General features: G+C 34.3%; 7 protein-coding genes, 1 long non-coding RNA gene and 1 pseudogene across 10 annotated transcripts; 4 read left to right on the top strand and 5 right to left on the bottom strand.

Moving 5' to 3' along the window:
* Positions 1-19,100: 19,100 nt before the first annotated feature.
* On the bottom strand, positions 19,101-22,875 carry LOC142221943 (uncharacterized). Of its 3 annotated transcripts, XM_075291832.1 has the most exons (7): positions 22,590-22,875; positions 20,710-20,855; positions 20,524-20,646; positions 20,417-20,470; positions 20,166-20,350; positions 19,663-19,816; positions 19,101-19,597 (listed from the first exon to the last, which is right to left on the bottom strand). In XM_075291832.1, exons 3-7 carry the CDS (start codon positions 20,630-20,632, stop codon positions 19,449-19,451), a joined length of 651 nt encoding a protein of 216 aa, XP_075147947.1. In that variant the 5' UTR covers positions 20,633-20,646; positions 20,710-20,855; positions 22,590-22,875; the 3' UTR covers positions 19,101-19,448. The 3 variants fall into 3 exon arrangements, with proteins under 3 accessions (XP_075147947.1, XP_075147946.1, XP_075147945.1); XM_075291831.1 differs by lacking the exons at positions 19,101-19,597; positions 20,166-20,350; positions 22,590-22,875 and having other exon boundaries at positions 19,772-19,816; positions 20,710-22,583; XM_075291830.1 differs by lacking the exons at positions 19,101-19,597; positions 19,663-19,816; positions 22,590-22,875 and having other exon boundaries at positions 20,266-20,350; positions 20,710-22,583.
* Positions 22,876-209,872: 186,997 nt separating this feature from the next.
* Positions 209,873-828,015, top strand: LOC142221942 (uncharacterized). Its single transcript, XM_075291829.1, has 10 exons — positions 209,873-211,663; positions 592,641-592,757; positions 663,843-664,043; positions 694,152-694,292; positions 694,742-694,873; positions 695,132-695,229; positions 747,962-748,191; positions 783,899-784,342; positions 796,440-796,498; positions 827,838-828,015. Exons 1-10 carry the CDS (start codon positions 210,364-210,366, stop codon positions 827,960-827,962), a joined length of 2,847 nt encoding a protein of 948 aa, XP_075147944.1. The 5' UTR covers positions 209,873-210,363; the 3' UTR covers positions 827,963-828,015.
* Positions 665,250-672,724, bottom strand: LOC142219866 (small ribosomal subunit protein eS19A-like; annotated as a pseudogene).
* Positions 828,016-866,377: 38,362 nt separating the features above from the next.
* LOC142232306 (uncharacterized) lies at positions 866,378-871,489 on the bottom strand. Its single transcript, XM_075303060.1, has 2 exons — positions 869,552-871,489; positions 866,378-869,503 (listed from the first exon to the last, which is right to left on the bottom strand). The coding sequence occupies exons 1-2, from the start codon at positions 871,487-871,489 to the stop codon at positions 866,378-866,380; spliced, it is 5,064 nt and encodes a 1,687-aa protein (XP_075159175.1).
* Positions 871,490-871,762: 273 nt separating this feature from the next.
* On the bottom strand, positions 871,763-872,785 carry LOC142232296 (uncharacterized). The gene has a single exon (XM_075303051.1). It carries the CDS (start codon positions 872,783-872,785, stop codon positions 871,763-871,765), a length of 1,023 nt encoding a protein of 340 aa, XP_075159166.1.
* A 5,992-nt stretch (positions 872,786-878,777) lies between these two features.
* LOC142232291 (uncharacterized) lies at positions 878,778-883,355 on the top strand. Its single transcript, XM_075303042.1, has 2 exons — positions 878,778-881,628; positions 881,806-883,355. Exons 1-2 carry the CDS (start codon positions 878,778-878,780, stop codon positions 883,353-883,355), a joined length of 4,401 nt encoding a protein of 1,466 aa, XP_075159157.1.
* Positions 883,356-913,717: 30,362 nt separating this feature from the next.
* Positions 913,718-949,963, bottom strand: LOC142242645 (uncharacterized). The gene is made up of 3 exons (XR_012724160.1): positions 949,869-949,963; positions 949,711-949,805; positions 913,718-913,801 (listed from the first exon to the last, which is right to left on the bottom strand). It is a non-coding gene; the product is annotated as an uncharacterized LOC142242645 (long non-coding RNA).
* Positions 949,964-993,798: 43,835 nt separating this feature from the next.
* On the top strand, positions 993,799-996,825 carry LOC142232260 (uncharacterized). Its single transcript, XM_075303001.1, has 4 exons — positions 993,799-993,974; positions 994,084-994,613; positions 994,833-995,441; positions 995,495-996,825. The coding sequence occupies exons 1-4, from the start codon at positions 993,799-993,801 to the stop codon at positions 996,799-996,801; spliced, it is 2,622 nt and encodes an 873-aa protein (XP_075159116.1). The 3' UTR covers positions 996,802-996,825.
* Positions 996,826-1,007,968: 11,143 nt separating this feature from the next.
* LOC142242637 (uncharacterized) lies at positions 1,007,969-1,009,788 on the top strand. The gene has a single exon (XM_075314205.1). The coding sequence runs from the start codon at positions 1,008,034-1,008,036 to the stop codon at positions 1,009,591-1,009,593; it is 1,560 nt and encodes a 519-aa protein (XP_075170320.1). The 5' UTR covers positions 1,007,969-1,008,033; the 3' UTR covers positions 1,009,594-1,009,788.
* The last annotated feature ends 143,645 nt before the right edge of the window (positions 1,009,789-1,153,433 follow it).

Raw genomic sequence — 1,153,433 nt, 5'->3', positions numbered from 1 at the left:
TCTATATAGTTATAGATAGCCGATCACCAAAAATAATCTACCAAAATTTTATTTCTATAGAAAATTTTGTCAAAATTTTATTACTATACCTTACAAAACTTATGATTACTGATGGTACCTTCAACTTTTGTGGAAGTGGAAAAACTTACTCAGACTTCACATCATTGTTGTTGTTGTTGCCATCAATTCTTGTAGTTGCTTGCTTCGCCGTTTTGTGGGTTTTTGAAACTTCGTTTGGCTTAATTTAAAATTGCTGCATTGTTGTTGTTGGGTGTAATTGGAATTCGGTTGTCGCTTTTTTGGGTACAAAAACTAATAATTTAGCTCATATTTAAGTGGGAAGAATTCCCCAGTCCTTCAATGGATTATATTTCTATAGAAAATTTTGTCAAAATTTTATTTCTATAGGAAATTTTGTCAACATTTTATTGTTATAGAAAATTTTGTCAAAATTTTATTTCTATAGAAAATGTTGTCAAAATTTTATTTCTATCGAAAATGTTGTCAACGTTTTATTTCTATAGAAAATTTTGTCAAAATTTTATTGCTATAGAAAATTTTGTCAAAATTTTATTGCTATAGAAAATTTTGTCAAAATTTTATTTCTATAGAAAATTTTGTCAATATTTTATTTCTATAGCAAATTTTGTCAAAATTTTATTTCTGTACAGAATTTTGTCCACATTTTATTTCTATAGAAAATTTTCTCAAAATTTTATTTCTATAGAAAATTTTCTCAAAATTTTATTTCTATAGAAAATTTTCTCAAAATTTTATTTCTATAGAAAATTTTCTCAAAATTTTATTTCTATAGGAAATTTTGTCAAAATTTGATTTCTATAGAAAATTTTGTCAAAATTTGATTTCTATAGAAAATGTTGTTAAAATTTTATTTTTATAGAAAATGTTGTCAACATTTTATTTCTATAGAAAATTTTGTCAAAATTTTATTTCTATAGGAAATTTTGTCAAAATTTTATTGCTATAGAAAATTTTGTCAAAATTTTATTTCTATAGAAAATTTTGTCAAAATCTTATTTCTATCGAAAATATTGTCAACATTTTATTGCTATAGAAAATTTTGTCAAAATTTTATTTCTATAGAAAATGTTGTCAAAATTTTATTTCTATCGAAAATGTTGACAACATTTTATTTCTATAGGAAATTTTCTCAAAATTTTATTGCTATAGAAAATTTTGTCAAAATTTTATTGCTATAGAAAATTTTGTCAAAATTTTATTTCTATAGAAAATTTTGTCAATATTTTATTTCTATAGCAAATTTTGTCAAAATTTTATTTCTATACAGAATTTTGTTGACATTTTATTTCTATAGAAAACTTTCTCAAAATTTTATTTCTATAGACAATTTTGTCCACATTTTATTTCTGTAGAAAATTTTATTTCTATAGGACATTTTGTCAAAATTTGATTTCTATAGAAAATTTTGTCAAAATTTGATTTCTATAGAAAATGTTGTCAAAATTTTATTTTTATAGAAAATGTTGTCAACATTTTATTTCTATAGAAAATTTTGTCAAAATTTTATTTCTATAGGAAATTTTGTCAAAATTTTATTGCTATAGAAAATTTTGTCAACATTTTATTTCTATAGAAAATTTTGTCAATATTTTATTTCTATAGCAAATTTTGTCAAAATTTTATTTCTATACAGAAATTTGTCCACATTTTAGTTCTATAGAAAATTTTCTCTAAATTTTATTTCTATAGAAAATTTTCTCAAAATTTTATTTCTATAGAAAATTTTCTCAAAATTTTTTTTCTATAGACAATTTTGTCCACATTTTATTTCTGTAGAAAATTTTATTTCTATAGGAAATGTTGTCAAAATTTTATTTTTATAGAAAATTTTGTCAAAATTTGATTTCTATAGAAAATGTTGTCAAAATATTATTTTTATAGAAAATGTTGTCAACATTTTATTTCTATAGAAAATTTTTGTCAAAATTTTATTTCTATAGGAAATTTTGTCAAAATTTTATTGCTATAGAAAATTTTGTCAAAATTTTATTTCTAAAGAAAATTTTGTCAAAATCTTATTTCTATCGAAAATGTTGTCAACATTTTATTTCTATAGAAAATTTTGTCAAAATTTTATTTCTATAGAAAATTTTGTCAACATTTTATTTCTATAGAAAATTTTGTCAATATTTTATTTCTATAGCAAATTTTGTCAAAATTTTATTTCTATACAGAATTTTGTCCACATTTTATTTCTATAGAAAATTTTCTCAAAATTTTATTTCTATAGAAAATTTTCTCAAAATTTTATTTCTATAGAAAATTTTCTCAAAATTTTATTTCTATAGAAAATTTTCTCAAAATTTTATTTCTATAGACAATTTTGTCCACATTTTATTTCTGTAGAAAATTTTATTTCTATAGGAAATTTTGTCAAAATTTGATTTCCATAGAGAATTTTGTCAAAATTTTATTTCTATCGAAAATGTTGTCAAAATGTTATTTTTATAGAAAATGTTGTCAACATTTTATTTCTATAGAAAATTTTGTCAAAATTTTATTGCTATAGAAAATTTTGTCAAAATTTTATTTCTATAGAAAATTTTGTCAACATTTTATTTCTATAGAAAATTTTGTCAATATTTTATTTCTATAGAAAATTTTTCCAAAATTTTATTTCTATAGACAATTTTGTCCACATTTTATTTCTATAGAAAATTTTGTCCTCATTTTATTACTATAGAAAATTTTGTCAAAATTTTATTTCTATAGAAAATTTTGTCAACATTTTATTTCTATAGAAAATTTTGTCAATATTTTATTTCTATAGAAAATTTTGTCAAACTGAATTTTTTTACGTATTTAATCGGCCTTTTTTAATTAATATATACCCCGCCTGGACTAGCTTACAATTGAGAACACGGTGTTATGAAGTTTTAAGATAACATACCTTGCCATCGGCAAGTGTTACCGCAACCCAAGTAATTTGATTGTGGATGACAGTCTTTAGTACAAGTTTCTATATGACCCATGGTGGATGGTACATATGATTCGGCCTGGTCGAACTTACGGCCGTATATACTTGTTTTTTCATTAATATTGTATAAAATGTTTGCTCTAAAATTTAAGATATACAATCTTCCATTTTAGGTCAATACTTTTCAGAGTAGAGATTGATGCTCTATCCTCTATATGATATTCTTACATATAGTATCGAAGTCCATTGTTATGTTACATTTAATAGACATGCTTCGACTATGGAATGATATCATCGAACACATATAAAAGTCCTAGCCAAACTTTTCAAAAAATTACGTTACTACAATTGACAAGATATTCATTGCAGTTCATCGTTTATTAAAATCTGTCTTCTCTCTTAAGCAATTAAAGTAGCGCCTTAAAGGAATATCAATGGATGTATCAATGGTATATCCCACAAATCGCCTGAGGTGTGGCGGCAAGTGATTATTTTACTTGAGATAACTTGATTTCGTTTAATGTAGCAAAAATATTTTTTATTCTATTTCTCATTCTACTTTATCTCCGTAAATTCAAACACATTGAATGCTGAGGTATAAGGTCCCAAGCGAACTTTGTATCCCATTAAAGAGAACACAATTTACTTAATTAAAATGAATTACCCGTAGGCTATTGAAAAATATTCTCACTAAGATGGAAAGCGTTTGCCTATCATCATTTAAGTAAGACGTGAAAGAAATCTCATCGGTACAATTAGGAAAGTTTTTTTTGTTTGCTGCTGCGAAGGTTTTTATACGGAAGCAACAGCATTGACAAAAAGTGATTTTTGCTTTAAGTAATTTGGGATCAATTTGTGTTGACCCACCTGAAAATAAATAAAAGTAAATATATGAAGATTGATTATAATGAACTATCAACTTTTATTTTGAGTATGAACCCCAAAAACAAAATTGCGTTCAATCATCGCAACATTGTGGCCTACGGTTCAGGAAGCCAGCCGTTGATTGTGAAATTGTTAGTTAGGTTATCATGACTGTTTATATTATATAGCAATTAACAAATTAGAAGGATTTAATATTGCCGATTCCGACCAACTTTAGACCATCTTTATTTTTTTTTATATATAACACGAATATAGCTCGATACCATGATTTTACTTCTTAAACTTCTTGAAGCCGAATTATTTATTAAAAATTTTGTGTTTTTAAATATATAAACAGGAGATTATTGGTATCTGTTCATATTATGACGGGTCCTCTATGTAGATTTATGTCATAATTTAATTTATTAACAATAGGAGCCAATTGATCTTAATTTCTTTTAGACCTGTAAAATTCTAAGGTTCGTCGGTATACAATTGCCGTGAAATGTAAAATTTAGAGCTCTTTTGCACACGAAAATAAAAAAGATAATTAATATCGGCAAGTTAGTTATAGTACCCGGAATCGACTCCGGAGTCGGAGTCGAGGCTGATGAAAAATGCTGGAGTCGGAGTCGAGCAAAATTGGGTCGACTCCACAGCCCTGGTGGTCAGGGTACAAAAACTTTGATCTGACAAAAAATGGGTCTAGAAAAAATATTGATTTAAGACCCCACAAAATATATACCGATCGACTCAGGAGTGCCGTCCGTCTGCCCGTGTATCCATATATTTCTTGGTATATGGCGCTTTTATGCCACACGGGAGAGCTCTATTGAATTTGAAAAACAATTTTATCCAATTTAGATATAGCCTCCATATATATGTATCGCCCGATTTCGATATATGGGGTCACATTGTGCTTCTGTACTAAACGATCGGTATTAAATTTGTTACAACGTAATCGAATTCAAGACCCTTCAAGTGCGCAAAATTTCAACGAAATCGGCTCAGATTTATACATAGATCCTATATATATACGAGGGCGGTTCGGAAACTTCTTAGCCTATCAATGAAAGAAATAAGTCAGTTTTTCAAAAATATTTTTATACCCTCCACCATACACAGAAAAAAATATCACCAAAATATTTCCAATTAAAAAGTTAATTGAAGTTGAAAATGTTTTCAATTAATAAAATTATTGATACAATTAACTTTTTAATCGTGATAGAAACATTAAGTTAATTAAGTCAATGATTGAAATTTTTAAAATTCTTAATTAAAAAATTAATTGATACAATTAACTTTTTAATCAAATTCGGAAGACTAATTCAGTTAAAAAATGTACTGATTTCTTTTTAAATTTTTAATAAAAAATGTATTTCAAACAACCATTTGTTAATCCAAATAAAAACTCTAAGTCAATTCAGAAAGTAATTAAAAATAGTTACCTTTTTTAATTAATAAATTAATTGAGTTTTGCAATCCACATCAATTAAATTTTTAATTGAATCAATTAAAAAATTAATTGAAATTTGCTGGAAAAAATCAATTAATTTTTATACCCTCCACCATAGGATGGGGGTATATTAACTTTGTCATTCCGTTTGTAACACATCGAAATATTGCTCTAAGACCCCATAAAGTATATATATTCTGGGTCGTGGTGAAATTCTGAGTCGATCTGAGCATGTCCGTCCGTCCGTCCGTCCGTCTGTTGAAATCACGCTAACTTCCCAACGAAACAAGCTATCGACTTGAAACTTGGCACAAGTAGTTGTTATTGATGTAGGTCGGATGGTATTGCAAATGGGCCATATCGGTCCACTTTTACGTATAGCCCCCATATAAACGGACCCCCAAATTGGGCTTGCGATTGCTCTAAGATAAGCAAATTTCATCCGATCCGGTTGAAATTTGGTACATGATGTTAGTATATGGTCTCTAACAACCACGCAAAAATTGATCTTTATCGGTCCACTTTTACGTATAGCCCCCATATAAACGGACCCCCAAATTTGGTTTGCGATTGCTTTAAAAGAAGCAAATTTCATCCGATCAAGCTGAAATTTGGTACATGGTGTAAGTATATGGTCTCTAATAACCGTGCAAAAATTGGTCCATATCGGTCCACTTTTACGTATAGCCCCAAAATAAACGGACCCCCAAATTTGGCTTGCGATTGCTCTAAGAGAAGCAAATTTCATCCGATCCGGCTGAAATTTGGTACATGGTGTTGGTATATGGTCTCTAACAAACACGCAAGAATTGGTCCATATCGGCCCATAATTATATATAGCCCCCATATAAACCGTTCCACAGTTTTGATCTCCGGAGCCTCTTGGAGGAGCAAAATTCATTCGATCCGGTTGAAGTTTGCAACGAGGTGTTAGTATAAGGCCGCTAATAACCATGCCAAAATTGGTCCATATCGGTCTATAGTTATATATAGCCGATCCCCAATCACACAAAACTTGGTCCATATCAGTTCATAATCATGGTTGCCAATCGAGCCAAAAATAATCTACATTGTCAAAATGTTATTTCTATAAAAATTTTTGTCAAAATTTTATTTCTATAGAATTTTTTTCCAAATTTTATGTCTATAGAAAATTTTGTCAAAATTTTACTTCTATAGCAAATGTTGTCCAAATGTTATTTTGTCAACATTTTATTTCTATAGAAACTTTAAACTTAATTATGTACGTATTAAGTCGGCCTTTTTTAGTTTAATATATACCACGTATGGACTATGTGGTATATATTACGGTGTTAGGAAGTTTTAAGATACCTTGCCATCGGCTTCAGTAGAAGTTTCTACGCAATCCATGGTGGAGGGTACATAAGCTTCGGCCTGGCCGAACTTACGGCCGTATATACTTGTTTAATCAAGAATTTTTTCTATGCCCAATTAAAACTGTGATTGATACTTTCATTTTTGTGATTGAAGGCATTTCAATTAAAAATTAATTGGAACAATTAATATGGTGATTGAATCAGAAAAAATTTTTTTTGTGTGTAGGATGGGGGTATATTAACTTTGTCATTCCGTTTGTAACACATCGAAATATTGCTCTAAGACCCCATAAAGTATATATATTCTGGGTCGTGGTGAAATTCTGAGTCGATCTGAGCATGTCCGTCCGTCCGTCCGTCTGTTGAAATCACGCTAACTTCCGAACGAAACAAGCTATCGACTTGAAACTTGGCACAAGTAGTTGTTATTGATGTAGGTCGGATGGTATTGCAAATGGGCCATATCGGTCCACTTTTACGTATAGCCCCCATATAAGTTGACCCCCAAATTTGGCTTGCGATTGCTCTAAGAGAAGCAAATTTCATCCGATCTAGCTGAAATTTGGTACATGGTGTTAGTATGTGGTCTCTAATAACCGTGCAAAAATTGGTCCATATCGGTCCACTTTTACGTATAGCCCCCATATAAACGGACCCCCAAATTTGGCTTGCGATTGCTCTAAAAGAAGCAAATTTTATCCTATCCGACTGAAATTTGGTAGATGGTGTAAGTATATGCTCTCTAACAGCCATGTAAAAATTGGTCCATATCGGTCCACTTTTACGTATAGCCCCCATATAAACGGAACCCAAATTTGGCTTGCGATTGCTCTAAAAGAAGCAAATTACATCCGATCCGGCTGAAATTTGGTACATGGTGTTAGTATATGGTCTCCAACAACCATGCAAAAATTGGTCCATATCGGTTCACTTTTACGTATAGCCCCCATATAAACGGACTCCCAAATTTGGGAAATTTGAAAATTTTTTGAAAATTTTCTATAGAAATGAAATCTTGAAAAAAATGTCATAATAAATCAATTTTTAATAAATTTTCCTATAGAAATAAAATTTTGACAAAATTTCGTATAGAAATTAAATTTTGACAAAATTTCGTATAGAAATGACATTTTGACAAAATTTCGTATAGTAATGAAATTTTGACAAAATTTCCTATAGAAATTAAATTTTGACAAAATTTCCTATAGAAATGAAATTTTTACAAAATTTCCTGTAGAAATGACATTTTTACAAAATTTCCTATAGGAATGAAATTTTGATAAAATTTCCTATAGAAATGAAATTTTGAGAAAATTTCCTATAGAACTGGAATTTTGAGTCCATATACTAATACCGTGTACCAAATTTGATCCGATACGGCTGAAATTTGGTACATGGTATTAGTATATGGACTCTAACAACCATGCAAAAATTGGTCCATATCGGTCCATAATTATATATAGCCCCCATATAAACTGATCTCCAGATTTGAACTCCGGAGCCTCATAGAGGAGCAAAATTCATCCGATCCGGTTGAAATTTGGTACGTGGTGTTAGTATATGGTCTCTAAAAACCATGCAAAAATTGGTCCATATCGGTCCATAATTATATATAGCCCCCAAATAAACCGAGTCCCAGATTTGGTTTGCGGATCCTCTAAGAGAAGCAAATTTCATCCGATCCGGTTGAAATTTGGTACATGGTATTAGTATATAGTCTCCAGGAACCATTCAAAAATTGGTCCATATCAGTCCATAATTATATATAGCCCCTATATAAACCGATGGGAGCCACCGTGGTGCAATGGCTAGCATGCCCGCCTTGCATACACAAGGTTGTGGGTTCGATTCCTGCTTCGACCGAACACCAAAAAGTGTTTCAGCGGTGGATTATCCCACCTCAGAAATGCTGGTGACATTCCTGAGGGTTTCAAAACTTCTCTAAGTGGTTTCACTGCAATGTGGAACGCCGTTCGGACTCGGCTATAAAAAGGAGGTCCCTTGTCATTGAGCTTAACATGGAATCGGGCAGCACTCAGTGATAAGAGAGAAGTTCACCAATGTGGTATCACAATGGACTGAATAGTCTAAGTGAGCCTGATACGTCGGGCTGCCACCTAACCTAACCTATATAAACCGATCCCCAGATTTGAACTCCGGAGCCACTTGGACTAGTAAAATTCATCTGATCCGGTTGAAATTTGCAACGTGGTGTTAATATATGGCCGCTAATAACCATGCCAAAATTGGTCCATATCGGTCTATAGTATATATAGCCGATCCCCAATCACACAAAAATTGGTCCATATCGGTTCATAATCATGCTTGCCACTCGAGCAAAAATAATCTAGCAAAATTTTATTTCTATAGAAAATTTTGCCGAAATTTTATTCCTATAGAAAATTTTTCTGAAATTTTATTCCTATAGAAAATTTTGTCAAATTTTATTTCTATAGAAAATTTTGGTAAAATTTTATTTCTATAGAAAAAAATTGGTCCATATCGGTCCATAATTATATATAGCCCCCATATAAACCGATCCCCAGATTTGACCTCCGGAGCCTCTTGGAGGGGCAAAATTCATCCGATCCGGTTGAAATTTGGTACCTGATGTTAGTTTACGGCCTCTAATAACCATGCAAAAATTGGTCCATATCGGTCCATAATTATATATAGCCCCCATATAAACCGATCCCCAGATTTGACCTCCGGAGCCTCTTGGAAGAGCAAAATTCATCCGATCCAGTTGAAATTCGGTACATGGTGTTAGTATATGGTCTCTAATATATAGTTCCCATATAAACCGTCCCCAGATTTGACGTCCGGAACCTCTTGGAGGAGCAAAAGTCATCCGATACGGTTGAAATTTGGTACATTTTGTCAATATATGGCCTCTAACAGTCATGTAAAAATTGGTCCATATCGGTCTTTAGTTATATATAGCCGATGACTTATTACACAAAAATTGGTCCATATCGCCAAAAACAATCTACCAAAACTTTATTTCCATAGAAAATTTTGTCAAATTTTATTACTATAGAAAGTTTTGTCAAAATTTCATTTCTATAGAAAGTTTTATCAAAAGTTTATTTCTATAGAAATGTTTGTCAAAATTTTATTTCTATAGAAAATTTTATAAAAAATTTATTTCTGTAGAAAATTTTGTCAACATTTTATTTCTATACAAAATTTTGTCAAAATTTCATTTCTATACAAAATTTTGTCAACATTTTATTTCTATAGAAACTTTTGTCAAAATTGTATTGCTATAGAAAATTTTGTCAACATTTTACTTCCATAGAAAATTTTGTCAACATTTTATTTCTATAGAAAATTTTGTCAAGTTTTTATTTCTATAGAAAATTTTGTCAAATTTTTATTTCTATAGAAAATTTTGTCAAAATTTTATTTCTATAGAAAATTTTGTCAAGGTTTCATTTCTATAGAAAATTTTGTCAAAATTTTATTTCTATAGAAAATTTTGTCAAACTAGATTATATACGTATTTAATCGGCCTTTTTTTGTTTAATATATACCCCGTATGGGCTAACTTACAATTTAGAAGACAGTGTTAAAAAGTTTTACGATACCTTGCCATCGGCAAGTGTTATCGCAACCCAAGTAATTCGATTGTGGATGACAGCCTTTAGTAGAAGTTCCTACGCAATCCATGGTGGAGGGTACATAAGATTCGGCCTGGCCGAACTTACGGCCGTATATACTTGTTTCTTGTTATACCGCGCTTTTTGTGCTAAGAAGTTTCCGAGCTGTCCTCGTATGTGGTTTAGGGTATAAATAGAATTTGGCCCGGTACCATGTTATCTTGGGTAGGTCTTTAGGGTCCCTACATATGAACCCTATGATGTCCCTTTTAACCAATAAAAGTAATGGAGGCATGAATCTACTGTATTAATCGCGTGTTTGCAAACCAAATAAATATCCACTCGACAATCACTCTTAAAGAGTTTTTCCATAAAAGCTCTTTCCACCATTTCCAAGTAATGTCGTAAATTTTTCAGACATCTCTCCTCTGTGATATTGTATGAATCGTAAATTTATGAAAAAAAAAACAAAACCAAACAGAAGAGGAACAAGTAGAGTTTCTCACTCCGTTTCCCAAGCGTTTGGTGAGCACTCAAAGTCCCGAAGCAATTTATTAAGATGCTTCATGACGTTTTTCTCGCACATTTTTTTCGGTTCATTTTACACGCCGTTGACTTCACGCCATTAAGTGCACGGGGTTTGTGTTTTTTCCGGAGTCTTTATGCACTCTTCGGCACTCCGACTGAATGTTTGTTCCCATCCATCGACAACAATAATATTAACAAACAAAGCTCAGCAAAAAAAAAGCGAAAAAAAGACAAAAAAAAATGTAAGGACTTTTAGTAAGGACAGGACAACACCCCCAAGACTTTGATGACGATATTGTTAACAACACCAACAAACAGCTACAGTTGAAGCAACATCACAACAACCTGCATAAATATCAAAGAGTTAGCTGACAGCATATCCAGAAGCGACAAAAAGGAACTCTGAACCACGACATCCGTTCTCCCACATGCAGTTTAACCTCATGGAATATCGTAAACAACGTGAACTTATGGGCCTTGGTGTCTGGGGCAGTGTTGCCACTTTAAGATTTATTATTCATTGGTGGCATATTTGTTGCTGACTGTATCACTGCTATGATGGCCACAGTATGCAAGAAAGTCACTCACGTTGCATTTTAAACGGACAGAAAAGGATACATTTTAATTTCGATGTCCGCTGTCAAGGGTTTCGTCTGTATGTACATGTGTGTTTATGTGACTAAGAGACTCTTGAAATAGTGCCAAATTAACAATCCTTCAATCAATCTTTAAATTTGGAGAAAAGGAAATTGGCGACAATGTAGTAAACATAAATTTAAGATGAAATATAGCCATTGCAGTTGAGCCATTGAACCAACAAAAAAGGCAATTAGGAAAAAAGAAGATTATAGAGTTGAAAATTTGGCAGGGTCGAATTTTTTTACACCCCCAATATTAGGTTAGGTTATTTCATTTGGGCATTCAGTCCACATTAACTTAAACTACCATATAAACATATTACGAAGCATTGTATTTTAATGTACATCCAAAAATGCTCAATTTACAAGAAGTTCTTTTGATGTGAATTTCCACAAAATATTCGTAAAGTGGGACTATTAATTTCTATGTCTAGATTTCTTCGTGATTTTGGCACGTAATTTGGCCTTCAAACGACCGACAAAGCCATCACACGCTACATGAAAGTGGCACTACGGTATTTTGGCTACTCAACGAATGAACAATACTAGAAGGAGGCATTGTCGGAAACTTTGAAAGACCTTGCTGCTGGTCAAAACTAAGACAAATGCGAAGTTTGGTTCTGATCGGACCTTTCCTTCACGTACCTCCCATACAAAGGGATCAAAAATATCTCCGAAAAATGTCAGTCATTTGGGAACGGTTGTAGACCACTCTTTGAAATTTTGTATGGTTAGAGCCGACTATTATCAAGTAGTGAGCCACACTTTGAGATACAAGATGGACGGAACCCCACTGACAGTCCCCTAAATTTGGTCCCCTCGGCTATGAGAAGAATTTATCAACTTTTTATTTTTTTAGAAATTTGACTTGTTTTATTGAATAAATTTGTTTAAAACCTGTTGGTAGCTTTTAATTAAAAAAAAATGTTTGCTAATTTTTAAAAAAGTAACGTTATTTTTTCAGAAGTTTGTAAAACATGTGAAATTTTCACATTTTTATACCCTCCACCATAGGATGGGGGGTATATTAACTTTGTCATTCCGTTTGTAACACATCGAAATATTGCTCTAAGACCCCGTATATATATTCTGGGTCGTGGTGAAATTCTGAGTCGATCTGAGCATGTCCGACCTATCGACTTGAAACTTGGCACAAGTAGTTGTTATTGATGTAGGTCGGATGGTATTGTAAATGAGCCATATCGGTCCACTTTTACGTATAGCTCCCATATAAACGGACCCCCAAATTTGGCTTGCGAGGCCTCTGAGAGAAGCAAATTTCATCCGATCCGGCTGAAATTTGGTACATGGTGTAAGTATATGGTCTCTAACAACCATGCAAAATTTGGTCCATATTGGTCCATAATTATATATAGCCCCCATATAAACTGATCCCCCGATTTGGCTTGCGAGGCCCCTAAGAGAAGCAAGTTTCATCCAATCCGGCTGAAATTTGGTAAATGGTGTTAGTATATGGTCTCTAACAACCATGCAAAAATTGGTCCACTTCCGTCCATAACTATATACAGCCCCCATATAAACCGATCCCCCGATTTGGCTTGCGGAGCCTCTAAGAGAAGCAAATTTCATCCGATCCGGCTGAAATTTGGTACATGGTGTTAGTATATGGTCTCTAACAAGCATGCAAAAATTGGTCCATATGGGTCCATAATTATATATAGCCCCCATATAAACCGATCCCCCGATTTGGCGTGCGAGGCCTCTAGGAGAAGCAAATTTCATCCGATCCGGCTGAAATTTGGTACATGGTGTTAGTATATGGTCTCTAACAACCATGCAAAAATTGGTCCACATCGGTCCATACTTATATATAGTCCCCATATAAACCGATCACCAGATTTGACCACCGGAGCCTCTTGGAAGACCAAAATTCATCTGATTCAGTTGAAATTTGGTACGTGGTGTTAATATATGGCCTCAAACTTCCATATAAACCATATAAACCCAGATTTGACCTCCGGAGCCCCTTGGAAGAGCAAAATTCATCCGATTCGGTTGAAATTTTGTACGTGATGTTAGTATATGGTATCCAACAACCATGTAGGAATTGGTTCATATCAGTCCATAATTATATATAGCACCCATATAAACGGATCCCCAGATTTGACTTCCGGTGCCTCTTGGAGAATCAAAATTCATCCGATCTGGTTGAAATTTTGTACGAGGTGGTAGTATATGATATTTAACAACCATGACAAAAGTGGTCCATATCATTCCATAATCATATATAGCCCCATATAAACCGATCCCGAGATTTGGTTTTGGAGCCTCTTGGAGGAGCAAATTTTATCCGAGTCAGTTGAAATTTGGTACATTGTGCTAGTATATGGCCGTTAACAACCATGCCCAACTAGGTCCATATCGGTCTATAGTTATATATAGCCCTCAGATAAATCGATCCCCAATCACACAAAAATTGGTCCATATCAATAATTGTATATAGCCCCCATATAAACGACCCCCATATTTAAATTCTGGCTCCCTACGTACCGTGCAAAAGTCCATATCGATTCGTAATTATTTGTAGACGTACACGCAAAGAAAAATAATGTTTGGAAAACGTGTACCGAAAACGTGTTTCTTTTGTTAGAGTTTTTTGAATTGCTTCGAAAATTTTAAACTGTTATTGCCAATAAAATTCGTTTGTCACAAAATTTATATGTTTTCAATAACAAAAGTTTTTTTGAAACAACAACACAGTCCATTTCGTTTATATCAAACACTGTTCTTTTCTGACTTTAGGTCTTTAATAAGACACAGTTTACAGTTCAAAATTTAATATACTACAATGTAATGTTGAACATTTTTTCGGAATCTTCCGAACATATCTGGAATATATGTTAAAGAAAAAAACTTTGGTCGAAGCAGGGATCGAACCCACGATGCCAAACTAAATGTTTTTTTCCGTTAAATAAACTTTGTTTATTCGGTTCGTGGGCGCCACAAGCTATGCTATACAAATATAACTTATATGGATATTTATCTATTGATGACCATAACAGGTACATAGCTCAGTGGTTAGTGTGTTGGCTTACAAAGTGCATGGTCCGCGGTTTGATTCTCCGTCCAGGTGAAAGGTAAAAAATTTAAACATTTATAAAATCGTATAATTTCTTCTACATTGTTTGTATTGCAGAAAAAGGACTTATAAGAAAAAATTATATATTTGAATTTCATTTGTGTTTTTGATTTTGTTTTATATTTGTTGGAATCTTTCAATTCCAAAAATAAAATTTTGATAATTTCAAAAACAGTAACGTAATTTTTGCAAAAGTTTGTAAAACAGGTGAAAATTTAATTTTTTCCCCTTTTTGTTCATCTTGATGGTATTTTGACGACTTTCTCTTTTTGATTTTGGTTTATATTTGTTGTTATATTTCCATTCCAAAACTAAAATTTTGCTCATTTTGAAAAAGTAACATTATTTTTCAGAAGTTTGTAAAACATCAAATTTGAAAATATTTCCCTTTTTGACAAAAATCCCTTGGTGACAAAATTAGCAAACTTTTATTTTCGAATTGAATACTAACAACAAATAGACACCAAAATCAAAAAACAAACAAATGAAATTTAGACTTATAATATTTTCCACCAAGATCGACAAAAAGGAAACAAAAATTGAAATTTTCACCAGTTTTACAAACGTTTGAAAAAATACCGTTATTTTCTTTTTTAATTAGGGAAATTATATTTTTTGAATGGAAAACTAACAAAAATTAAAAAAACAAAATCAAAACCAGAAATGAAATTCAGAGATATAATTTTTTATTACAAGTCCTCAAAGTGCCACTAAGACACAACGTACCAAATTTCAGCCGAATCTGATGAAATTTGCGCTTCCAAAAAATGTGCACCCGAGGTCAAATTAGGGGATCGTTCATACATGGGCTAGGGAGCCACAGTGGTGCAATGGTTAGCATGCCCGCCTTGCATACACAAGGTCGTGGGTTCGATTCCTGCTTCGACCGAACACCACAAAGTTTTTCAGCGGTGGATTATCCCACCTCAGTAATGCTGGTGACATTTCTGAGGGTTTCAAAGCTTCTCTAAGTGGTTTCAATGCAATGTGGAACGCCGTTCGGACTCGGCTATAAAAAGGAGGTCCCTTGTCATTGAGCTTAACATGGCATCGGCCAGCACTCAGTGATAAGAGAGAAGTTTACCAATGTGGTATCACAATGGACTGAATAGCCTAAGTGAGCCTGATACATCGGGCTGCCACCTAACCTAACCTAACCTTCTATATGGGCTATGTATAATTATGGGCCGATATGGACCAATCTTTGTATAGTTGTTAGAGACCATATAATAACACCACGTACCAAATTTCAAACGGATCGGATGACATTTGCTCCTCCAAGAGGCTCCGGAGTTCAAATCTGGTATCGGCTTATATGAGGGCTATATATGATTATGGACTGATATGGACCAATTTTGGCATGGCTGTTAAATATCATATACTACCATCACGTACCAAATTTCAACCATATCGGATGACTTTTGCTCCTCCAAGAGGCTCCGGAGTTCAAATCTGGGATCGGCTTATATGGGGGCTACATATAATTATGGACCGATATGGATAAATTTTTGCATGTTTGTTAGAGACCATATAATAATATAACCTATAAAATTTTAACCGAATCGGACAAAATATAATATTTCGATGTGTTACAAAAGGGATGACAAAGTCCTATGGTGGAGGGTATAAACAATTGAACAAATAAGGCTAATGTACAAAGATTACAGAATTTTATTTTTGTGGATGATACTTATTACCAAACATAAACTAAAATCGAAAACTCAAACCTCATAAAATTAACATAAAACGTAACAAAAACTCGTCCATCCAAATACCTTCCCCATTTATAACAACAAATGAGAGATTTTTACCAAAAATATCCTCCAAAAGTGAAAGCATTTTAAATTTTATTTTTTGATTCAATAATACACTCTATCGGTTCAGATTGAGATATAGCTCCCATATATATGTATAGCCCGATTTTCCCAAATGTGGCCATAGAACCCTTATGTATTATCCGGTCTTAAGTTACTCAAAGTTGGCTAGATCCAGTCCTCTACAGTACTAACGGTATGTGCAAAATTTCATCGAAATCAGTTCAGATGTAGATATAGCTCCCATATATGTATCGCCCGATTTTGAAAAATTTGCCCCTAATAACCTTGTGTTTGACCATAGAGGCCTCATTTCTTAACTGATCTTACTCATATTTTGCACATGGTAACCTTTTGTGGTATTAATCAAACCCGAAAAATATTATGCAAATTGGGTCAGATTTACATATAGCTTCCATATATATACATCGCTCGATTTTCCCAAATTTGGCCATAATACTCTTATACTCTTAATACCAATGTTACTCAAATTTTGATATACTAGCCGATCGTATTTATACGTACTTGTAGCTCTTACATACGAATATTGCTCGATTATTTTGGATTTAATACCCACACTAATTGAGCGATTTTCTCTTTTTATACCCTCCATCATAGGATGGGGGTATATTAACTTTGTCATTCCGTTTGTAACACATCGAAATATTGCTCTAAGACCCCATAAAGTATATATATTCTGGGTCGTGGTGAAATTCTGAGTCGATCTAAGCATGTCCGTCCGTCCGTCCGTCTGTTGAAATCACGCTAACTTCCGAACGAAACAAGCTATCGACTTGAAACTTGGCACAAGTAGTTGTTATCGATGTAGGTCGGATGGTATTGAAAATGGGCCATATCGGTCCACTTTTACGTATAGCCCCCTTATTTGGCTTGTGGAGCCTCTAACAGAAGCATATTTCATTCGATCCGGCTGAAATTTGGTATATGGTGTTGGTATATGGTCTTTAACAACCATGCAAAAATTGGTCCACATCGGTTCATAATTATATATAGCCCCCATATAAACCGATCCCCAGATTTGGCTTGTGGAGCCTAAAAGAGAAGCAAATTTCATCCGATCCGGCTGAAATTTGGTACATGGTGTTGGTAGATGGTCTCTAACAATCATGCAAAAATTGGTCCACATCGGTCCATAATTATATATAGCCCCCATATAAACCGATCCCCAGATTTGGCTTGTGGAGCCTCTAAGAGAAGCATATTTCATCCGATCCGCCTGAAATTTGGAACATGGTGTTGGTAGATGGTCTCCAACAATCATGCAAAAATTGGTCCATATCGGTCCATAATTATATATAGCCCCCATATAAACCGATCCCCAGATTTGGCTTGTGGAGCCTCTAAGAGAAGCATATTTCATCCGATCCGGCTGAAATTTGGTACATGGTGTTGGTAGATGGTCTCTAACAATCACGCAAAAATTGGTCAACATCGGTCCATTATTATATATAGCCCCCATATAAACCGATCCCCAGATTTGGGTTGCGGAGCCTCAAAGAGAAGCAAATTTCATCCGATCCGCCTGAAATTAGGTACATGATATTGTTATATGGTCTCTAATAACCATGCAAAAATTGGTCCACATCGGTTCATAATTATATATAGCCCCCATATAAGCCGATCCCCAGATTTGGCTTGCGAAGTCTCCAAGAGAAGCAAATTTCATCCAATCCGGTTGTAATTTTGAACATGGTGTTAGTATATGATCTTTAACAATCGTGCCAGAATTGGTCCATATCGGTCCATAATTATATATAGCCCCCATATAAAACGTTCTCCCGAATTGACCTCCGGAGCCTCTTGGAGGAGCAAAATTCATCCGATCCGGTTCAAATTAGGAACGTGGTGTTAGTATATGGTCGCTAACAACCATACAACAATTCGTCCAATCACACAAAAATTGGTCCATATCGGTTCATAATCATGGTTGCCACTAGAGCCAAAAATAATCTACCAAAATTTTATTTATATAGAAAATTTTGTCAAAATATTATTTCTATAGAAAATTTTGTCAAAATTTTATTTCTATAGAAAATTTTGTCAAAATTTTATTTCTAGAGAAAATTTTGTTAAAATTTTATGCGGTTCATAATAGAATTTTCATCATTGTCCAAATTTTAGTTCTATAGAAAATTTTGTTCAAATTTTATTCGGTTCATAATCATGGTTGCCACTCGAGCCAAAAACAATCTACCAAGATTTTATTTCTATAGAATATTTTGTCAATAGTCTATTTCTATAGAAAATTTTGTTAAAATTTTATTTCTGTAGAAATTTTTGTCAAATTTTTTTTCTATAGAAAATTTTGTCAAAATTTTTATTTCTATAGAAAATTTTATTTCTATAGAAAATTTTGTTAAAATTTTATTTCTGTAGAAAATTTTGTCAAAATTTTATGTCTACCCAGCAAAAACTCTCATTACCCGGTAATCTTGTAGGTAAGCCTAATAAAAAAGAAATAACCACTTATAAATTGGCATCGCTCCGGATTACATTTACATACGCATGTCCTAGGAGGAAAGTACTTCACCCCAGGCATACCTTCGGCCATAAAATAAGTAGTGAATTTAAAACATATAATCACCTAATATGTAACCACTTATTCATAGATATACCAAAGTTTGAAAAATAACCACTTATTATCTCAGGTATCCAATCCTTGAAAATAATTACTTCTCCCACTGGTTCTAATGGACCAAAAAAACGACGTTTAAATACTGCATTGCGATGCTACGCTACATGAATAGGAAAGAATATTGTACAAATAAAATACCAACGATGTTTTGGTACTAATTCATTAAACGTTCAGTCATTTTTATTAAGAATTATTTAACGTGAACTTATATGTTAATATTTTTGGAATGAAAATTATGTAATTGCATACATGGATGGTTTTTTATCGAATAGTTTTTGAAACAAAACATATTTTTCTACAGTAAAATATAAACTAATATATAAAGGTTGTGTATAGTGGTTAAATTTTAAGAAATTTAACAAAAGAAAATATAAAAGGCTTAATCAAGAGATATCTTAAAAACAAAAGGAACATTGGTTACGCAATCATGCGATATAATTCTGTGGTTTTCACATTAGATCAATTACACTATATCTATAAATTCAAAACAATTATTAGACTATAGGATCTTCATTGGATGATGACTTAGATTTTTCACTTATGCACTTATTTTTGAAATGACGATTTTTCGCATTTTTTATGGCCTTTCTTATGCTGTCTTCGAATGTGTCTTTGTTATCTTGTACAGTATTGAATGATGCCACTATTAAAAGGAAAAATATTAATGAAGAAGAAATTCGAGTTTTATTTTCTAACATGTTCACTTACTTTCAAGAACTTTCATAAGATTTTTGAAATTTCGTAAAGGCTTTTTGTTATGTATACCTTGAAAATTGTACTCAAGTAGTAAGTTTTGCTTTATTATCGATGTAAGTCCTTTTACAATTCCTTTTCCAATTAGGAGTGATCGAATTGATGTTACCTTGAAAAGAAAAACAAATAATTAAGTATTGGAGGGGACCATGTTCATGTAAAAAAAAAATAGTGGTATCCGCATCTAATAGTATGTATCATTATAGCACAATGACAAAAAATGCATTCAACATTATTTATGACGATTAATCACAACGCTTGCTGATGAGCCATTTACATTTGACATTAAAACTTTCTTTTCAGATGCGGACAATGAATATAGCGCTTCATCCAAACCATAAGAATTTTACATATAAATTGACTAGATTACATCCGTTCAATTTATATTCACTAGTAGTTGAGGTATCGGTTAATGGATATACCATAAGTGCAATAGTTTTAGTAGTTTCAATACATACGATATGATCTCTGTTGTCTTCATTGATTGTGCGTTCAAACTTATTAAGTTCTGCCTCCGTCTCGATTGGAAACATGGATAAAAATTGTAGTGATACTCCATTTACACTTTTGGAAAGGGACTGTAATGCAACTTTTTGTTCGGCCAATAAATTGCTAATCGTTAAATTTTGATTCGCTAGAGTCTCTACGAAAAATGAATTCCTGGTTTACTGAACGACCCGTATAGTACTACGAAGTAGAAGAGACTTACGTAAAACCATGTTGTATCTTGTTTCGTCAATCTGTTCCTTTTGTTTGATTAAATCTGAAATGAATAACAATTACAATTTGCATGCCGATCCTTGCTATTCATTTTACCTTTAATATGGTTAATTTCTGCACGTATTGCCAAAAAAAGTTCATCATTGGTATTATTGCAAGCCGAACTTTTACTTTTTGAAAGTTTTTGCCTCTTTGCGTTGTCCATTTCAAATGAGAATTCTAACAAAAAGAGTGTATTTGGGGAATAAGAACGAAACCACTCTTGTATGGAATTTTTACAACTTTGGCCAATATGTCTGTAAACGAGTACTGTTGCTTCTCCTCGTAGTCAGTTTCAGCGAAGACAATGTCCAATTCTTCAGAATTTATTGGATTGGTATAAAAGCTTTCTGAAGTTTTGAATGTATTTGCTTGAAATGTTGATTCGTCTATAATTTTCGAAATATTTAAAAAAGTTTTATTATTCATTAGACATACGTTATCAGGTGATTTGCAACTAAAATATCCTTTAGTGGTCAGTATTGATTGTATAATTTTTCTATGAAATCTTGGACCCAAAGACGGTCTTTCGGGTACGATATATGTATTAGCGAATGAGTTGTAAATTTGCTGTATTACGTGTCTCGACATTCTTACAGATCTTTTTATAATTTGCATAAAGTTTTCGAAACAATATGCTGAGAAATCATTTAGGTTTCCAAATTGCTTCACACATTCTGGTAAATGCAAAAGAGAGTGTACATTGTATGACACACTGGATCGTCCATAAACCACTGGAAATATTTCTACAAAATTATTCAATATTTGTTGTGCTTGTTCGATTTTCGCATTGCACGGTGAAAGGAGTAAAATTCTGTATGCTACGTGAAGTAAAAGGAAATGTTCATACAGCTCATCGGGTAAATTGTCTTTCAAAACTACTATTCCTGTATACAAAACAAATTGTCGGAACTCGGTAGCCTTCCATCTTGAAATTTCCACAAGAGTTCTCGGCTTACGAGCAAATTCTCGTGGGATATATGGCTTTAGAGCTAGTAAACTATCTGAAATAGATAGTATAGCTTTTGAGGAAACTGGTAAAATTGCAGTTTTGTTTGTAATACGAGCAAGAATTTTTTTTATAACGCCTAGATCTATTGCGTGCATGCAGTCAATAGGAAACTGCGATATCATTCCAATTCCGATCTTTTCTAAGCTCAGTTCCATATTTTGGTGCATCTTGGTATGGAAGTTATTATACTTTCTTAAACGAAAGTCGTCGTCATTTCGGCTTAAACCAGGTAAAACAGAGTAAGTGTTTACATTATCGATTCTTTGACCGCATTGTTGGCATTTGGCGCATCCATTAAATGAGACGTGTCCTTTTATACCGCAAACAAATGATTTCGCTGGAGCATCGCATACAAAAGCTCGTATACTTAATTTTAACCGCCTTTCATTGACCAGCAACCCACTTGTTTGAAAACTGGAGTATTCATTTACAAAGTCATGTAGAAAACTGTTTATGTCATGTGGTTTTTTTTTTCCAACATAATATCCAATCATGAATACATGGGAATCTTTAATATTTTTTACGTGACCAAGAATTGGCCACACTTCGAGTGGACAACTTTTAAAAAGGGATAAACCATCAATTCCGATGTCCAACACAAGTTCACAAATGCTAGAAGGAATGCTGTGTGCAAATTTTATTATCTGCCTTTTAAGTCCAATATGCACATATTTTCCCGGAGAAACGGTGCGGTCATTGCATTTTTCCTTTTGGCCCAGTAAACCTTTTACTGATACTGGAACGTCCAAATTTTCTGTTTTCAGAATCTTCAAAATACTACGAGTACACTGCACAGTAGGTTTGTGCTTCAGAAACCAAAATTTCAATTTTTCAGATAGAGACAATTCATCACTTTCTTGTGGATTGTTATTCTCGGACAGGGAAATATCGTCAACGGAGTTGTCGCTTGTCACAGATGAAGCCGCAAGGGAAACTTCTGTACACCTGTCTGGCAAATTCGTTGGCTGCTCCTTTCTAACATTGAAATCACTATTATCAACAAAAGCTTGAGATCCATCCATTAATTTCAAAAATTTTTCCCTCTCCGATTTTACCAGTCTCCTGTGATGCCGCTTGGTAATCATTTGTAGTTTTTGAATAATTGACTGACCTGCTGTATTTAATGAAGTTTTTTTTTTTCAACGAAATGCACAATCACAAACTTTTAATTTCTGTATTTTCTTTTACAAACTCACATACACTTATCGAGAAAAAGCGCGCTGTTTTTTTATTTGTAATCGATTAAACACACGTATGTAATTTCGCCGGCGATGCATACAATTGTGGCAGCTACGACATTTCAAAACACAATTAAATACGCTAGCGATAACGAGCGTTACTTTGATGTCACTTAACTTTAAAAGCTTTCACTACTTTGATACAGGGAATATAACGTTGTACAAAACATGTAACATCAATCACAAAACTATATAAAGCAGATAAAATTAATTTCATGACTAATACAGAAACATTTTTGAATTGTTTCAGGGAGTTAAATTCTAAAACTACATTATAATATACCTAATACAGCATTTATTCAATATTTGTGTGATAAGATTACACATATAAAACACCATTATTATGAAGAATGTTTCTAAACGGAAAATCTCAAGAATTACTCTTACATATTATATTATTTTTGACTCATTTAAACATAAAGCACAATTATGTTAATATTTATGCTAAATTATGTCATTATTTATTCTATTTTATTATGAAATTATCGGTCAACTGCATTACATTTTGAGAATAATCATCACAAATTACCGATAACTACTTATTATTGTCATTACAAGAAAGTCATTATAACTCACCGCAATGTAATGCAAAGTGTAATGACAGTTTGACTACTGGTAATGCAAAATGTAATGAGTTGTGGTTACCTAGTTTTTGCTGGGTACTTTGTCAAACTGAATTATATACGTATTGGATTGATCTTTTTTGATTTAATATATACCACGTATGGACTTACATACAATGTAGAAGATGGTGTTAGGAGGTTTTAAGATACCTTGCCAGTGTTGCAGTGTTTAGAAGAAGTTTCTACGCAATCCATGATGGAGGGTACATAAGCTTCGGCCTGGCCGAACTTACGGCCGTATATACTTGTTTAATAATGGGCTCAATATTAGTGGCATACTAACTCTGTAGGTGCAATATCAACTACAGCCAGTGTTGCTAGAAGTAGGAGAAATTCTCTATATTTAGGTTTTTTCTAATATTTAGCACTCAACATAATTTGTAATAATTTTTATATTTTGGAGGAAATTAGAAGGCGACAAATCTTGATCTTTAACAATGTGTGGTAACAACAGTTACCACTCGTGCCAAAAAAATCTAACAAAATTTGAAGATTACCAAAAATTTACCAATCAAATATTTCTATAGAAATTTTTGTCAAAACTTTATTCCTGTAGAAAATTTTGTCAACATTTTTTTTCTATACAAAATTTTGTCAAAATTGTATTTCTATAGACTTTTTTTTCAAAATATTATTTGTATAAAACATTTTGTCAAAATTTTATTTCTATGTAATCTTTTCTCAAAATTTTATTTCTATAGAATTTATTATCAAAATTTTATTTCTATAGAAAAATTTCTCAAAAAAATTTGTTTATAGAAACTTTTTCCAATATTTTATTTTTATAGAGATTTAAAAAAAAAATACTATTTTTGGTAGAATTCTACCAACTGTGGCAACCGTGGTGGTAATGCAAATTAATTATATACGTTGCATTTTCATGTTTTAAGATAATAAAGTACTTAGAACCAGTTTTATTTTGAAAATTTAAACAAATTTTACAAAACAAAAATTGTTCTAAGATTAACGAAAAATATTGTAGGGAAAATTGTTTGGGAATGTATGGAAACGCAGGGAACTTTTTTTGTCCTTGTAGGGTAAACCAAACATTTTCCCTGGCAATGCTTAAGATTACTAATTCAGTAAGGGTGGTTTAGGGTATGATATAGTCGTCCCCGCCCGACTTTCTACTTTACTTACTTGTTTTTAGTTTTGGTTTTTGTTCAAAAACCATTAATTATTTCAAATACCTACACTAAATATTTAGCTTGGTTAAAATCGGTGCATTCGTTCTTTTACACCATCCAAGTAATTTAACCCGATTTTCGACCAACATATTATTAATAACAAGTAACGAAAGTCCAAAGTCGGGCGAGGACGACTATATTATACCCTGCACCCTTTTGCAGATCCACATTTTCTTTAGCATATCAAATATAGGGTGATACGGTCAAAATTTGGTCAAGGGAAAACGCGTGTAAATCGGTGAAATTTTTGTACAGCCACCTTGTCCACTGCTCGTCCTTAGCAGTTTTTTGGTCTTCTTTAGGTTCCGCTTGACAATAGCCCAGTATTTCTCAATTGGGCGGAGCTCTGGCGTGTTGGGAGGGTTCTTGTCCTTGGGAACCACCTGCACGTTGTTGGCGGCGTACCACTCCATGGCCTTTTTACCGTAATGGCAAGATGTCAAATCCGGCCAAAACAGTACGGAACAACCGTGTTTCTTCAGGAAAGACAGCAGACGTTTATTCAAACACTCTTTCACGTAAATTTCTTGGTTGACAGTCCCGGAAGCTATGAAAATACTGCTTTTCAAGCCACAGGTACAGATGGCTTGCCAAACCAGATATTTCTTTGCGAACTTTGACAGTTTTATGTGCTTGAAAATATCTGCTACCTTTCCCCTTCCTTTTGCCGTATGAAACTTCTGTCCCGGAAGCTGCTTGTAGTCGGCTTTGACGTAGGTTTCGTCGTCCATTACCACGCAGTCAAACTTCGTCAGCATCGTCGTGTACAGCCTCCGGGATCGCGCTTTGGCCGTCGTATTTTGTTTATCATCGCGGCTCGTCCGGCTCGTTTTTTGGCTCGATGCACGGTTGTAGACGATACACCCAGCTTATTTGCGGCATCTCGGAGAGAGAGGTTGGGGTTTCGCTTGAAACTACCGGCAACTCTCTTTGTCGTCTCAGCGGCATCCGGTTTTCGATTTCTCCCCGATCCAGACTTCCTGGCTGTCGATAAACGTTCCCCAAACACTTTAATTACATTTGTAACGGTTGATTTGGCAACTTTTAGCGATTTTGCCAGCTTTGCGTGCGAGTAGCTCGGATTTTCGCGATGCGCGAGCAAAATTTTGATACGCTGCTCTTCTTGCTTCGACGGCATTTTGACAACTGAAGAGTGAATTTCAAAATCAAAATAGGAGCAACATTCTACACACACACACCTTCAAAATGAGGGGTGTTCAGGTTTTTTAAATGCAAAATTGAAAGAAATACGTCAAGTTTATATTGACCAAATTTTGACCGTATCACCCTTTACTTCCAATGTGTTGGGTGCTATATGTAAAGGTTTATATTCCCTTATACATATATTTAAATCTGACCCGATCTGGACAAAATTTTTTAGACTTCTAAAAAAACTGTAGACTTTAAATTTAATTCGATTAATCCACTGGGGTGGAACACAATGTTCGTTAAAAATATGGGAAACATTTAAATCTGAAGCAATTTTTAGGCATCTTCGCAAAAGTGTATCAGTCTACCGACTGATAAATCATAAAGTATAGGAAAATTGCAGTCATTTTGACAAATTTTCGATTTAGCAGTGATGATTTTATGAGGAAAATGTGGACATTTTGGTCATTTTTGTCCAAATCTGGAAAACATATATATGGAAGCTGTATCACAATCTGAAACGATTTCAACCAAATTTGACATGCATAGTTACTCTGTTAATTCTACTCTCTGTGCAAAATTTCACGTAAATCAGACTACAATCTTGTCCTCTGTAGTCATATGACGGATAATCGGGCGAAAGATATATATGGGAGCTATATCTAAATCTGAACCGATTTCAACCACCAGGAACTTAATTCTACTCCCTGTGCAAAGTTTCAAGTAAATCTGGGTAAAACTTTGGTCTCTGTGGTTATATGAGTCAAAATCGGGCGAAAGATATATGGGAGCTATATCTAAATATGAACCGATTTGACCCAATCATAGTTATAATTTTAATTCCACTCCCTGTGCCAAATTTCACGTAAATCAGAGTACAACTTTGGCCTCTGTGGTCATATTTTCAATAAAATTGAGCACACTTGACGACACTACTAATTGTACTCCTAGTGAAAAATTTCAACCAAATTGGGGTAAAACTCTGGCTTCTCGGACCATATAAGTTCATATCGGGCAAAATATATATATGGGAGATATATGTAAATCTGAACCGATCTTAATCAAATTTGGCACACTTGACTATAATACTCATTGTTTTCCTTGTGCAAAATTTCAAGCACATTAGGGTAACACTTTGGTTTCCGAGGTCATATAAGTCTATATCGGGCGAAAGATATATATGGGAGCTATATCTAAATCTGAACCGATTTCTTCCAAAATCAATGGGGTTCTATTCTGACTCAAAACACATACTTGTGCCAAATTTGAAGTCGATTGGGCTAAAACTGCGACCTAGACTTTGATCACATGAATGTGTTCACAGACAGACGAACATGGCTAGATCGACTTAGGCACCCACTCTAAGCGTTATTGCCAAAGACACCATAAGTCTATCTCGTCTCCTTTTGGGTGTTGCAAACAGATGCACCACAATGCGGCGCAGGATATAAAATTCGGAGCACATAATTGTGTGGCGCTTTTGAAGGACTGTGCGTCGCCCCATATTTGTGGCTCCATTTCATATGGGTTTTAAGTTTGATTTTCCTGGGGTCCATTTTTATAGCGTCATTTGCGTATGTTGTATATATATTTGTTCGTTGTCCAATTGAAGAATTCAAATATTTGTTTTAGTTAAAAATATTTAGTGTCTTCCAAGTTTTAATTAGGTTGGAGTCGAAATCGAGGAAAGTGTTTACATATCCGACTTCCACATAATCACCAGATTCTGCTTCCCTCCGACCCTGACTACACAGTCCAAGTCGAAAGTCACATGTATGCCATCAATCAAGCCGACTAGTTTATTCAATTCGGCCTCAGAAAACCTGCTCTATAAAACACTCTTACGTATAGTGCATATGTTTCGAAAATGCAATAAATTGCTATTCGACATCTCCTATTAAAGTCTGTCATAGAGCGAAAAATATTTTTTGCCATTTACATAGTCAATCACCGCATATGTTTATATTGTAAACAAATCTGGCAACTCTTACTTCCGTGTTTGTTTAAGTAATGTTTAAACCAATAAGGCCAACACCACTGCCCGACACCAGAACAGCAGAAACAATAACAAATTTGTTCAACACTTGACGAGTCGTTTTCGCTAAAAGTGAAGGACAAGGATAAACCAGGTATGGGTGAGAGAACATAAGAAAAACCCTGATTGTAGCATCAAAAAGAACAACTAAACCTGAGTCAATGAATGCTGCAGAGCAAGCAAATGAATGGTTAACATAAGAGAAGCGACATCAACTCATTCCCAAGGGTAACAAGAAATCCACCGACAAAAAACAACAAACTTCACCAGTCATTGCACTTGGCGTTTTTTTTTTGCTTGCACCAATCTGCATTTTTGCTTTCCTTGACTTTCGCCGTTGTGTCGTTGACGTTTAATGCTAAGGCGCTGGTTCTCTAAGTAAAACTTATAAAGGATAATGAATTGCATAAAATGTTCGCACTTAAAGAATGAAGAAATTGAATTTATTTGAAATTTCATTTTATGCCATCTTAAAGCCAAATTGGATTTATAATGTGCTGGGTAATATTATTATTATTATCGTATGTTTAAATAATAAATTAATGGCCTTATTTGGGAGTTAATAGTAGGAATCCTTCACCCTTGGGTGTAGCAATAGTTGAACCCTTCATATACACTATAAGAGGTTTGATTTTAAACCTTTCAAATCTGTACTGCAATCAACTTCAAGATGTTATAAAACCACTACCTGCAAGAGCTCACTAATGGAAAAATTTTAGCAAACAAAACTACAAAACTAAAAATCTTAGTTTGCAAACTTTAAGTTTTGTCAAAATTTTATTTCTATAGAAAATCTTGTTAAAATTTTATTTCTATAGAAAATTTTTTCAAATTTTTTTCTTAGCCATTTTGGTCAAAATTTTATTTCTATAGAAAATTTTGGCAAAATTTTATTTCTAAAGAAAATTTTGTCAACATTTTATTTCTATAGAAAATTTTGTCAAAATTTTATTTCTAATGAAAATTTTGTCAAAATTATATTTCTATAGAAAATGTTGTCAAAATTTTCTTTCTATAGAAAACTTTGTCAAAATTTTATTTCTATACAAAATTTGGTAAAAATTTTATTTCTATAGAAGCCACCATGGTGCAATGGTTAGCATGCCCGCCTTGCATACACAAGGTCGTGGGTTCGAATCCTTCTACGACCGAACACCAAAAAGTATTTCAGCGGTGCATTATCCCACCTCAGAAATACTGGTGACATTTCTAAGGGTTTCAAAACTTCTCTAAGTGGTTTCACTGCAATGTGGAACGCCGTTCGGACTCGGCTATAAAAAGGAGGTCCCTTGTCATTGAGCTTAACATGGAATCGGGCAGCACTCAGTGATAAGAGAGAAGTTCACCAATGTGGTATCACAATGGACTGAATAGTCTAAGTGAGCCTGATACATAGGGCTGCCACCTAACCTAACCTAATCTTTTATTTCTATAGAAAATTTTGTCAAAATCTTATTTCTAAAGAAAGTTTTGTCAAAATTTTATTTCTTAAGAAAATTTTGTCAAAATTTTATTTTTATAAAAAAATTTGTCAAAAATTTTTTTTATATATAGAAAATTTTGTCAATTTTGCCAAAAAAAGTTTTGTCAAAATCTTATTTCTAAAGAAAATTTTGTCAAAATTTTATTTTTATAGAAAATTTTGTCAAAATTTTATTTATAAAGATAGTTTTATCAAAATTTTCAATTTTGGTTTTTTGTGAATTGCCCGAATTTATTCTGATAATTGGTTGATAGTTTTGCTGCAAGTAGAGGATGCTGATAGGAATGTGGTAATTCCGAAACGTACGTCCATCCAACCATCTTGCTGTCTATAGGGCTTTGCTCAAATAATTTGACAAACATTCTATTCCTCTGTTGGTTAAGCTACACTTGTAGTTTAGTCAGTGCATGGTTTTAAGCTGAAATCAAAAACAACAATAATGATTGAAGAATGAACCAACAATAACAAAAAAATTAATTTTATTTCTATAAAATTTTGTCTAAATTTTGTTTCTATAAAATTTTGTCTAAATTTTATTTGTATAAAATGTTCTATAGAATTTCTATAGAAAAATCTATAGAAAATTCTATAATAAAATTCTATAGAAAATTTTGTCAAAATTTTATTTCTTTAGAAAATTTTGTCAAAATCTTATTGCTATAGAAAATGTTGTCAAATTTTGTTTTTTATAAGAAAATTTTGTCAACATTTTATTTCTATAAAAATTTTTGTCAAAATTTTATTTTTATAAGAAATGTTGACAAATTTTTATTTCTAAAGAAAACTTTGTCAAAATTTTATTTCTATAGAAAAATTTTTAAAAATTTTATTTTTTATTTATTTTTATTTATTTTATTTCTATAAAAAAAAACTTTGTCAAAGGTTTCTTTCTATAAGAAAATTTTGTCAAAATTTTATTTCTATAGAAAATGTTGTCAAAATTTTATTTCTATAGAAAATTTTGTCAAAATTTTATTTCTGTAAAAATTTTTGTCAAAATGTTATTTCTATAGAAAATTTTGTCAACATTTTATTTCTATAGAAAATTTTGTCAAATTTTATTTCTATAGAAAAATTTTTCAAAATTTTATTTTTATAAGAAATGTCAAAATTTTATTTCTATAGAAAAATGTTTCAAAATTTTATTTCTGTAAAAATTTTTGTCAAGATTTTATTTCTTTAACAAATTTTGTCAAAATTTTATTTCTATAGAAAAAATATTCAAAATTTTATTTCTATAGAAATTTTTGTCAAGATTTTATTTCTGTAACAAATTTTGTCAAAATTTTATTTCTGTGGACAATTTTGTCAAAATTATATTTCTATATAAACTTTTGTCAAGATTTTATTTCTGTAACAAATTTTGTCAATATTTTATTTCTGTGGTCAATTTCGTCAAAATTTTATTTTTGTATAAAATTTTGTCAATTTATGGACCGATATCACGGACCAAATTCCACCGCCACAGTGGTGCAATGGTTTGCATGCCCGCCTTGCATACACAGGGTCGCAATGTGGGACGCCGTTTGGACACGGCTATAAAAAGGATGTCCCTTGTCATTGAGCTAAATATAGAATCGGGCAGCACTCAGTGATAAGAGAGGAGTTCACCACTGTGGTATCACAATGGACTAAATAGTCTAAGTGAGCCTGAAACATCGGGCTGCCACTATATCTAACCTACCTATATTTCTATAGAAAATGTCAACATTTTCTATAAAAATAAAATTAAAATTGCCCTACAGACTGCATGACGGTGGGTGGACACCTGTTTCGGAATTACCACATTCCCAATCAGCTTCCTCTACTTCTAAAGCACTCGTAGAATATCACAATTTTTTTTAAATTCACATTCAAAACACTGAATTCGGATCACACACAAAGAAACGATGCAAATTCAGTGCAACGGCTTTTGAAATGGAGAACATCGGTCCTATGATAAATTCATCGCTTCTACGCCAATTTTGCACCACTTCCGGATCCAAAAAGACATATTCACTACAAATTTTTGGCGACGATTTTTTTGCTGGGAAGTGGATTATATGATAATGAATCTGATGTGATTACTTTCATTCGTCTCTCTACAAAACACTTAGTATTACCAAAGACAGGCGCACAGCTAAACCGAGTCAATTAGTCTGAGGGGTCAAGATAATTTAACTCAAAACCTCCACCATGTTTCTGAAGTATTCAATTGAAATAATATTGAAATGATACCAAAAGAGTCGCTAGGGCGTCAGAGTATTTTTTTACTCAAAAAATGCTACACAAAAGTTTCAACTTCATCAACCACCATTATGCTATGGTCTGGATACCCGCCTTGGATGCAAAGGGCCGTAGGTTCGAACCCAGTTTCGACCAAACTCCAAAACATATCACAGCTGTGGATAATCCTCCCTCAGTAATGCTGCTGGCATTTCTGGGTGTTTCAATGCTACGCTAAGCGTTTTCAACGCAATGTAGAATATCGTTCGGACTCGACCTATAAGAAGGAGATCCCTTGTAATTGAACTAAATATATAATCGGGTAGCACTCTGTGATTAGAGAGAAGTTAATCACCGTGGTACCAAAGTGTAGTCTTCGTAAGCCTAAAATATCGGGTTGTCACTATACCTAACCAAACTTAACCTTGTCATGGTTAAAATGTACAGCATTTTTGGGTAGAAGCAATAGTCGCACAACATAAAACAAATTTTTAAGCTAACAAATATATAGCCATTTTAATTTAAAAAAACCAAACACTTTAAACTGCACCCAGCTGTTGTATCAAAATAGAATTTTAAATTGACTTCTAATACGAGTTCTGACCACCTAATTTTTCCAGTTAGCTAAATCTCTCATACACACTGATATACGTACAGATGTATATGATTTCCCAGCATTGCCGTTGAATATTATCCCTAACTTCAAAGAGGCCTGAAATAAACAATTCACATACAAGGGCGTTTTTTATACCCTCCACCATAGGATGGGGGTATATTAACTTTGTCATTCCGTTTGTAACACATCGAAATATTGCTCTAAGACCCCATAAAGTATATATATTCTGGGTCGTGGTGAAATTCTGAGTCGATCTGAGCATGTCCGTCCGTCCGTCCGCCCGTCCGTCTGTTGAAATCACGCTAACTTCCGAACGAAACAAGCTATCGACTTGAAACTTGGCACAAGTAGTTGTTATTGATGTAGGTCGGATGGTATTGCAAATGGACCATATCGGTCCACTTTTACGTATAGCCCCCATATAAACGGACCCCCAAATTTGGCTTGCAATTGCTCTAAGAGAAGCAAATTTCATCCAATCCGGCTGAAATCTGGTACATGGTGTAAGTATATGGTCCCTAACAACCACGCAAAAATTGGTCCATATCGGTCCACTTTTACGTATAGCCCCCATATAAGCCGACCCCCAAATTTGGCTTGCGATTGCTCTAAGAGAAGCAAATTTCATCCGATCCGGCTGAAATTTGGTACATGGTGTCAACATATGGTCTCTAACAACCATGCAAAACTTGGTCCATATCGGTCCGTAATTATATATAGCCCCCTTATAAACCGATCCCCAGATTTGAACTCCGGAGCCACTTGGACGAGCAAAATTCATCCGATCCGGTTGAAATTTGCAACGTGGTGTTAATATATGGCCGTTAATAACCATGCCAAAATTGGTCCATATAGGTCTATAGTTATATATAGCCGATCCCCAATCACACAAAAATTGGTCCATATCGGTTCATAATCATGCTTGCCACTCGAGCAAAAATAATCTAGCAAAATTTTACTTCTATAGAAAATTTTTGGAATTTTATTCCTATAGAAAATTTTGTCAAATTTTATTTCTATAGAAAATTTTGCAAAATTTTATTTCTGTAGAAAATGTTGTCAAAATTTTAAATGTTTTGAAAATTTTGTAAAAATTTTATTTCTATAGAAAATTTTGTCAAAATATTATTCCTATAGAAAATTTTGTTAAAATCCTTTATCTATAGAAAATTTTGTCCAAATTTAACTTCTATATAAAATGTTGTCAAAATTTTATTTCTATAGAAAATTTTGTCAAACTTAATTATATACGTATTTAATCGGTTTTTTTTTAAGTTTAATATATACCACGTATGGACTACGTGGTATATATTACGGTATTAGGAAGTTTTAAGATACCTTGTCATCGGCAAAAGTTCCGCAACCCAAGTAATTCGATTGTGGATGACAGTCTTCAGTAGAAATTTCTACGCAATCCATGGTGGAGGGTACATAAGGTTCGGCCTGGCCGAAATTACGGCCGTATATACTTGTTCTTTTTATGAATCTACAGGATTATTAAAGAGAAAAAAAAAAGCTTTTTCGTATTCTATCACGAAATTTTAACTGAAGAATTCAAACCTAGAGATGCATCCATATCAACCAAACCTCTGGAACTGCAGTATCTAGATGTTCAAGAAGTTAAATCGGATGGACGGTAATACGGGGACAATATCGAAACCTTGTCCATCTTGTCCTGCGTGCAAAAAAAAAACATTCTTTACGAAATTTGAAAACAATAGCTTCATTTTTATGACGGCTACACTGAAAAAACAGTGAACCCAACAAGAAGAAAAGTCTTGGTTAATTTTAGAAAATTTTGAATATTTTTAGAAAATTTTGAATATTTTTAGAAAATTTTAACTAAACAGTATTACAAGCGCTGACACCACGCCAATATCACAAAGTAAGTAAATATTTTACGACAAATTCAAGAAAATTTATTCGACATAATTAATTTTTTTCACCTGCTAAAGAAAATTTTGTAGTTTTACTTTTTCCCCGTTTTTTAGTTAATTTAACTAACGTACGCAAAAATTATAAATACCACTCGATTGACTATATTACTAATTGTACTCCTAGTGCAAAATTTCAACCAAATTGGGCCAAAACTCTGCACACAAAAAAACATTTTTTGATTTCAATCACGAAAATCGCGGATTCAATCGTTTTTTTAATTGAAATGTCTTCAATCACGAAAATGATAGTATCAATCACCCATTTTGATTGAAAACCAACACGATTTTTAATTAAAAATTTAATTGACTTTTGTCACGGAATCAAGTAATTGTGTGATTGAATCAATTAAAAACGTGATTGATTTTTAACATAAAATTCAATCACAGTTTTAATTGAATCAATTAAAATTTTAATTAATTTCGCGACAAAAATCAATCAACTATTTGATTCATTCAATTAAATAATTAATTGAAATTGGCTATAAATTTCGATCAACAAATGTATATATTGCGACCCCAAAATCGTATTTAGTTTTATTTGAAATAAAAGAAAATGTGTGTTTCTCATAAAATATATTTAATATTTTATTATTTTTTGAATTATGCAATAGACAAATAAATTTGGTTCTTGTCATTTGTGTTTTGTTCTAACATAACTTACAAATACAATTACTATCAATAACAACTATAGGGTGGAAAAATAAATTATATAAATCACTATCTTCCTTATAATAATAACCATGTTAGCATGTTCCTTCTAATATGTAGATGCGCCTAGATTTCCAATAAATCTGCAGCCTTAGTTTTTCTGAAAGTAAACAAAACAATTCGAATTTAATTTTGTTCAATTAAAAGTTAATTTTGTTAAACATTACCTGCATAGAATATCAAGTTCAATTCTTAGTTCCAGGTTGCAGATTTATAATCTTCTTTTGCAGTGGTAGTCTTTTAGCATAAAAAGGTGTATTAAGGAGCTCGGTAATTTAATTTTAGTAACAATTCCTTTCCAAAATTTCCACACATTGAAATCGTCTATTTAAATTTGAACCACTCAAAGACAAAAATAATGGGAAAGCAATGTAATATTTGGTATTATATTGATGATACTTTGCAAATTCTGGAAATAGAAAAAAATATATATGGAAAATACATATTTTTATTATTTTCGGATATTTTTCATATTTTTAAATCCAAAAGAAAGAACTTTTTTACCATTACATAATTCAGCTCATTAGTTTATATACCAGATATACTGCTCTCTACTTGGGTTCAAACTGAAAAAGCCAGGTAAAACAAAAATGCAATTTAATGCCAACGCCACTTCGCAACTTCAAGGTTAATCTTTCAACAAACCCATACCGTTCTTGGTTTTAAGAACTAGGAGTGAAAAAATTTTATAATTTTAAGAGATTAATACGGTACCCACTTTTTTATTGCAAACATATTCTTATATATTATAATTGATAAAATGAGGGATTTGATTGGATTGATTGGTCAATTTCACGAAATAAAATTGGTCACTAAAAGAAATGAATAAAAAATATATTATTTTAGTCCGTTTAATGTAAACAGGCTTCAATTGAAAACGGTATTCACATTTCACAATTTCTTACCAATAAACGTAGATTGTTTTCCATTTTTACAATACCACAAAACACAAACAAGGGTAATTTCAAATGCATTTTCTCATATATTTTTTTCAAACCTTTACCACGTGGCCGTTTGTTGTTGCACACTTTATTTATTTCAACCCTTTGCTATGATTTGTTGTTGCGTTCAAAATATTTATGCACACATATTGAATGCAGCAGACAGAATGTCGCCAATCATGTTTTTCAATTTACACGAAAAACAAAAACCCAACCGTTCGTTACGAGTTACTTCCACAGACTGATCTCTCCATCATACATTGTTGAATAAATACCCATTCTCTTGTTCTCTTTTCGCTCTTTCCATTGCTCAAAATTATTCAATTTCAATCACAAAGGTGATTGGATCAATCACATGTGTAATTGGAAACGGGAAAATTTTCAATCACGTTTGTAATTCAAAATTATTTCCGAATTGATTAACAAATTGATTGAATCAATTAATATTTTAATTGGAAACGTAACAAATATCAATCATTTTTTTAATTGGTTTTTATTCGGATTTGATTAAATAATTAATTGAATCAATTAACATATTAATTGAATCCATTTCCAAATTCAGTTGTGTTTAATTGAAAAAATTTTGGTGATAATTTTTTGTGTGTGGCTTCTGGGGCCATATAAGTCCATATCGGACGAAACATATTTATGGAAGCTATATATAAATCTGAACGGATTTCAATCAAATTTGGCACACATGACTATACTACCTATTGTACTCCTTGTGCAAAATTTCAAGCTAATCGGGATAAAACTCTGGCTTCTGGGTCCATATAAGTACATGTCGGGCGAAAGATATATATGGGAGCTATATCTAAATCTGAATCGACTTCAACCAAATTTGGCACGCATAGCTGTAATGCTAAATGTACTCCCTGTGCAAAATTTCAACTAAATTGGGCCAAAACTCTGGCTTTTAGGACCATATTAGTCCATATCGGCTGAAAGAAATATATGGGAGCTATATCTAAATCTGAACCGATTTCAATCAAATTTTGCACACTTGACTATACTACCAATTGTACTCCTATTGCAAAATTTCAACCAAATTCGGCCAAAAATCTGGCTTAGTCCATATCGGGCGAAAGATATATATGGGAGCTATATCTAAATCTGAACCGATTTCAATCAAATTTTGCACACTTGACTATACGACTAAGTGTTATGTTTGTACAAAATTTCAAGCAAATCGGTATAAAACTCTGGCTGCTTGGTCCATATTAGTGCATATCGGGCGAAAGATATATATGGGAGCTATATCTATATCTGAACCGATTTCTTCCAAAATCAATAGGGTTCTATTCTGACCCAAAACAGGAACTTTTGACAAATTTGAAGGCGATTGGACTTAAATTGCGACCTAGACTTTGATCACAAACCTAACCTAACCTAAGCACAAAGCCATCACAACACTACCTATTATTTTATGGCCTTATATGTTTTATTGCTTGCGACCAATTGCATATTTGCGATAGTGGCATTGTGTCCGCTGTGTGGAAAAAAAAAACTATTAAAACTATTATGAACGAATATTTGGGTCACAAGTGAATGGGTGATTATGCTTTGGCATTGCGACCATCATAAATGCTGGCTTTTATTTATATCTTGATGGCACGCCAATGATAATTAAAAATAAATCAATTTTCAAAATAATTTGGGAAGTATTAAACTATACCCATATCCCAATTACACTAAACATATTATGTTTCCATTAGAAAATGGACGAAAAAGACTGTTTTCATATGTTTCGGTGAAAAAATTATATATTTGGAACTCAAATATTTAGCGCATTATTGTTAAGTGCAAGCATATAATTTTCATAAAATAGCATAACATGTGTGCGACATATATGTTAAGATGTTAGAACATATTATGTTTAGGACATGTAATTTATGTAAAAGTAATATGTTTGGATGGAAACATATATTAAATTAGAAATTTTCTATAAACATATATGTATTCAGAAAGAGAGACCGAGAGAGCATGCTGCAAATAAAACAATGGAAGTAACCAATTGGCGCCTTAAAAGTATATACACAAAAAAAATCATTAAAAGTTTTTTCTATCTTTGTATGCCTAAGGTAAAACATAATACGTTTGTACAATACAAATAATATTTTGTTTGGACCAATCCTAAAAATATATATGCTTGAAGCAGAATGTTTTTGGGAGTATATGTTACAGTTTTATCACAATGGACTGAATAGTCTAAGTGAGCCTGAATCTTAATCGGGCTGCCACTTTAACCTACAGAACCGATTGCTTTTTTTATACCCTCCACCATAGGATGGGGGTATATTAACTTTGTCATTCCGTTTGAAACACATCGAAATATTGCTCTTAGACCCCATAAAGTATATATTCTGAATCGTGGTGAAATTCTGAGGCGATTTGAACATGTCCGTCCGTCCGTCTGTTGAAATCACACTAAGTTCCGAACGAAACAAGATATCGACTTGAAACTTAGCACAAGTAGTTGTTATTGATGTAGGTCGGATGGTATTGCAAATGGGGCATATCGATCCACTTTTACGTATAGTCCCCATATAAACGGACTCCCAAATTTGGCTTGCGATTGCTCTAAGAGAAGCAAATTTCATCCGATCCGGCTCAAATTTTGTACATGGTGTTAGTATATGGTCTCTAATAACCATGCAAAAATTGGTCCACATCGCTCCATAATTACATATAGCCCCCATATAAACCGATCCCCCGATTTGGCTTGCGGAGCCTCTAATGGAAGCAAATTTCATCCGATCCGGCTGAAATTTGGTACATGGTGTTAGTACATAGTCTCTAATGACCATGCAAAAATTGGTCCACATCGGTCCATAATTATATATAGCCCCCATATAAACCGATCCCCAGATTTGACCTCCGGTGCCTTTTGGAGAAGCAAAATTCATCCGATCTGGTTGAAATTTGGTACGTGGCGGTAATATATGATATTTAACAACCATGACAAAAGTGGTCCATATCAGTCCATAATCATATATAGCCCCCATATGAACTGATCCCGAGCCTCTTGAAGGAGCAAATTTCATCCGACTCAGTTGAAATTTGGTACATTGTGCTAGTATATGGCCGTTAACAACCATGCCTAACTAGGTCCATATCGGTCTGTAGTTATATATAGCCCTAAACTAAACTTGTTTCTGCTTCCTTCATTGAGCAATGCAGACACTGTCGTAGCTAGTCTAGAGATATCCACATGCAAATATTGGGTATCTTCGGTCTACATGGGACATGATAGGGAGATGCCACTCTGTGCCGTTAAGACCTTAGTTGAGGAGTCACTAAAAACAAAGACAAAACTCATTATGGGATGCGATGCAAATGCACATCATAGTATTTGGGGAAGTAGTGATACTAATGCAAGGGGAGAGTCGCTAATAGAGTTTATTTTGCGTACTAACCTGGTAGTTTGCAATAAGGGAGATGCACCAACCTTCGTCACCAGGAACAGACAAGAGGTTTTGGACGTCACGTTGACCTCTCCGGAACTGTATGATAAGATATCTGAGTGGCAAGTTTTGAGGGAACCTAGCTTCTCAGATCATCGCTACATCAGTTTCAGATTGGCTGTTCGTACTTTAAAGACCATATTTCCGCCAAATGTTAGGAAATCTGATTGGAATAGGTATAGGGAATCGTTCAATTTGATGATACCGGAAATGCCGGAGACAAATATGAGCACTGTGCAAGATATCGAACACGCAGTGGAGCGGATTACTAAGGCCTTCAACATTTCACTGAAAGCTGCTTGCCCTAGAGGAAAGCCAAGGGGGAAAAAATCGGCCGCCATGGTGGACTACGGAGTTAAGTCATATGAGGAAATCCTGCAGGAAGCTCTTTAACAAAGCAAAGTCCACAAGAGCTCCGGAGGATTGGGACACTTACAAGATGAATCTGAGAGAATATAAACGAGAATTGAGAAGGTCTCAACAAAACTCTTGGGATGATTACTGTAGCAGTATTGAGAATACGTCAGAGGCTTCCAGACTACGGAAGGTACTAGCATCCACTAACACCGCTCCAGGTTTCATTAAAACATCGGAGGGAAATTGGACAACGTCCAATGAGGAGACGTTGGAGGTACTTTTGGACACACACTTCCCAGGAAATCAGATGGTTGAACCATGTTCCGGCGGTGTAATGGAGGCTCAGCGATCATTTCCTATCGAGGAAATTGTGTCGGAATCTAGAATAAAATGGGCTTTAAATAGCTTTGGACCATTCAAATCCCCCGGACCTGATGGAATTACTCCGGCGGAGTTACAGGCAGTGGCTGAAAGAATTATCCCCTGGTTGACGGTGATATATAAACGATGTGTAAACTTAGCATATATTCCAGAAAAGTGGAGGGAAACAAAAGTCGTCTTCATACCTAAAGCAGGAAAAGCCTTGCACTCGAGTGCGAAGGATTTCCGACCAATCAGCTTATCCTCATTCCTACTTAAGACCCTGGAGAGGATGATAGACATGTATCTTAGAACTAGCGTGGATTCAAGTTTGCTCTCGAAACGACAGCATGCATACTCGAAGAGCACGTCTACTGAGACCGCATTGCATGAACTAGTCAGCTTTATTGAAAGCTCGCTATCTGTCAAAGAATACTCAATCGTGGCGTTTCTAGACATCGAAGGGGCGTTCAATAATGTCCATCCGAGCTCGATATTAAATGGACTGACAACTCTGAATGTTGATCCATGTATACTTAGGCTGTTAGACGAACTTCTAATAAAGAGACGTATTTCAGCCACACTAGGGCAAGCAAACATACAAAGGTATGTGAACAGAGGCACTCCCCAAGGAGGAGTTCTATCACCTCTTCTTTGGAATGTTGCTATAAACAACCTTCTGGTTTCCCTAGAAAAAGAAAGGATAAAAGTGGTGGCATACGCAGATGATGTGGCGCTAGCAGTCACGGGAAAATTCCCATCCACAATCAGAGATATTATACAGAGAGCTCTCCGGATGACTGAGAAATGGGCGAAAGATAATGGTCTTGGTGTAAATCCAGCAAAGACAGAACTAGTCATGTACTGCAAAGATCGCAAAACTCCCACGGTTAGGACCATTTCCTTAGGGGGCACTGAAATTCCCTTTGGTGAGTGTGCAAAATACCTTGGCGTTATTTTGGACAGGTAGCTGAATTTTAGGCTTAATATTGAAGAGAGGGCGAGAAAAGCAACGGTAGCTTTGTACTCGTGCAAAGAGGCAATAGGGAAAAAGTGGGGACTAAGACCAAAAATTGTGCATTGGCTATACACGGCAGTAGTTAGACCTATAATGCTATATGGTGTTGTAGTCTGGTGGCCGGCACTTCAGAAACCGACTTGTTTAGATAAAGTTCTGCGTATGGCGAGCTTATGTATCTCAGGCGCATTTTTAAAACAGGAACAGACTCCCTTAATGTCATGCTACATCTATTGCCTTTAGACATTTTGGCGAAACAGTCAGCTGCAACAACGGCTGTGCGGTTGCGCGAGCTATCGTTGTGGTCGGAAAAAAGTTACGGTCACAGTTCGGTCCTCAAAATATTGCCAGATGTGCCTAACGTAGTGGATTACACTTTGGCGAGTCCACTTTTCGACAAAATGTTTGAAACTCTAATTCCCAACAGTGAGGCTTGGTGTACACAGACCCCGGGGAATAAAAGATATATAGATTTCTATACTGATGGCTCCAAATTGAATGGACAAGTGGGGTTCGGAGTATATTCTAAAGATCTGGAAATTCGAATAGCGAAAAGATTACCTAATCACTGTAGTGTTTTTCAGGCTGAAATATTGGCAATAAGGAGGTGGTGAATTGGCTGAGAAGTAATGTTCCAACAAATATTGGCATTAATATATACTCAGACAGTCAACCTGCAATAAAATCCTTGGACTCTGTGTTCCTTAACTCGAAAACGGCCATAGACTGCCGCAAATCTCTCAACGAGATGGCTGAGCAGTACAATATTCACCTAATATGGGTGCCTGGCCATAGGAACTGGCCATAGGAACATACCGGGGAACTGCGAAGCGGATGAGTTGGCAAGGCTAGGAACTACCTTACATATTCAAGGGGAACTAGAATCTGTTGGTATGCCTCTGGCCACCTGCAAGCTCTTACTGCGTGAGATGGCTGTTATGATGGCCAATATTTGATGGGAAAATTGCAAAGAGTTGTAACGACACCAAGCAAATATGGCCCCATTTAAACTTAAACCGCACACTAGATATGCTAGTGTTCTCAAGGCGTCAGATAGCACTCCTGATATCTGGTATAACGGGTCGCTGCCTGATAGGCGAATTTGCAAAAACTATAGGTGCGAAGTATAATATCTATTGTATGAGCTGTCATGATGTGGATGAAAAGGAATCAATTAAACACCTCTTGTGTGAGTGTCCTGCTTTTTGTGTAAGGCGTCAGCGAATTCTAGGAGCATATAGCTTTAGATTAATGGCTGGCCTGGAAAATGTTAACTTAAACAGTTTGTTAATGTTTTTGGAGCAATCTGGTTGGTTCCACAAAAGTAAATAATAGAGAAGGTTCAGTGGTTAAGACTAGAAGAGCCCATATGTAATAGGTACTTTTAGTTAAATGTGGTATCACAATGGACTGAATAGTCTAAGGAGCCTGAAATTTAATCGGGCTGCCACTTTAACCTAACCTAACCTATATATAGCCCTCAGATAAATCGATTCCCAATCACACAAAAATTAGTCCATATCAAGTTCATAATGCTATATAGCCCCCATATAAGCGACCCCCATATTTCAATTCTGGCTCTCTACCACGTATGGACTAACTCACAATTTAGAAAACGATGTTAAAAAGTTTTAAGATACCACAACCCAAGTAAATCGATTGTGGATGACAGTCTTTCGTAGAAGTTTCTACGCAATCCATGGTGGAGGGTACGTAAGATTCGGCCTGGCCGAACTTACGGCCGTATATACTTGTTATTGTTAAAAATACCAATTTATATGTAAAGTCGTTCTTGACAAACTGTATATACCTTGGGGGGTCTAAGATCAATATTTCGATGTTCTACAAACGGAATGACATAAAGGGTGCTACGGTCAAAATTTGGTCAAGGGAAAACGCGTGTAAATCGGTGAAATCGTTTATTTAAAAAATCAAATTAAATTTCTTTTTCAAGTTCAATTAGTATAAAATTCAGGAAAAATATTCAGTTAGGCTTTCGCTTTTCCAAATCCGAATTGCCGGGCCTCACGCTTGACTCCTGCCATCAGATTTTGTACAGCCACCTTGTCCACCTTCTTCGCCGCAGAAAGCCAGTTTGCCTTGAACTGCTGCTCGTCCTTAGCAGTTTTTGTGGTCTTCTCTAGGTTCCGCTTGACAATAGCCCAGTATTTCTCAATTGGGCGGAGCTCTGGCGTGTTGGGAGGATTCTTGTCCTTGGGAGTCACCTGCACGTTGTTGGCGGTGTACCACTCCATGGCCTTTTTACCGTAATGGCAAGATGCCAAATCCGGCCAAAACAGTACGGAAAGGCTGCAGACGTTTATTCAAACACTCTTTCACGTAAATTTCTTGGTTGACAGTCCCGGAAGCTATGAAAATGCTGCTTTTCAAGCCACAGGTACAGATGGCTTGCCAAACCAGATATTTCTTTGCGAACTTTGACAGTTTTATGTGCTTGAAAATATCTGCTACCTTTTCCCTTCCTTTTGCCGTATAAAACTCCTGTCCCGGAAGCTGCTTGTAGTCGGCTTTGACGTAGGTTTCGTCGTCCATTACCACGCAGTCAAACTTCGTCAGCATCGTCGTGTACAGCCTCCGGGATCGCGCTTTGGCCGTCGTATTTTGTTTATCATCGCGATTTGGAGTCACTACCTTCTTGTAAGTCGATAGTCCGGCTCGTTTTTTGGCTCGATGCACGGTTGTAGACGATACACCCAGCTTACTTGCGGCATCTCCGAGAGAGAGGTTAGGGTTTCGCTTGAAACTACCGGCAACTCTCTTTGTCGTCTCAGCGGCTTCCGGTTTTCGATTTCCCCCCGATCCAGACTTCCTGGCAGTCGACAAACGTTCCCCAAACACTTGAATTACATTTGTAACGGTTGATTTGGCAACTTTTAGCGATTTTGCCAGCTTTGCGTGCGAGTAGCTCGGATTTTCGCGATGCGCGAGCAAAATTTTGATACGCTGCTCTTCTTGCTTGGACGGCATTTTGACAACTGAAGAGTGAATTCCAAAATCAAAATAGGAGCAACATTCTACACACACACCTTCAAAATGAGGGGTATTCAGGTTTTTTAAATGCAAAATTGAAAGAAATACGTCAAGTTTATATTGACCAAAATTTGACCATATCACCCTTTAGTTAATAGACGCCAATTCTAGGGTGGTGGGTATAAAAAAATTTAAAGCAAATATTATAAACTTTATTTTTAAGATTTTTTCATTAATATTAAGTATATCGCAGGTCCCATAATTCATGCTGCATTATATTTCATACTGGGCCCAAAATTTTTTTCAGTGTAGTTGATAACTTTATTTCCTATAGGAAATAACCATGTTACCCCTAAATGTGTTTTATTAAATTTTAATTTGAGAAAATTATTGTTTGCAAAACTTTAAGAGGTATTTCCGTTCACAACCTTGTTGCGTTCAATATTGGCCAAATAGACCATGCAATGCTAGTTGACACTTCTCCTATGGAGGTTTTCGAAAAAAAAAAATGGCAGCTTACCATCATTTGTTTGGGTCAACTAACTGCAGAATTTATGCGTGCCCATAAACGATACCGCGTATTTCTTTATCGTTCGTTCAAAGCTCTTAATGCGCGTTTTTTGCGTGCATGTTTGAAAGCCATAAATATGTCTACTTTCATTTCCAACATTCTAACATTTCAGTCAGCCGCTATTACTCTTAGAATTTCAGCGATATGAAAAGCTAGGGCTTTTTGGAAAACATAAAAGAAAAACGGTACACAATTTACCACTCGTTGCATTTAATCCCTGTGTCAGCAATCGGAATTGCTATTGTGGCATCTAAATTTCAGGCTTATTTCTTCTAGGAGCGATGGCATAGGCCACAGGAATAACTTTGAATAAAAAAGGAAAAATTGTTCCAAATGTTTTCTGTTATCATTTTAATTGCATGAGTTTACCGCAAAACGCACATCATGTTTCATTCATTTGGTTGGGGAAAATTGAATACAATTATTTGACTTTCATGTCTGAGGAAATTAAAATTTAAAAAATGTTACATTAAAATAGAATAAAATTAACGCAATTATGCCAACCATGATTCAACTAAATTTTTACCAAATACTTTCACACTCTGCAATTTACAAATTTAAAAGTAGAACAAACAAACAAATAAGAAAAGTCTATAGTAGGGCGGACCGACTTTATTATATTCTTCGCAACTTTGTAGACCAAGTTTTTGATATGATTTCCAATCCTTCAAATTTGTTGGGAGCTATATATATAACGGTTTATTTCCCAAATATCTATATTTAAATCTAAAGCGATTTAGACAAAATCTTTGACAAGTATTTTTAAATCGTCTAACACACTGGACGGAACACAATATTAGCAAAATATGGGAAACATTTAAAGCTAAAACCATTTGCATGCACTGAAAAAAGCATGCCCGGTTTCCATGAATTTTTATAGCCACCACCATAGAACGGTGAAGGGGGTATAATAAGTTTGTCATTCCGTTTGTAACACATCGATATATCGATTTCCGACCATATAAAGTCGGAAATATATATATTCTTGATCAGGGAGAAATTTTAAGACGATATAAGCATGTCCGTCTTTCTGTCTATTGTAATCAAGCTACAGTCTTCAATAATGGAGCTATCGTCCTGAAATTTGGCACAGAATCGTCTTTTGTCTGCACGCAGTTTATGTTCGAAGATGGGCTATATCGGTCCAGGTTTTGATATAGCTCCCATATAAACCTATCACCCTATTTGGGGTCTTTGGCTTCTAGAAACCTTTTTATACCCTCCACCATAGGATGGGAGTATATTAACTTTGTCATTCCGTTTGTAACACATCGAAATATTGCTCTAAGACCCCATAAAGTATATATATTCTGGGTCGTGGTGAAATTCTGAGTCGATCTAAGCATGTCCGTCCGTCCGTCCGTCCGTCTGTTGAAATCACGCTAACTTCCGAACGAAACAAGCTATCGACTTGAAACTTGGCACAAGTAGTTGCTATCGATGTAGGTCGGATGGTATTGAAAATAGGCCATATCGGTCCACTTTTACGTATAGCCCCCATATAAACGGACCCTCAGATTTGGCTTGTGGAGCCTCTAACGGAAGCATATTTCATCCGATCCGGCTGAAATTTGGTATATGGTGTTTGTATATAGTCTCTAACAACCATGCAAAAATTGGTCCACATCGATCCATAATTATATATAGCCCCCATATAAACCGATCTCCAGATTTGGCTTGCGGAGCCTAAAAGAGAAGCAAATTTCATCCGATCCGCCTGAAATTTGGTACATGGTGTTGGTATATGGTCTCTAACAACCATGCAAAAATTGGTCCACATGGGTTCATAATTATATATAGCCCCCATATAAACCGATCTCCAGATTTGGCTTGCGGAGCCTAAAGGAGAAGAAAATTTCATCCGATCTGCCTGAAATTTGGTACATGATGTTGGTATATGGTCTCTAACAACCATGCAAAAATTGGTCCATATCGGTCCCTAATTATATATAGCCCCATATAAACCGATCCCCAGATTTGGCTTGTGGAGCCTCTAAGAGAAGCAAATTTCATCCGATCCGGCGGACATTTGCTACGTGATGTTAGTATCTGGTCTCTAACAACCATGCAAAAATTGGTCGATATCGGTCCATAATTATATATAGGCTCCATATAAACCGATCCCCAGATTTGACCTCCAGAGCCCCTTGGAAGAGCAAAATTCTTCCCATTCGGTTGGAATTTGGTACGTGATGTTAGTATATGGTATCCACCAACCATGCAGGAATTGGTTCCTATCAGTCCATAATTATATATAGCTCCCATATAAACCGATCCCCAGATTTGACTTTGAAAATAAAGTGATTTGCTAGTGTTCTAAGAAAAAAATGTTGGAGCAAAATTATAAAATTTCTTTTAATTAAAATTTCATTATTTTGAAGAAAGTTTTCCTTAATATTGTTAAGCCTAAATTTTAATACATAAATAAATAATATTTTAGTCAGTGTAGGGAACTCGCTCATAATCTTCATCCACCATGAAAACCGAAGTGAAAAGCGAAGATTCCACTACAGAACCATTTAGGAGAACCCCAAATTTCTCTTCCTCTTGCAACTCATCTATATGACAAATTGGTTGGTATTACAATAGCATTAGATATTAAAACAAATTTAATTAACAATAGTGCTAATAGCTTCCCAAGGAGAGATACAAAAAGTTATATAATTGAAGCTTACTGGGATATTTTCCTCATTACTCAGAACGGAATTAATTTTTTGTGATTCATTTTTATTTTATTTTTTTAATAACGCGTATAACCATAGGGCATCTATAGAATTTCCCTAGCAAATACCGAATGTGATGAACATTTTCTTACATTTTGGACAATGTATGGTGGATCGTTCGACGATGTTTCCCCTTCTGCTACAATCTATTAGGGTTCATTTACTTAAAAAGATGTACATATCTTCAAGCATTGGCCATGGCGGAGAAAATAGATAATCGGAATATAATGCAAGTAGCATGCTTCACCCTCCAGCACAATTATTTTAATTAAAGCGAAACCTTGAATTTATATCCAATATTTTTTGCTCATTTCTTTTGTTATTCATCCGCGTAAGCTGGAAGTCTACACAAAACCACCTTGAAAATTGAATTGAGGGAAGATGTCGAGGCCAGGAAAGGCAAAGAGGTAAAAAGAACAACAAGCACAAAAAAAAAACGTTTTAATTACTTTAAGTGATTGCGTTCGTTAATTACGAAAAATTGTGGTCATTCAAGCGGAAAATCTTTCAACAATCATTCCTACCATGACAAATATTGTAACGAGCCACAAAACAGCTAAAAGATGTATACTAAAGAAAAATATTAGCGTGTATCTATGGCGGGGACTATAAAGAGTAAATGAAATATAATAAAATATTTTATGTAACAATATCGGAAGGATATTAAATTTAATGAAATCATATAATTATAAATATATTAATTAGTATTTACAAATACTGGACAGGAAACTGAATTAGAAGAAGAGCCACAGCGAAGAGAGGACTGAACAAGTATATTCAGCAGTAAGTTCGGTTAGAATATAGACCATATTCCAACACCACATACCAAATTGCAAGCGGATCGGATGAATTTTGCTCCTCCAAGAGGCTCTGCAAGCCAAATCTGGGGGTCGGTTTATATGGGGGCTATACGTAAAAGTGGTCCGATATGGCCCATTTACAATACCATCCGACCTACATCAATATCAACTACTTATGCCAAGTTTCAAGTCGATAGCTTGTTTCGTTCGGAAGTTAGCGTGATTTCAACAGACGGACGGACATGCTCAAATCGACTCAGAATTTCACCACGACCCAGAATATATATACTTTATGGGGTCTTAGAGCAATATTTCGATGTGTTACAAACGGAATGACAAAGTTAATATACCCCCCATCCTATGGTGGAGGGTATAAAAATAGCATGCACTGAAAAAAAAACATACTCGATTCCAAAGATTTTGTCTTTACTTTTAAAAAATTGGTATTGATTCCGAGACAAAGAAGCGGAGAATACAACTAAGGATACTTTTCAAACACAATTCTCTTTAAAATTTAGGTTACTTCTAGGAAGCAAATTTTAATTTTTCGCTTTCTCAGCTTTTTTTCTTCATATGTTATCAAAGTCCTTTAAAAACGACAACTTTATTTTCCACATTAAGACTCGACTTCCAGTAGAAATTTTGCTACGTTTCAAGTAAAAAACTTCTTTAAAATAAAGTTTTGAAAAACATGTCCTATATTTGAACGATTTTTTGCTTTGTAGTCAAGATGCAAAAAGACAACAAATTTAAAGACAATTTCAATAAATTGAAAGAATTTTTCTGAATTATTAAAGTCAAGTTGACTTTAGCCCAAACATTTTTTCGTTCATGTTATGATACCCATTTTTAAGTGAAATCACTTAATTATAATGGCAATACGACTTCACTGAAAAGTTTATCGACTTTTGGATAAGGAAAAAAAACTTTATATTAGAGAAATGCGTCTTCTATGCTAAGCAAAATTTGCATTCGCATTTTATAGACATGAAATCTTTGACCTCACGACAATATTTTTTTTCAGTGCAGAGAAATGAGTCGTAAAATTCGCATTCGTCTTCTATGCAAAATTCGCATTCGTATTTTAAGGACATGAAATCTTGGCCTTATGACAATATTTAATTCAGTGTGACATATGACGCGTAGTCTGGTGGACATCAATGGCGAGGAAGTGTAACATGTCCAACGGATATACGTCTTGGCATAACTGGGGCAATGTATTTAGACCGCATCAATCAGAGTCTTGGAGACGATACTGGACTCAAGACCTATGGAGGTCGAGATTGAAGATATGTGGAGAATAGACGGAAACATGAAGCATGACGAAGAATTAAGGATAATAGGGGAGATTGTGTATGAAAGGGCGAATGTCGTAACAATCGTACATGAGGTGGGCGTGGCTGCCGAGTGTGACATTCCGATGCCAGTAAGATGGTCCTGGGAGAAAGGGACCCCAGATATCAGATATCACATTCAGAAAAAAAAAACTTAAAGCTACATCAGACGGTGGTCGCTCGATGATCGTGGGATCAAATCAAATGCCTAATATTATCGTGAAAATGTCCTAAAGATAGTTAGTATTGAAGGCTGAAAAAGCGGTTACTAATTTTGACTTGAAATCTCCACTTAAAACAACTAAGTAAAGTAGAAAGTCGGGCGGGGCCGACTATATCATACCCTAAACCACCATTATAGAATTAGTAATCATAATAATTTGTGGGGTAACATATAGGTCTGACAGATAAACCGCAGTTGCATATTTAAGAAAATTAAGGGGTACATGTCTATGGGTGCTTTGTGTCAATCTGAATATAGCTCATAGTCGATGTTGCCAGGGAAAATGTTCGGTTTACCCTACAAGGACAAAAAAAGTTCCCTACTTTCCCATACATTCCCAAATAATTTTCCCTACTATATTTTTCGTTAAATTTAAAAAATTTTACAAAACAAAAAGGGTTCTAAGTACTTTATTATCTTAATACATGAATATGCAACGTATATAACTTAGAATATAAATTTGTATTACCACCACGGTTGCCACAGTTGGTAGAATTCTACCAAAATTAGTAATCTTTTTGTTAAATCTCTATAAAAATAAAATTTTGGAAAAAGTTTCTATAAACAAAATTTTGTGAGAAATTTTTCTATAGAAATAAAATTTTGACAATGAATTCTATAGAAATAAAATTTTGAGAAAATATTCCACAGAAATAAAATTTTGAGAATAATTTTTATAGAAAAAAAATATTTTGAAAAAAATTTCTATAGAAATACAATTTTGAGAAAATGTTCTATAGAAATAAAATGTTGACAAAATTCTCTACAGGAATAAAGTTTACCACACATTGTTAAAGATCAAGCCTTGCCGGCTTCTAATATCCTCCTCTAGAGCCACCAAAATGTAAAAATTATTACCAAATGTGTTGAGTGAAAATGTCCTACATTGTGGCCCTACGTCCCTACAAGACGCTACATATTAGAAACACCCTACTTATAGGGAATTTGTGGGATAACATATAGGTCTGGGAGATAAACCGCAGTTGCATATTTAAGAAAATTAAGGGGTACATGTCTATGGGTGCTTTGTGTCAATCTGACTATAGCTCATAGTCAATGTTGCCACGGAAAATGTTCGGTTTACCCTACAAGGACAAAAAAAAGTTCCCTACTTTCCCATACATTCCCAAACAATTTTCCCTACTATATTTTTCGTTAAATTTAAAAAATGTTACAAAACAAAAATGGTTCTAAGTACTTTGTTATCTTAATACATGAATATGAAACGTATATAACTTAGAATATAAATGTGTATTACCACCACGGTTGCCACAGTTGGTAGAATTCTACCCAAATTAGTAACCTTTTTGTTAAATCTCTATAAAAATAAAATTTTGGAAAAAGTTTCTATAAACAAATTTTGTGAGAAATTTTTCTATAGAAATAAAATTTTGACAATGAATTCTATAGAAATAAAATTTGGAGAAAATATTCCACAGAAATAGAATAATTTTTATAGAAATAATATTTTGAAAAAAAAAAATTCTATAGAAATACAATTTTGACAAAATGTTCTATAGAAATAAAATGTTGACAAAATTCTCTACAGGAATAAAGTTTACCACACATTGTTAAAGATCAAGCTTTGCCGGCTTCTAATATCCTCCTCTAGAGCCACCAAAATGTAACAATTATTACAAAATGTGTTGAGTGACAATGTCCTACATTGTGGCCCTACGCTAAATATTAGAAAAACCCTACATATAGGGAATTTCCCCTACTTCTAGCAACACTGGCTGTGTTGATATTACACCTACGGAGTTCGTATGCCACTAATACTGAGCCCATTATTAAAAAAGAGAAAATCGTTAAATTAGTGTGGGTAATAAATACAAATTTGTAAAAATCGAGCAAAATTCTTATGTAAGAGCTACAAGTACGTATAAGTACAATCGGCTAGTACATCAAAATTTGAAATTTGAGCAACATTGGTTAATAAATAAGAGTACTATGGCCAAATTTGGGAAAATCGAGCGATGCATATATATGGGAGCTATATCTAAATCTGAACCAAATTGCATAATATTTTGCGGGTTTGATTAATACCACAAAAGGTTACCTTGTGCAAGATTTGAGTAAGATCAGTTAAGAAATGAGGCCTGTATGGTCAAACATATGGTTATTAGGGGCGAATTTTTCAAAATCGGGTGATACATATATGGGAGCTATATCTACATCTGAACCGATTTCGATGAAATTTTGTACATATAGTTAGTACTATAGAGGACTGGATCTAGCCAACTTTTAGTAAGATCGGTTAATAAATAAGAGTTCTATGGCCAAATTTGGGAAAATTGGGCTTTAAATATATATGGGAGCTATATCTAAATCTGAACCGATTTCGATGATTTTTTGCACATATAGTAAGTGCTATAGAGGACTACATTTACCCAAATTTGAGTAAGATCGGTTGATAAATAAGGGTTTTATGGCCAAATTTAGAAAAATCGGGCGGTACATATATATGGGAGCTATAGCTAAATCTGAACCGATTTCGATGATTTTTTGCACATATAGTTAGTGCTATAGAAGATTATATTTAGCCAACTTTGAGTAAAATCGGTTGATCAATAAAGGTTTTGTGGCCAAATTTGGGAAAATCGGGCGATACATATATATGAGAGCTATATCTAAATCTGAACCGATTTGGATGAAATTTTGCAGACTTGAAAGGCGACAGCGCAACGTGACCCCATTTGTCGAAATCGGGCGATACATATATATGGGAGCTATATCTAAATTTGATCCGATTTCTTCCAAATTCTATAGCGTTCGTCCTTGTGCCCAAAAACTCGCTGTACCAAATTTCATCAAAATCGGTTAATAATTGCGACCGGAATCCTGTGAACAACAAATACATGGACAGACGGACGGACGGACGGACGGACACCAAGCGCTAGAACGACTCAGGAGGTGATTCTGAGTCGATCGATATATATTTTATGGGGTCTAAAATCAATATTTCTGGTAGGCACATTTTTGGCCGATCAAACTTATTATACCCTGACCACTATGTGGTTTAGGGTATAATTAGTCCACTGTCTAGTCTACTTTTTTAAACACGTTAATAATTTTATGAACATTCCTGAGAATTGAAATTTCTTCGAACATATTTTCTTAGATATCCCAGCTGACGCGACTGAAGGTTTTTGAGTTTGCGATGTTTGTTACTTTTTCTACATTTACGACGTGTATGTGACGTTTAAACCAAACCCAAAAAAGTTTCATGCAAACCATCTTTGATGGGGATAACTCCAATTTTATGAAATTTATTCCTCTTATATCCATATATATAAAATTCTTATTTTCTTATCACCAATAATTGCCTAGGGCTTTTTTAGACATTGGGTTTATTGATTTTTTTGACTTTCTTATATCCTTTATCTAGTGTAACAGAAACAAGAAAAAGCGAAACATTAAAATTAAATGTTAAATATTAAAAATCATTTAAATTTTCCTTCAACGTTGGTAATTAAAATTTGTATCACGTACAAAATAAATCATCAGACACATAATTTTCCATTCATTTCACAATTACACATAGTGCCAAATTTATGCTTTTACATTTTTTTTCTACGGACACATATTTCAGGATATGTGTTCGTTATGTTGAACAGTGGATGAAAAATTTATTTTGTCGAATTTCGAGTAAGTAAAAAAAAAAAAAAAAACAGGAAGCAATTAAATGAGGCTTTTTACACTAGCAGAAAAAAAACAATCGTGATATTAACGATTGATATTAGGTGCCCAATTGGACCATCGTGGTGCGATGGTTAGCATGTCCGCCTTACACTTACATACATAGGGTCGTGAGTTCAACCCCAGAGAAGCTGGCAGGGTTCAGCTAGTATAAAATAAGATACTTGCAACGAAACTCTCGGCCAGTCGAATTTATTAAACTCACATTGGAACCCTAGAAGAAAGAGAACAAAGAGAGAGAGAGAGCGAAGATAATATGCTCACCCTTAATATGTTCCAAGAGCATACTCTTACTTTCGAATGGGGAAAATTTTCATCGCCAAAATATTTTTTCTCGCCAAAAATAAACATTGTTCATAGTTTCCGAAAAAAGTAATATGGTTCCGACAAACACGTTTGAGGTGATCCTATTTCTTCTCTGGTTGAATAATAAAAGGTCTCTTTTATGAATAACCGGACTGCTAAAACATCCTATTTAATCTATTGTAAATTGTATTATAGTAACAAAAATATTTTAATTACTTGTAATTCATTTATGAAACTCTTTTTCATTTTAGGTAAGTCAAAAACTTGGTCTACTGCTCACCTAAATTAAAAAAAAAAAATCACAAAATCCCTTATTTAACCCAAGTAAGTCTATGCATTTCAATTATTATCTTTCAATTAAACAAAACACTTTCCATTGTTAAATACTATGAAATATTCAAACAATTCTAACTGCTCTCTATCCCAGCAAAAAAATTTGGAAGTTCTTCCAAAGGCACAACTTTAAAAGCACTTTCAAGATGCACTCCCAATGATGTTCTTTATTTTAACTACCCAGGAAGTTCTTTTAATTCAATTTTTTATAACTTGTTTTTTTTCGTACTTTTAATGGGCAATTTTAACTTTTTTGTTTCAAATAAGTTAAAAACAGAGTAAGAATTCATGGTACAATGGTACAAATCATTTAAATTTTGTCGAAAAAAAAATGCTAAATCCAATCTGAAAAAATTGTGAATTTCTGAAACCATTTAAGGTCAAACGTTTCCGACAAGCGTTAGAATGCATTAAAAATTATAAAAAATTATAAAAATTATTTATTTGACAAAATATTACAGAATTTTTTCATATACATCCAAAACATTGAATTCGGATCACACCTAAAGAAGTGATGCAAATTCAGTGCAACGGCTGTTGAAATGGAGGACTTTCGTGCAATGACAAGCCCATGTTAAATTCATCGCTTCTGCGTCAATTTTGCACCACTTCTGGATCCAAAAAGAACATTTTCATTACTTTTTTGGCGACGCTTTGTTTGCTGGGATCTTCAATCATCTACACAACTTGTGCAAACTTGTTCCGATTTTCGTTTGGTTAAATCTATAATATGAATACCTCAAATACCGAACACCGATCCGGTTGAAATTTGGTACGTATATAGTATCTAATAACCATGCAAAAATTGGTTCATAATTATATATAGCCCCCATATAAACCGATCCCCAGATTTAAACTCCCGACCATCTTGGAAGAGCAGAATTCATCCGATCCGGTTGAAATTTGCTACGTCGTGTTAGTATATTATCTCTAATAACCATGCGAAAATTGGTCCATAATTATATACAGCCCCCATATAAACCGGTCCACAGATTTGGCCTCCGGAGCTTCTTGGAGGAGCAAAATTTATTCGATCCAGTTGAAATTTGGTACGTAGTGTAAGTATATGGTCTCTAACAACCATGCAAAAATTGGTTCATATCTGTCCATAATTATATATAGCCCCCATATAAACCGATCGCCAGATTTGACCTCCGGAGCCTCTTGGAAGAGTAAAATTCATCCGATTCGGTTGAAATTTGGTACATCGCGCTAGTAACAGCCATACCAAAATTGGTCCATATCGGTCTATAGTTATATATAGCCGATCCCCAATCTTACAAAACTTCGTCCATATCGGTTCATAATCATGGTTGCCACTCGAGCCAAAAATAATCTACCAAAATTGTATTTCTATAGAAAATTTTGTCAAGGTTTTATTTCTATAGAAAATTTTGTCAAAATTTTATTTCTATAGAAAATTTTTTCAAAAATTTATTTCTATAGAAAATTTTGTTAAACTGAATAGAATGGTGACGGGGGTATAATAAGTTTGTCATTCCGTTTGTAACACATCGAAATATCGATTTCCAACTATAGAAAGTATATATATTCTTGATCAGGGAGAAATTCTAAGACGATATAATCATGTCCGTCTGTCTGTCTGTTATAATCACGCTACAGCCTTCAATAATGGCGCTATCTTCCTGAAATTTGGCACAGATTCGTCTTTTGTTTGCAGGAACTAAAGTTCGAAGATGGGCTATATCGGTTAAGTTTTGATATAGTCCCCATATAAACCGACCTCCCGATTTGGGGTCTTGGGCTTACAAAAACTGTAGTTTTTATCCAATTTGCCTGAAATGGGAAATCTAGAGGTATTTTAGGACCATCAAAAAGTGTACCGAAAATGGTGCCTATTGGTCTATGTTTTGGTATAGCGCCCATATGGACTGATCATGAAAATTCCTTGAAAATAAATGCAAAATTTCCGGATTTTACTTCTCGTAGTCATTTAAACAGTTGAGATGAAAATTCGCAGAATTTAGATTTCAAATCAAGGCGTTATTTCATCATTTTCTTGCACTTACAAGAGATCTTTATGATTCCTCTAAAACTCTAACAAAAAATGGTTCTTATAAATTCAGAATCTGATCTAGTATGTTATTCACAGGTAAAATCTTTACATTTATTGTGGGAAGCATACTGGTTGAACTGATCTGCTTGCGAAAATATCTGTCATCAAACCCCCTGAAATTTTCAAAGGAAACTATTATACTTGATTCATGGTGGTGGGTATTTAAGATTCGGCCCGGCCGAACTTACTACTGTATATACTTGTTCTTGTTTAATATATTCCCCGTATGGACTAACGTACAATTTAGAAGACAATGTTAAGAAGTTTTAAGATACCGGATTCGGTTAGTTTGCAATCAGCGTTGCCGTTTCTGGCCTTAAAAACCAATCCATGGTAGAGGGTACATAAGATTAAAGTGGCAATCAAAAAGCTTGAAAAGAATATGTAACAAGTTTGTAAGGATGGATCGACATTTGGTTAGCAAAAATGTTAAAGGTTAAAATCTAAAATCTCTTCCATATTGGGAGAGATTTTCATTCTAACAGATTGGCTGATAAGTCCACGGTCTAACAAAGAAAAACACATTTTTTTGTCAAAATTCGTTTTTATTATTTAACATAGTCCCCTTCAAGAGCGATACAACGATTATAACGACCTTCCAATTTTTTGATACCATTTTGGTAGTACTCCTTCGGTTTTGCCTCAAAATAGGCCTCAATTTCGGCGATCACCTCTTCATTGCAGCCGAATTTTTTCCCTGCGAGCATCCTTTTGAGGTCGCTGGGTGCCAGATCTGGAGAATACGGTGGTTGGGGAAGCAATTCGAAGCCCAATTCATGAATTTTTGACATCGTTCTCAATGACTTGTGGCACGTTGCGTTGTCTTGGTGGAACAACACTTTTTGCCGCGATTTCGACCTTCAAGCGCTCCAATAACGCCATATAATAGTCACTGTTGATGGGTTTTCCCTTCTCAAGATAATCGATAAAAATTATTCCATGCGCATCCCAAAAAACAGAGGTCATTACTTTGGCAGCGGACTTTTGAGTCTTTCCACGCTTCGGAGACGGTTCACCGGTCGCTGTCCACTCAGCCCAGTGTTGCCAGGTCATTTTTGATTCTTCCCCCAAATCTTAAGAAAAAACCCCTAAATTGGTCTAAGCTTTTTTCAAAAACCCCCAAAAAATTTCAGAATATAAAAGTACAAAAAGTGGTCCCAAAATTACGTGAAAAAAATTCTGTAGTGATACACTTTAAAAATTAAATTTAACACAAATATATATCCTGAAAGAAGAGTTCTTTCCTGAGAAACGAAATTTTAGAAAAACTAAGTTTTCGTTTGATGCTAAAATTTTTGTTTCGTTTGAAGTAAATAAAATTTGCTATTTAAGAAAATACTCTAAAACAAAAGAAATTTTCGTTTGTTTAAAATTTCATCCCTGAGGAAATTATTTTTTCTATGGATGTAATAATACAATATGTATATCAATAAAAAGAAAACTTAGTTAAAACTGTTCAAGAGGCTTTGCAGCATATACTGAATTTTACCGTATAAATTGTTCTTGTTTAGTTTTCTTGCTTTCGTATCGTTAACATTGAAAATTTAATCAGATGGCAAAAAAATTGGGGCTAAGTTAAAATACGATTGTTTTTAATTTTGTCAAATATTAAAAATGCCCTTTCAACAGAAGAGTTTAAAAAAGATAACGAAAATAATGCTATTGGATTTAGGATCTTCTTGTTGACTTTCCGCATCTTTTTTCTCATAACTCATGCTAGAATTATTCCGAATTTGCTTGAGAATTGCTCCAATTTATAAGGTCTGAAATAATTTTTTACCCCCAAAAATCCCCCTAAATAAATTTTACCCCTAAAAATCCCCCTAAACGTGAAAAAACCCCTAAATTTGGGGGGAAAACCCCTAACCTGGCAACACTGACTCAGCCGACTCTCGATTCGACTCGGGAGTGTACTGGTGGAGCCATGTTTCATCCATTGTCACATATCGACGGAAAAACTCTGGTGTATTACGGGTTAACAGCTGCAAACACCGCTCAGAATCATCAACACGTTTTTGTTTTTGGTCAAATATGAGCTCGCGCGGCACCCATTTTGCACAGAGCTTCCGCATATCCAAATATTGATGAACACGCTCCTTTGATATCTTTAAGGCCTCTGCTATCTCGATCAACTTCATTTTACGGTCATTCAAAATCATTTTGTGGATTTTTTTGATGTTTTAGTCGGTAATCACCTCTTTCGGGCGTCCACTGCATTCACCGTCCTCCGTGCTCATTTCACCACGCTTGAATTTTGCATACCAATCAATTATTGTTGATTTCCCTGGGGCAGAGTCCGGAAACTCATTATCAAGCCGCCAAGTTTTTGCTTCCGCCGTATTTTTATACCCACCACCATAGAATGGTGACGGGGTATAATAAGTTTGTCATTCCGTTTGTAACGCATCGAAATATCGATTTCCGACTATATAAAGTATATATATTCTTGATCAGGGAGAAATTCTAAGACGATATAAGCATGTCCGTCTGTCCGTCTGTCTGTCTGTCTGGCTGTCTGTTGTAATCACGCTACAGCATTCAATAATGGAGCTATCGTCCTGAAATTTGGCACAGAATCGTATTTTGTCTGCGCGCGGGTCAAGTTCGAAGATGGGCTATATCGGGCCATGTTTTGGTATAGCCCCCATATAAACCGACCTCCCGATTTGGGGTCTTTCGCTTATAGAAACCGCAGTTTTCATCCAATTTGCGCGAAATTGAAAATCTAGAGATATTTTGGGACCTTGAAGAGGTGTGCCAAAAATGGTGAGTGTCGGTCCATGTTTTGGTATAGCCCCCATATAAACCGACCTCCCGATTTGGGGTCTTTCGCTTATAGAAACCGTAGTTTTCATCCAATTTGCGCGAAATTAAAAATCTAGAGGTATTTTGGGACCTTGAAGAGGTGTGCCAAAAATGGTGAGTGTCGGTCCATGGTTTGGTATAGCCCCCATATAAACCGACCTCCCGATTTGGGGTCTTTCGCTTATAGAAACCGTAGTTTTCATCCAATTTGCGCGAAATTGAAAATCTAGAGATATTTTGGGACCTTGAAGAGGTGTGCCAAAAATGGTGAGTGTCGGTCCATGTTTTGGTATAGCCCCCATATAAACCGACCTCCCGATTTGGGGTCTTTCGCTTATAGAAACCGTAGTTTTCATCCAATTTGCGCGAAATTGAAAATCCAGAGGTCCATATTTTCGTATAGCCTCCATATAGACCGATTCCCGATTTTACTTCTTGGGCTTCTAGAATCGGAAGTTTTTATCCTATTTGCCTGAAATTGGAAATCTAGAGGTATTTTCGGGTCATAAAGAGGTGTGCCGAAAACGGTGAGTATCGGTCCATATTTTAGTATAGCCCCCATAAGAACGATCTCCCGATTTAACTCCTTGGGTTTCTAGAAACCGTAGTTTTTATCTGATTTGCCTTAAATTGTAAATATTCTGGTATTTTAGGCTCACAAAAACGTGTATCGGATTAAGTTTTTATCGGTCCATTTGGTAATGACATATATAGTAATGCTACATATAGACCGACTTCACTTCTTGAGGGTGTAGAAAGCGCACTTATCATGAAAATTGCTTGAAACTCAATGTAAAATTTCCAGATTTTACTTCTACAGATTTAAGATTTCAAATCAAGACGTTATTTTATAATTTTCTTGCACACTTACAAGAGATGTTAATGATTCCTCTAAAGCTCAAACAAAAATGGTTCTTATAAATCCAGAATCTGATATAGTCCTCATAGGTGAAATCTTTAAATTTATCTTCGGGAAGTGTCCTCAAGTCCTCAAGCCCTCCTGAAATTTCAAAGGAACCCCTAATATTTGGTTCATGGTGGTGGGTATTTAAGATTCGGCCCCGCCGAACTTACTGCTGTATATACTTGTTTCCCTTCAGAAAACAGTATTTTATCAAAACACGGAATTCCTTTTTTCCCGTTTTTTTTTCACAATAACAAAAGTTGCTTCACAAAAGACGCTCAATCTCACAAACTAAGTGACTTACAGACGTCGAATTTTGACACGAATCATTTGAAGGTTGGTACTATATAAAAATAATATGCATTTAATACTAGCGACGCCATCTAGGTTAAAGTGGCAGCCCGATTAAGATTCAGACTATGTGTCAGACTGGGGACTTATCAGCCAACCTATTATGATTCTATTATTACCAGATGACTTCGAAAAACTACAACGAAATATTTTTAAATATTTTAAAAGTTCTTAACGTCATTCACGGTTTAAGAAACACAAACCCATTTTCAACAATGAGGAAAATAATTAAAAGATTTTGGACATGTTGCATTTTGTAAAGCTCTTTTTTGCACTATAAGAAAGCTTTACCAATATAGTATAATAACTAACAAGTACATACGGCCGTAAGTTCCGCCAGGCCGAATCTTATCTACCATCCACCATGGATTGCGTAGAAACTTCTATTAAAGATTGTTATCCACAGTAGAATTATTTGGGTTTCGGTAACACTTGCCGAGGTATCCTAAACCTTCTTAACATCGTCTTCTAAATTGTATATTAGTCCATACGTGGTATATATTAGACAAAAAAGGCCGATATATAATATATAATTCAGTTCTTGACCGGTATATATAGAAAAAGTCTTAAAATAATTTCGAACCGATATGAACTTTTGCGCGGTAATTGGAGAGCCAGAATTGAAATATGAGGACTATATACTTATGAACCGATATAGACAAATTTTTGTGTGATTGGGGATCGATTTATCTGTAACTATAGACCGATATCGGATCGGATAAGTTTTGCTCCTTTAGAAATAAAATTTCTATAGAAATAAAACCTTAACAAAAGTTTCTATAGAAATAAAATTTTGGGAAAACTTTCTATAAAAATAAAAGTTTGGCAAAATTTTCTATAGAAGTACAATTTTGACAAAATTTTCAATAGAAATAAATTTTGGTAAAATTTTCTATAGGAGTAAAAACTTGACAAAACTTTCTTTATAAATAAAATTTTTGCAACAATTTCCATAGAAAAACATTTTGAAAAATAAATTTATAGAAATAAAAATTTGACAAAATTTTCTTTATAAATAAAATTTTGACACAATTTTCTACAGAAATACAATTTTAACAAAATTTTCTATAGAAATTAAATTTTGACAAAATTTTCTATAGAAATAAAATTTAAAAAAAATTTTCTATAGAAATAAAATTTTGACAAAATTGTCTATAAAATTAAAATGTTGACAACATTTTCTAAAGTAATAAATCTTTGGCAAAATTTTCTGTAGAAATAAAATTTTGCAAAACTTTCTATAGGAATAAAACTTTTGGCAAAATTTTCAATAGAAAAAACATTTTGTTAATATTTTCTATAGAAATAATAACTTGGCGAAAACTTTCTTTAAAAATAAACTTTTGGCAAAATTTTCCATAGAAAAAAAATTTTGCAAAATTTTCATAGAAATAAAATTTTGACAAAATTTTCTATAGAAATAAAATTTTGGAAACATTTTCTACAGAAATAAAATGTTGACAACATTTTCTATAGAAATAACATTTTAACAAAATTTTTTTAGAAGATTTTTTGTTCGGTAGTTTTTTGGTAGAATTTATTCCAAATTTTTGTAGATTATTTTTTGTTCGAGTGGCAAAGGTGTTCGGAAGTCAAACATCGGGATCGATTTATATGGTATAGTCCCCATATAAACCGATCCCCAGATTTTTAATTATAGACCGATATGGACCAATTTTTGCATGGTTGTTAGAGACCATATACTAACACCACGTACCACGTTTCAACCGGATCGGATGAATTTTGCTCTTCTAAGAGGCTACGGAGGTCAAATCTGGGGAGCAAAATTCATCCGATCCGGTTGAAATTTGGAACATGGCGTTAGAATGTGGTCTCTAACAAAAACGCAAGAATTGGTCCATATCAGTCCATAATTATATATAGCCCCCATATAAACCGTTCCCCAGATTTGATCTCCGGAGCCTCTTGGAGGAGCAAAATTCATCCGATCCGGTTGAAATTTGCAACGTGGTGTTAGTATAAGGCCGCTAATAACCATGTCAAAATTGGTCCCTGTCGGTCTATAGTTATATATAGCCGATCCCCAATCACACAAAAATTGGTCCATATCGGTTCATAATCATGGTTGCCATTCGAGCCAAAAATAATCTACCAAAATTTTATTTTTATAGAAAACAGTGTCAAAATTTTATTTCTATAGAAAATTTTGTCAAAATTTTATTTCTATAGAAAATTTTTCCAAATTTTATTTCTATAGACAATTTTTTCCAAATTTTATTTCTATAGAAATTTTTTTCCAAATTATGCTTCTATAGAAAATGTTGTCAAAATTTTATTTTGTCAAAATTTTATTTCTATAGAAACTTTAAACTTATTTATATACGTATGTAATCGGCCTTTTGTAGTTTAATATATACCACGTATGGACTGTGTGGTATATATTACGGTGTTAGGAAGTTTTAAGACATCTTGCCATCGGCAAGTGTTACCGCAACCCAAGTAATTCGATTGTGGAAGACAGTCATCAGTAGAAGTTTCTACGCAATCCATGGTGGAGGGTACATAAGCTTCGGCCAGGTCGAACTTACGGCCGTATATACTTGTTTTTTAATTGAAATGTCTTCAATCACAGAAATGATAGTATCAATTAAAAAATTAATTGATCCAATTAAAAAATTAATTGATGATATTAATTTCAGTGATTGATTTTTGTTTCAATTAGAAAATTTGTTGAATCAATTAAATTTTTAATTGAATATTTTTTAATTAAAATTTTAATTGGAAAAATTTTCGTAATTTTTTTTCTGTGTGGGGACTATATGCAATTATGAACCGATATGGGCCAATTTTTGCTTGGTTGTTAGAGACGATATACCAACACCACGTACCAAATGTCAACCGGATCAGATTAAGTTTGCTCCTCCAAGAAGCTCCGAAGGTCAAATCTGAAGATCGGTTTATATGGGGGTTATATATAATTATGGACCGATGTGGACCAATTTTTGCATGGTTGTTAGATACCATATACGTACACCACGTACCAAATTCCAACCGTATCGGATGAATTTTGCTTCTCCAAGAGGATTGGCAAGCCAAATCTAGGGGTCAGTTTATATGGGGGCTATACGTAAAAGTGGTCCGATATGGCCCTTTTGCAATACCATCCGACCTACATCAATAACAACAACTTATGCCAAGTTTAAAGTCGATAGCTTGTTTCTTTCGGAAGTTAGCGTGATTTCATTAGACGGGCGGACGGGCATACTCAAATCGACTCGGAATTTCACCTCGACCCAGAACATATATACTCTATGGGGTCTTAGAACAATACTTCGATGTGTTACAAACCGAATGACAAAGTTAATATACCCCCATCCTATGGTGGAGAGCATAAAAAAGTGGATGGTCCAATAAAGCGGACTGACGAGACTGTGGGATTCCGAAACAGCTGTATTCCCAACCATTTTGGACAACATTGTTGCCTTTCCATAAAATCATGATAAATAATGAGTAATGCTAGGCTCATATATGAGTCATAATATTATTACACACAAAAAATTTCACGAACATTTTTCCAATTAAAATCTTAATTGAGTTTTAAAAAATAGTCAATTAAAAATTTAATTGATTCAACAAATATTTTAATTGAAACAAAACTCGATCACACAAATTAATAGTATCAATTAATTTTTTAGTTGGACCAATTAATTTTTTAATTGACTGTCAATTAATTTTTTAATTGATATTATCATTTCTGTGATTGAAGAAGTTTCAATTAAAAAATTAATTGGATCAATTAATTTGGTGATTGAATCAGAAAAAATTTTTTTTGTGTGTACATAAACTAGAGTACGATAACGTACTTCGTATCAATGCGTAATAAAACTCTTATGAAACCTTCAAAAAACTTCATGCCACACAAATGGGACCATTTTTTTCTGAAATATCGAAATCTGAACTGATTTTGTCCCGACTTGGCAGCTTCATACTCTTACCGTCTTTCTCCTTTACTCACTTTCTTTTTAATTGAATTTATATTATGCTTATACTTAAAATTTAAAACGAAATTTAAAATATTTTGTAACCAATGTGCTTAAATGATGATATGTGACAATGTACGAGTATACCAGGGTATTGCATATAACTGCTCTAAACACATATGACTAGCACGTCCTGCTGGGTCTTCCTGTTTTCCCTCATTTAATATGGGAACATTTTCTGCACGTCTTAACACAAAACGCACAATTCATATTTTATGCCATCCTCAGCTCTGGACTATACGAGTAGACCAGCAAAGAAAACTCCATTTACCGACAAGAAAATTGAGAAAGGGCCTGGAATTATTAAACGAAACGTTATGCCTAAATTGTTATCAGATAGAAATTATCTTTTACCACGCCTCATATCTGTGCAAGTTTGACTTACTTCATTAAAAATTATAATTTTACTTTTGTATCATATTAAAAAAAATACTAAAATTATTTACTTACTACCTTCAATACCACACTGTAGACAATTTCGAACAATTGTTTTTTCCTTCATTCCTTTTTAAATTTAAACTTCAGAAAATTGTCGGTAAGTTGCTGTAGATGTCGTTGTTTTTTTTTTTTTTTGTTTACCACAACACCGGCAGTGGGTAAATTGTTGAGAGCAAAATATAAAAGAACATTTAAAAAATAATCGTAATTGTAATAAATTGTGGTGAAATTAAATTTATTGTCCTTTTGAAATGAACTCGTAAATTTGTTTATGCGTACAATTACTGTGACAAGTCCAAAGATCATGCGGCATTTATTATTTAAAAAAGCTTGTAGGCCAAAACGAAACCATTCAACGAGTCTCACAAAGGCAAAAACAAATTGCAAAGGAAAGTTTTTGCCCATGATATGTCCATAAGTAAAACCAAACGGATTTTTAAATAAAACAATGGAATATTAAACCATGTACTATAAGGCTAAAAGTTCGTCTGGGTCAGATCTTAAATACACACAACCATGGAACGCATACAAACTTTTCTTTGAAAACAATCCGGTTAATATTGGGTATTTAGTAAAGTATAGATAATTAGGGTTTTCTACTGTCAAAAATTGAAAACGTCATGTACCTGTATAAAAAGCAAAAAAACGTAAAAAAATTTAAAAAATACCTTATATTTGATTTCAAACTTCCACCGTAGGATGGGGGTATATTAACTTTGTCATTATGTTTGTAACACATCGAAATACTGGTCTAAGACCTCATATAGTATATATATTCTGGGACGTGGTGAATTTCTGAGTCAATCTAGCGAAGTCCGTTAACCGATCCTGTTGAAATTTGATAAGTGGTTCTCATACATGGTCATGGTCATATATATCCCCATATAAACCGACACACAATGGTCCAAATGGAGCCAGCGTGGTGCAATGGTTATCATGCCCACCTTGCATACACAAGGTCGTGGGTTCGATTCCCGCTTCGACCGAACACCAAAAAAGTTTTTCAGCGGTGGATTATCCCACCTCAGTAATGCTGGTGACATTTCTGAGGGTTTCAAAGCTTCTCTAAGTGGTTTCACTGCAATGTGGAACGCCGTTCGGACTCGGCTATAAAAAGGAGGTCCCTTGTCATTGAGCTTAAAATGGAATCGGGCAGTACTCAGTGATAAGAGAGAAGTTCACCACTGTGGTATCACAATGGACTGAATAGTCTAAGTGAGCCTGATACATCGGGCTGCCACCGAACCTAACCTAACCATGGTTCCAAATCGGTTTTTATACCCTAAACCACATAGTGGTATAATAACCTTCATCTGCCAAAAAATGTGCCTACCAGATATATTGATTTTAGACCCCATAAAATATATACTGATCGACTCAGAATCACCTCATGAGTCGATCTAGCGCTTGGTGTCCGTCCGTCTATCCATGTATTTGTTGTGTACAGGTTTCCGATCGCAATTATTAACCGATTTTGATGAATATTTTTTAGGCACAAGGACGACGCTATTGAATTTGGAAGAAATCGGACCAAATTTAGATATAGCTCCCATATATATGTATCGCCCGATTTCGAAAAACTGGGTCACATTGCACTTTTGTACAAAACGATCCTCATCAAATTTAGCACAAAGTAATCTTTTTTATCACCCTTCAAGACCGCAAAATTTCATCGAAATCGGGTCATATTTAGATAACGCTTCCATATACATGTATTGCCCGATTTTCCCAAATTTGTCCATAAAAAAATCTTATTTATTAAGCGATCTTACTCAAACTTGGCTTACTCTAATCTGTTATAGTACTAATAATATGTGCTAAAAAATCATCAAAATCGGTTCAGATTTCGATATAGCTCCCATATATATGTATCGCCCGATTTTGCCAAATTTGGCCGTAAAACCCTTATTTATCAACCGATCATACTCAAAGTTGTCTAAATGTAATCTTCTATAAACGATCTCACTCAAAGTTGGCTAGGTCCAGTCCCCTGTGGTATTAACTGTGTGGGCAAAATTTCATCAAAATCGGTTTAGATTTAGATATAGCTCCCATATATATGTATAGTCTGATTTTAAAAAAATTGCCCCAAATTTATTAACTGATCGTACTCAAATTTTGCACAAGGTAACCTTCTGTGGTATGAATAATATGTGCAACATATTATGCAATTTGGTTCAGATTTAGATATAGCTCCCATATATATGCATCGCTCAATTTTCCCTAATTTGGCCGTAATACTCTTATTTATTAACCAATGATACTCAAATTCCAAACTTTGATGTACTAGCCGATCGTATTTAGAGTTACACGTAGCTCTTTCATAATAATATTGCCCGATTTTTACAAATTTGGATTTATTACCCACAACTAATTGAGCGATTTTCTCTTTTTATACCCTCCACCATAGGATCTAAACATGCCCGTCAGTCTGTTGAAATAACTCTAACTTCCGAACGAAACATGATATCGAATTGAAACTTGGCACAAGTAGTTGTTATTGGTGTAGCCAGGGCTGTGGAGCCGGAGTCGGAGTCTGAAGATTTTGCTGGAGTCGGAGTCGTAAAAATTTTGCTCGACTCTGACTCCGGCTAAACCAAATTTTTTAAAACACTTCACATTTTTGTAACTAAGCAAGTTTTTACGCAAATTAGTTTCCATTGCGTTATTCATTCGATCAATGAACAGCATGATTGTAAATGAAAATCAACTTCCAATTACGGCTATCTTTTTATGTTTCCTAGAATGTTAGACTAGCAGATGGGCTGGATCGATCCATTTTAATGCCCATATTAATTTATTTGAAATATTTCAAACAATCGAAATTATTATTTTTATACCCACTACCATAGAATGGTGACGGGGGTATAATAAGTTTGTCATTCCGTTTGTAACACATCGAAATATCGATTTCCGACTATATGAAGTATATATATTCTTGATCAGGGAGAAATTCTAAGACGATATAACGATGTCCGTCTGTCTGTCTGTTGTAATCACGCTACAGTCTTCAATAATGAAGCAATCGTGCTGAAATTTTGCACAAACTCGTCTTTTGTCTGCAGGCAGGTCAAGTTCGAAGATGGGCTATATCGGTCCAGGTTTTGATATAGTCCCCATATAAACCGACCTCCCGATTTGGGGTCTTGGGCTTATAGAAATTGTAGTTTTTATCCAATTTGCCTGAAATTGGAAATCTAGAGGTATTTTATGACCATAAAGAAGTGTGCCATAAATGGTGAGTATCGGTCCATGTTTTGGTATAGCCCCCATATAGACCGATCTCCCGATTTTACTTCTTGGGCTTATAGAAACCGCAGTTTTTATTCAATTTACCTGAAATTGGAAATCTAGAGGTATTTTAGGACCACAAATACGTGTGCCAAAAATTGTGAGTATCGGTCCATGTTTTGGTATGGTCCCCATATAAAACGACCTCCCGATTTGGAGTCTTGGGCTTATAGAAACCGTAGTTTTTTTTCCAATTTGTCTGAAATTGGAAATCTAGAGGTATTTTAGGACCATAAAATGGTGTGCCGGCAATGGTCCGTATCGTTCCATGTTTTGGTATAGCCCCCATATAGACCGATCTCCCGATTTTACATGTTGGGTTTATAGAATCCGTAGTTTATATACAATTTGCCTGAAATTGGAAATCTAGAGGTATTTTAGGACCATAAAGAGGTTTTCCACAAATGGTGGGTATCGGTCCATGTTTTGATATAGCCCCCATATAGACCGATTTCCCGATTTTACTTCTTGGGCTTCTAGAATCCGAAGTTTTTATACTATTTGCCTGAAATTGGAAATCTAGAGGTATTTTCGGGTCATAAAGAGGTGTGCCGAAAACGGTGAGTATCGGTCCATATTTTAGTGTATCCTCAATAAGAACGATCTCCCGATTTTACCCCTTGGGTTTCTAGAAACCGTAGTTTTTATCTGATTTGCCTGAAATTGTAAATATTCTGGTATTTTAGGCTCACAAAAACGTGTATCGGATTAAGTTTTTATCGGTCCATTTGGTAATGCCTCCATATAGACCGACTTCACTTCTTGAGGGTGTAGAAGGCGCACTGATCATGAAAATTGCTTGAAACTCAATGTAAAATTTCCAGATTTTACTTCTACAGATTTAAGATTTCAAATCAAGACGTTATTGCATAATTTTCTTGCACACTTACAAGAGATGTTAATGATTCCTCTAAAACTCAAACAAAAATGGTTCTTATAAATCTAGAATCTGATATAGTCCTCATAGGTGAAATCTTTAAATTTATCTTCGGGAAGTGTCCTCAAGTCCTCAAGCCCTCCTTTCAAAGGAAACCCTAATTTTGGTTCATGGTGAAGGGTATTCAAGATTCGGCCCGGCCGAACTTAGTGCTGTATATACTTGTTTAATTTTATTTTAAGGCCATATACATATGTGGAATATTGACAGAAAATTTTTTCAAAGCTGTTTTTTATAGAAAATTTTGTCAAAATGTTATTTCTATAAAAAGTTTTGTCAAAATTTTGTTTCTATAGAAAATTTTGTTTGTCACATAATTTTTTTTTTAATTTTATTTCTATTGATAATTTTATTTCTATAAAAATTTAAGTCAAAATTTTATTTCTAAATGTTGTCAAAATTTTATAGTAATAGATTTTTTTATTAGAAAATTTGGTCAAAATTTTTTTTCTATAGAAAATTTTGCCAAAATTTTATAGTAATAGATTTTTTTATTAGAAAATTTGGTCAGAATTTTATAGTAATAGATTTTTTTATTAGAAAATTTTGCCAACATTTTATTTCTATAGAAAATTTTGCAAAATTTTATTACTATATAAAATTTTGCAAAATTTTATTTACTAGACAAACATTTTTCCAAAATTGCATGCTCACTGATACTCAATGCTAAGTCGAAAACTTGTAGAAATGACTCAAATTTTCAAATTTTTCAATGAATGAATCATAAATGCATTTTTGCGAAATTGTCTAAACAATTATAAATATTTCCCAAATATTGCCCGATATTTTGTAGAAGTCTGATTTGAGATTGTATCAAAATGTAGATCTAAATACAAAGTTGTGCAGAGTATATTATAATCGGCCCGCCCGACTTTAGATTTTCCTTGCATTTTCATTTTTTGTTAAAATTGTGTTACGTCCCATAAGGTTAGATTTAAATCTAATTATACAATTTATTCGAGCTTTATGGACAGATATAGATTAAGGAACATGGTTAATAGAGCCATTGAAAAGAAAACGCCAGATACAAATCTATACACGCCTGGACTGTACATGTATCGGTTCGGGCGAATGAACCTTTCCACAGCCTTTAGTATAGATCTGGCTGGGAGAGATGACTCAATTTTGGGCCCTTTATGCTAACTCCTTATGGAGAAAACATTTGAGAAATTTCCTCTTACAAATTGATTCATCTTTTTTCCCACTGTACATCATCTTTTCATATAACTTACAAGTCCCTTAATCTTATTTTTATTTCGTTTTGTTACATAGTAATGCAACAACACGAAATTTATTTTTAGAAAGCTAATTTGTTAGAATTCACCTAAGTGGTGAACAGTCGAACAATGCTTATTGTTTCTACAGTCAACTACAACATATGACAATTAACAGAAACTGGTTTCCAGGATACAACAACAATTCTAACGCGTACATTAGTCGTGTTTTTCCTAGTTTTACGACGGGCTCATCGTTGCTTATTATATTACATGTTAGCCTGATACCGAAACAGGCAATTGACGTCCAAATGCATTATATCTAATTATACAATTTATTCGAGCTTTATGGACAGATATAGATTAAGGAACATGGTTAATAGAGCCATTGAAAAGAAACGTCAATTGCCTGTTTCGGTATCAGGCTAACATGTAATATAATAAGCAACGATGAGCCCGTCGTAAAACTAGGAAAAACACGACTAATGTACGCGTTAGAATTGTTGTTGTATCCTGGAAACCAGTTTCTGTTAATTGTCATATGTTGTAGTTGACTGTAGAAACAATAAGCATTGTTCGACTGTTCACCACTTAGGTGAATTCTAACAAATTAGCTTTCTAAAAATAAATTTCGTGTTGTTGCATTACTATGTAACAAAACGAAATAAAAATAAGATTAAGGGACTTGTAAGTTATATGAAAAGATGATGTACAGTGGGAGAAAAGATGAATCAATTTGTAAGAGGAAATTTCCCAAATGTTTTCTCCATAAGGAGTTAGCATAAAGGGCCCAAAATTGAGTCATCTCTCCCAGCCAGATCTATACTAAAGGCTGTGGAAAGGTTCATTCGCCCGAACCGAAACATGTACAGTCCAGGCGTGTATAGATTTGTATCTGGCGTTTTCTTTTCAATGGCTCTATTAACCATGTTCCTTAATCTATATCTGTCCATAAAGCTCGAATAAATTGTATAATTAGATATAATGCATTTGGACGTCAATTGCCTGTTTCGGTATCAGGCTAACATGTAATATAGTTAGATTTAAATTTTAAGTACATAGATTTTGTAGAAGTATATACAATTTTGTATAAATCGATTCAGATTCAAATTCATGCATATGGGAATATAAACCTTTATATAGCTCGCAACAAATTTAAAGGATTTGGGATAGTATCAATAATTTTGGTCCACAAATACATATACTGTTGGTATCTTCTCATATTACGATGGGCATTTATATCATTACTTTATTTATTAAACATTGCCTTAAATTTGAAATATAGAGTTCAATTGGCATCAAATGTGAAATTAAGACCTTTTTTGCACACATAAATAAATACGATACTTTATATCGATCCACTTACGGTACCCCACCATAGAAGTACAAATTAGTGGTATTAAAATGAGGTTTTGTTATATTACCCGGAGTCGGAGTCGAGCTGATGAAAAATGCTGGAGTCGGTGTCGAGCAAAATTGGCTCGACTCCACAGCCCTGGGTGTAGGTCGGGTGGTATTGCAAATGTGCCATATCGGACCAATTTTACGTATTGCGGAGTCTTTTGGAGGAGCAGAATTCATTCGATCCGGTTGAAATTTGGTACGTAGTGTTAGTATATGGTCTCTTACAACCACGCAATAATTGGTCGATATTGGTCGATAATTATATATAGCCCCCATATAAACCGATCCCCAGGTTTGACCTCCGGAGCCTCTTGGAGGAGCCAAATTCATCCGATCCGGTTGAAACTTAGTACGTGGTGTTAGTATATGGTCTCTATGAACCATACAAAAATCATCGGTCTATAGTTATATATAGCCGACCCCCAATCACATACAAATTCGTCCATATCGTTTCCTAATCATGGTTGCCACTCGAGCCAAAAATAATCTGCCAAAATTGTATTTCTGTAGAAAATTTTGTCAAGGTTTTATTTCTATAGAAAATTTTGTCAAAATTTTATTTCTATAGAAAATTTTTTCAAAAATTTATTTCTATAGAAAATATTGTTAAACTATATATATTCTTGATCAGTGAGAAATTCTAAGACGATATAACTATGTCCGTTTGTCTGTCTGTCTGTCTGTCTGGTTGTCTGTCTGTCTGTTGTAATCACGCTACAGTCGTCAATAATCAAGCAATTGTGCTGAAATTTTGCACAAACTCGTCTTTTGTTTGCAGGCAGGCCAAGTTCGAAGATGGGCTATATCGGTCCAGGTTTTGATATAGTCCCCATATAAATCGACCTCCCGATTATAGAAATCGTAGTTTTTATCCAATTTGCCTGAAATTTGAAATCTAGAGGTATTTTATGACCATAAAGAGGTGTGCCAAAAATGGTGAGTATCGGTCCATGTTTTGGTATAGCCCCCATATAGACCGATCTCCCGATTTTACTTCTTGGGCTTATAGAAACCGCAGTTTTTATTCAATTTATCTGAAATTGGAAATCTAGAGGTATTGTAGGACCACAAATACGTGTGCCAAAAATTGTGAGTATCGATCCATATTTTGGTATAGCCCCCATATAGACCGATCTCCCTATTTTACTTCTTGGGCTTATAGAAACCGCAGTTTTTATCCAATTTATCTGAATTTGGAAATCAAAAGGTACTTTAGAACCGTAAAGAGGTGTGCCAAAAATGGTGAGCATCGGTCCATGTTTTGGTATGGTGCCCATATAAACCGACCTCCCGATTTGGGGTTTTGGGCTTATAGAAACCGTAGTTTTTATCCAATTTGCCTGAAATTGGAAATCTAGATGTATTTTAGGACCATAAATAGGTGTGCCGAAAATGATGAGTATCGGTCCATATTTTGGTATAGCCCCCATATAGACCGATTTCCTGATTTTACTTCTTGGGCTTCTAGAATCCAAAGTTTTTATCCAATTTGCCTGAAATTGGAAATCTAGAGGTATTGCCGAAAACAGTGAGTATCGGTCCATATTTTAGTATAGCCCCCATAAGAACGATTTCCAGATTTAACTCCTTGGGTTTCTAGAAACCGTAGTTTTTATCTGATTTGCCTGAAATTCTCTGGTATTTGAGGCTCACAAAAAAGTGTATCGGATTAAGTTTTTGTCGGTCCATTTGGTAATGCCTCCATATAGACCGACTTCAATTCTTGAGGGTGTAGAAGGCCAACTGATCATGAAAATTACTTGAAACTCAATGTAAAATTTCCAAATTTTACTTCTCTGGTGAAAATCTACAGATTTAAGATCTCAAATCAAAACGTTATTTTATAATTTTCTTGCACACTTACAAGAGATGTTAAGAATTCCTCTAAAACACAAACAAAAATGGTTCTTATAAATCCAGAATCTGATGTAGTTCTCATAGGTGGAATCTTTAAATTTATCTTCCGGAAGTGTCCTCAAGCCCTTCTGAAATTTCAAAGGAAACCCTAATAGTTGGTTCATGGTGGTGGGTATTTAAGATTCGGCCCGGCCGAACTTACTGCTATATACTTGTTTAGTTTAATATATACCACGTATGGACTAACTTACAATTTAGAAGACGGTGTTAGGAAGTTTTAAGATACCTTGCCATCGGCAAGTGTTACCACAACCCAAGTCATTCGATTGTGGATGACAGTGTTTAGTAGAAGTTTCTACGCAATGCATGGTGGAGGGTACATAAGCTTCGGCCTGGTCGAACTTACGGCCGTATATACTTGTTTTTATTCAATTTGCAAAAATAATCTAATAAGATAATAAAAGTGTAACAAAAAATACCGATAAAAATAAAAAGTGAAATTGGAAAAAAATCTTCTTTAAATTTTTTTAAATTTGATCCAAGTGGGCACAAATAAGTCACAACTTCTAAAGCAATGCTAGGGCTCCCAAAATAGAGTACTTCCGTGCTATGACAAGCCCATGTCAAATACATTGAAGATGATCCAAGTTTGCACTACTTCCCGATCACAAATTGGGAATCCAAACGGCTTGTTTGGAAGCTCTTTTTTGCTGGGATACAATGGTTCCGGGCGAACACAAAATTTTTTCTTTTCTTTTTCAAAAAGTCCCCAGAGACCTTATCATCCATCGAAGGGCTAATTTTACGGCCTCAAATGAACATAACTTATATGGCCTACACAGAGAATACAGATTGATTGTGACAATCGATTTTATTGCCAACCTCCTTTTGGCAGCTGTAGCAACTACCACTTGGCAGTTGTGTCACCCGACTGATTCGGTCGACACAACTAATACCACATATGGTGTTGGTTGGGTCTGCTGACGATATTGCTTGTGACTACCTTCATCATTCGGTTGTGTTGCTCAACCTAAATAATACTCATGACCGAATTAAAAATATATTTAAAATCAATTATTTCACAGTTAAATATTATATTTTATTTTATTTACATATAGGTATAGTTGTACAAATAAATCTAAATACGCTAAATGTATGTAATTAGTAGATAAAAATGTTTGACTAGAATCTCTACTTATTGTATCAAAATGTATCCACACCCAGATTCTTAGAGCAAAATTTTTTTTTTTTGGCGGTGAACATGCTAATATTGTGATTCCACAGCTAATATTGTAATTCCTATCCTACATACAATATATATATATATATATATATATATATATATATATATATATATATATATATATATATATATATATATATATATATATATATATATATATATATATATATATATATATATATATATATATATATATATATATATATATATATATATATATATATATATATATATATATATATATATATATATATATATATATATATATATATATATATATATATATATATATATATATATATATATATATATATATATATATATATATATATATAAATATAAATATATATATATATATATATATATATATATATATATATATATATATATATATATATATATATATATATATATATATATATATATATATATATATATATATATATATATATATATATACGTTTCTTTTTTAAACCAACTTGAAGCATACAGAAATATACCTTCCCTTCATAGTAATTAATTTGATAAAATAAAAACAAGTAAGAAAAGTCTAAAGTCGGGCGGGGCCGACTATATTATACACTGCACCACGTTGTAGATCTAAATTTTTGATAACATATCACATCCGTCACATGTGTGGGGGCTATATATAAAGGTTTGTCCCAAATACATACATTTAAATATCACTCGATATGGACAGAATTTGATAGACTTCTATAAAATCTATAGACTAAAAATTTAAGTCGGCTAATGCACTGGGGTGGAACACAATGTTAGTAAAAAACATGTAAGTAAAGTCTAAAGTCGGGCGGGGCCGACTACATTATACCCTTCACCACTATGCAGACCAAAAATTTGTGTTACCATTTCAAATCGTTCAAATTTGTTGGGAGTTATTATGAAGGCTTTTATTAGAAATATTTATATAATTTATATACAATATGGAGAAAATTTTTTGCACTTCTATAAAATCTCTAGAATTAAAATTTAAATCGGCTGACAACCTGGGATGAAACACAATGTTAGTTACAAAATATGGGAAATATAAAGCTAGAGCAATTTTAATGCAATTGTACGAAATAATATTTACGATTTATCGAGCGAGAAATACGTATTCGAGATAAAGGAAATTTTTTAGTAATATTTAAAATGTTTGCTACAGTGGCGTTTTTACAAGGATATTGGTTAAATCTCGGCATTATATGTGGTCAATTGTGGGTTGTGATATATTATTCGGCCTAGTTTATTTAAAACTCGACCGTTTTGTGGAAAGTGTGGCATTACAGTGTGAAATATGACTACGAAATCTGAACAAATTAGAGCAAAAAGCATATTAAATATATTCTCTGTGGAAACTATCGAGTCAACTGAAGGAAACTCCCATTGAAAATGGGTCTAAAATATGAAACATTCTACTCAACTGTGGCGTATATATACAAAATTTGAAGCAAATCAGGCTTCAACTCTGGCTTTTGTGCAAATCGGATGAAATATATATATGGGAGCTATCTCTAAATATGAACGGAGTTCAAACAAATTTGGCAGTTAACCATATTATCAAACGTACACTTTGTGCAAATTTTGAATCAAAACAGAGCAAATTTCTGGCTTTTGAAGCCATATAAGTGCAAATCGGACGAAAGATATATATGGGAGCTATATCTAAATCTGAACCGATTTTAACCAAATTTGGCACAGTTAACAATATTATTAAACGTACTCCTTGTGCAAATTTAAATCAAATCAGGGCAACATTCTGGCTTTTGAAGCCATATAAGTGCAAATCGGACGAAAGATATATATGGGAGATATATCTAAATCTGAACCGATTTTAACAAAATTCGGCACAGTTAACAATATTATTAAACGTACTCCTTGTGCTAAATTTGAAGCAAATCAGGGTAAAATTCTGGCTTTTGAGGCCATATAATTCCAAATCGGACGAAAGGTATATAAGGGAGCTATATCTAAATCTGAACCGATTTCAACCAAATTTGGAACAGTTAACCATATTATCAAACGTACACTTTGTGCAAATTTTGAATCAAAACAGAGCAAATTTCTGGCTTTTGGGAGCTATATCTAAATCTGAACCGATTTCAACCAAATTTGGCACAGTTAACAATATTACTAAACGCACTCCTTGTGCAAATTTTAAATCAAATCAGGGCAACATTCTGGCTTTTGAAGCCATATAAGTGCAAATCGGACGAAAGATATATATGAGAGATATATCTAAATCTGAACCGATTTAGCTGATGTTTTTCAGGTTTTACGTGACCGACAAAACATTCAGATGTACAAAATTTGAAGAAGATCGGTTCATAAATACGTGAATTATGATCAAATCGGTGATAAATATATATGGCAGCTATATCTAAATCTGAACCGATTTTTTCCAAAATCAATAGCGATTGTCTTTGACCCGAAGAAAGACCCCATACCAAAATTGAGGACGGTCGGACTTAAATTGCGAGCTGTAATTTGTGCACAAAATTACATATACAGACAGACGGACAGACAGACAGACAGAGGGACATCGCTAAATCGGCTCAGAATTTAATTCTATGCCGATCGGTATACTAAAAGATGGGTCTATGACTATTATTTCTTGGCGTTACATACAAATGCACAAACTTATTATACCCTGTACCACAGTAGTGGTGAAGGGTATAAATATGGGAAATATATAAATCTGAAGAAATGAAAGGAAACTTCGCAAAAGTTTATTTATGATTTATCGCTCGATATATATGTATTATAAGTTTAGGAAAATCAGAGTCATTTTTACAACTTTTCGACTAAGCAGTGGCGATTTTACAAGGAAAATGTTGGTATTTTGACCATTTTTGTCGAAATCAGAAAAACATATATATGGGAGCTATATCTAAATCTTAACCGATTTCAACCAAATTCGGCACGCATTGCTACAATGCTAATTATACTCCCTGTGCAAAATTTCAACTAAACCGGAGTTAAAAATTGGCCTCTGTGGTCATATAAGTGTAAATCGGGCGAAAGCTATATATGGGAGCTATATCTAAATCTGAACCTATTTGGCTGATATTTTGCAAGTTTTTCGAGACTCATAAAATATTCGGATTTACGGAATTTGAGGAAGATCGGTTGATATACACGTTAATTATGGCCAGATCGGTGAAAAATATATATGGCAGCTATATCTAAATCTGAACCGATTTTTTCCAAAATCAATAGGGATCGTCTTTGAACCGAAACAGGACCCTGTACTAAATTTTAGGACAATCGGACAAAACTGCGAGCTGTACTTTGAACACAAAAATACACCAACAGACAGACGGACAGACAGACAGACGGACATCGGACTAAAAGGTTGGTCTATGATTACTCTTTCTTGGCGTTACAGACAAATGCACAAACTTATTATACCCTGTACCACAGTAGTGGTGAAGGGTATAATGACATTTGAGAATTCATCAACCGACATTCGGCTGAAAATACCAAATATCAGGTAGAACTATTAAATGACAGTTACGAAATTTATTTAAGGTAGGTCATATCTATCGAATTCAATTTTTTTTTTCGAAAGAGAGGCAATTAGTTGCTGCAATTACGAACGAAAATCTGTTGAAATTATAATCAAATGATATTAAAGACAGACAAACGCTTGTGATCGAAGGAAATAGACCAACACAACTGATATTTAATTCTGAGTGTACATTAAATGAAATGAAATTTTATTTTCGTCGTTTTTTAATTGAAAATTTAAGATTTCTCTAGAACTCAAACAAACAAACATGGTTGCTAAAGATTCGGTCCGGCCGAACTTACAGCTTTATACGCTTATTTGTTTTTTACGTGACTACCCACCACAAGATACAATCTCATACATAGAGAAAATATTAAATCTCTAGTTTGGAAACCTTAAATTGATTTCATATACCCTTTACCTATCTCATTTGCCTCTTATTTGCTTCGATATTTATTCCAGGATAATTCAGCATGGTTCCTTTTAAATCCGTTTTTCATTCATTGATTATGTTCTTCCGATTTACTTTTGAGGCCTTCCAAAAGTTTTCGTTAGTCTTCACTAACTAACGAAACCACTCTCTGTGGTACAACAAACCATTGGCTAATTACCGAGAAAAGTTGCTGGCAAATTGCTGTCTGACCGACCGTTACTGAAAAAATAGGGATTTAATTGATTTTTTTTCCAAAAATCTCTTAGCTATGTTCTAGAAATAACCCTTTTATTGGGGGAACTCCTTTCTGAGTGCTTGATGGCCTGGACACACGTTTAATCGATGTGTGGAAAATAGCCAAAGGTCACTCCACCCCTTTGTGATATCATGGTTTCTGAAACGGTAGTTGCAAACCAGGCTATACGTTTTGTCATTGTGGTTGAAAAACATCAATGATATGGCCTCAATGATGATTGTGTTCTTACGAATGTTCTCATGAACGAAGAGAACTGAAAACATTGCCTCTGCGTGTATTGGAATTAAGGACAGCACCTACACTCCAAAGAAGATGTTTGCAATGTCATTGTGTTCTGCCATCTTCCGGTTTCCGGTAGAGTTAGATTTGGGACGCAGTATTGTCATCATTTCATTTTGCCATTGGCAAGTATGTCTCTTAAGTGCTGTAGATTTCCTTCGGCTGCAGTAGGAATCCCATTTTCTATTTTACTGTGCAACAAACTCAAAAAATCTATACTAACATGATTTAAGAGGGATATAAGATTATAGGCAGGCATATGCGACATAAGTGCCATCGTTATGTGTATTTCAAATATACACCGTCACTCTGAAGATTTATATCTGTGGAATTATGACAAATTCCATATTTTGTGTATAGTTTTTGAAGGCGCATATTTTTATACCCACCACCATAGGATGGGGGGTATATTAACTTTGTCATTCCGTTTGTAACACATCGAAATATTGCTCTAAGACCCCATAAAGTATATATATTCTGGGTCGTGGTGAAATTCGAGTCGATCTGAGCATGTCCGTCCGTCCGTCTGTTGAAATCACGCTAACTTCCAAACGAAACAAGCTATCGACTTGAAACTTGGCACAAGTAGTTGTTATTGATGTAGGTCGGATGGTATTGCAAATGGGCCATATCGGTCCACTTTTACGTATAGCCCCCATATAAACGGACCCCAAAATTTGGCTTGCGAGGCCTCTAAGAGAAGCAAATTTCATCCGATCCGGCTGAAATTTGGTACATGATGTTAGTATATGGTCTCTAACAACCATGCAAAAATTGGTCCACATCGGTCCATAATTATATATAGCCCCCATATAAACCGATCCCCCTATTTGGCTTGCGAGGCCCCTAAGAGAAGCAAATTTCATCGGATCCGGCTGAAATTTGGTACATGATGTTAGTATATGGTCTCTAACAACCATGCAAAAATTGGTCCACATCGGTCCATAATTATATATAGCTCCCATATAAACCGATCCCCAGATTTGACCTCCGGTGCCTTTTGGAGAAGCAAAATTCATCCGATCTGCTTTAAATTTGGTACGTGGTGGTAGTATATGATATTTAACAACCATGCCAAAAGTGGTCCACATCGGTCCATAATTATATATAGCCCCCATATAAACCGATCCCCCGATTTGGCTTGCGAGGCCTCTAAGAGAAGCAAATTTCATCCGATCCGGCTGAAATTTGGTACATGGTGTAAGTATATGGTCTCTAAAAACCATGCAAAAATTGGTCGACATCGGTCCATAATTATATATAGCCCCCATATAAACCGATCCCCCGATTTGGCTTGCGAGGCCGCTAAGAGAAGCAAATTTCATCCGATCCGGCTGAAATTTTGTACGTGATGTTAGTATATGGTCTATAACAACCATGCAAAAATTGGTCCACATCGGTTCATAATTATATATAGCCCCATATAAACCGATCACCAGATTTGATCTCCGGAACCTCTTGGAAGACCAAAATTCATCTGATTCAGTTGAAATTTGGTATGTGGTGTTAATATATAGCCTCAAACTCCTATGCAAAAATTGGTCGATATCGGTCCATAATTATATATAGGCCCTATATAAACCGATCCCCAGATTTGACCTCCAGAGCCCCTTGGAAGAGCAAAATTCTTGCCATTCGGTTGAAATTTGGTACGTGATGTTAGTATATGTTATCCAACAACCATGCAGGAATTGGTTCCTATCAGTCCATAATTATATATAGCTCCCATATAAACCGATCCCCAGATTTGACGTCTGGTGCTTTTGGAGAAGCAAAATTCATCCGATCTGCTTTAAATTTGGTACGTGGTGGTAGTATATGATATTTAACAACCATGCCAAAAGTGGTCCATATCAGTCCATAATCGTACATAGCCCCATATAAACCGATACCGAGATTTGGTTTTGGAACCTCTTGGAGGAGCAAATTTCATCCGAGTGAGTTGAAATTTGGTACATTGTGCTAGTATATGGTCGTTAACAACCATGCCTAACTAGGTCCATATCGGTCTATAGTTATATATGGCCCTCAGATAATTCGATCTCCAATCACACAAAAATTGGTCCATATCAAGTTCATAATTGTATATAGCCCCCATATAAGCAACCCCCATATTTCAATTCTGGCTCTCTACGTACAAAAAGTCGATTCGTAATTATTTGTAGACTTAACTATACATAACTTTTTTGTCTAATATATACCATGTATGGACTAAATCACAGTCTTTCGTAGAAGTTTCTACGCAATCCATGGTGGTGGGTACATAAGATTCGGCCTGGCCGAACTTGCGGCCGTATGTACTTGTTGTGTTTAAAAATTTTTATACCCACCACCATAGAATGGTGATGGGGGTATAATAAGTTTGTCATTCCGTGTGTAACATAACGAAATTTTGATTTCCGATTATATAAAGTATATATATATATATATATATATATATATATATATATATATATATATATATATATATATATATATATATATATATATATATATATATATATATATATATATATATATATATATATATATATATATATATATATATATATATATATATATATATATATATATATATATATATATATATATATATATATATATATATATATATTTTTACCCATATTTTTACCCAATTCGTCTGAAAGTGGAATTCTAGAGATACTTCAATTTATTTCAAGGACTTCTGGAATCCGGCTGACCACAAATAGGTCATCCGAATATGGTGTGTGTCGACCCATGTTTTAGTATAGCCTCCACATAGGCCGATCTCTAGATTTTAGATCCTCGAAAATCTGTATTTTTACCGGTCCGTTTGGTAAGGCATCGATATAGATCGATTTAACTTCTCCTCTTCCTCCGGAATGAAATTTTAGACAAACGAAATTCCCCTTTCGTATAAAGTATTTTCGTTTAGAGCAAACTAATCCGAATTTTTGATAAGCGATTCAACGATTGTCTTTAAAGTTTGTGTCAAAAGAAAACTATGCTTGTCTAAAATTTCGTTCCTCAGAAAAGAAAATACTTCTTTCAGGGTATAACAGGAGCACTGATCATGAAAATTGCTTGAAATTGAAAGTATAGTATATTCTAAAGATCTGGAAATTCGAATAGCGAAAAGATTACCTAATCACTGTAGTGTTTTTCAGGCTGAAATATTGGCAATAAGAGAGGTGGTGAATTGGCTGAGAAGTAATGTTCCAACAAATATTGGCATTAATATATACTCAGACAGTCAACCTGCAATAAAATCCTTGGACTCTGTGTTCCTTAACTCAAAAACGGCCATAGACAGCCGCAAATCTCTCAACGAGACGGCTGAGCAGTACAATATTCACCTAATATGGGTGCTTGGCCATAGGAACATACCGGGGAACTGTGAAGCAGATGTGTTAGCAAGGCTAGGAACTACCTTACATATTCCAGGGGAACTAGAATCTGTTGGTATGCCTCTGGCCACCTGCAAGCTCTTACTGCGTGAGAAGGCTGTTATGATGGCCAATATTCGATGGGAAAATTGCAAGGGTTGTAACGACACCAAGCAAATATGGCCCCATTTCAAGAATCTGATCTAGTCTTCACAGGTAGAATCTGGTTGAACTGATTTGCTTGGGAGAAAATGTGTCATCAAACCCCCTTTCTTTCAATTTTTTATACCCTCCACTATAGGATGGGGGTATATTAACTTTGTCATTCCGTTTGTAACACATCGAAATATTGCTCTTAGACCCCATAAAGTATATATATTCTGGGTGTGGTGAAATTCTGAGTCGATCTGAGCATGTCCATCCGTCCGTCTGTTGAATTTCCGAGCGAAACAAGATATCGACTTGAAACTTGGCACAAGTAGTTGTTATTGATGTAGGTCGGATGGTATTGCAAAGGGCCATATCGGTCCACTTTTACGTATAGCCCCCATATAAACGGACCCCCAAATTTGTCTTGAGGATCCTCTAAGAGAAGTAAATTTTATCCGATCCAGCTGAGATTTGGTATATGGTGTTAGTATATAGTCTCTAACATCCAAGCAAAAAATGGTCCACATCGGTCCATAATTATATATAGCCCCCGTATAAACCGATCCCCAGATTTGGCTTGCGGAGCCTCTAAGAGGAGCAAATTTCATCCGATCCGGCTGAAATTTGGTACATGGTGTTAGCATATGGTCTCCATATACTAAAAAATGGTCTCCATATATACCAAAATTCATCTGATTCATTGGAATTTGGTACGTGGTGTTAATATGTGGCCTCAAATACCCATGCAAAAATTGGGTATTTGAGGCCACATAATTATATATAGTCCCCATATAAACCGATCCCCAAATTTGACCTCCGGAGTACTTTGGAAGAGCAAAATTCATCCGATTTGGTTGAAATTTGGTACAAGGTGTTAGTGTATGGTCTGTAACATCCATGCGAAAATTGGTCCACATCGGTCCATAATTATATATAGCCCCCATATAAACCGATCCCCAGATTTGGCTTGCGGAGCCTCTAAGAGGAGCAAATTTCATCCGATCCGGCTGAAATTTGGTACATGGTGTTAGCATATGGTCTCCATATACTAAAAAATGGTCTCCATATATACCAAAATTCATCTGATTCATTGGAATTTGGTACGTGGTGTTAATATGTGGCCTCAAATACCCATGCAAAAATTGGGTATTTGAGGCCACATAATTATATATAGTCCCCATATAAACCGATCCCCAAATTTGACCTCCGGAGTACTTTGGAAGAGCAAAATTCATCCGATTTGGTTGAAATTTGGTACAAGGTGTTAGTGTATGGTCTGTAACATCCATGCGAAAATTGGTCCACATCGGTCCATAATTATATATAGCCCCCATATATACCGATCCCCAGATTCGGCTTGCGGAGCCTCTAAGAGAAGCAAATTTCATCTAATCCGCTGGTAATTTGGAACATGGTGTTAGTATATGATATTTAACGACCGTGCCAGAATTGGTCCATATGGGTCCATAATGATATATAGCCTCCATATAAACCGTTCTCCAGCTTTGACCTCCGGAGCCTCTTGGAGTAGCAAAATTTATCCGATCCGGTTCAAATGTGGAACGCGGTTCTGCATCCATGCAGAAATTGGTCCATATCGGCCTATAGTTATATATAGTCGATCTCTAATCATATGGGATATATATGTTAATATATATGTTAATATATATAAAATGTTTGTAAATGAATGAATGCAAACATATATTAATTTAGAAATAGCCTATAAACATATATGTGTTTAGTAGCTTGGAGCGCTATTTAACAGGGAGCGATATTGAATTAAGTTGGTGGTTGTTGCTTGTTATTACAAAATTAACATTTTATTTTTCCTTCGGCAATTGATCAGCTACTTCTTTGACCCTTACAAACTGTGTGGTCCGCTGTTCGAATCCCCGTCCGGCAAAAGGTAAAATTAAAATAAAATAAAAAATCATAAAATTGAATAATTTCTTCTACAATGTTTGTATTACAGAAAAAGGTGCTAAGAACTAAAAAATCTCGTGGAAGTGAGAAAGATGTCGGGGAATATACATTTGGTCAGAAACAAAATGTTGAGCATTCAGGTCGAAAACCTATGTTGTTAGCACCTATATTACCTGTTTATTTTCATAATTCATTATGATTGTAAATATATAAATAAATAAATAAAATTTTGAGCACAATATTGTTTGGGAGAATTTTTTTTAAGCATATAATATTTTTGGGTGCAAAATGCTTCCAAACATATTATATGGTCACATAATAACATATTGTTTTTTGGAAGACAACATTATTGAATTTGGATGCAAAAATACAAAATGTTTGGAACTTAGACTACCCAAACATATATTGTTTAGACCAATATGCTTTCAAACATATTATATATTGGTAGAGATCAAACATATAAATGTGTGGGCAATACCCAAAAATGTATATGCTTGAAGCAAAATATGTTTGGGAGTATATGTTACAGAAGCGATTTTTTGTGAGGGTGTGGCTTCAGTAGTTTGTGGTGGGAGGATGTATGTTAGAATTTAAAAACAAGTATAAACGGCCGTAAGTTCGGCCAGGCCGAATCTTATGTACCCTCCACCATGGATTGCGTCAATCGAATTACTTGGGTTGTGGTATCTTAATTCGTTTTCTAAATTGTGTGTTAGTCCATACGTGGTATCCATTAGACAAAAAAAGTATGTGTAGGTAAGTCTACAAATAATTACGAATCGATATGGACTTTTGCACGGTACGTAGGGAGCCAGAATTGCAATATGGGGGTCGCTTATATGGGGGCTATATACAATTATTGATATGGACCAATTTTTGTGTGATTGGGGATCGATTAATCTGAGGGCTATATATAACTATAGACCGATATGCACCTAGTTAGGCATGGTTGTTAACGGCCATATACTAGCACAATGTACCAAATTTCAACTAACTCGGATGAAATTTGCTCCTCCAAGAAGCTTCAAAACCAAATCTCGGGATCGGTTTATATGAGGGCTATGTATGATTATGGACTGATATGGACCACTTTTGGCATGGTTGTTAAATATCATATACTACCACCACGTACAAAATTTCAACCAGATCGGATGAATTTTGCTTCTCCAAAAGGCACCGGAGGTCAAATCTGGGGATCGGTTTATATGGGAGTTATATATAATTATGAACTGATAGGAACCAATTCCCGCATGGTTTTTAGAAGCCATATATAGTAACAACACGTACCAAATTTCAACCGAATCGGATGAAGTTTGCTCTTCCAAGGGGCTCCAGAGGTCAAATCTGGGGATCGGTTTATACGGGGGCTATATATAATTATGGACCGATTTCGACCAATTTTTGCATGGGAGTTTGATGCCATATATTAACACCACGTACCAAATTTTAACTGAATCAGATGCATTTTGGTCTTCCAAGAGGCTCCGGAGGTCAAATCTGGTGATCGTTTTATATGGGGGCCATATATAATTATGGACCGATGTGGACCAATTTGTGCATGGTTGTTAGAGACCATATACTAACACCATGTATCAAATTTCAGCCGGATCCGATGAAATTTGCTTCTCTTAGAGGCCTCACAAGCCAAATCGGTGGATCGGTTTATATGGGGGCTATATATAGTTATGGACCGATGTGGACCAGTTTTTGCATGGTTGTTAGAGACCATATACTAACACCATGTACCAAATTTCAGCCGGATTAGAGGCCTCGCAATCCAAATCGGGGGATCGGTTTATATGGGGGCTATATATAATTATGGACCGATGTGTACCAGTTTTTGCATGGTTGTTAGAGACCGTATACTAACACCATGTACCAAATTTCATCCGGATCGGATGAAATTTGCTTCTCTTAGAGGCCTCACAAGCCAAATCGGGGGAGCGGTTTATATGGGGGCTATATATAGTTATGGACCGATGTGGACCAGTTTTTGCATGGTTGTTAGAGACAATATACTAACACCATGTACCTAATTTCAGCCGGATCGGATGAAATTTGCTTCTCTTAGAGGCCTCGCAAGCCAAATTTGGGGGTCCGTTTATATGGGGGCTATACGTAAAAGTGGACCGATATGGCCCATTTGCAATACCATCCGACCTACATCAATAACAACTACTTGTGTCAAGTTTCAAGTCGATAGCTTGTTTCGTTCGGAAGTTAGCGTGATTTCAACAGACGGACGGACGGACGGACGGACGGACATGCTCAGATCGACTCAGAATTTCACCACGATCCAGAATATATATACTTTATGGGGTCTTAGAACAATATTTCGATGTGTTACAAACGGAATGACAAAGTTAATATACCCCCCATCCTATGGTGGAGGGTATAAAAATAATTTTGTTGCTCTTCGGGAGTTGGCATCACTGGCCACCATGTCCAAAAATGTTTTTCCTGTGCGTGTATGTATTCCCAAAAATCTGTTCATTAACTTCCATATAAATATAGAGGAAATTGCAGTATAAATACAAATGGAATGACAATTAAAGTGCCTCTTTGTCGGAGGAGAATATTGGAGAAATCTACATAAGCGCCAAGAATGTTCGATTGAATTCTAACGACTTATTGAATCGAAATTATATGTGACATGAACACAAAAATTCTATATGGATAAATTATTTACGATATTTTTAGCAAATAGTGGATTTTTTATCAATATTAAAGTTACAAATCTAATACGACATCATTGTAGAATAGAGGATTTCTTTATCGGTTTTGTAAGTGATAAATGCCAACGATATTTTTGTTGAATAGTAGATTTTTTTTATCAGTTAAAATATCAAAATATTTTCCATAAAACTCCAATTTTCCATAAACACTAAAGGTTGGAAGTTTATCACAGAAAAATTGAACAATATTTCATTTGGAAATTATTTTTTCCTTCTGGGCACATATGCTACGGCCTGGCAATATGTACTTATATTTATGTATCGCTGTAACAGGTAGTGATACTCTTACTTCTAAAAAAACTAACGAAATTTAAATCGCTATTAAGCCTTTATTTTGCAACATTCCTATATGGTTCTGTAATTAAGTATTTTTTGTAAAAAAAAAAAAGAATTTACCATAACTTTTATGTGAAACATACCAGAGAAATGAATATATCGAACAATATTAAAGGAATAATGACTTCAATATCAATAAAAAAAATTTATCATCAGCATTTTTATACGTTCATATACGAAATTCCCTATTTACAACAAATGTTCTTCTCAATATTATGGCTGGCAAACAATTTAAATGAAATTTATAAAATTTGATTTCGATTTTCTTTTTTTTGTTTTGGCCCAAATTTTTATGGAACAAAAATTCTGGTTTAACTCGTCGTCATATCTATCGATTTATCGATAAACATTATTTTGTGTATTATTTATGTGCTTAAGAGTATTAACATAACGAAAGGGATTTCCACAAATAAACTAAAGGATTATCTGGAAACATGGTATGGAGTTGGTTGCGATGGAATGGTATGACTAAGATGGGATAGGTTCGGATGTGATGTGTTTGTCCAAAAAACCAACCAACCATGCAAAACAAAAGAAACCACCCCTTTTACTCCTACCACGATTGCCTCTGGGAATGGCAATAGAAAAAGGCTTAAATAGAATATTGTACAGCGAAAGAGTAAAACAAAGGAGAATTGAAAGGAAAAATGATATATCCGTTTTTAGGATCCTCCAAAGGGTTGCTCTTCGATATGGAATAAAATATAAATAAAGTTTATGTGTATGAAACAAACCAAAGATGTACGATTACATTATATATCCATATATCAAAAAATATGTATACAATCGAAGCGGGGAAATTAGCCATTTATTGTGGATTGTGAGGCCTTAACCACCAGTTTAGCGAGGAATTCCAAAAGTTTTTTTTTTATTTGTATAAATACGTAAAATAGCTAAAACTATTTCTTTTGTGATAAGTGCACACTGAAAAAATTGACCTAAAAAGAAAAAGTATGAAACCTCAACTTTAGGATACGAATCGTTAAAGTCATATGTCTTTCTATCTAACATAAATTTTACTTAAAGTAAATAAAAACATTTTTGATTTAAAAAAATAATCTTTGAATTTACTAAGATATTTAGTCTTTGGATTCAGGATAAAAAGTTTCAAACATGGGGGGTCTTGCATCTTTGGTATAATTGTTTTTATACCCTCCACCATAGGATGGGGTGTATAATAACTTTGTCATTCCGTTTGTAACACATCGAAATATTGCTCTAAGACCCCATAAAGTATATATATTCTGGGCCGTGGTGAAATTCTGAGTCGATCTGAGCATGTTCGTCCGTCCGTCCGTCTGTTGAAATTACACTAACTTCCGAACGAAACAAGCTATCGACTTGAAACTTGGCACAAGTAGTTGCTATTGATGTAGGTCGGACGGTATTGCAAATGGGCCATATCGGTCCACTTTTACGTATAGCTCCCATATAAACGGACCCCCAAATTTGGCTTCCGAGGCCTCTAAGAGAAGCAAATTTCTTCCGATCCGGCTGAAATTCGGTACATGGTGTTAGTATATGGTCTCGAACAACCATGCAAAAATTGGTCCATATCGGTCTACTTTTACGTATAGCCCCCGTATAAACGGACCCCCAAATTTGGCTTGCGATTGCTCTAAGAGAAGCAAATTTCATCCGATCCGGCTGAAATTTGGTACATGGTGTTAGTATATGGTCTCTAATTATCATGCAAAATTTGGTCCACATCGGTCCATAATTATATATAGCCCTCATATAAACCGTTCCCCAGATTTGATCTCTTGGAGGAGCAAAATTCATCCGATCCGGTTGAAATTTGCAACGTGGTGTAAGTATAAGGCCGCTAATAACCATGCCAAAATTGGTTCATATCGGTCTATAGCTATATATAGCCGATCCCCAATCACACAAAAATTGGCCCATATCGGTTCATAATCATGGTTGCTACTCGAGCCAAAAATAATCTACCGAAATTTTATTTTTATAGAAAACAAATGTTATTTCTATAGAAAATTTTGTCAAAATTTTATTCCTATAGAAAATTTTGTCAAAATTTTATTTCTATAGAAAATTTTGACAAAATTTTATTTCTATAGAAAATTTTGTCAAAATTTTATTGCTATAGAAAATTTTTTCCAAATTTTAGTTCTATAGAAACTTTAAACTTAATTATATACGTATTTAATCGGCCTTTTTTAGTTTTCCTAACACCGTAATATATACCACATAGTCTATACGTGGTGTATATTATACCACGTATGGTCTATGTGGTATATATTACGGTGTTAGGAAGTTTTAAGATACCTTGCCATCGGCTTCAGTAGAAGTTTCTACGCAATCCATGGCGGAGGGTACATAAGCTTCGGCCTGGCTGAACTTACGGCCGTATATACTTGTTTTCGGCTAAATTTAAATAATTTGTTCGATTTTATTGATTCTTGATCTGTTCTTAAACTATTTGAAACAACAAAAAAAATTTTCCCATTAAAAGTATGAAATAAGCGAGTTAAAAACAGAATTGAATCAAATGAACTTCCTGTGCAGTTAAATCAATGAGTGCTTCCCGATTCCAAGTTTAAATCAGTCCCGAACAAAATATTGTTTGTATTGTTCAAACACATTATGTTTCACCTTAGGCATACACTGGTAGAAACAAAAATTAATTAAATTTTCTTTGTGTATATATATTTTAAAGGCGCCAATTTGTTACTTTCATTCTTTTACTTGCAGCTTACTCTCTAGGTCTCTCCTTATAAACACATATATGTTCATAGGATATTTCTAAATTAATATATGTTTACATCCAAACATATTATATTTACAAAAATGTTATGACCCAAACATAATATGTTCTAACATATGTGTCGCAAACATGTTATGCTAGTTTATGAACATTATATGCTTTCTTTTAAAAATATTGTGTTAAAAAGTTTAAGTTCTAAACATATAATTTTTACACCCAAACATACGTCTTTTTCGTCCATGTAAATCGTGCAATTTAACGACTATTTTTTTGGAAACAAATGGAAATTATTATATATGATTTTGGGGTGGTGCATTCGGCCTGGCTGAACTTAAGGCCGTATGTACACGTTTTGTGTGCAGTATCTGGAAAGATGTTGAGTATAACTTTGTGCTCCCTATTTATACCGCTGGATACATATATGTATGAATGTTATCCTGCATTTCTTTACTATTCTCTTGGCCTTCGTGTCTGGCAGTCAGAGTTACCCTTTTGGTAAATACTCTAACATCAACCTTTATCAAATATGTTCTTTTAAAGATAAGAATGAAAACAAATTTAATACCAACATTTTGATAATTTAAGTAAGAAAACAATCAACTTAATGTTAATACTTTAAGAACGACATTGTTTCGATTAAGTTTTATTTATAATAAATTCGATATTTCTCTGAATACTTTCATCTTCGTTTAAATTCTTTTCAGATTTAGTCCAGCCTGTTTGTCTGATTTACTCCTTGGAAAATGAAACAACCGCACTCTTCCCAAACATGTCCATTTATGTCGTCATCTAAATCGGTAAGTAATGAAAATTTCAACTTTATAGATCCAATAAGAGACTTAGAAATATTAATTAATAGCAAAATCTGTATGGCTATCGAGATCTGAAGAGCTAATTTGCATTAATTCTATGCTATTGAGAACCCACAAGAATAACTGAAAAAGAGGTAAAATTAGCTTTATCCACTCTAAAGTGTATCACAAAAAATTTTCTATGGAAATAAAATTTTCTCTAAACATAAAAATTTGACAACATTTTCTGTAGAAAGAGCAAGTAAGTAAAGTCCAAAGTCGGGCGGGCCGACTATATTATGCCCTTCGGCCACTATGTAGACACAACTTTTTGATACAACCTCAACTCCTTTAAATTTGTTGGGAGCTATATAAAGGTTTACATTTCCGTATACAAATATTTAAATCAGAACCGATTTGGAGAATTTTTTTTGTATACTTCTACAAAATCTCTAGACTTTAAATTTAAATTGGCTAACGCCCTGAAACGAAACACAATTAGTAGAAAACAAGTAAGCAAAGTATAAAGTCGGGCGGGGCCGACTATATTGATACCATCTCAATATTTTTGATACCATCTCAATGCCTTCAAATTTGTTGGGAGTATGTAAAACAAATATATACGGCCGTAAGTTCGGCCAGGCCGAATCATATGTACCCTCCACTATGAATTGCGTAGAAACTTCTGCGAAAGACAGTCATCCACAATCGAATTACTTGGGTTGTGGTATCTTAAAACTTCTTAACATCGTTTTCTGAATTGTGAGTTACTGCATACGTGGTATATATTAGACAAAAAAGGTATAATTTCGAATCGATATGGACTTTTACACGGTACGTAGAGGGCCAGAATTGAAATATGGGGGTCGCTTATATGGGGGCTATATGCAATTATGAACTTGATATGGACCAATTCTTGTGTGATTGGGGATCGATTTATCTGAGGGCTATATATAACTATAGGACCGATATGGACCTAGTTAGGCATGGTTGCTAACGGCCATATTCTAGCTTAATGTACCAAATTTCAACTGACTCGGATGAAATTTGCTCCTCCAAGTGGCTCCAAAACCAAATGTCGGGATCGGTTTATATGGGGGCTGTATATGATTATGGACTGATATGGACCACTTTTGGCATGGTTGTTAAACATCATATACTACCACCACGTACAAAATTTCAACCAGATCGAATGAATTTTGCTTCTCCAAAAGGCACCGGAGGTCAAATCTGAAGATCGGTTTATATGGGGACTGATATGAACCAATTCCTGCATGGTTGTTGGATACCATATACTAACATCACGAACCAACTTTCAACCGAATCGGTTGAGTTTTGCACTTCCAAAGGGCTCCGGAGGTCAAATCTGGTGATCGGTTTATATGGGGGCAATATATAATTATGGACCGATGTACCAAATCTCAGCCGGATCGGATGCTTCTCTTAGAGGCTTCGCAAACCAAATCGGGAGATCGGCTTATATGGGGGCTATATATAATTACGAACCGATATGGACCAATTTTTGCATAGTGGTTAGAAACCATATACCAACACCATGTACCAAATTTCCGCCGAATCGGATGAAATTTGCTGCTCTTAGAGGTTACGCAAGCCAAATCTGGAGATCGGTTTATATGGGGGCTATATATAATTATGGGCCGATGTGGACCTAACACTAACACCATGTACCATCAGCCGGATTGGATAAAATTTGCTTCTCTTAGAGGCTCCGCAAGCCAAATCGGGGGATCGGTTTATATGGGGGCTATATATAATTATGGACCGATGTGGACCAATTTTTTCATAGTTGTTAGAGACCATATACCAACACCATGTACCAAATTTCAGCCGGATCGGATGCTTCTCTTAGAGGCTTCGCAAACCAAATCGGGAGATCGGTATATATGGGGGCTATATATAATTATGGACCAATGTGGACCAATTTTTGCATAGTTGTTAGAGACCATAGACCAACACCATGTACCAAATTTCCGCCGGATCGGTTGAAATTTGCTTCTTTTAGAGGCTCCGCAAGCCAAATCGGGAGATCGGTTTATATGGGGACTATATACAATTATGGACCGATGTGGACCAATTTTTGCATAGTTGTTAGAGATCATATAGCAACATCATGTACCAAATTTCAGCCGGATCGGATGAAATTTGCTTCTCATAGAGGCTTCGCAAGCCAAATCGGGAGATCGGTTTATATGGGGGCTATATATAATTATGGACCGATGTGTACCAATTTTTGCATGGTTCTTAGAGACCATATACCAACATCATGTACCAAATTTTCAGCCGGATCGGATGAAATTTGCTTCTCTTAGAGGCTCCGCAAGCCAAATCGGGGGATCGGTTTATATGGGGGCTATACGTAAAAGTGGACCGATATGGCCCATTTGCAATACCATCCGGCCTTCATAAATAACAATTACTTGTGTCAAGTTTCAAGTCGTAAGCTTGTTTTGAGATCTAGGACAATTTGTGGAATTTTAACAATTTTTGCTACTTAGCAGTGGTGATCTAATTTACACAGCCGGCACCGAATCTAAATCTTATCCGAATCTGTGAAAAGTCTTCCTAGGCCTATAATTGCAGTAAATTTCTGTTGAAATGGGTGTAAAATATGAAATGTTCTATCATATTTTCCCAAATCAAGCGTATTAGAACTAAATTTGGTACACATTGCTAAAATCTTAATTGTACTCTTAGTGCAAAATTTCAAGTAAATCGAAATGAAAATCTAGTCTCCGATTGTTATATGAATCTAAATCGGACGAAATATATATATTATAGATATATCTAAATCTAAACCCATTTCAACCAAATTGCGATTGTCTTTAAGGGGAAATACGACCCTATGCCAAATTTGAGGACAATCGGCGAGCTATACGTTGCACACAAAAATACATGAACAGACATACTGACATCGCTAAATCGACTCAAAATTTAATTCTAAGACGATCGTTATACTAAACGATGGGTTTAGGACTGGTCCTTCTTGGCGTTACATACAAATGCACAAACTTATTACACCCTGTACCACAGTAGTGACGAAGAGTATAAAAAGTATGGGATTCGATGGAAAATATTAATTTTTATACTCAAATTGCGACAAATAATTTATAATTTCAGTAAAAACACAATCTGCTTTGGGATAAAATGCTTCCAAACGTACGAGGGCGGTTCGGAAACTTCTTAGCCTATCAAGGAAAGAGAATAGTTAGTTTTTCAAAAATATTTTTATTTTTCAATATAATCTCCTGAAACTTCAATACACTTAGTCCAACGCTTTTCCAGCAATTCTATCCCTTGATTAAAATAGTTTTCCTCAAGGTCTTCAAAATAATGGTTTACAACTGCATCTGCATTTGAGGTAAAACGCTTGCCAGCAAGGATATTTTTGATTTGGGAACAAGTAAGTCACTGCGAGCTAAATCAGGAGAATAAGGTGGGTGGTCAAGCAACTCGTACTTTAATTCGTTGATTTTACCCATTGTTAAAACACTCTTGTGCGCTGGTGCGTTGTCTTGATGAAAAATTATTTTTTTTTGTGTTGTAAGCGAGGACGTTTTTCTCGAATTTGTACATTTAATTGATCCAAAAGGTTGCAATAGTACTCTGAATTTATTGTTTTACCCTTTTGCAGGAAATCAATTAATAAAATACTTTTGAAGTCCCAAAAACCGTTGCCATAACCTTACCAGCCGATTGAATTGTTTTTGCCTTCTTTGGGGCACTTCCTCAAGCTTCAGTCCATTGTTTGGATTGTTCTTTTGTCTCTGGAGTATAGTGGTGCCTACATGTCTACGTGGTTCACTTGCAATGCTTGTACGACCACTTTCACCTCACACATTCACCATATCATTATGAATTTCATGTCCCGATAAACCTTTTTTATGTAAATATTTAATGACAGCACGCATTTCTAATTTTTCCATTATAAAAAAATTGCGGATGCGTCTTTTTTGAACACCTGTTTCTATATGAAGGAGTTGCCAGATCGAAACAAAATTTAACATGTGTTCATAACAGAGATTTCAGAGTTTCCAAAACACTTAACTTTTTTCTGTTTATACCGCGCTTTTTGTGCTAGGCTAAGAAGTTTCCGAACTGCCCTCGTATAGTATTGTTTGGGGCAATGTGCTTCCAAACATATTCCAAACATATAAATACAACAAATATCATAATGTTTAGGCAATATCCAAAAGTATATATGCTTCCTGCAAAATAACGGGGGCTATAACCACCCAGAGGTCATATGGTTAGCTCCCAATTTCTTGTAGCTGTTGTCCATATGCCAACCGAAATGCTTAAAATAATGATATCCAAATTAAATGTTCATTTTGTTTCGTCTTATGTTCTGTAATAGAATCTCAAAGTACTTTTGAGTTTAAAATATTTGCCAACACTTTTCTTGACCTTTGTCTTAAATTCTCTCTGGTAAAGATTAGATTTATAAAATTTTACCAAGAAAATCTCTGTTTCGAAGGCAGTATTATTTTTATACCCTCCATCATAGGATGGGGGTATATTAACTTTGTCATTCCGTTTGTAACACATCGAAATATTGCTCTAAGACCCCATAAAGTATATATATTCTGGGTCGTGGTGAAATTCTGAGTCGATCTAAGCATGTCCGTCCGTCCGTCCGTCCGTCTGTTGAAATCACGCTAACTTCCGAACGAAACAAGCTATCGACTTGAAATTTGGCACAAGTAGTTAATATCGATGTAGGTCGGATGGTATTGAAAATCGGCCATATCGGTCCACTTTTACGTATAGCTCCCATATAAACGGACCCTCAGATTTGGCTTGTGGAGCCTCTAACAGAAGCATATTTCATCCGATCCGGCTGAAATTTGGTATATGGTGTTGGTATATGGTCTCTAACAACCATGCAAAAATTGGTCCACATCGGTCCATAATTATATATAGTCCCCATATAAACCGATCCCCAGATTTGGCTTGCGGAGCCTCAAAGAGATGCAAATTTTATCCGATCCGGCTGAAATTTGGTACATGGTGTTGGTATATGGTCTCTAATAACCATGCAAAAATTGGTCCATATCGGTCCATAATTATATATAGCCCCCATATAAACCGATCCCCAGATTTGGCTTGTGGAGCCTCTAAGAGAAGCATATTTCATCCGATCCGGCTGAAATTTGGTACATGGTGTTGGTACATGGTCTCTAACAATCATGCAAAAATTGATCCACATCGGTCCATAATTATATATAGCCCCCATATAAACCGATCCCCAGATTTGGCTTGCGCAGCCTCAAAGAGAAGCAAATTTCTTCCGATCCGGCTGAAATTTGGTACATGATGTTGGTATATGGTCTCTAACAACCGTGCAAAAATTGGTCCAAATCGGTCCATAATTATATATAGCGCCCATATAAACCGATCCCCAGATTTGGGTTGCGGAGCCTCAAAGAGAAGCAAGTTTCATGCGATCCACCTGAAATTTGGTACATGATATTGGTATATGGTCTCTAACAACCATGCAAAAATTGGTCCACATCGGTTCATAATTATATATAGCCCCCGATCCCCAGATTTGGCTTGCGAAGTCTCCAAGAGAAGCAAATTTCATCCAATCCGGTTGTAATTTGGAACATGGTGTTAGTATATGATCTTCAACAAACGTGCCAGAATTGGTCCATATCGGTCCATAATTATATATAGCCCCCATATAAAACATTCTCCAGATTTGACCTACGGAGCCTCTTGGAGGAGCAAAATTCATCCGATCCGGTTCAAATTAGGAACGTGGTGTTAGTATATGGTCGCTAACAACAATACCAAAATTGGTCCAATCACACAAAAATTGGTCTATATCGGTTCATAATAAAATTTTCATCATTGTCAATATTTTATTTCTATAGAAAATTTTGTTCAAATTTTATTCGGTTCATAATCATGGTTGCCACTCGAGCCAAAAATAATCTACCAAGATTTTATTTCTATAGAAAATTTTGTTAAAATTTTATTTCTGTAGAAATTTTTGTCAAAATTTTCTTTCTATAGAAAATTTTGTCAAAATTTTTATTTTTATAGAAAATTTTGTGAAAATTTTATTTCTATAGAAAATTTTGTTAAAATTTTATTTCTGTACAAAATTTTGTCAAAATTTTATGTCTACTTTGTCAAACTGAATTATATACGTATTGGATCGATCTTTTTTGATTTAATATATACCACGTATGGACTTACATACAATTTAGAAGATGGTGTTAGAAGCGTTACCGCAACTTAAGTAATTCGATTCTGGATGGCAGTGTTTAGAAGAAGTTTCTACGCAATCCATGATGGAGGGTACATAAGCTTCGGCCTGGCCGAACTTACGGCCGTATATAGTTGTTCATTGTTTGAACTTAAAACTCGTCTGACGCAGAATAACAATCTGCAAAATTATGATTGATTTGGATTACCCAAGGAAATTAATCATTAAATTACAACTTTAATCCCAATATCTCGCCTTGAAATAAAAAACCTCTTATATATCCAGCAACCGAATTGTAGAGGCAAAGTCAAGCCTTTTGAAAACCCAAAAACGTATGAACGAGAAAACGGCAAAAAAAAACAGTTTTTCCTATTCACATATGAGCAACAGTATGTATATACCAGAGGTACTTCATCATTGGACATGAAGCAAAAAGAAGGAGGTGACGTTCCACATCATAATTTTTCTTTATGCCAACAACATAGCCTTATAGCAAAATAGGAACATTAAGGTCGGACGCTTTGAATAGAGAAGCCAACTGGTTACAATGAAAACAAGTATATACTGCCGTAAGTTCGGCCAGATCGAAACTTATGTACTCTCCACCTTCTAAACACTGCCATTCACAATCGAATTACTTGGGTTGCGGCAACGCTTGCCGATATCAAGGTATCTTAAAACCTCCTAACACCGTCTTCTAAGTTATAATTAAGTCAATACGTGGTATACATTAAATTAAACAAGACCGATTGAAAACGTATATAATTCAGTTTGACAAAATTTTCTATAGAAATAAAATTTTGACAAAATTTTCTATAGAAATAAAATTTTGACAAAATTTTCTATAGAAATAAAATTTTCTATAGAAACAAAATGTTGACAAAATTTTCTATAGAAATAAAATTTTAACAAAATTTTCTATAGAAATAAAATTTTAACAAAATTTTCTATAGAAATAAAATTTTGACAAAATTTTCTATAGAAATAAAATTTTACCAAAATTTTCTATAGAAATGAAATTTTGACAAAATTTTCTATAGAAATAAAATTTAGACAAAATTTTCTATCGAAATAAAATTTTGACAAAACTTTCTATTGCAATAAAATTTTGACAAAAATTTTCTATAGAAATAAAATCTTGACAAATTTTGTGTATTAATAAAATGTTGACAAAATTTTCTATAGAAATAAAATTTTGACAAAAATTTTCTATAGAAATAAAATGTTGACAAAATTTTCTATAGAAATAAAATTTTAACAGAATTTTCTATAGAAATAAAATTTTAACAAAATTTTCTATAGAAATAAAATTTTAACAAAATTTTCTATAGAAATAAAATTTTGACAAAATTTTCTATAGAAATAAAATTTTACCAAAATTTTCTATAGAAATGAAATTTTGACAAAATTTTCTATAGAAATAAAATTTAGACAAAATTTTCTATCGAAATAAAATTTTGATAAAACTTTCTATTGCAATAAAATTTTAACAAAATTTTCTATAGAAATAAAATCTTGACAAATTTTGTGTATTAATAAAATGTTGACAAAATTTTCTATAGAAATAAAATTTTGACAAAATTTTCTATAGAAATAAAATGTTGACAAAATTTTCTATAGAAATAAAATTTTAACAGAATTTTCTATAGAAATAAAATTTTAACAAAATTTTCTATAGAAATAAAATTTTGACAAAATTTTCTATAGAAATAAAATTTTATCAAAATTTTCTATAGAAATGAAATTTTGACAAAATTTTCTACAGAAATAAAATTTAGACAAAATTTTCTACAGAAATAAAATTTAGACAAAATTTTCTATAGAAATAAAATTTTGGTAGATTATTTTTGGTTCGAGTGGCAACCATGATTATGAACCGATATGGATCAATTTTTGTGTGATTGGGGATCGGCTTTATATCACTAAAGACCGATATGGACCACACATATACTATTTAACACAATGTTCCAAATTTCAACCGGATCGGATGAATTTTGCTCCTCCAAGAGGCTCCGGAGGTCAAATCTGGGGAACGGTTTATATGGGGGCTATATATAATTATGAACCGATATATACCAATTTTTGCATGGCTGTTAGAGACCATATACTAACACCACGTACTAAATTTCAACCGGATCGGGTGAACTTTGCTCCTCCTAGATGCTCCAGAGGTCAAATCAAAGGATCGGTTTATATGGGGGTTATATATAATTATGGACCGATGTGGACCAGTTTTTGCATGAGCCACCGTGGTGCAAGGGTTAGCATGCCCGCCTTGCATACACAAGGTCGTGGGTTCGATTCCTGCTTCGACCGAACACCAAAAAGCTTTTCAGCGGTGGATTATCCCACCTCAGTAATGCTGGTGACATTTCTGAGGGTTTCAAAGCTTCTCTAAGTGGTTTCACTTTTTGCTCCTCCTAGATGCTCCGGAGGTCAAATCAAAGGATCGGTATATATGGGGGCTATATATAATTATGGAATGATATGGACCAATTTTTGCACGGTTATTAGAGACCATATATTTACACGACGTACCAAATTGGTACCAGATTGGATGAATTTTGCTCTTTCAAGAGGCTCTGGAGGTCAAATCTGGGGAACGGTTTATATGGGGCTATATATAATTTTGGACCGATATGGACCAATTTTTGCGTTGTTGTTAGACACTATATACTTACATCTGGTACCAAATTTCAACCGGATCGGATGAATTTTGCTCTTCCAAGAGGCTCCGGAGTTCAAATCTGGGGATCGGTTTATATGGGGGCTATATATTTATTTATTTATTTATTTATTTATTTAAGTCTATAGATCAATGTTCCTTACAGACTTCAAAAAATAAAACCATTCCATATAATTATAGACCGATATTTCTGCATGGTAGTTAGAGACATTATAATAATACCACGTACCAATTTTCAACCGGATCGGATGAAATTTGCTTCTCTAAGAGGATTCGCAAACCAAATCTGGGGGTCCATTTATATGGGAGCTATACGTAAAAGTGAACCGATATGGCCCATTTGCAAAACCATCCGACCTACATCAATAACAACTACTTGTGCCAAGTTTCATGCTGATAGCTTGTTTCGTTCGGAAGTTAGCGTGATTTGAACAGACGGACGGACATGCTTAGATCGACTCAGAATTTCACCACGACCCAGAATATATATATATATATATATATATATATATATATATATATATATATATATATATATATATATATATATATATATATATATATATATATATATATATATATATATATATATATATATATATATATATATATATATATATATATATATATATATATATATATATATATATATATATATATATATATATATATATATATATATATATATATATATATATATATATATATATATATATATATATATATATATATATATATATATATATATATATATATATATATATATATATATATATATATATATATATATATATATATATATATATATATATATATATATATATATATATATATATATATATATATATATATATATATGACAAAGTTAATATACCCCCATCCTATTGTGGAGGGTATACAAATATTCACAATATCATTAATTCAAAATTAGATTTTTTACATTAGGCTTACAACTTTTGCGACATACATACGTATTATACCATCGCAAACGTTTGTCGCAAAAGTCACAGTTTGCTACTGTGGTACAGGGTATAATAAGTTTGTGCATTTGTATGTAACGCCAAGAAGGGAAAGTCTCAGACCCATCGTTTGGTATACCGATCGTCTTAGAATTAAATTCTGAGTCGAGTTAGCGATGCCCGCCTGTCTGTATGTATATGTTATTTTGTGTGCAAAGTACAACTGTCAGTTTAAGTCCGCTCGTCATCAAATTTGGTACTTCGGCTCAAAGACAATCGCTAATGATTTTGTAAAAAAAATCGGTTCAGATTTAGATATAGCTGTCATATAAATTTATCACCGATCTGATCATAATTGGCGTGTTTATCAACGAATTTTCTTAAACTTTTGGACAGCCCAATGTTTTGGGGCTGTCGTAAAATTTGCAAAATATCAGCCAAATCGGTTCAGATTTAGATATAGCTCCCATATATCTTTCGTCCGATTTGCACTTATATGGCCTCAAAAGCCAGACTTTTGCCCAGATTTGCTTCAAAATTTTCACAAGGAGTGCGTTTAATAGTATCGTTAAGTGTGACAAATTTGGTTAAAATCGGTTCCCATTTAGATAAAGCTCCCATATATCTTTCGTCCGATGTGCACTTATATGGCCTCAAAAGCCAGATTGTTGCCCTAATGTGCTTAAAATTTTACACAAGGAGTACGTTTAATAGAATAATGAAGTGCGTCATATTTGGTTGAATATAGCTCCCATATATATCTCATATGACTACGGAGACCAAAGGTATTCTCCCATTTACGTAAAATTTTGGAGAGATAGCAGAATTATTATTCTAACTATGCATGTCAAATTTGGTAAAAATCGGTTCAGATTTAGATATAGCTCTCATAATATGTACGCCAGAGTTGGGGAAATATGGTAGAAAGTTTCATCTTTTAGACTCATTTTCAATGGGACTTTCCTCCAATTTCCTCCTCGATAGTTTCCACAGATAATATATTTAATATGCTATTTTAGTGTGTCATTTTGATTTAATTGGTTCAGATGTAGATAAATCCTCCATATGTTTGTTCTTCTGCTTTATACATATGGGACCAAAATACCCACATTTTACATAAAATTCTGTGATGGTGTCCCCATATCGTAGTCATATCCCTGCAGGAAATGGATCAACCACAGAACAGGTACATGACTAGTCCCTGGTGTTTATGGACTAGTCCCAGTTCAGGTCAAAACGTATGGAAGGGACCGGTCACTTTAACATGGGTGTTTCATTGACGGGGTAAATTTACATTTTAGGACGCGTCTTGGACTCATCCCAAAGGACACGTCCTGGTACACCAAGGAGCACCCCATAATCGGACAAACTCTTAGAAATCTATTTCAATTTGGACATCCCAATCGAACCCGAAATTAAAAAAAAAAAACAAGTAAGTAAAGTAGAAAGTCGGGCGGGGCCGACTATATCATACCCTAAACCACCATTACAGAATTAGTAATCATAAGCATTTGTGGGGTAACATATAGGTCTGGGAGATAAACCGCAGTTGCATATTTAAGAAAATTAAGGGGTACATGTCTATGGGTGCTTTGTGTCAATCTGACTATAGCTCATAGTCAATGTTGCCACGGAAAATGTTCGCTTTACCCTACAAGGTCAAAAAAAGTTCCCTACTTTCCCATACATTCCCAAACAATTTTCCCTACTATATTTTTCGTTAAATGTAAAAAAATTTTACAAAACAAAAATGGTTCTAAGTACTTTATTATCTTAAAACATGAATATGCAACGTATATAACTTAGAATATAAATTTGTATTACCACCACGGTTGCCACAGTTTGTAGAATTCTACCCAAATTAGTAATCTTTTTTGTTAAATCTCTATAAAAATAAAATTTTGGAAAAAAGTTTCTATAAACAAATTTTTGTGAGAAAATTTTCTATAGAAATAAAATTTTGACAATAAATTCTATAGAAATAAAATTTTGAGAAAATTTTTTATAGAAATAATATTTTGAAAAAAATTTCTATAGAAGTACAATTTTGACAAAATGTTCTATAGAAATAAAATGTTGACAAAATTCTCTACAAGAATAAAGTTTACCACACATTGTTAAAGATCAAGCCTTGTCGGCTTCTAATTTCCTCCTCTGGAGCCACCAAAATGTAAAAATTATTACAAAATGTGTTGAATGAAAATGTCCCACATTGTGGCCCTAGGTCCCTACAAGACGCTAAATATTAGACAACCCCTACATATAGGGATTTTCCCCTACTTCTAGCAACACTGGCTGTGTTGGTATTGCGCCTACGGAGTTTGTATGCCACTAATATTGAGCCCATTATTAAAAAAGAGAAAATCGTTAAATTAGTGTGGGTAATAAATACAAATTTGTAAAAATCGAGCAATATTGTTATGTAAGAGGTACAAGTACGTATAAGTACGATCAAAATTTGAAATTTGCGTAACATTGGTTAATAAATAAGAGTACTATGGCCAAATTTGGGAAAATCGAGCGATTCATATATATGGAAGCTATATCTAAATCTGAACCAATTTGCATAATATTTTGCGGGTTTGATTAATACCACAAACGGTTACCTTGTGCAAGATTTGAGTAAGATCAGTTAAGAAATGAGGCCTGTATGGTCAAACATAAGGTTATTAGGGGCGAATTTTTCAAAATCGGGTGATACATATATGGGAGCTATATCTAATCTTAACCGATTTCGATGAAATTTTGCACATATAGTTAGTACTATAGAGGACTGGATCTAGCCAAGTTTTAGTAAGATCGGTTAATAAATAAGGGTTCTATGGCCAAATTTGGGAAAATCGGGCTATACATATATATGGGAGCTATATCTAAATCTGAACCGATTTCGATGATTTTTTGCACATATAGTAAGTGCTATAGAAGACTACATTTACCCAAATTTGAGTAAGATCGGTTGATAAATAAGGGTTTTATGGCCAAATTTAGAAAAATCGGGCGGTACATATATATGGGAGCTATAGCTAAATCTGAACCGACTTCGATGATTTTTTGCACATATAGTTAGTGCTTTAGAAGATTATATTTAGCCAACTTTGCGTAAAATCGGTCGATAAATAAAGGTTTTATGGCCAAATTTAGAAAAATCGGGCGGTACATATATATGGGAGCTATAGCTAAATCTGAACCGATTTCGATGATTTTTTGCACATATAGTAAGTGCTATAGAAGACTACATTTACCCAAATTTGAGTAAGATCGGTTGATAAATAAGGGTTTTATGGCCAAATTTAGAAAAATCGGGCGGTACATATATATGGGAGCTATAGCTAAATCTGAACCGATTTCGATGATTTTGTGCACATATAGTTAGTGCTATAGAAGATTATATTTAGCCAACTTTGCGTAAAATCGGTCGATAAATAAAGGTTTTATGGCCAAATTTAGAAAAATCGGGCGGTACATATATATGGGAGCTATAGCTAAATCTGAACCGATTTCGATGATTTTTTGCACATATAGTTAGTGCTATAGAAGACTACATTTAGCCAAATTTGGGTAAGATCGGTCGATAAATAAAGGTTTTGTGGCCAAATTTGGGAAAATCGGGCGATACATATATATGGGAGCTATAGCTAAATCTGAACCGATTTCGATGATTTTTTGCACATATAGTTAGTGCTATAGAAGATTACATTCAGCCAACTTTGAGTAAGATTGGTTGATAAATAAAGGTTTTGTGGCCAAATTTGGGAAAATCGGGCGATACATATATATGAGAGCTATATCTAAATCTGAACCGATTTGGATGACTTGAAGGGCGATGTAAAAGATTACCTTTTGCCAAATTTGGTGACGATCCGTTTGAAAAAACGCGCAACGTGGCCCCATTTGTCGAAATCGGGCGATACATATATATGGGAGCTATATCTAAATTTGATCCGATTTCTTCCAAATTCAATAGCGTTCGTCCTTGTGCCCAAAAAACTCCCTGTACCAAATTTCATCAAAATCGGTTAGTAATTGCGACCGGAATCCTGTGAACAACAAATACATGGACAGACGGACGGACACCAAGCGCTAGATCGACTCAGGAGGTGATTCTGAGTCGATCGGTATATATTTTATGGGGTCTAAAATCAATATTTCTGGTAGGCACATTTTTTGGCCGATCAAACTTATTATACCCTGACCATTATGTGGTTTAGGGTATAAAAAAAAAACTTGAAATATGTCGAATAATAGGTTATTCTGATAATTTTATTTCATTAAATGTGAAAATGCTTGATATTAAAATCTTAATGGATCTAAGATTTTAATATCAAGCGAGTACGGAAATAAATAAATTACGACTATTTAAAAATTACAACTAACTGGAACACAGGCACCAGTTCTGTGTTAGGTCCGTCAGTGGCAATTTGCAGCAATTTCCCGTAGGGATCCTACAGACTGTAATGCCAGACTCCATAGAACGGTCGAGTTTTAAATAATGCTCGGACTTGTGGAAATATCGCCCGACTTGGCCAAATAATATTTCACAATCCATAATTGACCACATATCTTGGCGAGATGTAATCAATATCCTTGTAAAATTGCCACTGCTAAAAAGCAAAAATTGTAAATATTACTCAAATTGTCGTATATCTCGAATACATATGTATCGCCCGATAAATCATAAATGATATTTTGTACAATTTAAATAATACGGCTCTAGCTTTATATTTCCCATATCTTTGACTAACATTGTGTTTCATCCAAGGGCGCTCACCGATTTAAATTTTAATTCTAGAGATTTTGTAGAAGTAAAAAAATTGTCTCCAATGGGGAGAGCTATAAATATTTCTATATGGGAATATGGGAACTTTCATAATAACTCCCAATAAATTTGAAGGAGATGGTAACACAAATTTTGATCTACATAGTGGTGAAGGGTATAATATAGTCGGTCTCGTCCGAGTTTAGACTTTACTTACTTATTTTTAAATTTTATTGTTCGAAAGTAAAAGGTGTCGAAAATAACATCAAATTTTAGAATCAGGTTGGACTTGTTTGAGTTGGCTATCTTTGGTACGAATTATGGCCTTCAGACGACCAATAAAGCCTGCACAATGTTGCTGGCCTGTATTCTGGTCCTTTCCCGGTAAAGCGATCTCTTGAAATAATTGAAGCTTTGTGCAAAAATTCAAAGGATTGAGATCCAAACATTTCAGAGACCATTTTGCGGTGGTAATTAAGAAGAGGTATCTTCTTTTTTAAGCCGTTCTAGTGAACAATAAAATGAATTGTCACTGTAATAAATATGTCTTCCAAACTAACTTTTTTACCAAGAAAATAACATTCCAAACGAAATTCGTTGATCTAAAATTTCACTATGGAGGAAAGATTTTTTTGCATGTATAATGTTTATAATAAGATTGTGCATTTGTATGTAACACCAAGAAGGAGCAATCTGAAACCCATAGTTTAGTATACCGATCGTCTTAGAATTTAATTTGTGAGTCGTTTTAGCGATGTCCGTCTGTTTGAATATGAAATTTTTGTGTGCAATTTGACATAGGGTCTTTCTTCGGGTCAAAAATAATCGCTAATGATTTTGGAAAAAATCGGTTCAGATTTAGATATAGCTGCCATATATATATTTATCACCAATTTGATCATAATTGACGTGTTTATGAACCGATCATCCTGTCAAACTTGGAAGATATCACCCAAATTGGTTTTAGGCTAGATATAGCTCCCATATATATCTTTCGTCCGATATGCACCTAAATGGTCCCAGAAATCACGTTAACAACCAAAAACCAGAGTTTCAGGTTAAAACTCTGACTTTGCTTCAAATTTTACACAAGGCATTCAACTGATAGTGTCGCCACCTGAAACACAGATTTCGATATAGCTCTCATATGAGTGTTAATCGCCCGATTTACACTCGTATGCTAAAACACCAAATCAATAGCTATTGTTGTGATTTTCAGTAGAGGTGTGCGCTTGACACGAAATTGTCATGACACACGTGAATCACTTGAGTCGTGAACAAAATCCTAAGCAACTGTCGTGAATGTGCTTGAATGGGACTAAAATAAATATGTCGTGCGTGAGAAATAATATCGGTTCGTGAATGTGCTTGAATAAAATTTATGCAAAATCACGTTCACGAAAAAATCTAGATTTAATTCTTGCAGTGCACTGGCGGTAACGTGAACTAATTAAAACCAAGAGAGTTCACGTTAGCGAAAATGTTCACGCTAGCGAACTTCAGCGAATTTCAGAACAAAACATAGCCATATTCGGGAGATTTACACGTCCTAGCGTTATAGACTTTTATGTTTATACCCTCCACCATAGGATGGGGGTATATTAACTTTGTCATTCCGTTTGTAACACATCGAAATATTGCTCTAAGACCCCATAAAGTATATATATTCTGGGTCGTGGTGAAACTCAGAGTCGATCTGAGCATGTCCGTCCGTCCGTCTGTTGAAATCACGCTAACTTCCGAACGAAATAAGCTATCGACTTGAAACTTAGCACAAGTAGTTGTTATTGATGTAGGTCCGACGGTATTGCATATGGGCCATATCGGCCCACTTTTACGTATAGCCACCATATAAACGGACCCCCAAATTTGGCTTGCGGATCCTCTAAGAGAAGCAAATTTCATCCGATCCGGCTGAAATTTGGTACATGGTGTAAGTATATGATCTCAAAAACAATACAAAAATTAGTCCACATCGGTCCATAATTATATATAGCACCTTTATCAACCGATCCCCCGATTTGGCTTGCAGAGCCTCTAAGAGAAGCAAATTTCATCCGATCCGGCTGAAATTTGGTACATGGTGTAAGTATATGGTATCTAACAACCATGCAAAAATTGGTCCACATCGGTTCATAATTATATATAGCCCCCATATAAATCGAATCTCAGATTTGGCTTGCGGAGCCTCTAAGAGAAGCAAATTTCATCCAATCCGGCTGAAATTTGGTACATGGTGTAGTGTATGGTCTCTAGCAACAGTGCTAAAATTGGTCCACATCGGTCAATAATTATATATATCCCCCATACATGGTGTTAGTTTATGGTATCTAATGACCGTGCAAAAATTGGTCCACATCGGTCCATAATTCTATATATAATCAAATAAACCGATCACCAGATTTGACCTCCGGAGCCTCTTGGACGACCAAAATTCATCTGATTCAGTTGAAATTTGGTACATTGTGTTAATATATGGCCTCAAACACCCATGAAAAAATTGGTCGATATCGGTCCATAATTATATATAGCCCCCATATAAACCGATTCCAAAATTTGACCTCCGGAGCCCCTTGGAAGAACAAAATTCATCCGATTCGGTTGAAATTTGGTACTTGGTGTTAGTATATGGTATCCAACAACTATGCAGACATTGGTTCATATCAGTCCATAATTATATATAGCCCCCATATAAACGGATCCCCAGATTTGACCTAAGTTGCCTTTTGGAGAAGCAAAATTCATCCGATCTGGTTGAAATTTGTTACATGGTGGTAGTATATGATATTTAACAACCCTGCCAAAAGTGGTCCATATCAGTCCATAATCATATATAGCCCCCATATAAACCGATCCCGAGATTTGGTTTTGGAGCCTCTTGGAGGAGCAAATTTCATCCGAGTCAGTTAAAGTTTGGTACATTGTGCTAGTATGTGGCCGTTAACGACCATGCCTAACTAGTTCCATATCGGTCTATAGTTATATATAGCCCTCAGATAAAGCGATACCCAATCACACAAAAATTGGTCCATATCAACTTCATAATTGTGTATAGCCCCCATATAAGCGACCCCCGTATTTCAATTCTGGCTCTCTACGTACCGTACAAAAGTCCATATCGATTCGCAATTATTTGTAGACCTGCCTATACATACGTTTTTTGTCTAATATATACCACGTATGGACCAAAATACACTCTAGAAGACGATGTTAAGAAGTTTTAAGATAAGAAAGACTGTCATTGATTGTGGATGACAGTCTTTCGTAGAAGTTTCTACGCAATCCATGGTGGAGGGTACATAAAGGGTGATACGGTCAAAATTTGGTCAATATAAACTTGACGTATTTCTTTCAATTTTGCATTTAAAAAAACCTGAGCACACCTCATTTTGAAGGTGTGTGTGTGTAGAATGTTGCTCCTAGTGTGATTTTGGAATTCACTCTTCAGTTGTCAAAATGCCGTCCAAGCAAGAAGAGCAGCGTATCAAAATTTTGCTCGCGCATCGCGAAAATCCGAGCTACTCGCACGCAAAGCTGGCAAAATCGCTAAAAGTTGCCAAATCAACCGTTACAAATGTAATTAAAGTATTTGGGGAACGTTTGTCGACAGCCAAGAAGTGTGGATCGGTGGAAATCGAAAACCGGAAGCCGCTGAGACGACAAAGGGAGTTGCCGGTAGTTTCAAGCGAAACCCTAACCTCTCTCTCCGAGATGCCGCAAATAAGCTGGGTGTATTGTCTACAACCTTGCATCGAGCCAAACAACGAGCCGGACTATCGACTTACATGAAGGTAGTGACTCCAAATCGCGATGATAAACAAAATACGACGGCCAAAGCGCGATCCCGGAGGCTGTACACGACGATGCTGACGAAGTTTGACTGCGTGGTAATGGACGACGAAACCTACGTCAAAGCCGACTACAAGCAGCTTCCGGGACAGTTTTATACGGCAAAAGGAAGGGGAACGGTAGCAGATATTTTCAAGCACATAAAACTGTCAAAGTTCGCAAAGAAATATCTGGTTTGGTAAGCCATCTGTACCTGTGGCTTGAAAAGCAGCATTTTCATAGCTTCCGGGGCTGTTAACCAATTTACGTGAAAGAGTGTTTGAATAAACGTCTGCTGCCTTTCCTGAAGAAACACGGTTGTTCCGTACTGTTTTGGCCGGATTTGGCATCTTGCCATTACGGTAAAAAGGCCTTGTAGTGGTATGCCGCCAACAACGTGCAGGTGGTTCCCACGAGCAGCAGTTCAATGCAAACTGGCTTTCTGCGGGGAGAAGGTGGACAAGGTGGTTGTACAAAATCTGATGGCAGGTGTCAAGCGTGAGGCCCGGCAATTCGGATTTGGAAAAGCGATAGCCTAACTGAATATTTTGCCTGAATATTATACTAATTGAACTTGAAAAAGAAATTTAATTTGATTTTTTAAATAAACGATTCCACGATTTACACGCGTTTTCCCTTGACAAAATTTTGACCGTATCACCCTTTAAGATTCGGCCTGGCCGAACTTACGGCCATATATACTTGCTGTTGTAAGTAATATTAAAATATTAATTTAATTTCATGAAAAAATTAAAAATTAATTAAAAAAAGAGATCGGAAAATTTTCAGTGGGTATGGAATTAAACAGCAATTTAAATTAATTATTAATATTCACAAAAAAACAAGTAAGGAAAGTCTAAAGTCGGGCGGGGCCGACTATATTATACCCTGCACCACTTTGTAGATCTAAATTTTCGAAATTATATCACATCCGTCAAATGTGTTGGGTTCTATATATAAAGGTTTGTCCCAAATACATACATTTAAATATCACTCGATTTGGACAGAATTTGATGGACTTACAAAATCTATAGACTCAAAATTTAAGTTGGCTAATGCACTAGGGTGGAACACAATTTTAGTAAAAAACAAGTAAGGAAAGTCTAAAGTCGGGCGGGGCCGACTATATTATACCCTGCACCACTTTGTAGATCTAAATTTTCGATACCATATCAAATCCGTCAAATGTGTTGAGGGCTGTATATAAAGGTTTGTCCCAAATACATACATTTAAATATCACTCGATCTGGACGGACTTCTACAAAATCTATAGACTCAAAATTTAAGTCGGCTAGTACACTAGGATGGAATTTTACAATGTTAGTAAAAAAATATGGGAAACATTTAAATATAAAGCAATTTTAAGGAAACTTCGCAAAAGTTTATTTATGATTTATCGCTCGATATATATGTATTAGAAGTTTAGGAAAATAAGAGTGATTTCTACAATTTTTCGTCTAAGCAGTGGCGATTTTACAAGGAAAATGTTGGTATTTTGACCATTTTTGTCGAAATCAGAAAAACAAATATATGGGAGCTATATCTAAATCTGAACCGATTTCAACCAAATTTAGCACGCATAGCTACAATGCTAATTCTACTCCCTGTGCAAAATTTCAACTAAATCGGAGCAAAACATTGGCCTCTGTGGTCATATGAGTGTAAATCGGGCGAAAGCTATATATGGGAGATATATCTAAATCTGAACCGATTTCAACCAAATTTGGCACGCATAGCTACAATGCTAATTCTACTCTCTGTGCAAAATTTCAATTAAATCGTAGCAAAAAATTGGCCTCTGTGGTCATATGAGTATAAATCGGGCGAAAGCTATATGTGAGAACTATATCTAAATCTGAACCGATTTCAACCAAATTTGGCACACATAGCTACAATGCTAATTCTACTTCCTGTGCAAAATTTCAACTAATTCGGAGCAAAAAGTTGGGCTCTGTGGTCATTTGAGTGTAAATCGGGCCAAAGCTATATATGGGAGCTATATCTAAATCTGAACCGATTTCAACCAAATTTAGCACGTATAGCTACAATGCTAATTCTACTTCCTATGAAAAAATTTCAACTAAATCGGAGCAAAAAATTGGCCTCTGTGGTCATATGAGTTTAGATCGGGCGAAAGCTATATATGGGAGCTATATCTAAACCTGAACGGATTTGAAACAAATTTGGCATGCATAGCTACAATACTAATTCTACTCTCTGTGCAAAATTTCAATTAAATCGGAGTAACAGATTGGCCACTGTGGTCATATGAGTGTAAATCGGGCGAACGATATATATGGGAGCTATATCTTAATCTGAACCGATTTCAATAAAATTTGGCACACATGACTATACTATCAACTGTACTCCTAGTGCAAAATTTCAACCAAATTCGGCCAAAAATCTGGCTTCTGGGGCCATATAAGTCCATATCGGGCGAAAGATATATATGGGAGCTATATCTAAATCCGAACCGATTTCAATCAAATTTTGCACACTTGACTATACGACTAAGTGTTATGTTTGTACAAATTTTCAAGCAAATCGGTATAAACCTCTGGCTTCTGGGGCCATATAAGTCCATATCGGCCGAAATATATATATATGGGAGCTATATCTAAATCTGAACCGATTTCTTCAAAAATCAATAGGGTTCTATTCTGACTCAAATTAGGAACATGTGCCAAATTTGAAGGCGATTGGACTTAAATTGCGACCTAGACTTTGATCACAAAAATATGTTCACAGACAGACGGACGGACGGAGGGACGGTCGGAGGGACGGACGGACGGACAGACGGACATGGTTATATCGACTCAGGGACCCACCCTGAGCATTATTGCCAAAGACACCATGTGCCTATCTCGTCTCCTTCTGGGTGTTACAAACATATGCACTAACTTATAATACCCTGTTCCACAGTGTGGCGCAGGGTATAAAAAGATCACTAAAAAATTTCGTATGTGTATTTGAAATTGTACTTGGCATTGTCAATCTGCCTTGAACGTCAAATTTCATTTTTCATTTTTCAGCGTTACAGAGTAGTTAGTGTATGAAAAAGCGTGTTCACGTTATCGCGAGTGCGCCGTACTTGTATGATAACTGAAATTAATATAGTTGTCGAACTATATTCTATTCATGAATTTTGTTACCTTTGCCCATTCCTGGTTGGAAAATGTCGTGAGTCTCGTGAATTTATCGTGAGTCACGTGAATTGTCGTGAATCGTGCGTGAGCCTAAGTCCTTAAAACTAGTTCGTGCGTGATCGTGCTTGATTACTGGTGTTCATTTCGTGAATGTGCGTGAGTGGCTACTACACGTATCGTTCGTAAGCGTGCGTGAATAAACATTTTGCTTCGTGAATGTGCGTGAGTGTGATTGAAATTTCACTCACGCGCACACCTCTATTCTTCAGAGTGAAACTTTGGCCTCCGTGGTCATATGAATCAAAATCGGGCAAAAGATATATGGGAGCTATATCTAAATCTGAACTGATTTCAACCACATTTAAAACACTTGACGACACTATCAATTGAACTTCTTGTGTAGAATTTAAAGTAAATTAAAGTAAAACTCTACTGGGGCCATATAAGAGCGAAAAAAACCCTAAAGGATCTATATATAAATCTGAAACGATTTCTTCCACATTGTGGTTCAGGGTATAATTATGAAGGGCGTTATTCATCAACAAAATACTGTTTCTTTCTTGACAATAACATAATTATTTTAATCCATTGTAATACCGTAGCATCAAATAATTTTACATAGTCTCACAAAGGGAAATCATATTTAGGCTACCATAAAGGAGATCACATTTTTTTACTTTTTCTTTGCTCTTATTGTGGTGTGTAACCCTTTAGTCCTCAATGAAGAATACAAGAAAATACCTTAAAATATTAGTTTCACTTCATTGAATATGAAACATTTTTTTTTGTTTTCTACCACAGAAATCCACATCATTCAATTTTATCCTTTGACGAATAGTACCAAATCATAAATTGAATTTCTTAGAAGCATGCCAAAGGAAGTTATTACCGAGAATAGGAAGTAAAACAAAGGATGTTAAGGACATCTCAGTGCCAGACAAAATGAATGAAGAAAGTAAAAATGGGCTATTGGAAACATGTATATACTGATGTCTGTCCATCTGTTCGTATGTTTGATTGTCTGTTTGTCAATGCAATACAATATATTGACAGTGTATTGTGTGGTTTTCTTCTTCAAACCAATTTATCAATAATAAAAAAATATCCCCCGAAGAAAAAGGAACGAATGTTGCAAATAAAATATCAAGTAAACGGAAGGGTTCTAAAAACCAAAAAATTTCCAAGGGTGAAACTAGTACGAATTTTCGATGTCCTACATTTATTTTGGAGATAGTAAAGAAAAGTTCTGATATTGAAATGGTATGCGATAGAATTATAATTTTTGCCACCATTGTAAATTTAGAGGTAAATAGGGGTTGTAAAAAATTTCCTCGGGTATATGAATGGAGTTCGGGATGGGTTTATATGCACGGACGAAAACAAATGTTTCGGTATAAAAATTATATGTTTGGAACTCAATTTTTTTTGCATATTATTTTTAATGTGCTAAAAATCTGTCTCTTATAATCACGCTACAGCCTTTAATATAGGCGTAATTGTCCTGACATTTGGCACATACTCGTCTTTTGTCTGCACACCGGCAAAGTTCGATGATGTCCGATTTGATACATATAAACCAATACCCCGATTTGGGGTCTTGAACACCTATACAACGCAATTTTCATGCGATTTGCCTTAAATTGGAAGTGTAGCGATATTTTAGATCCACAAAGAGGTATGCCAAATATGGCGTGTATCAGGTTCAGGTTTTGGTATAGCCCCCATATAGATCGAACTCATTAGGGCATTATGGTCAAAAATAAGACTAGGACCAACGTTTTGAAAATCGGCCAATACATATATTTGTATATGGGAGCTATATCCACATCTAAGTCGATTTGGATATTTTGCAGGTTTAGTTGTTACCCCAGAAGTTACCTTGTGCTAAATTTGAGTAAGATCGGTTAATAAATAAAGCTATTATGGTCTAATTTGAGAATATCGGGGGATACATATATACGGGAGCTATACATATACATCTGAACCGATTAAATACCCTCCAAAAAAATTTGGAAGTTCTTCCAAAGGCACAACCTTAAAAGCACTTCCAGAAGATGCAATGATGTTCTTTATTTTAACTTCCCAGGAAGGTCTTTTAAATCAATTTTTTATAATATGTTTTTGCATACTTTTAATGGGTATTTTTAACTTTTTGTGTTTCAAATAGGTTAAAAACAGAGTAAGAATTCATAAAATGGTACAAATCATTTAAATTTTGTCGAAAAAAAAATGCTAAATCCAATCTGAAAAAATTGTGAATTTGAGGTCAAACGTTTCCGACAATTCCATTAAAAATTATAGAAAATTATAAAAATTATTTATTTGACAAAATATCACAGAATTTTTTTTAATTTACATCCAAAACATTGAATTCGGATCACACCTAAAGACGTGATGCAAATTCAGTGCAACGGCTGTTGAAATGGAGGACTTCCGTCCTATGACAAGTCCGTGTTAAATTCATCGCTTCTGAGTCAATTCTGCACCACTTCCGGATCGAAAAAGAACATTTTCATTACTTTGTTGGCGACGCTTTTTTTGCTGGGTACTTCCAGATGTTTGAATTCAACTCCTTTCTGCCAAACTTGACGATCATCGGTTAGTAAAGAAGTGCAATGTGATTTCATTTATCAAAATTGGATCATACATATATATAGGGGTTATATTTAAAATTTTTTCGACTTTTTCTAAATTCAATGGGGTTTGTCCTTATGCTACAAAAAACGATATTTCTTGATCAGCAAAAAATGCTGATCAAAATTATTATACCCTGACCACTATTTGGATAAGGGTATAACAAGTATATATGGCCGTAAGTTCGGCCTGGATTACGAAGAAACTTGTACTAAAGACTGTCATCTCCAATTAAATTACTTGGGTTCTGTTAACTCTTGCCGATAGCAAGGTACTTTAAAACTTCTTAACACCGTCTTCTCAATTGTAAGTTAGCCCATACGGGGTATATATTAAACAAAAATATAAAAAGGCCGATTAAATACGTATATAATTCAGTTTGACAAAATTTTCTATAGAAAAAAAATTTTGACAAAATTCTCTGTCAAAATACAATTTTCTATAGTAATAAAATTTTGACAAAATTTTCTATAGTAATAAAATTTTGACAAAATTTTATATAGAAATAAAATTTTGACAAAATTTTCTATAGAAATAAAATCTTGACAAATTTTCTATAGTAATAAAATTTTGCCAAAATTTTCTATAGAAATAAAATGTTGACAAAATTTTCTATAGAAATAAAATCTTGACAAATTTTGTATCGTAATAAAATTTTGACAAAATTATCTACAGAAATAAAATTTTGAAAAAATTTTCTATAGAAATAAAATTTTGACAAAATTTTTTATAGAAATAAAATTTTGACAAAATTTTCTATAGAAATAAAATTTTGACAAAATTTTCTATAGAAATAAAATTTTGACAAAATTTTCAATAAAAATAAAATTTTGACAAAACTTTCTATTGCAATAAAATTTTGACAAACATTTTCTATAGAAATAAAATCTTGACAAATTTTATATAGTAATAAAATTTTGACAAAATTGTCTATAGAAATAAAATTTTGACAACATTTTATATATAAATAAAATCTTGACAAATTTTGTGTAGTAATAAAATTTCGACAAAATTTTCTATAGAAATAAAATTTTAACAAAATTTTCTATAACAATAAAATTTCGACAAAATTTTCTATAGAAATAAAATGTTGACAAAATTTTCTATAAAAATAAAATTTTGACAAAACTCTATTGCAATAAAATTTTGACAAACATTTTCTATAGAAATAAAATCTTGACAAATTTTGTATAGTAATAAAATTTTGACAAAATTTTCTATAGAAATAAAATTTTGACAACATTTTATATATAAATAAAATCTTGACAAATTTTGTGTAGTAATAAAATTTCGACAAAATTTTCTATAGAAATAAAATTTTGACAAAATTTTCTATAGAAATAAAATTTTGGTAGATTATTTTTGGAGATCGGCTATATATAACTATAGACCGATATGTACCAATTTTGGATGAATTTTAATCATCCATGACTCTCGGGAGATCAAATCTGGGGATCGGTTTATATGGGGGATATATATAATTATGGACCGATGTGGACCAATTTTTGCATGGTTATTAGTGTAAGTGTGCAAGAAAATTATAAAATAACGTCTTGATTTGAAATCTTAAATCTGTAGAAATAAAATCTGGAAATGTTACGTTAAGTTTCAAGTAATTTTCATGATCAGTGCGCCTTCTACACCCTCAAGAAGTGAAGTCGGTCTATATGGAGGCATTATCAAATGGACCGATAAAAACTTAATCCGATACACGTTGTTGTGAGCCTAAAATACCAGAATATTTACAATTTCAGGCAAATCAGATAAAAACTATGGTTTCTAGAAACCCAAGGAGTTAAATCGGGAGATCGTTCTTATGGGGGCTATACTAAAATATGGACCTATACTCACCGTTTTCGGCACACATCTTTATGGTCCTAAAATACCTCTAGATTTCCAATATCAGACAAATTGGATAAAAACTACGGTTTCTATAAGCCCAAGACCCCAAATATGGGGACCATACCAAAACATGAACCGATACTCAAAATTTTTGGCACACGTATTTGTGGTCCTACAATACCTCTAGATTTCCAATTTCAGGTAAATTGAATAGAAACTACGGTTTCTATAAGCCCAAGAAGTAAAATCGGGAGATCGGTCTATATGGGGGCTATACCAAAACATGAACCGATACTCAAAATTTTTGGCACACGTATTTGTGGTCCTACAATACCTCTAGATTTCCAATTTCAGGTAAATTGAATAAAAACTGCGGTTTCTCAAGAAGTAAAATCGGGAGATCGGTCTATATGGGGGCTATACCAAAACATGGACCGATACTCACCATTTGTGGCACACCGCTTTATGGTCATAAAATACCTCTAGACTTCAAATTTCAGGCAAATTGGATAAAAACTTCGATTTCTATAAGCCCAAGACGCCAACTCGGGAGGTCGGTTTATATGGGGATTATATCAAAACCCTGACCGATATAGCCCATGTTCGAACTTGACCTGCCTGCAGACAAAAGACGAGTTTGTGCAAAATTTCAGCACGATTGCTTCATTATTGAAGACTGTAGCGTGATTACAACAGACAGACAGACAGACGGACATCGTTAAATCGTCTTAGAATTTCTCCCTGATCAAGAATATATATACTTTATATAGTCGGAAATCGATATTTCGATGTGTTACAAACGGAATGACAAACTTATTATACCCCCGTCACCATTCTATGGTGGTGGGTATAAAAATCATTGGCACCAAATCATTACCATATTAACCTCAACGTAATTCATTCCTTCTGTGTACAAGTATAATATAATACATAAGGTGACCAACCACTATTGTAGGGTATTGAAAGGGAAAATATCCAAAATTTCCAAAAGAAATCCCAAAAAATCACCCCAGACCCATACTTCATACAATAAACTCGTCCTCATTCATAATTCCATTCTTCATAAATTTCCTGCAAATGTCTTAAGAACAAAACAAAAATGAGAGAGTAAAAGAAACAAAAAATGTGGAAATATCAACTCCATAAAAAATCCCCTGAGGCATTGGTCACAATGTCTCGGGTACAACTACTGGGCAGAACAGGCATTCAGTCAAGCATTCAGAAATAATTGAAAGGGCGACATTTATTCGAAAACTCGCCCACAGACATTACTCGAGTGGCACTTGCTTTTGCTCGACTGATGATGTTAAAGCGGATACGGATGCCGATGACGGAGATGATGACGACGATGATAACCGTTATTGTGAGCATCGTTAAATTTGTGATGAAATCTTCAAAAGCCAAAAAAAAAAACATGGCAAGGCCAGACTAAAATCTAAAAAAATATATATTGCTTTTTTGTTGAAGCCACAAATCGAAAAAAAAACCAACACCCACTGAGAGAAAAAAACGAAACACAAATGCCATTGTTATTCCCAAGTAATGTTTCCTCTATTTCGAATTCAACTAATTGCACAAAATACAACGTTAATATCCATAACTACTGAGGATGTGGAAATGGCATAACGAATTTAATTTCAGGCCATAAACTAATTTGACACAGACAAAGGACTACTTGGCCATGGTTTAGCATAGGCTTTGACAATTCATGTTTTTTTTTTTGTTTTTGTTGTGGCAAATCCCTTTGTCGCATTTGAACTTGTCATTGGCCCTATGATGACTATATATTTTTTCATATCTTTCCTAATGAATGAAATCAACATGAATGAGGGGGCGCCAATGCGGACGAAAACTGTTCCATAAGCCAAGTAAAATTAGATTAAATTTATGTGAAATTATAGGAAATTTGCATTCTTTTTTTATTTGGAATAATTTAAAGCGAAATTGATTATATAACCAAAAGAAAACCATAGAAAATATAAACTCATCTTTCAAGTATATATCTTAAATGACGGCACATAGAATCAAGTGTATACGTAAGCCATAAGATGGGCCAGGCCGAACCAAATATAACAGCCCAGCAAAAACTAGGTAGCGACATCTCATTACAATTGGCATTACCAGGAGTAAAGCTGCCATTACACGTTGCATTACATTGCGGTGAGTTATAATGACTAACTTGTAATGACAACAATAAATACTTCTCGGTAATTTTCGAATTGTTATTTTTAAATTTTAGGCAGTTGGCTGTTAATGACTTAATAAAATAGAATAAATGATGATTAGGTATAATTATTCACATAATAGAGCATTTACTTAAAAAATCAAAAAGAATATGTAATGTAACGTTAATGCTGATGATTTTTCCGTTAAGAAATTTTTTATCACAAATAATTCATATTAATTGTGTTTTAAATAAATGACATTATCATATTATGTTTTAAATAAACGCTTTCTTATACCTCATTCATATTAAACTTCCAAATGCACTTAAACTAGATTTCAAATGGCATTTGCCTTATAAAAAAGGGGCTCAAAATCCACTTTTAGTAGATTTCGAAACTAATGTGAATTGGCTATAACGTAATTTACGAATCCAACTCTCTTAAACAACCTACATTTATTTCTATTTTAAGTATGAAATTAATTTGCGTGTAATCTTATTTAGATGATTTGTTACATTTTTGTTTATTTCTACAATATTCGTTTCTATTCAAGTAATGTTCATATCACAGAATTACTCGCCATATTTTGACACATTGTAAACGGCTAGATTTGGTTGCCTGATACAATAAGTGGCCAACTTTGGTATATCTACGAATAATTGATTACATATTAGGTGATTATATGCTTTAAAAGCACTACTTATTTCATGGCCAAAGGTATGCCTGGGGAGAAGTACTTTCCTCCTAGGACATGCGTATGCAAATGTAATCCGGAGCGATGCCAATTAATAAGTGGTTATTAATTTTTAAACAGGTTTACCTACAATATTACCGGGTAATGAGAGGTTTTGCTGAGAGTTTTATTTAACTTCTCGTCGTGTCGCGCTATTCAATAACCCAGATGCCAATTAATAAGTGGTTATTAATTTTTAAACAGGTTTACCTACAATATTACCGGGTAATGAGAGGTTTTGCTGAGAGTTTTTTTTTTAACTTCTCGTCGTGTCGCGCTATTCGATAACCCAGCAAAAAAAATTGAAGTTTTTCCTAAAGGTAAGTACTATGTTCGATTTTTTTACCAATATACTAAATTAAAAGAGCAAAAATATATGTGAAAACGATTTTATTTTTAGTCTTGTAAAACTATAGATGGAAAAGATCCATGGCAATGAAATAGAAACATTTTATATTTCTTAATTAATTGATAAAACAAAGCAACCGAGAAAACAATCTAGTTTTCAGCTTGAAAACTGAACATAGTACTTATCTTAAGTCATTACTTTTAAAATTCTTTTAACCTCAAAAGAATTTTAACTACTTCCGGTCTATGACAAGCTGATGTAAAATGCATAATTTCTGAGTTGGATATTTTGTCAAAAATTCTATGGAATGGGAAATTTCATCAAAATTTCTTTACTATAGGAAATTTTGTCAAAATTTCATTTCTATAGGAAATTTTGTCAAAAATTTCTTTCTATAGGAAATTTTGTCAAAATTTTCTTTCAATAGGAAATTTTGTCATAATTTTCTTTCTGTAGGAAATTTTTTAAAAATTTCGTTTCTATAAGAAATTTTGTCAAAATTTCATTTCAATAGGAAATTTTGTTAAAATTTCATTTCTATAGGAAATTTTGTAAAATTTTCATTTCTATAGGAAGTTTTGTCAAAATCTAATTTCTATAGGAAATTTTGTCAAAATTTCATTTCTATAGAAATTTTTCTCATTCTTGTAGGACATTTTCTTAAAATTTAATTTCAACAGAAAATTTTGTCAAAATTAAATTTCCTTTCTATAGGAAATTTTGTAAAAAATTCTTTTCTATAAGAAAGTTCGTCCAAATTTCATTTCTGTAGGAAATTTTGTCAACATTTTCTTTCTATAGGAAATTTTGTCAAAATTCCATTTCTATTTATAAGAACTTTTCTCAAAATTCCACTGCTATAGGAAATTTTCTCAAAATGTCATTTTTTTATCAAATCTTGTCACAATTTCATCCCTAAAGAACAATTTGTTAAATTTCTAAAGGAAATTTTATCAAAATGTTATTTCTAAAGGAAATTTTGTCAACATTTCACTTCAATAAGAAATTTTGTCAAAATTTCATTTCACTACGATATTTTGTCAAAATTTCATTTCTATAGGAAATTTTTCAAAAATTTATTTCCGTAGGATATTTTGTTAAAATTTTCTTTCTATAGGAAATTTTGTCAAAATTTCATTTCTATAGGAAATTTTGTCAAAATTTCATTTCTATAGGAAATTTTGTCAAAATTTCATTTCTATAGGAAATTTTGTCAACATTTTCTTTCTATAGGAAATTTTGTCAAAATTTCATTTCTATAAGAAATTTTGTCAAAATTTCATTTCTATAGGAATTTTGTCAAAATTTCATTTCTATTGGAAATTTTCCCAAAATGTCATTTCTTTAGGAAATCTTGTCACAATTTCATTCATAAAGAACAATTTGTTAAATTTCATTTCTATAGGAAATTTTGTCTAAATGTCATTCAACAGGAAATTTTTTCAAAATTTAATTTCTGTAGAAAATTTTGTCAAAATTTCAATTCCTAGGAAATTTTGTCAAAATTTCAATTCCTAGGAAATTTTGTCAAAATTTCAATTACTAGGAAATTTTGTCAATATTTCATTTCTATTGGAAATTTTGTCAAAATTTCATTTCTATAGGAAATTTTTTCAAAATTTCATTTCTATAAGAAATTTTGTCAAAATTTCATTTCTATAGGAAATTTGTCCAAATTTCATTTCCAAAGGAAATTTTGTCAAAATTTAATTTCTATAGGAAATTTTGTCAAAATTTCATTTCTATAGGAAATTTTGTCAAAATTTCATTTCTATAGGAAATTTTGTCAAAATTTCATTTCTATAGGAATTTTGTCAAAATTTCATTTCTATTGGAAATTTTCCCAAAATGTCATTTCTTTAGGAAATCTTGTCACAATTTCATTCATAAAGAACAATTTGTTAAATTTCATTTCTATAGGAAATTTTGTCTAAATGTCATTCAAAAGGAAATTTTTTCAAAATTTAATTTCTGTAGAAAATTTTGTCAAAATTTCAATTCCTAGGAAATTTTTTCAAAATTTAATTTCTATAGGAAATTTTGTCAATATTTCATTTCTATAGGAAATTTTGTCAAAATTTCATTTCTATAAGAAATTTTGTCAAAATTTCATTTCTATAGGAAATTTGTCCAAATTTCATTTCTATAGGAAATTTTGTCAAAATTTCATTTCTATAGGAAATTTTGTCAAAATTTCATTTCTATAGGAAATTTTGTCAAAATTTCATTTCTTTAGGAAATTTTGTCACAATTTCATTTCTATAGCAAATTTTGTAAAAATTCCATTTTTGCAATAAATTTTGTCAAAATTTAATTTCATTAGGAAATTTTGTCAAAATTTCATTTCTAAAGGAAATTTTGTCAAAATTTCATTTCACTACGATATTTTGTCAAAATTTCATTTCTATAAGAAATTTTGTCAAAATTTCATTTCTATAGGAAATTTTGTCAAAATTTCATTTCTATAAGAAATTTTGTCAAAATTTCATTTCTATAGGAAATTTTGTCAAAATTTAATTTCTATAAGAAATTATGTCAAAATTTCATTTCTATAGGAAATTTTGTCAAAATTTCGTTTCTATAGGAAATTTTGTCAAAATTTCATTTCTATAGGAAATTTTGTCAAATGGTAATTTCTAAAGAAAATTTTGTCAAAATTTCATTTCTATAGGAAATTTTGTCAAAATTTCATTTCTATAGGAATTTTGTCAAAATTTTTTTTCTATTGGAAATTTTCCCAAAATGTCATTTCTTTAGGAAATCTTGTCACAATTTCATTCAATTTGTTAAATTTCATTTCTATAGGAAATTTTGTCTAAATGTCATTCAAAAGGAATTTTTTTCAAAATTTAATTTCTGTAGAAAATTTTGTCAAAATTTCAATTCCTAGGAAATTTTTTCAAAATTTAATTTCTATAGGAAATTTTGTCAATATTTCATTTCTATAGGAAATTTTGTCAAAATTTCATTTCTATAAGAAATTTTGTCAAAATTTCATTTCTATAGGAAATTTGTCCAAATTTCATTTCTATAGGAAATTTTGTCAAAATTTCATTTCTATAGGAAATTTTGTCAAAATTTCATTTCTATAGGAAATTTTGTCAAAATTTCATTTCTTTAGGAAATTTTGTCAAAATTTCATTTCTATAGGAAATTTTGTAAAAATTCTATTTTTGTAAGAAATTTTGTCAAAATTTAATTTCATTAGGAAATTTTGTCAAAATTTCATTTCTAAAGGAAATTTGTCAAAATTTCATTTCTGAAGGAAATGTTGTCAAAATTTCATTTCACTACGATATTTTGTCAAAATTTCATTTCTATAGGAAATTTTTCAAAAATTTATTTCTATAGGAAATTTTTTCAAAATTTCATTTCTATAGGAAATTTTGTCAAAATTTTATTTCTATAGGAAAAGTTTGTCAAAATTTCATTTCTATAGGAAATTTTGTCAAAATTTCATTTCTCTTGGTAATTTTGTCAAAATTTCATTTCTATAGGAAATTTTGTCAAAATTTCATTTCTATAGGAAATTTTGTCAAATGGTAATTTCTAAGGAAATTTTGTCAAAATTTCATTTCTATAGGAAATTTTGTCAAAATTTCATTTCTATAGGAAATTTTGTCAAAATTTCATTTCTATAGAAAATTTTATCAAAATTTAATTTCTATAGGAAAATTTGTCAAAAATGTATTTCTATAGAAAATTTTGTCTTAAGCTTATTTCTATATATAATAAGAAATGATATTTAGATGTATTACAAACGAAATGGCAAACTTTTTATACGCCCATCACCATTCTACTTTGATGAGTACAAAAATTGGGAAAATCGAACATATTTCACACACGAAATTTAAAAATATATTTGTCAGACCTCAGAAAGCTCGTTAGCTCAACGTATGGAGTTTACACTGTAAATTTTGCAATGGTTAAAAAATAGCCCAATTATCATATGATAGAAAAGTACTAAGCTGTCACTATAACCCAACCAAATTCAACCCACACGCTTCTTTTGTATTCATTAAAAAGTGGATCACTTTTAACATAAATTGATGATAGACGATATTTATTATATTTAGATCTTTATAGCATCATCTAAATCTTCTACTTCTTTTCAATCTAACTCAATGAATAGATGAAATGTTATTTCCGTAACTGGCTTACTATATTTAGTTTGGTTTTATGCAAATAACAACACTTAAGCATGATAAATTGATAAGTGATTTATTTCTGACAAAAGTCTTCAATTCTCGTGGATAACATTTTAATCCAATATGTTGAACATATGACCACTACATAGCATATGAGCAGGAATCAACTATTCCATCATAAAAAAAATCACTTTGCATAGAACTCGGACGATTTTCTGTAAATCCATTTATGCTCGAACACAGATTAGTTTGGCTTGTCTGGCCACTGAATCATTCAATACTTGTACGAGTATATGTACGGATACATTTTGATGGATAACTAAACCGGAAATATTCCCAAGTCACATAAATAACAAAAAAAAATGAGAAAAACATTGTGTAAAACACAAAGCAACAACAAAACAAAAAGTATTGAAATTCCAATTTTTTTTCGTTGGGAAACATTTTTTAACACATGTTAATGTGCACAGAAGAATAAACAAATATAGAAAATGTGGCAAAAAGGCAGGAAGGAAAAGAAGAAAAATGATTATAATCATCATCATGGCGAACATGATGAATAGGCTTACGTTGCATTGCCTGACCATTGGGGAGTTAGCAAATAATAAGAGAATCCATCTACAACAATATCGTATGTCATCCTATTTAATACCGTATACAAACGCAATTATTCAGAGAATATGGAAACACACTCAAGAAAAATTGATATTCAATTGGTGGAACTGATAAATGTTAAATAGAATTTGCAACATAAACCTTAACTGTATACTCAAAAAAAAAAAAAAATGCAATTCATTTATTTTGTGTTAAAACTTAAAAACAATAATTCGAGGATATGCATTTTACACAAAATTAAGGACAAATTTCTTTAGGATAAAGAAATTTTAATTAAAAGATATTTCACAATCTTTGTGTTAGAAATTTTATACTAATTTGAATTATGTTACAGACATGATTAGGGAGAAATTATAACGATGACCGCCTGTCTGTTCTAATCACGCACAGAAGAAAATTTCCCTAGTTAAACTAGCGCCAAATTTGACTTATTTTTATTGCAAAAAAATTATTTGTTTATAGTTCAATTTTATTATTTTTTGCGACATTTTCCACAGCCCAATGAAATTTTCGTTTTTTCTTAAGTATGTCTCAAACATTTTATGAACTAACAGGTTGGCTGTTAAGTCCCCGGTCTAACAAAGAAAAACACATTTTTTTGTCAAAATTCGTTTTAATTATTCAACATAGTTCCCTTCAAGAGCGATACAACGATTATAACGACTTTTCAATTTTTTGATACCATTTTGGTAATACTCCTTCGGTTTTGCCTCAAAATAGGCCTCAGTTTCGGCGATCACCTCTTCATTGCAGCCAAATTTTTTCCCTGCGAGCATCCTTTTAAGGTCTGAGAACAAGATAAAGTCGCTGGGGGCCAGATCTGGAGAATACGGTGTGTGAGGAAGAAATTCGAAGCCCAATTCATAAATTTTTGCCATCGTTCACAATGACTTGTGGCACGGTGCGTTGTCTTGGTGGAACAACACTTTTTTCTTCTTCATATGGGGCCGTTTTGCCGGGATTTCGACTTTCAAACGCTCCAATAACGCCATATAATAGTCACTGTTGATGGTTTTTCCCTTCTCAAGATAATCGATAAAAATTATTCCATGCGCATCCCAAACAAGTATATACAGCAGTAAGTTCGGCCGGGCCGAATCTTAAATACCCACCACCATGAACCAAATATTAAGGTTTCCTTTGAAATTTCAAGAGGGCTTGAGGACTTGAGGACACTTCCCGAAGATAAATTTAAAGATTTCATCCATGAGGACTATATCAGATTCTGGATTTATGAGAACCATTTTTGTTTGAGTTTTAGAGGAATCATTAACATCTCTTGTAAGTGTGCAAGAAAATTATAAAATAACGTCTTGATTTGAAATCTTAAATCTGTAGAAGTAAAATCTGGAAATTTTACATTGAGTTTCAAGCAATTTTCAGGATCAGTGCGCCTTCTACACCCTCAAGAAGTGAAGTCGGTCTATATGGAGGCATTACCAAATGGACCTATAAAAACCTAATCCGATACACGTTTTTGTGAGCCTAAAATACCAGAATATTTACAATTTCAGGCAAATCAGATAAAAACTACGGTTTCTAGAAACCCAAGGAGTTAAATCGGGAGATCGTTCTTATGGGGGCTATACTGAAATATGGAGCGATACTCACCGTTTTCGGCACACCTCTTTATGACCCGAAAATACCTCTAGATTTCCAATTTCAGGCAAATAGGATAAAAACTTCGGATTCTAGAAGCACAAGAAGTAAAATCGGGAAATCGGTCTATATGAGGGCTATACCAAAATATGTACCGATCCTCACCATTTTCGGCACACTTCTTTATGGTCCTAAAATACCTCTAGATTTCCAATTTCAGACAAATTGGATAAAAAATAAGGTTTCTATAAGCCCAAGACCCCAAATCGGGAGGTCGTTTTATATGGGGAACATACCAAAACATGGACCGATACTCACAATTTTTGGCACACGTATTTGTGGTCCTACAATACCTCTAGATTTCCAATTTCCGGTAAATTGAATAAAAACTGCGATTTCTATAATCCAAAGAAGTAAAATCGGAAGATGGGTCTTTATGGGGGCTATACCAAAATATGGACCGATACTCACAATTTTTGGCACACGTATTTGTGGTCCTACAATACCTCTAGATTTCCATTTTCAGGTAAATTGAATAAAAACTGCGGTTTCTATAAGCCCAAGAAGTAAAATCGGGAGATCGGTCTATATGGGGGCTATACCAAAATATGGACCGATACTCACAATTTTTGGCACACGTATTTGTGGTCCTACAATACCTCTAGATTTCTAATTTCCGGTAAATTGAATAAAAACTGCGATTTCTATAAGCCAAAGAAGTAAAATCGGGAGATGGGTCTATATGGGGGCTATACCAAAATATGGACCAATACTTACAATTTTCGGCACACGTATTTGTGGTCCGACAATACCTCTAGATTTCCAATTTCAGGTAAATTGAATAAAAACTGCGGTTTCTATAAGCCCAAGAAGTAAAATCGGGAGATCGGTCTATATGGGGGCTATGCCAAAACGTGGACCGATACTCACCATTTTTGGCACACCTCTTTACGGTCACAAAATACCTCCAGATTTCAAATTTCAGGCAAATTGGATAAAAACTACGGTTTCTATAAGCCCAAGACCCCAAATCGGGAGGTCGGTTTATATGGGGACTATATCAAAACCTGGACCGATACAGCCCATCTTCGAACTTGACCTGCCTGCAGACAAAAGACGAGTTTGTGCAAAATTTCAGCACGATTGCTTCATTATTGAAGACTGTAGCGTGATTACAACAGACAGACAGACAGACAGACAGACGGACAGACGGACATCGTTATATCGTCTTAGAATTTCACCCTGATCAAGAATATATATACTTTATATAGTCGAAAATCGATATTTCGATGCGTTACAAACGGAATGACAAACTTATTATACCCCCGTCACCATTCTATGGTGGTGGGTATAAAAACAGAGGTCATTACTTTGCCAGCGGACTTTTGAGTCTTTCCACGCTTCGGAGACGGTTCACCGGTCGCTGTCCACTCAGCAGACTGTTGATTGGACTCAGAAGTGTAGTGGTGGAGCCATGTTTCATCCATGGTCACATATCGGCGGAAAAACTCGGGTGTATTACGAGTTAAAAGCTGCAAACACCGCTCAGAATCATCAACACGTTGTTGTTTTTGGTCAAATGTGAGCTAGCGCGGCACCCATTTTGCACAGAGCTTCCGCATATCCAAATATTGATGAATGATATGACCAACACGTTCCTTGGATATCTTTAAGGTCTCTGTTATCTCGATCAGCTTAATGTTACGGTTATTCAAAATCATTTTGTGGATTTTTGATGTTTTCGTCGGTAACCACCTCTTTCAGGCGTCCACTGCGTTCACCGTCCTCCGTGCTCATTTCACCACGCTTGAATTTTACATACCAATCAATTATTTTTGATTTCCCTGGGGCAGAGTTCGGAAACTCATTATCAGACCAAGTTTTTGCTTCCACCGTATTTTTCCCCTTCAGAAAGCAGTATTTTATCAAAATACGAAATTCCTTTTTTCCATTTTTTCACAATAACAAAAGTTGTTTCACAAAAGACGCCCTATCTCACAAACTAATTGACTGACAGACGTCAAAATTTGACACGAATCATTTGACGGTTGGTACTGTATAAAAATAATATGCATTTAATACTAGCGACGCCATCTATGTGTCAGATCGGGGACTTATCAGCCAACCTTAAACGCAAGTATAAAGTTCAATGACTGTACACATAAGTTCATTTAGAGGTAGTTTTCAACCACAATAGGTGTACAGATAGTTGTACCGAATATGATGTTTATCGGTCTATGTTTTGGTGTATCCCCCAAATAGACTCTATTTGAATTAATGGTGTTTTAAAAACTGAAATTTTATCCGATTTTCCTGAAAATTGATATACAGAGCTTTTAAGGACAACAAGCAGGTATTCTGATTATAGTGTTTCTCGGTCTGTGGAATTATAGGACCATAGCTATTCGAATATCGGTCTATGTTTTGGTATAGCCTCCGGAGTATGAACTCCGAGCCTCTTGGAAAAATTCATCCGATCCGCTTTAAACTTGGTACGTGGTGTACGTATGTAGTCTTTATTAACCATGCAAAAATTGGTTCATATCGTTCCATATTTATATATAGGCCTCATATAAATCGATCCTCAGATTTGACCTCCGGAGTCCCATGGAGGAGCAAAATTCATCCGATCCGTTTGAAATTTGATACGTGGTGTTAGTATATGGTATCTAACAACCACGCAAAAACTTGTCCATATCGGTCCATAATTATATATAGCCCCCATATAACCCGATCCGCAGATTTAAACTCCGGAGCCTCTTGGAGGAGCAAAATTCATCCGACCCGGTCGAAATTTGGTACGTGGAGTTAGTATATGGTCTATAACAACCATGCAAAAACTGATCCATATCGGTCCATAAATATATAGCCCCTTATCGACCGATCCCGACCCGTTTGAAATTTGGTACGTGGTGTACATAAATAGTATCTAATAATCGTGCAAAAATTGGTCAATATCAGTCCATAATTATATATAGCCCCCATATAAATCGATCCCCAGATTTGGTTTTGGAGCCTCGTGGAGGAGCAAATTTCATCCGATTCAGTTGAAATTTTGTACATTGTGCTAGTACATGGCTGTTAACAACTATGCCTAACTAGGTCCATATCGGTCTACAGTTATATATATCCCTCAGATAAGCCGATTTCCAATCACACAAAATTGGTCCATATCGATTCATGATTGTATATAGCCCCCATATAAAACGACCCCCATATTTCAATTCTTTTGTCGATATGGCAAAAGTCCATGTAGGTTTGTAATTATTTGTAGACTTACCTATATATACCTTTTTGTCTAATATATACCACTTATGGACTAACTTACAAAATAGAAGGCGATGTTAAGAAGTTTTAAGATACCTTGCCATCGGTAAGTATTACTAAAACCCAAGTAATTCGATTGGGGATGACAGTCTTTCGTAGGTATGTATAGCCAAGTCTACAAATAATTACGAATCGAATATGGACTTTTGTACGGTACGTAGAGAGCCAGAATTAAAATATGGGGTTCCCTTATAAGGGGGGCTATATACAGTTGATATGGACCAATTTTTGTGTGATTGGGGATCGATTTATCTGAGGGCTATATATAACTATAGACCGATATGAACCTAGTTAGGCATGGTTGTTAAAGGCCACATACTAGCACAATGTACCAAATTTCAACTGACTCGTATGAAATTTGCTCCTCCAAGCCAAAACCAAATCTCGGGATGGGTTTATATGGGGCTGTATATGATTATGGACTGATATGGACCACTTTTGGCATGGTTGTTAAATATAATATACTACCACCACGTACCAAATTTCAACCAGATCGGATGAATTTTACATTTCCAAAAGGCACCGGAGGTCAAATCTGGGGATCGGTTGATATGGGGGCTATATATAATTATGGACCGATATGGATTAATTTTTTGCATGGTTGTTAGAGACCATATACTTACACCGTGTACCAAATTTCAACTGAATCAGATGAATTTTGGTCTTCCAAGAGGCTCCGGAGGTCAAATCTGGTGATCGGTTTATATGGGGGCTATATATAAATATGGACCGATGTGGACCAATTTTTGCATGGTTTTTAGAGACCATATACTAACACCATGTAATAAATTTCAGCCGTATCGGATGAAATTTGCTTCTCTTAGAGGCCTCGCAAGCCAAATCGGATCAGGTGAAATGTGTTTCTGTTAGAGGCTCCACAAGCCAAATCTAAGGTTCCCTTTATATGGGGGCTATACGTAAAAGTGGGCCGATATGGCCCATTTGCAATACCATCCAACCTACATCAATAACAACTACTTGTGCCAAGTTTCAAGTCGATATCTTGTTTCGTTCGGAAGTTAGCGTGATTTCAACAGACGGACGGACGGACGGACATGCTCAGATCGACTCAGAATTTCACCACGACCCAGAATATATATACTTTATGGGGTCTTAGAGCAATATTTCGATGTGTTACAAACGGAATGACAAAGTTAATATACCCCCCATACTATGGTGGAGGGTATAAAAAATAATCGTGCCAACATTTTTTAAATGGCAGGTACGGGGAAGATGCCTTTCCAAACATATACCGCAAAATGAAGCAATAAATGTAAAATTTAAGGTTTTTACTTAGACAGACATCGAAGAATCACGTACCCTAATTCATTTACTCACCTTCTCCCACGTTCCCTATAAATTTCAATTTTCATCCAAATATTAAAAAATTAGCTACTCCATATTAACTTCATAGTCTCTCTCAACGTCTTCTGTAACTTTCAAGTACATCGGAGAAGTTTCAATTTTTCACTGTACTGTAAAAAAGTTCTGCAAAAGGGGAGGTCCACCTTCACGACCAAATATCGAAAAATAAAGTAGCGAATCTTTGTCCAGATGCCAACCCTAACTTCGGTTCAATTTTCAAACAGTCGTACAAAGGGGATGTCCCCCTCTTTACCCTATTTTCACCACATGGTCGCCCTCTACGATCTCTGCAAGTTTCAAGTAAATCGGATCAGCTGTTTCCGAGCTTATCCGGAACATACCAACAAATAAACAAAAATACTTTGAATTTTATATACCGTCGTAAATGTATGTCGCAAAATTGCTCGAAACTAAAAGTAAAATGTTGCGCAATCTGTCTTTGCATACATTTTTGTAATCAAAATCTAGGTCGTAATTTTAGTCTAATTGAATTTAAATATAACAAAGGCATGTATGGTCAGAATAGATGCCTATTAATTTTGGAAGATATCGGTTCAGATTTGAATATAGATCCTGTTGAGCCACACGCAAAAAATAATTCTTTCCTCCCAAACGAAATTTTAGACAAACAAAGTTCGTTTCTCATTTGCTTTTCGCTGTAAGGAAGAGTATTTGGAAGAAAAGTATATACTTTTTGAGATAAACGTTTATTCTTTTGCAGGATGTAAAAACAATTTCATAAAGACAAACTCAAAAAAAAAAAAAAAATGTTTTCTTGCTAATTGCATTTTTCCTCACATCTTTCTCACATTCACGAGGTTTTTTATACCCTCCATCATAGGATGGGGGTATATTAACTTTGTCATTCCGTTTCTAACACATCGAAATATTGCTCTAAGACCCCATAAAGTATATATATTCTGGGTCGTGATGAAATTCTGAGTCGATCTAAGCATGTCCGTCCGTCCGTCCCTCTGTTGAAATCACGCTAACTTCAGAACGAAACAAGCTATCGACTTGAAACTTGGCACAAGTAGTTGTTATCGATGTAGGTCGGATGGTATTGAAAATGGGCCATATCGGTCCACTTTTACGTATAGCCCCCATATAAAGGGACCCTCAGATTTGGCTTGTGGAGCCTCTAACAGAAGCATATTTCATCTGATCCGGCTGAAATGTGGTATCTGGTGTTGGTATATGGTCTCTAACAACCATGCAAAAATTGGTCCACATCGGTTCATAATTATATGTAGCCCCATATAAACCGATCCCCAGATTTGGTTTGCGAAGTCTCCAAGAGAAGCAAATTTCATCCAATCCGGTTGTAATTTTGAACATGGTGTTAGTATATGATCTTTAACAACCGTGCTAGAATTGGTCCATATCGGTCCATAATTATATATAGCCCCCATATAAAACATTCTCCAGAGTTGACCTCCGGAGCCTCTTGGAGGAGTCCATATCGGTTCATAATCATGGTTGCCACTAGAGCCAAAAATAATCTACCAAAATTTTATTTCTATAGAAAATTTTGTCAAAATTTTATTTCTAGAGAAAATTTTGTTAAAATTTTATTCGGTTCATAATAAAATTTTCATCATTGTCAAAATTTTATTTCTATAGAAAATTCTGTTCAAATTTATTCGGTTCATAATCATGGTTGCCACTCGAACCAAAAATAATCTACCAAGATTTTATTTCTATAGAAAATTTTGTCAAAAGTTTATTTTGTGAAAATTTTATTTCTATAGAAAATTTTGTTAAAATTTTATTTCTGTAGAAAATTTTGTCAAAATTGTATGTCTACTTTGTCAAACTGAATTATATACGTATTGGATCGATCTTTTTTGATTTAATATATACCACGTATGGACTTACATACAATTTAGAAGATGGTGTTAGGAGGTTTTAAAATACCTTGCCATCGGCAAGCGTTACCGCAACTTAAGTAATTCGATTGTGGATGGCAGTGTTTAGATGAAGTTTCTACGCAATCCATGATGGAGGGTACATAAGCTTCGGCCTGGCCGAACTTACGGCCGTATATACTTGTTAGTTCTTGACACCTTTTCCTGTAATACCAACAATGTAGAACAAATTATACGATTTTATAAATTTTTAAATTTGTTTACCTTTCGCCTGTACGGAGAATCGAACCGCGGACCATGCACTTTGTAAGCCAACACACTAACCACTGAGCTATGTACCTGTTATGGTCATCAATAGATAAATATCCATATAAGTTATATTTATATAGCATAGCTTGCGGCGCCCACGAACCGAATAAACAAAGTTTATTTAACAGAAACAAACATTTAGTTTGGCACCGTGGAGCAGTGGTTGCTACGTCCGACTTGCATGCCAAGGGTCGTGGGTTCGATCCCTGCTTTTTTTTTTGTTTTTTTTTACATATATACCAGATATGTTCGGAAGATTCCGAAAAAATGTTCAACATTACATTGCAGTATATTAAATTTTTAACTGTAAAATGTGTCTTATTAAAGACCTAAAGTCTGAAAAGAACCGTGTTTGATATAAACGAAATGGACTGTGTTGTTGTTTCAAAAATAACTTTTTGTATTGAAAAAATAAAAATTTTGTAACAAACGAATTTTTTTGGTGATAAAATTTTAAAATTTTCGAAGCAATTCAAAAAACTCTAACAAAAGAAAAACGTTTTCGGTACACGTTTTCCAAACGTTTTTTTTTCTTTGCATGTATGAACTTAACTCAATTAAGTTTTTATATTTTATCAAAGCATGCAATGACTTTATAGCATTTGAACTAACATTTTCATATTACTCTTTAAATACACTTTGTTATTTTCACTTTACAATTAAGTATCAGTAGGCTATGCTTTAAGATTTTATTATACATTTTTATGAAAATAAAGAATGAGACAGTTGGTGGATAAAAGTCAACAACGCTACAGATCCCATATATATCTTTCGCCCGAAATGCATTTGTATGGTCCCAGAAGCCAGAAGTTTACCCTGATTTGTTTCAAAAGGAGTGCAATAGGTGGCAAATTTGATCAAAATCGGATCAGTTTTAAATATACACATATTTTCATTTATTTATGTACATTATGCAATATAAGTACGAAACTAAAGATTTTTGTTATACTCATCTCAACCATTCTTTTGCGACATTTTTCCAGCTTCCAACTGGCATACAAATCTCATTCTAAGTTTGTGTGATTTTTGCATTTTTGTCTTAGTTCTGTTTTTCTTTTCAAAAGTCGTTAGATGGAACCCCAGAAACCCCACAAAAAATGGAAAGTTTTTCCATTATTTATGACTATATTTTCATAACGAAATAGCCATACAAGCATACATTTATGTAAGTGCGACTATAGACAGACTAAGGAATATGCTTAGATTAAAATATAAAGACATTTCGTATTCACATAGTTGTGTTTCCTGTATTGGTTTAGTTATGTTAGCTATTTTGGTAAACGGAAGGAAACACAGTGGGGAATTCTGCAATATGTGGGGAAAATATATCACAACACGTAACCGACTGGAATAATTGTTTAAAAATTGTGTTGACTTTGTTAGAAGATAAAGTGGGTATAAATACGGATCTATTATTATTGGAGCCACCGTGGTGTAATTGTTAGCATACCGGCCTTCCATACACAAGGTCGTTGGTTCAAATCCTGCTTCGACCGAACACCCTCAAAAAAAAAATTGCTTCTCTAACATATGTTCCAAAAAATTTTGCAGGAAGCACATATATTATTGGATATTGCCGAAACATTATTATGTTTGTTTTATGTGAACATATTAGATGTTTAGAAGCATTTTGAGGCCAAAAATATTATATGCTTTGAATAAGTTTCTCCCAGAGAAGATTTTGCTCAAAAAATTTATTTATAGTCACCAATAGACAATTATCGTTATAAGTTACATTTATATAGCATAGTTTGCAGCGCCCACGAGCCGATGCAAACAAAACATTATTCAACAGAAACATACATTTGTTGACCACGTGCATCAATGGTTAACATGTCCACCTTGCATACAAAGGGTCCTGGGTTCAATCCCTGCTCCGACCGAACACCATTTTTTTTAAATTTATATATTTATATCTATATATTAATAATTAAATTTTTAACACTGAAACTTCGAAATGTGTGTTATTAAAGATTTACAGTCAAAAAAGAACAGTGCTTGGCATAACCGATATGGACTGAGCTTTTGTATAAAAAACAAGTAAGGAAAGTCTAAAGTCGGACGGGGCCGACTATATTATATCCTGCACCACTTTGTAGATTTAAATTTTCGATACCATATCACATCCTTGTTTGTCCCAAATACATACATTTACATATCACTCGATCTGGAAGAATTTGATAGACTTCTACAAAATCTATAGACTCAAAATTTAAGTCGGCTAATGCACTAGGATGGAACACATTGTTAGTAAAAAACAAGTAAGGAAAGTCTAAAGTCGGGCGGGGCCGACTATATTATACCCTGCACCACTTTGTAGATCCAAATTTTCGATACCATATCACATCCGTCAAATGTGTTGGGTGCTATATATAAAGGTTTGTCCCAAATACATACATTTAAATATCACTCGATTTGGACAGAATTTGATAGACTTTTACAAAATCTATAGACTCAAAATTTTATGTTGGCTAATGCATCAGGGTGGAACACAATTTTAGTAAAAAACAAGTAAGGAAAGTCTAAAGACGGGCGGGGCCGACTATATTATACCCTGCACCACTTTGTAGATCCAAATTTTCGATACCATATCTTATCCGTCAAATGTGTTGGGTGCTATATATAAAGGTTTGTCCCAAATACATACATTTAAATATCACTCGATTTGGACAGAATTTGATAGACTTTTACAAAATCTATAGACTCAAAATTTTATGTTGGCTAATGCATCAGGGTGGAACACAATTTTAGTAAAAAAATATGGGAAACATTTAAATCTGAAGCAATTTTAAGGAAACTTCACAAAAGTTCATTTATGATTTATCGCTCGATATATATGTGTTAGAAGTTTAGGAAAATTAGAGTCAGTTTTACAACTTTTCGACTAAGCAGTGGCGATTTTACAATACAAATGTTGGTATTTTGACCATTTTTGTCGAAATCAGAAAAACATATATATGGGAGCTATATCTAAATCTTAACCGATTTCAACCAAATTTGGCAGGCATAGCTACAATGCTAATTCTACTCCATGTGCAAAATTTCAACTAAATCGGAGCAAAAAATTGGCCTCTGTGGTCATATGAGTGTAAATCGGGCGAAAGCTATATATGGGAGATATATCTAAATCTTATCGATTTCAACCAAATTTGGCACGCATAGCAACAATGCTAATTCTACTCTCTGTGCAAAATTTCAACTAAATCGGAGTTAAAAATTGGCCTCTGTGGTCATATGAGTGTAAATCGGGCGAAAGCTATATATGGGAGCTATATATAAATCAGAACCGATTTCAATCAAATTTGGCACGCATAGCTAGAATGCTAAATCTACTCCCTGTGCAAAATTTCAACCAAATTGGGCCAAAACTTGGGCTTCTGGGGCCATATAAGTCCATATCGGGCGAAAAATATATATGGAAGCTATATCTAAATCTGAACCGATTTCAATCAAATTTGGCACACATGACTATACTACCAATTGTGCTCCTTGTGCAAAATTTCAAGCTAATCGGGATAAAACTCTGGCTTCTGGGTCCATATAAGTGCATATCGGGCGAAAGATATATATGGGAGCTATATCTAAATCTGAACCGATTTCAACCAAATTTGGCACGCATAGCTACAATGCAAATTCTACTCCCTGTGCAAAATTTCAACTAAATCGGAGTTAAAAACTGGCCTCTGTGGTCATATGAGTGTAAATCGGGCGAAAGCTATATATGGGAGATATATCCAAATCTGAACCGATTTCAACCAAATTTGGCACGCATAGTTTCAATGCTAATTCTACTCCCTGTGCAAAATTTCAACTAAATCGGAGTTAAAAATTGGCCTCGGTGGTCATATGAGTGTAAATCGGGCGAAAGCTATATATGGGAGATATATCCAAATCTGAACCGATTTCAACCAAATTTGGCACGCATAGTTTCAATGCTAATTCTACTCCCTGTGCAAAATTTCAACTAAATCGGAGTTAAAAATTGGCCTCGGTGGTCATATGAGTGTAAATCGGGCGAAAGCTATATATGGGAGATATATCCAAATCTGAACCGATTTCAACCAAATTTGGCACGCATAGTTTCAATGCTAATTCTACTCCCTGTGCAAAATTTCAACTAAATCGGAGTTAAAAATTGGCCTCGGTGGTCATATGAGTGTAAATCGGGCGAAAGCTATATATGGGAGATATATCCAAATCTGAACCGATTTCAACCAAATTTGGCACGCATAGTTACAATGCTAATTCTACTCCCTGTGCAAAATTTCAACCAAATCGGAGTTAAAAATTGGCCTCTGTGGTCATATGAGTGTAAATCGGGCGAAAGCTATATATGGGAGATATATCCAAATCTGAACCGATTTCAACCAAATTTGGCACGCATAGTTACAATGCTAATTCTACTCCCTGTGCAAAATTTCAACCAAATCGGAGTTAAAAATTGGCCTCTTTGGGCAAATGAGTGTAAATCGGGCGAAAGCTATATATGAGAGCTATATCTAAATCTGAACCGATTTGGCTGGTATTTTGCAAGTTTTTCGAGACCCATAAAATATTCGGATGTACGGAATTTGAGGAAGATCGGTTGATATACACGCCAATTATGACCAGATCGGCGAAAAATATATATGGGAGCTATATCTAAATCTGAACCGATTTTTTCCAAAATCAATAGGGATCGTCTTTGAGCCGAAACAGGACCCTATACCAAATTTTAGGACAATCGGACTAAAACTGCGAGCTGTACTTTGCACACAAAAATACATCAACAGACAGACAGACAGACAGACGGACAGACAGACGGACAGACAGACGGACAGACAGACGGACATCGCTAAATCGACTCAGAATTTAATTCTAAGCCGATCCGTATACTAAAAGGTTGGTCTATGATTACTCCTTCTTGGCGTTACATACAAATGCACAAACTTATTATACCCTGTACCACAGTAGTGGTGAAGGGTATAAAATGCACGCAGAGAAGGAATATGATCACCTCAAACATGTTTCAAGAGCAAAATGTTATTTTTGTATGGTAACCATGTAACATGTTTGTCACTAAAATGTTATTTTCTCGTCAAATATAATCTGCTTGCCGAAATCAGTTACATGCTTTCCGAGAAAATAACACGGTTGCGAAAACCACCCAAAAATAACATTTTGCTCTTAAAACATGTTTGAGGTGAGCATATTCCTTCTCTGGGTGTTGTTTTGGGATAAAAAGTTTGAAATTTTAGAAGAAATTCAAAAACTCTAACAAAATAAGAACGTAAAGTCGAGTATAAACATAAATAATTTTACATATAAATATACATTTAACACAATTTCAAATGAATTTAACATTTATCGTATTTAGATATACAAATAAATATGAATATCTATTAACGAATAATTTTGTACTTAATATCATTTTTACCTTCAGGACCGGCATTAAGTTGGCATTATCGCTCCAAAATGGCCACGTTTTATTTTCTTTAAAGCAAATGAAATTTTACAATTGTTGCTTTGGGTCATTCCCCACCAAGTTATAATAAAATTTGCCAAAAAGATATAAGTTCTTTTCTGAAGATCCCTTTGTAATTTTTATATATTTTCCACTGTTTTTATACCCACTACCATAGAATGGTGATGGGGGTATAATAAGTTTGTCATTCCGTTTGTAACACATCGAAATATCGATTTCCGACTATATAAAGTATATATATTCTTGATCAGGGAGAAATTCTAAGACGATTTAACGATGTCCGTCTGTCTGTTGTAATCACGCTACAGTCTTCAATAATGAAGCAATCGTGCTGAAATTTTGCACAAACTCGTCTTTTGTCTGCAGGCAGGTCAAGTTCGAACATGGGCTATATCGGTCCAGGTTTTGATATAATCCCCATATAAACCGACCTCCCGAGTTGGCGTCTTGGGCTTATAGAAATCGAAGTTTTTATCCAATTTGCCTGAAATATGAAGTCTAGAGGTATTTTATGACCATAAAGCGGTGTGCCACAAATGGTGAGTATCGGTCCATGTTTTGGTATAGCCCCCATATAGACCGATCTCCCGATTTTACTTCTTGAGAAACCGCAGTTTTTATTCAATTTACCTGAAATTGGAAATCTAGAGGTATTGTGGGACCACAAATACGTGTGCCAAAAATTGTGAGTATCGGTCCATGTTTTGGTATAGCCCTCATATAAAACGACCTCCCGATTTTGGGTCTTGGGCTTATAGAAACCGTAGTTTCTATCCAATTTGTCTGAAATTGGATATCTAGAGGTATTTTAGGACCATAAGAGGTGTGCCGAAAATGGTGAGTATCGGTCCATATTTTGGTATAGCCCCCATATAGACCGATTTCCCGATTTTACTTCTTGGGCTTCTAGAATCCAAAGTTTTTATCCTATTTGCCTGAAATTGGAAATCTAGAGGTATTTTCGGGTCATAAAGAGGTGTGCCGAAAACGGTGAGTATCGGTCCATATTGTAGTATAGCCCCCATAAGAACGATATCCCGATTTGACTCCTTGGGTTTCTAGAAACCGTAGTTTTTATCTGATTTGCCTGAATTTGTAAATATTCTGATATTTTAGGCTCACAAAAACGTGTATCGGATTAAGTTTTTATCGGTCCATTTGACATGGCCTCCATATAGACCGACTTCACTTCTTGACGGTGTAGAAGGCGCACTGATCATGAAAATTGCTTGAAACTCAATGTAAAATTTCCAGATTTTACTTCCACAGATTTAAGATTTCAAATCAAGACGTTATTTTATAATTTTCTTGCACACTTACAAGAGATGTTAATGATTCCTCTAAAACTCAAACAAAAATGGTTCTCATAAATCCAGAATCTGATATAGTCCTCATAGGTGAAATCTTTAAATTTATCTTCGGGAAGTGTCCTCAAGTCCTCAAGCCCTCCTGACATTTCAAAGGAAACCCTAATATTTTGTTCCTGGTGGTGGGTATTTAAGATTCGGCCCGGCCGAACTTAGTGCTGTATATACTTGTTTTTTTTTTTTTTTTTTTTTTTTTTTTTTTTTTTACCCTCCGCCATAGGATGGGGGGTATATTAATTTCGTCATTCCGTTTGTAACACATCGAAATATTGCTCTAAGACCCCATAAAGTATATATATTCGTGGTGAAATTCTGAGTCGATCTAAGCATGTCCGTCCGTCAGTCCGTCTGTTGAAATCACGCTAACTTCCGAACGAAACAAGCTTTCGACTTGAAACTTGGCACAAGTATTTGTTATTGATGTATGTCGGACGGTATTGCAAATGGGCCATATCGGTCCACTTTTACGTATAGTCCCTATATAAACGGTCATTCAGATTTGGCTTGCGGAGCCTCTAAGAGAAGCAAATTTCATCAGATCCGCCTGAAATTTGGTGCATGGTGTTTGTATATGGTATCTGACAACCATGCAAATATTGGTCCACATCGGTTCATAATTATATATAGCCCCCATATAAACCGATCCCAAGATTTGGGTTGCGGAGCCTCAAAGAGATTTGGCTTGCGGAGGCTCAAAGAGAAACAGGTTTCATGCGATACGTCTGAAATTTGGTGCATGATGTTGGTATATGATCTCTAACAACCATGCAAAAAATGGTCCACATCGGTTCATAATTATATATTGCCCCCATATAAACCCATCCCCAGATTTGGCTTGCGCAGCCTTTAAGAGAAGCTAATTTCATCCGTATTGCAAATGGGCCATATCGGTCCACTTTTACGTATAGCCCCCATATAAACGGTCATTTAGATTTGGCTTGCGGAGCCTCTAAGTGAAGCATATTTCATCCGATCCGGCTGAAATTTTGTACATGGTGTTGGTATATGGTTTCTAACAACCCTGCAAAAAGTGGTCCACATCGGTCAATAATTATATATAGCCCCCATATAAACAGATCCCCAGATTTGGCTTGCGGAGCCTCAAAGAGAAGCAAATTTCATCCGATCCTGCTGAAATTTGGTACATTGTTTTGGTATATGGTCTTTAACAACTATGCAAAAATTGGTCCATATTGGTTCATAATTATATATAGACCCCATATAAACCGATCCCAAGGTTTGGCTTGCGGAGCCTCAAAGAGAAGCAAATTTCATCAGATCCGGCTGAAATTTGGTGCATGGTGTTTGTATATGGTCTCTGACAACCATGCAAATATTGGTCCACATCGGTTCATAATTATATATAGCCCCCATATAAACCGATCCCAAGATTTGGGTTGCGGAGCCTCAAAGAGATTTGGCTTGCGGAGGCTCAAAGAGAAACAGGTTTCATGCGATACGGCTGAAATTTGGTGCATGATGTTGGTATATGATCTCTAACAACCATGCAAAAAATGGTCCACATCGGACCATTTGGCTTGCGCAGCCTCTAAGAGAAGCTAATTTCATCCGATACGGTTCAAATTTGGAACGTGGTGTTAGTATATGGCCGTTAACAACCATACCAAAATTTGTCCATATCGGTCTATAGTTATATAGCCGATCCCCAACACAAAAAGTGGTCCATATCGGTTCATAATCATGGTTCCCACTCGAGCCAAAAATAATCTACCAAAATGTTATTTCTATAGAAAATTTTGTCGAAATGTTATTTCTATAGAAAATTTTGTTAAAATTTAATTTCTATAGAAAATTTGGTAAAAATTTAATTTCTATAGAAAATTTTGTCAAACTGAATTATATATATATTTTATCGGTCTCTTTTAATTTAATATATGGACTTACTTACAATTTAGAAGACGGTGTTAGGAGGTTTTAAGATACCTTGCCATCGGCCAACAGGATCAGATGAAATTTATTCTTCTATGAGGCTTCCGAAATTAAATCTTACTCGGTTTATATGGGTCTATATATAATTATGGATCAATTTTCACATGGTTGTTAGAAGGCATATACTAATATAACGTACTAGATAGGATGAAATTTTCTCTTCCAAGGGACTCCGCAAGACAATTCTAGGGGTCGGTTTACATTGGATCCGATATAGCCTATTTGCAATACCATCTGAATTACATCAATAACAACTACTTGTACACGGTTTCCACTCTAACGCTTGGAATGACAGAGCTAGTATACCTATGTATATGCTTTATTTAGGAAAGTGTTTTATATAATCCTCATATAGACCTCATCTAGATGGTACAAAATGAACGAGACTAGAGGGAAAAATTCCTGATTTTACTTCTGGTGTTCACTGCAGTAATGCGGGTAAAAACTTAAAGAATTTATATATTAAATTATATGAAAGGCCTTATTTCATTGGATTTTCTTGCACCCTTAAACATGATGTTTAAGATTCCTCTAAAATTCAAACTAAAATGGATCTTATAAATCCAGAATGTGATGTAGTTGCAGGTTAGGATAGATTTGGGAGAGTATCTGTCATAAAATCTTCCCGGAATTCATTACATTTGCATGTAACCCGCATGGATGAAGAGTTTTCAAAGGACACTGTAATATTTGTTACTTTTTTATAAACTTATTTTTCAATCAGTAGTTAATAATTTTTAACAGAATCCAAGGGTTAAAATTTAATTACCTCTAAATACACATAAGAAAAAAAACCCATATATTACTACACCCGAAACCTACATCTTGATTTTGCTGAAAATCCCATATGCTGAAAATATTAAAGCATTACTTGATTACGATTCAACTTTTTCTTTTATACTGTTGAAATTCATCGTTGCTGCTTCCATACCTTGCCTTCTTGACAACCAGCTACATGACCATTTATATTGTTCATATTTTCGTTTCAATTTTTTTCTATTTTGCACCGGAAATCCCATAGATTTGCTATCTCCTTTGAGCCATATACAAAATGAAAGTCGAAATCAGTTATCCTGTTAAGAAAAATCAAAGTCATTTGCTATGTTTTCTGCTTTCTGATTCCCCAACCAAATGCTCACAATGACTATCAAAAATGTCGGTGATCTAATGGCAGCAGCTATTCTTCAACATTTTCATTTGCTTTCTCTACTTCTAATTTTTCACATAAAATAGATTTATCGAATGATAGTGGACCACAAGCAAAAAAAGAAAAAAAAAAGAATAAAAGAAATAATCAAAAGGGAATAGTGAATAGAATGAGCACTGATTATTGGCATGAAGTGTAGTATATTGTCCAGATACTTGTGGTTTTCCTATGAGAGGTATTTTTTGTGGGGTTTCCTGTAGAGAAATACAATAAAATTCATTGGGTTTATGTAAATCCTTTAATATTATATGTAAAGGGTGGTTTATTTATATGGAAACCAAAGTCTGGTCAGGTTAGGATAAGAATAGTGACAGACTGTTATTTCAGGCTCACTTAGATTATTCAGTCCATTGTGGTGAACTTCTCTCTTGTCAATGAGTGCTGCCCGATTCTATATTTTGCTCAAGTTCAAGGGACCTCTTATTTACAGTTGAGTCCGTATTGCGTTACACATAACGGTAAAACCACGTTGGAACGGCCAGAAATGTCAGCAGAATTATTGAGAGGGAATAAATCATCGCTGATAACGTTTATTAGTGCTTGGTCGAAACAGGAATTGCACCATGGTGGCTCAAATGAATTTCACCATGGTACTTCAAATGTTATCATTTCTAAACCGATTTTCTGACAGCTGACAGATTTTTTCCAGTGACAGTTCATTTTATTGCTTACGAGTTTACAAAATCATTTTCATTTATTGCATTCACACCTAGAGTTATTCGTGATGAAATTTAAGCGTGATAGTATTGTTTTATATGTGACTGGAAAATCATAATGGTTAGAACTCTCTAATACATAAATGAGATTAAATCCAATATAACTATATATGTGAATAAATTTTCGGTTCTACTTAGGTTTCTATCGAACAATATTCTATAGAAATAAAATTTTGACAATATTTTCTATAAAAAAAAATCACAAAATTCTCTATAGAAATAAAATTTTGACAAAATTTTTTGTAGAAATAAAATGTTGACAAAATTTTATATAGAAATAGAATTAAGCCAAAATTTTCTATAGAAATAGAATTTAGACAAAATTTTCTATAGAAATAAAATTTTGGCAAAATTTTCTATAGAAATAAAATTTTTGACAAAATAATCTATAGAAATAAAATTTTGACAAAATATTCTATAGAAATAAAATTTTGACAAAATTTTCTATAGAAATATAATTTAGCCAAAATTTTCTATAGAAAAAAAATTTTGGCAAAATTTTCTATAGAAATAACATTTTGGCAAAATATTCGATATATTTAAAATTTTGACAAAATTTTCTATAGAAATAAAATTTTGACGAAATTTTCTATAGAATTAAAATCTTGACAAAATTTTCTATAAAAATAAGATATTGACAAAATTTTCTTTAAAAAAAATAAATGACAAAATTTTCCATAAATATAAAATTTTGACAAAATTTTCTATAAAAATAAAATTTTGACAAAATTTTCTATAGAAATAAAATTTTGACAACATTTTCTATAGGAATAAAATTTTGACAACATTTACTATAGAAATAAAATTTTGACATAATTTTATATAGAAATAGAACTAGGCCAAAATTTTCTATAGAAATAGAATTTAGCCAAAATGTTCTATAGAAATAAAACTTTGGCACAATTTTCTATAGAAATAAAATTTGTACAAAATTTACTATAGAAATAAAATGTTGACAAAATTTTCTATAGTAATAATATTTTGACAAAATTTTCTATAGAAATAACATTTTGACACAATTTTATATAGAAATAGAATTAAGCCAAAATTTTCTATAGAAATAGAATTTAGCCAAAATTTTCTATAGAAATAAAATTTTGGCAAAATTTTCTGTAGAAAAAAAAAATTTTCTATAGAAATAAAATTTTGGCAAAATTTTCTGTAGAAAAAAAAAATTCTATAGAAATAAAATTTGTGCAAAATTTACTATAGAAATAAAATTTTGACAACATTTTCTATAGGAATAAAATTTTGACAACATTTACTATAGAAATAAAATTTTGACAAACTTTTTTAATGGAAATACAACTTTGAGAAAATTTTCTATGGAAATAAAATTTTGACAAAATTTTCTATAGAAAACAAGTAAGGAAAGTCTAAAGTCGGGCGGCCCGACTATATTATACCCTGCACCACTTTGTAGATCTAAATTTTCGATACCATATCACATCCGTCAAATGTGTTGGGGGCTATATATAAAGGTTTATCCCAAATACATACATTTAAATATCACTCGATCTGGACAGACTTTGATAGACTTCTACAAAATCTATAGACTCAAAATTTAAGTCAGCTAATGCACGATTTTACAAGGAAAATGTTGGTATTTTGACCATTTTTTGTCGAAATCAGAAAAACATATGTATGGGAGCTATATCTAAATCTAAACCGATTTCTTCCAAAAGCAATAGGGTTCTATTCTGAGCCAAAACATATACTTATGTCAAGTTTGAAGTCGATTGGACTAAAACTGCGACCTAGACTTTGATTACAAAAATGTGTTCACGGACAGACGGACATGGCTATATCGACTCAGGAGCCCACCCTGAGCATTTTTGCCAAAGACACCATGGGTCTATCTCGTCTCCTTCTGGGTGTTGCAAACATATGCACTAACTTATAATACCCTGTTCCACAGTGTGGTGCAGGGTATAAATATGGGAAACATTTAAATCTGAAGCAATCTTAAGGAAACTTAGCAAAAGTTTATTTATGATTTATCGCTCGTTATATATGTATTAGAAGTGTATGAAAATTATAGTCATTTTTACAACTTTTCGACTATGCAGTGGCGATTTTACAAGGAAAATGTTGGTATTTTGACCATTTTTGTCAAAATCAGAAAAACATATATATGGGAGCTACATCTATATCTGAACCGATTTCAACCAAATTTGGCACGCATAGCTACCATGCTAATTTTACTCCCTGTGCAAAATTTAAACTAAATCGGAGTTCAAAATTGGCCTCTGTGGTTATATGAGTGTAAATCGGGCGCAAGTTATATATTGGAGATATATCTAAATCTGAACCGATTTCAACGAAAGTTGGCACACATAGTTAGAATGCTAATTCTACTCCCTGTGCAAAATTTCAACTAAATCGGAATTAAAAATTGGCCTCTGTGGTCATATGAGTGTAAATCGGGCCAACGATATATGGGAGCTATATCTAAATCTGAACCGATTTCAATAAAATTTGGCACACTTGACTACACTACTAATTGTACTCCTAGTGCAAAATTTCAACCAAATTGGGGTAAAACTCTGGCTTCTGGGACCGTATTAGTCCATATCGGGCGAAAGATATATATGGGAGCTATATCTAAATCTGAACCGATTTCAATAAAATTTGGCACACTTGACTATAGTACTAATTGTTCTTCTTGTGCAAATTTTTAAGCAAATTAGGGTAAAACTCTGGCTTCTGGGGCCATATAAGTTCATATCGGTCGAAATATATATGGAAGCTATATCTAAATCTGAACCGATTTTTGCCGAAAGCAATAGAGTTCTATTCTGAGCCAAAATACATACTTGTGCCAAATTTGAAGTCGATTGGACTAAAACTGCGACCTAGACTTTGATTACAAAAATGTGTTCACGGACATTACTATATCGACTCAGGAGCCCACCCTGAGCATTTTTGCCAAAGACACCATGTATCTATCTCGTCTCCTTCTGGGTGTTGCAAACATATGCACTAACTTATAATACCCTGTTCCACAGTGTGGCACAGGGTATAAAAATGTAGACAAAATTTTCTATAGAAATAAAATGTTGACAAAATTATGGTTAGCAAAAGTGCCAACCGTGGTTATAACGTTTTTTATACCCTCCACCATAGGATGGGGGTATATTAACTTTGTCATTCCGTTTGTAACACATCGAAATATTGCTCTAAGACCCCATAAAGTAACTCAGACTTATTTAAAAATAAATTTGGTTTTTGTTGTCTTAGTTAATGCAACGTGCTCTTTAAAAAATAACATATTTGTTTAACTATTGTCTCAGTGTTTGAAGAATCCAGGAGGCGCAATGAAGCGGGCCGTATTTGACACAGGTTTGGCTTAGAGTTAGAATTACGCTGAGTGGTGTTACATGGAAACTTTGTGTCTATTTCTGTATTGATTTACTTCACTGGTACTGTGATCTCTACTTTTTCAATTGAAATGCGGTTGCATGAATACCAAAGTTTAGCCCTTCCATATAAACCAACCAAAAAGATTGGCATATCTCAAACTACTATCAGTTCTAACGTTTTGTCATGACTCAAGAAGATATTTTCAAATCACTTTCAAACCCCAAGGTTTTGAATTTTGTATGTTACGTCAGAGCAATCAGTATGAAAAGTCCCCATGTTTGTGGACTCTTTCAATTTTTTGACTCTGTCATTGTTATCACAATACGAACCACAGTTGCATTTCTAGGGTCTAGTCTAAAGTTCGTGTAAAACATTTTTAAAGTTTCAATACAAAATATTATTCTATCGCTTGTGTTGTGATGATGAGTTGGATACGAACAACTGCGAGAAACAAGAAATAAACAAATGACACTCATTCGTTACAAGCAGATACCATCGAAAAGGGCATACTGTCTTGGTAGATTATTTTCTTTAGAGACATTTAGATTAGACCTTGGGGCAAAATATCTCAAAAAGTGTATATTAGCACTTAAGAATACTTCACACCATAGCTACTCAAGACAGATATAAATACAGAGCTACAGCAGCAACAACAACGGCGACCAAAAAATGATAAATGCTGCATTAACATATTTTCATATATATTCGCATACTGAAAGCTTACCGCATCTTATACATGTTCATGCTTTAATAAATTAATAATAATAATCATACGCCTACAAGTCTGGCTCTGTGCGAATACACGATTTTATGGTATCAATCATACGCCTTAGTGAACCACACACAAAAACTCACACAAATACTAAACAATCAACAGGGTCGGTCGTTTTTCACATTGTTTCAAGGTTTTATAGATGGCAGAGTTAAAAAGGGAAAGAGAGCGAATAATAAAAGCATTACTCTCAGCCAGTGTTACCGTTGAGAATTCCTGAAAAGTGGCACTGACAATAAAAGGTGGCAAACTCATTTTAACAAAGTGGCACATATCATCATAAAGAGAAAGTAACAATTAAAACGCAATTATATCAGATCCTCATTAAACATAAAATACTATTCGAATGGTAAACTCAATCAAGACACCGACTATGTTTTGTAATCCAAACGGTATTTGGCGTAACAATGTATAAAAAATCTGACAATATAAATAAATGTTATTAACAAGTGGCACTGTATGACTGAGGCACAAAAATGTAAAAAGTATCACACTTGGCGGCACAAAATTATCACCGCTTAAAGAAGTGGAAAATTTGCCAGTAAATTGGATCATCGGTAACACTGCTCTTAGTTTATGTAGTTTCTAGATTTTTCTGTTACATTTTCTGTTGTATTGTATCCTCAACCCAGAAGTGCGTGTATAATAACATACAAAACAAGTATATACGGCCGTAAGTTCGGCCAGGCCGAAGCTTATGTACCCTCCATCATGGATTGCGTAGAAACTTCTTCTAAACACTGCCATCAACAATCGGATTACTTAAGTTGCGGTAACGCTTGCCGATAGCAAGGTATCTTAAAACCTCCTAACACCATCTTCTAAATTGTATGTAAGTCCATACGTGGTATATATTAAATCAAAAAAGATCGATCCAATACGTATATATTTCAGTTTGACAAAGTAGACATAAAATTTTGACAAAATTTTCTACAGAAAAAAAATTTTACCAAAATTTTCTATAGAAATAAAATTTTCACAAAATTTTCTATAGAAATAAAAATTGTGACAAAATATTCTATAGAAAGAACATTTTGACAAAAATTTCTACAGAAATAAAATTTGAACAACATTTTCTATAGAAATAAACTTTTGACAAAATTTTCTATAGAAATAAAATCTTGGTAGATTATTTTTGGCCCGAGTGGCAACCATGATTATGAACCGAATAAAATTTGAACAAAATTTTCTATAGAAATAAAATTTTGACAAAATTTTCAATAGAAATAAAATTTTGAAAATGATGAACATTTTATTATGAACCGAATAAAATTTTAACAAGATATTCTCTAGAAATAAAATGTTGACAACATTTTCTATAGAAATAAAATTTTGACAAAGTTTTCTATAGACATAAAATTTTGGTAGATTATTTTTGGCTCTAGTGGCAACCATGATTATGAACCGATATGGCACAATTTTTGTATGATTGGACCAATTTTGGTATGGTTGTTAGCGACCATATACTAACACCACGTTCTTAATTTGAACCGGATCAGATGAATTTTGCTCCTCCAAGTGGCTCCGGAGGTCAAATCTGGAGAACGTTTTATATGGGGGCTATATATAATTATGGACCGATATGGACCAATTCTGGCACGGTTGTTAAAGATCATATACTAACACCATGTTCCAAATTACAGCCGGCTTGGATGAAATTTGCTTCTCTTGGAGACTTCGTCAACCAAATCTGGGGATCGGTTTATATGGGGGCTATATATAATTATGAATCGATGTGGACCAATTTTTGCATGGTTTTTAGAGACCATATACCAACATCATGTAATAAATTTCAGCCGGATCGGATGAAATTTGCTTCTCTTTGAGGCTCCGCAAGCCAAATCTGGGGATCGGTTTATATGGGGGTTATATATAATTATGGACCGATGTGGACCAATCTTTGCATGATTGTTAGAGACCATATACCAACACCATGTACCAAATTTCAGCCGGATCGGATGAAATATACTTCTCTTAGAGGCTCCACAAGCCAAATCTGGGGATCGGTTTATATGGGGGCTATATATAATTAAGGACCGATATGGACCAATTTTTGCATGGTTGTTAGAGACCATATACCAACATCATGTACGAAATTTCAGCCGGATCGGATGAAATTTTCTTCTCTTTGAGGCTCCGCAAGCCAAATCTGGGGATCGGTTTATATGGGGGCTATATATAATTATGGATCGATGTGGACCAATTTTTGCATGGTTGTTAGAGACCATATACCAACACCATGTACCAAATTTCAGCCGGATCGGATGAAATTTGCTTCTGTTTTAGGCTCCGCAAGCCAAATCTGGGGATCGGTTTATATGGGGGCTATATATAATTATGGACCGATGTGGACCAATTTTTGCATGGTTGTTAGAGACCATATACCAACACCATGTACCAAATTTCAGCCGGATCGGATGAAATATGCTTCTGTTAGGGGCTCTACAAGCCAAATCTGAGGGTCCCTTTATATGGGGGCTATACGTAAAAGTGGACCGATATGGCCCATTTGCAACACCATCCGACCTACATCGATAACAACTACTTGTGCCAAGTTTCAAGTCGATAGCTTGTTTCGTTTGGAAGTTAGCGTGATTTCAACAGACGGACGGACGGACATGCTTAGATCGACTCAGAATTTCACCACGACCCAGAATATATATACTTTATGGGGTCTTAGAGCAATATTTCGATGTGTTACAAACGGAATGACAATGTTAATATACCCCCATCCTATGATGGAGGGTATAAAAAGGCCGAAGTTATTACTCTTAATGGACATCCAGAAATGCTCTTCAACGGAGATGGAATTTCTCTCCTTTAGAGGTGACTTAAAATAACACTTTTGTTTCCGTTTTCACAATCATTTCAAATCATTTCCAGGAAATTTTCAAAATATGATCCGATCTACTTGTCAGCTGGCGTGAAAATTTCCGTTAAATATCTGCTCGAAACGTGACACGAAGTTGTGACTAGTGAAAACGGTTGCCCCATTTTTTGGGTTTGGTAGATTGGTACACACAAAAAAAAAAAATTGTCAGATTCAATCACGGAATTATTTGATCCAATTAATTTTTAATTGAAATGTCTTCAACCACAGAAATGATAGTATCAATTAAAAAATTAATTTAAGGTCAATTAAAAAGTTAATTGATCCAATTAAAAAATTAATTCATACTATTATTTTTGTGATTGATTTTTGTTTCAATTAAAAAATTTGTTGGATCAATTAAATTTTTAATTGAATATTTTTTAAAACTCAATTAAAATTTTAATTGGAAAAATTTTCGTGAAATTTTTTTGTGTGTAGAATCCTTGATGCTTTGGTAGATTTTGCAGAATATTCATCTTGACCAATTTCTATAGAAAAAAAATTTACTAAATTTTCTACAGATATAAAATTTTGACTAAATTGTCTACAGATATAAAATTTCGACCAAATTTTTTACAGAAATAAAATTTCGACCAAATTTTCTTTAAAAATAAAATATTGACAAAAATTTTCATTAGAAATAAAAATTTGACAAAACTTTCCATAAAAGTAAAATTTTGACAAAATTTTCTATAGAAATTAATTTCTATATCCTGCGCCACACTCACACAAACAAAACACATTTTTCACGAAATTAATTGATCCAACTAATTTTCTAATTGAAATGTCTTAAATCACGAAAATGATAGTACCAATCACAGTTTTAATTAGGCATAAAAAAATACGTCATTAAAAAATTAAATGTTTTCATTAGCAACTTTCAATTTAATTGATAGTGATAGCAAAACTCAATTAACTTTTTAATTAAAAACATAACGATTTTCATTTATTTTCTTAACCGACTTACCCCCATTTTCATAAAGCTCCGTTAGTGTTCCGTTAACTAACCAGCTTTTAAACCGTATTATGGACGAAGCTGTCATCTTGCATATATATTCCATATGCCAGTTATGAACTTAACTGACGAAAATTTTTCAGTTAAAGTTAACTGGCTTTAACTGCCAGTTACTTTCTGTTAACTGGCAGTTAAAGCCTAACGGAGCTACATGAAAATGGCCGTTAATGTTTTTAGTTTGATTAAAAATTGATTGTTTGAAATAAAGTAATTAAAAATTTGAAAAATTTCCATTTAAATGTGGATTCTAAGAGAAGGATTAGTTGTTGTTGTAACAGTTTTTAAAGTAGTTTCATCCATTTTGTTCTATGCTTGTGTAGTTCAGCTTGTATCCAGATCAAGGAACTCTGCGACAAGGATGGGGTGTGTCCAGAGTGATCTGGTAGTGAGACGGGTAGGCTTAGCTGGGCAAGCAAAAAGGTGACGAGTGTCATGTGGCTACGCTGCTATCAATCACTGATAAGTATGAGTTGAGGCGGCTGCACTTGCCTGATCTTAGTTGGGCCAAAACTACCCTTTTCTGCCGTGGGAGGTCTCTCTCCTCCGGTGCAATGGGCGGCGGTCGGACTCCGAGAACAGGATTAACCTTGTAGCTTCTCACCGCTTCAGCTACAGTATGCTCATGAATCCTGTTCAGACCTGTCTGGTATGCTGCCAGATCTAGAGGCTCTCTTTTGTAACGCTGGATCTCTGGCTCTAGAAGGTGAAGATCAACCCTTACATTCCTGGGTGGAGGTTGTCTATGCACAAGATGGTGATTCGGATGACAACTTCGATGGCAACCCAAGAGGTACTGCTTTGACAACATGTAGTTGTGTCGACGCACTGGGATGATCTTGGTCTCTCCATAAAGGTGATCCAGGGGTGTACTGCGGAAACATCCTGTTGCGGTTCTAAGGGCAGCGTTCTGACAGGTCTGTATGTTATTGCACTGCGTATCGCTCGTTTGAGGTGTCCACACTGGCGCTGCATAGTTTACCACTGACCGGCCAATTGCCTTATAGGTAGTTAACAAGGTTTCTTTGTCCGCACCCCAAGTGCTGCCGGCAAGCGACTTGAGGACCTTGTTTCTACCGCGGAGCTTATCACAAATTGCAGTGGCATGGGCGGATAACTTATAAAGGCTGTCGAATGTGACCCCGAGAATCTTGGGGTAATATGTTGTCGGAACTGTTTCGCCATCGACTCGGACATTCAACTGCCTGCGTACTTCCGCCGTCCATTTAGTAAAAAGTGTGGCTGAGGATTTGGTGGGAGATTTCTTGCAGTGAAATAACTGGTAAGATCAGCGAGGTAGACATTTAATCGATCGCAAATGTCATCAACAATGGGCCCGGATGCCATGATTGTGCAATCGTCCGCATAAGACACAATCTCGACGCCGTCAGGAGGGGGTGGAATCGAGGACAGGTAGAGGTTAAACAGTGCCGGAGATATCACCCCGCGTCCCTGTTTAACTCTATGGGGTTTTGACTTCTTGTCCCTGAATTCCACGTACGACTGGCGTCCACACATATAATTAAGAACCCAACGCCCCTGCCGGTAGGGACGTGTTTTCGATGTCCTCGAATAATGCGGCATGGTTGACCGTATCGAACGCTTTCGATAGGTCAAGCGCCACGAGAACCGTCCTATGACACGGCTTGGGCTGATTAAGTCCCCTATTGATATGTGTCGAAATGGCATGTAAGACCGAGAGAGAAGGATTAGTAGTTCAAAATGTTGTAAACACATTAAAAAATATTTTTTTTTTTTATACCCTCTACCATAGGATGGGGGTATATTAACTTTGTCATTCCATTTGTAACACATCGAAATATTGCTCTAAGACCCCATAAAGTATATATATTCTGGGTCGTGGTGAAATTCTGAGTCGATCTAAGCATGTCCGTCCGTCCGTCTGTTGAAATCACGCTAACTTCCGAACGAAACAAGCTAATGACTTGAAACTTGGCACAAATAGTATTTATTGATGTAGGTCGAATGGTATTGCAAATGGGCCATATCGTTCCATTGAAATTTGGTACATGGTGTTAGTATATGGTCTCTAACAACCATGCACTATTGGTCCACATCGGTCCATAATTATATATAGCCCCCATATAAACCGATCCCCAGATTTCGCTTGCGGAGCTTTTAAGAGAAGCAAATTTCATCCGATTCTGCTGAAATTTGGTACATGGTGTTAGTATATGGTTTCAAATAACTATGCAAAAATTGGTCCACATCGGTTCATAATTATATATAGCCCCCATATAAACCGATCCCGAGATTTGGTTTTGGAGCTTCAGTTGAAATTTGGTACATTTATAACGGTTTCTTAAGAAAATAAAATATTAGTTCGGAATGGTAGTAGCTAATGTTTTTAAAGAAAACGTTTGTACATATTTTCTATGTCAATCAAATTTGAAAAATTTCATTTTGAAAGCTGATACAAAATAGAATATTTGAAAAAAAAAAAAATACTAAAAAAAAAATAAACAGGATTAATTTTGGTTGCGACAAGAGGACCATTGTATATTCATCGGACGGTACGTGTAATACTGATATAATATGGAAAGGAAATAACGCATTTTAATTCGTAGATTTCCGGAATCCAAACACAGATTCTTCAGTCTGTGGGAGTATATCCCACAGGCAGCAATATTTTCTTAACGACGCCAGATTTAATCGTAAATAATAACAAAGACGCGTCGAGGGATACTGGAAGAAAAAAAAATGTTTTATCTCCTTTTTAAAATACAAAAAAAAAAAAACGGAGATCTGTATATGACGAACTGGACATTTTTGTGAAAATAGCACATCCAGTATCAAAATGTAACTTTAAAAAAATATATAGTCCAGAAGCTGAATATAGATGCTAAATCTTCGAAATTTCGGAAATTGTTTAAAAAAAAAAAACTTTAAGACGACGCTGATTGTGGATACTGAAAAAAAAATTGAATAATGAATAGAAGTTTTAAATATATGATGGCCGGAATCATGGCAATTCGAATTCTGGAAACTATAGAGGTTAAGAAATAGAGTAAGAACTACATCACTTTAATACTATTACATAAATTTTTTTTAATCTGTCAATTTATCGTAATTTAATCCTAGTTCAAGAATAATAATAATACCCAGAGAAGGAGAGTCAACAAGCGCTTGTCGATACCGGAAGTTCTGTGAGTATTACATGACATGGTATAGATAATATATATTACATTATTAAATTTGAAACTACTGAACACATTAATATTTTACTATACAATTAAAACTTTGCTATTTTCAATTTAATTTTCCATTTAATTCTAATTAAATATATTAAACTACATATAGACACATTCATATTGCAATTGTCCTGGTTTCGAATTATTGTTGAAGTATTTGTTGAAAATATATTCTAATATAATGAAATTCTAATCGGTTGTCGTCACTTTCGAAATTGAAGATCGGAGCGTAGGGATTGCTAGCAGGGCTGACAAAAATTAAAACGGTCGGCATGGAGGGGCGGGCTTTCCGATCGAGATATCTCAGCATCGATATTCTTACATATTTCTTTAATGCGCAACCGTCGGTCATTTCTGTAATTTGCTACCTTTAAATTTTATTGAGATTGTAACCGACTGAGATCTATCTACCAGGACAAGAGCAACCCCCATCCACTGAGCATGGCCGGAATAAATGGTAGCAAGGGTCAATGGTAGATAGGATCTGGTGTGAGGGTCGTTACACATTGTGCTAGTATATGACCGTTAACAACCATGCCTAACTAAGTCTATATCGGTCTATAATTATATATAGCCCTCAGATAAATCGATCCCCAATCACACATAAATTGGTCCATATCAAGTTCATAATTGTATATAGCCCTCATGTAAGCGACCCGCATATTTCAATTCTGGCTCTCTACGTACCGTGCAAAAGTCCATATCGATTCGTAATTATTTGTAGACTTACCTATACATACCTTTTTGGTCTAACATACGAGTATACCACGTATGGACTATCTCACAATTTATAAAACGATGTTAATAAATTTTAAGACACATTGCCATCGGTAAGTATTATCACAACCCAAGTAATTCGATTGTGATTGACAGTCTTTCGCAGAAGTTTCTACGCAATCCATGGTGGAGGGTACATAAGATTGGGCCTCTCCGAACTTACGGCCGTATGTACTTGTTATACCCTGCGCCACACTGTCGAACAGGGTATTATGAGTTAGTGCCTATGTTTGCAACACCCAGAAGGAGACGAGATAGACACATGGTGTCTTTGGCAAAAATGCTCAGGGTGGGCTCCTGAGTCGATATAGTCATGTCCGTGAACACATTTTTGTAATCAAAATCTAGGTCGCAGTTTTAGTCCAATCGACTTCAAATTTGGCACAAGTATGTGTTTTGGCTCAGAATAGAACCCTATTGATTTTGGAAGAAATCGGTTCAGATTTAGATATAGCTCTCATATATATATTTCGCCCGATATGGACTTATATGGCCCCAGAAGCCAGAGTTTTACCCTAATTTGCTTACAATTTTCACAAGAACAACAATTAGTACTATGTCAAATTTTACTGAAATCGGTTCATATTTAGATATAGCTCCCATATATATCTTTCGCCCGATATGGACTAATACTGTCCCAGAAGCCAGAGTTTTACCCCAATTTGGTTGAAATTTTACACAGTGAGTAGAATGAGCATTGTAGTCAAGTGTGCCAAATTTTATCGAAATCGGTTCAGATTTAGATATAGCTCCCATATATATGTTTTTCTGATTTCGACAAAAATAAAATTTTCCTTGTAAAATCGCCACTGCTTAGTCGAAAAGTTGTAAAAATGACTCTAATGTTCCTAAACTTCTAATACATATATATCGATCAATAACTCATAAATAAACTTTTGCGAAGTTTCCTTAAAATTGCTTCAGATTTAAATGTTTCCCATATTTATAAACTAAACCACATAGTGGTCAGGGTATAATAAGATTGATCGGCCAAAAAATGTGCCTACCAGAAATATTGATTTTAGATCCCATAAAATATATACCGATCGACTCAGAATCAGCCCCTGAGTCGATCTAGCGCTTGGTGTCCGTCTGTCCGTCCGTCCGTCTGTCCATGTATTTGTTGTTCACAGGATTCCGGTCGCAAATAATTAACCGATTTTGATGAAATTTGGTACAGGGAGTTTTTTGGGCACAAGGACGAACGCTATTGAATTTGGAAATCGGATCAAATTTAGATATAGCTCCCATATATATGTATCGCCCGATTTCGACAAATGGGGTCACGTTGCGCGTTTTTTCAAACGGATCGTCACCAAATTTGGCAAAAGGTAATCTTTTCCATCGCCCTTCGAGTCTGCAAAATTTCATCCAAATCGGTTCAGATTTAGATATAGCTCTCATATATATGTATCGCCCGATTTTCCCAAATTTGGCCACAAAACCTTTATTTATCAACCGATCTTACTCAAAGTTGGCTAAATATAATGTTCTATAGCACTAACTATATGTGCAAAAAATCATCGAAATCGGTTCAGATTTAGCTATAGCTCCCATATATATGTACCGCCCGATTTTTCTAAATTTGGCCATAAAACCCTTATTTATCAACCGATCTTACCCAAATTTGGCTACATGTAGTCTTCTATAGCATTAACTATATGTGCAAAACATCATTGAAATCGGTTCCGATTTAGATATAGCTCCCATATATATGTATAGCCCGATTTTCCCAAATTTGGCCATAGAACCCTTATTTATTAATCGATCTTACTAAATTACAAATCTTGCACAAGGTAACCTTTTGTGGTATTAATCAAACCCGCAAAATATTATGCAAATTGGTTCAGATTTAGATATAGCTTCCATATATAGGCATCGCTCGATTTTCCCAAATTTGGCCATAGTACTCTTATTTATTAAACAATGTTACCCAAATTTCAAATTTTGATGTACTAGCCGATCGCACTTATACGTACTTGTAGCTCTTACATAAGAATATTGCTCGATTTTTACAAATTTGTATTTATTACCCACACTAATTTAACGATTTTCTCTTTTTTAATAATGGGCTCAATATTAGTGGTATACTAACTCCGTAGGTGCAATATCAACTACAGCCAGTGTTGCTAGAAGTAGGGGAAATTCCCTATATATAGGGGTTTTCTAATATTTAGCGTCTTGTAGGCACGTTGGACCACAATGTAGGGGCATTTTCACTCAACACAATTTGTAATAATTTTTACATTTTGGTGGCTCTAGGAAATTAGAAGCTGGCAAGGCTTGATCTTTAACAATGTGTGGTAAACTTTATTCCTGTAGAGAATTTTGTCAACATTTTATTTCTATAGAACATTTTGTCAAAATTGTATTTCTATAGAAATTTTTTTCAAAATATTATTTCTATAAAAATTATTCTCAAAATTTTATTTCTGTGGAATATTTTCTCAAAATTTTATTTCTATAGAATTCATTGTCAAAATTTTATTTCTATAAAAAAATTTCTCACAAAATTTTGTTTATAGAAACTTTTTCTAAAATTTTATTTTTATAGAGATTTAACAAAAAGATTACTAATTTGGGTAGAATTCTACCAACTGTGGCAACCGTGGTGGTAATACAAATTTATATGCTAAGTTATATACGTTGCATATCCATGTATTAAAATAATAAAGTACTGAGAACCATTTTTGTTTTGTAAAATTTTTTAAATTTAACGAAAAATATAGTAGGGAAAATTGTTTGGGAATGTATGGGAAAGTAGGGAACTTTTTTTGTCCTTGTAGGGTAAACCGAACATTTTCCGTGGCAACATTGACTATGAGCTATATTCAGATTGACACAAAGCACCCATAGACATGTACCCCTTAATTTTCTTAAATATGCAACTGCGGTTTATCTCCCAGACCTATATGTTACCCCACAAATGCTTATGATTACTAATTCTGTAATGGTGGTTTAGGGTATGATATAGTCGGCCCGCCCGACTTTCTACTTTACTTACTTGTTTTTTTACTAACATTGTGTTCGACCCTAGTGCATTAGCCGACTTAAATTTTGAGTCTATAGATTTTGTAGAAGTCTATCAAATGCTGTCCAGATCGAGTGATATTTAAATGTATGTATTTGGGACAAACCTTTATATAGTGCCCCCAACACATTTGACGGATGTGAAATGGTATCGAAAATTTAGATCTACAAAGTGGTGGAGGGTATAATATAATCGGCCCCGCCCGACTTTAGAATCTCCTTAGGTTTGTTTGAATTGGGTTTCTTTGTCACGAACTATGGTCTTCAATTGGGAGACAAAGTCATCACATTCCCCAGGCGCAAAAGTGCGACTGATTGCGATCGGGCATTGCGCGTTAGAAATGAAGCGATAGTCCTTCTTTTTAAGCCATTTTTGGTTGACGCGTGCTGAAAAACATTATAACATTGTACAACTTTGATGCAAATTTTATTAAAACTTTATGGGGAATATCTTAAAGCAACCTTTCACAAAGTTTATATTCTTTTTAATGGATTATTAAAGTAATCGTGAAAAAGGTCTATTTTAGCGCCTAAACGGAACGTAATACTCACCTTTTTGTGAAAGCAATTCCTTGGCTCTTTCGAGTCAAATTTTTTTGTGCATCAGTGAGCTCTGGCTTTAGTCCAAGTACATTTTTCAATAAGTGTTGCATTGTTGTAGAAATTGGTTGCAATACATATCAGCCACTCAGTAACGGCAAATATTATACATTTTCCAATACACGCCCAGCCCATCTGGCAACACTTTTTCCACATTCTCATAAGGCATAACATACATGATTTTCGTTTTGCCTTGGCGGCAAATCTTTATTAAACACCTGCTACAGAATGTTGTTTTACAGAAGAAAACAGAACAAATCTTTGTTTTGAAACTAAGTGTTGATATCACAAGATTAATTTTAAAGAAAGTCCCCGCTGCATGTAGGTTTCTTCCTTATTTATGTAAAAAGTTTCTACCCCAATCTTGAACATACTGCCCTTCTATACACCGAAGGTTATGATGGAGTCGGAGGTGGATGAAGCAACAAAAGTGGATTGGAAACTTTTCTTCAGTAAACAAACATCTTTATTTACTCCATGTTCAAGGCAAAACACAAAAAAAATCCATAGAAGAAAAAACACAGAATTGAAAGGTAAATGAGAAAACTTTTGTTTTCTTTGGCACAGGCACAAATACACCATCAAACGACCATAACTTTCTCGTATCGACATTCGATGTTTGGTTTGCCTAATGCCAAAAATCATAGATTTTAACATACATGCCAAAATCACTTGCCTAATAGGGATGACATGGGATAAAGTTCCAAAATGATTTTAGTATATGGGCATTCTAGACTGATTGCGATATTCGTGATTAAGTTTCGCAGAGATATATAATGATTGGATAACTTGTGCCGATGACATTGTTCTTTTGTTAGGATAGGGGTATACTATCTTTGTCATTCTGCTTGTAACACATCGAATAATTGGTCACAGGTCCCAAAAAATGTATATATTCTGGATCGTGGTGAAATTCTGAGACGACCTAGCGATTTCCCTCCGTACATCAATCACACTAACTTCCGAACGAAACAAACTATCAACTGGAAATTTCGTACAAGTAGTTGTTACTGAAGTAGGTCGAATGGTATTGCAATGGGTTATATCGGACCACTTTTAGGCAGAGCCTCTTGGAGGTGCATATTTCATCCTATACGGTTGAAATTTGGTACATGGTGTTAGTATATGACCTCTAACAACTCGGAAAAAAGCAGGCCCGGTTCCAAAGATTTTGTCTTTACACTAATGATTTTGGTATTGATTCCGAGCTAAAGAAGCGCAGAATTCAAGACAAATTTCTCTTCTAAATTTGAGCTTCGCGCAGGTGATACTACGAAAAAATCTATATATAATCGTTCCTTCTTTATGTCCTCTTAGATTCTTTTAGAAACGTGTTAACGAAGACTTAAATTTCCATATTCAGACTCTACACTGAAAAAAAAAAGCATGCCCGGTTCCAAAGATTTTGTCTTTACTTTAAAAATGTTGGTATTGATTCCGAGCCAAAGAAGCGGAGAATACAAGTAAGGATACTTTTAAGACACAATTCTCTTTTAAATTTGGGTTTTGTGTACTTGCTTATAGGAAGCCAATTTTAATTTTTCGCTTTTTCACCTTTTTTTTCTTCATAAGCCATCAAAGTCGCTTAAAAACGAGTTGACGACAACTTTATTTTCCACATTCAGACTCGACATCCAGTAGAATTTTTGCCATGTTTCAAGTAAAAAATCTTTAAAATAAAGTGTTGAAAAACATGTCCTATATTTGAACGATTTTTTGCTTTGTAGTGAAGATGCAAAAATACAACATATTTAAAGACAATTTCATTAATTTTAAAGAATTTTTCTGAATAATTAAAGTCAAGTTGACCTTAGCCCAAACATATTTTCTTTCATGTTATGATACCCATTTTTAATTGAAATCACTTAATTATAAGGACAATACGACTTCATTGAAAAGTTTATCGACTTTTGGAGAAGGAAAAAATCTTTATATTAGAGAAATGCGTCTTCTATGCTAAGCAAAATTCGCATTCGTATTTTAAAGACATTAAATCTTTGACTTCACGACAATATTTTTTTCACTGTACTTCAAGTAAAAACAAGTAAGTCTAAACTCGGGCGGGGCCGACTATAATATACCCTTCACCACTATGTATACCAAAATTTGTGTCACCATCTGAACTCCTTAAAATCTGTTGGGAGTTATTATGAAGGTTCGCATATTCCCATATACAAATATTTATATCTTAACCGATTTGGAGACAATTTTTTGTACTTCTACAAAATCTCTAGAAATAAAATCGGCTAAAGACCTGGGACGAAATATTAGTAAAAGATATGGGAAATATAAAGCTAAAGCCATATTAATTAAATTGTACAAAAGAGCATTTATGATTTATTAGGCGATACATAACAGGTTGGCTGACAAGTTCCCGGTCTGACACATAAAGGGTGATACGGTCAAAATTTGGTCAATATAAACTTAACGTATTTCTTTGAATTTTGCATTTAAAAAACCTGAACACCCCTCATTTTGAAGGTGTGTGTTTGTAGAATGTTGCCCCTATATTGATTTTGGAATTCACTTTTCAGTTGTCAAAATGCCCTCCAAGCAAGAACAGCAGCGTATCAAAATTTTGCTCGCGCATCGCGAAAATCCGAGCTACTCGCACGCAAAGCTGGCAAAATCGCTAAAAGTTGCCAAATCAACCGTTACAAATGTAATTAAAGTGTTTGGGGAACGTTTGTCGACAGCCAGGAAGTCTGGATCGGGGGGAAATCGAAAACCGGAAGCCGCTGAGACGACAAAGAGAGTTGTCGGTAGTTTCAAGCGAAACCCTAACCTCTCTCTCCGAGATGCCGCAAATAAGCTGGGTGTATCGTTTACAACCGTGCATCAAGCCAAAAAACGAGCCGGACTATCGACTTACAAGAAGGTAGTGAAACCGGAAGCCGCTGAGACGACAAAGAGAGTTGCCGGTAGTTTCAAGCGAAACCCTAACCTCTCTCTCCGAGATGCCGCAAATAAGCTGGTTGTATCGTCTACAACCGTGCATTGAGCCAAAAAACGAGCCGGACTATCGACTTACAAGAAGGTAGTGACTCCAAATCGCGATGATAAAGAAAATACGACGGCCAAAGCGCGATCCCGGAGGCTGTACACGACGATGCTGACGAAGTTTGACTGCGTGGTAATGGACGACTAAACCTACCTCAAAGCCGACTACAAGCAGCTTCCGGGACAGGAGTTTTATACGGAAAAAGGAAGGGGAAAGGTAGCAGATATTTTCAAGCACATAAAACTGTCAAAGTTCGCAAAGAAATATCTGGTTTGGCAAGCCATCTGTACCTGCGGCTTGAAAAGCAACATTTTCATAGCTTCCGGGACTGTCAACCAAGAAATTTACGTGAAAGAGTGTTTGAATAAACGCCTGCTGCCTTTTCTGAAGAAACACGGTTGTTCCGTACTGTTTTGGCCGGATTTGGCATCTTACCATTACGGTAAAAAGGCCATGGAGTGGTACGCCGCCAACAACGTGCAGGTGGTTCCCAAGGACAAGAACCCTCCCAACATGCCAGAGCTCCGCCCAATTGAGAAATACTGGGCTATTGTCAAGCGGAACCTAAAGAAGACCAAAAAAAAAACTGCTAAGGACGAGCAGCAGTTCAAGGCAAACTGGCTTTCTGCGGCGAAGAAGGTGGACAGGGTGGACAGGGTGGACAAGGTGGCTGTACAAAATCTGATGGCAGGTGTCAAGCGTGAGGCCCGGCAATTCGGATTTGGAAAAGCGAAAGCCTAACTGAATATTTTTCCTGAATTTTATACTAATTGAACTTGAAAAAGAAATTTAATTTGATTTTTTAAATAAACGATTTCACCGATTTACACGCGTTTTCCCTTGACCAAATTTTGACCGTATCACCCTTTCGATGGCGTCGCTGGTATTAAATGCATATTATTTTTATATTGTATCAACCTTCATATGACTTGTGTCAAAACTTGACGCCTGTAAGTCAATTAGTTTGTGAGATAGAGCGTCTTTTGTGAAGCACTTTTGTTATTGTGAAAAAAAATGGAAAAAAAGAAATTTCGTGTTTTGATAAAATACTGTTTTCTGAAGGGAAAAATACGGTGGAAGCAAAAACTTGGCTTGATAATGAGTTTCCGGACTCTGCCCCAGGGAAATCAACAATAATTGATTGGTATGCAAAATTCAAGCGTGGTGAAATGAGGACGGGGAACGCAGTGGACGCCCGAAAGAGGTGGTTACCGACGAAAACATCAAAAAAATCCACAAAATGATTTTGAATGACCGTAAAATGAAGTTGATCGAGATAGCAGAGGCCTTAACGATATCAGAGGAACGTGTTTGTTATATCATTCATCAATAGTTGGGTATGCGGAAGCTCTGTGCAAAATGGGTGCCGCGCGAGCTCACATTTGACCAAAAACAACAACGTGTTGATGATTCTGAGCGGTGTTTGCAGCTGTTAACTTGTAATACACCCGAGTTTTCCCGTCGATATGTGACAATGGATGAAACATGGCTCCATCACTACACTCCTGAGTCCAATCGACAGTCGGCTGAGTGGACAGCGGCCGGTGAACCGTCTCCGAAGCGTGGAAAGACTCAAAAGTCCGCTGGCAAAGTAATGGCCTCTGTTTTTTGGGATGCGCATGGAATAATTTTTATCGATTATCTTGAGAAGGGAAAAACCATCAACAGTGACTATTATATGGCGTTATTGGAGCGTTTGAAGGTCGAAATCGCCTCAAAACGGCCCCATATGAAGAATAAACAAGTGTTGTTCCACCAAGAGAACGCACAGTGCCACAAGTCATTGAGAACGATGGCAAAAATTGCTTCCCCACTCACCGTATTCTCCAGAACCGATATATCATTCCCTGTTCTCGATATATCAAACATTCCCTCGGTAGTACTAAAATACCAATAGATATCCGATTTTAGCAAATAGGAAAAAATATGGTTGCCAGAAACCCAATAATTCAAATCGGGAGATCGATATATATATGGGGGCTATATTAAAACATGGAGCGATACACACCGTATATGGCACACCTTTTTGTTGTCCTTAACCATTTCAAGATTTCCAATATCAAGCAAATCGGATAAAAGTACGGTTTCTAAAACTAAAGATCCCGAATAGGGAGGATTGATTTGTATGGCGGTTATATCAAAATGTGGACTGATATACCTGTTGACAAAAAACGAGTCTGTGCGAATTTTCAGGATGATTACATCAATACTGAAGGATGTGGTGGGATTACGAAAGACGGACATAGTTAGCTCGTCTGAAAATTTCTCCTGACCAAAAATAAATATATTTTATATAGACTAAAATCGATATTTCGATGTGTTACACACGGAATGACAAGATTGTTATACCCCATCATTATTCTATGGTGGTGGGTATAATAATGAATAAATAAATAAATAAAAGGGACAATCGAAACATGTTTTTTTTCGACTTTATCAAAATAATCTCATTTATGCAAAAAAATCAATTTTTTTTAAGCAATCCATCAAACAATACAAAAAACTATAGGATTATTGTATAGCTCCAAAATATAGATTTTGCAGATTAAATATGTTTTAAGCTTTTCAATTATTTGCAATCGGTGGTAAAATCAAGAGATGGCATCTCTGTTTGTAAAAATGTCATCACATCACGAATATGTAGCATAGCAACAAACATAAAGAAAGAAAAACACAATCTAAGTTGATGGCCAACAACAAAGTGTTAAGGTCTACACTGGCATCGTCTGCATTTATAATTCCCCTGACATTTGCCTTCGCTTATTCTTGGATAAGTGAGTTAAAATGGGAATGTTTGATATATCGAGAGGAGAGAAAGAAAACTGATTTAAAAATTATGAAAGGCCTCAAAGAATCTATAGAAACTCAACGATGAGTGTGTAATTAAGCAACAGGCTCAAGCCAAAAAAAAAAATATTTGTAATTTTTGAAACATTGCACTATGGGCGGAAATCGCAAAACTGTGGCAAAAAGTCAAATTTTCAAAATGAAAAATTATTGGATGTTTCCATTGAAATTACTTTAGAACATATTGGAAAGTACAAATCGAAAGTTAGCTTAAAACGTAGCAACCCTGTTCAGGAGAAAATCAAGGAGAGCAACAATTGACAAATTTCGTGCCTAATTTTTTTCGTAATAAAAGTGAATAAAGAAAACGTTTAAATGCGGTTTCTAAGAGAAGGATTAGTAGTTCAAAATGTTGTAAACACTTTAAAAAATATTTTTGTTTCGGAACTTGAATTTTTTAATTCAACAATGCTGTTTATATGCGAGTACATACGTATATTTTTCGAGGGATAGAACTAGAGTTGTTAACGATTGTTAATGAAATTTTTTGCTTATTATTGTTCGTGAGAAAGTATACTTTTAGGTACTGTAAAGTTTGTCTGCCCAAACTTGCCCATACTAAAATAAATGTATTTTTTCTAGAAATAGTGAAGATAAAAATAGTGAATTATTCTCATTTTGGCTGAGTGCCCTATGGCCAAAATTGGGAAAATTTGTCAATACATATGTATATATGGTAGTTATATCTAAATCTAAACTGATTTCGATGACTTTTTGCAGGTATATGTAGTACTATAGATGATTACATGCTGCCAAATTTGAGTAAGATCGGTTATTAAATAAGGATTTTATAGTAAAATTAGGGAAAATCTATGTCTAAATATGAACCGATTTCGACCAAATTCAATAGCGTTCGTCCTTGTGCCCAAAAAACACCCTGTACCAAATTTCATGAAAATCGGTTAATAATTACGACCGGAATCCTGCGAACAACAAATACGTGGACAGACGGACGGATGGATACCAATCACTATGTCGACTTAGGAGGTGATTCTGAATCGATCGGTATATATTTTATGCGGTCTAAAATCACATTTTTTGGCAGATGTGGTTTATGTGGTTTGTATGTGGTTTATTATGTAGAATATCACAGGATTTTTTTTTAATCACATTCAAAATACTCAATTCGGGTCACACTCGAGGAAACGATGCAAATTCAGTGCAACGGCTGTTGAAGTGGAGAACATCGGTTCTATGAAAAATGCATCGCTTCTACGCCAATATGATGAAATTTTGCACACTTCAAGAGTACTACAAAAAATCACTTTGCTTTACTGATAAGTTTGAAGACAATCGGGTAGAAAATCAGCTCAGTATGATATATATATATATATATATATATATATATATATATATATATATATATATATATATATATATATATATATATATATATATATATATATATATATATATATATATATATATATATATATATATATATATATATATATATATATATATATATATATATATATATATATATATATATATATATATATATATATATATATATATATATATATATATATATATATATAAAGGCACAACTTTAAAAGTACTTCCAAAAATGTCCTCAGGAAGTTTTTTTTACTTTTTTTTCATATTTTAATGTGTAATTTTTTCTTTTCTTTTTTTTCAAATAGTTTAAAAAAAGAGTAAGAATAAATAAATTGGTACAAATTATTCAAATTTTGCCACAAAACTGCTAAATCCATTATAGACAAATTGATAATTTTGGAAATTATTCGAGGAAACACGTTTCAAACAAGCGTCGGAATGCATTAAAAATCATAAAAACAATATAAAAATTATTTATTTGGGAAAATATCACAAAATTTTTTAATTAACATTCAAAACACTGAATTCGGATCTCACCTTAAGAAGTGATGCAAATTCATTGCAACGGCTGTTGAAACGGTGGACATTTGTCCTATGACAAGCTCATATTACATTCATTGCTCCTCCGCCAATTTTGCACCACTTCTAGACCCAAAAAGAACATTTTCACTACTTTTTTTGGCAATGCTTTTTCGCAGCATTATTAAGATATTACTTTATGAAAGAATAGTTTTAATATCAATTACTATTTTTTAATTAAATTGATTAAACAAAATCAATCATAAGTTCAACCACAGCTTTATTTAATAAATATCTGACTTCAAACATTGCCATCGGCAACTGCTACCACAACCCAAGTCATTCGATTGTTCATGAAAGTCTTTAGCGGAACTTTGTGCGATTGTATTTACTTGTTTAATTTTTATAAAAATTAAAAAAACTATTGACATTTATTGAAAAATGGAAAATCATAAATAGAGTTTCAAATTCTGGGGGGGGCTAAACTTTTTCTGGGGGGTCTAAGCCCCATCCCCAGAGGCCTTCCTACGCTTATGGCCCCCATATAAACCGATCCCCAGATTTGGCTTGCGGAGCCTCAAAGAGAAGCAAATTTCATCCGATCTGGCTGAAATTTGGTACATGATGGTATGTGGTCTCTAACAACCATGCAAAAATTGATCCACATCGGTCCATAATTATATATAGCCCCCATATAAACCGATCCCCCGATTTGGCTTGCAGAGCCTAAGAGCAACAATTTTCATCCGATCTGGCTAAAATTTGGTACATAGTGTTAGTATATGGTCTCTAACAACCATGCAAAAATTGGTCCATATCGGTGCATAATTATATATAGCCCCCATATAAACCGATCACCAGATTTGACCTCCGGAGCCTCTTGGAAGACCAAAATTCATCTGATTCAGTTGAAATTTGGTACATAGTGTTAGTATATGGTCTCTAACAACCATGCAAAAATTGGTCCATATCGGTCCATAATTATATATAGCCCCCATATAAACCGATCCCCAGATTTGACCTCCGGAGCACCTTGGAAGAGCAAAATTCTTCCCATTCGGTTGAAATTTGGTACGTGATGTTAGGATAGGGTATCCAACAACCATGTAGGAATGGTTCCTATCAGTCCATAATAATATATAGCTCCCATATAAACTGATCCCCAGATTTGACCTCCGGTGCCTTTTGGAGTAGCAAAATTCATCCTATCTGGTTGAAATTTGGTACGTGGTGGTAGTATATGATATTTAACAACCATGTGAGTTGAAATTTGTGGATGACAGTCTTTCGTAGAAGTTTCTACGCAATCCATGGTGGAGGGTACATAAGATTCGGCCTGGCCGAACTTACGGCCGTATATACCTGTTTTTTTTTTTTTTTTTTTTTGGTGCAAGACACAAATTTTATCTGTTGACTTTTATCGAAGAATATGAAATCTGTCGTAGAGAGAGAGTGAAGTAGTAAGAGATTAGTTTGTGCTACTTAATAAAAACGCCTTGTAAGTAGTCAGTTTTTTTTTTCATCTTCAGTACCTCTTTACAAAGAGTTCAACTTTCGGAAGAAACATATGACAAATTATATAGAAATTTCTTTTATATTTATACAGAAAACTGGTTAACCGATGGCCATAAACCGGTTTTCGCGATCAACCAAAAGTGCCAATATTTTCACTATCCGGTTTCGGTTTGTGTAATAGAATCCGATTAACCGGTGAACTCGTGTCGGTTTTGGACACCCAAAAAATGAGGTACCCCATATTAATTCCATAACCTCCCCCAACATACTCTGTAAATTTAAAGTAAATCGAAGATGTTTAGGTTTTCACCGTTAAAAAACGTCGGGCAATCGGCATGTTCCCCTCCCCAATAAAATATTGTGTATGGAATGAACGTCATAACTTTAGATTTTGTTTTCAAATTCATTTCATTTTATTTTGGCTTCTTATTGTTGACGAAAACAATAAGTATGTCCATTGTTTTCCTCAACACTGAAGTAAGCCCCCAAGTTCATAGTTCAAAGCTATTGAACTGAGGATAACATTTACCCTTATCAAAATAGGAGACAACATTTTGGAATCCATAGATTAGGAATAAAGTTGATACCAAAAGTTTAATTTTAACGGTGGCGTAAGGATGAAGGCCGCATCGCAATGTGGAAACTTCTTTTGTCGTCCAATGCTTCTAGCAATTTACTTGGGACAACTTGCAATACCGACGATAAAAATCTCAACTAATCCTACATCTTCTGTCTGCCAACGATTGCGATACCGGCTTAACCACAAGCAATAACACAACACTTTTTTGCTTCTCACATTTTAATATATGCCGCAAAATAAGGTAAGACGAGCATAGAGTAAAATAAAATGAATCATACATATCATAAATTTTGTCCAAACAAGTCCTCTATATTCCTAAATTAACATTCTGTCCTTACAACATTTATACATATTAGGGATGCAATTCAAGACTCATGCCACTAAGGACGACAAGCCTTACAAGGCTCTTTTATTCGGCTTGGATTCTCAAGATCCCATGATTATCAAAAGAAAATTAATTGCCAGAAATCTGGAATGTATGGATGTAAAAATCGTACATAAAAAGACAAGATATGACTCTCTCGTTATTTATGTAGTATATTTCAAACGAAAAACAATAACTATGAGAGATTTGCGACAACATCACTCAGTTATTGACTACGTGAAAGTCAAATGGGATTTTCAAACCTCAAACAAAAATCGTATAACACAGTGTCACAATTGCCAAATGTATGGCCATGGCTCAAGTCACTGCAAAGTAAAAACTTTCTGCGCTAACTGTGCTGGTAATCACAAAACATCGGAGTGTACTGAGAGTTTAATAAAATGTGCCAATTGCAATGGTCCGCATAAATCCACCGACGATAACTGCCCTAGTAAATCACATTACTTATCGATTAAACAGAGAAACAAGCATAGCCATAAGCAGAAGAGCGTGCACTCTCCCAACGTTGTAAATAACAACACCAACTTCCCCAATGCTCTCCACCAGAACACACCAGGAACGATTGGAATCTGGCCACGTCAAGGGAACAACAATCAATACAACAACAACTGCAATACTGGTTTCACTTCTAATGAAATGCACAACTCAGGAGAGTTATTTCAATGCAACAATTGCAAGCACTTACAATGGAGTTAATTACAAATTTAAGAAATTGTAGGAACAAATTTGAACAGTTCGAAGTTATTACAACTCTTGCATGTAAATTTTTGTCATAATGATGAGCACGCTAAATATTGTTACTTGGAACGCAAGAGGCGTCAAAACCAAAAGTATTGAATTATTCCAGTTTTTAATTAGAAATAATGTTCATATTTGCTTATTGTCAGAGACTTGGTTAAAGTCTAATATACCATTCGGACATTCCGATTTTATTACATATAGAAACGATAGAGAGCTAAAGAGAGGCGGTGGAGTAGCCTTAATAGTTAGAAAACATATCTCTCATTCAATATTACCAATAGTAGACACATCGTTAATAGAAAACATTGGTATTAGAATCATGAATGATTCTGGCGCTGTAGATATATATTCATGTTATTTCCCAGGCGGTCGAGTTGGTAATAATGGTATTCGTAAACAAAGTTTTATGTCAGATATTCATAAACTAAGTCGAAGTACAAGATATATTCTTGGAGGTGACTTCAATAGTAGACACCAATCATGGGGCTGTTCGCGGGCTAACTGCTGGGGTAACATTTTATACAATAAACAAAACTCCTATAATTTGAATTTCGTATATCCGGACGATAGTACTTATATACCGTCAAGACTTAATCACCAAGGATCCACCCTTGACTTTTTTATTACTAACTTCACTGGTCGATTGACTACAGCTGAAGTAATCAATGACCTTAGTTCCGATCACCTGCCTGTTAAATTGTCTTTGGACGGAAGTAATGGGGACACGGTACGTAAGTTTTTTGATTTTAAGAATGCCAACTGGCATAGATTTGGTCGACATATAGACGTATTTCTTAATGTACCCTCCGAGAATGATCTTATTACAACGGAACAGATTGATTCAGCTTTAGATAATTTTACTGACACTATCAACGAAGCAATCTCATTTGCTGTTCCATTAAGACAACTTAAGTCATTCAATCGAAAATTGCCACGAAGCATCCAATCTCTGATTACAAGGCGAAATTCATACCGCCGTGACTGGCTTCGTTATAGAAATATTGATGACTACTATGAATTTAAAACATTGAATTCCGTCATAAAGTCACAGATAGAACAATTTAGAAACAGGTCTTGGAACCGAGTGTTATCTACTTTAGACAAAGCGTCACGGCCTTTTTGGAACCTGACAAAAATTATTAGAAACAAAATAAGAACAATCCCAATTTTAAGAGAGAACGATAAACGTTATTCTACAACTGAGGGGAAATGTGAGGTTTTGGGTGAAACATTTCAGAAAAATCATAATTATTCAGCTAATTTTAGCGACACTGTTACGGAAAGCCTTGTTAATGACACAATTAATGAATTCAGGTCAATTCCAGATCCCTCTATATCTGGTACTAATTTTGAAAGAATCCATGCCATTATAAAAGGACTTAAGGTCAGGAAAGCGCCAGGTATAGATGGTATAAATAATTACTGTCTTAAATTTCTCCCCAAAACTGGCGTAAAATTTCTAACAGTTTTTGTCAACAGCTGCCTCAAATTAGGATATTTTCCCTACAGATTTAAAGAAGCCAAGATGATAGCCATTAGGAAGCCCAATAAACCCGCCAATGTGCCATCTTCATACCGCCCAATAAGCTTATTGTCTTCCGTAAGCAAGATATTAGAAAAGATCATTAAGGACAGAATCGTAGAGTTTTTAGACGATAATGATATTCTCCCCCCACAACAATTCGGATTCCGTAGGGAGCATAATACCGTACACCCTCTAGTCAGAATACGGAATATAGTTAAGTCGAATTTTGAGAAACAAAACTCCACAGGAATGGTTCTATTAGACATTAAGGCAGCATTTGATTCCGTCTGGCATGATGGCTTAGTCTATAAATTAATACGACTTCAGTTTCCCACTAATTTAATACTGATTATAAAGAGTTTTTTATCGTCACGAACATATAGGGTTCACATAGGCTCTACACGTTCAAAATTGTTCAATATAACTGCTGGATGTCCTCAAGGATCATGTTTATCACCTATACTCTATAATATCTACACATCCGATATTCCAAATTTAGAGAATTGTACTACTTCTATATTTGCGGATGACACTGCAATACTATCTTCTGCTAAACTAGCCTCGGACATAATATCCAATCTAGAATCGGCACTGAGTGTGCTAAATGACTATTTCAATAAGTGGAAGATAGCAGTTAATTGTGAGAAAAGTCAATCGATTTTCTTTACTAGGAAGAGAAAATTGTGCTTCTTACCACAAACTTGTATTGTTTTACGTGGTGAAGAAATTGAATGGGAAAAATCGGTAAAGTATTTAGGTGTTACTTTAGATCCGAAATTAACCTACAAAGATCATATCTCATATATCGTCAACAAATGTAATGTACTGATTCGTACCCTATATCCTTTTATAAATAGGAAATCAACATTAAGTATCGATAACAAGATGTTAATTTTCAAATCTATATTTTGTTCTGTTGTATTTTATGCTGCCCCCGTGTGGGCTAAAAGTGCAAATTGCTATCTACAAAGACTTCAAGTTCTACAAAACAAATTGCTAAAGATGATATATAATCTACCCCGAAGCTACTCCACTTCTCGATTACATGAAATTGCAGATATTGATCTCATAGCAGTTAAGATAAACAGATTATCTGAAAATTTCAATTCCAAATGTATAGTATCTGTACATAATCACATTGTAGATCTAATATCTTCTTAGTATATAAAATAGTTTTTAAGTAGTATTTAGGAAATTTTAGCATATAAAAAGGTTCATAAAGGTTTTTTGGAAAATTTTTACCTTCTATTGTAAATATTAATAATTAAGTAATCTTTCATCGCATTTCGTAATATTTTAGCAGAAAAAGGAAATACCCTTAAACTCTTTAAACTAAGAATCTTAGATGTAAGCAATTTTTATATTACTATGAATACAATAAACAAATTGAAAAAATTCAAGATTTTAATTAAAAGATTTTCTAAGGCAATCGGTATTCGACTTTATAGCGTGAACATGAGTATGATGTCGTTGTTGTGAATAATTCCCAAGTTAGAAGAAACTAAAATCAGAATCATCTCATTGGAGAGAAATTGTATAAAAGAAGCCTTTGGCTAAATCATAAAGTACACTGAAAAACAACTGGCCTAATATGAAAGATTATGCAACTTAAATTTTAGGACACACAATTCACACAACATTAGGAACGTATTTCTATAAATTAAAAAAAAAGTTTTAATTAAACAAAAGTTCATAATATATTTGCTTAAAATTTTTCTTTTTTACATTTAGAACAAAAATCCCTCCGTTAAAGTCATGTATCTTTGATGTAAAACAAAATTTCCTTACTGTGAAGGAACACGTTTTAGTTTTAATGAAATAAACAAAACAAAATTAAAAAAATTATTGAATCAATTAAATTTTTAATTAAATATTTTTTAAAACTCAAGATTTTTATTGGAGTAATTTTCGTAATTTTTTTCTGTATAAAGAGGTTTGTCAAAAATGGTGAGTATAAGTCCATGTTTTGATATAGCCCCCATATAGACCGATCTCTTGATTTTACTTCTTGGGCTTCTAGAAAACGTAGTTTTTATCCAATTTGCTGAAATTGAAAAAAATTTAGGACTATAAATATATATAAATATATATGACTATAAATATATATGAGTATCGGTATAGGTTTTGATATAGCCCACTTATAAACCAGCCCTCCGATTTGGGGTCTAGATTTTAGAACCTCCATATAGACCGATTTCACTTCCTGAGGGTATAGATGGAGCACTGATCATGAAAATTGCTTGAAACTGAATGTAAAATTTCCAGATTTTTACGCTGGAAAAAATATTTACGTGATATTAAAGATTTCGCAACCTAAATATTAGGATGCGAAATTTACAAAATATTAAGGACAAATTTCTTTAAAATGATGAAATTTTATTTAAAATAAAGTTTATAATCTTTGCTTCAAAGGCTAATTTTCCTTAAAGTAAACAAACACATTTTTGATTTAAAGAAATTGTCCATAAATTTAAATAAATTTAAAGCCAGATAGGTCCCTAAAAATGTCTTTATTTTAAAGATGCCGCATCTTTGGCTCGGAATCAATACCAAAATCCTTAAAGGAAGGTCAAAATCTGTGGATCCAAGTAAACTTTTTTTTTGAGTGGGGTAAAAATCTACAGATTTTACATCAAGGCGTTATTTGCTTGCACACTTACACGAGATGATTATGATTCCTCTAAAATTCAAACAAAAATGGTTCTTGTAAACCCAGAATCTGATCTGCTTGGCAAAATATCTGTCAGTAAACCCTCTGAAATTCAATATATTATCAAGTAACCCGCTGCGATGAAGAATTTTCAAAGGAAACTATTATATTTGATTCATGGTGATGGGTATTTACGATTCAGCCCGACCGAACCTATTGCTATATATACTTGTTAAGTGATAACCTTGTTCTCCAAAATGCCGAACGTGCGAAAGTCCAACGGATTAAGATCTAGAGCAGTCTTGCCAGTAATGGAGATTTTTCCCCAAACTGGGGATATTTCTTCGTGGATGGAAACAAAATGATTGAGTTGGGGACCTGCGGATTTGATGGGGGTTTTCATGAATTTGGGGATTTTTGTGGGAATGTTTTCACAATCGGTTCAATATAATAAATCAGGTTTACAACAATGGTGTACCAGCTATTCCTTTTTCTACATTATTAAAAAGAAACACTGCGACTCGAAAAACAGAAACTGAGCTCCTCTTTATTGCACGGCATACTCGTATATAGGATACAAGTGGAATAGTTGGACTAGAAACGAACTCGGCTTGGCTAAGGCATTTTTCTATAATTGTGAAATCATTTCGTGGGGGTCAGAGCCTAGGTTAGGTGGCAGCCCGATGTATCAGGCTCACTTAGACTATTCAGTCCATTGTGATACCACATTGGTGAACTTCTCTCTTATCACTTAGTGCTGCCCGATTCCATGTTAAGCTCAATGACAAGGGACCTCCTTTTTATAGCCGAGTCCGAACGACGTTCCACATTGCAGTGAAACCACTTAGAGAAGCTTTGAAACCCTCAGAAATGTCACCAGCATTACTGAGGTGGGATAATCCACCGCTGAAAAACTTTGTGGTGTTCGGTCGAAGCAGGAATCGAACCCACGACCTTGTGTATGCAAGGCGGGCATACTAACCATTGCAACACGGTGGAATGGTTAGAGCCTAAATATTGTCAACTCATAGGCGTTTTTCTCAGATTTGGACAATATATCCCATACCCAGCAAAAACTGGGTAATCACTAGTGATTCTTCCAGTAATACCGGTAATCAAAAACTTACTACTTGTAGTATTAACTGGGATTTAAAACTAATAACTTACCTGTGTAGACCAAAGTTGATTCCTTTTATTAATACCAGTAATTAACCGATTTCTTCCAAAATTAATAGGGTTCTATTCTGACCCAAATTAGGAACATGTGCCAAATGCGAAGGCGATTGGATCTGAAATTAGATTTCCAATTTCAGACAAATCGGGTAGAAAATAAGGTTTCTAGAATCCCAACACCCCATATCGGTGGTCGGTTTATATGGGGGCTATATCAGAAACTGGTCAGATATAGCCCATCTTCAAATTTGACCTGCCTGCAAACAAAAAACGAATCTGTGCCAAATGTCAGGACGATGGTGCCATTATTGAAAGCTATAGCATGATTTCAACAGACAGACAGATAGACGGACATGGTTGTATCGTCTCAGAATTTACCCTGATCAAGAATATATATACTTTATATGGTCGGAATTCGATGTGTTACAAACGGAATGACAAACTTATTATACCCCCCTCACCATAAATGATGGATATATTTTTTTTAATTTTTAACTAATAATTTATTTGAAACAATCAATTTTTTAAGTAATTGAAAATAGTTATCATTATTTATGTTATCCTGATAAGAATACAGGCTGATTCTTCGTCAGAAGTCGATATTTCGAATGACAAACAGATTATACCCACAACTTATCTAATATAAAAATAAGTCGGGTTTTCAATCCTGACGCAATAACTCCAGAACGCTCGAACCTATTTCCACGGTTTTGCTTTCGTTGGAAAGGTCTCGGGCTCCGAGGTTTATAGCTAAGCAAATTTATAATTTGAATTCATCGCAGTTACTTTTGTTATAAAATAATTTTATTTTTTCACTTGTTCGGAGAACATAGAGGGTAATCATTTTTTGATATCTGGTGGGGGAGGGGGACATCCCCCTTGCCCGGATTTTTCAAAATTGTGCCAAAGTTCTCCAATTTGGGTGAAATTTCCAAGGAAGGTTAGGGGTGATGTCCAGACAAAGACTCGCTACTTTATTTTTCGATATTTGGTCGCGGAGGTGGATCGCCACTTTATACCATTTTTGTTTAAAGTACAAAAAAAAAAAAATAAAAATTCTCTGGTTTACTTGAGATTTACAGAGAACACGCCATGAGGTTATGCATTTATTATGGGGTACCTGAATTTTTAATATTTGGACGGGAAGGAGGACCTCTCCCTTGCCCGACTTTTCGAAAATTGGAACAAAATTATCCGAGTTGCTTGAAATTTTCAGGGAAGTTTGAAGGGAGCGTCTAGGCTAAGAACAGTTACTTTATTTTTCGATATTTGGTCGAAGAGAGGGCCTCCTCTCTCCACAAGTACATACCGTGAAACAATTACACTTTTCCAATTTACTTGAAATATACAGAGGATATGGGGTAGGTTATATTATTATAATGGATACTTGATTTTGTGATATTCGGAAGGGAAGAGGGGCCTCCACTTGTCCTGCTGTTTAAAAGTTGGGCTTATATTTTGCTTGAGATTTTCTGGGACGTCTACACAATATACGATATATCATTTTTCGATATTGGAACAACAACGGCCGTAGGGGAAGGTTATGGAATCAATATGGTGTACTTGATTTTTGGGTATTTGGACGGGAACCTTCTCCTTGTCCCACACTATGAAACTTGAAGGAAAGTTTACAGATTTTCTTGGAATTTGCAGAGAAAGTGACATCCCTTTACAAAAAATAGAGCAAAATCTAACCTTCTCCGATTTACTTGAAATTGGGAAAATATGAGTAAATTTATACAGGGTAGACGATTTTTCGATGTCTGGTTGTGGAAGGGGAATAGTGTTGTTGCACTCAAAAAAAAATGAACTCTCTATTTCACTAAAGCCAATTTAACTTTATTTTAGTTCATGGAATTATTATGTTTGGAGAATGTTTCGTTTACTCTAATAATTTTTGGAGTACGTTAGTTAAATTAACTTAAACTGAGGAAAAAAATATACACAAATGAAGCATAAAGATTAACTAAATTCGTGTCTTCCAGAAAATAGTTCAGTATTTCTTTAAATTTGCAAATTTTACTACAAATGCGTTCATCATGAACTTCGTATGTCACTAAAGACATTCTTGCAATTTTGAACTCCATTTTTTCCTTGAAACTACAAATTTTTCTTTAACAAGTGAAAAAATTTAATTATGTCTAATAAATTTTCTTGAATTTGTCGAAAAATATTTACTTATTTTAATGACATCGGCGGGATACCAGCGTTTGTAATACTGTTTAGTTAAAATTTTCTAAAAATGTTCAAAAAATTCTAAAAGTAACCGAAAGTTTTCTTCCTGGTGGGTTCACTGTTTTTTCAGTGTGGGTAGTTTGCAGAGTGGCCAGGTAATTTTTGATTCTTCCCCCCAAATTTTAAGAAAAAAAACCCTAAATTGGTCTAGACTTTTTTCAAAATCCCCAAAAATTTTAAGAATGTAAATAGTACAAAAAGAGGCCCAAAATTTCGTTAAAAAATCATGTAGCGATACACTTTAAAAATTAAATTTAACACAAATATATAAATTGAAAGAAGATTTTTTTTCTGACGAATACAATTTTAGACAAAATAAGTTTTTTTTATGCTAAAAATGTTCTTTTGAAGTAAATAAAAATCAATAGATAAAATCATTACACCACTTGTCACAATTTCGTGTTCGATTTATGCTTCGTCCGAACACCAAAAAGTTTTTCAGCGGTGGATTATCCCACCTCAGTAATGCTGGTGACATTTCTGAGGGTTTCAAAGATTCTCTATGTGGAACGCCGTTCGGACTCGGCTATAAAAAGGAGGTCCCTTTACAGTGAGCTTAGCGTGGAATCGGACAGTGATAAGAGAGAAGTTCACCAATGTGGTATCACAATGGACTGAATAGTCCAAGTGAGCCTGATACATCGGGCTGCCACCGAACCTAACCTGACCTTGTTTTTAATTGTATCTAATATTAACAAGTAAGTAAAGTAGAAAGTCGGGCGGGGCCGACTATATCATACCCTAAACCGCCATTACAGAATTAGTAATCATAAGCATTTGTGGGGTAACATATAGGTCTGGGAGATAAACCGCAGTTGCATATTTAGGAAAATTAAGGGGTACATGTCTATGGGTGCTTTGTGTCAATCTGACTATAGCTCATAGTCAATGTTGCCAGGGAAAATGTTCGGTTTACCCTACTTTGTGTCAATCTGACTATAGCTCATAGTCAATGTTGCCACGGAAAATGTTCGGTTTACCCTACAAGGACAAAAAAAGTTCCCTACTTTCCCATACATTCCCAAACAATTTTCCCTACTATATTTTTCGTTAAATTTAAAAAATTGTACAAAACAAAAATGGTTCTCAGTACTTTATTATCTTAATACATGAATATGCAACGTATATAACTTAGCATATTAATTTGTATTACCACCACGGTTGCCACACTTGGTAGAATTCTACCAAAATTAGTAATCTTTTTGTTAAAACTCTCTAAAAAAATAAAATTTTGGAAAAAGTTTCTATAAACAAAATTTTGTGAGAATTTTTTCTATAGAAATAAAATTTTGACAATGAATTCTATAGAAATAAAATTTTGAGAAAATATTCCACAGAAATAAAATTTTGAGAATAATTTTTATAGAAATAATATTTTGAAAAAAATTTCTATAGAAATACAATTTTGACAAAATGTTCTATAGAAATAAAATGTTGACAAAATAATATAAATAAGGAATAAAGTTTACCACACATTGTTAAAGATCAAGCCTTGCCGGCTTCTAATATCCTCCTCTAGAGCCACCAAAATGTAAAAATTATTACAAAATGTGTTGAGTGATAATGTCCTACATTGTGGCCCTACGTCCCTACAAAACGCTATATATTAGAAAAACCCTACTTATAGGGAATTTCCCCTACTTCTAGCAACACTGGCTGTGTTGATATTGCGCCTACGGAGTTAGTATGCTACTAATATTGAGCCCATTATTAAAAAAGAGAAAATCGTTAAATTAGTGTGGGTAATAAATACAAATTTGTAAAAATCGAGCAATATTCTTATGTAAGAGTTACAAGTACGTATAAGTGCGATCGGCTAGTACATCAAAATTTGAAATTTGGGTAACATTGGTTAATAAATAAGTGTACTATGGCCAAATTTGGGAAAATCGAGCGATGCCTATATATGGAAGCTATATCTAAATCTGAACCATTAGCTGATGGCCTCAGTTGTCAATGCTTTTTATATCTTTATACTAATATTATATTTACTATAAATTTAGTATCAATTATAAATAAATAAATCTGAACCAATTTGCATAATATTTTGCGGGTTTGATTAATACCACAAAAGGTTACCTTGTGCAAGATTTGAGTAAGATCAGTTAAGAAATGAGGCCTGTATGGTCAAACATAACGTTATTAGGGGCGAATTTTTCAAAATCGGGTGATACATATATGGGAGCTATATCTACATCTGAATCGATTTCGATGAAATTTTGCACATATAGTTAGTACTATAGAGGACTGGATCTAGCCAACTTTTAGTAAGATCGGTTAATAAATAAGGGTTCTATGGCCAAATTTGGGAAAATCGGGCTATACATATATATGGGAGCTATATCTAAATCTGAACCGATTTCGATGATTTTTTGCACATATAGTAAGTGCTATAGAAGACTACATTTAGCTAAATTTGGGTAAGATCGGTTGATAAATAAGGGTTTTATGGCCAAATTTAGAAAAATCGGGCGGTATATATATATGGGAGCTATAGCTAAATCTGAACCGATTTCGATGAGTTTTTGCACATATAGTTAGTGCTATAGAACATTATATTTAGCCAACTTTGAGTAAGATCGGTTGATAAATAAAGGTTTTGTGGCCAAATTTGGGAAAATCGGGCGATACATATATATGAGAGCTATATCTAAATCTGAACCGATTTGGATGAAATTTTGCAGACTTAAAGGGCGATGGAAAAGATTACCTTTTGCCAAATTTGGTGACGATTTGAAAAAACGCGCAACGTGACCCCATTTGTCGAAATCGGGCGATACATATATATGGGAGCTATATCTAAATAGCGTTCATCCTTGTGCCCAAAAAACTCCCTGTACCAAATTTCATCAAAATCGGTTAATAATTGCGACCGGAATCCTGTGAACAACAAATACATGGACAGACGGACGGACGGACGGACGGACGGACACCAAGCGCTAGATCGACTCAGGAGGTGATTCTGAGTCGATCGGTATATATTTTATGGGGTCTAAAATCAATATTTCTGGTAGGCACATTTTTTGGCCGTTCAAACTTATTATACCCTGACCACTATGTGGTTTAGGGTATAAAAATGCCCCTTCAACAGATGCGTTTAAAAAAGAATGTCATTGCATACTTGCTTGTATTTAGGAACATGGGTTGACTTCCCTTTTTTTCTCAAAATTCATGCCAGAATTGTTAAAAATTTTCTTGAGAATTGTTCCACTTTATAATGTCTAAGATATTTTTTATACCCCCAAAAACAACCAAATAAATGTTACCCCTAAAAATCCCCCTAAACGTGTAAAACACCGCTTAATTTGGGGGGGACCCCCCAACCTGACAACACTGGTAGTTTGTGAAATGAATATAGGATACGTGAATTTACGATATCTGGTCGGGGAGGAGCGAAGGAGAGGGGGTTCCCTTTTGCCACAGGGACACAGGTGTGGAAACCATGGATGATTAATCAGTACTTCGGTTTTTGTGCCAGACTTCCCCTGACCCTTCTCTTTAAAAGAGTTCAAATCTTTTCGAATTGGTTTTCAGATCGAAGGATATGGTTAACGAGAATATGCTTCGGGAGGCGCAGCGAAGCGGGCTGGGTTACGTTAGTTATGTATATATACACTATTCTATGATGGTGGTATGTTTAAAAAAGAAAATATTAGGAAACTTAGAAAACAATTTGGTAATTTTATGAAAATGGACCAAAATCACCTAAATTTCATTTGGTCCCAACAAACGGATCATGTGTAAAAATTAAAAATGTTTTGCACCAAGTTTGTTCCGATTGGATAGCCATGATTGCTATCCCTATTTTTTTGTAGCAGAACTTTGCATAAAAATTTTCTATAGGAGGGGATTACACGACGACTATATAGAGTGACTGTGTGAGAGAGCGAGATTTACAATAAAATGTAAGTGTAGCCACAAATTGTTTCATTTATATGCAACAAAATGAGAAAAAAAAGTAAAACAAAAACCAAACGAATACTACAGAACTCGGCTCACAAGCAAACCGCTATGCAACCGCATACACATACACACACACATATGGACATATTCCACCACATATAGTACATAGATAAATGGGCTGCTTTCATTCGTACTCTCATGGATGTGAAGCATTCACATAATACTCACACTTGCTCACATATATACACGGACATGAAGCATTATCCTGTGAACTGAAACGCCATTAAATAACTGCACTTCTATGTGGCATTGGTTTCAGAATGTAACATCTAAGCGTTTGTTTTATTTCAAAATCGCTTTTTTGTTTTTTTTTTTTCAATTCTATGAATTGTGGATGGGATTGTGGTGGGGGTCATTTACGTTCTATGGAGGAAAAGGACATAATCGTTGTCAATGAAGAGTTCTCAAATAGTATTTCCTCTATTTTTAACTTTTTTTGCAATTTAAATGTTGGCTATTTCCTCGGCTTGAATTTGCATACAAGCTGGATAAAAGAGTGGTCCAAACTGTGTTTACTTCCATTGCAGGGTAAATAAACAACAACGAGTTCAACAAGATGCAAGTACTGCGCGATGCCAATGGTTTTTTATGAATGGTTACAATGCTACATTTTAACAAGGATTGGATATTTGCTTTTTTATCATCCAACATGAATTTGTTTTGTCTGAAAAAACAGCTTTCATTTTAATCGCTCTGGTTCCATAAGACCCAAACATATTTAGGTTGATGTATTTTGAGAAATTGACCATTATAACATTCATTGTAGTATATCCTCCTTACAAAGAGGCCCTATTGTAACTCATTGAAATGTGGATCTGAAAATGTGATCGTTTTGCAATTTCTAGCAATCACATAAAAAATAGTCCACGCACAGAGACTGCAGATTGTTTGAGATGACTGATTAACTCCGTCGACTGAATCGAACCATGACAAATTCAAAAGATATGATGAACAAATGATGAACTGATTTACATGATTTTTATACCCTCCACCATAGGATGGTGGTATATTAACTTTGTCATTCCGTTTGTAACACATCGAAATATTGCTCTAAGACCCCATAAAGTATATATATTCTGGGTCGTGGTGAAATTCTGAGTCGATCTGAGCATGTCCGTCTGTTGAAATCACACTAACTTCCGAACGAAACAAGCTATCGACTTGAAACTTGGCACAAAAAGTTGTTATTGATGTAGGTCGGATGGTATGCAAATGGGCCATATCAGTCCACTTTTACGTATAGCCCCCATATAAACGGACCCCCAAATTTGGCTTGCGACTGCTCTAGTTAGTATATAGTCTCTAACAACCATGCAAAAATTGGTCCATATCGGTCCACTTTTACGTATAACCCCCATATAAACGGACCACCAAATTTGGCTTGCGATTGCTCTAAGAGAAGCAAATTTCATCCGATCCGGCTTAAACTTGGTACATGGTGTTAGTATATGGTCTCTAACAGCCATGCAAATTATATATAGCCCCCATATAAACCCATCCCCAGATTTGGCTTGCGGAGCCTCAAAGAGAAGCAAGTTTCATCCGATACGGCTGAAATTTGGTACATGGTATTAGTATATGGTCTCTAACAACCATAAAAAAATTGGTCCACATCGGTTCATAATTATATATAGCCCCCATATAAACCGATCCCCCGATTTGGCTTGCGGAGCCTCTAAGAGAAGCAAATTTCATCCGATACGATTGAAATTTGGTACATGGGGTTAGTAGATGGTCTCTAACAACCATGCAAAAATTGGTCCTTATCGGTCCATAATTATATATAGCCCCCATATAAACCGATCACCAGATTTGACCTCCGGAGCCTCTCGGAAGACCAAAATTTATCTGTTTCAGTTGATATTTGTTACGTGATGTTAATATATGGCCTCAAACACCCATGCAAAAATTGATCGATATCGGTCCATAATTATATATAGGCCCCATATAAACCGATCCCCAGAGTTGACCTCCGGAGCACCTTGGAGGAGCAAAATTCTTCCCATTCGGTTGAAATTTGGTACGTGATGTTAGTATAGGGTATCCAACAACCATGCAGGAATTGGTTCCTATCAGTGCATAATAATATATAGCTCCCATATAAACCGATCCCCAGATTTTACCTCCGGTGCCTTTTGGAGAAGCAAAATTCATCCGATCTGGTTGAAATTTGGTACGTGGTGGTAGTATATGATATCTAACAACCATGTGAGTTGAAATTTGTGGATGACAGTCTTTCGTAGAAGTTTCTACGCAATCCATGGTGAAGAGTACATAAGATTCGGCCTGGCCGAACTTACGGCCGTATATACTTGTTTTTTATTAATTTTCTTTTTTTTTTGTAAAATTTAAGTGTCCAAAACTTGCAATTAAAATATCCTTTGCGAACTTTCTATTACTTGTCCATAACGACGGCATAGGAAGTAGAAAAAAATTAAGATGCGCTTTAGAAGAAATGTTTGTGGACTTGTCCAAAAGGACTACATCGGAAGTTGAAAAAAGTCGATGGGGGATTCTGGGATGGGCTGTAAAAGATATGTTTGTGGAACAACTTCCAATTTTTTTGCTGGGTACCTTTAATATTAGTGTTTATTTTGCTATGGACCATGGGGATTATAGAGACTGATTGAAATGATCCATTTTGATTAAAAACCCTCCACTGTATAAATCTATAGAAGTTAAAACTCGAAACATATGAAAGGCGATATTTTAATATGATTTTCTTCAACACTTAGAGGGAAATTTAAGATTCCTTCTCGAAATTAAAAACAAAATCATCCAAAGCTGAAATCTAAAGAAATCAAATGTAACTTCGGAAATCATACCATATGAACCGAGAGTCTTTAAAGATTTTTTCTATTTGTTAATCATTTTTATTTGGTGGAGCCAGATATACAACTTCTATATTTTCATATTTGATTTGAGAATTTCTCTAAATCCAAAAAACAAAATTGCATTATATCCCATACACAAATCTAAAAACAAAATTGGAACAATTCCACTTCTTTTGCAACATCCGTGGCCCCAAGTAAATAAACTGCGTCAAACTTTTATCATAAACTAGAGTCCCTGGTGGAATATCTTAAATTAGCTCAAACTGTCTGACGTGGAGGCGTTAAACTATGCCTCCACATTGTTACACTCCCTCAATATGCCAACGCTTTTGTCGCATGCCTCCCAACAATTCTTAATGAAGTTTCCCATGGACTTCAATGCCATTTCACTGGGACATTTTATGGGCCTATAATACACAACTGGTCACTTTTCATTTCATTCGAGCGCTGTTAACAATTGCAGCTTAGAACGAAAGAATAGCCGGTTTTATGTTTAATTTGTGTATATCTTTTATGTTTAAATATATAAATGTTAATCTTTGTTTATAGCCGTTTCATCTCCCCGTGCAATAAGCTTTAAATTGCAAACAAAATGACCAAAAAAATGCTTGTCTTTATGTGCTTCTCTATATGAAGGGAACCGAGGGCGAGGACTTTAGGTGGAGTAATGTATGTACACTGTAAAAATAAATTTTATGTGTTTAATAAAAAATTGTATGTAACCAATAATACCCTACGGGAAATGGATAAACCTCAGGACCGGTATAGGAATAGATCGTGGTGTGTGTGGACCTGCCCTAGTTGTGGTCGAAAAGTATGGAAGAGACCAGTTAGTTTAACACGACTTGGACTCATTCCAAAGGAAACATCCTAAGATAACTTTGTAACTAGGACTAATTCATAGAACTTTTGGAAAATGTTGAACAATAGATTAGTATAATAATATTTGTATTTCAGTAAATGTGTAGATCAAATATGATTTTCATATCAAAAGAGTATAAAAACCAATAAATTATATGAAGATTTAAAAATTGCGGTAAACTGTAGAAATGGTTCCAGTCCTGTAATAGGCCAATTTCTCGTAGGATATATTTAAACCTGAACCGATATGGACTACAGTCTTTAGACTTCTAAACAATCTACCCTGTAACACCTTCTAGATCTACATTTTCGGTACTACCTCAAACCCTTTAAATTTTGTTGCGTACTATATACACTGAAAAAAATATTGTCGTGACTTCAAAGATTTCATGTCTTTAAAATACGAATGCAAATTTTGCTTAGCATAGAAAACACATTTCTCTAATATAAAGTTTTTTTCCTTGTCCAAAGGTCAATAAACTTTTCAATGAAGTCGTATTGTCCTTATAATTAAGTGATTTCACTTAAAAATGGGCATCATAACATGAGGGAAAAAATGTTTGGGCTAAGGTCAACTCGACTTCAATAATTCAGAAAAATTCTTTTAATTTAATGAAATTGTCTTTAAATTTGTTGTCTTTTTGCAATTTGACTACAAATAAAAAAAAATATTATACCCTCCATCATAGGATGGGGGTATAGTAACTTTGTCATTCCGTTTGTAACACATCGAAATATTGCTCTAAGACCCCATAAAGTATATATATTCTGGGTCGTGGTGAAATTCTGAGTCGATCTAAGCATGTCCGTCCGTCCGTCCGTCCGTCCGTCCGTCCGTCTGTTGAAATCACGCTAACTTCCGAACGAAACAAGCTATCGACTCGAAACTTGGCACAAGTATTTGCTATCGATGAAGGTCGGATGGTATTGAAAATGGGCCATATCGGTCCACCCTCCCCGCAAGCCAAATCCCTCAGATTTGGCTTGCGGAGCCTCAAAGAGATGAAAATTTCATCCGCTCCGGCTGAAATTTTGTACATGATGTTGGTATGTGGTCTCTAACAACCATGCAAAAATTGGTCTATATCGGTCCTTAATTATATATAGCCCCCATATAATCCGATCCCCAGATTTGGCTTTTGGAGCCTCTAAGAAAAACATATTTCATCCGATCCAGCTGAAATTTGGTACATGATGTTGGTATATGGTCTCTAACAACCATGCAAAAATTGGTCCACATCGGTCCATAATTATATATAGACCCCATATAAACCGATCACCAGATTTGACCTCGGGTGCCTTTTGGATAAGCAAAATTCATCCGATCTGGTTTAAATTTGGTACGTGGTGGTAGTATATAATATTTAACAAACCATGCCAAAAGTGGTCCATAATCATATATAGCCCCCATATGAATCGATCCCGAGATTTGATTTTGAAGCCACTTGGATGAGCAAATTTCATCCGAGTCAGTTGAAATTTGGTACATTGTGCTAGTATGTGACCGTTAACAACCATGCCTAATAAGGTCCATATCGGTCTATAGTTATATATAGCCCTCAGATAAATCGATCCGCAATCACAAAAAAATTAGTCCATATCAAGTTCATAATTTTATATAGGCCCCATATAAGCGACCCCCATATTTCAATTCTGGCTCTCTACGTACCGTGCAAAAGTCCAATCGATTCGTAATTATTTGTAGACTTATCTATACATACCTTTTTTGTCTAATATATACCACGTATAGACTAACTCACAATTTAGAAAACGATGTTAAAAAGTTTTTAGATAACTCAACCCAAGTAATTCCATTATGGATGACAGTCTTTCATAGAATTTTCTACGCAATCCATGGTGGAGGGTACATAAGATTCGACCTGACCGAACCTTATAAACTTGTTGAATTTGGAAAAATTGGTTCAGATTTAGATATAGCTGCTATATATATTTATCACCGATTTGGTCATAATTGACGTATTTATGAATCGATCTTCTTCAAATCACGTACAACTAAATGTTTTATGAGTCCATCAAAATTTCATTTAAATCGGTTGCGATTTTCATATATCTTTCGCCGGATATACACTCTTATGACCACATGGGCCAAAGTTGTACTCCGAAATTCTGCAGAGATAGTACAATTGATATTCTTACTATACATGCCAAATTTGGTCGAAATCGGTTCAGAGTTAGATATAGTTCCCATATATATCTTTTGCCCGATTTTCACTTTAATGACCACAGAGCCCAAAGTTTAACTCTGCTTTACCTACAATTTTGTAGAGATAGGAAATATATGCACTTATATACTGATTTGCTTTAAATTTGTACAATGAGTATAATTGATAGTATCGTCAAGTATGCCGAATTTGGTTGAAATCGTTTCAGATGTAGCTATAACTTCCATATATATCTTAAGCCCGATTTAGATTCATATGACCACCGGAAGTCAAAGTTTCATTTTAATTTACTTGAAACTTTTCACTGAGAGTATAATTAATATTTTAGCAATACGAGAATGTTCCGAATTCTACGTATTCGTAATTTGGTCTGCTCCGAACAAATTTTATAAACGTCAGACTGCAATGGCCGACAGAATGGTGCAGGACTTTCCCCACCTGTTGTATTTAAAGACGAGCTCACAGTATTAATACAAAAATATTCGCACAAACGGAGTCATTGACTATAATTGCTGCATAAATTTCTATTCACCTATATAGGGATTTAATATAAAGGGTGATACGGTCAAAATTTGGTCAAGGGAAAACGCGTGTAAATCGGTGAAATCGTTTATTTAAAAAATCAAATTAAATTTCTTTTTCAAGTTCAATGAGTATTAAATTCAGGAAAAATATTCAGTTAGGCTTTCGCTTTTCCAAATCCGAATTGCCGGGCCTCACGCTTGACACCTGCCGTCAGATTTTGTACAGCCACCTTGTCCACCTTCTTCGCCGCAGAAAGCCAGTTTGCCTTGAACTGCTGCTCGTCCTTAGCAGTTTTTTTGGTCTTCTTTAGGTTCCGCTTGACAATAGCCCAGTATTTATCAATTGGGCGGAGCTCTGACGTGTTGGGAGGGTTCTTGTCCGTGGGAACCACCTGCACGTTGTTGGCGGCGTACCACTCCATGGCCTTTTTACCGTAATGGCAAGATGCCAAATCCGGCCAAAACAGTACGGAATAACTGTGTTTCTTCAGGAAAGACAGCAGACGTTTATTCAAACACTCCTTCACGTAAATTTCTTGGTTGACAGTCCCGGAAGCTATGAAAATGCTGCTTTTCAAGCCACAGGTACAGATGGCTTGCCAAACCAGATATTTCTTTGCGAACTTTGACAGTTTTATGTGCTTGAAAATTACCACGCAGTCAAACTTCGTCAGCATCGTCGTGTACAGCCTCCGGGATCGCGCTTTGGCCGTCGTATTTTGTTTATCATCGCGATTTGGAGTCACTACCTTCTTGTAAGTCGATAGTCCGGCTCGTTTTTTGGCTCGATGCACGGTTGTAGACGATACACCAAGCTTATTTGCGGCATCTCGGAGAGAGAGGTTAGGGTTTCGCTTGAAACTACCGGCAACTCTCTTTGTCGTCTCAGCGGCTTCCGGTTTTCGATTTCCCACCGATCCAGACTTCCTGGCTGTCGACAAACGTTCCCCAAACACTTTAATTACATTTGTAACGGTTGATTTGGCAACTTTTAGCGATTTTGCCAGCTTTGCGTGCGAGTAGCTCGGATTTTCGCGATGCGCGAGCAAAATTTTGATACGCTGCTCTTCTTGCTTGGACGGCATTTTGACAACTGAAGAGTGAATTCCAAAATCAAAATAGGAGCAACATTCTATACACACACACCTTCAAAATGAGGGGTGTTCAGGTTTCTTAAATGCAAAATTGAAAGAAATACGTCAAGTTTATACTGACCAAATTTTGACCGTATCACCCTTTATTGGACCCGCCCGACTTTAGCTTTTCATTACTTCCTACATTCTTTTCTTCAATCCAAAATATGTCAAATTTACCCATTGTATATATTAATATATACGCTTGGAGTAAATCTGTAAAAATGTTTATGATGGTGGTCCAATGCAAAAAGACATTATTAGTTAATTTATTTATTTATTGTTTATTTTAATCATACAGTAAATGTATGATAAAAAAGAAAAGGGAAAAGTAGCATTGGCTGCTAAGGCCATCAGCTATTGTCAGTTAATTTTTTTCGCACATTTTATTCGGACAAAGAAATCTACCGCACAAATACGTGTAAAAAAAAGACGACATGTTAAGTGGAACAGAGCACAGACATAACAAAATGGGATTTTTAAAAAGACATTTACTTTGTGTCTGTTGGCCTCTGTCAAATATGCCAAAATATCCTCAGTCAATGATTCAAAGCACACACATACACAGAGAGTGTGTAAATAGAGGAATTTTCCATTTTCACTCTCCCACAGGAATTTTATACTTGGTGCTGATTGGGCCATGTCACATGGTTATGCAGATTGAGAATTTCCCAGCTTTTTCTTCAAAGAAGGGGAGCATAATCAGAAATAGAGCGAGGGAGAGAGAGAACCTGTTAGAGAGCAATTGTCTGTTAAGTAAAAAATTTCCCTTTGTTTGTGTGCCTTGTCTGCAAAGAAATAAATTGTTGCTGCTTTGGTGTGGCAATGAGAATAATAATAATAACATGACTGTAACTGTAAAACACATTTACTCCCTGTACTCAAGGAAATGTTAGCGGATTTCTGTTATATGTTGCATGATGAGAGTCCATGAGCTTTACTCAACTGTGTGTGATGCTCTATTTTGTGCGGTGTGTTGTTACATTTTTGTATTTTGCCAACTCAGTTCTTTCATCAAGACCGAGCCGTGACAACACGCACAGGATTTTTACGGAACGCATACTAACTTTTAGTCGGTTTGAAAGTACAACACACACATATTCACACCCTAAGCAAAAGAGCTTGTGCTGTGTAGTGTAGTTATAATGGGCATTGAAAAGCCGAATCGGTATTCGTTCGTATGTTCGTAATCTTTTCGTCAGAGCGTCAAGTTTATAACGATAATTGCTTATTTTCTCCTTCAAAGAGGATATCATCAAACACACAAAGGCAACAACAAAAACAAAAGAAACCAAAAAACGACAACAGCAACACAAGTGTTTTAAAGAAACAACAAGTGTATTGGGAATCAAGCAAATCAATGAGATTGTGATGATGATGATTAATGTTCAAAATTAGTCCAAGGCAAATAAGTGAATACTATTAAGAGAATGGAAAAATACCAAAAAAATCTATAGAAATACCAGAGAATATTATCAAAAAAAAAAATTTGAAATAATATGAAAACATAAATTGAAAAATAACAAACCAAACAAAAAAGTCTAAGAAAAAATTATTATCAAAACAAAAGCTTGCAGAATTTCCTTTTTGTGGCTAAAGAAACACACAAAAAATATTTGGAAATTTAAATACAACTGCAATTCTTTGAATATAAGCGAAAATCGATGTAACAGAGTTAAAAGTGTGCGTTTTGTGTATTATTTTTGTGTCCCTCTGTGTCTGTGTGAAAGTGCGTGCGACCTAGAACTAAATATTGTGTGACTACACCCAGTCCTTAAATGGTCAACTATTTAATTGTCAATAAAAAATAATGAAATCCTAAACTAAAGGTATTAAATATTTATTACAAAAATATAATTGTTTTGTTGTTATATAAAGAAAAAAAAATGAAATATCGGATACAATGACAATGTCCTTCCTCGTAATCATAGGTTTCACACCAACAATGACAAGTAATATTGGTGTTCTTAAGTTTTTTAACTGACATTTTTTTCAATGAATGAATGAATTGAATGTGTCCTCCTTAAACAAAGTTCTTTTCCATTGACTATAGATTTATTTGTAAGGAAGTTGATTTGGGAAAATCAATAAAACTAAAAAGCCCTGATTTGCTCTTAAAACGATTAAAAACATTTAGTTCGTGATACATAACGACAAAAATATTAAAACTATTTAAATGTAAAAAAAAAAATAATATAATAATAATTAATGACACCCAAATCCAAAATAATTAAAAATTATTGATAGAAAGTAATTGTCTTATTTTTTTAATATAAAGAAAAACCGATATATTTCACAATGATAATATCCTTAGGTTAGGTTAGGTGGCGGCCCGATGTATCAGGCTCAATTTTACTATTCAGTCCAGTGTGATACCACATTGGTGAACTTCTCTCTTATCACTGGGTGCTGCCCGATTCCATGTTAAGCTCAATGACTAAGGACCTCCTTTTTTATAGCCGAGTCCGAACAGCGTTCCAAATTGCACTGAAACCACTTAGAGAAGCTTTGAAACCCTCAGAAATGTCAGCAGCATTACTGAGGTGGGATAATCCACCGCTGAAAAACTTTTTGGTGTTTGGGCGAAGCAAGAATCGAACCCAAGACCTTGTGTATGCAAGGCGGGCATGCTAACCATTGCACCACGATTGCTCCCCAATCCTCCCTATGACAAGAAATATTGGTGTTCCTAATTCCTATTTGTTAACAGGAGAATTTTTGTATGATGGGACCTCCTCGTACAAGGTTCATTTCCTTTATTTCGAAGAAAATATTTTTGGAAAGACCAATATAACTACAAAGCCCTGATTTTGTCGTAATATTAAAAATAATAAAAACATTTAGTTGGGTGATAATTAACGAAAAATATATTAACACTATTTAAATATCAATAAAAAGTTAATGACATTCAAAACTAAAGGAATCAAACAATTACGAGTATTAAAAAAATAAATAAATCCTTTTTTTTTTGTTTAATGTAACGAAAAACTTAAATATTTAAAAATTACCATATCCTTCTTAATAATCCTCAAGTTTCACATCAATAATGATAACTGCAAATAAAAAGGCTTTATTTCATATTTTTATCCGACGTTTATTTAGTATTTACCAACTTTTCTTTTTTGTTTTCAATATGATATATCCCAACTCTTTAACAGAAACAAGTATATACGGCCGTAAGTTCGGCCAGGCCGAATCTTATGTACCCTCCTCCACCATGGTTTGCATAGAAACTTGTACTAAAGACTGTCATATACAATCGAATTACTTGTGTTGCGGTAACACTTGCCGATGGCAAGGTATCTTAAAACTTTTTAATACCGTCTTCCAAATTGTAAGTTAGTCAAAAAAGGCCGATTAAATATATATATATATATATATATATATATATATATATATATATATATATATATATATATATACGTATTTAAATTTGACAAAATTTTCTATAGAAATATATTTTTGTCAAAATTTGCTATAGAAATAAAATTTTGACAAAATTTTGTATAGAAATAAAATTTTGACAAAATTTTCTATAGAAATAAAATTTTTGTCAAAATTTGCTATAGAAATAAAATTTTGCCAAATTTTCTATAGAAATAAAATTTTGACAAAATTTTCTATAGCAATAAAATTTTGACAAAATTTTTTGTAGAAATAAAATTTTGAAAAAATTTTCTGTAGAAATAAAATTTTGAAAAAATTTTCTTTAGAAATAAAATTTTGACAAAATTTTCTATAGAAATAAAATTTTTGTCAAAATTTGCTATAGAAATAAAATTTTGACAAAATTTTCTATAGAAATAAAATTTTGACAACATTTTCTATAGAAATAAAATTTTGACAAAATTTTCTATAGAAATAAAATTTTTGTCAAAATTTGCTATAGAAATAAAATTTTGACAAAATTTTCTATAAAAATAAAATTTTGACAAAATTTTGTATAGAAATAAAATTTTGACAAAATTTTCTATAGAAATAAAATGTTGGTGGATTATTTTTGGCGATATGGACCAATTTTTGTGTAATTGGGGATCGGCTATATATAACTATAGACCGATATGGACCAATTTTGGCATGGTTGTTAGCGGCCATATACTAGAGTAATGTACTAAATTTCAACGGAATCGGATGAATTTTGTTCCTCCAAGGGGCTCTGGAGTTCAAATCTGGGGATCGATTTATATTGGGGCTATATTTATAATTATGAACCGATATGGATTAATTTTTGCATGGTTGTCAGAGACCATATACTAACACAACGTACCAAATTTCAACCGGATTTGATGAATTTTGCTCTTCTAAGAGGCTGTGGAGGTCAAATCTGGGGATCGGTTTAAATGGGGGTTATATATAATTATGGACCGATATGGACCAATTTGTCCATGATTGTTAGAGACCATGTATTAACACCACGAATCAAATTTCAACCGGATTGGATGAATTTTGCTCCTCCAAGAGGCTCCTGAGGTCAAATCTGGGAATCGGTTTATATGGGGGATATATAATTATGGACCGACCACGTACCGAATTCAACCAAAGCGGATGAAGTTTGCTTCTCTAAGAAGCTCCGCAAGCCAAATTTGGGGTCGGTTTATATGGGTGCTATACGTAAAAATGGTACAATATGTATGGCCCATTTGCAGTACCATACGACCTACATCAATAACAACTACTTATGCCAAGTTGCAAGTCGAGAGCTTGTGTAGTTCGGCAGTTAGCGTGATTTCAACAGACGGACGGACATGCTTAGATCGACTCAAAATTTCACCACGACCCAGAATATATATACTTTATGGGGTTTGAGAACAATGTTTCGATGTGTTACAAACGGAATGACAAAGCTAATATACCCCCATCCTATGGTGGAGGGTATAAAAAAGAATTGTCGTATTTTCTTAATATAGAGAAAAACTGGTATATTTAACAATGACAATATCATTGCTAATAATCATAGGCTGTACATCACAATGACATATAAGAATAGTGTTCTTAAGTTTAAAGAAAAATTTATTGTCTCAATTTTTTTAATAGGAGACTCTATGAATGGCAGTACGTCCCCTTGAAAATAGCATTGAATGTGTCAACCTTAAACAAAAATATTTTGCTTTGACTTTCGATTTATTTCAAAGAAAAAAACAATATTTTTATTTTATATGTGCCTGTCCCCTACAAAATACAAAGGGTTGATTTCCTCATAAAAATATGAAGTTGGTTATACAAAACGACAAAAATATATTAATACTATTTAAATGGCAAAAATATATTAATACTATTTAAAAATTAATGACATCTTAAACTAAAATAATTAAATATGTATTAACAAAAATAATTGTCTTATTTTCTTTAATATAAAGAAAAACTGATATATTTAACAATGAAAATTTCATTCCTAATAATCATAGGTTACACATCAACAATGACAAGTAATAATAGTTAAGGAATAATAGTTTTCTAACTAAAAGATTTTTTTATAGGAAACTTTTTGTTTGACAGTACCTCCCCTTGAACACAGCACTGAATGTGTCCACCATAAGTTAGGTTCTTTTCCTTTCAATATAGATTTATTTCAAAGGATATTTTTTTTTTTTTTTTGAAAGGTTCATAAAACTACAGAGGACTGATATGTTCTTAATTAAATTGAAAACATTTAGTTGCCCATATTAAACCAAAAATATTTAAATGGCAATAAAAAATTAATGACATCCAAAACTAAAAGTATTAAAAATTTATTTAAAAAAAAAAACATTAAAAAAACATTTCTTGAATAAAACGAAAAACTGAAATATATTCCAATGACCTTCCTTCCCAATAATCAAAGACTTCATTATCAACAATGACATGTCATTTTAGTGTCCTTAAGTTTTCTAAGAAAATTTATTCAATATGCCCCATTTCTATACCCTGCGCCACACTGTGGAACAGGGTATTATAAGTTAGTGCATATGTTTGCAACACCCAGAAGGAGACGAGATAGACACATGGTGTCTTTGGCAAAAATGCTCAGGGTGGGCTCTTGAGCCGATATAGCGATGTCCGTCTGTCCGTGAACACATTTTTGTAATAAAAGTTTAGGTCGCAGTTTTAGTCCAATCACCTTCAAATTTGGCACAAGTATGTGTTTTGGCTCAGAATATATCCCTATTGATTTTGTAAGAAATCGGTTCAGATTTAGATATAGCTCCCATATATATATTTCGCCCGATATGGACTTATATGGCCCCAGAAGCCAGAGTTTTACCCTAATTTGGTTGAAATTTTGCACTATGAGTACAATTAGTAGTGTAGTCAAGTGTGCCAAATTTTATTGAAATCGGTTCAGATTTAGATATAGCTCCCATATATATCGTTCGCCCGATTTACACTCATATGACCACAGTGGCCAATCTGTTACTCCGATTTAATTGAAATTTTGCACAGAGAGTAGAATTGGTATTGTAGCTATGCATGCCAAATTTGCTTTAAATCGGTTCAGATTTAGATATAGCTACCATATATAGCTTTCGCCCGATTTACACTCATATGACCACAGAGGCCAATTTTTTGCTCCGATTTAGTTGAAATTTTTTCATAGGAAGTAGAATTAGCATTGTAGCTATGCGTGCTAAATTTGGTTGAAATCGGTTCAGATTTAGATATATCTCCCATATATAGCTTTCGCCCGATTTACACTCATATGACCACAGAGGCCAATTTTTAACTCCGATTTAGTTGAAATTTTGCACAGGGAGTAGAATTAGCATTGTAGCTATGCGTGCCAAATTTGGTTGAAATCGGTTCAGATTTAGATATAGCTCCCATATATAGCTTCCGCCCGATTTACACTCATATGACCACAGAGGCCAATTTTTTGCTCCGATTTAGTTGAAATTTTTTCATAGGAAGTAGAATTAGCATTGTAGCTATGCGTGCTAAATTTGGTTGAAATCGGTTCAGATTTAGATATATCTCCCATATATAGCTTTCGCCCGATTTACACTCATATGACCACAGAGGCCAATTTTTAACTCCGATTTAGTTGAAATTTTGCACAGGGAGTAGAATTAGCATTGTAGCTATGTGTGCCAAATTTAGTTGAAATCGGTTCAGATTTAGATATAGCTTCCATATATATGTTTTTCTGATTTCGACAAAAATGGTCAAAATACCAATATTTTCCTTGTAAAATCGCCACTGCTTAGTCGAAAAGATGTAAAAATGACTCTAATTTTTCTAAACTTCTAATATATATATATCGAGCGATAAATCATAAATAAACTTTTGCGAAGTTTCCTTAAAATTGCTTCAGATTTAAATGTTTCACATATTTTTTTACTAATGTTGTGTTCCACCCTAGTGCATTAGCCGACTTAAATTTTGAGTCTATAGATTTTGTAGAAGTCTACAAAATTCTGTCTAGATCGAGTGATATTTAAATGTATGTATTTGGGACAAACCTTTATATATAGCACCCAACACATTTGACGGATTTGATATGGTATCGAAAAGTGGTGCAGGGTATAATATAGCCGATCCCGCCCGACTTTAGACTTTCCTTACTTGTTACATATGCGGCAGTACCTCCCTTTGAATGTGTCCACCTTAAATTAGTTTACTTATCTTTTGACAATTGGTTCATTTCTATGGAACATTTTTGGAAAGGTCCCTCAAACTACGGAGCACTGATTTTTCGATTTAAGTTGATCATACTTAACAGAAAAATATTAAAACTATTTAAATGACAATACAAAATTAATAACGTCCAAAACTAAAGAAAGTAAATATGTATCGGAGAAAATCATAATTGTATTTTTTCTTTAGTATAAAGAAAAATTGAAATATTTAACACAGAAAAAAAATATGAATTAAATGTAAAGAAAAAAATCATTTAAATCACACGTAGTTCGTTCTTACTATTTTTTGGAATCGTATGAAAATGTTCTTTCATAAAATGTTTGAGACATAATTTACAAAAGAAGAATTGCATTGGGCTGTGGAAAATTTCGACAAAAATAATAAAATTTAACTACAAACAAATATTTTTGTTTTAATAAAAATAAGTTGAATTTAGCGTCAGTTTAACTACGGAATTTTTTTCTGTATAGTAAACATAGCTTTCACATTGACAATGACAAGTAAAATTAGATTTCTTAGGTTTTCTAACTCCAAAAAACAAACAAAAAAACAAATGACAATACCTGCCCTTGAAAATAGCATTCAATGTGTCCGTTGTAAATGAGTTTCTTTTTCTTTGACAATAGCTTTATGTCTAAGGAAACGGAAAGGTCCATAAAACAACAAATCTATCAGTGTCGTAGTATCATTTTGGCGAATCAAGTTGGTCATACTTAACGGAAAAAATATTAAAACAAAAGGTTTTATTGGGTTGACTAAAATTATTATAATTTTTTAAATTTATCAATACAATGAATGCAGTGTTTTTCTATTTTCTTGTGAAGTCTTAAGTCCGGTTTAAATGCCTGGGTGTACACTTAAAGAAAAAATACTATCCTCAGGAACGAACTTTTAGAGAAACAAAAAATTGTAAAATATTTTCGTTTAGACCAAACAAACTCAAATTTATGTTATGCGATTCAACGATTGTCTCTAATTATTTTTATTTACCTCTATAGATAATTATTTAGCGTCAAAAGAAAACTTTGCTTATCTAAAACTTCGTTCTTCAGAAAAGAAAATTCTTCTTTCAGTGTAAACACAAGTTTCGAAATAGTCTATTGAAATGGTCGAGTGATTCTTATATATATAAATATATGTAATCTTATATATATAAATATTTGTATCAAATATTTGTAATCTAACTATTGAAATTAATAAACAATTGGTTTTATATTTAGTTATTAAAAATTTACAAATAGGTGTTTTAGATATAGGTATAAACCGTTTTACTGACTTAACAATGGGCCCATTAAGTAGTCGCATGTTTTTTATCACATTCAAAAAAGACGTATTTCCACTGTGTTGCAACATTTGCAAAACTCAACATTTTGACTTCATCTAAATTTGTAAAAGTCCACTTATCTACATCTTAAATATATAACAAGTATATACGGCCGTAAGTTCGGCCAGGCCGAATCTTATGTACCCTCCACCATGGATTGCGTAGAAACTTCTACGAAAGACTGTCATCCACAATCGAAATACTTGGGTTCTGGTATCTTAAAACTTCTTAACATCGTTTTCTAAATTGTGAGTTAGTCCATACGTGGTATATATTAGACAAAAAAGTATAGTTAAGTCTACAAATAATTACGAATCGATATGGACTTTTTGCACGGTACGTAGAAAGCCAGAATTGAAATGTGGGGGTCACTTATATGGGGGCTATATACAATTATGAACTTGATATGGACCACTTTTTGTGTGATTGGAAATCGATTTATCTGAGGGATGTTAGGCATGGTTGTTAACGACCATATACCAGCACAATGTACCAAATTTCAACTCACTCGGATGAAATTTGCTCCTCCAAGAGGCTCCAAAACCAAATCTCGCGATCGGTTTATATGGGGCTATATATGATTATGGACTGATATGGACCACTTTTGGCATGGTTGTTAAATATCATATACGATTACCATGTACCAAATTTCAAGCAGATTGGATGAAATTTGCATCTCCAAAAGGCACCGGAGGTCAAATCTGGGGATCCGTTTATATGGGAGCTATATATAATTATGGGCTGATAGGTACCAATTCCTGCATGGTTGTTGGATACCATATACTAACATCACGTACCAAATTTCAAACGAATGGGATGAATTTTGTTCTTCCAAGGGGCTCCGGAGGTGAAATCTGGGGATCGGTCTATATTGGGGCTATATATAGTTATGCACCGATTTCGACCAATTTTTGAATGGGAGTTTGAGGCCATATATTAAAACCACGTACCAAATTTCAACTGAATCAGATGAATTTTGGCCTTCCAAGAGGCTCCGGAGGTCAAATCTGGTGATCGGTTTATATGGGCGCTATATATAATTATGGAGCGATGTGGACCAATTTTTGCATTTTTTTTAGAGACCATATACTAACACCATGTACCAAATTTCAGCCGGATCGGATGAAATTTGCTTCTCTTAGAGGCCTCGCAAGCCAAATCGTAGGATCGGTTTATATGGGGGCTATATATAATTATGGACCGATGTGGATCAATTTTTGATGGTTATTAGGGACCATATACTAACACCATGTACCAAATTTCAGCCGGATCGGATGACATTTGCTTCTCTTAAAGGCCTCGCAAGCCAAATTTGGGGGTCCCTTTATATGGGGGCTATACGTAAAAGTGGACCGATATGGCTCATTTGCAGTACCATCCGACCTACATCAATAGCAACCACTTGTGCCAAGTTTCAAGGCGATAGCTTGTTTCGTTCGGAAGTTAGCGTGATTTTAACAGACGGACGGACATGCTTAGATCGACTCAGAATTTCACCACGACCCAGAATATATATACTTTATGGGGTCTTAGAGCAATATTTCTATGTGTTACAAACGGAATGACAAAGTTAATATACCCCCCATCCTATGGTCAAGGGTATAAAAATTGGATTTTCGAATTTTGAAAGTGTAAAAGGTTTCACTGTATACGTAGGTAATAAAAACGTTTTTCCTTGGTGCTTTCAAAAAAAAAAAAAATTATACTAAAATTACAATTGATCTTTTAATTGAAATAAAAACTAATTACATCAATAAATTTTTAATTGACGTTGGTGATAACAAAAATGATTTTGTTATCACAGAATGTCCAATAAAAAATTATTTGTATTAATTAATTTGGCGATTGAAGACAAGTATATTTTTTTCTGTGAACTAACTTATTTATTCTTGTTCCTAGTCTTTATTAATATTGCACTTTTCTTCGAAATCAATGAAATCTATAAACAATTATAAGACAATACAAACATAAAGTTTGAAACTTGATTTGTTTATTCCTAGAATTGTTCCAAAATGTTTACCACAATTAAGAATGAAGGACAATGTTTAGTAGCGAGATTCATAATGAATGTCTCACTAAATAATATCGCCAACAAATAGCATTACAGAGTCCTCATTATACAGAAAGAATCTATTAAAATTTAACGAATTTAAATTTTCCATTGGCATAGCGGAAATTTTTCGTTAAGACTAGTGCAAAAACTTTGCTTTACATTCCCATTTTGACCCAAAAATAATTTTTATACACTCCACTATAGGATCGAAATATTGCTCTCAGACCCCATAGAGTACATATATAGTCTGGGTCGTGGTGAAATTCTGAGTCGATCTAAGCATGTTCGTCCGTCTGTTGAAATCACGCTAACTTCCGAATGTAACAAGCTATCGACGTGAAACTTGGCACAAGTAATTGTTATTGATGTAAGTCGGATGGTATTACAAATGGGTCATATCGGATCACTTTTACGTATAGTCCTCATATTACTGGCCCCCAGATTTGGCTTGCGGAGCCTCAAAGAGAAGCAAATTTCAATCGATCCGGCTGAAATTTGGTACGTGGGGTTGGTATGTGATTTCTAATAACCATGCAAAAATTGGTCCACATCGGTCCATAATTATATATAGCCCCCATATAAACCTATCCCCAGATTTGGCTTGCGGAGTGTGAAAGTGATGCAAATTTCATCCAATCCGACTGGAAATTGGTACATGGTGTTTGTTTATGGTCTCTAATGACCATGCCAAAATTGGTCCACATCGGTCCCCAATTATATATAGCCCCAATATAGACCGATCACCAGATTTGACTTCCGGAGCCTCTTCGAAGACCAAAATTCATCCGATTCAGTTGAAATTTGGTACGTGGTGTTAATATATGGCCTCAAACACCCATGGAAAAATTGGTCGAAATCGGTGCATAATTATATATAGGCCCACTATAGACCGATCCCCAGATTTCACCTCCGGAGCCCCTTGGAAGAACAAAATTCATCCGATTCGGTTGAAATTTGGTACGTGATGTTAGTATATGGTATCCAACAACCATGCAGGAATTGGTTCATATCAGTCCATAATTATATATAGCCCCCATATAAACCGATCCCCAGATTTGTCCTCCGGTGCTTTTGGAGAAGCACAATTCATCCGATCTGGTTGAAATTTGGTACGTGGTGGTAATATATGATATTTAAAAACCATGCCAAAAATGGTCCATATCAGTCCATAATCATATATAGCCCCATATAAACCTATCCCGAGGTTTGGTTTTGGTGCCTCTTGGAGGAGCAAATTTCATCCGAGTCAGTTGAAATTTTGTACATTGTGCTAGTATGTGGCCGTTAACAACCATGCCTAACTAGGTCCATATCGGTCTATAGTTATATATAGCCCTCAGATAAATCGATCCCCAATCACACAAAAATTGATCCATATCAAGTTCATAATTGTATATAGCCCTCATATAAGCGACCCCCTCTATTTCAATTCTGGCACTCTACATACCGTGCAAAAGTCCATATCGATTCGTAATTATACCTTTTTGTCTAATATATACCACGTATGGACTAACTCACAATTTAGAAAACGATGTTAAGTAGTTGTAAGATACCACAACCCAAGTAACTCGATTGTGGATGACAGTCTTTCGCAGAAGTTTCTACGCAATCTATGGTGGAGGGTACATAAGATTCGGCGTGGCCGAACTTACGTCCGTATATAATTGTTCTTATTAATGAGTGCTATCTGTTTAGCTCAATAGTAAGTGTCCATCCTAACGGCATTTCTCTGAAACATTCATAAATGCCACCAGCATTACTGAATCAATATTCAATTTGAATGTCACATTAAAGAGGACTTTGTGGCCAAAATTTAAGTTTATATGTTTTAAGGTTATGAAAATATTTACACAACAAAATTTTGCGATGTCCGGATATCGGAAATATGTGTTAACATATCGCAAAGAGATAATGAAAATTGGGTAAATGGATGATTAAATTTTATGGGGCCTAGTATTGAGGAGGGATATCTTTATTTTAAAGAAGTCAAATCGCGGACACACCTCTTTGAAAAAAAAAAAAATAATAAAAAGAAAATAAATCAAAATTGCTATTAATATATTTTTGATTTTTTTTATAACTTTAATTTAATTGTAGAACGTAGATATAAAAAGAAGTTGTTTCCCAAAAACGACTTTTGTGAAAATCCTTAAATGAAGGTCAAAATATTTTAAACCAAGTAACTATTTTCTGCATGTGTAAACATATACAATATTTGTTCTTGTAACATATTGTTAATTTATATAGAAACCGGTTTCTAGAATTTTCAATTCCTGTAGAAAATATATTAGGTTTTTGTATTTTCTTTAGAACCATAAGAATGGACTGCAAATAATAGTTATGAATATAAATTAAATTTGAAAATATCATTCAACAACCCTCGTATACATCTGATGTAGCTCCGTGGGGCTTCTAGCTATTCCGGAAATTGACTTTAACAATTGTTTAAATTGGAAGAAAATATTGGTTTCAATTTATTATGTCCGAGAGATTACTTTGAGTGACATGAAATAAATTTGCCAAAATATGTTAAGAATTTTAAAATTATGAACAAAATTCAGGGATTTTTAGACGGACATTTGTTTCTATGTGAAAAGCTTTGGCAAAAAAAGAACAAACATTCCATATATGAGATCTTTATCTTAATTTTCATTTTAAATTCGAAATATCCGTCATAATGGCTCGGAATTAATACCAACAATAAACAAGTATATACGGGCGTAAATTCGGACAGGCCGAATCTTAGGGATTGCGTAGAAACTTCTACTAACGACTGTCATCCACAATCGAATTACTTTGGTTGTGGTAACACTTGCCGATGGCAAGGTATCTTACAACTTCTTAAAATTGCCTTCTAAATTGTAAGTTAGTCCAAACGGGGTATATATTAAACAAAACTAGGCCGATTAAATACGCATATAATTCAGTTTGACAAAATTTTCTATACAAATAAAATTTTGACAAAATTTTCTATAGAAATAAAATTTTGACAAAATTTTCTATAGAAATAAAATTTTGACAAAATTTTCTATAGAAATAAAATTTTGACAAAATTTTCTATAGAAATAAAATTTTGACAAAATTTTCTATAAAAATAATATGTTGACAAAATTTTCTAAAGAAATAAAATTTTGACAAAATTTTCTATAGAAATAAAATTTTTACAAAATTTTCTATAGAAATAAAATATTGACAAAATTTTCTAAAGAAATAAAATTTGGGTAGATTATTTTTTGGCGATATGGACCAATTTTCGTGTGATTGGCGATCGGCTATATATTACTATAGACGGATATGGACAATTTTCGTATGGCTATTAGCGGCCATATACTAGCGCAATGTGCCAAATTTCAACTGAATCGAATGAATTTTGTTGCTCCAAGACGCTCCAAAACTAAATCAGGGGATCGGTTTATATGGGGGATATATATAATTATGGACCGATATGGACCATTTTTTTCATGGTTGTTAGAGACCATATACTAACACAACGTACCAAATTTCAACCGTATCGGATAAAATTTGCTATTCCAAGAGGCCCCGAAGTTCAAATCTGGGGATCGGTTTATATGGGAGCTATATATAATTATGGACCGATATGGACCAATTTTTGCATGGTTGTTAGTGATCATATACTTACAACACTTGTCAAATTTCAACCAGATCGGATGAAATTTGCTCTTCCAAGAGGCTTCGCAAGCCAAATCTAGGGGTCGCTTTATATGGGGGCTATACGTAAAAGTGGTCCGATACGACCCATTTACAATATCATCAGACCTACATCAATAACAACTACTTGTGCCAAGTTTCAAGTCGATAGCTTGTTTCGTTCGGAAGTTAGCGTGACGGACGGACGGACATGCTTAGATCGACTCAGAATTTCACCACGACCTAGAATATATATACTTGATGGGGTCTTAGAACAATATTTCGATACGTTACAAACGGAATCACATAGTTAATATACCCACCCAAAAAAAATTATAACAATGAAGCAAAATCCTTAATATAAGTCTTAGCCTATATTCACTGAAAAAAATATTTACGTGATACGATATTAAAGATTAAGCAACATAAATTTTAAAATGCAAAATTTACAAAATATTAAGGAAAAATTTCTTTATAATTATGAAATTTTAATAAAAATAAAGTTTATAATCTTTGCTTCAAAAAATTTTTTTTCATTCGTTTTGTTTGTTATTGTTGGCTTCTCTTCAATCGTTATTGTTGGTTTTGATCTCAGCTTAAAGCCATGCATTGACTAAACTACAAGTGTAGCTTAACCAACAGAGGAAAATTATGCTTGTCAAATTTATTTGGGCAAAGCCCTATAGACTGCAAGATGGTTGGATGTACAGCTGTTTCGGAATTACCACATTCCTCATCAGCATCCTCTACTTGCAGAAAAACTATCAACCAATTATCAGAATAAATTCGGGTAATTCACTCAACCCAAAGTGAACTACACGTGAACCTTCCGAAAAAAGGTTTGATAGTCGGCTACTGCCTAAACAAATTTGCCAGCATATCTCTTTTCCTTTGCCAAACTTAAATCATCGATTTGAATGTATTTGGCTGTGTTTGTTTTTGAGCGTGCTTCCTGTATCTTCATTCGTTTTGTTTGTTATTGTTGGCTTCTCTTCAATCGTTATTGTTGTTGGTTAAGCTACACTTGTAGTTTAGTCAATGCATGGCTTTAAGCTGAAATCAAAAACAACAATATTTTTTTTTCATTAAATTTAGGACACAAATTTTGTAACTCCGTTAAAGTCGCATATCATTGAACTAAGGCTAATTTTCCTTAAAGTAAAGAAACACATTTTTGATTTAAATAAATTGCCTTAAATTAACTGAAATATTTATTTATTTATTACAAGATTTACAATCATAATAAATTATGAAAATAAATATAAAACAAAAATAGGTGCTAACAACAAAGGTTTTTGACCAACTGAAATATTGAAACTTTATATTTAAGATAAAAACTCTTCAAATATAGGCTAAGACTTATTTTGAGGATTTAGCGTCTTTGGTTTAAAGTTTTTTTTTTATTTTGGAATTAAGAAAAAATTTTTGCTTTGAAGTATCCGTTATAATTTGGATTTTTAAACTGGCATTTGTTTGTACGTGAGTACGTTTATTAATAAACCGCGGAAAGAGAATGTAAATTTGATAAATGAGATCTGTATGCTAATTTTAATTTTATTGATCCTTGATTTAAAGCCAGATAGGTCGCTAAAAAAATTTCATTATTTTAAAGAAGCCGCATCTTTGGCTCGAAATCAATACCAAAATCCTTAAGGGAAGGTAAAAATCTTTGGATCCAAGTAAATTTTTTTTTAATGTTTAAAGTTTTTTTTTATTTTTTCTTCACAGATTTAATATCTCTGTTAATTTAAAAATTAATTCTATAAACTAAAAACGTTTTTCCTTACTTCAAGGAAAAAATGCATTACTTCAAAGACTTACGACTTTATTGGAGGGACGAAAATCTCCCAGATTCATGTACTAAACTTAAAGAAAGAATTGTTCAAAGCAATGATTATCAAATTTCATTTAATTGAAATTTGTTATTTTAAATAAATTTGTCCTTAATATGAAGCCACCGTGGTGCAATGCTTTGTATACACAAGGTCGTGGGTTCGATTCCTGCTTCGACCGAACACCAAAAAGTTTTTCAGCGGTGTATTATCCCACCTCAGTAATGCTGGTGACATTTCTGAGGGTTTCAAAGCTTCTCTAAGTGGTTTCACTGCAAAGTGGAACGCCGTTCGGACTTGGTAAGAAAACTGTTCTATTGCAAGAATGAGCTACGTCGTGCGAAAATTGAACTAAATTATACTTCACATAATGAGATTACCACAAAGAGTTGTTAAAATCGGGAAAATTTAATGCCCTGGTATACTCTTTAATTACAACTGACGAAATTATATCCTATAAATGTACTAAAAAAAAAAAACAAGTATATACGGCCGTAAGTTCGGCCAGGCCGAAGCTTATGTACCCTTCACCATGGATTGCGTAGAAACTTCTACTGAAGCCGATGACAAGGTATCTTAAAACTTCCTAACACCTTAATATATACCACATAGTCCATACGTGGTATATATTAAACTAAAAAAGGCCGATTAAATGCGTATATAATTAAGTTTAAAGTTTCTATAGAAATAAAATTTTGACAAAATAAAATTTTGACAACATTTTCTATAGAAGTTAAATTTTGACAAAGTTTTCTATAGAAATAAAATTTGGAAAAAAATTCTATAGTAATAAAATTTTGAAAATTTTTTTTTTTTGTATTTATTCATTCACACACTACAAGATATACAAAGATCTTTTAAATTACAGTATGTGATTAATGTTGTAAGATAGTAAATGCAATCTGGGACTTGATTTATGAATTATAATTGATAATTAACATAGATAATTTTTATAACAACAACAAAATTCTAACAATAAGAAGGAAATTTTAAATATATATATATATATATATATATATATATATATATATATATATATATATATATATATATATATATATATATATATATATATATATATATATATATATATATATATATATATATATATATATATATATATATATATATATATATATATATATATATATATATATATATATATATATATATATATATATATATATATATATATATATATATATATATATATATATATATATATATATATATATATATATATATATATATATATATATATATATATACATTAAGCGGAGAAATGTTCGAATAAAGCATTTTTGAATGTAGTAGCATTGCCAATGAATTGAATAGTCGCAAGTATAAAGTTCCACAGGCGAACGGCGTTGAAAAAAAGTGCCATTCAGATATCATGAGCTGGTGTTGTTTTGGAATTATTAAAATTCTTCTGTTTGATCTCCCAAAACGTAGGTTGTCATAAAGATATGTTGGTTCTTTGGTGTAGATAATTTTTTGCATCAAAATTAACGCTCTGATATTTAACAGTTGCGCAAATTGTACACCATAAAGATATTTAGTGTACGCAGCACAACTATCAAAGCGTTTGATACCGTAAACATATCTAACGATTGCATTGTATGCTGTTTCAAGTCGACGTTTACTATACGCATCGGCTTTACTAAACAATTCACAGCCATAAAGGACTATAGGAATTAAGTAAGTTTTTGCCAGCAGTATGCGGATGTGCAGTGGTGTGAAAGATTGGGTTTGATAAAGGGTGCGTAGCATTCCAAAGATTTTACCAGCGGTTGAACAAACATGGTCCTTCCAGGTTATTGATGAATTAAAAATAATTATAGAAATAGAATTTTGTCAAAATTTTCTATAGAAATAAAATTTTGACAAAAATTTCTATAAAAATAAAATTTTGACAAAATTTTCTGTAGGAATAAAATTTTGACAATGTTTTCTATAAAAATAAAATTTTGGTAGATTATTTTTGGCTCGAGTGGCAACCATGATTATGAACCGATATGGACCAATTGTTGTGTGATTGGGGATCGGCTATATATAACTATAGACCGATATGGACCAATTTTGGCATGGTTATTAGCGGCTTTATACTAACACCACGTTGCAAATTTCAACCGGATCGGATGAATTTTGCTCCTCCAACAGGCTCCGGAGATCAAATCTGGGGAACGGTTTATATGGGGGCTATATATAATTATGGACCGATATGGACCAATTCTTGCGTCTTTGTTAGAGACCACATTCTAACACCATGTTCCAAATTTTAACCGGATCGGATGAATATTGGTCATCCAAGAGGCTCCGGAGAACAAATCTGGGGATCGATTTTTATGGGGGCTATATATAATTATGGACCGATATGGACCAATTCTTGCATGGTTGTTAGAGACCATATACTAACACCACGTACCAAATTTCAACCGGATCGGATGAATTTTGCTCCTCTAAGAGACTCCGGAGGTCAAATCTGGGGATCGGCTTATATGGGGGCTATATATAATTATGGATCGATGTGGACCAATTTTTGCATGGTCATTAGAAAACATATACCAACACCATGTACCAAATTTCAGCCGGATCGGATGAAATTTGCTTCTCTTAGAGGCTCCGCAAGCCAAATCGGGGGATCGGTTTATATGGGGGCTATATATAATTATGGACCGATGTGGACCAATTTTTGCATGGTTGTTAGACACCATATATTAACACCATGTACCAAATTTCAGCCGGATCGGATTCAATTTGCTTCTCTTAGAGCAATCGCAAGCCAAATTTGGGGGTCCGTTTATATGGGGGCTATACGTTAAAGAGAACCGATATGGACCAATTTTTGCACGGTTATTAGAGACCATATACTAACACCATGTACCAAAATTCAGCCTGATCGGATGAAATTTGCTTTTTTTAGAGCAATCGCAAGCCAAATTTGGGGGTCCGTTTATATTGGGGCTATACGTAAAAATGAACCGATATGGCCCATTTGCTATACCATCTGACCTGCATCAATTACAACTACTTGTGCCAAGTTTCAAGTCGATAGCTTGTTTCGTTCGGAAGTTAGCGTGATTTCAACAGACGGACGGACGGACATGCTCAGATCGACTCAGAATTTCACCACGACCCAGAATATATATGCTTTATGGGGTCTTCGAGCAATATTTCGATGTGTTACAAACGCAATGACAAAGCTAATATACCCCCATCCTATGGTGGAGGGTATAAAAATCATTTGCGCCAAATCATGACTATTGTAGTTCATTTTTACTATTTTTAGGAATCGCACGAAAATTATTGTTTGCTTTAGTTCATATTGAGCTTATTTCTACAGGCATTGAACTTTATACCCACGTTTAGTTCATAAAATGTTTGAGACATACTTAAAGGAAAATTTCATTGGCCTGTGAAAAATTTCGAATAATATAATAAAGTTTTTCTAGTAATTTTTTTTTGTATTGGATTTAAATATAAATATTCCGCAATATAAAAATTTATAGAAAATTGGTGTATTAAAATTCCCTCGTAATTGTAGCAATTTAATTCGTATATTAAACGTTTAAATATTGTACATTTACACTTATTTATACAGTTTTTATACTTTATACAAACAAAAAAAAACATGGTTTTATTAAAATGTCTACATTTCTTTATTTTACTTACAGATATAATGCAGTTTTAACGAAAAATGTGCTTATATCAACAATGTTTAAAATATTCATGAAAAACCTATGAGAATGGAAAAAAAATAAATACATGGAAAGTAATGGAAAATTATGAACAAAAAAACCAAAAGAGATTCAACTTTTTTCCTCATATGCTCAGTGAAAATTAAAAAGTAATTAATTCATAGCACTTGCAAAATTTACAAAATATTAAAAACCAAACAAAAAACAGAGAAAAACAAAATCCCACCAAGCCAAAAAAAAAAGTGAATTTCGCCTTTACCTAAAGTCTGGTACAGATGAGTGTATATGTAGGAGAGTCTTCAACACCTGATATATTCAGACAAGGACCACTAAAATGTTAACCTATGACAGTTTAAAAGAATTACAGTGAACATTACAGAACACCAGTATTAACCAACATACCAAAGGGCCATAGTCAGCTTGCAGCAACACCGGACGTAAATTCTATAAAACTAACACATTTAGTCAAAACAATGTCGACTGGAAAAAACTACGAAACTGCCATGATGTTGATGGTGTCGTCCTCCCAAACGCATGTGAATAAAGCAAACGTAGTAGCTATTCGCGAAATTTTGAATCAGGAAGTTTCAATGGCATGCCAGGCAGCTAAACAAACAATGCACATGACCTTAAAAAAATCTCATGGAAATACATTTGAGTCAGCAGAAACTACGGAAGCAGTATCAGCAACACAACGGGCAACATTAATGGCTAAACCAAAAATGACGATAACCACAACAAAAACTCCATCAGTAAAAAAAGTGAACAAACAAAACAAGTTGCAACACAAACAGCCTCAACAACATCAAAAAACTGAAAATTGCTCAAGCAACAACAACAGCAACAGCATCAGCAGAAATGGCAACAATATCTGCAATAGCGATAAACTGAGTTTAATGCTAACGGAGGAGCTACAGCATGAGCAAAACAAAAAACAACATTCAAATATTGGTCCTAGTGACCCAGCTGCCATACGGGCCAATACAACAGCAACATCTCTACTATCCACATTAGTTGCTAAAACTGCTGCTGCTGATGCTGTTACCGAAACTACAGCGGCTCCAACTTTCACAAGAGCTACAATAAAAACAAAAGCATTAGCCAAGGATACGGAAAATGCGCTGAATGAAACACAATGGGCCAATGTTTGCTTTAATTCCAACAAAGGCTGCCCAAAGCAAAAATTCGCTACTACCACTACTACTACTGCTACAACGGATGATGATGTTCATACTCATCCTCGTTCAAATCAACAACAACAGCAACAGCAGCAGGCAAAACAAAATGAACAACAACGGGAAACGGATGAACAGCTACAGCATCATCCATGTGTGGATGCTAATGTTAGACATGTGCATGAAGCTTATACCCAAGCATATTGCAGAAGTGCGAATATTAGCCACGGCAGCAGCAATAGCAACATTCGCACAGTGCCCCAAATAAACAAGAAGAATATAGCCAACATTACCACCACTACCAACACTACCATCATTGCCAACAATACTACTGGATGTATCAACAACAAGAAGAGTAGCAGCCGCAGCAACAGCATCATCATTAGCAACCCCATTGCAAAAGCAACAACAAATGCAACTACTACATATGACATCTCTTCTTCGGCAACATTACCACTGGTTGGCATCAAAAATCTTCTCCTTCCGGTATTACTAGGACAACGACTACGACTGGGTCATGTCATGCAAATGGATTCTATGCTGCGTGTACTGATGTTTGGCTTTGTGTTCATCATCATGTCTCTACAATTTCAAACTGGTGAGTGAGAGTGCATTATCATTGTTGTTATTATTTTCGTATCTCTATCATGTATCTCTCGTTGACGTTCGTGTTCTTATTGCATACGAGACTGTATAAACAAAGACTATTGCTCTAGCCTATAAGTCCTATGTACGCATAAAGGAGAATACGTACACGCATATCAACATACATATGAATGCTCACATATTCGTTTAAACATAGACATGCTGATTTTCCTATGCTTGAGGTGGCTTAATTATTTTCGCTATGAGTTGGAAAAACTAAAATAAAGGCAATATCGTTTGTTTATTAAAAATATAAAAAAAAAAGTATATACGGCCGTAAGTTCGGCCAGGCCGAAGCTTATGTACCCTCCATCATGGATTGCGTAGAAACTTCTTCTAAACACTGCCACCCACAATCGAATTACTTAAGTTGCGGTAACGCTTGCCGATGGCAAGGTATCTTAAAACCTCCTAACACCATCTTCTAAATTGTATGTAAGTCCATACGTGGTATATATTAAATCAAAAATGATCGATCCAATACGTATATAATTCAGTTTGACATAAAATTTTGACAAAATTTTCTACAGAAATAAAATTTTAACAAAATTTTCTATAGAAATAAAATTTTCACAAAATTTTCTATAGAAATAAAAATGTTCACAAAATTTTCTATAGAAAGAAAATTTTGTAAAAAATGTCTACAGAAATAAAATTTTAACAAAATTTTCTATAGAAATAAACTTTTGACAAAATTTTCTATAGAAATAAAATCTTGGTAGATTATTTTTGGCGAGTGGCAACCATGATTATGAACCGAATAAAATTTGAAAAAAATTTTCTATAGAACTAAAATTTTGACAATGATGAAAATTTTATTATGAACCGAATAAAATTTTAACAAAATTTTCTCTAGAAATAAAATTTTGACAAAATTTTCTATAGAAATAAAATTTTGGTAGATTATTTTTGGCTCTAGTGGCAACCATGATTATGAACCGATATGGACCAATTTCTGTGTGATTGGACCAATTTCGGTATGGTTGTTAGCGACCATATACTAACACCACGTTCCTAATTTGAACCGGATCGGATGAATTTTTCTCCTCCAAGAGGCTCCGGAGGTCAAATCTGGAGAACGTTTTATATGGGGGCTATATATAATTATGGACCGATGTGGACTAATTTTTGCACGGCTGCTAGAGACCATATACCAATACCATGTACCAAATTTCAGCCGGATCGGATGCAATTTGCTTCTCTTTGAGGATTCGCAAGCCAAATCTGGAGATCGGTTTATATGGGGGCTATATATAATTATGGACCGATGTGGACCAATTTTTGCATGATTGTTAGAGACCATATACCAACACCATGTACCAAATTTCAGCCGGATCGGATGAAATTTGCTTCTCTTTGAGGCTCCGCAAGCCAAATCTGGGGATCGGTTTATATGGGGGCTATATATAATTATGGACCGATATGGACCAATTTTTGCATGGTTATTAGAGACCATATACCAACATCATGTACCAAATTTCAGCCGGATCGGATGAAATTTGCTTCTCTTTGAGGCTCCGCAAGCCAAATCTGGGGATCGGTTTATATGGGGGCTATATATAATTATGGACCGATGTCGACTAATTTTTGCATGATTGTTAGAGACCATATACTAACACCATGTACCAAATTTCAGCCGGATCGGATTAAATATGCTTCTCTTAGAGGCTCCACAAGCCAAATCTGGGGATCGGTTTATATGGGGGCTATATATAATTATGGACCGATATGGACCAATTTTTGCATGGTTGTTAGAGACCATATACCAACACCATGTACCAAATTTCAGCCGGATCGGATGAAATATGCTTCTGTTAGAGGCTCCACAAGCCAAATCTGAGGGTCCCTTTATATGGGGGCTATACGTAAAAGTGGACCGATATGGCCCATTTTCAATACCATCCGACCTACATCGATAACAACTACTTGTGCCAAGTTTCAAGTCGATAGCTTGTTTCGTTCGGAAGTTAGCGTGATTTCAACGGACGGACGGACGGACGGACGGACGGACGGACATGCTTAGATCGACTCAGAATTTCACCACGACCCAGAATATATATACTTTATGGGGTCTTAGAGCAATATTTCGATGTGTTACAAACGGAATGACAAAGTTATTATACCCCCATCCTATGATGGAGGGTATAATAACATTAGGACTGGTTGTCAGGTTGTCTTCGCCTAAAATATCTAATAATTCCTTTATTGAAATAGGCTATATCATATTTTTATTTATTTGTTGTCACCTTGCATTTTGTGGTTTAAATCAGATTCTATCAAAGACATATATCGATGTTAAACTCAAACAAGTATATATAGTTGTAAGTTCGGCCAGGCCGAATCTTTGTACCCTCCACCTTGGATTGCGTAGAAACTTCTACTAAAGACTATCATCCACAATCCAATTAATTAGGTTGCCGTAACACTTACCGATGGCAAGGTATCTTAAAATTTCCTAACACCGTCTTCTATAATGTAAGTTAGTCCATACGTGGCATATATTAAACTAAAAAAGGCCGATTAAATACGTATATTATTCAGTTTGACAAAATTTTCTATAGAAATAAATTTTTCCCTTCGTTTTGTTTGTTTTTGTTGGTTTATTCCTCAATCGTTATTGTTGTTTTTGATTTCAGCTTAATTTTTAAATTTTAAATTTAAATTTTTGACAAAATATTCTATAGAAATAAAATTGTGACAAAATTTTCTATAGAAATAAAATTTTGACAAAATTTTCTATAGCAATAAAATTGTTGTTGTTTTTTATTGCAGCTTAAAACCATACATTGACTAAACTACAAGTGTAGCTTAACCAACAGAGGAAAAGAATGTTTGTCAAATTTATTTGGGCAAAGCCCTATAGACTGCAAGATGGTTGGATGGACGCACGTTTCGGAATTACCACATTCCTCATCAGCATCCTCTACTTGCAGCAAAAAGAACAAAACCAACAATAACAAAACAAAATAAAATTTTGTAAACATTTTCTATAGAAATAAAATTTTGTAAACATTTTCTATAGAAATAAAAATTTGACAAAATTTTCTATAAAAATAAAATTTTGACAAAATTTTCTATAGGAATAAAATGTTGACAAAATTTTTTATAGAAATAAAATTTTGACAAAATTTTCTATAGAAATAATATCTTGACAAAATTTTCTTTAGAAATAAAAATTTGACAAAATTTTCTATAGAAATAAAATTTTAACAAAATTTTCTATAGAAATAAAATTTTAAAAAAATTTCTATAGAAATAAAATTTTAACAAAATTTTCTATAGAAATAAAATTTTGACAAAATTTTCTATAGAAATAAAATTTTGACAAAATTTTCTATAGAAATAAAATTTTGACGAAATTTTTTATAGAAATAAAATTTTGACAAAATTTTCTATAGAAATAAAATTTAGACAAAATTTTCTATAGATATAAAATTTAGACAAAATTTTCTATAGATATAAAATTTTGACAAATTTTTTTATAGAAATAAAATTTTGACAAAATTTAGTATAGAAATAAAATTTTGACAAAATTTTCTATAGAAATAAAATCTTGAAAATATTTTCTATAGAAATAAAATTTTGTTTTGTTTTGTTATTGTTATTGTTATTGTTATTGTTGGTTTGTACTTCAATCATAATTGTTGTTTTGATCTCAGCTTAAAAGCCTTTGCGTTGCGTTATAGACCGATATGGACCAATTTTGGCATAGTTGTTAGCGGCCATATACTAACACCACGTTCCAACTTTCAACCGGATCGGATGAATTTTGCTCCTCCAAGAGGCTCAGAAGTTCAAATCTGGTGGCGGTTTATTTGGGGGCTATACGTAAAAGTGGTCCGATATGGCCCATTTGCAATACCATCCGACCTACATCAATTACAACTACTTGTGCCAAGTTTCAAGTCGATAGCTTGTTTCGTTCGGAAGTTAGCGTGAATTCAACAGACGGACGAACATGCTTAGATCGACTCAGAATTTCACCACGACCCAGAATATATATACATTATTGGGTCTTAGAGCAATATTTCGATGTGTTACAAACGGAATGACAAAGTTAATATACCCCCATCCTATGGCGGAGGGTATAAAAAAGTTTTAGTTGTGTTCCTTTACGTACTACTAGTTACTACTTTTTACTAGAAACCGTTCCTCAACCCCAAAAAATAGTAAAAGTAGTAAACAATTTTAAGAGAACAATGTCAAAATGCATGTCTCTTTTAAAATTTTTTTACTACAAGTTACTCGACAAATTATTTCGAGTAAAAGTTGTAGATATGTCATGACAAAAATAATTATTTGTTTTCAAATTTTCCAAACTAAAGTAGTTCCAAATCGCTTTTTTTTGGAAATAAATCTGTAACTTTTTAATGGATTAAGATATCATCATAATTTTTTCTTTGTGCCAAAGCTGAAATGTTTTTCTCTATATTTAGAAGTTTGTAGGTCCCTAGTGGATTCACGGGCTGGTCTATAGACGTTGGAAGTTGGACACCTCGGATGTATGCAATTTAGTGTTACTTGGCAAACGCGCAATTATGCACCGATTTTCATGATTTTTGCTTTGCTGGATAGAACTTATAAACTACCATAAAAAGATTGTGTATGTGTGCGAATATATCTAATATTTGCGAGATAGGGCCTTACAATTTATTTTTTTGCAAAATTTGAACAAAGTGGGGTCTGTATTTTGAGTCTAGAAGGACTACATTCCTTATAAAATTCTACGTATTCTGGAGGAAAATTTTGTGCACCTTTGTGCTTTAGATTTAACGTGTAGACTCCATAATTTGGAATTTCAAAACAATGCCGAACCAATACCACTTGTTTCGAAAAAAGTACCAAAACATTGACCGACTCACACCAAATTCGGCACACCCTTTAATGGACCAAAAGTACCTCTACGTTTTGAATTTCATGCAAATCGGATAAAAGTTTTAATGTCTATGTCATGAAGACCCCAATTCGGGGGTCGGTTCATATGGAAGTAAAATCGAAACTTAGGCCGAAGTAGTCCCATCTTCAAAATTGACCTGCATGTAGAAGAAAAACGTGTCTGTTAAAATTTCAGCACTATAGGTTCATTATTGATGGAAGTAGCCTGATTACAACAGATAGCCAGGCAGAGAGACATCGTCTTATAATTTCTCCCTGATCAAGACTATATATACTTTATATAGTCAGAATTCGTTATTTGTATGTGTTACAAACGGAATGAAAAACCCCACCTTATAAGATACTGATAATATGCGCTATTACTCTACTTTATGGCCCAGAAGCCAAAGTTTTACTTTGATTAAAAATTTTGCAAAAGGAGTACTTTTTATAACAAAGTAAAAACCATAGCTTCTTTCTATCGTAATAAGGATTTCAAAGTTTCCTGCAAAAAATCTGCCATTTGTCAAAAAAAATTCTATATAAAAGTATTTAATTTACCTACATGTTTTGAAAATATTTATTCAAATCACAATGCTTCTTTTGTTTTTTATTTGACATTTTTACAATTTTTACTATATTTGCGTTCCTGTACATTTAACAAATATAGAAATCTGAGAGGATTTTCAATATTTCTCTCTTTTACTACTTTTTACTACGAGTAAAGTAAAGGAACACACCTTTTAATACATCAGGAAAGAAAATACTCGTATAGGTTAATTTTTATACCCACCGTTGGTAACACATCGAAATATCGATTTTCGACTATATAAAGTATATATGTATATATTCTTGATCAGGGAGAAATTCTAAGACGATTTAACCATGTCCGTCTGTCCGTCTGTCTGTTGCAATCACGCTACAGTCTTCAATAATAAAGCAATCGTGCTGAAATTTTCCACAAACTCGTCTTTTGTCTGCAGGCAGGTCAAGTTCGAAGATGGGCTATATCGGTCCAGGTTTTGATATAGTCCCCATATAAACCGACCTCCCGATTTGGGGTCTTGGGCTTATAGAAATCGTAGTTTTTATCCAATTTGCCTAAAATTGCACATCTAGAAGTATTTTGAGACCACAAAAAGGTGTGCCAAAAATGGTGAGTATTCATGTTTTGGTATAGCCCCCATGTAGACCGATATCTCAAATTGAAAATCTAAAAGTATTTTAGGACCAAAAAAGGTGTGCCGAAAATTGTGAGTATCGGTCCATGTTTTGATATAGCCACCATATAGACTGATACCCAGATTTTACTTCTTATGCTTCTACGGTCCGTGTATCGGATTTAGTTTTTATCGGTCCATTTGGCAAGGCCTCCATATAGAATTATTTCTCTTGTTGAGTTTCAAGAAAATTGCTTGAAACTGGATGTAGAATTTGCAGATTTTACTTCTTGTAATCATTTAAATAAATTTAAAAAAATCTACATATTTTAGATTTCCAATCAAGGAGTAATTTCATCATCTTCTTGCATGCTTACACGACATGTTTATGCTTATAAATTCAGAATCTGATATAGTCTTCGTAGGTAGAATCTTTAAATTTATCTTCGCAAAGTTTACTGGTTGAACTGCTCTGTTTGAGAACATCTATCATCAAACCCCCCTGAAATTTTCGAAGGAAACTATAATACTTGATTCATGGTGGTGGGTATTTAAGATTCGGCCCGGCCGAACTTACTGCTGTATATACTTGTTGAAATTTTTAGCTTGACTTTATTAAAAACGCCCATATCAAAAATGCAAGCTCTCAACCGCAATCGCCTAAATTTTGTCCACATTTGTCGTAGTTTTGGAACGAGTGACATTCGTGCTCAGGGCCGCCCTGAGCAATATTGCCAAAAACATCATTTGTCTACCTCGTTTCCTTCTGGGTATGTGGTGAAGGGTATTAAAATAATTTTCATGACCTAAACTACAGTTAAATTGGCTTTATCACATAATGGGATCACTTTATTTTAAGTGTAAGTTTTTTTCAAAAACGTACACTCAAATATGTAGCGATCGATCGATTTCCTTAGCTGATCTAGACCTTGATGTCTTTCCGTCTGTTTATGTATTCAGGTTGCAGTTATTAACAAATTTATACTAGATTTGATATAGGGTCGTTTTTGTGTTTGGAAAAAAGGATCGATTTTAGATATTCTTATCTTAACAAGTAATAATAATATAAAGGCTAAATAAAATACGACAAAAAGTTTTTAATTTCGCAATTCAACAACATTTCGTCATATGTTTACTTTTCTGGAACAATTGGTCTTTTTCCTGTTGTACACCAGCTTTATGGTCTACCTTTAACATAGTATAGCAATTGGGATTCATGCTGTAGAACACCATAGCAATTGCAAGTTTAATGGCCTAATGCTATTGTTCTATCACCAAGATCTATTTCTATGACTTTCATATATAGTTAAAAACAAAATTTTTTAGTTATTTCATAAAAAAATGCAAACAATTTACCAGAGTTGGAAAAAGTTTTTAGCAAGAAAAAAATATGTTTTCCTTTTTTAAATTGTATATCTGATTGCAGCTATTATCCATTTTCCTTTTTATCAATTTACTTCCGGTTTGCTGCATCCTCCTTTTTTTGTAAGTCATTGCAACGGAAATGGAGAAAAAAAAACCAAACAACTTTGTACGTTTTTACTCATTCATAGCATTCGGAATAAATTATAACCACATTTTGTCATTACCAACCACGAACTTCATTCGTCTCTTATGGTTGTCTGTATTATTGCTATGGCATGCCGTTGGTAAGGCATTCAGGCAAATAGCCCACGACCACACAAAACATGAACCTTTAACTCTTTTTTTCTAAACAATTACTTGACTTGGTTTTTTGCATTTTGTCTAGTTTTATTCATTTTTTTCTCTTTGGCCCCTATATAATGTGCCAGTTGTGCTTGCAAAACTAAACTTTATGTCAATTACATTCTGTAATTTTTCATTTTGTTAGAAATTTATTTTGCAATTATTTGAAACAATATTTCAAACAACGAACACTAACAGTGGCAGAGACATATACGGTCACACTAACACTTACACTTACACACACACTCACATACACATAGGGACAAATAAACATTTCAGTACTTAAGCATTCAGAAAACATTGTACCAAGTTGGCAGTAGTAGAGTAAAACTTGGAGTATTTACATACGGTTTCTGTTGGCCGTATTAAAAGGGTTATTAAATAGGAATTCATTTAATTACACCATCCATCAGTTTGATTGTAGCCTTTTAACTAGGCAAAACATGTCCGCTTACCTGCCGCAGGATAAGATAATATGATAAACATTCGGAAAAAAATCCAACGGATTTCAAGTTAGTTTCGAAATTCACATAGAAATTTCAATTTATTGGTGGAAACGATCACAGCTTTTTAAATTAAGGAAGGAGATAAAGCCCTCGTAGGTTAGGTATAGTGGCAGCCCGATATTTCAGGCCCACTTAGACTATTCAGTCCATTGTGATACGCCCTCGTAACACACAATAATTCCGGGCGAACGCAACAGTTTTCTTTCATCTGTGGTTTAGTGATGCCACCCATAGCACTATTAGTCGTTCAACAGAATTGACACTAATTTTTAAGAGAGATTTCACTCATGGAAGAGTTTCATACGTTGAGTATTTATATTTCTCCGACCGACATTTTATAAAAATTTTAATAAAATTGGATTTGGGAAATTCGAAGTAGCATTGTTCCGACACTGCTAAAATGCAAAAAATTAAACACACCTTTTTCTTCCTCCTGTGTGGAAGAGTATCCTATTTCAACCGCATAAAGGAGTAAACACTCATTATTTACTGTCAAATAAATCAGAACAAGTATATACGGCCGTAAGTTCGGCCAGGCCGAAGCTTATGTACCCTCCACCATGGATTGCGTAGAAACTTCTTCTAAACACTGCCATCCACAATCGAATTACTTAAGTTGCGGTAACGCTTGCCGATGGCAAGGTATCTTATAACCTCCTAACACCGCCTTCTAAATTGTATGTAAGTCCATACGTGGTATATATTAAATCTAAAAATATCGATTAAATACGTATATAATTCAGTTTGACAAAATTTTCTATAGAAATAAAATTTTGACAAAATTTTCTATAGAAGTAAAATTTTAACAGAATTTTCTATGGAAATAAAATTTTGACAAAATTTTCGATAGAAATGAAATTTTAACAAAATTTTCTTAGAAATAAAATTTTAACAAAATTTTCTATAGAAATATAATGTTGACAAAATTTTCTATAGAAATAAAATTTTGGTAGATTATTTTTGGCTCCATGATTATGGACCGATATGGACCCATTTTTGTGTGATTGAAGATCGGCTATATATAACTATAGACCGATATGGACCAATTTTGGTATGGTTGTTAGCGACCATATACGAACACCACGTTTCAAATTTGAACCGGATCGGATGAATTTTGCTCCTCCAAGAGGCTCCGGAGGTCAAATCTGAAGAACGGTTTATATGGGGGCTATATATAATTATGGACCGATATGGACCAATTCTGGCACGGTTGTTAGAGACCATATACTAACACTATGTTCCAAATTTCACCCGGATCGGATTTAATATGCTTCTCTTTGAGGCTCCGCAAACCAAATTTAGGGATCGGTTTTTATAGGGGCTATATATAATTATGGACCGATGTGGACCAATTTTTGCATGGTTGTTAAAGACCATATACCAGCACCATGTACCAAATTTCAACCGGATCGGATGATATATGCTTCTGTTAGAGGCTCCGCAATCCAAATCTGAGGGTCCGTTTATATGGGGGCTATACGTAAATGTAGACCGATATGGCCCATTTGTAATATCGTCCGTCCTACATCAATAACAACTACTTGGGCCAAGTTTCAAGTCGATAGCTTGTTTCGTTCGGAAGTTAGCGTGATTTCAACATACGGATGGACGGACGGACTTGCTTAGATCGACTCCGAATTTCACCACTACCCAGAATATGTATACTTTATGGTGGAGGGTATAAAAAGTAAATATTTACAAGTTTTTAGAAAATTATAGTAATAACATTTTTTTAAATGTAGGACGAGGGGAATATACCTTCCGAACATATGTATATATCGAAAATCGGTATTTTGTCTGCCAGCAAATGTAAATTTTAGTTTTTTACTTAAAAAAGTCTGACAAAAAGAATCTTCCCAATTTGTTTGAAAAATACAAGGACCACACTCTATCTTTTCAGTATATTTCAAGAAAATCGGAATACTTTAAATTTAGAAAACATCGGGCAAGGATAAGGTTTCCAGAAAATTTCGAGTACATCCTAGAAGTTTCAAGAAAATCTGAAAACTTTTAACTTTTAAAAAAATCTGGCTTTTCTTCTCCACTCCTCGCCCCAATAAAGTTGCGGATGTTTTTGTGTAGACTTAGCTTTTAAGGTTGAAAAAGTCCCCCTTCCCGACCAGACATCAAAAGTTGAGATACCACACCTATAGAAGGAATATGATCACATCAATCATGTTTCAAAAGCAAAATGTTATTTTTGGACGGGGAACATATAACATTGTTTGCGGCAATCATGTTATTTTCACAAAAATTATTTATCTGATTGTGTAAACCATTTTTAAGTTCGCCAAGGAAACAATATTTTTGCGACAAAAATGTTCCGTTCAAAAATAACACTTTGCTCTGAAACATTTTTGGGGTGATCACATTCCATATTTTCACCCATGGTCATCTCGTATGTCATCTAAAAATTTCAAGTAAATGGGTCCCGCCGTTTCCGAGACTACCCGGAACATATCCCAAACGAAATTTTAGACAAACAAAGATCATTTCTCATTTGTTTTTCGCTGTAAGGAAGTTTTTTTGGAAGTAAAGTATATACTTTTTGTGATAAACGTTTATTCTTTTCCAGGATGTAAAAACAATTTCATAAAGACTAACTCAAAAAAACAATCTATTCTGGCTAATTGAATTTTCCCTCACATCTTTCTCACTTCCACGAGGTTTTCTAGTTCTTAGCATCTTTTTTTGTAAACCAAACAATGTAGAAGAAATTATTCAATTTTATATATTTTCGCCTGGACGGTGAATCGAACCGCGGACCATACAATTTGTAAGCAAACATACTATCCATTGGGCTACGTAGCTGTTATTGACATCAATAGAAAATTATCGTTATAAGTTATATTTATATAGCATAGTTTGCGGCGCCCACGAGCCGATTAAATAAATTTTATTTAACAGAAACATACATTTAGTTGGGCGCCATCGATCAGTGGTTGGAACGTCCGCCTCGCACACCAAGGGTCCTGAGCTTGATCGCTGCTTCGACCGAATATCAAAAAGTTTTTATTATACCCTCCGCCATAGGATGGGGGTCTATTAACTTTGTCATTCCGTTTGTAACACATCGAAATATTGCTTTAAGACCCCATATATTCTGGGTCGTGGTGAAATTCTGAGTCGATCTAAGTATGTCCGTCCGTCCGTCTGTTGAAATCACGCTAACTTTCGAACGAAACAAGCTATCGACTTGAAACTTAACACAAATAGTTGTTATTGATGTAGGTCGTGTGGCATTGGAAATGGGCCATATGGGTCCACTTTTACGTATAGCCCCCATATAAACGGACCCCCAAATTTGGTTTGCGATTCCTCTAAGAGAAGCAAATTTCATCCGATCCGGCTGAAATTTGGTACATGGTGTTAGTATATGGTCTCTAACAACCATGCAAAAATTGGTCCACAGCGGTCCATAATTACATATAGCCCTCATATAAACCGATCTACCGATTTGGCTTGCGGTGCCTCTCAGAGAAGCAAATTTCATCCGATCCGGCTGAAATTTGGTACATGGAGTAAGTATATGTCCTCTAACAACCAGAAGCAACCAAAGAAGCAAATTTCATCCGATCCGCCTGAAATTTGGTAAATGGTGTTAGTATATTGTCTCTAATGACCATGCAAAAATTGGTCCACATCGGTCCATAATTATATATAGCCCCCATATAAACCGATCACCAGATTTCGCCTCTTGGAAGACCAAAATTCATCTGATTCAGTTGTAATTTGGTACGTGGTGTTAATATATGGCCTGAAACACCCATGCAAAAAATGGTCCATACTAGTCCATAATCATATATAGCCCCCATATAAACCGATCTCTTGATTTAACTACCGGAGCCTCTTGGAGGAGTAAATTTCATACAATCTGGCTGAAAATTGATACGTGTGTTAGTGTATGCCATGCAAAACTTGGCCCACATTGGGCCATAGTTATATAAAGGCCCCATATAAACCGACCCCTAGATTTGACTTCTTATTTGTAAATTGTTTAAAAGTCCAAAATGTGTGCCGTATCAAAGGATGTTTCCTTTGAGTGGGATCCCGGGAAATAAGAAAAAAATTCTAGCTTTCCCGGGAATGGAAACAATCTGACAATTTAAGACAATCTTTTTATACCCTTCACCACTACTGTGGTATAGGGTGTAATAAGTTTGTGCATTTGTATGTAACGCCAAGAAGGAGTAATCATAGACCAACCTTTTAGTATACGGATCGGCTTAGAATTAAATTCTGAGTCGATTTAGCGATGTCCGTCTGTCTGTCTGTCTGTTGGTGTATTTTTGTGTGCAAAGTACAGCTCGCAGTTTTAGTCCGATTGTCCTAAAATTTGGTACAGGGTCCTGTTTCGGCTCAAAGACGATCCCTATTGATTTTGGGAAAAATCGGTTCAGATTTAGATATAGCTGCCATATATATTTTTCACTGATCTGGTCATAATTGGCGTGTATATCAACCGATCTTCCTCAAATTCCGTACATCCGAATATTTTATGTGTTTAAAAAAACTTGCAAAATATCAGCCAACTCGGTTCAGATTTAGATATAGCTCCCATATATAGATTTCGCCCGATTTACACTCATTTGCCCACAGAGGCCAATTTTTTGCTCCGATTTAGTTGAAATTTTTGCATAGGGAGTAGAATTAGCATAGTAATTATGCGTGCCAAATTTGGTTGAAATCGGGTCAGATTTAGATATAGCTCCCATATATAGCTTTCGCCCGATTTACACTCATTTGCCCACAGAGGCCAATTTTTTGCTCCGATTTAGTTGAAATTTTGCATAGGGAGTAGAATTAACATTGTAACTATGCGTGCCAAATTTGGTTCAAATCGGTTCAGATTTGGATATATCTCCCATATATAGCTTTCGCCCGATTTACACTCATATGACCACAGAGGCCAATTTTTTACTCCGATTTAGTTGAAATTTTACACAGGGAGTAGAATTAGCATTGTAGCTATGCGTGCCAAATTTGGTTGACATCGGTTCAGATTTAGATATAGCTCCCATATATAGCTTTCGCCCGATTTACACTCATATGACCACAGAGGCCAATTTTTTACTCCGATTTAGTTGAAATTTTGCACAGGGAGTAGAATTAGCATTGTAGCTATGCGTACCAAATTTGGTTGACATCGGTTCAGATTTAGATATAGCTCCCATATATATGTTTTTCTGATTTCGACAAAAATGGTCAAAATACCAACATTTTCCTTGTTAAATCGCCACTGCTTAGTCGAAAAGTTGTAAAAATGACTCTAATTTTCCTAAACTTCTAATACATATATATCGAGCGATAAATCATAAATAAACTTTTGCGAAGTTTCCTTAAAATTGCTTCAGATTTAAATGTTTCTCATATTTATACCCTTCACCACTACTGTGGTACAGGGTATAATAAGTTTGGTTTTTACTAAAATTGTGTTCCACCCTAGTGCATTAGCCGACTTAAATTTTGAGTCTATAGATTTTGTAGAAGTCTATCAAATTCTGTCCAGATCGAGTGATATTTAAATGTATGTATTTGGGACAAACCTTTATATATAGCCCCCAACACATTTGACGGATGTGATATGGTATCGAAAATTTAGATCTACTAAGTGGTGCAGGGTATAATATAGTCGGCCCCGCCCGACTTCAGACTTTCCTTACTTGTTTGAAGATAAAGAGTGGAACTTTTTGAAGAGATATGTTACAAAAACTTTTACAAAAGCAAAATGTTTCGGAAATTAGTTTTTCAAGTATTATAAAGCTAAATAGCTTCCTAAAAGTTTCTTTATGTCAAAGAAGCCGCACATCCTCCGGTCGAAATCAATACCAAAATCCTTAAGAGAAAGTCAAAATCTTTGCATCCAAGTAATCTTTTGTTGGGATGTGTGAAAATGAGAAAACTATACTTTAGTTTGTAGTTTACCGAAAATAAATTGTTTTTTGTTTAGTTTCTTAATTTAGTAAAAAGTCCTGATATGACTATCTGCGTTTTTTTCATTAAAGGTTAAAAGTACTATGCCTTACGCTTTGCAATCTCATTTCCATTGGCAAGGAATAGGAAGAAAACGAATAGATTGACTGTTTTTTTTTTCAAACCATTGATTTCTCTTTTATCTCTACATTTAATTAATTAACATTAAGCGAAACAAAAAAAAAAAACTTGGAAAATTTTTCCAAAACTAATTACTTAACTTAAGTTGAAATTTGCTTTACGAGTGCGTTTTTTTTAACGCGTTTCCAACTTTATTTTCCCGCAAAACTTCATTTGTAATCGAAGAACCCTTTGTTCCGCATCTAAAACTAATGTTTGTCCTGTTTCATGATTTTTGACATAGAAAAAATTGCCAAATACAAAGAACTCAAATGAAAGAACAACAGAAAAACGAATTCATGCAAATGGTGCTCTCGTTGGTTCTTCATAAGCAGCGGCAAGAAGAACATGCTAACGGATATGTACATGGAAATTGTGATAATGGTACTCGAAGGGTTGCTGCATGGAAATCGCCCAACCACCTGACCATTATTGAAATCAACAGAGAAGTAGTTTCTGTGAAGTGGACAGCAAACAGAAATAAGTTCAAACAATAGAAGAATTCGTCTTGTACAAATAATTGCCTACTATCTAAAAGAAGGAATTGTGATTAATATTCGAAAATAAATTTTAGTACAATATTTTCATATTTGCCAAAAGGAAAATGAAAGAATGAAAGACCAAAAGAAAGATGGAACTGTCAATACGAAGGATTCCTTTTATATTTCGGAATTGGTCCATCATAGTGTTGTAATCTGCCAACTGGCAGCTCCGTCATGAAGCTTGAAATTTATGAGGTTATACGCACTTGAAACGTTTTGACATACGAGTGCTATTTGAGTTGTTTACAGCAACTTAAATAAGTCAACTCTCGCCAAAAATGGAACTAAATCGTGAACATTTTCCCGCTATTATTTTTTATAACTTTGGACGATGAACTTAATTCAAATTTTGAAAAAGAAACTCCGTCAAAAGGACCAGTGTTAACCAATGGTATAATTAATTCAACCGAGGTCATAGTTCACTTAAAGGCGAATTTAGTGAAGGTCGCTGTAGAATCAGTTGTTGTTACGGAAGCCATTGATGCTGTGCGACCACAAAAGGTTCGTATCGATTGCTCTTCTGATTTTCTGATTTTCAAAAAGTTCATTTTTATTCCATTAAATCAACTATATACGTACATAAGTAGAACTGAACTTAAGAAATTAATTATTGATAAACCAATCATATGAAGTACTAACTTCCTTCATTCTCAAACTTAAATAAACTCTTGCTGCAGATCTACCACAGACACAACTTCCTAACAAAAAACAACTAAAAAATGTCATCTCCAGTCCGTCTCAAAAATTTGGGAATACAAAAAAAAAGACAAAAGTTAATATAAAATGAAAACTTAAAACTAGGGCTTAAAACTATGGCTTAAAACTAAGGATATTTACAATATTTACAAAATATATTTACAATGTCCACCTAAGTGGTCAGGTCTACTGTGCAGTCAAATAGACCGTGTCGTCAAGGTCATAAGTCCCATATCTTCTGTGATAGAACAATAATTGTCCATCCCTGTACAACAGTCCGTTCTCCTCTAGGCCCAGAAGTGAGGCCGGCGACAAGTGGGTCCTGCCAGTAAGACTGTCAACGTCCCCCCGAAAGCCCAACATGTCAACAACCATTCCGTTTGGAACAGTCTCCGAGTCTCGCAAAAATACCAGAGCATCCCTCATCATCACCACATCAATACGCAACACATTCGCACAATCATACACTGCCCTCGCAGAGGGACTTCGCACCGTGCCATCATCCAAAACCATGGGTCTCATACCAACACACGCTCTCAAGATGCCTCTCTCCCATATCCTAAGTCTCTCCATCTGCGCTGACGAAATGCCAGCCCAAACGGGGAAGGCGTAGGTTATGACAGGTCGCACTATCTGACTGTAAATCAGAAGTTTGACCCGTTGAGAGAGGCCTCCCCTCATAGCAATCAGCCTCCTATACGCAAAATAAATACCCTTGCCCTTCGCCAAGGTGTAATCCAAGTGCCTACGAAACGAGAATCCAGTATCAAAGACCACGCCAAGGTACTTCAGCGAGTCCGTCACGACAACAGAAGTGCCAGCGATCAACAACTCAGGTCGAAATGACACGAAATTGGGAAATACCGTGCCAGGTCGCCCAGTGATGACGACCGCAGAACACTTCCTGACATTCAGCCTGAGTCTCCACTTGGAGAAATAGCTGTGCAAATCCTCCAAGTAGAGATTAAGACCACGCTCAATCGAACTGGCCCTGGGACCAGAAAACGCAACCATAACATCGTCCGCATACGCTAGCAGCAAGCCCCTTTCGGGTGGTTCAGGGATATCACTTGCAAAAATATTATAGAGTATCGGCCCAAGGAGTGAACCTTGGGGCACACCCACTGAAACATTCCTCCAAGTCGACATTCCATCACCTACTCTCACAGCAAAAGAGCGATCCCGCAAGAAACTTGCTACCATCCCACACAGACGCTCACCAAAGCCGAAGCGGGACATCTTGTACAAAATCCCGTCATGCCACACAGAATCAAACGCCTTGGCGAAGTCAAGGCCAACAGCAATTGTACCATACCTCCTCCCCAGAGACCTAACAACATGCGTCGAGAAAACACCCAATGCGTGAGATGTGGACAGACCTCGCCTGAACCCGAACTGGAAATCCTTGAAGACCCCATTCTCCTCCGCGAACGACCTAATCCTTACTAGGACGAAAAATTCAAAAAGTTTGCCAAACGATGACAACATTGAGATCGGTCTGTAGCCCGAACAATCTTCACGAGAGCCGCCAGCTTTCGGTATTGGAATGACAACTGCCTTTTTCCACGCCTTTGGGAAGTATCCCAAATTAAGGCAGTGGTTAAAGAGGACAGCTAGAAATCCAAAAACCAAGATGCCAGCTCTCTTGATGACTGTATCCGGGATACCGTCCAACCCAGAAGATCTCTTGGCAGGCCTTAATGCCAAGGCCTGCCCAATATCATCAGGCCTGACAAACCCTCCATCAGCCCAGAGAGAACGATCCGATATCATTGCCCCATCCGCAGAAAATGTGCCACAAAATGTTGTCAGAGGCGGCCCTCGTCCAATACCATCCGCAACCACGCCGACATTATTGGCGAAGTCGTCATCATTCATATTAACGGGCGCAGAAGACTGCAGGAAGTCGGCTAGAACCTCTGCTTTGTGAGCATCGACAGTCGCCTGACTACCGTCAGGACAACGCAAAGCACCAACAGAGATTCCTGTCGACAAACCGGCAGCCCTTTTCACCCGTCCATATGTCCGATTATCCACCTTAATGCCACGAAGATAACGCTTCAGCCGATCCTCCTCAAACCGTCTTATAGAACCGTCAATGACAACATTAATCTCACCAATCATAGCCCTGATCTCAGATCGCCTCTCAGGATCTGGCGTCCTGCGAGCCGTCCTACAAAGCCCACGCCGCTCACGAATAAGGCCAACCAAATAAGGCGGAAGATCAGGAAGAGATTTCCTATTCCTAACTCTGGGCACAGAACGGTCCACAGCCTCACGAAACACATTCACCAAACCATCCACACAGTCATCAATCTCATTCACTGTGACATTTCTGTCAACCGGAAGCATGTGCCCCTCCAAACCATTCATAAGATGAGACCTAAATCTTCTCACATTCATACGTCTATAATCTAAATATCCAACTCGCTCTCGCCTAGCAACATCATTCACACTCAGAAACAAACAAATAGCCCTATGGTCTGACTCAAAATCCACCGCATCCACAAGCCCCCCAGGGTTCAACACAGGAAGACCAGGGGAGATCAAAAATAAATCTATAAATGACCCGTAATCGCCATTTGGCCTGGTAGGTCTATTCGCAGCACAAGCTACTAAATTCGGCGAATTCAGAAGGAATTCGGCGAATCTTCTACCCCTATGATCCAACTCGTTGCCACCCCAGGATGGATGCCTCGCATTGAGATCAGCACCAACAACTACTTCGACCTCATCATATAATGAAAGAATCGCATTAAAATCATCCACACGCAAAGCAATAGACGGAGGCAGGTACAATGAAACAAACGAAATCGAAGACCCATCATTCATCCACACTCTAACAGCACACGACTCAACCACACCAGTATCAAGCACAATCTCATCACACCTGAAGTCATCTCTTACCACGACAGCCGTCCCACCTCCAGACCGACCCTGTCTATCCCTGCGAAACACCCGATAACCATCGATGGCGAATGTATGAGAGGCCGAAAGCTTGTGTTCCGCCAATAGCAAAACATCTGGCTTTCGTTCTCTCATAAACATTGCCAAAAAAATGTCTCTTGCTCAGGGATATGCAAGAGTTGACGTTCAGAAACACACAATTCAATTCACACATTGACAAGCACACGCATCATGGCCAAAAGGGCCTCATTCTCACCTTTTTCCTTAACCAGTCTTTCATATCGTGGAGCAAATTCCCTCATTCGGGCAAAAACTCCAATGAAATCCCCACCAAAGACACGCTGACAGGCGTCGAACATGTCGGGCTTACGATTTGAGGCACCTGATGAGGGTACCCCCTTCGTAATTCCAACGCCACTTCTGACAGCGAGGGGGGGATTTGGGCGCGCACCTAGGGCGGCAGCATATGACATGCTAGCAACGCGATCAGATTTAGCTTTGGCTTTCGCCTTAGCTTCCTCTTTACGCTTTGCAAGCGCTGCCATAATGGCTACCCTACGTGGGCACTCCAAGGAGCCAGCCGTATGCCCCACGACATCACAGTTCACACATCTCACAGGGGGGCACTCTGAAACCACTCCAGAAATCGGGTCAATAACGCCCTGAGCAGCAATCTCCCTAGAGGGGATATGACAGTCCCCCGGTCCATGAGCGCCCCCACACTTCACACAGCGAAGAGGCATACTACAATTCTCGGAGACATGTCCAAACCTTTGGCAGCGGAAACATTGGGGGGGACCCTTCGATTTGTCCTTGGTGAACCGAACTACGCAGTCGAGGACTGTCCGTAACTTGTACAGCTCCTCGACGTCACTAGTTCGGTCCACGCGCAGGACCCATTTGTCCTCAGCGATATTCTTCACACTCAGTATGCTGAGCTTGAAAGTGATTTTCTCCCCCGAGAAAAATCCTAAAACCTCCTTCTCACTATACTCACTCGAAAGTCCGTGAAGGACAATGGTGTAGGGCAAAACACACTTTGGTGTATGAGTGTGGCCCATATACTTTCGATCCCTAAAAATCGACGTGACCTTCTCAAAGTTCTTCAGACCCTTCACCTTTACATTAATCACCCCTTTTCTTACCATTGCTCTTAACAAAATGCTCCTAAAATACCACAGCAGTCGAGTGATCGACACCTGAAGCAGTAGTTGATGTGTTCTGAGATGTTTTTGTAGCCTTTGGCACGAATTATGGCCTTCAAACGGCAGACAAGCCATCGCATATTCGTTTGACCCATCCCCGCGCATCACCTACCCAGCAAAAAAAGCGTCACCAAAAAAGTAGTGAAAATGTTCTTTTTGGATCCGGAAGTGGTGCCAAATTGACGCAGAAGCGACGAATTTAAAATGGGCTTGTCATAGGCTGGGTGTCCACCATTTCAACAGCAGCTGTACTGAATTTGTATCACTTCTTAAGGTGTGAGGAGAATTAAGTGTTATGAATGTGAATTAAGAAATTTTTTGATATTTTGACAAATAAATAATTTTTAAAATTTTTTATGATGTTTTATGCATTATAACGCTTGTCTGGAACGTTTTTCATCAAATATTTTCAAAGGTTTTTCGATAAATAATTTAGAAATTTAAATAATTTGTACCATTTTATTAATTCTTACTCTGGTTTTAACCGATTTGAAACAATAAAATTTTAAATTTCCTATTAAAAATACGAAAAATACGAGTTATAACAAAATTGACTCAAATGAACTTCCTGGGAAGAATATCTTTGGGAGGGCATTTTTGGAAGTTCTTTTAAAGTTGGGCCTTGCGAAGAACTTCCAAATTTTTTTGCTGGGTACTTGAGATGATCGACACATTGATATTTTTAGTTCCGACCTTAGGTTAGGTGCACACAAAAATTGTTTTTCTGATTCAAACACGAAACTAATTGTTCCAATTAATTTTTTAATTAAAATGTCTTCAATCACAGAAATGATAGTATCAATTAAAAAATTAATTGGAGTTAATTGATCCAATTGTTACTATTAATTTTTGTGATTGATCTTTGTAACAATTAAAAAAATTGTTGAATCAATTAAATTTTTAATGGAATATTTTTATACCCTACACCATAGGATGAGGGGGGGGGGGTATATTAACTTTGTCATTCCGTTTGTAACACATCGAAATATTGCTCTAAGAACCCATAAAGTATATATATTTTGGGTCGTGGTGAAATTCTGAGTCGATCTGAGCATGTCCGTCCGTCCGTCTGTTGAAATCACGCTAACTTCCGAACGAAACAAGCCATCGACCTGAAACTTGGCACAAGTAGTTGTTATTGATGTAGGTCGGATGGTATTGCAAATGGGCCATATCGGTCCACTTTTACGTATAGCCCCTCTATATACGGACCCCCAAATTTAGCTTGCGAGGCCTCTAAGAGAAGCAAATTTCATCCGATCCGGCTGAAATTTGGTACATGATGTTAGTATATAGTCTCTAACAACCATGCAAAAATTGGTTCACATCGGTCCATAATTATATATAGGCCCCATATAAACCGATCCCCCGATTTGGCTTGCGAGGCCTCTAAGAGAAGCAAATTTCATCCGATCCGGCTAAAATTTGGTACATGGTGTTAGTATATGGTCTCTAACAACCATGCAAAAATTGGTTCACATCGGTCCATAATTATATATATCCCCCATATAAACCGATCCCCCGATTTGGCTTGCGGGGCCTCTAAGAGAAGCAAATTTCATCCGATCCGGCTGAAATTCGGTACATGGTGTTAGTATATGGTCTCTAACAACCATGCAAAAATTGGTCCAGATCGGTTCATAATTATATATAGCCCCCATATAAACCGATCACCATATTTGACCTCCGGAGCCTCTTGGAAGACCAAAATTCATCCTATTCAGTTGAAATTTGGTACGTGATGTTAATATATGGCCTCAAACAACCATGCAAAAATTGGTTAATATCGGTTCATAATTATATAGAACCCATATAAACCGATCCCCATATTTGAACTCCGGAGCCTCTTGGAAGAGAAAATTTATTCCGATCCGGTTGAAATTAGTACGTGGTGTTAGTATCTAATAACCATGCAAAAATTGCTCTATATCGGTCCATAATTATATATAGCCCCCATATAAATCGATCCCCAGATTTGACCTCCGGAACCTCTTGGAGGAACAAAATTCATCCGATACGGTTGAAATGTGGTACATTGCGCTAGTATATGGCCGCTAACAGCCATGCAAAAATTGGTCCATATCGGTCTATAGTTATATATAGCCAATGGTCAATCACACAAAAATTGGTCCATATCGCCAAAAATAATCTACCAAAATTTTATTTCTATAGAAAATTTTGTCAACATTTTATTACTATAGAAAGTTTTGTCAAAATTTTATTACTATAGAAAGTTTTGTCAAAATTTTATTTCTGTAGAAAATTTTGTCAAAATTTTATTTCTATGGAAAATTTTGTCAAAATTTTATTTCTATAGAAAATTTTGTCAAAATTTTATTTCTATAGAAAATTTTGTCAAAATTTTATTTCTATAGAAAATTTTGTCATAATTTAATTTCTATAGAAAATTTTGTCAAAATTTTATTTCTATAGAAAATTTTGTCAAAATTTTATTTCTATACAAAATTTAGTCAACATTTTATTTCTATAGAAAATTTTGTCGAACTGAATTATATACGTCTTTAATCGGCCTTTTGTTTGTTTGTTTAATATATCCCCCGTATGGACTAACTTATAATTTAGAAGACGGTGTTAAGGATTTTTTGAGATACCTTGCCATCGGCAAGTGTTACCGCAACCCAAGTAATTCGATTGTGGATGACAGTCTTTAGTAGAAGTTTCTACGCAATCCATGGTGTAGGGTACTTAAGATTCGGCCTGGCCCAACTTACGGCCGTATATACTTGTTTAAAACTCAATTAAAATGTCAATTGGAAAATTTTTGGTGAAATTTTTTTCTGTGTGGCAGCCCGATTTCGTGTTAAGCTCAATGACAAGGAACCTCTTTTTTTTACAGACGAGTCCGAAAGGCGTTCCACATTGCAGTGAAACCACTTAAAGAAGGTTTAAAACTGTCAGAAATGTCACCAGTATTACTTAGGTGGGATAATCCACAGCTGAAAAACTTTTTGGTGTTCGGTTGAAGTAGGAATCGAACCCACGACCTTGTGTATCCAAGGCGGGCATGCTAACCATTGCACCACGGTGGCTCCCGACTTAGTCTCCAAAATGCTACCGGCGCAAAAGTCCCACGGATTGAGATATGTAATTTTTGATGGTCATTTTGCGGTAGAAATAAAGCGAGTAATCTGCTTTTTAAGTCATTCATGATTGACGCATGTGGAGTTCTGCTAAGTCCTATTGGAATGCCCATGGTCTGCGGCTGAAAGTTTTGTCTGCCCAGGGCTTCAGGAAAATTTTCTGATAATATTTGGCATTTATTTTTGACCCCACGGCCGATGAATACGTGCGGGGACTTTGATAGCACAGGAATGGCTGAAAAACGGATAAATTAAAATATATTTCCTAGAATCAAGTACGCAAAACTCAAAGTTAAAACATAAGTATGTTCCAAATCATTGGAGTAAAGACTAAATCTTTGGAACCGTTTCAGTGCATTATATCTTTTGTCTTGTTTTTGTCCATGACAATTTTTCGCAGTAAAGAAAAAAAATCTCAGTAAATATAATCCCAAAAGGTCTTTATATTAAAGAAGCAATATCATTGACTCAGAATCAATACCAAATTCCTTAAAAGAAGGTCAACTTTTTTGTTATACCGAGTCTGAGGTTTAATACAACCAAAGTCAATCGATTTCACCTTTCCACTTACTTTAACAAACTTTACTGCTCAAACCATGTTTAAACGATTTCTCCCTTTTTCTTTCGTCCCTCTGATGATCCAATGTGATTTGCTTAAGCCATATTCCGTGCATATAATGATGAATATTCTGTGTGAAAACTATTGGCGAAGAACCACAAATACCAAAGGACAATGGTTTTGAGACTGTGTAGTAAAAACCGCAACAATAATAATAATAACGGGAACAACATCAACAGCAATAATAATTGATGGAAAAATACGAAATGCGTTCTCACCAAACGGAAATACGCGGGATGAAGAAACTCCAAAGGCGTAGGAAGTCTAGAAATCACTACCCTTTGCTAAATTTCTTTTTCACTTTGTCATTATTATTATTATTATTATTATTATTTGTGAGGGGGCGGGGTTTATTCTGTTACTGTTATGCCCATTTTTGTTTTCGTTTTGCACACAGTCACTGTTGGTCCTTCGACAATAATTCCAGTGGTTTTTCACAAGGCCAACAGTTGCAACAAATGCTGTTCTTTGCTTACCATAACCCAGGCAACAGCCATTACCTTAGCGAACAATATTAGAAATGGAATACAAGCACGATTATTTACGACGATTTGCCTCGATATGACCGCACAGCAATATAACAATAGTCTGTGGTTAGTGACCAGTGTTTGTTGAGGCGATAACTAAAAATAAATGAAACACCGGAAGGTGGGACAGAAAAAAACGAACAAACAAAAATCAAAGCAAAGAAACCAGAAAAACGCAAATACAACGGACCAGGAACTTGAATATTTGTGGTTCATTGTTCACTTCAATATATTCGTGGATTTGGTTTGCCTTACACTCTATTCTATAAGGATGTTAAAATCCATGGAAATCAGATTGGTGCCTATCACTCTGTAGATAGAGTGACTCAAGATGTTATTGTTGAAATTTTTAAACGCAAAATATAAAATGATCGGAAAACGGGGGCAGTAAACATTGTGCTTTTGTTACATTTATTTGAATTTCGCCAAATAAAAAAAATAACAAACCTAATATTTTAAAATATTTGCTTTTTCGTGCCAGTCACATGCAATTCCTTTGAACATCTTGTGAAACATATTTATACAAGGTCGTGGGTTCGATTCCTGATTCGACCGAACACAAAAATGTTTTTCAGTGGTGGATTATCCCACCGCAGTGGTTTCACTGCAATGTGGAACGCCGTTCAGACTCGGCTATAAAAAGGAGGTTCCTTGTCATTGAGCTTAATATGGGTGCTCGTATTTAGTTTCACTTCTTGTAATTCGATTGACTTTGAATACCGCTTCAACTTGAATGAACCAGAGTTTAGGGTTTTGCTTCCAAAATGGTGGAATTTTTACGTTGGTTGCCAAGGCAATCTGAGGCTGTGCCTGTTGAAAAGCTAAAGAGTTTTGACGGTCTGAGCCTTCTCTTCCAGTATTTTCTTCAGTCATAGTGTTCTTATGTCGGGGTCACCAATGTAGGTGGTTCAAATAATGCACGCTATTTATCAAAATTTTAAATTATTTATTTTTAGAAATTGATAGCAATAATTTGAAAATGTAAAAATTGAAGTGAAAAAATAATTTGACAAAAAACACAAAACAAATTAGATTTAAAAAATCAAAATTAAAAACGAGTGTCGCCACATGGTATCACAATGGACTGAATAGTCTAAGTGAGCCTGATACATCGGGCTGCCACCTAACCTAACCTAACCTAACCTAGTATATGGTCTCTAACAACCATGCAAACATTGGTCCACATCGGTCCAAAATTATATATAGCCCCCATATAAACCGGTTCCCAGATTTGGCTTGCGGAGGATCTAAGAGAAGTAAATTTCATCCGATCCGGCTGAAATTTGGTACATGGGATTAGTGTATGGTCTTTAACAACCATGCAAAAATTGGTCCACATCGGTCCATAATTATATATAGCCCCCGGAGCCTCGTGGAAGAGCAAAATTCATCCGATTCGGTTGAAATTTGATACGTGGTGTTAGTATATTGTCTCTAACAACCATGCAGGAATTGGTTCATATCGGTCTATAATTATATGTAGCCCCCGAAGCCTCTTGGAAGAGCAAAATTAATCTGATTCAGTTGAAATTTGGTACGTGATGTTAATATATGGCCTCAAACACCCATGCAAAAAGTGGTCGAAATCAATCCATAATCAATAATCCTCCATATAAACCGATCGCCAGATTTGACCTCCTGAGCCCATTGGAAGAGCAAAATTAATCCGATTCGGTTGAAATTTGGTACGTGATGTTAGTTTATGGTATTTAACAACTATGCAGGAATTGGTCCATATCGGTCCATAATTATATATAGCCATATAAACCGATACCCAGATTTGACTTTCGGTGCCTTTTGGAGAAGCAAAATTTATCCGATCTGAGTGAAATTTAGTACGTGGTGTTAGTATATGGTCTCTAACAACCATTCAGGTATTGGTCCATATCAGTCCATAATTATATATAGCCCCCATATAAACCGATCCCGAGATTTGGTTTTGTAGCCTCTTGAAGGAGCAAATTTCATCCGAGTCAGTTGAAATTTGGTACATTGTGCTAGTATATGGCCGTTAACAACCATGCCTAACTAGGTCCATATCGGTCTGTAGTTATGTATAGCCGATCCCCAAAAAAAATCTACCAAAATTTTATTTCTATAGAAAATTTGGCCAAAATTTTATTTCTATAGAAAATTTTGTCAAAATTTATTTCTCTAGAAAATTTTGTCAAAGTTTTATTGGTAATGAAAATTTTGTCAAAATTATATTTCTATAGAAAAATTTGTCAACCTGAATTATATACGTATTTAATCGGCCTTTTTTGTGTGTAGTAATACTCCGTATGGACTTACTTACAATTGAGAAGACGGTGTTATGAAGTTTTAAGATACCTTGCCATCGGCAAGTGTTACCGCAACACAAGTAATTCGATTGTGGATGACAGTCTTTAGTACAAGTTTCTATACAATCCATGGTGGAGGGTACATAAGATTCGGCCTGGCCGAACTGACGGCCGTACATACTTGTTGGACTTAAAATACTTTTACATTTTGAATTTCAGTTAAATCGGAAGAAAATTAGGGTGTCTAGACGCTCAAGAAGTCAAATCGGCAGTTCGACCTATATGAAGGCTATACCAAAACCTCGACCGATATACACCATATTCGGCACACTACTTTGTGGACCTAAAATAAGGCTAGATTTCCAATTTCAGGCAAATCGCATGAAAATTGCGGTGTATAGGTGCTCAAGACCCCAAATAGGGAGATCGTTTTATTTGGGAGCTATATAAAAACCTGGCCCGATTTGAACTTGGCCTGCGTGCGGACAATAGACGAATCTATGCCAAATTTAAGGACGATAGCGCCATTATTGAAGTCTGTAACGTGATTACAACCCAGCAAAAAAAATTTGGAAGTTCTTCCGAAGGCACAACTTTAAAAGCACTTCCAGAAGATGCACTCCCAATGATGTTCTTTATTTTAACTACCCAGGAAGTTCTTTTAATTCAATTTTTTATAACATGCTTTTTTCATACTTTTAATGGGTAATTTTACCTTTTTTTTTGTTTCAAATAGGTTGCAAACAGAGTAAGAATTCGTAAAATGGTACAAATCATTTAAATTTTGTCGAAAAAAATGCCAAATCCAATCTGAAAAAATTTTGAATTTTTGAAAATATTTGAAGGCAAACGTTTCCGACAATCGTTAGAATCCATTACAAATTATAAAAAATTTTAAAAATTTTTATTTGACAAAATATCACAGAATTTTTTAATTTACATCCAAAATATTGAATTCGGATCACACCTAAAGAAGTGATGCAAATTGAGTGCAACGGCTGTTGAAATTGAGGACTTCCGTCCTATGACAAGCCCATGTTAAATTCATCGCTTCTGCGTCAATTTTACACCACTTCCGCATCCAAAAAGAACATTTTCATTACTTTTTTGGCGACGCTTTTTTTGCTGGGAACAGACAGGCCGATGCTCAGATTAATCGTCTTACAATTTTTTCGTGATCAAGAATATATATACTTTATATAGTCGGAAATCGATATTTCGATGGAATGGTAAAATTATTATACCCCCATTACCTATGGTGGTGGTGGGTACAAAAAGAGGAAAAATTATACACAAATGAAAGAGAGAGATTTACTAAATTCGTGTCTCCTACAAAATAGTTTATAATTTCTCAAAATTTGTACAATTTAACAATAATTTGCCTATGTGAACTTCATATTGTACTAAAGACATTTTTGCAATTTTGAACTCCAATTTTTTCCTTCAATCTTAAAAATTTTCTTTAACAAGTAAAAAAAAAAAAATAAATAATAATTATATTTAATCAATTTTATGACGTTTTCGACAAATTTATTTATTTTATTTGTATTTACTTATTTATGTGAAGCCGGCGTGATATTTGCGTTTGTAATACAGTTTAGTTAAAATTTTCTGAAATTATCCTAAATTTTCTCAAATTAACCAAAATTTTCCTTGCTGATGGGTTCACTGTTTTTAAGAGTACCTAAAGGGTGATACGGTCAAAATTTGGTCAAGGGAAAACGCGTGTAAATCGGTGAAATCGTTTATTTAAAAAATCAAATTAAATTTCTTTTTCAAGTTCAATGAGTATAAAATTCAGGAAAAATATTCAGTTAGGCTTTCGCTTTTCCAAATCCGAATTGCTGGGCCTCACGCTTGACACCTGCCATCAGATTTTGTACAGCCACCTTGTCCACCTTCTTCGCCGCAGAAAGCCAGTTTGCCTTGAACTACGGCTCGTCCTTAGCAGTTTTTTTGGTCTTCTTTAGGTTCCGCTTGGCAATAGCTCAGTTATTCTCAATCGGAGCTTTGGCGTGTTGGGAGGGTTCTTGTCCTTGGGAACCAACTGCACGTTGTTGGCGGCGTACCACTCTATGGCCTTTTTACCGTAATGGCAAGATGCCAAATCCGGCCAAAACAGTACGGAACAACCGTGTTTCTTCAGGAAAGGCAGCAGAAGTTTTTTCAAACACTCTTTCACGTAAATTTCTTGGTGGACAGTCTTGCCAAACCAGATATTTCTTTGCGAACTTTGACAGTTTTATGTGCTTGAAAATATCTGCTACCTTTCCCCTTCCTTTTGCCGTATAAAACTCCTGTCCCAGAAGCTGCTTGTGCACCGAAAGAATTTTCTTCGTAAAAAGAACGAAAAATTTCGTTAAAAGTACGAAATTTGTCATTGTTTTACAACCAAAGAAACTTTTCATTAAAAGTACGAAATATTTCGTACTTTTTACGAAGAAAAGTTCTTCAAAAATGTTCGTAGTTTGTCAGAAAAAAATTCGTACTTTTTATAAAGAATCTTCGTACTTTTTATGAAAAATCTTCGTACTTTTTATGAAACAATTTCGTTCTTTTTATGAAAATGTTTCGTACTTTTTATGAAAATTTTTCGTAGTTTTTCTGAAGAATGTTCGAACTTTTAGAAAAAAAAAATTATAGTCGAAAGTGCATTTGGTTGTAGTTGCAAGTGTGAAAAATGACATCACTACTTTACATCTTAAGTTTTTGAATAATTTTTAGTTTTATTGCTTCACTTTTATTCATAGCGCGCTATCACCCAAATGAGAAGTAGCATTGACTTGCATAAAAAATAGAATAAAGGAATACACTCAAGCACATTATAAAAGACAATTTAATGCCGCGAACGGAAATTTTATAACTTCAATGAAACTTCTTCGTTATTTCAAAGAAAATGTTTCGTATTTTTATGAAGAAATTTTAACGCAGAATGTTTCGTAAAATATTCGTAAAAACTTCTTCACAAAATTCATGAAATATGAAGAAAGTTTCGTAAAAAGTACGAACTTTGTACGAAGAAAAGTTAATGTAGAATGTTTCGTAGAAGTTTCGTATATTCGTAAAATGTTCTTCGTAAAATTTACGAAAATGAACGAAAATTTCGTTATTTTAATGAAGAATTCAGGAAGAATGGTTAATGAAGAATTCTGCGTAAAATTAACGAAGAGAATTTTTTCGGTGTGGTCGGCTTTGACGTAGGTTTCGTCATCCATTACCATGCAGTCAAACTTCGTCAGCATCGTCGTGTACAGCCTCCGGGATCGCACTTTGGCCGTCGTATTTTGTTTATCATCGCGAATTGGAGTCCCTACCTTCTTGTAAGTCGATAGTCCGGCTCGTTTTTTGGCTCGATGCACGGTTGTAGATGATACACCCAGCTTATTTGCGGCATCTCGGAGAGAGAGGTTAGGGTTTCGCTTGAAACTACCGGCAACTCTCTTTGTTGTCTCAGCGGCTTCCGGTTTTCGATTTCCCCCCTGATCCAGACTTCCTGGCTGTCGACAAACCTTCCCCACACACTTTAATTACATTTGTAACGATTGATTTGGCAACTTTTAGCGATTTTGCCAGCTTTGCGTGCAAGTAGCTCGGATTTTCGCGATGCGCGAGCAAAATTTTGATACGCTGCTCTTCTTGCTTGGACGGCATATTGACAACTGAAGAGTGAATTCCAAAATCAAAATAAGAGCAACATTCTACACACGCACACACCCTAAAAATGAGGGGTGTTCAGGTTTTTTAAATGCAAAATTGAAAGAAATACGTCAAGTTTATATTGACCAAATTTTGACCGTATCACCCTTTAAAACTGTAGCTGGTACATCGTTTGGGAACAACTACAGTTTTTTGTTTTCTTTCAATCAAGTTTCGTTGAATATACTTGTATGTGCCCCACATAATGGTATATAAATAGACTTGAGTACCATTCAAATTATTAATTCAGTTATGATTTTTATAGAAATTCATTTAAAATAGTTCAATTATCAATAAAGTTCTTTTAAAAAATTCAAAAAATTGACAAACTATGAAGTTTGGCCAAGACTCTTTAGTTTTAAGCAGTGTTGTACTAAAAGTGGAGTCTAAGTTTGGAATTTTAAGATATCGGTAACACGGTTTTAAGGGGATCTGTTAGCTTATGAAGATAAAAAAAAATGAAGAAATCAATATCAAAAACGTTAAGGTAAAAACAAGCTGTTTTTCAGATCCCTCTCCTATTGCTAAGGGTTTAAAAATCTTTGTGCTTTGCAGAACACGTTTGAAATAATCTCAATCTAATATACTTGGGGCTAAAGCTCTCCCAATACAATATTTCTGTGCTGTTTTATTTCTTTTTTCTTTTGTTTATTCCTTACGGATATCTCATGTTCCAGCAAACAGAGACTACATTTTATTTTGCCTCAAATGCTTGCCTTGCCTCTGTGGTTGTACCAAAACTTCCTCTATGTGTCTCAAAAGGATTGTTTTTCGGTTCGTTAAAGCGGTCGATGGCAAAGAGTTTGTTTTTTTACATTTCTTTGCCTTTGTTGTTAATAAAATTAAAACTTTGTAAAACTATTTGTAATGGTCAGGCATAACTTTTATTTTGGTCAAAAATGATTTGTATATGGGTTAGAAGTTTGTTTCAAGCTCCCGCATAGAACATGCTGCTTTTGATAATTTGAAGTTTTTTTTTTCATTTCTTTATTTTTGTGTATTTTAACATAAGTGGCAGAAGTTAGAATGATTTTTTTTTAACATGAATATTCAATTATATTTTATTTAATACTATATGAAAGCCTCTTAATAAAACTAAAGCGATGGTATCGAACTTTGTGAGAAACCTACTGCACTTCTGATGAATGTTAGAATTTGTGTATAATTTTGGCTACTGTCAAATTCTCCCAGACTTGCATAACGGTACCCAAGGGATTTCTTTTCTGAGGAATACAATTTTAAACAAAGTTTTCTGCTTCTTATGGTCGAAATGGAATTCTGAGTCGTTGTAGCGACTATCTGCCACGGTAATTTCCGAGTGAAACCACCTATCGATTGAAGCTTGGCAGAAGTAACCGTTGTTTATGAAGGTCGGATGGTATTCCAAATAAGCCATATCGGCTTATTTGGAATACCTCATATATTGGAACATGGTTAGGTTAGGTTATGTGGCAGCCCGATGTATCAGGCTCACTTAGACTATTCAGTCCATTGTGATACCACAGTGGTGAACTTCTCTCTTATCACTGAGTGCTGCCCGATTCCATGTTAAGCTCAATGACAAGGGACCTCCTTTTTATAGCCGAGTCCGAACGGCGTTCCACATTCTAGTGAAACCACTTAGAGAAGCTTTGAAACCCTCAGAAATGTCACCAGCATTACTGAGGTGGGATAATCCACCGCTGAAAAACTTTTTGGCGTTCGGTCGTAGCAGGAATCGAACCCACGACCTTGTGTATGCAAGGCGGGCATGCTAACCATTGCACCACGGTGGAACATACCTCACTATCTTCTCTAATAGTGAAATAGTGTTATACCTAAATATGAACCGATTTCAACCAATTCCTGTCTTCTAGGGCCATGTCGGTGCATATCGAACGTAAGTTATATATGTGAGCTTTATCTAAATCTAAATTAAAATACAATTCTCTTTTAAACTTGGGTTTTGTGTACTTGCTTCTAGGAAGCAAATTTTAATTTTTCGCTTTTTCAGCTTTTTTCTTAAAAAAAAAACAAGTTAACGACAACTTTTATTCCAAATTCAGACTCGACTTCCAGTAGAAATTATGCTATGTTTCAAGTAAAAAATGTCTTTAAAATAAAGTGTTGAAAAACGTATCCTATATTTGAACGATTTTTTGCTTTGTAGTCAAGATGCAAAAAGACAACAAATTTAAAGACAATTTCATTAAATTTAAAGAATTTTTCTAAATTATTAAAGTCAAGTTGACCTTAACCCAAACATATTTTCTTTCATGTTATGATACCCATTTTTAAGTCAAATCACTTAATTATAAGGACAATACGACTTCATTGAAAAGTTTATCGACTCTTGGACTAGGAAAAAATTTTATATTAGAGAAATGCGTCGTCTATGCTAAGCAAAATTTGCATTCGTATTTTAAAGACATGAAATCTTTGACCTCAGGACAATATGTTTTTCAGTGTACTTGTGCAAAATTTAATTGGAGGGAAACTTTGGTCTTGGAGTAAAAATTTCGTCATATGAGTCTAAATCGGGTGGAAGATTTATATGGGAGCTATATCTAAATCTGAACCGATATCAACCAAATTCAGCAAATTTGAAAATATTGCTAATTGTAGCTTTTATGCAAAATTTGAAGTAAATGAAATTAAAATCCTGATATTCGACCCTTTTTGTAAAGGAGTACTCTGTTTTCGTTTAGTCTGACATTGCTTAGGTACAATTCTATCAAAAATGGTTGATTTTATACTGTTTGGTAGATTGGTAGGATTTTTAATATTTTTGTAGATTTTTCAAAATATTCCGCACCAACTACGTGGTACTTCACAAACTTTCTATAGAAATACAATTGTGACAATAACTTCAATAAAATTAAAATTTGGCCAAAATTATCTATTGAAATAAAATTCAGATAAAATTTCCTATAGAAATAAAATTTTGATGAAATTTTCTACAGAAATAAAATGTGGACAAAATTTTCGAGAGAAATAAAATTTTGACAAAATTTGCTAGAAAAATAAAATTTTGACCAAATTGTCTATAGAAATAAAATTTTGACAAATATTTCTATAGAAACAAAACTTTCACAACATTTTCTATAGAAATAAAATTTTGACAAACTTTTTTATAGAAATAAAATTTTGACAAAATTATATATTGAAATAAAATTTAGATAAAATTTACCATAGAAATAAAATTTTGGCGAAATTTTCTATAGAAATAAAATTTTAACCAAATTTCCTATAGAAGTAAAATTTTGGCAAAATTTGCTAGATAAATAAAATGTTGACAAAATTTTATATAGAAATAAAATTTTGATAAAATTTTCTATAGAAATAAAATTTTCATTCGTTTTCTTTTGTTGGTTTTGGTCTTTAAGCATTGTTGTTGTTTTTTGATTTCGGTCTAAAACCATGCATTGACTAAACTACAAGTGTAGCTTAACCAACAGAGGAAAAGAATGTTTGTCAAATTTATGTGGGCAAAGCCCTATAGACTGCAAAATGGTTGGATGGACGCACGTTTCGGAATTACCACATTCCTCATCAGCAACCTCTACTTGCAGCAAAAACAAAATAAATTCGTACAAACATATCTCTTTTCCTATGCCACTGTGAAATCATCGATTTGAGTGCAGTTGGCTAGGTTTATTTTGAGCGTGCTTCTCTTTTTTTTATAGAGATATGTTTGTACGAATTTATTTCGGCATAAGCCGGCTATCATGCAAAACCTTTTTTCGGAAGGTTCAAGTGTGGCTCATTGTTGGGTTTAATGAACTGCCTGAATTTATTTTGATAATTGGTTGATAGTTTTGCTGCAAGTAGAGGATGCTGATGAGGAATGTGCACACAAAAAAAATTTTTTCTGATTCAATCACCAAATTAATTGATCCAATTAATTTTTTAATTGAAATGTCTTCAATCACGAAAATGATAGTATCAATCACAGTTTTAATTGGGCATAGAAAAAATTCTTGATTAAAAAATTAATTGATTTTTTCAGCAAATTTCAATTAATTTTTTAATTGATTTAATTAAAAATTGATGTTGATTGCAAAACTCAATTAATTTATTAATTAAAAAAGGTAACTATTTTTAATTACTTTCTGAATTGTCTTGGGGTTTTATTTCGATTAACAAATGATTGTTTGAAATACATTTTTAATTAAAAATTAAAAAAAAAATCAGCACTTTTTCTAACTGAATTAGTCTTCCGAATTTGATTAAAAAGTTAATTGTATCAATTAATTTTTTAATTAAAAATTTTAAAATTTTCAATCATTGGCTTAATTAACTTAATGTTTCTATCATGATTAAAAAGTTAATTGTATCAATTAATTTATTAATTGAAAACATTTTCAACTTCAATTAACTTTTTAATTGGAAATATTTTGGTGATATTTTTTTCTGTGTGGTAATTCCGAAACGTGCGTCCATCCAACCATCTTGCAGTCTATAGGGCTTTGCCCAAATAAATTTGACAAACATTCTTTTCCTCTGTTGGTTAAGCTACACTTGTAGTTTAGTCAATGCATGGTTTTAAGCTGAAATCAAAAAACAACAACAAATAAAATTTTGACAAAATTTTCTGTAGAAATAAAATTTTGCTAAATATTTCTATAGAAATAAAATTTTGACAATATTTTCTATAGAAATAGAATTTTGACAACACTTTCTACATAACTAAAATTTTGATATAATTTTCTATGGAACTAAAATTTTGACAAAATTGTCTATAGAACTAAAATTTTGACAAAATATACTAGAGAAATAAAATTTTGACAAAATTTTCTATAGAATTAAAATTCGACAAAATTTCCTATAGAACTAAAATTTTGACAAAATTTTCAATAGAACTAAAATTTGATAAAATTTTCTATTTATTTATTTACAAAATTAGACTTATAGTATAATATAAGAATAATATTACAATAGTAGCATTGGCTACAGAGGCCATCAGCTAATCTATAGAAATAATCTATATAATCTATAGAAATAATATTTTAACAAAATTTTTTATAGAAATAAATATTGAAAAAATTTTCTATAGAAATAAATTTTGACAAAATTTTCTATATTAAGAGTTTACAATTAGTAAATTTAATTTATACATATTTGAGTTTCTGGCAATGTTTGATTATTAACAAGATTCATTGAAAAGTAAACATCACAAAAACTAAAAACTGATCTCATTTGTTGTAATATCTAGTGTAATGTCCCGAAAAATGTATATAGATGAAAAAGTAAAGTAAATAAATATGAATTAATAAATTGAAATTGAAAATTTTCTATAGAAATAAAATTTTGACAAAACTTTCTATGGAACTATAATTTTGACAAAATTTACTAGAGAAATAAAGTTTTGACAAAATTTACTAGAGAAATAAAATTTTGACAAAATTTTCTATAAAAATTAAATTTTCACAACATTTTCTATAAAAATAAAATTTTACAAAATTTTCTATAGAACTAAAATTTTGACAAAATTTTTTTAAGGAAATAAAATTTTGACACAAATTTTTTATAGAACTAAAGTTTTACAAAATTTTCTATAGAACTAAATTTTTCACAAAATTTTCTATAGAAATAAAATTTTGACAAAATTTTCTATAGAAATAAATTTTGACAAAATTTTCTATAGAAATAATATTTTGACAAAATTTTCTGCAGAAATATAATTTTGACAAAATTTTCTACAGAAATAAAATTTTGAAGAAATATGTATAGAAATAAAATTTTGACAGCATTTTCTACAGAAGTAAAATTTTGACAAAATTTTCTATAAGAAATTTTCTATAGAAATAAAATTTTGATAAAATTTTAAATAGAAGAAAATTTTCACACAATTTTCTAATGCATAAAATTTTGACAAAATTTTAAATAGAAATAAAATTTTGACAAAATTTTCTCTAGAAATAAAATTTTGATAGCATTTTCTATAGAAACAAAATTTTAACAAAATTTTCCATAGAAATAAAATTTTGAAATTTTAGATATCCAAAAACAGGCCTAACAGGATTTGTCGATTTAGGTCAACATCGGAGTATAGAAAGTATAGAAACTAAATGTTGACAAAAATTTAATAGGAATAAAATGTTGACAAAATTTTCTATAAAAATTAAATTTTGACAAAATTTTCTATTGAAATAAGATTTTAAAAAAATATCTACAGAAATAAAATTTTGACAAATTTGTTATAGAAACAAAATTTTGAAAAAATTTTCTACAGAAATAAAATTTTGAAAAAATATCTACGGAAATAAAATTTTGACAAATCTTTTATAGAAACAAAATTTTGACAAAATTTTCTGCAGAAATAAAATTTTGACAAAATTTTCTATAGGAATAAAATGTTGACAAGATTTTCTATAAAAATAAAATTTTGACAAAATTTTCTATAGAAATAAAATTTAGACAAAATTTCCTATAGAAATAAAATTTTGACAAATTTTTTATAGAAATAAAATTTTGACAAAATTTTCTGCAGAAATAAAATTTTGACAAAATTTTCTACAGAACTAAAATTTTGAAGAAATATCTATAGAAATAAAATTTTGACAGCATTTTCTACAGAAGTAAAATTTTGGCAAAATTTTCTATAAAAATCAAATTTTGACAAAATTTTCTGTAGAAATAAAATTTTGATCAAATTTTAAATAGAAGAAAAATTTTCTAATGCATAAAATTTTGATCAAATTTTAAATAGAAGAAAAATTTTCTAATGCATAAAATGTTGACAAAATTTTAAGTAGAAATAAAATGTTGACAAAATTTTCTCTAGAAATAAAATTTTGATAGCATTTTCTATAGAAAGAAAATTTTAACAAAATTTTCCATTGAAATTACATTTTGACAACATTTTCTATAGAAATAAAATTTTAGCTAAATTTTCCATAGAAATAAAATTTTGAAATGTTAGAAGTCCAAAAACAGGCCTAACAGGATTTGTCGATTTGGGTCAACACCAGAGCATAGAAATGTCGACCATTCCAAATTGCAGATTACAACAAATTGTGACGAAAAATCAATTAATAGTCCTATTACAAATTTTTTAATGGCAATTTTTGTATTAAATAATTTAATATTCCCGTTAAATATTTATGTTTCGTTTTTACTTTGTTTTGCCTCATGACATTCTGGCTTATTAATTGTCCCTCATTTGCTTTACTCCTTAATTCGTTTTCACACTGAGGTTGCTAATTACAGTGGATCTTGGTAATTCGGTGACACAGTGCTCATTGTGGCATAATGATACTTGACATTATGCTTATTGACAGAGATGGGAGGGACAGACGGAAAGTCTGAATGACAAGGATGTTGGCCAAAATAATTACATTTATGTCAAAAGAAGCAAAGAAAAACGTATCGTAAGCTTCTTAAGGGTCATTAAGGCAACTCATTTCATATGCTGGAAAGGCTTGTTTTACCCCTCTCGTATGGCTTACTTTCTCTCGCTCTTTCTATCACTGTCTCTTTGAATACCAAAGTAAGAGGTTGGTTTTTCAGTTTTAATAAAAAAAAAAATAACAACACTAATGTGTTTATTTTTTGTGTAAGTGTATACACTGGCATAATTTGTCATTACAAACTAAAGTTTGTGTTTGTGGGTGTGCGGAGAGAGTGTGCGAATGAATGAGTTATAGGGGAGTGAATGGGTATGCGTCAAACATTTCTTTAAGACCAAAGAAACCGGAATTAATTTTCTGTTTACTCTATGAGCTTCTTTAAAAGAAAATGGAATGTTATGACATGGTTATGGAATTAAAATTATTTATTTTTGAAATTACATATGTATAAGGGTGTTTACATTCTCACATGCACTAGGGCAAATACACACACATACACACGTCCACTCTTACTTATGTTCTAAAAAAAAAATGAAGAGCGAGGAAAACCAGAACCCTTTTGCTACTGTCTTCAAAAAAAAAAAAAAACGAAATTGCGTGAGCGGTGAGTGTATATAGATGAATGTGAGAGTATGTGTGCGTGTTTGTTTTCATCACTTTGTTGTTTATATGTCAGCGACATACTTCCGTTTAATTTATGCCTTATTTCCTCTACTTTGATGTCTCATTTACAGTTAAGGGTTCTGCTTGCCTATCTTCTTGGTTGTCTTCTTCTTGGTCGTCTTCTTCTTTTCGATTTCTTCACTTTCTCATTTTGCAACCGCAAAAGAATGCACAGTGAAAAGAAATATTTCACTCGTTCCAGACTAAATGGATGTCTTGGCCTGACACAAACACACTGACATTTATACCCATGCATGTGTATACGTTTACCCTTATGTGAAATCGTACAAACCATGGGAATGTGAAATATCTTTCACATGATATTATCGTAGCTACTTTAACTCACACATGCACACCTTCTCATTTGTACATTTCCATGCACAATTGGCTCAAAGCCTTCAAGCTTGAAGAAAAATGTGTAAGCTCTAGTATGAATTAATGTTTGCAGTTAGATTGAGCAAAAAGTAACCTATCATAAATAGACCTATTAGGAATCGCATATACATTAAGGTGGGTCGTTTTGTTCACAAAAATATCATTATTGGTATTACTATGCGAAACGAAAATAATGCAATAGGCCAAAAGTCAGGTTCGGTTTATGAATTAAAAATCATTTTATTATTGCCATTACTTTTTGCAAACTAATTAAAAATATCAATTAAAAGGCAACATATAATACAGCGGTTCCTAAATGGGCTGGCGCCACGCCAGTTTGTTCAGGTTTTTTATAATTACTGAAGTTTCAGGAAAATGTGGGTTTCCTGAAGCTCCATTAGTGCTACGTTAGTTAATGAATTTTCAAACCGTACTATCAACATATCTGTTGTATTGTCTATATATTCCATATGGTAGTTAAAAAACTAACTGCTGAAATTATTCCAGTTAATGTAAGCCGGAGAGAAGATATTTGTAATTTACATACTGTTAACTGGCAGTTAAACCTTAACGTAGCTACAAGAAAATGGCCGTAAATTTGTTGAATTAAAACACAAATGTGTGAGCTCAACATAACGTCAATAATTTACTGGAAAAGAACGTTTGAAACATTTCGACATATTAATATATACCCAAAGTTTGAAAGAAGTACAAGTTGTATGCAATTCAATAAGATGTTAAAGGTTTTAATTATTATTCGTTTACTACCGTTATATGCGATGGCTATATTTCTGGGTAAAATATCGGAACTCGTATCCACTTTTGTCTTCACACATTTTAAAAATTTTTATACAATTTTCGTCAATTTATCTAAAAAGTCAAAATATCGGTCGTGCCTTCATGTTGAAAATGATTTGAGATGTGCTTTATTATTAATAGTATCAAATATTAAAAAAAATGGTTAATGAACAGACAAATTGGCATATTTCCCACTAATTGTTAAACTTTTATAGTAATATTCATTATCATTAACATTGTTGTTTTTTTTTTGTAATATTCATTAACATGATTAAATAAAGCTATACTTTGCCATTGGAATTTGTTACCACAATTCGAGTAATTAGATTGTGTTTGGTAGAACATTGTACGCCATCCTTGGTGAAGGGTACATAAGATTGGCCTGGCCGAACTTTAGGCCGTATATGCTTGATTTGTCTAGCCCAGAATCCATGTGGTCTTTTTATACCCTCCACCATAGGATGGTATATTAACTTTGTCATTCCGTTTGTAACACATCGAAATATTGGTATATTCTGGGTCGTGGTGAAACTCTGAGTCGATCTAGCGATGTCCATCCGTCTGTGGAACTCACGATAACTTCCGAACGACACAAGCTATCGACTTAAAAAATGGCACAAGTAGTTTTTATTGATGTATGTCGAATGGTATTGCAAATGGACCATATCGGAACATTTTTACGTATAGCCCCCATATAAGCCAACTCCCAGATTTGGCTTGCGGAGCCTCTTGGAGGAGCTAATTTCATCCGAACAGGATGAAATTTGGTACATAGCGTTAGGTTAGGTTAGATGAGGTGGCAGCCCGATGTATCAGGCTCACTAAGACTATTCAGTCCATTATCACTGAGTGCTGCCCGATTCCATGTTAAGCTCAATGACACAGCGTTAGTATATGACCTCCAACACCCATGCAAATATTTGTCCATATCGGTCAATAATTATATATAGCCCCCATATAAACCGATCCCCAGATTTTGCTTGCGGCTCCTCTTGGAGGAGTAAACATCATCAGATACAGTTGAAATTTGCTATGTGGTGTTAGTTATGACCTCTAACACTCATGCAAAATTGTCGATTTGATCCTCTTGAAGGAGCAAATTTCCACAGATCCGATTGAAATTTGGTATGTGAGGTAGTAGATGGCCTCTAACACTCATGTAAGGATACTTTTAAGACACAATTCTCTTTTAAATTTGGGTTTTGTGTACTTGCTTCTAGGAAGCAAATTTTAATTTTTTGTTATACCTTCCACCATAGGATGGGGGGTATATTAACTTTGTCATGTTGCTCTAAGACCCCATAAAATATATATATTCTGGGACGTGGTGAAATTCAAAGTCGATCTAAGCATGTCCGTCCGTCCGTCTGTTGAAATCACGGTAACTACCGAACGAAACAAGCTAACGACTTGAAACTTGGCACAAGTAGTTGTTATTGATGTAGGTCAGATGGTATTGCAAATGGGCCATATCGGTCCACTTTTACGTGTAGCCCCCATATAAACGGACCCTCAGATTTGGCTTGCGGAGCCTCTAAGAGAAGCATATTTCATCCGATCCGGCTGAAATTTGGTACATGGTGTTAGGTTAGGTTAGGTTATATGCATTGGCGGAGCTAGAAATTTTCTCTGGGGGGGGCCATGCCCCCCCCAGACACCCTTCAAAATTTTGTCGAAACTTCCGAAGCGATAAATTACGCCTATTGAGAAAACTATACATCCTCAATTTTATTGCGGTGTTAAAGGCAATATGCAGCAAAATCAATCAAAAACAAAAAAAAAACTCAATCACAAAAATTAGTTGTATCAATTAATTTTTTAATTGGCTTTGATGATTGATACTATCATTTTTTTTGATTGAATACATTTCAATTAAAAACAAGTAAGTAAAGTCTAAAGTCGGGCGGAACCGACTATATTATACCCTTCAACACTATGTAGACAAACATTTGTGTTACCATCTCAACTACTTAAAATTTGCTGGGAGCTATATAAAGGTTTGCATTTCCAGATACAAATACTTTTAATGGAAACATTTTTTTGTACTTCTACAAAAACTCTAGAATTAAAATTTAAATCGGCTAACGCCCTGGGATGATACACAATGTTAGTAAAAAATATGCGAAATATGAAGCGAGAGAAATTTTAATGCAATTGTACAAAAGAGATTTATGATTTTTCAGGCGATACATATGTATTCGAGATATAGGACAATTAGAGTAATATTTACAATTTTTGCTACTCAGCAGTGGCGATTTTACAAGGATATTGGTTAGATCTCGCCAAGATATGTGTAGGGCGAATTGGAGCCTTATTTAAAACTCATCCGTTCTGTGGAAATTTTGGCATTGCAGTGTGTAGGATATGGCTAAGATATGGGGAAATCATCACAGAATTTTGTGTAAACTGTGAGAATTTTGGCCATATTTGTATTCTCTGTGGAAACTATCCAGTCAATTGGAGGAAAATCCCATTGAAAATTGGTCTAAAATATGAAACAGTCGACCATATTTCCCCAACTCTGGTGTACGTATATATGGGAGCTATATACAACCCGAACCAATTTTGACTTAATTTGGCATGCATAGTTAGAATAATAATTCTGCTATCTATGCGAAATTTCACGTAAATGGGAGTATAACTTTGGGCCCCCTGGTCATATGAGTGCAAATCGGACTGGAGATATATATGGGAGCCATATCTAAATCTGAATCGATTTCAACCAAATTTGGCACAATTACCTATACTACTAAACGTACTCCTTGTGCGAAATTTGAAGCAAATCACGGCAAAACCCTGGATTTTGAGGCCATATAAGTTCAAATCGGACGAAAGATATATATGGGAGCTATATCTAAATGTGAACCGATTTCAATCAAGTGTACCAAGCATTGGTAGAATGCCAATTCTACCCTCTGTGCAAAATTTCATGAAGATCGGTAGTAAACTTTGGGCTCTGTGGTCATATGAGTCTAAATCGGACGAAAGATATATATGGTAGCTATATCTAAATCTAAACCGATTTGGCTGATATTTTGCAAGATTTGCGAGATTCATTAAATATTTGGATGTACAGTATTTCAAGAAAATCGGTTGATAAAAACGCTAACTATGACCACATCGTAGATAATTATATATGGCAGCTATATCTAAATCTGAACCGATTTTTTTCCAAAACCAATAGCAATTGTCTCTGTCTCAAGAAACGGCCCTATGCCAAATTTGAGGACGATCGGACTTAAATTGTGAGCTGTACTTTGTGCACAAAATAACATATACAGACAGACGGACGGACAGACAGACAGACAGACGGACATCGCTAAATCGACTCAGATTTTAATTCTTACCCGATCGGTATACTAAAAGATGGGTTTATGACCACTATTTTTTGGCGTTATATACAAATGCACAAACTTATTATACCCTGTACCACAGTAGTGGTGAAGGGTATAATTAATTAGATCAATTAATTTCATATAATTGATACAAAAAATATTTTATTGTGTGTGGGAGCCGGTTCCACGACACCGCTATAAATAATCAAATAGCAACTTACCATTATCTAATATAACAAAAAATAAAAGCATTGCTTTAAGTATGTGTTTGAAAAATATTTTATTTAAAATGTGTGTTTTAAAACAGGACTAGAAATCATAAAGCAAAACATAAACTTAACATATTCATCGTGTATAAAAAATACTAAGAATAAAAAATTAAATAAAAGGCAAAAAATAAATTGAATATTATAAAACGTCTATCTTCGATTAGTTTTTAAAAATTCTGTGAGAACAGAATACAACGAAGCAACTGTTGAGAGCAGCGGTGCCAACTCTGTGGATTTTTCGTGATTTTGACGATTTTAGATGGTAAATTGGGCATGTGACGATTCATGATTTTAATCATCGTAGTTATAAATTGACTATTTTTGAAAATGTGCGTCTCAAGTTTCCTTTTAGTGTTTTTATTACGTGTTTTTAGTTGTAATGTAAATATCAATACTAAAAAATATGCTTAACATACTCTCTCTGCCACAATCTTAATTGGATTAAACACATCGCAAAGCTTGAATTAAAATATAAAACAACTGTAGCTTTGATTATTCTGGGGGGGGCATAGCCCCCCCCAGCACCCCCCTAGCTACGCCAATGGTTATATGGCAGCCCGATGTATCCGGCTCACTTAGACTATTCAGTCCATTGTGATACCACAGTGGTGAACTTCTCTCTTATCACTGAGTGCTGCCCGATTCCATGTTAAGCTCAATGACAAGGGACCTCCTTTTTATATGGTGTTGGTATATGGACTCTCACAACCATGCAAAAATTGGTCCACATCGGTCCATAATTATATATAGCCCCATATAAACCGATCCCCAGATTTGGCCTGCGGAGCCTCAAAGAGAAGCACATTTCATCCGATCCGGCTGAAATTTGGTACATGGTGTTGGTATATGGTCTCTCACAACCATGCAAAAATTGGTCCACATCGGTCCATAATTATATATAGCCCCCATATAAACCGATCCCCAGATTTGGCTTGCGGAGCCTCAAAGAGAAGAAAATTTCATCCGACCCTGTTGAAATATTGAACATGGTGTTAGTATATGGTCTGTAACAACCGTGCCAGAATTGGTCCATATCGGTCCATAATTATATATAGCCGCCATATAAACCGTTCTCCAGATTTGACATTCGGAGCCACTTGGAGGAGCAAAATTCATCCGAATCGGTTCAAATTTGGAACGTGGTGTTAGTATATGGCCGCTAACAACCATATCAAAATTGGTCCATATCGGTCTACAGTTATATATAGCCGCTCCCCAATCACACAATAATTGGTCCATATCGGTTCATAATCATGGTTACCAATCGAGCCAAAAATAATCTACCAAAATTTTATTTCTATAGAAAATTCTGTTAAAATTTCATTTCTATAGAAAATTTTGTCAAAACTTTATTTCTATAGAAAATGTTGTCAAAATTTTATTTCTATAGAAGCTTTTGTCAAAATTTTATTTCTATAGAAAATTTTGTCAAAACTTTATTTCTATAGAAAATTTTGTTAAAATTTTATTTCTATAGAAAATTTTGTCAAACTGAATTATATACGTATTTAATCGGTAGTTTTTATTTTAATATTATACCAGTATATACTTACTTACAATTTAGAAGACGGTGTTAGGAGGTTTTAAGATACCTTGCCATCCGCAACCCAAGTAATTCGATTGTGGATGACAGTGTTTAGAAGAAGTTTCTGCGCAATCCATGATGGAGGATACATAAGCTTCGGCCTAGCCGAACTTACGGCCGTAACATATATACTTGTTTTCCTTCAAACCAGGGCTGTGGAGTCGAGCCAATTTTGCTCGACTCCGACTCCGACTCCAGCATTTTTCATCAGCTCGACTCCGACTCCGACTCCGGGATATATAGCTAAATCTAATTTTAATACCACTAATTTGTAGCTCTATTGTGGGGGTACCGTAAGTGGATCGATATAAAGTATCGTATTTATTTATGTGTGCAAAAAAATGTCTTAATTGCACTTTAGATGCCAATTGAACTCTATATTTCAAATTTAGGGCAATGTTTAATAAATAAAATAATGATATAAATACCTATGATAATATGAGAAGATATGTATTTGTGGACCAAATTATTGATACTATCGCAAATCCTTTAAATTTGTTGCGAGCTATATAAAGGGTTATATTCCCATATGCATGCATTTGAATCTGAATCGATTTAGACAAAATTGTATATACTTCTACAAAATCTATGTACTTAAAATTTAAATTTAACGTTATGGGACGTAACACAATTTTAACAAAAAATGCAAGGAAAGTCTAAAGTCGGGCGGGCCGATTATAATATACTCTGCACAACTTTGTATTAAGATCTACATTTTGATAAAATCTCAAATCAGACTTCTACAAAATCTCGGGCAATATTTGGGAAATATTTATATTTGTTTAGACAATTTCGCAAAAATGCATTTATGATTTATTCATTGAAAAATTTGAAAATTTGAGTCATTTCTATAAGTTTTCGACTTAGCAGCAATTTTTCCAAAATTGTATGCTCACTGAATACGATTTTGGAAAAATTTTTGTCTAGTAAATAAAATTTTGCAAAATTTTATATAGAAATAAAATTTTGGAAAATTTTCTACAGTAACAAAATTTTGACTAAATTTTCTATAGAAATCAAATTTTGACCTAATATATAGAAATACAATTTTGAATAAAATTTTTATAAAAATAAAATTTGGCAAAATTTTTTATTGAGTCATTTCTACAAGTTTTCGACTTAGCAGTGAGTATGAGTGAGCATAAACATTTGGAAAAATTTGTGTCTAGTAAACAAAATTTTGACTGAATTTTCTATAGAAATAAAATTTTGATCAAATATATAGAAATAAAATTTTGAATAAAATTTTTATAGAAATAAAATTTGGCAAAATTTTTTATAGAAATAAAAGTTTGAAAAAATTATCAAACAAAATTTTGCAAAATTTTCTACAGAAATAAAACTTTGCAAAATATTCTATAGAAACAAATTTATGACTAAATTATATAGAAAAAAAATATTTCTATAGTAATAAAATTTTGAATACATTTTTTATAGCAGTGAGTATCAGTGAGCATCAGTAAAAAAATTTTCAGAAAATTTGCTATAGAAATAAAATTTGACAATTTTTTCTTATAGAAATAAAATTTTGGAAAAATTATTAATAAAAATACAATTTCAGAAAAATTTTTGTGTAGTAAATAAAATTCTGCAAAATATTCTACAGCAACAAAATTTTGACTAAATTTTCTATAGAAATAAAATTTTGACAAAATTTTCTATGGAAATAAAATTTTGACAAAATTTTCTATGGAAATAAAATTTTGACCAAATTTTCTAATAAAAAATCTATTACTATAAAATTTTTGCAATATTTCTATAGAAATAAAATGTTAACAAAATTTTCTAATACAAAAATCTATTACTATAAAATTTTGGCAAAATTTTCTATAGAAATAAAATTTTATAGAAATAAAATTATCAATAGAAATAAAATTTTGAAAAAATGTTTGTGTAACAAACACAATTTTGCAAAATTTTCTATAGAAATACAATTGTGACTAAATTTTCTATAGAAAAAAATTTTTCTGTAGTAATAAAATTTTGAATAAATTTTGTATAGAAATAAAATGTTGACAAAATTTGCTATAGAAATAAAATTTTGACAAAACTTTTTATAGAAATAACATTTCGATATAATTTTCTATAAAAAAAAACTTTGAAAAAATTTTATGTCAATATTCCACATATTTATATGGCCTTAAAATAAAATAAAAAAAAATAATTTCGATTGTTCGAAATATTTCAAATAAATTGATATGGGCATTAAAATGGATCGATACAGCCCATCTGCTAGTCTAACATTCTAGGAAACTTGAAAAGATAGCCTTAATTGGAAGTTGATATTCATTTACAATCATGCTGTACATTGATCGAATGAACAACGCAATGGAAACTAATTTGCGTAAAAACTTGCTTAGTTACAAAAATATGAAGTGTTTTAAAAAAATTGGTTTAGCCGGAGTCGGAGTCGAGCAAAATTTTTACGACTCCGACTCCGACTCCAGCAAAATCTTCAGACTCCGACTCCGAGACTCCGACTCCGACTCCGACTCCGGCTCCACAGCCCTGCTTCAAACTACAATTTTTTTTTTAACATGTGAACAAAATTAATTATGCCTAATAAATGTTATTGAATTTGTCGAAAAATATTCATAATTTTTGTGATATCGGGGTGATGTCAGCGATTGTTATACAGTATTTTTTCTAAATTTAATCCAGATTTTATTTTTTAAATTAACCAAAATTTTTCTTCCTGGTGGGTTCATTGTTTTTTCTGTGTAGTTACGCAAACATTGGTTCATATCGGTTTACAAAGAAACCATCTCTTTTGGCTATCTAATTACAGCGTAAAAATTGGTTCATATCAAAATTATTTATAAATTAGTCTATATAAACCGATCAAGAACTAAAGAGGCTTTAGCTGCTTTTTTTGTCTAATATAGTCTCCATAATTTTCGATTGTGGATTACAGCCTGTAGTAGAAGTTCAACGCAATCCATGGTGGAGGATACATATATACTTGTTTTGCGTACTTTTAAGCAAACTGGATCAAAAAATACCGTTTGAACTTTATTATTCCGAATCTTCTCTATGTGGTTTTGTATTTATTTGGTGACATAAAAGAACGTAGAAGGCTGCTCACTTAGAAAATCCAGTCCATTGGGATACCAATTTTCGCAGTACTCTGGGATAAGAGTGCTGCCTTATTCTATATTTAGCTGAATGGTAAGGGACCTACTTTTTATAGCCGAGTCCCAACGATGTTCCACATTGCGGTTAGATACGCTTAAAAAGACTCAGAAATGCCACCAGCATTACTGAGAGGCGATAATCCACCGCTGAAAAATTTTTGGTGTTCGATCGTAACTGGCGTCGTGGAGATCAAGGCGAGCGTACTAACCATTGCACCACTGTGGCTCCCTAAAAAGTTAAAGTTACCTACCATCAAAGAATGTACCTCCCTCCATCCAAAAAAAGCGGAACAAAAACACTGTTAATATCATCAAACCTAGTTTGTGTCTATAAAATCCTATTACCCACAGTTAAATTGAATGCAAAGCCCATCAAACTGCTTAACAACACGCAAACCTAAATCAGTTAGTCCTACGTACACATATATACATACATAAGCTTGTATACTTTTGACGAAGTTGATGCAAATATTAAAAGGGAGGGGTGGAACTAATGGGATACTAATGTATGAAGTTCCCTTAACATGTGCTAATTGCAGCAAACTGCAATTTAAAATTTTCTATTTACCACAAACCATTTTATTGTAGTTTGCAAAATATAAAGCTTTTGATATCGAATTATGGCAAGGATTAGATGGTAGTTTATTACCTTAATGACTCTACGATAATTAGTTTCCGCTGCCGTGATATGTGGAATATGTTAGCAATTGTAATGATACCTTAGCTTGTGTTAAGATATGGAAAGATATCAATTTTATCACTAAGATTTTGTAAGATTTAGGAGAGACTTGGTAAACATAAGGCGTTACATTATATTTACGAAATTAAATGGTTGTAAATATTAAGATTTCTTTCGTTGTATTAATGACACCCGATTGCTGTATTAATGGTGTCTCATTAATGTTGTGATGATGTCTGATTGATAATAAAACATCTTAGGCATCAATATCGTATCGGAATATTTGAAAAAGTCCAATCGTTATGTAGTTTATTCTTCTAACAACATTGCGATAAATGAGTCATATCAGACCACTACACCGAAAGGATTCTCTTCGCAAAAAAGATCGAACTAAAGGAACTTTTCATAAAAACAACGAAATATTACATTTTTCTTCGTGGTTATATATAAAACTTTCTTAATTTTTATAAAACAATTTCCTACATTGTGTGATTAAGTTTCGTGTTTTTTATAAAATAGTTTCATACTTTTTATGAAATATGTTCGTAAATTTTGTTTGAAAACAATTTTATACAGAAAACTGTTTTATAGCAGGAATGAACTACCTCGTGGGAAAATTGAACTAAATTGTATTTGAGGTTTCCATAGTAATTGAAACTAGGAAAATTTAATGCCCTGGTTTTCTTTTTAAATACAACTCACGAAATTAGAAGAGAAAATGAACTAAAAATAAAGAAAACAAGTAAGGAAACTCTAAAGTCGGGCGGGGCCGACTATATTATACCCTGCACCAATTTGTACATCCACATTTTCGATACCATATCAAATCCGTCGAATGTGTTGGGTGCTATATATAAAGGTTTTTGTTCCCATATACATATATTTCAATCGGACTTGATCTGGACAAAATTTGTTAACATAGACTTCTAATAAATCTATTGATTTGAAATTTAAAAAAAAAATATGGGAAACATTTAAATCTGAAGCAATTTTTTTACGGCTTCGCAAAAGTGAATTTATGATTTATCGGACATAGATATTTATCGGATAGATATGTATTAGAAGTATAGGAAAATTGGAGTAATTTTTACAAGTTTTCGACAGAGCAGTGGCGATTTTATAAGAAAAATGTGGGTATTTTCGTCATTTTTGCCCAAATCTGAAAAAAATATATATGGAAGCTATATCGAAATCTGAACCGATTTACCCAAAGTTGACATGTACATGGAGAAGAATTAACATAGTGACTATGTTAATTCTTCTCCATGTGCAAAATTTCACGTAAATCGAAATACAACTTTGACCTCTGTGGTCATATGATGGAAAATCGGGTGAAAGTTATATATGGGAACTATATCTAAATCTGAACCGATTTTTTAGTCATTTTAGTCATTTCCTACACACTGTAAAAAGAGTGCAAATCATATCTGCATTTTCTTTTAGTAAGATTGTGTTTCGCCCAGGACATTAGGCGATGTAAATTTGAAGGCTAGAGATTTTCTAGGAAAATCTGAAAATGTGGAGTAAAATTTAGTTAAATTTTTGCACGCCGTAGTTAATTCTTACTTAAAAAAACTTTTTACTCTTTTATGTGCATGTCATTAATTGAGTTATTCGATCTCTTGGTCTTTCAAGATGCTACAACTAAAGTGGTTACAATATTAACCAAATTTAATTGATTTTATGCCATACTACATTGAGAAAAATATTTACGTTATATTAAAGATTATGCAACTTAAATTTTAGGATGTACAATTTACAAAATATTAAGGACAAATTCCTTTAAAATAATGCCATATTAATTAAAACACAGTTTATAATCTTTACTTCAAAATTGTTTTCATTAAATTTAGGACACAAATTTTGAAAATTTGCGTCCATCCGTTAAAGTCGAATGTCCTTGAACTAAGGAAAATTTTCCTTAAAATTAAGAAACACATTTGTGATTTAAAGAAATCGTCTTTAAATTAACTGAAATATTGAATCTTTAGATTTAAGATAAAAAGCTTCAAATATAGGCTAAGATTTATTTTGAGGATTTAGCATCTGTGGTTTAAAGTTTTTTTTTTTTTTTTGAATTAAGACAACATTTTTGCTTTGAGGTATCCGCTTGCAAGCTCCAAAATTAATAAAAGTTCCATATTAACCAAATTCCAATACCTCTGTTGCGAAGACAGAAGAACAAAGCAAATACTAAATATGAGATATGATTTGCTAATAAATAAACCAAATTCGTTATGCATTGGTTTCTTGTATCTGTTGATATTTTCTAAGCAGTAGCTTGGCTTAAAGTTTGAAAATTGAATTTCTTTAAGTTTCGACACAATTCCTTTGTTGGGAATTTCATTTCGAATTCTGTTAAGATTTTTTGCCATTCTCATACTTCGGGTCCGTGTGTTATCCTTTAACTCTCTTTGTCTATAGAAAGCAAATTTCACTTTTTCATTTCATTCCAACATGTGGACATGCACGTATTGTGGCATTCTCCGGTACTAAAATATTTTTTATGGCCTCTACTCCATATTCATGTCTATCCAGGGATAGGTGTGCATATTTCCTATTTGTCATGCCATTTATATGGACTTCCTATTGTGATGTTCTTGGATGCTCTATGTTCATATATGCCGTTGTTCTCACACACACGTATGTAGAAGTGTGTGTGTGTGTATGTGTGAGGAGGCCATATATAGAGTTTCAGATGAATATTCCTGTTTAGGGACATTTTGTTGTTTCGTTTATTTGCTGTTTGTGAACAGGTTCGGATGCTTCAACATTGTAATAAATGTGTTTGCATACATGGCAAAAGATTTTGTGGTTATATAGGGATTCCAATATGGAAATCGATGTTATTGTATTCACTTTAACCAAAGAATATGTTGCTTACATTTTAAGATATGTCTACACAGAAAAAAATCCTGTATTTAAACTAACTCTAAATTTAACTTATTTTTATTGGAAAAAAATTATTTATTAAATTTTATCCTTTTTTCTGAAATTTTACACAACTTAATGAAATTTTACTTTTTTTTTTAAGTATGCCTCAAAAATTTTATGAACTAAATGTGGGTATAAAGTTCAATGACCGTACACATAAGTTCAATATGAACTAAAGCAAAAGAAGATTTTCGTACGATTCCCAAAAATAGTAAGTATGAACTACTGTATGGTTAAAATGCTCATGATTTGGCGCCAATGATTTTCTTCTTTACTTTTAGTTTATTTTTCTTCTATGAGAGTTTGTAATTTCGTGAACTGCAGTTAAAAAGTACAAAAGGGCATTGAATTTTCCTTGTTTTAAGAATTTTCGTGCGAGGTAGTTCATTCTTCCTATAAAACAGTGTCCTTTTTTTTCGGTGTACCATGTCTATCGGACACTGCTATACAATCGTCTAATTGACTCTTTCTCAAAAAAGTCGAAGTCGATTTTTGTAACATTATGCAACTTAAATTTTTTATTAATTAAAAAAAAATTAAATTTTTTTCTATAAAATAATAAAATTTTAATTAAAAGAACGTTTAACATTTTTTCTTAAACATTTTTCTTCATGAAATTTAGGGCACAAATCTTGGAAATTTGCTTCCCTATGTTAAAGTTTAAAGGTCTTTAAAGTAAAGCTTTTTTCCCTAAAGTAAAGGAAAACATTTTTAATTTAAATAAATCATATTTAAATCAACTGATACACAGAAAAAAGTAAATTGCTTTATAGCAAGAATGAACTACTTTGTACAAAAAATAAACTAAATTGTATTCCACATTTGAAGATTTCCACAAAGCTTTTATTAAAACCAGGAAAATATAATAACCTGGTGTACATTTTAACTGAAATGACATCCTCTCATAGAAGATTAACTTAAAGTAATGAACAAAATCATTGGCGCCAAATCATGACCATTGTCATTCTTACTATTTTTGGGAATCAGACGAAAAATTTCTTCTGCACGCAAAAAAATAATTCTTTCCTCCCAAACGAAATTTTAGACAAACAAAGTTCGTTTCTTATTTGCTTTTCGCTGTAAGGAAGTGTATTTGGAAGAAAAGTATATACTTTTTGTGATAAACATTTATTCTTTTCCAGGATGTAAAAACAATTTCATATAGACTAACTAAAAAAAAATTTCTTGCTAACTGCATTTTTCCTCACATCTTTCTCACAACCACGAGTTTTTTTAGTTCTTAACACCTTTTCCTGTAATACCAACAATGTAGAAGAAATTATACGAATTTATAAATTAAATTAAAATTTTTTTACCTTTCGCCTGGACGGAGAATCGAACCGTGGACCATGCACTTTGTAAGCCAACACACTAACCACTGAGCTATGTATCTGTTATGGTCATCAATAGATAATTATCCATATAAGTTATATTTATATAGCATAGCTTGCGGCGCCCACGAACCGAATAAACAAATTTTATTTAACAGAAACAAACATTTAGTTTGGCATCGTGGAGCAGTGGTTGCTACGTCTGACTCTCATGCCAAGGGTCGTGGGTTCGATCCCTGCTTCGACCAAAGTTTTTTTTTTTTTTTACATACATTCTACATATGTTCGGAAGATTCCGAAAAAAATGTTCAACATTACATTGTACTATATTAAATTTTGAACTGTAAAATGTGTTTTATTAAAGACCAAAAGTCAGAAAAGAACAGTGTTTGATATAAACGAAAAGGACTCTGTTGTTGTTTCAAAAATAACTTTTTTTATTGAAAAAATAAAAACTTTGTAACAAACGAATTTTTTTGGTGATAAAAGTTAAAAATTTTCGAAGCAATTCAAAAAACTCTAACAAAAGAAAAACGTTTTCGGTACACGTTTTCCAAACGTTTTTTTTCTTTGCGTGTGCTTTAGTTCATAGCGAACTTACGTGTACGGTTATTGAACTTTATACTCACGTTTAGTTCATACAATTTTTGAGACATACTTAAAAAGGGAAAATTTCTTTGAGCTGTGGAAAAAATTAAAAAAAAAATTAAATTCAACTACAAGCAAATTATTGTTTTGCAATAAAAATAAGTTAAAATTAGCGTTGCTCTAACTATGGACTGATTTTTAAGTGTGTGAAAGAATGATCCGTTTTTAGCGGTTGGTTTGCTTGATTTCTTGGAAGCCAACTGGCAAAAAACAAAGGTTATGTACCACTTAGAATTGACTGTTTTGCGTTGTTCTGGTGGTACCCATTGCATTATTTTCAGTTTTTATACCCTCCACCATAGGATGGGGGTATATTGACTTTGTCATTCCGTTCATAACACATCGAAATATTGCTCTAAGACCCCATAAAGTATATATATTTTGGGGCGTGGTGAAATTCTGAGTCGATCTGAGCATGTCCGTCCGCTAACTTCCGAAGGAAACAAGCTATCGACTTGAAACTTGGCACAAGTTGTTGTTATTGATGTAGGTCGGATAGTATTGCAAATGGGCCATATCGGTCCACTTTTACGTATAGCCCCCATATAAACGGACCCCTAAATTTGGCTTGCCGATCCTCTAAGAGAACCAAATTTCATACAATCCGGCTGAAATTTGGTATACATTGTGTAGGTATGTGGTCTCTAACAACCGTGCAAAAAGTGGTCCACATCGGTCCATAATTATATATAGCCCCCATATAAACCGATCCCCCGATTTGGCTTGCGGAGCCTCTACGAGAAGCAAGTTTCATCCGATCCGGTTGAAATTTGGTACATGGTGTTAATATATGGCCTCAAGCACCAATGCAAAAATTGGTCGAAATCGGTCCATAATTATATATAGCCCCCATATAAACCGATCCCCAGATTTGACCTCCGGAGCCCCTTGGAAGAGCAAAATTTATCCGATTCGGTTGAAATTTGGTACGTGTTGTTAGTATATGGTATCCAACAACCATGCAGGAATTGGTTCATATCAGTCCATAATTATATATAGCTCCCATATAAACCGATCCCCAGATTTGACCCCGGGTGCCTTCCCGAGAAACAAAATTCATCCGATCTGGTTGAAATTTGGTACGTGGTGGTAGTATATGATATTTAACAACCATGCCAAAAGTTGTCCCTATCAGTCCATAATCATATATAGCCCCCATATAAACCGATCCCGAGATTTGGTTCTGGAGCCACTTGGAGGAGCAAATTTCATCCGAGTCAGTTCAAATTTGGTACATTGTGCTAGTATATGGCCGTTAACAACCATGCCTAACTAGGTCCATATCGGTCTATAGTTATATATAGCCCTCAGATAAATAGATCTCCAATCACACAAAAATTGGTCCATATCAAGTTCATAATTGTATATAGCCCACATATGAGCGACCCCATATTTCAATTCTGGCTCTCTACGTACCGTACAAAAGTCCATATCGATTCGTAATTATTTGTAGACTTACCTATACACACCTTATTTGTCTAATATATACCACGTATTGACTAACTAACAATTTAGAAAACGATGTTAAGAAGTTGTAAGATACCACAACCCAAGTAATTCTATTGTGGATGACAGTCTTTCGTAGAAGTTTCTACGCAGTCCATGGTGGAGGGTACATAAGATTCGGCCTGGCCGAACTTACGGCCGTATATACTGTTTTTTTTTTTTTTTTTTTTTTTTTTTTGAACTGGCGATCATTTGCTTGGGAGTTCTTGATGTACGAGCAACTTTTGTTGGGTTAGGCTAATCTTGATGCGGCTAATGCATCACCTGTTTTCGGAGAACCGTCAGCTCCAAGAAATATGTCCCCACAAGCACAAATGAATATAAGTTCCCAAAATTGGGGATTTTTATACCCTTCACCACTACTGTGGTATAGGGTATAATAAGTTTGTGCATTTGTATTTAACGCCAAGAAATAGTGGTCATAGACCCATCTTTTAGTATACCGATCAGCTTAGAATTAAATTCTGAGTCGATTTAGCGATGTCCGTCTGTCTGTCTGTCTGTCCGTCCGTCTGTCTGTATATGTAATTTTGTGCACAAAGTACAGCTCGCAATTTAAGTCCGATCGTCCTCAAATTTGCCAGAGGGCCGTTTCTTGGGACAGAGTCAATCGCTATTGGTTTTGGAAAAAATCGGTTCAGATTTAGATATAGCTGCCATATATATTTATCCCCGATGTGGTCATAGTTAGCGTGTTTATCAACCGATTTTCTTGAAATACCGTACATCCAAATATTTTATGAATCTCGAAAATCTTGCAAAATATCAGCCAAATCGGTTCAGATTTAGATATAGCTCCCATATATATCTTTCGCCCGATATGGACTCATATGGCCCCAGAAGCCAAATTTAGTTGAAATTTTGCACTAGGAGTACAATTAGTAGTGTAGTCAAGTGTGCAAAATTTGATTGAAATCGGTTCAGATTTAGACATAGCTCCCATATATATCTTTCGCCCGATATGGACTAATATGGTCCGGAAAACCAGAGTTTTGGCCCAATTTGGTTGAAATTTTGCACAGGGGGTAGATTTAGCATTCTAGCTATGCGTGCCAAATTTGATTGAAATCGGTTTAGATTTAGATATAGCTTCCATATATATTTTTCGCCCGATATGGGCTTATATGGCCCCAGAAGCCAGAGTTTTGGCCCAATTTGGTTGAAATTTTTCACTAGGAGTACAATTAGTAATATAGTCATGTGTGCCAAATTTGATTGAAATCGGTTCAGATTTAGATATAGCTCCCATATATATGTTTTTCTGATTTCGACAAAAAGGGTCAAAATACCAACATTTTCCTTGTTAAATCGCCACTGTTTAGTCGAAAATTTGTAAAAATGCCTCTAATTTTCCTAAACTGCTAATACATATATATCGAGCGATAAATCATAAATAAACTTTTGCGAAGTTTCCTTAAAATTGCTTCAGATTTAAATGTTTCCCATATTTTTTTACTAACATTGTGTTCCACCCTAGTGCATTAGCCGACTTAAATTTTGAGTCTATAGATTTTGTAGAAGTCTACAAATTCTGTCCAGATCGAGTGATATTTAAATTTATGTACTTGGGACAAACAAGGATGTGATATGGTATCGAAAATTTATATCTACAAAGTGGTGCAGGGTATAATATAGTCGGCTCCGCCCGACTTTAGACTTTCCTTACTTGTTTCATTATGAAATTAATCCCCACAATATGTGATGAAATTATGCCCCAACAAGTTAAATAAATCCCTAAAACGCAAAAGAAAATACACGCAAAGAAAAAAACGTTTAGAAAAAGTGTACCGAAAACGTTTTTCTTTTGTTAGAGTTTTTTGAAAATTTTAAACTTTTATTACCAAAAAAAAATCGTTTGTTACAACATTTTTATTTTTTCAATAAAAAAATAATTTTTGAACCAACAACACAGTCCATTTCGTTTATAACAAGCACTGTGTTTTTCTGACTTTAAGTCTTTAATTAGACACATTTTACAGTTCATAGTAAAAATTTAATATAGTAGTATGTAATGTTGAAAATATACTTACCTCCGGACAAACAAAATTCCCATTTGTTATAAACTATTTTCTTAAAGAGCAAATAAACCTGAATTTGTGATTTGCGATTTTATCTTATGAGTTTTATTTACTTCAATCGAAAATATATTAACATCAAAAGAAAACTTAGTTTGTCTAAAATTTCGTTCCTCAGAAAAGAAAAGTCTTCTTTCAGTGTACGATCGCGGTGCATTATTGGAGCATTTCTTGCCACGAATTGACACGAGCCTTGTTTTTGAGCGATTGACAAATTGTGTGGAATCCAACACGAATAAATTATTTTTAACGGTCAAACGTTCATGCAATATATAATGTGTGATGATCCCACTAATGCCTAAAGTTGAGTTTTTCCAAAAAGAAAAGCTCTTCGTTCTCGGAAAAGTCATCAGTTTAGGAAAAAAGCCCGGCAGTGCATCCCATAATAAATATTTCCTTTGTTTTCAAAAGCTCTTCAACGGTATTTGAAATACCATAAATTGATTTTCTCACAGCCCGTATATTCAATAGCAAATTTGTACTACCATCGGCCAACATAATGGTGCTACATTAATTTATTTTAAACTAAAAACCCCATATCACTAAGATTAACATAGGGTATCATTATAGTCGGCTCTGTGCGGCTTTATTTCCTCCTTTCTTATTAATCTTAATTTAGTATGAAATGACATGATTCGAATAAAGTCCACTACATTCCTAATATTCTATCTACTCTCTATATGAAGCCCATTATTTCACTCTAAACTAATCTGGGGATTTGTAAACATCAGCATTTGGCATGGCATTCCATACCAATGCCATTGTCACTGGCTCTCACTCAGACGTGGTTGAATGTACCTTTGCTTTTTCGTTTATTGGGGGAAATTCGATTTCCTCTATTTTTTTTTTGGGAATTTTTTGATTGGACGTGATGTGGTTTTATGCATATTTCAATAATTCCTACATGGAAGAAAAGCATGCCTCATGAAAAGTATTCGTGCGTATTGGTGTGAAAGAAACATCTATACGAAGAAAAAAAATGTGATGATATCAACACTTTTCTTATGGCAAATACCAATAACAACAACAACACGGAAAATATCCAAAAATTATTGTCAATACTCCATAGGTTAGGGAATTGGTATTCTGTTTATTCTTTCGTTATCTTCATTGTTAGATGCCTTTCATGGTGGATAGATATCTAGAGATAATTTGCTATTGGAGACCCTCAAATCTATTGGTCTTTGGTGGCACATTACAGATTTTCTAACAAAGATTACCACTCAAGCGTAAATTTTAATATTCGCACTTTTACCAAACGTTTAAGGAAAGCTTATATAAAATAGAAATTGTCAAGGATTGTCTACGAAGCTTGTAACACTTAAGTTTAAGGAGTCATAAGATTTTATTTTCTCTCACTGCAATTGCTAACCGCAATTGAAAAAATAGGATTTGTTCCTTTAGAAGAATTTTGAGCTTTACTCATAGGGAAATTAGTTCAAAGCACCAAGTCTTACGACGATTTTAATCAGTGATAACACGGAAAAATATTATAGTGAGCCCAAAGATTTCTTGACATTAAAATGTGAATGCTAGTTCCGTCCAAAGTCAATAAACTTTTCTCTAAAGTCGATATGGCAATGTAAAGAGTGATTTTTTTTAGCTATTATCTTTTTGGGAAATATGGTTCAAGCAGTTGACGCACGATTTGTGTTTTCTTTCACTGTCAACAAATTTTATTATCAAAATGTGTTCTCTGCAAAGTTGGCTGAATATCCACTTTTTATCGAAAAATTGTGTTCGAAGACGAAGCTCATTTTTGGCTCAATGGAAATTTTGGAGTGAAGAAAATCAGAAGAAGAACACATGTCCGGTTGCCAAGATTTTGTCTTTACACTAAGGATTTTGGTATTGATTCCGAGATAAAGAAGCGGATAATTGAAGTAAAAATCGCCTTTAAAATAAAATGTTCAAAACCATCTCCTATTTTTAAACGCTTTTTGTAGTCAAGATGCAAAAAGTCAACAAATTTATTGACAATTTCATTAACATTGAAGAACCCAGCAAAAAATTTGCAAGTTCTTCTAAAGGTACAACATTAAAAGCACTTCCAAAAATGTTCTCCCAAAGATGTTGAAACTTGGCACAAGTAGTTGTTATTGGTGTAGGTCGGATGGTATTGCAAATGGGCCATATCGGTCCACTTTTACGTATAGCCCCCATATAAGCGGACTCCTAGATTTGGCTTGCGGAGCCTATAAGAGTAGCATATTTCATCCGACTGGCTGAAATTTCGTACAATGTGTAAGTATATGATCTCTACCAACCATGCAAAAATTGGTCCATATCGGTCCATAATTATATATAGCCCCCATATAAACCGATCCCCAGATTTGAAGTCCGGAGCCTCTTAGAGGAGCAAAATTCATCCGATCCGGTTGAAATTTGGTATGTGGTGTTAGTATATGGTCTCTAACAAACATGCTAAAATTGGTCCACATCGGTCAATAATTATAATAACTCCATATGGAGTAACCTACAATTTAGAAGACTATGTTAAGACGTTTTAAGATACGTTGTTCCCTTTGATCCTTTAATTCAATATCAATATTTCTATGTTTTACACCTTCTTGTGCTCAAATAAAAACCTTTGTATATTTTCTTTTCGATTATATATGCTTATCACACCATATCAAATAGAAATCTTCATGCAATAAGAACACATGAGTACCGCCATTACACTGAAAAAACCAAAAACTTAATTTGAAAAAAAAAAAATATGTAATCCAGATTTTAGAACACGCAATTTATTTGGTTGTTTTCGTATATTAGGTAACGAATCTTTGCAATATGCATCACTGCGTTAAAGTCTTATGTCTTTGAAATAAGAGAAATTTTCCTTAGAGTAAAAACAAATTTTGGATTTAAATAAATACTCTTTAAATTACATTTAAACAAAAGTGAGCCCTATATGTAGGCTTGTCAGATCCAATTGGCCAAAAAGCTTGACATTGTTAAAAAAAAAAATTAGTTCGAAAAAAAAACTTCACAATTTTTATACCCTCCATTTATTTTTATCCCCCCACCATAGGTTGGAAGGTATATTAACTTTGTCATTCCGTTTGTAACACATCGAAATATTGCTCTAAGACCCCATAAAGTCTGAGTCCATCCCATCTATCCCATCTGTTGAAATCACGCTAACTTCCGAACGAAACAAGCTATCGACTTGAAACTTGGCACAAGTAGTTGTTATTGATGTAAGTCAGATGGAGCCTCTAAGAGAAGCAAATTTTATCCGATCCGGCTGAAATTTGGTGCATGGCGTTAGTATAGGGTGATGCGGTCAAAACTTGGTCAAGGGAAAACGCGTGTAAATCGGTGAAATCGTTTATTTAAAAAATCAAATTAAATTTCTTTTTCAAGTTCAATTAGTATAAAATTCAGGAAAAATATTCAGTTAGGCTTTCGCTTTTCCAAATCCGAATTGCCGGGACTCACGCTTGACACCTGCCATTAGATTTTGTACAGCCAACTTGTCCACCTTCTTCGCCTTCTTCGCAGGAACCACCTGCACGTTGTTGGCGGCGTACCACTCCATGGCTTTTTTACCGTAATGGCAAGATGCCAAATCCGGCCAAAACAGTACGGAACAACCGTGTTTCTTCAGGAAAGGCAGCAGACGTTTATTCAAACACTCTCTCACGTAAATTTCTTGGTTGACAGTCCCGGAAGCTATGAAAATGCTGCTTTTCAAGCCACAGGTACAGATGGCTTGCCAAACCAGATATTTCTTTGCGAACATTGACAGTTTTATGTGCTTGAAAATATCTGCTACCTTTCCCCTTCCTTTTGCCGTAAAAAACTCCTGTCCCGGAAGCTGCTTGTAGTCGGCTTTGACGTAGGTTTCGTCGTCCATTACCACGCAGTCAAACTTCGTCAGCATCGTCGTGTAGAGCCTCCGGGATCGCGCTTTGGCCGTCGTATTTTGTTTATCATCGCGATTTGGAGTCACTACCTTCTTGTAAGTCGATAGTCCGGCTCGTTTTTTGGCTCCATGCACGGTTGTAGACGATACACCCAGCTTATTTGCGGCATCTCGGAGAGAGAGGTTAGGGTTTCGCTTGAAACTACCGGCAACTCTCTTTGTTGTCTCAGCGGCTTCCGGTTTTCGATTTCCCCCCGATCCAGACTTCCTGGCTGTCGACAAACGTTCCCCACACACTTTAATTACATTTGTAATGGTTGACTTGACAACTTTTAGCGATTTTGGCAGCTTTGCGTGCGAGTAGCTCGGATTTTCGCGATGCGCGAGCAAAATTTTGATACGCTGCTCTTCTTGCTTGGACAGCATTTTGACAACTGAAGAGTGGATTCCAAAACCAAAATAGGAGCAACATTCTACACACACACACACCTTCAAAATGAGGGGTGTTCAGGATGCAAAAATTGGTCCGCATCTGTCCATAATTATATATAACCCCTGTATAAACCGATCACCAGATTTGACCTCCTAAGCCTCTTGGAAAACCAAAATTCATCTGATTCAGTTGAAATTTGATACGTTGTGTTAATATATGGCCTCAAACACCCATGCTAAAATTGGTCGAAATCAATCCATAATTATATATAGCCCCCATATAAACCGATCCCCAGATTTGACCTCCGGAGCCCCTTGGAAGAGCAAAATTCATCCGATTAGGTTGAACTTTAGTACATGGTGTTAGTATATGGTCTCTAATGACCATGCAAAAATTGGTCCACATCGGTCCATAATTATATATAGCCCCCATATAAATCGGTCACCAGATTTGACCTCCGGAGCCTCTTGGAAGACCAAAATTCATCTGATGCAGTTGAAATTTGGTAAGTTGTGTTAATATATGGCCTCAAACACCCATGCCAAAATTGGTCGAAATCGGTCCATAATTATATATAGCCCCCATATGAACGGTGGGTGGGGAAGCAATTCGAAGCCCAATTCATGAATTTTTGCCATCGTTCTCAATGACTTGTGGCACGGTGCGTTGTCTTGGTGGAACAACACATTTTTCTTCTTCATATGGGGCCGTTTTGCCGTGATTTCGACCTTCGAACGCTCCGATAACGCCATATAATAGTCACTGTTGATGGTTTTTCCCTTCTCAAGATAATCGATAAAAATTCGGAGACGGTTCACCGGTCGCTGCTCACTCAGCCGACTGTCAATTGGACTCAGGAGTGTAGTGATGGAGCCATGTTTCATCCATTGTCACATATCGACGGAAAAACTCGGGCTGCAAACACCGCTCAGAATCATCAACATGTTGTTGTTTTTGGTCAAATGTGAGCTCGCGCGGCACCCATTTTGCACAGAGCTTCCGCATATTCCTTTCCTTTTCCTTTGATATCTTTAAGGCCTCTGCTATCTCGATCAACTTCATTTTACGGTCATTCAAAATCATTTTGTGGATTTTTTTGATGTTTTCGTCGGTAACCACCTCTTTTGGGCGTCCACTGCTTTCACCGTCCTCCGTGCTCATTTCACCACGCTTGAATTTTGTATACTAGTCAATTATTGTTGATTTCCCTGTGGTAGAGTACGGAAACTCCTTATCAAGCCAAGTTGTTGCTTGCACCGTATTTTTTCGCTTCAAAAAACAGTATTTTATCAAAACACGAAATTCCTTTTATTCCATTTTTTTCACAATAATAAAAGTTGCTTCACAAAAGACGCTCTATCTCACAAACTAATTGACTTACAGACGTCAAATTTTGACACAAATCATTTGAAGGTTGGTACTATGTGTCAGACCGGGGACTTATCAGCCAACCTGTTATATAAGGGAGCTATATTTAAATTTGAACCGATTTTGACTAAATGCTATCTCTGCAAAATTTCACGTAAATCCAAGTGTAACTTTGGCCTCCGTTGTCATATGAGTGAAAATCGGGCGAAAGATATATATGGGAGCTATATCTAAATCTGAACCGATTGCGCTGATATTTCAAATTTTATAGATCCTAGATATAAAGCTAGATAGCTTCCTAAAAAGTGTCTTTATATCAAAGAAGCCGTATTGTTGTCTCAATACCAAAATCCTTGAGAGATATTCCCTTGGGGGAATATTTGGTTCCAAGTTAAATTTTGTTTTTGAGTGTAGCTTTACGATTTAACTTTTGACTTTATTGACTTGAGATCCTCTACTTTGAGCACAAGGGTGATTTATGCACTAAAAAAATTCTCCATTCCAGGGCATTAGCCCAATTTTCGTTTATTTTTGCCAAATACCTCTAATGCAAGAGCTAAAGCTAGCTAACACAAAAAAAAATATTTCGAATAAAAAACGACTATTTCAGGTTTGTTACAAAGTTTCATCGGTTCACTTAGGAGTAAAGAGGTGAAACATATTTTCAGTAAGAGCAACTCACTCACAGGATAAGGAAGCTATTCGCTATAGGTAAATAAACAGAGCACACAAAAAAACTTCACGTTTTCCTAAAGAATGCTTATGCCAGGAATTTGGTTAGAAAAGCAGATTTCGTAGTTTTATTATTTTTTTTTTTTTGGTGGCTGGCCATGAAGCTAAAGTCAAACATTACACTTGTCGATGGCAAGCGAAGGAGGTTTTTTTGCCAAACTAACCCGTTGCTTGAGAGGTTTAAATTAAACGTGCATCGTGTGAAGAAAGGCTAAAGATGTGTGGGCAGAACAAGCTGTGAAAAGTTTACGTTTTTTCGCATATAAACTCCAGGGAGTACAATTGAGGCTCATGAACGAATGTGCGTTCATAAAAATTAGAGTGGATTGAAAAAGATTGAAAGAGCTCATAGTAAAAGGTTTGCCTTTTATAGTTCTGGATTGGGCAAACCTAGTCTTGCAATCTGCCAACTGACAGCTTTAACATAAAGCTTGAAATTTTTGAGGTTATACGTACTCAGAAAGTTTGGACCTACGAGCGCTATTTGTGTTGTTTACAACATCTTAAAAGATTCAGCTCACCAACAAAATGGAATAAAATCGTGAACATTTTCGTGCGATTATTTTTTTTTATGATTTTCGACTTGGATTAACTCAACAACAGTGCATCGATGAACCTAATTCAATTTTTGGCGATGAAGCTCCATTAACCCTGCTGTTAGGTTATGCCCATTTGGTCCGTTTTTTTTTCTTTTTTCCTTTGTAATTTGGAATCGGTGGTATATATTGACAAAAAAAATTTCTGCTATTGGGTTCATTTTATACAACAATAGTATATACAAAATTTCTAACTTTACCCAATACTGAGAAAAACACAAAATCACGAATCATAGGTTAGTGGACCATTTGGTCCATAGTAAGTTTTTATTGATATTTTTTTAAAAACTTTATAATTTATTTTTTTATTTGTACATATTTTTCATTAAAAGTAATGAACAATGTTTTTCGTTTAGTTTTGCAAATAAATTTGCTGCAAATGGAGCATCTTACGTCACACTTTGATTTGCAGCAAGCACAATTTCCACGCTTCCGAGTACCAGAATGGGAAGTTGCATTATTTTTGGAAGCCTCTGAAGCTGTGCATGTTGTACGTATATTTTACAAGAACTGGGCTGAGAATCCTTGTTGTGGTAATCTAGATAATTTTGTCATATATTTGGCATGAATATTATGATTATTATATGATTATTTGCCATGAATATTATGTATGGACCAAATGGTCCCTGAACCTGGGATTCGTAAGTTTTTTATCGATGGTGCATTCAAGTTCACTCCCAATCACGCGTATGAGTCCGAAAGTAAATAGGAATCGTCTGTAGTGGTGTTTCGAGATAAGCCAAATCCAAAAAAAGATGCTCGCGTACGAAGCACTTCCAAAACATTGATCGACACAATTTTCTTCCAAGAAATCAGGAAAGGAGTTAGCATAAAGGGCCCAAAATTGAGTTATCTATCCCAGCCAGATCTGTATAAAATGCTGTAGAAAAGTTCATTCGCCCGAACTGAAACATGTACAGTCTAGGCGTATATAGATTTGTATCTGGCGTTTTCTTTTCAATGGTTCTATTGATCAAGTTCCTTAATCTACTCTCTCCATAAAACTGGAGTAATAATTAATTATAAATTAAGTTATCATGCATTTGGACGTTAATCGTCTGATTCAGTATCAGGCTAACATGAAAAATACTAACCGCTGAAGGTTGATAACTCTTCACCACGACAATGAATGGTGAAGACATATCGGCTCAAACAACTGCATTTTTATACCCTCCACCATAGGATGGGGGTTATATTAACTTTGTCATTCCGTTTGTAACACATCGAAATATTGCTCTAAGACCCCATAAAGTATATATTCTGGGTCGTGGTTAAATTCTGAGTCGATCTGAGCATGTCCGTTCGTCTGTCCGTCTGTTGAAATTACGCTAACTTCCGAACGAAACAAGCTATCGACCTGAAACTTGGCACAAATAGTTGTTATTGATGTAGGTCGGATGGTATTGCAAATGGGCCATATCGGTCCACTTTTACGTATAGCCCACATATAAACGGACCCTCAGATTTGGCTTGCGGAGCCTCTAACAGAAGCATATTTCATCCCATCCGGCTGAAATTTGGTACATGGTATTGGTATATGATCTCTAACAACCACGCAAAAATTGGTCCACATCGGTCCATAATTATATATAGCCCCCATATAAACCGACCCCAAATTTGGCTTGCGGAGCCTCAAAGAGAAGCAAATTTCATCCGATCCGGCTGAAATTTGGTACATAGTGTTGGTATATGGTATCGAACGACCATGCAAAAATTGGTCCACATCGGTTCATAATTATATATAACCCCCATATAAACCGATCCCCAGATTTGGCTTGCGAAGCCTCTAAGAGAAGCACATTTCATCCGATCCGGCTGAAATTTGGTACATGGTGTTGGTATATGGTATCTAACAACCACACAAAAATTGGTTCACGTCGGTCCATAATTATATATAGCCCCCATATAAACCGATCCCCAGATTTGATTTGCGGAGCCTCTAAGAGAAGCAAATTTCATCCGATCTGGTTAAAATTTGGAACATGGTGTTAGTATATGGTCTCTAACAACCGTGCCAGAATTGTTCCATATCGGTCCATAATTATATATAGCCCCCATATAAACCGTTCTCCAGATTTGACCTCCGGAGCCTCTTGGAGGAACAAAATTCATCCGATCCGGTTCAAATGTGGAACGTGGTATTCGTATATAGTCTCTAACATCCATGCAAAAATTGGTCCACATACGTTCGTAATTATATATAGCCCCCATATAAACCGTTCTCCAGATTTGACCTACAGAGCCTCTTGGAGGAGCAAAATTCACCCGATCCGGTTCAAATGTGGAACGTGGTGTTAGTATATGGTCTCTAACAAGCATACAAAAATTGGTCCATATCGGTCCATAATTATATATAGCCCCCATATAAACAACCATATAAACAACCATGCCAAAATTGGTCCATATCGGTCTATAGTTATATATAGCCGATCCCCAATCACACAACAATTGGTCCATATCGGTTCATAATCATGCTTGCCACTCGAGCAAACAATACATTTTATTTTTATAGAAAAAAAAATTTATTTTTATAGAAAATTTTGTCAAAATTTTATTTCTATAGAAAATTGTGTCAAAATTTTATTTCAGGTGTCGAAAAACACCAACGTTTTTCGACACCTGAAGAAGCGGTTGATGCGTTCGGAATTCATGTTGTGGGGATATCTCAATCGGAGTGGCAAAAATGCTTCAACAATTGGTTCAAACGCATGCAAGAGTGTATAGATCTTAATGGGGGATATTCCAATTAATTAATTGTAGATTAATTAGTTGCATGAAGAATGTGTTTGATTTGATGATAATTTTGTATTCCTACGTACACTACAATTTACTGGGATCCCAAGATTTTGCTTTTCCCTTAAGAATTTATAATTCAATGCCGTTTTCTTCGTTAACTTCATTCAAATCAAGTTAGCTTATATTCAAAGGTTTAAATCCCTAAAATACTTACGAACATAAATGGTAGTTGATGTGTAATGCAACAAAGTAAAGCGCAATAATTTTTTTCAATTTTTTTTAAGTAATTGTGTAAAAGCGAAAATATCGAAAATAACATAAATTTTTAGAATATGTTTAGATTTGTTCGAATTGACTATGTTCGGCACGAATTATGGCCTTCAAACGGTTGACAACGCCATATGTTAATATTCGCTGCCTGCATATGGATCTCCTATATCTTGGCTTACTTTCGCATACCAATGCCATAGGCGGTGATTGAGTTCTTGTGGCCAATCGCAGGTGGAAATTCTCAGCTGACATCTTTTGCAAGTACATCCTCTCATTTTATTTGTTCAGAAACTCTATACAAACTGATAAAAATTTTAGTTGGCTTATAAAGACATTTAATCTGCTTCCATATACTCATCAACGCATAAGCAACACATACAGTTAAGCAGTTATATTTGTGGAGCATAGTTTTGGGCGCCCTCGGACCGTTGATAAGAAACTATATTTAATAGAAACTTACCGTTAGTTGGTCACCGTGAAACAATGGTTAGCAAGTCCGCCTTGCATACAAAGGGTCGTGGGTTCGATCCCAACCGAACACCAGCTATAATTACCACTGTATTAAATTCTTATTAAAGTCAGAAAATAGCAGTGTGTGACTGACTGTATTTTTCTTATTAACAAAAAAAATTATTTCGTTTATTGCAAAATTTTTGAATTTTATTGAAATTTTCGAGGAATGGAAAAAAACTCTAACAAAAGAATTAAATTTAAATACCTTAATTCTATGTTGTAATAATTATAAAATAATTTCATTTCTTTTCCTGTATTCCTAAAATTTTTAAGCAAAGGTCAAAGTCATTCGATACAAGGTAACAAGTTGGGAATGTTTTAAAATAAACGATGCAAACATGTTCAGTTTCGACCCATCCTTATATATAAATGTGTATGTACACGTATGTGACCTAGCTGCCACTTACAAAAGTGGTTTTTGTGTAGAATTCTATGGAGTGATGGCATTGATGATAGAGGTTTTGTTGTAAATCCATTTTGTACATAAGCATAGTTTGAGACATTGCTTTTTATGTTGTTCTTGGTGAGAAACAGCTTCCCCATGTAAAGGAATTGTTTTTTCTTTTATTTTCCTAAAAAAGAACTGAAAGTTCTACTCATATTTCTTTTCGCCCCTAGGGCAAAAATTTTTTTCAAATGGACCACCATTTTTCCGATTAAATCCTTATACAACCCAATATTCAAGCATTGGTTGGAAAACTAAAGGATTTTGGCAATTTCATTTTTTTTCCTCTTTTCCTTTTGCGGTAAACACTGAAAACTTTTCTTTGACGCTTATATTCAAAATAGAATGCCGATGTGCTGCAAAGAGTTGAGAAATTGTTTAAATTCGACCAAATCAAATGGTATGTTATTTATTTGTTAATTTTATTCTCACAGTTGGTCGATATCTAACCGCAAGGGTCTTATTAAGAAACGAACACATTTCAAATGGGGTTTTTGAAAAGAGAATCAGCCAAAAACTTTCGATTCGCTAAAACAAATGTTTATCGTATCCTATGGAGTGGAAGTGGTACGGAAATTTGAGAGAGGGCGGGAGGGAAAAAGAGTTAAGGAAAGAATTTTTGAAACTCTTTAAAGTAGGGGATTTTTCCAAAAAAAGGTTTTTTTTTGACAGAAATGGAAACATATGGCAATTAATTCAACATGGGAACAACATGATAGCTTACAATTAATCATAGATAATGGGTTGAAAATTTATGTCTTGGCGTTGTTAAGCATTGTTAGGCTGTCAAAGTGTAGATTTATGTATATCGTCAGAAATGATGTGGTTTTAGGGGAAAAGTATACACGCAAAATAAAACGATGGTGCTAAATAATTTCGACTGAATAAAATTTAGTTTTATAGTTTATATATGCATTGATACCATGGTCGGCACAATTGGTAAAATTCTACCAAAACTAGTAGATTTTTTTTTTACTGTTTGGAAGATTGGTAGGATTCTTTATGTTTTGGTAGTTTTTGCAAAATATTCCTCTATAACTAAGAGGAGTTCTACAAATTTTCTATAGAAATAAAATTTTAGCAAAATTTTCTATATAAATAAAATTTTAACAAAAGTTTCTATAGGAATAAAATTTTGGCAAAAGTTTCTATAGAAATAAAATTTTGACATTTTCTTAAAAATAAAATTTTGCAAAAATTTTTACGGAAATAAAATTTTGACAAAATTTTTTATAGAAATAAAATTTTGCAAAAAACTTCTATAGAAATAAAATGTTGACAAAAGTTTCTATAGAAATAAAATTTTGACATTTTCTTAAAAATAAAATTTTGCAAAAATTTTCTATAGAAATAAAATGTTGACAAAATTTTTTATAGAAATAATATTTTGACAAAATTTTCTATAGAAATAAAGTTTTGACAAAAGTTTCTATTTACTCTTAAGATTTATGTATATCGTCAGAAATGATGTGTTTTTAGGGGAAAAGTATACATGAAAAATAAAACGATGGTGTTAACCATATTCGCATAGCTAAATAATTTCGACTGAATAAAATTTAGATTTCTGATTTATATATGCATTGATACCATGGTTGGCACAATTGGTAAAATTCTACCAAAACTGGTAGATTGTTTTACTGTTTGGAGAATTGGTAGAATTCTTGATATTTTGGTAGATTTTGCAACATATTCCCATCTAAATGCCCTTCATAATATTTTTTTGACAAATGTTTCTATAGAAATAAAATTTTGACTAAATTTTCAATAGAAATAACATTTTGACAAAAGTTTCTATAGAAATAAAATTTTGACAAAATTTTCAATAGAAATAAAATTTTGACAAAATTTTTATAGAAATAAAATTTTACAAACATTTTCTATAGAAATAAAATTTTAACAAAATTTTATATAGAAATAAAATTTTGACAAAATTTTCTATAGCAATAAAATTTTGACAAAATTTTCTATAGCAATAAAATTTTGACAAAATTTTCAAAAGAAATAAAATTTTACAAAAATTTTCTATAGAAATAAAATTTCGCAAAAATTTTCTATAGCCGTGATTGATACACACAAAGAAAGTAAATTTTAGTTATTCGAAATTCCTCTTTCATATAACATTTTTCGTTGATTCTAGAATTCTACCAAAACTGATAGATTTTTTACTGTTTAGTAGTTTGGTAAAATTCTTGATATTTTGGTAGATTTTGCAACATATTCCCCTCCAACTAAGATGCACTTCATGATTTTTTTTTTGTTTGACAAAATCTTTTATAGAAAAAACAAAATTTCTGTAGAAATAAAATTTTACAAAAATTTTCTATAGAAATAAAATTTTGACAAAATTTCCTAGAAATAAAATTTTGACAAAATTTTCAATAGAAATAAAATTTTGACAAAATTTTACAAAAACTTCCTATAGAAATAAAATTTTGACAAAATTTTCTATAGACATAAAATTTTACAAAAATTTTCTATAGAAATAAAATTTTACAAAAATTTCTATAGAAATAAAATTTTACAAAAATTTTCTATAGAAATAAAATGTTGACAAAATTTTCTATAGAAATAAAATGTTCACAAAAAAAGTTCTATAGAAATAAAATTTTGTTGTTTTTTATTGCAGCTTAAAACCATACATTGACTAAACTACAAGTGTAGCTTAACCAACAGAGGAAAAGAATGTTTGTCAAATTTATTTATAGGAAAAGAGATATGTTGGTTTCGAATTTATTTCGGCATAAGCCGGCTATCAATGTAAAACCTTTTTTCGGAGGGTTCAAGTGTGGTTTTTGTTGGGTTTAATAAACTGCCTGAATTTATTCTGATAATTGGTTGATAGTTTTGCTGCAAGTAGAGGATGCTGATGAGGAATGTGGTAATTGCGAAACGTGCGTCCATCCAACCATCTTGCAGTCTATAGGGCTTTGCCCAAATAAATTTGACAAACATTCTTTTCCTCTGTTGGTTAAGCTACACTTGTAGTTTAGTCAATGTATGGTTTTAAGCTGCAATAAAAAACAACAACAATGCTTAAAGAACAAAACCAACAATAACAAAACAAAACAAATGGAAATAAAATTTTACAAAAAATTTTCTATAGAAATAAAATTTTGACAAAATTTTCTCTAGAAATAAAATTTTGCAAAAATTTTCTATAGCCGTGATTGATACATACAAAGAAATTAAATTTTAGTTATGCGAAATTCCTCTTTCACATAACACGTTTCAGAAATATAACCTGCATTTATAACAAGCGTTTTAACAATTGTCTCCAATAATTATTTATTTTTAACGAAAACTTATTAGGGACAAGTCCCTATGTGGAACGTCGTACGGACTCGGCTATAAAAAGGAGGTCCCTTGTCATTGAGCTTAACATGGAGTCGTACAGCACTCAGTGATAAGAGAGAAGTTCACCAATGTGGTATATCAATGGACTGAATAGTCTATGTGAGCCTGATACATCGGGCTGCCACCTAACCTAACCTATTAGGGCCAACAGAAATCTTCGTTCCTCCGAAAGTAAGAATAGGTTCCTTTCTTTTAGTATATATGTCGTTGTAAAATTTTAAAATATTTGAAAATACAACACCCAAAGGAAAATACTCTCCTATCCTTTCCTATAAAGTATTGTCCTTTGAGAGCAAATAAATCTGAATTCAAGACAATCGATTCAATGATTATTATTATTTTTTTTTTGTTAAATCATGAATACAGGGTGGCTGACATTTATTGGAACCAACTTGAAGTTGCTATCATTTCTAAACTGCTGACAGCTAACACATTTGTTCCAGTGACAATTAATTTTATTGTTTACAAGATTACAAACGAATACCAATCTTTTGCATTCAGATATGAAACTTGTCTTGATGGAATTCATGTCCAATAGTGTGATGCTCGCTGATGCACAACAAAGTTAGACTGGAAAGAGCCAAGAAGTTGCTTCGCTTGAACGAAACTGGCAAATCGAACGGGTACACGCTCGTTTGTCTACCAGGGATGGAAAATACACTTTTTAAGAAAGTACAAAAAAGGTATTTTTTTGAGCGAGAAAGTACTGTTCACCAAAATCAACAAAAATTCCATTGGAAGATTATTGACAAGAGCTCCCTTAGACTGAATTTTAAAGAAAATATATTAAATTTTTTTGAGTTGACCCCAATTTTAAATATGTTTTGTTTTAGTTTTATATCCGCCTACAAAGACTACCGTAGCATTGTAATCACGGTCGCTACAGTTGGTAGAATTCTACTATTTGGTAGATTGGTAGAAATTTTATTTCTATAGAAATAAAGCTTTAGAATTTTTTTTATAGAAATAAAATCTTGACAAAATTTTCTCTAGAAATAAAATTTTGACAAAATTTTCTATAGAAATGAAATTTTGATAAAATTTTCTATAGAAATAAAATTTTGACAAAATTTTCTATAGAAATAATATTTTGACAAAATTTTCTATAGAAATAAAATTTTGACAAAATTTTCTATAGAAATAAAATTTTGACAAAATTTTCTATAGAAATACAATTTTGATAAAATTTTCTATAGAAATAAAATTTTGACAAAATTTTCTATAGAAATAATATTTTGACAAAATTTTCGATAGAAATAAAATTTTGACAAAATTTTCTACCGAAATAAAATTTTGACAAAATTTTGTACCCAAATAAAATTTTGAAAAAAAATTCTATAGATATAAAATTTTGACAAAAATTCTATAGATATAAAATGTTGACAAAATTTTCAATAAAAATAAAATTTTGACAAAATCTTCTATAAAAAAAAATTTGACAAAATATTCAATAAAAATAAAATTTTGATAAAAAAAATTCTATAAAAATAAAATTTTGATAAAATGTTCTATAGAAATAAAATCTTGACAAAATTTTCTAAAGAAATAAAAGTTTGACAAAATCTTCTATTAAAAATTTTTTTGACAAAATATTCAATAAAAATAAAATTTTGACAAACAAATTTCTATAAAAATAAAATTTTGATAAAATTTTCTAAAATATATTTCTGAAGAAATATATTTTTCGTTTTGTTTTTTAAGCATTGTTGTTGTTTTTTGATTTCAGCTTAAAACCATGCATTGACTAAACTACAAGTGTAGCTTAACCAACAGAGGAAAATAATGTTTGTCAAATTTATTTGGGCAAATTTATATGCAGTCTATAGGGCTTTGCCCAAATAAATTTGACAAACATTATTTTCCTCTGTTGGTTAAGCTACTCTTGTAGTTTAGTCAATGCATGGTTTTAAGCTGAAATCAAAGAAATATTTTTTTGAAAAATAATATTTTTTGGTAGTATTTGATAAGATTTTCTCCAAGTGTTGGTAGATTATTTTTGTCTCAAGTTTCGACAGTAACTGTAATGGTTTGCATTATTTTAGTACGTGATCGATAACTTCTTATCTAGAAAGTGTTCGTGTGGAAGCGTAATATAGAATCACATACTTTTTTCTACTAAAACATTCTTCAAATTCAATAAATATTGTTCTATGGCGTTTACAAAATCGAGATTTTCTTCCCGCATGAACTTGTCTGTTTTGCCCAATTTGTAAGAGACTATTAGCAAATAAGTTTGTTAAAGACTTTCTCAAAATATTAAAATAGTTTGTCAAAACTATTGTACCATAAATCTGATATCGGCTCAAAAATGTCTACACAAAAGGTACTAAATCATTCGCGGGGGTACCACGGTACTGACGAGGTTGAAAAAGTATTGAAAATAGTACTATAGTACTGCATTTTCCATCCTACAGGAACTCAAGCACCGCCGATGGTAATTGCGTGGGCCGCTGTAACGGCTGAAGGTCGTTCCCTGCTCGTAGTCTTCGATCAATTGGTAAAATCAAGCACCGACTGTTATCGAATATGCCTAGACAGACAAAAATTTCGGCTACAGACCATAGACATTCCAAAAGGACTTAGCACAATCGCACTCAAATACTTTTAATATAGACGTAACTCTTATTTGTACTTCTCTTGACACCATTGTGTTTTTACGTACACAGTTTTCGTTCTTTTCCATTTGTTTTTTTTTTTTTTTTGTTTTTAGTGAAATGAAATCAAAATATCCTCTCAAAGATGAGTAAGTTTTTCTGACACTTTTTAGTAAGTTTGAAGTACTTAGTGGAGAAAACTTGGTGGTATATATTGATGCTGATTTATTTACATAACGTCAAGTGTTTGAATGTGATAAGCTCTTCGATGTGCCTTGATTTTCACTCTTTCGTCATTTCAGCCAATTGATATTTCCTCCAGCGCATCGGAAAAGACACAAAAAAAAAATCAAAAAGTTTTTCGATAGTTTGCTAAAATGAAAGCTTATTGATAATACTTTTTGTGATTTTTTTCTTACTTCAACAATATAGATTGGCATTTATTGCTTTTCTTCGCGGTTTACTCTTGTCTCTTTTTTTTTTGCTATTTGCAGAATATCTTATGAAAAGTTAATATCTAGACAAAGGAATACATTAAATATTCAATTAGGTTTTGTGGTTGAAAACTTTTTAATTGTTTTTTATGGATTTAATTGTTATAATTATTTTCACTAGAGTAATTTGAACTTAAATGAGCCATCGAGAAGTATTGAATGGGGCAAGGAAACTTCTAACCTGAATTCTAAAATTGAAGACAAATAAAATAAAATAAAACAATTGAGTGAAGTAGAAAGTAGGGCGGGGTCGACAATATCGTACCCTAAACCATTCCTACTGAATACGTAGCATTTGGGGATATTATTAAAAAAAGTTTTGTGAAATAAACCTACGATGTGGTTAATAATTAGCACTTCTTCTCTATGTCCTTATTTAAGAAAATTAAGCGACACATATTTATCGGTGACTTATCGAAATCTGAACCGTTATTCTTGATATTTTTCAAGTTCAAAGCTATTGCAAATATAATTGCCACAGTTGAAAAAATTTCACAAAAAAGGTAAATTATTTGCTGTTTGCTAGATTGGTAGAATTCTTGATGTTGTGATAGATTTGACAAAATATTAATTTCCAAATAAAAGATTATTCAAAAATTTTCTAAAAATAAAATTTTGACTACACTTTCTACGGAAGGGAAACTTAAAAAAAATCTATAGAAATAAAATGTTGATAAATTTTTCTGTTGAAAGAAAAATTGAGAAAAATTTTCCATATCCAGCAAAAAAAAATTGGAAGTTGTTCTTAAGGCACAACTTTAAAAGCACTTCCAAAAAATCACTTGTGGTGATTTTTCGGACCCAAATACTTGGAAAATTGTGTACACAGCCTATGTTAGGTCCAGAGTGGAATATGCTTCAATTGTTTGGGATCCGCGTTGTAATAATCAAATAGCTCGTATAGAAAGAGTTCAACGAGTATTTGTGAAATATGCATTGAAATCTCTCCCAATAAGTTGTCCTTCCAGTTATTTTTCTAATTGTCTGTTATTAGGTCTTCAAACTCTTGAAGATCGTCGTAAAGTTCAGTCTGCTCTTTTTGTTTTTGATTTGATCAATAATGTAATTGATTTTCCGGATTTGTTATTACGTATACCTCTTTATGTTCCTCCTAGAACTATGAGATATGTTGATATATTTGAAATTCCTCTACACCGTGTGAATTATGCTTCCCATAGTCCGCTGACGCGTGTGTTTTTTTACATAAATTCTATTAACTTAAAATTTCAAAAGAAATTTGGGAAGATTATAGAGTTTAGCATTTCGAAAAATGATTTTAAATTGTATTTTGCTACTAAATTTAGTTAAAAACATAACTTAGAAAATTATAGATGTATTTTATTCATCATAGTCTGTAAGGAATTTTTGTTCTAAAGACTGAGATAAATAAATAAAAAGTCCTCCCAAAGAGTTATGTTTTATATCTCGGTTTTTCATATTTTGAATGAGTAACTTTAAATTTTATTGCTTCAAATAGGTTTAAAAACAGGGTACGAATTAATAAAATGATCGAATTATATACCAGGGAGCCACCGTGGTGCAATGGTTAGCATGCCCGCCTTGCATACACAAGGTCGTGAGTTTGATTCCTGCTTCGACCGAACACCAAACAGTTTTTCAGCGGTGGATTCTCCCACCTCAGTAATGCTGGTGAAATTTCTGAGCGTTTCAAAGCTTCTCTAAGTGGTTTCACTGCAATGTGGAACGCCGTTCGGACTCGGCTATAAAAAGGAGGTCCCTTGTCATTGAGCTTAACATGGAATGGGGCAGCAGTCAGTGATAAGAGAGAAGTTCATCAATGTGGTATCACAATGGACTGAATAGTCTAAGTGAGCCTGATTCATCGGGCTGCCACCTAACCTAACCTAACCTACCAGGTATACCGGTATGAAATGAGCGTTTTGTGTTCTCCACCATAGAATGGGGGGTATATTAACTTTGTCATTCCGTTTGTAACACATCGAAATATTGTTGTAAGACCCCATGAAGTGTATATATTCTGGGTCGTGGTGAAATTCTGAGTCGATCTAAGCATGTCCGTCCGTCTGTCTGCTGAAATCACGCTAACTTCCGAACGAAACAAGCTATCGACTTGAAATTTGGCATAAGTAGTTGTTATTGATGTCGGTCGGATGGTATTGCAAATGGGCAATATTCGACCACTTTTACGTATAGCCCCCATATAAACCCCCAGATTTGGTTTACGGAGCCTCTTAGAAAAGCAAATTTCATCCCATCCGGTTGATATTTGGTACGTAGTGTTAGTATATGGTCTCTAATAACCATGCAAGAATTGGTCCATATCGGTCCATAAATATATATAGCCCCCATATAAACCGATCCCCAGACTTGAACTCCGGAGCCTCTTGAAGGAGCAAATTTCATCCGATCGGGTTGAAATTTGGTTCGTGGTGTTAGTATATGGTCTCTAACTACCATGTAAAAAATTGGTCTATATCGGTCCATAAATATATATAGCCCCCATATAAACCGATCCCCAGATTTGACCACCGGAGTCTCTTGAAGGAGCAAATTTCATCCGATCCGGTTGAAATTTGGTACGTGGTGTTAGTATATGGTTTCTAACAAACATGCAAGAATTGGTCAATATCGGTCCAGAATTATATATAGCCTTCATATAAACCGATCCCCAGATTTGAGCTCCGGAGCCTCTTGATGGAGCAAATTTCATCCGATCGGGTTGAAATTTGGTACGTGGTGTTAATATATGGTATACAACCACCATGCAAGAATTGGTAAATATCGGTCCAGAATTATATATAGCCTTCATATAAACCGATCCCCGGATTTGAGCTCCGGAGCCTCTTGATGGAGCAAATTTTATCCGATCGGGTTGAAATTTAGTACGTAGTGTTAGTATATGGTCTCTAACTACCATGCCAAAATTAGTACATATCGGTCCATAATTAAATATAGCCCCCATATAAACCGATTCCCAGATTTGACCTCCGGAGCCTCTTGGAGGAGCAAATTTCATCCGATCGGGTTGAAATTTAGTACGTAGTGTTAGTATATGGTATACAACCACCATGCAAGAATTGGTCAATATCGGTCCAGAATTATATATAGCCTTCATATAAACCGATCCCCGGATTTGAGCTCCGGAGCCTCTTGGAGGAGCAAATTTCATCCGATCGGGTTGAAATTTAGTACGTAGTGTTAGTATATGGTCTCTAACTACCATGCCAAAATTGGTCCATATAGGTCCATAAATATATGTAGCCTCCATATAAACCGATCCCCAGATTTGACCTCCGGAGCCTCTTGAAGTAGCAAATTTCATCCGATCCGGTTGAAATTTGGTACGTGGTTTTAATATACGGTCTCTAACAACCATTCAAGAATTGGTCAATATCGGTCCAGAATTATATATAGCCTTCATATAAACCGATCCCCGGATTTGACCTCCGGAGTCTCTCGGACGATCTAAATTTATCCGATCCGGTTGAAATTTGGTACGTGATGTTTGTATATAGTCTTTAACAACCATGCAAAAATTAGTACATATCGGTCCATAATTGAATATAGCGCCCATATAAACCAATCCCCAGATTTGACCTCTGGAGCCTCTTGGGAGAGCAAATTTCATCCGATTCGGTTGAAATGTTGGTACATTGTGCTATTATATGGTCGCTAACAACCATGTCAAACTTGGTCCTTATCGATGTATAGTTGTATACAGCCCCCAGATAAATCGATCACCAATCACAAATAAATTGGTCCATATCGGTTCATAATTGTATATATCCCCCATATAAGGTGAATCCCATGTTTCACTTCTGGCTCACTAATTATCGCGCTAAAGTTCATAATTTTTTATAGACTCCCCTATATATACCGGTCAAGAACTGAATTATACGGGTATTTAATTTGCTTTTTGTGTCTAATATATACTTCGTTTGAACTTACAATTTAGAAGACGAAATTAAGAAGTTTTAAGAAACTTTGCCATCGGCAAATATTACCACAATCTAAGTAATTCGATTGCGGTTACAGTCTTTAGTAGAAGTATGTATATAATCCATGGTGGAGGGTACATAAGATTCGACCTGGACGAACTTTAGGCCGTATATACTTGTTTTTCTCTCCCATAGCGTTTTTTTCTCTCCCATAGCTTTTGAACGGTCAGAAGTTGTTTGTTGTGGAATATTTAACTTTGCTGCCATTCGCTTTATACTCATCTCCATCCAATATCGTTTGCAATTCGGCGCCTTCAAATTGGTTTGGTGGTCTTCCACATTCTTCATTTCTCACATCAAAATCATTATTTCTGAAACGTTGAAACCATCTTTTGCATGTTGCTTCTGGTGGAGAACGATCACCATATGCCTCGACATGCATTCGATGTGACTCTGCAGCATTTTTCTTCAAATGAAAACAAAAAATAATACTTTCCGCAAATCATCACTTTCTGGTACAAAATTCGACATTTTGAACACGGTGAAAAAAATATGATGTTGTCTGTTCAATGAGTTCATGTGTACTAAGTATTTTTCAAAGATGTCATAGTAAAAAAACACAAAAAAAAAATAAGGACTCGTTCACCACAAACGTTCCCCATCGAGACATTTGTATCTTGACGCTCACTTCATACCGGTATACGTAGTAAATTTAGCCGAAAAACTGCCGAATCCATTCTAGAAAAATTGCGAATTTATATGAGGTCAAATGTTTACACAAGCGTTAGAAGGCATTAAAAATCATAAAAAAATAATAAAAATGTGGACATTTGTCCTATAACAAGCCCATGTTGAATTCATTGCTTCTGTGCCAATTTTGCACCACTTCCGGACCCCAAAAATTTTTTTACTGCTTTTTTACGACGTTAAAATTAAATTTTGAAAAATTTTAAGTTGAAATAAAATGTTAACAAAATTTCTGTTGAAACAACATCGTTACAAAATATTGTGTAGAAATAAAATGTTGACAAAAATTTTCTATACATAACGTTTTGACAAAAATTTTCGCCGAAATAGAATTTTGACAAAATTTTGATTTTTATAGAAATAACAAGTAAGGAAAATGTAATATTGCTCGGTTTTCACAGATTTGGATACATTACCCACACTAATTGAGTAATTTCTTCTTTTTTAAAAAATGTTGAAATAACATCGTTACAAAATATTGTGTAGAAATAAAATGTTGACAAAAATTTTCTATACATAACGTTTTGACAAAAATTTTCACCGAAATAGAATTTTGACAAAATTTTGATTTTTATAGAAATAACAAGTAAGGAAAATGTAATATTGCTCGGTTTTCACAGATTTGGATACATTACCCACACTAATTGAGTGATTTCTTCTTTTTTTTTTTTAAATGGACTCAATATTAGTGGCATCGAGTTAGTATGTAAAATCAAGTATAGCTCCTTATACCAGGCATTTATCTGCAGATTGAGATGAAGCTCCCATAAACATGTGCCACTTAATTTTCTTAAATATGGAAATGCGGTTTATCTCTCAAAACTATATCAATGATACCCCTCAAATGCTTATGTTTGAACTACTGAATTATTAGTAGGGGTGGTTTAGGATATGATATAGTAGGCCCCATCCAACTTTCTACTTTACTCACTTGTTTTTTTTTTCTCTCTCTTTAAAAACATATAAAAATTCTAAAACTGCACATAACTGTCACCTCTGATGGATCAAACAAAAAAAGTTTCACTTTCATACGTCATATTGAAGAATATGTACTATATGAAATATGTGTATAGTATGTATTTGAGTTGAGTCTTTTAGGAGGACAAAAAGTGGCATACTTAAATTTACGAGAAGTTGACATTAGCACAACGGAAACGGAAGTGATTACCAAGCATAGTTTTAAGCTTCAACAAAACTTTGGCCAAGTGAAATGTTCATAAAAGCTTGATAAAAAGTATTGTACTACAAAGACGAAACTTACGGTTATACTACAATATAATGTAGTTGCTAATTTGAAGATGGACTAAATAACTTTAAGAATTAAACATTAGTTGTACCCATTACGAATTTATTAAACAAAAACAGAAGAGAAGGTTGTTGAAGTATATTTTTTTGGCAAAGAAAAATTTCCTTAAACAAGAAATGTAACATTTTCGTAAGATAACTACAATTAAAAAGTATGTTCAAAAAAATCCCAAAATGCGTATATCTGATAAACAATTTCTTACTTATGTATCTTAACATTAAAAAGGTGTTTTCAAACTAAGATCGACTTTGTTTTAATAAACGGAAACAATTATTGAAATTATTCCTAATTTCATTGCACCACGGAGCCACCGTGTTGCAATGGTTAGCATGCCCGCCTTGCATAAAGGGTGACACGGTCAAAATTTGGCCAAGGGAAAACGCGTGTAAATCGGTGAAATCGTTTATCTAAAAAATTAAATTAAATTTCTTTTTCAAGTTCAATTAGTATAAAATTCAGGAAAAATATTCAGTTAGGCTTTCGCTTTTCCAAATCCGAATTGCCGGGCCTCACGCTTGACACCTGCCATCAGATTTTGTACAGCCACCTTTTCCACCTTCTTCGCCGTAGAAAGCCAGTTTGCCTTGAACTGCTGCTCGTCCTTAGCAGCTTTTTTGGTCTTCTTTAGGTTCCGCTTGACAATAGCCCAGTATTTCTCAATTGGGCGGAGCTCTGGCGTGTTGGGAGGGTTCCTGTCCTTGGGAACCACCTGCACGTTGTTGGCTGCGTACCACTCCATGGCCTTTTTACCGTAATGGCAAGATGCCAAATCCGGCCAAAACAGTACGGAACAACCGTGTTTGGGCGGAGCTCTGGCGTGTTGGGAGGGTTCTTGTCCTTGGGAACCACCTGCAAGTTGTTGGCTGCGTACCACTCCTTGGCCTTTTTACCGTAATGGCAAGATGCCAAATCCTGCCAAAACAGTACGGAACAACCGTGTTTCTTCAGGAAAGGCAGCAGACGTTTATTCAAACACTCTTTCACGTAAATTTCTTGGTTGACAGTCCCGGAAGCTATGAAAATGCTGCTTTTCAAGCCACAGGTACAGATGGCTTGCCAAACAAGATATTTCTTTGCGAACTCTGACAGTTTGAAAATATATGCTACCTTTCCCCTTCCTTTTGCCCTACAAACTCCTGTGTTCAGGTTTTGTAAATGCAAAATTGAAATAAATACGTCAAGTTTATATTGACAAAATTTTGACCGTATCACCCTTTATACAAAGTCGTGGGTTCGATTCTTGCTTCGGCCGTACACCGAAAAGTTTTTCAGCGGTGTATTATCCCACCTCAGTAATGCTGGTGACATTTCAGAGTGTTTCAAAGCTTCTCTAAGTGGTTTCACTGCAATGTGGACTATAAAAAAGAAGTCCCTTGCCATTGTGCTTAACATGGAATCGGGCAGCATTCAGTGATAAGAGAGAAGTTCACCACTGTGGTATCACAACGGACAGAATAGTCTAAGTGAGCCTGATACATTGGGCTGTCACATAACCTAACCTAACCCATTCCCTTTAAATTTCAAATTCGACTTTTACATTTGTTCGTTAAAATTCAATTTGCCAATTTTGTTCACAATGTAAAATCTATTAGTCGATTTTGACCAAAATCAAAAGTCAATTGACTAATTGATCGAAAAATCCATTCAAATCCCGAAAAATATTTAATTTTTATATAAAAGACTTTTATACCCTCCACCATAGGATGGGGGTACATTAACTTTGTCATTCCGTTGGTAACACATCGAAATATTGCTCTAAGACCCCATAAAGTATTTATATTCTGGGTCGTGGTGAAATTATGAGTCGATCTGAGCATGTCCGTCCGTCCGTCCGTTGAAATCACCCTAACTTCCGAACGAAGCAAGCTATCCACTTGAAACTTGGCACAAGTAGTTGTTATTGATGTAGGTCGGATGGTATTGCAAATGGGCCATATCGGTCCACTTTTAAGTATAGCCCCCATATAAATGGGCTGAAATTTGGTACATGGTGTTAGTATAGGGTCTCTAATGACCATGCAAAAATTGGTCCACATCGGTTCATAGCCCCCATATAAACCGATCACCAGATTTGACCTCCGGAGCCCCTTGGAAGAGCAAAATTCATCCGATTCGGTTGAAATTTGGTACGTGATGTTAGTATATGGTATCCAACAACCATGCAGGAATTGGTTCATATCAGTCCATAATTATATATAGCCCCCATATAAACCGATCCCTAGATTTGACCTCCGGTACCTTTTGGGGAAGCAAAATTCATCCGATCTGGTGGAATTTTGGTACGTGGTGGTAATATATGATATTTAACAACCATGCAAAAATGTGGTCCATATCAGTCCATAATCATATAAAGCCGCCATATTAACCGATCCCTAGATTTGGTTTTGGAGCGCCTTGGAGGAGCAAATTTCATCCGAGTCAGTTGAAATTTGGTACATTGGACTAGTATATGGCCGTAAACAACCATGCCTAACTAGGTTCATATCGGTCTATAGTTATTTATATCGCTCAGATAAATCGATTCCCAATCACACAAAAATTGGTCCATACCAAGTTCATAATTGTATATAGCCCCCATATAAGCGACCCCCATATTTCACTTCTGGCTCTCTACGTACCGTGCAAAAGTCCATATCGATTCGTGATTATTTGTAGACTTACCTACACATACCTTTGTAGCCTAATATATACCACGTATGGACTAACTCACAATTTAGAAAACGATGTTAAGAAGTTTTAAGATACCACAACCCAAGTAATACGATTGTGGATGACAATCTTTCGTAGAAGTTTCTACGTAATCCATGGTAGAGGGTACAAAAGATTCGGCCTGGCCGAACTTACGGCCGTATATACTTGTTTTTGCTCATATGTCCTAAACTTAGCGTCATACCACAAAAAGGAGGTTAATTTTGTCATCATCCTCAAGAAATCAAAAATTCAATCCAAATTATAAAAAATCAACATTTTTATATGGAAAACTTCTTCTGCTAATATCTCATAAACTAAGCCGCTCAGAGCAAAAGGAAGATCAGAAAAAAAAAATCGTCGTCAAAAAATTTGTGAAAATATTCGTTTTGGATCTTTAAGTGGTACAAAATTGGGCGCAGATTTTCCACCATTTTAACTCTCAAAAATTCGCAGTTTTATTGTTTATTATATTCTTCTATAAAATTTTAATAATTTGTTATATTTTATTAATTCTTCTGGGAAGTTAAAAAAATAGTTTTCTTAGATGAGAAGCTATTCCAAATTGAGCTGTTTTGGAAATAACAAACAAACGATCGGCTTTACTTGCCAAAAAAGTCAGCTTAAAATTTACAAATTCACTGGAGGGCTGTAAAGGCCAATGGTCGATCACCGTTCGGATTCATCGATAAGTGCCAAATATTATGGGAAAGTGTCCATAATACTGTATTGGAACTATGAGTAGACAAACATTTCGGCCACAGGTCAGAGGCATTCAAGCCAGAGGCGCGTCAACCAAGAATGATCTAAAAAGGTTTTTCCTCGCATCATTTCAACCGCATTATGGCCTACACCCGTTGAACATTTGCATCTGGGGCATTCTGAAGACCAAGGTTGGCACTAAAAACTACAAAAGTTTCGATAATTTCGAAACGGCGCTCGGCTATAGACCGAAATACCGTAAAGCCACTTTCGAGTAATGGCTTTGTCCACCGCTTGAAGGCCATAATTCGTTCCAAAGCTATCCAATTAAAATTAAACTAAACTGATTGTAAACTTTGATGTTATTTCCAAAATGTTTGGCTTTTAAACAATAAAATAACAAAACTGAAAATTAGGGGTGTGCACGTGAGTAATATTTTACTCACGCACACTCCCAACGGAAAAGTCCTGCTAACGCACACTCACGCACGATATTGTTTGGTAGGACTTACGCACACTCACGAAAAGAAAATTTGTACTCACGTACAATCACGCACGAAAATATCGTGGGTCACGGAAACTACCGTGACTCACGAAAAATATCGTGACTCACGAAGAATGTCGTGACTCACGAATAATTTTATGAGTAATTACTCTCTCTATTGAAAATGAAATGCATTACACTAGTAGAAAATCGAGAACGGACGGTAACTAAATAAAATGGAAACGTTCACGAAAAATCAAAATGGAATGTTCACGGCTTCGTCCACGGGCGTTCACGATTTATGAACGGCTTTCGTTTTTCTTTGGTCATGAAAAGTCTTAAAATATTCGTTAGACAAACGTTATGGCAACTCCGTTGAAGTGGTAAAGTGGCAGCTCGATTAAGTTTTAGGCTCACTTAGAGTATTCAGTCCATTATGCAATGTGCTATGGCGACAGTTAACGCATATGGAGCAGACAATCCAGGTTCGAGGCAAGGCAGCGGATTTTTGTTTTTGTATAAATTCGTAACCATTAAGTTTTCAGATCATTAACGCTGGTTGCTGTTTTGACAACGAAAGGTGTCATTTTCTCGTTGTCAGGTTTATATCATCTGTTCTCCGTTTGTTCTCCATGTGACACCACATATGTGTTGATTTACTTTCATGAACGGATCGTTTTGAAATTCATCCATTTCCCCATGAAAATTGAAATTAAGTTTTTAATTTTTATTTTCCTAAATCCTTCATTGCCTGCACCCTAAAAAATCGCTTCTGTAACATATACCCCAAACACACTTTGCTTCAAGCATATATATTTTCAGGATTGGTCCAAATAAAATATTGTTTGTATTGTTCAAACATATTATGTTTCACCTTAGGGCATACACTGGTAGTAAAATTTTTTAATGAAATTTTCTTTGTGTGGATATATTTTTAAGGCGTCGATTGGTTACTTTCATTATTTTGATTGCAGCATAACATACTCTCTAGGTCTCTCTTTCTAAACACATATAAACATATATGGCTATTTCCAAATTAATATATGTTTGCATCTAAGCATATTATATTTACAAAAATTTTATGCCCCAAACATAACATATTAACATATATGCCCCAAACATGTTATGCTAGTTTATGAACATTATATGCTTGCACTTTAAAATATGGTGTTATAAAATTTGCGTTCCAATCAAATAATTTTTACACCCATACACTAATAGAAAAAGTTTCGTTATATTAACGAAATGTGTCGTAAAAGTCAGCCAATGAAACAAATTCGTTAATACAACGAAATTTTTCGTTATTGTAACGAATTTTCTGTCAATCAACGTAACGTTTCGTACTATTAACGAATATTTTCATTGTATTAACGAAAATGTTTCGTTATATTAATGAACATTTTTCGTTGGCTGACTTTTAATGAAATTTTCTTTGTGTGTACATTTAAAAAAAAAACAGCCGTTTTCGTCCGTGTACATAAATGCTATGGAAAATAAATTTATGGCCAATGTGGCTTTTATGGCATATATGTATGCCATACCCGAACATCCATAACAAGAGGAACAGATTTTATTTCTTCTCCTCATACTCACAGTATTTCAAAGGCAACCTGATAAGTTTGTTTTTCTGAAACATGCTTTTTTGCACCTTTTTTCACTATAGCACCTTTGCTACAGAATATGCAGTTCATAATAGAGGTTGAAATGAAATATATTCCCGCATCTAAGGGAATATTGAACTCAAAACACTATCCCCCTTTTACGCACACACACACCAACACGTAAACCTAACATGGTGCATGATATCACGGATATGGATGTTAAGGCTATGATAACTACCCTACTAATGCTGTTAGCAAAACAACTGATTTTGATGCGGCTTTAGAATCATTTTTAGTCCGTACTTTTAACTAGGATAGTTGCCATATAACTGTAGTGACTTAAGTTTATAATAACCATGAATTGTGTAGGTTTTGGCATCGTAAATTATATTCATTATTTGAACAAAGCTAGCTCTCTAACATACGCCATTTACATACCCAGCAAAAAAAGCGTCGCCAAAAAAGTCATGAAAATATTTTTTTCGATCCGGAAGTGGTGCAAAATTAACGCACAAGCGATGAATTTAACATGGGCTTGTCATAGGACGGAAGTCCTCCATTTCTACAGCCGCTGCACTGAATTTGCATCACTTTTTTAGGTGTGATCCAAATTATATGTTTTGGACGTAAATTAAAAAAAAAAATCTGTGATTTTTTACCAAATAATTTTTTATAATTTTTAATGGATTTGTCGGAAACGTTTGACCTCAAATATTTTCAAAAATTTACAATTTTTTCTACACATGAAATTCTTTTACTTAAATTTTTATACCCTCCATCATAGGATGGGGGTATATTAACTTTGGCATTCCGTTTGTAACACATCGAAATATTGCTCTAAGACCCCATAAAGTATATATATTCTGGGTCGTGGTGAAATTCTGAGTCGATCTAAGCATGTCCGTCCGTCCGTCTGTTGAAATCACGCTAACTTCCGAACGAAACAAGCTATCGACTTGAAACTTGGCACAAGTAGTTGTTATCGATGTAGGTCGGATGGTATTGAAAATGGGCCATATCGGTCCACTTTTACGTATAGCCCCCATATAAAGGGACCCTCAGATTTGGCTTGTAGAGCCCCTAACAGAAGCATATTTCATCCGATCCGGCTGAAATTTGGTACATGGTGTTGGTATATGGTCTCTAACAACCATGCAAAAATTGGTCCACATCGGTCCATAATTATATATAGCCCCCATATAAACCAATCCCCAGATTTGGCTTGCGGAGCCTAAAACAGAAGCAAATTTCAGCCGGATCGGATGAAATGGTACATGGTGTTGGTTTATGGTCTCTAACAACCATGCAAAAATTGGTCCACATCGGTCCATAATTATATATAGCCCCCATATAAACCGATCCCCAGATTTGGCTTGCGGAGCCTAAACGAGAAGCAAATTTCATCCGATCCGGCTGAAATTTGGTACATGGTGTTGGTATATGGTCTCTAACAACCATGCAAAAATTGGTCCACATCGATCCATAATTATATATAGCCCCCATATAAACCGATCCCCAGATTTGGCTTGCGGAGCCTCAAAGAGAAGAAAATTTCATCCGATCCGGCTGAAATTTGGTACATGGTGTTGGTATATGGTCTCTAAGAACCATGCAAAAATTGGTCCACATCGGTCCATAATTATATATAGCCCCCATATAAAACGTTCTCCAGATTTGACCTCCGGAGCCTCTTGGAGGAGCAAAATTCATCCGATCCGGTTCAAATTAGGAACGTGGTGTTAGTATATGGTCGCTAACAACCATACCAAAATTGGTCCAATCATACAAAAATTGTACCATATCGGTTCATAATCATAGTTGCCACTAGAGCCAAAAATAATCTACCAAAATTTTATGTCTATAGAAAACTTTGTCAAAATTTTATTTCTATAGAAAATGTTGTCAACATTTTATTTCTAGAGAAAATCTTGTTAAAATTTTATTCGGTTCATAATAAAATTATCATCATTTTCAAAATTTAATTTCTATTGAAAATTTTGTAAAAATTTTATTTCTATAGAAAATTTTGTTCAAATTTTATTCGGTTCATAATCATGGTTGCCACTCGAGCCAAAAATAATCTACCAAGATTTTATTTCTATAGAAAATTTTGTCAAAAGTTTATTTCTATAGAAAATTTTGTTAAAATCTTATTTCTGTAGAAATGTTTGTCAAAATTTTCTTTCTATAGAATATTTTGTCACAATTTTTATTTCTATAGAAAATTTTGTGAAAATTTTATTTCTATAGAAAATTTTGTTAAAATTTTATTTCTGTGGAAAATTTTGTCAAAATTTTATGTCTACTTTGTCAAACTGAATTATATACGTATTGGATCGATCTTTTTTGATTTAATATATACCACGTATGGACTTACATACAATTTAGAAGATGGTGTTAGGAGGTTTTAAGATACCTTGCCATCGGCAAGCGTTACCGCAACTTAAGTAATTCGATTCTGGATGGCAGTGTTTAGAAGAAGTTTCTACGCAATCCATGATGGAGGGTACATAAGCTTCGGCCTGGCCGAACTTACAGCCGTATATACTTGTTATAACTCGCTTTTCTCTTATTTTCATGGGCAATTTTAATTATTTTTTTTTTTTTCAAATAGGATAAAAAAAGAGTAAACATTAACACAATGGAACAAAATATTTAAATTTTGTATAAAAATGCTAAATCCAATGCCAAATTGCGATTTTTTTTAAATATTTATTTGGCAAAAAATCACACAATTTTTTATTATACCCTAAACCACATAGTGGTCAAGGTATAATAAGTTTGATCTGCCAAAAAAATGTGCCTATCTGAAATATTGATTTTAGACCCCATAAAATATATACCGATCGACTCAGAATCACCTTCTGAGTCGATCTAGCACTTGGTGTCCGTCCGTCTGTCCATGTATTTGTTGTTTACAGGATTCCGGTCGTAATTATTAACCGACTTTGATGAAATTTAGTACAGAGAGTTTTTTGGGCACAAGGACGAACGCTATTGAATTTGGAAGAAATCGGATCAAATTTAGATAAAGCTCCCATAGCCCGATTTTGACAAATCGTCGTCGAATTTAGCACAAAATAATCTTCTGCATCACCCTTTAAATCTGCAAAATTTCATCGAAATCGGTGCAGATTTAGATATAGCTCCCATAAATATGTATAGCCCGATTTTGAACCCTTATTTATCAACCGATCTTACTCAAAGTTGGACAAATGTAATCTTCTATAGCACTAACTATATAAGCAAAAAAATCATCGAAATCGGTTCAGATTTAGCTATAGCTCCCATGTATATGTACCGCCCGATTTTTTATAAATTTGGCCATAAAACCCTTATTTATCAACCGATCTTACCCAAATTTGGCTAAATGTAGTCTTCTATAGCACTAACTATATGTGCAAAAAATCATCGAAATCGGTTCAGATTTAGATATAGCTCCCATATATATGTATAGCCCGATTTTCCCAAATTTGGCCATAGAACCCTTATTTATTATCCGATCTTACTCAAAGTTGGCTAGATCCAGTCCTCCATAGTACTAACGGTATGTGCAAAATTTCATCGAAGTCGGTTCAGATGTAGATATAGTTCCCATATATGTCTCACCCGATTTTGAAAAATTTGGCACTAATAACCTTATGTTCAACCATAGAGGCCTAATTTCTTAATTGATCTTTCTCAATTTTTGCACAAGGTAACCTTTTATGGTATTAATCAAATCGGCAAAATATTATGCCAATTGGTTCAGATTTACATATAGCTTCCATATATATGCATTGCTCGATTTTCCCAAATTTGGTCATAATACTCTTATTTATTAACCAATGTTACTCAAATTTCAAATTTTTATGTACATGCCGATCGTATTTATACGTACTTGTAGCTCTTACATAAGAATATTGCTCGATTTTTACAAATTTGGATTTATTACCCACACTAATTGAGCGATTTTCTCTTTTTTAATAATAGGCTCAATATTAGTGGCATACTAACTCCGTAGGTGCAATATCAACTACAGCCAGTGTTGCTAGAAGTAGGGGAAATTCCCTATATGTAGGTTTTTTCTAATATTTAGTAGTCTTGTAGGGACGGGCCACAATGTAGGGACTTTTTGTAATAATTTTTATATTTTGGTGGCTCTAGAGGAGGAGATTAGAAGGCGGCAAGGCGTGATCTTTGACAAAGTGTGGTAACAAAAGTTACCACTCGTGCCAAAACAAAAAAAAAAATTTAACAAAATTTGAAGATTACCACAAATTACGACAAATCTACCAAACAAATATTTCTATTGAAATTTTTGTCAAAACTTTATTTCTGTAGAAAATTTTTGTCAACATTTTATTTCTATAGAAAGTTTTGTCAAAATTGTATTTCTATAGAAATTTGTTCAAAATATTATTTCTATAAAATTTTTTTTCAAAATGTTATTTCTATGGATTTTTTTTCTCAAAATTTTATTTCTATAGAATTTATTATCAAAATTTTATAATATAGAAAATTTTCTCTAAAAAAATTGTTTATAGAAACTTTTTCCAAAATTTTATTTCTACAGAGATTTAACAAAACAAAATATACTATTTTTGGTAGAATTCTACCAACTGTGGCAATCGTGGTGGTTATACAAATTTATTTTCTGGTTATATACGTTGCATATTCATGTTTTAAGATAATAAAACCATTTTGTTTTGTAAAATTTGTTTAAATTTAACGAAAAATATTGCAGGGAAAATTATTTGGGAATGTATGAGAAAGTAGGGAACTGTTTTATCCTTGTAGGGTAAACCGAACATTTTCCCTGGCAACATTGACTATGAGCTATAGTCAGATTGAGACAAATCACCCATAAACATGTACCCCTTAACTCAATATTACTGCCATACTAACTCAATATTACTGCCATATTAACTCAGTAGGCGCAAAATCAACTATAGCTCCTAATATGGGACATTTCTGCTCAGATTGTGACAGGACTACCATAAACATGTACTTCTTTATGTTCTTAAATATGAAAATGCGGTTTATCACCCAAACCTATACCATATACCTACGAGTATACCACAAACAATGTCCACTAATTCAGTAAGGGTGGTTTAGGGTATGATATAGTCGGCCCCGCTCGACTTTCTACTTTACTTACTTGTTTAATACAAAAATAATCCAAAACACTGAATTCGGATCACTCCTTTAGAAGCGATACAAATTCCGTGCAACGGCTGTTGAAATGGGGGACATCCGTCCTTTAACAAGCCCATACTAGATTCATCGGTTCTGCGCCAATTTTTCACCACTTCTGGATGCAATAGGAAAATTTTCACTACTTTTTGGTGACGCTTTTTTTGCTGGGTAGCCATGAGATGCAATGCTACTGTACAGTTCTGTACAATGGTCTTTTACATTTCATAGATCCTTATTCATTTCTAATTTAAATCCCAAGTAGCCTCCAACATAGTTCTCTTTGTCCAAATATTGTTTGCTGTTATTTATGTCTGTAGGACGAAATGTTATCCGTGATGTATCCAAATATAATAAAACTATTAGAGCTGATCTCTATTGTGGTATCACAATTAACTGCATAGTCTAACTGAGGCTGAAATATCGGGCTGCCACTGTTTGTAACCTAACCCGACATTAGAGCTGTAATAAAAATCATGTGAGGGATTTTCCAAACAGAGAAATAATATCAAATTTTGAGTATATAAGGAAGGTTTAATACTTAATAAAATGAGTTTTTACGAAACCATAGTCGCGATGACATCAGTTATTTCCATGTCTTGATTTTCCTCGAAGGACCAAATGTATTCGTGAGGTTAGTTTGTGATCATCCTCAAAAATCAAAAATTCCATCCAAATTATGAAAAAATCAAAATTTTTATATGGAAAACTTCTTCTGCTAATATCTCATAAACTAAGCCGCCGTCAAAAAATTAGTGAAAATATTATTTTTGGATCTTTAAGTGGTACAAAATTGGGCGCAGAAGCCCAATTTCCCACCATTTCAACTCTCAAAAATTCGCAGTTTATTACTTTCTTCCATAAAATTTTAATAATTTGTTCTATTTTATTAATCCTTCTGGGTAGTTAAAATAAAGAACTTCTTTGGGAGGGCATTCTGGGAAGTGCTTGTAAAGTTGTTCCTTTAGAACAACTTCCAAAATTTATTGCCAAATGCATTCGTGAGCTATGAAACGAAAGCTCTCGTTAGCAAAAAACAAAGTAGGTGACTATTTGAAATAATCGTCCACTTTATACTCCTGTATAATATATGGAGGGCGAACAAAAATCCAATAGCCAATAGGAGTAAAAAACGAACTCAAAGAAAATATTTGATGGAATTTAGTTGGCTCCAAGCACAACAATGTGCTTGGAACTTATATCTTAGGTTAGGTTTGGTATAGTGGCAGCCCGAATTTTAAGGCTCACTTAGAGTATTCAGTCCATTGTGGTACAACAGTGGTGAACTTCTCTCTTATCACTGAGTGATGCCCGATTCTATGTTAAGCTCAATGACAAGGGACCTCCTTTTTATAGCCGAGTCCGAACGGCTTTCCACTTGGAGCAGCTTTGAAACACTCAGAAAAGTCACCAGCATTACTGAGGTGGGATAATCCACAGCTGATAAACTTTTTGATGTTTGGTCGAAACTGGGTTTGAACCCAAGACTCTGTGTATACAAGTCGGGCATGCTAACAATTGCACCACGGTAGCTCCCTTACATCTTAACAGTATGCGAGAGCAAATCGAACAAGAATGAACACTGAAAAAAGCATGCTCGGTTTCAAAGATTGTGTCTTTACATCAAAGATGTTGGTATTGGTTGCAAGCCAACGAAGAGGAGAATTTGAGTACGAATCCCTTTAAGACACAATTCTCTTTTAAATATGAGCGTTGCATACTTGATTCTGGGAAACAAATTTTAATGCAGTGTAACATCAAAATGTCACGCCGATTTCACAAAAATAAGTAAATATTGATCGAATAGTTCAAGAAAATTTATTCGACATGACTAATTTGTTTCACTTGTTTCCAACTTTGAAGTTTGAATGAAGAAATTATATACAAAAATGTCTTTAGTACGTATCATATCGATGTCTACATTCCAAAGTGCGCTAAGTCTAAAAAGTGAATTTTACAGGAAATAAGAAACAAGTTTTGTTTTTTGAAATTTCTCAAAAAACCCGTATAAGATATTTTTTATAAATTTTTTTAGTATGTACGAACTAAAAATAGTGATAATAGAACATGGCTAAAAATGACTTAGACCACTTTAGGCCGAACAAAGCTTTTTGCCCTTTTTGGATTGGACATTTTTTAAAACTTTAGACACAGACTAAGTACACTATTAACCATAACTTTTGATAGAAATGTCCAATAAATTCCAACTTTTGACAGGATGCAATTCATATCAATCCGAATAAAAAAACAGCGAACTCCATAAAAACATGCTAAGTCGACTTAGCGTACCCTGGAATGAGGGCATCGATATGAAGTTTATTTTGGCGCTTTATTGGTAAAATTTACAAATGTAAAGAAATTCAGGACTGTTTTGTTGGAGACATGAATTTAGTAAGTCTTTATGTTTCATTGGTGTAATGTTTTCCCCTCTTTAGTTAATTTATTTAACGTACACCAAAAATTATTTATGTTAAGATAATTTAGTTAAATTGGTTTAGCTTATAGTTATCCCTGGCCTTCGACATGCTCAGTCGTGGGGGCAATTCTTTCTGGTAGTTCCAGAACTGTCAAATACGTGGCTATTTCTAAACAAGTATATACGGCCGTAAGTTCGGCCAGGCCGAAGCTTATGTACCCTCCATCATGGATTGCGTAGAAACTTCTTCTAAACACTGCCATCCACAATCGAATTACTTAAGTTGTGGTAACGCTTGCCGATGGCAAGGTATCTTAAAACCTCCTAACACCATCTTCTAAATTGTATGTAAGTCCATACGTGGTATATATTAAATCAAAAAAGATCGATCCTATACGTATATAATTCAGTTTGACAAAGTAGACATAAAATTTTGACAAAAATTTCTGCAGAAATAAAATTTTAACAAAATTTTCTATAGAAATACACTTTTGACAAAATTTTCTATAGAAATAAAATCTTGGTAGATTATTTTTGGCTCGAGTGGCAATCATGATTATGAACCGAATAAAATTTGAACAAAATTTTCTATAGAAATAAAATTTTGACTATGATGACAATTTTATTATGAACCGAATAAAATTTTAACAAAATTTTCTCTAGAAATAAAATTTTGACAAAATTTTCTATAGAAATAAAATTTTAACAAAATTTTCTATAGAAATAAAATTTTGACAAAATTTTCTATAGAAATAAAATTTTGGTAGATTATTTTTGGCTCTAGTGGTAACCATGATTATGAACCGATATGGACCAATTTTTGTGTGATTGAACCAGTTTTGGTACGGTTGTTAGCGGCCATAAACTAACACCACGTTCCCAATTTGAAACGGATCGGATGAATTTTGCTCCTCCAAGAGGCTCCGGAGGTCAAATCTGGAGAACGTTTTATATGGGGGCTATATATAATTATTAACCGATGTGGACCACTTTTTGCATGGTTGTTAGAGACCATATACCAACATCATGTACCAAATTTCAGGCGGATCGGATGAAATTTGTTTCTCTTTGAGGCTCCGCAACCCAAATCTGGGGATCGGTTTATATGGGCGCTATATATAATTATGGACCGATGTAAACCAATTTTTGCATGGTTGTTAGAGACCATATACCAACATCATGTACCAAATTTCAGCCGGATCGGATGAAATTTGCTTCTCTTTGAGGCTCGGCAAGCCAAATCTGGGGATCGGTTTATATGGGGGCTATATATAATTATGGACCGATGTGGACCAATTTTAGCATGATTGTTAGAGACCACATACCAGCACCATGTACCAAATTTCAGCCGGATCGGATGAAATATGCTTCTCTTAGAGGCTCCACAAGCCAAATCTGGGGATCGGTTTATATGGGGGCTATATATAATTATGGACCGATATGGACCAATTTTTGCATGGTTGTTAGAGACCATATACCAACATCATGTACCAAATTTCAGCAGGATTGGATGAAATTTTCTTCTCTTTGAGGCTCCGCAAGCCAAATCTGGGGATCGGTTTATATGGGGGCTATATATAATTATGGACCGATGTGGACCAATTTTTGCATGGTTGTTAGAGACCATATACCAACACCCTGTACCAAATTTCAGGCGGATCGGATGAAATTTGCTTCTCTTTTAGGCTCCGCAAGCCAAATCTGGGGATCGGTTTATATGGGGGCTATATATAATTATGGACCGATGTGAACCAATTTTTGCATGGTTGTTAGAGACCATATACAAACATCATATATAGCACATTTCAGCCGGATCGGATGAAATATGCTTCTGTTTGAGGCTCCACAAGCCAAATCTGAGGGTCCCTTTATATGGGGGCTATACGTAAAAGTGGACCGATATGGCCCATTTTCAATACCATCCGACCTACATCGATAACAACTACTTGTGCCAAGTTTCAAGTCGATAGCTTGTTTCGTTCGGAAATTAGCGTGATTTCAACAGACGGACGGACGGACGGACGGACATGCTTAGATCGACTCAGAATTTCACCACGACCCAGAATATATATACTTTATGGGGTCTTAGAGCAATATTTCGATGTGTTACAAACGGAATGACAAAGTTAATATACCCCCATCCTATGATGGAGGGTATAATAATATTCTATGAAATATGTTTCCAATCTCTCTTTAAAGAGAACTCACGTAATTGACACAAAATAAAGCCTCCTTAATACATAGGGTCTAGAGAAAGCTGTATTCGATTAGCACACCATTTTCACTTTTGAAACTTTGTTCATAGATTTGCCTTCATTAACTTTGGATATGGCAAAAATTCAATATTAAAATCACAAATTACAAAGTTGAATAGTTTTCCCTTTGCCATTGTGAAGTAAAGTAGAAAATGAATCTTCCATAGTGAATTTTAATTAAGATCTTTGATTTATGCCATATTCTTCCAAGGACAAGCGACCTTATGTTGATTGTCAATTAATTTTATGGAGCAGACGTTTGCCAAGAAAATGCAGACAAAGTTTGTCCTTTTTAAAATTCTTTTTGTAGGGAATTGCGATTCTAATCGAAGTTAATTTTGACCTTGTCTTTCCATTTCAATGGAATTATTTGAATAATTTATTATGCTAACATTAGATGGTACTTAGATAAACAATATGAAGAATCACAACACTTAATAAGTGCTATTGGATTTCAACTAAGGCGGAGAAATTTAATTCTTTAGTCCGATGAGGCTAAGGACTCGAATATTAACGTTCGATGGCAAAAATCGTATTTAGAAAGTGATCAAAATTGACTTTTTAACCAAACAAAAAAATTAAAATTCTAAATTTAATTGAATGGGAAACTACATGAAAGGCATTTTTAGACGAGGTCCTACCGTCGTGCCTTTACAACAACTTCCAAAATTTTTGTTGGAATATCCCACCATCAATTCTCCATCTAACATATTCATTTAATTGATCCTTCTTTCTCTTACCGCATACAAAAGAACATGGTCAAAGAGCAAATATGTTAAGTCCTAACATTGCAATTTTTTTACGTAAGCCATCAATTGCGGAATGTATTGATGTAAGCCGGATTATGGAACGTTACATTATTCGCAGAATTGCAAATGTCTTGTCTATAAAAATAGCTTTTACTGAGTGTGGCACACATTTGCCATACTCTGGATCAATCGTTAGATACATGTTGTTTAAAAAAAAAAAGTATATGCAGCACTAAGTTCGGCTGGGCCGAATCTTAAATACCCACCATTATGAATCAAATATTATAGTTTCCTCTCAAATTTCTGGGGGGTTTGATGACAGATATTTTCTCAAGCATAGCAGTTCAACACGTTTTTGTGAGTCTAAAATACCGGTATAATTATAATTTCAGGCAAATCGGATAAAAACTTCGGTTTCTAGAAACCCAAGAAGTTAAATCGGGTGATCGGTCTTATGGGGGCTATACCAAACCGTGGACCGATACTCACCATTTTTTAACTCACCTCTTTATGGTTCTAAAATACCTCTAGATTTCCAATTTCAGGGAAGTTGGACAAAAACTACGGTTTTTTTGTAAGCCCAAGACCCCAAATCGGGAGGTGGGTTTATATGGGGGTTATACCAAAACATGGACCGATACTCACCATTTTTGGCACACCTCTTTATGGTCCTAAGGTACCTCTAGATTTCCAATTTCAGGCAAATTGAATAAAAACTACGGTTTTTATAAGCCCAAGACCCCAAATCGGGAGGTGGGTTTATATGGGGCCTATATAAAACCCTGGACCGATATAGCCCATCTTCAAACTTGACCTGCTTGCAAAGAAGTTTTGCAAAATTGCAGTATGATCGCTCCATTATTGAAGACTGTAGCGTGATTACAACAGACAGACAGACATAATTATGTCGTCTTAGAATTTCCCCCTGATCAAGAAAATATATATATTTTATATAGTCGGAAATCGATATTTCGATGTGTTACAAACGGAATGACAAACTTATTATACCCCCTTCACCATTCTATGGTGGTGGGTATAAAAATCTAGCTTTATATCTCTCTCGCCAAATCCTTGGTTCGTTAATACCCTTAATTGGTTACGCATGGAACACTGATGGATGATGCTTCAATATCAGACATAGAAAGAAAACAGTGGAAATAACTTTTCAATACCCTGTGTGAATTATTGTGGGTTTGTATAGAAATGCAACCAAGCACCATTTTCTTTTATTCGCATAAATAATTGACATGACATAGAAAAAAAAATAGAATTCGCTATTTACATTCTGTTGCTTTTTTGGGTTTTTTTTTTCCCCAGTGAAAATATAAAAATAATTTATTCAAGACTACGCATTTTGATTGAGCGATAAGTGCACTTGCGAGAATATCTGAAGCCAACTGATATTCAATTCGTTATAAGAATATTTTATTCGATGTACAAAAATTAGGACTGCTGTACATTACATTAGCTAATCTCCCTATCATTCCAAAAAATAATCCTTACGGAGAAGACTGACATACCAGAACTAATCTTCATGAATTTGACAATATCTACCATCACTATACAATTAAAAAAAAAAAACATGCCCGTTTCCTCAGATTTTGTCTGTACACTAACTAACTACTTTGGTATTGATTCCAATCCAAAGAAGCGGAGAATTGAAATAAGGACACACTTAAGACACATTTCTCTTCTAATTTTGAGTACTTGATTCTAGTTTTTTTTTTTCAATTTTCCGCTTTGAAGGAATCGTGTACTATCACAGTTGTTTAAGAGTGTGTTGACGACAACATAAGTTTCCGAATTCAGATTAAACTTCAAGCAGAAATTATGCTATGTTTCAAATGAAAAGCGTCTTAAAAAAAAGTGTGCATAATTTCAGTTAAATCGGATCAGATTTAGATATATCTCCCACATATATGTAACCCCCAATTACGACGAACTTGGCGATAAAACTTAAGTTTCCAAATTTAGACTCGACTTTGAGTAGCAATTATGATATGTTTCAAATAAAAACGCCTCTAAAATAAAGTATTGAAAAACATCTATTTTTGAATTGTTTACATTATAGTCAAGATATAACAAGTATATACGGCCGTATCTTATGTATCCTCCACCATTTATTGCATATAAACTTGTACTAAAGACTGTCATCCACAATCGAATTACTTGGGTTGCGGTAGTATTTGCCGATGGCAAGTTATCTTAAAACTTCTTAACACCGTCTTCTCAATTATAAGTTAGTCCATACGGGGGATATATTAAACAAAATGATTCAGTTTGACAAAATTTTGTATAGTAATAAAATTTTGACAAAATTTTGTATAGTAATAAAATTTTGACAAAATTTTCTATAGAAATAAAATTTTGACAAAATTTTGTATAGTAATAAAATTTTGACAAAATTTTGTATAGTAATAAAATTTTGACAAAATTTTCTATAGAAATAAAATTTAGACAAAATTTTCTATAGAAATAAAATTTTAATAAAATTTTCTATAGAAATAAAATTTTGACAAAATTTTCTATAGAAATAAAATTTTGACAAAATTTTCTATAGTAATAACATATTGACAATCGGCTATATATAACTATGGACCGATTTGGACCAATTTTGCCGTGGTTGTTAGCGGCCATATACTAGCGCAATGTACCAAATTTCACCACGTGCCAAATTTAAACCAGATCGGATGCATTTTGCTCCTCCAATAGCTCCCGAGGTCAAATCTGGGATCGGTTTAAATGGGGGTTATAAATAATTAAGACCAGTATGGACCAATTTTTGCATGGTTGTAAGATACCATATACTAACACCACGTACCAAATTTCAACCGGATCGGGTTAATTTTGTTCTTCCAAGGGGCCCCGGAGTTCAAATCTGGGGATCGGTTTAAATGGGGTTATATATAATTAAGACCGGTATGGACCAATTTTTGCATGGTTGTTAGAGACCCTATACTAACACCACGTACCAAATTTCAACCGGATCGGGTGAATTTTGCTCTTCCAAGGGGCTCTTGAGGTCAAATCTGGGGATCGGTTTATATGGACCAATTTCTGCATGGTTGTCAGAGACCATATACTAACACCACGTACCAAATTTCAACCGAATCGAATGAATTTTGGTCATCCATGAGGCTCCGGAGGTCAAATCTGGGGATCGGTTTATTGGGGGGCTATATACAATTATGGACCGATGAGAACCAATTTTTGCATGTTTGGTAAAGAACATATAATAACACAATGTACGAAATTTCAGCCGGATCGGATAAAATTTGCTTCTCCTAGAGGCTTCGCAAGCCAAATCTGGGGATCGGTTTATATGGGGGCTATATATACTTATGGACCGATGTGGACCAATTTTTTCGTGTTTGGTAAAGAACATATAATAACACAATGTGCCAAATTTCAGCCGGATCGGATGAAATTTGCTTCTCCTAGAGGCTCCGCAAGCCAAATGGGGGGATCAGTTTATATGGGGGCTATATATAATTATGGGCCGATGTGGACCAATTTTTGCATGTTTTGTAAAGACCATGTACGAAATTTGCTTCTCTTAGAGGCTCCGTAAACCAAATTTGGGATTCGGTTTATATGGGGGCTATATATAATTATGGACCGATTTTGACCAATTCTTATATGGTTGTGAGAGACCATATACTAATACTAAATTTCAACCGGATCGGATGAATTTTGCTCCTCCAAGAGGCTCCGCAAGGCAAATCTGAGCGTCGGTTTTTATGGGGGCTATATGTAAAAGTTGTCCGATATGGCCCATTTGCAATACCATCCGACCTACATCAATAACAACTATTTGTGCCAAGTTTCAAGTCGATAGCTTGTTTCGTTCGGAAGTTAGCGTGATTTCAACAGACGGACGATCGACTCAGAATTTCACAACGACCCAGAATATATATACTTTATGGGGTCTTAGAGCAATATTTCGATGTGTTACAAACGGAATGACAAAGTGAATATACCCCCCATCCTATGGTGGAGGTTTTAAAAAGTCAACAAATCTAAAAACGATTTTATTAATTATGAAGATTTTTTTCAGGATTATTAAAGTCAAGTAGACCTTAGTCAATTTTTTTCCATGTTAGGATACCCAATTTTAAATCATATCGCTTAACGATAAGGGCAAAAGATGTAAAGTTGATCGACTTTTGGAATTTTGCTTCTATGCTAAGCCAAATTCTCATTCGCATTTAAAGGACATGGACTCTTTGGCCTTACAACAATATTTATTTTTTTCAGTGTATATCGTCTTTTCATTTAACTAAAAACATTTTTATTCCCTTTACCATAAAATGTGGGTGTACTAAATTTTTTAATTCCATTCGTAACATATCACAATATTGAAAATTCAACACATCGTATTGAAATTCTTAGTCGGCCTAGTGATATGCGTCCGATCATTGAAATCACGCTAATATATAATATAAACCAATCCCCAGATTTGATTTCTAGAACTTCTTGGAGGAATAAATTTCATCCGATCCGGTTGAAATTTGGTACGCGACGTTACTATATGTCCTCTAAGAACCATGCAAACATTAGATTAGGTTAAGTATAGTGGCAGTCCGATTTTTAAGGCTCACTTAGACTCTGCTCTTTTATCACTGAGTGCTGCCCGATTCTATGTTAAGCTCAATAACAAGGTACCTCCTTTTTATAGCCGAGTCCGAACTGAGTTACACATTCCACTTAGAGTAGCTTTGAAATACTCCGAAATGTCCCCAGCATTACTGAGAGGGGATGATCCACCGCCGAAAAAATTTTTGATGTTGGTTGAAACTGGGTTTGAACCCACGGCCTGTGTATACAACGCGGTCATGCTAACCATTGCACCACGTGGCTCCATTGGTCCATATGGGTTCATAATTATATATATATCTCCCATATAAACCGATCCGCAGATTTAATAACCGGAGCCTTTTGGCTCTGATCTGGTTGGAATTTGATACATTATGTTAGTATCTGCCCTCCACAACCGTATAAAAATTTTTCTATATAGTTGTTTAATTCGATTTTGGAAGACAGTCTTCAGCAATCCATGGTGAAAAGTATATAAGATTCGGGCCTGACCGAATTTTCGCCCATATATAGTTGTTGTTATTATTATATTAGCTGTAATTTTAACAAAACGTAATTTTAATAAATAAAGAAATAATAAATATATTTTTAAAACAATATTTTTTTTATTTTCAGGTAAGATTGTTTAAAAATAAAAGAGTTGCTTTATCTATTAGTTTGGTAAGTTCAAGTGTTTGAAGTTCTTCTTAAAGTGATGGATGGGTAATGTAGACATAACGAGCGATGAAGACCAGTACATAGTTTAATTAATTTATTTATTTATTGATATGTTTACAATCGTAATGAATTATCGTGGAATTTTAATTCAATAATATTTTGTACAATTAACATTTTACGGTCGTTTTTCTTCTAGTTGGTCTTAATTCTTACGCTGAAATGTCATCTTCACGAGTATGAAGTTCTCTTCATACCAGATGTTTTTTACGGTTTATACTTTTCCACCGGCACAGAATCAGTGTAAAACATGTTTTTTTTTTAATTGGCACTATTTTCATCGATATATTTTGAACCCTTCAACTTTTAACAGATCCAATTGAACACGTTTGTTCGTCATCCCAAATACCATGCAGTTTAACACCAACAACGATATAATCCTTTGGCATACAAATTGATATAATTCTAACTTGAGATATGATTTGTCTATTGAAAAAAAGGATGAAAAACTAAAAATATTAGGATATCTCAAAAACTGTTCATAAAAAATTTAACTTCTAGTTCAAAAGGGTAACTAATTTTTATACCCTCCACCATAGGATGGGGGGTATACTAACTTTGTTATTCCGTTTGTAACACATCGAAATATTGCTCTAAGACCCCATAAAGTATATATATTCTGGGTCGTGGTGAAATTCTGAGACGATCTAAGCATGTGCGTCCGTCTTTCCGTCTGTTGAAATCACGCTAACTTCCGAACGAAGCAAGCTATCGACTTGACACTTGGCACAAGTAGTTGTTATTGATGTAGGTCCGATGGTATTGCAAATGGGCCATATCGGACAACTTTTACGTATAGTCCCCATATAACACCCCCGCTCAGATTTGCTTTGCGGAGCCTCTTGGAGGAGCAAAATTCATCCGATCCGGTTGAAATTTGATACATGGTGTCAGTATATGGTCTCTCACAACCATGCAAAAATTGGTCCAAATCGGTCCTTAATTATATATAGCCCCCATATAAACCAATCCCCAGTTTTGGTTTACGGAGCCTCTAAGAGAAGCAAATTTCATCCGATCAGGCTGAAATTTGGTACATGGTGTTAGTATATGGTCCCTAACAACCATGCAAAAATTGGTTCACATCGGTTCATAATTATATATAGCCCCCATATAAACCGATCCCCTGATTTAGCTTGCGGAGCCTCTAAGAGAAGCAAATTTCATCCGATTCGGCTAAAATTTGGTATATGGTGTAAGTATATGGTCTCTAACAACTATGCAAAAATTGGTCCACATGGGTCCTTAATTATATATAGCCCCCATATAAACCGATCCCCCGATTTGACTTGCGGACCCTCTAAGAGAAGCAAATTTCATCCCATCCGGCTGAAATTTGGTACATGGTGTTAGTATGGGGTCTCTACCAACGATGCGAAAATTGGTCCACATCGGTCCATAATTATATATAACCCCCATATAAACCGATCCCCAGATTTGACCTCCGGAGCCTCGTGGATGAGCATAATTCATCCGATTCGGTTGAAATTTGGTACGTGGTTTTAGTATATAGTATCTAACAACCATGCAAAAATTGGTCGACATCGGTCCATAATTATATAACCCCCATTTAAACCGATCGCCAGATTTGACCTGCGGAGCTCTCGGAGGAGCAAAATTCATCCGATCCGTTTGAAATTTCGTACTTTATGAAATTTGGTACATTGCGCTAATATATGACCGCTAACAACCATGCCAAACTTGGTCCATATCGGTCTATTATATATAGCCAATCCCCAAAAAAAGTCTATCAAAATTTTATTTCTATAGAAAATTTTGTCAAGGTTTTATTTCTTTAGAAAATTTTGTCATAATTTTATTTCGATAGAAAATTTTGTCAAAATTGTATTACAATACAAAATTTTGTGAAGATTTTATTTCTATAGAAAATTTTGTAAAAAATTTTCCTCTGTTGGTTAAGCTACACTTGTAGTTTAGTCAATGCATGGCTTTAAGCTGAGATAAAAAAACAACAATAACGATTGAAGAGAAGCCAACAATAACAAACAAAACGAATGAAGATAGAGGAAGCACGCTCAAAAACAAACCCAGCCAAATACATTCAAATCGATGATTTGAGTTTGGCAAAGGAAAAGAGATATGCTGGCAAATTTGTTTAGGCAGTAGCCGACTATCAAACCCTTTTTCGGGAGGTTCAAGTGTAGTTCACTTTGGGTTGAGTGAATTACTCGAATTTATTCTGATAATTGGTTGATAGTTTTGCTGCAAGTAGAGGATGCTGATGAGGAATGTGGTAATTCCGAAACAGCTGTACATCCAACCATCTTGCAGTCTATAGGGCTTTGCCCAAATAAATTTGACAAGCATACTTTTCCTCTGTTGGTTAAGCTACACTTGTAGTTTAGTCAATGCATGGCTTTAAGCTGAGATAAAAAAAACAACAATAGCGATTGAAGAGAAGCCAACAATAACAAACAAAACGAATAAAAAATTTATTTTTATAGAAAATTTTGTCAAAATTTTATTACAATACAAAATTTTTTCAAGATTTTATTTCTATAGAAAATTTTGTCAAAATTTTATTTCTATAGAAAATTTTGTGAAACTGAATTATATACGTATTTAATCGGCCTTTTTTGTGTAATATATACCCCGTATGGACTAACTTACAATTGAGAAGACGCACTAAAAAAAACAGTGCACCCACCAGGAAGAAAACTTTCGGTTAATTTTAGAAAATGTTGAATATTTGTAGAAAATTTTAACTAAACAGTATTACAAACGTTGGCATCACGCCGAAGTTATAAAAATAAGTAAATATTTTTCGACAAATGCAATAAAATTTATTAGAAATAACTAAGTTTTTTTCACTTGTTAAAGAAAATGTTGTAGTTTGAAGGAACAACTTGAAGTTCAAAATTGCAAGAATGTCTTTAGTGACATACGAAGTTCATGATGGACGCATTTTTGGTAAAATTTACAAATTTAAAGAAATTCTGAACTATTTTGTGGAAGACACGAATTTAGTTAATCTTTATGCTTCATTTGAGTATATTTTTTCCTCGGTTTTAGTTAATTTAACTAACGTACACAAAAAATTATTTGAGTAAAGGAAACTTTCCCCAAACATAATAATTCCATGAACTAAAATAAAGTTAAATTGGCTTTAGTGAGAGTTCACTTTTTGAGTGCGGTGTTAAGAAGTTTTAAGATAGCTTGCCATAGGCATGTGTTACCGCAACACAAATAATTCAATTGTGGATGACAGTCTTTAGTACAAGTTTCTATGCAATCCATGGTGGGGGGTACATAAGATTCGGCCTGGCCGAACTTACTGCCGTATATAATTGTTTTATATTATTTTATACTTATATTTCTTAACGTCCTTTCTTCAACGACGAAAGAAAAAGCCAAATTGACAACAATGATTAAAGGGAGGGGAGCATGAAACCCCAAGTGTCATAATTGTTGTCATTATCGTCAACTTAAATGACACACGAAATAATAAAATTTTTATAATTATTAAGGACTGTCTATACAATTGAAGGACATTTTGGTATTAAATTTACAATCACCTTCAATGCTCTCAGTAAGAGAAAAATCAATGATTTCCTGGTAATGACAGTCAATGTTTTAACAATGATTACTATTTTAATAATTTAAAATAAAATAACAACAATAGAAAAGGCGCGCTATGCAACGAGAAATTGCGATTGAAATAGAAAACAATAACAACGATAATACAAAAGCATTAAGAAGGATCTGTCATCCGATTTCTATGCATACACTCACACACCCACTAACTGTGTTCACATAAACCCCAATGCGATTGATGTCTATGGTATTATCGTGGCACCTGTCCACCCACTACTTATGCGAAACCAGAATGTGAACGGGTGTCTGTATTTCACTCGCTCTCTCTCTGTCTCTCCCCCTCTCTCGGGTTTTTGTATGAACTGTATAAGTGTATGGGCATGTTAACACTCACAATGAATAAGGATTTGAATTTTTGAAAAATGCTCTATTATGCGTTCGCATTGACAATGCATAGACTGAAAAATCTAATCAAGTGAAAGAATACTTTCACACTGCATACATTTCAAATGCTACCAAATCAAAACACAAATTCACATGCCGAACAAAGCATTGTCAATGACAACGTATAAATCCCATGCTGTAATGTATTTAAGTACTATCGCATATACGAATATACATAGAGTGTATTGGTATCGAATGCAAATATTCAATAGTTGATTAATTAAAGTTGCCAAAGGGTCATATATTTTGAGAAGATATATTTGGAAATGTTTTGGTTTTCTTTATTTACAATAAAATCATTATGATCTTTGAGAGAGAACATTTTCAACCGGATCGAATGGATGAAATTTGCTTCTACAGTATGCCCCGGAAGTCTAATCCGGAAGCGGTTTATATGGGCGCTGTACCTAAAGTTGGCCCGATCACCCAGAGAAGGAATATGATCACCTCAAACATGTTTCAAGAGCAAAATGTTATTTTTGGGTGGTGACCATGTAACATGCTTATTGCAAAAATGTTGTTTTCTCGTCAAACATAACATGTTTTCCGTAAACAGATACATAATTTCCGAGAAAATAACATAGTTGCGATAAAAATGTTACATGGTCACCATCCAAAAATATCATTTTGCTTTTGTAACATGTTTGTGGTGATTATATTCCTTCTCTGGGTGATATTATCATTTTTAATACTCCAACCTGTACAAACAACAACTACTAGTGCCAAGGTTCAAACCGATAGCTTGTTTCATTCATAAATTAGCTTGATTTCGACAAACAAACATACGACTCAAAATTATGCGGTCTGAAACCAATATGTTGATGTTTTGCAACCGGAATAACGAAGTTAGTATGCCCCTCCCTATGGAGAAGGGTATAATAAATACCAAAATTTTTCATAGCAAGTTTAAAAAAAAATTGAATAAAATTTTTCTTACGAAGAGAGTAAACATTTACAGTTTAAAGGAAAAGTTTTTTAGTTGTAAATACACCGAAAAAAGGTGAACGGTTTTATAGAAAGAATGAACTACTACGCATGAAAATTGAACTAAATTTTACTCCACAAAGCGTTGTTAAAACCAGGAAATTTTAATGCCCTGTTGTACTTTTTGACTGCAGTTCACGAAATTACATCATCTCATAGAAGAAAAAATTAACTAAAAGTAAAGAAAACAAGTATATACGGCCGTAAGTTCGGCCAGGCCGAATCTTATGTACCCTCCACCATGGATTGCGTAGGAACTTCTACTAAAGGCTGTCATCCACAATCGAATTACTTGGGTTGCGATAACACTTGCCGATGGCAAGGTATCGTAAAACTTTTTAACACTGTCTTCTAAATTGTAAGTTAGCCCATACGGGGTATATATTAAACAAAAATAGGCCGATTAAATACGTATATAATATAGTTTGACAAAATTTTCTATAGAAATGAAAACTTGACAAAATTTTCTATAGAAATGAAAACTTGACAAAATTTTCTATAGAAATAACATCTTGACAAAATTTTCTATAGAAATAAAATGTTGACAAAATTTTCTATAGAAGTAAAATGTTGACAAAATTTTGTATAGAAATAAAATGTTGACAAAATTTTCTACAGAAATAAATTTTTTACAAAATTTTCTATAAAAATAAAATTTTGACAAAACACACAACTTTCTATAGTAATAAAATTTGACAAAATTTTCTATGGAAATAAAGTTTTGGTAGATTATTTTTGGCGATATGGACCAATTTTTGTGTAATAAGTCATCGGCTATATATAACTAAAGACCGATATTGACCAATTTTTACATGGCTGTTAGAGGCCATATATTGACAAAATGTACCAAATTTCAACCGCATCGGATGACTTTTGCTATATATAATTATGGACCGATATGGACCAATTTTTGCATGGTTGTTAGATACCATATACTAACACCATGTACCAAATTTCAACAGGATCGGATGAATTTCGCTCCTCCAAGAGGCTCCTGAGGTCAAATCTGGGGATCGGTTTATATGGGAGCTATATATAATTATGAACCGATATGGACCAATTTTTGCATGGTTGTTAGAGACTATATACTAACACCACGTACTAAATTTCAATTGGATCGGATGAATTTTGCTCCTCCAAGAGGCTCCGGAGGTCAAATCTGGGGATCGGTTTATATGGGGGCTATATATAATTATGGACCGATATGGACCAATTTTTGCATGGTTGTTAGAGACCGTATAATAACATCATGTACCACATTTCAACCGGATCGGATGAATTTTTCCCCTCCAAGAGGCTCCGGAGGTCAAATCTGGGGATCGGTTTATATGGGGGCTATATATAATTATGGACCGACATGGACCAATTTGTGCATGGTTGTTAGAGACCGTATAATAACATCATGTACCACATTTCAACCGGATCGGATGGATTTTTCCCCTCCAAGAGGCTCCGGAGGTCAAATCTGGGGATCGGTTTATATGGGGGCTATATATAATTATGGACCGACATGGACCAATTTTTGCATGAATGTTAGAGACCGTATACTAAGACCACGTACTAAATTTCAACCGGATCGGATGAATTTTGCTCCTCCAAGAGGCTCCGGAGGTCAAATCTGGGGATCGGTTTATATGAGAGCTATATATAAATATGGACCGATATGGACCAATTTTTGCATGGTTGTTAGAGGCCGTATACTAACATCAGGTACCAAATTTCAACCGGATCGGATGAATTTTGCTGCCCCGGGAGGCTCCTCAAGCCAAATTTGGGGATCGGTTCACTTCCACTTTTACGTATAGCCCCCATATAAACGGACCCCCAGATTTGGTTTGCGAATAATCTAAGAGAAGCACATTTCATCCGATCCGGCTGAAATTTGGTACATGGTGTTAGTATACGATCTCTAACAATCATACAAAAATTGGAGCCTCTAAGAGATGTAAATTACATCCGATCCGGCTGAAATTTGGTACGTGGTGTTAGTATATGGTCTGAAACAACCATGCAAGATTTGGTCCATATCGGTCCATAATTATATATATCCCCCATATAAACCGATCCCCAGATTTGGTTCCCGGAGCTTCTTGGAGAAGCAAAATTCATCTGATCCGGTTGAAATTTGGTACGTAGTGTTAGTATATGGTCTGTAACTACCATGCAAGAATTGGTCCATATCGGTCCATAATTATATATATCCCCCATATAAGCCGATCCACAGATTTGGTCTCCGGAGCTTCTTGGAGAAGCAAAATTCATCCGATCCGGTTGAAATTTGCAACGTGGTGTTAGTATATGGCCGCTAATAACCATGCCAAAATTGGTCCATATAGGTCTATAGGTGATCCCCAATCACACAAAAATTGGTCCATATCGATTCATAATTATGGTTGCCACTCGAGCCAAAAATAATCTACTAAAATTATATTTTTATGGAAAATTTTGTCAATTTTTTTTATGGAAAATTTTGTCAATTTTTTTTTTATGGAAAATTTTGTCAAAATTTTATTCCTATGGAAAATTTTATCAAATTTTATTTCTATAGAAAATGTTGTCAAAATTTTAATTCTATAGAGAATGTTGTCAAAATTTTAATTCTATTGAAAATTTTGTGGATGACGGTCTTCAGTAGAAGTTTCTACGCAATCCATGGTGGAGGATACATAAGCTTCGGCCTGGCTGAACTTACGGCCGTATATACTTGTTATACCCTGCTCCACACCGTGTCTTTGGCAAAAATGCTTAGGGTGGGCTCTTGAGTCGATATAGCGATGTCCGTCTGTCCGTCTGTCCGTGAACACATTTTTGTAATCAAAGTCTAGGTCGCAGTTTTAGTCCAATCGACTTCAAATTTGGCACAAGTATGTGTTTTGGCTCAGAATAGATCCCTATTGATTTTGGAAGAAATCGGTTCAGATTTAGATATAGCTCCCATATATATATCTTTCGCCCGATATGGACTTATATGGCCCCAGAAGCCAGAGTTTTACCCTAATTTACTTAAAATTTTGCACAAGAAGAACAATTAGTACTATAGTCAAGTGTGCCAAATTTTATTAAAATCGGTTCAGATTTAGATATAGCTCCCATATATATCTTTCGCCCGATATGGACTAATACGGTCCCAGAAGCCAGAGTTTTACCCCAATTTGGCTGAAATTTCGCACAGGGAGTAGAATTAGCATTGTAGCTATGCGTGCCAAATTTGGTTGAAATCGGTTCAGATTTAGATATAGCTCCCATATATAGCTTTCGCACGATTTACACTAATATGACAACAGAGGCCAATTTTTTGCTCCGATTTAGTTGAAATTTTGCACAGGGAGTAGAATTAGCATTGTAGCTATGCGTTCCAAATTTGGTTGAAATGGGTTCAGATTTAGATATAGCTCCAATATATAGCTTTCGGCCGATTTACACTCATATGACCACAGGGGCCAATTTTTTGGTCAGATTTAGTTGAAATTTTGCACAGGGTGTAGAATTAGCATTGTAGCTATGTGTGTCAAATTTGGTTGAAATCGGTTCAGATTTAGATATATCTCCCATATATAGCTTTCGCTCGATTTAAACTCATATGACCACAGAGGCCAATTTTTAACTCCGATTTAGTTGACATTTGGCACAGGGAGTAGAATTAGCATTGTAGCTATGCGTGCAAAAGTTGGTTGAAATCGGTTCAGATTTAGATATAGCTCCCATATATAGCTTTCGCCCGATTTACACTCATATGACCACAGAGGCCAATTTTTGGCTACGATCTAGTTGAAATTTTGCACAGAGAGTAGAATTAGTATTGTAGTTATGCGTGCCAAATTTGGAATCGGTTCAGATTTAGATATAGCTCCCATATATATGTTTTTCTGATTTCGACAAAAATGGTCAAAATACTAAATTTTCCATGTAAAATCGCCACTGCTTATTCGAAAAGTTGTAAAAATGACTCTAATTTTCCTAAACTTCTAATACATATATATCGAGCGACAACTCATAAATAAACTTTTGCGAAGTTTCCTTAAATTTGCTTCAGATTTAAATGTTTCCCAAATTTAGATCTACAAAGTGGTGCAGGGTATAATATAGTCGGCCCCGCCCGACTTTAGACTTTTCTTACTTGTTTTTATTTAATTATGAAAACACTTTACTTTGAATTATCCGTTGTAATTTGGTTTTTAAACTGGTATTTGTTTATACGTGAATAGCTTTATCAATATACCACGAAAAGAGAATGAAAATTCGATAAATGATTTTGATAGGCCCCTAAAAATGTCTTAAGGAAGTGGCATCTTTGGCTCGTCATCAATACCAAAATCCTTAAGTGAAGGTCAAAATCTTTGGATCCAAGTAAAGTTTTTTTAAGTGTAGGGTGTCGAAAACCGACACCAGTTAATCGGTTAACCGGATTCCGTAAAAGTTATCAACCGATATTAACCAATTTTGGCATTGTAATTAGAGGGCCAAGTTGGAGCGGATCAAATGAAATTTGCTTTTCCAGGAGTCCACATTATATGCAAAATGCTCCCACATTGAAAATGCAGCATGAATTACCTCCTATTCAATTTTTATACCCACCACCATTGATAGGGGTGATGGGGGTATAATAAGTTTGTCATTCCGTTTGCAACACATCGAAATATCGATGTCCGACTATATAAAGTATATATATTCTTGGGAGAAATTCTAAGACGATATAACCATGTCCGTGTATCTGTCTGGCTGTCTGTCTGTTGTAATCAAACTACAGCCTTCAATAATGAAGCTATCGTGCTGAAATTTTGCACAAGCTCGTCCTTGTCTGCAGGCAGGTCAAGTTCTTAGATGGGCTATATCGGTCCAAGTTTCGATATAGGCCCCATATAGACCGATCTCCCGATTTTACTTCTTGGGCCTCTAGAAAACGTAGTTTTTATCCAATTTGCGTGAAATTGGAAATCTAGAGGTATTTTATGACCATAAATACGTCTGCCGAAAATGGCGCGTATCGACCCATGTTTTGATATAGCCCCCATATAGACCGATCTCCCGATTTTACTTCTTTTTTTATCCAATTTGCCTTAAATTAAAAATCTGGAAGTTTATTAGGACTATAAATAGGTGTGCTGAATATATTATGTATCGGTACAGGTTTTGACATAGCACCCTTATAAATTGGCCCTCCGATTTGGGATCTAGATTCGAGAACCCATCTAGAACGTAAAGACCGATTTGACTTCTTGAGAGTATAGAAGTTGCAAAAAAAATTGCTTGAAACTGAATGTAAAAATTCCAGATTTAACTTGTCGTAATCATTTAAATAATGGGTGGTAAAAATCTACAGATTTTAGATCCAGGCGTTATTTAGTCATTTTCTTGCACACTTACACGAGATGATTATGATTCCTCTAAAACTCAAACAAATATGGTTCTTATAAATCCCGAATCTGATCTTGTCTTCATAGGTAGAATTTTTAAATGTATCTTCGGAAAACGTACTGGTTTAACTGATCTGCTTGGGAGATATTTTTTTGTCATAAAACCCTATGAAATTCTATATATTATCAATTAACCCGCTACGATGACAAATTTTCAGAGGTGGTAGGTAGTTAAGATTCTGCCCGGCCGATCTTACTGCTGTATATACTTGTTTTAACTGACTTGGTCTTCTGAGTTTGATTAAAAAGATAATTGTATCAGTTAATTTATTAATATTTTATTTGTGTCCTTTTTTTCTGTGTCCTTTGCAATAGATTTTTCTGTGTCCTTTGCAATAGATTTAAAATACGTGTTTCTTATTTCAACTACCCTTTTATAAAATCTCTACAAATGCTAAACTTCTACTAACATTCAAATGCGTAAAATTACATACGTGATTTGAAATCCTATCAAATAAAATCCCGATTGATATTTGATAAGTTGTAGAGCTTTTTCCCATTCGTAGATTAGTTTAATTCGCTTATCCGCATTAAGCATTAAACGCTTAAAATAGAGGTTTTGTAATGTAGTAGTACACAATTGCAACTTTATTGCAAAACAATACCCACATATACGTATTCTATTATTTGAATATTATCTGATTTATGTTGACTTGAAAAAGATGTAAGATCTTGAATTTGCATCGCTTTTCAAGGTGTGATCCTAATTCAGTATTTTGAATGTGAATTAAAAAGAATTGTGGTATTTTGTTTTTAAAAATATTTTTTATGATTTTTAATGCCTTCTAACGCTTGTCTGAAATGCTTGACCTAAAATATTTTCAAAAATTCGCAATATTTCTAGAATGGTTGTAGCATTCTTTTCGAAAAACTTTAAAAAATGTGTACCATTTTATTAATTATTATTCTGTTTTTAACCTATTTGAAACAAAAAATGTTCAAATTATACATTTCAAATATGAAAAAAGCGAGTTATAAAACAAGTATATACGGCCGTAAGTTCGCCCACGCCGAACCTTATGTACCCTCCACCATGGATTGCGTAGAAACCTTTTCTAAACACTGCCACCCACAATCGAATTACTTGGGTTGCGGTAACGCTTTCCGATGGCAAGGTATCTTAAAACCTCTTAACACCGTCTTCTAAATTGTAAGTAAGTCCATACGTGGTATATATTAAATTAAAAGAGATCGATTGAATCGTATATAATTCAGTTTGACAAAATTTTCTATAGAAATTAAATTTTAACAAAATTTTCTATAGAAGTACAATTTTGACAAAATTTTCTATAGAAAAAAAATTGTGGTAGATTATTTTTGGCTCGAGTGGGAACCATGATTATGAACCGATATGGACCAATTTTGCTATGGTTGTTAGCGGCCATATACTAACACCACGTTCCGAATTTGAACCGGATCGGATGTTAGAGACCATATACTAACACCATGTTCCAAATTTCAACAGTATCGGATGAAATTTGCTTCTTTTAGAGGCTCCGCAAGCCAAATCTGGAAATGGGTTTATATGGGAGCAAAGGAGCCACCGTGGTGCAATGGTTAGCATGCCGCTTTGCATATACAAGGTCGTGGGTTCGATTCCTGCTTCGACCGAACACCAAAAAGTTTTCAGCGGTGGATTATCCCACCTCAGTAATGCTGGGGACATTTCTGAGGGTTTCAAAGCTTCTCTAAGTGGTTTCACTGCAATGTGAAACGCCGTTCGGACTCGGCTATAAAAAGGAGGTCCCTTGTCATTGAGCTTAACAGCACTCAGTGATAAGAGAGAAGTTCACCAATGTGGTATCACAATGGACTGAATAGTCTAAGTGAGCCTGATACATAGGGCTGCCACCTAACCTAACCTAACCTATATGGGAGCAATATATAATTATGAACCGATGGTTGTTAGAGACCATATACCAACATCATGCACCAAATTTCAGTCGGATGGGATGAAATTTGTTGCTCTTTGAGCCTCCGCTAGCCAAACCTGGGGATCGGTTTATATGGAGGCTATATATAATTATGAACCGATGTGGACCAAATTTGCATGGTTGTTAGCGACCATATACTAACACCATGCTCCAAATTTCAACCGGATCGGATGAAATTTGCTTCTCTTTAAGGTTCCGCTAGCCAAATCTGGGGATCGGTTTATATGGGGGCTATATATAATTACTGACCGATGTGGACCAATTTTTGTTAGCGACCATATACTAACACCATGCTCCAAATTTCAACCGGATCGGATGCTTCTCTTGGGGGCTCCGTAAGCCAAATCTGGGGATCGGTTTATATGGGGGCTACATATAATTATGGACCGATGTGAACCAATTTTTGCATGATTATTAGAGACCATATACCAACACCATGTAGCAAATTTCAGCCGCATCGGATGAAAATTGCTTCTCTTTGAGGCTCCGCAAGCCAAATCTGAGGGTCCGCTTATATGGGAGCTATACGTAAAAGTTGACCGATATGACCCATTTGCAATACCATCCGACCTACATTAATAACAAGTATTGGTGCCAAGTTACAAGTCGATAGCTTGTTTCGTTCGGAAGTTAGCGTGATTTCAACAGACGGACGGACGGACATGCTTGGATCGACTCAGAATTTCACCACGACCCAGAATATATATACTTTATGGGGTCTGAGAGCAATGTTTCGATGTGTTACAAACGGAATGACAATGTTAATATACCCCCATCCTATGGTGGAGGGTATAAAAATGAATTTAAAGAACCTCTTTGGATGAAATTTTTTTAAGTGATTTTAAAGTTGTGCGCTTAGAACAACTTCCAAATTGTTTTGCTGGGATATTAGGCTCTTCTATATCTAGACTTTCCTGAAGCTCAAATTATCCATTTCAAATATGAAAAAAACGAGCTATAAAAAAGTGAATTAAAAACTTCTTGTGTAGTTAAAACAAAGAACATCTTTGACAGAACAATTTGGAAGTGCTACAGTTATGCCTTTCCAATTTTTTTACTGAGAAATTTGTAATTCCATTTGTAACATATCGAAATATCCGTATTTTTGATCAGGGAGAAATTCTAAGACGATATAACCATGTCCGTCTGCCTGGCCGTCCGTTGAAATCACGCTAGAGTCCTCAATAATGAGGCTTTAGTGCCCAATTTTGCATAAACTCGTCTTTTATCTGCAGACAGGTCAAGTTCGAAGATGGGCTATTTTGATATAGCCCTCATGTTAACCGACCTCCCTATTTGGAGTATTGATCCGATTTGCCTGAAATTCAAAATTTATATTTGGTTTGAGCTCATACACAAGTCTGCAGAAGATGGTGCGTATCGGTCCATGTTTCGTTATAGCCCCCGCATAGCCCGATCTCCTGATTTGACTTCTTGGGCTTCTAGAAACGGCAATTTTTATTCGACTTATCTGAATTTGGAAATCTTGTGGTATTTTAGGTCCACACATAAGTGTGACGCAGATGGTGTGTGTATGTTCATGTTTTGGTATTTCCCAATTTTTATCCGATTATCATGAAATACCAAATCTAATGGTATTTTTGGCAATTTTTTCGATTAACATGAAATACAAAATCTAGCGGTATTTTGGGTTTTTTTGTATTTTTGGCAATTTTTTCGATTAACATGAAATACAAAATCTAGTGGTATTTTGGGTCCACACATAAGTAAGCCGAATATGGGGCGTATCGATCCAAATGTTGATATACCCCCTATATAGATCGACTTCATGCACTGAAAAAAATATTGTCGTGAGGTCAAAGATTTCATGTCTTTAAAATGCGAATACAAATTTTGCTTAGCATAGAAGACGCATTTCTCTAAAATAAAGTTATTTTCCTTGTCCAAAAGTCGATTTCCTTGTCATGAAGTCGTATTGTCCTTATAATTAAGTGATTTGACTTAAAAATGGGTATCTTAACATGAAAGATAAAATTTATAGGCTAAGGTCAACTTGACTTTAATAATTCAGAAAATCTCTTTAAATTTAATGAAATTGTCTTTAAATTTGTTGTGTTTTTGCATCTTGACTGCAAAGCAAAAAATCGTTCAAATATAGGACATGTTTTTCAAAACTTTATTTTAAAGAAGTTTTTTACTTCAAACATAGCATAATTTCTACTGGAAGTCGAGTCCTAATTTGGAAAATAAAGTTGCCCTTAACTCGTTTTTAAAGGACTTTGATAGCATATGAAGAAAAAAACTGAGAAAGCGAAAAATTCAAATTTTCTTCCTAGAAGCAAGTACACAAAACCTAAATTTAAAAGAAAATTGTGTCTTAAAAGTATCCTTACTTGTATTCTCCGCTTCTTTGGCTCGGAATCAATACCAAATTTTTAAAAGTAAAGACAAAATCTTTGGAACCGAGTATGCATCTTTTCAGTGTGGGATTATAGACAACGCAATTTTTATCCGTATTACGTGAAATTCAAAAATTTGAGGTTAGGTTCGTCAATAGGTGTAACGAATATGGTGTGAATCGGTCCATGTGTTTGTAAAGCCCCCATGCATTAAGTCTCCCGATTTCCATGTTATTATATATGGTTGCCTGGCAGAGTATCTGTCATCAAATCCACTTGAAATTCAATATATTTTGAATTAAGCCGATGAAAAGATTTCAAAGGAAACAATTATATTATTTGATTCATGGTGGTGAGTATTTCAGATTCAGTCCCACCGAACTTAATACCATATTTAATTGCTTTTTCTTTTTTTTGACAAAAATTTCATATTGTTTCTTCATTCTCTCCCACCAAATATGTTTCTTATTCAATATACATACGTTACGACACCACAAAGTAAAAACTTTTCTATTGGAATATGTTTTCTGCCATTTTTTGTTGGAGGTTATTCAATTGCACTCATGTGAAAATTGTCAATTCTTTAATATTTTCCCCCAAAAATTCTGGAAAATATTGTAGTGCAAATACTAAAATCAAATAAATACTTGGCCAAACACTTCAACACAAACAATAATCCAAACATATACATCCATACTTAGCATCGCCTGTAAATCCTCTTTAATATCAAAACCAAAGAATGAGCAATTGTTTTTGCTAAATCAATATAAAATGTTTGTGTATGTTTCTTAGGAGATTGTAAATATGTTTCATACATATGCACACAACCATATACATTCACACGCAGATATCCTCTCGGTGTAGTTGAATGCATTCTTTCTAAAAGGAATGGGGGAAAAATATAATCCTTGCAAACATTTCCTATCGAAAGTGTATCGAAGTGGTAGACGATATATTCTTATCGAGTTAGAGTTACCGTTCGGGAAGAAATGACCTACCACATGGTGGTAAGGGTATAAAAACTTTAATCTGCCAAAAACTGTGCCTACCAGAAGTATTGATCTTCGACTCCATAAAAAATATACCGATCGACTCAGAATCACATCTTGAGTCGATGTAGCTTTTGGTATCCGTCCGTCCTTCCTTGTGTTTGTTCTTCGCAGAATTCCGATCGCCGTTGTTAACAGAATTTGATGAAATTTGATATACGGTGCAGTTTTGGCACTATTGAACAAATTTAGATATAGCTCCGGTATATGTGCACTGAAAAAAATATTGACCTAATATGGAAGATTATGCAACTTAAATCTTAGGACTCGAAATTTACGCAATGCTAAGGACAAAATTCTTTAAAATAATGACATTTTAATTAAAAGAAAGTTTATAATCCTTACTTCAAAAAATTTTTTCATTAAATTTAGGACACAAATCTTGAAATTTTGCGTCCCTCTGTTAAGTTGTAGATCTTTGAAGTAAGGCAAATGTTCCTTCAAATAAAGAAAAACATTTTTAATTGAAAGAAATCGTTTTTAACTCAACTGACATATTGAATTTTTAAATTTAAGATAAAAATGCTTCAAATATAGGCTAAGACTTATTTTAAGGATTTGCATCTTTGGTTTAAAGTTTTTTTGTAGCATTAAGAAAACAGAAACAAGTACTTCAAAGTTACTTGGCATAATTTGGATTTTGAAACTGGAATTTGTTTGTACATGAATGTTACCTTTATTAATATTTCGCAAACAGAGAATAAAAATTCGATGAATGAGATCTGTATCCAATTTTAATTTTATCGATCCTAGATTTAAAGCCAGGGAGGTCCCTAAAAAATGCCTTTATTTTAAAGAAACCACATCTTTGGCTCAGAATCAATACCAAATTCCTGAAAGGAAGGTCAAAATCGTTGGATCCAAGTAAACTTTTTTTTGAGTGTGTATGCATCGTCTGATTTCGACAAATGGGGTCACATTGCGTCTTTTTACTAACTGATCGTCGTCAAATTTGGTATAACATAATCTATTTCACCATCCTTTAAGTGTGCGAAATTTCATCGAAATCGGTTCAGATTTAGATATAGCTCCCATTCATATGTATCGCCCGATGTTGCAAGATTTGACCATAAAACCCTTATTTACTAACCGATCTTACCCAAAGTTGGCTAAATGTAATCCTCTATAGCACTAACTCTGTGTGCAAAGAATCATCCAACTCGTATATATGTATCGCCCGATATTCCAAAATTTATCCATAATAGTCGTATTTATTAAAACCATCTTTCTCAAGTTTAGCACAAGGTAACATTCTGTAGTATCATTTAAACTTGCAAAATATCATTTAAATCGGTTCAAATCTAGATATAGCTTCTATATATATATATGTATCACCCGATTTTCCAAAAGTTCGCCCTAATATGTTTTTTGGACCATATTGCCCTCATATATTAATTGATCTTAATCACATATGGCATAAGGTAATCTACTATAACATAAACGTTTGCTTATGGACATCGACGATATAGTAATAGAGCCGTTAGCTACAAACAAATACCAGTTTTTCATTACTTCATCAAAATTTTGGCATATTTCAAAGACATACGATTTTATCGAAAGGTCGAAAATTTCCAAACTTCCTGTCCTAAATTTAATGAAAAGTTTTTTGAAACAAAGATTTTAAACATTCTTTTTATTAAAATTTCATTAATTTGAAGAGTGTGTTCCTTTTATGGTATGATGTTAATTGCGTATCATAAAATGTAGGTTAACATTTTCTTAAATTAACCCAATTTATTCTAAAATCAACCAAAATTTTCCTTCCTGGTGGGGTCACTGTTTTTGAGTGTAGGTCGCAGTTATAGTCGAATTTGTTTCGAAAGGGAAATATCCCATGCTATAGTTGGCTTTGTTTTTGTTGTGCTTATGATATTACCCCCAGAATAATTCATGGCGATCCGAAATGGTGACATTTTAGGGAAAGACGATAACACAAACACCCAAATGCTTGCTGGGATATAATATACTAGGGATCTGATCTCTCATGGGCATGTGTGTGATTGTATGTTTTGGAGAACTTGTAATTGAGAGATGGAAATTCATGTCCGTTTCCTCTTCTACCACAAATGGAGACCCCAAGCGATTGTTCTCCTCATCGCAGGACAATAACTAAGCAATGTCACACAAGTACAACAAATTTGTTCCGCACACATACACTCATAAATGCCGATTCTATGGATGTGGTTCGTTTGCTCATTGATGCCATTGTTTCACTCACTTGTACCACTTCAAATAACCACTCAACAGAACTTCATCCCTCTCTATCACATATTCTATTCCATTGTATTTATTGTGGGTGAGGTTGGTCGAGATGTTGTTGTTTTTGTTCATATGTTCACATGCTTATTGAGATTGAGATTATGTTTGTACAAAACCCTCAAAAATGTTTTGCTCTTCAATAGCTAGCTAGCAGGCATGCCTTTGTTTTGCATGGAGTGCAGAAAATGTTTGTGTTGCATCAGTGCTACTGTTGTCAGTTTTTTTTTTTGGTTTTTGTTTTCTATCGTAAGCTTAAATGCCTTGAAATCATGGCATTTGCTGCTGCAGTTATTGATAATCTTTGGATTGTCATTTGTTGCAGTCGATGAAGGCCCTTTCGATTATTTTTGTTTGTTTGTTTGTTTATTTTATTTTACCATCACTCGTCCATAAATTAATGAATGCTTTGGCAAATATGCAATTATTACAGCGAAAAAGTACACACAGAGAAAAGTTCAGTTGAATCCAAATATTTTGTCCATCCCTTAAGAATTTTTGTATTGATTCCAAGCGAAATTTCAAGCTGAAGGCAATCCTGCGATAAAAACTGAGTAATAAATTTTCTGAATAATTTAGCCTCCAATTTTATTTAAAGAATATGGGGCGGAGCCTCATTTGCTTTTGCGTCAATAGAACTGAATCACTTTACATTCCATTTGAGTAAGAAACCGAGGGGCAATCCTGTGTTGTATAAATTAATACGACTTAACTGATTTGCTCGAACAAGAGGACTACAGTCGACTCCGCTTTAGCGCAATGCGCTTTACTGAAAAACCTCGGATAACTGAAATCGCTCGCATTCCCCAGTTGTTTTTTCTGTCCATTTCATTTAAATTACTCCGCTTTAGTGAAACTCCGCTTAACTGAAAAAATCGGATTACTGAAAAGTTTTTTGTGTTCAAATGAGTTTCGTCACATTAGTATGACTTCGCTTTACTGAAAATGCCACATTCTCGCTATTGAGAGAGAGTACATTTTCTTCTCCGTATTGAGAACGCTTTATTTCAAGTGAAGATGGCACTTTCAAAACAGTTTAAATCACTCTGTAAATAAAATCAACTGAAAGGTAAAATTGTAGATGGCACACACACGGAATCAAACACCTTGTTTTTATTATTTTATGTACATAGCATTGGTCATAAGTTCGGTTAACTGAAATTGAGTGGATTTTTTTCCAGTTATACGGAGTCCGCTTTACTGAAACTTTTTCAGTTATCCGAAGTTCGCATTACTGGAAGTTTTTTTCAGTTATCCGTAGTCCGCTTTAGCAAAAACTTCGGATAACTGAAATTAAATGGCTGCATTTTTAACGTTTCAGTAAAGCGGAGTCGACTGTATCTACTATCGGTCAGAAAATTTAAACATACAAGTTATGTTGTGAGTATGTTACTCGTTTGTAACACATCGAAATATTGCTCTAAGGCCCCATAAAGTATATATATTCTGGGTCGTGGTGAAATTCTGAATCGATCTGAGCATGTCCTTCAGTCCGTCTGTTGAAATCACTCTAACTTCCGAACGAAACAAGCTATTGACTTGAAACTTGGTACAAGTAGTTGTTATTGATGTAGGTCGGATGGTATTGCAAATGGACCATACCGGTCCACTTTTACGTATAGCCCCCATATAAACGGACCCCCAAATTTAGCTTGCGGATCCTCTAAAAGAAGCAAATTTCATCCGATCCGGTTGAAATTTCGTAAGTACACGCAAAGAAAAAAAAACGTTTGGAAAACGTGTACCGAAAACGTTTTTCTTTTGTTAGAGTTTTTTGAATTGCTTCGAAAAGAATTCACTTTTATCACCAAAAAAATTCGTTTGTTACAAAATCTTAATTTTTTTAATAAAAAAAAGTTATTTTTGAATCAACAACACAGTCCATTTCGTTTATATCAAACACTGTTCTTTTCTGACTTTAGGTCTTTAATAAGACACATTTTACAGTTCAAAATTTAATATACTACAATGTAATGTTGAAAATTTTTTCGGAATCTTACTAACATATCTGGAATATATGTAAAAAAAAAAAAACAAAAAAAAACTTTGGTCGAAGCAGGGATCGAACCCACGACCGTTGGCATGCAAGTCAGACGTAGCAACCACTGCTCCATGGTGCCCAACTAAATGTATTTTTCTGTGAAATAAACTTTGTTTAATCGGCTCGTGGGCGCCGCAAGCTATGCTATATAAATATAACTTATATGGGTATTTATCTATTGATGACAATAACGGCTACATAGCTCAGTGGATAGTATGTTGGCTTACAAATTGCATGGTCCGCGGTTCGATTCTCCGTCCAGGCGAAAGGTAAAAAAATTTTAAAAATTTATAAAATTGTATAATTTCTTCTACATTGTTTGTAGTACAGAAAAAGGTGCTAAGAACTAAAAAAAATCGTGGAAGTGAGAAAGATGGGAGGGAAAATGCAATTAGCAAGAAAAAAAATTTTTTGAGTTAGTCTTTATGAAATTGTTGTTACATCCTGGAAAAGAATAAAGGTTTATCACAAAAAGTATATACTTTTCTTCCAAATACACTTCCTTTCAACGAAAAGCAAATGAGAAACGAACTTTGTTTGTCTAAAATTTCGTTTGGGAGGAAAGAATTATTTTTTTGCGTGTATATAGTGTCTAACAACTATGCAAAAAGTGGTCCACATCGGAGCCTCTAAGAGAAGCAAATTTCATCCGATCCGGCTGAAATTTGGTACATGGTGTTAGTACATTGTCTCTAATGACCGTGCCAAAATTGGTCCACATCGGTCCATAATTATATATAGTCCCATTATCACCAGATTTGACCTACGGAGCCTCTTGGAAGACCAAAATTCATCCGATTCAGTTGAAATTTGGTACGTGGTGTTAATATATGGCCTCAAACACCCATGCAAAAATTGGTCGAAATCGGTACATAATTATATATAGCCCCCATATAAACCGATCCCCAGATTTGACCTCCGGAGCCCCTTGGAAGAGCAAAGTTCATTCGGTTGAAATTTGGTACGTGATGTTAGTATATGGTATCCAACAGCCATGCAGGAATTGGTTCATATCAGTCCATAATTATATATAGCCCCCACATAAACTGAGGTTAGGTTTTGGAGCCTATTGGAGGAGCCAATTTCATCCGAGTCAGTTGAAATTTGGTACATTGTGCTAGTATATGGCCGTTAACAACCATGCCTAACAAGGTCCATATCGGTCTATAGTTATATAGCCCTCAGATAAATCGATCCCCAATCACACAAAAATTGGTCCATATCAAGTTCTTAATTGTATATAGTCCCCATATAAGCGACCCCCATATTTCAATTCTGGCTCTCTACGTACCGTGCAAAAGTCCATATCGATTCGTAATTATACCTTTTTTGTCTAATATATACCACGTATGGACTAACTCACAATTTAGAAAACGATGTTAAGAAGTTTTAAGATACCACAACCCAAGTAATTCGATTGTGGATGACAGTCTTTCGTAGAAGTTTCTACGCAATCCATGGTGGAGGGTACATAAGATTCGGCCTGGGCGAACTTACGGCCGTATATAGTTGTTCGATGATTCCTTATTACTAACCAACGGCCAAGTGCTTCACCATATCCATAACATGAAGCTGCCCCTTCTACACCCTCAAAAAAAATCGCTTCTCTAACATATGTTCCAAACATATTTTGCAGGAAGCACATATATTATTGGATACCGCCGAAACATTAATATGTTTGTTTTATGTGAGCATATTATATGTTTGGAAGCATTTTGAGTCCAAAAATAGTATATGCTTGGAAGAATTCCCCAAAGAAGATTGTGTTCATTCCCTCACATATTTTTAACTTCCACGAAATTTTTGAGTTCTTCGCATCTTTTTCTGTAATACAAATACGCTGTTTTTTTTCAAATGTCTATTTTCTTGGTTCCGAATGTCTATTCTCTTTATTCCGAATACTCAATCTACTATTCAATTTAAATAATATTTAGACTTAAGCATACCAAATTTTTGGCCATATTATAAAACAGTTTTCCGAAACAACATACAAGCGATTTCACAGAAATTGCTCTCATTTCATTTCTCGCTGTGTTATGTTGATATCTTTTTATTCAACCCTCCCGGTTTCCATCTCTATTTCTTTCTCTATACTAACTCTCTCTCTCTCTCTCTCTGTCGCTCTCTGAATAAAGTATCACAACATATATATGTTTACTCGAAATTTGTAAATTTATATATGTTTACATTCACGCATATTATTTTTATGAAACATTCATGCCCCAAACATAATATATTCGAACATATTAACATATGTGTCCCAAACATTTTGTGTTAGTTTAGGAACATTACATGTTTGCACTTAAATATATTGTGTTTAAAAATTGTGCCCGAAACACATTTTGTTTATATCGGAACATATGAAAAACATATTTTTCTAACAGTGTATGTTTTACGGTTTGTGCGATGTGGTAATGTTCGGAGCTCGTTACCAGTAATGTTCTATTGCATTATATTAGTTTTGTTTCATCTGACCATTTAGTTTTGTTTCATCTGACCATTTAACTTATTTCCAGTCATCAACGACACAATCTTTGTGGGCCTTACTTGACATTTTCTATTCAATAACGATTGCAAAAAGTGAAAACATGCACTCGGTTTTGCTCCCCACTGTATATACTCATGACTGTTCGTCCGATTTAAGCATATATGCCCAGCAAAAAAAATTTGGAAGTTCTTCCAAAGGCACAACTTTAAAAGCACTTCCAGAAGATGTACTCCCAATGATGTTATTTTAACTACCCAGGAAATTCTTTTAAAGCAATTTTTTATAACTTGGTTTTTTTCATACTTTTAATTTGAATTTTAACCTTTTTTTGTTTCAAATAAGTTAAAAACAGAGAAGGAATTCATAAAATGGTACAAATCATTTAAATTTTGTCGAAAAAAAATCTAAATCCCATGCCAAATTGTGATTTTTTTTTTTAATTTGAGGTCAAACGTTTCAGACAAGCGTTAAAATGCATTAAAAATCATAAACAAATTATAAAAATATTTATTTGGCAAAAAATCACACAATTTTTTAATACACATCCAAAACACTGAATTTGGATCACTCCTTTAAGAGCGATGCAAATTCTGTGCAACGGCTGTTGAAATGGAGGACTTCCGTCCTATGACAAGCCCATGTTAAATTCATCGCTTCTGCGTCAATTTTTCACCACTTCCGGATCCAAAAAGAACATTTTCACTAGTTTTTGGTGACGCTTTTTTTGCTGGGTGTTTACAATACACACATTTAACACACAATTTCATTACTGATTATAGCCATATCCTACTCACTGTACTATCAGGCATCCCACAGTGTCGGTTAAAATGTAGATAATAATCCGACATGTGTAAATTTCGTTTGATTTGGCCAAATATTGTCCCAAAACTCAAAATTACTGTCTTGGCGAAAACTAGCGCCTATCGCCAATGCGAAGTAGAAAATATTATAAAAATGCCCCCAAATATATGTCCGATAAATCATAAAGATATTTTTGCGATATTGCATAAAACATTTAAACATTGTTTTCATTCCAGGGTCGATTAAAAATTTAATCGGCTAAAATTTGAAGTCTAGAGATTTTGAAGGAATGTCCGTCGTTTGTCCAAATCGGTACAGATTTAAATATTTGTATATATTACGATATAAACCTGTATATAGCAGCCAACAATTTGGAGAGACTTGATTGAGATGGTATCAAAACTTTTGGTTTACAAAATGGTGAAGGGTCAGCCCTGCACGACTTTAAACTTTTCTTACTTTTTTCAATGTAAATGCGCTATTTCACAACAAACAGACTCTCAGTTTATTATATATGTACTCTATATGCCAATTTATGACGAGGATATGTTTTGTATGCTTTCCATGATGATGGATATTTAAGATACAGCCCGGCCGAACTTTTGGCCGTATATATTTGTTTTATTGTAATACAGGCCTAAAAATTGTCGGAACACTCCAACTATGTGAAGGACAAGATAAACTCATTTGCTTATTCATGTATTCAAATGAAAATTTAATGGAAATTCAAAACATTTCGAGAAGTACCCTTATTTTTTCAAAAGCTAAAAATTTCTTGGAGCACACTTCGACAGATTATATGCAAAATTCTAATATATGTCATTCATGTTGATAACAACATAAGGATGACATTAAAGGTCATAGTTATTGTGTATTTATTATAAAAATAATACGAATATTTTTGTAGAAGTTCTATATTCTTTTGTGAAAATTTGTCAAGTATTTTAACTAGATTTTAGTATAATTCTTACCTAGGATTATGCCTTAAAGGACATAAATGCTACACTTTTCAAACCTTTGTCAAATAGCAAAAATTATTCTTGTTTTGCCACCTTGAAAATGAGAACAAAAAAACAAACAGAGAAACCTTCTTCAATCCAAAAAAAAAAAAAATAGCAAAACTGTCACAAACTATGTTGGAAGTGTTTCTGAGTCTTGTTTATTTATTTAATATAGACGAAAAACAAAAGTTTTTTGGTCGTTTTTTGTTTGTTTTACTTGTGTTTTGCGGTTAGTGTGTGGCTTTATCACTCACTCGGTGAGTGAGTGAGTGATGCGACCACTTTAATTTACATAATTTCAGCCACAATAGGTTTGCATAATTTATAATATTTTCATTTCGTTTTGCACAAACCAGGTCAGTAAAATGAAATTAGAAATGCAAAGAGTACCGAGCAAAATCTCGAAATGACACATACCAACGAAAATCTGCCATTGCAATGCTGCGACAGTTGATACAGGGTAGCGTATACACAAGGAGTTGTTGCTGTTGGAAGTAAAAGTCTCTTTGATATAGAAAAAAAAAATCACAGACAGATACTTCTGTTTTGAGCTTAAGCAAATGTTTGAAATGGCAATGCAAGAAATGGAATGGGGGAAAAAACAGAGGACAAATGTTTACGATTTCCGTTGGCCACAAAAAAAAAAACAACTACGAAACGAGAGTAGTGGTCCTACTTAAGCTATATCCTAGATAAAATTCACCCAACACACATTATAGTTGTATGGCCATCGCATGAGTGAACTCACAATTATTATAAAAGGAAAGTCCTTGCAAAATGGTGTCAAATCTCTTGGTGAAGTCAGTAGCAAAAAAAAAAAACAAGTATATATGGCCGTAAGTTCGGCCAGGACAAAGCTTATGTACCCTCCACCATGGATTGCGGAGAAACTTCTACTGAAGCCGATGGCAAGGTATCTTAAAACTTCCTAACACCGTAATATATACCACATAGTCCATACGTGGTATATATTAAACTAAAAAAGGCCGATTAAATACGTATATAATTAAGTTTAAAGTTTCTATATAAGTAAAATTTGGAAGAAATTTTCTATAGAAATAAAATTTGGAAAAAATTTCTATAGAAATAAAATTTTGACAAAATTTTCTATAGAAATAAAATTTTGTCAAAATTTTCTATAGAAATAAAATTTTGTCAAAATTTTCTATAGAAATAACATTTTGACAAAATTTTCTATAGAAATAACATTTTGACAATGTTTTCTATAAAATTAAAATTTTGGTAGATTTTTTTGGCTCGAGTGGCAACCACGATTATGAACCGATATGGACCAATTTTTGTGTGAGTGGGGATCGGCTATATATAACTATAGACCGATATGGACCAATTTTGGCATGGTTATTAGCGGCCTTATACTAACACCACGTTGCAAATTTCAACCGGATCGGATGAGTTTTGCTCCTCCAAGAGGCTCCGGAGATCAAATCTAGGGAACTATTTATATGGGGGCTATACATAATTATTGACCGATATGGACTAATTCTTGCGTGTTTGTTAGAGACCACATTCTAACACCATGTTACAAATTTCAACCGGATCGGATGAATTTTGCTCCTCCAAGAGGCTCCGGAGGACAAATCTGGGTATCGATTTATATGGGGGCTATATATAATTATGGACCGATATGGACCAATTCTTGCATGGTTGTTAGAGACCATATACTAACACCACGTACCAAATTTCAACCGGATCGGATGAATTTTGCTCCTCTAAGAGGCTCCGGTCAAATCTGGGGATCGGCTTATATGGGGGCTATATATAATTATGGGTCGATGTGGACCAATTTTTGCATGGTCATTAGAGAACATATACCAACACCACGTACCAAATTTCAGCCGGATCGGATGAAATTTGCTACTCTTATAGCAATCGAAAGCCAAATTTGGGGGTCCGTTTATATGTGGGCTATACGTAAAAGTGGACCGATATGGACCAATTTTTGCATGGTTGTGTGAGACCATATACTAACACCAAGTACCAAATTTCAGCCTGATCGGATGAAATTTGCTTCTTTTAGAGCAATCGCAAGCCAAATTTGGGGGTCCGTTTATATGGGGGCTATACGTAAAAGTGGACCGATATGGCCCATTTTCAATACCATCCGACCTACATCAATAACAACTACTGGTGCCAAGTTTCAAGTCGATAGCTTGTTTCGTTCAGAAGTAAGCGTGATTTCAACAGACGGACGGACGGACGGACGGACATGCTCAGATCGACTCAGAATTTCACCACGACCCAGAATATATATACTTTATGGGGTCTTAGAACAATATTTCGATGTGTTACAAACGGAATGACAAAGTTAATATACCCCCATCCTATGGTGGAGGGTATAAAAAGAAATGACTCTTAAAATCACTGTCACTGTGTATTGGCCTAAAAATGAGTAATATTTTATAGAAAGTGCGAAAAAATAAAAATCAGGTATATAGTCGGGCAAATCATGCATTGGAAAAAGAATGTCCGGTTGCAAAGATTTTGTCTTCACACTAGAGGTGTGCACGTGAGTACTAGTTTACTCACGCACACTCACGACAGAAAAATCATACTCACACACACTCACGCACGATATTTTTTGGTAGGACTCACGCACACTCACGAAAAGAAAATTTGTATTCACGGACACTCACGCACGAAAACGTCGTGACTCACAAAAAATACCGTGATTCACGAAAAATACCGCGAATCACGAAAAATATCGTGACTCACGAATAATTTTATAATTAATTTACCTTACCGAAGTGTCTGAAAACATGAGCATTATTAAAATCGAGAGTAGTATTAAACTCTTAATATCTCAGGTGTCACTAGAATTGTAATTGAATTTAACTCTCAAGCGTTTTATGTTGGTGAGCAGGAATATTGTCGTGAGTGTAATGCGTTACTCACGCACACTCACGAAGATATTATTTTCGTGACTTACGCTCACGCACGACATTTTGGTTTGTTAATAACGCTCACGCACACTCACGCTGTTGTCATGAGCGTGACTCACGACTCACGCACCAATCACGAAAATTTTCGTGAGTCACAACAATTTCGTGTCACGTGCACACCTCTACTTCACACCAATGATTTTTTTAATGATTCTGAGCCAAAGAAGCGGAAAATTGAAATAAGGACAGTTTTAGGACACAATTTGAGTTTATCATACTCTTAAATTTGAGTTTAGCGTACTTGATACTAGGAACAAATAGATTGAATTTATTCGCTTATTCGGCGTTTTTCTTCCTCCAAATTCAACCTCGATTTCAAATAGAAAATATGCTACGATTCAAGCAAAAACTGCCTTAAAAATAAAGTGTTCAAAAATATCTTCTCCTTTGCAACGTTTTCTTGCTTTGTATTTAGGATACAAAAAGTCAAAAATTTTAGAGATGATTTCATTAAGTTTAAAGAATTTTTTAAAGCCAAATTGACTTTAGTTAAACAAAATGTTCTTTCATGTTAAGATACCAGTTTTTAAGTCAAATCACTTAATTGTAAGGTCGTAACGACTACATTGAAAAGTTTATCGACTTCATCCTCAAGGAAAACTAAGTAAGGAAAGTCTAAAGTTGGCCGGGGCCGACTATATCATACCCTTTTCCACCGTGTTGATCAGATTGTTTGATACCATCTCAAATCCATCAAATTTAAAAGGCTAAATTGGAATATACCTGTATTTAAATCTGCATCGTTTTTGAAAACATGTTTTACACTTCTACGAATTCTTTACAATTAAAATTTAAATCAGCTAACGCCCTGCACGGACAAAAAAGATTGTTTGTCATATGTTTAGGTGTAAAAATTACATGTTTGTAACTCAAAATTTTAGAATATTATTTTTAAGTGCAAGCATATAATGTTTACAAACAAGTATATCATGTTTCGTATAAACACATACGTGTTTAGAAACGTCAGAGAGAGAGCGAGAGAGAACAAGTATATACAGCAGTAAGTTCGGCTGGGCCGAATCTTAAATACCCACCACCATGAACCAAATATTAGGGTTTCCTTTGAAATTTCAGGAGGGCTTGAGGACTTCAGGACTATATCAGGTTCTGGATTTATAAGAACCATTTTTGTTTGACTTTTAGAGGAATCATTAACATCTCTTATAAGTGTGCAAGAAAATTATAAAATAACGTCTTGATTTGAAATCTTAAATCTGTAGATTTTCACCCGAGAAGTAAAATCTGGAAATTTTACATTGAGTTTCAAGCAATTTTCATGATCAGTGCGCCTTCTACACCCTCAAGAAGTGAAGTCGGTCTATATGGAGGCATTACCAAATGGACCGATAAAAACTTAATCCGATACACGTTTTTGTGAGCCTAAAATACCAGAATATTTACAATTTCAGGCAAATCAGATAAAAACTACGGTTTCTTGAAACCCAAGGAGTTAAATCGGGAGATCGTTCTTATGGGGGCTACACTAAAATATGGACCGATACTCACCGTTTTCGGCACACCTCTCTATGACCCGAAAATACATCTAGATTTCCAATTTCAGGCAAATAGGATAAAAACTTCGGATTCTAGAAGCCCAAGAAGTAAAAACGGGAAATCGGTCTATATGGGGGCTATACCAAAATATGGACCGTTTCTCACCATTTTCGGCACACCTCTTTATGGTCCTAAAATACCTCTAGATTTCCAATTTCAGACAAATTGGATAAAAACTACGGTTTCTATAAGCCCAAGAAGTAAAATCGGGAGATCGGTCTATATGGGGGCTATACCAAAATATGGACCGATACTCACAATTTTTGGCACACGTATTTGTGGTCCTACAATACCTCTAGATTTCCAATTTCAGGTAAAATGAATAAAAACTGCGGTTTCTATAAGCCCAAGAAGTAAAATCGGGAGATCGGTCTATATGGGGGCTATACCATAATATGGACCGATACTCACAATTTTTGGCACACGTATTTGTGGTCCTACAATACCTCTAGATTTCCAATTTCAGGTAAATTGAATAAAAACTGCGGTTTCTATAAGCCCAAGAAGTAAAATCGGGAGATCGGTCTATATGGGGGCTATACCAAAACATGGACCGATACTCACCATTTTTGGCATACCTCTTTATGGTCATAAAAGACCTCTAGATTTCGAATTTCAGACAAATTGGATAAAAACTACGATTTCTGTAAGCCCAAGACCCCAAATCGGGAGGTCGGTTTATATGGGGACTATATCAAAACCTGGACCGATATAGCCCATCTTCGAACTTGACCTGCCTGCAGACAAACGACGAGTTTGTGCAAAATTTCAGCACGATTGCTTCATTATTGAAGACTGTAGCGTGATTACAACAGACAGACAGACAGACAGACAGACAGACAGACAGACGGACAGACGGACATCGTTATATCGTCTTAGAATTTCTCCCTGATCAAGAATATATATACTTTATATAGTCGGAAATCGATATTTCGATGTGTTACAAACGGAATGACAAACTTATTATACCCCCGTCACCATTCTATGGTGGTGGGTATAAAAAAGATCGGTGAAAAAAACATATTAATTTTCCATTGAATGATTAAACAAGTATATAAAGCAGTAAGTTCGGCCGGGCCGAATCTTAAATACCCACCACCATGAATCAAATTTTATAGTTTCTTGTGAAAATTTCAGGGGGATTTGGTGACAAGCAGATCAGTTCAACCAGTACAATTCCCGAAGATAAATTCAAAGATTTTACCTATGAAGTCTAGATCACATTCTGGATTTATAAGAACCATATTTGTTTGAGTTTTAGAGGAATCATAAACATCGTGTGCAAGAAAATGAAATGAAAATGAAATAACGCCTTGATTTAAAATCTAACATCTGTAGATTTTTACTCCCATTATTTAAATGATTACCAGAAGTAAAATCTGGAAACTATAATTCAGTTTCAAGCAATTTTCATTATCAGTGCACATGGACCGATGTTCACCATTTTCGCCACACCTCTTTATGTTCCTAAAATAATTCTAGATTTAAAATTTCATGCAAATTTGATAAAAACTATGGTTTCTAAAAGCCCAAGAAGTCAAATCGGGAGATCGGTTTATTTGGGAGATAAACCAAAACATGAACCAATACACGCCATTTTCGGCTCTCATATTTAAGGTCCTAAAATACCTGTAGATTTATAATTTCAGGCAAATTGGATAAAAACTATGGATTCTAGAAGCCTAAAAAATAAAATCATTTCTTACACACCTATTTGTATTCCTAAAAACCTCCAGATTTTCGATTTCAGGCAAAGTGGACAACAATTACGGTTTCTAAAAGCCCAAAAAGTAATATCGGGAGATCGGTCTATCCGATGGCTATATCACCATTTTCGGCATAGGTTAGGTTAGGTTAGGTTATGTGGCAGCCCAATGTATCAGGCTCACTTAGACTATTCAGTCCACTCTTATCACTGAGTGCTGCCCGATTCCATGTTAAGCTCAATGATAAGGGACCTCCTTTTTATAGCCGAGTCCGAACGGCGTTCCACATTGCAGTGAAACCACTTAGAGAAGCTTTGAAACCCTGAGAAATGTCACCAGCATTACTGAGGTGGGATAATCCACCGCTGAAAAACTTTTTGGTGTTCGGTCGTAGCAGGAATCGATCCCACGACCTTGTGTATGCAAGGCGGGCATGCTAACCATTTCACCACGGTGGCTCCCTTTAAGGTCCTAAAATACCTCTAGATTTCCAATTTGAGGCAAGTTGGATAAACATTATGGTTTCTATAAACCCAATACTAAAATCTGGATATCGGTCTATATGGGGGCTATATAAAAACATGGTCCGATACTGATCATTTTCAGCACACCTCTTTAGGGTTTTAAAATACCTCTAGATTTCTAATTTCAGGCAAATTGGATAAAAACTACAGATTTTAGACGCCCAAGAAGTAAAAACTGAAGATAAATGGGGGCTATACCAAAACATGGACCGATTCTCACCATTTTCGGCGCACCTCTTTACTGTTCTAAAATACCTCTAGATTTCCAATTTCAGGCAAATTGGATAAAAACTACAGATTCTATAAGCCCAAGACCCCAAATCGGGAAATCGGTCTATAGGGGGGATATACCAATACCTCGACCGATACTCACCATTTCTAGCACACCTCTTTATGGTCCTAAAATACCTCTAGATTTCAAATTTCAACCAAATTGGATAATAACTACGGATTGGATAAAAACTACCGATTCTAGAAGCCCTAGAAATATAATCGGAAGATCGGTCTATATGGCGGCTATACCAAAACATGGACCGATACTCACCATTTTTGGCACACCTCTTTGTGGTCAAAAAATAACACTAGATTTCCAATTTCAGGCAAATTGGATAGAAACTAAGGTTTTTTATAAGCCCAAGACCCCAAATCGGGAGGTCGGTTTATATGGCACTATATCAAAACTTGGACCGATATAGTCCATCTTCGAACTTGACCTGTCTGCAGACAAAAGACGAGTTTGTGCCAAATTTCAGCACGATTGCTTTATTATTGAAGACTGTAGCGTGATTACAGCAGACAGACAGACATCCAGACAGACGGACGTGGCTATATTGTCTTAGAATTTCTCCCTGATCAAGAATATATATACTTTATATAGTCGGAAATCGATATTTCGATGTGTTACAAACGGAATGACAAACTTATTATACCCCGGACGGACAGACAGACGGACATCGCTAAATCGACTCATAATTTAATTCTAAGCCGATCGGTATACTAAAAGATGGCTCTACGACCACTATTTCTTGGCATTACATACAAATGCACAAACTTATTATACCATGTACCACAGTAGTGGTGAAGGGTATAATTAGTCCACCAGATGACACTTTTTATACCCTTCACCACTACTGTGGTACAGGGTATAATAAGTTTGTGCATTTGTATGTAACGCCAAGAAATAGTGGTCATAGACCCATCTTTTAGTATACCGATCGGCTTAGAATTAAATTCTGAGTCGATTTAGCGATGTCCGTCCGTCTGGCTGTATATGTAATTTTGTGCACAAAGTACAGCTCACAATTTAAGTCCGATCGTCCTCAAATTTGGCATTGGGCCGTTTCTTGGGACAGAGACAATCGCTATTGGTTTTGGAAAAAATCGGTTCAGACTTAGATATAGCTGCCATATATATTTATCCCCGATTTGGTCATAGTTAGCGTGTTTATCAACCGATTTTCTTGAAATACCGTACATCCAAATATTTCACGAATCTCGAAAATCTTGCAAAATATCAGCCAAATCGGTTCAGATTTAGATATAGCTCCCATATATATCTTTCGTCCGATTCAGACTCATATCACCACAGAGGCCAAAGTTTACTACCGATCTTCGTGAAATGCACAGAGGTTAGAATTGATATTCTACCAATGCTTGGTAAATTTGATTATTTGAGCTTCTGATTATAATTACAAATAAAGTGAAATGAAATTGGTTCAAATTTAGATATAGCTTCCATATATATCGTTCGTTCGATTTGAACTTATATGGCCACAAAAGCCAAAGTTTTGCCGTGATTTGCTTCAAATTTTGCACGAGGGGTACGTTTAATAGTATCGCTAAGTGTGTCAAATTTTGTTAAAATCGGTTCAGATTTAGATATAGCTCACGTATATATCTTTCGCCCGATTTGGACTTATATGGTCTCAAAAGCCAGAATTTTGCACAAGCGGTACTTTTAACGATACTATTGTATGTGCCAAATATGGTCAAAATCGATTCAGATTTAGATATAGCTCCCATATATATCTTTCGTCCGATTTGAACTTATATGGCCTCAAAATCCAGAGTTTTGCCGTGACTTGCTTCAAATTTCGCACAAGGAGTACGTTTAGTAGTATCGGTAATTGTGCCAAATTTGGTTGAAATCAGTTCAGATAATATATAGCTCCCATATATATCTTCCGTCCGATTTGCACTCATATGACCAGGGGGCCAAAGTTATACTCCCATTTACGTGAAATTTCGCATAGATAGCAGAATTATTATTCTAACTATACATGTCAAATTTAGTCAAAATCGGTTCAGATAATATATAGCTCCCATATATACGTACACCAGAGTTGGGGAAATATGGTAGACTGTTATACATTTTAGACCGATTTTCAATAAAAGTTTCCTCCAATTAACTGGGTAGCGTTAGCCGATTTAAATTTTAATTCGAGAGATTTTGTAGAATTAAAAAAATTGTCTCCTTTATATAGCTTCCAGCAAATGTGAAGTAGATGAGATGGTAACACAAATTTTGGCCTACATAGGGGTGAAGGGTATAATATAGTCGGCCCCGCCCGACTTTAGACTTTACTTACTTGTTTAATTTAAGGAACATTTCTCACTTACGCTATTCAATAGCTATAAAGTCTACAACTTCAGCAACCTACACAATTAAGGTTGTGTAGGGTGTGCCGAAAATGGTGAATATCGGCCCACGTGCACTGATAATGAAAATTGCTTGAAACTGAATTATAGTTTCCAGATTTTACTTCTGGTAATCATTTAAATAATGGGGGACAAATGTTCAGATGTTAGTTTTTAAATCAAGGCGTTATTTCATTTTCATTTCATTTTCTTGCATACTTGCACACGATGTTTATGATTCTTCTAAAACTCAAACAAATATGGTTCTTATAAATCCAGAATCTGATTTAGTCTTCATAGGTAAAATCTTTGAATTTATCTTCGGGAAGTGTATTGGTTGAACTGATCTGCTTGTCACCAAATCCCCCTGGAATTTTCACAGCAAACTGTAATATTTGATTCATGGTGGTGAGTATTTAAGATTCGGCCCGGCCGAACTTACTGCTTTAGTGTATAATGCCTACCAAAAACCAATTGAAGTAATCGGATTCCAAATCCATTTCTCCTAACTTATTGCTGGGTTAATGCTGATAACTAAAGTGTAAATAAAACCAAAGCGCTAAAAATAACTTTAAAATGCACAACAACAAAAATTGCTACCTTCTTATGCTACCTTCCATATATGTTATATTCCATGGGAGGACTAAGCAAAATATTCGTATGTGTTCGGCATTGGAGTATAGTTTATGCACTCATATATTGTTGGTGTGGCATTTATAAATATTTCATTTTTGTACTTAAAAAAAACCAGATGTACACATTCTCAAATACACACGCTCGCACAGACAAACACACCCATATACTCTCTGTAATGCATATGCTATCCTAAAGCTTATAGAATGTTATACATTCCTCTGAAACGCAAAAAAAAAAAACACTATTGAAACACTTATGCGGGTGTACAACAGGGTGGCTGATATGCAGTGGACCAAAGTAAAGCGTTATAATTTTTAATTTGTATACCCTTCATCAGGGTATAATGTTTGTAACGCCAAGATGGCCCAGTCTGAAACCCATTGTTTAGTATTCCGATCGTCTTACAATTAAATTCTGAGTCGATATAGCGATGTCCGTGTGTCTATCTGTCTGTTTGTTTATGTATTTTTGTGTGCAAAGTCCAGCTCGCACACTCAAAAAAAGTTTACTTGGATCCAAAGATTTTGACCTTCCCTTAAGGATTTTGGTATTGATTCCGAACCAAAGATGCGGCTTCTTTAAAATAAAGAAATCTTTGACGGACCTCCCTGGCTTTAAATCTAGGATAAATAACATTAAAATTAGATACAGATCTCATCCATCGAATTTTTATCCTCTTTTTGCGATATATTAATAAAGGTATTTATGTACAAACAAATTCCAATTTAAAATCGAAATTATGACAGGTACTTCAAAGTAAAAACAGTTTTCTTAATGTAAAAAAAAAACTTTAAACCAAAGATGCAAATCCTTAAAATAAGTCTTAGCCTATATTTGAAGCGATTTTATTTAAATTTAAAAATCAGTCAGTTGAGTAAAAGAGTAAAAGAAAGATTTCTTTAAATTAAATTTTTTTTCTTTATTTTAAGGAAAGCAATTACGTCAAAGATCTACAACTTCAGAAGAGAGATGGAAAATTTCAAGATTTGTGTCCTAAATTTAATGAAAAACAATTTTGAAGCAAGGATTATAAGCTTTCATTTAATTCAAATGTCATTATTTTAAAGAATTTTGTCCTTAACTTTGGGTAAATTTCGATTCTTAGAATTTAAGTTGCATAATCTTCCATATTAGATCAATATTTTTTTCAGTGCATCTTGGTCAAATTTTGAATAGGGTCTTACTTGGGCTCAAAGACAATCGCTGTTGATTTGTGAGTCTCGTAGAACTTGTATAACAATTCAAAATCATCCGATATGACCTTATATAGTTCCACAGACCAGAGTTAACAATTTTTCGCCCGATATGGTATGAATTGGCTCCAGAGGCCAAAATTCTTAGAATTTGATATCAAATTTTCATTCGGATTTTCAAGTTAATTGACCACATATCTTGGTGAAATCTTCGTAAAGTGATCCTAGTAAAATTGGCACTACTAAATAGCAAAAAATTGTAAAAATCTAATTTATCTATACCGTCTGGTGGACTATTACTAACCATCGGAATCATATTCAGAAATTCAACAGTATAAACAGGATGAGTCTTATTTGTATGATTCATGCAACGAGAATAACGGCCACCGCAGCTCTGGAGATATTGATGGGAGTCTGTCTACTTGATTTGTATTTCAGTAAAATAGCTGAGACGATGTTCATGAGACTGAAGAGCCTGAACTTGCTTGGAAACGTGGATTGCAGAACTCGTTTCTTCTATTGGACAAGATATGAGGGCAAGTTGAAATCGATTATACCAAGTACACACGATTAGAAAAGAGCCACTTACATTTAGAAGATCTGAACATTTATACGGATGGATCGAAAATTATGGAAGGCACTGCAAAGAGTTGGGCACTGGAAATATGGACAGCGTTTGCATTTTCCAGACGAAGGTATTTGTCATTAAAAAAGCTACAGAACTCCTGTTGGTGAGCCCGATATTCCGAAGTAATATCAACTTCTGCATCAACAGTCAGGCAGCAATAAAGGCCTTGGGTAATCAAAACATAAAGTCGGAAAGTAGTCAGTCGATGTCGTAGAGAGCTTTGAGATCTCAATGAACAGAATAATTATTACTCTGTGCTGGGTATCTGGACATAATGGAATAATGGGTGATGAGAAGGCAGATGAGCTAGCTTGATAACATCGATATGGATGTTTTTCCCACGCTATCATTTTATATCCACAGAGTCAATGTCAAATACAATAATTCATGGAAAGGTCGATGGGTTTCCTCTGCGGGTTGCGATCAAACTTAATTGGTGTGAAACGACAAGAATAATAATTTCTAATGGTCATACATAGAGAGGATATAACACACTTGGAAAACACATAGTAAGGATTGGCTTAATGACTGATAGTAACCGTAGGTGGTGTCCGGACCCGGAGGCTACGGAAGATTCCTACAATTTTCTGTGCCAGTTTCAGGCCTTGTCATATAGAAGAAACAATATACTATGTTCCTCTTTATTTTAGGACATTATTGATGTTCGAGACTGAAGAATCTGAAGAATATACTTGCCTTCATAAAGGCTTCTAGATGGAAGACCTAGAAAACTCGTTTGAAATCGCAATACTGATGGGATTAATCCTGGCGGACGAAAATAGATAATGAAGAAGAGAGACTCAACTATGAGTATTCACAATGGACCAATATGATCTAAGTGGAAACCAAATTCTTTTCTATAGATTGGTGTCATCCTCTATATAACCTAACTTATAATACATATGTATCCTCCGATCAAAATTTCCGAATTTTTATAACATTATATTTTGTACCAGGAGCGTTAGTCGATTTAAACTTTGAATCTAGAAATTTTTTAAAATGATAAAACATGTAGTCTAGGTTGGCTGATAAGTCCCCGGTCTGACACATAGATGGCGTCGCTAGTATTAAATGCATATTATTTTTATATAGTACCAACCTTCAAATGATTCGTGTCAAAATTTGACGTCTGTAAGTCAATTAGTTTGTGAGATAGAGCGTCTTTTGCGAAGCAACTTTTGTTATTGTGAAAAAAATGGAAAAAAAGGAATTTCGTGTTTTGATAAAATACTGTTTTCTGAAGGGGAAAAATACGGTGGAAGCAAAAACTTGGCTTGATAATGAGTTTCCGGACTCTGCCCCAGGGAAATCAACAATAATTGATTGGTATGCAAAATTCAAGCGTGGTGAAATGAGCACGGAGGACGGTGAACGCAATGGTCGCCCGAAAGAGGTGGTTACCGACGAAAACATCAAAAAAATCCACAAAATGATTTTGAATGACCGTAAAATGAAGTTGATCGAGATAGCAGAGGCCTTAAAGATATCACAGGAACGTGTTGGTCATATCATTCATCAATATTTGGATATGCGGAAGCTCTGTGCAAAATGGGTGCCGCGCGAGCTCACATTTGACCAAAAACAACAACGTGTTGATGATTCTGAGCGGTGTTTGCAGCTGTTAACTCGTAATACACCCGAGTTTTTCTGTCGATATGTGACAATGGATGAAACATGGCTCCATCACTACACTCCTGAGTACAATTGACAGTCGGCTGAGTGGACGGCGACCGGTGAACTGTCTCCGAAGCGTTGAAAGACTCAAAAGTCCGCTAGCAAAGTAATGGCCTCTGTTTTTTGGGATGCGCATGGAATAATTATTATCGATTATCTTGAGAAGGAAAAAACCATCAACAGTGACTATTATATGGCGTTATTGGAGCGTTTGAAGGTCGAAATCGCGGCAAAACGGCCCCATATGAAGAAGAAAAAAGTGTTGTTCCAGCAAGACAACGCACCACATGCCACAAGTCATTGAGAACGATGGCAAAAATTCATGAGTTGGGCTTCGAATTGCTTCCCCACCCAGCGTATTCTCCAGATCTGGCCCCCAGCGAGTTTTTCTTGTTCTCAGACCTCAAAAGGATGCTCGCAGGGAAAAAATTTGGCTGCAATGAAGAGGTGATCGCCGAAACTGAGGCCTATTTTGAGGCAAAACCGAAGGAGTACTACCAAAATGGTATCAAAAAATTGGAAGGTCGTTATAATCGTTGTATCGCTCTTGAAGGGAACTATGTTGAATAATAAAAACGAATTTTGACAAAAAAAAATTTTTTGTTTTTCTTTGTTAGACCGGGGACTTATCAGCCAACCTGTTATATATATTTTTTAAACGCTTCAATTTTAAATATATGTATATGAGAATATCACACATTGAACAGCTCCCAACAAGTTTGAAGGATTTTAGATAGTATCAAAACTTATAGTCTATAAGGTGGTGAAGGGTGCAATATAGCCAGCCCCAATAAACTTTCCTTACCTGTGTATTAATTTCATTGTTCGAAAGCAAAAAAATTTTGGAAATAACATCAAATTTTTTAATTAGTTTAGATTCGTTCGATTTTTTTATCTTTGTGACGAATTTTGGTCACATCACACGCTGCACGAAACTGGCTGTGCACCATTTTAGCCCGTTCCCGGGAAGCACTGTATTGTTGATTCACACTGCTCGAAGGATATCCTCGCTTGAGCTCTATCAAGAATATCTCTATTTCGGAATGCAATAGATTAAAACGCTTTTGTAAGTTTGTAAACAATAAAATAAACTGTCACTGGAATACTGACAGATTATTCCAGTAATGGCAGATGGTCGATTTAGAAATGATAGCAACATGTAGATGGTTTCAATACACATCAGCCTCGCTGTATATGTTTGATGCATCGGCATTACCTATACTACCATAGTACTGCTACGTTAAAAAAAAAGGCCGACAAAGAAGACTTTTTTCCGTATTAAAGCTCAAAACTCAAAAGTACAACTTTTTCTCGGAAATTCTGGCAACAAAACAAATTATTGTGGTCTCCCCACTGGCTCACAATTTCACAGATATGTTGTTGTGGTTTCCTCTTTAAGCAGTTGGAGCAAATATGGTACACCATTGGATACTATCATGGCCAACAAGGAAATTAATTTCGGGGAGGTCAGTAAATTTATTTATTTTATGAATTGAGTTTTTCGCAAAAAAAAAATCACTTTAAAGTTTTAAACATGTGTGAATGAAATTAACACGGAAGCTTAACAATATTTTCATAAATAAATGGCATTTGAATTTACCGTTTTGTAAAGAAGAGTTGGAAGTACGTTAGCACTTTCCAACAGTTTTATCGATATTGATTTGGGGTGAATCATGAATTGAGAAAGTTGACATTTTACATAATCAATATCCTAGATATTGTTGTTTTAGAGTGTTAGTGGAAACCCCGGCCGTAGTAGCCCCCCTTAAGCCAAAAGTGCTATGTTCATTGGCAAAAATAATGTTGTGATTTCTGGTCCTTAAAATTCAAATGCTAATTTTGCTTAGCATAGAAGATGCATTTCTCAGACTCTGGTTTTTGAGGCCATATAAGTGCAAATCGGACGAAAGATATATATGGGAGCTATAACTAAATCTGAACCGATTTCAATTAAATTCGCCAAACATTGGTACTCTCTGTGTAAAATTTCACGAAAATCGGTAGTAAACTTTGGCCACTATGGTCATATGAGTCTAAATCGGACGAAAGATATATATGGGAGCTATATCTAAAACGGAAATATGGACCGATGTATACAAAATTTAGTCCAACTCATAACTGACCTAAAGTACCTCCAGATTTCAAATTTCAAGCAAATCGAATGAAAATTGTGGTATTTATGCGCTCAAGAAATCAAATCGGGAGATCGGTCAATATGGGGGCTATATCTAAACATGAACCAATATATTCCAAATATAGCACAGCTCTTAACTGGCTTAAAGTACCTCTAGATTTCAAATTTCAATCAAATCGGATAAATATTGTGGCTTCCATGCCCACAATCAATCAAATCGGGGAATCTGTTTATATAGGGCTATGTCGAAACATGGACCGATATAGCCCATCCTCGAATTTGACCTGCCTGGTGGAGACAAAAAAAGTGAGTTTGTGCAAAACTTAAGCAAGAAGGCTTTAGCGTGATTACAACAGACATCCACACAGACAGGGGACAGTAGACATCTTATCAGTATGGCAGTTGAAGTAGAACGAAGAAGATATGATAGGTTTTTTCACGGAGATTGCATTTACGACTTGGTGCCGAATAAAATGTGGTGAAAATTAAATATCATCTTTTCGAACATTGGGTATTTTTAGAATCCCAGACAAAATTTAATCTAACAGGGCAATTTAGAAAATAATAAATTATAATAGATAATATGGCATAAACAACGTCTATTTTATGAACAAGTTCATTATATTAAAAAAAATTTACAAATTTTATGTACAAATTCCAATTTTATTTTTGTGTGAGCATAGCTGAATGTGCAAAGTTGTTTGTATCACATCTCATCCCAATTCACCAACATTTCCTGGGGATTATTACTGTTATACCTAAAGCGTTAGCTTCAAGTGGTTTTCTATTCTTGAATTTCTACGTCTCGAACGTACACAATTTTTTTTTTATTTTTTCCTTTTTTTATTTCTTGTTTGCCAATTATCATCGTAGAGTCGTATGCAGATGCTCTTTTGCTATGTTTAAAATCCATATGGGATGGTACGTCCAGTTAAACAGCAAAGCAATACTAAGGTTTGTGGTTTTCCTTTTGGTTAGTGATCCTTCCATGTACCGTAGCTGTTATCCTTTGAATGTTAAATTGGCAAAACGTTTGCTTTGCCATGCATTTATATGAGCACTGTTTTAAGTTTGGGGTCACCGAGAAGAATTTTCATGAATTCTAAAGTAAAAGTACAGTTGCAATAAAAAAATCCATGCTCTTCAGATAATTAGTATATGATTCTAATGAGATTTCCAATTCATGTAGAATATGAAGGTATGAACTAATTGAGTTTGAGACGCTTTTAGAAAAAAGGGTTTACTATTCGTTTTTTTATCTTTTCTCAGAGAAACAGAACTCGTACAAAAGACAAATGCACAATCCAGCAATATAGCTTTTTTATTAGATTTTATTTATTATTGCGAACAATTGATAAAAAAAATGCCGTTGATGTTGTCAATACATTGGTTTTGGTGGAAATAAAAGCAGTTGAGGCAAAAACATGGCTTAAAAATTAATTTCAATAGAGTGTCTAAAATAAATATACTCTTAAGGACTACTATGCGCAGTAATTAGAGAGCCAGAAATGAAATCTGGAGATCGGTTTATATCCCAACCTAACCTAATCTAACCTACGTAAAAGTTGTCCCATATGGTCCATTTGCAATAACAGGTTGTCTGATAAGTCCCCGGTCTGACACATAGATGGCGTCGCTGGTATTAAATGCATATTATTTTTATATAGTACCAACCTTCAAATGATTAGTTTCAAAATTTGAAGTCTGTAAGTCAATTAGTTTGTGAGATAGAGCGTCTTTTGTGAAGCAACTTTTTTTTAAAAAAGGAATTTCGTGTTTTGATAAAATAATGTTTTCTGAAGGGAAAAAATACGGTGGAAGCAAAAACTTGGCTTGATAATCAGTTTCTGGACTCAGCCCCAGGGAAATCAACAATAATTGATTGGTATGCAAAATTCAAGCGTGGTGAAATCAGTACGGAAGACGGTGAAAGCAGTGGACGGTGAAAGCAGAGGGGGTTATTTTGAATGACCGTAAAATGAAGTTGATCGAGATAGCAGAGGCCTTAAAGATATCAAGGGAACGTGTTGGTCATACCATTCATCAATATTTGGATATGCGGAAGCTCTGTGCACAATGGTTGCCGAGCGAGCTCACATTTGACCAAAAACAACAACGTGTTGATGATTCTGAGCGGTGTTTGCAGCTGTTAACTCCTAATACACCCGACTTTTCCGTCGATATGTGACAATGGATGAAATATGGCTCCATCAGTACACTCTTGAGTCCAATCGACAGTCGGCTGAGTGGTGAGAGAGACGGTGAACCGTCTCCGAAGCGTGGAAAGACTCAAAAGTTCGCTGGCAAAGTAATGGCCTCTGTTTTTTGGGATGCGCATGGAATAATTTTTTATCGATTATCTTGAGAAGGGAAAAACCATCAACAGTGACTATTATATGGCGTTATTGGAGCGTTTGAAGGTCGAAATCACGGCAAAGCGGCCCCATATGAAGAAGAAAAAAGTGTTGTTCCACCAAGACAACGCATCGTGCCACACGTCATTGAGAACGATGGCAAAAATTCATGAATTGGGCTTCGAATTGCTTCTCCACCCACCGTATACTCCAGATCTGGCCACCGGCGACTTTTTCTTGTTCTCAGACTTCAAAAGGATGCTCGCAGGGAAAAAATTTGGCTGCAATGAAAAGGTGATCGCAGAAACTGAGGCCTATTTTAAGGCAAAACCGAAGGAGTACTACCAAAATGGTATCAAAAAATTGGAAGGTCGTTATAATCGTTGTATTGCTCTTGAAGGGAACTATGTTGAATAATAAAAACGAATTTTGACAAAAAAAAATGTGTTTTTCTTTGTTAGACCGGGGACTTATCAGCCAACGACATACTACTGCCGTGTACCAAATTTCAGCCGGATCGTATGAAATTTGCTTCTCTTAGAGAATCCGCAAATCAAATCTGGGGATCGGTTTATATGGGGGCTATATATAATTATAAACCCATGTGGACCAATTTTTTCAAGGTTGTTGGAGACCATATACCAACACCATGTACCAAATTTCAGCCGGATCGGATGAATTTGGCAACTGAAAAAGGCTCCGGAAGTCAAATCTGGGGGTCCGTTTATATGCACTGAAAAAAATATTGTCGTGAGGTCAAAGATTTCATGTCTTTAAAATACGAATGCTAATTTTGCTTAGTATAGAAGACGTATTTCACTAATACAAAGCTTTTTTCCTTGTCCAAAATTCGATAAACTTTTCAATGAAGTTGTATTGTCCTTATAATTAAGTGATTTCACTTAAAAATGGGTATCATAACATGAAAGAAAATTTGTTTGGACTAAGGTCAACTTGACATTAATAATTCAGTAAAATTCTTTAAATTTAATGAAATTGTCTTTAAATTTGTTGTCTTTTTGCATCTTGACTACAAAGCAAAAAATCATTCAAATATAGGACATGTTTTTCAACACTTTATTTTAAAGGCGTTTTTTACTTGAAATATAGCATAATTTCTACTGGAAGTCGAGTCTTAGTTTGGAAAATAAAGTTGTCGTTAACTCGTTTCTAAAGGACTTTGATAACATATGAAGAAAAGAAGCTGAAAAAGCGAAAAATTAAAATTTGCTTCCTAGAAGCAAGTACACAAACCCCAAATTTAAAAGAGAATTGTGTCTTAAAAGTATCCTTACTTGTATTCTCCGCTTCTTTGGCTCGGAATCAATACCAAAATTTTTAAAGTAAAGACAAAATCTTTGGAACCGAGTATACTTTTTTTTCAGTGTATGAAGGTGAACCATCTTCATCATTTCTATATTTATGGGACATATTATCCAAATCACACGGGTGAAAAGGCAACATTTAGGCGCGATTCCTCACAAAATGATTTCATAATTCTAGAAAAATGTCTTAAACTAGCTGAGTTAAATTAAAAATGAACGCTTGGGCGCCCAAAATAAAATCCTGTACCCGTTTCTAGTCCAAATGCTTCATTTGCACCTTTTTGTATCTTTTTTAACCCTTATATTATGTTGGGGTCAGTTGATGAACCATATGGTATTTTTCATCAGCGCATTTCTTACTGTTGGAATATAATTAAAAGTTCAGCAAGAATTCAATACATGTCAACAAATTATGCACTGACTAGTAAGAACTTTTATTTATGTTCCAACAGTATGAAATGCGCTGATGAAAAATACGATGTGGGTCATCAAATGACCCCAACATAATAAAAGGGTTAATAAAGTAGAAATAAAAAGAATTTCATGAAAATCATTATTACATTATTTATACTTATTACATTTATTATACTGAACGAAAAAATTACTAAATTTATGGATATTCCCAACCAAATCTCCAAGTCCCTAACTCAAAATGTTCGTCCCAATCCACGTAAATATATATTCTACAATACTGGTTAAACTGATTCTGAGCCAATCTAGCGATGCTCCGTCTGTTCAAATCACGGTAACTTCGGAATGAAATCAGCTATTGTGAGTCTCCTAGAGGAGCAAATTTCATGTGACACGGTTTAAATTCGCTGTACGACGTCATGTAATGACTAAAGTGACTTATATAGGTATTCAATCTACCATTTTTTATTTATTATACTCGATATGGACTAATTTTGAATGCCGATTATCTTTAAGAGGTCTTGATCGGCGACTATTACCAAAACTCAAATAATTTGGTTGTGAATGACAATCTTTAGCATTCGGCTCCATATACATTTTTTCACCTAATCTCATTTGAATTTCAATAATTCTACTCAACATTTGGCTACTCGTACTATCGAATTTGAGCACTTTTGCCTTGTCCGATTACCATGTCACATACATTTTCTCTGGTCTGCAATTAATGTTTTCATTTCCCACTTTTTTCTAAGTACAGCTCAATGCTTTAGCTCTCTAGAACATCATCATAAATCATCAACCCGCAATGCGATTATGTAAAGGCAACATGATGTTTAAGTTCTATAAATTTCCTGAAGTTTCTGTTTGCAAAGAATCACCTGTTTCAAATTGTGGCTAAGTATGTTTTTTTTTACATCCATTCTCTACAACATTTATGGTTTTCCAGGTACTAGAATACCACACGCAAGGATGATGGTCACATCATATGTATGCTTGTATGGTAAGCATTTTTGAAGTATGCATCCTGCACATTAGAAATAGGATGAAAGGACTCCTGATAATGTTGGATTTCTAAGGCTTTACTACAAAGTGGTTTGGTCGAGAACCATAATTCTTGGAACAAAATGAGGGAGAAATTCTCTTTAATGCTGTATCTGGAAAATACTTAAGCCATACAAGTGTTTGAGATAAAATGTAGAAAAATCAACAAACTTCTATAGAAATATGTAAATTCAAATGGGCAGTTGGTTTGTTTTTGCAATAATAAATTTAAAGAAATCTAACATATGATGAGGCTTATTTAATTGTGTAATACACTAAACTGAAAATTATTTACATTTTACCTATCCAAATTATAATCTTTATTCCTTACTAGCCAAACCTGGCCCTTCTCACTGTGCCTTCCTGAGTTTTTATAACTGACGGAGTACACCCTCAAAAAAAATCGCTTCTGTAACATATATCCCAAACACATTTTGCTTGAAGCATATATTCAGGATTGGTCCAAACAAAATATTGTTTGTACTATTCAAAAATATTATGTTCCACCTTAGGGCATACACTGGTAGAGAAAAATTTTAATGAAATTTTCTTTGTGTGGATATATTTTTAAGGCGCCGATTGGTTACTTCCATTATTTTACTTGCAGCATACTCTTTAGGTCTCTCTTTCTAAACACATATATGTTTGCATCTAAGCATATTATATTTACAAACATTTTATGTCCCAAACATAATATGTTCTAACATATTAACATATATGTCACAAACATGTTATGCTAGTTTATGGACATTATATGCTTGCACTTAAAAATATTGTGTTAAAAAATTTGAGTTCTAAACATATAATTTTTACACCCAAACATATGAAAAACAGTCTTTTTCGTCCGTGTAGTCGTTAAAATATAACGACGTACTTCGAAGTAATTTTTATAAGAACATTTTGGGTAAACTTAGTCAACCATATTCTTCAGAAAATATTTCGAACAGTGAGATCATAAGATAAGTCTTCTGAAAAAAATACAAAAATTTGAACTCTTTTAAAGAGTAGAGCCAGGGTAGTCCACTTACAGTCCAAAAATTAAGTACTCACTTTTCATGGTTTCCATACAGAAGTCAAACAAATCGGATAACCTGACACACATACGGTGAATATGTAAGTGTAGGTTAGGTGGCAGCCCGATGTATCAGGCTCACTTAGACTATTTAGTCCATTGTGATACCACATTGGTGAACTTATCTCTTAGCACTGAGTTCTGCCCGATTCCATGTTAAGCTCAATGACAAAGGACCGACCTCCTTTTTATAGCCGAGTCCGAACGGAGTTCCACATTGCAGTGAAACCACTTGGAGAAACTTTGAAACCCTCACAAATGTCACCAGCATTACTGAGGTGGGAAAATCCACCGCTGAAAAACTTTTTGGTGTTCGGTCGAAGCTGGAGTCGAACCCATGACCTTGTGTATGCAAGGCGGGCATGCTAACCATTGCACCACGGTGGCTCCCAAAATATGCAAGTGTAAACTTGTCCGTCTTAACAAAAAAAAAAAAAAAAAAAACAAGTATATACGGCCGTAAGTTCGGCCAGGCCGAATCTTATGTACCCTCCACGTGTACTAAAGACTGTCATCCACAATCGAATTACTTGGGTTGTGGTATTTTAATTTTCTAAATTGTGAGTTAGTCCATACGTGGTAGAGAGCCCGAATTGAAATATGGGGGTCGCTTATATGGGGACTATATAAAATTATGAACTTGATATGGACCAATTTTGGTGTGAGTGGGGATCGATTTATCTGAGCTATATTAATAAAACTATAGACCGATATGGACCTAGTTAGGCATGGTTGTTAACGGCCACATACTAGCACAATGTACCAAATTTCAACTGACTCGGATGAAATTTGCTCCTCCAAGAGGCTCCAAAACCAAATCTCGGGATCGGTTTAAATGGGGGCTATATATGATTATGGACTGATATGGACCACTTTTGGCATGGCTGTTAAATATCATATACTACCATCACGTACCAAATTTCAAATTTCGGATGAATTTTTCTTCTCCAAAAGGCACCGGAGGTCGAATCTGGGGATCGGTTTATATGGCGGCTATATATAATTATTGCCTGATATTAACCAATTCCTGCATTGTTGATGGATACCATATACTAACATCATGTACCAAATTTCAAGCGAATCGGATGAATTTTGCTCTTGCAAGTGGCTCCGGAGGTCAAATCTGGTGACCGGTTTAAATGGGGGCTATATATAATTATGGACCGATGTGGACCATTTTTTGCATGGTCATTAGAGACCATATACTAACACCATGTACCAAATATCAGCCGGATCGGATGAAATTTGCTTCTCTTAGAGGCTCCGAAATCCAAATTGGCGGATCGGTTTATATGGGGGCTATATATAATTATGGACCGATGACGACCAATTTTTGCATGGTTGTAAGAGACCGTATACTAACACCATGTACCAAATTTCAGCCGGATCGGATGAAATTTGCTTCTCTTAGAGGGTCTGCAAGCCAAATCGGGGGGTCCGTTTATATGGGGGCTATACGTAAAAGTGGACCGATATGGCCCATTTGCAATACCATCCGACCTACATCAATAACAACTACTTGTGCCAACTTTCAAGTCGATAGCTTGTTTCGTTTGGAAGTTAGCGTGATTTCAACAGACGGACGGACGGACGGACATGCTCTGATCTCAGACTCAGAATTTCACCACGATCCAGAATATATATACTTTGTGGGATCTTAGAGCAATATTTCGATGTGCCACAAACGGAATGACAAAGTTAATATACCCCCATCCTATGGTGGAGGGTATAAAAATTAGGGAGTTTATAGTTCCTTCCGCCCTTTTGTATCCTTCACCACTACTGTGGTATAGGGTATAATAAGTTTGTGCATTTGAATGTAACGCCAAGAAGGAAATGTCTGAGATCCATCGTTTAGTATACCGATCGTCTTAGAAATAAATTCTGAGTCGATTTAGCGATGTCCGTCTGTCTGTATATGTAATATTGTGTGCAAAGTACAGCTCGCAGCTTAAGTCGATCGCCCTCAAATTTGGCACAGAGTTTTTCGGTTCAGATTTATATATAACAGCCAAATATATTTATCAACGATCTGGTCATAATTGACATATTTATCATGTACGTATCTCCCATATATATCTTTCGTCCCATTTGCACTTATATGGCTTCAAAAGCCGAGTTTTGCCCTGATTTGCTTCAAATTGTGCACAAGGAGTAAATTTAACAAAATGGCTAATTGTGCCCACATTTAGTTGAAATCGATTCAGATTTAGATATAGCTCCCATATATATCTTTCGCCCGATTTACACTCATATGACCACGAAGGCCAAAGTTATTCTCCCATTTATGGTATATGGTTGCATATTTTAGACCCATTCCTAATGGGAGTTTCCTCCAATTGACTCGGTAGTTTCGTCAGAGAATATATTTAATATGCTATTTAAGTGTGTCATCTTGATCTTATTGGTTCAGATTTAGATAAAGCCTCCATATATTTCTTATTCCGGTTTATACAAATATTCAGCAGTGTTGATTGATTCATTTATTTATTTCACACTGTAATGCCAGGCTTTCCACAGAACGGTCGAGTTTTAAATAAAGCTCCGACTTGTGGAAATATCGCCCGACTTGGCCAAATAATATATCACTGCCCGCAATTGACAACATATGTTATCTTGGCGAGATCTAACCAATATCCTTGTAAAAAGCCACTGCTAAATAGCAAAAGTTGTAAATATTATTCAAATTGTCCTTTATCTCGAATAGATATGTATCGCCCAATAAATGATAAATGCTCCTTTATACAATTTAATTACTATGGCTCTATCTTTATATTTCCACATCTCTTACTAATATTGTGTTTCATCCCAAGGCGTTAGAAGTCCAAAAATTGTCTCCAAATCGGTTAAGATATAATGAATATATTTACGAATATATTTCGGAAACAATGAAAGAGAATAGTTAGTTGTTCAAAAATATTTTTATTTTTCAATATAATCTCCTGAAACTTCAATACACTTAGTCCAACTCTTTTCTAGCAATTCTATCCCTTGATTAAAATAGTTTTCCTCAAGATTTTTAAAGTAGTGGTTTACAACTGTAATTGCATCTTCATTTAAGGTAAAACGCTTGCCAGCAAGGATTTTTTTTTAGATTTGGGAACAAGTAAAAGTCACTGGGAGCTAAATCAGGAGAATAAGGTGAGTGGTCAAGCAACTCCTACTTTAATTCGTTGATTTTACCCATTGTTAAAACACTCTTGTGCGCTGGTGCGTTGTCTTGATGAAAAATTATTTTTTTTGTGTTGTAAGCGAGGACGAATTTGTACATTTAATTGATGCAAAAGGTTGCAATAGTACTCTGAATTTATTGTTTTACCCTTTTGCAGATAGTCAATCAATAAAATACCTTTGATGTCCCAAAAAACCCGTTGCCATAACCTTACCAGTCGATTGAATTTTTTTGCCTTCTTTGGGGCAATTCCTCCAGCTTCAGTCCACTGTTTGGATTGCTCTTTTGTCTCTGGAGTATAGAGGTGGATCCATGTCTCATCAACAGTTATGAAACGACGCTTAAAATCCATTTTATTTCGCTTAAAACGATCCAAACAAGCTTGAGAAATGCGGCACCCATCTTAACCGTTTTTATACCCACCACCATAGCATGGTGACGGGGGTACAATAAGTTTGTCATTCCGTTTGTAACACATCGAAATATCGATTTCCGACTATATAAAGTATTTATATTCTTGATCAGGGAGAAATTCTAAGACGATATAACGATGTCCGTCTGTCTGTTGTAATCACGCTACAGTCTTCAATAATGAAGCAATCGTGCTGAAATTTTGCGCAAACTCGTCTTTTGTCTGCAGGCAGCTCAAGTTCGAAGATGGGCTATATCGGTCCAGGTTTGGTATAGTCCCCATATAAACCGACCTCCGATTTGGGGTCTTGGGCTTATAGAAATCGTAGTTTTTATCCAATTTGCCTGAAATTTTAAATCTAGGGGTATTTTATAACCATAAAGAGGTGTGCCAAAAATGGTGAGTATCGGTTCATGTTTTGGTATAGTCCCCATATAGACCGATCTCCCAATTTTACTTCTTGGGCTTATAGAAACCGCAGTTTTTATTCAATTTACCTGAAATTGGAAATCTAGAGGAACTGTAGGACCACAAAGACGTGTGCCAAAAATTCTGAGTATCGGTTCATATTTTTGTGTAGCTCCCATATAGACCGATCTCCCGATTTTACTTCTTGGGCTTATAGAAACCGCAGTTTTTATCCAATTTACCTGAAATTGGATATCGAGTGGTACTTTAGAACCGTAAAGAGGTGTGCCAAAAATGGTGAGCATCGGTCCATGTTTTGGTATGGTCCCCATATAAACCGACCTCCCGATTTGGGGTCTTGGGCTTATAGAAATCGTAGTTTTTATCCAACTTGCCTGAAATTTTAAATCTAGGGGTATTTTATAACCATAAAGAGGTGTGCCAAAAATGGTGAGTATTGGTTCATGTTTTGGTATAGCCCCCATATAGACCGATCTCCCGATTTTACATCTTGGGTTTATAGAATCCGTAGTTTATATACAATTTGCCTGAAATTGGAAATTTATAGGTATTTTAGGACCATAAAGATGTTTGCCACAAATGGTGAGTATCGGTCCATGTTTTGATATAGCCCCCATATAGACCGATATCACGATTTTACTTCTTGGGCTTCTAGAATTCGGAGTTTTTATCCTATTTGCCTGAAATTGGAAATCTAGAGGTATTTTCGGGCCATAAAGAGGTTTGCCACAAATGGTGAGTATCGGTCCATGTTTTTATATAGCCCCCATATAGACCGATATCCCGATTTAACTCCTTGGGTTTCTAGAAACCGTAGTTTTTATCCGATTTGCTTGAAATTGTAAATATTCTGGTATTTTAGGCTCACAAAAACGTGTATCGGATTAAGTTTTTATCGGACCTTTCGGTAATGCCTCCATATAGACCGACTTCACTTCTTGAGGGTATAGAAGGCGCACTGATCATGAAAATTGCTTGAAATTTAATGTAAAATTTCCTGATTTTACTTCTCGGGTGAAAAACTACAGATTTAAGATTTCAAATCAAGACGTTATTTTATAATTTTATTGCAAACTTACAAGAGATGTTAATGATTCCTCTAAAACTCAAACAAAAATGGTTCTTATAAATCCAGAATCTGATATAGTCCTCATAGGTGAAATTTTTAAATTTATCTTAGGGAAGTGTCCTCAAGTCCTCCTGAAATTTCAAAGGAAACCCTAATATTTGGTTCATGGTGATGGGTATTTAAGATTCGGCTCGGCCGAACTTACTGCTGTATATACTTGTTATGTGAATATTTAATGACAGCACGCATTTCTAATTTTTCCATTGTAAAAAAATTGCGTATGCGTCTTTTTTGAACACCTGTTTTTATATGAAGGAGTTGCCAGATCGAAACAAAATTTAATATGTGTTCATAACATAGATGGAAGTTTCCAAAACACTTAACTTTTTTTTCTGTTTATACCGCGCTTTTTGTGCTAGACTAAGAATTTTCTGAACTGTCCTCGTATATGGGAATACAAACCTTTATATAGCTCCTAACAAATTTGAATGTGTTAAGATGGTATCAAAAATGTTGGTATACATAGTGGTGAAGAGAATAATATAATCGGCCCCGCCTGACTTTAGATATTCCTTACTTGTTTATTATTTGTAATTAATTTATGAATTTCTTTTTCATTTTAGGTAAGTGAAGGGCTTGGACTACTGCTAACCCAAATTAAAATAGTTGCATAATTCCCTATGAAACCCCAGTAAGTAACTATGCATTTCAATAAAAACTTTCTGAAGATTATATCATTGCTTAAATGAAAACATTCAAATCTCTTTCAATTATTGAATACTATGAAATATAGAAACAATCCATTTTGGCATAAAATGGATTCGAACTAGTATGCCTTATGGTGTCCTTACTATTGCTCTCTATGTTTAATATCTCCAATCATCTACACAACTTGTGAACACTTGTTCCCATTTTAAGTTGGGTTAAATTCATAATATGCATACATGTATTTTCATTTATCTATTTTGAATATTATTAGGTTTTATATGGGAGCCTATGGAGAAATTCGTGCAGATAGAATTTCCAATAACCCTAATTTGGCGCTATAAGGTCAAATTTGTCTTTTTTTTTTTTGAATATGGCAATAGGACAAATTGACCATGCCATATAGGCAACATGACCATTCTTTCTTTCTGCTGGCTTTTGACTTTTGGCAATAGACTGAAGACAAATTTATGAGAATCTATAGAACATCCTGATATTCTTTTGAATATGGATTTTATTGCCAAAAAATAAAATAAAACTAGAAATAGAGCAAAAAACCAGTAAAATGGAGAGCCCAATTCCATTCTATATTCCATTAAGAATAATATGGTGCCAAAATGACGCAGAATCTGTAGTCAAATGGCTATGCAAAGCAAGGCCAATGAATTTCCCAAGAAAATGTGATATGACATACTCGGCTTTTAAGAACTTGTCATAGATATTTATCTTACGCAGTTAGTTTGAAAGTTGATAACCACCACATAGGTTGAAGGTTGTCATATTGAAATGTCATTTTAAAATAAAAATGTTATCCCATAATAATAAAACTAAAATGTTTAAGTATTAGAGTAGAGGGTAACATTTAAATGATATACAATTGAAACAATTGAGAGAGATCATACACTGAAAAAACAGTGAACCAACCAGGAAAAAAAATTAGATAATTTTAGAAAACAAGTATATACAGCAGTAAGTCCACCCGGGTCGAATCTTAAATACCCATGAATCAAATATTAAGTTTCCTTTGAAATTTCAGGCGGGTTTGATGACAGATATTCTCTCAAGCAACTAGTACACTTTCCGAAGAAAATTTTAAAGATTGTACCTATGAAGACTATAACAGATTCTGGATTAATAAGAACAATTTTTGTTTTAGTTTTAGAGGAATCATTAATGGTGAAAAACGCCTGGATCTGAAATCTAAAATCTTTAGATTTTCACCTCCATTATTTAAATGATTACGAAAAGTAAAATCTGGAAATTTTACATTCAGTTTCAAGCAGTTTTCATTATCAGTGCGCCTTCTATACCCTCAAGAAGTGAAATCGGTCTATATGGAGGCCTTACCAAATGAACCGATAAAAACTAAATCCGATACATGTTTTTGTGAGTCTAAAATACCAGTATATTTACAATTTTTTAGGCAAATTGGATACAAACTACGGTTTCTAGAAACCCAAGGAGTTTAATCGGGAGACCGGTCTTATGGGGGCTATACTAAAATATGGACCGATATTTACCGTTTTCGGCACATCTTTTTATGGTTCTAAAATATTACTAGCGTAACCCGGCCCGCTTCGCTGCGTCTTACGAAGCGTATGTGGAGGAACATTTTGCATTAACTTAGTCAACTATATCCTTCGTGCTGAAAACAAATTCGGAAAGATTTCAATTCTTTTAAACAAATCGGTCTACTTGATTTTTCGTTTATAGGTACAAATACGCCGGGATAGGGTGTACCCTTTCCTCCAAATTTTTTTAATAATGTTCTGTATTCAAGTAGTTGGACAATCTTCTATATTTCTTGTGAATTTTTAGTGGGGATTGTCAAGGAAAGGTATCCTTCTCCTCAACATATCTGAAAATTAAGAACTATATTATAATAACATACAAAGAATTACTGTTTCCCATCCAATAAATCGGAAAAAGCAAAAGTAGTAAAAAAATTTACCACATTAACATTTGCGTTATGTTAACATTGGCTGCCAATTTCATGTAAATTTAAGTTCTTTACTAAAAAGAAGTCTGGCAGAGGCCTGTACAAAAATCATAAAATTATGTACCGAGTTCCCATTTACGGACAACCCTCTACTTTTAATTTAAGAAAAAAAAAAAAAACGGACAAAAGGGAACCCTCTCCCCACCTTCGCTCCACTCCGACCTGATATCGGACTATATTAATTTCGCAACTACTCAATGGTCCCTATAAATTCTATCGAAGTAAATCGATAAAGTTTATTTCAATTTTCCCCTTCCCCAACCAGATATCGAAAAATCATATACTAATTTAAAAATTATGTATACATTTAATCACCTCCTGCCACGTCCCTGTAAATTTCAAGTAGATCGGAGATGTTTAAATTTTGCGCTATTGTTTTAAAGGGACGTCACTTTCCCCGATACAATATCGACACCCCTAACCTTCCCTGAAAATTCTTGAAACTTTCCTTCAAGTGTGGGGCAAGGAAGGTTGCCTCTTCGTACATAACCTTCCCCTACTGCTTTTGTAAATTTCAAGAAAACTTAAATTTTTTTTGTAGTTTTAGAGGAGGACCTCCTCCCCGACCAAATGTCGAAATGCGTGTCTTTTGTAAACGTCCCAGAAAATGTCAAGCAAATTATAAGCCTAAAGGGGCGGCCTCTCTTCCGTCCAAATATCACAAAATCAGGTATCAACTATTACGGTTGACGGAGGTTAAGATCTCTCCCCAGTCCTCTGTAAATTTCAAGTAACTCGGTAAAGTTTATTTGTTTCTCTGTATGTACTTAAGAGAAGCGGATGTCTCCCTATGCCCTTTTATTTTTATTAAAAAATCAAGAACCTGATATAAATTTCGTAACCCATTTTTCTGTAAAATTTCAGTCGGGGGAGTTTAGTTTTGTTTGAACTTTCCAAAAAAAAAAAAAACAAAATTTTGGCAAAGGGGTGGTCCCCCTCCCCGACCAAATATCGAAAAATAATGTAGCGGATTTTTGTCTACATGCCAACCCCAACATTCAATGAAAATTTCAAGCAAATCGCATAATTTTGTTCCAAGTTTCAAAAAGTAGGGCAAGGGGGAGGTCCCCCTCCCCATCCACATATGAAATCATCGGGTACCCCAAATTAATTCCATAACCTCACCACATGTTCTCTGTGTGTCTAGATGCCAACCCCAATCTTCAACGAAAATTTCAACCAAATCGGTCAACTTTGGTCCAATTTTCAAAAAGTCCGACAAAGGGGAGGTCCCCCTCCGCGACCAGGTGTCAAAAAATGAGGTACCCTATTTTCACCACATGAACGCACCCTACGATCTCTGAAAGTTTCAAGTAAATCGGTTCTGCCGTTTCGGAGCCAACTCGGTACATACAAACAAACAAACAAACAAATAAACAAACATAAATTGAATTTTATATATATAGATATCATTTATAGTCCTAAAAAATCTTCAGATGTTCAATTTCAGGCAAATTGGACAACAACTAGAGTTTCTACAAGCCCAAATAGTAAAATCGGGAGATCGGTCTATATGGGGGGCTATACCAAAACATGAACCAATGCACACCATTTTTGGTACATGTGTTTGTAGTCCTACAATACCTCTAGATTTCCAATTTCAGACAAAGTGGATATAAACTACAGCATCTATAAGCCCAAGAATTAAAATCGGGAGATCGGTCTATATGGGGCTATATCAAACCATGGACCTATGCTCACCATTTTCGGCGTACCGTTTTATGGTCCTAAAATACCTTTAGATTTCCACTTTCAGACAAATTGGATATAAACTACAGCATCTATAAGCCCAAGAAATAAAATGGGGAGATCGGCCTATATGGGGGCTATACCAAAACATGTACCGATACTCACAATTTTTTATTATTATTTTTCACTTATTATAGCAAATTTTGTAGTTTGAAGGAAAAATTTTGAATTCAAAACTGCAAAACACGTCTTTAGTGCCAAACGAAGTTCAAAATGGGAGCATTATTGGTAAAATTTACAAATTTTAAGAAGTTTTGAACTAGTTGTTGTGAGATACGAATTAAGTTAATCTTTTTCCTTCGTTCGTGTATGATTGTTTACTCAGCTTTAGGTAATTTAACTAACGTACGCAAAAACTTGATGAGAGGTGACTTTTCTTATGTATTTTTATGAGCTGAATTCGGAATTTTGTTTATGGAACAGTTTTTGAGATTTTTCGGCCTTTTTTCACTAAACAAATCCTATCTCTAGTTAAAAATGAAATTTTCTCAAAATTTTCTATAGAAATAAAATTTTGACAAAATTTTCTATAGAAATAAAATCATGACAACATTTTCTATTGAAATAACATTTTGACAAAATTTTCTATAGAAATAAAATTTTGACAAAATTTTCAAGAGAATTAAAATTTTGACAACATTTTCTGTACAAATAAAATTTTGCCAAAATTTTCTATAGAAATAAAATTTGACAAAATTTTCCATAAAAATAATATTTTGACAAAATTTTCTATAAAAATAAAATTTTGGTATATTATTTTTGGCTCGAGTGGCAACCATTATTATGAACCGATATGGATTGTGGATCGGCTATATATAACTATAGACCGATATGGACCAATGATTGTTTATATGGGGGCTATATAATTATGGACCTATATTGACCAATTTTTGTATGGTTGTTAGAAGCCATATACTAACACCACGTTCCACATTTGAACCTGATCGGATGAATTTTGCTCCTCCAAGAAGCTCCGGAGGTCAAATCTGGAGACCGGTTTATATGGGGGCTATATATAATTATGGACCGATATGGACTAATTCTGGCACGGTTGTTAGAGACCATATACCAACACCATGTACCAAATTTCAGCCGGATCGGATGAAATTTGCTTCTCTTTGAGGCTCCGCAAGCCAAATCTGGGGATCGGTTTATATGGGGCCTATATATAATTATGGACCGACGTGGACCAATTTTTGCGTGGTTGTTAGAGACCATATATTAACACCATGTACCAAATTTCAGCCGGATCGGATGAAACTTGCTTCTCTTAGAGGCTCCGAAAACCAAATCGGGGGATCGGTTTATATGGGGGCTATATATAATTATGGACCGATGTGAACCAATTTTTGCGTGGTTGTTAGAGACCATATACCAACACCGTGGACCAATTTTTGCGTGGTTGTTAGACACCATATACTAACACCATGTACCAAATTTCAGCCGGATCTTATTAAATATGCTTCTCTTAGAAGCTCCGCAAGCCAAATCGGAGGATCGGTTTATATGGGGGCTATATATAATTATTGACCGATGTGAACCAATTTTTGCATAGTTGTTAGAGACCATATACTAACACCATGTACCAAATTTCAGCCGGATCGGATGAAACTTGCTTCTCTTAGAGGCTCCGAAAGCCAAATCAGGGGATCGGTTTATATGGGGGCTATATATAATTATGGACCGATGCGGACCAATTTTTGCGTGGTTGTTAGACACCATATACTAACACCATGTACCTAATTTCAGCCGGATCGGATGAATTTTGCTTCTCTTAGAGGGTCTGCAAGCCAAATTTGGGGGTCCGTTTATATGGGGGCTATACGTAAAAGTGGACCGATATGGCCCATTTGCAATACCATCTGACATACATCAATAACAACTACTTGAGCCAAGTTTCAAGTCGATAGCTTGTTTCTTTCGGAAGTTAGCGTGATTTCATCAGACGGACGGACGGACATGCTTAGAGCGACTCAGAATTTCACCACGACCCAGAATATATATACTTTATGTGTTACAAACGGTGTGTTACAAACGGAATGAAAAAGTTAATATACCCACCATCCTATGGTGGAGGGTATAAAAAATTGGAAGTTGTTCCACAAATATTTCCTTTTAAGTGCATACGGGTACGCTCCATCATCTGAAGGAAAATAGGTTTTCTTTGGACGTATTTAGAAGCCGTACTTTTTATTCGAATACACCAAAAGCTTACTACACGGACGAAAAAGACTGTTTTTCACATGTTTGGGTGTAAAAATTATATGATTGGAACTCAAATTTTTTAACACAATATTTTTTAATGCAAGCATATAATGTTCATAAACTAACATAACATTTTTGGACATATATGTTAATATATGAGAACATATTATGTTTTGGACATAAAATGTTTGTAAATATAATATGCTTAGATGCAAAAATATATTAATTTAGAAATAGCTTATAAACATATATGTGTTTAGAAAGAGAGACGTAGAGAGTATGCTGCAAGTAAAATAATGGAAGTAACCAATTGGCGCCTTAAAAATATATCCACACAAAGAAAATTTCATTAAAATTTGTTTCTACTAGTGTATGCCCTAGGTGAAACATAATATGTTTGAACAATACAAACAATATTTTGTTTGAACCAATCCTGAAAATATATACGCTTGAAGCAAAATGTGTTTGGGGTATATGTTACAGAAGCGATCTTTTTTTGTTTGAGTGTGTAAATATGGTTCTTTTCATGTGTTCATGTGTTCCATGGTGGAGGGTATTTAAATTTCAGCCCAATCAAACTTACGATTGGTGTAGTTTTGCTTTCGGTGTAGTTTTCTTTCGGTATTCTCCGATTGTTTCCTCGTTTGTCTCTTACAAAACCATTTAAACTTTAAAACCATGAAAACAAAAAACGAACAACCCAAAACCTCACTGGTCGCTGCTATGTCATCAATTTCGGAATATGTCGCTTCATATCTACCACCAAAGAATTTTCTCATAAAAAGCCTCAATGTATAAATTTTCGAGAACATTTGTTCTCAGGAAACGAAAAAAGCACAACTTTCGTAAGGATTTTCACGCTTCAGATGTCATTTGAATCCGTATATCGATCATTGACTTTATGACACTTATTGAACATCCTACGTCCATATTGGAGTTTACGTGCTTTTTCTGTCATTTGGCGCTGCTATGATGTTATGGCTGCCACCAAACATAGCCATCGAAAATTTCACAATGACAACAAATGAGTAAAAAAGGCCAACATAGGTCGTAAATTTTTTTGGGCCCCTAAAGAAAAACTTTAACATTGCTCTTTGGTGGTTGCACGAAACGCAATGTATATGCTCCATGAAATCACAACAGAAAACGAAAGACAGAAGAAGTGAAAATATGAGTTTTCAATGGAAATATAGCCATTATAAGACCAGCCCATGAAAATAACCTACTTTGAAAATTATTTCCAAATTTTCATGGGAAGCATAGGAACATTAAACGACCTTTACAATTCCTATTTCCTTTGATTTTTCAAAGGCGGGGTTTGTTGAAATGGTATTAGAAACTTCCTCCCCCTTGGTGTTTTCTAAGGATAATGTGAAAAGTTTGTTTAGTTAAATGACTTTAAAAAAATTATAAATTTTCTATTTAAATACATAATATTTGGACCCATTTTTTTCTGCCCACATTTGCTGTGACAAAGGAAAATAATATGCAAAGCCTCTTGTCCTTTTTTTTGAAAATTTTGAAGTCAAGTTTTTCTTTTTTGCCATTAGTTGTGTTTCATAAAAAAATAAGAAAAAGATGACAGAATTTCAACTCGTTGCACAATGGGCTGAAGATTGAATTTTGTCAAATTATTTGACATTATTCGATATATTTCCTCCACCCTACTGTATGCCAGACTAAAGAACATTTTTATACCTTCACCACATCTTCCCTATTTGTTCGTCTGTTCATGAATTTTGGGGTACAAAATACAGCTCACAGTTAACGTCCGATCATCCTCATATGACAAATTTGGTCAAAATCGGTTTAGATTTATATATTTCACCGGAGGCCGATATCAGTCAGATTTCCTTAAATATTTGCAGATATAGTAAAATTGACATTTGTGCCACGTATGTTATGCTAAATTTGGTTAAAATCAGTTCAGATTTAGATTCAGCTTGCACACAGAAGAAAACTTCACCAAAATATTTCCAATTAAAAAGTTAATTGGAGCTGAAAACTTTTTCAATTAAGATATTAATTGATACAATTAACTTTTTATCAAACTCGATATATTAAGTCAATTGGGTCAATGATTGATTTGTATACCCTCCACCATATGATGGCGGTGTGTATTAACTTTGTCATTCCATTTGCAAGACATCGAAATATTGTTCTAACACCCCATAAAGTATATATATTCTGGGACGTGGTGAAATTCTGAGTCGATCTAAGCATGTCCGTCCGTCAGTTGAAACCACGCTAACTTCCAAACGAAACAAGCTATCGACTGGAAACTTGGCACAAGTAGTTGTTGTTATTGATGTAGGTCGGATTGTATTGCAAATAGGCCATATCGGACCACTTTTACGTATAGCCCCCATATAAACCGACCTCCCAGATTTGGCTTGCGGAGCCTCTTGGAGGAGCAAAATTCATCCGATCCGGTTGAAATTTGGTACGCGCTGTTAGTATATGGTCTCTAACAACCATGCAAAAATTGGTCCATATCGGTCCATAATTATATATAGCCCCATATAAATCGATACCCAGATTTGACCACCGGAACCTCTTGGAGCAAAATTCATCCGATTCGGTTGAAATTTGGTACATTGCTGTAGTATTGGGCCGCTAACAGCCATGGAAAAAGTGGTCCATATCGGTCCATAGTTATATATAGCCGATGACCAATCACACAAAAATTGGTCCAAATCCACAAAAATGTTATTTCTATAGAAAATTTTGTCACAATTTTATTACTGTAGAAAGTTGTGTCAAAACTTTATTTCTATAGAAAAGTTTGTCAAAATTTTATTTCTGTAGAAAATTTTCTCAAACTGAATTATATACGTATTTAATCGGCCTTTCTTTGTTTAATATATACCCCGCATGGACTAACTTACAATTTTGAAGACGATGTTAAGAAGTTTTAAGATACGTGTTACCGCGTCCCTAGTGTTACCGCAAAGTAGATGACAGTCTTTAGTAGAAGTTTCTACGCAATCCATGGTGGAGGCTACATAAGATTCGGCCTGGCCGAACTTACGGCCATATATACTTTTTATACCCTCCACCAGGTATAAATGGGCTCTAAGACCCCATAAAGTATATATATTCCGGGTCGTGCTGAAATTCTGAGTCGATCTGAGCATGTCCGTCCGTCCGTCCGTCTGTTGAAATCACGCTAACTTTCGAACGAAACAAGCTATCGACTTTAAACTTGGCACAAGTAGTTGTTATTGATGTAGGTCGGATGGTATTGCAAATGGGCCATATTGGTCCACTTTTACGTATAGCCCCCATATAAACGGACCCCCAAATTTGGCTTGCGAAGCCTATAAGAGAAGCAAAATTCATCCGATCCGGTTGAAATTTGGTACATGGTGTTAGTATATGGTCTCTAACAACCATAAAAAAATTGGTCCAAATCGGTCCATAATTATATATAGCCCCCATATAAACCGAACCCGAATTTGGCTTGCGGAGCCTCTAAGAGAAGCAAATTTCATCCGATCCGGTTGAAATTTGGTACATGGCTGTTAGAGACCATATACTAACATGGCAAAAATTGGTCGACATCGGTTCATAATTATATATAACCCCCATATGAACCGATCACCAGATTTGACCTCTGGAGCCTCTTGGAAGACCATAATTCATCTGATTCAGTTGAAATTTGGTACGTGGTGTTAATATATGGTCACAAACTCCCATGCAAAAATTGGTCGATATCGGTCAATAATTATATATAGGCCCCATATAAACCGACCCCAGATTTGACCTCCGGAGCCCCTTGGAAGAGCAAAATTCTTCGTTCGGTTGAAATTTGGTACGTGCTGTTAGTATATGGTATCCAACAACCATGCAGGAATTAGTTCCTATCAGTCCATAATTATATATAGCTCCCATATAAACCGATTCCAGATTTGACCTCCGGTGCTTTTTGGAGAAGCAAAATTCATCCGATCTGGTTGAAATTTGGTACGTGGTGGTAGTATATGATATTTAACAACCATGCCATATATAGCCCCCATATAAACCGATCCCGAGATTTGGTTTTGGAGCCTCTTGGAGGAGCAAATTTCATCCGAGTCAGTTGAAATTTGGTACATTGTGCTAGTAAAGGGTGGTTAAAATTTCAAGGGCCGATGTTGATTTTGAATAAAACACAAACTATTTAGGAAATTATTGTAATTTTATTTTATTATGATATATTGGTATTACTCAATTATGTATGGAACAAAATATCGGCCAAACGGGGGCCGCGACCTCGGTGGCACACCTTCATCCGATGGTCCAAATTTTCGATGACGCTGAGGCATAATGGAGGTTCTATGCCGTTAATGTACCGAATTATCTCATCCTTTAGCTCTTGAATTGTTGCTGGCTTATCGACGTACACCTTTTCTTTCAAATAACCCCAAAGAAAAAAGTCCAACGGTGTCAAATCACATGATCTTGGCGGCCAATTGACATCGCCATTACGTGAGATAACACGCCCATTGAATTTGTTGCACAAAAGAGTCATTGTTTCGTTAGCTGTGTGACAAGTGGCACCGTCCAGCTGAAACCACATATCGTCCACATCCATATCGTCCAATTCGGGCCATAAAAAGTTCGTTATCATCTCACGATAGCGAACATCGTTCACAGTAACTGCCTGACCGGCCTCATTTTGTAAAAAATACGGCCCGATGATGCCGCCAGCCCAAAAACCGCACCAAACAGTCACTCTTTGAGGGTGCATTGGTTTTTCGACAATCACTCTCATTCGCCCAAATGCGGCAATTCTGTTTATTGACGAATACACTGAGGTGAAAATGTGCCTCATCGCTGAAGATGATTTTCTTCGAAAATTGATCATCCACTGTTGCCATTTCTTGGAACCATTCTGTCCATTCACGACGTCCATGGTTCAAATTGAGTAAGTCTGAAATAGAGAAATGTCTAATAAAGTTAGGAAAAAAACTTGGCGTTTAGGTGTGGTTCATATTCAACATCGGCCCTTACAATTTAACCACCCTCTATATGGCCGTTAACAACCATGCCTAACTAGGTCCATATCGGTCTATAGTTATATATAGCCCTCAGATAAATCGATCCCCAATCACACAAAAATTGGTCCATATCAAGTTCATAATTGTATATAGCCCCCCACATTTCAATTCTGGTTCTCTACGTACCGCGCAGAAGACCATATTGATTCGTAATTATTTGTAGACTTACCTATACATAACTTTTTTGTCTAATATACCACGTATGGACTAACTCACAAAACGATGTTAAGAAGTTTTAAGATACCACAACCCAAGTAATTCGATTGTGGATGACAGTCTTTCGTAGAAGTTGCTACGCAATCCATGGTGGAGGGTACATACGATTCGGCCTGGCCGAACTTACGGCCGTATATACTTGTTATACCCTCCATCATAGGATGGGGGTATATTAACTTTGTCATTCCGTTTGTAACACATCGAAATATTGCTCTAAGACCCCATAAAGTATATATATTCTGGGTCGTGGTGAAATTCTGAGTCGATCTAAGCATGTCCGTCCGTCCGTCCGTCCGTCCCTCTGTTGAAATCACGCTAACTTCCGAACGAAACAAGCTATCGACTTGAAACTTGGCACAAGTAGTTGTTATCGATGTAGGTCGGATGGTATTGAAAATGGGCCATATCGGTCCACTTTTGCGTATAGCCTCCATATAAAGGGACCCTCAGATTTGGCTTGTGGAGCCTCTAACAGAAGCATATTTCATCTGATCCGGCTGAAATTTGGTACATGGTGTTGGTATATGGTCTCTAACAACCATGGAAAAATTGGTCCACATCGGTCCATAATTATATATAGCCCCCATATAAAGGGACCCTCAGATTTGGCTTGTGGAGCCTCTAACAGAAGCATATTTCATCCGATCCACCTGAAATTTGGTACATGATATTGGTATATGGTCTTTAACAACCATGCAAAAATTTGTCCACATCGGTGCATAATTATATATGGACCCCATATAAACCGATCTCCAGATTTGGCTTGCGGAGCCTCAAAGAGAAGAAAATTTCATCCGATCCGGCTAAAATTTGGTACATGGTGTTGGTATATGGTCTCTAACAACCGTGCAAAAATTGGTCCACATCGGTCCATAATTATATATAGCGCCCATATAAACCGATCCCCAGATTTGGGTTCCGAAGCCTCAAAGAGAAGCAAATTTCATCCGATCCGCCTGAAATTTGGTACATGATATTGGTATATGGTTTCTAACAACCATGCAAAAATTGGTCCACATCGGTTCATAATTATATATATGCCCCCATATAAACCGATCCCCAGATTTGGCTTGCGAAGTCTCCAAGAGAAGCAAATTTCATCCAATCCGGTTGTAATTTGGAACATGGTGTTAGTATATGATCTTTAACAAGCGTGCCAGAATTGGTCCATATCGGTCCATAATTATATATAGCCCCCATATAAAACGTTCTCCAGATTTGACCTCCGGATTACATACAATTTAGAAGATGGTGTTAGGAGGTTTTAAGATACCTTGCCATCGGCAAGCGTTACCGCAACTTAAGTAATTCGATTGTGGATGGCAGTGTTTAGAAGAAGTTTCTACGCAATCCATGATGGAGGGTACATAAGCTTCGGCCTGGCCGAACTTACGGCCGTATATACTTGTTTTTATCTTATTATAAATAAAAAACTATTAATAGGATAAATAATTAGTTACAGGTTCCTATAGATATTTTTAGTTATCTTCAATATATATTTTTGTAATTACGCCCACTGTGTTTCTGCTACTGAGCATGTCAATTTATGCAGATAATAATAAAAAAATAAGTCCTTTCAAAATAAGACCTCCAAAAAGTACGACCATTCTTCATTGACGAGGGCTTTATGTGCTCTCCTGCTGGCGCCAAAGGCCGGTTGGCATTCCCATTTGCGTTATTTTTCATTGTTGATGGCATACAAAACGTGTACCCTCTTGAGCTATTTAAAGTTACATAAAAATTTTTAGTTTCTCTTGACTTTATTAAAAACTGTTTACTTCAGAATACCGAAAAATGAACCGAAATGACTATCACATCAAAACAAAAGCGGGAAACGCCACATTGTTAAATATGCAAAGGAATATACCTTTCTTTTGTACAATAATATTTGTCAACCTTTTAAAATGTTTTATACGACACAATTCACAATTTTAGAAGTATGGATTAAATGAAGAAAAACAAACAATCTATGCGGTCATAATCTATAGACTTTTAATGCCCAGCTGGAAATGCGAAAAAATAACAATATTAACCTTTGCATGCTGTTTATGGAATGAGTGAGAGAAGGAGAAATTCAAATGGTGGGTTTATTTATACGAAAATAGACTTGCTCGCTCGAAGTTTTGTAGAAGAGAAGCAATTCTAGGAAAATTTAGAAAAATAAAATTTGCGAAAATACCTTTTTGGTATTTATTTATAGGACTATATAAAATTATTTAGGTATATTTGTTTTTTTCTATTATTATAAAAAATTCATAATTTATTAAAGGCATTAGAGAGGCTACTACACTGTTAGAAAAATATGTTTTTCATATGTTCCGATATAAACAAAATGTGTTTCGGGCGCGATTTTAAACCACAATATATTTAAGTGCGAACATGTTATGTTCCTAAACTAACACTAAATGTTTGGGACATCTATGTTAATATGTTAGAATATATTATGTTTGGGGCATTAATGTTTCATAAAAATAATATGTGTGAATGTAAACATATATAAATTAACAAATTTCGAGTAAACATATATATGTTGTGATATTTTATTCAGAGAGCGACAAAAAGAGAGTATAGAGAAAGAAATAGAGATGGAAACCGGGAGGGTTGACGAAAGATATCAACATAACAAAGCGAGAGAATGAAAAAAGAACAATTTCTGTGAAACCGCTTGTATGTTGTTTCGGAAAACTGTTTTATGATAAGGCTAAAATTTGATATGCTTAAGTCTAAATATTATTTAATTTGAATAAAGAGAATAGACATTCGGAACCAAGAGAATAGACATTTGAAAAACAAACTGCATATGTTTTCGCCTTGAGAGCAGCATTTTATGCATGTGTGAATATGTGTTTTGTTTATCATTTTGACATTATGGGCAAAATTTTTCGTTAAAATAAATCAGGGGTCTTCATAAGAATAACGAAAGGGCACTATACTCTTTTTAGAGTTGGGACAGTAAAATGAAATAAGGAGGAAATAGTGAAAAATTACACAGTAAAATGTAAAAAAACAAACTTTAGTTCCTCTTTATTAAAAAGTAGTCCACGAGGAGTTGACGGACACCATCAAAAATAAAAAAAAAAAACAATTTAAAAAGTTTATTTTTATTAAAATGAATTATTAAAGAAAAATAAAAGGAATTTTAGAGCGATGGTGTTAAATGCTAGTAAAAAACTGTTCACTCCTAAATAAATTTATGTTTATATTATAAAATTATGTATGTATGTTTATACTCGACTCCACGTTCTTCTTTTGTTAGTTTTTGAATACCTTCCAAATTTTAAAGTTTTGTACAAAAACAGTTTTTTATTAAAAAATTGTTATTTTTGCAATAAAAAATAATATTTTACCCAAAAATCAGTCAATTTCGTTTATATCAAGCACTGTTACTGACTATAAATCTTTAATAACACACATTTCGAAGTTTCATTTAAAAAAATTTAATATAGTATAAATATAAATGTGTAAATTAAAAAAAAAAAATGTTCGGTCGGAGCAGGGATTGAACCCACGATCCTTTGTATGCAAGGCAGACATGCTAACCACTGCTCCACGTGGCAAACAAATGTATGTTTCTGTTAAATAATGTTATGTTTGCATGGGCTCGTGGGTGCTGCAAACTATGCTATATAAATGTAACTTAAAACGATAATTATCTACTGGTGACTATAACAGCTACGTAGCCCAGTGGATAGTGTGTTGGCTTACAAACTGTATGATCCTCGGTTCGATTCTCCGTGCAGGCGAAAGGTAAAATTTAAAAAATGTATAAAAGTGAATAATTTCTTCAACATTATTTGTATTACAGAAAAAGGTGCCAATAACTAAAAAATTTCGTTGAAGTGAAAATTACGAGTATGTTAGGGAATGAGCACAATCGTGTTTGGGAAAAATTCTTCCAAGCATATAATATTTTTGGCTCAAAATGCTTCCAAACAGATAATATGTTCACATAAAACAAACATATTAATGTTTCGGCAGTATGCAATAATATATGTGCTTCCTGCAAAATATGTTTGGAACATATGTTAAAGAAGCGATTTTTTTTGAGGGTGTAGGCAACGATTCATTCAAAAAAAAAAATATTATTAGCAATAAAAAAATATGAAGAATAATTAAAACCAATTTCTTCATAACAGAAATTCAGGCGTACACATGGTGGCTGAAATACAATGCAACAAAGTAAAGAGCTAGTTTTATACCCACCACCATAGAATGGTGACGGGGATATAATAAGTTTGTCATTCCGTTTGTAACACATCGAAATATCGATTTCCGACTATATTAAGTATATATTCTTGATCAAGGAGAAATTCTAAGACCATATAAGCATGTCCGTCTGTCGCTACAGCCTTCAATAATGGCGCTATCGTCCTGAAATTTGGCACAGATTCGTATTTTGTTTGCAGGCAGGTCAAGTTCGAAGATGGGCTATATCGGCCCAAGTTTTGATAAAGTCCCCATATAAACCGACTTCCCGATTTGGGGCCATGGACTTATAAAAACTGTAGTTTTTATCCAATTTGCCTGAAATCGGAAATCGAGAGGTATTTTAGGACCATCAAAAAGTGTACCGAAAATGGTTTCTATCGTCTAGAAAGTGTATTTTCTATCCGATTTGCCTGAAATTAGAAATCTAGAGGTTTTCTAGGACCATAAATTTAAACGAGTTAAGGCAGCATACCATGAAAGAATATCTGTCATCAAAACATCCTGGAATTCGAAATAATTCCAAATAATCCGCTACGACGAAAATTTTTCAAACGAAATTGTTATATCTGATAAATTGTGGTGAGTATTTAAGATTCGGCCCGACTGTGTTTACTTGTTTTTATACCCTCCACCATAGGATGGGGGTATATTAACTTTGTCATCCCGCTTGTAACACATCGAAATATTGCTCTAAGACCCCATAAAGTACATATATATTCTGGGTCGTGGTAAAAATCTGAGTCGATCTAAGCATGTCCGTCCGTCCATCTGTTGAAATCACGCTAACTTCCGAACGAAACAAGCTATCGACTTGAAACTTGGCACAAGTAGTTGTTATTTATGTAGGTCGGTTTGTATTGCAAATGGACCATATCGGTCCACTTTTACGTATAGCCCCCATATAAACGGACCCCCAGAATTGGTTTGCGAATCCTCTAAGAGAAGCAAATTTCATCCGATCCGGCTGAAATTTGGTTCATGGTGTAAGTATATGGTCTCTAACAACTATGCAAAAATTGGTCCACATCGGTCCATAATTATATATAGCCCCCATATAAACGGATCCCCCGATTCGGCTTGCGGAGCTTCTAACAGAAGCAAATTTCATCCGTTCCGGCTGAAATTTAGTGCAAGGTGTAAGTATAAGGTCTCTAACAATTATGCAAAAATTGGTCCACATCGGTCTATAATTATATATAGCCCCTATATAAACCGATCCCCCGATTTGGCTTGCGGAGCTTCTAAGAGAAGCAAATTTCATCCGATCCGGCTGCAATGTGGTACATGGTGTTAGTATATGGTATCTAATGACCATTCAAAAAAATGGTCCACATCGGTCCATAATTATATATAGTCCCCATATGAACCGATCCCCAGATTTGACCTCCGGAGCCTCTTGGAAGACCAAAATTCATCTGATTCGATTGAAATTTGGTACTTGGTGTTAGTATATGGTCTCTAACAACCATGCAGGAATTGATCCATATCGGTCCAAAATTATATGTAGCCCCTATATAAACCGATCCCCAGATTTGAACTGCGGAGCCCCTTGGAAGAGCAAAGTTCACCCGAACCGGTTGGTACGTGGTGTTAGTATATGGTCTCTAACAACCATGCAAAAATTGGTCCATACCGGTCTTAATTATATATAACCCCCATTTAAACCGATCCCCAGATTTGACCTCCATAGCTCTTGGAGGGACAAAATTCATCCGATCCGGTACGTGGTGAAATTTGGTACATTGCGCTAGTATATGGCCGCTAACAACCATGCCAAAATTGGTTCATATCGGTGTATAGTTATATATAGGCGATTCCCAAAAATAATCTACCAAAATTTTATTTCCATAGAAAATTTTGTCAAAATTTTTTTACTATACAAAATTTTGTCAAAATTTTATTACTATACAAAATTTTGTCAAGATTTTATTTCTATAGAAAATTTTATCAAAATTTTATTGCTATAGAAAATTTTGTCAAAATTTTTTTTTGACAGACAATTTTGTCAAAACTTTATTGCTATAGAAAATTTTGTCAAAATTTTATTTCTATAGAAAATGTTGTCAAAATTTTATTTCTATAGAAAATTTTGTCAAACATAATTATATACGTATTTAATCGGCTTTTTTTTTTTGGTTAATATATACCCCGTATGGACTAACTTTCAATTGGGAAGACGGTGCCATCGGCAAGTGTTACGGCAACCCAAGTAATTCAATTGTGGATGACAGTCTTTCGCAGAAGTTTCTACGCAATCCATGGCGGATGGTGCATAAGATTCGGCCTGGTCGAACTTACGGCCGTATATACTTGTTTTTTTTTTTAATGTTCTTTCCAAAACCAACATTTTATGAAATAAGAAATTATCGTTCTTTTTTTCTTATAAATAATAAATGCATATAAGAAAACAGTTGTATTTTTGAACATTCTTATATCAGTTATCTACTGTACGACTAATTGAGCGTGATTGGTGTAGGCTATCATGCCGCTATCATAGCTATATTTCCTTCCTTATAATCAAATTCTTGAGGATGATAACTTTAGCAAAGTAACGCAACAAACAATAATTTGTCAAAACATTTCAGGGTATTAATACATTTTCCACGAAATTCTCTCAAAAGGAAAAGAAAACTGTCTTCGGCTTTATCAAATGACAATGTATCAATTTCAATATCCAGCAAAAAAAAAAACAACAAATATTGTATATTCATACCAACTTTGAAATTTAAGAAGCATGTCGAATTCTAATGACAATTTATTACCCATACCAAACACTCGAAAAGAAAAAAGATAAAATTGTGCAATTTTTTCGCCTCACCCTCTCATACTTGTTTCGGTTTGAGCAAAATGACATGTAGGCAAATGGAAGAATACACAGTAGGAAGAATGGGCTTTGGAAAAGTATATTGAAGTAATTTCTCTTCATATTCCAAAAAATAGAAACCTTTTTTGATATTTATAATGTGTCTTACAAAAAGGCATTAAAACTTTCTTGTTTCGTTTTTAGTCCAAATTTTTTGTTTTTGTGAATTTTCTGGTACTGAAAAGTCATTACTGTCTCGTTAAAAACTCATAAATAACTGCAATAAAAAGTTAGCTTCAATTTACAAAATATCTTTGCTGTTGATTGAATGCTGCTTCTGGAAGTACTTGAGTTATGGAGCCCGCCGTTGGAAGCTCTTCTAATGCCTAATATTGGCATGGACTTATGAAGTAAATGAAAAAATTAACTTTCAAAGAGTTTTGTTTTTTGATTATTTTGGTTAGAGTGCCAAAAGAAAGATACAAAGATAGGAGAAAAAAGGTTAAAGATTTCATTAAGAAAAATTGAAATTTGTCAATTAACAAAAGCCCCCAGAGAATGGCTGAAGTAAGGGGGAGCTTATTATCAACAGGATCCCTGTCATATACAATCCTACCAATAAATATGAGTTTAATATGGATTTTCATCTAAATATTTTAATCTTTTTTTACGATGAAACTGTTTATATTTATGATGTTGACAAGAGCCAACAATTGTCCTCCACTCCACCCCCCACCCGTCCATTTTTCTATTGTTTTTTGTGTTCTTTCATCACCGACCGCCACTTAAGGGGCAACAGTTTGTTGTCAAACACCAACAGGCTAAAGAACACCAACCCATTCCACCACACAGCCAATACGCTAAACGTTAATGTCTTCACAGATGTGACATTTTATATGAAAGAAGCCCAAAGGACTCACCCTACCACCACCACCACCATTTATGCTTTTGTCCTTTGTCATAGGCATTTCCTCTTCCATGTATATATTTCTCTTTTTTATCTTGGACCGTCTAAGTGGCTGTTTGTTGTATACAGCATCAGGCTACATCAACATAATATAAGGGAAAGAAAGAATCATAATGTTGATGATGATGATGATGAAGGTATTATGAAAGATAAATACTTGGATAAGAAATATCTTTCCCTTGGTACGAAAAAAAAAATAAATCTTCCTTAAAAAAGGAAACAAAAATTAAAGATGGGTTTTGTGGTGAATATGACCGTCTGCAAAATATGAGTTGATGATACAATAAGCACTCATGCAACTTGTTTCAATATAAAAAATAAACGACACAATTACCTCAAAAGGAAGCTACGTTGGTGGACGAAAACCTCAAATTCGAGAATACATGGCAAGTGCTTATTTTTCTGTGTATTGAATTTCTTTTTACTCGATTTATAAGTAATTTTTTGTAAAGGTCTAAGAACTCATACCGGGAGTTCGGTCTATATGAGGGCCATACCACAACATAGACTGATACATCACACCACATTCTCTACATCTATTTGTGGTTCTAAAATACTTCTAGATTTTCAATTTGAGGCCGCATTTTCATTTGAATTGCGTGAAATTTATCGAAATTATCATTTTTGATTAATAACCGTATACAGTAAGTCTACAGAATTAAGGTTTCGTATCTTAAGAGGGTCTATATGTTCATACGTTGAAGATAGAGGTTTAAGATTCCCTCTAGAAATTAACCAAATTTTTTTTAGGTTTATAATTATTTTAGTGGGTTGTTTGGGTCCATGTAAAAACTTTTATAGAAATCGAAAATGCATGTTTATAAATTTTAATTTTAACTTCGGAAACTTGTCATTTGAACAGATTGTCTTGAGAGAGGAATATGTTCCATCTAATTCGCAACAAAATCTCTAAGTATCTACAATTGACTGCAGATCCAATATTAAACGCAGTACAAGTTAAATTAAATATCATATTCATTTTTTATATTTTTTTCTGAGGAACGAAAATTTACACAAACGAAGTTTTTCTTTGATACTAGCAAATTTTCTTTTAAAGAGAAGAGAAAAGATTAAAGGCCCGGCCAAGTTTTTTTTCGTTTATATTTGTTTTAATTTTACCTATTGTCGGAACGGAGAGAAGAACCAGGGATCATCATTTTTGTAGGCATACACTCCTGAGCCAATTGTTAAATTTAATTAATTTTTTTTTTTTTTCAATATTAATATCAATTTAAATTGTATTTAAAAAATATATTTATAAAAAAATATAGCCGAATATTTTGCGATTTGTGTTTTTATTTTAATATTTTTATTATACATTAAACCAGATAATGGTCAGGGTAAAATAACTTTGATATGCCAAAAAATATGCCTAACAGAAAAGTTGATTTTAGACCCCATAAAATATATACCAATCGACTCAGAATCGCCTCCTGAGTCGATCTAGTGTCCGTCTGTCCATCTGTATACCAGCGTAATTATACCTGGATCAACATTCAGAGTTGTCAGTCCATTTAATATCGAACTCGGATGGACGTTATTAAATGCCCCCTCGATGTCTAGAAACGCCACGATTGTGTATTCATTCGTGTTTAGTAGGTCATAATCAATAAGAAAATATATGCTAGAAACAATTCACAAAATGGCTGTTGGCTAGTGTTTTCTGGAATATATGCTAAGTTTATACATCCTTTATATATCACCGTCAACCAAGGGATACTTCTGTCAGTCACTGTTTGTAACTCCGCCGGAGTAATTCCATCAGGTCCGGGGGATTTGAATGACCCAAAGCTATTTAACGCCTATTTTATTATAGATTCCGATTCAATTTCCTCGATAGGAAATGACCGCTGAGCCACTGTAGCACCACCAGAACATGGTTCAACCGTCTGATTTCCAGGAAAATGTGTGTCCAATAGTACCTCCAGCGTCTCCTCACTGGACGTTGTCCAATTGCCCTCCGATGTTTTAATGAAGCCTGGATCGGAGTTAGTGGATGCTAGTACCTTCCGTAGTCTGGAAGCCTCGGACGTATTCTCAATACTACTGCAGTAAACATTCCAAGAGTTATGCTGAGCCTTTCTCAGTTCTCGCTTGTATCCTCTCAGATTCTTCTTGTATGCGTCCCAATCCTCAGGAGCTCTGGTGGACTTTGCTTTGTTAAAGAGGTGCCTTAACTCCGTAGACCACCCTGGTGGTCGATTTTCCCCCTTGGCTTCCCTCTAGGGCATGCAGTTTTCAGTGAGATGTTGAAGGCCTTAGTAATCCGCTCCACTGCGTGTTCGATGCACACGCACAGTGCTCATATTTGTCTCTGGTGTTTCCGGTATCATCATATAGAACGATTCCCTATACCTATTCCAATCAGCTTTCCCAACATTTGGCGGAAATATGGTCTTTGAAGCACGAACAGCCAATCTGAAACTGATGTAGCGATGATCTGAGAAGCTATGTTCCCTCAAAACTTGCCACTCTTGCTTGTTTTTGGTGACGAAGGTTGGTGTATCGCCCTTATTGCAAACTACCAGGTTACTACGCAAAATAAACTCTATTTGCGACTCTCCCCTTGCATTAGTATCACTACTTCCTCAAATAGTATGATGTGCATTTGCATCGCATCCCATAATGAATTTTTGTCTTTGTTTTTAGTGACTCCTCAACTAAGGTCTTAATGGCACAGGGTGGCACATCCCTATCATGTCCCATGTAGACCGAAGATACCCAATATTTGCATGTGGATATCTCTAGACTGGCTACGACAGTGTCTGCATTGCTCAATGAAGGAAGCAGAAACAAGTTTAGTTCGTTTTTAGCAATTATACATGCTCGATTTTTATCTTTACCGGTATTAAGCAAAAGTTTGAAACCCGGAGTGCTTAATTCACAGATCTTGTTCTTATATATGTATGGTTCTTGAATAAAAACTATATCTATTCATCATGAGAACTTTTAAGGCAGCACAAGCGGCCTTACAATGGTGAAGATTTATCTTTAGGAACCGTAGAACCATCCAAATTTTCAACCACCGTCACATCAGCCGCTTCAATTGAGTCATCAAGGGCTTCATCTTCACAGATCTCGGTGACTCTCGCAACAATCCGCGGTTTAGCTTTGGTGAGGCTTGAGCCTGTAGAAACTTCCCGCATATGATTTTCGCCATAGTCTGCAGGTTTTATGTCTCCTTCGGCTTCGCTAGGAGATTTTTTCACTGCTGACTCTACCGGAGGCTTGTCCGTTTCGGAATCCTTGGGCTGATCGCTTTTGTATACCTTCATATGGATATCATGAAAGCCATAACTTACGCGTCCTTGGGTCTGGGCTAGATGTGGCAGCGACTCTATGTTTAATATAAACACCGCATGTCGTCTTGGTCCATCCACCTCATCCAAACGACCATCCTTCCAATCGGCGGTTGGAAGATCTGGGTTACATTCTTTTAGTCTCTCTAGTATTGACTCAGGATCAGGAGGGTTTGCCGGTATCCATGCATGTGCTCTAGGTTTAGCCGGTATGTCTTTTTTGTCGACTAACTCCAAAGCGGCTCCTTCCCAAACTTCACCAATTAGCATCAAAGCAGCTTTAAAGCAATCCATAGACCTCTGGTCCGTAAATGCTATTAACTTATATCGTCCTTGATACCATCCAGCATCTTGCCGTCGAGGACTTGGTCCGGGAAACTTTTTTCGCACCTCTGAGTAGACACCAGACATCGCGTTCTCAATTTCCCCCCATTTTTGCTTTGGAACCATACCGTCCAATGCTCCTTTATTAATGATAGCCATCACAATTGTATTTTGCAACTGAGGCAAACGATCTTTGATCTCGTTTAGAGGATGGCAGTTCATCCGGTGATCGTTCCCTTTTTTAAGCTTCAAGAATTCCTTCAGTCCATTTTAAGGAATCCCTTTGCTTAGCCGACAACGTTCTTGGGTCGACAGATCCTAATTTTCTTAGGATAAACAAAGCATTTCTGCGTTCTTTAAATCTTTTTCGTGAGGGATTACCTCCTTTTGAGGTAATACTAACATATTAACACATATCTCCCAAACATGTTATGCTACTTTATGCTTTCACTTAGAAATAATAATATGCCAAAAATTTGAGTTGCAAACATATAATTTTTACACCGAAATATATGAAAAACAGTCTTTTTCGTTCGGGCATCCAATGGAACTAAGAACCCGCTTTTGTAATATTGGTAGTAAAATTGTATACAAGTGTTGTGAAAAAAAACTCCCGGGAATTTATGCACTTAATCCCGGGATCTCATACCCGGAAAAACCACCTAGTCGACACACTTCTATATATTCAGAGTTAAGAATAGTTTTTATTATTATCATTTGAATTGGGTTGGCTTTAAATAAAGATAAATCAATTCAGAGTCTGCATCTTTACCAAAGAAGTAAGTTGTTGGTACACGGACGAAAAAGACTGTTTTTCATATGTTTGGATGTAAAAATTATATGTTTGGAACTCAAATTTTTTAACACAATATTTTTAAGTGCAAGCATATAATGTTCATAAACTAGCATAGCATGTTTGGGACATATATATTAATATGCTAGACATATTATGTTTGGGACATAAAATGTTTGTAAGTATAATATGCTTAGATGTAAACATATATTAATTTTGAAATAGCCTATAAACATATATGTGTTTAGAAAGAGACACCTAGAGAGTATGCTGCAAGTAAAATAATGGAAGTAACGAATTGGTGCCTTAAAAATATGTCCACACAATGAAAATTTCATTAAAATTTTTTACTACCATTGTAAAGGGTGATACGGTCAAAATTTGGTCAACTTGACGTATTTCTTTCGATTTTACATTTAAACCTGAACACCCCTCATTTTGAAGGTGTGTGTGTGTAGAATGTTGCTCCTATTTTGATTTTGGAATTCACTCTTCAGTTGTCAAAATGCCGTCCAAGAAAGAAGAGCAGCGTATCAAAATTTTGCGCGCGCATCGCGAAAATCCGAGCTACTCGCACGCAAAGCTGGCAAAATCCCTTAAAGTTGCCAAATCAACCGTTACAAATGTAATGAAAGTGTTTGGGGAACGTTTGTCGAATATATGTTTGGGGTATATGTTACAGAAGCGATTTTTATACCCTCCACCATAGGATATGGGTATATTATTATACCCTCCACCATAGGATGGGGGTTTATTAACTTTGTCATTCCGTTTGTAACACATCGAAATATTGCTCTAAGACTCCATAAAGTATATATATTCTGGGTCGTGGTGAAATTCTGAGTCGATCTGAGCATGTCCGTCCGTCCGTCCGTTAGTTGAAATCACGCTAACTTCCGAACGAAACAAGCTATCGACTTGAAACTTGGCACAAGTAGTTGTTATTGATGTAGGTCGGACGGTATTGCAAATGGGCGATATCGGTCCACTTTTACGTATAGCCCCCATATAAACGGACCCCCAAATTTGGCTTGCGATTGCTCTAAGAGAAGCAAATTTCATCCGATCCGGCTGAAATTTGGTACATGGTGTTAGTATATGGTCTCTAACAACCGTGCAAAAATTGGTCCACATCGGTCCATAATTATATATAGCCCCCATATAAACCGATCCTCAGATTTGGCTTGCGGAGCCTCAAAGAGGGGCAAATTTCATCCGATACGTCTGAAATTTTGTACTTGGTATTAGTATATGGTGTCTAACAACCATGCAAAAATTGGTCCATATTGGTCCATAATTATATATAAACCGATCTCCAGATTTGAACACCGGAGCCTCTTAGAGGGGCAAAATTCATCCGATCCGGTTGAAATTTGGTACGTGGTGTTAGTATATGGTCTCTAACAACCATGCAAAAATGGTCCATATCGGTCCATAATTATATATAGCCCCCATATAAACCGATTCCCAGATTTGGTTTGCGAATCCTCTAAGAAAAGCAAATTTCATTCGATCCGGCTGAAATTTGGTACATGGTATTAGTATATAGTCTCTAAGAACCATTCAAAAATTGGTCCATATCAGTCCATAATTATATATAGCCCCTATATAAACCGATCCCCAGATTTGAACTCCGGAGCCACTTGGACGAGCAAAATTCATCCGATCCGGTTGAAATTTGCAACGTGGTTATAATATATAACCGCTAATAACCATGCCAAAATTGGTCCATATCGGTCTATAGTTATATATAGCCGATCCCCAATCACACAAAAATTGGTCCATATCGGTTCATAATCATGCTTGGCACTCGAGCAAAAATAATCTAGCAAAATGTTATTTCTATAGAAAATTTTGGCAAAATTTTATTTCTATAGAAAATGTTGTCAAAATTTTAATTCTATAGAGAATGTTGTCAAAATTTTAAATCTTTTGAAAATTCTATAAAAATTTTATTTCTATAGAAAATTTTGTCAAAATGTTATTTCTATCGAAAATTTTGTTAAAATCGTATTTCTATAGAAAATTTTGTCCAAATTTTACTTCTATAAAAAATGCTGTCAAAGTTTTATTTTGCCAAAATTTTATTTCTAAAGAAAATTTTGTCAAACTTAATTATATAGGTATTTAATGGGCCATCTTAAGTTTAATATATACCACGTATGGACTACGTGGTATATATTACGGTATTAGGAAGTTTTAAGATACCTTGTCATCGGCAAAAGTTACCGCAACCCAAGTAATTCGAATGTGGATGACAGTCTTCAGTAGAAGTTTCTTCGCAATCCATGGTGGAGGGTACATAAGATTCTGCCTGGCCGAACATACGGCCGTATATACTTGTTTTTTTATTGAGGGTGTAGTGAGAGTACAATTATCTCCGAATTGAATTATTCCTCGTATTATTCGACTCTTTACTCCACCTCATCTATTTAGTTAATACAACCAACTCGATTGTTTTGTGAGTCGATTAACACTAGCGCATAAGGCGGAACATACAACCTCCACCTCATAGTAGATGCAAAATACGGTTATCACAACCAATCTGGTTTCTCTGCGTACAAGGTATTCTAGTTTTCTAAAATAAGTAGAGCATTTGCAAATCACTTTTTATCCAGCATCTGCAAAGGCTGTAACATATCATAAAGGTTTATGAATTGATGGTGTTATATTGCGCTCAAACTCGTATCTGATTTCACACTTTTGCATCTTTCACGTGATATCCATGATTAATGGCATGCACAGGAAATAGTTTCCACAACTTCTGAAAACTCAAGATGTCTACTCATCATCATCACCTCTATGATTTTGCAGAAAACTACAGTGAAATGAAATAACCTTCTTCTTTTTGTGCATGGACATGTACAGGTAAAAAAAAAAACTAGAAAAGCCCGTTTGTTGGCATCATCTACATGTACCTCGTTACATTCACACTATCAACTATCTTATCTACTTGAGGTTTTTTGTATGTGCACTGAGATGTACGATGGCAAAAGTTTACCTCCCATGAGCTATATTTCAAGAGCCTTTGATGATTCCTTGTAGTTTGATTGCATGGCTCACATGCCCGTCATGTGATGCAGTCAATGCAATCGATATGCAAATAGGGTGCAACCACATCAAACGTACACACTCTCTTTGTAAACTCACACACCCACACATTCAAAGCACTATGCACTCTGGCCCATACAACAGTATGAGCTTTTATCAAAAATCCCAACAAGTTACCAAAATCATTTGATGTTGTTTTTATGCCAGTTACAGATGCTACTCCCTGATTTCCTCATTAATATATCCTTGGGGAATTTTTTTTACACGAAAATTGGTAGTATTCGTTTAAGGGAGTTTGTATATGTGTATGTGTGTTTAAGTATTTGTGTTAAGTTATGCATTTACTCCCAAATCAACCAAGGCAGACAAAATTAAAAAAGGGAGAACAAACTTCTGTGAATATTGTGTCAAGAGCATTGGGATGTATGAGAAGATATCCTTAATATGTTTACAAATTCATTCATAAAATCCATTAAGCTTTTCTATGGATATGGATGCATTGCATAGGAAAATATTGTGTCCTACCTACATAAATATAAACAGAGTAATGGAAATTCAATTTTAAATTTACTTAAGATATTGGGAGCGCATAATATAAATGAGGGATTTTTTCGGAATAAAATCGCAATCATTTGAAAAAATCCCAACTTTAGCTACAACTTTCTCCCATATTTCTGGCGACACAGTAAGGATATCACGACAAAACTTGACACTTAATCACCGTTGCCAAAGTTGGTAGAATTCTAGCAAAAATGGAAAATTTTTTACTGTTTGGTAGATTGATAGAATTCCTGCTGTTTTGGTAGATTCTGCAAATTATTAATTTTGACAAAATTTTCTATAGAAATAAAATTTTGTACAGAAATAAAATTTTTACAAAATTTTCTGTAGAAATAAAGTTTTAGCAAAATTTTGTATAGAAATAAAATGTTAACAAAATTTTCTATAGAAATGAAATATTGACAAAATTTCCTATAGAAATAAAATTTTTATACAATTTTCTGTAGAAATAAAATTTTGACAAAATTTTCAGCAGAAATATAATTTTGACAATTTTTTCTATAGAAATAAAATTTTCTATAGAAATGAAATCTTGAAAAAAAACATCCTATAGAAATTAAATTTTGACAAATTTTTCTATAGAAATAATAATTTGACAAAATTTCCAATAGAAATAAAATTTTGATAAAATTTTCTGTAGAAATAAAATTTTGACAAAATTTTCTATAGAAATAAAATTTTGACAAATTTTTCTATATAAAATAATATTTTGACAAAATTTTCTATAGAAATGAAGTCTTGAAAAAACTCCTATAGAAATGAAATTTTGAAAAAAAATCCTTTCGAAAGAAAATTTTGACAAAATTTTCTATAGAAAGAAAATTTTGACAAAATTTTCTATAGAAATAACATTTTGAAAAAATTTTCTATAGACATAAAATGTTGACCAATTTTTCTATAGAAATAATATTTTATCAAAATTTTCTATAGAAATAATAGTTTGAAAAATTTTTTTTATTTATAAAAATAAAATGCTGACAATAGAAAGAGAATTTGACAAAATGTTGACATAATAAAATTTTCTGTCGAAATAAAATTTTGACAAAATTTTTGATAAAAATTAAATTTTTACCACGTTTTCTATTTAAACAAAATTTTGATAAAATTTCAATAGAAATAACATTTTGGCAAATCTTTATATAGAAATTAAATTTTGAAAAAATTTTCTACACAAATAAAACTTTGACAAAATTTCAATAGAAATAAAATTTTGGCAAATTTTTCTATAGAAATAAAATTTTGGCAAAAGTTTGACAAAATTTCAATAGAAATACCATTGTGCCAAAATTTTCAATAGAAATAAAATCGTGGCAAATCTTTCTATAGAAATAAAAATTTGACAAAATTTTCTATAGAAATAAAATTTTAACAAAATTTTCTATAGAAATAAAAATTTGACAAAATTTTCCACAGAAATAAAAATTTGACAAAATTTTCTATAGAGATAAAATTTTGATAAAATTTCCATAGAAATAAAATTTTGGTAAATCTTTCTATAGAAATATAATTTTGACAAAATTTTCTACACAAATAAAACTTTGACAAAATTTTCTATAGAAATAAAAATTTGACTAAAATTTCCATAGAAATAAAAATTTGACAAAATTTTCTATAGAGATAAAATTTTGACAAAATTTCCATAGAAATAAAATTTTGGCAAATCTTTCTATAGAAATAAAATTTTGACAAAATTTTTTACACAAATAAAACTTTGACAAAAATTTCTATAGAAATAAAATTTTGGCAAATCTTTCTATAGAAATATAATTTTGACAAAATTTTCTACACAAATAAAACTTTGACAAAATTTCAATAGAAACAAAATTTCGGCAAATCTTTCTATAGAAATAAAATTTTGACAAAATTTTTTACACAAATAAAACTTTGACAAAATTTTCTATAGAAATAAAAATTTGACAAAATTTTCTATAGAGATAAAATTTTGACAAAATTTTCTATAGAGATAAAATTTTTACAAAATTTTCAATACAAATACAATTTTGGCTAATCTTTCTATAGAAATGAAATGTTGACAAAATTTTCTATAGAAATAAAAATTTGACAAAATTTTCCATAGAAATAAAAACTTGACAAAATTTTTTTATAGAGATAACATTTTGACAAAATTTCCATAGAAATAAAATTGTGGCAAATCTTTCTATAAAAATAAAATTTTGACAAAATGTTCTACACAAATAAAGCCACCGTGGTGCTATGGTTAGCATGCCCGCCTTGCATATACAAGGTCGTGGGTTCGATTCCTGCTTCGACCGAACACCAAAAAGTTTTTCAGCGGTGGATTATCCCACCTCAGTAATGCTGGTGAAATTTCTGAGGGTTTCAAAGCTTCTCTAAGTGCAGCACTCAGTGATAAGAGAGAAGTTCACCATCGTGGAAGAATATTTTTTCTCGTCAAACATAACATGCTTTTCGAAATCATTTACATAATTTCCGAGAAAAGAACATGGTTTCGATAAATATGCTACATGTTTTCCGTGAAAAAGTAACATTTTGCTCTTGGAACATGGTTGGGGTGATCATATTCCTTCTCTGCGTGCAAATAAAACTTTGACAAAATTTCAATAGAAATATAATCATGCCAAAATTTTCAATAGAAATAAAATTTTGGTAAATCTTTCTATAGAAATAAAATTTTGACAAAATTTTCTATAGAGACAAAATTTTCTATAGAAATAAAAATTTGACAAAATTTTTTATAGAAATAAAATTTTGACAAAATTTTCTATAGAGATAAACTTTTGACAAAATTTTCAATAGAAATAAAAATTTGCCAATATTTCCTATAGAAATAAAATTTTCTAATAATGTAGCATCTTAAAAAAAGTAGTTTTTCGTCTTGTGTCATATCCAAAGTCCACTGTGAGTAAATTCTTCCTTTTTAAAGATAATAGAAGTAGTAAGAAAAGATAGGCGTACTACTGTCAGTTGGATTTCACATATGCGTATTAAAATGGGATTTGTTAATAAATTCAAATTTGTTGGTACTTTGCATGTTATCCAAGTAAATTTTATTTGAGTGTAATTTCTGTATAAAATATTAAGTTAATTGGACTAAAATCTCGTAGAATCTCGAGGGAAAAATATGGGTATTCTAGCCATATTTCCACCCATTGACCAAACTATATTTGGGGGTATATGTAAATCTCAACGGATTTTTGACCAAGTTTGGTACACATTGCTAGTACTAATAATCGATGATTGTTTGTAATTTGACCATAAAGATAATTCAAAAAATAATTGATATCTCTTAAGACTTTATTTTAAAGACGATTTTTGTGTGGAAATTCATAATTGTGGTTAAGACGAATTGAAAGGACTTCAATTAATTAAATTAAATTTTGTTTCCCAGCATGCAAATTTATAAGTTTTAATTTAATAAATTTAAAAGAGTTAATCACGGAAACGGGTAGCACACAGTTACAAGAAAGAAGTTCATTGTAGTATCACTATGGACCGAGTAGCATAAATAAGCTTGAAATAACGACTTGGCATAGCCTAACTTAACCTAAAAGAAAAATGCGTCTTAAATCCTTGTTGCCATTTTTTCCTTCTTTGGTTTGGAATCAATACCAGTGCCATTAGGGTAAAGCCAAAACCCATCGAAATATTGGTCTCAGACCCCACGATAGCTTCATTACTAATGTTGGATAACTCACAGGTGGACATCATCAGGGCATCTTAGATTTTTCCACTGATAAAAATAAAGGGTGATACGGTCAAAATTTGGTCAATATAAACTTGACGTATTTCTTTCCATTTTGCATTTAAAAAACCTGAACACCCCTCATTTTGAAGGTGTGTGTGTAGAATGTTGCTCGTATTTTGATTTTGGAATTCACTCTTCAGTTGTCAAAATGCCGTCCAAGCAAGAAGAGCAGCGTATCAAAATTTTACTCGTGCATCGCGAAAATCCGAGCTACTCGCACGCAAAGCTGGCAAAATCGCTAAAAGTTGTCAAGTCAACCATTACAAATGTAATTAAAGTGTTTGGGGAACGTTTGTCGACAACCAGGAAGTCTGGATCGGTGGGAAATCGAAAACCGGAAGCCGCTGAGACGACAAAGAGAGTTGCCGGTAGTTTCAAGCGAAACCCTAACCTCTCTCTCCGAGATGCCGCAAATAAGCTGGGTGTATAGTCTACAACCCTGCATCGAGCCAAAAAACGAGCCGGACTATCGACTCACAAGAAGGTAGTGACTCCAAATCGCGATGATAAACAAAATACGACGGCCAAAGCGCGATCCCGGAGGCTGTACACGACGATGCTGACGAAGTTTGACTGCGTGGTAATGGACGACGAAACCTACGTCAAAGCCGACTACAAGCAGCTTCCGGGACAGGAGTTTTATACGGCAAAAGGAAGGGAAAAGGTAGCAGATATTTTCAAGCACATAAAACTGTCAAAGTTCGCAAAGAAATATCTGGTTTGGCAAGCCATCTGTACCTGTGGCTTGAAAAGTAGTATTTTCATAGCTTCCGGGATTGTCAACCAAGAAATTTACGTGAAAGAGTGTTTGAATAAACGTCTGCTGCATTTCCTGAAGAAACACGGTTGTTCTGTACTGTTTTGGCCGGATTTGGCATCTTGCCATTACGGTAAAGAGGCCATGGAGTGATACGCCGCCAACAACTTGCAGGTGGTTCCCAAGGACAAGAACCCTCCCAACACGCCAGAGCTCCGCCCAATTGAGAAATACTGGGCTATTGTCAAGCGGAACCTAAAAAAGACCAAAAAAACTGCTAAGGACGAGCAGCAGTTCAAGGCAAACTGGCTTTCTGCGGCGAAGAAGGTGGACAAGGTGGCTGTACAAAATCTGATGGCAGGTGTCAAGCGTGAGGCCCGGCAATTCGGATTTGGAAAAGCGAAAGCCTAACTGAATATTTTTCCTGAATTTTATACTAATTGAACTTGAAAAATAAATTTAATTTGATTTTTCAAATAAACGATTTCACCGATTTACACGCGTTTTCCCTTGACCAAATTTTGACCGTATCACCCTTTATACATACTTCATACAGTCGGAAATCGACATTTTGAATAAACAAACTTATTATACCCCCCATCATCATCCTATGATGGTGGGTATAAAAATCTTCTATTTGGGTATTTAAAATTTTCCATTGCTTCCGTATTTTATTTCGAGTATACTTGTGGTTGCTTAAGACCATAATCTGGCTACCATCCAAATTTTATAAAGCAATAGCCATACCAAATTACAATGTATTTGGTTAAGCTTAAAAATTATGCAATTAAAAATTCATATTAAAAACCGAAACCTGATTGATTTGGTTAAATTTCGTGTTTTCCATACTCCCCCTCCAAACCTCATCTACAGTTGAAGTTTACTTAAATTGAATTTTTCCAGGCTGATTGAGATGAGAATACATATTTACCCTTGTAATGTAATTTTCTTAGATGGACTGAAAGTATTTTATATCAATGGCTGTATTTTCTTAGATAAAGAAAGGGTTACAGAATTAGCCTTGCAATTTTGCACTAATTCTGCTTATGGCTGTAAATTTGGTTTTTGGATTCGTATAGACTGTATGATATGAGGGTCATTTACTCCACAGAAATATAAAATTGGAAATCTCAGAAATGGAAATAAATAATCGAAAGTTAGACATAGACACATAGTGCCTTTGGTATTAATGCTCAGAGCCGGTCCTTGAGTCGATCTTACGATCTTATCCACAAATTTTCTATAGAAATTAAATTTGTACAAAATTTCCTATAAAAATAAAATTTTGACAAAATTTTCTCTATGAATATAATTTAGACAAAATTTTCTCTATGAATATAATTTTGACAAAATTTTCTATAGAAATAAAAATTTCACAAAAAGTCCTATAGAAATAAAATTCTGCAAAATTTTCTATAGGATGAAATGTTGACAAATTGGGGATCAAATCTGCTTTTTGTGGAAACTCTTTTTTTATACCCTCCACCATAGGATGGGGGTATATTAACTTTGTCATTCCGTTTGTAACACATCGAAATATTGCTCTAAGACCCCATAAAGTATATATATTCTGGGTCGTGGTGAAATTCTGAGTCGATCTGAGCATGTCCGTCCGTCCGTCCGTCCGTCTGTTGAAATCACGCTAACTTCCGAACGAAACAAGCTATCGACTTGAAACTTGGCACAAGTAGTTGTTATTGATGTAGGTCGGATGGTATTGCAAATGGGCCATATCGGTCCACTTTAACGTATAGCCCCCATATAAAGGGACCCCCAAATTTGGCCTGTGATTGCTCTAAGACAAGCAAATTTCATCCGATCCGGCTGAAATTTGGTACATGGTGTTAGTATATGGTCTCTAACAACCATGCAAAAATTGGTCCATATCGGTCCACTTTTACGTATAGCCCCCATATAAACGGACCCCCAAATTTGGCTTGCGATTGCTTTAAAAGAAGCAAATTTTATCCGCTCCGGCTGAAATTTGGTACATGGTGTTATTATATGGTCTCTAACAACCATGCAAAAATTGGTCCATATAGGTCCACTTTTACGTATAGCTCCCATATAAACGGACCCCCAAATTTGGCTTGCGATTGCTCTAAGAGAGGCAAATTTCATCCGATCCGGCTGAAATTTGGTACATGATGTTAGTATATGGTCTCTAACAACAATGCAAAAACTGGTCCACATCGGTCCATAATTATATATAGCTCCCATATAAACCGATCCCCCGATTTGGCATGAGGAGCCTCTAAGAGAAGCAAATTTCATCCAATGTGGCTGAAATTTGGTACATGGTGTTGGTATATGTTCTCTAATTGGTCCACATCGACCCATAATTATATATAGCCCCCATATAAGCCGATCCCCAGATTTGACCTCCGGAGCTTCTTGGAGGAGTAAAATTCATCCGATCCGGTTGAGTTTTGGAACATGGTATTAGAATTTGGTCTCTAACAAACACGCAAGAATTGGTCCATATCGGTCCATAATTATATATAGTCCCCATATAAAACGTTCCCCAGATTTGATCTCCGGAGCCTCTTGGAGGAGTAAAATTCATCCGATCCGGTTGAAATTTGCAACGTGGTGTTAGTATAAGGCCGCTAATAACCATGCCAAAATTGGTCCATATCGGTCTATAGTTATATATAGCCGATCCCCAATCACACAAAAATTGGTCCATATCGGTTCATAATCATGGTTGCCACTCGAGCCAAAAATAATCTACCAAAATTTTATTTTTATAGAAAACATTGTCAAAATGTTATTTCTATAGAAAATTTTGTCAAAATTTCATTTTTATAGAAAATTTTGACAAAATTTTATTTCTATAGAAAATTTTGTCAAAATTTTATTTCTATAGAAAATTTTTTCCAAATTTTATTTCTATAGAAAATTTTGTCAAAATTTTACTTCTATAGAAAATGTTGTCAAAATTTTATTTCTATAGAAACTTTAAACTTAATTATATACGTATTTACTCGGTCCTTTTTTAGTTTAATATATACCACGTATGGACTATGTGGTATATATTACGGTGTTAGGAAGTTTTATGATACCTTGCCATCGGCTTCAGTAGACGTTTCTACGCAATCCATGGTGGAGGGTACATAAGCTTCGGCCTGGCCGAACTTACGGCCGTATATACTTGCTTATTTTTTGCTGGGTACGTTTATAGTCAGGCAAATACCGATATCGCGAAAACAGTAAATATTTTTCGACAAAGTCAAGAAAACTTATGATTGACAATTATATTTTTTTTTCACTTGTTAAAGAAAAACAATTTAGATGAAAATTGCGAAAATATCTTAGCGCCACACGAAATTCTAAGGGAGGGCATTTATGGTAAAATTTACAAATATTAAGAAATTCTGAACTATTTTTGGGAAAATACGTATATTTTAATCTTTGTATATAATTTTCAAAATTTTTAAGTTGATTTCATTAAGGCACAAAAATAATATTAAAGTCAAGAAATATTCTCATATTGGAGAATCTGTAACTAAAACATAATAAATACCATGACCTAATATAGAGTTAAATTGGCGTGTCATTACATTTTCCTTGTTTCCTAGTACAATTTTCGTTTATTTTTTACAATTTTCGTTTATTTTTCGCATAAACCAGTATACTTTCGTTCTGTGTTACTGTCTTTTCTATTTAGACAAATACGCAATTGTGAATTTTGGTAGACATTTCGTGTCACCTACCCTATATTTAAACGGTTTAATATAGGATAGTTTATAGCCAATATGGTCATGATTTGGCGCCAATGATTTTCTTCTTCACTTTTAGTTCATTTTTTCTCCTACGAGAAGGTGGAATTTCGTGAACTGCAGTTAAAAAGTACAACAAGACATTACAAGTTTCTGGTTTTAACAACGCCTTGTGGAAATCTCACAATGTGGAATATAATTTAGTTCCATTTTCCATTTTCGCACGAGTTGGTTCATTCGTCCTATAAAACAGTTTAATTTTTTCGATGTATGGTGTTGGGTATAAAACGTATACTTATCTTTAATTCAAATTTTTAACAAATTTTAAAACATTTTCCCGATTATGAAATCCATAGAAAAAGGACAGAATCTTTATAAAACTTAAGTGCCCATTTGAAATGTTTCATCCCGCACTTTCTACTATAACTTTTTGCATAACCCTTCCAAATGACCGATAAGCCTACTCGTTTTCCCACCCCCAGTTATTTAAGAATATTAGGTTTAAATCAATTTCTGCTACAGAGTGGCGTAATGAGAGTTAAGCAGATGGAAGATTGTACTCGTAAAGACGGTAGTGGGTTAGAAAAATTGTTGCTTAATTATATAAAATAAATATTTGTTACATTGCTTGCTTACCATCTTGCTTGCTGTGGAGGCTGACATACCATAGACACCAACTAGGCGTAGAGGACAACGTATCCATGGATGAAACCTCTCTACAATTCATTAATTTCCATTGGACAGACATGGGCATGGATCTATGGAATTTCACAAATGCCTTTGGATATACTGGAAATCCAACTACACTACTCTGCCCTATTCACAACACCATACCTCCATCTAATCTGCAGCTTTGTGCCAGAAAGTTTAAATTGTTCGGATATTTTCGAAATTGTTCTTTAAACATTGAATCGTTTATGTTTGCATAAAGTTTACAAAATATAACGCCACCCTCTCTCCACTTATGTTGTTGGTGTTGTGAAGTCTACAAGTCATCTAAACATTTTACAGGACAAGCCTCTACAATCATCCACAATTGCAATGCGATAGATAAAATTATATCCTAAAGCATTAAATTGTTTTACTTAAATGAATTTTTCATTTTGAAAATACTTCATGGAGAAAATCGTTGGTCATCAAATCGTTTGGTCGCATTTGAGGATATTGAATGAGTTTGTTACAAAGTTCACCTCTGGAGGGCAGATACCCTATTGCATTTGCTGCCAGAAATTGTATTTGTTTTTATTTTTATAGAATTGTATATTTGAAATTTGGTTGGGATACAGAAAATAAGGTAACGTTTTATTTACAAAATTATACTCATAGAGTACGTGGCAAAAAGAAAACGAATAATTCTAAAGAGAAATCAATTTAAATTTATTCCAAATAGAAAAAATTACGTCAATTAAATGTGGACAGAAAAAAAGTTAAGAGACAATGCAGAAAATTTTCCTAAAAAAAATTGCGAAAACCGTGAGTGACCACTGTAGCATCACTTGTTAGAATTCTACTAAAAATTGTAGATTTTTTTATTGTTCGATAGATTGGTAGAAGTCTTGATGTTTTGGTAGATTTTAAAATATATTCCTATTCACCTAAGAGGTACTTCACAAATTTTCTATAGAAATACACTGTTGCACCAGCTGGTACAATTTTACAAAAAACAAGTATATAGGCCCGTAAGTTCTGCCAGGCCGAAGCTTAACGCTTGCCGATGGCAAGGTATCTTAAAACATCCTAACACCGTCTTCTAAATTGTAAGTTAGTTCATACTTGGTACATATTAAATCATAAAAGACCGATTAAATACGTCTATAATTCAGTTTGACAAAATGTTTTATAGAAATAGAATTTTAACAAAATTTTCTATAGCAATAAAATGTTAACAAAATTTTCTATAGAAATAAAATTTTCACAAAATTATCTATAGAAATAAAATTTTGACAAAGTTTTCTATAGAAATAAAATTTTAACAAAATTTTCTATAGAAATAAAATTTTGACAAAATTTTCTATAGAAATAAAATTTAGATAGATTATTTTCGACTCGAGTGGCAACCATGAGTATGAACCGATGTGGACCAATTTTTTGTGATTGGACATCGGCTATATATAACTATAGACCGATATGGACCAATTTTGGTATGGTTGTTAGCGGCCACATACTAACACCACGTTCCAAATTTGAACCGAATCGGATGAATTTTTCTCCTCCAAGTGGCTTCGGAGGTTAAATCTGGAAATGGGGGCTATATATAATTATGGACCGATATGGACCAATTCTGGCACGGTTGTTAGAGATCATATACTAACACCATGTTCCAAATTTCAACCGGATCGGATGAAATTTGCTTCTCTTAGAGGCTCCGCAAGCCAAATCCGGGGATCGGTTTATATGGGGGCTATATAATTGTGAACCGATGTGGACCAATTTTTGCATGTATGTTAGAAACCATATACTAACACCATGTTCCACATTTGAACCGGATCGGATGAATTTTGCTCCTCCAAGAGGCTCCGGAGGTCAAATCTGGAAAATCGTTTATATGGGGCTATATATAATTACGGACCGATATGGCCCAATTTTAGCATAGTTTTTAGAGGCCATATACCAAAACAATGTACCAAATTTCAGCCGGATCGGAAATAAAATTTTAACAAAATTTTCTATGGAAATAAACTTTTGACAAAATTTCTATAGAAATACAATTTTCTATAGAAATAAAATTTTGAAAAAAAAATTATAGAAATAAAATTTTGACAAAACTGTCTATAGAAATAAAATTTTGCAAAAATTTTCTATAGAAAAAAAATTTGCAAGAATCTTCTACAGAAATAAAATTTTGCGAAAATTTTCTTTAGAAATAAAATTATCTATAGGAATAAATTTTTGAAAAAATTTTCTATAGAAATAAAATTTTGCCAAAATTTTCTATAGAAATAAATTTTTGAAAAAAAAACTATAGAAATAAATTTTTGAAAAAAATTTCTATAGAAATAAATTTTTGAAAAAATTTTCTATAGAAATAAATTTTTGAAAAAAATTTTCGATAGACAAAAAATTTAGCAAAATTTTCTCTAGAAATAAAAGGTTGACACAATTTTCTATAGAAACAAAATTTTGCAAAAATCTTCTACAGAAATAAAATTTTGCGAAAATTTTCTATAGAAATGAAATTTTGCAAAAATTTTCTAGAAAAATAAAAGAACGAAACCAACAATAACAAAACAAAACGAATGAAAAACAAGTATATACAGCAGTAAGTTCGGCCGGGCCGAATCTTAAATACCCACCACCATGAACCAAATATTAGGGTTTCCTTTGAAATTTCAGGAGGGCTTGAGGACACTTCCGGAAGATAAATTTAAAGATTTCACCTATGAGGACTATATCAGATTCTGGATTTATAAGAATAATTTTTGTTTGAGTTTTAGAGGAATCATTAACATCTCTTGTAAGCGTGCAAGAAAATTATAAAATAACGTCTTGATTTGAAATCTTAAATCTGTAGAAGTAAAATCTGGAAATTTACATTGAGTTTGAAGCAATTTTCATGATCACTGTGCCTTCTATACACTCAAGAAGTGAAGTCGGTCTACATGGAGGCATTACCCAATGGACCGATAAAAACTTAATCCGATACACGTTTTTGTGAGCCTAAAATACCAGAATATTTACAATTTCAGGCAAATCAAATAAAAACTACGGTTTCTAGAAACCCAAGGAATTAAATCGGGAGATCGTTCTTATGGGGGCTATACTAATATATGGACCGATACTCACCGTTTTCCGCACACCTCTTTATGACCCGAAAATACCTCTAGATTTCCAATTTAAGGCAAATAGGATAAAAACTTCGGATTCTAGAAGCCCAAGAAATAGAATCGGGATATCGGTCTATATGGGGGATATACCAAAACATAGACCGATACTCACAATTTTTGGCACACCTTTTTATGGTCCTAAAATACCTCTAGATTTCCAATTTCACACAAATTGGATAAAAACTGCGGTTTCTATAAGCCCAAGAAGTAAAATCGGGAGATCGGCGTATATGGGGGCTATACCAAAACATGGACCGATACTCACCATTTTTGGCACAGCTCTTTATGGTCATAAAATACCTCTAGATTTCAAATTTCAGGCAAATTGAATAACAACTACGATTTCTATAAGCCCAAGACCCCAAATCGGGAGGTCGGTTTATATGGGGACTATATCAAAACCTGGACCGATATAGCCCATCTTGGAACTTGACCTGCCTGCAGACAAAAGACGAGTTTGTGCAAAATTTCAGCACGATTGCTTCATTATTGAAGACTGTAGAGTGATTACAACAGACAGCCAGACAGACAGACAGACGGACATCGTTATATCGTCTTAGAATTTCTCCCTGATCAAGAATATATATACTTTATATAGTCGGAAATCGATATTTCGATGCGTTACAAACGGAATGACAAACTTATTATACCCCCGTCAACATTCTATGGTGGCAAAGGAAAAGGTTCAAGTGTGGTTCACCTTGGGTTTATTGAACTGTCTGAATTTATTCTGATAATTGGGTGATAGTTTTGCTGCAAGTAGAGGATGCTGATGAGTAATGTGGTAATTCCAAAACGTGCGACTATCCAACCATCTTGCAGTCTATTGGGCCTTGCCCAAATAAATTTAACAAACATTCTTATCCTCTGTTGGTTAAGCTACATTTGTAGTTTAGTCAATGCAAGGTTTTAAGCTGAAATAAAAAATACAAAAACAATGCTTAACGAACAAAACCAACAATAACGAAAGAAAAATAAAATTTTGATATAATGTTCTATAGAAATAAAATTTTGCAAAAATTTTTATTTCTAACGAAAATTTTGTCAAAATTTTATTTCTCTAGGAAATTTTGTCAAAATTTTATTTCTATAGAAAATTTTGTCAAAATTTTATTTCTATAGAAAATTTTGTCAAAATTTTATTTCTATAGAAAATTTTGTCAAAATTGTATATCTCTAGAAAATTTTGTCAAATTTTTCTATAGAAATAAAATTTTGACAAAAATTTCTATAGAAATAAAATGTTGACAAAATTTTGTCAACATTTAATTTCTATAGAAAATTTTGTCAACATTTTATTTCTATAGAAAATTTTGTCAAAATTTTATTTCTATAGAAAATTTTGTCAAAATTTTATTTCTATAGAAAATTTTGTCAAAATTTTATTTCTCTAAAAAAATTTTGTCAAAATTTTCTATAGAAATAAAATTTTGACAAAAATTTCTATAGAAATAAAATGTTGACAAAATTTTCTATAGAAATAAAATTTTTACAAAATTTTCTAGAGAAATACAATTTTGACAAAATTTTCTATAGAAATAAAATTTTGACAAAATTTTCTAGAGAAACAAAATTTTCTATAGAAATAAAATTTTGACAACATTTTCTATAGAAATAAAATATTACAAAATTTTTGCTAGGAAAAAAAATTAGCAAAATGTTCTTTATGAATATAATTTTGGCAAAACATTCTCTGTGAATATAATTTTGACATTTTCAGGAATCAAATTTTGACAATTTTTGTTTATAAAAATAAAATTTTGACAAAATTGGCCATAGAAAACGTTGACAAAATATCCTATAGAAATAAAAAGTTGCCAGAATTTTCTATAGAAATAAAACATTGACAAAATTTTCTATGTAATACAAATTAGACAAAATTGCAAAATTATATAGAATAATTATAGAAAGAAATTTTAGCAAAAATGTTCTATAGAAATAAAATTTTTACAATATTTTCTCCCATTTAGTGGAAAAATAGTAACCCTCCGTTGTTGGTTCACGCTACAAAATTGAACCGAACAAACTAAAATAGAAACAATTAAAATTTGAACATTTAATATTTGAGAGATATTTTACTTCGAAGAAAAACACATTTTCTTCATATTAACCACAAAAATTTAATGAAAAACTTCAAAACATATATTTTTTAAATTTGTTAGATTTTTGGTAAAATTTTCTTTAAATTTTGGTAGATTAATTTCAGCATGAGCAAGGGTGCCCTCAGTCCGCGAATGGTTTGACACACTCAAAGAGAATGTTAATTCTATATCAGGTTAATTGGACTAAAATCTCGTTGAATCTCGAGAGAAAAATGTGTGTATTCTGGTGTATTCTCTATATTTCCGCCATCGAACAAACATATATATGGGGGCTATTTAAATCTGAACGGATTTTGACCAAGTTGTGCATATATTGCTAGGATATTAATTTTATTCTCTGTGCAAAATTTTACAATTTTCGGGGTAAACCTTTAACCTCCGTTTAATTTGATTTAATTTGTTGACTTTTTGGATCTTGACTACACAGAAAAAAACGTTCAAAAATAGGAGATGTCTTTCAACACTTTATTTTAAAAATGATTTTTACTTGAAGCATAGCAAAATTTCTACTTGATATCGAGTATGAATTTGGAAATTTGAGGGTTCCTAGCATCAAGTATGCCAAACTCAAATTTAAAAGAGAAGTTTTGTCTTTACACTATATGGGCATTTAATGCATTCTTTGTATTGCTTCCAAGGCAGGATAAATTTTCTGCTGTAATGTATATTTAATTCATAATATAATTCGTTAGATAATTCTCTTAGTCCCCAAGACATAAGTTTATTGGATATACCACCGGCTTAATTCTTCTAAAAAATATATTTTAAATTATAAAAAAAATTATTATATCTTTATAAAATCCCTCATCCATTCCGTACAAGATAATACTCTCATATCTAATATATGCATACATTTGTTGCCACTAAGCATATTGAAAGAGGGGGAAAAAAGTAAATTTACAGTATAAAGACAATGAATGTAAACCATTAAAGTGACAGCAACAACCATACCACACATTGGGTGAAAACAAATAAACTAACATTTTAATGATGCTGTCGATAAACGAAGGAATTTAATTAATTCCAAAATCGCATAAAAAAACCGATTATATGCACACAATTTATTTAAATGTAAAGAAATTCGATAAGAATCATTGATTTTAATGACATTTGAAAGTAATGTAAAATTGCGCCTGGCAAACATCGAGAGAACGAGAGGAAGCAAACGAAACCATCATTTACTTTTGATTAAGGACACTTAAAGGAATAATTAATGTCCTGCAGGGAGAAATGGAAAGCAATGTTCAATGATTGCGATTTAATTACGTATGCCTGTGGTCTAGGGAAATGTGGTAGCAGACCAACATCTGTAATGAATAAATATGTAATTATGCATGTCCTGCACTTAACTCAAGAGGGTGGTAATTACACTTTGAAAATTTCCATTCGATGTACCAATTTGAAGGATGTGTTCGAAGAAAATTAAATTGACATATATTCATTAATTCCTCTCTCTCTCTCTTATATGGATATATTATTGATGTTAAGGCATAGGCAACTCGATAACTAACTAACATTGTATCGACAAATATACAGAGATGTGATGCGAATGTAATTGAGGAATAAAGTGCTATTGGTAATTGATCAAGCTTCTTCTCCAAGTAGTTGATATATTTTCTCTAGATAGCTTTGATTCAATAGGGTTTCATTGGTCTAACACTTTTTGGTTCAAACACTTTGGATCTTCTAAACGTTGGAACTGCAGCTTAAGTTTAGCTCTGACTCTGGGTTGAAGCTGAACTACACTTCTGCATTTGAAACAATTTTCAATGGCAATTTGACTTTTTCGACTAGATCTTGTTTTAAACCGATTAGAGGGAGAAAAATGCATTTAACTTTAAGGTTAAGAACTTTCACAGGTTTTAGCCGTTTTTATACCCATCACCATTGAAAGGTGACATATAACAAATTTGTCATTCCGTTTGGAACACATCGAAATATCGAATCCCGACTACATGAAGTATATATTCTTGATTAGAGAAAAATTTTAAGACGATATAGACATGTCCGTCTGTCCATTGTAATCCGGCTACAATATTTAATAATGGCAATATCGTCCTGAAATCTGGCGCAGATTCGTTTTTTGTCTGCAAGTTGACCTGCCTGTGCAGATGGGCTATATCGGTCAAGGCTTTTATATAGGTCAAAAATAAACCATCGCTCCAATTTGGTGTCTTGGGCTTCTAGAAATAGTAGTTTTCATCCAATTTTACACGAAATTAGGAATCTAGAGGTATTTTTGGGCCACAAATAGGTGTGTCGTATATGGTGTGATTCCGCCCCATATAGACCGATCTCCCGATTTGATTTCTTGGATGTCTGAAATTTGGTACATGGTGTTAGTATATGGTCTTTAACAAACATGCAAAAATTGGTCCACATCGGACCGTAACCATATAAAGCCCCCATATAAACCGATCCCCAGATTTGGCTTGCGGAGCCTCTAAGAGAAGCAAATTTAATCCGATCCGGCTGAAATTTGGTACATGGTGTAACTATAGGGTCTCTAACAACTATCCAAATTTGGTCCACATTGGTTCATAATTATATATAGCCCCTATATACACCGATCCCCCGATTTGGCTTGCGGAGCCTCCGATCCGGCTGAAATTTGGTACATGGTGTTAGTATATGGTCTGTAACAACCATGCAAACTTTGCTTCACATCGGTCCATAATTATATATAGCCCCTATATAAACCGATCCCCAGATTTGACCTCCGGAGCCCCTGGGAAGAGCAAAATTCACCCGATCCGGTTGAAATTTGGTACGTGGTGTTAGTATATGGTCTCTAACAACCATCCAAAAATTGGTCCATACCGGTCTTAATTATATATAACGTCCATTTAAACCGATCCCCTGATTTGACCTCCGGAGCTATTGGAGGAGCAAAATTCATCCGACCCGGTTGAAATTTGGTACGTGGTAAAATTTGGTACATTGCGCTAGTATATGGCCTCTAATAACCATGCCCAAATTGGTTCATATCTGTCTATAGTTATATATAGCCGATCCCCAAAAATAATTTATCAAATTTTTATTTCTATAGAAAATTTTGTCAAAATTTTATTACTATAGAAAATTTTGTCAAAATGTTATTGCTATACAAAATTTTGTCAAGATTTAATTTTTATAGAAATTTTGTTTCAATTTTATTTCTATAAAAAATGTTGTCAAAATTTTATTTTTATAGAAATTTTGTCAAAATTTTATTTCTATAAAAAATTTTGTCAAAATTTTATTACTATACAAAATTTTGTCAAGATTTTATTTCTATAGAAAATTTTGTCAAAATTTTATTTCTATAAAAAATTTTATCAAAATTTTATTACTATACAAAATTTTGTCAAGATTTTATTTCTATAGAAAATTTTGTCAAAATTTTATCTCTATAGAAAGTTTTGTCAAAATTTTATTTCTATAAAAAATTTTGTCAAAATTTTATTACTATAGAAAATTTTATCAAAATTTTATTACTATAGAAATTTTTGTCAAAATTTTATTACTATAGAAAATTGTGTCAAAATTTTATTACTATACCAAATTCGGTGTTAAGAAGTTTTAACATACCTTGTCATCGGCAAGTGTTACCGCAACCCAAGTAATTCTATTGTGGATGTCAGTCTTTAGTACAAGTTTCTATGCAATCAATGGTGGAGGGTACATACGATTCGGCCTGTCCGAACTTACGGCCGTATATACTTGTGTATTATTTTGTGGTCGCTATGGATATAATTCCCATTCACTTCATTGTAACCCCCACATAAGCGCAGCCTTTTTAGTGAGTAGGCAGAATTCCAATAGACGGACAGGTCATTTGGTTTAGATCCGTCTATTCAAAAGGAGTTTACCACCATACGCATTCGTTTGCTTCCGTTTGCCTCAGCTTTTAGCTTGTTTCCGCACTAATTGTTTCGGCAATTAGCTTGCTTCCGCATTTGATTTCTTGGGTGTCTAGAAGCAATTTTTATCCGATTTGCAATACAAAAATCTTTATCCGATTTGTCGGAAATTGAAAATCTACAGCTATTTTAGGTCCACAAATAGGTGTGCCGAATATGATGTGCATCGGTCCATGTTTTGCTATAGCCCCCATATAGACAAATCTACCGGTTTGTCTTCGTGGGCTTCTAGAGATCGAAAACGATTTGCCTGAATTTGAAAATCTGGTGATTTTTTGGACCACAAATAAGTTTACCGAATATGGTGTGTATCGGTCCATGTTTTGCTGCAGCCCCCATATAGATCGCTCTCCCGATTTGATTTCTTAAGAGTCTAGATACGAAAATCTTTACCCGATTTGCCTGAATTAGGTCCACTTAGAAGTGTGCGAAATATTGTGTATATCGGTCCATGTTTGGATACAGCTCCCATATAGACCAATCTCCCGATTCGTTAATTAAGCGTCTTGGAATGCAAAGTTTTATCTGATTTTTTGTCATTTTAGAAAAAGGCTGCTTGCATTCATTTTGGTGCATGTCTGGCACATGAACGAAGTACCTCAAAAATGTGAAATGTGATGAACGGGTGATGAGCAACGTCGACACTTTCCGACCAAGCAAAAATAATAAAATAGCAGACTTTACTGTTTATGAACCGATTTATTTAAAAAATGAAGAAAAGGAGTTAACTAAGATATCCTTAAGGTGAAATATAATTCGCATATGCAAAACAATTTATTGACAGTTTATCGAATGAATTTGTATGTCAAAAGTAAGCTTGAAGTATTCTGTAACTTTATTGCATATGGGGGAATATGTTTCACAGTATAAAAGAAGTATATACGGCCGTAAGTTCGGCCAGGCCGAAGCTTATGTACCCTCCATCATGGATTGCGTAGAAACTTCTCCTAAACACTGCCATCCACAATCGAATTACTTAAGTTGCGGTAACGCTTGCCGATGGCAAAGTATCTTAAAACCTCCTAACACCATCTTCTAAATTGTATGTCCATATGTGGTATATATTAAATCAAAAAAGATCGATCCAATACGTATATAATTCAGTTTGACAAAGTAGACATAAAATTTTGACAAAATTTTCTACAGAAAGAAAATATTAAAAAATTTTCTATGGAAATAAAATTTTCAAAAAAATTTTCTATAGAAATAAAAATTTTGACAACATTTTCTATAGAAAGAAAATTTTGACAAAAATTTCTACGGAAATAAAATTTTAACAAAATTTTCTATAGAAATAAACTTTTGACAAAATTTTCTGTAGAAATAAAATCTTGGTCGATTATTTTTGGCTTGAGTGGCAAGGCGAATAAAATTTGAACAAAATTTTCTATAGCAATAAAATTTTGACAAAATTTTCTATAGTAATAAAATTTTGACAATGATGAAAATTTTATTATGAACCGAATAAAATTTTAACAAAATTTTCTCTAGAAATAAAATTTTGAAAACATTTTCTATAGAAATAAAATTTTGATAGATTATTTTTGGCTCTAGTGGCAACCATGATTATGAACCGATATGGACCAATTTTTGTGTGATTGGACCAATTTTGGTATGGTTGTTAGCGACCATATACTAACACTACGTTCCTACTTTGAACCGGATCGGATGAATTTTGCTCCTCCAAGAGGCACCGGAGGTCAAATCTGGAGAACGTTTCATATGGGGGCTATATATAATTATGGACCGATATGGACCATGTTCCACATTACAACCGGATTGGATGAAATTTGGTTCTCTTGGAGACTTCGCAAGCCAAATCTGGGGATCGGTTTATATGGGGGCTATATATAATTATGAACCGATGTGGACCAATTTTTGCACGGTTGTTAGAGACCATATACCAATATCATATACCAAATTTCAGGCGGATCTGATAAAATTTGCTTCTCTTTGAGGCTCCGCAAGCCAAATCTGGGATCGGTTTATATGGGGGCTATATATAATTATAAACCGATGTGGACCAATTTTTGCATGGTTGTTAGAGACCATATACCAACATCATGTACCAAATTTCAGCCGGATCGGATGAAATTTTCTTCTCTTTGAGGCTCCGCAAGCCAAATCTGGGAATCGGTTTATATGGGGGCTATATATAATTATGGACCGATGTGGGCCAATTTTTGCACGGTTGTTAGAGACCATATTCCAACACCATGTACCAAATTTCAGTCGGATCGGATGCAATTTGCTTTTCTTTGAGGCTTCGCAAGCCAAATCTGGGGATCGGTTTATATGGGGGCTATATATAATTATGGACCGATGGGAACCAATTTTTGCATGGTTCTTAGAGACCATATATCAACACCATGTACCAAATTTCAGCCGGATCGGATGAAATGGGCTTCTGTTAGAGGCTCCACAAGCCAAATCTGGGGATCGGTTTATATGGGGGCTATATATAATTATGGACCGATGTGGGCCAATTTTTGCATGGTTGTTAAAGACCATATACCAACACCATACACCAAATTTCCGCCGGATCGGATAAAATTTGCTTGTCTTAGAGCAATCGCAAGCCAAATTTGGGGGTCCGTTTATATGGGGGCTATACGTAAAAGTGGACCGATATGGCCCATTTTCAATACCATCCGACCTACATCGATAACAACTACTTGTGCCAAGTTTCAAGTCGATAGCTTATTTCGTTCGGAAGTTAGCGTGATTTCAACAGACGGACGGACGGACGGACATGCTTAGATCGACTCAGAATTTCACCACGACCCAGAATATATATCTTTATGGGGTCTTAGAGCAATATTTCTATGTGTTACAAACGGAATGACAAAGTTAATATACCCCCATCCTATGATGGAGGGTATAAAAAAAACATTTTGTTTAAACAAATTCTGCAAATATATATGATTGAAGCAGAATATGTTTGGGAGCATATGTTAAAGAGACGATTGTTTTTTTTGTGGATGTATGTGAAATAATTTTGTAGCAAATGCACTTTAAACTCACCAACAAATTCTCCCAATCACTACCACTTGTTTCTTGTAGATATTTTAACTCGTTTATAGTGTTCATAAAATTTATTTATTATTGGACAATTCGACATTCTAGTTATATAGAAAGATTTTATTGCATTTCAAAACTGATGTCCAAATTAACTTATGTTTATTTTAAAATAATAATTTTGTTGAACTTACAATTGTTTTATTTTGTACAATATTTTATTTTTTCTCGGTCTAAAATTTCATATCATTTCTTAAGAGCAAAAATAAATTTTGTCCAAATAATTTTGTTAATTTTTTTTTTGTACATTTCCTATGTAGGTTATGACATGGTCCCAATATGAAAAAAAAAAAACATTGAGAACAAATATGGTCAACTTGAAAATGCTTCCAAAATCTCATGCATGAGAGAAGACGAGTGAAACTCATAGTTGCTAACCACTAATTGCTTAAAAGTTTTGAATATGAAACTAACATCGAACTAATAACACTGGGTGCAAATAACGATACACTCACTGGCTTCGGTATATGTACGATGAAACGAAAGTGCAAATATATGAATGCATTTGTCCGCCAAGGACACATTTATGGTGAGGGGTAGTTTTGTTTATTTTTGCAATTTTCATGGAAAAAAGGAAATTTTCATACTAAGCTATACAGTGTGGTGAAGGAATGTAATATATCGAAATCCCCACACACAAGAGAATATTTTTTGTCTTCAATCACAGAAATGATAGTATCAATTATAAAATTAATTGAATGTAAATTAAAATATTATTGAACCAATTAAAAAATTATTTGATACAATTAAGTTTTGTGATTGATTTTTGTTACAATTAAAAAAAATTGTTGAATTAATTAAATTTTTGATTGAAGTTTTTTTAAACTCAATTAAACCTTTTTTTGTATGCAGGCATAAAGGCCCCACCCAGAGAAAGAATATGAGCATATGTTTCAATTAAAAATTTTGTTGAATCAATTAAATTTTTGATTGATTTTATATACGGCCGTAAGTTCGGCCAGGCCGAAGCTTATGTACCCTCCACCATGGATTACGTAGAAACTTTTTCTAAGCTCTGTCATTCACAATCGAATTACTTAATTTGCGCTAACGCTTGCCGATGGCAAGGTATCTTAAAACCTCCTAACATCATCTTCTAAATTGTATGTAAGTCCATACGTGGTATATATTAAATCAAAAAAGATCGATCAAATACGTATGTAAATCAGTTTGACAAAATAGACATAAAATTTTGACAAAATTTTCTACAGAAATAAAATTTTAACAAAATTTTCCATAGAAATAAAATTTTCACAAAATTTTCTACAGAAATAAAATTTTGACAAAAATTTTTATAGAAAGAAAATTTTGACAAAAATTTTTACAAAAATAAAATTTTAACAAAATTTTCTATAGAAATAAAATTTTGACAAAAATTTCTATAGAAATAAAATTTTGACAAAATTTTCTATAGAAATAAAATTTTGGTAGATTATTTTTGGCTTGAGTGGCAACCATGATTATGAACCGAATAAAATTTGAACAAAATTTTCTATAGAAATAAAATTTTGACAAAATTTTCTATAGAAATAAAATTTTGACAATGATGAAAATTTTATTATAAACCGAATAAAATTTTAACAAAATTTTCTATAGAAATAAAATTTTGACAAAATTTTCTATAGAAATAAAATTTTGGTAGATTATTTTTGGCTTGAGTGGCAATCATGATTATGAACCGATATGGACCAATTTTGGTGTGACTGGAGATCGGCTATATATAACTATAGACCGATATGGACCAATTTTGGTGTGATTGGAGACCGGATATATATAACTATAGACCGATATGGACCAATGGGGGCTATATATAATTATGGACTGATATGGACCAAATCTTGCACGGTTGTTAAAGATCATATACTAACACCATGTTTCAAATTACAACCGGATTGGATGAAATTTGCTTCTCTGGGAGACTTCGCAAGCCAAATCTGGGGATCGGTTTATATGGGGGCTATATATAGAGACCCTTTTAATGGTCCTCAAATACCTCTAGGTTTTTAATTTCAGACAAATTGGATAAAAACTAAGGTTTTTTATAAGCCCAAGACACCAAATCGGGAAATCGGTTTATATGGGAACTATATCAAAACTTGGACCGATATAGCCCATCTTCGAACTTGACCTGCCTGCAAACAAAAAACGAATCTGTGCCAAATTTCAGGACGATAGTGCCATTATTGAAGGCTGTAGCTTGATTACAACAGACAGACAGACGGACATACGGACATGATGCTTATATCGTCTTAGAATGTCTCCCTGATCAAGAAATCGATATTTCGATGTGTTACACACGGAATGACAACCTTATTATACCCCCATTCTATGATGGTGGGTATAAAAAATAAATAAATTGAGAAACGATATCGAAAATATGAAGTAAATATATATTTATTATACCTTAAATTAAAGCTTGAGATGCTAGAGATTTTAAGGTAAAAAATAAATATTCACTTCATATTTTCCATATCGTTTCACAATTTATTTCATATTGGGGTACAACTTTTTTTTTTTTTTTTGCTCACTGTATGTATGTTGTTTTAGAGATGTCGGTTGTCCCTTCTATGTGGCACTCTTAATCTTTGTACTGCCCTCAATATTGTCTGTCATAAAAAAATCGGGATATAAAAAATCATTAAAGTTTCAACAAGGAGTGTTTTTAGATGGATTCTACTCTTTCCAAAGTTTATATTTAGCATAAAATTCTAAGGGAAAATGAAACGGAAAATTTCCGATTTAATCACCTAAAATTTAACTCTATGGAATATTCGCTTGCATATCTTTTTTCCGATTTTTGTTTGTCTTTTCATGAGAACAACACAAAAGATATATGAAGGATAATATTGCTTTCCATTTATAACCATTTAAGAAAAAGATTTTTGTGTCAAATTCAATTAGGTTGTAATTTTTCATATGACTTTGCTCTTTTTCACGGGAATTTCTTTTAACCTTTTACGTTTTTGTCAGACCTGTTGCTTACAAGTGATTCGTTACAAACCATATGGACACATTTTTTGAGATAGAGTAGAAATAAGCAAAAATTAAGGTAAAATATCATTCAATATGGAGACGAATCATTTACATCTGTTGTCGAAGGTTTTCAAAAAGGTTTACGTGCACAGAAAAAAATATCACCAAAATATTTCCAATTAAAAAGTTAATTGAAGCTGAAAATGTTTTCAATTAATAAATTAATTTATACAATTAACTTTTTAATCATGATAGAAACATTAAGTTAAATAAGTTAATGAATGACAATTTTAAAATTTTTAATTAAAAAATTAATTGATACAATTAACTTTTTAATCAAATTTTTAATTTTTAATTTAAAATGTATTTCAAACAATCATTTGTTAATCCAAATAAAACCCCAAGACAATTCAGAAAGTAATTAAAAATAGTTACCTTTTTTAATTAATAAATTAATTGAGTTTTGCAATCAACATCAATTAAATTTTTAATTGAATCAATTAAAAAATTAATTGAAACTTGCTGAAAAAATCAATTAAATTTTTAATTAAGAATTTTTTCTATGCCCAATTAAAACTGTGATGGATACTATCATTTTCGTGATTGAAGACATTTCAATTAAAAAATTAATTGGATCAATTAATTTGGTGATTGAATCAGAAAATTTTTTTTTGTGTGTGGGAGATACCATAGGTGCATAGAAAACTAAAAAAAAAAACATTTCCATTGACGTAGCTAGCCTGGAAATTTTACAAAAAAATATCAATATAATTTAAAAAAAGATTCATTCACACAAATATGTTCAAATAATTTTAATGTGCCCCAAATTTAAATCGAATTAGTTTAGTTAAATCGAATTACATTAGTTAAATTAGCTGTAAAAAAAATTAAGCTGTATGCTTAATTTATATATAAATTAAGCATAAAGATTTACTAAATTCGTATTTCCCACAACACAGTTTATTATTTCTTTAAATTTGTAAATTTTGTAAATCATGAACATCGTAAAGGGTGATACGGTCAAAATTTGGTCAAGGGAAAACGCGTGTAAATCGGTGAAATCGTTTATTTAAAAAATCAAATTAAATTTCTTTTTCAAGTTCAATTAGTATAAAATTCAGGAAAAATATTCAGTTAGGCTTCCGCTTTTCCAAATCCGAATTGCCGGGCCGCACGCTTGACACCTGCCATCAGATTTTGTACAGCCATCTTGTCCACCTTCTTCGCCGCAGAAAGCCAGTTTGCCTTGAACTGCTGCTCGTCCTTAGCAGTTTTTTTGGTCTTCTTTAGGTTCCGCTTGACAATAGCCCAGTATTTCTCAATTGGGCGGAGCTCTGGCGTGTTGGGAGGGTTCTTGTCCTTGGGAACCACCTGCACGTTGTTGGCGGCGTACCACTCCATGGCCTTTTTACCGTAATGGTAAGATGCCAAATCCGGCCAAAACAGTACGGAACAACCGTGTTACTTCAGGAAAGGCAGCAGACGTTTATTCAAACACTCTTTCGCGTAAATTTCTTGGTTGACAGTCCCGGAAGCTATGAAAATGCTGCTTTTCAAGCCACAGGTACAGATGGCTTGCCAAACCAGATATTTCTTTGCGAACTTGGACAGTTTTATGTGCTTGAAAATATCTGCTACCTTTCCCCTTCCTTTTGCCGTATAAAACTCCTGTCCCGGAAGCTGCTTGTAGTCGGCTTTGACGTAGGTTTCGTCGTCCATTACCACGCAGTCAAACTTCGTCAGCATCGTCGGGGATCGCGCTTTGGCCGTCGTATTTTGTTTATCATCGCGATTTGTAGTCACTACCTTCCTGTAAGTCGATAGTCCGGCTCGTTTTTTGGCTCAATGCACGGTTGTAGACGATACACCCAGTTTATTTGCGGCATCTCGGAGAGAGAGGTTAGGGTTTCGCTTGAAACTACCGGCAACTCTCTTTGTCGTCTCAGCGGCTTCCGGTTTTCGATTGCCCCCTCGATCCAGACTTCCTGGCTGTCGACAAACGTTCCCCAAACACTTTAATTACATTTGTAACGGTTGATTTGGCAACTGTTAGCGATTTTGCCAGCTTTGCGTGCGAGTAGCTCGGATTTTCGTGATGCGCGAGCAAAATTTTGATACGCTGCTCTTCTTGCTTGGACGGCATTTTGACAACTGAAGAGTGAATTCCAAAATCAAAATAGGAGCAACATTCTACACACACACCTTCAAAATGAGGGGTGTTCAGGTTTCATTAAATGCAAAATTGAAATAAATACGTCAAGTTTATATTGACCAAATTTTGACCGTATCACCCTTAGGACCTAACTCCCGAATTTATTTCTAGGACTTCTGACTACAAATAGGTCAGCCGCATATGGTATGTGTCGACCCATGTTTTAGTATAGCCTCCACATTTAACTCCTTGGGCTTCTAGAAACCGTAGTTTTTATCCGATTTGCACAAAAATGTAAATATACTGGAATTTTAGACCGTTAAAAATCTGTATCGCATTTATTTTTACCGGTTCATTTGGCAAGACATCGATAAAGACCGATTTAACTTCGTGAGGGTACACCCAAAGAAAAAATATTTTCCTCCGGAATGAAATTTTAGACAAACGAAATTCCCCTTTCGTATAAAGTATTTTCATTTAGAGCAAACTAATCCGAATTTTTGATAAGCTATTCAACGATTGTCTCTAAAATTTGTGTCAAAAGAATACTTTGTTTGTCGAAAATTTCGTTTCTCAGAAAAGAAAACACTTCTTTCAGGGTATAGCAGGTGCACTGACTATGAAAATTGCTTGAAACTGAAAGTAAAATTTCCAGATTTTACTCATCGTATTCATTTAAATAATGACGGAAAAAATCTACAACTTTAAGATTTCAAATCAAGGCGTTATTTCATCATATACACGATATGTTTATGATTTCTCTAAAACTCATACAAAATTGGTTTTCATAAATCCAGAATCTGATCTGGTCTTCATAGGTAGAATTTTTAAATTTTTTCTTCGGATAGCGTACTAGTTGAACTGATTTGCTTGGGAGAAAATTTGTCATCAAACCCCCTAAAATTCTATATATTTTCAAGTAACCCGCTACGACAGAATTTTCAAAGTAAACTATTATATTTCATTCATGGTGGTGGGTATTTAAAATTCGGCCCGGCCGAACTTGCTGCTGTACATACTTGTTCTATATACCACTGCTGCCTTCAATTAGCAGGTTTATTGCACATCTCATTTAAAAAAATTAGAACATAAAATATCCATAAGAATACAATATATTAAGAATTTACCTTAATATTACCTTAATTGGTGTAAATAACTGAGCCCTCTTTCTGTCTCTATTTAATAAGGGTATACACATATATCAACATGTACATATTTTGTCCCTCCCTAAAAGTTTTACTTTTGTCATGTTTTAATGTCATAGTCGTATCTTCCTAACAAAAAAAAAATTAATATACTTGTACATCATCTTGAACCCTTTTCAAATGGTCATAAAATTTAATTGGTTTCCATTTCTGATGGTATGATGTCAGTTAAGGATGTCCTTCATTCACTGGTTTTCAGATCATTCACACTCAAGCATAAACACATTTCTATCCATTAAAAGGATAACAACTCATAGTCTACACAACGACACATCATTAGGCAATCTCTTTTTCATCATTCCAATAGTTTAATGGTAAATTCCAATGAATTTTATAGAACCAACATTTATGTTGTATTTCACATCTATTTTCAGAAGATTATGTTGAATGTTTACGTTTTATTTCCACAAATTTTTCTCGCATACAAGAAATTTTATTTTTCTTTTGTTTTTATGGCAAAATATGGCCTTTGTTAGTGAACTTTTCAACCTCTGCACTCAAGAGTTTTCCAAAAAGTTTTAGCAATAATACACTCATGTGCTCTGACATTGTGACTTAGAGATGCGGCAATAACTTTCGTGTATGAGACAATCCATAATTTTGATTACCAGAAGAGTATAGGCACATTTTAAATCACAACCAATGAAGCGGTTTAGGGGCTACTTTGGACATTTTCATATAACAGGTTGGATGATAAGCCCGGTCTAACAAAGCAAAATACATTTTTGTTTTCAAAATTCGTTTTTATTATTCATCATAGTTCCCTTCAAGAGCAATACAACGATTAGAACGACCTTCCCATTTTTTTTATACCATTTTGGTAGTACTCTTCGGTTTTGCCTCAAAATAGGCCTCAGTTTCGGCGATCATCTCTTCATTGCAGCCAAATTTTTTCCCTGCGAGCATCCTTTTGAGGTCTGAGAACAAGAAAATTCGCTAGGGGCCAGATCTGGAGAATACGGTGATGGGGAAGCAATTCGAAGCCCAATTCATGAATTTTTGTCATCGTTCTCAATGACTTGTGGCACGGTGCGTTGTCTTGGTGGAACAACACTTTTTTCTTCTTCATATGGGGCCGTTTTGCCGCGATTTCGACCTCAAACGCTCCAATAACGCCATATAACAGTCACTGTTGATGGTTTTTCCCTTCTCAAGGTAATCGATAAAAATTATTCCATGCGCATCCCAAAAAACAGAGTCCATTACTTTGCCAGCGGACTTTTGAGTCTTTCCACGCTTCGGAGACGGTTCACCGGTCGCTGTCCACTCTGCCGACTGTCGATTGGACTCAGAAGTGTAGTGATGAAGCCATGTTTCATCCATTGTCACATATCGACGGAAAAACTCGGGTATATTACGAGTTAACAGCTGCAAACACCGCTCAGAATCATCAACACGTTGTTGTTTTTGGCCAAATGTAAGCTCGCGCGGCGGCCATTTTGCACAGAGTTTCCGCATATCCAAATATTGATGAATGATATGACCAACACGTTCCTGTGATATCTTTAAGGCCTCTGCTATCTCGATCACTTAATTTTACGGTCATTCAAAATCATTTTGTGGAGTTGTTTGATGTTTTCGTTGGTAACCACCTCTTTCGGGCGTCCACTGCGTTCAACGTCTTCCGTGTTCATTTCACCACGCTTGAATTTTGCATACCATTCAATTATTGTTGATTTCCCTGGGGCAGAGTCCGAAAACTCATTATCAAGCCAAGTTTTTGCTTCCACCGTATTTTTTCCCTTGAGAAAACAGTATTTTATCAAAACACGAAATTCTTTTTATTCCACCTTTTTCACAATAACAAAAGTTGTTTCACAAAAGACGCTCTATCTCACAAACTAATTCACTTACAGACGTCAAATTTTGACACGAATCATTTGAAGGTTGGTACTATATAAAATTAATATGCATTTAATACTAGCGATGCCATCTATATGTCAAACCGGGGACTTATCAGCCAACCTGTTATGATCACATAGAAGATGAACATGAGATTCCAAAACGAAATATCAACGCTTAATTTCATAATTTCAATTCATTTACTAGGATTTTGGCTTAGATTGCAGATGTTGGGAGAATGAACGGAAATACAAAACATGATGAACCTTAAAAGGATATAATCGGAGTTGGTGTAATGACAAATGTGGCAACAACCCAGCAGAAAATATTGCATCCCCGGATGCTGTAGTGTAAGGGAAACTATCATGACATTAGCTTACACAATTGCTTCCATCATGCAAGATTCCTGTGGGCGAGGGTCCACTAAAATGTGATACAATCATCATTAACATACACAACTGCCAATAGGAAGCAATATGGATGCAAAATAAATACTTCTTTGCCTTACGATAAAACTATATTTCATGCATGTCGTATGCAATAAATTATTGCGCAAAAGTAAGTTAAAATCGTTTGTCATTTGTTAAGAAAATTTCTTTCCAATTTTAAGTATGTTACTTTCATACATACTTGTTGAGCATTCTAAATGCGCTAAATAATTTCGTATAGCTTCCTATGCATGAGAAATTTTCTGCTGGGAATCCATGGTTGTATACCTGAGATGGCCTTAGCTGCCAAGTGTGACATTCTGACGTCAGTAAAGAGGCCAATTCTGACATCTGTGTCTATAGAATGCAACATAGAAATTTTACAATGGGTCTTTGGGAAACTGGGGCAATGAAGAACACCTCCAATCAGAACCTTGTAGATGATACTGAACTTAAGACCTATAGAGGTTTAGATCGTTCAGCGAAGGTGCCATGCCTGTGATTAGATTGAAGATGTTGGGAGAATGGACAGAAACACGAAACTTGAAGCACCATCAAAGGATAATAATAGAGACAGGAAATAGCTGTTACACCAATGGATCGAAGAAAGGTTAGAGGACGGGATTGCACGTACTCGTATATGTAGAGAACCCAGACACCGACATTTTACTCCAATTCCTTGCAGGCAAAAATGTATGCCATTAAGGAATGTGTTAAATGGTTCGGAAACAATACGAGTAGAGTGATCAAAACCGGTGGACCGGTTTTTCGTTTTGCACCGATTGTCGGTTATGTATAAAATCACATTTTCGGTGGACCGGTAGAACCGGCGTTTTTAATATCATAAAAACCGGTTTTCGGTTTTTTATTTTCAATCTAAACTGAAATGATGAAACATCCAGAATGTATTTTCTGTGCACTTCCAATTCGTCGTGAACACTTCCAATATAGTATTCGTCCAAAATGTCAAATAAAATACGTTGTTATACCCTCCACCATAGGATGGGGGTATATTAACTTTGTCATTCCGTTTGTAACATATCGAAATATTACTCTAAGACCCCATAAAGTATATACACGGATGAAAAAGACTGTTTTTCAAAATAGCCTATAAACATATATGTGTTTAGTAGCTTGGAGCGCTATTTAACAGGGAGCGATATTGAATTAAGTTGGTGGTTGTTGCTTGTTATTGCAAAATTAACATTTTATTTTTCCTTGGGCAATTGATCAGCTACTTCTTTGATCCTTACAAACTGTGTGGTCCGCTGTTCGAATCCCCGTCCGGCAAAAGGTAAAATTAAAATAAAAAAAATCATACAATTGAATAATTTCTTCTACAATGTTTGTATTACAGAAAAAGATGCTAAGAACTAAAAAATCTCGTGGAAGTGAGAAAGATGTGGGGGAATATATAATTGGGCAGAAACAAAATTTTGAGCATTCAGGTCGAAAACCTATGTTGTTAGCACCTATATTACCTGTTTATTTTCATAAGTCATTATGATTGTAAATAAATAAATAAATAAATAAATAAAATTTTGAGCACAATATTGTTTGGGAGAATTTTTTTTAGCATATAATATTTTTGGGTGCAAAATACTTCCAAACTTATTATATGTTCACATAATAACATATTGTTTTTTGGAAAACAACATTATTGAATTTGGATGCAAAAATACAAAATGTTTTGGAAATTAGACTACCAAACATATATTGTTTAGACCAATATGCTTTCAAACATATTATATATTGGAAGAGATCAAACATATAAATGTTTGGGTAATACCCAAAAATATATATGCTTGAAGCAAAATATGTTTGGGAGTATATGTTACAGAAGCGATTTTTTGTGAGCGTGTATATTCTGGGTCGTGGTGAAATTCTGAGTCGATCTGAGCATGTCCGTCCGTCCGTCCGTCTGTTTACATAACGCTAACTTCCGAACGAAACAAGCTATCGACTTGAAACTTGGCACAAGTAGTTGTCATTGATGTAGGTCGGATGGTATTGCAAATGGGCCATATCGGTCTACTTTTACGCATAGCCCCCATATAAACGGACCGCCAAATTTGGCTTGCGATTGCCCTAAGAGAAGCAAATTTCATCTGATCCGCCTGAAATTTGGTACATGGTGTTAGTATATGGTCTCTAACGACCATGCAAAATTGGTCCATATCAGTCCACTTTTACGTATAGCCCCCATATAAACGGACCCCCAAATTTGGCTTGCGATTGCTCTAAGAGAAGCAAATTTCATCCGATCCGGCTGAAATTTGGTACATGGTGTTAGTATATGGTCTCTAACAACCATGCAAAAATTGGTCCATATCGGTCCATAATTATATATAGCCTCCATATAAACCGATCCCCCGATTTGGCTTGCGGAGCCTCAAAGAGAAGCAAATTTCATCCGATCCGGCTGAAATTTGTTGCATGGTGTTGGTATATGTTCTCTAATAACCATGCAAGAATTGGTCCATATCGGTCCATAATTATATATAGCCCCCAATTAAATCGATCCCCAGATTTGTCCTCCGGAGCCTCTTGGAGGAGCAATATTCATCCGATCCAGTTGAAATTTGGAACATGGTGTTAGAATGTGGTCTCTAACAAACACGCAAGAAGTGGTCCATATCGGTCCATAATTATATATAGCCCCCATATAAACCGTTCCCCAGATTTGATCTCTGGAGCCTCTTGGAGGAGCAAAATTCATCCGATCCGGTTGAAATTTGCAACGTGGTGTTAGTATAAGGCCGCTAATAAAAATGCCAAAATTGGTCTATAGTTATATATAGCCGATTCCCAATCACACAAAAATTGGTCCATATCGGTTCATAATCATGGCTGCCACTCGAGCCAAAAATAATCTACCAAAATTTTATTTTTATAGAAAACATTGTCAAAATGTTATTTCTATAGAAAATTTTGTCAAAATTTTATTTCTATAGTAAAATTTTTCCAAATTTTATTTCTATAGAAAATTTTTTCCAAATTTTATTTCTATAGAATATTTTGTCAAAATTTTACTTCTATAGAAAATGTTGTCAAAATTTTATTTCTATAGAAAATTTTTTCCAAATTTTATTTCTATAGAAAATTTTATCAAAATTGTACTTCTATAGAAAATGTTGTCAAAATTTTAATTTGTCAAAATTTTATTCCTATAGAAACTTTAAACTTAATTATATACGTAATTAATCGGCCTTTTTTAGTTTAATATATACCACGTATGGACTATGAGGTATATATTACGGTGTTAGGAAGTTTTAAGATACCTTGCCATCGGCTTCATTAGAAGTTTCTACTCAATCCATGGTGGAGGGTACATAGGCTTCGGAATGGCCGAACTTACGGCCATATATACTTGTTTTTCTGAAGAAAGCCCAGAGATATTTCAGTAAAGTATAAGCAAATCGTCCTTGTTCATCTAGGAGCGTATATTTTGTCAAACAAAATTTCTTACGTTATTAGTATTTGACTTAATTTGGTGTATCTTTCTGTAGAAAAAGAGCTCTGCGTGTGAATATTTTGAAAAACAGCAAAGTGATTGTTCGAAAGCCAGATGCAGCATATACAAGAAAATTTTTAGTTGTCTTCAACATCGTCGTTAATATAGGTTAGGTTAGGTTATGTGGCAGCCCGATGTATCAGGCTCACTTAGACTATTCAGTCCATTGTGATACCACAGTGGTGAACTTCTCTCTTATCACTGAGTGCTGCCCGATTCCATGTTAAGTTCAATGACAAGGGACCTCCTTTTTATAGCCGAGTCCGAACGGCGTTCCACATTCCAGTGAAACCACTTAGAGAAGCTTTGAAACCCTCAGAAATATCACCAGCATTACTGAGGTGGGATAATCCACCGCTGAAAAACTTTTTGGTGTTCGGTCGTAGCAGGAATCGAACCCACGACCTTGTATATGCAAGGCGGGCATGCTAACCATTGCACCACGGTGGCTCCCATCCACCGTCGTTAATATAAGATTTCAGAAATATTCACAAAAAGCAAATGGAACCAAAAAATAAACAAAATCCAACATTTTAATGTTTATCTACGGTATTGTTACCGCAATTACAGCCAAGGAATATAATGTTTACATTAAAACATTGAAGTTGTTTCCTTCATTAATATTAAATTAAGCTTTTTTGCTACTTTTGGGAAAAAACCGGTTGGACCGGTTATTTAATTTTTAAAACACCGCCCACCGGTGTTTGAAAATTGGTTCGGTTTTTTAGAACCGAGAAATTCCGACTTTCAAAAAAACCGGTTTTTTGGTTACTCTAAATACGAGGCCCGCAAAACGTTAAGGTTTTCACAGATTTTCAGAGAACAATGAAGGCAATTGCTGACATTAAGCTTCGATCTCTAACAGTATGTTATTGGAATGCAAAAGCATTGTCAACGCATACTCGGAATATGGCATCGGAATATTTGCATCATAGGGGTGCCAGGACACGCCAGACTAAGAGGAAACGTAAAGGCAAATTAACTGGCGATAAGAGCTGGGGCAGATGGGAAAATTAACCTAGAAAACACAAAGCCAATAGACGCAACGCGGGATGGAAAAATTAGCGGAGGAGATAAATAAAGCGATGTAGATTTATGCAATGAAAATACTATGGAGTGACCTATATAAGAACAAGTATATCCGGCTATAAATTCGGCCAGGCCGAATCTTTTGTACCCTTAACCATGGATTGCGTAGAAACTTCTACTAAAGACTGTCTTCTAACATCGAATTACTTGGGTAACACTTGCCGATATTAAGGCAGAGAGAATAAAAACACAAGAGGACGAAAATTTCTCTTCTACAAAAACAACAAATGTCAACCATATAGATGTCGCACAATGCCTGCAGCTTTGGTATTATATAATAATTTCAAATTGTCTGCCAAACAAATTAATGGAATGAAAACATTTATAAAAAAGAACATTTGTTACTATAAAGTAGGTTTTAAATCCTATATTCTTTACGTTTCCTAAAGTCGGTAGAGAACTGAACTGGGTGACGCCGACGCAAACTGTATGATATTTGAGAGAAGCGCCGACAAAAACTGAATGATATTAGAGAAATTTTCCTCATGGCTGCCACCTACTGACGCAGTTTCGCTTCACAGTTTCGTTCTCTTGTGTTTTTATTCTCTCTGAACAAGGCACCTTAAAACTTCTATAGTCTATAAATAATTATGAACCTATATGAATGAATTTTTATACGGTATTTAAAGGACCAACTGATCGGATGAAATTTGCTTTTGCAGGAAGTCTAGGCAATCAAATGTGAGGTTAAATTTATATGAGGGCTATATATAATTATGAACCGATATGGACGAATTTTTGCTTGTTTATTAGAGGGCGTAGAATTGCGTTCCAAATTTCATACGGATCTGACGAAAGTTGCTATTCCCAAATCCTCCGCAGGCCAAATCTAGGGTTCGGTTTATATGGGGACTATACCTAAAAGTGGTCCGATTTGGCCCCAATACCCTCGGATCGACATCAATAACTAATACTTGTCCCTATTTGCAAATCCATAGCTTCTTTCGTTCGGAAATTAACGTGATCTCAAATGACGGTCTAATTCGAAACTTTAGTCAAATCGGCTTAGGTCCAGTTTTGGGTCGTTTCTACTCATATTAATAGAAGTCGATCCAAATTTAGATATAGGTTAGGTTAGGTCCGATGCATCAGGCTCATTTAGACTATTCAGTCCATTGTGATATCACATTGGTGATCTCAAATGACAGTCTAATTCGAAACTTTAGTCTAATCGGCTTAGGTCCAGTTTTTGCGTCGTTTCTACTCACTTTAATAGAAGTCCGTCCAAATTTAGATATATGTTAGGTTAGGTCCGATGCATCAGGCTCATTTAGACTATTCAGTCCATTGTGATATCACATTGGTGATCTCAAATGACAGTCTAATTCGAAACTTTAGTCTAATCGGCTTAGGTCCAATTTTTGGGTCGTTTCTACTCACTTTAATAGAAGTCCGTCCAAATTTAGATATAGGTTAAGTTAGGTCCGATGCATCAGGCTCATTTAGACTATTCAATCCATTGTGATATCACATTGGTGAACTTCTCTCTTATCACTGAGTGCTGCCCGATTCCATGTTAAGCTGAATGACAAGAGACCTCCTTTTTATAGCCGAGTGCGAACGGCGTTCCACATTGCATTGAAACCACTTAGAGAAGCTTTGAAACCCTCAGAAATGTTACCAGCATTACTGAGGTGGGATAATTCACCGCTGAAAAACTTTTTGGTGTTCGGTCGAAGCAGGAATCGAACCCACGACCTTGTGTATGCAAGGCGGGCATGCTAACCATTGCATCACGGTGGCTCCCTAAATTTAATTAAAATTCAGTTATAGCATTCATATATATATTTTTCGATATGTACTTATATGAGCCCAGTGGCTGGAATTCAAGCGTGATAGTGGGGTTGCTTAATATTTGGCTGGAAAACCATAAGTGGCTATCATTATAGCCCTGCAGTATTTACACGCAGAGAAGGAATATGATCACCTCAAACATGTTTCAAGAGCAAAATGTTATTTTTGTATGGTGACCATGTAACATATTTGTCACTAAAATTTTATGTTCTCGTCAAATATAACCTGCTTTCCGAAATCAGATACATGATTTGCGACAAAATAACATGGTTGCCATGTTACATGGTCACCACCCAAAAATAATATTTTGCTCTTAAAACATGTTTGAGGTGATCATATTCCTTCTCTGGATGTAGATGTGTAAAAAGCTTCTCTTTATCTTACCGTTACTGTGATACTGAGCCAAGAAATTCGCACGAATTTGTTTTTCTCCAACGAGAAGCCATCCAATCATTAAGCCGATTTTGAACCAGAACTAAAATGCCACCAATGGTAATGATGTGGGCCGCCGTAACAGCCGATTGTAGCTTATTATATTATAGGAAAAATGTTCTAAAGACACTATTGAAGCCCTGAACATTGCAACAGGACTCAGTACCTTTCCACTCAGCATCCGTCAACCTTAAATGCCTTAAAATGAAATTTTCTCGAATCCTTTCTACCGCACAATGACCACCAAAATCTCCGGATTTCAATCCGTTGGGCTGTTGCAATTGGCATGGGGCATTTTAGAGAGTGAAGTTGGCAATAAAATACATAAAGTGTCTATCATATTAAGGCATTGCTTCACCGAGAATGGGTTAAAATGCCGCAGAGTTAATTTCGTGGCTTTGTCGCCCGTTTGAAGGTCATAAAGGGATATACGGTCAAAATTTGGTCAATATAAACTTGACGTATTTCTTTCAATTTTGCATTTAAAAAATCTGAACACCCCTCATTTTGAAGGTGTGTGTGTGTATAGAATGTTGCTCCTATTTTGATTTTGGAATTCACTCTTCAGTTGTCAAAATGCCGTCCAAGCAAGAAGAGCAGCGTATCAAAATTTTGCTCGTGCATCGCGAAAATCCGAGCTACTCGCACGCTAAGCTGGCAAAATCGCTAAAACTGCCAAATCAACCGTTACAAATGTAATTAAAGTGTTTGAGGAACGTTTGTCGACAGCCAGGAAGTCTGGATCGGGGGGAAATCGAAAACCGGAAGCCGCTGAGACGACAAAGAGAGTTGCTGGTAGTTTCAAGCGAAACCCTAACCTCTCTCTCCGAGATGCCGCAAATAAGCTGGGTGTATCGTCTACAACCGTGCATCGAGCCAAAAAACGAGCCGGACTATCGACTTACAAGAAGGTAGTGACTCCAAATCGCGATGATAAACAAAATACGACGGCCAAAGCGCGATCCCGGAGGCTGTATACGACGATGCTGACGAAGTTTGACTGTGTGGTATTGGACGACGAAACCTACGTCAAAGCCGACTACAAGCAGCTTCCGGGACAGGAGTTTTATACGGCAAAAGGAAGGGGAAAGGTAGCAGATATTTTCAAGAACATAAAACTGTCAAAGTTCGCAAAGAAATATCTGGTTTGGCAAGCCATCTGTACCTGTGGCTTGAAAAGCAGCATTTTCATAGCTTCCGGGACTGTCAACCAAGAAATTTACGTGAAAGAGTGTTTGAATAAACGTCTGCTGCCTTTCCTGAAGAAACACGGTTGTTCCGTACTGTTTTGGCCGGATTTGGAATCTTGCCATTACGGTAAAAAGGCCATGGAGTGGTACGCCGCCAACAACGTGCAGGTGGTTCCCAAGGACAAGAACCCTATCAACACGCCAGAGCTCCGCCCAATTGAGAAATACTGGGCTATTGTCAAGCGGAACCTAAAGAAGACCAAAAAAACTGCTAAGGACGAGCAGCAGTTCAAGGCAAACTGGCTTTCTGCGGCGAAGAAGGTGGACAAGGTGGCTGTACAAAATCTGATGGCAGGTGTCAAGCGTGAGGCCCGGCAATTCGGATTTGGAAAAGCGAAAGCCTAACTGAATAATTTTCCTGAATTTTATACTAATTGAACTTGAAAAAGAAATTTAATTTGATTTTTTAAATAAACGATTTCACCGATTTACACGCGTTTTCCCTTGACCAAATTTTGACCGTATCACCCTTTAGTTCGTGCCAAAAGTATCCAATTCGAACAAATCTAATCCGATTGTCAATTTTTATGTTATTTCCGTAATTTTTTGCTTTTTAAATAATAAAATAAAAAATAGAGCGCTTTACTTTAGTGCATTACAGATCAGCCACTCTGCATATCTACATGGTTTAAAGAAAAAATTTTACGATCATCCTATATGGACAAATTACGCGTCGCTATTCCTCTGATCTTCAACTTTTTACTTGCTTCACGTGTTATACAAATGGGTTGATTGTCTTCAAAAACAGACTACAATTGATGACAACATATGCTTAACTTTTCGGTATTCGGTATCTAAGTATTTAAAGATCCTATTATTACCCGATTCTCCCTTTTTAATATGGAGTGACTCATGCTTTCTGCATTTACAACTTTGTGAGACCATAAAGAATATACAGAATATTACAACACCAAGCAGGACGAGGCAAGGTCAAGTCCATGATATACTGACAGAAATAAACTGCAGGATCACCCACTCACTATTAACGGTAGGCTCCTATACTCTGGCAGGGCAAAACATTAAAAGCATAAACATCAAAGCTTTTATTACAAATTGCCAAGCATTTTTTGTTGGCCTCCTCGTTTTTTTTATTTCCTCACTGTTGATGGCTGTGGATTTTTGTTCTTTTGGTTGATTTTTGCTCTGTTTGCTCTTTGTCCTGAAAACATAGGGGAATACATACAATTACATACAATTCTATATACCTTCACATATAGCCGAACACAGACAATAAAACAATTCCTGTTTATGGCTACATGATGAATTCTCATGACCCCAAACGAATACGGAATAAGGAGGTGAAGAAAACGAGAATGACAGTAATGGTGATACCACCATCGATACTGATGAGGCCAATCTAGATGATGATGGCACGTATATAGAGCTTTATGTAAAACATCGAGCTTTGGCATAGGTTATTGCAATCATGGTACTGATAGCAGATCTAAGGACTGTTGTATATAAACAGGTTTCTGGTAAACGATGTCCAAAGTCATAAAAACGGTGTCTAAGGGCAAACGGAAACTGTAAAGGGATTTCTAATAAAAATGAATTTCCTTAAACAGAGGCATCAGTGAATGAAAGTCAATCACTCAACAAATTAGCCATAACCTACCGAAAATAGGTAATAAATTCCCAAAGCAAAACTCTTCCATATCCATTAATGACCACTTCCGATTTTGTGAGCAAAGGAAAACATTTTTGTTTTTATTTATGGCAATATATTTTAATTTAAGTATGCAAACAAAAATGATCTTAAATAGAAGACACGCTCAAGAAAAAAAAAGTGAACCCATCAGGAAAGAAAATGTGGGCTATTATTAGAAAATTTTAAGTAAACAATAACAAAATGCAAGTATATACGGCCATGAGTTCCGCCAGGGCGAATCTTATGAACCCTCCACCACCGATTGCGTAGAACGTTCTACAAAAGACTGTGTCATCCACCATCGAATTACTTGGGTTGTGGTATAATTTGCCGATGGCATGGTATTTTTTTTTGAGTAGCATATACTGACATCATGTATTAAATTTCAACCTGATCGAAATTTTCTACTCCAAGCAATTCCGCAAGCCAAATCTGGGGTTCGGTGTATATGGGAACTATATCTGAAAGTGGTTCGTGGCGGACAACAAACAGAATGACAAAGTTAATAGACCACATCCTATGGTAGGGTGTACAAATCCTATGTTTGTTTATTTATTTGTTTGTTTGTAAGTTTTGAGTAAGCCTCACTTTTCGATACCAGCTCGGGGAGCAGGACCTTCCCCTTGCACGATTTTTAGAAAATTGGACCGATTTGCTTGAAATTTTCGGGGAAGTTTGGGACAGGCGTCTAGGCACAGAACCGATACTATATCCAAATTTTGTGAACAGTGAAAAAAAAAACTTTGAGAAAGGTTGTGAAATAAATAAGGGCTACTTGTTTTTTTTTTTTTATTTTTTATGATGACTCCCCCTTGTCCGCCTTTTCTTAAAATTGGACCAAAATTCTCCGATTTGCTAGAATTTGTCAGTGAAAGTTGGAGGTGGCGTCTAGGCCAAGACCCGCTACTTTGTTTTTCGATATTTGTTTGGGGAGGGAGACCTCCCCTTTGGTCTACATGTTTTTAAACTACAGTGAAAACCTAAACTTCTTCGGGGAAGTTTAGGGTTGTCTCTGAACATAAATAAAATCCTAATTTGTTTTTGCTTATGTGATTGGGGAAGCGCCTTTTTTAAACCAATAAATCGAAATCTAAACTTCTTCGATTTATTTGAAATTTACAAGTAACGTGGGAGAAGGTGAGTAAATTAATATAGGCTACGTGATTTTTCGATACATGGTCTATAATTTACACCTCCAACATGACCGATATTTTGAAAATTTAAAGTTTACAAATTTTCTTAAAACTTATCAGATTTACTTGTTACGGGAACTATAGAGAGGACACTTCCACCTTGCCCGTTCTCTTTTTAGAGAATTTTTAGTTTTCCCATTTTTTGAAATGTACTACACAAAAAAAAAATTCCCGAAAATTTTCACAATCTTAAGTCTTAATTGAGTTTTAAAAAAATTCGATTAAAAATTCAATCCATTCAATAAATTTTTTAATTGAGACAAAAATCAATCACAAAGATTAATAACATCAATTAATTTTTATACCCACCACCATAGAATGGTGATGGGGGTATAATAAGTTTGTCATTCCGTTTGTAACACATCGAAATATCGATTTCCGACTATATAAAGTATATATATTCTTGATCAGGGAGAAATTCTAAGACGATATAACGATGTCCGTCTGTCTGGCTGTCTGTCTGTCTGTTGTAATCACGCTACAGTCTTCAATAATGAAGCAATCGTGCTGAAATTTTGCACAAACTCGTCTTTTGTCTGCAGGCAGGTCAAGTTCGAAGATGGGCTATATCGGTCAAGGTTTTTATATAGTCCCCATATAAACCGACCTCCCGATTTGGGGTCTTGGGCTTATAGAAATCGTAGTTTTTATCCAATTTGCCTGAAATTTGAAATCTAGAGGTATTTTATGACCATAAAGAGGTGTGCCAAAAATGGTGAGTATCGGTCCATGTTTTGGTATAGCCCCCATATAGACCGATCTCCCGATTTTACTTCTTGTGCTTATAGAAACCGCAGTTTTTATTCAATTTACTTGAAATTGGAAATCTAGAGGTATTGTAGGACCACTAATACGTGTGCCAAAAATTGTAAGTATCGGTCCATGTTTTGGTATGGTCCCCATATAAAACGACCTCCCGATTTGGGGTCTTGGGCTTATAGAAACCGTAGTTTCTATCCAATTTGTCTGAAATTGGATATCTAGAGGTATTTTAGGACCATAAGAGGTGTGCCGAAAATGGTGAGTATCGGTCCATATTTTGGTATAGCCCCCATATAGACCGATTTCCCGATTTTACTTCTTGGGCTTCTAGAATCCGAAGTTTTTATCCTATTTGCCTGAAATTGGAAATCTAGAGGTATTTTCGGGTCATAAAGAGGTGTGCCGAAAACGGTGAGTATCGGTCCATATATTAGTATAGCCCCCATAAGAACGATCTCCCGATTTAACTCCTTAGGTTTCTAGAGACCGTAGTTTTTATCTGATTTGCCTGAATTTGTAAATATTCTGATATTTTAGGCTCACAAAAACGTGTATCGGATTAAGTTTTTATCGGTCCATTTGATAATGCCTCCATATAGACCGACTTCACTTCTTGACGGTGTAGAAGGCGCACTGATCATGAAAATTGCTTGAAACTCAATGTAAAATTTCCAGATTTTACTTCCACAGATTTAAGATTTCAAAGCAAGACGTTATTTTATAATTTTCTTGCACACTTACAAGAGATGTTAATGATTCCTCTAAAACCCAAACAAAAATGGTTCTTATAAATCCAGAATCTGATATAGTCCTCACAGGTGAAATCTTTAAATTTATCTTCGGGAAGTGTCCTCAAGTCCTCAAGCCCTCCTGAAATTTCAAAGGAAACCCTAATATTTGGTTCATGGTGGTGGGTATTTAAGATTCGGCCCGGCCGAACTTAGTGCTGTATATACTTGTTAATTGGTACAATTAATTTTTAATTAACTTTCAAGTAATTTTTTAATTGATACTATCGTTTCTGTGATTGAAGACATTTTAATTAAAAAATTACTTGATTTTTTAATATTTTAATATATGAGGACTCCCCCTTGCCCGCCTTTTATGAAATGGGACCAAAATTCTCCGATTTCCTAGAATTTGTCAGTCCAAGTTGATTGAAGACATTTCAATTAAAAAATTACTTGATTTTTTAATATTTTAATATATGAGGACCAAAATTCTCCGATTTCCTAGAATTTGTCAGTCCACGTTGGAGGTGGCGTCTAGGCCAAGATACATTTTTCGAATCATGGTCAATAATTTACAACTCTTTCAATTAATTTTTTAATTGGTACTATCGTTTCTGTGATTGAAGACATTTCAATTAAAAAATTAATTGATCATTTAATTTCGTGATTGAATCCGAAAACAATTTTTTGTGTGTAGCAATGTAAAGGGTGGTACCTGTGTGGGAACAAAGTCCTAAATTTTTTGAGGGAGGAATGTGCCCATCTTGAACGTCGTATGGCGCAAAGGAAATTTGTACAAATTCTAATTCTTTTCTTCTAAATATGATATTTCCTTAACAAGAAGAAAAAATAATTCTCCTGAATGTACTTATTTTCCATATAGCGGTATTACAAAGGTCAATGTGTGGAAATAGTTTGGTTAACCATATCTAAAATGGACCCACATTTTATTTAATTCACTTATAATTTTAAATGATTTAAAAACATCTATGCCCAAAGCATATTAAGGAAGGTACTTTCAGTATATAGAAATAATGTCAACCGCCATATTAACTGTCAGTAAAATTGAAAATTTAAAACAGAAAAAAATTAGAAATGCATCTATATTTACTTACAAATATGAAAAAATTGTTACGGTTCGCAATAATAATTAGGTTAGGTTAGGTTAGGTTAAAGTGGCAGCCAGATTAAGATTCAGGCTCACTTAGACTATTCAGTCCATTGTGATACCACATTAACTAAAAGTACCTATTACATATGGGCACTTCTAGTTTTAACCGCTGAACCTTCTTGATTATTTTTCTTTGTTGAACCAACCAGATTGTTCCAAAAACAGTAGCAGACTGCTTAAGTTAACGTTTTCCAGATCCGCCAGTAATCTGAAGCTATATGCTCCTAAAAGTTGCTTGCGCTTTACACAAAATGCAGGACACTCACACAAGAGGTGTTTAATTGATTCTTTTTCCTCCGCATCATGACAGCTCATACAATAGTCATTATACTTCGCGCCAATAGTTTTTGCAAAATCGCCTATCAGGCAGCGACCCGTTATAGCAGATATCAGGAGTGATATCTGACGTCTCGAGAACATTAGCATATCTAGTGTGCGGTTTAAGTTGAAATGGGGCCATATTTGCTTGGTGTCGTTACAACCCTTGCAATTCTCCCATCGAACATTTGCCATCATAACAGCCTTCTCACGCAGCATGAGCTTGCAGGTAGCTAGGGGCATACCAACAAATTCTAGTTCCCCTGGGATATGTAAGGTAGTCCCTAGCCTTGCCAACTCATCCGCTTCGCAGTTCCCCGGTATGTTCCTATGGCCAGGCACCCATATTAGGTGAATATTGTACTGCTCAGCCATCTCATTGAGAGATTTGCGGCAGTCGATGGCCGTTTTCGAGTTGAGGAACACAGAGTCCAAGGATTTTATTGCAGGTTGACTGTCTGAGTATATATTAATGCCCACATTTTTTGGAACATTACTTCTCAGCCAATTCGCCACCTCTCTTATTGCTAATATTTCAGCCTGAAAAACACTACAGTGATTAGGTAATCTTTTCGCTATTCGAAGTTCCAGATCATTAGAATATACTCCGAACCCCACTTGTCCATCCAATTTGGAGCCATCAGTGTAGAAATCTATATATTCTTTATTCCCCGGGGTCTGTGTGCACCACGCCTCACTGTTGGGGATTAGAGTCTCGAACTTTTTGTCGAAAAGTGGACTCGCCAAAGTGTAATCCACTACGTTAGGCACATCTGGCATTATTTTGAGGACAGAACTGTGACCGTAACCTTTTTCCGACCACAGCGATAGTTCGCGCAACCGCACAGCCGTTGTTGCAGCTGACTGTTTGGCCAAAATGTCTAAAGGCAATAGATGCAGCACGACATTAAGGGAATTTGTTCCTGTCTTGCTGAATGCGCCTGAAATACACAAACACGCCATACGCTGAACTTTATCTAAACAAGTCGGTTTCTGAAGTGCCGGCCACCAGACTACAACACCATATAGCATTATAGGTCTAACCACTGCCGTGTATAGCCAATGCACAATTTTTGGTTTCAGTCCCCACTTTTTTCCTATTGCCTTTTTGCACGAGTACAAAGCTACAGTTGCCTTTCTCGCCCTTTCTTCAATATTAAGCTTAAAGTTCAGCTTCCTGTCCAAAATAACGCCAAGGTATTTTGCACATTCACCAAAGGGAATTTCAATACCCCCTAAGGAAATAGGCCTAACCGTGGGAGTTTTGCGATCGTTGCAGTACATGACTAATTCTGTCTTTGCAGGATTTACCCCAAGACCATTGTCTTTCGCCCATTTCTCAGTCATCCGGAGGGCCCTCTGAATAATATCTCTGATTGTGGATGGGAATTTTCCCCTGACTGCCAGAGCCACATCATCTGCGTATGCCACCACTTTTATCCTTTCTTTTTCTAGAGTAACCAGAAGGCTATTTATAGCAACATTCCAAAGAAGAGGTGATAGAACTCCTCCTTGGGGAGTGCCTCTGTTCACATACCTTTGTATGTTTGCTTGTCCTAGTGTGGCTGAAATACGTCTCTTCATTAGCAGTTCGTCTAACAGCCTGAGTATACATGGATCAACATTCAGAGTTGTCAGTCCATTTAATATCGAGCTCGGATGGACATTATTGAACGCCCCTTCGATGTCTAGAAACGCCACGATTGTGTATTCTTTGACAGATAGTGAGCTTTCAATAAAGCTGACTAGTTCATGTAGTGCGGTCTCAGTAGACCTGCCCTTCGAGTATGCATGCTGTCCTTTCGAGAACAACCTTGAATCGATGCTAGTTCTAAGATAAATATCTATCATCCTCTCCAGAGTCTTAAGTAGGAATGAGGATAAGCTGATTGGTCGGAAATCCTTCGCCCTCGAGTGAGAGGCTTTTCCCGCTTTAGGTATGAAAACGACTTTTGTTTCCCTCCACTTTCCTGGGATATGTGATAAGTTGATACATCCTTTATATATCACTGACAACCAGGGGATAATTTTGTCAGTTACAGCTTGTAACTCCGCCGGAGTAATTCCATCAGGTCCGGGGGATTTGAATGGTCCAAAGCTATTTAGCGCCCATCTTATTCTAGTTTCCGATACAATTTCCTCGACAGGAAACGACCGCTGAGCAACTGTGGCACCGCCAGTACATGGTTCAACCGTCTGATTTCCAGGAAAATGTGTGTCCAATAGTACCTCCAGCGTCTCCTCACTGGACGTTGTCCAATTTCCCTCCGATGTTTTAATGAAACCTGGAGCGGAGTTGGTGGATGCTAGAACCTTCCGTAGTCTGGAAGCCTCGGACGTATTCTCAATACTGCTGCAGTAGTCATTCCAAGAGTTATGCTGAGCCTTTCTCAGTTCTCGCTTGTATCCTCTCAGATTCCTCTTGTAAGCGTCCCAGTCCTCAGGGGCTCTGGTGGACTTTGCCTTGTTAAAGAGCTTCCTGCAGGATTTCCTCATATTACTTAATTCCGTAGACCACCATGGTGGTCGATGTTTCCCCCTTGGCTTTCCTCTAGGGCATGCAGCTTTCAGTGAGATGTTGAAGGCCTTAGTAATCCGCTCCACTGCGTGTTCGATATCTTGCACATTTCTCATATTTGTCTCTGTTATTTCCGGTATCATCATATTGAACGATTCCCTATACCTATTCCAGTCAGCTTTCCTAACATTTGGCGAAAATATGGTCTTGGTGATATGAACATCAAATTTGAAACTGATGTAGCGATGATCTGAGAAGCTGTGTTCACTTAAAACATGCCACTCAGATATCATTTCATTCAGTTCTTGCGAGGCCAAGGTGATGTCCAAAACCTCTTGCCTGTTTTTAGTGACAAAGGTTGGGGCATCTCCCTTGTTGCAAACTACCAGATTAGTACGCAAAATAAACTCTATTAGCGACTCTCCCCTTGCATTAGTATCACTACTTCCCCATATACTATGATGCGCATTCGCATCGCATCCCATTATGAGTTTCGTCTTTGTTTTCAGTGACTCCTCAACTAAGGTCTTAACGGCACATGGAGGCATCTCCCTGTCATGTCCCATATAGACCGATGATACCCAATATTTGCATTTGGCTATTTCTAAATTGGCAACGACAGTGTCTGCATTGCACATTGAAGGAAGCAGAAACAAGTTAAGCTCGTTTTTAGCAATTATACAGGCTCGAATTACATCATTACCAGTATACTGCAATAGTTTGAACCCCGGAGTACTTAATTCACATATTTTGTTTCTATAAACATATGGTTCTTGAATAAGAACTATGTCTATGTCCCCTTTCATCAGGAGAACTTTTAAGGCAGCACATGCAGCCTTACAATGATGAAGATTTATCTGGAGGATCCGTAGGACCATCGAGATTTTCAACAACCGTCACATCAGCCGCTTCAATCGAGTCATCAAGAATGTCCTCTTCAGAGATATCGGTGACTCTCGCAATAACCATAGGTTCGACTTTGGTGAGTTCTGAGGCAATAGAAGCCTCCTCACGCATACGGTATCTATCCATGTCTTCAACTTTGGTATCTCCCTCGACTTCGCAAGAGGATCCGCTTACTTCTGATTCAGACAGAGGCTTGTCCATTTCTGAATCCTTTAGCTGATCGTTTTTATACACCTTCATTTGGATATAATGAAAGCCATAACATACACGGCCCTGGGACTTTGCCAGATGTGGCAAAGACTGAGTGTTCAATATAAACACTGCATGCCGTCTTGGTCCATCCACTTCATCCAAACGGCCAACCTTCCAATCAGCTGTTGGAAGATCTGGATTGCATCGTTTCAGTCTATTTAAAATAGATTCAGGGTCAGAAGGGTTTGCAGGTATCCAGGCATGTGCTCTAGGTCTAGCCGGTATGTCTTTCTTCTCGACTAACTCTAGAGCAGCTCCTTCCCAAACTTCACCAATTAGTATCAGAGCAGCTTTAAAACATTCTATAGACCTCTGGTCCTCAAATGCGACTAGCTTAAATCGTCCTTGATACCAACCAGCCTCTTGGTGTCGAGGATCTGGGCCGGGAAACTTTTCCAGCACCTGTGAGTAGACGACAGACAGAGCATTCTCAATTTCCCCCCATTTTTGCTTTGGAACCATACCGTCCAATGCTCCTTTATTAATGATAGCCATCACAAGGCTATCTTTAGCAACTGAGGCAAACGATCTTTGATCCCTTTTGGAGGATGGCAGCTCATCCGGCGATCGTTCCCTTTTTCCAGTCTCAAGAATTCCTTGAGCCCATTTTAAGGAATCGCTTTGTTTAGCCGACAGCGTGCTTGGGTCGACTGATCCTAACTTCTTTAGGATAAACAAAGCATTTCTGCGTTCCTTGAATCTCTTTCGTGAGGGATTACCTCCTTTTGATGTCGTTACCTTAGAAAAAGTTCGACTTGTCAGAGTGTCGCCACCTGTCGACCCGTCTACAGGTCGACTAATTGGGCCTAACTCTTGGTCATTGCCCAGATTTATAACTCCAGTCGATACCCGTCCACTGGGCCCTGAAGTTAGCAACCCAGTGGATGACTTGGAATTTCGCTGCATGGTGGCTTAATATCCCACCACACTTGAAATTCGTAGTAGGTACCTATTACGATGAGTTTATCCGCTATTGAATAATAATTAAAGAAATTCTTACCCAAAATTATGAGAATCATGTTTGCGACGAAAATTCTGCTTGCAATGAAAAACTTGTAATCAGTTGATACCTTGAAAATACCTTCCTTTCCTATGCCTTAAAAAAACACCCACATTTTAATAGGATTTTTATTTCGATAGGAGTGTTAAAAGTTTTCATAGGAAAACTTTCCTATAATAAATATATATCGGAAATTTCTATAAAAATATTGCTTCACAAATAATTCAAGTTATATTGCCCGAAAATACAAAAAAAAAAAAACAATATGTTTTAAATGGTCCTATTCCGTTAATCTTAGCAATAAATCGTACCAATACAACATAGAAGAGGATATCGACAGCCCGGGGTATGATGGCTAACAAGGATATTGCCGTCGTACTTGATGATTCTGTTAAACGCTACTACACAACTATTAAGTGTGCCACATAAAAATCTTGTGCCTCGCTCTCAAGAGGCACAATCAACGGAAGCAATACAGAATTGCTCTACAAATCAATAAATAAACGCAAATACTGTAAACACCAAACAAAATGGTCGAGTGTCTACCAACCCATCACCATCTGGATTCCCTTCGGGGGCAGATGGGTCTAGGGATGCGTACTATTCAGCCGTAGACTTGAAGGGAATTATTTGATAGACGGACATTGATGTGTAATGTAACATTTGGCCATGAACGGAAATCAAATTGACTTTTTCCTCTGTTGATGTTAGTGTTCCATTTGTTTGTTTTTTTTTTTTATATAAATGCCATTAAATTGCCACCTCTTTCAGTATATTGTATTGTATTGTAATGGGGTAAATTCTATCATTCGGTGGAGAACAGTGATGGAAAACAAATAAAATATGTGGAAAAATTTAACTAAATTGTACTTTTTTTTGAGACTTCATGAAAGCGTTGTTTAACCAAGGAAAACGTAGTATACTGGTATGCAGTTTAAGTGTCATCTACGAAATAGCATTTTCTCATAAAAAAAAGAAATTATCGAAAAGTAAAGTCTTAAGAGAAGAATCTTATATTCCCTCTACTATGGATTGTGTAGAAAGTTCTACTAAAGACTGACATCCACAATCGAATCACTTGGGTTGTAAGGAGCCAAAGGATACCAATTGTAGATGCCTGTAAGTAAGGTTACGGTCCACTTATGATCTCCCACTAGTTGGTCAATATCTCCGCTCTAACCTTACCAAATTTCAAAAAGCAATGTCAAACCGTTCCCAAATGACGGAAATTTTGATATTTGTGTTATCGGAACCCTCTGTGCCATTAGATATTTTGATCCCTTGGTATGGGAGGTACGTGAAGGAGTGGTCCGATCGGTATCAAACTTCACATATTCGAATAGTGAAATAGTTCTCTTTTTCAATATTGAAGAGCAGGGGCAATAATATATTTAAGCTCTTCACTGGCAAGAGCCCTTTACACAAAATAATTGTTCTATGTAACGTGACGTTTTTCCGTCCTTTATTGTCATTATAAAGTACTGAATACTAAAAAGTCTGTAAGTTCTAAAATAATATTATAAGACTTGGACTGAATTACTTTTTATTTCTTATTGTTTTTTTTTTTTTTTTGTGCGCCTTTGTTCAATGAAGTAATTTAATTATTGATTTTTGCTCCGCCGAAAATCGGCTTCGATCCAAAAACCACGCGTAAGACGAGAAAACATATTTCGAATAATTTCCTAGTCTGGATCTGATCCGTACACTCAAAACAAAAGTCTACTTAGATCCAAAGATTTTTCCCTTTATTTAAGAATTTTGGTATTGATTACGTGCCAAAGAAGCGGCTTCTTTAAAATAAGGAAATTGGCTTTAGTCTGGATCTGATCCGTACACTCAAAACAAAAGTTTACTTAGATCCAAAGATTTTTCCCTTTATTTAAGAATTTTGGTATTGATTACGTGCCAAAGATGCGGCTTCTTTAAAATAAGGAAATTGGCTTTAAATATAGGATCTATAAAATTAAAATTAGGATACAGATCTCATTTATCGAATTTTCATTCTATTTTCTCGGTATATTTATAACGATATTCACGTACAAACAAATGCCAGTTTTAAAATCCAAATTATAATGGATACTTCACAGTAAACAAGTATATACGGCCGTAAGTTCGGCCAGGCCGAATCTTATGTACCCTCCACCATGGATTGCGTAGAAACTTCTACGAAAGACTGTCATCCACAATTGGGTTGTGGTATCTTAAAACTTCTTAACATCGTTTTCTAAATTGTGAGTTAGTTCATACGTGGTATATATTAGATAGAAAAGGTATGTATAGGTAAGTCTACAAATAATTACGAATCGATATGGACTTTTGCACGGTACGTAGAGACCCAGAATTGAAATATGGGGGTTATATACAATTATGAACTTCATATGGACCAATTTTTGTGTGATTTGGGATCGATTTATCTGAGGGCTATATATAACTACAGACCGATATGGACCTAGTTAGGAATGGTTGTTAACGGCCATATACTAGCACAATGTACCAAATTTCAACCGACTCGGATGAAATTTGCTCCTCCAAGTGGCTCCAAAACCAAATCTCGGGATCGGTTATATGGACCACTTTTGGCATGGTTGTTAAATATCATGTACTAACACCACGTACCAAATTTCAACCAAATCGGATGAATTTTATTCTTCCAAGGGGCTCCGGAGGACAAATCTGGGGATCGGTTTGTATGGGGGCTATATATAATTATGGACCGATGTGGACCAATTTTTGCATGGTTGTTAGAGACTATATACCAACACCATCTACCAAATTTCAGCCGGATCGGATGAAATTTGCTTCTCTTAGAGGCTCGGCAAGCCAAATCGGGGGATCGGTTTATATGGGGACTATATATAATTATTGATCGATGTGGACCAATTTTTGCATGGTTGTTTGAGACCATATACCAACACCATGTACCAAATTTCAGCCGGATCGGATGCAATTTGCTCCTCTTTGAGGCTTCACAAGCCAAATCTGGAGATCGGTTTATATGGGGGCTATATATAATTATGGACCGATGTGGACCAATTTTTGCATGGTTGTTTCAGACCATATACCAACACCATGTACCAAATTTCAGACGGATCGGATGAAATTTGCTTCTCTTAGAGGCTCGGCAAGCCAAATCGGGGGGTCCATTTATATAAGGGCTATACGTAAAAGTTTACCGATATGGCCCATTTGCAATACCATCTGACCTACATCAATAACAACTACTTGTGCCAAGTTATTAGTCAATAGCTTGTTTCGTTCGGAAGTTAGCGTGATTTCAACAGACGGACGGACGTACGGACATGCTTAGATCGGCTCAGAATTACACCACGACCCAGAATATATACCTTATGGGGTCTTAGAGCAATATTTCGATGTGTTAAAAACGGAATGACAAAGTTAATATACCCCCCATCCTATGATGGAGGGTATAAAAATAATAAGAGTTGATAAACTTTTCCCAAAGCCAAGATGGACCAATTGTAGAGGTCTGTCAGTAGGGTTCCGTTCCACTTAGGGTCAATATCTCCGCTAGTTGGTCAATATCTCCGCTCTAACAATACACAATTTTAAAGAGCAATCTATAACCGTTCCCAAATGATAGACAGTTTGATATTTGCGTTATCTCACCCCTCTATACAATCAGATATTTTTGTCTCTTTGTATGGGAGGTACATTAAAGAGTGGTACCAAACTTCACATTTTTCTTAGTTTTGACCATCTCGGCCAGAAATCGGCTTTTGGCTTATTGGAATTGTGGAAGAGTTCCCTTTCCAACATTTAAGAGCAGAGGCAATACTATATTTAAGCTATTCACTGACAAGCGTAGGCACATAGAAAATATTTTCACCAAAATATTTCCAATTAAAATTTTAATTGAAATTTCAAAAACATTCAAATAAAAATTTAATTAATTCAAAAATTTTTTTAAATTAAAAAATCAATCACAAAAATTATTTTTTTATTTGGATCAATTAATTGTTTAATTGATTTCGGTGATTGAGACTATCATTTCTGTGATTAAAGATATTTCCATTAAAAATAAATTAACTTCGTGATTGGATCGAAAAATATTTTTTTGTGTGCAGCGACCAATTGTTCTGTGCAACGGGACGTCTGTACAAAAAAAATCCTTTACTGTCATTATAAACTACTGAATTTTGAATACTAAAAAGTCTGTAAGTTCAAAAAGAATATTATAAGACTTGGACTGAATTACCTTTTTTATACCCTCCATCATAAGATGGGGGTATATTAACTTTGTCATTCCGTTTGTAACAACCGTGCCAGAATTGGTCCATATCGGTCCATAATTATATATAGCCCTTATATAAGCCGATCCCCAGATTTGACCTCCGGAGCCTCTTGGAGGAGCTAAATTCATCCGATCCGGTTCAAATTAGAAACGTGGTGTTAGTATATGGTCGCTAACAACCATACCAAAATTGGTCCAATCACACAAAATTTGGTCCATATCGGTTCATAATCATGGTTGTCACTAGAGCCAAAAATAATCTACCAAATTTTATTTCTATAGAAAATTTTGTCAAAATTTTATTTCTAGAGAAAATTTTGTTAAAATTTTATTCGGTTCATAATAAAATGTTCATCATAGTCAAAATTGTATTTCTATAGAAAATTTTGTCAAAATTTTATTTCTATAGAAAATTTTGTTCAAATTTTATTCAGTTCATAATCATGGTTGCCACTCGAGCCAAAAATAATCTACCAAGATTTTATTTCTATAGAAAATTTTGTGAAAATTTTATTTCTATAGAAAATTTTGTTAAAATTTTATTTCTGTAGAAAATTTTGTCAAAATTTTATGTCTACTTTGTCAAACTGAATTATATACGTATTGGATCGATCTTTTTTGATTTAATATATACCACGTATGGACTTACATACAATTTAGAAGATGGTGTTAGGAGGTTTTAAGATACCTTGCCATCGGCAAGCGTTACCGCAACTTAAGTAAATCGATAGTGGATGTCAGTGTTTAGAAGAAGTTTCTACGCAATCCATGATGGATGGTATATAAGTATATACGGCCGTATATACTTGTTTTTATTTTTTTTTTTGCGTACGCAAAATTTAATTTAATATTGCTTTTTGCTCCTCCGAAAATCGGTTTCGATCCAAAAACCACGCGTAAGACGAGAAAAAATATTTCGAATAATTTCCTAGTCTGGGTCTGATGCGTAGGTCCCATTCTTTCAATGCTGTCGCCTATTTAATATAGTTATACTATCACGAAATATTTTTCCCTCTTTGTATAACCTCGTTTGCAAAAAACAAGGTACTTCAATGTTGATTGATGCCATCGCTAGCTACACGACAATAAATATATTATTAAAATTAAGAAAATTTATTATGCTGGAAATTTGTCAATAAAACAATACAATAAAACAATAAAATAAACTAAAATAAAACAAGTATATACGGCCGTAAGTTCGGCCAGGCCGAAGCTTATGTACCCTCCACCATGGTTTGCGTAGAAACTTCTACTGAAAACTTAAAACTTCCTAACACCGTAATATATACCACATAGTCAATACGTGGTATATATTAAACTAAAAAAGGCCGATTAAATACGTATATAATTAAGTTTTAAGTTTCTATATAAGTAAAATTTGGAAAAAATTTTCTATAGAAATAAAATTTGGAAAAAATTTTCTATAGAAATAAAATTTGGAAAAAATTTTCTATAGAAATAAAATTTGGAAAAAATTTCTATAGAAATAAAATTTTGACAAAATTTTCTATAGAAATAAAATTTTGTCAAAATTATTTATAGAAATAACATTTTGTCAAAATTTTCTATAGAAATAACATTTTGACAAAATTTTCTATAGAAATAACATTTTGACAATGTTTTCTATAAAAATAAAATTTTGGTAGATTTTTTTTTGGCTCGAGTGGCAACCATAATTATGAACCGATATGGACCAATTTTTGTGTGAGTGGGGATCGGCTATATATAACTATAGACCGATATGGACCAATTTTGGCATGGTTATTAGCGGCCTTATACTAACGCCACGTTGCAAATTTCAACCGGATCGGATGAGTTTTGCTCCTCCAAGAGGCTCCGGAGATCAAATCTAGGGAACGGTTTATATGGGGGCTATATATAATTATGGACCGATATGGACTAATTCTTGCGTGTTTGTTAGAGACCACATTCTAACACCATGTTACAAATTTCAACCGGATCGGATGAATTTTGCTCCTCCAAGAGGCTCCGGAGGACAAATCTGGGGATCGATTTATATGGGGGCTATATATAATTATGGACCGATATGGACCAATTCTTGCATGGTTGTTAGAGACCATATACTAACACCACGTACCAAATTTCAACCGGATCGGATGAATTTTGCTCCTCTAAGAGGCTCCGGATGTCAAATCTGGGGATCGGCTTATATGGGGGCTATATATAATTATGGGTCGATGTGGACCAATTTCTGCATGGTTATTAGAGAACATATACCAACACCACGTACCAAATTTCAGCCGGATCGGATGAAATTTGCTTCTCTTATAGCAATCGCAAGCCAAATTTGGGGGTCCGTTTATATGGGGGCTATACGTAAAAGTGGACCGATATGGACCAATTTTTGCATGGTTGTGTGAGACCATATACTAACACCATGTACCAAATTTCAGCCTGATCGGATGAAATTTGCATCTTTTAGAGCAATCGCAAGCCAAATTTGGGGGTCCGTTTATATGGGGGCTAAACGTAAAAGTGGACCGATATGGACCAATTTTTGCATGGCTGTGTGAGACCATATACTAACACCATGTACCAAATTTCAGCCTGATCGGATGAAATTTGCATCTTTTAGAGCAATCGCAAGCCAAATTTGGGGGTCCGTTTATATGGGAGCTATACGTAAAAGTGGACCGATATGACCCATTTTCAATATCGTCCGACCTACATCAATAACAACTACTGGTGCCAAGTTTCAAGTCGATAGCTTGTTTCGTTCGGAAGTTAGCGTGATTTCAACAGACGGACGGACATGCTCAGATCGACTCAGAATTTCACCACGACCCAGAATATATATACTTTATGGGGTCTTAGAGCAATATTTCGATGTGTTACAAATGGAATGACAAAGTTAATATACCCCCATCCTATGGTGGAGGGTATAAAAATGGTAAAATTTGTTAAAAACAAAATTATTTTTAGCAACATTTTAACGTTGGACTTTTTCAGTGTACTATATGTGGATTGCTCACATCTGCTCACTCGAATCCTACGCCCCATTAGCTATTACTGGGATGCTTTGTGGCCAGGCATAGAATATTTTAGAGATTTTTCTTTGCTCATCCTTCCAAAAAAAAAAAAAAAATAAAGAAAACGAAGGGAGCATCAGTTCGTAACAAAATAATAAAAAATTACTGTACTGCCAGAGAATAGCAACAAGAAGAACCAAAAAAAAAAAAAAAAACAATTTAATTTATGGGTATTTAGTTCACAAAGAAATAAACGAAAATATAAATTTCATTGAAGTTTCATCCTCATCTGAATTGGATTATATAACGTCTTAGCTTGTTTTTTTTTTTTTTTTGTGTACGATGCAAACAAAACAACACGGAGTGAGGCAAAAATATTTTACAATCAAATGTTGAAAAATAGAATTCAATAAAATATTCTGAATATGATGCACAGTGTTTAACATAAATGGTTGTCATAACTGATTAATTGTTTGTTTAACTTTGTGATTGCAAAATATAAATAAATAATGCAAAAATATTTTTTTGGTGTATTTTATTTGAAAATATTTAAGTAAACATATTTTGTACAAAAAATAAGTAATAAATATGCGCTCGATTGGTGCTTAAAACAATCGAATCAAAAATTAATTCGAGTTAATATAAAGAATTTTTAAACGAAAATTTGTAACAACATTAAAGCTATTGAAAAAGATATGCATTTTCGAACTTCCTTTTCAATTTCATCCCAAAAGACTCAAAGGACACAGGGAGAGAATAAAACGAATCAAAATGATAAGGCAAGTTCCCACATATGTGCTCCCAAACTCAGCTATATGCATATCATTACAAAGGATGCTTGCTGCATTGTACCCTTCTCCTTTTATCAAATTCTTTTATTTCAAACGAAACAGATTTCGGATACATTACAAAGGATATTTAAGACTATATATACAAAGAGAAATTGTGGAAATTTCTTTATGTCTATATAAGAGTGTGGCGGAGTAATGTAGGGCCATTTACACTCAAAACGTGAAATGTGATTTTTTTCCGCCACTCTGACGAACAGAGTATTATAAGATATATATAATATATGTGCAACCTACAGAAGGAGATGAAATACACATATAGTGTCTTTAGCAATATTGGTTAGAGCCGGCCCGAGCCAGTTGTCACAGTTGGTAGAATTGTACAAAAAATGGTAAATTGTTTACTGTTTTGAATATTGGTAGAACTCTTGATTTTGGTCGATTTTGCAAAGTGGTAGTTCTTCATAAAGTATTCTATAGAAATAAAATTTTGTCAAAATTTTCCACAGAAATAAAATTTTGTAAAATTTTTTTAAAGAAATAAAATTTGTCAAAATCTTTTATGGAAACAAAATGTTGACAAAATTTTCTATAGAAACAACATTTTGAAAAAATTTTGTATAGAAATAAATTGTTGACAATTTTCTATAAGAATAACATTTTTCCTATAGTAATAAAATTTTGATAAAATTTCTTATAGAATAAAAATTGGACAATATTTTTTATGAAAATAAAACAAAATTATTTATATAGAACATTTTGTCAAAATTGTATCTCTATAGAAAATTTTGTCAAAATATTATTTCTATAGAGAATGTCAAAATTTTATTTCCATAGAAATAAATTTTTACATTTTCTATAGAAATATAGTGTAAACTCAAACGCAGTGGCGAGCAAGTCACTTTGTTTTATTAAAAAAAAATTAATTTCCCTGGGGACGGACAACGATGGTGTTCGAAATATTGGAAAAAAATAAAAATAAAACACTATAAAAAAACTAAGATTTTATTTTGTTTTATTACAACATGACCTCAAGCCTTACAAACTCTACAAATAATTATACTAAAAGGTCAACCATACAACAACTATAATAATATTTTGACAAAATTTTCTATAGAAATAAAATTTTGACAAAATTTGTATTCAAAATTGTATTTCTATAGAAAATTTTGTCAAAATATTATTTCTATAGAGAATGTCAAAATTGTATTTCCATAGAAATAAATGATCACATTTTCTATAGAAATAATATTTTGACAAAATTTTTATAGAAATAAAATTTTGACAAAATTTCCTCTAAAAATAAAATTTTGTAAAATAAGATTATTTTTAGAAAATCAAAAAAAAAAATTCCAAATCGGTCTATATTTAAATATACGTATACTTTTAAAGTAGTCTTTGAATTTGATATTATTAAATTTTAACACCTTTTGGTTTCGAAAAGTCAATTTTTAATACATTTGGGAGCCATCGTGGTGCTTAGCATGCCCGCCTTGCATACACAAGGTTGTGGGTTCGATTCCTGCTTCGACCGAACACCAAAAAGTTTTTCAGCGGTGGATTATCCCACCTCAGTAATGCTGGTGACATTTCTGAGGGTTTCAAAGCTTCTCTAAGTGGTTTCACGGCAATGTGGAACGCTGTTCGGACTAGCCTATAAAAAGGAGGTCCCTTGTTATTGAGCTTAACATGGAATCGGGCAGCACTCAGTGATAAGAGAGAAGTTCACCACTGTGGTATCACAACGGACTGAATAGTCTAAGTGATCCTGATACGTCGGGCTGCCACCTAACCTAATCTAATACATTTGTAGTACTTGTTCGTCAGCATCGTTTATCATCCCTGTTACATGGTATTTTATATAATTGTCAAATTCGACACAGTTAGATAGAATATTAAATCTTATCTCAACATTAAATTTTAATTGGAGTTCCAAATGGGTGTAAAATATAAAATTTTCTACAATATTTCATCAAATCAGGCAAATATATATGGGAGCTATATCCAAATCTTAACCAATTTGAACTAAATTTGGAACTACAGTGCAATCGCGGTAACGTGAACTAATTAAAACCAAGAGGGTTCACGTTAGCGAACTTCAGCGAATTTCAGAATTTAACAAAATTTGGTGTGTATAGCTATAATTCCAATTCTACTCCCTGTGCAAAGCCTCACATAAATCAGTGTAAAACTTTCGCCCCTATGTATAAGTCTCATTGGGGCGAAAGAGTTATACAGGAGCTATATTTACATTTGGTACCGATTTCAACCAAATTTAGCATGCACATCTAGAATATCAATTCTATTCTCCATGCAAAAAATCACGTAAAACTTTGGCCTCTGTAGTCACATGAGTGTAAATCGAGCAAAAGATATACATGGGAGCTATATCTAAATCTGAAACGATTCGACAAGTTTTCCGAGGCCCACAAAATATTCGGATGTACGTAATTTTAAGAAGATCGGTTGATAAGCACGCCAATTATGGTGATATCTATATATGACAGCTGTATCTAAATCTGAACCAATTTTTTCCAAAATCAATAGAGATTGAAATAAGACATTATGCCAAATATGAGGACAATCAGACTTAAATTTCGAGCTGTACTTTGCACACAAAAATACATGAACAGACAGGACATAAAAAAGAGTTATAGAAAATTGATTTAAAAGAACGTCCAGGGAAGTTAAAATAAAGGACTTCTTTGTGTGCGTCAGTACAAATTTTCTTTTCATGAGCGTGCATGAGTCCTACCATGTAATATTGTTCCTTCGTGAATGTGCGTGAGCGCGATTAAAACATTACTCATGCGCACACGATTTCTTCTTGATGTAACCACAGCCCACTCTCTAAATAATGAATTTCACTTCGTTCGCTTCGTTTCACCCTAATTTAATGGCAATACCCACAAAAAAACAACCAAATCGTTACAATTCGATTCGTTTAATTTATTATATTTTTATGTTAAAAGCAACATACCGAAGCAAAAAACATTTTCCTCATGAGTGTAACATTGTTAGCGTTAATATTTTAACAAATTCCGATACAAAATATTTTAAAAGCCTTTGCCAACTCCATAGACCAGCTGGAGTGGGAAGAGCTGGCTTTGTTAGCAGCATTGATATACAGCAGTATGCCAAATGGATTATGTGGTAAATTTTAAAGGTTTTATGTGTTACTTGCTTCTAAATAATTTATATTCGATTTCATTTTCATTTCTCATTCTCATTCTCGATTTTCTTTTTTTTTTTTTTGTTTTCCCCACTTCTTTAATTTATTACCATTGATAGCCTTAAGTAAGTGTTATTTGGTTATGTGGCTCATTTAAGCCCATAAAAATACACTTATTTTATTGTTTATTAGTTATTTTATATGTAAATCTCTTTGAAATGAAGTCAGTTGGGGTTAAAACCCTGCCTCTGGTTGTCGAGATCTAGGATGTGTCATGTGTTATCCAATATCCTAATAGGTATTCATGCGTGTGTGTATAAGGAGAAGGAGAATGAATCATGTCCTTAATACACCTTCTGATATGGGTTGTATTATTGGTAAATCTCATCTATCAATTATTATTTGGCAAATGTGTAAATCTCTTTTAATTTATTGAGTTCCAAACAAAGAACAAACAAGTATATACAGCAGTAAGTTCGGCCGGGCCGAATCTTAAATACCCTCCACCATGAACCAAATATTAGGATTTCCTTTGAAATTTCAGGAGGGCTTGAGGACTTGAGGACACTTCCCGAAGATACATTTAAAGATTTCACCTATGAGGACTATATCAGATTCTGGATTTATAAGAACCATTTTTGTTTGAGTTTTAGAGGAATCATTAACATCTCTTGTAAGTGTGCAAGAAAATTATAAAATAACGTCTTGATTTGAAATTTTAAATCTGTAGATTTTCACCCGAAAAATAAAATCTGGAAATTTAACATTGAGTTTCAAGCAATTTTCATGATCAGTGCGCCTTCTATACTCACAAGAAGTGAAATTGGTCTATATGGAGGCATTACCAAATGGACCGATAAAAACTTAATCCGATACACGTTTTTGTGAGCCTTAAATACGAGAATATTTACAATTTCAGGCAAATCGGATAAAAACTACGGTTTCTAGAAACCTAAGGAGTTAAATCGGGAAATCGTTCTTATGGGGGCTATACTAAAATACCGACCGATACTAACCGTTTTCGGCACACTTCTTTATGGCCCAAAAATACCTCTAGATTTCCAATTTCAGGCAAATTGGATAAAAACTACGGTTTCTATAAGCCCAAGAAGTAAAATCGGGAGGTCGGTTTATATGGGGGCTATACCAAAACATGGACCGACACTCACCATTTTTGGCACACCTCTTCAAGGTCCCAAAATATCTCTAGATTTTCAATTTCGCGCAAATTGGATGAAAACTACGGTTTCTATAAGCGAAAGACCCCAAATCGGGAGGTCGATTTATATGGGGGCTATACCAAACCATGGACCGACACTCACCATTTTTGGCACACCTCTTCAAGGTCCCAAAATACCTCTAGATTTTCAATTTCGCGCAAATTGGATGAAAACTACGGTTTCTATAAGCGAAAGACCCCAAATCGGGAGGTCGGTTTATATGGGGGCTATACCAAAACATGGCCCGATATAGCCCATCTTCGAACTTGACGAACGCGCAGACAAAAGACGATTCTGTGCCAAATTTCAGGACGATAGCTCCATTATTGAATGCTGTAGCGTGATTACAACAGACAGCCAGACAGACAGACAGACGGACAGACGGACATGCTTATATCGTCTTAGAATTTCTCCCTGATCAAGAATATATATACTTTATATAGTCGGAAATCGATATTTCGATGCGTTACAAACGGAATGACAAACTTATTATACCCCGTCACCATTCTATGGTGGTGGTATAAAAAGAAACATTCGAAAGTAATTTAAGACCTCTTGAAATGTCAATTCATATGATTGGCTATTCAAACCTGGATAACACATTTTGAAGAAGGATACAGTGTGGCTGCTATATATTGTTGCTTCCTATCTAAACTGACAACACCGGAAACGACCTGAAAGGTGAAGATATCACGAGAATGTATGCAACACATATTGCAAGATGAGCTAGAACTAAATGCGTTCCAAAGTTCCAAAAAAAGAACTCACCAATGCACAAAAAGTCTAAAGTCTTTGGCAAAGAACCAAAGATCTGCTCCGCTTGTACGAATGTGGTCAGTTCCCGAATTTGGTAGTTGCCTATTAAGACCATTCCAAATTAAACATTTTGTTAGCAAACTTGCCAAAGAGGTCAGCCAAAAATGTACACCTTCGGTTGGTCACCAGAATTCAATTACCGCCGATGGTAATTATGTGGGCCGCAGTAACGGCCGATGGTAGTTTCCCGCTCGTATTCATCGACGTTGGAGTTAAAGCAAATACCGAATATTATCTGTAAAATTTCCTCACGACAGTATTGAAGCCTTGGTCAGACAAGCATTTCGGTAACAGACCACAGACATTCCAAGAGGACTCGGCAACATTGCACTCAGCACGCTTCAATAAAAAATGACTTAAAAGGGAGTTTCCTCGCTTTAATTCTAATGCACAATGGCCAACAAAATCTCCGGATCTCAATCGAAAGTGCGTGAGGCATTTTGGAGAGTAAACCAAACATACCAAAGTGTGGACCATCTCAAGACGGAGCTTCGCCGGAAATGAGCATAAATACCGCAAAGCTACTTTCGTACGGGGTGTGGACATTTAAAGGACGACCAAAATCGAACAAATCTTAATTAATTTTAAATTTTATGTTATTGTTATTTAGAGTTGGACATTTCTATAGCGTAATATTTATTATAACACTTGCTGAATCTGACCTATTTTACTTGAATTGCAAACTTCATATGTACACAATTTTCTTTTATGTTTTTCCGTGAATACACTATATTTTTTTTTATATAATCAAATCTCATCCTTTAAGGACAGTTTTTTTTTTAATGATGTAACAAGCTAGTAGTATTAAATGAATATGTTTGTTTTTACGAAAACAAGACTAGTATTCTAAAAAAAAATTTAAAAGAGAAGGTTTTGCATAGATATAAAAACTAATAGGAATTGCATCGACCAATATCACTTTAATATTAAAACAAATGAGTAATGTAGAAAGTCGGGCGGGGCCGACTATATCCTAATCTAAGCCACCCCCATTAAATAAGTAAACATAAGTTTGGGAGATGAAACGCATTTCCTTATTTATGAAAATTAAGGAGTATATGTTTATTGCAATTTTATCACAATCTGAATAGAAACGCCTGATATTAGGAGCTTTACTTGGTTTTACACCTACAGAGTTTTGTTAGGTTAGGTATAGTGGCAGCCCGATAGCCTGTGTATGCAATGCGGGCATGCTAAACTTTGCACCACGGTGGCTACCACCTACAGAGTTAGTAGCAGGGCTGCGGAGCCGGAGTCGAAGTCGGAGTCTGAAGATTTTGCTGGAGTCGGACTCGTAAAAATTTTGCTCGACTCCGGCTAAACCAAATTTTTTAGAACACTTCACATTTTTGTAACTAAGCAAGTTTTTACGCAAATTAGTTTCCATTGCGTTATTCCTTCGATCAATATACAGCATGATTGTAAATGAAAATCAACTTCCAAGTACGGCTATCTTTTTATGTTTCCTAGAATGTTAGACTAGCAGATGGGCTGGATCGATCCATTTTGATGCCCATATCAATTTATTTGTGTAACAGGCCAATACAACATCATACATATCATTTCATTTATATATATTACTTTTTCGTATTTGTTCATTTTGCATCTACCAATTTATGCTAATTTATTTCTAATGCTAAATTTCAATAACAGAAATCACTCATGTTAATAAACAAAACTCATAACAGCGTTAAGTAGTCATTGCTATGCTAGTGATAAGTTACAACAACAAAAGCCTTAACTCTTGCTCTCATTAGTAATGTTAGATCGCTTGTGGTAATCACTTATACAAATTATAACTGTTTTTCTTATTCTCAATTGTAATTTTTTTGTATCACTCTCAAATACTCAACTCATTTGACCAATCACTATACAAGAAGCATTGAGTGATCCCTACATTGAAATACTCTAGATAACATAAATAATTTGGAGAAAAGCTTTGTGGTAAGATGTAAACAAAATGTAAACTCATTCTGATCGAGAAATAACAGAATAAAGACGCAATCAAAACGAAAGCGCTGAGTTTCATTTCAGAAGGAAACTAAAAAAAAAACAAAACATTATTAAAATTTATAATATCGCTAAGACTCAGGAAGTTGAACTAATGTTTAAATAAAATACAAAATTAAATAAATATAAAATAATAAAAAAAAAAACACTTTAAGGTGAAACCCTCTAAAGGACCTAGAGGATTTCCTCCTTACATTCGAAATATTTCGAACAATTGAAATAATTTTTTTTTTAATTTTATTTTAAGGCCATATACATATGTGGAATATTGACAGAAAATTTTTTCAAAGTTGGTTTTTATAGAAAATTTTGTCAAAATGTTATTTCTATAAAAAGTTTTGTCAAAATTTTATTTCTATAAAAAATTTATACAAAATTTTATTACTATAGATATATTTATACCCTTCACCACTACTGTGGTACAGGGTATAATAAGTTTGTGCATTTGTATGTAACGCCAAGAAGGAGTAATCATAGACCAACCTTTTAGTATACGGATCGGCTTAGAATTAAATTCTGAGTCGATTTAGCAATGTCCGTCTGTCTGTCTGTCTGTCTGTTGATGTATTTTTGTGTGCAAAGTACAGCTCGCAGTTTTAGTCCGATTGTCCTAAAATTTGGTATTTGATTTTGGAAAAAATCGGTTCAGATTTAGATATAGCTGCCATATATATTTTTCACCGATATAGTCATAATTGGCGTGTATATCAACCGATCTTCCTCAAATTCCGTACATCCGAATATTTTATGGGTCTCAAAAAACTTGCAAAATATCAGCCAAATCGGTTCAGATTTAGATATAGCTCCCATATATAGCTTTCGCCCGATTTACACTCATTTGCCCACAGAGGCCAATTTTGTGCTCCGATTTAGTTGAAATTTTGCATAGGGAGTAGAATTAGCATTGTTACTATGTGTGTCAAATTTGGTTGAAATCGGTTCACATTTAGATATAGCTCCCATATATAGCTTTCGCCCGATTTACACTCATATGACCACAGAGGCCAATTTTTAACTCCGATTTAGTTGAAAGTTTGCACAGGGAGTAGAATTAGCATTGTTGCCATGCGTCCTAAATTTGGTTGAAATTGGTTCAGATTTAGATATATCTCCCATATATAGCTTTCGCCCGATTTTCACTCATATGACCACAGAGGCCAATTTTTAACTCCGATTTAGTTGAAATTTTGCACAGGGAGTAGAATTAGCATTGTAACTATGCGTGCCAAATTTGGTTGAAATCGGTTCAGATTTGGATATATCTCCCATATATAGCTTTCGCCCGATTTACACTCATATGACCACAGAGGTCAATTTTTAACTCCGATTTAGTTGAAAGTTTGCACAGGGAGTAGAATTAGCATTGTAGCCATGCGTGCCAAATTTGGTTGAAATCGGTTCAGATTTAGATATATCTCCCATATATAGCTTTCGCCCGATTTACACTCATACGACCACAGAGGCCAATTTTTAACTCCGATTTAGTTGAAATATTGCACAGGGAGTAGGATTAGCATTAGCATTAGCTATGCGTGCCACATTTGGTTGAAATCGGTTCAGATTTAGATATAGCTCCCATATATATGTTTTCTAGATTTCGACCAAAATGGTCAAAATACCAACATTTTCCTTGTAAAATCGCCACTACATAGTCGAAAAGTTGTAAAAATGACTCTAATTTTCCTAAACTTCTAATACATACATATCGAGCGATAAATCGTATATAAACTTTTGCAAAGTTTCCTTAAATTTGCTTCAGATTTAAATGTTTCCCATATTTTTTACTAACATTGTGTTCCACCCTAGTGCCTTAGCCGACTTAAATTTTGAGTCCATATATTTTGTAGAAGTCTATTAAATTCTGTCCAGATCGAGTGATATTTAAATGTATGTATTTGGGACAAACCTCTATATATTTGGGACCAGAGAATGAAGCCGACCCATTTTTGTCGGCGGCGGCGGACACTAAATTTTTGCCTCCGGCGGCGGCGGCTTGACGGCTGAGCCGATATAAATTTGTTCACTCGGCGGCGGACAATTATCCATTATAAAATCAATTTGAAGTTAATCGAATGGTAATGAGATTAGTTGTACAACCTATCTTACAAACAAATTTACTTTTCGTTCAAATTTTCTGAGCTAAATTTTTGCTAAATTATTATAGCAGATTAAATATGATTGGTTGTGTTCAAAATTTTGGAAAAAAATACGACAATTTAATAAAAATTTTTCTGATTTAAATCGATATTTTTGATTACTTGGCGGCTAAATTTGAGTCGAGATGAGTCGACATATTCGGCGGCGGCGTCGACTGGCAAAAAATGGTCGGCGGCGACTGAAATCGGCGGCGCGACTCGGCGGCTTCATTCTCTGTTTGGGACAAACCTTTATATACAGCCCCCAACACATTTGACGGATGTGATATGGCATCGAAAATTTATATCTACAAAGTGGTGCAGGGTATAATATAGTCGGCCCCGCCCGACTTTAGACCTTCCTTACTTGTTTTTTATATCCTTTAATTTTTAATTAATATAACTAGTGCAAAAAAGTATAGATTATAGCATAGAATTAATTGAAAGAATATATATAAAATAGCAATTTAAATTTTTTAATTAATTTTAAGAAATAAATCAGAAAAGTATAATAAATAAATAATAAGTAATAAAAATAAAAAAATATATATATAATAATAATAAAAATAATAATAATAATAAATAAATATAAAAGAAAAATACATAAATAAATATCAAACCCGTTTTCATTCACTATTCAGGACGTTTAATCTACAGATTCCTTGTATAATTCTCAAAGTTTACGTTTAAAAATTACCAAATTGCTGAGAGTTTGTAATTTATTTGGTAGAGAGTTCCAAAGACGTATTGCGAAAACTGCCATTGTGATATTAATGAAAAACTGCCATTGTGATATTAATTTCCGATTCAGCATATGTTAGGTATACATTTCTTACCTCTATTGAGTTGGGCAATGCTAATTTTCCGATACAAACACGGTGGTGTGCGCGTATAAATTACCTTCTGTAAGTAGATAGCGACCTTATATACAACAACTCATTAATACCAACCCCGTACAGAACCACGTTATAGCGAGATAACGAGAATCCCGTCGCTTCAAGCCGTACACATATCGCGTCACACTATTAAAAAAGGTATTTAGTTTGCGTTTGCTCACTGAGTCACAGTTTGCAAACAGCTCACATCCATAGATAATACCTGGTACTATGTACGTCTTAGCCAGAAGATACTTTATCCTAACTGGTGTGAGCGATTGCGTGGCCCATAGTAACCGTAATTTACAGTAACCCTGTCCTATGGCTGTATTAATGTGATCCCTCCAAGTAAGAGAGCTATTAAACATCACGCCTAGATTTTTCGCACGGTCGACAATCTCAAGTCTCCTCCCACAACATCCGTATATCAATGTCGTGAGAAAATCGCGTTAACCTATTTCTTATAATCAAACATTTAGATTTGGTTGGGTTAAGACACAGACCATTAGCACCAGCCAATGCATAAATTCTGGATAAATCATGGTTGATCATCCCTACGTGTTCATCTAGCCCATCCCTCGTGCTACTAATATAGAATGAAAACGATTAGACAGATACGATGAAATCAATTTGACTGACGAAGGAGAAAACCCGAACAAATGACGCATCTTAGCGCCTAGCATAATATGATCCACACAGTCAAATGCCTTGGAATGATCAAGACGAACAAGAAAATTGATCCTATCATCCTCCAAATTCCCTCGAATATTCTCAGTAACTTCATCCAGGGCACTTACACAACTGTGGTTAGGACGAAATCCTGATTGTTCCTCGCATAATAGGGAACATTCATTCAAATATGTGTACATCTGCCGATACAGTATCTTCTCAAACACCTTTGAAAGATAAAGAAGGATTGCAATCGGACGCAACTCATTCGAACCCTTGGGCAGTGGTATAATCTTAGCATGTTTTCATATAGAAGGAAAGGTACTAGTGGTGATTATTCCATTGAAGAGATGTGTGATATATCGCAGTATATAAGGCAAAATAATTCATACAAATCTCGGGTATATCCCATCATAACCCACAGCATTCGACCGTATCATCGCAAAACATGTTACTAGTTCCGTCTGATCAACACAAGAAAATTCGTTATCCATATATACGGAAGTAGGCGAAGAGACAAAGCTGTAGAAATTGTGATCAGTCGTTCCACTTGGTACATCTAAAAATTTACCATTCAACTCATCGACATCAATATCCACAGAACAACCACCACAGTCCCCTCCAACCCCTATTTCGCGAATGGTTCTCCGTATCCTTCTGGACCCCATGGCTGATGAAAAGCGTCTTAGATAATACTCAGTCTTGGCCGACCTTATCAACTTATTAACACGGTCCCTGGCAGAACGATATTCCTCGCGTAGTTCGGCCGTCCGAAAACGCTTCCACCTAGAAAACGATGCATTCCTTATATCAATAGCCGAGCTATATGTAATTATATTATGAACCGATTTGAACCAAGTTTTGCATGGTTGTGAGAGACCATATACTAACACCATGTACCAAATTTCAAACGGATCGGATGAATTTTGCTCCTCCAAGGGCCTCCGCAAGCCAAATCTGAGCGTCGGTTTATATGGGGGCTATACGCAAAAGTGGTCCGATATGGCCCATTTTCAATACCATCCGACCTACATCAATAACAACTACTTGTGCCAAGTTTCAAGTCGATAGCTTGTTTCGTTCGGAAGTTAGCGTGATTTCAACAGACAGACGGGCGGACGGACATGCTTAGATCGACTCAGAATTTCACCACGACCCAGAATATATATACTTTATGGGGTCTTAGAGCAATATTTCGATGTGTTACAAACGGAATGACATAGTTAATATACCCCCATCCGATGGTGGAGGGTATAAAGATCTACTTCCCATATATCGTGAAAAACTACAAATGTAATTCCATATTGAAAAGTCAACATTGAATTTTGTTCTACAATCAAAATCCAAACCAATAATATGGGACCATGTCGATTGAATTTAACATATGTTATCTCTGTAAGAACCTACTCTGAAAACAAAGCATTTTTTCGTTGGGTGTATCGGTGCTTGTTTAAATATAGATAGACGCTTAAAAATCGATCTTCCGAATTTACTTATTTACCATAAGCGAGTATAAATCCACAGAATTTAGATCTTCTATCATTTGGATTGGAATACTTCATCCGATAGTTCATATTGAAGGGATTACACCGGTATTACACGTTCAGTCTAACATCACTTTTTCATAGGGAGTAAATCACCCAAATATTTATTTATTTAAGCTTCTAGCTTTATGGCAAAACACTTCATACTCCAAAGCCACACGACATAATATCGCATCTCTACGCACATCCCTGTTGCTATGTGTACATACACGTGTGTGTATGTATTTTAGTGTACTTAATTAATAAAATTATTATGGTAAACTTCCTTTGACTAAGTTTTAGAATGCTTTGTTATAACATCTTCATATCGCCGATTCCCCCAGAGTAAGACATTGGCTTAACGATGTTAAAATACCCCACTAACTGTAGACGTTTTTGTTGCAAAGTGACCCAAAGAGTCCTTTTATACAGCATGAACCTTCTCAAACATTTAATTGCAATTAAAAAACTTTAATTTTGCACAATGTTCTCATTCTCATTTTAAGACTGTATCGTCAGTATGGACTCTTTCTGTAAAGTAGGACACACAGAGAGGTACCTATGTACTTGGGAGAGAATGTGAATGTTAAGTCATGCATTAATACCAGGTAATTGCATTGGCACATACAAGGCCATGCTATGAAAAAATTAATGAAAAATGTGAATTAGACATAGAACGAGGTGCAAAGCAAATAGAAGTACGTGAAGAATTTAAATCGATACCAATGAAACTTGTACATTGTATAGCCTTCATAAAAATTATAAAATTGAAAGTACTCTCCCAAGTGGTCCTTGATAAATGTATGAGTTGCCAACAAAAATTATAAAAAGGGAAAGGGTAAAAAAATGGCCACATTATAGGTACCTAAGAATCATACACACAACATTTTTTTTTTTAATTGATCCAATTAATTTTTTAATTGAAATGCCTTCAATTGCGAAATGATCACAGTTTTAAATGGCATAACAAAAATATTTGATTAAAAAATCAATTGATTTTATTTGGAAATTCAAATTAATTTTTTAATTGATTCAATTAAAAATTTAATTGATGTTGATTGCAAACTCAATTTTGTTAATTTCTTGAATTAGGTTAGGTTAGGTTAGGTTAAAGTGACAGCGCGATTAATATTCAGGCTCTTTTAGACTATTCAGTCCATTATGATACCACATTTAACTAAAAGTATCTATTACATATGGGCACTTCTAGTTTTAACCACTGAAACTTTCTTGAATTAAAAACGTGACTATTTTCAATTACTTTCTTATCTGACTTTGTCTTTTTACTTTGATTAAACAAATGATTGTTTGAAATAAATTTTCATTTCAGAATTAAAAAAGCCATCACTTTTTTAACTAACTTAGTCTTTCGAGTTTGATTAAAAAGTTAATGGTATCAATTAATTTTTTCATTAAAAATTTAAAAATGTTCAATCATTGATCCAATTATTTTAATGGTTCTATCTTGATTAAAAATTTAATTGTATCAAACAATTTATTTATGGAAAACTTTTTCAACTTCAATTAACTTTTTAATTGGAAATATTTTTGGAACACTGAAAAAAAGCATGTCCGGTTCTAAAGATTTTGTCTTTACTCAAATGATTTTGATAATGAATCAGAGACAAAGAAGCAGAGAATTCGAATAAAGACTTAATTCTCTTTTAAGTTTTGGATTTGCGTACTTGATTCTAGGAAGACAATTTAAATTTTTCGTTTTTCAGCTTTTTTTCTCCATATGCTATAAAAGTGCTTTAAAAAATGTGTTAAATGTGTTAAATTCAGACTCGACTTCCAGTAAAAATTACAGGACATATTGAAAAACATGTCCTATATTTAAACACTTTTTTGCTTTGCAGTCACAATGCAAAAAGGACAAAAAATTTAAATAAAATTTCATTAATTTAAAAAAATCTGAATAATTAAAGTCAAGTTGACCTTAATCCAAAAACAAAAAAAAAAAAAAAATCTATCATGTCATATACCCTCCACCATAGGATGGGGGGTATATTATCATTGACATGGCGTTTGTAACACATCGAAATATTACTCTAAGACCCCATAAAGTATACATATATATTCTGGGTCGTGGTGAAATTCTGAGTCGATCTAAGCACGTCCGTCCGTCCGTTGAAATCACGCTAACTTCCGAACGAAACAAGCTATCGACTTGAAACTTGGCACAAGTAGTTGTAATTGATGTGGGTCGGACGGTATAGCAAATGGACCATATCGGTCCACTTTTACGTATAGCCCCCATATAAACGGACCCCCAGATTTGGCTTGCGAATTCTCTAAGAGAAGCAAATTTCATTAGGTCTGGCTGAAATTCGGTACATGGTGTAAATATATGGTCTCTAATAACTATGCAAAAATTGGTCCACATCGCTCCATAATTATATATAGCCCCCAAATAAACCGATCCCCCGATTTGGCTTGCGAAACCTCTAAGAGAAGCAAATTTCATCCGATCCGGCTGAAATTTGGTACGTGCTGTTAGTGATCCAACAAATATGCAGGAATTAGTTCATATCAGTCCATAATTATATATAGCCCCCATATAAACCGATCCCCATATTTAACTCCGGTGCCTTTTGGAGAAGCAAAATTCATCCGATCTGGTTGAAATTTGGTACGTGGTGTTAGTATATGATATTTAACAACCATGCCAAAAGTGGTCCATATCAGTCCATAATCATATATAGCCCCCATATAAACCGATCCCGAGATTTGATTTTGGAGCCTCATGGAGGAGCAAATTTCATCCGAGTCAGTTGAAATTTGGTACATTGTACTAGTATATGGCCGTTAACAACCATGTCTAACTAGGTCCATATCGGTCTATAGTTATATATAGCCCTCAGATAAATCGATCCGCAATCACACAAAAATTGGTCCATAACAAGTTCATAATTTTATATAGCCCCCATATAAGCGACCCCCATATTTCAATTCTGGCTCCCTACGTACCGTGCAAAAGTCCATATCGATTCGTAATTATTTGTTGACTTACCTACATATACCTATTTAGCCAAATATATACCACATATGGACTAACTCACAATTTAGAAAACGATGTTAAGAAGTTTTAAGATACAATCACCCAAGTAATTCGATTGTGGATGACAGTCTTTCCTAGAAGTTTCTACGCAATCCATGATGGAGGGTACATAATATTCGAACTTACGGCCGTATATACTTGTTCCATTTAAACTCAATAAAAAATTTAAAGTTGTAGTAATTTGTAAAAACTTCTCAAAAGAAATACATTTTTTTCCATTTCAACTCAATAAAACATTTTAAATTTCCACCGTTTTTTTTTTTCGTTTATTAATTTGCTCCATTTCATTTGTTATTAGCTACCAAGAATTTTTCAATGTTTAAAAATTATGTTTAAATTGAAAAGTAACTGAACTCTTAAAATGTAATTATACCCTGCTCCACACTGTAGAACAGGGTATTATAATTTAGTGCATATGTTTGCAACACCCCGAAGGAGACGAGATAGACACATTGTCTTTGGCAAAAATGCTCAGGGTGGGCTCTTGAGTCGATATAGCGATGTCCGTCTGTGCGTGAACACATTTTTGTAATCAAAGTCTAGGTCGCAGTTTTAGTCCAATCGACTTCAAATTTGGCACAAGTATATGTTTTGGCTCAGAAGAGATCCCTATTGATTTTTGAAGAAATTGGTTCAGATTTAGATATAGCTCCCATATATATATTTCGTCCGATATGGACTTATATGGCCCCAGAAGCCAGAGTTTTACCCCAATTTAGATGAAATTTTGCACTAGGAGTACAATTAGTAGTGTAGTCATGTGTGCCAAATTTTATTGAAATCGGTTCAGATTTAGATATAGCTCCCATATATATCGTTCGCCCGATTTATACTCATATGACCACAGTGGGCAATCTTTTACTCCGATTTAATTGAAGTTTTGCACAGGGAGTAGAATTGGCATTGTAGGTATGCGTGCCAAATTTGGTTGAAATCGGTTCAGATTTAGATATAGCTCCCATATATAGCTTTCGCCCGATTTACACTCATATGACCACAGAGGCCAATCTTTTGCTCCGATTTAGTTGAAATTTTGCACAAGGAGTAGAATTAGCATTGTAGCTGCGCGTGCCAAATTTGGTTGAAATCGGTTCAGATTTAGATATAGCTCCCATATATAGCTTTCGCCCGATTTACACTCATATGACCACAGAGGCCAATTTTTTGCTCCGATTTAGTTGAAATTTTGCACAGGGAGTAGAATTAGCATTGTAGCTGCGCGTGCCAAATTTGGTTGAAATCGGTTCAGATTTAGATATAGCTCCAATATACAGCTTTCGGCCGATTTACACTCATATGACCACAGAGGCCAATTTTTTGTTACGATTTAGTTGAAATTTTGCACAGGGAGTAGAATCAGCGTTGTAGCTATGCGTGCCAAATTTGGTTGAAATCGGTTCAGATGTAGATATAGCTCCCATATATGTTTTTCTGATTTTCACAATAATGGTCAAAATGCCAACATTTTCCTTGTAAAATCGCCTCTTCTAAGTCGAAAAGTTATAAAAATGACTCTAATTTTCCTAAACTTCTAATACATATATATCGAGCGATAAATCAAAAATAAACTTTTTCGAAGTTTCCTTAAAATTGCTTCAGATTTAAATGTTTCCCATATTTTTTTACAACATTTTGTTCCACCCTAGTGCATTAGCCGACTTAAATTTTGAGTCTATAGATTTTGTAGAAGTCTATCAAATTCTGTCCAGATCGAGTGATATTTAAATGTATGTATTTGGGACAAACCTCTATATATATCGCCCCCAAGACATTTGACGGATGTGATATGGTACTGAAAATTTAGATCTACAAAGTGGTGCAGGGTATAATATAGTCGGCCCCGCCCGACTTTAGACTTTCCTTACCTATTTTTACTAACATTGTGTTCCACCTTAGTGAATTAGCCGACTTAAATTTTGAGTCTATAGATTTTGTAGAAGTCTATCAAATTCTGGCCAGATCGAGTGATATTTAAATGTATGTATTTGGGACAAACATTTATATATAGCCCCCAACATATTTGACGGATGTGATATGGTATCGAAAATTTAGACCGTCAAAGTGGTGCAGGGTATAATATTGTCCGCCCCGCCCGACTTTAGACTTTCCTTACTTGTTTTTATTTTTTGTTGCGATATTTAATTGCCCAAAATTTAAATTATGATTTTAAACGGCAAATGTAGTGTATTTTCTAAGTGGAAGTGGAAAAACATTGATGGAGGATGGTTTAAAAAAAGTTTGTAAAACAACTTCCATTTTTTTTTTGGCTGGGTAAAAGTGGTCCGATATTGCCATTTACAGTACAATCCGATCTACACAAATAGTAATAGCTTATACCAAATTTCAATTCGATAGCTAGTTTCGTTCCAAAGTTAGCGTGATTTAAACAGACGGACGGACATCACTAGATTGAATTAGAATTTCACCACGACCCAGAATATATGTAGAAATTTGTGAGGTGTAAGATAATTATTTCGGTGTGCTACAAACGGGATGACAAAGTTAGTATACCCCCATTATTGCCGTATCTAGACATTTTTAACCAGGGGGGCTATAGGCCCCCTATCTATACTAACTACCGTAACAATATATATTGGAAAATCATATATATGTTTTCACATTTTAGGGGGGCTAATTTTTTTCTGGAGGAGCTAAGCCCTCCCCCAGAGGCCTTACTACGCTTATGCCCCCATCGTATGGAGCAGGGTATAAAAAAAAATCATTTTTTAATTCTTTAATATTGATATTTGAACTTTAATTATAACGCAAACACAGCCCCATTCACCATTCTTCGCCAAGATACATTTTCACAATTATTGGTACATCAACATTTCAAACGCTAGCCTCATTCTCCATTTGCTTCAATTAGGAGCAAAAATGCCACACAGCTTACATATACATTTAACGAATTTCTAAAATGGAAATGGCAATGATCGTATTAATTATTTTTTTGGCTTTAATTAAACCTTAGGAATCTTGGCCTGTGTTGAGAAATTCAATACTAATTAAAATATTAATTAAATCCAACAGAATTTCGACATCTCATTATAAATTGCCAGGTTGGTTGGTACAGAAGCCAGCACACCATACCTTTTGGCATCATCACCTTACCTTACAAATCGCAATACAATCGTCGCACACTTAGCCACACATACACGAACACACAGAAATATTCACATTCACAAAGATTTTCTACACGTACAAAAGTACTTCGCTTCGTCTTACCTAGAAGGAATTCCAACGGTTTGATAAGATGTACTGCCTGTGGTTATACGACGTAATTGTAGATTGTACTTCTTGAAACTGTAGTGGTACTTGAATATAAAATTGCTGCTATTCTGCTGAGTCCTTGTTTTTGTGTTCTTCTCAAATTCAATGTTGTTGTCGTCGTCGTCATCGTTGCTTCTCTGTTAAGTACTTGAAGCTAGAACAACCTGGGCTCTTTTCTTACCACAGTCCTTAGTTTTTATTGTAGTTGTGGCATTTATTGCCATCACGACCCAAAACACATATTAAGCACTTAAAAGTGTCTCTCTCACATATTTCAAGTTTTGTTTTTCATTAATTCTCATTTGTTTGATTTGAGGCTTTTTCGGTAGTTTGGGGTTTTCTTGATGATAGTCTGAATGCGAATGCCTATGTGTGTAGCGAGTGAATGTGAATGCGCTTATGTCGTTATCCTTGTAACACTTAAAATTAACACCAAGGATTCGTATTACTTATTTGTTGGTCTCTCGGAGATAAAAACCTTCGAGGGCGACGAGGTGAGAGACAACGAAAATACAAAATCTAATTTACAACATCCAATAATGTACGAGAACTAAATTTGGTAAAGTGGGGCAACACAGAAGTTCATTTGCAATTTAGAACAAATGAAAAAGGCATACAAATTAGTGGTAGCCTACACTAAAAAAAAATATTGTCGTGAGGTCAAAGATCCATGTCCTTAAAATACGAATGCGAATTTTACTTAGCACAGGAGACGCATTTCTCTTATATTAAGCTCTTTTGCTTGCCCAAAAGTCGATACACTTTTCAATGAAGTAGTTTTGTCCATATAGCTATTCGTCTTAAAATTGGTTATCTTAAAATGAAGGAAAATTTTGTTTTAGTCAATTTGGCTATAAAATTCTTCAAAATTAATTAAATCGTCGTTAAATTTGTTGACTTTTTGTATCTTGACTACGAAGCAAAAAAAGCGGTGTTATTTAAACTCCGCGTGACATTGTGCAACAGGGTATTATAAGGCGAGATAGACACATTGTGTCGTTGGCAATAATGCTCGGGGCCGACCCCTGAGCCGATCTGGCAATGTCTGTGTGTGAACACATTTTGGGACAACTTTGTGTTTTGGGTCAGAAGAGAACCCGAATGATTTTGGAAGAAATCGATTTTGAATTTAGAAATAGCTCTCATCTGTCACTCGATATGCACGTTTTACCCTGATTTGCACAGGGAGTATTGTTGCCGAAAAAAACAACATAAAAATGTTCCCGTTTTTGCAACACCCAGATTGAGACGAGATAGACACCTGATGACTTTGTAATATAATGCCGGCCCCTGAATCGATCTGTCAATATGTTCGTGAACAAATTTTGTAATCACAGTCTAGGCCGCAATTTGGTCCCATCGATTCTAACAGATTCTAAGGACAAACTATGTTGGCCCTATAACCGATACCGTCTAACTATTGTTTTTATTTATCGTCTAGCGGAAACAGCGATAGAACCCATGACAGATATGCTAACAACGGTTGCCACTAGTACCAAAAACAATCTACACAAATTTTAAGAAAATTTTACCAAAAATCTATTTGGTAATTTTTTCTGTTTTGTTTTTGATCAAAATGTTGAGGGTAGTATAAAACAATGTTTTTTCTTCGAAAGAAATGTTTTATCATTTAATTTTAGAAGTTCGTTTCTGTTAATACTTTTACAAAAGGGAGAACTTAATACAAAAATTAAAACTTTTCAAAACAGTGCATTTAACCAAAATTTTATTTCTATAGAAATTTTTTATAAATTTTATTTCTATAGAAAATTTTGTCAAAATTTTATTTCTATAGAAAATTTTGTCAAAATTTTATTTTTATAGAAAATTTTGTCAAAATTTTATTTCTATAGAAAATTTTGTCAAAATTTTATTTCTATAGAAAATTTTGTCAAAATTTTATTTCTATAGAAAATTTTGTCAAAATTTTATTTCTATAGAAAATTTTGTCAAAATTTTATTTCTATAGAAAATTTTGTCAAAATTTTATTTCTATACAAAAATTTTGTCAAAATTTTATTTCTATAAAAAATATCATCAAAATTTTATTTCTATAGAAAATTTTGTCAACATTTTATTTCTATAGAAAATTTCGTCAAAATTTTATTTCTATAGAAAATTTTGTCAACATTTTATTTCTATAGAAAATTTCGTCAAAATTTTATTTATATTTTATTTATATATTTTGTCAACATTTTATTTCTATAGAAAATTTTGTCAAAATTTTATTTCTATAGAAAATTTTGTCAAAATTTTATTTTTATAAAAAATATCATCAAAATTTTATTTCTATGGAAGAGTTTGTCAAATATTTATTTCGATAGAAAATTTTGTCTAAATTTTATTTTATAGAAAATGTTGTCAACATTTTATTTCTATAGAAAATATTGTCACGATATTATTTCTATGGAAAATTTTGTCAAATTTTTATTTCCATAGAAAATTTTGTCAAAATTGTATTTCTATAAAAAAATTTTGTGAAAATTTTTTTTTTCTATAAATAATTCGAAATTTTATTTCTATAGAAAATTTTGTCAAAATTTTATTTCTATAGAAAATTTTGTCAAAATTTTATTTCTTTAAAAAATTTCGTTAAAATTTATTTCTATAGAAAATTTTGTAAAAATTTTATTTGTATAGAAAATTTTGTCAAAATTGTATTTCGATAGAAAATTGTGTCAACATTTTATGTCTACAGAAAATTTTGTCAAAATTTTATTTCTATAAAAAATTTCGTCAAAATTTTATTGTTGTTGTTTCTATTTTTTATTGCAGCTTAAAACCATACATTGACCAAAAAAAACAACAACAACAATGCTTAAAGAACAAAACCAACAATAACAAAACAAAACGAAAATTTTATTTCTATAGAAAAAATTGTCAAAATTTTATTTCTATAGAAAATATTGTCAAAATTTTATTTCGATAGAAAATTTTGTCAAAATTTTATTTCGATAGAAAATTTTGTCAACATTTTATTTCTACAGAAAATTTTGTCAAGATATTATTTCTATAAAAAATTTTGTCAAAATTTTATCTATAGAAAGTTTTGTTAAAATTTTAAAGTTTTGTTAAAATTTTATTTCTATGGAAAATTTTGTCAAAATTTTAGTTCTATAGAAAATATTGTCAAAATTTTATTTCTAACAAAATTTTATTTCGATAGAAAATTTTGTCAACATTTTATTTCTATAGAAAATTTTGTCAACATTTTATTTCTACAGAAAATTTTGTAAACATTTGATTTCTATCGAAAATTTTGTCAAAATTTTATTTCTATAGAAAGTTTTGTCAACATTTTATTTCTATAGAAAATATTGTCAAATTTTTTTTTTCGATAAGAAATTTTGGCACCATTTTATTTCTATAAAAAAATCTTGTCAAAATTTGATTTCTATAAAAAATGTTGTCAACATTTTATTTCTATAGAAAGTTTTGTCAACATTTTATTTCTATAGAAAATTTTGTCAACATTTTATTTCTATACAAAATTTTGTCAAGATATTATTTCTATAGAAAAATTTGTCAAAATTTTATTTCTATAGAAAATTTTATCAAAATTTTATTTCTATAAAAACTTATGTCAAAATTTTATTTCTATAGAAAATTTTGTCAAGATTCTACTTCGATAGAAAATGTTTACAAAATTTGGCGAAATCTTACTTTCATAAAAAATTTTGTCTAATTTTTTATTTCTGTAAGAAATTTGTGAAGAATCTCTTAGTTGGAGATTAATATTTTGGAAAATCTATCGAAACATCAAGAATTCTACCAAACAGTAGAAAATCTCTCATTTTTGGAAATTCTATCAAATGTGGCAACCGTTATCATCTAACCCTGAAAAAAAACTTGCCATTTCCAAAGGGTTTGTCGTTACACTAATGATGATGTCATTGATTCCGATCCAAAGAAGCGGAGAATTGAAGTAAGACAAAATTCTTTTTAAATTTAAGGTTTGCGCACTTAATTGTAAATTTATTAGTTTTTCCAGCTTTTTCTTCATGTGCTACCAACATTTTTTAAAAATTGTCAGCGGTGGATTATCCCACCTCAGTAATGCTGATGACATTCCTGAGTGTTTCAAAGCGTCTATAAATGGTTTCATCGCAATAGAGAACGGACTCGGCTATAAAAGGGAGTTCCCTTCTCATTGAGCTAAGCATATATTCGAACAACTCTCAGTGATAGAGGAGAAGTTCACCACTGTGGTATCACAATGGACTGAATAGTCTTAGTGAGCCTGAAATATCGTGATAACTATAAAAACAAAACGACTTCATTGAAAAGTTTATCGTCTTTTCGACAAGGAAAAAATCTTTATATCAGAAAAATGCATCTTCTATGGTAAGCAAAATTCGCAATCGTTTTTTAGGGACATGGAATTTTTGGCTTCACAACAATATTTTTATATTTGTGCAGTGTATAAGTACCAACCATACAACTTTCGTTATAGCCCTACGTATAACTACAGCTTAGAAGATCTCATTACCTAAAGGACTATCAAAAGTACAATAAGTAGCACGCAAATATGAAAATACCAACATACATTATATGTACACTCTCATATGAAGGATGTGCAAATTTAACATCCAACAATAATAACAACAACAACAAGAACAAGATCTATATAACTTTATGTGAGTTAGAAGGTTTTAGTCTTAAACAAGTTTTATGTAGACGTAATTAATTTTAAGTGTCTCGCAGTTTTAAATATCCCCTCGCTGACTCGCAGTACCGCTGACGGCAATCACTATTGTCCTAATTGTGTGATGTACCCACCTATGCTCTTAGTGAATGAAAAGGACGCATTTTGAATAACTACCCAAAACCATCTTGAGATACAAATATGCTAGTGAATGGCGTTACCACTGGATGAGGGGGACCGAAATTGAAATAAAAACAAGTAAGGAAAGTCTAAAGTCGGGCGGGGCCGACTATATTATACCCAGCACCACTTTGTAGATCTAAATTTTCGATACCATATCACATCCGTCAAATGTGCTGGGGCTATATATAAAGGTTTGTCCCAAATACATACATTTATATATCACTCGATCTGGAAGAATTTGATAGACTTCTACAAAATCTTTAGACTCAAAATTTAAGTCGGCTAATGCACTAGGGTGGAACACAATGTTAGTAAAAAAATATGGGAAACGTTTAAATCTGAAGCAATTTTAAGGAAACTTCGAAAAAGTTTATTTATGATTTATCGCTCGATATATGTGTATTAGAAGTTTAGGAAAATTAGAGTCATTTTTACAACTTTTCGACTAAGCAGTGGCGATTTTACAAGGACAATGTTGGTATTTTGACCATTTTTGTCGAAATAAGAAAAACATATATATCTAAATCTTAACCAATTTCAACCAAATTTGGCACGCATAGCAACAATGGTAATTCTACTCCCTGTGGAAAATTTCAACTAAATCGGAGTTAAAAATTGGCCTCTGTGGTCATATGAGTGTAAATCGGGCGAAACTATATATTGGAGATATATCCAAATCTCAACCGATTTCAACCAAATTTGGCACGCATAGTAACAATGCTAATTCTACTCCCTGTGCAAAATTTCAACTAAATCGGAGTTAAAAATTGGCCTCTGTGGGCAAATGAGTGTAAATCGGGCGAAAGCTATATATGGGAGATATATCCAAATCTGAACCGATTTCAACCAAACTTGGCACGCATAGTTACAATGCTAATTCTACTCCCTGTGCAAAATTTCAACTAAATCGGAGTTAAAAATTGGCCTCTGTGGGCAAATGAGTGTAAATCGGGCGAAAGCTATATATGGGAACTATATCTAAATCTGAACCGATTTCAATCAAATTTGGCACGCATAGCTACAATGCTAATTCTACTCCCTGTGCAAAATTTCAACTAAATCGGAGCAAAAAATTGGCCTCTGTGGGCAAATGAGTGTAAATCGAGCGAAAGCTATATATGGGAACTATATCTAAATCTGAACCGATTTTGCAGATATTCTGCAAGTTTTTTGAGACCCATAAAATATTCGGATGTACGGAATTTGAGGAAGATCGGTTGATATACACGCCAATTATGACCAGATCGGTGAAAAATATATATGGCAGCTATATCTAAATCTGAACCGATTTTTTCCAAAATCAATAGGGATCGTCTTTGAGCCGAAACAGGACCCTATACCAAATTTTAGGACAATCGGACTAAAACTGCGAGCTGTACTTTGCACACAAAAATACATCAACAGACAGACAGACAGACGGACAGACAGACGGACAGACAGGCGGACAGACAGACGGACAGACAGACGGACAGACAGACAGACGGACATCGCTAAATCGACTCAGAATTTAATTCTAAGCCGATCCGTATACTAAAAGGTTGGTCTATGATTACTCCTTCTTGGCGTTACATACAAATGCACAAACTTATTATACCCTGTACCACAGTAGTGGTGAAGGGTATAAAAATAAAAAACAAACAAATAAAAAATACTTTAATCCGCTATACTCCAGATTATTCCAAGGTAGAAAAGACAATTATCTCCGTTGCAAATACTGCCATCTCAGCCACCTCTTGTTAGTAACAATAAACCACAAAAGCACTTATATTTTTTAATTACACCTACTAGCACATGCATATGAGTTATTCCAGGTCAAATATCATTAAATGTAGGTTAGGTTAAGTATAGTGGAAGCCCAATACTGCAGATTCACTTTGACTATTCACATCACAAGTGGTGAACTTATCTCTGATCAATGGGTGCTGCCCGATTCTTAGTTAAGCGCACTGGTATGGACCTCCTTTCTATAGCCGAGTTCGAACAGCAGAATTGTCAAAAGATGGCAAATATTTATGAAAAGTAAATTCCATTGAGTTTTGCAATCGAACAACGAAGATGTAAAATGAAAGCATTTGTTCTAAATTTTCTATAAGTTTAAACTAGAAGATTGGCACAATCGATTTATTTTAATGTCCACTACCATAAAAAAAATTTCCCAAAATTGGCGCAAAAGCGATGAATTTAACATGGGCTTGTCGTAGGACGTATGTCCACCATTTCAGCAGCGGTTGCACTGAATTTGCAGCACTCCTTAAGGTGTGATTCATATTCAGTGTTTTGGGTGTGATTAAAAAATTTTGTGCTATTTTGCTAAGTAAATAATTTTTTATAATTTATTATGATTTTTAATCCATTGTAACCGTTACCTGATACGTTTGACCCCAAATATTTTCGCAATTTTTCTAGATTGGATTTTTACCATTTTATTAATTTTCACCAATGACATAAAAGCGAGTTATAAAAAATTGTATTTGAAAACACTTCTTGTGTAGTTAAAATAACATATTTCGAAGTGCTTTTAAAGTTATGCCTTTGGAACAACTTCCATATTTCTTTACTGGGTTGTTACGTTTAGAAATATAAATTCCATTTTGGTTTGGGGGTATATTAACTTGGTTATTCCGTCCATATCGGGTCATAATCATGGTTGCCACTCAAACTAAAAACAAGTATATACGGCCGTAAGTTCGGCCAGGCGGAATCTTATGTACCCTCCACCATGGATTGCGTAGAAACTTCCACGAAAGACTGTCATCCACAATCGAATTACTTGGGTTGTGGTATCTTAAAACTTCTTAACATCGTTTTCTAAATTGTGAGTTAGTCCATACGTGGTATATATTAGACATACGTAGAGAGCCAGAATTGAAATATGGGGGTCGCTTATATGGGGGCTATAGAGAATTATGAACTTGATATGGATCAATGTTTGTGTGATTGGGGATCGATTTATCTGAGGGCTATATATAACTATAGACCGATATGGACCTAGTTAGGCATGGTTGTTAACGGCCATATACTAGCGCAATGTACCAAATTGCAACTGACTCGTATGAAATTTACTCCTCCAAGAGCCTCCAAAACCAAATCTCGGGATAGGTTTATATGGGGGCTATATATGATTATGGACTGATATGGACCACTTTTGGCATGGTTGTTAAATATCATATACAACCACCACGTACCAAATTTCAACCAGATCGGATGAATTTTGCTTCTCCAAAAGGCACCGGAGGTCAAATCTGTGAATCGGTTTATATGGGTGCTATATATAATTATGGACTGATATGAACCAATTCCTGCATGGTTGTTGGATACCATATACTAACATCACGTACAAAATTTCAACTGAATCGAATGAAATTTGCTTCTCTTAGAGACTCTGCAAGCCAAATCGTGGGATCGGTTTATATGGGGGCTCTATGTAATTATGGACCGATATGGACCAATTTTTGCATGGTTGTTAGAGACCATATACTAACACCATGTACCAATTTTTAACCGGATCGGATGAAATTTGCTTCTCTTAGAGCAATTGCAAGCCAAATTTGGGGGTCCGTTTATATGGGGGCTATACGTAAAAGGGGACCGATATGGCCCATTTGCAATACCGTCCGACCTTCATCAATAACAACTACTTGTGCCAAGTTTCAAGTCGATATCTTGTTTCGTTCGGAAGTTGACGTGATTTCAACAGACGGGCAGACGGACACGCTCAGATCGACTCTGAATTTCACCACGACCCAGACTATATATACTATATGGGGTCTTAGAGCAATATTTCGATGTTTTACCAACGGAATGACAAAGTTAATATACCCCCATCCTATGGTGGAGGGTATAACAATCTACCAAAAAAGAAAATTTTGTCAAATTGTTATTGCTGTAGACAATTTTGTCAAAATTTTAATTCTATTGAAAATTTTGTCAAAATTTTATTTCTATAGAAAAAAATTTTGTCAAATTCTTATTGCTATAGAAAATTTTGTCAAAATTTTAATTCTATAGAAAATTTTGTCAAAATTTTATTTCTATAGAAAATTTTGTCAAAATTTTATTTCTATAGAAAATTTTGTCAAAATTTTATTTCTATAGAAAATTTTGTAAAAATTTTATTTCTATAGAAAATTTTGTCAATATTTTATTTCTATGGAATATTTTGACAAAATTTTATTTCTATGGAAAATTTTGTCAACATTTTATTTTATTTTATTAACTGCAATACCGTCCGACCTACATCAATAACAACTACTTGTGCCAAGTTTAAAGTCGATAGCTTGTTTCGTTCGGAAGTTAGCGTGATTTCAACAGACGGGCGGACGGACACGCTCAGATCGACTCAGAATTTCACCACGACCCAGACTATATATACTATATGGGGTCTTAGAGCAATATTTCGATGTGTTGCCAACGGAATGACAAAGTTAATATACCCCCATCCTATGGTGGAGGGTATAATACTCTACCAAACAAGAAAATTTTGTCAAATTTTTTCAAATTTTGTCAAAATTATAATTCTATAGAAAATTTTGTCAAAATTTTATTTCTATAGAAAATTTTGTACAAATTTTATTTCTATAGAAAAAATTTTGTCAAATTTTTATTGCTATAGAAAATTTTGTCAAAATTTTAATTCTATAGAAAATTTTGTCAATATCTTATTTCTATAGAAAATTTTGTAAAAATTTTATTTCTATAGAAAATTTTGTCAATATTTGATTGCTATAGAAAATTTTATCAAAATTTTAATTCTATAGAAAATTTTGTCAAAATTTTATTTCTTTAGAAAATTTTGTAAAAATTTTATTTCTATAGAAAATTTTGTCAATATTTGATTTCTATAGAAAATTTTGTCAAACTTTTATTTCTATCGAAAATTTTGTCAAAATTTTATTTCTATAGAAAATTTTATCAAAATTTTATTTCTATGGAAATTCTATAGAAAATTTTGTCAAAATTTTATTTCTATAGAAAATTTTGTAAAAATTTTATTTCTATAGAAAATTTTTCAATATTTGATTTCTATAGAAAATTTTGTCAAACTTTTATTTCTATCGAAAATTTTGTCAAAATTTTATTTCTATAGAAAATTTTATCAAAATTTTATTTCTATGGAAAATTCTATAGAAAATTTTGTCAAAATTTTAATTCTATAGAAAATTTTATAAAATTTTATTTCTATAGAAAATTTTGTAAAAATTGTATTTCTATAGAAAATTTTTCAATATTTGATTTCTATAGAAAATTTTGTCAAACTTTTATTTCTATCGAAAATTTTGTCAAAATTTTATTTCTATAGAAAATTTTATCAAAATTTAATTTCTATGGAAAATTTTATGGACATTTTTTTCTATTTAAAATTTTATTTCTATAGAAGATTTTGTCAAAATTTTACTTCTATAGAAGATTTTGTCAAAATTTTATTTCTATAGAAAATTTTGTCAAAATTTTATTTCTATAGAAAATTTTGTAAAAATTTTATTTCTATAGAAAAAAATTTTGTCAAATTTTTATTGCTATAGAAAATTTTGTCAAAATTTTAATTCTATAGAAAATTTTGTCAAAATTTTATTTCTATAGAAAATTTTGTAAAAATTTTAATTCTATTTTATTTTTATAGAATTTTATTTCCATAGAAAATTTTGTCAATATTTTATTTCTATAGAAAATTTTGTCAAACTTTTATTTCTATCGAAAATTTTGTCAAAATTTTATTTCTATAGAAAATTTTGTCAAAATTTTATTTCTATGGAGAATTTTGTCAACATTTTATTTTATTTTATTAACTGTCCAAAATTGAAATTTTTAGTTCAAATCGCCAAATAGCGTATTTTTTAAGACTAGTCCAAAAGAACTTCATCGGATGTGGAAATAATTGATGGAGTATATCGAAATGCTCTTACAAAGAAATGTTTGTGGGGCAACTTCCATTTTTGTGTTTGCTGGGTTGTTATCCGTTACAATAGACAGAGTCGACTCCAAGGACGGAATGGAGGTTGATTTTATTCCATAGTCCTGGTTGGCATATAGGCCAATACTTGTTGACTTTTCCTTAAATTGAGCCCGTCTAGAAGAAGATTACCATCGATTTCTGTGTTAATAGTCTCGTTTGTAAAGGAATGTCCCAAATTGTAATTAAAAGTAAAAAAATGTATATACTTTATTTTCTTTCACTTAACATATAAAATTGAAATGTGTATTTGTGTGGCTAAAGAAAATATATGTTCAAGTAATTGTACCATCAGTTCACCTATATAATATACAGCCATAGATACACTCATACATATGCATATAGCCACATTCACACCCATATGTGGTATCTCTTACATTTGCAAGGTTAATGTGATTTTTGTGGGTGCTAAAGTGAAAATTGCTGCAAAGGCACAAAATTAAATATTCAAAAGTCAAAAGTGAAAATATTTTCACTTTGAAATCTCTTTACGTATTTTCCACACCCTCTTACTCGCTGCCCCAAACAAAACTTCGGTAAGGTGAAAATGTTGACTTAATTTATGCAAATTACCCTCCTCTTTTCTAGTTGATGTCTAGTAATGGTACCTCTGACGTTGCTATAAAATGAATGATTTAGTGTAGGTGTGCCCATAAGTGGATGAATGTGTAGATTTCTGCGAAACTAATGAATAACTTTATCACTTTGGTAATTTGGAGGAGAAAGAGAGAGAGAGCGGATTTTTTTAAGGTTTTCAATTAGACTAAAGCATGAATGTTTTTTTGTTACTATAAAGAAACAAATTAAAATGAATTTATTCATTGTAAAAACTCCAGACATGGATGTTTGCTCCACCTCTAAAGTGAATTAAATAAATATTTTTTTTTATTTTGTCCTACAGCTTCAATAAATGTAGCTTACTTCCGATATCATAGTCATACACGTGCTTTAGTTGAGAGAATTTAAAACGAAAACTGGTAACTTTTTCCAGATTAAGAAAAAGTAGATTTATTAAGTGTTTTAGAATTTCGTCATAATATACATGCAAAATAAAAACAAAAGTATTCACTCATATTTGTTGTAGTGATTTCAGCTTAAAACCATTATGTTGACTAAACTACAAGAGTAGCTTAACTAACATCGGAAAAGTATGTTTGTCAAATTTATTTCCTTTATTTTTTTATTTTATTCACTTAAAAGTTTATAATTGGAATTAAGTATATACAGGCGTATGTGGTATATTTAAATATATAGGATTCCTTGAAACCCCTTGCATTAAAGGATGACTCTATTATATAGATAATTTTGGATGAATTTAATGAAACATACTCCTTCGTCTTCGTTGTTCGATTGAAGAAATTAATGATATCTGTTTTGTGCAAATTTTTTAGTTGTTCCAAAAATAAGAAGTGTTTTTATAAATGTGGCCGGAGTAAATGTAGGCTTGTCAAATTTATTTGGGCAAAGTCCTATAGACTGCAAGATGGTTGGGTGGACATCAGTTTCGGAATTACCACATTCCTCTACTTGCAGCACAACTATCAACCAATTATCAGATTAAATTCGGGTAATACGCTAAATCCAAAATGAACTACAATTGAACCTCCCGAAAAAAGGTTGTTGATAGTCGGCTATTGCCCAAACAAATTTGCAAGCATATCACTTTTCATTTTCCAAAGTCAACTCATCGATTTGTTGGTTTAGCTTCACTTTTAGTTAAGTCAATGCATGGTTTTAAGCTGAAATCAAAAACAAAATTAAATTTAATTTCTATAGAAAATTTTGTCAAAATTTTATTCCTATAGAAAATTTTGTCAACATTTTATATGTATACAAAATTTGTCAAAATCTTATTTTTATATAAAATTGTGTCAAAATTCTACTTCTATAGAAAATTTTGTCACAATTTTATTTCTATAGAAAATTTTGCCAAAATTTTATTTCTGTAGGGAATTTTGGAAGGATTTTTTTAGAACATTTTGTTAAAACTTTATTTTTATAGAAAATTTCGTCAACATTTTATTTTTATATAAAATTGTATCAAAATTTTTCATCTACAGAAAATTTTGTCAACATTTTATTCCTTTAGAAAATTTTGTCAAAATATTATTTCTATTTCAAATTTTGTCAAAACTTTATTTCTATTTCAAGTTTTGTCAAAATTTAATGCATATAGAAAATTTTGTCAAAATTTTATTTCTATAGAAAATTTTGCAAAATTTTATGGCCATAGAAAATTTTGTCAAAACTTTAATTCTGTAGAAAATGTTGTCAAAATTTTAGTTCTATAGAAAATTTTGTCAACATTTTATTTGTATTTAAAATTGTGTCCAAATTTTATGCATATTAAAAATTTTATGGACATTTTTTTTCTATTTAAAATTTTATTTCTATAGAAGATTTTTTCAAAATTTTACTTCTATAGAAGATTTTGTCAAAATATTATTTCTATAGAAAATTTTGTCAAAATTTTATATAGAAAATTTTGTCAAAATTTTATTTGTTTAGAAAATTTTGTCAAAATTTTATTTGTTTAGAAAATTTTGTCAAAATTTTATTTCTTTAGAAAATTTTGTCAAAATTTTATTTCTATTTCAAATGTTGTCAAAATATTTTATTTTTTCAGAAAATTTTGTCAAATTTTTATTTTTATATAAAATTGTATCAAAATTTTACTTCTATAGAAAATCCTGTCAAAATTTTATTTCTTTAGCAAATTTAGTCAAAATTTTATTTCCTTAGAAAATTTTGTCAAAATTTTATTTCTATTTCAAATTTTGTCAAAACTTTATTTCTATTTCATGTTTTGTCAAAATTTTATTTCTATTCAAGTGTGGTTCATTGTTGGGTTTAATGAACTGCCTGAATTTATTCTGATAATTGGTTTATAGTTTTGCTGCAAGTAGAGGATGCTGATGAGGAATGTGGTAATTCCCAAACGTGTGTCCATCCAATCATCTTGCAGTCTATTGGGCTTTGCCCAAATAAATTTGACAAACCTTCTTTTCCTCTGTTGGTTAAGCTACACTTGTAGTTTAGTCAATGCATGGTTTTAAGCTGAAATCAAAAAACAACAACAATGCTTAAAGAACAAAACCAACAATAACAAAACAAAACGAATGTTATTTTTATATAAAATTGTGTCAAGATTTTACTTCTATAGAAAAGTTTGTCAAAATTTTATTTCTTTAGAAAATTTTGTCAAAATTTTATTTCTTTAGAAAATTTTGTCAAAATTTTATTTCTTTAGAAAATTTTGTCAAAATTTTATTTCTATTTCAAATTTTGTCCAAAAATTTATTTATACAGAAAAATTTGTAAAGATTTTATTTTTATGGAAAATTTTGTCAAAATTTAATGCATACAGAAAATTTTGTCAAAATTTTATGTCTATACAAAATTTTGACAAAATTTTATTTCTATGGAAACTTTTGTCAAATTTTTATAGTAAATTTTATCAAAATGTTATAGAAACTTGTCAAAATTTTATGCATATACAAAATTTTGTGGAAATTTTTTTCTATTTAATTTTTTTTTTTGGAAAATTTTGTCAAAATTTTATTTCCATAGAAAATTTTGTGAGATTTTTATTTCTATAGAAAATTTTGTGAGAATTTCATTTCTATAGAAAATTTTGTGAGAATTTTATTTCTATAGAAAATTTTGTCAACATTTTATTTCTATCGAAAATTTTGTCACAATTTAATTTCTATAGAAAATTTTGTCAAAATTTTATGCATATAGACAATTTTGTGGATTTTTATTTTTTTTCTATTTCAAATTTTGTCAAAATTTTATTTCTATAGAATATTTTGTCAAAATTTTATTTTTATGGAAAATTGTGTCAAAATTTTAGTTCTATAGAAAATTTTGTCAAAATTTTATTTTTATGGAAAATTGTGTCAAAATTTTATTTCTGTAGAAAATTTTATCAAAATTTTGTCAAAATTTTTTTCTATAGAAAATTTTGTCAAAATTTTTCTCCTATAGAAAATTTTGTCAAAATTTTATTTCTTTAGAAAATTTTGTCAAAATTTTATTTCTATTTCAAATTTTGTCAAAATTTTATTTCTATAGAAAATTTTGTCAAAATTTTAGTTCTATAGAAAATGTTGTCAAAATTTTATTTCTTTAGAAAACTATGTCAAAATTTTATTTCTATTTCAAATTTTGTCAAAATTTTATGGCTATAGAAAACTTTGTCAAAATTTGATTTTTGCAGAAAATTTTGTCAAAATTTTTGTTCTATAGAAAATTTTGTCAACATTTTATTTGTATTTAAAATTTTGTCAAAATTTTATGAATATAAAAAATGTTATGAATTTTTTTTTCTATTTTAGATTTTATTTCTATAGAAGATTGTGTTACAATTTTATTTCTATAGAAAATTTTGTCAAAATTTTTCTCTATAGAAAATTTTGTCAAAATTTTTTTCTCTAGAAAATTTTGTCAAAATTTTACTGCTATAGAAAATTTTGTCAAAATTTTACTGCTATAGAAAATTTTGTCAAAATTTTATTTCATTAGAAAATTTTGTCAAAATTTTATTTCTATTTCAAATTTTGTCAAAATTTTATTTCTATAGAAAATTTTGTCAAAATTTTGTTTTTATGGAAAATGTTGTCAATATTTTATGTCTATAGAAAATTTGGTCAAAACCTTATTTCTATCGAAAATTTTTTCAAAATTTTATTTCTATAGAAAATTTTGTCAAAATTTTATTTCTATAGAAAATTTTGTCAAAATTTTATTTCTATAGAAAATTTTGTCAAAATTTTATTTCTATAGAAAATTTTGTCAAAATTTTATTTCTATGGAAAATTTTGTCAACATTTTATTCTATAGAAAATTTTGTCAGAATTTTATTTCTAGAGAAAATTTTTTCGAAATTTTATAGAAAAATTTGTCAACATTTTATTTCTATAGAAAATTTTTTCTATTTTATTTCTATAGAAAAATTTCTCAAAGTTTTATTTCAATAGAAAATTTTACCAATTTTTTTTTTCTATAGAGATTTTGGAGATTTAAAAGGAAGAGGAATGTTTTGCGAAATCTAACAAAACATCAAGAATTCTACCAATCTAGCAAACAGTAAAACATCTACCAATTGTGGTAGAATTCTACCAACCCTGGTTGCAACAGTGTGGTTTAGTCCATAGCCCCCCTTGGCGTATGATGAATATTCTCAGTTTTCAACTACTTCACATTAAACATACGTACGGTGTACCAATTAATTAGCCAAAAAGTAATGGATTGTAATTTTATTAAATATAGATTTTTGTGTAAATGAAATATCTTATTTATTATGAACAGATTTAAAAGTCGAAAACTATTTAATTAAAAATGGAAATAGCTGCACAAGTGACACATATTGTTTGTGTCGTATACCTCTAATACATACACACACATCCACATACATATTATTAAAAATTTGCATATGTCGAATAGGAGGTAAGCATAGGGTAAGCATTGGTATAAAATGAGCCCAACATATGGCGTTCTAAGGACATTGCACAGGCTGTTGTTGCTGGAAGGAAAGAACGAAGATAAAAAGGGAACAGCATTGAGTAAAAATGTCATATGCACGTGATTACTAAGGAGAATCTAGAAGATCATGTGCTCCATGATAGCAGTAAATGTGTATGTATGCAAGTATGTGTATGTGTCTTACGTCCGTATGGTTGGCAATACCTTTGTATGTGAGTTTAATGTTAATGACATTATACGCTTCACGTACATATTTCGACTTTGTCTCCGAAATAGAGCATATTTTGTAAAGTCCATACACATGAACAAACTAAGGAACATTCTCACACCATCTTTCTCTCTCTAACTCCGAATCATATATCTTCTTATGCATGTATGTTTGATAACAAGTCTTTGGAACAGAACAAAATCTTAAATGTTCGTTTTCTGGAACGTGTGCCGGTGAATTTCATGTAGGTAAACGCCCCTATAGTAGTATGAATACCTTAGGGGTATTTTGGAATATCTTAAAATTTACATCTATCCCTTCCAACCATTTTGTGTTGAGTCAAATATCATGGTATTTCAGGAAGGACAATTAAAATGTATTTAGGCGTTATGCCATAACATCACATATGAAGTATGGGATTGCATAATAATATGCAATCTTGAATGTGATGTAAGATTTAAGGTTTTCAAAATTGAAAATTTAATCTTTAAATCCAAGTAGTGCTGGATTCAATTTCCAAATTAACTTTTGTTGCTTGGGACAGGGGTTTATCGATTAACTTTGTGCTACAATCACATCGAAAGAAAATATGGAGAATATCAAAGTAAACATTTAAGGTTTGTGTGGTGCACTGCTATGGATGGAGAGAAGTCCTTCTATTTTAGTGGTGAAAAATAGTGTTCAATTCTAGGTAAGGCTAAATTAGCTATTGTGGAAGCCCTTATTTGTTGGCTCAATTAGACCATTTAGTTTGCCAAACATGTTTCAAAAAGCCACTCGAAAATTAATCAACACAACTATAGTTTAAAACGGAGTATAGATGGGCACTGAAAGAACGTTTGCCACTGTAGTGACGAAAAATTGTGCTCATTTCTAAAGGGTGGTAAAAATTTCAAGGGCCGATGTTGATTTTGAATAAAACACAAACTATTTAGGAAATTATTGTAATTTTATTTTATTATGATATATTGGTGTTACTCAATTATGTATGGAATAAAATATCGGCCAAATGGGCGACTCGACCTCGGTGGCACACCTCCATCCGATGGTCCAAATTTTCGATGACGCTGAGGCATAATGGAGGTTCTATGCCGTTAATGTGCCGAATTATCTCATCTTTTAGCTCTTGAATTGTTGCTGGCTTATCGACGTACACCTTTTCTTTCAAATAACCCCAAAGAAAAAAGTCCAACGGCGTCAAATCACATGATATTGGCGGCCAATTGACATCGCCATTACGTCAAGCCATTCAAAAAGCCATTGTTTCGTTAGCTGTGTGGCAAGTGGCAACGTCCTGCTGAAACCACATATCGTCCACATCCATATCTTCCAATTCGGGCCATAAAAAGTTCGTTATCATCTCACGATAGCGAACACCATTCACAGTAACTGCCTGGCCGGCCTCATTTTGGAAAAAATACGGCCCGATTATGCAGCCAGCCCATAAACCGCACCAAACAGTCACTCTTTGAGGGTGCTTACGTTTTTCGACAATCACTCTTGGATTCGCATTCGCCCAAATGCAGCAATTCTGTTTATTGACGAATCCACTGAGGTGAAAATGTGCCTCATAACTGAAGATGATTTTCTTCGAAAATTGATCATCCACTGTTGCCATTTCTTGGAACCATTTAACACGTTGTTGGATTGTGTATCTCTCCATGTTTCAAATAGAGTAAGTCTGAAATAGAGAAATGTCAAATAAAATTCGTAAAAAAACTTGGCGTTTAGGTGTGGTTCACATTCAACATCGGCCTTTACAATTTAACCACCCTTTAGCTTAGGTTAGATTAGATCCCATCAAAAAAAAAAAAAATTGGAAGTTCTTCCAACGGCACAACTTTAAAAGCGCTTCCAGGAGATAAACTCCCAATGATATTCTTTATTTTAACTACACAGGAAGTTTTTCTCATTCAATTTTTCATAACATTTTTCCTTATTTTTAATGGGTAATTTTAACTTTTTTGTTTCAAAACGGTTAAAAACAGTTTAAGAATTCATAAAATGGTACAAATTACTTAAATTTTGTCGAAAAAATGCTAAATCCAATCTGAAAAAATTGTGAATTTTTGAAAATATTTGAAGTCAAACGATTTAGACTGTAAAGTATAAAAATTATTTATATGACTAAATATCACAGAATTTTTTAATTTACATCCAAAACATTGAATTCGGATCACACCGAAGGAAGTGATGCAAATTCAGTGCACCGGCTGTTGAAATGGAGGACTTCCGTCCTATGACAAGCCCATGTTAAATACATCGCTTCTGCGTCAATTTTGCACCACTTCCGCATTCAAAAAGAACGTGTTCATTATTTTTTGGCAACGCTTTTTTTGTTGCTGGGATGTGTAAAAGCCCGTTTTTAGGCTCAATGAGATGATAGAGTCCATTGGGATACCCCAAATGGTGTACTCCTCTCTTAGACACCTCGAAATTTAGATATCATTGTCCGCCATAAAATTCTTGGTGAAAGTTCTATCTGGCATAATAGAATAGGCTTTTAATAGACTTCAAACTGTTTTAAAATATGGAAATGGAAATGCCGATAAAGCGGTTAAACGTGCATATAGTTGAACCCAATAGAAATGGCCCTATCGATCCTATTCCTTATTTATTCCTTATCGATCTTATTCCTTCTTTGTATGTTTCTTTAAATTACTTTAATTTTGATGTGATTTATCTAACACGAAATGGATACTAATTGTTGTTATATTTTCTCTATTTTCAGGTAAGTTCCATTTTTATTATTGGAAAAAGTAAGTAAGTTTTAGCTCATACTAAATAGCTAAACCCAAATCCATTTTGAATAGTTTATATAAATCCCACAAAGACAGATCACCCGAGTTTAAATGTTGACCTCGAGTGTGCTTCAAATGGTCCATCGGCTTACTTCAAATTTTGCAATCTATTTTCAATATTTCGGCCAGGATCTTACGAATAAATTCTGTAAAACTGTTTTCCAATGCACCAATTGAAGTAGGCATCTCTGTGTACATGAGGCATGAGTTTAACATAGTCCCACAAAAAATAGCCTAAATTCGTTAAGTCACACGACATAGGCGGCCGATTGACAGGTCCCGAACGTGAAATAAAATGTTCACCAAACTTGCCTCTTAATAACTCCACTTTCACGAGTGCTATGTGGCATGTGACACAGTCTTGTTAAAATCCTATGTCAAGCAGTTTGGATATCATCTCACAGTGGCGTTCACCATTTACAGTTACGTTATTATTCGCATAATTTTTGACGAAGTAGGGTCCAACCAGCCAATAGACCTCACTAAAATGTGACTTTACATATCCATTGAGCTAAAAACAAGTATATACGGCAGTAAGTTCGGCCGGGCCGAATCTTAAATATCCACCACCAAATACCCATCCTTTGAAATTTCAGGGGGGTTTGATGACAGATACTCTCCCAAGCAGAGCAGATCAACTAGTACACTTCCCGAAGATAAATTTAAAGATTTTACCTTTGAAGACTATATCAGATATCGGATTTATAAGAACCATTTTTGTTTGAGGTCCTAAAATACTTATAGATTTCCAATTTTAGGCAAATTGGATAAAAACTACAATTTCTATAAGCCCATGAAGTCAAATCTGGAGATCAGTATATATGGGGGCTATATCAAAACATGGACCGATACTCACCATTTTCGGCACCCCTCTTTACGGTTCCAAAATATCTCTAGATTTCCAATTTCAGGTAAATTGGATAAAAACCACGGATTCTAAAAGCCCAAGAAGTCAAATTGGGAGATCGGTCTATATGGGGGATATACCAAAACATTGACCAATACTCACCATTTTTGACACACCTCTTTATGGTTCTAAAATACCTTTAGGTATCCAATTTCAGACAAATTGGTTAAAAATTACGGATTCTAGAAGCCTAAGAAGTAAAACCGAGTGATCGGTCTATATGCGAGCTATACCAATACATGGCCCGATACTCCCCATTTTCGGCACACCTCTTAACGGTTCTAAAATACCTCTAGATTTCCAATTTCAGGCCTATATGGGGGCTATATCAAAACATGGACCGATACTCACCATTTTTGGCAAACCTCTTTATGGTCCTAAAATACCTACAGATTTCAAATTTTAGGCAAATTGGAAAAAAACTACGGTTTCTATAAGCCCAAGACTCCAAATCGGGAGGTCGGCTTATATGACTATATAACAAGTATATAAAGCAGTAAATTCGGCCGGGCCGAATTTTAAATACCCACCACCATGAATCAAATATAATAGTTTAGTTTGAAAACTCTTCGTCGTAGTGGGTTCCTTGATCATATATAGAATTGTAGGGGGTTTGATGACAAATCTTCTCCCAAGCAACTCAATGAAGACCAGATCAGATTCTGGATTTATGAGAACCAATTTTGTTTGAGTTTTAGAGAATTATAAACATATCGTGTATATGATGAAATTACGACTTGATTTGAAATCTTAAATCTGTAGATTATTTCCGCCATTATTTAAACAAATACGATGATTTAAATCTGGAAATTCTACTTTCAGTTTCAAGCAATTTTCATGACCATGAAATAAGTGTTTTCTTTTTTGAGAAACGTAATTTTAGGCAAGCAAAGTTTTTTTTTGACATAAATTTTAGAGACAATCGTTGAATAAACGAAAATACTTTATACGGAAAGGAAATTTCGTTTGTCTAAAATTTCATTATAGATTACTAATTTCCAGCAAATCGTATAAAAACTACGGATTCTAGAAGCCCAAGAAATAAAGCCGGGAGATCGATCTATATTGGGGCTATACCAAAACATGGACCGATAGGCATCATTTGCTACTCACATATATGTGTTCTTAAAATACCTCCAGATTTTCAATTTCAAACAAATCGGCTAAAAAATATAGTATCTAGACGCCCATGGAGTAAAAATCGAGAGATCAGTCTATATGGGGGTTATACCAAAAAATGGGCCTCGATATACCTCAATTTCGGCACACTTATTAGTGGTCCAAAAATACATCTCGATTTCGAATTTCAGGCAAATTGGGTAATAAATAAAGTTTATAGAAGCTCTAGAATTTCAGGCAAATCGGATGGTAAATATAGTTTTTAGAAGCCCAAGAAGCAAAATCGGAAGATCGGTCTATATGGGGGCTATTCCAAAACATGGACCGATGGGCACCATTTTCGACACACCTTTTTATGGTCCCAAAAGAACTCTAGATTTTTAATTTCAGGAAAATCGGATAGGAAATATAGTTTCTAGAAGCCCAAGAAGCAAAATCGGGAGATCAGTCTATATGGGGGCTATACCGAAATATGGACCGATGAGCACCATTTTCGGCACACCTTTTTATGGTCCTCAAATACCTCTAGATTTCCAATTTCAGGCAAATCGGATGGTAAATATAGTTTCTAGAAGACCTAGAAGCAAAATCGGGAGATCGGTCTATATGTGGGCTATACCAAAACATGGACCGATACGGACCATTTTTGACACACCTCTTTATAGTCCCACGATACCTCTAGATTTTCAATTTCAGACAAATCGGATAAAAAATACTGTTTCTAGACGCGTAAGAAATAAAATCGGGAGCTCGGTCTATATGGGGGCTATACCAAAACATGGACCGATACTCACCATTTTTGGCGCACCTCTTCACAGTTCTAAAATACCTAAAGATTTCCAGTTTCAGGCAAATTGGATAAAAACTTCGAATTCTATAAGCCCAAAAAGAAAAATCGGGAGATCGGTTTATATGGGGACTATACCAAAACATGGACCGCTACTCACCATTTTTGGCACACCCCTTTATGGTTCTAAAATACCTCTAGAATTTGAAATTGAGGCAAATTGGATAAAAACTACGGATTCTATAAGCCCAAGAAGTAAAGTCGGGAGATCGGTCTATATGGGGGCTATACCAAAACATGCACTGACACTCACGATTTTTGGCACACCTCTTCAAGGTTCCAAAATACCTCTAGATTTCCAATTTCGCGCAAATTGGATGAAAACTACGGTTTCTATAAGCGAAAGACCCCAAATCGGGAGGTCGGTTTATATGGGGGCTATACCAAAACATGGACCGACACTCACCATTTTTGGCAAACCTCTTCAAGGTCCCAAAATATCTCTAGATTTTCAATTTCGCGCAAATTGGATGAAAACTACGGTTTCTATAAGCGAAAGACCCCAAATCGGGAGGTCGGTTTATATGGGGGCTATACCAAAACATGGACCGACACTCACCATTTTTGGCACACCTCTTCAAGGTCCCAAAATATCTCTAGATTTTCAATTTCGCGCAAATTGGATGAAAACTACGGTTTCTATAAGCGAAAGACCCCAAATCGGGAGGTCGGTTTATATGGGGGCTATACCAAACCATGGACCGACACTCACCATTTTTGGCACACCTCTTCAAGGTCCCAAAATACCTCTAGATTTTCAATTTCGCGCAAATTGGATGAAAACTACGGTTTATATAAGCGAAAGACCCCAAATCGGGAGGTCGGTTTATATGGGGGCTATACCAAAACATGGACCGACACTCACCATTTTTGGCACACCTCTTCAAGGTCCCAAAATATCTCTAGATTTTCAATTTCGCGCAAATTTGATGAAAACTACGGTTTCTATAAGCGAAAGACCCCAAATCGGGAGGTCGGTTTATATGGGGGCTATACCAAAACATGGCCCGATATAGCCCATCTTCGAACTTGACCTGCGCGCAGACAAAAGACGATTCTGTGCCAAATTTCAGGACGATAGCTCCATTATTGAATGCTGTAGCGTGATTACAACAGACAGCCAGACAGACAGACAGACAGACAGACAGACAGACAGACAGACAGACGGACAGACGGACATGCTTATATCGTCTTAGAATTTCTCCCTGATCAAGAATATATATACTTTATATAGTCGGAAATCGATATTTCGATGCGTTACAAACGGAATGACAAACTTATTATACCCCGTCACCATTCTATGGTGGTGGGTATAAAAACCCGAACCGATATAGCCCATCTTCATGGTTAAATTATGGACCAAACTGAAGATGTTTGACGGTGAAGCAAAACCCAAAACGTGCGTCAGCTGTTCAAAGAAGTGTAGCCAAATAGATTATAGGTCAAAAATCACCTTTTATATGTCCTCTAACAGCCATGCAAAAATTGGTGCGCATTGGTCTATATAGCCCCCATGTAAACCGATCCTCAGATTTGCGAATCCTCTTGGATGAACAAATTTCATCTAAACCGGTTGGTACGTGGTAGAGCCTCATGGAAGAACAAATTTCAACCGATTCCCTTCTAATCTAATGTTACCATGCGAAAATTGGAAGCGACCGTGGTGCAATGGTTAGCATGCCCACCTTGCATACACAAGGTCGTGGGTTCGATTCCTGCTTCGACCGAACACCAAAAAGTTTCAGCGGTGGATTATCCCACCTCAGTAATGCTGGCGACATTTCTCAGGGTTTCAAAGCTTCTCTAACCTCAATTTTCATGAAGCTCCGTCCGTTAGTTCTACGTTAGCTAACGAACTTTTTAACCGTGATATCTACATATCTGTCATCTTAACTTAACTGCTGAACATTTTTCAGTTAAAGTTAACCGGAGAAAAGATATTTCCATTTTTATTTCTGTTAACTGCCAGTTAAAGCCTAATGGAGCTACATGAAAATGGCCATAAGTGGTCTCACTGCAATGTGGAACGCCGTTCTGACTTGGCTATAAAAAGGAGGTCCCTTGTCATTGAGCTTAACATGGTATCGGACAACACTCAGTGATAATAGAGAAGTTCACCAATGTGGTATCACAGTGGGCTGAACAGTCTAAGAGAACCTGATACGTCGGGCTGCCACATAACCTAACCTAACCTAACCTACCATGCGAAAATTAGTTCATATCGGTTCACAATTATTTATAAACTCCTCTATACACAGAAAAAAAAATATCACCAAAATATTTCCAATTAAAAAGTTAATTGAAGTTGAAATTTTTTTTTAATTAATAAATTAATTGATACAATTAACTTTTTAATCATGATAGAAACATTAAGTTAATTAAGTCAATGATTGAAAATTTTAAAAATTTTAATTAAAAAATTAATTGATACAATTAACTTTTTAATCAAATTCGGAAGACTAATTCAGTTAAAAAAGTGCTGATTTTTTTTTAATTAAAAATGTATTTCAAACAATCATTTGTTAATCCAAATAAAAAATCTACGCCAATTCAGAAAGTAATTAAAAATAGTTACCTTTTTTAAAATAAATTAATTGAGTTTTGCAATCAACATCAATTAAATTTTTAATTGAATCAATTAAAAAATTAATTGAAATTTGCTAAAAAATCAATTAATTTTTTAATCAAGAATTTTTTCTATGCCCAATTAAAACTGTGATTGATACTATCATTTTCGTGATTGAAGACATTTCAATTAAAAAATTAATTGGATCAATTAATTTGGTGATTGAATCAGAAATTTTTTTTTGTGTGTATAAAGCGTCTTTTTATACCCTCTACCATAGAATGAGGGGGTATACTAAATTTGTCATTCCGTTTGTACAAATCGAAATATTTTTCTCAGATCCCATAAGATATGTATATATTCTCGGCCGTTGTGAAATTTTGTGTCAATGTGGCGATATCCGTTCGTCCGTCTGTTGAAATCACGCTAACTTCCGAACGAATCATGCTATCTACCTGAAACTTTAATATTTCCAATTGACAATTTCGGAGCACTTTTATATAAAGTGAACCCTAGATTTGTCTTCCGGAAAATATTGGAAAACCAAATTTCGATCAATTCATTTGAAATTTGGTCCGTGAGGTACTTATATGCCCTCTAATAACCGTGCAAATATTGGTCAATATCGGTCCATAATATAACATATAGCCCACATATAAACCGATACCCGTGGTTTATTTCCGGATTTTGTGGAAGTAACAAATCTCATCAAATCAATTTGATTTTTGGTACATGATGTCAGTCTATTGCCTTTAACAATCAAGCTAAGATTAGTCTATATCAGTCCATAATTATAAATAGTCCCCATACAAGCCGACCCCCACTTGGAGGATTAAATTTCATCCCATCTGGTTGAAATTCGGTACGTGAGGTACTTATATGCCCTCTAATAACCGTGCAAATATTGGTCAATATCGGTCCATAATTATATATAGCCCACATATAAACCGATCACCAGATTTGACTTCCGGATTTTCTGGAAGGAACAAATCTCATCCAATCCGTTTGAATTTTGTACATGATGTCAGTATATTGCCTTTAACAATCATGCTAAAATTGGTCCATATCGGTCCATAATTATAAATAGTCCCCATACAAGCCGATCCCCTCGTGGAGGATTAAATTTCATCCCATCCGGATGAAATTCGGTACGTGATATTAGTATATGCCATCTAACAACCATGCAACAATTTGTCCATATCGGTCCATAATTTGTTCATATCGGTCCATATAAACCGAACCCCCAAGATGTATCTTCGGAAGCCTCATGGAGGGACAAATTTCATCTGATCTGCTTGAATTTTGGTCGAACTTTACACTGCATTTACCTGTTTTCCCCATATGGACCAAGTTATAATTTAGTACGCAATTTTAAGAAGGCTTAAGTGTTGCTACAACTGAGAGGGATGAGAGTAATTAGTGTAACTTTATGCGCAATCCATAGTTTTTGTCTAACATGGACTCCATATGAACTAATATACAATTTAAGAAGTAGTCTTTTGTGGTAATTTCTCCGCGGCACATAAGATTCGGCCTGGCCGAATTTACGGCCATATGTACTGGTTATTTAATTAAATGTTAATTGGGCTGAATAGCCTTCTTATCTGAATTTATTTTTTTATCACAATGGACTGAATAGTCTAAGTGAGCCTGAAACATAATCGGGCTGCCATTTTCACCTAACATAACCTGAATTTATTTTAATTTGATTAAAATGTTAATTGTTTCAGTAAATTTTTTAATTGATTATTTATTTTAATTTGATTAAAATGTTAATTGTTTCAGTAAATTTTTTAATTGATTATGTTTTCAACTTTAATTAGAAATATTTCGATGATTTTCTCTTATGTTGTTTTTTTTTTGGCTTCATTTAGTGAGCCAGAGTTAAAAAAAAAAAATGATAACAAGGTTTTTGATCTTCCATGATTCTATCATGATATTCTCACAATTTTATCACTCTATCCTATGCAGAAACATCAACCAACCACACCAACAACCAAATGAGTTGGATTTTATATCTAATGCCAAAAATTTTACCAATTAATTTTGTTTTTCCTTCACGCCTTCCACAACTTTAGTAGCAGCAGCAACAGCAGGAACTCGTTCGTGTTGGCAGCACATAAAAATATTTCGAAATTAAACCAAGAGTTTACGCTCGACCATGGTTTGCAGGCAATTTCTTTAATCCTATTTTGGACTACATTGGTTCGTTCAATGGTAGGTGGTAGACTGTTTCGATGATGATGAGCTCGCTTTTGGCCTAGTAACAGCAAAAGTATTAAACTGAAAAAAAAAACCTTGTTGCTGCTGCTGTTTGGTTAACCATCATTTTGTGGGAGAAGAAAGGAAGAAAGGATTTGGTCTTTGGTGCTGATGTTTATGCCATTTGGTATTGTGTTTCAGCATTTATGTGTATGAGTTTATATATAGTTGAGTTTGTGTGCGTGTGTTTGTTTGGTTTTATAAGGATCCTATAAACAATGAAACGAAGCATATACATTTAATGCTTTAACTAATGTTAACAAAATTTGCCATACTTAGTCGTTGGCAATATAAATTTTTTGGTAAAGGAATGAAATATAGAAGGGAATGAATGTTGCCCGATCTAACGTTAGGCATTAGAGGAAGCCCCACAAAAACTAAACATTGTTATGGATTCTTGTTTTTCACCTCTCTTTCTCACCCACTAAAGTGTGCTAATGCTGTGAATAAAACCTTTAATATTATGACCTAAATTATAAACTTTGAGCGGCATAGTCTTTTTTAATATAATAAAAATATTTGAAATTGTTTCGCTTGTCATGTATTTTATTTGTACGCACTTGTCCGGACAAAAGGCTTGTTATCAAAGCGTTTGGAGAAATATACAATAAAATTTAATGGTCGAATCGAAAAGAGATATAAAAATAACTAAAATGTCCATAAATTCTGATTAGACGAATGCTCTTTATTCCCTGGGAATAAATGTACTCAACGAATTGAGAACCTAATGAAAGGTCCTATGGGGAAAATCTGCTATTTGATGTTATGATATTTGGTAAAGAGTGCGAGAGAGTGTAAGATCTGTCTCTTTGCACTGATGAGAATTGCAACCAACTGCTTGTCCAAAAAGATTTATTCTAGTGTCAGTCCATTTTCTTGTTTACAAGCTTACAAAAACATTTTGATCGAATACATACAAAATTAAAGTTATTCGTGATGGAATTCAATCGTAATGGTGTGATTGGCTTGTAGTTGGCTGAACAACTAGTAGTGGCTATCGTTAGAGCCCTCCAGCAATTAAATGTGAACAAATCTTTTCTTTCTGGTACCATTCTTCGTTACCCAGATACTGACAGTGATCCAAAATGATCCAAAAGGTGAAGGCCAGATTTTATTGAAATTCACTCCGCAGTGGAGGAAAACTTTTTCATGTGCTACACATATCACAAGAACGGATGCAACATGGTAATGGAAAATTGGATTTTTTAAGGTTTGGCAAAAGAGACATCACATACCAAATTTCAAGCTGATCGGATAAAATGTGCCCGTCCAGGAATTGGTTTATATGGGAGCTATACATAAATATGGACAGATATAGACCAAATTTATCACCGTTGTTAGAGACCATATATTTATACCACGCACCAAATTTCAACTGGACCGGATGAAATGTTCACCTCCAAAAATTTTCGAAATCAAATCTGGGGATCGATTTACGTTGTGGCTAAAATAATTCTTTCATCCCACACGAATTTTTAGACAAACAAATATCGTTTCCCATTTGCTTTTCGCTATCAGGAAGTTTGTTTTGGGAGAAAAGTGTATACTTTTTGTGATAAAATTTGATTCTTTTCTAGGATGTAAAAACAATTTCATACAGATTAAAAAAAAAAACAAGTATATACGGCCGTAAGTTCGGCCAGGCTGAAGCTTATGTACCCTCCTCCATGGATTGCGTCGACACTTCTACTGAAGACTGTCATCCACAATTGAATTACTTGGGTTGCGGTAACACTTGCCGATGGCAAGGTATCTTAAAACTTCCTAACACCGTCTTCTAAATTGCAAGGTAGTAAGTTTGACAAAATTTTGTATAGAAATAAAATTTTGATAAAAAATTCTATAGAAATAAAATTTTGACTTCATTTTCTATAGAAGTAAAATTTGGACAAAATTTTCTATAGAAATAAAATTTTGATAAAAAATTCTATAGAAATAAAATTTTGACAAAATTCTCTATAGAAACAAAATTTTGACAAAAATTTCTATAGAAATAAAATTTTTCCAAAATTTTCTATAGAAAAAAAGTTTGACAAAATTTTCTATAGGAATAATATTTTGAAAAAATTTTCTATAGAAATGAAATTTTGACAAAATTTTCTATAGAAATAAAGTTTGACAAAATATTCTATAGGAATAACATTTTGAAAAAAAATTCTATAGAAATGAAATTTTGACAAAATTTTCTATAGAAATAAAATTTTGGTAGATTATTCTTGGCTCGAGTGGCAACCATGATTATCAAACGATACGGACGACTTTTTGTGTGATGGGCTATATATAACTATAGACCGATATGGACCAAATTTGGCATGGTTATTAGCGGCCACATACTAACACCACGTTGCAAATTTCAACCGGGTCGGATGAATTTTGCTTCTCCAAGAGACTCCGGAGATCAAATCTGGAGAATGGTTTATATAGGGGCTATATATAATTATGGACCGATATAGACCAATTTGTGTCCGTATCGTAATAGTTAGAGACCACACACTAACACCACGTTCAAAATTTCAACCGGATCGGATGAATTTTGCGCCTCCAAGAGGGTCCGGAGGACATATCGGTTTATATGGGGGCTATATATAATTATGGACCGATATGGACCAATTCTTGCATGGTTGTTAGAGATCTGGGATCATGCATGGTCAAATCTGGGGATCGGTTTATATGGGGGCTATATATAATTATAGACCGATATGAACCAATTTTTGCATGTTTGTTAAAAATCATATACTAATTCCATGTACCAAATTTCAGCCGGATCGGATGAAATTTGTTTCTCTTAGAGGGTCCGCAAACCAAATCTGGGGATCGGTTTATATGGGGACTATATATAATTATGGACCGATATGGACCACTTTTTGCATGGTTGTCAAAGACCATATACCAACACCGTGTACCAAATTTCAGCCAGATCGGATGAAATTTGTTTCTCTTAGAGGCTCCGCAAGCCGAATCTGGAGGTCCGTTTATATCGGGGCACAAGTATATACTTAATGGGGTCTTGGAGCACTATTTCGATGTGTTACAAACGGAATGACAAAGTTAATGTACCCCCCCATCCTATGGTGGAGGGTATACAAATCTGGCTCTGCATGTTCCCTCACATTTTTCTCACTTCCACGAGAGTTTTTAGTTCTTACACTGAAAAAAATATTTACGTGATATTAAAGATTACACAACTTAATTTTAGGATGCATAAATTACAAAATATTAAGGACATATTTCTTTAAAATAATAAAATTTTAAATAAACTAAAGTTTATAATTTTATTTCAAAAAAATATTTAATAAACAGTTTAGGACACAAATTTTTGAAATTTGCGTCCCTCCGTTTTAGTCGTATATCTTTGAACTAAAGCAAAATTTCCTTAAAGTAAGGAAACACATTTTTGATCTAAAGAAATTGTCCTTAAATTAACTGAAATATTGAATCTTAGCATTTAAGATAAAAACGCTTCAAATATAGGCTAAGACTTATTTTGAGGATTTAGCGTCTTTGGTTTAAAGTTTTTCTTGGAATTAAGAAAACAGTTTTTACTTTAAAATATCCGTTATTTTCTGAATTTTTCAACTGACATTTGTTTGTACGTGAATAGCTTTATTAGTATATCGCAAAGAGAAAGTGAAAATTGGATAAATGAAATCTCTATTCTAATTTTATTTCATTGATCCTTGATTTAGTGTCACATAGGTCGCTTAAAAATATGTTTATTTTAAAGAAGATGTGGCTTCTTTAAAATAAAGACATTTTTAAGCTCGCACTAAAAAAATATTTACGTAATATTAAAGATTACGCAACCTAAATTTTAGGATGCGAAATTTACAAAATGTTAAGGACAAATTTTCTTAAAATAATGGAAATTTAATTAAAATAAAGTTTATAATCTTTGCCTCAAAAATTTTTACCATTAAATTTAGGACACACATTTTGAAAATTTGCGTCCTTCCGTTAAAGTCGCATGTCTTTGAACTAAGGCAAATTTTCCTTAAGGTAAGGAAACACATTTTTGATTTAAAGAAATTGTCCTTAAATTAACTGAAATATTGAAACTTTAGATTTAGGATAAAAATGCTTCAAATGTAGACTTAGACTTATTTTGAGGATCTAGCGTCTTTGGTTTAAAGTTTTGTTTTGGAAGAAAACATTTTTTTTTTTTTTTGAAGTATCCGTTATAATTAGGATTTTTAAACTGGTATTTGTTTGTACGTGAGCACCTCTATTAATAAACCGCGAGAAGAGAATGAACATTTGATAAATGAGATCTGTATTCTAATTTTAATTTTACTGGTCCTAGATTTAAAGCCAGATAGGTCGCTAAAAATTTTTTTTATTTTAAAGAAGCCCCTTCTTTGGCTCGGAATCAAAACCAAAATACTTAAGGGAAGGTCAAAATCTTTGGATCCCAGTAAACTTTTTTTGAGTGCGGCATCTACACGTAAGTCCTTGTGGGAAGCTTAAAATCTGTGGATCCAAGTAAACTTTTTTTGAGTGTAGCACCTTTTTCTGTAGTACAAACAATGAAGAAGAAATTATTCGATTTTATAATTTTTTTATATTTACCTCTCGCCTTGACGGAGAATCGAACCGCGGACCATACAGTTTGTAAGCCAAGACACTACCCACTGGGATACGTAGCTGTTATTGTCATCAACAGATAATTATCGATATAGCCACCTACGCACAAGTAACACAAACAGTCAAGCAGTTATATTTATAAAGCATAGTTTTCGGCGCCCACGAACTGAAGTAAAAAACTTTATTTCACAGAATGACACCATTATTTGGCCATCATAGGGCAATGGTCAGCATGCCCGCCTTTCATACAAAGGTAGTGCGTACAATCCCTGATTCGACCAAACACCAAATATTTTTTTTTTCATATTCTCCAAAAATGTTGGGAAGATTCCGAAAAGATGTTCGTTTGAAAAGTAGTGGCTCATGTTTTATCCATGTGAAAGGTTCACTTTTTAAAGATTTGATTTTTAATTTCCATTATTTTATGATGGTAAGGTGTTGAAATTTTAAATATATTGCGAATACTGCATAAATCGAAGAATTTCTATATATATCTCCTTATCCCCTTTTTGTGAAATGAAACTTAAATCCATCCATATCCAGAGCCATATTATTGGCGGGGTAAGATTATTTCCATATCCTTGTACAGATATACACTTTTCAACACTGATGCAGGTTTATTTCCATATTCTTTAGTTTCAATCTGGCAGGGGAAGTTGCTTCATTCTCATAAGATAAATTCTACTGGGAATCGCAAATGAGATTTGACAGAACCATTTCTTCCTTTAAGGAGTATCATTTATATGAGTTGTGGTCTGTGGTAAATCATCGCCGATTTTAAGAATTTTTAAATAGCCTGTATAAAAAAATATGATGAAATTGCTTGAAAGCCCCAAAGAGTTGAGTGAGACTAACATCATCATAGTGTTTTAAAGTGATATTCTCTTTAAACTAAGATTTCTATTACATATCAAATTAGCAACTAGAATTCACCGATGAATTCAATGTAAAAAAAACAACAAATATAAAAACCTCAAAACCTAAAAATATTTTTTTTTTTTCTAAAATATATCTATCAATTTAGTTTTAATTGAATTGAGAATATTTCTTTGAATATTTGAATATGTACTGCAACTCGTGTAGATGTTTTTGGTATTTTATTTTTGTTTGTATGTCAAGTTGACTTTTCTGTCGTTACTTTCAATCAATTGAATTTTCGTAAAAAATATATCATGTACAGACTTCAATAGAATGGAAATTTAGGTCAAGTTGTTCTTTATTGCACTTGTGTGCTTAAGGTTCATACATTTTCAAATTGAGATATTTCGATATAAATATTTTTCTCAGTATCTATAAGCAATTTGCATACATATATAAAATAAGTGAATATCTAATAAAATCTAATAAAAAAAAATAAAATTGGGCCAAATAGAAACCTAAAGGAGAGTGTAGGGGAACCCATCATGGGATTGCTTCCAGCATGCAGGATTTTTCTGGACAATGTCCCACTGAAACGTAATTGTTTTAACCTAATTTCATTTATACATGGATATGAAAAAGAAAGCTTCTCAGAATTTTCTAAAATTTAATTTATTTTTATACCCTCCACCATAGGATGGGGATATATTAACTTTGTCATTCCGTTTGTAACACATCGAAATATTGCTCTAAGACCCTATAAAGTATATATATTCTGGGTCGTGGTGAAATTCTGAGTCGATCTGAGCATGTCCGTCCGTCTGTTGAAACTTGGCACAAGCAGTTGTTATTGATGTAGGTCCGATGGTATTGCAAATGGGCCATATCGGTCCACTTTTACGTATAGCCCCCATATAAACGGACCTCCAAATTTGGCTTGCAGACCCTCTAAGAGTAGCAAATTTCATCCGATCCGGCAGAAATTTGGTACATAGTGTTAGTATATCGTCTCTAACAACCATGCAAAAATTGGTCCACATAGGTCCATAATTATATATAGCCCCCATATAAACCGATCCCCCGATTTGGCTTGCGGAGCCTCTAAGAGAGGAAATTTCATCCGATCCGGCTGAAATTTGGTACATGATGTTAGCATATGGTCTGTAACAACTACGCAAAAATTGGTCCACATCGGTCTATAATTATATATAGCCCCCATATAAACTGATCCCCCGATTTGGCTTGCGGAGCCTCTAAGAGAAGCAAATTTCATCCGATCCGGCTGAAATTTGGAACATGGTGTTAATATATGGTCTCTAATGACCATGCAAAAATTGGTCCACATCGGTCCATATTTATATATAGCCCCCATATAAACCGATCCCCAGATTTGGCTTGCGGAGCTTCTAAGAGAAGAAAATTTCATCCGATCCGCCTGAAATTTGGTACATGGTGATCCGGCTGAAATTTGGAACATGGTGTTAATATATGGTCTCTAATGATCATGCAAAAATTGGTCCACATCGGTCCATAATTATATATAGCCCTCATATAAACCGATCCCCAGAATTGGCTTGCGGAGCTTATAAGAGAAGAAAATTTCATCCGATCCGGCTGAAATTTGGTACATGGTGTAAGTATATAATCTCCAACAATATGCAAAAATTGGTCGAAATCGGTCCATAATTATATATAGCCCCCATATAAACCGATCCCCAGATTTGACCTCCGGAACCCCTTGGAAGAGCAAAATTCATCCGATTCGGTTGAAATTTAATACGTGATGTTAGTATATGGTATCCAACAACCATGCAGGAATTGGTTCATATCAGTCCATAATTATATATAGCTCCCATATAAACCGATCCCCAGATTTGACCTCCGGTGCCTTTTGGAGAAGCAAAATTCATCCGATCTGGTTGAAATTTGGTACGTGGTGTAGTATATGATATTTAACAACCATGCCAAAAATGGTCCATATCAGTCCATAATCATATCTAGCCCCCATATAAACCGATCCCGAGATTTGGTTTTGGAGCCTCTTGGAGGAGCAAATTTCATCCGAGTCAGTTGAAATTTAGTACATTGTGTTAGTATATGGCCGTTAACAACCATGCCCATATCGGTGTATGGTTATATATAGCCCTCAGATAAATCGATCACCAATCACACAAAAATTGGTCCATATCAAGTTCATAACTGTATATAGCCCCCATATAAGCGACCCCCAAATTTCAATTCTGGCTCCGTACCGTGCAAAAGTCCATATCGATTCGTAACTATTTGTGGACTTACCTACACATACCTTTTTCGTCTAATATATACCACGTATGGACTAACTCACAATTTAGAAAACGATTTAAGATAACTCGATTGTGGTTGACAGTCTTTCGTAGAAGTTTCTACGCAATCCATGGTGGAGGGTACATACGATTCGACCTTGTTTTTTTTTTTCAAATTTGTATTTTATTAAAGCTGTCTGTCTTAACCAGCAGTAGGACAAATGTGTGGGAAAAGAAGATGTCCCACTAAACTACGATTGTTAAAAGATTCAAACGCCCTTTTAGTATAACAAAGAATATAAGATTTATTCACACACATATTTGTCGTTAGTTTGACAAAACAAGCTTTCTTGGTTCCTAAGTTTTTACCCTATCACCCAAGGAATCGAAAAATTGCGCTAATAATGCATTCAAAAACCAATTCTTTTTTAATTTCGGTTTTCTGTACCTGGCACTAGGCAACAAATTTTAATTTATTATTATTTTATATCCTCCTTCATAGGATGGGAGAATATACTAACACTGTCATTGAGTTTGTAACCGAAATATTGGTATCAGACCCCCTAAAGTATATATATTCGAACGAAACAAGCTATCGACTTGAAACTTGACACAAATAGCTGCCATTGATGTATATTAGATGGTATTGTAAATGGGCCATATCAAACTTATCCCCATATTTAAGTTGCGGATCCTGTCGGAAGAGCACAGTTCATCCGATCAAATAAATCGATCCCCAATCACACAAAAATTGGTCCATATCAAGTTCATAACTGTATATAGCCCCCATATAAGCGACCCCCGTATTTCAATTCTGGCCTTCCACGTACCGTGCAAAAGTCCATGTCGATTCGTAATTATACCTTTTTTGTCTAATATATACCACGTATGGACCAACTCACAATTTGGAAAACGATGTTAAGAAATTTAAAGTTACCACAACCCAAGTAATTCGATTGTGGATGACAGTCTTTCTCAGAAGTTTCTACGCAATTCATGCACGCAAAGAAAAAAAACGTTTGGAAAACATGTACCGAAAACGTTTTTCTTTTGTTAGAGTTTTTTGAATTGCTTTGAAAATTTTAAACTTTTATCACCAAAAAAAATCGTTTGTTACAAAATCTTTATTTTTTCAATAAAAAAAGTTATTTTTGAAACAACAACACAGTCCATTTCGTTTATATCAAACACTGTTCTTTTCTGACTTTAGGTCTTTAATAAGACACATTTTACAGTTCAATATTTAATATACTACAATGTAATGTTGATCATTTTTTCGGAATCTTCCGAACATATCTGGAACATATTAAAAAAAAAAAACTTTGGTCGAAGCAGGGATCGAACCCACGACCCTGGAAAAGAATAAACGTTTATCACAAAAAGTATATACTTTTCTTCCAAATACACTTCCTTACAGCGAAAAGCAAATGAGAAACGAACTTTGTTTGTCTAAAATTTCGTTTGGGAGGAAAGAATTATTTTTTTGCGTGTGGTGGAGGGTACATAAGATTCGGCCTGGCCGAACTTACGGCCGCATATACTTGTTTTTTTTACTAACATTATGTTCCACCCCAGGGCATTAGCCGACTTAAGTCTATATATTTTGTAGAAGTATATAAATTTTTTTCCAGATCGATTCCGATTTAAATGTATGTATTTGGGACAAATCTTTATATATAGCACCCAATACATTTTACGGATTTGATATGTTATTAAAAATGTGGATATACAAAGTGGTGCAGGGTATAATATAGTCGGCGCCGCCCGACTTTAGACTTTTCTTACTTATTTATATATGCCTCTATGTAAACTGATCAATAATTGAAATTGCTTATATAGGTCTTTAATCCCCCTTTTTAGTCACTAGTAGAACTTTGTACTTTTTCCATGGGATAGGGTACATAAAATTCGCCCTGGCCAAAGATTTCACGTCCTTAAAATACGAATGCGTTTTTTGATTAGCATAAAAGTCGCGTTTCTCTGATAGAAAATTTTTTCCTTGCCCGAAAAACGATGAACTTTTCTACAAAGTCGATTTTTCCTTATACTTAAGTGATTCAAATTAAAAATGGGTATCTTAAAATTAAAGAAAATTTTGTTTGTCTAAGGTTTACTTGTCTTTGATAATTGTGAAAAAATCTTCAAAATTAAAGACATTGTCTTTAAATTTGTTGTCTTTTTGCAAATTGACAATAAAGCAAAAAAGCGATTAAAAATAGGAGACGTTTTTCAACACTTTATTTTACTTGAGACATAGCATAATTTCTACTTGAAGTGGAGTCTGAATTTGAAAATTTATATTGCCGTTAACATGTTTTTAAAGGACTTTAAATGCACATGAAGAAAAAAACAGAAAAAACGATTAAACTAAAATGTGCTGCCTAGGATCAAATACGCAAAACTTAAATTTAAAAGAGAATTTTGTCTTAAAAGTATCCTTAATTCAATTCTCCGCTTCTCTTGTTCGGAATCAATATCATAATCATTAGTGTAAAGACAAAATCTTTGGAACCGGGTTTGCGTTTTTTTTTTCAGTGTATAAACTTGTGTTGTTTTTTCTTTTCTGTTACCTCAAGTGACAGTTAAGAAGATATTCAATTTAACTAATTTTTCCTATACAAAGGACTTTGCATTAGTCGTTAGCCAAAGGTGCTGGTGTATCACCACCAGTACTCCCTGGCATTCACATAATACAAGCCAGAAGCTAAATACAAAGCCACCAACGTGTCAAGTGCTGAGTTATCCTATGTCTGTCGAGTGACATGTTCTACATGTAGATGCCACATAGTTTGCTTTAGGCTATCCGATTCCCTTTAATGTATATCGGAAAAATTTGTTATACCTAGGCCAAACACCCCGACAAGCATGGGATGAATATGGCAGAGAGTTCTAAGTAAAATGTGGTGCACTTAAGAAAATGATGCATAACAATTATTCGAGAGAAATAAGCATTTTGCTTGTAGACCATATTCCCATGACTTATATCGTAAAATATTTTAATGATTTTAAAAATTGCTATGTACACTGATAAAAATATTTTCAAATACCATGAAGTATGTGCGGTCTTCATGTTATAATTTTCTTTGGAAAACCCGCGCCGTAACGGATTACATGATAATATCTAAAATTAACAGGAGAATATGATGAAATATAATCTCTTCAGAAAGTCGGTAAGCTCTACAAAGCTGATTTTAAAATTTGCATATATCTATGGAAACTTCTTTAGACGCTAAATTTATGAGAAACATTTTTGTTGGAGTTTCGGAAATTGTAAACTTCTCGTGTAAGCGAGTAAGAAATTCCCAATCTAATCTAAAAAATTTAAATGAAGGTTTTTTTCGTTACTCAAATGAGCATGGGAATTATAATGGGGGAATTTCAGGAATTTGGACGATATTTTGGTTTTCTATGTCCTCAGAATTTTAAAGCGGGAGACCGGCCCATGTCATTTCTTTCGCGTTAGCCCAGTTTGGATGCGTTAGCTCGCGTTAGCTCGCTTTGGATTCTGTGCATAGGAGAAAGCCTCAAACCCCGGCCGCAAGCCGGTCACTCGTTTCACTTTACCTTTGCTTTAGCCCATATTTGGTACACGTCTCTATTGATTAAAAACTGCTTCTGGGTCAGGCCAGGAGAAGTATCACAAAACAGGCCAGCCATTATGACTTGTCGTCCACATAACAATAACAGTTAAAGTAATATTGCAGTTGTTGTTAGTTGTAAGTGTAGTTGTCTAAGTAAGCAGTGAGCCTGATACACTTAGACTACGAGTACTCAGTCCATTGTGATACCACATTGACATATTTCTAAATAATGTAATTTTTTAAGGCTTAATACATCTGCAAAATATATCTTTTAATTTTTTAAAAATAAGAAGATAAGAACTGACAAAATTTAATAGAAAGAATTTATACCATTTTATGAATTCTTAAACTATTTTTAACCAATTTGAAAAAAAAGTTAAAATTACCCATTAAAAGTATGAAAAAACCAAGTTATAAAAAATTGAATTAAAAGAAATTCCTGGGTAGTTAAAATACAGAACATCAGTACATCTTTTGGAAGTGCTTTTAAAGTTGTGCCTTTGGAAGAACTTCCAAATTTTTTTGCTGGGATACAACGCCATAATTGCTTAATAGACAATTTTTTTTATCGATCTGTAAGTGGTACAATGTCTATGATTTTTTGGGACAATTAAATTGAAACAAGTATATACGGCCGTAAGTTCGGCCAGGCCAAATCTTATGTACCCTCCACCATGGATTGCGTAGAAACTTCTGCGAAAGACTGTCATCCACAATCGAATTACTTGGGTTGCGGTAACACTTTCCGATGGCAAGGTATCTTAAAACTTCTTAACATCGTTTTCTAAATTGTGAGTTAGTCCATATGTGGTATATATTACACAAAAAAGTTATGTATAGGTAAGTCTCCAAATAATTACGAATCGATATGAACTTTTGCACGATACGTGGAGAGCCAGAATTGAAATATGGGGGTAGCTTATATGGGGGCTACAATTATGAACTTGATGTGGACAAATTTTTGTGTGATTGAGGATCGATTTATCTGAGGGCTATATATAACTATAGAGCGATATGGACCTAGTTAGGCATGGTTGATAACGGTCATATACTAGCACAATGTACCAAATTTCAACTGACTCGGATGAAATTTGCTCCTCCAAGAGGCTCCAAAACCAAATCTTGGAATCGGTTTATATGGGGGCTATATACGATTATGAACTGATATGGACCACTTTTGGCATGGTTGTTAAATATAATATACTACCACCACGTACCAAATTTCAACCAGATCGGATGAATTTTGCTCTTCCAAGGGGCTCCGGAAGTCAAATTTCGGGATGGGTTTACATGGGCTATGTATAATTATGGACTGATATTAACCAATTCCAGCATGGTTGTTGGATACAATATACTAACATCACGTACCAAATTTCAACCGAATCGGATGAATTTTGCTCTACCAAGAGGCCCCGGAGGTCGAATCTGGGGATCGGTTTATATGGGGGCTATATATAATTATGGACCGATTTCGACCAATTTTTGGATGGGTCTTTGAGGCCATATATTAACACCACGTACCAAATTTCAACCTGATCGGATGGCATTTGCTTCTCTTAGAGGCTCCGTAAGCCAAATCGGAGGATCGGTTTATATGGGGGATATATATAATTATGGACCGATGTGGACCAATTTTTGCACGATTGTGAGAGATCATACGCTAACACCATGTACCAAATTTCAGCCGGATCGGATGAAATTTGCTTCTCTCAGAGCATTCGCAAGCCAAATCTGGGGATCGGTTTATATGGGGGCTATTTATAATTATGGACCGATGTGGACCAATTTTTGCACGATTGTTAGAGATCATATGCTAATACCATGTACCAAATTTCAGATTCGGATCGGATGAAATTTGCTTCTCTCAGAGGATTCGCAAGCCAAATCTGGGGGTCCGTTTATATGGGGGCTATACGTAAAAGTGGACCGAAATGGTCCATTTGCAATACCATCCGACCTACATTACTAACAACTAATGTAGGTCGGATGGTATTGAGTCGATCTGAGCAATTCCGGACCGACGGACATGCTCAGATCGACTCAGAATTTCACCACGACCCAGAATATATATACTTTATGGGGTCTTAGAGCAATATTACAAACGGAATGACAAAGTTAATATACCCCCATCCTATGGTGGAGGATATAAAAAGCTTATGATAAAATACGTACATATTTAGGTATTGGATCTTGAACAATAAATGGAGGATTTGTTATCAGTTTCTATGTTAACTTATAAAATACCCATGACTTTTTTGGTTGAATTTTTTTTAATAATTAAATCGAAAAATATTTTTGATACAACACCTACAATTTTGGGCGTTACATCCTTGACAAAAATTTTGTCGCTGAGAAATCGCTAAGAAATTCATTTTTTCATTTCATTTATTTGCTCAATTTTGTAATTTAAAGCCGTAAGGCCGATGCAAGATAAATTACAATAGAACTACTAATACATTTTGTTCTTCGTATTCTATATTTTTTCAAGCGAATTAACTTTTTAGTGCTGTGACGATGAAAAACGATTTAACTACAGAACTAATATTGAAGTATCCTAAGAGCGGTTATACTAACAGAGTACGTGGTGTACTGGTAAGCAAATCCGCCATGGTTAGGTTAGGTTAGGTGGCAGCCCGATGTATCAGGCTCACTTAGACTATTCAGTCCATTGTGATACCACATTGGTGAACTTCTCTCTTATCACTGAGTGCTGCCCGATTCGATGTTAAGCTCAATGACAAGGGACCTCCTAGTCTGAACGGCGTTCCACATTGCAGTGAAATCACTTAGAGAAGCATTGAAACCCTCAGAAATTTAACTGGCATTACTGAGGTGGGATAATCCACCGCTGAAAAACTTTTTGGTGTTCGGTCGAAGCAGGAATCGAACCCACGACCTTGTGTAAGCAAGGCGGGCATGCTAACCATTGCACCACGGTGGCTCCCTCCGCCATGCATGTTGAGTGTATACACAATCGACCAATATATTAAATTTTCAAACTATAACCGATATAGGCTTTTGTGAGTCTAAACTACCCCTGATTACACTGAAAAAATATTGTCGTGAGGCCGAAGATTTCATGGACTTGAAATACGAATGCGAATTTTACTTAGCATAGAAGACGCATTTCTCTAATATAAAGTTTTCCCTAGTCAAAAAGTCGATAAATTTTTTAATGAAGTCGTTTTCTCCTTAAATGGGTATCTTTATATGAAAGAACATTTTGATTGTCTAAGGTCAGTTTGACTTTAATCCTGAAAATTCTTCAAAATTAACGAAATTGTCTTCAAAATTGTAGACTTTTGTATCTTGATTACAAAGCAGAAAAGCTTTTCAAAATAGGAGATATTTTTCAATATTTTTTTTTAAAGACGTTTTTACGAAATATAGCATAATTCCGATTTTAAAACACGAAGCAAAATGCTGAAAAACGAACAAATTAAAATTTGTTTCTTAAAGTCAAGTATTCAAAACTCAAATTTAACAGAGAATTGTGTCGTAAATGTGTCCTTACTTCAATTCTCTGTTTCTTTGGCTCGGAATCAATAACATAATTATTATTGTTTGCTTTTCAGTGTACATATCAGATATGTGCTTGATACTCACGAAATCAGATCAGGGGATCCTTCTATATAGAAGCCATACACTCCATATAAACCACAGACCGCTATAGCCCATTTTCAAACCTTCAGACAAACCTGAAACCTTTGCCTGCAGACAAACCTGAAGCGTTCTCAAAGTTCAGGATAATATATCCATTATTGAAGGACACAAGGATAAAAGACAGGTTAAGAATAACACAAACGGACAGAGCTTCTAGGAAAATTATTTCCCAAGACGTTTTACATGCCGCACGGATGAAAAAGACTGTTTTTCATATGTTTGGCTATAAACATTATATGTTTGGAACACAAATTTTTAAACACAATATTTTTGAGTGCAAGCATATAATGTTCATAAACTAGCATAACATGTTTGGGACATATATGTTAATATGTTAGAACATATTATGTTTGGGACATAAAATGTTTGTAAATATAATATGCTTGGATGCAAACATATATTAATTTAGAAATAGCCTATAAACATATATGTGTTTAGTAGCTTGGAGCGCTATTTAACAGGGAGCGATATTGAATTAAGTTGGTGGTTGTTGCTTGTTATTACAAAATTAACATTTTATTTTTCCTTGGGCAATTGATCAGCTACTTCTTTGATCCTTACAAACTGTGTGGTTCGCTGTTCGAATCCCCGTCCGGCAAAAGGTAAAATTAAAATAAAAAAAATCATAAAATTGAATAATTTCTTCTACAATGTTTGTATTACAGAAAAAGGTGCTAAGAACTAAAAAATCTCGTGGAAGTGAGAAAGATGTCGGGGAATATACAATTGGGCAGAAACAAAATTTTGAGCATTCAGGTCGAAAACCTATGTTGTTAGCACCTATATTACCTGTTTATTTTCATAATTCATTATGATTGTAAATATATAAATAAATAAATAAAATTTTGAGCACAATATTGTTTGGGAGAATTTTTTAAGCATATAATATTTTTGGGTGCAAAATGCTTCCAAACATATTAAATGGTCACATAATAACATATTGTTTTTTGGAAGACAACATTATTGAATTTGGATGCAAAAATACAAAATGTTTGGAACTTAGACTACCCAAACATATATTGTTTAGACCAATATGCTTTCAAACATATTATATATTGGTAGAGATCAAACATATAAATGTTTGGGCAATACCCAAAAATGTATATGCTTGAAGCAAAATATGTTTGGGAGTATATGTTACAGAAGCGATTTTTTGTGAGGGTGCGTATGTCCTGATAATTTGTTTTCTCTTCACAGTTGTAGATAGCATTAATTTTTCCAATTTTTTTTTTCAGTGTACAGTTCAGTTATGCACATAAGTTACGAGCCTTTGATGCCAGCCTGTTTGTGGATGTAATGATTTCGCTTATGCTGCCTAAAATTGAAGATTTTCTTCTCATTCTGGATTTCTGTAACCAAATAGGAATCTTTGTTTTTTTCTATTACAGACTATTTTTGTATTTCGTGGAATTTTACATCTGTTAGCAATTATGCCTATCGCTGGAGGCGTAACGTTTTTTTTTTTTTGGTTCGAACTCCCTTTTCTCTTTGTTTGTATCTGCAAGCATTTGAACATGTTGGGAAAATTGTTTTTGAGTTTAGGCACGTTCGCAAGAACACAATCCTTGTCTCAGGTGCATAAGGTATATTTCTATGTGACAGTTTACTTACATGCTTAAAAACACACACACGCACAAACACATCAACGTTATTATCAATGTGTACAGATAAGAACGATGTGTTCACAAGCTGGCAAAAAGGTGTCATGAAAAGATTTAACAAACAATTAATTCTTTGCGGCACATGTAAGTAATAATGAAAACTGTTTCTCGAAAAAAGAAGAAATTCAAATAATTTAACATTTTTCGATGTTGCTAAATTTTCATATGGAAAAATTGAACAATTTCTAGAAAACCAATCAACGAAACATTTTAAGAAATATTAGCGAATTCCATTTACTCTCTCTCTCTCTCTCTCTCTCTCTCTCTCTCTCTCTAATAGTTATGGACAGCCCGGCCTTGTCTGAAGTAACATTCTCCAAGGAATTTCTCTATTATATTAAATTATAACAAATATAACGAAGAAACATATTTAAAGTTTTCATGTCAACCTAATAACAAAACAAGCTCTCAACGACCAAATGCATGATTTTATTTATAATTAAATATTATTCGAGGTTTATAGTAGAGGTGTGCACGTGACACGAAATTGTCGTGACTCACGAAAATTTTCCTACCAAACAATATCGTGCGTGAGTGTGCGTGAGTAAGATTTTTCCATCGTGAGTGTGCGTGAGCGTGAGTAAAATACTACTCACGTGCACACCTCTAGTTTATAGACAAAGAAGATTAAGGAACTTGATCTAGTTTGATAAAAGTTGGACGATGATGCGATTTGAAATAATAAAGGACATCTCGAGAAGTATTTAGAATGTTATGCCTTGATTTATTAATAGGTTCATATAACAAAAACAAGTATATATGGTCGTAAGTTCGGCCAGGCCGAAGCTTATGTACCCTCCACCATGGATTGCGTAGAAACTTCTTCTAACCACTGTCATCCACAATCGAATTACTTGGGATGCTGTAACGCTTGCCGATGGCAAGGTATTTTAAACAGTCTTCTAAATTGTAAGTAAGTCCATACGTGGTATATATTAAGTTAAACAAGTATATACAGCACTAAGTTCGGCCGGGCCGAATCTTAAATACCCACCACCATGAACCAAATATTAGGGTTTCCTTTGAAATTTCAGGAGGGATTGAGGACTTGAGGACACTTCCCGAAGATAAATTTAAAGATTTCACCTATGAGGACTATATCAGATTCTGGATTTATAAGAACCATTTTTGTTTGAGTTTTAGAGGAATCATTAACATCTCTTGTAAGTGTGCAAGAAAATTATAAAATAACGTGTTGCTTTGAAATCTTAAATCTGTAGATTTTCACCCGAGAAGTATCTGAAATCTGAAAATTTTACATTGAGTTTCAAGCAATTTTCATGATCAGTGCGCCTTCTATACCCTCAAGAAATGAAGTCGGTCGGCATTACCAAAAGGACCGATAAAAACTTTATCCGATACACGTTTTTGGGAGCCTAAAATAATATTTACAATTTCAGGCAAATCGCATAAAAACTACGTATTCTAGAAACCCAAGAAGTAAAATCGGGATATCGGTCTATATGGGGGCTATAGCAAAACATGGACCGATACTCACCATTTGTGGCACACCTCTTTATGGTCCTCAAATACCTATAAATTTCCAATTTCAGACAAATTGTATTTAAACTACGGATTCTATAAGCCCAAGACCCCAAATCTGGAGGTCGTTTTATATGGGGACCATACCAAAACATGGACCGATACTCACAATTTTTGGCACACGTATTTGTGGTCCTACAATACCTCTAGATTTCCAATTTCAGGTAAATTGAATAAAAACAGCGGTTTCTATAAGCCCAAGAAGTAAAATCGGGAGATCGGTCTATATGGGGGCTATACCAAAATATGGACCGATACTCACCATTTTCGGCACACCTCTTTATGATCCTAAAATACCACTAGATTTCCAATTTCAGACAAATTGGATAAAAACTACGGTTTCTATAAGCCCAAGACCCCAAATCGGGAGGTCCTTTTAAAGGGTGATTTGTTAAGAGCTTGATAACTTTTTTTTTAAAAAAAACGCATAAAATTTGCAAAATCTCATCGGTTCTTTATTTGAAACGTTAGATTGGTCCATGACATTTACTTTTTGAAGATAATTTCATTTAAATGTTGACCGCGGCTGCGTCTTAGGTGGTCCATTCGGAAAGTCCAATTTTGGGCAACTTTTTCGAGCATTTCGGCCGGAATAGCCCGAATTTCTTCGGAAATGTTGTCTTCCAAAGCTGGAATAGTTGCTGGCTTATTTCTGTAGACTTTAGACTTGACGTAGCCCCACAAAAAATAGTCTAAAGGCGTCAAATCGCATGATCTTGGTGGCCAAATTACCGGTCCATTTCTTGAGATGAATTGTTCTCCGAAGTTTTCCCTCAAAATGGCCATAGAATCGCGAGCTGTGTGGCATGTAGCGCCATCTTGTTGAAACCACATGTCAACCAAGTTCAGTTCTTCCATTTTTGGCAACAAAAAGTTTGTTAGCATCGAACGATAGCGATCGCCATTCACCGTAACGTTGCGTCCAACAGCATCTTTGAAAAAATACGGTCCAATGATTCCACCAGCGTACAAACCACACCAAACAGTGCATTTTTCGGGATGCATGGGCAGTTCTTGAACGGCTTCTGGTTGCTCTTCACTCCAAATGCGGCAATTTTGCTTATTTACGTAGCCATTCAACCAGAAATGAGCCTCATCGCTGAACAAAATTTGTCGATTAACACATTTCGAACCGAACACTGATTTTGGTAATAAAATTCAATGATTTGCAAGCGTTGCTCGTTAGTAAGTCTATTCATGATGAAATGTCAAAGCATACTGAGCATCTTTCTCTTTGACACCATGTCTGAAATCCCACGTGATCTGTCAAATACTAATGCATGAAAATCCTAACCTCAAAAGAATCACCCTTTATATAGGGACCATACCAAAACATGGACCTATACTCACAATTTTTGGCATACGTATTTGTGGTCCTACAATACTTCTAGATTTCCAATTTCAGGTAAATTGAATAAAAACTGCGGTTTCTATAAGTCCAAGAAGTAAAATCGGGAGATCGGTCTATATGGGGGCTATACCAAAACATGGACCGATACTCACAATTTTTGGCACACGTATTTGTGGTCCTAAAATACCTCTAGATTTCTAATTTCAGGTAAATTGAATAAAAACTGCGGTTTCTATAAGCCCAAGAAGTAAAATCGGGAGATCGGTCTATATGGGGGCTATACCAAAACATGGACCGATACTCACCATTTTTGGCACACCCCTTTATGGTCATAAAATACCTCTACATTTCTAATTTCAGGCAAATTGGATAAAAACTACGATTTCTATAAGCCCAAGACCCCAAATCGGGAGGTCGGTTTATATGGGGACTATATCAAAACCTGGACCGATATAGCCCATCTTCGAACTTGACCTGCCTGCAGACAAAAGTCGAGTTTGTGCAAAATTTCATTATTGAAGACTGTAGCGTGATTACAACAGACAGACAGACAGACAGACAGACAGACGGACAGACGGACATCGTTATATCGTCTTAGAATTTCTCCCTGATCAAGAATATATATACTTTATATAGTCGGAAATCGATATTTCGATGCGTTACAAACGGAATGACAAACTTATTATACCCCCGTCACCATTCTATGGTGGTGGGTATAAAAAGACCGATTAAATACGTATATAATTCAGTTTGACAAAATTTTCTATAGAAATAAAATAAAATTTTTAAATTTAGAAATACAATTTTAACAAAATTTTCTATAGAAATAAAGTTTTGACATTTTCTATAGAAATAAAATTTTAACAAAATATTCTCTAGAAATAAAATTTTGACAAAATTTTCTATAGAAATAAAATTTTGGTAAATTAACATATTTTTGGCTCGAGTGGCAACCATGATTATGAACCGATATACACCGATATGGACCAATTTTTGCATTGTTGTTAGAGACCATATACTAAAACCACGTTCCAAATTTGAACCGGATCGGATGAATTTGACTCCTCTAAGGGGCTCCTGAGGTCAAATCTGGGGATCGGTTTATATGGGGGCTATATATAATTATAGACCGATGTGGACCAATTTGTGCATGGTTGTTAGATACCATATACCAACATGTACCAAATTTCAGCCGGATCGGATGAAATTTGCTTCTCTTAGAGGCTCCGCAAGCCAAATCTTGGGGTCCGTTTATATGGGGACTATACGTAAAAGTTGACCGATATGGCCTATTTGCAATACCGTCCGACCTATGTTAGGTTAAGTTAGGTTAGGTGGCAGCCCGGTGTAACAGGCTCATTTAGACTATTCAGTCCATTGTGATACCACATTGGTGAACTTCTCTCTTATCAGTGAGTGCTGCCCGATTCCATGTTAAGCTCAATGATAAGGGACCTCCTTTTTATAGCCGAGTCCGAACGGCGTTTCACATTGCAGTTAAACAACTTAGAGAAGCTTTGAAGCCCTCAGAAATGTTACCAGCATTACTGAGGTGCGATAATCCAACGCTGAAAAACTTTTTGGTGTTCGGTCGAAGCAGGAATCGAACCCACGACCTTGTGTATGCAAGGCGGGCATGCTAACCATTGCACCACGGTGGCTCCCACCGTCCGACCTACATCAATAACAATTACTTGTGCCAAGTTTCAAGTCGATAGCTTGTTTCGTTCGGAAGTTAGCGTGATTTCAACAGACGGACGGACATGCTTAGATCGACTCAGAATTTCACCACGACCCACAATTATATACTTTATGGAGCAATATTTCGATGTGTTACAAACGGAATGACAAAGTTAATATACCCTCCCCCCATCCTATGGTGGAGGGTATAAAAAGTGGACTTCAAAAAGCATGTCCGATTCCAAAGATTTTGTCGGCACACTTATGAAGCAGATCAGTTCAACTAGTACGCTTCCCACAGATAAATGTAAAGATTTTACCTATGAAGACTAGATCGGATTCTGAACTTATAAGAACCATTTTTTGTTTGAGTTTTAGAGGAATGATAAACATCTCTTGTAAGTGTGCAAGAAAATGATGAAATAACGCCTCGATTTGAAATCGAAAATCTGTAGATTTTCATCCCAATTATATAAATGATTACGAGAAGTAAAATCTGGTAATTTTGCATTCAGTTTCAAGCAATTTTCATGATCAGTGCGCCTTCTATACACTGAAAAAAAATATTGTCGTGAGGTCAAAGATTTTTACAAATTTTGCTTGGCATAGAAGACGCATTTCTCTAATATAAAGTCTTTTTCCTTGTCCAAAAGCCGATAAACTTTTCAATGAAGTCGTATTGTCCTTTTAATTAAGTGATGTCACTTAAAAATGGGTATCGTAACATGAAAAGAAAAATGTTTCGGATAAGGTCAACTTGACTTTAATAATTCAGAAAAATTCTTTAAATTTAATGAAAAATGAAATTTTTGCATCTTGACTACAAAGCAAAAAATCGTTCAAATGTAGGACATGTTTTTCAACACTTTATTTCAAAGACATAGCATTTTTTATACTGGAAGTCGAGTCTGAATTTCGAAAATAGAGTTGCCGTTAACTCGTTTTTAAAGGACTTTGATAGCATATGAAGAAAAAAAGCTGAAAAAGCGAAAAATTAAAATTGGCTTCCTAAAAGCAAGAACACAAAACCTAAATTTAAAAGAGAATTGTGTTTTAAAAGTATCCTTACTTGTATTCTCTGCTTCTTTGGCTCGGAACCAATACCAACATTTTTAAAGTAAAGACAAAATCTTTGAAACCGGACATGCTTTTTGTTCAGTGTACCCTCAATAAGTGAAATCGGTGTGTATGGAGGCCTTACCAAATGGACAGATAAAACTAAATGATATACACTTTGTTATGGGTCTAAAATGGGGACTATACCAAAACATGGAAAGATACAGTATTCAGCACATTTAATTGTAGTTCTAGAATCTATACCCCAAATGGCAGGGCCGGTTTATAAAGGGGCTATATCAAAAACTGTACCGATACTCAATATATTCGGCATACCTCATTATGGTCCTAGAATACCTCTAGATTTCCAATTTCAGGCAAATTGGTTAAAAACTACGGATTCTAAAGCCCAAGAAATAAATTTCGAGATCGGTCTGTATGGGGGTTATATCGAAACATGGTCCGATAATCACCATTTTCGGCACATCTCTTTATTTTCCTAGAATACATCTAGATTTCCAATTTCAGGAAAATTGGGTAAAAACTACGGACTCTAGAAGCCCAAGAAGTAAAATCGGGAGATTGGTCTATATGGGGGCTATATCAAAACATGGACCGGTACTCACCATTTTCGGCTTATCTCTTTATTTTCCTTGAATACCTCTAGATTTCCAATTTCAGGCAAATTGGATAAAAACTACGGATTCTAGAAGCCCAAGAAGTAAAATCGGGAGATCGGTCTATATGGGGGCTATATTAAAACATGGACCGGTACTCACCATCTTCGGCGCATCTCTTTATTGTCATAGAATACCTCTATATATATACTTTATATAGTCGGAAATCGCTATTTCAATGTGTTGCAAATGGAATGACAAACTTATTATACCCCCCGTCACCATTCTATGGTGGTGGGTATAAAAAAAAATTTTGTGGTGATTTTGTAAACTGTTATTCGTTATCGTTGGATTTTCTTTTCAATTTCAGTGACTAAAACTTCAATATTAAACCGTTTGCGATGTGCAATTTCCTGCTGCACCATTCTTGCCATCATGAGTTTAGAAATGCAGTGTGCATTGTCATCAGCAAACCGTCCATTAACTTTGAAACTTAGCTAAATCGAGAACGATTTGAGTTGTATTAAAAAAGTTTCCAAAGTCTTCTTCCGCATTTCTATCTCTGAGGCTCTTTTATAATTTTCTTTATAATTTTAATTTTTTTCAGCTATAAACATTTCCACAAAAGAAGTTAGCTATGTAACTGCAAAGATTATCACAGGTGTTGCAATTCCTTTTTCTTTGCAATTTCTTTTTCTCATATTCAATTCCATTTTTTTTTGTTTGCAAGTCCTCACTTACTGCAGATTATGGAGAGGAGAAGAAAAAGAAAGAAATCGAAATTGTTTCAAACTCATTAAAAACCCTAATGTAGACCACAAGAAAATTAAACCTATTTTTACGTTTTACTCCCTAACCAACCAAACAGCGTTAAAACTTTTGCCCTTTTCTCTTTAGCGAAAAATCTCTGGTCTTTTCTACTTGAAAGTTAAATATTTTCATTAAAACAAAGCTGCAGTAAAAAAAAAAAACAAACATGAAAGCAAAACGTGAGCTCAGCTGCAAATGTGTGGGTAAAGTTAAAACATTCAGTGGTCGCTTTTTTTTAATTTTCTGATCTTCCGGTTTGTTGCTGGTGGATTGTATGTGTGTTTTTTTTTTTACTGTGGGAAAATTTCTTAGATTTCATGGCTAGAAAAATTTAGGTAGAATTTATGTTTGAGAATTTGGTTACACGCTTTTATATTCGTTTTACTCTAAAAAAGGATTTTTTTCCTCTCTGCCATTTTTGTTTGCTAAGAAAACCTTTTTTTCATATTCTTTCCCCGCTCTTTGTTTCATTCTTCTGTACGGCTTAGAAACAATTGTTTCGGCATTTGCTGTCGTTTTTTTTTTTTTCAGGACACTCACTTAATATGTAAAGGATAAAGTTTTCAAGATGAGCACAAGCATCCATCCACCTAGAAATTTGTTTAATGTCAGAAAATCTTAAAGATTATCTTAAAGAGAATTTAGTCTTCGTGCTTAATTAATATTGTTGCATAGTCTTTATATTTTAATTACAAACATGGAAAATAACTTTTACTTGAAGCAAAGTTGTGAGAGAAGCTATATAATATTTTAGTGCAGAAAATTTAAGTAAAAAATAAAACACTTTTCGGGCTGGCTGAATATCCATATATTTTCAACAAATTTAAATTTTTTTGGGAGTTATACACAGGACTGTGGAGTCGAGCCAATTTTGCTCGACTCCGACTCCAGCATTTTTCATCAGCTCGACTCCGACTCCGACTCCGGAGTCGACTCCGGGTAATATAACTAAATCTCATTTTAATACCACTAATTTGTAGTTCTATTGTGGGGGTACCGTAAGTGGACGATATAAAGTATCGTGTTTATTTATGTGTGCCAAAAAAGATCTTAATTTCACATTAGATGCCAATTGAATTCTATATTTCAAATTTATGGCAATGTTTAAAAAATAAAATAATGATATAAATACCCATCATAATATGAGAATATACCAACAGTATATGTATTTGTGGACCAAAATTATTGATACTATTTCAAATCCTTTAAATTTGTTGCGAGCTATATAAAGGTTTATATTTCCATATACATGAATTTGAATCTGAAGACAAAATTGTATATACTTCTACAAAATCTATGTACTTAAAATTTAAATCTAACGTTATGGGACGTAACACAATTATAACGAAAAATAAAAATGCAAGGAAAGTCTAAAGTCGGGCGGGCCGATTATAATATACTCTGCACAACTTTGTATTTAGATCTACATTTTGATAAAATCTCAAATCAGACTTCTACAAAACTCGGGCAATATTTGGGAAATATTTATAATTGTTTAGACAATTTCGCAAAAATGCATTTATGATTCATTCATTGAAAAATTTGAGTCATTTCTACAAGCTTTCGACTTAGCAGCAATTTTTCCAAAATTGTATGCTCACTGAATACAATTTTGGAAAAATTTTTGTCTAGTAAATAAAATTTTGCAAAATTTTATATAGAAATAAAATTTTGGAAAATTTTCTACAGTAACAAAATTTTGACTAAATTTTCTATAGAAATAAAATTTTGGCAACATTTTCTATAGAAATCAAATTTTGACCAAATATATAGAAATACAATTTTGAATAAAATTTTTGTAGAAATAGAATTTGGCAAAATTTTTTATAGAAAAAAAAGTTTGAAAAAATGATCAATAGAAATACAATTTAAAAAAAATTGTGTAGCAAACAAAATTTTGCAAAATTTTCTATAGAAATAAAATTTTGCAAAATATTCTATATAAACAACATTTTGACTAAATTTTCTATAGAAGTAAAATTTTGACTAAATTTTATATAGAAAAAAATATTTCTATATTAATAAAATTTTGAATGCATTTTTATAGCAGTGAGTATCAGTGAGCATCAGTAAGAAAACAAATTTGAGAAAATTTGCTATAGAAATAAAATTTGACAATTTTTTCTTATAGAAATAAAATTTTGAAAAAATTATCAATAAAAATACAATTTTAGAAAAATTTTTGTGTAGTAAATAAAATTCTGCAAAATATTCTACAGAAACAAAATTTTGACTAAATTTTCTATAGAAATAAAATTTTGACAAAATTTCCTATAGAAATAAAATGTTGACCAAATTTTCTGTAGAAATAAAATTTTGACCAAATTTTCTAATAAAAAATCTATTACTATAAAATTTTGGCAAAATTTTCTATAGAAATACAATTTTGACTTAAATTTTTATAGAAATAATATTATCCATAGAAATAAAATTTAAAAAAAAAAAAATTTTGACTCAATTTTCTATAGAAATAAAATTTTGACTAAATTTTCTATAGAAATAAAATTTTGACTAAATTTTCTATAGAAAACAAGTAAGGAAAGTCTAAAGTCGGGCGGGGCCGACTATATTAAACCCTGCACCACTTTGTAGATCTAAATTTTCGATACCATATCACATCCGTCTAATGTGTTGGGGGCTATATATAAAGGTTTGTCCCAAATACATACATTTAACAAGTAAGGAAAGTCTAAAATGTTAAGGAAACTTCGCAATAGTTTATTTATGATTTATCGCTCGATATATATGTATTAGAAGTTTAGGAAAATTAGAGTCATTTTTACAACTTTTTGACTAAGCAGTGGCGATTTAACAAGGAAAATGTTGGTATTTTGACCATTTTTGTCGAAATCAGAAAAACATATATATGGAAGCTATATCTAAATCTGAATCGATGTCAACCAATTTTGGCACGCATAGCTACAATGCTAATTCTACTCCCTGTGCAAAATTTCAACTAAATCGGAGTTAAAAATTGGCCTCTGTGGTCATATGAGTGTAAATCGGGCGAAAGCTATATATGGGAGCTATATATAAATCTGAACAGATTTCAACCACATTTGGCTCGCATAGCAACAATGCTAATTCTACTCCCTGTGCAAAATTTCAACTAAATCGGAGTTAAAAATTGGCCTCTGTGGTCATATGAGTGTAAATCGGGCGAAAGCTATATATGGGAGATATATCTAAATATGAACCGATTTCAACCAAATTTGGCACGCATAGCTATAATGCTAATTCTACTCACTGTGCAAAGTTTCAACCAAAGTGGGGTAAAACTCTGGCTTCTGGGACCGTATTAGACCATATCGGGCGAAAGATATATATGGGAGCTATATCTAAATCTGAACCGATTTCAATAAAATTTGGCATACTTGACTATAGTACTAATTGTTCTTCTTGTGCAAAATTTTAAGCAAATAAGGGTAAAACTCTGGCTTCTGGGGCCATATAAGTCCATATCGGTCGAAATATACATATGGGAGCTATATCTAAATCTGAACCGATTTCTTCCAAAATCAATAGGGATCTATTCTGAGCCAAAACACATACTTGTACCAAATTTGAAGCCGATTGGACTAAAACTGCGACCTATACTTTGATTACAAAAATGTGTTCACGGACAGACGGACAGACGGACATCGCTATGTCGACTCAAGAGCCCACCCTGAGCATTTTTGCCAAAGACACCATGTATCTATCTCGTCTCCTTCTGGGTGTTGCAAACATATGCACTAACTTATAATACCCTGTTCCACAGTGTGGAGCAGGGTATAAAAATATTTCTATAGTAATAAAATTTTGAATAAAATTTTTATAGAATTAAAATTTTGACATAATTTGCTATAGAAATAAAATTTTGACAAAACTTTTTATAGAAATAACATTTTGACAAAATTTTCTATAAAAACAACTTTGAAAAAATTTTCTGCCAATATTCCACATATGTATATTGCCTTAAAATAAAATAAAAATAATATCGATTGTTCGAAACATTTCAAATAAATTAATATGGGCATTAAAATGGATCGATCCAGCCCATCTGCTAGTCAAACATTCTAGGAAACATAAAAAGATAGCCGTAATTGGAAGTTGATTTTCATTTACAATCATGCTGTATATTGATCGAATGAATAACGCAATGGAAACTAATTTGCGTAAAAACTTGCTTAGTTACAAATATGTGAAGTGTTTTAAAAAATTTGGTTTAGCCGGAGTCGGAGTCGAGCAAAATTTTTACGACTCCGACTCCAGCAAAATCTTCAGACTCCGACTCCAAGACTCCGACTCCGACTCCACAGCCCTGGTTATACATATATATTTAAATATAAATCGATGTAGACAAAAGTTTTTACACTCGTACAAAATCTCCAGATTTAAATCATGCGTTCACTAAACTATGAAAATACTGATCGGCCAAGTCATGATTCATCGGTCGATACAAGTGGTACTCACAAATAGCAACGTCTGGGCTATAAGGCGTGTGGGTTAGAACTTCTCATTTGTCGTATTGCAAAATCACCTTGCAGCGTCTTTCCACATATTGGGGCCGTTTTTCGAAACAAAGATCATTTAACTCGGTTGCATCTTATAATAGGGTTGTCATTTATTTGGTGGGATTAGGCAATCTCCCAACTGACAGCTCTTTCGAATAGCTTGACATTTTTGAGGTTATACGTAAGCAGAACGTTTTGAAATACAAACGCTATTTGCGTTGTTTACAGCAATATTAAAATTCATCTCGCCCAAAAAAATGGAATGGAATGCTAAACGTACTAAACATTTTCGTGCGAACACCGATAAAAATAAGTTTGAGAACCAATAACTTTTGTTGGAAAACCAATAACAAAATTTGTTAATTTTCCTGCAACAAACTAATTTGTTCTTTTAATAACCATTATTACAAAAAAGTTGTTAGCAATCGTTACCATCAGAAGGCAACAAATAATTTGTGTTCTCAATAACATAATTTGTAAGTAATTTGTTGAGCATCCAACAGTACAAAATATTTGTTGTTGAACAATATTTTTGAATTTGAACGAAAAAATTTGTATGTGGTTTGTTGGAGTCTATCAATGACCTAAAACAAATTTATTGGTGTATTACAAAAAATTAAATTGAAATTAAAATTAACAGAATTATGCTATGAATTGCACCAAAATTGCAAAAATGCCGGAAATATTTTGGAGATATTTTGTTAAGTACACGCAGAGAAGGAATATGACCAAAATGTTATTTTTGGACGGGGAACATTTTTGTGTCGAAAATCCTATACTCACTTTTGTAAATGTATGACGATTTTAAATTTAAGTAGTCCAGGGTCTAGCAAGCATTTTGACAACTATTTGCCCAGTGCTATATATTGTAGTTAATTAGAATTGTAATAACTCTATTCCCGATAAATCTAATCCATATTAATGGTTTTATTAATTATCTCATACAACAAACATATTTGAGAAACTACCAAATTGAAAAATATAAATTTTTTTACAGACATTTATACATGCTTTTCTGTATTCTCTGATGAGTGAGCTCTTTGCTTGCTATCATACACGTGCATGCGCTCATACTCATTTTGTTCTACCGGTATTCTTCGCATACTTGTTTTAGCTTTCGTACATATTCTTAGCGATGGGCGCGTAACCAGTCTTGTATTTTTGTTTTTGTTCTCATATCGATAGCAGTCAACTAATTTTGCAACAAAACAATTTGTTGAAAATTCAGAATAATTTCTATTATTTCTTCTGTCAAGCATCTACAAACACATTTCAACAACAAATGCCTCATATTCAACAGACAAATTTGTTGAGCATCAGCAGATTTTACATACAAATAAAGTTGTTAATATTTATTTGCAGTTATTTTTTTGTGTGAACATTTCTTACAACTTTCGTTTCAACAACAGTGCATCGATGAACTAAATTCAATTTTTGGGGATGAAGCTCTGTCAAGGTATGGTGAATTCAACCGAGGTCTTAGTTCACTCCAAGACGACGTGTGTGCCAACTGATATTGCAAAGGTCGTCATGTGACCAAGACGACGTGTGTGCCAACTGATATTGCAAAGGTCGTCATGTGACCAATCGTGGGATTGAACATTTGACCGTCAAAAAATTGTTTGCGTTGGATCTCACACAATTTGTCAATCTCTAAAAAAGGCGCGTGTTGATTGGTCGAAAGAAATACTCCAAAACAAGTATATAGGCCGTAAGTTTGGCCAGGTCGAATCTTATGTACCCTCCACCATGGATTGCATAACAACTTTTACTAAAGACTGTCATCCACAATCTAATAACTTGGGTTGCGGTAACACTTGCCGATGGCAAGGTATCTTAAAACTTCTTAACACCGTGTTCGCAATTGTACGTTAGTCCATACGGGGTATATAAACAAAAAAAGGCCGTTTATATACGTAAATAATTCAGTTTGACAAAATTTTCTATAGAAATAAAATTTTGACAAAATTTTCTATAGAAATAAAATGTTGACAAAATTTTCTATCGAAATAAAATTTTGACAAAATTTACTATAGAAATAAAATTTTGACAAAATTTTCGATAGAAATAAAATTTTGACAAAATTTTCAATAGAAATAAAATTTTGACAAAATTTTCTATAGAAATAAAATTTTGACAAAATTTTCTAAAGTAATAAAATTTTGACAAAATTTCTATAGAAATAAAATTTTGGTAGATTATTTTGGAGGATCGGCTATATATAACTATAGACCGATATGAACCAATTTTAAGATGGTTGTTTGCGGGCATATACTAGCGCAATGTACCAAATTTCACCACGTACTAAATTCATCCGGGTCCGATGAATTTTGCTCCCCCAATAGCTCCGGAGGTCAAATCTGGGGATCGGTTTAAACGGGGGTTATATATAATTAAGGCCGGTATGGACCAATTTTTGCATGGTTATTAGAGACCATATACTAACACCATGTACCGAATTTCAACCGCATCGGATGAATGTTGCTCATCCATGAGGCTCCGGGGGTCAAATCTGAGGATCGGTTTATATGAGGGCTATATATAATTATGTACCGATGTGAAGCAATTTTTGCATGGTTGTTAGGGACCATATACTTACACCATGTACCAAATTTCAGCAGGAATTGGATGAAATTTGCTTCTCTTAGAGGCTCGGCAAGCCAAATCTGGGGATCGGTTTATATGGGAGCTATATATAATTATGGACCGATATGGACCAATTTTTGCATGTTTGTTAAAGACCATATACTAGGTTAGGTTAGGTTAGGTGGCAGCCCGATGTATCAGGCTCACTTAGACTATTCTGTCCATTGTGATACCACATTGGGGAACTTCTCTCTTATCACTGAGTGCTGCCCGATTCCATGTTAAGCTCAATGACAAGGGACCTCCTTTTTATAGCCGAGTCCGAACGGCGTTCCACATTGCAGTGAAACCACTTAGAGAAGCTTTGAGACCCTCCGAAATGTCACCAGTATTACTGAGGTGGGATAATCCACCGCTGAAAAACTTTTTGGTGTTCGATCGAAGCAGGAATCAAACCCACAACCTTGTGTATGCAAGGCGGGCATGCTAACCATTGCACCACGGTGGCTCCCAAAGACCATATACTAACACCATGTACGAAATTTCAGCCGGATCGGATGAAATTTGCTTCTCAAATCTGGGGATCGGTTTATATGGGGGCTATATATAATTATGGACCGATTTGGACCAATTTTTGTATGGTTGTGAGAGACCATATACTAACACCATGTACCAAATTTCAACCGGATCGGATGAATTTTACTAGTCCGATATGGCCCATTTGCAATACCCACATCAATAACAACTGATTGTGCCAAGTTTCAAGTCGGTAGCTTGTTTTGTTCGGAAGTTAGCGTGATTTCAACAGACGGACGGACGGACTTGCTTAGATCGACACAGAATTTCACCACGACCCAGAATATATATATATATATATATATATATATATATATATATATATATATATATATATATATATATATATATATATATATATATATATATATATATATATATATATATATATATATATATATATATATATATACTTTATGGGGTCTTAGAGCAATATTTCGATTTGTTACAAACGGAATGAAAAAGTTAATATACCCCCATCCTATGGTGGAGGGTATAAAAACGGTCGCGGTGCTTTGAAACACTTCTAGCACAATGTGACAGGTGATTAATCGTTGATGTTTTGAAGATGGGCCCAATGCAATAAAATTTGCTCGTGCCAGAAGCACTTTGAATCAAAAGATCGCCTGTTTTTTCGGAAAAACTTGAACAGCGTAGAACAGTCAATTCCGAAGAGGGATTACTCTTCATCACGATAATGCGAGCTCTCACACATTTGCTTAAACAACTGGAGCACTCAAAACATCGATTTGATGGGTCATCCGCCGTATATTCATGACATGGCCCCGAATGACTTCTTGTTTTTTCGTCCGTAAACAATAAAATTAGGATTCAACGTGTTGCGACACCTGAAGAAGCGGTTGATGCGGTATATATGGTATGGTCCTATAACTGACACAAGCTTCCTCCCATGGATATTCGTGTTTGCCGTCGATCTTGGGGCATGACCAGGAAAATCATATGATATTTTGCATTAGGGATTGTCATAGTGGATCCACAATAGCAATTCAAAACAAAAAAAACCTTTCCATTGTTGCCTTTAGTAGAGCAGCTGTTCACAAGTAAAAAATAGCCTTTCGTAATTTCTCGGTTTCAACTCGCACGGTACGCAAATATCTCCAATTATTATTATTTTTTTCATTGTGTTATTTTTTTTTTTTTGTTTACGATTTTTATTCAATTGTCTAAAGTTTAATTTTTTACTTAAAAAGGCCAAATATTATATTTTCTAAAACATGTCCAAATTAACTTAATTGGAAGTGGACCAAAATTTATAGATTATCCCGGTATGCGAAACAGGAATGTGTTCCATTTTTAGTGATGGTGAACTGCAACTGAAGCCATAAGCCTCCAGCTTTCACTTCGTTTCAGAAAAATGCAAATATATAGCATACATCATAGTTGTGATCTATGGTCTACCAGGTCATACACCTATTATTACAAATTAGAATGAAATTGCTTATAAATTTTTCAACATTTGCCAGATAGTCTCCTATTCAACAAGGATAATCTGTTGAATGTGAATTTAATTTGTAAGAAAATTATAACTCACTAATAAATACAAGCGTGTGCATAGGAATGTATATAGAAAACAAATCTAAAATCCGAAAATGGAAATCACTGTCAGGTTGCTTCTAACACGTAACATTTTTTATATGTACAAATGTTGCAAGAAACCGGGAGGAATGATAGAAACGCTAAACAAATGAATCCAAGGACTTAAGTGGGGGGAGGAGGGAATAAGCAAATAGGTTGGGAGCATTAAAAAGGGGAAATACGTTTGCCTCACACAAAGAGCAATACTTGGAGCGTGGTGAAGTGTGGGAATCGAAATAAAACAGTAAACGTTGAACAGGAATTTGTCATTACGTGCCATCAGAGAAGGAGCCAAATGAGATACAATGACACAAGTGCCAAAGTCACCGAACATCATGTCACGCACATTGTATTTGTCAAAATACTACATGTACATGTACATTCGCATACAAATACATTCATACAACAGATATAAAGAGGCAAATACATTGTAAACTTTTTTATGTTAACTCTTTATGAATGAACAATGAAAATAGAGTGATTAGAAGGTTGTATCAAAAGGCCTTTATTTGGATATATGAAGATATCAAAAATTAAATATTTTTTTCCATTATAATCTTCTGTCCCTTCATAGGTGAATATACATTTTTTTGCTGATATATAAGAAATGAGATTCCAACTAAAAGTAGATAAAAAGTTGACTAAAATCATGCAGATGATATTGTTATAAAGATGTCAATTAAATTTATGGACAATCAGGCGATACATATATATGCGATATATTTCTAAAGGCGAGTGCTATGTTCGTTTTTTTTTCACCAAAACACTAAATTAAAAGCACAAATATATATACGAGTACAATTAAATTTTGATCAAGTCTTGCTAAATAATGGATCGAAAGAATCCGAGGAAATGATTGCAAATAATTTTATATTTTTAAATTAATTAATTGAAAAAAGTAACCGTGAAAATAAGCTTGAAAACTGAACATAGTACTCAGCTTAAATCTGAACCGATTTCGATGATATTTTTCAGGATTTATTGGTGGGATGCATCGCGGTATTTTATTTATTTATTTTTTATTTTATTATTATTATTATTTTTTTTTTTTTTTTTCTTTGAAGTTAAAAAGATGAAGCCTTCGTAACATACAATGTCTCGGGGCTAACACCTTTAACCTGTGGTTTATTTCAAGTGGTGTCACCCATTATATTATCAGTCGTTAATAAGAATCGGAAAAGTTTCATGTATTGTGTAATAAAATTTCTCCAAGTGATAAAATATGGGCAACTTTTTTCGAAAAAATGTGACTGTTTTTGCTTGTCCCGACAAATCCCGAAATGTACTGCGCAATATCCCGGATTTCGGTAACTATTATCTGGCAACCCTAAATGGGAGAAAATAACTTAAAAGATGTACAAATTTCAACCAATGGTGATAAAGAATGGCAAAATTTAGCTTTTTTTAGTAAATTCTTATTTTTAGCGACATATATGGCTTCAAATCTAGGATCAATAAAATTAAAATTTGGATACTGATCTTATTTATCAAATTTTCATTCTCTTTTCGCCGTATATTAATTGAGCTATTCACGGACAAACAAATGCCACTTTAAAAATCCAAATTATAACGGACACTTCAAAGTAAAAATCGTTCTCTTAATTCCAACAAAAAAAAAAAAACAAAACAAGTATATACGGCCGTAAGTTCGGCAAGGCCGAATCTTATGTACCCTCCACCATGGATTGCGTAAAAACTTCTACGAAAGACTGCCATCCACAATCGAATTACTTGGGTTATGGTATTTTAAATGTTCTTAACATCGTTTTCTAAATTGTGAGTTAGTCCATACGTGGTATATATTACGCTAAAAAGGTATGTGTAGGTAAGTCTACAAATAATTACGAATCGATATGGACTTTTGCACGGTACGTAGAGAGCCAGAATTGAAATATGGAGGTCGCTTATATGGGGCCTATATACAATTATGACTGATATGAACCAATTTTTGTGTGATTGGGGATCGATTTATCTGAGGACTATTTATAACTATAGACCGATGTGGACCTAGTTAGGCATGGTTTTTAACGGCCATATACTAACACAATGTTCAACTGACTCGGATGAAATTTGCTCCTCCACGGGGCTCCAAAACCAAATCTCGGGATCGGTTTATATGGGGGCTATATATAATTATGGACTGATATGGACCACTTTTGGCATAGTTGTTGTTGTTAAATATCACATACTACCACCACGTACCAAATTTCAACCAGCACGGATGAATTTTGCTTCTCCAAAAGGCACCGGAGGTCAAATCTGGGGATCGGTTTATATGGGTGCTATATATAATTATGGACTGATATGAACCAATTCCTGCACGGTTGTTGGATACCATATACTAATATCACGTACCAAATTTCAATCGAATCGGATGAAGTTTGTTCTTCCAAGGGGCTCCGGAGGTCAAATCTGGGGATCGGTTTATATGGGGGCTATATATAATTATTGACCGATTTGAACCCATTTGTGCATGGGTGTTTGAGGCCATATATTAACACCATATACCAAATTTCAACTGAATCAGATGAATTTTGGTCTTCCAAGAGGCTCCGGAGGTCAAATCTGGTGATCGGTTTATATGGGAGCTATATCTAATTATGGACCGAGGTGGACCAATTTTTGTATGTTCATTAGAGGCCATATAATAACACCATGTTGTAGAAAGTGTGCAATAAATTGTTCCTTTTTCGAAATAAAGTAAAACTCAAATTTTAAGGTTAGGACTCGTTTATTCAATACTCAAAGCTCGCTCAATACTCTCTGACTGTGAACAAGAATTCAACTGTACAACCAAAAAAACTATTGCGCCAAGTGCGATACTATCAAAGTCATTTTAATGTCAATCAAGAAACAAATGGAAAATGAAATATTTAGTACAAGAAAGAGATAAATAGTAAATAATTTTATAGGGGGCCTTCAGGTGGTATCGTTTGCTAAATACAGGGTGTTTACATTCGGCCATCCTGACCTATCAATCGTCCTCGATTTATTTATGTTGTTTTGATTTTTGTTGTATGCGCTTGCTTCGTCTTAAAACACAGGAAGAATCACTATCCGATTGTTCATCCACAATACCATCAGAAACTTCATCATTTAATGTCAGTATACGTTTCAATTGGTCTACGGCTGCTACAGATTCATATTTCTTTTGAGTTCTCTGTAGACCGGGGATATCAGACACTCTGTAGCGGTCATTAGGTAGAACTTCAGTGATCATATATGGACCTTTGTAGTGTGGAAGCAACTTGGATGATTCTCCGACCCCTGGCAGTGTTGTTCTTTTTACCATTACATGATCTCCGGGTTGGTACGAAGTTGCCTCACTTCTAGCCTTATTGTATGCTTGCCTCTGTTTGCTTTGCTCTTTGACGATGTTTTCCAATGCTTGGTTTCGTATTGTCTCAATATCCTCCTGTTGTTGCTGTCTAACGGCATCTTCAAGTACATCACTTGACAAGTTTTTGGGTGTGTAATTTAGAAGAATTCGGAAGGGAGTACTTTTTAAAGTTCGGTGATATGTATTGTTTAAACTATATTGGGCAATGCCTACGAAACAGTCCCAATCTCGATTATCTGGTGTTTTGCTCATTGTAGCAATCATAGGTGTAATGCTTCTATTAAGTCTTTCAAGCTGCCCATTTGCTCTTGGAGTAGCCGTAGCATTCTTTATATGGATAATGTTGTGAGCTTTACAAAAATTAACAAAGGGTGCACCAGTAAAAGAGGTTCCTAAATCCGTTATGAACCTATTTGGAAGGCCAAACAACGAGACCATTTCTTCCACTACACGAACTGTGGTTGTTGATTTGGTATTGCGAACTGCTTTTAAAATACAAAATTTTGTAAAACCATCAATAGCCGCCAGTATATAGGAGTTGCCTTTTGAACTTTTTACGAAAGGGCCCAAATGATCTAAATGTACAGTGTGGAAGGGCACACCAATTTTATCGATGGGGTGTAACATACCTGGTCTCTTACCTCCGGGTTGTTTATGATACAAACACTCAAAACAAGCTCCGATATAGTTTTTGACATAGTTTTTCATTCTTGGAAACCAGTAGTTTTCTCTAATTTTCGCCACAGTCTTATCTACACCAACATGCGCAAATTGGTCATGATAATTTCTCACAATTTTCCATCTAGCCTGGCGTGGAACATAAAATTTTTCATCATCACCAACTTTTCTAAAAACAACGTTCCTTTTAAGTACATATTGTTGTATAATGTGTTTGTCGTAGTCATCCAAATCAGCTGTTTTGTGAAGAGACTTCATAATTTCAATAACATTAGGATCCGTTTTCTGTAATAAAGAAAGCCACTCATTTTCATTCAAATTTGTATACAAAGAAACTACATCTGCCACAGTCCCAACTTCTCCAGAATTTCCTACAGCATTACGGCTTAGGGTGTCTACATGTTGCATTTTACTTCCAGCTCGATGTACTATTTCAAATTCGAATTCCATTAGCTGCAACCACCAGCGACCAATTCGAGGTATTAAATCTTTTTTCGAGAATGTACTTCTCACAGCGTTACAGTCCGTGACGACAACAAATTTAATACCAACTAAATACACTCGTAACTTTTGCAATGCCCATACGACAGCAAGTGTCTCCAGCTCTGTTGAGTGATAACGACTTTCCTCAGGAGTTGTTTGTTTACTTACGTACGCAACGGGATGCAATTTTTTATCTAATTGCTCTTGCATCAAAATACCTCCAAACCCCAATTGACAAGCGTCGGTATGCACCTCCGTCCTCGCATGTGGGGAGTACATGCACAATACAGGTCGAGTTATGAGCTTCTCTTTAATCAATTGGAATGCTTTTTCTTCTTTATCTGTCCATTGCCATTCGCTATTCTTTCGTGTCAACTTTGTTAGTGGCTGCGCTATTACACCGAAATTGTAAACAAACTGCCGAAAGTAGCTAGCAAGTCCGATAAATTGCCTCACACGATGAACATCAGTTGGTGTTGGAAATTTCACTACGCTCTCTATTTTACTTTCAGCTGGCCGTAATACTCCACACTCTATCTCAAAACCAAGATATTCTATTCTCCTGTAAAGAAATTTACATTTGGAAAGATTAAGCTTTAAATTTGCTTTACTTAGTACATTCATAACAATTCGCAAATTTTCTAACCCCTCTTCTTCTGTATCAGCTGGCAAAAGAATATCGTCAAAGTATGCTAAGGCGATCGTAAAACGTAGCGGACCAAGTACTTTGTTTATTAATTGCTGGAACACAGCTGGTCCATTGCTTACTCCAAACGGCATACGCAAATACTCAAAGTGTCCATCGGGGGTGACAAAAGCTGTTAAATGTCTTGATTCTTTGCTCACTGGTATTTGATGGTATCCACTTTTCATATCAAGTGCAGTGAATATCTGTTTATTTCTTAGTCTGTCAATATTATCATGTATTAACGGCAGTGGATATTGCATTCTTTTTGTTATTTTATTTAACGCTCTATAATCGATGCATATTCTTCTCTCTCCGTTTCTCTTTTTAACTAGTAAAATTGGGCTCGCATAGTTTGAATCAGAATCACAGATAATACCCGCTCTCTTCATTATCTCAATCTCATTTCTCACATACTCTCTTTCTGAAACACTCAATCGATATGGACGGAATGTAACGGGTTCATCACTAGTCAATTCTATTTTAAACTCAACATCTTTTGTTGTTCCCAAATCACTCAACTCATAAGAGAAACAAGATAAATTATCTAAAATTATGCTCTTTAGTTTCTTTACTCCTTCTTCGCTAACATCATCGCCTATTTGAACTGAATCAAAATCAAAGTTGTCTACTGCTGCAAGTAAGCCGCACTGCATGGTAACGTTGTTGTTATTTTCTATTTCGTTATCACATTTATTCTCCAAACATATTTTTGCACATGCAATTTTTTCGTCTTTCTCAAATTTTATGTCAGTCGATGTGATGTTTAAAACAGGAATACAGCATTCTCCAGTACAGTTTGTTACAATACAATTTGGAATTAGTGCTCCAAATCTGTTCTGGGTGTTTTCTATAAATAAATCAACATTTTCAGAAGAATCGCAATATGTAGATATAATTCCAACATAATTTGGAGGAATAACTGTTGCCTCTTTGACCCATAATTTGATGTTCGTTTTTGGCAATGTGGGTACTTCCATATTTTGCAGGCAATCGTCTGATTCTTCGACAGAATGTTCTTCAAAGAAACGTAATGTTTTTCCTCGTCTTACCATAGTAATGTGCTCTTTTTCGGTGAAAGGCTGACCAACCAACAGCGGAATGGACAATTCTGTGTCTTTGACTATGTATATTTCAACGTCGGCAGCAGCTTGGTCTACTTTTAAGCTCGCTTCAAAAATACCAATGGGAACTACAGATCCATGTCCAAATCCTTGAATGCGAAGTGTTGTATTTGGTGTACTGAAATTAATACCTAGATCTTTTGCTGTGTGCTCAGACATCATATTAACAGCGCTGCCTGGGTCGATATAAGCTTTGACAATTTTTCCATTTACGTAGACTTCTTGGAAATACTTACTATTGGTGCTGTTGTGAATATTATTGTCGGCGGTGGTGGTGGTGGTGGCAATCGTTGTGTGATTTCTGTTGCGGGCGAAATTTGAAGTTTGTGGTGCGTTTGCTCTTACTTTTTCTGGACATTTATTCTGAGTATGACCCTCTTTATGACATTGCAAACATTTTATGGGCGCGGTGCAGAACCTTTTGACATGGCCAACTCCTTCGCATCGGAAACATTTAAGCTGAGACGTTTCGGTTATACAGAAACGAGCAAAATGTCCCGGTTTGCCGCATTTACTGCAAATTTGTGCACTGTTGGACTTGTCTTTGTTGAAAAGTCGTTGTGCTTGTGATTTAACTGTTACGACATCCCCTTCAGCGCAACCAGCATCAATATAATCGTGAATATTGGAAATAATATCATTGAATGTAATGTGTTGTCTCTGTAAAAGGAATTTTCTGAGCTCAATCGATTTTATACCTTTTATTATGAATTTTCGGGCATCATCAAATTCTAAACCAAGTTGTTGCGTGAGACGGAGTTTTTCAAAGAAGTAATCGCTTATATCCTCTTGGTCTCCCTGATGCTTTCCTGCCATTTTCTCCCAGAGCTCAGCTGTAGACTGTTGACCAATAAATGTTTCTTTGAATTCATCTTCAAAATCTCTCCAACTTCTGAATTCTGCTGCACAATACCAGTTTAGAGCTGCTCCTTCTAAATTTGCTCGGGCACACTGTAAACGAAAAGAATCGGGCCAGTTATTCATATTACCAATTCCATTAATGGACGCGAGCCAATCCTTTGCCTCTGTTGGCAACCTCTTCCCATTAAACTTTTTGATAGTATTGTTAAGATCGGGCATCACGTGGTACGAAGTTCTCTCTGATCGCAAGGCATTTATAAGCATTTGATTTTGTTGAAGCAGTATCGCTAATATCGAAGATTCGTCGTTATTAGTTCCTCTTTGATTGGGTGTACCTGATGCTCCCAAGAGTGTTGAATTCTGATTTGGTGTTCCAAGGTTGGAATTCTCTTCGTCGGGTTTGTCGCTCTGGGACATTTTATTGCTTTCGGCGCAGAATAAAGAAAAATATGATGTGACAAGAAGTATGATTGTTTTTCTTTATTATCCCACTTCTGATTTGTAGAAAGTGTGCAATAAATTGTTCCTTTTTCGAAATAAAGTAAAACTCAAATTTTAAGGTTAGGACTCGTTTATTCAATACTCAAAGCTCGCTCAATACTCTCTGACTGTGAACAAGAATTCAACTGTACAACCAAAAAAACTATTGCGCCAAGTGCGATACTATCAAAGTCATTTTAATGTCAATCAAGAAACAAATGGAAAATGAAATATTTAGTACAAGAAAGAGATAAATAGTAAATAATTTTATAGGGGGCCTTCAGGTGGTATCGTTTGCTAAATACAGGGTGTTTACAATGTATTAAAATTTCACCCGGATCGGATTAAATTTGCTTCTCTTAGAGGCTCCTCAAGCCAAATCGGGGGATTCGTTTATATGGGGGCTATATATAATTATGGACCGATGTGGACCAATTTTTGATGGTTGTTAGAGATCATATGCTGACACCATGTACCTAATTTCAACCGGATCGGATGAAATTTGCTTCTCTTAGACGCTCCGCCTGCCAAATCTGGGGATCGGTTTATATGGGGGCTATATATAATTGTAGACCGATATGGACCAATGGTTGTTAGAGACCATATAGTAACACCATGTACCAAATTTCAGCCGGATCGGACGAAATTTGCTTCTCTAGCCAAATCGGGGGATCGGTTTATATGGGGCTATATATAATTATGGACCGATGTGGACCAATTTTTGCATGGTTGTTAGATACCATATACTAACACCATGTACAAAATTTCAGCCGGATCGGATGAAATTTGCTTCTCCTAGAGTCCCCGCAAGCCAAATTTGGGGGTCCGTTTATATGGGGGTTATACGTAAAAGTGGGTCGATATGGCCCATTTGCAATACCATTCGACCTACATCAATAACAACTACTTGTGCCAAGTTTCAAGTTGATAGCTTGTTTCGTTCGGAAGTTATCGTGTTTTCAAAAGACGGACGGACGAATATGCTCAGATCGACTCAGAATTTCACCACGACCCAGAATATATATACTTAATGGGGTCTTAGAGCAATATTTCGATGTGTTATAAACGGAATGACAAAGTTAATATACCCCCATCCTATGGGGTAGGGTATAACAAAAAAACACGCGACTTAACAAGTATTAATGACCATGCGAACTTGGTTTTTAGCACTTTGTGCAATCTTTCTCTCAAACCAAAATTTATTAACAATAAATTTTTTCTATAAACCAAGAAGAGTTTAAGGTTTTTTTTTTGGGTAATAATAGTAATCAGTATCCATACGTTTCCAATTTTTCTTACCCTAGACGATGAATGGGACACATTAGCGTCGGTACATTTTTAGAAAAACTATGTATCCGAATTAGTCCATTTAAACCATTATCGATAGGAGATGAGTTGATACACATTATACCAAAAATACAGCCAACCAATACTTGAAATATAAAGAAAAATGTTTAATGGAGGAAAAAATCCAGATTTTTCATAGCAACATGTGTTCTGCGTCGATAGAATATATTTTTTTGAAAATTGGTTGATAAATGTTGATTTTACAACGGAAATACGAAATGGGACATATATGTCCCATTCGTCGTCAAAGGGTTAAAGAAATTTGTCCTCAATATTTTGTCAATTGCACATCCTAAAATTTAGGCTGCCTAATTTTTAATATCACGTAAATATATTTTTCCGTGTACTGTCGATCAGTGTACAAACAAGAACAGGGCCTTGCCAGTTATTCCCTTAGAACTTTGACCCACTTAAAAGTGTATGGGTGTGAGTTGTATATAGGAATAGAACTAGCCAAAAGTCGAACATTACCATGATGTCGAAGTTGATGATGATGATGATGGCACCAAAGAAAAAGGAAAAGTTTTTTTTATCCTCGAACTTTGTTTCCCCTTTCTCCGATTTGATATGGTTTTTTTCTCTGCTATTCGCTAGAACTTGGCATACATGTAATTTTAGCCATGTTATTTCTTGTCATCCAACCCCATCTGATTTGCAAATAAAAAACTCAGTCACCACTTTCTCACCTCATCATGTCACACCGCGTACTTAGTCTCACTGGCTGGCAGATGTATACACGAAGATAACTCACACTTTGCAAAAGTCACTGAACACTCACTGATATCCTTCAACTTTGACACAACGACACCAAAGACACCAACATTTCCAAGAAATAGCTTCAATGGTAGACATTTGAGAGGATATAAGTGGGCGTTGGTTGGATCACTTTAGATATTCCCGTAGTCAAATACACTATTGCATGACATAAAAAAAGTGTTTTACGCGTTTCACCTTCTTCGCCGTTGATTTTATTTGCACTTTACACCCAATTGAACAAACGTTTTATTTTGTGTTCGCCACCAAGAAACACAAAAAAAAACAACAAGAAACAGAATATTTTCTACCCCAATGTTTTCTTAGTTTTTGTTTTGTTTTGTTTTTGCTCATTTATGGAAGAACTTTTGCGAAACAGGTGTTACTCCATAGATTCGTAAGATTATCGAATAATCAGCAGATAATAGTTTTGATGTACACATAAAAAATCATAGAATTTGTGAATAGTGTTAAAATAATATATTTTTTTTTAATATTTTTAACCTCACAATTCAATTTATAATTCAATACAATTTTTCTCAAAATAAAAATGCGTTTTCTAGCGTTTGTAAATTTTATCAAAATGGCGTCCTCTTTGAACTTTGAATGCAGCTAAAGACAATTTCTATATGTATTTTTGTTTCAAAATAGAATTTTTGTTGCAAAATATTTATTTACACGGACGAAAAAGACTGTTCTTCATATGTTTGGGAGTAAAAATTATATGTTTGGAACTCAAATTTTTAACACAATATTTTAAGTGCAAGAATATAATGTTCATAAACTAGAACAACATGTTTGGGACATATATTTTAATATGGTAGAACGTATTATGTTTGGGCCATATTTTTTTTTTTAAATATAATATGCTTGGGTGCAAATATTATATATTAATTTAGAAATATTCATATGTTTATAGTTTAGAAAAAGGGTCCTAGAGAGTATGCTGCAAGTAAAGGAATGGAAGTAACCAATTGGCGCCTGAAAAATATATATATACACAAAAAAAAATTGCATTAATTTTTTTTTCGACCAGTGTATGCCTAAGGTGAAATATAATATGTTTGAACAATACAAACAATATTTTGTTTGGACCAATCCTGAAATATATATATGCTTGAAGCAGAATGTGTTTGGGGTATATGTTATAGAAGCGATTTATTTGAGGGTGTAGTTTTGTCATTTCGGGCGTGATATTGCAAATTGGTCATATAGAACCATGATTCGATGTCCAGACTAGGGCTCTGGAGTCGGAGTCTGAAGATTTTGCTGGAGTCGGAGTAGGAGCCGGAGTCGTAGAAATTTTGCTAGACTCCGACTCCGGCGAAACAAACTTTGAAAAACACTTGCTATCTTTGTAACTAAAAAAAAATATTTCGACAAATTAGATTCCATTAGGGTTTTTAATCGAACAACGAAAAACGAATTAATGGATTTCAGACCATTCAAAGTGTATTTATATGGTGAAATTTCACGGTGATATAAAAAGTAGGTTTTACTAGAATATGGGATGAACTAATCAATTGTATTGTCCATTTTCAATATATTAAAATATCGATTTTTGACCCTATACGTACCCTTGATAAAGGTACAATTTTAAGGTAATATAGCAGTAGAACCTCACATTCTGAAATTTCGGCAAGCATGTCGAGTTCGAAGATGGGTCATACCGGACAATTTTGTGATATGGCACCTACATATAAACCCATCTTCCGATTTACTTTAAGAAATTTTTCCCAGTCTAAAATTTTTATAAGATTTGTCAGAAATTTTGAATTTAGAGTTATTTGAGATCCATAAATAAATGCGAAAATTTTCCATCGGTCCAGATTTTGTATATGGAGACTATTACTTGAGAAATCTCCATATACAACCGATGACCTTAGAAGCTGTAATTTTAAATTAAACCTCGGCCAGCGTGCCATCTGAGCCGGTCTTTTGGAAGAATGTTTGCTTCATCAAAGCCACTCGAAAATCTTTACATTAAATTAATGACCTCTAATGTCCATAACTGATAGACCATTTATAAATCGATATTTCACCATTTTATTTCTATAGAAACAATATTCGTAACTGTCCATCTATTCCTGTCATCTGTTTTTATTTTTTATAAAATGCTTATATAGATTAATATCAGGATTTTACATCTGGAACCATAATTATTTTTTGTTTTTATAAAAACATATTCTGGAGATTCTTGTTATCTACACATATTTTGATGTGGTCTCTATATAGCCTTGTGTCGTATTTTAATTTATTGGCCTGACATTAAAATGTAGAGTTCTTTATATCCCTAAAATGCTGAGATTTGTCGTCGAGTCGTATCAAAATTTAAAATTAGGGTTCTTTAGGATATATAAATACATAAGGCAAAATAGAATACTTATATCGGTCTATTTTTGGAACACTACACCTTAAAATTACAATTGGAATACTGTTAAAATGAGATCTAGGTACACCACCTGGAGTCGACTCCGGAGTCGGTGGCGAGGCTAATAAGAAATGCTGGAGTCAGAGCCGGAGTCGAGCAAAATTGATTCGAATCCACCGCCCTGGACCAGACTAGAGTTCCAAAGCTTGCTGATCATCATAAGCAAAGTCATTTGAATCCTCTTTTCTACTTCCTACAACCTATCCTACACTAAAAAAAATATTGTCATGAGACCAAAACTTTTCGTGTCCTTAAAAGACAAATGCGTTTTGCTTAGCATGGAATACGCATTTCTCTGATATAAAGAATTTTTCCTTCTCCAAAAATCTTTTAGTTTTGTCCTAAAACTTAAGTGATTCGACTTAAAATCAGGTTTCCTAACATGAAAGGGAGCCACCGTGGTGCAATGGTTAGCATGCCCGCCTTACATACACAAGGTCGTGACTTCGATTCCTGCTTCGACCGAACACCAAAAAGTTTTTCAGCGGTGGATTTTCCCACCTCAGTAATGCTGGTGACATTTCTGAGGGTTTCAAAGCTTCTCTAAGTGGTTTCACTGCAATGTGGAACGCCGTTCGGACTCGGCTATAAAAAGGAGGTCCCTTGTCATTGAGCTTAACCTGGAATCGGGCAGCACTCAATGATAAGAGAGAAGTTCACCAATGTGGTATCACAATGGACTGAATAGTCTAAGTGAGCCTGATACATCGGGCTGCCACATAACCTAACCTAACCTAACCTAACATGAAAGAAAATTTTGTGTGACTAAAGTCAACTTCGCTTTAATAATTCTGAAAAATTCTGCAAAATTAATAAAACTGTCTTAAATTTTGATAAGTCTGAATTTGGAAATTTAAGTTGTCGTTAAAACGTTTTTGAAGGACTTTAGAAAAAGGAATATATTACACTTTTTTTCCTAGAAACAAGTACCCAAAACTTAAATCTAATAGAAAATTGTGTCTTAAATTCTCCGCGTCTTTGGGTCGAAATCAATACCGGGCTTGTGTTTTTCTTTCTCCAATATATCCAACAATGCGTATATACACTGCAAAAAATATATACGTAATATTAAAGACTACGCAACCTAAATTTTAGAATGTGCAATTTACAAATTGCTACCCGGACGAAAAAGACTGTTTTTCATATGTTTGTGTGTAAAAATTATGTGTTTGGAACTCAAATTTTTTTAACACAATATTTTTGAGTGCAAGCATATAATGTTCATATATACATATATGTTAATATGTTAAAACATATTATGCTTGGGACATAAAATGTTTGTAACTAATATTCTTAGATGCAAACATATGTATATTCATTTGGAAATAGCCTATAAACATATATGTATTTAAAAAGAGAGACCTAGAGTGTATGCTGCAAGTAAAATGCCCTAAGGTGAAACATAATATCTTTGAACAATACAAACAATATTTTGCTTGGACCAATCCTAAAAATATATATCCTTGAAGCAAAATGTGTTTGGGGTATATGTTACAGAAGCGATTTTTTTGGAGGGTGTAAAGACAAATTTCTTTAAAATAATGAAAATTTCATTAACATAAAGTTTATAATCTTTGCTTCAAAAATATTTTTTATTAAATTTAGGACACAAATTTTAGAAATTTGCTTCCCTCCGTTAAAGTCGTATATCTTTGACATAAGTCCAGTTTTCCTTTAAGTAAAGAAACACATTTTTTTTAAGAAATCATCCTTAAATTAACTGAAATATTGAATCTTTAAATTTAAGATAAAAGCGCTTCAAATATAGGCTAAGACTCATTTTGAGGATTTAGAATCTTTGGTTTAAAGTTTTTTTGGAATAAAGAAAAAAATTTTTTACTTCGAAGTATCCGTCATAATTTTGATTTTTAAACTGGCATTTCTTCATACGTGAGTAAAATTTATTAATATACCGCGAAAAGAGAATGAAAATTCGATAAATGGAATCTGTATCTTAATTATAATTTTGTTGCTCTTAGATTTAAAGCAACATTGGTCGCTAAAAAATGTCTTTATTTTAAAGAAGCCGCATCTTTGGCTCGGAATCAATACCAAAATCCTTAAGGGAAGGTCAAAATCTTTGGATCCAAGTAAACTTTTTCTTGAGTGTATGCGCACATGTTTTCAGAATAATACTGCACATCGACGGATATCAGTTTTACATTCTCCCGGACCTCCCTGTTCCATTTAGCAAAAAAAAAGAACAACATTATTCTCTTGACACGTTTTATACCAAGAACAAAAAAATATATCTCTTTATGAGTAGCTATTCATGTACCCACACCCTTCACAAATTTGTGATTATCATCAGCGGGGGAAAAGTAAATTTGTTTACTCTTAAACTTAAAATGCCGACGCCATCACTCAAATTTTCCCAAAAAAAAAAAAAAAAAAAAAAAAAACACGAACACAGAATGTCAGTTTATTGTGATGTTATTATGGCGAGCAATAATAAATAAATTCGTTTACAATTTTGTCGTATATTTTTTCGTGAGTATCACTCAAAGTGATGGTATTTGTGTACATGATAAAAAAAAAAAAGAACAGCAAATTCGATTACTACAAAATCCAGTGTTGCCAGTATTGGAGAATTTTTTCACATAGCGATTTTTTTTCTTTTTTTTAAAGGTAAGGTAGGGAATTTGAAGAAATTTGGAGATCTTGTCTGCGATTGTTTAAAAATCTATTCCGTATTACTATCAGTTAGTTTCTTTAAGTTAGGCACGAAGCCTTTCCTTCGACGGAAATGCTAAAACCAATGTGTAACCAAAAATCAGCGGTCGAACAAAATATCTCGCTTTGGCATAAAGGAATCCATAAGGAATTCAACTCAAACCTGTTTCAAGAGTAGCAAACCTCAAACATGTTTGAAGAGAGTCGAGCGCATGACGCAGGAATAATACATTTTTATACCCACCACCATAGAATGGTGACATCGTCACCATTCCTGTTGTAACACATCGAAATATCGATTCCCGACTATATAAAATATATATATTTTTGATCAGGGAGAAATTCTAAGACGATATAACCATATCCATCTATCTATCTGTCTGTCATAATCACGCTTCAGTCTTCAATATTGAAGCAATCGTGCTGCACAAATTGCACAAACTCGTCTTTTGTCTGCAGGCAGGACAAGTGCGAAGATGGGCTATATCGGTCCATGTTTTGGTATAGCCCCCATATAGACCGATCTCCCGATTTTACTTCTTGGGGTCCGTAGTTTTTATCCAATTTGCCTGCAATAGGAAATCTAGAGGTATTTTAGAACCATAAAGAACCTGAAATTGTAAATATACTGGAATTTTAGACTCGAAAAAACGTGAATCGGATTTAGTTTTTATCGGTCCATACGGGAAGGCCTCCATATAGACCGATTCCACTTCTTGAGTGTATAGAAGGCGCACTGATCATGAAAATTGCTTGAAACTGAATGTAAAATTTCCAGAGTTTACTTCTCGTAATCATTTAAGTAATGGGGGGTGAACATCTACAGATATTAGATTTCAAATCAAGGCGTTATTTCATAATTTTCCTTGCACACTTGCAAGAGATGTTAATAATTCCCTTAAAACTCAAACAAAAAAGGTTATTATAAATCCGGAACCTGATATAGTCTTCATAGGTAAAATTCTTACATTTATCTTCGGGAAGTGTACTGGTTGAAATGCTCTTCTTGGGAGAATATCCCACGTGAAATTTCAATGGAAACTATAATATTTGATTCATGGTTAGGTTAGGTTAGGTGGCAGCCCGATGTGTTAGGCTCACTTAGACTATTCAGTCCATTGTGATACCACATTGGTGAACTTCTCTCTTATCATTGAGTGCTGCCCGATTCCATGTTAAGCTCAATGACAAGGGACCTCCTTTTTATAGCCGAGTCCGAACGGCGTCCCACATTGCAGTGAAACCACTTAGAGAAGCTTTGAAACCCTCAGAAATGTCACCAGCATTACTGAGGTGGGAAAATCCACCGCTGAAAAACTTTTTGGTGGTCGGTCGAAGCAGGTATCGAACCCACGAACCAGTGTATGAAAGGCGGGCATGCTAACCATTTCACCACGGTGGCTCCCATTTGATTCATGGTGGTGAGTATTTAAGATTCGGCCAGGCCGAACTTACTGCTGTATATACTTGATTTTAAATAACGACTTTGAGGCACTTCTAAAACAAGTGAAAAAATCATATAAATATACCCTCAGATTTGGCTTGCGAAGTACCTGTGGAGGAACAAATTTTATTGGATCTGGTAGAAATTTGGTACTCGATTTGACAATCATGCAAATTGCTATATATGGTCTTAAACAACCATACAAAATTGATTTATATCGGTCAATAATTACCCAGCCAACAAAGCGCCGCCAAAAAAGTAGTGAAAATGTTTTTTTATACCCTCCACCATAGGATGGGGGTGTATTAACTTTGTCATTCCATTTGTAACACATCGAAATATTGCTCTAAGACCCCATAAAGTATATATTCTGGGTCGTGGTGAAATTCCGAGTCGATCTGAGCATGTCCGTCCGTCCGTCCGTCAATCCGTCCGTCTGTTGAAATCACGCTAACTTCCGAACGAAACAAGCTATCGACTTGAAACTTGGCACAAGTAGTTGTGATTGATGTAGGTCGGATGGTATTGCAAATGGGCCATATCGGTCAACTTTTACGGATAGCCCCCATATAAACGGACCCCCAAATTTGGGTTGCGATGGCTCCAAGAGAAGCAAATTTCATACGATCCGGCTGAAATTTGGTACATAGTGTTAGTATATGGTCTCTAACAACCATGGAAAAATTGGTCGGAATCGGTCAATAATTATATATAGGCCCCATATAAACCGATCCCCAGATTTGACCTCCGGAGCCCCTTGGAAGAGCAAAATTCATCCGATTCGGTTGAAATTTGGTACGTGATGTTAGTATATGGTATCCACCAACTATGCAGGAATTGGTTCATATCAGTCCATAATTATATATATCCCCCATATAAACCGATCCCCAGATTTGACCTCCGGTGCCTTTTGGAGAAGCAAATTTCATCCGATCTGGTTGAAATTTGGTATGTGGTGGAAGTATATGATATTTAACAACCATGCCAAAAGTGGTCAATATCAGTCCATAATCATATATAGCGCCCATATAAACCGATCCCGAGATTTGCTTTTGGAGCCTCTTTCCGTTGAAATTTGGTACATTGTGCTAGTATGGGGCCGTTAATAACCATGCCTAACTAAGTCCATATCGGTCTATAGTTATATATAGTCCTCAAATAAATCGATCCCCAATCACACACAAATTGGTCCATATCAAGTTCATAATTCTATATAGCCCCCATATAAGCGACCCCAATATTTCAATTCTGGCTCTCTACGTACCGTGCAAAAGTCCATGTCCATTCATAATTATTTGTAGACTTAGCTATGCATAACTTTTTTGTCTAATATATACCACGTATGGATTAACTCACAATTTAGAAAACGATGTTAAGAACCCAGCAAAAAAATTTGGAAGTGGTTCCACAAACATTTCTTTTAAAGCCCATCCCAGAAACCCCCATCGAGTTTTTTATACCCACCACCATAGGATGGGGGGTATATTAACTTTGTCATTCCGTTTGTAACACATCGAAATATTGCTCTAAGACCCCATAAAGTATATATATTCTGGGTCGTGGTGAAATTCTGAGTCGATCTGAGCATGTCCGTCCGTCCGTCCGTCCGTATGTTGAAATCACGCTAACTTCCGAACGAAACAAGCTATCGACTTGAAACTTGGCACAAGTTGTTGTTATTGATGTAGGTCGGATGGTATTGCAAATGGGCCATATCGGTCCACTTTTACGTATAGCCCCCATATAAACGGACCCCAAAATTAGGCTTGCGAGGCCTCTTAGAGAAGCAAATTTCATCCGATCCGGCTGAAATTTGGTACGTGGTGTTGGTATATGGTCTCTAATAACCATGCAAAATTTGGTCCACATCGGTCCATAATTATATATAGCCCCCATATAAACCGATCCCCCGATTTGGCTTGCGAGGCCCCTAAGAGAAGCAAATTTCATCCGATCCGGCTGAAGTTTGGTACATGGTGTCAGTATATGGTCTCTAACAACCGTGACAGAAGTGGTCCATATCGGTCCGTAATTATATATAGCCCCCATATAAAACGTTTTCCAGATTTAACTTCCGAAGCCTCTTGGAGGAGCAAAATTCATCCGATCCGGTTCAAATTAGGAACGTGGTGTTAGTATATGGTCGCTAATAACCATACCAAAATTGGTCCAATCACACAAAAATTGGTCTATATCGGTTCATAATCATGGTTGCCATTCGAGCCAAAAATAATCTACCAAAATTTTATTTCTATAGAAAATTTTGTCAAAATTTTATTTCTATAGAAAATTTTGTCAAAATTTTATTTCTATAGAAAATTTTGTCAAAATTTTATTTCTAGAGAAAATTTTGTTAAAATTTTATTCGGTTCATAATAAAATTTTCATCTTTGTCAATTTTTTTTTATAGAAAATTTTGTTCAAATATTATTCGGTTCATAATCATGGTTGCCACTCGAGCCAAAAATAATCTACCAAGATTTTATTTCTGTAGAAAATTTTGTCAAAAGTTTATTTCTATAGAAAATATTGTTAAAATCATATTTCTGTAGAAATTTTTGTCAAAATTTTCTTTCTATAGAAAATTTTGTCAAAATTTTTATTTCTATAGAAAATTTTGTGAAAATTTTATTTCTATAGAAAATTTTGTTAAAATTTTATTTCTTTAGAAAATGTTGTCAAAATTTTATGTCTACTTTGTCAAACTGAATTATATACGTATTGGATCGATCTTTTTTGATTTATATATACCACGTAGGGACTTACATACAATTTAGAAGATGGTGTTAGGAGGTTTTAAGATACCTTGCCATCGGCAAGCGTTACCGCAACTTAAGTAATTCGATTGTGGATGGCAGTGTTTAGATGAAGTTTCTACGCAATCCATGGTGGAGGGTACATAAGCTTCGGCGTGGCCGAACTTACGGCCGTATATACTTGTTTTTTTTTTTTTTTTTGGATATGGAAGTTGTGCAAAATTGGCGCAAAAGCGAGAATTTCACATTGACTTGTCCTATGACGGATGAATACCATTTAAACCGCCGTTGAACTGAAGTTGCAACACTTCACTTAAAGTGTAATCATAATTCAGTGTTTTGGATGTGAATTAAAAAAAATTGTGATATTTTGCCAAATAATTTTTAAAATCTTTTATGATTTTTAATGCATTCTATCGCTTGTTTGAAACGTTTGACCTCGAATATTTTCAAAATTCGCAATTTTTCCACAATGGATTAGCATTTATTTTTGCAACAAAATTTAAGTAATTTGTACCATTTTATTAAATCTTACTCTGTTTTTAACCTACAAAAAAATTAGATATGATATGATAGATATGAGAAATGCGAGATATATAGAAATTGATTTAAAATAACTTATTTTTCCGCTATTTGTTACGCACGTGCATTCACGAAGAAAATGTTTTCTCTAGTTGAAATATGCTCTCTAACCACTATAGAAAAATTGGTGTATACACGCAGAGTAGGAATTTATAAAATGTTGAGACATAAAACTCTACCTTACTATCGACAAATGTCACCAGAAACTTAGTCTTTAGTAGAATTTTTTACGCAATCCATGGTGGAGGGTAGATAAGATTCGGCCTGACCGAACTCTCGAACTTAAAGAAAATTTGAAGAAATCACCAATGTAAAGGAATTACAATTTTCACTTTTCTCTCAGTGCATTTGTTATTGTTTTGTGCGATATGACAACGAAACGGGGGGAATATTTCCGTGGCCTCACAGTGAAGGCGTGTAAGCAAGAATAATGGAATTACGCAGTTTATCATGGACTTACAATCGATAATGTGTTGTATAGCAATTGCGTTCTACTTGCCACAGAGGCATGAGACAGAAATAAGTATCGTAATCGTAATAGGCCTAAATATTTAATGAATTAAAATGTCAGAAATAATTTCATCTAAACTTTTTCAACAATATCTAATGTACGGTTTGCAAACTAAACATTGAGATAGAAGACAAAAGAAATACTTCATACTGTAAAAATATTATTAACCTCTACGATAACCTATACTCTCATAACATCTAGCATGGGAGTACGCATAGCTACCTTCGTTATGCATGCAGGAAGTAAAACTTTATTTGTCACATTCACTTTGAGAAATTTTCATCCCTTATATCCTTCTTAAATTGGATGTCAACAATCTTCTTTATTTTCCTCTCAACCATTATGACAAAATCCTTTGTAATCTTTTTAACACCAACTTTAAGTAAGAGACATTTTCCTTTTGAAAGAGTTTTATTCGCGTAGAAATTTGTAAACACCTGGATGAAACATTTGCCAGAGGGGTTTATTTATTTCGAATAGAAGTTAACTGGGGGTGATTGTAATACAGAAGATTTGAATAAGTCTTTTCCAAGGCAATCAAATGTTAAATAATTCTGATCAAAATAAAAGAATAAACGGCCGAAAGTTCGGCCAGACCGAATCTTATGTACGCTCCAACGAGGATTGCGTACGAAGCCCTTCTAAAGACTGACAAAACCATCCGTACTGTATTAGTAAACATAAGCATTTATGGGTCATCATTGAAATAGGTTTGGGAAATAATCCGTATTTCTTTACTCATAGAAAAAAATCATGAACGGCGTGGTCATTTCAAAACGATCCGTTTATGAAAGTGAATCAACACACACGTGTTGTCAAACCGAGAACGGATGGGGTCAATCTGACAACGTAAAAATGGCCCATGCGTTGCCAGAACAACAACCAGAGTTCCTGCTCTGACAACGTAATGCTTACGAATTTATAAAAAAAAAAATTTTTAAAAATCCGTTACCGTGACTCGAACCTGTGTTGTGTGCACCATATCATTTCACAGTCGCCTTAGCACATTGCACCACCGGCGGTGTTGTCGTAACAACGTTTAACGATTATTTTAAGACTTTTCATGGCCAAAGGAAAAAATGCAGTTCTTGAAATTGTGAACGCCTGTGGACGAAATCGTGAACATTCCGTTTTGATTTTTTGTGAACGTTTCTGTTTCATTTTGTCACCGTCCGTTCATGATTGTGGAATGCAATTTTTCTATTAGTGTTTACCCAGCAAAAAAATAATTGGTAACTTCTTCTGAAGTTATTTTAATTCAATTTTTATAACTCGCGTTTTTCATATTTTTAAACCCTCCACCATAGGATATATTAACTTTGTCATTCCGTTTGTAACACATCGAAATATTGCTCTAAGACCCCATAAAGTATATATATCCTGGGTCGTGGTGAAATTCTGAGTCGATCTAAGCATGTCCGTCCGTCCTCTGTTGAAATCACGCTTACTTCCGAACGCAGCAAGCTATCGACTTGAAACTTGGCACAAGTAGTTGTTATCGATGTAGGTCGGACGGTATAGCAAATGGGCCATATCGGTCCACTTTTACGTATAGCCCCCATATAAACGGACCCTCAGATTTGGCTTGCGGAGCCTCTAAGAGAAGCATATTTCATCCGATCCGGCTGAAATTTGGGACATGGTGTTGGTATATGGTTTCTAACAACCACGCAAAAATTGGTACACATCGGTCCATAATTGTAACAGGTTGGCTGATAAGTCCCCGGTCTGACACATAGATGGCATCGCTAGTATTAAATACATATTATTTTTATATTGTACCAATCTTCAAATGATTCGTGTCAAAATTTGACGTCTGTAAGTCAATTAGTTTGTGAGATAGAGCGTCTTTTGTGAAGCAACTTTAGTTATTGTGAAAAAAATGGAAAAAAGGAATTTCGTGTTTTGATAAAATACTGTTTTCTGAAGGGAAAAAATACGGTGGAAGCAAAAACTTGGCTTGATAATGAGTTTCCGGACTATATCCCAGGGAAATCAACAATAATTGATGGGTATGCTAAATTCAAGCGTGGTGAAATGAGCACGGAGGACGGTGAACGCAGTGGACGCCCGAAAGAGGTGGTTACCGGCGAAATCATCAAAAAAATCCATAAAATGATCTTTAATGACCGTAAAATGAAGTTGATGGAGATAGCAGAGACCTTAAAGATATCAAACGAACGTGTTGGTCATATCATTCATCAATATTTGGATATGCGGAAGCTCTGTGCAAAATGGGTGCCGCGCAAGCTCACATTTGACCAAAAACAACAACGTGTTGATGATCCTGAGCGGTGTTTGCAGCTGTTAACTCGTAATACACCCGAGTTTTTCCGTCGATATGTGACAATGGATGAAACATGGCTCCATCACTACACTTCTGAGTCCAATCGACAGTCGGCTGAGTGGACAGCGACCGGTGAACCGTTTCCGAAGCGTGGAAAGACTCAAAAGTCCGCTGGCAAAGTAATGGCCTCTGTTTTTTGGGATGCACATGGAACCATTTTTATCGATTATCTTTAGAAGGGAAAAACCATCAACAGTGACTTTTATATGGCGTTATTGGAGCGTTTGAAGGTCGAAATCGCGGCAAAAGGGCCCCATATGAAGAAAAAAAGTGTTGTTCCACCAAGACAACGCACCGTGCCACAAGTCATTGAGAACGATGGCAAAAATTCATGAATTGGGCTTCGAATTGCTTTCCCACCCACCGTATTCTCCAGATCTGGCCTCCAGCGACGTTTTCTTGTTCTCAGACCTCAAAAGGATGATCGCAGGGAAAGTTTGGCTGCAATGAAGAGGTTATCGCCGAAACTGAGGCCTATTTGAGGCAAAACCGAAGGAGTACTATCAAAATGGTATCAAAAAAATTGGAAGGTCGTTATAATCGTTGTATCGCTCTTGAATAGAACTATGTTGAATAATAAAAACGAATTTTGACAAAAAACCATATAAACCGATTCCCAGATTTGGCTTGCGGAGTCTCAAAGAGAAGCATCCGGCTGAAATCGATCCGGCTGAAATTTGGTGCATGATGTTGGTATATGGTCTCTAACAACCATGCAAAAATTGGTCCACATCGGTTCATAATTATATATAGCCCCCATATAAACCGTCCTCCAGATTTGACCTCCGGAGCCTCTTGAAGGAACAAAATTCATCCGATCCGGTTCAAATATGGAACGTGGTGTCTCTAACATCCATGCAAAAATTGGTCCACATAGGTTCGTAATTATATATAGCCCCCATATAAACCGTTCTCCAGATTTGACCTCCAGAGCCTCTTGGAGGAGCAAAATTCATCCGATCCTTTTCAAATGTGGAACGTGGTGTTAGTATATGGCCGCTAACAACATACCAAAATTGGTCCATATCGGTCTATAGTTATAAATAGCCGATCTCCAATCACACAAAAAATGGTCCATATCGGTTCATAATCATGGTTGCCACTCGAGCCAAAAATAATCTACCAAAATTTTATTTCTATAGAAAATTTTGTCAAAATTTTATTTCTATAGAAAATTTTGTGTGGTTCATTGTTGGGTTTAATGAACTGCCTAAATTTATTCTGATAATTGGTTGCTAGTTTTGCTGCAAGTAGAGGATGCTGATGAGGAATGTGGTTATTGCGAAACGTGCTTCCATCCAACCATCTTGCAGTCTACAGGGCTTTGCCCAAATAAATTTGACAAACATTCCTTTCCTCTGTTGGTTAAGATACACTTCTAGTTTAGTCAATGTATGGTTTTAAGCTGAAATCAAAAACAAAACAACAACAAAAATTTTATTTCTATAGAAAATTTTGTCAAACTGAATTATATACGTATTTAATCGGTCTTTTTTAATTTAATATAAAGGGTGATACGGTCAAAATTTGGTCAAGGGAAAACGCGTGTAAATCGGTGAAATCGTTTATTTAAAAAATCAAATTAAATTTCTTTTTCAAGCTCAATTAGTATAAAATTCAGGAAAAATATTCAGTTAGGCTTTCGCTTTTCCAAATCCGAATTGCCGGGCCTCACGCTTGACACCTGCCATCAGATTTTGTGCAGTCACCTTGTCCACCTTCTTCGCCGCAGAAAGCCAGTTTGCCTTGAACTGCTGCTCGTCCTTAGCAGTTTTTTTGGTCTTCTTTAGGTTCCGCTTGACAATAGCCCAGTATTTCTCAATCGGGTGGAGCTCTGGCGTATTGAGAGGGTTCTTGTCCTTGGGAACCACCTACACATTGTTGGCGGCGTACCACTCCATGGCCTTTTTACCGTAATGGCAAGATGCCAAATCCGGCCAAAACAGTACGGAATAACCGTGTTTCTTCAGGAAAGGCAGCAGACGTTTATTCAAACACTCTTTCACGTAAATTTCTTGGTTGACAGTCCCGGAAGCTATGAAAATGCTGCTTTTCAAGCCACAGGTACAGATGGTTTGCCAAACCAAATATTTCTTTGCGAACTTTGACAGTTTTATGTGCTTGAAAATATCTGCTACCTTTCCCCTTCATTGTGCCGTATAAAACTCCTGTCCCGGAAGCTGCTTGTAGTCGGCTTTGACGTAGGTTTCGTCGTCCATTACCACGCAGTCAAACTTCGTCAGCATCGTCGTGTACAGCCTCCGGAATCGCGCTTTGGCCGTCGTATTTTGTTTATCATCGCGATTTGGGTCACTACCTTGTAAGTCGATAGTCCGGCTCGTTTTTTGGCTCGATGCACGGTTGTAGACGATACACCCAGCTTATTTGCGGCATCTCAGAGAGAGAGGTTAGGGTTTCGCTTGAAACTACCGGCAACTCTCTTTAAATCTTACTCTGTTTTTAACCTACAAAAAAATTAGATATGATATGATAGATATGAGAAATGCGAGATATATAGAAATTGATTTAAAATAACTTATTTTTCCGCTATTTGTTACGCACGTGCATTCACGAAGAAAATGTTTTCTCTAGTTGAAATATGCTCTCTAACCACTATAGAAAAATTGGTGTATACACGCAGAGTAGGAATTTATAAAATGTTGAGACATAAAACTCTACCTTACTATCGACAAATGTCACCAGAAACTTAGTCTTTAGTAGAATTTTTTACGCAATCCATGGTGGAGGGTAGATAAGATTCGGCCTGACCGAACTCTCGAACTTAAAGAAAATTTGAAGAAATCACCAATGTAAAGGAATTACAATTTTCACTTTTCTCTCAGTGCATTTGTTATTGTTTTGTGCGATATGACAACGAAACGGGGGGAATATTTCCGTGGCCTCACAGTGAAGGCGTGTAAGCAAGAATAATGGAATTACGCAGTTTATCATGGACTTACAATCGATAATGTGTTGTATAGCAATTGCGTTCTACTTGCCACAGAGGCATGAGACAGAAATAAGTATCGTAATCGTAATAGGCCTAAATATTTAATGAATTAAAATGTCAGAAATAATTTCATCTAAACTTTTTCAACAATATCTAATGTACGGTTTGCAAACTAAACATTGAGATAGAAGACAAAAGAAATACTTCATACTGTAAAAATATTATTAACCTCTACGATAACCTATACTCTCATAACATCTAGCATGGGAGTACGCATAGCTACCTTCGTTATGCATGCAGGAAGTAAAACTTTATTTGTCACATTCACTTTGAGAAATTTTCATCCCTTATATCCTTCTTAAATTGGATGTCAACAATCTTCTTTATTTTCCTCTCAACCATTATGACAAAATCCTTTGTAATCTTTTTAACACCAACTTTAAGTAAGAGACATTTTCCTTTTGAAAGAGTTTTATTCGCGTAGAAATTTGTAAACACCTGGATGAAACATTTGCCAGAGGGGTTTATTTATTTCGAATAGAAGTTAACTGGGGGTGATTGTAATACAGAAGATTTGAATAAGTCTTTTCCAAGGCAATCAAATGTTAAATAATTCTGATCAAAATAAAAGAATAAACGGCCGAAAGTTCGGCCAGACCGAATCTTATGTACGCTCCAACGAGGATTGCGTACGAAGCCCTTCTAAAGACTGACAAAACCATCCGTACTGTATTAGTAAACATAAGCATTTATGGGTCATCATTGAAATAGGTTTGGGAAATAATCCGTATTTCTTTACTCATAGAAAAAAATCATGAACGGCGTGGTCATTTCAAAACGATCCGTTTATGAAAGTGAATCAACACACACGTGTTGTCAAACCGAGAACGGATGGGGTCAATCTGACAACGTAAAAATGGCCCATGCGTTGCCAGAACAACAACCAGAGTTCCTGCTCTGACAACGTAATGCTTACGAATTTATAAAAAAAAAAAATTTTAAAAATCCGTTACCGTGACTCGAACCTGTGTTGTGTGCACCATATCATTTCACAGTCGCCTTAGCACATTGCACCACCGGCGGTGTTGTCGTAACAACGTTTAACGATTATTTTAAGACTTTTCATGGCCAAAGGAAAAAATGCAGTTCTTGAAATTGTGAACGCCTGTGGACGAAATCGTGAACATTCCGTTTTGATTTTTTGTGAACGTTTCTGTTTCATTTTGTCACCGTCCGTTCATGATTGTGGAATGCAATTTTTCTATTAGTGTTTACCCAGCAAAAAAATAATTGGTAACTTCTTCTGAAGTTATTTTAATTCAATTTTTATAACTCGCGTTTTTCATATTTTTAAACCCTCCACCATAGGATATATTAACTTTGTCATTCCGTTTGTAACACATCGAAATATTGCTCTAAGACCCCATAAAGTATATATATCCTGGGTCGTGGTGAAATTCTGAGTCGATCTAAGCATGTCCGTCCGTCCTCTGTTGAAATCACGCTTACTTCCGAACGCAGCAAGCTATCGACTTGAAACTTGGCACAAGTAGTTGTTATCGATGTAGGTCGGACGGTATAGCAAATGGGCCATATCGGTCCACTTTTACGTATAGCCCCCATATAAACGGACCCTCAGATTTGGCTTGCGGAGCCTCTAAGAGAAGCATATTTCATCCGATCCGGCTGAAATTTGGGACATGGTGTTGGTATATGGTTTCTAACAACCACGCAAAAATTGGTACACATCGGTCCATAATTGTAACAGGTTGGCTGATAAGTCCCCGGTCTGACACATAGATGGCATCGCTAGTATTAAATACATATTATTTTTATATTGTACCAATCTTCAAATGATTCGTGTCAAAATTTGACGTCTGTAAGTCAATTAGTTTGTGAGATAGAGCGTCTTTTGTGAAGCAACTTTAGTTATTGTGAAAAAAATGGAAAAAAGGAATTTCGTGTTTTGATAAAATACTGTTTTCTGAAGGGAAAAAATACGGTGGAAGCAAAAACTTGGCTTGATAATGAGTTTCCGGACTATATCCCAGGGAAATCAACAATAATTGATGGGTATGCTAAATTCAAGCGTGGTGAAATGAGCACGGAGGACGGTGAACGCAGTGGACGCCCGAAAGAGGTGGTTACCGGCGAAATCATCAAAAAAATCCATAAAATGATCTTTAATGACCGTAAAATGAAGTTGATGGAGATAGCAGAGACCTTAAAGATATCAAACGAACGTGTTGGTCATATCATTCATCAATATTTGGATATGCGGAAGCTCTGTGCAAAATGGGTGCCGCGCAAGCTCACATTTGACCAAAAACAACAACGTGTTGATGATCCTGAGCGGTGTTTGCAGCTGTTAACTCGTAATACACCCGAGTTTTTCCGTCGATATGTGACAATGGATGAAACATGGCTCCATCACTACACTTCTGAGTCCAATCGACAGTCGGCTGAGTGGACAGCGACCGGTGAACCGTTTCCGAAGCGTGGAAAGACTCAAAAGTCCGCTGGCAAAGTAATGGCCTCTGTTTTTTGGGATGCACATGGAACCATTTTTATCGATTATCTTTAGAAGGGAAAAACCATCAACAGTGACTTTTATATGGCGTTATTGGAGCGTTTGAAGGTCGAAATCGCGGCAAAAGGGCCCCATATGAAGAAAAAAAGTGTTGTTCCACCAAGACAACGCACCGTGCCACAAGTCATTGAGAACGATGGCAAAAATTCATGAATTGGGCTTCGAATTGCTTTCCCACCCACCGTATTCTCCAGATCTGGCCTCCAGCGACGTTTTCTTGTTCTCAGACCTCAAAAGGATGATCGCAGGGAAAGTTTGGCTGCAATGAAGAGGTTATCGCCGAAACTGAGGCCTATTTGAGGCAAAACCGAAGGAGTACTATCAAAATGGTATCAAAAAAATTGGAAGGTCGTTATAATCGTTGTATCGCTCTTGAATAGAACTATGTTGAATAATAAAAACGAATTTTGACAAAAAACCATATAAACCGATTCCCAGATTTGGCTTGCGGAGTCTCAAAGAGAAGCATCCGGCTGAAATCGATCCGGCTGAAATTTGGTGCATGATGTTGGTATATGGTCTCTAACAACCATGCAAAAATTGGTCCACATCGGTTCATAATTATATATAGCCCCCATATAAACCGTCCTCCAGATTTGACCTCCGGAGCCTCTTGAAGGAACAAAATTCATCCGATCCGGTTCAAATATGGAACGTGGTGTCTCTAACATCCATGCAAAAATTGGTCCACATAGGTTCGTAATTATATATAGCCCCCATATAAACCGTTCTCCAGATTTGACCTCCAGAGCCTCTTGGAGGAGCAAAATTCATCCGATCCTTTTCAAATGTGGAACGTGGTGTTAGTATATGGCCGCTAACAACATACCAAAATTGGTCCATATCGGTCTATAGTTATAAATAGCCGATCTCCAATCACACAAAAAATGGTCCATATCGGTTCATAATCATGGTTGCCACTCGAGCCAAAAATAATCTACCAAAATTTTATTTCTATAGAAAATTTTGTCAAAATTTTATTTCTATAGAAAATTTTGTGTGGTTCATTGTTGGGTTTAATGAACTGCCTAAATTTATTCTGATAATTGGTTGCTAGTTTTGCTGCAAGTAGAGGATGCTGATGAGGAATGTGGTTATTGCGAAACGTGCTTCCATCCAACCATCTTGCAGTCTACAGGGCTTTGCCCAAATAAATTTGACAAACATTCCTTTCCTCTGTTGGTTAAGATACACTTGTAGTTTAGTCAATGTATGGTTTTAAGCTGAAATCAAAAACAAAACAACAACAAAAATTTTATTTCTATAGAAAATTTTGTCAAACTGAATTATATACGTATTTAATCGGTCTTTTTTAATTTAATATAAAGGGTGATACGGTCAAAATTTGGTCAAGGGAAAACGCGTGTAAATCGGTGAAATCGTTTATTTAAAAAATCAAATTAAATTTCTTTTTCAAGCTCAATTAGTATAAAATTCAGGAAAAATATTCAGTTAGGCTTTCGCTTTTCCAAATCCGAATTGCCGGGCCTCACGCTTGACACCTGCCATCAGATTTTGTGCAGTCACCTTGTCCACCTTCTTCGCCGCAGAAAGCCAGTTTGCCTTGAACTGCTGCTCGTCCTTAGCAGTTTTTTTGGTCTTCTTTAGGTTCCGCTTGACAATAGCCCAGTATTTCTCAATCGGGTGGAGCTCTGGCGTATTGAGAGGGTTCTTGTCCTTGGGAACCACCTACACATTGTTGGCGGCGTACCACTCCATGGCCTTTTTACCGTAATGGCAATATGCCAAATCCGGCCAAAACAGTACGGAATAACCGTGTTTCTTCAGGAAAGGCAGCAGACGTTTATTCAAACACTCTTTCACGTAAATTTCTTGGTTGACAGTCCCGGAAGCTATGAAAATGCTGCTTTTCAAGCCACAGGTACAGATGGTTTGCCAAACCAAATATTTCTTTGCGAACTTTGACAGTTTTATGTGCTTGAAAATATCTGCTACCTTTCCCCTTCATTGTGCCGTATAAAACTCCTGTCCCGGAAGCTGCTTGTAGTCGGCTTTGACGTAGGTTTCGTCGTCCATTACCACGCAGTCAAACTTCGTCAGCATCGTCGTGTACAGCCTCCGGAATCGCGCTTTGGCCGTCGTATTTTGTTTATCATCGCGATTTGGGTCACTACCTTGTAAGTCGATAGTCCGGCTCGTTTTTTGGCTCGATGCACGGTTGTAGACGATACACCCAGCTTATTTGCGGCATCTCAGAGAGAGAGGTTAGGGTTTCGCTTGAAACTACCGGCAACTCTCTTTGTCGTCTCAGCGGCTTCCGGTTTTCGATTTCCCCCCGATCCAGACTTCCTGGCTGTCGACAAACGTTCCCCAAACACTTTAATTACATTTGTAACGGTTGATTTGGCAACTTTTAGCGATTTTGCCAGCTTTGCGTGCGAGTAGCTCGGATTTTCGAGATGCTTAAGCAAAATTTTGATACGCTGCTCTTCTTGCTTGGACGGCATTTTGACAACTGAAGAGCGAATTCCAAAATCAAAATAGGAGCAACATTCTATGCACACACCTTCAAGATGAGGGGTGTTCAGGTTTTTTAAATGCAAAATTGAAAGAAATACGTCAAGTTTATATTGACCAAATTTTGACCGTATCACCCTTTATTACCAAATATGGACTTACTTACTATTTAGAAGATGGTGTTAGAAGATTTTAAGAAACCTTGCCATCGGCAAGCGTTACCGCAACCCAAGTAATTCGATTGTGGAGGGCAGTGTTTAGAAGAAGTTTCTACGCAATCCATGGCGGAGGGTACATAAGCTTCGGCCTGGCCGAACTTACGGCTGTATATACTTGTTAGTTTTAACTTTTTTGTTTAAAATACGATAGAAACAGAGTAATAGTACTATAAAATGGTACAAATTATTTAAATTTTGTCGAAAACAATGCTAAATCCATTCCAAAAAAAAAATTGTACAAATCAACTCCATCAAAATTAGAAGACTTGTGGGAACGAGTACAGCTTGAGTGGCAGAATATATTTATTTATTTAGTCTATGGAATGCATATCCTTACAGACTACGCAATAACTTAAATTAATATCAATATATTACTAATGCACAATACCATGTAATATTTGCTTCAATTTCTCTTTACAGAGAGTAAAATCTAAAAATTCATAAAAAAAATTATATAACCTCGTTGCTTTGGTAACTGGTTCATTAGCAGCATAGGAACAAAAATATCTATCAATATGAAATCGTTAGCCTATTTAAATTTTATGTCTGGAAATATTTTAGAATTCAAAAAAGTTTTGTGCAAACATAAGCCTTTATATATTGCACCCAACAAATGTGAAGGATTTGAGGTGGTTTCGAAAATATATGTTGCAGGGTTTAATATAGTAGGTCCCGCCCGACTTAAGACTCTTCTTACTTGATTTTCTGTGTACAACACCTTTTCCTTATACTATATGAAAGATGGAGTAAAATAAATCTATTTACTCGTAATACAATAAACAAAAGTTGGCTAACCGTGTTGCATACACATAATCTTATACTCGTGCTTCCTTCCCTCTGTATTTGGGTTACAAATGTCATTAGACGCGAAATATTATAACCAAAGGGCAAATATGAATGTTAAATAAATGCTATTAATATATTTCTCCTTTCCATATTCGAATGTTTTTCTGTTTCCTGCTGAATCCCAAAAGTCATTACACAACCTTATGTAGAGACGTGTATCGTTTATCATTTGCTTACGACTTACCGTCTGCCTTCCCAGTTGAATTGTTTTTGGTCCATCTGTTTGTCTGGCCAAAATTTGCCATAGGCTGTATAGGATGCAAAGGCATCAGGTCAAAAATGGAATTTACTTTTAACGTAGTTTCATACTTGTAGTGATTTAAGATAATTGACTGTCACTCTAAGGCATATGACATCAATCAAAAAGTGAAATGGCTCATCACCATCATCATTATTATCATTGTTCTTACTAAGGCTACGGCTCATGGCCCAATTCGGGCTACGAAGCAAAAAGGGGGAGGTAGGAAAACAAAAAAAAAAGTGAAATCATCTCACAACAAAATGTTCCAAACAAAGGAATGAACATTGGACATATGCCTGTTGAAGTGGGTCGTCATCGTTTTCCTCGTTGGGTATGTAAGAGATAAAAATATGGAATGGGATGATTGGCGATAAAGTCAAATTGAATTTCCAGTGCCTTGGAAACGAAATCACAAAGGCTGTAATTTTGGGCAGAAATGTTTCACTGATAGAGGAGGAGGCAAATAAATTTGACATCATAAAAAAACGAGGACATTATGAAGGCGATTTTATTCGATATAAATATTTCACTTTTTTTTTGTGTGACTGTTTTTGATTTATTACAATGCTTTATATTGGTCGCTGAGGGATATTTCATTGATCTTTGTTGAACATTTATTTTTGTGGTAGGATATTTAAAATTACCCAAAACGTCTGTGAACATTTAGTTTGGTGATTTTTGTCTTGGATATAAAATTGTTGGCCTAACTTATATGGTCTAAAATGTAACAAACATTGTTGTAAGGACAAAGATTTCATGTCCTTACAATATATGCGTAAGCATAGAAAACACATTTCTCTGACACAAAGATGTTTTTACTAGACCATAAGTTGATAAACTTTTCATGAAGTACCCTCAAAAAAAAAAACGGCATAAAAATGTTCTATAACCTTTTTAAGTTTAAAATCTTCGTTCATGGAATAAACTTAAGGAAATTGTTGATAACTTTTTTCTGAGGGTACGTGAATGAAAGGACTATCAACTTTTGGCCTAGTACAAAACAAGTATATACGACCGTAAGTTCGACCAGGCCGTAGCTTATGTACCCTCCAACATGGATTGCGTAGAAATTCTTTAAAACGCTGCCATCCACAATCGAATTACTTGGGTTGCGGTAACGCTTGCCGATGGCAAGGTATCTTCAAACCTCCTAACACCGTCTTCTAAATTGTAAGTACTCGTAAGTCCATACGTGGTATATATTAAATTAAAAAAAGACCGATTAAATACGTATATAATTCACAAAATTCTCTATAGAAATAAAATTTTAACAAAATTTTCTATAGAAATAAAATTTTGACAAAATTTTTTATAGAAATAAAATTTTAACAATATTTTCTATAGAAATAAAATTTTGACAAAATTTTTTATAGAAATAAAATTTTGACAAAATTTTCTATAGAACTAAAAGTTTGACAAAATTTTCTATAGAAATAAAGTTTTGAAAAAATGTTCTATAGAAATGAAATTTTAACAAAATTTTCTATAGAAATAAAATTCTGACAAAATTTTCTATAGAAATAAAATTTTGACAAAATTTTCTATAGAAATAAAATGTTGATACAATTTTCTATAAACATAAAGTTTTTTTTTCATTCGTTTTGTTTTGTTATTGTTGTTTTTGATTTCTGCTTAAAACCATGAATTGACTAAACTACAAGTGTAGTTTTATTTGGGCAGTGCCCTATAGACTGCAAGATGGTTGGATGGACACACGTTTCGGAATTATCACATTTCTCATCAGCATCCTCTACTTGCAGCAAATTCCGGAACGTGCGTCCCTCCAACCATCTTGCAGTCTATAAGTTATGTTAGGTTAGGTTAAAGTGGCAGCCCGATTAAGTTTCAGGCTCACTTAGACTATTCAGTCCATTGTGATACCACATTTAACTAAAAGTACCTATTACATATGGGCACTTCTAGTTTTAACCACTGAACCTTTTCTATTATTTTCTTTTGTTGAACCAACCAGATTGTTCCAAAAATATTAACAGACTGCTTAAGTTAACGTTTTCAAAGTCCGCCAGTAATCTAAAGCTATATGCCCCTAAAATTTGCTTACGCCTTACACAAAATGAAGGACACTCACACAAGAGGTGTTTAATTGATTACTTTTCCTCTCACACAATAGTCATTATACTTCGCACCAATAGTTTTTGCAAAATCGCCTATCAGGCAGCGACCCGTTATAGCACATATCAGAAGTGATATCTGACGTCTTGAGAACACTAGCATATCTAGTGTGCGGTTCAAGTTTAAATGGGGCCATATTTGCTGTTGGAATGCAGTCTATAGGGCTTTGCCCAAATAAATTTGGTTAAGCTACACTTGTAGTTTAGTCAATGCATGGTTTTAAGCTGAAATCAAAAACAACAACAATTAAATAAAGTTGTGACAAAATTTTCTATAGAAATAAAGTTTTGGTAGATTATTTTTGGCTCGAGTGGCAACCATGATTATGAACCGATATGGACCACTTTTTGTGTGATTGGGGATCGGCTATAACTATAGACCGATATGGACCAACTTTGGTATGGTTGTCATATACTAACACCACGTTCCAAATTTGAACCAGATCGGATGAATTTTGTTCCTCCAAGAGGCTCCGTAGGTCAAAACTGTAGAACGGTTATAAGGGGGCTATATATAATTATGGACCGATATGGACCAATTTTTGCATGGTTGTTAGAGACCATATACCAAGACCATGTACCAAATTTCAGCAGGATCGGATGAAATATATTTCTCTTAGAGGCTCCGCAAGCCAAATTTGGGGATCGGTTTATATGGGGGCTATATATAATTATGGACCAATATGGACCAATTTTTGCATGGTTGTTAGAGACAATATACAAACACCATGTACCAAATTTTAGCCAGAACGGATGAAATATGCTTCCCTTAGCGGCTCCGCAAACCACATGCGGCGGTCCGTTTATATGGTGTACATACTTAAAAGAGAACCGATATGGCCCATTTGCAATACCGTCCGACCTACATCTATATCAACTACTTGTGCCAAGATTCAAGTAGATAGCTTGTTTCGTTCGACGGACGGACGGACGGACGGACAGGCTTAGATCGACTCAGAATTTCACCACAACCCAGAATATTCATATGTTACTTTATGGGGTCTTAGAGCAATCTTTTAATGTGTTACAAACGGAATGACAAAGTTAATATACCCCATCCTATAGTGGAGGGTATAACAAATCTTCATGACGGCTAAAGATATATACTTTATAAAACGAATAATTTGATGTGATACGATTGGATAAGATAGTGAATTTTATGATAGACACGTAATATGTAAAAACTATACAACAAAAATTCCATAAAAATAATTTTCTTTTTTAAATGAATTAGGGCATTTTCTCTTAAATCAAATTAAATTACTCAACACAATCATTTGCGATATTTATCCATTGTACCATAATACGTATACGCAATAAAACAGAAAATAACGTATAGGCACCACCATACAAATTAACCCAAGAGCTAGAGATACAATTCAGCCAAACACATTGTTGTGACACTTATGGTACATTTTATTCTCCAATTTATATTAAATATTTTGTCAACTGTTGGATATCTTGACCAGAACGAATTTAATGACATGCAAATACTCATGGTATAATATTTATGTTAGTTAATTTTATTTAATTTCATCAACCTATGGACCATCATCATAGCAAAGGTCTCTCTGGTAGCACAAACACCCACTCACAAACACACACACACACACTCGACATACAAATCCACACAAATAGATACCTTCAGTTTTTGTTAGAAAATCCCAAACACACACAAAAAGTTAAATGACAACAATGAAACTATGGTTGGAAAAATATGTTTAAACAATTTTTGTATTCAAAGGTCACTTTGGATAATAAAAATCAAATTTTATTAAAGGTCTCACATTTTCAAAGTTAGTACGACAGTAATTTAATGAAATACCAAAGTGGAAGAGAGAAAGATGGAGTGAGAGAAAATAAGGAAATGAAGGTACTCTGGGAACTATGGGTTGGTATAGATTTAAAAGTTAGAACAAATTTTAACTAAATTTAGTTAAAAAAATTAAGATACGTAGAATAAAATAAAAATATATACTATTTAATTTAAGTAAGTAGGAAATAGTTTGGGTCCAATATTAAAAAAAAATCAAACTAGCCCTACTAATGATATGATTGTATGATGATTTAAAACCATAAACCATAAAAATGAGGATTTGGTAATTTTTGAACTGCATATGTTATCTCTATACTGAGAAAAATCGATAAGCATTGCTTTGCACAGAAAAAAGTAATGATAATCTTTTATTCATTATTAGTAATTTATTGATTTTTAGCTAATATATTAAATTGTATGTTCAATTACTGCATTTGTAATGCTAAGTCGAAGTTGATTTTCAATTATGGTATCCCTAAATAGGAATTTTAATTTTATTATTACTATTTTTATACCCTCCACCATAGGATGGGGGTATATTAACTTTGTCATACCGTTTGTAACACATCGACATATTGCTCTAAGACCCCATAAAGTATAATATATATATTTTGGGTGGTGGTGAAATTCTGAGTCGATCTAAGCATATCCGTCCGTCCGTCTGTTGAAATCACGCTAACATCCGAACGAAACAAACTATCGACTTGAAACTTGGAACAAGTAGTTTTTATTCATGTAGGTCGGATGGTATTGCAAATGGGCCATATCGGTCCACTTTTACGTATAGCCCCCATATAAACCGACGCCCAGATTTGGATTGCGGAGCCTCTTGGAGGAGCAAAATTCATCCGATTCGGTTGAAATTTGGTACATGGTGTTAGTATATGGTCTCTAGCAATCATGCAAAAATTGATCCGTATCGGTCCATAATTATATATAGATACATGGTGTTAGTATATGGTCTCTAACAACCATGCAAAAATTGGTCCACATCGGTCCATAATTATGTATAGCCCCCATATAAACCGAATTCATTCGATTCGATTGAAATTTGGTACGTGGTGTAAGTATATGGTCTCTAACAACCATGCAGGAATTGGTCCATATCGGTCCATAATTATATGTAGCCCCCATATAAACCGATCCCCAGATTTGACTTTCGGAGCCCTTGAAGGAGCAAAATTCATCCGATCCGGTTGAAATTTGATACGTGGAGAATTTTGGTACATTGCGCTGGCATATGTTAACAACCATGCCAAAATTGGTCCATATCGGTCTATAGTTATATATAGCCGAACCCCAAAAAAAAAATCTACCAAAATTTTATTTCTATAGAAAATTTTGTCAAAATTTTATTTGTATAGAAAATTTTGTCAAAATTTTATTTGTATAGAAAATTTTGTCAAAATTTGAGTTGTATAGAAAATTTTGTCGAAATGTTATTGCTATAGAAAGCTTGTTGTCAAAATTTTATTTCTATTGAAAATTTTGTCAAAATTTAATTTTTTTTTTTTTTTTTTTTTTTTTTTTTTTTTTATTTTATTTGGTATTCATATTCGCTACAATTCACATACTTAAACTAATAGCCTCAGCGCCCATATTGGCATATTTGAGGCAAGTAGGCAATCTAACATATCTTTTGCAATATATGAATTTTATAATTATTCTATTTTATCCAATATGATAATAATTATATTTCATACAAAACTAAAAAATTATTACTCGATACTACTTTAACTTTCTTTCATATCAAAAGTGTTTCTAGAGACTCAAAGAGATACTTCTTACAAGCAGATTTAAATACTGAAATATTTGGAACATTTTTCATAGTAGAGGGTAAATCATTATATAGAACACATCCCGCAAAATCTATTCTTTGCTTGGTTCTCTCCAATCTACAACGAGGCATTCTCAGATTTTGTCTACTCCTGGTATTCAAGATACTTTGATTCTGAGAGAATGATATAACACGATGACCAATTCCATTAAGTGACTTATATACGTAAATTAACAACTGGTATTCATGCAAACCAAAAACAGGGAATATTGTTTTTGCAATATCCTTATAGAGTGCAAGGGTTGAATATGTCAATGGCAAATTGTAAATACATTTGAGAGCTCTATTTTGCATACGTTGAAGTGATTTCAAAGAACTACTATTTTTATTACAGGCATATACAATAGCCAAGTAATTTAGGTGCGTTTGGATTAAGGTCTGGTATAACATTAATTTTGTCTTTAAAGATAGTTTATGCCTTAATTTGAATAAGATTCCAATTGCTGGCGCAATTTTTCTCTTAATATCACTAATGTGCATATCCCACGCTAAAGAACTCTGTAGCGTAATCCCTAAATATCTGACACAGTGACTTTCATTAATCAAACGCCCATCAACATAAAGGCAAAAATCGCCGTTGCGTGCTTGAGAATGTGGTCTGAACCGAATCACCTTTGTTTTACTTGGGTTAAGTAACAATCCATTTAATCGGGCAAATTCAAATATTAGGGCGGAATCCCGTTCCATTAGAGCCCTCAGGACAGTGTCACTTTTATATGGGTAAAACAAGCACACATCATCAGCAAACATATACAACTTTCCTGCAAGTCCAAGATTCTTAAGATCATTCAAATAGATTGAAAACAATAATGGTCCCAATCCACTACCCTGGGGAACTCCATATTTGACGTCACCTATAAAGCTCCTAGCAGTATTAAGTTTCACATATTGTCTCCTATTCGAAAAATAACTTCTGAATAGTAACAGTTCATTGCCTCTAACACCGTAAAATTCTAACTTCTTAACCATAACACCATGGTCTACTAAGTCGAAAGCCTTAGTAAAATCAAAGAATATCCCAGCTACACCTTTGAATCCGTCATCAAGACCCTTACAAATATACTGCACTACACTCAAAACAGCATCTGCTGTCCCACAGCCTTTTCGAAACCCAAACTGGAAATCATACAATAGTTTGTTGGTCTCAAGATAAGATGAAAGTTTCTCAAATAAGATTCTCTCAAATATCTTGTCGATTGCTGAAAGAATCGTTATTGGTCGATATTTATCTAGACTGGATGCCCTAGGTTCCTTTGGTATTGGAACTACCTTATGCATCTTCAATACATCTGGATACTCAGAAGAACTTTTCATCTTATTAAAAATTTCTACCAAGACCGGAGCTATTTCCTCAGCACATTGTTTCACAAACTTCGGAGAAATGTTATCATAACCCGTACCCTTATTTACGTCTATGGATAATATAACATTAATAATATCCTCTAATGTAACATCATCAAGTTTAAATACATTCATAACCGCAGAAAGTGTCCTGAGAGAATTAATGTTATCATTAGGACAAACTAAAATCTGTCCCTTAAGATCCGAAACAGCAGTAAGAAAATATCTGTTAAACGATTCAGCCATTGTCTCATCACTCATTACATTTCCCTCAGAATCATTGAGACTAATTCTATCTGTACCTGATCTACCAATAACATTATTAATGAAAGTCCAACACTTCTTTGGATCATTTCCAAAACGACTTAAATTCTCTCTATAATACTCCTCTCTACACTTCCTATTTGCATATCTCACAATCTTACTTATCCTTTTCAAAGCATCTTCAATCCTTTTTCTCCGTCCCAACCTTCTCCTCTCTCTCAACAATTTCTCCTTAAAAATAATTAAATTCTGAAGATTTCTGCTGACCCAAGGTGTCAATTCAAAGCGCATTAGTTTCCGCGCCTTCTTCTCCGTTTTAGAATCAATAATTGCCCTCTCCATACTATGAATCAACTTCTCCGTAAGTCTAGACGCATTCAATAATCCATAATTCTCCGGTAAGCTAGTTTTCAATACCTCTTTTGCCTTCTCATAATCATAGTAGACTCTGGATACTTCAACGTGCTCCTTCGAATAATTTCTAGAAGAGAATTTACACGATATCATATTGTGATCTGAAAGTTCACATTCGATCGAATCGATATACAAACTTTCAGCAAAATTGCTAAATACTTGATCAATACTAGATCCACTTCCAGGTCTTGTAACCAAATCATGACCATTGTCACAATCAAAGTTCTGAAACAAATTCAATATATCAACAAAATTGGGATTTCGAAAATAATCAACATTGGAATCTCCAAGTACAATAATTGGGTTTTGTGCATTATTACTCAACAGCACATCCATCATATTCATAAAGTTTGATACACAGCATTTCTGTGACCGATAAAAAGATACAATTTTCAATTTCCTGTTATCTATTTTATAATTTTGTAGTGTTATAGCAATAATTTCAACGAAACATTCACTTTTAAAAATATCTAAAGAAAATTGCAAATTCTCCCTTATATACAATGAAGTACCACCATATTTATCATCTCTGCAACAATGTATACTTGCATAGCCAGGTATCTTATATAGTTGTAGCAACTCTTCACTAAACCATGTCTCCTGAATTGCGATAATATCTGGGAGTTTAGAACAGCTAGACATCAGCAATTTAAATTTATTAAATTTGTCAATCGACGAAACACTTCTGATATTGATACTAATAATATTAAAATAATTGGAACTTAAGCCGCTGGTATACTCAATGAAATTTGAAAACTTTTTGAAATATTGATTTTTAATCATAATTACTTTTAATTTTTTTTTTTTTTTTAACTAAAATATAAACAAATTACAACATATTATTTGATCTTGCTGGAGACTGAAACTCTGTATCTTCATCGTCGTCATCACCTGGTTCTTCATAGGGTTCTCTGTTGTGCACCATTGATCTTCTACCCCAGTGTTTATTTGTTGTTGCATCCAATAACATTTTGTCCACATCTTCCTCACATCTGACAATCAGCTGTCTTGAGATTTCGCTCTTCTTGCAAATAACTCTGCCATCTCTCACATATATGTATTTAAAACCAATATTTTTAAGCGCTTTGGCATAATAAAAGAGATTTAATGTCTCTTTGCTTAGATAGTCGTTGACATAAATATTCTTTGTGCTTTCCTTCTCTTTCAATTTTGACCTAGCAGCCATCAACTTCTCTTTATGACCACCCTCTTTGAATTTCACAACAACAGATTTCAATTCGCTCTGTCCACCTTTACGAGCAAGGAAATATGCATCCACAACAGAATTAGTTTCTATATTCACTCCAACACTTTCAGAAAGACTCATCACGGCATCTATAGCTTTTGTATTACTATCCACATTCAAGCCAGATATGATACAGTTGTTTTTAACACGTTCATCATGAAGAATTTTCATAGAATATTTAAGTGTTCCAATTTCTGTTTTGAGTTTCTTATTTTCTCTTTCAAGCATACAAATTTTCTTCTTATTATCGGTAACATCTTTAAGCACTTCATCGAACTTTGCGGACATAAAATTAATCGAGTCCGTCAATCGGTCAATTTTTTCTAGTTTTTCCAGTTTTTTTAATTGGGATTTTATTTTAATTAGTTCTCTTTTTACACCTTCATCTCCACTTTCGTCCTCATCTTCTTCTTCTTTTTTGCAATTGCAACAAATGTATATCTCTTCCTCATTCTTCAGTAACCTCTCAAACTCTTTTCTGGTTAAGCCTGAGCAACGAAAATGAGAATTCTTTTTACACTTATCGCATTGTATAAAATCATCACTTTCTTCTTTGATTTCTTTTTTGCATTGACCGCACATCAATTTTTTATTTGCAATACTTCTGCGAGAAGACGGTTTACCCATTGTTTTTGATAATTTCTGAATTGCAGATGTTTTAATTTATTTGCGTAATGTTTTTTGTATAATATTATTTAAGTTTCCCCCAAATAAGAAAGAAATTAAAATTTACAACAGGAGCACTGCGAAAAAACACGTCTTTGTTCAAGTGTTGCCTACTTGTTACCAGAACCCAAGTAATTCAATTGGGGATGACAGTCTTTAGTACAAGTTTCTATGCAATCCATGGTGGAGGGTACCTAAGATTCGGCCTGGCCGAACTTACAGCCGTATATACTTGTTTTTTTTTTTTTTCTTTTTAATTATTTATGTCTAATAAATTTTCTTCAATTTGTCGAAAAATATTTACTTATTTTTGTGATATCGGCGTGATGCTGGCGCTTGTAATACTGTTTAATTAAAAATTTCTGAAAATATTTAAAATTTTCTAAAATTAATAAAAAGTTTTCTTCCTGGTGAGTTCACTGCAGGGCCAATATTTTTCATTGACACATTTAACACTAAATTTAGACCTAAATTTTTTTAACTCGAACCCAACAACATTTAGGATCTTTCTACAATGGAATAAAATCATTTGATGACCCATGGTGCAATGACCAAAAATATCCATGAAACAAAAGAAAAAATCTGTGTATTCGATACAGAAAAACAATAGTAAACGAAAATCAACATGTTACGTGCTGGGCAAAATAAATGCTAGTTTCACTTTCTCACACACCCTCACAAAAAGGATACAAACTAATAAACTAACTAACCATTGAGGACACTGAGCTCAACCACGCAACCCAATAGACATAAACACTCACAAATACAATTACAAGCCCAACACACACCCGCACATATAGAAAATGCGACGACGACTACGATGATGGGAATAAAACCCACTTCATACACAAGAGAGTGTATAGCAAAAAAAAATATCCAAAGTCTTTTAACAATAGACAACAAAACAAAGAACAACAAAAACAATCCTTTTTAACTCAACACCATTGTTCCCTCCGCTCATTCACTTACACTTTTTATGCAACACACTCTCTTCCTCTCTCTCTCCTTATAGAATATAAATACACCTAACAAAAGAGAGTGTGAATGACTGCAGGGCAAAAGTGTCACTATGGACCAAATATATAGACAAACTCTCACACACACTCACCCATTAGCGTTTAAACACAAAGTCACAGACATACACACACACACACACCGAGAATTCAAATCAATTGATTGTTGACATTTTTATCATCACAATGGGTTTTACGCTTATTTCCCAGCCTTTTTCAAAAGCTTTTGTTATTGATGTAAATGCTTGGGCTAGCAATCCTTAAAATGATACCCCTACCGATTTTGCTACTGTTATTATGGTTACGAAAGTCTTATGATTTTTAATGGAATTCCCCGCACATGCCACTCTCGAATCTTGTATTTATTCTGTTTACGTAATATTGAAGTCCATTCTATTTAATCAAATATTTCCAACTAACAAACGAACCCTTTTTTCCAGCTTAGGATGATTGGTATAAAGGAACAAATGCTTCCACGACAGTCGCTTTGTGACTGTAGTAAGGTATTCAGCGTTCAGTGGCTATTTTATAAACCAAAAAGATGACACACGAATAGAAACTATCATAGTAGAGATGAGTTATTTTATTAATACTCGTACTCGAATGGAAAAAAATTTTTGGTGAAAATTTCATACCGAAAATACATTCAATATCTATATTTTTGTGTATGCTTTGTAATATCCCAGCAAAAAAAGCGTCGCCAAAAAAGTAATGAAAATGTTCTTTTTGAATCCAGAAGTGGTGCAAAATTGACGCAGAAGCGATGAATTTAACATGGGCTTGTCATAGGACGGAAGTCCTCCATTTCAACAGTCGTTGCACTGAATTTGCATCACTTCTTTAGGTGTGAACCGAATTCAATGTTTTGGATGTAAATAAAAAAAAAATTCTGTGATATTTCGACAAATAAATAATTTTTATAATTTTTTATAATTTTTAATGGATTCTAACGCTAGTCGGAAACGTTTGACCTCAAATATTTTCAATAATTCACAATTTTTCCAGATTGGATTTAGCATTTTTGTCAACAAAATTTAAATGATTTGTACCATTTTATGAATTCTTGTTTTTAACCTATTTGAAACAAAAAAAGTTAAAATTATCCATTAAAAGTATTAAAAAATCAAGTTATAAAAAATTGAATTAAAAGAACTTCCTGGGTAGTTAAAATAAAGAACATCATTGGGAGTTCATCTTCTGGAAGTGCTTTTAAAGTTGTGCCTTTGGAAGAACTTCCAAATTTTTTTGCTGGGATGGCATATGCATATACATACAAGCATATAAATAAATAATCAATGTTAATTTCACCATCTACTTTTTATTTGTCTATCAATAAATACTTTTAATTACCACTGCTGAGTAACCACTTTCCAAGGAGGGGGTTATAATAAGATTGCCTTTCTGTTTATAACGTGTCGAAATATCGATTTCCGGTCGTACATATATTAAAAGTAAAGTTATGAGATAACTTGAAGTCGCCTGTCCCTTTATACCTTGCTCCAGTACACTACGAAATGCTAAACACTAATTATTATATACGGTCTTGAGTTCCTCAAGCTGAATCTTATGTACCCTCCTCTATGGATGGCGTAGAAATTAATGTTTAATTGTGTTGTGGTCACACTTTCCGATTGAAAGGTATTTTAAAACTTCTTAACATTCTCTTCTAAATTGTAAATTAGTCCATATGGATTCTATGTAGGTCAGATTAAATACCTATATCAACCGGATCGGATGATCAACAGGATCAACAGGCTCCGCAAGTCAAATCTGAGAATCGGGCTATATATGGGGGCTATACCTAACCGATAGTCCGATTTGGCCCATTTGAACCTACATCAATAACAACTAATTGCGTCAAGGTTCAAATCCATAGCATGTTTCGTTCGGAACTTAGCGTGATTTCAACAGACGGGCGGGCGGAAGGACGGACAGACATCACTAGATCGACTCCGAATTTCACTACGATCTAAAGGGTGATACGGTCAAAATTTGGTCAAGGGAAAACGCGTGTAAATCGGTGAAATCGTTTATTTAAAAAATCAAATTAAATTTCTTTTTCAAGTTCAATTAGTATAAAATTCAGGAAAAATATTCTGTTAGGCTTTCGCTTTTCCAAATCCGAATTGCCGGGCCTCACGCTTGACACCTGCCATCAGATTTTGTACAGCCACCTTGCCCACCTTCTTCGCCGCAGAAAGCCAGTTTGCCTTGAACTGCTGCTCGTCCTTAGCAGTTTTTTTGGCCTTCTATACGTTCCGCTTGACAATAGCCCAGTATTTCTCAATTGGGCGGAGCTCTGGCGTGTTGGGAGGGTTCTTGTCCTTGGGAACCACCTGCACGTTGATGGCGGCGTACCACTCCATGTCCTTTTACCGTAATGGCAAGATGCCAAATCCGGTCAAAACAGTACGGAACAACCGTGTTTCTTCAGGAAAGGCAGCAGACGTTTATTCAAACACTCTTTCACGTAAATTTCTTGGTTGACAGTCCCGGAAGCTATGAAAATGCTGCTTTTCAAGCCACAGGTACAGATGGCTTGCCAAACCAGATATTTCTTTGCGAACTTTGACCGTTTTATGTGCTTGAAAATGTCTGCTACCTTTTCCCTTCCTTTTGCCGTATAAAACTCCTGTCCCGGAAGCTGCTTGTAGTCGGCTTTGACGTAGGTTTCGTCGTCCATTACCACGCAGTCAAACTTCGTCAGCATCGTCGTGTACAGCCTCCGGGATCGCGCTTTGGCCGTCGTATTTTATTTATCATCGCGATTTGGAGTCACTACCTTCTTGTAAGTCGATAGTCCGGCTCGTTTTTTGGCTCGATGCACGGTTGTAGACGATACACCCAGCTTATTTGCGGCATCTCGGAGAGAGAGAGAGAGGTTAGGGTTTCGCTTGAAACTACCGGCAACTCTCTTTGTCGTCTCAGCGGCTTCCGATTTTCGATTTCCCCCCGATCCAGACTTCCTGGCTGTCGACAAACGTTCCCCAAACACTTTAATTACATGTGTAACGGTTGATTTGGCAACTTTTAGCGATTTTGCCAGCTTTGCGTGCGGGTAGCTCGGATTTTCGCGATGCGCGAACAAAAGTTTGATACGCTGCTCTTCTTGCTTGTACGGCATTTTGACAACTGAAGAGTGAATTTGAAAATCAAAATAGGAGCAACATTCTACACTCACACACACACCTTCAAAATGAGGGGTGTTCAGGTTTTTTAAATGCAAAATTGACAGAAATACGTCAAGTTTATATTGACCAAATTTTGACCGTATCACCCTTTAGACTATATACTTTATAGAGTCTAAGACTAACATCTCGATGTGTTGCAAACGCAATGACAAAGTATATCCGGCATCCTATGGTGATGGGTATAAAATCACGAAATTAGGAGCCACCATGGTGCAATGGCCGTGTCTGATGAAGCTAAAATTTGAGAAACACTTCATATTTTTGTAATTTCATTATTTTAAGACTATACAATGTGTACTGATATGGGTGAAATTTAACGGTGTTATAAATTATTGGCCCGATGTCTAATTCGTGTCAAAGTTCGAAATTAGTGTGTTCTGTTTTACATATAAGTACATTGGAAAATAAAAACATTTATGTCGGTACATTTTTGGAACCCTAAATTAAAGAATTATCACTGTAGTGTTATTAAATTGCAATAAAATACCAAGTTTGAAAATCAAGTTCGAGCCCAGGCAAATGAGAAATGCTGCAGTTGAAGTCTGAGCAGAAGACGAGAAAAATTGGTTCGACTCCAAAGTCCTGCTATAAGCCCAAGAGTGCAGATCGGGATATCGATCAACATAAGGCATATACCATAACAAGAACCTATACCCACCAACTTAGCACACATAATTATGGATCTTATGAACCCCAAAATTTTCAATTCTATGCTAATTCAATGCTAATTGGACGGCTTATAGGGATTCTATATCAAAATCTGGATCAACATGTCTCATTTTCGAACTTGGCTTGCTTGCAGACAAAAGTAAATCTATACCAAATTGTAATGACGAATGCGTCATTTGTGAAGGCTCTAGACGAACATATTTCCATTCCAAATTTTAATTTTATTTTCTTGCTTTATTTTCTAATGGAAAAATGGATGCAATGCTCTTAAAAATAATTGTTTGTGTTTTAACTTACCTTGAAATAAACGCAAAATTAAAACTAATTAATTTAAATTCCACATCGTTTCGACTGACCCTTGTTTCGTTAATATCGAAGTATATTACCAGAATAAAATATATCAAAAAATTTTGCACACCATACCAATTTTTTGTAATTTTCCTGGCTGCGTCTGCAAATAGTCACAATCAAATAAACACCATGGTGCCACAGTTTTTGTACTTAATATTGGCTCAGTTTATTAAAAACATTCCTATAATTAATTTTCCACCATGTTTATTGATTTTTATACTCTTATTCTGTATTGGCTGCATTTAATAAATTAAAAATATTTTTTGTTTATGTACAAATACTCAGAAATTCATTATAAATATACAATTCAACAAATACTGCGAAATTAAACTATTAACGCTGTTAAAGTATATGTGATAAAATAATATTACGAAGAGAATTTAAGTTATTTTTTGATTAAAAATAATGAAAGGGAAATACCAATTTTCATATTAATTAATGAATTTTGCTTTGAGAACCATGATTGTTGGTCCGACTAAAACTTTAAAGTGCAAGTGTATATGTACATGTAAACAATTATATATATATTTTTTTTTTTTTGAAAATTATGATGCCAAAATTACAACCTGACATAGATTTTAATATAATTTCCCTGACAGTAGGTGTATGATGAATCTCTATGTGTCTAACTTAGGTTAGGTATAGTGGCAATCCGATATTTCAGGCTCACTTAGACTATTCAGTCCATTGTGATACCACAGTGGTGAACTTCTCTCTTATCACTGAGTGCTGCCCTATTCTATGTTAAGCTCAATGACAAGGACCCTCCTTTTTATAGCCGAGTGCGAACGGTTTTCCACATTGCAGTTAAACCACTTAGAGAAGCTTTGAAACGCTCAGAAATGTCACCAGCATTACTGAGGTGGGATAATCCACCGCTGGAAAACTTTTTTGGTGTTTGGTCGAAACTGGGTTCGAACCCACGACCCTGTGAATGCTAGGCGGGCATGCTAACCATTGCACCACGGTGGCTCCCATGTCTTATCCTTACATTCTTTAGACCTTCCTTTTTCATTCGGCTGGAAGATATCGATGATGCTTCAAAAATCATGATATCTCAGCTTTTTGGTGTAGGCATTCTCCAGAGCTTTAGTGAACAATCTGAAAATAAGTGCACCGAATTGGGAGCTTATCGGACCATGGTTTGGTATAGCCCCCATATAGGCCGACTTCTTGGGTTTCTAGAAACCCCAATTTTTTCCGATTTGCCCCAAATTGGAAATCTGAAGTTTTTTAGTTACACAAGAACTTGTGTTCAATTTAGTTGTTATCGCTCTAGTTTTATACCCTCCAACATAGGGGGTATACTAAATTTGTAATTCCATTTGTAATACATCAAAACACTCATCTAGTGATGTCCATCCGTCCGTCTGTCTATAGAAATCACGCTAACTTCTGAACCAAAACAAGTATATACGGCCGTAAGTTCGGCCAGGCCGAATCTTATGTACCCTCCACCATAGATTGCGTAGTAAATTCTACCAAAGACTGTCATACACATTGAATTACTTGGGTTGTGGTAATACTTACCGATGGCAAGGTATCTTAAAACTTCTTAACATCGTCTTGAATTTGAATTGAACCCATATGGACCAATGTTTGTGTGATTGGGGATCGGTTTATCTGGGGTCTATATATAACTATAGACCGTTATGGACCTAGTTTGGCATGGTTGTTAGCGACCATATACTAGCACAAAGTTGACCAAATAACAACCGGATCGGATAAATTTTGCTCCTCCAAGAGCCTCCGGAGGTCAAATCTGGGGATCGGTTTATATGGGTGCTACATATAATTATGGATCAATATGGACTAATTGTTGCATGGTTGTTAGTGTTCAAATATTTACACAAAATACAAAATACAAACTTTCAACTGAATCGGATGAAATTTGTCCATGCTTATTAGAGACCATATAGTAACACCACGTACCACATTTTAAACTGATTGGACGAATTTTGCTCCTCCTAGAGGCTCCGCAGATCAAAGCTGGGGATCGGTTTATATGAGGTCTATATATAATTATGGACCGACATGGACCAATTTTTACATGGTTTTTAGAGACCACATGCTGCCACCATGTACTAAATTTCAACCGGAGCGGATGAAATTTGCTTCTCTCAGAGGCTCCTCAAGCCTAATCGGGGGATCGGTTTATATGGGGGCTATATATAATTATGGACCGATGTGGACCAATTTTTGCATGGTTGTTAGAGATCATATACCAATACCATGTACCAAATTTCAGCCGGATCGGATGAAATTTGCTTCTCTTAGATGCTCCGCAAGCCAAATCGGGGGATCGGTTTATATGAGGTCTATATATAATTATGGACCGACATGGACCAATTTTTACATGGTTGTTAGAGACCACATGCTGCCACCACGTACTAAATTTCAACCGGAGCGAATGAAATTTGCTTCTCTAAGAGGCTCCGCAAGCCAAATTTAGAAGTCGGTTTATATGGGGGCTATACGTAAAAGTGGTCCGATATGGCCCATTTGCAATACCATCCGACCTACATCAATAACACCTACTTGTGCCAAGATTCAAGTTGATAGCTTATTTTGTTCGCAAGTTAGCGTGATTTCAAGATAACCTCTGAGAAGCGAAATTTTCTTTCAGGTTAGGATACCCAATATCCAAATGGAATCACTTAACTATAAAGGAAAAACGACTTCATTGAAGAGTTTATTGACTTTTGGATAAGAAAAAAAACTTTATATAAGAGAAATGCGTCTTCTATGCTAAGCAAAATTCGCATTGGCATGAAATCTTTCGACGCACGACAATATTTATTTCAGTGTAAATGCTCTGAATTAATGTTAAATGGATGCTATAATTATGGTCACATGTGTTTGTTCTGTGTATATATTGTAGAAAATCTATATTTTGTTAAGTTACAAACAAACATGTGAAACTATGTGTCTTTAATCCTTGACTTTAATTTTCCAATAGTGTTTATTTGCTACATTCCTCTATTTTAATGAATTTTCTTTTAGATACATTTTCTAAATTCTTACGAAAAATTATTTGAAATTTAATTTAAATATATCGATTCCATTTATTCTCCAATATATTTTCCCAATGAAAATATATGTGAAAAGTTTTGAAGTGTCTTAGGTAGGAAATGGCTTCCTTTAGGCGAAATTTGGTTGGCACTAAATCAGATTAGAGATTGGAATAAAGAATGATTGAGAGTGGTTCCTTATGAATACAATGGCAACGCCTTATAGTGGAAAGCATAACATCATTCTAGGCTCTATACTTACTACTAAACCTCGAACAATAGACAACAGCAAAATCTCATTCACAATTTCGCTATGCCCCTCCGCCTCTTCACATATATATCTTTTCCCCAATACTAGAAAACAATACAAAAAGTATTCACAACTTAGTAGAGATAAGATAACATTGAGTAAAATAAACCTTTTGAAGAATAGATATTCATACGAGTTCCCGTAAAAATTGACAATGGTAAGAATAAAAACAAAAACAGAAAAATGTGGAAGAAAACAACAGACAAGTAAAAATAAATAACATCTCAAACAAAAGGACATTGTCTTGAAGGACGACTTACCATCGATGATGATGGTGATGTCAATGAAGATGGTGGCCTCCACACAATACTATTTACACTTGGTTGGGGAGTGTGAAAGGACGACGAAATTTCACACCCTATAGCGTTGGAATTTAATGAAAATGAAAGCCCACAAAAGCTACACAAATAATGACGATAGAAATCGACTTTGTTGGTGATAAATACTATGTTTGACACTTCATTACAAGAGGCCGGTAGGCACAAATGATGTTACAAGGAACAAACGTCTAACGTACATGGAACTAGAACAACACTTAATGAAATAGCCAAACAAAACAGGAGAAAAAAAAAAAAAACAACAAACAATATTGACCAACTAGTCCAGTACAATGACATGGATACAGTAGTAATTGGAAAACAACTTCCTATGGGTTTTTTGATTTTCCTTTCAATTTGACCAAGAAAAAGCATGGTAAGTGTAATGAGTTGACAAATTGGCAATCTACTGAAGGCTATTATTGGATTTAAACTCGAAAGAAGAACTTTTTAGATTTTTGCCAAGATATACGTTTAGTCTTCAAATAAGATTTAATAACTTGGCAATAGTAAAAAAACAAGGGATCGGTTTATATTGGCGCTATACATAACTATGGAACGATATGGACCACGTTTCGAACGGTTGTTAGCGACCATAAACTAAACACAACGTACCAAATTTCAGCCAAATCGGATGAAATTTGCACTTCCAAAAAATTTGCTTTTCCAACAGCCTCCCAAGGTAAAATCAGGGGATCGGTTTATATGGGGGCTTTGTATAATTATCGACCGATGTGGACCAATCTTTGCATAGTTGTTAGATACCATATACTAATACCATGTACCAAATTTAAGCCGGATCGGATGAAATTTACTGCTCTTGTAGGATCCGCAAGCCAAATCTGGGGATCGCTTTATATGGGGGCTATATATACCCAGCAAAAAAAGCGTCGCCAAAAAAGTAGTCAAAATGTTCTTTTTGGATCCGGAAGTGGTGCAAAATTGGCGCAGAAGCGATGCATTTAACATGGACTTGCCATAGGACGGATGTCCACCATTTCAACAGCCGTTGCACTAAATATGCATCACTTCTTTAGATGTGATCCGAATTCAGTGTTTTGGATGTGAATTAAAAAATTTTGTGGTATTTTGACAAATAATTAATTATTATAATTTTTTATGATTTTTAATACAATCTAACGCTTGTCTGCAACCCTTGACTTCAAATATTTTCAATATTTCGCAATTTTTCTATAATGAATTTAGACATTTTTTCCGCAAAATTTAAATAATTTATACCATTTTATTAATCCTCTCACTCTGTTTTTAACATATTTGAAACAAAAAAATTTAAAATTGCCCTTTAAAAGTATGAACAAAGCTAGTTATAAAAATTGAATTAAAAGAACTTCCTGAGTAGTTAAAATAAAGAAAATCTCTGGAAGGACATTTTTGGAAGTGCTTTTAAAGTTGTGCCTTTAGAAGTACTTCCAATTTTTTTTGCTGAGTAATTATGGACCGATGTGCACCAATCTTTGCATAGTTGTTAGATACCATATACTAACACCATGCACCAAATTTCAACCGCATCGGATGAATTTTGCTCCTCCAAGAGGCTCTGGAGTTCAAATCTGGGGATGCTATATATAATTATGGACCGATATAGATACATTTTTGCATGGTTATTAGAGACCATATACTAACACTACATACCAAATTTCAACCGGATCGGATGAATATTACTCTTCCACGAGGCTCCGGAGGTCAAATCTGGGGATCGGTTTAGAAGGGGTCTATGTATAATAATGGACCAATATGCACGAATTTTAGCATGAATGTGAGAGACCATATACTAACATCTCGTACCAAATTTCAATCGGATCGGATTTAATTTGCTTCTCTTAAAGGATCCGCAAGCCAATTCTTGGAGCTATACGTAAACGTGGTCCGATATGGCCAATTTGCAATACCATCTGACCTACATCAATAACAACTTCTTGTGCCATGTTTCAAGTCGATAGCTTGTTTCGTTCGACTCACAATATATATACTTTATGGGGTCTTAGACCAATATTTCGATGTGTTACAAACGGAATGACAAAGTTAATATACCCCCCATCCTATGGTGGAGGGTATAAAAAACTTAATTTTAGTTGCCTTTTAGGACGAAACACAACTGGGAGAGATCCGATCTGTTCTCTCATCTTTGCGGCTGGAAATCTTTACCCTAGTTCACTTAAAAAAAAACGTGTTTTCCTCCTAACCCTATTTTGGTACCAACGATCGCTTCTGTTTTGGAAATAATTCTGCAACTTTTGAACGGATATATTCAAGTGTGCTAAATTTAATGGACATTGGTTCAGATTTGGATATAGCTCCCATATATCTTACGCCCGATATGCACTTATATGGCCCCAGAAGCCTGGATTTTACTCTGATTTGCTTCAAATTTTGTACAAGGACTATATTTGGTAGCATCGTCAATGTGCCAAGTTTGGTTTAAATCGGTTTAGATTTTGGTATAGCCCCCCGAGTTTAGAGCAAACTTTTGGCGCATTTTACTAAGCCACGGTGTAATATAATATATTGTTGGAAAGGTGGTTGAGAGAACTTTCTTCTTATGTAATCGAAAAAGTACGTAAATTGAAAGTTTTTAGGGCAAGCAAGAATTATTTTTTTATTTTATTTTTTTTTTTTTTTGAGGAATTAAAAATATTATCTTAAACCTTTATAATTTTTGAACAAAGCGATATAATACACTATGATATTTATCAATTTCTGCAGAGAAAATTATTTTAAAAACAAGTAAGGAAAGTCTAAAGTCGGGCGGGGCCGACTATATTATACCCTGCACAACTTTGTAGATCAAAATTTTCGATACCATATCACATCCGTCAAATATGTTGGGTGCTATATATAAAGGTTTATCCCAAAGACATACATTTAAATATCACTCGAGCTGGACAGAATATGATTAACTTCTACAAAATCTATAGACTCAAAATTTAAGTCGGCTAATTCACTAGGGTGGAACACAATGTTAGTAAAAAATATGGGAAACATTTAAATCTGAAGCAATTTTAAGGAAACTTCGCAAAAGTTTATTTATGATTTATCGCTCGATATATATGTATTAGAAGTTTAGGTTAGAAGTTTAGGAAAATTAGATTCATTTTTACAACTTTTCGACTAAGCAGTGGCGATTTAACAAGGAAAATGTTGGTATTTTGACCATTTTTTGTCGAAATCAGAGAATATATATGGGAGCTATATCTAAATCTAAACCGATGTCAACCAAATTTGGCACGCATAGCTACAATGCTAATTCTACTTCCTGTGCAAAATTTCAACTAAAATTGGCCTCTGCGGCAATATGAGTGTAAATCGGGCGAAAGCTATATCAGCCAAATCTGAACCAATTTGGCTGATATTTTGCAAGTTTTTCGAGACTGATAAAATATTCGGATGTACGGAATTTGAGGAAGATCGGTTGATATATACGCCAATTATGACCAGATCGGTGAAAAATATATATGGCAGCTATATCTAAATCTGAAATGATTTTTTCCAAAATCAATAGGGATTGTCTTTGAGCCGAAACAGGACCCTGTACCAAATTTTAGGACAATCGGTCTAAAACTGCGAGCTGTACTTTGCACACAAAAATACATCAACAGACAGACAGACAGACGGACATCGCTAAATCGACTCAGAATTTAATTTTAAGCCGATCCGTATACTAAAAGGTTTGTCTATGATTACTCCTTCTTGGCGTTACATACAAATGCACAAACTTATTATACCCTGTACCACAGTAGTGGTGAAGGGTATAAAAAATATATGGAACCACAGTGCATCGTTTGAAAATGTATTTTCGCAGTAAAAAAACAGTTTCTATACACTGCGCCACACTGTTGAACAGTATTATAAGTTAGTGCATATGTTTTCAACACCCAGAAGGAGACGAGATATACATATGGTGTCTTTGGCAATATTGCTCAGGGCCGGCCCCTGAATCGATCTGCCCATGTCCGTCTGTCCTTACGTCCGTCTGTCTGTGAACACATTTTTGTAATCAAGGTATAGATCGCAATTTTAGTCCAATCGGCTTCAAATTTGGTACAATTATGTACTTTGGGTCAGAGTAGAAGCCTATTTATTTTGGAAGAAATCGGTTCAGTTTTAGATATAGCTCCCATATATATCTTATATGGCCCCAGAAGTCAGAGTTTTGCCCTAATTTACCTAAAATTTTTCGCAGGGAGTAGAATTATTATTGCAGCTATGCACGCCAATTTTGGTTGAAATCGGTTCAGATTTAGATAAAGATTTTATATATATCTTTCGCCGAATATGTACTTATATGGCAGCGTTTTGCCCTAATTTGCTGTAAATTTTGCACAGAGAGTAGAACTAATATTGTAGTTATGCACGCCAAATTTGGTAGTAATCGGTTCGGATTTTGATATAGCTCCCATATACATGTTTTCTTATTTCGGCAAAAATGGTCAATATACCAACATTTTCCTTGTAAAATCGCCACTGCTAATCGAAAACTTGTAAGAGTGACTTAAATTATATACTTCTAATACATAGCTATCGATCGATAAATCATAAATACACTTTTGCGAAGTTTCCTTAAAATTGCTTCAGATTCAAATGTTTCCCATATTTTTATACCTTGCGACTCACTGTGTTCCACCCCAGGATATTACCCGACTTATATTTTAAGTCTATAGACTTTATAGAAGTCGAACAAATTTTATCCAGATCGGGTCAGATTTCAATATATGTATATGTATATGGGAACATAAACTTTTATATATAGCATGCAACACATGTGACGGATTTGATATGGTATCGAAAATGTGGCTCTACAAAGTGGTGCAAGGTATAATTTAGTCGGCCCGCCCGACTTTAGAGTTTCCTTACTAGTTTGTAAGAATAATATACATTAGTAACGGGGGATTGATATTTCAAACCCTGTAAAATCTTTTTTCAAAATACCACTCAAGCTGCTGTATAGCCCAGACATTGACGCTTCTCATTACCACTTGTTGTCGAACGGCCTGGTTCATTAGCATTTTCATTCTTATGAGGAAACCAAAAATTAGGCTGATTCGAAGATGAGATTGAATTCTGTTGTTAAAGTAGCATTTTATACGGGAATATAATTTATTATTTTTTTTTATCATGTACGTATTAAAGTATAAAGCTAAGCAACGAAAGTAATACTTGATAAAATTATAGTCCTACAAAATTTCTTAATTTCCATTTGAAAAATAAGTCAATTGGAAAGTAATTTATTTATTATTTTGGATTCGTATAGAAATATTATGACATATTGTTATATTAATAGAATAACAATAAGTTTTGTTGTTAATAACAATAGGACTATGTATGTATATATGTGACAAAAACAAAATATACATATGTCTTTTCAAAAGTCCGTTATTAGTATACATACATCTGTTTTTATTTTCGAATTCAGTCATACAACAATATTTAAATATGCAAAAGATAATTCATATTTATATGACTATATATTTATTTATTGTGTAACAAATAAAGCAAGACAACTGAAAATTATTACTTACGGCTATTGTGGTTATTCAATATCCAAAACGAGGTAGTCAATTTTGTTATACAAATTTATGAAATATTTATATCGTAGACAATAGATGGCATCGATAGAAATTTTAGCAAAACTTGTTGTGAAATTATGCGTTAACCAAAAATTTGTTTATACAGCTATAATCTTGGCCAGGCAGAAAATACCCACCACCATGAATCAAATATAATTGTTTCCTCGAAAAACACCGTCGTCGTAGAGGGTTACTTGAAAATTCAGTTCAATTCAATTCAATATTTTGTTCATAATAAAATAATATATATAGAATTTCAGGTGGATTTTAAGAAACATACTACCTCAAAGACATCGGTACCCTTCCCAATGTTAAATTAAAAGTGTCTACATATGAACTCCACATAAGATTCTGGGTCTATATTTTAGTGTAAGTGTGTAAGAAAATGATGAACTAACGCCTTGATTTGAAATCTAAATTCTATAGATTTCTAACCCCGCATTATTCGAATGAGTAGGAGAAACAAAATATGAAAATCGTTCAATATCAGAACATGGACTAATACAATCATATTCGGCACAGATATTTGTTGTCCTAAAATACTTCAAAGTTTCCAATTTCATGCAAATCGGATAAATTCTGAGAATTCCAGACGCTCAAGAAGTCAAACCAGGAAATTGGTATATATGGGGACTATACACACCATATTTGGTGTACATATTTAGATATCCATCTGCTGGAAAATCGAATAAAAATTGGGATTTATAGAAGTCCAAAAACGCACTTTCTAGAAGCCCAAGACCCCAAATCCGGGGATCGTTTTATATGGGAGCTTTATTAAAATCTGCACCGATATAGCCAATTTTCGAACTTGACCTGACTGCAAACACAAAAACGAATCTGTACTAGATATCAGGGTGATAGCTCCATTAGTGGGGGGCTGTAGCGTGATTACAGCAAACAGTCAGACGGACATGGTTATATCGTCTTAAAAATTTTCCTGATTAAGAATCTATTTACTTTTATACATGTCGGAAATTTATATGTCGATGTGTTACTGACGGAATATCCATCTTATTATACACTCATCAATAACGTATAGTGGTGTGAAATATACCGTGAACATAATAACAGGTTGGCTGATAAGTCCCCTGTCTAACAAAGAAAACCACATTTTTTGTCAAAATTCGTTTTTATTATTCAACATAGTTACCTTCAAGAGCGATACAACGATTATAACGACCTTCCAATTTTTGATACCATTTTGGTAGTACTCCTTCGGTTTTGCCTCAAAATAGGCCTCAGTTTCGGCGATAACCTCTTCATTGCAGCCAAATTTTTTCCCTGCGATCATCCTTTTGAGGTCTGAGAACAAGAAAACGTCGCTGGAGGCCAGATCTGAATTTTTGCCATCGTTCTCAATGACTTGTGGCACGGTGCGTTGTCTTGGTGGAACAACACTTTTTTCTTCTTCATATGGGGCCGTTTTGACGGGATTTCGACCTTCAAACGCTCCAATAATGCCATATAATAGTCACTGCTTATGGTTTTTCCCTTCTCAAGATAATCGATAAAAGTTATTCCATGTGCATCCCAAAAAAACAGAGGTCATTACTTTGCCAGCGGACTTTTGAGTCTTTCCACGCTTCGGATACGGTTCACCGGTCGCGGTCCACTCAGCCGACTGTCGATTGGACTCAGGAGTGTAGTGATGGAGCCATGTTTCATCCATTGTCACATATCGATGGAAAAACTCGTGTGTATTATGAGTTAACAGCTGCAAACACCGCTCAGAATCATCAACACGTTGTTGTTTTTGGTCAAATGTGAGCTCGCATGGCACCCATTTTGCACAGAGCTTCCGCATATCCAAATATTGATGAATGATATGACCAACACGTTCCTTTGATATCTTTAAGGCCTCTGCTATCTCGATCAACTTCATTTTACGGTCATTCAAAATCATTTTGTGGATTTTTTTGATGTTTTCTTCGGTAACCACCTCTTTAGGGAGTCCACTGCGTTCACCGTCCTCCGTGCTCATTTCACCCCGCTTGAATTTTGCATACCAATCAATTATTTTTGATTTCCCTGGGGCAGAGTCCGGAACCTCATTATCAAGCCAAGTTATTGCTTCTACCGTATTTATTCCCTTCAGAAAACAGTATTTTATCAAAACACGAAATTCCTTTTTTTCCATTTTTTTTTTCACAATAACAAAAGTGGCTTCACAAAAGACGCTCTATCTCACAAACTAATTGACTTACAGACGTCAAATTTTGACAATAATCATTTGAAGGTTGGTACTATATAAAAATAATATGCATTTAATACTAGCGGCGCCATCTATGTGTCAGACTGGGGACTTATCAGCCAACCGGTTCAATGAGTTGGAAAATTGATAAGACTATGTGACTAGAGTTTTCTCCCAATCATTGCTTCAATTCAATATCTATCTATCGTTCACTTTTCCAAGGATCTACATCTATATATCTACATTATACGTAGGAAAAGGATTTTAATAGTCAACAAAAATTTGTAATTAGTTATTTCATTCTAAGCCTTGCCAACTTGACACGACTTTTTGAAATCTCTGGATTTTAGCAAGGAAACAACAAACTTGTATATATGTTATATCACAACTGAGAAAGAATAAGTCAATTTAATTTATTAAGGAATTACTTCCTTCAACAATTATAGTTTTCCTGTTAATGTCCTATTGCATTGTGATGAATGCAAATATATATGCATAAATTTTCTCTCTATAAAATTACATTATATATTTAAAAATAATAATAATAGTAGCACAATTACTCTCTTATCTAATATCTCATCTCTAATCGTTATTATTATCAAATATCAAATGTGGTTGCATAATAACTTTAACTGCAAGTAGAATTTTAATTAATCAAATTTAATCATGGGAAGGAATTTGTTCTTTGAGCTGTCCGAAGAACATACATGCATTTAAATACAGAATAGAATTGGGTTTAGAAAATAATTTGCATATATTTGGGGGATATTTTAATTAGTTCTGATATGTGGGAAAATGATAATTTCATTAAATATGTAGAAACGTTATTTGAGGTGTGTGGTATTGCAATAACTTAATGCCATACATCACTATTGGCCAGAAGACAATATATTTTACTTGTCCTCCGGGCCCATTCAAATTAAAGCTCCAACTTACATTTTGTAATAAAATTCGATTATTGAGCAATATAGAGTAGAAAATTATGTTCTAGATTTTTGGGATTTTAGTATTACTTTGTAGTCAGGGTGGTAACGCTAGGAAGAAAACAAAGTGAAGGGTAACATTTTAGCTATTATCTTTTTGTGTTCAGTGACGAAGCTCATTTTTGACTCAATAAAAGTCACAGTTTGTTGTGGTTTATGGGCTTGTTGCTCATTGTACCGTACATCTTCAAAGGTGATGCGAATTCGTAACCTAACTGGGAATGGTGAGCTCTATCGTTTTTTTTTTTTTGCCCAAAATGCAAGAGCTTGACTTTGTAATTAGTATGAAAAATGTTTTTTTTTTCTTCAAAAGAAATATTTTATTATTTTATTTTAGAACTTTATCTCATATTAACGACAATTTGTTTGGGTGTATAAATATCCCTTGCACTGTAAATGTGTCGAATTTCAAATGTTTTTTTTTCCAAAACGGGAAAGTTACTACTTCTACAAAATAGAAGTTCTTACTCACAATTGGGCTGTGACACTGTGACCTAACACTAAAATTACAATTGTTTGAGATCTTGAAGTTATATACACAAAAATTTATTTCTATTGACAATTTTTTAAAAATTTTATTTCTATACAAATATTCACGTCTAAAGAAAATTTTGTAAAAATTGTATTTCTAAAAAAAATTTTGTCAATATTTTATTTCTATCGAAAATTTTCTCGAAAATGTTATTTCTATAGAAAATTGTGTCAAAATTTTATTTCTATAGAAAATGTTGTCAAAAATGCTATTTCTATCGGAAATTTTCTCAAAAATGCTATTTCTATCGGAAATTTTCTCAAAAATGCTATTTCTATAGACAATTTTCTATAGAATATTTTGTCTAAATTTTATTTCCATAGAAAATTTTGTAAAAATTGTATTTCTATAAAAAATTGTATCAAAATTTTATTACTATCGAAACTTTTAACAAAAATTTATTTCCATGAAAATTTTGTCACAATTTTATTTCTGTAGTTTTTATACCCTTCACCACTACTGTGGTACAGGGTAAAATAAGTTTGTGCATTTGTATGTAACGCCAAGAAGGAGTAATCATAGACCAACCTTTTAGTATACGGATTGGCTTAGAATTAAATTCTGAGTCGATTTAGCGATGTCTGTCTGTCCGTCTGTCTGTCTGTCTGTCTGTCTGTCTGTCTGCCTGTCTGTTGATGTATTTTTGTGTGCAAAGTACAGCTCACAGTTTTAGTCCGATTGTCCTAAAATTTGGTATAGGGTCCTGTTTCGGCTCAAAGACGATCCCTATTGATTTCGGTTCAGATTTAGATATAGCTGCCATATATATTTTTCACCGATCTGGTCATAATTGGCGTGTATATCAACCGATCTTCCTCAAATTCCGTACATCCGAATATTTTATGGGTTTCGCAAAACTTGCAAAATATCAGCCAAATCGGTTCAGATTTAGATATAGCTCCCATATATATCTTTCGCCCGATTTACACTCATTTGCCCACAGAGGCCAATTTTTTGCTCCGATTTAGTTGAAATTTTGCATAGGGAGTAGAATTAGCGTTGTAACTATGCGTGCCAAATTTGCTTGAAATCGGTTCAGATTTGGATATATCTCCCATATAAAGCTTTCGCCCGATTTACACTCATATGACCACAGAGGCCAATTTTTAACTCCGATTTAGTTGAAATTTTGCACAGGGAGTAGAATTAGCATTGTAGCTATGCGTGCCAAATTTGGTTGAAATCGGTTCAGATTTAGATATAGCTCCCATATATATGTTTTTCTGATTTCGACAAAAATGGTCAAAATACCAACATTTTCCTTGTAAAATCGCCACTGCTTAGTCGAAAAGTTGTAAAAATGACTCTAATTTTCCTAAACTTCTAATACATATATATCGAGCGATAAATCATAAATAAACTTTTTCGAAGTTTCCTTAAAATTGCTTCAGATTTAAACGTTTCCCATATTTTTTTACTAACATTGTGTTCCACCCTAGTGCATTAGCCGACTTAAATTTTGAGTCTATAGATTTTGTAGAAGTCTATCAAATTCTTCCAGATCGAGTGATATTTAAATGTATGTATTTGGGACAAACCTTTATATATAGCCCCCAACACATTTGACGGATGTGATATGGTATCGAAAATTTAGATCTACAAAGTGGTGCAGGGTATAATATAGTCGGCCCCGCCCGACTTTAGACTTTCCTTACTGGTTTTTTATTCGAGTATTTTATTTCTATAGAAAATTCTACCAAAATTTGATTTCTTTAGAAAATTTTGTCAAAATTTTATTTCTATCGAAAATTTTCTCGAAAATGATATTTCTATAGAAAATTTTGTCAAGATTTTATTTCTATCGAAAATGTTGTCAAAATTTTATTTCAATCGGAAATCTTCTAAAAAATGCTATTTCCATAGACAATTTTCTATAGAAAATTTTGTTTAAATTTTATTTCTATTGAAAATTTTGTAAAAAATTTTTTTCTATAAAAAATTTTACCAAAATTTTATTTCTTTAGAAAATGTTGTCAAAATTTTATTTCTATAGAAAGTTTTGTCAAAATTTTGCTTCTATCGAAAATTTTCGTAAATATTTACTTCTATAGAAAACTTTGTGAAATTTTATTTCTATAGAAAATTTTGCCAAAATTTTATTTCTGTAGAAAATGTTGTCAAAATATTGTTTCTATCGAAAATTTTCTTGAATATTTATTTCTATAGAAAATTTTGCGAAAATTTTATTTCTATAGAAAATTTTATCAAAATTTTATTTTGTCCATATTTTATTTCTATAGAAAATTTTGTCAACAGTTTATTTCTATAGGAGTTTTTTTCAAAATTTATTTTTATTTATTTTATTTATTTCTACAGAAAATTTTCTTAAATATTTATTTCTATAGAAAATTTTGCGAAATTTTGTCAAAATTTTATTTCTATAGAAAATATTGTCAAAATTTTACTTCTATAGAAAATTTTGTCAAAATTTTTTTCTATAGAAAATTTTGTCTAAATTTTATTTCTATATAAAATTTTGTGAAAATTTTATTTCTATATAAAATTTTGTGAAAATTTTATTTCTATAGAAAATTTCATCAAAATTTTATTTTGTTTCTATCGAAAATTTTCTTGAATATTTATTTCTATAGAAAATTTTGCGAAAATTTTATTTCTATAGAAAATTTTAACAAAATTTTATTTTGTCCATATTTTATTTCTATAGAAAATTTTGTCAACAGTTTATTTCTATAGGAGTTTTTGTCAAAATTTATTTTTATTTATTTTATTTATTTCTACAGAAAATTTTCTTAAATATTTATTTCTATAGAAAATGTTGCGAAAATTTTATTTCTATAGAAAATTTTATCAAAATTTTATTTTGTCCATATTTTATTTCTATAGAAAATTTTGTCAACAGTTTGTTTCTATAGGAGTTTTTGTCAAAATTTATTTTTATTTATTTTATTTATTTCTACAGAAAATTTTGTCAAAATTTTATTTCTATCGAAAATTTTCTTAAAAGTTTAATTCTATAGAAAATTTTATGTCTATAGAAAATTTTGTCTAATTTTTATTTCTATAGAAAATTTTGTCAAAATTTATTTCTATAGAAAATTTTGTGACAATTTTTTTTCTATAAAAAATTTTGTCAAAATTTTATATAGATAAATTTTGTCAACATTTTATTTCTATAGGTGTTTTTGTCAAAATTTTATTATTATTTATTTCTACAGAAAATTTTGTTAAAATTTTATTTCTATAAAAATTTTGTCAAAATTTTATTTCTATAGAAAATATTGTCAAAATTGTACTTCTATAGAAAATTTTGTCAAAATTTTTTTCTATAGAAAATTTTGTCTAAATTTTATTTCTATATAAAATTTTGTGAAAATTTTATTTCTATAGAAAATTTCATCAAAATTTTATTTTGTCAATATTTTATTTCTATACAAAATTTTGTCAAAATTTTATTTCTATAGAAAATTTTCTTAAACATTTATTTCTATAGGAAATTTTATCAAAATTTTATTTCTATAGAAAATGTTGTCAAAATTTTATTTCTATCGAAAATTTTTTATTTCTATTGAAGTTTTTTTTTTTCAAAATTTTATTATTATTTATTTTATATATTTCTACAGAAAATTTTCTTAAACATTTATTTCTATAGAAAGTTTTATCAAAATTTTATTTCTATAGGAAATTTTGTCAAAATTTTATTTCTATCGAAAATTTTGACAAAATTTTACTTCTGTAGAAAATATTGTCTAAATTTTATTTCTTTAGAAAATTTTGTCTAAATTGATTTCTATAGAAAATTTTGTGAAAATTTTATATCTATAGAAAATGTTATCAAAATTTTATTTCTATGGAAAATTTTGTCAAAAATTTATTCTAATTGAAAATTGTGTCAAAATTTTATTTCAATAGATAATAAAGTCCCTCTTAGTTGGAGAGGAATATCAAGAATCCAGAACGTCAAGAATTCTATCAATCTGCCAAACAGTAAAAATATCTTTCAGGTTTGGCAGAAATCTACCAATTTTGGCAACCGTGTTTTTAAACCCCCTCTAAGGGGATTCTTTATAATGTGCAATTCCGTTTGGACTCGGTTATCAAAAGAAGGTCCTTTATCATCGAATCAAACATGGAATCGGGCGGCGCCATTGAAGAAAAAAGAAGTCGCCTCCTGGACTACACAAAGGACTTAATAGTCTAAGTGTCAAAGTATTTTTAATACATATTACAAATACTTGGGGGTAATTCCCCCATTATACATTAGAAGGAAACAACGTCCATCCTATAGCAGCAAATTACAGTTTTCAGAAAATGTATCCTAATACATATGATATACATTTAAATTTAATTAAATACAATAACAAATTAGACATGTAGCATATTATATATTTGTGTTTGTGCGTTTAGTGTTTAAATATCAAAATATTGCCTTAGCTTTTAGATTGCTTCATAATGTCAATCAGATAACCACAAACTGAAGATAAACAATTTGTGTTTATTAGGTAGGACATTGGTCTATTAAAATACCATATGTCGATTTAAATTCAAAATAAACTTTAAAATGTTTGCCATATTGGCAATTAGTTTATACTTTTCTTCCGTATGAATTAGTGAAATTTCTTTTTAAATGTATTGCGTTCGGTTTCCAACTAATTATATTAGTAACAGTGAGCTTATAAAGCTAAGAAAGAAATGTGTATTTAATATAAATTATTATCACATAAAGTGAATGCCACTGGAAAGAAAATGAAGGATATTTTAGAAAATTTGAACTAAACTATAGAGCAAGTGCCCACACCCTCAAAAAAAATCACTTCTGTAACATATACCCCACACACATTTTGCTTCAAGCATATATATTTTTAGGACTGGTGCAAACAAAATATTGTTTGTATTGTTCAAACATATTATGTTCCACCTTAGGACATACTCTGGTAGTAAAAAATTTTAATGAAATTTTCTTTGTGAATATATATTTTTAAGGCGACTATTGGTAACTTCCATTCTTTTACTTTCAGCATACTCTCTAGGTCTCTCTTTCTAAGCGCATATATGTTTATAGGCTATTTCCATATTAATACATGTTTGCATCTAAGCATATTATATTTACAAACATAATTTAATTGTCTTTAAATTTGTTGACTTTTTATAATTTTACTACAAAGCAAAAACGCATTCAAAAATAGGAAATATTTTCAACACTTTATGTTATTTTGAATAAATAATTTGTCTACTTAAAGCAAAGAAAAAATTCTATTTGAAGTCGAGTCTGAAATTGAAACCTTAAGTTGTCGTTAAAATGCTTTTAAAGAGCTTTTTAAACACATGAAGAAAAAAAGCTGACAAATCTAATAAATTAAAATTTGTTTCCTATTATCAAGTACGCAAAACTTAAATTTAAATAAGAATTGTGTCTTAAAAGTAGCCTTACTTCAATACTCCGCTTATTTGGCTCGGAATCAGTGTAAAAACGTTTTCAAAGCATTTTATTTTTTGTCTTATATATTCCGTAATAACCTTGTCTGAGGGTATGGTTACACTAGGCAAATATTTGAATATTCCCAGAAGAATTTTAGAAATATCTGGATACGAGTTTTAAAAATACTCCCATGGTGATGTTATAAATCCATGATGAGCTAAAATTTTTTGCTGGTCCTCACATATATTATATTTTTATAGATTTAATCAAATATATATTAATATATATTTTATATTAATATATATTTTATATTAATATATATTTGTATATATTTAATCAAATTATTATTTTTTGTTTATTTACAGTCACCGCCTCAGCAAGCATGCAGCCCAAACACGAACCAATGTTTATATCCCGCTCTGAAACATTCAAATTTGTTGCTGGTGATACCATAGTTTTGCCCTGTGAGGTTGCCAATACTGGTAAGTTTTTGACATTTTGGGGATTTGTAACATTTTGCTGTTATTACAAATATACATAAAATTATCCTTTAGAGAGACTATGGTTAAGTTCACGGTAAAATTAATTTATTTTCATTGCAAAAATTGTGAAACTTTTAGCACATTATTTTTGGATAGAAGCTTATAATATTCATAAACAAGTATAACATGTTAGGGACATATAGGTGTTAATACGTTAGAACACATTATATTTGTGATAACACATTTTCATCAATATAATGCCTCTGGATGCAAGCATATATCAATTTATAAAATACGTATAAACATATACATTAGATAGGGTCACGTCCTAAAGGAAAAACAAGTATGTATGGCCATAAGTTCGGCCAGGCCGAATCTTATGTACCCTCCATCATGGATAGCGTAGAAACTTCTACGTAAGACTGTCATCCACAATCGAATTACTTGGGTTGTGGTATCTTAAATCGTTTTCTAAATTGTGAGTTAATCCTTACGTGGTACATATTAGACAAAAAAGGTATGAGTTGGTAAGTCTACAAATAATTACGAATCGATATGGACTATTGTACGGAACGTAGGGAGCAAGAATTGAAATATGTATATAGCCCCCATATTTCGCTTATATGGGGGCTATATACAATTATGTACTTGATATGGACCAATTTTTGTGATTGGGGATCGATTTATCTGAGGGCTATATATAACTATAGACCGATATGGACTTAGTTAGGCATGGTTGTTAACGGCCATATGCTAGCACAATGTACCAAATTTCAACTGACTCGGATGAAATTTGCTCCTCCAAGAAGCTGCAAAACCAAATCTCGGGACCGGTTTATATGAGGGCTATATATGATTACGGACTGATATGGACCACTTTTGGCATGGTTGTTAAATATCATATACTACCACCACGTACCAAATTTCAACCAGATCGGATGAATTGTGCTCTTCCAAGGGGCTCCGGAGGTCGTATGAATTTTGCTCATCCACCAGGCTCTGGAGGTCAAATCTGGGGATCGGTTTATATGGGGGCTATATATAATTATGGACGGATGTGAACCAATTTTTGCATGATCATTAGATACCATATACTAACACCATATACTAAATTTCACCCTCATCGGATGAAATTTGCTTCTCTTAGAGGCTTCGCAAGCCAAATCGGGGGATCGGCTTATATGGGGGCTATATATAATTATGGACCGATGTGAACCAATTTTTGAATGATCATTAGATACCATATACTAGCACCATGTACCAAATTTCAGCCGGATCGGTTGAAATTTTCTTCTCTTAGAGGCTCCGCAAGCCAAATCTGGGGATCGGTTTATATGGGGGCTATATATAATTGTGCACCGATATGGACAAATTCCTGCACGGTTGTTAGAGACTATATGCTAACACCATGTACCAAATTTCAGCCGGATCGGATGAAATTTTCTTCTCATAGAGGCTCCGCAAGCCAAATCTGGAGATCGGTTTATATGGGGGCTATATAAAATTATGGACCGATGTGGACCAATTTTTGCATGATTATTAGAGATAATATGCTGACACCATGTACCAAATTTCAGTCGGATCGGATGAAATTTGCTTCTCTTAGAGGCTAAGAAAGCCAAGTCTGAGCGTCGGTTTATATGGGGGCTATACGTAATGCCATCCGACCTACAACAATAACTACTTGTGGCAAGTTTCAAGTCGATAGCTTGTTTCGTTCGGAAGTTTGCGGGATTTTCACAGACGGACGGAAAGACTTTCTTATATATATATATATATATATATATATATATATATATATATATATATATATATATATATATATATATATATATATATATATATATATATATATATATATATATATATATATATATATATATATATATATATATATATATATATATATATATATATATATATATATATATATATATATATATATATATATATATATATATATATATATATATATATATGTATATATATATATGTAATATATCACCAACAAGTTTTTTTTTAAATATAATCCGGTTATGTTCGGAAGATTTCGAAAAACGTGTTCAACATTACATACACCTCTATTAAATTTTTAATGAAATTGTTAATGTGTCTTATTAAAGACTTAAAGTCAGAAAAGAACAGTGCTTGATATAAACGAAATGGACTGTGTTGTTGGTTCAAAAAAAAATTGTTTTTATTGAAAAAATAAAAATTTTGTAGCAAAATAAATTTTTCGGTGATAAAAGTTTAAAATTTTCGAAGCAATTCAAAAAACTCTAACAAAAGAAAAACGTTATCGGTACACGTTTTCCAAACTTTTTTTTTTTTGCTTTGCGTGTGTCAAAGAGGCGATTTTTTTAGGATGTAGAAAGTCAATTTAGTTCAGTTTTCGCAAGAAATGGTACCATTTTCCCATTAAACTTTTTTTTGTGTTTTTGTTTACAGAAATAGTGTATAAAAAGTATTAAATATTTTTTTTACAAACAAAATTATATATGGGAAAAATTAAGCAAATTTTTTATATCATTTCAATTTATTGTGGAATACTCCATGTATAGCTTAATAAGAATATTTCTCAAAATATCCTTAAGTAAAATGATTGTCATAGTTGTTGTTAAGGAATTTTAATATAAATTTCATCAGCACTCTTCTTCCGCTTCCTTGACAAGACATAAGCTACAACATATGACCAATCGCCTATTCCTTATGCCTTCGAGATTAAGGACCCGGCAACTTTCTTAAGCTTTGGCCATACAATGTTGTCAAAGGTTTGCAGAAACCACAACAACAACAACAACAATATCAAAATAAAAATGGAAAATCTTGCAAGAGGATTTCCTTGCACAAATGAACGATAGAAGGAATTGCAATGCATGGTCAAATGCCCAGTGGTGCGATTATAAGAGGAGATTTTACTTAGCAATTGGACAACATGTTGTTGATGTGGTTGTCGTTGCATATTGTTATGCCACAAAAGAGACAGATATTGATCGAATGCTGTGTTATGCAACATATTTGGATATTTCGAAAAAAAAAAAACAATCCCAATAAATTGCAAAGAATAGTAGTGAAGCAAAAGACAGAGCAAAGACAGGATAATATCACATGTTATGACGAAATTTTGATAGAGCTTCCTACAAATACGAGTATGGTATGTCATGTGATGTGCCAATATAAGTAAGTAATATTGAGATATGGGATTTAGATTTTTTTCCTTTACAATTTAGAATGGTATGGCTTAAATCTTTTAGTTCAATTTATTCATAGATTTAAACGAAAATCCTCTGCTATGGTGTTCTCTATAACCAGAGTTAAGCTGATAGATATATATTGAAAATTTCTTACTGCATAGGCAATGATCCCTCTACGGATGACTATCTTTTCCCAAGTCACTCTTAACAAGCACAATCACACTACACAGCAAAATGCAACCACATCAGGTTGGTTCAGGCTACTGACCAGGACACTGGCTTTATATTTTCTTCTAAAATGATCTAAAAATGGTATTTAAAATTACCATGGAAGAATCGGTACACATCGGTCCATAATTATATATAGCCCCCATATAAACTGATCCCAAGATTTGACCTCCGGAGCCTTTTGGAGGAGCAAAATTCAGCCGATTCAGTTGAAATTTGGTACATTGTGCTAGTACACGCAGAGAGGGAGTATGATCACCTTAAACATGTTTCAAGAGCAAAATGTTATTTCATCCGATTCGATTGAAATTTAGTACATGGTGTAAGAATATGGTCTGTAATAACCATGCAAAATTGGGTTCACAACGGTCCATAAATATATATAACCCCCATATAAACCGATCCCCAGATTTGACCTCCGGAGCCTCGTGGAGGAGCAAAATTCATCCGATTCGGTTGAAATTTGGTACGTGGTGTTAGTATGTGGTCTCTAACAACCATGCAAAAATTGGTCCATACCGGTCTTAATTATATATAACCCCCATTTAAACCGATCCACAGATTTGAACGCCGGAGCCCCTTGGAAGAGAAAAATTCACCCGATCCGGTTGAAATTTGGTACGTGGTGAAATTTGATACATTGCGCTAGTATATGGCTGCTAACTGCCATGCCAAAATTGTTCCATATCGGTCTATAGTTATATATAGGCGATCCCCAATAATAATCTACCAAAATTTTATTTCTATAGAAAATTTTGTCAAAATTTTTTACTATACAAAATTTTGTCAAGATTGTATTTTTATAGAAAATTTTGTCAAAATTTAATTACTGTAGAAAATGTTGTCAAAATCTAATTACTGTAGAAAATTTTGTCAAAATTGTATTGCTATAAAAAATTTTGTCAAAATTTTATTTCTATAGAAAATTTTGTCAAAATTTTATTGCTATAAAAAATTTCGTCAAAATTTTATTGCAATAAAAATTTTTGTCAAAATTGTATTTTGACAGAAACTTTTGTCAAAATTTTATTTCTATAGAAAATATAGTCAAAATTTTGTTTCTATAGAAAATCTTTTAAAAAAAAATTATTTATATAGAAAATATTGTCAAAATTTTACTTCTATAGAAATTTTGTCAAAATTTTATTGCTATAAAAAATTTTGTCAAAATTTTATTTTGACAGAAACTTTTGTCAAAATTTTATTTCCGTAGAATATTTTGTCAAAATTTTATTTCTTTAGAAAATTTTTTCCAACTGAATTATATATGTATTTAATCGGCTTTTTTGTTTAATATATACCCCGTATGGACTAACTTACAATTGAGAAGACGGTGTTAAGAAGCTTTAAGATACCTGTAACGGCAACCCAAGTAATTCGATTGTGAATGACAGTCTTAAGTACAAGTTTCTATGCAATCCATGGTGGAGGGTACATAAGATTCGGCCTTGCCGAATTTACGACCGTATATACTTGTTTTTATTTCGGTTTGTTATTGCAATAAATTATTTTTTGCTGGACCAGCATTAATCTGGACTTGTCCATTTTAAATTCAGGGAGAACCTTTAGTTTCTATAGTAAAGAGGAGTACTTCGTTAGGGATGAAAGTATTTTCTCTTTGTGTGTAGATTTTTTCTGTAGGGTTTCACAACCTTAACAATCTCAATGTTTATACAACCACATATTCTTTAGAATCTTCACCTTTATTTCACAAACACAAGTATACTTAAAATTGTGTAACTTCTTGAACCCTTGTCATCTTCGGTTTTACAAAATAATTTTCCCCATTTTTATAAAACACATGTATATATACACACTATAGAAGATAAGATGAATAAAATACAACTCTAGATTTCCATGCCTGCATACGAATAGCTTCACCCTAGTTTCAAATATGGCCCCATTACTTGTTTTCAATGGGGAAATAAGGCAAGTTTTGCATACGATTCCTTATTAAAAATGTTTTATTGCTATTGTATATCACCCAACGGAAAGTTGAGCTTATCCATGTAAAGGACATCCGACATGTAACGCACCAATGTGTTAGTGAGTATGTGTGTTTATGAGTGGTTGCATTTGTATGGGTGTAGTTGAGATTCCTTTCGCGTTACCATCGGCATTATATTTCTTCCCTTGTCGCCATAAAGCATGATATTATTTGTTTTAAATTAATGCTTAACCTAAAAAAAAAAACAAAAAACAACAAAATACACGCCATGGGCCGACCTGGTTGTAACGACTTAACGCTGTATTAGCATAACGATCACGAATATAATCTACAACTTCTCTCCGCCCATTCCTTTTTAACTCAACACACATTCCAACCTCCTCCTCTTCTTCCTCTAAGGATATTGGAGTGTAGAGTGTATATGCATTACTTCATTTTATGACATTCACGTACATAATAACTTTTTATTTTGTTTACACAACAGTATCAGAAATGTCTCAAAGCTTAAAAATGAGAAGAAGAAGGGGAAAAAACCAACTATAAATGAAAACATGCAATGCATAAATATATCGTCTTAGTATGTTAGTTCATACTTAATAAACTGATAAAAAGATTTTTCGTGGACATAAGAAAATCGGATTTTACATATACATATAGGTGGATATCGATCGATCTGTTAAAATCCTTAAAAATGTTCGTATTTTTTATCAAATTTAATTCTCATACCCACCACCATTGGATGATGATGGAATTATAACCACGACGCAGTTGGTAGAATTCTACCAAAAACTTCAAACTTCTACTTCATAAAATTTCCATAGAAATACAATGTTGACAAAATTTTCTATAGAAATAAAATTTTTGACAAAATTTTCTACAGAAATCAAATTTTGACAAAATTTTCCCGGGGAATAACATATTGACGAAATTTTCTATAGAAATAAAATTTTGACAAAATTTTCTATAGAAGTAAAATTTTGAATAAACTTTTTATAGAAATAAAAAAATATTCTATAGAAATTGACAAAATTTTCTATAGAAATAGAATTTTGATTAAAATTTTTATAGAAATTGACAAAATTTTATATAGAAATAAAATTTTGACAAAATTTTTTATAGAAATGAAATTTTGAATAAATTTTTTTTGAAATAAAATTTTTACATAATTTTCTACAGAAAGAAAATTTTGACAAAGTTTTCTATAGAAATAAAATTTTTACAATATTTTCTATAGAAATAAAATTTTCACAAAATTTCCATAAAAAGAAAATTTTGGCAAAATTTTCTATAGAAATAAAATTATGACAAAAATTTCAATAGAAATAAAATTTTGACAAAATTTTCAATAGAAATAAAATTTTAACAAAATTTTCTATAGAAAGAAAATGTTGACAAAATTTTCTATAAAACTAAAATTTTGACAAAATTTTCTGTAGAAATAAAATTTTGGCAAACATTTTGTAAAAATAATATTTTGACAAAATTTTCTATAGGAACAAAATATTGACAAAATTTCCTATAGAAATAAAATTTTGACAAAATTTTCTATAGAAATAAAATTTTGACAAAATGTTCTATAAAAAGAAAATATTGACAAAATTTTCTATAGAAATAAAAATCGACAAAATTTTCTCTAGAAATAAAATTTTGACAAAATTTTCTATAGAAATAAAATTTTGAAAAAATTTTCTCTAGAAATAAAATTTTGACAAAATTTTCTATAGAAATAAAATTTTGACAAAAATTTCAATAGAAATAATATTTGGACAAACTTAGCAAATAGAAGTTAAATTTTAAAAAAAATTCTAGAGAAATTTGATAACATTTTCTATAGAATAAAATTGTACAAAATTTTCTATAGAAATAAAATTTGGAATAGAAATAATATTTTGACAAAATTTTAAATAGAAGTAGAATATTGACAACATTTTCGAGAGATATTTGATAACATTTTCTGTAGAACAAAATTTTAACAAAATAAAATTTGTCCAAACTTATGAGTTTAAACTTATAAGCCATTACTCATATGTGGAAATGTTGTAGTTTTACGATACCATTTGAATAATTGAAATAACATTAAGATACTATTGTGAATTACGAATTTAGTACTAAGATATTTCGTGGCAAGTCATTGAATTAGAATTTGGCCACTTGCTTTTTATACTTCAACGGTGAGCATAGAACAGACTCAATAAACCTGTACGAATCGAACCCTAATATTCCTTTCTTGTCTTTTTGGTTCACTTGCCCATAATAACTCTTCCCTGAGATATTATGTTTGGCAAAACATTCCATGGTTGATCTTCTCTCCCTTTTGTTATAGTCCCTGCTGGTGGGAAGTAAATTCCAGAGGCCTATTCCCTCCCTACAGTCCACTATCACTCCAGAGGTTGGTAAGAGTGAATTCAATCTCTCCAGACTTCATCTCTCGATACACATAAACTTAAATAAAATTTTTACAAAAATTTCTATAGAAATAAGATTTTGACAAAATTTTCTATAGAAACAGAAATTGTGCAAAATATGATGTTGTGTTTTTTTGGTGAAATTTTCTCCAAATTTATTATTATTTGTCAATTTATTTATACCCATCACAATTTTTTTAAGTGTTTGGTATACATATATTGGCAAATAATTGTCAAATTTGTATGAGATTACACAAAAAAAGTAAACTGTTTTATAACAAGAACGAACTACATCGTGCGACCTGGAAAATTTTATGTCCTGGTGTACTTTTTAACCACAACACCCTAGAAGGAAAAAAAGAATAAAAGAAAAGAAAAAATTATTGGCGCCAAATCTTGACCATTTTAATCATACCGTAGATCATTTGAACTATTTTTGGGAATCGTACGAAATTTTTTTTTAAATTACTTCATATTGAACTTTTGCGTACGGCCATTGACCTTAATACCCACGTTTTTAGACATACTGAACAAAAGGAAAATTTCATTGGGCTGAGGAAAATTTCGAAATAAAATAATAAAATTTTACGACAAAACAAATAATTTTTTTGCAATAAAAATATGTTACATTGAGCGTTAGTTTAAGTACTGAATTTTTTCCAGTGCAAACGACATCTGTCTGTCTGGCTGTTGTGTTTAGAGTGTCCAAGTTTGAGAGGTTTCACTGTATCTGTTTTTTTATACCATCCACTATAGAATGGAGGGTATACTAACATTGACAATCTGTTTGTAACATATCGAAATATTGGCATCAGTATATAAAGTATATATTCTTGGTCTGCTGAAATTTTGAGGCGATTTAGCGATGCTCGTCCGTCTATTGAAAACACTCTAATCGAAACAAGCTGTCGACTTGAGGCATGGCACAAGCAGATGCTATTGATGTAGGTCGTATTGTATTGTCAATGAAATATATCTGTCCCCATATAAACCGATCCACAGATTTCACTGTCCAAAAATTACATTTTTCTCTAGAAGGTGATCATATTCCTTCTATGAGTGTACTCAAGTTAAGGTTTGTAGGACATTGCAGAAAGTAAATCTGCAATTTAGTTAATATCAATTCTAAAGAGATATCACAGAATTCCTTGCCTACAAAGACTAAGGTTATATTTCAGTACAGCCTAATATTTATTTTTGTTTAAATGCATATCAGGGCCTATTTTTTCCAACGCTATATATGCCATTAAATGACTTCAAAACTTTTTTATTTTTACGAGCAGCAAACTTCTGCCTTGCCTTAAAACAACGGCGATATAGTAAAAGATGCCATAAAAATATGCATACGTAATGAAAAACCATAAACTGTTGAATATAATTGATAGAATTTTAAAGAAGTAATCGTAAAAAATGTCCTCACTGGTAAAACGCGTCTGGAAAATGTAATAAAAATATTTAAACCGAATAGCTATAATGCAATACTACGGACTAAATAAACATGTATGGAAATTCTAAATTTTTAATAAATTAAAAACAAAGTTTAACGATGTTAAACGTGATATATTTTAAAAATTTTAAATGTGAATTTGAAAATTTATTTCATATACAAAAATAAAAAATAAAAACGGACTGAATAGATTGATAATATCCTAAATTAAACGTGCTGAACTATAATAAAATATTAAACAAATTAAATGCAATTTGAAAATTTATTTCATATTTAAAATCAAAAAATAAATTTTGGACAAATAAATATTGCAATAATATTGAATAGAAATTCTATAAAAAAAGCAAAAAAAAAAAACAATGTGTCCGTTGACTCTTTCACATAAAAGGAATTTCTTTCTGAATGATTAAGAAAAACAATGTATAACTAAAAAAAAGTTATATTTTAAAAAAATATTTGATAAAAAATTCATTGCTGATGACATTCGAATCTATGTTCTTTATTTTTTTCATTCATTATAATAGTACGATCATAGCTTCGTTCAAATTGTAAAAATTAGATAAATAACATAAAAATTTAATAAAAACAAGTAACTAAAGTCTAAAGTCGGGCGGGGCCGGCTATATTATACCCTTCACCACTATGTAAACAAACATTTGTGTTACCATCTCAACTACTTCAAATTTGCTGGGAGCTATATAAAGGTTTGCGTTTCCAGATACAAATACTTTTAATGGAGAAAATTTTTTTGTACTTCTACAAAATCTAGTAAAAAAAAGATTGGACATATGAAGCGAGAGAAATTTTAATGCAATTGTACAAAAGAGCATTTATGATTTATCAGGCGATACATACACAGAGAATAGAAATTGGTTGTGACAATCGAATTTACTGCCAACCTCCTTTTGGCAGTTGTAGCAACTATCAGTTGGCAGTTGTGACACCCAACAAATTCGGTCGACTCAATCGAATGATGGGAAACCCAACTAATACCATATATGGAGTTTGTTGTGTCAGACGATGAAATTGGTCCCTTCTTCATTTGGTTGTATCTCCCAACTTTAAAGCACCATGACCGAATTGAATAACAAAATCCCACAAAATACTGCATTTTATTTATATTTTGTAGATGATAGGAAGGTATATATACTTAAATACAATATATTAATACATTTTAAAAAATGTTTACCCTTAAAAGCATGAATAGATTATGGAATCGACAGATAATGGAGCTAAATCATTGGTACTCTTTGCATATTAGTATTTATAGATGGCGTCCGAACTGTCTATAGCCCGTCTAAAACACACAATAAATTAAGTAAAGAAATTAGTGTGGAGTTTTAAAAACGACATACGAACCTATCCCCGATGGTCACTTTCTTGGGGTTTCATATATATAAGGTAGATGTAGAGATGGATTGTTTCAGAGCCGCCGTGTTAAACACAATGAAATTATTCCATATTGAGGATTCGCACCGCAGCATTGAGTACCCTGAAGCTATTTGTTTGCAATATAGCCAATATTGCTGTGTATTATTTTAGTTTCTCAGCCAATATAGTGTACTAAGGCCAGTTTCGCACGGCGCGAGTTGTTCACGACAATATTTTATAGGCAGCCTACGGATGAGGCAGATAAAATTCGAAACGAATAAGAAATATTTCGTTTTCAGTTGTAGTTATTTCAAATTAAAAAACCACACTATACTTCAACGTTGATGGTAATAATTTTATTGACATTTCAAAAATATGTTCAAAGGAATTCGGCTGTGAGTACAAAATGAAAGTGCTGACTACAAAATGTCAGTTACAAAGGCTTTGTAAGGTTGGTTGTGCCTATCGAATTCGATCAAAATTGTTCAAAAGAGAGGCATTTAGTTTAGACAAGTAGTTGTTTTGTATTACAAACAACAAATGGTAGAAGGAACGAAATAACAATTGTAAATAAAGTAAGGGAGGGAGATCGGACTTAAACACTACTTTGCACACAAAAATACATGAACGGGCGGAGAAACAGACGGACGGACACACGGACATAGCTAAATCGACTCAGAATTCAATTCTAAGATATTTGGCAAGTTTTGCGAGACTCATAAAATATTCGGATATACGGAATTTGAGGAAGATCGGTTGATATACACGCCAATTATGACCAGATCGGTGAAAAATATTTATGGCAGCTATATCTAAATCTGAACCGATTTTTTCCAAAATCAATAGGGATCGTCTTTGAGCCGAAACAGGACCCTATACCAAATTTTAGGACAATCGGACTAAAACTGCGAGCTGTACTTTGCACACAAAAATACACCAACAGACAGACAGACAGACAGACGGAGAGACGGACAGACAGACAGACGGACATAGCTAAATCGACTCAGAATTCAATTCTAAGACGATCGGTATACTAAACAATGGGTCTCTGATGTCTCCTTCTTGGCTTTACATACAAATTCACAAACTTATTATACCCTGTACGACAGTAGTGGTGAAGAGTATAAAAAGAGCTTCCAAAAAAGTAGTTTGGATCCCCAACTTGTGATCCAAAAGTAGTGCAACGATCGTCAATGCATTTTATATAGGCTTGTCATAGGAGGGAAGTACTCTGTTTGTAGATCTTTGCGTTGTTTTAGAAGTTGTGTCTTGGAATATCATATGAATGAAGAAATCTAAAAAACAAAATATTTTTCATTTATTGAACTCGAAGTGTCGAACGTCAATTCAAATGTTTGTGATATGATCGTAAAATTACACCAAGGCATAACATTCTAACTACTTATCGAGATGTTCTTTAATAGTACGAATGAAAAAATAAAGAACGCATGTTTAAATCCCACCAGCAATGATTTTTATACCCTCCACCATAGGATGGGGGTATATTAACTTTGTCATTCCGTTTGTAACCCATCGAAATATTGCTCTAAGACCCCATAAAGTATATATATTCTGGGTCGTGGTGAAATTCTGAGTCGATCTGAGCATGTCCGTCCGTCCGTCCGTCAGTTAAAGTCACGCTAACTTCCGAACGAAACAAGTTATCGACTTTAAACTTGGCACAAGTAGTTGTTATTGATGTAGGTCGGATGGGATTGCAAATGGGCCATATCGGTCCACTTTAACGTATAGTCCCCATATAAACGGACCCCCAAATTTGGCTTGCGGGTACTCTAAGAGAAGCAAATTTTATCCGAGCCGGCTGAAATTTGGTACATGGTGTCAGTATATGATCCCTAACAACTATGCAAAAATTGGTCCACATCGGTCCATAATTATATATAGCCCCGATATAAACCGATCCCCCGATTTGGCTTGCGGAGCCTCTAAGAGAAGCAAATTTCCTCCGATCCTGCTGAAATTAGGTACATGGTTTTAGTGTATGGTCTCTAATGACCATGCAAAAAATGGTCTACATCGATCCATAATTATATATAGCCCCCATATAAACCGATCACCAGATTTGACCTCCGGAGCCTCTTGGAAGACCAAAATTCATCTGATTCAGTTGAAATTTGCAACGTGGTGTTAATATATGGCCTCAAACACCCATGCAAAAATTGGTTGAAATCGGTCCATAATTATATATAGCCCCCATGTAAACCGATCCCCCGATTTGACCTCCGGAGCCCCTTGGAAGAGCAAAATTCATCCGATTCTGTTGAAATTTGGTACGTGATGTTAGGATATGTTATCCAACAACCATGCAGGAATTGGTTCATATCAGGCCATAATTATATATAACCCCCATATAAACCAATCCCCAGATTTGACCTCCGGTGCCTTTTGGAGAAGCAAAATTCATCCAATCTGGTTGAAATTTGGTACGTGGTGGTAGTATATGATATTTAAAAGCCATGCCAAAAGTGGTCCATATTAGTCCATAATCATATATAGCCCCCATATAAACCGATCCCGAGATTTGGTTTTGGAGCCTCTTGGAGGAGCAAATTTCATCCCAGTCAGTTGAAATTTGGTACATTGTGCTAGTATATGGCCGTTAACAACCATGACTAACTAGGTCCATATTGGTCTATAGTTATATATAGCCCTCAGATAAATCGATCCCTAATCACACAAAAATTGGTCCATATCAAGTTCATAATTGAATATACCACAACCCAAGTAATTCGATTGTGGATGACAGTCTTTCGTTGAAATTTCTACGCAATCCATGGTGGAGGGTACATAAGATTCGGTCTGGCCGAACTTACGGCCGTATATACTTGTTTTTTTATAAAAACACAGTGACATTAAACGGTCAAATAGACTGGCCGTCAAATCGTCTCAGAGAGGTCCTTCATAGCGTTACATAAATGTTTACAAAGATTTTATATCCTATACCACAGTCGTGGTGAGAGGTATAAAAATAATACTTCCCTTACCTTAAGAAAAAGCAAATGAACATTTATGGCTGAAATTTAAATTTTCAGCTCGTTTTTATTAAAACTGACATAAAATATTTGGACTCAAAATAAAAATGAAATGAAAATGACTCATGGAGCATATTTCATCATTACCATGAGGATGAATGTAAGCACGAATAGTAGGCCGATGGTTAGACAAAGCGACACATATAAAAGTGTCAAATGGATGTTGTCATAAAATATTATCTGCACATTTTGAAGGCAATATCAACGTCTTTATAGTCATCTACGGCTTTAGTAGATTTCGTCATATTCGCTAAAACAAATAAATCTCCATGCAGTCAAATGTATTCAACATAGTCGTTCGCAAAAAAAAAAAAAATGTTATCAAGCGAATGAACTCCAGTGTCGTTATATTTGTTGCAAATGTGTGTGCGTGTGTTTGTGATTGAGAGTATAGTATACATATGTGTTACTTACAGCATCCTTTGGCTGAGCTTTTGCCGTTTTTTTTACGATCTTTCTTCGAGGGTATTTACAAGTTGTCCCACTCATTTTCTAAAGAACGAGCAAAGAACTTCCGCTAATGGTTACTTCTGGCATTCTTCGGTTTTTTTTCTTTTCTTTTGACTTTCTACTTTATTCGAGCTTACACCCATTTCGAATGCCTTCCGGTTCTGTTTTTGTAATCAATTTTAAATGAAATAACCACAAAATGTTTACTCTGTTAGGTACTTCGTATTCTGTTGGTGCCCCTATGACAAACCGAGAACTCTCAGTGTCATACAAGTTCAGATTATTCATTTTGAGTTTTTTTTTCTGTGTTCTTCATCTCTTTCACTTTATTTTGCTTTCTTTAGCTTTGATAATTTGTAATGCAGAACAAATTGAAAAATTCCCTTAATGCGAAAATCTTTGCATATCTACATATGTACATACATAACTTTGTTGCATATTTGCTTTTGCTTTGTATTTGATTAACATAATTAAACGAAGAGTTTTTGTTGGAAAAGTAAATAAAACCTCAAATTAGTTATCAAAGGAATTTGTATGTTGATTAATTTATTTATGCCATACTTTTGCATTTCCATGAATTCAAGCTAATTTTGATTTTTCACAAAAAAAAAACATTATCTTCATCATTGGCAAAGTAAATATTAAGGAATAGGCTAAATACCGTCAATATTGATTTTTGTATAAGCTACAGCACATTTAAAAGAATTTCTAAGGAGGTCGAGACGTGCCCTAATTTCTTATACCTTTCGCCATTCCGATTCTCCTGAAGATAACCTCCAGTTTAAAATATATGAAATCTATGTGATGAAAAAGTTTAACCGATGTTCACCAATTTCTTCACACAAGACTACATTACTAATTGTACTCGTTGTGCAAAATTTGAAGCAAATCAAAGAAAAACTCTGGCTTCTGGGGCGATATAAAATAATGTACGGTGTTAGTGCATTTGTATGGCCCCAGAAGCTACAGGCATATTTACAGCACACAATTTTTACATCGTAAAATTTATAGGGAATGCAGTTAAGAAAATAAAACAGGGATCCGTACAAAAAAGGACCTTCTAGGTTCAAAATACTGACCCCACTTTGTTAGAATTAAAAAAAAAAAGTGTGGGGCCCATATGATGCGAATTATAAAAGTTATTCGCAACTGTACGCGTACTTTTTTTACCCTAAACCACATAGTGGTCAGGGTATAATAAGTTTGATCAGCCAAAAAATGTGCCTACCAGAAATATTGATTTTAGACCCCATAAAATATATACTGATCGACTCAGAATCACCTCCTGAGTGGATGTAGCGCTTGGTATCCGTCCGTCCGTCTGTCCATGTATTTGTTGTTCACAGGATTCCGGTCGCAAATATTATTTGGATGAAATTTGGTACAGGGTGTTTTTTGGGCACAAGGATGAAAGCTATTGAATTTGGAAGAAATCGGATATAATTTAGATATAGCTCCCATATATATGTATCGCCCGATTTCAACAAATGGAGTCACATTGCGCTTTTTTACAAACCGATCGTCATCAAATTTTGCACATAATAAACTTTTTCATCGCCCTTTAAGTCTGCAAAATTTCATCGAAATCGGTTCAGATTTAGATATAGCTCTCATATATATGTATCGCTCGATTTTCCCAAATTTGGCCATAAAAACCTTATTTATTAAGCGATCTTACTCAAACTTGGCTTACTCTAATATTTTATGGTACTGACAATATGTGCAAAAAATCATCGAAATCGGTTCAGATTTAGATATAGCTCCCATATATATGTACCGCCCGATTTTTCTAAATTTGGCCATAAAACCCTTATTCATCAACCGATCTGACCCAAATTTGGCTAAATGTAGTCTTCTATAGCACTTACTATATGTGCGAAAAATCATCGAAATCGGTTCAGATTTAGATATAGCTCCCATATATATGTATAGCCCGATTTTCCCAAATTTGGCCATAGAACCCTTATTTATTAACCGATCTTACTAAAAGTTGGCTAGATTCAGTCCTCTATAGTACTAACTATATGTGCAAAATTTCATCGAAATCGGTTCAGATGTAGATATAGCTCCCATATATGTATCACCCGATTTTGAAAAATTTGCCCCTAACAACCTAATGGTTGACCATACAGGCCTCATTTCTTAACTGATCTTACTCAAATCTTGCACAAGGTAACCTTTTGTGGTATTACTCAAACCCGCAAAATATTATGCAATTTGGTTCAGATTTAGATATAGCTTCCATATATATGCATCGCTCTATTTTCCCAAATTTGGCCATAATACTCTTATTTATTAACCAATGTTACTCAAATTTCAAATTTTGATGTACTAGCCGATCGTATTTATACGTACTTGTAGCTTTTACATAAGAATATTGCTCGATTTTTACAAATTTTGATTTATTACCCACAACTAATTGGCCGATTTCCTCTTTTTTAACAATAAAACATAAACATGTACCCCCCTTTATGTTCTCCAAAACCTATACCAATGATACCCCACAAATGCTTATATTTAGTAATACAGTAGGGGTGGTTTAGGGTATAATATAGTCGGCCCCGCCCGACTTTCTACTTTACTCACTTGTTTTGTATGATATTTTATCGAGCAAACAAAAAAATATCGAAATCGGTTCATAATTGCGGATTTAATACCCAAAAAAAGAATGCATACCTCCGAGGTGATCAACGTACCATCTACGGACCCATAAACTTTGTTGATATCTTTAACCGTTCAAAAGTTGCAGAATTATTTCCAAAAAAGCAATTTGGAACCAGTTGACGTCTGTTTATGGAATTCAAGCTAATTTACTAATGAAACAAGCTATTGACTTGAAACTTAGTACAAATAATTGCTATTGCTGTAGGTCAGACAGTATTGTTACTGGGCCATATTTGACCATTGTTATGAAAATTGTTATGCGGTTGTGATGTTAGTATATGCCTTCCAACAACCATGCAAACATTGGTCCATATCGGTCCTAAAATAATATAGCCCCCAAATTAATCGATCCTCAGTAGGGGGAGGAGTAAATTTCATCCGATCCTGTTGAAAATTAGTCCATATCGGTTTATAATTATATATAACTCCCATATAAACCGACCACCCAAGATTTAGCTTGGAAAGCCTCATGGTGGAACAATTTTCATCTGATTCCTTTGAAATTTGTCCTTCTAATTTCTATAACATACCCTAAACCACCCCTACTGAATTGGTACACATAAGCATTTGTAAGGTATCATTGAAATAGATTTGGGAGATAACCCGTATTCCCATATTTAAGAAAATTACACGTTTATAGGAGCCTTATCTCAATCTGAATAGAAATGCCCGATATAAGGAGCTATACTTGATTTTATGCCCTCAGAGTTACTATATTGAGTCCATTATTAAAATAGAGGAAAACTCTTAATTACTATGGGTAATTTAGCCAAATTTGAAAAAAATAGGCAATACATTTATGTAAAAACTATATATAAATCTGAATAAGATCGGCTGATACCTCTGAATTTGAAATATGAATAGCATTGCTTAATAAATAGGAAATAGGGTGATTCATTTGATTGATATCGTAGAAGGTTACCTTGTGCTAAATTTGAGTAAGATCAGTTAATAAATGAGAGAGCTTTATGGTCAAAAAATTTTACTAGAGCCAAATTGCGGTATGTACACTCAAAAAAAAAGTTTACTTGGATCCAAAGATCTTGACCTCCCCTAAGGATTTTGGTATTGATTCCGAGCCAAAAATGCGGATTCTTTAAAATAAAGACATATTTTAGCGACCTATCTGGCTTTCAATCTAAGACCAATACAATTAAAATTAGAATACAGATTTCCTTTATCAAATTTTCATTCTCTTTTCGCGGTTTATTAATAAAGATACTCAAACCAATGTCATTTTAAAAATTCAAATTATAACGGATACTTCAAAGTAAAAAATGTTTCCTTAATTAAAAAAAAAAAACTTTAAACCAAACACGCTAAATCCACAAAATAAGTAGATATATTTGAAGCGTTTTTATCTTAAATATAAAGTTTCAATATTTCAGTTAATTTAAGGACAATTTCATTAATTAAAAAATGTGTTTCTGTACTTTAAGAAAAATTAGCCTTAGTTCAAAGACATACGTCTTTAACGAAGGGACGCAAATTTTCAAAATTTTTGTCCTAAATTTAATGAGACACAAGTAAGAAAAGTCCAAAGACGGTCGGGGCCGACTATTTTATACCCTGCACCACCTTGTAGATCTAAATTTTCGATACCATATCACATCCGCCAAATGTGTTGGGGGCTATATATAAAGGTTTGTCCCAAATACATACATTTAAATATCACTCGATCTGGACATAATTTGATAGAGTTCTACAAAATCTATAGACTCAAAATTTAAGTCGGCTAACGCACTAGGGTGGAACACGATGTTAGTAAAAAAAAATATGGGAAACATTTAAATCTGAAGCAATTGTAAGGAAAAGTTTATTTATGAGTTATCGCTCGATATATATGTATTAGAAGTTTAAGAAAATTAGTCATTTCTACAACTTTTCGACTAAGCAGTGGCGATTATACAAAGAAAATATTGGTATTTTGACCATTTTTATCGAAATCAGAAAAACATATATATGGGAGCTATATCTAAATCTGAACCGATTGCAACCAAATTTGGCACAACAATGCTAATTCTACTCCCTGTACAAAATGTCAACTAAATCGGAGCAAAAAATTGGCCTCTGTGGTCATATGAGTGTAAATCGGGCGAAAGCTATATGGGAGCTATATCTAAATCTGAACCGATTTCAACCAAATTTTGAACGCATAGCTACAATGCTAATTCTGCTCCCTGTGCAAAATTTCAATTTAATCGGAGTAAAATATTTGCCACTGTGGTCATATGAGTGCAAATCGGGCGAACAATATATATGGGAGCTATATCTAAATCTGAACCGATTTCAGTAAAATTATATACTATTAATTGTACTCCTAGTGCAAAATTTCAACCAAATTGGGGTAAAACTCTGGCTTCTGGGACCGTATTAGTCCATATCGGGCGAAAGATATATATGGGAGCTATATCTAAATCTGAACCGATTTCAATAAAATTTGGCACACTTGACTATAGTACTAATTGTTCTTCTTGTGCAAAATTTTAAGCAAATTACATCGGTCTATATGGACCGCTAGACACCATTTTTGGCACTCCTCTTTGCGGTCCTAAAATACCTCTAGATTTTCACTTTCAGGGAAATCGGATAGAAACTATGGTTGTTCTAGGAAGCATAGTTTCTATCCGCTCAAGAAGTAAAATTGGGAGATTGGTCTATATGGGGGCTATACCAAAACATGGACCGATACACACCATTTTAAGCACACCTACTTTTGGTCTTAATATACCTTTAGATTTCAATTTTCAGCCAAATCGGATAGAAAATACAGTTTCTAGAAGCCCAAGAAATAAAATCAGGAGATCGGTCTATATTGGGGGCTATACCAAAACGTCATCAATCAATCCCATTTTATCATTAAATAGTCCTGACATAATTATAAAGCCGTGTCCGAAGTTTCACGATAATACCTATACTGGAAGTATTTTTGGCCGCTAACTCCATATACCACCGACCACTGTGCAGTGTGACCATAGCATAAGATCAATATTTCTGGTTAGCACATTTTTTGGCAGATCACTATCTGGTTTTCTGTATTAAAAAATATATAAAGACGAATAGTTGCTTGAACATTTTTTTGTATTACAGTAGAGATATGCATGCGACCTAAATAAGTCACGATGAAGAGAAAACAATAGAGTGAAAATGCAATTTTCCACAAAATTAGAAAAAAAATTTAAGTAGTGTTTATTACTTTTTTTTACATATTATAAAAGACACAATTATTAAAAAAAAAATATATACTTTATTAGCGTGAAAAGAAATCACAAACGTTCACTTGTTATTGCTACCAAGATGATTTCGGTCAAATGTTCAATATACCATACCAATAAAAATTTGATAAAATCACAAAACAAATCAATTGCCAATCAAGCATATTGTCATATTATTTCATAAGCCAGCTCTAACACCCATCAGCCATGTAATTCTATTCACACTATTTTACAATATAAAGTAAATATTATCTTCTAAATTTAATCAGATATAACAAAAAAAAAAAACAAAAATAAGGTCTTTTAGAATGTTTAAACAATAGTCAATATGGTGAGCTAATAAAACTTTTGCCGGATTTTTATAAATAATCACCTTCATTCATGTGAAATTTCAATTTTACCTAAACATTTGTAAGCCATATAGAATCCTATAAAATACAGCTCTTGTGAACGGATGTGTGTGTGTGCGACTGAGTATGTGTGTTTGTGCTATTCCCTTTAGTTATACGAAAAATCGATTTTATTTTACTGCTACTCGACCAAAGCAATAGAGATTTAATTATTTAATATTCATTGCTGACAACTGCAGGAATATAACATAGTCCAATTAATTTATAAAACAAATCGTTTTCGGAAATTTACAAAATGTTCCACATAGTAAAATATATTTTACTTCTTCTACATGGAACGGAAATTCATATCTACCAATTTTGGATATAAATGTACTGAGAGAAAAAAGTGTACTTTATAAATTTAGAGTATTTGTATCCTTCACTCATATTAATTTAAAATAATTTTCCGGAAATTTCTAAAACTTTCAATAAAAAATAATAAAATAATGTGTGAATATTAGAAAAAGGTAAAGATATTTTTTGTGTGTGTACCATAAGGCTACTATTTCAGTTATAGTTTTATATATGCTCTACTAACTATGGACATAACTGCATAGTCCTAATAGTTGAACAGATAGATAGATAGACACAATGGACATACCAAATAGTACACTGCTGAAGAACAATTAAGGATTACTCATTGATTGTTTCATTTTACTTAAACACTACCCTGAAAGAAGCGTTTTGTATTGTTGACGGTCGAAATTTTAGACAAACGATGATTTCTTTGCTGATACAAATATGTGTTTAGAAGCAAATAAAAACTAAAGGGTTAGGTTAGGTATAATGGCTGTCCGACATTTCAGGCTCACTTAGGCTATTCAGTCCATTGTGATACCACAGTAATGAACTTCTCTCTTATCACTGAGTGCTGTCCGATTCTATATATATAACTCAATGACAAGGGCCTTTTTATAGCCGAGTCTGAACGGCGTTTCACCACTTACAGCAGTTTTGAAAAACTTATAAATATAACCAGATTTACTGAGTGGGGATAAACCACCGCTGAAAAACTTTTTGGTAATCAGTCGAAACAGTGATTGAACCCACGACCCCACACTGAAAAAAAAAGCATGCCCGGTTCCAAAGATTTGGTCTTTACACTAATGATTTTGGTATTGATTCCGAGCCAAAGAAGCGGAGAATTGAAGTAAGGATACTTTAAAGACAGAATTCTCTTTTAAATTTAAGTTTTGCGTACTTGATTCTAGGCAGCAAATTTTTATTTATTCGTTTTTTCTGTTTTTTTTTCTTCATGTGCAATTAACAACTTAAATTTTCAAATTAAGACTTGACTTCAAGTAGAAATTATGCTATGTCTCAATTAAAAATCGTTTCTAAAATAAAGTGTTGAAAAACGTCTCCAATTTGTAATCGATTTTTTGGTTTGTTTCAAGATGCAAAAAGACAACAAATTTAAAGAAAATTTCTTTAATTTTGAAGAATTTTTTACAATTATTAAAGACAAGTTGACCTTAGTCAAACTAAATTTTCTTTCATTTAAGGATACCCATTTTTTATTTGGGTCACTGAGTTATAAGGAAAAAACTACTTATATTACAATAACAATATTTTTTTCAGTGCACATATATCAAATTTGGTCAAAATCAGATTTAGATATGACTCCCATATATTATTTTTCCCCCGATTTAGACCATATGACCACGGAGACCATTTCGAAAATGTTGAAGTTTTGCACTGTTCCACAGTGCACATGTTCCTTGTAAAATCGTCACTTTTAAGTCGAAAACTCGCAAAAATTATTCAAATTTACCTATACTCGAATTCGTATATTTCGACCTATAAATCATAAATGCAGATTTGGGAAATTTCATGCAATTTAAATATTTCTAATGTATTTTTAATAACATTGTGGTCTGAGTCTAGACATTTTGTGAAAGTTTAAAATAAATGTTTCCAAATCGGTTCTTATATAAATAATTGTATATGAGGATATAAACCTTTATATTCCTCTTAACAAATTTGAAGATTTTAAGATGGTATCGAAAATGTTGGTATAAGTAGTGGTGGTCGGCCAGGCCCGACTTTAGACTTTCCTTACTTGTTACACCCTGCGCCACACTGTGGAACAGGGTCTTATAAGTTAGTGAATATGTTTGCAACACCCAGAAGGAGACGAGATAGACACATGGTGTCTTTGGTAAAAATGCTCAGGGTGAGCTCCTGAGTCGATATAGCCATGTCCGTCTGTCCGTGAACACATTTTTGTAATCAAAGTCTAGGTCGCAGTTTTAGTCCAATCGACTTCAAATTTGGCAAAAGTATGTGTTTTGGCTCAGAATAGAACCCTATTGATTTTGGAAGAAATCGGTTCAGATTTAGATATAGATATATTTCGTCCGATATGGTCTTATATGGCCCCAGAAGCCAGAGTTTTACCCCAATTTGCTTAAAATTTTGCACTAGGAGTACAATTAGTGGTGTAGTCAAGTGAGCCAAATTTTATTGAAATCGGTTCAGATTTAGATATAGCTCCCATATATATCGTTCGCCCGATTTACACTCATATGACCACAGAGCCCAATTTTTCGCTCCGATTTAGTTGAAATTTTGCACAGGGAGTAGAATTAGCATTGTAGCTATGCGTGCCAAATTTGCTTGAAATCGGTTCAGATTTAGATATAGCTTCCATATATATGTTTTTCTGATTTCGACAAAAATGGTCAAAATAACAACATTTTCCTTGTAAAATCGCCACTGCTTAGTCGAAAAGTTGTAAAAATGACTCTAATTTTCCTAAACTTCTAATACATATATATCGAGCGATAACTCATAAATAAACTTTTCCTTAAAATTGCTTCAGATTTAAATGTTTCCCATATTTTTTTTTTACTAACATTGTGTTCCACCCTAGTGCATTAGCCGACTTAAATTTTGAGTCTATAGATTTTGTAGAAGTCTATCAAATTCTGTCCAGATCGAGTGATATTTAAATGTATGTATTTGGGACAAACCTTTATATATAGCCTCCAACACATTTGACGGATGAGATATGGTATCGAAAATTTAGATCTACAAAGTGGTGCAGGGTATAATATAGTCGGCCCCGTCCGACTTTAGACTTTCCTTACTTGTTTTAAACTGACATTTGTTTGTAGGTGAAGAATATCTTTATTAATATGCCGAAAAGGGAATGAAAATTCGATAAATGAGATCTGCATACTAATTTTAATTTTATTGATTAAAGACAGATAGTTCATTAAAAATGTCTTTATTTGAAAGAAGTTGCATATTTGGCCTGAGTCAATACCAAAATCCTTAGGGAAAGGTCAAAATCTTTGGATCCAAGTAAACTTTTTTAGTGTATATTTTGTGCTAACAATAGCCAACTTGATGTTATAGCCGACATTTTTGCTTTTGAAAAAAAAAAACACAAAAAAGGAAAGTTAGCGTTTTACTTTATTGCTGTAGATATCTGCTACCCTGTCCAATTACTTATCAATATTTTTATTAAAAATAATAACTCTAACATGTCCATATTGTCCTACATTTTTGATCACTTGTGTAAATATTTGCATAAATTTTTAAAAATTCTTGTTTCGAAAGGAAGGATTATTGTCGCAACTTTATAATTATGAGAATATCCATTACAGCAAACATCCTGCAGCATATGGTATAGCTCCTTGTGCTTACTTACTTACAAGCATATTAAAAACTATCTTGAACTACTATCTTTAGTAAGTTTTAGAATAAACAATGCAGAAATTATAGCTTGTACAAGAAAATATAACCACATTCCATATGCAATAAGGCTGTGTAGATGAGAGCATACACAAAACACACATACAAACGCACACAAATATACATCTATGTAATATATGTTGTACATATGTATAAAAAGGAAACAGGAAATTGAAAGTATCTTCTTAAAGATTCAAACAAGCCTTTTGCCTTAGCATCATTTGCCTCTCTATAGCATTATACGGTTAGTGTAAAAGTTTGCCTGCATGCATGCGTAGGTTTAAGTGCATAACGGATGCGGAAACAATTTTTTTTAACAACATTTAATATTAGTTACTAGTTCCTTGGTTATTTGAACATGTATGTATGTGTGTACTGGTTAGTGTTTTTGTTTCGGATCTATTCTTTGCTTGGTATTGGGTTTTTTCATTTTACCATACTGTAACCGGAAGTTGTTTACACGAACACAAACACATACAAAAAACCACTTGCTTCAAAAACCACCACAAATATCTAATGTGAATGGACATGGTCTTGGAGAATTGCACAGCACATGATTCTTTCAAACAAGTATCCATAAATAACCACGTTTCACAAGACAAACACCAAGATGTAGAAAAACACACAAGCACACTTTCGTGCTCGCTCATTCTCATATGAACTTTAGCAAATGAAACATTCTTATGTATGAGTGTAGCATTTACTTTAAGTATGTCCGATTATTTATTTTCCGTGGCAGACAATGGAAAATCGGAATGAGGTAAAATAAAAGAAACCGAAAACTCAGAACGCCTCAATTTCCGGTTTAAGGTCTTATAAACATTTTTACACTTTGCACACTCGCACATAAACCATTAGATACACACACATGTATATATGTATCCAAACACAAACATCAAGAGTCAAACAAACAACAATGACCATTAACAGGAGGAGCCGTTATAAACAAAGGCAACATTAAGATCAAGAAAGTTTATTTGTTGAAGAAGCTAATAGTTTGGTTTGCTCTTCAAAATATCTGTGAGTGTATGTGTTAGTGTTAGGAGTATTTATAAGCATGTGAACGATATGTGTGTGTATGATCTTAAAAAGGTTCTGAGATTTGTACTTGAAAACATTAGAATGTAATGATACCCTACACCACTACCGTCCGTCCCCACACGGGAAATGGAACCATTCCAAGACTGGTATGGTTTCTATAAGCCCAAGAATAAAATCTGAAGATCGCGTTACATGGAGGCTATATCAAAACATTGACTTATACTCATCAATTTCAGCATACCTTTTGATGGTGCTAATATACCTCTAGATTTCCAATTTCGGGAAAATTGGGTAAAAACTACAGTTTCTTTAAGCCCAAGAAATAAAATCGAGTGATCGATCTATATGGGGGCTATACCAAAACATGGACCGGCACTAAACATTTTTGGCACACATCTTTATAGTCCTAAAATATATCTAGATTTCTAATTTCAGGCAAATTGGATAAAAACTACGGTTTCTATAAGCCCAAAAAGGAAAATCGGGAGATCGGTCTATTTGGGGAATATACCAAAACATGGACCGATACTCACCATTTTTGACACACCTCTCTATGGTTCTAAAATACCTCTAGATTTCCAATTTCAGGCAAATTGGATAAAAACTATGGTTTCTAGAAGCTCAAGACATCTAATCGGGAGGTCGGTTTATATGGGGACTATATCAAAACTAGGATCGATATAGTCCATCTTCGTACTTGACCTGCCTGCAGACAAAAGACGGATTTGTGCAAAATTTCAGGTTCACGATTGCTTTTTTATTGAAGACTGTAGCGTGATTACAAGAGACAAACAGCCAGACAGACGGACATGGTTATATCGTCTTAGAATTTCTACCTGATCAAGAATATATTCACTGTATATAGTCGGAAATCTATTTCGATGTGTTACAAACGGAATGATATACCCCCGTCACCATTATATGGTGGTGGGTATAAAAATTTGAAGCAAAGATTATAAACTTCCTTTTAATTAAAATTTCAATATTTTAAAGAAATTTGTCCTAAATAGTGTGTAAATTGCACATTCTAAAATTGGGGTTGCGAAATCTTTAATACCACGTAAATACTTTTTTCAGTGTGGTGTGTAAGGACTAGTCCCAGTTCTAGTATTTGGCATTGATGGGGTAAATTTAAACTTTAGGACACGCTAGTCTTGGACATCCTCTTAAGAACCTGTTTCATTTAGAGCATTCTGATCGCACCAAAAAAGAAAATCTTTCGGAATATGTTGACCATTAGATTATTCTGATATTTCAGTAAATGTATAGATCTGATATATTTGTAATATCAAGCGAGTACAGAAATAATTAAATTATATGAAAATTAACAAGTATATACAGCAGTAAGTTCGGCCGGGCCGAATCTTAAATACCCACCACCATGAACCAAATATTAGGGTTTCCTTTGAAATTTCAGGAGGGCTTGAGGACTTGAGGACACTTCCCGAAGATAAATTTAAAGATTTCACCTATGAGGACCATATCAGATTCTGGATTTATAATGTTAGAGGAATCATTAAGATCTCTTGTAAGTGTGCAAGAAAATTATAAAATAACGTCTTGATTTGAAATCTTAAATATGTAGAAGTAAAATCTGGAAATTTTACATTGAGTTTCAAGCAATTTTCATGATCAGTGCGCCTTCTACACCCTCAAGAAGTGAAGTCGGTCTATATGGAGGCATTACCAAATGGATCGATAAAAACTTAATCCGATACACGTTTTTGGCAGCCTAAAATACGAGAATATTTACAATTTCAGGCAAATCAGATAAGAACTACGGTTTCTAGAAACCCGAGGAGTAAAATCGGGAGATCGTTCCTATGGGGGCTACACTAAAATATGGACCGATACTCACCGTTTTCGGCACACCTCTTTATGACCCGAAAATACCTCTACATTTCCAATTTCAGGCAAATAGGATAAAAACTTCGGATTCTAGAAGCCCAAGAAGTAAAATCGGGAAATCGGTCTATATGGGGGCTATACCAAAATATGGACCAATACTCACCATTTTTGGCACACCTCTTTATGGTCCTAAAATACCTCTAGATTTCCAATTTCAGACAAATTGGATAAAAACTACGATTTCTATAAGCCCAAGACCCCAAATCGGGAGGTCGTTTTATATGGGGACCATTCCAAAACATGGTTTCTATAAGCCCAAGACCCCAAACCGGGAGGTCGTTTTATATGGGGACCATACCAAAACATGGACCGATACTCACAATTTTTGGCACACGTATATGTGGTCCTGTAATACATCTAGATTTCCAATTTCAGGTAAATTGAATAAAAACTGCGGTTTCTATAAGCCCAAGAAGTAAAATCGGGAGATCGGTCTATATGGGGACTATACCAAAATATGGACCGATACTCACAATTTTTGACACACGTATTTGTGGTCCTACAATACCTCTAGATTTCCAATTTCAGGTAAATTGAATAAAAACTGCGGTTTCTATAAGCCCATGAAGTAAAATCGGGAGATCGGTCTATATGGGGGCTATACCAAAATATGGACCGATACTCACAATTTTTGGCACACGTATTTGTGGTCCTACAATACCTCTAGATTTCCAATTTCAGGTAAATTGAATAAAAACTGCGGTTTCTATAAGCCCAAGAAGTAAAATCGGGAGATCGGTCTATATGGGGGCTATACCATAACATGGACCGATACTCACCATTTTTGGCACACCTCTTTATGGTCATAAAATATCTTTAGATTTCAAATTTCAGGCAAATTGGATAAAAACTACGATTTCTATAAGCCCAAGACCCCAAATCGGGAGGTCGTTTTATATGGGGACCATTCCAAAACATGGACCGATACTCACAATTTTTGGAACACGTATTTGTGGTCCTGTAATACCTCTAGATTTCCAATTTCAGGTAAATTGAATAAAAACTGCGGTTTCTATAAGCCCAAGAAGTAAAATCGGGAGATCGGTCTATATGGGGGCTATACCATAACATGGACCGATACTCACCATTTTTGGCACACCTCTTTATGATCATAAAACTACGATTTCTATAAGCCCAAGACCCTAAATCGGGAGGTCGGTTTATATGGGGACTATATCAAAACGTGGACCGATATAGCCCATCTTCGAACTTGACCTGCCTGCAGACAAAAGACGAGTTTGTGCGAAATTTCAGGTCGATTTCTTCATTATTGAAGACTGTAGCGTGATTACAACAGACAGACAGACGGACAGACGGACATTTTTATATCGTCTTAAAATTTCTCCCTGATCAAGAATATATATACTTTATATAGACGGAAATCGATATTTCGATGTGTTACAAACGGAATGACAAACTTATTATACCCCCGTCACCATTCTATGGTGGTGGGTATAAAAATGATCATAAACTGGATCATTTTTAGCAGTCCTGTGATAGGTCCACCAATACCAAATTTACACGAATTTAATTAATTAATTAATTTAATTACACGAATTTAATTAACATGATATAAAAGGTTTGTAGATTTTTATGTAACGCCAAGAGGAATTTAACGGTTCGGAATATATACTATTTCCCGTTACCACATAGTACTCAACTCTATGTATTTTTATCATACGCCCACATTTTACGATTAGTGATTTTACTAATCCTTCCTCTATGTGTACTTACTATTATCACTGTGGGTACAACTACATGAATCTTCTATGGCATACATATCGATCAATGCTAGTTATAGTAATGGATAGTGTCAGTTACAAGGGAAAGCGGTTTCTGCCTACATTATCTTTTAGTCACTATGAAGATAATTCCCATTCACATCATGATTACACTTGGCTATAAATCTAGTTCGTGTTTAGCCCCGAAAATCAATAAATCAGTTAAAACAAAATATAGTTATACATTTTGGCACATTTTACTTTTATTTATTATTGTATTATTATTTGGTCAAATATTTGCCTTAGTTAATACAAAATGTTCTTTAAAAATATATTTCGAAGCAAACGCGAAGGGTTCGGTTAGCTCCCAAAAAAAAGGGGACTTCATGTGATATCATAAATGATGGTCCACAAAGTGGTGAAGGGTATAAACTAGTCTGCACCGATTTTATAATCTCCTTACTTGTTTTTAACGCATTTGCGTTTTTATCACTTGAATTTTTCAAATCTTTTTCTGTTACTCCCACCTACATTTATGTGTCCCGCAAAGAAGTCGGATGTTAAAGGCAATTCCCTATTGGGTTAAATAAAAATAGAAAACCAAAAATCAGCAAATCAACGAGAAGAAAGTGATGTCAACATCAACTTTGGCAGCAGTTTTCAGTGTTCAGTGAATCAACAACCACAGTAACATTACCCTTGACAAAAAAAATCGCTTTCAATAAAGTTGAGAAAAAAAATAATAAATAGTAAAAAACACAAGTATATACAGAGGTAAGTTCGGCCGGGCCGAATCTTAAATACCCACCACCATGAATCAAATATAATAGCTTCCTTTGAAAATTTCAGGTGGTTTTGATGACAGATATTTTCCCAAGCAGATCAGTTCAACCAGTACGCACCCACAGATAAATGTAAAGATTTTACCTATGAAGACTAGATCCGATTCTGAATTTATAGGAACCATTTTTTGTTTGAGTTTTAGAGGAATCATAAACATCTCTTGTAAGTGTGCAAAAAAAAGTTGAAATCGAAAATCTGTAGATTTTCATCCCAATTATTTAAATGATTACGAGAAGTAAAATTTGGTAATTTTGCATTCAGTTTCAAGCAATTTTCATGATCAGTGCGCCTTCAATACCCTCAATAAGTGAAATCGGTCCATATGAAGACCTTACCAAATGGACCGATAAAACTACATCATATACACTTTTTTATGGGTATAAAATGCCAGAATATTTTAAATTTGTGGTAAATCGGATAAAAATTACAATTTCTAGAAACTCTAGGAGTAAAATCGGAAGTTCGGTGTAATGGGGGCTATACCAAAACATGGGAGGATAAACACAGTATTCAGCATATTTAATTGTAGTTCTAGAATCTAGACCCCAAATCGGAGGGCCGGTTAATGAAGGGGCTATATCAAAAACTGTACCGATACTCAATATATTCGGCACACCTCTTTATGGTCCCTAGAATACCTCTAGATTTCCAATTTCAGGCAAATTGGATAACAACTACGGATTTTAGAAGCCCAAGAAGTAAAATCGGGAGATCGGTCTATATGGGGGCTATATCAAAAGATGGACCGATACTCACCATTTTCGGCACACCTCTTTATGGTCCTAGAATACCTCTAGGTTTCCGATTTGAGGCAGATTGGGTAAAAATTACGGATTCTAGAATACCAAGAAGTAAAATCGGGAGATCGGTCTACATGGTGGCTATATAAAAACATGGACCGGTACTCACCATTTTCGGCACACGTCTTTAGGGTCCTAGAATTCCTCTAGATTTCAAATTTCAAGTAAATTGGATTAAAACTACGGATTCTAGAAGCCAAAGAAATAAAATCGGGAGATCGGTCTATATGAGGGCTATACCAAAACATGAACCGATAGGCACCATTTTCGGTACACATTTGTATGGTCCTAGAATACGCTTAGATTTCCAATTTCAGGACCGATATAGCCCATCTTCGAACTTGACCTGCCTGGAAACAAATGACGAATCTGTGCCAAATTTCAGGACGATAGCGCCATTATTGAAGGCTGTAGCGTGATTACAACAGACGGACAGACGGATATGCTTATATCATCTTAGAATTTCTCCCTGATCAAGAATATATATATACATTATATAGTCGGAAATCGATATGTTACAAACGGAATGACAAACTTATTATACCCCCGTCACCATTCTATGGTGGTGGATACAAAAAACAAGTGAGTAAAGTAGAAAGTAGGGCGGGGCCGACTATATCATACCCTAAACACCACCTACTTTTTTTATTTAAGCAAATACATATTTGATGCTTAACTTATTCTACAAATATTCTCTATTATGAAGAAGTGACTAACCTATAGTTTATTCATTGACATCACTAAATTTATAGAATTAGCGATTAGTATTGTTCTGGAGGCGGATAAGATGCTTTTCTGCAAATCTAAAGATTTCCTGTTTGATTGTATTCTTTTTCAAGTTTCGATAGAGGTCACTATTTCCGACATATCATGAAGCGTTTACTGCGCTGCCTATCACTTTTTTTGAAACCTTTGTAATGTCAGGAGCAGGGCTGGCCTGTCGCAAACTGTGACTTTTGTGACATACGTTTACGACGGTATAATACCTATGCCGCAAAAGTCGTAAACCTAATGTAAAAAACCTAATTTTGAATTAAAGAAATTGTGAATATTTTTTAGTTTAATTTAGTTAGGCTCCCCGAAAATGCTTTATATTGTATTTATTCAAAACTCTACTAGTGTTACATCTCTCATTCGCAACTTCAAACTATTCTTGGTTTGCATGGTCCATAATGTCCACCCAAGCCTTAGTTGCATCAGCGAATGATTAGCTGCAATTTCGAAAAATTTTAGTACGGTAATTGGCTCTAATAAGCCAAAAAATGATTTTATAAAATTTTCTCTAAACAAAAATTTACTTATGCAAGACTTAAGTAGTTTTCCTTCCTTCCAGTTTCTGCAGAAATTATGGAAAGAAAAGATGAGCGAATACCGATCGTCTCGTTTACAAGTAGTTCATAGTAATTTTGACTTGGAGTCTCCAATTGAAATAACTCTATTCTCGATTTTTTTTAACACGTTAATAACTTTACGAACATTCCAGAGAATTGAAACTTCTTCGGACATATCATGGATATCATTCGCTTCCTAGATTAAGGGATTGAAGTATTTTGAGTTTGCGACGTTTGCTACTTTTTCTATATTTTCGACGCGTATGTGACGTTTACGACGTTTACAACTTTGTGACAGTCGCAAACTTAAAAAAGCTTGGTACTGACCATCTCTGGTCAGGAGGTGATTCTAAGTCGTTCGGTATATATCTTTTATGTCGCCTAAACTCAAAATTTGTGGTAGGCACATTTTTTGGCAGATCAAGGTAATTATACCTAGACCACTATGTGGTTTAGGGTATAAAAATTGCTGAAAAGATGTCAAGGTGACCCCAAAACTAATATGCCTCATTATTTTGAACTAGGGGAAACAATGATGAACCAATTTTCTGATCCCATGAAGTTTCATTATAAATCAGTTCGACTGTACTATAACACAATACATCTACTGCATAAAGAACTTCGTCAACATCAACCTAATTCGATTAGTTTACATAGTTTTTTTTGCAAGACCCCAGATAAATCAGTAAATATGATATTAATAAAAACTGTTTCGACCTCGTCCAAATATATAAGAAATTAATAAAAAACACTTATGCTATAATTGTATCATCATATTCAATTGAAATGTTGCTTTAACTAACCTCTTTTATTCCACAAAAGGCCTACAAAAAATATTTGATAACAAAGTTGTAACCCTAAACTGTCCAAATAAATTCCAATATAAATTGCATGGAGAAGTAGAATGTTTTACCGTCACACATATTCTGCACACATACATTAAATTAATGTATGCTGCCATGTACTTCTAGTTAAGTTTCAAGTTAAACTTTTTGAAAATGGATGCAAGTGTTTTTATTCAAAACGGAAATTAGTTTAAATATTGTACAAAGACTTGTCCAACTTTCCTTTTACATCAAATGGTTTAAAGTTTTTTTTTTCTTTTTTTTTTTGTAAGTAATTGCAATACATTTTTAAATATGAGAGTATAATAAATCCACATTTCTCATTAAATTCATTTTGTATGCTCAAAAACAATTCCCAGAATTTTCAATGAATTGAGAATATATTGGATAAGAAATAATATTTCAATTCAATATTTATGATATATGGGATTAAATTGTTCTTTTGCCAGTAATCATATTTAATGGCCCGAAAATAGATTTTTATCTGATGCCCATTGATAATGATTATAGTAACTTTATTGTTCCCTTTATAGATAATCAAGATATTCTTAAACGATCGAATATTGAGTTAGGTAGTCGAAAAAGGCGCATTCGTATTTGGCAATACATGTCGTTGGTGTCCTCTATCACCAGGGCAACCAAACATATTCAAACATATCATATGGTGTTCGAGAGGTGACATTATTAGTTCCTTGAAATAAAAACAAAACAAGCCTATACGGCTGTAAGTTTGACCAGGCCGAATCTTATGTACCCTCCACCATGGATTGTGTAGAAAATTCTACTAAAGACGTCTTTAATCGAATTACTTGGGTTGTGGTCATTTAGAGTATATGTTAAACAAAACAAGTATATACGACCATAAATTCGCCCAGGCCGAATCTTATATACCCTCCACCATGGATTGCGTAGAAACTTCTACTAAGGACGGTCATCCACAATTGAATTACTTGGATTGCGGCCGATGGCAAGGCATCTTAAAACTTCTTAAAATCATCTTCTAAATTGTAAGTTAGTCCATGCGGGATATATATTAGACAAAAGAAATGTCGATTAAATACGTATATATTCAGTTCTTGATCGGTACGAACCGATATGGACTTTTGTGCGGTAATTATAGAGCCAGTATTGAAATATGGGGGTCGCTTTATATGAAGCCTATATACAATTATGAACACGAGTCTACCAAAAATGGTAGCTTTTTTACTGTTTGGTAGATTGGTAGAATTCTTGATGTTGTGGAAGATTTTGCAAAATATTCCTCTCCAACTAAGAGGTGCTTCATAAATTTTCTATAGAAATAACATTTTGACAAAATTTTCTACCGAAATAAAATTCTGACAAAATTTTCTATAGAAATAAAATTTTGACACCACGACCCAGAATATATATATACTTTATGGGGTCTTAACGGCCAGTTCTTGGCCGGTATCGATTATGGACGATATGGAACAATTTTTTCATGGTTATTAGAGACCATATGTTAACACCACGAACAAAATTTCAACCGGATCGGAAGAAATTTGCTGCTCTAAGAGAATCCGGAGGTCAAATCTGGGGATCGTTTTATATGGGGGCTATACGTAAAAGAGAACCGATATGGCCCATTTGCAATACCATCCGACCTACATCAATAACAACTACTTGTGCCAAGTTTCAAGTGGATAGCTTGTTTCGTTCGGAAGTTAGCGTGAATTAAAATAGACGGAAGGACATGCTTAGATCAATTCAGAATTAGTGTGATTAGTAAAAACCATAAATTGACATCACTTACCAAATATAACCACAGCAGATGAAATTTGCACCTCAAGTAAGCCCTGGAAATGAAATCTGGGGATTGGTTTAGGTTAGGTTATGTGGCAGCCCGATGTATCAGGCTCACTTAGACTATTCAGTCCATTGTGATACCACAGTGGTGAACTTATCACTGAGTGCTGCCGATTCCATGTTAAGCTCAATGAGAAGGGACCTTCGTTTTATAGCCGAGTCCGAACGGCGTTCCACACTCCAGTGAAACCACTTAAAGAAGCTTTGAAACCCTCAGAAATGTCACCAGCATTACTGCACTGTTAGAAAAATATGTTTTTCATATGTTCCGATATAAACAAAATGTGTTTCGGGCACAATTTTTAAACACAATATATTTAAGTGCCAACATGTAATGTTCCTAAACTAACACTAAATGTTTGGGACACATATGTTAATATGTTAAAATATATTATGTTTGGGGTATGAATGTTTCATAAAAATAATATGTGTGAATGTAAACATATATAAATTTACAAATTTCGAGCAAACATATATATGTTTACAATTTCTGTGAAATGGTTGTATGTTGTTTCGGAAAACTGCTTTATGATAAGGCCAAAAATTTTATATGCTTAAGTCTAAATATTATTTAATTTGAATATTAGAATGAGTATTCGGAACCAAGAGCATAGAGATCTGAAAAAAACAGCATGTGTTTTCGCCTTGAGAGGAGAATTTTATGTATGTGGGGACTGTAAATTTTTAATAACCCACATTTCGAAGTTTCATTATAAAAATTTAATATAGTATAAATGTCTAAATTGCAAAAAAAAAATTGGTTCGGTCGGAGCAGGAATTGAACCCACGACCCTTTGCATGCAAGGCAGGCATGCTAACCACTGCTCCACGTGGCCAACAAATGTATGTTTCTTTTAAATAATGTTATGTTTGCATGGGCTCGTGGGCGCTGCAAAGTATGTTATATAAATGTAACTTGTAACGATAATTGTCTACTGGTGACTATAAATACTACATAGCCCAGTGGATAGTGTGTTGGCTTACAAACTGTATGGGCCTCGGTTCGATTCTCCGCCCAGGCGACAAGTAAAATTAAAAAAAAAAATTATAAAATTGAATAATTTCTTCAACATTATTTGTATTACAGAAAAAGGTGCCAAGAACTAAAAATTTCGTGGAAGTGAAAATTATGTGAGGGAATGATCACAATCTTCTTTGGGGAAAATTCTTCCAAGCATATAATATTTTTGGGCTCAAAATGCTTCCAAACATATAATATGTCCACATAAAACAAACATATTAATATTTCGGCAGTATCCAATAATATATGTGCTTCCTGTAAAATATGTTTGGAACATATGTTAAAGAAGCGATTTTTTTTTGAGGGTGTGAGGTGAGATAATATACCGCTGAAAAACTTTTTGTTGTTCGTTCGTAGCAGGAATCGAAGCCACGACCGTGTGTATGCAAGGCGGGCATGCTAACCATTGCACCACGGTGGCTCCCGGAGATTGGTTTATATTAGGCATATATAATTACGGACCGATAACGAACAATTTTTGCATGGTGGATGTTCAAAGAACATTTAATAAATTTCTACCTGTTCGGATCATTTTAGTTCCTCCAAGAGGATCCGCAAGCCAAATCTGGTGATCGGTTTGTATGGGGGCTATATATAATTATGTATCGATATAGACCAATTTTGCCTGGTAGCTAGAGGCCATGTGTTAACACTAGGGTGTCCAAATAACCGTTTTTGGAAAAGTCAGTTTTTGGTTTATGCGGAATTTCAAGAGACTTCGTAACACAAATATGGGGATCGGTTTATATAAGGGGTTATACATTAGCGTAGCTAGACAATTTTCCTAGGGGGGGCTATAGCCCCCCTAGCTAAAACTGTATAGACTGAACTTATAGGTTCAACTAATGTTTTATTTCATAAAATTGAATAAAAAATAGACATCAAAATAGCTCGACAATCAATTTATAATAAATCAACTAAAAGTACCCTACGGGAAATTGGTGCAAATTGTCACTGACGGACCTATCACAGAACTGGTACCTGTGCTCCAGTTAGTTGCAATTTTCACATTAACCCCCATTTTCATGAAGCTCCGTTAGTGCTACGTTAGCTAACGAACTTTTAAACCGCGATATCTACATATCTGTCACTTTGCGTATATATTCCAAATGCCAGTTAGAAACTTAACTGTTGAAAATTTTTCAGTTAAAGTTAACCGGAGAAAAGATATTTCCATTTTTTTTGTGTTAACTGGCAGTTAAAGCCTAACGGAGCTACATGAAAATGGCCGTTAGTCAAATAAAATTATCAGAATAACCTTTTGTTCGACATATTTCAAGTTTTTTTTTCATTTCGGGTTCGATTAGGAGACCAATTTGAAAGAGATTTCTAAGAGTTTGTCAGAGACTGGTTCCTGAGGACCTCTTTATGGGTTGCTCCTGCTAAACTGTCCCAGGACGTGTCCTTTGGGATGAGTCCAGGACGCGTCCTAAAATGTAAGTTTACTCCGTCAATGACAAACCCATGTTAAAGTGGACGGTCCCTTCCATACGTTTTGATCAGAATTGGGACTGGTCCATACACACCAGGGACTAGTCCTGTACCAGTTCTGCGGTTGATCCATTTCCCGTAGGGTAGTTCCACACTTTTCCCTGCAAAAAATTGGGAGTTGTTCTAAAGGCACAACTATTTAACTACACAGGAAGTTTTTTACTTCATTTTTTTATATTTTAATGTGTTATTTTTTGTTTTCTTTTTTTTAAAAAGTTTAAAAAAAGAGTAAGAATAAATAAAATGGTACAGATTATTCAAATTTTGCCACAAAAATGCTAAAAATCGATAATATTTGAAAAAACGTTTCAAACAAGCGTTAGAATGCATTAAAAATCATAAAAAAGAATAAAAATTATTTATTTGGGAAAATATCACAAAATTTTTAATTCACATTAAAAGCACTGAATTCGGATCACACCTTAAGAAGTGATGCAAATTCATTGCAACGGTTGTTGAAACGGTGGACATTCGTTCTATGACAAGTTCATATTACATTCATCGCTTCTCCGCCAATTTTGTACTTCCACTTCCAGACCCAAAAAGAACATTTTCACTTCTTTTTTGGCGACGCTTTATTAAGATATTAATTTATGAAAGAATAAGTTCAACCACAGCTTTATTTCATAAATATCAGACTTCTACCACAACCCAAGTAATTCGATTGTGCATGAAAGTCTTTAGTGGAACTTTGTGCGTTATACGAGTATATACTTGTTTAATTTTTATAAAAATGTAAAATCGTAAACAGGTTTTCAAATTCTGGGGGGGCTAAAATTTTTCTGGGGGGGTCTAAGCCCCCTCCCCAGAGGCCTTCCTACGCTTATGGGGTTATATCTAAAACTGGTCCACTATGGTCAATTTATGGCAAATTGACCACAGTGGACCATCCGACATAAATGAGTACCAACTACTTGTGCCAATTTAAAGTCGATAGCTTGTTTCGTTCGGAAGTTAAAGTGACTTCTACAGACGGACGGACATCGCTAAATCGACTCGTGGTGAAACTCGCAGCTATGGCTGCCAATCCATGTCTCCGCCCCATGTCTCCGATCAACTCCACCTATTATCGTATATCTGAGGCGACACCTGCTGCACTTTCTCTTAAATATTTAAAATCACCCATCATTACTGATGGAACCACTTAAGAAGTTGGAGAATTGCATGATGTTGACATGTCTGAAAACATATTTGCATTGGGACATATTGGCCTGTACAGTTTATCAAACTGCCCTTGAAATTGGATAATTTTTATTACTCCCTTAATGTTTCCAACACAGATATGTACACAAGCGCACATTCATGAAAACACTCAAGCAAAAGTCCTTGTAAAATTGTAATATTAATGTATATGCATATATCTAGGTTTCAGCACAAACTACTCTTACGTACAAACATATACACATACACACACACACACTTACATATGACGTGTGCATATTGAATTTTCTTGTGTATTTCATTATGGATAGGAAAAGCTCTTGCACCATTTTGTGTACGATGAATCGTTTGGTATTATAGGTCAGCAACTACACTCGAGAAAAAAATTTAGTACGGGAGAAAATTCATGTTAGTGTTATATCGCATCAAAATATTTGCGCTGTATGATTTTTATACGTATGATTTTTTATAGTTTCCATTTAATTTTACACCTTCCTTTTTTATACCCACCACCATAGAATAGTGATGGGGGTATAATAAGTTCGCCATTCCGTTTGAAACATATGGAAATATCGATTTCCGACTATATAAGGTAGATATATTTTTATCAGTAGACGATATAGGTTATGTTAGGTTAGGTGGCAGCCCGATGTATCAGGCTCACTTAGACTATTCAGTCCATTGTGATACCACATTGGTGAACTTCTCTCTTATCACTGAGTGCTGCCCGATTCCATGTTAAGCTCAATGACAAGGGACCTCCTTTTTATAGCCGAGTCCGAACGGCGTTCCACATTGCAGTGAAACCACTTAGAGAAGCTTTGAAACCCTCAGAAATGCCACCAGCATTACTGAGGTGGGATAATCCTGAAAAAGTTTTTGGTGTTCGGTCGAAGCAGGAATCGAACCAACGACCTTATGTATGCAAGGCGGGCATGCTAACCATTGCAACACGGTGGCTCCGTAGTAGACGATATAAGGATGTCCGTCTGTTGTAATCACGCTACAGCCTTCAATAAATGCGCTATCGTCCTGAAATTTGACACAGATTCGTTTTTTTGTTTGTAGGTAGGTCAAGTTCGAAGATGGGCTATATCGGTCCAAGTTTTGATATAGTCCCCATATAAACTGTAGTTTTTATCCAATTTGCCTGAAATTGGAAATCTAGAGGTACTTGAGGACCATCAAAATGGTGCCCATCGGTCCATGTTTTGGTATAGCCCCCCATATAGACCGATCTGCCGAGTTTGCTTCTTGGGCGTCTAGAAACTGTATTTTCGATCCAATTTGCCTGAAATTGGAAATCTAGAAGTATTTTGGGACCATAAAGAGGTGTATCGAAAATGGTCCATATCGGTCAATGTTTTGGTATAGCCTCCATATAAACCGATCTCTGGATTTTACTTCTTGGGCTTCTATAAACTGTATTTAATATCCGATTTGCCTGAAATTGGAAATCTGTAGGTATTTTGAGACAACTAAAAGGTTCGTCGAAAATAGTCCGTATCAGTCCATGTGTTGGTATAGCCTCCATATAGACCGATCTCCCGATTATATTTTTGAGCGTCTTGAGACTACATTTTCTAGCCGATTTGCTTGAAATTGAATATCTAGAGGTATTTTAAGATCACAAATAGGTGTGTCGCAAATGGTGCCTATCGGTCCATGTTTTGGTATAGCCTCCATATAGACCTAACTCCCGAATTTATTTCTAGGACTTCTAGAATTCGTCTGACCACAAAATGACCAGCCGAATATGGTGTGCGTCGACACATGTTTTAGTATAGCCCCCACATAGACCGATCTCCAGATTTAACTCTTTGGGCTTCTAGAAACCATAATTTTTATCCGCTTTGCACAAAAATGTAAATATATATTTTAGACCCTCAAAAATCTGTATCGCATTTATTTTTAAAGGTCCATTTGGTAAGGCATCGAAAAAGAAAAAATATTTTCCTCCGGAATTAAATTTTAGACAAACGAAATTCCTTTTACGTATAAAGTATTTTCGTTTAGGCCAAATTAATCCGAATTTGTGATAAGCGATTCAACGATTGTCCCTAAAATTTTTGTAAAAAAAAAAACTTGTCTACAATTTCGTTCCTCAGAAAAGAAAACACTTCTTTCAGCGTATATCAGGCGCACTGATCATGAAAATTGCTTGAAACTGAAAGTAAAATTTCCAGATTTTACTCATCGTATTCATTTAGATAATGGCGGAAAAATCTACAGAATTAAGATTTCAAATCAAGGCGTTATTTCATCATCAAAATTCATCAAACAAAATTGGTTCTCATTAATCCAGAATCTGATCTAGTCTTCATAGGGAAGCGTACTGGTTGAACTGATTTGCTAGGGAGAAGATTTATAATCAAACCCCCCAAAATTCTAAACACCCAAAAAAAAGTGAACCCACCGTGATAGAAAATGTAGGTTTATTTTAGAAAATTTTAACTAAAATAATTTTCTAATTGCAACATGTTATAAATAAGTTATAATTTTGTCAAACTGAAGAAATTTTTTAAAAAATAATATTTTTTTCTGTTGTTTAAGAAAATTGCATATATTGAAAGAAAAAATTGGATTTAAAAATTGTTCAAATGTCTTTAGCGCTGTACGAAGTTCAAAATAGGTACAATTTTAGTAAAATTTACTCATTTGAGAGACCTATGAACTCAATTTAAGCAAACTTCTGCCATTTTAGGAAAATATGAACTATTTTATTTTGTAGTAAAATTGTGCACTAAATTTGTATTTTTACTTTTTACACCCTCCACCATAGGATGGGGGGTATATTAACTTTGTCATTCCGTTTGTAAAACATCGAAATATTGCCCTAAGACCCCATAAAGTATATATATTCTGGGTCGTGGTGAAATTCTGATTCGATCTGAGCATGTCCGTCCGTCCGTCTGTTGAAATCACGCTAACTTCCGAACGAAACAAGCTATCGACTTGAAACTTGGCACAAGTAGTTGTTATTGATGTAGGTCGTATGGTATTGCAAATGGGCCATATAGGTCCACTTTTACGTATAGCCCCCATATAAATGGACCCCCAAATTTGGTTTGCGGGGACTCTAAGAAAAGCAAATTTCGTCCGATCCGGCTGAAATTTGGTACATGGTGTCAGCATATGGTCTCTAACAACTATGCAAAAATTTGGTCCACATTTGTTAATAATTATATATAGCCCCCATATAAACCGATCTCCCTATTTGGCTTGTGGAACATCTAAGAGAAGCAAATTTCATCCTTTCCGGCTGAAATTTGGTACATGGTGTTAGTATATGGTCTATAATGACCATGCAAAAAATAGTCCACATCGGTCCATAATTATATATAGCCCCCATATAAACCGATCACCAGATTTGACCTCCGGAGCCTCTTGGAGACCAAAATTCATCTGCTTCAGTTGAAATTTGGTACGTGGTGCTAATATATGGCCTCAAACACCCATGCAAAAATTGGTCGAAATCGGTCCTTAATTATATATAGCCCCTATATAAACCGATCCCTAGATTTGACCTCCGGAGCCCCTTGGAAGAGCAAAATTCATCCGATTCGGTTGAAATTTGGTACGTGATGTTAGTGTATGGTATCCAACAACCATGCAGCAAGTGGTTCGTATCAGTCCATAATTATATATAACCCCCATATAAGCCGATCCCCAGATTTGACCTCCGGTGCCTTTTGGAGAAGCAAAATTCATCCGATCTGTTTGAAATTTGGTGCGTGATAGTAGTATACGATATTTAACAGCCATGCCAAAAGTGGTCCATATCAGTCCATAGTCATATATAGCCCCTATATAAACCGATCCCGAGATTTGGTTTTGGAGCCACTTGGAGGAGCAAATTTCATCCGAGTCAGTTGAAATTTGGTATATTGTGCTAGTATGTGGCCGTTAACAACCATGCCTAACTACGTCCATATCGGTCTATAGTTATATATAGCCCTCAGATAAATCGATCCGCAATCACACAAAAATTAGTCCACATCAATTTCACGATTTATTTCAATTCTGGCTCTCTACCACGTTTGGACTAACTCACATTTTAGAAAATGATGTTAAGAAGATTTAAGATACCACAACCCAAGTAATTCGATTGTGAATGACAGTCTTTAGTACAAGTTTCTTATGTACCCTCCAATCCACCATGGATTGGAGGGTACATAAGATTCGGCCTGGCCGAACTTACGGCCGTATATACTTGTTTTTCATATTTTTAATGGGTAATTTTAACTTTTTTTCTTCCAAATAGATTAAAAACAGAGTAAGAATTACTAAAATTGTACAAAATATTTAATTTTTTTCGAAAAAATTGCGAATTTTTGAAAATATTTGAGGTGAAACGTTTCGGAAAAAAAATCATATATAATTCTAAAAATTATTTATTTGTCAAAATATTACAAAATTTTTAAATTCACATCCAAAACACTGAATCCGAATCACATCTTAGTGTGATACAAATGCAATGCTACGGCTGTTGAAATGGTGAACATACGTCCAATGACAAACCCATATTAAATTCATCGCGTCATCGCCAATCTTCCGGATGCAAAAAGAACATTTTCATTACTTTTTTAGCTAGTCATTGATTCTGCGCCAATTTTGCACCACCTTCGGATTCAAAATAACTTTTCATAACATTTTTGGCTAAGCTTTTTTGTTGGGATACAATATGAAGTGGTTTTAACATTTTGGTTTAGCTGGAGACGGAGTCAAGCAAAATGTTTACGACTCCGAGACTCCAGCGAAATCTTACCACTTCGCAGAACAATCGATATCGATGTTCTTTGTACAAAAATTCATCAAAAGCATAAGTTATAGTGGAGTAATTAAAGTTGGTGGAAAATATTTTTAAAAATCTACAAAAAACCAAGTAGAAAATCTGACATGTTTCGTAGAATTCTACCAACTGTGTTTAGGATCCCTGGCAGCAATATGAATAAGCAACAATTTTACGATGACGCTATAATTTGGGTGCAAGGACAATTAGGAAAGTTGTAGTGTAACGAACGAAACGAAATCGCACTTACAATTTAGTCTATTGTAATGGAACAGGTGGTAAGCTTCTCTCTCATGAAAGCGAGAAGTCAAAATCACGTAAAGAAGCTGTAGAACACGCACACCTGCATTGGTGAAAGTGGATAAATCACAGATGAAAAACGTTTTGGTGTTTGGTCTGCGACTGCGATTCATAACTTTGACTATTTTTTATTTCAACAAATCGTAACTTCGGGATCGATTGCCGGCACTCGGTACTGGTACAGCTACCTACTGTAAGAGTTCAATCATTATTTACATTCATCAATGAATTTTCTATAAGAATGTCGATTTTGGTCCGTTGATAGCTTCAAGGATATTGCTGAAAATATTAACGTACTGTTCGACCATCTTTTTCTACTGTCCACCATCCAAGCATTAATTCCTCTATTCTAGAATTCATTAGCTTTCCTTCTTTCCCTATACATACAATGATTTTTGAAAATTGTACATATTGTTTTATTTTGGTGTATATTTACACATATGTAAAGTTGTATATAAATATGTATATGGTATATCAATTTATTTATATGAATAGTTGTTTCGTAGAAGTTTACTCTTACATATAGAGGAAAATTTATTGCATTTCGTAAAGGCCAATAACATACATTTATCCACAAATATGTTAGTTTTCTATAGATAAATTACTTTGTGGCTTAGGCTTTGGAAGACTAGCAAACATAGAAACACACATACTCGCACACACCCGCAAACAATCTTACACAAACACACAGAAAAACCAATTACACGAATACGGCATAAACGACAATGTTGTATGCCGGCTTAACATTTGTGTATAATCTTTCAGAACATTGTTTTCGATTCCCCAGAACTGTGTGTGAATGTTGTTGTATGTCGGAGAGGAACAATGTCTATCTGACCAAATTACAATTCTTAGCATTGTACTACAAAATCATATTTTTTTTTTCTTAGGGAAAAAATATATATCGGTAAAGATGATTGCTATGACCATTACGGATGATTTTTGGAATATGTATATTGACTTAATTTATGATTTACGTTATGTCTGATATATTGTGCAGCCAATTTTAGCCTCAATTTCAGATTTAATCCAGCGACAATTAATTTTATTGTTTACAAGCTTACAAAAGCATTTTGATATATGGTATTCAGAAATAAAAATAATAAATAAGTTCTAACTTTTTCCCCTTTACTCAGTCGATCTTTGCCCATAATAGGGTATTGAATGGGAACAAAATGTCCACTTACCGATGAGAAATGCAATATGTGGTAGAAAAAAATACAGAGCATGAATTAAATATGGTCATGTGGTAAGGTTCGTCACAACTTAAGTTTAAGTTGTCCAGTCGTTACAGAGGCCCATCGTCAACCATATAGAACTTGGTCCACAATGAAAAGATGGGAAAATTTTATATGACCACAGATAGGTTCATAGTTCATGTTCATAATACATTTGAGAAATGTTTCCAAAGCACAACCAACATGTAAAGACTATTGAATATGTAAATGCAGAAAGCAAATAAAACCCATTTATAGACAATATCCTGGTTATTTTAATTTCGATTTTTCCTGATTTTTTTTTTTCATTGACAGACAGTTGTGTTGCATCCATGTTAGAGGCTTAGTCACATATTCAATTTGTATATTCAGAAAAAAGTATTGAAATGTTTAAGGATGCTTCCTTGATAGTTTCAATTTACCGAAAACCTCAACTTCTAATTCTTGGTAAAGCAATTAAGTAATATTACAATTTTTTTTCGAAATTGTGTTGCAAAGAAACACAGAAGAAAAAAACAAGTAAGAAAAGTCTAAAGTCGGGCGGGGCCGACTATATCATACCCTAAACCACCATTGCAGAATTAGTAATCATAAGCATTTGTGGGGTAACAAATAGGTCTGGGAGATAAACCGCAGTTGCATATTTAAGAAAATTAAGGGGTACGTGTCTATGGGTGCTTTGTGTCAATCTGACTATAGCTCATAGTCAATGTTGCCACGGAAAATGTTCGGTTTACCCTACAAAGACAAAAAAGTTCCCTACTTTCCCATACATTTCCAAACAATTTTCCCTACTATATATATAACCTAAACAACATAGTGGTCAGGGCATAATAAGTTTGATCGGCCAAAAAATGTGCCTACCAGAAATATTGATTTTAGAACCCATAAAATATATACCGATCGATATATTTATTAATTATCAACCGATTTTGATGAAATTTGGTACAGGGAGTTTTTTGGGCACAAGGACGAACGCTATTGAATTTGGAAGAAATCGGATCAAATTTAGATATAGCTCTCATATAAAATTATATATAAAAATAAAATTTTGGAAAAAGTTTCTATAAACAAATTTTTGTGAGAAATTTTTCTATAGAAATAAAATTTTGACAATAAATTCTATAGAAATAAAATTTTGAGAAAAAATTCCACAGAAATAAAATTTTGAGAAAATTTTTTATAGAAATAATATTTTGAAAAAATTTTCTATAGGAGTACAATTTTGACAAAATGTTCTATAGAAATAAAATGTTGACAAAATTCTCTACAGGAATAAAGTTTACCACACATTGTTAAAGATCAAGCCTTGTTGGCTTCTAATTTCCTCCTCTAGAGCCACCAAAATGTAAAAATTATTACAAATTGTGTTGAGTGAAAATGTCCTACATTGTGGCCCTACGTCCCTACAAGACGCTAAATATTAGAAAAACCCTACATATAGGGAATTTCCCCTACTTCTAGCAACACTGGCTGTGTTGATATTGCGCCTACGGTGTTAGTATGCCACTAATATTGAGCCCATTATTAAACAAGTATATACGGCCGTAAGTTCGGCCAGGCCCAATCTTATGTACCCTCCACCATGGATTGCGTAGAAACTTCTACGAAAGACTGTCATCCACAATCGAAGTACTTGGGTTGTGATATCTTAAAACTGGTTGTTAATGACCATATACTAGCACAATGTACCAAAATTCAACTCACTCGGATGAAATTTGCTCCTCCAAGAGGCTCCAAAACCAAATCTCGAGATCGGTTTATATGGGGCTATATATGATTATGGACTGATATGGACCACTTTTGGCATGGATGTTAAATATCATATACAATCACCACGTACCAAATTTCAAGCAGATCGGATGAATTTTGCTTCTCCAAAAGGCACCGGAGGTCAAATCTGGGGATCAGTTTATATGGGAGCTATATATAATTATGGGCTGATAGGAACCAATTCCTGCATGGTTGTTGGATACCATAAACTAACATCACGTACTAAATTTCAACCGAATGGGAAGAATTTTGCTCTTCCAAGGGGCTCTGGAGGTCAAATCTGGGGATCGGTTTATATAGGGCCTATATATGATTATGGACCGATTTAGACCAATTTTTGCATGGGAGTTTGAGGCCATATATTAACACCACGTACCAAATTTCAACTGAATCAGATGAATTTTGGTCTTCCAAGAGGCTCCGGAGGTCAAATCTGGTGATCGGTTTATATGGGGGCTATATATAATTATGGACCGATGTGGACCAATTTTTGCATGGTTGTTAGAGACCATATACTAACACCATATACCAAATTTCAGCCGGATCGGATGAAATTTGCTTCTCTTATAGGCCTCGCAAACCAAATCTGGTGATCGGTTTATATGGGGGCTATATATAATTATAGACCGATGTGGACCAATTTTTGCACGGTTGTTAGAGACCATATACTAACACCATGTACCAAATTTCAGCCGGATCGGATGAAATTTGCTTCTCTTAGAGGCCTCGCAAGCCAAATCGGGGGATGGGTTTATATGGGGGCTATATATAATTATGGACCGATGTGGGCCAATTTTCGCATGGTTGTTAGAGACCATATACTAACACCATGTACTGCTTCTCTTAGAGGCCTCGCAAGCCAAATTTGGGGGTCCGTTTATATGGGGGCTATACGTAAAAGTGGACCGATATGGCCCATTTGCAATACCATCCGACCTGCATCAATAACAACTACTTGTGCCAAGTTTCAAGTCGATAGCTTGTTTCGTTCGGAAGTTAGCGTGATTTCAACAGACGGACGGACGGACATGGTCAGATCGACTCAGAATTTCACCACGACCCAGAATATATATACTTTATGGGGTCTTAGAGCAATATTTCGATGTGTTACAAACGGAATGACAAAGTTAATATACCCCCCATCCTATGGTGGAGGGTATAAAAAGAGAAAATCGTTAAATTAGTGTGGGTAATAAATACAAATTTGTAAAAATCGAGCAATATTCTTATGTAAGAGCTACAAGTACGTATAAGTACGATCGGCTAGTACATCAAAATTTGAAATTTGAGTAACAGTGGTTAATAAATAAGAGTACTATGGCCAAATTTGGGAAAATCGAGCGATGCATATATATGGTAGCTATATCTAAATCTGAACCAATTTGCATAATAGTTTGCGGGTTTGATTAATACCACAAAAGGTTACCTTGTGCAAGATTTGAGTAAGATCAGTTAATAAATGAGGCCTGTATGGTCAAACATAAGGTTATTAGGGGCGAATTTTTCAAAATCGGGTGATACATATATGGGAGCTATATCTACATCTGAACCGATTTCGATGAAATTTCGCACATATAGTTAGTGCTATAGAAGACTACATTTAAACAAATTTGGGTAAGATCGGTTGATAAATAAGGGTTTTTTGGCCAAATTTAGAAAAATCGGGCGGTACATATATATGGGAGCTATAGCTAAATCTGAACCGATTTGAATGAAATTTTGCATACTTGAAGGGCGATGGAAAAGATTGCCGTTTGCCAAATTTGGTGACGATCCGTTTGCAAAAACGCTCAACGTGACCCCATTTGTCGAAATCGGGCGATACATATATATGGGAGCTATATCTAAATTTGATCCGATTTCTTCCAAATTCAATAGCGTTCGTCCTTGTGCGAAAAAAACTCCCTGTACAAAATTTCATTAAAATCGGTTAATAATTGCGACCGGAATCCTGTGAACAACAAATACATGGACAGACGGACGGACACCAAGCGCTAGATCGACTCAGGAGGTGATTCTGAGTCGATCGGTATATATTTTATGGGGTCTAAAATCAATATTTCTGGTAGGCACATTTTTTGGCCGATCAAACTTATTAGACCCTGACCACTATGTGGTTTAGGGTATAACAAGTAAGAAAAGTCTAAAGTCGGCCGAGACGGCTATAGTATACCCATCACCACTATGGAATCGGAAGAACATTGAAATTTGGCGTTCTAATTGCCGTGCGAAAATTAGTAGATATCGGTTCATATCTATTTTCCTGAAAATTAATATCCGAACACATTTTACGAGCACAAGTAGGTGTGTCGAATATAGTGTGTATTGGTTGATTTATTTTTGTAAAGCCTCCATGTACACCGATCTCATAATTTCACTTTTGAGGCGATAGAAGGCAACGTGCCTTCATCCAAATTGCATGAAACTAAAAGTAAAATTTCTTAATTGTGCTTCTCGTACTTATTTAAATAATGAGGGTAAATCAAACCATTATATCAGTATTTTCTTGTGCGCTTACACGATATGTTTAAGATTCTTCTAAAACTCAAACAATAAAACCAGAATCTGATATAGTCTCACTATTTGGAAACACTAAATTTTAGAACATCATTTGAACCGATCTTCTTGGGATATTGTGTGTCCTAAAAACAACTGAAATTCTTGTAACCTGCTATGATGTGCGAATTTCAAATGAACCTCATAAATGTATCACGCATACCCTTGGCATACAAGGCCAACTTATCAACCACTGCTCCACGGTGCCCAACTAAATGTATGTTTCTGTTAAATAAAGTTTGTTTAATCGGCTCGTGGGCGCCGCAAGCTATGCTATATAAATATAACTTATATGGATAATTGTCTATTGATGACAATAACAGCTGCATAGCTCAGTGGATAGTGTGTTGGCTTATCAATTACATGACACGCTGTTCGACTCTCCGTCCAGTCGGAGGGTACAATTTAAAAAAAATTATAAAATTGAATAATTTTTTCTATATTGTTTCTATTACAGATAAAGGTGCTAAGAACTAAAAAACCTCGTGGAAGTGAGAAAGATGTGAGGGAAAATGCAATTAGTTAGAAAATATATATTTTTTTTTTTTTGAATTAGTCTTTATGAAATTATTTTTACATCCTGACAAACAATAAACGTTTATCACAAAAAGTATATTCTTTTCTTCTAAATAATCTTCCTTAAAGCGAAAAGCAAATGAGAAACGAACTTTGTTTGTCTAAAATTTCGTTTGGGAGGAAAGAATTATTTTTTGTGTGTACTACATTTGATTCATGTTGGTGGGTATTTAATTCCATTTTTATGCCCACCACCATAGAATGGTGACGGGGGTATAATAAGTTTGTCGTTCCGTATGTAACACATCGAAATATCGATTTCCGACTATATAAAGTATATATATTCTTGATCAGGTAGAAATTCTAAGACGATATAACCATGTCCGCCTGTCTATTGTAATCACGCTACAGTCTTCTATAAATAAGCAATCGTGCTGAAATTTTGCACAATCTCGTCTTTTGTCTTCAGACAGGTCAAGTTCGAAGACGGGCTATATGGGTCCAGGTTTTTATATAGTCCCCATATAAACCGACCTACCAATTTGGGGTCTTGGGCCTATAGAAACCGTAGTTTTTAAATAAATTGTCTGAAATTGAAAATCAAATGGCAAAAATGGTGAGTATCGGTCCATGCCCCCATATAGAGCGATCACCCGAATTCATTTCTTGGGATTCTCGAATCCATAGTTTTTATCCAATTTGCCTGAAATTGGAAATCTAGAGATATGTTATTTTAGAAACATAAAGAGGTGTGTCAAGAATTGTGAGTATCGGTCCATGTCAGAGATGGTCCAAGTAGCAATTTTTTGGGTTTTCTACTGTCAAAAAGTTGTAAACGTCGAAAACGTCATATACCTGTATAAAAGGTAAAAAACGTAGTAAATGTCAAAAACGCCTACAGGACCCTTAGATTTGATTTAAAAAACTATTTTTAGTATCCTAAGCCATGAAAACGTCATATTGAAGTATTTTAGATTTTTTATAATATTTTGAAATTTTTATTCAAACGAAATTTGCACGATTCGCTGGCATAAACATTTGAATGCAACTCGTTTTCATTGTTGTGGCACAGATTTAGGTACAACGTGTGGGCATGCAAAATACCAACCACGCATATTTAATTTGATTAATAATCATTCTCAAATCAAGTAAGACATAAATGGTTCTAATAAACGTACTGTACAAAAAAATATATTTTTGACAAAAACTAAGTATTTTACGAAGGTTAGCATTTTCTTTTTTATAATGAAAAGTCATTCATAAATACAAAAATTTAAAGAAAAGTACGAAATAAACGGTTCTAAAAAAACATTCAATAGAAATTCGTATATTGTCAAAAACTAAGTATTTTACGAAGGTTTACGACGTTTTTGACGTATGGTAAAATACGTCGTAAATGTATGTCAAATACCTTACAGTTTACGACAGACCATCTCTGGTCCATGTTGTTGTATAGCCCCCATATAGAGCGATCTCCCGATATTGCTTCCTGGGCTTATAGAAACCTGCCACCCACCTTTGAAGTATTACATCTGCAAAAATCAGATCTGAGTTTAGTTTTTAGTAAAATTGATAGTTTTAAATAATCTTATGAATACAACCCGAAAATTCTTTTAAAATTTAAGTATATCGTAAACCTTTACACCTCACTCTTTGTGTGGTTCCTCCTTAAGCTAACCACATAGCATTCTTCAACATAGACAACAACACAACGGTGTTGTCGCATCCTTATCACTTCCTTTGAACGTGAAAGCATACTCATTTTTAATCTGCATATATACCATTTCCTTTTAGTATCACAGGCAAATGTATATGTATGCAAATTAGTAAAACCACATTGGTAAGAAGGAGCTGATATAAAAATAATATACGATTGCAGCAATTTGCATTGTGCGAGTGTACAAAAAAAAACACCATAATACCATACTTTTTCCCCAATTTTCAGCGATTGCAATGGCACAAGCGAATGCAAACTCGTACCTAAAGGGGAGATAATGTCACCTGCATCATTGCATATGTTTGATGACGACGATGATGATGGAAATTCACGTAGGTTTATCCATTTGTCGCATCGGATGCTTCAATATTTACCAAACCCTCCCACATCCAATATCTCACATCATTTCATCTCACTATACGGTTTGGTGGGGTTTCGTAAGCCATACCTGTATGAAAATGTGATGCTATACTTCCAGCATTTAGTTGGATCGATTTCATTTGTTCACTGAGCGGATTTTTGGTATTCCTCCATACAAATACGAAGACCTAGGATAAATTTGCAATTTCAAATTATGTGCTTTTCTGTGTATGCATCCATTCATCTGAATCAACTTGAACATCAATTGTTGTGGTTAGATATTGAGAATTGAAGTAGCTGTGATGTGATTCTTCCATTTGTTTCCATGAAAGCAAATTCTCAAGGGGCGTCATATTCAGACACTTCTAATAATGAGTAGGAAATCATGGAATAAGTGATTACATTGGAGTTTTGCGTAACAAAGCGAAAGTACTACTTGAGGATTTGTGATAGAGATTGTAATTATAGGAAATTTATAAAAGACCTTAACCAACAACTGCAGATTTTACATGGAAGCTCAAATTAAAAATGTGGGATTTTTTTCTAATGTGTGAGAATTTATTCACACATCCAGTCAGAGGAAAATTGCTCCTCCAAGAGGCTCACATAAGGGTATCGCTTTATATGGGGGCCATATATACTACACTGAAAAAAATATTGACCTAATATGGAAGATTATGCAACGTAAATTTTAGGACTCGAAATTTACGCAATGCTAAGGGCAAAATTCTTTAAAATAATGACATTTTAATTAAAAGAAAGTTTATAATCCTTGCTTAAAATATTTTTTTCATTAAATTTAGGACACAAATCTTGAAATTTTGCGTCCCTCTGTTGAAGGTGTAGATCTTTGAAGTAAGGCAAATGTTCCTTAAAATAAAGAAAAACATTTTTAATTTAAAGAAATCGTCTTTAACTCAACTGACGTATTGAATTTTTAAATTTGAGGTAAAAACGCTTCAAATATAGGCAAAGACTTATTTTAAGGATTTGCATCTTTAGTTTAACGTTTTTTTAGCATTAACAGTTTTAAGTTAAATCACTTAATTGTAAGGACAATACGACTTCATTGAAAAGTTTATCGACTTTTGGACAAGGAAAAAAGAACTTTATATTAGAGAAATGCGTCTTCTATGATAAGCAAAATTTGCACTCGTATTTTAAAGACATGAAATCTTTGACCTCACAATATTTGTATTTGACAATATTTTTTTATACCCACCACCATAGAATGGTGACGGGGGTATAATAAGTTTGTCATTCCGTTTGTAACACATCGAAATATCGATTTCCGACTATATAAAGTATATATATTCTTGATCAGGGAGAAATTCTAAGACGATATAACGATGCCCGTCTGTCCGTCTGTCTGTCTGTCTGTCTGTCTGTCTGTCTGTTGTAATCACGCTACAGTCTTCAATAATGAAGCAATCGTGCTGAAATTTTGCACAAACTCGTCCTTTGTCTGCAGGCAGGTCAAGTTCGAAGATGGGCTATATCGGTCAAGGTTTTGATATAGTCCCCATATAAACCGACCTCCCGATTTGGGGTCTTGGGCTTATAGAAATCGTAGTTTTTATCCAATTTTCCTGAAATTTGAAATCTAGAGGTATTTTATGACCATAAAGAGGTGTGCCAAAAATGGTGAGTATCGGTCCATGTTTTGTATAGCCCCCATATAGACCGATCTCCCGATTTTACTTCTTGGGCTTATAGAAAACGCAGTTTTTATTCAATTTACTTGAAATTGGAAATCTAGAGGTACTGTAGGACCCCAAATACGTGTGTCAAAAATTGTTAGTATCGGTCCATGTTTTGGTATGGTCCCCATATAAAACGACCTCCCGATTTGGGGTCTTGGGCTTATAGAAACCGTAGTTTTTATCCAATTTGTCTGAAATTGGAAATCTAGAGGTATTTTAGGACCATAAAGAGGTGTGCCAAAAACGGTGAGTATCGGTCCATATTTTAGTATAGCCCCCATATAGACCGATTTCCAGATTTTACTTCTTGGGCTTCTAGAATCCGAAGTTTTTATCATATTTGCCTGAAATTGGAAATCTAGAGGTATTTTCGGGTTATAAGGATGCGTGCCGAAAACGGTGAGTATCGGTCCATGTTTTGGTATAGCCCCCATATAGACCGATCTCCCCATTTTACTTCTTGGGTTTATAGAAACCGCAGTTTTTATTAAATTTACCTGAAATTGAAAATCTAGAGGTATTGTAGGACCACAAATACGTGTGCCAAAAATTGTGAGTATCGGTCCATGTTTTGGTATAGCCCCCATATAGATCGATCTCCCAATTTTACTTCTTGGGCTTATAGAAACCGCAGTTTTTATTCAATTTACCTGAAATTGGAAATCTAGAGGTATTGTAGGACCACAAATACTTGTGCCAAAAATTGTGAGCATCGGTCCATGTTTTGGTATGGTCCCCATATAAAACGACCTCCCGATTTGGGGTCTTGGGCTTATAGAAACCGTAGTTTTTATCCAATTTGTCTGAAATTGGAAATCTAGAGGTATTTTAGGACCATAAAGAGGTGTGCCGAAAATGGTGAGTATCGGTCCATATTTTAGTATAGCCCCCATATAGACCGATTTCCCGATTTTACTTCTTGGGCTTCTAGAATCCGAAGTTTTTATCCTATTTGCCTGAAATTGGAAATCTAGAGGTATTTTTGGGTCATAAAGAGGTGTGCCGAAAACGGTGAGTATCGGTCCATATTTTAGTATAGCCCCCATAAGAACGATCTCCCGATTTAACTCCTTGGGTTTCTAGAAGCCGTAGTTTTTATACGATTTGCCTGAAATTGTAAATATTCTGGTATTTTTGACCGACTTCACTTCTTGAGGGTGTAGAAGGCGCACTGATCATGAAAATTGCTTGAAACTCAATGTAAAATTTCCAAATTTTAATTCTACAGATTTAAGATTTCAATTTTCGTGCACACTTATAAGAGATGTTAATGATTCCTTTAAAACTCAAACAAAAATGGTTCTTATAAATCCAGAATCTGGTGAAATCTTTAAATTTATCATCGGGAAGTGTCCTCAAGCCCCCCTGAAATTTCAAAGGAAACCCTAATATTTGGTTCATGGTGGTGGGTATTTTAGATTCGGCCCGGCCGAACTTAGTGCTGTATATACTTGTTTAAGTTTAGAATTTCTCACTGATCAAGAATATGTATACTTTATATAGTCGGAAATCGATATTTCGATGTGTTACAAACGGAATAACAAACTTATTATACCACCATTATCATTCTATGGTGGTGGGTATAAAAAATTATTAATTTCAAGGAAACTTTCTCAAAACATAATAATTTCACGAACTAAAATAGAGTTAAATGGGCTTTAGTGCCCTAGAATGTGCAAGGTGCACACTAGGTGTAAAGTACAAGTTATTTTTATATTCTTTATAATGTGAATATAGTTTTAGGGTAACTGAAGCAACAGAATACTGCTATCCTTTGTAAGGAGAAGCCCATTAAAATCACTTTTTCACACTGGAAAAAACAGTGAACCCACCAGGTTAGGTTAGGTTAGGTTAGGTGGCAGCCCTATATATCAGGCTCACTTAGACTATTCAGTCCATTGTGAACTTCTCTCTTATCAGTGAGTGCTGTCCAATTCCATGTTAAGCTCAATGACAAGGGACCTCCTTTTTATAGCTGAGTCCGAACGACTATCCATATTGCAGTGAAACCACTTAGAGAAGCTTTGAAACCCTCAGAAATGTCACCAGCATTACTGAGGTGGGATAAATCACCGTTGAAAAAAAAAAGTTTTTTTGTTTTTACATATATTCCAGATATGTTCGGAAGATTCCGAAAAGATGTTCAATATTACATACTACTATATTAATTTTTTACTATAAAACTGTAAAATGGTTCTTATTAAAGACAGTGCTTGATATAAACAAAATGGACTGTGTTGTTGGTTCAAAAATAATGTTTTTTATTGAAAAAAATAAAAATTTTGTTACAAACGAATTTTTTTGATGATAAAAGTTTAAAATTTTCGAAGAAATTCAAGAAACTCTAACAAAAGAAAAACGTTTTCGGTACACGTTTTTCAAACGATTTTTTTTCTTTGCGTGCAGGAATCGAACCCACGACCTTGTGTATGCAAGGCGAGAATGCTAACCATTGTATCACGGTGAGCCCACCAGAAAGGAAAATTTAGGTTAATTGTAGAATATTCAGGTTAATTTTGGAAAATTTTTAATTTAACTATATTAGAAACGCATATATTACGCTGATTTCACAACAATATGTAAATATTTTTCGTCAAATTTAAGAAAAAAATTTTTAAGGAACATTTAGTAGTAAGAAGGAAAAAAATTGGAGTTCAGAATTGCAAAAATGTCTTTAGAGCCATGCAAACTTCAAGATAAGCGCATTATTGGTAAAATTTACAAATTTTAGGAAATTATGATTATTACAATCAAGGAAACTTTCTCAAAATATAATAAATCGATTAACTAAAATATAATTAAATTGTCTTTAGTGCCATATAGAGTTAACGTTTTTTCTTGAGTGTAATTGCTTGAAATATAGCAAGTATTGTATTTAATTTCCCCCCATAATTTTTATTGACACCAAATACCATCATCATCAATTAAAATTCATTGTATTCTATTAGAGGATGGAGGTAAATAACCATTCACTGAAGTTTTACTCCTTCACAGGATACACAGAGATGGTGAATGCTTCATCATCAAGTGACAAAGCCAGAATATAAATTTCCGTTGATGCAACCACCAATTGTTGGGTAACTTTAGCTGCCGTGACAATGATAATAATCATAATAATAATAATGGTTCTTAATATTAATTGGAATTTTTTATTGATTGTTTTTCGTTTTTAATTAAATGTGTGATGTTTAACGTATTGCCTTGGCTTTGATAACGATTGGAATTAATCATTTCATTTGCAAATAAAATGTAATTAATTCAAAGAAAATTCTTGCTGATGAGGCGCTAGAAGTATGAAAGAGACCAATGTGAAATAGCTTAGCTACCTTAATGACCTCTTGGTTTGATGTTTAGCCATAAACTCCCCGCAACCAAACTGTGAACACATAAACCCATTTACATTCAAAGTACACACAAATACAGCATCATTAGTAGTTCTTTCACTCTATCCCTCTCTCTCTCTCTCTCTCTCTATACCTCTTAATTCATTCGTTTTTCGCCACAGTTTACCCAAAAGATCTACGCATTTTGATTTCGAAGAAAACCACACACACGCAAACATTCACACACTCACTCAGTTTACACTACGCAGTACTCAGTCAAGTGAATTCCGTTTTTTTTTTTTGTTCTCTTTGCATGAATGCCAATCATTGACATGGCTCCAAGGCATTATATCCTGTGTGAGAGTATGTCGCCGTCATACAAATACACACACTCTATATAATGAGCATGCGATGGTTGTGTGATGTGCGAGAGTAGGCTTCTCGGGTGGCCCTATATGTTGAGTCGTCAAAATCATCACCATCATCACATCTTCGGCATCTCATTAAATCAGGCGTAATCTAAATTCAAGTACTCTTCATTAGCATTTATATGGATGCGTGTTAACACATACACTTACACATTTTAAGCTCTCATTGATTGTCTGCGAAACAGACAATAATTTAACACGGCAGCCACCACAATTATAAGTGTCAACAGCAATAGCGGCTGCGACAGCAGAGAACTCTCGGCAATAATAATGGCATTCTTCAGAGATTTTTACATTTTAATAATAAATACACATATATATGCAATAATAGGGCATTCGTTACCTAAGCTTATTCGAATGCGAGACAGCCTATCCTAAGGTGCCTATCAATTTCCCATTTTGCATGTTGGTGATGTCAGGTGGAATGTATTATGCAAACAATTGAAACGACCTGTTACTCATGGGAAGGATGGGAAATATCAATGTGGTTTAAATTATTGGCATGTATCTATATATTTATCATCTACTTACATGCAGGCTCAAATACGTATATATGTGAAATTTATGGACACGTATTTTATGAAATCTGCAAAGCATGTACTTATAGATGTTGTAGTAGCAAATATTTGTTAATACACACATTTTTCAACAAAAAAAAAGTTTATTAACTCTAAATTATATTGATGATATACAAAGCGTGAAAATCAGAAAATTCCAAAAAATAGTCTTTATTTATTGTTTGCTGTGAAAAAGTCAATGTTTATCACAAAATGTCTAAACTTTTTATCCAAACAAACCTCCTTAAAATGAACAAGTATATACAGCACTAAGTTTGGTCGGGCTGAATCTTATAGCGATTTCGATTGGGAAAAAAGGTGCAACATTCTCGAAATTGATAGCAAAATATGAAGGAAACTGTGATAGATTTTGGATACTGTATCTCTCACAATATTAGGAATTAACAATAACTTTGGAATGACGCTATCATTTGGTCGAAAATGCAATGAGGAAAAAAGTAGGGTAACACCAAGGCAACATATTTTTTGCCAATCGAAAATGCCATTAAATACCCACCACCATGAACCAAATATTAGGGTTTCCTTTGAAATTTCAGGAGGGCTTGAGGACTTGAGGACACAACCCGAAGATAAATTTAAAGATTTCACCTATGAGGACTATATCAGATTCTGAATTTATAAGAACCATTTTTGTTTGAGTTTTAGAGGAATCATTAACATCTCTTGTAAGTGTGCAATAAAATTATAAAATAACGTCTTGATTTGAAATCTTAAATCTGTAGAAGTAAAATCTTGAAATTTTACATTGAGTTTCAAGCAATTTTCATGATCAGTGCGACTTATACACCCTCAAGAAGTGAAGTCGGTCTATATGGAGGCATTACCAAATGGACCGATAAAAACTTAATCCGATACACGTCTTTGTGAGCCTAAAATACCAGAATATTTACAATTTCAGGCAAATCAGATAAAACTACGGTTTCTAGAAACCCAAGGAGTTAAATCGGGAGATCGTTCTTATGGGGGCTATACTAAAATATGGACCGATACTCACCGTTTTCGGCACACCTCTTTATGACCCGAAAATACCTCTAGATTTCCAATTTCAGGCAAATAGGATAAAAACTGCGGTTTCTATAAGCCCAAGAAGTAAAATCGGGAGATCGGTCTATATGGGGGCTATACCAAAATATGGACCGATACACACAATTTTTGGCACACGTATTTGTGGTCCTACAATACCTCTAGATTTCCAATTTCAGGTAAATTGAACAAAAACTGCGGTTTCTGTAACCTCAAGAAGTAAAATTGGGAGATCGGTCTATATGGGGGCTATACCAAAACATGGACCGATACTCACCATTTTTGGCACACCTCTTTATGGTCATAAAATACCTCTAGATTTCAAATTTCAGGCAAATTGGATAAAAACTACGATTTCTATAAGCCCAAGACCCCAAATCGGGAGGTCGGTTTATATGGAGACTATATCAAAACCTGGACCGATTTAGCCCATCTTCGAACTTGACCTGCCTGCAGACAAAAGACGAGTTTGTGAAAATTTTCAGCACGATTGCTTCATGATTGAAGACTGTAGCGTGATTACAAAAGACAGACAGACAGACAGTGTTATACCGTCTTAGCATTTCTCCCTGATCAAGAATATATATACTTTATATAGTCGGAAATCTATATTTCGATGTGTTACAAACGGAATGACAAACTTATTATACCCCCGTCACCATTCTATGGTGGTGGGTATAAAAACAAAAGGTAAATGATATTTGCTTTTGATTGAAATTTCGTTTAATGGGAAATAATTATTTTTTGCGTGTAGGAGCAATAAAAGAAGGGACTCGAAATTCCAAGATTCGTTTCTTAAATTAAATGAAAACAATTTTTGTAGCATAGATTATAAACTTTCTCTGAATTATCTTAAATTTAGCTATAGAAATGACTATTTCTATTAGTTTAATATTTTTTCAGTGTAATCACCACCACAGAATAGTTATGGGGGTATACTAAATTTATCTTTCCTTTTGTAACACATCGAAATAACGATTTCCGACTATATAAATTATATATATATATTCTTGAGAGATATATTCTTGGGAGAAATTCTAAGACGATATTTCTGTCTGACGGTCTGTTGTAATCACCGCTCTGAAATTAGCCACAGATTTAGTTTTAGTTTGCAGGCAGGTAAACTTCGGAGATGGGCCATATCGGTTCACAAGGCCGTATTCAGGGGGGGGGATGAGGGGGATCAAACCCCCCCCGAAATGAATGAATATTTTTATATAAATAAATATATATTTTTAGCTGCATAGAAAAATCTTATCGAAAATGTTGAAGAAAAGCTGGAGGTTTTATTTTGAAAAACGCTTACCTATAAAACTTGCACAAATCATAGAATACTAGTTGAAAAGCCCGTCAAACGACGGTCGAAAAAACAAATTGTTTTTGTTCTCGCACCACAAATTTCATTTTTGGAAAATGTATTTCTGCTTTTTATGTGTGTTTGTTGTTCTTTTTGTGAACATGACTCGCTTTGTTTGGCCATAGAACAACAACGAAACAGCCAAATGGAGCAAAACCTGCGAAAAGAACCTGCCTAATTTAGCGATGGAAGCAATAAAGAGATATTTCCAAACGTGCATATTTTAAAAATTTTGGTCACTTTGCCAGTTACTCAGGGATGGAAAATACAATTTTTAAGAAAGTACAAAAAAGGTATTTTTTGATCGGAAAGGTACTTGTTACTAAATTTCAACAAAAATTTCACTTGAATATTATTGTCAAGAGACTGAATTTTAAAGAAAATAAAATTTTGACAAAATTTTCTATATAAATAAAATTTTGCAAAAATTTTCTATAGAAATAAAATTTTCCATTCGTTTTGTTTTGTTATTGTTGGTTTTGATCTTTAAGCATTGTTGTTTTTTTGTTGCAGCTTAAAACCATACATTGACTAAACTGCAAGTGTAGTTTAACCAACAGAGGAACAGAATGTTTGTAAAATTTATTTGGGCAAAGACCTATAGACTGCAAGATGGTTGGATGGTTTCGGAATTACCACATTCCTTATCAGCATCCTCTATTTGCAGCAAAACTATCAACCAATTATCAGAATAAATTCAGGCAGTTCATTAAACCCAACAATGAACCACACTTGAACCCTCCGAAAAAAGGTTTTGTATGATAGCCGGCTTATGCCGAAATAATTTTGCAAAAAAATTCTATAGAAAAATAATTTTGCAAAATTTTTTCTATAGAAATAAAATTTTGCAAAAATTTCCTATAGAAATAAAATTTTTACAAAATTTTCAATTGAAATAAAATTTTGACAAAATTTTCTATAAAAATAAAATTTTGCAAAAATTCTATATAGAAATAAAATGTTGACAACATTTTCTACCGAAATAAAAAATCGATAATATAGAATCGCATTCTTTTTTCGACTAAAACATTCTTGAAGTTCAATAAAATCCTGTTTTTGACTATGTCTTTTACAAAATCGAGATTTTCTTCCCACATGAACATGTCTGTTTTGCCATATTTGTAAAAGACTAGTAGCAAATAAGGTTGATAAAGACTTTCTCAAAATATTAAAATATTTTGTCAAAGCTATTGTACCATAAATCTGATATCGACTCAAAAATGTCTACACAAAAGGTACTAAATCATTCGCGGGGGTACTACGTTACTGACCGGGGTGAAAAAGTTTTTTTGAAAAAAGTACTATAGTACTGCATTTTCCATCCCTGCAGTTACTACGTGCTCATCCGAACGTTCATTTTCAACAATGAAGAGATTCATGGCTGAACAAGAAGGTTAAATCATGGGGCCATATGATTACAATTTTTTTATTTCGACCTAATTTTAAGATGTCAAAATCATATGTTTATGGTGATTGCAGCTCTCCAAATGACACTGCATAGCAAATGCATCTCAAACAAACTCACGCATTCATAGCTGGAGAATTGTTCAAAGATGACTTGAGTATCTTGATAACATATTCCAGACCCAAAATACCACGCACATCAGTTTTTAAACTGCATCCTAAACTGTTTCTATTAATAGATGGCGAATATCCATTTGACTGACTTCCATTATTAACTTTGGTCTCATATCAGCGTTCCTCGGATGAATTATCCACTTCACAATAACTCATAGGTGACGCAATTAAATTTGAACCTTTATTTTTCTCTGGATTTGAATTATTTTTTCAGGACAATTGAAAGAATAAATAATTGCCACTTTTACCAATGCCATACGATTCTTTTATCAGCTGATTTTGACTTCTTAAAATTGTAAACAACATATTGAAATTTGTTGTTTTTGTTATCGTGATTCAACCTCCTTATTCAGCCATGGAAGAGATTAAAGACGCATCTTAGAAATTCGACTAGCGAGAGTAGACTCAAAGGATTGGCATTAATGTCGGTTCATCGCCGAATAAATGTGCCGACTGAAGAAGTCATTGATTTATTTGCCGCCCAAAAAGCCCGTCGGTTCAATTTAATATTATAAAAATATTGTATACATACCTATGCATAATTAAAATTTTCTACACATGAGATTATATGAATATTTTTTTTAAGTTGAACCCCCCCCGAATTAAAATCCTGGCTACGGCCTTGTCGGTTCAGATTTTGATACAGTCCGCCATAAAAACCGACACACCGATTTTAGGTCTTGGGTTTCTAAAAACTGCAATTTTTATTCGATTTTGATGAAAATTTATGTCTGGAGGTATATTGGGACCACAATAGGTATGCCGAATTAATTAATGTTTTGGTATAGTTTCAGTACTGTCATTAGGATATTTCCCCATTATATTCGGCATTTGTTTCGACCCCACGTTCGATGAATGGCTCCCAGAAAATGTCCAAATTGAAAAATACCCCAAATAAATTATAGCCCATAAAAAAGGTGAAAAATTCCTCAAAAACAGCAAAATATTTATGAACATGAATATGCCAGAAAAGTACATACAATAGTTAAATTTCCAAAACTTGTATTTTTCAAAACTAAAATATGAAATGAAAAAAATCCCCAAAACATATTTATTGGGATTTTTTTTTTTAACTGTTGAACCTTTCATATGAAAAACTGCTCAATGCAATATTCCCCAAAACAAAAAAAAATATAACCCCCAAAATTGTTGGGTTGTTCTTCATAATGAAGAATCCTCCAATTTTCTATGGAATTTTTCGTCAATTTTTCATTTTTGTTTTTGGGGCGCTTGAGTTCTGGTGACAAATAGAATGAGTAAATTTAAAAATACTTCAAAGTGAACAATGTTTTCTTAATTTCAAAATGAATGATGCAAAATCTTCAAAAAAAGTCGTAGTCTAGGTTAGATGAGGGTTTATATTTAACAGAAAGATTAGTTTAATTTAAAGATTAGTTCTTTAATTTAAAAATTTGTTTTTGTATCCTCCACCACGGAATGACAAAGTTAATATACCCCCCATATTAACTTTGTCATTCCGTTTGTAACACATCGAAATATTGCTCTAAGACCCCATAAAGTATATATTCTGGGTCGTGGTGAAATTCTGAGTCGATCTAAACATGTCCATCCGTCCGTCCGTCTGTTGAAATCACGATAACTTCCGAACGAAACAAGCTATCGACTTGAAACTTGGCACAAGTAGTTGTTATTGATGTAGGTCAGATGGTATTGCAAATGGGCCACATCGGACCACATTTAGGTATAGCCCCCATATAAACCGGCCCTCAGATTTGGCAGAGCCTCTTGGAGGAGCAAAATTCATCCGATCCGGTTGAAATTTGGTACATGGTGTTAGTATATGGTCTCTCACATCGGTCCATAATTATATATAGCCGCCATATAAACCGATTCCCAAATTTGATTTGGGGAGCCTCTAAGAGAAGCACATTTCCTCCGATCCGGCTGAAATTTGGTACATGGTGTAAGTATATGGTCTCCAACAACAATGCAAAAATTGGTCCATATCGGTGTATAATTCTATATAGCTTCCATAAAAACCGATCCTCAGATTTGACCTCCGGAGCCTCTTGGAGGAGCAAAATTCATCGTATCCGGTTGAAATTTTGTACGTGGTGTTAGTATATAGTCTCTAACAACCACGCAAAAATTGTTCCACTTTTCTATAAATATAAAATTTTTAGAAATTTTCCAATGACACATGATATTCTCTGACATATTAACAGCATTATTGAAACAAGATAAACAACTGCCGAAAAATCATTTGATGGTGAACAGAGAGAGGGTCTACCCTACAGAAAAAGTTGAAATCTCATTCCATTGTGATATATTTGAACTATGTCGTATGTCAAAAGATATGTTCCCTATTCATGCTGTCAATACTAAAAAAAAGTCGTCACCAATAATAATGCTATATACTCTTGAATTCCTATAATTGATTTAGTTGTACAAATGTCTTCGTTTTCTCCATTCGCTAATTGTGAAAACATGAAAAAAGTGTAATATATATCAAGTTTTGCCCAAGATTTGCACAAACACTTAGTGTTTACATCAAAAGCAGAAAATCTAATTAAATTTCATATTATGACAGTCCTTCATTTGGTACATATGCAAATTCAAACCACAGATTCATGGATCATAACCACACATGACTGGTTGATTGAATACGTCATTATGATTACCAGTCGAACCTTCACATACTGCTGAAGATGGTGGAAAACAAGTATCAGTCATAGCTTAATCAATTTACAACCATGGGGAGTCGATTGATTGGCGGTTCATTGGGGGATACATCAAAAAGAATGGAAAACATAAAAACCAACTCAAAATAATATCCTACACTCACGCAGGAAATGAAATGAAATCAATAGCATTCAATCAGAACTCGTATAAAAATGATACGGCGAATACGTTGTGTATGCAAATGAAAACGCAATCAAACATCCGTTTATATGTGTATGTGGGTGGGTGAGGTGTTCTTAATCAGTATAAAATTTGACAGGGAACTTAAATCTATACACTCACACATGCATGATAGGGATGTGTATACATGGCATAGCCAGAAGGATTTTTCTTTTGTTTTTAATTCTAAGGCCCTTCTTCGATATAGTGGATTTTTTTTCTTCATGTGCTAGCAAAGTCTTTTAAAAACGACACCTTACATTTCTAAATGCAGACCCGACTTCAAGCAGAAAACAATTTCAATCATTTTAAGGAAATTTTCTGAATTGTTAACGCCAAATTGACCTAAATATGAAAAACAAATTTCTTTCATGTAAATCTACCTAGTCAAATCCCTCGTTGAATCAGCGAATGACTACCTAGAGTTTTGACAATTTTTAAATTGACTCTAATAAGTCAACAAGTGAATTTATAAAATTCATTCTTAAGAAACGGTTTTTCCCAATTTTGGCTTGAAGACTTCCATTGAAATACTCGTAAGTCCATTCTTTTCTACTTGTTTTTTTTTATACCACCATAGAATGGGGGGTATATAAACTTTGTCATTCCGTTTGTAACACATCGAAATATTGCTCTAAGACCCCATAAAGTATATATATTCTGGGTCGTGGTGAAATTCTGAGTCGATCTAAGCATGTCCGTCCATCCGTCTGTTGAAATCACGCTAACTTTCGAACGAAACAAGCTATCGACTTGAAACTTGGCACAAGTAGTTATTCTTGATGTAGGTCGGATAGTATTGCAAATGAACCATATCGATTAACTTTTACGTATAGCGCCCATATAAACGAACCCTAAGATTTGGCTTGCGGAGCATCTAAGAGAAGCATATTTCATCCGATCTGACTGAAATTTGGTACATGGTGTTGATATATGGTCTCTAATAACCATGGTAAAATTGGTCCACATCGGTCCATAATTATATATAGCCCCCATATAAACCGATCTTCAGATTTGGCTTGCGGAGCCTTTAAGAGAAGCAAATTTCATCCGATCCGGCTGAAATTTGGTACATGGTGTTGATATATGGTCTCTAACAAGCGTGCTAAAATTGGTCCACATCGGTCCATAATTATATATAGCCCCCATATAAATCTATCCCCAGATTTCGCTTGCGGAGGCTCAAAGAGAAGCAAATTTCATCCGATCCGGCTGAAATTTGGTACATGATGTTAATATATGGTCTCTAACAACCATGCAAAAATTGGTCCATATCAGTCCACTTTTACGTATAGCCCCCATATAAACGGACCCCCAAATTTGGCTTGCGATTGCTCTAAGAGAAGCAAATTTTATCCGATCCGGCTAAAATTGGTCCATATCGGTCTACTTTTACGTATAGCCCCCATATAAACGGACCCCCAAATTTGGCTTGCGATTGCTCTAAGAGAAGCAAATTTCATCCGATCGGGCTGAAATTTGGTACATGATGTTAATATATGGTCTCTAACAACCATGCAAAAATTGGTCCATATCAGTCCACTTTTACGTATAGCCCCCATATAAACGGACCCCCAAATTTGGCTTGCGATTGCTCTAAGAGAAGCAAATTTCATCCGATCCGGCTGAAATTTGGTACATGATGTTAATATATGGTCTCTAACAACCATGCAAAAATTGGTCCATATCAGTCCACTTTTACGTATAGCCCCCATATAAACGGACCCCCAAATTTGGCTTGCGATTGCTCTAAGAGAAGCAAATTTTATCCGATCCGGCTGAAATTTGGTATAAGGTGTTAGTATATGGTCTCTAACAACAAGCAACAACCACCAACTTAATTCAATATCGCTCCCTGTTAAATAGCGCTCCAAGCTACTAAACACATATATGTTTATAGGCTATTTCTAAACTAATATATGTTTGCATCCAAGCATATTATATTTACAAACATTTTATGTCCCAAACATAATATGTTCTAACATATTAACATATATGTCCCAAACATGTTATGCTAGTTTATGAACATTATATGCTTGCACTCAAAAATATTGTGTTTAAAAATTTGTGTTCCAAACATATAATGTTTATAGCCAAACATATGAAAAACAGTCTTTTTCATCCGTGTACAGAAAATTTTGTCAAAATTTTATTTCTATGGAAAATTTTGTTACAATTTTATTTCTATACAAAATTTTGTTAAAATGTTATTTCTATAGAAAATTTTGTTAATTTAACATATACCACGTATGGACTTACTTACAATTTAGAAGACGGTGTTAGGAGGTTTTAACATACCTAGCCATCAGCAAGCGTTACCGCAACCCAAGTAATTCGATTGTAGATAGCAGTGTTTCGAAGAAGTTTCTACGCAATCCATGGTGGAGGGTACATAAGCTTCGGCCTGGCCGAACTTACTGCCGAACATATAACTTTATAACTTTATGAATATTCCTGAGAACTGAAACTTCTTCGAACATACCATAATCTTTGATATCATCGAATTCGCTGCCCAGAAGACGGGACTGAAGTACTTTGAATATGCGACGTTTGTTACTTTTCCTACATTGACGACGCGAATGTGACGTTTACGACGTTTACAACTTTGCAACAGTCGCAAACCTAAAAAAGTTTAATACAGACTATCTCTGATGTTCGCGTGGTTTGGACAGCACGGTGATCATCTCTGCTTCTGTGTAGTATCCCGCTATCTTCCCTTGCTTTTATTAAATCGGATTGTAGGAGAACATAATCTAAGAACACTTATCTTTATACAATTATCTTAGGAATTTATTCACATGAGTTCTGTCACATTGATTTACAAACAAATTAACTCTTTTGGAAGAACGATTTACCGGAATATTTTATGTTATGAGAATCCTGCACTTTAATAATGTGAATAAAAACACTAAGCCTGAAATCTTTGGCCTCACAACAATGTTTCTCAGTGCAGTAATTCCGTTTTGAACATCTTCAAAGCTTTATTGATGCGTTTCTTCAATATTGTGCATAAAGGCCATTTCAGTTAAAGAGAAATTACTACATAATTAATAGTTAATTAATCAATAGGTTTAACTTTGGGCATCTCCCCTGGCAAATTTTTAATTAAAAAGGCTATATATTGGCCATAATAAAATTCCAAAGATGATAGAACACCTCCTTGGGGTTTCTCCTTATTCAATAAATAAGACCCATGGTTGGGAATTCATATTTTAAGTCCTATATTCCCTTAGCAACATTTATAATTGACAATTAATATATGATTAACCTCGAATTCACGTTATCGATAATCTTTCAGTATCTAAAAAAGACACAAGAGTGAATTTATCGATAAATGAATTAGAATCCATATCATAGTTGAGAAAAAAAGGCCTTGCCCTAGGTGCCTAAGTACCATATACATCACTTTCACCATAATATTGATGTATATATCTCGACAATCATTTAAAACACACACCACCGTTATTTAAATTGGCCAATCAGCCGTCAAAGACCTTCACTTCATTTGTGTGTTCAATACAAAAAGGTATTATTGTACCATGATATTTTGCAATATTATTTTTTCTGAATCACACATATTCCATTTAAATTGCAATTTGTTGGCAATTGTGCACTCTTTAAATGAAGAAAGAAAAAAAAACAAAAACATAACAATACTGCAATAAAAAGTTCATCCAAGCCGATAGTCATATAAACTTCATCATAAATAACCAACAATATTTTCTCCCGTTGGAAAATATTTCTGGGAGCAATCTGGATGAGTAACTAAGCTAAAATCCTTCTTTGGATTCCACATTAATTTTGCTCGGATGAATTGTATAGGGTCCTCTGTATATGAAATAGAATAGCTCGAATTACATTGTTTGTAATGCAAACCAACGTGTGCTGCCATAGTTACATATTCTCTTAGAATAACATACGATGTGCTAACTTCTCTCGTATTGGTGGGTGATGGCTGTTCTATTAATATCACAGTTATAAATTGCTATAATGGAATCAGAGCCAGATCACAGTCAGGGATGAGTAAGAGGTTTAGTAAGGATGTGGTCTTTACGATTGAGTACATCGACTTGAGGCCAAGATTTGGTTAAACATGCTTCAATGTGATTTCTGATTAGCCACATCCAGATGCCACGGAAACTGCTTCCACGCTTAATAAAACTCACGGATTTCCAATTGGAGGTGCGCAAGATATGTAGCTGAGACCATACTCTGTAAACCAAACTGTTAGATACCATCTCAAATCTTTCCAAGGTGCTATCTTTTTTTTTTAGGTAAGGGTAGGAAAATGCTTTATGCACCTGACAGCGTGTCCACCCGTGTGCCGGACTCCAAATGGCTACCGGCTACCCATCCCTGTATGATTACCACCTAGGAACCGTTTTCGCATTACTTCGAGGTGGACCCCACGTGGTCTTAAACTAAGACTCTCGCTCACGCACGATTCACGTGATTCACGACAAATTCACAAGACTCACGATATTTTCCAAACGGGAGTGAGGAAAGGTAGATTAGATTAGGTTAGGTTACGTGGCAGCCCGATGTATCAGGCTCACTTAGACTATTCAGTCCATTGTGATAAAGGGTGATACGGTCACAATTTGGTCAATATAAACTTGATGTATTTCTTTCAATTTTGCATTTAAAAAACCTGAACACCACTCATTTTGAAGGTGTGTGTGTGTAGAATGTTGCTCCTATTTTGATTTTGGAATTCACTCTTCAGTTGTCAAAATACCGTCCAAGCAAAAAGAGCAGCGTATCAAAATTTTGCTCGCGCATCGCGAAAATCCGAGCTACTCGCACGCAAAGCTGGCAAAATCGCTAAAAGTTGCCAAATCAACCGTTACAAATGTAATTAAAGTGTTTAGGGAACGTTTGTCGACAGCCAGGAAGTCTGGATCGGAGGGAAGTCGAAAACTGGGAGCCGCTGAGATGACAAAGAGAGTTGCCGGTAGTTTCAAGCGAACCCCAAACCTCTCTCTCCGAGATGCCGCAAATAAGCTGGGTGTATCGTCTACAACCGTGCATCGAGCCAAAAAACGAGCCGGACTATCGACTTACAAGAAGGTAGTGACTCCAAATCGCGATGATAAACAAAATACGACGGCCAAAGCGCGATCCCGGAGGCTGTACACGACGATGCTGACGAAGTTTGACTGCGTGGTAATAGACGACGAAATCTACGACGAAACCTACGTCAAAGCCGACTACAAGCAGCTTCCGGGACAGGAGTTTTATACGGCAAAAGGAAGGGGAAAGGTAGCAGATATTTTCCTGAAAAAACACGTTTGTTCCGTACTGTTTTGGCCGGATTTGGCATCTTGCCATGACGGTAAAAAGGCCATGGAGTGGTACGCCGCCAACAACGTGCAGGTGGTTCCCAAGGACAAAAACCCTCCCAACACGCCAGAGCTCCGCCCAATTGAGAAATACTGGGCTATTGTCAAGCGGAACCTAAAGAAGTCAAAAAAACTGCTAAGGACTGCTAAGGCAAACTGGCTTTCTGCGGCGAAGAAGGTGGACAAGTTGGCTGAAAAAATGTTTGGTGTTCGGTCGTAGCAGGAATCGAACCCACGACCTTGTGTATGCAAGGCGGGCATGCTAACCATTGCACCACGGTGGCTCCCGTGGTGAAAAATTCAAACATACGATATAGTTCAACAGCTAAATTAATTTCAGTTAAGATACGAGTAAGAATTAAATCTTGATTTTTTCGTGAGCGTGATTTTGCAGAAATCTTATTCACGCTCATTCACGAACCGATTCTACTTCTCACGCACGGCATATTTCTTTTAGTCTCATTCCCGCACATTCATGAAAGTTGCTTGGATTTTGTTCAGGACCCACGTGATTCACGCGTGTCACGAATATTTTGTGTCACGCTAACACCTCTATTCTGTACCATCTTCTGGACTTATTTCTCGTAGAGACATGTCCAATTTCATCTTCTAGCGCTGTCCGTCGCTCTGCCGACCGGCTACATGTAAAGAATGCAGTTCTCTGAGATGCATTTCCCCATACGATGCAGATAGTTTTGAAAGTATCCAGAGAACATCTGCGCCCAGAGAAGGAATATGATGACCTCAAACATGTTTCATGAGCACCATGTTACTTTTTCACAGCGACCATGTAGCATTTTTGTCGTAAAAATATTCTTTTCTTGTCAAACATAACATGCTTTCCGAAATCAGATACATAATCTTCGAGAAAAGAACATGGTTTCCACGCTACATGCTACATGTTTTCCGTGAAAAAGTAACATTTTGCTCTTGTAACATGGTTTAGGTGACCATATTCCTTCTCTGCGTGTGAGTCATGTAAAACGTTACTTCTCCATAACTTCTTGCTCGCCATACATATACATATATCAGTTATAAGGCGGTGTGTCCATCTGCCCTTTGTCTCGTTCCTTCATCGTTCCTGCCATCTATCTCTGGTCTCTTGTTGAATGTTCGGTATCATGTCCGTCGCGTCTTGTTGTATAGCCTCGAAAAATGTTTGCCGCTCAATCGCCTGGAGGTGAATTGGGATCACTAATGCTGCTTCCACCGATACCGTATGGTATGCTCAAGTGATTCTCAGAGCTGCCGTTCTCTGTATTTACAGTAGCTTTTTCGCTCTAGTCCTTCTGTGTAGGGTCGAAGCCCAAATCTCACATACATACAGGAGTATACTGTTAGTCATATCCATGAGTATTATTGGGTGCTATATAAAGGTTTATATTTCCATATACATATATTTAAATCTGGGACGAAACACAATGTTATACCATCACAAACTTAAATTTTTGTAACCACCTTAAATATCGAATGCCATCAAAAGTGTTTTCCCTTAAATTTTGTTTATTTATTTTTGTAATTATACCATATAATTACCTATCTGAAAAAGCTATGAAAATCTCTAATGTTCTTCTATTATTTCTCATTTTGCTGTACTTTCAGAACCCTATGTCGTTGCATGGAAACGTGGCATTGCGATATTAACAGCTGGCTCTGTTAAAGTTACTCCAGATCCCCGTGTGCGTTTGGTGAATGGTTTTAATTTGCAAATACGTGATGCTGTGCCACAGGATGCGGGTGATTATATTTGTCAAATAGCAACAATGGAACCACGTGAAATTACTCATACCGTTGAAATATTGGGTAAGCATAAAGCTCTGTAGATGACACAGTATACATGCAAACGTACCGAGATTTATATGAAATCTCTATTACCACCCTGCCACCTACTCCCATTCCCATTCCCTCATTCAATAGCCTTGCATTGCTACACAACCAAACAAATACTTCCTCACAAAAATGAGGATGAAAATTAATAGGTTCACGTAGCATTCACGAGTGGCCCACACCATGAATGGTTTGAATACACATTCATATACGTGAATGTCCTTTTCAACGCATTGAGGCTAATGTCCGCTTCCATTATGCCTGCACCTGTGGATGAGTTCCAAATAGAAATTAGTCCCATAATCAGAGTACGGAAGAGCGATGTCATGGTTATTTGCAAAGTGCTAATATTTCCTGCATAATGACATGTGGCGAAATTAATTACCATTCAAAATGATTGTGAATATCGATGTGGCATGGACATGCTATGCAATTGAATCATTGGGGTGTATTAAATTATTTATACGTAGTGATGAAAGAAATATAAAGAAAATTAATATGGGTTGATAACATGGCTCATCAAAATTTAATCTGGATAGGAAAAGATGCATATTGTATTTAGCTTGATATCACTTTCAGACATAAAGCTAACCAAAAAAGGTATGCAAATATTCTTTTTGTATCCGGTGGTGAAAAATTGGCTCAGAAGCAATGAAATTTAACGGGCTTCGCAGGAACAAAAGCTTTGCAAAAAAAAATATGAAAAACTTTTTTTTTGATTAGAGCAGAAGCAATGAATTTAACATGGGCTTGTCATAGGATGACTGTCCACCATTTCAACAGTCGTTGCTCTGAATTTGCATCACATCTTAAGGTGTGATCCGAATTCAGTGTTTTGGATGTGAATTAAAAAAATTTTGATATTTGATATTGATATTGTCAAATAAATAATTTGTAATGATTTTTTTATGCATTCTAATGGATTGCGTAGAAATTTCTACTAAAGGCTGTAATGCACAATCGAACAAGGTATGTTATCTTAAAACTTCTTAACATCGTCTTCTAAGTTAGTCCATATGGGGTACATGTTACACAAAAAGGCAGATTACAAATAATATAATTCATTTATTGACCGGTATATACAGGGGATTCTATAAATAATTTTGAACCGGTATGAACCAATTTTTGAACGGTAATTAGAGAACCAGAAGGGAAATATGGGGGGATCGGATTATATTTTATTTTTACTTAATTACAAAAGTATGGATCTTTTTATTCACGTCAACAATACGTATTGTTAACACAACATTTATTCTGAGATGACAATGGGACCAGCTACCTTGGTTGCTTCACGTTGTTTGGAAACGATTTGATTTGCAATGCGATCCAAATCACGTTGACCCATTGGAGTCAATTTACGGCCACCATCGGGCTGCTTTTCAATAAGGCGGGCATGTTCCAAAGATTGCAAAGCTTTGCGAGCAGCACCATCAGCTGCACGACAGAAGTGGAACGGATATATAACCAGTCGGGATCATAAGGTGCCAATTCCTTGTATTTGGCAGTCTTATTGATATCCATTTGATCAGGAACCTTCTTGAAAAAGACTGGTAAAGTCTTTTTCAAGAAGCTGGCTACAGCCTTGACGCAAGCGTGTTGATCAATATCTTTTACAGTAACGCCGGCCAACTTGCTTGACAGAGAGAACCGGAAGAAATATGGAGGCTATATTTAACTATGAACCGATATGGACCAACTTTTGCGTGATTAATACCACAATTTAAGCAGCATCATGGCTTTTAGAAGCCGTATACAAATACAACGTTCTGAATTTCGACCGAATCGGATGAAATTTGCTCCTCCAAGAGGCTGCGAAAACCAAATCTGGTCATCGGTTTACATGGGGACTATATAGACCATTTTTTGCATGGTTTTTAGTGGCCATATATTAGGTTAGGTATAGTGGCAGCCCGATATTTCAGGCTGACTTAGGCTATGGTCACACTAGGCACATATTTGACCAAAATGAGTGTCAAACATTTTTCAAGAACCATTTTCCAAATATCTGGATATGGTTTTTGAAAATAATCCAATCATGATATGAGGTAAAAATTTCCGCTTTTTCGATTTCTGTCAAATATTTGCCTAGTGTGACCATTGACTGTTCAGTCAATTGTGATAACACAGTGGTGAACTTCTCTCTTATCACTGAGGGCTGTCCGATTCTATGTTTAGCTCAATGACAAGGGACCTCCTTTTTACAGCCGAGACCGAACGGCGATCAACATTGCAGTGAAAACACTTAGAGAAGTTTTGAAAACCTCAGAAATGACACCAGCATTACTGAGGTGGTATAATGCACCGCTGAAATCTTTTTGGTGTTTGGTCGAAACTGGGTTCGAACCCAAGACCCTGTGTATGTAAGGCGGTCATGCTAACCATTGCACCACGGCGTCTCCCTTAGTGCCCATATACTAACATAATATACATATACTAATATATATATATACATATACTAACACAACGTTCAAACAAATCGAATGAAATTTGCTTCTCCCAGAGGCTTCGAAGGTCAAATCTGGGGATCGGTTTATATGGGGGATAATTATGGACCGATATGGACTACTTTTAGCGTGGTGGCCATATACTAACACAACGTACAAACGAATCGAATGAAATTTGCTTCTGCCAATGCATCGGTTTATATAGACGCTATATATAATTATGAACCAATTTTTGCATGGCTATTAGAGGCCATGTACTAACACCACGTACCTAATTTCAACAGCATCAGACGAAATTTGCTTCTTTAAGAGGCTCCGCAAGCCAAATTTGGGGGTAGGTTTATATGTGGGTTGTACGTAAAGGTGATCCTATATGGCCCATTTGAAATACCATCCGATCTTCAACAATAACAACTACTTGTGCCAAGTTTCAAACCCATGTACTAACACCACGTACCAAATTTCAACCGGAACGGACGAAATTTACTTCTCTAAGGGGCTTCGCAAGCCAAATCTTTGGGTCGGTTTGCCATAAATTAAAAATCTAGAGTTATTTTAAGCCCACGGTGACCTTTGACGAATTTTTTATACCCTAAACCACATAGTGGTCAGGGTATAATAACTTTGATCTGCCAAAAATGTGCCTATCAGAAATATTAATTTGAGACCCCATAAAATATATACCGATCGACTCAGAATCACCTCCTTGGTGTCCGTCCGTCTGTCCATGTATTTGTTGTATTCCGGTCGCAATTATTAACCGATTTTGATAAAATTTGGTACAGGGTGTTTTTGGGCACAAGAACGAACGCTATTGAATTTGGAAGAAATCGGATCAAATTTAGATATTGCTCCCATATATATGTATGTAGCGCCCGATTACGACAAATAGGGTCATGTTGCGCTTATTTTCTAACCGATTCTCTTCAAATTTGTTAGATTTCATCGAAATCGGTTCAGATTTAAATATAGTTCCGATATATATGTATCGCCCGATTTTTCCATATATATGTATCGCCCAAATTTGATCATAAGTCCCTTATTTATCAACCGATCTTACTCAAAATTGGCCAAATCTAATATTCTGTTGTACTGATTATATGTGCCAAATATAATCGAAATCAGTTCAGATTTAGCTATAGCTCCATATATATGCATCGCCCGATTTTGACATATTTGGCCATAAAACCGTTAGATATCAATCGATCTTACTCAAATTTGGCGTACTGTATTCTTCTATAGTAGTGACTATATGTGCACAATATCATCCAAATCGCTTGAGATTTAGATATAGCTCCCATATATATAGCGCCCGATTTTGAAAAATTTTCCCCTTATAACCTTATTTTTGACCATAGTGGCATCATTTATTAACCGATCTTACTTATATTTAGCACAAGGTAGTCTCATCTAATATCAACCAAACCTGCAAAATTTAATCCAAATCGGTTCAGTTTTAGATATAGCTCCCATATATTTTTTCAAAAATGTACCCCTTATAACTTTATTTCTTATCATAATACCCCTATTTAGCAACCAATCTTACTTAAAATTAGCACACGGTAACCATCTTCCTCTATCAACCAAATCTGGAAAATTTCATCCATATCGGAAATGCGGTTTATCTCGCAAACCTATAACATTGATACCCCACAAACAATGTTTACTAATTCAGTAGGGGTGGTTTAGGGTATCATATAGCCGGCCCGCCCGACTTTCTACTTTACTCACTTGTTTTTATATCGGTTCATTTATTGGTATATATTATTGGTATATATTTATGTAATTTGGATCTCTAGAGGTATTTTAGGTTCACAAATAGGGACACCGATTAAAATGTGTATGGCTTCATGTTTCGCCTAAGCCCCAATTTAGTCCGATTTCCCTGACTTCTTATGCTTCTTGGATGTAATTACGTTTATAATGATTAAAAAGTATTAGGTGTAATTAGATTGTCATTGTTTTGACAACGTATTGAACTTGAGAGTTCATTTATGGAAAATTTAGAAAAATTTTCGCACGAGGTATTCCATTTTTCCCACAATTTACTTGGTTTTGTGTATCATCCCGAGAAATTAAAATGAAATACTTTTTTCCCGGGAATGGAAATGTTCCAAGAAAAAAAAAACCATATACTATGTTACTTCGTATAGGTCATAAGACAACAGAAAATGCCTGTGTATTGAAGTATAAATTTTGTTATACGAACAATACAGCACACAATGCCCTAGCTACGGAAATCATTAAAGCAAAAAGAAATGGCAAAACTCACACACGTTTGCTAAATCCCAAATTCTCTAAAGTGTGCCAATGTTCAAGAGGAACAGGAAACAAGCTAACATAGAATGTTAGGAAAAGAAATGCAGATTGGACTATAGGCACCTTTCCCCGCCGTCGTCAACATCTCTTTGAAAGTTCACAAACAAAGTTGAAAAATTGCTCAGTGAATACGGATGGATGGAGTCGTTGAACAAAACAAAACTAAGAAAAAAAGATAATATCTAAACGAATATGTTCTTGTTTGGTGCAACAATTTTTATATGAATTTAAATGTTGCCTTAAAGCAAGGCTGGAATGGAATTATATTTATATCTCATTTAAACATTCCTTTTAGCCACGCTTTTGTGTTGTTGCTGTTGTCGAGTAAATTGGCATAATTTCCTCTTTTATAGGTAGGGACCACCCACCTCGCAATAAGTGTCATTGTCGGCTCATATTGATGACATATTTATGTCATTTAATGATGGCTATCCGCATCACTCACATTCCGGTATAACTGCCGCAAAACTGCCGGATGTGGACACAACCCACGTCCAACCATTTACCAATGGGGCGGTGTATTTTTATACAAGTTTAGCATAACTTCTTATTGTGGAACTTTTTCTTATCGCATAATGTGCGTCTATCTGTTTGAACGAGGTTGCCAGATTTCAAGAGGTTACTCTAAGGATTTTCATCTGTAAATGTTGTAAAATGTCAGGATTATTTAATGAGAAGGCAATTATTGTTGGAAGGCCAATAAAAAATGCCTCAATTAAATATATTAGAAATGACTGTCATGTTGTAAGATTTCGAACCACTGCACATTAGGCCAAATGAACGAAATCTCACGCATAAAATCAATTTTTGAACTTGTGAAAATTAAACATTGAGTGCTACGAAAAAGTTGACAATACATTATAAAAAACAAATCCAAAATGGTAAAACAATATGGCAAGCCGTTTGGCCGTTTCAGGCCTCTTTGTTATTGATTTTTTTTCTTGAATTCATAGTTTAACATAGCAAGGTGCTTTAGAGATTTTTTCTGGTAAAAAAATGTTTTAAAGTCGTAAACTTAATTTGAAATATAAAATTTAAGTCAAGGTATGTACTTTTTGTAAAAATTAACAGCGATTGTAAATATTGTTTGGTTATTTAAGAAAAATGTGTGTACACACAAAAAAATAAAATATGAATTTGTACAAAAATTTGTACATTTTTATAAATTTATGGAATTTTTCATAAAAAATGTGTACACTTACATAATATATTGTTTTCATAAATACTTGTTATGAAATTATGAATTTTTTAATAATATGTACAGACGGTTTCATAAAATTAATGAAATTTTACTTAATATATCAAAAATACTGGTTTTCTCTTAGCGTGAGAGAGCCACATCATAGAGTTACTCTCATATGTATACAATACAATCATATAATACGAGACAAAAACCGAAACGTAACGTTTTGAAGGCAACACGTGATTTTGTTGTGTTTGAGTTTTTCAGTACAGTTTTAGTCGCCGTCGCGATTCGAAGATTTTTTATTGCTTTAGAAAAAATTGAAGAAAAACAATATTAACTGGAGGCGTTGGTGCTCATGTTTAGTAATAATATAAAATATTATAAAACTATGTTCTTTGCTGGCTGGATTTTAATGCGGGTTTTAATAAATTGGTTCATACATTTTGACCAATTATGCAGGCATTAACAATCAGGGGAAAAAATTTAAGAGAAAAGTTACATATAATGCATGACGTTTTTAGTATATAATATGTAAAAGTACATATTTTTCAATGAGAAAAATATGTATACTTCGTTTATAATATTAAAAATTACATTCATATTATGTACACATTCATAGTCAATGAAAACCTGTATTTTTTATTTTATGAATTGTTTTCATATAATTTATGAATCCCGTGTTTGGAAAATTTTTGTGAACACTATTCATAAAATAAATGTATTATTTTTTTGTGTGTATGTCCCATGTTGTCTGGAGTAATGTATGTCCCATGTTATCTGGAGTAGAACTTATTATAATGGAACGGATTGGTAGAGTTCTATACTGCGTTAGAAAGGTTGAGATGTTGTCTTTCTTACAAACATAAATGTGTCTGCTTATAATTGCTACCCCATTATAACTATGGTGTTACAATCGAAACGCAAAAATAGATTAAAAATTGGATAGAAAACAACTCCCATTGCTGTAATAATAATGCAAAAACATTAAAAAGAGAGAAGTCTACCATGACTTAATTTACATGCCTTTTACAATTACATGCAAGTTTATTTCTTGGTAAAAATCTAATCTGTATGTCAAGATTGATTCTCCCCACTAAAGTAATGAAGCATTTGGCAAACCCGAAAACTAAAGGGTGATACGGTCAAAATTTGGTCAAAAATCATTTCTTTTTATTTAAAAATTTATTTATTTAAAATTTATTTATTTAAAAAATCATTTCTTTTTCAAGTTCAATTAGTATAAAATTCAGGAAAAATATTCAGTTAGGCTTTCGCTTTTCCAAATCCGAATTGCCGGGCCTCACGCTTGACACCTACCATCAGATTTTGTACAGCCACCTTGTCCACCTTCTTCGCCGCAGAAAGGCAGTTTGCCTTGAAGTGCTGCTCATCATTAGCAGTTTTTTGGTCTTCTTTAGGTTCCGCTTGACAATAGCCTAGTATTTCTCAATTGGGCGGAGCTCTGGCGTGTTGGGAGGGTTCTTGTCCTTGGGAACCACCTGCACGTTGTTGGCGGCGTACCACTCCATGGCCTTTTTACCGTAATGGCAAGATGCCAAATCCGGCCAAAACAGTACGGAACAACCGTGTTTCTTCAGGAAAGGCAGCAGACGTTTATTTAAACACTCTTTCACGTAAATTTCTTGGTTGACAGTCCCGGAAGCTATGAAAATGCTGCTTTTCAAGCCACAGGTACAGATGGCTTGCCAAACCAGATATTTCTTTGCGAACTTTGACAGTTTTATGTGCTTGAAAATATCTTTTGCCGTATAAAACTCCTGTCCCGGAAGCTGCTTGTAGTCGGCTTTGACGTAGGTTTCGTCGTCCATTACCACGCAGTCAAACTTCGTCAGCATAGTCGTGTACAGCCTCCGGGATCGCGCTTTGGCCGTCGTATTTTGTTTATCATCGCGATTTGGAATCACTACCTTCATGTAGGTCGATAGTCCGGCTCGTTTTTTGGCACGATGCATGGTTGTAGACGATACACCCAGCTTATTTGCGGCATCTCGGAGAGAGACGTTAGGGTTTCGCTTGAAACTACCGGCAACTCTCTTTGTCGTCTCAGCGGCTTACGGTTTTCGATTTCCCACCGATCCAGACTTCCTGGCTGTCGACAAACGTTCCCCAAACACTTTAATTACATTTGTAACGGTTGATTTGGCAACTTTTAGCGATTTTGCCAGCTTTGCGTGCGAGTAGCTCGGATTTTCGCGATGCGCGAGCAAAATTTTGATACGCTGCTCTTCTTGCTTGTACGGCATTTTGACAACTGAAGAGTGAATTCCAAAATCAAAATAGGAGCAACATTCTACACACACACACACCTTCAAAATGAGGGGTGTTCAGGTTTTTTAAATGCAAAATTGAAAGAAATACGTCAAGTTTATATTGACCAAATTTTGACTGTATCACCCTTTACTCCGTGTACAAAATAAACCCACGACCTGATTTGCGTCGCCATACCGTGAACATAAATATCATTCGAAATTTCAATTAAATCGTTTCAATTACGCGACAATATGTGAAAACAAGAACTGAATTTAAAAAAATCTGGCAACACTACCTGTGACCAGTGTTAGGCATAGTAAGTGAACAACTTTTCTTTTTGTTCATAACGAATTTACTTTACTAAGCACATATTTTGGTGACCAAATTATTTGACCACCATTATACTTTGATAATATTTTAGCAGTTGTTGCTACCATTGTATATTTGTTTCGGAATATGTTCTCGCTCTCTCTTTCTTTCCGTCTCCCCTATAAATGTTTAATATGTTTTTGTGTTAAATTATGTTCATAAAAGCATGGAATCTGATTCTTTTGTAACGCAAATTGTCGAAATTTGGAAACAAAAAAAAAAAAAAACAACAACAAAAAAAAATAAAGGCAAAACTTTTTCTTTTTATATTACATTATTTTGCCATCATAATCGTTGTTGTTGTTTTGATCATTGTCGTCCTCATTTTCATTCTCAGTCATTGTTGAGGTCGTCATCAACAGCAATATGGGTATCATCATAGTGGACAATGCCATTGTCCACATCAAATGCAGAGGAATGAATAACAATATCAGCCATTAAGTCAGGAGTTTGGAGGAGAAAAACAAGCACCCACTATCTTTGTTTTTTTCCCTGATATATGCTAGTGGGGAATAATTTTATAAATGAACTTATTTAATGGAATGCGGTAAGCATTGGTGCTTTTCATTGAATGCATGAACATATATTGGCAATATTAATTCTGATAAAACAAAGAAGCATGTATATACGGCCGCAAGTATGGGGCAGGCTAAATCTTATATACCCTCCACCATGGATTGCGTAGAAAATTTTACAAAAGACTGTGTCATTTGCAATCGAATTACTTGGGTTGGGGCAAGGTATCTTAAAAGTTTTTAACATTTTCTTCTAAATTGTGTGTTAATCTATATGGAATAGATGTTAGACAAAAAGGACAGATTAAATAACTATTTAAATAAATTTAGTTTTTGATCGGTTTATATAGAAGAGTTGACAAATAATTATGAACCCTTATGAACCAATTTTCACATGGTTAGGTTAGGTTAGGTGGCAGTCCGATGTATCAGGCCCACTTAGGCTATTCAGTCCATTGTGATACCACATTGGTGAACTTTTCGCTTATCACTGAGTGGTGCCCGACTCCATGTTAAGCTCAATGACAAGGGACCTCCTTTTTATAGCCGAGTCCGAACGGCTTTCCACATTGCAGTGAAACCACTTAGAGAAGCTTTGAAACCCTCAGAAATGTCACCAGCATTACTGAGGTGGGATAATCCACCGCTGAAAAATTTTTTGTTTTCGGTCGAAGCAGGAATCGAACCCACGACCTTGTGTATGCAAAGCGAGCATGCTAACCATTGCACCACGGTCATATACTAACACTACGTAACGGATGAAATTTGCTCCTCCTAGAGGACCCGCAAGCCCTATCTAGGGATCCGCTTGTATGGGAGCTATATATAATTATGGACCGATATGGACTAATTTTTGCATGGTTGCTAAAGGCAAAAGTTTAACACCACGTACCAAATTTAAACCGGTTCCGATGAAATTTGCTCCTCCAAGAGCTTCCGCAGGCAGACTCTGGGGGTCGGTTTATTTGTCCGTTTTGGCCCATTTGCAATACCATCTGACCAAAGAATGAAGCCGACTCATTTTTGTCGGCGGCGGCTGACACTAAATTTGTGCCTAGTATATGACCTCTAACAACCATGCAAAGATTGGTCCATGTCGGTCCATAATTATATATAGGCCACATACAAACCTATTCCGCGCTTCCTCCTGATGCAAATTTCATCCGATCTGGTCCTCTAATTACCGGTTTATATGGGGGCTATATATAATTATGGACCGATGAGGACCAATTTTGGCATGATTGTTAGAGACCATATACCAACACCATTCTATAGAAAGAAAATTTTGACAAAAATGTCTACAGAAATAAAATTTTAACAAAATTTTCTATAGAAATAAACTTTTGACAAAATTTTCTATAGAAATAAAATCTTGGTAGATTATTTTTGGCTCGAGTGGCAACCATGATTATGAACCGAATAAAATTTGAACAAAATTTTCTATAGAAATATAATTTTGACGATGATGAAAATTTTATTATGAACCGAATAAAATTTTAACAAAATTTTCTCTAGAAATAAAATTTTGACAAAATTTTCTATAGAAATAAAATTTTGACAAAATTTTCTATAGAAATAAAATTTTGGTAGATTATTTTTGGCTCTAGTGGCAACCATGATTATGAACCGATATGGATCAAGTTTTGTTTGATTGGACCAATTTTGGTATGGTTGTTAGCGACCATATACTAACACCACGTTACTAATTTGAACCGGATCGGATGAATTTTGCTCCTCCAAGAGGCTCCGGAGGTCAAATCTGGAGAACGTTTTATATGGGGACTATATATAATTATGGACAGATATGGACCAATTTTTGCACGGTCGCTAGAGACCATATACCAATACCATGTACCAAATTTCAGCCGGATCGGATGAAATTTGCTTCTCTTAGAGGCTCCGCAAGCCAAATCGGGGGATCGGTTTATATGTGCGCTATATATAATTATGGACCGATGTGGACCAATTTTTGCACGGTTGCTAGAGACCATATACCAATACCATGTACCAAATTTCAGCCGGATCGGATGCAATTTGCTTCTCTTTGAGGCTTCGCAAGCCAAATCTGGAGATCGGTTTATATGGGGGCTATATATAATTAAGGACGGATATGGACCAATTTTTGCATGGTTGTTAGAGACCATATACTAACACCATGTACCAAATTTCAGCCGGATCGGATGAAATATGCTTCTCTTAGAGACTCCACAAGCCAAATCAGGGGATCGGTTTATATGGGGGCTATATATAATTATGGACCGATGTGGACCAATTTTTGCGTGGTTGTTAGAGACCATATACTAACACCATGTACCAAATTTCAGCCGGATCGGACTAAATATGCTTCTCTTAGAGGCTCCACAAGTTCGGTTTATATAGGGGCTATATATAATTATGGACCGATATGGACCAATTTTTGCATGGTTGTTAGAGACCATATACCAACACCATGTACCAAATTTCAGCCAGATCGGATGAAATATGCTTCTGTTTGAGGCTCCACAAGCCAAGTATGGGGATCGGTTTATATGGGGGCTATATATAATTATGGACCGATGTGGACCAATTTTTGCATGGTTGTTAGAGACCATATACCAACACCATGTACCAAATTTCAGCCGGATCGGATGAAATATGCTTCCCTTAGAGGCTCCACAAGCCAAAACTGGGGATCGGTTTATATGGGGGCTATATATAATTAAGGACCGATATGGACCAGTTTTTGCATGGTTGTTAGAGACCATATACCAACACCATGTACCAAATTTCAGCTTTATCGGATGAAATATGCTTCTGTTTGAGGCTCCACAAGCCAAATCTGAGGGTCCCTTTATATGGGGGCTATACGTAAAAGTGGACCGATATGGCCCATTTTCAATACCATCGGACCTACATCGATAACAACTACTTGTGCCAAGTTTCAAGTCGATAGCTTGGTTCGTTCGGAAGTTAGCGTGATTTCAACAGACGGACGGACCGACGGACGAACATGCTTAGATCGACTCAGAATTTCACCACGACCCAGAATGTATATACTTTATGGGCTCTTAGAGCAATATTTCGATGTGTTACAAACGGAATGACAAAGTTAATATACCCCCATCCTATGATGGAGGGTATAAAAACAAGTATATACGGCCGTAAGTTCGGCCAGGCCGAATCTTATGTACCCTCCACTATGGATTGCGTAGAAACTTTTACGAAAGACTATCAACCACAATCGAATTACTTGCATTGTGGTATCTTAAAACTTCTTAACATCGTTTTCTAAATTGTGAGTTAGTCCATACGTGGTAAGTCTACAAATAATTACGAATCGATATGGACTTTTGCACGGTACGTAGAGAGCCAGAATTGAAATATAGAGGTCGCCTTTATGGGGGCTATATACAATTATGAACTTGATATGGCCCAATTTTTGTTTGATTGGGGATCGAATTATCTGAGGGCTATATATAGGCATGATTGTTAACGGCCATATACTATCACAATGTACCAAATTTCAACTGACTCGGATGAAATTTGCTCCTCCAAAAGGCTCCAAAACTAAATCTCGGGATTGGTTTATATGGGGGCTATAAGATTATGGACTGATATGGACCACTTTTGACATGGTTGTTAAATATCATATACTACCACCACGTACCAAATTTCAACCAGATCGGATGAATTTTGCTTCTCCAAAAGGCACCGGAGGTTAAATCTGGGAATCGGTTTATATGGGGGCTATATATAATTACGGACTAATATGAACCAATTCCTGCATGGTTGTTGGATACCATATACTAACATCACGTATCAAATTTCAACCGAATCGGATGGATTTTGCTCTTCCAAGGGGCTCCGGAGGTCAAATCTGGGGTTTGGTTTATGTGGGGGCTATATATAATTATGGTCCCATTTCGACCAATTTTTGCATGGGTATTTGAGGCCATATATTAACACCACGTTCCAAATTTCAACTGAATCAGATTAATTTTGGTCTTCCAAAAGGCTCCGGAGGTCAAATCTGGTGATCGGTTCATATGGGGGCTATATTTAATTATGGACCGATGTGGACCAATTTTTGTATGGTGGATTATCCCACCTCAGTAATGCTAGTGACATTTCTGAGGGTTTCAAAGCTTCTCTAAGTGGTTTCACTGCAATGTGGAACGCCGTTCGGACTCGGCTATAAAAAGAAGCTCCCTTGTAATTGAGCTTAACATGGAATCGGGCAGCACTCAGTGATAAGTTCAGAGAAGTTCACCAATGTGGTATCACAATGGACTGAATAGTCTAAGTGAGCCTGATACATCGGGCTGCCATCTAACCTAACCTCATTCCCTCTGGAAACTGAAGTCAAATGTGTTATTTCGCTAGTGCACATGATTTTCATGGGTTTTCCCAACATATTTTTTGCAAAAGTTTGCTTTCCTTTCTTGTGCTAATTTTATTTTTGTTTTGCAAACATAAGCCACAGTGATTTATGTTTCGGTCAACTAATATCGTTTTATGGTTTCCATTTATATTTTAACACACTTTTCACAACACATATTAATCCACCATAAATTTTGAACGTTACTGCATTCATATGTTTTCCATGCATAATGTTCTCCAAAAATTATGTGTTAAAATGACTTTTGAAGCCCTAATGGTGTGCCCTTGTTGGCGCTAATCGTTGACTACGGAAGTTAGGTCAATGAGCCACGATGGAAGTAGGTGGAGGAGGGGGCGTCAACAAACAAACAACAAGTACTAAAAACCACTAATTAAAATTAATATTTGTTCAAATTACAACATAATCAAAATGTGAATGTACCAACCCCAGAAACTACATCTGTTGTTATGTGTTAACATGACATTATAATGCATAAATAGATTGAAAAAGTATTTTTTTTTATTTTTTGTAAATATAACGGCACGTAACATATAGTGACAGTAATTGAAGAGTAAATAGAGCTATGCAAACCGATTATTATGCAAAGGTGGAGAGTGAAGTACTGTAGAACTTTCTCACCCTGGTCAATATTGTGGTACACCAGTCGGTAATCTCGGTCCTTGTGAAGTTCTAAGTCAAACTAGCGATGTTCGTTCGTCCGTCTTGAGATCTCACATACGGAGGGGCAACTACAAGTAGTTGTTATTAATCTGGGTCAGAGTATTGTAAATGGGCCATATCGGATCACTCTTAAATACAGCCCTCATACAAACCGACTCCCAGATTTTACTTCCAGAGCTTTTTGAAAGAGAATATTTTATCCGATATGGCTGAAATTTGGTACGTGATTTAAGTATAAGCTCTCTTACAACAATGCTAAAAATAGTCCAAATCGGTCCATAAATATATGAAGCCTCGATTTGTACCGGTTGAATTTTGGTACGTGATGTATGTGTACAAAATTGTTCCAAATCGGTCCATTATTTCATATCGGTTCATAATTTTACATAACTCCAATATTAAACGATCCCCAAGATTTAACTTCAGGAGTCTCATGGAATAAAAAAATTTCATGCAATCCGGTTAAAATGTACATCTCTAATTACCGTTGGAAAGTGGTTTATATCAGTTCATAATTATTTATAAAATTTTCTATATTAACCGATAAAGAACTGAATTGGCTTATATAGGTATTTAATCGGTCTTTTTATACCCTCTACCATAGGATAGGAGGTATATTAACTTTGTCATTCCGTTTGTAACACATCGAAATATTGCTCTAAAACCCCATAAAGTATCGTGGTGAAATTCTGAGTCGATCTAAGCATGTCCGTTCGTCCGTCTGTTGAAATCACGCTAACTTCCGAACGAAACTAGTTATCGACTTGAAACTTGGCACAAGTAGTTGTTATTGATGTAGGTCGGATAATATTGCAAATGGGCCATATCGGGCCACTTTTACGTATAGCGCCCACATTAACGGACCCCCACATTTGGCTTGCGGATCCTCTAAGAGAAACAAATTTCATCCGATCCGGCTGAAATTTGGTACATGGTGTTAGTATATGGTCTCTAACAACCATGCAGAAATTGGCCAACATCGGTCCATAATTATATATAGCCCCCATATAAACCGATCCCCACATTTGGCTTGCGGAGCCTTTAAGACAAGCAAATTTCATCCGATCCGGCTGAAATTTGGAACATGGTGTAAGTATACGGTCTCTAACAACTATGAAAAAATTGGTCCACATCGGTCCATAATTATATACAGTCTCCATATAAACCGATCCCCAGATTTGACCTCCGGATCCTCGTGGAAGAGCAAAATTCATCCGATTCGGGTGAAATTTGATACGTCGTGTTAGTATATGGTCTCTAACAACCATGCAGGAATTGATCCGTGTCGGTCTATAATTATATGTAGCCCCCATATAAACCGATCCCCAGATTTGACCTCCGGAGCTTCTTGGAAGATCAAAATTCATCTGATTCAGTTGAAATTTGGTACGTGGTGTTAGTATATGGACTCAAACACCCATGCAAAAATTGGTCGAAATCTGTCCTTAATCATATATAGCCCCCATATAACATGATTGACCGATCCTGAGATTTGGTTTTGGACCCTCTTGGAGGAGTAAATTTCATCCAAGTCAGTTGAAATGTGGTACATTGTGCTATTATATATACTTTTGGATCGCATGCTAAATTTTAGATCTCACATTTCTATGACTGTAAATAAGGCCTATGGATCATTTGGATTTGTCAAGCGCTGGAGTAAGGAATTTTCTGACCCATTTGTTACAAGAAATTTATATACTTCACTTGTGCGTCCTATCCTGGAATATGGATCTGTAATTTGGGACCCACAGTACCAAATTCATTGCAATCGTATTGAATCTGTTCAGAAACAATTTTTACTGTTTTGTTTACGTCGGAATAACTGGACACCTGAAACCTTGCCGTCTTACAAAGAAAGACTATCGCTCATCAAATTACCTACACTGAAAAGTAGACGTACCATGCTGAATATCTGTTTTATGGTTGATTTAATTAACGGAAGATTTAAATCTGAGTTCCTTATTAACAGCATATCATTCAATGTTCCCTTTAGACCTACCCGCAACTTTGAACTGCTCCACATTGAATACTTTCGAACGAACTTTGAAAACAACGATCCACTTCGCCGTCTTTGTAAAGAATTCAATAAATTTTATTATTATCTTGATTTGTCAGAAGAGAAATACAATGTAAAGAAAAAGATAACATTATTATTAAATACTTGATATATTAACAAACAATATGTATATAATGTAATATATTAAATTAGTCTGTAAGGGTTTAATCCATAGATGAAAATAATAAAAAAAAAAAAAAAAAAAAAAAAATATGACCGTTAACAACCATGTCTAACTAGGTCCATATCGGTCTATAGTTATATATAGCCCTCAGATAAATCGATCCCCAATCACACAACAATTGATCCATCACAAGTTCATAATTGTATACAGTCCCCATATAAGCGACCCCCATATTTCAATTCTGGCTCTCTAATTACCGCGCAAAAGCTCATACCGCTTCGTAAATATTTGTGGACTTTCTTATATATAGCGGTCAAGAACTGAACCGCTATATCTAATATATACCACGTATGGACTAACATAACATACAGGTTAGAAGACGATGTCAAGAAGAATTAAGATACCTTGCCATCGATTGTGGCAACGCTGTCTTTCGTAGAAGTTTCTACGCAATCCATGGTGGAGGGTACATAAGATTCGGCCTGGCCGAACTTACGGCCGTATAAACTTGTTTTAAATCATGGCCTTCAATCGACCGACAAAGCCTTCACACGCTGCATGAAATTGGGTCCGCGGCGTTTTGGTCCATTCCCGGCGAACTTCAGTCTCGAGATGATCAAAACATTCGTATTTTTTTTAGTACCAGCCTTACTCTCCAAAATTCTCTAAAGGTAAAAGTCCATTTTCACCGTCCAAAAAAAGCATTTTTGCCGATCACGCACAGAAAAAAGTCTGTTGTAAAGCTGACGCCAAAATTAACTAATACATATTGCAAAAACTTTTTTTTTTAGTTCATTTTTAAAATTTTGTAAGAAATTTTCCGCCAGCCCAACGATTATTTCTTCATTCCAAGTATGTCTCAAAAATTTTATGAACTTAATGACAGTAAAATTTCAATGACATACAGATTAGTTTAATTCTAACTAAAACAAAAGAAGTTTCTAGTACACTTCTCAAAAATAGTAAGAATGAACTACAGCGTGCTTAAAATGGGAATGATCTGGCGCCTAAGATTTTTCCTCTTTATTTTTAGTTCATTTTTTCTTTTCGAGAATTAAAAATCCCAATATGTCGGAAAATTTTCGTTAATTTAATGAATCTCAAAATTTGGAATAAAATGTAGTTCAATTTTCGCACGATATAGTTCATTTTTCCCATAATGTAGTTTTCTTATTTTTTCTGTGCATGACGATCGTGCAATAACAGTTGGCGCGCAGCATCAATGGTGTTTCGAACAACACTAATTTTGGACGACCTTCACGACACCTGTCTTGGAGTGAACTACCACCTCGATTGAATTCCTCATACCATTGATAAGCACTGCTCTCCGAAGGAGCTTCATAGCCAAAAATTAAATTAAAATTTTCAAGATTGAATTGCTATAACCAATACAAGTGGCGGTCGAATGACAAAATGTTCTGAGTACTTATAAATTCAAAAATGTCAGGCACTAGGGTTGCCCAATTACGAAATATAAAAGGCAATCCTCGTACGTTAGTCCTTACTCAACTACTCTCGTTTTGTTTTCCCGTAATGCATTATAAAGCGTTAGATTAGTTTTGTCCTATCTGCATTGGACATCTGCTCATCCACATTTGTGTATGTATGTGACCAGAATTATTCGTGTGTGAATTTGTTGAATACTAGATGTCACGTGAAATAACTTTTGTTACGCAAAACCACATTTATTTGCAAATAATTTACCAGAAAACATAAATCATTGTTTATATACGCAAGCATATTCACCTGCTGCCTGTCCATGGTAAAGAAATAATAGCTACTGAAACAGATTGCATTCATCACACAAAATGATATTGATAAACGTGACTGCTTTCGATGACAGATGGACATATTTTATTCTTATATTGTCACCAAATATTTATACAACTTTGATTATTTCTTATTGACTAAACATTTTCCAATTAAAAGAAAAGTTAAGTTCAAAGAAAATAAACAAAAGAGTACTGAAGGGATGACATGCTGTAACAGAGTCTTTCAACCACAAATTTATTATTATAAGAGGATTATCCGTATTTAAAGTCTTAAAATATTTACAATTTGCAACCTTAAATATCTTAATTTTCCTTTGGTTTGGTCAATGTTTTAAATGAAGTACACCTACACATATATGTATATGTTATTAATATGTTTAGTATAGCACATACATATATGAATGTAATATACGTATATTAGATTAGTTTGAATATCTATTTGTTAAGTTGGGAAATCAAATGAGAGAATAATTAAGAAAGAATAATAGTTGAATAAAATCCGTTTATTTGGTACAGTACACTAAACACTGAAAGAAAAGTGAATCCAACAGGAAAGAAAATATACATCCAAAAACGTTTACTGGGATTCAATGATATTTAGGTATTGATTTCGAGCCAAAGATGCACCTATTTTAAAATAACCCTACGATGAGTGACAGTTCTGAACTTCACGGCCGTGTGAAAAGGTCCCTACGGACCATTTTTTTTGTAAATCATGTTGCTTTATGTTTTGATTTTTTGTTTTGTTTTTATTGTTTATAACTAAATTCTACATACAAAAATATTTTTTTTAATTTTTTTAATTTTTTTTTGCTTGAATTTTCTTAAGACTATTATAAAAAATTTAAAAATTATTGTTGTTGAGCATGTACTTCGTATGCCCTGCCCTGTGCGCAAGTGTTGCAGAGATTTAAAAGTGTGCTATGTTCTCCGCAAACAGCGTTGCCGCAGCCGAAGCAGTATGCCCTCGTTTTCCGCTGCCGTCCGTACTCAGAACGCCAAAGCCTACATGACGGTCTACTTGACCTAGCCGCAAACGACGGTACATTCCCTTCCATCGGTCTTAGTAATACCTGAAAGGAAAAGAAAAATAAAAAACAAATAAATATATATACTATTCTTGAATTTGAAGATGTTTTTCTTACCCTGACATCGAATGCTTCCATCGCATTGCGTATCCTTGGATATGAGGTTATATGGTTAGGTTAGGTTAAAGTGGCAGCCCGATTAAGATTCAGGCTCACTTAGACTATTCAGTCCATTGTGATACCACATTATGGTTATATGGTTGTTCAGGGCACGTTCTTCGATATTGTTTCGTTAGCAGTAACAAGAACGGCCGCCGTCTGCCACACCTTTTTATAGGCTTCATTTCGTTGTAAATCGTAAAAGCGGCCAATGCAGCGACGTCCAGCATATTATAAAACATGGCCAACGGCCATCGTTGTGTTGCTCTTTTGCAGCTGTAAGTAACTAGCATTTGATCCATGGTATCAACACCGCATTTGTTGGCGTTGTAATCTAATATGGCATAGGGCTTCCGCTTCTCGGTTTGCTCGTTAACGAGGCAGGTGTAGTGCATTGTGGAGAGTACGTTCACCACTTTATTTTTTTCGGCACGTATGAGCATAACGATATATCCCCCTCGTTGAACCCAAATAATGTACTATTGATGGTGCGCTTCGGGTTCTTCTTGAACTCCTGCGGAATGAATGTTTTGTTGTAGCGCACTGTACAAAATATGCGGTCTTCCTCCTCAACAAAATACGCGCCATGTCAAGAGTGGTAAAGAAATTATCCACGTATATAGTACGGCCAGCATTTAAATATTTTTCCACAAGATCCAGCACTACGTTCTGCTCTTGGTTTATCTCCCGTTGTTGGTTTGGCAGTTTTCCAGAATATATCATTCCCTACACAGGATAATAACTCTGTGAGTCGCATAACCACCATACTTTCAAACCATACCGTAAGGGAACAACTGCTCATCAACTGTTAGTGCTTCATGAGGAGTGTAAGCTACTGCCAAGTTATGTTGCAACATTTCCCAAATGTCGTCAATAGCCGCAGTTTTGCTGTTGATGAGTCGCTTTTGTCGAGTGTTTCCATTGCCGAATCGAATAAATTGCTTTATACACATGAAGCGATCGTACGACAACGCAGCTTTGTATATTGGGCAACGCGCATAAATAAACTTCGCAAAAGTTTATTTATGATTTATATCGATAGTTATGTTTTAGAAATATAGGCAAATTGGAGTCATTTTTACAAGTTTTCGGCTTAGCAGTGGTGATTTTATAAGGAAAATGTGGGTACTTTGGCCACTTTTGTCCAAATCGGAAAAAAACATATATATGGAAGCTATATATAAATTTGATATGCATAGTAAATACACTAAAAAAATTTTACGTGATATTAAAGATTACGCAACCTAAATTTTAGGATGCGAAATTTACAAAATATTAAGGACAAATTTCTTTAAACAAATGACATGTAGGGCACAAATTTTGCAAATTAGCGTCCCTCCGTTAAAGTCCCATGTCCTTGACCTAAGGCTAATTTTCCTTAAAGTAAAGAAACACATTTTTGATTTAAAGAAATTGTCCTTAAATTAACTGAACTAATGAAACTTTAGATTTAAGATAAAAACGCTTCAAATATAGACTAAGACTTATTTAGAGAATTTAGAGTCTTTGGTTTAAAGTTTTTTTTGGAATAAAGAAAACGAGTTTTACTTTGAAGTATCCGTTATAATTTGGATTTTTAAACTGGCATTTGTTCGTACGTGAGTACCTTTATTAATAAACCGCGAAAAGAGAAGGAAAATTTGATAAATGAGATCTGTATCCTAATTTTAATTTTATTAGTCCTAGATTTGAAGCCAGATAGGTCACTAAAAATTTCTTTATTTTATAGAAGCCTTATCTTTGGCTCGGAATCAATACCAAAATCCTTAAGGGAAGGTCAAAATCTTTGGATCCAAGTAAACTTTTTTTTGAGTGTATGTTTGCACAGGGAGTAGCCCTTTGCAAAACTTCACGTAAATCGGATCACAAATTTGACCTCTGTGGTCATATGAGTGTAAATCTGGTGAAGGATATATATGGGAGCTATGTCTAAATTTGAGCTGATTTCAACCAAATTTGGCATGCATAGCTATAATGCAAATTCCACTCCCTGTGCAAAATTTCACTTAAATCGGGTGAGTGTAAATCGGACGAAAGATACATATGAACACTCTGAACCGATTTCAACCAAAATTGGCATATATATCGAGAACGTTAATTCCACTCCCTGTAAAATTTAATGCATATCAGGCTAAAACCCTGGCTTATGGGCCCATATAAGTGTATATCGGGCGAAAGATATATATGGGAGCTATATCTAAATCTGAACCGATTTCAACCATCTTTGGCACATTATTAATTGCACTCCTTGTGCAAAATTTAGAGCAAATCGGGCTTAAATTCTGGCTTCTGGAGCCATATTAGAAGAAATCGGGTGAAAGGTATATATGGGAGCTATATCTAAAACTGAATCGATCTTCTTTCAAAATCAATAGGGCTGTATTCTGACCCAAATGACATACTTGTGTCAAATTTGAAGTCGATTGAACTAAAATTGCGACCTAGACCTTGATCACAAAAATGTGTTCACAGACAAACGGACATGGCAAGATCGAGTCTGGGGCCAGCACTGAGCAATATTGCCAAAGACACCATACTCGTATGTCTATCTCGTCTCCTTCTGGGTGTTGCATACATATACACTAACTTATAATATCCTGATCTACAGTGTGGCGCAGGGTATAAAAACGCCTACATTTCAGAAAAATGCATAAAATCTTCATTTGAAAGAAAACTACTGTGAGTGCTGGTACACACAAATTTTTATTTTTCTGATTCAATCACGAAATTAATTGGTCCAATTAATTTTTAAAATGTCTTCAAACACAGAAATGATAGTATCAATTAAAAAATTAATTGAAAGTCAATTTAAAAAATTAATTGATCCAATTAAAAAATTAATTGATACTATTAATTTCTGTGATTGATTTTTATTTCAATTAAAAAAATTGTTGAATCAATTAAATGTTTAATTGAATATTTTTAAAAACTCAATTTAAGATTTTAATTGGAAAAATTTTCGTGAAGTTTTTTTCTGTGTATATCATCGGCCTATTTTATCATAGATTCCATATGTACTTATTTACTATTTAGGGGACAATTTTAAGGAGTTTGAAGATACCTTGCCATCGCCAACTGTTGCTATAACTCAGAACTACTCAAGGAGAGTACACCGGGCCGGGCGGGCACGTACACCCTGAGAAGGAATATGATCACCTCAAACATGTTTCAAGAGCACTATGTTACTATTTCACAGCGACCATGTAGCATTTTTGTCGCAAAAATATTCTTTTCTTGTCAAACATGACATGCTTTCGGAATTCAGATACATAATTCCGAGAAAAGTATATGGTTTCGGCAAACATGCTACATGTTTTCCGTGAAAAAGTAACATTTTGCTCTTGGAACATTGTTGGGGTGATCATATTCCTTCTCTGCGTGTAGAAACGAGAATTGAATAGAACTAGCAGAGGATGGTGCATGTGTCTGGTGTATGGGCGTGTTTTGAGGATGATGAGATGAATTCGTTAGAGACACAGTGTTCCTGGAATAAAAGAAGGGTACGATGGAAAAAAAAGAATTTGAAGCGTACAACAAGTCGAATACTATCTTTGGTTTAGGTGTATCTCAGCCGACATGAATCCAATTTGCAACCTAATCTAATCCAACCTAGTGTGAAGAAAAATATTTTTGATTTAAAGAAAATCTTTAAATTAGCAGAAATATCGTACATTTGGTTTAAATTTAAAACACGCATCAATTCCAGCTTAAGATTTATTTTGAAGATGATGCATCCTTCGTTTAAAACTTTTTTACACAAGAGAGAAGTTCAACACTTGTGAAACCACTATTGGGCTGTCACTATACTTAACCTAACCTAATGAAGCCACAGTAATTTCTTTGTTCCACTCAGGAAGATATGAGACTGAATTCGTATAATCTTTAAATTAACCGAAATATTGTACCTTTGGTTTAAACCTAAAAAACAATTCCAGCTTAAGATTTATTTTGAAGATTATGCATCCTTCGTTTAAAACTTTTTTACACAAGAGAGAAGTTCAACACTTGTGGAACCACTAACGGACTGTCACTATACTTAACCTAATCTAATGAAGCCACAGAAATTCCTCCATTCCAGTCAGGAAGACATAAGACTGAATTCGTCTAAGCTTCTTGTCATCGTCCGTGGCTTTTTATCGATAATACATAAATTGATTCGATCGAATAAATATCAATAATATATTCGGTATAGTAAAAATTGAAAAATATTAGACTATTCCATTGTAATAAAAATATTATAAAATTAACTTGAAAGATGTCATCATTAACAAAATGAAAAATTTTTCAAAAATACGATATAAAACAATTCTCTATGTCACACATTGCCTTAGTATAGGGTGAAAAATATCAATTGTCCGCTTTACCAATTTTATAATTAAACTTATGGAAACTTGTAACTACCATTATCACCTGGTAAAATTATTTATTTATTTATGAATTTATCTGTGATTGTTATGTTTAATTTGAATCCAACAAATATTAACCACATTGCATAAAGTCAGACCAACTACCATATGGAAATTTTGCGGTTGTGAGTTTTAATTTTGTTGCACTCATTCATTACATAAAATTGGTTATAGATGTTAATGTATTTAGTGGTTTTACTTATTGGGAATAACTGAATTAAAAAACAAAATAGATCATCAACTCCTGCATCATTACCAGTGACTACTTCATCAGAAAAGTTGTCGTTAAAAATTTTTACACATTTTCACACTCATATAGTAAGTGTAAATTATTATCACCATCGTTGTGGTTTTTCAAAAATCCATTTGTATATTTAATGAACAGAATTATTGTAATAAAGCAAAAAAAAAAAACAAATCCATTTAGTGGAAACAAAAAGTTTGTGAGATTCCATCATCAAATCAATTGATCTGTAAAATTAGTTGGTATTTAATTTAAACTAATTAGTAAATGCTTTGCTATATATTTTTCTTCTAGCCAGGAAGATAACTATTTTACTTATTGAAATACAATGCAAACAACTACATATATACACTGAGAAAGATATCGTCGTGAGCCCAAACATTTCATGTCCTTAAAATACGAATGGAAATTTTGCTTAGCATTCTCTAATATAAAGTTTTTTTCTTTGTCCAATAGACAATAAACTTTTGAAGTCGTATTGCTAACCATTGCACCACGGTGGTGCCCGCCTTGCATGCACAAGGTCGTGGGTTCGATTCCTGCTTCGACCGAACACCAAAAAAGCGGTGGATTATCCCACCTCAGTAATGCTGGTGACATTTCTGAGGGTTTCAAAGTTTCTTTAAGTGGTTTCACTGCCGTTCGGACTCGGCTATAAAAGGAGGTCCCTCGTCATTAAGCTTAACATGAAATAGGGCAGCACTCAGTGATAAGAGAGAAGTTCACCAATGTGGTATCCAGGGCTGTGGAGTCGAGCCAATTTTGCTCGACTCCGACTCCAACTCAAGCATTTTTCATCAGCTCGACTCCGACTCCGGAGTCGACTCCGGGTAATATAACTAAATCTGATTTTAATACTACTAATTTGTAGTTCTATTGTGGGGGTGCCGTAAGTGGATCGATATAAAGTATCGTATTTATTTATGTGTGCAAATAAAGGTCTCAATTTCACATCATAATATGAGAAGATACCAACAGTATATGTATTTGTTGACCAACATTATTGATACTATCTCAAATCCTTTAAATTTGTTGCGAGCTATATAAAGATTTATATTCCCATATGCACGAATTTGAATCTGAATCGATTTAGGCAAAATTTTATATACTTCTTCATTGAAAAATTTGAAAATTTGAGTCATTTCTACAAGTTTTCGTCTTAGCAGTGAGTATCAGTGAGCATACAATTTTGGAAAAATTTTGTCTAGTAAATAAAATTTTATATAGAAATAAAATTTTGCAAAATTTTATATAGAAATAAAATTTTGCAAAATTTTCTACAGAAACAAAATTTTGACAAAATATTCTATAGAAATAAAATTTAGACAAAAGTTTCTATAGAAATCAAATTTTGACGAAATATATAGAAATAAAATTTTGAATAAAATTTTCTATAGAAATAAAATTTTGAATAAAATTTTCTATAGAAATAAAATTTTGACTAAATTTTATATAGATAAAAATATTTCCATAGTAATAAAATTTTGAATACATTTTTGTAGCAGTGAGTATCAGTGAGCATCAGTAAGAAAAAAATTTTTGAGAAAATTTGCTATAAAAATAAAATTTGACAATTTTTTCTTATAGAAATAAAATTTTGAAAAAATTATCAATAAATATACAAGTTTAGAACAATTTTTGTGTAGTAAAAAAAATCTCCAAAATATTCTACAGAAACAAAATTTTGACTAAATTTTTTACAGAAATAAAATTTTGACAAAATTTTCTTTAGAAATAAAATTTTGACCAAATTTTCTAATAAAAAATCTATTACTATAAAATTTTGGCTAAATTTTCTATAGAAATAAAATTTTGACCAAATTTTTTAATAAAAAAATCTATTACTATAAAATTTTGGCAAAATTTTTTATAGAAATAAAATTTTGACTAAATTTTCTATAGAAAAAAATATTTCTATAGTAATAAAATTTTGAATAAAATTTTTATAGAAATAAATAAAATTTGCTATAGAAATAAAATTTTAACAAAACTTTTTATAGAAATAACATTTTGACAAAATTTTCTATAAAAAAACAACTTTGAAAAAATTTTCTGTCAATATTCCACATATGTATATGACCTTAAAATAAAATTAAAAAAAAATAATTTCGATTGTTCGAAATATTTCAAATAAATTGATATGGGCATTAAAATGGATCGATCTAGCCCATCTGCTAGTCCAACATTCTAGGAAACATAAAAAGATAGCCGTAATTGGAAGTTGATTTTCATTTACAATCATGCTGTACATTGATCGAATGAATAAAGCAATGGAAACTAATTTGCGTAAAAACTTGCTTAGTTGCAAAAAATGTGAAGTGAAAAATTTGGTTTAGCCGGAGTCGGAGTCGAGCAAAATTTTTACGACTCCGACTCCAGCAAAATCTTCAGACTCCGACTCCAAGACTCCGACTCCGGCTCCACAGCCCTGGTGGTATCACAATGGACTGAGTAGTCTAAGTGAGCCTGCTACATCGGCCTGCCACGGAACCTAACCTAACCTAAGGTCAATTTGACTTTAAGAATTCAGAAAAATTCTTTCGAATTAATGAAATTGTCTTTAAATTTGTTGTCTTTTTGCATCTTAACTACAAAGCAAAAAATCGTTAAAAAATAGGACATGTTTTTCAACACTTTATTTTAAAGACGTTTTTTTACTGGAAACATAGCAAAATTTCTACTGGAAGTCGAGTCTGAATTTAGAAAATAAAGTTGTTGTAAACTCGTTTTTAAAGGACTTTGATAGCATATGTAGAAAAAAAGCTGAAAAAACGAAAAATTAAAATTTGCTTCCTAGAAGCAAGAACGCAAAACCTAAATTTTAAAGAAATTGTGTCTTAAAAGTATCCTTACTTGTATTCTCCGCGTCTTTGAAGTAAAAACAAAACTTTTTTTGTTTGTGTATAAATAGATATGGAAAAATTGTGTTGATAATTCGATAAAATGTTTGTGAAAATTTCAGTGGTTGTATGATTTAATTTCCGCAAAAATATTTGTTAATACCTTCCACCAACTAACTTTATCATTGCGTTTGTAACGCATCGAAATATTGGTATCAGACCCATAAAATATATATTCTTCTTCAGTGACGATACAAAAATGACCCTCTGTCCGTATTTCCGTTCTAATCACGCTACAGCCTTCGATAATTGCCCTGCAATTTGGTTCAAATACGTATGATGTGTCGCTGAATTATTATACCCTCCACCATATGATGGGGGTATATTAACTTTGTCAATCCGTTTGTAACTAATCGAAATAGTGCTCTAAGACCCCATAAAGTATATATATTCTGGGTCGTGGTGAAATTCTGAGTCGATCTAAGCATGTCCGCCCGTCCGTCCGACCGTCCGTCTGTGGAAATCACGCTAACTTCCGAAAGTAACAAGCTATCGACTTGAAACTTGGCACAAGTAGTTGTTATTGCAAATGGACCATATCGGTCCACTTTTACGTGTAGCCCCCATATAAACGGACTCTCAGATTTGGCTTGCGGAGCCTCAAAGAGAAGCAAATTTCATCCGATACTGCTGAAATTTGGTACATGGTGTTAGTATATGGTCTCTAACAACCATACAAAAATTGGTCCATATCGGTCCACTTTTACGTATAGCCCCCATATAAACGGACCCCCAAATTTGGCTTGCGATCGCTCTAAGAGAAGCTAATTTCATCCGATCTGGTTGATATTTCGAACATGGTGTTAGTATATGGTCTGTAACAACCGTGTCAGGAATGGTCCATATCGGTGCATAATTATATATAGCCCCCATATAAACCGTTCTCCGGATTTGACCTCCAGAGCCTCTTGGAGGAGCAAAATTCATCCGATCTGGTTCAAATATGGAACGTGGTGTTTGTATATGGTCTCTAACAACCATGCAAAAATTGGTCCATATCGGTCCATAATTATATAGCCCCCATATAAACAACCATGCCAACAGTGGTCCATATCGTTCTATAGTTATATATAGCCGATCCCCAATCACTCAAAAATTGGTCCATATCGGTTCATAATCATGGTTGCCACTCGAGCCAAAAATAATCTACCAAAATTGTATTTCTATAGAAAATTTGGTAAAAAATTTTTTTCTATAGAAAGAAATTTTTTTCCATATAAACCGTTCTCCAGATTTGACCTCCAGAGCCTCTTGGAGGAGCAAAATTCATCCGATCTGGTTCAAATGTGGAACGTGGTGTTAGTATATGGTCTCTAACAACCATGCAAAAATTGGTCCATATCGGTCCATAATTATATAGCCCCCATACAAACAACCATGCCAACAGTGGTCCATATCGGTCTATAGTTATATATCCCCAATCTTTCAAAAATTGGTCCATATCGGTTCATAATCATGGTTGCCACTCGAGCCAAAAATAATCTACCAAAATTGTATTTCTATAGTAAATTTTGTCAAAATTTTATTTCTATAGAAAATTTTGTCAAAATTTTATTTCTATAGAAAATTTTTCAAAATTTTATTTCTATAGAAAATTTTGTCAAAATTTTATTTCTATAGAAAATTTTGTCAAATTTTTTTCTATAGAAAATTTGGTTAAATTTTTTTTTCTATAGAAAGTTTTGTTAAAATTTTATTTCTATAGAAAATTTTGTCAAAATTTTATTTCTATTCGTTTTGTTTGTTATTGTTGGCTTCTCTTCAATCGTTATTGTTGTTTTTGATCTCAGCTTAAACCCATGCATTGACTAAACTACAAGTGTAGCTTAACCAACAGAGGAAAAGTATGCTTGTCAAATTTATTTGGGCAAAGCCCTATAGACTGCAAGATGGTTGGATGTACAGCTGTTTCGGAATTACCACATTCCTCATCAGCATCCTCTACTTGCAGCAAATTTCTATAGAAAAATTTGTTAAAATTTTATTTTTATAGAAAATTTTGTTGAAATTTTATTTCTGTAGAAAATTTTGTCACAATTTTATTTCTATAGAAAATTTTGTCAAACTGAATTATAACGTGTTTAATCTACCAAAATTGTATTTCTGTAGAAAATGTTGTCAACATTTTATTTCTATAGAAAATTTTGTCAAATTTTATTTCTATAGAAAATTGTGTTAAAATTTTATTTCTATAGAAAATTTTGGTTAAATTTTAATTTTATAGAAAATTTTGTTAAAATTTTATTTCTATAGAAAATTTTGTCAAACTGAATTATAACGTGTTTAATCGGTCTTTTTTAATTTATTATATACACGTATGGACTTACTTACAATTTGGAAGACGGTGTTAGGAGGTTTTAAGATACCTTGCCATCGGCAAGCGTTACTTCAACCCAAGTAATTCGATTGTGGATGGCAGTGTTTAGAAGAAGTTTCTACGCTATTCATGGTGGAGGGTACATAAGCTTCGGCCTGGCCGAACTTCCGGCCGTATATACTTATTTTTTTTTATTTAGGTCGAAAACCTATGTTGTTAGCACCTATATTTCCCCTTCATTTTCATAATTCATTATGATTGTAAATATATAAATAAATAATAAATATTTTTTTATTTCCGTCAAAGTGGTCACTCCCCATTTTGTATGATAAGAAAATTTAATTAAATTTAGCCAAAAAATCTTATGATTGACACAGCAACAACGTATTCATATGTATGAAATGTTTCATTTTTAATATAATAATCATAACATTAACGAAATATTTCATTGAATTTATGATTATTTTTCGTTACATTTATTTCATTAATATTACGACCATGTTTCCTCTCAGTTTATGGAGGACAAACTTATTTTACCCTCTAATGGTCATATTGTTCGAATTGGCCCCATGATTTAAATCAATGGTACTTTGGAAAATGCTCTCGTAATATGCCCTCCTTGACCAATTACAAAACATCAATATTCCATGGCAATATAAAACAATTTATAAACTAAACACTACCCCCGCATCGCCATTGAAAGGCAAATAACAATTTGAGGAAATTTTGAAATTTCCTCAACAAAAATTGTGAAAATTGCCTTCAAGGCAGAAACAAAAAACTTATACTCTAGCAAGAAAAACTGTTCCCTCTCCCAACAATGCACCAAATTGTGAAATTTGTGAAAAATTTATTTTATGTCCCATTGTGCCATTGTTGAAATCATAGTTAAAGTTTTTGGTATGTTCTACGTTTTCTTTATTTGCATTGCAGTGCCACCAAGGATTCATCATATGAGCAGCAGCGGTCATTTGCAAGTTAAAAAAGGCTCCTCAGTTCGTATTGAATGTTCAGCCTCTGGCAATCCAACACCGAATGTAACATGGAGTCGTAAAAATAATATTTTGCCCAATGGTAAGATTTTCCTTTACTATGTTTCTATCATCCCTCTACCACAAAAAAAAAAAAAACAGAAGAAAAATACCTTAAAACTCAGCATGTATCATGGGGTCCTTTGAAGCGAGAAGAATGGTAAAGCTTCAAATATGTTAATAAGCCATGAATGAAGGCAAATAAAAGAAGACAAAAGCGAGAGTGCAAAAATCAAGATGAATAAAATATAAGGACCTTGTGGAAAAGAAGTGATAAAGAAGAAAGCAACAACAGCAACAAAAATAGAAAATAATCTTAAGGGTCATTTTATTAGAAAACTAAATATTTCCTTTATGTTAATTTTCTTTCTATTCACGAAAATTTTTTCTTCCCTCTCTTCATTTTGGTTTCTTTATTCTTGATATCCATCGACCGAACTACCGACCCACCGACCAACCATCACCATCGAACCAATAAAATATACCCTGCAGGCGAGGAGAAACTTCATTCGCATATATTGTCAATTGAAAATGTGGATCGCCACAAGGGTGGAGTTTATATATGCACAGCCAATAATGGTGTGGGTCAGCCGGCCTCAAGTCAAGTGATTTTACACGTTCTATGTAAGTATACCACTAAAGCCTACTACAATCACAGGGGTATTTTAAATATATTTTACAATAACCATAAAGGAGAGAAAAAAATCCTTGGAAGCCTATTCTTTTCACCCTTTTTTATTTTTGTGGATACAGTCATGTCCATTGGCCTTTCCATAATAATAATTATTACCCCACTCTATGTAATCCCAGAAACGGATATTGGGTATTAATTTTTATTTTATGTTCTCTACCTTTTCTTTCGCCCTTGCAAATCTATTACAGATCCACCCGAAATCAATGTTGAACGTCCGGTAGTATTCTCTGGAGAAGGCCATGAGGCAATGCTAGTGTGTATTGTTCATGGGGAAACCCAACCTGAGGTATGAGGTTTTACAAAATATTCCCTCTAAAATATTATGATAATAATTTTTTTTTTTTTTTTGAACAATGCTTGTATCAGGTGTTAATTGGTCCAAGTTGTGTTAGGTTGTAATAAAATTAGCAAACAATAAAAATTCAATAGATGGCCCAGGTATCTCTTAGGTATCATAAGAAATCACAATTGGCCAAGAGGGTCATGCTTTAATCCATGCCTGAAGATGTTTGTGAAAAAAGAAAATGAATATGCTGCGGATATCATTTTTTATATTATGATGTAAAGGTGCTCCCTAAGCATTTATTGTTACAAATTAGAGATTTTGCTGCATTTATTATGAAAACTATTTTAAAGGGTGGTGCGGTCAAAATTTGGTCAAGGGAAAACGCGTGTAAATCGGTGAAATCGTTTATTTAAAAAATCAAATTAAATTTCTTTTTCAAGTTCAATTAGTATAAAATTACCTACCTGCAAGCTCATGCTGCGTGAGAAGGCTGTTATGATGGCAAATGTTCGATGGGAGAATTGCAAGGGTTGTAACGACACCAAGCAAATATGGCCCCATTTCAACTTAAACCGCACACTAGATATGCTAATGTTCTCGAGACGTCAGATATCACTCCTGATATCTGCTATAACGGGTCGCTGCCTGATAGGCGATTTTGCAAAAACTATTGGCGCGAAGTATAATGACTATTGTATGAGCTGTCATGATGCGGAGGAAAAAGAATCAATTAAACACCTCTTGTGTGAGTGTCCTGCATTTTGTGTAAAGCGCAAGCAACTTTTAGGAGCATATAGCTTCAGATTACTGGCGGATCTGGAAAACGTTAACTTAAGCAGTCTGCTACTGTTTTTGGAACAATCTGGTTGGTTCAACAAAGAAAAATAATCAAGAAGGTTCAGCGGTTAAAACTAGAAGTGCCCATATGTAATAGGTACTTTTAGTTAATGTGGTATCACAATGGACTGAATAGTCTAAGTGAGCCTGAATCTTAATCGGGCTGCCACTTTAACCTAACCTAACCTAGTATAAAATTCAGGAAAAATATTCAGTTAGGCTTTCGCTTTTCCAAATCCGAATTGCCAGGCCTCACGCTTGACACCTGCCATCAGATTTTGTACAGCCACCTTGTCCACCTTCTTCGCCGCAGAAAGCCAGTTTGCCTTGAACTGCTGCTTGTCCTAAGCAGTTTTTTTGGTCTTCTTTAGTTTCCGCTTGACAATAGCCTAGTATTTCTCAATTGGGCGGAGCTCTGGCGTGTTGGGAGGGTTCTTGTCCTTGGGAACCACCTGCACGTTGTTGGCGGCGTACCACTCCATGGCCTTTTTACCGTAATGGCAAGATGCCAAATCCGGCCAAAACAGTACGGAACAACCGTGTTTCTTCAGGAAAGGCAGCAGACGTTTATTCAAACACTCTTTCACGTAAATTTCTTGGTTGACAGTCCCGGAAGCTATGAAAATGCTGCTTTTCAAGCCACAGGTACAGATGGCTTGCCAAACCAGATATTTGCGAACTTTGACAGTTTTATGTGCTTGAAAATATCTGGTACCTTTCCCCTTCCTTTTGCCGTATAAAACTCCTGTCCCGGAAGCTGCTTGTAGTCGGCTTTTACGTAGGTTTCGTCGTCCATTACCACGCAGTCAAACTTCGACAGCATCGTCGGGGATCGCGCTTTGGCCGTTGTATTTTGTTTATCATCGCGATTTGGAGTCACTACCTTCTTGTAAGTCGATAGTCCGGCTCGATGCACGGTTGTAGACGATACACCCAGCTTATTTGCGGCATCTCGGAGAGAGAGGTTAGGGTTTCGCTTGAAACTACCGGCAACTCTCTTTGTCTTCTCAGCGGCTACCGGTTTTCGATTTCCCCCCGATCCAGACTTCCTGGCTGTCGAAAAACGTTCCCCAAACACTTTAATTACATCTGTAACGGTTGATTTGGCAACTTTTAGCGATTTTGCCAGCTTTGCGTGCGAGTAGCTCGGATTTTCGCGATGCGCGAGCAAAATTTTGATACGCTGCTCTTCTTGCTTGGACGGCATTTTGACAACGGAAGAGTGAATTCCAAAATCAAAACAGGAGCAACATTCTACATACACACACCTTCAAAATGAGCGGTGTTCAGGTTTTTTTAATGCAAAATTGAAAGAAATACGTCAAGTTTATATTGACCAAATTTTGACCGTATCACTCTTTACCCTTAAAAAAATCGCTTCTCTAAAATACGTTTCAAACATATTTTACAAGAAGCACATATATTTTGTTTTTTTTTTTTTACGTGAACATATTATGTGTTTGGTAGCATTTTGAGCCCAAAAATATTATATGCTTGGAAGAATTTTCTCCCAAAGAAGATTGTGCTCAAAAAATTTTATTTCTGCCTAATTCCCTCATATCTTTCTCACTTCCACGAGATTTTTATACCCTCCACCATAGGATGGGGGTATATTAACTTTGTCATTCCGCTTGCAACACATCGAAATATTGCTCTAAGACCCCATAAAGTATATATATTCTGGGTCGTGGTGAAATTCTGAGTCGATCTGAGCATGTCCGTCCGTCCGTCTGTTGAAATCACGCTAACTTCCGAACGAAACAAGCTATTGACTTGAAACTTGGCATAAGTAGTTGTTATTGATGTAGGTCGGATGGTATTGCAAATGGGTCATATCGGTCCACTTTTACGTATAGCCCCCATATAAACGGACCCCCAAATTTGGCTTGCGATTGCTCTACGAGAAGCAAATTTCATCCGATCTGGCTGAAATTTGGTACATGGTGTTAGTATATGGTCTCTAACAACCATGCAAACATTGGTCCATATCGGTCCACTTTTACGTATAGCCCCCGTATAAACGGACCCCCAAATTTGGCTTGCGATCGCTCTAAGAGAAGCAAATTTCATCCAATCCGGCTAAAATTTGGTACATGGTGTGAGTATATGGTCTTTAACAACCATGCAAAAATTGGTCCATATCGGCCCATAATTATATATAGCCCCCATATAAACCGATCCCCCGATTTGGTTTGCGGAGCCTCTAAGAGAACCAAATTTCATCCGATCCGGCTGAAATTTGGTACATGGTGTTAGTATATGGTCTCTAACAACCATGCAAAAATTGGTCCACATCGGTCCATAATTATATATAGCCCCCATATAAACCGATCCCCCGATTTGGCTTGCGGAGCCTCTTACATTGGAGAAAGAAACTCTTTTGAATAAAAATGTATATACCTAATTTTGTATACCCTCCACCATAGGAGGGTCACTTTGGATGGTAACTTTGTCATTCCGCTTGTGACACATCGCAATATTGCTCTAAGACCCCACAAAGTATATAGGTCATGATGAAATGTTGAATCGATCTGGCCACGTCCGTCCGCCCGTGTGTTGAAATCACGCTAACTTACAAACGAAATAAGCTATCGACTTGAAACTTGGCACATGTGGTTGTTATTGATGTAGGTCCAATGGTATTGCAAATGGGCCATATGGGACCAGTTTTACGTATAGGCCCCATATAAACCGATCTCCAGAAGTGAACTCCGGAGCCACTTGGAGGAGAAAATTTCATCCGATCGGGTTACAATTTGGTACGTGATATTAGTATATGGTATCTAAACACCATGCAATAATTGGTCCATATCGGTCCATAATTGTATATAGTCCCCATATAAACCGATCCGTAGATTTGACCTCCGGAGCCACTTGGAGGAGAAAATTTCATCCGATTCGGTTAAAATTACGTACGTGATATTAGCATATGGTCTCTAACAAACATACAATAATTGGTCCATATCGGTTCATAATTATATATAGCCCCCATATAAACCGATCCCCAGATTTGACCTTCGGAGCCTCTTGGAGGAGAAAAATTCATCTGATCCGGTTGAAATTTGGTACGTGGTGTTAGTATGTGGTAGCTAATAACAATACAAAACATGGTCCATATCGGTCCATAATTATATATAGCCCCCAAATAAACCGATCCCCAGATTTGACCTCCTTATCATCTTGGTGGACCAAAATTCATCCGATCTGGTTGAAATTTGGTACGTGGTGTTACTATATAGTCCCTAACAACTGTGGAAAAACGTATCCATATTGGTCCATAATTATAAACCATATAAACCGATCCGCAGATTTAACCTCTGGAGACTCTTGGAGGAGCAAACTTCGTCCGATTCAGTTGAAATTTGGTACCTTCTGCTAGTATATGGCCGCTAATAACCATGCCAATCTTGTTCCATATCGGTCTATAGTTGTATATAGCCCCATGATAAACCGATCCCCGATCACATTTGTCCATATAGGTTTATAATTGTATATAGCTCTCATATAAATTTCAATAATGGTTCATAATTATTTGTAGACTTTCCTATATATACCGGTCAAGAACTGAATTATATGCGTATGTACACTGAAAACAATATTGACCTAATATGGAAGATTATGCAACATAAATTTTAGGACCGCAATGCAAAGGACAAAATTCTTTAAAATAATGATATTTTAATTAAAAAAAATTTATAATCTTTGCTTCAAAATTTTTTTCATTAAATGTAGGACACAAATCTTGAAATTTTGTGTCCCTATGTTGAAGTTGTATATATTTCAACTAAGGCAAATGTTCCTTAAAATAATTAAAAACATTTTTAATTTAAAGAAATCGTCTTTAACTCAACTGACATATTGAATTTTTAAATTTAAAATAAAAACGCTTCAAATATAGGGTAAGACTTATTTTAAGGATTTGCATATTTGGTTTAAAGTTTTTTAGCATTAAGAAAACAGTTTTTACTTTGAAGTACTTGGCATTATTTGGATTTTGAAACTGGAATTTGTTTGTACATGAATACCTTTATTAATATATCGCAAACAGAGAATAAACAAGTATATACGGCCGTAATTTCGGCCAGGCCGAAGCTTATGTACCCTCCATCATGGATTGCGTAGAAACTTCTTCTAAACACTGCCACCCACAATCGAATTACGTAAGTTGCGGTAACGCTTGCCGATGGCAAGGTATCTTAAAACCTCCTAACACCATCTTCTAAATTGTATGTAAGTCCATACCTAGTATATATTAAATCAAAAAAGATGGATCCAATACGGATATAATTCAGTTTGACAAAGTAGACATAAAATTTTGACAAAATTTTCTACAGAAATAAAATTTTAACAAAATTTTCTATAGAAATAAAATTTTCACAAAATTTTCTATAGAAATAAAAATGTTCACAAAATTTTCTATAGAAAGAAAATTTTGACAAAAATTTCTACAGAAATAAAATTTTAACAAAATTTTATATAGAAATAAAATTTTGACAAAATTTTCTATATAAATAAAATCTTGGTAGATTATTTTTGGCTCGAGTGGCAACCATGATTATGATCCGAATAAAATTTGAACAAAATTTTCTATAGAAATACAATTTTGACAATGATGAAAATTTTATTATGAACCGAATAAAATTTTAACAAAATTTTCTCTAGAAATAAAATATTGACAAAATTTTCTATAGAAATAAAATTTTGACAAAATTTTCTATAGAAATAAAATTTTGGTAGATTATTTTTAGCTCTAGTGGCAACCATGATTATGAACCGATATGGACCAATTTTTGTGTGATTGGACCAATTTTGGTATGGTTGTTAGCGACCATATACTAACACCACGTTCCTAATTTGAACCGGATCGGATGAATTTTGCTCCTCCAAGAGGCTTCGGAGGTCAAATCTGGAGAATGTTTTATATGGGGGCTATATATAATTATGGACCGATATGGACCAATTCTGGCACGGTTGTTAAAGATCATATACTAACACCATGTTCCAAATTACAACCGGATTGGATGAAATTTGCTTCTCTGGGAGACTTCGCAAGCCAAATCTGGGGATCGGTTTATATGGGGCTATATATAATTATGAACTGATGTGAACCAATTTTTGCATGGTTGTTAGAGACTATATACCAATACCATGTACCAAATTTCAGCCGGATCGGATGCAATTTGCTTCTCTTAGAGGCTCCACAAGCCAAATCTGGGGATCGGTTTATATAGGGGCTATATATAATTATGGACCGATGTGGACCAATTTTTGCATGGTTGTTAGAGACCATATACCAACACCATGTACCAAATTTCAGCCCGATCGGATGAAATATGCTTCTGTTAGAGGCTCCACAAGCCAAATCTGAGGGTCCCTTTATATGGGGGCTATACGTAAAAGTGGACCGATATGGCCCATTTTCAATACCATCCGACCTACATCGATAACAACTACTTGTGCCAAGTTTCAAGTCGATAGCTTGTTTCGTTCGGAAGTTAGCGTGATTTCAACAGACGGATGGACGGACGGACGGAGGGACGGACATGCTTAGATCGACTCAGAATTTCACCACGACCCAGAATATATATACTTTATGGGGTCTTAGAGCAATATTTCGATGTGTTACAAACGGAATGACAAAGTTAATATACCCCCATCCTATGATGGAGGGTATAAAAATCGATGAATGAGATCTGTATCCAATTTTAATTTTATCGATCCTAGATTAAAAGCCAGAGAGGTCTCTAAAAAATGTGTTTATTTTAAAGAAGCCGCATCTTTGGCTCTGAATTAATACCAATATCCTTAAAGGAAAGTCAAAATCTTTGGATCTAAGTACACTTTTTTTTGAGTGTATATATATATTTTTTGTCTTTTATACTACGTTTGGACTAACTTAAAATTTACGATACGATGTTAAGCAGTTTTAAGATGCCTTGCCATCGGTAAATATTAGCACAACCCAAGTAGAAGTTTCTACGTACTCCATGGTGGAGGGTACATAAGATTCGGTTGTATATACTTGTTTTAGTTCATTTATCTACCGCAAAATATTATTAGAGTAAAGGAGACCTTCTCCAAACGTAATAATTCAATGATCTAAAATAAAGTTAATTTGGCTCTAGTGAAATAGAGGTTCACTTTTTTTTTAATGTAGTCACGTGCTTTAGTTTTTTTTTAAATTTCGTTTGAATGATATATTAACATTTTATAATAAATATCATAAAATCATTACATATACAATGTGTGAACTATAATGCAAATTAACTTCCATAACATAAATTATTTAAAAATTTCATTCACTTAAATATTTATCAGCATCAACCATAATTAAAAAATATCATATCAATGGACAGCGGAAGCTGTATATTTAATTTGCATCAATTTCTCACAATTCTAATCAATATTTTAAAATATAACTCGCTGCTATCGAGTATCTACAAATAACCATTCGTGCATTAACTTTGCTATATCGGCTTTTCATATTGCCATGTATTATATTTAAATAATATGATTGCTATGCATAGTCACCTACATACATACATTCTAGGTATTATCATAGCTCAGTTTACTAACATGTCACAGAATCACATCATAATTGACGATGGAGATTTATGAATATCGAAATAGAAATTCCAAAATAAATACAGGAATATGCAAATACTTACCACAAAATACAGAAATTTATAGCGAAAGCGAACTATTTAAATTTCGATTGTCATTGATTGAGCATACACTGAAAAAAACATTTTTGTGAGGCCAAAGATTTCTTGTGCTTAAAATAAGAATGCTCAGCATAGAAGACACATTCCTCTGATATGAAGTTATTAAATTATGCAACAACGTTTTTCCTTATAGTTAGATGATTGGACTTGGTATATTTATGTGAAAGAAAATTTTGTTGGACTAAGGTCAACTTGAATTTAATAATTCTTAAAAATTCTTCACACGTCTTTTAAATTGTTGACATTTTGTAATGCTGGAAACATTTCTGAGTGGTTCAAAAATTCTCTAATTGGTTCCACTGCAATGTGGAACGTCGTTCGGACTTGGCTACAAAAAGGAGGTCATTGACATTAACATAAAATCGGGCAGCACTCAGTGATAAGAGAGAAGTTCACCACTGTGGTATCATAATTGAGAATTAAGTTGTCGTTAACACGGTAGCACATGAAGAAGGCTTTTCCCAGTGTAGAAAATTTATCAAGTGTATATGATTTAGAAATAAAAGTAAAACAATATTTAAATATCCACCACCATTGAATGCATACAAGAATTTTCTTTGAAATCATTTTCTCGAAATTGGCTATAACATAATGCAACAAAATAATGCGCTATATTTTTATATCCACCACCATAGAATGGTGATGGGGGTATAATAAGTTTGTCATTCCGTTTGTAATACATCGAATTTTCCGACTATATATAATATATATATTCTTGCCATGTCCGTCCGTCCGTCCGTCTGTCTGTCTATTGTAATCACGCTACAGTATTCAATAATGAAGCAATTGAGCTGAAATTTTGCACAAACTCGCCTTTTTCTGCGGGCATGTCAAGTTTACACACACTCTTAAAAAAAATCGCTTCTGTAACATATACACCAAACACATTTTGCTTCAAGCATATATATTTTCAGGATTGGTCCAAACAAAATATTTTTTGTATTGTTCAAACATATTATGTTCCACCTTAGAGCATACACGGGTAGAAAAAAATTTTATTGAAATTTTCTTTGTGTGGTTATATTTTTAAGGCGCCAATTGGTTACTTCCATTATTTTACTTGCAGCATACACTATAGGTCTCTCTTTCTAAACACATATATGTTTATAGACTAATTCTAAATTAATGTATGTTTGTATCCAAGCATATTATATTTACAAACATTTTATGTCCCAAACATAATATGTTCTAACATATTAACATATATGCCCCAAACATATTATGCTAGTTTATGAACATTATATGCTTGCACTTAAAAATATTGTGTTTAAAAAATTTGAGTTCCAAACATATAATTTTTACACCCAAACATATGAAAAACAGTCTTTTTCGTCCGAGTATCTGTCCATGTTTTGATATAGACGCCATATTGACCGATCTCCCGATTTTACTTCTTGGGCCTAAAGAAACCGTAGTTTTTTTTTCAAATTTGCCTGAAATTGGAAATCTGGATGTTTTTTGGACCCTAAAAAGGTGTGACGAAAAAGTTGAGTATAGGTTCATGTTTTGATATAGCCCCCATATAGACCGATCTCCCAATTTTAGTTTTTGGGCTTGTAGAAACCATTGTTGTGGTCTAATTTGCCTGAAATTGAAAATGTGGAGTTCTTTTAGGACTATAAATAGGTGTGCAAAAAAAGAAAAAGAAATAATAATTTGTTAGTGATGTACAAGATGAGTTGCAGCATTAGATGTTGTTTTGCTGCCATTTGTCAAAATCCCACCCTACCATATTGACTACACTGAAAACAGTGTTGTCGTGAGGTCAAATATTTTATGTCTTTAATATACGAATGCAAATTTTGCTTAGCATAGAAGACGCCTTTCTCTAATATACAATTTTTTCCTTGCCCAAAAACTTTTCAATGAAGTCGTATTGTCGTTATAATTAAGTGATTTGACTTAAAAATGCGTATCATAACATGAAAGAAAAAATATTTGGGATAAGGTCAACTAGACTTTAAAAATTCAGAAAATTTCTCTAAATTTAAATTTAATGAAATTGTCTTTGCATCTTGACTACAAAGCAAAAAATCGTTCAAATATAGGATATGTTTTTCTGCACTATATTTTAAAGATGTTTTTTACCTGAAACATAGCATAATTTCTACTGGAAGGTTGTCGTCACCTCGTTTTTAAAGGACCTCGTTTTTAAAGGACTTTAAAGGACCCGATGTATCAGGCTCACTTAGACTATTCAGTCCTTTGTGATACCACATTGGTGAACTTCTCTCGTATCACTGCCCGATTCCATGTTAAGCTCAATGTAAGGGGACCTCCTTTTTCTAGCCGAGTCCGAATGGCGTTCCACATTGCAGTGCCACCACTTAGAGAAGCTTTGAAACCCTCAGAAATGTTACCAACATTACTGAGGTGGGATAATCCACCGCCGAAAAACTTTTTGGTGTTCGGTCGAAGCAGGAATCGAACCCACGACCTTGTGTATGCAAGGCGGGCATGGCTCCGTGGTGCAATGGTATGCAATGTTAGTATATGTCCTCTAACTACCATACAAAAAAAGCGATCCCCAGGGTTGTCTTCCGGATCCGGTTGAAATTCGGAACTCTTATTATCATACGAAAATTAATTCATGTCGGCTCATAATTATTTATAGGCTTCTGCATACATACAGATCAAGAACTAAAATATATTTTAAAATATATTTAATGTTCATCGATTGTAGATGACAGTCGTTGGTACAATTTTGTATGCAATCCATGGTGCAGGTAGATAATAGACGGCCTGGCCGAACTATCGGCCGTATATTCTTGTTGAGTGCTGGACCGTATCAATTTTTCTTGTGTGGTTTTACATCTTCTGTGATAACCCGTGTTGATTTTATCAGATGCACAAACAAAAATGGCACATTACAAGGTTTAAGAACATCTGTCATACATAAATTTTTATATATCGGTTTAGTATTGTATAGTACACTTCACTGAAAAAAAATATTGTCATGAGGTCAAAGATTTCATGTCTTTCAAATACGAATGCAAATTTTGCTTAGCATAGAAGACGCATTGCTCTAATATAAAGTGTTTTTCCTTGCCCAAAAGTCGATAAACTTTTCAATGAAGTCATATTATTCTTATAATTAAGCGATTTCACTTAAAAATGGGTATCATAACATGAAAGAAAAAATGTTTGGCCTAAGGTCAACTTGACTTTAATAATTCAGAAAAATTCTTTAAATTTAGTGAAATTGTCTTTAAATTTGTTGTCTTTTTGCATCTTGACTACAAAGCAAAAATTCGTTCAAATATAGGACATGTTTTTCAACACTTTATTTTAAAGAGGTTTTTTACTTGAAACATAGCATAATTTCTACTGGAAGACGATTCTTAATTTGGAAAATAAAGTTCTCGTTACCTCGTTTTTAAAGGACTTTGATAGCATATGAAGGAAAAAAGCTGAAAAAGCGAAAAATTAAAATTTACTTCCTAGAAGCAAGCCCAGTCAGAAAAAAACCATCGGAAAAGCGTTGTAAAAGCGTTGTGAACGGTTGATACACGGTGGGAAAAAGCGTTGTTACAACCCCAAAATGATAACATCATTCCACGGTGTATCGATTGTATTTAACAACGTTTTCAAAGCGTCATGAAAACAATATTTTATACGCTTTTCCGATGGTTTAACGAACGCTTTGACAACCCCAAAATGATAACATCGTTATACGGTGTATCGATGGTTTTTACAATCATTAAAAAGCACTGAAAAACAAAATTTCATACGTCTTTCCAATTGTTTCTAGAAGATTTTGTCAAAATTTTATTTCTATAGAAAATTTTGCCAAAATGTTATTTCTATAGAAAATATTGTCAAAATGTTATTTCTGCCCGCCTTGTATACACAGGGTCTTGGGTTCCAAACCAGATTCGACCAAACACCAAAATGTTTTTTTTCAGCGTTGGAATAATATCCTTTGAATAATAAGTTCATGTGAAATGGAATTCGTACCACGTAAAATAAATAGCCAACGTGGTGCAATGGTTAGCATGATCCGCCTTGCATATACAAGGTCGTGGGTTCGATTCCTGCTTCGACTGAACACCAAAAAGTTTTTCAGCGGTGGATTATCCCAACTCGGTAATGCTGGTGACATTTCTGAGTGTTTCAAAACTTCTCTAAGTGGTTTCACTGCAATGTGTAACGCCGTTCGGACTCGGCTATAAAAAGGAGGTCCCTTGTCGTTGAGCCTAACATAGAATTGAGCAGCACTAAGTGATAAGAGAGAAGTTCCCCACTGTGGTAACACAATGGACTGAATAGTCTAAGTGAGCCTGATACATCGGGCTGCCACCTAAGATAACCTAACCTAGAATTAGATTGAATCGATTTTGCAATGTCAGTCTCCCTGTCTCACACTGGTGTATTTGGAACACGGTTTCCACAATTGGTAGAATTCTAGCAAAAATGGTAAATTTTTGACTGCTTGATAGACTTGTAGGATATTCAATGTTTTGGTAGATTTTGCAAAATATTCCTCTCCAACTAAGAGGTAATTTATAAATAGAAATAAAATTTTCACAAAATTTTCCATAGAAATAAAATGTTGACAAAATTGTCTATAGAAATAAAATCTTGACAAAATTTTCTATAGAAATAAAATTTGGACAAAATTTTCTATAGAGATAGGATTTTGACAAAATTTTTGTGAAAAAAAGTAATTATGTCTAACAAAATTTCTTCAATTAGTCGATAAATAAGTACTTATATTTGGGTTTTGGCGTGATGTCAGCGTTTAGTTTAGTTAAAACTTTCTACAATTGCCTCATTTGTAAAATTAACCAAAATTGTTGTTCCTAGTTGTTTCACTGTTAATGTACATATTCACTTTATATGATAAAGGAACATTATCCTATTATAAATCAATTCATATCAACAATAATACATCCATTACTCATTAAAAACCATTGGACATTGATGGAACATGCATTTTCAACGACAATTTTATGGAAAATTTACTATTTAAAAACCGTCAATTAATTTGTTTAGCAAGCGTTGTTTCAACGTTGGCTTCCAACGCTCAATATTTATAACCATCGTAAATTTCTGACTGGGAGTACACAAAACCGAAATTTAAAAGAGAATTGTGTCTTAAAAGTATCCTTACTTGTATTCTCCGCTTCTTTGGCTCGGAATCAATACCAAATTTTTTAAAGTAAAGACAAAATCTTTGGAACCGGGCATGCTTTTTTTTCAGTGTTAAAGGTTAGGCGTTAAAGTGAAAAACATCCATTTTAAAAATTTCCACATTTTTGCAATTTAAATAAAATGTTGGAATAGTATACGTTTCATTATGTTCAATCGGTGAGTGTAGATTAAAACGAACCAGAATTGTACTAGTATTTAATTAAATGTAAAAATGAGATTGTTCCACTTTAGTTCTGAATGAAGAGATATACATGTGTCGGTTTATAGGAAGCATGTTCCTATGACGATTCACCGGTTACACATTTAACCTCAAATTAAACAAAATAAATGCCTTTAAAAAAGGATGAGTTATAAAGATACTTCATTTATTCTATGAATGGAGAAAACTTCTAAGCAACAACAGTGAATGAGTCAGTCTATTAAATGTGAAATACATTTAGCATGAAATGAAAAGCAATGCAACTGTATCCATGTAGAAGTCTAAACATCCAATTAGAAGAAAATAAACAGATTCATCCGTTTGAAGCTTTATAGGAAAAATGTGTGGGAGCGGTTTAGGACAATATTTGTGGTTTATATTTCTTGAAACGGTTTTTCTACCAAAAAAAAATTGGTAGATGTTAGCGCCGTCTTCGCTGTATTACGGAACTTTGGAATTATGTCTACACACAAAAAAAAAATCTGATTCAATCACAAAATTAATTTATCCAATGTATTTTTAAATTGAAATGTCTTCAATCACAAAATTAATTTATCCAATTATTTTTTTAATTGAAATGTCTTCAATCACAAAAATGATAGTATCAATCACAGTTGTAATTAAGTATAAAAAAAGACTTAATTAAAAAAAAATTGAAAAGTTGGCAACTCTGGCCTAAGATAGTCGAAGTTTTTACGAGCTCCGTAGCAAGAAATTTATAATTGTTTATTTCATCAGATAAAAGTATCTAATCGCGGATTTGTTCTGTCAAAAATATACATACTCGAACGCTTTGTGCCGATCTCATCGAATATGCCTAAGAAAAGTCGTCGTAGCATAAACAAACCAAAAATAATTTGTAACCAGTGCAAAAAAGAGATAAAAGAAGATGATGAAGATATACAGTGCGACAAGTGCGCCAAATTATACCACTCTCGCTGTACTACTCTCAACGAAAGTCAATACAAAGAGCTACTCGATGATGAGAGGATTGAATACGAATGTCATGTTTGCAATCCTAACGTTGGTGATATACAAAGTGAATTGAATGCGATCAAAACAAACCTAACAAAATTAGATAAACTGAATCAGCTGGATGCTATAACTGAGAGCATTAGCTTTCTGTCAAAACAATTTGATGATGTTTTGAAGGGTGTAACAGAAAATAAAAAAAGGATTGAAGTTGTTCTTAAGGAAAATAAGGTTCTAAAAGAAAAAGTAGTTGATTTGGAAAAATCTGTAAAGGAGTTACAAGATTACAAAGTAAGAAAAGATTGCCTGATTAGTGGTGTTGAGGCTGATGCCAATACAGATCCGAATGGAGTTGTTAAAGGAATTATGAAAGAAGTGGGTGTTGATATCACAGAGAGTGAAATAGAAAGAGCATACTTTTTGAAAAATAACCGCAATGCAAAAAAACAAATGATGGTCGTCAAATTTGCCTCGTCAAAATCAAAGGAAAAAGTAATGGCCGCAAAACGTAAGTTGCAGGAAGTGGATGCAACGAAATCAATATATGTAAATGATTTTCTCAGTCGGGGAACACTTACATTGTTAAATCATGCAAAATCTTTGAAAAGCGTTGGCTATCGTCGCGTATTTGCTGCTGGTGGAAGAGTGTTTGTAAAAATGACAGAATTATCAAGACCCAAACTAATTCGTGATGCTGATGATGTTGATAATCTGCTTTTGGAGGCAACGTCTGCCAAAAATCGTGGACGACGATCTGGAGTTCAACCTATAGATGCTGGGGGAAGTACTGAAGATTTACATTTGGAATTTTTGTCACCACTAAAACACTAATTTTGAATTGTTTAAAATTATTTTTCTTTTTTTTTTTTTTTGCTAAAATTTTAAATCCTATCTTTTCATGAATAGATATTTTGATTCTTTTTGCTTATTTGAAACCCATATACAAAATTTAAATACGAATAATTTCAATATTTTATCTGTCAATATGAGAAGCATTTCTTCGGTAAATAAATTTAATCAGTTTAAAACATTAATTGCTACTTTGCCTAAGTTACCTAATGTTATTTGCGTTCAAGAAACTTGGTTAAATAATGAAATTTTACAAATTTATGACATTTCTGGATATAAAGCTGTTCATTGCTGCCGATTTGATTGCTATGGTGGAACTTCTGTGTATGTGCGAAATGATATACTGTTTTCCGTTGAACTTTGTGAAAGTATGAATTTTATTGAATGTATCGCTATCCACATAGAGGGAAACATTGTAAATGGAAGAAATCTTCGGATAGTGTCAATGTACAAATCACCAAAATGCAGTTTGGATATTTTCATTACATATCTGGAGGATATTCTAAACATGTATGGTCAATCTCCTTGCTTGATTGTAGGAGATACGAATTTGGATGTTCTACAAAGTTCAATGTCACAAGAACTGTTAAGGACTTTGTTATGTTATGGTTTTGAAAATTGCCATGAACTAGTAACTCGACCATGTAGTGGTACATCCATTGATCATGTATACAGTAACTTACAAGTGAATCTATCGGTTGACTCTGTTAAATTTCAACTTTCGGACCATAACATAATCCATTGTCGTTTTCAGTCAGGTGTCGTCAGTAATGATTATGTTGAAGTAACAAAAAATATTTGCAATTATGAAAAGGTAAAACGATATCTTTGTCAGAATTTGAAATTTTCGGATCTAACGTCAAATCCTTCGGATGACATGAATTTAATTGTATCAAGCGTTTCTGACGCCATTGCCGCCTCAACAACAATATATACAAAAAGGAAGCACTACAAGCGTGAAATAGCTCCCTGGATAAATGATAATATATTATCTCTCATTGAATATAAAAACAAACTTTTGAAGTTAAGGAAAAGAAAGGTTACAAGTCAGTATAATATTAATGATATTTTAAAGAGAGTTAGTAGAGTTATTAAAGTTTCGACAAGGGAATGTATGAAGCGATATTATCGTATGAATCTTTGTACTTTGCAAAACAAACCCAGAAAATGTTGGGAATTTTTGAATAAGGCTCTTGGGAGATCACCCACTGCGGAAATCACGCTAAGGAATGAACTGGGAGAAATGTGATATCAGATTTTGACAAGGCTCATACGTTCAATAACTTTTTCGCGGATTCAGTGCATAGTTTGAGAGGAAATATGGACTCGACCGATCATTATAATTCTTTGAGAACACTCCGTTCTCACAGTACTCGTTTTACACTGAGATCTACAACCTACAGTGAAGTGTTCAGTATTATTGCAGATTTGGATAGAAGTAAGAGCCCAGGATATGACGGTATTTCGAGCACTGTAATTATTGAGTGTGCTGAGATTTTGATTCCTTTTTTGGTTCACATTTTCAATTGTTCAATGAGTACTTCAATATATCCTGATATATTGAAAACGCATAAGATAATTCCTATTCCGAAGAATAAAAATGCAAATTCTGTGGAAGAATTTCGTCCAATATCATTGTTGCCCATATTTGATAAAATATACGAAAAGATTTTATACCAGCAACTCTCAACATATTTAGAATTTGAAAAACTTATATTTGAGAATCAATACGGATTTCGTACTGGATGTGGAACCGAGGAAGCTATAGTTAATGTTGTTAATTGTATATGTAAGGGTTTAGATTGTGGTTTCTCTGGTGTAGGTGGTATTTTCTATGACTTCTCTAAGGCATTTGATTTAATTGACCACAATATACTTTGTGAAAAGTTAAAATTTTATGGAATCAATGGGAAAGAACTGCTTTTATTTAAAAATTATTTGCATAAACGCAGACAGTACGTTGACATCAATGGATGTAAAAGTTCTTTAAGAGAGGTTAAGTGTGGCGTCCCCCAGGGAAGTGTTTTGGGACCCTTACTTTTCAAGATTTATTTAAATGATGTTAATAATCTTCAATTGACCGGAAAGTTATTTATGTATGCGGATGATTTGTGTATGTTTTATCCCTATAAAGAAGAAATTGTTTTAAAGACAATTGTAGAAAGAGATGCTGCGTTGTTAGTAGAGTATGCGAAAATAAATAAACTTATTATAAACACCAATAAGACGAAATTTATACGTTTTGAGCCACGACCAAATCGCAATCCCGGTAGTTTTTCGGTATTTATTAACGGCAATGAAGTTTCTGAAGTAGTAAGTGTTAAATATTTGGGCATAATCTTGCAGCAAAATCTTACTTGGAAACTTCATATAGAAGAACTTCATAAGAAAATTGCGTCAATAATTGGTATTTTGTACAAACTTAAATATAAACTCAATGAAGAATGCAAATACTTAATTTTCCAATCGCTGATACAAAGTAATATGAAGTATATGACGTTAGTATTCGGATGTAAGAAAAGCAGTGATCTCAAATCCTTGCAAATACTTCAAAATAAAGCATTAAAACTTGTTTATAGGCTTCCAAATTTGTACCCTACTGTCTCGCTGTATCGAGAAATCGCAGCAGATATTCTTCCAATCTATGGAATTTATAAAATGCAACTGCTGCTGTATGTATATAAGGTTTTAAATAGTATAGGTCACCATACGATACAATTTAATTCAAATGAGCATAACTTTAACACCAGAAATAGTTCAAATTTGGCAGTTGTAAGATGTCGTTTAGAGGTAACTAAACAGAGAATAGATCACATTGGTTGCAAAGAGTATAATGAATTACCGAATCATATAAAAGGAATGCGTACCATATCTTTATTTAAATCTAGTTTAAAAGAATATCTTCATCAAAATATTGATATGCTTCTTTTATAGAATGAATAATTAATAATGTTTTGTTAATTAATATATTAAGTAATACAAATTGTAATTATGTAAACACTGAAACTACCTGATTGTTGCCGACTGTCTCACTAAAGCCCTGGAGGCGCTGAGGCGAATATTTTATTGTATAACTTTAGTTTCTTTATTTACTAATAAAAAATAAAAAAAAAAAAAAAAAAAAAAATATAATTGATTTCTCTAGCAAATTTCAATTAATTTTTTTATTGATTCAATTTAATTTTTAATTGATGTTGATTGAAAAATTCAATTAATATATTAATTAAAACTGAAACTATTTGCAATAACCATACTATATTTTAAACACTTTCTATAACTATTTTGAATACTTTTTAGTTTTATTGATAGTTTCAAAAAAAAAAAAAAAATAATTAAAAATTACTGAAAAAATCCATAATTTTTAACTATCTTACTCTTGATTAAAAAGTTATATTTATCAATCAATTTTTTAATTGAAAATTAAAAAAATTTCAACCATTGACTTAATAATTCTAGTTTGATTAATATTTTAATAGTATCAATTAATTTTTTAATTTAAAAAATTTTTCAAGTTCAGTCAACCTTTTAATTGGGAATATTTTGGGGATATTTTCATCTGTGTAGCATAAGTGCATAGAAAAAAATTTACAACAATTTTTCCAATTAAAACCTTAATTTAGTTAAAAAAAAATATTCAATTAGAAATTTAATTGATTCAACAAATTATTTAATTGAAACAAAAATCAATCACATAAATTAATAATATCAATTAGTTCTTAAATTGATTGTCAATTATTTTTTTAATTGTTACTATCATTTCTGTGATTGAAGACATTTCAATTAAAAAGTTAATTGGATCAATTAATTTCGTGATTGAATCGGAAAAATAATTTTGAGTGCGTGTTTTTTTATAACAACCATAGGATGGGGGTATATTAACTTTGTCATTCCGTTTGTAACACATCGAAATATTGCTCTAAGACGCCTAAAGTATATATATTCTGGGTCATGGTGAAATTCTGAATCGATCTGAGCATGTCCGTCCGTCCGGCCGTCCGTCTGTTGAAATCACGCTAGCTTCCGAATGAAACAAGCTATCGACTTGAAACTTGGCACAAGTAGTTGTTATTGATGTAGGTCGATGGTATTGCAAGTGGGCCATATCGGTCCACTTTTACGTATAGCCCCCATATAAACGCACCTCCAAATTTGGCTTGCGGACCCTCTAAGAGAAGCAAATTTCATCCGATCCGACTGAAATTTTGTACACGGTGTTAGTATATGGTCTCTCACCACCATGCAAAAATTGGTCCACATCGGTCCATAATTGTATATAGCCCCCATATAAACCGATCCACAGATTTGGCTTGCGGAGCCTCAAAGAGAAGTAAATTTCATCCGATCCGGCTGAAATTTGTTAGATGGTTTTAGTATATGGTCTCTAACAACCATGCAAAAATTGGTCCACATTGGTCCATAATTATATATAGCCCCCATTTAAACCCATCCCCAGATTTGACTTGCGGAGCCTCAAAGAGAAGCCAATTTTATCCGATCCGGCTGAAATTTGGTACATGGTGTTGGTATATGGTCTCTCACAACCAATGAAAAAATTAGTCCACATGGGTCCATAATTATATATAGCCCCCATATAAACCGATCCCCAGATTTTGCTTGCGGAGCCTCTAAGAGAAGAAAATTTCATCCGATCCGGCTGAAATTTGGTACATAGTTTTGGTATATAGTATCTAACAACCATGCAAAAATTGCTCCACATCGGTTCATAATTATATATAGCCCCCATATAAACCTCTCCCCAGATTTGGCTTTCGGAGCCTCTAAGGGAAGACAATTTAATCCAATTCGGCTGAAATTTGGTAGTATATGGTCTCTACCAACTATGCAAAAATTTATTCACATCGGTCAATAATTATATATAGCCCCCATATAAACCGATCCCCTGATTTGACTTGCGGAGCCTCTAAGAGAAGCAAATTTCGCCCATCCGGCTGAAATTTGGTACGTGGTGTTAATATATGGCCTCAAACACCCATGCAAAAATTAATCGAAATCGGTCCATAATTATATGTAGCCCCCATATAAACCGATCACCAGATTTGAACTCCGGAGCCTCTTGGACGATCAAAATTCATCTGATTCAGTTGAAATTTGGTACGTGGTGTTAATTTATGGCCTCAAACCCTCATGTAAAAATTGATCGAAATCGGTCCATAATTATATGTAGCCCCCATATAACCCGATCACCAGATTTGAACACCGGAGCCACTTGGACGACCAAAATTCATCTGATTCAGTTGAAATTTCGTACGTGGTGTTAATATGTGGCCTCAAACACCCATGCAAAAATTGATCGAAATCGGTCCATAATTATATATAACCCCCATATAAACGATCCCCAGATTTGACCTCCGGAGCCCCTTGGAAGAGCAAACTTCATTCGATTCGGTTGAAATTTGGTACGTGATGTTAGTATATGGTATCCAACAACCATGCAGGAATTGGTTCTTATCAGTCCATAATTATATATAGCCCCCATATAAACCGATCCCGAGATTTGGTGTTGGAGCCTCTTGGAGGAGCAAATTTCATCCGAGTCAGTTGAAATTTGGTACATTGCGCTAGTATATGGCCGTTAACCACCATGCCTAACTAGGTCCATATCGGTCTATAGTTACATATAGCCCTCAGATAAATCGATCTCCAATCACACAAAAAATGGTCCATATCAAGTTCATAATTGTATGTAGCCCCCATATAAGCGATCCCCATATTTCAATTCGGCTTTCTACGTACCGTGCAAAAGTCCATACCGATTCGTAATTATTTGTACACATACCTTTTTTGTCTAATGTATGGACTAACTCACAAATTAGAAAACGATGTTAAGAAGTTTTAAGATACCACAACCCAAGTAATTCGATTGTGGATGACAGTCTTTCGTAGAAGTTTCTACGCAATCCATGGTAGAGGTACATAAGATTCGGCCTGGCCGAACTTACAGCCGTATATACTTTTTGTTTTTTTTTTTTTTTTTGTCGATGCGCTACAAACTCCGTGCTATACCTCATACATATTGGATATATAAACTTATACGGAATCTTTTGGCAATGTCGTGCAATGGTATTTAATAATACGATTATGCTAATAATACGATATTGCATAAATTCGTATTTAAAGCTGGGCTAGGCATTATAATCAGTATAAAACATCCGACTGATTCAAAATTTGGAAAATTTAAATTTTCCACTGGAATTTTTCCACTAAAAGATGTTCAAACTATTGTATCGATGCTGCAAACTTGATATACTGCCGTCGAAATATAAATTTTTTGAGGACGCACGTCTCAAAGGTGAACAATAAAAATGAGACGTTTTCTATATTAACACATTAAAATTATCCTGTCATAAATGGACACCTCGTAAATGCGGCCAACATTTAGGCTAGTTTCGGTAATTGTTGACAATTTTTTAGCTTCAAAAGAAATTTTCATTTGCCTAAATTTTTGTTCATCAGTGGCGAAAACTCTTCATTCAGTGCACAAGTTTCGACGTGACCTAGCATTCTCAAATATGTTTTTGTTTATGCCAACATTGAATACACGATTTGTGTTTTGTTTGAATTTAAGAGCCTTTCTCAGAATAACTTGTAAGCATTTCCGTACACAAGTACTTGTTACATTTTAGCCTGTAGCTGTTTCAACACTAATTAAAAAGGGATTATACAAGACTCTATGCTGTATGAATATAAAATCGATGCTATTAAGCTTCTTTTATGGGGGAGCATTGCCAAGCGATGTCTTTGGAGTTAATTTTCATATACGCACTAGGAAAGGGTTGCCTTGGAGCTTGAAGAGGGGGTAGTCAAATTGAAATGCATGGTGTATCATAGTTTGACTAGCATTCACTAAAATGAAACTTTCTCTGCTATAATTTTGTAAATATGTTATTCAGCGATTTCCGCCTATATGTGTTTATATCTGTCTGTCTGTTGTAGGAACACATCAATAGTACACAAGTTGTAGTCTTTACGTCAAAGCGTTTTTTACTAAGGGCATTTTCGTTTCCCAAAAAATATGCTGCCTTTGTGTTACACGACTTTCCCTCATTGTATTTTTGCCCAAAGGGCCAATTCACATTTTGTAATCAATTTCGACAATCGAAATCTCCATAAAATATTTAACACATTGATATAAAATATTCCAAACTGCTCGTCTACATCTTTTGTTTTACTTTTTTCTTCTTCCTTATCTGAAAATCTGTATTCGGATATTAGGAATCATACAATTGTATGTACAATAGCGTGCAATACTGAGCACATGATCAGTACTTTTTAGTTGAAGTACCTATAAAAATATGACACTGAGAAAAAAAAGCTTGTCAGGTCCCAAAGTTTTTTTTTATACAATTCTCTTTAAAGTTTGTGTTTTTCCTGCTTGATAGCAAGGACACAAATTTTAATTTATTAGTTTTTTTGTGCAATCAAAGTCCTCTAAAACCATGTTAACGGCAACTTATTCTGCTATATTGCAAGTAAAAATCGTTTTGGAAAACTTCTCCTATTTTTGAACTCTTTTTCTATTTCTAGTAAAGATGGAAAAAGACAACAAATTTTATTAATTTTGAAAACTTTATCCAAATTATTAAGGCCAAGTTGACCCTCGTCAAACCAAATGTTATTTCATGTAAAGATACCTATTAAGTCGAATCGCTTAATTATAAGGACAAAACGACTTCATTGAAAAGTTTATCGACTTCTGGACAAGGGAAAAACTTTATATCGGAGAAATGCGTCTTCTACGCCAAACAAAAAACGCATTCGTATTTTAAGGCCAAGAAATCTTTGGCCTCAAGACCAGGGCTGTGGAATCGGAATCTGAAAAATTTTCTGGAGTCGGAGTCGTTAAAATTTTGCTCGACTCCAACTCAAGATAAACAAAATTTTTTAAAACACTTAACATTTTTCTAACTAAACAAGTTTTTACGCAAATTAGTTTCCACTGCGTTATTCATTAGATCAATGTACGGTATGACTGTAAATGAAAAGCAACTTCCAATTACGGAGATCATTTTATGTTTCCTAGACTAGCAGATGGGCTGAATCGAACCATTTTAATGCCCACCACCATAACAACTTAGCACAAAAATTTAGAAGTTCTTCCAAAGTCACAACTTTAAAATCACTTCCCAATGATGTACTCCCAATGATGTTCTTTATTTTAACTACACAGGAAGTTCTTTTCATTCAACTTTTATAATAGGTTTTTTTCATATTTTTATTGGGTAATTTTAACTTTTTTTGTTTCAAATTGGTTAAAAACAGTTAAGAATTCATAAAATTGCACAAATTATTTAAATTTTGTCGAAAACATGCTAAATCCAAGGTGAAAAAATTACGAATTTTTGAAAATATTCCATTAAAAATTATAAAAAATTATAAAAATTATTTATTTGGCAAAATATCACAGAATTTTTGAATTTACATCCAAAACATTGAATTCGGATCACACCTAAAGAAGTGATGCAAATTCAGTGCATCGGCTGTTGAAATGGAGCACTTCCGTCCTATGACAAGCCATGTTAAATTCATCGCTTCTGCGTCCAAAAAGAACATTTTCATTACATTTTTGGCGACGCTTTGTTTGCTGGGAATTTATTTGAAATATTTCGAACATATATACATATGTCGAATATTGAAAGAATTTTTTTTTAATTATATTTCTACAGAAAATTTTGTTAAAATTTTATTTCTATACAAAGTTTTGTCAAAATTTTATTTCTATAGGAATTTTTTCAAAATTATATTCCTACAGAAGATTTTGTCAAAATTTTATTTCTATACAAAGTTTTGTCAAAATTTTATTTCTATAGAAAGTTTTTTCAAAATTTTGTCAAAATTTTATTTCTATAGAAAATTGTGTAAAAATTTTATTTCTATGATTAAAGAACAAAACCAGCAATAACAAAACGAATGAAAAAAGAGGAAGCACGCTCAAAATAAACCCAGCCAATTGCACTCAAATCGATGATTTAACGGTGGCAATGGAAAAGAGATATGTTTGTACGAATTTATTTCGGCATAAGCCTATGTTATATACATATGTCAAATATTGAATGAAAATGTTTTCAGAATTTTATGTCTATAGAAAATTTTTTCAAAATTTTATTTCTTGTCAAAATTTTATTTCTATAGAAATTTTTTCAAAATTATTTTTCTACAGAAAATTTTGTCAAAATTTTATTTCTATACAAAGTTTTGTCAATGTTTTATTCTATAGAAAGTTTTTTCAAAATTTTGTCAAAATTTTATTTCTATAGAAAATTTTATAAAAATGTTATTTCTATAAAAAATTTAGTCAAAATTTTATTTCTATAGAAAATGTTGCAAAATTTTATTTCTATAGAAAAATTTGTAAAATTTAATTCTGTAGAGAATTTTGCAAAATTTTATTTCTAGAGAAAATTTTGCAAACTTTTATTTATATAGAAAATTTTGTCAAAATTTTTTTTCTATAGAAAATGTTGTCAAATTTTTTTTCTATAACAAATTTTTTCAAAATTTAATTTTTATAAAAAATTTTGTCAAACGTTTATTTTTATAGAAAACTTTGTTAAAATTTATTTTCTATAAAAAATTTTTCAAAATTTTATTTCTACAGAAAATTTTCTCAAAATTTTATTCTTAATTTTCTCATAATTTGAAGTATTTTAGATTTTATCGACATGTAGATCTAAATACAAAGTTGTGCAGAGTATATTATAGTCGGCCCAGTCCAACTTCAGATTTTCCTTATTTGTTTTTACTAAAATTGTGTTTCGTCCCATAACGTTAGACTTAAATTTTAAGTAAATAGATTTTGTAAATCGGTTCAGGTTCAAATTCATCGATATGGGAATATAAACCTTTATATTGCTCGCATTTATGGTACCCCCCACAATAGAACTACAAATTAGTGGTATTAAAATGAAATTTAGTTATATTACCCGGAGTTGGAGTCGAGGCTGATGAAAAATGCTGAAGTCGGAGTCGAGCAAAATTGGCCCGACTCCACAGACCTGCTCAAGGCAATCTATTTTTCAGCCCAAAAGTATAAAAATTTTAATTTCAGTTAATTTCTTTCAACTATAGTTAGTTCTCAATCAATTTTTTCACAATAGGACTTCTGACTATCACGATTCGACTTCTGATTATTTGACATTCCTAATTTATTCACCTCAGTACTTTGATGTCTGAAATATGATCAGCCCAAGATATCTTTAAGAACCAGCAAGTGATGTTAATTTTACTATTGATGACACACTGCATGTACGATTCCAAAGATTTAGGTATTGATTTCGAACCAAAGCAATGGAGAATTGAAGTATCGATACGTTGAAGACGCAATTCTCTTTTATAAATTTGAATTTATTCGATTTTTCTGTTGATTTTTTTTATGTGCTTGAAAGACTTGTTAACGGCAGCTTAAATTTCCAAATTTAGGCTCAACTTCAACTAGAAAATATGATATGGTTCAAGTAAAAACGTCTATAAAATAAATTTTTGAAAGGCATCTCTTACATTGGAAAAAATATTTAGGTGGTAGTAAAGATTGCGAAACCTAAATTTTAGGATGCGCAATTTACACAATATTAAAGACAAATTCTATAAAATAATGAAATTTTAATTAATCTTTGTTTAAAGAGTTTTTTTTATTAAACACAAATTTTTGAAATTTGCCTCCCTCCTTTAAAGTCGTATGTCTTTGAAGTAAGGCTAATTTCCTTTAAAATAAAGAAACACATTTTTAATTTAAAGAAATCGTCCTTAAATAAACTGAAATATTTAATTTTTTGATTTAAGATAAAAACGCTTCAAATATAATATATTTTTACGATTTTGAATCTTCGGTGTAATTTTTGTTGGAATTAAGAAAATAACTTTATTAATATGCTGAGAAATGACAATGAAAATTCGATGAGATCTGTATTCTAATTTTAATTTTATTGATCCTAGAATTAAAGCCAGATAGGTTGCTAAAATTTTTTTTTAGCTGAAAGAAACTCCATCTTTGATTCGGAATCATGGCAAAAAACCTTAATGGAAGGTCAAAACCTTTGGATCCATGTAAGCTTTGTTTGAGTGTATTTTTGAACGCTTTTTTGGTTTTTAAGTTTATTTTTTCAGTGCTTATTTGTTTAGATTTTCACCAAGTGAAAACCAGTATATTATACTGTTACAGATGCATGAATGGGAAATGAGTCAATAACATGAGGCGTTCTTGCCCTTTTCGTTCATTTTTAATTAAATTTACAAATTTTCAGATAGCCAACATATATGCAATACATTGCGATATTTACCTTTCTTCATATCAACTCAAATTAAACTCATGATTCACTTACATTTTGTGGTCTACAATTAATTATACATGAAGGACATTAAGCGAGAGCGAGAGAGTGACTTGCTTAAAGGAAAGAAATTCCAATTTGGTCCTTATTTTGTATAAAAATTCATTTCATTCATTTCAATTTGAGTATAACGAGCGTAGGCGGTTTCCGGCTGAATTACACTTCCGCATGCAATTTTCACATTTGCATTTTTATTTTCTTCCTCTGAGTTGCCTATCGTTTTTTACTTTTTTTGTTTTTGTTTTTTTTTTTCGTCATTTTCCATTCATTGCAAAATGTATACAATTTAACACTTTTCATTGTTTAAAACAAAGTTTTATTTTTTATTTAATTTATTTTGCATAATAATGAACAACAAAAAAGTCCAAAAAGGGAATTAAACTAACAAACGAAAAAATTATTCACTCTACATGTAGGTCAGTCCTTGCAGCCAAGTGGTGATAGGTGCATTGAAGGGGGAGAGAATTGTCGGTTTTGGTTTTTTGTTTTGAAGCCAAATTTGTTTGGGGAAGAAATATGTTGGATAAAGTACTCTGAAATATTTTTACAATTAACATTTCACTACAGTGAATATGTGTACAAATAACATTATAAACTAATATAACAAGAAGATATGAAGGGAAAAAAGAAAGTGATAAATCACATGTAATAAAAAAACAAGTAAGTAAAGCCTAAAGTCAGGCGGCGCCGACTATATTATACCCTTCAGCACTATGTAGACCATAATTTGTGTTTCCATCTCAACTCCTTTAAATTTGTTGGGAGTTATTATGAAGGTTTATACTGCCCCAGCAAAAAAATTTGAAAGTTCTTCCAAAGGCACAACTTTAAAAGCACTTCCAGAAGATGAACTCCCAACGATGTTTTTTATTTTAACTACCCAGGAATTTCTTTTAATTCAATTTTTTATAACTTGGTTTTTTATACTTTTAATGGGTAATTTTAACTTTTTTGTTTCAAATTGGTAAAAAACGGAGTAAGAATTCATAAAATGGTACAAATCATTTAAATTTTGTCAAAAAAAAAAAATGCTAAATCCAATTTGAAAAAATTGTGAATTTTTTAAAATATTTGAGGTCAAACATTTCCGACAATTGTTAGAATCAATTAAAAATTATAAAAAATTATATATTTGACAAAATATTACAGAATTTTTTTTATTTACATCCAAAACATTGAATTCGGATCACACCTAAAGAAGTGATGCAAATTCAGTGCAACGGCTGTTGAATGGGAGGATTTCTGTCCTACGGCAAGCCCATGTTAAATTCATCGCTTCTGCGTCAATTTTGCACCACTTTCGGATCCAAAAAGAACATTTTCATTACTTTTTTGGCGACGCTTTTTTGCTGGGCCCATATACAAATATTTATATCTTAACCGATTTGGAGACAATTTTTTGTACTTTTACAAAATCCCCCTTGAATGAAACACAATCTTGGTAAAAATATGGGAAATATAAAGCTAGAGCAATTTTAATGCAATTGTACAAAGGAGTATTTATGATTTATTGGGTTATACATTCGAGATATAGGACTATTTAAGTAATATTTACAATTTTTGCTACTTAGCAGTGGCGATTTTACAAGGATATTGGTTAAATCTCGCTAGGATATGTGATCCATTGTGGGTTGTGATATATTATTTGGCCAAGTCGGGCGATATATCCACAAGTCGGAGATTTATTTAAAACTCGAGCGTTCTGTGGAAATTCCAGACAGTGTGTAGGATAAATATGACTACGATATGGGAAAATCATCACAGAATTTTATGTAAAGTGTGATACGGTCAAAATTTGGTCAAGGGAAAACGCGTGTAAATTGGTGAAATCGTTTATTTAAAAAATCAAATTAAATTTCTTTTTCAAGTTCAAATAGTATAAAATTCAGGAAAAATATTCAGTTAGGCTTTCGCTTTTCCAAATCCGAATTGCCGGGCCTCACGCTTGACACCTGCCATCAGATTTTGTACAGCCACCTTGTCCATCTTCTTCGCCGCAGAAAACCAGTTTGCCTTGAACTGCTGCTCGTCCATAGCAGTTTTTTTTTGGTCTTCTTTAGGTTCCGCTTGACAATAGCCCAGTATTTCTCAATTGGGCGGAGCTCTGGCGTGTTGGGAGGGTTCTTGTCCTTGGGAACCACCTGCACGTTGTTGGCGGCGTACCACTCCATGGCCTTTTTACCGTAATGGCAAGATGCCAAATCCGGTCAAAACAGAACGGAACAACCGTGTTTCTTCAGGAAAGGCAGCAGACGTTTATTCAAACACTCTTTCACGTAAATTTCTTGGTTGACAGTCCCGGAAGCTATGAAAATGCTGCTTTTCAAGCCACAGGTACAGATGGCTTGCCAAACCAGATATTTCTTTGCGAACTTTGACAGTTTTATGTGCTTGTAAATATCTGCTTTCCTTTTGCGTATAAAACTCCTGTCCCGGAAGCTGCTTGTAGTCGGTTTTGACGTAGGTTTCGTCGTCCATTACCATGCAGTCAAACTTCGTCGTGTACAGACTCCGGGATTGCGCTTTGGCCGTCGTATTTTGTTTATCATCGCGATTTGGAGTCACTACCTTCTTGTAAGTCGATAGTCCGGCTCGTTTTTTGGCTCGATGCACGGTTGTAGACGATACACCCAGCTTATTTGCGGCATCTCGGAGAGAGAGGTTAGGGTTTCGCTTTAAACTACCGGCAACTCCCTTTGTCGTCTCAGCGGCTTCCGGTTTTCGATTTCCCCCCGATCCAGATTTCCTGGCTGTCGACAAACGTTCCCCAAACACTTTAATTACATTTGTAACGGTTGATTTGGCAACTTTTAGCGATTTTGCCAGCTTTGCGTGCGAGTAGCTCGGATTTTCGCGATGCGCGAGCAAAAGTTTGATACGCTGCTCTTCTTGCTTGGACGGCATTTTGACAACTGAAGAGTGAATTCCAAAATCAAAATAGGAGCAACATTCTACACACACACACACCTTCAAAATGAGGGGTGTTCAGGTTTTTTAAATGCAAAATTGAAAGAAATACGTCAAGTTGATATTGACCAAATTTTGACCGTATCACCCTTTAAAATGTGGGTATTTTGCCCATATTTGTATAACCCGGAAGAACAAATATATGGAGACTTTATCTCAGTCTGAACCAAAATAGATCTAACTTGACACGCTTATATACACTGAAAAGAAATCATGCCCTGTTCCAAATATTTTGTTTTTATTTTAACAATTTTGGTATTGATTACGAGCCAAAGAAGCGGAGAATACAAGTAAGGATACTTTTAAGACACAATTCTCTTTTAATTTTGGGTTTTGTGTACTTGCTTCTAGGAAGCAAATTTTAATTTTTTGTTTTTTCAGCTTTGTTATCGTTAACTCCCTTAAAACGAGTTAATGACAACTTTATTTTCCAAATTAAGACTCGACTTCCTGTAGAAATTATGCTATGTTTCAAGTAAAAAACGAATTTAAAATAAAGTGTTGAAAAACATGTCCTATATTGGAACTATTTTTTGCTTTGTAGTCAAGATGCAAAAATGCAACAAATTTAAAGACAATTTCATTAATTTTAAAGATTTTTTCTGAATTATTAAAGTCAAGTTGAGCTTACCCCCAAAAATTTTTCTTTCGTGTTATCATACCCATTTTTAAGGCAAATCACTTAATTATAAGGACAATACAACTTCATTGAAAAGTACATGGACTTTTGGACAAGGAAATAAACTTTATATTAGAGAAATGCGTCTTCTATGCTAAGCAAAATTTTCATTCGTATTTTACACTGAAAAAAAAAAAATATTGACCTAATATGGAAGATTATGCAACTTAAATTTTAGGACTCAAAATGTACGCAATGCTAAGGACAAAATTCTTTTAAACAATGACATTAATGATTAATGATGTCAATTCCCTTAATCTTCCTGTCCAATAAGCTCGAATAAATATTGTAATAATTTCTAGTTTAAATGATTTGAACATTGAACCAGCCTGCATTGATATCAGGCTAACATAAAAATAGCAATGACATTTTAATTAAAAGAAAGTTTATAATCCTTGCTTCAACAATTTTTTTCATTAAATTTAGGACACAAATCTTGAAATTTAGTGTCTCTCTGCTGAAGTTGTAGATCTTTGAAGTAAGGCAAATTTTCCTTAAACTAACGAAAAATATTTTTAATTTAAAGAAATCATCTTAAACTCGACTGACATATTGAATTTTTAATATTAAGATAAAAACGCTTCAAGTATAGGCTAAGACTTATTTTAAGGATTTGCATCTTTGGTTTAAATTTTTTTTTTTTAGCATTAAGAAAACTGTTTTTACTTTGAAGTACCTGGCATAATAATTATCCAATTTTCATTTTATTGATCCTAGATTTAAAGACAGGGAGGTCCGTAAAAAAATGTCTTTATTTTAAAGAAGCCGGATCTTTGGCTCGGAATCAATACCAAAATCCTTAAGGGTGGCTCAAAATCTTTGGATCCAAGGAAACTTGTTTTTTTTTTAGTGTAAGGACATGAAATCTTCGGCCTCATGACAATATTATTTTCAGTGTAGCATATTAAATATATTCTCTGTGGGAACTATTGAGTCAATTGGAGGAAAATCCCATTGAAAATGGGTCTAATATATGAAACATTCTACCATATTTCCCCAACTCTGGCGTGTATATATATGGAAGCTATATTTAAATCTGAACCGATTTCAAAACTCTGGCTTTTGAGGTCATATAAGTGAAAATCGGACAAATGATATATATGGGAGCTATATCTAAATCTGAACCGTTTGGGCTGAAATGTTTACGAGAGTCCTTAAAAATTTAGCTGTGCGGAATTTAAGAAAATACTTTGATAAATACGTCAATTATGATCAGATCGGTGGTAAATATATATGACAGCTATTTCTAAATCTGAACAATATCAAGTTAAAGTCAATAGCGATTGTCTTTGAGCCAAAGTAAAACTCTTTGCCAAATTTGCACACAAAATTACATATACAGACAGACAGACGGACGGACATCGCTAAATCGACTTAGAATTTAATTCTAAGACGATCGGTATACGAAACGTTGGGTCTCAGGCTTCTTTCTTGGCGTTACATAAAAATGCACAAACTTGTTATACTCTGTACCACAGTAGTGGTTAAGGGTATAAAAACTGCATTACATCAATTAAATTTGTGATTGCATTATGAAAACAATTTTATCGATTCATGAAGTCGATGTGTAGTACACTTCGAAATTATTTTGAGTACATAACGCATTATTAGCATGCCCTATGGTAGACGTAAATTCATTTTTTTAGTTGACTGTGAGTCTAATATATCTAAAGACAATACCTACAATATTTCATAGGAGCCTCCTTGGTGCAATGGTTAGCATGCCCGCCTTGCATACACAAGGCCGTGGGTTCGATTCCTGCTTCGACCGAACACCAAAAAGTTTTTCAGCGGTGTATTATCCCACCTCAGTAATGCTGGTGACATTTCTGAGGGTTTCAAAGCTTCTCTAAGCGGTTTCACTGCAATGTGGAACGCCGTTCGGACTCGGCTATAAAAAGAAGGTCCCTTGTCATTGAGCTTAACATGGAATCGGTCAGCACTCAGTGATAAGAGAGAAGTTCACCAATGTGGTATCACAATGGACTGTATAGTCTAAGTGAGCCTGATACATCGGGCTGCCACCTAACCTAACCTAACCTACAATATCACAGAAAAAAATTTCACGCAAATTTTTCCAATTAAAATCTTAATTGAGTTTTAAAAAATATTCAATTAAAAATTTAATTGATTCAACAAATTTTTTAATTGACTGTCAATGAATTTTTTAATTGATACTAGAGGTCTGCACAATTCCATTTGTAAATGTAGAGTACACGTGTACTTGCTACATGAGTACATCTATTTGAGAGAGTCGCAAAACAATTGGTACACATTTTGATGAACACCAAAAGCCACGAGTAACTTCTTGTTGCTACTCTTATGTCTTCACTACCAACAAACACATATTCCTCTTTCTCTCTTATTGAAGTGTACTCAGAGTGATCACGTCGAGTATGTTGCGAGAACAAAACTTCATAGAGTACTCCATGTACCACGTGCAGTTTCAGAAATACAAAAAACAGTTACTCTCCACAATATATGTTTTCGGTTAATATAAAGAACGGCAAACGTTAAGATAAGTGTGTGACATACATAAATATATGAAATATGTGACATACATACATATCTATGTTTAATAATAATGGAAAGTTTTGCTTCGCACATAACTGAGAAATACTTGTGGTACCACGTGAAGTGAAGAGAATCAATGTTGTACTTTTTCTCAAGTACCTGCATTTTTATTGTTCCTATTTTTCGGAACACATATTGTTTCGGATAAGTACTTGGTGGTATTTGACAAGCAAGTGTTCTCTTCACTTCACTACTGGCGCTCTGAGAGAAAGACAGTGTATGTACTATATTCGACAGCGAATTGCATACATGTAGTGAAAAGTTATTCGATGCAGACCTCTAATTGATACTATCATTTCTATGACATTTCAATAAAAAAATTAATTGGATCAATTAATTTCGTGATTGAATCAGAAAAAATTTTTTGTGTGATTGCATTAAGGGAATCAATACATACAAAGAAAATTTTATTAAAAGTCAGCCAATGGAAAATTTTCATTGATATAACGAAAAATGTTCATTAATACTATGAAAATATTCGTTAATAATACGAAACGTTACAATGATTGGCAGAAAATTCGTTATATTAATGAAAAAATGCATTATATTAACGAATTTGTTTCATTGGCTGACTTTTAGCGTCACATATCGTTAATATAACGAAACTTTTTCTATTAGTGTACCGGATTTATTACACGCAAAGAAAAAAAAAACGTTTGGAAAACGTGTACCGAAAACGTTTTTCTTTTGTTAGAGTTTTTTGAATTGCTTCGAAAATTTTAAACTTTTATCACCAAAAAACTTCGTTTGTCACAAAATTTTTATTTTTTCAATAAAAAAGTTATTTTTGAAACAACAACACAGTCCATTTCGTTTATATCAAACACTGTTCTTTTCTTTAATAAGACACATTTTACAGTTCAAAATTTAAATACTACAATGTAATGTTGAAAATTTTTTCGGAATCTTCCGAACATATCTGGAATATATGTTAAAAAAAAAACAAAAACAAAAAAACTTTGGTCGAAGCAGGGATCGAACCCACGACCCTTGGCATGCAAGTCGGACGTAGCAACCACTGCATCACGGTGCCAAACTAAATGTTTGTTTCTGTTAAATAAACTTTGTTTATTCGGTTCGTGGGCGTCGCAAGCTATGCTATATAAATATAACTTATATGGATATTTATCTATTGATGACCATAACAGGTACATAGCTCAGTGGTTAGTGTGTTGGCTTACAAAGTGCATGGTCCGCGGTTCGATTCTCCGTCCAGGCGAAAGTTAAAAAACATTTTAAAATTTATAAAATCGTATAATTTCTTCTAGATCGTTGATATTACAGAAAAAGGTGTTCGGAACTGAAAAACCTCGTGGATGTGAGAAAGATGTAAGGGAAAATGCAATTAGCAAGAAAACAATGTTTTTGTTTTTGAGTTTGTCTTTATAAAATTGTTTTTACATCCTGGAAAAGAATAAACGTTTATCACAAACAGTATATTCTTTTCTTGCAAATACACTTCCTTACAGCGAAAACCAAATGATAAACGAACTTTGTTTGTCTAAAATTTCCTTTGGGAGGAAAGAATTATTTTTTTGCTTGTATGTGCGCATGATATGAACATAGATAAAATTTGCAAAATTTTTAATCTACTGTGACTAAACTGCAATTTTGTCCAAAATTGAAGTTAAACTACAGCTTCCGGGAGATAGTTGAATCGTCTAAGAATGTTACCCTAATGTTTTCACATATTTCATAAGCAATGGCAAAATTCATATTTATTTTGTTTTCTTTGCTATGACCCACATTGTGTGTTTTTTGTTCGTTATGGTCAGATATGAAATTCACAATGTTTTACAAAATTCCCAAGTACATATTTCGAAATTTTGTTTTTTTCCCTTCTCAACAATTGAATGTTTGTAGTTGTTTTGGTATTTTTCAAACATTTTCCTTTTTCCACATATACAATTTGCCCTTGTATCAAAAATCTTCAAATGAAAAGTTTCGTTATATCAACATTTAAGAATCCTATGAATTCTACAAATGTTTTGAATGGCATACTTACAATATGAATCATTAATTAATATTCATTCATATCCACACTGAACACGACAAAGTGGAGTCTGCCAGCCTTACTGTTGAATAAATACCTTAATTAACCAGAAATGCTTTTCGCCACTTCTTAAACAGAAATGGCAGAAAGTCAATGAAAGGAAATTCATTAAGGTTCATTTTGCATGACCAAAAAAAAAAAAAAAAAAACACTACAGACACAGCTATGCAAATAAATACCCTGTATCATACCATAGGTGGCCTCATAAATTGATATATGGAGATGATATGTATTTTTTTTTTTTTGAATTTTCTACAGGTATGTTTAAACAAAGTATGTAATATTAAATATATTGTTGTTTTCTCCTCTACACGATTGGGAAAGATCGTTATTCATATCTTCTTGTGTAAAAAATATATTATTGGGACTCTAAGGATAAACCGCTTTTAACACCAATTTCATAATTTTTGAATCAGAGAAATGCGTTTCCTATGCTATTCGAATTTAAAGGACAGGCAATCTTTGTGATTACATTAATATTATTTTTTCAGTGTAAATCATTAAATGTACATAGACAAAAATATTGTTGTAAGTGCAAAGATTTCATGATCATAACATTTCACACAAAAATTATTTTGATTCAATCACACCGTGGTGCAATGGTTAGCATGCCCGCCTTGCATACACAAAGTCGTGGGTTCGATTCCTGTTTCGACCGAACACCAAAAAGTTTTTCAGCGGTGGATTATCCCACCTCAGTAATGCTGGTGACATTTCTGAGGGTTTCAAAGCTTCTCTAAGTGGTTTCACTGCAATGTGGAACGCCGTTCGGACTCGACTATAAAAAGGAGGTCCCTTGTCATTCAGCTTAACATGGAATCGGGCAGCACTCAGTGATAAGAGAGAAGTTCACCAATGTGGTATCACAATGGACTGAATAGTCTAAGTGAGTCTTATACATCGGGCTGCCACCTAACGTAAACCTAAACCTAATCACAAAATTTTGTTATTGTTTATTTATTTATATTTTTTTTATATTCTCTGTTTATTTATTTATGAGTAAATACTTTCCCATGAATTTTCCGATTAGTTGAATTTTTCCTTAGATTTGAGTCAACTTTTAATGAACCAATTTTAAATTATATTTTTAATTGGATATTTTCTTTATATTAAATGGGATAATTAAAACTTTAATTGGAAATGTAAAAATATTCAACCATTTTCTTAATTGATTAGAAAGTTAATTGTATTAATTAATTATACCCTTTACCACTACTGTGGTACAGGGTATAATAAGTTTGTGCATTTATATGTAACGCTGAGAAAGAGTAGTCATAGATCCATCTTTCAGTATACCGATCGTCTTAGAATTAAATTCTGAATCGATTTAGCGATGTCCGTCTGTCTGTCTGTCGATGTATTTTTGTGCGCAAAGTCCAGCTCGCAGTTTAAGTGTGATTGTCCTCAAATTTAGCATAGGGCCCTTTTTCGGCTCAAAGACGATCCCTATTGAAAAAATCGGTTCAGATTTAGATATAGCTGTCATATATACTTATAACCGATCTGGTCAGAAATTACGTATTTATAAACCGATTTTCTTCCAATTCCGTATAATCGAATATTTTGTGAGTTTCGTAAATTTTGCAGAATATCAGTCAAATCGGTTCAGGTTCGCATATAGCTCTCATATATAGCTTTCGCGCTATTTACACTCCTATGGCCCAGAGGCCAATCTTTTGTTCCGATTTACGTGAAATTTTGCACTGGGAGTAGAACTAACGTTATAAATATACACACCGAATTTGGTTGAAATCGGTTCAGGTTTAGATATAGCTCCCATATATAGCTTCCGCCCGATTTAAACTCCTATGGCCGCAGAGGCCAAAGTTTTACCCCGAGTTACGTGAAATTTTGCACAAGGAGTAGAACTGGCATTATAAATATGCATACCGAATTTGGTTGAAATCGGTTCAGATTTAGATATAGCTCCCGTATATAGCTTCCGCCCGATTTATGGCCTCCTATGGCCCCACAGGCCAAAGTTTTATCCCGAGTTACGTAAAATTTTGCACAGGGAGTAGAACTAACATTATAAATATGCATACCGAATTTGGTTGAAATTGGTTCAGATTTAGATATCGCTCTTATATTTGGGCCCAGAGGCCATTCTTTCGATCCGATTTACGTGAAATTTTGCACAGGGAGTAGAATTAACATTATAAATATGCACACCGAATTTGGTTGAAATCAGTTCAGATTTAGATAAAGCTCCCATATATAGCTTCCGCCCGATTTATGACCTCCTATGGCCCCACAGGCCAAAGTTTTACCCCGATTTACGTAAAATTTTGCACAGGGAGTAGAACTAACATTATAAACATGCATACCGAATTTGGTTGAAATTGGTTCAGATTTATATATAGTTCGCATATATATCTGTCGTCCGATTTACAGATATGACCACCGTAGATCAAAATTTTCTTCCGATTTACTTCAAATTGTGAACAGGGAATGGAAATAATATTTTTACTATACATGCCAAATTTAATTGAAATTGGTTCAGATTTATATCTACCAGAGGTCAAAATTTCACTCCGATTTACTTGAAGTTTTGCACAGACAGTGAGACTAACATTCTTGCAACACATGCCAAATTTGGTTAAAATCGGTTCAGATTTAGATATAACTCCCATATCTATCGCTCGATTTAGTTTCATGTGACTACGGAGGCCAAAGTTTAATTTCAACAAGTATATACAGCACTAAGTTCGGCCGGGCCGAATCTTAAATACCCACCACCATGAACCAAATATTAGGGTTTCCTTTGAAATTTCAGGAGGGATTGAGGACTTGAGGACACTTCCCGAAGATAAATTTAAAGATTTCACCTATGAGGACTATATCAGATTCTGGATTTATAAGAACCATTTTTGTTTGAGTTTTAGAGGAATCATTAACATCTCTTGTAAGTGTGCAAGAAAATTATAAAATAACGTCTTGCTTTGAAATCTTAAATCTGTAGATTTTCACCCGAGAAGTATCTGAAATCTGAAAATTTTACATTGAGTTTCAAGCAATTTTCTTGATCAGTGCGCCTTCTATACCCTCAAGAAATGAAGTCGGTCTATATGGAGGCATTACCAAAAAGACCGATAAAAACTTAATCCGATACACGTTTGTGGGAGCCTAAAATAATATTTACAATTTCAGGCAAATCGCATAAAAACTACGGATTCTAGAAACCCAAGAAATAAAATCGGGATATCGGTCTATATGGGGGCTATACCAAAACATGGACCGATACTCACCATTTTTGGCACACCCCTTTATGGTCCTCAAATACCTATAAATTTCCAATTTCAGACAAATTGTATTTAAATTACGGATTCTATAAGCCCAAGACCCCAAATCGGGAGGTCGTTTTATATGGGGACCACACCAAAACATGGACCGATACTCACAATTTTCGGCACACGTATTTGTGGTCCTACAATACCTCTAGATTTCCAATTTCAGGTAAATTGAATAAAAACTGCGGTTTCTATAAGCCCAAGAAGTAAAATCGGGAGATCGGTCTATATGGGGGCTATACCAAAATATTGTCCGATACTCATAATTTTTGCCACACCTATTTATGCTCCTACAATACCTCTAGATTTCCAATTTCAGGTAAATTGAATAAAAACTGCGGTTTCTATAAGCCCAAGAAGTAAAATCGGGAGATCGGTCTATATGGGGGCTATACCAAAACATGGACCGATACTCACCATTTTTGGCACACCTCTTTATGATCATAAAATACCTCTAGATTTCAAATTTCAAGCAAATTGGATAAAAACTACTATTTCTATAAGCCCAAGACCCCAAATCGGGAGGTCGGTTTATATGGGGACTATATCAAAACCTGGACCGATATAGCCCATCTTCGAACTTGACCTGCCTGCAGACAAAAGAGGAGTTTGTGCAAAATTTCAGCTCGATTGCTTCATTATTGAAGACTGTAGCGTGATTACAACAGACAGACAGACAGACAGACAGACAGACAGACAGACAGACAGACAGACGGACAGACGGACAGACGGACATCGTTATATCGTCTTAGAATTTCTCCCTGATCAAGAATATATATACTTTATATAGTCGGAAATCGATATTTCGATGCGTTACAAACGGAATGACAAACTTATTATACCCCCGTCACCATTCTATGGTGGTGGGTATAAAAATTTTGATGTTTTGTACTGAGACTTCTATTAGACTTTTAGCAATGTGTGCCAAATTTTATCAAAATCGTCTCAGAATTAGACAAAGCCCCCATATACATGTTCTTCCGATTTTAGCAAATATGGGCAAAATACCCACATGTTCCTTGTGAAATATACATACACTCTCAAAAAAAATCGCTGCTGTAACATACGCCCCAAACACATTTTGCTTCAAGCATATGTATTTTCAGGATTTGTCCAACCAAAATAATGTTTGTATTGTTAAAACATATTATGTTTCACCTCAAGCATACACTGGTAGAAAAAAAATATGAAATTTTCTATGTGTATATATATTTTTAAGTCGCCAATTGGTTACTTCCATTATTTTACTTGCAGCATACTCTCTAGGTCTCCCTTTCTAAACACATATATGTTTATAGGCTATTTCTAAATTAATATATGTTTGCAACCAAGCATATTATATTTACAAACATTTTATGTTGCAAACATAATATGTTATAACATATTAATATATATGTCCCAAACATGTTATGCTAGTTTATTAATATTATATGCTTGCACTTAAAAATATTGTGTTAACAAATTTGAGTTCCAAACATATAATTTTTACACCCAAACATATGAAAAACAGTCTTTTTCGTCCGTGGAGTGGTGAAGGGTATAATATAGTCGGCCCCGCCCGACTTTAGACTTTCCTTACATGCTTTTTACTAACATTGTGTTTCGTGCCACGTCTATAGCATTGACATTTTGTAGAAGTATAAAAAAATTTTCTCCAAATCGCTTCAGATTTAGATATTTTTATATGGGAATCTAATCCTTTATATAGCTCCCAACAAATTTGAAGAAGTTGAGATAGTTTCACAAATGTTGGTCTACATAGTGGTGAAGATTATAATGTTGTCGACCCCGCCCGACTTTAGCTTTTCCTTACTTGTTTTTAATCATTCCTTATGTTAGGATATTCTCAATCTTCTCATTATAAATAGGTTAAAATTGTGCACACACATCCTTTTATAGTCAACTCCATTATACAATGTCTTAACGTAAGAAGATCTCACATCGAATTGAGCTTTCTACTTTAATAATTTCAAATGTCATTTCTAATTTTGTCCTTCTGTCACATCTCAATGCATTCGATCAACAACATACGATATTAGTCCATATCCTTTGCAATCTGCATTTGTGGTATTTGCACAAATGTTCCACACGACTAGTCTCTACTCCTCTCACCCACTCATCAGCATCATCTTCACCATCTACACTTGGTAATTGTAGAGTACATATTTTGTGTGGCCTACATTGATGGAGTGTCGTTGAACGCATTCCTGCACAATTCAAACTAATGGCATAATGAATGAATACTGGATACGACATCAACAGACAGTTACATGAAGGACATCATCCATTCATTTCAAAATGCCACAGGCTAGTTAAGTATCCCCCTTCTTTCACAGAAATGAATCCAAGAATTCAATGATACGCATCTACACTTAAAAAAAATTTTATCATGAGTACAAAGATTTTTCTTTCCTTGAAAATACGAATGAGATTTTTGAATAGTACGAGTATAGAAAACGCATTATGTACACGGTTTTTCTTTTTGACCAAAAGTCGATAAACTTTTGTGCTTTGGAGATTTAAATTGAAAATTGGCCAGTATGTCCTCAAAAAAATCGAGAATGTTTTGTAAATTGACTGTATGGTGTCAACCTTTCTCTTCATAATGCCCCAGACGTAAAAATCCAACAGATTGAGATCCTGAGAGTTTGGTGGCGACGAACCTCCTTTTTAAGCCATTCTTGGTTGTCGTGTGCTGAATACTCTTGGAATGTCCATGGTTAGGTTAGGTTAGGTTAAAGTGGCAGCCCGATTAAATTTCAGGCTCACTTAGACTATTCAGTCCATTGTGAATGTCCATGGTTTGTGACCGAAATGTTTGTCTGCCCAGAGCTTTAGTACTGTTTATGGGACATTTTCCCCAATAATATGCGGCATTTATTTTGTCCCCATGGTCCACACCATTTCCATTGGCGGAGTTTGAGTTCTGGTAGCTTTTTCAGCTTGCCACTTTGGTAAATAATTACGATCATTTTGTCTGTTAACAAACTGATCACTTTGAAGTAGCTATTAATCGGAAAGAACAAAATTCGTTAACTGGCCACTTTCATGCAAGCGAAGCATCTCTTTCTTTCCAGTGTAACTATTGCATCGGTGAAAACTGTTTTGAACTTCAGTGGCTTTAGTTCAAGCTAATTTTTTAATATGCGTTGCATCCGTTCTAGCGCATGAACAATTGTTTTTACCACTGCCGCGTGGATTTCTATCAAATCTTATATTCACTTTTAGGGTCACTTATGGTGTTGCTACAATTTCTACCAGTATTATTTATGTACCCACCACAACTACAACTATGTTATTTACCATCATCCAAAGTTTACAATCGCATTATTACATTTAATTATGGACCAATATTGAATAATTTTTGGTTTCTTAGGAATGAATCTCGAAATACAGGCGGATAGGGTTAAAACTAATCCTTGAGAACGCTCAAGAATATGAATAGGGGAATAGTATATAAAACAAATTTTTAACGTTACTTGACGGAGTAAACCGACTTCACGTACCGAAATTCAGCCGGATCGAGAGGAATATAATATCACGACTCTTACGAAGTCATATGGGGGCTTTATGTACCCTACGGAAATGGTTCAGCCCAAGGCCCGGTACAGGATTAGTTCCTGATGTGCATGGATCAGTACTAGTTCTGGTCAAAATGTATGGAAGTAACCGTTCATTTCAACTTTAGGACCCGACTTGGACTCATTCCACGACCTGAGACAACTTATCTCCAGATCCCCAGATTTGACCTCCGGAGCTCTTGGAGGAGCAAAATTCATCTGATCCGGTTGAAATTTGATACGTGGTGAAATTTGGTACATTGTGCTAGTATATGGCCGCTAACAACCATGCCAAAATTGGTCTATATCGGTCTAAAGTTATATATAGCCGGTCCCCAAAAATAATCTACCAAAATTTTATTTATATAGAAAATTTTATCAAGATTTTATTTCTATTGAAAATTTTGTCAACATTTTATTTCTATAGAAAATTTTGTCAAAATTTTATTTCTATAGAAAATTTTGTCAAGATTTTATTTATATAGAAAATTTTGTTAAAATCTTATTTCTATAGAAAATTTTATTAAAATTTTATTTCTATAGAAAATTTTTATCAAAATTTTATTTCTATAGAAAATTTTGTAAAAATTGTTTTTTTTTTTAATGACTACTCCTTCGAGGCGTTACATACATATGCACAAACTTATTATACCCTGTACCACAGTAGTAGTAGTAGTAGTAGTAGTAGTAGTGGTGAAGAATATAAATAGAATTGCAGCTTAAAGGCATCCTAGTATAGTTCTTCGCTTATTTGGCTCCGGATCAATACCAAAATCATTAGTGGAAAGACCAAATGTTTGAAACTGAGCAAGCATTTTTTTCATTGTACACATGGGTAAAATCACCTTCATTTCGATACCAAGTCTAAATGAAATTCTAAATGGATTCATAATCAAATTAATGCTCTACCGCCTCTACCGGAGTGCTGTCCATTTGGGGGGTACCTCGAGGTACACACATTAACAATTGCATATGTATTAATTAAAGTACCTATGTGGTCTGATATCATGCTCTCCTGTCATTACATATCCATTCGATTTCACTTTATAATTATTACTTGGTATTATTGGATGATCTGAAACGTACATGAACAGAATTTAAATGTAATTTCATCATTATAATCGTTGTCATGGAGATGGGAGATTTTGTAGAAATTTTTAAATGTGGGTATTTGAATTTTACTTACTTAGGCTTTTAGTCACACAATTAGAGGTGTGCTCGTGACACGAAATTATCGTGACTCACAAAAATGTTCGTGATTCATGCGTGAGTTTTGAGTCACACTGTTGACAACGGCGTGAGTGTGTGTGAGCGTGATTAACTAACCAAATGTCGTGCGTGAGCGTGAGTCACGAAAACAATATCTTCGTGAGCGTGTGTGAGTAACGATTTTCGGAAAAATACGCTCACGAAAATAATCCCGCTCACAAACATAAAACGCCTACGAGTTGAATTTGTTTACAATTTTAATGATACCTAGGATGTTAAGAGTTTAATAATTCTCTCGATTTTGATCACGCTCATGTTTACAGACACGTCCCTCAGGTAAATTACTCATAAAATTATTTGTGAGTCACGATATTTTTCGTGAGTTAAGACATTTTCGTGAGGGAGTAAAAACTTTGTTTTCGTGAGCATGCGCGAGCGTGAGTCCTACCAAACAATATCGGGTGTGAATATGCGTGAGTGTGATTAAAATATTACTCACGTGCACACCTCTACACACAATACAGCTGTGAATTTATAATTTGCATGAACATTTTATCTTTTACCTGTGGTGCAGGTAAAGAGCACTCAGTTTGGTGTCAATAATCTTCAAAATGTAAATTTATTAAATAAATGAAAGCTTTCTTTCAACAGCACAGATATTTTTATGAAGTTCTTTAGTAAAGAAAACAGAATATTGCTATTAGATATAGGGTAATTTTTAATTGATCCAATTTTTGGCAAAACCAATATTAATGGAAGACTTCCGTTGTGAATTGCTTTGCAATAGACTCGAAGGCCTTGTAATAAATTATTTCTTGATTTCGATATATACGAAAATGTAAACTCCACAAATTGTTTCAAATGATTTGAGCATCAATATATATTGGAGTCAATGTGGGGGGGGGGGGGGGGGTCTAAAAATTTAAAATACTTAAAATTTTACTCATGGGTGGGATTATACTCGTATTGGTAGTAGAGGTGTGCACGTGAGTAATATTTTGCTCCCGCTCACGCACACTCGCGACGGAAAAATCTTATTCACGCACACTCACACACGAAATTTTTTGGTAAGACTCTCGCTCACGAAAAGAAAATTTGTACTCACGCACGAAAATCTTTTAAATGTCGTGCCTCACGAAAAATGTCGTGACTTACGAAAAATGTCGTGACTCACGAAAAACCTCGTGACTTACGAATAATTTTATGAGTAATTTACCTATAGAACCTGACTGAAAACATGAGTATGTGTAAAATCGGGAGCGTTAAAAAACTCTTTACACCTAGGGTGTCACTAAATTTATAAATGAATTCAACTCGTAAGAATTTTATGTTCGTACGCGGAATTATTTTCGTGAGTGTGTGTTTTCCAAAATTCGTTACTCACGCACACTCACGAAGATATTATTTTCGTGACTCACGCTCACGCACGACATTTGGTTGGTTAATCACGCACACTCACGCCGTTGCCGTCAAGGTGATTCACGATCCACGCGTGAGTCACGAAAATTTTCGTGAGTCACAACAATTTCGTGTCACGTGCACACCTCTAATTGGTAGGCTGGTGCCAAATTTTTATTGAGAGGGCAAATTAAAAATGCGTAATATCTTTTCACATTTTTGACAATTTATTTCGACAAAATTGTAACAGCCCAGCTAAAAAAATTGGAAGTTGTTCCACAAAAATTTATTTTAAAGCATATCCCAGAATCCCCCATCGAGTTATTTCCACTTCCGATGCAGTCCTTTTGGACAAGTGCACAAACATTTCTCCTAAAGTGCATCTTGGGGTCCCCCAATGATTTTTTTCTACTTCCGATGCAGTCCTTGTGGACAAGTATTAGATAGAACGCAATCAGGCTATTTGAAGTGCAAATTTTGTATAATTAAATTTTACAAAAAATAGAAAACTAATAAAAAACTATAAAAATAGAAATTAATAAAAAAAGTAAAAAAAAAAATAAAAAAAATAAATTTCATCCCCGCTGGGATTTGAACCTGTGCCGTTTGACTTTTTCGCTTCCATTGAAGTTCGTTTGAGAAGGTTTTGCAAATTACGAGAATTTTAAATTTTTTTTGTTGATTTTTAATTGAAAAAAAAAAAAAAAAAAATATATATATATATATATATATATATATATATATATATATATATATATATATATATATATATATATATATATATATATATATATATATATATATATATATATATATATATATATATATATATATATATATATATATATATATATATATATATATATATATATATATATATATATATATATATATATATGAAAATATATGCCGAAAATAAAAAAAATAAAAACGATGCATGACATAAAAAAAAATAATTTTTTAGAAAAATATTTGAGAAAACAAATTGCCGCTGGTGCGATTTGAACCTGCGTTTCTTATTTTTTCGTTCATACTAATAAAAAACATCTCGAGAAGCAATTAGAATGTTATTCCTTGGTGTCGTATTACGACCATATCACAAACATTTGAATTGACCTTTCGACGCTTTATGTTCAGTGGCGTTTGTGACTGAGTGTGCTAAGGCGTTCTGTTATGGTGCCAAGAAACCCAGGTTCAACCCCTGGTCGGTGCGAAAAAGTTGTTCAAACTGTAAGAATTAGAAATTGGTTAAAAAAATGAAAAAAGTGAAATTGGTTAAAAATTTTTTTTTTCGCTTTTTAAATTTCTTCATTCAAATTAACTTCCATGGCACAACTTCTAAAGCAATGCAAAGGATCCAAAAAGGGAGTACTTCCGTCCTATGACAAGCCCATGTTAAATTCATTGGATATGATCCAAGTTTGCACTACTTCCGGATCACAGATTGGGGATCCAAACTACTTTTTTGGAAGCTCTTTTTTTGCTGGGAGACTCATTAATTGAAGTTTTGTCCATCCCTAGGCACTACTTTTTCCATTCTTCTGGCAACATTCCAGCAAAAAAAGAGCTCCCAAAAAGTAGTTTGGATAGCCAACTTGTGATCCGGAAGTAGTGCAAACTTGGAGCATGGGCCTTTTATTGGACGGAAGTACTTCATTTTCAGATCTTTTGCATTGTTTTAGAAGTTATGCCTTGGAAATTCATTTTAATGCAGAAATTAAAAAAAAAACAAAATTTTTTCACCAATTTCACTTTTTATTTTAATCTATATTTTTTTATTACACTTTTATATTCTAAATATCTAATTTTTTTCAATTTAAAAAACTTTTCCTCTGACGGGAGTTGATCCTGAGTTTAAGTTTAACTACTTTTCGAGATGTTCTTTGCAAGTATGAATGATAAAATAAAGAAAACAGGTTCAAATTTTGCCAGCGGTAATTTTTTATCAAATATTTTTTCAAAAGATTGTTTTTATATTCTATATTTGGTATATTTTTGTAGAAATATATCTTTTTCATTTAAACTCAATAAAAAATTCACAATTCTACTAATTTGCAAAACCTTCGCAAAAGAACTTCCATGGATGTTAAAAAGTCAAAAGACACAGATTTAACTTCCCGCGTGTGTGAAATTTTTAATTTTATTTTCATTATTTTTATACCCTCCACCATAGGATGGGGGGTATATTAACTTTATCATTCCGTTTGTAACACATCGAAATATTGCTCTAAGACCCCATAAAATATATATATTCTGGGTCGTGGTGAAATTCTGAGTCGATCTGAGCATGTCCGTCCGTCCGTCCGTCTGTTGAAATCATTCTAACTTCAGAACGAAACAAGCTATCGACTTGAAACTTGGCACAAGTAGTTGTTATTGATGTAGGTCGGATGGTATTGCAAATAGGCCATATCGGTCCACTTTTACGTACACAGAGAATACAGATTGGTTGTGATAACCGAATTTATTGCCAACCTCCTTTTGGCAGTTGCACCAACTATCTGTTGGCAGTTGTGTCGCCCGACAAATTCGGTCGACTCAATCGAATTGTGGGAAATCCAACTAATACTATAAATGGAGTTGGTTGTATCAGACGATGGAATTGGTCCTTGTTCCCCTCTTCATTTGGTTGTGTCACCCAACTTTAATAGCACTATAACCGAATAAAAAAAATTAATTACATTTAAATTTTATTTTATTTTTATATTTAGTTTAAAACATTTAAATATTTGTATTAAAGATGTATAGCTAAATACAATATATGATAACAAATTAATGTCCTTAAAATGTTTTAGCTGTTGGCCACACAAAATTTAATACACAGCCCATTATGACCTTTAGTTGAAAGTCTACTTTTGTTTTAAATATTAAAAGGCATAAAAATGGACCCGTGTTATCAGTTTGTGCATATAAGTTATTTTTGGTCGATGTAGGATGGTCGCTATAAGTTATGTTGGTCTGTTCCTACACACAAAAATTTTTTTCTCTGATTCAATCACCAAATTAATTGATCCAATTAATTTTTTAATTGAAATGTCTTCAATCACGAAAATGATAGTATCAATCACTGTTTTAATTGGGCATAGAAAAAATTCTTGATTAAAAAATTAATTGATTTTTTCAGCAAAATTCAATTAATTTTTTAATTGATTCAATTAAAAATTTAATTGATGTTGATTGCAAAACGCAATTAATTTATTAAGATAATTATTTTTAAAAAGGTAACTATTTTTAATTACTTAGTTAGATTGGCTTAGAGTTTTTATTTGGATTAACAAATGATTGTTTGAAATACATTTTTAATTAAAAAAGTAAAAAAAAAAATCAGCACTTTTTTTAACTGAATTAGTCTTCCGAATTTGATTAAAAAGTTAATTGTATCAATTAATATTTTAATTAAACATTTTAAAAATTTCAATCATTGACTTAATTAACTTAATGTTTCTATCACGATTAAAAAGTTAATTGTATCAATTAATTTATTAATTGAAAAAATGTTCAACTTCAATTAACTTTTTAATTGGAAATATTTTGGTGATATTTTTTTCTGTGTACAGACTCGTTTGGACAAGCTAGCCAATTTTGAAACCACAAGTGATGAACTTCTTATTGCTGAGTGCCTCCCGATAGTGTGTTAGGAATTATGAAAAAAAAAATAACTTTTGAGTGTTCGGCCGAATCTGGCCCACGACCCTTAGTATCCATTTGGGTCCGTTGTACAACGTTGGCATATTGGATTATTGTTTAAAAATAAATCAAATAATATTAGTTAGATTTTGGTGCACTCATGTTTATAAAAACAGTTAAGAATCTACCACTTTATTCACTGCGACATCTCTTTGAGGTTCCCAGTAGACAATGAATCCTGGATATATATCATTAAATCCGATTGGGGTGTGGTACGCATGATTCTTTGTGCCCTATAATATACATAAATTATCCACTTCAATATCATGTGTATCTTTTACTTACGTCCATTATTCTCTGTCGGACATCATCAAAAGAATATCTTAGACGGCATTGTGGATGCCAATAAAATTTGCAGAGGCTTAAAAATCGTCCGTTGTGATGCTTAATTTGAAAGAAAAAATATTTTCTTTGAGCACCAAATAATTAACAAAAATTTAAGTGACATTTGAAAATATTTCGAATAGGATTCGGTTGTGAATACTGATTGTCAGTGCTGATTACTAAATGACGGTTACGAAATTTATTTAAAGTTGGTCGTGCCAACAGAATTTAAAACAAATGCAACAAAATACATAGATTTTGTTGCTTCAACCATTTGTCTGGTATCACAAACGGAATTCTATTGAAATGATTGCCAAATGATAGTTAGCATAAAAAAATGATTGCATTAAAGGAAATAGATTGACACAACTAATATATAATTCTAAATGTAGAATTTTCATGATTTAGAACCGATTTCCAACCAAACTGTTCTCTGTGTGTATAGCCCCCCATATAAACGGACCCCCAAATTTGGGTTGCGAGGCCATATAAACCGATCCCCAGATTTGGCTTTCGGAGCCTCTAAGAGAAGCAAATTTCATCAGATCCGGCTGAAATTTGGTACATTGTGTAAGTATATGGTCTTTATCAACCATGCCAAAATTGGTCCACATCGGTCTATAATTATATATAGCCCCCATATAAACCGATACCCAGATTTGGCTTGCGGAGCCTCTAAGAGAAGAAAATTTCATCCGATCCGGCTGAAATTTGGTACATGGTGTTAGTATTTGGTCTCTAACAACTATGCAAAAATTGGTCTAGATCGGTCAATAATTATATATAGCGCCCATATAAACTGATCATCCGATTTGGCTTGCGGAACCTCTAAGAGAAGCAAATTTCATCCGATCCGGCTGAAATTTGGTACATGGTGTTAGTATATGGTCTCTAACAACAATGCAAAAATTGGTCCACATCGGTTCATAATTATATATAGCCCCCATATAAACCGATCCCCAGATTTGACCTCCGGTGCCTTATGGAGAAGCAAAATTCATCCGATCTGGTTGAAATTTGGTACGTGGTGGTAGTATATGATATTTAACAACCATGCCACAAGTGGTCCATATCAGTCCATAATCATATATAGCCCCATATAAACCGATCCCGAGATTTGGTTTTGGAGCCTCTTGGAGGAGCAAGTTTCATCCGAGTCAGTTGAAATTTGGTACATTGTGCTAGCATATGGCCGTTAACAACCATGCCTAACTAGGTTCATATCGGTCTATAGTTATATATAGCCCTCAGATAAATCGATCGCCAATCACACAAAAATTGGTCCATATCAAGTTCATTATTGTATATAGCCCCCATATTTCAATTCTGGCTCCCTACGTACCGTGCAAAAGTCCATATCGATTCGTAATTATTTGTAGACTTACATACCTTTTTGTCTAATATATACCACGTGTGGACTAACTCACAATTTAGAAAACGATTTAAGATACCACAACCCTAGTAATTTGATTGTGTATAACAGTCTTTCGTAGAAGTTTCTAAGCAATCCATGGTGGAGGGTACATAAGATTCGGCCTGGCCGAACTTATGGCCGTTTATACTTGTTTTTCATTCCAATTTTTTTTTTCATTGCTTGTCATAAAATCTGATATATTTGCTATAAAAGACAATTATTTAAAACTAAGGGGAATTTTCGTTTCTCTAAAATTTCGTTCCGAAGGGAAACATTTCTTTTATATGTGTGTGAACCACGGTAGTGGGTATCAAAGGTTTGGCCCGGCCGAACTTGCTGTCTGTATATTTGTTTGCTATTAATCTGTTTTTCAAAAATTTTTTTGTGTTATAAAGTGTTAAAAGGATTATAAATATTGTCGTATACAAATCTTTGGGATCTGAAAACTATTTGTTATAAACAGTGTAGGGTGTTCGAAACGAGGACTTTTACAACATCACATGCAATCCAGTAACGATTAAAATCTCAATCACTCTAACTTTAGTCGCTTCGATGGTATTTAATATAACCTTCATAGGTAGTTATACGGAACACAAACATATACCAAACTAAATTGAGTCGTACATAAAGATATATTTGAATTTAATAATAAATATGACATTATCTGTATGTCAACTTTGGACCAATATATCACCTGATATAGTTTTTATTTAAATATGTATGTACGAAAAAAGTCAACAATAAATTGTATACCTACATATATATTTAACTAACGAATATTTGTTTTTTTCTCTTTCTTCTTTTCTTCTCATATTTATTATTTATCTATTTCAATATGGTTTACGGGTGAATAATTTTGGCTGGAAAAATAATATCAACAACAACTACCATCATATCAACAACTAAACGGTGCAAAATAACATGAACAACGACACATCACCAAAATATCATCAACAATGACAATTTCATCATACACACACAATTGAAATGAAAATAACTTTATGGGAATATATTAATAATTTTTAACGCGCTTTTATGCCATGTCAACAAATATGATGATGGGATGTACGTATATATTTTTTTTTGTACCCAAAACCAACAACAACAAATTTCGATGAAATGGAAATAAAAAAAATTAAAAATATGAATGAACGAATCCTTTTGGGCTTTGCCGCTGAAATGATAACAAAAAAATACAACACATATTCTATGCGGATATCCTTGTGTTCTCTAAAAAAAACAACAAATATCAAAAACAAAATGATCAATGAAAATATGCAATAAAAACTTGCTGCCACACACACACACTCACACACGCCTTTACTATGCCACATTCCCATGTATATAAATCCTTACAAATACACAATCCCATATGAATTTTGCATCTATACTTGTATCTGTGCAACCATTTCCGTTAACGTTTTGCGGCTCTTGACGTATCCGTTTGGTCTGTTTTTTTCCACGTGTGTTTTTCATATGTTGTATGATAAATTATTTTCTGGAAAACAAACAATAAAACTTTCATACATACGTTCGTTCACTATGCAATAAAAAACTTGCCAACGTCAACAAAAACAATAATATTTTTTTTTTTTGTTTTTGTTTTTTTTTTTTTTGTGTTATGAAATTTCGATGGGGAAAACGTCACGTAAAACCTGAAAACAAACAAATGCGTGGACAACATCAACAACAACAACACAAACAAAAAACCCAACCAAAACAATTGGTGTTTTTGTTCATGGTTTGGTAACTCTTTGTGTGCGTGGGTGTGTTGGCATGTGCAAAAACACTCTCTCGTTGTTTATACACATGACAAAATATGTGTGATGAAATGTACATACATATACACACTCGCACTCTCCCCACATCAATGCAAACAAAAAATAAACACAAACGCCTATATGCTTACTTACTGCTGGTGTTATACCCACAACATTGCTGGCTGGCTGGCCGACCACCTGCCCAATAATGACAACGGCCAAATGACTGTGGCGATGATCTATGTTGCCTTTAACCATTTTGGTTGCTGTTTCATACTGTTCAACTGCGATTGAAATGATGACAATCAACACCAATGTGTGGTCGGAATAATGAAAAACAAAAACGAACGCTTACCTTTGTATATTCATATGGATGTGTGTCTTATCCACATTTGTGTGGCATTTCATCAACATTTCGCTGTATTGTTTTGGAAACATTTGCTATTTAAAATGAAAATCCTTGCACTACACATGGTGTTTAAACAACAATAACGATGCTGATGTTTTCTATGGTTACATATATGGCCTCAATTGTCTATATTGTATATTTATTTGGTTTACCCCGATATATCCTCGGCCTTGCCATTTCTAAATCCTTTCGTAAAACCATCACCATCACCGTTTTATACATGAAAATCCTGATGCGGATACTCGTTTCGTTATACTCTTGGTATTTGTTTGACTTAAAATCTCGATGTCACACAATGGATTTGGTGGGGGTTTGTTTATCTGCTTTTTGATGAAAATCTATTCACATACACCCACCCAATAAAAAAACACACACACACACAAAAACAATGCACCTGCTGTTGGTTACTGTTAATCCTGATGTGTCGCTCATTACGATTGCTTTCGTTTACATTTCTCTTTCACTCTCGCCTCAATGATCTGAATGGGTGATGTGATGGGGGTGCTCATATGGATGTGTATGTATTTCTGTATTGGTTGTAATCCATTCACTCGACTCGACTTAAATTGTTTCTGTCATGAAACATGATTTGGTAACTGCTCTTGCTCTTCCTCTCGTTCTCCCACTCATTCTCTAATTCTCTTTCTCTCCCTATTACACATCTGATATTGTTGGGTAAATACTTTGTCGTAATTGTGTTGATGTGAATGCTTTGTGATGGATGGGTGGTTTGGTTCGTTCGTTCGTTGCTACTTGGTTAACATTAACCATTCAAAACATACGCGGGCCCTATATTCTCTTGTTTGTTTTCTATTATTTTTGTTGCTGCTCATATGGCAACAACGATATCAACGTCAAAATGTCCACATTTTGGGCACATTTCATCGTATCCTGTTTGCTTATTGTTGTATGGTTATGGCCTTCTATCTTGTTTGCCTTGGCTGGGCTGTTATCCTGGCTGTCATATCCTCTTCTCATTTTTTTTTGTCATGGCAATCTTATGCTTATCCTGATTAAATAAATCTGTCATACAAAAAAAAAAAAAAAAAAAAAACCAAAATACAAATACCAAACGTAAATAATATCCTTTTGCTTAACACCCTACTAAACACAAAAACAATTTTTTTGGGCAAATACATCCTGATTTTTCAAACAAAATTTAATATATCTAACAAATTATGAAATATCCCTCTTCAAACCCCTTTCCCTTTTTACAAATATGTCCCTCACAACCATAATTTATTTTCTTACTTCTACACGGGGGGCCATTCTTCCATATTTGTGTTTTCGTTTTTTTTTGTCATTTCTTCTGTTGTACTACCAAATCTAGGTCATTTGGTTTAAGGACACCATGCAATTGGATACCACCGAACGTCATATTATGGAGAATCGTGGCTCACGTCATACGCTGATTATACGTAAAGTGCATCCCCAAGATTTTGGTAATTATTCGTGTGTGGCTGAAAATCAACTTGGCAAGTCACGTAAAACTTTACAGCTGAGCGGTAAACCAAATGTGCCTGTATTCAATTCCCCACCAGTCAGTCAGTATAAGGACCGGTAAGTAACTAGGTTAAGCTGTATGGTATTGTCTCTTATTCTACCATAAGTGTGTAGAGAGATGAGTATATGTGTGTGTGTCTGTATGTGAGTGCTCATGTATTATTGGCTGTTACTCCTGGTGGTGATTGTTTTGGTCTTGGTGTTTTTTGTTGTTCTTACTGGTGGTTTCGAGTCCAATTAGTATCACCACTTGATGGGCATCCTACAGATTGTATATAAATTTCATTGTACAAACGAGAGAGAGTTTATCTCGTGCGTTTTATTTTGTGTTGTCTTATTTTTTTCCCTTCCATTTCAAAAGTTGTAATCAATGGCATACATTCGTTTATAAAAATCATTTTGTGAATGATGTGTTTTATTTTTCGTTGGTTTGTTCCTTGCCTGCTATGTTGGATTAATCTGGCGTACATGTTACAAATGTATGTAAAGGACATAATCACCTTAACTGGTTTTTACACAAGCTGCTGTTTCCTTTTTTTTGTGTACTTACACACTGGACTGTTTAAACCTTGATATGCTTATGTACAGTGTGTGGCCAACAATTAAGGACGATGTAGAATTTCAGTGGTAATATTAATCCTTAGAAGTAAAATACTCTTTATGATAAAGGAGAACAGCATTTAAGCAGCAAATTTGTTAACATGTTTTTGTTTCGGCTTTTATTTACAAAATAAAAGAACGGCACAATTTTGAAACATTTCATTTATTGCAATTTTATAATTATTTATTTTATTTCAATTACTCTGTATAATGGCTTTGTAAGAATGGGCCTCAGGAAAATATGGCCCAAACCCCAAATTTCATAATGAATAAAATCTCATGGAATATGAGTCCAAACAAAATATAATTAAAGCATTAAAATCGATTCCAAAGTAATATCAGTGTTCATTTTCACTCTTGATTTAAATGACCGTGTGAAAATGAATCCCACCTGAACGAAAAAATATGATATTTTCAAATCCAAAATTAAATATGTAATTTGTACACACTTAGCCTTATTAAAAAGGAACAACATATGTCACTCACTATTCGCGTTGCCACTTTGGATTCTGTTCATAGGATGAAGTCTCTTACTTGACCGAAGACCGATTTGGGCTCGATGGAAGAAAATCTTAAATCTTTGTAATCGCGCTTTAGACTCTGTCCATAGGACAAAACCTTAAACCCCAATCAAGAGCTGTCGACCCTTATCGTTTTCAGATCGCTTTAGCCCACTTTGGATCTATCTATAGGAGAAAATCTAACTGAAGTTTGAAAATCGAAGCCAAACTAAAGTTATGGCTTATTTTCTCTTTTGATTTAAAAGATCGTGTGAAATTGAACCCTACTGAAGGAAAAATAGGAGGATAGCCTCACATGAAAACAATTCCTAAAAGGAGATATGCACTGAAAAAAATATTTACGTGATATTAAAGTTAAATTTACATGTCTTTAAACTAAGGCAAATTTTCCTTAAAGTAAAGAAACACATTTTTGATTTAAAGAAATCGTCCTTAAATTAACTGAAATATTGAATCTTTCGATTTAAGATAAAAACGCTTCAAATATATGCTAAGACTTATTTTGAGGATTTAGCATCTTTGGCTTAAAGTTTTTTGTTTTTTTGGAATTAAGAAAATATTTTTTACTTCGAAGTATACGTCATAATTTGGATTTTTAACGTGGCATTTGTTTGTACGTGAACAGCTTTATTAATATACCAGAAAAATCTATCTAGATTTAAAGTCAGAGAGGTCGCAATAAATGTCCTTAAAGAACCCGCATCTTTGGCTCGGAATCAATACCAAAATCTTTAAAGGAAGGTCAAAATCTTTGGATCCAAGTAAACTTTTTTTGAGTGTGGGTTTTATTTTAAATTTATGGAGGTAATGAAATGAAGGTATATCCCAAGAAGGATACAAATTTGGTGTTTTGTTTTACATTTAATTTTTTGGGGTCCCATTTCAATTAGATTTTGGGGCTCATATTCGTAGCACCCAGTATTATACCTACACACCAAAAAATTTCACGAAAATTTTTCCAATTAAAATTTTAATTGAGTTTTAAAAAATATTCAATTAAAAATTTAATTGATTCAATAAATTTTTTAATTGAAACAAAAATCAATCACAAAAATAATAGTATCAATTAATTTTTTAATTGGATCAATTAACTTTTTAATTGACCTTCAATTAATTTTTTAATTGATACTATCATTTCTGTGATTGAAGACATTTCAATTAAAAATTAATTGGATCAATTAATTTCGTGATTGAATCAGAAAAAAATTTTTTGTGTGTAGTAAAATAGAATAAATTTTATACGTTTGTCAAACTGGGGCCAAATCACCGCAGTCGAAATCGAGTACTTCGTCTTCGTAATGTAGTTTACGCGGATCACCGCAGTCGTTATCGAATTGTTTCTACTCGAAGTTGAACACGATAGGTAGCATGCTATCGAAAACGAAGTATGTAGTGATTTTTGAGCAGAAAAAAGGTGAACAAAAAGAAACAAGTATTTGGTGAAAATGAAAGTATTATTTATATATTTTGGCGAAATACATTTAAGAAAATGTAATATTACTTGCATTTAGGGAAACGGAACAAAGAAAGGAATGCTCAGTAGCCGCTTCAAAAAACTCTTTTTTTCAAGAACGTTTTTAAAAGCTTCTTTTGATAGACGAAAGCGTCTTTTAAATCTATGGATGTTAAAACACAATTAGTTAAAAGCACTCACTTCAAAATAGAATCACTTACAGGCAATGCTAAACGACTGATTTTGTCTCGAATATTTTTCCTTATTAATGCCACTTTGTACTCATCCTCTGAATCCGAAGACGAGGAAAACAAAAACAGATGGATTCATAATAATTTTTACACATATACATATTTTGATCACAAAAAGTTATTTTGAAATCATCTTTTGCATCCTATTTCTTATTACCATATGTTTACAGCAATGTAAAAAAAAGTAGTAGTAGAAATGTTTCTCGATACGAAACAGAACTCGATGACGAATGCGGTGATTTGGCCCCTGGTCTAAAACTAATGGGTTTTCATATATTAAGGCCGGTACTATGTTCTCATTTCGCGTTAACTCCATTGATACACACTTTCTTTGTCGTCGAGATTTCAACAAGTTTAGAAGAACAGTTATATGTTTGTTTTCATGTATAATTTTGGTTATTTCAGAAAAAACAATCGCGAACATAAAGTGATTTTCAACTCGAAAACCAAACATAGTATCGACCTTAAGTTCAAAAAACTTCTTGGGTGTCAAAATTTCAGCATATCTATAGAAGTGAATTTTGGGATGTACATATATAAAAAAGGATTATTTTGGTGGAAATTTAGATTTTTTTTTTAATATTCAAGCAAAATTAAGAAAGTCGCAAATATTCAAAATTAAACATTTTGTAAAATTTGATTATGAACTTGATGATCATTTTGATGTCGCGACTATTGAATTTTTTTTTTTGGGAGCCACCGTGGTGCAATGGTTAGCATGCCCGCCTTGCATACACAAGGTCGTGGGTGCGATTCCTGCTTCGATCCATTTCTGAGGGTATCAAAACTTCTCTAAGTGGTTCACTGCAATGTGGAACGCCGTTTGGACTCGGCTATAAAAAGGAGGTCCCTTGACATTGAGCTTAACATGGAATTGGGTAGCACTCAGTGATAAGAGAGAAGTTCACCAATGTGGTATCACAATGGACTTAATAGTCTAAGTGAGCCTGATACATCGGGCTGCCACCTAACCTAACCTATTGACATTTTTAAGAGTTGTCATCATTAAAAACTACATTGCATTGTCTTTTCATAATTGCAATTTTCGTCTTCAAAGTTGATTTATAAATTTTCGTCAAAGTCGATTAATTAATTTTGGCCAAGTTTGATTAGCCTATTGAACTTAAAAACAAAAATCTTAAAAAAAAAAATTGATTAATCGAATAACAAAGGGTCGACTTGGACTTAAAACAAATACTCTACTAATCAATTTCGACTCTTTTATCTCTAGAAAGTATCCTATTATTCATTCTTTACACTGTATTCTGGTATTTTACATGGAGAATTTATTTGTTGTTGGTTTCGGACAGGTACAACTTAATTACCCGAACCATGAAACAAGCAAAAACCATTCGAACCTCTGAAGATTGCTGACCAACTCGTCGTTACGTGTGTGATTTATCAAATGTTTGTGATATGCCAGAGAAGAAGATACTTCATATTGACTCAGAAACCACACTGGCACGTTTTGTCCAACATACGTGTATTAATGAAGTCTTTGATTTGTTAATTTATTTTAGGGTATTAATTAAGGAACATTAGGAAATTTAAAGAGAGATGGAGAGGAGGATAATTAGCCTGAGTTACAAAAAAAATGTGGGAAAATTTTTATTAAGAAACATATGAACGTTTGCTTAATTAACCAATTATCAAATCTGAAATTGAATGGGAATATCAATTAAGAACTATGCGAAAATATTCACAAATTATTAACGTTCTCTTAGTTTTTCGATGCTAATTATAAACTACACTGGCCCTTGAAAGAAAGCTTTAGTTAAGCGACTTTAAATCAAGGGTTAAAGAAAATAAAATCAAAAGTCAGCCGGTACATATATACATGTATATGTCGTGATATTTTAATCTAAACCAATATGATCATTATTTATCACGTTTTCGAAGTATAATAAAAGATGCTAGAAACTTAATTGAATTGAGCTTTTTTTTCACATTCAATAGAATTCGCCATTGTGCAAAAACAAAAGAGAGATGGACGGACAGAAAGCCAAGACAACACTGAAAAAAGCATGTCCGGTTCTTAAGATTTTGTCCTTACAATAATGATGTTGATATTGATTCCGATCCAAAGAAGTGGAGAATTGAAGTAAGGATACTTTTAAAACAGAATTTTTTTTTACATGGAAGTTGAAATGAAATTTTGTCCTCCAAGTGGCTCCGGAAGTCATATCTGTGGATAGCTTTGTATGGGAGCTATATATAATGATGGACCGATGTGGACCAATGCATGGTTGGTAGAGACCATATATTTACACCACGTACCAAATTTCAACCAGATCGGGTGAATTTTGCTCCTCCAAGAGGCTCCGGAAGATCGGTTTATATGGGGGCTGTATATAATTATAAACCGATATGGGCCAATTTTCACCATATATTTGCACCATGTACCAATTTGCAACCGGATCGGATGAAATTTACTTCTCTAAAAGGCTTCGAAAGCCAAATCTAGGGGTCGGTTTATATGGGGGCGATACGTCCTACATCCGGCCTACATCAATAGCAACTACTTGTGCCAAGTTTCAAGTCGATAGCTTATTTCGTTCGGAAGTTAGCGTGATTTCAACAGACGGACGGATTTTCAGTTTCAGGGAATACGGATCAAATTTGCGGCTTCTTTGACCTCAAGAAGTCAAATTGGGAGATCGGTTTCTATGGGGTTACATTAAAACATAGACACCATGAATGCAAGAAGTCAACTCGGTATATCGGTATATATGGGGGCTATAACGAAATATGAACCGATATAGCTCATTGTTAAACTTGATCTGCCTGCAGAATTGTGCGATACCTTCATTATTGAAGCATGTAGCGTGAGTACTCTGAAAAAAAGCATGTCCAAAGATTTTGTCTTTACTTTAAAAATTTTGGTATTGATTTCGAGCCAAAGAAGCGGAGAATTCAAGTAAGGATACTTTTAAGCCACAATTCTCTTTTATATTTGGGTTTTGTGTATATGCTTCTAGGAAGCAAATTTTAATTTTTCTTTTTTTCAGCTTTTTTCTTCATATGCTATCAAGTCCGTTAAAAACGAGCTAACGACAACTTTATTTTCCAAATTCTGGCTCGACTTCCAGTTGAAGTTATGCTATGTTTCAAGTAAAAACGTCTTTAAAATAAAGTGTTGAAAAACATGTCCTATATTTGAACGATTTTTTGCTTTGTAGTTAAGATGCAAAAAGACAACAAATTGAAAGACAATTTCATTAATTTTAAATATATATTTTTTTTTTTTTTGAATTATTAAAGTCATGTTGACCTCAGCCCAAAATTTTTTTCTTTCATGTTATGATACCCAGTTTTAAGGCAAATCACAAGGAAAATGCTTTATATTAGAGAAATGCGTCTTCTATGTTAAGCAAAATTTTCATTCGTATTTTAAAGACATGAAATCTTTGACCTCACGACAATATTTTTTTCAGTGTACAATAGACAGAGAAACATCTATAAAATTCGACACTAATCCAAAATATGTAGACGTTATAAAGTCAGAAATGAATATTTCGATATATTACAAGCGAGATAACAAATTTATTAAACGCATGTAATAAGTTTGCTATTATATGTTACCATACCATAGAATGGTGATGGGAATAAAAACTGTGATGTGATGGTAATGGCTATAAAACTTGTGATCGCATAAATCTTAACAACTTTCAGTGTAAAATTATATATCTATCTTTCCCAACATCAAAACAATAAATGCAGGTTTTTTAGGAGAATTTCTACTATACGACCCCATCCAGATCTGAGAATGAAGCCGCCGAGACGCACTGCCGATTTCAGTCGCCGCCGAGCAGTTTTTGCCAGTCGACGCCGCCGCCGAATTTGTCGACTCATCTCTACTTATTTAAATTAAGCATTTAATTAAAAATATCGGTTTAAATCGGAAAATGTATAAAAAAAATGTCGTATTTTCTGCCAAAATTTTGAACCACATCATCCATAATCGATCAATTTAAAGCTGCTATAATAATTTTGCAAACATTTAGCTCAGAAAATTTGAATGAAATGTAAATGTGTATAGTTTATTCTGTTTCTTATTTCATGGAATTCCACATTACCCCAATTTCAGTTTCCCTATGGTGCAATGATTGTCAAAATTTTTCTACTTTCCCATTGTTCTATGCATTTCAACGGTTGTTTTTGTTGTTGTTGTTGTTTTTTTTTTTTTGTTTTCCTAAAATCAATATTTTTAATTGATAACTTTTTCTCGCTCAGAAAATTTTATTGCGGACTAAAACAATTATTTTATACAGTTTTCTCCAATTGTAAAACTACATCAGCATTTAAATAAATCCTCTTACAATTGAGCTAAATGGGGCGAATTCCACAGAATTCTCATACTTCATATTGAGTAAAATGCCAAAAGCAAAGTAAATGAATACAAATGAAATTGCAGCATAAAGGGAAAAATTCATTTCGTACTCAATGATGATGCTCCATTTCCACAAGTAAAGAAGAGTATGCATAGCAGAATTTCGGTTGGATGGAGAATGAGGCATAAAGGATGCTGTTTACTGCAATTTCAAGTCATTGCATTTTTTTTTTCAATCATAAAGAGCAATAACTTAACTTAACTTTTTGTTTTGTTAGGATTTTGTACTCGAAGCTTTATAGTAAATTGAAGAGAATTCGCTTTGAGGGAATAGTCAAAAAAATTTTATATTACTTTTTTATACCCTCCACCATAGGATGGGGGGTATATTAACTTTGTCATTCCGTTTGTAACACATCGAAATATTGCTCTAAGACCCCATAAAGTATATATATTCTGGGTCGTGGTGAAATTCTGAGTCGATCTGAGCATGTCCGTCCGTCCGTCCGTCTGTTGAAATCACGCTAACTTCCGAACGAAACAAGCTACCGACTTGAAACTTGGCACAAGTAGTTGTTATTGATGTGGGTCGGATGGTATTGCAAATGGGCCATATCGGTCCACATTTACGTATAGCCCCCATATAAACGGACTTCCAAATTTGGCTTGCGAGGCCTCTAAGAGAAGCAAATTTCATCCGATCCGCCTGAAATTTGGTACATGGTGTTAGTATATGGTCTCTAACAACCACGCAAAAATTGGTCCACATCGGTCCATAATTATATATAGCCCCCATATAAACCGATCCCCCGATTTGGCTTGCGGAATCTCAAAGAGAAACAAATTTCATCCGATCCGGCTGAAATTTAGTACATGATGTTGGTATATGGTCTCTAACAACCATGCAAAAATTCATGGTTTATATATAGCCCCCATATAAATCGATCCCCAGAATTGGCTGCGGAACCTCTAAGAAAAGTAAATTTCATCCGATCCGGTTGAAATTTGGAATATGGTGTTAGTATATGGTCTCTATCAACCGTGCGAGAATTGGTCCATATCAGTCAATAACTATATATAACCCACATATAAACCGTTCTCCAGACTTGACCTACGGAGCCTCTTGGAGGAGCAAAATTCATCCGATCTGGTTCAAATTTGGAACGTGGTGTTAGTATATGGCCGCTAACAACCATACCAAAATTAGTCCATATCGGTCTATAGTTATATAGTCGATCCCCAATCACACAAGAATTGGTCCATATCGGTTCATAGTCATGGTTGCCACTGGAGCCAAAAATAATCTACCAAAATTTTATTTCTATAGAAAATTTTGTAAAAATTTTATTTCTATAGAAAATTTTGTTAAGATTTTATTTCTATAGAAAATTTTGTCAAATTTTTTTTTATAAAAAATTTTGTTAAAATTTTATTTCTATAGAAAATTTTGTCAAAATTTTATTTCTATGGAAAATTTTGTCAAACTGAATTATATACGTATTTAATCGGTCTTTTTTAATTTAATATATACCACGTATGGACTTACTTACAATTTAGAGGAAGAGAAGTTAGGAGGGTTTAAGATACCTTGCCATCGGCAAGCGTTACCGCAACCCAAGTAATTCGATTGTGGATGGCAGTGTTTAGAAGAAGTTTCTACGCAATCCATGGTGGAGGGTACATAAGCTTCGGCCTGGCCGAACTTACGGCCTTATATACTTGTATTTTTTTTTTTTTTTGAAAATTGCCGATTTTGGGAGGAGAAGAACCCATATTCTATTTGACCAAAATGGGCGGTAAAAGCTTGAAATGTATATGTATATGGTGGTCTATCAGAAACAAGTAAAAAAGATTTGGAGAAGTAAATAAAAAACATGTTACGGTTGAAAGAATGTATGTGCCTTTTTCCAAACAATTTTTTTTTTTAATTCTAATTTGTAGACTTTACAACTTTTAATCTAAAAAACATAGGGACACATTTTTTTCTTCTAAAATTCGTAGAATTTTGTAGAGGAAAAAATTGGGGATCCACCCAAAAACGGAACTTCTAGGTTCAAACTACTGTGGGGTCAGTCAAAATTTTGCAAAATAATAATTTGGTGGCCCATATCTGCCGAACGGTAAAAGATAATTGCACACGCACGCAAATTTTTTTGAAAAGCTTTAAAGTTCTATCCAGCAAATAAATCATCATAAATCATCGCAATCGCTTGAAACTGCGGAGTTGACAGCTAAAACAAAATTTGATATCCCCGAGGTGACCAACTTTCAACACCAACAGGTCAGCCCGTAGACCCACTTGGGACCCACAAGTTTGCAAACTTTGAGGAAAACACCTCAGATTTCACACAAAGAAAACTGAGAGAAATTATGTTGATATCTTTATCCATTCAAAAGTTACAGAATTATTTCCAAAAAAAAGCTATTTGGAACCACTGTGCGATGTATGGCACATTCGGTCGAAATGGGTTCAGATTTAGATATAGCTCGCATAAATATCTTTCCTCAGACTTAGATTCATATGACCACGGAGGCCAAAGTTTCACACCGAAATATCTGAAATTTTGCACAGAGAATACAATTAATATTTTAGAAATGTGATCCAAATTTCATCGAAATCGGTTCTATGGTTGGAATACCCACATTTTATGCCCGAGATTCAACGAGTCCCAGTGACTTACTATTTTGCATAGAGAGTAGGCTAAGATATAGATAATGCCCATATGTTCTTCCGATTTGGGCAAAGATGTTACACATAATTTCAACAATGTTTTACCCATATTGTAGGCATATTCTACCCACCACAATTGCAAAATTTCTCCAGAAATAAAATTAAGTTAAGCCTCCGACTTCTATAAATATCGCCCGATTTAGTCAAGTTTTATCCAAAAACCCACAACTCACCACCAGAAAATGAAGCCGCCGATTTCAGTCGACGCCGCCGCCGAATATGTCCATTCATCCCGACTAAAATTTAGCCGCCAATTAATTAAAAATATCGATTTAAATCGGAAAAATGTATTAATAATTGTCGTATTTTTTGCCAAAAATTTTTAACCTTGTATTAATAATTTCCGTATTTTTTGCCAAAATTTTGAACCTTTCATCGAAAATAAATCAATTTCAAGCTGCTACAATAATCTTGCAAAAACCCACATTTCACCAGAGAATGAAGCCGCCGATAGGCGCCTCCGATTTCAGTCGCCGTCGACCAGTTTTGCCAGTCGACGCCGCCGCCGAATATGTCGACTCATCCCGACTAAAATTTAGCCGCCAATTAATTAAAAATATCGGTTTAAATCGGAAAAATGTATTAATAATTCTCGTATTTTTTTGCCAAAACTTTTGAACCTTTCATCCACAATCAATCAATTTCAAGCTGCTGTAATAATTTTGCAAAAATGTTGCTCAGAAAATTTGAATGAATTTTAATTTAAGTATAAGGTTGGTTGTACAATTAATCCCATTACCATTCGAATAAATTAAAATTGATTTTATAATAAATAATTGTCCGCCGCCGAATAGACATATTTAGATCGGCTTAGCCGTCAAGCCACCGCTGCCGGAGTCAAAAAATTTAGTGTCAGCCGCCGCCAACAAAAATGGGTCGGCCCCATTCTCTGCTCACCACCTATCTTTGTAAGATCTTACATATAAAATCGCAACTGCTAAGTCGAAAAAATGATCAAAATAACCCAAATTTACTTAAACCTCTTATAAATATGTATCGCTCGTAATCCATAAGGAAAGGATAGACAATGTCTTTGGATCCAAACAAATTTTTTTATGTATGTACGACTGGGTATTTTGCCCATTTCACAAAATCTTCTTGGTGAAATATAACTATTTTGTCTATTATGAAATCAATCGCACAAAAAATCTCGATTCTGATTCAACATTGACTACTTTAAATTGATTGAAATTTCCAAAATAATCGAATCAAATCGAACCATTTCGACAAAAATGACAACAACAAAAAACCCGAAACATTAGTCTCCAAAATAAAATTTGGCTTTGTCATTGTATTTTGCCTTCCATCTCATTGGTTCATATTCGTCCATTCATCTATTGTTATCGACCACAATCTGATGTGTTTCCCTAAGGGTTGGATGATCAATACCCATTGCTGAATAATCTCTGTGTAAAATTAAATTCAAGAAATTTAATAGTCACGGATGCTGGTTTTTATTTGTCAAAAGTTTGTGTTGTGTATTGTTGAAATGTTTGTGATTTCGTTTGAGTGAATGACTCAACAATGGGCCAATGGGCCGCTGTCGATAAAATAAAAAAAAAAATAGAAGAACTTGAGGATTTTTCACTATCGAATTTTTCCATTGTTGAATTCGGGACAAGGCTAGGTAAGCCTATATGCCCGTGTAATGCGAATACCCATGGTAACAATAAAGCACTCACAACATCTGATACACGATGTCTGACTTACACATTACCAGTTTCCATACGGGAGAACACTTCACATGTATCATCCGTATTGGAATCAAAGCGACAACCAAAATAAGGATGCAGTTGCACATAGTTCTACCTTACAATCGTATGTGATTACATTTTATATAAGGTACAGTGAATTCAGAGGGGAACCGAATTGACGAGAACAAACTTAACCCATTAAGAGCTAATATAACACACTTTCACTTCGAATCAAAAGAAACTTTTTCAAAGCAAATGAAATTAAACCTTTTTTCATTCCAAATGAAACTTTTTTTCAAATCAAATGCATCTTTTGTAATTTTTAGTGAAATTTTGACCCAGAAATTTATTCGAATTCATACTTTAGATCATTGATGGTTGAGATATAATTACTGAGTATATACGGAACGCCAAGAAGTAAACCAATGGCATGGTTAAAACTTTTATACTTTAAGACTTATTTAATTTCTGAAAAATTCCAATAAAAAAGTTCGGATTTGAGTGTAAGTTTCGTAGAAAAAAAAATTATTTGCATCCTCCATAATGAAGACTAACTAATATCATGTGCGATTTACTTTTCGTAGTCTTTTTTGAAGAAAAAGTATTTTTTTGTCCATATAGTTACGTGATTCGACTTGAAACTGGGAACCTTTACATGAATGAACCTGTTGTTTGACCATATACAACTTGGCTTTAATAATTTTGATTTTTTATACCCTCCACCATAGGATGGGTGATATATTAACTTTGTCATTCCGTTTGTAACACATCGAAATATTGCTCTAATACCCCATAAAGTATATATATTCTGGGTCGTGGTGAAATTCTGAGCATGTCCGTCCGACCGTCCGTCTGTTGAAATCACGCTAACTTCCGAAAGAAACAAGCTATCGACTTGAAACTTGGCACAAGTAGTTGTTATTGATTTAGGTCGGATGGTATTGCAAATGGGCCATATCGGTCCACTTTTACGTATAGCCCCCATATAAACGAACCCTCAGATTTGGTTTGCGGAGCCTCTAAGAGAAGCATATTTCATCCGATCCGGTCTCTAATAACCACGCAAAAATTGGTCCATATCGGTCCATAATTATATATAGCCCCCATATAAACCGATTCCCAGATTTGGCATGCGGAGCCTCAAAGAGAAGCAAATTTCATCCGATCCTGCTGAAATTTGGTACATGGTCTCTAACAACCACGCAAAAATTGGTCCACATCGGTCCATAATTATATATAGCCCCCATATAAACCGATTCCCAGATTTGGATTGCGGAGCCTCACAAAGAAGCAAATTTCATCCGATCCGGCAGATAGGTTAGGTTAGGTTATGTGGCAGCCCGATGTATCAGGCTCACTTAGACTAATAAGTTCATTGTGATACCACAGTGGTGGACTTCTCTCTTATCTGCCCGATTCCATGTTAAGCTCAATGATAAGGGACCTCCTTTTTATAGCCGAGTCCGAACGGCGTTCCACATTCCAGTGAAACCACTTAGAGAAGCTTTGAAACCCTCAGAAATGTCACCAGCATTACTGAGGTGGGATAATCCACCGCTGAAAAACCTTATGGTGTTCAGTCGTAGCAGGAATCGAACCCACGACCTTGTGTATGCAAGGCGGGCATGCTAACCATTGCACCATGGTGGCTCCCCTCTATCAACCGTGCTAAAATTGGTCCACATCGGTCCATAATTATATATAGCCCCCATATAAACCGATCCCCAGATTTGGTTTGCGGAGGCTCAAAGAGAAACAATATCATCCAATCCGGCTGAAATTTGGTGCATGATGTTGGTATATGATCTCTAACAACCATGCGAAAATTGGTCCACATCGCTCCATAATTATATATAGCCCCCATATGAACCGATCCCCAGATTTGGCTTGCGGAACCTCTAAGAGTAGCAAATTTCATCCGATCTTGTTTAAATTTGAAACATGGTGTTAGTATATGGTCTCTAACAACCGTGAATTGGTCCATAATTATATATAGCCCCCATATCCAGATTTGAACTCCGGAGCCTCTTGGAGGAGCAAAATTCATCCGATCCGGTTCAAATGTGGAACGTGGTGTTAATATATGGTCTCTAACATCCATGCAAAATTTGGTCCACATAGGTTCGTAATTATATATAGCCCCATATAAACAACCCTGCCAAAATTGGTCCATATCGGTCTATAGTTAGTTATATATAGCCGATCCCCAATCACACAAAAATTGGTCCATCGGTTCATAATCATGGTTGCCACTCGAGCCAAAAATAATCTACCAAAATTTTATTTCTATAGAAAATGTCAAAATTTTATTTCTATAGGAAATTTTGTCAAAATTGTATTTCTATAGGAAATTTTGCCAAAACTTTATTTCTATAGAAAATTTTGTTAAAATTTTATTTCTATAGAAAATTTTGTCAAAACTTTATTTCTATAGAAAATTTTTTTAACATTTTATTTCTATAGACAATTTTGTCAAACTGAATTATATATTAAAAAAAATCGCTTCTGTAACATATACCCCAAGCACATTTTGCTTCAAGCATATATATTTTCAGGACTGGTCCAAAAAAAATATTGTTTGTATTATTCAAACATATTATGTTTCACCTTAGTGCATACACTGGTAGAAAAAAAATTTAAGAAATTTTCTTTGTGTGGATATATTTTTAAGGCGTCAATTGGTTACTTCCATTATTTTACTTGCAGCATACTCTCTAAGTCTCTCTTTCTAAACATATATATGTTGTAGGATATTTCTAAATTAATACATGTTTGCATCTAAGCATATTATATTTACAAACATTTTATGTCCCAAACATAATATGTTCTAACATATTGACATATATGTCCCAAACATGTTATGCTAGTTTACGAACATTATAACATATGCTTGCGCTTAAAAATATTGTGTTAAAAAATTTGAGTTCCAAACAAATTGACGAAAATTTTCCAAAAATGTTGGAAAATTTTCGTCAATTTAATGAATCTCAAAATTTGGAATACAATTTAGTTCAATTTTCGCACGAGATAGTTAATTTTTCCCATAATGTAGTTCACTTTTTTTTTTATATGTAAATTGATAGCGAATGAGAGAATTTAAATTATTTCGTAGTCTTCCGTCTCTCTATGTGTGTTTGTATGAGTCTATTGCAAATTTCTGAGAAGTTTCACTGTATGTACCAATCTACTTAAGAAGTAATGCTATTGCAAATGGATTTTCGCGTAAAGTGTTGTGGTTAAGCAAATAAATATATGCTACACTTAAAACCAACACTGCGGAAATGTACTTACTTGAGGTTTTTGCTAATATTTATTTGTCACCCCCCATCCACCACATACTTAAATATTTAATAATATCCCTCGGGGGGAAGAGAAAATACCCATAATTCCCGAAGCAAACAGAGTTTACTTAAAAAGACAACATGTTCTTGGCGTTTTTTTTTATTTAATTCCCCAATTTACCATTTTCCCCTTCGCTATAGTAGTCCTGCTTTGTTTGGGAGAAGAAATTTCTGAAAGTGCCTGCAGCACAATCGTATTAGATGTCTGCTGGGAAACGATAGACGGACAAACTGATATTCTTGTTGGCCCACATAAAAGCAAGGAAAAAAACATCATACACATACATGTACAAAAACAAAACACAAATACACACATACCCATTCTCATGTGAGCTCTTGACAAATAAAACTTTAAATTGGATTAGTACTTAGAGCAGCTAAAAGAGATGTATAAGAGCGTACGCGTTTTGGTTTTGTTCTATTTTTTTTTTTTTTACTTTCCGTTCCTTTTGACTTGAAGCATAGACATTGAACGTCAACAAAAGGCGACTGCAGAGAATTCGCAACGAGATTTCGCTTGTTTAACAAATAACGAGAGTCCGGGATATTCTTCGAGGTTCTTATAACAAATCACAAAGAGTTTTTGTTATGAATTTAACTAACTGTTTTGAAATCCTTAACAAATCCTTAAATTTGCTAGAAATCATTTTCTATTTTTCTTTACAGCTAAGTGAAATTTAGGAAGAATGATATTGTATATTAACTTGTTTTCCGTAGTCAATAAGGTACTTTTTACAAATAGAGTAAATAACTGTTGACAACATTCTATATCAGCTTACATAGAAATAACAAGTATATACAGCAGTAAGTTCGGCCGGGCCGAACCTTAAATACCCACCACCATGAACCAAATATTAGGGTTTCCTTTGAAATTTCAGGAGGGCTTGAGGACCTGGGGACACTTCCCGAAGATAAATTTAAAGATTTCACCTATGAGGACTATATCAGATTCTGGATTTATAAGAACCATTTTTGTTTGAGTTTTAGAGGAATCATTAACATCTCTTGTAAGTGTGCAAGAAAATTATAAAATAACGTCTTGATTTGAAATCTCAAATCTGTAGAAGTAAAATCTGGAAATTTTACATTGAGTTTCAAGCAATTTTCATGATCAGTGCGCCTTCTACATCCTCAAGAAGTGAAGTCGGTCTATATGGAGGCATTACCAAATGGACCGATAGAAACTTAATACGATACACGTTTTTGTGAGTCTAAAATACCAGAATATTTACAATTTCAGGCAAATCGGATAAAAACTACGGTTTCTACAAACCCAAGGAGTTAAATCGGGAGATCTTTCTTATGGGGGCTATACTAAAATATGGACCGATACTCACCGTTTTCGGCACACTTCTTTATGGCCCGAAAATACCTCTAGATTTCCAATTTCAGGCAAATTGGATAAAAACTTCAGATTCTAGAAGCCCAAGAAGTAAAATCGGGATATGGGTCTATATGGGGGTTATACCAAAACATGGACCGATACTCACCATTTGTGACACACGTCCTTATAGTCCTAAAATACCTATAAATTTCCAATTTCAGGCAAATTGTATATAAACTACGTATTCTAGAAGCCCAAGAAGTAAAATCGGGAAATCGGTCTATATGGGGGCTATACCAAAATATGGACCGATACTCACCATTTTCGGCACACCTCTTTATGGTCCTAAAATACCTCTAGATTTCTAATTTTGGACAAATTGGATAAAAACTACGATTTCTATAAGCCCAAGACCCCAAATCGGGAGGTCGTTTTATATGGGGACCATACCAAAACATGGACCGATACTCACAATTTTTGGCACACGTATTTGAGGTCCTACAATACTTCTAGATTTCCAATTTCAGGTAAATTGAATAAAAACTGCGGTTTCTATAAGCCCAAGAAGTAAAATCGGGAGATCGGTCTATATGGGGGCTATACCAAAATATGGACCGATACTCACAATTTTTGGCAGACGTATTTGTGGTCCTACAATACCTCTAGATTTCCAATTTCAGACAAATTGGATAAAAACTACGGTTTCTATAAGCCCAAGACCCCAAATCGGGAGGTCGTTTTATATGGGGACCATACCAAAACATGGACCGATACTCACAATTTGTGACACACGTATTTGTGGTCTTACAATACTTCTAGATTTCCAATTTCAGTTAAATTGAATAAAAACTGCGGTTTCTATAAGCCCAAGAAGTAAAATCGGGAGATCGGTCTATATGGGGGCTATACCAAAATATGGACCGATACTCACAATTTTTGGCAGACGTATTTGCGGTCCTACAATACCTCTAGATTTCCAATTTCAAGTAAATTGAATAAAAATTGCGGTCTCTATAAGCCCAAGAAGTAAAATTGGGAGATCGGTCTATATGGGGGCTATACCAAAACATGGACCGATACTCACCATTTTTGGCACACCTCTTTATGGTCATAAAATACCTCAAGATTTCAAATTTCAGGCAAATTGGATAAAAACTACGATTTCTATAAGCCCAAGACCCCAAATCGGGAGGTCGGTTTATATGGGGACTATATCAAAACCTGGACCGATGTAGCCCATCTTCGAACTTGACCTGCCTGCAGACAAAAGACGAGTTTGTGCAAAATTTCAGCACGATTGCTTCATTATTGAAGACTGTAGCGTGATTACAACAGACAGACAGACAGACAGACAGACAGACGGACAGACGGACATCGTTATATCGTCTTAGAATTCCTCCCTGATCAAGAATATATATACTTTATATAGTCGGAAATCGATATTTCGATGCGTTACAAACGGAATGACAAACTTATTATACCCCCGTCACCATTCTATGGTGGTGGGTATAAAAATAATAAAATCAAATACATTAAATTGGGTCAAATATTGCAGTTGTTATACCAATAAAATAGCCTGTTGTTATCAGCTATCTAGAGGCCATTAGCATAAAACAAGGCTGTATCAGCTGTCAGTATTGGTTTCCATCTTCGAAATAAAAAAAAAAAAGAATCCATCCCTATTTGTTAACAAAATTTCTGACCACTGACCTTCATCAACATCAAGAATGAAATTGATCGGAAATTGGTCTATATGGAGGCTTTACCAAATGGACCAATAAAAACTAAATCCGATATGTGGACAATTAATACCCCCAGATATCCAATTTCAGACAAATTGTGGTTTCTAGAACCCCAAAAAGTCAAACCGGTAATCGGTCTATATTGGGTTCTAACAAACCATGAACTGATAAAAACCACATTCGGTACACATATTTAGATTTCTAGTTTTAGGAAAATTGGAAGCCCAAACAATCGGGAGATAGGAGTATATGGAGGCTATACCAAAATATCGACTGATACACACCATTTTGACACAGCTGTTTATACCATTCACCACTACTGTGGTACGGGGTATAATACGTTTGTGCATTTGTATGTAACGTCAAGAAGAAAAAGTCTGAGACCCATCTTTTAGTATACCGATCGCCTTAGAATTAAATTCTGAATCGATTTAGCGATGTCCGTCTGTCTGTCTGTTCATGTACACGCAAAAAAAAAAAAACGTTTGGAAAACGTGTACCGAAAACGTTTTTCTTTTGTTAGAGTTTTTTGAATTGATTCGAAAATTATAGACTTTTATCACCAAAAAATTCGTTTGTTACAAAATTCTTATTTTTCCAATAAAAAAAGTTATTTTTGAAACAACAACACAGTCCATTTCGTTTATATCAAACACTGTTCTTTTCTGACTTTAGGTCTTTAATAAGACACATTTTACAGTTCATAGTAAAAATGTAATATAGTAGAATGTAATGTTGAACATTTTTTCGGAATCTTCCGACCATATTTGGAATATATGTAAAAAAAACTTTGGTCGAAACAGGGATCGAACCCACGACCCTTGGCATGCGAGTCGGACGTAGCAACCACTGCTCCACGGTGCCCAACTAAATGTATTTTTCTGTTAAATAAAGTTTGTTTAATCGGCTCGTGGGCGCCGCAAGCTATGCTATATAAATGTAACTTATATGGGTAATTGTCTATTGATGACAATAACGGCTACATAGCTCAGCGGATAGTGTGTAAGCTTACAAATTGAATGGTCCGCGGTTCGATTCTCCGTCCAGGCGAAAGGTAAAAAAATTTAAGAATTTATAAAATCGTATAATTTTTTCTACATTGTTTGTATTATAGAAAAAGGTTCTAAGAACAAAAAAGTTCGTGGAAGTGAGAAAGATGTGAGGGAAAATGCAATTAGCCAGAAAAAAAATGTTTATATCCTCCATCATAGGATGGGGGTATATTAACTTTGTCATTCCGTTTGTAACACATCGAAATATTGCTGTAAGACCCCATAAAGTATATATATTCTGGGTCGTGGTGAAATTCTGAGTCGATCTAAGCATGTCCGTCCGTCCGTCCGTCCGTCCGTCTGTTGAAATCACGCTAACTTCCGAACGAAACAGGCTATCGACTTGAAACTTGGCACAAGTAGTTGTTATCGATGTAGGTCGGATGGTATTGAAAATGGGCAATATCGGTCCACTTTTACGTATAGCCCCCATATAAAGGGACCCTCAGATTTGGCTTGTGGAGCCTCTAACAGAAGCACATTTCATCCGATCCGGCTGAAATTTGGTACATGGTGTTGGTATATTGTCCCTAATAACCATGCAAAAATTGGTTCACATCGGTCCATAATTATATATAGCCCCCATATAAACCGATCCCCGGATTTGGCTTGCGGAGCCTAAAAGAGAAGCAAATTTCATCCAATCCGGCTGAAATTTGGTACATGGTGTTAGTATATGGTCTCTAACAACCATACAAAAATTGGTTCACATCGGTCCATAAATATATATAGCCCCCATATAAACCGATCCCCAGATATGGCTTGTGGAGCCTCTAAGAGAAGCATATTACATCCGATCCGGCTGAAATTTGGTACATGGTGTTGGTATATGGTCTCTAACAATCATGCAAAAATTGGTCCACATCGGTCCATAACTATATATAGACCCCATATAAACAGATCCCCAGATTTGGTTAGCGGAGCCTCGAAGAGAAGCAAATTTCATCCGATCCGGCTGAAATTCGGTACATGAGAAAATTTTGTTAAAATTTTATTCGGTTCATAATAAAATTTTCATCATTGTCAAAATTTTATTTCTATAGAAAATTTTGTTCAAATTTTATTCGGTTCATAATCATTGTTGCCACTCGAGCCAAAACTAATCTACCAAGATTTTATTTCTATAGAAAATTTTGTCAAAAGTTTATTTCTATAGAAAATTTTGTGAAAATTTTATTTCTATAGAAAATTTTGTTAAAATTTTATTTCTGTAGAAAATTTTGTCAAAATTTTATGTCTACTTTGTCAAACTGAATATATATTAAATCGTGGTATATATTAAATCGATCTTTTTTGATTTAATATATACCACGTATGGACTTACATACAATTTAGAAGATGGTGTTAGGAGGTTTAAAGATACCTTGCCATCGGCAAGCGTTACCGCAACTTAAGTAATTCGATTGTGGATGGCAGTGTTTAGAAGAAGTTTCAACGCAATCCATGATGGAGGGTACATAAGCTTCGGCCTGGCCGAACTTACGGCCTTATATACTTGTTTTAGTTAGTCTTTATGAAATTGTTTTTACATCCTGGAAAAGAATAAACGTTTATCACAAAAAGTATATTCTTTTCTTCCAAATACACATCCTTTCAGCGAAAAGCAAATGAGAAACGAACTTTGTTTGTCTAAAATTTCGTTTGGGAGGAAAGAACTATTTTTTTTGCGTGTATTTTTGTGCGCAAAGTACAGGTCGCAGTTTGAGTCCGATCGTCCTCAAATTTGACATAGGGTCGTTTTTTGGAACAAAGACAATCGGTATTGATTTTGGAAAAAATCGGTTCAGATTTAGATATAGCTGTCATATTTATTTATCCCCGATCTGATCATAATTGGCGTGTTTATCAACCGAAAAACTTGCAAAATATCAGCCAAATCGGTTCAGATTTAGATAAAGCTCCCATATATATATATATATATATATATATATATATATATATATATATATATATATATATATATATATATATATATATATATATATATATATATATATATATATATATATATATATATATATATATATATATATATATATATATATATATTTCGTCCGATTTAGACTCATATGGCAACAGAGGCCAAAGTTTACTACAGATTTTCGTGAAATTTTGCACAGAGAGTAAAATTCATAAATTTTCTATAGAAATAACATTTTTGACAAAATTTTCTACAGACATGAAATTCTGACAGAATTTTCTATAGAAATAAAATTTTGACAAAATTTACTATAGAAATAAATTGTTGACAAAATTTTGTATAGAAATTATATTTGGACAAAATTTCCTAAAGACATAAAATGTAGACAAAATTTTCTATAGAAATAAAATTGTCACAAAATTTTAGTAGATTGTTTTCGGCTCGAGTGGCAATCGTGATTTTTCTGTGATTGGGGATCGGTTTATTTTTGAGCTACATATAATATAGATCGATACAGACCAATTGCGGCATGGTTGTTATTGGTCATACACTAGCGAAATGTTCCAAATTTCAACCGGATCGGATGAATTTTGCTTCCTCAAGAGGCTCCGTAGGTCAAATCTGTGGATCGGTTTATATGAGGGCTATATATAATTATGAACCGATATGAACCAATTTTTGCATGGTTGTTAGAGGTCATATACTAACACCACGTACTAAGGATGATAGGTACAATATTCGTTTTCTTATTGAAATGAATACATCGTACCCTATTTAATGTAAGAATAATATTTCACATTTTCTTTTTAAGCAAAAGGATGGACATCATTGCTTTTCCCCATCACGAAAGGAAATAATGTAGCATTGCGTCTTCCTCAAAACAAAAAAAAAAGAAAAAATGAAAAATTTTGCTTCAGAATATTATAACAATGTGTATTTGTGGAAAAGTGATTGTGAAGAAATTTTTTATTTTTCCTAGTAAAACGGAAACTAAATGACTTACAAAGAACCATTGACCTATCAGTCGAATACATAGCCATATAAATGAATGACGCCAAGTTTCCTTTGGAGATGCTCCAGACGAGTGACTTGAGAATAACAGAGCAAATTCACTTGATGTCATTGTTGTAGTCTGTTTTTTTTTTTTTTTTTGTTCAACTTTTCGCAGTTTCAATGGCAATTTTGTCAATTTTCAAAAACATTCACATTCATGGGAAAAGTGTGCCCATAAAAACTTTAATAATTTTCATAAAATCAACATAAAACTATTTTTGATAGTTTTTGTTTTCAAATATTGCCTCATTGCGTATTCTTGTAATAGTTAAGTTAAGCAAATGATACTTTCTAAGAGGGGGAAGTAGAACAAGAAAAAGGAGGTCACCTAAATGGTTTATGGTTATATTATAAAATTCGTTTTATTCATAGACATTTTTGCTAATGTATTTTTTTGGTTTTGTTTTTAGGATATTTCTTATAATTTCAAGGTTCTGTAGGAAGAATTGCGTATCATCAATTATTTTGTATTAAATTGTATAGCGAATATAATTTAAATTAGTTTATTTGTCATTTATGGTACAAGAAGCAATAAAAATTTCCAAAAAATAGAATCAAAAAAACTGGAAATATTTATTTAACTGACAAATTCTGCAGATATTCTTCATTGTTGTTACACTGAAAAAAAAGCATACCCGGTTCCAAAGATTTTGTCTTTACTTTAAAAAATTTGGTATTGATTCCGATCCAAAGAAGCGGAGAATACAAGTAAGGATACTTTTAAGACACAATTCTCTTTTAAAATCGGGTTTTGTGTACTTGCTTCTAGGAAGCAAATTTTAATTTTTTGCTTTTCAGCTTTTTTTCTTCATATGCTAACGACGACTTTATTTTCCAAATTAAGACTCGACTTCTAGTAGAAATTATTCTGTGTTTCAAGTAATAAACGTCTTTTAAATAAAGTGTTGAAAAACATGTCCTATATTTGAACGATTTTTTGCTTTGTAGTCAAGATGCAAAAAGACAACAAATTTAAAGACGATTTCATTAAATTTAAAGATTTTTTCTAAATTATTAAAGTCAAGTTGACCTTAGCCCAAACATTTTTTCTTTCATGTTATGATATCCATTTTTAAGTCAAATCAATTAATTATAAGGACAATACGACTTCATTGAAAAGTTTATCGACCTTTGGTCAAGGAAAATCCTTTATACTAGACAAATTCGTCTTCTATGCTAAGCAACATTTGCATTCGTATTTTAAAGACATGAAATCTTTGACCTCACGACAATATTTTTTTCAGTGTAGTTGAGTTTGGGTATCAAGCAAGAGAAAATTTTCTAGATTTACATAAAATGGTAATTAACAAGAATTTAAGGACATAAATTCGCCCGGGCCAAAATTAAATACACAACACTATGAATCGCATATAATTTCCATGAGAGAAAATTTCGTCATAACGGCGGAAAAAAAAACAAGTGAGGAAAGTCTAAAGTCGGGCGGGGCCGACTATATTATACCTTGCACCACTTTGGAGATCTAAATTTTCGATACCATATCACATCCGTTAAATGTGTTGGGGGCTATATATAAAGGTTTGTCCCAAAAAAACATTTAAATATCACTTGATCTGGATAGAATTTAATAGACTTCTACAAAATCTATAGACTCAAAATTTAAGTCGGCTAATGCACATGGTGGAAAACAATATTAGTAAAAACAAGTATATACAGCACTAAGTTCGGCCGGGCCGAATCTTAAATACCCACCACCATGAACCAAATATTAGAGTTTCCTTTGAAATTTCAGGAGGGCTTGAGGACTTGAGGACACTTCCCGAAGATAAATTTAAAGATTTCACCTATGAGGACTATATCAGATTCTGGATTTATAAGAACCATTTTTGTTTGAGTTTTAGAGGAATCATTAACATCTCTTGTAAGTGTGCAAGAAAATTATAAAATAACGTCTTAATTTGAAATCTTAAATCTGTGGAAGTAAAATCTGGAAATTTTACATTGAGTTTCAAGCAATTTTCATGATCAGTGCGCCTTCTACACCGTCAAGAAGTGAAGTCGGTCTATATGGAGGCATTACCAAATGGACCGATAAAAACTTAATCCGATACACGTTTTTGTGAGCCTAAAATATCAGAATATTTACAAATTCAGGAAAATCAGATAAAAACTACGGTTTCTAGAAACCCAAGGAGTTAAATCGGGAGATCGTTCTTATGGGGGCTATACTAAACTATGGACCGATACTCACCGTTTTCGGCACACCTCTTTATGACCCGAAAATACCTCTAGATTTCCAATTTCAGGCAAATAGGATAAAAACTTCGGATTCTAGAAGCCCAAAAAGTAAAATCAGGAAATCGGTCTATATGGGGGCTATACCAAAATATGGACCGATACTCACCATTTTCGACACACCTCTTATGGTCCTAAAATACCTCTAGATATCCAATTTTAGACAAATTGGATAGAAACTACGGTTTCTATAAGCCCAAGACCCAAAATCGGGAGGTCGTTTTATATGGGGGCTATACCAAAACATGGACCGATACTCACAATTTTTGGCACAAGTATTTGTGGTCTTACAATACCTCTAGATTTCCAATTTCAGGTAAATTGAATAAAAACTGCGGTTTCTATAAGCCAAAGAAGTAAAATCGGGAGATAGGTCTATATGGGGGCTATACCAAAATATGGACCGATACTCACAATTTTTGGCACACCTCTTTATGGTCATAAAATACCTCTAGATTTCAAATTTCAGGCAAATTGGATAAAAACTACGATTTCTATAAGCCCAAGACCCCAAATCGGGAGGTTGTTTTATATGGGGACCATACCAAAACATGGACCGATACTCACAATTTTTGGCACACGTATTTGTGGTCCTACAATACCTCTAGATTTCCAATTTCAAGTAAATTGAATAAAAACTGCGATTTCTATAAGCCCAAGAAATAAAATCGGGAGATCGGTCTATATGGGGGCTATACCAAAACATGGACCGATACTCACCATTTTTGGCACACCTCTTTATGGTCATAAAATACCTCTAGATTTCAAATTTCAGGCAAATTGGATAAAAACTACGATTTCTATAAGCCCAAGACCCCAAATCGGGAGGTCGGTTTATATGGGGACTATATAAAAACCTGGACCGATATAGCCCATCTTCGAACTTGACCTGCCTGCAGACAAGGGACGAGTTTGTGCAAAATTTCAGCACGATTGCTTCATTATTGAAGACTGTAGCGTGATTACAACAGACCGACAGACAGACAGACAGACAGACGGACAGACGGACATCGTTATATCGTCTTAGAATTTCTCCCTGATCAAGAATATATATACTTTATATAGTCGGAAATCGATATTTCGATGTGTTACAAACGGAATGACAAACTTATTATACCCCCATCACCATTCTATGGTGGTGGGTATAAAAATATATGGGAAGCATTTAAATCTGAAGCAATTTTAAGGAAACTTCGCAAAAGTTTATTTATGATTTATCGCTCGATATATATGTATTAGAAGTTTACGAAAATTAGAGTCATTTTGACAACTTTTCGACTAAGCAGTGGCGATTTACAAGGAAAATGATGGGAGCTATATCTAAACTAAACCGATTTCAACCAAATTTGGCATGCATAGCTACAATGCTAATTCTACTCCTTGTGCAAAATGTAAATTAAATCGGAGTAAAAGATTGGCCACTGTGGTCATATGAGTGTAAATCGGGCGAACGATATGTATGGGAGCTATATCTAAATCTGAACAGATTTCAATAAAATTTGGCACACTTGACTACACTACTAATTGTACTCCTAGTGCAAAATTTCAACCAAATTGGGAAAAAACTCTGGCTTCTGGGATCGTATTAGTCCATATCAGGCGAAAGATATATATGGGAGCTATATCTAAGTTAGGTTAGGTTAGGTTAGGTTAGGTGGCAGCCCGATGTATCAGACTCACTTAGACTATTCAGTGCATTGTGATACCACATTGGTGAACTTCTCTCTTATCACTGAGTGCTGCCCGATTCCATGTTAAGCTCAATGACAAGGGACCTCCTTTTTATAGCCGAGTCCGAACGGCGTTCCACATTGCAGTGAAACCACTTAGAGAAGCTTTGAAATCCACAGAAATGTCACCAGCATTACTGAGGTGGGATAATCCACCGATGAAAAACTTTTTGGTGTTCGGTCGAAACAGGAATCGAACCCACGACCTTGTGTATGCAAGGCGGACATGCTAACCATTGCACCACGGTGGCTCTATATCTAAATCTGAACCGATTTCAATAAAATTTGGCACACTTGACTATAGTACTAATTGTTCTTCTTGTGCAAAAATTTTAAGCAAATTAGGGTAAAACTCTGGCTTCTGGGGCCATATAAGTCCATATCGGGCGAAATATATATATGGGAGCTATATCTAAATCTGAACCGATTTCTTCCAAAATCAATAGGGATCTATTCTGAGCCAAAGCACATACTTGTGCCGAATTTGAGGTCGATTGGACTAAAAGTGCCACCTAGACTTTGATTACAAAAATGTGTTCATGGACAGACGGACATCGCTATATCGACTCAAGAGCCCACCCTGAGCATTTTTGCCAAAGACACCATGTGTCTATCTCGTCTCCTTCTGGGTGTTGCAAACATATGCACTAACTTATAATACCCTGTTCCACAGTGTGGCGCAGGGTATAAATATCACCAAAATATTTCCAATTAAAAATTTGATTGAAATTGAAAATTTTTTTCAATTAATAAATTAATCGATACAATTAACTTTTTAACCAAGATAGAAGAATAAGTTAAGTCAATGACAGATTTTTTTATTTTTAATTACAAAATTTATTGATACAATTATTTAAACTCGAAAGACTAAGTCAGTTACAAAAAGCGATAGATTTTTTTTTTTAATTTTTAATTAAAATTTTATTTCAAACCATCCGTTTAATCAAACAAACCAGATTTAAAATTTGCAGATATTGAGACTACATTAAATTCCGGATGTATACGATTTTTTTTAAGTTCTTGAGAAATCTTAAATTTCTCGTTGAAGCGTTGGAACGTGCACACCGTTCATCGATTCACTGTTGTTGACTTCCAACCACATCGAAAGTTGTAAAAAAATAATCGCACTAAAATTTTCAAGATTTAATAAAATTTTTGGGCGAGTTCAATCTTCTAAGTTGCTATAAACAACAAGAATAAAACTCCTATGTGTATTGGGAGATTGCAACACTATGGTTGTCTAATCCCGAAATATATAGAAAGCAAACTATGTATAGGCAAGAATTTAGTTTTAAGATTCTGTATCATTGACATAAAGATGTTTTAATAAAAAATCTTTCGAAGCGTCTATTATACCTGCTTGAAAAAAAAACAGAAATCCTAGCTAAATATTAAGGGGATAGCTTCATTAATAAAAGTTTTAGCAGCCAGATGGACATCATTAAATCGTTTTAGTTTTTTCTCTAAAAGAAGTCATAGTCAGAAATCAACATTATCCCCAGGGTTCTAATGGCAGATTTTTAAAGTCTTAAAATTGGTAAAAAAAATATAATGTCAGTCTCCCACAAAATAGTTTAGATTTTTCTCTAAATATATTCATCGCAATCACGCTGCCTTAGTACATATTTTAACACTATTGTTATTAGAATTATTTCTATAGGAATGGACGGAATTTTATTTTCTCTTTAGATCCTTAAGTAGACTGAAATAATCCCCTTGACAACTTGTTAAAGGGGAAAATTTCAACCAATGAAATTTACAACTCATCAAGCAATCATATAAACCTTGTTAACATGTGTGTATATATATACATGATTTACATGTTAGTGCTTCTTGGCTCAAACGTGCAGACAAAAAGGGTAATGTAAATGGGATCCGCGTGCTGAAAGGCACAGAACAAACAAATATTACACTGGTCGAGGCCGTCAAATAGTACTTCACATACTTTTTAAAATTAATGATTGTTGTTGATATTATCAAATATGATAGTGCAACGATGATTCCCACCAAAATATCTCGCGGTAATTGCTTCGTGGATTTAGAAAAATTAAAAAACAAAACAAAAAATTAAAACTCGTTTCTTCTGGGAATTTGAATTTACCAGGTATATAATGGGAAAGTAAAAACATTGGACATTGTTTTCTGCACATTTTGACGACCTTTCTGGCAATTTGTAAATACCACGCCTATAAAATCTTTTAAAGCAAATCAATCAAACACCCAATTTTCGACCTCCTCGTAGGACTCAAAGTGCTGATCAGCCAAAGCGTGACCCATCGATGTAAACAAACGATGGTCGGAAGGAGTCAAGTCTTGTGAATACGGCGGGTGGGGTAACTGCTCCCAAGTGTTTTGATTATATCCTGAACCGGTTTTGCTTTTTGTGCTGGAGTATTGTCATGGAGCAAAATGACCTTGCCGTGTCTTCTGGCCCATTCTGGTCATTTCTCTATCAATGCATGGTTCACATTGATCATTTGTTGTCGGTAGCGATCAGTATTAACGGTTTCACCAGGTTTTAGGAGCTCGTGGCACACCACACTTTCCTGATTCTTTAAAACCGAGTTAACGACAACTTATGTTTCGAAATTCAAAATCGACCTCAAGTGGAAAATAATCTATGTTTCAAGTAAAATCGTCTTTACAATAAAGTGCTGAAAAACATCTCCTATTATTGATCGCTGTTTTGCTTTGTAGTAAAAATACGAAAAGTCAACGAATTAAAACATTTCATTATTTTGAAGAATTTGTCAGAATTATTAAAGCCAAGTTGACCTTAGTCAAATAAGACTATCGTTCATGTTACGATACCCAGTATTAAGTCGAATCACCTAACTATAAGGACAAAACGACTTCAATGAGAAGTTTATCATGGCTTCAATGAGAAGGGCATGAAATTTTGAGTCTGAGGACAATATTTTTGTTAGTGTTTGTATGCAAAACGAGCATGGTAGTTATTGCGTTACGGTGGCTCCCATATGGATAACAAATAAATAACAATTTATTCAAGCCGACAGCTTGTTGGCGGACGGGCTGGCATTGCTAGATCGATTTAGAATTTTACCACGACCCAGAATATATATTCTTTATGGGGTACCACGATACCTTAAAAAGTTATTGACAAAATAATACCCTGCTCTATGTTAAGGGAGGGTTAAAAAAATTTGTTTTCTCATTAAAGATTATTTTTGGTACTACAAAAATCACTTAAGCAGAAATGCTTTCCTAACCAATAATTTCCTAATGCTGATTTCAAAAGAGAAGTTCATATACTTTACTGAGAAAGAGAATATTATGAGCAAGTAGAAACTTTTCTAAAGTTGCTTGTGGTTCATCTTGAAATTTTCAATGAATATTGATTTCGTTTGCTTTTAGCATAGCTTGAAGGAAGACGACAACGATGAAAAAGTATTCGCGAAAATTGCTAGGAATCAATATTTGCCAAACCATTAGATGTATGTACTCTATGAACTTTCCTTACAGCGTCAATACTTTTCCACTTGACATCTCGGACAATGGTAGAGAAAACAAAGGCATTAGCTGGTTTTATGAAGCTGGCCACTTTTTTCTATTTTGTATTCCACTCTGCTAAACTGAGGGATTTGTGCAGTCAACTTGTGGTACGAGTATTTTTCAAATAAAAGTTAGAACAACAAAGTTCTTCCACGATAACATCGTCTTTACGTTAAATGAAGTGACAATAAGAACCCGGTTTATTATTTGTGGCAGAGGAATTTCAAGGTTTTTCAAAATCGTTGCGGTAAATTTAAAGACGATTGTTTGAGGTAAAATCTATATCAAATGTAAATCAATTCGACTGGGGCAAGGTGAATAGTGAAAGAACACTTTTCTCGTCGACAAGTAAGACTGATTGTTTCTTCAATTTAGTATGGAATTTTGTAAATATATCGATATATCATAGTCAGTGTTACCGTTGTGCCATTTTTATACACGATGGCAATTTCCTAGCCACGTTTTAACTGTAAATGTTGGCATTGTCGACCGATTTACCTTTCTCTTGGCACTGGATTCACTACGTGTGAACGAAATGTAAATGCTTGAGTGTGAACCAATCATAGGTTAGTTGAGGTTAGGTTTGGTGGCAGTCCGATATTTCAGGCTCATTGGACTATTTCACAGAGTGCTGGCCGATTCCATCTTGAGCTCAACAACACTCAGAAATGTCACCAGCATTATTGATCAGAGAAACTGTAGGAACAATATATTACAGGTTGTCTGATATGAAATCCAATAAAGTAAAGCGCAGATTTTTTTTTATTCCAACCACCCTAGAATGATGATAGGGGTACAATAAGTTTGACATTGCGTTTATAACACATCGACATATCGATTTTCGAATGTCCCCAGCATTACAGATCGGGCACTCAAAAAAACGTGAACTCTCTACTTCACTAAAGCCAATTGAACTTTCCTTTACTCTAATAATTTTTTGCGTACGTTAGTTAAATTAACTAAAACAGAGGAAAAAATATACACTACTGAAGCATAAAGATTAACTAAATTAGTGTCTTCCACAGAATAGTTCATTATTTCTTTAAATTTGTAAATTGTACTTCAACTGCGTTCATCATGAACTTCGTATGTCACTAAAGACATTCTTGCAATTTTTAACTCCAATTTTTTCCTTCAAACTACAAATTTTTCTTTAAAGGTGAATACTATGTTCGGTTTTTTCCACCAAACCACTAAATTTAAAGTACAATTATATTTATGAAGACGATTGTATTTTGATCGAGTCTGGCCAAATAATGGATGGAAAAGATCCAAGGAATTGATTGCAAATAATTTTATATGGAAACAAGCTGGTTTTCAGCTGAACATAGTACTCAGCTTATCAAGTGAAAAATCTCAATTATGTCTAAAAATATTTTCTTGAATTTATCGAAAAATATTTACTTATTTTTATGACATCGGCGTGATGCCAGCGTTTGTAATACTGTTTAGTTAAAATTTTCTAAAAATATTCAAAATTTTCTAAAATTAACCGACAATTTTCTTCCTGGTGGTTTCACTGTTTTTTCATTGGGGAGACAGTAAAAACGGGAGAAACAATGGACTGCAGGGTGGTCAATGCAATAACGCGATTATATTTTTATACAATAGAATGGTGATATAAAGTGTTTGTCATTCAGTTCTTAACACATCGAAATATCGATTTCTGACTCTAAACTCGTTATAATCATGCTCGTCTGTCTCTCTGTCACGTTACAGCATTCAATAATGATGCAATCGTGCTGAAGATTGACACAGATTGGTTTTTTGTGAGCAAGCCGGTCACATACGATGATGAGTTATATCGATCCAGGGTGTTGATATAGCCCCCATATAAATGAACCCCCGATTTGCGGTCTTAAGCACCTAGATACCGAAATTTTTATACGATTTTCCTGAAATTCCATATCTAGGGGTGACTTAGGCCCATAAATAGGTGCGCTGAATATATGTTAGTGTGAATCGGTCAATGTTTTGTTATAGCCCCATATAGACCGATCTCTCGATTTCACTTCTTGGAATATATCTTGCCATCGGTGACTGTTACCACGAATCAAGTAATTCGATTGTGGATGACTGGTTATACCACATAGTGGTCGGGATATAACAACGTTTATTTGTCAATAAATGAGCCTACTAGAAATATTGATTTTAGACCACATAAAATATATACTGATCGACTCAGAATCAGCTCTTGAGTCTATCTAGCCCTTAGTGTCTGTCCGTCCGTCCATGTATTTGGCGTTCGCAGGAGTCTGGACGGATTTATAAACCGATTTGTATGAAATTTGGTACACGGTGTTTTTTTTTTTTGCACAAGGACAAACGCTATTGTATTGTGAAAAAAAAACGAATTTGGAAAATTTAGATAGAGTTCCATATATATGTATCGCCCGATTTTTCCAAATTTGGCCATCTTACTAAAAAGTTGGCTAAATTTAATCTTCTATAGTACTAACTAAGTGTCCAAAGAATCATGCAAATCTGTTCAGTTCATATAGTGTATTCCATTATTCAATTTTTATACCCTGTGCCACAATGTGGAACAGGGTATTATAAGTTAGTGCATATGTTTGCAACACCCAGAAGGAGACGAGATAGACTCATGGTGTCTTTGGCAAAAATTCGCAGGGTGGGCTCCTGAGTCGATATAACAGGTTGGCTGATAAGTCCCCGGTCTGACACATAGATGGCGTAGCTAGTATTAAATGCATTTTAATTTTCGTGTCAAAATGTGACGCCTGTAAGTCAATTAGTTTGTGAGATAGAGCGTCTTTTGTGAAGCAACTTTTGTTATTGTGAAAAAAATGGAAAAAAAATTATTACAAATTAATCTATTTATATGTCACCTCGGCACGTTGTACCATCGACAGAGATGCCATAACAACGTCTAACGATTATTTCGAGACTTTTCATTGCCAAAGATAAAGGAACGCCTTTCATGAGACCATGAATATTCCATTTTGGTTTTTTGTTTCCCTCTCATTTTGTTACCGTTCGTTCATGACTTCAGAACGTAATTTTTATACCCTGCGCCACACTGTGGAACAGGGTATTATAAGTTAGTGCATATGTTTGCAACACCCAAAAGGAGACGACATAGAAACATGGTGTCTTTGGCAAAAATGCTCAGGGTGGGCTCCTGAGTCGATATAGGCATGTCCGTCTATCCGTGAACACATTTTTGTAATCAAAGTCTAGGTCGCAGTTTTAGTCCAATCGACTTCAAATTTGGCACAAGTATGTGTTTTGCCTCAGAATAGAACCCTATTGATTTTGGTTCAGATTTAGATATAGCTCCCATATATATATATATTTCGCCCGATATGGACTTATATGGCCCCAGAAGACAGAGTTTTACCCTAATTTGCTTAAAATTTTGCACAGGAAGAACAATTAGTACTATGGTCAAGTGTGCCAAATTTTATTGAAATCGGTTCAGATTTAGATATAGCTCCCATATATATCTTTCGCCCGATATGGACTAATACGGTCCCAAAAGCCAGAGTTTTACCCCAATTCGGTTGAAATTTTGCACTAGGAGTAAAATTAGTAGTGTAGTCAAGTGTGCCAAATTTTATTGAAATCGGTTCAGATTTAGATATAGCTCCCATATATATCTTTCGCCCGATTTACACTCATATGACCACAGAGGCCAATTTTTTGCTACGATTTCGTTGAAATTTTGCACAGGGAGTAGAATTAGCATTGTAGCTATGCGTGCCAAATTTGGTTGAAATCGGTTCAGATTTAGATATATCTCCCATATATAGCTTTCGCCCGATTTACACTCATATGACCACAGAGGCAAATTTTTTGCTCCGATTTAGTTGAAATTTTGCACAGGGAGTAGAATTAGCATTGTAGCTATGTGTGCCAAATTTGGTTGAAATCGGTTCAGATTTAGATATATCTCCCATATATAGCTTTCGCCCGATTTATACTCATATGACCACAGATGCCAATTTTTAACTCCGATTTATTTGAAATTTTGCACAGGGAGTAGAATTAGCATTGTAGCTATGCGTGCCAAATTTGGTTGAAATCGGTTCAGATTTAGATATATCTCCCATATATAGCTTTCGCCCGATTTACACTCATATGACCACTGAGGCCAATTTTTAACTCCGATTTAGCTTTCGCCCGATTTACACTCATATGACCACAGAGGCAAATTTTTAACTCCGATTTATTTGAAATTTTGCACAGAAAGTAGAATTAGCACTGTAGCTATGCGTGCCAAATTTGGTTGAAATCGGTTCAGATTTAGATATATCTCCCATATATAGCCTTCGGCCGATTTACACTCATATGACCACAGAGGCCAATTTTTAACTCCGATTTAGCTTTCGCCCGATTTACACTCATATTACCACAGAGCCAAATTTTTTAGCATTGTAGCTATGCGTGCCAAATTTGGTTGAAATCGGTTCAGATTTAGATATATCTCCCATATATAGCTTTCGCCCGATTTACACTCATATGACCAATTTTTAACTCCGATTTATTTGAAATTTTGCAGAGGGAGTAGAATTAGCATTGTAGCTATGCGTGCCAAATTTGGTTGAAATCGGTTCAGATTTAGATATAGCTCCCAAATATTTGTTTTTCTGATTTCGACAAAAATGGTCAAAATACCAACATTTTCCTTATAAAATCGTCACTGCTTAGTCGAAAAGTTGTAGAAATGACTCCTAAACTTCTAATACATATATATCGAGAGATAAATCATAAATAAACTTTTGCGAAGTTTCCTTAAAATTGTTTCAGATTTAAATGTTCCCCAGATTTTTTTACAAACATTGTGTTCCACCCTAATGCATTAGCTGACTTAAAATTTGAGTCTATAGATTTTGTAGAAGTCTATCAAATTCTGTCCAGATCGAGTGATATTTAAATGTATGTATTTGGGACAAACCTTTATATATAGCCCCCAATACATTTGACGGATGTGATATGGTATCGAAAATTTAGATCTACAAAGTGGTGCAGGGTCGGCCCCGCCCGACTTTACACTTTCCTTACTTGTTTAATGCATGTCTATTCTACTTCTCATTTGGGTGACAGCAGGCTATGAATAATAGTGAAGCAACCAAACTAAAAATTATTCAAAAACTTAAAATGTAAAGTAGTGATGACATTTTCAAACTTGTCACTACAACCAAATGTACAAATTTGTTTTTCTAAAAATTCGAACATTTTTCAAAAAAGGTCGAAAGTTTCTTTGGTAGTAAAACAATTACAAATTTCGTACTTTTAACGAAATTTGTCGTTCTTTTTACGAAGAAAATTCTTTTGGTGTATTGACCATAATGCCCTCATTTTTTTAACCGATATTACTAAAATTTAGCACAAGGTAACCTTCTGTACATAAGATTCGACCTGCTCAAAGCTTCGACCATATATGCTTGTTTATCTTTAATCCAAAGTTGTCTTAGATTTTTTAAAGAGCATTTCTTTAAATCAAAACTGAGTTTCTTTATTTTTGGAAAATTGGCCTTGCCTCCAAGACATACGATTTTAACAAATTACTTTCCTAAATTTAATGCAAAGAATTTGCAAAGCAAAGATTATATACGTTCTTTTAATGAAACAAAGAATTTGGTCTTTAAGATTGAGTTAATTGCTTTAAAATTTAGTTCATATTATGTCAATATTTTTTTACAAACTGACAATTAAATAAGAGGAAAAAGATATGGAAATGTCAAATTAAAATATTAACCTGTCCTCAGTTGCCTTGTAAAAACTATACCCCTTGAGTAAAGCTAGCTAGAAAATTTTGCAGTATATTTCTTTAAATTTCAGACAGTTTGTTTTTATGTCATGTAAAACCCGGTTTTGTCATTTCCTCACTATACATTTATGTTCTTATCTAAGCAATGGGGTGCAGTAATCTTCCGTTCTGTGAGCGTGCTTAGTCACTGTCATTCCCTGTTTGGAGGAACTTTATTAATTCAACATTTGCTGCATTGTGACTCACTGGGAACAATGACAACAGCCATTATACACAGACGCATAGAAATGCATAAGGAAAATACTTACAAACGCTAACCAACTATAAAGACAAGCACACACAAACACTTGGCCATACACAACTCAACTACCCCAGGACAATACGGACAAAAAGTCCTTGAAGCTAAGAAATATACTCGTGCATCTTGCATTACTTTTTATTAATATTGCAACGTTGTTATTGTTGTTGTTGTTACTGATATTTCTCATTTTTATTCTCTTCTTGCTTTCCCTTTTTGGCAGATACAACATTTCTTGGACAGTGGAATCCCATGCACCCATCGAGGAGTACAAATTATCTTTTCGAAGGTTGCAACAAGGACAAGAGGTCGATAACTCCATTGATTCGCATGGTTCCTCGTCATCATCATCGATGTCATCCTCGTCTATGCTTCAAATGTACGGTGGTGGAGTTGGTGGTGGTCTGGGATCCATGGGCAGTGTACACAATTACCGAATGGGAAGCATTGGCGGCAGCAGTTTGAGCAGCATGAACGGCATGGGTAGCAGCATTGGTGGTGGTTATGGCAGTTATGGAGCTGGCAATGTTATACATTGGGGTCGTAACGATTGGCGTGATGTTGTTCTGCCCGCCATACCCATTTCACATCACTACACACAAGGGATGAGCTATATGATACGCGGTTTGGATCCAGATCAACATTACGAAGCTACAGTTCAAGCGAGGTAAATACCCATTGTAAACTTCATGTTCAAGTATTTTCTATAAATTCATAAAACTTTAAGGATATTTTCGCTCTTCTGGCTACGTGTTTGTGTGTGTGTGGATTTGAGTAAATGAACTTTAATGTTATATCTCTGCGGAAGGAAATTAGGGATGCCAAATGCAATTATTACAAATATAAGGGAACTGAAGAGTTGTTAATCCAATGGGCTTAGGCTAAATTGGAATAGTATGGCAAATTTGTTATTCGTTATGAGCCCCTCTTTCCTTAGAACGAAATGAAGTGTAGCTGTACACACAAAGAAAATATACTTTCCTGCGAAACGAAATTTTAGACAAACGAAATTCCCCCTTCTTATAGAATATTTTCGTTAACATCAAAGTAACCCGAATTTATGATAAGCGAGACATCGATTGTCTCTACACTTTTTTATTTATAAAAAAAAAATTATTAGCATCAAATGAAAAGTCTAAAATTTCGTTCCTCAGAAAAGAAAACTCTTCTCTCAGTGCATGAATTTTGCTTCCTATCAGTCTTGGGGGATTTATGCTAATCTTATAAAAACCTGCATATTCCAATAAGTTTAATGTACTTCTTCTGTTTTACACTGGTAGAAAAAAAGCTTCTTGATATTAATGAAATTTGTCATTAAAATTAAGTCCACGACACAATTTCGTAAATACAATGTGTTTTTTCGTTGTTGTTATGAATTTTATATTGGATAACGAAATATTTCATGTTGCTAATGGAAATTATTCCATACGTTGAAGAAAATATTTCGTTATGTTAATGCATATGTGATGTTGGTTCAATTTAAATGAAGTTGTTGTTATTCCTACACACAAAAATTTTTTTCTCTGATTCAATCACCAAATTAATTGATCCAATTAATTTTTTAATTGAAATGTCTTCAATCACGAAAATGATAGTATCAATCACAGTTTTAATTGGGCATAGAAAAAATTCTTGATTAAAAAATTAATTGATTTTTTCAGCAAATTCAATTAATTTTTTAATTGATTCAATTAAAAATTTAATTGATGTTGATTGCAAAACGCAATTAATTTATTAAGGTAACTGTTTTTAAAAAGGTAACTATTTTTAATTACTTAGTTAGATTGGCTTAGAGTTTTTATTTGGATTAACAAATGATTGTTTGAAATACATTTTTAATTAAAAAAGTAAAAAAAATCAGCACTTTTTTTAACTGAATTAGTCTTCCGAATTTGATTAAAATGTTAATTGTGTCAATTAATTTTTTAATTAAACATTTTAAAAATTTCAATCATTGACTTAATTAACTTAATGTTTCTATCATGATTAAAAAGTTAATTGTATCAATTAATTTATTAATTGGAAAAATTTTCAACTTCAATTAACTTTTTAATTGGAAATATTTTGGTGATATTTTTTTCTGTGTATCCGATTGAAATTTTGTACGCGATGTCAATATGTGCCCTCTAACAACCGCGCAAAAATTGATCGATATCGTCGTATACACAGAAAAAAATATCACCAAAATATTTCCAATTAAAAAGTTAATTGAAGTTGAAAAATTTTTCAATTAATAAATTAATTGATACAATTAACTTTTTAATCATGATAGAAACATTAAGCTAATTAAGTCAATGATTAAAAATTTTTAAATTTTTAATTAAAAAATTAATTGATACAATTAACTTTTTAATCAAATTCGGAAGACTAATTCTGTTAACCCTTTCACTACCGAAATAAACCTAATGTTAAAAACTTCAATTTTTCTTCTGTTTTTACTTGTACTACTAGTATGTAGAACAAAAATTGCCATTTTGAAAACTTACTTCAAGAGCTATATGAGCTTGTTTTGAAAATTTGATTCTTGAATTGTGACCAAGTGGCCTTACGAAAATAAGCGCTATTTGGCCTATAATGTCCTTCAAAGTGTGAGCAAAAATACAATAAAGAACCCGAAAAAGTGTCAGCTATAGTTTTCGTATGAATGTCCATTTACTAGAAACATACAGTAGAAAAATTGTCTCAAATTTTCGTATTTTTCGTTTATTTCTAAAGAAGTTTACAAAAATGTATTTTGGACCTCACCAATATAGAAACTATTTATAGGTTATTTAGATTAAAGCCTCTACTTTAAAATAACATCGAGAAATAAATCAAAACTAAGTGGAAAAATAGAATTTGGTGTCTTTTTGGAATACCCTTCAAAGCGGACATCGGTAGTGAAAGGGTTAAAAAAGTGCTGATTTTTTTTTAAATTTTTAATTAAAAATGTATTTCAAACAATCATTTGTTAATTCAAATAAAAACTCTAAGCCAATTCAGAAAGTAATTAAAAATAGTTACCTTTTTTAATTAATAAATTAATTGAGTTTTGCAATCAACATCAATTAAATTTTTAATTGAATCAATTAAAAAATTAATTGAAATTTGCTGAAAAAATCAATCAATTTTTTAATCAAGAATTTTTTCTGTGTCCAATTAAAACTGTGATTGATACTATCATTTTCGTGATTGAAGACATTTCAATTAAAAAATTAATTGGATCAATTAATTTGGTGATTGAATCAGAAAAAAATTTTTTTGTGTGCATTTGCCCTACATCAATAGGAACAACTTGTACCAAGTTTTACAAGTCGACAGCTTGTTGCGTTTGGAAGCTAGCGTGATTTCAAAAGACCGACGGACAACGCTAGATCGACACAGAATATCAACACGACCCAAAACTATATGTACCTTATGGACCAATATTATTGTATTACAAGCGGAATGAATCCTATGCTGGACGTCGATTTTTCGACTGCAAATTTTTAAAGTCTAATTTTTCAATTTTCAAAAATTGGAATATCGAAATGGACCCCATAAAAATGTTCCACAAAACCTTAATGAAACAAGACACTAAATGGAGGTCGGCTTCGTAATGAGTATGTGTACAATAAACCTCAGCCCTAATAAAATGTAACTGAAGCATGAAAATCAACATACAACGACAAAAAATAGGTATAAGTACCATACTTAGAAATATTGATTTTTGTAACTTCAGTAAATTGAGTGATATATATTCTAATCGCAAACTTAATTAGCCTTATTAAAATGGAACCACATAAGAACCTTATATTCGAGTTAGCCCACTTTGGACTCTGTCGATACAAAAAGTCTCCACAGTGAAAAAAATATTGTAATGAGGCCAGAGATTTCGCGTCCTTAAAATATGACTTTGAATTTAGCTTAGCATAGAAGACGCATTTCTCTGACCTTGTCCAAAAATCGATAATTTTTTTATCGTCTTATAGTTAAGTGATTTGACATGAAAATGGGTATCTTTATATGAAGGAAAATGTTGTTTGGCTGAAGTCAACTTGGCTTTAACCCTTTCACTACCGATGCCCACTTAGAAGGACATTCGAAAAAGACACCAAATTCTATTTTCCCACTTAGTTTCGATTTATTTACCGATATTATCTTAAAGTATAGGCTTTAATCTAAATAAGCTATAAATAGCTTATTTATTGGTGAGCACTAAAATACATTTTTATAAACTTATTTAACAATAAACGAAAAATATGAAAAGTTGAGACAATTATTCTACTGCATGTCTCTAGTAAATGGACATTTATACAAAAACTATAGCTGATACTTTTTCGGGTTCTTTTTTGTATTCTTTCTCACACTTTGAAAGATATTATAGGCCAAATAGCGCTTCTTTTCGTAAGGTCATTTGGTCACAATTCAAGAATCAAGTTTTCAGTACAAGCTCATATAGCCCTTGAAGTAATTGAGATAGGATATCAATATGACAATTTTTGTTTTACAGAAACAGAAGAAAAATTAAAGTTTTTAGCATTAGGTTTATTTCGGTAGTGAAATGGTTAATAATTCTGAAAAATTGATGAAATCATCTTTAACGTATTTTTGTTTACTTTTTGTACAATTACAAAGCTAATGAGTTTGCAAAAGAACGGGATGCCTTCTATCACTGTAAAGACGTTCCCAGCAAAAAAATTTGGAAATTCTTCTAAAGGCACAACTTTAAAAGCACTTCCAGAAATGTTTTCTCCAATATGTTCTTTATTTTAGCTACACAGGAAGTTCTTTTAATTCAATTTTTTATAAATCGACTTTTTCATATTTTTAATGGGTATTTTTAACTTTTTTTTGTTTCAAATAAGTTAAAAACTGAGTAAGAATTAATACAATTTTTCAAATTACTAAAATTTTATCGACAAAAAAATGCAATATCCATTCTAGAAAAATTGCGAATTTTTGTAAATTTTTGCAGTCAAACGTTTCAGACAAGTGTTTGAATGCATAAAAAATTAAATAAATTATTTATTTAGCAAAATATCACAACTTTTTTTTAATTCACATCCAAAACATTGAATTCGAATCACACCTTAAGAAGTGATGCAAATTCAGTTCAACAGCTGTTGAAATGGTGGACATCCATCCTATGACAAGCCCATGTTAAATTCATCGCTTCTGAGTCAACCACTTCCGGATCCAAAAAGAACATTTTCACTGCTTTTTTGGCGACGCTTTTTCGCTGGGTTTTTATACCGTCCACCATAGGATGGGGGTATATTAAATTTGTCATTCCGTTTGTAAGACATCGAAATATTGGTCTACGACCCCAATATATATACTATTCTGGGCCAATTCGGTGTCGATCTAGCGATGTCCGCCCGCCTGTGGATTTAAAACTTGGCGCAAGTAGTTGTTATTGATGTAGGTCAGATGGTATTGCAAATGGGCCATATCGGACCACTTTTACGTGTAGCCCCCATATAAACCGGCCCCAGATTTGGCTTGCGGAGCTTCTTAGAGAAGCAAATTTTATCTGATCAGATTGAAATTTGGTACGTGGTGTTAGTATATGATCTCTAATCACATTCCTCAGATTTTGCTTGCGGATTCTCTTGAAGGAGCAAATTTCATCCGATCCGGTTGAAATTTTGTACGTAGTGTTAGAATATGGTCTCTAACAACAATGCAAAAATTGGTCCATATCGGTCTATAATTATACATAGCCCCCATATAAAACGAACACCAAATATGACTTCCGGAGCCTCTTGTAGGAGCAAAATTCATTTGTTCAGGTTGAAATTTGGTACATGGCGTTGGTATATGACCTCCTAGACTGATCCAAAAATTGGTTTATATCGGCCCATAATTACATATAGCCCCCATATAAACCGATCCCCAGAATTTGCTTGTGTATCCTGTTGACGTGATGTTAGTGTATAATCTCTAATATCCATCCGAATCGATTGAATATTAGAGACGTACACTCAAAAAAAGTTTACTTGGATCCAAAGATTTTGACCTTCCTTTAAGGATTTTGGTATTGATTCCGAGCCAAAGATGCGGCATCTTTAAAATAAAGACATTTTTTACGGACCTCCCTGGCTTTAGAGCTAGGGAGCCACCGTGGTGCAATGGTTAGTATGCCCGCCTTACATACACAAGGTCGTGGGTTCGATTCCTGCTTCGACCGAACACCAAAAGTTTTTCAGCGGTTGATTATCCTACCTCAGTAATGCTGGTGACATTTCTGAGGGTTACAAAGCTTCTCTAAATGGTTTCACTGCAATGTGTAACGCCGTTCGGACTCGGCTAGAAAAAGGAGGTCCCTTGTCATTGAGCTTAACATAGAATCGGGCAGCACTCAGTGATCAGAGAGAAGTTCACCAATGTGGTACCACAATGGACTGAATAATCTAAATGAGCCTGATACATCGGGCTGCCACCTAACCTAACCTAGCCTAACCTAGGATCAATAAAATTAAAATTGGAGACAGATCTCATTCATCGAATTTTTATTCTCTGTTTGCGATATATTAATAAAGGTATTCATGTACAAACAAATTCCAGTTTCAAAATCCAAATTATACCAAGTACTTCAAAGTAAAAACTGTTTTCTTAATGCTAAAAAAAACATTAAACCAAAGATGCAAATCCTTAAAATAAGTCTTAGCCTATATTTGAAGCGTTTTTATCTTAAATTTAAAAATTCAATATGTCAGTTGAGTTAAAGACGATTTTTCTTTATTTTAAGGAACATTTGCCTGACTTCAAAGATCTACAACTTCAACAGAGGGACGCAAAATTTCAAGATTTGTGTCCTAAATTTAATGAAACAAATTTTTCAAGCAAGGATTATAAACTTTCTTTTAATTAAAATGTCTTTATTTTAAAGAATTTTGTCCTTAGCATTGCGTAAATTTCCAGTCATAAAATTTAAGTTGCATAATCTTCCATATTAGGTCAATATTTTTTCAGTGTAGTGTTAGAATATTGTCTCTAAAAAAAATGCAAACATTGGTCCATATCAGTCGTATACGAGTATATAATTATGGAATTATGAATAAGCAAAAGGGTACAAAAGATTCGGTCTGGCCGAACTTACGGCCGCATATGCTTGTTTTTATTGTTTTTAATAGGATACTTTTTCTCGAAAAAATGTTAAAGAAAAAATCAAAAAAAAAATAAATTTAAATTTGTTTCCTAATATCAAGTGCACAAAACTCAAATTTCAAAGATAATCATGTCTTAAAGGTATCGTTACTTCAATTCTCCACTTCTTCGGTTCGGAATCAATACCAATATCATAAGTGTAAAAATAAAATCTTTGGAACCCGACATGATTTGTGCCTCTTGGCAATAGCGGTAACAGACTTTGAACTCGGTCCATAGGAGAAAGTTTTAACGTGAAGGCCCGTCATTTGTAATATCTCTTCGGAATCGTATTAGCTCCAATATAAACCAAACGTCCAACACTTTTTGAATGAGATATAACAACCAGCCAATATATGTTGATACGAAGCATCTTAAATGGCATCCCTTGTAGCAAAGTATTTTCAGCACATTGCATGACTTTGCTACACTTGGATATGTCAAGTCATTACGTTGCGATGCGTTACATTGCCCTCGCTAAATCAATGCCATTACAGAGGGGCTACACGTTCTGATTGTTTCATCGACATCAACAACGCTATTGGTCTTGGTTTTTGCTTTCGTTTAACTCCCCTTAGCGTTGTAAAATCTAAAAGTTTTAAAATTCTTTTGCATAGTTTCCGATAAATTGGGGTGATGGAGCAGAATATATGCCCCCATGATCGCGTTCCTATTTGCTGCGCTACGTTAAGGAAAAGTTTTTCTTGAGTGTTGTTTCAAGGTGGCAAATTGCATGCTCAAATTTTTCTTTATTAGTAAAGTTTAGATGTTTCGTTTGGTAAAGCATAAATGAGCATAAGTAATGACAGAAAGCTTTTATGTAAGTCTCTAATTTCTCTAGTGTCGAGAATTTTGCAAAGAAATTAGTTAAGACGATAAATTAGGTCCTTTAATCTTCCAGAAAAGAACCAGAACGCTCACGAACTCTATAGGATATTGAAAATGAAAAAGATATAGCAAAAGTTATCTAAACAAATTGGAAGGCCATGATGCTTCCGGTGATTTGAAAAGCAAACACAAACGGAAAGCATCGTTATCCTATCGATATCATGACCGTAGTTAGGTTAATTAAAGAAATATTATCTGGCTTCAAACCTAGGTTCTATTACTGAAACTTCACTCTCTTCTTGTGATATACTAACAAAGCCATTCTAGGTTAGATAAAAAGGCTGAATAAACAGTTATACACTGGAAGAAAACACGCTGCTCCGGTTCCAAAGATTTTATCTATATACTAACGATTTTGGTATTGATTCCGAGCCAAAGAAGTGGAGAATCGAAGTCTGAGAATGAAGCTGACCCATTTTTGTCGGCGGCGGCTGACACAAAATTTTTGCCTGCGTCGGCGTCGGCTTGACGGCTAAGCCGACATAAATTTATCCACTCGGCGGCGGACAATCATCCATTATAAAATCAATTTAAAGTTAATCGAATGGTAATGAGATTAGTTGTACAACCAATCTTACAATCAAATTTACATTTCATTAAAATTTTCTGAGCTACATTTTTTGCAAAACTATTATAGCAGCTTGAAATTGGACAAAATTTTCTATAGAAATACGATTTTAACAAAATTTTCTATAGAAATAACATTTTGACAAAATTTTCTATAGAAATAAAATTTTTACTAAATTTTCAAAAGATTTAAAATTTTGACAACATTCTCTATAGAATTATAATTTTGACAACATTTTCTACAGAAATAAAATTTTGCCAAAATTTTCTATAGAAATAAAATTTCACAAAATTTTCTATAGGAATAAAATTTCGAAAAATTTTGCTAGATTATTTTTGCTCGAGTGGCAAGCATGATTATGATCCGATATGGACCAATTTTGGTGTGATTGGGGATCGGCTATATATAACTATAGACCGATATGGACCAATTTTGGCATGGTTATTAGAGACTATATACTAATATCATGTACCAAATTTCGGTCGGATCGGATGAAATTTGCTTTTCTTAGATGATCCGCAAACCAAATCTGGGAATCGGTTTATATGGGGGCTATATATAATTATGGACCGATATGGACCAATTTTTGCATGGTTGTTAGAGACCATATACTAACAACACGTACCAAATTGCAACCGGATCGGATGATTTTTGCTCCTCTAAGAGGCTCCGGAGTTCAAATCTGGGGATCGGTTTATATGGGGACTATATATAATTATGGACCGATATGGACCAATTTTTGCATGGTTATTAGATACCATATATTAACACCACGTACCGAATTTCAGCCGGATCGGATGAAATTTGCTTCTCTTAGAGCAATCGCAAGCCAAATTTGGGGGTCCGTTTATATGGGGACTATACGTAAAAGTGGACCGATATGGACCAATATTTACATGGTTGTTAGAGACCATATATTAACACAATGTACCAAATTTCAGCCGGATCGGATGAAATTTCCTTCTCTTAGAGCAATCACAAGCCAAATTTGGGGGTCCGTTTATATGGGAGCTATACGTAAAAGTGGACCGATATGGCCCATTAGCAATACCATCCGACCTACATCAATAACAACTACTTGTACCAAGTTTCAAGTCGATAGCTGGTTTCGTTCGGAAGTTAGCGTGATTTCAACAGACGGACGGACGGACATGCTCAGATCGACTCAGAATTTCACCACGACCCAGAATATATATACTTTATGGGGTCTTAGAGCAATATTTCAATGTGTTACAAACGGAATGACAAAGTTAATATACCCCCATCCTATGATGGAGGGTATAAAAAGTAAGGAATGTATAAAGTCGGGCGGGGCCGACTATATTATACCCTGCACCACTTTGTAGATCTATATTTTCGGTGCCATATCACATCCGTCAAATGTGTTGGGGGCTATATATAAAGGTTTGTCCCAAATACATACATTTAAATATCACTCAATCTGGACAGAATTTGATAGACTTCTACAAAATCTATAGACTCAAAATTTAAGTCGGCTAATGCACTAGGGTGGAACACAATGTTACTAAAAAATGTGGGAAACATTTAAATCTGAAGCAGTTTTAAGGAATCTTCGCAAAAGTTTATTTATGATTTATCGCTCAATATATATGTATTAGAAGTTTAGGAAAATTAGAGTCATTTTTACAACTTTTCGACTAAGCAGTGAAGATTTTACAAGGAAAATTTTGGTTTTTTGACCATTTTTGTCGAAATCAGAAAAACATATATATGGGAGCTATATCTAAATCTGATCCGATTTCAACCAAATTTGGCATGCATAGCTACTATGCTAATTCTACTCCCTGTGCAAAATTTCAAATAAATCGGAGCAAAAAATTGGCCTCTGTGGTCATATGAGTGTAAATCGAGCGAAAGCTATATATGGGAGATATATCTAAATCTGAACCGATTTCCATAAAATTTGGCACACTTGACTACACTACTAATTATACTCCTAGTGCAAAATTTCAACCAAATTGGGGTAAAACTCTGGCTTCTGGGACCGTATTTGTCCATATCGGGCGAACGACATATATGGGAGCTACATGTAAATCTGAACCGATTTCCATAAAATTTGGCACACTTGACTACACTACTAATTGTACTCCTAGTGCAAAATTTCAACCAAATTGGGGTAAAACTCTGGCTTCTGGGACCGTATTAGCCCATATCGAGCGAAAGATTTATATGGGAGCTATATCTAAATCTGAACCGATTTAAATAAAATTTGGCACACTTGACTATAGTTTTAATTGTTCTTCTTGTGCAAAATTTTAAGCAAATTAGGGTAAAACTCTGGCTTCTGGGACCATATAAGTCCATATCGGGCGAAATATATATATGGGAGCTATATCTAAATCTGAACCGATTTCTTCCAAAATCAATAGGGTTCTATTCTGAGCCAAAACACATACTTGTGCCAAATTTGAAGTCGATTGGACTAAAACTGCGACCTAGACTTTGATTACAAAAATGTGTTCACGGGCAGACGGACGGACAGACGGACATGGCTATATCGACTCAGGAGCCCACCCTGAGCATTTTTGCCAAAGACCCCATGTGTCTATCTCGTCTCCTTCTGGGTGTTGCAAACATATGCACTAACTTATAATACCCTGTTCCACAGTGTGGCGCAGGGTATAAAAGGCTGAATAACAGTTATACACTGAAAAAAAAAAACGGTGCTCTGGTTCCAAAGATTTTATCTATATACTAACGATTTTGGTATTGATTCCGAACCAAAGAAGCGCAGAATCGAAGTAAGGATAAGGAAGACATTTCAATTAAAAATTAATTGGATCAATTAATTTCACAATTGAAGGCAAAAAATATTTTTTGTGATAAATAATTATCAATCGATATGCACCATTAGAGAGCCAAATTTCAATCGGATCAGACGAAATTTGATTTGAGCTAAATCTTAATCAGTCTAAGTGGGAACATATCGCGAGATATATATGGACAAATATTTGTACGGTTTTTAGATGACATATACTTACATCACGTAACTAACTTTGAACCCGATCAGATGTAATCTGCTCTTGCAAGAGGCCCGTAAGGCAAATCTGTGGATCGGTTTATGTCGGGGCTATACATGATGATGGACCGATATGGACTAACATCACGTACCAAATTTCAACCAGATCGAAAATATAGAGGTGGGGATATAAAGTTAGGGGCTATTCCTAAAAGTGGTCCGATATGGCGCATTTTCAGTATCATCCGTGGCAAGTTTGAAGTCGATACATTGTTTCGTTCGGTATTAAACGTGATTTCAACAGACTGCGGACATCTCTAGATCTACTCAGAATTTCATCACGATCCAGAATATGTATTTTTTATGGGGTCTGAGACAAATATTTTGATGTATTACAAACGGAATGACAAAGTTAGTACACCCCCATCCTATGGTGGATGGTATAAAATGAGCTTTAAATCAAAGATGCAAAATCGTCAAAACAATTCTATATTTAGGTTTTTTACCTTAGGTTTTGGCTTCAATAAAATTTTGCCTTACTTCAAAACCATACTTCTTGTTCGGTTCCAAAGATTTTAACTTCATACTAATGTTTTTGGATTTGATTCTGAGCCAAAGGATAAAAGAAGGCTACTTTAAGATACAAATCGCTTATAAGTCTGAGTTTTGCGTATGTGATTTTAGAAAACAATTATTAATTTATTTGTTTTTTTTTCAGCTTTTCTTCTTCAAAGTCCTTTAAAAACGTGTTGATGAAAACTTTAATTTCCAAGTTTCAAGTGTTTCAAGTAAAAATCGCCTTTAAAACAAAGTTGCGAAAGATGTCATATTTTTGTAAGAGTTTTTGCTTTTTAGTCAAGAAAAAAATGTCCACAGCTGTAAAGAACGATTTCGTTAATGTTGACTAATGTTTCGGAATTATTTAAGCCAAGTTCACCATAGTTCAACCAAAATTTTCATTCATATAAAGATGCCCATTTTTAAGCCGAGTCACTTAATTATGTGGTCAATGAAATCATTGGTCTCACTACAATTATATATTGCGCGTTTTTAAATTTAGGTACTTTTTGGCTCGATATTTTTGTTCAATGCAGTTTCCATCATATTAATTTTTGTTTTTAAATATAAAAATACAATTAAATTAAATTTATATCCTTTAATATTTCTATAATTAATTACTTATTTTAATTCATACTTTTATTTTACCTTCCTTTGTAGGAACCGTTATGGCTGGAGTGATTATTCTCAAACGTTTGTGTTTTCAACATCATCAAATGGTAAGTGTTGTTCAACTGAACATTTCAAATTCCTTTTGTTGTCGCGTCCAACGTACGTCTCCATTGTTTTGCCATAAATATTTTTGTTTTGTGCTTTAACTAACTAACACACAATTTGAGTCATTTGTTTTTTATTTTGCGTTTTATTTATTGCCTCTTCATTGCTTAATAATTATAATAAACGAAAATAAAACAATAACAACAGAAACGCCATAATCATTGTCGACCTCAACTTACATCATCGACCTCCCTTAATAATGGAGAATAAGTGTCAAACAATAATTAAGTTTATCGGCATTGCATGCAAACCAAAGATAAATACAAACAAGTAAGGAAAGTCGGGGCAGGGCCCTGCACTAATGTGTACATCTTCATTTCATATACCATGTCAAATTCTTCAAATTTGTTGGGTGCTACACATAAAACATTATTTTGCCATAAATATATATTTAAATCTGAACCGATTTGGACAAAATTCTCCAAAACTTTTGCAAAAAAAAAGCCTTGAGACGATGCAAAAATAAAATAAATCGGAGTAAAATGAATGCCTCTGTGAACACATAAGTTTAAATCAGACGATATATATGGGAGCTATATCTAAATCTTTACCAATTTCAACCAAAATTAGCACACTTTACGACAATATTACGACATGTGCTCTTTGTGCCATATTTGAAGTAAATCAGGGTAAAACTCTGGCTTTTGGGGCCATATTTGGGTATATATGGGAGCTATATCTAAATCTGAACCGATTTCAAACCCAAAATCCAAAATCAATGGGGTTATATTCCGACCCAAAAACCCTTATTTATGCTTCATTTGAAGTCGAATGGACTAAAATTGCGACGTAGGCTTTGATAGTCTTTGCGACGTAGATTTTCATAGACAAATGGACGGACATACGGATATTGGCTAGATCGACTCAGGGGCCGACCCTGAGCATAATTTCCAAAGACTCCATGTGTCTATCTCGTCTCCTTCTGGGTGCACAAACTTTATTTATTTATTCATTATTTATTACAATTCCAAAAACTATAATAAACATTAAAGCACTAGCTACAAAGGCTATCGGCTTTGCACTAACTTATAATAGCCTGTGACGTATGGTGGCGCAGGTATAATAAATTTTTTACAAAATTTTCCATAAATATAAAATTTTGACAAAATTTTCTATAGAAATAAAATGTTGACTAAATTTTCTATAGAAATAAGAATTGGAAAAAATTGTATATAAATAAAATTTTGAAAAAAAAATTATAGAAATACATTTTTTTTTAATTTTTTTACAGAAATAAAATTTTGACAAAATTTTCTATAATAATAAAATTTTGACAACATTTTCTATACAAATAAAATTTTGATAAAATTTTCTATAGAAATAGCATTTTGACAAAATTTTCCATAAGTATAAAATCTTGACAAATTTTTACATAAATATAACATTTTGACAAAGTTTTCTATAGAAATAAAGTGTTGACTAAATTTTGTATAAAAATAAAATTTTGACAAAATTTTCTATAGAAATAAAATATTGGGAAAATTTTATATTAAAATAAAATTTTCCGTAGAAATAAGATTTGGGCAAAATTTTGTATAGAAATAAAATTTTGAAAAAAAACTTATAGAAATACAATTTTTAAAAAAATTTTTACAAAAATAAAATTTTGGCAAAATTTTCTATAGAAATGAAATTAAAAAAAAATTTGAATAGCAATAAAATTTTGAAAAAAAAATTATAGAAATAAAATTTGGACAAAATTTTCTATATTAATAAAATTTTGACAACATTTTCTATACCAATAAAATTTATAATAACCTGTGGCGCAAGTATAATAAAATTTTGACAAAATTTTCTATAGAAATAGCATTTTGACAAAATTTTCCATAAATATAAAATTTTGACAAAATTTTCCATAAATATAAAATTTTGACAAAATTTTCTATAAAATAAAATTTTGACTTATTTTCTATAAAAATAAAATTTTGACAAAATTTTCTATAGAAATAAAATTTTGGGAAACTTTTATATTGAAATAAAATTTTCTATAGTAATAAGATTTGGGCAAAATTTTGTATAGTAATAAAATTTTGAAAAGAACTTATAGAAATACAATTTTTTAAATGTTTTTTTTTTTACAGAAATAACATTTTGGAAAAACATTTGGATAGCAATACAATTTTGACAAAAAAATTAGAAATAAAATTTTGACAATATTTTGTATACAAATAAAATTTATAATACCGTGTGGCGCAGGTATAATAAAATGTTGACAAAATTTTCTATAGAAATAGCATTTTGACAAAATTTTCAATAAATATAAAATGTTGACAAAATTTTCCATAAATATAAAATTTTTACAACATTTTCTATAAAAATATAATGTTGACTAAATTTTCTATAAAAATAAAAATTTGACAAAATTTTCTATAGAAAAAAAATTGGGAAAAAAAAGAAAGAAAAAAAAAATTAATAAAAACAAGTATATACGGCCGTAAGTTCGGCCAGGCCGAAACTTATGTACCCTCCACCATGGATTGCGTAGAAACTTCTACGAAAGTCTGTCATCCACAATCAAATTACTTGGGTTGTGGTATCGTAAAACTTCTTAACATCGTTTTCTAAATTGTGAGCTAGTAAATAACACACGTGGTATATATGTATTAGACAAAAAATGTATGTATAGGTAAGTCTACAAATAATTACGGATCGATATGGACTTTTGCACGGTACGTAGAGAGCCAGAATTGAAATATGGGGGTCGCTTATATGGGGGCTATATACAATTATGAACTTGATATGGACCAATTTTTTGAGATTGAGGATCCATTTATTTGAGGGCTATATATAACTATAGACCTGTATGGACTTAGTTAGGCATGGTTGTAAACAGCCATATACTACGTATATGGCCGTTTACAACGTACCAAATTTCGTACCAAATTTCAACCGAATCGGATGAATTTTGCTCTTCCAGAGGGCTCCGGAGGTCAAATCTGGGGATCGGTTTATATGGGGGATATATATAATTATGAACCGATTTCGACCAATTTTTGCATGGGTGTTTGAGGCCATATATTAACACCACGTATCAAATTTCAACTGAATCAGATGAATATTGGTCTTCCAAGAGGCTCCGGAGGTCAAATCTGGTTATTGGTTTGTATGGGGGCTATATATAATTATGGACCGATGTGGACCAATTTTTGCATGGTCATTAAAGACCATATACTAACACCATGTACCAAATTTCAGCCGTATCGGATGAAATTTGCTTCTCTTAGAGGCTCCGCAAGCCAAATCAGGGGATCGGTTTATATGGGACCTATTTATAATTATTGACCGATGTGGACCATTTTTTGCATGGTTGTTAGAGACCATATACTTATACCATATACCAAATTTCAGCCGGATTGGATGAAATTTACTTCTCTTAAAGGCTCCGCAAGCGAAATCGGGGGATCGGTTTATAAGGGGGCTATATATAATTATGGAGCGATGTGGACCAATTTTTGCATGGTTGTTAGAGACCATATACTTAAACCATATACCAAATTTCAGCCGGATCGGAGGAAATTTGCTTCTCTTAGAGGATCTGCAAGCCAAATTTGGCGGCCCGTTTATATGGTGGCTATACGTAAAAGTGGACCGATATGGCCAATTTGCAATACCATCCGACCTACATCAATGTCAACTACTTGTACCAAGTTTCAAGTCGATAGCTTGTTTCGTTCGGAAGTTCGCGTGATTTCAACAGGCGGACGGACGGACGGACATGCTCAGGTCGACTCAGAATTTCACCACGACCCAGAATATATATATTTTATGGGGTCTTAAAGCAATATTTCGAGGTGTTACAAATGGAACAAATACCCCCATCCTATGGTGGAGGGTATAAAAATTTATAGAAATAAAATTTTGACTAAAGTTTCTATAGTGATAAAATGTTTACAATATTTTCTATACAAATAAGATTTAGACAAAATTTTTTATAGAAATAAAATTTTGTAAAAAAAAATTGGATTGTAATAAAATTTTGAAATTTTTTTTTTTATAGAAATAAAATTTGGACAAAATTTTCTATAGTAATAAAATTTTGAATACATTTTCTACACAAACAAAATTTTGACAAAGTTTTCTATAGAATTTGAATTTTTAGAAAATTTTGACCAAATTTTCTAAAGAAATAAAATTTTGACAAAATTTTCGATTGAAATAAAATTTTAACAAAATTTTCTATAGACATAGAATTAAAATAAAAAATTCTATAGAAATAGAATTTTGACAAAATTTTCTATAGAAATAAAATTTTGACAAAATTTCCTACATAAATAGAATTTTGACAACATTTTCTATACACTCAAAAAAAGTAACCATCTCATGAAATTATTATGTTTGGAGAAAGTTTCCTTTACTGTAATAAGTTTTTGTGTACTTTAGATAAATTAACTAAAAAACTGGGAAAAATTATGCACAAATGAGGCATAAATTGTCTATCTGATCATCTGGGTGTTGCCAACGGATGCACTAACTTATAATACTATGTTCCATGGTGTGGCCCAAGGTATAAAAAAAGCTAATAATAAAATTCTTTAGAATGATGTCCGTAGACGCATTATAATAACAAGCCTGAGGAACATTCATTTATTTACTGATAGAGCGAATTTGTTTCCAATTTCCAATTAAAGGAAAGTTTATCAATGCAATCTGAGAATATTTTTCACATAACCACCAGAACAATTATAGTCTATTATGAAGCAGAAAATTAATTATTGAAGATAGATTGTGTTGGGCGCGCATTAATTAAATCTCTGATACTTTGCAAGTAATTCTAGCCATAAGTACCCAGGAAGAAAGTGGCGCCAAGGAAGTATGCTAATTTTGTTTTTCGATCCAGAAGTGGCGTAAAAGCAGATCCCCAGCGGATCTGAATGTTACATTGGCTAGTTATAAGACGGAATTAATCTCATTCTTATTTAATCGCTCTATTATACTCGTAACAAGTATTTCAATACATAGCTTCAATATTAATAGTGCCTTCAACTGTTTCACATGATCTCATGGTTTTGATTCAAAAACGGTCTGACATTTCTCCTTCATGTTACGTAATTTATATACAATTTTTCCTAAGCTCACTGCTATTAGTTGGCCTCTATTATTCCAGCTTTCAATCACAATTTCAATAAGAATACAACAATGACTTGTATTCCTTTCACCAACATTATCACGGTTGTATGATAATGATGCCACAAATTGCTTATGTTCATAAGGTTTGAAGCATGTGCAAATTGCTACACAAACTCATTACCGCTACTAGACATGCAATATGGCAGAAGGCCTCTATGAAAGCCATTGTTTGTTCACCAAACCGTTTATAGATAGCCACTTGGCTATTTGAAATTACAATAGCACCACTCCACCATCGCATCGGATCTCTGATATCATCCTAATGAGAACGATACACTCATTGAGACACTACCGATGTCTGGTATTCATAACTTTAGAAATTCAATCGATTGTAGTAATCGATATTACATTTCCATCGAATGCATCTGTATGCAAATGTGTGATTTGTAATTATGGCCCACTTATCTTAAATTGAAGAGATAAGACATTAAAGTGTGTTACACCAATTAAGAGGGATCACCGCAAATACATTTTCCGACAAATTTTATTGAGTGGTAATTATCGTCAATTAGTTGCAAATGGCATTTGCGGGGGCAATAGTATAATGGGTTTCAATCATAGGCATAGACAGAACTGGTTTTCATTTGGATAGGTGATATCAAGCAATTTCGTTGTTAAGAAACATTTTGAATCTATTATGTCCCAGCAAACAACAAGTATAAAGCACTAAAGTTCGGCCAGGCCGAACTGTATATTAGAGTTGTGCGCGTGACACGAAATTGTCGTGACACGTGTGAATCACGTGAATCGTAAAAAAATAACCTAAAATAGAGTTAAATTGTCTTTAGTCTTTTAGAGGATTACTTTTTGTTTGTTTTGTTTTTGAGTGTACGCTGAGGGGTTTGAGATCAATAGTTTGATGGGTTAAAATCGGTATGATGTCGGTTTGAGATCAATAGTTTGATGTGTTAAAATCGGTATGATGTAAAATTTTTTTCTGAAAATGAAAAACTTATTTTCGTTTCAGGAAGAGTTTCCTAGTTTTGTACAATTATTGCGCATCAGCGCACAAAATAAGGCGTCGGCAAAATTGGCGCAGAAGCGATGAATTTAACATGAGCTTGTCATAGGACGGATGTCCACCATTTCAACAGCCGTTGCACTGAATTTGCATCACTTCTTAACGTGAAATCCGAATTCAGTGTTTTGGATGGGAATTAAAAAATTTTGTGATATTTTGCCAAATAAATAATTCCTATAATTTTTTATGATTTTTTATGAATTATGAAACGCTTGTCTGAGACTTTTGACTTAACAAATTCTCAAAAATTCACCATTTTCTAGAATGGATTTTGCATTTTTCCACAAAATTTGAAAGATTTGTACTATTCTATTAATACTTAATCTGTGTTTAACCTATTTGAAACAAAAACAAAACAAAATTTTACCCATGCAAATATGAAAAAATTTAATTAAAGTAACTTCTTGTGTAGTTAAAATAAAGAACATCTTTGAGAAGACATTTTTAGAAGTGCTTTTAAAGTTGTACCTTTAGAAAAACTTCCAAGTTTTTTTTTTTTTTTTGCTGGGATACAATTTATCTCTTGATAAATCTTGAGGGAAGTACTTTCCCTACGCCCTTGCAAAAGTAATCCCAATTTATAGTAATTGTTTACCAATTGTAACATAAGTTATCTCTCCGATTATTTGATAATGAGATTTTTTGTAAGTGCGGGGGGTATTGGTTCTAGAGCCTTTAGTAATAAGCTTTTCACCTCAAATACTTACCAAAGTTTTTGTTGGGTAAAAGAAAACATTCTTGTTTAACAAATTTGAAGAATTACATGTTGGTATTTCAATTACATTTCCTTAATTCAATTATAATTTTGTCAAATGACAAATGGATTATTCTCAGCATGAAGTGTCCAGTACTACCAACTATATTGGCAATTGTCATTTGATTATAATACATTGAATGGTAGGGAAATATTTGTTTTGTGATTACGGTAAAGTAACGAGTACTTAACATTATTCGTATGCGTGAATGTTAGATTGCCATTAATCATGGGAGACATGGATAAACAGGTTCATTAATTTATTTATTAATTAATGAACCTAATATTTGACGCTAAATAAAAAAATCATACATCTGAGATTTGATTACTCCTATACTATTTAATTTGATTTCCTAACGATACGACCTTAACAGATTTATCGATGAAAAATTTTAATAAAATAATAAATTAAAGAAGTAGCAATGCTTCGACTACCGTGGTGCAATGGTTAGCATGCCTGCCTGTATACTAAGGGGCGTGGGTTCAATCCCAAGTTTTCAGCGGTGGATTATCCCCTCTCAGTAATGCTGGTGAAATTTCTGAGTGTGAAAGCTTCACCCCAATGTGAGGTCCCTTGTCATTGAGCTAATCATATAATCTTTAAATGATTCGCAATCTGCAGATTTGTCTCCTTTAAATGCCAAATCGCGAGATATGACTTCTTGGTGACTTGTACCGACATATTTAAACCATAGTCGTTAAATATAACTTTCATTTAAATCGTAATAAAAATTATGTTTTTTATATAGCCAATAAGCCAAATCGGGCTATATGGGGAATATTTCAGTACACATCTGCACATATACACCCAAAGGAAAAGTACTTTCTTTCGGAACTAATTCGTAATTTTAGTCAAAGGAAATTCCCCTGTAATGTTAAGCATTTTCTATACGTTTTGTCTGAAGATTTATCTCATTTAAATGCACCTTCAAAGAAGACGGGGGATATGGGTTCTAGGGGGCATGTTCCGATATAAACATAGTCATTAATTATAAATTTTAGTTATATCGTGTAAAAATGACGTTTCTTACATACACTCAAAAAAGTGAACCCTATATTTCATTAAAGCCCATTTAACTCTATTTTAGTTCATGGAATTATTATGTTTTGAGAAAGTTTGCTTGAATTTAATAGTTCTTTACGTACGTTAGTTAAATTAACTAAAGAAGGGGAAAAATTATACACAAATGAAGCATTAAGATTTACTAAGTTCGTGTTTCCCACAAAATAGTTCAGAATTTCTTAAAATTTTTAAATTTAAATTTCTTAAAATTTTTAAATTTTATTAAAATTTAATAATGCGCCCATCTTAAACTTCGTATGGCACTAAAGACATTTATGCAAGTTTGAGCTCCAATTTGTATACCCTCCACCATAGGATGGGGGGTATATTAACTTTGTCATTCCGTTTGTAAAACATCGAAATATTGCTCTAAGACCCCATGAAGTATATATATTCTGGGTCGTGGTGAAATTCTGAGTCGATCTAAGCATGTCCGTCCGTCCGTCTGTTGAAATCACGTTAACTTCCGAACGAAACACGCTATCGACTTGAAACTTGACACAAGTAGTTGTTATCGATGTAGGTCGGATGGTATTGAAACTGGGCCATATGGGACCACTTTTACGTATAGCCCCCATATAAACCGACGCTCAGATTTGGCTTGCGGAGCCTCTTGGAGGAGCAAACTTCATCCGATCCGGTTGAAATTTGGTACATGGTGTTTGTATATCGTCTCTCACAACCATAGGTTAGGTTAGGTTAGGTTAAAGTGGCAGCCCGATTAAATTTCAGGCTCACTTAGACTATTCTGTCCATTGTGATACCACATTTAACTAAAAGTACCTATTACATATGGGCACTTCTAGTCTTAACCACTGAACCTTCTCTATTATTTACTTTTGTGGAACCAACCAGATTGCTCCAAAAACATTAACAAACTGCTTAAGTTAACGTTTTCCAGGTCAGCCAGTAATCTAAAGCTATATGCTCCTAAAATTCGCTTACGCCTTACACAAAAAGCAGGACACTCACACAAGAGGTGTTTAATTGATTCCTTTTCCTCCACGTCATGACAGCTTATACAATAGTCATTATACTTCGCACCTATAGTTTTTGCAAATTCGCCTATCAGGCAGCGACCCGTTATAGCAGATATTAGGAGTGCTATCTGACGCCTTGAGAACACTAGCATATCTAGTGTGCGGTTTAAGTTTAAATGGGACCATATTTGCTTGGTGTCGTTACAACCCTTGCAATTTTCCCATCGAATATTGGCCATCATAAACACACAACCATGCAAAAATTGGTCCATATCGGTCCATAATTATGTATAGCCCCCATAAAAACCGATCCCCAGATTTGACCTCCGGAGCCCTTTGGAAGAGCAAAATTCACCAGATCCGGTTGAAATTTGGTACGTGGTGTTAGTATATGGTCTCTAACAAAAATTGCAAAAATTGGTCCACACCGGTCTTTACTATATGTAACCCCCATTTAAACCGATCCCCAGATTAAACCTCCGGAGCTATTGGAGGAGCAAAATTCATCTGACCCGGTTGAAATTTGGTCACTAACAACCATGCCAAAATTGGTCCAAATCGGTCTATAGTTATATAGCCGATCCCCAAAAATAATCTACCAAAATTTTAGTTCTATAGAAAGTTTTGTCAAAATTTGATTACTATACCCAGAAAACTTATGATTATTGGTGGTACCTTCAACTTTTGTTAAAGTGGAAAATCTTACTCAGACTTCACATCATTATTTTTGTTGTTGCCATCAATCCCTATAGTTGGTTTCTTCGCCGTTTTGTGGGTTTTGAAACGTCGTTTGGCTTAATTTAAAATTGCTGCATTGTTGTTGCTGGGTGTAATTGGAATTCGGTTGTTGCTATTCTTTTGGGTACAAAAACTAATAATTTGGCTCATATTTAAGTGGAAAGAATTCCCCAGTCCTTCATTGGATTATAGAGAATTTTGACAAAATGTTATTGCTATAGAAAATGCTGTCAAAATTTTATTTCTATAGAAAATTTTGTCAAAATTTTATTTCTATAGACAATTTTTTCAAACTGAATTATTTACGTATTTGAGAAAACGGTGTTAAAAAGTTTTAAGATACCTTGTCATCGGCAAGTGTTACCGCAGCCCAAGTAATTCGATTGTGGATGACAGTCTTTAGTACAAGTTTCTATACAATCCATGGTGGAGGGTACATAAGATTCGGCCTGGTCGAACTTACGGCCGTATATACTTGTTTCCTTTACCCTACGAAATTTTCTTTTACAACCCAGCAAAAAAATTGTAAGTTGTTGCAAAGGCAAAATTTTAAAAGCACTTCCAAAAATGTTTTTCCAAAGATGTTCTTTTTTTAAATACACATTTATTTTTTTTTTATAACTCGTTTTTGCATATTTTTAATGGGTAATTTTAACTTTTTGGTTAAAAACAGATTAAAAATTAATATAATAGTAAAAATTATTAAAATTTTGTCGTAAAAAATGGAAAGTCCAATATAGGAAAATTGAGAATTTTTGAGGTAAAACGTTTCAGACAAGCGATAGAATGTATTAAAAATCATAAAAATTATTTATTTGGTAAAATATTAAAGATTTTTTAATTCACACCCAAAACACTGAATTCGAATCTCACCTTAAGATGTGATGCATATTCAGTGCAACGGCTGTTGAAATGGTGGACATCCGTCATATGACAAGCCCATGTTAAATTCATCGCTTCTGCGCTCCGGATCCGAGAAGAACATTTTTACTACTATTTGGCGACACTTTGTTTACTGGGATGTGAAAAGCAACATAATTACGTCTAAAAAATGTGCTTGGCACAAGTAGTTGCTCTTGATGTAAGTCGGATGGGCCATATCGATTAACTTTTACGAATATTACCCATATAAACTGACCCCCAGATATGGCTTGCAGGGCCTCTTTCAACCGGATGGGAGGATCGGTTCATAATTATATATATAGCCCACATATTGTAGATACACTATGTTACTATTTTTATTTGTTTTGAAATATCTTCTATCAACTCAGTCTACATTGAATTTTATAAATGTAAAATAAGTTTTCCTTTGGAGGAGGCAAAAATATTAACCGTTTCCCATATTTGGTTTGATGAGCAGCAAATTTTATCCGATTCGTTTGCAATTTGGTACAAAGTTCAAGACAGATTCAGTTAAAGTAAAATGTAGTCATTTTAGAACAGTATTAAAATGGTTTAAGCTAAATTTACTCATTTTATAAAAAATATATTTTGTGCTAATTGCAGATTTAGTAAAATTGTGTAATTTGTTTGCAGAGAAAACAAAATTGTTTGCGATATGTTCCCCGCCAAAAAAATAACATTATGCTCTTGAAACATGTTTGAGGTTATCATATTCCTTGTCTGCGTGTAGTCGTCCACTTACTCAACTAAGTAATTAAGGCTGCCCATGTCTCATCAATTGTGTCAAAAAGCCGGGGCAAAACTTGCTTCGACGGCAACTAAAACTAATTTCTCCCAAATAATTTTGTATTTCCCTCATTTCTCTTTAAGATTACGTATATAAAACAAAAAGCAGCGTATACTTTACCCTTTCTTAAGTAACATATTTCCAGAAAGGCAATGAAAAAAAAAAAAAAACAAATATAAATTACAGATTTAAATTGCACCAAAACGAAAACCATTTAAATGCAAAACTTACACAATCGGAATAGCAAATTGCTGCATCAAGCCCCCTATACACAGTGGTAGATGTGAAAGACCAGTGCTAACATTGCAGTATCATCACAATACAAACACGCATGCATAAGCTCATATTCAAATGAAGAAAGGAGCAAAAACATTTTGCTATGCAAATACGATTTTCCAACCGTCAGACAACCGAATATAAAGCGCATATATTCACAAAACGTACCCTCTCGTAGCATACACACACACACATACAGACAAATGAATAAGCGTTTTTCAGCTTTCGAAATTCTTTGCGATAAAGAGAGCACTTCGTAACACAACCAAACCCACACATGCACACACACACATACAAGTAGTAACATTCACGTATATGAAACAAATTCCAGTTGCTTCTTTGCATATCTCCGACTTTTTAAATTGAATAGAAATCCTCAGAGAAGGAAGTCTTCGGACCTCTATGACACACGCACCTTTTAGCTGAATGAATATAATGCTCAGAGACCATGCAAACATTTAAGAGTGTATTACTCACCTGATTGTCTCAACGGCAGTGTTTCGTTAATATGAGAAATATTCTCGTAGTTTGCCCTTAATCTGAAAGAAGAAAATACAAGTAAGGCTTTGGGTAAGTTATTTTCAAAACATGTTGGCAAATTCTGACTGTAGCATTGATTGATCCCAAGATTCCATGAAACTGTTCGTTGAGAAAACGAAAATGTTGAATTAGTACAATGAACCAGTTCATTTATACTATATAATAATATAATTTCGTTGACTTAATTATAATGACATATTTACTTAAGATTACGAAATTTTTCTGCCAAAAAACTTCCCACTACCATCTTCCTAACAGCATACTAAGAATAACACTAGGGAACAAAATTGAATTTTTTTTGTGTTGATTTGAAATATATAGCAAATTGAGATCGCTGAATCCAAATCTGCACTTTTTTCTATCAGCCCGAATTTTTGAGATATACCGTTATGTTCAAAACTAAGACACTTCCGCTACATATTTTGGAATAACTTGAATGAGGTTCAACATATTAAATTAAAACAAGTATATACAGAAGTAAGTTCTACCGTGCCGAATCCTAAATACCCACCACAATGAATCAAATGTAATAGTTTCCTTTGAAAACTCTTCGTTTTAGCGGGTTGATAATATATAGAAATTCAGGCGGGTTTGATGACAGATATTCTCCTTAGCAGTTCAGTTCAACCGGTACGGTTCCCAAAAATAAATTTAAAGATTCTACCATGAAGACTAGGACAGATTCTGGACTTATAACAACCATTTTTGTTTGAGTTTTAGAGGAATGACAAACAAACGCCTTGATTTGAAAACCAAAATCTGTAGATTTTTACCCCCATTATGCTAATGATTAGAAGAAATAAAATATGGAAATTTTGCTTTTAGTTTCATGCAATTTTCACGACCAGTGCGCCTTCTATACCCTCAAGAAGTGACATCGGTCTATATGGAGGCACTATATAAGGCCAAGGAGTTAAATTGGGAGATCTGTCTCTTTGGGTGCTATGCCAAAAACATGCGCCGATACACACCAAATTCATCACACCTAATTATGGTTCTGAAAAACCTACAGAATCTAGACCCCAAATCGGAGGGAGGGTTTATAGGGCGATATATCAAAAATTCTACCGATACACAATATATTCGGAACATCTAATTATGGCCCTAAAAAACCTCTAGATTTCAAATTTCAGGCAAATCGGAAATAAACTATGGTTTCTAGAAGCCCAAGAAGTAAAATCGGGTGATTGGTCTATATGGGGGCTAAATTAAAACATGGATCGATGGATCCTATTTTCGGTAAACCTAGTTTTGGTCATAAATAACCTCTAGATTTCAAATTTCGGGCAAATCGGATAGAAAATACAGTTTCTAGAAGCTCAAGAAGTAAAACCGGGAGATCGGTCCATATGGGGGCTATAGCAAACCATGGACCGATACTCCCAAATTTCTCTACTAAAATACCTGTAGATATCAAATTTCAGTTAAGTCGGATTGATAATACGGTTTCTAGAAGCCCAAGAAATAAAATCGGGAGATCGGTCTATATGGGGGCTATACTAACACATGGACCGATAGGCACCATATTCGGCACAACTATTTGTGGTTCTAAAGTACCTCTAGATTTCAAATTTCAGGCAAGTCGGATAGAAAATACGGTTTATAGAAGCCCAAGACCCCAAATCGGGCGGTCGGTTTATATAGGGCGTATATCAAAACCGATATAGCTCATCTTCGAACTTGACCTGCCTGCAAACAAAAAAACGAATCTGTGCCAAATTGCAAGACGATATCTCCATTATTGAAAGCGGTAGCGTGATTACAACAGACAGACGGATATTGTTATATCGTCTTAGAATTTCTCCCTGATCAAGTATACATATATACTTTATATAGTCGGAAATCGATATTTCGATGTGTTACAAACGGAATGACAAACTTATTATACCCCCATCACCATTCTATGGTGGTGGGTATAAAAGAAAATCCGAAACTCCCAAACAATATTCACTTTAAGCCATGCTTACATTGTTTTTTCCAAGTAGTTTTCGAGATATCGTTCAAGTTTCGAAAAACAAAATGAAAATTAAAAAAAAATTGTTCTTTAAAAATTTCTAAAAATAAAAATTGGACAAAAATCACGGTTTTGGTATAAAACAGTTAGTTAAATATATTTCGAATAAAATGAGCTTTATTTCATTACAATAGGTGCAAAACTTTTGATTTTGTTCAAAATTTACTGAATTTATGTTAATTTGAACATAACGGTATATCTCGAAAAATCGAGCTGATAGAAAAAACAAAGTGCAGACTTGAATTCAGCGTCCCAAAATAACCTTAAAACAATATTCAGTTCTTAATCAACGGAACCATTGTTCCCTTGTGTAATCGTGCCTCGTACACATACATATCGTTTTTGTGAAGTGTCCCACTTAAGATGTATTCTGGACTAAATATATAATATTGGACTCAAAAATAATATTTTGCTCTATAAGTGAACGTATTCCTTCTCTGGAAACACGATCGAATTCGAGATAATGATTTTCTTTCAAATGGGGTTTTATTCGATATAGGAATAGGACATAAATAAATTTCTACACTGAAGGAGGAATTTTCTTTCCTGAGGGACGAAATTTTAGACAAGCAATTTGTTGCTGACGGAAATAAATTTTCTTTAGACGCAAATAAAAAATATTGTGGTTGCATCGCTTGTCATAAATTCGAGTTTATGTGATCTGAAAGAAAATATTTTATGAGAATGGGGAATTTTGTTTGTCTGAAATTTCGTTTCGGAGGAAAGTATTTGTTCTTTGTGTGAATGTAAGACATTTTAATTTTTGATCGGTTTATATAGAGGAGTCTATAATAAATTATGAAACGATATGAACCAATTTTCCCGTGGTAATTAGAAGGCCAAATTTCAAGGGGATTGGATGAAATTGGATGAGGACTCAGAAGTAAAATCTGGGGATCGGTTTATACGGCGTATGTACCAAATTATGAACCGATATCATACCAAATTTCAACTTCATCGAATGAAATGTGCACCTTCCTGGGACTCCGAAAGTTACATTTGGGGATCGGTTTATTTACTGGTTATATATATTTAGGAACAGGTATATACCACTTTTTGCATGGTTGCACCTAATTTAAACTGGGTCGAATGAAATTTGCCCCTTAAAGAGGCTTACTAAGGCAAATATTAGGAACGGTTTATATGGTAGCTATATATATATGGATTATGGATCGATATAACAGGTTAGTTGATAAGTCCCCGGTCTGACACATAGATGGCGTTGCTAGTATTAAATGCATATTATTTTTATATAGTACCAACCTTCAAATGATTCGTGTCAAAATTTGACGTCTATAAGTCATTTAGTTTGTGAGATAGAGCGTCTTTTGTGAAGCAAATTTTGTTATTGTGAAAAAAATGGAAAAAAAGGAATTTCGTGTTTTGATAAAATACTGTTATCTGAAGGGAAAAAAATACGGTGGAAGAAAAACTTGGCTCGATAATGAGTTTCCGGACTCTGCCCCTGGGAAATCAACAATAATTTATTGGTATGCAAAATTCAAGCGTGGTGAAATGAGCACGGAGGACGGTGAAGGCAGTGGACGTCCGAAAGAGGTGGTTACCGACGAAAACATCAAAAAAATCCACAAAATGATTTTGAATGACCGTAAAATGAAGTTGATCGAGATAGCAGAGGCCTTAAAGATTTCAAAGGAACGCGTTGGTCATATCATTCATCAATATTTGGATATGCGCAAGCTCTGTGCAAAATGGGTGCCGCGCGAGCTCACATTTGATAAAAAAAAATAAATAAATTTAAGATAAAAGCGCTTCAAATATAGGCTAAGACTTATTTAGAGAATTTAGAATTTGGTTTAAAGTTTTTTTTTTGGAATAAAGAAAAAAAGTTTTACTTCGAAGTATCCGTCATAATTTGGATTTTTAAACTGGCATTTCTTTGTACGTGAATAGCTTTATTAATATACCACGACAAGAGAATGAAATTTCGATAAATGGAATCTCTATCTTAATTGTAATTTTATTCATCTTAGATTTGAAGTAACATAGGTCGCTGAAAAATGTCTTTATTTTAAAGAAGCCGCATCTTTGGCTCGGAATCAATACCAAAATCCTTAAGGGAAGGTCAAAATCTTTGGATCCAAGTAATCTTTTTTTTTTATTGCACACAAAGCTACATTTTTACCAACGAACCTTATTTGGAAATTGCTTTTCGCCATAAAAATTTTCGCTCGGAAGTATAGTATATTACTTTAGTGATTAGTGTAGACGTTTACTTAAAACAATACCCAGCGACACATAAACATTAATTTCTCTCTTGGGAAAGAAATTTTAATGCAACGGGGTTTTTTTGTTTTTCTTATGCTATGTCCTTCAGGTTAAACAAAGTTCGTTTGGGCCAAACGTTGCAACGGGTACCATTAGCCAATATTTATTTACCTTTACATTGATAATTTTACCAATGAAAGAAAATGTTGTTGTTCTAAAATTTCGTTTCGGTAGAAAGAGAAAAACTTAACAAATGTGTGCTGTGTATGGTTACGATATAGTCATCTTTAGGTCTTGCAAATATCAAAGGACCTATGGCTGTTATTTTTTTAAAACAATCAACGGCTAGATTACACAAACACAAACAAACATTCAGATATGTTCTCACAGGTCCTTTGTTTGCATATGTGGAAGAAACAAATGAGCTGTAAAAGGAACAGAACAAATAACTATGCTTGAGAATATGAAAAAATCGTAAAAGCAAATATGCATTGAAACAGTACTGTTCGGCTAGTGCTGTTTCAATTTCATTCTCCTATTTATAAATCAATGATTTACTTGGACGGAAGAAACATACTTGTTCCCTCAGACACGTGTATTGAAAAAAATTTGCGACTAGCGAAGAAAAGTAATTCATGCGTTTTCTGGTATACTTCAAAATATCCCCAAGAAAATCTTTATATAGGAAACCACAAAAAACAAGTATATAATGTCGTAAGTTCAGCCAGGCCGAATCTTATGTACCCTCCACCATGGATTGCGTAGAAACTTCTACGAAAGACTGTCATCCATAATCGAATTACTTGGGTTGTGATATCTTAAAACTTCTTAACATCGTTTTCTAAATTATGAGTTACGTGGTATATATTAGACAAAAAATTTATGGAAATTAACATGAAAATTGAAATATGGGGGTCGCTTTTATGGGGGCTATATAGAATTATGAACTTGATATGAACCAATTTTTGTGTGATTGGGAATCGATTTATCTGAGGGCTATATATAACTATAGACCGATATGGACCTAGTTAGGCATGGTTGTTAACGGCCATATTTGCTCCTCCAAGAGGCTCCAAAACCAAATCTCGGGATCTGTTTATATGGGGGCTATATATGATTATGGACTGATATGGACCACTTTTGGCATGGTTGTTAAATATCATATACTACCACCACGTACCAAATTTCAACCAGATCGGATGAATTTTGCTTCTCCACAAAGCACAGGAGGTCAAATCTGGGGATCGGTTTATATGGGTGCTATATATAATTAGGGACTGATATGAACCAATTCCTGCATGGTTATTGGATACCATATACTAACATCACGTACCAAATTTCAACCGAATCCGATGAATTTTGCTCTTCCAAGGGGCTCCGGAGGTCAAATCTGGGGTTCGGTTTATATGGGGGCTATACATAATTATGGACCGATTTCGACCAATGTTTGCATTGGTGTTTGAAGCCATATACTAACACCACGTACCAAATTTCAACCGGATCGGATGAATTTTGCTCCTCCAAGAGGATCCGGAGGTCAAATCTGGGGAACGGTTTGTATGGGGGCATTATATAATTATGGACCAATTTTCCATTGTTGTTAGAGACCACGTGCTAACACCACATTCCAAATTTCAACCGAATCGCATGAATTTTGCTCCTCCAAGAGGCTCCGGAGGTCAAATCTGGTGATCGGTTTATATGGGGCTATATATAATTATGAACCGATACTGACCTATTTTTGCATGGCTGTTAGAGACCTTATACTAACACCACGTACCAAATTTCAACCGGATCGGATGAAATTTGCTTCTCTAAGAGGCTCCTCCATCCAAATCAGGGCGTCGGCTTATATGGGTGCTAAAGGGTGATTCGGTCAAAATTTGGTCAAGGGAAAACGCGTGTAAATCGGTGAAATCGTTTATTTAAAAAATCAAATTAAAATTCTTTTTCAAGTTCAATTAGTATAAAATTCAGGAAAAATATTCAGTTAGGCTTTCGCTTTTCCAAATCGGAATTGCCGGGCCTCACGCTTGACACCTGTCATCAGATTTTGTACAGCCACCTTGTCCACCTTCTTCGCCGCAGAAAGCCAGTTTGCCTTGAACTGCTGCTCGTCCTTAGCAGTTTTTTTTGGTCTTCTTTAGGTTCCGCTTGACAATAGCCCAGTATTTCTCAATTGGGCGGAACTCTAGCGTGTTGGGAGGGTTCTTGTCCTTGGGAACCACCTGCACGTTGTTGGCGGCGTACCACTCCATGGTCTTTTTACCGTAATGGCAAGATGCCAAATCCGGCCAAAACAGTACGGAACAACCGTATTTCTTCAGAAAAGGCAGCAGAGGTTTATTCAAACACTCTTTCACGTAAATTTCTTGGTTGACAGTCCCGCCCGGAAGCTATGAAAATGCTGCTTTTCAAGCCACAGGTACAGATGGCTTGCCAAACCAGATATTTCTTTGCGAACTTTGACAGTTTTATGTGCTTGAAAATATCTGGTACCTTTCCCCTTCCTTTTGCCGTATAAAACTCCTGTCCCGGAAGCTGCTTGTAGTCGGCTTTGACGTAGGTTTCGTCGTCCATTACTACGCAGTCAAACTTCGTCAGCAACCAGCTTATTTGCGGCATCTCGGAGGGAGAGGTTAGGGTTTCGCTTGAAACTACCGGCAACTCTTTTTGTCGTCTTAGTGGCTTCCGGTTTTCGATTTCCCCCCGATCCAGACTTCCTGGCTGTCGACAAACGTTCCCCAAACACTTTAATTACATTTGTAACGGTTGATTTGACGACTTTTATCGATTTTGCCAGCTTTGCGTGCGAGTAGCTCGGATTTTCGCGATGCGCGAGCAAAATTTTGATACGCTGCTCTTCTTGCTTGGACGGCATTTTGACAACTGAAGAGTGAATTCCAAAATCAAAATAGGAGCAACATTCTACACACACACCTTCAAAATCAGGGGTGTTCAGGTTTTTTAAATGCAAAATTGAAAGAAATATTTACGTCAAGTTTATATTGACCAAATTTTGACCGTATCACCCTTTATACGTAAAAGTCGTCCAATGTGGTCCATTTGGAATACCATCCGACCTACATCAATAATAACTACTTATACCAAGTTTCAAGTCGATAGTTTGGTTCGTTCGGAAGTTAGCGTAATTTAACAGACATGCTTAGATCGACTCAGAATTTCGCCACGACCCAGAATATATATACTTTATTCGGTCTTAAACCAATATTTCGATGTGTTTCATCACAAAGTTATGGTGGGGGTATAATTATAAAATTGAATATTGGTTTCTACATTGTGGTGAGAACTAACATAAGTAAATCATGTGGACCCTGAAAGATACGGGGAAGATAAAATTTACAGAAATTTTGTTTGTTTTTTACATTCTTTTAAAAAACGTAAACGTTAATTACAAAATTAGTATAATATTCTTCAAAACAAAGTTTTTACCGTCAAAAGAAATTTCCAAGCAATGTTCGTTTGCACATTTTTTTTTTTTTGTTGTAAGTAAACCCTTAAACCCTTTTGCAGGGTATGTAATAAAGAATACACATTGGCAATTTGGTTTGTATCCCAGCAAAAAAAGCGTTGCTAAAAAAGTAATGAAAATGTTCTTTTTGGATCCGGAAGTGGTGCAAAATTGACGCAGAAGCGATGAATTTAACATGGGCTTGTCATAGGATGGAAGTCCTCCATTTTAACAGCCCTTGCACCGAATTTGCACCACTTCTTTAGGTGTGATCCGAATTCAATGTTTTGGATGTAAATTAAAAAATTCTGTGATATTTTGTCAAATAAATAATTTTTATAATTTTTTTATAATTTTTAATGGATTTCTAATGGAAAAGTTTGACCTCAAATATTTTCAAAAATTCACAATTTGTTCAGATTGGATTTAGCATTTGTTGACAAAATTTAAATGATTTTGTAAATATTTATGAATTCTTACTTTATTTGAAACAAAAAAAGTTAAAATTAGCCATTAAAAGTATGAAAAAACCAAATTATAAAAATTGAATCAAAAGAACTTCTTGGGTAGTTAAAATAAAAAACATCATTGGCAGTTCATTTTCTGGAAGTTGTGCCTTTAGAAGAACTTCCAAAATGTTTTTTTCTGGGCTTAAACGCAATCATTATTGATTTTGTAAACAATCGATTCAGATTAAGATATACGTGCCAACAGGGGTCTATACGGGTTCTTTCGCTCCCATAGAAAAATGTCTTAGCCAACCAGAGTCAAGAGTAAGCCTGTTGTTCGCAGGAATTTATGTGATACGAAGTAATGTTTTATTGTACTTATTGGAAAAAATCAGATTTAAATATATTAATTTGGGCAAGTACACATCCAAAGAAAAAATACTTTCATCCAGAATGAATTTTTAGACAAACGAAATTCCTCGAATTTATGCAAATTGTTGCAATTGTTACTAGCGTAAAAAGAAAACATCGTTTGTCTAAAATTTCGTTCCTAAGAAAAGAAAACTTTTCTTTCGGTGTATTAAGGTGAATTTGTTCATTTTATTCATCTTCTTTTGCAGTGAAAAATAATCCATAATTGATCAATCCGTAATACTAAATATATTAGATATTTCAAATAAAAATTTGTTACACATCAATTTATATTAGGGTAATACATATTTAGCATGTATTCTCCGCCAACTGAAAATATTCAGATTCATACTTTGCACACCAATTTTATAATTTGTTTTTATAGCCTTGACGTTTAACTTCCCTACAGTGCGAAATTTGTCATTGGCAGTTGTTATTTATCAAAAATAGTTTACATAAATATTATGGAATTTAAACGTTTAGGCTTTTATGACAATCCTGTAGATAGTCCCCCTCTTAAAATACATCCACACTTCACCTATTCCAGATGGGCTGTCCGATCTCTCGACCTATCTAAATCACGGTCACTTGTCAGGTTAGTTTTGCTTTCTTTTTTCCAAAACTGGCAAGTTAAATTTCTATCCATTCTCTTGTATATATTATGTTTTTTGTTATAAGTTTTTATTCATCGTTTCGCACTGATATACACTATATCCAAGCAAACAAAACAATAGTTTATGATCCACAAACTGTCATCCGCAAGTACGTCAAATTCGGATCAATGAATTTTACAAGATCGTGTGATGGGAAAAAAAATTATTCCATTTTCGGATTCTTGACATTTATTTATAAATTGTCCATTTAAAGATCATTTCAATGAAGAAATTTAAAAAACGACATTTTATTTATAATTTAATTTATTAAACTTTTATTTTATTAATTTGAAAAACTTTTTTCCATCCGACTGTCGCAACGCCATTAAACATGATGCATACAAGGGTTAAAAAAAAATTTTGTGATATGGATATAATATGGCATCAATACCAGTGTTGCCAGTATTTTTCTGGCTCTTGACCCCAAATTATGATGTTTTCGTCCCCAAAAATCCCCAATTTAAATTTAAATTCCTCACAAAAATCCCGAATACATTTTTGAAACAAATTTTTTTTTGTTTGAAAAAAAAAAAAAACTCACCGGTAGAAAATCAGTAATTATTTAAAAATTACATTTTTGTCAAATCCAGCAAGCTGCAATAAGATCAAGATTTCGAACCACAACACCAAGAGACTGGTGATCGTCTTCCAAATGCTGTAGGTGTGTAAATAGGAGTTCGGTCACCTTGTATTTATAGGCGAAAATTTACTTTTAAATATTCAAATAGTAAAATTGGGTGGTAGACATGTTGCCAAAATTAGTAGAATTCTACCAGAAATTTTAAATTTTTTATTGTTTTGTAGATGGGTAGAATTTTAAATTGAGGAATAAAATTTTGAAAAAAGCATTCTCTAGAAATAAAATTTTGACAAAACATTCTCTAGAAATTAAATTTTGGCAAAATTTTCTCTAGAAATTAAATGTTGGCAAAATTTTCTATAGAAGAAAAATCTTGGCAAAATTTTCTATAGAAATAAAATTTTGGCAAAATTTTCTATAGAAATAAAATTTTAACAAAACATTCTATAGAAATAAAATTTTAACAAAACATTCTGTAGAAATAACATTTTGGAAAAATTTTCGATAGGAATAAAATTTTGACAAAATTTTCTATAGAAATAAAATTTTGACAAAATTTTGACAAAATTTTCTATAGAAATAAAATTTTGACAAAATTTTCTATAGAAATAAAAGTTTGACAAAATTTTCTATAGAAATAAAATTTTGACAAAATTTTCTATTGAAATAAAATTTGGACAAAATTTTCTATAAAAATAAAATTTTGATAAATTTTAAATTTTTTATTGTTTTGTAGATGGATAGAATTTTAAATTGTGGAATAAAATTTTGAAAAAACATTCTGTAGGAATAAAATTTTGAAAAAAATTTCTGTAAAATTAAATTTTGACAAAACATTCTCTAGAAATTAAATTTTGGCAAAAATTTGTATAGAAATAAAATTTTGGCAAAATTTTCTATAGAAATAAAATTTTGGCAAAATTTTCTATAGAAATAAAATTTTGGCAAAATTTTCTATAGAAATAAAATTTTAACAAAACATTCTGTAGAAATAAAATGTTGACAAAATTTTCTATAGAAATAACATTTTGGCAAAATTTTCTATAGAAATAAAATTTTGACAAAATTTTCTATAGAAATAAAATTTTGACAAAATTTTCTATAGAAATAAAATTTTATCAAAATTTTCTATAGAAATAAGATTTTGACAAAATTTTCTATTGAAATAAAATTTTGTTAAAAAATATTAAACCGGTTTTTTGAAAAAAAAAACACAAAAATCCCCAAATTTATGGAAATTCACCACCAAATCCCCAACTCTGAAATTTCGTCCTCATTCACGAAAAAATATCCCCGATTTGGGGAAAAATCCCCAATACTGGCAACACTGATCAACACACAGGGAAGAAATATAATCACTTCAAACATGTTTGTCGCAAGCATGTTATTTTCTCGGAAATTATGTATCTGATTTGGCAAGAAAACAATTTTTTTCGGCAAAAATGTTTCATATTCCTCGTCCAAAAATAATATTATAGTCTTAAGGCGATCATATTCCTTGACTGCGTAAAGGAATAACATTTGAACTGCTTCGTTATATTCTATAAAAATAATTTACAAAAACGTTCCATGTATGTTAACTTACGAAAACCAAACGGCCCAGGTTTAAATCTCCTGGGAAAAAAATTGTCATTTCATTTCATTGATTTTAATTTTAGTTTTGCAATATTTAAATTATTTTTACCCTCAAAATGGTAAAAAAAAATCCATTGTCAAGAACTTGTCCAAACGAACTTTATCGGAATGTCGCATAAAGCATCCCTTGATGTGACTTGGAATAAATGTTTGTGGAACAACTTCCATTGTTTTTGCTGGGATGTTAATGTGAATATTTCTTAAGGCAAAATTGTACAAATTACGGTTTCTTTTCTTATATAAGTGTGTGTGTTTCTTTTTAATTAAATATTAATATTATTAACCCTACTTATATTGCATGTTTATTAAATATAAAACATAAATTGCAATAGTATATAAAAACATATTAAAACATAAACTGAAATACTATATAGTATAATATAACATAAATTGGCTTCTAGCATGTAGATTTCCATTTTTGTAATCCAATAATATTTTTCTGATGTATTTATTTTTACAATTTATATATATGTAAACTTGTGTCAGCCTAAGGATTAGTCTGAAACTATATATTCTTTTTGTGACTGAATCCAATATTGAATCATCATTGAATAATCCAACATTGAATCAGAAACAATAAACAGATTTTTCGAATTTCAATCCATTCCATCCATATCACACCGTAGTATCGATTTCCGGTTAGATAAAGACGATCTGTTGCAAACAGGTAAACTTCAATGATGGAGACTATATCCGTCCATGCCTTATATAAAAGATCAACTGTTTTGACTTAGACGCCACTAATATTATCAGAGAAATTGGAAATCTAGAGGCCCAGAAAGATATAAAGGGTGATACGGTCAAAATTTGGTCAATATAAACTTGACGTATTTGTTTCAATTTTGCATTAAAAAAACCTGAACACCACTCATTTTGAAGGTGTGTGTGTGCAGAATGTTGCTCCTATTTTGATTTTGGAATTCACTCTTCAGTTGTCAAATTTTGCTCGCGCATCGCGAAAATCCGAGCTACTCGCACGCAAAGCTGGAAAAATCGCTAAAAGTTGCCAAATCAACCGTTACAAATGTGTTTGGGGAACGTTTGTCGACAGCCAGGAAGTCTGGATCGGGGGGTAATCGAAAACCGGAAGCCGCTGAGACGACAAAGAGAGTTGCCGGTAGTTTCAAGCGAAACCCAAACCTCTCTCCCCGAGATGCCGCAAATAAGCTGGGTGTATCGTCTACAACCGTGCATCGAGCCAAAAAACGAGCCGGACTATCGACTTACAAGAAGGTTGTGACTCCAAATCGCGATGATAAACAAAATACGACGGCCAAAGCGCGATCCTGGAGGCTGTACACGACGATGCTGACGAAACCTACGTCAAAGCCGACTACAAGCAGCTTCCGCGACAGGAGTTTTATACGGCAAAAGGAGGGGAAAGGTAGCAGATATTTTCAAGCACATACAACTGTCAAAGTTCGCAAAGAAATATCTGGTTTGGCAAGCCATCTGTACCTGTGGCTTGAAAATCAGCATTTTCATAGCTTCCGGGACTGTCAACCAAGAAATTTACGTGAAAGAGTGTTTGAATAAACGTCTGCTGCCTTTCCTGAAGAAACACGATTGTTCCGTACTGTTTTGGCCGGATTTGGCATCTTGCCATTACAGTAAAAAGGCCATGGAGTGGTACGCCGCCAACAAGGTGCAGGTGGTTCCCAAGGACAAGAACCCTCCCAACACGCCAGAGCTCCCCCATTTGAGAAATACTGGGCTATTGTCAAGCGGAACCTAAAGAAGACCAAAAAAACTGCTAAGGACGAGCAGCAGTTCAAGGCAAACTGGCTTTCTGCGGCGAAGAAGGTGGACAAGGTGGTTGTACAAAATCTGATGGCAGATGTCAAGCGTGAGGCCCGGCAATTCGGATTTGGAAAAGCGAAAGCCTAACTGAATATTTTTCCTGAATTTTATATTAATTGAACTTGAAAAAGAAATTTAATTTGATTTTTTAAATAAACGATTTCACCGATTTACACGCGTTTTCCCTTGACCAAATTTTGAGCGTATCACCCTTTATGCAAAATTTAGAATAAACAACTATACAGCAGTAAGTTCGGCCGGGTCGAATCTTAAATACCCACCACCATGAATCAAATATTATAGTTTCCATTTAAAATGTCAAGGGGGTTTGATGACAGATCAAGCAGAGCAGTTCAACCAACCAGTACACTTCCCGAAGATAAATTTACAGATTATACCCATGAAGACTATATCAGATTCTGGATTTACAGAAACCATTATTGTTTGAGCTTTAGAGGAATCATTAACATCTCTTGTAAGTGTGCAAGAAAATTATACAATAACGTCTTCATTTGAAATCTTAAATCTGTTGATTTTCACCCGAGAAGTAAAATCTGAAAATTTTACATTGAGTTTCAAGCAATTTTCATGATCAGTGCGCCTTCTATACCCTCAAGAATGTAAATCGGTCTATATGGGGGCCTTACCAAATGGACCGATAAAAATTTAATCCGATGCACGTTTTTTGTGAGCCTAAAATACCAGAATATTAATTACCATTTCAGGCAAAGGAGTTAAATAGGGATATCGGTCCATATGAGGGCTATACCAAAACATGAAAATACCTCTAGATTTCCAATTTCAGGCGCATTGGCTAAAAACTACGGTTTCTGAAAGCCCAAGACCCCAAATCGGGAGGTCGGTTTATATGGGGACTATACCAAAACATGCACCGATACTCACCATTTATAGCACACCTCTTAATGGTTCCAAAATACCTCTAGATTTCCACTTTCAGTCAAATTGGATAAAAACTACGGTTGCTATAAGCCCTATACCGAAAATCGGGAGGTCGGTTTATATGGGGACTATACCAAAACATGCATCGATACTCACCATTTCTGGCACACCTCTTTACGGTGCTAGAATACCTCTAGATTTCCAATTTCAGGCAAATTGGATAAAAACTACGGTTTCTATAAGCCCTAGACCCCAAGTCGGGAGGTCGGTTTATAGGGGACTATACCAAAACATGGACCGATACCCACCATTTTTAGCACAGCTCTTTATGGTTCGAAAATACCTCTAGATTTCCAATTTCAGGCAAATTGGATAAAAACTACGGTTTCTGAAAGCCCTAGACCCCAAATCGGGAGATCGGTTTATATGGAGACTATATCAAAACTTGAAACGATGCCTGCAAACAAGAAACGATAGCGCCATTATTGAAGGCTGTAGCGTGATTACAACAGCCAGACAGACAGACGAACATGCTTATGTCGTCCTAAAATTTCTCCCTGATCAAGAATATATATACTTTATATAGTCGGAAATCGATATTTCTATGTGTTACAAACGGAATGACAAACTTATTAAACCACCGTCACCATTCTATGGTGGTGGGTATAAAAAGCCACCGTAGTGGTGGAGGCTCCTTGTCATGGTGGTACCACAATGGACTGAATAGTCACCTAAACCTAATCAACACCAATCTCCAATTTGTCTCTATTCTGTGCATTATATATGAGAGAATATTATGGAAACATGTTTCCAGTGAAAATTATTCCACGAGTTCCATGTGCATTTAAGTTCCGGCCTAGCCAAATTTTCGCCATATATTATTGTCGATCAAATCGATTTCGATGACATGATCAAACCAAATCAACCAATTATACACCCTTAAAAAAAACGCTTCTGTAATATATACCCCAAACACATTCTGCTGCAAGCATATATATTTTCGGGATTGTTCCAAATACAATATTGTTTTTATTGTTCAAACATATCGATGGCCTCATTCTAGATTACGCTAAGTCGACTTAGCATGTTATGATGGAGTTCGATGTTTTTTATTCGGAATTATGTGAATTGCATCCTGTCAAAAGTTCGAATTTATTAGACACTTCTATCAATAGTTATGGTTAATATTATATTATTGGGAGCCACCGTGGTGCAATGGTTAGCATGCCCGCCTTGCATACACAAGGTCGAGGGTTGGATTCCTGCTTCGACCGAACACCAAAAAGTTTTTCAGCGGTGAATTATCCCACCTCAGTAATGCTGGTGGCATTTCTGAGGGCTTCTCTAAGTGGTTTCAGTGCAATTTGGAACGACGTTCGGACTCGGCTATAAAAATTAGGTCCCTTGTCATTGAGCTTAACATGGAATCGGGCAGCACTCAGTGATGAGAGAGAAGTTCACCAATGTGGTATAACAATGGACTGAATAGTCTAAGTGAGCCTGATACATCGAGCTGCCACCTAACCTAACCTATGTTTAATATTGTACTAGCCTGTAAGTTTTAAGAAATGTCCAATCAAAAAAGGACAAAAAGCTTTATTCGGTCTAAAGTGGTCTAAGTCATTTTTAGCCACGTTCTATTATTACTATTTTGAGTTCGTACATACTAAAAAAATTATAATAAATATGATTTTAAGACCGAAAATAAGGGGATTTCTATCGTATACGGTTTTTGAGAAATAAAAAAAAACTTTGAACTTGTTTCCTATAAAATTCACTTTCGTACTTTGTAATGAAGACATCAATATTATTCACATTAGGCATACACTGGTAGAAACAACTTTTAATGAAATTCTCTTTGTGTATATATATATTTTTAAGGCGCCAATTGGTTACTTCCTTTCTTTTTATACCCTCCACCATAGGATATACCCCCCATCCTATGGTGGAGGGTATTAAATTTGTCATTCCGTTTGTAACACATCGAAATATTGCTCTAAGACCCCATAAAGTATATATATTCTTGGTCGTGCTGAAATTCTGAGACGATCTGAGCATGTCCGTCCGTCCGTCCGTCTGTTGAAATCACGCTAACTTCCGAACGAAACAAGCTATCGACTTGAAACTTGGCACACGTAGTTGTCATTGATGTAGGTCAGATGGTATTGCAAATGGGCCATATCGGTCCACTTTTACGTATAGCCCCCATATAAACGGACCCCCAAATTTGGCTTGCGAGGCCTCTCAGAGAAGCAAATTTCATCCGATCCGGCTGAAATTTTTTACATGGTGTAAGTATATGGTCTCTAACAACCATACCAAAATTGGTCCACATCGGTCCATAATTATATATAGCCCCCATATAAACCGATCCCCCGATTTGGCTTGCGAGGCCTCTAAGAGAAGCAAATTTCATCCGATCCGGCTGAAATTTGGTACGTGGTGTGAGTATATGGTCTCTAACAACCATGCAAAAATTGGTCCATATCGGTCCATAATTATATATAGGCCCCATATAACCGATCACCAGATTTGACCTCCGGTGCCTTTTGGAGAAGCAAATTTCATCCGATCAGGCTGAAATTTGTTACATGGTGTTAGTAAATGGTCTCTAACAACCATGCAAAAATTGGTCCACATCGGTCCATAACTATATATAGCGCTCATATAAACCGATCCTCCGATTTGGCTTGCGAGGCCTCTAAGAGAAGCAAATTTCATCCGATCCGGCTGAAATTTTGTACATGGTGTAAGTATATGGTCTCTAACAACCATACAAAAATTGGTCCACATCGGTCCATAATTATATATAGCCCCCATATAAACCGACCCCCGATTTGGCTTGCGAAGCCTCAAGAGAAGCAAATTTCATCCGATCCGGCTGTAATTTGGTACATGGTATTGGTATATGGTCTTTAACAACCATGCAAAAATTGGTCCACATCGGTCCATAATTATATATAGGCCCCATATAACCGATCACCAGATTTGACCTCCGGTGCCTTTTGGAGAAGCAAAATTCATCCGATCTGCTTTAAATTTGGTACGTGGTGATCATATATGATATTTAACAACCATGCCAAAAGTGGTCCATATCCGTACATAATCATATATAGCCCCAGATAAACCGATCCCGAGATTTGGTTTTGGAGACTCTTGGAGGAGTAAATTTCATCCGAGTGAGTTGAAATTTGGTACATTGTGCTAGTATATGGTCGTTAACAACCATGCCTAACTAGGTCCATATCGGTCTATAGTTATATATCCCTCAGATAAATCGATTTCCAATCACACAAAAATTGGTCCATATCAAGTTCATAATTGTATATAGCCCCCATATAAGTGACCCCCACATTTCAATTCTGGCTCTCTACGTACCGTGCAAAAAGTCCATATCGATTCGTAATTATTTGTAGACTTAACTATACATAACTTTTTTGTCTAATATATACCACGTATGGACTAACTCACAATTTAGAAAACGATGTTAAGAAGTTTTAAGATACCACAACCCAAGTATTTCGATTGTGGATGACAGTCTTTCGTAGAAGTTTCTACGCAATCCATGGTGGAGGGTACATAAGATTCGGCCTGGGCGAACTTACGGCCGTATATACTTGTTCTAAATTAATATATGTTTGCATCCAAGCATATTATATTTACAAAAATTTTATGTCCCAAATATATTATAGCAGTTTATGAACAATATATGCTTGCACTTAAAAATATTGTGTTAAAAATTTTCAGTTCCAAACAATTTTTACATCCAAACCTATGAAAAAGAGTCTTTTTCGTCCTTGTAGTCTTCAGAGCATTTTCCAAAAACTTTATTCGCAGAAAAAAAATATGATATGGGTAAAATGTACTATCTTGTCCGAAAATTTAACTAAATTCTATTCCAAATTTTGAGAATAAATAATTAACGAACATTTTCTGAAATTTTTGGATTTTTAGCTACCATTTGCGAATAACAAAATTGAACTATTAAGAAACAATCTCAGGCGTCAGATTATTGCCAATTTAACCACGCTATACTTCATCCTTACTATTTTTCAGAAGCGTAGGAAAAACTTCTTCTATTTGAGTTAGAATTGAACGTAGTTGTACGCCATTGAAATTTTACTGGAATTTAGTTCATAAAATTTTTGGGACATATTTGAAATAAAGAAAAAATCCTTGAGCTGGAGAAAATTTCTTATACATTTTTAAAAATAAACTAAAACATTTTTTTTTTAATTTTTGCATCAGTTTAACTGACTTTTTTCTGTGTACACACTGACGAAAAAGACTGTTTTTCATATGTTTGGCTGTAAAGATTATATGTTTGGAACTCAAATTTTTTAACACAATATTTTTAAGTGCAAGCATATAATGTTCATAAACTAACACAACATGTTTGGGACATATATGTTGATATGTTAGAACATATTATTTTTGTGGACATAAAATGTTTGTAATTATTATATGCTTAGATGCAAACACATATATTAATTAAGAAATAGCCTATAAACATATATGTGTTTAGAAAGAGAGACCTAGAGAGTATGCTGCAAGTAAAATACCCACACAAAGAAAATTTCATTAAATACAAACAATATTTTGTTTGGACCAATCCTGAAAATATATATGCTTAAAGCAAAATGTATTTGGGGTATATGTTTCAGAAGCGATTTTTTTTTGATTTTGAGTTGCCGAAAATTTTTACGGCTAAAAGATTGACGACCAATTTGGCCAATGTCTTATTTGACCATACTCTTAAGAATCTAAAAATTAATGTTTTCCTAAATTCTTAAAGTTTTAATGTATTAATATGTAAATATTTTTATATTCTGAATGTCTATAAAATATTTTAAATAATAATTATTCTAAACATTTTCACCTTTAACATTGCTTTCAACCATATGTTTTCAATTCTAATGATCTCTTTGAAAAACTCGTTCTCGTTACAGATAATGAAATGCGCGATTTGAGTGTAACATTCTATGGCAGTGCATCTACCAGAATACACCATTCAGAAACCAGAGTAATTTTAGCAGCTCTAATTATAGCATATATACGGTATTTTGCTATCTAAATGCATTCAATTTAAACCTATACAAATTTACAAAATAGAAAAAAAATACAAAAAAAAAAGAAACAAACCTATACATATAAATATATACTAGTATATTCAAGTAATCCATTTACACAATTATTTATTTATTTATTTTTTATTTTTTTGCATTTTATATGTATTCATCCATTTTTAATTTGGTTGCTCATACATTTTGATATAAGAAAAAAACAGAAAATGCATTTATATATATACACACATACATAAAAACTAAATTCATATATTTAAAACGTTTGGTATAAAAAATTTAAATAAAAAAAATCTTAGAATCATCATTTTACAATCATTACAGACCTAAGAAATTAAAAATGGATATGAGAAGGATAGAAAGAATAAATAAAAAAAAAAAAATAAACACAAAATGAGAACAAATCTACTAACATAAGTTATAGCATAAGATATGGAACTCAATCTCCCATATACGTGTATGTAATGCTTGTACGTATGTATGTGTAAGCATTGTAGTCTCCATTTATACAACATCAATGGATAAATATTTTAAGAGAAAAAAATACCATACACAACATGCAACCATTCATCGTTACGAATACACTAAAATACAAATACACCGAAATACCACACTACAAATGAATGGTAATAATACAGAAAAAATTTCTCTCCACACAACTAAAATATAGTACGGGACAAATACACAAACAAACCAAGAAAAACTTTATAAAATTGTGTAAATATTTAGATAATTTTTGTGTACATTTTTCTCGGTTTATTCAAAGCACATGTGGCTAAAACAAACTGAGAGCACACTCCCACACACAAGAAAAACAAAAACAAAACTAATGATTAGTAAATAATAATATCCATAATATTTGGCATAATTGAAATTATTCGCATATATTAATTGAAATACTATGTATAAATATGCTTGTAAGAGTATTATGCCATTGTGTGACATTGTTTAAGTATATATTTAAGAATATGCTTCAAAGGTAGTTATATTTATTTATAGGAGACATCATGACACATCAGAAAGATAATTTGATTTTTCAAACATTTTTATTGTGATTAAAAAGAAAAAAACAGAACTCATAAAACTTTTTTTAACCCCCATCAGAGGACTTTGGCTTATCATCAGGTTAAGTAGACACAAACAGAGCGTCTGTCAGGAGGCGTTCGCATACTTACATGCAAAAGACTTATGAAACGATATAAACCAATTTTAGTTTTCGCACCGAAAACAGTAAACTTGTTTTATAGGAAGAATGAACTAACTCATGCGAAAATTGAACTAAATTCTAATCCACATTTTGAGATTTCCACAAAGCGTTTTTTTTTAAACTACGAAACTTTTATGCGAAAATTGAACGAAATTGTACTCCACATTTTGAGATTTCCACAAAGCGTTTTTTTAAACTACGAAACCCTGTTGTGCTTTTTAACTGCATTCCACGAAATTACACCCCCGATACAAGAAAAACGTAAAGAAAAAAATCATTGGCGCCAAATAATAACCATTTTAAACCATACACACAAACAATTTTTTTTCTGATTAAATCACGAAATTAATTGATACAGTTAATTATTTAATTGAACTGTCTTCAATCACAGAAATGATAGTATCAACTAAAAAATTAATTGAAGGTCAATTAAAAAATTAATTGGTCCAACTAAAAAATTAATTGGGTCTATTAATTTTTGTTTCAATTAAAAAATTGTTGAATCAATTAAATTTTTAATTGAATATTTTTTAAAACTCGATTAAGACTTTAATTGGAAAAATTTTCGTGATTTTTTTTCTGTGTACAGTAGCTCATTCTTACTGTTTTTGGGGAATCGTAGGAAATTTTTCTTTTGCTTTAGTTCATACTGAACTTATGTGTGCTGTCATTGAACTTCATAGCCACGTTTAATTTATAAAATGTTTGCGACATATACAACAAAAAATTAAGATTTTATTAAGCTGGGGAAAATTTCGAAAACAAAAAAACTAAAATATAACCACAAACAAATATTTTTTTTCCAATAATATTAAATTAAATTTAGCGCTAGTTTAACTACGCAATTTTTTTTTCTGTGTGGTCAAATGGCCAAATTTCAACCTGATCAGAAGAAATTTACTCATAACAGAGGCTCCGAGGTCAAATCTGGCGATCGGTTTATATGGGTCCTATACAGGGCGGCCAATAAAATTTCAACAAAAATCGTCACTTTTTTCCGAAGAAATCGTCATAATCATCAATTCCATTTTAAAAATCGTCCACAAATCTGCAATGTAAATAATATTAAAACCAAACTAATTTTTTGGTTAAAAACTAAAGTATTTATTTGATATAAAATTAATAAACCTAAAATAAAATATAAAGATATTTAATATTTACGTATGTGTTGCACGTTTTTCCGAAATTTGACCATAAAACTCTTAACAATTTTCGACAGAAATAAAATTTTGACAAAATTTTCTATAGAAACAAAATTGTGACAAAATTTTCTAAAGAAATAAAATGTTGACAAAATTTTCTATAGAAATAAAATTTTGACAAAATTTTCTACAGAAATAAAATTTGGACAACATTTTCTAAATATATATAAAATTTTTACAAAGTTTTCTATAGAAATAAAATGTTCACAAAATTTTCCATAGAAATTAAATATGACAAAATTATTTGTTGAAATAAAATTTTGACAAAATTTTCTATACGAATAAAATTTTGACAAAATTTTCTATAGAAATTAAATTTTGACAAAATTTTCTATAGAAATAAAATTTTCACAAAATTTTCTATAGAAATATAATTTTCACAAAATTTTCAATAGAAATAAAATTTTTACAAAATTTTCTATAGAAATAAATTTTTTACAGCTTTATGTATAGAAATAAAATTTTGACAAAATTTTCTATAAATTCAATATAAAACATGTTGTTTTATTCTTTCGAATAAAACAACATGTTTTTTAACTAACCACAAAAAATTTGCTCAACAACTTCAAAATAATTTTTTTTTAATTTGGTAGATTTTTGGTGGATTATTTTTGGCACGAATGGCAACCTTGAAGCCAACTCTATAGGCAATTTGTCTATCTGACAACTGTCAATGTAATCTCTCTTTCGATGGTTCTAAACGTGTAAACAGACGGCTTCTAGTCAACATTTTTTAACGTAGATACTGCTTCGACCGAACACCAAAAAGTTTTTCAGCGGTGGATTATCCCACCTCAGTATGCTGGTGACATTTCTGAGGGTTTCACAGCTTCTCTAAGTGGTTTTACTGTAATGTGGAACGCCGTTCGGACTCGGCTATAAAAAGGAGGTCCCTTGTCATTCAGCTTAACATGAAATCGGGCAGCACTCAGTGATAAGAGAGAAGTTCACCAATGTGGTATCACAATGGACTGAATAGTCTAAGTGAGCCTGATACATCGGGCTGCCACCTAACTGGATAACTTCTCAAGGAGAGTAGGACGACAGTCAGGAGGACAGTGTGAATAATGACAGATTACCAAGAATTGAGAGCACATCCGTGCGGAATAGGATCAGCAGTGAATATAGGGCCTGTTTTGAGGTTGATGAGGACTTGGAAAACTACTTCTATCACCGCCTAGGCAAAGAGATAACCATATCGGTGAACAGGTGATTCAGTACGTCGGAATTAGGGAATTCATTCGAGACACAGAGATACTGAAATAAAAGATGGGTACGATGGAAAGAAAAAGTTAGGGGCGCACATCAAGCCGAATACTGGCTTAATGTCGACGGCGCTTTAGTTCTGGTGGCCATTTGTGTAAATATTCGACTGACTTCTTTGGCAATTTGGAATAATTTGTCATCAGAGAAATCCGAATTCGGTAACTGACCATTTTCGTACGGAAAATTAATTTTTGATCTTATACTGAAAAAAAAGCATGTCCAGATCCAAAGATTTTGTCTTTGCACTAATGATTTTGGTATTGATTCCGAGCCAAAGAAGCGGAGATTTGAAGTAAAGACAAATTTAAGACACAATTCTCTTTTAAATTTGAGTTTTGCGTACTTGATTCTAGGAAACAAATTTTAATTCATACACTTTTTTTCAATTTTTTTCTTCATTTGCTGCCAAAATCCCATAAAATCGTGTTAACGAAACAATCAATTTCCAAATTCAGACTCGACTTCAAGAAGAAAGTATGCTATAATTGAAGTAAAAGTCGTCTTTAAAATAAAGTTTGGGAAAACATGTCCTACACTAAAAAAATATTTATGCGATATTAAATATTTCGCAAACCTAAATTTTAGGATGCGAAATTTACAAAATATTAAGGACAAATTTCTTTAAAATGATGCAATTTTAATTAAAAAAAGTTTATAATCTTTGCTTGAAATTTTTTTTCATTAAATTTAGGGCACAAATTTTGTAAATTTGCGTCCCTCCGTTAAAGTCCCATGTCTTTGAACTAAGACTAATTTTACTTAAAGTAACGAAACACATTATTGATTTAAAGAAATTGTCCTTAATTAAATTAACTGAAATATTGAAACTTTAAATTGAAGATATAAACGCTTCAAATATAGGCTAAGACTTATTTTGAGGATTTAGCGTCCTTGGTTTAATTTTTTTTTTTTTGAATTAAGAAAACGTTATTTACTTTGAAGTATCTTTTATAATTTAGATTTTTAAACTGACATACGTGAGTACCTTTATTAATAAACCGCGAAAAGAGATGAATGTATCCTAATTTTAATTTTATTGGTCCTAGATTTAAAGCCAGATAGGTCGCTAAAAAATTTATTTATTTTAAAGAAGCCGCATCTCTGGCTCGGAATCAATACCAAAATCCTTAAAGGAAGGTCAAAATCTTTGGATCCAAGTAAACTTTTTTTTTAGTGTAATTGCGAACGAAGTTTTGCTTTGTTGTTAAGATAAAAAAATTAAAAACAATTTCATTCATTTTAAAGAATTTTTCACAATTATTAAAGACAGTTTGACGTTAGTCAAACAACATTTTCTTTCATTTTAACATAAGATACCAATTTTTAAGTCGAATCGCTTAATTATCAGCAAAAAAACGACTTTATTGAAAAGTTGATTGTCTTTTGGACAAGGAAAAAACTTTATATCAGCGAAAAGAGTCTTCCGTACTAAGCAAAAAACGCATTCTTATTTTAAGGACACGAAATCTTCGGCCTCAAGACAATATTTTTTTCAGTGTAGTAGATGGCGCTGTAATTTGCTAAATACAAAAATGGCACCATTTTTTAATGTCACCCCGCCAGATCTAAATAAAGACTATGGAAACTTGCATTAGCCAGCAAAGGAACATATGCCTACACACAAAAAAATTTCACAAACATTTTTCCAATTAAAATTTTAATTGAGTTTTAAAAAATATTCAATTAAAAATTTAATTGATACAACAAATTGTTTAATTGAAACAAAAATCAATCACAAAAATAATAGTATCAATTAATTTTTTAATTGAATCAATTAACTTTTTAATTGACCTTCAATTAATTTTTTAATTGATACTATCATTTCTGTGATTGAAGACATTTCAATTAAAAATAAGTATATACGGCCGTAAGTTCGGCCAGGCCGAAGCTTATGTACCCTCCATCATGGATTGCGTAGAAACTTCTTCTAAACACTGCCATCCACAATCGAATTACTTAAGTTGCGGTAACGCTTGCCGATGGCAAGGCATCTTAAAACCTCCTAACACCATCTTCTAAATTGGATGACAAAATTTTCTATAGAAAGAAAATTTTGACAAACATTTTTACAGAAATAAAATTTTAACAAAATTTTCTATAGAAATAAACTTATGACAAAATTTTCTATAGAAATAAAATTTTGGTAGATTATTTTTGGCTCGAGTGGCAACCATGATTATGAACCGAATAAAATTTGAACAAAATTTTCTATAGAAATAAAATTTTGACAAAATTTTCTATAGAAATAAAATTTTGACAATGATGAAAATTTTATTATGAACCGAATAATATTTTAACAAAATTTTCTCTAGAAATAAAATTTTGACAAAATTTTCTATAGAAAAAAATTTTGGTAGATTATTTTTGGATGTAGTGGCAACCATGATTATGGACCGATATGGACCAATTTTGGTTGATAGCGACCATATACTAACACCACGTTCCTAATTTGAACCGGATCGGATGAATTTTGCTCCTCCAAGAGGCTCCGGAGGTCAAATCTGGAGAACGCTTTATATGGGGGCTATATATAATTATGGACCGATATGGACCAATTCTGGCACGGTTGTTCTAACACCATGTTCGAAATTACAACCGGATTGGTTGAAATTTGCTTCTCTTGGAGACTTCGCAAGCCAAATCTGGGGATCGTTTTATATGGTGGCTATATATAATTATGAACCGATGTGGACCAATTTTTGCATGGTTGTTAGAGGCCACATACCAATACCATGTACCAAATTTCAGCCGGATCGGATGCAATTTGCTTCTCTTTGAGGCTTTGCAAGCCAAATCTGGGAATCGGTTTATATGGGCGCTTTATATAATTATGGGCCGATGTGGACCAATTTTTGCATGGTTGTTAGAGACCACATACCAATACCATGTACCAAATTTCAGCCGGATCGGATGCAATTTGCTTCTCTTTGAGGCTTTGCAAGCCAAATCTGGAGATCGGTTTATATGGGGGCTATATATAATTATGGACCGATGTGGACCATTTTTTGCATGGTTGTTAGAGACCATATACCAACACCATATACCAAATTTCAGCCGGATCGGATGAAATATGCTTCTGTTAGAGGCTCCGCAAGCCAAATTTGGGCGTCCGTTTAGATGGGGGCTATACGTAAAAGTGGACCGATATGGACCAATTTTTGCATGGCTGTTAGAGACCATATACCAACACCATATACCAAATTTCAGCCGGAGCGGATGAAATATGCTTCTGTTAGAGGCTCTACAAGCCAAATCTGAGGGTCCCTTTATATGGGGGCTATACGTAAAAGTGGACCGATATGGCCCATTTTCAATACCGTCCGACCTACATCGATAACAACTACTTGTGCCAAGTTTCAAGTCGATAGCTTGTTTCGTTCGGAAGTAAGCGTGATTTCAACAGACGGACGGACGGACGGACATGCTTAGATCGACTCAGAATTTCACCACGACCCAGAATATAGAGCAATATTTCGATGTGTTACAAACGGAATGACAAAGTTAATATACCCCCATCCTATGATGGAGGGTATAATTAATTGGATCAATTAATTTCGTGATTGAATCAGAAAAACATTTTTTGTGTGTAGTTAGGCTTGCGGAAATTGGTATCTGAAGTTTTCTTTTCAATAACTTAATAATACCAATTCCATAATCTCATGTCCAATGAGCTCGTATTAAATTTGTTATAATATGTAAAGTTATTGATTTGGACGAAGAACCAACCTGCACTGATATTAGGCTAACATAAAACTAAAATTGTTTACTTTGAAAAGTTTAGACTGTTTAAATAAATTTATCTAGTATTACTTTTTGACAATTCAAAAAAGGAATTTTTGATTCCAATTAATATGTCGTAGATATTCAACTTTTTAATCGGGTCTTTCGAAAATATCCTGATGATTATAGTCCATGGAGGAGGACGTTATAAGAGTTTCGATGGGCTGTTGTTATTTCTTACTTTCTTTAATTATATAGTACATATACAAATCTTTTGGTTTAAATCGACATTTTTCCTATATCTCTTATATATTTTTAAAGGAATACAATTTTACCTTCGATAGGAAACTTTATTTATACATTTTGTAATAACTGTTTTTATTTTATATATATATATATTTTTTTATTTCCATCATTTTAAAAATACTATTGAAGTCATCGCTTGTAAATATACCGTATAAAAATCTCAACTAAATATATACATATAGCAAATAAGAAAACAAAATTATAAATTTTTAATTCCAAGACCACCAACAATTGAGGGCAAACAAATGCCAACAATTACTTATAGTGGAAAAGAAATTATATTTAAATAGCAAAACTACATACTCAAATGAACATGTTTAAGCACCTTGACAGAAAAACCTCCCACACTTTATATATATATATTTATATATGTAAATGTACACATACATTATTATAATTATACAGCCATCATAAAGGCATTGTGAATATGAATGATAGAAAAATAACATGAATGGAAATAAATTGCCAACAACAAATCTAAGCTACATAACAATATACATTTATTATTAGAAAATTTATATAACAATGATATTATTATATATTAAAGCGGCCCGCAAATTAAAATAATAAAACGATTTAGTTTAACTCACTCACAAAGAATAGTTAAGATAATCGTTAATTGAAAACAAGAAAGGATTTGTAATTTATCACGAAAAGTTTGACTGAAGTTTAGATTGCCATAATTACAACCATTTAGTTAAAATTTTCCACAAATAAAATGTAAACTACTTACAGTGTAGTATTTTTAATAGATTTTTGTATATTCAAGTCTTAAATAATTGGGATAAACAAATTTAAGTAGGATGGATATTTTTACGTTTTAGATCACATGGACATTTTTTAAGTTTCAGATCAACCGAAAACGAAACTGTTATTGTACGAATGAAATTTAGTATACCTTAGTACATGAAATGATATAATGGCTTATTTATTAGCCTATTATTACTGATTTTTTTTTATTTTTACGATGTTACGGAACGGTAAAAATGTTATTCAAAATGTTTGGGAAAACAGACAGCTGTTACGTATTTCCACATACTCATCACTTGGTTTTATTGGACGAATCACTAATTCCAATTATTAGACTATATTGTATAAAGTTCTTGCAATTACTGGGAACTATTAAATCTCCTCTCATTCACAAATAAAAAACAATGCAGAAAAAACAAAGCAAGTAAAGTTGAAGTTTCAAAGGAATTCCGAATTTTTGGTTTATTTATATTGATTGCTCTGAAATTTCTTTCTTTCTACATTGGAGACGAATGTGGCTGAGAGCAAGCTAGACACAAATTGTCATAGTATTGAGATTAAAAACTGCTTATTTACTTTGAACAAGTATATACGACCGTAAGTTCGGCCAGGCCGAATATTATGAATCCTCCACCATGGATTGCGTAGAAACTTCTACTGAAGACTGTGATTCACTATCAGTAAGTAAGCAGTAAGTTCCCCTGGGCCGAATCTTAAATACCCACCCCCATGAATCAAATATTGAGGTTTCCTTTGAAATTTCAGGGGGGTTTGAGGACAGATCAAGCAGAGCAGTTCAACCAGTACACTTCCCAAGGATAAATTAAAAGAGTTTAACTATGAAGACTATATCAGATTCTGAATTTATAAGAACCATTTTTGTTTGAGTTTTAGAGGAATCATTAATATCTCTTGTAAGTGTGCAAGAAAATTATAAAATAACGACTTTATTTGAAATCTTAAATCTGTAGATATTCACCCGAGAAGTAAAATTTGAACATTTTACATCGAGTTTTAAGCAATTTTCATGATCAGTGCGCCTTCTATACCCTCAGGAAGTGAAATCGGTCTCCATGGAGGCCTTACCAAATGGGCCAATTAAAATTTAATCCGATACACGTTTTTGTGAGCCTAAAATACCAGAATATTTCAGGCAAATCGGATAAAAACTACTTATTGTAGAAACCCGAAGAGTTAAATCGGGAAATCGTTCTTATGGGGGCTATACTAAAATATGGACCGATACTCAGCGTTTTCGGCACAACTCTTTATGGCCAGAAAATACCTCTAGACCTATATGGACCGATACTCACCGTTTTCGGTACACCTCTTTATGGCCCGAAAATACCTCTAGATTTCCAATTTCAGGCAAATTGGATAAAAACTTCGGATTCTCGAAACCCAAGAAGTAAAATCGGGAAATCGGTCTATATGGGGGCTATACCAAAACATGGACCGATACTCACCATTTTTGGCACACATCTTTATGGTCTTAAAATACCTCTAGATTTCCAATTTCAGGCAAATTGGATAAAAACTAAGGTTTCTATAAGCCCAAGAAATAAAATCGGGAGATCGTCTATATGGGGGCTATACCAAAACATGGACCGATACTCACCATTTTTGGCACACATCTTTATGGTCCTAAAATACCTCTAGATCTCCAATTTCAGGCAAATTGGATAAAAACTACGGTTTCTTTAAGCCCAAGACCCCAAATCGGTTTATATGGGGACTATATCAAAACTTGGACCGATATAGTCCATCTTCGAACTTGACCTGCCTGCAGACAAAAGACGAGTTTGTGCAAGATTTAAACACGATTGCTTCATTATTGAAGACTGTAGCGTGGTTACGGCAGACAGAAAGCCAGCCTGACAGACAGACGGAAATGGTTATATCGTCTTAGAATTTCTCCCTTATCAAGAATATACACAGTCTTACACAAGTTTACATACGGTTTAAGAAATTGTATTTTCTTTAATTATTAAAATATAATAAAATTTGCATCTATATGCTTTAGATTTTGTAAATTAATTTGAAAAACAAAGTATTTGTCCATTTTCAAGAAGATGTTTTTAGTCTGGATTATAAACAACAACAAGAAACATGTTTAGTTATAAGGTAAAAACCTCAAGGGTATGTAAACTTATGTGAGACTGTGTATATACTTTATATAGTCGGATATCGATATTTCGATGTGTTACAAACGGAATAACAAACTTGTTATTCCCCGTCACAATTCTATGGTGGTGGGTATAAAAAATATTAAATAAGAATATAATTCAGTTGTTGACCGGTATATATAGGGAAGTCTACAAATAATTACGAACCGATATGAACTTTTGCGCGGTAATTAGAGAAAAGGAATTGAAATATGAGGGCCTTTTATATGGGGGCTATATACAATTATGAACACGTATATTCCAATTTTTGTGTGATTAGGGATTGGTTTATCTAGGGGACTATATATAGCGGCCATATACTAGCACAATGTTCCAAACTTCAACCGAATCGGATGAATTTTGCTCCTCCAAGAAGCTCCGGAGGTCAAATATGGGAATCGCTTTACATGAGGGCTATATATGATTATGGACCGATATGAACTTATTTTTCATGGTTGTTAGTGTGCATGTACTAACACAAAATACAAAATTTTAACTGAATCGGATGAAAATTGTCCCTCCAAAACCAAATCTGCGGATTGGTTTATATGAGGGATATATATGATTATGGACGGATATGGACCAATTTTAGCATGGTTGTTAGATACCCTATGGCCCATTTTCAATATGCCAAGTTTCAAGTCGATAGCTCACTCTGTTCGGAAGTTAGCGTGATTTCAACAGATGGACGGACGTAGCTAGATCGACTCAGAATTTCACGACGAACCAGAATATAAATATATACTTTATGGGGTATTAGATCAATATTTCGATGTGTTGCAAGCAGAACGACAATGAAGTTGATATAGTCACACACACACACCCATACTACGGTGGAGGGTACAAAAATTGTCAAATCGTCATAAAACAAAACGTTACGAGAAAACACTTGAATCGAACATTTTCAAAAATCGTCATCTTATAACTACGTTGTTTCAAATCGTCACAGGGAAATTTTATCGTGAAAAATCGTCAACATGACGAAAAATTTTAAGTTGCTAGCACCACTGCCGGTAATACAAAACTATTTTTTAAGAGAGAAAAAATCTCTAAAAAGAACTGAGAACAAAACGTACATGCAGTTTCTGAGTATATTTTAAGGTGAAGCTATTATTGTTGAAGAGCTTGAGTGCTTGCGACCTAGTAGATATTTTTCACATGCTGGTATGCTTAAAATAACATGCTCGCGTAAAAGTAATATTGTGTGTATACCGATGAAGATGTAGTTATTGAATTTAACGCAGATTTACTTATACACCGAAAAAAAGTAAACTGCTAGAATAGAATAAACTACCTCGTACGAAAATTGAACTAAATTGTACTCCAAACTTTGAGATTTCCACAAAGCGTTGTTAAAAATAGGAAAAATTAATGCCCCGTTGTACTTTTTAACTGCAGTTCACGAAATTGCATCATATCGTAGAAGAAACAATTAACTAAAAATAAAGAAAAAAATCATTGGCGACCAATCACGACCATTTTATCCATACTGTAGTTCATTCTCACTATTTTTGGGAATCGTACGAAAATATTCATTTGCTTTAGTTTGTATTGAACTTATTATGAACTTTATACCCACGTTTAGTTCATAATATCTTTGAGACATACTTAAAATAAACGAAAATTTCATTGGACTGTGGAAAATTTCGCAAAAATGAATAAAATTTAACTACAAACAAATAATTTTTTGCAACTAGGAATTTTTTTTGTATACTCATACGTTGTAATAGGAAGTTTTGCTGGGTACTTATCCTTTTTATATGTAAACAATTATATTTAAATTTTATCAGGATTGTCAAAACATTTCCAAAATATCAACTTATTGTGAATAATTCGTTTATTTTTGAAAATTTTAATCCAATGGTTGAATGCGTAATGACCAAAGTTACCGTTGAAAAACAAAATCATAATAAATTACAAACTGCCTTTTTTGTTTATAAAATAAATTCAAATGTGGAAATATATCACTATAAAAGTTTGAGATTAAGGTGTTTCATTTTCATGATAAAAAAATATCAAATTACCAAAGAAATAACTTCAGAAAGACAAGAAAGTATTTCATAATCACAAACTAGAAAACGAAGCTAAAAATATATGAAAATATTTCCCGATTTCAAGATAATAAACACATAAAAAAATTTCAATGAGCGAATATGAAAATTATTAAAATATAAATCTATACAAAAAGCGAATTTTCAATTTTACAAAGTAATCACACCATAAACATATTCACTCTTTTCAACTCTTCAACAATATGTATTTCCCCTCCCAAAAAAAAAACTCCAAATAGTCTTTACTTAGTCGGTAAACAAATCAATCTAGGAAACAAGTAAATAGTAATCTTCAAAAATGTCTATGTAGCATAAAATTTTAAAAATAATTAAAGAAAGTATATATATGATTGAATAAAATAAAACAAAAAAGAAAAACTTTAGTAAATGTAATAAAAAAAAAAAATAAATTAAATAAAATGAAATGAATTGATTCAATGCAATGTGTTAAAATACTTAGTATAATTTAGTTAATCCTAATATGACGATAAAAACAAGATTAAGATGAACGAAAAACTCATTTTCCCCTCCAATCTTCCCTATGGTCTAAGTTTAGATTATTCTATGTCTATGACTTATTTGTAAAATTAAAAAGAAAAACTAAACCTAAATATAAAAACCTTAAAACCAAAACTACGCCATTCCATTATTAAATATTTGTGTTATACTTAAGAATCTAGAATGATATGTATTGTATTTTGCTTTTTCATACACATATTTGGCTCTGTAAACCATAAAGCAAATTAAATTCTTATAGCATTTGATGGGCATTCACATGGAATGTAGCTAAATTTAATCATAAATAAGTAAAACCAAAAACTTAAGAAAAATCTAAAGAAATTTAATTGTACGAGTAACATAAATATCTTAAACTACACGTCTGTTTATTTTGTAAAATTTTTAAAATATGTTTTAATTTAAGATTTAATCTAAAAACGATACATATAACAAAACAAAAACAAAAAAGAAATATCGTACTAAACTATAAACCAAATAAATGTATTGATAAAAACAAAAAAATATTGAATCTGTTTCTAAATTACTGGCCTCTAGATATTGGGTAAGTTATGTTAATTTAGGAACAAGTATATACAGCAGTAAGTTCGGCTGGGCCGAATCTTAAATACCCACCACTATGTATCAAATATTATAGTTTCCTTTGAAAATTTCAAGGTGGTTTGATGATAGATGTTCTCAAACAGAGCTGATCAACCAGTAAACTTCCCGAAGATAAATTTAAAGATTCTACCTACACACAAAAATTTTTTTTTCTGGTTCAATCACGAAATTAATTGATCCAATTAATTTTTTAATTGAAATGTCTTCAATCACAGAAATGATAGTATCAATTAAAACAAGTATATACGGCCGTAAGTTCGGCCAGGCCGAATCTTATGTACCCTCCACCATGGATTGCGTAGAAACTTCTACGAAAGACTGTCATCCACAATCGAAATACTTGGGTTGTGGTATCTTAAAACTTCTTAACATCGTTTTCTAAATTGTGAGTTAGTCCATAGGTGGTATAAATTAGACAAAAAAGTTATGTGTAGTTAAGTCTACAAATAATTATGAATCGATATGGACTTTTTGCACGGTACGTAGAGAGCCAGAATTGAAATATGTGGGTTACTTATATGGCGGCTATATACAATTATGAACTTGATATAGACCAATTTTTGTGTGATTGGAAATCGATTTATCTGAGGGATATATAACTATAGACCGATATGGACCTAGTTAGGCATGGTTGTTAACGACCATATACTAGCACAATGTACCAAATTTCAACTCACTCGGATGAAATTTACTCCTCCAAGAGGCTCCAAAACCAAATCTCGGGATCGGTTTATATGGGGCTATATATGATTATGGACGGATATGGACCACTTTTGGCATGGTTGTTAAATATCATATATGATCACCACGTACCAAATTTCAAGCAGATCGGATGAATTTTGCTTCTCCAAAAGGCACCGGAGGTCAAATCTGGTGATCGGTTATATGGGGGCTATATATAATTATGGACCGATGTGGACCAATTTTTGCATGGTTGTTAGAGACCATATACTAACACCATGTACCAAATTTCAGCCGGATCGGATGAAATTTGCTTCACTTTGAGGCCTCGCAAGCCAAATCGGGGGATCGGTTTATATGGGGGCTATATATAATTATGGACCGATGTGGACCAATTTTTGCATGGTTCTTAGGGGCCATATACTAATACCATGTACCAGATTTCAGCCGGATCGGATGAAATTTGCTTCTCTTAGAGGCCTCGCAAGCCAAATCGGGGGATCGGTTTATATGGAGGCTATATATAATTATTGACCGATGTGAACCAATTTCTGCATGGTTGTTAGAGACCATATACTAGCACCATGTACCAAATTTCAGCCTGATCGGATGAAATGTGCTTCTCTTAGAGCAATCGCAAGCCAAATTTGGGGGTCCGTTTATATGGGGGCTATACGTAAAAGTGGACCGATATAGCCCATTTGCAATACCGTCCGACCTACATCAATAACAACTACTTGTGCCAAGTTTCAAGTCGATAGCTTGTTTCGTTCGGAAGTTAGCGTGATTTCAACAGACGGACGGACGGACGGACATGCTCAGATCGACTCAGAATTTCACCACGACCCAGAATATATATACTTTATGGGGTCTTAGAGCAATATTTCGATGTGTTACAAATGGAATGACAAAGTTAATATACCCCCCATCCTATGGTGGAGGGTATAAAAATTAATTGAAGGCCAATTAAAAAATTAAGTGATCCAATTAAAAAATTAATTGATACAATTAATGTTTGTGATTGATTTTTGTTTCAATTAAAAAAATTGTTGAATTAATTAAATTTTTAATTGAATATTTTTTAAAACTTATTTAAAATTTTAATTGGAAAAATTTTCGTGAAATTTTTTTCTGTGTACGAAGACTATATCAGATTCTGGATTTATAAGAACCAATTTTGTTTGAGTTTTAGAGGAATCATAAACATCGGTCTATATGGGTGCTATACGAAAACATGGACCTATATTCACCATTTTTGGCACACCTTTTTGTGGTCTCAAAATACCTCTAGACGTGCAATTTCAGGCAAATTGGATAAAAACTACGGATTCCAAAAGCCCAAGAAGTAAAATCAGGAGATCGGTCTATATGGGGGCTATACCAAAACACGGACAGATACTCGCCATTTTTGACATACCTCTTTATGGTTCTAAAATACCTCAAGATTTCCAATTTCAGGCAAATTGGGTAAAAAATACTGATTCTATAAGCCGAAGACCCCAAATCGGCAGGTCGGTTTATATGGGGACTATATCAAAACCTGGACCGATATAGCCCATCTTGGAACTTGACCTGCCTGCAGACAAAAGACGAGTTTGTGCAAAATTTCAGCACGATTGCTTCATTATTGAAGACTGTAGCGTGATTACAACAGACAGACAGACTGACTGACTGACACACGGACATCGTTCAATCGTCTTAAAATTTCTCCCTGATCAAAAAAAAAACATATAAATAAATATATATATATATATATATATATATATATATATATATATATATATATATATATATATATATATATATATATATATATATATATATATATATATATATATATATATATATATATATATATATATATATATATATATATATATATATATATATATATATATATATATATATATATATATATATATATATATATATATATATATATATATATATATATATATATATATATATATATATATATATATATATATATATATATATATATATATATATATATATATATATATATATATATATATATATATATATATATATATATATATATATACTTTATATAGTCGGAAATCGATATTTCGATGTGTTACAAACGGAATGACTAACTTATTATACCCCCGTCACCATTCTAAGGAGGTGGGTATACAAATAAAACTGCAATTAAACTTTTTAATGGACGAGGTTTATCGTGCGAAATTTTTTTTCCGCGACGAAGCTCATTTTTGGTTCAGTGGGTACGAAATAAGCAGAATTGTCAATTTTGGAGTGGAGATCAGTCAAAAATATTGTAAATGCTATTAATGCAATGGTGATCGCTGCCGTGAGATGAGAGCCAACTATTTTTTTACGCAAAGTACAAGAGCTTGACTTGCATTACATCCCAGCAAAACAAGTGTCGCCAAAAAAGCAGTGAAAATGGTCTTGTTGGATCCGGAAGTGGTGCGAAATTGGCGCAGAATCGATGAATTAAACATGGGCTTGTCATAGAACGGATGTCCACCATTTCAACAGCCGTTGCACTAAATTTGCATCACTTCTTAAGGTGTGATCCGAATTCAGTGTTTTGGAGGTAAATTATAACATTTGTTTTGTAATATTTTGCAAAATAAATAATTAATATATACATATTTTTATTTTTTATGCATGTTTGTCTGAAATGTTTGACTTCAAAAATGTCCAAAAATTCGAAATTTTTCTAGAATGGATATTACATTCTTTTCGCCAAAATTTTAATAATTTATACCATTTTATTAATTCTTTCTCTGTTTTTAAACTATTTGAAACAAAAACAGCTAAAATTACCCATTAAAAATAAGAAAATAGCGAGTTATTAAAAATGTAATTAAAAGAGCTTCCTTTGTAGTTCATATACAGAACATATTTGGGAGGACATTTTTGGAAGTGCTTTTAAAGTTGTGCCTTTAGAAGAACTTCTAAATTTTTTTACTGGGAAGTGTCCACCAAAAAAAGAGCTTCCAAAAAAGTGGTTTGGATACCCAATTTGTGATCTGGAAGTAGTGAAAACTTGGATCATCTCCAATAAATTTTACATGGGCTTGCCATAGGACGGAAGTACTCAATCTTTGGATCATTTGCATTGCTTTAGAAGTTGTGCCGTGGAAGTTCATTTGGATGAAGAAATTTAAAAAAACTAAAAAACCAAAATTTTTTTTTCCAATTTCACTTTTTATTTTTATCAGTATTTTTGTTACACTTTTATTTTCTTATTAGCTAACTTTTACAAATTAAAACCCCTCTTCGCTTCCACCGGGGGTTGACCCTGGGTCTGTTAGCACCATAACAGAACGCATTAGCACAATCAGCCGCAAACGCCATTGAATACGATGCATAAAACAATATATTCAAATGTTTGTAACATGAACCTAACATAATATGACACCACGGCATGACATTTTAACTACTTTCTGAGAAGTTCTTATGTATTATGAATGAAAAAATAAAGAACGCTGATTCAAATCTCACCAGCGGAAATTTTTTATACCCTCCACCATAGGATGGGGGTATTTTAACTATGTCATTCCATTTGTAACACATTGAAATATTGCTCTAAGACCCCATAAAGTATATATATTCTGGGTCGTGGTGAAATTCTGAGTCGATCTACGCATGTCCGTCCGTCCGTCTGTTGAAATCACGCTTACTTCCGAACGAAACAAGCTATCGACTTGAAACTTGACATAAGTAGTTGTTATTGATGTAGGTCGCATGGTATTGGGCTATATCGGACGATGGGCGGATCGAACTATATACGTATAGCCCCCATCATCCGATCCTGCTGAAATTTGGTACGTGGTGTTAGTATATGGTCTCTAACAACCATGCCAAAAATTGGTCCATATCGATTCATAATCGTGGTTGCCACACGAGCCAAACATAATCTACCAAAATTTTACTACTATAGAAAATTTTGTCAAAATTTTATTTCTGAAGAAAATTTTGTAAAAATTTTATTTCTATAGAAAATTTTGTCAATATTTTATTTCTATAGAAAATTTTGTCAAAATTTTATTTCTATAGAAAATTTTGTCAAAAGTTTATTTCTATAGAAAATTTCGTCAAACTGAATTATATATGTATTTATTCGGCCTTTTTTATATATACCCCGTGTGGACTAACTTACAATTTAGAAGACGGTGTTAAGAAGTTTTAAGATACCTTGCCATCGGCAAGTGTTACCGCAACCCAAGTAATTCGATTGTGGATGACAGTCTTTAGTAGAAGTTTCTTTGCAATCCATGGTGGAGGGTACATAAGATTCGGCCTGGCCATACCTACGGCAGTATATACTTGTTTTATTATTTTTTTTTACTTTTTTATTGATTTTCTATAATTTTTTTGTTTTTGCGAAATTGTCCAAAATTTTAATTTTCACTTAAAACCTAATTCCGTACATTCGAAGACATTTCCACTGTATCGGAAGTGGAAAAAATTAATAGTGGATCCCGGGAGGCGGTTAAAAAGAAATGTTTGTGGACTTGTCCAAAAGAACTGCATCGGGGGTGGAAAAAAATTAATGGGGGATTCCGGAATGCTCTTTAAAAGGAATGTTTGTGGAATAACTTCCACATACCACAAACCACACATAACAATGGAGTTATTGAAAGGCGAATTCGGTGAACCTTTTATACCATGTCCGGAAAAGCTCATAACTATACAGACAAGACGGCTTCATTTGATGGATTGGAAGATACGATACCTACCGAAATGTTACAAAGAGTATTCTAAAATTAGATTAAGCGGATGGACCATTCGAGACGCAGTGGCGGTCAAAATTTTTATGAAATAATCTGCAAAAATTAAATTGTATGGACCGTACTATCGATTCAAATACTGATTTTATTAATTTCCGACAAATCGGATAAAGATTGTGCTGTCTGGAAGCCCAAGAAACCAAATCGGGAGATCGGTGAATATGGGGGCTATACCAAAACATGAACCGATGCACACCATATTCGCAACACCTTATACTGGACCACAAAAATACCTATAGATTTGCAAGTTCAGGAAAATCGGATAAAAATTGCGGTGTCTCAATGCTCAAGATTCCAAATCGGTGTGTCAGTTTATATGGCGCCTATATCAAACCTGGAGCGATATAGCCCATCATCGAACTTGACCTGCTTAGGTTAGTATAAAGATTAAAGTTACAGCCCGAATTAGTTTCAGGCTTACTTAGACTATTTAGTCCATTGTGATAACTTGACCTGCTTGCAGACAAAAAAAAATCGTTTTGTAGGTTGTAGCGTGACAGACGGATGGATATGATTATGTCATTCTCCCTGATCAAAAATATATACTTTATATTATCGTAAATCGGTATTCACATATATTACAAACGTATTGACAATTTAGTTATACCCCCATGACCATTCTGCGGTAGAGGTTATAAAAAGGCAAGCTATGAACTGATATAGACCAATTTTTGCATTAAAGTTAGAAGGCATATACTGACATCACATACGAAATTTAAATCGGATCGCATGAACTTTGCTTCTCCAGAAGTTAGGTTATTAACACAGAAAAAAATCTGTAGTTAAACTAATGCTAAATTTAATTCATTTTTATTGCAAACATATTGTTTTCTAGTAGTTAAATTTTATTATTTTTTTCGAAAATTTCTACAGCTCAATGAAATCTTACATTCTTTAAGTATGTCTCAAACATTTTATGAACTAAACATGGGTATAAAGTTCAATTACCGTATACATAAGTTCAATATGAACTAAAGCAAAATAATATTTTCGTTCGATTCCCAAAACTAGCAAGAATGAACTACTGTTTGGATAAAATGGCCACGATTTGGCGCCAATGATTTTCTTCTTTACTTTAAGTTAATTTTTTCTTCTACGAGAGAATGTAATTTTGTAAACTTCATTTAAAAAGTACAACAGGGCATTAAATTTTGTGTGGAATCTACAAATGTGAAGTACAGTTTGGTTCAATTTTCGAGCGAGTTGGTTAATTCCTCCTATAAAACAGTTAATTTTTTTGGTGTAAGCTATAGTAGCAGCCCGTTATTTCAGACTCATCTAGACTCTTCAATTCATTGTGATATCACAGTAGTTAACCTCTCCCTTATGACCGACTCCGATTTCAATAACAAGCGACATTCTTTTTATAGCCGATGCGAACGACGTTTCACATTGCGTTGAAAGCACATAGATAAGATTTAAAGACTCAGAAATGTCACCAGCATTACTGAGAGGGGATAATCCATCGTTGAAAGACTTTTTGCGGTTTGGTAGAAACTGAAACTGTAACACAAAGGCACCTTTTTTGGCCGGAGCGGAGCGAACAAAATGGACCGCTCCGGATACATTCAGCACGATGTGAAATATATACGATTATGCAAGGTAAATTGTAGGCCACGTAATGTACACAATAGGACAAATTTCATTAAAATAAAAAAATTATATTTAAAATAAAGTTCATAATCTTTGATGTGAAAATTTCCTTCTTTAAATTTAGACACGAATCATTGAAATTTGCTTATCTTCGTTAAAGTCATATGTCTTTGAAGTAAGACAAATTTTCCTTAAATAAACATATTTTTGATTTAAACAAATAATCTATGGCCTAAATATAAAACATCTTCAAATATAGACTAATAACTATTTCGAAGAGTTTGCATCTTTAGTTAAACTTTCTATGAAATTAATAATATATTTTTTACTTTGAACTATTTATAACATCTAATGCACTCAAAGAAAATGAACCCGATTTAATTCTATTTTAGTTCATGGAATTATTACTTAAAAAAAAAAATTTGCTGATAGCCTAAGTAGCTAATGCTAGATGTTTTCTCTATTATTCTTATATTTACTATAGTTTAATAAATAAATAAATAAAAAAAGTTTCCATGACTTTAATAATGTTTGCGTAAGGTAGTTAAATTAACTAAAACAAAGGAACAAATTATATATTAATGAAGCATAAATTCGTGTCTCCCACAAAATAGTTCAGAACTTCTTAAAATTTTTAAATTTTACCAATAATACGCCCATCTTGAACTTCGTATGGCTCTAAAGACATTTTTGCAATTGCAATTTTGAACTCCAATTTTTGCCCTCAAACTACGAAATTTTCTTTAATAAATGAAATTAATTAATTATGTCTAATAAATTTCAATTTGTCAGAATTTGTAATAGATTAGGTTTGGTTACAGTGGCGGCCCGATTAAGATTCAGGCTCACGTAGACTATTCAGTCCATTGTGATACCACATTAACTAAAAGTTCCTACGCTTCTAGACGCTTCTAGTTTTAACCGTTGAACCTTCTCGATTATTTTCTTCTGTTGAACCAACCAGATTGTTCCAAAAACAGTAGCACACTGCTTAAGTTAACGTTTTCCAGGTCCGCCAGTAATCTAAAGCTATATGCCCCTAAAATTTGCTTACGCCTTACACAAAATGCAGGACACTCACACAAGAGGAGTTTAATTAATTCCTTTTCCTCCGCTTCATGACAGCTCATACAATAGTCATTATACTTCGCGCCAATAGTTTTTACAAAATAGCCTATCAGGCAGCATTTGTACACACAGAGAAGAGAATGATTGGAATTCGGTTGTTCTTATGAACATTCTATATTTAAAAATAAATATTAGTTGTTTATACCAATTTTCTGTATTTACATATATTTATTCATACCTGTAACCATTTGATGAGATTTTCAACAGATTTTCTGTTGTGCCACAACATAAATGGTTGTAGTAACCAAATTTACCTCCTTTGAATAATTTTGATTCGTATTGGTTGATACGACCCTCCGTAAGGAAAATTTTTAACTATCATTTAGTAACCACCATTGTCATATATTATTCATAGCCGAATATTATTTAAAATATTTATAAAATATCATTTTTTTTTTTGAAGAAGAAGAATAAAGAATTTTATTTCAAAATTTTAAATAGAGGCAACGATAACAAAAACATAAAATTTTATCATCTATTCGCCATGAATGGGTTCACAGTACAACATGAATGGTATAAGAAATGTTTTATAGGGACGAAAAATTCATAACAATGGTTTGTATTGCAGATAATTTTTTTAGAGGACTCAAAATTACTCAACAATCTTAATAAATAGCATGTATCAAAAATAATCGTGGAGGTTGAGGAGGTTCCCGAAAACATTTATGATTTATAATTAGATGTGTACAAAGAAAAAAAGTGTCTTGTAAATTTAAGTACCATTTTAACTTTCACATAGTTCAACAAATTTACTGTAATATAGTTCATTTTTCGTAACCACAACGAATATTAACTTAGCTAAAGGAAAACCTATAAAAAATCAGTAAATGTTTTTTAGTTCACTAACTACGAAATGGGAAGGACGTTTCCTTAAATAAATTTCCAACACAGTAGTTAATGCATCGTTGATTCTATTATAAAAATACATGGACAATATCTTTCTACGAAATGTGGACAATTTACTAAGAAAAAATTTTGTATGGAAAAAAATTTTTGTAGTAAAAATTAACTTAATGACATTACCGATTCGTATGATGGCTACCTACAGATTACTTCCCTTTTTATTATATGTTGGAGTGTTTTTCCTCACATTGAAAATTTTAGATAAAGTAGAATAAAAAGTAGTTAATATAATCCTTGACGGGTGTATATCATTTTTAAAGATTCCTCATAAATTTGGTATATATTGTTACGTTTTTATATTTAGGCATTTTTAATTACCCGTCAATTAAAATACTGTTCGTTTCAATAACGATAATAACGTTAACAACTTATTTACTATGACTTTACACTAATTCACTTTACAATCATCATCATCAGACATCAAGCTAACTAGACAATTAATATTTAATAAATCAACTAAAAGTTGTTGCACTTTTTTCAAAGCAAAAAAATGGGAGTTGTTCTAAAGGCACAACTTTAAAAGCAGTTCCAAAAATGTCATCACAAAGAAGTTAATTATTTAACACAAGATGTTTTTTAATTCAGTATTTTATTTTGTTTTTTTTTTTTTTTATACCCTCCACCATAAGATGGGGGTATATTAACTTTGTCATTCCGTTTGTAACACATCGGCTTGCGGAGCCTCTAAGAGAACCAAAATGACCATGCAAAAATTGGTCCATATCGGTCCATAATTATTCATAGCCCCCATATAAATCGCTTCCCAGATTTGTCCTCCGGAGCCTCTTGTAGGAGCAAAATTCATCCGAAACGTGGTGTTAGTATAAGGCCGCTAATAACCATGCCAAAATTGGTCCATATCGGTCTATAGTTATATATAGCCGATCCCCAATCACACAAAAATTGGTCCATATCGGTTCATGGTTGCCACTTGAGCCAAAAATAATCTACCAACATTTTATTTTGATAGAAAACATTGTCAAAATGTTATTTCTATTGAAAATTTTGTCAAAATTTTATTTCTATAGAAAATTTTGTCAAAATTTTATTTATATAAAAATTTTGTCAAAATTTTATTTCTATAGAAAATTTTGTCAAAATTTTATTTCTATAGAAAAATTGTTCCAAATTATATTTCTCTAATGATCATGCAAAAATTGGTCCAAATCGGTCCATAATTATATATAGCCCCCATATAAACCGATCCCCAGATTTGACCTCCTGTGCCTTTTGGAGAAAATTCATCCGATCTGGTTGAAATTTGGTACGTGGTGGTAATATATGATATTTAACAACCATGCCAAAAGTGGTCCATATCAGTCCATAATCATATATAGCCCCCATATAAACCGATCCCGAGATTTGGTTTTGGAACCTCTTGGAGGAGGAAATTTCATCCGAGTCAGTTGAAATTTGGTACATTCTGCTAGTATATGGCCGTTAACAACCACGCCTAACTAGGTCCATATCGGTCTATAGTTATATGTAGCCCTCAGATAAATCGATCCCCTATCACACAAAAATTGGTCCATATCATGTTCATAATTGGATATAGCCCCCATATAAGCGACCCCCATATTTCAATTCTGGCTCCCTACGTACTGTGCAAAAGCCCATATCGATTCGTAATTTTTTGTAGACTTACCTACACATACCTGTTTGGTCTAATATATACCACGTATGGACTAACTCACAATTTAGAAAACGATTTAAAATACCACAACCCAAGTAATTCGATTGTGGATGACAGTCTTTCGTAGAAGTTTCTACGCAATCCATGGTGGAGGGTACATAAGATTCAGCCTGGCCGAACTTACGGCCATATATACTTGTTTTAATTCATAGAGCCTAGATTTAAAACTGCATAGCTCTATAAAGAAATGTCCAAGGAAACTTTTTGAGTGTACTTTACTAAGTATCTACTAAGTATCACATATCAAAGCTTTACAAACACATGTTTCATTACTCTTATGTGTTTGCAATTGTCCTTCCATTATCCCTTTTCTCATTCTCTACCGTGTTCAGAGTTAATGACAACCGCACGAAATGTATACCATCAACTGAACATCATATATGCGTTTAACGACTCTAATCTACCATCAAATTGCTCGACGTATCTCAATTGTGTTCCCGGTGTGAATTGAATACGCTCATCTTATACACATATCACTTACATACGCATAAATGATATCATCCAGCTCGAGAATATGGCATTCAAAGGAATTTTCAAAGGACTGCAGTTGAAGTTAACAGGTCACAATAACTAACTTCCCCCGCAAATAGCCATGCCATATCGAATGCATTTATGAGTGATTTACAAAAGAAAACTACGACAAAGGCGAATAAGACATGAAGATAATAATAGAGGAGTCACCATAGAGGAAAACAATACTCAAACTACCACACTCGAAACACAAACACTTTCGCCCTTCCTCTCACCGCGAATATGCACTGAAAACAATATTGACCTAATATAGAAGATTTTCCAACCTACATTTTATGTCAGGTTAGGTTCAAAATATTCCTCTTCGTAGCATCTTGTCTTTCGTTCATCGTCATTTTTGCGACATCGCTGACCTTCTAATTGGCCATAGATGGTGATATTGACACCTTCATTTATATCCGAGTCGGAATCAAATTTTCTACCTCCTCTAGGAGGCTAAAGTCGCCAAGTTGTCCATACCTATAGTTGAGTTTTTGTAACTATTTCCTGAACTACAAGTGCGAAGTCGCCTACATTTGTATGAAGTCTACGATAGCTACCTATACTGGAGCTCCTCAACCTATGCAGTAAGGGTATCAACGTTTTGTGTAGGACTCATTCGGATTTTTTGGATAGTATCAATTTTGGTCCGCGGGAAACTCTAATGTGCATCCTGAGATGAATGTGCTAAAGCGTTCATCTTTTCCCCCTATCCTCCAGCTGGGAACGTGCCCAGTAGGAGACTGTCAACTCCTCTACCCGAGAGTAGCTGCGACAAGGTTGATAAAGTTGACACTTTGGCACTTTTTATACCCTCCACCATAGGATGGGGGGTATATTAACTTTGTCATTCCGTTTGTAGCACATCGAAATATTGCTCTAAGACCCCATAAAGTATATATATATTCATGGTCGTGGTGAAATTCTGAGTCGATCTGAGCATGTCCGTCCGTCCGTCTGTTGAAATCACGCTAACTTCCTAACGAAACAAGCTATCGACTTGAAACTTGACACAAGTAGTTGTTATTGATGTAGGTCGGATGGTATTGAAAATGGGACATATCCGTCCACTTTTACGTATAGCCCCCATATAAACGGACCCCCAAATTTGGCTTGCGATTACTCTAAGAGAAGCAAATTTCATCCGATCCGGCTGAAATTTGGTACATGGTGTTAGTATATGGTCTCTAACAACCATGCAAAAATTGGTCTATATCGGTCCACTTTTACGTATAGCCCCCATATAAACGGACCCCCAAATTTGGCTTGCGATTGCTCTACAAGAAGCAAATTTCATCCGATCAGGCTGAAAATTGGTACATGGTGTTAGTATATGGTCTCTAACAACCATGCAAAAATTGGTCCATATCGGTCCACTTTTACGTATAGCCCCCATATAAACGGACCCCCAAATTTGGCTTGCGATTGCTCTCAGAGAAGCAAATTTCATCCGATCCTGCTGAAATTTGGTATATGGTGTTTGTATATGTTCTCTAATGACCATGCAAAAATTGGTCCACATCGACCCATAATTATATATAGCCCCCATATAAGCCGTTCCCCAGATTTCACCTCCGGAGCCTCTTAGAGTAGCAAAATACATCCGATCCGGTTGAAATTTGGTACGTGGTGTTAGTATATGGTCTCTAACAACCATGCAAGAATTGGTCCATATCGGTCCATAATTATATATAGCCCCCATATAAATCGATCCCCAGATTTGTCCTCCGAAGCCTCTTGGAGGAGCAAAATTTATCCGATCCGGTTGAAATTTGGAACATGGTGTTAGAATGTGGTCTCTAACAAACACGCAAGAATTGGTCCATATCGGTCCATAATTATATATAGCCCCCATATAAACCGTTCCCCAGAATTGATTCCCGGAGCCTCTTGGAGGAGCAAAATTCATCCGATCCGGTTGAAATTTGCAACGTGGTGTTAGTATAAGGCCGCTAATAACCATACCAAAATTGGTCCATATCGGTCTATAGTTATATATAGCCGATCCCCAATTACACAAAAGTTGGTCCATGTCGGTTCATAATCATGGTTGCCACTCGAGCCAAAAATAATCTACCAAAATTTTATTTTTATAGAAAACATTGTCAAAATGTTATTTCTATAGAAAAATTTGTCAAAATTTTATTTCTATAAAAATTTTTTCCAAATTTTATTTCTATAGAAAATTTTGTCAAAATTTTACTTCTATAGAAAATGTTGTCAAAATTTTATTTTGTCAAAATTTTATTTCTATAGAAACTTTAAACTTAATTCAAAAAAGTTTCAAAAGTGGTCAAAAGTTTATCTGCCTTTTTTATGTTTTAATAAATATGGTAAATGTATAAGATTTGCCTTTTCCTTTACAATAGTCTTTAACTTTTATATTATATAATTTTAGCACATTTTGTCTTCTAAAAGAAAATTTTTAATACATTTTTAGTACTTTTTCGTCAACGTCATTTATCATCCCTGAGCTGCAAGTCCAAAATTTTAGAACATCACCATAGAATGGTGATAATGTATAATAAGTCTGTCATTCCGTTTGCAAATATCGATTTCCGATATTTCCGAAAGTTTATAAACTCTTCATCAGGGAGAAATTCTTCTGTCTGTTATAATCACTAATGGCGCTAACTTCCTGAAATTTGGTACAGCTTCGTTTTTTTATTTTATCCGATAAGCCTGAAATTGGAAATCTACAGGACCCAAAAAAAGTGTGCTGAATATTGTGTATATCGGTTCATGTTTTTTATAGCCTCCAAATAGACCCTCGTGAGCTTCTAGAGGCCCACGTTTTTCTCAGATTTGTCTAAAATTGATATCTAGAAGTATTTTAGGACCGCAAATACGAGGATTGTTTTTTATATTACGAGACAAGACAACAAAAACAAATGTTAATAATCGAAAATCGCGTTATTGTTTCTCAAGAATTAATCTAAAATCTCAATAAGATTATGTTATACACTCTTGTATGTATTTTCAATGTGAATGTATTTTGAAGGACCTTCATGAAATTCGTCTTGAAGTGAATTACGACCTCGGTTTAATTCCATCCATCGATAAACACTGGTCCTTAACGGAACTTAATCACCAAAAGTTGAGTTCAAATCATCAATGCACTGTTGTTAAGTTAATGTGAGAAATAAGCGCATGAAAATGTTCACGATTTAATTTCATTTTTTGGGCGAAAGAAAAAAGAATTAAAGATAAACGTGTTAGATATAAGCTAAAATATATATTAGGAGTTTGAATTTTTGGTTTTAAGTGTTTTGGATAGTAAACATGTTTAACACAGTTGGTGCAATTCTACCTAAAATGTTTGGTTTTTAATGTTTGATAAATTATTAGAATTCTTGGAATTTTGGTGGATTTTTCCAAATATTTCCACCAATTTCAAATACTTCTACGATAACAATATTCATATGGAATAATAACTAGACGCAACAAAATAACGTAATTTTACTGGAATTTTACGTTTCGCCCAGACGGAGAAGTAGACCACTGTTCATACAGTTTACAAGCAAATACACTATCAATTGTGTCATATAGCTTTTAAGGCCTGGTTATGCACCCAAAAACGGCTTGTAAGCCTTTTCACAAATATTTTAATACTTTTTGTCAAATTGAAGAAAATTTATTAAAAATGATAATTTCTTTTCTGTATCAGAAAAGAAATTTTCATATGTGGAAGGAAAAATTTGGAATTAAAAATTGTTAAAACGTCTTTAGAACTGTACGAAGGTCAAGTCACGTACAATTTTAATAAAATTTACCCATTTGAGAGACTTAATTTGATCAAACTTTTCCCATTTCAGGAAAATATGAGATTATTTTATTTTTTTAGTAAAATTTTACAATATATTTGTACACAACTTTTATTCTTATTTTTAGATCACGTTATTAAAGTCAGCAAAAAATTTTTCAAATGTGGAATATTTGCTCAAATTTGGCAAAATGTAACTAATATCAACCAATCTTCATGAACTAAAATAAAGTTCAACTGGCAATAAAGTCCCCTTTTTTGAGTGTCATTTTATTTTTTAGAACCTAGAGTTAAAGACAGACAACTTCCTAAAAAATTGTCCTTATTTCAATGAATCCGCCTTTTTGGTTTGGAATCTATACAAAAATCCTTAAGGAGACAGCTACACTTTTTTGAGTGTGGCCTAGCAATAACTTATTCTCTTTGTTCAATGCAAGACGCTCTATCGAAAACAGATTCCGCTCACAAAAGCATCAACAGACTAGAGAGTAAACATGAAAGCAATGACTGTGTAGGAGAGTAGTGCGAGTATGTACCGATATTAACATAGAACGGGTCGTTAAAGGTGTTATCACCTGTATTGTAAGACACAGAAATAAAAGTTATTCCCTACTCTGGAAAAAAATATTGTCGTGAGGCCAAAGATTTCATGTCCTTAAAATACGAATGCGAATTTTGCTTAACATAACAGGGGCATATATCTGCTATAAAACTTTTTTCTTGCCCAAAAGTCGATAAACTTTCCAAAAACGTCGGTTTGTCGTTATAGTTAGGTGATTTGACTTAAAAATGCGCATCCTGACATGATAGAAATTTTTGTTTGACTAAGGTCTTGGTTTTAATAATTCAGAAAAATTCTTCAAAATTAATGAAATTGTCATAAAATTTCTTAATTTTTTGTATCTTGACTTCAAAGCTAAAGAACGTTCACATATAGGAGATGTTTTCAACACTTTATTTTCAAAACGTTGTTTTAAGCAGAACAAAAGTTTCACTTGAAGTCGAGTCTTGTTGACGGAAATTTTAATATCCGTAAACCTAAAATGTATAGCTAATTATCCTAATCAAATTAGCTCCATCAACTTTCAAATCCCTTTTTATACCCTGCGCCACACTGTGGAACAGGCTATTATAAGTTAGTGCATATGTTTGCAACACCCAGCAGGAGCCGAGATAGACACATGGTGTCTTTGGCAAAAATGCTCAGGGTGGGCTCCTGAGTCGATATAGCCGTCTGTCCGTGAACACATTTTTGTAATCAAAGTCTAGGTCGCAGTTTTATTCCAATCGAATTCAAATTTGGCACAAATATGTGTTTTGGCTCAGAATAGAACCCTATTGATTTTGGAAGAAATCGGTTCAGATTCAGATATAGCTCCCATATATGTATTTCGCCCGATATGGACTTATATGGCCCCAGAAGCCAGGGTTTTACCCTAATTTGCTTAAAAATTTTGCACAAGAAGAACAATTAGTACTATAGTTAAGTGTGCCAAATATTATTTGAAATCGGTTCAGATTTAGATATAGCTCCCATATATAGCTTTCGGCCGATTTACACTCATTTGACCACACTGGCCAATCTTTTACTCTGATTTAATTGAAATTTTGCACAGGGAATAGAATTAGCATTGTAGCTATGAGTGCCAAATTTTGTTGAAATCGGTTCAGATTTAGATATATCTCTCATATATATGTTTTTCTGATTTCGACAAAAATGGTCAAAATACCAACATTTTCCTTGTAAAATCGCCACTGCTTAGTCGAAAAGTTGTAACAATGACTCTAATTTTCCTAAACTTCTAAATCGAGCGATAAATCATAAACAAACTTTTGCGAAGTTTCCTTAAAATTGTTTCTCATATATTTTTTTTACTAACATTGTGTTCCACCCTAGTGTATTAGCCGACATAAATTTTGAGTCTATAGTTTTTGTAGAAGTCTATCAATTTCTGTCCAGATCGAGTGATATTTAAATGTATGTATTTAGGACAAACCTTTATATATAGCCCCCAACACATTCGATGGATGTGATATGGTACCGAAAATTTAGATCTATAAAGTGGTGCGGGGTATAATATAGTCGGCCCCGTCCTACCTTAGACTTTCCTTACTTGTTTTCTTGTTAAATATCTATAAAAATAAAATTTTGGAAATAGTTTCTATAAAAAAATTTTTGTGAGATATTTTTCTATAGAAATAAAATTTTGACAATAAATTCTATAGAAATAAAAGTTTGAGAAAAAATTCCATAGAAATAAAATTTTGAGAAAAAATTTTATAGAAATAATATTTTGAAAAAATTTGCTAAGAAATACAATTTTGACAAAATTTTCTGTGGAAATAAATTGTTGACAAAATTGTCTATAGGTATAAAGTTTTGACAAGAAATATCTGTTTGGAAGATTTGTGGTAATTTCAAATTTTGTTAGATTTTTTTTTTGCACGAGTGGTAAATGTTGTTAAAGATCAAGCCTTGCCGGCTTCTAATTTCCTCCTCTAGAGCCACCAAAATGAAAAAATTATTACAAAATGTGTGGAGTGAAAATGTCCCTACATTGTGGTCCAACGTGCCTACAAGACGCTAAATATTAGAAAACCCCTATATATAGGGAATTTCCCCTACTTCTAGCAATACTGGCTGTAGTTGATATTGCACCTACGGAGCTAGTATGCCACTAATATTGAGCCCATTATTAAACAAGTATATACGGCCGTAAGTTCGGCCAGGCCGAAGCTTATATACCCTCCATCATGGATTGCGTTGAAACTTCTTCTAAACACTGCCATCCACAATCGAATTACTTAAATCAAAAAAGATCGATCCAATACGTATATAATTCAGTTTGACAAAGTAGACATAAAATTTTGACAAAATTTTCTACAGAAATAAAATTTTAACAAAATTTTCTATAGAAATAAAATTTTCACAAAATTTTCTACAGAAATAAAAATTTTGACAAAATTTTATATAGAAAGAAAATTTTGACAAAAATTTCTACAGAAATAAAATTTGAACAAAATTTTCTATACAAACAAAATTTTGACAATGATGAAAATTTTATTATGAACCGAATAAAATTTTAACAAAATTTTCGCTAGAAATAAAATTTTGACAAAATTTTCTATATAAATGAAATTTTGGTAGATTATTTTTGGCTCTAGTGGCAACCATGATTATGAACCGATATGGACCAATTTTTGTGTGATTGGACCAGTTTTGGTATGGTTGTTAGCGACCATATACTAACACCACGTTCCTAATTTGAACAGGATCGGATGAATTTTGCTCCTCCAAGAGGCTCCGGAGGTCAAATCTGGAGAACGTTTTATATGGGGGCTATATATAATTATGAACCTATATGGACCAATTCTAGCACGGTTGTTAAAGATCATATACTAACACCAAGTTCACAATTACAACCGGATCGGATGCAATTTGTTTCTCTTTGAGGCTTCGCAAGCCAAATCTGGAGATCGGTTTATATGGGGTCTATATATAATTATGGACCGATGTGGACCAATTTTTGCATGGTTGTTAGAGACCATATACCAACACCATGTACCAAATTTCAGCCGGATCGGATGAAATTTGCTTCTCTCTGAGGTTCCGCAAGCCAAATCTGGGGATCGGTTTATATGGGGGCTTTATATAATTATGGACCGATGTGGACCAATTTTTGCATGGTTGTTAGAGACCATATACCAACACCATGTACCAAATTTCAGCCGGATCGGATGAAATATGCTTCTGTTAGAGGCTCCACAAGCCAAATCTGAGGGTCCCTTTATATGGGGGCTATACGTAAAAGTGGACGGATATGTCCCATTTTCAATACCATCCGACCTACATCGATAGCAACTACTTGTGCCAAGTTTCAAGTCGATAGCTTGTTTCGTTCGGAATTTAGCGTGATTTCAACAGACGGATGGACGGACGGACGGACATGCTTAGATCGACCCAGAATTTCACCACGCCCCAGAATATATATACTTTATGGGGTCTTAGAGCAATATTTCGATGTGTTACAAACGGAATGACAAAGTTAATATACCCCCATCATATGATGGAGGGTATAAAAAGAAAAAAACGTTCAATTAGTGTGGGTAATAAATAAAAATTTGTAAAAATCGAGCAATATTCTTATGTAAGAGCTACAAGTACGTATAAATACGATCGGCCAGTACACAAAATTTGAAATTTGAGTAAGATCGGTTGATAAATAAGGGTTTTATGGCCAAAATTATAAAAATCGGGTGGTAAATATATATGGGAGCTATAGCTAAATCTGAACCGATTTCGATGATTTTTTGCACATAGTTATAGTTAGTGCTATAGAAGATTACATTTAGCCATTTTTGAGTAAGATCGGTTGATAAATAAAGGTTTTGTGGCCAGATTTGGGAAAGTCGGGCGATACATATATATGAGAGCTATATCTAAATCTGAACCGATTTGGATGAAATTTTGCAGACTTGAACGGCGATAAAATATATATGGGAGCTATATCTAAATTTGATCCGATTTCTTCTTTCTTCCAAATTCAATAGCATTTGTCCTTGTGCCCAAAAAACTCCATGTACCAAATTTCATCAAAATCGGTTAATAATTGCGACCGGAATCCTGTGAACAACAAATACATGGACAGACGGACACCAAGCACTAGATCGACTCAGGAGGTGATGCTGAGTCGATCGGTATATATTTTATGGGGTCTAAAATCAATATTTCTGGTAGGCACATTTTTTGGCAGAACAAACTTATTATACCCTGACCACTATGTGGTTTAGGGTATAAAAATGTAGGTTGATAAGCACTCATGGACGTGTACTCAGCAGCAACCTACACATATCTATATATGTATTTCGTTATCTATCTACGTCGCCATATTTATTTTTATTCTACTCTCTCGCTCTCTCTGACATTTCTAAATATATACCTTTATACTTATACGAAATTTCCAAACTTTATATGTTTGATTCCAGAGATATTATATTTAAGAAAATGTAAGATCCCAAACATATTAATATATATGTCCCAGACATGTTATACTAGTTTATGATTATTAGGGCCGGTTTCTCATACGGCGGTTATATTTTATCGGATCGGTATTCCTCTTGTTAATGACATTTGTTTTTCTGAATGTATGCTTAGTACTAATCCTGCCTATAAGTCACTAACCGGAAGATGGGCTCCGGTTAGTAACTTATCGACCCGATAAATACAAACATATGATCTGTCTGATCAGCAGTTTAAATTTGTTTACCGCGGTTTTTGATAACAATTTCTTAATTAATAACGAGTGTAGTGTTTGGCATGAATAAAAGAATTTTTGATATTTTTTCTATGGAAAATATAATGGATGAACAACTCACAATCACAAGTGTTCCAATTAGGTAGATTTTAGAATATTCATACTCAACATATTTACTTACCATCATTGTCAAAAGGGTTATATAGCCCTGTGCCCGATTGACCAATCATTCCAGAAATTTTTTCTGATATCGCTGATACAGACGAATTTGCGCGAACTCCTCCTCCGGTTCGGTATGTATCCCTTTTTTCGGCGGCGAGCTCCACTTTTGTTTGCCTTTTTAAATTTTCATACTTGTCTCGGAGAGCCTTCCATGGACGAATTTCTCCTGTTTGACTGGAAAACTGTTGAGAAAGCTTTTCCCAAGCATCCGCTTTCTGTTTCCATGTGACGGCATCCGACTTCTTGTTCTCTAGCACGGCTTTATTTTCTTCAACGAGCTCTATGAGTAATGTTTCTTCTGTTGAAGTGAAATTTTTCACACGCTTTCTTTTTTGTTGGTTCATTGTTTATACTTCACAAATTCATAAAACAGATGATGGAGTTGTAATATTGCCATATTTCGCAAATCGTTGCCACATTTTTATACTTAACTTTTGAATGAGTATGAGAAATCCATATTAGTTAACATGCAGTTTAAACTAACGATAAATTAAAGTACTTGTTAGTTATCACCTACTTTATCAGGACTATGAGAAACCGGCCCTTACATGGTTACACTTAATGTGCTAAAAATTTGAGTTCCAAACATATAATTTTTTACACCGAAATATATGAAAAACAGTCTTTTCGTCAGTGTATTTGCAGACATCAAACTTAATTGCAATAACAACAGAATGTATCAGGGGGAGCAGAATACCATCAAGCAGGTCAATATTATTTGTGTGTACCGGTACAGATCAATACTGATTGATGTGCAATTTATTTTCACTTCGAACTTGTTGTAACCAACATCGAAAATATTTGAATAAATATAATATTGTGATTGTACATATATTTCTATGAATAATTATAATGTAATTCTCTATAGTTCTGCAAAGCCATATTTCATTGTATCATACCATAGACTTCTTGTTAGAAAAATTTAAATCAAATCTTTCTATTCTTTTCAAAAATTCAACAAAACAACATCTAAGTATCCTCAACTTGTCTTAATTATTTAACTTTTATTACAGATTATATAAAAAAAAATTAGGCTTCTTTTATTTTCTCACATTGTTTCAATTTATTTATTGAAATAATTTCTAGGCTTAAAATAAAAGAGGTAAATTAATTTCTCAATAAGTCTGAATTTGAAAAATTCAGTTGTCGTTAACATGATTTTAAAGGACATTGATAGCACATGAAGTACTCAAAACTTAAATTTAAACGAAACTTGTGTAATATAATTGGACTCGCCCGATGATATACTTTACTTACTTGGTTTATATTAAAAGCATGAAGAATTAATTGAGTTGCGGTGGTAAAGGTCATTCTTGTTTGTTTTTACAACGATATAATGGTCCAACTGACTACTGCGACCTTGCTTCAACATGTGCTTTTCTTCATTCAAAACGACCCGCTCTAGTTTTTAAACAAGATGTATGTATTACAACGCATATGAATTTATAGTACGATTAGTGTATGTGCATATACATTTATGTGGTATAAGTATAAGCGTATTCCTCGATATGTGCAATGTCATGAGGAGCGGACAATGATGTGAGGCGACAATAGCTGACTATTACCACGGCTGTGGCGTCGAAACGGCGAGATAAATATGATGCTTAATACGACAACATATGCACTTAAAATGATATATGGTGACATAGACCATCCAACAAACATTCCAACGCACACACATACGTATACATGCATTTGTGTAAATGTATGTTTATGCATACTTAGGACAATAGAAAGTCCTGTGTGTGTATATTGATACTTATATGCTTATGGCCACAAACAAACCCTTCAACACGGTCTCATAACAACCGACTAAGTCAAATCAACGAATCACATCACTGCAGGCATACAACAATGGGAGAATTATAAAATAGATTTACTAGAAAATATTCATATTCATATATGAGGTAACTAGGTAAGTTGCCACAATGGTCAAATTCCTCAATTCGCAAAGTAGGCGCCACTTGAAAACGAAGCATAATTCCAAACAGCAGGGGTTCATTTTAATTTGAAATACTGTAAGGAAGTCAGTAAAGTCTAAAGTCGCCCGGGGGCCAACTATATTATATTATATAGTTATAATTATAGAGAGAAGTTCACCAATGTGGTATCACAATGGACTGAATAGTCTTAGTGAGCCTGATACATCGGGCTGCCACCTAACCTAACCTAACTATATTATAACATAGACCAAGAAACATACAGACGTCTCAAGTCCATTCACACTACAGCACTGTGGTCTGCACCCAGAGAAGGAATATGATCACCCCAAACATGTTTCAAGAGCACCATGTTACTTTTTCACAGCGACCATGTAGTATTTTTGCCGCAAAAATATTCTTTTTTCGTCTTCTGAGAAAAGAACATGGTTTCGACAAACATGTTACATGTTTTCCGTGAAAAAGTAACATTTTGATCTTGGAACATGGTTGTGGTGATGTGAGGCCATATATATGGGAACTACACGCAAAAAAATAATTCTTTCCTCCCAAACGAAATCTTAGACAAACAAAGATCGTTTCTCATTTGTATTTGGAAGAAAAGTATATACTTTTTTTGATAAACGTTTATTCTTTTCCAGGATGTAAAAACAATTTCATAAAGACAAACTCAAAAAAAAAAAAAAAAACATTATTTTCTTGCTAATTGCATTTTCCCTCACATCTCTCTCACATCCACGAGGTTTTTTAGTTCTTAACACCTTTTCCTGTAATACCAACAATGTAGAAGAAATTATACGATTTTATAAATTTTTAAAATTGTTTTACCTTTCGCCTGGACGGAGAATCGAACCGCGGACCATGCACTTTGTAAGCCAACACACTAACCACTGAGCTATGTACCTGTTAATAAGTGAAATTATTATCCGGGGAGGTATATGACCATGGTTGGGTGGGCAATTGGAGGATTCCATCTTCCTTCATCTCGGGGTGATGTTCGGCAAGTAGATGCAGTCCGTTCATTTTTATTGGTACGGTCGTTAGGCTGGAGTTGGGATGAACTCACACCCAAGGGAGTCCGGGTGAGTTAGCTGGCCAAAACAAGCATCTCCAGCGCCAAGCGGCTCGTAACAATGTTTAAGGACTGCCTGTTTTGACAGCCCTGGAATTTGTCCAATATGTAATGGGACAAATTCCTAACCCAATGGTTCGGTTTGGGTATGCAAATTGTATTGAAATATAAAATAAAACGTTACCTTGTGTTTGGGCCAACTTCCAACTTACGAGGTAATACACAAACGGAGTACTCTTTTCTCCTCTGAATACCACAGAAATAGAGTCAGCTTCACTTCCGGTAAAAATTTAATATTATCAGGGAACACTATGAATTACCACACTGAATATGTCTCAATGATAATGTTTATACTGATTTTCAGATATGGATTATATAGAAGTATCTCACTTTTTGATTAAATTAGTCCAAATAATTTGGTTTAAATATTTCTATTTCGTCTCCACTAAGTTAATAATTGTCCCACAATTTTACACTGTTTCGAATTATTTACTGTCTCTGTGCACCACAATTTCCTGGCTCAATATTTCACACACTTTTTTCCAGTTATTATAAATATCTATATGCAAGAGTTATTCGAACACACTTCTAATTACTTAGAATGTCTCTATAAAAATCACTATTGGCCCACTGTAGTAAGAACACGATCGTTTCACTTCTACAACCTTTTATCGAATATTAATATTTTATTTGCCAAACTTCAAACTTCTAATGATATAAAAAATGGGACAGTTATAATATATGTACATACGTATGTATATTAGCTATTGTTTACATTATTTACATGTTGATCGTTGCCCCAAAGTGTTGCAACAACAAAAACGAAAATACTGTGAGTAAAGAATCGAGAATGACATTTACGATATTGGTAGTAGGGATGCCAGTATGTGATACAAAAAATAGAGATTCAATATCAAGACTTGAATTCAAAGCAATTTCAAACAAGTTTCAAATTGAATTAAACTAAAATAAATATTAGTAAATTGAATTCATGTATACTATTTGAAACAAACAAACATAATCAAAAACAATAAATCATGGTGATTTAACATGCCGGGCCCCATTGAAACCCTTGGTTTCAATCAATTGGTAATTTCGCCAACTTTGCCACTGGACGTCTGAGTAGATTAGTTGGAGTTCGCACATCAGCAACTCTAGCATAACCATCAGCACCTGGGACAATGTTTGTTACACGGCCAGTGATCCATTTCATCGGTGGGACATTATCTTCATGGACGATTACCATATCATTGACATTTAGCTCTTGCTGCGGGGTTTGCCATTTATGACGATGTTGAAGTTGAGCCAAATATTCTTTATGCCACCTGCGCCAGAAATGTGATTTTACTGCAGAAATTCTTTGCCATGATTGCAAATGGGAGATATCTGAGTCAAAATTTGTTCTTTCTGGTAAACTGAGTAAAGGGCAACCAATTAAAAAATGTCCCGGTGTAAGGGCTTGAAGATCACTCGGGTCAGTTGAAGCTGGAGAAATTGGGCGAGAATTCATAACGGCCTCTATTTCCACTAAGGCTGTGGATAATTCTTCAAATGTGAGTCGTGCATTTGGAAGAGTGCGAAACAAGTGACCCTTAGCCGATTTGACCGCCGCCTCCCATAACGCGCCAAAATGTGGTGCTCTTGGAGGGATAAATATAAATTGAATATGTTTCGAGACAGAAAATGATTCAATTTTGGATTTTGTTTCTTCTAAGTGGAATTGTTTGTGGAATTCCTTTAATTTTGACTCAGCGCCAATAAAGTTTGTAGCATTATCGCAATATATTTTGGATGGGAGACCTCTTCGACCAATAAACCGCTTGAGAGCTGCTATGAAAGCATCACTTGAAAGGTCGGAAACGGCTTCGAGGTGGACTGCTTTTGTCGCAAAACAGACAAAAACAGCTATATACGATTTGTACGGCGTTTTTCCTCTAATTCTGAGATACGTTGCAATCGGACCAGCAAAGTCAACACCAACAACCTGGAATGGGCGAGAGCCAGATACACGATCCTTTGGCAAATTTCCCATCACCTGAGTCAAAAGCTTTGGCTTATATTTAGTGCAATGTATACAGCTATAAACCACTTGTCTTGCTAACGAGCGACAATTGATGATCCAGAATTGTTGTTGTATTAACGACACCAGAGCTCTAGGGCCAGCGTGGTAATTTGATTGGTTTATCATAACTTTAACAAATGGGTCAGATTTAGGCAGGAGGAATGGAAACTTCATATCTTCAGGTAAGTCGGAATTTAGAAGTCGACCTCCAACACGAACTAATTCGACTCCATCAACTTCTTGTATGAAGAGAGCCAAAGACGATAAATGGTTGTGTAATGTCCCAGAATTGTTTATTTGCTTAATTTCATTCGAAAAATAGTGACGTTGAATCGCCCAAATAATACGGTGAAGTGAATGATTCAGTTCATCAGGAGATATAGTGAGGCAGTTTCTAAGTTTTTTCGACTGAAATCGGAAAATATATGAGAAAATTCTGAGGCATTTCAAATAGTTGCTAAATTTGTGAACCGCTTGAACTATATATGGCACATCTTCTTCTTGCGCGAGTAAAATTGTTTTCCTTTTTTCTATCGTCATTTCTTCTTCGCTGACATTCGGACCATCAAACGGTGGCCATTCAGATTCGGAAGATCGTAGAAACGATGGGCCATAAAACCAATTAGAATTCTCCAGTTCGATAACTGAGCAACCTCGTGACACTAAGTCTGCAGGATTTTGGTCTGTAGGTATATATCGCCAATATATATCATTTGATAAATTTTGGATTTCAGAAACTCTATTACCGACGAAAGTTGATAAAGTTGATGAATGAGTTCTGATCCAATGTAATGTAATTTGCGAGTCAGACCAAAAATTTATTGTTGAAATTGAAAAATTGAAATGATCTTTTAGTTGATTCCAAAAAATTGCAAGTAAATGTGATGCGCACAATTCTAACCGGGGCAAAGATCTTGTTTTTAGTGGGGCAACTCTAGATTTTGAAGCTACCAGATTTGTAACAACATTGCCGAATGAATCGATGCATCGGAAATAGAGACAACAACCATACGCTTTAGTAGAGGAATCTCCAAATCCATGTACTTGAAGATCAATCAAATTGGTTAAACGAATGAATCGAGAAATTTTTAATTGGGGTAGATTATGGTAATCAGCCAAAATATTAGTCCAAGCACTATCAATTTCTTGAGGCACAGATTCATCCCAATCACATTTTAAAATCCAAAGTTTCTGTAGCAAAATTTTTGATTTAATGATTAGAGGGCTGATTAACCCCATTGGGTCAAAAAGCGTAGATGTAAGAGACAGAATTGTTCTTTTCGTATTATGCGAATACGATTTTGATGGGCGAAATTCAAAGCGGAAAGTATCATCTGAGGTGTACCACGATATTCCTAATGTGCTAGTATAATCATCGTCAATTCGAACCTCTTTTATACCAGTATCAATCAAGTTTAAATTGGGACAGTTACTATGCCATTTTGAGAGAGAGAAATTTGAATGAGTCAATATTTCTGTTACCTCCTTTTTGATGAGTTGCAATGTATGCAAATCATCAGCACCAGTAATCATATCATCAACATAGAAATCTTTTGTGACAACAGCCTTGCCACATTCGTGAGAATTGGGAAATTGTTCTGCGGCATAATGAAGTCTTCGTATTGCTAAATATGGGGCAGATGCAGTTCCATATGTGACAGTATTCAGGGTATATGTTTTAATCGGACTGGTAGAATGATCACGCCATAAAATCAGTTGCAAATGTCTATCATCAGGATGGACCAATACCTGCCGATACATTTTTTCAATATCGGCTGTAAGGCCATACCTATGACATCTGAAGCGCAGCAAAGTTATTAGTAACTGATTTTGAATTGTGGGACCAACCATCATGATATCGTTAAGAGACAATTGAGATGAGGATTTGCATGATGCGTCAAAAACCACACGAAGTTTGGTCGAGACACTTTGAGGTCGTAAAACACAATGATGGGGAATGTAATAGTTTGGAGAAGAAATCGATTTTTCTTCTATTGGAGACATATGTCCTAGCTCTTCATATTCTTTCATAAACTTTGAGTACTGTTCCTTCAATTCAGAATTTTTATTTAATTTTCGTTCAATAGAAAGAAAACGACGAAGAGCTATGTCTCTTGAATCACCAAGAACCATTGGGTCTTCCTTAAGAGGCAATCTCACAATGATTCTTCTATCATTTTGGACCGATACATTTTTAATGAAATGATTTTCGCATTCCTGTTGTTCCAATGAAAATGGTTGGCGTTTGCCTTCAACAGATTCTAATTTCCATAACATTTCAACATTATTATTGATTTTTGAAAATATATCTTCTGAGACAACATAACTTGTTTTTGAAGGTCGATTCAAATGATTACTTGTATATTTTCCGGAAACAATCCACCCTAACAGTGTCTTCTGTAAAGTCGGTAGATTTTCCCCAAGACGAATTTGTCCCACAGAAAGAAGTGAGAAAAATGACTCGGCACCAAGTAACATATCGATACCACGCCTACGATGGAATTTAGGGTCAGCTAATTCAATGTTGTTGGGTAGATTGAAATCCGTTATCGATAAATTCTCATCAGGATGATACCCAGTTATCTTTGGGGAAATTAAGAAATCGAGGGACAATTCGAAATTATTTAATCGAGATCGGACAGTACTTTGTGTTTTGTATGAAACTTTTACACCAGAAGCACCAATTCCCAAAATATCTATAGGATTTTTCGATTTCCGTAAATTGAGTGAATTTGAGAAAGATTCCGTTATGAAATTTACTTGAGAGCAAGAATCAAGAAGTGCTCTCCCCATTCTAAAATTCCCCTCAGAATCTCGAATTAAAACCAAAGCAGTCGCTAAAATAACATTACTTATTTGTGAGTCAGAATTTTGTCGAAATGTACCGTGAGTTGAGGCAGATGACGTAGTCGGAGTTTCTTCTTGCTCCTCTTGCTTATGTAAAAGCGAGTGATGTTTTTGTTTACAAAATCTGCATGAATATCGAGATGGACACTGCATATACATGTGTCCCTTTGCAAGACAGTTGAGACAAAGTTTTTGTTGTTTTGCTTGCTCCATTCGTTGATTTGGAGTCAAAACAATGAATCGTTGACAAGTTGTTATAAAATGACCAGATTTTGAGCAATGATTGCAAATTATTTCTTGAGTCATATTTTTCGCCAGCAATGAGTGTTGCTTCGATGGTTGATTATTATGTGAATAATTCGATGAGGTAGATGGGTTTTGTTGTTTAGATGTTCTTCGGCACTGTGCATCGAGTTGTTGACAACGTCTGTCCAACATAGAGCAGCAATCAGTCCACGAAGGTAATTTCGAGTAATCAATAAACTCATCCCATTTCTGTTTTGTTTCAGGGTCAACTTTGCTCATTGCCAAATGAATTATGAATGCGTCACAAATTTGTTCATATGAGCCAAGTGATTTCAGTGAACTATAAAGGGCTGATATAGTGTCTACAATATTTCTTAATTGCTTTGGGACAGGTTTACTTGATTTAGAAATTTCAAACATTGATGTTACGTTTTCCAAAAATATCAGTGTGTCATTATCGTACCTCTCTTTGAGTCTGTCGAGGGCACTCTGATAGTTTTCATCTGTGACTTGAAACGCTTTAATTGTTGATAAGGCCTCACCACTGAGACACGAAAGTAAATGGTTGAATTTTTCCGTCACTGGAATATTTGGGTCCTTATGGACTAAATTGTTGAAAGTATTTATAAAATTTTTGTATTCTAAATACTTTCCATCAAACTTGGGAAGTTTCAAGTTAGGAAGACGACTTGATGAGTGTTGAGGGACAGAAAAAGATTGTTCAGTAACACTATGCCGTCTACCACTACCAATCAGATCTAAAATTTTGGTCTTAATAGTGATGTAAAGTTCATCTATATCAGCCCTACCATCGTCTAGAGGAGACAGCCTTTCAATTTGGTTCTGATAATACGAAGCCTGTTTGTAGTATGACTCAATAATGCCTAATCGACATTCTAACTCAGTATGAGACAATATATTTTTTCCTTCGACAACATTTTTGATTCGGGTCATACTACCTTTCGATGAGGCACGACGCTGTTTTAATTCTTCAAGCGATGGGCTTGGCTGTGTTATTTCTTCACCGTTTGGCATTGTATATTTTTTTTTTAGTTCAAAATTATGTATACAAAAACTCCGAAAATATACTTCCCAATAAATTTAAATTTCGAGACAGAATCAATATAATATGATTTATAATTTGAATGTTGTTGTAAAAAAATTCACCGAGGCAATTTATTTCCTATGTGAGGATTGCAATGTATGCGATGTGATTGCCCTTTGAAATTCCAACAACAATCCAATATGTGAAAAATCAAAATTAAGAAAATGGTGGAAATTCGATGTGGGCCAATAACATAAATGATTTTATTCGCGGCACAAAATATTACCGAATAATATTATTTCTTGAGTCATATTTTTCGCCAGCAATGAGTGTTGCTTCGATGGTTGATTATTATGTGAATAATTCGATGAGGTAGATGGGTTTTGTTGTTTAGATGTTCTTCGGCACTGTGCATCGAGTTGTTGACAACGTCTGTCCAACATAGAGCAGCAATCAGTCCACGAAGGTAATTTCGAGTAATCAATAAACTCATCCCATTTCTGTTTTGTTTCAGGGTCAACTTTGCTCATTGCCAAATGAATTATGAATGCGTCACAAATTTGTTCATATGAGCCAAGTGATTTCAGAGAACTATAAAGGGCTGATATAGTGTCTACAATATTTCTTAATTGCTTTGGGACAGGTTTACTTGATTTAGAAATTTCAAACATTGATGTTACGTTTTCCAAAAATATCAGTGTGTCATTATCGTACCTCTCTTTGAGTCTGTCGAGGGCACTCTGATAGTTTTCATCTGTGACTTGAAACGCTTTAATTGTTGATAAGGCCTCACCACTGAGACACGAAAGTAAATGGTTGAATTTTTCCGTCACTGGAATATTTGGGTCCTTATGGACTAAATTGTTGAAAGTATTTATAAAATTTTTGTATTCTAAATACTTTCCATCAAACTTGGGAAGTTTCAAGTTAGGAAGACGACTTGATGAGTGTTGAGGGACAGAAAAAGATTGTTCAGTAACACTATGCCGTCTACCACTACCAATCAGATCTAAAATTTTGGTCTTAATAGTGATGTAAAGTTCATCTATATCAGCCCTACCATCGTCTAGAGGAGACAGCCTTTCAATTTGGTTCTGATAATACGAAGCCTGTTTGTAGTATGACTCAATAATGCCTAATCGACATTCTAACTCAGTATGAGACAATATATTTTTTCCTTCGACAACATTTTTGATTCGGGTCATACTACCTTTCGATGAGGCACGACGCTGTTTTAATTCTTCAAGCGATGGGCTTGGCTGTGTTATTTCTTCACCGTTTGGCATTGTATATTTTTTTTTTAGTTCAAAATTATGTATACAAAAACTCCGAAAATATACTTCCCAATAAATTTAAATTTCGAGACAGAATCAATATAATATGATTTATAATTTGAATGTTGTTGTAAAAAAATTCACCGAGGCAATTTATTTCCTATGTGAGGATTGCAATGTATGCGATGTGATTGCCCTTTGAAATTCCAACAACAATCCAATATGTGAAAAATCAAAATTAAGAAAATGGTGGAAATTCGATGTGGGCCAATAACATAAATGATTTTATTCGCGGCACAAAATATTACCGAATGCAATTTAAAAATGGCGTAAAATTTCCAGGGGCAAAAACAAATGTATTCCAATAACGTTGTCAGTGATTATGTAACCGCACGAATTATACAAATGGGTTTTCGTGGTACTGAGACACTCGCTACTGAATTTTATTAAATTCAGAATATTAAAAAATGTTACAATGCCACTGAATATTTGTCCTGTCACGGTCGCCAATGTTTAAGGACTGCCTGTTTTGACAGCCCTGGAATTTGTCCAATATGTAATGGGACAAATTCCTAACCCAATGGTTCGGTTTGGGTATGCAAATTGTATTGAAATATAAAATAAAACGTTACCTTGTGTTTGGGCCAACTTCCAACTTACGAGGTAATACACAAACGGAGTACTCTTTTCTCCTCTGAATACCACAGAAATAGAGTCAGCTTCACTTCCGGTAAAAATTTAATATTATCAGGGAACACTATGAATTACCACACTGAATATGTCTCAATGATAATGTTTATACTGATTTTCAGATATGGATTATATAGAAGTATCTCACTTTTTGATTAAATTAGTCCAAATAATTTGGTTTAAATATTTCTATTTCGTCTCCACTAAGTTAATAATTGTCCCACAATTTTACACTGTTTCGAATTATTTACTGTCTCTGTGCACCACAATTTCCTGGCTCAATATTTCACACACTTTTTTCCAGTTATTATAAATATCTATATGCAAGAGTTATTCGAACACACTTCTAATTACTTAGAATGTCTCTATAAAAATCACTATTGGCCCACTGTAGTAAGAACACGATCGTTTCACTTCTACAACCTTTTATCGAATATTGATATTTTATTTGCCAAACTTCAAACTTCTAATGATATAAAAAATGGGACAGTTATAATATATGTACATACGTATGTATATTAGCTATTGTTTACATTATTTACATGTTGATCGTTGCCCCAAAGTGTTGCAACAACAAAAACGAAAATACTGTGAGTAAAGAATCGAGAATGACATTTACGATATTGGTAGTAGGGATGCCAGTATGTGATACAAAAAATAGAGATTCAATATCAAGACTTGAATTCAAAGCAATTTCAAACAAGTTTCAAATTGAATTAAACTAAAATAAATATTAGTAAATTGAATTCATGTATACTATTTGAAACAAACAAACATAATCAAAAACAATAAATCATGGTGATTTAACAATGGTCATCAATAGATAAATATCCATTTAAGTTATATTTATATAGCATAGCTTGCGGCGCCCACGAACCGAATAAACAAAGTTTATTTAACAGAAACAAACGTTTAGTTTGGCACGGTGGAGCAGTGGTTGCTACGTCCGACTTGCATGTCAAGGGTCGTGGGTTCGATCCCTGGTCCGACCAATGTTTTTTTGTTTTTTTTTTACATATATTCCAGATATGTTCGGAATATTCCGAAAAAATGTTCAATATTACATTGTAGTATATTAAATTTTGAACTGTAAAATGTGTCTTATTAAAGACCTAAAGTCAGAAAAGAACAGTGTTTGATATAAACGAAATGGACTGTGTTGTTGTTTCAAAAATAACACTTTTTATTGAAAAAATAAAAATTTTGTAACAAACGAATTTTTTGGTGATAAAAGTTTAAAATTTTCGAAGCAATTCAAAAAACTCTAACAAAAGAAAAACGTTTTCGGTACACGTTTCCCAAACGTTTTTTTTTTCTTTGCGTGTATATAAAACTCTTAACCAATTTGAACTAAATTGGGCACACATTGCTAAAATGTTAATTCTATTCTCAGTACGCAATTTCAGATAAATTGAAATGAAACTTATGCTACCGGTGGTCCTATAAATCTAAATCGGGCGAAAGATATATATGGGATCGATATCTTAAACTTAACCGATGTCAACCAAATTTGGCGTAAAGGGTGATACGGTCAAAATTTGGTCAATATAAACTTGACGTATTTCTTTCAATTTTGCATTTAAAAAGCCTGAACACCCCTCATTTTGAAGGTGTGTGTGTGTAGAATGTTTCTCCTATTTTGATTTTGGAATTCACTCTTCAGTTGTCAAAATGCCGTCCAAGCAAGAAGAGCAGCGTATCAAAATTTTGCTCGCGCATCGCGAAAATCCGAGCTACTCGCACGCAAAGCTGGCAAAATCGATAAAAGTTGCCAAATCAACCGTTACAAATGTAATTAAAATGTTTGGGGAACGTTTGTCGACAGCCAGGAAGTCTGGATCGGGGGGAAATCGAAAACCGGAAGCCGCTGAGACGACAAAGAGAGTTGCCGGTAGTTTCAAGCGAAACCCTAACCTCTCTCTCCGAGATGCCGCAAATAAGCTGGGTGTATCGTCTACAATCGTGCATCGAGCCAAAAACGAGCCGGACTATCGACTTACAAGAAGGTAGTGACTCCAAATTAGTGTTGTAAATTTTGATTACTTTTGACTACTCGTTACTATTCGTTACTTTTGAATTGAGTACTCGTTACAACTCGTTACTTTAAAAAAAAAAATTAAAAAAGACATTGTGGGCAATTTTTTTTCTTCATTTTAAAATTAAAAAACGGTATAGAAAAGCAGATTACAACTTCGTATTCAATATTCGGTATTTTTTCGTCAGGGTATATCTAGATGGCATTGTGTATTACTGATGCTTGCAATTTTCAAACTTTTTAAATCCACCATTATCCACCATTGACAGTGGATACAAATATTTAGCGATCATTTTTATCGTGAGACCCAATGTTGAAATCTTCCATGGGTTTTTGAATAAGCTTGGGCCCTTCTCTGAAAACAATTGGATTGAACCAGCTGAAATCAACGACATTATTATACATACTATTTGCATGAGACGTGATCCATGTGATTCTTTAAATTAAAGCTCCCACCTACACCCAATGCAATTTTTTTTTTTCAAATGCAAACGTTTTTAAGAAATCAGATAAATTTTTCACTTTCTTCAAATATGAAGCCATATATCCTTTTCGTGTCATTTTAACTGATAAAACGATTTTCGAAAACTTCAATTAATACTTTCCAAGAAGTCAAGAATTTTACTTCCAAACCGCCAACTTACTTACCGTTAGAAGAAAAAAACTGGCATTGAAGATATTGAGTACTCATTTTCTCGTAACGAGTACTCAAAAAATTAGTCAGTAACGAGTACTTGTAATCAAATACTCGTTACTTTCCCAACACTACTCCAAATCGCGATGATAAACAAAATACGACGGCCAAAGCGCGATACCCGTCGATGCTGACGAAGTTTGACTGCGTGGTAATGGACGACGAAACCTACGACAAAGCCGACTACAAGTAGCTTCCGGGGCAGGAGTTTTATACGGCAAAAAGAAGGGGAAAGGTAGCAGATATTTTCAAGCACATAAAACTGTCAAAGTTCGCAAAGAAATATCTGGTTTGGCAAGACATTTGTACCTGTGGCTTGAAAAGCAGCATTTTCATAGCTTCCGGGACTGTCAACCAAGAAATTTATGTGAAAGAGTGTTTGAATAAACGTCTGCTGCCTTTCCTGAATAAACACGGTTGTTCCGTACTGTTTTGGCCGGATTTGGCATCTTGCCATTACGGTAAAAAGGCCATGGAGTGGTACGCCGCCAACAACGCGCAGGTGGTTCCCAAGGACAAGAACCCTCCCAACACGCCAGAGCTCCGCCCCATTGAGAAATACTGGGCTATTGTCAAGCGGAACCTAAAGAAGACCAAAAAAACTGCTAAGGACGAGCAGCAGTTCAAGGCAAAGAGGCTTTCTGCGGCGAAGAAGGTGGACAAGGTGGCTGTACAAAATCTGATGGCAGGTGTCAAGCGTGAGGCCCGGCAATTCGGATTTGGAAAAGCGAAAGCCTAACTGAATATTTTTCCTGAATTTTCTACTAATTGAACTTGAAAAAGAAATTTACTTTGATTTTTTAAATACACGATTTCACCGATTTACACGCGTTTTCCCTTGACCAAATTTTGACCGTATCACCCTTTAACTGACAACACCATCAATTGTACTCTTTGTGAAACATTTGAAGAAATAAAGTAAAAATCTGGCCCTTGCCCCAATAAATCCATGTCGGGCGAAATATATATATGGGAGCAATTTCTAAATTTGAACCGATTTCAACAAAATTTGGCATGCGTAAATATAATGTTAATTCTTCCCCTGTGCAAAGACTCATATAAATCGGAGAAAATCTTTGATCTCTGTGGTCATATGAGTGTAAATCGGGAGCTATACCTAAATCTGAACTGGTTGGTGGTGAACGTACTTTTAATCCACACTGTGCTCGCTTCAAATTTATTATTATTTACTTCATTCATGTTTAGCTGTCTATTTGTTATATTATATATTTCTCGTTGTGTATAACACATTGCTCTCATTCATAAATATAACACTTTGTTCTCATTCATAATTATACTCATTACTCTTGTCACTTTAATAATCTCACGTAGAATGATTCTCAATGAGTATTGTTATTGTTGTTTTTTATATTACTTTACTAATATGAATATGTTGTTGTTGCTTTCAAAAACTGTTAATATCAATGAATGTAAACCTATGAATGAAAAAGAGTAAGCTTAAGCAATACTTTATACGTATGTAGAAAATATGAATGACTTTGAAATATCATTGATAAAATAATGAATGAAGTACCGCTTTAAATTTGGTACACTATAATTGAACAATGAAATCAAAAATCACTTTAGCTTCGCCCATTGATTGAAACAAGTGAACAGCTCGCGAATAAAGTCTTCAACAGAATTTTTAATAAATCTACCTTATGGTGTAATAAAATTCAAACTCAACATTTGTTTTATTCCTCACCATAAGTGTTGGTCCTTCTGGAACCGGATCTTCCAGTCATTTAATAAAATCTGGAATTCCACAACTATCAAAATCGAAGAACGTATCAATTTTATTTAAAAAAAAATAAAAAAAAAATCGATCTCGTTCTGATCAAGTTTTGGATGCAAATTTGATTGCATTATACTTGTCTTAAGGAAGTTCTTGTGCAAATTAAAGTAAAAAATAACACATCATGTCGGAAGAAATGAATTCCTTGACGATGACCAGAGGTCGCTTGAAAGGCTCAATTACTCGTGCTTTGGCGTTTGCTCAGGTTCCATCCGCAGAAACAACTTTCGATGATGTGGTTAGCCGCTTGGAGCGTTTGGAAGAGGTTTGGCAAGCGTTTGTAAAATTAACAGATGATTTATACAAATTCAAAGATGTGGAAAATTTTGCGGACCCGGAGGCTGATTTTGCAAGCTACGAAGAGAAATACCTTTCAGCGCGTGGTAAACTGTATGCTTTAAAATCACAATATGCTCCTACTTTGAATGAAAGTACAGCCAACTAGGGAGCAATAGCAAAGTTGGCAGATCAACAGGCTGCATTTTTGGAAAAACTTTCAACGACTAGCCATCCTAAAGAAAATGATTTACCTCGCATAAATATTCCAATTTTTACAGGGACATACAAAGATTGGCCAAGTTTTAAAGATCTTTTTGAGAGCGCTATAGGATCCAAAGGAATATCAAATATTCAAAAGTTTCATTACCTGAAGTCGCTACTCAAAGAAGATGCCGCAAGATTAATACAACATATTCCGGTTACCGAAACTGCTTTTCAAACAACTTGGACAAGGCTCAATGATAGGTATGATCGCCCTTAGCAAATTGTTACTTCTTTCATAGAAGCATTTATGGCCCTACCATCAATATCGACGGAAAATGCTGCAACCATGAGAAAAATATCTGACGGGGCAAATGAAATAATTCGTGGTCTTGATGCTATAGGTAAAGATGAAAGAGATTGGTGGTTAATCTATTTATTGTTATCTAAACTTGATCCTGAATCAAAGAGCAAGTGGATTCGTGAGAGTCGAGATAATCCACTTCCTACCATTAACGATTTTTTTGAATTCTTAGACAATCGCTGCGAAGAGGTTGAATTGTGTGCAAAGAAACAGGCCCATCAATCCAAGCACAGTCATTCAGGCAAGTCACAAGGTAACCATACAAAATGTCTGGTGAGTACTAAAGCAAAACCTAGCTGTTTATTGTGCAAGTGTCCCGACCATTCAATCTTTACATGTCCCACATTTCTGCAAAAAGATATTAATGAGCGCCGTCACTTCGTAAAAGAATCTGCACTATGTTATAATTGTCTCAGACAGGGTCATGCGGTTTCCAACTGTGCATCAAAAGGTAGATGCAAGCAATGTCATCGAAGACATCATTCACTCCTACATCTTCCGAGTAATGAACATGAACCTACATATTTACCCGGTCAAGTTTCGGAGTCTTCACCCCCTGAATCACCGTCTTCTTCTAATAATACAGCTAGTGCCAATATTCAGTGGTCCACTACCGCTAACATTGCATGTCCCATTTCGTTACCTTCACTTCCATCTAGTAGTAAACATTGTACGTCAGACAAAGAATTTGTCATGCCCACTGCTTCTATTTATGTCAGAGATCGCTTTGGAAAGTTTATAACATGTCGAGCTTTATTAGATACCGCTTCAAAGCTGTCTTTTATCACTGAGAGTTGTGCTCAACGTCTAGGCCTTCAAAGATATCCCTCAAAAATAATTGTAAATGGTATTTCATCAATTAAAGCCGAGACAACTCGGGGTTTATGTCAAATATTCGTACGTTCACGCATCTCTGAGCAATCGATTAACGCCAAGGTACATGTTCTGCCTAAAATAACTACATCTCTTCCTGGCTACAGCTTTGAAAATAAGATCAAAAATCAACTTATGGATTTGCCTCTTGCTGACCCCACATACAACATTTCGTCACAGATTGATATTTTATTTGGCCTAGAACATATTTGGAACATTTTCACATTCAACAAACGTATTGATTCACAGGGCAATACTATTGCAATTTCAACAATTTTTGGATGGGTTGTAACTTGTGCTGAGACAGAGCAAATTTACAACCAAACTACTACACTTGTTACCACCGTGGATATTGATCGTTGCCTTCGAAGCTTTTGGGAACTAGAAGAAACTGAACTCCATACTAAAGCCGATCCAGATGACATTTTTGTAGAGACGCACTTTCAAACCACTCACTCGCGTGCAAGTGATGGTAAGTACGTAGTTCAGTTGCCTTTTAAAAATGAAAACCCAATATTTGGAAATACACTAAATGGTGCGCTATCTCGATTCTATGCTGTCGAAAGAAGGCTTCAACGAAATCCAGCAATTCGAGATAAGTATATTGGTTTTATGCGAGATTATGAAAAATTGGGACATATGCGTAAACTCAAACCTCATGAGATTAATGTTACTGATGGTAGAGTTTTTTATCTACCCCATCATCCAGTCTTGGGAGAAAAAATTAGAGTCGTGTTTGATGGCTCATTTCAAGATTCCAACGGTATATCGCTTAATAATAACTTGCACATTGGGCCAAGTATACAACGGGACTTATTTGCTGTTTGTTTGAGATTTCGTTTCCACAGGTATGTTTTCTCAGCCGACATAGTAAAAATGTTCAGACAAATATGGATATCTGAACATCACAAAAATTATCAACGTATTGTATGGAGAGAGTCGCCGTTACACGAGGTACAACATTACATTTTATGCACGGTTACATATGGCACATCTTGTGCGCCATATCTTTCAGTACGAGTGTTGGAGCAGTTAGCCTATGATTATAAATCCAAGTTCCCCATTGCATCGAAGGTGGTAATGGAGGACTTTTATGTAGATGATGTTATTACCGGGGCACAAACGGAAGAAGAAATCGTTTTCATACGTGACAATTTGGTAAATCTACTAGCCCAAGCAGGCCTGGAACTAAGGAAATGGGTTTCAAATTGCGTGAGTATATCAGATAGTACACAAGATCAATTGTTTTTTGCAGCTCCCGAAAAGGATGTAAAAAAGGTGCTCGGTATTTTTTGGAGACCATCGTCAGATCAACTGGGGTATCATATAGAACTCAACAAAAATCCAGTCGCAACAAAAAGGCAGGTACTATCTGATGTATCACGTATATTTGATCCCATGGGTTTATTATCTCCTGTGGTAATACAATTTAAAATTCTACTAAGAGAACTATGGTCACACAAGCTATCGTGGGATGAACCACTTCCTGAAAATCTTACACGTCAATGGACTACATTTCGACAAGATTTAATTTCTATTCAAGATTTTACACTTCCACGATACATTTTGAATGATGTTACAAAATTGGAGCTGCATGGTTTCTCGGATGCTTCCATACACGCATACTCTGCCGCAGTTTATTGTCGATCCGTAGACGACACTGGTCATACTCATGTCAAACTCATTGCTGCTAAAACAAGGGTAGCTCCCATCAAACAAAAATCGTTGCCGTGTCTTGAATTATGCGGAGCTCTTATTTTATCTCGTCTACTCAAAAGAATAAAAGAAGCCTTGCCACACAAATCAATTGATATACGAGCTTGGTGTGATTCAACAATTGTTTTGTGTTGGCTATCTCAACCACCCATTAAGTTAAAGACATTCGAAGCCAACAGAACATCAGAAATATTGGAAATATTGCCTCGTAAGTTTTGGAATCATGTTGCCTCTAAAGAAAATCCGGCCGACTGTGCCTCAAGAGGGATGCCTGTATCAACACTTCGTTCCTTTGATCTTTGGTGGAAGGGCCCACAATGGTTGAGGGACCCATTCCAAATCAGTAATATGAATAACTGTTCTAATTCATTTGATGTAATTACAGATCCTGACGCCCTTTCTGCCTTTAAACTTTCTTCAAAAGTTCTGGTCTCAACAGTGAATGACTATAATCCACTACATGAATTGGTACACCGCATTTCGAAATGGAATAAACTCATACGTGTCGTAGCCTACATCTTCAAGTTCATCAATGCCACTAGATATCCACACCAAATAAAATCGCCGAATATTTCGTTCAACAACTTTAAACACGCCGAACTGATTCTGACAAAGTATGCCCAAGATGCCTTTAGCGAAGAGCGCACGCTATTACAAAGTAAACGCCTAGTAAGTACAACATCTTCATTAGCAAAACTACACCCCTTCATAGACGGCAGCGGCTTGTTACGGGTAGGTGGGCGCCTACGTAACTCAGAACTAGACAATGCTTCAAAATATCCAATAATCTTGCCAAAATGTAGCCGAATAACCAAATTGATTTTACAAAACCTTCATGAGAAAAATCTGCATCCCGGAGTATCGGCCTTATTTGTTATTGCCCGTCAAACCTATTGGATTATTGGTGCAAGAAATCTGATTCGAAATCTGACTCATAATTGCCTCAAATGTTTTCGACAACGACAAATTAATACACAACAGTTAATGGCAGATTTACCATCCATCCGGGTACGTCAAGCGTTTCCCTTTGAAAATACTGGTTGCGACTATGCAGGCCCAATAATTTTAAAACAATACTCAGGACGAAATGCAAAGAAATCTAAAGGGTATATCTGTTTATTTGTATGCCTAGTCACCTTCGCCATACATTTGGAACTCGCCACTGATTTAAGCACCGATTGTTTTATTGCCGCTTTAAAAAGATTTATATCGCGAAGAGGAAAATGTAAAAAAATCTTTAGTGACAATGGAAGAAATTTTCTTGGGGCATCTCGAGAATTAAACGAGATGCACAAAGTAATTTTGTCGCAAACTCATAACGAAATTGTCTCCGCATCTTTAGCCGAAGACGGTATACAATGGACGTTTATTCCTCCATTTGCACCCCACTGGGGTGGAATGTGGGAGTCGGCGGTTCGATCGGTTAAGTTGCATCTTAAACGAGTTATTGGAAATACAGAATTAACATTCGAGCAGATGCACACTCTATTGGCTCAGGTGGAAGCCGTAGTTAATTCAAGACCCCTAGGCACTGTTCCAGATACAGATTGCGAATACCTTTCGCCGGCTCATTTTCTTATTGGCAGGCCTTCTACAACTGTTCCCGAAGGAGATCTGGTCAACCTCACACCAAACAGACTTGGATATTGGCAGCATGTACAAAATATGTTTCAAGGTTTCTGGCGACGTTGGCATCAAGAATATTTAACTTCTCTGCAACAGCGACCAAAATGGAATAGACCTCAACCAAATCTAGCAGTTGGAGATGTTCTTGTAGTCAAAGAAAAGAATTTACCTCCCTCCAAATTTCTACTGGCAAAAGTGATCGAAACATATCCCGGTATAGATGGCAATGTAAGAGCTGTAAAACTTAAAACGCAATGCGGAGAAATGACACGTCCTATTTCTACCTTGGTAAAACTTCCCATAATCTGAAACTACGTTTCAGGGGGGCCGGGATGGTGGTGAACGTACTTTTAATCCACACTGTGCTCGCTTCAAATTTATTATTATTTACTTCATTCATGTTTAGCTGTCTATTTGTTATATTATATATTTCTCGTTGTGTATAACACATTGCTCTCATTCATAAATATAACACTTTGTTCTCATTCATAATTATACTCATTACTCTTGTCACTTTAATAATCTCACGTAGAATGATTCTCAATGAGTATTGTTATTGTTGTTTTTTATATTACTTTACTAATATGAATATGTTGTTGTTGCTTTCAAAAACTGTTAATATCAATGAATGTAAACCTATGAATGAAAAAGAGTAAGCTTAAGCAATACTTTATACGTATGTAGAAAATATGAATGACTTTGAAATATCATTGATAAAATAATGAATGAAGTACCGCTTTAAATTTGGTACACTATAATTGAACAATGAAATCAAAAATCACTTTAGCTTCGCCCATTGATTGAAACAAGTGAACAGCTCGCGAATAAAGTCTTCAACAGAATTTTTAATAAATCTACCTTATGGTGTAATAAAATTCAAACTCAACATTTGTTTTATTCCTCACCACTGGTTTTAACTAAATTTTTTAACAATTTATGACATTATCAAGCAAGTTTTCTGAGACTCAAAAAATATTCGGATAAACGGAATTTGAAGACGATCGGTGATAACTATCAATAGCGATTTTCTTTGAATTAAAATAAGATCCTCGCAGTTTTAGTCCAATCGACTTTAAATTTAGTACAAATATGATTTTTGGATCAGAATAGAAACCTACTGGGAAGAATAAATCTGGAATCTTTGGAAGAAATCTGTTCAGCTTTTTATCCCAATTTGTTTTAAATTTTGCACAGGGAATACAATTGATAGTGTCGTAAAGTGTGCCAAATTTGATTGAAATCGGTACAGATTTAGACAAAGCACCCATATGTTCTTCCGATTTAAGCAAAATCGCTACTGCCAACTCCAATTTATAAATATTACTTAAATTTTCTTATACTTCCAAAACATATTTATTGACCAATAAATCGTAAAGGCACATTTGCGATTGTAGATTTAAATATTTCCAATACGCCTCAGAGCATTAACCGATTTAAATTTTTAAAAAAATGGGCCACCCGACTTTAGTCTTTCCTTACTTGTTTTTACTACAAAAGTACCCAAACAGATCTATCTATACAAAACAATTTTACTTTGCAGTTATTCACCATGCCCACAACAAAAAATGTTTTCTGATTCAATCACGAAATTAATTGATTCAATTAATTTTTTAATGGAAATGTCTTCAACAAACAAAAATGATACAGTAACAGGTTGGCTGATAAGTCCCCGGTCTGACACATAGATGGCGTCGCTAGTATTAAATGCATATTATTTTTAAACAGTACCAACCTTCAAATGATTCGTGTCAACATTTGACGTCTGTAAGTCAATTAGTTTGTGAGATAGAGCGTCTTTTGTGGAGCAACTTTTGTTATTGTGAAAAAATGGAAAAAAGGGAATTTCGTGTTTTGATAAAATACTGTTTTCTGAAGGGAAAAATACGGTCGAAGCAAAAACTTGGCTTAATGATGAGTTTCCGGACTCTGCCCCAGGGAAATCAACAATAATTGATTGGTATGCAAAATTCAAGCGTGGTGAAATGAGCACGGAGGACGGGGAACGCAGTGGACGCCCGAAAGAGGTGGTTACCGACGAAAACATCAAAAAAATTCACAAAATGATTTTGAATGACCGTAACATGAAGTTGATAGATATAGCAGAGGCCTTAAAGATATCAAAGGAACGTGTTGGTCATATCATTCATCAATATTTGGATATGCGGAAGCTCTGTGGAAAATGGGTGCAGCGCGAGCTCCCATTTGACCAAAAAAAAACAACGTGTTGATGATTCTGAGCGGTGTTTGCAGCTGTTAACTCGTAATACACCCGAGTTTTTCCGTCGATATGTGACAGTGGATGAAACATGGCTCCATCACTACACTCCTGAGTCCAATCGACAGTCGGCTGAGTGGAAAGCGACCGGTGAACCGTCTCCGAAGCGTGGAAAGACGCAAAAGTCCGCTGGCAAAGTAATGGCCTCTGTTTTTTGGGATGCGCATGGAATAATTTTTATTGACTAACATATCTTGAGAAGGGAAAAACCATCAACAGTGACTATTATATGGCGTTATTGGAGCGTTTGAAGGTCGAAATCGCGGCAAAACGGCCCCATATGAAGAAGAAAAAAGTGTTGTTCCACCAAGACAACGCACCGTGCCACAAGTCATTGAGAACGATGGCAAAAATTCATGAATTGGGCTTCGAATTGCTTCCCCACCCACCGTATTCTCCAGATCTGGCCCCAGCGACTTTTTCTTGTTCTCAGACCTCAAAAGGATGCTCGCAGGGAAAAAATTTGGCTGCAATGAAGAGGTGTTCGCCGAAACTGAGGCCTATTTTGAGGTAAAACCGAAGGAGTACTACCAAAATGGTATCAAAAAATTGGAAGGTCGTTATAATCGTTGTATCGCTCTTGAAGGGAACTATGTTGAATAATAAAAACGAATTTTGGCAAAAAATGTGTTTTTCTTTGTTAGACCGGGGACTTGTCAGCCAACCTGTTAGATGACGGATATAAGAAACTCGGAAAAGGATACAAATTTTGTTTCTTATATGCGTTTTTTTTCGTGTATGCATTTATTGTTCATAAGAAAACGAAAGCATGGTGATTTTATTAACTTTCTAATATGCATATTTTTCATATATTTGAGATGTGCTTATATCCGTTACCCACTGTAGTATTGATCACAGTTTTAATTGGGCATAAAAAACTTAGTTAAAGAATTAATTGATTTCATGAGCAAATTTCAAATAATTTTTTAATTAAATCAATATCAAATAAAATTTTTAATTAAAAACTACTACTACTTTCATATTAGCCTGATACCGAAACAGGCAATTAACGTCCAAATGCATTATATCTAAAGGGTGATACGGTCAAAATTTGGTCAATATAAAATTGACGTATTTCTTTCAATTTTGCATTTAAAAAACCTGAACACCCCTCATTTTGAAGGTGTATGTTTGTAGAATGTTTCTCCTATTTTGATTTTGGAATTCACTCTTCAGTTGTCAAAATGCCGTCCAAGCAAGGAGAGCAGCGTATCAAAATTTTGCTCGCGCATCGCGAAAATCCGCAAAGCTGGCAAAATCGCTAAAAGTTGCCAAATCAACCGTTACAAATGTAATTAAAATGTTTGGGGAACGTTTGTCCACAGCCAGGAAGTCTGGATCGGGGGAAATCGAAAACCGGAAGCCGCTGAGACGACAAAGAGAGTTGCCGGTAGTTTCAAGCGAAACCCTAACCTCTCTCTCCGAGATGCCGTAAATAAGCTGGGTGTATCGTCTACAACCGCGCATCGAGCCGGACTATCGACTTACAAGAAGGTAGTGACTCCAAATCGCGATGATAAACAAAATACGACGGCCAAAGCGCGATCCCGGAGGCTGTACACGACGATGCTGACGAAGTTTGACTGCGTGGTAATGGACGACGAAACCTACGTCAAAGCCGACTACAAGCAGCTTCCGGGACAGGAGTTTTATACGGCAAAAGAAAGGGGAAAGGTAGCAGATATTTTCAAGCACATAAAACTGTCAAAGTTCGCAAAGAAATATCTGGTTTGCCAAGCCATCTGTACCTGTGGCTCGAAAAGCAGCATTTTCATAGCTCCCGGGACTGTCAACCAAGAAATTTACGTGAAAGAGTGTTTGAATAAACATCTGCTGCCTTTCCTGAAGAAACACGGAAGTACGGAACTGTTTTGGCCGGATTTGGCATCTTGCCATTACGGTAAAAAGCCCATGGAGTGGTACGCCGCCAACAACGTGCAGGTGGTTCCCAAGGACAAGAACCCTCCTAACACGCCAGAGCTCCGCCCAATTGAGAAATACTGGGCTATTGTCAAGCGGAACCTAAAGAAGACCAAAAAAATGCTAAGGCCGAGCAGCAGTTCAAGGCAAACTGGCTTTCTGCGGCGAAGAAGGTGGACAAGGTGGCTGTACAAAATCTGATGGCAGGTGTCAAGCGTGAGGCCCGGCAATTCGGATTTGGAAAAGCGGAAGCCTAACTGAATATTTTTCCTGAATTTTATACTAATTGAACTTGAAAAAGAAATTTAATTTGATTTTTTAAATAAACGATTTCACCGATTTACACGCGTTTTCCCTTGACCAAATTTTGACCGTATCACCCTTTAATTTTACAATTATTAATCGAGCTTTATGGACAGATTTAGATTAAGGAACATGATTAACAGAGTCATTGAAAAGAAAACGCCAGATACAAATCAATACACGCCTGGACTGTACATGTTTCGATTCGGGCGAATGAATCTTTCCACAGCCTTTAGTATAGATCTGGCTGGGAGAGATAACTCAATTTTGGACCCTTTATGCTAACTCCTTATGGAGAAAACATTTGGGAAATTTCCTCTTACAAATTGAGTCATCTTTTCTCCCACTGTACATCATCTTTTCATATAACTGCAAGTCCCTTAATCTTATTTTTATTTCGTTTTGTTACACAGTAATGCAACAACATGATTTTTTTTATTTTTTTTTTACTTTTTTATTTTTACTACTACGTTCAATTGCTTTGTTAACTGATTTTGTGTTTTTAGTTTGATTGTTTGAAAAAAAAAATTAATTAATTATTTAAAAAAAATTCCATCACCATTTCTAACTGTCTTACAGCCATTTTCTTGTAGTTCCGTTAGGCTTTAACTGCCAGTTAACAGAAAGAATAATGGAAATATCTTTTCTCCGGTTAACTTTAACTGAAAAATTTTCAGCAGTTATGTTTCTAACTGGCATATTGAATATATACGCAAGATGACAGATATGTACATAGCACGGTTTAAAAATTCGTTAGCTAACGTAGCACTATCGGAGCTTCATGAAAATTGGGGTTAGTCTCCTGAATTTGATTTTAAACTTAATTGTATCAATTTATTTATTAATGAATCATTTTTCAATTTCAATAAACATTTTAGTTGAAAATATGTTGGTGATGTTTTTTTTCTGTGTATTTCCCGTGCATATTTTTTTCTGTGTGTTTTCCGTGCACTTGAAATATATTAGAGGTGATCATATTCCTTCTTTGCGCATGGATAAAATATTTTTTTCCCATTTATTTTTGTAATACTCCACTGTAAAATATTTATGAAGTCAACTTATGATCATGTTTATCTAACTCTACATATAGTAGGGCGTAGTATAACATCCCAATAACGCTAAAGCATTTTAATGGCGGCTCTATGGAGAAGGGTTTGAAAGAACACTGCTATGATACCAAGGCAATCAACCTAATAAGGAAGTGTTGCTTATGCCTTCGCTAAATGGCCTAAAGAGAAAATGCATTTAAGCGGCTACCATCACAATAAGCGTCAACATCATTAACAACACCGGCTGCCACTCGCCAATGGTTGAAGTTGGCGTAAAATCATAACGATGTTGAGTAGACCTCTTTTCCTTTTTAATAAATGATTGTGGTTGTCATTCTTAATGCCTGGCCTCAACTAAACTGAAACTTCTTCGTTGCCGGTTGCTGTAGTCCTGGGTACGTGCATGTGTATTCGTTTCCTAGAATGAGAAGTTGTTGCTTGTGACACTTGATGCTAGCTGACACCAAGTATCAAATATCACGTACTTAATGTTTTAATGTATCTTTTCTTCTAGAGGAATGCATTGGTTGTATGCTATGTAAGTAACATCTCCAACTCATATTACAGAATTGTGGCAGTAAACATCATCCAGCGTTCTTTTTTTGCAGTGTGGAACCACTCAAATTAAAAAAAAAATATACATATGAAATAAGAAATAGAGGAGCATGGAACAATGGAGAACGTGGGATACTGTAATGGTTAACACCACCATGCAATAATGTATCTGGACGAGAGCCACAGCATGCGACAGTTGCAAATAAATGTTTCACGAAAGCCTGAATGAATCGAGACAAGCAAACAGATAATTTTTAATACTTATTGCTCTATTCTTGGTGGTCATTCATTTCTATCTCTTTAGAATGGTTAAGATACAACGGGAAGAGGTAAGTTTTCCGGTAAAGCTGCATGCGTTTTAATAGAGTTAGAATTATTAACTTAATCCGAAAGCATTGTAGAATAATAGTAGGGAATAGTATATTTAGAACTTTATAACCCTTTCACTACCGAAATAAACCTAATGTTAAAAACTTTAATTTTTCTACTGTTTCTACTTGTACTAACAGCATATAGAACAAAAATTGTAATTTTGAGGACCTACCACAATTACTTCAAGAGCTATATAAGCTTGTTCTAAAAATTTTGATTCTTGAATTGTGACCCTATGGCCTTACGAAAATAAGCGCTATTTGGCATATAATATCTTTCAAAGTGTGAGAAAAAATACAAAAAAGAACCCGAAGTAGTATCAGCTATAGTTTTTGTATGAATGTCCATTTATTAGAAACATATATTAGAAAATTTGTCTCAAATTTTCGTATTATTCGATTATTGTTAAAGAACTTTATAAAAATGTATTTTAGTGCTCACCAATATGGAAAATATTTATAGCTTATTTAGATTAAATCCTCTACTTTAAAATAACATCGAGAAATAAATCTAAACTAAGTGGGAAAATAGAATTTTTTGCCTTTTTCGAATGTACTTCTGAGTGGACACACTCAAAAAAAACGGTTTACTTGGATCCAAAGATTTTGACCTTCTCTTAAGGATTTTGGTATTGATTCCGAGCCAAAGATGCGGCTCTTTTAAAATAAAGACATTTTTTAGCGACCTATCTGGCTTTAAACCTAGGACCAATAAAATTAAAATTAGTATACAGATTTCATTTATCAAATGTTCATTCTCTTTTCGCGGTTTATTAATAAAAGTACTTACGTACAAACAAATGCAAGTTTAACAAGTATATACGGCCGTAAGTTCGGCCAGGCCGAATCTTATGCATCCTCCACCATAGAAACTTGTACTAAAGACTGTCATCCACAATCGAATTACTTGGGTTGAGGTAACACTTACCGATGGCAAGGTATCTTAACACATTTTAACACCGCACCCTCAAAAAAAATCGCTTCTTTAACATATGTTCCAAACATATTTTGCAGGAAGCACATATATTATTGCATACTGCCGAAACATTAATATGTTTGTTTTATGTGAACATATTATATGTTTGGAAGCATTTTGAGCCAAAAATATTATATGCTTGGAAGAATTTTTCCCAAACACGATTGTGCTCATTCCCTAACATACTCGTAATTTTCACTTCCACGAAATTTTTTAGTTATTGGCACCTTTTTCTGTAATACAAATAATGTTGAAGAAATTTTTTAAATTTTACCTTTCGCCTGCACGGAGAATCGAACCGAGGACCATACAGTTTGTAAGCCAACACACTATCCACTGGGCTACGTAGCTGTTATAGTCACCAGTAGATAATTATCGTTTTAAGTTACATTTATATAGCATAGTTTGCAGCGCCCACGAGCCCATGCAAACATAACATTATTTAACAGAAATATACATTTGTTTGCCACGTGGAGCAATGGTTAGCATGTCTGCCTTGCATACAAAGGGTCGTGGTTTCAATCCCTGCTCCAACCGAACATTTTTTTTTAATTAAAACATTTATATTTATACTATATTAAATTTTTTTAAATGAAACTTCGAAATGTGTGTTTTTAAAGATTTATAGTCAGTAACAGTGCTTGATATAAAGGAAATTGACTGATTTTTGGATAAAATATTATTTTTTATTGCAAAAATAACAACTTTAAAAAAAACTGTTTTTGTACAAAACTTTAAAATTTGGAAGGAAATCAAAAACTAACAAAAAAAGAACGTGGAGTCGAGTATAAACATACATACATAATTTTATAATATAAACATAAATTTATTTAGGAGTGAACATTTTTTTACTAGCATTTAACACCATCGCTCTAAAATTCCTTTTATTTTTCTTTAATAATTAATTTTAAAGAAAATAAACTTTTGAAATTATTTTAGCTGTAAAACTCGAACTTAATGCCCGCTTTTATATTTGATGGTGTCCGTCAACTCCTCGTGGACTACTTTTTAATAAAGGGGAACTAAAGTTTGTTTTTTACATTTTACTGTGTAATTTTTCACTATTTCCTCCTTATTTCATTTTACTGTCCCAACTCTAAAAAGAGTATAGTGCCCTTTCGTTATTTTTATGAAGATCCCTGATTTATTTTAACGAAAAATTGTGCCCATAATGCGAAAATGATAAACAAAACACATGTTCACACATGCATAAAATACTGCTTTCAAGGCGAAAACATATGCAGTTTGTTTTTCAAATGTCTATTCTCTTGGTTCCGAATGTCTATTCTCTTTATTCAAATTAAATAATATTTAGACTTAAGCATATCAAATTTTTAGCCTTATCATAAAACAGTTTTCCGAAACAACATACAAGCGGTTTCACAGAAATTGTTCTTTTTTCATTCTCTCGCTTTGTTGTGTTGATATCTTTCGTCAACCCTCCCGGTTTCCATCTCTATTTCTTTCTCTATACTCTCTTTTTGTCGCTCTCTGAATAAAATATAATAACATATATATGTTTATTCGAAATTTGTTAATTTATATATGTTTACATTCACACATATTATTTTTATGAAACATTCATGCCCCAAACATAATATATTCTAACATATTAACATAGATGTCCCAAACATTTAGTGTTAGTTTAGGAACATTACATGTTCGCACTTAAATATATTGTGGTTCAAAATCGTGCCCGAAACACATTTTGTTTATATCGGAACATATGAAAAACATATTTTTCTAACAGTGCGTGTTCTCAATTGTATGCTAGTCCATACGGGGTATATATTAAACAAAAAAGGCCGATTAAATACGTACATAATTCAGTTTGACAAAATTTTCAATAGAAATAAAATGTTGACAAAATTTTCTATAGTAATAAAATTTTGACAAAATTTTCTATAGAAATAAAATTTTGGTAGATTATTTTTGGGGATCGGCTATATATAACTATAGACCGATATGGACCAATTTTGAAATGGTGGGTAACGGCCATATACTGGCGCAATGTACCAAATTTCACCACGTACCAATTTCAACCGGGCCGGATGAATTTTGCTCCTCTAATAGCTCCGGAGGTCAAATCTGGGGATCGGTTTATATGAGGGATATATCTTATTATGGACTGATATGGACCACTTTTGTCATGGTTGCAAAATATCATATATTACCACCACGTACCAAATTTCAACCAGATCGGATGAATTTTGCTTCTCCAAACGGCACCGGAAGTCAAATCTGGGGATCGGTTTATATGGGGGCTATATATAATTATGGACTGATATGGACCAATTCCTGCATGGTTGTTAGATACTACATACTAACATCACGTACCAAATTTCAACTGATTAAGATGAATTTTGATTTTCCAAGGGCCTCCGGAGGTCAAATCTGGGGATTGGTTTATATGGGGCTATATATAATCATTGACCGATGTGGACCAATTTTTATATGGTAATTAGAGACCATATACTTACACCATGTACGAAATTTCAGCCGCATTGGATGAAATTTGCTTCTCTTAGAGGCTCCGCAAGCCAAATCGGGAGATCGGTTTATATACGGGCTATATATAATTATTGACCGATGTGGACCAATTTCTGCGTAGTTGTTTGAGACCATATACTCACACCATGTACCAAATTTCAGCCGGATCGGATGAAATTTGCTTCTCTTAGAGGCTCCGCAAGCCAAATCGGGAGATCGGTTTATATGGGGGCTATATATAATTATGGACCGATGTGGACCAATTTTTGCATGGTTGTTAGAGACCATATACTTACACAATGTACCGAATTTTAGCCGGAACGGATGAAATTTTATTCTCTTAGAGGATTCGCAAGCCAAATTTGGGGGTCCGTTTATATGGGGGCTATACGTAAAAGTGGACCGATATGGCCCATTTGCAATACCATCCGACCTACATCAATAACAACTACTTGTGCCAAATTTCAAGTCGATAGCTTGTTCCGTTCGGAAGTTAGCGTGATTTCAACAGACGGACGGACATGCTCAGATCGACTCAGAATTTCACCACAACCCAGAATATATATACTTTATGGGGTCTTAGTGCAATATTTCGATGTGTTACAAAAGGAATGACAAAGTTAATATACCCCCATCCTATGGTGGAGGGTATAAAAAGGCCGGTTAAATATGTAAATAATTCAGTCTGACAAAATTTTCTATAGAAAAAAATTTTGACAAAACTTTTTATAGAAATAAAATTTTGACAAATTTTTCCATAGAAATAAAATTTTGACAATTTTCTATAGTAATAAAATTTTGAAAAAATTTTCTATAGAAATAAAATGTTGGTAGATTATTTTTGGGGATCCGCTATATATAACTATAGACCGATATGGACCAATTTTGGAATGGTTGGTAACGGCCATATACTAGCGCAATGTACTAAATTTGACCACATACCTAATTTCAACCCAATCGGATGAATTTTGCTCCTCCAAGAGCTACGGAGGTCAAATCTGGGGATCGGTTTAAATGGGGGCTACATATAATTATGGGCCGATATGGTCCAATTCCTGCATGGTTGTCAGATACCATATACTAACACCACGTACCAAATTTCAACCGAATCGGATTAATTTTGCTCATCCATGAGGCTCCGGAGGTCAAATCTGGGGATCGGTTTATATGAGGGCTATATATAATTAGGGACCGATGTAAACCAAAGTTTGCATGGTTGTTAGAGACAATATACTAACACCACGTACCAAATTTCAGCTGGATCGGATGAAATTTGCTTCTCTTAGAGGCGCCGCAAGCCAAATCGGGGGATCGGTTTATATGGGGGCTATATATAATTATCGACCGATGTGGACCAATTTTTGCAAAGTTAGGTTAGGTTAGGTTATGTGGCAGCCCGATGTATCAGGCTCACTTAGACTATTCAGTCCATTGTGATACCACAGTGGTGAACTTCTCTCTTATCACTGAGTGCTGCCCGATTCCATGTTAAGCTCAATGACAAGGGACGTCCTTTTTATAGCCGAGTCCGAACGGCTATCCACATTCCAGTGAAACCACTTAGAGAAGCTTTGAAACCCTCAGAAATGTCACCAGCATTACTGAGGTGGGATAATCCACAGCTGAAAAACTTTTTAGTGTTCGGTCGTAGCAGGAATCGAACCCACGACCTTGTGTATGCAAGGCGGGCATGCTAACCATTGCACCACGGTGGCTCCCTTTTGCATAGTTGTTAGAGACCATATACGTACACATGTACCAAATTTCATCCGGGTCGGATGAATTTTGCTCCTCCAAGAGGCTCCGTAAGCCAAATCTGAGCGCCGGTTTATATGGGGGCTATCCGTAAAAGTGCTCCGATATGGCCCATTTGCAATACCATTCGACCTACATCAATAACAACTACTTGTGCCAAGTTTCAAGTCGATAGCTTGTTTCGTTCGGAAGTTATCGTGATTTCAACAGACGGACGGACGGACGGACATGCTCAGATCGACTCAGAATTTCACCACGACCCAGAATATATACTTTATGGGGTCTTAGAGCAATATTTCGATGTGTTATAAACGGAATGAAAAAGTTAATATACCCCCATCCTATGGTGGAGGGTATAAAAATCCAAGTTATAACGGATACTTCAAAGTAAAAAATGTTTTCTTAATTCCTAAAACACTTTAAACCAAAGACGCTCAATCCTCTAAATATGTCTTAGCCAATATTTGAAGCGTTTTTTTCTAAACCAATAGAGCAAAATTTAAACTTCTGCGATTTCCATGAAATTTTCATGGAAAGTGAGTAAATTAACACTGAAAAAAATATTGTCCTGAGGCCAAAGATTTCATGTCTTTAAAATACGGATGCAAATTTTGCTTAGCATATAAGACGCATATCTAATATTAAGTTTTTTTCCTTGTCCAAAAGTCGATAATCTTTTCAATGAAATCGTAATGTCCTTATAATTAAGTGATTTGACTTAAAAATGGGTATCATAACATGAAAGAAAAAATGTTTGGGCTAAGGTCAACTTGACTTTAATAATTCAGAAAAAATCTTTAAATTTAATGAATTTGTCTTTAAATTTGTTGCCTTTTTGCGTCTTGACTATAAAGCAAAAAATCGTTCAAATTTAGGACATGTTTTTCTACTTGAAACTTAGCATAATTTCTACTGGATGTCGAGTCTTAATTTGGAAAATAAAGTTGTCCTTAACTCGTTTTTAAAGGACTTTGATAGCATATGAAGAAAATAAGGTGAGAAAGCGAAAAATTAAAATTTGCTTCCTAGAACAAGTACACAAAACCCAAATTTAAAAGAGAATTGTGTCTTAAAAGTATCCTTACTTGTATTCTCCGCTTCTTTGGCTCGGAACCAATACCAAATATTTTAAAGTAAAGACAAAATCTTCGGAACCGGGCATGCTTTTTTTTCAGTGTGGAAGGTAAGTGTGTGGTTCCGGTATGGGAATTAAGTATATAAAATTTTGACATTTGCACTGAAGCGGAAGGTCCTTCCTGCCATTAAGAAGATTTCTCAAGGTCCAACGCCTTAAAAGAGTCTTCCTGTATAGATCTGTTGAACCACTAATAATGGTATGGATGACACCAGTTGAAGACGAAACAAGTAAGTAAAGTCTAAAGTCGGGCGGGGCCGACTATATTATACCCTTCACCATTATGTAGACCAAAATTTGTGTTACCATATCTGATTTATATCTGAAAAGATTTGGAGACCATTTTTTGTACTTCTACAAAATCGCTAGAATTAAAAATTAAATCGGCTAATACCCTGGGATGAAACACAATGTTAGTAAAAAACAAGTAAGGAAAGTCTAAAGTCGGGCGGGGCCGACTATATTATACCCTTCACCACTTTGTAAGTCCACATTTTCTATACCATATCAAATCCGTCCAATGTTTTGGATGCTATATGAATCCATACACATATGTTCTGTATATCTGAGCAGATCTGTACAGAGTTCTGCAATAGTTATAAATTTTACATTTAAGTCGGCTAATGCGCTGAGGTAGAACACAATGCTAGTAAAAAATAAGGAAAATGTAGGTATTTCGGCCAGTTTTGCCTAAATAGGAAAAACATATATATGGAATCTATATCGAAATCTGAACCGATTGCAATCAAATTTCACGTGCATAGTTACTATATTGAATTTACTCCCTCTACAAAATTTCACGTAAATCGGATTACAACTTTGACTTCTGTGGTCATATGACGGAAAATCGGGCGAAAGATATATATGCTATATCAAAATCTGAACCGATTTCAACCAAAATAAACACGCATATGCAGAACCTTAATTCTACTGCCTGTGCAAAGTTTCATGTTCAATTCTACTCCCTCTGCAAAATTTCACGTAAATCAGAGTAGCACTTTTGCGTCTGTGGGCATATTAGTCCAAATCGGGCGAATGATATATATGGGAGCTATATTTAAATCTGAACCGACTTCAACTAAATTTTGCACAATTAACGATACTATAAAACGTACTCTTTGTGCAAAATTTCAAGCAATTCAGGGCAAAACTCTGGCTTTTATATATATAAATCTGAACCGATTTAGTTGATATTTGGCAGTTTTTATGGGACTGACAAAACATTCAGATGTACAAAGTTTGAAGAACGTCGGTTCATAAATGCGTGAATTATGATCAAATCGGTGATAACTATATCTAAATCTGAACCGATTTTTTCCAAAATCAATAGCGATTGTCTTCTACCCGAAGAAAGACGTTATGTCAAATTTGAGGACGATCGGACTTAAACTGCGAACTGTACTTTGTGCACAAAATTACATATACAGACAGACGGACGGACAGACAGACATACATACGGACATCGCTAAATCGACTCAGAATTTAATTCTAAGCCGATCGGTATACTAAAAGATGGGTCTATGACAATTATTTCTTGGCGTTACATACAAATGCACAAACTTATTATACCCTGTACCACAGTAGTGGTGAAGGGTATAAATATGCGAAATATAAAGCTAGAGCAATTTTGATGCAATTGTACAAAATACATTCGGCGATACATATGTGGCATCGGGCGATACATATGTATTCGAGATATAGGAGAATTTGAGTAATATTTACAATTTTTGTTACTCAGCAGTGGCGATTTTACAATGATATTGGTTAAATCTCGCCAAGATATGTGGTCAATTATGGGTTGTGATTTATTATTTGGGCAATTCGGGCGATATTTCCAGAAGTCGGAGGTTTATTGAAAATTCGACCATTCTGTGGAAAGTTTGGCATTACAGTGTGTATGATATGACTACGATATGGGGAAATCATCACAGTATTTTGTTTAAAATGTGGGTATCTTAGTCATATTAGACCAAGATGACACACTTAAATAGCATATTAAATGTATTCTATGTGGAAACTATCGAATCAATTGGAGGAAACTCCCATTGAAAATGGGTCTAAAATATGAAACATTCTACCATATTTCCCCTACTCTGGCGTACATCTATATGGGAGCTATATCTAAATATAAACCGATTTTGACGAAATTTGAAATGCATAGTTAGAATAATAATCCTTCTATCTCAGAAAAAAACATAAATGGGAGAATAATTTTGGCCTCCGTGATCATATGGGTGTAAATCGGCCGAAAGATATATGGGAGCTATTCAACCAAAATTAGCACGCTTAACGATACTACTCATACGTACTCCTTGTGCAAAATTTTAAGCAAATCAGGGCAAAAATCTGGCTTTTGAGGCCATATTAGTCGAAATCGGACGAATGGTATATATGAGAGCTATATGTAAATCTGAACCGATTTCAACCAAATTTAGCACAACTAACAATACTATTAAACGTACTCCTTGTGCAAAATTTGAAGCAAATCAGGACAAAAATCTGGCTTTTGGGGCCATATAAGTGAAAATCGGACAAATATATATATATATATATATATATATATATATATATATATATATATATATATATATATATATATATATATATATATATATATATATATATATATATATATATATATATATATATATATATATATATATATATATATATATATATATATATATATATATATATATATATATATATATATATAAGTTAACACATTCCAGTCCCCACAAACCACTGTACTACTCTGCTTCACAACTACACGTGCCGCTAACTCAGCATTTTGCAATCCATTGCGAAACTGCAATGCGATATCTTCCCATGGATATTGAACCTGTGCACCAGACGCACTGTCAGCATTGTATACCTGTGGGAAAGGTATTTCACAACCTAATATTTGCGTCGCTGCCAACAACTGGAGGTTTGGAGAGAACGAATGGACTTAGCACACGGCAGAGTTGTTCGGGAACGGTTACGGTTTGGTTCAGATTGTCACTCTAGTTGTTTAAATTTTATCTAATAAATTTTGTTCCTTTTTATTATAATTAAATCCGAGTGTAATTAATTTTAATCGTCGGCAGTGGTAGCCGACTTGTTATTTTTTTAAAGTCCAAAGGACAAAATAATTTAACTGGCGCCCGAGCAGCAGGATCCTCGCGAAGGTCCTTGCAAATAAATAATTGCAAATATTAAAAAAATTGGTGTAGTGAAAAGTGTTACAGTAAATAAAAAGTGAACAACATAGTTTAATTAAATTAATTCTAATCTGAAATAAAAATAAAATTGAAAGTATAAAAAAGAAATGTTGGTAAATTGAGAAGTGTTACAGTAAATAAAAGTAAATTAATTCTAATCTGAAATAAAAATAAAAATTGAAAGTATAAAAAAATGTTGGTAAATTGGGAAGTGTCACAGTAAATAAAAGTGAACAATACAGTTGAAGTAAATTACTTCTAATCAAAACGGACATAAAAAAATTGAAAATTTCTACTAAAAGTTGGCTTTAGTGAACATTTTGAATATAAAAATTCAGTGTGTACAAAAGGTGGAAGGAAATAGTAAAAAGCCGCCTTCAAAAGAAAAAAAAAAGAGGAAAGTGGTTCCAGGAACTCGAAAAAATTTTTGATCCCTTTTTCGCTATGCAATTTTGGCATATTTGTATGTAAGTACTCTAAATATTTCTATAAATTATTGATACACCATGGAAGAATTGCAAAGAAATGTGACTCAGATAACTGGTGCAGTGAATGCTCTTCTGGAGAAAATCACTGCACTAGAGAGAAAAGTGGCGCATTTGGATGCTTTGAATGCCGCAACAGCTGCGGCAGCAAATAGCGAACACTTAAGTACGATTCAGGAAGAGGTGGTACGGACTCCCGCTACCATCGAGGACATTAGGGAAATCAGTCGTCTTCCTGACTGCGTTAAAGAACTTCAGGTCTTCGATGGGAATCCAGTACAATATGTGTCCTGGGTCCATTCTGTTGAGACCATTTTATCTGATTTTTCTGTGGTAAAAGATAAACCAATTTATGGAGCGATTCTTCAACACATTAGACAAAAAGTGAGGGGTGCAGCTGACTCTGCACTCATTTCATACAATATTTTTGACAGTAATTGGTCCAGGATGAAAGAGTGCTTGTCCCTCCACTACGCGGACAAAAGGGACATCCGCACTCTAGAGCATCAGTTGCACCGCCTAAGTCAAAGAGGAATGAAAGTCGACGAATTCTACGCTAAGGTCAATCACCAATTTTCGTTAATCATAAACAAGATAAAAACCGAATCTTACTCGGAAGAGACTGTCGGGGTGCTTGTAGAAACTTACCGCAATAGAGCGTTAGATGTTTTCATTCGGGGTCTCAGTGGAGACATGTCAAAAATGCTACTCATACAACGCCCAAAGACTTTGCCTGAGGCATATTCGGCGTGTTTAGAGATTCAGAATGTTGACTTTAGAAATTCTTCAATTCACAACCCTTCAGTTAATAATCGAGTTTCGATACCAATAAACTCTCTACCCAGTGCTACCTCTTATCAGGCTAAGAACAAGCCTCCACAATTGCCACCGAAACCGCATTGGCATTCTCAACACAATCGCCATCAGAATCTCGCAGATCATCGGCAACCACAGCGAGGAAATCACAACAATAATAATTTATCGTCGTATCCTCCTGTAGAGAAAATGGAGGTAGACCCTTCTGTGCAGACAAGGAATGTGAATTATATGAATAGACCCAATCCTTTTAAACGGGGGTCTACGTCAGGAAATTATCCTCGCAAACAACAAAGGCTTTATCATACTGTTGCAGAAGGGGAAGAAAGACAGGACATACGTGAAGATGCTGACCAACAATCACCAAGAGACGAGAAACCCGAGGGTTTTTTAGAGTCCGGCCATCTAGCGTACCATACATAGAGTATGTCCTATCAGATGGTCGGGTACTTGACTTCTTAATTGACACTGGCGCAAATAAGAATTACATCAAAGAAGAGATAGTCGAAAAAAGTATTCCTGTAACAAAAGTATTTGAAGTGGCATCTGTCGGGGGTATCGTGACTGTTAAGAACAAATCTCAATTAAAAATATTTAATGGCATCGGAAATGTAACAATGATTGACTTTTTCGTATTACCTAATTTAGGCAATTTTTCTGGTATTATTGGGGATGATACCTTGAGGGAAGTAGGAGCAATTATTGACAGGAAAAATGACCTCCTTATAATAGGAAAATACAAAATCCCTCTCAAAGCGCGTGCCTCGTCAGATGTATTTTTGACTATAGGTGAGAATTTACCTCATAGAGCTCACGACAAAATTAATTCTCTGTTGGTAAAATACTCCAAACTTTTCGAGCCACTTAGTGGTAATGAGCTGGTGGATACGAATATACGGGCAGAGATAAAGACATCAATCTCTGAACCTGTCTATAGTAAGTGTTACCCGTACCCAACATGTATGAGAAATGAGGTAGAGAAACAGGTGAACGAATTGCTAAAAGCCCATACAACTCCCCAATTTGGATTGTCCCAAAGAAATCGAAACCGAATGGGGAAAGACAATACCGTATGGTTATTGACTATAAAAGACTAAATTCTGTGACGATAGCTGACACATACCCTATCCCCGACATTAATGCGACTCTCTGTAGCCTCGGCCAGGCTAATTATTTTACAACAATAGATCTTACATCAGGTTTTCACCAAATACCAATGAAAGATTCTGATATCTCGAAGACAGCATTTTCGACTATGAACGGAAAATATGAATTTCTGCGACTTCCGTTTGGTCTAAAAAATGCGCCGGCGATCTTTCAAAGAATGATAGACGACGTTTTGAAACAGTATATTGGTAAAATTTGTTATGTGTATATAGACGATATAATTGTATTTGGTAAAACTATAGAAGAACATCTAGATAATGTGGAAAAAGTGTTCTCGCGTCTAATGGACGCCAATCTTAAAGTGAATCTTGAAAAGACATGCTTCCTGGAAAGGGAAGTTGAATTCCTCGGTTATGTAATAACTCCCGAGGGTGTACGGGCCGATCCGAAAAAAATAGAGGCGATAAAGATGATTTTGCCACCACAAAACCTTAAGGAATTAAAAAGCTTCCTTGGCATGACATCGTATTACAGAAAATTTATAAAAGATTATGCCAAGGTGGCGAAACCACTGACTAATTTGACTAGGGGGGATAATGCACAGATACGAGCTAATGCCTCGAAAAAAGTGAAAGTAGAATTAGATGAAGAGGCTTTACAAGCGTTTAATGAATTGAAACGGCTATTAATTTCTGCTGACGTTTTGGCGTTCCCTGATTTTGGGAAGCCTTTCAACCTGACAACGGATGCATCAGACTATGTAATTGGAGCGGTACTTTCGCAGGGCTCTATTGGCGATGATAGACCTATTGCATACATTTCACGTTCTCTTAACAAGTCAGAAGAAAATTACGCCACCAATGAGAAAGAACTCTTGGCCATCGTTTGGGCGCTGGATAATTTACGATCGTACCTTTATGGCACGAAAAAGATAAGGATATATACTGACCATCAACCCTTAACTTTTTCATTGAGTAATCGGAATTATAACGCAAAACTTAAACGATGGAAAGCGCGTATAGAAGAGTACAACGTTGAATTGATTTACAAGCCAGGAAAAACGAATGTGGTCGCCGATGCACTCTCCCGTCTTAGAACGGAAGTGAACGCACTCACAGACTCCATAGTTGCCCAACCAGCATCCTCGATAAATGACCCAAACAATACATCTGAAACGGACACAGCATCCGAAGTCACAATTCACTCAGCGGAACAGGATAGTTCCGATTTAATACCACACGTCGAGTCTCCGATAAACGTCTTTAGAAATCAGATAATAATACGACAGGGAACTAATTTTGAATGTAAAGAGGAACCCCACAGTGGATACAAACGATTTTTTATAACCATACCTGTAATAAATTGTGAAAATCTCGCAAGTGTTCTCAGAAGAATTTTGAATCCAAATGTTATAAATGGCATTAAAATCCCAGAAAATGTTATTTCTATTGTGAATAATGTCTATTTAAATAATTTTTTCAAGTACAAAATACGAATAACGCAACGAATGGTAGAGGATGTGACTTTAGCAGATAGGGTGTTCGATATCATTGAAAAGGAACACAGGCGAGCCCATCGTAACGCTCGCGAAAACAGAGAACAGATCCTTGAGAAGTTTTATTTCCCTGCCATGTCAAAACAAATTAGGGATTACATTAATAAATGTGAGACCTGCAAGAAAAATAAATATGATAGACATCCTTCTAAACCTCATATGCAACCTACACCTATACCTAATTACCCTTGCGAGATTGTCCACATAGATATTTTTGAAATAGAGAAGCAAAAATATCTAAGTTGCATTGACAAATTTAGCAAATTTGCGAAATTATTTCCCATAAAAAATAAATCTTCACCACATTTAAAGACTAAACTTACAATCGCCCTTCATTATTTTACTGTCCCTCGTGTCCTTGTAATGGACAACGAACGTGGGTTTTTGACCCCACTGGTCCTTAATTACATCCGTTCCCTAGGAATCGAAATTTACCAGACCCCTACACAGAGAAGCGAGACCAATGGTCAGGTAGAAAGGTTACATTCAACCTTGATTGAGATATATCGCTGTCTTTGCACTGAACTGCCTAAAGTAACACCTAAGGAACGTATTGCGATTACCGTAGATAGGTACAACAACACCATACATTCCGTAACGAAGCGGAAGCCAGCAGACGTCTTCCTAAATAGGACAGCTAGGATAAATTATCAAGGTATAGCTAATTTTAGGGAAAAGACGTATGAGGACATCAAGGCTCTTTTACTACATGAGCAAGAGTCTAGAAATGCTCGCAATAACATGACTCGATCTCCTCCTCGTGACTTCAATGTTGGTGACGAACTGTTCATCGCCAACAAACAAATTAAAGGTAAGGAAAAACCAATATACAAAAAAGAAACCGTTTCTGAGAATAGAAACACAACTATTATCACAGAAAGTGGAAAAAAATTCCACAAATCAGATATAAAAAACATAATTAATTGAAAATAAAAAAAAGCTTTCATGGCAAAACAAAATTATGCAAAGAATCAAATGAAAAACAAGCCTAAGTAAAAAGGCAACAATTAAAATTATATCATTACAAAATACGTCACCATGACTCAAAAAACAATATTAATTACAATGACCCAATGGGCATATAAAAGCCTAAATATAGAGGCAAAACAAAAAAAAAACTTAAATTTACTCTTTACAAATTATGAAACTGCCTAACATAATTAAAAGGTAAACAATGCAAACAAAATTACAAAACGATATGAAAATACAATCACAATTTTATAATGGAAATTTTAGCGATTATGTGGTCAAGAGGTAAGATGGCTCATGCATAGATATCTAGCCCCAGCGGTCTGGGTTCAAATTGTTCAATATTTGTAGTCGACCCGTCGCATTGGTTCAATTCCAGTTCACTCGGTGGTCCGAGGGGCGGCACTCGTCGTGGTTCAACTCCACCGGGAATCTATTGGCTTTAATTGACGGTGAAGGTACTCATGCCATGAGTAGGCCTATGCTGGCTAATGTATACGGCTAAAAGGGACTAACATGAGCCTTCCTATGTCATCTGAGTTCACGCCTGCATTCCAAGAATAGTCGCTAAAATCATATTTACTGATCAAAATACCCAATGAGGTAAAACATATAACGCCCAAACGAGGCATACAAAACCAAATAACTGCCTAAAATGGCATACAAGAAAACGAACATAATGCCCAAAGAGTGGCACAAAACAGAAAATAAATCAAATAACGCCCCAAAGAGGCGCACAAAAAATAAGAAATAAAATAATTGCTGAATAAGGCATACAAGATACCCAAAAATTAACAATAGAAATCCCATTCTAACCCTGCTAACACACTGAAAAAATTACTAACAAAAATATAACAATCCCCTATTAAAACGTTAACATTTCATTTTACTAAACACTTTTCACTCCAACACATTGTATTCCGTCTTCCCGAACTCCTCTCACTAACAATAACAAGTACTAACAAATTGCTACTAACCATATTAATATAGGAACATTTTAGTAATTTAGATTAAATCTCCACAGAATATAAAATCATTTTCAAATTTTTTTTTAAGATAAGACAGAATGTTAAAATTTCGGTTAAAGAATTTGACTTTTCGTTGTATGATTTATAACTTCAAATATTATATTTTCGAATTATTTTCCAAATTTAGTGACTAAGTATTTGTTAAAATTTTGGCTCAAATTTTTTTTTTTGATATGCTTGTACATTTATAATTTTTAGCTAAACTAGAATATATAATTTTTATATCATGAACCTATTCTAATAGTCCCAAATCATTTACCAAAATTTTATAGAATAAGAATTTGTTAAAATTTCGGCACAACATTTTTATATCTCAAACAATCTGTGTAAAGTATGTTAATAGTTTTAATTTAATTTTTATTTGTATGATCGACTTATGTCAATAGATTATAATTAGTTCTTAGGATTTGCGTCTGTGCAACCGCACAAGCTTATGTGACATTCAACCTGGACTCGCCTATTTTAACAATTCGTGACGGATATGGTTGGGTGATTAACGGAAAGTTCAAAATAAATTCATAGCATCGACTTGCAGCACTATGAGGATGTATTGAATCGATTTGACGAAGAAAACAACAAAATGAATGAGACCACAGGTTTGGAGGATATTATAGCATTCCAGCTAAAAACAAAAAAAAAAACCGGCGCTCAACTTGATGAGCTGAAGGGACCCAAAGTCAAGAAACAAAAACGTTCAATCAATTGGATTGGCTCAGCTTGGAAGTGGATAGCTGGATCTCCTGATGCAACAGACTGGGACGAAATCCTACGAAGCCAAGACGCACTTGCTTCTAACAACGATCTTCAATACAAGATAAATTCTGAAATTTCCACTAAAACTCAAGAACTCTTGAGGACCATAAATGGAGTTATCAATGCAACAAATGATATCCTGGGACGAAACACCCAAGCAAAGTTTTCACAAGAAATACTACACAAGGCGTTAATTCTAAAGGAGGATGTAAGCGAATTAGTTCGAGCTTGCCAAATGGCCAAGGCTAAGGTTGTGAACAGTAACCTGTTGAACAAGGAAGAGATAAATCAACTAGTAGGTGAAATAGAAGTTCTTCCCTACAGTAATGTCATCGAGGCCATTGAATACAGTGAGCCCTCTATTTACACCAATGGCTCCCGACTTTTGTACATACTGTCAATGCCAAAAGTAGAAGAAATTAAATTCAACCACCTGATTATACGAGCGGTCTTAAAGGATGGTCATAAAGTGGACTTAAGTTACAAAACTATACTTGTGAATAAGGATGAAACCTATGGCATTAAAGGCAATTGCATTCGCTTAACCACCGCAATGGTTTGTAAAAAGGAAATGCTAGAGCAGCTGTCAGAAGAAGACTGCCTACCTCGACTCTTGAAGGGTGGACAAACAGCATGTAATTATGTTACCAGTGCAGAATCCAAAGTCGAATTACTTAAAGATGACACAATATTCTTGGACAACTTCAACAATACCATCTGGTCCAATGGAACGTCCCATCACCTTGATGGATCCTTCATTCTCCAAATGGAAAACGAATCATTGACAATAAATAATAAAATGTATTGGAGTATGAGCAGTTCTGGAGTACAAGTGCTCCCACCAGTGCTTACCATAATCGCCAACAAGAGTATAACTTTGAATCTCAATCTTGTTCATGAAATGGCTTCCACCAATATACGTCTTTTGGGCCACCTAAACGAAAGAACTACATGGTTCATGATGTCAGGATCTTTGAGCCTATTCGTAGTAATGATACTTATTTGTGTAACTTGGAGGAAGCTAACATCTCAGAAAAAACTACCGGAAATAAACTTGTCTGTATTGCAACAAAGTAACTCCTCATATCCTGATCTGCGGGACGCAGATTTTTAGAGGGGGAAGAGTTAACACATTCCAGTCCCCACAAACCACTGTACTACTCTGCTTCACAACTACACGTGCCGCTAACTCAGCATTTTGCAATCCATTGCGAAACTGCAATGCGATATCTTCCCATGGATATTGAACCTGTGCACCAGACGCACTGTCAGCATTGTATACCTGTGGGAAAGGTATTTCACAACCTAATATTTGCATCGCTGCCAACAACTGGAGGTTTGGAGAGAACGAATGGACTTAGCACACGGCAGAGTTGTTCGGGAACGGTTACGGTTTGGTTCAGATTGTCACTCTAGTTGTTTAAATTTTATCTAATAAATTTTGTTCCTTTTTATTATAATTAAATCCGAGTGTAATTAATTTTAATCGTCGGCAGTGGTAGCCGACTTGTTATTTTTTTAAAGTCCAAAGGACAAAATAATTTAACTTATATATATATATATATATATATATATATATATATATATATATATATATATATATATATATATATATATATATATATATATATATATATATATATATATATATATATATATATATATATATATATATATATATATATATATATATATATATATATATATATATATATATATATATATATATATATATATATATATATATATATATATATATATATATATATATATATATATATATATATATATATATATATATATATATATATATATATATATATATATATATATATATATATATATATATATGGGAGCTATATCTAAGTCTGAACCGATTTGGCTGATATTTTGCACATCTTACAAAAGCCCCAAAAAATTTGGCTGGCCGAAATTTTGAGAAAATACGTTGATAAATACGTCAATTATGAGCAGATCGGTGATATATTCTGTGCAGGATATGATTGACTTATTTAACCCAAAATGATCTTTAAAATGCGATATTTTGTAACCAAAATAAGTTTGAGTTAGTCGTTATGAAATTGTTTTTACATGATGTAAAAACTTTTCTTCTGTGAAAGTATATTTGTTTGTTTAAAATTTCGTTTGGGAAAAGCTGATGCACATGCATAGTCTATATACTCTTATTTTCAAGTAACCCGCTACGACGAAGAGTTTTGAAAGGAAGGGAAACACTCAAAGAAAAAATACTTTCCTCCGGAACGAAATTTTAAACATACGAAATTCTCTTTTATTATTGAGTATTTTCTTCAAGACCAAATAAACCCAAATTTATCGCAAACGTTACAACCATTGTCTCTAATCTTTTTTATTTGCTTTTAAGAAAATTTGTAGAGTCAAAAGAAACTTTGTTTGTCTAAAATTTCGTTCCTCAGAAAAGAAAACTCTTCATTCAGTGTATTATCTTTAATTCGTGGTGGTGGGTATTTAAAATTCGATCCGGTTGATCTAAGGCAGTATATACCTTTTATACCCTCCACCATATGATGGGGGTATATTAACTTTGTCATTCCATTTGTAACACATCGAAATATTGCTCTAACACCCCATAAAGTATATACACGCAAAGAAAAAAACGTTTGGAAAACGTGTACCGAAAACGTTTTTCTTTTGTTAGAGTTTTTTGAATTGCTTCGAAAAGTATACACATTTATCACCAAAAAAATTCATTTGGTACACAATTTTTATACCCACCACCATAGAATGGTGACGGGGGTATAATAAGTTTGTCATTCCGTTTGTAACGCATCGAAATATCGATTTCCGACTATATAAAGTATATATATTCTTGATTAGGGAGGAATTCTAAGACGATATAACGATGTCCGTCTGTCCGTCTGTCTGTCTGTCTGTCTGTCTGTCTGTCTGTCTGTCTGTTGTAATCACGCTACAGTCTTCAATAATGAAGCAATCGTGCTGAAATTTTGCACAAACTCGTCTTTTGTCTGCAGGCAGGTCAAGTTCGAAGATGGGCTACATCGGTCCAGGTTTTGATATAGTCCCCATATAAACCGACCTCCCGATTTGGGGTCTTGGGCTTATAGAAATCGTAGTTTTTATCCAATTTGTCCAAAATTAGAAATCTAGAGGTATTTTAGGACCATAAAGAGGTGTGCCGAAAATGGTGAGTATCGGTCCATATTTTGGTATAGCCCCCATATAGACCGATTTCCCGATTTTACTTCTTGGGCTTCTAGAATACGTAGTTTATATACAATTTGCCTGAAATTGGAAATTTATAGGTATTTTAGGACTATAAGGAGGTGTGCCACAAATGGTGAGTATCGGTCCATGTTTTGGTATAACCCCCATATAGACCCATATCCCGATTTTACTTCTTGGGCTTCTAGAATCTGAAGTTTTTATCCAATTTGCCTGAAATTGGAAATCTAGAGGTATTTTCGGGCCATAAAGAAGTGTGCCGAAAACGGTGAGTATCGGTCCATATTTTAGTATAGCCCCCATAAGAAAGATCTCCCGATTTAACTCCTTGGGTTTGTAGAAACCGTAGTTTTTATCCGATTTGCCTGAAATTGTAAATATTCTGGTATTTTAGACTCACAAAAACGTGTATCGTATTAAGTTTCTATCGGTCCATTTGGTAATGCCTCCATATAGACCGACTTCACTTCTTGAGGATGTAGAAGGCGCACTGATCATGAAAATTGCTTGAAACTCAATGTAAAATTTCCAGATTTTACTTCTACAGATTTGAGATTTCAAATCAAGACGTTATTTTATAATTTTCTTGCACACTTACAAGAGATGTTAATGATTCCTCTAAAACTCAAACAAAAATGGTTCTTATAAATCCAGAATCTGATATAGTCCTCATAGGTGAAATCTTTAAATTTATCTTCGGGAAGTGTCCCCAGGTCCTCAAGCCCTCCTGAAATTTCAAAGGAAACCCTAATATTTGGTTCATGGTGGTGGGTATTTAAGGTTCGGCCCGGCCGAACTTACTGCTGTATATACTTGTTATTTTTTCAATAAAAAAAGTTTTTTTTGAACCAAAAACACAGTCCATTTCGTTTATTTCAAACACTGTTCTTTTCTGACTTTAGGTCTTTAATAAGACACATTTTAAAGTTCATAGTAAAATTTAATATAGTAGAATGTAATGTTGAACATTTTTTCGGAATCTTTCGACCATCTCTGGAATATATGTAAAAAAAAAAAAAAAAAACTTTGGTCGAAGCAGGGATCGAACCCACGACCCTTGGCATGCAAGTCGGACGTAGCAACCACTGCACCACGGTGCCCAACTAAATGTATTTTTCTGTTAAATAAACTTTGTTTAATCGGCTCGTGGGCGCCGCAAGCTATGCTATATAAATATAACTTATATGGGTAATTGTCTATTGATGACTATAACGGCTACATAGCTCAGTGGATAGTGTGTTGGCTTACAAATTGCATGGTCCGCGGTTCGATTCTCCGTCCAGGCGAAAGGTAAAAAAAAATTTAAAATTTATAAAATCGTATAATTTCTTCTACATTGCTTGTATTACAGAAAAAGGTGCTAAGAAATAAAAAACTTCGTGCAAGTGAGAAAGATGTGAGGGAAAATGCAATTAGCCAGAAAAAAATTTTTTTTGGGTTAGTCTTTATGAAATTGTTATTACATCCTGGAAAAGAATAAACGTTTATCACGAAAAGAATATACTTTTCTTCCAAATACACTTCGTTTCAACGAAAAGCAAATGAGAAACGAACTTTGTTTGTCTAAAATTTCGTTTGGGAGGAAAGAATTATTTTTTTGCGTGTATATTCTGGGTCGTGGCGAAATTCTGAGTCGATCTAGGCATGTCCGTCCATCTGTTGAAATCACGCTAACTTCCGAACGACACAAGCTATCGAATTGACACTTGGCACAAGTAGTTGTTATTGATGTAGGTCGGATGGTATTTCAAATGGGCCATATCGGACCCCCATATAAACCGACGATCAGATTTGGCTTGCGGAGCCTCTTGGAGGAACAAAATTCATCCGATCCGGTTGAAATTTGGTACATGGTATTAGTATATGGTCTCTACCAACCACGCCAAAATTTGTCCACATCGGTCTATAGTTCTATATAGGCGATCTCCAAAAATAATCTACAAAAATTTTATTGCTATAGAAAATTTTTTCAAAATTTTATTACTAAAGAAAATTTTGTCAAAATTGTATTACTATACACAATTTTGTCAAGATTTTATTTCTATAGAAAATTTTGTCAATTTTTTTTTCTATAGGAAATTTTGTAAAATTTTTTTTGGTATAGAAAATTTTGTCAAAATTTTATTTTTATAGAAAATTTTGTCAAAATTGTATTTCTATGGAAAATTTTAATCGGCCTTTTTTTGTTTAAACCTAGCTTTGGCACTATATACAAATGTAAATATTTCATTTTTGACACTCTTGCCATTTCAATAATATTTATCCGATTTTTATGAAATTTGAACTCAGTGGCTAATTTTTCGTGCTCTTTCATAATATGTACAAATTTAACAATATTTTTACAATGTCGCAATTTTTCAATACATTTTTTGTATTTTTCTTCAAAATCTGCCACTATTTACAAATGTAAATATTGTGGTTTAAGATACTTTTAGTTGATTTTTTTGAATTATGAAAATAATACAAATAAAAGAATAACAACTTAAAATATATATATTTTGGGCAACTGTAGCATTTGATTTGCACCCAGGTGTGCTCCACACAGACTGGATTTTTACATTGCCCACATTTTTGCCTTGTAGGACGCTTCCTTTTTTTCTCACCATGGTAGCACATATAGCAAACGGTTTTTCCTTTGGAATATCCTCTATCACTTTCATCAGGCATAAAAGAAATAGGCAACGATTGTATAGGTTCGCCGGTAATGTGTCTACAATGTTCAATTTGTTTTTTGTAATTGGTTTAGAGCCGTTAAAACAAGATTCACGAAAAATTTCATGTTCAACTTAAAAAAAAAATATTCATATAATCTCATGTGTAGAAAATTTTATTTATGCATAGGTATGTATACAATATTTTTATAATATTAAATTGAGCCGACGGGCTTTTTGGGTAGCAAATAAATCAATTACTTCTTCAGTCGGCACATTTATTCGGCGATGAACCGACATTAATGCCAATCCATTGAGTCTACTCTCGCTAGTCGAATATCTAAGATACGTCTTTAATCTCTTCATTGTTGAAAATGAAAGTTCGGATGAGTACGTAGTAACTGCAGGGATGGAAAATGCAGTACTTTAGTAATTTTTTCAATACTTTTTCACCCCGGTCAGTACCGTAGTACCCCCGCGAATGATTTAGTACCTTTTGTGTAGACATTTTTGAGTCGATATCAGATTTATGGTACAATAGCTTTGACAAAATATTTTAATATTTTGAGAAAGTCTTTATCAACCTTATTTGCTAATAGTCTTTTACAAATATGGCAAAACAGACATGTTCATGTGGGAAGAAAATCTCGTCAAAAACAGGATTTTATTGAACTTCAAGAACGTTTTAGTCGAAAAAAGAATGCTATTCTATATTATCGATTTTTTATTTCGGTAGAAAATGTTGTAAAATTTTTATTTATATATAGAATTTTTGTAAAATTTTATTTTTATAGAAAATTTTGTCAAAATTTTATTTCAATTGAAAATTTTGTACAAATTTTATTTCTATAGGAAATTTTTGCAAAATTTTATTTCTATTGAAAAAATTTTGCAACATTTTTTTTGCAAAATTTTATTTCTATAGAAAATTTTTGTAAAATTTTATTTAAATAGAAAATTTTGTCAAAATTTTATTTTCTTTAAAATTTAGTCTCTTGACAATAATTTTCCAGTGAAATTTTTGTTGAAATTTAGTAAAAAGTACCTTTCCGCTCAAAAAATACCTTTTTGTACTTTCTTAAAAATTGTATTTTTCATCCCTAAGTAACTGGCAAAGTCACCAAAATTTTTAAAAGAATATACACGTTTGGAAATATCTCTTTATTGCACTCTCCAAGTGCTTCCATCGCTGAATTAGGCAGGTTATTTTCGCAGGTTTTGCGCCATTTCATTTACACATGTGTGTTTGGCTGTTTCGTTGTTGTTGCTATAGCCAAACAAAGCGATTCATGTTCACAAAAAGAACAACAAACACAAATAAAAAGCAGAAAGACATTTTCCAAAAATGAAATTTGTGGTGCGAGAACAAAAACAATTTATTTTTTTCGACCGTCGTTTGACGGGCTTTTCAACTAGTATGATTTGTGCAAGTTTTATAGGTAAGCGTTTTTCAAAATAAAACCTCCAGCTTTTCTTCAACATCTTCGGTAAGATTTTTCTATGCAGCTAAAAATGTATATTTATTTATATAAAAATATTCATTCATTTCGGGGGGGGGGTTTGATCCCCCTCACCCCCCCCCCCCTGAATACGGCCTTGGGTTAATATATATCCCGTATGGACTAACTTACAATTGAGAAGACGGTGTTTATCTTAGAAATTTTAGGATACCTTGCCATCGGCAAGTGTTACCGCAACCCAAGTAATTCGATTGTGGATGACAGTCTTTAGTAAGAAACTTGTCTATGCAATCCATGGTGGACGGTACATAAGATTCGGCCTGGCCGAACTTACAGCCGTACATACTTGTTTATGTTCACTTGGACTTTGTAGTTCCTTGCGGTATCACAGGTCGTGAACTACTCTCTTATCAAAGAGATGTGTCCGATTCTATTTCTCTCACTTCACTCAGAAATATCACCAGCATTATAGACGAGGGATAATACACCGATGAAAAACTTGTTGGTGTTCGGTCGAAACTGCGACTGAACTTATGATCCTTTGCATGGAAAACGAAAAAATTATATAGGTAATATCAAATACTCACAGCTTTTGTTGACAAGGTACTAGTGATGATATTGTAAACGACGGGTATAATTCACTAAACCCAATTTCCCCACTGACACGTAATATGATTCTGTAGAAAAAAGACAATTAAATGGACAACCAGCGTTATTATTTTATGTACATATATTATGTAGTAAATAGACGTTTATGTAATACAAAAGCTTTATGCTGAAAACATAAGTACAAATAAAAGTAGGAGCAAGACTCATAAAATTCCAAAAAAAAATGCGAATAGTAGAAAGCAAAGTTAATGATATTTTTTCCATATTATGTAGGCATTTTGAGGTCACACGAAATTCTTAATAAGTTCTTTCAAGCAATTATTTTCTTTGGTTAGTTAGTAGTTGGTGTGTGAATATAAAGGACGCCAACGACATTATGTGGGGGGTCAGGAGGTATTATTGAGAAATTTTGTATGCCTGCTAATTTGTGAATCAGTGAACGATGTACACCCAAAGAAAACATATTTTCCTCTAGAAGGAAATTTTAGACAAACACGTGGAGAAATTGGTAATATCATGCTAACTCCGGAACGAAACAAGATATGGACTTGAAACTTAGTATAAGTAACTGTCCTCTTGGAGGAGTAAATCCGATACGGTTGTAATTCGGCACGTGATGTTAATATATGCCCTCTAAAATGTATACAAAAATTGGTTCATATCTGTCCACAATTATATATAGCGCCCATATAACACGATCCCCAAATTTGACCTTCGGAGCCTCTTGGAAGAGCAAATTTTATCCATCCGATTGAAATTTGGTTGAGGGTATATATTAATGCCCTCTAACAATTAAATAAAAATTGGTTGATATCGGTCCATAATTATATATAGCCCCCATATAAACCGATCCCCAGATTTGACCTTTGAAGCCTCGTGGAAGAGCACATTTCATCCGATCCAGTTGAAAATTGGTACGTGATGTTTGTGTGCAAAAACCGTGCGTATCGGTTTATATTAGCGCTATATATAATTATTTGACATCAGGAGCCTCTTGGAAGACCAAATTTCATGTAATCCGACCGTTCGGTTTGCATTCCTGGGGCAGCAACCGTTAACCGTAGTTTTTATTTGATTTACCGGAAATTGAAAATCTAGCGGTATTTTAGGTCCAAACATATGTGTGCTAAATTTTATGCCATTTTTTCTGATTCAATCACGAAATTAATTGATCTAATTAATTTTCTAATTGAAATCTCTTCAATCACAGAAATGGTATTATCAATTAAAAATTTAATTAAAAGACAATTAAAAAATTAATTGATTCTAATATTTTTTGTGATTGATTTTTGTTTCAATTAAAAATATTTTTGAATCAATTAAATATTTAATTGAATATTTTTTAAAGCTCAATTCATACTTTAATTGGAAAACTTTTGCATATTTTTTTTCTTTTTAGAGGTATTTTAAGCCTAACAAATATATACGGCCGGAGCCACCGCGGTGCAATGGTTAGCATGCCCACCTTGCATACACAAGGTCGTGGGTTCGATTCCTGCTTCGACCGAACACCTAAAAAGTTTTTCAACAGTAGATTATCCCACCTCAGTAATGCTGGTGACATTTCTGAGGGTTTCAAAGCTTCTCTAAATGGTTTCACTGCAATGTGGAACCCCGTTCGGACTCGGCTATAAAAAGGAGATCCCTTGTCATTGAGCTTAGCATGGAATCGGGCAGCACTCAGTGATGAGAGAGAAGTTCACCAATGTGGTATCACAATGGACTGAATAGTCTAAGTGAGCCTGATACATTGGGCTGCCACCTAACCTAACCATATACGGTCGTAATCTTATGTAACCTCCACCATGGATTGCGTAAAAACTTCTTTTGGTAGAAGGCGGTTATCCACAATTGAATTACTTGGGTAGCGGCCGATGAAAAGGCATCTTAAAACTTCTTAACATCGTCTTCTAAATTGTAAGATAGTCCATGCGGGATATATAGTAGGCAAAAGAAAGGTCGATTCGTATATACTCAGTTCTTGACTGGTATATATATAATTATTACGAATCGATATGAACTTTTGTGCGGTAAATACAGAGCCAGAATTGAAATATGGGGGTAGCTTTTATGGGGGCTATATAAAATTATGAACACGAGTCTACCAAAAATGGCAGATTTTTTACTGTTTGGAAGACTGGTAGAATTCTTGATGTTTTGGAAGATTTTGCAAAATATTCCTCTCCAACTATGAAATGCTTCATAAATTTTCTATAGAAATAAAATTTTGACAAAATTTTCTACAGAAATAAAATTCTGACAAAATGTTCTATTGAAATAAATTTTTGACAAAATTTTTTATAGAAATTATATTTCGACAAAATTTCCTGAAAAAAATGTTGAAACAATTTTCTGTAGAAATACAATTTTGACAAAATTTTCTATAGAAATATACAATTTTTACAAAATTTTCTACCACAATAACATTTTGGTAGATTATTTTTGGCTCGAGTGGCAACCGTGATTTTTCTGAGATTGGGGATCGGTTTGTTTGGGGGCTATATATAATATAGATCGATACGGGCCGTATACTTACTCCACGTACTAAGCTTCAACCGGTTCGGATGAAGTTTGCTGCTTCAAGAGGCTCCGGAGATCAAATCTGGGGATCGGTTTATATAAGGGTTATGTATACACACAAAAAATATCAATTAATTTGATTGTCAATACAATTAAAATTATGTTTACATTTGAGCTAACAACGTATTTTGTAAATACAATTGCGATTTTAGTCACTTTAGCAACTATTTTTGTTATATCAACAAACATTTTGTTATATCAACAAAAATTTAGTTGAACCTAAAAATTTTCTGGAACAACAATTTATTGTTAGCTCAAAAAATTATAATATTATTTTGTGTGTAATTATGAACCGTATGGACCAATTCTGGCATGGTTGTTAGAGACCATATACTAACACCACGTACCAAATTTCAATCGGATCGGATGAAATTTGGTTCTCTTAGAAGCTCCGCAAGCCAAATATGGGGATCGGTTTATATGGGGGCTATATATAATTATGGGCCGATATGGACCAATTTTTGCATGTTTGTTAGATACCATATTCTACCAAATTTCTGCCAGAAAGGATGAAATGTGCTTCTCTTCTTCTCTCCGCAAGCAAAATCTGGGGGTCCGTTTATATGGGGGATATACGTAAAAGTGAACCTATATGGCCCATTTGCAGTACCATCTGACCTACATCAATAACAACTACTTGTGCCAAGTTTCAAGTCGATAGCTTGCTTCGTTCGGAAGTTAGCGGACGGAGATTATAAAAAAGACTACGTCGCGTTCAGTTTTTAAAGGTCCATATTTTTGTAAAGCCTCCATATAAACCGATTTCACTTTTTGAGAGGACTGGTCATCCAAATTGCTCTAAACTAAAAGTAAAATATGCAGATTTTACTTCTCGTACACTCCAAAAATATTGGCGTCCGGTCACATCCCTCAACGGACATATCGCCCAAACTGATTTGTAGGCGGTATGACTTGCATTAGGGCTTTCATATCACCCAATTTTAGTAAAAATGTGGATGTTATGACCCATTCAATATAATTGAATATAAACAATGTTTTTAAAATTAAAACAAGCAAGTAAAGTAGAAAGTCGGGCGGGCCCGACTATATCATACCCTAAATCATCTCCTCCGAATTAGTAAACATAAGCATTTGTGGGGTATCATTGATATAGGTTTGGGAGATAAACCGCCGTTTAGAAAATTTAAAGTGTAGGAAAATTAAGTGCTTTATCTCAATCTAAACAGAAATGCCTGATATTAGGAGCTATAGTAGATTCCTTTTAATTTACAATTAATTATTATTCGAGCTTTATGGACAAAGTAGATTAAGGAACACGATCAATTGAGTCATTGAAAAGAAAACGTCAGATACAAATTTATACACGCCTAGGCTGTACATGTTTCAGTTCGGGCGAATGAAATAACTTCATACTTTATGCACTCAAAAAATTTAAGTGGATACTCTAATTTTTTTATACATGAATTATATCTTTAAAAATTAATTTAATATGTTTTGTTTTTCTTTTTATACCCTCCACCATAGGATGGGGGTATATTAACTTTGTCATTCCGTTTGTAACACACCGAAATATTGCTCTAAGACCCCATAAAATATATATATATATATATATATATATATATATATATATATATATATATATATATATATATATATATATATATATATATATATATATATATATATATATATATATATATATATATATATATATATATATATATATATATATATATATATATATATATATATATATATATATATATATATATATATATATATATATATATATATATATATATATATATATATATATATATATATATATATATATATATATATATATATATATATATATATTCTGGGTCGTGGTGAAATTCTGAGTCGATCTGAGCATGTCCGTCCGTCCGTCCGTCTGTTGAAATCACGCTAACTTCCGAACGAAACAAGCTATCGACTTGAAACTTGGCACAAGTAGTTGCTATTGATGTAGGTCGGATGGTATTGCAAATGGGCCATATCGGTCCACTTTTACGTATAGCCCCCATATAAACGGACTTGCGATTGCTCTAAGAGAAGCAAATTTCATCCGATCCAGCTGAAATTTGGTACATGGTGTTAGTATATGGTCTCTAACAATCATGCAAAAATTGCTCCATATCGGTCCACTTTTACGAATAGCCCCCATATAAACGGACCCCCAAATTTGGCTTGCGATTGCTCTAAAAGAAGCAAATTTCATCCGATCAGGCTGAAATTTGGTAAATGGTGTTAGTATATGGTCTCTAACAACCATGCAAAAATTGGTCCATATCGGTCCACTTTTACGTATAGCTCCCATATAAACGGACCCCCAAATTTGGCTTGCGATTGCTCTAAGAGAAGCAAATTTCATCCGATCTAGCTGAAATTTGGTACATGGTGTTAGTACCATCTACCAACCATGCAAAAATTGGTCCATATCGGTCCACTTTTACGTATAGCCCCCATATAAACGGACCCCCAAATTTGGCTTGCGATTGCTCTAAGAAAAGCAAATTTCCTCCGATCTGGCTGAAATTTGGTACATGGTGTTAGTATATGGTCTCTAACAACCATGCAAAAAGTGGTACATATCGGTCCATAATTATATATAGCCCCCATTAAAACCGATCTCCAGATTTGAACTCCGGAGCCTCTTAGAGGAGCAAAATTCATCCGATCCGGTTGAAATTTGGTACGTGGTGTTAGTATAGGGTCTCTAACAACCATGCAAAAATTGGTCCATATCGGTTCATATAGCCCCCATATAAACCGATTCCCAAATTTGGTTTGCGGATCCTCTAAGAGAAGCAAATTTCATTCTATCCGGCTGAAATTTGGTACATGGTTTAAGAATATATAGTCTCTAAGAACCATTCAATCCATAATTATATATAGCCCCTATATAAACCGATCCCCAGATTTAAACTCCGGAGCCACTTGGACAAGCAAAATTCATACGATCCGGTTGAAATTTGCAACGTGGTGTTAATATATGGCCGCTAATAACCATGCCAAAATTGGTCCATATCGGTCTATAGTTATATATGGCCGATCCCCAATCACACTAAAATTGGTCCATATCGGTTAATAATCATGCTTGCCACTCGAGCAAAAATAATCCAGCAAAATTTTATTTCTATAGAAAATTTTGACAAAATTTTATTTCTATCGAAAATTTTATCAAAATTTTATTCCTATAGAAAATTTTGGTAACATTTTGTTTCAATAGAAAATGTTTGCAAAATTTTAATTCCATAGAGAATGTTGTCAAAATTTTAAATCTTTTGAAAATTTTGTCCAAATTTTACTTCTATAGAAAATGTTGTCAAAATTTTATTTCTATAGAAAATTTTGTCATACTTAATTATATACGTATTTAATGGGCCATTTTAAGTTTAATATATACCACGTATGGACTACGTGGTATATATTACGGTATTAGGAAGTTTTTTGGTACGTAGTGTTAGTATATTGTCTCTAACAAGCATGCCAAAATTGGTCCATATCGGTCCATAATTATATATAGCCCCCATATAAGTCGATCCCCAGATTTGACTTCCGGAGCCTCTTAAAGGAGCAAAATTCATCCGATCCGGTTGAAATTTGGAACATGGTGTTAGTATGTGGTATCTAAGAAACACGCAAGAATTAGTCCATATCGGTCCATAATTATATATAGCCCCCATATAAACCGTTCTCCAGATTTGATCTCCGGTCCATATCGGTTCATAATCATGGTTGCCACTCGAGCCAAAAATAATCTACCAAAATTTTATTTTTATAGAAAACATTGTCAATTGTTATTTCTATAGAAAATTTTGTCTAAATTTTATTTCTATAGTAAATTTTTTCCAAATTTTATTACCACAGAAATTTTTTTCCAAATTTTACTTCTATAGAAAATGTCAAAATTTTATTTCTATAGAATTTTTGAACTTAATTATATACGTATTTAATCGGCCTTTTTAGTTTAATATATACCACGTATGGACTTTGTGTTATATATTACGGTGTTGGGAAGTTTTAAGATACCTTGCCATCGGCAAGTGTTACCGCAACCCAAGTAATTCTATTGTGGATGACAGTCTTCAGTAGAAGTTTCTACGCAATCCATGGTGGAGGGTACATAAGCTTCGGCCTGGCCGAACTTACGGCCGTATATACTTGTTTTATTTTATTTATTTTAAATTTATTTAATTGTTTTACTAAATATATGAGTAAAAATCCAACCAATTAGGTAGTTAAACTATTTTAAATTATACTGTAGTCCGGACATAAGTCAAACTACATATATCTGTCCAGATTAGCGGAGTTATATTTTATTGACATTTAGGCTGCATTATCCATATTGCATAATTTTTTTTTTGTGTACTCATTCAAATTGTAGATGGTTGTCTTCTCTATAAGTTCCAGTAGAGATAGCTTTAAGTAGTATATATGAACCATAATTGGACACTAGTAGATTGAAAATTTTCTATTCTATATTTCACTAATTCATATCCAACTATATACTTCAAATTGAATGCATGCAAATTCAAGCAAAAATCTAAAGTGGCATGTCAATTGTGGACACGAAGCTTACAAGTACGCTTACACAAGGAATCACTGTAAAGTACATAACAAAAGGCCAAACTGAATGAGCAAGTGACACTGCATTTCAATGAAATTGGATAAAGAGAGAGAGAGAGAAAACAATAGTCTTACAAAACAAAGCAACTGCAAGTTGCTCATGGACAATAGGATAGAACACCACGAACAACAAAAACAACAACGTGAACTATGGTTGGGAAAATAACATCACTACACAAATAGGGAAACAAAATGTTTACAAGATTTGTCCTTTTTTTTGGAGATTTTGTTTCATCCTGACTGGGAATGGTCGATTCGTTTGCATGAAGAGAATTGCATTTGTTACGATGAACATGAATGCGTTTGTTAACAATCAAATTACTGTGGCTCACGAGAACTTTTTTTATTTTTCAAGTACATGTACAGGCATCATAAAATCAAAGGATATATGAGTGCGTGCATATTGCCATATCGAAAGAGATACAATACCAAGTGAGAAAATTGTATAACATGGTCGATAGCGATTTATGATAACCTACATCTACCTAGCATCCGACAGTTTCGGCATTTTTATGACGTAATGGTTACACATATATTGGCAAATAATTGTATGCGTTTGTATGCGTTTATTTAAGCAGATCTCCATATCATGCGTTAAGTTCATAAAATAAAAATGAACGTTATTCAAAATCATCTGATCAATTAGGTAATATGCCTAATCAAATAAAAAACGACACACTTAAAATCTGGCTCTACAAAATAACGTCCCAAAGAAAAATAAAGGAATGTCCTAAAAATTTTGATATTTTCTTCACGATGAAATAAAACTCCTAAAATATGAAATAACGTTCGAACTGTATTTGAATTAATACCCCAACATTTTGAAAATAGGACAAAACATTCAAAAATAAAAACAAACAAGTAAGGAAAGTTTAAAGTCGGACGGGGCCGACTATATTATACCCTACACCACTTTGTAGATCCACATTTTCGATACAATATCAAATTCGTCAAATGTGTTGTGTGCTATATATTAAGATGTTTGTCCCAAATACATACATTTAAATCTGACTCGATCTGGATAAAAATTTGTAAGACATCTACTGCATCTATAAACTAAAAATGTAAGTCGGTTAATGCCCTGGGGTGGAACACAATGTTACTAAAAAAATGTGGGAGGCATGTAAATCTGAACCAATTTTGAGGCAACTTGTGCTATATATTAAGATGTTTGTCCCAAATACATACATTTAAATCTGACTCGATCTGGATAAAAATTTGTAAGACTTCTACAGCATCTATAGACTAAAAATGTAAGTCGGTTAATGCCCTGGGGTGGAACACATTGTTTGTAAAAAAATGAGGGAGACACGTAAATCTGAACCAATTTTGAGGCAACTTCGTAAAAGTGTATTAATGATTTATCGGTCGATAGATATGTATTAGAAGTATAGGAAAATTGGAGTCATTTTTACAAGTTTTTGGACTTAGAAGTGGCGATTTTACAATAAAAATGTGGGTATTTTGGCCACACAAACGGCAATGTACGCGAAAAGCATCCTGTACCACATTACCATCAGCCAATTAAAAACTTTTAAATCAATTAAAATAACAACAAAAATGTTTATTTTTATACCCTCCACCATAGAATGGGGGTATATTAACTTTGTCATTCCGTTTGAAACACATCGAAATATTGCTCGAAGACCCAATAAAGTATATATATTGTGGATCGTGGTGAAATTCTGAGTCGATCTGAGCATGTCCGTCCGTCCGTCTGTTGAAATCACGCTAACTTCCGAACGAAACAAGCTATCGACTTGAAACTTGGCACAAGTAGTTGTTATTGATGAAGGTCGGATGGTATTGCAAATGGGCCATATCGGTCCACTTTTACGTATAGCCCCCGGGAGCCACCGTGGTGCAATGGTTAGCATGCCCGCCTTGCATACACAAGGTCGTGGGTTCGATTCCAGCTTCGACCGAACACCAAAAAGTTTTTCAGCGGTGGATTATCCCACCTCAGTAATGCTGGTGACATTTCTGAGGGTTTCAAAGCTTCTCTAAGTGGTTTCACTATAATGTGGAACGCCGTTCGGACTCGGCTATAAAAAGGAGGTCCCTTGTCATTGAGCTTAACATGGAATCGGGCAGCACTCAGTGATAAGAGAGAAGTTCAACAATGTGGTATCACAATGGACTGAATAGTCTAAGTGAGCCTGATACATCGGGCTGCCACCTAACCTAACCTAACCTACGTATAGCCCCCATATAAACGAACCCCCAAATTTGGCTTGCGGACCCTCTAAGAGAAGCACATTTCATCCGATTCGGCTGAAATTTGGTACATGGTTTTAGTATATAGTCTCTAATGACCATGCAAAAAATAGTCCACATCGGTCCATAATTATATATACCCTCCATATAAACCGATCACAAGATTTGACCACCGGAGCCTCTAGGAAGACCAAAATTCATCTGATTCAGTTGAAATTTGGTACGTGGTCTTAATGTATGGCCTCAAATACCCATGAAAAAATTGGTCGAAATCGGTCCATAATTATATATAGCCCCCATATAAACCGATCACCAGATTTGACCTCTGGAGCCTCTTGGAAGACCAAAATTCATCTAATTCAGTTCAAATTTGGTACGTGGTCTTAATGTATGGCCTCAAATACCCATGAAAAAATTGGTCGAAATCGGTCCATAATTATATATAGGCCCCATATAAACCGATTCCCAGATTTGACCTCCGGAGCCCCTTGGAAGATCAAAATTCATCCGATTTTGTTGAAATTTGGTACGTGATATTAGTATATGGTATCCAACAACCATGCAGGAATTGGTTCAAATCAGTCCATAATTATATAAACCCCCCATATAAACCGATCCCCAGATTTGAACTCCGGTGCCTTTTGGAGTAGCAAAACTCATCCGATCTGGTTGAAATTTGGTACGTGATGGTAGTATATGATATTAAACAGTCGTGCCAAAAATGATCCATATCAGTCCATAATCATATATAGCCCCATATGAACTGATCCCGAGATTTGGTTTTGGAGCCTCTTGGAGGAGCAAATTTCATCCGAGTCAGTTGAAATTTGGTACATTGTGCTAGTATGTGGCCGTTAACAAACATGCCTAACTAGGTCCATATCGGTCTATAGTTATATATAGCCCTCAGATAAATCGATCCCCAATCACACAAAAAGTGGTCCATATAAAGTTCATAATTGTATATAGCCCCCATATAAGCGACCCCCATATTTCAATTCTGGCTATCTGCCACGTATGGCAACTCACAATTTAGAAAACGATGTAGAGAAGTTTTAAGATACCACAACCCAAGTAATTCGATTATTGATGACAGTCTTAAGTACAAGTTTCTATGCAATCCATGGTGGAGGGTACATAAGATTCGGCTTGGCCGAACTTACGGCCGCATATACTTGTGTTATACTACACTTCTAATTGACTCTGTGAAATATATTGCATTATGATTTGTTTATGCCTAACTCTTGCATGTTTTTACTGTAAAAAAAAAGATTACTAGAAAAACTGGCAACTTCTCTATTTATACCCTTCACCACTACTGTGGTACAGGGTATAATAAGTTTGTGCATTTGTATGAAACGCCAAGAAATAGTGGTCATAGACCCATCTTTTAGTATACCGATCGGCTTAGAATTAAATTCTAAGTCGATTTAGCGATGTCCGTCTGTCTGGCTGTCTGTCCGTCCGTCCGTCTGTCTGTATATGTAATTTTGTGCACAAAGTACAGCTCGTAATTTAAGTCCGATCGTCCTCAAATTTGGCATAGGGCCGTTTCTTGGGACAGAGACAATCGCTATTGGTTTTGGAAAAAATCGGTTCAGATTTAGATATAGCTGCCATATGTATTTATCCCCGATGTGGTCATAGTTAGCGTGTTTATCAAACGATTTTCTTGAAATACCGTACAACCAAATATTTTATGAATCTCGAAAATCTTGCAAAATATCAGCCAAAACGGTTCAGATTTAGATATAGCTCCCATATATATCTTTCGTCCGATTTAGACTCATATGACCACAGAGGCCAAAGTTTACTACCGATCTTCGTGAAATTTTGCACAGAGGGTAGAATTGACATTCTACCAATGCTTGTAAATTGTAAATGTGATTGAAATCGGTTCAAATTTAGATATAGCTCCCATATATATCTTTCGTCCGATTTGAACTTATATGGCCACAAAAGCCAGAGTTTTGTCGTGATTTGCTTCAAATTTTGCACAAGGGGTACGTTTAATAGTATCGTTAAGTGTGTCAAATTTTGTTAAAATCGCTTCAGATTTAGATATAGCTCACATATATATCTTTCGTCCGATTTGGACTTATATGGTCTCAAAAGCCAGAGTTTTGCCCTGACTTACTTCAAATTTTGCACAAGCGGTACTTTTAACGATACTATTTTATGTGCCAAATATGATCAAAATCGATTCAGATTTACATATAGCTCCCATATATATTTCGTCCGATTTGAACTTATATGGCCTCAAAATCCAGGGTTTTGCCGTGATTTGCTTCAAATTTCGCACAAAGAGTACGTTTAGTAGTATAAGTAATTGTGGCAAATTTGGTTGAAATCGGTTCAGATTTAGATATGGATCCCATATATATCTCCCATCAAATTTGCACTCATAATGAATGTGAAGTAGTTGAGATGGTAACACAAGTTTTGGCCTACATAGGGGTGAAGGGTATATTATAGTCGACCCCGCCCGACTTTAGACTTTACTTACTTGTTTTCAAATGGAAAAGGGGGTTCAGCTATATATTAATATCGACTGATATGAACCACACTTGACGAGTCATATAATGGGTGCAAAGTAACACTACAGCAAATCTGATGAAAATTTCGAAATTGGTCATCATGGCGCTATACAGTAGGTAACGGATATAAGTGCATCTCATATAAGAACAAGTATATACAACAGTAACTTCGGCCGGGCCGAATCTTAAATACCCACCGCCATGAATCAAATATAATAGTTTACTTTAAAAACTCTTCGTCGTAGCGGGTTACTTGATAATATATAGAATTTTAGGGGGTTTGATGACAAATCTTCTCCCAAGCCAATCAGTTCAACCAATACGCTTCCCGAAGAAAAAATTTAAAGATTCTACCTATGAAAACTAGATAAGATTCTGGATTTATGAGAACCAATTTTGTTTGAGTTTTAGAGAAATCATAAACCTATCGTGTATATGATGAACTAACGCCTTGATTTGAAATCTTAAATCTGTAGATTTTTCCGCCATTATTTAAATGAATGCGATGAGTAAAATCTGAAAATTTTATTTTCAGTTTTAAGCAATTTTCATGATCAGTTCGCCTACTATACCCTGAAAGAAGTGTTTTCTTTTCTGAGGAACGAAATTTTAGACAAGCAAAGTTTTCTTTTGATACACATTTTAGAGACAATCGTTGAATCGCTTATCAAAAATTCGGATTAGTTTGCTCTAAACGAAAATACTTTATGCGAAAGGGGAATTTCGTTTATCTAAAATTTCATTCCGGAGAAAAATATTTTTACTTTAGGCGTACCCTCAAGAAGTGAAATCGGTCTATATCGATGCCTTACCACATGGACCGGTAAAATAAATACAGATACAGATTTTTATGGGTTTAAAATTCCAGTATATCTAAATTTTTGTGCAAATCGAATAAAAACTACGGTTTCTAGAAGCCCAAGGAGTTAAATCTGGAGATCGGTCTATGTGGAGGCTATACTAAAACATGGTCAGCTGGATTCCAGAAGTCCTAGTAATAAATTCGGGAGTTAGGTCTATATGGGGGCTATACCAAAAAATGGACCAATAATCACCATCTCTTAATGTTCCTCAAATACCTCTAGAATTCCACTTTCAGACGAATTGAGTGAAAACTACAAATTCTAAAAGCCTAAGAAGTAAAATCGGTAGATCAGTCCATATAAGGGCTATACCAAAACATGGACCGATACGGACCATTTTTTGACACACCTCTTTATGGTCCCAAGATACGTCTATAATTCTAATTTCCGGTAAATTGGATAAAAACTACTTATTCTAGGAGCCCAAGAAATAAAGTCGGGAGATCGGTCTATATGGGGGCTATACCAAAATATGGACCAATAGGCACCATTTGCGACCCACCTATTTGTGATCTTAAAATACCTCTAGATTTTCAATTTCAAGCAAATCGGTTAGAAAATATAGTCTCTAGACGCCCAAGAAGTAATATCGGGAGATCGATATATATGGGGTAGAGTGACCGCAACTTATATGGGGCAGATATTTGGATAGCCAAAATTTGAGACCGATTAAAGGACGTCGCTAAGTCAACCGAGTTACGCCAGCTTCGAAAATGCGACCTGCCATTAGGAGCATTCGCCTTAATCCCACAAAACGAATATCCTTTGCAGATATTGGGATAGCCAAAATTTGAGCCCGATTAAACGCTAACGCGTGCCGCTCGTTGCTCAAAATTTGAAAAAAAAAATTTTGGCCCAAAAGTTTGGCGGCACGTGTTAACGTCGTTTAATCGGGCTCAAGTTTTGGCTATCCCAATATCTGGAAAGGGGATTCGTTTTGTGGGGTTAAGGCGAACAAGATTCCGACATTTTTTTTGCCCCATATAAGTTGCGGTCACTCTAATATGGGGGTTATAATAAACAAGTAAGTAAAGTAGAAAGTCGGGCGGGGCCGACTATATAATACCCTAAACCACCATTACAGAATTAGTAATCATAAGCATTTGTGGGGTAACATTTAGATCTGGGAGATAAACCGCAGTTGCATATTTAAGAAAATTAAGAGGTACATGTCTATGGGTGCTTTGTGTCAATCTGACTATAGCTCATAGTCAATGTTGCCAGGGAAAATGTTCGGTTTACCCTACAAGGACAAAAAAGTGTCCTACTTTCCCATACATTCCCAAACAATTTTCCCTACTATATATTTCGTTAAATTTAAAAAATTTTACAAAACAAAAATGGTTCTAAGTACTTTATTATCATAAAACATGAATATGCAACGTCTATAACTTAGAATATAAATTTGTATTACGACCACGGTTGCCACAGTTGGTAGAATTCTACCCAAATTAGTAATCTTTTTTGTTTAATCTTTATAAAAATAAAATTTTGGAAAAAGTTTCTATAAACAAATTTTTGTGAGAAATTTTTCTATAGAAAAAAATTTTGAGACAAAATCCCACAGAAATAAAATTTTGAGAAAATTTTTTATAGAAATAATATTTTGAAAAAAATTTCTATAGAAATACAATTTTGACAAATTGTTCTATAGAAATAAAATGTTGACAAAATTTTCTACAGGAATAAAATTTACCACACATTGTTAAAGATCAAGCCTTGCCGGCTTCTAATTTCCTCCTCCAGAGCCACCAAAATGTAAAAATTATTACAAATTGTGTTGAGTGAAAATGTCCTACATTGTGGCCCTACGTCCCTACAAGACGTTAAATATTAGAAAAACCCTACATATAGGGAATTTCCCCTACTTCTAGCAACACTGGCTGTGTTGATATTGCACCTACGGAGTGAGTATGCCACTAATATTGAGCCCATTATTAAAAAAGAAAAAATCGTTAAATTAGTGTGGGTAATAAATACAAATTTGTAAAAATCGAGCAATATTCTTATGTAAGAGCTACAAGTACGTATAAGTACAACATTTGAAATTTGAGTAACATTGGTTAATAAATAAGATTACTATGGCCAAATTTGGGAAAATCGAGCGATGCATATATATGGAAGCTATATCTAAATCTGAACCAATTTGCATAATATTTTGCGGGTTTGATTAATACCACAAAAGGTTACCTTGTGCAAGATTTGAGTAAGATCAGTTAAGAAATGAGGCCTGTATGGTCAAACATAAGGTTATTAGGGGCGAATTTTTCGAAATCGGGTGATACATATATGGGAGCTATATCTACATCTGAACCGATTTCGATGAAATTTTGCACATATAGTTAGAACTATAGATGACTGGATCTGGCCAACTTTTAGTAAGATCGGTTAATAAATAAGGGTTCTATGGCCAAATTTGGGATAATAGGGCTATACATATGGGAGCTATATCTAAATCTGAACCGATTTCGATGATTTTTTGCACATATAGTTAGTGCTATAGAAGACTACATTTAGCCAAATTTTGGTAAGATCGGTTGATAAATAAGGGTTTTATGGCCAAATTTAGAAAAATCGGGCGGTACATATATATGGGAGCTATAGCTAAATCTGAAACGATTTCGATGATTTTTGGCACATATAGTTAGTGTATAGAAGATTATATTTAGCCAACTTTGAGTAAGATCGGTTGATATATAAAGGTTTTGTGGCCAAATTTGGGAAAATCGAGCGATACATATATATGAGAGCTATATCTAAATCTGAACCGATTTGGATGAAATTTTGCAGACTTGAAGGGCGATGGAAAAGATTACCTTTTGCCAAATTTGGTGATGATCCGTCTGAAAAAACGCGCAACTTGACCCCATTTGTCGAAATCGGGCGATACATATATATGGGAGCTATATCTAAATTTGATCCGATTTCTTCAAAATTCAATAGCGTTCGTCCTTGTGCCCAAAAAACTCCCTGTACCAAATTTCATCAATATCGGTTAATAATTGCGACCGGAATCCTGTGAACAACAAATACATGGACAGACGGACGGACGGACACCAAACGCTAGATCGACTCAGGAGGTGATTCTGAGTCGATCGGTATAAATTTAAGGGTTCTTAAATCAATATTTCTGGTAGGCACATTTTTTGGCCGATCAAACTTATTATACCCTGACCACTATGTGGTTTAGGGTATAAAAAACATATAAGAAACAAGTAGTGTGTGTGTTTTTCCGAGTTTCTTATATCCGTTACCTACTGGACCAAAATAAACCAAATTAGTGCCTCCTGTAGTCTTAAAAGTCGAAAGTTGAAGTAAACTGAATTTCAACTTTTGTTATTGTTAGGCAAAATTTAATTTAAAAATTGGACCTTTTCAAAAAAATTTACTTTTCCAAATTTTAAAAAGTTGAAAAGTTAGTGTTTTGATTCCGATGTCAATTTATGACTATGTACAACAATAAATTATTTTTAAAGCATTTTTTCGAAATTTGGTCCACTGGAGAGCATTTTGGTCCGATTTTGGAAAAAAAACTTGGTCCATAATAAAATGTCGTTGTGGCAATGCTGATGACAAGTGACTATAACCGAATTCAAATGTGAGACATTGCGGTGAAGTACTTAGAGAAGCTTTTAAACGCTCAGCATCCACAGCATAAACACATTTTGCTCTTTATGCTCTTTAGTCGAAACTGGGTTTGTGTCCATGGCCCTTTGTATACAAGGCGGGCCATTGCACAACGGTGGCTTCACGTAAGTCGCATGGCGATGAATTCCTATTTTTAAAAATTGCTTCAAAATTGAACACTTCCCTTTAAGTCGCACGCATGCGACTAAAGTGGCACATTTTGCATATTGTAAAAAAGTCGCTCAGAACGTCGCATGATATCAGAAAGGTTGCAAAATGCGATTAAAGTCGCACACTGGTAACACTGAGTACAACTTTGGCCTCTGTGTCATATTAGTATAAATCGGGCGAGAGATATATATGGAAGCTATATTCAAATCTGAACGATTTTAATAAAAGTTTGCACACTGTACTCCTAGTGCAAAATTTCAAGCCAAATAGTGTAAAAGTCTGGTTTCTGGGGCCATATAAAAGCATATCGGGCGAAAGATATACATAGGAGTGTTGGCGAAAATTCATAAATGTCATCTTTCATGGAAAATTCATAAATGTCATCTTTCATATATAGCTACAATAATCACCCACAAAATCATCAAACATCAAAAACTTCATAATCGTCTTAAGCATACATCACTTAATAATCGAGTTTTGTTTACTTTGCTTGGCTGTCCCCTTGCCCAGTCTGCATATGCAGCTTCATTTGCAGTGAATGCACCCCCTGCCCTCATCACTGCAATGCGAATAGCTTGTGCGTCGCCACCTACTCCTGTTGTCAACACTCGCAGTCACTTAACTGCGCACGCATTATTGCTTTGCAGAACAACAACATCATATCCGGGAGCGCAGAAAATGAATAGGTGGATTCATCACATATGCACAATCAAATATACATATGAACGCTAGAATTGCAGTGTGCGTATATTTAAAATGGTTTGTGGAACATAAACCTTTATATATAGCACCTAACACATTTGACGGATTTGATATGGTATCGAAAATGTGGATCTACAAAGCGGTACAGGGTATAATATAGTCGATCCCGGCCGACTTTAGACTTTCCTTACTTGTTTTGTAGTAGGGTTGCTTTTGTTTTGTCTAATTTAATTTAGATAATTACTTTTCTTAATAAAGTAAAAATTACGTACACTGAAAAAAAATTATTTGATCGTTTTTGATTTACAATATTTAGGGTCCACTGTATGTTCTGTCATTGTGTATCCAATCAGTGACGCACAATAGCTAAGAATTGACAGACTTTGATATAACTCTTCTTATTTTAGTGATACTGTCACTCAAATGAAACCTCAGAAGTCCATGCAAATCGGATTTACTGATTTCCAAATTTGCTACCATTTCTTTTCAGACCATTCACCAAAGGATGTGGAGTAAATTGATTTTTCTATAACCGTAAAAAACACAAACACACGCGCACACTTTCAAATATTTGCTTGAGATGGCATAAAATGTATAAAGTCATGGCAAGGGTCAACCTGCTAGGTTATCTACCAATGTTTCTTAGTGTCTGAATAATGTAGTGTAATCTCTACAAAAAGAAAATTGTTAAAAAACTTTTTGGCTTAGTGATAAGAATATTGGTTTTTTTGACTGCCGGCCGTTTAATATGGACTATATCGTTTAGGCCAAATAAAATCGATATTCCGATATTGATTTCTGAATTTCCTTATAGACCCCATAACACATGATATACTGGGCAAAGTAGCATGATGTATATAATAATTATGTAGTAAACATCCCAACAAAAACAAGTATATATGGCCGTAAAATCGGCCAGACCGAAGCTTATATACGCTCCACCATGGATTGCGTATAAACTTCTTCTAAACACTGCCATCCACAATCGAATTACTTGGGTTGCGGTAACGCTTACCGATGGCAAGGTATCTTAAAATCTCCTAACACCGTCTTCTAAATTGTAAGTAAGTCCACACGTGGTATATATTAAATTAAAAAGACCGATTAAAAACGTATCTGAATTACATACGTTTTTAATCGGTCATTTTTAATTGACACAATTTTCTATAGAAATAAAATAAAATTTTTAAATTTAGAAGTAAAATTTTGACAAAATTTTCTATAGAAATAAAGTTTTGACAAAATTTTCTATAGAAATAAAGTTTTGACAAAATTTTCTATAGAAATACAATTTTGGTAGATTATTTTTGGATCGAGTGGTAACCATAATAGAGACCATATACTAACACCACGTTCCAAATTTGAACCGGATCGGGTGAGTTTTGCTCCTTCAAGGGGCTCCGGAGGTCAAATCTGGGGATCGCTTTACATGGGGGCTATATACCAACACCATGTACCAAATTTCAGCCGGATCGGATGAAATTTTGTTCTCTTTAAGGCTCCGCAAGCCAAAACTGGGGATCGGTTTATATGGGGGCTATACGTAAAAGTAGACCGATATGGACCAAATTTTGCATGATTATTAGAGACCATATACTAACACCATGTACCAAATTTCATCCGGATCGGAGCAATCGCAAGCCAAATTTGTGGGTCCGTTTATATGAGGGCTGTACGTAAAAGTGGACCGATATGGCCCATTTGCAATAACATCCGACCTACAACAATAACAACTACTTGTGCCAAGTTTCAAGTCGATAGCTTATTTCGTTCGGAAGTTAGCGTGATTTCAACAGTCGGTCGGACAGACCGACATGCTTAGATAGACTCAGAATTTCACCACGACCTAGAATATATATAGTTTATGGGGTCTTAGAGCAATATTTCATTGTGTTACAAACGGAATGACAAAGTTAATATACCCGCCATCCTATGGTGGAGTGTATAAAAAAGCATCCCAAAAAAAGTAGTGAAAATGTTCTAGTTGGATCCGGAAGTGGTGTAAAAATTGGCGCAGAAGTGATAAAAAATACTTTTCTCAGGAACGAAAATGTAGACAAACGAAATTCCCCTTCCTTATAAAGTATTTTCTTGTATAGCAAATAAACTCGAATTTATGATAAATGATTGAACAATTGCCTATAATCTACTTTATTTTTTAAAGAAAAATTTTTAGCGTCAAAAGAAAACATTGCTTGTCTGAAATTTCGTTCCTCAGAAAAGAAAACACTTTTTTTACTGTGTGGGCTTGTCATAGGACTGATGTCCACCATTTCAACAGCCGTTGCACTAAATTTGATGAATTTTTTAGGCTGTGATCTGAATTCAGTGTTTTGGATGTGAATTAAAAAATTTTATTATATTTTGCCAAGTAAATAAATTTTATAATTTTTTATGATTTTTAATGCAACCTAAGGCTTGTTTGAAACGCTTAACCTCAAAAATTCGCTGTTTTTCTAGAATGGATTTAGCATTTTTTCAACAAAATTTAAATAATTTGTGGCATTTTAATATTCCTAAGAAGTTAAAATCACCCTTTAAAAATATGAAAAAAGCGAGTTAAAAAAAAATTGAATTAAAAGAACTTCCTGAGTAGTTAAAATAAAGAACATACTTGAAAGTGCATTGTTGGAAGGTCTTTTAAAGTTGTGCCTTTAGAAGTACTTTCCAATTTCTTTGTTGGGATGTATTGTTAGGAATGGGTAAATGTTAGAGGTAAAGGTTATAATCTAAAGGTTATATATCTAATTATATATACTAAATATAGCTCCATATCTAATTATATATATATATCGCATTAAATCATGAACCAGTTCTGTAACACGGATAAAAAAATATTTGTATATGTTTGTGTTTAAAAATAATATGTTTGTTAGGAGAATATTAACGTGATATACTTGGTTACAAGCACGTATGTTTGGTCGCACATCAAAACAAGTGGTGAACATAACCAAACAATCTTTATATATTGCGACAGTTTCAAGAAACCCTTTTAAATATCATTTTGAAGTGTCTTCATAAAATGCTTGACTTTCAGACACAACTGTCTTTTTGTTTTCAAAAATGTCACCCCATAACTATCACCATTAGCAACGCCTGTTGTTATTAAATTTGAAAAAAAAATTATCAAATATTTGATAATGCGAGTTTGATATTTTTATTTCATATAAAAATCTAATGTTTTCTCATTTTTCGAGGAAGATAAAAGAGTAAGAGAAGCTGTGATAAGGTAAGTTTATTGTTTTGTTGCAATTTTTATATATTGATGAAATGCAAATGCAAATAAAAAAACCATAAAAAGACGTATAACTACGTCCAGTGACGAGGTAAGTTTTGTGTTTTGTTATTATCTATATATAAATATAAAAATAAATGGTTTTTCTTTCAGGAAAATGAAATTGAGGTTCTGCAAAAGAAAATAAGGGAGACGGAGGATCAACTAGAAGCTCTAAAACAAAGCCAGGCTTTACCAGAAATTACGGTAGAGCAATCCGTCCAATGTAGTGATGATGAGGAGCAGCTTCTTTGCAGCAATTTTAATGAAAAGGTAAGTATCAAGAGCAAATCTAATAGTTGTCAAAAGTGTTTTGTTGGACCTACTTTTACTTTTTTTGAAACAATGAATTTAGACAAAATTAAATATTTTGCAATGCTCTGGATGCTTCCCATCCATAGGTTGATAAGATTTGATAGAAATATAAATGTTTTATGGAATAATGAATAAAATGATTTCAACATAACCATGAATAATTAAATAATTTTATTTTTGTTTCTTTACAGATGATATGTATTGGGAACAACATATATTGTCGAGCCATCATTCACAACATGGCATTGGGGACGTCCCACAAGGCTTCGCATGTGGCTTGCAAGTTGCTGGAAGGCGTATTCAAACGAAATGTACTTAAGAAAGCCACCCTCACTGGACAACCCCCAAGGGCACAGGGTTTGGAGAGACAGTTAGAACCCGTTTTTGCCCTAAATTACAGGGCCAGAGAAGATATTGTTGGTAGGTATACACTTATACCAAATCTATAAATTTCAAATTAACTGATAAATCTGTTTCTGTCTTTAGATTTTTCATTCCGGGTTGCGAAAGAGCGGAATTGGGAGCCACAATCGAAAAAAGACGTCGAGAGGGCAATGTCCCAACGTCTTGGCGAGATTAAACGACAAAAGTAGTAAATAGACCACTATTGTTTAACTTTTTCGTTTTTTGTTTTTAATGAATTCTAAAACTTAAGTTACTTAACATACATAAAATGTACGATATTAATAGTAATTTATATAATACAGTTTTACCATTATTAATATAGTATATTATATAATTCGTTTTATTAAATAGGGTAATATTATATGTAACGGGGAAGTGTTACAATTTGTAGATAAAATTATATATAATTAGATATATTAACATCTAATTATATCAGATTAGATATAATTAGATGTGGGCCAAATTTGAGATCTGGTCAGATCTAACTCTTTTAGAATTAGATCTGATCAGATATTACCATTTTCGGATCTGACCACATCTGCCTAGATATACTACCGTATCTAATCAGATATGGCGGCAAATCTAATAATATCTGGTCAGATCCACCAATTTTTACACGGGGAATCAAATGTACAACAAGCCTCTATACAACTAAGAAATTTTTCGTACAAAGCAAGTCAATTTTCTATAACCACCAGTATTTTATTTCAAAAAAAAAATTGTATAATATTACACAAAACTATGGCTTATGATATACAACAAAGGAAATATTTTTATTCGTACGTTGGATGCAGTTACTTGTCGGTAGTTAGTAATTGCTTCTTCAAAAGAGTAATATTCTATGTTAATAGGACTAAAGTAATTAATTTAAATTTCCATATTTTCTATCCATATGAAAGATATATGTGGCATAAGTTGCTATATTCAATTGAATTGTCCAATTTAATCGATTTTGGCTAACTTTTGTTGGGCGGAGTTGTCTTTTAAACATCTGAAAATGCAAAGTTATACAAAATATAAGAAAAATATTTTTAATTAATTAATTCTATCGTTCATATTGATTTTTAACTTACGGTTTTCAAGAGTATTTCTTAGAGCCAATAAGGATATCAGCTTAATTAGCATTAAACAGTAAGAATATTCAAAAAAATTACCATTACAAGACCTGTGTAACTGCAAGTGAAAAAAATTATTTTTAATAAATTGAAATTTTGGTTTTATTAAAAACGGACAAAATACCGTTTATAGAAAACGGTACAATACCTACAGGATGGATTATTGAAAAATCCATCCTGTAGGTATTGGAATCATATCCATGGACTAATGGGACGTTTTTGAAATTATTCTCAGAATATATTTGAAATAAAATATATTATAAAATTAGACATAATTTCCACTTGTCAGTATAGCATTTAGTATTTAAGTTGGACATTAAGTTCGAGTTTAGAGGCTAAAATCGCAATTTTAATGACAAGTTTTCTTTAATATTCCATTAAAAAAAAATAATCTTTATAAAAAACTTGGTTTGGGCTATTCTCCATCAAGTTATATTTAAATTTCTATCGAAGACGTACAATTTTATAATTTTCTTTGTGATTTATTTTTAATTTTAGCGGCTAAACTCGAACTTAGTACTCACCTGTAGGAATTGCCGTAACATAAAAAAATAGATTCCAAAAATAGACTCCAACCTGTGATCCAGATGTGGAATAAATATAGATCATGCTATTACCACTCATGTTGTATATTTTTTATGTAAATCAATTAAAAATCCGCACTAATTTTAAACTATTAACAGAAATATACAGTTCCTTAATCTATTATTTGTTTTTTTTTTTTTTTAATCAATAAAAAGCGTTTTTGATTTCTGTAACATCACATTCACTTCTCAGTTTCTAAAATGTTTCGAATAAATGTATTTTCATTAATAAACACCAATACCGCACGTACAATTTTGCAAAATTAAATCCACGTGTGCCCTTCATAAATGCATCAACATAACTGAATGCAGCAATAAAACTCAAAGACACAAATAGTCATAAAGGATACATAGCTGCCGTAAAGAAAAACAACTCCACACACACACGATCCCTTTCTGATCTCGCTATTGCAAAAAAACAACTCTCACCACAAAAGATACCAACAACACACAAGGTACATTCCATTGTCTCTAGGATCAAAACAACCAACAACAGCATAAATGACGCAATAACAAACACAAACAATCATACGAGATATACACAAAATGTCTCTAAAAACTCCCTCACATGATGCACTCACATTTTCCAGTAGCACGTTTATTGATTAGTTGGAATTCTATCTATAAGTTAAGGTTACGAATCGGTAATGTCGTTAAGTTAATTTTTACTACAAAAATTTTTTTCCATACAAAATTTTTTCTTAGTAAATTGTCCACATTTCCTAGTAAGATTTTTTATTGCCCATGTATATTTATTATAGAATCAACGATGCATTTACTACTGTGTTGGAAATTTATTTAAGGAAAAATCCTTCCCATTTCGTAGTTAGTGAACTAGAAAACATTTACTGAATTTTTATAAGTTTTCCTTTAGCTAAGTTAATTTTCGTTGTGGTTACCAAAAATGAACTATATTAGAGTAAATTTGTTGAACTATGTGGAAGTTAAAATGGTCCTTAAATTTACAAGACACTTTTTTTTCTGTGTGCGCAAGACGGGCATGCTAACAATTGTACCTCGGTGTACTGAAAAAAAATATTGTTGTGCGGCCAAAGATTTCATGTCCTTAAAATATGAATACGTTTTTTTCCTTCGCATAGAAGACTCATTCCTCTGATACACCGACAAAAAGTGAACTGTTTTATAGGAAGAATGAACTACCACGCACGAAAATTGAACTAAATTTTGGTTTTGTTAAAACCAGGGAATGTTAATGCCCTGTTGTACTTTTTAACTGCAGTTCACGAAATTACATCAACTCATAGAAGAAAAAATTAACTAAAAGTAAAGAAGAAAACCATTGGCGCCAAATCATGACCATTTTAACCATACAGTAGTTCATTCTTACTACTTTTGGGAATCGTACTAAAATCTTCTTTTGCTTTAGTTCACATTGAACTTATGTGTACGGTCATTGAACTTTATACTCACATTTAGTTCATAAAATTTTTGAGACATACTTAAAGAAAGTAAGATTTCATTAAGCTGTGGAAAATTACGATAAAAATAATAAAATTTAACTACAAGCAAATAAATTTTTCCAAAAAAATAAGTTAAATTTAGCATTAGTTTAACTATGGAAATTTTTTTCTGTGTATAAAGAGTTTTTCCTTGCCTTAAAGACGATGAACTTTACTATAAAGTCGGTTTTCCCTTAAAAATAAGTGATTCAAATTAAAAATGGGTATCTCAAAATGGAAGAAAAGTTTGTTTGACTAAGGCCAACATGTCTTTAATAATTGGAAAAAATTCTTCAATAATAAAGAAATTGGCTTTAAATTTATTGTCTTTTTTCATCTTTAATCATCTTTAAGTAAGAAAGTGTTTAAAAATAGGAGACGTTTTTCAACACTTTATTCTAAAGACGACTTTTAATTGAGACATAGCATAATTTCTACTTGAAGTCGATTCTGAATTTGAAAATTTAAGTTGTTGTTAACACGTCTTTAAAGGACTTTAATTGCACATGAAGAAAAAAATAGAAAAAACGAAAAATTAAAATTTGATTCCTAGAAGCAAGAACACAAAACCAAAATTTAAAAGACAATTCTGTTATCCTTACTTCAATTCTCTGCTTCTTTGGCTCGGAATCAATACCAAAATCATTAGTGTAAAGACAAAATCTTTGGAACCGGGCATGCCATAATACTCTTATTTATTTACCAATGTTACTCAAATTACAAATTTCGATGTAATAACCCATCGTATTTAGACATACATGTAGCTGTTACATAATAATATTGCCCGAATTTTACAAATTTGGATTTATTAACCACAACTAATTGAGCGATTTCCTCTTTATTAATAATGGACTCAATATTAGTGGCATACTAACTTTGTAGGTGCAAAATCACCTATAGTTCCTACACTGAAAAAAAATTCCAAAGGGTTTGTCTTTACTTTAAAAATGTTGGTATTGATTCGGAGCCAAAGAAGCGGAGAATACAAGTAAGGATACTTTTAAGACACAATTCTCTTTTAAATTTGGGTTTTGTGTACTTGCTTCTAGAAAGCAAATTTTAATTTTTCGCTTTTTCTCTTCATATGCTATCAACGTCCTTTAAAAACGAGTTAACGACAACTTTAATTTCCAAATTCAGACTCCATTTCCAGTAGAAATTATGCTATGTTTCAAGTAAAAAACGTCTTTAAAATAACATAATTCAGTTTGACAAAATAAAATGTTGACAAAATTTTCTATAAAAATAAAATCTTGACTAAATTTTGTATAGAAATAAAAACTTTACAAAATTTTGTATAGTAATAAAATTTACACAAAATTTTCTATAGAAATAAAATTTTGACAAAATTTTCTATAGAAATAAAATTTGGACAAAATTTTCTATAGAAATAAAATTTTGACAAAATTTTCTATAGAAATAAAATTTAGACAAAATTTTTTGTAGAATTAAAATTTTGATAAAATTTTCTATAGAAATAAAATTTTGACAAAATTTTCTATAGGAATAAAATTTTGACAAAATTTTGTATAGTAATAAAATTTTGAAAAATTTTTTTATAGAAATAAAACTTTGACAAAATTTTCTATAGAAATAAAACTTTGACAAAATTTTCTATAGTAATAAAATTTTGACAATAGGCTATATATAACTATGGACCAATTTTGGCATGGTTGTTAGCAGCCATATACTAGCGCAATGTACCAAATTTCACCACGTACCAAATTTCAACCAGATCGGATGAATTTTGCTCCTCCAATAGCTCCGGAGGTCAAATTTGGGAATCGTTTTAAATGGGGATTATATAATTAAGACCTGTATGGACCAATTTTTGCATGGTTGTTAGAGACCATATACTAACATCACGTACCTAATTTCAACCGGATCGGATGAATTTTGGTCATCCATGAGGCTCCGGAGGTCAAATCTGGGGATCGGTTTATTGGGGGCTATATACAATTATGGACCGATGTGAACCAATTTTTGCATGTTTGCTAAAGACCATGTACCAAATTTCAGCCGGATCAGATGAAATTTGCTTCTCCTAGAGGCTCCGCAAGCCAAATGGGGGGATTGGTTTATAAGGGCGCTATATACAATTATGGACCGATGTGAACCAATTTTTGCATGGTTATTGGAGACCATATGCTAACACCATGTACCAAATTTAAGCCGGATCGAATGAATTTTGCTTCTCTTAGAGGCTCCGAAACCAAATCTGGGGATCGGTTTATATGGGGGCTATATATAATTATTGACCGATGTTGACCAATTTTTGCATGTTTGGTAAAGACCATATACTAATACCATGTTCCAAATTTCAGCCTGATCGGATGAAATTTGCTTCTCTTAGAGGCTCCGTAAACTAAATTTCAACCAAATCGAATGAATTGTGCTCCTCCAAGAGGCTCCACAAGGCAAATCTGAGCGTCGGTTTATATGGGGGCTATACGTAAAAGTTGTCCGATATGGCCCATTTGCAATACCATCCGACCTACATCAATCCCATCTTGAACTTCATATGTCACTAAAGACAATTTTGAAAGCCAATTTTTTCCTGCAAACTACAAAATTTTCTTTAACAAGTGAAAAACATTAATTATGTCGAATAAATTTTCTTGAATTTGTCGAAAAAATATGTACTTATTTTTGTAATGTCGGCGTGAAGTCAGCGTTTGTAATACCGTTTTGTTAAATTTTTTTTCCCTGTTTTTTCAGTGTGGGTGAGGCCGACTATATAACACCATAGATGACTCGGACTGAATTATGATTTCAATGATTTTTTTCACAGACATATTAAGTACCATAGACAATTACCATATATTCTGCCAACCTTGAGTAAGATCGGCTAATAAATAAAGATTTTATATTCAAATTTTGGAAAATCAAGTGACGCATGTATATAGAAGCTATATCTAACTCTGAACCGATTTCGATGAAATTTTGCAAATTTTAAGGTTTCTTGATCGTTTTATATCATTTAATGAATCATTTTTCGAATTGTAATTAGAGAGCCCAATTTCAACCTCACCAGATGAAATCTGTTCCCACATGAGGCTTCCGAAGTTAAGACTTAGGTGGTCGGTTTATATGGGAGCTATATATAATTATAAACCGATAAGTACCAATTTTTGCATGGTTGCTAGAGGGGATACATAATAACATCACGTATCGAATTCCACCCGTAATCGAATGAAATGTTCTACTCCAAGAGTTCAAAATATATAATTATGGGCCGTTATGGACCAATTTTTGCTGTGTTATTATATACTAACATCAAGTACAAAATTTCAACCGTATCGGATGAAAGTTGCTTTTCCAAGATGCTACGGAGCCGATGGACCAAGTTTTGCTCTGTTATTAGAGGGCATATACTAACATCACGCACCAAATTTCAACTGGATCAGATGAGATTTGCTCTACCAATAGGCTGTCTAAGGCAAATCTCGGGAACGTTTTATATGGAGCGATATGGACCAGTTTTTGCATGGTTGTTAGAGAGCATATATTTACATCGCGTACGAAATTGCAATCAGCTCAGATGAAATTTGTTTCACCAGAAGCATACGTAATCCAAATCTGTGGGTCGATTTATAACATATGGAGGCAATACATAACAGTAGTCCGATATGGTCCATTTGCAATACCATCCAACATCAATAACACGCACAGAAAAAACATGTTTGGACATGGTTGCCGCATCCATTTAATGCTTATTTAGAGTATGTAATTGTCGCGAAAACCATATATTTTGTCTATGTAAAAATAATTTTCGAGCGGAGAAAAATATATGTTGGCAATAAGCATTTAAATGGTTCTCAAATGCCGCAAACATGTTCTATCATTTAAATAATAGAATTTGAGACCATTACATGGTCGGGAAAATCATGTACATGACCATTCATTTTTTGTTTTTACTTTTTTACAGGGGAAAAGGTATTTTTATAGGTTAAGTATAGACATGTCTAGAACCATTACATGGCCATAACGACCATTTACATTTTTTCGGGACCATTTAATTTTTTTAACTGTTTTGCAGCGAAAAGAATTTTATAAAAACATTGAGCAGGTACACACGATTTTCATTTTGCGCGTCAGTCGTGTGTTGATTGTTTCTTGGAATGGACGGAGAATACGGATTTACTGTGTTTTGTGTTAATTTATTTATTCAGAAATGGCACGTGGTTTTATGTGAACACAAAAAAGGAAAGTGTAATTGAAACAAGTATATACAGCACTAAGTTCGGCCGGGCCGAATCTTTAATACCCACCACCATGAACCAAATATTAGGGTTTCCTTTGAAATTTCAGGAGGGCTTGAGGACTTGAGGACACTTCCCAAAGATAAATTTAAAGATTTCACCTATGAGGACTATATCAGATTTTGGATTTATAAGAACCATTTTTGTTTGAGTTTTAGAGGAATCATTAACATCTCTTGTAAGTGTGCAAGAAATTTATAAAATAACGTCTTGATTTGAAATCTTAAATCTGTGGATTTTCACCCGAGAAGTAAAATATGGAAATTTTACATTGAGTTTCAAGCAATTTTCATGATCAGTGCGCCTTCTACACCCTCCAGAAGTGAAGTCGGTCTATATGGAGGCATTACCAAATGGACCGATAAAAACTTAATCCGATACACGTTTTTGTGAGCCTAAAATACCAGAATATTTACAATTTCGGGCAAATCAGATAAAAACTACGGTTTCTAGAAACCCAAGGAGTTAAATCGGGAGATCGTTCTTATGGGGGCTATACTAAAATATGGACCGATACTCACCGTTTTCGGCACACCTCTTTATGACCCGAAAATTACTCTAGATTTCCAATTTCAGGCAAATAGGATAAAAACTTCGGATTCTAGAAGCCCAAGAAGTAAAATGGGGAAATCAGTCTATATGGGGGCTATACCAAAATATAGACCGATACTCACCGTTTTCGGCACACCTCTTTATGGTCCTAAAATACCTCTAGATTTCCTATTTCAGACAAATTGGATAAAAACTACGGTTTCTATAAGCCCAAGACCCCAAATCGGGAGGTCGTTGTATATGGGAACCATACCAAATCATGGACCGATACTCACAATTTTTGGCACACGTATTTGTGGTCCTACAATACCTCTAGATTTCCAATTTCAGGTAAATTGAATAAAAACTGCGGTTTCTATAAGCCCAAGAAGTAAAATCGGGAGATCGGTCTATATGGGGGCTATGCCAAAATATGGGCCGACACTCACAATTTGTGGCACACATATTTGTGGTCCTACAATACCTCTAGATTTCCAATTTCAGGTAAATTGAATAAAAACTGCGGTTTCTATAAGTCCAAGAAGTAAAATCGGGAGATCAGTCTATATGGGGGCTATACCAAAACATGGACCGATACTCACCATTTTTGGTACACCCCTTTATGGTCATAAAATACCTATAGATTTCAAATTTCAGGCAAATTGGATAAAAACTTCGATTTCAATAAACCCAAGACCCCAAATCGGGAGGTCGGTTTGTATGGGGACTATATCAAAACATGGACCGATATAGCCCATCTTCGAATGGCCTGACCTGACCTGCCTGCAGACAAAAGACGAGTTTGTGCAAAATTTCAGCACGATTGCTTCTTTATTGAAGACTGTAGCGTGATTACAACACACAGACAGACAGACAGACGGACATCGTTATATCGTCTTAGTATTTCTCCCTGATCAAGAATATATATACTTTATATAGTCGGAAATCGATATTTCGATGTGTCACAAACGGAATGACAAACTTATTATACCCCCGTCACCATTCTATGGTGGTGGGTATAAAAATGTACCTGTTTTTTGTTCTGCATTTTTTTTTTTGATGTCTGCGTTTGTACATTTGATGGGCACGATGTAAATATGGAATAATTACTTATTGTTGAAATTGAAAAAAAGAGTGTGTAAAAATATATGATGTTTGCTTGAACGCAAGGCCGTATTCAGGGGGTGATGAGGGGGATCAAACCCCCCCCCCACCCCCCCCCCCCCCGAAATGAATGAATATTTTTATATAAATAAATATATATTTTCAGCTGCATAGAAAAATCTTATCGAAGATGTTGAAGAAAAGCTGGAGGTTTTATTTTGAAAAACGCTTACCTATAAAACTTGCACAAATCATAGAATACTAGTTGAAAAGTCCGTCAAACGACGGTCGAAAAAAAAAACAAATTGTTTTTGTTCTCGCACCACAAATTTAATTTTTGGAAAATGTCTTTCTTCTTTTTGTGTGTTTGTTGTTCTTTTTGTGAATATGACTCGCTTTGTTTGGCCATAGCAACAACAAAAAAATTTCACGAAAATGTTTCCAATTAAAATCTTAATTGAGTTTTAAAAAATATTCAATTAAAAATTTAATTGATTCAACAAATTTTTTTATTGAAATAAAAATCGATCACACAAATTAATAGTATCAATTAAATATTTAATTGGATCAAATAATTTTTGACTGTCAATTAATTTTTTAATTGATACTATCATTTCTGTGATTGAAGACATTTCAATTAAAAAATTAATTGGATCAATTAATTTCGTGATTGAATCAGAAAAATTTTTTTTTGTGTGTGAAATGGCACAAAACTGCGAAAAGAACCTGCCTAATTCAGCGATGGAAGCACTTGGAGAGTGCAATAAAGAGATATTTCCAAACGTGCATATTCTTTTAAAAATCTTGGTCACTTTGCCAGTTACTCAGTGATGGAAAATACAATTTTTAAGAAAGTACAAAAAAGGTATTTTTTGAGCGGAAAGGTACTTTTTACTAAATTTCAACAAAAATTTCACTGGAAGATTATTGTCAAGAGACTGCATTTTAAAGAAAATAAAATTTTGACAAAATTTTCTTTATAAATAAAATTTTGCAAAAATTTTCTATAGACATAAAATTTTGGAAAAATTTCCTATAGAAATAAAATTTTTACAAAATTTTCAATTGAAATAAAATTTTGACAAAATTTTCTATAAAAATAAAATTTTGCAAAAATTCTATATAGAAATAAAATTTTGGCAACATTTTCTACCGAAATAAAAAATCGATAATATAGAATCGAATTCTTTTTTCGACTAAAACATTCTTGAAGTTCAATAAAATCCTCTTTTTGACTATGTCTTTTACAAAATCGAGATTTTCTTCCCACATGAACATGTCTGTTTTGCCATATTTGTAAAAGACTATTACCAACTAAGGTTGATAAAAACTTTCTCAAAATATTAAAATATTTTGTCAAAGCCATTGTACCATAAATATCGACTCAAAAATGTCTACACAAAAGGTACTAAATCCTTCGCGGGGGTACTACGGTACTGACCGGGTTGAAAAAGTATTGAAAAAAGTACTATAGTACTGCATTTTCCATCCCTGCTCATCCGAACGTTCATTTTCAACAATGAAGAGATTAAAGACGTATCTTAGAAATTCGACTAGCGAGAGTAGACTCAATGGATTGACATTAATTTCGGTTCATCGCCGAATAAATGTGCCGACTAAAGAAGTCATTGATTTATTTTCTGCCCAAAAAGCCCGTCGGCTCAATTTAATATTATAAAGATATTGTATACATACCTATACATAAATAAAATTTTCTACACATGAGATTATATGAATATTTTTTTTTTTTTCATAAAAATCAAAACATTTTAGGTTGTGACCATGTTCTTTTAACTAGAAGAAAAACATTTTTGACGAATAACATAACATTCTAGATCGTGACCATTGTCTTTTAATGGAAACAAAATTCTTTTTATCAATATAATAACATTTTAGATGAGGACAATTGTATTTTTCTTAGAACCATGTTCACTGAGCCAACATGGTTGCAGGTTAAAATGTTACATGGTCGCCGCAAAAATAGCTGCTATCATATTATTTAGCTCTTCGAATATGATTGTGACAATCATGTTTCTTCTCTGCGTGAAAAACAAATTATTCAAGTCGAAAGGCTTATTTCGTTCGGAACATAGGGTGATTTCAACAGAAGGACGGACGAACATCTCTAGATCGAATCAGAACTTCACCACGACCCAGAATATATATGCTTTATGGGATCTGCTTAAATAAACATTAAACTTTTTTGGACGATAATTGATAATTGAAATGTATACCCATTTTTAGTTCAAAAAACTTTGAGACATACTTGAAATGAAAACAAGTATATACAGCAGTAAGTTCGGCCGGGCCGAATCTTAAATACCCACCACCATGAACCAGATATTAGGGTTTCCTTTGAAATTTCAGGAGGGCTAGAGGACTTGAGGATACTTCCCGAAGATAAATTTAAAGATTTCACCTATGAGGACTATATCAGATTCTGGATTTATAAGAACCATTTTTGCTTGAGTTTTAGAGGAATCATTAACATCTCTTGTAAGTGTGCAAGAAAAATATAAAATAACGTCTTGATTTGAAATCTTAAATCTGTAGAAGTAAAATCTGGAAATTTTACATTGAGTTTCAAACAATTTTCATGATCAGTATTTACAATTTCTGGCAAATCAGATAAAAACAACGGTTTCTATACTAAAATATGGACCGATACTCACCGCTTTCGGCACACCTCTTTATGACCCGAAAATACCTATAGATTTCCAATTTCAGGCAAATAGGATAAAAACTTCGGATTCTAGAAGCCCAAGAAGTAAAATCGGGAAATCGGTCTATATGGGGCTATACAAAAATATGGACCGATACTCACCATTTTCGGCACACCTCTTTATGGTCCCAAAATACCTCTAGATTTCCAATTTCAGACAAATTGGATAAAAACTACGGTTTCTATAAACCCAAGACCCCAAATCGGGAGGTCGTTTTATATGGGGACCATAAGCGTAGGAAGGCCTCTGGGGAGGGGGCTTAGACCCCCCCAGAAAAATTTTAGCCCCCCCCAGAATTTGAAAACCTATTTACGATTTTACATTTTTCTAAAAATTAAACAAGTATATACACAGCAGAAAGTTCCGCTAAAGATTTTCATGCACAATCGAATTACTTTGGTTGTGGTAGCAGTTGCCGATGGCAATGTTTTTAATCTGGTATTTATAAAATAAATCTGTGGTTGAACTTTTGATTTAGTTGAATAACTAAAGCTCCTTTATTATTTTGTTTAGTCTGGTTTAGTCAATTTAATTTAAAAAATAGTAATTGATACTATTTGGGGGCTACACCAAAATATGGACCGATACTCACAATTCTCGGCACACCTCTTTATGGTCCTAAAATACCTCTAGATTTCCAATTTCAGACAAATTGGATAAAAACTACGGTTTCTATAAGCCCAAGACCCCAAATCGGGAAATCGCTCTATATGGGGGCTATACCAAAATATGGACGGATACTCACAATTTTTGGCACACGTATTTGTGGTCCTACAATACCTCTAGATTTCCAATTTCAGGTAAATTGAATAAAAACTGCGGTTTCTATAAGCCCAAGAAGTAAAATCGGGAGATCGGTCTATATGGGGGCTATACCAAAACATGGACCGACACTCACCATTTTTGGCACACCTCTTTATGGTCATAAAGTACCTCTAGATTTTCAATTTCGCGCAAATTGGATGAAAACTACGGTTTCTATAAGCGAAAGACCCCAAATCGGGAGGTCGGTTTATATGGGGGCTATACCAAACCATGGACCGACACTCACCATTTTTGGCACACCTTTTCAAGGTCCCAAAATACCTCTAAATTTTCAATTTCGTGCAAATTGGATGAAAACTACGGTTTCTATAAGCGAAAGACCCCAAATCGGGAGGTCGGTTTATATGGGGGCTATACCAAAACATGGCCCGATATAGCCCATCTTCGAACTTGACCTGCGCGCAGACAAAAGACGATTCTGTGCCAAATTTCAGGACGATAGCTCCATTATTGAATGCTATAGCGTGATTACAACAGACAGCCAGACAGACGGACAGACGGATATGCTTATATCGTCTTAGAATTTCTCCCTGATCAAGAATATATATATACTTTATATAGCCGGAAATCGATATTTCGATGCGTTACAAACGGAATGACAAACTTATTATACCCCGTCACCATTCTATGGTGGTGGGTATAAAAATAGTAATTGATACTATTTGGGGGCTACACCAAAATATGGACCGATACTCACAATTCTCGGCACACCTCTTTATGGTCCTAAAATACCTCTAGATTTCCAATTTCAGACAAATTGGATAAAAACTACGGTTTCTATAAGCCCAAGACCCCAAATCGGGAAATCGCTCTATATGGGGGCTATACCAAAATATGGACGGATACTCACAATTTTTGGCACACGTATTTGTGGTCCTACAATACCTCTAGATTTCCAATTTCAGGTAAATTGAATAAAACCTGCGGTTTCTATAAGCCCAAGAAGTAAAATCGGGAGATCGGTCTATATGGGGGCTATACCAAAACATGGACCGACACTCACCATTTTTGGCACACCTCTTTATGGTCATAAAATACCTCTAGATTTTCAATTTCGCGCAAATTGGATGAAAACTACGGTTTCTATAAGCGAAAGACCCCAAATCGGGAGGTCGGTTTATATGGGGGCTATACCAAACCATGGACCGACACTCACCATTTTTGGCACACCTCTTCAAGGTCCCAAAATACCTCTAGATTTTCAATTTCGTGCAAATTGGATGAAAACTACGGTTTCTATAAGCGAAAGACCCCAAATCGGGAGGTCGGTTTATATGGGGGCTATACCAAAACATGGACCGACACTCACCATTTTTGGCACACCTCTTCAAGGTCCCAAAATATCTCTAGATTTTCAATTTCGCGCAAATTGGATGAAAACTACGGTTTCTATTAGCGAAAGACCCCAAATCGGGAGGTCGGTTTATATGGGGGCTATACCAAAACATGGCCCGATATAGCCCATCTTCGAACTTGACCTGCGCGCAGACAAAAGATGATTCTGTGCCAAATTTCAGGACGATAGCTCCATTATTGAATGCTATAGCGTGATTACAACAGACAGCCAGACAGACAGACAGACGGACATGCTTATATCGTCTTAGAATTTCTCCCTGATCAAGAATATATATACTTTATATAGTCGGAAATCGATATTTCGATGCGTTACAAACGGAATGACAAACTTATCATACCCCGTCACCATTCTATGGTGGTGGGTATAAAAATTGCATTGGGCTGGGCAGAATTTCTTTAAAACATTTAAAAAAGTTCCAATAAAACCTGTCCCGATTTACTTTGGTTGTGATAACAGTTGCCGATGGCTAGGCATCTTTAAACCTACTAAATTGTAACTTAGTACATATGGAGGATGATCCAATACTTATATATCTTCATATATGATTCAATACCTATCCTCCATGAGGCTCCACAAATAAAATCTTGGGAGTCGGTTTATATTAGAGTTACATAAAATTATGAATCAATATGCACCAATTTTTGCACGTAATGAATTTCAACCACATCGGATGAATTTTTCTCCTACACAAGGCTCGATTTCGATACTTACATCACGTAGTCCCAGAAAAAAGTGCGTTCAAAACTTTCAGCCTTAGTTTAAAAACGGACCTCTTTTATCTTGAATTTGGAAGTTATTTGTTGCTTCTGAAAAATAAAATAAAACAATTATATACGGCCGTAAGTTCGGCCATGCCGAATCTTATGTACCCTCCACCAAGGTTTGCGTAGAAACTTCTACTAAAGACGGTCATCCACAATTGAATTACTTGGGTTGCAGCCGATGGCAAGGCATCTTAAAACTTCTTAATATCATCTTCTAAATTGTAAGTTAGTCCATGCGGGATATACATATATTAGACAAAATAAATGTCGATTAAATGCGTATATATTCAGTTCTTGACCAGTATATATAGGGAAGAAATAATTACGAACCTATATGAACTTTTGTGTGGTAATTGTAGAGCCAGAATTGAAATATGGGGGTCGCCTTATATGGGGGCTATACACAATTATGAACACGAGTCTACCAAAAATGGCAGATTTTTTACTGTTTGGTAGATTGGTAGAATTCTTGATGTTTTGGAAGATTTTGCAATATATTCCTCTCCATTCATAAATTTTCTTTTCTTTCTTTCTTTTTATATTTTGACAAAATTTTCTATAGAAATGAAATTTTGACAAAATTTTCTTTAGAAATATAAAATGTTGACAAAATTTTCTATGACAATAAAATTTTGGTAGCTTATTTTTGGTTCGAGTGGCAATCGTGATTTTTCTGTAATTGGGGATCAGTTTATCTGGGGGCTATATATAACTATAGATCGAAACGGATCAATTTTGGCATGGTTGTTATCGGCCTGGTATATGGCACTAGTATATGTGCAATGTACCAAATTTCAACCAGATCGGATGAATTTTGCTCCTTCAAGAGGCTTCGGAGTTTAAATCTGGGGATGGGTTATATGGGGGCTATTTATAATTATGAACCGATATGGACCAATTTTCGCATGGTTGTTAGAGACCTAACAGCACGTACTAAGTTTCAACCGGATCGGATGAATTTTACTCCTCCAAGAGGCTCCGGGATCGGTTTATATGGGGCCTGAATATAATTATGAACCAATGTTTATATGGTTGTTCGAGACCATATACTAACACCATGTACCAAATTTCAGCCGGATCGGATGAAATTTGCTTCTCTTAAAGGATCCGCAAGCCAAATATGGGGATCGGTTTATATGGGAGCTAAATATAATTATGGACCGATATGGCCCATTTGCAATACCATACGACCTACATCAATAACAAGTACTTGTGCGAAGTTTTATGTCGATAGCTTGTTTCGTTCGGAAGTTAGCGTGATTTCAACAGACGGGGTCTTAGGGCAATATTTCGATGTGTTACAAACGGAATGACAAAGTTAACATATCCCCCATCCTAGGGTGGAGGGTATACAAATATATATAGGGCTTTACCTTGTTGCATACGTAACATCTAGCCTGTAGTCGACCCCGCCCGACTTTCCTTTCTTGTTTATATATCTAGCAAGGGGAGTCATAAACTCCCTTCTAATCTGTCTTTGTTGTTTTTTTTTAATCGCTATATAAATCCACCACCAGCCATGTTTGCTCTGTTTGAATTATAAATATTACCCACACCATTTGGCCTCCACTGACAATTCAATCCACAATTAATATGGCTTAGCGTAATGTCAACCTCTGTATTGTGTTTTTGTTCTGTCATATTTCGTTATTCTTTTGCCAGCTTAAGCCACCAATTATCGCACATGCCCATTTGTTGGTCGCTGTTGGGTGATTGTTGACAGTAATAAATTAAAGTCGAGTCCATTTAGGACAAATGAAGTTCTGCCGCTAAATGCTGATAAAAATAGATCAAACTAAATCCTCCTAAGTCAAGAAAATCACTGTATGCTTTGCGATAACTTCATTTAATTTTTCTTCTCCTTTATTTGTTGTTTTCGACAATGCTACAGCAAAGAATGGCAAATCAAACAAGAAGGATTTATTGGAGGATGTCTACGAAAATAATATTTATGCTATGATCTGTGATGATAAATTGCAAGCAGAGTTACTGTTTCTAAAAAGTGGCACAAAAAGCTTCATTCACAATAATAGATGGTGTACTGATTAAACAAATTCCCTTTTATAGAATTGAGATATTACTTTGCTGAAATTAGTTCTAAATTAATCTTATAACCATATACACGCAAAGAAAAAAACGTTTGGAATATGTGTATCGAAAATATTGTTCATTAGTTAGAGTTTTTGGAATGTCTTCGAAAATGTATAACTTTTAGCACAAAAAAGATGTTTTTGTTAAAAATTTGTTTTTTTTATAAATAATATATTTTCAAATATTTTAAATAAAAATATATATATTTTTCTAAAATCACAGTCCATTCCGTTTGTATACAGTACAGTTCTTTTCCGACATTAGATCTTTTATAAACCACATTTTGAAGTTTCATAGTAAAAAATTTAATATAGTAAAATATAATAAATTTTTACTATGTAGTATGTTTTGCCGGACATTTTTCGAAATCTTGCGAATATTTTTGGAAAATATGTACAATTACATTATTTCTATTTCCAAACGTTGTCTTTTTAAGAAAGTATGTTTCATTTAAATAAAGTTTCTTTACATCGGTTAATGCGCGCCTTTGCTCCTTGCAAACTATGCAAACCAAACAATTTTTTTTTTAAATCACATGTTAAAAGTAATATGAAGCTATTTTAAATAAAAAATATTTTAATTCGTATTTTAACTGCATTAAGCATCTAGATCATTTTTATACACTCCACCAAAGGATGGCGGGGGGAGTATATTAACTTTGTCATTCCGTTTGTAACACATGAATGTTTCATAAAAATCATATGTGTAAATGCAAACTTATATATATTTACAAATTTCGACTAAACATACATATGTTGTGATATTTTATTCAAAGCGACAGAGAGAGTATAGAGAAAAAAATAGAGATGGAAACCGGGAGAGTTGACGAAAGATATCAACATAGCACAGAGAAATAATCAAAAGAGAACAATTTCTGTGAAACCGCTTTTATGTTGTTTCGGAAAACTGTTTTATGATAAGGCCAAAAATTTGATATGCTTAAGTCTAAATATTATTTAATTTGAATAAAGAGAATAGACATTCGGAACCAAGAGAATAGACATTTGAAAAACAAACAGCATATGTTTTCGCCTTGAGAGCAGCATTTTAGGTATGTGTGGACATGTGTTTTGTTTACCATTTTGGCATTATGGGCATAATTTTTTTCTTGGTTCGTTAAAAGAAATCAGGGGTCTCCATAAAAATAACGAAAGGGCACTATACTCTTTTTAGAGTTGGGACAGTAAAATGATTAATAACCCACATTTCGAAGTTTCATTATAAAAATGTAATATAGTATAAATATAAATGTGTAAATTAAAAAAAAGTGTTCGGTCGGAGTAGGGATTGAACCCACGACCCTTTGCATGCAAGACAGACATGCTAACCACTGCTCCACGTGACAAACAAATGTAAGTTTCTGTTAAATAATGTTATGTTTGCATGGGCTCGTGGGCGCTGCAAACTATGCTATATAAATGTAACTTATAACGATAATTATCTACTGGTGACTATAACAGCTAATTAGTCCAGTGGATAGTGTGTTGTCTTACAAACTGTATGGTCCTCGCTTCGATTCTCCGTGCAGGCGAAAGGCAAAATTTAAAAAATTTATAAAAGTCAATAATTTCTTCAACATTATTTGTATTACAGAAAAAGGAATTGAAAATTACGACTATGTTGGGCAATGAGCACAATCGGAAAAATTCTTCCAAGTATATAATATTTTTGGGCTCAAAATGCTTCCAAACATATAATATGTTCACATAAAACAAACATATTAATGTTTCGGCAGTATCCAATAATATATGTGCTTCCTGCAAAATATGTTTGGAACATACGTTAAAGAAGCGATTTTTTTGAGGGTGTAGTTGTTATTGAGGTAGGTCGGATGGTATTGCAAATGGACCATATTCTACTACATTTACGTATAGCCCCCATATTTGGATGCTGCTTCATCGTATATAGTCTTTAATAAATATGCAGAAATTTGTCCATATCGGTCCATAATTATATATAGCCACCATATAAACCGGTTCCCAGATTTGACCTCCGTAGTCGTTTGGAGAAGCAAAATTCATCCGATCCAGTTGAAATTTGGTTCGAGGTGTTAGTATATGGTCTCTAACAACCTTACCAAAATTGGTTTATTTCGGTCCATATTCACATATATCCCCCATATAAACCGATTCCCAGATTTGGTTTTGGAGCCTCTTGGAGGAGCAAATTTCATCCGATTCAGTTGAAATTTTGTATTTGGTGTAAGTATATAGACACTAACAACCATGCAAAAATTAGTCCATATCGGTCCATTATTATATATAGCCCCCATATAAACCGGTCCCCAGATTTGGAGAAGCACCATTCATCCGAACCGGTTGAAATTTGGTACTTGGTGTTAGTATATGGTCTTTAACAGCCATGCCAAAATTGGTTTTTTTCGGTCCATATTCATATATAGCCCCCATATAAGCCGATCCCCAAATTTGGTTTTGGAGCATGAGTTTGAAGATACATTTGTAAAGTACTCCTAATAAGCCTTGTTTGGTATTTTGAATTACAATGTGTTCTTGGAACGAGGCAAAATAAAACTTTTTTTAAAAAGCAACTCATATTCCCATAGCTAACTCCTTTAATTTGCGAGACCTTTAAAAGCCCCTATGTCGTAAGCGAATTTATAAATTTTTCGACAACAAGTCACAAAAAATGTAACGGCATAAAAAAGCTCATGTTCTCATTTGCTCAGTTTGTATACCCTCCACCATAGGATGGGGGGTATATTAACTTTGTCATTCCGTTTGCAACACATCGAAGTATTGCACTAAGACCCCTTAAAGTATATATATTCTGGGTCGTGGTGAAATTCTGAGTCGATCTGAGAATGTCCGTCCGTCCGTCCGCCTGTTGAAATCACGCTAACTTACGAACGAAACAAGCTATCGACTTGAAACTTGGCACAAGTAGTTGATATTGATGTAGGTCGGATGGTACTGCAAATGTGCCATATCGGACCACTTTTACGTATAGCCCCCATATAAATCGATGCTCAGATTTGGCTTGCGGATCCTCTTGGAGGAGCAAAATTCATTCGATCTAGTTGAAAATTGGTACATGGACCACATCGGTCCATAATTATATATATCCCCCATATAAACCAATCCCCAGATTTGACCTCCGGAGCCTCTAAGAGAAGCAAATTTCATCTGATTTGGTATATGGTGTTAGTATATGGTATCTAATAATCATGCAAAAATTGGTCCACATCTGTCCATAATTATATATAGCCGCCATATAAACCGATCCCCAGATTTGATCTCCGAAGCCCCGTGGATAAGCAAATTTCATCCGATTCGGTTGAAATTTGGTACGTGGTGTTAGTATATGGTCTCTAACAACCATGAAGGAATTGGTCGATACCGGTCCATAATTATATGTAGCCCCCATATAAACCGATCCCTAGATTTGAACTCCGGAGCACCTTGGAAGAGCAAAATTCACCCGATGCGATTTAAATTTGGTACGTGGTGTTAGTATATGGTCTCTAACACCTATCCACAAATTGGTCCATACCGGTCTTAATTATATATAACCGGTATGGACCAATTTTTGGATAGGTGTTAGAGACCATATACTAACACCACGTACCAAATTTCAATCGCATCGGGTGAATTTTGCTCTTCCAAGGTGCTCCGGAGTTCAAATCTTGGGATCGGTTTATATGGGGGCTACATATAATTATGTAATTATATATAATCGATCACCAGTTTTTACGTCCGGAGCTCTTGGAGGAGCAAAATTCACCCGATCCGGTTGAAATTTGGTATGTGGTGAAGTTTGGTACATTGCGCTAGTATATGGCCGCTAACAACCATGCCAAAATTGGTCCATATCAGTCTATAGTTATATAGAGCCGATCCCAAAAAATAATCTACCAAAATTTTAGTTCTATAGAAAATTTTGTCAAAATTTCATTACTATAGAAAACTTTGTCAACATTTTTTTACTATAGAAAGTTTTGTCAACATTTTAGTACTATAGAATTTTTTTTTAAATTTTATTACTATAGAAAATTTTGTCTAAATTTTATTACTATAGAAAATTTTGTCAACATTTTATTTTTATAGAAAATGTTGTCAAAATTTTATTTCTATAGAAAATGTTGTCAAAATTTTATTTTTATAGAAAATTTTGGCAAAATTCTCTTTCTATAGAAAATTTTGTCAAAATTTTATTTCTATAGAAAATTTTGTCAAAATTTTATTTCTATAGAAAATTTTGTCAAAATTTTATTTCTATAGAAAATTTTGTCAAAATTTTATTTCTATAGAAAATTTTGTCGAAAGTTTATTTCTATAGAAAATTTTGTCAAACTGAATTATATTTAATCGGCTTTGTTTTTGTTTAATATATACCCCGTATGGACTAACCTACAATTGAGAAGACGCTGTTAAGAAGTTTTAAGATACCTTGCCATCGGTAAGTGTTACCGCAACCCAAGTAACGATTGTGGATGACAGTCTTTAGTACAAGTTTCTATGCAATCCATAGGGGAGGGTACATAAGATTCGTCCTGGCCGAACTTAAGGCCGTATATACTTGTTTAATCAGAGAGACCTTTGATAAGCCCCTATGTTGCAATTTAATAGGTAACCGTAAGTTAAATATCAAAATAATTTTACAGAATTTGAAGCAACAGGTGTTTCTTCATTCAGGTTTGTGCTTTCGTTGGAAGAAAATACCTTTCTGGAGGTCAAAGAAAAGTGCTGGAATGTTTTAAAAATCATAAAAAGGTTTAAAAAGTATTTATTTGGTAAAATATCATAGAATTTTATAATTCATATCGAAAACACTGTATTTTGGTAACCCCTTAAAAAGTGATGCAAATTCAGTGCAAATAATGTTGAAATGGTGGACATCCATCGTATGACAACCCCATCAGCGTCAAATTATAGACCACTTCCGCACCAAAAAAAGGGTGGGTACTTGTATCAAGTTTCAAATAGGTAGCTTATATCGTTCGAAAGTTAACTTATTTTCAACAGATGGACGGGCGTCACTAGATTGACTCAGAATTTAACCAGAAATTATGGAGTCTGACACCAATATTTCGATGTGTTACAAACGGAATAACAAAGTCATTACACTCCCATCATATAGTGAAGGGTATAAAAAGTTTCAATTGCCTTCAAAATGGTTTCATTTGTATTGAAACAGGTTGCATTTCAAGTGAATATTGTGACTTATAGGCCATCTTTGAGAACATGGGGTTCAGATTGACAAAATCAGGTTCAGTTTGAGCAGCCTTTTTATTCTTGAATAGTTTATTATTTTTGTGAAAAACTTTGACGTATTTTAAATGATGTAAAAATAATTTAATATATTTTTTAATACAATATTATTTTATTTTTTTTTATATTTTTTAATACAGTTAATTAACATACATGTATATACAATAGAGAATACAGAAGACAAGGAAAACGACTGTTCTTCCTTGACCGGAAAGTCACAGCGAAATATGGACAAATGGTAGTCAGCATTACTGGCATCCAAGTTAACTGGGATTTCATTCATGGTAAGAACAGTTGGAGGCTAACCCCTCAATTGGTCACCTCGCCAACAATATTTTACAATTGAAATTTTCAATCTGATTGTTGTTTAAGTGGTAAATTTATGTTGTTGGCCCAGAAACTGAAGATGTTCGCACACAATACCCTCTTCCTAGAGGGTCCATAACTGGAAAAGTATGTTTGTGATATCTACGACTACGTTGTTGAATTGTGGAAATGCAGGGATGTCTTCGTTGTTCAACGGAGCACGAAATGCTGCTTTTACTAAGCAGAATTCGATGGTTGTACCTACACCACATTTTACTTACAATGCCTTGACTTCATCTCATACGTTTCTCTGTCGTTTGCGTGAAATTTCATTTTATTGTTTTGGTCAGTAATAAGGAAATTGCTGTTTGAGATGATAGCGTGGTTATTCTTACTGTTAAGTTGCTTTTTTATTTCTGCAGCAGTAGGGGACATTTTTTGAGGATGTTACTTGAATGAGCATATGAAATAAATGTGGTCAATATGGTTGACAAATTATAAAATTGTCCCTGTGCAATTGTGAGCGGATATGTTCAACTTTGGGTGTCTACAATGCTTTCAAGTTTAGTCGGTTCAAAAGAGTTAATACCCCCAAGTCGTATGTATCAATTGTTTGGGGTTAAACCCTTTATAAATTTTAACGAATTAAGGTATAAAATGGGATTTATTCCATTTTATATAGAAAAGTGCTTTTGTTTTGTTATTGTTGGTTTCTTTTTTATACCCTCCACCATAGGATGGGGGTATATTAACTTTGCCATTCCGTTTGTAACACATCGAAATATTGCACTAAGATCCTATAGAGTATATATATTCTAGGTCGTGGTGAAATTCTGTGTCGATCTGAGCATGTCCGTCCGTCCGTCTGTTGAAATCACGCTAACTTCCGAACGAAACAAGCTATCGACTTGAAACTTGGCACAAGTAGTTTTTATTGATGTAGGTCGGATGGTATTGCAAATGGGCCATATCGGTCCACTTTTACGTATAGCCCCCATATAAACGGACCCCCAAATTTGGCTTGCGATTGCTCTAAGAGAAGCAAATTTCATCCGATCCGGCTGAAATTTGGTACATAGTGCTAGTATGTGGTCCCTAGCAACCATACAAAATTAGCTTACATCGGTCCATAATTATAGATAGCCCCCATATAAACCGATACCCCGATTTGGCCTGCGGAGCCTCTAAGAGAAGCAAATTTCATCCGATCCGGCTGAAATTTGGTACATGGTGTTAGTATATGGTCTCTAATAACCATGCTAAAATTGATCCACATCGGTGCATAATTATATATAAACCGATCACCAGATTTGACCTCCGGAGCCTCTTGGAAGACCAAAATTCATCTGATTCTGTTGATATTTGGTACGTGGTGTTATTATATGGCTTCAAACACCCATGCAAAAATTGGTCGAAATTGGTCCATATTTATATATAGCCCCCATATAAACCGATCCCCAGATTTGACCTCCGGTGGCTTTTGGAGAAGCAAAATTCATCCGATCTGGTTGAAATTTGGTACGTGGTGGTAGTATATGATATTTAACCATGCCAAAAGTGGTCCATATCAGTACATAATCATATATAGCCCCCATTTAAACCGATCCCGAGATTTGGTTTTGGAGCCTCTTTGAGGAGCAAATTTCATCCGAGTCAGTTGAAATTTGGTACATTGTGCTAGTATATGGCCGTTAACAACCATGCCTAACTAGGTCCATATCGATCTATAGTTATATATAAAATCGGTCTATAGTAATATATAATCGATCCCCAATCACACAAAAATTGGTCCATATCAAGTTCATAATTGTATATAGCCCCCATATAAGAGACCCACATATTTCAACTCTGGCTCCCAAATACCTTTTTTGTTTAATATATACCACGTTTGGACTAACTTGCAATTTAGAAAATGATTTATGATACCACAACCCAAGTAATTCGATTGTGGATGACAGTCTTTCGTAGTAGTTTCTACGCTATCCATGGTGGAGGGTACATAAGATTCAACCTGGCCGAACTTACGGCCATATATATATTGGTTTTCTTTAATCATTGTTTTTGTTTTTGATTTCAGTTTAAAACCATGCATTGACTAAACTACAAGTGTAGCTTAACCAACAGAGGAAAAGTATGCTTGTTAAATTTATTTGGGCAAAGCCCTATAGACTGCAAGATGGTTGGATGTACAGCTGTTTCGGAATTACCACATTCCTCATCAGCATCCTCTACTTGCAGTTAAAAGCGTATGATGGAGGGTATAAAAATGGACATGCCAATATTGTGTATCGTGTATCGTGTCGTTCCATGTTTTGATATAGCCCCCATATAAACCAACATCCCGAATCGGCTTCTAGAAACCTGACTTTTTATACGATTTTCCCAAAATTGGAAATCTGGAGGCATTCTAGGACAACAAATAGTTGTGGCGAATATGATGCATATCTGTCCATGTTCTGGTATGTTATAGCCCTCATATTGATCGATTTTCCGGTTTGACATCTTGGGCCTCTAGAAAATCTAATTTTTATCCGAGTTTCCTCAAATTAGATATTTAGTGGTTACGTATCAAAAGTCACGGTTAGCATGCCCTCCTTGCATACACAAGGTCGTCGGTTCGATTCCTGCTTCGACCGAACACCAAAAAATTTTTCACCGGTGGATTATCCCACCTCAGTAATGCTGGTGACATTTCTGAGTGTTTTAAAGCTTCTCTAAGTGGTTTCACTGCATTTTGGAACGCCGTTCGGACTCGGATATAAAAAGGAGGTACCTTATCATTGAGCTTAACATGGAATGGGGCAGCACCCAGTGATAAGAGAGAAGTTCACCACTGTGGTATCGCAATGGACTGAATTGTCTAAGTGAGCCTGATACATCGGGCTGCCACCTAACTTAACCTAACATAACCTAACCTACCTAACCTTCAAGAGCAAAATATTATTTTTGGATGGTGACAATGTAACATGTTTGTCGCAAAAATGTTATTTTCTCGCCAAACATAACATGCTTTCCGAACACATATACATAATTTCTGAAAAAATAACATGGTTGCGGTGAACATGTTACATAGTAACCATCCAAAAATAACATTTTGCTCTTGAAACATGTTTGAGGTGACCATATTCCATCTATTGGACAATTCCAAGCAGCCAGGCCGACCAAAACGATTAAGTTAGAGGGATGCAAGACAAATTGTTTCCACAGTCAAAAAAATCCTGGCACAAATGAGGTGGAGATAGCTAAAAAGATCACAATAGAGACTGAGAAAACCGTAAGCGTCAGTACTGTAAGAAGAATTTTGCATAAAAGTGGCAACAAACTGTATATTTCGAAAGCAAATAAGCAGAAACGGCCTAGTTATGCTGTTTTCTTTTATAAAGCTACATTTGTATCCGATTTCCCTGAAAATAAAAATCCAGTGGTATTTTATGCCCATTAATATCTGTATCGAATTGAATTTTTATCGGTCTTTCGACCGATACAATTTCCGATTTCATTTCTTGAATGGGTAGAAAGCACACTGGTTATAGTAATATCCCCCCATTACTAATGGGGCTAAAAATCTATAGAATATAGATTTCAAATCAAGGCGTTATTTCATCATTTTCTTACACACTTACACGAGTTTTTATACCCTCCATCATAGGATGGGGGTATATTAACTTTGTCATTCCGTTTGTAACACACCGAAATATTGCTCTAAGACCCCATAAAGTATATATATATTCTGGGTCGTGGTGAAATTCTGAGTCGATCTAAGCATGTCCGTCCGTCCGTCCGTCTGTTGAAATCACGCTAACTTCCGAACAAAACAAGCTATCGACTTGAAACTTGGCACAAGTAGTTGTTATCGATGTAGGTCGGATGGTATTGAAAATGGGCCATATCGGTGCACTTTTACGTATAGCCCCCATATAAAGGGACCCTCAGATTTGGCTTGTGGAGTCTCTAACAGAAGCATATTTCATCTGATCCGGCTGAAATTTGGTATCTGGTGTTGGTATATGGTCTCTAACAACCATGCAAAAATTGGCCCACATCGGTTCATAATTATATATAGCCCCCATATAAACCGATCCCCAGATTTGGATTGCGGAGCCTAAAAGAGAAGCAAATTTCATCCGATCCAGCTGAAATTTGGTACATGGTGTTGGTATATGGTCTCTAACAACCATGAAAAAATTGGTTCACATCGGTCAATAATTATATATAGCCCCCATATAAACCGATCCCCAGATTTGGCTTGCGGAGCCTCAAAGAGAAGAAAATTTCATCCGATCCGGCTGAAATTTGGTACATGATGTTGGTATATGGTCTCTAACAACCATGCAAAAATTGGTCCACATCGGTCCATAATTATATATAGACCCCATATAAACCGATCTCCAGATTTGGCTTGCGAAGCCTCAAAGGGGAGCAAATTGCATCCGATCCGGCTGAAATTTGGTACATGGTATTGGTATATGGTCTCTAACAACCATGCCAGAATTGGTCCATATCGGTCCATAATTATATATAGCCCCCATATAAAACATTCTCCAGATTTGACCTCCGGATCCTCTTGGAGGAGCAAAATTCATCGGATCCGGCTCAAATTAGGAACGTGGTGTTAGTATATGGTCGCTAACAACCATACCAAAATTGGTCCAGTCACACAAAAATTGGTCCATATCGGTTCATAATCATGGTTGCCACTAGAGCCAAAAATAATCTACCAAAATTTTATTTCTATAGAAAATTTTGTCAAAATTTTATTTCGTTATTGTTATTTTTGATCTCAGCTTAAAGCCATGCATTGACTAAACTACAAGTGTAGCTTAACCAACAGAGGAAAAGTATGCTTGTCAAATTTATTTGGGCAAAGCCCTTTTCCTGTGTTGGTTAAGCTACACTTGTAGTTCAGTCAATGCATGGCTTTAAGCTGAGATCAAAAACAACAATAACGATTGAAGAGAAGCCAACAATAACAAACAAAACGAATGAAGATAGAGGAAGCACGCTCAAAAACAAACCCAGCCAACTAAATACAAATCGATGATTTGAGTTTGGCAAAAGAAAAGATATATGCGTGTAAATTTGTTTAGGCAGTAGCCGACTATTAAACCCTTTTTCGGAAGGTTCAAGTGTATTTCACTTTGGGTTGAGTGAATTACCCGAATTTATTCCGATAATTGGTTGATAGTTTTGCTGCAAGTAGAGGATGCTGATGAGGAATGTGGTAATTCCGAAACAGCTGTACATCCAACCATCTTGCAGTCTATAGGGCTTTGCCCAAATAAATTTGACAAGCATACTTTTCCTCTGTTGGTTAAGCTACACTTGTAGTTTAGTCAATGCATGGCTTTAAGCTGAGATCAAAAACAACAATAACGATTGAAGAGAAGCCAACAATAACAAACAAAACGAATAAAAATTTTATTTCTATAGCAAATTTTGTCAAAATGTTATTTCTAGAGAAAATTTTGTTAAAATTTTATTTGGTTCATAATAAAATTTTCATCATTGTCAAAATTTTATTTCTATAGAAAATTTTGTCAAAAGTTTATTTTGTGAAAATTTTATTTCTATAGAAAATTTTGTTAAAATTTTATTTCTGTAGAAAGTTTTGTCAACATTTTATGTCTACTTTGTCAAACTGAATTATATACGTATTGATCCAATATCTTTTTGATTTAATATATACCACGTATGGACTTACATACAATTTAGAAGATGGTGTTAAGAGGTTTTAAGATACCTTGCCATCGGCAAGCGTTACCGCAACTTAAGTAATTCGATTGTGGATGGCAGTGTTTAGATGAAGTTTCTACGCAATCCATGATGGAGGGTACATAAGCTTCGGCCTGGCCGAACTTACGGCCGTATATACTTGTTTTTTTTTTTTTTTTTAATTCCTCCAAAGTTCAAACAAAAATTGTAGTTGCAACTTTAAATTTAACTTTTATAAGCTTATCATTTGCACTGATCTTCTTGAGCTAGTATATTTCTTAAAATCCATCTGTAATTCTATATATTTCTAGTTTGATTCATGGATTCGTTTTGCGGGCCGGCCGAATTTACGGCTGTATATACTTGTTACAATGTCTTAGACATATACCATATTTTCCTGGGAATGGAGAAAAAACTATAACAAAGCGATTTTTTTCGGGTGTATTTATCGAATTCATGTGAAATATTATAGTGATAGCAAATAATTAAATTCTGACACGACTACCTCTTTGCATCATACATGCAATTACAATATTAACTACGTACATTCCGATTGCAACACTATCTCCATGACCATTATACTTATAATTACCAGTAATTCTCAACTGATCCGATTTCAGAGAGCTCTTGCAATTTATCCCCAATCACTGGCAGGCAGAAATATTTCACTTTAAACGAAATCCATGGAATACAAATAATTGCAAGGAACATCTGTATGCAATGACATTGCAGTGACATTTTCACCTCTAACAAAGGTCATATTAACAAATTATTTCTGAAACCAATGAACGCTTCCATAGTGACGTAAACTTAATACCCCTGCAATAGTGTTGGCCAATGTTCAGTATGAAAGAGGGGATTTCTTAAATCAGATGCAACATCACTAACTGATTGCAATTGCCACAGCAATATGTTCTCAAGCATTTGTGTGTGTGTGAAAGAGAGATTGAAAACATGTGTATTTGTGTGTAGTATGAGATTGTGTTGGTTATACTATAACAACCCAAATACAGATTCGTTTGTACATGGATTTTGTTTGGGAAAATAGCTTAAAGTAATGCTTGACATGAAACACTTAAATGAGAACCACTTCTACTAGCAGTGCTGTTGCTGCTGCCGGTGTTGTTACCACCACTATTGAAACTGCAACAACTACTTATGCAAACAAACATGAATGAAGTACTCATACTATCAAGTGGAAATACGGTCGGTCATGTACACGAAATTCATAGAGACATTTAAACACACGCACACTCTTAACAACACACGCAGAGAAGAAACATGATTGTCACAATCATATTCAAAGAGCAAAATAGTATGATAGCAGCTATTTTTGCGGCGACCATGTAACATTTTAACCTGCAACCATGTTGGCTCAGTGAACATGGTTCTAAGAAAAATACAATTGTCCTCATCTAAAATGTTATTATATTGATAAAAAGACTTTTGTTTCCATTAAAAGACAATGGTCACGATCTAAAATGTTATGTTATTCGTCAAAAATGTTTTTCTTCTAGTTAAAAGAACATGGTCACAACCTAAAATGTTTTGATTTTTATGAAAAAACTTTTTTCGTCGTCGGAAAAAGGACGCCACTTGAGAAAAGAAAACACAAAATCAACTTTATTTATTTGTTTTTATTTATTTATAAACTAATTCATTGTTTATTTGTATTTATAATGTCGTGCAAGCAAACATCACATATTTTTACACACTCTAGTTTGGTTCAATTTCAACAATAAGAAATCATTCCATATTTACATCGTTCCCATCAAATGTATAAACACAGACATCATATAACTGCAAATAAAAATAAATTATACCATATGTCAAAATGCAGAACAAAAACCAGGTACATTTGTTTCAATTACACTTTCCTTTTTTGTATTCACATAAAACCACGTGCCATTTCTGAATAAATAAATTAACACAAAACACAATAATTCCGTATTCTCCGTCCATTCCAAGAAACAATCAACACACGACTGACGTGCAAAATGAAAATCGTGTGTACCTGCTCAATGTTTTTATCAAATTCTTGTCGCTGCAAAAAAATTAAAAAATTAAATGGTCACGAAAACAATGTACATGGTCTTTATGGCCATGTAATGGTTGTAGACATGTCTATACGTAAACTATAAAAATACTTTTTTCTCTGCAAAAAAGTAAAAAAAATTGAATGGTCAGGTACATGATTTTCCTGACCATATAATGGTCTCAAATTCTATCATTTAAATAATAGAACATGTTTGCGGCATTTGAGAACCATTTAAATGCTTATTGCCAACATATATTTTTCTCCGCTCGAAAATTATTTTTACAAAGACAAAATACATGGTTTTCGCGACAATTACATACTCTAAATAAGTATTAAATGGATGCGGCAACCATGTCCAAACATGTTTTTTCTGTGCGTGCAGGCGACCACACACACATACTCTCATTGAATGAACGAATTACAGGATTCCCAACGTCAGCAGCCAATGTATCCTTATGCAAAAGTGCAAACACGCTATGGTGAACTGATTCCACATTCATGCATATGTCCGCGCACTATGTTTCAATCAAGTGTTTTTCTTTATATTTTTTGCTGGTGCCTCTTGATGCGCTTGATAACATAGTGGAGGTGGTGAAACCAAACTGAAGAAAACTTCTCTAAACTTAGGGACAGAGAAACTTAAACTTTTTATTTATGTGGATTTCTTCCAACGGTCTTTTCTTTTCAGAATTCTGCAATTGCCACTATATTAGATGTGGTAAATCTTCTAGGGAAATATTCTGCATAGTTTTTATAAAATACTAACCAAACCTAGGCCGCTACGCTGCGTCTTACTGATTTTGTTTTAAACTAAGACACCATTTGTTGGAAGTATCGAATTTGAATTAAAATAAATTTTTAAAATTAAAATAAACATTTAATAAAAATGAGCCCTAAAATTTATGTGGGGCCAATTTGCAACTCTTGCTATTGAACAGATGAAATTTTGCACAGGAATGACCATTCTGAATGAACATTCTGACTACGCATGCCATGTTTGGTTGAAATCAGTTCGGATCACACATATGACCACAAAGGTCATAGTTTCACTTCGATCTACATGAAATTTTACTCTGGCTTCTGGGGCCATATACGTGCATATTGGGCGAAAGGTATATATGGGAGCTATATCTAAATCTGAACCGATTTCTTCCCAAACCAACAGCTCACAGTGGTTTCAAATCGCTTTTGTATACCCTCCGCCATAGGATGGGGGTATATTAACTTTGTCATTCCGTTTGTAACACATCGAAATATTGCTCTAAGACCCCATATATTCTGGGTCGTGGTGAAATTCTGAGTCAATCTAAGCATGTCCGTCCGTCCGTCTGTTGAAATCACGCTATCGACTTGAACGAAACAAGCTATCGACTTGAAAATTGACACAAATAGTTGTTACTGATGTAGGTCGGATGGTATTGCAAATGGGCCATATCGGACCACTTTTACGTATAGCCCCCATATAAACAAACGCTCAGATTTGGCTTGCGGAGCCTCTTGGAGGAGCGAAATTCATCCGATCCAATTGAAATTTGGTACATGGTGTTAGTATATAGTCTCTAATAACCATGCAAAAATTGGTCCATATAGGTCCATAATTATATATAGCCCCCATATAAACCGATACCCAGATTTGGCTTGCGGAGCCTCTAAGAGAAGCAAATTTCATCCGATCCAGTTGAAATTTGGTACATGGTGTAAGTATATGGTCTCTAATAACCATGCAAAAATCGGCCCACATCGGTACATAATTATATATATCCCCCATATAAACCGATCCATCGATTTGGTTTGCGGAGCCTCTAAGAGAAGCAAATTTCATCCGATCGGGCTTAAATTTGGTACATAGTGTTACTATATGGTCTATAACAACCACGCAAAAATTGGTCAACATCGGTTCATAATTATATAGCCCCCCTATAAACCGATCCCCAGATTTGACCTCCGGAGCTCTTGGAGGAACAAAATTCATCCGATCCGGTTGAAATTGGGTACGTGGTGAAATTTGGTACATTGCACTAGTATATGGCCTCTAGCAACCATGCCAAAATTGGTCTATATCGGTCTATAGTTATATATAGCCGATCCCCAAAAATAAGCTACCAAAATTTTATTTCTATAGAAAATTTTGCCAAAAATTTTATTACTATACAAAATGTTGTCAAAATTTTATTCCTATAGAAAATTTTGGCAAAATTTTATTTCTATAGAAAATGTTGTCAAAATTTTATTGCTATAGAAAATTTTGTCACAATTTTATTGCTATAGAAAATTTTGTCAACATTTTATTTCTATAGAAAATTTTGTCAAAATTTTATTTCTATAGAAAATTTTGTCAAACTGAATTATATACGTATTTAATCGGCTTTTTTGTTTGTTTAATATATACCCCGTATGGACTAACCTACAATTGAGAAGACGGTGTTAAGAAGTTTTAAGATACCTTGCCATCGGCAAGTGTTACCGCAACCCAAGTACTCGTATATGGGAGCTATATCTAAATCTGAACCGATTTCAATGAAATTTTGCAGGCTTGAAGGGTGATGAAAAAGATCACTTTGTGCCAAATTTGGTAAAAAAGCGCAAAGTGACCACATTTGTCGAAATCGGGCGATACATATATATAGGAGCTATATTTTAATTTGATTCGATTTCTCCCAAAATCCTTGTGCCCAAAAAACAACCCTATCACAAATTTCATCGAAATCAGTTAATAATTGCGACCGGAATTCTGCGAACAACAAATACATGGACAGACGAACGGACACCAAGCTCTAGATCGACTCAGGAGGAGAGTCTGAGTCGATCGTTATATATTTTATGTGGTCTAAAAGCAATATTTCTGTTAGGCACAGATTTTGGCAAATCAAAGTTATTATACCTTGAGCACTATGTGATTTAGGGTATAAAAATGTAGCCACCGTGGTGCAATGGTTAGCATGCCCGCCTTGCATACACAAGGTAGTGGCATCGATTCCTGCTTCGACCGACACCAAAAAGTTTTTCAGCGGTGGATTATCCCACCTCAGTAATGCTGGTGACATTTCTGAGGGTCTCAAAACTTCTCTAAGTGGTTTCACTGCAATGTGGAACGCTGTTCGGACTCGGCTATAAAATGGAGGTCCCTTGTCATTGAGCTTAACATGGAATCGGGCAGCACTCAGTGATAAGAGAGAAGTTCACCAATGTGGTATCATAATGGACTGAATAGTCTAAGTGAGCCTGATACATCGGGCTGCCACCTAACCTAACCTAGAGTATAAAAAACAGTAACAATGCAAAATTTTCCGTTGTATTGCCCACAATCAACCCATGAAATATTTGTTATTTTATTTTTAATTTATTTTTGTATGCAAAAATGTTAACCCATATTAAGTTTGCAGCGAGAGTTGATGTAACGTGCATTTGTGTGTGGTATGAATGTAACATCTAATATAAGTAGTAGAATTCAGTGGTTTTAACTATACATGGAGCATCATTGTACCGACTCGTGTTATATATCTGGAATATACGTTCTAACATTTCGATTTGAAGCGTTAAGTAAATATAATAAAAATGAATAGAAAGATGTATATGTATATACAGATGCCGCCTGATACACTTACCATATGTAATACATATGTAAACATTTTGTTGTTTTTGTTTTTTAACTGTAACTATTTAAAAGGGCATTTATACGCTTGTATGAATTTTCTTGGGAGCTATAAAGTTTTTTTTTTGCTAAAATAACTACAACTCTGTGGCTTGATTATGTAGGTTTTTGTGCAGATCTTTTGGTGGTGTTAGTAAGTGCTATATAAATTCACGGGTTTATATACAACAAAGCTTAGTGATTTTCTTCTTTATTCTTCTTAAGTACCTGTACTAAAGGTTTGTTAAACGTGTTTGGAATAAAATTTATTTGACATAGCCATGATTGCTGAGGGTGAGAAACAAATGCACGATATTTTGTACAACACTTTGAAACTGTATAATGAATTATAGGGAATATTGGGTACCATGCAGGGAATGAAGCCGCATACTTTTGTCAGCGGCAGCTGACCCATAACGACGGCTTGATATCTGAACCGTGGAACGACTCTCCAATCTGATCCTAACTCCTTTTGACCTTCCAGCAAAAAAAGAGCTTCCAAAAAAAGTAGTTTCGATCCCTAATCTGTGATCCGGAAGTAGTGCAAACTTGGATCATCTCCAACGAATTTTACATGGGCTTGTCATAGAACGGAAGTACTCACTTCTTGGATACTTTGCATTGCTTTAGAAGTTGGGCCCTGGAAGTTCATTTGAATGAAGAAATTTAAAAAGCCAAAAAATCCAATTTCCTTTTTGTATCCATATTTTTTATTACACTGTTTTTATACCCTCCATCATAGGATGGGGGTATATTAACTTTGTCATTCTGTTTGTAACACATCGAAATATTGCTCTAAGACCCCATAAAGTATATATATTCTGGGTCGTGGTGAAATTCTGAGTCGATCTAAGCATGTCCGTCCGTCCGTCCGTCCGTCCGTCCGTCTGTTGAAATCACGCTAACTTCCGAACGAAACAAGCTATCGACTTGAAACTTGGCACAAGTAGTTGTTATCGATGTAGGTCGGATGGTATTGAAAATGGGCCATATCGGTCCACTTTTACGTATAGCCCCCATATAAAGGGACCCTCAGATTTGGATTGTGGAACCTCTAACAGAAGCATATTTCATCCGATCCGACTGAAATTTGGTATATGGTGTTGGTATGTGATCTCTAAGAACCATGCACAAATTGGTCCACATCGGTCCATAATTATATATAGCCCCCATATAAACCGATCTCCAGATTTGGTTTGCGGAGCCTAAAAGAGAAGCAAATGTCATCCGATCCGGCTGAAATTTGGTACATGGTGTTGGTATGTGGTCTCTAGCAACCATGCAAAAATTGGTTCACATCTATAGAAAATTTTGTGAAAATTTTATTTCTATATAAAATTTTGTTAAAATTTTATTTCTATAGAAAATTTTGTCAAAATTTTATGTCTACTTTGTCAAACTGAATTATATACGTATTGGATCGATCTTTTTTGATTTAATATATACCACGTATGGAATTACATACAATTTAGAAGATGGTATTAGGAGGTTTTAAGATACCTTGCCATCGGCAAGCGTTACCGCAACTTAAGTAATTCGATTGTGGATGACAGTGTTTAGATGAAGCTTCTACACAATCCATGATGGAGGGTACATAAGCTTCGGCCTGGCCGAACTTACGGCCGTATATACTTGTTTTTTCTATTATCTAATTTTTACAATTTGAAAAACTTTTTCGCTCCAACCAGAGGTTGAACCTGGGTTTGTTGGCACTATAACAGAACGCCTAAGCACACTCAGCCACAAACGTAATTGAACACAAAGCGTCGAAACCTCAATTCAAATGTTTGTGGTATGATCGTAATACGACACCAAAGAATAACATGCTAACTGATGTTACTGTTCTTTATTAAAAAAATATTATTATACGTCGTTTTTATTTTCGGCATATATTTATGCTGTTATGCGCCAAAAGGACTGCATCGGAAGTAAAAAAAAAATCATTGGGGGATCCCAAGATGCGCTTTAGGGGAAATGTTTGTGGACTTGTCCAAAACGCCTGCATCGAAAGTTGAAAAAATCGATGGGGGATTCTGGGATGCGCTTTAAAAGAAATGTTTGTGGAACAACTTCCAATTTTTTTGCTACCATATGTTCCGGCCATGCTCAGTGGAGGGGGTGTTCTTTTGGCAAGGAAGTTAGATCCGAGTCCTCTACATACTGTCCTTCAATCGTGTTAAATTATTTAATTTATTATTTATTCGGGAGATAAGTTTTTTTTTTTTATTCAAAATTACGACTACATCACATTTTCCGTTTATATTCGAATCGAATTTAAACTATAGGATAAAAGTCCCACAGCAAAGTTTAAATTAAAATCTTTTATATTTGGTTCCAGTTTATTATGTTCCCACAGATTAATAAGGTTCCCACAGATTGCAAAATTGTTGTAGAAATTCAAGTTAAATATCCTATCCCTCCACAAAAAAAATATATAAAATATATATATTACTCTTTAATATTTATATTAATAATGTCTCTAGTTGTTTTCTCCATTCCAATTATCTACTGTACGTAGATGATTTAAAAATTTTTAGTTGCATAAGGAACTCTGTTGATGTAATTAAATTGCAGGAGGATCTTGATAGATTGACTTTCTGGACATTGGTTAATGGGCTTCCACTTAATCTTAAATAGTGCCAGAAATTATTAATTCATAGATGTAGGGATGTCGTTATATCTGATTATACTATATGTAACCAATTGTTAGAATCTGTGAATGGAAAATTGGATTTAGGAGTTGTTTTTGATTCTAAATTGAATTTTTCGGATCACTTGAATTATATTATTCCTAGAGCGTATTCTAGTCTATATTTTATTCGAAGGAATGCTGATGAGTTTGCTGACCCGTATACCAAGAAGATCTTGTATTGTGCTTATGTTCGTTCTAAGTTAGAGTACTGTTCATTTGTTTGGAGCCCTAATTCGTCAAATTTGCTTTGAAATCCTTTAATTTTTCACATCCAATGCCATCGTATGTGAGTAGATGTGCATTGATTTCGTTGCAGTCTTTGCGCTCTTGTAGAGAGATTGATTCGTTGGTATTCTTGCAAGGAATTGTAAGTTCTTCTATTGATTGTCCAGAACTTTTGCATCTTATTAATTTCAATACGCCACCTCGTTCTCTTCGGTACTATTACCCTTTTCATATAAATACACATTCTACTTCTTATGCTACAAATGAGCCATTAACTAAGGCAATGAGACTTTTTAACACTTATAATGAGTTCTTGGATTTTACTTTTATTAAGTATAAATTGAAACATTTGCTATACTCCCTAATACATTAAAGGTTATTGTATTTACATTTTTTTATTATTTACTTTACTTTTTAATTTTAATGAAATGTTATGCGTAGTCTGTAAGGGTTATGTAATCCATAGTCATAAATAAATAAATGAAATGAAATGAAATTATTTCGTCGTAACTATACCCTTCACCATAGAATGAGGGTATATTAACTTTGTCATTCCGTTTGCAAACATCGAAATATTGCTTTAAGACCCCTTAAAGTATATATATTCTGGGTCGTGGTGAAATTCTGAGTCGATCTAGCCACGTCCGTCCGTCTGTTGAAATCACGCTAACTTCCGAACGAAACAAGCTATCGACTTGAAACTTGGCAAAAGTAGTTGTTTTTGATGTAGGTCGGATGGATACGGATACATCGGACCACATTTACGTATAGCCCCCATTTAAATCGATCTCCAGATTTGGCTTGCGGAACCTTTTAGAGAAGCCAATTTCATCTGATCAGGTTGAAATTTGGTACGTGGTGTTAGTATATGGTCTTTATCAATCATTCATAAATTGGTCCATATCGGTTCATAATTATATATAGCCCTCATATAAACTGGACATTTGACTTTCGGAGCCTCTTGGAGGAGCAAATTTCATCCGATCCCTTTGAAATTTGGTATGTGGTGTAAGTATATGGTGTCTAAAAACTGTGCAAAAAATCGTCCATATTGGTCCGCAATTACATATAGCCTACATCATAAGCGTAGGAAGGCCTCTGGGGAGGGGGCTTAGACCCCCCCAGAAAAAATTTCGCCCCCCCCCCAGAATTTGAAAACCTATTTACGATTTTACATTTTTATAAAAATTAAACAAGTATATACAACCGCACAAAGTTCCGCTAAAGACTTTCATGCACAATCGAATTACTTGGGTTGTGGTAGCAGTTGCCGATGGCAATGTTTGAAGTCTGATATTTATGAAATAGAGCTGTGATTGAACTTATGGTTTAGTTGAATAACTAACAGCCTGTTTCTGTATGTCGAACGAGTTCAATCGATCGACTGAAATGCATAGAAACAGCTGTTTTTATACCCTAAACAACATAGTGGTCAGGGTATAATAAGTTTGATCGGCCAAAAAATGTGCCTACCAGAAATATTGATTTTAGACCCCATAAAATATATACCGATCGACTCAGAATCACCTCCTGAGTCGATCTAGCGCTTAGTGTCCGTCCGTCCGTCTGTCCATGTATTTGTTGTTCACAGGATTTGGTACAGGGAGTTTTTTGGGCACAAGGACGAACGCTATGAATTGAATTGTAGCTATGCATAATCATATTTGGCCTGTCCTTGGCTTTTCGATTATGAAATAAAGATATATGAAATGAAATGAAATGAAATCGGATCAAATTTAGATATAGCTCCCATATATATGTATCGCCCGATTTCGACAAATGGGGTCACGTTGCGCGTTTTTACAAACGCATCGTCACCAAATTTGGCAAAAGGTAATCTTTCCCATCGCCCTTCAAGTCTGCAAAATTTCATCGAAATCGGTTCAGATTTATATATAGCTCCCATATATATGTATCGCCCGATTTTCCATAATTTGGCCACAAAACACTTATTTATCAACCAATCTGACCCAAATTTGGCTAAATGTAGTTTTCTATAGCACTTACTATATGTGCAAAAAATCATCGAAATCGGTTCAGATTTAGATATAGCTCCCATATATACGTACCGCCCGATTTTTCTAAATTTCGCCATAAAACCCTTATTTATCAACCGGTCTGGCCCAAATTTGGCTAAATGTAGTCTTCTATAGCACTCACTATATGTGCAGAAAATCATCGAAATCGGTTCAGATTTAGATATAGCTCCCATATATATGTACAGCCCGATTTTCCCAAATTTTGCCATAGAACCCTTATTTATTAACCGATCTAACTAAAAGTTGTCTAGATTCAGTCCTCTATAGTACTAACTATATGTGCAAAATTTCATCGAAATCGGTTCAGATGTAGATATAGCTCCCATATATGTATCACCCGATTTTGAAAAATTCGCCCCTAATAACCTTATGTTTGACCATACAGGCCTCATTTCTTAATTGATCTTACTCAAATCTTGCACAAGGTAACCTTTTGTGGTATTAATCAAACCCGAAAAATATTATGCAATTTGGTTCAGATTTAGATATAGCTTCCATATATATGCATCGCTCTATTTTCCCAAATTTGGCCATAATACTCTTATTTATTAACCAATGTTACTCAAATTTCAAATTTTGATGTACTAGCCGATCGTATTTATACGTACTTGTAGCTTTTACATAAGAATATTGCTCGATTTTTACAAATTTTGATTTATTACCCACACTAATTTAACGATTTTCTCTTTTTTAATAATGGGCTCAATATTAGTGGCATACTAACTCCGTAGGTTCAATATCAACACAGCCAGTGTTGCTAGAAGTAGGGGAAAATCCCTATAAGTAGGGTTTTTCTAATATTTAGCGTCTTGTAGGGACGTAGGGCCACAATGTAGGACATTTTCACTCAACATAATTTGTAATAATTTTTACATTTTGGTGGCTTTAGAGGAGGTAATTAGAAGCCGGCAAGGCTTGATCTTTAATAATGTGTGGTAAACTTTATTTCTGTAGAAAATTTTGTCAAAATTGTATTTCTATAGAAATTTTTTTTTCAAAATATTATTTCTATAAAAAAATTTTCTCAAAATTTTATTTCTGTGGAATTTTTTCTCAAAATTTTATTTCTATAGAATATATTGTCAAAAGTTTATTTCTATAGAAAAATTTCTCACAAAAATTTGTTTATAGAAAATGTTTCCAAAATTTTATTTTTATAGAGATTTAACAAAAAAGGTTACTAATTTGGGTAGAATTCTACCAACTGTGGCATATTCATGTTTTAAGATAATAAAGTACTTAGAACTATTTTTGTTTTGTAAAATTTTTTAAATTTAACGAAAAATATAGTAGGGAAAATTGTTTGGGAATGTATGGGAAAGTAGGGAAAACCGAACATTTTCCCTGGCAACATTGACTATGAGCTATAGTCAGATTGACACAAAGCACCCATAAACATGTACCCCTTAATTTTCTTAAATATGTAACTGCGGTTTATCTCCCAGACCTATATGTTACCCCACAAATGCTTATGATTACTAATTCTGTAATGGTGGTTTAGGGTATGATATAGTCGGCCCCGCCCGACTTTCTACTTTACTTACTTGTTTGGTTATAAATTCAGCTGTTTGTTTCCATTTTAGTCGATCCACAGAGCTCATTCGACATACAGACACAGGCTGTAAAGCACCTTTATTATATTGTTTAGTCTGGTTTTGTCATCTTAATTAAAAAATAGTAATTGGTATTACAACTATTCTTTCATAAATTAATATCTTAATAATGCTGCAAAAAAGCGTCGCCAGAAAAGAAGTGAAAATGTTCTTTTTGGGTCCGGAAGTGGTGCAAAATTGGCGGAGAAGCGATGAATGTAATAGGAAGGAACTCGTCATAGAACGAATGTCCACCGTTTCAACAGCCGTTGCAATAAATTTGCATCACTTACGGTGTGATCCGAATTCAGAGTTTTGAATGTGAATTAAAAAATTGTGTGATATTTTCCCAAATAAATAATTTTTATTTATTCGTTTTGTATTTGATTTTTGGTCCACCTTTTGTTAGAATTATATAAATATTTATAAAGACCTCGAGCTTCAAGAAACATTAATTTATAATAATTTATATATTTTTTTTATGATTTTTAATGCATTCTAACGCTTGTTTGAATATTTTCAAAAATTATCGATTTATCTATAACGAATTTAGCATTTTTGTGGCAAAATTTGAATAATTTTTACCATTTTATTCATTCTTACTCTTTTTTTAAACTATTTGAAAAAAGAAAACAAAAATTACGCATTAAAATATGAAAAAACTGAAGTAAAAAACTTCCTGTGTTGTTAATATAATTAACTTTTTTGTGAGGAAATTTTTGGAAGTGGTTTTAAAGTTGTGCCTTTAAAACAAATCCCAATTTTTTTGCTGGGAAAAGTGTGAAAGTTGCTTTATTATGTATTATTTTGATGTCTATTTTTGTATTCTTTTTTATGAAATAAAACAGTAATTGAACCTATAAATTCAGTCTATAAATTTTTAGCTAAGGGGGCTATATCCCCCCCAAGGAAAATTGTCTAGCTAATGGCCTACATATAAATCGATTCCCAGATTTGACCTTCGGAGCCTTTTGGAGGAGCAAATTTCATCCGATCCCGTTGAAATTTGGTACGTGGTGTTAAATATGGTCTCTAACAACCACGCAAAAATTAGTCCATATCGGTCCACAATTATGTATAGACCCCATATAAATCGATACCCAGATTTGACCGGAGCCTCTTGGAGGAGCAAAATTCATTCGATTCATCCCTCATATAAAGCGAACTCCATATTTCAGTTCTGGCTCGTTGCAAGTTCCAGTGATGGAGATTTTCCAATGACTTCTGTAATGTTAGACTAGAAGGTTGGCTGTAGCGATCCATTTTAATACCCACTACCTTAACTTTGACATACTATTTGTAACATATTGAAATAGCGAATGTCGACATATTATTGTCGATATTCGAATATATGTACTCTTGATAAAGACGCAATACTATACAGTGATATCCATATGTCAGTAGACCATACTGGGTAATTTTGTGATATTGCATTTACATCCGATTTAGCCTCTAGTTCTTATGTTAGTTAGGTTTGCCCAAAGGTCTAGTACTTTCTCAGCTTTGAATTTTTATAGGTTTTGAAAAAAATTTCAATTGAGAGTTATTTGGAATCCACAAAGAAATACGCACACTATGGTTCCCGGCGGTCCAGATTTGTAGCCCAGCTTAAACCAATTGTTGGCAGGACATTACTTTTCATTATTATTGTGTATATATTGACTTTTTTTAATGCATCTCACTCTGTTTATGAATACTTCCATTTGGATGCTATATTCTAGCATTTTGCGTATAGCATTAGTCTAACGAAGAGTTAGACAAATGGCCTGAAACTTTTTTACATAGAAACAATTTTATCTCATCAGAATATGTCAAGTTATTTTCATGCTGGAGGTCATTTCAAGTACCATTCTTAGTTCAACTTGATTCTGTTCCCTTAAGAGTGCTTAAGTCAACTTCTACCATGAGATTGACAAATAAAAAAAGAACGAAAATGAATTCAAAGGACAAAACATACACATCAAGAGGATAATCAGTATGACTTCCCAAAAAAAAAAAAAAGAAAAAATGTCCAACTATGGTAGCCACCATCACTGCCATTTTGGCGAGTGCCACTACCATGTTGCATTGATGTTAAGGACTTGCAAACTTCTATTTGCTCAGCATGCAGGCAGTGCAACAAACGCAAACAGATGCGATTACATACACGCATTCAAACGCACACCCATATATATATATACTATAAGCTTATATATTCATACATGATTCCCAGTGGGAAATCATTCAGGTCTTTCACTTATTATTATGGGGTAAGAATTCAAATAAAAACGTTTTTCTATTAGTTGCCTTGAACCTTCATTGTATCCTTCCCGATTGTGAAACACGAACTTGACCTTTACGTGAAAACATTGGCGGAGTCAGGAAATTTCTTTGGGTGGGGGTTTAGCCCACCAGAAAATTTTGAAATTATTGACTCAAAACATTAAAATGAGAAAAAGTTGGTGTTTTTAATAAAATTATACGTACTTCATTTGTAGACATAATGTGTGAATTAGAGGTGTGCGCGTGACTGAAATTTCACTCACACTCACACCCTCAAAAAAAATCGCTTCTGTAACATATACCCCAAACACATTTTGCTTCAAGCATATATATTTTCAGGATTGGTCCAAACAAAATATTGTTTGTATTGTTCAAACATATTATGTTTCACCTTAGGGCATACATTGGTAGTAAACAATTTTAATGAAATTTTTTTTGTGTGAATATATTTTCAAGGCGCCAATTGGATACTTCCATTATTTTACTTTCAGCATACTCTCTAGGTCTCTCTTTCTAAACATATATATGTTTATAGGCTATTTGTAAATTAATATATGTTTGCATCTAAGCATATTATATTTACAAACATTTTATGTCCCAAACATAATATGTTCTCACATATATATATATATATATATATATATATATATATATATATATATATATATATATATATATATATATATATATATATGTCCCAATATCTTGCATATATGTCCCAAACATGTTATGCTAGTTTATGAACATTATATGTTTGCACTTAAAAATATTGTGTTAAAAAATGTGAGTTCAAACATATAATTTTTACTCCCAACCATATGAAAAACAGCCGTTTTCACACATTCACGAGGCAAAATATCTATTCACGCACGCTCACGCACGATACGTGTGGTAGCCAATCGCACTCACGCACATTCACGAAATGAAAACCAGCATTCATGCACGAATTACTTTTAAAGACTCACGTTCACGCACGATTCACGACATTTCACGTGATTCACGACAAATTCACGAGACTCACGATATTTTTTTAACGGAAATCAGCAAATATAACAAAATTCAAAAATAGAATATAGTTCGAGAGCCAAATTAATTTCAGTTAACATACGAGTGTGAATTAAATCTTGATTATTTTCGTGAGCGTGATTTTGCAGAAATTTTCTTCAAGCACATTCACGAACCAATTTTATTTCTCACGTACGAAATATTTATTTTAGTCCCATTCACGAGAGTTGCTTTAGATTTTGTTCACAACTCAGGTGTTCACGCGTGTCACGAGAATTTCGTGTCACGCGCACACCTCTAGTGTGAATAATTTAAACAGAAACTACCCAAAAATTGTATTTAGATTAACAAAGAAGTTGTTGGAAGTTTCCCTAGAGGTGGGTACTAAAGGGTGATACGGTCAAAATTTGGTCAAGGGAAAACGCGTATAAATCGGTGAAATCGTTTATTTCAAAAATCAAATTAAATTTCTTTTTCAAGTTCAGTTAGTATAAAATTCAGGAAAAATATTCAGTTAGGCTTTCGCTTTTCCAAATCCGAATTGCCGGGCCTCACGCTTGACACCTGCCAGAAAGCCAGTTTGCCTTGAACTGCTGCTCGTCCTTAGCAGTTTTTTTGGTCTTCTTTAGGTTCCGCTTGACAATAGCCCAGTATTTATCAATTGGGCGGACCTCAGGCGTGTTGGGGAATTCTTGTCCTTGGGAACCACCTGCACGTTGTTGGCGGCGTACCACTCCATGGCCTTTTTACCGTAATGGCAAGATGCCAAATCCGGCCAAAACAGTACGGAACAACCGTTTTTCTTCAGGAAAGGCAGCAGACGTTTATTTAAACACTCTTTCACGTAAATTTCTTGGTTGACAGTCCCGGAAGCTATGAAAATGCTGCTTTTCAAGCCACAGGTACATATGGCTTGCCAAACCAGATATTTCTTTGCGAACTTTGACAGTTTTATGTGCTTGAAAATATCTGCTACCTTTCCCCTTCCTTTTGCTGTATAAAACTCCTGTCCTGGAAGCTGCTTGTAGTCGGCTTTGACGTAGGTTTCGTCGTCCATTACCACGCAGTCAAACATCGTCAGCATCGTCGTGTACACCCTCCGGGATCGCGCTTTGGCCGTCGTATTTTGTTTATCATCGCGATTTGGAGTCACTACCTTCTTGTAAGTCGATAGTCCGGCTCGTTTTTTGGCTCGATGCACGGTTGTAGACGATACACCCCCCGATACAGACTTCCTGGCTGTCGACAAACGTTCCCCAAACACTTTAATTACATTTGTAACGGTTGATTTGGCAACTTTTAGCGATTTTGCCAGCTTTGCGTGCGAGTAGCTCGGATTTTCGCGATGCGCGAGCAAAAGTTTGATACGCTGCTCTTCTTGATTGGACGGCATTTTGACAACTGAAGAGTGAATTCCAAAATCAAAATAGGAGCAGCATTCTACACACACACATACCTTCAAAATGAGGGGTGTTCAGGTTTTTTAAATGCAAAATTGAAAGAAATACGACAAGTTTATATTGACCAAATTTTGATCGTATCACCCTTTAGGTTCGGGTTTAGCCGATAAAATCAAATATATGTTTTGACACCTTTTGGTATGACGTGAAAGGCGCAAATGAAACATAAAGATTTACTAAATTTGTATTTCTCATAAACTAATTCTTGCAATTTGTAAATTTTACATAAATGCGCCTATTTGGAACTTCGCATTTTCGATTTTTTTTTTCTTCAAACTACGAAGTTTTCTTTATTAAGTGAAAATAATTAATTAATATCCCAGCAAAGAAAATTGGAGGTTTGTGCCTAAAGGCACAACTGTAAACGCTTCTCCCAATATCCTCCCAATATGTTATGTATTTTAAATAAACAGGTAGTCCTTTTAATTAAATTTTGTTTAACTTGTTGTTTTAATATTTTTATTGAGTAATTTTAACCTTGTTATACCTTCCACCATAGGATGGGGGTATATTAACCTTCATTCCGTTTGAAATTCTGAAACAACCTAGCCACGTCCGTCTTTTAAAATCACGCTATCCGTAATAAACGATCCCCAAATTTGAACTCCGGAGCCTCTTGGAGGAAAAAAATTTATCCGATCCGGTTGAAATTTGTACACTGAGCTACTGTAGGGCCGCTAACAACCATTCCAAACTTGGCTCGTATCGGTCTATAGTTATATATAGCCCTCAGACAAACCGATCCCCAATTATATAAAAATTGGTCCATATGCTAAATCCATTCAAAAAATTGCGAATTTTTGAAAATATTTAAGGGCAAACGTTTCAGATAAGCGTTAGAATGCATTATTGATCATAAAAAATATAAAAACTTTTTGAAATGGTGGACATCCTTCCTATGACAAGTCTATGTTAAACTCATCGCTTCTGCGCCAATTTTGCACCACTTCCGGATCCAAAAACAACATTTCCACAATTGTTTTGGCGCGCCAAAAAAAGTTCCTGAAAATGTTCTTTTTGGATCCGGAAGTAGTACAAAATTGGCGCAGAAGCGGTGAATTTAACATGACATAGGACGGATATCCACCATTTCAACAGCCGTTGCACTGAATAGGCATCGCTTCTTGAGGTGTGATCCCAATTCAGTGTTTTGGATGTGAAATTTGTGATATTTTGATAAATAAATACTTTTTTATAATCTTTTATGAATTTTAATGCATTCTAACGTTTGTTTGAAAGGCTTGATCTAAAATATTTTCAAAACTGCTCAATTTTTCTTGAATGGATTTAACAATTTTGACGATAACATTTAAATAATTTGCACCATTTTATTAGCCCTTGCTATATTTCTTTCCTATTTGAAACAAAAAAAGTTACAAATATGAAAAAAAGCGAGTTATAAAAAATTTAATTAAAAGAACTTCCTGAGTAGTTAAATTAAAGTACATCTGTGGGAGAACATTTTTGGAATGCATTTAAAGTTGTGCCTTTAAAAGAACTTCCAATTTTTTTTTGCTGGGTGGGTATGTCTAATAAATTTTCTCTAATATGTCGAAAAATATTTACTTAGCTTTGTGGTTTTTAAGGGATTTTTTATTACATCTGCTGTTGGTTGAATTTAAAATGACCCAGCAAAAAAGCGTCGCCAAAAAAGTAATGAAAATGTTATTTTTGGATCCAGAAGTGGTGCAAAATTGACGCAGAAGCGATGAATTTAACATGGGCTTGTCATAGGACGGAAGTCCTCTATTTCAACTGCCGATGCACTGAATTTGCGTCACTTCTTCAGGTGTGATCCGAATTCAATGTTTTGAATTCTGTGATATTTTGTCAAATAAATAATTTTTATAATTTTTTTAATGGATTCTAACGCTTGTCTGAAATGTTTTACATCAAATATTTTTAAAAATTCAACATTTTTATACCCTCCATCATAGGATGGGGGTATATTATTATACCCTCCATCATAGGATGGGGGTATATTAACTTTGTCATTCCGTTTGTAACACATCGAAATATTGCTCTAAGACCCCATAAAGTATATATATTCTGGGTCGTGGTGAAATTCTGAGTCGATCTAAGCATGTCCGTCCGTCCGTCCGTCTGTTGAAATCACGCTAACTTCCGAACGAAACAAGCTATCGACTTGAAACTTGGCACAAGTAGTTGTTATCGATGTAGGTCGGATGGTATTGAAAATGGGTCATATCGGTCCACTTTTACGTATAGCCCCCATATAAAGGGACCCTCAGATTTGGCTTGTGGAGCCTCTAACAGATGCATATTTCATCCGATCCGGCTGAAATTTGGTATATGGTGTTGGTATATGGTCTCTAACAACCACGCAAAAATTGGTCCACATAGGTCCATAATTATATATAGCCCCCATATAAACCGATCCCCAGATTTGGCTTGTGGAGCCTCTAAGAGAAGCATATTTCATCCGATCCGGCTGAAATTTGGTACATGGTGTTGGTAGATGGTCTCTAACAATCATGCAAAAATTGGTCCACATCGGTCCATAATTATATATAGCCCCCATATAAACCGATCCCCAGATTTGGCTTGCGGAGCCTCAAAGAGAAGCAAATTTCTTCCGATCCGGCTGAAATTTGGTACATGATGTTGGAATATGGTCTCTAACAACCATGCAAAAATTGGTCCACATGGGTCCATAATTATATATAGACCCTATATAAACCGATCTCCAGATTTGGCTTGCGAAGCCTCAAAGAGAAGCAAATTGCATCCGATCCGGCTAAAATTTGGTACATGATGTTGGTATATGGTCTCTAACAACCATGCAAAAATTGGTCCACATCGGTCCATAATTATATATGGACCCCATATAAACCGATCTCCAGATTTGGCTTGCGAAGCCTCAAAGAGAAGCAAATTGCATCCGATCCGGCTGAAATTTGGTACATGGTATTGGTATATGGTCTCTAACAACTGTGCAAAAATTGGTCCACATCGGTCCATAATTATATATAGCGCCCATATAAACCGATCCCCAGATTTGGGTTGCGGAGCCTCAAAGAGAAGTAAATTTCATCCGATCCGCCTGAAATTTGGTACATGATATTGTTATATGGTCTCTAATAACAATGCAAAAATTGGTCCTCATCGGTCCATAATTATATATAACCCCCATATAAACCGATCCCCAGATTTGGCTTGCGAAGTCTCCAAGAGAAGCAAATTTCATCCAATCCGGTTGTAATTTTAAACATGGTGTTAGTATATGATCTTTAACAACCGTGCCAGAATTGGTCCATAGCGGTCCATAATTATATATAGCCCCCATATAAAACGTTCTAATTATATATAGCCCCCATATAAAACGATTTGACCTCCGGAGCATCTTGGAGGAGCAAAATTCATACGATCCGGTACAAATTAGGAACGTGGTGTTAGTATATGGTCGCTAACAACCATACAACAATTGGTCCAATCACACAAAAATTGGTCCATATCGGTTCATAATCATGGTTGCCCTAGAGCCAAAAATAATCTACCAAAATTTTATTTATATAGAAAATTTTGTCAAAATTTTATTTCTATAGAAAATTTTGTCAAAATTTTATTTCTAGAGAAAATTTTGTTAAAATTTTATTCGGTTCATAATAAAATTTTCATCATTGGCAAAATTTTATTTCTATAGGAAATTTTGTTCAAATTTTATTCGGTTCATAATCATGGTTGCCACTCGAGCCAAAAATAATCTACCAAGATTTTATTTCTATAGAATATTTTGTCAAAAGTCTATTTCTATAGAAAATTTTGTTAAAATTTTATTTCTGTAGAAATTTAAAAATGTTGACAAAATTTTCTATAGAAAGAAAATTTTGTCAAAATTTTTATTTCTATAGAAAATTTTATTTCTATAGAAAATTTTGTTAAAATTTTATTTCTGTAGAAAATTTTGTCAAAATTTAATGTCTACTTTGTCAAACTGAATTATATACGTATTGGATCGATCTTTTTTGATTTAATATATACCACGTATGGACTTACATACAATTTAGAAGATGGTGTTAGGAGGTTTTAAGATACCTTGCCATCGGCAAGCGTTACCGCAACTTAAGCAATTCGATTGTGGATGGCAGTGTTTAGAAGAAGTTTCTACGCAATCCATGATGGAGGGTACATAAGCTTCGGCCTGGCCGAACTTACGACCGTATGTACTTGTTTCAATTTGTACCATTTTATGAATTCATAAACTGTTTTTAACCAATTTCAAACAAAGAAAGTTAAAATTACCCATTACAATTATGAAAAAAACATGTAATAAAAAATTTAATGAAAAGAACTTCCTGTGTATTTAGAATAAAAAAACATCTTTGGGAGTGCATCTTGTGGAAGTGCTTTTAAAGTTGTGCCTTTGGAAGAACTTCCAAATTTTTTTGCTGGGGAGCTAAAACTTGTTCTATAAGTTGTTTTTACAGACAGAGTTTTTTTTTTAATTTTCAACGTTTTTGTGTCAGAAAGATACATTTTTCTGGGTGGCTTAGCACTTCTCAGGACCCCTAGCTACGCCAATGCTGAAGACCAATATTTAACATCTTGAGCTTCTTGGAAATATGAGATGCAGCTGTTAACTCGTAATACACCCAAGTTTTTCCGTCGATATGTGACAATGGATGAAACATGGCTCTATCACTACACTCCTGAGTCCAATCGACAGTCGGCTGGGTGGACAGCGACCGGTAAACCATCTCCGAAGCGTGGGAAGACTCAAAAGTCCGCTGGCAAAGTAATGGCCTCTGTTTTTTGGGATGCGCATGGAATAATTTTTATCCATTATCTTGAGAAGGGAAACTAAATCAACAGTGACTATTATAAGGCGTTATTGGAGCGTTTGAAGGTCGAAATCGCGGCAAAACGGCCCCATATGAAGAAGAAAAAAAGTGTTGTTCCACCAAGACAACGCACCGTGCCACAAGTCATTGAGAACGATGGCATAAATTCATGAATTGGGCTTCGCATTGCTTCCCCCACCCACCGTATTCTCCAGATCTGGCCCCAGCGACTTTTCTTGTTCTCAGACCTCAAAAGGATGCTGGCAGGGAAAAAATTTGGCTGCAATGAAGAGGTGATCTCCGGAACTGAGACCTATTTTGAGGCAAAACCGAAGGAGTACTACCAAAATGGTATCAAAAAATTGGAAGGTCGTTATAATCGTTGTATCGCTCTTGAAGGGAATTATGTTGAATAATAAAAACGAATTTTGACAAAAAATGTGTTTTTCTTTGTTAGACCGGGGACTTATCAGCCAATCTGTTAAAGCATATATTCTTGATCGGGGAGGAAATAAGACGGTATAGTCCCCATACAGACCAATTTAACGATTTGACTTCTTAAGCTTCTGGAACCCATAGTTTTATTCGATTCATTCTTTATTATCCCACCTCAGTGATGCTTGTGAAATTTCTGAGTATTTCAAAGCTTCTCTAAGTGGTTTCACTGCAATGTGGAACGCCGTTCAGACTCGGCTATAAAAAAGAGGTCCCTTGTCATTGAGCTTAACATAGAATCGGGCAGCCCTCAGTGATAAGAGAAAAATTCACGACTGTGGGCTGAATAGTCTTAGTGAGCCCGAAATATCGGGATGCCACTATATCAAACCTAACCTATCGGCCCATGTGTTGCTATAGTCTCCATATAGACCGATCTCCCGATTGGAGATCGTTTAAAGAAAACAAACAGTTTTATTTGCAAACGACCGATGCTTCCTCTTTTGCAAATGATGCAATAAATACAAGTTTTGTGTAGAACACTTTTGGAAAAGGTGAAATTCACTAAACCCAACGTGAATTACATATAAATCTCCTCGAAAAAAGGTTTTAGATAGTCGACTTCGCCTTAATAAATTTTTGTACAAACATCTCAATTGTTATTGTTGGTTTATTCTTCAATCGTCAATAAACTACAAGACCATTTTTATTTACACAGAAATGAAAATTAAACAAGTATATACGGCCGTAAGTTCGGCTAGGCCGAATCTTATGTACCATCCACCATGAATTGCAAACAAACTTCTACCAATAACTGTCATCCACAATCGAATTACTTGGGTTGCGGTAACACTTGCCGATGGCAAGGTGTCTTAAAACTTCTTAACACCGCCCAGTCAGAAAAAAACCATCGGAAAAGCGTTGTAAAAGCGTTGTGAACGGTTGATACACGGTGGGAAAAAGCGTTGTTACAACCCCAAAATGATAACATCATTCCACGGTGTATCGATTGTATTTTACAACGTTTTCAATGCGTCGTGAAAACAATATTTTATACGCTTTTCCGATGGTTTAACGAACGCTTTGACAACCCCAAAATGATAACATCATTATACGGTGTATCGATGGTTTTTACAACCATTAAAAAGCACTGAAAAACAGCATTTCAAACGTCTATCCAATTGTTTCTACAATGCTTTAGGAGGGTTAGAATTATAATTTTACAGTACCTTAAAACCGCTATTGAAACAAAACAAAATACGTTGAATATTTTATATTTTATTAGTGTTTTAAAAAATTTATATTTATATTAGTATTTTACACTTTACAAAGGAACATCAGAAAACTTAACAATTAATACACTCTTTTTCATATGTTCCGATATAAACAAAATGTGTTTCGAGCACAATTTTAAAACACAATATATTTAAGTGCAAGCATGTAATGTTCCTAAACTATCACTAAATGTTTGGGACATCTATGTTAATATGTTAGAATATATTATGTTTGGGGGATGAATGTTTCATAAAAATCATATGTGTGAATGCAAACATATATAAATTTACAAATTTCGACTAAACATACATATGTTGTGATATTTTATTCAAAGCGACAGAGAGAGTATAGAGAAAGAAATAGAGATGAAAACCGGGAGAGTTGACGAAAGATATCAACATAACACAGCGAAAGAATCAAAAGAGAGAAATTTTTGTGAAACTGCTTGTATGTTGCTTCGGAAAACTGTTTTATGATAAGGCCAAAAATTTGATATGCTTAAGTCTAAATATTATTTAATTTGAATAAAGAGAATGGACATTCGGAACCAAGAGAATAGACATTTGAAAAACAAACAGCATATGTTTTCGCCTTTAGAGCAGCATTTTATGTATGTGTGGACATGTGTTTTGTTTATCATTTTGGCATTATGGGCACAATTTTTTTATACCCACCACCATAAAATGGTGACGGGGGTATAATAAGTTTGTCATTCCGTTTGTAACGCATCGAAATATCAATTTCCGACTATATAAAGTATATATATTCTTGATCAGGGAGAAATTCTAAGACGATATAAGCATGTCCGTCTGTCCGTCTGTCTGTCTGTCTGTCTGTTGTAATCACGCTACAGCCTTCAATAATGGCGCTATCGTCCCGAAATTTGGCACAGATTAGTTTTTTGTTTGCAGGCAGGTCAAGTTCGAAGATGGGCTATATCGGTTCAAGTTTTGATATAGTCCCCATATAAACCGACCTCCCGATTTGGGGTCTTGGGCCTATAAAAACCGTAGTTTTTATCAGATTTGCCTGAAATTGGAAATCTAGAGGTATTTTGGGACCATAAAGAGATGTGTCGAACATGGTCCGTATCGGTCCATGTTTTAGTATAGCCCCCATATAGACCGATCTCCCGATTTTTTTTCTTAGGCGTCTAGAAACAGTATTTTCTATCCGATTTGTCTGAAATTGAAAATCTAGAGGTATTTTAGGACCATAAGGAGGTGTGTCGAAAATCGTTCGTATCGGTCCATGTTTTGATATAGCCCCCATATAGACCGATCTCCCGATTTTGCTTCTTGGGCGTCTAGAAACTATATTTACCATCCGATTTGCCTGAAATTGAAAATCTAGAGGTATTGTGGGACTATAAAGAGGTGTGTCGAAAATGGTCCATATCGGTCCATGTTTTGGTATAGCCCCCATATAGACCGATCTCCCGATTTTGCTTCTTACGCGTCTAGAAACAGTATTTTCTATCCGATTTGTATAAAATTGAAAATCTGAAGGTATTTTGGGACCATAAAGAGGTGTGTCGAAAATGGTCCGCATCGGTCCATGTTTTGATATAGCCCCCCATATAAACCAATCTCCCGATTTGGAGTCTTGGGCCTATAAAAACCATAGTTTTTATCCAATTTGCCTGAAATTGGAAATATAAATTTATTTGAGAACCATAAAAAGGTGTGCCGAAAATGGTGCTCATCGGTCCATGTTTTGGTATAGCCCCCATATAGACCGATATCCCGATTTTGCTTTTAGGGCTTCTAGAAACTATATTTACCATCCGATTTGCCTGAAATTGGAAATCTAGAGGTATTTGAGGACCATAAAAAGGTGTGCCGAAAATGGTGCTCATCGGTCCATGTTTTGATATAGCCCCCATAGAGATTGATATCCCGATTTTGCTTCTTGGGCTTCTAGAAACTATATTTACCATCCGCTTTGCCTGAAATTCTTGAACTATAATAAACTGTATTTATTACATGATTTGCCTGAAATTCGAAATCTAGAGGTATTTTTAGATTACAAATAAGAGTGCCGAAATTGAGGTATATCGGTCCATATTTTGGTATAACCCCCATATAGACAGATCTCTCGATTTTTACTTCTTGGGCGTCTAGAGACTATATTTTCTTGCCGATTTGTTTGAAATTGAAAATCTGGAGATATTTTAAGATCACAAATATGTGAGTAGCAACTGGTGCCTATCGGTCCATGTTTTGGTATAGCCCCCATATACACCGATCTCCCGGCTTTATTTCTTGGGCTTCTAGAATCCGTAGGTTTTATCCGATTTGCTGGAAATTAGTAATCTATAATAAAATTTTAGACAAACGAAATTTCTTTTTCTTATTAAGTGTTTTCGTTTATTCAACGATGGTCTCTAAAATTTGTGTCAAAAGAAAACTTTGCTTGTCTAAAATTACGTTTCTCAAAAAAGAATACATTTCTTTCAGGGTATAGCAGACGCACTGATCATGAAAATTGCTTCAAACTGAAAGTAAAAGTTCCAGATTTTACTCATTGTATTTAAATAAATGCGGAAAAATCTACAGATTTAAGATTTTAAATCCAGGCGTAATTTCACTATATACACGATATGTTTATATTTTCTCTAAAACTCTAACAAAATTGGTTCTCATAAATAAAGAATTTTATCTGGTCTTCATAGGTAGAATCTTTAAAGTTTGTCTTCGGGCGCTGGCTCGTTTGGGAGAAGATTTGTCATCAAACCCCCTACAATTCTATATATTATCAAGTAACCCACTACGACGAAGAGTTTTCATAGTAAACTATTATACTTGATTCATGGTGGTGGGTATTTAAAATTCGGCCCGGCCGAATTTACTGCTGTATATACTTGTTTTTTTTTTGGTTCGTTAAAATAAATCAGGGGTCTTCATAAAAATAACGAAAGGGCACTATACTCTTTTTAGAGTTGGGACAGTAAAATGAAATAAGGAGGAAATAGTGAAAAATTACACAGTAAAATGTATAAAAACAAAGTTTAGTTCCTCTTTATTAATAAGTAGTCCACGAGGGGTTGACGGACACCTTCAAATATAAAAGCGGGCATTAAGTTCGAGTTTTGCAGCTACAACAATTTAAAAAGTTTATTTTCTTTAAAATGAGTTATTAAAGAAAAATAAAAGGCATTTTAAAGCGATGGTATTAAATGCTAGTAAAAACCTGTTTACGCCTAAATAAATTTATGTTTATATTATAAAATTATTTATGTATGTTTATGCTCAACTCCACGTTCTTCTTTTGGTAGAGTTTTTGAATTCCTTCCAAATTTTAAAGTTTTGTACCAAAAACAGTTTGTTGTTACAAAATTGTTATTTTTGCAATAAAAAAAATAATATTTTATCCAAAAATCAGTCAATTTCGTTTATATCAAGCACAGTTACTGACTATAAATCTTTAATAACCCACATTTCGAAGTTTCATTATAAAAATCTAATATAGTATAAATATAAATGTGTAAATTAAAAAAAAAAAGTGTTCGGTCGGAGCAGGGATTGAACACACGACCCTTTGCATGTAAAGCAGACATGCTAACCACTGCTCCACGTGGCAAACAAATATATGCTTCTGTTAAATAATGTTATGTTTGCACGGGCTCGTGGGCGCTGCAAACTATGCTATATAAATGTAACTTATAACGATAATTATCTGCTGGTGACCATAACATCTACGTAGCCTAGTGGATAGTGTGTTGGCTTACAAACTGTATGGTCCTCGGTTCGATTCTCCGAGCAGGCGAAAGGTAAAATTTAAAAAAATTATAAAAGTGAGTAATTTCTTCAACATTATTTGTATTACAGAAAAAAGTGCCAAGAACAAATATATTTCGTGGAAGTGAAAATTACGAGTATGTTAGGGAATGAGCACAATCGTCTTTGGGAAAAATTCTTCCAAGCATATAATATTTTTGGGCGTAAAATGCTTCCAAACATATAATATGTTCACATAAAATAAACATATTAATGTTTCGGTAGTATCCAATAATATATGTGCTTCCTGCAAAATATGTTTGGAACATATGTTAAAGAAGCGATTTTTTTTGAGGGTGTAGGAAAAATACATAATTAAGATTATGATTGATATTTCTAATAGTTAAAAAATTATTTTAATATGGTCAAAAATTACTATATTACGTCAAGGTCATATGCCTCCTGATCTTCCTCCAGCCCTGTCTCTAGCAGAGGCAAACCAACGGCTTGTCTTTGTCAAAATTGTAGCCTCAGTCTCATTTTCAAATCTGTTTAACAAAAAATCTATAAAAAAATGGTTAGTAAATTATTACAAAGAGTTCATATTTTATTACCTTTCAATGCGGAGTACAAAAGTGTACGGCTAAAATTTTCCTTTGAAACTCCTTTGTTTGGCTTACCGCATGCACTGAATTGCAGTTGTAAGTTTGGAGCCATAAACATCGATAAGGAACCATTTAGTGCTTCGTGCAAATTTTTTGTCCGTGTTTTAAAAGCCAATATTTCCCTCTACAAAATAAAACGATAAATAAAATATAAAATAATAAATAAAATAATAATAAAAATAAGAATAATAAAATCAGAATAATAATAAACAATAAAACGATAACAAAAACTCCCGACCTTTTAAAAATTTGATTAGCAATAACATACCAAAACAAGTATATACAGCAGTAAGTTCGGCCGGGCCGAATCTTAAATACCCACCACCATGAACCAAATATTAGGGGTTCCTTTGAAATTTCAGGAGGGCTTGAGGACTTGAGGACACTTCCCGAAGATAAATTTAAAGATTTCACCTATGAGGACTATATCAGATTCTGGATTTATAAGAACCATTTTTGTTTGAGTTTTAGAGGAATCATTAACATCTCTTGTAAGTGTGCAAGAAAATTCTAAAATAACGTCTTGATTTGAAATCTTTAATCTGTAGAAGTAAAATCTGGAAATTTTACATTGAGTTTCAAGCAATTTTCATGATCAGTGCGCCTTCTACACCCTCAAGTAGTGAAGTCGGTCTATATGGAGGCATTACCAAATGGACCGATAAAAACTTAATCCGATACACGTTTTTGTGAGCCTAAAATACCAGAATATTTACAATTTAAGGCAAATCAGATAAAAACTACGGTTTCTAGAAACCCAAGGAGTTAAATCGGGAGATCGTTTTTATGGGGGCTATACTAAAATATGGACTGATACTCACCATTTTCGGCATACCTCTTTATGACCCGAAAATACCTCTAGATTTCCAATTTCAGGCAAATAGGATAAAAACTTCGGATTCTAGAAGCCCAAGAAGTAAAATCGGGAAATCGGTCTATATGGAGGCTATACGAAAATATGGATAGATACTCACCATTTTCGGCACACCTCTTTATGGTCCTAAAATACCTCTAGATTTCCAATTTCAGACAAATTGGATAAAAACTATCGGTCTATATAGGGGCTATACCAAAATATGGACCGATACTCACAATTTTTGGCACACGTATTTGTGGTCCTACAATACCTCTAGATTTCCAATTTCAGGTAAATTGAATAAAAACTGCGGTTTCTATAAGCCCAAGAAGTAAAATCGGGAGATCGGTCTATATGGGGGCTATACCAAAACATGGACCGATACTCACTATTTTTGGCTCACCACTTTATGGTCATAAAATACCTCTAGATTTCAAATTTCACGCAAATTGGATAAAAACTACGATTTCTATAAGCCCAAGACCCCAAATCAGGAGGTCGGTTTATATGGGGACTATATCAAAACCTGGACCGATATAGCCCATCTTCAAACTTGGCCTGCCTGCAGACAAAAGACGAGTTTGTGCAAAATTTCAGCACGATTGCTTCATTATTGAAGACTGTAGCATGATTACAACAGACAGACAGACAGACAGACGGACATCGTTATATCGTCTTAGAATTTCTCCCTGATCAAGAATATATATACTTTATATAATCGGAAATCGATATTTCGATGTGTTACAAACGGAATGACAAACTTATTATACCCCCGTCACCATTCTATGGTGGTGGGTATAAAAAACAGCGAACTCGGAATTTTTAAGTTTTTCGTCAAACGCATAAAAAGCCTCCAAGGTTTCAAATGGATCTTCCAACTCTATTTTTGTTTTTAATTCATTTAAAGAGGCAGATTTATTTTGAGTGTTCACGTTTGACATAATAGACTCCTCCATTTTTTGAAATTATAGAGTAAACTTCTGCGTAAACTGCAAATTTCATTCTTCAGTTCATTTTTTATGTCTCCAATTTCGTCCTTAATTGCCCTTAACTCCCTTCTAACTTCCTCCCTGAATGAAGCTACTTAGAAAGATAGAGAATAACATTTGTTGATAATGGCCTCTATTGGGTGAAATACATTTTCTTACCTTCGTCATCCTTATTTACGGAATGGGATGGCATACTTTGATCCTCCGTCTCGACAAAATCCAAATTATCATCTATAGCATCTGTAAAGTGAAAGTTGAATTAAAAAATTATATAAATTCAGGATTTCAAAATGTACCTCTTCTGTGTCGTAGCTTTTGTCGCTTTGCTTGATTCTTGAAAGGCATCGTTCCAATTGAGTCCAACCTTTTATCAGTGTCTGTAGAAACAAATTGAAAATATAAAGAACTGAATTCCTTATTGCACGACATTTTTCTTACCTTCAGTTGTATTAATTTTCCTTTTGTTAAAATTTTGAGACATTTTATCAATTTTTATTCTTTATTTTATTTTCTTCTTTCGAAGAAAAGCTTGTTTTCGCCGTTGTAACTGTTTCTCATTTGTTTATGAATTGTTGTTTCTTGTACACAGAGTTGCATTTTTTCAGTGTTACCACCTCAAATTCCTAAATTATACAAAGAAAATTCCCGACACTAAAGGAGAGTATTAAGTTCGAGTTTAGCCGCATTTTTTAACTAAAGTGAAATCTTTAACTAAATCTAAATACTGTAAAGTCATGCCGAAATCGAGAGGAACATGAAACTGCGCATCAACTGAGTAACCGCGAAAAACGAACATAGTACTTACCTTAAAACATGAAATATGTGAGTGAGTGAATCGCCTACCGCCAATCGCTATGGTTATGTTTACACACACAAAATACCTATAAAATTTAATTAATCAGAAAGATGGCAATACTGCAAACGAAAAAACTCGTTATTGCAAAACATATGTGAATTGCATTGTCAATTATAACTGCAAGTGAAGTATTATTAAATTTGGAAAAGGAAACAAAATGTCTTACAAGCGTTTAAAAAAACATAGATTTTTGAAAAACTATAGTAATTCTGAAGACAACATAGAAATAGAAACGTTAGATGCAAGCGTTCAAACCGAAGATTTCAAGGAAGATGAAAACATATCCATTCCAGTCTACCACACTTCCGCAGAAGATAGTGTTGAAATAACTTTGTATGATAATACTGTATTACAACACAATTAATTTTAACATAGTAGGTTTGCTACATTTGCTTTATATTCAAACATTATAATTGTTATCTCAATTTTCCAATAACCCAAGAGAACAACATTTAAATGCTGCTATCCATGTACTTAAATATTTAGGTACGACTAGCAATGCAGTCATAAAGTACAAAAAATCCTCAAAATCGATTACAGGATTTTGTGATGCAAATTGGGCTCAAGATGTAAACGATCGAAAATCTCAATCTGGATTTTGCTTTATATTAGCAAACGGAGTTGTATCATGGGAATCTAAAAAGCAAAAAGTTGTGGCGACTTCAAGTGCTGAAGCAGAGTATATTGCCCTAACCGAATCAGCAAAAGAAGCATTATACTTGAGCTACATCCTTGAAGAACTGGGATTCAGAACCACAGAGCCAATAATAATACATACGGATTCTCAAAGTGCTCAACAGATGGCTAAATTTGGAGCTCACCATTCACGAACGAAACACATTCACTATAAATATCACTTCATCAAAGACACAATTGAACGAGGACTTGTCGAATTAAAATATTTACCAAGTGAATCGATGGTAGCCGACTTCTTCACGAAGCCCGTACCAAAGCCGAAACATTATTATTGTTGTAATAACATTGGAATTAAATTTAATTTAGATTAATTAAATAATTTTTAATGCTATAAAATTACTTATGTTGAGGAGGCATGTTGAAATAACTTTGTATGATAATACTGTATTACAACACAATTAATTTTAACATAGTAGGTTTGCTACATTTGCTTTATATTCAAACATTATAATATTCTGTTTTGCTCACTCTAATTTTAAACGTCATTAAATAAAGACAAATTTCTATTACTTAAATTATTTGTCTCAATAGATAGTAAAGATGGTTCCGATCTAACTGAAGATAGTAAATCCTTTAGCTCCGAAAGTGTTCTCGAAACGTTTGAAGATAACTCAACAGATCTCACGAAAGGAAACATTGAATCCAAGCTGAAAAATTGGATTTTCACAAATATTCGGACGCTAACACAAAAGTCTATTGATGACATATTAATGGTGCTTAGGTCGGAAGGATATACATCTCTCCCTATTTGTGCGAAGACGTTTTTGGGAACTTCTGCGGTCCAAACTGAGAAAACAATAATGAAGTGTTCTGATGACACCTTAGGAGAGTTCAAATACTTTGGAATTTTTTCTAATCTTTCTACTATAATAGATCCACGCCAATTTCATGGCAATGAAATAGATTTATTAATTCATGTCGACGGAATGGAAATATTTAATAAATCAAAAAAAGGATTTTGGACAATTATGGGGAAAGTATTTTCAAGAACTTATAATTCGAAGCCATTTTTAATAGCGCTATTTTTTGGAAATTCAAAGCCATATTCTGCGAGGGAGTTTCTTGCAGAGTTTGTTGCTGAAGCTAATGAATTGAATGAAAGAGGTATTATGAAATCTTAAAAACAAAACAGATTTAATATATTTTCTTATTTTAAGGAGTATATATACAAAATACACGCTTTCAATTAAAAGTTTTGGCATTTTCTTGCGACATGCCCGCCCGTGCTTTTCTAAAATGCTGCAAAGGCCATACTGGATTCTATTCTTGTGAAAGGTGTACAGTAAAGGGAGAAACCGTCGACAGAACTCGCGTATTTAACGATACAAATTGTAAGGAGAGAACGCTGGAATCATTCAAAGAGAAGGCAAATCCTGAACACCACACAAATAAAGAAATCAGCCCATTATTAGATATAAACAATTTTGATCTTATCAAATTTGTACTATTGGATGAAATGCATATGTTATATCTGGGAGTCAGCAAATACTTAATCCAAAACTGCATTACGAAAAAATCGAGTTCACTACTTTCCCCCGAAAGTATAACAGTCTTGCAGCAATCCTTATTTAAAATTTCTAACGATGTTTCCAAAGAGTTTCAAAGAAAAACGTTTCATTTACATGACATCAAAAATTGGAAAGCCACACAGTTTAAATTTTTCTTATTATATGCAGGAGGTGTAGTTTTGAAAAACGTTATGAAGACACAACACTACAAGCAATTTTTAATATTATATACAGCGTGTCGAATTTTGTCATCAAAAAGTTTAGCTACCATGAAAACAGATTATGCTAAATTGATTCTTAAGACGTATGTTGAGCTTATGCCTAATTTGTATGGCTTGAGTTCATTAACAATGAATTTTCACAATCTTATTCATATAGCCGATGATGTTCATAACATGCATGCTCCAATTTCAAGCTTTTCAGCTTTTGAATTTGAAAATAGTATTGGATTTATCAAATCTATAATAAAATCACCAAACAACCCAATTTCTCAAATCAACAGAAAACTACAAGTATTTCACAGCGAGAATTCTTCTAGTCATATGCCTTTATTATTTCCTATAGGTAATAGTTCAAAATTCACTCTTGGAAAAGTTTTAAGATATTATGATAATAAAGTTCAGTTTTCGTTTATTAACATAAACCAATCTGTAATTACTCCATTCCACCCTGATAATGTATGCCTTCTAAAAAATAGGAAAATATTTTTGGTATCAGAAATATTTAGTACAAAACAATCTGATCACACATGGAGAAAGATATTTTTTAAAGGCAAGGTGTTTAATGATGTGCAGGATTTCTTTGATTATCCAACTACTTCGAGTAATATTGGCGTTTATAAAGTAGGAAATTTGAATAATAAGCATGTTCAAATTAGCATTAGTTTGTTCGATGTCAAATGTATACACACTACTATTGACGACGTAACAGTTGTTATTACTCTTTTACATCAATAAAATCTGTTATATTAAAAAAGCAAAGGTTTTCATTATTAATGATTGGTATATACTTAGTGGTTTATTACTTGGAATTTTGTCACTTTATAATTCAAATTGTAGTTTTTAATTTGTCTACATCATACATCTTCCATACATAACACCAACGGTACGTAAAAAACAGAACCCTCTACGACACTAAAATGAACTTAGCAAAGGGAAAAAGTTATACACAAATGTGCGTATTTCAAACAAAACACTTCAGAATTTCTTAAGATTTGTACATTTTACCCCAAATGCGCCAAAAGAACATTCTTGCAATACTGAACTCCAATTTTTACCTACAAACAATGAAATTTTCTTTAAAGGTGGGTATTAAGTTCGAGTTTAGCCGCTAAAAACGTGATTGTTTCACAAATAATTTTTTTTAATAATCCATTTTAAGGAATACAAACTTTGTGAAAGTTTGCTTTTGGCTTTTCCCCATCAAGTTATAATAAAATTTGCAACAAATATATATAATTTTATGCATTTGTCTTACTGATTTAGTTTTCACTTTAGCGATTTAAGCGGTTAAACTCGAAGTTAATCTCACCCTTAACATGTGAAAAAAAAGTAATTATGTCTAACAAAATTTCTTCAATTAGTCGATAAATAAGTATTTACATTTGGGTTTTGGCGTGATGTCAGCGTTTAGTTTAGCTAAAACTTTCTACAATTGCCTCATTTCTAAAATTAACCAAAATTGTTGTTCCTAGTGGTTTCACTGTTAATGTACATATTCACTTTATATAATAAAGGAACATTATCCTATTATAAATCAATTCATATCAACAATAATACATCCATTACTCATTAAAAACCATTGGACATTGATGGAACATGCATTTTCAACGATAATTTTATGGAAAATTTACTATTTAAAAACCGTCAATTAATTTGTTTAGCAAGCGTTGTTTCAACGTTGTCTTCCAACGCTGTTACAACGCTCAATATTTATAACCATCGTAAATTTCTGACTGGGCGTCTTCTAAATTGCAAAAAAAAAATAGTCGATTAAATACGTATATAATACAGTTTAACAAAATTTTCTATAGAAATTAAATTTTAACAAAATTTTCTATAGAAATAAAATTTTGACGAAATTTTCTATAGAAATAAAATCTTGTTTTGTTATTGTTGGTTTTGTTCTTTAAGCATTGTTGTTGTTTTTTTATTTCAGCTTAAAACCATACATTGACTAAACTACAAGAGTAGCTTAACCAACAGAGGAAAAGAATGTTTGTCAAATTTATTTGGGCAAAGCCCTATAGACTGCAAGATGGTTGGATGGACGCACGTTTCGGAATTACCACATTCCTCATCAGCATCCTCTACTTGCAGCAAAACTATCAACCAATTATCAGAATAAATTCAGGCAGTTTATTAAACCCAACAAAAACCACACTTGAACCCTCCGAAAAAAGGTTTTACATTGATAGCCGGCTTATGCCGAAATAAAATAAAATCTTGACAAAATTTTGTATAGAAATAAAATTTTGGTAGATTATGTTTGGCGATATGGACTAATTTTTGTGTGATTGGAGATCGGCCATATATAACTATAGACCGATATGGACCAAATTTGATATGGTTGTTAGAGACTATATGCTAACACCACGTACCAAATTTCAACCGGATCGGATGAAGTTTGATCCTCCAAAAGGCTCCGAAGGTCAAATCTAGGGATCGATTTATATGGGGGCTATATATAATTATGGACCGATATGGACCAATTTTTGCATGGTTGTTAGAGACCATATACTAACACCTCGTACCAAATTTCAATCGGATCGAATGAAATTTGCTTCTCTAAGAGGCTCCGCAAGCCAAATCTGGGGGTCGGTTTATATGGGGACTATACGTAAATGTGGTCTAATATGGCCCATTTGCAATACCATCCGACCGACATCAATAGCAACTACTTATGCCAAGTTTCAAATCGATAGCTTGTTTCGTTCGGAAGTTAGCGTGATTTCAACAGAGGGACGGACATGCTTAGATCGACTCAGAATTTCACCACGACCCAGAATATATATACTTTATGGGGTCTTCGAACAATATTTCGATGTGTTACAAACGGAATGACAAAGTAAATATAACCCCCACCCTATGGAGGAGGGTATAAAAAAGGGTTTTGTTGGGTGATAAAAGTTTGAACTTTTCGGGGAGATACAGCCATTTTCCACACGTTGTATAAAAGCAAATAAATTAAATTTTGAATAATGACCTTTTGAATCGTATGATCATTGCCGTAAGTCTTCTTAATTTACACAACTGGACTGCTCTATGAACTCACGACCATGTAGATATTTGATAGCAATGGTGGCGTATACTTGATGTGAACAACTCGGACAATTTACCTACATTGCCATGACTCTGATACGACGAAATAACAATCAGAGAACAACATGAATATGTATTACGATTTGCATGTTATTTTTCGGCATTTTTGGCTTGTTGCGGCGATGTGTATAGATGAAAGTTTGCATAAATATACCCACTGAAAGATATTATTAGAGATGTAGTTATGATATCTATATTCTGAACAACCGGATACGATTGGATCGGGTATGAGGGGTTTCACTGTATACACTGAAAGAAAAGCATACTCGGTTCCAAAGATTTTGTCTTTACTTTAAAAAATTTGGTATTGATTCCGAGCCAAAGAAGCGGAGAATACAAGTAAGGATACTTTTAAGACACAATTCTCTTTTAAATTTAGGTTTTGTGTACTTGCTTCTAGGAAGCAAATTTTAATTTTTCGCTTTCTCAGCTTTTTTTCTTCATATGCTATCAAAGTCCTTTAAAATGGAGATAACGGCAACTTTTTTTTCCAAATTAGGACTCGACTTCCAGTAGAAATTATGCTATGTTTGAAGTAAAAAACTTCTTTAAAATAAAGTTTTGAAAAACATGTCCTATATTTGAACGATTTTTTGCTTTGTAGTCAAGATGCAAAAAGACAACAAATTTAAAGACAATTTCATTATATTTAAAGAATTTTTCTGAATTATTAAAGTCAAGTTGACCTTAACCTATAAATTTTTTCTTTCATGTTAAGATACCCATTTTTAAGTCAAATCACTTAATTATAAGGACAATACGACTTCATTGAAAAGTTTATCGACTTTGGGACAAGGAAAATAACTTTATTTTAGAGAAATGCGTCTTCTATGCTAAGCAAAATTTGTATTCGTATTTTAAAGACATGAAATCTTTGACCTCACGACAATATTTTTTTCAGTGTAACCACTTAAAAGAAAATTGTCGTGAGGACAAAGCTTTCCTATACCTAATGCCAGTTTTGCTTATTGTAGATGACGCGTTTTTATGATATGAAGTTGCTTCTTAGGCCAAAAGTCGACAATAGCCATGAAGGCTTTTTGTCCTCACTGTTACAAGATTTGACTTTATAATGGGTATATTTACATGAGAGAGAAATTGCTACGAAATGTAACGAATTTTTTCTTATTACAATAAATTCCTGTTAAATAATGAAACGTTTCATACACCTAATTAATTTTTTTTTCATTTTAATGAACATTTTCGTAACATCAGTGAAAAATATCGTTGGTTCAATTTTAAGGAAATTTTCCTTGTGTGTAAAGGACTTTGATACCACATGATTAAAGTACCAGAAAAAGGAATAAATTATCCCACCTCAGTAATGCTGATCACATTTCTGAGTGTTTCAAAGCTTCTCTAAGACTCGGCTACAAAAATGAGGTCTCTTGTCATTGACCTTAACATAGAATGGGGCAGCACTTAGTGATAAGAGAGAAGTTCACCACTGTGGTATCACAATAGTCTAATTGAGCCTGAAATATCGGGCTGCCACTATACCTAACCTAGCATGCCCGCCTTGCATACACAGGGATTCAAACCCTGTTTCGACCAAAAACCAAAAAGTTTTCCAGCAGAGGATTATCCCGCTGAAAAGTAGGTCCCTTTTCGTTGAGCTAAATAAATGGACTGAATTTTCTAAGCGAGCATGAAATATAGGGCCGCCACAATACCTAACCTAACTATGTCCGCCTATCTATTGTAATCACACTATTGCTTTCAGTGAAGAATTGAAGTTGCTGATATTAGTGCCAAATTCATTTGTTGTTACTATACAAAATTTTTCAAGATTTTATTTCTATAGAAAATTTTGTCAAAATTTTACTTCTATAGAAAATTTCGTCAAAATTTTATTACTATAGAAAATTTTGTCAAAATTTTATTTCTATAGAAAAATTTGTCAAAATTTTATTTCTATAGAAAATTTTGTCAAAATTTTATTTCTATAGAAAATTTTATCAAACTGATTTATAACGTATTTAATAGGCCTTTTTATACCCTCCACCATAGGATGGGGGTATATTAACTTTGTCATTCCGTTTGTAACACATCGAAATATTGCTCTAAGACCCCATAAAGTATATATATTCTGGGTCGTGGTGAAATTCTAAGTCGATCTGAGCATGTCCGTCCGTCCATCCGTCTGTTGAAATCACGCTAACTTCCGAACGAAACAAGCTATCGACTTGAAACTTGGCACAAGTAGTTGTTATTGATGTAGGTCGGATGGTATTGCAAATGGGCCATATCGGTCCACTTTTACGTCTAGCCCCCATATAAACGGACCCCCAAATTTGGCTTGCAATTGCTCTAGAAGAAGCAACTTTCATCCGATCCGGCAGAAATTTGGTACATGGTGTTGGTATATGGTCTCTAATGACCACGCAAAAATTGGTCCATATCGGTCCATAATTATATATAGCCCCCATATAAATCGGTCCCCAGATTTGACCTCCGGAGCCTCATGGAGGAGCAAAATTCATCCGCTCCGGTTGAAGTTTGGAACATGGTGTGTGAGGACAAAAGTCACAAGTCTCGTTTTTGTCCACATCCAATGAAGTTTATGTTAATTTACTTATGTTCCTTGTTTATTGAAATGGATTGTTTTGGTTATGTAGTAATAAATTATAAAAGGATAATATGGTGTTGGCTGAATTTGAATGGGGAAAGGTAACGGAAAGTACCCTGGCGGAGAGACCAAACATTAACGATGTAGGGGTGCATCGACAATATTGTAGAAGCATTGGCAACACCAGTACCACTGGTAAGTTGGCATCGCAGGGATGTGTGCGAGCATATAAAAGGCGAGCGCTTGCACAGGAGCAGTTAGTTCGCCAGTAGTCGGCCAACAGGTAGGACTATTTTGGGATCATAGCGTTGTAACGCAGTGACCAAAATATTACTATTTAGACTGCTAGGAAAGTGGGAAAGTTGTGACTTCCCCTTTTCTAACAATTTGCCCCGGTAATAAGTGGTTGTTGTTACAACCACTCCATCGCCGCCGTCCGTGGTTGTTGTTACAACCGCGCCATCGCCGCCGTCCGTGGTTGTTGTTACAACTGCGTCATCGTCGCCGGTTGTGGTTGTCGTTACAACCGCTCCGTCGCTGCCGCCCGTGGTTGTTGTTACAACCGCGCCATCGCCGCCGTCCGTGGTTGTTGTTACAACCGCGCCATCGCCGCCGTCCGTGGTTGTTGTTACAACTGCGTCATCGTCGCCGGTTGTGGTTGTCGTTACAACCGCTCCGTCGCTGCCGCCCGTGGTTGTTGTTACAACTGCGCCATCGCCGCCGTCCGTGGTTGTCGTTACAACCGCGCCATCGCCGCCGTCCGTGGTTGTTGTTACAACCGCGCCATCGCCGCCGTCCGTGGTTGTTGTTACAACTGCGTCATCGTCGCCGGTTGTGGTTGTCGTTACAACCGCTCCGTCGCTGCCGCCCGTGGTTGTTGTTACAACTGCGTCATCGCCGCCGTCCGTGGTTATCGTTACAACCGCGCCATCGCCGCCGTCCGTGGTTGTTGTTACAACCGCGCCATCGCCGCCGTCCGTGGTTGTTGTTACAACTGCGTCATCGTCGCCGGTTGTGGTTGTCGTTACAACCGCTCCGTCGCTGCCGCCCGTGGTTGTTGTTACAACTGCGCCATCGCCTCCGTCCGTGGTTGTTGTTACAACTGCGCCATCGCCGCCGCTCGTGGTTGTTGTTATAACCCCGCCATCGTCGCCGTCCGTGGTTGTCGTTACAACCACTCCGTCGCTGCCGTCCGTGGTTGTTGTTACAACTGCGTCATCAGCACTGCCGCACCGCCGCTGTCGCCGGTCATCCATGTACCCTCGGATCGGCGCTGTGAGCCGTTTTGCCTACGTCCTCATCTAAATCCATCGTCTCTGGCTGTACGAATCTGTTTGTGTGATGTGTGTGAATATAGTGTTAATGTTGTGATTGAGACTAATAAAAATTATAACGTTGAATGAAAACATAAACAAAGCCTGGTCAGTGTTTTTTTTCTCTTTCTGTGAAAATATAAATATTTTGTAACGACCCCTGGCCACCCTGAGTTTGCCCCAGCTTCAAAGTGAAAACACGTCGTTACAATGGCGCCCGAGCAGGGACAGTTTTAACTGCCCACCACAGAAAGAGAAAGCCAACAAATTCACTGGCGGAATCACCGGCTTAAAAGACTGAAAGTGTAAATGACCCATAACTACAAAGGGTCATAACATAAACATTGTAATGTGAAGAAAATAATATAGACAGTGTGAAGATTGAAGAAATCGAAACAAAAATATATTGTGAAGTGAAAAAAAATGATACGTGTGAAAAGCATACCAATCAGTGTGATGAACCGACTCCATTAAAAAAAAAAAAAAAAAAAAAAAAAAAACGAGAAAAAAAAAAACAAAACTGAAAAAGAAACTACAGAACGTGATAACAAATACAACGTAGAAGAACATATAGACAGTGTGCACTCTAATCAGTGAAACCTACAAACATTAAGACGAAAGAAAAACAGAACTTGTCTTAACAAATCTGGTTGTGTTTGAAAACAAGTGAATTTTTTTTTTGAAATAAAACGAGACCCCGGATAACACGATGTTAAGGACCTCGTGGGCATATTCGCTGAGACAAGAAGAGTTGCAATCTTATCTGAAGGAGTTTGAATTGGATTGCCAAGGAAAAGTGGAGGAATTGCGCAAGCGTTGGGGGAAATTTCTGGGTGGTAACATCGCCGAAAAGCATATGCCAAGATTGCTGGAATTACAAGGTAAACATGAGACCATGGCTACTGTCAATTCGCCAGCGGGAAAAACAAAAACCCTGCTCACTATCAACCACTCGGCGGTGCAAACAGAGGGGCCGACATCAGACGAGAAGGAAGAAAGAGTACAACGTCGTCTGGAAAAACCGAATGATCTGGGTACGTCTTCCCAAGAAGAGATCCACGGTGGTTATGGAAGCATAGTCGAACAGGTACGAAAATGGGGAGTCAAATTTGAAAATGGACGCGATCCCCTCGGATTTATCGAACGGCTGGAAGAAGTTGCTGCGCTGTCAGAAGTCAACGTAAATCATCTCCCTCACATCATGTCGGAATTTCTACGAGATAAGGGGCTCGTGTGGTTTCGAAACAATAATCGACAGTGGAAAGAGTGGGAAGACTTTAAGAGAGATTTTTGTAAATTTTTCTTGCCTGCCCGGTATTTTGAGAAATTAGATGATGAAATACGAAAACGAATGCAGCGTCCCAAGGAGTCGTTCAAAGAGTACGTATTGGCACTTCAGACATTAATGAGACATGCGGACTTAACCGAGCAACAACGACTAGAGCGAGTATACCGAAACGCCCAGCCCGAATACCAATGGTATATTCGACGTAAAGATTTCGATAACTTAATGGATTTGGTAAGCTTGGCGGATGATTTGGAAAGCATCAGCCCATCGACTAGTATGCAGCCCAGAACCACGCATCCGAGAAACAATTGCTACCGAACTGAAGAAGAAGGCTACCCTCAGGGACAGGAGCATAATGGATATGAGTTACCGGCACGAAACAACACGTCCCTTCAATGTGTGGAGCACCGTATTACGGCCACGCTATTATTGGAACGGAAGAAGATCGTCGCTACCATCGATACAGGAGCAACGTGCAGTTTCATAAGGCCAAGATTAGTAGAAACAGTTAAGAGAAATCCATCCTACAAACGGGAACGCTCGGATGTTGTTTTAGCCGATGGCGCACGGGTTAGCCTTTCAAGGTCAGTAGAGCTGCAAGTAACTTTGGGATCGACTACGACGATGTGCACCTTCTTGGTTATGCCCCACTGCAATGAGGATCTAATACTTGGCTTAGAATTTCTACGGCAATTCAATACCACAATACAGTGTGCCGGCCTATCGATGACACTAAGCAATTCTGCCCCAACTACGAATCGATGCCAAATTATTACGGCCGTCAACGAAAGAGAAGATCCAAAGGTAAGAGGGAAATCTTTAGTTAAATCCAATAGTGTAAATCGTCATTCCGATGCACCGTGGGAACGAGAAATGAACCATCTATCACGTCAGCAGAAGGAACAAGTGAGAGAATTTTTACAGAGGGAAATTCCTAAGTTTGATCGTATTACTGGAAGATCGACAATCGCGGAGCACAAAATTGTGATGACGGATGACCGCCCAATAAAGCTCCGGTACGCACCGAGGAATCCGGCTATGCAGAAAATAATTGATGCAGAAGTGAATAAGCTTATCGAGCGGGGCTGTATTGAGCCTTCGAAAAGTCCATATAGTTTTCCGATCACACTCGTCCGAAAGAAAAACGGGGATTGGAGAACATGTATGGATTTTCGTCAGCTAAACAAGCGATCTGTCCCTGATGCCTATTCTCTACCACGCATCGATACAATTCTGAACCGACTAAGACATGCCAAATATATTAGTAGTCTTGATTTAAAGGATGGCTACTGGCAGATTCCGATGGAGAAGAACAGCAGAAAGTACACCGCCTTTGCCGTCACCGGACGCGGTCTGTACCAGTGGAAAGTAATGCCTTTCGGTCTTCACTCCGCTCCATCAACATTTCAGCGTGCACTCGATAGTATTATTGGTCCGGAAATGGAACCACACGCGTTTGCGTATTTGGACGACATAATCGTCATAGGCCGAACCTTCGAGGAACATCTGCGCAACCTACAGGAAGTGTTCAAAAGATTAAGAACGGCGAACTTAAAAATTAATGCAGAGAAATGTGAATTCTTTAAGCAGGAGACCAAATATCTTGGACATGTAGTGAGTAGCGAAGGTATTAAAACGGACCCTGACAAAATATCTGCTATCGCACAATGGAAATCACCAACCTCGGTGAAAGAAGTCCGAAGATTCCTCGGAGTAGCCTCGTGGTATCGGCGTTTTGTACCGGAATTTGCGGGGATCTCACAGCCACTCACTGCACTATTGAAGAAAGGGAAGCACTGGAAATGGGGAACAGAACAACAGCACGCTTTTGAGACGTTGATTGCGAGGCTAACAAGCGCACCGGTTCTAGCGTGCCCGGACTTCGAACAGACATTCATACTGCAAACTGATGCTAGCGACTACGGACTCGGAGCGGTCCTCACTCAGGAGTTGGATGGGAGTGAAAAGGTGATAGCGTATGCAAGTCGTCACTTAAATAAGGCGGAGAGTAACTATTCGGCTACGGAAAAAGAGTGTCTGGCAATAATTTGGGGGATACGCCAAATGCGAGCCTATCTTGAAGGGTACAAATTTATTGTGCTCACCGATCACTTATCGTTAAAATGGCTGAATTCCATCCAAAGCCCAACAGGAAGATTAGCTCGATGGGCTCTAGAGCTTCAACAATATAACTTCGACGTGCGGTATCGAAAAGGAAAGCAGAACGTTATTGCGGATGCTCTTTCACGGCAACCGGTGGGGTCATTAAACTTGGCAACTGTGGCCGAGAGATCCCAAACATGTCCCTGGATCGAAAAACTTAAGAAAGAATTGAAAACTAATCCCAAGAAATTCTCGGATTACACCATCATTCAAGGGCAGCTGTATCGGCATTTACCACGTCAGGTGCATGACGACGATAACACGCCGTGGAAGTTGTGTGTTCCCACTCCTCTCCGTGATCGAGTGTTGCAGGAAAACCACGACAGTGTAACAGCAGGGCACTTGGGCATCCGCAAGACAGCAAATAAGATTGCGAGCCGTTACTTTTGGCCAGGTATGTTTCGGGACGTCAGCCGACATGTCCGAAAATGCGAGTCATGTCAGAGGTACAAAGTATCGCAGCAACCGCCAGCCGGGGAAATGTTGACTAGAATACCAGAGGAACCGTGGGCTACGATATGTGCGGATTTTGTGGGACCGTTACCACGCTCGAAACATGGGAACTCGATGTTGCTAGTTATTACTGACCGGTTCTCCAAATGGACAGAACTAGTGCCCCTACGTAAAGCCACATCGGAGGGTCTCATAAAAGCCTGCAGGGAACGAATCATTTGCAGATATGGGGTCCCAAAAGTAATAATCACGGACAACGGTACGCAGTTCACAAGTGGTGTGTTCAAAAGGTTTCTAGAAGAGATGGGTATTCGGCACCAGCTGACGGCACCATACACCCCGCAGGAAAACCCCACCGAGCGTGTGAATCGAACCGTGAAGACGATGATTGCACAAACGGCCAAACAACATCATCAAAAGTGGGATGAGTCACTGCCCGAAATAATGCTGGCGTTCAACACTAGTGCCTCGGAATCTACCGGTTACTCTCCAGCATTCTTGACGCAGGGAAGAGAACCCCGATTACCGCGGGCATTATATGACGAAGTGTCGCAAGGAACTGGAGCAAGAGCACTCCCACCAGAACAGCGAGCGCGGGAACTAAAGGACATCTTTTCGATAGTGCGACGAAATTTAGCCAAGGCGTCACAAGAACAGAAACGACATTATAACCTGCGGCGGAGGTCCTGGAAACCGAAAATTGGAGATAAAGTCTTAGTACGACTTCATCCACTATCTAAAGCCACCGAAAGTTTTGCGGCGAAGTTGGCACCGAAATATGGCGGGCCCTTTGAAGTACACGATTACGTGTCACCGGTTATTGTGAAACTACGAAACATTGACACGTCGGAATATCGTACCAGTCATTTGAGTGAACTCAAACCCTACAACACGTGATTTGGCACGGTGCTAATTCATTTTGATTATATTTTGTTGTCTTTTCTTTTTGATATACATATAGTTAAGTGAATTCTTTTAATCTGTTTATATTTCTTTTCTATCTTCTGTAGAAAAAACGTTACCAGTAGAAGATAAATTAAAATATAACAGCATAACATATTCGACCGACCAGAACTATAACGATGGATAGTCCCACGAGGAAGAAATTTGAGGCCAGCAAAAGGAAATTTCTAGAGAATATGCGACGAGAAGAGGCGAAGCGACGGCGAGTTCAAGTCCTGGAAGATGATGACATTCCAACCACATCTAAGCAGCGGTGCCGTTTGGGTAGTGGTGCGAACACAGCAACATCTCGCGAGGCCCCCATCCATGAGCCAGTGCGAAGCACGTTGTATCGACTGCGGCGAGAAACCCCTATAATCAATTCGAATTGCGTAAGACAGGAAGTACCCAACTGCGATACGGATATCATCATTCTAAGCACAGAGTCGAGTGATGAAGAAGCCATGGAGGGGATTTCGTTCCACCAAGCAACGGGAATGGCTGTGCCAGATATACCTCAGAACAGGCATGACGAGCGCTCCGAAGATGATGTCGATACTTTACCCCGTTCGGACACAAGTGAGATAACCACCGAAGAGGATAATGACGACTATCATTTTCGGCAGAATCTGTATGGTCAAGAAGATGATAACCGATCACCGGGGGTGACCCCTCCCCAGGCATCACCGGAGTCGCAACAGGAGAATGAAAGTAGTCCAGCTTCTTCTACCAGCGCGTCACCACGTTCATCAGCACATGCTTCTGAATATGAGGAGTCCCTACCAACACCACCTCGACGGCCAAAACGAAAATGGTGCGCCTGGACAACGATGACGAAAGAATCATACGAGACCGAGGAACACCATTGTTACGAATGGAACATCTCGATCAAAATGCTGGTTCAGAAGGAGGGATATAAGGCCAAGAAACCACCGGCACAAGTAGAGGGAGAGAAGACGCCGAGAATAAGTCACGGGAACAAACCGGCGATAACGTGGCATTCTCCAGAGCCCTCCGAAAGGAGTTGGGTGACGGTTTCCGAGTGGTCCCCTGCTCGAAGGGAGCGACCACGCGCGGAAGTGCCAAGCGTAACCGTGACCCAGGGTCATGATACCGAGGGCCCAGGAAACGAGCAACTTGGGGATATTTTAAAGACCCCACCCCGCACGGCAGTCGCCGGGGCCCAGCGATCGCCGCTCAGCGCAAGGAATTCAGTTTCGCCATCATCATCCAATTCGACATCGTCAAGTCCAGCTTCTTCGGTCTCAAGCACCACCAGCACCACCAGCTCGTCATCAGGTGCGTCGAGTCCATCAGCAAGCGGTATGTCTACTAAACATCACCCCGCATCACAATCCGCGGCAATGTGCACCCGAATGGAGTCGCCCCCGGACATAAGCAAGACATCAGCGGCAACCAAGAATTTTTACACCTGTGAGAACACCCCTCCGAGAAGTCGGCGCCTTGACTCACCACCGATCCCAGCCCCACTACTCGCATCACCAGGGGTATCCAGATGGGGTCAGGTAATCACTGAGATCCCGCCTAATATCCAGACGGCGGTTGAACAAGTCCGCTCATATTGGAAGCGTGGGAACCAACTGAGAACGGTTGTTGAAGTCGAGGGAAGAAAATATCGTGTGTTGATAAGCAAATCAGGAATAACAAAAATAATGCCGGATATAGGTAGGCCGATGTGATCCCTACTCTGCAGTTATACTGGAGATAACTGAGGTGGAAGGGAAGCGCCCAGAAGGAGGAGGGGTAATGTGAGGACAAAAGTCACAAGTCTCGTTTTTGTCCACATCCAATGAAGTTTATGTTAATTTACTTATGTTCCTTGTTTATTGAAATGGATTGTTTTGGTTATGTAGTAATAAATTATAAAAGGATAATATGGTGTTGGCTGAATTTGAATGGGGAAAGGTAACGGAAAGTACCCTGGCGGAGAGACCAAACATTAACGATGTAGGGGTGCATCGACAATATTGTAGAAGCATTGGCAACACCAGTACCACTGGTAAGTTGGCATCGCAGGGATGTGTGCGAGCATATAAAAGGCGAGCGCTTGCACAGGAGCAGTTAGTTCGCCAGTAGTCGGCCAACAGGTAGGACTATTTTGGGATCATAGCGTTGTAACGCAGTGACCAAAATATTACTATTTAGACTGCTAGGAAAGTGGGAAAGTTGTGACTTCCCCTTTTCTAACAATTTGCCCCGGTAATAAGTGGTTGTTGTTACAACCACTCCATCGCCGCCGTCCGTGGTTGTTGTTACAACCGCGCCATCGCCGCCGTCCGTGGTTGTTGTTACAACTGCGTCATCGTCGCCGGTTGTGGTTGTCGTTACAACCGCTCCGTCGCTGCCGCCCGTGGTTGTTGTTACAACCGCGCCATCGCCGCCGTCCGTGGTTGTTGGTACAACCGCGCCATCGCCGCCGTCCGTGGTTGTTGTTACAACCGCGCCATCGCCGCCGTCCGTGGTTGTTGTTACAACTGCGTCATCGTCGCCGGTTGTGGTTGTCGTTACAACCGCTCCGTCGCTGCCGCCCGTGGTTGTTGTTACAACTGCGCCATCGCCGCCGTCCGTGGTTGTCGTTACAACCGCGCCATCGCCGCCGTCCGTGGTTGTTGTTACAACCGCGCCATCGCCGCCGTCCGTGGTTGTTGTTACAACTGCGTCATCGTCGCCGGTTGTGGTTGTCGTTACAACCGCTCCGTCGCTGCCGCCCGTGGTTGTTGTTACAACTGCGTCATCGCCGCCGTCCGTGGTTGTCGTTACAACCGCGCCATCGCCGCCGTCCGTGGTTGTTGTTACAACCGCGCCATCGCCGCCGTCCGTGGTTGTTGTTACAACTGCGTCATCGTCGCCGGTTGTGGTTGTCGTTACAACCGCTCCGTCGCTGCCGCCCGTGGTTGTTGTTACAACTGCGCCATCGCCGCCGTCCGTGGTTGTTGTTACAACTGCGCCATCGCCGCCGCTCGTGGTTGTTGTTATAACCCCGCCATCGTCGCCGTCCGTGGTTGTCGTTACAACCACTCCGTCGCTGCCGTCCGTGGTTGTTGTTACAACTGCGTCATCAGCACTGCCGCACCGCCGCTGTCGCCGGTCATCCATGTACCCTCGGATCGGCGCTGTGAGCCGTTTTGCCTACGTCCTCATCTAAATCCATCGTCTCTGGCTGTACGAATCTGTTTGTGTGATGTGTGTGAATATAGTGTTAATGTTGTGATTGAGACTAATAAAAATTATAACGTTGAATGAAAACATAAACAAAGCCTGGTCAGTGTTTTTTTTCTCTTTCTGTGAAAATATAAATATTTTGTAACGACCCCTGGCCACCCTGAGTTTGCCCCAGCTTCAAAGTGAAAACACGTCGTTACAGGTGTTAGAATGTGGTCTCTAACAAGCACGCAAGAATTACTCATATCGGTCAATAATTATATATAGCTCCCATATAAACCGTCCCCCAGATTTGATCTCCGGAGCCTCTTGGAGGAGCAAAATTCATCCGATCCGGTTGAAATCTTAGTATAAGGCCGCTACTAACCATGTCCAAATTGGTCCATATCGGTTCATAATCATGGTTGCCACTCGAGCCAAAAAAATCTACCAAAATTTTATTTCTATAGAAAATTTTGTCAAAATTTTATTTCTATAGAAAATTTTGTCAAAATTTTATTTCTGTAGAAATTTTTTTTTTCCAAATTTTATTTCTATAGAAATTTTTTCCAAATTTTATTTCTATAGAAAATGTTGTCAAAATTTTATTTTGCCAAAATTTTATTTCTATAGAAACTTTAAACTTAATTATATACGTATTTAATCGGCCTTTTTATACCCTCCACCATAGGATGGGGGGTATATTAACTTTGTCATTCCGTTTGTAACACATCGAAATATTGCTCTAAGACCCCATAAAGTATACATATTCTGGGTCGTGGTGAAATTCTGAGTCGATCTGAGCATGTCCGTCCGTCCGTCCGTCTGTTGAAATCACGCTAACTTCCGAACGAAACAAGCTATCGACTTGAAACTTGGCACAAGTAGTTGTTATTGATGTAGGTCGGATGGTATTGCAAATGGGTCATATCGGTCCACTTTTACGTATAGCCCCCATATAAACGGACCCCCAAATTTGGCTTGCGAGGCCTCTAAGAGAAGCAAATTTCATCCGATCCGACTGAAATTTGGTACATGGTGTTAGTATATGGTCTCTAACAACCATGCAAAAAATTCTTCCCATTCGGTTGAAATTTGGTACGTGATGTTAGTATATGGTATCCAACCACCATGCAGGAATTGGTTCCTATCAGCCCATAATTATATATAGCTCCCATATAAACCGATCCCCAGATTTGACCTCCGGTGCCTTCTGGAGAAGCAAAATTCATCCGATCTGCTTGAAGTTTGGTACGTGGTGATCGTATATGATATTTAACAAACATGCCAAAAGTGGTCCATATCAGTTCATAATCGTATATAGCCCCATATAAACTGATCCCGAGATTTGGTTTTGGAGCCTCTTGGAGGAGCAAATTTCATCCGAGTGAGTTGAAATTTGGTACATTGTGCTAGTATATGGTCGTTAACAACCATGCCTAACTAGGTCCATATCGGTCTATATATCCCTCTGATAAATCGATTTCCAATCACACAAAAATTGGTCCATATCAAGTTCATAATTGTATATAGCCCCCATATAAGTGACCCCCATATTTCAATTTTGGCTCTCTACGTACCGTACCATAACTTTTTTGTCTAATATATACCACGTATGGTCTAACTCACAATTTAGAAAACGATGTTAAGAAGTTTTAAGATACCACAACCCAATTAGTATTTCGATTGTCTTTCGTAGAAGTTTCCACGCTGTCCATGGTGGAGGGTACATAAGGTTCGGCCTGGCCGAACTAACGGCCGTATATACTTTTTATACCCTTCACCCCTACTGTGGTACAGGGTATAATAAGTTTGTGCATTTGTATGTAACGCCAAGAAATAGTGGTCATAGACCTATCTTTTAGTATACCGATCGGCTTAGAATTAAATACTGAGTCGATTTAGCGATGTCCGTCTGTCTGTCTGTCTGTCTGTCCGTCCGTCTGTCTGTCTGTATATGTAATTTTGTGCACAAAGTACAGCTCGCAATTTAAGTCCGATCGTCCTCAAATTTGGCAGAGGGCCGTTTCTTGGGACAGAGACAATCGCTATTGGTTTTGGAAAAAATCGGTTCAGATTTAGATATAGCTGCCATATATATTTATGGCCGATGTGGTCATGGTTAGCGTGTTTATCAACAGATTGTCTTAAAATACCGTACATCCAAATATTTTATGAATCTCGCAAATCTTGCAAAATATCAGCCAAATCGGTTCAGATTTAGATATAGCGCCCATATATATCTTTCGCCCGATATGGACTAATATGGTCCTAAAAACCAGAGTTTTGGCCCAATTTGGTTGAAATTTTGCACAGGGAGTAGATTTATCTTTGTAGCTATGCGTGCCAAATTTGATTGAAATCGGTTCAGATTTAGATATAGCTTCCATACATATTTTTCGCCAGATATGGACTTATATGGCCCCAGAAGCCAGAGTTTTGGCCCAATTTGGTTGAAATTTTGCACTAGGAGTACAATTAGTAATAGAGTCATGTGCGCCAAATTTGATTGAAATCGGTTCAGATTTAGATATAGCTCCCATATATATGTTTTTCTGATTTCGACAAAAATGGTCAAAATACCAACATTTTCCTTGTTAAATCGCCACTGCTTAGTCGAAAAGTTGTAAAAATGACTCTAATTTTCCTAAACTTCTAATACATATATATCGAACGATAAATCATAAATAAATAAATAAAATTGTGTTCCACCCTAGTGCATTAGTCAACTTAAATTTTGAGTCTATAGGAGTTGTAAAAGTCTATCAAATTCTGTACAAATCGAGTGATATTTAAATGTATGTATTTGGGACAAACCTTTATATATAGGATGTGATATGGTATCGAAAATTTAGATCTACAAAGTGGTGCAGGGTATAATATAGTCGGCCCCGCCCGACTTTAGACTTTCCTTACTTGTTTTCATATCGATTTGTTTCAGCATCGAATTTGTCCGAGTCAAAACAACCAGTACAAATAAAACAAAAAGCTCAAAGTTCTTCATATGGGAAAAAACATGACTCCATGTCCAATAAAAGTGAGAGGAGTAAAATGAATTGCACTACTCATATATTACGGAGCCTAAAATATTAAATAACTGCATAAACGGTTTATTCCATGATCTTTGGGAAATTGTTCAGCACTATTGTAGAAAGACAAGTTGGTTATAGGTAGACCGTCCAGTGTTGGCCATTATGTCCATCCACATACATAAGTAGCTTTGCTCGTGTATTTCAAGTTGTGAGTTCATGTATTCCAAAAGGCTACAATATTTGCCCATTGCATGGATGGTTTTTATCAACTTTGTTAAGCAGCCATCCCAACACAATTCCAAATTGTACAATCCTTATCCAAGATATGGCAGTGGCAGTAGTTGGCGGTTTGTATTATGAACACTTGGGCAAAATAATCACACAGTTGCTCTCAGTTGGTCGGGTTTGTAGATTTTCTTTGGCATTTTATTCCTTTTTTTTTGGATTTTCATTATCCGCTTCCAGAGAGGCCAAGTAAATAACACAATCATACGGATTGAATGTTGTTGTAGTTCTTTGCAAATAAACAAACTTTTTTAAAGAAAACAAGTAATGGCGGCTGTAAATTCGGCTAGGTCGACCCAACACCATGGCTCACATAAAATATATATATATATATATATATATATATATATATATATATATATATATATATATATATATATATATATATATATATATATATATATATATATATATATATATATATATATATATATATATATATATATATATATATATATTTTTTTTTTTTTTTAGTAAATCTTGTCGTTACAGATAATATGTAGAATTGCACGTAAATATGATGAACTATAATTGGTCTAGGAAATTGCCTTATATGTTAAATTTAACGAAGCTAAATCTAAAATTTGATTTCATCCAGAGATGGAATATGATCACCTCAATTTGTTATTTTTGAAGGTAAACATGTTGTTTGTCGCAACTTTTTTATTTTCTCAGATATTATGTTTCCCATTCAAAAATTATATTTTTCCTTCGAAAAAAGACTGTTTATACCCTTCACCACTACTGTGGTGCAGGATATAATAAGTTTGTGCATTTATATAATGCCAACAAGGAAAAGTCTGAGACCCATAGTTTAGTATACCGATCGTCTTAGAATTAAATTCTGAGTCGATTTAGCGATGTCCGTCTGTCTGTCTGTTCATGTATTGTTGTGCGCAAAGAACAGGTCGCAGTTTAAGTCGGTTCGTCCTCAAATTTGGCATTGGGTCGTTTTGTGGAACAAAGACAATCGCTATTGATTTTGGAAAAAAATCGGTTCAGATTTAGATATAGCTGTCATATATATTTATCGCCGATCTGGTCATAATTGGCGTGTTTATTAACCGATGTTCTTCATATTCCGTACATCTGAATATTTTATGATTCTCGAAAACAGCCAAATCAGTTCAGATTTAGATATAGCTTGTAAGTTCTCTTGTGAGACCTACTTTGAAATTTTCTAAGTAGATTACAAAAAAAAAAAAATTAAAATCGAACTTACAAGCTCCCATATATATCTTTCGGCCGCCTGATTTACACTCATACAGAGCCCAAAGTTTACTACCGATTTTCGTGAAATTTTACACAGAGAATAGAATTGACATTCTACCAATGCTTGGTAAATTTGATTCAGATTTAGATATAGCTCCCATATATTCTTTCGTCCGATTTGCACTTATATAGCCTCAAAAGCCAGAGTTTTGCCGTGATTTGGTTCAAATTTTGCACAAGGAGTATGTTTAATATTATCGGTAAGTGTACCAAATTTGCTTGAAATCGGTTCAGATTTAGATATAGCTCCCATATATATCTTTCGTCCGATTTGAACTTATATGACCTAAAAAGCCAGAGTTTTGCCGTGATTTTGCACAAGGAGTACATTTAATAGTATCGGTAAGTGTACAAAATTTGATTGAAATCGGTTCAGATTTAGATATAGCTCACATATATATCTTTCGCCCGATTTGCACTTATATGGCTTCAAAAGCCATGACTTGCTTCAAGTTTTGCACAAGGAGTACGTTTAGCAGTATCGGCAAATTTGTCTGAAATCGGTTCAGATTTAGATAGAGGTGTGCGCGTGACACGAAATTGTCGTGACACGCGTGATTCACGCGTGAATCACGTGAGTCGTGACTAAAATCAGAAGCAACTCTCGTGAATGTGCGTGAATGGGACTAAAATAAATATGTCGTGCGTGAGCGTGCGTGAGCGTGCGTGAGTAATAAAATCGGTTCGTGAATGTGCGTGAATACAATTTCTGCAAAATCACGCTCACGATAAAAATCAAGATTTAATTCTTAAAAATAAAGATTTAATTCTTACTTATGTTAAATGAAATTGATTTAGCTGTCGAACTATATTTTATTTATATATTTTGTTACCCGGTTGGAAAATGTCGTGAGTGTCGTGAGTCACGTGAATCGTGCGTGAGCGTGAGTCTGTGAAAGTAGTTCTTGCGTGAGCGTGCGTGAGTACTGCTTTTCATCTCGTGAATGTGCGTGAGTGTGAGTGGCTACGACACTTATCGTGCGTGAGCGTGCGTGAATAAATATTTGACTTCGTGAATGTGCGTGAGTGTGAGTGAAATTTCACTCACGCACACACCTCTAGATTTAGATATAGCTCCGATATATATCATTCGCCTGATTTACACTCAAATGACCACGGGTGCCGTGAAATTTTGCAGAGATAGCAGAATTATTATTCTAACTATGCATGTCAGATTATATGTAGCTCCCATATATATGTACACCAGAATTGGGAAAATATGGTAGACTATTTCATATTTTACACCCATTTTCAATGGGAATTTCCACCAATTGACTGGTTAGTTTCCACAGAGAATATATTTAATATGATATTTTAGTGTGTCAAGTTTGATCTAATTTGGTTCAGATTTAGATAAAGCCTCCATATACTCGTTTTTCCGGTTTATACAAATATGGCCAAAATTCCCACACTTTACACAAAATTCTGTGATGATTTCCCCATATCTTAGTCATATCCTATACACTGTAATGCCAGAACGGTTGAGTTTTAAATAAAGCTCCAAGGCGCCCGACTTGACCAAATAATATATTTCAACCCACACTTGACCACATATCTTGGCGAGATCTAACCAATATCCTTGTAAAATCGCCACTGATGAGTAACAAAAATTGTAAATATTACTAAAATTGTCCTATATCTCGAATACATATGTATCGCCTGAATCATAAATGCTCTTTTGTACAATTGCATTAAAATTTCTCTCGCTTTATATGTCCCATATTTATACCCTGCGCCACACTGTGGAACAGGGTATTATAAGTTAGTGCATATGTTTGTAACAGAAGTCAGATTTTTGGCCGAATTTGGTTGAATTTTTGCATTAGGAGTACAATTGGTAGTATAGTCAAGTGTGCAATATTTGATTGAAATCGGTTCAGATTTAAATATAGCTCCCATATATATCTTTCGCCCGATATGGACTAATATGGTCCTAAAAGCCAGAGTATTGGCCCAATTTGGTTGAAATTTTGCACAGGGAGTAGATTTACTATTGTTGCTATGCGTGCCAAATTTGGTTGAAATCGATTCAGATTTAGAAATAGCTCACATATATATATTTCGCCCGATATGCACTTATATGAACCCAGAAGCCAGAGTTTTGTCCCGATTAGTTTGAAATTTTGCACAAGGAGTACAATTGGTACTATAATCATGTGTGCCAAATTTGATTGAAATCGGTTCAGATTTAGATATAGCATCCATATATATTTTTCGCCCGATATGGACTTATATGGCCCCAGAAGCCAGAATTTTGGCCTAATTTGGCTGAAATTTTGCACTAGGAGTACAATTAGTAATATAGTCATATGCGCCAAATTTGATTGAAATCGGTTTAGATTTAGATATAGCTCCCATATATATATGTTTTTCTGATTTCGACAAATATGGTCAAAATACCAACATTTTCCTTGTTAAATCGCCACTGCTTAGTCGAAAAGTTGTAAAAATTACTCTAATTTTCCTAAACTTCTAATACATATATATCGAGCGATAAATCATAAATAAACTTTTGCGGAGTTTCCTTAAAATTGGTTCAGATTTAAATGTTTCCCATATTTATACCCTTCACCACTACTGTGGTACAGGGTATAATAAGTTTGTGCATTTGTATGTAACGCCTAGAAGGAAAAGTCTGAGACCCATCGTTTAGTATACCGATCGTCTTAGAATTAAATTCTGAGTCGATTTAGCGATGTCCGTCTGTCCGTCTGTCTGTCTGTCTGTTGATGTATTTTTGTGTGCAAAGTACAGCTCGCAGTTTTAGTCCGATTGTCCCAAAATTTGGTATAGGGTCCTGTTTTGGCTCAAAGACGATCCCTATTGATTTTGGAAAAATCGGTTCAGATTTAGATATAGCTGCCATATATATTTTTCACCGATCTGGTCATAATTGGCGTGTATATCAACCGATCTTCCTCAAATTCCGTACATCCGAATATTTTATGAGTCTCGAAAAACTTGCAAAATATCATCCAAATCGGTTCAGATTTAGATATAGCTCCCATATATAGCTTTCGCCCGATTTACACTCATTTGCCCACAGAGGCACATTTTTTGCTCCGATTTAGTTGAAATTTTGCACAGGGAGTAAAATTAGCATTGTAGCTATGCGTGTCAAATTTGGTTGAAATCGGTTCAGATTTAGATATAGCTCCCATATATAGCTTTCGCTCGATTTACACTCAAATGGCCACAGAGGCCAATTTTTGCTCCGATTTAGTTGAAATTTTGCACAGGGAGTATAATTAGCATTGCAGCTATGCGTGCCAAATTTGGTTGAAATCGGTTCAGATTTAGATATAGCTCCCATATATAGCTTTCGCCCGATTTACACTCATATGACCACAGAGGCCAATTTTTAACTCCGGTTTAGTTGAAATTTTGCACAGGGAGTAGAATTAGCATCGTTGACAACAAATTGTCTTCATTAAAATATTTGTATCTAGAAACGCAAAACTTTATATAGCTCCCAGAAAATTTGAAGTAGTTGAGATGGTAACACCAATGTATCTCTACATAGTAGTGAAGGATAAAATATAGTCGGCCCCGCCCGACTTTAGACTTTAGTTACTTGTTTTTACTAACATTGTGTTCCACCCCCGGGCATTAACCGAGTTAAATTTTTAGTTTATAGATGCAGTAGAAGTCTAACAAATTTTTATCCACACTGAAAAAAATAATGGCCTAATATGGAAGATTATGCAACTTAAATTTTAGGACTCGAAATTTACGCAATATTAAGGACAAAATTCTTTAAAATAATGACATTTTAATTAAAAGAAAGTTTATAATCCTTGCTTCAAATTTTTTTTCATTAAATTTAGGACACAAATCTTGAAATTTTGCGTTTCTCTGCTGAAGTTGTAGATCTTTCATGTAAGGCAAATTTTCCTTAAAATAAAGAAAAACATTTTTAATTTAAAGAAATCGTCTTTAACTCAACTGACATATTGCATTTTTACATTTAAGATAAAATCGCTTCAAATATAGGCTAAGACTTATTTTAAGGATTTGCATGTTTGGTTTAAATTTTTTTTAGAATTAAGAAAACTGTTTTTCTTTGAAGTACCTGTCATAATTTGGATTTTGAAACTGGAATTTGTTTGTACATAAATAACTTTATTAATATATCGCAAACAGAGGATAAAAGTTCGATGAATGAGATCAGTATCCAATTTGAACTTTATTGATCCTAGATATAAAGCCAGGGAGGTCCGCAAAAAATGTCTTTATTTTAAAGAATCCGCATCTTTGGCTGGGAATCAATACCAAAATCCTTAAGGGAAGGTCAAAATCTTTAGATCCAAGTTAACTTTTTTTTTAGTGCAGATCGAGTCAGATTTAAATGTATGTATTTGGTACAAACATCTTTATACATATCACCCAATACGGATTTGATATTGTGTCGAAAATGTGGATCTACAAAGTGACGCTGGGTATAATATAGTCGGCACCGCCCGATTTTAAATAGACTTTCCTTACTTGTTTTCATATGTTTCGGTGTAAAAATGATATGTTTGGTACTCCAATTTCTAGCACATTATTTATTTTTAAGTGCAAACATATAATGTTCATAAACTAGCATAACAGTTTGCGACATAAATGTTAATATGTTGTAGCATATTATGTTTGGGACATAACATTTCTTTAAATATAATATGTGTGGGTGCAAACATATATGAAATAGACCGAACGAGAAACATAACGAAAGTCATCAACACAACACAGTGAGGCTTTTAGTCCAACATGAAGGAATATGTAGAAAGTAAATATTCGTGAATGCTTGTTGACTTTTATATTATGTTTATAAATAAGTATTTGCTGTATAGCATTCAAATAAATTATAAACAAATTTGTTAATAGTACCCAGTGGTAAAAACATAGAGAAATCTTAAATATGCCGTTTAAACGTTCAAGAAAATCGGAATTAAAGTTCAATGTTTGAAAATATAGATCGAAAAGCGAAAAAGGAAATAACATAAAATTAATGCCTTTTAGTTAAGCCGAGATCTAAATTTTGTAAATTTTTATCCCAATGCTTGTATATGCACGAGAAGAGAAATTGGAACAATTAACTTCTAAATTCAGACATACCACAACGCACAGACTGGTGAACTTTGCTCCTTTAGGATACTTCTGGGATCGGTGTATAATTTCAACCGAATCCCTAAATTGGGGATATTTGTTCGTGACTGGGGACGAAATTTTTTAGTTGGGGACATGGGGATTTGGTGGGGAATTTTCATAAATTTGGGGATTTTTTTCTAAAAATCGGTTTAATCTTTTTTAACAAAATCCTATTTCAATAGACAATTCGTCAACATTTTATTTCTATAGAAAGTTTTGTCAAAATTTTATTTCTATATTGAAAATTTTGTCAAAATTTTATTTTTATAGAAGATTTTGTCAAAATTTAATTTTTGTAGTTTTTATCAAAATTTTATTTTTATAGAAAATTTTGTCAAACTTTTAGTTTTTTAATTTTAAAGAAAATTTTTTAAAAATTTTATTTCTGTAGACAATTTTGCCAAAATTTTATTTCTATACAAATTTTGCCAAAATTTTATTTCTATACAAAATTTTGGCAAAATTGTCTACAGAAATAAAATTTTTAAAAAATTGTCTTTAAAATTAAAAAACTAAAAGTTTGACAAAATTTTCTATAAAAATACAATTTTGATAAAAACTATAAAAATTAAATTTTGACAAAATCTTCTATAAAAATAAAATTTTGACAAAATTTTCAATATAGAAATAAAATTTTGACAAAACTTTCTATAGAAATAAAATGTTGACGAATTGTCTATAGAAATAGGATTTTGTTAAAAAAGATTAAACCGATTACTCGAAAAAAATCCCCAAATTTATGAAAATTCCCCACCAAATCCCCAAGTCCCCAACTAAAAAATTTCGTCCCCAGTCACGAACAAATATCCCCAATTTAGGGATTCGGTTGAAATTATACAGCGATCCCCTGAGCATCCTGAAGGAGCAAAGTTCACCAGTCTGTGCGTTGTGGTATGTCTGAATTTAGAAGTTAATTGTCCCAATTTCTCTTCTCGTGCATATACAAGCATTGGGATAAAAATTTACAAAATTTAGATCTCGGCTTAACTAAAAGGCATTAATTTTATGTTATTTCCTTTTTCGCTTTTCAAAATTTTATTTCTATAGAAAATTTTAGTAAACTTTTATTTCTATATGAAATTTTGTCAAAATTTTATTTCTATAGAAAGTTTTATGAATTTTTTTTTCTATAGAAAATTTTGTCAAAATTTTATTACTATAGAAAGTGTTGTCAAAATTTTATTTCAATGGAAAATGTTGTCAAAATTTTATTTCTATAGAAAGTTTTGTCAAAATTTTATTTCTATAGAAAATTTTGTCAAAATTTTATTTCTATAGAAAGTTTTGTCAAAGTTTTATTTCTATGGAAAATTTTCTCAAAATTTTATTTCTATAGAAAGTTTTGTCAAAATTTTATTTCTATAGAAAATTTTGTCAAGACTTTATTTCTATAGAAAATTTTGATAAAATTATATCACTATAGAAAATTTTGTCAAAATTTTATTTCTATAGAAAATTGTTTCAAAATTTTATTACTATAGAAAATTTATCAAAATTTTATTTCTATAAAAAATTTTGTCGAAATTTTATTTCAGTTGTTTTTTGATTTCAGCTCTGTTAGTTAAGCTACACTTGTAGTTTAGTCAATGCATTTTTTTAAGCTGAAATCAAAAAACAACAACAATGCTTAAAGAACAAAACCAACAATGACAAAACAAAACGAATGAAATTTTATTTAAATAGAAAGTTTTGACAAAATTTAATTTCTATAGAAAATTTTGTCAAAATTTTATTTTTGTAGAAGATTTTGTCAAAATTTTATTTTTGTAGTTTTTATCAAAATTTTATTTCTATAGAAAATTTTGTCAAAAATTCATTTTTATTGAAAATTTTGTCAAAATTGCATTTTTATACAAGATTTTATCAAAATTTTATTTTTATAGAAAATTTTGCCAAACTTTTAGTTTTATAGAAAATTTGTCAAAATTTTAGTTTTATAGACAATTTCACAAAAAAAAATTGTTATATAGAAAATTTTGTCAAAATTTTATTTCTGTAGACAATTTTACCAAAATTTTATTTCTATAGAAAATTGTATTAAACTTTTATTTTTATAGAAAATTTTGTCAACATTTTATTTCTACAGAAAATTTTGTCAAAATTTTATTTCTATAGAAAAATTTATTAAAATTTTATTTCCATAGAGAATTTTGTCAAAATTTTATTTCTATAGAAAATTTTGTCAAAATTGTATTTCTATATAGAAAATTTTTTCAAAATTTTATTTCTATATAATTTTTTTTTAAATGTCAAAAATGTATTGTGGATTTTCGTGAGGAATTTAAATTGGGGATTTTTGGGGACGAACGCATCATAATTTGGGGACAAGAGCCAGAAAAATACTGGCAACACTGCCTCCAAGAGGCTGCGGTAGTTAAATCTGGAGATCGCTTTATATGGAAGCTATATATACACCCAAAGAAATTTGTTAGTAGAAACAGCAGAAAAGTATGCTAAAACAGCAAAAAGTCTGCTGGAAAGGAGAAAGCAGTCACTGTTTGCTAAAATAGCAAACATTGTCTGCTATTTTTTAAGCTCGATTACACTAGAACATGTTTTAGTTTGGCTGACACAAATAAATATGTCAACTTAGGGGTTTATTTATCGAATTTGCTAATCGCATTTAGCTTGTAAGTATATTACAGTTCAAAAATATACCAAAAACTATTTTTTGTTCTTAAATATCCTTTAAGGAAAAAATTATAATCTAACAATTTAATAATTTGTTGTTTCTTAGACCGTGCAGTACAAAAATATAACAGCAGTTATCAACTGCTGGTTTTAGCAGACTTTTTTCTAAGGGTATGACTTTAAGATAAAGACATTTTTTAGCAACCTATCGGGCTTTAAATCTAGGACCAATAAAATTAAAATTACACTCAAAAAAAAGTGAACTCACTATTTCACTAAAGCCAATTTAACTATATTTTAGTTCATGAACTTATTATATTTGGTGAAAGTTTCATTTACTCTAATAATTTTTTGCGTACGTTAGTTAAATGAACTAAAATACAGGAAAAAATTATACACAAGTTAAGGATAGAGATTTACTAAATTCGTATTTGCCATAAAATAGTTAATTATTTCTTCGAATTTGTAAATTTTACTACAAAAGCGTCCATGATGAACTTCGTATGTCACTAAAGACATTCTTGCAATTTTGAACTCCAATTTTTTCCTTCAAACTACAAAATTTTCTTTAAAAAGTGAAAAAAATTATATATGTCTAATAAATTTTCTTGAATTTGTCGAAAAATATTTACTTATTTTTGTGATATCGGCGCGATGCCATCGCTTGTTATACTGTTTAGTTAAAAATTTCTAAAAATATTCAAAATTTTCTAAAATTAATCAAAAGTTTTCTTCCTGGTGGGTTCACTGTTTTTTCAGTGTAGGATACAGATCTGGGTTCACTGTTTTTTCAGTGTAGGATACAGATCTCATTTATCAAATTTTCATTCTCTTTTCGCGGCTTATTAATAAAGGTACTCACGTACGAACAAATGCCAGTTTAAAATTATAACGGATACTTCAAAGTAAAAACTGTTTTCTTATTTCCAAAAAAACTTTAAACTAAAGACCCTAAATCCTCAAAATAAGTCTTAACCTATATTTGAAGCGTTTTTATCTTAAATCAAAAGTTGCAATATTTCAGTTAATTTAAGGATAATTTCTTTAAATCAAAAATGTATTTCTTTACTTTAAGGGAAATTAGCCTTAGTTCAAAAACATGCGACTTTAACGAAGGGACGCAAATTTACAAATTTTGTGTCCTAGATTTAATGAAAGAAATTTTTGAAGCAAAGATTATAAACTTTATTCCAATTAAAATTTAATTATTTTAAAGAAATTTGTCCTCAATATTTTGTAGATCTCGCATCCTAAAATTAGGTTGCGTTATCTTTAATATCACGTAAATATTTGTTTCAGTGCAAATGTTATAATATGCCCTCTAACAACCATTATGCTCGGAAATCGATAGTGTTACAAACAGTATGACAAACTTATAATACTCCCACCATCCAAGGTTGATGGTTGTAAAAGAGATCCATTTCTAGTAGAGTAAATGTTAACAAGAGAAGTTGTTACAGAGGAACAAGTCAATATTACAAGCTTTTGTGTATGTACAAAGAGGCTTTAGGAAGAACATGGTAATATTTTTGACTTTTTAACTGATTAAGCCGATTTTTCAATTGCAGTTTTGCACCTGCCTTTAAGAGAGAGCATGATCCAGCTGTGGGTGTTAAGTTGAATACTCGGTACAGAACAAAAGGTAATGAAATACATAGGCAAAATAAAATCAAGTAAAAATAGTGTCATTTTTTACCCCAGGGATAAAGCCTAAGGCCTTGGGGAATGATCATTTTAGATGAACACAAATTAAAATCAATTTCTGAAGACAGCTATATTAATAATTACTGTCCAACATAGCACTCTGGATCATTAGTCGTCTCCCGAAAACTTCGATGTTATTTGTTAAAACATCGTAAACGTAGGAAAACCAATTTTTTTATAATAATCCCACTACACGCACAGAAAAAACATGTTTGGACATGGTTGCCGCATCCATTTAATGCTTATTTAGAGTATGTAATTGTCGCGAAAACCATGTATTTTGTCTTTGTACAAATAATTTTCGAGCGGAGAAAAATATATGTTGGCAATAAGCATTTAAATGGTTCTCAAATGCCGCAAACATGTTCTATTATTTAAATGATAGAATTTGAGACCATTATATGGTCAGGAAAATCATGTATCTGACCATTCAATTTTTTTACTTTTTTGCAGAGAAAAAAATATTTTTATAGTTTACGTATAGACATGTCTACAACCATTACATGGCCATAAAGACCATGTACATTGTTTTCGTGACCATTTAATTTTCTAATTTTTTTGCAGCGACAAGAATTTTATAAAAACATTGAGCAGGTACACACGATTTTCATTTTGCGCGTCAGTCGTGTGTTGATTGTTTCTTGGAATGGACGGAGAATACGGAATTATTGTGTTTTGTGTTAATTTATTTATTCAGAAATGGCACGTGGTTTTATGTGAATACCAAAAAGGAAAGTGTAATTGAAAAAAATATACCTGGTTTTTGTTCTGCATTTTGATATATGGTATAATTTATTTTTATTTGCAGTTACATGATGTCTGCGTTTGTACATTTGATGGGCACGATGTAAATATGGAATGATTACTTATTGTTGAAATTGAACCAAACTAGAGTGTGTAAAAATATGTGAAGTTTGCTTGCACGACATTATAAATACAAATAAACAATGAATTAGATTATAAATAAATAAAAACAAATAAATAAAGTTGATTTTGTGTTTTCTTTTCTCAAGTGGCGTCCTTTTTTCGACGACGAAAAAAGTTTTTTCATAAAAATCAAAACATTTTAGGTTGTGACCATGTTCTTTTAACTAGAAGAAAAACATTTTTGACGAATAACATAACATTTTAGATCGTGACCATTGTCTTTTAATGGAAACAAAATTCTTTTTATCAATATAATAACATTTTAGATGAGGACAATTGTATTTTTCTTAGAACCATGTTCACTGAGCCAACATGGTTGCAGGTTAAAATGTTACATGGTCGCCGCAAAAATAGCTGCTATCATATTATTTTGCTCTTCGAATATGATTGTGGCAATCATGTTTCTTCTCTGCGTGTATGGAGTGACTCAAATATTAATATTCTCCACCATAGGTATACAACGCTTTTTTGCTTTGTAGTCAAGATATAAAAAGTCAACAAATTTATAGACTATTTCATGAATTTTAAAAAATGTTCAGTATTACTAAGGCCAAGTTGATCTTACAATCAAAAAAAAAGTTTACTTGGATCCAAAGATTTTGACCTTCCCTTAAGGATTTTGGTATTGATTCCGAGCCAAAGATGCGGCTTCTTTAAAATAAAGACATCTTTGACGGACCTCCCTGGCTTTAAATCTAGGATAAATAAAATTAAAATTAGATACAGATACAGATCTCATTCATCGAATTTTTATCCTCTTTTTGCTAATAAAAGTATTTATGTACAAACAATATCCAATTTAAAATCCAAATTATGGCAGATACTTCAAAGTAAAAACAGTTTTCTTAATGCTCAAAAACTTTAAACCAAAGATGCAAATCCTTAAAATAAGTCTTTGCCTATATTTAAAGCAATTTTATCTTAAATTTAAAAATGTCAGTTGTCAGTTGTGTTAAAGATGATTTCTTTAAATTAAAAAAGTTTTTCTTTATTTTAAGGAAAATTTGCCTTACTTCAAAGATCTACAACTTCAGCAGAGAGACGGAAAATTTTACAATTTGTGTCCTAAATTTAATGAAAAAATTTTTTGAAGCAAGGATTATAAACTTTCGTTTAATAAAAATGTCATTATATTAAAGAATTTTGTTCTAAACTTTGGGTAATTTTCGATTCCTACAATGTAAGTTGCATAATCTTCCATATTAGGTCAATATTTTTTTCAGTGTAATCAAAAAAAAAATACCTTTCATATCAAGATACCCAGTTTTAAGTGAAATCACTTAATTATAAGGGCAATACGACTTCAATGAAAATTGTATCGACTTTTCGACAAGAAAAACAACTTTGTATCAGAGAAATGAGTCTTCCACGATAAGCAAAATTCGAATGACATCTTTGGTCTCAGGATAATATTTTGTGGGCTTTGATTAAGCTTCTGATGTTGTTCCAATACAAACCGACGCCTCTATTTAGGACCTTGACCATTTATACACCGCCATTTTTATCCGATTTGCCTGCACCGAAAAAAGAAAGCCCGGATCCAAAGATTTTTGCCCATATTCATAATAATTTACTGACAGTTTATCGAAGGGATTTGTATGGTAATAGTAGGTTTAAAGTTTACGTTAACTTTTATGAATATGTGGGTTTGTCTCTACTTTAAAACTTTTAGTATTGATTCCGAGCCAAGGAAGCGGAGCGGATACAAGTAAGGATACTTTTATGACACAATTCTCTTTTAAATTTGAGTTTTGTGTACTAGCTTCTAGGAAGCAAATTTAAATTTTTCTATCAAAGTCCTTTAAAAACGAGTTAACAACAACTTTATTTTCCAAATTCAGACTCGACTTCCAGTAGAAATTGTGATATGTTTCAGTAAAAATGTCTTTAAAATAAAGTGTGGAAAAACATGTCATATATTTTTTCTTTGTAGTCAAGATGCAAAAAGACAGCAAATATAAAATAATTTCATTAATTTTAAAGAAATTTTGTGAGTTATTAAAGTCAAGTTGACCTTAGCCCAAAAATATTTTCTTTCATGCTATGATACTCATTTTTAAGTAAAATCACTTAATTATAAAGACAATATGACTTCATTGAAAAGTTTATCGACTTTTTGACAAGGAAAAAAACTTTATATTAGAGAAATGCGTCTTCTATGCTGAGCAAAATTTGCATTCGTATTTTAAAGACATGAAATCTTTGACCTCACGACAATATTTTTTTTTTTTTGTGAAATTTAAAATCTATAAGTATAAGTATTATAAGTAAATAAAAATTGCAGATATGGTATGATTCGGTCCATGCACTATGGCTAGTGATTTAGCGGCAAAAAGTAAAATTTTTATACCTCCACCATAGGATGGGGGTATATTAACTTTGTCATTCCGTTTGTAGCACATCGAAATATTGTTCTAAGACCCCATAAAGTATATATATTCTCAGTCGATCTGAGCATGTCCGTCTGTTGAAATCACGCTAACTTCCGAACAAAAAAAGCTATCGACTTGAAACTTGGCACAAGTAGTTGTTATTGATGTAGGTCGGATGGTATTGCAAATGGGCCATATCGGTCCACTTTTACGTATAGCCCCCATATATACGGAACCCCATATTTGGCTTGTGGAGCCTCTAAGAGTAGCAAATTGCATCCGATCCGGCTAAAATTTTGTACATGGTGTTAGTATATGGTCTCTAACAACCATGCAAAAATTAGTTCACATCGGTCCATAATTATATGTAGGCCCCATATAAACCGATCCCCCTTTTGGCTTGCGGAGCCTCTAAGAGAAGCAAGTTTTATCCGATCCGGCTGAAATTTGGTACATGGTATTAGAATATGGTACCTAACAATCATGCAAAAATTGGTCCACATCGGTCCATAATTATATGTAGCCCCCATATAAACCGATCCCCCTTTTGGCTTGCGGAGCCTCTAAGAGAAGCGGTTGAAATTTGGTACATGATGTTGGTATATGGTCTCTAACAACTATGCCTCTAAAGGGTGATACGGTCAAAATTTGGTCAATATACACTTGACGTATTTCTTTCAATTTTACATTTAAAAAACCTGAACACCCCTCATTTTGAAGGTGTGTGTGTACAATGTTGCTCTTATTTTGATTTTGGAATTCACTCTTCAGTTGTCAAAATGCCGTCCAAGCAAGAAGAGCAGCGTATCAAATGTTTGCTCGCGCATCGCGAAAATCCGAGCTACTCGCACGCAAAGCTGGCAAAATCGCTAAAAGTTGCCAAATCAACCGTTACAAATGTAATTAAAGTGTTTGGGGAACGTTTGTCGACAGCCAGGAAGTCTGGATCGGGGGGAAATCGAAAACCGGAAGCCGCTGAGACGACAAAGAGAGTTGCCGGTAGTTTCAAGCGAAACCCTAACCTCTCTCTCCGAGATGCCGCAAATACGCTGTGTGTATTGTCTACAACCGTGTATCGAGCCAAAAAACGAGCCGGACTATCGACTTACAAGAAGGTAGTGACTCCAAATCGCGATGATAAACAAAATACGACGGCCAAAGCGCGATCCCGGAGGCTGTACACGACGATGCTGACGAAGTTTGACTGCGTGGTAATGGACGACGAAACCTACGTCAAAGCCGACTACAAGCAGCTTCCGGGACAGGAGTTTTCTACGGCCAAAGGAAGGGGAAAGGTAGCAGATATTTTCAAGCACATAAAACTGTCAAAGTTCGCAAAGAAATATCTGGTTTGGCAAGCCATCTGTACCTGTGGCTTGAAAAGCAGCATTTTCATTTTTTTTTAAATCCATTTTTTATACCCTTCACCACTACTGTGGTATGTAACGCCAAGAAGGGAAAGTCAGAGACCCATCGTTTAGTATACCGATCGCTTTAGAATTGATTTATGAGTCGATTTAGCTTTGTCCGTCCGTCTGTCTGTATATGTACGTTTGTTTGCATAGTACATCTCGCAGTTTAAGTCCGATCGTCCTCAATTTTGGCATGGGGTCTTTCTTCGGGTCAAAGACAATCGCTATTGATCGATTCATACCACAGAGGCCAACTAACCTATAATACCCTGTGGAACAGGGTATTATAAGTTAGTGGGCTCCTGAGTCGATATAGCCATGTCCGTGAACACATTTTTGTAATCAAAGTCTAGGTCGCAGTTTTAGTCCAATCGACTTCAAATTTGGCACAAGTCTGTGTTTTTGCTCAGAATAGAACCCAATTGATTTTGGAAGAAATCGGTTCAGATTTAGATATAGCTCCCATATATATCTTTCGCCCGATACAGACTAATAGGGTCCCACACGGTTGAAAAAGACTGTTTTCCATATGTTTGGCTATAAACATTATATGTTTGGAACACAAATTTTTAAACACAATATTTTTGAGTGCAAGCATATAATGTTCATAAACTAGCATAACATGTTTGGGACATATATGTTAATATGTTAGAACATATTATGTTTGGGACATAAAATGTTTGTAAATATAATATGCTTGGATGCAAACATATATTAATTTAGAAATAGCCTATAAACATATATGTGTTTAGTAGCTTGGAGCGCTATTTAACAGGGAGCGATATTGAATTAAGTTGGTGGTTGTTGCTTGTTATTACAAAATTAACATTTTATTTTTCCTTGGGCAATTGATCAGCTACTTCTTTGATCCTTACAAACTGTGTGGTCCGCTGTTCGAATCCCCGTCCGGCAAAAGGTAAAATTAAAATAAAAAAAATCATACAATTGAATAATTTCTTCTATAATGTTTGTATTACAGAAAAAGGTGCTAAGAACTAAAAAATCTCGTGGAAGTGAGAAAGATGTGGGGGAATATACAATTGGGCAGAAACAAAATTTTGAGCATTCTGGTCGAAAACCTATGTTGTTAGCACCTATATTACCTGTTTATTTTCATAATTCATTATGATTGTAAATATATAAATAAATAAATAAAATTTTGAGCACAATATCGTTTGGGAGAATTTTTTTTAAGCATATAATATTTTTGGGTGCAAAATGCTTCCAAACATATTATATGGTCACATAATAACATATTGTTTTTTGGAAGACAACATTATTGAATTTGGATGCAAAAATACAAAATGTTTGGAACTTAGACTACCCAAACATATATTGTTTAGACCAATATGCTTTCAAACATATTATATATTGGTAGAGATCAAACATATAAATGTTTGGGCAATACCCAAAAATGTATATGCTTGAAGCAAAATATGTTTGGGAGTATATGTTACAGAAGCGATTTTTTGTGAGCGTGCAGAGGCCAGAGTATTACCCCAATTTGGTTGAAATTTTGCACTAGGAGTACAATTAGTAGTCTAGTCAAGTGTGCCAAATTTAATTGAAATCGGTTCAGATTTACATATAGCTCCCATATATAGCTTTCGCCCGATTTACACTCATATGACCACAGAGGCCAACTTTTTGCTCCGATTTAGTTGAAATTTTGCACAGGGAGTAGAATTAGCATTGTAGCTATGCGTGCCAAATTTGGTTGAAATCGGTTATGATGTAGCTCCCATATATACATAAGCGTAGGAAGGCCTCTGGGGAGGGGGCTTAGACCCCCCCAGAAAAAGTTTAGCCCCCCCAGAATTTGAAAACCTAGTTACGATTTTCCATTTTTATAAAAACTAAACAAGTATATACAACCGCACAAAGTCCCGCTAAAGACTTTCATGCACAATCGAATTACCTGGGTTGTGGTAGCAGTTGCAGATGGCAATGTTTGAAGTCTGATATTTATGAAATAAAGCTGTGGTTGTGATTTAGTTTATTATTTATTATTTTTTTCAGTCTGATTTAGTCAATTTAATTAAAAAAATAGTAATTGATATTAAAACTATTCTTTCATAAATTAATATCTTAATAATGCTGCAAAAAAGCGTCGCCAAAAAAGAAGCGAAAATGTTCTTTTTGGGTCCGGAGTGGTGCAAAATTGGCGGAGAAGCGATGAATGTAATATGAATTTGTCATAGAACGGATGTCCATCGAACAGCCGTTGCAATTGATTTGCACCACTTCTTAAGGTGTGATCCGAATTCAGTGTTTTGAATGTGAAAAAAAAATGAAGTTAATAAACTTCCTGTGTAGTTAAAATAATTAACTTCTTTGTGGAAGTGCTTTTACAGTTGTGCCTTTAGAACAACTCCCATGCTGGGAAAAGTGTGGAACTACTTTTAGTTGCTTTATTATAAATTAATTGTCGAGTTATTTTGATGTCTAGTTTTTTATTAATTTTTATGAAATAAAACATTAATTGAAGTTATAAGTTTAGTCTATACATTTTTAGCTAGGGGGCTAGAGCCCCCCTACGAAGATTATCTAGCTACGCTAATGCATATATAGCGTTCGCCCGATTTACGCTCATATGACCACAGAGGCCAATTTTTTGCTCCGATTTAGTTGAAATTTAGCATTGTAGCTGTGCCTGCCAAATTTGGTTGAAATCGGTTCAGATTTAGATATAGCTCCCACATAAACGTTTTTCCGATTTCGACAAAAATGACAAAATACCAACATTTTCCTTGTAAAATCGCCACTGCTTAGTCGAAAAGTTGTAAAAGTGACTCCAATTTTCCTAAACTTCTAATACATATATATCGAGCGATAAATCCTAGATAAACTTTTGCGAAGTTTCCTTAAATTCTGTGAAATTCTGAGTCGATCTGAGTATGTCCGTCCGTCCGTCTGTCTGTTGAAATCACGCTAACTTCCGAACGAAACTAGATATCGACTTAAAACTTGGCACAAGTAGTTGTTATTGATGTAGGTCGGACGGTGTTGCAAATGGGCCATATCGGTCCACTTTTACGTATAGCCCCCATATAAACGAACCCCCAAATTTGGCTTGCGAGGCCTCTAAGAGGATCAAATTTCATCCGATCTGGCTGAAATTTGGTACATGGTGTTAGTATTTGGTCTCTAATAACCATGCAAAAATTGGTCCACATCGGTCTATAATTATATATAGCCCCCATATAAACCGATCCCCCGATTTGGCTTGCGAGGCCTCTAAGAGAAGCAAATTTCATCCGATCCGGCTGAAATTTGGTACATGGTGTTAGTATATAGTCCCTAATAACCATGCAAAAATTGATCCACATCGGTCCATAATTATATATAGCCACCATATAAACCGATCACCAGATTTGACCTCCGGAGCCTCTTGGAAGACCAAAATTCATCTGATTCACTTGAAATTTGGTACGTGGTGTTAATATATGGCCTCAAACTTCCAAGCAAAAATTGTTCGATATCGGTCCATAATTATATATAGGCCCCATATAAACCAATCCCCAGATTTGACCTCCAGAGCCCCTTGGAAGAGCAAAATTCTTCCCATTCGGTTGAAATTTGGTAGTATATGATATCCAGCAACCATGCAGGAATTGGTTCCTATCAGCCCATAATTATATATAGCTCCCATATTAACCGATCCCCAGATTTGACCTCCGGTGCCTTTTGGAGAAGCAAAATTCATCCGATCTGCTTGAAATTTGGTACGTGGTGGTAGTATATGATATTTATCAACCATGCCATATATAGCCCCCATATAAACAGATCCCGATATTTGATTTTGGAGACTCTTGGAGGAGCAAATTTCATCCGAGTGAGTTGAAATTTGGTACATTGTGCTAGTATATGGTCGTTAACAACCATGCCTAACTAGGTTCATATCGGTCTATAGTTATATATATCCCTCAGATAAATCGATTTCCAATCACAGAAAAATTGGTCCATATCAAGTTCATAATTGTATATAGCCCCCATATAAGCGACCCCCATATTTATATTCTGGCTCTCTACGCACCGTGCAAAAAGTCCATATCGATTCGTAATTATTTGTAGACTTAACTATACATAACTTTTTGTCTAATATATACCACGTATGGACTAACTCACAATTTAGAAAACGATGTTAAGAAGTTTTAAGATACCACAACCCAAGTAATTCGATTGTGCATGACAGTCTTTCGTAGAAGTGTCTACGCAATCCATGGTGGAGGGTACATAAGATTCGGCCTGGCCGAACTTACGGCCGTTTATACTTGTTTCTTATGTTTCTACCTGGACTAACATCCTGTAGAACAAAAATTGTCATTTTGAAAACCTACCTCAATTACTTCAAGAGCTATATGAGCTTGTTCTGAAAACTTGGTTCTTGAATTGTGACCAAATGGCCTTACGAAAATAAGCCATTTAATCTATAGTATCTTTAACAGTGTGAGAAAAAATACAAAAAAGAACCCGTAAAAGTATCAGCTTTAGTTTTTGTATAAATGTCCATTTACTAGACGCATACAGTAGAAAAATTGTCTCAAGTTTTCGTATTTTTCGTTTATTGTTAAAGAAGTTTATAAAAATGTATTTTAGTGCTCACCAATATGGAAAATATTTAAAGCTAATTTAGATTAAAGCCTATACTTTAAAATAACATCGATAAATAAATTGAAACTAAGTGGGCAAATAGAATTTGGTGTCTTTTTCGAATGTCCTTCTAAGTGGACATCGGTAGTGAAAGGGTTAATGGATCTAAGATTTTAATAGCAAGCGAGTACGGAAATAAAAAATTAAGACTATTTAAAAATTGCAACTAACTGGAGCACAGGTACCAGTTCTGTGATAGATCCGTCAGTGGCAATTTGCACCAATTTCCCATAAGGAATCTACTTACCAAATTTAGTGAAGCTAACTTGGAGGGAAGTATTTTTGTCGCTAATGGTATGGTATAACCACCATATCTCCCGATTTGACTTCTTGGGCTTCTGGACACTGCAAATTTTATCCGTGTTGCCTGAAAATCTAGTAGGGTTTTAGGTCCATACTTAGGTAAAACGAATATGGTATGTACTACACGGTTGAAAAAGACTGTTTTTCATATGTTTGGCTATAAACATTATATGTTTGGAACACAAATTTTTAAACACAATATTTTTGAGTGCAAGCATATAATGTTCATAAACTAGCATAACATGTTTGGGACATATATGTTAATATGTTAGAACATATTATGTTTGGGACATAAAATGTTTGTAAATATAATATGCTTGGATGCAAACATATATTAATTTAGAAATAGCCTATAAACATATATGTGTTTAGTAGCTTGGAGCGCTATTTAACAGGGAGCGATATTGAATTAAGTTGGTGGTTGTTGCTTGTTATTACAAAATTAACATTTTATTTTTCCTTGGGCAATTGATCAGATACTTCTTTGATCCGTACAAACTGTGTGGTCCGCTGTTCGAATAAAAAAAAAATCATAAAATTGAATAATTTCTTCTACAATGTTTGTATTACAGAAAAAGGTGCTAAGAACTAAAAAATCTCGTGGAAGTGAGAAAGATGTCGGGGAATATACAATTGGGCAGAAACAAAATTTTGAGCATTCAGGTCGAAAACCTATGTTGTTAGCACCTATATTACCTGTTTATTTTCATAATTCATTATGTTTGTAAATATATAAATAAATAAATAAAATTTTGAGCACAATATTGTTTGGGAGAATTTTTTTTAAGCATACAATATTTTTGGGTGCAAAATGCTTCCAAACATATTATATGTTCACATAATAACATATTGTTTTTTGGAAGACAACATTATTGAATTTGGATGCAAAAATACAAAATGTTTGGAAATTGACTACCCAAACATATATTGTTTAGACCAATATGCTTTCAAACATATTATATATTGGAAGAGATCAAACATAAAAATGTTTGGGCAATAGCCAAAAATATATATGCTTGAAGCAAAATATGTTTGGGAGTATATGTTACAGAAGCGATTTTTTGTGAGCGTGTAGAGGTGTGCACGTGACACGAAATTGTCGTGACTCACGCGTAAGTCGTACAAACCAAAATATCGTGCGTGAGCATGAGTCACGAAAATATTATCTTCGTGAGTGTGCGTGAGTAAAGATTTACGCTCACGAAAATAATCTCGCTCACCAACATAAAAAGCTTAAGAGTTAAATTCATTTACAATTTTAGTGACACTTTGGATGTGAAGAGTGTAATAACGCTCTCGATTTTAATAATGCTCATGTTTTCAGACACGTCGCTAAGGTAAATTACTGAAAAAATTGTTCGTGAATCACGACATTTTCGTGCGTGAGTCAAAATTTCTTTTCGTGAGCGTGAGTCTTACCAAACAAAATCGTGCGTCAGGAAGATTTTTCCTTCGTGAGTGTGCGTGAGCATGAGTAAACTATTACTCACGTGCACACCTCTAGCATGTACCGATCCATATTTCGGTATAGCCCCTACATAGATCGCTCTCACGATTTCACTTTTTAAGCGTCTCGACATGCGAATTTTTATCCGATTGACCTGAAATCTAGAGGTATTTTAGGTCCCATTGGCACATAACATATGGTGTGAATCGGTAAATTGTGTACATTGTACATTTTCAAGCAACTCGCTACGACGAAAAGTTTTCAAAAGAACTCATTAAATGTAATTCATGCTGGTGGGTATTTGAGATTCGACCCGGCCGAATTTAAGGCCGTATACGATTGTTTTGTGTTTATTTTCTTTTTAAAGGGTGGTTAAATTGTAAGGGCCGATGTTGAATGTGAACCACACCTAAACGCCAAGTTTTTTTCCGAACTTTATTTGACATTTCTCTATTTAAGACTTACTTAATTTGAACCATGGAGAGATACACAATCCAACAACGTGTTAAAGTTATCCAGACATATTATGAAATGGGCGTTCAAATCAAAATGCATATCGTGCACTTCGTGATTTTTTGGTCAATTTGATCGTCCAAATGTGTGTACAATCGCAAAAATCGTGGAAAAATTCGAGCAAACCGGGTCTGTAGAAGATGTGAGAACACCAGTGCATGCTCGTACAGCTCGTACTGCAGAAAATATTGCTGCTGTTCGCGATAGTGTGGCTGAAGAGCCGTCCACGTCAACTCGTCGTCGTGCCCAACAATTGCACCTCTCACGCTCATCGTTGATGAACATTATGCATAAAGACTTGCATTTACACGCTTACAAGGTGCAATTGGCTCAAGAAGTAAAGCCTCTTGACCATTCCAAACGTCGTGAATGGGCAGAATGGTTCCAAGAAATGGCAACAGTGGATGATCAATTTTCGAAGAAAATCATCTTCAGTGATGAGGCACATTTTCACCTCAGTGGATTCGTCAATAAACAGAATTGCCGCATTTGGGCAAATGAGAATCCAAGAGTGATTGTCGAAAAACCAATGCACCCACAAAGAGTGACTGTTTGGTGCGGTTTATGGGCTGGCGGCATCATCGGGCCGTATTTTTTCCAAAATGAGGCCGGTCAGGCAGTTACTGTGAATGATGTTCGCTATCGTGAGATGATAACGAATTTTTTATGGCACGAATTGGAAGATATGGATGTGGAAGATATGTGGTTTCAGCAGGACGGTGCCACTTGCCACACAGCTAACGAAACAATGTCTCTTTTGCGCAACAAATTCAATGGCCGTGTTATCTCACGTAATGGCGATGTCAATTGGCCGCCAAGATCATGTGATTTGACACCGTTGGACTGTTTTCTTTTGGGTTATTTGAAAGAAAAGGTGTACGTCGATAAGCCAGCAACAATTCAAGAGCTAAAGGATGAGATAATTCGGCACATTAACGGCATAGAACCTCCATTATGCCTCGGCGTCATCGAAAATTTGGACCATCGGATGAAGGTGCGCCACCGAGGTCGCGGCGCCCATTTGGCCGATATTTTGTTCCATACATAATTGAGTAATACCAATATATCATAATAAAATAAAATTACAATAATTTCCTAAATAGTTTGTGTTTTATTCAAAATCAACATCGGCCCTTGAAATTTAACATATATGAAGAGATCATAGTAAAACGATCAAGTAGTGTTTTCATTAGGAAAACAAGTCTTAGAAGGAAAATGTTTTCATACACGATTTTCAATAGCTTCATGATTCACGGCGTTCATAAAAGATATCGATCAGAACTCATGTATACAAAATAGGGGTTATGTATGCAAAATAGGGGTCATGTCTGCAAAGCTTATGATCACGATAAATGTTCATTTAATTTTATCATAGAACATTTCACTAAGGTAAGTGCTACTAAGCTCTAAACTCCTTTACAAACACGATGAAAATTCCTTGAGGTTTTTGGTAGAGTCGAAATTATTTTTTAGAGTCGAAATTATTCCATGCGCATTCCAAAATGCACCTTGCCAATCGACTGTTATATTTTCCACGCTTTGAAGCGGCTGCATCCAGTGAACTCTGCTGTAGCTATCATAAAAAATGCAAAACCCTAATTGTTGTTAACTTAAATCGCTATTCTAGCTAACAGATTAGTTTATTTCTAAATTACTTTTCATATTTATTTTTATGGATTGCAGTGTTTTCATATCCACTGCTACTACAACTTCCACTAAACATAGGTTTCCAACAAAATCTTTCAGTTAATATTTCATCTTTTACAGCTTATGCGATTTTTGTTGTGAGGTAATTGCAGTTATCCTATATGCAGTGCTCAGCTGAAAACTCGCTTGCTTGTGGTGGATGCTGATGATGATGATACTTAATACTGACCTGATTATAATTATGATGATGACTTTTCCCCCTCCAACCAAACCAATGCGGACGATGGTAATGATTTTGAGCTGTTGCTGCTACTGTTTTAATTTATCCCAGGGATGAGAAGTAATAAAAACGAATTGAATTACCGGGAAAATGTTCTGGATTTTGTAAAATATCCCCTTGTAATGTACTCGTACCATCACGATTATGAGGGTTTTCATTTTGTGCTTAATTCAGTGCAGCTTGTGCTATCAAATAAATGAATGGAAAAATTGTGTGCATTGAATTTTTTCGCTTTTGCACTGATTATACTAAGTTCTGGTAAATTTAAGAGTTTCAACAACGCACTTCACTTACAAAATATGCAAAAGGGAAAAATAACAAAGCAAAGCCTTAGTAGACAGCTTTTAAATGGATTCCATTATTTGTTGTTTTATAATACAAAAATCGTATATACACAAACAAAAAACGTTTGGAAAACGGATATCGCAAACATTGTTCGTTTGGTAGTATTTTCTGAATTTCTTTGAAAGTTTTATCACCAAAACAAATAGGTTTGTTACAAAATTTATATTTTGACAAAAAAGAAAAAAAAACAAATACATTTTATTCCAAAATTATAGTCCATTTCGTGTATATCAAGCACTCTACTTTTCTACCTTTATGTCTCATGTAAAACACATTTTGGGGTTTCGAAGTAAAAATTTAATAGAGCCCCAGCAAAAAAAAAAACATTCCCAAAAAGTAGTTTGGATCTACAACTTATCCAGGGTAGTATAAACTTGGATCACCTCTACACCCAGAGAAAAAACACTTTTCTACTTATTTTTTGTAATTGGAGGGTATATTAACTTTGTCATTCCGTTTGTAACACATCAAAATATTGATTGGTGGTGAAATTCAAAGTCGTTCTAGCGATGTCCATCCGACCATCTGTTGAAATCACGCTAACTTCCGAACGAAACAAGCTATCGACTTGAAACTTGGCACAAGTAGTTGTTATTGATGTAGGTCGGATGGTATTGCACATGGGCCATATCGGCCCACTTTTACGTATAGCCCCCATATAAACGGACTCCCAGATTTGGCTTGCGGAGCCTCTAAGAGAAGCATATTTAATCAGATCTGGCTGAAATTTGGTACATGGCGTTGGTATATGGTCTCTAACAACCGTGCAACAATTGGTCCACATCGGTCTATAATTATATATAGCCCCCATATAAACCGATCCCAGATTTGGCTTGCGGAGCCTCAAATAGAAGCAAATTGCATCCGATCCGGCTGAATTTTGGCACATTATGTTGGTATATGGTCTCTAATAACCATGCAAAAATTGGTCCACATCGGTCCATAATTATATATAGCCCCCATATAAACCGATCCCCAGATTTGGCTTGCGGAACCTTAAGAGAAGCCTATTTCATCCGATCTGGCTGAAATTCGGTACATGGTGTTGGTATATGGTCTCTAACAACCATACAAAAATTGTTCCACATCGGTCCATAATTATATATAGCCCCCATATAAACCGATCCCCAGATTTGGCTTGCGGAACCTCAAATAGAAGCAAATTTCATCCGATCCGTCTGAATTTTGGCACATTATGTTGGTATATGGTCTCTAATAACCATGCAAAAATTGGTCCACATCGGTCCATAATTATATATAGCCCCCATATAAACCGATCCCCAGATTTGGCTTGCGGAACTTTAAGAGAAGCCTATTTCATCCGATCCGGCTGTAATTTGGAACATGGTGTTCGTATATAGTCTCAAACAACCATACGAAAATTGGTCCACATCGGTCCATAATTATATATAGCCCCCATATAAACCGATCCCCAGATTTGGCTTGCGGAGCCTCTAAGAGAAGCAAATTTCATCCGATCCGTCTCATATTTGGAACATAGTTTTGGTATATAGTTTCTAACAACCATGCAAAAACTGGCAAAGATTTGGCTTGCTGAGACTCTAAGAGCCAAAAATAATCTACCAAAATTTTATTGCCATAGAAAATTTTTGTCAAAATGTTATTTCTGTAGAAAATTTATTCACAATTTTATTTCTGTAGAAAATGTTGTCAAAATTTTATTTCTATAGAAAATTTATGAAGCACCTCTTAGTTAGAGAGGAATATTTTGCAATAGCTTCCAAAACATCAAGAATTCTACCAATCTACCAAACAGTAAAAAATCTGTCATTTTTGGTAGAATCGTGTTCATAATTGTATGTAGCACCCATATAAAGCGACCCCCATATTTCAATTCTGTCTTCATAATTACCGCACAAGTGTTAATATCGGTCCGCAATAATTTCTTCCCTATATTAGCGGTGAAGAACTGAATATATACGTATTTATTCTGCCTTTGTTTTGCCTAATATACATATATCCCGCATGGACTATCTCACAATCTAAAACATGATGATAAGAAGTTTTAAGATGCCTTGCCATCGGCCGCAACCCAAGTAATTCCATTGTGTATGACCGTCTTTAGTAGAAGCTTCTCCGCAATCCATGGTGGAGGGTACATAAGATTCGGCCTGGCCGAACTTACGGCCTGGCCGAACTTACTTGTTTTAATTCACATCGAAAGCACTGAATTCGGAACATACCTTAAGAAGTGATAGAAATACAGTGCAAGGGCTGTTGAAATTGTGGACATCCGTCCTAATAGAATATTTAGAATTATTTAATTCTACTCCCTGTGAAAAATTTCACGTAACTCGGAGTAAACCTTTGGCCTCTGGGGCCATAGGAGTGTAAATCGGGCGATAGCTATATATGAGAGCTATATCTGAATCCGAACCAATTTGACTGATATTCTGCAAATTTTACGAGACTCACAAAATATTCGATTATACGAAATTGGAAGAAGATCGGTTGATAAATACGTCATTTCTGACCATATCGGTTACAAATATATATGACTATATCTAAATCGGAACCGATTTTTTTTTCAAAATCAATAGGGATCGTGTTTGAGCCGAACTTAAACTGCGAGCTGGACTTTGCATACAAAAATACACCAACAGACAGACAGACGGATATCGCTAAATCGACTCAGAATTTAATTCTAAGCCGATCGGTATACTAAACGATGGGTCTATGACCATTCCTTCTTGGCGTTACATACAAATGCAAAAACTTATTATACCCTGTACTACAGTAGTGGTAAAGGGTATAAAAACATCACCACTTCGACAATTGCGTTATATATGCAATATCAATCAGAATTTGACGAATTTTCGGTAAGAATTTCAGAAATAAACGTTTCGATGCCATCATCGTTGGTACGTATTTCAGTTATGAAAGGCGTTTCTGATAAAGTTGCAAAAAATCGACGACGTAAATCGAAGTTTGATGGAACAAAAAATTTTACGACGTATATCGTGGGATTGCTGTAAATAATATTCGAATAACTAAATTTATTAGACAAAATTATTATTTTTCACTTTTTAATAAAATTTCGTAGTGTGAAGGAAAAAATTGGAGTTCAAAAATGTAAAAATGTCTTTAGTGCTATAAGAAGTTTAAGATGGGCGCATTATTTGCAAGATTTAAACATTTTAAGAAATTCTGAACTTTTTTGTTGGGGACATGAATTTAGTAAATTTTTATGCTCCATTTGTGTATAAGTTTTGCTGTTTTTTAGTTAATCTAACTAAAGTACGTAAAAATTAATAAAGTCAGGGAACCTTTCTTCTATGAACTCAAATAAAATTAAATTGGCTTAGTGACCTATAGGGTTCACTTTTTATACTCTGCGCCACACTGTGGAACAGGGTATTATAAGTGCATATGTTTGCAACACCCAGAAGGAGGCTAGATAGACATATGGTGTCTTTGACAATATTGTTCAGGGCCAGCCCCTGAGTCGATCGTCGATGCGTCAGCTTTGCCATCCAATACATCAATTAGCTCAATGGGTAATATATGAGAGCTACACCTACACCTTAATCTACTTGCTTATTCAAAAGCTGTTGATGAGCATTACTATAAAAACTGTGTAAGCTTAAAACACAAGTTTCAAACATTCTCAAATTGCTTATATCTGAAATGCAGCTTCTTTGTTGCTACTCAAAAGTCATAAACAAAAATTGAGGTGGTCTTAAAATATTTACGAAAAAGTTTCTTTGGCTTTTGCACAGTGGCCGATGTCAAACTCAATGGTCCAACAAAGGATAGGATTAAGTTAGATATGTTGCGTTTATGTTGTTCTCTTACTCAGAGATGCTTTGGAATAGTCGTAAATTGACTTATTACCAAATATTAATGAGTCAATAAAAATATTTCGCAACCCGGAGAAAGCAAGTGCTTATTGATGATTTAAAAATTGTATCATTGTAGTAGGATATTTCGAAGATACTCTATTCTTTGTGACAATGTGGGTCAGGGTAGGAGATGTGTGGCATAGTGCCTTATTGCACATGTAGGGAAAGGTTATGTCAATATATAAACGTTTGACAAAAATACAAATAAAATAATATGCCATTTCAAAATAAAAACAAGTAAGGAAAGTCTAAAGTCGGGCGGGGCCGACTATATTATACCCTGCACCACTTTGTAGATCTAAATTTTCGATACCATATCACATCCGTCAAATGTATTGGGGGCTATATATAAAGGTTTGTCATAAATACATACATTTAAATATCACTTGATCTGGACAGAATTTGATAGACTTCTACAAAATCTATAGACTCAAAATTTAGGTCGGCTAATGCACTAGGGTAGAACACAATGTTAGTAAAAAATATGGGAAACATTTAAATCTGAGGCAATTTTAAGGAAACTTCGCAAAAGTTTAATTATGATTTATCGCTAGATATGTATGTATTAGAAGTTTAGGAAAATTAGAGTCATTTTAACAACTTTTCGACTCAGCAGTGGCGATTCTACAAGGAAAATGTTGGTATTTTGACCATTTTTTCCAAATCAGAAAAACATATATATGGGAGTTATATATAAATCTGAACCGATTTCAACAAAATTTGGCACGGAATGGTACAGTGCTAATTCTACTCCCTATGCAAAATTTCAACTTAATCGGAGTTAAAAATTGGCCTCTGTGGTCATATGAGTGTAAATCGGGCGAAAGCTATAAATGGGAGCTATATATAAATCTGAGCCGATTTCAATCAAATTTGGCACGTATAGCTACAATGCTAAATCTACTCCCTGTGCAAAATTACAACCAAATTGGGCCAAAACTCTGGCTTCTAGGACCATATTAGTCCATATCAGGCGAAAGATATATATGGGAGCTATATCTAAATCTAAATCGATTACAACCAAATTTCGCACGCATAGCTACAATGCTAAATCTACTCCCTGTGCAAAATTTCAACCAAATTGAGCCAAAACTCTGGCTTTTAGGACCATATTAGTCCATATCGGGCGAAAGATATATATGAGAGCTATATCTAAATCTGAATCGATTACAACCAAATTTGGCACGCATAGCTACAATGCTAAATCTACTCCCTGTGCAAAATTTCAACCAAATTGGGCCAAAACTCTGGCGTTTAGGACCATATTAGTCCATATCGGGCGAAAGATATATATGGGAGCTATATCTAAATCTGAACCGATTTCAATCAAATTTTGCACACGTGAATATACGACAAAGGCTGCTGGGTCCATATTAGTGCATATCGGGCGAAAGATATATATGGGAGCTATATCTAAATCTGAACCGATTTCTTCCAAAATCAATAGGGTTCTATTCTGACCCAAATTAGGAACATGTGCCAAATTTGAAGGCGATTGGACTTAAATTTCGACCTAGACTTTGATCACAAAAATGTGTTCACAGACAGACGGACGGACAGACGGACATGGTTATATCGACTCAGGTACCCACCCTGAGCATTATTGCCAAAGACACCATGTGTCTATCTCGTCTCCTTCTGGGTGTTATAAACATATGCACTAACTTATAATACCCTGTTCCACAGTGTGGCGCAGGGTATAAAAATTGAAATGTTTGCAATGTTATAAATTACATAAAATCTTATATTTCAAAACATAACATAACAAATTAAACAAGTATATACGGCCGTAAGTTCGGCCAGGCCGAATCTTATGTACCCTCCACCATGGATTGCGTAGAAACTTCTACTAAAGACGGTCATCCACATCTTAAAACTTCTTAACATCATCTTCTAAAGTGCAAGTTAGTCCATGCGGGATATATAGTAGACAAAAGAAGGGTCGATTAAATACATATTCAGTTCTTGACCTGTATATATAGGGAAGAAATAATTACGAACCAGTACAAATTTTGTGCGGTAATTATAGAGCCAGAATTGAAATATCGGGGTTGCTTTATATGGGGGCTATATACAATTATCTATCTATCAAAAATGGCAGATTTTTTACTGTTTGGTAGATTGGTAAAATTCTTGATGTTTTGGAAGATTTTGCAAGATATTCCTCTCCAACTAGAAACAACATTTTGACAAAATTTTCTACAGAAATAAAATTCTGACAACATTTTCTATAGAAACAAAATTTTAACAAATTTTCCATAGAAAGTGTACGAAAGTTATACGTTAGTTAGCATTAAACTCATACATAAAAGCAATGATATTTATACCAACCTTTAATTAATACAATTTTTCAGACATACCTAGAATAAAGAAAAAATTGTATTAGGCCGGGGAAATTTTATGACAAACAATTACATACAGCAGTAAGTTCGGCCGGGCCGAATTTTAAATACTCACCACCATGAATCAAATATAATAGTTTACTTTGAAAACTCTTCGTCATAGCGGGTTAATAAGTATGCTTCCCGAAGGTAAACTTAAAGATTCATCTCGTGTAAGTGTGTAAGAAAAGGAAGAAATAACGCCTTGATTTGAAATCTAAAATCTGTAGATTTTTACCCCCATTATTCAAATGATTAGAGAAGTAAAATCTGGAAATTTTACTTTCAGTTTTTAAATTAAGCACACCTAATTGTTGTTCTGAATCTTGACCTCAAATCGGAGGGCGAGTTTATAAGGGGGATATATCAAAATCTGTACATACTCGTATACACAATATATTCGTAAAACTTATTTATGGTCCTAAAAAATCTCTAGATTTCCAATTTCAGGGAAAGCGGATAGAAACTATGGTTTCAAGAAGTCCAGGATGTAAAATCGAGAGATCGGTCTATATAGTGACTATTCCAAAACATGTTTGTGGTTCTAAAATACACCATATTCGGCACATCTATATGCGGTCCTAAACTACCTCTAGATTTCCAATTTCAGGGAAATCGGATAGAAACAATGGTTTCTAGAAGCCCCAGAAGAACAAGTAAGTAAAGTTGAAAGTCGGGCGAGGCCGACTATATCATTCCCTAAACCACCCCTACTGAAGTAGTAAACATAAGCATTTGTTAACATTGGTATACGTTTGAGAGATACGCCGCATTTCCACACTGATACAAAAAGTTTCGTTATATTAACGAAATGTTTCAATAAAAGTGAGCCAATGAAACAAATTCGTTAATACAATGAAATTTTTCATTATTATAACGAATTTTCTGTTAATCAACGTAACGTTTCGTACTATTGACGATTTATTTCATTGTATTAATGAAAATTTTTCATTATATCAATGAAAAATTTTCGTTGGCTCAATTTTAATGAAATTTTCTTTGTGTGCATATTTAAGAACATTACGGGGTACATTTTTATGGGAGTTTTGTCACAATCTGAGTAGAAATTTCTGATATTATATATAAAGTTGTAGCTATAGTTGATTTTGCATCTACAGAGTTAGTATACAACTAATATAGAGACCATTATTAAAAACGAGAAAATCGCTCAATTAATGTGGGTAATAAATCCAAATTCGCGAAAATTGTGATATATTATTATGTAAGAGTTACATGTAAGTCTAAATACGATCGGATAATACATAGAGTATTATGGCCGAATTTGGGAAAATCGAGCGATGTATGGGAGCTATATCTATATCTAAACCGATTTGGTTGATACTTTCTAGGTTTGGTTGAAGCCACAAAGGATTACGTTGTGCTAAATTTGGCCTTATAAGTGCATATCGCACGAAAGATATATATGGGAGCTATATCTAAATCTGAACCGATTTCAACCAAATTCGGCACATTTTACGACACTTGCACTTCTTGTGCAAAATTTAAAGTAAATCAGGCTGAAATTCTGGCTTCTGGGGCCATATTAGTAGATATCGGGCGAAAGATATAACCGATTTCTTCCAAAATCAATAGGGTTCTATTCTGATCCAAAATACATACTTGTTCCAAATTTGAAGTCAATTGGACTTAAATTGCGACCTAGACTTTGATTACAAAAATGTTTTCACAGACAGACGGACGGACATGGCTAGATCGACTCAGGGGCCGATCCTGAACAATATTGCCAAAGACACCATATGTCTATCTCGTCTCCTTCTGGGTGTTGCAAACATTTGCACTAACTTATAATACGCCACAGTGTGGCGCAGGGTATAATAAACCATACCAACAAATATACCATAACACAAAAAATAAGTTAATTTTAGCATCAGACTAACAACGGACATTTTTGTCTGTATATAACCTACATCCTGTTGCAAATGGTACAATATATATCTTTAAATTGAAACCCTCGTTGAATACCAAGAAGTTTGAATCAGTATATTTTTTGGTAATTCACAAAAATATCCTACTGTGAAACAATAAAACAATATTTACCTCTCTTGATTTTATGCCATTCGTTACACGCATTGGCATTACAATGTATGTAAAAACAATGCAGCAAATGTAACACCAAGGGAAATTTCGCATTAACAGTGAGGGGGAGAATAAAAAAAAATGCATAACAAATAAGTCACCTCAATAAGCTGCATACAAGAGCATTGGTGCAAAACTGCCACAAACTTATCTGAACGTGCACCTTAGCATATGCACAAAAGTAAAAGACATGAGAAATAAAACATTATACACCCTCGCTCTTATACTCTCACACACATTCGCACACACACTCACCTACAACAAGTTTCTTAACTTTTGTGATAAATTTACAATATGTGCGAATGCATCCGGATAAAAGTTGAAAGTGCAAAGAAAGTATCCATGTGTGTGTGAGCGTGTATGTGTGACTATTTATTATTAAACGAATATGAGTAGGGAAGCGTTCACGAACACCTCGATTAAAGCCAATGCCGGAATACAGTTAGAACCTTAAATGAGTACATGAATGAGTGATATAATCTGTTATCTATGAAACAAATTTCCTTGGATCCAAAGATTTTCACTTTCCCTTAAAAATTGGTTTGGTGTTGATTCCGAGTCAATGATGCGATTTCTTTAAAATAAAGAAAGCTTCAGGGAGCTATCTAGCTTTAAGTTTGGGCTGTATTACATGGTTGCCAGATTTTTTAAGAGAGATACCCAAACGAAATTCTCAAACTAAAAATTGTTCCCCAATGAAAAATCTCAAAAGAAAATTTGTTATAAATATTCTATATTTGTGGATTTTATTATAGAAACATAGAAAACCGACTTTTAATGAAAATCTATACAAAGTTATACCATAACCCTCATTCTGGTTAACGATTTCGCAAAACGCAATATTTTTCGCCATCCATTCAATATTATATGATTGAAGATGGAAATATTCCCAGAAACCGACTTTTAATGAAAATCTATACAAAGTTATACCATAACCCTCATTCTGGTTAACGATTTCGCAAAACGCAATATTTTTCGGCATCCATTCAATATTATATGAATGAAGATGGAAATATTCCCAGAAAAATCCCCAAATGTACTATTTTATTACAGCCAAATCCACTGCACCTTAAAACATAAAATATATATTTGCCCAACCACGAGAAACCTCCCAGTTTGGGGAAAATCTCCTTCTGACAACAAAAATTATACTACAGCTTTTATCGAATTTTCATTCTCTATTTGCGATACTTTATTGTGAACGCAAGTTAGAAATGAGGGTTTTTTTTATACCCTCCATCATAGGATGGGGGTATATTAACTTTGTCATTCCGTTTGTAACACATCGAAATATTGCTCTAAGACCCCATAAAGTACATATATTCTGGGTCGTGGTGAAATTCTGAGTCGATCTGAGCATGTCCGTCCGTCCGTCCGTCTGTTGAAATCACGCTTCCGAACGAAACAAGCTATCGACTGGAAACTTGGCACAAGTAGTTGTTATCGATGTAGGTCGGATGGTATTGAAAATGGGCCATATCGGTCCACTTTTACGTATAGCCCCCATATAAAGGGACCCTCAGATTTGGCTTGTGGAGCCTCTAACAGAAGCATATTTCATCCGATCCGGCTGAAATTTGGTATATGGTGTTGGTATATGGTCTCTAACAACCATGCAAAAATTGGTCCACATCGGTCCATAATTATATATAGCCCCCATATAAACCGATCCCCAGATTTGGCTTGCGGAGCCTAAAAGAGAAGTAAATTTCATCCGATCCGGCTGAAATTTGGTACATGATGTTGGTATATGGTCTCTAATAACCGTGCAAAAATTAGTTCACATCGGTCCATAATTATATATAGCCTCCATATAAACCGATCCCCAGATTTGGCTTGCCGAGCCTCAAAGAGAAGAAAATTTCATCCCAACCGGCTGAAATTTGGTACATGATGTTGGTATATGGTCTCTAAAAACCATGCTAAAATTGGTCCATATCGGTCCTTAATTATATATAGCCCCCATATAAACCGATCCCCAGATTTGGCTTGTGGAGCCTCTAAGAGAAGCAAATTTCATCCGATCCGGCTGAAATTTGGTACATGGTATTGGTATATGATCACTAACAACCGTGCAAAAATTGGTTTACATCGGTCCATAATTATATATAGCGCCCATATAAACCGATCCCCAGATTTGGGTTGCGGAGCCTCAAAGAGAAGCAAATTTCATCCGATCCGCCTGAAATTTGGTACATGATATTGGTATATGGTCTCTAATAACCATGCAAAAATTGGTCCACATCGGTTCATAATTATATATAGCCCCCATATAAACCGATCCCCAGATTTGGCTTGCGAAGTGTCCAAGATAAGCAAATTTCATCCAATCCGGTTGTAATTTGGAACATGGTGTTAGTATATGATCTTTAACAACCGTGGCAGAATTGGTCCATATCGGTCCATAATTATATATAGCCCCCATATAAAACGTTCTCCAGATTTGACCTCCGGAGCCTCTTGGAGGAGCAAAATTCATCCGATCCGGTTCAAATTAGGAACGTGGTGTTAGTATATGGTCGCTAACAACCATACCAAAATTGGTCCAATCACACAAAAATTGGTCCATATCGGTTCATAATCATGGTAGCCACTAGAACCAAAAATAATCTACCAAAATTTTATTTCTATAGAAAATGTTGTCAAAATTTTATTTCTATAGAAAATTTTGTCAAAATTTTATTTCTAGAGGAAATTTTGTTAAAATTTTATTCGGTTCATAATAAAATTTTCATCATTGTCAAAATTTTATTTCTATAGAAAATTATGTCAAAATTTTATTTCTATAGAAAATTTTGTTAAAATTTTATTTCTGTAGAAATTTTTGTCAAAATTTTCTTTCTATAGAAAATTTTGTCAAAATTTTTATTTCTATAGAAAATTCTGTGAAAATTTTATTTCTATAGAAAATTTTGTTAAAATTTTATGTCTACTTTGTCAAACTGAATTATATACGTATTGGATCGATCTTTTTTGATTTAATATATACTACGTATGGACTTACATACAATTTAGAAGATGGTGTTAGGAGGTTTTAAGATTACTTAAGTTGCGTTACCGCAACTTAAGTAATTCGATTCTGGATGGCAGTGTTTAGAAGAAGTTTCTACGCAATCCATGATGGAGGGTACATAAGCTTAGGCCTGGCCGAACTTACGGCCGTATATACTTGTTTAAATTTTTGAAACTTTATACCACAACAAACTGTTCAGTAAAAACCTATTAGCTCGTGATCTCTTCTTGTCCTTAAAAAAGCAATGCGAATTTTGCTTATTATATACGCAAACAAAAGATTCTTTCTTCCCAAACGAAATTTTAAACAAACAAAGATCGTTTCTCATTTGGTTTTCGCTGTACGGAAATTTATTTGTATATAATTTTTGTGATAAACGTTTATTCTTTTCCAGGATGTAAAAACACTTTCATAAAGACTAACTCAAAAAAAAAAAACAATCTTTTCTGGCTAATTGCATTTTCCCTCACATCTTTCTCACTTCCACGAAGTTTTTAGTTCTTAGCAACTTCTTCTGTAATACAAACAATGTAGAAGAAATTATTCGATTTTCTAATTTTTATACCCACCACCATAGAATGGTAATGGGGGTATAATAAGTTTGTCATTCCGTGTGCAACACATCGAAATATCGATTTCCGACTACATATACTTTATATTCTTGATCAGGGAGACATTCTAAGACGATATAAGCATGTCCGTCTGTCTGTCTGTTTTAATCAAGCTACAGCCATGAATAATGGCGCTTTTGTCCTGAAATTTGACTCAGATTCGTTTTTTATTTGCAGGAAGGTCAAGTTCGAAAATGGGCTATATCGGTCCAAGTTTAGATATAGTCCCCATATAAACCGATTTCCCGATTTGGGGTCTTGGGCTTATAAAAACCGTAGTTTTTATCCAATTTGCCTGAAATTGAAAATCTTGTGGTACTTGAGGACCATAAAAGGGTGTGCCGAAAATGGTGCCCATCGGTCCATGTTTTGGTATAGCCCCCATATAGACCAATTTCCCAATTTTGCTTCTTGGGCGTCTAGAAACTGTTTTTACTATCCGATTTGCCTGAAATTGAAAATCTAGAGGTATTTTAGGACCATAAAGAGGTGTGTCGAAAATGGTCCGTATCGGTCCATGTTTTGGTATAGTCGCCATATAGACTGATCTCCCGATTTTGCTTCTTGGGCGTCTAGAAACTGTATTTTCTATCCGATTTACCTGAAAATGAAAATCTAGTGGTACTTTGGGACCATAAAGAGGTGTGTCGAAAATGGTCCGTATCGGTCCATGTTTTGGTATAGTCGCCATATAGACCGATCTCCCAATTTTTATTCTTGGGCTTCTATAAACTGTATTTATTACCCGATTTGCCTGAAATTGGCAATCTAGATGTATTTTGGGACCACAAATATGTGTGCCAAAATTGAGGTATATCGGTCCATTTTTTTGGTATAGATCTACCGATTTTACTTCTTGGGCTTCTAGACTTCGTAGTTTTCACCCAATTCGTGTGAAAGTGGAATTCAAAAGGGTATTTGACGAACATTAATAGGTGGTGATTATTGGTCCATGTTTTGGTATAGCCCCCATACAGACCTAAATCCCGAATTTATTTCTAGGACTTTTGGAATCCGGCTGACCACAAATAGGTCAGCCGAATAGGGTGTGTGTCGACCCATGTTTTAGTATAGCCTCCACATAGACCGATCTCCAGATGTAACTCTTTGGGCTTCTAGAAACCGTAGTTTTATCCGATTTGCACAAAAATGTAAATATACTGGAATTTTAGACCCTCAAAAATCTGTATCGCATTTATTTTACCGGTCCATTTGGCAAGGCATCGGTATAGACCGATGTAACTTCTTGAGGTTACACCCAAAGAAAAAATATTTTCCTGAATTTTTAGACAAACGAAATTCCGCTTTCGTAGAAAGTATTTTCGGTTAGAGAAAACTAATCCCAATTTTTGATAAGCGATTCAACGATTGTCTCTAAAATTTATGGCAAAAGAAAACTTTGCTTGTCTAAAATTTCGTTCCTCAGAAAAGAAAACGCTTCTTTCCGGGTATAGCAGGCACACTGATCATGAAAATTGCTTAAAACTGAAAGTAAAATTTCCAGATTTTACTCATCGTATTCATTTAAATAATGGCGGAAAAATCTACAGATTTAAGATTTGAAATCAAGGTTTTATTTCATGATATTCGCGATATGTTTATGATTTCTCTAAAACTCAAACAAAATTGGTTCTCATAAATCCAGAATCTGATCTGGTCTTCATAGGTAGATTCTTTAAGTTTTTTTCTTCGGGAAGCGTACCTCCTAAAATGCTATATATTATCATGTAACCCGCTACGACGAAGAGTTATCAAAGTAAACTATTATATTCGATTCTTGGTGGTGGGTATTTAAGATTCGGCCCGGCCGAACTTACTGCGGCCGGACCTTACAATTTGTAAGCCAACACACTATCCACTGGGCTACATAACATAGCTGTTATTTTTTTTTTTTATTGAAAAACTAAAAATATTGTAACAAACGAATTTTTGTGGTGAGAAAAGTTTAAAATTTTCGAAATTCAAAAAAAAAAACTCTAACAAAAGAAAAACCTTTTGGGTACACGTTTTCCAAAAACTTTTTTTATTGTCGTGTATAAGACGTTGACGAAAAAGTGATTTGTCTTTTGGATTGAGTCAAAAGACGAGTCGTGTTTTCCTACAAATTGGTCTCCTCATCGTAAGAACGAAAGTGTTGATCAGCCAGTTCATGAATCATCGACAATTGGTAATCAGAAGGAGCAATATCTTGATTTTACGACAGGTGAGGTAGGTTAGGTTAGGTGGCAGCCCAATATATTAGGCTCACTTAGACTATTCAGTCCATTGAGATACCACATTGGTGAACTTCTCTCTTATCACTGAATGCTGCCCGATTCCATGTTAAGCTCAATGACAAGGGACATCTAAAGAAGCAAGAAACAAACTATCAACTTGCAACTGGGACCAAGTTGTCAAATGATGAAGGTCAAATGATACTGCAATTGGGCCTTATTGGACCATATATAACGTTCCCCTGTTTTGACTTGTGGAGTCTCTTGGAGGGCCACATTTTATCCGATCCGGTTTAATTATGATCTGTGATGCCAATAGATGCCGTCTAACAACCTTGCAAAAATTGGTCCATATGGCTTCATAATCGCCAATAATAAACTGATCCCCAGATTTGACATACGGAGCCTCTAGGAATGTGGCTCTCATTTATTTATTGATCTTATATAGGTGTGTCTCAAAATAATTATTTACGTTACGTCTTTTGATGGCCAAATATCAACCAAATCGGTGCTGATTTAAATATACCATCCACTAAGTTTCGAACAATTTCGTAATTTTACCTTTTAAACTATACACCACTAATTGCAATGTATTCTCAATGGCGCTCACTGTTTACCAGATTATGCATTTATTTGTAGTGACATATTTAACGAACTTAACTATAGATGCGATTAACAGCGTAAAAACTAACACCAGGTTAACTAACTGTAAAATTTTCTTATTTATATATGCGATTGTGTTCGTTGTTTTAAGAAAAGCATACCTGGAGGGAACTTTAAACAAATAACATTGAGAATTAAAGTGAGCTATTTCGGAAATCTCGAAACTGAATGTTTTAAAAACGCAGATGAAATTATCGAATAAGCAGACTATGCATAACAGGTTGGCTGATAAGTCCCCGGTCTGACACATAGATGGCGTCGCTAGTATTAAATGCATATTATTTTTATATAGTACCAACCTTCAAATGATTCGTGTCAAAATTTGACGTCTGTAAGTCAATTAGTTTGTGATATAGATCGTCTTTTGTGAAGCAACTTTTGTTATTGTGAAAAAAAAGATGGAAAAAAGGAATTTCGTGTTTTGATAAAATACTGTTTTCTGAAGGAGAAAAATACGGTGGAAGCAAAAACTTGGCTTGATAATGAGTTTCCGGACTCTGCCCCAGGGAAATCAACAATAATTGATTGGTATGCAAAATTCAAGCGTGGTGAAATGAGCACGGGGACGATGAACGCAGTGGACACCCGAAAGAGGTGGTTACCGACCAAAAAACATCAAAAAAATTCTCAAAATGATTTTGATTGACCGTAAAATGAAGTTGATCGAGATAGCAGAGGCCTTAAAGATATCAAAGGAACGTGTTGGTCATATTATTCATCAATATTTGGATATGTGGAAGCTCTGTGCAAAATGGATGCCGCGTGTTGATGATTCTGAGCGGTGTTTGCAGCTGTTAACTCGTAATACACCCGAGTTTTTCGGTCGATATGTGACAATGGATGAAGCATGGCTTCATCCCTACACTTCTGAGTCCAATCGACAGTCGGCTGAGTGGACAGCGACCGGTGAACCGTCTCCGAAGCGTGGAAAGACTCAAAAGTTCGCTGGCAAAGTGATGGCCTCCGTTTTTTGAGATGCGCATGGAATAATTTTTAACGATTATCTTGAGAAGGGAAAAACCATCAACAGTGACTATTATATGGCGTTATTGGAGCGTTTAAAGGTCGAAATCGCGGCAAAACGGCCCCATATGAAGAAGAAAAAAGTGTTGTTCCACCAAGACAACGCACCGTGCCACAAGTCATTGAGAACGATAGCATAAATTCATGAATTGGGCTTCGTATTGCTTCCTTCCCCACCCACCGTATTCTCCAGATGTGGCCCCCAGCGACTTTTTCTTGTTCTCAGACCTGCAAAGGATGCTTGCAGGGAAAAAATTTGGCTGCAATGAAGAGGTGATCGCCGAAACTGAGGCCTATTTTGAGGCAAAACCGAAGGAGTACTACCAAAATGGTATCAAAAATTTGGAGGGTCGTTATAATCGTTGTATCGCTCTTGTTCAATAAAAAAAACGAATTTCGACAAAAAAAAAATGTGTTTTTCTTTGTTAGACCGGGGACTTATCACCCAACCTGCTACATATATAGGTTAGGTTAGGTTAGGTGGCAGCCCGATTTATCAAGCTCACTTAGACTATTCAGTCCATTGTGATTGCTACATATATAAAATTAGTTCGAAAACCTTTGTTGTTAGTACCTTTATTTTGTATTTATTTTCATAATTTATTATGATTTTAAATAAATTAATAATAATAACAAGTAAGTAAAGTCTAAAGTCGGGCGGGGCCGACTATATTATACCCTTCACCCCTATGTAGGCCAAAATTTGTGTTACCATCTCAGCTACTTCACATTTGCTGGAAGCTATATAAAGGAGACAATTTTTTTACTTCTACAAAATTTCTCGAATTAAAATTTAAATCGGCTAACGCTATCCAGTTAATTGGAGGAAACTTCCATTGCAAATGGGTCTAAAATGCGTAACAGTCTACCATATTTCCCCAACTCTGGTGTACGTATATATGGGAGCTATATACAATCTGAACCGATTTTGACTAAATTTGACATATATAGTTAGAATAACAATTCTGCTATCTATGCGAAATTTCACGTAAATGGGAGTATAACTTTGGCCCCCTGGTCATATGAGTGCAAATCGGACGGAAGATATATATGGGAGCCATATCTAAATCTGAACCGATTTCAACCAAATTTGGCACAATTACCGATACTAGTAAACGTACTCCTTGTGCGAAATTTGATGCAAATCACGGCAAAACCCTGGATTTTGAGACCATATAAGTTCAAATCGGACGAAAGATATATTTGGGAGCTATATCTAAATCTGAATCGATTTAGACAATATTTGACACATACAATAGTATCGTTAAAAGTACCGCTTGTGCAAAATTTGAAGTAAGCCAGGGCAAAACTCTGGCTTTTGAGACCGTATCCAAATCGGGCGAAAGATATGTATCAATAGCGATTGTCTCTGTCCCAAGAAACGGCCTTATGCCAAATTTGAAAACGATCGGACTTAAATTGCGAGCTGTACTTTGTGCACAAAATTACATTTACAGACAGACTGACGGACGGACAGAAAGACAGACGGACATCGCTAAATCGACTCAGAATTTAATTCTAAGCCGATCGGTATACTAAAAGATGGGTCTATGACTACTACACCTTGTTTTAAAGACGATTTTTAAATAAAATTTTGACAAAATTTTCTATAGAAATAAAACTTTAACAAAATTTTTTAAAGAACTAAAATTTTGACAAAATTTTCTATAGAAACAAACTTTTGACAAAATTTTCCATAGAAATAAAGTTTTGACAAAATTTTTTATAGAAATGAAATTTTAACAAAATTTTCTATAGAAATAAAATTTTAACAAAATTTTCTATAGAAATAAAATTTTAACAAAATTTTCTATAGAAATAAAATTTTGACAAAATTTTCTATGGAAATAAAATTTTGGTAGACTTTTTTTGGCTCGAGTGGCAACCATGATTATGAACCGATATGGACCAATTTTGGTATGGTTGTTAACGGCCATATACTAACGCCACGTTCCAAATTTGAACCGGATCGGATGAATTTTGCTCCTCCAAGAGGCTCCGGAGGTCAAATCTATATATAATTATGGACCGATATGGACCAATTCTGACACTGTTGTTAGAGACCATATACTAACACCATGTTCCAAATTTCAACCGGATGGGATGAAATTTGTTTCTCTTAGAGTCTCCGCAAGCCAAATCTGGGGATCGGTTTATATGGGGGCTATATATAATTGTGAACCGATGTTGACCAATTTTTGCATGGATGTTAGAGACCATATAGTAACACCACGTTCCACATTTGAACCGGATCGGATGAATTTTGTTCCTCCAAGAGGCTCCGGATTTCAAATCTGGAGAACGGTTTATATGGGGGCTATATATAGTCATGGACTGATATGAACCAATTTTTGCATGGTTGTTAGAGACTATATACCAACATCATGTACCGAATTTCAGCCGGGTCGGATGAAATTTGCTTCTCTTTGAGGCTTCGCAAGCCAAATCTGGGGATCGGTTTATATGGGGGCTATATATAATTATGGAACGATGTGGACCAATTTTTCCATGGTTATTAGAGGCCATGTACCAACACCATGTACCAAATTTCAACCGGATCGGATGAATTTTGTTCCTCCAAGAGGCGATATGGCCCATTTGCAATACCATCCGACCTACATCAATAACAACTACTTGTGCCAAGTTTCAAGTTGATAGCTTGTTTCGTTCGGAAGTTAGCGTAATTTCAACAGACGGACGGAAGGACATGCTTAGATCGACTCAGAATTTCACCACGACCCAGAATATACTTCACTTTATGGGGTCTTAGAGCAATATTTCGATGTGTTACAAACGGAATGACAAAGTTAATATACCCCCCCCCCCCCTCCCAATGGTAGAAGGTATAAAAGTTAATATACCACCCATCCTATGGTGGAGGGAAAAAACTGGAAAAAAGAAAAAATTTCATTTTGTGTCGTAGTATCAAGTACGGGAAACTCAAATTTAAAATATAATTGTGTCTTACATGTATCCTTGCTTCAAATCTTCGCTTCATTGTCTCGGAATCAATAATAAAGTCATTAGTGTAAAGACCGAGCAAGCTCTTTTTTTTAGTGTGAGCGTATAGTGAGGCTATATTTACAATAAATATCAACCTACATAAGTAATCACTACTGTTAGTGATTATTGGACGGACGGAATGATATTACTTTCTGTCAAACATACTTGTCTTTTGTGATATCTTTAGATATATAAAATTGGGACGTTTTTAATAAAATTTTTCAAACAGCATTTTTAAAATTTAAATTTTTCAAACAGCATTTTTAAATTTTAAATTTTTCTATTGTTCACCCCTTAGATAAATCTACCGTTGCGATTCGGGAAAATGTACTGCATAAATGATAACCATGCTAACAAATGAAAAACTGCTGTTTTATTCTAAGAAAAGCTATCTATGTAGTGCAGATGATAAAATGTTCCCCATTAATGTTAAGATGAAAGAAAAGCAACTCAAGTTGAAATCTGGGGAATTGCGAGCATAAAAGCAAAGGCATTGAACTGTTAAAACAACAAGTTATTCATTTGAGACATTCACACAATATGCAAGTATACTTTATATTCATCCAAACGAAGATAGAAAGAGTCGATGCAAACTTTTTTTCATTTGTTTTTTATTGTATACAATAGAATGGAACGTATTTGAAGTTATTTAGTGGTGAATAGAACGAAGTGATATCAGAAGGGTTTCGTGTCAACTTATATACACCTAAGCCAGTATTCAGATTTTTCTAAATAGGCCACTTGCGTTTAGTCCTAATTTTTTATTTGTGGATCTTGTTTCTACTGCAAAAAAAAAAACGACTTTCCTCCAGAGTTAAATATTTTAAAAACGAATTTCCCATTAAAAACAAAACGACAAGAAGGACCACTCTGAGACCCATCGTTTTGTATTCCTATCATCTTAGACTTAAATTCTGAGCCGATATGACTATGTCCGTCTCTCTGTTTGTCTATTCATGTATTTTTGTGTGCCAAATACAGTTCGCAGTTTATTTATACCCGATTGTCCTCAAATTTAGCATAGGATCTTATTACCGCTCATAGACAATATATACACCCATAGAAAAAATCATGAAAATTATGACAACGATTAAATGACACCATGCGTTGTCAAGGCAACCAGACAACCATCGTTCATGATCTCAAACTGTAATGGTTACGAATTTATAAAGAAAATTAAAAAAAGGTTTCAGTTACAGTGACTCGAACCTGTGTTGTCTGCACCACATGCGTTAACAGTCACCTTAGGACATGGCATCACCGGCGGAGTTGCCATAACAACGGCTAACGATTATTTTAAGATTTTTCATGTCCAAAGAAAAACGAATGCCGTCAATGAAATCGTGAACGCCCGTGGACGAAATCGTGAACATTCTGTTTTGATTTGTTGTCAACATTTCCGTTTCATTTTGTCACCGTACGTACACAATTATGGAACGAAATTTTTTTATTAGTGTATTGATTAAAAAAAAAAATGGTTCAGATTTAGATATTGATTTTGTGAGTCTCGATATGGATTTAATTGGCCCCAGAAACCTGGTTTTTGCATCTATTTCCTTCAAAGAGTAGAATTGTTGGTTTTGTCAAGTATGCCAAATTTCGTAGAAATCGGTTCAGACTTATATATAGCTCCCATATATCTCTTCCCAATTTGGATTCATAGGACCATTGGAGGCCCAAGTTTTATCCAGATTTACTTCAAATTTTGGTACACATTTTAGTAATATGAACCAAAATTTAGTTCAAATTTGTTAGTTATACCTACCATATATATATACGCCTGATTTTGGGAAATATGTTAATAATTTATGGTCATATTTTACATCCATTTTCATCGGGATTTTACTCAGAGAAAAGATTTAATATTCTATTTAACTAAGTCGGATTTGATCGATTCAGATTTAAATTAAGCTCCCACATATTGGTTCTTCCGATTTAGGCAAAAATAATGATCTCACAAGATTTTCTCCAGGATCGGTTAAAATTTATATAAGCCTCCGGCTTCTTTAAATGTCGCCCGATGTGGGCAATTATTGTCAAAAACCTCACAATTGATCATAGCATAGATCTAGCCCATAACCTTGTACAATTTTCACTGCTAATTAGTAAAAATAGCATGAAAACGGCATATTTCCCATATTATACCCTCCACCATAGGATGGGGTTATATTAACTTTGTCATTCCGTTTGTAACACATCGAAATATTGCTCTAAGACCCCATAAAGTATATATATTCTGGGTCGTGGTGAAATTCTGAGTCGATCTAAGCATGTCCGTCCGTCCGTCCGTCCGTCCGTCTGTTGAAATCACGCTAACTTCCGAACGAAACAAGCTATCGACTTGAAACTTGGCACAAGTAGTTGTTATTGATGTAGGTCGGATGGTGTTGCAAATGGGTCATATCGGTCCACTTTTACGTATAGCCCCCATATAAAGGGACCCCCAAATTTGGCTTGCAGACCCCCTAAGAGAAGCAAATTTCATCCGATCCCGTTGAATTTGGTACGTGATGTTAGTATATGGTATCCAACAACCATGCACGAATTGGTTCATATCAGTCCATACTTATATATAGCCCCCCCCCCCCCCCCCCCAAAAAAACCCATCCCAGATTTGACCTCCGGTGGATAAGCAAAATTCATCCGATCTGATTGAAATTTAGTACGTGGTGTTATTATATGGTATCTAACAACCATGCAGATATTGGTCCATATCAGTCCATAATTATATATAGCCCCCATATAAACCGATCCCAAAATTTGGTTTTGGACCCTCTTGGAGGAGCAAATTTCATCCGAGTCAGTTGAAATTTGGTACATTGTGCTAGTATATGGCCGTCAACAACCTAGGTCCATATCGGTCTATAGTTATATATAGCCCTCAGATAAATCGATCCCAATCACACATAAATTGGTCCATATCAAGTTCATAATTGTAGCCCCCATATAAGCGACCCCCATATTTCAATTCTGGTTCTCCACGTACCGCGAAAAAGTCCATATCGATTCGTTATTATTTGTAGACTTACCTATACATAACTTTTTTGTCTAATATATACCAGTTATGGACTAACTCACAATTTAGAAAACGATGTTAAGAAGTTTTAAGATACCTTGCCATCGGTAAGTATTACCACAACGCAAGTAATTCGATGTGGATGACAATCTTTCGCAGAAGTTTCTACGCAATCCATAGTGGAGGGTACATAAGATTCGGACTGGCCGAACTTACGGCCGTATATACTTGTTTTTTACTAACATTGTCTATCGTCCCAAAACGTTAGCCGTTTTAAATTTTCAGCTTACCTCCATTTTCATGAAGCTCCGTTAGTGCTACGTTAGCTAACGAACTTTTAAACCGTACTATGTACGAGTACATATCTGTTATCTTGCCTATATATTCCATATGCCAGTTACACGGATGAAAAAGACTGTTTTTCATATGTTTGGCTATAAACATTATATGTTTGGAACACAAATTTTTAAACACAATATTTTTGAGTGCAAGCATATAATGTTCATAAACTAGCATAACATGTTTGGGACATATATGTTAATATGTTAGAACATATTATGTTTGGGACATAAAATGTTTGTAAATATAATATGCTTGGATGCAAACATATATTAATTTAGAAATAGCCTATAAACATATATGTGTTTAGTAGCTTGGAGCGCTATTTAACAGGGAGCGATATTGAATTAAGTTGGTGGTTGTTGCTTGTTATTACAAAATTAACATTTTATTTTTCCTTGGGCAATTGATCAGCTATTTCTTTGATCCTTACAAACTGTGTGGTCCGCTGTTCGAATCCCCGTCCGGCAACAGGTAAAATTAAAATAAAAAAAATTATAAAATTGAATAATTTCTTCTACAATGTTTGTATAACAGAAAAAGGTGCTAAGAACTAAAAAATCTCGTGGAAGTGAGAAAGATGTGGGGGAATATACAATTGGGCAGAAACAAAATTTTGAGCATTCAGGTCGAAAACCTATGTTGTTAGCACCTATATTACCTGTTTATTTTCATAATTTATTATGATTGTAAATATATAAACAAATAAATAAAATTTTGAGCACAATATTGTTTGGGAGAATTTTTTTTAAGCATATAATATTTTTGGGTGCAAAATGCTTCCAAACATATTATATGTTCACATAATAACATATTGTTTTTTGGAAGACAACATTATTGAATTTGGATGCAAAAATACAAAATGTTTGGAACTTAGACTACCCAAACATAAATTGTTTAGGAATACAAACCTTTATATAGCTTCCAACAAAATTTGTAGTATTTGAGATGTATTTGAAAATGGTAGAGCCCAGCCGACTTTGGACTTTTCTTACTTGTTTAAATATACCCAGAAAAACTCCCATTACCCGATAATCTTGTAGGTAATCCTAATCAAAAAGAAATAACCAATTATAAATTGGAATTGATTCGGATTACATTCAAATAAGTATGGGGGGAAAGTACTTCACCCCAGGCATACCTTCAGCCATGAACTAAGTAGCGTATTTAGAGCACATGATCAGCTAATATGTAATCACTTATTTGTAGATATACCAACGTTTGTAAAATATCCACTTATTGTCTCTGATAACCAAATCTAGAAAATAATGTCTTCACTCGCCGATTAACTACAATGGATCAAAATATGGCGATTAATGCTGTAAGATGATCACAACTTGAGTAGGAAAAAATATTGTAGAAAATTATAGTTGTCTTTGATGAGATGTTCAAAATGAAACTGATTTAAAGGCCGAGGGTATCTTGGTTATTTCCTTATAAGGAGTGAATTCTTGCGATTTGCGATTTCAAGTATCAGAACAGATCATCACAATGGTATCACAATAGACTGAATTGTCTAAGTGAGCCTGATACATCAGGCTGCCACCTAACCTTACCAAACCTAAGTATCAAAACGTGGGGAATATATTCATTTAAGTAAGATTAAACGTAAACTTAATTCAAGCTTAAAAAAGAAGTAAAAAATTGTTTGTTTAAGGAAAGTATTTATTATACCCACAACCAAGAATCTAACCTAACCTAGAATGGTGACGGGGGTTTAATAAGTTTGTCGTTACGTTTGTAACACATCGACATATTGATAAAGTATATATATATATACTCTTGATCAGGGAGAAGAGACAATATAACCATGTCCGTCTGTCTGGCTGTTGTAATCACGCTACAGTCTTCAAGCAATCGTACTGAAATTTTGTACAAACTTTGTCTGCAGCCAGGTCAAGTTCAAAGATGGGCTTTATCGGTTCAGGTTTTGATATAGCCCCCTTATAAACCGGCTCTAGATTCTAGAACTACAATTAGATGTGATGAATATTGCGTGTATCCCTCCATGTTTTTGGCATAGCCCTCATTAGACCGATCTCCCGATTTAACTCCTACACTGAAAAAAAAGCATGCCCGGTTCTAAAGATTTTGTCTTTACTTTAAAAATTTTGGTATTGATTCCGAGCCAAAGAAGCGGAGAATACAAGTAAGAATACTTTTAAGACACAATTTCTCTTTTAAATTTGGGTTTTGTGTACCTGCTTCTAGGAAGCAAATTTTAATTTTTGGTTTTTTCATCTTTTTGTCTTTATATGCTATCAAAGTCCTTTAAAAACGAGTTAACGACAACTTTATTTTCCAAATTCAGACTCGACTTCCAGTAGAAATTATGCTACGTTTCAAGTAAAAAACGTCTTTAAAATAAAGTGTTGAAAAATATGTCCTATATTTGAACGATTTTTTGCTTTGTAGTCAGGATGCAAAAAGACAACAAATTTAAAGACAATTTCTTTAAATTTAAAGAATTTTTCTGAATTATTAAAGTCAAGTTGACCTTAGCCCAAACATTTTTTCTTTCATGTTACGATACCCATTTTAAAGTGAAATCATTTAATTATAAGGACAATACGACTTCGTTGAAAAGTTTATCGACTTTTGGACAAGGAAAAAAACTTTATATTAAAACAAGTAAGGAAAGTCTAAAGTCGGGCGGGGCTGACTATATTATACCCTGCACCACTTTGTAGATCTAAATTTTCGATACCATATCACATCCGTCAAATGTGTTGGGTGCTATATATAAAGGTTTGTCCCAAATACATACATTTAAATATCACTCGATTTGGACAGAATTTGATAGACTTTTACAAAATCAATAGACTCAAAATTTAAGTTGGCTAATGCACTAGGGTGGAACTCAATTTTAGTACAAAATAATACCTTGTTCCACAGTGTGGCGCAGGGTATAAATATGGGAAACATTTATATCTGAAGCAATTTTAAGGAAACTTCGCAAAAGTTTATTTATGATCTATCGCTCGATATATATGTATTAGAAGTTTAGAAAAATTAGAGTAATTTTTACAACTTTTCGACTAAGCAGGGCGATTTAAAAAGGAAAATGTTGGTATTTTGACCATTTTTGTCGAAATCAGAAAAACATATATATGGGAGTTATATCTAAATCTCAACCGATTTCAATCAAATTTGGCACACATGACTATATTACTAATTGTACTCCTAGTGCAAAATTTCAACCAAATTGGGCCAAAACTCTGGCTTCTGGGGCCATATAAGTCCATATCGGGCGAAAAATATTTATGGAAGATATATCTAAATCTGAACCGATTTCAATCAAATTTGGCACACATGACTATACTACCAATTGTACTCCTTGTGCAAAATTTCAAGTTAATCGGGATAAAACTCTGGCTTCTGGGTCCATATAAGTGCATATCGGACGAAAGATATATATGGGAGCTATATCTAAATCTGAATCGATTTCAATCAAATTTGGCACGCATAGCTACAATGATAATTCTACTCCCTGTGCAAAATTTCAACTAAATCGGAGTAAAAAATTGGACACTGCGGTCATATGAGTGTAAATCGGGCGAAAGCTATATATGGGAGCTATATATAAATCTGAACCCATTTCAATCAAATTTGTCACGCATAGCTACAATGCTAAATCTACTCCCTGTGGAAAATTTCAACCAAATTGGGCAAAAACTCTGGCTATTAGAACCATATTAGTCCATATCGGGCGATAGATATATATGGGAGCTATATCTAAATCTGAACCGATTTGGCTGATATTTTGCAAGTTTTTCGAGACTCATAAAATATTCGGATGTACTGAATTTGAGGAAGATCGGTTGATATACACGCCAATTATGACCAGATCGGTGGAAAATATATATGGCAGCTATATGTAAATCTGAACCAAAATCAATAGGGATCGTCTTTGAGCCGAAACAGGACCCTATACCAAATTTTAGGACAATCGGACTAAAACTGCGAGCTGTACTTTGCACACAAAAATACATCAACAGACAGACAGACGGACATAGCTAAATCGACTCAGAATTTAATTCTAAGACGATCGGTATACTAAACGATGGGTCTCAGACTTTTCCTTCTTGGCATTACATACAAATGCACAAACTTATTATACCCTGTAACACAGTAGTGGTGAAGGGTATAAAAATGAGTCTTCTATTCTAAGCAAAATTTGCATTCGTATTTTAAAGACATGAAATCTTTGACTTCACGACAATATTTTTTTCAGTGTAGGATTTCTAGAAATTGTAGTTTTTATCCGATTTGCCTGAAATTATAAATGTACTGGTATTTTAGACTCACAAAAACGTGTATCGGATTTAGTTTTGATCGGTTCATTTGGTAAGGCCTCCATATAGACCGAGGGTATAGAAGGCGCACTGATCATGAAAATTGTTTGAAACTGAATGTAAAATTTCCAGATTTTACTTCTCGTAATCATTTAAATAATGGGGGTGAACAGATCTAAGATTTCAAATCAAGGCGTTATTTCATCATTTTCTTGTACACATACAAGAGATGTTAATGATTCGTCTAAAACTCAATCAAAAATGTTTTTTATAAATCCAGAATCTAATATAGTCTTCATAGGTAAAATCTTCAAATTTAGTGTGTACTGGTTGAACTTCCCTACTTGGGAGAATATCTGTCATCAAACCCCCCTGAAATTTTAAAGGAAACTATAATATTTGAATCATGGTGGTGGGTATTTAAGATTCGGCCCGGCCGAACTTATTGCTGTATATACTTTTTATACCCACCACCATAGAATGGTGATGGGGGTATAATAAGTTTGTCATTCCGTTTGTAACGCATCGAAATATCGATTTCCGACTATATAAAGTATATATATTCTTGATCAGGGAGAAATTCTAAGACGATATAACGATGTCCGTCTGTCCGTCTGTCTGTCTGTCTGTCTGTCTGTCTGTCTGTTGTAATCACGCTACAGTCTTCAATAATGAAGCAATCGCGCTGAAATTTTGCACAAACTCGTCTTTTGTCTGCAGGCAGGTCAAGTTCGAAGATGGGCTATATCGGTCCAGGTTTTGATATAGTCCCCATATAAACCGACCTCCCGATTTGGGGTCTTGGGCTTATAGAAATCGTAGTTTTTATCCAATTTGCTTGAAATTAGAAACGTAGAGGTATTTTATGACCATAGAGGGGTGTGCCAAAAATGGTGAGTATCGGTACCTGTTTTGGTATAGCCCCCATATAGACCGATCTCCCGATTTTACTTCTTGGGCTTATAGAAACCGCAGTTTTTATTCAATTTACCTGAAATTGGAAATCTAGAAGTATTGTAGGACCACAAATACGTATGCCAAAAATTATGAGTATCGGTCCATGTTTTGGTATGGTCCCCATATAAAAGGACCTCCCGATTTGGGGTCTTGGGCTTATAGAAACCGTAGTTTTTATCCAATTTGTCTGAAATTGGAAATCTAGTGGTATTTTAGGATCATAAAGAGGTGTGCCGAAAACGGTAAGTATCGGTCCATATTTGGTATAGCCCACATATAGACCAATTTCCCGATTTTAATTCTTGGGCTTCTAGAATCCGAAGTTTTTATCCTATTTGCCTGAAATTGGAAATCTAGTGGTATTTTAGGACCATAAAGAGGTGTGCCGAAAATGGTGAGTATCGGTCCATATTTTGGTCTAGCCCCCATATAGACTGATCTCCCGATTTTACTTCTTGGGCTTATAGAAACCGCAGTTTTTATTCAATTTACCTGAAATTGGAAATCTAGAGGTATTGTAGGACCACAAATACGTGTGCCAAAAATTGTGAGTATCGGTCCATGTTTTGGTGTGGTCCCCATATAAAACGACCTCCCGATTTGGGGTCTTGGGCTTATAGAATCCGTAGTTTAAATACAATTTGTCTGAAATTGGAAATTTATAGGTATTTGAGGACCATAAAGGGGTGTGCCAAAAATGGTGAGTTTCGGTCCATGTTTTGGTATAGCCCCCATATAGACCGATATCCCGATTTTACTTCTTGGGTTTCTGGAATCCGTAGTTTTTATGCGATTTTCCTGAAATTGTAAATATTATTTTAGGCTCCCAAAAACGTGTATCGGATTAAGTTTTTATCGGTCCTTTTGGTAATGCCTCCATATAGACCGACTTCATTTCTTGAGGGTATAGAAGGCGCACTGATCATGAAAATTGCTTGAAACTCAATGTAAAATTTTCAGATTTCAGATACTTCTCGGGTGAACATCTACAGATTTAAGATTTCAAAGCAAGACGTTATTTTATAATTTTCTTGCACACTTACAAGAGATATTAATGATTCCTCTAAAACTCAAACAAAAATGGTTCTTATAAATCCAGAATCTGATATAGTCCTCATAGGTGAAATCTTTAAATTTATCTTCGCGAAGTGTCCTCAAGTCCTCAATCCCTCCTGAAATTTCAAAGGAAACCCTAATATTTGGTTCATGGTGGTGGGTATTTAAGTTTCGGCCCGGCCGAACTTACTGCTGTATATACTTGTTAATATATAATCTGGCAAGGTTATTTATTTAAAACGCAATTGTTGTGAACTATTTGTGAAGAATACTACGAAACGAAAAAAATCTTCAGGATTACCGTTACATTACATATTCATTTTGAGTTTTTTTATGCTACATGCTTTTTTTACGTTAATAACTATACCTAATAATACCATATTTTTTTATATTTTATTAAGTCATTAACATTAACTGCATTACATTTTGAGAATAATCATCAAACATTACCGAGAAGTTACTCTAAGGACAACACGACTTCAATGAAAAATTTATCCGATTTTAGTGAAGTAAAAAGTCTTTATATTCGAGAAATGCATCTTCTATGCTACGCAAAAATTGTATTGATGTTTTAAAGACATCAAATCATGATAATATTGTTGCTTAAGTAAAATAAGCAAACAAAAACGAATGTAAGCCATACTTCAGGACGATAGCTGCATTCGACCCCATCTAAATAAAACATTTCTTGTACTTGTTTTGTTTATTTCTCTTTTGCTAGTTTTGCTCGCTAAGGAAATATTTTCCTTTTCGCACTATTTGTTACATGCATTCCCATGTTCACTTTGACGACAAAGAGATGTAATGAAATTAAATTTGTGAAGTTTCATAGAAAAATGCATGGGTATTGTGAACGCTACCACAACTAAAGCAACAATCGTAAATATTTCTATCATTTCATGATAATCATAAGTAAGGGATTGTGGCCGCCTAGTATAGACAATTTCTGGTGTAAATTGTGAATTAATCCCAATTCTGTAAGATCCTTACCTTAATATACTTTCGTGTTTTTAGCACGGTGTGCAATGGATTTTTGCCATGTCTTTTTGTCTTGTGGGGAAAGTACTTTTCGACAATATTATCATGTATTGCAATTTACAATAGACGAGATATGAGCAGATTTTTATACTCTGCACCACTCTGTGGAACATGGTATTATAAGTTAGTGTACATGTTTGCAACACCCTACAGGAGCCGAGATAGAAACATGGAGTTTTTTTTTTTTTTTTTTTTTGCCAAAATGATCAGAGCCGTCCTCTGAGTCGATCTAGGTTAGGTTAGGTTAAAGTGGCAGCCCGATTATGTTTCAGGCTCACTTAGACTATTCAGTCCATTGTGATACCACATTAAAATACCTATATGCATATGGGCACTTCTAGTTTTAACCGCTGAACCTTCTCGATTATTTTCTTCTGTTTAACCCACCAGATTGTTCCAAAAACATTAGCAGACTGGTTAAGTCAACGTTTTTATTGGTCAAGCCCATAAAATTCGCCTACGCCTTACACCAAATGCAGGACACTCACACAGGAGGTGTTTAATTGATTCTTTTTCCTCCGCATCATGACAGCTCATACAATAGTCAGTATACTTCGCGCCAATAGTTTTTGCAAAATCGCCTATCAGGCAGCGGCCCGTTATAGCAGATATCAGGAGTGATATCTGACGTCTCGAGAAGACTAGCATATCTAGTGTGCGGTTTAAGTTTAAACGGGGCCATATTTGCTTGGTGTCGTTACAACCAACAACAATTCTCCCATTGACCATTTGCCATCATAACAGCCTTATCTCGCAGTAAGAGCTTGCAGATAGTCAGAGGCATACCAACAGATTATAGTTCCCCTGGAATATATAAGGTAGTCCCTACCCTTGCTAACTCATCCGCTTCGATGTAGCAATGTCCGTCTGACAGTCCACACATTTATGATATCAAAGTCTAGTTTGAATTTTTAGTCCAATCGACTACATATTTAGCACAAGTATGTGTTTTGGGTCAGATCAGATTTGGGTCGGTTCAGATTTTGATATAGCTCCCATATATTGGTTAGATTAGGTGTAGTTGGCTGCCCCGTCCTCACTCAGACTATTCAGGTCATAACATAGTGGTGAACTTCTCTCTTATAACTGAATGCTTACCGTTTCTTTATTTAGCTCTATGACAAGGGACCTCTTTTTATACCCTTCACCACTACTGTGGTACAGGGTATAATGAGTTTGTGCATTTGTATGTAACGCCAAGAAGGAAAAGTCTGAGACCCATCGTTTAGTATACCGATCATCTTAGAATTAAATTCTGAGTCGATTTAGCGATGTCCGTCTGTCTGTCCGTCTGTCTGTCTGTCTGTTGGTGTATTTTTGTGTGCAAAGTACAGCTCGCACTTTTAGTCAGATTGTCCTGTCCTGTTTCGGCTCAAAGACAATCCCTATTGATTTTGGAAAAATCGGTTCAGATTTAGATATAGCTGCCATATATATTTTTCACCGATCTGGTCATAATTGGCGTTTATATCGACCGATCTTCCTCAAATTTTGTACATCCGAATATTTTATGAGTCTCGAAAAACTTGCAAAGTATCAGCTAAGTCGGTTAAGATTTAGATATAGCTCCCATATATAGCTTTCGTCCGATTTACACTCATTTGCCCACAGAGGCCAATTTTTTGCTCCGATTTAGTTGAAATTTTGCATAGGCAGTAGAATTAGCATTATAGCTATGCGTGTCAAATTTGTTTGAAATCGGTTCAGATTTAGATATATCTCCCACATATAGCTTTCGCCCGATTTACACTCATATGACCACAGAGGCCAATTTTTAACTCCGATTTAGTTGACAATTTTGCACAGGGAGTAGAATTAGCATTGTAGTTATGCGTGCCAAATTTGGTTGAAATCGGTTCAGATTTAGATATATCTCCCATATATAGCTTTCGCCCGATTTACACTCATATGACCACAGAGGCCAATTTTTAACTCCGATTTAGTTGACAATTTTGCACAGGGAGTAGAATTAGTATTGTAACTATGCGTGCCAAATTTGGTTGAAATCGGTTCAGATTTGGATATATCTCCCATATATAGCTTTCGCCCGATTTACACTCATATGACCACAGAGGCCAATTTTTTGCTCCGATTTAGTTTAAATATTGCACAGGGAGTAGAATTAGCATTGTTGTTATGCGTGCCAAATTTGGTTGAAATCGGTTCAGATTTAGATATAGCTCCCATATATATGTTTTCGACAAAAATGGTCAAAATACCAACATTTGTAGTGAATAACCATGGGTTGTCCCATTAATGTTGCCAAGATTGTCCTGAACTTATTGTAGTGCACGCATAAAGTTTCCGGCCACTATCTCGTCGGCAAACGGGGTGGTTCAAAATATCTACGAAGTTCAGTATTTACAACGAAACCCACAATATAAAAATTATTAACGAAAATATGCGTGCGAAAGATATTAAGACAGAGAAAGATAGAGAAGGAAAGATCTAAAACGCCAAGAGAAACGCAGAAAATTTCGCTGTTGAGCAGATGTATAGGTGTCGACATCTGACCTGACCCCTCCCAACCTTGACCATGAGTGATAAGCCACCAGATTTATCATGGTCCCAAATGTTCCCAACCCATTACCCAATTAGGATATCAAAACCCAAAAATTTACAATTTCATCCTGATTTATTCAAAACAATAAATTGAAAACCAACAAGATTCCAAAACCATATTCAAGTACAGCCAAAAGCAAATAAATAAATTTCCATATGAATTATAATTATAAATATATTCCATATAAATTCAAAATTTTAACTAATTATATTTTACAAAGACAAGATAGAAATCGGCAATCTATCGTTAAAAGAGCGCTTAGGAAATTTGACTCGAATTCAGAATTTCTGAGACAAATTCGAAGAATATATTCACAAATTCAAATTAACCAAAACGAATTTTACCTAACAAAAAAAAATATTACAAAATGCCTTAAACAAATTGTGCATAATAGAAATTATTCAAAAATTCGTTAAACAGAAATTAACCTAACAGAAATTATTTAAAAATTTCGTATACGAATAATTGTAAATTATTCAAACAAAAATTTACCTAATAAAAATTACCCTAGCGATATGCAGATATTAAAAAACACATTTATAATCGAAGATATAAAAAAAAAATGCTGCAACAAAATACATCCAGTTCGGATGTCATAAATTCAGTGAATAAAGCATGCAAAAAAAATAATATAATATAAACAAGTATATACAGCAGTAAGTTCGGCCGGGCCGAAACTTAAATACCCACCACCATGAACCAAATATTAGGGTTTCCTTTGAAATTTCAGGAGGGATTGAGGACTTGAGGACACTTCGCGAAGATAAATTTAAAGATTTCACCTATGAGGACTATATCAGATTCTGGATTTATAAGAACCATTTTTGTTTGAGTTTTAGAGGAATCATTAATATCTCTTGTAAGTGTGCAAGAAAATTATAAAATAACGTCTTGCTTTGAAATCTTAAATCTGTAGATGTTCACCCGAGAAGTATCTGAAATCTGAAAATTTTACATTGAGTTTCAAGCAATTTTCATGATCAGTGCGCCTTCTATACCCTCAAGAAATGAAGTCGGTCTATATGGAGGCATTACCAAAAGGACCGATAAAAACTTAATCCGATACACGTTTTTGGGAGCCTAAAATAATATTTACAATTTCAGGAAAATCGCATAAAAACTACGGATTCCAGAAACCCAAGAAGTAAAATCGGGATATCGGTCTATATGGGGGCTATACCAAAACATGGACCGATACTCACCATTTTTGGCACACCCCTTTATGGTCCTCAAATACCTATAAATTTCCAATTTCAGACAAATTGTATTTAAACTACGGATTCTATAAGCCCAAGACCCCAAATCGGGAGGTCGTTTTATATGGGGACCACACCAAAACATGGACCGATACTCACAATTTTTGGCACACGTATTTGTGGTCCTACAATACCTCTAGATTTCCAATTTCAGGTAAATTGAATAAAAACTGCGGTTTCTATAAGCCCAAGAAGTAAAATCGGGAGATCAGTCTATATGGGGGCTAGACCAAAATATGGACCGATACTCACCATTTTCGGCACACCTCTTTATGGTCCTAAAATACCACTAGATTTCCAATTTCAGGCAAATAGGATAAAAACTTCGGATTCTAGAAGCCCAAGAATTAAAATCGGGAAATTGGTCTATATGTGGGCTATACCAAATATGGACCGATACTTACCGTTTTCGGCACACCTCTTTATGATCCTAAAATACCACTAGATTTCCAATTTCAGACAAATTGGATAAAAACTACGGTTTCTATAAGCCCAAGACCCCAAATCGGGAGGTCCTTTTATATGGGGACCATACCAAAACATGGACCGATACTCATAATTTTTGGCATACGTATTTGTGGTCCTACAATACTTCTAGATTTCCAATTTCAGGTAAATTGAATAAAAACTGCGGTTTCTATAAGCCCAAGAAGTAAAATCGGGAGATCGGTCTATATGGGGGCTATACCAAAACAGGTACCGATACTCACCATTTTTGGCACACCCCTCTATGGTCATAAAATACCTCTACGTTTCTAATTTCAAGCAAATTGGATAAAAACTACGATTTCTATAAGCCCAAGACCCCAAATCGGGAGGTCGGTTTATATGGGGACTATATCAAAACCTGGACCGATATAGCCCATCTTCGAACTTGACCTGCCTGCAGACAAAAGACGAGTTTGTGCAAAATTTCAGCGCGATTGCTTCATTATTGAAGACTGTAGCGTGATTACAACAGACAGACAGACAGACAGACAGACAGACGGACAGACGGACATCGTTATATCGTCTTAGAATTTCTCCCTGATCAAGAATATATATACTTTATATAGTCGGAAATCGATATTTCGATGCGTTACAAACGGAATGACAAACTTATTATACCCCCATCACCATTCTATGGTGGTGGGTATAAAAAACGAAATTTCAAATATATCTCTCAAATTTCAAAATTTATCAAATTTCAAATATATTTCACTGAGCCGGGATTAGAACTTGAATTCCAAAAAAAACGAACGAAATGCACTTTAGATATCTTCATTCTTGATAACGAACTCGCGAATGTGAGAACGAATAAAATATTTCCGAATAAATTTGGATTCGATTTAACATCCGCGACAGCTTCAAGTACAATAACCGCAATTCTATTTTTATTTTCAAGACCAAAACCAAAAGACAACATGTTTTAATTACATTTGTTTAATGCATTTGTGTTGCATTTTGCCAAGTGCATGTTTGTTTTAAAACGAAATAAAATCACCAATTTTGATTTGACCATCGTAAGAGACAGGGATCGAACCCACGACCTTACAACTGCGAGTCTCAGATTAACCCACTAGGCTAAGCCTGACTTGTATTTACACTTAACTGGCAATTTATGTAAACAGACTTTGGATTTTGGTAAATTTACATTAATTTAATTGAAACTAAAAATCGCGAAAGGAAATAAATCAATCTTTATATGTTCATTTTTTTTTTTGTTTACAACGTCACCGCGTAATTTTTATTAACAACCAAAACCAAAAGACATTATTATTTTAATACATGGAATAATTAAGAATAAAGAAATAAAACAAAAGGAAAAAAAACAATGGTCAATTCGCCCCAAAGTGGAGTCGAACCGCGGACCCTCGTACTGGGAAGCTGAGCTTCAACCACTAGGCTAAGCCTGGTTGGTGGCTTAGTCTGTCCAACACTCAATTTGAACAGTCTTTGGATTTTGGTTACTTTTAAGCTTTGGTTTATTTAAATTAATTAATCGCGAAATTAACGAAGTAGATTCGACATGTTCCTGTGTTCACAACTTCAACAAATATTTCTTTTTATACAACTATAAATCAAAAGACATATTTTAACAATTTCAATTAATCACAAATAAAAATATAAAACAAAGAAAAAACGTCAACTACCCCTGAGCGGGGTTGAACAGCCAACCTTACAACTGTGAAGCTGAGCTTCAACCACTAGGCTAAGTTCTGGCTTGTGGGTGGATGGCTAAGTATTCATATGAACATGTACAAGTCTTTTGATTTGGGTTGTATAAAAAAAGTACTCACCTACATTCCAACCATCAACACTGTTCCTACATTCACCTTTTTGGTGACTTTTGATGTGGTCAATATGATCTATTTGGGGATTACCCACGGAAACAGTATTTTTGATGGTTGATAATGCAGTGATTTTAATAAGGAAAAGGAAACTGAGTACTCACACTTTCATAGGTCCACCGATGAAGGATCCTTCACTGGATTTCCGCCGAATTGGGTTGCTGAAAATTTATTTTTGTTTTTGGTTGCAAAGGGAACTTAAAAAACGCGATAAACCGAAACTTTTACTTTCAAAACGATTTTAAAATATACTTTGTTATCGACTATTCACTGGTACAAAAAAAAATTCTTCGATTTTAAACGCGATATCTGCACATTTACACTAAAAAAACTTTCAAATTATACTTTTAAAAATACATTAACTAATTCATATAGTCCTTAAATAAATGATCACTGTCACTTTTAATATCGTTGATCTTCCCCAACAAATAAACAATTTTGCTTGCATTGACGCCTGTAGGGCATCAATAATTCCTCTCCATTTGGACGAGCAAACAATTCACAAAAGATCGCCAAATGTTGCGGGTTTCCGATGAGGGTTTCCCGTGCCCAATAAAAGGTGACTGCAAGTCGGATATGATTCTATACAAGATAAGGATTCCTACAAGCCAAAGAGATTACCAAAAATGAGTATTTCGGTATATGTATACCAATAAATATTTTAAAATTTTACCTTTTCGAAATCAAAAATCAGGCTTGCAATGTGAAATTGATCCCAATGACAAGGCAACTGATCAATTCCAAATCAAAGAAATACCAACACGGGAATACCCGATGAGTAGAATCCCAAAAATGTTTAATGCCAATGACCAGATTCCTCCAAAAAAAATCCAATAAAATACTGCAGGAAAAATATTTTTCCTAGTATCCGCCAAACAGTAAGAAAAATCCTGATAAAAAAAATAATGCCTCTTGAACAAACAGACAAAAAAAATCCTTATCATGTTCTTCAGTTTTCTACTTACTAAAAATTTATATGAAGTAGAATTTGATGAAAAGAAAATTAATTGTGCCGCTGTGCCGTCCAACTTCCAGGAGAGAAATGATCGAACTAACATTTCAACCCGCATTTATAAAAAGAGGAGCTTTGGAAGGGCTGAGCACATTTTCCAACAGCTTTTCCAATTAATTGGAAAATCTCTGCTACTTCGAAAATGTCTCCCAATACATATGTAAAAGAAAACGTTGGCGGAATAGCGTTTAGCTATCAAAGAAAAAAACAATGCAAAATCATATCCATACACTAGCACAACCCCATTACTAATAGCTACAGCATCCTGCTAGCTTATGATAGGTCAGTGCATAGCGATCATTATCATGGAACCTAAGGTTCCGTGTTCGAATCCCAACAAAATAGTTTTCCCTTTTCATTCAATTTTTCCTCATATCATTCATACGTACCTATTTTATTTTATGTATCTATTCACCCAGCTACAAGCGACCCTACAACTCCCCCCCGCCAAAATCAGGCTTGGGGATCCCAATGGTAACACAAGGCTGATCCCGCTTGTAGCGATAAAAAAAAATTCAATGAAAAGTAAAATAAACAAATTTATTGTCGAATATCTTTGGCATGATATACACCAATATAACGACCATTTAGATCTTCCAATTCATAATACAGATTACCAACCTTTTTACGAATTCGAGCCTTCAAGAAAGGTGGAGCTAACTTCGCATTGTAGCCTTTTGCAAAATTACTTTGCGTGAAATTCCTCCTAAAAACTTCTTGACCTACGACATAATTAACAACCCTTGCCCGTAAATTATATTGTCTTTCATTTTGTTCTTGGCGTTTAGCCATATTCCTAGATGCATTTTTACGAACAATTTCCAATGTATCTTCTCGATCAAAGCGTACTGTGCGATCTTCCAACATACCAAGATTTCTTAATAAGGGGTAAGTATGACCATTCGTGATCATGTGTTGACCAAATGCCATATAATACGGACTAGTACCAATTGAAGTATGAACTGATGACCGCAACGAGCAACCAATGCTACTTAGGTGTTCATCCCAAGTGCTATGATCATGTTTAATATAAGACCTAATGGCTGAAAGTACTGAACGATTGACTCGTTCAGACGCATTAGCTTGGGGTGAATGAACCGCAGTACACACATGATTAACTCCATACGTCTTCAAAAATTTCCCAAACTGAACAGACTTAAATTGAGAGCCATTGTCGGAAACAATGGTTTCTGGTGTACCATAAACATGGAAAAGCTCCTGCTCCATATATTTAACTACAACATCAGTCGTAAATTTCCTCACTGGCTTCAAGAAACAAAATTTGCTGAAATGATCAACGACGATAAAGATACCAATGTTACCCGCTTTTGAACGAGGATAAGGACCAAGAAAGTCTATGTATAACTTTTGGAAAAATCGATGAGTCTCACTAGTCTTACCCATGGGAGGACGCATTGAAAAATTCGGATGCTTCGTAGTTTTACAAGTTTCGCATGAGTTAACATAATCGCGAACGTCATTTACAAGATTCGGCCAAAAATAAAAACGCCGTATTCGTTCCAAAGTTTTATTAATACCTCCATGAGAAGACAGTGGACCATCATGAGCCTTCTCAAGGACTTCCATCACCATTTCTTTGGGTATCCAAAGCTTCCAAGCATAGTCATCTCGCAACTGGTCTCCAGTACAATGTTCTGTCCGTCTGTACAGGTAACCATCGACAATCCTCAAATCCGGAGTTTTGTCAATGGTTTTCCTGACTCTGTCCAACAAGTCGTTATATTGAGGGCTTTTAAAATGATCGGATTCAAGATCAACGAAAACACCAGTCCTGTCAGAATCGGACAATTCGAAAACTTCGGACAAATCCCCGCAGTTAGTACGCGAAAGCGCATCAGGAACTATGTTTTTGGAACCTCTGCGATGTTCGATTTTAAATTGAAACCCTTGAAGTTTCAAAGCCCATCTTGCCAACCTTGAATTTAAATCCGTTTGAGACATGAGCCACTTCAGCGACGCGTGATCGGTCACTACCGTAAACTCGTGTCCTTCCACGTATGCTCGAAACTTTTTAATGCTTAGCACAGCAGCTAAACATTCTTGTTCGGTAACAGTATATTTGCGTTGGGCTTGGTTTAGTTTCTTCGACATAAATACAATAGGAACTTCATCACCCTCCGCAGTTTTCTGTACCAACACACCTCCTATTCCCGTACTGCTGGCATCACAGTGTATATAAAACGGCTGTGAAAAATCAGGGCTACGCAGCACTGGAGCGGTTGACATTATGGCCTTTAAATCTTCAAAAGCTTTTTGTGCTTCATCATTCCACACAAATTTTCTATTCGCTTTTTGCAAATCAGTTAAAGGACTTGTTATAGACGCATAATTCCTAATGAACTTTCGATACCAACCAGACATACCCAAAAATCGTCTGAGTTGCTTAACAGATCGAGGTGTCGGGAACTCAACAATTGCTGAAACTTTCTCTGGATCTGTCTGAATAACCCCATGTCCTATCAGGTGACCAAGGTAACGAACTTCGGGAACACAAAACTTTGACTTTTCAATATTAATAGTCAGACCTGCCTGTTTAATATGTTGCGAAATAACATGCAATACTTCCAAATGGCGATCGAAGGTATCCGACACTATTAGCAAATCGTCCAGATAAACAAACACTTCCGTTCTCAAATTCGCCGGTACCACCTTGTCCATCAGCCGTGACATCGTCTGCGGCGCATTGCATAAGCCGAAAGGCATAACCTTGAATTGGTACAAGGGGCGGCCGGGAACGGTGAATGCTGTTTTATCTTTCGACGATTTGTCAAGTGGGATTTGCCAAAAGGCATCCTTGAGATCTAAACTCGTTATAAATTCAGCACGAGGAAGTCGACTGAGAATGCCATCGATGTTAGGCAAAGGATATGCGTCCTTTACCGTAACTGCATTAACCTTACGGCTATCTAAACAAAGTCGGACTTTCCCCGGCTTTCGCACTAAGACCATAGGTGAAGACCACGCGCTGTCACTTTCCTCAATCACATCCATTGCCAACATCCGATCCACTTCGTCATAAATCAGTTTCTCCATTGCTGGTGAAACCGGAAAATGACGTTGTTTGATCGGGGTAGCATTACCGACATCAATAAAATGTGAAACAATGTTGGTACGACCAAGCCCCTGTTTCGAAAACGAAGGGATGGTATCAATAACAGCTTGTAATCGTTTACGATCAATACCAGACAAAGTTTGTAAAACAGAAATTTCTGAAACTAGTTCCGAAACACGACCAAAAACTAAATCAGAAAGTAAATCAGGAGGAAGTAAATTGAAAAGTTTCCAGAAATCTATACCTAAGTACAAATTCTGGGATAATCCTGGGACAATATAAAGAGTAATTGACTTTGAAATATTTTTATATAAAATTTCAGTTTCAACTTTACCAACGACACAAATACTTTTGCCGCCAGCAGAATATACGACGGAGCTCATTCTCTTGAAATCTCGGTTCGAATCTAAAAATTCTTTAGCCGCTTCCGAGCCAAGACAGCTAACAGTAGCCCCTGTATCTAGCAAGCCATTAAAAGTTTTACCAAACAAAACGACTGAAGCATATGGCCTAATATCATCGTGCTTAATATTGGCAATACTAAGCAGTTCCTTTCGAGTATACTTAACATCACGCCAATATTTACGCATACGCTCCAAAGAGCGAGAGTATTTTTTATCAATAGGTCGATCACCAAATATTTCAGCCCTTTTAGACTGATAATCAGCTAAGCGTGTATGAAAAGGTTTGAAGTAAGTTGGAGGATTTTTACTAACATAAGTACACTTAGAAAAATTTTCATTTGAAGTAATATTATCTTTACTAAAAACTTGAGGATTGGAATTGGAAGATGATTTAAGAATTCTAACAGAAGGTAAAACATTAGAAGATTTTATTCCATTCTCTGATTGAATAGTTGGTTCTGAATTAGTGGTAGAATCTAATCGGTGTTCGTGCTCGAAGTCTTCATCGGTTTGTGTGCACTTTTCAGCGCACTCGCTTGACCGTTTTTTGGATTGCACGTAAAACAAGTTGGTTTATATACATTAGGTGCACCACACCCGAAACAAAAAATACTGCGATCTTCTAAGCAGTCTTGATATCGATGACCGCTTTTACGACAATTCCAGCAAGCCAAAGAAATCGCCGCCACTTCCTCATCGACGTGTAACGAATCTTCTGAACTAGCTAAAATTTCATGAATGCTTTTACGAAACGGAGTCGGCTTAGATGGAAAAATGTCGCTTACTAACATCCTGAAGGAAAAATTCTCTACGCCGACAAATGTCGCGCAAACGCGCTATAGAATAAATCTGTACATTTAAAATTTCGTGTTGAATTTCAGGAAGTAAATTACGCCTCAATATTTCGATGAGAACATTCTCACCTAAAGGTTCGGATAATCTATCACTAATATCCACTATCGCCTCATAAAAAGAATCGAAACTTTCATTTGGTTTCTGTTTTCGGTCGCGAATCAACTCACGCCAATCCACGTCCGTCCGAGAATCCCGATATTGAGTCCTCAAAGCAGTACATAATTCCGACCAGCGTATGACCGAAACCGATTTATGGTATCGCCAATACCATTCACTCGCCTTAGATTCGAATAAAGCCGATATATGCTGACACAATAATTCAAAATTCCCACCTAAAGTTTCCTTAGTCAATGCCTCAACCCTATATAGAAAGTTCTCAATAGACATGCCCTTCGGATCTCCAGAAAATTTAAGCCTCCAATTGTGGATAATATGTCCAACTTTATCAGGTCGAATAGAAGAGACTGCGCTCTGACCCATCGAAGAATTGGAGCCTATTTGGTCCCGATTAGGCGACGCCGAAGACCTATTAGTCCCGTCAGGTATTCCTAACAACTGCTCTAAAGTCTGAACTGGCATAACACCACTAGGAGATGTAGCAATATTACGAGAAGGTGGATTATTCGAAGGAGGAACAACAGCTGTCGCAGGAGGTTGACTCAACCTACTAATACTAGCCTGAACACTCGTCTCTATCATCCTGGCTAACTGCTCGCTAAGCCTATTCATAATCTCGTCCTGTTGAGATTTAATTGCTTCAGAGACAATGTCCCGAATATAATTCGGATCAATAGGATTTGGTGACAATCTTTCTTGCACCGAAATAGAATTGTTTTGGTTTCGATTTTGTATAGGTGAATGCGGAGCCTCTGCAGATTGTAAACCTGTTCGACTAGAATCGAAATCTAAAGCTCGTTGAGATTGAGAACGAGTAGTCATTGGAGATGGCTGCACCTGAGCAGAAATCGTCTTAGCAATACTCAAAATTTCACCACAACAAGGACAAATTTTCTCCTTTTTTATATGTTTCGACAAACAAGATTTATGAAATGTATGAGTACAAAGAGCAGTAATCGCATAAGCATTGCTTGTAATTATATGCTTGCAGATACCACATTCTGCCACTGCAGAACCACTGGCTAAGTCTTCTGTGTCCTGATTCAAAGACATTGCAACAAAACTCCAACTCGAAACAAAACCGGAAAAAAATTAAAATTTGACAAATTAAAATGATTTAAATCTGGGGGGTGAAATAAATTCCAATGAATAAAGCAAAAAAAAAATAATTAATCAATATCATAAGTTTGATATCCATAAGTGGTTATGGGTTGGAAAACAAAACAAAAAAACACATCAAAATTTTCCAGCGAATCAAAAGGTAATAGAATAAAAAGATGATACAGAAATATAGACGGTACTCAATTGGATAAATTACCCAAAGAGCAATTTCCAGTCTACCTTTAGGATAATTAGAATTTCGGTTAGAAGTTCGTGAAAACGGTATGTAACTAGCATAAAAATCCAGTAACAAAATATCCTGAAAACACACCAATCTAACCTGATATTTAAGTATAGGGTATTATAGACATTATCAGCTAGGAAAACGGTTCGAAATTAGCCAATAAAACCAAAACCAACATTCCTGAAATCCTAAATGAAAAGGTCGATAACACAGCAAAAGAGGTATATGAATTCGCAAGTCCGGTTTGGACCACAACACTAATGGTTCGTTGGCCAAAATTCCAGGAATTACTATTCAATACACACAAAAACAGAAATTGAAAAAGAAATATAGAAAAATTATTGAGAGCCACACAACCAAATTTGAACGATGTTCAAAGATGACAAAAATTGTAAAAGATATTCCTGTGTGGGCCCCACGTTGGGCGCCATTCCTAATAATAAATTATACTGTAGTGAATAACCATGGGTTGTCCCATTAATGTTGCCAAGATTGTCCTGAACTTATTGTAGTGCACGCATAAAGTTTCCGGCCACTATCTCGTCGGCAAACGGGGTGGTTCAAAATATCTACGAAGTTCAGTATTTACAACGAAACCCACAATATAAAAATTATTAACGAAAATATGCGTGCGAAAGATATTAAGACAGAGAAAGATAGAGAAGGAAAGATCTAAAACGCCAAGAGAAACGCAGAAAATTTCGCTGTTGAGCAGATGTATAGGTGTCGACATCTGACCTGACCCCTCCCAACCTTGACCATGAGTGATAAGCCACCAGATTTATCATGGTCCCAAATGTTCCCAACCCATTACCCAATTAGGATATCAAAACCCAAAAATTTACAATTTCATCCTGATTTATTCAAAACAATAAATTGAAAACCAACAAGATTCCAAAACCATATTCAAGTACAGCCAAAAGCAAATAAATAAATTTCCATATGAATTATAATTATAAATATATTCCATATAAATTCAAAATTTTAACTAATTATATTTTGCAAAGACAAGATAGAAATCGGCAATCTATCGTTAAAAGAGCGCTTAGGAAATTTGACTCGAATTCAGAATTTCTGAGACAAATTCGAAGAATATATTCACAAATTCAAATTAACCAAAACGAATTTTACCTAACAAAAAAAAATATTACAAAATGCCTTAAACAAATTGTGCATAATAGAAATTATTCAAAAATTCGTTAAACAGAAATTAACCTAACAGAAATTATTTAAAAATTTCGTATACGAATAATTGTAAATTATTCAAACAAAAATTTACCTAATAAAAATTACCCTAGCGATATGCAGATATTAAAAAACACATTTATAATCGAAGATATAAAAAAAAAATGCTGCAACAAAATACATCCAGTTCGGATGTCATAAATTCAGTGAATAAAGCATGCAAAAAAAATAATATAATATAAAAAAACGAAATTTCAAATATATCTCTCAAATTTCAAAATTTATCAAATTTCAAATATATTTCACTGAGCCGGGATTAGAACTTGAATTCCAAAAAAAACGAACGAAATGCACTTTAGATATCTTCATTCTTGATAACGAACTCGCGAATGTGAGAACGAATAAAATATTTCCGAATAAATTTGGATTCGATTTAACATCCGCGACAGCTTCAAGTACAATAACCGCAATTCTATTTTTATTTTCAAGACCAAAACCAAAAGACAACATGTTTTAATTACATTTGTTTAATGCATTTGTGTTGCATTTTGCCAAGTGCATGTTTGTTTTAAAACGAAATAAAATCACCAATTTTGATTTGACCATCGTAAGAGACAGGGATCGAACCCACGACCTTACAACTGCGAGTCTCAGATTAACCCACTAGGCTAAGCCTGACTTGTATTTACACTTAACTGGCAATTTATGTAAACAGACTTTGGATTTTGGTAAATTTACATTAATTTAATTGAAACTAAAAATCGCGAAAGGAAATAAATCAATCTTTATATGTTCATTTTTTTTTTTGTTTACAACGTCACCGCGTAATTTTTATTAACAACCAAAACCAAAAGACATTATTATTTTAATACATGGAATAATTAAGAATAAAGAAATAAAACAAAAGGAAAAAAAACAATGGTCAATTCGCCCCAAAGTGGAGTCGAACCGCGGACCCTCGTACTGGGAAGCTGAGCTTCAACCACTAGGCTAAGCCTGGTTGGTGGCTTAGTCTGTCCAACACTCAATTTGAACAGTCTTTGGATTTTGGTTACTTTTAAGCTTTGGTTTATTTAAATTAATTAATCGCGAAATTAACGAAGTAGATTCGACATGTTCCTGTGTTCACAACTTCAACAAATATTTCTTTTTATACAACTATAAATCAAAAGACATATTTTAACAATTTCAATTAATCACAAATAAAAATATAAAACAAAGAAAAAACGTCAACTACCCCTGAGCGGGGTTGAACAGCCAACCTTACAACTGTGAAGCTGAGCTTCAACCACTAGGCTAAGTTCTGGCTTGTGGGTGGATGGCTAAGTATTCATATGAACATGTACAAGTCTTTTGATTTGGGTTGTATAAAAAAAGTACTCACCTACATTCCAACCATCAACACTGTTCCTACATTCACCTTTTTGGTGACTTTTGATGTGGTCAATATGATCTATTTGGGGATTACCCACGGAAACAGTATTTTTGATGGTTGATAATGCAGTGATTTTAATAAGGAAAAGGAAACTGAGTACTCACACTTTCATAGGTCCACCGATGAAGGATCCTTCACTGGATTTCCGCCGAATTGGGTTGCTGAAAATTTATTTTTGTTTTTGGTTGCAAAGGGAACTTAAAAAACGCGATAAACCGAAACTTTTACTTTCAAAACGATTTTAAAATATACTTTGTTATCGACTATTCACTGGTACAAAAAAAAAATTCTTCGATTTTAAACGCGATATCTGCACATTTACACTAAAAAAACTTTCAAATTATACTTTTAAAAATACATTAACTAATTCATATAGTCCTTAAATAAATGATCACTGTCACTTTTAATATCGTTGATCTTCCCCAACAAATAAACAATTTTGCTTGCATTGACGCCTGTAGGGCATCAATAATTCCTCTCCATTTGGACGAGCAAACAATTCACAAAAGATCGCCAAATGTTGCGGGTTTCCGATGAGGGTTTCCCGTGCCCAATAAAAGGTGACTGCAAGTCGGATATGATTCTATACAAGATAAGGATTCCTACAAGCCAAAGAGATTACCAAAAATGAGTATTTCGGTATATGTATACCAATAAATATTTTAAAATTTTACCTTTTCGAAATCAAAAATCAGGCTTGCAATGTGAAATTGATCCCAATGACAAGGCAACTGATCAATTCCAAATCAAAGAAATACCAACACGGGAATACCCGATGAGTAGAATCCCAAAAATGTTTAATGCCAATGACCAGATTCCTCCAAAAAAAATCCAATAAAATACTGCAGGAAAAATATTTTTCCTAGTATCCGCCAAACAGTAAGAAAAATCCTGATAAAAAAAATAATGCCTCTTGAACAAACAGACAAAAAAAATCCTTATCATGTTCTTCAGTTTTCTACTTACTAAAAATTTATATGAAGTAGAATTTGATGAAAAGAAAATTAATTGTGCCGCTGTGCCGTCCAACTTCCAGGAGAGAAATGATCGAACTAACATTTCAACCCGCATTTATAAAAAGAGGAGCTTTGGAAGGGCTGAGCACATTTTCCAACAGCTTTTCCAATTAATTGGAAAATCTCTGCTACTTCGAAAATGTCTCCCAATACATATGTAAAAGAAAACGTTGGCGGAATAGCGTTTAGCTATCAAAGAAAAAAACAATGCAAAATCATATCCATACACTAGCACAACCCCATTACTAATAGCTACAGCATCCTGCTAGCTTATGATAGGTCAGTGCATAGCGATCATTATCATGGAACCTAAGGTTCCGTGTTCGAATCCCAACAAAATAGTTTTCCCTTTTCATTCAATTTTTCCTCATATCATTCATACGTACCTATTTTATTTTATGTATCTATTCACCCAGCTACAAGCGACCCTACACATTTTCCTTGTAAAATCGCCACTGCTTAGCCGAAAAGTTATAAAAATGACTCTAATTTTTCTAAACTTGTAATACATATATATCGAGCGATAAATCATAAATAAACTTTTGCGAAGTTTCCTTAAAATTGCTTCAGATTTAAATGTTTCCCATATTTTTATACCCTTCACCACTGCTGTGGTACAGGGTATAATAAGTTTGTGCATTTTTATGTAATGCCAAGAAATAGTGGTCATAGACCCATCTATTAGTATACCGATCGGCTTAGAATTAAATTCTGAGTCGATTTAGCAATGTCCGTCTGTCTGTCTGTCTGTCTGTCCGTCTGTCTGTATATGTAATTTTGTGCAAAAAGTACAGCTCGCAATTTAAGTCCGATCGTCCTCAAATTTGGAATAGGGACGTTTCTTGGGACAGAGACAATCGGTTCAGATTTAGATATAGCTGCCATATATACGTACACTAGAGTTGGGGAAATTGTTACACTTTTTGGGGAAACTGTTACACATTTTAGACCCATTTTGAATGGAAGTTTCCTCCAATTAACTGGATAGCGTTAGCCGATTTAAATTTTAATTCTAGAGATTTTGTAGAAGTAAAAAAATTGTCTCCTTTATATAGCTTCCAGCAAATGTGAAGGAGTTGAGATGGTAACACAAATTTTGGCCTACATAGGGGTGAAGGGTATAATATAGTCGGCCCCGCCCGACTTTAGACTTTACTTACTTGTTTATAGCTGAGTCCGAGAAACACTCAGAGAGTTAGTGAAGCTAAAAAATTTTGTTTGAAATCGGTTCATAGTAAGATATAGCTTCCATATATCTCGCCCGATTTATACTCATATGACCTCATAAGCCTAAATTGTTCTCCGATTTACGTAAAATTTTGCACCGGGAGTAGAATTGACAATCTACCTACACTGAAAAAAATATTGTCGTGAGGTCAAAGATTTCATGTCTTTAAAATACGAATGCAAATTTTGCTTAGCATAGAAGACGCATTTCTCTAATATAAAGTGTTTTTCCTTGTCCAAAAGTCAATAATCTTTTCAATGAAGTCGTAATGTCCTTATAATTAAGTGATTTGACTTAAAAATGGGTATCATAACATGAAAGAAAAAATGTTTGGGCTAAGGTCAACTTGACTTTAATAATTCAGAAAAATTCTTTAAATTTAATGAATTTGTCTTCAAATTTGTTGTCTTTTTGCGTCTTGACTCTAAAGCAAAAAATCGTTCAAATATAGGACATGTTTTTCAAAACTTTATTTTAAAGAAGTTTTTTACTTCAAACATAGCATAATTTCTACTGGAAGTCGAGTCCTAATTTGGAAAATAAAGTTGCCGTTAACTCGTTTTTAAAGGACTTTGATAGCATATGGAGAAAATAAGCTGAGAAAGCGAAAAATTAAAATTTGCTTCCTAGAAGCAAGTACACAAAACCCAAACTTAAAAGTGAATTGTGTCTTAAAAGTATCCTTACTTGTATTCTCCGCTTCTTTGGCTCGGAATCAATACCAAATTTTTTAAAGTAAAGACAAAATCTTTGGAACCGGGCATGCTTTTTTTTCCGTCTATTTACGCCAACTTGGGATGAAAGCGGAAGAAGATTTAGCTGCCACAGAGAAGAAAATATTTACGTGATATTAAAGATTACGCAACCTAAATTTTAGGATGCGAAATTTACAAAATATTAAGGACAAATTTCTTTAATATAATAACATTTTATTAAAATAAAGTTTATGATCTTTGCTTCAAAATTTATTTTCATTAAACTGAGGACACAAATTTTGTAAATTTTCGTCCCTCCGTTAAAGTCGCATGTCTTTGAACTAAGGCTAATTTTCCTTAAAGTAAAGAAACATATTTTTGATTTAAAGAAAATGTCCTTAAATTAACTGAAATATTGAAACTTTAGATTTAAGATAAAAACGCTTCAAATATAGGCTAAGACTTATCTTGTGGATTTAGCGTCTTTTGTTTAAAGTTTTTTTTTTTGGAATTGAGAAAACATTTTTTACTTTGAAGTAATTTGGATTTTTAAACTGGCATTTGTTTGTACGTGACCACCTTTAAGAATAAACCGCGAAAAGAGAATGACAATTTGATAAATGAGATCTGTATGCTAATTTTAATTTTATTTGTCCTAGATTTAAAGCCAGATAGGTCGCTAAAAAATTTCTTCATATTAAAGAAGCCGCATCTTTGGCTCGGAATCGGAATCAAAATCTTTAAGGGAAGGTCAAAATCTTTGGATCCAATTAAACTTTAGTTTGAGTGTATAAATCGTTCACACTATATGCACTTCCGTGTCCCCAGATCCCATGATTTGCTTTAATTTTTGCACCAAGAATACTGACAAAAATATTGTCGTGGGGCCAAAGATTGCCAGACCTTAAAATACGAAAGCGAATTTTGCTTAGCATATAATACGCATTTTCCTGATATTTTCGTTGTCCAAAATTCGATAAACTTTTCTAAGAAGTAATTGTTTCCCTTATATTTAGATGATTACACTTAAAATTGGGTATCTTAACTTATCATACCATGTATGGACTAACTCACAATTTAGAAAACGATGTTAAGAAGTTTTAAGATACCACAACCCAAGTAATTCAATTGTGGATGACAGTCTTTAGTAGAAGTTTCTACGCTATCCATGGTGGAGGGTACATAAGATTCGGCCTGGCCGAACTTATGGCTGTATATACTTGTTTTATACTAATATATACTGCTCCGTCCGATTACATTTACCGGTGTGAATTTTAAGTCTAAATAATTTGTAGAAGTGTAAAAATTTCGCCCAAATCAGTTGAGATTTAAATATATATGTATATGGGACTATAAATCTTTATATAGAAGGCATTAAAAATGTTTGTCCATGGAATAGTGTAGCTTATAATATAGTCGGCCCCGCCCGACTTTAGTCTTTCCTTAATGCTTTTAATCCACCATGTGGACTTAACCGCCTTTACATTACCACCACTCATAACTTTTCTATTTACGTCAAGGGTTAGAAATGAAATGTGAAACCTAGAAGAAATTTCTAATAGTTCACCAAATTGCATGTCATTCCTGTACACTATGACTTAATAATGGTGGAACGTAGTAGAAAGAAATCTCGAAATACCAAAAATTGTAGCGTGTGAAATAATGTGGATACGAATAATTTTCCCTTTAAGCACAAAGATAACACAAGCACCCGCCAACTCTTCCTTCCAAAACAAAACGAATGGAAAATAAGAAAGATAAACTAAAATAACACCAAAAAAAAAAGAAAACATTTCTCTATGTTCTTTCCCCAAAATAATTCGCACAGTTGAAAAAAAAAATTAACAAAGAAAAATATGTAAGAAAAATACTTTACTTTTGCCCAAGAAAGCAAATACTCGTCGTACTGTAAAAATAAGTCGCGCTTGGTTGAGCACATAGTAAAATATTTATGAGACATTCTTATAAAATAAATATCATGGAACGTCCACAGAGGACATATGGATGCAATTTCTGTTGTTCCAAATAGAAGCAGTGTTGGGGGCAACGTAATAGTAGTAGTATTATATTTTTCTTAAAGCACTTATTTTGTAGTTGAGCTCATGTAAACTTAGATTTTTGGCAATTCCAAAAATTTAGTTGAAATTTCAACTACCATTTTGTATAACATTCGTGACTTTTTCAATGGAATACACAAATTCATTGTGGTTGATTTACAAAATAAGTACATAATAGAAACAAGTAAGTAAAGTCTAAAGTCGGGCGCTTCACTACTATATAGATCACACATTTTTGATACCATCTCCTTCAAATTTGTTGGGAGCTATATAAAAGTTTATATTTCCATATACAAATATTTAAATCAGAGCCGATTTGGTGATTTCTTTATACTTCTACAAAATCTCTAGACTTTAAATTTAAATCGGCTAACACCCTGAAACGAAACGCAATTAAGTGAAACAAGTTAGTAAGGTCTAAAGTCGTGCGGGGCCGACTATATTATACTCTTCAACACCAGGGCTGTGGAGCCGGAGTCGTAGTCGGAGTCTGAAGATTTTGCTGGAGTCGGAGTCGTAAAAATTTTGCTAGACTCCGGCTAAACCAAATATTTTAAAACACTTCACATTTTTGTAACTAAGCAAGTTTTTACGCAAATTAGTTTCCATTGCGTTATTCATTCGATCAATGTACAGCATGATTGTAAATGAAAATCAACTTCCAATTACGGCTATCTTTTTATGTTTCCTAGAATATTTGACTAGCAGATGGGCTGGATCGATCCATTTTAATGTCCATATCAATTTATTTGAAATATTTCGAACAATCGAAATTATTATACCCTAAACCACATAGTGGTCAGGGTATAATAAGTTTGATCGGCCAAAAAATGTGCCTACCAGAAATATTGATTTTAGACCCCATAAAATATATACCGATCGACTCAGAATCACCTCCTGAGTCGATCTAGCGCTTGGTGTCCGTCCGTCCGTCCATGTATTTGTTGTTCACAGGATTCCGGTCGCAATTATTAACCGATTTTGATGAAATTTGGTGTAGGGAGTTTTTTGGGCACAAGGACGAACGCTATTGAATTTGAAAGAAATCGGATCAAATTTAGATATAGCTCCCATATATATGTATCGCCCGATTTCGACAAATGGGGTCACGTTGCGCGTTTTTTCAAACGGATCGTCACCAAATTTGGAAAAATGTAATCTTTTCCATCGCCCTTCAAGTCTGCAAAATTTCATCCAAATCGGTTCAGATTTAGATATAGCTCTCATATATATGTATCGCCCGATTTTCCCAAATTTGGCCACAAAACCTTTATTTATCAACCGATCTTACTCAAAGTTGGCTAAACATAATCTTCTATAGCACTTACTATATGTGCAAAAAATCATCGAAATCGGTTCAGATTTAGCTATAGCTCCCATATATATGTACCGCCCGATTTTTGTAAATTTGGCCATAAAACCCTTATTTATCAACCGATCTTACCCAAATTTGGCTAAATGTAGTCTTCTATAGCACTAACTATATGTGCAAAAAATCATCGAAATCGGTTCAGATTTAGATATAGCTCCCATATATATGTATAGCCTGATTATCCCAAAATTTGGCCATAGAACCCTTATTTATTAACCGATCTTACTAAAAGTTGGCTAGATCCAGTCCTCTATAGTACTAACTATATGTGCAAAATTTCATCGAAATCGGTTCAGATGTAGATATAGCTCCCATATATGTATCACCCGATTTTGAAAAATTCGCCCCTAATAACCTTATGTTTGACCATACAGGCCTCATTTCTTAACTGATCTTACTCAAATCTTGCACAAGGTAACCTTTTGTGGTATTAATCAAACCCGCAAAATATTATGCAAATTGGTTCAGATTTTGATATAGCTTCCATATATATGCATCGCTCCATTTTCCCAAAATTTGCCCATAGTACTCTTATTTATTAACCAACGTTACTCACATTTCAAATTTTGATGTACTAGCCGATCGTACTTATACGTACTTGTAGCTCTTACATAAGAATATTGATCGAGTTTTACAAATTTGTATTTATTACCCACACTAATTTAACGATTTTCTCTTTTTTAATAATGGGCTCAATATTAGTGGCATACTAACTCCGTGGGCGCAATATCAACACAGTCAGTGTTGCTAGAAGTAGGGGAAATTCCCTGTATGTAGGGTTTTTCTAATATTTAGCGTCGTAGGGACGTAGGGCCACAATGTAGGACATTTTCACTCAACACAATTTGTAATAATTTTTACATTTTGGTGGGTCTAGAGGAGGAAATTAGAAGCCGGCAAGGCTTGATCTTTAACAATGTGTGGTAAACTTTATTCCAGTAGAGAATTTTGTCAACATTTTATTTCTATAGAACATTTTGTCAAAATTGTATTTCTATAGAAATTTTTTTTTTTCAAAATATTATTTCTATAAAAAATGTTCTCAAAATTTTATCTCTGTGGAATTTTTTTTCTATAGATAAATTTCTATAGAAAAATTTCTCACAAAAATTTGTTTCTAGAAACTTTTTCCAAAATTTTATTTGTATAAAGATTTAACAAGAAAGATTACTAATTTGGGTAGAATTCTACCAACTGTGGCAACCGTGGTGGTAATACAAATTTATATTCTATGTTTTTTAAATTTAACGAAAAATATAGTAGGAAAAATCTTTTGGGAATGTAGGGGAAAGTAGGGAACTTTTTTTGTCCTTGTAGGGTAAACCGAACATTTTCCGTGGCAACATTGACTATGAGCTATAGTCAGATTGACACAAAGAACCCATAGACATGTACCCCTTAATTTTCTTAAATATGCAACTGCGGTTTATCTCCCAGACCTATATGTTACCCCACAAATGCTTATGATTACTAATTCTGTAATGGTGGTTTAGGGTATGATATAGTCGGCCCCGCCCGACTTTCTACTTAATTACTTGTTTTAAAGATGTTTTTTACTTGAAATATAGCATAAATTCCTCTGGAAGTCGAGTCTGAATTTGCAAAATAAAATTGTCGTTAATTCGTTTTTAAGGGATTTTGATGGCATATGAAGAAACAAAGCTGAAAAAACGAAAAATTAAAATTTGCTTCCTAGAAGCAAGCACACGAAACCCAAATTTAAAAGAGAATTGTGTCTTAAAATATCGCTATTTGTATTCTCCGCTTCTTTGGTTCGGAATCAATACCAAAATTTGTAAAGTAAAGACAATATCTTTAGAACCGGGCATGGTTTTTTTCAGTGCATATTTAAGAACTTTAAGGGGTACATGGTTATGGGAGTTTTATCACAATCTGAACAGAAATGTCTGATATTAGGTGCTATAGTTGATTCTGAATCTGCAGAGTTAGTATTCCACTAATGTTGAGTTCATTAATAACAAGTATATACGGCCGTAAGTTCGGCCAGGCCGAAGCTTATGTACCCTCCATCATGGATTGCGTAGAAACTTCTTCCAAACACTGCCATCCACAATCGAATTACTTAAGTTGCGGTAACGCTTGCCGATGGCAAGGTACCATCTCCTAACACCATCTTCTAAATTGTATGTAAGTCCATTCGTGGTATATATTAAATCAAAAAAGATCGATCCAATACCATAAGCGTAGGAACGCCTCTGGGGAGGGGGCTTAGACCCCCCAGAAAAATTTTAGCCCCCCCCCCCCAGAATTTGAAAACCTATTTACGATTTTACATTTTTATAAAAATTAAACAAGTATATACTCGTACAACGCACAAAGTTTCACTAAAGACTTTCATGCACAATCGAATTACTTGGGTTGTGGTAGAAGTCTGATATTTATGAAATAAGGCTGTGGTTTAACCATATGATTTAGTTGAATAAAAAATAGTAATCGATATTAAAACTATTCTTTCATAATTTAATATCTTAATAATGCTGCAAAAAAGCGTCGCCAAAAAAGAAGTGAAAATGTTCTTTTTGGGTCTGGAAGTGGTACAAAATTGGCGGAGAAGCGATGAATGTAATATGAACTTGTCATAGAACGAATGTCCACCGTTTCAACAACCGTTGCAATGAATTTGCATCACTTCTTAAGGTGTGATCTGAATTCAGTGTTTTGAATGTGAATTAAAAATTTTGTGATATTTTCCCAAATAAATAATTTTATACTTTTTTATGATTTTTAATGCATTCTAACGCTTGTTTGAAACGTTTTTTCAAATATTATCGATTTTTCTATAATGGATTTAGCATTTTTGTGGCAAAATTTTAATAATTTGTACCATTTTATTTATTCTTACTCTTTTTTTAAACTATTTGAAAAAAGAAAACAAAAAATTACGCATTAAAATATAAAAAATGAAGTAAAAAAAGTTCCTGTGTAGTTAAAATAGTTAACTTCTTTGTGAGGACATTTTTGGAAGTGCTTTTAAAGTTGTGCTTTTAGAACAACTCCCAATTTTTTGCTGGGAAAAATGTAGAACTACCCTACGGGAAATGGATCAACCACAGATCTGGTACAGGACTAGTCCCTGGTGTGTATGGACCAGTCCCAGTTCTGAGCAAAACGTATGGAAGGGACCGACCACTTTCACATGGATTTGTCATTGACGGAGCAAACTTACATTTTAGGACGCGTCTTGGACTCATCCCAAAGGACACGTCCTGGGACAATTTAGAAGGAGCAACCCATAAACAGGTCCTCAGGAACCAGTCTCGGACAAACTCTTAGAAATCTCTTTCAATTTGGGCTCATAATCGAACCCGAAATGAAAAAAAAAACTTTTTAAATATGTCGAACAAAAGGTTATTCTGATAATTATATTTCACTAAATGTGAAAATTGCAACTAACTGGAGCACAGGTACCAGTTCTGTGATAGGTCCGTCAGTGGCAATTTGCACCAATTTCCCGTAGGGTACTTTTAGTTGCTTTATTATAAATTGATTGTCGAGTTATTTTGATGTCTATTTTTTATTAAATTCTATGAAATAAAACATTAGTTGAACCTATAAGTTCAGTCTATAAAGTTTTAGCTAGGGGGGCTATAGCCCCCCCTAGGAAAATTGTCTAGCTACGCTAATGTCCAATACGTATATAATTCAGTGTGACAAAGTAGACATAAAATTTTGACACAATTTTCTACAGAAATAAAATTTTAACAAAATTTTCTATAGAAATAAAATTTTCACAAAATTTTCTATAGAAATAAAAATTTTGATAAAATATTCTATAGAAAGAAAATTTTGACAAAAATTTCTACAGAAATAAAAAAAAAATATAGAAATAAAATCTTGGTAGATTATTTGTGGCTCGAGTGACAACCTGATTATGAACCGAATAAAATTTGAACAAAATTTTCCCTAGAAATAAAATTTTGATAGATTATTTTTTTTTTTTTTGTAGATTATTTTTGGCTCTAGTGGCAACCATGATTATGAACCGATATGGACCAATTTTTGTGTGATTGGAACAATTTTGGTATGGTTGTTAGCGACCATATACTAACACCACGTTCCTAATTTGAACCGGATCGGATGAATTTTGCTCCTCCAAGAGGCTCCGGAGGTCAAATCTGGAGAACGTTTTATATGGGGGCTATATATAATTATGGACCGATATGGACCAATTCTAGCACGGTTGTTAAAGATCATATACTAACACCATGTTCCAAATTACAACCGGCTTGGATGAAATTTGCTTCTCTTGGAGACTTCGCAAGCCAAATCTGGGGATCGGTTTATATGGGGGCTATATATAATTATGAACCGATGTGGACCAATTTTTGCATAGTTGTTAGAGACCATATACCAACATCATGTACCAAATTTCAGCCGCATCGAATGAAATTTGCTTCTCTTTGAGGCTCCGCAAGGCAAATCTGGGGATCGGTTTATATGGGGGTTATATATAATTATGGACCGATGTGGACCAATTTTTGCATGATTGTTAGAGACCATATACCAACATCATGTACCAAATTTCAGCCGGATCGGATGAAATTTTCTTCTCTTTGAGGCTCCGCAAGCCAAATCTGGGGATCGGTTTATATGGGGGCTATATATAATTATGGACCGATGTTAACCAATTTTTGCATGGTTGTTAGAGACCATATACCAACACCATGTACTAAATTTCAGCCGGATCGGATGAAATACGCTGCTGTTAGAGGCTCCACAAGCCAAATCTGAGGGTCCTATACGTAAAAGTGGACCGATATGGCCCATTTTCAATACCATCCGACCTACATCGATAACAACTATTTGTGCCAAGTTTCAAGTCGATAGCTTGTTTCGTTCGGAAGTTAGCGTGATTTCAACAGACGGACGGACGGACGGACATGTTTAGATCGACTCAGAATTTCACCACGACCCAGAATATATATACTTTATGGGGTCTTAGACCAATATTTCGATGTGTTACAAACGGAATGACAAAGTTAAATATATCCCCATCCTATGATGGAGGGTATAAAAAAGAGGAAATCGTTCAATTAAAAATAAATAATAAATAAATTCCATTGAAATGGGTGTAAAATGTGAACATTTCTATCATATTTCCCCAAATCACGTGTACATATGAAAGCTATTTCCAAATCTTAACCAATTTCAACTAAAATCCCTGAAATTTGAACAAAATCGGGACACTTTTCCACAAGTTTCGAAAATTTGAACGATCAAATAACGAAAAACAAAGTAGCGGATTTTTGTCTTGACCACCTTAACCTTCCCTGAAAATTGCAAGAGAATCGGAGAACGTTTCTTCAAGTTTCAAGGGGAAGGTCTAGAAAATGAGGTTCCCTTTATTAATTTTGTAACTTCCTCCAACGTTCTCTGCAAATTTCAAATAAATCGAAGAGTTTATTTTTATCACTGTTCTTTAAAACAAGTTCCCCTCCCCAACCAAATATTAAAAAATCAGATACCTCATATTAATTTCACAACCTCCCCCACGGAGGAGGTTAGTTTTTAATTTTCATCCAAAAAGAAAATAAAAAAGCGTATCTTTGTCCAAACACCACCCCAAAGTTTCCTGAAAATCCCAAGCAAATCGGTAAACTTAAACCCAATTTGCATAAAGTCTAGCATGGGGAAGTCCCCTCCCCGTCGAAATATTACAAAATCAGGTACGCTATATTGATTTCGCTGCCTCCCAAAATATTTAAAAATCAGATACCTCATATTAATTTCACAACCTCCCCCACGGAGGAGTTTAGGTTTTCATTTTCATCGAAATATTGAAAAATAACATAGCGAATCTTTGTCTAAATTCGTCCCCAAACTTCCCTGAAAATACTAAGCCAATCTGTAAACTTAAGCCCAATTTGCATAAAGTTTGGCATGAGGACCTCCCCTCCCCGTCAAAATATTACAAAATCAGGTAACCTATATTGATTTCGCAGCCTCCATCCACGCCCTTCGTAAAAATCAAGTAAATCTGGGAGTTTAGATTTTTCACTGCACAAGTATACACGGCCGTAAGTTCGGCCAGGCCGAAGCTTATGTACCCTCCATCATGGATTGCGTAGAAACTTCTTCTAAACACTGCCATCCACAATCGAATTACTTAAGTTGCGGTAACGCTTGCCGATGGCAAGGTATCTTAAAACCTCCTAAGACCATCTTCTAAATTGTATGTAAGTACATACGTGGTATTTATTAAATCAAAAAAGATCGATCCACTACGTATATAATTCAGTTTGACAAAGTAAACATACAATTTTGACAAAATTTTCTACAGAAATAAAATTTTAACAAAATTTTCTATAGAAATAAAATTTTGACAAAATATTCATAGAAAGAAAATTTTGACAAAAATTTCTAAAGTAAAACTCGAATAAAAAACATCTGGAGTTTTTTCATTAATGACCTTGAGCTGGACTAAAACCAAAAATATAGAAATAAAATTATAACAAAATTTTCTATAGAAATAAACTTTTGACAAAATTTTCTATAGATTGTTAGATTATTTTTGGCTCGAGTGGCAACCATGATTATGAACCGAATAAAATTTGAACAAAATTTTCTATAGAAATAAAAATTTGACAAAATTTTCTATAGAAATAAAATTTTGACAATGATGAAAATTTTATTATGAACCGAATAAAATTTTAACAAAATTTTCTCTAGAAATAAAATTTTGACAAAATTTTCTATAGAAATAAAATTTTGGTAGATTATTTTTGGCTCTAGTGGCAACCATGATTATGAACCGATATGGACCAATTTTTGTGTGATTGGACCAATTTTGGTATGGTTGTTAGCGACCATATACCAACTCCACGTTCCTAATTTGAACCGGATCGGATGAATTTTGGTCCTCCCAGAGGCTCCGGAGGTCAAATCTGGAGAACGTTTTATATGGGGGCTATATATAATTATATACCGATATGGACCAATTCTGGCACGGTTGTTAAAGATCATATACTAACATCATGTACCAAATTTCAGCCGGATCGGATGAAATTTTCTTCTCTTTGAGGCTTCGCAAGCCAAATCTGGGGATCGGTTTATATGGGGGCTATATATAATTATGGACCGATGTGAACCAATTTTTGCATGGTTGTTAGAGACCATATACCAACATCATGTACCAAATTTCAGCCGGATCGGATGAAATTTTCTTCTCTTTGAGGCTCCGCAAGCCAAATCTGGGGATCGGTTTATATGGGGGCTATATATAATTATGGACCGATGTGAACCAATTTTTGCATGGTTGTTACAGACCATATACCAACATCATGTACCAAATTTCAGCCGGATCGGATGAAATTTGCTTCTCTTTGAGGCTCCGCAAGCCAAATCTGAGCGTCCCTTTATATGGGGGCTATACGTAAAAGTGGACCGATATGGCCCATTTTCAATACCATCCGACCTACATCGATAACAACTACTTGTGCCAAGTTTCAAGTCGATAGCTTTTTTCGTTCGGAAGTTAGCGTGATTTCAACAGACGGACGGACGGACGGACATGCTTAGATCGACTCAGAATTTCACCACGACCCAGAATATATATACTTTATGGGGTCTTAGAGCAATATTTCGATGTGTTACAAACGGAATGACAAAGTTAATATACCCCCATCCTATGATGGAGGGTATAAAAACCTACAAAATATCGACAACAAGGGTAACTTTGTCTAGACTCCACCCCCGACCTTCCCCGCAGATTTCAAGAAAATTCGAGAAATTTGATCCAATTTTCAAAAAACCGATCAATGGAGATATCCCTCCCCGTCCAAATATTAAACAAATCAGGTAATCTATATTAGTTTCATACCCTCCCCTGCGTCATCTACAAAATTCCAACAAATCGGAGATGTTTAGTGTTTTCATTGTACATAAAAAAGTTCGGGCAAAGGGGAGGACCCCCTCCCTCACCAAATATCGAAAAATAAAGTAGCGGATATAGACTCCAACCCCAACCTTCTCTGCAGATTTCAAGCAAATCGGAGAACTTTGATCCAATTTCCAAAATGTAGTGCAAGGGAGAGGTCCCCTCACCTTCCAAATAGTAAAAAATCAGGTACCCTATATTAATGTCATACGTGGGGCCACGTCCTTTGTAAATTTGTAGCAAATCAGAGAAGTTTAGTGTTTTCATTGTACTTTAAGTACAAAAAAAGTCGGGCAAAAGGGAGGTCCCCCTCCCCGATCAAATATTTAAAACTAAAGTAGCGGATCTTTGTCTACACTCCACCCCCAATTGTCCCTGAATATTTCATGCAAATAGGATTTCAAGCAAATTTTCAAAAAGTCGGGCAAGGGAGGTCCTCCTACCCTGCCAGATATCAAACAATGATATCCTCTGTAAATTTCCAGCGAATCGTCTCGCTCCCCCAACCAAATATTGAAAAACGAAGTAGCGGATATTTGTCTAGATTCCACCTCAACATTCCCTGAAATAGTCAAGCAAATCGGAAAACTTTTATCCAAACTTCAAAACGTCCGGAAATTTTCTAGAAAATCTTATAGATGACGGTCCATCAAACTACCCTTCATGCATAGCTCAATCTAAAGACTCATGATATGAATTTTCTTGAATTGTTACTGCGATGCGCTTCATTAAAATCCACTACATGTCTAGTCAATGAATTGCTACTTTTTTCCCAAATTTTTATGTGAATTATGATTTATATGTCCCCATGCCAAACTTGAATATTATTTTATGAGCCAATAATATTGGAATAATGAGCTGAAAAATAAAACAAAAACAAAAAGCTATCAAAAAAGTTTGCCGTATATACAAAGTCAATATTTTCTTCTTCTTCGCTTTATTGGCTTACATTAGAGATAAAGGAAACTTCAGTCTAATGGATTCGAAAAGTGGGAAAACATATAAACCCTATTAGAGGTCAAAAATAAACAAATAAGGATAATAAAATTTTTACGACTTTTTTTACATTTAAAATAAAGGAGAAATATCTACGAGTTCGGTATGTTTTTCATAAGGGAAGATTCTATCAAAGCAGAACAATTACTTCGAGCATAACAAATGAATTGGGGAGGAAAACAAAACAAGGGCTATATTATATTGGCTGGTTGAGTATCCCCAAAAATGTTATTTTATAGTTAAATATACTTTGTTAGGCTTAACATGCATTAGTGTGGGTTATGGAAGTTAAGAACTCTATTTCAAGATCAATAAGAGCAATTTCATTGAATTATAGCTGATGGGCGCTATGAATATTGGCCACATAAAAATGAGCCCCAAAGATCTACAAGCACTAGGGCCTCAAAGAATTCTGTGAAAACAGAAACACAAAATATTTATATATTTTTTTTCTTTTGGGTTTTAAAGTTAAGCAAAGCCGATATTTTTTTCAATAAAGTAGTTTTGTTCTTATAGTTAAGTGAGTCGACTTAACCCTTTCACCGAAATAAACCTAATGATAAAAACTTTTATTTTTCTTCTGTTTTTACTTGTACTAACAGCATGTAGAACAAAAATTGTCATTTTGAAAACCTACCTCAATTACTTCAAGAGCTATATGAGCTTGTTCTGAAAATTTGATTCTTGAATTGTGACCAAATTGTATCAGCTATAGTTTTTGTATAAATGTCCATGTACTAGAAACATACAGTACAAAAATTGTCTCAAATTTTCGTTTATAAATTTGTTGACTTTTTGTATCTTGGCTACAAAGCAAAAAAGCGTTTAAAAATAGGTCTTTGAACACTTTATTTTAAGGACGACTTTTACTTGAAACATATGATCATTTCAACTTGAAGTCGAGTCTGAATTTGGAAATTTAAGTTGCTGTTAACACGTTTTTTTGAAAAGGCGAAAAAATAAAAAGGTGTTGCCTAGAATCAAATACGCAAAACTTAAATTTAAAAGATAATTGTGTCTTAAATGTATCCTTATTTTCTAATTTGTTTCTCTAATTGTTTGGCTAAGAATCAATAACAAAATTGTCTTTGTAAAGAAAAAAATCTTTGGAAATGGGTATGTTTTTTTCAGTGTAGGGTCCCACTGAATTCTAAGGAAAAAAACACCAAATTTGTATGTTTTTTGGGATGTAACTAATATTTAAAATGAAAGGTTAGGTTAGGTTTAGTGGAAGCCCAATATTTCAGGCTCACTTAGACTATTCAGTCCATTGTTATACCACAGTGGTGAACTTTTCTTTTATTACAGATTGCTGCCGGATTCTATGTTTAGCTCAATGACAAAGACCCACTTTTTATAACGGAGTCCGAAGGGCGTTCCACATTGCGGTGGAGCTACTTAGAGAAGCTTTGAAACACTCAGAAATGTCACCAGCATTACTGTGAAGGGATAGTCCACCGCTGAAATTTTTTTGCTGTTCGGTCGAAACTGGGGTTGAACCCACTACACTCTGTATACAAGGCGGGCATGTCATCCATAGCATCACTGTGGCTCCCTACACTGAAAAAAATATTGACCTAATATGGAAGATTACGCACCTTAAATTTTAGGACTCGAAATTTACGCAATGCTAAGGACAAAATTCTTTACAATAATGACATTTTAATTAAAAGAAAGTTTATAATCCTTGCTTCAAAATTTTTTTATACCCTAAACCACATAGTGGTCAGGGTATAATAAGTTTGATCGGCCAAAAAATGTGCCTACCAGAAATATTGATTTTAGACCCCATAAAATATATACCGATCGACTCAGAATCACCTCCTGAGTCGATCTAGCGCTTGGTGTCCGTCCGTCTGTCCATGTATTTGTTGTTCACAGGATTCCGGTCGCAATTATTAACCGATTTTGATGAAATTTGGTACAGGGAGTTTTTCGGGCACAAGGACGAACGCTATTGAATTTGGAAGAAATCGGATCAAATTTAGATATAGCTCCCATATATAAGTATCGCCCGATTTCGACAAATGGGGTCACATTGCGTGTTTTTTCAAACCGATCGTCACCAAATTTGGCAAAAGGTAATCTTTTCCATTGCCCTTCAAGTCTGCAAAATTTCATCCAAATCGGTTCAGATTTAGATATAGCTCTCATATATATGTATCGCCCGATTTTCCCAAATTTGGCCACAAAACCTTTATATATCAACCTATCTTACTCAAAGTTGGCTAAATATAATCTTCTATAGCACTAACTATATGTGCAAAAAATCATCGAAATCGGTTCAGATTTAGCTATAGCTCCCATATATATGTACGGCCCATTTTTCTAAATTTGACCATAAAACCTTTATTTATCAACCGATCTTACCCAAATTTAGTTAAATGTAGTCCTCTATAGCACTAACAAAAAATCATCGAAATCGGTTTAGATTTAGATATAGCTCCCATATATATGTATATCCAGATTTTCCCAAATTTGGCCATAGAACCCTTATTTATTAACCGATCTTACTAAAAGTTATCTAGATCCAGTCCCCTACAGTACTAACTATATGTGCAAAATTTCTTCGAAATCGGTTCAGATGTAGATATAGCTCCCATATATGTATCACCCGATTTTGAAAAATTCGCCCCTAATAACCTTATGTTTGACCATGCAGCCCTCATTTCTTAACTGATCTTACTCAAATCTTGCACAAGGTAACCTTTTGTGGTATTAATCAAACCCGCAAAATATTATGCAAATTGGTTCAGATTTAAATATAGCTTCCATATATATGCATCTTATTTATTAACCAATGTTACTCAAATTTCAATTTTTGATGTACTAGCCGATCGTTCTTATACGTACTTGTAGCTCTTACATAAGAATATTGCTCGGTTTTTACAAATTTGTATTTATTACCCACACTAATTTAACGATACCAGCTCCGTAGGCGCAATATCAACACAGCCAGTGTTGCTAGAAGTAGGGGAAATTCCCTATATGTAGGGGTTTTCTAATATTTAGCGTCTTGTAGGGACGTTGGGCCACAATGTAGGTCATTTTCACTCAACACAATTTGTAATAATTTTTACATTTTGGTGGCTCTAGAGGAGGACATTAGAAGCTGACAAGGCTTGATCTTTAACAATGTGTGGTAAACTTTTTTCCTGTAGAAAATTTTTTCAACATTTTATTTCTATAGAACATTTTGTCAAAATTGTATTTCTATAGAATTTTTTTTTCAAAATATTATTTCTATAAAAATTTTTCTCAAAATTTTATTTCTGTGGAATTTTTTCTCAAAATTTTATTTCTATAGAATTTATTGTCAAAATTTTATTTCTATAGAAAAATTTCTCACAAAAATTTGTTTATAGAAACTTTTTCCAAATTCTTATTTTTATAGAGATTTAACAAAAAAGATTACTAATTTGGGTAGAATTCTACCAACTGTGGCAACCGTGGTGGTAATACAAATTTATATTCTAAGTTATATACGTTGCATATTCATGTTTTAAGATAATAAAGTACTTAGAACCATTTTTGTTTTGTAAAATTTTTTAAATTTAACGAAAAATATAGTAGGGAAAATTGTTTGGGAATGTATGGGAAAGTAGGGAACTGTTTTTGTCCTTGTAGGGTAAACCGAACATTTTCCCTGGCAACATTGACTATGAGCTATAGTCAGATTGGCACAAAGCACCCATAGACATGTACCCCTTAATTTTCTTAAATATGCAACTGCGGTTTATCTCCCAGACCTATATGTTACCCCACAAATGCTTATGATTACTAATTCTGTAATGGTGGTTTAGGGTATGATATAGTCGGCCCCGCTCGAATTTCTACTTTACTTACTTGTTTTCATTAAATTTAGGACACATATCTTGAAATTTTGCGTCCCTCTGTTGAAGTTGTAGATCTTTGAATTAAGGCAAATATTCCTTAAAATAAAGAAAAACATTTTTAATTTAAAGAAATCTTCTTTAACTCAACTGACATATTGAATTTTTAAATTTAAGAAAAAATGCTTCAAATATAGGCTAAGACTTATTTTAAGGACTTAATTTGGATTTTGAAACTGGAATTTGTTTGTACATGAATACCTTTATTATGTTAATATATCGCAAACAGAGAATAAAAAATTCGATGAATGTGATCTGTATCCAATTTTAATTTTATCGAGGAGCCAGGGAGGTCTCTAAACAATGTCATTATTTTAAAGAAGCCGCATCTTTGGCTCGGAATCAATACCAAAATCTTTAAAGGAAGGTCAAAATCTTTGGATCCAAGTAAACTTTTTTTTGAGTGTATCCACCCAGTAAAAGTAGCGTTGCCAAAAAAGTAGTGAAAATGTTCCTTTTCGATCCGGAAGTAGTGCAAAATTGGCGCAGAAGCGATGAATTTAACACGGGCTTGTCATAGGACAGATGTCCACCATATCAACCGCCGTTGCACTGAATTTGCATCACTTCTTACTCTGTGATTCAAATTCAGTGTTTTGGATGTGAATTAAAAAATTTTGTCATATTTCGCAAATAAATATTTGTTTTTTATACCCACCACCATAGAATGGTGACGGGGGTATAATAAGTTTGTCATTCCGTTTGTAACACATCGAAATATCGATTTCGATGTGTTAAAAAGTATATTATTCTTGATCAGGGAGAAATTCTAAGACGATATAGCCATGTCCGTCTGTCTGGCTGTCTGTCTGTTGTAATCACGCTACAGTCTTCGATAATAAAGCAATCGTGCTGAAATTTCGCACAAACTCGTCTTTTGTCTGCAGGCAGGTCAAGTTCGAAGATGGGCTATATCGGTCCAACCTTTTATATAGTCCCCATATAAACCGACCTCCCGATTTGGGGTCATGGGCTTATAAAAACCTTAGTTTCTATCCAATTTGCTTGAAATTGGAAATTGAAAAATATTTTAGGACCACAAAGAGGTGTGCCAAAAATGGTGAGTATCGGTCCATGTTTTGGTATAGCCCCCATATAGACCGATCTCCCGATTATATTTCTAGGGCTTCTAGAATCGGTAGTTTCTATCCAATTCGCCTGAAATTGGAAATCTAGAGGTATTTTAGCACCATAAACAGGTGTGCCAAAAATGGTGACTATCGGTTGATGTTTAGGTATAGCCCCCATATCGACCGATTTCCCGATTTTACTTCTTGAGCTTCTAGAATCCGTAGTTATTATCCAATTTGGTTAAAATTTGAAATCTAGGGGTATTTTAGGACCATAAAGAGGTGTGCTAAAAATGGAGAGTATCGGTCCAGGTTTTGGTATATCCCCCATATAGACCGATCTCCTGATATGGGGTCTTGGGCTTATAGAATCCGAAGTTTTTATCCAATTTGCCTGAAATTGAAAATCAAGAGGTATTTTGGAACAATAAAGAGGTGTGCCGAAAATGGTGAGTATCGGTCCATGTTTTGGTATAGCCCCCACCGACCGATCTCCCGATATTACTTTTTGGGATTCTAGAAACCGTAATTGTTGCCCACTTTGCCTGAAATCAAAAATATAGAGGTTTTTAGGAATATAAATAGGTGTGCAAGAAAATATTTTATTTTTTAGGCTTCTAGAATCAGTAGTTTTTATCTAATTTGCTTGAAATGAGAAATCCAGAGGTATTTTAGGACCTTAAATATGAGAGCCGAAAATGGCGTGTATTGGTCCATGTTTTGGTTTATCTCCCAAATAGACCGATCTCCCGATTTTACTTCTTGGGCTTTTAGAAACCATAGTTTTTATAAAATTTACATGAAATTTTAAATCTAGAAGTATTTTAGGAACATAAAGAGGTGTGCCGAAAATGGAAAATATCGGTCCATGTGCACTGATAATGAAAATTGCTTGAAATTCAAATTATAGTTTCCAGGTTTTACTTCTGGTAATCATTTAAATAATGGTAGTAAAAATCTACAGATGTTAGATTTTAAATCAAGGCGTTATTTCATCGTTTTCTTGCACACTTGCACACTATGTTTATGAGTCCTCTAAAACTCAAACAAATAGGGATCTTATAAATCCAGAATCTAATCTAGTCTTCATAGGTAAAATCTTTGAATTTATCTTCGGGAAGGGTACTGGTTGAACTGATCTGCTTGTCACCAAATCCCCCTGAAATTTTCACAGGAAATTATAATATTAGATTCATGGTGGTGGGTATTTAGGGGCGTTTTCGTTTCGCAAAAAATATGTTGCCCTGGTGTTACACTACTTCTTCCCTCGTTGTATTTTCGCTCAAATGACAGTGTCATTCCAAAGTTATTGTTAACTCATAATATTGTGAATTAAAATATTTTGAAAAATTCACAATACTTCTTGAATGGATTTAGAAATTTGTTCGACAAAATTTTAATAATTTGTACCATTTTATTAAAGCTTACTCTGTTTTTAAACTTTTTGAAAAAAAAAATTAATTTACCCATTAAAAATAATAAAAAAACGAGTTATAAATAATTTTGGTCCTGTAGTCATATGAATATATATCGGGCGTAAGATATATATAAGAAGGGAGCCACCAATGGTTACCATCTTGCATATATAAGGTCGTTGGTTCAATCCCAGTTTCAACCCAAATGTTTTTCCCTCACAGTAATGCTTGTGACATTTCTGAGTGTTTAAAATCACCTCTAAGTTGTTTCACCGCATTTGGAACGCCAATGGATTCGGAGCGAACCCTTTATTGGCCGGAGCGAGAGCGATATTTTTAAAACCCGGAGCGGAGCGTTTTCCAAAAGAAAAACCGCTACGCTCCGAAAAAAAAATTTAGCTTTAATCAATGGCGACAATATTTTCTTTTTATTTCGTGTGTTCTGCTATAAATTTTGCACAAGGAGTAAAATTTGCACAAAGAGTAAAAATAATACTGTGGCGAAATTTGGTTAAATTCGGTTCAAATTTAGAAAAAAAAACACAAAAAAACACATTTACCACCTAACTTGGCGAGATCTAGCCCCTTATAAAATATCCACTACTTTAGATTTTAATATATTTCCCATAACTTTTACTAACTTTTTGCTCCGTCCCAGGGCATAAGACGGTGCAGATTTTAAACCTAGTGATTTTGTGGAATTGTAAATTTTTTCAAATCGGTTCGGTTTTAAATATCCCCCTGCCTTTGTTTACAAACTCGTAAAATTTTTCTCAATCTTTATTTTCGGAACACTACAATATATAGCACGAAATTTTCACAAGCTGTTGCTATTGATAAGACATTTAATTTGTAACAATTACATGTCCAAAGATGTATTGATTAACGAATTATTCAATTCAAAATTTTGCGTTTTGGGAATTCGTAAAGCAGAACAGAGGGGTATATGCATTAGCGTACGTAGACAATATTCCTACGGGGGACTGTAGCCCCCTAACTAAATATTAATAGACTGAAGTTATAGGTTCAATTAATGTTTTATTCTCTATAAATGAACAAATTTATAGAAAATAAAACATTGGGAGTTGTTCTAAAGGCACAACTTCAAAAGCACTTCTAAAAATGTCCTCACAAAGAAATGAATTATTTTAACTACACAGGGAGTTTTTTAATTCAATTTTTATATCCACCACCATAGAATGGTGATGGGGGTATAATAAGTTTGTCATTCCGTGTGTAACACATCGAAATGTCAATTTCCGACTATACAAAGTATATATATTTTTGATCAGTGAGCAATTCTAAGACGATATAAGCATGTCCGTCTGTCTGTTGTAATCACGCTACAGCCCTCAATAATGGCGATATCGTCCTGAAATTTGGCACAGATTCGTTTTCTGTTTGCAGGCAGGTCAAGTTCGAAGATGGGCTATATCGGTCCAAGTTTTGATATAGTCCCCATATAAACCGATTTTCCGATTTGGGGTCTTGGGCTTATAAAAACCGTAGTTTTTATCCAATTTGCCTAAAATTGAAAATCTAGTTGTACTTGAGATAAAGAGGTGTGTCGAAAATGGTCCGTATCTGTCCATGTTTTGATATAGTCGCCATATAGACCGATTTCCCGATTTTTATTCTTGGGCTTCTATAAACTGTATTTATTACCCGATGTGCCTGAAATTGGAAATCTAGAGGTATTTTGGGACCCCAATGTGTGCCGAAATTGAGGTGTATCGGTCAATTTTTTGGTATAACCCCCATATAGGCCGATTTCTCGATTTTACTTCTTGGGAGTCTAGAGACTATATTTTCTAGCCGATTTGCTTGAAATTTAAAATCTAGATGTATTTTAAGATCACTAATAGGTATGTCGCAAATGGTGCCTATTGGTCCTTATTTTGGTGTAGTCCCCATATAGACCGATCTCTCGACTTTATTTCTTGGCCTTCTAGAATCCGTAATTTTTATCCAATTTGCCGGAAATTAGAAATATAGACGTATCTTAGGACCATAAGAGTGTCGAAAATGGTCCTTATCGGTCCATGTTTTGGTACAGCCCCCATATAGACTGATCTCCCGATTTTACTTCTAAAGCTTCCAGAATTCGTAGTTTTCGCCCAATTCGTTTTAAAGTGGAATACTAGAGGCATTTGAGAAACATTAAGAGGTGGTGAGTATTGGTCCATGTTTTGGTATAGCCCAAATATAGACCTAACCCCCGAATTTATTTGTAGGACTACATATATATATATATATATATATATATATATATATATATATATATATATATATATATATATATATATATATATATATATATATATTTTTTTTTTTTTTTTGAGGGTGCAAAATTGCACTATATAAATACTGCCGTAACTTCGACCAGTCCGAAGATTATGTACCCACCACCATAGGTTAAAGTGGCAGCCCGATTAAGATTCAGGCTCACTTAGACTATTCAGTCCACCATGGATTGCGTAGAAACTTCTTCTAAACACTGCCATCCCCAATCGAATTACTTGGATTGCGGTAACGCTTGTCGACCTCCTAACATCGTCTTCTAAATTGTAAGTAAGTCCATACGTGGTATATATTAAATCAACAAAGATCGATTAAATACGTATATAGTTCAGTTTGACAAAAATTTACATTGAAATAAAATTTTAAAAAAATTTTCTATAGAAATAAAATTTTGACAAAATTTTCTATAGAAATAAAATTTTGACAAAATTTTCTATAGAAATAAAATTTTAACAAAATTTTCTATAGAAATAAAATTTTGACAAAATTTTCTAGACAAATAAAATTTTGACAAAATTTTCTATAGAAATAAAATTTTGACAAAATTTTCTATAGAAATAAAATTTTGACAAAATTTTCTATAGAAATAAAATTTTGACAAAATTTTCTATAGAAATAAAATTTTGACAAAATTTTCTATAGAAATAAAATTTTGACAAAATTTTCTATAGAAATAAAATTTTGATAGATTATTTTTGGCTCGTGTGGCAACCATGATAATGAACCGATATGGACTAATTTTTATGTGATTGGGGATCGGCTATATATAACTATAGACCGATATGGACCAATTTTGGCATAGTTGTTTATATGGGGGCTATATATAATTATGGACCGATATGGACCACTTTTTGCATGGTTGTTAGAGACCATATACTAACACCATGTTCCAAATATCGCCCAGTTCGGATGAATTTTGCACCTCCAAGAGGCTCCGCAACCAAATCTGGGAATCGGTTTATATGGGGGCTATATATAATTATGGACCGATTTGGACCAATTTGTGCATGGTTGTTAGAGACCTTATACTAACACCATGTACCAAATTTCAGCCGGTTCGGATGAAATTTGCTTCTCTTAGAGGATCCGCAAGCTATATTTTAGGGTCCGTTTATATGGGCGCTACACGTAAAAGTGGACCGATATGGCCCATTTGCAATACCATCCGACCTACATCAATAACAACTACTTGTGCCAAGTTTCAAGTCGATAGCTTGTTTCGTTCGGAAGTTAGCGTGATTTCAACAGACTGACGGACGGACAGGCTTAGATCGACTCAGAATTTCACCTCGACCCAGAATATATTCTTTATGGGGTCTTAGAGCAATATTTCGATGTGTTACAAACGGAATGACAAAGTTAATATACCCCCCGTCCTATGGTGGAGCGTATAAAAACAACATTTTTTAAAAGAATTGAAGGTCACATATTAAAATGTGTTTAACCCTTTCGACCCCAAAGTTGCCTGTGGGCAACTTTTTGTGTTTTGAGACTCGCTGTCAGCGTTGTTTTTGTTCATAAAACTGTAAGGTATCGAATGCTACAAGTGTTTTCTTCAAGTCGAATGAAAAATCAGCTAATTTGGTTGTCAATTAGCAAAAAAATTTCTCATTAATACGCACGTGCCTCAGAAAAAAATATTTGGGAATTTAAAAAGAGGTTTTTATACATGTGACTTTTTTCAAAAATTTCAACTAAAATTTTGAAAGTTTTTATTAAATCTGTTGTAGTACATGTCGAATAAAATATTTCTGGAAGTCAAATCTTAGAATTGCAAAAAAACAACAGAAGAGAAATTTTTAAAATTGAAAAGTTGCCTTTGGGCAACTTTGGGCAATTGTGGTAGTAAAATTACATATTTTTGAATATAAGACCTAGAGAAAAAAGGTTTGAAAAACAATGAATTTGAACAAATTTTGAACTTCGATTGGGATGTCCCAGTGACGAGAAATGTGGCGATGATGTGGAAAACCTATCTGCAGTGTAGGGGGAATTTGGAAGGAATCGTAAAAAGGGAGGAAGTCATACACCTTCAAAAAAAATCGCTTCTTTAACATATGTTCCAAACATATTTTGCAGGAAGCACATATATTATTGGATACTGCCGAAACATTAATATGTTTGTTTTACGTGAACATATTATATGTTTGGAAGCATTTTGAGCCCAAAAATATCATATGCTTGGAAGAATTTTTCCCAAAGACGATTGTGCTCATTGCCTAACATACTCGTAATTTTCACTTCCACGAAATATTTTAGTTCTTGGCACCTTTTTCTGTAATACAAATAATGTTGAAGAAATTATTCACTTTTATAATTTTTTTAAATTTTACCTTTCGCCTGCACGGAGAATCGAACCGAGGACCATTTTTTATATTTGAAGGTGTCCGTCAACTCCTCGTGGACTACTTATTAATAAAGAGGAACTAAACTTTGTTTTTATACATTTTACTGTGTAATTTTTCACTATTTCCTCCTTATTTCATTTTACTGTCCCAACTCTAAAAAGAGTATAGTGCCCTTTCGTTATTTTTATGAAGACCCCTGATTTCTTTTAACGAACCAAGAAAAAAATTGTGCCCATAATGCCAAAATGATAAACAAAACACATGTCCACACATACATAAAATGCTGCTCTCAAGGCGAAAATATATGCTGTTTGTTTTTCAAATATCTATTCTCTTGGTTCCGAATGTCTATTCTCTTTATTCAAATTAAAAAATATTTAGACTTAAGCATATCCAATTTTTGGCCTTATCATAAAACAGTTTTCCGAAACAACATACAAGCGGTTTCACAGAAATCGTTCTCTTTTGATTCTTTCGCTGTGTTATGTTGATATCTTTCGTCAACTCTCCCGGTTTCCATCTCTATTTCTTTCTCTATACTCTCTCTGTCGCTTTGAATAAAATATCACAACATATGTATGTTTAGTTGAAATTTGTAAATTTATATATGTTTGCATTCACACATATGATTTTTATGAAACATTCATGCCCCAAACATAATATATTCTAACATATTAATATAGATGTCCCAAACATTTAGTGTTAGTGTAGGAACATTACATGTTTGCACTTAAATATATTGTGTTTAAAAATTGTGCCCGAAACACATTTTGTTTATATCGAACATATGAAAAACATATTTTTCTAACAGTGTAGATATCAACTTTCTTGGCAAACATACTAGTGGATTTGCACGAATAGTGGCGCTTTATAATACTTTGGTTTATTTACACTGCCAGTTAAATTGACATGGGTTCAAAACAAACAAAAAACAAAACATTTTCGTGAGTCACGCTTGATTCACGCGAAGCCGTGAATGAAATTTAAAGGAAATCCGGCCAATGTGCGTGAACGGGACTAAACAAAAATGTGTGGCGCGTGAGCGTTAGTAAAAATCGAATTGTGTTAATGATTGTGAATGAGTAAAATTTCTCCGAAATCACGCTCCCGATAAAAATTCACTTTTACGATCCAACTCACGCTTAAGATAAAATTCACGTTCACGATAAAATTCATGTTAAGGATAAAATTCACTCACACTCACGGTAAAACAGAGACACAAAAAGTCACAATCACGAACAAATTCACGTTCACCATTAAAATCAAGCTCACCGATTTCATCACGGTTAAGATTTCAATAGGGTGAGTCACGAGAAATTTCGTGAATTATGAGAATTTTATTGAGCCACGAAAATTGTCGTGTTTCGAAAATATTCGTGAATCATGAGGTTTGTCGTGAAGTACGAAAATTGTCGTGAATCGTGCGAAAGCGTGAGGCATAAACGTTGTTCATGTGTGAGCGTGCGCGAGTTTAACTTTTCATTTCGTGAATTGACGTGAGCGTGAATTCCTACCCACATGGCGTGCGTGAGTACAAATATTTCCTCGGAATGTGTTTGAGAGTGAGTGAAATTCCACTCACGCGCGCACCTAAGTATATATTTACTGTAAAATAACAAAAAACTTAAAAAAATCCAATAAAACGTAACATGTCTATCTTTACAAAACAAACTATTTTGTAGTCACAATTGCCTAAATTTGCCCACAGGCAACATTCTCTACAGCCTAAACGAATGGGGGTGGCGACCCGAAATTTCGGCCAGACGCTTCTTAAATGACTTCAACATGATTAAAAGTAAAAAAAAAAATTTAGCGATACCTATAAAAATTCGGGGTCGAAAGGGTTAAGTACACTGAAAAAAATATTGTCGTGAGGTCAAAGATTTCATGTCTTTAAAATACGAATACAAATTTTGCTTAGCATAGAAGACGCATTTCTCTAATATAGAGTATTTTTCCTTGTCCAAAAGTCGATAAACTTTTCAATGAAGTCATATTGTCCTTATAATTAAGTGATTTGACTTAAAAATGGGTATCTTAACATGAAAGAAAAAATTTATAGGCTAAGGCTGACCTGGAAAACGTTAACTTAAGCAGTTTGTTAATGTTTTTGGAGCAATCTGGTTGGTTCCACAAAAGTAAATAATAGAGAAGGTTCAGTGGTTAAGACTAGAAGTGCCCATATGTAATAGGTACTTTTAGTTAAATGTGGTATCACAATGGACTGAATAGTCTAAGTGAGCCTGAAATTTAATCGGGCTGCCACTTTAACCTAACCTAACCTAAGGTCAACTTGACTTTAATAATTTAGAAAAATTCTTTAAATTTAATGAAATTGTCTTTAAATTTGTTATCTTTTTGCATCTTGACTACAAAGCAAAAAATCTTTCAAATATAGGACATGTTTTTCAAAACTTTATTTTAAAGAAGTTTTTTACTTCAAACATAGCATAATTTCTACTGGAATTCGAGTCCTAATTTGGAAAATAAAGTTGCCGTTAACTCGTTTTTAAAGGACTTTGATAGCATATGATGAAAAAAGGCTGAGAAAGCGAAAAATTATAATTTGTTTCCTAGAAGCAAGTACACAAAACCTAAATTTAAAAGAGAATTGTGTCTTAAAAGTATCCTTACTTGTATTCTCCGCTTCTTTGGCTCGGAATCAATACCAAATTTTTTAAAGTAAAGACAAAATCTTTGGAACCGAGTATGCTTTTTTTTTCAGTGTATATTTAGATGAATTGACTCCTTTTTTTACATCCATGTTTACATAATTGTACTTCCAAAATTTGTTGTTTTGTACTCTATATCATTAGAATACTGGTACACTAGTTCTGAAGAAAAGAAATTTGCAATTGCTACTTTTCATTCCGTAGTGAAAGGGTTAATCCAAATTTCTAGAGCATAAATAACATAAAACATTTAGACATTCGTTTTCCTTACTTCTCCAGGAATGCCTTTGGATTAGGAAGTGTTAAGGAATTCTTTATATACAATTAGAATAGAATTTGTGGCAATAAAAAATGTTTTTAACCAGTGAAATCTTTAGTTAATAGCATCCCTGGATGGATGGGAGTTCCAATAATGTTATTTCGTCATATTTAAATTCCATCCAAACATCAATTTACCACTTCCTTTAATGGTGAACTTTCCGTTTAGTTTTTTTTTTTTTTTTCTTTGTCTACAACCTTTCTGTACGTTTTTATTGTTTTCCCTGCATCATTGAACAAAAAGTCATTTAATTTTATTAAAAAGTTTTACATTGAATGGAATATGTACTGCTAACGTCAACTTACACGGGATGCAAAAGTTTTATTCTCTTCCGACCGGTGGCGTAGTGACATGTATTGATTTCAAGAAACATTACCACGATATGGTTTCCTTTATGTCTTTGCCAATGAGCCGTAGTAATTTTATGCCATCACAAGACTTAAGTTAATATCGATGTAGATTTTCATAAACTCAAAAATAAGAAAAAAGCAATTACACTTTATGAACTGTAAATAAAGTTTTACAGTGGAATACGATTTTTTTGGTTTCCTTTCACGATATATGTACATTTTGAAATATTGAAGGAGAAAACAAGCTATGCCTCAGTCCGACTTCTATGTTATATGCAAATCAAAGTAGAATTCATGTAGTTAAAACTATGAAAATCGGGAGATACATAGAGAGTAATTGATACGAAGTGTTATTGAGTTCACATTGGTACACCTGCCGAACATGCAATTTGTTTTCAATTTTTTATAACACGCGTTTTCATATTTTTAATGGGTAATATTAAATTTGTATACTCTCCACCATAGGATGGGGGGTATATTAACTTTGTCATTCCGTTTGCAACACATCGAAATATTGCTCTAACACCCCATAAAGTATATATATTCTGGGTCGTGGTGAAATTCTGAGTCGATCTAAGCATGTCCGTCCGTCTTTTGTAATCACGCTAACTTCCGAACGAAACAAGCTATCGACTTTAAACTTGGTAGTTTTTATTGATGTAGGTCGGATGGTATTGCAAATGGGCCATATCGGTCCACTTTTACGTATAGCCCCCATATAAACGGACCCTCAGATTTGGCTTGCTTAGAGAAGCAAATTTCGTTCGATCCAGTTCAAATTTGGTACGTGATGTTAGTATATGGTCAACCATGCAAAAAATTATCTATATTGGTCCATAATTATATATAGCCCCCATATAAACCGATCCCCAGATGTGACATCCGGAGTCTCTTGAAGGAGCAAAATTCATCCGATTCGGTTGAAATTTGATACATTGTGCTAGTATAGGGACTGTAACAACAATGCCAAACTTGGTCCATATCGGTCTATACACAGAAAAAATTTCACGAACATTTTTCCAATTAAAATTTTAATTGAGTTTTAAAAAATACTCAATTAAACATTTAATTGATTCAACAATTTTTTAATTGAAACAAAACTTAATAGTATCAATTATTTTTTTAATTGGATCAATTAATTTTTTAATTGATACTATCATTTCTGTGATTGAAGACATTTCAATTAAAAATTAATTGGATCAATTAATTTCGTGATTGAATTAGAATTTTTTTTTTTGTGTACACAGATAAAAAGCATCTCGTAAATTTCGAACTTAAATTTAGTTAATCGCATTTCTAACCAATTAGTTCAAATTTCAAGAATTTTATGAAAATCTGGTAATAATTATTATTTTTAACTCTTTTGCAGTTCACGCGACTCTTTAAATTTAGTTATAATTTTACTTAAATTGATGTGCTATGATGTAGTTTGAAATAATAAAGATTTGCTCGGTTTGGTCAGTACCAGTGGTCAGTACCAGTAACGAAATTTTTACATACATATATTACAAAAGTTTTTCATACCAATCAGTTAAATTTTGTAAAAATTAATGACTGTTTTTCTTAACTGGTAGTAAAAATGACCATGATTTGGCTCTTAGGTTAAGTTAGGTTAGGTATAGTGGCAGCCCGATATTTCAGGCTCACTTGGCTACACCCTCAAAAAAAAAAAAAAAATCGCTTCTGTAACATATACCCCAAACACATTTTGCTTCAAGCATATATATTTTCAGGATTGGTCCAAACAAAATATTGTTTGTATTGTTCAAACATATAATGTTTCACCTAAGGGCATACACTAGTAGTAAAAAAATTTAATGAAATTTTCTTTGTGTGGATATATTTTTAAGGCGCCAATTGGTTACCTCCATTATTTTACTTGCAGCATACTCTCTAGGACTCTCTTTCTAAACACATATATGTTTTTAGGCTATTTCCAAATTAATATATGTTGGCATTTAAGCATATTATATTTACAAACATTTTATTTCCCAAACATAATATGTTCTAACATATCAACATATATGTCCCAAACATGTTATGCTAGTTTATGAACATTATACGCTTGCACTTAAAAATATTGTGTTAAAAAATTTGAGTTCCAAACATATATTTTTTACACCCAAACATAAGCAAAACAGTATTTTTCGTCCGTGTATTCAGTCCATTGTGGTGAACTTCTCTCTTATCAATGAGTGCTGCCCGATTCTATGTTAAGCTCAATGACAAAGGACCTCCTCTTTACAGGGAGCCACCGTGGTGCAATGGTTAGCATGCCCGCCTTGCATACACAAGGTCGTGGGTTCGATTCCTGCTTCGACTGAACACCAAAAAGTTTTTCAGCGGTGGATTATCCCACCTCAGTAATGCTGGTGACATTTCTGAGGGTTTCAAAGCTACTCTAAGTGGTTTCACTGCAATGTGGAACGCGGTTCGGACTCGGCTATAAAAATGAGGTCCCTTGTCAATGAGCTTAACATAGAATCGGGCAGCCCTCAGTGATAAGAGAAAAATTCACCACTGTGGGCTGAATAGTCTTAGTGAGCCTGATACATGTGGCTGCCACTATACCTAACCTCCTCTTTACAGCCGAGTCCGAACTGCGTTCCACATTGCAGTGAAACCACTTATAGAAGCTTTGAAACACTCAGAAATTTTACCATCAGTACTGAGATGGGATAATCCACAGTTGAAAAATTTTGGGTGTTTGGTCGAAACTGGGTTTGAACCCATAACCCCGTGTATGCAAGGCGGACATGCTAACCATTGTACTCATTGGCCCTTAAGACAGCTTTACTGTCAGTAAGTTCATTTTGTTGCTACACAGAAAAAAAAGTGTCTCGTAAATTTAAGAAGATTGTTACAATAATTTATTACAAGAATTTTCCAGAATTTTAGTTCATTTTTCGTATCTTGAACGAAAATTAACTACTCGAAAGGAAATTTTACAAATTCTAAGTAGCAATCGTTTAGTTCATGGCCTACAAAATACGATGGAAATTTCCTTAAAAAATTTCTTAACTGGTAGTTAAAAATTCGTTTGCCATACTATAAAACTACTTGTGAAATGTAAAGTATTTTCTAAATAATAAGTGCAATTTACTGTAAGATTTTTTTGTATGAGAAAATATTTTTTTACGAAAAACGAACTTGAAAGTGGATAGCAATTTCTTACTGACAATTCCTATAGTTAATAATTGTTGGTAAAAAATTACCAAATGAAATATTTTTAGTTCACATGTAATTAAATTTATAGACATTTTCGTCAAAAATGGTAGATAACATTTCATGAAAATTTTGCAAATTTTAAGTTAAACGTTTCATCGTTCATAAACTGGTGTGCCTTTACGAATATTATTCTTAGAGTAAATTGTTAGCAGATGCGATGAACTAATGCATAGTACAGAGATCTTTATCGGAATAGTGGAATGTTATTAATGTAAAGATGATGTTACTTGAGTTTTGTTGTGTATACATGAGCGTGGGGTTGTTTTTATTTTTGTTCATTTAGAGGTTTGTGTGTGCGTGTGTGTTTGTTATTCGTTGATGGTTTTTGGCTGGATGAGGTGTTGTTTTCAATAAAGGCACATGTGTTTTTTGTTGTTGTAGGGATGTTTTGGCTTTGCTTGGTTTTGTTTGGCATGCTTCAGTTGTACAGTTGGCGTTGGCGTGGGTTGTTGCATATTTTAAGCAGGTATGCAACAAGGGAATATAAAGGCATGGAATATTTTGGATTTTTGAGACATATATTGGTGTTTGTTTATTAAACCTTTTAAGTGAAAATTATTAATATTTTATTGGTAGTTTAGAAAAAAGTTATTAAGAATATTTAGGAAAATGTGTTGAAATTGAAAGTGTATTGAAATTTTTATTATTCTATGTAAAAAAATAATATTCAATTCCAGATGAATTTGGAAAATGTTTGTTATAGGTATAGTTTATTCATAAATTGGTAAGTATTTTTTTAATATGACTTTCTTTTAAAAAGAATATTTTTTATGTATATTATTATTTGTTAATTATTTTTTTTTTTTTTTTTGAAAACCAGTTTAATGTTTTTCTTTGTTGTAAAAACAATATTTAATTTCAGAGCAACTCCAGATGGATTCGAACAAATTTAAAAAATAGAGAATTGGTAAGTTTTCTTTTAAAAATTGGCTTTCTTTCAACTAGAATATTTACGTTTTTATGACCTTTTTATAATCAAAATTACAGGTTTTAAATACCTTATTTTAGTATTTCTTTAATCAAATTTTTTGGAAACTAATGTAATATTTTTAATGTAAAAATAAATATATAATTTCAGAATAACCCCTTAAAATGTGGACAAATTTTTTGTACTGCTTTGCCTGTAATTTAATAGTGAATTGGTAAGGATTCCTTAACTTTCTTTTAACCCTGGACAGCCATACTTATTTTTTGTACATTAACGTCATCCTTCGTCATTTTGACTACGGCTGATTTCAAGACGATATAATTTTCATCGTGAGCGAAAAAGTGAACCAAACTTGAATTTATTTTCTTATTCAATTTGGTTTTAAGTAGTATAAAACAAAAATTCATAAAACGGTCGAATTAGTCTAGCTTAAATTTACCATTTCCCAATAGACTAAAATGCATTTTAAATCGAAAATGAAATTACGTGTCGTCATTTTGACGAATGATGACTGTCTAGGGTTATCAAGAATATTTGGTTTTTTATGCATATTATTATTTTTTTTATTAGATTTTTTGAAAACCTATTTAATAATTTTATTTAATATTTAATTTCAGAGTAACCCAAATAAATTTGGACAACTTTTTATATTTCCCCTCAGCGTACAATTTAATAGAGAATTGGTAAGTTTTATATTAAAACTTTGGCTTTCTTTCAACTAGAATATTTATTTTATTATATCTTTCACATCGATAACACAGTTTTATGGGTTTATTTAGAATACTTCATTATTTCTCTAATTGTTTCAGGTACAAATTTTATGAGATACGTTTTCCAAAAAAAAGTTGAATTCCTTACACCATTTGATAAAATGCCCCAAATATGGTAAGTTACAAGCTAAAATGAAGAATTAACCAGTAAGGAAAGCCTAAAGTCGGGCGGGGCCGACTATATTATACCCTGCACCACTTTGTAGATCTAAATTTTCGATACCATATCACATCCGTCAAATGTGTTGGGGGCTATATATAAAGGTTTGTCCCAAATACATACATTTAAATATCACTCGATCTGGAAGAATTTGATAGACTTCTACAAAATCTATAGACTCAAAATTTAAGTCGGCTAATGCACTAGGGTGGAACACAATGTTAGTAAAAAATAAAGTCTAAAGTCGGACGGGGCCGACTATATTATACCCTGCACCACTTTGTAGATCTAAATTTTCGATACCATATCACATCCGTCAAATGTGTTGGGGCTATATATAAAGGTTTGTTCCAAATACATACATTTAAATATCACTCGATCTGGACAGAATTTGATAGACTTCTACAAAATCTATAGACTCAAAATTTAAGTCGGCTAATGCACTAGGGTGGAACACAATGTTAGTAAAAAAATATGGGAAACATTTAAATATGGAGCAATTTTAAGAAAACTTCGCAAAAGTTTATTTATGATTTATCGCTCGATATATATGCATTAGAAGTTTAGGAAAATTAGAGTCATTTTTACAACTTTTCGACTAAGCAGTGGCGATTTTACAAGGAAAATGTTTGTATTTTGACCATTTTTGTCGAAATCAGAAAAACATATATATGGGAGCTATATCTAAATCTGAACCGATTTCAACCAAATTTGGCACGCATAGCTACAATGCTAATTCTACTCCCTGTGTAAAATTTCAACTAAATCGGAGTTAAAAATTGGCCTCTACGGTCATATGAGTGTAAATCGGGCGAAAGCTATATATGGGAGATATATCTAAATCTGAACCGATTTCAACCAAATTTGGCACGCATAGCTACAATGCTAATTCTACTCCCTGTGCAAAATTTCAACTAAATCGGAGCAAAAACTTGGCCTCTGTGGTCATATGAGCGTAAATCGGGCGAAAGCTCTATATGGGAGCTATATCTAAATCTGAACCGATTTCAACCAAATTTGACACGCATAGCTACAATGTTAATTATACTCCCTGTGCAAAATTTCAACTAAATCGGAGCAAAAAATTGGCCTCTGTGGTCATTTGAGTGTAAATCGGGCGAAAGCTATATATGGGAGCTATACCTAAATCTGAACCGATTTCAACCAAATTTGACACGCATAGCTATAATGCTAATTCTACTCCCTGTGCAAAATTTCAACTAAATCGGAGTTTAAAATTGGCCTCTGTGGTCATATGAGTGTAAATCGGGCGAAAGCTATATATGGGAGATATATCTAAATCTGAACCGATTTCAACCAAATTTGACACGCATAGCTATAATGCTAATTCTACTCCCTGTGCAAAATTTCAACTAAATCGGAGTTTAAAATTGGCCTCTGTGGTCATATGAGTGTAAATCGGTCGAAAGCTATATATGGGAGATATATCTAAATCTGCACCGATTTCACCCAAATTTTGCACGCTTGGCTACAATGCTAATTTTACTCGCTGTGCAAAATTTCAACTAAATCGGAGTTAAAATTTGGCCTCTGTGGTCATATGAGTGTAAATCGGGCGAAAGCTATATATGGGAGCTATATCTAAATCTGAACCGATTTGGCTGATATTTTGCAAGTTTTTCGAGACTCATAAAATATTCGGATGTACGGAATTTGAGGAAGATCGGTTGATATACACGCCAATTATGACCAGATCGGTGAAAAATATATATGGCAGCTATATCTAAATCTGAACCGATTTTTTCCAAAATCAATAGGGATCGTCTTTGAGCCGAAACAGGACCCTATACCAAATTTTAGGACAATCGGACTAAAACTGCGAGCTGTACTTTGCACACAAAAATACATCAACAGACAGACAGACGGACAGACAGACAGACAGACAGACAGACAGACAGACAGACGGACATCGCTAAATCGACTCAGAATTTAATTCTAAGACGATCGGTATACTAAACGGTGGGTCTCAGACTTTTCCTTCTTGGCGTTACATACAAATGCACAAACTTATTATACCCTGTACCACAGTAGTGGTGAAGGGTATAAAAATTATAATTCATTACATGGTGTTAATTTTTAACAATTTTCATTATTGTTTCCATTTTTTCCAGCAAGATATGTGAAAAAATTACCTACGATGAATAAAAAAAGGATAAGTCAAAATGTCCAAACAGCGGGTTCAAATGAATTAATCTCTGTTCCATGTGGTCATAATTTTTATTCACAAAAACATTGTATTAAGAACTTTCATCATAAGTTTTTATAATAAAGTACTTTTGCTTAAAGATAGTTTAATTTTAATGTATGAAAATTCTCATAATAGTAAAACGGTTTGTTGTTCCTTTAATTATTCAATTTCTCTGTACTGTGGAATGATTGATTTAAAAATAGTCTAGTCGTCGACATTTTAAAGAGACTGTTAACCAACTTTTATTATCGGGTTTCCCACAAAATAAGCAAGTAAACCAAAATAATACTGACTTTTTAACTTGGTAGGGGTATATAAATCTTATGGTGTTGTAAAAATGAACTAAACTACAATGTTATAGATGAACTAAAATTTAAGAAAATTATAAACTAGACAAGTTGAAAAAAATCTTAAGGGCTAAATCATGGTCAATATTACTACAGTTTAGTTCATTTTGCAATGGAAAAGGGTTCACTGTTTTTTCAGTGTATGATGTACGAAATTTCTTTTTTTCTTTTGTGGACAAGCCTCCTTGACAAATTGTAGCACCTGAGAATGTTTACCGGTAATTATACCATATTACCACATCCAATAGGAGACGAGACAGGCATATGGTGTCCTTAGGTCGGGGTAATGATGCTCAAGGTCGGGGCCTGAGTCGGACAAGCCATGTCCGTCTATCCGCTCGTCTGTTAGTGAACACATTTTTGTAATCAAAGTGTAGGTCTCAGTGACCTACAAAACTTAACACAAGTTTTTTTTTTTATGTCAGAATATAACCCTATTGATTTTGGAAGAAATCGGTTCAAATTTATATATACCTCCCATATATATCTTTCACCCGATATGCTTATATGGCCTCAGAAGCCCGAGTTTTAACCTAATTTGGCCAACAATAGTATACTCTTCATGGGCAAACTCATTCTCTAGGCCCTGTACTACCATCTAATCCGACCCTGCTCAGTGTTGGCATGTGTTGTTGTTTCAGAAGATAGGTCTCAGTCCATTGCAAAGTTATTAAATTATAAGGTAGCAAAAAAACCTACGGATGGAAATGGTATATGTCGCTGTTCTCGATATCCTAGTCGATTTCACCACCCTACCTTGCCGATATCATCGATGCACTATTAAATTATATTGCACCACTATCTTTAGCATGGAGATGACATAATATGGAGTGACTATGAGTTTTACACTCATAAACGGACTTATTGGAAGGATAACTTACAATTTCTATATCACTTGTCTTCTTTACGGCGAAGACAATTTTTAACAAATAGAGCTAATTTTCTTTCGCTAGTTTTTTCTTAACAAAAAAAGTTTCTAATTTAGCTTACAGGTTTTTTTGCAATTTTTTTTCAAATCTTTTTATTCCGGGCAATTGCATCAATTCAATTGTCTTCAAACTTTGAAGATGAATTATTCATTTTTTCGCCTGCACTATTGTCTAGTGGCCACTAAATGTATTTCATAGAAGTTTGAAAGGAAAGATGAAAAAAAAACACCATAACATGAATTCTTACTTTCGCCAATCTCATCAGTCTCTTTTATGCCATAGTTGCCATCGGTATTTGTCCTTCAGCAAAAGTAAAACTATAGTTTTCATACATATATCAATCTCTTCAGAAGTTTCCTTCAGCTTTTGTTCACCATTCATTCTGTTCTTTTTGTCTTTCAATGTAGTATAGCCTTCTTTTAGTTCTTACTTAATTTCTGAAGTTTTTAGTTCGTTGTCCTTCGGCATATCCGTAGACGGACAGACGATAACGCTCTATACTCCTTACACACAAAGAAATTTAACTTTTATCGAAAAGAAATGTTGAACAAACCAAAAGAAATTTTTCATTAAAACTACGAAATTGTATGTCCCTTTAATCAACATTTTCGAAGTTTTTATGAAAAACTTTAGTATTTTTTATAAAATTTAATGAAGAATATACGACAAATTGCTAATGACTTTTTCATTAGTAAAAATACCCATATAATTTATCACAAAGCCAGACTCTGCAAAAATTTCACACAAAGTAAATCAAATGTTGAATTTCTCCAAATCCGACATTTGTTCTAGTCGTATATCCCAGAGTAGTTTTCTGTCAGATTCCTTTAGCACTATCAACTAATAAATGTAACTTAGAAGTCGATTCACAAATGAGATTTAGCAGACATAACAAATTCCCGTCGGGCCGAGTTGAACAATTTTAGGGGCCTGCATCTATGGTCTTAAAGTTTTGCATTATGTGGTGGGCATCTCAGCTAACAGTCCAAAGTTGCGAAAAGCTGTATTAAACCGTTTGACAGAATTTTTACTACCCTTCGAATCTAACTTTGCTGATAGGAGAATAAAATATTTACTTTTCCCAAATTCGATAAAAATCAATTGTTCGACTTATTAAAATTTTTGCAAAAGTCGACATTCTAATTTGTCCAAATTTGGAAAGGTCAATTTGTCCGCTTTTTGACTTTTTACAAATTTATGTTGATTTTCAACTCACACAATTACTACGTCGCGATTTTCGATCTTTTTGGTGAATGTTCAGCACAAAATGGGCTCCATCACACTCCCCTTTAAATACAAATGTCCAAAATCAGTTTTCCGACTTTTTGACATTTTAAAAATTTGGCTCACTTTTTCGTCGTGATTTTCAACATAAAAATGTTGTTTTCGATTTTGTGCTTGAAGTTGTAGCGATTTTAAGGATTGTGAAAAGGTCGCATGTGTCCAAACAAAATTTAAAACATTGATTTTTCGAAAAAATTTGCAAAAGTTTATATTCCGGTTTTCTCAAATTGGAAAAGACAATATTTTTTTTCGACATTTTGGTGAATAGCTTAAAAGGAGCTACATCACGTTCCCCTTTTTTCAATTTTTATATCCCTAATTTGTATACAACAAAATTTTAACAAAATTTATAGAGAAATAAAATTTTAACAAAACTTTTATAGAAATAAAATTTTGACAAAATTTTCTATAGAAATACAATTTTTATAAAATTATATATAGACATAAAATTTTGTTAAAATTATTTATAGAAATTTTGACAAATTTCAAAAATTTCCAAAATTTTGCGAAAATTTTCTTCAAATAGTGGTAAATAACTTTTGGCTCAAGTGGGAACCGTGTTTGGCTTTCGCAAAATTTGCCAATCGCTCAAAATTTTCTATAGAAATAATATTTTGACAAAAATTTCTGTAGAAATAATATTTTTGGAAAAAATTTTTTATTGAAACAAAATCTTGATAAAATTGTCTATAGAAATAAAATTTTGAAAAAATTTTATATAGAAATAAAATTTTGACAAAATTTTCTAGAGAAATAACATTTTGACAAAATTTTCTATAGAAATAATATATTTGAAAAAATTTTCTATTGAAATAAAATTTTGATAAAATTTTCTATAGAAACAAAAATTTTGACAAAATTTTCTATAGAAATAAAATTTTGACAAATATTTCTATAGAAATAAAATTTTGACAAATATTTCTATAGAAATAAAATTTTGACAAAAATTTCAATTGAAATAAAATTTTGACAAAATTTTCTATTGAAATACAATTTTGATAAAATTTTCTATAGAAATAAAATTTTGATAAAATTTTTTATAGAAATAAAATTTTGACAACATTTTCTATAGAAATAAAATTATGACAAACTTTTCTATAGAAATAAAATGTTTACAAAATTTTCTAGAGAAATGAAGTGTTGAAAAAGAAAATTCTATGGAAATAAAATTTTCTACAGAAATAAAATTTTGACAAAATTTTCTATAGAAGTAAAATTTTGATAAAATTTTCTATAAAAACAAAATTTTGACAAAATTTTCTATAGAAATAAAATTATGTCAAAATTTTCTATAGAAAGAAAATTTTGACAACATTTTCTATAGAAATAAAATTTTTACAAAATTTTCAAGAGAAATAAAATTTTGACAGAATTTTCTATAGAAATAAACTTTTGAAAAAAAAACTTCAATGGAAATAAAATTTTGATAAAATTTTCTATAGAAATAAAATTTTGACAAAAATTTCAAAAGAAATAAAATTTTTAGAAAAATTTCCATTGAAATAAAATTTAAACAAAATTTTCTATTGAATTAATATTTTTGAAAAAAATTTTCTATTGAAATAAAATTTTGATGAAATTTTCTATAGAAACAAAATTATGACAAAATTTTCTATAGAAATAAAATTATGACAAAATTTTCTATAGAAGGAAAATTTTGACAAAATTTTCTATAGAAAGAAAATTTTGACAAAATTTTCTATAGAAATAAAATTTTTACAAAATTTTCTAGAGAAATAAAATTTTGACAAAATTTTCTATAGAAATAAAATTTTGACAAAATTTTATATAGAAATAAAATTTTAACAAAATTTTCTATAGAAATAAAATTTTGACAACATTTTCTATCGAAATAAAATTATGACAAAATTTTCTATAGAAAGAAAATTTTCTATAGAAATAAAATTTTTACAAAATTTTCTAGTGAAATAAAGTGTTGAAGAAAAAATTCTATGGAAATAAAATTTTGATAAAATTTTCTATAGAAATAAAATTTTGACAAAATTTTCTATAGAAATAAAATTTTGATAAAACTTTCTATAAAAATAAAATTTTGACAAAATTTTCTATAGAAATAAAATTATGACAAAATTTTCCATAGAAAGAAAATTTTGACAAAATTTTCTATAGAAAGAAAATTTTGACAAAATTTTCTATAGAAATAAAATTTTTACAAAATTTTCAAGAGAAATAAAATTTTTACAAAACTTTCTATACAAATAAATTATTGAAAAAAGAACTTCAGTGGAAATAAAATTTTGATAAAATTTTCTATAGAAAAAAATGTTGACAAAATTTTCAAAAGAAATAAAATTTTTACAAAATTTTCCATTGAAATAAAATTTAAACAAAATTTTCTATAGAAATAATATTTTTGAAAAAAAATTTCTATTGAAATACATTTTTGATAAAATTTTCTATAGAAATAAAATTAAGACAAAATTTTCTATAGAAATAAAATTATGACAAAATTTTCTATAGAAAGAAAATTTTGACAAAATTTTCTATAGAAATAAAATTTTCTAGAGAAATAAAATTTTGACAAAATTTTCTATAGAAATAAAATTAACAAAAAATTCTATAGAACTACAATTTTGATAAAATTTTCAATGGAAATAAAATGTTTACAAAATTTTCTATAGAAATAAAATTAACAAAAAATTCTATAGAACTACAATTTTGATAAAATTTTCAATGGAAATAAAATGTTTACAAAATTTTCTATAGAAATAAAATTTTGGCAAAATTTTCTATAGAAATAAAATTTTGGCAAAATTTTCTATAGAAATAAAATTTTGGCAAAATTTTCTATAGAAATAAAATTTTGACAAAATTTTCTATAGAAATAAAATTTTGACAAAATTTTCTGTAGAAATAAAATTTGTACAAAATTTTCTAAAGAAATAAAATTGTGTCAAAATTTTCAGTAGAAATAAAATTTTGACAAAATTTTCTGTAGAAATAAAATTTTGACAAAATTTTCCTTAAAAATAAAATTTTGACAAAATTTTCCTTAAAAATAAAATGTTGACAAAATTTTCCATAGCAATAAAATTGGCTTCTTTTTAGACCCGTACATAAATAATACAAAGAGAGGTTAACGTTTTTAACACCTGAAGAAGCGGATGATGCGTTCAAAATGTATATTTTGAAGATATCTCAATCAGACTGGCAAAAGTGCTTTGAAAATTGGTTTAAACGCATGCAAAAGTATATAGATATAGTGAATATTTTGAAAAACAGTAAACCTATTTTAGATATTTAATATTTGTTTTTTTTTTTCTCTAATCCCCAGATTTTATATCTGCACCTTTGTAAATTAATCGTCCTTGATGTACAACTTGGATATATAAAAGATAATTTTTTGCGTGTATTACCCGGCAATGACTCAACTAAACAAGTCATAAAACAAAGTTTGTTGATTCTCGTTTCTCTTTTTCTTTTTTGCAATTTGAAATGTTCGGTGGATGTTTGATCAAGTTAATTTAGCAGGAAATTATAATTGTTTTAAAGTTTCATTCTATTTCAACAGATTTTTATCCATTTGTCGTTGAAAAGTTAAATTCGCCTTGATGGATGAACGCGATAAATTGCTAGCATTATATCCTTCGAGTGGTATGGGGGTTTTTTGTTTATCGAAATCCAGGATCCTGAAGTTTGCTAAAGAGTATTGAACGGAAGTCAGCATTTATAAATAATTCAATCTTGAGTTATGAACAATTTTACAACTTGTTTTATTTATTTTGCAATGTAAAGTCAAAAATTTATGGTCATCCACTTTTCAAAAGTACATTGTGGTTAATTGCTTTTATTATTAGTTTCCAAATGAGAGGGCATTGGTTTTCGTAGAAGTATTGCATTGTCCACGTTTCGTAGTTATTTTTTTTTTTGCTTGTTAAAGAAAATTTCATAGTTTAAAGGAAATGATTCGTGTTCGAAATTGGAAAAATGTCTTTAGCGCCACATGAAGTTATCATAAAGGACTAAATAGTCTAAGTGAGTCTGAATCAAATCGAGCTGCCACTTTAACCTCTATAGGCTTTAAATTTAAGACAAGGAAATACCGACTTAAGTTCAGCGTTTGAAAACTCTTCGTCGAGCTACATGAAAATAGATAGAATTTCAGATGGATTTGATGACGGACACCCTGCCAAGCAAACTTATATATCAACATAGACATCGGGAGACTTGACACATGGGGGCTATACCAAAACATGGACCGATCCACACCACATTCGCTACTCTTATTTACGGACCTAAAATATTTCAAAATTTTGAATTTCAGCAAATATGGTGAAAACTGAGGTGTCTAGAAGCCCATGAAGTCGAATCGGGAGATCAGTCTATACACTCAAAGAAAAAATACTTTCCTCCGGAACGAAATTTTAGACAAACGAAATTCTCCTTTCTTATGACCCATTTTCTATAAGAGAAAATTAACTCGAATTTGTGAAAAGCGAGTCAACGATTACCTCCGATATTTTTTATTTGCTTTAAAATAATTTTTTTAGCGTCAAAAGAAAACTTTTCTTGTCTTAAATTTCGTTCCACAGAAAAGAAAACTCTTCTTTCTGTGTATGGGAGCCTTTCTAAATGTGGATCGATATGCCCCATATTTGGCTTACTTATGTGTGATCCCAAAATACCTCAAGATTTTGCATTTCAGGCAAATCGGATAAAATTTAGGATATCTAGAAGCTCAAGAACTCAAAAAGGGGAGATCGGTCTATATGAGGGAAATACCAAACCATGGACCGATACACACCATCTTTGGTACACTTGTTTATGGACCTAAACTAACTCTAACCTTTGAATTTCAGGCAAATATGATAGAAATTGCGGTGTCCAAAAGCCCAAGAAATCAAACTAGGAGATCGGGCTATATGGGGGCTATATCAAAATGTGGGTCAAATCACACCACATTCGGCAGATTTATTTATACTCTCAAAATGTTTCTAGATTTTGAATTTCATGCAAATCGGATAAAAATTCCGATGTCTACACTCTCAAGACCCCAAATCGGGGGCTCGGTTAGTATGGGGACTATATTTGTTAATATGGGGACTATATCTGGACCGATATAGGCCATTTTCGAACTAGACCTGTCTGCAGACAAAATTGCATAGCCCATAGAAGGCTGTAGCATGATTACAACAGGCAGATAGACGTTGTAATCATGCTACATTACATTGCACCGTGGTTCCAAACAGTTTTTTTTTTTTTGGAAATAATTCTGCAACTTTTTAATGGATAAAGATATCAACGCAATTTTCTAAGGTGAGTACTATGTTCGTTGTTTTCACCAAAACACTAAAATAAAAGTACAAAAACATATATGAAGACTATTATATTTTTATCAAGACTTGTCAAATAATGGATGGAAAACACCCAATGAATTGATTGATTATTATTTTATATTTCTCCGTGAAAACAAGCCGGGTTTCAGCTTGAAAATTGAACATAGTACTCAGCTTAAGTTTGAAAGTTTGTGGGTCCTTAGTGGATTCACGGGCTGACCTGTAGGCGTTGAACGTGGGTCACCTTGGAGGTATGAAACTTTGTATTAGCCGTCAAATCCGTAAATCCGAAATCAGTTCATGATTTGGATGATTTTTTCTCTTGGTGCACCCTAAAAAAATCGCTTCTGTAACATATACTCCCAAACACATTTTGCTTCAAGCATATAAATTTTTGGGTATTGCCCAAACATTTATATATTTGATTTCTTCCAATATATAATATGTTTGAAAGCATATTGGTCTAAACAATATAATATGTTTGGGTAGTCTAAGTTCCAAACATTATGTATTTTTCCATCCAAATTCAATAATGTTGTCATCCAAAAAAACTATATGTTATTATGTGAACATATAATATGTTTGGAAACACTTTGAACCCAAAAATATTATATGCTTAGACGAATATTCTCCCAAAAAAGATTGTGATCAAAATTTATTTTCTGCCTAATTGTATATTCCCACACATTTTTCTCACTTCCACGAGTTTTTTAGTTCTTAGCACCTTTTTCTGTAATACAAACATTGTAGAAGAAATTATTCAATTTTATAATTTTTTTAAATTTTACCATTTGCCAGACGGGGATTCGAACAGCGAACCACACAGTTTGTAAGCCAGCACACTATCCACTGGGCTACGTAGCTGTTATGGTCATCAAGAGATAATTATCGTTATAAGTTATATTTATATAGCATAGCTTGCGGCAGCCACGAGCCGATGCAAACATAACATTGTTAAACATACATTTGTTGGCGACGTGGATCAGGGGTTGGTACGTCCGCCTTGCATGCCAAGGGTCCTGGGTTCGATCCCTGCTTCGACCGACACCAATTTTTTATTTTTTATTTTTTTTTTACATATATTTTGTAAATATATTCCAGATACGTTCGAAATATCCCGAAAAGGTGTTCAACATTACATACTACTATATTAAATTTTTACTACGAAACTGTAAAGTGTGTCCAAAAAAAAAGACTTAAAGTCAGAAAAGAACAGTGTAAACGAAATGGACTGAGTTCAAATCGTATATTGTTTTTTTATTGCAAAAATAAAAATTTTGGAACAAAAAAAAGTTTTTGTATACAAGTTTGAAATTTTCGAAGAGATTCAAAAACTCTTACAAAAGAAGAACGTGAAGTCGAGTATATATATAAATATTTTTCCATCGAATCCTAAGGTTAACGATAACCATTCAAAAGCACATTATATTTATATTCAAAACAGTAATTTTACAACCAGCACATACATATATTTTGGTGTGAACAATTGTTTGCTGGCATGTAGCACCATTAATTTAGAAATACAAATAAATATGAATTTGTATTAACGAATAATTTTGTACTTAATTTAATTCTTAAGGCCGGTATAAAGTTGGCATTATCGCGTTAAAATGACCATGTTTACCCTTTTACTTTTCTTTTATAATTTATTTTAAAGAAAATAAAATTATCCAATTGTTGCTTTGGATCATTCCCCACAATGTTATTATACAATTTACCGAAAAAAAGTTATAATGTTAGTCTGGTTTCGAGTTTTGCCGCTACATGTTTTTCAACACTTTATTTTAAAGATGTTTTTACTTGAAACATAACATAATTTCTACTGGAAGTCTTGTTTTTAACGGACTTTTTATAGCATATGAAAAAAGCTGGAAAAGCGAAAAATTAAAATTTGCTTCATAGAGTCGAATAAACAAAACCCACATTTAAAAGAGAATTGTGTCGTAAAAGTATCCTTACTTGAATTCTCCGCTTCATTGGCTCGGAATACCAAAATTCTTATAGTAGAAACACAATCCTTGGAACCGGGCATGCTTTTTTTCAGTGTATAGTGCCCTTTCGTTAGTTTTTATGAAGATCCCTTTAATTACCTTTGTTTGAATATTTTGATTTACTCGTCCTACGTTTTGACGAAACAAAAAAAAAAACAAGTATATATAAGTTCGGCCAGGCCGAAGCTTATGTACCCTCCATCATGGATTGCGTAGAAACTTAATCTAAATACTGCCATCCACAATCGAATTACTTAAGGTGCGGTAACGCTTGGCGATGGCAAGGTATCTTAAAACCTCCTAACACCATCTTCTAAATTGTATGTAAGTCCATACGTGGTATATATTAAATCAAACAAAATCGATCCAATACGTATATGATTCAGTTTGACAAAGTAGACATAAAATTTTGACAAAATTTTCTACAGAAATAAAATTTTCTATAGAAATAAAATTTTCACAAAATTTTCTATATAAATAAAAATTTTGACAAAATTTTCTACAGAAAGAAAATTTTTACAGAAATTTCTACAGAAATAAAATTTTAACAAAATTTTCTATAGAAATAAACTTTTGACAAAATTTTCTATAGAAATAAAATCTTGGTAGATTATTTTTGGCTCGAGTGGCAACCATGATTATGAACCGAATAAAATGTTAACAAAATTTTCTCTAGAAATTAAATTTTGACAAAATTTTCTATAGAAATAAAATTTTGACAAAATTTTCTATAGAAATAAAATTTTGACAAAATTTTCTATAGAAATAAAATTTTGGTAGATTATTTTTGGCTCTAGTGGCAACCATGATTATGAACCGATATGGACTAATTTTTGTGTGATTGGACCAATTTTGGTATGGTTGTTAGCGACCATATACTAACACCACGTGCCTAATTTGAACCGGATCGGATGAATTTTGCTCCTCCAAGAGGCTCCGAGGTCAAATCTGGAGAATGTTTTATATGGGGGCTATATATAATTATGGGCCGATATGGACCAATTCTGGCACGGTTGTTAAAGATCATATACTAACACCATGTTCCAAATTACAACCGGATTGGATGAAATTTGCTTCTCTTGGAGACTTCGCAAGCCAAATCTGGGGATCTGTTTATATGGGGGATATATATAATTATGAACCGATGTGGACCAATTTTTGCATGGTTGTTAGAGACCATATACCAATATCATGTACCAAATTTCAGGCGGATCGGATGAAATTTGCTTCTCTTTGAGGCTCCGCAACCCAAATCTGGAGATCGGTTTATATGGGGTCTATATATAATTATGGACCGATATGGACCAATTTTTGCATGGTTGTTAGAGACCATATACCAACACCATGTACCAAATTTCAGCCGGATCGGATGAAATTTGCTTCTCTTTGAGGCTCCGCAAACCAAATCTGGGGATCGGTTTATATTGGGGCTATATATAATTAAGGACCGATATTGACCAATTTTTGCATGGTTGCTAGAGACCACATACCAACATCATGTACCAAATTTCAGCCGGATCGGATGAAATTTGCTTCTCTTTGAGGCTCCGCAAGCCAAATCTGGGGATCGGTTTATATGGGGGCTATATATAATTATGGACCGATGTGAACCAATTTTTGCATGGTTATTAGAGACCATATACCAACACCATGTACCAAATTTCAGCCGGATCGGATGACATTTGCTTCTCTTTTAGGCTCTGCAAGCCAAATCTGGAGATCGGTTTATATGGGGGCTATATATAATTATGGACCGATGTGGACCAATTTTTGCATGGTTGTTAGAGACCATATACCAACACCATATACCAAATTTCAGCCGGATCGGATGAAATATGCTTCTGTTAGAGGCTCCACAAGCCAAATCTGAGGGTCCCTTTATATGGGGGCTATACGTAAAAGTGGACCGATATGGCCCATTTTCAATACCATCCGACCTACATCGAACACAACTACTTGTGCCAAGTTTCAAGTCGATAGCTTGTTTCGTTAGGAAGTTAGCGTGATTTCAACAGACGGACGGACGGACGGACGGACGGACGGACGGACGGACATGCTTAGATCGACTCAGAATTTCACCACGACCCAGAATATATATACTTTATGGGGTCTTAGAGCAATATTTCGATGTGTTACAAACGGAATGACAAAGTTAATATACCCCCATCCTATGATGGAGGGTATAAAAATTGTGCCCGCAAAGCGAAAATGATAAACAAAACTCATGCTCTTTTTTCAAATGTCTTTTCTCTTGGTTCCGAATGAATTTTCTCTCCGAATACTCATTTAAATATTTTTACTTAAGCATATACAATTTTTGGCGAAGTCTTATATCACAACATGTATATGTTTAGTCCAAATTTGTAAATTTATACTTGTTTATATCCACACATAGTATTTTTCAAATCGTTATGTCCCTCTTTCTAAATACATATATGTTTGTAGTCTATTTCTAAATTAATATATGTTTGTATCCAAGCATATTATATTTACAAACATTTTATGCCCCAAACATAATATGTTCTAACATATTAATATATATGTCCCAAACATGTTATGCTAGTTTATGAATATTATATACTTGCACTTAAAAATATTGTGTTTAAAAATTTGAGTTTCAAACATATGATTTTTACACCCAAACATATGAAAAACAGTCTTTTTCGTCCGTGTGGATAGAACACATTAGAAAGTATGCGTGCGTGCGCGAATATATTTTATAGTTTGCGAGACATGGGCCCACATATTATTTTTATACCCACCACCATAGGATATATATATTAACTTTGTCATTCCGTTTGTAACACATCGAAATATTGCTCTAAGACCCCATAAAGTATATATATTCTGGGTCGTGGTGAAATTCTGAGTCAATCTGAGCATGTCCGTCCGTCTGTTGAAATCACGCTAACTTCCGAACGAAACAAGCTATCGACTTGAAACTTGGCACAAGTAGTTGTTATTGATGTAGGTCAGATGGTATTGCAAATGGGCCATATCGGTCCACTTTTACGTATAGCCCCCATATAAACGGACCCCAAAATTTGGCTTGCGAGACCTCTAAGAGAAGCAAATTTCATCCGATCCGGCTGAAATTTGGTACATGATGTTAGTATATGGTCTCTAACAACCATGCAAAAATTGGTCCACATCGGTCCATAATTATATATAGCCCCCATATAAACCGATCCCCCGATTTGGCTTGCGAGGCCCCTACGAGAAGCAAATTTCATCCGACCCGTCTGAAATTTGGTACATGGTGCTAGTATATGGTCTCTAATAACCATGCAAAAATTGGTCCACATCGGTCCATAATTATATATAGCCCCCATATAAACCGATCCCCCGATTTGGCTTGCGAGGCCTCTAAGAGAAGCACATTCCACCGATCCGGCTGAAATTTGGTACATGGTGTTAGCATATGGTCTAAAACAACCATGCAAAAATTGGTCCACATCGGTTCATAATTATATATAGCCCCCATATAAACCGATCACCAGATTTGACCTCCGGAACCTCTTGGAAGACCAAAATTCGTCTGATTCAGTTGAAATTTGGTATGTGGTGTTAATATATGGCCTCAAACTCCCATGCAAAAATTGGTCGATATCGGTCCATAATTATATATAAGCCCCATATAAACCGATCCCCAGATTTGACCTCCAGAGCCCCTTGGAAGAGCAAAAGTCTTGACATTCGGTTGAAATTTGGTACGTGATGTTAATATATGGTATCCAAGAACCATGCAGGAATTGGTTCCTATCAGTCCATAATTATATATAGCTCCCATATAAACCGATCCCCAGATTTGACCTCCGGTGCCTTTTGGATAAGCAAAATTCATCCGATCTGCTTGAAATTTTTTACGTGGTGGTAGTATATGATATTTAACAACCATGCCAAAAGTGGTCCATATCAGTCCATAACCGTACATAGCCCCATATAAACCGATCCCGAGATTTGGTTTTGGAACCTCTTGGAGGAGCAAATTTCATCCGAGTGAGTTGAAATTTGGTACATTGTGCTAGTATATGGTCGTTAACAACCATGCCTAACTAAGTCCATATCGGTCTATAGTTGTATATAGCCCCCATATAAGCGACCCCCATATTTCAATTCTGGCTCTCTACGTACAAAAAGTCCATATCGATTCGTAATTATTTGTAACTAACTATACATAACTTTTTTGTCTAATATATACCATGTATTGACTAAATCACAGTCTTTCGTAGAAGTTCCTACGCAATTCATGGTGGTGGGTACATAAGATTCGGCCTGGCCGAACTTGCGGCCGTTTGTACTTGTTATTTATTTACTTATATTTTTTTTGCAAAATTTTAACAAAGTGAAGCTTGTACTCTCATCGTAGAAGTCCGTTTTTCGACGGATCTATTTATTTTCTTAACTACATTTCCTACAAAATTATACGCCTTTTAGAAGCCAAAATGGTACCCCTTTAAAAGTTGTAGACTCCACTGCAAAAACTGGTCCACATCGGTCAATAATTATATATAGCCCCCATATAAACCGATCGCCAGATTTGGTTTGCGGAGCCTCTAAGAGAAACAAATTTCATCCGATCCGATTGAAATTTGATACGTGGTGTTAGAATATGGTCTCTAACAACAATACAAAAATTGGTCATATCGGTCGATAATTATAGATAGCCCTTATATAAACCGATCCCCATATTTGACCTCTGGAGCCTCTTGTAGGAGCAAAATTCGTCCGATCCGGTTGAAACTTAGTACGTGGTTAGTATGCAAAATTTGTTCCATATCGGTTCATAATTATATATAGGTACATTAAGCTAGTGAAACTTGGTACGTGGTGTTAGTATATGGTCTGTAACAACCATGCAAAAATTGGTCCTTCAAGAGGCTCCGGAGGTCAAATATGGATTCGGTTTATATGGGGGCTATATATAATTATGAACCGATATAATTATATATAGCCCCCATATACACCGAATCCATAATTGACCTCCGGAGCCTCTTGAAGGATCAAAATTCATCCGATCCGGTTGAAATTTGGTACATTTAGCTAGTGTATGACCGATAACAACCATGCCAAAATTGGTCCGTATCAATCTATATTATATATAGCCCCCTATATTATATATAGCACGATTGCAACTCGAGCCAAAATTATCTACGAATATTTTATTGCCATAGAAAATGGTGTCAAAATTTTATTTCTATCGAAAATGTTGTCAATATGTTGTGTCGTTACGAAGTTTTGTTAAAATATAATTTCTATACAACATTTTGTAAAGATTTTATTTCTATAGAAAATTTTGTAAAAATTTTATTTCTATAGAAAATTTTGTCAAAAGAAAATTTATAAAGCATTTCATAGTTGAAGAGGAATATTTTGCAAAATCTTCCAAAATATCAAGAATTCTACCAATCATGTTCCTAATTGTATATAGGCCCCATATAAAGCGACCTCCATATTTTAATTCTGGCTCTATAATTACCGCACAAAAGTTCATATCGGTTCGTCATTATTTCTTCCCTATATATACCGGTCAAGAACTGAGTATATATGTACGTATTTAATCGACCTTTCTTTTGTCTACTATATATCCCGCCAGGACTAACTTACAATTTAGAATATGATGTTAAGAAGTTTTAAGATGCCTTGCCATCGGCCGCAACCCAAGTAATTTAATTGTGGATGATCGTCTTTAGAAGAAGTTTCTACGCAATCCATGTGGAGGGTACATAAGATTCAGCCTGGCCAAACTTATGACCGTATATACTTGTTTTTTTTTTTTACTTTTTCTTGATGATTTCTTAAAAAACACCAATAATGGATACGTATTAAGTTTTTATCATCCATTTTGTTCAACCAATATATGAGTTCTTCTCCTCGCAAAATCGTCAATTTTTAAAAAAGAAAAAATTTTGTTTTAAAAACATAGCACCGATTTCTAAGCCGATCTCTTTCCCAAAAAGCCTCATGTTTCCACTAACTGTAAAGGGTTTCAACGCCCTAGCAGTAAACAGCTGATAGTTATAACAAAAAATAACGTTTTTCTTTTTAACATATGCCCCAACATTATTGATTTTTGATACGAATTTTGGGAATGGTATGTTCAGCAATATTTCTTAAAAATCATAATGATATCATATTACTTCAAAAGTTATAAAGTTTTCAATTCATAGTTTTAATTCCCAAAAATTGAAATTTTATAAAAACTTGTTGCTTGCCCAAAACATTTTAATTTTCGTAATGTTTGTTTTTTTTTTTTTGATCACTAAACCTCACCACAGACATCATGTATCTATCTCGTTTCCTTCTGGTTGATAGAAGAATATGAATTAAGTTATAATACCCTGTTCCACCGAGTGGTTCAGAGTATAAAAAAAAGATTGAATAAGAGGGTTGACGATTACTCTCACACCACCCTATGAACGTTTGGGGTTTACTGCATACAAAAACAATAAATTTTTAAGCATATTAAAAATTTCCATTTTCCTTCCATCCCTCAGGCTGATATAATAAAACCATATAATGCATGATATTCGCGACAATAATAGAATTGCAAAATAAAGTCCATCATTCAAGTAGGTTTGTTCTTCAATATGATTTAATGTGGAATTAAAAAATACGGACTTTAAATACCATTACTATGCAAAATTACCGATAGCCATACCTCACAAATAAGTTTCAATCAATTGAATTGTGACGTAGAAACCATTGAAACCCATCGTAGATGGTGATAAAAGCTAACGCACAGCCCTGTCATGTTAGTTGTGGTATTAGTTGGAGTTCGTATTAAAACTTGACGGAATAATAATTTTGAATAAATGGAAACCCGTAACTGCTTTAGCATTTGGTTTCACCAACACCAATTTCAATATATTGTAATGATAGACAATGTGGTGTATCATTGGGGCAGTGAACCAGGCCTCTTAATAAATCACGGTAGTTTCATATGTTATGTATCTCAATGTTATTTGTAGAACAAATATAAATCTCAATTTTTGTATAATTGAAATCATGAGGTCTCGTAACCTATTTATTGTTATGGTAGAAAATATATAAACTATTTATCTTTTCTTGTTTTTGTATACGCTACTGCATTTGGATGTAACGCCAAGAAGAACCAGTCTGAGACCCATCGTTTAGTAAATCGATCGTCTTAGAATTAAATTCTGAGTCGATTACAAGTACAATTTGTAGCTTAAGGTTCTCAAATTTGGCACACACACACCCAGAAAAAAGTGCCTTCGAAACTAAAGGAAAAAATGTTTATCAATTTAGTTTAGCAATTTTAATTCCATTAAGTTAAATTTTTGTGTGAAATAATAAAATTTACTTGTTTCAGTAAAAACAATTAAGGAAAGTCTAAAGTCGGGCGGGGCCGACTATGTTATACCCTGCACCAATAGATCTAAATTTTCGCCCGATTTACACTCATATGACCAGAGTGGCCAATCTTTTACTCCGACTTAATTGAAATTTTGCACAGGGAGTAGAATTAGCATTGTAGCTATGCGTGCTAAATTTGGTTGAAATCGGTTCAGATTTAGATATAGCTCCCATATATAGCTTTCGCCCGATTTACACTTATATAACCACAGAGGCCAACTTTTTGCTCCGATTTAGTTGAAATTTTGCACAAGGAGTAGAATTAGCATTGTGGCTATGCGTGCCAAATTTGGTTGAAATCGGTTCAGAATTAGATATATCTCCCATATATAGCTTTCGTCCGATTTACACTCATATGACCACAGAGGCCAATTTTTAACTCCGATTTAGTTGAAATTTTGCACAGGGTGTATAATTAGTATTGTATCTATGCGTGCCAAATTTGGTTGAAATCGGTTCAGATTTAGATATGGCTCCCATATATATGTTTTTCTGATTTCGACAAACATGGTCAAAATATCAACATTTCCTTGTAAAATCGCCACTGCTTAGTCGAAAAGACGTAAAAATGACTCTAATTTTCCTAAACTTCTAATACATATATATCGAGCGATAAATCATAAATGAAATTTTGCGAAGTTTCCTTAAAATTGCTTCAGATTTAAATGTTTCCCTTATTTATACCCTAAACCACACAGTGGTCAGGGTATAATAAGTTTGATCGGCCAAAAAATGTGCCTACCAGAAATATTGATTTTAGACCCCATAAAATATATACCGATCGACTCAGGAGGTGATTCTGGCGCTTGGTGTCCGTCCGTCCGTCTGTCCATGTATTTGTTGTTCACAGGATTCCGGTCGCAATTATTAACCGATTTTGATGAAATTTGGTACAGGGAGTTTTTTGGGCACAAGGACGAACGCTATTGAATTTGGAAGAAATCGGATCAAATTTAGATATAGCTCCCATATATATATATCGCCCGATTTCGACAAATGGGGTCACGTTGCGCGTCACCAAATTTGGCAAAAGGTAATCTTTTCCATCGCCCTTCAAGTCTGCAAAATTTCATCCAAATCGGTTCAGATTTAGATATAGCTCTCATATATATGTATCGCGCGATTTTTCTAAATTTCGCCATAAAACCCTTATTTATCAACCGGTCTGGCCCAAATTTAGCTAAATGTAGTCTTCTATAGCACTAACTATATGTGCAAAGAATCATCGAAATCGGTTCAGATTTAGATATAGCTCCCATATAAATGTATAGCCCGATTTTCCCAAATTTGGCCATAGAACCCTTATTTATTTACCGACCTTACTAAAAGTAGGCTAGATCCAGTCCTCAATAGTACTATCTATATGTGCAATATTTCATCGATATCGGTTCAGATGTAGATATAGCTCCCATATATGTATCACCCGATTTTGAAAAATTCGCCCCTAATAACCTTATGTTTGACCATACAGGCCTCATTTCTTAACTGATCTTACTCAAATCTTGCACAAGGTAACCTTTTGTGGTATTAATCAAACCCGCAAAATATTATGCAAATTGGTTCAGATTTAGATATAGCTTCCATATATATGCATGACTCGATTTTCCCAAATTTGGCCATAGTACTCTTATTTATTAACCAATGTTACTCAAATTTCAAAATTTAATGTACTAGCTGATCGTGCTTATACGTACTTGTAGCTCTTACATAAGAATATTGCTCGTTTTTTACAAATTTGTATTTATTACCCACACTAATTTAACGATTTTCTATTTTTTTTTAATAATGGGCTCAATATTAGTGACATACTAACCCCGTAGGTGCAATATCAACACAGCCAGTGTTGCTAGAAGTAGGGGAAATTCCCTATATGTAGGGATTTTCTAATATTTAGCGTTTTGTAGGGAAGTAGGGCCACAATGTAGGACATTTTCACTCAACACAATTTGTAATAATTTTTACATTTTGGTGGCTCTATAGGAGGAAATTAGAAGCCGGCAAGGCTTGATCTTTAACAATGTGTGGTAAACTTTATTCCTGTAAAAAATTTTCTCAACATTTTATTTCTATAGAATATTTTGTCAAAATTGTATTTCTATAGATATTTTTTCAAAATATTATTTCTATAAAAAAATTTCTCAAAATTTTATTTCTGTGGAAGTTTTTCTCAAAATTTTATTTCTATGGAATTTATTGTCAAAATTTTATTTCTCACAAAAATTTGTTTATAGAAACTTTTTATACCCTCCATCATAGGATGGGGGTATATTAACTTTGTCATTCCGTTTGTAACACATCGAAATATTGCTCTAAGACCCCATAAAGTATATATATTCTGGGTCGTGGTGAAATTCTGAGTCGATCTAAGCATGTCCGTCCGTCCGTCCGTCCGTCTGTTGAAATCACGCTAACTTCCGAACGAAACAAGCTATCGACTTGAAACTTGGCACAAGTAGTTGTTATCGATGTAGGTCGGATGGTATTGAAAATGGGCCATATCGGTCCACTTTTACGTATAGCCCCCATATAAAGGGACCCTCAGATTTGGCTTGTGGAGCCTCTAACAGAAGCATATTTCATCCGATCCGGCTGAAATTTGGTACATGGTGTTGGTATATGGTCTCTAACAATCGTGCAAAAATTGGTCGACATCGGTCCATAATTATAAATAGCCCCCATATAAACCGATCCCCAGATTTGGCTTGTGGAGCCTCTAAGAGAAGCATATTTCATCCGATCCGGCTGAAATTTGGTACATGGTGTTGGTATATGGTCTCTAACGACCATGCAAAAATTGGTCCATATCGGTCCTTAATTATATATAGCCCCCATATAAACCGATCCCCAGATTTGGCTTGCGAAGCCTCAAAGAGAAGCAAATTTCATCCGATCCGGCTGAAATTTGGTACATGGTATTGGTATATGGTCTCTAACAACCGTGCAAAAATTGATCCACATCGGTTCATAATTATATAGCCCCATATAAACCGATCCCCAGATGTGGCTTGCGAAGTCTCCAAGAGAAGCAAATTTCATCCAATCCGGTTGTAATTTGGAACATGGTGTTAGTATATGATCTTTAACAACCGTGCCAGAATTGGTCCACATCGGCCCATAATTATATATATAAAACATATAAAACATTTTCCAGATTTGACCTCCGGAGCCTCTTGGAGGAGCAAAATTCATCCGATCCGGTTCAAATTAGGAACGTGTTGTTAGTATATGGTCGCTAACAACCATACCAAAATTGGTCCAATCACACAAAAATTGGTCCATATCGGTTCATAATCATGGTTGCCACTAGAGCTAAAAATAATCTACCAAATTTTTATTTCTATAGGAAATTTTGTCAAAATTTTATTTCTATAGAAAATTTTGTCAAAATTTTATTTCTAGAGAAAATTTTGTTAAAATTTTATTCGGTTCATAATAAAATTTTCATCATTGTCAAAATTTTATTTCTATAGAAAATTTTGTTCAAATTTTATTCGGTTCATAATCACGGTTGCCACTCAAGCCAAAAAGAATCTACCAAGATTTTATTTCTATAGAAAATTTTGTTAAAATTTTATTTCTGTAGACATTTTTGTCAAATTTTTCTTTCTATAGAAAATTTTGTGAAAATTTTTATTTCCATAGAAAATTTTGTGAAAATTTTATTTCTATAGAAAATTTTGTTAAAATTTTATTTCTGTAGAAAATTTTGTCAAAATTTTATGTCTACTTTGTCAAACTGAATTATATACGTATTGGATCGATCTTTTTTGATTTAATATATACCACGTATGGACTTACATACAATTTAGAAGATGGTGTTAGGAGGTTTTAAGATACCTTGCCATCGGCAAGCGTTACCGCAACTTAAGTAATTCGATTTGGATGGCAGTGTTTAGAAGAAGTTTATACGCAATTCATGATGGAGGGTACATAAGCTTCGGCCTGGCCGAACTTACGGCCGTATATACTTGTTTTTCATTAAATTTACGACACAAATTTTGCAAATTTGCGTCAATCCGTTAAAGTCGCATGTCTTTGAATTAAGTCTAATTTTCCTTAAACTAAAGAAACACATTTTTGATTTAAAGAAATTGTCCTTAAATTAACTGAAATATTGAAACTTTAGATTTAAGATAAAAACGCTTCAAATATAGGCTAAGACTTTTTTTTTTACTTTGAAGTATCCGTTATAATTTGGATATTTAAACTGGCATTTGTTTGTATGTGAGTACCTTTATTTGTGAACCGCTAAATGAGAATGAAAATTTGAATAAAAAAGCCGCATCTTTGGCTCGGAATCAATACCAAAATCCTTAAGGGAAGGTCAAAATCTTTGGATCCAAGTAAACTTTTTTTTGAGTGTACCTTTAAGAAATCAAATCAGTAGATGGGTCGATATATCCCCTATATCGGAACATAGACCAATATCATTTCGAATAGCTTTTAATGGAAATCCAGAGATCAATCTAATGGAACCTGCTAGTAGGCAAGGTTAGGTTATGTGGCAGCCCTATGTATCACGCTCACTTAGACTATTCAGTCCACTGAGTGCTGCCCGATTCCATGTTAAGCGCAATGACAAGGGACCTCCTTTTTATAGCCGAGTCCAAACGGCGTTCCACATTGCAGTGAAACCACTTAGAGAAGCTTTGAAACCCTCAGAAATGTCACCAGCATTACTGAAGTGGGATAATCCACCGCTGAAAAACTTTTTGGTGTTCGGTCGAAGCAGGAATCGAACCCACGACCTTGTGTATGCAAGGCGGGCATGCTAACCATTACACCACGGTGGCTCCCTGCTAGTAGGCAAAAAAACTAGTCTGTGCCAAATTTCATCACGATATTTTTATACCCACCACCATAGAATGGTGATGGGGGTATAATAAGTTTGTCATTCCGTTTGTAACACATCGAAATATTGATTTCCGACTATATAAAGTATATATATTCTTGATCAGGAAGAAATTCTAAGATGATATAACGATGTCCGTCTGTCTGGATGTCTGTTGTTAAGCTATCTTTCTTAATTTTTGCACAAGCTCGTTTTTTGTCTCCAAGCAGGTCAAGTTCGAAGATGGGCTTTATCAGTCTATGTTTTAGTATAGCCCCCATATAAACCGACCCCCCGATTTGGGTTCTTGGGCTTCTAGAAACCGCATTTTCTATCCGATTTGCCTGAAATTGAAAACCTAGAGGTATTTTAGGAACATAAATAAGTGTGCCGAATATGGTGCCTATCGGTCCATGTTTTGGTATAGCCCCCATATAAACCGACCCCCCGATTTGGGTTCTTGGGCTTCTAGAAACCGCATTTTCTATCCGATTTGCCTGAAATTGAAAACCTAGAGGTATTTTAGGAACATAAATAAGTGTGCCGAATATGGTGCCTATCGGTCCATGTTTTGGTATAGCCCCCATATAAACCGACCCCCCGATTTGGGTTCTTGGGCTTCTAGAAACCGCATTTTCTATCCGATTTGCCTGAAATTGAAAACCTAGAGGTATTTTAGGAACATAAATAAGTGTGCCGAATATGGTGCCTATCGGTCCATGTTTTGGTATAGCCCCCATATAAACCGACCCCCCGATTTGGGTTCTTAGGCTTCTAGAAACCGCATTTTCTATCCGATTTGCCTGAAATTGAAAACCTAGAGGTATTTTAGGAACATAAATAAGTGTGCCGAATATGGTGCCTATCGGTCCATGTTTTGGTATAGCCCCCATATAAACCGACCCCCCGATTTGGGTTCTTGGGCTTCTAGAAACCGCATTTTCTATCCGATTTGCCTGAAATTGAAAACCTAGAGGTATTTTAGGAACATAAATAAGTGTGCCGAATATGGTGCCTATCGGTCCATGTTTTGGTATAGCCCCCATATAAACCGACCCCCCGATTTGGGTTCTTGGGCTTCTAGAAACCGCATTTTCTATCCGATTTGCCTGAAATTGAAAACCTAGAGGTATTTTAGGAACATAAATAAGTGTGCCGAATATGGTGCCTATCGGTCCATGTTTTGGTATAGCCCCCATATAAACCGACCCCCCGATTTGGGTTCTTGGGCTTCTAGAAACCGCATTTTCTATCCGATTTGCCTGAAATTGAAAACCTAGAGGTATTTTAGGAACATAAATAAGTGTGCCGAATATGGTGCCTATCGGTCCATGTTTTGGTATAGCCCCCATATAAACCGACCCCTCCCGATTTGGGGTCTTGAGCTTATAGAAACCTTATTTTCAATCCGATTTGCCTAAAATTCGAAATCTAGAAGTATTTTATAACCATAAATAGGTGTGTCGAAAATGGGGTGTATCGGTCCATGTTTTGGTATAGCCCCCATATAGACCTATCTCCTGATTTTACTTCTTGGGCTTCTGGAAACCGTATTTTCAATCCGATTTTCCTGAAATTAGAAATCTAAAGGTATGTTAGGACCACAAATAGGTGTGCCGAATATGGTGTGTATCGTTCTATGGTTTGCTATAGCCCCCAATAGCCCGATCTCCCTATTTTATTTCTTGAACTTCTAGAAACCGTAGTTTTTATTCAATGTGCTTGAAATTTGAAATCTAGAGGTTTTTGAGGACCATAAATAGGTGTTCCGAATAAATTGTATATCGGTATAGGTTTTGATATATCGCCCATATAAACCCGCCCTCCGATTTAGGGTCTGAATTCTGTAGGTTTTTCAGAACCACAACTAGGTGTGCTGAATTTCGTGTATCGGTGCAATTTTTTGCCATAGCACCCATATATACTGATTTCCTGATTTAACTCCTTGGGCTTATATAAGCCGTAGTTTATATCCAATTTGCCTGAAATTGTAACAGATTTAATTTTTACCACTCCATTTGGTAAGGCCTCCATATAAACTGATTTCACTTCTTGAGGGTATAGAAGGCGTACTGATCATGAAAATTGCTTGAAATCTATAGAGTTTAGATTTCAAATCAAGGCGTTATTTAATCATTTCTATATATTATCATTCTATACATTATTAAGTAACCCGCTATATATTATCAAGTAACACACTACGACGAAGAGTTTTCAAAGGTAACTGTTATATTTGATTCATGGTGGTAGGTATTTAAGATTCGGTTTGGCCGAACTTACTGCTGTATATACTTGTTATTATTAAAGATGCTTCAATTAGAGCCAACAAGCATGCGGACATCGCACTGAAAAAACAGTGAACCCTTTTCCATTGCAAAATGAACTATACTGTAGTAATATTGACCATGATTTAGCCCTTAAGATTTTTTTCAACTTGTCTAGTTTATAATTTTCTTAAATTTTAGTTCATCTATAACATTGTAGTTTAGTTCATTTTTACAACACCATAAGATTTATATACACCTACCAAGTTAAAAAGTCAGTATTATTTTGGTTTACTTGCATATTTTGTGGGAAACCCGATAATAAAAATTGGTTAACAGTCTCTTTAAAATGTCGACGACTAGACTATTTTTAAATCAATCATTCGACAGTATAGAGAAATTAAATAATTAAAGGAACAACAAACCGTTTTACTATTATGAGATTTTTCATACATTAAAATTAAACCATCTTTAAGCAAAAGTACTTTATTATAAAAACTTATGATGAAAGTTCTTAATACAATGTTTTTTGTGAATAAAAATTATGACCACATGGAAAAGAGAGTAGTTCATTTGAACCCGCTGTTTGGACATTTTGACTTATCCTTTTTTTATTCATCGTAGGTAATTTTTTCACATATCTTGCTGGAAAAAATGGAAACAATAATGAAAATTGTTAAAAATTAATACCATGTAATGAAATATAATTTTTATACCCACCACCATAGAATGGTGACGGGGGTATAATAAGTTTGTCATTCCGTTTGTAACACATCGAAATATCGATTTCCGACTATATAAAGTATATATATTCTTGATCAGGGAGAAATTCTAAGACGATATAACGATGTCCGTGTGTCCGTCTGTCTGTCTGTCTGTTGTAATCACGCTACAGTCTTCAATAATGAAGCAATCGTGCTGGAATTTTGCACAAACTCGTCTTTTGTCTGCAGGCTGGTCAAGTTCGAAGGTGGGCTATATCGGTCCAGGTTTTGATATAGTCCCCATATAAACCGACCTCCCGATTTGGGGTCTTGGGCTTATAGAAATCGTAGTTTTTATCCAATTTACCTGAAATTTGAAATCTAGAAGTATTTTATGACCATAAAGAGGTGTGCCAAAAATGGTGAGTATCGGTCCATGTTTTGATATAGCCCCCATATAGACCGATCTCCTGATTTTTCTTCTTGGGCTTATAGAAACCGCAGTTTTTATTCAATTTATCTGAAATTGGAAATCTAGAGGTACTGTATGACCACAAATACATGTGCCAAAAATTGTGAGTATCGGTCCATATTTTGGTATAGCCCCCATATAGACCCATCTCCCGATTTTACTTCTTGGGCTTATAGAAACCGCAGTTTTTATTCAATTTACCTGAAATTGAAAATCTAGAATTGCTGTAGGACCAAAAATACGTGTGCCAAAAATTGTGAGTATCGGTCCATATTTTGGTATAGCCCCCATATAGACCCATCTCCCGATTTTACTTCTTGGGCTTATAGAAACCGCAGTTTTTATTCAATTTACCAGAAATTGGAAATCTAGAGGTAATGTAGGACCAAAAATATGTGTGCCAAAAATTGTTAGTATCGGTCCATGTTTTGGTATGCTCCCCATATAAAAAGACGTCCCGATTTGGGGTCTTGAGCTTATAGAAACCGTAGCTTTTATCCAATTTGTCTGAAATTGGAAATCTAGAGGTATTTTAGGACCATAAAGAGGTGTGCCGAAAATGGTGAGTATCGGTCCATATTTTGGTATAGCCCCCATATAGACCGATTTCCCGATTTTATTTCTTGAGCTTCTAGAATCCGAAGTTTTTATCCTATTTGCCTGAAATTGGAAATCTAGAGGTATTTTCGGGTCATAAAGAGGTGTGCCGAAAACGGTGAGTATCGGTCAATATTTTAGTATAGCCCCCATAAGAACGATCTCCCGATTTAACTCCTTGGGTTTCTAGAAACCGTAGTTTTTATCTGATTTGCCTGAAATTGTAAATATTCTGGTATTTTTGGCTCACAAAAACGTGTATCGGATTAAGTTTTTATCGGTCCATTTGGTAATGCCTCCATATAGACCGACTTCACTTCTTGAGGGTGTAGAAGGCGCACTGATCATGAAAATTGCTTGAAACTCAATGTAAAATTTCCAGATTTTACTTCTACAGATTTAAGATTTCAAATCAAGACGTTATTTTATAATTTTCTTGCACACTTACAAGACATGTTAACGATTCCTCTAAAACTCGAACAAAAATGGTTCTTATAAATCAAGAATCTGATATAGTCCTCATAGGTGAAATCCTTAAATTTATCTTCGGGAAGTGTCCTCAATCCCTCCTGACATTTCAAAGGAAACCCTAATATTTGGTTCATGGTGGTGGGTATTTAAGATTCGGCCCGGCCGAACTTACTGCTGTATATACTTGTTAATTCTTCATTTTAGCTTGTAACTTACCATATTTGGGGCATTTTATCAAATGGTGTAAGGAATTCAACTTTTCTTTGGCAAACGTATCTCATAAAATTTGTACCTGAAACAATTAGAGAAATAATGAAGTATTCTAAATAAACTCATAAAACTGTGTTGTTATCCATGTGAAAGATATAATAAAATAAATATTCTAGTTGAAAGAAAGCCAAAGTTTTAATATAAAACTTATTAAATTGTACGCTGAGGGGAAATATAAAAAGTTGTCCAAATTTATTTGGGTTACTCTGAAATTAAACATTAAATAAAATTATTAAATAACTTTTCAAAAAATCTAATGAAAAAAATAATAATATGCATAAAAAACCAAATATTCTTGATATTCCTAGACAGTCATCAAAATGACGACACGTAATATCATTTTCGATTTAAAATGCATTTTAGTCTATTGGGAAATGGTAAATTTAAGTTATACTAATTCAACCGTTTTATGAATTTTTGTTTTATACTACTTAAAACCAAATTGAATAAGAAAATAAATGCAAGTTTGGTTCACCTTTTCGCTCACGATGAAAATTATATCGTCTTGAAATCAGCCGTAGTCAAAATGACGAAGGATGACGTTAATGTACAAAAAATAAGGATGGCTGTCCAGGATTAAAAGAAAGTTAAAGAAAACTTACCAATTCACTATTAAATTACAGGCAAAGGAGTACTAAAAATTTGTCCAAATTTTAAGAGGTTATTCTGAAATTAAATATTTATTTTTACATTAAAAATATTACATTAGTTTCCAAAAAAATTAATTAAAGAAATACTAAAATAAGGTATTAAAAACCTGTAATTTTGATGATAAAAAGGTCATAAAAACGTAAATATTCTAGTTGAAAGAAAGCCAATTTAAAAAAAAAAAACTTACCAATTCTCTACCTTTTTAAATTTGCTTTAATCCGTCTGGAGTTGCTCTGAAATTAAATATCGCTTTTACAACAAAGAAAAACATTAAACTGGTTTCCAAAAAAAAAATAATTAACAAATAATAATATACATAAAAAATATTCTTGTCAAAAGAAAGCCATATTAAAAAAATACTTACCAATTTATGAATAAGCTATACGCTGAGATATTACAAAAATTTTCCAAATTCATCTGGAAATGAATATTAATTTTTTACATTGAATAATGAAAATTTCAATACACTTTCAATTTCAACATATTTTACTAAATATTCTTAATAACTTTTTTCTAAACTACCGATAAAATATTAATAACTTTCATTTAAAAGGTTTAATAAACAAACACCAATATATGACTCAAAAATCCAAAATATTCCATGCCTTTATATTCCCTTGTTGCATACCTACTTAACAGATGCAACAGCCCACGCCAACGCCAACTATACAACTGAAGCATGCCAAACAAAACCAAGCAAAGCCAAAACATTACTACAACAACAAAACACATGTGCCTTTATTGAAAACAACACCTCATCCAGCCAAAAACCATCAACGAATAACAAACACACACACACAAGCCACTAAATGAACAAAAATAAAAACAACCCCACGCTCATGTATACACAACAAAACTCAAGTAACATCATCTTTACATTAATCACATTCCACTATTCCGATAAAGATCTCTGTACTATGCATTAGTTCATCGCATCTGCTGACAATTTACTCTAAGAATAATATTCGTAAAGGCACACCAGTTTATGAGCGATGAAACGTTTAACTTAAAATTTGCAAAATTTTCATGAAATGTTATCTACCATTTTGGACGAAAATGTCTATAAATTTAATTACATGTGAACTAAAAATATTTCATTGTGTAATTTTTTACCAACAATTATTAACTATAGGAATAGTCAGTAAGAAATTGCTATCCACTTTCAAGTTCATTTTTCGTAAAAAAATATTTTCTCATACAAAAAAATCTTATAGTAAATTGCACTTATTATTTAGAAAATACTTTACATTTCACAAGTAGTTTTATAGTATGACAAACGAATTTTTAACTACCAGTTAAGAAATTTTTTAAGGAAATTTCCATCGTATTTTGTAGGCCATGAACTAAACGATTGCTACTTAGAATTTGTAAAATTTCCTTTCGAGTAGTTAATTTTCGTTCAAGATACGAAAAATGAACTAAAATTCTGGAAAATTCTTGTAATAAATTATTGTAAAAATCTTCTTAATTTTACGAGACACTTTTTTTTCTGTGCGTTTGATCGTTTTAGAATTTCAACCTGATCAAGAATTTATAAAATTTATGTAATGATAAATGCTATGTCGATGTGTTTCAAAAAAATTTTTTACTCAACGAATTACGAGAATTTTTTGTTTACTTGGAAAACTCTTCGTCGTAGCGGGTTTCTTGTCTATGGGGAGGCTATACTAAAACATGGGTCGACACACACCATATTCGGCTGACCTATTTGTGGTCTGCCGGATTCCAGAAGTCCTAGAAATAAATTTGGGAGTTAGGTCTATATGGGGGCTATACCAAAACATGGACCAATACTTACCACCTCTTAATGTTCCTCAAATACCTCTAGAATTCCAATTTAAGACGAATTTGGTGAAAACTACGAATTCTAGAAGCTCAAGAAAAAAAATCGGGAGATCAGTCTATATAGGGTCTATACCAAAACATGGACCGATACGAAGCTTTTTGGACACACCTCTTTATGGTCCTAAAATACCTCTAGATTTCTAATTTCCGGCAAATTGGATAAAAACTACGGATTCTAGAAGCCCCACAAAGTCGGGAGATAGGTCTATATGGGGTCTATACCAAAACATGGACCGATAGGCACCATTTGCGACACACCTATTTGTGATGTTAAAATACCTCTAGATTTTCAATTTCAAGCACATCGGCTTGAAAATATAGTCTCTAGACGCCAAGAAGCAAAATCGGGAGATCGGTCTATATGGGGGTTATACCAAAAAATGGACCGATACACCTCAATTTCGGCGCACCTATTTGTGATCTTAAAATACCTATAGATTTTCAATTTCAAGCACATCGGCTTGAAAATATAGTCTCTAGACGCCAAGAAGCAAAATCGGGAGATCGGTCTATATGGGGGTTATACCAAAAAATGGACCGATACACCTCAATTTCGGCGCACCTATTTGTGGTCCCAAAATACCTCTAGATTTCCAATTTCAGGCAAATCGGGTAATAAATACAGTTTATAGAAGCCCAAGAATAAAAATCGGGAGATCGGTCTATATGACGGCTATACCAAAACATGGACCGATACAGAGCATTTTCGACACACCACTTTATGGTCCTAAACTACTTCCAGATTTTCAATTTCAGGCAAATCGGATAGCAAAATCAATTTCAGGCAAATCGGATAGTTTCTATACGGCCAAGAAGCACAATCGGAAGATCGGTCTATATGGGGGCTATAATAAAACATGGACCGATACGGACCACCTCGATACACCTCTTTATGGTCCAAAAATACTTCCAGATTTTCAATTTCAGGCAAATCGGATAGAAAATACAGTTTCTAGACGCCCAAGAAGCAAAATCGGGAGATCGGTCTATATGGGGGTTATAACATACCAAAACATGGACCGATACGGACCATTTTCGACACACCTCCTTATGGTCCCAAAATACCTCTAGTTTTTCAATTTCAGGCAAATCGGATAGTAAATACAGTTTCTAGAAGCCCAAGAAGTAAAATCGGGAGATCGGTCTATATGGGGGCTATAACAAAACATGAACCGATGGGCACCATTTTCGGCACACCTTTTTACGGTCCTCAAGTACCACTAGATTTTCAATTTCAGGCAAATTGGATAAAAACTACGGTTTTTATAAGCCCAAGACCCCAAATCGGGAAGTCGGTTTATATAGGGACTATATCAAAACATGGAACGATATAGCCCATCTTCGAACTTGACCTGCCAGCAAAAAAAAAATCTGTGCCAAATTTCAGAACGATAGCGCCATTATTGAAGGCTGTAGCGTGATTACAACAGACAGACGGACATGCTTATATCGTCTTAGAATTTCTCCCTGATCAAGAATATATATACTTTATATAGTCGGAAATCGATATTTCGATGTGTTACACACGCAATGACAAACTATTATACCCCCATCACCATTCTATGGTGGTGGGTATAAAACGATGTATAACATAACAATTTTTTTAGAAAAATATTTGATAAAAAATGGCCGCTGGTGAGATTTGAACCTGCGTTTCTTATTTTTTCGTTCATACTAATAAAGAACATCTCCAGAAGCAGTTAGAATGTTGTTCCTTGGTGTCGTATTACGACCGTATCTCAAACATTTAAATTGACGTTTCGATGCTTTGTGTTCAATGGCGTTTGTGGTTGAGTGTGCTAAGGCGTTCTGTTATGATGCCAACAAAACCAGGTCGGAGCGAAAAAAATTTCAAATTTTTAAAAAGTGAAATTGGTTGAAAAATTTTTTTTTTCGCTTTTTAAATTTCTTCATTCAAATGAACTTCCAGGGCACAACTTCTAAAGCAATGCAACGGATCCAAAAAGGGAGTATTTTCATCCTACACTCAAAAAAAAGTTTACTCGGATCCAAAGATTTTGACCTTCCAATAAGGATTTTGGTATTGATCCCGAGCCAAAGATGTGGCTTCTTTAAAATAAAGACATTTTTTAGTGACTTATCTGGTTTTAAATCTAGGATCAATAAAATTAAAATTGGAATACAGATCTCATTTATCGAATTTTCATTTTCTTTTCGCGGTATATAAATAAAGCTTTTCACGTACAGTTTAAAAAATCCAAATTATGACAGATACTTCAAAGTATAAAATGTTTTCTTAATTCCAAAAAAACTTTAAACCAAAGATGCTAAATCCTCAAAATAATTCTTAGCCTATATTTGAAGCGTTTTTATCTTAAATGTAAAGATTCAATATTTCAGTTAATTTAAAGACGATTTCTTTAAATCAAAAATGTGTTTCTTTACTTTAAGGAAAATTAGCCTTAGTTCAAAGACATGTGACATTAACGGAGGGACGCAAAGTTACAAAATTTGTGTCCTAAATTTAATGAAAAACATTTTAGAAGCAACGATTATAAACATTATTTTAATTAAAATTTCGTTATTTTAAAGAAATTTGTCCTTAATATTTTGTAAATTTCGCTTCCTAAAATTTAGGTTGCGTAATTTTTAATATCACGTAAATATTTTTTTTAGTGTATGACAAACCCATGTAAAATTCATTGGAGATGGTCCAAGTTTGCACTACTTCCGGATCACAGATTGGGGAGCTGTTTTTTGCTGGGAAGTGATAAACTTCATACGATATTTTTGTTGAACAGTGAATTTTTTGACAGTTAATTTTTTCCATAAATTCTTGTAATTTAATTGTTGAAAAAATTTAACGCTGGAAAATTGATAAATATTTCATTTGTCGGGCCTTAAACAAACATACCTTATCGATTGCTCCCTTTATGAATTGCTATATCCACGAACAGAATTTAATGCTCTAACCAAAATGCAAAATGATAGCAAATAATAAAACCAAATCGAATAAGTTCATAATGCGCATTTATTTCACTGTGACAGTCGTCATGTTGGATCG

Source organism: Haematobia irritans, chromosome 1, assembly GCF_050003625.1.
Source record: "Haematobia irritans isolate KBUSLIRL chromosome 1, ASM5000362v1, whole genome shotgun sequence".
Taxonomy (NCBI): domain Eukaryota; kingdom Metazoa; phylum Arthropoda; class Insecta; order Diptera; family Muscidae; genus Haematobia; species Haematobia irritans.
This window is presented reverse-complemented; position numbering and strand designations above follow the sequence as displayed.

Bases quoted from the DNA above. Each gene is read 5' to 3' on its own strand.
- LOC142242637 (XM_075314205.1), top strand. From the start codon at position 1,008,034: ATGGATAGTCCCACGAGGAAGAAATTTGAGGCCAGCAAAAGGAAATTT.
- LOC142221942 (XM_075291829.1), top strand. From the start codon at position 210,364: ATGTCGACTGGAAAAAACTACGAAACTGCCATGATGTTGATGGTGTCG. The intron at 592,758-663,842 runs GTAAGTTTTTGA...CTGTACTTTCAG, and splicing joins CTGTGAGGTTGCCAATACTG to AACCCTATGTCGTTGCATGG. The intron at 664,044-694,151 runs GTAAGCATAAAG...TTTGCATTGCAG, and splicing joins TCATACCGTTGAAATATTGG to TGCCACCAAGGATTCATCAT.
- LOC142232291 (XM_075303042.1), top strand. From the start codon at position 878,778: ATGGCCCTACCATCAATATCGACGGAAAATGCTGCAACCATGAGAAAA. The intron at 881,629-881,805 runs GTAAGTTTTGGA...ATGTAATTACAG, and splicing joins AATATTGGAAATATTGCCTC to ATCCTGACGCCCTTTCTGCC.
- LOC142221943 (XM_075291831.1), bottom strand. From the start codon at position 22,563: ATGATTACCAAGCGGCATCACAGGAGACTGGTAAAATCGGAGAGGGAA. The intron at 20,647-20,709 runs GTTGTAAAAATT...TCTTTTTGTTAG, and splicing joins TTACAGACATATTGGCCAAA to AATTCTCATTTGAAATGGAC.
- LOC142232296 (XM_075303051.1), bottom strand. From the start codon at position 872,785: ATGCCAAACGGTGAAGAAATAACACAGCCAAGCCCATCGCTTGAAGAA.
- LOC142232260 (XM_075303001.1), top strand. From the start codon at position 993,799: ATGTCTTACAAGCGTTTAAAAAAACATAGATTTTTGAAAAACTATAGT. The intron at 993,975-994,083 runs GTATGATAATAC...CAATAACCCAAG, and splicing joins GATAGTGTTGAAATAACTTT to AGAACAACATTTAAATGCTG. The intron at 994,614-994,832 runs GTAATAACATTG...CATTAAATAAAG, and splicing joins GCCGAAACATTATTATTGTT to ACAAATTTCTATTACTTAAA.
- LOC142232306 (XM_075303060.1), bottom strand. From the start codon at position 871,489: ATGCCAAACGGTGAAGAAATAACACAGCCAAGCCCATCGCTTGAAGAA. The intron at 869,504-869,551 runs GTATCGGTCCAA...TTGCCTCTTAAG, and splicing joins AAAATCATTTCATTAAAAAT to GAAGACCCAATGGTTCTTGG.